The sequence below is a fragment of the Schistocerca cancellata genome, chromosome 4 (assembly GCF_023864275.1).
Source record: "Schistocerca cancellata isolate TAMUIC-IGC-003103 chromosome 4, iqSchCanc2.1, whole genome shotgun sequence".
NCBI classification, from domain to species: domain Eukaryota; kingdom Metazoa; phylum Arthropoda; class Insecta; order Orthoptera; family Acrididae; genus Schistocerca; species Schistocerca cancellata.
The window spans coordinates 659344860-660498292 of NC_064629.1; the positions used below are offsets into that span (position 1 = coordinate 659344860).

The following is a 1153433-nucleotide window of genomic DNA, read 5'->3' on the forward strand; positions in this document are numbered from 1 at the left end:
CACTAGCGAGAAATAACGCGCCAGTGATCATACGTGCCTCGCGCACAGCCAAAGACACTATAAAGACGAGCAAGATGGCACGTGCTGACATAATTTTCTGTTTAAAGCTATCTTTCTCGAATTTTAAAGTTTATGTTTCACCAACAGTTTTATATAGTTAATATTTGCATTCATTCTACTTCAGTTGCTGCTTCAGTGGGCTTTGTCTCCTACACTGCGCAACAAAATCAAAGGCTCACCTTTTCGAACCTCCATAATTATTTCCCGTTGCGACGCCTAAGTTTGAAATGTATCTCAAAGATACCTATAGAATTCCTCTGTAACGGTGCAAAAGCATGGTGCCCTGCGACGTCACCCTCGTTCTCGCCGACGCTGAGAATCGACACGATTTACCTTATGAGTTGGCATAAAGGGTGCCAATTATCCCACCCCTTTCTCTGGAGCCTTCATTTCCACACATTTCGCGCTCGGAAACGACAGTTCGGAGTGCAGTGAGCAACAAGAAGGCGTTCTTGACAACGTTGGACACTTCTTACACCCTCGGACGTTTCCAACCTCCTCTAAGGACGCTGTGGGACTGCACCCCCATTGAACGTGATTGCACCTCTTTGGAGTCCAGAACAAGCTCAATATTTTCCCTCTTGTACAGGTTGGAACCACTAGGGACCACCCAAAAGCCATTCGACTAAATTTGAAAGTGATCCGAAGGAGCAAGGGATACTTATGCTTTTTGAAGCCTCTTGTTTTCCGCCCTCCTGTGGCGCGATCGTGCGGGAATGCAAATTAACATGTCCGTGAATAAAATGGCAAAGGGTTGCTCTAAGAGCCCCCAGTTCGGCAACACCCTCAGTGCCACCCACACAACTACCTTGAGAACGGTACAAATATACCTTCTGAAATTTCGACACCAAATCAGCCTGACGGCTGCTCTAGCGCCTGCGGGTTAGGCAACCCTTTCGACACCCCTTGGTGCGTTAGCCTACCTTCAGGCGGTAGAGTAGCCGTCTGGGTGATTTGTTGTCGTAGTATCTGACACATAAATTTGTAACGCGCTCAACATAGTTCTATCGGTGGCACCCAAGACTCGAAAAAGCATAAGTACCCCTTGCTACTTCAGATTACTTTCAAATTTAGTCGAACGGCTTGTGAACGGTCCCTAGTGGTTCCATCCTGTACACGAGAGCAAAAATTGCGGTCGTGCTGCACTCCAAAAAGGTGCAGTTACATTCAGTGTGGATGGTAGTTCAAATGGCTCTGAGCACTATGGGACTTAACATCTCAGGTCATCAGTCCCCTAGAACTTAGAACTACTTAAACCTAACTAACCTAAGGACATCACACACATCCATGCCCGAGGCAGGATTCGAACCTGCGACCGTAGTAGCCGGCGGATGGTAGTCCCACATTGTCCTTAGAAAAGGGCTGAAACGTCCGAGAAGGTAGGCTGTGTCCAGGTTTGTCAAGAACATCTTCCTGTTGTTCATCACATGGCGAACTATCGTTTTCGACCACGAAACGTGTGGAAATCGACGCCGTCTGGAAAGACGCGGTTTCATTGATTTCCTTTACGCCACTCTTTAAGGTCTTTTCGTGTCGATTCTGAATGGCTGTGTGTCTGAAATGTTTTCATCGGTCACCCATAAGAAAACCGCGTGATATCGACGCTGGGCTTCGCGCTTCTGACCTTCATTGCAGAGACGTCAAAAGAAGGGGTGAAATGTGGGTAATATGGGCTGTAACGAATTTCTCATCGTGTGACTTGTCCGCAGTGGCGTTGGGCAGAATTGTGGTGAAATTTGGTGCCAATGTGACATCATTAACCCACTTTACAGCACAAATGAAATTTGAGCTGTGGCCTTATCTCTTCGCATGGGTTGACACCTTGCTGTTTGAAGCTTCGCCGAACCCGAAGGTGACCTGACAGGGCGCCACACTTTTGCACCTTTGGGTAGGAAGGTTGTGGTTATCTTTAGGCCAAATTTCCAACTTATGCTTCGTAATGGGAGGCAGTTAGCGGGTTTCGAAAAATAGATCCTTAAATTCTTTTCCGCTGTGTAGGTACGTAAGAACAAATATTAGTAGTCCTTTACAACTGAGTTTTTTATTGTTTTTATCCAAACATCTTTCTTCTAATCGTTTTAGGTTTATTAAATGATTTTAAAGGAAATGAAAGAAGTAAGGGTTTGCTCAGCTACAAATGTTTTGTTGTCAGGTCGGCAGAGTTTTGTAAATATAAACCTCTGGCGGACCACAAACATGATGTGATGGCTGGAATAGGATTATCATGGTGTGCGATGTTGTAGATGTGAATAATGCTTAGACTCATGCCCACTTGCTTTTACTGCCAGCCACTATATACGCGCAGGTATGGCAGATTGATAAACTAGATAGGCCTAATCTAGTCATCACGTCAGATTTGTTTGGAACACCTACATACTGCTATCTTAGTGTGTCGAACTTAATTGTTCCTAAGTTAGTTGTGTTAATTGTTGGAGAAGAATCAATAAAATTCGTTTCAGTTATTTAGCGATGGAAACAACAAAGGCTCCTCAAGTATTTCGTGCAAGTAGCACATTCAGAGATATATTTTCATGTCCACTGAAACATCAATGATGTGCATAAAGTGACCAAACGTCCGTCAACACTCTCAGCCCACACTGCCATCACTCGTGTAGTGCAGGGCGTAGAACCTACGTTCGCTACTAGTACAGTGTTTGATCTTCGGAAAAGACTTATCTGCTATTGTTAAAAAACTTAATAAGGAATTTGCTTTCATTTCACTGGAGGTATGAATTAAAAAACGCCTTCAGTCACAATTTTTCGTGTTCTATTCAGTACATGATGCTGTTGTGTATAGAGACGTTGCAAGGGCAGAAGAAAACTGTAACCAAAAGCAGGAAGACTCGTAGAGGATCGACAAGTGGTACAGGGATTCGCAGTTATCCTCAACATAAATAAATGTGACGTATTGCGTGTAAACAGACAGAAATACCCGTTACTGTATTATTACACGATTGTAGATCAGTTGCTGGAAGCAGTCGCGTCCATAAAATATCTTGCAGTATACGTCCAGAGTCATAAGTGGAACGACCACATAAACTACATATAAACTAATCGCAGATAAGGCAGATACAAGAGTGAGCTTCATTGGAAGTATCCTCAGGAAGTGTAGTCCACCCACGAAGGATGTAACTCACAAAACACTTATTCGATCAATACTTGAATGTTGCTCGTCAGTCTGGGATCCGGACCAGATGGAACTCATAGTGAAAATGGAGAAGATCCAAAGAAGATCATTGCTTTTTGTTACACATTCATTTAGTGAGCGTGAAAGCGCCACGTATATGGTCGGCGAACTAAAATAGCGGATGATGCAAACAGGGGTTCTGCATCACGGCGTGGTTTATTGTTAAAGTTCCGAGCTCGTACGTTCCTAGAAGAGTCAAACAGTACATTGCTTCCTCCTACGAACATCTCGCGGAAGGACCACTAAGGTAAAATTAGAGAGATACGATCTCACACAGAGGATTACAACAATCGTTCTTCGCCGGCCGAGGTGGCCTAGTGGTTCTAGGCGCTACAGTTTGGAACAGCGCGACCGCTACGGTCGCAGGTTCGAGTCCTGCCTCGGGCATGGATGTATGTGATGTCCTTAGGTTATCTAGGTTTAAGTAGTTCTAAGTTCAATGGGACTGATGACCTCAGAAGTTAAGTTTCATAGTGCTCAGAGCCATTTGAACCATTTTTGAACCAGTCGTTCTTCTGCCGAATCATTCACGAATGGGGCAGGAAAGGAGGGAACTGACAATGGTGCACGTAGTACCCCCAACCACACACTGTAAAATGGCTCTGTGGAGTTCGGATGTAGGAGTAGAGATCTAACCTCACTGCACTGTGCTGCGAAATCATAATAGTTGAGTAACAAACACCTGTAACACAAGTGACGCTCCGCAAATCGATATTTGAGTGGGCTAGCAAAACCAGTTCAGGCCTAACGCGCAAACACATCGACTTGAATCGTATTTCGAAATCCGATTGTCGTGTTCAGTACTGAGTCGCAAGCAAACGTGGTGTCAGGCAAGTTTCCGGCTTGGAGTGCCATTCTGGCACGCAGTTTTAATCTACCAGAAAGTTTCTTAATAGTACGCACACCGCTGCAGACTGAAAGATTTATTCTGTGGTATGTGGTTCTCCTGTGCTGACGCTGTAGAGGTTATGCCTTCTCTATAATTAATCTGCTCCTTCTTAATACATGTAAACGTAAGGGAAACGTGATGTGAATATGTAGCTAGTCGTTGTACAGTGAGTCCCTTTAACTGACGAAACAGAAGTAACTGATAAAACTTCAAAAATGTACATGTATTATCGATCTTTATAAATTCGATAAGTCGCAACACTTCCCAGTAATACACTAGAACAATCGCCTGCAGCCTGTGATTGTGAATTCAGTTTGAACTGAATTTTCGAGACTTGCCGCACAAACATACGATTGTAATTTAATTCGAACGTAACACATCTGCTCCCCGGCTCAACTCAAACTCAGCTATACAGTGATGACTCTATGAAAATGTTCAAAAATCTTGGGTGAATTCCGGAATAACAGTCCTAGTCCTAGCTGGTAAATTTATAAGTTTACCGCATTCTTAGTTTAGCAATACCGCTCTAAGTTAGGCCTTGCCCCGGGTCACAGTAAGTTATGTAAATGCTTATTTTTAAAAACTTAACTATCCATTTTGGCTGTAGTCCGTTTGGCATCCCCTTGTTAGGACCTTGAAAAACTCGGTTGCTTTGTCTCGCCCGTACTAGTCGCCCTCAAACGACAATCGTCTGTCCCAGACGGAGTTCTCAAGTTTTCCGCACCAGCGGGGCTCTGTCTCCTAGCCTGCAAGAAAGCTTTCCCTCGTGAATTTATCCGTTATGTAAATTGACAGAAGAGTGTGCGGTGTGACTAAAAGCATGACTACGCATTTGAGCCTGACTGCACGAAGCACATCTCATAACACTATTCGACCTTTTGGTCAGTGGTTTCAGGGCAGCACAGGAGGTCAAAAAGACACTCCTCTCCCCTCTCAGAAAAGCTGTCTGTACCTGCCTAGCAAAAAATCTTCTCTGCAACAACTAAAAGAATATCCAGCAATCCTTCTACAGGGAGATTCAGCGACCTCTGTCCCTGTCGTTTTATGCAACCCGCAATGTTATAAATGGCCTTGCAAACCAAGCGCGAGATTTTGATATTCTGTCACTCAATACTCGCAAACCACTAGTCTTACAGAAAAAGGAACAGGACCTTCTTGTAGGAAATTTATTATAGTTAAATTTTCTGCTAGGATACTTTTTCAGTGGAGGCTACGGTTTTCGTGTTATTCAAGAAAAACGTACAAACGTGACCTTCAAACACAGCTCCACCCCGACACTCGTCCCTCATCAGTCAGGATTTCTGAGGCGTTGTGCGAGGCTCTCCTCCAACCATTGCACAAAAATTTCCGACTACACAAACTATTCCTGCTATTCGGCATTTCGGTCTCAATGCATTTGGGTCTCTATTCATTGGGCTATTACGCCACCAGCATAATCAGCTACTTCGTTAACATTATTAAACATGCCTGTGGAGGTAATAAAAGAAAAACGAATTTTCTAAACGTTACACTAAAACTAATTACGTTGAGAATGTGATCCAGACTTAACCTTTACAAGCACATAGTTTCGTCGTCAGAAGGTCAGACGAATACAACGATGTAAATGTTCGTGTTATGCTGTGAAAATCCACATAATTATTAGAAAAAATTTACACAGACGTCAATTTTACAGTTCGTAAATTCTCAACTAAGCCAGTAGCGTAATAAGGCCAGTCAGCGAATCCGAAAACGGGTCTAGTGTGGGAAATAATTCGTGCAGTCACAAATTTTTGTACAGTTATAGGAGGGAGTCATATGAAGAACATACTAGAAATTCTGACCGCTAGGGCCTGAGTGTGGGAGTGGGGCTACGATTGAGAGTCACGTTTATACGTTTCACTTGAATAACTCGAAAACTACATCCTCTGGCGAAAATATATCCCAGTACAAAATTTAACTTCATTATATTTAATATAAAAGATCCTGTCAATTTTTTTCTGTAGGACTAATAGTTTGCGGCAGTGAGTAAGAAAATATGAAAATCTCATACATGGCTTATGAAGGCCATATGTAGCAATGTGGGTTGCATAAACCGACAGCGATAGAGGCAGCTGAATCACCTAATGTATATAAAATGGAATGAAAGTGTGTATGTTCAGCATCTCCTCCCAAACCACTGGATCAATTTCAACGAAATTTCGTATGCATACTGCTTGCCTTCAGCACTGTTGGGGTATACTCTCCTAGCTCCCACAAGAGCACAGATACAGGGAAAAACGGTGTCCCAGCTCTGCCTTATCGACCTCCGCAACAAATGTGTTGTGTGGGGAAAGCAACGGCCTGTTTTACCCACCACCAAAACTGAGGAGATTTTATTGAGGCATCCTATCTAAACTTACCTATCTACATTCTAGCTATCTGACTAATATAAAATAGGATCTAAATTTATGTGTCCAGCATCTCTCCCAAAAACAACTGGATAAATTTTAAGCAAATTTGGCAAACATACTGCTTGCCCCACAAGAGTCAGGACTGTGGGGATTGGAACCTCCTAATTCTCGTAGAATCAGAAATAAAGGTCCAATATATGTGTCGAACACACACTCTAGAACATACATATATAACAGGATTTATGTGTGTGAATGTCCAGCATCTCCTGTTAATCCACTGTATTGTTTTCAACCTAATTTGGCACACATACTGCTTCCCCCTACGAGAATCATCTCTGTGGGGGTTCGAGCCTTCTAGCTCCCATAGGAGCAGAAATACATGGAAAAAATGGTTTTTAAGCCCCTGATATATAGGGGACCTCACATGACAAACATGTTGTGTCAGAATAGTATTGATTTGCCTTATTGACCAGTTTTGCAGAACAATCTACATATCAGAAGGTGGAAAAACGTTTTTGAAGCCCCTAACATGTAGGCTGCAATATACAAAAGGTATGTTGTGTGAATAGTATCAGTCTGTTATGTTGACCTATTTTGCAGGACCACAGATACAAATGGGCACAGCTGGAAGAAGCTTGAGCTGGGTAGAGGATGGGATATACAGAAAGAGGAGAGCAATAGGGGATGGATGGGGGAAAGGGTGGCAGGAGCGAATGGATAGTGAGATAGGCAGACAAGAGAAGGTGGACAGAAAGTGTAGAGCAGAAGGCAATGGACAGGGAGAGGCAGGAAGAGGAGATGGGTAGGCAGAGGGGACCAGGAGAAAATGAATAAGGAGTGGTGGAGAGGAGGTGATGGGGAGAGAGAGGAGGCAGGATGAAAAGGATAGGGAGAGGGGGTAGGAGGGGATGAACAGAGAGCTGGAGGCAGGCAGAGATGGACAGAGAGAGGAGAAGGAGGAAATGAACAAAGAGGGAGGGGAGGAGGACGTGGATAGGGAGAGTGGGAAGAGGAGATGGACACAGAGGAAGCAGGGAGGAGATAGGCAGAGAGGAAGAGAGAAGGAGATGGACAGAAAGAGAGAAGAGAGAGAGGAGTAGATGGGCAGAAAGTGGGAAGAAGAGGAGCTGGACGGAAAGGGTAAGGAGGAGGTGGACACGAGCATAGGAGTTGGAGGAGGAGATGGGCAGAGAGAGGTGGAGGAGGATATTTAGGAAGGAAAGGGAGAAGAAGTTACGTTCAGAGGGAGGGAGTGGAGGAGATGGACAAAGAGAGGGCAGGGAGGAGATGGAGAGACAGAGAGAGTGGAGAGGAGGCGATGAGTAGATAGAAGCGAGAGGATGAGGTGGACAGAGAGACGGGCTGAGGAAGTGGTGCACGCAGGGCGGGGGGAGGAGGATATGAATACAATATATGTGTCGAATGCGTATGCAAGCGAAGCCGTGCGGAAATGGCTAGTCAGTTCATGACTGTTAATTTGTCTGGCCAAACTAAATGTTCCTTTTAGTGCTTCTCCGTCATAATAGCATCGCTGACCGTGGGATTGTCAATGCCCGACATAGTAGTTACCCTCATTCGCTTCTCACTTACCTGAACTGACTGGTTGAACAAGAAACCTCGTCCTTGATGCTGACACACCGTACCTTCACGTCACACACAGCGTTTCCTTTTTACTGTCATAAGATCCGTGGGCACTTACGAGGGAAGTACCCCAGCTCTAACGGCTTAAACCATATATGAAGTATTGTAAAATACGAGCATGTCTCTGCTCTACCATCAACCATGGCCATTAACCGGTATCTTTGTGTAGAATCAATATTTGAAACTTGACGAATCTGAACACTACAGAAGGATGCATCACTAAAGGAACAGATAGCTGTGAAAGCAGATTCATAAGAGTCATACATGAGATGATTACACCACAGAGGAAAGGAACAGGTCGTGGCAAAGATGTGGTTAATATGATCACTGTGGCTTTCGACACTGAACTTTTGTAATACACATACATCGAAAGTGATGTATCATCTTCTGTATTGCCCTTTCCAGTTGCTCATACTTTTCCACTTTGCACTGGTTTAACCACTTCACCTTTGCATTTCCATAGAGTAATGGAAGAAAGTCTGACAACACAGCATTTTCTGTTTTTTGTAACATGACTCTGTAGATATTGCACATGCTGTATAACTCTCTTGAATATGGTCGGCACAATTGTTCGTTACACGGTATTGTTTCGTCAGCGACTTGTAGTGCTCTAATACTTATTTTTGCTAACGTCAAACGTCGATTCTACACAAATGCAGAGTTTCACAGATAAATAAACCTATGGATGGTGGAACAGATACATCTCCGTATTTCAGAATCAGTTTTATTTGCTTTAGTCGATCGCCCTGGGCACTTCCCTTTTTGGGGTATTTTTTAAATTATGATGCTAGCTGTAATTCGGTATAGAGGAAACGTTTCATAACAGTAATGAGTTATGTATTACATTTGCTTCTCTGATCAGGTGGGCTTATAAAAGCAGCGGGATATTTATTTTTCTTCGTAACAGAGTAGATCACTCTCCTTCTTGTAGTCCCGTGACTCCTTCAAAAGCAAAATTCCTGGTAACAGTGCGCAACGTAGCAAAGCTAATCCATCTTCACACAAGCTGTTTCACAGAACGTTGATGATAGACACAACGTGCCTTCATTAGATGAGCGCATCTGCCGAGAAATTGCCGAATCAAAGGGCTCAGGTTAGCAATAGAACTCGGTACGTGTCGATGCAGTTCAGAAACGTGATTCTACATTGGTTCCTTATCCGTTCCATCAGCAAAGAGTCTTACGGAAATGCTACATAAAGAATAAGACGTTATTTTCGCGAAATGCTACTCATGTCACGGCGCCACCTTTCTACGCAGCAGTACTAATTTAGACATCTTCTTCCTTACACAATTAGTTTCGGTTTTAAAGCCATTATCGAGTTTCTAGCTGTATAAAAAGCACACTACCGTACGGTAACAGAATAGCTCGAACTTAAAGGACAGATAATTATTTCGACCAAGCTACCATAGGCATGAAAATGGCAGCGTATTCAAAGGATATGTCACCGGTCGTGTTGGCTTATAAATGGTTGTGCGCTTTTTATACAGCGAAACAGCGATATTGGGTTAAAATGTCGAAACCAGTTTTTTAATTAAGACTGGGTCCAATGAAAAACGATTTAATTGGAAAAAGACGCCTTCATTCAATAAATGTATGGCTGCGATGCCGTCTATGAAAAAGAAGCTACTGAGAAAGTTTAGAGAATGATCAGTTGCTACAGAGTGGAGAACGTTTCAAACTATCTCTCGCGTAGGAACCAGAAGGACAGATGTGACAGATTAAGACTGGAAGTGTATAGGTGATTTTACTTCCTTTCTCCACGTGGAGCAGGAATTAGAATGACTAGTCGTGTTAGAAAGTGCCCTCCGCCATGCACTGAGCAGTGACTTGAAGAGTATGTGAGTATAAGGGGCAGTAAACAGAAAACGAGACAGATGGTAAAAGAAGTAAATTAACTTCCCATTGTATCAGAAGTAATCGCCAAACTATTAATACATTTACCCTAGTGCGAGACATGACGGAAAAATGTTTGCGATTGCCTAAGGAATCATGACTGTACCCAGGCGTGCACCTCTTCGTCCGAAGCAAACCGACAGCCACGAATGCTTCAGAGCTTCAACAATATGGAAATCGAGTGGGAAGGGATCGGGACTATATAGAGTAAGTGTAAGGACTTCCCAGCGAAACTTCTGCAGCTTAGTCGAAACAGCCTCGGCAATACGTGGGCTCGCCAACATTGGTCGTCTTGCCTCACAGTGGGGTAAATGTACTAAAAGTTGTAGCGATTCCTTTTGACGTAATGAACACTTTACTTACTTTTTTCCATGTGTCTTGTTCTCGTTTGGCTGCCTGTTACATACATAGGTGTAGAGGTAGATGTGGAAATAAGCGGAACTGCTGACAACTCCGTCAGTATGAGATTCAAGCTACTGACGATAACGATTAGCACCTATGAGTGTTTCTTCAGCTGCATTTACATTCTGTTGACATATTTCGGCAGCTAATCTACCATTTACGCTGCGATTGCTTTAACCTGCACCATGTATACTGAATCGCCTACTTGATAATATGAAAATGGCTAGCTCAGTTAAATACATTTATTGCACTTAATTTCCGTCATTTCGTATTTTCAGTTAGTAGGAAATATAACAGAAGCTGTTTTCGATAGTGCAAATTAATGTTTAGTGTGGCGCGATAACTGACGGAGCTAATTAAGGCAGGAGCTGAAATCCTGCTCGCTTCGCTATATAAGCAAAGGCAAATACTATAAAGACTTTCTGCTGCACATGTGTGCGTTTACGTAATAGCATGTGACGGAGACGAGTACTGTGTACCCGTCCACGTCAGATGTGTGCCTTGCGATAAGTCTTTCAGCGTAGGCGGAGAGACAAGGCTTTTTAATAACGTTGTTGGAGGCCATACAACGGCCCCACCAGCAGCGGATTTAGCCGCTCACCTCTAGATCACTTGTCCTGAGACGGTCAGGAGGGCGGTGACGAAATTTCTCTTCGCATGTCGCAAGAGTTCCATTAGCGGCGTATTAGTTAACGGAAGTCTCAACGGAGACATGAGTATTCTTTACACCTACCACAGACACACATAGAATGTCCCAGGAGAAATAGTCAATATTGAGGGTTATGACAGAAACATCATTCGAAGCAAAGAAGTGCAGTTAACGAGAGCTCTAAAATGCATACCTTAAGAGCTATGAGCACTTCATTTTCGATATTGTAAAACAAATCTCCTCTACTGCAAGCTCTTTTCTTTCCATATTTTGTGAGGTGGTATTGTGGACCAAAACAAGAAATAATGTCCATTAAACATTGGCTCTAAAGTGCATGCCATATGAGCTGTGAGCACTTGTTCAGTAGAAGAGATGTGTTTCACGCTATCAAAGATGAACAAGTACTCGTTGCTTTTAAGGGACGCTTTTTAGATCCCACGTTTATTGGTCATTTATGCTTCGAATGATTGTCCCCATCATATCTCTGAATATGACTGTCCCTATCCCCGATGTTATTCAATCTGTATCTTGAGCAAGCACTAAGGGAAACAAAAGAAAAATTTGGAGTAGGAATTAAAATCCATGGAGAAGAAATTAAAACGTTGAGGTTCACCGATGACATTGTAATTCTGTCAGAGACAGCAAAGGACCTGGAAAAGCAGCTGAGTGGAATGGACAGTGTCTTGAAAGGCGGATATAAGATTATCATCAACAAAAGCAAAACGAGGATAATGGAATGTAGTCGAATTAAATTGGGTGATGCTGAGGGAATCAGATTAGGAAATGAGACACTTAAAGTAGTAAAGGAGTTTTGCTATTTGGGGAGAAAAATAACTGACGATGGTCGAAGTAGAGAAGATATAAAATGTAGACTGGCAATGGCAAGGAAAGCGTTTCTGAAGAAGAGAAATTTGTTAACATCGAGTATAGATTTAAGCGTCAGGAAGTCATTTCTGAAAGTATTTGTATGGAGTGTAGCCATGTATGGAAGTGAAACATGGACGGTAAATAGTTTGGACAAGAAGAGAATAGAAGCTTTCGAAATGTGGTGCTACACAATAATGCTGAAGATTAGATGGGTAGATCACATAACTAATGAGGAAGTATTGAATAGGATTGGGGAGAAGAGAAGTTTGTGGCACAACTAGACCAGAAGAAGGGATCGGTTGGTAGGACATGTTCTGAGGCATCAAGGGATCACCAATTTAGTATTGGAGGGCAGCGTGGAGGGTAAAAATCGTAGAGGGAGACCAAGAGATGAATACACTAAGCAGATTCAGAAGGATGTAGGTTGCAGTAGGTACTGGGAGATGAAGAAGCTTGCACAGGATAGAGTAGCATGGAGAGCTGCATCAAACCAGTCTCAGAACTGAAGACCACCACAACAACAACAACATGACTGTTCCTCCTAGAACACACAGTACAGACGAGGCACGCCACTCTCTTGCGGTATCAACGTTAGAAACCAGTATATTAGTTACGTGACGGAGGGCAAAAAGCCGAGTTTCGCTCATTACGCATTATGCGGGGTGGAGCTGATGGTTACAATTTTTCTCATTTATAGCTGAAATCAACCAATGATCTTAACAATTTAGCGACTTATTGTATTAGTATTACTTATGTTTTAGTGCAGTTATCCGAATTTGTCCGAATTTCCCAATATTAATGCGATGATTATCGTTTTTACATTTGTGGAGATGAAAGGATAACAAACAGTTGGAGTTCTGTAGTGACGGTTTGTTTTTTATACAAGCGATAGAATTACAGTTATTCAGTGAATTACTGTATCTGTTTCACTGTGAGTCATCTAGAGCTATTTTGTTCACAATTTCCAAAGAAGCAGAAGACAAAATTTCTGTTTGGTAGGAAGCATTCAGTTTTCTGACGACTCCTCAGCAACAAGTGTGAAATGTTTTGTTATTCCTTTATGATAAATGACGTCCATTTATATTCGTAGCGTCCGATTTTACACAAATTAAGCGTTACGTTAAAATCTCTTGTTAATCCCGAATAGATACCGAAACATCAGCAAGATAAGAAGCACAGTATATCAGAAACCGTTGATTGTAAAGGAAACTCTTTTAATGCGTAGGATAATAACTTTCAGATGCCTCAAAGTCTTTGTCACTATCATGTTTTAAATCTGTGGACTAACGTATTTTTACTACATTAGGTTGTCCTATATAATGATCATCATCATTCAGTTCGTACTATTGAGAAAGAAAGAAATTCTCTCAAAGAGAAGACCATTCGCATGTGATTGGTAATGATATCACTCCTTAGGTTCAACCTGTAAATTCACTAAGTTAATCTGGAGAAACACGTTTATCGAACTTTTCGTGATTATAAAACAACTTTACCTGAGCGAGTATTAGTTTCTTTCACATATCTTTCGGCGCGACCAAACGCTGTACAGAATTTCACCATTATAATATATAAATCTGTACTAACAATACCACAATTAACGTAAACTGAACAGTATTCCAGAAGTCGCTTGCTGGTCAGCTGATCGAGATTCACTACAATATCGTCATACGCGGTTTGTATCATAAACTTTGCGCAGGTTACAATTGGAAATCAGGGCATTACAATGAGATTGTGACCCAAACTATACCATCTTTAATTTACGTTTCTTTCTTCCTTTTGCTGTTTTTCGTCGGAAGCGAGTTTCTACATCACGCGTTGAGAATATAAAAATGAAGGCCCTTGACTTTCGTAGAGTGAACCATTCCAGCTTTCCTACGGGTGATTTTATAAATCGTAAATAAAGATGAAAGTTACAGTATATTGAGTCCAGTACCTCCCGACAACTAGTGCACTGCACAGCGGCGACTGTGACTAGACCTTCGTACTGGCATTTCAGTGCTACGTTACTACGGAACCCATTAAAAGTGCACAATTTTGCTGCAGCCTGCTTTCTATCAGTGCGTTGCATCAACTCCTGACAGCGTTGCTATAATTCAGGGTTTGAGGTCCTAACTCATTTGAAGGGTAACTATCCGCCCTAAGATTTTAACAGGGCTTCTTGACATTATCGTCTAGTAGTGTCTCAGTTAAAGTTTCCCAATAGGTATCATTACGTTGATAAGATAAAAGGGATATCAGTAATAGGAACAATGTTATCTAAGTGAATGGGTAGCTAACCTACGTATAAATTGCTTTGAGGCGGAAACGCTGCGTTGTTCTTCTACTAAAATATCGTTAACACGAATTGAAAGCGTTACAACACGATAACATTGGCGGAACGCTACCAAACTGAAACTCCAGTATTCCAAATCCTTTGGGGTATGTTGATTAATATTTAATCCTCGTGTGTTCAGAATAGAAGAGATATATTCCTACAGACGAAGAAAGATATGAGTACGTCATGATTATTGGTTGCATCTAACGTTACTGGAACCTTTAAGATATAGATCACAACACAGCATGCCTAGAGGACATACATGTGCAGATTATCACCATAGTTTGGGTTTTGAGAGAGTCAGATTATTGACATGAAGAACATGACACAATCGTAGCCAGATTGTAGCCATAGTTTGAGTTTTTAGAGAGGCATAACATTGGCATGAAGGACACGAGACTGTCATAACAACAGACCGCACAGACAATTGTCTGTAGTGGAATGACGGCGGAACGAGTGGTGGACGATCGTCAATAGTATGACAGGAAGAGTAGCGCGGGATCTTCCAGTAAGACAACACTAACAGAACATCTTACGATTGTTCGACTGGCTCTGATGAATAGATGGATAACATCAGCTCGAACCGATGAAGATTGTCACCACCAACCGATTGCTGAAACTGGGGTGAAATATCGAGTTTCCACGCGACGTTTACGCTGCCACCATACCACACACAACAGAGACTTGTATGGTGTACAACCAGACTCAGCTGGGACACCGAGAGGGACTGTGTGCTGCTCAGCGATGAGTCTCGTTTCTCTTTTTGGACGTCAGATCGACGACATGCCCATAAAAAGGGTCATAGGACGCAGCGATTCTCGAGAAGTATACCTCTTCAGTCCTTGTGTTATGGTGTTGGGAGCTATTCGATATGACTTTGGAGTGATGTGGTAATAGCTGAAAGGAGGCTGAATGTTCGCCAGTATGCGACAAGAATGGTTAACCCTGCTCTCTTACCCTTTATGACCGGGACACAAAATGACTTACTCCAGCACGATATGCAAGACCCCGTAATGCTCTTCACATCACAAACGCCTTGAGGAAAGTACGAATCCTTGACTGGCCAGCCGGACCACTGTTTCGTAACCTATAGAACATGTATGGAATGCAATGGGAAGACGTATACTTTCATACCGGCCTCGCACTGTCTACTTCCATGTCACAACGAATATAAGAGTGCATCTAGGCCTGTGGGGATCAGACCTCACAACGATGTTAATAATGCATATCAGTTCCGAATGTAATTAAGTTTATTATTTAATACCCATTATGTGATAGACACTCCTCCCGCCGGAGGTTCGAGTCCTCCCTCGGGCATGGGTGTGTTTGTGTTGTTATTAGCATAAGTTAGTATAAGTAGTGTGTAAGTCTAGGGACCGATGACCTCAGCAGTTTGGTCCCTTAGGAATTCACACACATTTGAACATTTTTTTTTATACAGACGTCCGCAAAGCTATAGAAATATATAATGTGGTTGGACCTGCGAACATAGAATAATGCGCAGTAGTGGAGACTACGTGTCAGAAACTTAGCGCTAAAGAGTTACAGAACAAAATAATGGTCCTCTGCATAAATCTCCGCATACAGTGTGACTATCTAGGATAATCGCTAGATAGTCCTCAAAAATTTGTTGTTTTCTTCTATTTTTGTCGAAGAACTCGTTTTCGCTACCCTTCTGATCACACAGAATCACGCTACGGTCGCAGGTTCGAATCCTGCCTCGGGCATGGATGTGTGTGATGTCCTTAGGTTAGTTACGTTTAAGTAGTTATAAGTCTAGGGGACTGATGACCGCAGGTGTTAATTCCCATAGTGCTCAGAGCCATTTGAACCATTTCAACCATTTGAACAAAGAATCACATATTTAGAGGACATAAAAGTAAAGCTGTATCCCCAGTGGAATTCAATAGAGCTCGCTGTGTTTCCGATTTTGAAGGGGAAAATGTGCCTTGCGTATACTGTTGAGATTGTCAACATTCGTCGAAGAGTTTTCAACTTTAGACCGTGCGTGTATTGTCACTTTACAATAAGATTCGTCGGCACGGTAAGGTGCCCGTCGAATTGGCGTACGCCACAGCGACACCAATCAAACATTTATCCACAATCGTGAAACATAATTCAGCGAAGCTCGGGCTCCTAGAGGTCACCCACTGTCAAAAATACCAGCTGAGAGCCACAACTTTTAATTTACGGCTTTTCGGTACCCCGAGGAGAATGAAACATTGCAGCGCGAAGCGTTTTTGGAGGCAATCGTGAAGTCAGCTTCATTTCAAATAGTACGCCAGCGTCTCCGCAAACTGAATTTGACATCTAGGAATTTATTATAAACAGCAATACAACACTCCCTTTCCCCAGCATAGTGGCTCATATAGCAGCAGCCAATGGAAAAACAGGAACGTTCTCGAATCACTGGTATCGGGTTTTCTTCACAGACGAGTGCAGAATTAGTCTGAAACTTCAGGATAGTCGTACCTAATTATATTTGTAGCAGTGCGAAAGAGGCTTTGATACCGAATATAATGAGCTTGCGACATTGCGGCTTTTGTCTAAAAGTGTTGTTATAAAATCTGATTGACTGCCTCGCGGAAGTGAAAATAAAAAAAAATTCATACCACAATTGTCAGAAATTTACATCATTTGATAGACAAAACGCTATCTTCATTCTTGTCTTTTTTTCTGATAGCAACTATATTTTAAATATGACTGTTTTAGAGAAAAATGGTTTTAGATTTAGAATATGTTGTGCAGTTAAATTTTCATTCCATTTTACAAAAAGTGTATTTTAAAGTAATTTCGAAACAGCTACTCTTGCTCAGCATGTTATGAAAGCACACGATTTCTTTTTCAATCAGTCTCTACTGTCCTAATTAATCACAAAACGAAGATAACAGCCGATTTTTACATTTCAAAAAAGACTCCGTTTATATAAAATCGCAATCGCAGTTGCCCTACGCAGCAGTGAAACAGCTAACATTCATAGCGAAAACTGGGTTCAAATGAGTTCTTGAAATTTACATAGCATGAAAAAATAGCAATTTTTGTTGCCTATTGAAGGCAATAAAATAAAAAATTTACGCATACGCTGAAAGGGAGCGGGTAAGCAGCTCAACGTGTCCAGCCTTGGTTCGTTTCAGGCGCCCTCCACGAGATTCGTAGACCGTGGCGCCGGCGCTTACAAGAGACGAGACCTGTTGCCTTACCCTGGAAAGCTGCCGAGGGTTAAAGGAGGGAGCAAATGAACTGAAAGGTATAAAACGGCACGTGCAGCCCGAGCCATTAAGACGCGGAGGCGAGCTTTTGTTTGGTGTGGGTCCTCAGGAGAGCCCAGCTAATGAAATGGCCGGCGCGCCGGCGAAAACAAGTCGTCATGCGGCGCTCGGTTTGACAGCACGTTAGCCTTGTGCTCCCGACGTACCGGACTCGTCCCTTTCTTTCTTTTGTAAGCCATCTCTCACTTTAGTTGATGCACGCGCCTCAGCTTAGTCATGCACTTTCGACAATCCTGCACGTGTAAAAGAACGCTTAATTGGTCGTTACTCCTCGAGGAGTGACTCGCAGAAATACCTCTCCACTTCGTAATCTTCTCTTGTCGTGCTTCTCTGCGAACGGCAGCGGCGACAAGGAATATAAATTATTCCTGATGTATGTTTCATTGTCCAGTGCCGTTACATTTTGATTTAGTTTCGACAAATTATCACCCAAAATACCTGAATTTGACCTCCTGTGGAGTTATTCAGAATCGGGCTTTTAAAGCATGATTGATGTACTCCAGCCGCTACAACTGTTTTTTTTCTTCTACCATCAGCACTTTTTGCGATCGGTCGTGAGGGCTTTTGGATCTGCCACTTACCAAACAGGCAGTCACTGAATGACCTTTCTACGAGAGCGTGCTGTAAAGTAATGCCTACGAATTTTTTATTTGGAAACTCTTACAGCTTTTGAAATAAAAAAACTTTATTAACATTCTAATTTTTTATTTTTCATAGCTCTGTATTTGTTCCTCAAAATAGTCATCCTGGTGACTGACACATTTTTCCCAACGAGGGACAAGTTTGATGATACCGTCGCTGTAGAATGTTTGACTTTGCTGACGGAGCCACAACCTCACGTCTTCTTGCACCGCATCATTACTATCAAAGTGAAGTTCTCGAAGGTTTTCTTTCAGTTTGGAAAACAGATGAAAATCAGTTGAGGTCAAGTCGGAACTGCATGGAGGATGATCGATGACAGTGAACCCAAGGCTTCGGATAGTTGCAGATGTCGCCGTGCTCGTGTGCGTTCTTACATTATGCTGAAGGAGAGAGTGCTTCATGTGTGCATGAACTCTTCGAATTGACGCTTTCAGTTTCCTGGGGGTGTTGCAGTACCTCGTAGAGTTGATGGGGGTACCTAAAGGCATGAAGTCCAAATGCACCACACCTTGAACATCCTAGGACACTGTGAGCATGATTTTGCTTGCTGATGGCATGGACTTGAACTTTTTTGGCGTCTTGATCCTTTATACCGAAAATCAGTTGATACTCCCTTGTTTTCGGAGTTAAAATGTTGAACCCAGCTTTCATCACCTAACGCAATGTTGTTAAGGTACCCATCACACATGTTTAACGCCGTACACAGGTTTCATCCTTTTATGGATTTCAATTGGAGGCAGGTATTCTAAGGTTAGAAACTCGATTACAACACGCTGTTCCTCACACACCGACTTACACACATGCTCATAACTTAAGGTTAATTGCAGGATGTGGTGCCATACAACGTGGCACTACACAAAACTGGCGCCAATAGCATAGGCACATAGGGAACACACCGACACAGATCTGTAAGTCCATGGTATTGGTGATAAGTTCAGAAAACCGTCCCGAAACACATGTGCTACAAAACGCCACTGTTTCCTGTACCCCGACATCAATACGGGATATGATCACCATGCACACGTACACAGGCTGCACAACGGGTTGGCATACTCTGGATCAGGTGATGGAGCAGCTGCTAGGATATAGCCTCCCATTCTTGCACCAGTGCCTGTCGGAGCTCCTGAAGTGTCGTAGGGGTTTGTAGACGTGCAGCGATATGTCGACCGAGAACATCCCAGACGTACTCGATGGGGTTTAGGTCTGGAGAAGAGGCAGGCCACTCCATTCACCTGACATCTTATGATTCAAGGTACTCCTCCACGATGGCAGCTCGGTGGGACCGTGCTTTATCATCCATCAGGAGGAAGGTGGGACCCACTGCACCCCTGAAAAGGCGGACATACTGTTGCAAAATGACGTCCCGATACACCTGACCTGTTACAGTTCCTGTGTCAAAGACATGCAGGGGTGTACGAGCACCAATCATAATCCCACCCCACACCATGAAACCACGACCTCCATGCAGGTCCCTTTCAAGGACATTAAGGGGTTGGTATCTGGCTCCTGGTTCACGCCAGATGAAAACTCGGCGAGAATCACTGTTCAAACTATACATGGACTCGTCCTTGAACATAACCTGGGACCACTGTTCCAATGACCATGTACTGTGTTCTTGACATCAGGCTTTACGCGCTCTCCTGTGACCAGGGGTCAGTGGAATGCACCTTGCAGATCTCCATCTCCGGGCGAATAAACGATGTCTGTTCAGTCGTCTGTAGACTGTGTGTCTGGAGACAACTGTTCCAGTGGCTGCGGTAAGGTGCCGAGCAAGGCTACCTGCAGTACTCCGTGGCCGTCTTCGAGCACTGATGGTGAGATATCGGTTCAAATGGTTCAAATGGCTCTGAGCACTATGGGACTCAACTTCTAAGGTTATTAGTCCCCTAGAACTTAGAACTAGTTAAACCTAACTAACCTAAGGACAACACACACATCCATGCCCAAGGCAGGATTCGAACCTGCGACCGTAGTGGTCTCGCGGTTCCAGACTGCAGCGCCTAGAACCGCATGGGAGATATCGGTCTTCTTGTGTTGTTGTACACTGTGGACGTCCCGTACTGTAGCGCCTGGACACGTTTCCTGTCTGCTGCCATAATCTTGACTCTCTGAGCACTATGGGACTTAACATCTGTGGTCATCAGTCTACTAGAACTTAGAACTACTTAAACCTAACTAACCTAAGGACATCACACACATCCATGCCCGAGGCAGGATTCGAACCTGCGACCGTAGCGGTCACGCGGTTCCAGACTGAAGCGCTTAGAACCGCACGGCCACACCGGCCGGCCATAATCTTGAGATCACACTTTGTGGCACACGGAGGGCCGTGTTACGACCTGCTGTGTTTGACCAGCCTCCAGTCGCCCTAGTGTTCTACTCCTCATAACGCCATCAATATGTGTTCTTTGAGTCATATTCAACACACTGTCACCATAGCACGTCTGAAAACGTCTGCACACTTACTCGCTGCATCGTATTCTGACATGCACCACCACACCTCTGAGTATGTGGACTGCTGCCAGGGCCACCGTGCGACGACTGCAGGTCAAATGCACCGCATTGTCATACCCCGAGGTGATTTAAACCCGCAAACCACCCAACAGAGCGTTGTTTCACAATGTATCAGCATTATCCTTAATTTATGAGCCTGAGTGTAGTTACGTTACGCACCACCGTGTTAAAAGTCACAATTCGCAACCCTCTGGCGGCAGAGGGTTGTAGATTGCGTTAGCGAATCGAGAAAGTCGACCGAGTACTACGCATGACAAATAGTACCTCAACCGATATTGATGACACATAGTACTTCAACCGATACTGAGAACACAATAAAAAAAATCGAAACTGTAACTTTTGAGCACGCCATCGTATATGCAGCAAGCAGTAAAGGAAAGCAAGAAGAAATCTACAAAATAATTTAAAGGTTTATGGAAATCACAGGTTGCAGTAGGATGCCGACCAATGCTGACGTTGGAAATAACGACGCTAGTGATCGGAGACCATTCTTAGTTCTTTCCGGAGAATGACGGAAGTGGTGAAGATAGCTGACCTCCTCACTCGAGAGTTGTCTGTACATGAATTTGCAGCATTCTTCCGAAGTTTGACGGGGGCTCTCTCGTTTGGAACCGATTGCACAGTCTGAAACAGGGACTTCATCGGTTCTGTGACGAACTCAGCAGTAGATTTCCCAACTTAAGCTACACAGTGGAAACTTTTAAAGTCGCTCGGAATGGTCAGGTGCGCACTGTACACCGAAAACGGTCATTCAAATGTTCACATTTTCTGGAGTTTGTCGAAACTCGGAGATCCCTCTAAAGAAAACACGCATCAGTAAAAATTACTGCTGCAATAGACGGCATATCAGATGCCACTGATTAAAATATTGGTTGTCAACTACCGGAGCATTCGTAACAAAGTCCCAGGGCTCACGTCTCTGGTAGGAAACACTTGCCACCACATTAGACTAGAATAGTAGAGTTGTTGATACTCGAAAAAGAGAGTAGGGAAATTTTGTACAACTCGTGGAATGTATATCGAACAGCTACATTAGACTCCCCAAGAAGAGGAGTATTCGTAGCGACAAGCGGAAATATTATGTCTTGCGACATTCACAATAAGTCCGATTGCGAACTAAGATAGACAAGGATAGCCGTGGTCAGTGGATTTATATTAACTATCGGATCTTACTACCGGCTACCAGACTCAAATTGGCCCTAGAATAATTCAAGGACAGGCTAAGTCGGATAACACCGAAATAACCCGAGTATATGGTATTCCCAATATCGACTGGGAAAACTACGCATACGTTATCGGGCAAACAGCCTTGGGCTGTAATACTGTAAACACCGTCAGGTACCTTCCTCAAGCTTATTCCGCACCCCAGTGGTGAAATATGTATTTGAGATATCCTGGTTACAATGACACTCAGCGTTTTTGATAGTCTCACGGAAGAGTGGATGATTGTGCACATGCTGATTTTACAGCGTAAAGTGAGCTAGGAGAATATTTTTGATTGGTCAAACTGACAACACGGTCACTAGCATTCTACTTAAAAGACTGATTGGGAAAATCTAGTTCAGATCCCATGGACGCATAACAGTTGTGGTTAAACCTAAAAGGCGTTATAATTTGCGGTCTAGATAAATGCGTTTCAAGTAAAGTTATTAAAGGCAACAAAGAACCACGTTGCGGTAACGGCACCCCATTCGGAGAAAATTGCAGAGACTGCAAAGAAACTGGTAGGGAAACGTTAATTGTAACTCAGGTAACTAAAACAAGTGATATGCGTGACGCCTACAATAATGCCCACAATCAGATACTAACGAAAGATGTATCAGAAAATCACATCACTAGGACATCCGCCTATTGTTGAAAAAAAGAAAAAGACTGCAGTCAGAGGGAAGAAATACTAAATTCCTCATTTGTAAATGTATTTTAGCTCGACGATAACAATTTTTGATCGCCGCACAAACTCACAGATGTGAGTTATTGACACTAAAACCCACAGTATTGAAAATCAGTTAAGACTGCTCTAAGCGAAAAAGGCACCAGGTCCTGACTGAACTAAATTTATAATTGAACTTGAATACGCTGTGAAAACGGCTTCTTTCCTAGATCATATTTCTCTAGAGTCTCTTCTGCACTAAATAGTCTACGTAGCTCGAAAAGAACGCAGGGCATTCCTGTTTACAAAAAGGGAAAAGGAACGGATGAACAGAACTATACCGCAGTATTGCATACGTTCAGGAAAAAACACTTCGATCGGTGCCAGAAACTGAAGAGCAAATTCAGAACGTTGCTGCAGATCATAAAGTTGCACCGTCTGGATCCTGTACGACTACCAGTGTAAAACAGACCGCAAAGCATTCCACACTGTTGACCATGGGATGGACAGTTCTCGTGACGCTGCACGAGCGTTAGCACTACTCGTAGACATGTTGCATGGTCAGTCACAGAAACAGCAACCTCGTCAGTAACTTCCATCGGGATAGAACGCCTTCCTCTTCCAGGTACCACACCCTTGTTTTCGATTTTCGATATCGTCACCTTTAAACCATTTAATGACATCGGGCCTCTCCACAGACCTTCCAGTCGCTGATACTCTCTCAATGAAGCCTTCAATTGGTGTCGTTCATGTAAAACAGTTGCACTAACAGTGCACGGTCTCTCTTCTCGATAGTCGTACTGTTCACCCACGTTATGGCTTGTCAGATTACAGCGTTGATGTAATACTCTCTTAGAAATATAGCTCTGTATAGGGAAAGTACGGCCAACTTCCCAGTGGTCGCCATTTTGCACCCACTGCCTCACTGGCGATACATTGACTTCTGCAGCATCGCAGGTTCGAATCCTGCCTCGGGCATGGATGTGTGTGATGTCCTTAGGTTAGTTAGGTTTAAGTAGTTCTAAGTTCTGGGGGACTGATGACCACAGCTGTTAAGTCCCATAGTGCTCAGAGCCTTCTGCAGCATATTTAGCTGTGTATATTAAAGAAGTGCACTCAACCGTCTAATGCACTACTAAAACTGATCAGTGGCCTTAAACGAAACATGTCGGATATTTAGCAACAAAAAATCTTAACAAATTTAAGCTAAATGAGTCGAAAGGCATTTGTTATGGCGAGCATGAAACACTGTTTTTCCCTGCTATATTTTATTAATGGCAGCGTGGGGTAGCCGTGCGGTCTCAGGCGTCTTGTGACGGTTCGCCCGCGGCTCCTCCCGTCAGAGGTTCGAGTCCTCCCTCGGGCATGGGTAAGTGTGTTGTCCTTAGAGTAAGTTAGTTTAAGTTAGATTAAGTAGTGCTTAAGCCTAGGGACCGATGACCTCAGCAGTTTGGTCCCATAGTCCTTACCACAAATTTCCAAATTTTATTAATAGTGAAAGCACATTTCGCAGTTCCTGTTGCTGTATCGAGTTTGAACACCTGTTTTCGTAATTAGCTTTAAATTGGTCCTATACAATGGTTAGCAAGACAAAAGAGGACTAATATTAGTTCGCAAGTGCAAGGAAAAATCCATCGCTAATTTAAACCTCTATATCGACTTAATTCTTGTTCGTGCCATTCAGTACTGCGAAAATTCGCCCAGTGTCTCTTGAAACGAAATTAAGCATTGGACTCAAATACATATGTGTGGTACCTTAGCAAATAGAATTGATTAACGTGCCTATATGATTACACAAGCTTTATATTTTTGTCAGATCTGCCCCATAAAATTTTGTCTGCAAATTGTTATATGACATTATGAGAATGTTTACGAAAATACAAGACAGTACAATATTTTTAAAGTATGTTCGAATAAAACTAGGCTTACAATCAAAAGTAGGCTGTAGGAAATAGTAACAACTGTATTTGTATTAATATGGTGTAGATTAGCGGCTAAATTGCAACAGTAATAGCAGTCTTCTAATAATGTTAATGGTTACTGAATGAAAAGTCGTCGTTTCGGTACCTGCCCAGTGCAAATTTCGTTATTATCTTTTTGTACGTTATATTGTGTGGAACAGAGCACAATTTATTATTGTGCGCATTGTAAATATAAGTTTAAACCATACTGTACGATCAATTAGGCCAAATTTTTTACTAGTCATGGTGACTTTGTACGGTACCACTCACTAATTTTTATTTATTTTTTGCTAACAGTGGCAGTTTTGTCTCTAAGATTTCTATTTTCTAATTAAATTGCCCTAAAACCATCCTATTAGCTCTTCTGACTTTTTTTGCTGTTCGATGGATTGGAAACTAAGTAACGGAAATGTAAAAAGGAAACAGAGACAAAAGTCCAGAAATAATTGAAATTAACTGAATATTTAAGTCGAGTTCGTGCAACCTTTCCCATTGCGGCCAATATTCTACTTCTTGTTGCCTTCGGAAGGAGTTCTGCACAGTTTTCCTTCCTTTTCGCGTCGAAACGAACAGCCAAAAGCACAGCACTGAGGCATTATTCTACTTAAAACTTCGAAGATACACAACACTTCCTATGCTTCAGCCAGTCGCTGTGGCCGAGCAGTTCTAGGCGCTTCAGTCCCGAACCGCGCTGCTGCTACGGTCGCAGGTTCTAATCCTGCCTCGGGCATGGATGTGTGTGATGTCCTTCGGTTAGTTAGGTGTAAGTAGTTCTAAGTCTAGGGGACTGATGACCTCAGACGTTAAGTCCCATAGTGCTTAGAGCCATTTGAACCATTTGAACCTATGCTTCACACGTAACGCTTGGGCCCACAATGGCTGTTAATGTCACGTGACGTGGTTTCAGTTGATCCTGACATGCGGACGGGGGCAAACGCAGGGGAAAAGGATGGCCATTTCCCTGTACAGAGGTTTACATACGAACAGTGCACAACGACAGATTTGCGCCTGGTGGACAAAATTGGAACTACTATTTCTTCAACGTAAAACGGCTCCGCATTAACGCATTAACTTGTCTATCAAGTTTCGCTGCCGTACAATAATTACAACCACACTGGACCTCATTGAGTAGCCGCACTTTCATTATAACCATCTGGTACCACTATCAGTCCTGTAACAGTAGTGGTGGTTCAAAATGGTGGTTCAAATGGCTCTGAGCACTATGGGACTCAACTGCTGAGGTCATTAGTCCCCTAGAACTTAGAACTAGTTAAACCTAACTAACCTAAGGACATCACAAACATCCATGCCCGAGGCAGGATTCGAACCTGCGACCGTAGCGGTCTTGCGGTGCCAGACTGCAGCGCCTTTAACCGCACGGCCACTTCGGCCGGCTAGTAGTGGTGGTAAAAATACCATATCCGACAGGGACCGGAGGCGTGCGTCACACCTTGCCAATGACCGCCATTTTGAAATCCGACAGAAAATACTGTTGTCAGTGAATCCGAGTCGATACCAACACCCAGCCGAGTGAAAATTACGAAGGGAGTGGCGTGCCATGGGCATTTGGTGCCGGGTACAGAGTGGTATATAGCTGTAGGTCTCCAACTACCCAAACAACACAGAAATTGGGCAGCAGCTGATTGGAGGCACGTAGTGGTCTGTGGCGAGTCGCAGTTTTGCCTGTTTTCAACTGTTGCTAGGCGCCAAGAGCACAGAGCATAGGACGCTTAATCCACAGTGTGAGGACGCCGTAGTTCACGCTAAAGGTGACACTGCAGTATTTGGCGTATGTATTTCGTTCCATGATTCGGGCCTACTCATTCAGGCTGCCGAAAACATAAACTGGGATGTTTGTTTCACTATTCTTTGTGTCCACGGATCGCCCTTTCTTCTACGTTAGGGGCGGCCAGGATTTCGACCCACGGGCCGTGCCCTGGCGAGAGTGCCATAGCTCTCAGCTTCGCTGCTCATTTCCCCCACCGCCAAGCCACACTATCTGAGCGGAAAGAGGGCGGAGAGGCGGAAACTACGAACGCGCAGCTTTTAAATAGCACTGCTGTCGCACTGCAGACGACTTGGTTTTATATTTCACGTTTCTCAACAACATATATCACAAACAAAACAAGTTTTCAGTATTATTTATTTCTTGCGCGCTGAAGATACCATTGTTATCTGGTACAAACTGTCGGCATACGCACAGCCGCAGAAAATTTCACAGATTTTCGCACTCAAGTTTCCACATAACCGTGACTTATTTAGTCTCATAATCGAAAGAAGGTCTTTCACACAGATATATCCATCGAAATATTGTAGCACTTATGCCACCTCATTGTGGAGACGTGGATGCTTTCCTGAGGCAAACAATCTAGACATCCTGGACAGTTTTAACGTAAAAGGATATGTCATTAAAATGTGAATTCATTTTTAGGTCAATCAGTTACTCTTGAAAACAGCTCGAAAACACAAGTAAGATCGACGGTGCCTTCAAAACGTTCAGGAAATTATGTTTGTAATTCTTTCAAGGCCACAATGTATTCTTAAAACCTAGCGTATTCCATTACGGCAGTGAGCTTAGGAAACTGGACTGTGTTTGTCAAAATGTGTCCCTTCTATAATGCGATTTTCTTTTTAAATGCATCCACATCAAATCAGAAGGAAGTTGTTCCACATCGTGCAGTTTCTTACTATTGGCCGTGTGCGAGGTCTGTAATCTTTCTGGATGTTCTATTTTAGTTCCTGCACTCCTTTTCCCTTCATAAATTCAACAATAGCCAGTTTTAAATTAAAAAAATCGTTCAAGTCTTGAGCCTTGACTGCACCAACGTACTTTGCAGTAATATATGAAGTCTGCATACTCTTCGTTCAGTTCCATCGAAAACAGTTGCTATTGACGCTGGAATAATGCGTGCCACTTCATAAATTTCGCTATTCATACCACCAATAACTTCTAGTGCAGAAAGCCTGTGAATTTAGCCCAAAGGGCTTGTTGACGTACGGAACAATGAACCCTGCAGTCATGGACTGTGCGGCTTGTCCCGGCGGAGGCTCGAGTCCTCCCTCGGGCATGGGTGTGTGTGTTTGTCCTTAGGATAATTTAGGTTAAGTAGTGTGTAAGCTTAGGGACTGATGACCTTAGCAGTTAAGTCCGATAAGATTTCACACACATTTTCATTTTCAGTGAACCGTGTCTGTTGATCACTGTAATTCTTTGGCGTTTCATTGTCAACTAAATCTTTAAATTCTTTCTGCGTGGTATTGTAACATCGTTTCTCTCCTGTCATTCGCATTCATTTTTGATGGCTTGTGACTATAGGTCGCTAGACTGCCTCTTTTTGTGCAGGAGCATCCACTGTACCTGTGAACACCCTTTCGTCCACGAACAAATAGTGAAGGGCAAACAGCGCTGATACTACGATTCTGCAGAGCTGGAGAGAGTTGTGCCGACCGAAAAATGCTACATCGCACTACTAAATGAAATGTCGCGCTGCTCCGAGTACTTCCGAGAAGGAACGAGCAAAGCCGATACAGGCGGAGCCTTGGTCCTCCCACGGCCTGCACACTCGGCCCCCGTGATGTTCAGTACGCCGTGACCGGCGCTGTTCTGTGTGCTGTGGACGCTCCAGTGTTCAAATCTAATAGCAACCGTGTTCACAGAGTTGCCCGCACATTCCTCGTTTAACAAACATTCAAGCACTTATTTGCATCTCAACTGGCCGGCAGTCCTATCTTAATCTCCTAGAAAATGTCTGGGACTGTGATCAACAGTTGTTGAAAAGCCCAGTCAACATCCCCGCAATTTGGTGGATGTACGCTGTGTAATCGTCAGCTACGTGTGGCTTACACGAAGAACCTTGTACTTCCCTTCCTCACCGATTTTAGACCATTACAGTAGAGTCTCGACAGTTCGAGTCTCGTAGTTCGAGTTTCCAATAATCCAAAAAGAAGAGGGGTTGCAACGATCTACTTTCTTTTTTTTTTACTGACATGATAAATAATGAAAACATCATTGCAAAAGATAGATAGGGAGAGTACAGCTCAGTGACAAAGCAGAAAACAATGCAATCAACACCGACGATTAGCTCGCTTCCCTGTTGCACGAACAACTGTTGTCAGGATGGCACGAAATACCCCGACTGCTGCCGGCTGCTACCGATCATAACTGGGGAGTTCATACGCTGCTGTAGATCCCAGTACCTGTACTGTACAGTGTTGTGTGTCGTTTTGTTTGTTGACTGTGTGTTCCGTTATACACCTTACAAAGATGAGTGCTGTAGCAAAAAAGTGGAAATTTGTGCCTTTGCATCTAAAATTAGAAGCACTAAGACGACTTGACAAAGGAGAAACAATAAAAAAACTTGCTCTCGAATATGGTGTCGGTGAAGTTACTGTTGGTGACTGGCGAAGAAACCGACTTAAATTGGAACAGTTTTCTTCACAGAAATGCTCACACGAATCTCTCAGTCGAAGAAGTATAAAGAAGCTAGGCTTAGAAAAAACAAGTGAGGCATTGTTCATGTGGTTTACCCATCAGAGACAGAAGCTCCGATTTCTGGCCCAATCTTGCAAGAAAAAGCTTTCCTTTTCAGAAACCAGCTGCAGGAAGGAGATGACAATTTCCCCGCTAGCGTGGGCTGGCTCGACAAGTGGAAGAAGAGGTCAACTAGACGTATGTGGAGAAAAAATCTCTGGTGACGCTCAGGCCGTTTCAAAATTTATCGTAGAGTTTAAAAAAATCATAACTGACGAAAATTTGTCTAATGAACAAACATATAACTGTGACGAAACTGGGCTAAATTTTAAAATGTTATGTACCAGCGAGAACACTTGCTTCTTGTGAAGAAAAAAGTGCTCCTGGGCACAAAAAAAGCAAAGAGCGGCTCACAGTTATGGCAGCTTCAAATGCAACTGGAAACCACAAACTAAAACTAGTTGTGATTGGGAAGTCTGCCAAGCCAAGAGCATTCAAGAATGTATCGACCTCAGCTCTTCCGGTTATCTATACACATCAGAATAATGCCTGGATGAATCAGGAAATCTTCAAGAACTGGTTTTTTAACTCATTTGTACCTGACTGCAAGAATTTTTTAAAAGAATGGGGACTGCCATGCATAGCAATTTTGCTCATGGATAATGCTTCCTCACATCCAAGTGCAGGAGAACTGCAGTGCGACGGTATCCGCGCCTAGGTCTTTCCCACCAAACGTTACCTGTCTCATTCAGCCCATGGATCAGGGCGTTCTGGAATTTCTAAAAAAAAAAAGTACCGACGGCGATTGCTACACTCAATCCTGCATTCCGAATACAACGAAAGCATTGTAGGAGCTTTGAAGAAAGTGACTTTGAAGGACGTCGTGTACTGGATTAGCGAATCTTGGAGCGAAATAAGGTCAGACACAATTTCTAAGTCATGGAAGAAAATTCTACAGGAAAGTATGCCAGACACAGAAACTGAAGATTTAGCAGATGAGGACGATCAACCATTGTGTAATTTAATCAGAAGATTGCCAGGGTGTGAAGAGGCAGAAGAGGTGGAAGTAGGCGAGTGGTTAAATTCGGACGAACAGTTGGAAGTGACAGACTCTTCTATAATTGACATGGTTAACATTCCATCTCAGTGTGAGAGTGACGAGGATGACGAGCAGAGCCTTCACAGATGATGAGTCACACCGATGGCTACGCTGCTCGCGAGGCCGCCATATGCTACGTGGAACAACAGCCTGAGGCGACACCAACTGACCTACTGCTCCTGAGACGGTGGCGTGACATTGCCGCGAGGAAAGGTTGCAGCTTCGCCAAACAAGAGACACTTCACTATTAGTTGTGTAAATAAATAATTATTGTTATTCTGCCAATGTAAATGCGTGTGTAAATACTTTTATTTTAATAAAGTTCATATCTTGACCTATATTACTTACAATATCACAATATTTCTTTTTCCCATTTAAATTTAGATAGTCCGAGTTTTCGATAGTTCGAGGTGGTTCGCGTCCCGTTTACCTCGAACTATCGAGACTCTACTGTATCGAGGCTAGGTGTTTTGTGAAACTGGCTCGATGTCTCCCTGGCGGTGACAACTGTTTTTGTCCGGAGTGCCTGTTTGCATTGCATCGAAGCGGGTGGTCTGTGGAGGCACTTAAAGTGCGCTACCACGCCCCCGACATCAAAGCGCAGAGCCGCCTCTGTGGCTGGCGCCGCTGTGAGCTGGCACGGCAGCCTCGAGGAGCGCAGGCGCGCAGTGCCATGTTCTGCCCTAATTGGAAGATGGGAGAGCGCGCCAGCTTTAATGAGGATACGCGCGCCTCCGCAATTGCACGCTTCCGTCACTTCCGCACGCGAGCCGACACGCTGCACGCCAAATTTAACTACGCGGACAACGAGCCAATTGTGCAGTCCGGGGGCCGGCCCTGCACTGGCAGGGTGCCGAGTCGTCTCGAGCCGCTCTCGATAGCACCGGCAGTTTCACCTATGCAACTGATTCTCACAGGATTCCTCACAAAACTGCGCGTCACATTCTTGTATGACCTAAGGAGGAGAAAAATACCAGGGAAAGGTACGGATTGTAGAATCGAGCAAAATTTTCCAAATAACCGTAGGTCGTAAATACGCCGTTGTGGGGCTACGGCCATGAAATGACAGCCGATCAGAAGAAGATAGTGTGAAAGTTCGTCCGTTAAGCCAACGTGTCTTACAAGGGGAGGCCACGACGTTTGAAACGCGGATTTACTGTAAACTTCGTACACTCGTAGTACTCCATGAGGACAACAAAATGTGTAAGCAGTAGCGCGTACTTCTCAAGCGTTACTGAGAAAATCGCAAGATAATTTCGGTCGTCAAATATATATCTGTGCGTGGCCATTTTAACCATGAAGCGGCTGCAGCCGAGTGGTGCCGGCGCGGTAGCTCAGCGTGTTCGGTCAGAGGGTTAGCTCCCTCTGTAATAAAGAGCCGGCCGGGGTGGCCGAGCGGTTCTAGGCGCTACAGTCTCGAACCGCGCGACCACTACGGTCGCAGGTTCGAATCCTGCCTCGGGCATGGATGTATGTGATGTCCTTAGGTTAGGTAGGTTTAAGTAGTTCTAAGTTCTAGGGGACTGATGACCTCAGCAGTTAAGTCCCATAGTGGTCAGAGCCATTTGAACCATTTTTTTGTAATACAGAAACTGAGTTAATCGATCAACAACGAACTTAAACGGATGTCTTACGACGTCCGCCCCGAGAAGATGCAACGAACAATATCGAACAAAATGAGTAACAAAAAAAAAAAAGAAAAAAGAAAAAAAAGCGTGTTCGGTCAGAGCGTTAGCTTCCCTTTCCAATAAAAAACTGAGCGAACGGATCATTGAACAAACTCAACGGGTGTCATCGGACGCAGATGCAACGAACAAAATCGAACAAAATGAGTAAAAAAAAAGCGTGTTCGATCAGAGCGTTAGCTTCAGTTTCTAACAAAAAAACTGAGCAAACGGATCATCGAACAAACTGAACGGATGTCATCGGACGTCCACCCTGAACAAATTTAGCTAACAATATAGAACAATTTTCTTTCTTTTTTTTGTTTTTTTAAGTGGTTGGCGTTCAAGCCGCTGGATCGAGTTCCGTTCGTCAGATTTTTTTTATTTCCAACACTGTCATTTTCTTTACTATTGATATAATGGGAAAAAATAGTGTAATCGGATGAACTTTTATTAAATTTACAATGTTATTTGGCAGTCTGCTAATTTTTATTATCACAAATAATATAATATTAATAACTATCAACTAGTAAGCGACCAAACGCATAAAGTGATACTGAAAATGTATGCTTGTCCGTGTCTTCAAAACTGTTCGTATTTAATCGAAAGAGAACGAGAAATTGCTTCTCGGAAGATGCTACTAAAATACACTCGATACTGCATAACCAATTATTAGCGCCGATTTTTAAGGAAATACTGCGTTATGCATGATTTGCTTCCAAACTATCGTCTGAAAGAGATGTGTTTGAAAATGTTAACGAGGTTTGTTTTTCCACGGAAAACGTCAAAAGACCTAAAGTATGCGGAAACATAGCATTTATTCAATGCGGTTGGTGCCGTTTAACTTTATGTTTTCCATGTTTTTACGAAAAATACCATCCTGCCCAACTTGTACTCGTAATGTCGAAAGCGACGATTAATTGTACATCTTTCGAAAGCCGTCTGTGCCGGTCAAAACTTGGAGGTAACAGGTCATTTCGGGCTCCTTCCAGGTATACGGGATTTCCCAAATCACGAACAAGCAGTATCACTTTATACGTTTGGTCGTTTGCAAGTCGATAGTTATGAATATTATATTATTTGTGATAGTAAAAATTAGTAGACTACCAAATAACATTGTAAATTTAATAAAAGTTCTCCGGCCGGCGTGGCCGAGCGGTTCTAGACGCTACAGTCTGGAACCGCGCGACCGCTAAGGCCGCAGGTTCGAATCCTGCCTCGGGCATGGATGTGTGTAATGTCCTTAGGTTAGTTAGGTTTAAGTAGTTCTAAGTTCTAGGGGACTGATGACCATAGATGTTAAGTCCCATAGTGCTCAGAGCCATTTTTCCCCATTATATCAATTGTAACATAAATAATAAAGAAAATGACTCTGACCGAACACGCTCAGCTACCGCGCCGGCACCACTCGGCTGCAGCCGCTCCATGGTTAAAATGGCCACGCACAGATATATATCTGACGACCGAAATTATCTTGCGATTTTCTCAGTAACGCTTGAGAAGTACGCGCTAATGCTTACACATTTTGTTGTCCTCATGGAGTACTACGAGTGTACGAAGTTTGCAGTAAATCCGTGTACCAAACGTCGTGGCCTCCCCTTGTTAGTGTTTCCATCAGAGAGGTCTTATCATACTGATTTACTGTACCTGTTAATATAAAAGTTCATTCGTGCTCTCTGTACGTTACCGTTAATTAACATCTGTGGACTTTAAACGTCGTTATTTCTTACATTGTACCTTGCAGTATCATACGTTGACGACCGTATTGCAGCACTGTTTCCGCAGAACAGCCTACGTTCTCAACAAATTAGTGTCATTACGGTACAGTTAACTTAACAAGCTTGTGCCAGTAAACATCACACGAAATTAGTATGTAACGTAAGCAGCCACGGATAGAAATTTCAAGTTTGCCTAGCTTTCAACGTTCAGCTGAAACCATTATTTCCGTTAATTTAATTAGCAATGCTCTCTTTAGCGTAATAGTTATCAGCTGGGGCATATTGGTTTAAATGCACACTCTTCCACATTCGTCGTAGATTGGCTGTCGTTTATTGCCGTAGCTCCACAATCCTGCATTTCCGACTTGGGTTCAATTGGGAAGTATTATGTGGTTCGACGCCCGCTAACCACAGTGGCCTTATCATCAAGCTGTGTAATGATTTTAATACTCGAGTATCCAGTGATGCGCAACTAGGAAGTGTTCTGCCGTACGAAGCAGTTAAAATGTACTTGGGTCTTGCGTAGCGCCCAGCTCCGCGCGTGCGGTCAGCGAGCATGCGAAGTCGCGTGGGCTGATTCCGGCGGTAGCAGTGGTGGGGGAACCACACAGCAGCAAGCTACAGCTGTGCTCCGCCTGTGCAGTGAATGAGCTGTGGCACAGGACTACACGTTATGTCACCGTGTACACGTCTCCAGCGAGTTCCTATTTCTTTCTTTTTTATGGTGCGATTTTGGTGGGTGGTAGAGGGATTGTAAGTGCATAATATATTTCACCTGTTCTTATATTTGAAAATTCTGCTATTGTATATAATATCTAGGAGTTCGTTTCGTAATTCATAACAGAAAAGAACATGGAAACTACGTTTTCAGAGACATGCCAACCTTTCATATTGTACCTATAACTACTGTTGAGGCAACAGGCACTCCTCTACTGTGATGAGGTACAAGACATTTTTAAGAAGCACGATGATCGAGACCGTGTTGAGAGCATTAACAGTGGCCTCCACAAGAAAGGCACGATTAAAGCCATACCTATTTTCACTAAAAAGGTTATTAACATGTCTTCTTTAAATGCTGAACAATGGAGTTTACCCCGTCAGCCCAAAAGGTTTCGAGATCGGGGTAATAGAAAATAGAGAAAAGCTAAGATGATGGGTTGTTGTCCTTCAAGTGTTTTACATAGTCTCTTCCCATTTGAGTACAACGCACAAAACATTCCTACAACCATAAGAAACTGTCAGAAAATTCCTTTGGGACGTTGTCCAACTCTTGTGTAACATTGACTCGAATGTCGATTATGTCGTCAGAGCTTTGACTTTTCATGTAAATATCTACACTCGGTCGTTTATGGTAGGTTCGTGTTAATAACGCCGAGTCTCGTCGCCGGAGGTGATTTTATTTATGAAAAAAAAACGGTCTGCATTTTTCTTTCAATCAAATCGCGGTAGGTGTACACGGGCCGTTGTTGACACATTACGGCCGCACATGCACTACTTAACGCTGCCTGCTCACAACGACTGGTCGAATGCACGCCAGTTTTCTTCAGTTTTTCAGGTTTCCACAGTGGCTACTGCGTTTACGTCTCGGAAATTTTTGGGGGTAGGTTGCATGTGCAAGAACTCTTCCTCTATCATGTATAGAGTATACTGATGCTATTTTAGGCCAATGTCTTTAAATACATATTGCAATAAAATGTATGTGCTTCGCGTAAAATTTTAATGGTTTCGGTATGTAGTATCTGTCACGAGACTCCACTGCTCGAAAGGACTACAAGTCATCAACATCCCTACCGAGACTAGTAGAGTAAGGAAATGAACCGCTCGCGGACAATTAATTGGTCAGTAAGCAGTAAACTAAAGCTGCGCGTAAAGAAAACAAACAGTATATTTAAAGAAAGAAAATATTACTGCCACATTAATTACGAATGATAACTTCATAGACAGCGTAAGAGCAGTCTGGTCCCTTTAATCCCACAAACCAACTAACCGTAAGAGACATAGAGTTTTTAGAGATGAAATTAACTGTCAATTGAAGTGAAACGAAAACACAAAGAGGAAGTATGATTAGGGCTTAACGTCCCGTCGACGACGAGGCCGTTGCAGACAGAGGACAAGCTCGGATTGAGGAAGCAAAACGCCTGTACATTTTGCTGCATTTGCCTTAAGCAATACAGCGAATCTACGGAAAAGCTGCGTCTGGAAAGCCAGACACAGGATTTGAAACGTCATATTCTACCTTATGCCAGTCCATTGTCTTATCATCGTGTGACCTCGCCCGTCGGCAAACAGACAGTTTGTCATGAGCATATACAGAAACTGCCTCGTAAATAAATTCTGTTCCCATGCACGCTCAGAACTTAGTACAGTGTCATTTTTGGAGATAGAGTGTACAAAATATAGCCACAGTTTTAAAACTAAAGGCAGGGCCATAAGGTTAATAAATAAAAAACCGTAATTGGGCTCACTGTTTGAACTGGTTTAAAGAGTTGCGGATTCTAACTGTGCACACTAAGAAAAACAGTAGTAGCTGTTACACTAACATTTACATTCTTGTTCATGCGACAAGAGCCAGATTTAATGTACGCCTACAGAGAAAAATTAAATAAAAAGTCAAAACAGCCCAAGTAAATGGAAGAGAACAGAAATCAAAATGTTTCAAAAGGTAGTTAAAGCATTCTTCTTGAGAAACACCCATTGTACAGTGCATGATTACATAAATAACACACACCGAGCGAGGTGGCGCAGTGGTTAGCACACTGGACTCGCATTCGGGAGGACGACGGTTCAATCCCGTCTCCGGCCATCCTGATTTAGGTTTTCCGTGATTTCCCTAAATCGTTTCAGGCAAATGCTGGGATGGTTCCTTTGAAAGGGCACGGCCGATTTCCTTCCCAATCCTTCCCTAACCCGAGCTTTCGCTCCGTCTCTAATGACCTCGTTGTCGACGGGACGTTAAACACTAACCACCACCACCACCATAAATAACACAAAGCAGAATTTGGTAAAAATGTTACGGTTAATAAGAACTCAAAAAGAAAACCCCCTTTCGTTTCACAGTATACTTGTATAATACATGTAACTGGAAAACTATACACCCATTATCTCTGATCGAAAATGTAACCCTCCTTTCATGTTCTTGGCCCTAATATCTTCTTCATTGTTGCGTGTTGATTACTCAGATTTTCATACAGGTAACTGGGAACGCACAAAAAATGTAATGGACAGGTTGGGCTAATAAAATGGTCATTATGTTGCCCGAAAGGATATGTGCATTATCTGGGCAATGTGTGTTGTGACTCGTGATGAGATTTGAGTAAAACGTAAGAGTTAGAAGAATTCACTCGAACTGCATGTTAATTAACTTGAAATTATGTTTTATTTTCATATTAAGCCGTTAGGTCTAATATTATTGTAAAATGATCTTTGGATGGGTAAAGCCAACTAACAATCTATATCATGATGCCAAAAGTCTTCTTACATCCAACTGCATGCAATCTGTCTGGTGTCGGTGGGTATCTAATTCCAGGTACGAGTTGTCATCAACTTCGATGTGCTTTCTATTGGAATGATTGAAAGCAGAGAACTGAGGGATCCGGCACAGTGGTTAGCATTCGAGAGGGTGGCAGTTCAAATCCGTGTCCGGTCATTCAGATCCAGGTTCACTAAATGCCTTAAAGCGAATACCGGGATGGTTGCTTTAAAAGACCATAGTTGATATCCTTCTCCATTTCCAGCTTGTGCTCTCTGACTATTGATCTTGTTGTCGACAGAGCTATAAACCCTAAAATTCCTACCTTTCCACTAGAGAAAATTATCGGAATTAGATATATTCAAGACTACTATTACTAATGCTTCCACAAAGGAAAAATTCATCGCCACCATCCTTCCGGCAGTAGATATACACATCGCGATGCTGGTAAAAGCCATTCGTGAAAATATTGCAACGCGCTGACGGTCTGCGTGTATTCTCAGCCCGATCACTTGCTCACGATTCATGTGAACGTCTGGCCCAGCCAACAGAGTGGCAGCTTAGGTTGATAAGCACAATTAAGCACTCATACCCACGAATTCCTGACAGAATAATGCTAGATTTTCATCAACGCGGACTGTTATCACAGACATTATTCTTAGGCATCATATTTGATTTTGGACTATCGTGTGTCTCCCACATTAACAGTGCACTAACAATATTTGAAAAGCCTCAAAAATTATCAGTTCAATCTTTTGGGTTTGGTAAGCCCCGCATGACACCCATGTACTTATTCTAGACGGTACTAAGGATACATGGCGTCCCTCATTGATCGAAGTGATAGCCTGATAAAAGTAGATGAACTATAGCTTACATGTGAAGATTTTAAAGAAAGTTAGCGACTTATAATTATTTACTAGGGAATTCTCTCTGAAGTTATATTCTACATTTCTGCATGGAGGATCGCGGCTTGGTTTTCGGAACTCTCTCCAAAGCGCCAACTTCCTATCCGTATGGAAAATTGTTCTTTCCTCTCCCACTGAGTGGGTAAACATTTAGATAGTAAACCTTCAACAACAAAAAAACCGTTCTTCTGTCCCGATGTAATGTCTTACGCATATACATGGCCGGGCTCCATTTACTTTTACGGCAATGGTTCCAAGACATCTTACAAAAATTACTTAGGAACAATGTTTCTTCGCCCATAAATAGCCGCCTGAAAAATGTTTGCCGAGCGGAGTGGCCGCGCGATTTGAGGCGCCATGTCACGGACTACGTGGCCCCTCCCGCCGGAGGTTCGAGTCCTCCCTCGGGCATGGGTGTGTGTGTGTTGTCCTTAGCATAATTTAAATAGTGTGTAAGTCTAGGGACCGATGACCTCAGCAGTTTGGTCCCTTAGGATGTCACACGCATTTGAATTTTGAAAAACGTTTCAGTCGTTGAAAGAAGCTTATTTGTATTACATGTCTTTAGGCCCCATCCTGTCAGATTCGATATCAGTTTTACAGTAAACAACATTTAAGGAGAGGAGTTCCAATAAAAGACATTTTATCTAAATTATGAATTGCCAATGCATTTCATTAGGTAAGTGATAGAATTCCTGTGGACAAAGCCTGACTGTGGCACTATTCTTAATGAAGAAATCGATCTTCTCGCCAATGAGTACACAAAAACCGGATCCCTATTCAACCACGGACATTTACTTATTGAATTTTATCACTCTGCACAAAACGCCTTCCACTGACGCTAACAGGACGGAAATGTATCTAAGGTATTCAGAGGAAGATTCTGGCCTTTTTCAATTACTTGGGGCGTTTGAGGATTCGTTAAGGAGGATTCGGGAGACATTTAAACCGCGTAGAAATAAATCTAACTCCGCACTGCGACTGCGTCTGTACAAAAGGTAAAGTTCTTGCAACAGTTACGTCAATAAAACGTAGAGTTTCCTTCTAGTGCTCCAATTCTGCTCTCTTTGAGCAATCCAGCAAATAATAAAAAAAATTCTTTTTAATTTTTACTACATGTCGAGATATGTATTGTTATAATATAGAAAAATAATTCTATCATTAGTTGTCACACGTATACAAGGTGGTCCATTGATAGTGACCGGGCCAAATATTTCACGAAATAAGCATCAAACGAAAAAACTACAAAAAACGAAACTCGTCTAGCTTGAAGGGGGAAACCAGATGGCGCTATGGTTGGCCTGCTAGATGGCGCTGCCACAGGTCAAAAAGATATCAACTGCATTTTTTTAAAATAGGAACCCCCATTTTTTATTACAAAAATGGCTCTGAACACTATGGGACTTAACTTCAGAGGTCATCAGTCCCCTAGAACTTAGAACTACTTAAACCTAACTAACCTAAGGACATCACACACATCCATGCCCGAGGCAGGATTCGAACCTGCGACCGTAGCGGTCGCGCGGTTCCAGACTGTAGCGCCTAGAACCGCTCGTCCACTCTGGCCGGCTTTTTATTACATATTCGTGTAGTACGTAAAGAAATATGAATGTTTTAGGTGGACCACTTTTTTCGCTTTGTGATAGATGGCGCTGTAATAGTCATAAACGTATAAGTACGTGGTGTCACGTAACATTCCGCCAGTGCGGACGGTATTTGCTTCGTGATACATTACCCGTTTTAAAATGGACCGTTTACCAATTGCGGCAAAGGTCGATATCGTGTTGATGTATGGCTATTGTGATCAAAATGCCCAACGGGCGTGTGCTATGTATGCTGCTCGGTATCCTGGACGACATCATCCAAGTGTCCGGACCGTTCGCCGGATAGTTATTTAAGGAAACAGGAAGTGTTCAGCCACATGTAAAACATCAACCACGACCTGCAACAAATGAGGATGCCCAAGTAGGTTTTTTAGCCTCTGTCCACACATCAGTAGCAGAAAAATTGCGCGAGAATCGGGAATATCAAAAACGTCGACGATGAGAATGCTACATCAACATCGATTGCACCCGTACCATATTTCTATGCACCAGGAATTGCATGGCAACGACTTTGAATATCGTGTACAGTTCTGCCACTGGGCACAAGAGAAATTACGGGACGATGACAGATTTTTTGCACCCGTTCTATTTAGCGACGAAGCGTCATTCACTAACAGCGGTAACGTAAACCGGCATAATATGCACTATTGGGCAACGGAAAATCCACAATGGCTGCGACAAGTGGAACATCAGCGACCTTGGCGGGTTAATGTATGGTGCGGCATCATGGGAGGAAGGGTAATTGGGCCCCATTTTATCGATGGCAATCTAAATGGTGCAATGTATGCTGATTTCCTACGTAATGTTCTACCGATGTTACTACAAGATGTTTCACTGCATAACAGAATGGTGATGTACTTCCAACATGATGGACGTCCGGCACATAGCTCGCGTGCGGTTGTAGCGGTATTGAATAGCATATTTCATGACAGGTGGACTGGTCGTCGAAGCACAATACCATGGCCCGCACGTTCACCGGCTCTGACGTCCCCGGATTTCTTTCTGTGGGGAAAGTTAAAGGATATTTGCTATCGTGATCCACCGACAACGCCTGACAACATGCGTCAGCGCATTGCCAATGCATGTGCGAACATTACGGAAGGCGAAGTACTCGCTGTTGATAGGAATGTCGTTACACGTATTGCCAAATGTATTGAGGTTGACGGACATCATTTTGAGCATTTATTGCATTAATGTGGTATTTACAGGTAGGTAATCACGCGGTAATAGCATGCGTTCTCAGAAATGATAAGTTCACAAAGGTTCATGTATCACATTGGAACAACCGAAATAAAATGTTCAAACGTACCTACGTTCTGTATTTGCGCTGTATATGCGCGGGCCAACCATAGCGACATTTGATTTCCCCCTTCAAGCTAGACAAGTTTCGTTCTTTGTAGTTTTCTCGTTTGACGCTTATTTCGTGAGATATTTGGCCCGGTCACGATCAATGGACCACCCTGTGTAAGTACTTTGATAATAAATTCGATTTAACTCTAGTATCAAAGCATTTGTATCGCTGCCCAAATTTGTGTCATACCTTTAGTTATATATTTTGCATCACCCTTTATGTTTTCAAGTTATTTCAATCAGTGTATGTAACGTTAGCTGGCAAAGGGAGACCTGTCCAACCAGTAACTTTAAATGTTTTATATAGTGTCTAACAGTCTGTTTTTCGTAGTATCTCAGTCAATTTATCTACCTGTTACTGACTAATTTGCCCTTTTGATAGAATTTTAACGTTTCTAATTTCGAAGCCATCTCAGAGTACTCGTACTGCTCGTACACGGGGCCTGCGGTTAGTTCCATAGTCGCTGAGAACGGCCTCCATCCTCTTCGAAGTTAGGGCGGAGGGTGAGCAGAACTCTTTTACTTTCACTGAGTCTTTGTGGAACACAAACAGTCATTTATTAGCCCTAAGATACGATAATAAACGGTGGCTTTTGACATATGGCATATGTAGGCACGAAGTTTCTATTTCGACTGCTCGAAGTACATCCAAGGATCACCATACTAATTAGCGGACAGTGAACATGTTGTATGACCCTTTTGTACCAGAATTTAATTACAGCTTGCGCTGAGAAAATTTTATTTGTTGGAAAAAGATTATGTGTTTCCTGTAGCAAAATCTGAATTTTTAGAAGACTGTAGGTATCTGTCACACAGGTTCTTATTTTTTTGTTAGGAATATTGTTATGGTGGGATGTGGATCTGTCGGTATCACGCAATAATGGATTTTCAAAAATGTATTTTGGGTTGATCACTGAAAAACTGGAAAAGGTTTTACATTTCTTTGGAGTCTGTTGTTACTAAACTTATTTATGAGCTATAACAACTCATTTCTTTCAATGAGAACCCAACCTATGGCTAATTATTGTTTATTTCAAAATAAAAATTTAGCTATTGTATTGACAAAACTTAAACTATGTATTACCATAAAACAACTATCTTTGCAATATGGAAAAGACTTTATCTTACGCAGGGCATTTATGTATACCTGTTATGTGACGTGAAAAGCATGTAACGAGACTTTTTTTTCCTTTAAAAATATGTTTGCACTCCTCACACACGTTGAAACATCCAATTTCACCGTGAAAGTATGCGGAACAAAAGGCTTAACAAATACTTCTATACAGTACTGATGGAAATGTTATGAAAGCTCTTGGTGGAATCGTTTATCCACTTAGAGCGGTAAATATTGGCGTTCATTGCTCGTGGCCAACTAGACCACATGGGACCGATAAAAGCATCGGAAATATTGTGAGCCTAAAGCATTCGCTGGGTGGCGACAGGCAGCCCGAGCTTGTATACACGGAGGAAACCTGACCTGCTAGCCATATCGCCGGTGCGACCATATCTCCCGTATAGCGCATCGTATATTCGTGAGAAGAGAACGTCTAGGTTTTTCTCAAACGACTCGAAGCGGAGTATACGCCATATGTTGCGTAAACATGTCTTTTTCTTAACAGTGCGGACCGTTTCCGCCGCAAGCCCTTGCCGCACTGAGGAAATCTCTCTCTCTGTCTGTCTGTCTGTCTGTCTGTCTGTCCCTCCCTCTTCCTCTTCCTCTCCCTCTCCCTCTCCCACGTGCCACTCCCCCCCCCCCCCCCCCCCCACACACACACACAAAAACACACATATGTTGCATCTCTGTTACGTCGTATCTGCAGCCACCTAAGGAGAAAAAATTACTTCCCATAAATCGTAGTCCCAAATAGGACCATTGGGAACCTATGTGGAAATAGAATGTCACTGAGCTTTTCGTTGCGTTTGCTGCCACTGGATTTTAATTGGTGTGTTTCATCTGTTACTTCATAGCACATGAGACACACCAATAGTTTCTTACAAACTCCGTTAATGCTGTAGAATATGATTTCACATTACATGTGTAGGCTTCAACAAAAGTAAAGGTTCTTTTGGGAAATACTGAAAAGATAGTTCGAAGTAAGTTTGTGGCAGTTGTGAAGTAACGTTCAGTATCGGAATTCTAAAGTAACCCAAGACGAAAATATGAGCACAAATTTTAGATACTAGGAAGCAAGTTGGCAGAGTGTAAGCTGAATTTATGAGTAGTCTTGGTACACTTGTGAAAATACCTGCCAGTGATAGCATACAAAAGAAAAACTAGATACTGTGATAACGATAGCGCACAAATAAAGGAAAAACTAGATACTGTGATAAATGCATAGTTTGGGAGAGAAATGCTGATATCACATAGAACAAAATGAAGAAGAATCGCATGGACAAAGAAAGATACGCATAGAGTAATCAAACTTTACCAGTTTCAAGTCAGCTTCAAATTTAAGATTTTACTGCGGCAGATAAAAAGACATAGCTCTATCAAAGATAGAAATATCAGTAGTGAAAAACTGGACAAAGCACCAAGTTGTATATTGTCTAACCTTAATTAATAGCGAAAACTGAGACAGATGAAAGTACACCATAACAGAAGCTGTGGGAAACATAGGTCCTCAAATTAGCTGTTTGCAAACAGTCTCGAAAGTGTGGTTACGAGGCGTTGTTGATTTCAGTATGAAATATTCTCCTATTGAGTACAAATGCATTTGAAAAATAAACTGTTCTGAACAGTGTGCAGTAACTGACTTTCGTATTCGAAGACTTATCTGCAATAATCCGATGACTTGGGTTCACTGTCATCGATCATCCTCTATACAGTCCCGACCTAGCCTCATCCGATTCTCTTTTGCATCTAAAACCTAAAGAACACCTTGAGGACTTCAGTTTGATAGTGATAAAAGGATCCAAACAGAGGTAATGTTGCGCCTCCATCGACAAAGTCAAACATTCTATACTGACGGCGTCAACAAACTTTCCTCTCAGTGGGAGAAATCGTTCGTCACCAGGGAGACTAAAATTGGCTCTGAGCACTATGGGACTTAACATCTGTGGTCATTAGTCCTCTAGAACTTAGAACTACTTAAACCTAACTAACCTAAGGACATCACACACATCCATGCCCGAGGCAGGATTCGAACCTGCGACCGTAGCAGTCGCGCGGTTCCGGACTGAGCGCCTAGAACCGCTAGACCACCGCGGCCGGCCCCAGGGAGACTATATTGAGAAATAAATTTATAGACATGAAATATATAGACGTAGAATGTTAATAACGTTTGTTTTACTTAAAAAGCTTTAATAGTTTTCACATTAAAAATTCGGAGGCTCCACTTTCCAGCGTGCCATCGTACGTCTTTATAAAGTAGTCCATGCTGAAATTTGAGTCCAGTTACTTGGGAATCTATTCCAAAAGTTCACGTTTCAAATACATTTGTACTAATTTGGACAACATTGCATAATAGAGTCAATGGCTTCTCCTAACCACATATTCGCTGCTATCTCGCAAGTGACTTTTTGTCAGCCCATGATTACTCGATCGTTTTGGCTTCTATTGTCGTATACTTTCATCCATCCGTTTTCGCTGTTAATTATGATACACTCTGTGTACACAGCCTGTCCAATACTGCAGCACGGCGTCCAAACGCCACTGGGTGCAATAAACCACACCTCTCACAAGATGGCACGTTCTAGGACTTGTTCGTTGTGGGTACACAATTATTTTTACGTCTGGCAGATCCCCAACTTGCACTTAACACTTCTGTATAGTATATGTGTGCCACAAAAATGATATACAATGTGGTTGTAATTAAACTTTCCCTGCTTGCCAGTGTAGCCAGCGCAGACGGGAAACTATTTACCGTATGGGTGTCCTACTTCATAGGAATGATGTTCAGGCTGTGTGCTGCAGGATTTGTGTTCTTAGTAATGTTAGTGTCATGAATTTCCGGTGGGCGCCGGTATTGGTACGGAAACAGAAGCAACAGTCTGCATTATAGTTTCAGACAGTCAACATGGTTCCGCACGAGGTCAGCAGGGCTTTACTCCCAAAAAAGTTTTATCAAAACAACAGCAATAGTGCTGCTGCTCTTTTAAAAAACACGAAGTTCTCTTTCCGCAGCGGAATTGAAGAACATGATTTGGAAGTTCGGTTTAACTGGCAATTTGGAGATGCTCCTGGGAGAGGCCGACAGTCAATTGCGCCATAAATTGGTGAAGATGTTACGGTTGCCATAGGTGAGAATGCTGGACACAATGTGAGATTTTCAAGTAGTTCACGTCCTGTATCACTACAGTTGAATGTTATATGATCCACCGTTCGAAAAGTCCTGCGAACAGTTGTGAAATGGCATCTGCACAAACTTCACATTACTCACCAATTTAGTCACGTGACACAGACATTCGAGTAGAGTTGCTCTTACGTTTGTTTCAGGGGTTGAAGTTGACGGCGTTTGCCCTTGGAACATTTTGTGAAGTGATGAAGCACACTTTACGCTCACAAGGCCAGTGAACACACAATTGTGGCATATGGGTCATCTCCAACAAACGTTCATCAAGGTTCCCTGTATAGTAAATGCATCACTGTGTGGTGTGGCTTCATCACACAGTTCGTGGTTGGTCCATTTTTCTTTTAGGGACTCGGACTAACAAATATGGAGAAAACCTAATCACAGGCGCCGGCTGGTGTGGCCGAGCGGTTCTAGGCGCTTCGGTCTGCAACCGCGTGACCGCTACGGTCGCAGGTTCGAATCCTGCCTCGAGCATGGATGTGTGTGATGTCCTTAGGTTAGTTAGGTTTAAGTAGTTCTAAGTTCTAGGAGACCGATGACCTCAGACTTTAAGTCCCATAGTGCTCAGAGCCATTTGAACCATTTAATTGTTGTTAAGTTATTTCACAGAAGTATCTTTAATTGGAGCCACCGTAGACAACAGCCCCATTATACCAACATACTCAGAAAACACCCTTGAACTGTCTCCGAAATTTTATCAATAACGTTCGGGTTGACACTGCATTTTTTTAATTACAAGCCGATCATTCCAAACTGCGTGGCCACCAAGATCACCAGATTGAAACCGTCTGATTCCTGGCTATGGGGTTACCTGAAGGACAGGGTTTATCAACGGGACAGTAACACACATTAGAGGTTGAAGATGAGCATAGCGAGGCAGGTAAACAACATTCCACCCGAGATGTTTCGGGCAGCAATAGAGTAATCGCCAGTGCAGTTTTGGGATGTCGTGGACGCAGATAGTCGTCGCATTGAGCAACTTTTGTAATCTGTAACTTAAACATGGTACGCAGATAATAGATGTTACCCCCTCATATCGAAATTACTTTGTGTTTCTTGCATGGGTTTATTAGTTACTTCTCTTACGCATGTCCTTAAAAATGTTTCCAGAAAGTTTCATTGCCCTACGATCACTCGTTTTTCACGAGCGTCCTCACAATTTGCGGAAGTTGAATCATAACCACCCTGTACTGCACTACTGTGCTTGCTGACTTTCAATGCACCATTATCATACTGCTAGCTGCTATTTTTAATTTGCGCTCACAACCTTTCACGGACATTATGATAAGACTAAGTTGCATTTGATGATAATGCTCCGGGAGCGCGAACACCATTGTTCAGAATTTTCTCATCTAAGTAAGTTTATTACTTTTGAATACATTATGGGAGTGACAGTGATCAGTGTGTTACAAATATTTACTATCAAAAACAGTCTTGATCACAATTTATTTATTACGGTGACCGGTTTCGACCACTGCTGTGGTCATCTTCAGACCAATGAGTAAGAACCTCCTGCTGGAGTATCACTACTACACTAGATTCTCCAGCAGAAGGAGGTTCTTACTGATTGGTCTGTAGAGGACCACAGTAGTGGTCGAAAGCAGTCACCGTAATAAATAAATTGTGATCAAGACTGTTTTTGATAGTAAATATTTAAAAAAAGAAAGTAAGTTTAGATCTGACATTAGCGATGAAATATTTTACTAATAATCATAGAGGTTTCAGTTTTCCACAGGAATGTACGCAGTCAGAAGTATATTCCTACGAGGAAATCTGTACACAAACGACCTTGACAAAAAACATACGGTCATCGTTCTCCGCATGTTGGTACTCAGCGAGGTAGTTGGAGTTCCCTAGCAGCTCTCGTGTTCTTGTTGGACTGTTTCCTCGTTGTTCAAATAGCGCGCGTACGAGCAAGATGCGCCGCAGTCGGATTAGCACTCCAGTGGTGGCTGTTTACGATGTGTGCGGCTGTGTGTACTTTGCACAGCACTGCTGCCTTCGGTACATCTCATACTGGCCATGTTTATCTGCACAGCCTCTCAGCTTTCATCGAACATTCTTGATACTAGTACACCAATATACAGTTACCATCCCTAGCTCTCTCTCTCTCTCTCTCTCTCTCTCTCTCTCACACACACACACACACACACACACACACACACACACACACACACACGTACACACGGTACACACGCGCTAGTGCTTAATACAATCTTAACACGTATTAGCAAGAAAACTAAAACCTTCCTGGTGGATTGCCTTTGAATTAAAGAGCTGTATAATAAATGGTACATTCTGAAATCTTTTAAGCGTAGCAGCACGGTAAGGGAAGTCGGTAGATAACTCGCCATATCGGTCACGTGTTGTAGTAGTAGTTGACGTGTGATATTGTAGCTGATTCGATAGAAAAACCAGATGTGATGTCTTTCCTCTTAATCACCGCAATATGAAACTTTACTAATACGATGTAGGTATTTCCTGTCACAGCCGTGGACAGAGGTGTGGCGCGTTACAGTTAACTAGTCACTATTCTTCGGTTTACCTCGGTGTAATTTTTGCAATGACATTTGAGGGATTATTGGAATTCTGTGCGCTACTTCACTCTGATTATCAGTTTAAGATTTTTAATAGTTTTCCCGCCGTTAATTGTATTTTTTTTTCTCATCGCCATATCCGGTTTCTTTAGTATCACATTCGCGATGTTGTACACTACTAGATAGTGATTCGTCGACCGGGAGATGTGTTAGTCACTCAGACGCTGACTATGAAAGATACACTCCTGGAAATGGAAAAAAGAACACATTGACACCGGTGTGTCAGACCCACCATACTTGCTCCGGACACTGCGAGAGGGCTGTACAAGCAATGATCACACGCACGGCACAGCGGACACACCAGGAACCGCGGTGTTGGCCGTCGAATGGCGCTAGCTGCGCAGCATTTGTGCACCGCCGCCGTCAGTGTCAGCCAGTTTGCCGTGGCATACGGAGCTCCATCGCAGTCTTTAACACTGGTAGCATGCCGCGACAGCGTGGACGTGAACCGTATGTGCAGTTGACGGACTTTGAGCGAGGGCGTATAGTGGGCATGCGGGAGGCCGGGTGGACGTACCGCCGAATTGCTCAACACGTGGGGCGTGAGGTCTCCACAGTACATCGATGTTATCGCCAGTGGTCGGCGGAAGGTGCACGTGCCCGTCGACCTGGGACCGGACCGCAGCGATGCACGCCAAGACCGTAGGATCCTACGCAGTGCCGTAGGGGACCGCACCGCCACTTCCCAGCAAATTAGGGACACTGTTGCTCCTGGGGTATCGGCGAGGACCATTCGCAACCGTCTCCATGAAGCTGGGCTACGGTCCCGCACACCATTAGGCCGTCTTCCGCTCACGCCCAAACATCGTGCAGCCCGCCTCCAGTGATGTCGCGACAGGAGTGAATGGAGGGACGAATGGAGACGTGTCGTCTTCAGCGATGAGAGTCGCTTCTGCCTTGGTGCCAATGATGGTCGTATGCGTGTTTGGCGCCGTGCAGGTGAGCGCCACAATCAGGACTGCATACGACCGAGGCACACAGGGCCAACACCCGGCATCATGGTGTGGGGAGCGATCTCCTACACTGGCCGTACACCACTGGTGATCGTCGAGGAGACACTGAATAGTGCACGGTACATCCAAACCGTCATCGAACCCATCGTTCTACCATTCCTAGACCGGCAAGGGAACTTGCTGTTCCAACAGGACAATGCACGTCCGCATGTATCCCGTGCCACCCAACGTGCTCTAGAAGGTGTAAGTCAACTACCCTGGCCAGCAAGATATCCGGATCTGTCCCCCATTGAGCATGTTTGGGACTGGATGAAGCGTCGTCTCACGCGGTCTGCACGTCCAGCACGAACGCTGGTCCAACTGAGGCGCCAGGTGGAAATGGCATGGCAAGCCGTTCCACAGGACTACATCCAGCATCTCTACGATCGTCTCCATGGGAGAATAGCAGCCTGCATTGCTGCGAAAGGTGGATATACACTGTACTAGTGCCGACATTGTGCATGCTCTGTTGCCTGTGTCTATGTGCCTGTGGTTCTGTCAGTGTGATCATGTGATGTATCTGACCCCAGGAATGTGTCAATAAAGTTTCCCCTTCCTGGGACAATGAATTCACGGTGTTCTTATTTCAATTTCCAGGAGTGTAGATGAATGGTTCAAAGGGCTCTGATCACTATAGGACTTAGCTTATGAGGTCATCAGTCCCCTAGAACTCAGAACTATTTAAACCTAACTAACCTAAGGACATCACACACATCCATGCCCGAGGCAGGATTCGAACCTGCGACCGTAGCGGTCGCACGGTTCCAGACTGTAGAGCCTAGAACCGCTCGACCACCCCTGCCGGCAAGATAGATTATAATGATCTGATCATCCACATGTTCTTTAGCACAAAAAAGTCATCGTTGTATTGCGAAGAGCGTTATTGTCATAATCGATACCTCCTTAAGCATAAAAAATTCTTTCTGTTGCGACAACTGCTGTCCTGGTAAGCGCCACCGCATACATCTTATTCTTTGCAGTATCTGATCTCGTGTGCACTAAGATATTCATAAAAAATAATTCAGGCCAACATTAGTAACACAGGTGGTCAAAAGAAAGGCATCGCCCCCCCCCCCCGACTAAAAAGGCTTTAGTCGGTGCAAATTACATCCTCCTCCCCCCCCTCCCCCAACCCACGCACAGCAAGTGCCTTGTGCGGAATCCATATTTGACCACCCTGGCCGATTTATGATCATATTCCAATATCTGCATGCACTTCCGGGCTCACATTCATATCGCATTGATAATGTTTCGGTTTTACGTCCGCTTCTGTGACAAGTACACCCCAAAGGACATTGTGATTAACCTGAAGTAAATACCTTTAAGTTTTCACTTGACTGGTAGATCGAGCAAAGCAAGCTTCGCTGTTACCTTGTAAGTAACCCTGTGTCTCGTGATCATCAGAACCGAAGATCTGTAGGGTAATTTATCGACACCATTCTTCTCTATAAGTGCATGTAATCTGGACGTGAATGATCCACCTTCTCAAGGGAAGAATGAAAACTGTGGTACATCTGTCGGTGTTCTACAGAATTATTACGTTTCGCTGCTGAGTCATGTAGATCGAATGAAAATACACTGAAGAGCAGGAGCAATAAAATTAAATAATAATAAATAAAATTAAACTTCTGGATAGTTCTCTGCCTTGGCTTCCCACAACCATTTCCACTCCTTAACACGAACAATGTATGCGAAAGAGCCCATGGTAAAAATACGCAGCGCCTAATGAACTTGTGCCGTTATTCTGCTTCCACCGAGGTGAACTGTACCTGTGTCACATAAAGTCAACTGTCATGGCAGTAGTATTAATTACCGAGATATAGCTATGAACTCTTTTCTCCAGTGATACGATATTAATTTCTTTTGCTACCATCATGGATCTAAAACAGATGAATTAAACATCTCATCCAACAAAAACTGATGTGAAAAAAAAAAGCTCTGTGTACTATGGGACTTAACTTCTGAGATGATCAGTCTCCTAGAACTTAGAACTACCGAAACCTAACTAACCTAAGGACATTACACACATCCATGCCCGAGGCACGACTTGAACCTGCGACCGTAGCGGTCACGCGGTTCCAGACTGCAGCGCCTAGAACCGCTCGGCCACCCCGGCCGGCAATCTATTGTGCAGTTTCTGAGAAATTAATGTATTTAGAAGTTTTCTGTATTGAATATAGAACTTTTTGATGTCATAGGTGGAAGTTTGTGGAATAATACGTAAGTGAATACACATGATACAAAGCTGGCCGCAAAAATTATTTCAGTTTTAGTCTTTACCTAATATCAGGGAGTATACAACGAGCTTTTATAGCTATTCGAGGTTTTACTACTGACGCTGATATCAAAGAAAGTCCAAAATAGGAACACCTTGGCCTACTGATTTGATGGAATTATATTTTTATTGAGATATATGAGTCTCACCTTTGTCTTTGATAATGGCAGAAGCTGGAAAATTAATTAATATTTGTGCCACAGCTGGAACTTGAACCCAGGTCTCTTGCTTACGAGGCAGAGGTGCTGCCCATTACATCACCATGGCAGTATGGCTAATACAGCTGTTCGGACTACCCTACACCAGTGCCCTGCCTAACACAAACTTCGGTTCACGCCTTCAGTCTATTTCCCCTTTCTTAATTCAGATTCTATCATTATCGGAGATTAAGTTGAGACTCAGACGTCTCAAGGAAAATGTAATTCCATCAGATTAATAGATGACCTACGCCTGAGGTACAGGCAGGATTTCCCCATTGCATACATTAAATGTTTCCTGCGCTTTCTTAAAGTCGGGATATAGAAAATGGAATCATAATAAATAAACGATTCCTAAGCTGAATGTATATGATAGTGGGATGTTTGTGACTTTCATGTTTGACTGTATGTGAATTTGTTTGCGATGTCCTTTTGACATTAACGAGATAAAGCAACATAAAACCAATCTCGAACAATGTACAAAGTGCCAGAGCAATTACGTTTCTCATTTGGCGTGCGGCAGATGACATTCAAACACACTGTTCCCATGGAAACCTTTCATCCCAGACGATTTGACTGGATGAAAAATGGCTCTGAGCACTATGGGACTTAACATCTGAGGTCATCAGTCCCCTAGAACTTAGAACTACTTAAATCTAACTAACCTAAGGACATCACACACATCCATGCCCGAGGCAGGATTCGAACCTGCGACCGTAGCAGTCGCGCGGTTCCGGACTGCAGCGCCTAAACCGCGTGGCCACCGCGGTCGGCGACTGGATGAAACATACCATAGATAGTGCGAACTATTTTCGACGTTTGCTAGATAAAGAGTTATTAATACGTCAGATATGTAGTTGTTCAGGCAAACATGTGTGCAGTGTCTGGTGCTATTGTGTAGAGATAGCTGACATTTCTTTTCTTTTCTGTATTTCATTAATTTCCAAGATAAGCAAGAAACTATAATTTTCTACATGCCAATAGTACACTAATATGCCATCGACGTAGGATCAACGCTTTTATTCAGCATTTTCTGAATCCATGTTATCAAATCCGGTCAAATTGTTCTCTGAAATAAAAACAGTATCACAAACTCAATTCCTTGACTCGTATCACAATTCACAGTTCATTCACTCGCTCGCAGATGTTCTAGTGACGAGTTTGTCATTATATTACTTTTTATATCAGATGACAGCGACTGCAGTGAGACGGAGGAGAAAATGGAAACCGACAGGTCGGGGGCGCGGCCAGTCCGTCAACATCACGACCAGTGTTTCCGACATGACGTTAGCCACGCCCCACGCGTCATACGGCAGATAAACGGCGCAGTGCTGACCGGCCACGTCCAGGCAGCATCATAAAACGTACAGTCTGTCTGTGAACTGAAGAACGAACAGCGCTTGTCGTTGGAGAAGTGGTCTTAACGGAAGAACGCTAACTGCCGCACAGGATAACTAAGGACCTGATTCCCTTCTAGCAGTGGAGTAAGGAGTGCTTTGATTTACGTATATTCTGTCAGTGTACGTTTCTTGCTTTAGTAACATTAATTATTGTTTCCTGTATTCTACATAGCGTTAGCGTATTCTGTGAAAAATAAACACTCTCCAATCTGCGTTGCCACTGACTGAAAAGGCGGTCTGCGGTAGAGCTAATACAGTCTTGCGAAGATGCCTGTCGTCGCTCCGGGGCCAACGAGATATGCGGGTCCTGCAACGAACTTATGACGTCACACTAGTCGGCTTGTCCGCCATAGTTCGCGAAGGCTCAGCTCCGTGTAGGGCCCACGGAAAATCAATACTTAATTGAAAAGGTGCTCACTAAATTTCTTAATTTAGTCGTGTGCAATCGAGAACTTGCATGCATTTAAAGAAGCAGTCAAGAATTATTAAACTCGCCACACATAGTTACTCGCTCCTTGCTATAGCCGGCTGCTGGCATTCGTAAGACCTACAGTGTCACGTGTTGTGACGTACGAGCCACAGCCTGTCTTTCTCGTGGGCCTCGTCGTCGCTCTTTGGGACGTAGACGGGTAGAGACAGTGGGGACTCGCCTGCTCGCTCTTACTTTCAGATAGATTATACCGGCACTAACTCTCGTTCCCGTCTCCCTCATTTTCGCCTCATCATGCACAGGGTGGTTCAAAATTCCTGTTACAGGCTTCTAGAAGTTGTAGAACGGACGTAGTAGATGAGATTTTGATAAGGAACCAATATCCGGAAATGTATCGTTTGGATGTAAAATCGGATTGAGTATCAGACCAGTTTCAAATCTCCTGCTTCTAGATACGCAGACAACGGATACAATAAGCTCTGACTTGTGTACTGTAGGAGCACGGCGCATGGGCAGTGTTAAGAGTACTTCTCCTCAGGATCTCTTCTACGTGACGGAGAGAGTCCTCTTCTAAGTCTGGAGTACAGCGCGTCCTTGGAGCACTGCAATTGACCCTCCAATATTTTCGAAGATACCAATGTATCGGAGCCGTTGTTGTAATCAAACGAAGGTGTTATGTGCTGTCATAAACACAACAGGGACTCACGACGGTGCCCCCATCCCAGTTTGTGTGTTTAATCTGAAGTGAGAGGTTTGAACGTGATCCGATCTTCAGACTCATTTTATATCTAAACAGTACATTTCCGCACATGGGTTCATCTACTAAGTCATCGCTACAACCCTTACAAGACTCTATAATCATCCAATTCATCTTACAAACACATTTAAACATATTACTTTGTGTACGCGAATCATTGGCACCTGTAACATATTTGAGGAATTTTATAGTATGTGCAACAGCAGCTCTTGTTTTCTATTCGTTATTCAGCAACCAACCAATTCATTTGGGCCTATACCGAGGTGACATAAGTCATGGGATACGCACCTACACAGATGGCGATAATATCGCGTACGCAAGACAGAAAAGGACAGTGCATTGGAGGATCTGTCATTTGTACTCAGGTGGTTCGTGTGAAAAAGGTTTCCGACGTGATTATGGCTGCACGAAGGGAATTAACAGACTTTGAACGCAGAATGGTAGTTTGATCTAGACGCATGGGATATTCCTTTTCGGAAATCTTTAGGGAATTCAATATTCCAAGATGGACAGTGACAAAAGTGTTTGGAGAATGCCAAATTTCAGGCATTACCTCTCACCACGGACAACACTGTGGCCGACAGCCTTCACTGAACAATCGAGAGCAGCGGCGTATTCGTAGAGCTGTCAGTGCTAACAGACAAGCAACACTGCGTGAAATAAGCGCGGAAATCAATGTGGGACGTACGACGAATGTATCCGTTAGTACGGTGCCGCGAAATGTGGTGTTAATGCCCTATGGCAACAAACGACCAACGCGAGTGCCTTTGTTAACAGCACGATATTGCCTGCAGCGCCTCTTCCAGGCTCGTGAGCAGATTGATTGGATCCAAGACGACTGTAAAACCATGACCTGGTCAGATTACTCCCGATTTCGGTTGGTAAGAACTGATGGTAGGGTTCGAGTGTGGCACAGACCTCAAGCCATCAAGAAGGCACTGTGCAACTTGGTGGTGGCTCCATAATGATGTGGGCTGTGCTTATATGGAATAGACTTGGTCCTCTGGTGCAACTGAACCTATCATTTACTGGAAATGGTTGTGTTCAGCTCTTTGAGACCATTTGCAGCGGTCAGTGTACTTCACGTTCCCAAACAACGGTGGAATTTTTAACGGATGACACCGCGCCCTGTCGCCGGGCCAGAATTGTTCGTGATTGGTTTGAAGAACATTCTGATCTATTCGAGCGAATGATTTGGCCACACAGATCACCCGCTACGAATTCCATCGAACATTTATGGGACATAATCGAGAGGTCAGTTCGTGCGCAAAATCCTGCACCGGCAACACTTATGGACGCCTTTAGAAGAAGCATGGCTCAATATTTCTGCAGGGACTTCCAACGACTTGTTGATTCCATGACATGTCGAGTTGCTGCACTACGCCAGGCAAAAGGAGATCCGACAAAATGTTAGGAAGTATCCCACGAGTTTGTCACCTCGCTGTACACTGAAACATCGTCAGGCCATACAACGTGGTCAGAAACAGTGTGAAAAACTGGTAAAGGGTTGAAAGGTAGGTTGTGCTGAAAAATAATTTTTAATGGAAAAATTCTATACGTTGCGCCATTTTCGAGCTAATTAGCATTAAATTTAGCCGACCAGGCCGTTTCGCGCGCAAATTCAAGCGGCCCGGAAGATACAATTAGTGTCAGTTGTTCTTATAGCGTACGTGATAGAGCAAGAGACTGTTGAGCCTTTGGCTCTGGTTCGATGCTCACTACATTCACACGTCCAATTTTTGTATCGCTCTCTTGTTCGGTTTTAGGAAACCAAACGTAGATCACGCTTGGCGATACACTCTCTGACGGGTTGCTTGAATTAGAGCGCGCAACGTCCAGATTAGCTAACTTCATTGCTAATTAATTCGGAAACTGCCCATTGTATCAAATTTTTCTCTTAAAAACTGTTTATCAGCACACTCTACTCTGTAACACCTCTACAAGTCTTTCATACTGTTGCTGACCACCCTATACATCGTGAACAATGACGGCCCAATAACGGTCGCTGTTTTTTGCCAAATAGATAATTGTACAAGAGAATAAAACGTGTTAAGTAATTCTGTAACAAACAGGCGTCAGCGATATAGGCATATAGTTGTAGGAATCTGTCCGACGAGTCTTCTCGAAAATGGGAATAATGAGCGTCATTTCCAATAGCTTGATACCCTCCGTTATTCCAGTGGGCTACTGTAAACTGCTGCCGGAAGTGGAGCAAGTTCTTTCGCATCATGTGCAGATGCCTTTTCTCTGCTGAGCGATTTTGAATGATTTTATATTCACTTACATCAATACTTGCCATGTCAGCGTTCGTGCGGTGGTTGAGGGGAGGAACAGTAATATGATCTACCGCAGTGAAACTGTCTCGGAAAACAGTTTTCAGTAATTTGGAATTCCGTCTGTAATTTTCCGTTTCGGACCCAAGTGTTCTCTCAGCAACTAAGTAGATAATATTTTTCGTTCACTGATTTTACGTGAGATCAAAACTCTCAGGATTTTTTGTCATGTCGGTCGGCGAAACTGGCGCTCTTAACGGAAAAATAAGTAAATCATCCTTTGTAAATGAGAATATAATTTTGCCAGATCCACGGTAGTAGCTCCGTTGACTACAAGGTCCTCCACTGCGCCACTGCCTGCTGGCGACCAGGCAGGTTGCTTGTCTCCGTGCACACCCTCTGTTAGTAACGTAATATGTGTTTTTCGCATTTGTGATAGAGAGATCGTTCCGTTTTCTGAATCGTATTGAAAGTAACGTTGCTCTTTCTACTGTCTGCCGTATACTCACTCATCTTGTGGGATTAGGTAGGTATATGAAATAAACCCCCGTTTACTGTTTTCATAGAAATAACCTAAGAGGGCCTGATGGACCTCTTACTGTATGTATCAGCGGCACTGCGCTGAGACGTAAGGAAGCGAGCTGACAGGGTGGCGTATGGGCGTGTCTACGCCACCGTGCCTTATTCATCGTTTCTGGCAGCGACTATGTTTACTTCTTGTTTCGTCGCGAGGTACCAACCTAGCCTTGACACCTCGCTCTTCGGCTGACACCGCAGAAATTATCGTCTTTGTAATGCGCATTCTTGTATTCACGTTACTTCCGTTTGAAATTTATACCATAGTAGCTGATCGGTACGAGTCGCAGACTCTCGTGAGTTGTCAGTTCTGGCAGACAGACAATAAAACATTCTCTAGGCCCCATAGTGGACGGGATACTTAACCCTCTGCCCCTGAGGTAAGCGGCTAACTTTTCTTAGCTAACTTTGGATCTTACGTTTATCGTTTCTTCAGATGAGGCCTGGCAGCCTGTCTGGGAATGTGAACTCACACAACATTTTGATATACAAGAGTCAATCAGGCATAAGTATTACTGTAAACATTTTCCACGCCAGTTTTATTTTATCCATGGAGTAGAAATACGGAAAACAGCGTGTTCGAGTGTCTACTGTTTACATTCACTGCCACCGAGAAGTAGAGAATAGCTCCGTTCACGACCACTGCTCGCGCGCTACTGACTTTGGATGTTCTACTTTAATTTAAGAATGTTGTGACCAGACGACGTAATACTTCTTTTTCTATTATCCCATGTAATCTCCCACTATCTCTGGTTACATATCTAACCGTTTCATTTCTGTATATCCCATGGTACATCTTTAGCACTCGTACAGTGCTGTGCTCCAGATGTTGCTTGTCATAGATCTTTTTTCTGTCTCAAAGTTTAATTTATTATGTTAGCCGTTGCTTTTTGTTTTATAAAATGCGCTTTTCCCCTGTGACTTCCTACTATGTCTTTCTTGCATCTTTCTTCTTTATTTACTCTCCTTCATAGATAGCAAAATTCGTACATCATTCATTTTCCGCTGCGCACACAAGTGTTTTATTTTGCCTTTTGCGTTTGTGCTTTTTATAGCCCTCAGTTAGCAGTCAACTCGTAACATTAAGCACCGTGCTCAGCTCCTGTTCACTTTCGGCACTACTTCGATGTTGTCCGCGTACTGTATCGTACTGATTTTCTGTCCGTTTTCGAGATGGTCCTTTATCCCGTCATTCGCTATTCAAATAAATCAGTCAAGTGGCTAGCGTTGCTACCTCTGGATCACGGGGTCCCAGGTTCGATTCCCGGCCGGGTTGGGGATTTTCTCTGCCCGGGGACAGGGTGTTTGTGTTGTCCTCATCATTTCATCATCATTCGTGACAGTCGCTAGATTGGACTGCGTCAAAATTGGAGTGTGTCAAAATTTGGACTTCGTACGGGCTCTGATAACCGCGCAGTTGTGCTCCCCACAAACCAAACATCATCATCATCAAAGAAATTAAGTGTCACTAGCAGCATACAGGAATAGCTCCTTTCACCTTTACTGATTTTGACCGTTTGTATGTGTCTGTGAGGTCTGACTACTCCGGCCCGCGCCCCACAAAGAGAAATGGCTCACCCGTCTGTTCCTATGCCAACGGCCTTGTCGCAGTGGTAACAGCGATTCCCATCAGATCGCCGAAGTTACGCGCTGTCGGGCTGGGCTAGCACTTGGATGGGTTCAAATGGTTCAAATGGCTCTGAGCACTATGGGACTCAACATCTTAGGTCATTAGTCCCCTAGAACTTAGAACTACTTAAACCTAACTAACCTAAGGACATCACACACACCCATGCCCGAGGCAGGATTCGAACCTGCGACCGTAGCAGTCCCGCGGTTCCGGACTGCAGCGCCAGAACCGCTAGACCACCGCGGCCGGCACTTGGATGGGTGACCATCCGATCTGCCGAGCGCTGTTGGCAAGCGGGGTGCCACTCAGCCCTTGTGAGGCAAACTGAGGAGCTACATGATTGAGAAGTAGCGGCTCCGGTCTCGTAGACTGAGATACGGCCGGGAGAGCGGTGCGCTGACCACATGCCCCTCCGTATCCGCATCCAGTGACGCCTGTGGGCTGAGGATGACACGGCGGCCGGTCGGTACCGTTGGGCCTTCATGGTCTGTTCGGACGGATTTTAGTTTTAGTTTTAGTTTTAGTATATTCCTATAGCTTTTCATACAATACCTTGTATTTCACATTAAAAGTTACCTCACACGTATATGTAACGCGGAACTGGCCACAACTTGTTACGAGAGGCGGACCCACCAGTGTAAAATGAGGCAGGGAGTATTGTATTGTCAATATGGAAGCAGTAACAGCAGAATGACTCGGTCAGGGGGTTCAGTGGCTTAGGACGTGGACTAACAATTGGATGTCACGTGAGTAACGAACCCATCAGGGAAATTTCAGCCCTTCTCAAGCTGACCAAGTCGACTATTAGAGATGCGGTTGTGAAGTGGAAACGCGAAGGAGCAACCGCAGCTAAATCAATAACAGGTAGAACTCATGTTTTTGACGGACACAGCCGTCGAGTACTGCGGAGAATGGTTGTAAAACATGGCCTGAAATGAGCGGCAGGAATCACTCTTGAGTTCCAAAGTGCTACCAGCAGTCCAGCTAGCACAGTGACTGTATGAAGGGAGTTAAAAGAAATGGGGTACAATGCCTGAGTAGCTGGTCATAAATCTTGTCAATTCTAAGTGACGCTTGGGGTGATGCAAAGAGCGATGCCACTAGACAGTGGTTGACTGGAAACGAGTGATTTCGAGTTATGAATTACACTATACCCTGTGGCATTCCTATGGAAGAGTTTGGGTTTGGCGAATGTCTGGAGGACATTACGTGCCACCATCTGTAGTGCCAACAGTGAAGTGCGGAAGGGGTGGTGTTACAGTATGGGGGTCGTTTTCGTGGTTAGGGTGTGGTCCCTTTATTGTTCTTAAGAAAACTCTAGATGCGGAAGGATTTCAACACATATCGCAGTCTTTTCTACTGCATACAGTACAGTAACATTTCTGAGGCGATGATTGTTTGTATCAGCATTACAATGCACCCTGTTATAAAAGAGCTTCTGAAGGGCAATAGGCCGGTCGCGGTGGCCGTGCGGTTCTAGGCGCTGCAGTCCGGAACCGCGGGACTGCTACGGTCGCAGGTTCTAATCCTGCTTCGGGCATGGATATGTGTGATGTCCTTAGGTTAGTTAGGTTTAAGTAGTTCTGAGTTCTAGGGGACTGATGACCTAAGATGTTAAGTCCCATAGTGCTCAGAGCCATTTGAATTTGAAGGGCAATAGTTTGTGAACAATAACGTTCCTGAAATAGAATGGCCGGCACAAACTCCTGACCGGAATCCCAATAGAACACCACTGGAATGAGTTAGAACGTAGACTTCGCTCCAGACTCCAGCGTCCAACATCACAACCTTCTCCAGTCTCGACTACTGAAGAAGAATGGTCTCCCGTTCCACCACAGAAATTCAGACACCTCACTGAAAATGTCACCAGCAGAGTTCAACCAATCACAGCGCGGAAGGGCGGACACACCCCATATTAATGTCCGCTAAAAGGTGTCCGGATACTTTTGATCAGATCGTGTATGTTTACTTGTCTTACCTAAATCTTTTATCTACACTCATGTACGTAAAATGCAGAACATCTTGAACAACTACAGATAGGACGTTCGTATTCACAGGACACGTAAATTAATATGTTATGTAGAAATGATTAGCATTTGAACCATGTCGGCCCGCGGGTTCAAGCTCAACATCGATATCGCGGAGCAACACGACCTACCCGTAAAAACTCCCTGCGGCTCTCGTTGTCGCTAAAAACCGAAGATAATGGGTCAGTGTAAATTGGGCAGACGTGCAGGATGCGTCGCAGACGTATGCGCAAACCGTACCGTCAGATCAGGGAGATCGAAAGAGGACGCATTATTGGCATGAGAGAATGTGATGCATCCATCCGGCAAACTGCTGCTCGTGTGAGACGAAGTGCTTCGACAGTGCAACGGGTGTGTGCAGAATGCTTCACGGAAGGCCATCGAACACGACGAATTGGTCAGGTCAAGTCGCACCACCCAGCCACCCAGCCACCCAGCCCCCCCCCCCCCCCCCCCGCCCGAGAAGATCGACACCTCATCCGAATGGCATTGCAGAACAGATCTGCAACCTCCTCGGCTCTGGCGAAACAGTGTAACACACCATACACTATTAGGGGTGACAGTCCGGCGCCGTTTATTACGGAACGGGTTACGTGAGTATCTCCACCTACCTTTGACGAATGTGCAGAAAAATGGTGTATGAAATGACGTCACTGGAGAGATGATTAGCATCAGATAGTGTTTTCGGACGAATTCAGGTTCTATTTGTTTGAAAACGATGGCCCAACTTTGGTTCTCCGCAGGCAGGGGGCGCGGCATCTCAGTAACTGCATTCGGACAAGACATACAGAGCCAGCTCAAGGCCTCATGGTGTGCGATGCTGTTGGCTACAACCACAAATCGCTGTTGGTGTGTGTCCAGGGGACTGTGACCTGCGTGAATGACATTCTGCGATCTGTAGCCATTGTTATGTATGAGGTGGAACTATGGGCCTCATGGAGAAAGGATGACCCAGCTGAGTCACGCAATTTGACTCTTAGTCTGATCACGAGGTGTGGCCATTAATTGCATGCGTTGATCACGTAGGCTGACGTGAGGATCAATGAACTATACTTGACGGGATGTATCTGGAACATCATAGGTGATTAGGAAGTTAGTAGACAGGAATACAATTAAATACTTAGCTTTAATTCAGCATCAGCGGTGAACGTCGATCTTTACTTTATACAATAATCTTTACAAGTGCAGTTATAGACTGCGAATACTTCTTTACAATTCTGATTGTTTCACACATATACACTCCTGGAAACTGAAATAAGAACACCGTGAATTCATTGTCCCAGGAAGGGGAAACTTTATTGACACATTCCTGGGGTCAGATACATCACATGATCACACTGACAGAACCACAGGCACATATACACAGGCAACAGAGCATGCACAATGTCGGCACTAGTGCAGTGTCTATCCACCTTTCGCAGCAATGCAGGCTGCTATTCTCCCATGGAGACGATCGTAGAGATGCTGGATGTAGTCCTGTGGAACGGCTTGCCATGCCATTTCCACCTGGCGCCTCAGTTGGACCAGCGTTCGTGCTGGACGTGCAGACCGCGTGAGACGACGCTTCATCCAGTCCCAAACATGCTCAATGGGGGACAGATCCGGAGATCTTGCTGGCCAGGGTAGTTGACTTACACCTTCTAGAGCACGTTGGGTGGCACGGGATACATGCGGACGTGCATTGTCCTGTTGGAACAGCAAGTTCCCTTGCCGGTCTAGCAATGGTAGAACGATAGGTTCGATGACGGTTTGGATGTACCGTGCACTATTCAGTGTCCCCTCGACGATCACCAGTGGTGTACGGCCAGTGTAGGAGATCGCTCCCACACCATGATGCCGGTTGTTGGCCCTGTGTGCCTCGGTCGTATGCAGTCCTGATTGTGGCGCTCACCTGCACGGCGCCAAATACGCATACGACCATCATTGGCACCAAGGCAGAAGCGACTCTCATCGCTGAAGACGACACGTCTCCATTCGTCCCTCCATTCACGCCTGTCGCGACACCACTGGAGGCGGGCTGCACGATGTTGGGGTGTGAGCGGAAGACGGCCTAACGGTGTGCGGGACCGTAGCCCAGCTTCATGGAGACGGTTGCGAATGGTCCTCGCCGATACCCCAGGAGCAACAGTGTCCCTAATTTGCTGGGAAGTGGCGGTGCGGTCCCCTACGGCACTGCGTAGGATCCTACGGTCTTGGCGTGCATCCGTGCGTCGCTGCGGTCCGGTCCCAGGTCGACGGGCACGTGCACCTTCCGCCGACCACTGGCGACAACATCGATGTACTGTGGAGACCTCACGCCCCATGTGTTGAGCAATTCGGCGGTACGTCCACCCGGCCTGCCGCATGCCCACTATACGCCCTCGCTCAAAGTCCGTCAACTGCACATACGGTTCACGTCCACGCTGTCGCGGCATGCTACCAGTGTTAAAGACTGCGATGGAGCTCCGTATGCCACGGCAAACTGGCTGACACTGACGGCGGCGGTGCACAAATGCTGCGCAGCTAGCGCCATTCGACGGCCAACACCGCGGTTCCTGGTGTGTCCGCTGTGCCGTGCGTGTGATCATTGCTTGTACAGCCCTCTCGCAGTGTCCGGAGCAAGTATGGTGGGTCTGACACACCGGTGTCAATGTGTTCTTTTTTCCATTTCCAGGAGTGTAGATCAATTTTCAATGCATAAATTGCGTGCGCAGTGGTTAGACACTGGACTCGCATTCGGGAGGACGACGATTCAGTCCCGCGTCCGGCCATCCTGATTTAGGTTTTCCGTGATTTCCCTAAATCACTCCAGGCAAATGCCGGGATGGTTCCTCTGAAAGGGCACGGTCGACTTCCTTCCCAATCCTTCCCTAATCCGCTGAGACCGATGACCACGCTGTCTGGTCTCCTTCCCCAAACCAACCAACCAACCAACCATAAATTGCGTGTGGCGTCGGGCTAGATCGTAGCTACTGAGTTAGCTCAAGGCTATGCTAACTAGTGTCTCTGCAAATGAGATCTCTGAAGCTATAACAAGTGAACCACTCCTATTCAAGTCGGCTGTAGAACTGTCCAGTGCGCTGGCTTGTCTCGTAAGACCAGCCGAGTGGCAGCGCCCGGTCTGCTAGCGTCGACAGTGGCGACTCCCGGGTCCGATGTGTACTGACGGACCGCGGCCGATTTGAAGCATACAACCTAGCCAGTGTGGTGCCTTGCGGTGACACCACAGCCATACCCTTTCTGCGCAGTACCCTAGACGCCATTTTTCAGCAAGACAATGCACGACCACATGTTGCTGCACGAACACGTGTCTTCTTGGTGTCACAGGATGTCAGCCTTTTACCTTCGCCCGCCAGTTCACCAGGAATACAATTAAATACTTAGCTTTAATTCAGCATCAGTGGTGAACGTCGATCTTGACTTTGTACAAGTCGCCAATCGAAAATGTGTGGGATATGGTGAAACGGCGGATGCAACCCTATGACCCAGTGCCAACTACCACAATGGAAATTTGGAACCAGTTGAACGCAGCATGGATGCCTGTAACACAGGACGCCATTCGCGCCTTAGAAGAGTCGATGCCGTCACGCATGGAACAAGTTATCAGGGTTCACGGCGGATCCCGTGCCTACTTAGCATCAGGACACAAGCTGAACCGAGGTGACTGAAATGTTAATCATTTCTGCAGAACATACTAATGTAGATGTCCTGTGAATATGAACGTCCTATCTCTAGTTGTTCGACGTGTTCTTTTTTTTTTTCCTCAACGTTAGTGCATTATTAGTTGAAATGCTAAAATTACCACTTGAGTGTTATTGCTTTCCTAAAACCAAACTGGTTCTCTGGTAATCTAATTTCAGTTTTCTCTCCCGTACTGTAGTGAGTATTTTTGATGCGTGAGGCACTAGACTGATCGTGGGGTAACGTTTACAGCTACCTGCTCCTGGTTTCTTCTGAAACATAATAACTGCATAGTTTTCAAAATTTAAAGGAACTTCCACAGTTATACAGAGCTCTTCACAATACCTATTACAGAATTATATCGAATGTAGAGGGAACTTAGTAGATGAAGTTTAGATAAGGAACCACGTCCGATTATGGCTCGTTTGGTTGTAAAATAAGTTTGAAGATCGGATCACTCTCAAACTTGCATCTTCATGGTACGCTCTCAGCAGAGATAACGAGCTCTGGTCTGTATGATCTACAGGAACCCATGCAATGGGCAAGGTTTCGAATACTCGTCGTCGGTTTCTCTTCTAGGTGACGAAGGACGTCCTCTTCAGACGAGAGTGCGGCATATCCGTGGAGTGCCACAATGAACCCTCCTAGTTGCGAACGGACCAGTTCCGCACAGTTGGGTTCGAACTCGTGGTGTAGTAGTTGGCGTCGCTGCCTCGAGATCGAGGGGTCCGGGTTCGATTCTTTGCCAGGTCGTAAATTTTCTTCGCTCAGGGACTGGGCGTTAGTGTTGTAATAATTGTTTCATTTTATCTTCATCGACGCACCATCGCCGAAGTTGTATCAGATGTAAAGATTTGCATCAAGTAACGTAGCAGATTATTACTAGTTGTCATCTTATATTGAAAGCGTAGCTTGCCGCAGAGCCGAGAGTGGAGAAGATTTTGGTTCTCAGGCTGCCACAGCTGACGAGTGGGCCAAGCGAGCCGTGTACTTTCATATCGCTGGGTGCAATACGTTATACATACTCTCTATGAACCTTAAGAACTACTATTAAATATTAATCGATCTCTTTCATACTTAGTATACAAAATTATATGGATAACACAACGGTGCTGTTAAAATTTTAATCAATAATTTCAATACTTTTGGAGGTATAAATTTTTACCTAAAACACATAATAACCTCTCTGGCAGTGTGAAACTGAATTAGGAGCTGTTATGTATTCACCTGTAGTACCAACTGAAACTACAACCTTGAGGATAGGTTCATATAATCTAATTTTCTGGAATTTTTTTTAGTCTCATTACCACAGGTTTCTGACGTAATTAAAAATACTTTCGAAAATTATTATTTCATCATGTTTTGTTTGTGTGAGTGTTTTAGTGAGACTGAGATACTGAATGGAGGACATTTGTAGAGCGAGAAAGTGATATTGTGTTAAAACTATGTAAATGCATGCGTGAGAAAGTTTTGTGCCATACGGAATTTGTGACGAATGTCCGAATGAGCATCATTTTCTAAAAGGCAGCCGGAAGGGGCGTGGGGTATTAAATTTATTAGTAATTTATTTTATGGAAAGGAATCGTATTTTGTTTTCATTAAGTTTTATTAAGTTTCGGATTTACGGGATTTCTGGTCTAAATTACTTGTGGTTATCTGATTGGCATATATCAGAAATACTGCGAGTGTAGAAGTGCTCAAGATGACCTGATTGGATGCTCAACATAATAGCCAATAGGAATTCAGCGTTTCCCGCGTGTTTGAGTTGTGCGTCAGATATATGAGTTGATATAGTCGCTCAGGAGCCGTCATCTGGTGCACACCTATGCTGAACTGCGCTGATCAAATTTGTACCAAAATGAACAAATCACGCGTTTGAATGAACAAATTCACGCGTTTGACAGGTTGTCGTGTCGTTGACGAAGAGCGGCTACAGTATTGAGTATTTTGTGAAAGTTTGAGCCTTGTGAGTGGTTTATTTAAGGAGATATTCGCTTGTGAACATTTCATGTCGTCCATAAATTCCGTGTGGCGTGTTTCTTGCAACTAACGAGACATTAAGCCGAGCACATCCTTACAAGAAGCCTACTGAACGACTGCATGTGTTAACTCGCACGTAGTCGTGGGCCAATGACCATTTAGGACGTTTAAAATATCGGGTCGGACTAAATATCTTCTGGCTGCTTTTGGGCGTGAACTTGTTACAGAGACTGTCAGTAACATTGCATAATTGATGTCGGGATATTAAGTACAGACTTGATAGCCATTTCCTTATTTTAAATACAGTAAATCAAGTAAAAGAAATTTCTAATATTTTTTCAAACGACACATGCAAGAATCCCGAACGCTAGATTGTTTAACTTTCAGCTACTGCCCATGGACTGGAGTAATGTGGCCTTTGCGTGGTATGTATTTAGTCGAATTTTCGTCAACGCTGCTTTTGTCGGCTAAACGAGTACCTACCATCGCAGAGTGAAGGGGCAGACAACATGATACCTATCGAAGTAGGTGGACTGTTTGTTTAATCTACAGTGCGGTGCCAACCCGCTCCGCCGCAACCATAAGGTCGGATAACTCCAGACGAGTTCTCCCCACCAGAAATGCTATACGATCATCTCATCCCATAGTTGTCGGATGAAAATTGTAGGTGATGTTATAATTACAACAGAGACTGACGACGGCGTGCCTTTTTCTGTTTGTGTGCATACTGTGAAGTGTGAGATTTGAAAGTGATCAGATCTTCAAATCTATTTTATACCCAAGTGGTACATTTCCTAACACCCTATAAAATATTCATTCACGAATATGTACAGTTCATGCTCCGTCCTTCGGCTTCGCACCCGTTAAGAGTTTCGCTAGTATTTCATCAATACCTGAGCATTTCTTCCTGCCGAGTTCAAGCGTAGCTCCTGAAATTAAAAAGTACTAAATATATAGTATTGTCTTTCTGGACAGTATCTTCATTTTCAATTAGACTAATATACTTTCGAGCAACTTTAAAGTTTCTCCAAGTATCTTTCCCATCTCCTCGCCTCATTTTCTGCTCTCATTAATGAGTTACCTTTCCACTTTTAATCATTTTCTCCTTGGTATGTACTCGCTAAAATGAGTGCTTAATATTCTATATGCCACATCTGTGTTGCCCTGTTTAAATTTTGTAGCAATCTCGTGACATCTTCCGTCTTCAGACATGTGTGCATGCTACTATTATTGACCTCTCAGTTAATTTAATATCCGCTGCTAATTCCGAGTTATGGACTTCGTGACGCTCGGGAACAGTTGGTAATTGTTTTGTATTATTCCTGACCCGTCCGTAATATCCTTGCCATCTAACCTTCATCCGTCGTTCAACACTTGCTCAAGTTCAGAAAACTCCTGGGTATTTTGGCATTGGCCTCTCAGTATGTATATTCCTTATTGTCATTTCTTGTTACAAATAATAGTTTATTTCCAACAATAAGCAGCTTTCACTCGGTTAATACTCGGCAGAAATCAAACCTCCATTTGGATCGGACTTCCTTAACCCAAAAAATGCCTCTGAGCACTATGCGACTTAACTTCTGAGGTCATCAGTCGCCTAGAACTTAGAACTAATTAAACCTAACTAACCTAAGGACATCACACACATCCATGCCCGAAGCAGGATTCAAACCTGCGACCGTAGCGGTCGCTCGATTCCAGACTGCAGCGCCTAGAACCGCACGGCCACTCTGGCCGGCTCTTCCTTAACTCTTGTGCAAAAAGGTGTGCAGTATACTGCTGCATCCATTTTCAATAAGCTGCCACTTGACTTCAAAAATCTTATCAGTAATCTACGCGCTTTCAAATCGAAACTGAAGACTTTCCTCATGGGTCACTCCTTCTATTCTGTCGAGGAGTTCCTTGAAAAAGTAAGCTGATTCTCATTGTATTGCTGATAGCGTTTGCTTAAACTTATGGACTGATTTTCTTTAGGTTCATGAACATTTATTTTTATCTGTTATTACTTTTATGTTTTAAGTTCATGTACTGACACGTTCCATGACCTTGGAGATTTGCTCCTCAATCGGTCCTACGCAACTTGACATGTAAATAAATAAATAAATTTAAAGACAGACACTATTATGCGTTTAATGATGCTTAAATAAGAGTCCCCGAAATATCTTTACAGAAATATTTTTAAAAAAATTAAATACACAATTTGTAAATCGATCTATATGCGATGGGAAAATAACTCTCCATGCGTTTTCTACAGTATTGTTACATTCCAGCCACAGAACTACTGGATATGCCAAAAGGTGGTAGCTGGTAGATGGAGACCACGTGAGCATATTGTGTTAATAAACGTATGTTCGAAAACGCACCGTTTGCGTGCTAGCCTCTCTGAAATGTGGAGGAGGACGTAGGTAGTTGCAGCCACACAAGCTATGGATTGAGTAAAGGAGACACTGTACATTACTGTCAGTGAACACCAGTTTAATTCACTTACAAAAGGTGTTCAATATGACCGCCACCAACTTCGATACGTTTTGTGTTTGGTCTCATAATGTCTTGAAACTTCGTGGCAGATTAAAACTGTGTGCTGGACCGAGACTCGAACCCGGGACATTTGCCTTTCGCGGGCAAGTGCTCTACCATCTGAGCTAACCAAGCACGACTCACGACCCGCCCTCACAGCTTTTAATTCCACCAGTACCTCGTCTCCTTCCTTCCCACCTTCACAGAAGCTCTCCTGCGAACCTTGCTGAACTAGCATTCCTGGAAGAAAGGATATTGCGGAGTCATGGCTTTGCCACAGCTTGGGGGATGTTTCCAGAATGAAATTTTCACTCTGCAGCGGAGTGTGCGCTGATATGAACCTTTGGAAAGTCTCCCGGCATTTCACGAATGACTCCGGCTGCTACTTGTATTCATGGCATGAGATCCTATGGTGACTCCACAGGTGTCAGTTACACCCGGGATTCAATGTACCGCCAGAGATGAATATCCACTGGTGTCACGTCCGGCGTGCGAGGAGCCAGGCTATTGGGCCGGCAAGTCCAGTCCTTCGGTTGCCAAACGTGGCATTCAAGTGGCCACATACCGCACTGTCGAAGTGTGCTGGAGCACCATCATGCTGTAACCACATGACACGACGGAAGACCGAAGGCACCTGGTCCAACAATCCGGGTAAGACCTTCTGCTACTTGTTTGTGTTCGTTTGTTTACTTACATTCCCGTATCGTTGGCCCTAGCGCGTCAGTATTCTCAGAGCGATTGCAGTTTACGATGTCTCCTTTACTCCTTGCTTAGTTTGTGTGGTTTCAAGTAACTACGTGCTCCTCCACATTTCAGAGACGCTAAAACCGAAACGAAGCGTTTCCTAACATAAGTTTATTAGCACAATATTCTCACATGGTACCCAGCCACCAACTACAACGCCTTATAACATAATGCAGCGTGTCAATTTGCAGCACAGGTATACTCAGATAATACCTCTATTGGAAAGTAGGCGTAAAATTTAACATCGGATAATCATATATTGAGACAGGAGACGACATTTGTCAAATGTGACACTTATTGTTATTGTAGTGGGCCAAACTCTCGTCAGCCCTGTTAGATGACCTACTTGGACTTACTGATTCGTCTTAAAGCACATGTTTTATATTGGCGATCTATGGGTGTGAGCCCACTATGAAAAACACAACATAGTAAAGTGTTACAAGTTTCTTATGTTCGTAGTTGCAACGACGTTCACGTCTATTTCTCTTGTGGTCGTTCACAATTTTCCCCTGTCGTTCGAAGGAAACGCTATTTTCAGACTACATCATTGCACTTTGAGTCGTTACTGCGCTGTTGTCACTGACTTGTGCCACTGCGATCGTCGACCGCGAAATTTGATTATATTCGTGTGGGTATTTTTCGTGTTCGTTTAATTTAGAATTGATACCGTCTGTTATGAGGTCTGCATATCTGAAGTTCGTTTTTTCACTTTTTAGTGCACTAAGTACTTTGCGTACCTTTTGCTAGTGTCCACACGTCTTCCCCACGCATACTGATTGCACCAACGTGTTAGCAATCGTAAGTCCAGGCTGCTCTAACGTTCAGAATAATCGGTGGACATCGCGGCCGGCCGCGCACGTCGGCGGCGGTGAAAGAGACGCGAGCAGTGGTGGGTGAACACAGCGCCGCATTCAGGCGCAGGGGACATTCACTGCCGGCCGCGATTTGTTAACAGACTTCACTTCAGGGGGCTGCGATAGAAATTACACCTGCGGCCAGACTCTCTATAGGCAGCTCACACTGGAGCCTTTTCTTCTCTCTCTCCATGTTGTTGTTCTTTTTGTTGCCAGCGGTCGGAAGACTGGTTTGCTACATCACTCCACCCTAGTTTTCTCTGTGCGTGTCTCTTTCTCTCTACATAACTATTACACCATACACCCTCAGATTATGCTTAATGTATTTAAGTCTTGGTCTCTCTATAGAATTTTTAACACCAACCTCCTTACTCCCTTCATCGCAAAATTAACTATTCCTTGATACCTCATGATGTGTGCTCTGAACCGATCCCTTCTTTTAGTCAGATTACGCTAAACGGCGTCCACTGTTTGACACAGCGTCGAAAACGGTTGTATGTTGCTAACTGGTTCTTCGGTGGAACGCTTTTTCTCCATATAACTTGAATGTTTTGTAGCCCGGAACTTCCTATTGAACAAAACAGTGCTTAACATTCTCTAGCTTCCACTGAAAACCAAGTCGTCTGTACTCGTAGAAATATTAGCTGAACACGCAACGGAAATCACACTACCGCACTTCCGATCAGGGACTGAACTTTACTAACTTCTTCCTCATAGCTTTCTCTTACAGGGTGCATCAGGTTATTAATCAAAAGAGGACGGAAGGCATGTTGGTACGCACATTGGGGTAAAGTTTTACGAACTAGGTTAATTGAGTTAAAGAACATTTATTCACAAAATGGAATTTCATTAAATGGTTGGTTCAAATGACTCTGAGCACTATGGGACTTAACATCTGAGGTCATCAGTCCTCTGGAACTTAGAACTACTTAAACCTAACTAACTTAAGGACATCACGCACATCCATGCCCGAGGCAGGATTTGAACCTGCGACCGTAGCGGTCGCGCGGATGCAGACTGAAGCGCCTAGAACCGCTCGGCCACACCGGCCGGCAATTTCATTAAACATGGAACACATGCGAGGGTTGTAACTCAAGTAGTGGCAATTATTTATTCACAACCGCTACAAAAGAGTTTCGTATTTGCACCTGTTACTGTTCTTCAAAGTATCACTAGTGTTGTGTACAACCCGTTGCCAGCGATGTGGAAGGCCTAGTATACCGTTAGCAGAGCCTGTTCTGTTGATGGTGCGAATGGAGCGGTCTACTGCCTGTCGAATCTCTGGAACAGTTCTAAAGTGAATGCCACGAAGTGGTTCCTTCATCATCGGAATCAAATCAAAGTCCCAAGGACTTAAGTCCGGGGAGTATGGTGGATGGTACAGTACTTCAAAAGGTTCTGAGCACTATGGCACTTAACATCTGTGGTCATCAGTCCTCTGAAACTTAGAACTACTTAAACCTAACTAACGTAAGGACATCACATACATCAATGCCCGAGGCAGGATTCGAACCTGCGACCATAGCGGTCGCGCAGTTCCACACTGTAGCGCTCGGCCACGACGGCCGGCGGTACAGTACTTCCCAGTCCCATTGACCGAACAGAGCAGCCACAGCTTGCGCTGTATGCGGCCGCAAAATGATGGGTGGGTTGGGCAGAAAGTGTCCCCGCTTCCTTCGCAAAGCTGATCTTAGGCGACGCTCCAAAAACGAACAGTAATACTGTGCATTGACGGTCTGCCGTGGAGGAACGTAATGCGTTAGGAGAACACTATCAGAGTCGTACACGAGGATCACCATAATTTAAACCGCTCCATTCGCACCATCAACAGAACAAGCTCTGCTAACGGTATACTACGCCTTCCACATTGCTGGCAACGGGTTCTACACAACGCTGATGACTACATTGAAGGACAGTAACAGGTGCAAAAATGTAACTCTTCGCCGCGCGGGATTAGCCGAGCGGTCTAGGGCGCTGCAGTCATGGTCTGTGCGGCTGGTCCCGGCGGAGGTTCGAGTCCTCTCTCGGGCTTGGGTGTGTGTGTTTCTCCTTAGGATAATTTAGGTTAAGTAGTGAGTAAGCTTAGGGACTGATGACCTTAGCAGTTAAGTCCCATAAGATTTCACACACATTTGAACATTTTGTAACTCTTGTATCGGTTGTGAATAAATAGTTGCCACTATTTAAGTTCCAACCCTCGTATATAATCCTAACATTAGGGTTTCGCAAGGGTAAACTGTATTAATCATCATTATTCAGCGAGGATTAGATTGGCTCAGGGATGCAACACGGACGCACATGTGCTTACACGCAAAGACTCAGTCACAGAATAACCGATAGTAATATTCACCATTTGTTAGCAGAATATGAGTCGTCAAAATTGGTTCATGACTCAATTGCAGAACGAAAAACGATACTCACTTGAGATCACGATTCATCAAGTGTATCGTGATCGGATAAATAACAAGTTCGTCCCCATCTGAGTCTACTTAAATGACAAGCAAAATTATCACTCTTGAGAACCCCATAACATGGTTTCAAAATTAAAGAAGCATGTCTGTAGAAAACTGCCGTTGTCGAATGACTCGACACTAGGCGCAGGTCGACCTGGGAGGATTGCCTCATAACGCAGAAGGTACGCCAACTCAAGACGGAAACGCAGGAGCACCCGTCTTATGGTTCTGATCCCTTAGAAAATGGTTCAAATGGCTCTGAGCACTATGGGACTTAACATCTGAGGTCATCAGTCCTCTAGAACTTAGAACTACTTAAACCTAACTAACCTAAGGACATCACACACATCCATGCCCGAGGCAGGATTCGAACCTGTGACCCTAGCAGTCGCGCGGTTCCGGACTGAAGCGCCTAGAACCGCTCGGCCACAGCGGCCGGCTCTGATCCCTTCACATGCGATTTTCACGCCTTCGGTCTCTTAGAAAAGGCTTTGACGGATCCGCAATTCCTGTCAGACGAGGATGTGAAGCAAGGAGTTATGGACTTCTACATGCAGAAGGACACGGTGTTTTATCAAACTGGTACCTTCTACCTGGTGCGTCGGTGAGATGATTGCCTCAATGCTCAAGGCACAAGTGTGGAACCGCGGGACCGCTATGGTCGCAGGTTCGAATCCTGCCTCGGGCATGGATATGTGTGATGTCCTTAGGTTAGTTAGGTTTAAGTAGTTCTAAGTTCTAGAGGACTGACGACCTCAGATGTTAAGTCCCATAGTGCTCAGAGCCATTTGAACCATTTGAAGTACTGTGCCATCCATCATACCCCCCGGACTTAAGTCCTTGGGACCTTGATTTGATTCCGATGATGAAGGAACCACTTCGTGGCATTCACTTTAGAACTGTTCCAGAGATTCGACAGACAGTAGACTGCTCCATTCGCACCATCAACAGAACAGGCTCTGCTAACGGTATACTACGCCTTCCACATCGCTGGCAACGGGTTCTACACAACGGTAGTGATTACTTTGAAGAACAGTAACAGGTGCAAACATGTAACTCTTTTGTAGCGGTTGTGAATAAATAATTGCCACTACTTAAGATCCAACCTTCGTATGTGTTCCATGTTTAATGAAATTTCGGAGTACGCTCCATTTTGTGAATAAAAGTTCTTTAACTCAATTAACTTAGTTCGTCAAACTTTGCCCCAATGTGCGTACCAACATGCCTTCCGTCCTCTTTTGATTAATAACCTGACGCACCCTGTAAGAGAAAGCTATTAAGAAGTAGTTTGTAAAGTTCAGTCCCTGATCAGAAGTACGGTAGTGTGATTTCCGTTGCGTGTTCAGTTAATATTTCTACGAGTACAGACGACTTGGTATTCTGTGGAAGCTAGAGAATGTTAAGCACCCTTTTGTTCAATAGGAAGTTCCGGGCTACTAAAAATCGAAGTTGTATGGAGAAAAAGCGTTACACCGAAGAACCAGTTAGCAACATACAGCCGTTTTCGTCACTGTATCAAACAGTTGACGCCGTTTAGCGCAATCTGACTAAAAGAAGGGATTCTGGACTACACGACCTTCGAACGGAAACGTTTTAATCATTCCTTATACATTGCGCAAAATAATTGAAGGGTCAGCTTTTTTTAAAACCCGACATTTTCCCCCAATATGGCGCAGAAGTGTAAACTTTGGCTCAAAGGTGTCGACAACGTTCCTCTGTAGTGGTGCAAAAGCGTGGCGTTCTGCGACGTCACCCTCTTGCTTGTCTACTCTGGAAATTGCAAGGTGTCGACACATGTGGAAGGAACGTTAGAGCTTAGATTTCATGTGAGTTGTATGGTGGGTTAATAATGTCACATTGGCACCAAATTTCACCATATTCTGCAGAACGCCATTGTGGTCATGTCACGCGATCAGAAGCTCGTTCTGATTTCACCCCTTCTCTTGACGCCCCTGTGCTAGAGGCCAGAACTGCGACGCCAAACGTTAAAACCACGCTGTTTTCTTGTAGGTGGCCGAGGGAAATATTTCTCACACCGCCGCTCAGAATCAACACGGAAAGGCCTCAGGTGATGGCATAAAGAATAGCAATGAATGGTTCAAATGGCTCTGAGCACTATGGGACTTAACAGCTATGGTCATCAGTCCCCTAGAACTTAGAACTACTTAAACCTAACTAACCTAAGGACAGCACACAACACCCAGCCATCACGAGGCAGAGAAAATCCCTGACCCCGCCGGGAATCGAACCCGGGAACCCGGGCGTGGGGAGCGAGAACGCTACCGCACGACCACGAGATGCGGGCAATAGCAATGAATCCTAGGGTAGTTCATTTACACACATTTCGCGGTCGAAAATGACAGTTTACAGTGGTCGAAAACGGCATTTTGCACCCTGATGTAAAACAGAACAACGTTCTTGACAACCCTTGACATTGCTGATAGCCCCTGGATGATTCAACCGTTACCTGAGGATATAGTGGGGCCGCAACCCCTTTGAACCCTTGCGAGTGTAGTGAGGCCGCAAATTTTGCTCTGGTATACAGCGTGGAACCATTAGGCGCTGTTCAAAACCATTCGATGAAATTTCAACGTGGTCAGAAGCGACAAAGGGTGTTTATGCTTTTTCAACCCTCTTTTTCGCGCTCTCTTGTGGTGTGATCACGGGTTGGGGGAACGTGACTAAGTAAACGTCCAAGAGTCCCTCCAAGATCCCCTCCCCCCTCAGTTCAGCAACACCCTCGGTGCTACTCGCACACCTAATGTACTTTTACAACGGTAACGATCATTGGCCCATCAGTGTATTAACGTTTCTTCACGGATGAAGCATGCGTTGGATGACTGCTTCTACCGCTTTATGCTAGCTTTCATTTGCGTAATTTTATCTGGGCATCGTCTAAAGGATAGAGACGTAGGGAACTGAAGAATATTCATACCACCTGCCTTGAAAGACAGTTCTTGAAGATTTCTAAGCAGGTTTTCAGAAAAGTACAGCGTCTTTCTTCGAGTTTCTGTTAGTTAAAATTTTTCGACAAATCTTTTACATCCTCTCGCCAGTCCTACTCTCTCTCGCCTGTCTCACAAGTATCTGATCATTCGCTGTGACCATCTTTAGTAACGATTGACGTTCCCTGTTAGTCTGATCTGTTATGGGTCGCACGCACGTGAGAAGTATTGATCTATCGCCCATTCAAGCGTTTTGTACGCTATCTCTTTTGCAAGCAAACTGCGGTTTCGCAGTCTCCTACTGATTAATCATAATCTGTGATTTACTGTTCCTCAACTGAGCCTATACGGCCGTTTCACTTCACATCTCTGCATATTGTTCACCCAAATGTTTGTATGAGATGCCCGATTCTAGATGTGAGTTGTTAAGTCAAAGGGCACCATGCTTTTACTTTTTGTGAAGTACACAACTTCCCATTTCTCTACATTAGAAGGAAGTTTCCTGTTTTAGGACGAGATTGAGATTTTGATACGTAATCAACACCACGCCACCACGTTGCCGTGCACTCATCAGATCCGGATAAGAGCCTGCTGACCTCGTCTTTAACAGGACGTTAACCCGATCAGGCAAGTATATCAGGCGTCTCCAGTGGACTGCGGCAGCACTCATAAATTATTCTCGCGCTATCGTAATAACTATTACATCCTGTTATCATCTTACGCTCCTTGAACCTCTTCCGTTTATCTCACTTTCCACAATCGTCGACACAACACGAAGTCTACCAGATCTCTTGTTGACGCAGGAACTGTATCCTTTTGAGAAGTGACACAGTCCTGAAGCAATATTTTACATCTTACGGCCAAGTTACCTCAGAGATGTCCAGTGAACTCCCCGACATCAGTCCAGGTATCTGTCACTCCACTAACGTATGCGCCGTCATTTACAAGGTGACAGTTATTGAACTGCATGAAATAAACGTAAACTAGTTACAAACTACGGCGTGCAAACACTTTATTCAACATGTAAACGTCACTTCAGATTTAGGTTATGACATGTTCGATATGCCTGCCATCACTGGCCGGCAGTGGTGGCCGAGCAGTTCTAAGCGCTTCAGTGCGGAACCATGTGACTGCTACGGTCGCAGGTTCGAATCCTGCCTCGGGCATGGATGTTTGTGATGTCCTTAGGTTAATTAGGTTTAACTAGTTCTAAGTTCTAGGGGACTAATGACCTCAGCAGTTGAGTCCCAGAGTGCTCAGAGCCATTTGAACCATTTTTTTTTTGACTGATGACCTCAGATGTCAAGTCCCATAGTGCTCAGAGCCATTCGAACCATTTTTAATAAATGTTGGTGAAAAACGCAGGAGATCGGCAAGCTGGAGCATGGAGACCGAATGAACACATCTCCAGAACCACATACATAGACTAGTAACATTGTAAAGCGTAAGTTACACCAAACGATAATTTGATCTCACGAAACTTGTGCTGCAAAAGCTGCTTCTAATCTTAAAAACAAGAGAAAAATGTGAAAACGTAACATATTAATATATTTGTAGCCATATATATATATATATATATATATATATATATATATATATATTACGAGCCAGTGTAGATGATTCATAAATAAAAGAAGCGTGTTGCAAAAAACAAACTGCCTTTCGTTTAGTTGCAATGACGGAACGTACCTTCATGAATTTGGAAGCAGATAACGAAAAAATAACGAAAAGAAGTAGTGACTAATACTGTCACCAAACTCTAAGTGTTAATAATAATTACGTTTTGAGAAAAAATTGCGGTGCGTTGTTCACTGAACCCTAAGTTACCGGAATGTAAAATGCTCTAAATATAGTGCCTGCAGTTTCCCATAACTTTAGGGGTACACCATCAGTGACTTACCGAGTCTTCTTTTGAAAGAGGGATGTGCCACCAGTAGGGCGGACTTTATAAAATAATAATACGGCCCAAATTCAAGGTCACTTCATTGAAGTGAAGTGTATATTTGGTTATCAAATGCTTTATTAATTTTTTGTTCAGATATTCTACAGCGATTTTGTATGTATTGCTGAGACAAGTGAGAGACACAAATTAATATTATCCGTTAGAAACTAAATTATGTTCCGATTATTTTAATTGTTATATAACTTTTCTGAATTTGTTATGAATAATTATGGTGAGGACTGAAACTTCGTGGCAGATTAAAACTGTGTGCCGGTCCGAGACTCGAACTCGGGGCGTTTGCCTTTCGCGAGCAAGTGCTCTACCATCTGAGCTACCCAAGCACGACTCACGCCCCGTCCTCACAGCTTTACTACTGCCAGTACCTCGTCTCCTACCTTCCAAACTTTACAGAAGCTCTCTTGCGAACCTTGCAGAACTAGCACTGCTGAAAGAAAGGATATTACGGAGACATGGCTTAGCCACAGCCTAGGGGATGTTTCCAGAATGAGATTTTCACTCTGCAGCGGAGTGTGCGGTGATATGAAACTTCCTGGCAGATTAAAACTATATGCCGGCCCGAGTTCGAGTCTCGGTCCGGCATTCAGTTTTCATCTGTCAGGAAGAGTCATATCAGCGCACGCTCCGCTGCAGAGTGAAAATCTCATTATGGTGATGACTGTTAGATAGGTTCCTTTGTATAGAGGAGGACATGATGAGCACTGTGATACCTGTGCCTGGAGGTAACTGGCAGTTAGTACCATCCAGGTAATGACATTCTCACGGATCAGCAGAGTCCCCTCAGAATTCGCTTGTAAAAGTGACCTAGCGTTTTGTAGGATCCTCCATTTAGGGTGGCAACAGAAAATAGTGCTGACCACGACAATATGCTGATTTCTTTCTGGGACTGAGGCATGCAATAGCAGACGAAAAGATTGTTCAGTCCAGCTTCTGTCAGACTTCCGAACCGACCAACACGTAAGGCCCCCATCGTGTAGCGATTGAGGACCTCGGGCTACGCGCCATGTTGCCTTAATTCTTGTACCGAGGAGTAGCAAGAGCCTGTAACACAAAGCGTGACCTTTACTGCTCACGAGACGTTAATTGCCTTCGTGGTTTACGCGATCGGAAGATGAAGGGCCGGCCCGCAGTCTGTAGCTACACGTCAAGACGCTACCGCCTGCGGGATAGATAACACGCCGTAACTCTCACACGGGGGCTAAAAGCTGACTAGCGCGTAGACGAACCAATAATACACCATCATCATCATCGTCATCATCATCATCATCATCAGTCGCAGTATCGCTTCTCATAGCTCCTATTTTCGTCTCATGCTCGTCTATAGTGACTTTAGAATCAACAGAAGACATTAATTTCACAGGAGATGTGAATAATAACGTCTTCAGTAACCAAAATTTCGTCTTTTCTTAAATTACGCGATGAATTTCGGACCCTGTGAGTCCATCAGGTGCAAATCGTTTAATGCATTATTTATGTCTCCTCTTGAGCGAGTTGAAATGTGCGTTCCGGAAGATCCAGGAAGAACATTTTAACGCTGTAACGTCAGCAAACGTTTGAATAGTCAATTACATGATTGCCCATCATGTCACTGAAACCGCACGCTTGTTTGCGCACGAAATACATAGTGCGATTTAACAAAATACGAATTAACTGCGTAGGCTTCAGCGGCTATAGTCTGTTACCATGAAAGTCTTGAGTGTATGGTACCCCATCATACTGTAAAAAACTATGAGGGCGTGCCGAAAAGTAACGCTTCCGAGTTTTTTATTCTGGTCTCAATACTGATTGAGGTATTAGATGTCACACTCGGTCGACTTTCCCACTTCGCTGACGCAAGTTGCAATCCTCTGTTGTTAGAGGGCTCCGGTGTGTAACGTAACTGTATCGGTGCGTGCGGAAACCCTCAGAAAAATGGCAGTGCTAATTCGAAGGGTTCGTCCACCTATGGAATACCCTATCCTTCAGCATGACAATCGCAGACCACACACGAGCGCTGCGACATCTGCAACATCCGATGCCTTGGGTTCGCTGTCATCGATCATTCTGCGTACAGTCCCGAGTTGGCTTCATCACATGTTCGTCTGTTTCCAAAATTTAAGAACACGTTAGAGGACTTCACTTTGATAGTGATGAAGCGGTCCAAGCAGCGATGAGGTTGGGGCTTCGTCAAAAAATGTGTTAATGCTCGAAAACAGCTTTAGTAGTGTGTTGCTTGACACAGCCACGACAATTAAATATCTACAGGGCTATTACAAATGTTTGAAGCGATTTCATAAATTCCCTGTAGCTCCATTCATTGACATATGGTCACGACACACTACAGATACGTAGGAAAACTCATAAAGTTTTGTTCGGCTGAAGCCGCACTTAAGGTTTCTGCTGTCAGAGCGCTCGAGAGCGCAGTGAGACAAAATGGCGACAGGAGCCGAGAAAGCGTATGTCGTGCTTGAAATGCACTCACATCAGTCAGTCATAACAGTGCAACGACACTTCAGGACGAAGTTCAACAAAGATCCACCAACTGCTAACCCCATTCGGCGATGGTATGCGCAGTTTAAAGCTTCTGGATGCCTCTGTAAGGGGAAATCAACGGGTCGGCCTGCAGTGAGCGAAGAAACGGTTGAACGCGTGCGGGCAAGTTTCACGCGTAGCCCGCGGAAAATTGGCTCATGCCAGAACTGGAGACCGACAGCGCCGACTTCATCTTTCAACAGGGTGGTGCTCCACCGCACTTCCATCATGCTGTTCGGCATTTCTTAAACAGGAGATTGGAAAACCGATGGATCGGTCGTGGTGATCATGATCAGCAATTCATGTCATGGCCTCCACGCTCTCCCGACTTAACCCCATGCGATTTCTTTCTGTGGGGTTATGTGAAAGATTCAGTGTTTAAACCTCCTCTACCAAGCAACGTGCCAGAACTGCGAGCTCGCATCAACGATGCTTTCGAACTCATTGATGGGGACATGCTGCGCCGAGTGTGGGAGGAACTTGATTATCGGCTTGATGTCTGCCGAATCACTAAAGGGGCACATATCGAACGTTTGTGAATGCCTAAAAAAACTTTTTGAGTTTTTGTATGTGTGTGCAAAGCATTGTGAAAATATATCAAATAATAAAGTTATTGTAGAGCTGTGGAATCGCTTCAATCATTTGTAATAACCCTGTAGACGTAACGTCGCAAAGCAGTAAGAAATGGAATGAGAATGTAAGGATTGCAGTCGATTTCGGTTTGTTGGGAGAATTCTAAGAAAGTGTGTTTATGTGTAAAGGATACCGCATATAGGTCACTAGTGCGACCCACTGTTGAGTACTGCTCGAGTGTTTGGGATCCGCAACATGTCCAATTAGCGAAAGACATCGCAGCAATTCATAGGCGAGTTGCCACGCAGGTGTATGGGGATGCTTCGGGAACTCAAATAGCAATCATAGGAGGGAAGGCGATGTTCTTTTCTAGGAACACTATTGAGAAAATTTAGAGAACTGGCATTTGAGGCTGACTGCAGAACGATTCTACTGCTGCCAACATACATTTAGCGTAAGGACCACGAAGATAAGATTAGAGATATTAGAGCTCGTACAGAGGTGTATTGACTCGTTTTTCCCTCTCTCTGTTTGCGAGTGAATAGGAAAGGAAATGACTATTAATGGTACAGGCTACCCTCCACCACAAACCATACGGTGGTTTGAGGAGTATCTATGTGGATGTAGAGGTACATGAAACGTTTCACAGCCGGCAGGGGTGGCCGAGCGGTTCTAGGCGCTTCAGTCTGGAACCGCGCGACCGCTACGGTCGCAGGTTCGAATCCTGCCTCGGGCATGGATGTGTGTGACGTCCTTAGGTTAGTTAGGTTTAAGTAATTCTAAGTTCTAGGGGACTGATGACCTCAGCTGTTAAGTCCCATAGTGCTCAGAGCCATTTTTGAAACTTTTCACAGAAACTGGTCTCTCGTTAGGAAAAGTGTGTTCGTCGCCAGGGTCAATCTGTTGAGAAATAAACACATAGGCCTAAAGAATAAATATGGAGAATGTTAATAAAGTTCGTTTTATTTAAAAAAACTTTAAGCGTTTTGACATAAAAAAGTCGGAGGAGTTACTTTTCAGTACGCCGGCGTATTACTTATTAAACCAAGGTTTCGGCCACGGTTACACTAGCCTTCCTCTGGATCTGTTCAAGGAAGAGGCCGCTGCAAACGCAGCCGAAACATTGATTTCATCAGTAATATTTTATTACAGTATTATGCTGTTCCATACCCAGATTTCTTTCGTGTAACATAACGCGATATGATTTTTATGACGGAAGGCGTTACTATTTCTACATCCTGTCTGTTGAATACGGTAACGTTGTCAAGTGCAAGATATCGATAAAACTTGTGGTGTTTATTTTGTAACTTTTTGAAACTGATATATTTCTTGACCAGTAGAACGAGCGACCGATACTAATAGACTCTTTTCCTCTGAATTCAGTATAAAATACTTGTTTGCTCAAGTACATGTACGTTTTTGCTGCAAAATATCTCTCAATTATCGACTCAAATTAGATTTCTTGTAGTGTTATGGTTGTGATATGGTCCTTCTTGTTTACCCACGTCGCCATAATTAACTTTTATTAATCAGTATACCAGTTGATTGCTTGATTCGCACATATAAGTAGGATATAGCACGATGCTGGCGAGGCTACTCGGAACGGAATTAGTAATCCTACTATTTACTGCGTCATTTATCTAGTGTACCAAAACTACTGAACCGTATAGTGACACCCTGCCGTGCAGCGATTTCCAGGTTAGAGTGCTACTGTTTTTTTGATTGTTTTTTATCTTTATGTATTTTACGCTTCTCTGAAATGTCCGTAGCACATGCAGCTTTTCTCAAAAATTTGCATAACTTGAGAATCGAGCCCAAGCCCCCTCGGTAGCAGGCGAGCAATCTAACGCAGAGCCGCGCTGCTTGTCGAAAAATTGACCTTGCTACAGGGTATTAAAGACGCTCGGGAAACTTCAGTCGACTTCTTTCGAGAAATTTTGACAGCTGCATCGTAGTGCTTCCGCAGATTGATTTTCGAATTGCGAACTTGACGTACCATAAACATATAAAAATAACAATCCGATTTCCGTGTGGTCTCCTTGTGAGTACATGAGCTCCTTTTAATAGAGTCCCCGAGGGTCCAGGCTGCAGATATGAACTTGGGGACAAACATACAGGATGTCTCAAATCTTTTGGGTCAAATTGAAACAAGCGATAGTGGATCCACAATCGATAATATCGAGGTGGGGAGTAAACAGTCGGAAATTCATATTAATTGTGTTATGGACATACACAGAGTACGCCGCATAACAGTGTAGCTCATAGTAATTGTTTAAATTGACGACCGCCAGTGTCAGTGCAAGAATGGCAGCAGCGTGTGAGGTTCTGTCGCACTTTCTGAGTGATCCCTGGCGTCTGCTCTACCAGAAGACAGACAGCTTGGGCCCAGTAAGCAGGTCTCCATCCGTTTCTACGGCGGTTCCATACATCAACTTCTTAACTTAACCCTAGAGAAAAAAAAGTCCAGAGGTTTGAGATCCGGCGATCGCAACGCATGCTGTCGTCATATGACACACGTGCTATGCGCTATGTTGTGTACAGTATATCTGTTTGGTGGTCAGGGGTGTACGCTGTTTTTTGCTATACGCTGCCTGCTGCAGAGTGTAACAGACAGCCGGGACCTTTGCGAGGGTGCGGCAGAACTGCATGCGCCGTTGCAATGCGTGCAGTAAGACTGACAGTCGTCGCTTTGAACACTTACTGTGAGCTACATTGTTCTTACGCGCTGTACGCTGTGTATGTGCATAACATGTTAAGTTTGAATTTCCGACGATTGGTTGCCTATCTCAGTGCAGTCGGTTGTGGACTCACTATAACTTGCTTCAATTTGACCAAAAGGTTTGTTACACTCTGTACAACCATTGGTTTCCGGACGTACGTTTATTAGGATTATTTGCTTGTTACATTGTTCTCTACTCTCCCATCCCTTTTCTATCTTTATTAGTCAAACACACTGTATAAAAAAATTGTTAATAAATGAGTGATATGGCATCAAGTGCAACATACCAAAGCTGTTAGAATTTCAACATAGGAAACGACACAACTCAGAATAGCTCTTATATTTTCCATTTCCCTAGCTCACAGCAGGTGGAGGCAGGGATATCTCCCTAGCACCGGTTTTCTTCGCTATTGTCGCCCAACCCAAAGAATGATAATTTTTCAGGCTTACGTTAAACTCTGTCTACCCCTCCTTTTACCAGGAGTCGTTAAACCAGTCCCGCTATGTCTGTCGTCCAAATTTGTTACATTTCCCAGAGTTACATTTACGTCAAATCGAGAAAATAATGGTTTTCTCTTTTTCAGGGACGATGAGAAATGGATCCACCGTCCCCAGCCGTTCGAGAATCTGATCCTTACCGGGAGATCGAGCTCTACCTCGAGAAAGTTCAGGTAAGCTTCCGTTTTTCTGTTACCGCCCTCTCCTATTTACGCTAATAGTAAACTCGAAGAGTGTATGGCATTGTTACCGAGTGATAAAAGTATCGAGAAATTGCAGTAGATCTAATACGAGTTGCGACTGAATGTAATTGTATGCAGTGTGAACCCGAACGTTATTGATAAAATTTCGGAGACAGTTCAAGGGTGTTTTCAGAGTATGTTGGTATAATGTTGCTGTGGTCTACGGTGATGCCAATTATAGCTACTTCTGTGAAATAACTTAACATCAATAAAAAATCAGGTAATATGCGATCACCAAAACATACAACACACAACACTGAATAATGACTATGTGCAGATATAACAGCTCAGTACAGCACCGTTGTGGCGCCCTTACATTGCATTCAGAGAACCCATGCACGTATTGAAAGTCGGCCCAACCCTTCAACAGTAAACCTAACCATACGGTCGTGTAACTTTACAACATACAACTAACACCATCCGAAAAATAAATCAGGTGTGCCCGCATCTCGTGGTCGTGCGGTAGCGTTCTCGCTTCCCACGCCCGGGTTCCCGGGTTCGATTCCCGGCGGGGTCAGGGATTTTCTCTGCCTCGTGATGGCTGGGTGTTGTGTGCTGTCCTTAGGTTAGTTATGTTTAAGTAGTTCTAAGTTCTAGGGGACTTATGACCACAGCAGTTGAGTCCCATAGTGCTCAGAGCCATTTGAACCATTTTTAAATCAGGTGCAGAACCGAGCAGTTTTCAGTGCAGTCTTGAGAGCAAAGTGTGAAGTGGGCATCTACAACAAATATTGGTCGACGCAATATTATTGCACCTAATTGTGAGGATGTTTCGCTCGGCTCATAGTAAGTTAGCGCGTGATCGGGGTTGATAACATATTCACAACTAACCTGTAAAAATAGGCAGTGCGATGCCTTTCCTTAGTCGCCATTGTACCTGTGTACTTATTTCCTGTAACAAAAATGGTTCAAATGGCTCTGAGCACTACGGGACTTAACTTCTGAGGTCATCAGTCCCCTAGAACTTAGAACTACTTAAACCTAACTAACCTAAGGACATCACACACATCCATCCCCGAGGCAGGATTCGAACCTGCGACCGTAGCGGCCGCGTGGTTCCAGACTGAAGCGCCTAGAACCGCTCGGCCACTCCGGCCGGCCAAGTGCAATAATACAATGAGTAAGTAGTACCGCGAGTGAATGGAACAAATTTGTTTACAAACAAGACACACAACGCATACTGTAGACATTTCCACCGTTTCGGAGCTTTTTTGAGTTATGTTGAGATACAAAGATAAGTGGCGTTACGAAATCGAAAGAAACACAATCACTAGGTAAGTAGCCACCGCAGTCCACGGGTACCTTTAGCCAAAATGCTCAGTAAACATCCCTGAACAAGCTCCGAAATTCTGTCGGCGGAGTTCAGGTTCTCCGTGCAGGTATGACTGGATGCAACCTATCCCACATGTTACTCAGTCGATACATGGAATAGCCAAGGAGACTATGGGAACAGGAATTAAAGTTTACGGAGAATAAATATCAATATAATGCTTGCCGATGACATTGTACTTCAGTCATTTACGACGGAGGACTTGAAAGGAGTGGACAGAGTCTTGAAAAGGGGCTATAAGACGAAACACGGGTAATGGAGTGCAGCTAATTAAGTGAGGTAATTCTATGGGAACTAATTAGGAAACGAGACACCGAAAGTAGGAGACGAGTGGAGCTACTTTGGTAAGAAAATAGCTTACGATGGGAGAAGTAAAGAAGGTATAAAACGAAGAGTTTCAGTGGCAAGATAATCGTTTACAAAGCAATGTCTAATAAAGAAGCTAACGTCAAATGTTACTTTACGTGTTAGGAAGCTTTTTTTGGAAGTATACGAGCCGCAATTCTAGAAATCCACTGACATAAGGGACTTTGACAAAGGGCAGATAGTTATGGTGTGCCGCTTGGGAATGAGCCTCTTGGAAACGGCGAAGCTGGTCGGATATTCGCACGCTACTGTCGGGAATGTCTAAGGAAAATTGTTAAAAGACGGTGGAACCAGGTGTAGGTGACAAGATGTTGGACGTAAATTATGATTGCAGTGGACACGGGATCGTCTAAATTGGACCGTGGTCAAAGAAAACGTGTCGCCTGGTCGAAATAATCGCGCTTCACGTTACATGAACTTGATAGTTGTGTCCCAATACGCCGTCATCCAGGCGGACAGCTGCTCGAAACATGCACAGCCCAACTGTTACAAACCGGTAGGGACAGTATTAAGCAAAAAAAAAAAAGTTCAATTGTGTGTGAAATCTTATGGGACTTAACTGCTGAGGTCGTCAGTCCCTGAGCTTACACAATACTTAACCTAAATTATCCTAAGGACAAACACACACACACCCATGCCCGAGGGAGGACTCGAACCTCCGCTGGGACCAGCCGCACAGTCCATGACTTCAGCGCCTGAGACCGCTCGGCTAATCCCGCGCGGCCCGTATTAGGCTTTGGGGAACATACACCTGGGCTTTTCAGAAATTACTGCAACCAGTCGCCTTTTATGTAGATGTATTTTATTTAACCATGACCGGTTTCGAGCTGCCTAGCAACTCATCATCAGATGGTATATACATTTAGTGCTTTTTTGTACCCATTGTGTGGGTGGTTGAGTATCTGTGGCTAAACAGAAACGAGAACAAATAATCGCTACATGTGGTACAGTAACACGAAATATTTACAGAATAATTTATGTTTAACGTATAAGAGCAAATAATCACTACATGTGGTACAGTTACATGAAATATTTACAGTTTAATTTACGTTTTGAGGTGTTACTTACAGATAAATCTTTCTGCAGGTATATATATCTCTTTTAGGACGTATTTTTGAAACCATTGTGTCTTGTTTTTCACAATTACACAAGTTAAAACTTTCACTAGATGTATATTACTTTTATGAGGCACTGTTGGAAACATATATCTTGTTTTTGTAAACATCGCTGAACACACTTAGCCACAGATACGAATACAGGATTTACACATTATAAACAAGCCAAAGATTGCAATATAACTACAGTATCAAAGATTTCAAGTTGACCAGAGGCATTATTAGTCATCGCACACACTGACAAGAGATTTGTCTTTATTACATAGAAAATAAACGTAAATTAGCTTAAACTATTAAAATATTTATTTATAAATTAACTGTGCAATTTTAACAGGTATATTAAACTAAATTTTTTACATAATATTTCAGTTACATTTAAGATTATTGGTATTGAGAGTATTATGACAGCTAATTTCTTGCTCCTTCCATTGGCTGATCTTGGCATATGATGTCAGGGATGAGAGATTGATGGTTAACTTGAAATAATAAGTAATGCTGGTACTTGAAAGGGTGTGGAAAAGGAGTTGGCGGTGGGGGGGGGGGTGTATAGGAAAAAGGGGGGGGGGCATTTTGTTTCTGAATGACTGTTTAGTTTTTTAAGTTCAAAGAATCCTTAAAATTCTGAAAGAAGGAGTTATTCGCCAATTCTGTCTGCTCATTTAAAATGGTATGTGGGGAATTATGTTTGTGGGTGAAAATCTCTAATTGTTCGAGAAGATCCATCTTGAATCCCTTGTCTACAGTGTGTAGGATACACCTGGGCTTCCGCGGGACCTGTGGTTGTAGACGAAGGCACAAAGTTAGCTGTGAACTACATGAACGTTATTCTGGACCACGTGCATCACTTCAAAAAATGGTTCAAATGGCTCCAAGCACTATGAGACTTAACATCTGAGGTCATCAGTCCCCTGGACTTAGAACTACTTAAACCTAACTAACCTTAGGACATCACACACGTCCATGCCCGAGACTGGATTCCAACCTGCAACTGCAGCAGCAGCGCGGTTCCGGACTGAAGCGCGTAGAACCGCTCGGTCACAACGACCGGCTCACTTCCTGCTTTATATCACCCCCTACGGCGATTACATTTTCCAGCAGGATAACTGTCCGTGTAACAAAGCCAGGGTCGTGTCACATACGTCTGAGTATGTGATTTACCTGAGCTGATTTGCCTGAGCTGAACCCGATGGACACATCTGGGCCACTATGAACCACCAAATCCGCACACACAAACCATCGACCCGTAATTTACCGTAATTGCGTGACCTATCCCTAGATATCTGTTGCCTCATACATCTGTAAACCTACCAAGGGCTTGTCGAAACCATGCCAGACAGAATCGCTGCTGTATTGCGCTCGAAATGTGGACCAAAACGTTATTAATCAGCTGGTCGGAATACAAGGGCCGTTCACTAAGGAATGCAGCACATTGTTTTTTTTTTTTTAAGCGGGTTGTTTTTATGCAGGATTCCAATACAATATATTATTTCCCACTCTTATGGCTACAGGATCCTATATTTTAACACACTCTCCATTCAATGCGACGGCCTTACCCCACCTTATTGGGAGGGCCTGTATGCTTGCATAGTACCACACTACCGGTTGACGTCATTTACAACGTCTTGCTACACCGATAACCTCCACATCCTCCACGTACTGCTTCCAGTGGAGTGCATCCTTCATTGGGCCATACCGATGGAAACCGAAAGGTGCGAGATCCGGGCTGTCGGCTGGATGAGGAAGAACAGTCTACATCTACATCTGCATGTCTACTCTGCAATTCACATTTAAGTGCTTGGCAGAGGGTTAATCGAACCACAATCATACTATCTCTCTACCATTACACTCCCGAACAGCGCGCGGGAAAAACGAACATCTAAACCTTTCTGTTCGAGCTCTGATTTCTCTTATTTTATTTTGGTGATCATTCCTACCTATGTAGGTTGGGCTCAACAAAATATTTTCGCTTTCGGAAGAGAAAGTTGGTGGCTGAAACTTCGTAAATAGATCTCGCCGCGACGAAAAACGTCTTTGCTTTAATGACTTCCATCCCAGCTCGCGTATCATATCTGCCACACTCTCTCCCCTATTACGTGATAATACAAAACGAGCTGCCCTTTTTTGCACCCTTTCGATGTCCTCCGTCAATCCCACCTGGTAAGGATCCCACACCGCGCAGCAATATTCTAACAGAGGACGAACGAGTGTAGTGTAAGCTGTCTCTTTAGTAGACTTGTTGCATCTTCTAAGTGTCCTGCCAATGAAACGCAACCTTTGGCTCTCCTTCCCCACAATATTATCTATGTGGTCTTTCCAATTGAAGTTGTTCATAATTTTAACACCCAGGTACTTAGTTGAATTGACAGCCTTGAGAATTGTACTATTTATCGAGTAATCGAATTCCAACGGATTTCTTTTGGAACTCATGTGGATCACCTCACACTTTTCGTTATTTAGCGTCAACTGCCACCTGCCACACCATACAGCAATCTTTTCTAAATCGCTTTGCAACTGATACTGGTCTTCGGATGACCTTACTAGACAGTAAATTACACCATCATCTGCGAACAACCTAAGAGAATTGCTCAGATTGTCACCCAGGTCATTTATATGGATCAGGAACAGCAGAGGTCCCAGGACGCTTCCCTGGGGAACACTTCAGTTTTACTCGATGATTTTCCGTCTATTACTACGAACTGCGACCTTCCTGACAGGAAATCACGAATCCAGTCGCACAACTGAGACGATGCCCCATAGGCCCGCAGCTTGATTAGAAGTCGCTTGTGAGGAACGGTGTCAAAAGCTTTCCGGAAATCTAGAAATACGGAATCAACTTGAGATCCCCTGTCGATAGCGGCCATTACTTCGTGCGAATAAAGAGCTAGCTGCGTTGCACAAGAACGATGTTTTCTGAAACCATGCAGATTACGTATCAATAGATCGTTCCCTTCGAGTGAAGTGAAGTTCTGTGAGCTCCTCTCGGGCGCGCAGACCTGTGTGAGGCTTTGTGTTGTCATGGAGAACGAGAAATTGGTTTACATTTTTGTGGCGACGAACACCTACACACTGAGGTCGTTTCTCTAATTTCACAGTTGTAGGTGGCCAGCCGGCACGAGGGAGCTCGGACAGCCTTGCGAGACCTTATTGCGATGATGGCAGACGGCTCGCCCAACGACTCACCGTGCTTTTGTTCACCAACAGGTCACCGTAAACATTCTGCAAGCACCTATGAATATCCGTGATGCCCTGGTTTCCCATCATAGAAACTCAGTGACAGCTCTCTGCTTGCAACGCACCTCAGTTACGGAGGCTATTTTGAAGGCAACGTATAGCGACGCCACTTATCGGATCTTCCTTAAACTGTAGGGGCTGAAACGGGAACATTCCACGATGTTCCACAACAAATTCAGATTTTTTTCAATTGAAATTGTCCGAGAAAAAGAATGTGTTGCATTACTGAATACCTCTTGTACTCATCGGTGTAGAAGTGTAACTTGGGCTCCTATTATCAGTGACAAGTAGAGAACGTAAGCATTTGAAATGTAGTGCTGTAGAAGAATGCTGAAGATTACATGGCTAAACTGGATAACAAATCAAGTGGCATAAAATCAAATCAAGGAGTAAAGTATGAAAGTATTTTATGACACAGCTTGACTGAAAGAAATGGTAGACTGATAGGAAACATTCTCGGGCATCAAAGAATAGTTAATACGGTGATGCTGCAATAGCTATGCAGAGATGGTCAGGCTTGCATAGGACAGACTGTCGTGGAGTGCTGCATCAAAGTAGCCTTCGGACTGAATCCCGTAAAAACGACACGAAAAAGACAGAGTCATCGCCGAAACTCCAAGAAGGTTTCAAATCGTTACAAGTAATACAAATCTTGAAAGGAAACGTCAAAAAGAAACAAATTCAGAAGTAAATGGATCATAATTTTGATATAGCTGTATGATTCAGTGATATGGATCATTTCGTAAAGCCGATCCGCCAACTCAGATAGAAGTAATGATTTTCATAAGGAACGATGAAAGATTTGTCATCTTAGATCGTATCTGACGTACCTACTTATGGGAAAAAACTGAATATGAATCAAATGCTAAAATAGATGTGGGCAAATCGGTTGAGTATAACATGTGCACAGAATGGAGAAAAGAAAGACTTGCTATAGAAATTACAGACGAGAAACGGCTGTAAAACAGACCGCCCAGGCTATGGAGTGCTCTACGAAACGCGATTATTCTGTGAGACTAGTCCGGGATAGAAGTTGATAATGCTAGTGCTGGTGATCGGAAACCCCATATCGTCTTTTGTACAGAAACTTTACCGTCTCGGTAGCCGCGGGGACAGTGTGGCAGATTTCTAACCGTAGGGGGCCGGATTCGATTCCCGGTCTGGTCGCAGATTTTCTCCGATCGGGGACGTGTTGTGTCGTCCTTACGTTCATATCGTCGTAACTGACAGGCCAGTCGTCTCCAACGCGCTCTTGTATCGTGTCTCCATCAGTGAGATGGTTGAACGGGCGCAAACCGAATGGCACTAAAAAAGAAAAAAAAAAGTGTTGTGCAGACTTTAGGTGAAACATCAGTAAGGTGAATGTGAGTGACACGCAATCGTTAGAATAGCGATTGATATAAATTATTTGCGCATTGCGTTTGTACGACGTGAGATCTTGCAAGCTGATTGTTGACGTGCGACAACGGTAGATTTCATCTCCGTTTCTGAATAAATACAGTATTTCACACTGTAACGGAATATGTGCTGTTTTGAAACTTAATGTCTGATGTGTGCCTGACCGGGACACTTACGGACTGACCTATACACGTCTGTGTAGCGCAGTCGATGCGAGCAGTGCGTGTTAGAGATAAGGATCCTAGTTCGAGTCCCGCTCCGGCGTACAGTTTTAATTTTCCGGGAAGTTTCAAGTTCGTTTTCATGTATCTAATTGCGCGAATAACGGACAGCGGCAACTTGTGAAACTCTTTCCCGTGAATCTAGCGGTGCTTGATTCCTCATTAACAAGTTTGTCTACCATCCGTGTTACTCATTCCCCTTCAACTCGTCGTCATTTATTTATGTCTCGACATTAGTAGGCCTGAGGTAGATAATATGCCTTATTACTCTCCTTGCATCAGACACTTTCTGGTATTATGCAATTCTGACGACTCATACTGAAGCAGGAAGATCGCAACACTAACAGAACGATGCTGGAGTTTGGCTTACCCACAACCAGCAAACATGTACACAAGGACGCAGCTCTCTCTCTCTCTCTCTCTCTCTCTCTCTACACACACACACACACACACACACCATGCGTTTGGCTCGCAGAGAGAGAGAGAGAGAGAGAGAGAGAGAGATAATGAGTAAGCTTCAAAAATACTTATGTCTTTCGTTGGAGCAAAAGTCGTTGAGTGGATTAGTCGCGGCGTGTTTTCTGTAACGTACAAAGAGACAGGTTTTCCTCAGTGCCTGTTGGATACGTGAAAACATTTATTATGCATGTATGGACAGAAATGTTTATCATTCTTTTGGCATTAATTTATGCAAGGCTATACAGAAATAAGCTCGCGGACATCTGTTACTCACTTGAAAGGTCGACAATTCATGATACTTCGACAATGGGTTTCGTAAATGTGATTAGTACGGACGCGTGTGAAAGGACAGACACTGGAATTGATTCAGTCGAATTGTTAACATTTTTCACGCTTGTTTGGATGTTTCTAATATTGTTGATTTGTGATTTAGGGGACAGGTAAGATAGCTTCGTGGGCGTTGGTATTGCCAAGGTCATGGTAGGCACGTGTATGCCGGAAGTTCCCAACAGCGCCGCTAGAGTACACCCCACTGCAGGGCGAGCAAGACCTGGGTCGCAGCGCCGCAGCGGTCTTCGCAAGAACCACGTAGTACATTGACAGCCGGAAATGTGTGCCTCAGGAAACGTCAGTTCCAGCACTGTTTCAAAGGAGGCGGCACATTAGTGAGTTAGGCGCATGCATCACGGCCATGGTTGCGGGCGGCTATTTTGAAGAAACTGTCTAGTGTCTAAGTAATGCTTCTGTACTGTGACATGAGACGGAATTAACACTCCAGTTATATGCCTAATCGTATGTATGTACACCCCAGCAAAGGACGATAGCATAATGTCAGAAGCGGAACTTCAGTGTTGTGCCAATTAAAAACTTCGTTGTCTTTCCAAGTATTTTCCACCTACAAAGGGCCCAGTGATATAAAGACTATGACAATGATCTTCGATGATGTATTTTTATATGAAACAACAGTTAAATTTCGTGTAGAACATCTGTTAAGAAGCACTGTCACTGCATCTTGAAACAGATTGCGACAATGATAGCGAGTTTAAACTGTCTGTTAATCTGCATCTGTCCACAGTAGTTGTTGAAACAAGTACAGAAATGGTGACTTTTGCGCATGTGGTGCAATATATATTCAACGATTATATCTGCAAAAACAATCTGATTAAAGTGATTGGCTACGTAGACAAAATTTAATAAGAAAAGAAAAGGACCCGCTATGAACCCCGTTTTATCCACTTCCTATTTTCCCTAAATCGAAAATGAAGTACTGGTAAGAGATAAATGTGGTCTGTCGTCTTCGATGGCGAAATTGTTTACATTGTGGCTATATATACCCAAACATTTCGAATTGAAATAATATTAGAATAACGAATTTTTTTTAAAAAATGAATTAATATAATTTTCTTCCCTCTCCTAACGACGTTTAAAGTTTTCCATTGGAACAGTAGATCACCCATTTCGTGAGTAGGCGGATCTACAATAGAAACGATAAGATAAGGCATCCCTATAGAGACTCTCAGCGAACCATTGATTAATCCACATGGTTTCACTTACTTCCCTTCAAGAGAAGAGGTGGACACGCAAGATTTTTAATTTTTATGAAATTCCTGTCTATGATTGACTCCCAGAACCGTTACCTCAAATAAAACCTCTACGTGGTAAAATAAGATGACTTCGAAGGGAAAGCCCGCATCTCGTGGTCGTGCGGTAGCGTTCTCGCTTCCCACGCCCGGGTTCCCGGGTTCGATTCCCGGCGGGGTCAGGGATTTTCTGTGCCTCGTGATGGCTGGGTGTTGTGTGCTGTCCTTAGGTTAGTTAGGTTTAAGTAGTTCTAAGTTCTAGGGGACTGATGACCATAGATATTAAGTCCCATAGTGCTCAGAGCCATTTGAACCATTTTGAACTTCGAAGGGAAGTTTATTAAGTGGAATAACGCCACAATTCAGCTGGAAGACTACATCTACAACTAAATTTCCATGAATAATCTAAAATTCACACGTAAGTGTCTGGAAAAGGCTTCACCTAAGCAATTTCACGCTGTCCCTCTTTTGTTTCACTCTCGAGCAGCTCACGGGGAACACGAATACTTAAATCTTTCCGTGCGAGCTCTGATTTCTCTTATTTTATTAGGATGGTCATTTCCCTCTATGTAAGTGAGCGTCAACAAAGTATTTTCGCATTAGGAGGAGAAATTTTGTGGAAATTTCGTAAAATGATCACGCCTTTGTTTTAATGATTGCCACCCCAACTCGTATCTCAAAAGCATGAGACTCACACCTCTATTTTGCGATAATACAAAAGGTGCTGCCCTTCATTGAACTTTTTCGTGTCTTCTGTCAATCCTATCTGGTAAGCATCCTATTAGCACACAGCAGTAGTTCAGCAGAGGACGTAAAAGCGTAGTGTATGCAGTCTGAGGATTTGTTGCATTTTCTCAGTGATCTGCCAATAAAACACAGTCTTTGGTTCGCCCCATCCCGACAACATTATCTATGTAATCATTCCAATTTCAGTTGTTCATAAATCTAATGAAAGCCATCAGATATGTTTAATTTACCGTGTAACCGAAATGTAACGGATTTTTTGTAGTAGTCACGTGGATGACATGACACTTTTCATTATTTAGAGTCAACTGCTACCTTTCTCACTATACCAATATTTCATTTAAATAACTTTGCAGTTGGTTTTCATGAGTTTACAAGACGGTAAATGACAGAATCATCTGATAACAATATTGGAGGGCTGATCAGATTCTCCTCTAAAACGTTTGTATAGAACAGGGACAGCAGAAGGTCCATAACACTTGCTTGGGGAACGCCAGATATCACCTCCGTTTCACTGTCATTAACTACGAACTGTGACCTTTCTGACAGGAAATCACGAATCTAGTCGCTGAAGTTAGACGGCGTTCCACAGGCACCCAATTTGATTAGAAGTCGCTTGTGGGGTACAGTAGCAAAAGACTGGAAATCTAGAATATGGAAACAATTTGAGCGCCCCTGTTGTTCTTATGGTGCTGTCAGTACGAGGATTCTTTTGATGCAGCTCTCTGCGTTAGTGCAAAACTCTTCAAATCTGCATAGATGCTGCATCTTATAGCCATCGGAACCGCCTTATTGTATTCAAGCCATGGTGTCCCACTGCAATTTTTTTTTTATCACTGCCCCATTTCATTCTTTCCTTCATTATCAAGTTAACTATTCGTTGATGCTTATCCCTTCTTTCCTTTCTCTCCGACTCAGTCCAGTACCTCGTCATCAGTTATCTGATTTCATCAAGTCTTCGGAATACTTCTGTAACATCACATTTCAAAATTTTCTCTTCTCTTCTTCACTGTGCTATCATCCACATTCCACTGTCATATAATGCTACATCACTTGCTAACAATAAAATTAAGAAAAATTTTCATTTTCTTGTCCGCCTAACTTTTATATTCTAATTACTTCCGCCGTCGTTAGTTATTTTTCTGTCCAAATAGCAAAACGTATCAGTTACTTTCAGCGTCTCAGTTCCATACCGCCAGCCGGGGTGGCCGAGCGGTTCTAGGCGCTACAGTCTGGAACCGCGCGAGCGCTACGGTCGCAGGTTCGAATCCTGCCTCGGGCATGGATGTGCGTGATGTTCTTAGGTTAGTTAGGTTTAAGTAGTTCTAAGTTCTAGGGGACTGATGATCTCAGAAGTAAAGTCCCATAGTGCTCAGAGCCATTTGAACAATTTGAGCCAGTTCCATACCTACACAGTCCAGCCATGTTATTGTAACCAACGCCTGCATTCAACGCTAACGTACAATAATCACTCACACATGGCAAATGGCAGCAGTAGAAGTGGAGGGTATGTAAAGCATTCCGGTGTGTGTGTGTGTGGGGGGGGGGGGGGGAATTGGGGGAGAGGGAGAGGCACGCGGAAAACTATGCAATCTGTGCAGTCGTTGTAGAAAGGCGGAAACGGAGCAATTTATCTGACGTCCAAAAGGGCATGATCATTGGCTTTTGGACCAGGGGTGGAAGAATTTCGGAAATGGCTAAGTTTGTTAACTGTCTGTATGCCGCTGTGGTTAAAGTATAGTGTGTGTGACAAAATGGAACTATCCAAAACCGGCGCCGAGGAAAGTGTGGTGCACCACAGGCCACAGATGATAGGGGTGAGCGACGGCTGTGGAGATGTGGAACTGTACGGGCGAATAGATGTGCAACTAAAAAATAGTTCGCATGGCTCTAAGCACTATGGGACTTAACATCTGAGGTCGTCAGTCCCCTAGACTTGGACCTACTTAAACATGAGTAACCTAAGGATATCACACACATCCATGCCCGAGGCAGGATTCGAACCTGCGACTGTAGCGGTCGCGCGCTTCCAGATTGTAGCGCCTAGAACCGCTCTGCCACCCCGGCTGGCGAACTGATCTTCCCCGGTGTAGGTTTCTACCAGTTTTTCTATTCATCTGTAAATAATATGTGTAAGTATTTTGCAGGCATGCCTTATTATGATAGTTCGTTAATATTCACACTTGTCAGCACCTCATTTCCTTGGAACTGGAATTAGTACATTCGTCTTGAAGTGTGAGGGAATTGCGCCTGTCTCAAAGATCTTGCACGCCAGGTAGAATCGTTTTGTCATAGCTGGCTGCCTCTTGCAAGGATCCCTATATTCTGAGGGAATATCGTCTACTCCAGTGGCATTGTTTCGACTTCAATCTTTCAGAGCTCTGTTAAATTTTTTCCGCGACATCTTATCTCGGCACAAGTATTTCCCGGAATTTACATTATGTACTGTACAGTGTACAAGAACCTGATGACAACTTAGGGACTATTTAGGAACCTAAGCAGAAGGCTACTCTTCTATTTTTTATAACCTCTGAGGTTGTCGGAATATCATTATCCTTGTATACAAAATGTACTTCAAAACATTAGTGGGGTATCAGGTCATGGAGGCTCGGAAGAATTATGGGAGCTCAGGCGTTTTAAAGCAGATGGAGGCAGAAAACAACTGGAGGCTGTTTATGAATATGCGCTCGTGTCAATGTGTGTTGATCTGGGGAAAGACGTAAGTGGAAAGCAATGCTTTATAAACTAACGTAGACAAGAAACCTAACGTTTGCTTTACCAAATAATTTATTGGCAGAACTGGAAACAACAACTGGTCAATAGAATACGAGACACACCATGTACGAAATTTTATAAAGCAAGGCAGAGACAGAGAACCTCTTGTGCTGGTGCTGTGTTAGGCTTCGTGTTTGAGACTACTGCGATCCCACCTGCTTGGGATGTAAAGAAATAGCTGCCTGACTCTGGAAGACACAGATTACACACGCCCACAAGAAGTGTAGCAGTACTGATCCACAATACCATTGGCATCGATCTGTTGTAGAATCGTGGAAGTTGTTCTGATCTTAAACAAAGTGAGGTATCCAGAACATAATGACCTCCTCCATTCACATCTACATGGGTACCTGCAAATCACACTTAAGTGCCTGACAGAGTGTTCATCGAACCACCTTCACAATAATTCTCTGTTGTTCCACTCTTGAGCAGCGCGAGGAAAAAAAGAACACCTCTATCTTTCCGTGCAGCTCTGATTTCCCTTATTCTATTATGCTGATCATTTTCTCCTATGTAGGTCGGTGACAACAAAATATTTTGGCGTTTGGAGGAGAAATTTAGTGATTGAAATTTCGCGAGAAGATCCCGCCGCAACGAAAAACGCCTTCATTTTAATGATTTCCAACTCCAAATCCTGTATCTTATCGCTTACACTCTCTGCCCAATTTCTCGATAATACAAAACGTGCTACCCTTTGTTGAACTTTTTAGACCTACTCCGTTAATCCTATCTGGTAAGGTTCCCACATAGCGCAGCACTCTCCAAAAGAGGACGAAAAAACGTAATGTAGGTAGTCTCTTTAGTAGATCTGTTGCATCTTCTAAGTGTTCCGCCAATAAAACACAGTCTTTGGATCGCCATCATCACAACAGTTTCTATGTGTTCTTTCGAATTTACATTGATTTTAATTGTTATTCCTAGATATCTAGTTCAATTTACAGTCTTTAGATTTGATTTATTTATCGTGTAACCGAAGTTTAACCGATTCCTTTTAGCACTCCTGTGGATGACCACGCCAATTTTCGCACAGTACAGATAGCTTAAGTAAATCGGTTAACTTTAATAGACGATAAACGACAGCATTACCTGCAAACAACCTAAGACGGCTGCTCAGATTGTCTCATAATTCACTTATAAAAAATAAGAAACAGCTGAGGACCTATAAGACTACTCGATGACTTTAACTCAGTCACTATGCACTGTGAACGTTCTGACAGAAAATCACGAATCCAGTCGCATAACTGAGACGATATTCCATATTGATTACATTCCATATTTGATTACAAGCCGCATGTGAAGCATGGTTTGAAAAGTCTTCTGGAAATCTAGAAATACTGAATCAATCTGAAATCCTTTGGGGATGACACTCAACACTACGTGTCAATGAAGAGCTAGTTGTGTTTCATAAGCTCGATGTTTTCTAAATCCGTGTTGACTGTGTATCAATAGACCATTCTCTTCAAGGTAATTCATGACGTTCGAACACGATACGTGTTCCAAAATCCTGCTGCATATTGACGTTAATGATATAGGTCAGTAACTTAGTGGATTACTTCTACTGACTTTCTTGAATGACCTGTGCAACTTTCCCGTCTTTGGGTACGGATCTATCGGCGAGCGAGCAGTTGCATATGATTGTTAAGTACGTTACTATTACATCAACATACTCTGAAAGGAACCTAACTGGTCTACGATCTGGACCGGAAGACTTGGTTTTATTATGTGATTTAAGTTGCTTCACTACTCCGAGAAAATTTACTTCTAAGTTAATTATGTTGGCAGCTGTTTTCGATTCGAATTCTGCAATATTTACCTCGCCTTCTTTGGTGAAGGAATTTCGAAAGGCTGTGTTTAGTAACTTTGCTTTAGAAGCTCCGTCATAGATAGTATTTCCATTGCTGTCGCACAGAGAAGGTATTAATTGTGTCTTTCAACTAGCATATTTTACATACGTCAAGAATCTCTCTGGATTTTCTGCCAGGTTTCGAGACAATCACTATGAACTCCGCAAAGACTGATTGTGCAAAATCCAATTCGCGCTCTTCTCGCATCACATCATGACAGACATGGATCAACGCAGTCAGATGAATGCATTATTTCTTGTCTTCTGAACAGTATGACTCCGTACAACACCAACGGATACTAACGAAAATACGTTCATGCTATCTTGTATGGAGTAACTTATGGTGTGCTTCAGCGAACTCTTTTAACCCCCTTTCTGTTCGCGTAATCACATGGCCGATAACATCAATAATAAGCTGGAGCAACTGAGGGTTACTAGTAATTGGAGAGAAGCGCAGGTCACTCCTGTTTTCAAGAAGGGTCGTAGCACAGATGCACATGATTATAGGCCTATATCGTTGACGTCAGTCTGTTGTAAAAATGGTTCAAATGGCTCTGAGCGCTATGGGACGTAACATCTGAGGTCATCAGTCCCCTAGAACGTAGAATACTTTAACCTAGCTGGCCGGAGTGGCCGAGCGGTTCTAGGCGCTTCAGTCTGGAACCGCGCGACCGCTACGGTCGCAGTTTCGAATCCTGCTTCGCACATGGATGTGTGTGATGTCCTTAGGTTAGTTAGGTTTAAGTAGTTCTAAGTTCTAGGGAACTGATGACCACAGAAGTTAAGTCCCATAGTGCTCAGAGCCATTTGAACTTAAACCTAACTAACCTAAGGACATCACACACATCCATGCCCGAGGCAGGATTCGAACCTGCGACCGTAGCAGTCACGCGGTTCGGGCTGAAGCGCCTAGAACCGCTCGGCCACCGCGGCCGGCAGTCTGTTGTAGAATAATGGAATATGTTTAATGCTAAAAAAATTATGACTTTTTGGAGAACGAAAGTTTCCTCTATGAAAATCAACTTGGATTCCACAAACTGAGATTTAGCGCAAGTGAGCTAGCTCTGTTCCTCCATGAGATTCATAACGTCGTAGGCAACTGCGCTGTTTGATGCCGTGTTCATTGTCTTCAGGAAGGCATTTGACGCCGTTCCGCACTGCCACCTAGTGAAAAAATGAAAAATGCAGTGAACCTTCTAGAAACTGAATGTGGATAGGGGAGAGTCGTTCAGCATCGACCACGTTAAGGTTTTTGACTTTACTGTGTGGCTATGGTTGTTAATCAGAATATTAACATACTATTCTTTTACGTCAAGACATTTTCTATGAATAGCACAGTGTAATGATTTTTATTTTGTTTATGTTACTTAATTACATCAAAAGTGAAAGGACTATAATTACAACGCTTGTCGAAAGTGGCTTGCAGTATTGGCCATTGTCTTTTCTGTGATAATATCGGTTGTTAATCAAACACTGCGCTGATACTCACCAATAGTAAGAGAACACATAAGCAAGGGTACTTATTGTTACTATTTCAGCTCAGGTCACCAATATTTTACTCACAATTTTACAGAGATCGCAAATGAAATACAAAATATTCTTCTGATTCTCACATCCAACATGTGCCTAGCCCTCACGAGTACACGTGGTACACTAAACACATAATCCACTGCTCAGTCTCTTCTACTGGCCCATTATTTCCTGTACGTTTCAGTTTTCTTCCCTGCTTTGTAATTGGCGTGCTGTGACCGCCTTATGAGTATTTATTTTTTTGGAACACCTTACTTAAGTTCAGTTTCCTTCAGCTCTCTTTCAGACTCTATTTTTTCTGTTTTTAATCTCTTCTCTTTGCTGGCGATCTTTTCCTTTTCTAATTGTTGAAATCTCTTCTGCTGCCTCCCTCACGGTCATTGCTCACAGACATTCTCATACGCTCTTGATTTTATTTCCCTCTTACTTTTCCTCATTTCCCGCCATTTCAATCTGAAAAGAACTAACAAGAAGAAAATGTAATTTAAAAACTGAAATTACTTTCGGTCGATACTAAAAGATAATCGGGTGGCCGGGCGATACTGCACGACTCTCCCCTAGATAAACGGCCGCGTAACCAACGGAGCAGTTTTGTTCTACATAGTTACCTTCCTGTCTGTTACTTAAAACAGTATTTATGGCAAAATTAAAATTGTCATTGTTTAATTTAGATTTTATTAATTTAGATTTTATTCGAAAATGGTTGATTTGTAACGTGACACACAGGGTGTGTTATAGTAAAAATTAAAAAAAAAACAGATTTATCATATGGCACTGGGAAACGCAATTTCCTCAAAAAAGATAAAATTAAAAAAAATACAAAACATAAACATCTCAAACAATGCTTCAATACTTCATCGAACATATATAAAACATGTTCTTGTTAGCCGGCCGAAGTGGCCGTGCGGTTAAAGGCGCTGCAGTCTGGAACCGCAAGACCGCTGCCTCGGGCATGGATGTTTGTGATGTCCTTAGGTTAGTTAGGTTTAACTAGTTCTAAGTTCTAGGGGACTAATGACCTCAGCAGTTGAGTCCCATAGTGCTCAGAGCCATTTGAACCATTTTTTTGTTCTTGTTATTGACAAACAACTTTCGCACCTATCAGTGACAACAGGAAATTCTTGCCTTTGATCATGATGAAGAGTTTTCTACAAAGAGTACAACAGTACAAAATAAACAACAATAATTATATAGATTTTTTGGTGTTTGCGCACGTAAATTGTACTTGCATCAAAAGTAATTGTTTTGGTTACACATAAACGCAAAATTCACGTGAGCAGCTTTTTTCTTTTTACTCAAAAATTCAGTTTCTGTTTTGTAAGGATATAAAATACACAATGGAATAGCACTGAACGATGTGCTGTTCTGAACGTGTGCCAAACAAACATATAAACAAAAAACAAATACTTGCAGTCAGCTCCCAGTTTCTCTCTCGCACAATCATTACTGTCTCGTTCCCTACCTCAGGTAATCGTACCATTTACTACGTCATTTGTATACTATACCAAAAACTATTAAACCGTAGTTTTTGTAGAGCACAACTCTACCACAGAGGCATTTAAGCTGTCAATTTTCGTGCATATCATTTTGAGTGGAAATGTAAGAAACTCTACAGTGCGGTACAGTAGAAATGACTCTTTGACATGTGCTTCACAGTAGTTTGCAGAGCATGGATGTGGGTCTAGGTATCCGAGCGAGGTGGCGCAGTGGTTAGCACACTGGACTCGCATTCGGGAGGACGACGGTTCAATCCCGTCTCCGGCCATCCTGATTTAGGTTTACCGTGATTTCCCTAAATCGCTTCAGGCAAATGCCGGGATGGTTCCTTTGAAAGGGCACGGCCGATTTCCTTCCCCATCCTTCCCTCACCCGAGCTTGCGCTCCGTCTCTAATGACCTCGTTGTCGACGGGACGTTAAACACTAATCTCCTCCTCCTCCTCCTGGGTCTAGGTCTTGATAATCGCTGCGAGTCGTGGTTTTTGTTGCATGTTGCCTATCCACAACACAACCACCTGCACTTAGCTTCGACGTAAGTGCAAAATCTGCAGCCGTTGACCAATAGTGCTGTAGTCATCATGCTACTGTTACATTACTTGGAGACAAACGGTCTCTGTGGCTTAGAAATTTATTTCCTGCTGACATAGAAGATGAGCGGAAACGGTTCTCTTCGAGTTCGACTACGAGACACCTTTCAGTTATTGAAACTCACGCTATTCCGACTTTGTTGTTTTAGGAACAGGTCAGGCACTTGTAGTATCTGTTTCATTAAACGAGCTCTTTTACGAATAAAGGCGCTACAGTCTGGAACCGCGCGGCCGCTACGGTCGCAGGTTCGAATCCTGCCTCGGGCATGGATGTATGTGATGTCCTTAGGTTAGTTAGGTTTAAGTAGTTCTAAGTTCTAGGGGACTGATGACCTTAGAAGTTAAGTCCCATAGTGCTCAGAGCCATTTGAACCATCTTTTACGGAAATAGTGAACAAAACAGTTTCCGCGGGTAGTATAAAGACGAACACTGCAAGTTTCGTAGACCGTGATTGATAGACTTCTTCTATAAGACACTAAATGCTGTTCCTAAAAAAGAATCCATAAACACCGTTTAAGAGTGAACTTTTGATGGAGTACTTTTTTATTTGTTTGTATACTGGGTGGATAGGCAATCGCCGTAGTTCTATACGAATAACTCGTAAAAGCAAGCTTAAGACGGCACGCTTGGAGAGTTTAGGTGTTGAAACTTCCTGGCAGATTAAAACTGGGTGCCGCACTGGTACTCTCCGGCGGACCGGTGCTAATGATGTTTAATTAATATAATCCCTAAGGCGAGATTAAGCACTAGACACAGTTCGGCGATGCGTAGCTCTATCGAATATTGGCTCGATATCGTCATAGTGTCGAGCCATACGTGTCAGCTTTCATGCCAAACAGCTAAACTCACTGCAGAAATAATTGCAGCCTATGATCCTATAGTCAAGTATACCTAAGTAATGCGAGTTTAAATAATACCGATTGCAAAGCAATAGATAATATTAAAACGATGAAAAAAGTTTATGTATATTCTATTGATTTATCCATCAATATAGACCTTAGATTTTAATGAACTGATGATTTATTCAATCAATTAACTTCGAAAACAAAATAAATGTTGTCCTACAAATATTATTTGGTCATGAAGTAAAGCATGCGTGACTATCGGCGAAAAAACAGTGCCCTATTCTTTGAACTAGCCACAAAATGTTCACCAGCTCATAAATGTATGAAGTCCAGTACAGCGATCAACGTGTCAAGTTAGCCTAACCACGAATGGATTCCTGCAGTCTGTTCTATAACATTTTCAGATTTACAGCCAAACATTATCGATGTTCAACACTGCACATCGCCTATCATTTGAGAAATGTTGTAGTTCCAGCTGGCTTGCAGGTTTGACGCGAAATTTTTCGAAATCCCAACAAATGCCGCTTGCCGCTCAAAATTAATCATTTCACAGCTCCTAAACCACGCTGTCAACATATCAACATTATCTCCAAGGCGTGTCCGCATAGCGTGACCGCCTGAGACACGATGACTGGGAGCTACCATTTGTGCGCTTTTATACGCCTTCGGTTTGCTTACCAAAATGGACAATGAACATAAGATACAAGAAATGGGACACCATTCAAAACATACAAAATTTACGAATATGACATGTATGTCGAATGTAAGGTCTTTTTCTCCTGGTCTTGCTCAGCCCACACACATGATCCTATATACAATAATTTACGCACGATTAAATAAAACAAAATTTATGCACACACGCTTACCATAAATGACCCCTAAATTGTTTTAAAACATGGTAAGAAAGTAAAGATGGCCTTTTCAACAGGAGCGTCTGTTTGTGAGGTAGCAAATAGTGCATTTAAATTACCATTTTCAAGTAAGGAGAGTCTTTTGTAAAGGTAAAATTTAATACTTAAATAAATAAATAATCGAAACATATGATCTAAGGGCATAAGGGAAAGGTACAGCCAAAGTCATGCAACGTTTGTATTCTGTGTAGGTGTGGAGAATACGATGAGGTGGCACACTTACATAATTAAAAAGGTATAAAACACGCAATACTTCAACAAAAAAATATATAGATGTGTGCCTTATAGTAGCGATATATGCAGCCCTATGATACCATTTAATACCTTGTTTTTCAAGATCGCATGAAGTGTTCAACTGTTATTATTATTTAAATGTTTTATAAAAAAAATGGTTCAAATGGCTCTGAGCACTATGGGACTTAACTTCTAAGGTCATCAGTCCCCTATAACTTAGAACTACTTAAACCTAACTAACCTAAGGACATCACACACATCCATGCCCGAGGCAGGATTCGAACCTGCGACCGTAGCGGTCACGCGGTTCCAGACTGAAGCGCCTAGAACCTCACGGCCACATCGGCCGGCCCAAAATGTTTTATAAGACTATATATTTGCTATTACGACGTAACGTCTGTAGTTTTTTTATTACATAAGGGGCAGTCCAATGGGAACAAGACATATGGAAAAAAGTACGTAAACTGTTCATTATTTCAAACATAACCGCCACAACTGTTAACACATTTATCCCACTGTGAGACAAGACGGTAAATGCTTTCATGGAAAAACGTATGCAATTGCCTACAGGCTCATAATTGGTACCCAGGCATGCACCTCTTCGTTTATGTCTGATGGAACAGACATTTCTGGTGATCTACAGCTATATTAAATATTACGAAACTGCTTGCTCACATGTGTGAAGGACATTGTATAATAATATACAGATACTCATACTACAGAACACACACACTGTAAACTAAAATGTGCATTACATGCCTCGACGGGCTGTAAATGACGATAAAGACACTGTCTCTCCGTGTTTCGGGAATCACATACTGTGCGAGTTAAATTAGGCGATGTCGACAGTGTGGCATATGGATCGGTCCGAAAACCGTGGACGGATGGCCGAAGTAGACCCAGCTCAGCGTGTTCAGTCAAGGGCCTGGCCAACTCCCGTAGTAAAAAGCGGAGTGAATTTCTCATCGACAGATTTTGAAAGATATCATGTGACGTCCGCAAAGAACCATTCACGATATAACGACGAAAAAACACCGAAAAAATAGGAAAAATGTAGTAAAACGGTGGTTAAGGCTACCTCTCGCGAAAAGTGCGGAATCCGGGTTCGAGTCCCAGGCAACACAAATTTTCATGTGTCACTAATAAATAGCACATCTGACGTCACACTAATTTCACAGTTTGCGAGTTAATTTCGTAACACCGATTACCTGTCGCTGACCGTCCACTCCCCGGTGATCGCTAAGCAACCGGATCTGGCCCCAGATATCTGCCCTCGCCTTAGCCCCTCAGCGAAGTCAAAACTTGCAATTCTAAGATTCCAATAACTTCATAGGGCTGTGTAGATGACCAGAATATGCATTATGTTACAATTCGAACGCGAATTTCAATTCATTCGGGTATTTTTAGCTTTGTTTTAATGTTGTTTGAACATTATTCAAAGAAGGATAAAAAGTATTTACTTCCATGTGAAACTCACATTCAGCGAATAATTTGGAATACTATCTACCTCCTAATATCGCGTTGGCCTCCTTTTACCCGGCGTGGCATGCACTCGACATGTCGTTGGAAGTCCCCTGCAATAATATTGAGCCCTGCTGCCTCTACAGCCGTCTATAACTGCGAAAATGTTGCCCGTGCGCGATTTTATCTCTCGATTGTGTGCCACAGATGTTCGATGGGATTCATGTCGGGCGATCTGGGTGGCCAAATCATTCGCTCGAATTGACCAGAATGATGTTCAAACGAGTCGCGAACAATTATGGCAATTATGGCCGGGTGGCATGATATTGTTGTCCATAACAGAAGTTCATGAATGGCTGCAAACTGTTTCCAAGTAGCCGAAGATAACCGTTCCCAGTCAATGGTCGGTGTAGTTGGACCAGAAGACCCAGTCCCTGCCATGTAAACGCAGGCCACACCATTCTCGAGCCACCATCAATTTGCACAGTGCCTTGTTGACAACTTCGGTCCATGGCTTTTATAAGATCTGCGCCACACTCGAGTCATACCATCAGCTCTTACTAACATAAATCGGGACTCATCTGAGCGGGCCGCGGTTTTCCAGTCGTCTAGGTTCCAACAGGTATGGTCAGGAGCCCAGGAGAGCCGCTGCAGGCGATGTTGAGCTGATAGCAAAGGCATTCACGTCGGTCGTCTGCTGCCACAGCCCATTACTGCCAAATTTCGTCACATTGTCCTAACGTATACGTTTGTCGTACGCCACATTGATTTCTGCAGTGTTGCTTGTGTGTTAGCACTGACAACTTATGCAAGCGCCTCTGCTCTCGGTCGTTAAGTGAAGGCCGGCAACCACTGTGTTGTCCGTGGTGAGAGGTAATGTCTGAAATTTAGTATTCTCGGCACACTCTGGACAGTGTGGATCTCGGAATATTGAATCCATTAGCGATTTCCGAAATGGAATGCCTCATGCCTCTAGCTCCAACTACCATTCTGCGTTCAAAGTCTTTTAATTTTCGTCGTGCGTCCATAAACACGTCGGAAATCTTTTCTCGTGAATCACCTAAAAAGCAAATGACAGCTCCGCCAATGCACTAGCCTTTTATCCCTTTTGTACGCGATACTACCGCCGTCTGTATTTGTGCACATCGTTGTCCCATGACTTTTGACACCTTGGTGTCCACCAGACAAAATATCTCAAATTACAATTAAAGATAAAACCAAATTCCTACGTTAGTTAGACTGTGATGAATTCTTCGCAACGCTTTATTGAAATCCAAAATAAGCATACTGCCACGAGAGAGCATTTTAAATGCAATACAGAGCGCAACAGAAAGGTACGGACAAGCACATACCTCACACATAGCAGAAAAATATTTTATATCAACGTGGGTCCAGAAGCGCTTTATTTTCGTGTTAGACTTTATCTTACACAACTCCGCATAGCTGGGAAACAGAAAGTACCAGCATACCACACGTAAATCTTTCTGGCATGAAATGTTCAAAATGTCCTTCGTTTGCACTGCAGCCCGCATGTGCTGATATATCCATGATGCACTGTGTACTGCCTCTTGCAATACGGGCACGAGATCCTCTGCAGCTTCTGCGCTCGATGAGTAGCGGCTTTCAAATTCCCCCAAAAGTAAAAGTCTGCGGGGCAGTCTGTCACTTTGACGCAAAACTTGAGAAATACAGGGTTATTACAAATGATTGAAGCGATTTCACAGCTCTACAATAACTTTATTATTTGAGATATTTTCAAAATGCTTTGCACACACATACAAAAACTCAAAAAGTTTTTTTAGGCATTCATAAATGTTCGATATGTGCCCCTTTAGTGATTCGGCAGACATCAAGCCGATAATCAAGTTCCTCCCACACTCGGCGCAGCATGTCCCCATCAATGATTTCGAAAGCATCGTTGATGCGAGCTCGCAGTTCTGGCACGTTTCTCGGTAGAGGAGGTTTAAAGACTGAATCTTTCACATAACCCCACAGAAAGAAATCGCATGGGGTTAAGTCGGGAGAGCGTGGAGGCCATGACATGAATTTCTTATCATGATCTCCACCACGACCGATCCATCGGTTTTCCAATTTTCTGTTTAAGAAATGCCGAACATCATGATGGAAGTGCGGTGGAGAACCATCCTGTTGAAAGAAGAAGTAGGTGCTGTCGGTCTCCCGTTGTGGTATGAGCCAATTTTCCGCGGGCTACGCGTGAAACTTGCCCGCACGCGTTCAACCGTTTCTTCGCTCACTGCAGGCCAACCCGTTGATTTCCCCTTACAGAGGCATCCAGAAGCTTTAAACTGTGCATACCATCGCCGAATGGAGTTAGCAGTTGGTGGATCTTTGTTGAACTTCGTCCTGTAGTGTTGTTGCACTGTTATGACTGACTGATGTGAGTGCATTTCAAGCACGACATACGCTTTCTCGGCTCCTGTCGCCGTTTTGTCTCACTGCGCTCTCGAGCGCTCTGACGGCAGAAATCTGAAGTGCGGATTCAGCCGAAAAAAACTTTATGAGTTTTTCTACGTATCTGTAGTGTGTCGTGACCATATGTCAATGAATGGAGCTACAGTGAATTTATGAAATCGCTTCAATCATTTGTAATAGACCTGTACAACTTAACACACGCAACCAGGCTCGCATTTTGAACGTTTCGTGTAAGAAAAATTTTCATGTGATACGGTGGAAAGTTCTGCTGTTGTCTCTTTCCCATAGTTGTCTTTCAAACATGGAAATAAAGCATTTCAGATCCATGTCTACATAGCCTTTTATCTTTTTAAATGAATAAGGACTGTGTTCTGGAAGTTTGACTGTACCTTTTAGTTATCCCCAACAATCTGTTGCTTCTGATGCTACTGTGACCGTTAGCAAAGGCTTGCTTCTTACTTTACATGTAATCACATGGTGTTTGCCTCCGTTCTTCCACAGCCGGGAGACTAATTGTTAAAAGGATTATGTCTGAATTGATCTGGCACGTAGCTGACGCTTTGTTTCAGGTCCCGGCTTTTGCGCAACACGTTCAGCAAATACATCCAATTTTGTTCGAAACCCGAGTCAGTGTCTCTTCTTTCGTAGACAGAGGCGTTATTACGACCCTGCCGAAAAATTCGATTCCGAGTGTGGTCAGCATGCTACTCTCCAAGAGACAGATAATGTCCTCATTGCGAACACAATTTTAATCAGACTATGTGTCATATGTCCTGACGGGAATCGCAATGTGATAGACATTTCTCACCGATCTGTTCACTGAGGACCGAATTAAAAAAGCTTTTCATGCGTTAGTAAATGATTTTTCCACTTTTACTCGCTTCAACACGAACGTTCCGTGTATACATTGCTGCTCATTCCTTTCAACAGCGGACCAAACTCCCCCTGTTTCCTGCAAACAAATGTAAAGCTTGGTCGTTGATCTACTATACATGGACATAGTCACATTCATTGTGTGTTTGCGTGAGGATATACGAACAGATTATACCACATATATTGTTGATTTTTGCTATCTGTGTGGTAGTGTTGAAGAAGTCTGTGACACTATTGCAGACGACTTCCATACTTATGTTTGCGTCTGTAATGAACATATTCACACCTGCCATAAATGTTACTGTTCTCTGCATAACAATATAATCTTCAGTCTGCGAGCCGTTACCTTAGTGATATGCCCACCCGAAATGTTATATTTTTCTTTAAAGGCATTGACGATATGTAAACAAATTTTAAAATTGGCAAAAGCCCAAGCTTAAATATGCCAGTGGCGGACTATTGACTCATTGTCTCCAGCTCGATGGACTGTGCTCTTACAGAATCTTTTTTAAGCTTTCAGTGTCGATGTTTCGTTTCCACTGACGTGACCTCCGGCTTGTCTCTTGCGTGTCACTTGGTCCAAAATTACCTTGCTATTCGAGCTCGCTAATTGTAGCTATATAGATGATAGATGCACTATTTTCTGATAATAATTTCAACCACTGTTATAATAACCATCATAAATGTTGTCCAATAGCCAGTCATTGCTACTTCGTAGCATACATGTTCGTGATATTTTTGCTGTCTATTCACTTTGATTTGTAGTTTCTTCAGTTGTCGCATATTACATTTCAAAACTCTTATCTTCATGCGCTGTTTCTTCCCCTTTGTCAGAGTAACTGTTACTTTTCCTCTCCAATGTATCAGTATGCATTTCTGTCAAGCCCCATCGTATTTACGCTTTATGATTTCATGCAAGGTGCATGCAAACGTCCCATACTCCACACCAGTTACATCTTTATCACCAATGTGACTTACCTTTTTGGGGAGCAGCTTAACAATGGTGACTGTGTATATTGGTTTTGTGTATAAAATAGGTTTCCTGCTGCAGTCAGATTTCCTAAAATTTATTAATGAGACGTGATCCGGCATCGTGCTGGTAATTTACAGCAACTTGCACATTAATTTTTTAGTTTTATATTCTTTTGGAGTCTGTTGATTAAAAGTTAATGTGCATGTGACTGTAAAGCGCCTGATGATGTCAGTATGCTGTCGAAACTAGTCGTGCCAATATATATTAGTAAAAAGTGACTGAAGCTGGAAAAGTATTTCACAAATTTTGTAATATTGTCGCTGATCTCAACAAATTATATTGACATATTTTAGTTTCATTGGGTTTCGCTAACTCATGTCCGCTGCTAGTGCGAGCATTTCACTAACAAGTACGGCAACAGTTTCACTCGTACTGTGTGTATAGCTACATCGCAGCCAGGCTAGTAGTCTGACCTTTAGATGACTAGTGCCGGCACATATAGATTTACAGGCGAATGGTACTGAGAGCAATTCAGGTATATACAAAGTTGTATTTTAGACCCATTTCTAGTCGTTTTTAGCCGATAGAGCTGTGTATGACACGTGTGAGGAAGACGAATACGAATATGTGGTTTGTTTCTATTAATTAATTTTCCAGACCTACCAGAGGGATGACTTCCATGATTTTTCTAGTACGCTGTACGTGTACTTGGGTATCTGTAACTTCTGTGAATCAGGTCTGTTGCAGTGCCCCAGGTTGTGTGTCCTTTCGAAAACACACAATTCTCTCCGTTGGTTGGAAGTTACAGAAATTACGTATATGAAATTAGTACATTCTTCCTGTACTTACTCGTTCTCGGATGTGGAGTCTGGCTCTACGTTCCCCATACTAACGCGGTTGTTTAACGCCCGAAATTGGCCCCGACAGCAACAAAGGGAAATATCCCCTGTAGTAGTCATAATCATCACGTCGTCTGACAAAGACCACGCTCTTCTGTAACATCGGTCAATAGCATTTTTCACTAAAAATGCGACTGCTTTTCTTACCAACTTGTTGCCCTGCGGTCCTGTATATCGAAATTCTTGAAAACGCTGTAGTTTGATCGTTCTGTTGTGACACAATTTAATTATACTGCAAATGCTACTAACACAAAAGAATCCTTTCGGAAATCCATCTCTAGGAAATGGTTGAGATTTACCATTGTTGCCGATTAGTCATGCTTGAACACGGTAGAACACTGCTGTACGCGACATAGTGTTTTGACAAAATTCTAAAAGTTATTGCTCGAAGCAACTGCTAGCTGTTCCTGGTTCTGTTTTCTACTGATTCATAAAAATGCGTTGTACCTCTAGGAATCCTACTAATTCTTTTTGATTTTCCTGTATAATGTTAATTCTGTATATTAAAAAAAGTAATTATCCTGTGAGGGAGTACTACGATCTGTATTTTTGTTGTAAAGTTGGCAACCTCAACAAGAAACGAGGCCCCCACGTAAGCTGTTTGACATGTGCTAAACGCCCGAAAGGCTGGTTATAGAATCACATCTCTCAACATTTTCTGTTCCCACAATTAAATAGAACCGATGGATTACGAAACAGATTATTATTTCAAGTTTTTGTAGGTCCATCCTCGTGACTGGAGGACTGAGGCACTACTGCAATACACTACTGTAAGAAAATGAAACACCTACAGCGTCCTTATGATGTCTTTTATTGTATGGCTACCAGTTACGACCCTTACAATGCACCATCTTCAGGCCTTAGCTGATGCTGAAGGGGTTAACAGTACCGCATACACGATACATCAGTGGCCAACATAGCTGGTTTGCGCAGACTACCTGTAACTGTGATGATGTCTCTTCAACCATCAACTATTTCACAGTTGCACTGATGCCTCGTGTGTACGGATGGTGTTAACACCTTCAGCATCAGCTAAGGCCGGAAGATGGCACATTGAAGCGCCGAAACTGGTAACCACACAATAAATGACATCATAAGGAGGGCTCAAGGTGTTTCATTTTCTTACGATTATTACTTCCCTTTGACAAAAACAGTTTGAATCACTTCGGGGAAAAAAACCAATATCATAATTTCCCATCTGCTATTAGGTCCGTCCCTGGTAGCTGAGTGGTCAGCGCGACGGAATGTCATGCCTAACGACCCGGGTTCGATTCCCGGCTGTGTCGGAGATTTTCTGCGCTCAGGGACTTGGTGTTGTGTTGTCCTTATCATCATAATTTCATCCCCATCGACATGTAAGTCGCCGAGGTGGCGTCAACTCGAAAGATTTGCACCAGACGAACGCTCTACCAGACGGGAGGCCCTAGCCACACGGCATTTCATATCTGCTATAAGGGCTGCAAGTCACAGTGAAGAATTACAATACCAGTGACTCGTGATCACGTATCGCTGAGTGAAGCTGCGTACAGAGACGAACACGCCAAGGACGGAGAATCTATGTACATGCTGAACGGAGATTTAAAGACCCCTATGAATCCAATACAACCCACGATCTCTTTCTTGATTTAAATTACTGATTTCTTGATTTAAATTCGTCGATGCAACAGCGTGAGTTTTTAACGTCGAAATTACAAAGATATAATCTTTTTCGCTATCTGAAAGTGTTTCTCGACAGCACCATGAATTTTTTTAGTGGTGTCTCATTTGTTATTCTTCAATAACGCCACGTTTTAAATGCTTCCAGTTCCTCCTTTTTCGGATTGCCGATCGTTCACGGTTTACTTCCATATACACTATCTGATAAAAAGTACCCGTACCTCTATGTAATGCGGAACTGACCATTAGGTGTCACGATAGGCGGACCCGCCCGTATGAAAGGCGCCGGGGAGTGTTGTGTTGTCAGTAGAGGAGCAGTAACAGCGCTATGGGTAGGTAAGGAAAACTGAGTGATTTCGAACGTAGCCTAGCGTACTCATCACGTGACACTTGAGTAACAGTTACATCAGAGACATTTCAAGCTTTCTAAAGCTGCCCAAGTCGACTGCTGGTGATGCGATTTTCAAGTGGAAATGTGAAAGAATAACCACAGCTAAACGAAGACTAAGCAGACACGGTGAACTGAAGGCCTGGGACTGTAGAGCATTACGGAGGCTGAATGTAAAACAATTACATGAAATCAGCGGAAGGAATCACTCGTGAGTTCCAAAGAGCTATCAGCAGTCCAGCTAGCGCAATTACTCTGTGCAAGGAGTTAAAACGAATGAGATACATTGGTCGAGCAGCTCCCCATAATTATTAGCACTCTGTCTTCAGGCCACGAGTGGCCTACCGGGGCCATCCGACCGCCTTGTCATCCTCAGTGGAGGATGCAGCTAGGAGGGGCGTGGGGTCTGCACACCACTCTTCCGGTCGTTATGATGGTATTCTTGACCGAAGCCGCTACTATTCGGTCGAGTAGCTCCTCAATTGGCATCACGAGGCTGAGTGCACCCCGAAAAATGGCAACAGCGCATGGCGGCCTGGATGGTCACCCATCCAAGTGCCGGCCACGCCCGACAGCGCTTAACTTTGGTGATCTCACGGGAACCGGTGTATCCACTGCGGCAAGGCCTTTGCCGAGCCGCTCCACATAAGCCACACTTTTTTGTAGTCTGTGCTGAACGACGCTTAAGGTGGTGGAAGGGGAGACGCCTTTGGGCAACGAACGACTGGAATTGATTGATTCTAAGTGATGAATCACGCTATACATTGTGGCAGTCCGTTGGGAGGGTTAGGATTTGGCGAATGTCAGGAGAACGTAACCTGCCATTATGTGTAGTGACAACGGGGAAGTACGGGAGATGTGGTGTTACGGTATAGTGGTGTTGTTCATAGTTAGCTTCTGTCCACCTTATTACGCTAAGAGAAACGCTATTTGCGGAGCAACATGATCACATTTGGCAGGCTTGTAAGCTGCGTACAACAGAGGAAGAGTTCGGAGACAGTTATTTTTTGTCGTATCAGCATGCATCTTGTCAGCAAGCAGCATCTACGGGCAATGGTTTGTGGACAATAACATTCCTGAAATTGACTGTCCTTATGTAGACTCCCAACCTGAATCCAGTGGAAAACTGAACACCTTCGGGATGAGTTAGAACGTCGACTTTGCTCGAGACCCCAGCGTCCCACTTCACTACGTCCTCTGGTTTCGGCGCTTGAGGAATAATGGGCTACCATTCCTCCACAGATATTGAGACACCTCACTGAAAGCGTCCGCAGCAAAGATCAAGCCGTCATAAAGGTGATGAATAGACTCATCCCATATTAATATCCACTAACAGGTGTCCGGATACTTCTGTACAGTTAATGTATTGCTGTGCTCCAGACGTACCCTTCAGAAATTTCTTCCTCTGCTTCACATTAATGTCTGATGTCAGTAGAGCTGTTTAATTGAAGAATGGTTTCTTTTTCATGTTAATCTCCTTTTGATATCGTCCTTGCTTCGGCCACCGTATATAATGCGCTTCGTAGTAGCAGAATTTTTTGACTCCTTCCAATAGTGCGTCGTTTTGAATTTCAATGTTAAGCAAGTCGAATCTAGCATACATCCGACCAGAAGGGCTGTGTCGTCTTCAGTCCTTAGCATTAACGTCCACTCCCCTGTAACATTTACGTTTTTTCCTAAATTTTCGCCGGCCCCTGTGGCCCGGCCTTTCTAGGCGCTACTGTCCGGAACCACGTGGCTGCTACGGTCGCAGGTTCGAATCCTGCCTCACGCATGGATGTGTGTGATGTCCTTAGGTTAGTTAGGTTTAAGTAGTTCTAAGTCTAGGAGACTGATGACCTCAGATATTAAGTCCCATAGTGCTTAGCGCCATTTGAACCTAAATTTTCTGTGAATACATTAATTGATTCGATGTGCACGTTAAATAATAGTTGTAATAATCTACATCCGTGCCTTACACCTTCCTTATCACGAAATTACCTTCCTTTAAGTTCGACTATTGTTACTCCCATTTGAGTTTAGTAGGTTATTCGTCTGTCTATTTACTTTAATTTTCTAAGGGTTGTGAACATCTTATTTCACCTTAAATAATCGAAGGCTTCCACCAGGCCCACGAATACAAGAAGATATTTCTTCAGACCTACTTCTATTAACAAGAAGAATTCAACATTTCTTCTCTGGTATATTGTCCCGTCCTGAAACCAAATTGGTCTTCCACCAGTACTCCATTTTTTTCTGTTCTTCTGTAAATGATAATGGATGCCAAATTAGAAGCGTCACTTATCAGACAAGTCGTCAATTTTTGCTTTTATCCCCACGTGCCTTCTTTTTCAGTGTGATGATAACGATTTTCTAGACATCTGATGCTAAATCACTGGTTTCATGAATTTTCCATACCAGACGTATATAAAAATCTTAAGGTAATTACTGTTCTGCTGGGCATATACGGCTCTGGTGATCAAGGCACTGATGCTTAACTTTTGAGTGGGACATTAGAGACAGAAAAACAATGAGTGTGTGAAAAAAATGGTATGCTTGGAGAGAAATAATTTCCTTACAGAAGAATCAAGATTATTAATCGTAATTGAAGACGAAGTAACGAAGAGCGACGGACTCATTTATGTGGAAGACGCTTAGCCCTCAGATGAGATGGTGGTGACAAACATAAAAATTGTAGGCTAATATTGATGACGTTTTCTGAGAAAAAGTTGGTGGCTGCATGACATAAATTCAGAAAGACAGCAGTACAATAAAGTATGTTCACGATAATGTGGTACGGTTTATATTTACTTCTTAATGGCCAGAATTTACTTTAGTTCGATTTAGAATCTCGTTAATCACACTGCTAAACAGAATAGGAGTTATAGCGAACAGATGGTCCCATAGAATCACTGGCCATTATCATACCATATTTCACACTACAAACTTTACACCAAAATTACTTTTGTTTTTTTTTTTCTCGTATTTACTTACAAATTAAATGTACAGAAGTGCATATCACAAAATGTAACCAGTAGTCGTTATATTTTGTAAATGACTGAAAAAGGTAGGATAAAAACCATGAATAATTTACATCAGTCGACTGCACGCTTGGCAGTCACCGCACTAGTCCATTCCATACCCTTTACGGCTATAGCATTGCCTAGCTGAAAGTCACAAACCAAACCATGACTTGGCTTGCGTGTCTCAACGATACAGATAGTCGCTCCGTAGATCCAACTACTGCGAAGAGACCGGACTGACATGTGGTTTCGAAGAGATGCAGCAACCCAGCAACCTTTCCAGTGATTACGGGGGCAACAGTCTGGATGGTCGGCTGATCCGACATTATAACATTAGCTATTAGTGGTGTTGCTGTGTTTGTACAGCGAACCGCTGAAAGTGAAGGGAAACTACAGCCGTTATATTTTCCGAGGCACGCAGCTCTACTGTAGGCTTAATGATGATAACATCATCTAGATCACTATGTTCCAGAGATAAAATAGTCCCCCATTACGATCTCCGAGAGCGTAATACCCAGAAGGCAGTTGTCAGGTAAAGCAGGGAAGTGGATAAGTCCGCGTTAGATTTAGGGAAGCACGGTGGCAAGAAGAACGGGACTTCTGAACAGATGGGTACAGAGTTACCAACAAAAAATAAAACAGCGATAATGAAGGAGTTTTTTTTTTCCCCATGAACCATGGACCTTGCCGTTGGTGGGGAGGCTTGCGTGCCTCAGCGATACAGATAGCCGTACCGTAGGTACAACCACAACGGAGGGGTATCTGTTGAGAGGCCAGACAAACGTGTGGTTCCTGAAGAGGGGCAGCAGCCTTTTCAGTAGTTGCAGGGGCAACAGTCTGGATGATTGACTGATCTGGCCTTGTAACAATAACCAAAACGGCCTTGCTGTGCTGGTACTGCGAACGGCTGAAAGCAAGGGGAAACTACGGCCGTAATTTTTCCCGAGAGCATGCAGCTTTACTGTATGATTAAATGATGATGGCGTCTTCTTGGGTAAAATATTCCGGAGGTAAAATAGTCCCCCATTCGGATCTCCGGGCGGGGACTACTCAAGAGGATGTCATTATCAGGAGAAAGAAAACTGGCGTTCTACGGATCGGAGCGTGGAATGTCAGATCCCTTAATCGGGCAGGTAGGTTAGAAAATTTAAAAAGGGAAATGGATAGGTTAAAGTTAGATATAGTGGGAATTAGTGAAGTTCGGTGGCAAGAGGAACAAGACTTCTGGTCAGGTGACTACAGGATTATAAACACAAAGTCAAATAGGGGTAATGCAGGAGTAGGTTTAATAATGAATAGGAAAATAGGAATGCGGGTAAGCTACTACAAACAGCATAGTGAACGCATTATTGTGGCCAAGATAGATACGAAGCCCACATCTACTACAGTAGTACAAGTTTATATGCCAACTAGCTCTGCAGATGACGAAGAAATTGAAGAAATGTATGATGAAATAAAAGAAATTATTCAGATAGTGAAGGGAGACGAAAATTTAATAGTCATGGGTGACTGGAATTCGAGTGTAGGAAAAGGGAGAGAAGGAAACGTAGTAGGTGAATATGGATTGGGGCTAAGAAATGAAAGAGGAAGCCGCCTGGTAGAATTTTGGACAGAGCACAACTTAATCATAGCTAACACTTGGTTTAAGAATCATGATAGAAGGTTGTATACATGTAAGAACCCTGGAGATACTAAAAGGTATCAGATAGATTATATAATGGTAAGACAGAGATTTAGGAACCAGGTTTTAAATTGTAAGACATTTCCAGGGGCAGATGTGGACTCTGACCACAATCTATTGGTTATGACCTGTAGATTAAAACTGAAGAAACTGCAAAAAGGTGGGAATTTAAGGAGATGGGACCTGGATAAACTGACAGAACCAGAGGTTGTACAGAGTTTCAGGGAGAGCATAAGGGAACAATTGACAGGAATGGGGGAAAGAAATACAGTAGAAGAAGAATGGGTAGCTTTGAGGGATGAAGTAGTGAAGGCAGCAGAGGATCAAGTAGGTAAAAAGACGAGGGCTAGAAGAAATCCTTGGGTAACAGAAGAAATATTGAATTTAATTGATGAAAGGAGAAAATATAAAAATGCAGTAAATGAAGCAGGCAAAAAGGAATACAAACGTCTCAAAAATGAGATCGACAGGACGTGCAGAATGGCTAAGCAGGGATGGCTAGAGGACAAATGTAAGGATGTAGAGGCTTATCTCACTAGGGGTAAGATAGATACTGCCTACAGGAAAATTAAAGAGACCTTTAGAGATAAGAGAACCACTTGTATGAACATCAAGAGCTCAGATGGAAATCCAGTTCTAAGCAAAGAAGGGAAAGCAGAAATGTGGAAGGAGTATATAGAGGGTCTATACAAGGGCGATGTACTTGAGGACAATATTATGGAAATGGAAGAGGATGTAGATGAAGATGAAATGGGAGATACGATACTGCGTGAAGAGTTTGACAGAGCACTGAAAGACCTGAGTCGAAACAAGGCCCCCGGAGTAGACAACATTCCAGTAGAACTACTGACGGCCTTGGGAGAGCCAGTCCTGACAAAACTCTACCATCTGGTGAGCAAGATGTATGAAACAGGCGAAATACCCTCAGACTTCAAGAAGAATATAATAATTCCAATCCCAAAGAAAGCAGGTGTTGACAGATGTGAAAATTACCGAACAATCAGTTTAATAAGCCACAGCTGCAAAATACTAACACGAATTCTTTACAGACGAATGGAGAAACTAGTAGAAGCTGACCTCGGGGAAGATCAGTTTGGATTCCGTAGAAATACTGGAACACGTGAGGCAATACTGACCTTACGACTTATCTTAGAAGAAAGATTAAGAAAAGGCAAACCTACGGTTCTAGCATTTGTAGACTTAGAGAAAGCTTTTGACAATGTTGACTGGAATACTCTCTTTCAAATTCTAAAGGTGGCAGGGGTAAAATACAGGGAGCGAAAGGCTGTTTACAATTTGTACAGAAACCAGATGGCAGTTATAAGAGTCGAGGGGCATGAGAGGGAAGCAGCGGTTGGGAAGGGAGTGAGACAGGGTTGTAGCCTCTCCTCAATGTTATTCAATCTGTATATTGAGCAAGCAGTAAAGGAAACAAAAGAAAAATTCGGAGTAGGTATTAAAATCCATGGAGAAGAAATAAAAACTTTGAGGTTCGCCGATGACATTGTAATTCTGTCAGAGACAGCAAAGGATTTGGAAGAGCTGTTGAACGGAATGGATGGTGTCTTGAAGGGAGGATATAAGATGAACATCAACAAAAGCAAAACGAGGATAACGGAATGTAGTCGAATTAAGTCGGGTGATGCTGAGGGTATTAGATTAGGAAATGAGACACTTAAAGTAGTAAAGGAGTTTTGCTATTTGGGGAGCAAAATAACTGATGATGGTCGAAGTAGAGAGGATATAAAATGTAGAATGGCAATGGCAAGGAAAGCGTTTCTGAAGAAGAGAAATTTGTTAACATCGAGTATAGATTTAAGTGTCAGGAAGTCATTTCTGAAAGTATTTGTATGGAGTGTAGCCATGTATGGAAGTGAAACATGGACGATAAATAGTTTGGACAAGAAGAGAATAGAAGCTTTTGAAATGTGGTGCTACAGAAGAATGCTGAAGATTAGATGGGTAGATCACATAACTAATGAGGAAGTATTGAATAGGATTGGGGAGAAGAGAAGTTTGTGGCACAACTTGACCAGAAGAAGGGATCGGTTGGTAGGACATGTTCTGAGGCATCAAGGGATCACCAATTTAGTATTGGAAGGCAGCGTGGAGGGTAAAAATCGTAGGGGGAGACCAAGAGATGAATACACTAAGCAGATTCAGAAGGATGTAGGTTGCAGTAGGTACTGGGAGATGAAGAAGCTTGCACAGGATAGAGTAGCATGGAGAGCTGCATCAAACCAGTCTCAGGACTGAAGACAACAACAACAATGAAGGAGTGGGTACATTATTGAAAAATAGTATAAAATAGCGCGTAAGCTACTATGAACACTCTAATGAATGCAATATCGAAGCTAAGATTTTTAAGGAAGACGAAAGTTTAATTGTGGTTGGGACTGGAATTCGGTACCAGGAAAAGGAAGAGAAGAAAAAATAGTGGGTGAACATGTACTTCGCAGAAAGGAGTGACTAGGGAAGCCACCTAGTAGATTTTTGCATAGAGCATAATTTAATCATTGCCAATACTTTAAGAATCGTCGAAGGAAGTTGTATACTAGAACATACCTACAGACACTGGAAGATTTCAAATAGATTAGATAATAGCAAATAAGATATTTCGAAACCAGATTTAAAATTTAAAATAATTTCACGGGCAGATACGTACTTTGACCGTTATTTATTGCTTATGCAATGCAGATTAAAACTGAAATAACTGCAGAAAGGTTGTAAATTAATGCGTTTGGATCTAGAGAAATTGAAATAACCAGAGTTTGTTTAGAGTTGCAAAGAGAGCATTAGTTAATGTTTGGCTGAAACATGGGAACGGGATACAACGAAAGACGAATGAATAATTTTGAGAGATAAAATAGTGAAGGCAACAAAGGATCAAATTCTTAAAAAGAACACGCCCACCAGAAACCGTTGGATTACACACGATGTACAGAATTTAATTGACAAAAGGAGAAAACACGAAAGTGCAACAAACGAAGCAGGCAAAAGGGAATATAGAGCTTCAAAATTCGAGTCACATCACCGAAGTTAAGCGATGTAGGCCTCGGATAGCACTTTGATGGGTGACCGTGCGGGTCTGCCGATCGCTGTTGGCAATCAGGGTGCATTCAGTCTTTGTGAGGTCAATAGCGAAGGTACAAGACTGACAAGTAGCGGCTCAGGTCACGAAAGTTGACAACGGCCGTGAGAGCGGTGTGCTGACCACATGCCTCTCCATATCCGCATCCGGTGAAGCCGATCGGCGGAGACTGACAATCCGGTCCGCTGATACCGTTGGACTTCCGAGGCCTGTTCGCTGGAGTAAAGTGGCATTACAGGAATTACTAGAGCAGAATCGCAAAACCGTAGAAAAGTCCATGCCTACGGGAAAGATACATCCTTCCTAATAATAATTTAGAGAGACCTATGGAGAAAAGTGATACACTTATATGAATATTAAGAGCTCAGGTGGCAAGTTAGTACTAAGCAAACAAGAAAATACTGAATCCTAAAGGAATATTTAGAAGGTTAGACAACAAGGGGAACTAAATGGAACACAGTATCACAGAAAGGGAGGAGGTAGTAGCTGAGTTATACTATTTCGGCAGCAGAATAACTAATGAAGGCACAGAGGATATAGAAATTAGACTTCCAGTAGCAAGAGAAACATTCCTGAAACAGGGATAACCTTTAATATCTAATTTAAATGTGTTAGGAAACTTTTTGTGGAGGTAACTGTCTGAAGTGTATCCTTTGTACTCAAGTGAGACGTGGACGATAAACAGTTCAGAGAGGAGGAGAATTAAACTTTTCGAAACGTGGTATTACAGAATCATGCTGAATATTTGATGGGTAGATGAGGTACTGAATCGTAGTGGAGAAAAAAGAAATATATGACACAGCTTGACTAAAAGAAGGGATCTGTTAATAGAACACATCCTGAGGAATTAACGAGTCATCGGTATTGGTAATGGATGAAAGTTGGAAGGGGAGGTGGGGCGAATTGACTCCAGCAAATAGGTTAAAATGGATGGAGTTCGTAGCAGCAATGTAAAAATGAAGAGGCTTGCACAGGATATACTTGCGTGAAACCTACGACAACAATGAAGTCTTACTTTTTCGTGGAAAGTTCCTTCACAGCGATGCCGTGTGCCCTAGGATGATATTTGTTTCATCCGGAAAATTTTAGACATCATTTATATTCTTAGTCTATAATAATATCTGTTACAAAAGAGGGGCCGGCCGCGGTGGTCTAGCGGTTCTGGCGCTGCAGTCCGGAACCGCGGGACTGCTACGGTCTCAGGTTCGAATCCTGCCTCGGGCATGGGTGTGTGTGATGTCCTTAGGTTAGTTAGGTTTAAGTAGTTCAAAGTTCTAGGGGACTTATGACCTAAGATGTTGAGTCCCATAGTGCTCAGAGCCATTTTTACAAAAGAGGGAAATCGTACAGGACCCCTAATTTTCTTGACTTTCTGTCATTTAGTTACTTAGCTCGAGTTGAATACATTTCACTTAAATGACGTCAACAAAAGAAGAAGTCTCATTTGTTCAAATGGCTCTGAGCACTATGGGACTTAACATCTCAGGTCATCAGTCACCTAGAACTTAGAACTACTTAAACCTAACTAACCTAAGGACATCACACACATCCATGCCCGAGGCACGATTCGAACCTGCAACCGTAGCGGTCGCGCGGTTCCAGACTGAAGCGCCTAGAACCGCTCGGCCACCAGCGGCCGGCAGTCTCGTTTGTTCTTGTCTTTAAATTAACTAAAATAAGAGTAAAATCACTTATCCCTTTCAGATTGAGCAGTCAATGTTTAGGCAATTACCGACCTCGTTTGTTCACACTTCTTCTGTAAAGTGATGATAATTTATTAATAACAGCAACATTTACTATACCTTGTTTTGCGAATACAATTTTCACAATGCATACAAAACAACGGAATACCTGTCATTTAAATAAATATGGTGTTGTATGTGCTATAGTCTCTGTCTGCAACTTCGAACGACGCGTGTTGCGACGCATTTGCCTATCTAAAATCTATTTTATGTAGACTGGAGTTAAATATACCTGTGATTTCTACTTTAAAAATATGTTATTAATATTTCTCACGTATCAGTGTGTGACCAATGCACCAGATGTGAAGTAGCGAGTGACTATATTTTTCATTGCAAACTCAATGGATTGTGTACGATGAGTATTTCAAAATGGTTCTGAGCACTATGGGAGATGAGTATTGCAATTCGAAACATAATAGTATCTGTAAATAATAATATAAACATAACTAGCTTTTTACCAAGTAGCGAAGTGAGAATAAAATAATTTATAGAAAAAGGCTTGAGAAATATTTAGAGCTTCTTTTCTCGTCTCACGCAAAGTGAAAAGGCCCGAATGTGCTGCGCCATTGGACGGTATCTGTTTGATGAAACAGATTCTGTTTTATGTGCTGCGGTTTTCATCGCGCCGTTTCTGTCGATGCTGTGCGGCGAATGTCTTACACCGCTACCACTGGGATGAGGGCGGAGGACATTTGCCGACATATTGCAGTTTTGGTGGGCTTAGTTTCTGCATGCGCAATACCAACATCCTGCAGCTGCGTCGGTAGCTCTGTAAATGACAGGCTATGATTTGATGACACCCTCTATCGCTCCTAGCCACAGCTAGCTCGCCGCAAAGTTAATTTAGTACCTAGTTAATGAGTGAGGTCGCGTTTAGCCAGCTCCCCGCGAGTTGTACACCGTGCGATGGAAATTCTGCCTGCATTAATTAATGTAGTTTGTGCAGGCGACACGTGCCAGCGTACTGCTACAATACCAGCGGCAAATGGATAGCCAGTAATACACCGTAACTTTAACCTTGCGGACGTCAACTTGTTTGCGAAGGTACACACAACTTAGTGCTTAACTTTTAATGAGCGGAAAGGACAATACAAATTTCATAATCTGGCGGACTAAGCGTGGGCGGAAGATTAAACAAAAGACACAACTGGTTAGAACTGTGAATAGTGAGATCAGAAGCGATGCTCTTAATGTATTCGAGTCAGTCACCGTAAAGGCGCTAAGACGTGGGTGTGAGCTGATTCAGCCGATCCATTGGGTTAAAAATAGGAGTTGTTTTTCCCGTTAGAGAATTAAAAGTTTTTCAACGGTCTACCACAGGTGTATGATATACAAAAGTGCTGATCCAGAAGCGTTGTGGACCCTTTACCTTTTCATGTACCCATCCAAGTGAAGTTTCGCGTACGACCTTCACTGGGCACTGGGAGGAGTTAACTTCATCCCGATTTAGGTTTTCCGGGCTTTCTCTAAATGTATTAAACCGAATGTCGGGATAGTTGCTCGATACATGACTCGGTGAATTTCCTGCCACACTGTTCTCCAATCCGAGAGCGTGCCCCGTCGGCGAAGGGACGTTAAACCGCAAACTTCCTCCCTTCTTTGACTGTCAGAAACGTGTAATGGTGAGTCGAATGAAATTTCCTGTTGGAAATGATGGTGATTGTGATATATTCTCTACATTGGGGTGGTCTAACATGGCAAGTTCAGTATTTTCGTAGCTGCGTATAATGCATTTATCTTGCTGCCAAGAGTTAACTGGTATCTTTTTCTTCCTCTAGTCCTCTTCCGAGTCTAGAGCATCATCTATTATGCAGCTGTTTTTCTCAAGTGTCCCAACCAACTTTTTTCTCTCCTCTTAATTGTTTCGGCCAACGGCCTTGCCGCAGTGGTAACACCGGTTCCTGTCAGATCACCGAATCTAAGCGCTGTCGGGTTGGGCCAGCACTTGGATGGGTGACCATCCGGTATACCAAGCGCTGTTGGCAAGCGGGGTGCACTCAGCCCTTGTGAGGCAAACTGAGGAGATACTTCATTGAGAAGTAGCGGATCCGGTCTTGGAAACTGACATACGGCCCGGAGAGCGGTGTGCTGACCACATGCCCCTCCATATCCGCATCTAGTGACGTCTGTGGTCTGAGGATAACACGGCGGCCAGTCGGTACCTTTGGGCCTCCATGATGACCTGTGCGGGAGACGTTTAGTTTGGTTAATTTTTAACTGTTTCGAGTCTTTGTATTTTCTTGTTCACCTTTTCTAACACAGACTCATTCCTATTTCATCTGTCCGTTTCATACGTTCCATTCTTCTCCATATCCACCTCTAAAAAGCCTCTAAGCATTTATCCTCTTTTTTTATCCGGCGTGTCCATATTTATTTATTGTACAGGGCAACACTCGATACAATAGATTTCACCAATCTTTTCCGTAATGAACCACAGAAAATATTCCTCCTTCAGTAAAACATTTCTTTTGCAGTTGCTATCCTTTTTTTAGTTCTTGGTTACATTCCATATTACTAATTATTCTGCATCCTAGGTGCCGGAAGATATTACCCTGTTCCACTAACTCATCACTAATTTTAGCTTTTATCGTCGTTGATTACCCTGCATAAATTATTACCTTAGTTTCCTTCACTTTTATCTTCATTCCATATTCCTCACTGCTGAGGTTCAGTTCTTTTAACATATTAAAATCTATATTTTCACTTCCACTTAGTACTCCATATCATTAGCAAGTCTTATACATTTGATTATCATTCCTTCTATTTTGCACCACTCTTTTGCTGGAAGCGTTTTTGAATTAAATCGTCTAAATAAATATTAAACAGAGTAGGCGAAGTTGGATGCCACCTGGTGGCGTTGCGGGCACATGACATGATAAGAAAAGTATGTAAGAGCAGCAGACACGGGCGCGGAATCACCCTAGCGAAAATATGGTCTGAAAATGGGAAAATCCATTGCGATAAGCGACTCTGACAAAGGACAGATTATTATTACGCAGAGCCTATGAACGAGTATCTCGAAATCGGTGAAGTTGGTCGAATGTTCACCTGCTACTGTCGTCAGCATCTACGATAGTAAAGAGGTGGAAGGACAGTGAAACAACCATTAGACGCTAAATGGTTGAACGTCCACGACTCTTCACAGAACGTGCGGTTCGGAGGCCAGTCTGTTCTATAAATTATGATAGCTGGTGACCTGTGGCATCTCTGTCGAAAGAGTGCAATGGTGGTACACGCACAAGTGTTTCGTAGCACACGTCCACCGTAAATTGTTGAACATGGAGTTCCGCAGCAGACCACCCCTACGTGTTCAGATGTTGATCCGACGACATCGTCAATTACTATTGTAGCCGGCACGGGACCATCGCGATTCGACTGTCGATCAGTGGGAACGAGTTGCCTCTTCGGGTGTACCACATTCTGCTACACTAGGTCGATAGTCGTCTCCACAAACGCCGTTATCGATGTGTACGGCGGGTCGAAACATGCAGTGCGCCACGGACAAAGGCTGGTGAGAGCAGTATTATCGTATGGGAGGCATTCTCCTACGCTTGCGTGGGAACTGTGGTAGTAGTAGTCGAAGACACGCTGACAGCTGCGAACCATCTGCATCCCTTCATGCTTGGCCGGCCGGGGTGACCGAGGGGTTCTAGGCGCTACAGTCTGTAACCGCGTGACCGCTACGGTCGCAGGTTCGAATCCTGCCTCGGGCATGGATGTGCGTGATGTCCTTAGGTTAGTTAGGTTTAAGTAGTTCTAAGTTCTAGGGGACTGATGACCTCAGAAGTTAAGTCCCATAGTGCTCAGAGCCATTTGAACCTTCATGCTTGATATCTTCTCCGATGGCGATGTCATCTTTCAGCAGTATAGTTGTCCGCATCTCGGCATCAGAACCGTGCTACAGTGGTTTCAGGAGCATTATAGTAAACTCACGTTAATGTCTCGGCGACCGAATTCACCTCATGTAAATCCTGTGGAACTCATCTCGGTCGCTATCGAGCGCCATCACCGCATACGCAGATCAGTGGCCCGTTAATTACGCGAATTGCATGACCTGTGCGTAGACATCTAATGTCACATACCTCCACAAACCTACCAACAAACTCTCGGATCCCTGATACGCAGAATCAATTATGTATTTCGTTCGAAAGGCGAATGAACAAGCTATTAAACCGATGGTCATAATGTTTTGACCCATCAGTGTATAAGAGATGCGGTTACTGATAACTGGGGAAAGATACCTGGAAAAATATAGGGAAGTGTGTATGTATTTTGTTGACTTTGCAAAAGCTTTTGGTACAGTTCAGTGGATAAAACTTTTAAATGTTGTGAAGAAGATCGAAATTAATTGGAGGTCGTGATAAACCAGTTTCGCTGGAAAATTGTTGTTAATTTTCTGTGATAGACATCTAGTAAACTGCATAGTAGTCTATGGTACGTGCTGAGGAATCGAATAGGTGTTTTTTTTTTTTTTTTTTTTTTTTTGCAACGTATTCAGTGACGGATACCCTAAGTGTCATTCGATACCGGTTCTCCTTTATTTCTGTTCCTAGTCCTTATAAGTGCGTGAAGTATCATCGCGGAGATGGGTGACTGGAATCTACCTCTAGATCTACGGCTGTAGCTTGCCGAGTATAAGATTGTACTTCGTTTGTACTATATGTGATTCCGTTCCATTTATGGGTGCAGCTGTGGCAACGATAACAGCTTACACGCCTCTGTGCAAGCCGTTATTACTACAATTTTCTCTTCATAATATCCCTATAGTCTACTGTGAAGATTGGCTCGTGGAAGTTTCGAAGTTTGTTTATGTCTAAAAGATTAACAAATTCGGGAAAACTGGAAAACTAGCAAGAAAAAGAGAACACACTCATTTTTATTATCTGTGTAAGAAATAAGAATTCTCTCGTTCTACTAAACCGAGGCCACTGACTGTTCTTTTATATTTTCACGTTGTAACCCCACTTAAGTCCAAATTCGAAAGCAAGGTCCTCAATGAAGTGCAACACTTAGCACTAAAACCGTGTTTATTACGAACATCAACGTATAGCCAGAACAGAACTGAACTCCTGTAAAGAAAATGCAGTTATTTATACAAATATCGAAACGTCCAGAATATACAAACATTACTAACACAAGAAAGTTCGACAAACTGCCTGATAAATATTAAATGACAAATAATTAGGAGTGGTCGGGTTTGAACTGGCCACCCACAGCTCGCCAGCCAGAGAAATTATCTGCTACGTCACACAGCATGCAGCGCTGCTTGCGACAGTATTAAATGTAAAAAATCTTCGTGTTCTGCCTTACGGCAGGTCTTGTCATGGGGGAAGCCTCGTCAGAGAGGTCCACCACATGAGCGTCTAGGGAAGGGATTCCAGAGGTGGCTGCCCGTTGCCTTCCACTGATGATGATGAAATAAGAATGAGGATAGTACAACACCCAGTCCCTGAGCGGAGAAAATCTCCCACCCAGCCGGGAATCGAACCCGGACCCCTTGGCGTGACAGACGGCCGCGCTGACCACTCAGCTATCGGGGCGGACGTATTAAATGTAGATTATAATGATCGGTTTTTATTGGACAATTACTGATGAAACTTTAGGCTGGAGAATAAGTATCTCATCTTTCTTGATAGAACAGAAGATACAACTTCTCGAAGACACCGGCAATAAATAAAAGAACATTACTAATTTAATCGACTAATTTTATTCTATCCTGTGCAACTGGACTGTAAAACTATGATTGAAAACAGAGATTGTGGTTTCATGTAATTTCTACAGCGAATGCTGAGTTACTGCGTTTTATTGACAGGATGTTGTGTCGGCAGATTAGCCAACACAACGCACACGAATTTAGAGAGGAGGCCGAAATGCACGCGTCTACTCACGCCGGCTGGCGTTAGGTCTGAAACAGGATACGTAATGAATGCTATAAAGAAGAGTACGTAGCTGCTGGAATACTTAACTTTAATTCATCATTTGTATACAGCATTCTTGATGATACAAGTGAGACTCTCTCTAGAAATGGTTAATGGCGCCTTGCTATGTCGTAGCCATGGACTTAGCTGAAGGCTATTCTAACTGTCTCTCGGCAAATGAGAGAAAGGCTTCGTCAGTGTAGTCGCTAGCAAAGTCGTCCGTACAACTGGGGCGAGTGCTAGTACGTCTCTCAAGACCTGCCGTGTGGTGGCGCTCGGTCTGCAATTACTGACAGTGGCGACACGCGGGTCCGACATGTACTAATGGACCGCGGCCGATTTAAAGCTACCACCTAGCAAGGATGGCGTCTGGCGGTGACACCACACAGGACACTTAGAAAATGTAACAGATCTACTAAAGAGACTGCTTACACTACGCTTGTTCGCCCTCTTTTAGAGTACTGCTATGCTGTATGGGATCGTTACCAGATACGATTAACGGAGTACATTGATAAAGTCCAAAGAAGGACAGCACGTCTTGTATTATCGCGAAATAGGGGAAAGAATGGCACTGAAATGATACAGGATTTGGGGTGGATATCATTAAAACAGTCCGCCCCGATAGCTGAGTGGTCAGCGTGACGGATTGGCGTCCTACGGGCCCGGGTTCGATTCCTGGCTGGGCCGGGGATTTTCTCCGCTCCGGGGCTGAGTGTTGTGCTGGCTTCATCATCATTTCGTCCCCAACCGCCGCGCAGGTCGCCCATTGTGGCGTCGAATGTAATAAGGCCTGCACCAAGGCGGCCGGACCTGCCCCGTAAGGGGCCTCCCTGCCAATGACGCCAAACGCTCATTTCCATTTCATCATTAAAACAAAGGCGTTTTTCCTTGCGGCGGTATCTCTCACGATATTTAAATCACCAGCTTACTCCTCCGCATCCGAAAATATTTTATTGGCGTCGACCTGCATAGGGAGAAACGATCATCATAACAAAGTAGGGGATATCAGAGCTCGCACGGAGAGACATAGATGTTCGTTTTTTTTTTCTGCGCACTGTTCGACATTGGAATAACAGAGAATTACTGTGAAGGTGGTTCGACGAACCCTGTGGCAGGCACTTAAGTATGATTTGCGGGGTATCGATGTAGATGTACATTTCATGGTAACGTTTATCAGCAGCGAGATGGCCCAGCAGTGGGATCATGTGTATCTGCTACCGTAGTTGATACAAACATAAATCACTTGGAACAAAAACTGTTTGGCATCCAAGAACCTTGCCTAAAAAAATTTACTTTATAGGAGGCATGTTGCTGTCGCACTACTGCTTAACAAAGAGCGTGCCAAAGATATAGTGGGCATTCTAAATTGCTGCAGAAGCCTACATCAGAAAGTTAATTTTACTCTTGAATACGAACAAAACAAGAATATATACTATCAGATCCTAAATACCACAAGACACAACAATAAATACCTATGCCTATAAACGGCGTGTCCAAACTTACCATCAACCTTCCTCCTGAACAACACATTAAGGAAGGGATTGCTGCCATCCTTTTCTACCTGCATCGTGAAACGAATATTTGGATGGATTGCATTGTATTGTTCTAAACAGCCGTTTAAATTCCCACTTCCATGCGGCCACACAACAAAAGTATCTTATATGCTCCAGAAAAAAACACGAAGATTTCAGTGTCAGCGACTCCAAGGCTCATTCCTCGAAATATTCCGTAAAAAGTCTGGCAATAATGAATGACAACACAACTCCAGCAGTCTGTTCACAGTACTGGTCATTGAATAAAAAATAAGTGAAAGGCAACACATGTCGAAATAGGTTTGTTAATTCAAAACCAAACATGACCTCAACAACACAACTCCAGCAGTCTGTTCACAATACTGGTCATTGAATAAAAAATAAGTGAAAGGCAACACATGTCGAAATAGGTTTGTTAATTCAAAACCAAACATGACTTCAACCGTAACGAATCAGAACAGGAGTGAAAGCGTGATTACATCAAAAGTTTCTAAACTATCAGAGTGATTCAAACGCAATCCCTCTAATCGACGAAAAATATCCGCCGAGTTCGTAATGTGATGCACGTAACGAACCTACTAGTGCGGTCAACAGAGTAACAAGATGTTTTGATACAGTGTATGTTGCAGCACTAGGACGAGTTTGGGGCCTCGGTGCTGTTGTAGGGACCACACCTTCTTCCGTAGACATCGGCAAACGACCCCTTCAGCCGCTTTCATTTTACAGCCTCCGAGTCGTTTCCTTTTGAATGACCCTGATAGATGAACGTTTGTATTATGCGTGCTACAGCTGCAGCCCAATCCATACTTGGCGCGGTTCCCAGCGACCGGCGAGCACGGAAGTAAAGCTGCAGGTTTAGACGGGCAGGTTTAAGGCACAATCGACACAAGTGGCCGCTTTGTGCGCCAAGCTGAGAGGGTCGCCAGAGATGCCACAATGCAAAATTTTACTCGATGTATCATAATTAGCAGCGAAACCTCAGACGGGTAAACGTATATGGTTATGGAAGAAAACGTTGCGGTAACCGTGGATCCACGAACCAGTCGTTTGCAAGATACAGGTGGTGGGAAAAAATATGGAGCCATCAAAAACGCAACACGTTACCAGGAATAACACGATATATGAAACCCGTTAGTATTAGAAACAGCTTCCAGTGGTCTCGGAATGTATGCTTTTCAACGGAATCTTCTACCATTCCTCCTGCAAAATAGTGGCAAGTTCAGGTAAAGAGGTGGATAGCAATGACACACGCAGCCCTCCAAAGAAGAGTAAAAAGGCTCACAAGGGAAGCTCCCCATCGCACCCCCCTCAGATTTAGTTATAAGTTGGCATAGTGGATAGGCCTTGAAAAACGGAACACAGATCAATCGATAAAACAGGAAGAAGTTGTGTGGAACTGTGAAAAAAATAAGCAAAATATACAAACTGATTAGTCCACGCGCAAGATAGGCAACATCAAGGACAGTGTGAGCTAAGGAGCGCCGTGGTCCCATGGTTAGCGTGAGCGGCTGCGGAACGAGAGGTTCTTGGTTCAAGTTCTCCCTCGAGTGAAAAGTTTACTTTTTTTATCTTCGCAAAGTTATGATCTGTCCGTTCGTTCATTGACGTCTCTATTCACTGTAATAAGTTTAGTGTCTGTGTTTTACGACCGCACCCCAAAACCGTGCGATTAGTAGACGAAAGGACGTGGCTCTCCAATGGGAACTGAAAACATTTGATCGCAAGGTCATAGGTCAACCGATTTCTCCACAGGAAAACACGTCTGATATATTCTATACGACACTAGTGACGGCATGTGCGTCACATGACAGGAATATGTTGTCGACCCACCTAACTTGTACACTTGGCGAATGGGTAAAAAGATTCTTCTACCTTGCCCGATTTAGGTTTTCTTGTGGATGTGATAATCACTGCCAAAAAAGTGATGAAAACGGACGGACAGATAATAATTGTCTGAAAATAAAAAATTAAACTTTTCACTCGAGGGAAGATTTGAACCACGTACCTCTCGTTCCGCAGCCGCTCACGCTAACCACGAGACCACGGCGCTCCTCAGCTCACGTTCTCCTATATGTTGCTTATCGTGCGCATGGACTACTCAGTTTGTATATTTTGCTTATTTTTTTCATAGTTCCACACAACTTCTTCCTGTTTTCTCGATTGATCTGTGTTCCGTTTTTCAAGGCCTATCCACTGTGCCAACTTATAACTGAATCTGAAGGGGTTGCGATGGGGAGGTTCCCTTGTCAGTAATATTGATACCTCGTGACTGTGGTGGCTAGGGGAGATACGGTAATTCATCCTCATGCTCACAAAACCAGTCCTGGACGAAGCGATACGAGCTGTATGTGAAGGGCCCAAATCGTCCTATAACACGGCATAACCACTGGGGAACAATTATTGTACTATGGGATGGACCCTGCCATCCAAAATGGTCACATAATCCGTGGCAGTAAATCCGACTTTTCAGAGTAACCACAGGGCCCATGCAATACCGCGATATGCCTGCCCAAATCATCATCGAACCCCCGCCATTTTTTATTCTTCTGACGTAAACTCGGCCGGAAGTTGGGAACAGTGTGGAGCAAGACTCATCCGACCAAATGACTTTCTTCCATTGCTCCATAGTCCAGGTTTTATGGTTTCGGCATCACTGATTTGGTTTCGGAATTACAGCTCGCCTTGCAGTGTCCTGCGTCTGGAGTTCCCTCCGTGTTGTTTTCGTGCTGACACGGTTCGCGAGTGCGACATTGAGTTCTGACGCTGTTTTTGCAGGTGTCTCTTCCTCTTATTTTTCGCCACAGTTCTCTTCAATAACAGACTGTCACGCTCACTGGACACTGGACACTCAATTTCGTCTGCCTTGTGACGTAGCGGGTGTTGATTTTTCTCTACTCGTGTATGGTGCGGCCAGGGCTCTTCGGAAAGTAAGGTCCGATCGGTCGCGAAATGGAAACGACTGTGAAAACAATTAACTACACCTTCCAGATACTTATCTTCATATAGTTAAGGCTAACCGGCCATTGACATTCTTCTGTGCGGATGCACACGCATTGCCCGAACTCTTAAGAGTCTCGGTAAGATTGCCTGCCGCGAGTAATGAGTGTAATGGGCAGGGGCACTACGAATGTAGTGTGTGGACATTAAGTTGGGAATGTGGGTCTCACGGGGAGCGTGCAAGGGATAAATCCCTGCAGTCGCACTATCCTTTGTGCCCTCGGTGGCTCAGATGGATAGAGCGTCTGCCATGTAAGCAGGAGATCCCGGGTTCGAGTCCCGGTTAGGGCACACATCTTCAACTGTCCCTGTTGATGTATATCAACGCCTGTCGGCAGCTTAGGGTCTTGATTTAATTATCATTTCACTTCTCTACATAGTCGCCGCTCCGACTTAGACTTTCGTGATTCGTTGTACCACCTTTCCAATACGCTCATCATAGAAGGAAGCCGCCTGTGCTTTCCACCAGTTCTCTACGCTGGTCTACAGTTCGTTGTCATAGCCAACGGTTCACGTGAACAGAGATGAGACTAAGGGGTTGCGAATTACTGGCCGTATTGTGGGTGATCAAACATGTCCCATAGAAAACGCTGCAGGAGCATCTTCAGTGCCCTTTCAGAGTCATGAAGAAGGAAACGCGTGACAGTTGTGTTATGTGGCCTGCAGTGCACCAATACATTTGAATTAGAACATATATAAGACGTAATCAGATTAGGGCCTTGAGGGGAAATCTCTCACCAGGCCATCATACTTGGTGGGAGAAATGTGCGCTCGGAACTGAAAAGAGCGATGTGACGCGATCGATGAGCATACTAGAGGCACTGCCCAACACATCTCTGCAAAGCCTCGTCGGATTTTCATTGCGGTTTCCATTTCACGCCTGATCGGACCTTCCTTTCCTAATAGCCCTTGCATAAATCTTCGATACGGTGCCTGTTGAATCACAATATACTTCGGCTACCTTGGCTACGGAAGTACCCACCGTATGAGCACCAACAGTTCGTCCACGTTCGAATTCACTTAGCTCTGACATAATGCACTCACAACTAAACAATACACTTTCCTGACAACGACTGACCCTTTCAAAGTATTGATCATATGGCCCACGTACCGTCAAATACAACAGCAAGACTTGCATGCGTGGCTAGCATCTGCATTTATGTTCAGGCATGTATTTCTCGCTGTGTTCCCACATTTTTGTCCACTCCTGTAATTGCCAATCTGTAGTTGCGAGGCGCCACTGGCGTCAGTATCAAATATTGTCCTAGTTAGCATAAATGTTTTTGAAATATAAACTTTTTGATTAAGTACTCATCTAAATGAGATAAAATATCACCCAGGGCCTACCTTAACAATAATACAATACTGTCTCTGCAATTTACGTGTTGAAATTTAGTTACATGTAGAACGAGGTGCTCCACGTCTCGTCCTTATATAAGGAAGGAACACTGCACTCTGGGCGCTACAGTCTGGAACCGCGCGACCGCTACGGTCGCAGGTTCGAATCCTGCCTCGGGCATGGATGTGTGTGATGTCCTTAGGTTAGTTAGGTTTAAGTAGTTCTAAGTTCTAGGGGACTGATGACCTCAGAAGTTAAGTCCCATAGTGCTCAGAGCCATTTGAACCATTTGAACACTGCACTCGTCTCTGCAGTCAGTCAGTACCAATTCTTTGAAATACCTTCCGATAGTCTTGTAATTGTTGACTAGATTGCACAGTCCGCTGCTCCATTTCTTCAACATTATCAGCGTGAGAACTGCACACTCCACCTCTGAGATGACAGGAGACAGGAAAGTCCAGAGGATTGATGTCAAGAGATCTTGGAGGTCACGACCTAGCCATCTTGGATAGGAGCGTTAGATGTCGCCTTGTATCAGCAGCAAAACGTGCCTGTGCCCCATCATGCATGTACCACATTCCACAAATTTGCGTAAAGCAAGGTACGACAAGGGTGAAATGTCAGCCCAGTTAGTGGAAAAAGATGTATTTCCAATACATTTATACTAACTAGGACATTTATATGACGTAGCTTAGGACCTTGAGGCCCTCTCTTACGTTGGAACAGGGTTTCACACATATGGTTTTTGTTTCATCATAGTTACCTAAGAAACAACAGTAGTTTTAATATGACAAATGATTTCAGTATCTTTAGAGACAATGTGAACGAACAGTACCGACTAACATCTAAAAAATATAATATTGGCATAACTTCTACTACTGCAGCTTTCAAAGATAATAACAGTAATAAAAATAATTTAAGAGTGTACAAAATATATACATTATGATATAGCAAGTTTTGGAGAATGGAAATTTAAGGAGACTGCACCAGCTAAGAACGTTGGGAAATGAGAAAGATCTGATTGGAAAGAATGATGTAAAGGGGCAACGAGTGCATACAGGGACAATAGTAGTCATTATTGTTGCTTCTGTAAATATATCACTAACTGTCTTTTGAAACTGGATGTGTTATTCAGTTCTCTAATACAATGAGATACGTTATTCCAGAGTCGGGTTCCTGCTACTGAAAATGACTTCGAGAAAGTGGCTGAGCGATGATGTGGAACAGAAAAGATATTCCTCTGATGGTAACCAGTAATAGAGTGTATGGAAATCTGTAAGCTTATCTTCATATAAGCCAGGACACCTGTGCATCTGATGGTGAAACGTGATCAAAGAGTCGAACGTCACAGACATATTGAACACTGGCGTTCATAACCGGTTCCAGACGCCGCGAGCTTTCCTGAGAAAGTCCTTGCAGGTTAACATCACTGTGATCAGTAACTGGAAATGTTTGTACAAGTATCTTTTTCTGGTCAAGAGGGAAGAGTTTTTCACATTTTTGTAGCGCATCGAGAGATGCCGATACCTTCTTACACAGTGCAGTTACGTGCTCAGTCCAACTTTGATACTCGTCTATCTCCTAGAACCTTTTGTGAGGGGAAGAAGTTAATATTTGTTCCACACTCCACAATCATCTAATTAACGGCTAGTTTGAGCCCCCCTCTCCATCCCCTCAACTCTCAATTGTTTATTGGAACGTCTGTGCTTCTGTTACCGCATACTTTCACAAGTGTCTCTTTCCCCTAATAATTGTCAAAAAATGGTTCAAATGGCTCTGAGCACTATCGGACTTAACTTCTGAGGTCATCAGTCCCCTAGAACTTAGAACTAGTTAAACCTAACTAACCTAAGGACATCACACACATCCATGCCCGAGGAAGGATTCGAACCCGCGACCGTAGCAGTCGCGCTGTTCCAGACTGTAGCGCCTAGAACCGCTCGGCCACCCCGGCCGGCTAATAATTGTCATCCGCCCTATAATAGAAGATTTATTACAATGTTTATAGATATAAATAAAAAATATCGAGTGCTTTACGGGCTGAAACAAGTATTTTCAACCAACACCGTTTAAGAGGAAGGGCTGTCAGTTTAAATTGGTTTTTTCGTCAGCCGTCGAACCATGGCTGACCTCTTCATTTCCTTTAATATCACACGCAAAGTGTGTGTTATTCCTTCCAATGGTATACATAAATATTTCGACGGGGTGTATTAATTTTCAACTACTTTCATGGCAATTTTTATAAAATTAACTACTTACTGCTGAGTTTCCTTCACATCAAACATACAATTTACGCAGCTACAGAGACTTATGTTTAATATGTCAACACAAAATTAGACTTTTCAGAATTTGTGTCACCTCTTTTCCGATTGAAAATAAAATTATAATGGGCCGTCAGATGAAAACGAGGCCGATGAAAAAGAAGTAAGTAAGCTGTTTATTATTTCAAAAGTAATCACCGTAGATGTTAATACATTTCTCACCTTTGAGACAGGACGGTCAACGCCTTCATTGAAATACACTATGTGATCAAAAGCACTCCAAAAACGTACTTTTTTCATATTAGGTGCATTGTGCTGCCACCTACTGCCAGGTACTCCATACCAGCGACCTCAGTAGTCATTAGACACCGTGAGAGAGCAGAATGGGACGCTTCGCGCAACTCACGGACTTCGAACGTGGTCAGGTTATTGGGTGTCACTTGTGTCATACGTCTGTACGAGATATTTCCACACTCCTGAACATCCCTAGTCCCACTGTTTTCGATGTGATAGTGAAGTGGAAACGTGAAGGGAGACGTACAGCACAAAAGCGTACAGGCCAACTTCGCCTGTAGACTGACAGAGACCGCCGACAGTTGAAGGGGGTTGTAATGTGTAACAGGCAGATATCTATCAAGACCATCACACAGGAATTCCAAACTGCAACAGTAACCACTGCAAGTACTATGACAGTTAGGCGGTAGGTGAGAAAACTTGGATTTCATGGTCGGGCGGCTGCTCGGAAGCCACACATCACGCCGGTAAATGGCAAACGACGCCTCGCTTGGTGTAAGGAGCGTAAACATTGGACGACTGAACAGTGGAAAAACGTTATGCGGAGTGACGAATCACGGTACACGATGTGGCGATCCGATGGCAGGGTGTGCGTATGGCGAATGCCCGGTGAACGTCATCTGCCAGCGTGTGAAGCGCCAACAGTAAAATTCGGAGGCGGTGGTGTTATGGTGTGGTCGTGTTTTTCATGGAGGGGGCTTGCACCCTTTGTTGTTTTGCGTGGCACTATCACAGCACAGGCCTACATTAATGTTTTAAGCACCTTCTTCTTCCCACTGTTGAAGAACAATTCGGGGATGGCGATTGCATCTTTCAACAGGATGGAGCACATGTTCATAATGCACGGCCTGTGGCGGAGTGGTTACACGGCAATAACATCCCTGTAATGGACTGGCCTGCACAGAGTCATGATCTGAATCCTATAGAACACTTTTGGGATGTTTTGGAACGGCGACTTCGTGCCAGGCCTCACCGACCGGCGTCGATACCTCTCCTCAGTGCAGCACTCCGTGAAGAATGGGCTGTCATTCCCCAAGAAACCTTCAAGCGCCTAACTGAACGTATGCCTGCGAGAGTGGAAGCTGTCATCAAGGCAAAGGGTGGGCCAACACCACATTTAATTCCAGCATTACCGATGGAGGGCGCCATGAACTTGTAAGTCATTTTCAGCCAGGTGTCCGGATACTTTTGATCACATACTGTATGTTTGCGGTTGCCTATGGAACTATATTCTATGCAGGCTTGCACCATTCCTTCCGAGACAAATCGATGGCCACGAATGTCTTTCTTCAGGACTCCAAAAACATGGAAATTTCATGGGGAGACGAGAGAACTTTATGGAGGCTGTGTAAGGGCTTCCCAGCGAAACTTCTGCAGTGTAGTTGCCGCTCATGTTACCAAGATTGTTTCGAGTACGCTGCAGAAATTTCTCTGGGAAGCCCTTACACAGCCTCCATACAGTCGTACTAGCTGTTTGTGCTGTCCTCAGCATTTCATCATCATCATCACCATTCGCGAAAGTGGCTAGCTAGACTGGATTGTGTACGAAGTGGACTGTATCAAAATTGGTACTTTGTACGGGCGCTGATGACCGCGCTGTTGAGCGCCCTACTAACCAAACATCATCATCGTCGCGATCTCACCAAGCGATTTCCATATTTTTGGATCCCTGAAGAAAGACAGTCGAGGCCATCGATTTGTTTCGAAAGAAGAGGTGCACGCCTGCGTGAAATCAAGTTGCGTAGACAACCGCAAACATTTTTCCATAAAGACGTTGACCGTCCTGTCTCACAGTGGGATAAATGTGTTAATAGTTATGGGGGTTACTTTTGAAATAATGCACAGTTTATTTACATTTTTCCCATGTATCTTGTTTTCATTTGACTGCCCTCATATTTCTAAATATAGAATTGAATAGTCTCATTACTGAACTAAAAAAAACATAAATTTTATGTTTTCATTCATTCCACTTTGTTCAATAGCGCATTCCTATTAAAGCTAGAACAATAAAGAAGGTCTGTTGATTTCTGCTTTAATTAAAAGCTTTTAAAGAAATTGGAAGAAACGTATAAAACTGAACAAGATTTACTTCCTTAAACCTGTTATTCACGGTGGCATCAGGTTGCAGATCAATGATTTCGATCTGCAGCGCTGCCTGAAAATTTTCCTTTTCACAAGAAGACGGGTTCTCGAAAATTTGGATATCCTTGGAACGAGCATCTAAGTCTAAGAACTTAGGTGAGAACTCTTTCTTCACATCATTAAGAAATTCCATTGCAAACAAAAGTGGAAAACGTGAACCATGTTCGTCTTTCAGCTACTGGAAGATGGCGTCTAAGAAAATTTTCTGTCCGACTTTGTGTTAAAAAAGTATGAGTTTCTGTCTGAAAGCTTTAACATGTGTGTAAAGTTTACTAAATGATATTGCCCTCCCTTGGAATATTCTTATCCATTTCATTCAAATGGAGAACAGCATCAGCTAAGAAACCTAGTTTCCATAGCCATTCATTGTCCGACAGGCCTTTCAAAGGATTTCTTATTCATAAATATTTCAGTCTCTTTTCTAATATATGTAAAGGGTGTATGGGGACGAAAGGTCAATATTTTAAACAGTGATACTATAAGTAAATCTGAACAAAAAATGTTATATGCACATAGGTCCGCAAAGGCTTCGTATGGGTATTGAAAGGAACTTTAATTCTGCAAAATTGATGTGGACAACGTGAACGTATACGCAATACGACTGGACCGTAACGTGATTTTCTCGCAAACAATGCACGGGTACATGCCATGTTTTTACGCTATGCAAACTACCACATATTATGGTCATGTGACGTACGTAGTACAATCACCCGTTGTTTGCGCAGTTGCGCCGTGTAAGCCGCATTGTTTAATGTACCGGCGACGGATCGGTTAGCTGTGTAGTGTATGGTGTTAACTGTATTCGTACAAGCGCTGCTAACAATGTCACACGTCTACAGTAATGAGGAATACGTAGATATGGTGTATGTTTATTGCTTCTGCGTTGGTAGTGCTACCGCTGCTAGACAAGAATGCCACAGGCACTTTCCGACTCGACGATTACCTGATCACTGGGTGTTTGGCAGGTGTGGCCGTGCGGTTCTAGGCGCTTCAATCTGGAACCGCGTGACCGCTGCGGTCGCAGGTTCGAATCCTGCCTCGGGCTTGGATATGTGTGACGTCCTTAGGTCAGTTAGGTTTAAGTAGTTCTAAGTTCTAGGGGACTGATGACCTCATGTGTTAAGTCCCATAGTGCTCAGAGCCATTTCAACCATTTGAACTACTGGGTGTTTACCAGAGTGTTTATCACTTTGCGTGCAACACGCTCTCTTCCAAGTAGACATTTTTCGTCCTCTGGTGCAGGTCAACAAACTTTGCAAGAACAGCAAAAAATTATCGCAAGTGTCGAGCGAAGTCCGGGTACGAGCATACGAAGAATGTCTCTGCGTATGAATGTCCCATAGACACGTGTATGGTAAACATTAGATGCGAAAAACCTGTATCCATTTCATATACAGCGTGTCCAAATCTGCACAGTGCCCAACGGAGCCGGCCGCGGTGGCCAACGGTTCTGGCGGTGCAGTCCGGAACCGCGGGACTGCTACGGTCGCAGGTTCGAATCCTGTCTCGGGCATGAGTGTGTGTGTGATGCCCTTAGGTTAGGTAGGTTTAAGTAGTTCTAAGTTCTAGGGGACTTATGACCTAAGATGTTGAGTCCCATAGTGCTCAGAGCCATTTGAACCATTTTAGAGCCCAACGACTTTAATTCTGTCACTGGGTAATTGAGAATAGTCATTTGCTTCCATACATACTATTCACTGACGAAGCCCAGTTTTCACGACATGGAATAAACAACACACGCAATAATCATCGATGGTCACGGGAAAATACACACGCTTCAGTGGATAGCAATTTCCAAGTTCGTTTTGCCATAAATGTTCGATGCGACATGATCGGTAGCCTTTTGATGGGTCCATTTATTCTCAATCTGCGATTGACGGGAGAGAGAGGTACCAGCATTTTTTGGAAAATTCATTTTGGAACTATTGGAAGACGTTCCTTTAGTCAAGCGCACTGGAATGTACTTTCAACATGACGGTGCCCTCCACATGTTACCTTACGTGTGAGGGATCATCTCAACCGCACCTAGCCCAATCGCTGGGTTGGCCGTGTCGGTGCTATTAACTGGCCTCGAAGATCACCTGACCTTACTCCTTTAGATTTCTGTTTATGGGGTTGGATGAAACCAGAGGTGCAGAAAGTGAAGGTAAATACACGAGATGAACTACTTCGCCGCATCATGGATGCTGCTGAATTGATTATGAACCAACCACAGGCAGTTGAACAAGCAACACAACATATCGCCAGAGCGCAAAAGTGCATTGACGTTCATGGTGGGATATTCGAACTTGTTTTGTGAACATATGTACGATAAGTGTTAAAGCTGTTTGTAAAAGACGTGGTAAGTCTTTTTCAACTGAATACTTGTAACATGCATGTTGTAATGCATTATGTGCTCAATGCAAAGTAAATAAACATTACGTAAAAATGTGTAACATAACTGACTTCTCTCAGTTTTGCAGAATTAAAGTTACTTTCAATGCCAGTACCTTCGTAACGAAGCATTTTCGGACCTATGTTCACATAACATTTTTTGTTCAGAATTACTTATACTATCACTGTGTAAAATATTGACCTTTCCTCCCCAAACACACTGTATATATATAAGCTTAGAAAACCACAGATTAGTCACCTTACCGCCATTTGATATGAGGGATCAGTTGAAGATTCACTCTCGTCTAGCAAAGACATGAATTAACGGTGTTCGATTCCATGATACCGAATGCAAATGAGAACGGAAATTACAAGCTTCATCACTCAGTGCGTATCCACTGAATTTGCACGAAGTGCTTTCTGATGACCAACGCAGTGTATTTTCAAGGGTTTGGTAGCACCACTGGGTTCACATTCTGCGTTTAGTCTTCCAATGAAACTTGCGTATTTGTCGCACACATTTCTCCCCTCGTGTGTGCCATGCAAGGAAATCAGATCTGTTAGTCCTTCAGTCTGTAAATTCGTCAAAGGCTCTTGAGTACCATGTAAATTTAGACAAAGTCACAATGCTATTGCCACGATGTAGGAATCGAAAAGTATTTTGTGTCTTTGTGTGTTATATACTGTTTAAGCTGTGAGAACAGTGTATTTAGATTTAGTTTTTACAGTTTTTAATAACGTTATAAATATTTTAATGGTTTCCGTAGTGTATCTGCCACTGCCCACATCGACGCTGTGTATCTATTCCGTGTTGGGGACTGTTTGAAAGTGTAATATCTTGCGTTTCATTCAGAGTTACTTGCGTGGAGAAGGTTTCCACTATGATAGGGATTCACCTCAATGACTAACACGAAGACTAAACCGACATAAACGACAAGCTGATGTCTTTGAGGGATTTTTGCAGAACGTGTTGGTGAATAGAGTGTTCACCCAGGTACAGAAACTTCATTACACTCCAAACTGTTTCTCTCAATGCTTTGCTCTCATTATTTTGTTTTTTGTCTTTTTATCTCCGTTATGCAAAACTAGTAGTTTGTCTGTGGCTGTGAGTAGCTAAAGAATATAGCAGCTGTTACTCAGTACCCATTCCTTGTTAATGTAATGCTCCTGGTTAGCATGTTAACGTCCGTATTCGTCGTTGTGCCAGTGATGAGTCTATACGATATCTTTACCAGAACGCTAAGCTAGAGTGATCTCGGTCAGTGGTGTATTTATTCAGTTTAGGATATTCAATGGTTTTGGTTCCAGATAACTATAATCCGTTGCGTTATTACCAGACATCTCGTCCAGCGCCATCCGTGGGGGTAACTTATAGGTTAGGATTTGCTATTTTAGTCCAACTAGTGCCGGAAATACATTGCATTATATTTTGTTCAGGTCACCTGCTTCATCTGACCTTGAAACTGACACTGACAATGTTGAGTGTTTATGGAAAAAGTTCAAGGCAATCGTAAAATGCGTTTTAGACAGGTACGTGCCGAGTAAAACTGTGAGGGACGGGAAAAACCCACCGAGGTACAACAACAAAGTTAGGAAATTACTGCGAAAGCAAAGAGAGCTTCACTCCAAGTTTAAACGCAGCCAAAACCTCTCAGACAAACAGAAGCTAAACGATGTCAAAGTTAGCGTAAGGAGGGCTACGCGTGAAGCGTTTAGTGAATTCGAAAGTAAAATTCTATGTACCGACTTGACAGAAAATCCTAGGAAGTTCTAGTCTTACGTTAAATCAGTAAGTGGCTCGAAACAGCATATCCAGACACTCCGGGATGATGAAGGCATTGAAACAGAGGATGACACGCGTAAAGCTGAAATACTAAACACCTTTTTCCAAAGCTGTTTCACAGAGGAAGACCGCACTGCAGTTCCTTCTCTAAATCCTCGCACAAACGAAAAAATGGCTGACATCGAAATAAGTGTCCAAGGAATAGAAAAGCAACTGGAATCACTCAACAGAGGAAAGTCCACTGGACCTGACGGGATACCAATTCGATTCTACACAGAGTACGCGAAAGAACTTGCCCCCCCTTCTAACAGCCGTGTACCGCAAGTCTCTAGAGGAACGGAAGGTTCCAAATGATTGGAAAAGAGCACAGGTAGTCCCAGTCTTCAAGAAGGGTCGTCGAGCAGATGCGCAAGACTATAGACCTATATCTCTGACGTCGATCTGTTGTAGAATCTTAGAACATGTTTTTTGCTCAAGTATCATGTCGTTTTTGGAAACCCAGAATCTACTATGTAGGAATCAACATGGATTCCGGAAACAGCGATCGTGTGAGACCAAACTCGCTTTATTTGTTCATGAGACCCAGAAAATATTAGATACAGGCTCCCAGGTAGATGCTACTTTTCTTGACTTCCGGAAGGCGTTCGATACAGTTCCGCACTGTCGCCTGATAAACAAAGTAAGAGCCTACGGAATATCAGACCAGCTGTGTGGCTGGATAGAAGAGTTTTTAGCAAACAGAACACAGCATGTTGTTATCAATGGAGAGACGTCTACAGACGTTAAAGTAACCTCTGGCGTGCCACAGGGGAGTGTTATGGGACCATTGCTTTTCACAATATATATAAATGACCTAGTAGATAGTGTCGGAAGTTCCATGTGGCTTTTCGCGGATGATGCTGTAGTATACAGAGAAGTTGCAGCATTAGAAAATTGTAGCGAAATGCAGAAAGATCTGCAGCGGATAGGCACTTGGTGCAGGGAGTGGCAACTGACCCTTAACATACACAAATGTAATGTATTGCGAATACGTAGAAAGAAGGATCCTTTATTGTATGATTATATGATAGCGGAACAAACACTGGTAGCAGATACTTCTGTAAAATATCTGGGAGTATGCGTGCGGAACGATTTGAAGTGGAATGATCATATAAAATTAATTGTTGGTAAGGCGGGTACCAGGTTGAGATTCATTGGGAGAGTCCTTCGAAAATGTAGTCCATCAACAAAGGAGGTGGCTTACAAAACACTCGTTCGACCTATACTTGAATATTGCTCATCAGTGAGGGATCCGTAGCAGATCGGGTTGACGGAGGAGATAGAGAAGATCCAAAGAAGAGCGGCGCGTTTCGTCACAGGGTTATTTGGTAACCGTGATAGCGTTACGGAGATGTTTAACAAACTCAAGTGGCAGACTCTGCAAGAGAGGCGCTCTGCATCGCGGTGTAGCTTGCTCGCCAGGTTTCGAGAGGGTGCGTTTCTGGATGAGGTATCGAATATATTGCTTCCCCCTACTTATACCTCCCGAGGAGATCACGAATGTAAAATTAGAGAGATTAGAGCGCACACGGAGACTTTCAGACAGTCGTTCTTCCCGCGAACCATACGCGACTGGAACAGGAAAGGGAGGTAATGACAGTGGCATGTAAAGTGCCCTCCGCCACACACCGTTGGGTGGCTTGCGGAGTATAAATGTAGATGTAGACGTAGAAATGATTATTATGTGCATCGATGAAAACCACCACATTTGTACTTAACATGTTACATTAATTGAAGTTTAAGTGCAAAAGTGGAAGTTTTTCACCGACGCAGACAGTGGACCAAATGAAGGCGATAAGCTGATGAGAATGTAACGTTTAAAAAAGGTTAATGTAATCACTGAAAAATAAATGTTAGTATTTTGACTGAAGACGGTGTATTACTTACGAAAGTATTACTAACATATAATATTATTTGCCCGCATCTCGTGGTCGTGCGGTAGCGTTCTCGCTTCCCATGCCCGGGTATCCGGGTTCGATTCCCGGCGGGGTCAGGGATTTTCTCTGCCTCGTGATGGCTGGGTGTTGTGTGTTGTCCTTAGGTTAGTTAGGTTTAAGTAGTTCTAAGTTCTAGGGGACTGATGACCATAGATGTTAAGTCCCATAGTGTTCAGAACCATTTGAACCATTTTTTTTATAATATTATTTCTTCAACATCATCACCCACTCATCTCTTTACAGTATTTCTGAATGTGAATGTTCTGAAACAAGAATGGTTGCAAGCACAGTTATTGTACCTTAATAATGGGGTTGTAATTTTTTTCCATCTTTTCTGTTCGATGTCACAGTTTCGTTTACGATGTGCGTTTCAGTTGGCTATAGAAGCCTTTTACTGTTACGCTAAGTCACTTAACACTCTTATAGGGGAGTCAGGGCAGCATAACCAAAACGACAACAATTACGCGTTGCTACAACTCATTTGCCCTGAAATCTGATTTTGTGTGTATGCCAACCGACCACCGACACTAGAGCTAATATGCATTTCCCTGGGTCCGAAACACCATTCCCCTGCTTCACACTGTCATGATCATATAAGACTGCGGATCCACCGTTATGTCTTCGTAATGAATGTTCCCCGTTCCTTTTATCTAAAGCTTTATGAAATATCGTTGACGAAACACCCTAACCAAGCACCACCTCCACTATGATATCTTACGAAGCTCTCTAATTTCTAGGCTAACGTTCGGCCAATGACTCCTTACTTTTTGTTAATTAACATTATGAAAATCTGTGTCTGCATTATATTTAGATAATAAAATACTGCTGGTAGCATTGTGTCTCCTTCTTCAGAAAACAACGAAAATAGTGGTAGATATTGGAAATTACCTGCATGCGCTTTGTTAGTCCTATAGTTGACGTTATCTTCTACAATGGTCGTTCAATAAGTAATCTCCCACATTTTTTAAAAAGCCATTAATATAAATAGACAAACGTCCTAGTTGGTGCTTCACATTTGATGTTTGTTCTGTGCGCCGGTGAAGTTTCGGACTGTTCTGGCAGATGGCGGAGCCGTAGTACAGCGTCAAAATGGCGTCTACATACGATTCATGTTACAAGCTGCGTGCTGTTATTGAATTCTAGTGTACAGAAAAAAAAATCGTGGTGAACATCCATAAACGTTTGTGTGCAGTGTATGGCGATGCTGCAGTTAATGGGAGTACAGTTGGGCGATGGGCGAAGAAAGTAACAGCCTCAGGAAATGCAGAAATAGAGGTCCATGATCAGCCACGCTCGGGACGTCCTGTCACAGCCACTGCTCCAGACATGCTGAATCGTGCGGATGCCATTATTCGTGCCGACCGGCGCGTCACAACTCGACAAGTGGCTATACAGATGCTCGTCAGCATTGGAAGTGCATCTGCAATAATCGACACTCTCGTATATTCAAAGAGGAGGTCATGATGGGTTCCACGAACGCCCACAGCAGACCACATGATTCAAATAAAGGCCTTTTCATCTGAATAGTTGGAGCGTTTTGGGACTGACGGAGAGGCCTTTCTGTCACGGATCGTTACGGGGGACGAAAGCTGGGTGCACCACTTTGCACCGGAGCAAAAAGGCTATCCATGGAGTGGCATCATCTTCATTCACCACAAAAGAAGAAATTCATGACAACTCCCTCTGCTGGAAAAGTCATGGTGACAGTCTTCTGGGACTGTGATGGCGTCATTCTCGAGGATGTGATGCCTAGACGACCAGCCACCATAATGCACGCCAAGTCTGAGAAACCGGAAACACTTCGTCAAATTGTGTTTGACATCACTGCCTCATCCACCCTACAGTCCAGACCTGGCATCCTCGGACTTCCATCTCTTTGGGCCGCTTAAAGATTCTCTACGGGGAAGATGACGAGAGTGTCAGTCATGCAGTGAAAACATGGCTACGCCTACAAGACAAGAGCTTTTACCAACAGGGAGTACATGCTCTTCCACAACATTGGCGTACGGCCATAGAACGCGATGGAGACTACACAGAAAAATAGGGCATGGACAAGACATGTTGTGTATATTGTCATCAAATTCTGACTCTTGGCAATAAATATGTTCTGAGAAAGAAATGGGGGGGGGGCATTACTTATTGAAGGACCCTCGTAACTAAACGTAATAGACATGAATGTGATAATAAAGATAATGGACACTTGTTGATGCGCTCAGTAATTGGATACTAATGTAGTGGAAAAAGTGATGTACAAAAGTTCAATTAAATGATGCGACGTGATGTTTACGGTTGTGGGGGACTTACACAGCAAAAATATGTTTTCAGCAGTCGAGGATAAGAGAAACAGGACGTGGTGTTACAGTCGGCGCATGAGGGATGGGACACAGCATCTCCGATGTAGCGATGAAGTAGGGATTTTTCCGTACAACCGTTTCTTGAGTGCACCGTGAATATCAGGAATCTGGTAAAACATCAAATATCCGACATCGCTGCGGTCGGATCCCGCAGGAACGGGACCAACGACGACTGAAGAGAATCGTTCAACGTGACAGAAGTGCAGCCCTTCCGCAAATTGCTAAATATTTCAATGCCGGGCCATCAACAAGTGTCAGCGTGCGAACCGTTCAATGAAACATCATCGATATGGGCTTTCGGAGCCGAAGCCCCACTCGTGTACTCTTGATGACTGCACGACACAAAGCTTTACGCCTCGTCTGGCCCCGTCAACACTGACACTGGACTGTTGATGACTTGAAACATGTTGCCAGGTCGAACGAGTATCGTTTCAAATTGTATCGAGCGGTTGGACGTGTACCGGTATGGAGACAACCTCATGAATCCATGGATCCTGCATGTCAGCAGGGTACTGTTCAAACTGGTGGATGCTCTGTAACGGTGTGGGGCGTGTGCAGCTGGAGTGATATGGGCCCCTGATACGTCTAGGTACGACTCTGACAGGTGACACGTACGTAAGCATGCTTCCTGATCACCTGCATCCCTTCCTATCCATTGTGCATTCCGACGGATTTGGGCAATTCCAGTAGGACAATGATGCACCCCACACGTCCAGAATTGCTATAAATTGGTTCCAGGAACACTCTTCTGAGTTTAAACACTTCCGATGGCCACGGAACTCCCCAGACATGAACATTATTGAGCATATCTGGGCTGCCTAGCAACGTGCTGTTCAGAAGTAAATTCCACCCCCTCGTACTCATACTGATTTATGGACAATCGTGCAGGATTCATGGTGTCAAATCCCCCCCCCAGCACTACTCCAAACATTAGTCGAGTCCATGCCACGTCGTGCTGCGGCTCATCTGCGTGCCTGAGGAACTCCTACACGATATTAGGTAGGTGTATCAGTTCCTTTGGCTATTCATTGTATTTAAGCTTCAAATTCAATGCAATCGAAAGGTACGCAAGTTCATGTCATTTTTTGATAACTGCAAACCCACTCACCAAAACGTATAGATAAACTACATATATACGAAGGCATTTTTTATGCGAAAACACTTAAAGCTTTTTAGATAAAACAAACATTAATAACATTCTAAATCTTTATTCTTCATATCTACATACTGCATTTATTTCTCAACATAGCCACTCTGGCGACAAACACATTACTCCCAGCGAGTGACAAGTTTATTGATACCGTCACTGTAGAATGTTTGACTTTGTTGACGAGGCCACAACCTCACCTCTGCTTCACACTTTCAAAGTGAAGTCCTCGGGGATGTTCTTAAGTTTTTCAAGGAGATTAATATCGGATGGGGCCACGTTGGGACTGTATGGAGGATGATCGATGACAGTGAAACCAAGACGTCTAATTGTTGCAGATGACGCTCGTGTCATGCTGAAGGAAAGGGTGCTCCATTTGTGGACGAATTCTTCGAACTCGATTACAGCTCGCTGTTTCTCACGTACCAACATAGTTACGCTACAACTCGCAGCCCTCTAGCGGCAGAGGGTTGAAAAGTTGCAGACATGAAAAATGAAGATGTGGAATGTTAATAATATTTATTTTATTTAAAAAATTGTAAGAGTTTCCTCATAAAAAAGTTCGGAGGCATTACTTTTCAACACGCCTTCATACGTAATTCAGTTTGTACCGAAACCTAAGAGCGTGAGTCTTACCCGCACTTGTCCGGATTTTGTTTTAAAGTGCACCTGAAACCATGCATGGGTGTTGTGCCCTGTGAGAGAACACGGTGAACACTTAAAGGCAAAGCACGCCATTAAAAGTGGTGTAATAAAAATGGTTGTATTGTCATTTCTGCGCATGCATTAATTAATTGCACGTCCGCCATCGTAGGTGAGTGGGCAACGCGACTGACAGCCATGCAGGGGACCCGGGTTCGATTCCTGACCAGGTCAGAGATTTAATCCGCTTGGGGACTGGGCGTTGTGTTGAACTCAACCTCATTTCATCATCATCGACGCACAAATTGCCGAAGCGACGTCAACTGAAAGGGCTTACACCAAACGGCCGAATACCCCACGATGGGGCAATTTCATTTCAGGTCAGTGAATTGCACGTGTGGTGTGTGCTATATCTGGTATAATTTCTGTATGACATTAAGATGGGGGAAACCTTTTTCCACATCCCTCTAGGTGAATACCAGGCTCGTCCCCACGTCCCGCCTCAGTTACACTACTCACAGATATTCGACACACACATCCGCACTTTTCCATGATTTGCACTAGACGCAAACAGATGGGGTACTCTGATTCCGGCCCGGGGGGTACGGGGTGGCGGCAGGAAGGGCAATCGGCAACCCCTTCAAATTAACGTGCCACATCCGATTTAATCACGCCAACCCCGCGCACAATGCGGGACAAAGGCGCAAACGATAGCGATAGAATTAAGATGGGGGAAACCATACCATCCAGACTAAATTTAGAAAACAGAAACAAATATCCCTTAACCACAGCATCGAACCGTCCGTCTAGAGATTTTTATCGCCACAACGGGAACCACTCCACTGACTGCACAATTCTGCTATAGGATATTACGTGAAGATACGAGACGCACATGTAATTATTGTTGACAAATTGGCATTATTTGACGTCCATTTTCTACCAACTCTATGCATAGAATGAAATTTCGTTACTTTTTTTTTCTAGTGTGCTAAGAATCGCGCTGTAAAGTCCGAGTGCGTCAATCTTTTAATCTTTTTTTTGGTTTTGTTATTGTTTTTGCTGTCGTCATCGTCATCTGCTGTCCAAAGGGTGTTTTGATTCAGCTCTCCACACTAGTCTATCCTACGAAACTCTCTTCAACCCTGCATAGGTACTGTAGTGTATATTCGTTTGTACCAGGTTACTATATTTAAGCCTTGGCCTAACATGTGTAATCCTTGATGCCCTAGAATGTGCCCAATCTCCCTACCCCTTCTTTTTTGTATACCATAAATTTCTTTTCTCCCTTATTCGTTTTAGTACCTTCGTGTTATTTATTCGATTTACTCATATAATCTACGAGGGTTGGAACATTAATAGTGGCAACTATTTATTTACAGCTCGTACATAATAGATACGTGTTTCAAAGTTCTACTGACCTTCAAAGTAGTCACCAGCATTGTTTATAACCCGTTGCCAGCGATGTGGAAGTCGTAGGATACTCTTAGCAGTGCTAGTTGTGTTGACAGTTCGAGCGGCGCGGTCTATAACCCGACGAATTTGTAGCAGTTCTGAAAAAGAATGCCATGAAGTGTTTCCTTCAATTTAGAAATCGAGTTGAACTCACGAGGGCTTAATTCATGGGAGTGCAGTAGGTGTTATAGCACTTAGCAGCCCAAACAGTCAAATAAATCAGCAACAGCTTACACTGAACATGCTTGAGCATTGTCCTGCAAAATGATGGTCAGGTCCAGCAGAAAGCGTCATCACTTCTGCCTCTAAGCTGTCTTCAACATATGTTCTAAAACTTCTATTGTATGTATGCCCCTGCTATAAACTGGTTCCGTATCTCAAAATATTCATTTTAGTAACCTCTGCCGTCCGTTTAATATTAACCGTAAAAGTCAGGTCAGTCTGCAATCCCCCAGTGCTAATAACGGTTTGATGCGTATAGCATTTGCAGCCTGAACTCTCTCAGCGGAGGCACGATTTCAAGCTTCCACTGGCCAGCCGGAAAGTTATATCAGAGAAGTTTCGAACTCTTAAGTCTGATTACAATTACTTGTTAGCTAACACTTCAAGCCTTGCGGCTGATTCCTCCAATCACGCCTCTATGCCTGTCTACCGTTGCCACCAGTACGCCACATCGAAACGTGCAGCTGATTAACACGTATCAAGCAACAGAAAAACTTTGACGCTGAGTTCTTTCCATGGTCACTTTGACTTCTTCAAGCGCGGGTAGTACATTTTTTGTTTGACCGACTATCAACAAGGGCCTTCTAACTTTTTTAAACTTTTTTTACATTTCTTGATGCTGTATTGTGCTCTTTTGTAGGGTACACTTTAGCAACGAGATTTGCTAGGCCTCAGCGTACTGTACCCTTAACACGCGTAAAAGTGATTGTATCAGTTCTTGCAAGGTGGCCCGACTAACAGCTACTGCGTAACTATTCAGAGTCAAAGTTCACACTAGTTATTACAGAATAATTATATACAATACTTAACTCCCATTTGAAACATACTCGCCGTCAGTTACAATATTGAAAAGTGTAACTCTGGATCAAAGCCCTAATCCAATTGATAGACACTTCGAAGGTATTTTTCTAAGTCCAATCGCAAAGTGGTGAACTGGTAAACGAGCAGCGGTCGACGAAGACTGGTTGCAGGCTGTTGTCCGATGGTGCTTGTCGAAACTAGAAGACAGGTCGTCTGCTCTGGAAGTAGACCCGCCGATTGACTCTCCAGTCAACTGCGCTTATCGGGTCGTGCAGCCCATAAAATACCAGGAGGGTGGAATGATATCGAGCAACTCACTATTTCCGACCACGTGTCAGATGGTGCAAAGTAGGGCAGCAAAGGTATCGCCCTCTGTAGGTCAGAACTACGGCTCTTTCAGTACGTTTTCTCGCCGCTTAAACGCCTGCGTAGCAGGCAACCCAAAAGACATTCCTGTACCGCGCAGAGCCTCTATAGGCTGTGGTAGGCTGTGGGATACAGCCGTTAGTCTTTATTGATGGTCTATCATGAAGATAACTAAACGGACCGATTTTTATATATTTTGAAACAAGTTGTGCAAAATTAATATTATACATTTTTGTTATATGTGGGGTTTCCCTCCAAATTTCGTTTTTTGGAATGTGTGGCTTGAGTCAGCCCAAACGCCAGCCGGTGTCGCCGAGCGGTTCTAGGCGCTTCAGTCTGGAACCACGCGACCGCTACGGTCGCAGGTTCGAATCCCGCATCGGGCATGTATGTGTGTGATGTCCTTAGGTTAGTTGGGTTTAAGTAGTTCTAAGTTCTAGGGGATTGATGACCTCAGATGTTAAGTCCCATAGTGCTTAGAGCCATTTGAACCTAGATAAATCTAGAATGAATAAATATACCGAGCTACTTTTTTTCACCAAGTTATAGCTGACAATATGGGGAATTTCCAAACGTTCTCAAGTAATTTTTATTGTTCATAGATGCCGAACTACGACACCGACTTTGTCTTTTTCTTATCGAACTACATACTTCCTTCTGTGGCATTTGAAAGAAGTTTCTAAGTAAACTTCAGTGACATAACATGAATGAGAATTGATCAAATAATATCAAGATAACAGCACTGCAAATCTCTGTCCGGCCGCAAGAGAAGAGGTTCCACCTATGTCTTCCCAGCTGTGTCAAATGTGAGCAAGCACGTAACTCAGGTACGGTTCGTGTGTTTACTATCACGGTTGTCATTCCAAGTGCTCAAAATGTTGACCTTGAGCACTGATAAACGCTAAAAACTGATTCTCGAGAAACAGCATTGCTCACTGAATTTCATCTGGAGTTAACGTGAGCACAGGCCCGTGTTATACGGCATTCGGGAGTCATCGGTATATCATAATAGATCTCTCGTTTTAATTTTCCACACAAATAAAAGTATAGACGTGTTAAGTTTGGTGAGTGTGCAAAACATTTTGCGTTTCCTGAAAGACCGTTCCGCCGGCGGCGGTGGCCGAGCGGTTCTAGGCGCCTCAGTCTGGAACCGCGCGACTGCTACGGTCGCAGGCTCGAATCCTGCCTCGAGCATGGATGTGTGTCATGTCCTTAGGTTAGTTACGTTAAGTAGTTCTAAGTTCTCGGGGACTGATGACCTCTGATGATAAGTCCCATAGTGCTCAGAGCCATTTGAACCAAAGACCGTTCCAATGCCCTCCAAATGTTCTGTTCATAAGAATGGTAGGGACATCCGTCTTGTTGCTACCACTGTGACTGCCTCATGTCTAGTGGAATGTATTCCAATAAATATATTTAAATTCTCATCAATGAATCAGGGACCAATGATGCGGGTGTTGAAAAACACTCACAAAACATTGATAGACCAGGAGCCTTGTTTTTATCCACTTCTTTGAGTCAGTGTGGATTATCAACTGACGATTGGTGCATATTGCGGAGGTTGGCTTACCCATGATTTCTAAACCATGCTTCTTTCTTAAACAAAACTTTGCCTATACACTGAGGTGACAAAAGTCATAGGATACATGTTAATATCGTGTTGGACCTCCTTTTAACCGGCGTAGTGCAGCAGATGACGTCGGTAAAGCAGATGCCAGACTGAGATTGATTGGAAGAATCCTAAGGAAGTGCAATTAGAAAACAAAGGAAGTAGGTTACAGTACGCTTGTTCGCTCACTGCTTGAATACTGCTCACTTGTGTGGGATCCGTACCAGATAGGGTTGATAGAAGAGATAGAGAAGATCCAACGGAGAGCAGCGCGCTTCGTTACAGGATCATTTAGTAATCGCGAAAGCGTTACGGAGATGTTAGATAAACTCCAGTGGAAGACTGTAAGAGTGACGCTCAGTAGCTCGGTACGGGCTTTTGTTAAAGTTTAGAGAACATACCTACACCGAGGAGTCAAGCAGTATATTGCTCCCTCCTACGTATATCTCGCGAAGAGATCATGAGGATAAAATCAGACAGAATGGAGCCCACACAGAGGCATACCGACAATCTTTCTTCCCACGAACAATACGAGACTGGAATAGAAGGGAGAACCGATAGAGGTACTCAAAGTACCCTCCGCCGCACACCGTCAGGTGGCTTGCAGAGTATGGATGCAGATGTAGATGTAGAGTCAGTGCGCCCCGCCGGTCAGCGGTGGCGGCGTAAAGCCGTCGGCACACGGACCGTGCTGTCGAACGTTAACGTTGAGCGTGCCAAGTTCAACGTGCTGCTGAACGCTCAGGAACGATGCGACTTGTGCGTACGGTACGTGGGCCCCCAACGTGGTATATGCGTTCGCAACGCACTCCAGCGGCAGTTGAGGGATGTTTCTAGTTCGTAAATCACGCTGTTTACTCAACGGGCGCGCGTAAAATTCCCACTTTAGCTCTATTAGAACGCACATTTTCTCCATCGTCCACGAAAAGGAAAGTATCATGTCCAATCAATAAGGACACAGTCTTATGAAAGTTCCATTAAAAACAGTGCGGTACAAATTTGGAATCCTTCTCCGCATAAGATAAACATTATTTCATCATTCCCACATTTTAGTAAAACCCCAAGATCCGTCTTACTTAATCACTGTTCCTACCTAGTAGCAGAATCTTTGCAACATGTGAATTACGAAGCGTAAAAGAAAAAGGAGCAAAATATCTTTATACAAGTACCGCAAGCTATGTTGTAGATTAAGCCAATCGAACAAAGTCACCCCTCAAAAAAGGTGAACTTATATTTACATAACATCAGATATTATGGTATATACTTATATTAAACTAATAATAAAGTATCAGAATGCAATAAAAACGCGAATGTTAGAAGTGTCAGGACGCTAACCACTGCCCCAACCAACATACCAATGCAGGACAGTGACGCTGCTCATTACGCTAAACCAGCAACACACCTATTAAAACTAATCATAGTACGTTACCCCTTGCAGAAAACCTTATCGTAGATATGTTACTAATTGAAATTTAATTATAAGAAATTGTACCAAGAACAATGCATTTTGGGTGGATCTTCAATGTGTCGCTGCCTTCAAATAGCCTATTCTCATAATACGCAAGTTACAATAATTCTTTTGCCACGAATATGATGTTTCTCATTATTTTATTGGAACGAATCACACAGTTAACAACGGTTTTTCCAGTGATTCTCAATTTGCTGGTACTCAGAAACGGCATATATACATATAAGCTTGAAATGAATGCCAGTATGGCGCCTCACAACTCTGTACTGAAGGGAAACGGCGTGCGTGTGACGTAGGTGGCGTTGTGTCATCTCATTGGTCAACGCTCATACGCAGAATATCTGACATGCCAGATATTGCTCTGCACGTTCAGAAAGACTCCCGAACGTGCTATTTCATGCTATGACGTCAGAAACTCGGCACGCTGAACGATCAACGCTCGGATGCACGGTCCGTGCGCCGACGGCTTAAGCATATGCTGTCGAGAGGTCGTTGCGGCTTGTTGTTGTCGGTGTGTCTCTGGCCTCTCTCGTGATAGGCACAGTTGATCCAGCGCCTACTATCGATCTTCGTGCTACATCTTTGCCGACCGATGTGCTGGCGACAGCTTATGCCAGCACACTTTTGGAAATTATTAGGTAGCGCGTGTTGTCTCGTGCATACCGATTTTAATTCCGCTGTAGCATAATCGGCGAGTACCCCAGCTGAGTGGCCGTGCTTGCTGTTTTCAGGAGGAGATCGGCGATGTCTTCGAACACTGGCAGGATGTGGAGCCCGCTGCTCCGAAGCCGGCGCCGTCCCCCGAGGCAGAGGCTCAGTTGCAGTCGCAGCCGGACTGTGACACCGAGCCGCCGCAGCAGCCGCCCGCGGACGCAGGCCCTGTGCCCGCTGCGGACCCCGAGCCCGAGCCCGAGCCGGAGCGCGCGGCGGCCAGCACGCAGGTGAGGGACGGCGAGCGGCGCCGACGGCCGCGCTTCCGGCGGCCCGCCAAGCCGGCCGACGAGCGCGACGCCGGCGACTGCCCGCAGCCGCTAGCCGAGTTCGACGCGGTGGTGGCCCGCGAGCTGAGCGCGCTGCGCCTCGCCGGCACGCCGCCCGCCGACGCCCAGTCCTCGCCCTCTCTGTCGCTGTCGCCGTCGCCGTCCCCCTCGCCGCCGGTCAACGGAGGGTTGCCCTCCGTAAGTATACTGCAGGCTGGTCAGCCACCGACCTTCTGTAATTATCGGTCATGCAGACGTAACCAGTTCCTATCGTCTTCCGATATTTCACCTGGAGATGCCCAACAATTTTCTGAGTGTACCGTAAGACTGACAATACCTTTTGAAGATTTCGTTGAAATTATGTTCTTCATTGGAGAGAGAGAGAGAGAGCAGGTAAGTGTACTGAACCAAAAATCAGTCATCCTCAGCAGACATCCCGCTAATACCATGTACACCACCTCGGGCCGGCCGGAGTGGCCGAGCGGTTCTGGGCTCTACAGTCTGGAACTGCGCGACCGCTACGGTCGCAGGTTCGAATCCTGCCTCGGGCATGGATGTGTGTGATGTCCTTAGGTTAGTTAGGATTAAGGAGTTCTAAGTTCTAAGGGACTGATGACCTCAGAAGTTAAGTCCCATCGTGCTCAGAGCCATTTGAACCATTTTGAACCACCTCCGTCCTCGATAATGGGCTCATTTTGGCTAGGAAGGAAGTCTTCAAGTTTCTTTGGGTATGCCATACCCAGCCGAAGCCATTAGTTGACTGCCCGCATCTCGTGGTCGTGCGGTAGCGTTCTCGCTTCCCACGCCCGGGTTCCCGGGTTCGATTCCCGGCGGGGTCAGGAATTTTCTCTGCCTCGTGATGGCTGGGTGTTGTGTGCTGTCCTTAGGTTAGTTAGGTTTAAGTAGTTCTAAGTTCTAGGGGACTGATGACCATAGATGTTAAGTCCCATAGTGCTCAGAGCCATTTGAACCATTTTGAACCATTAGTTGACTGTTAGATCCCGTACAGCTACCAAATTGCAGCGGTTTTGATTTCTACGTTTAACTCACTATTTCGAATAGACCCAAACATTTTCTGTGGGCTCAAGATCGGTTAAATGAGCGCGTCAGTCGAGGTGCCATAGGGTGCCTAAGTGTTAAAGGTACGCTTATACTGCACCTCGCTGCTGGCACCTCACTCGCTGCCGGCATATCACACGTCACTGCCAGCCGGTAGCGTTGTCGCACGTACGCTGCAGCTTCGCTGCTCACTGGCCTCCGGGAGTAATTACCCTGCAGCTGTTCGCATATCGAACAGTGTGTTAGCAGCGTCAAACGCGACACTGCTGGAGTGACCTTTAAGCACCAAATCGCGGCTCAAGTTTCAGGACATGCGGCGATGGTCGCAGTGCGAAACACAAACCAGCTTAATGTCGTCGTCTGGTGAGGATCGTAGTGAGCACTGCGGCGAGCAGCGATGGCGCGAGTTAAATAGACCTGCTAGACGCAGCTGCATTAATTCATCATCCCAGGGCCACGCCGGTGAGCGAGACTTGGCGGCGTAGACGCACCCTACTCGTACCAGGATATTATGCTTGCAGCCTTGTGAACACGACCGTTATCGTCTAGGAAGATACGGGTGTCCACAAAATACTCATCGTGAAAGTGTAGAGGAAAGAGCCTCACTTGCTCATAACGGATGTTGAAATAAACCTCCTCGTTGGTTTTCACGGTAGCCTCCATCAGTGGACCCCAGAGATAATACGGAAAAACACCTCCAAAATGTCGCAGAAACGCATTCTACTTGAATTACAACCTCCAAACACTGCGGGTCAAATGCATCGTTGGACCGTCGGAACATCCGACCTGTTCCATAGCTTCGAAAGAGGCTCCCATCGTTTCTAAAGAGGTACCATTACAGCTTATAGGACGACACTACACCCCAACAATTGCTGTATTGTTCGCTCCACCGAAAATGAGCAGCTTTATGTGACAATGTGAGCAATAGCCTTTTGAAAGGTTCCCGACTCCAACCGTCCATTTAAGCGGTTCTCTTCGCAACGTTCGCTTAGCAATTGGTTGGTTAGTTACATAGTTACATGTTCCATACATCATTACAATGATTCTTTTAGCGAAATGATGTGGAACGAGTCAGTTTACAGGTATAAATAATATATAGTTAACGTTAACATTAATGAACTTACAATTCTTTTGACATATGCATGCTACTACACTTAAAAATGAGAGTTTGTCTAGTGTTTTTTAGTTGTACCCGCGTTCACTGATAGCAAAAATTCCTGTGTGGTTCATGTTGATGCAACAACCAATCAGCTTCAGTAACGCTGTTGTCATGGACATGCCCAAACACGATAGCACCTTTACGTCTTTCTACCACGTTCCTACATCGACCCATTTTTCTGTGGTCTGTCCATACATCTCGCTAGCACGTATACGTTATACATCACTTCACTGCCATGATTTACTTCAGCGGTAGAGTTTGACGTCCTGGTACAAGTTATATACCTTATATAATGCTCCAAAGCGACCAGTGTGCTCTTCTAACGGAGTGACTAATGTTTTGTGTGGTGAGCGCATTTTCACACCATGTTTACAGAATACGTTAAGCAGAATGAAATTAATTAACCCATATTAGGATAACACCGTGCACATTAAGTTAACAGCGTGATTCACGTCTTGCGCAAGGTTAATAAGGGAAGGACGAAAAGGTTTTAAGAGATAGAAGTGTATTGTCACTATAAAAAGCAACCATTGCTTGTGTTAAAGGAGCAGTCGTATTTTCAGAAGAAAAGATCCCTCGTAACTGTAGTCATTTTTATACACTTCATGCTAAGATCATTTTCTGTGGTACCAGTCGGTTATGTAAGTTGTCATCCAGAAACATTAATGTAGAAATAATGAGCTACGAACTATTCGTCTCAGTAGTTTCGGATCACCATGTCGTCCTATTTCATAAAATACATGGCAGTGTTCATTGCATCTAAATGTATTATGTATTCTATGGCAAACATCATATGCCTTGCAGGCTAAGCACAATAATTTAAACTCGGTAGCCCTGATATTAGATGTAAATATTGTTTTCAATAATTTGTCATTATTGGCAATTACTTGCTTTCATCAGTAAGAAATCATGTGAATCAAAAAGAATGTCGACACCTAATTTGACCTTTTTTATGTAGTTAAAATGTCAGCTTGTTCATAACGCATTCGGTTGACAGAGTTTTAAACTATCAGCATAGAAATTGCCTCTTTACGCACATGTCCACTAATGTGACCGCTGATGCATACGTATGCATCAACGGTCACAGTATTGTTAACGTACATGCAGTCTAAGAATAAAAAAGAAAGCACCACGAAGGAATTATTTAAATGGGACGGAAATTGGTAGATGTGATGTACATGCAGAGACAAACACACGATTACAATTTCAGAAGAATTGGATGATTTATTCAAGACAAAGAGCTTCACAAATTGAGCACGTCAGTAACGCGTTGGTCCACCTCTGGCCCTTATGCAAGCCATTATTTGTCTTGTCATTGATAGATAGAGTTATTGGATGTCCTCCTAAGAGATATAGTGACATATTCTCTCGAATTGACGCGTTAGATCGTCAAAATCCCGATCTGGTTGAGGGGGCCCTGTCCATAACGCTCCAAACGTTCTCCACTGGGGAGAGATCCGGCGACCGTGCTGGCCGAGGTACGGTTTGGCAAGCATGAAGGCAAGCAGTATAAACTCTCACCGTGTGCGGGCGGGCATTATCTTGCTGAAATATAAGCCCAGGATGGCTTGCCATGAACGGCAACAAAATGGGGCGTAGGATATCGTTGACGTACCGCTGTGCTGTAAGGGTGCCGCGAATGAAAACCAAAGGGATCCTGCTGTGAAGAAATGGCATCCCATACCATCACTCCTGACTGTCTGGCCGTATCGCGGGCGACAGTCAAGTTGGTATCCCACCACTGTCTGGGGTGTCTGCAGACGCGTCTTTGCTGGTCGTCGGGGCTCATTTCGAAGCGGGACTCGTCACTGACGAAAAATTCTACTCCAATCAATGACATTCCAGGGCGAAGACATGTCTGGAGAGTGGGATACCGATCTGACTGTCATCCACTATACAGCCAGACAGTCAGGAGTGATGGTGTGGGATGTCTTTTAATTCTACATGAGAACCTTTGGTTGTCATCCGCGGTACCCTTGCGCCACAGCGGTACGTCGGTGATGTTCTGCGCACCGTTTCGTTGCCTTTCATGGCAAGCTTTGCTGGGATTAGATTTCAGCAAGATAATGTCCTCCCGCACACGGCAAGAGTTTCCACTAGTTGTCTTCGTGCTTCTCAGAACCTACTTTGGCCAGCAAGTTCGCCAGGCCTCTCTCCAATTGAGAACGTTTGAAGAGTTATGGGCGGGACTCTCCTACCAGCTCGGGATTTTGACGATCCAACCCGCCAGTTAGACAGAATTTGCCACGATATCCTTCAGGAGGACATCCAACAACTCTATTAATCAACGTCAAGCCAAAGAACCGTTTTCATATGGGCCAGAGGTGGACCAACTCGTTATTAATGTGCTCGATTTGTGAAGCTCTTTCTCTTGAATAAATCAGCCTATTTTTCTGAACTTGTAATCATTTTTTTGTCTTTGAATGTATGTACAGGGTGATTTTGCTACATGGGTACAAATTGTAGGAAAGAACAGCTCAGAGAAAAAGGATCAGAAAAGCTCATATTAGCCTATGGGTGGAAAGGCGTTCCAAGGGAGGTACACCCACTTGAAGGTGGAGATAAAAGATCTTTGACAGTGACTATGGGATCAGCTTTAGGTAGGTAGCCCACCAGCATGAGGTAAGCCAAAACGACCGCGTGGAATATGTTTGATTCTTTTTATTAGTGAGCCGGATGGCTTGAGTTACGTTGACGTTTATCTCCATTTTCCAATGTAGAGCCCATTTTTATACGTCTTCTCCATTACCTTGCATGCCGCGAGCGAAGTATTTTGGGTTCGACGCCGTTCTGCTAAGAGCCATGTCGTCAGCAAACAAGGAGAGGTGATCTCCTGGTTGTTGCAAAATGACGTTAGTATAGATGGTGTACAGAGTTGGTCCAATAACAGAACCTATGGATACGTCTACTTCAGTCTGTCTCGCGTGGCTATTTGACTTTTGACTGGTTACATAGATATGTCTGCTTTCAAAAAATCTAACTGGGCAATTATTCTGAAGTAATTTGGAGTCAGTCCTTATTCCAAAGTGTATTAAATGATTTTTAGATATCGAGAAAAATATCACCAGTGCTCTGTTTTATTTGTCGGCCTGTATGGATGTGCTCAACAAGCCCCATAACTTGACGAATTTTTCCATACTTCTCACTAAATCAAATTAGTTGTGGGATGATTAAATGTCTGGTGTTCAAGAATTCACGAGATGTTGTAATAATTTTGTCAAGGATCGTTTTAAAGCAGCTTAAGAAAGAAACAAGTCTACTATTATGCGAAAATAGCTTATCCTTTCCTAGTTTCGTTAACGTTACGACTTTTTCTAGTTTTCAAGGTTTCATTGTTGTTTTGAGACAGATTCTTCTAGTGGTTTGGAACTGTGAGCTCTTGTGGCCTTCTTGTTACGCAGGACTGTGACGTTCTTCACATATTTTTTATAAGACTGAATGGACATCCATCCAACCTACATTAAAATCCCCTGACTGCGCCAACGAGAATGCTGTGGAAGCCGAGGGCACTCACTACTATGATGAACATAGAAGGTAGCCCCTCCCGCTGAAGCTTCGCGATTGTCAAGCGGGTCTTCAGTTTCCTTAAAACAGTGGCCTCTACCGTCGATATGCGCCTCAGGACTGTAGTAAGTCTTCATTCGGAGAACATGGACGACGTCTCTGTGCTTTTGTTTTCTTAGTGATTTCATAAGCCTCGACAATGCATGTGACTTCCGATGAGTGACGAAGGATACAATACGACCCAAAGTAGAGTTTTAGCAAATTTCCTGCTACTCTCACTTTCCACATAAGCGCAGAAACCTATACCAAGTATCCCAGAACATATCTCCCAGGAAGAGAATAGAAGCTTTCGAAATGTGGTGCTACAGAAGAATGCTGAAGATTAGATAGGTAGATCACATAACTAATGAGGAGGTATTGAATAGAATTGGGGAGAAGAGGAGTTTGTGGCACAACTTGACGAGAAGAAGGGCCCGGTTGGTAGGACATGTTCTGAGGCATCAAGGGATCACACATTTAGCATTGGAGGGCAGCGTGGAGGGTAAAAATCGTAGAGGGAGACTAAAAGATGAATACACTAAGCAGATTCAGAAGGATGTAGGTTGCAGTAGGTACTGGGAGATGAAGAAACTTGCACAGGATAGGGTAGCATGGAGAGCTGCATCAAACCAGTCTGAGGACTGAAGACCACAACAACAACAACAACATCTCCCTGGTCGGTACTTGACGTTATAGCGCTCTCGGTCTTTCCCCTGGGCTTCCACGCAACACATGCGAGGCAGCTGCCTTATTTCTTAGACACTGTGGATGAGGTGAGCCACGTAGTTATCCTGAGTATGGTCTTGCTGAAAGGGGAACAGAGTAGGGATCGAGCCGCCTAGCAGAGCGGAGGTCAACAGCAGCAAGAGTAGCTTACCTTTTGTACATAGTTTGCACACATCGTTTACCTTAGTGGTATCCTAACTTACTGCTGAGGAGATGTGAACAGTAGTTGATTATTCAGCTATTTCTCGGAATGCTATATATTTTTGTTGTAAGAGTTAGCGTATTTTTCGATCGTTTGTGTTCAGTGAGTTTACTTTGTAGTGTAGTACACAGTTTGCATATATCGCATATTGTTTGTATTTTTGAGATCTTCAAAAATGGTTCAAATGGCTCTAAGAACTATGGGTCTTAACATCTGAGGTCATTAGTCCCCTAGACTTAGAACTACTTGCACTTATCTAATCTAAGGATAGTGCACACATCCATGCCCGAGGCAGGATTCGAACCTGCGACCGTAGCAGCAGCGCGATTCCGGACTGAAGCGCTGAGAACCGCTCCGCCACAGCGGCCGGCTTTTGAGATCTTATTCAGTTTTCTTATAGAGTATGATATGGATAGAGATTGTGCCTGTTGTGAGCGGATACAAGAAGAGTTGGCTGATGTCCATATACAGCTGGAAGCTGCGCTGGCCACAGTCGACTGGCTTCTGGCTACTGCTCAAAGTTGCAGCTACATGGGACGCTAGTGACTAGACCTGCGGCATCTCTGTTGCCGTCGGAATCTCCTGGTGACCTGGTTATCACTGCGTCTGCAGATACGCAACATCTGACCAGCCCGTCGGTTCGCGTGTCACTGGGCGGAAAGCGAAATAGGGAACGGTCCGCAAGGTTGGCTCCTTACGCCTTAGCCGGCCGCGTTGGTCTCGCGGTTCTAGGCGCGCAGTCCGGAACCGCGCGACTGCTACGGTCGCAGGTTCGAATCCTGCCTCAGGCATGGATGTGTGTGATGTCCTTAGGTTAGTTAGGTTTAAGTAGTTGTAAGTTCTAGGGGACTGATGACCACAGCTGTTAAGTCCCATAGTGCTCGGAGCCTTACGCCTTAGGAACAGGTACGAGGTGTTACCCAGTGTTGATAATACTCCTGAGCCAGCACGGGATACCTTTCCTGTTGTGCCAGAGGCCGATTTTCCTGCCCAGCCCGGAAAAGTGAAGAGGGCAATTATGGTAGTCATTGGAAGCTCCAAACCGCTTGGATTCTAGGGCCATCCTCAGTTTCCCTCGGCAGATAGCTGCTTTGGTGAAGGCAACGAGCATCGCACATGGGGTGCAGGCTACGCAGACTATTTGTAGCATCATACCCAGGGTCGATCGCGGTCCTCTGCTTTGGAGCAGAGAGCAAGGTTTAAACAGGAGGCTATGGGACGGTATCGGATACGAATTTCTCAACGTCCGCTGTCGGGTGGAGAATTGTAGGGTTCCCCTTAATAGATCAGTAGGTCAGGCGTGCACTACGCGCAGGAGGGTGGGAGGAGGGATGCAATGTTTTTTAGGTTAGAGGAAGCCCCTTTGGGATCAGAGACGAATTCCCTGCCAAAAGCGAAGATACTTTATCCAAAATTTTCTCAGAGAATGGTCGTCTTCGCGGATCGGATACCGAACTGATTATTACGATATTACTAAACTGCAGGAGCATCTAAGGAAAGGTTCCAGAATCAGTATCGCTTATTGAAAGTTTTAACGCACAGATAGTGACATCCAACGGCTAGTCCACGTTCGTAAAGTCACTGAGCTCTCCTCATTGAACTATTCTACTGTTACTGCTTCTCTACTGCCAACACAATAATCACAGCCGCCTTTTATACTGGCTCTCATGACGTGTAGTGAACAATTTCGCATTAAATAGTGCTGTCCGCGTATTTTTAATCAGATATTGTATCATCCTCAGAAGTATATTTATATGATAGCTCCACGGCCAGTCTATCCGGAAAATACACTCCTGGAAATTGAAATAAGAACACCGTGAATTCATTGTCCCAGGAAGGGGAAACTTTATTGACACATTCCTGGGGTCAGATACATCACATGATCACACTGACAGTACCACAGGCACATAGACACAGGCAACAGAGCATGCACAATGTCGGCACTAGTACAGTGTGTATCCACCTTTCGCAGCAATGCAGGCTGCTATTCTCCCATGGAGACGATCGTAGAGATGCTGGATGTAGTCCTGTGGAACGGCTTGCCATGCCATTTCCACCTGGCGCCTCAGTTGGACCAGCGTTCGTGCTGGACGTGCAGACTGCGTGAGACGACGCTTCATCCAGTCCCAAACATGCTCAATAGGGGACAGATCCGGAGATCTTGCTGGCCAGGGTAGTTGACTTACACCTTCTGGAGCACGTTGGATGGCACGGGATACATGCGGACGTGCATTGTCCTGTTGGAACAGCAAGTTCCCTTGCCGGTCTAGGAATGGTAGAACGATGGGTTTGATGACGGTTTGGATGTACCGTGCACTATTCAGTGTCCCCTCGACGATCACCAGTGGTGTACGGCCAGTGTAGGAGATCGCTCCCCACACCATGATGCCGGGTGTTGGCCCTGTGTGCCTCGGTCGTATGCAGTCCTGATTGTGGCGCTCACCTGCACGGCGCCAAACACGCATGCGACCATCATTGGCACCAAGGCAGAAGCGACTCTCATCGCTGAAGACGACACGTCTCCATTCGTCCCTCCATTCACGCCTGTCGCGACACCACTGGAGGCGGGCTGCACGATGTTGGGGCGTGAGCGGAAGACGGCCTAACGGTGTGCGGGACCGTAGCCCAGCTTCATGGAGACGGTTTCGAATGGTCCTCGCCGATACCCCAGGAGCAACAGTGTCCCTAATTTGCTGGGAAGTGGCGGTGCGGTATGCCACGGCAAACTGGCTGACACTGACGGCGGCGGTGCACAAATGCTGCGCAGCTAGCGCCATTCGACGGCCAACACCGCGGTTCCTGGTGTGTCCGCTGTGCCGTGCGTGTGATCATTGCTTGTACAGCCCTCTCGCAGTGTCCGGAGCAAGTATGGTGGGTCTGACACACCGGTGTCAATGTGTTCTTTTTTCCATTTCCAGGAGTGTATTCCTAAAAACCTGATGATTGTGACCGATTTCAGCAAATGCTCGGCCGTTGTGTAATCAATGTATATGCGGGAGACAGAATGTTTTGCATTATTTTTATACCTTCCCCAAATATGTTTAGACACCTGTGTGTTATCTTCATTGGTTCTCGATTTATTCTCGTAAAATATTATACAAAACTATCGGTTGGTTTTCTGTTTCATGCCTGAATACTATAACTTGTGCATTTTCATTTTGTTGTGATTGATCACATGGAACTTCATTGATTTTAAAAATAGAATTTACAAATAAGCTTGCAGTTATGTGTTTAAAGACTTGAGAGCATGTCATGTACAAAGTAGTGGGAAGAATATATCTCTTTACTCAGTGTAATTATTTTTGCACGCTTTTCTGAAGAGCAACAGACGACCTGCAGAAGCTACTTTTTAAAATAGTTAAAATTTAACTTGGTCCTACAAGTTACTGATCTGCCCAATGAATACTGTTTCACCTTCTACCTAAGACGCCACTGAAGTCAAGAGGTCGGTGTTTTTCTCTTTCACGACATTTATCCATTGTTTCCTGCAAGGTAGAACAGAGCCCACTAGGATTTTCCGAGCTTCTGTACTCGGCGGCCACATTGGTTGGCACTTGTTCAAATACCACAGGTTGGGTGAACGTCGTGATGCACTCTTAGTGCTGTCTGTGAGTGAAGAGGACAAGGTTAAGCCTGCTGTAGCACATACTATTGGGTTATTCTGCGAGAGAATGTGTTCCGTGCTGTGAATCAGTTTCATAGGTCTAGGCAGTTTGACGTGAAATGATGCCCAAATGTGTAGAGACCGTTGAAACCAAGTACTGAGGCACCAAGTAAAAATGTCATATATTTGTGAATATTGCTGTTCTTTTGTAACAAAATATTCTATATAAATCTTCAGCAGATGGTTCGGAATACTCAAGAGATTGCAGCCGATTAAGAGAGAGAATAAACAATGGTTTTCTTAAAAGAGGAGAACCCAATGATACTAATTTCACTGATGATGCAGTGTACACTACAGGTAAATAACGAGTTCTTATTAACGGCGCTCCTTGTGTGTCTCGAGCATTAGTGTTTACAAATATTATTTTCTCATTCTAAAATAGAAAGAACAAAGAAAATTGAGTTCAGTACACTGGAAACATGTACTGCGCGGATCTACACAGTCTACATATTTGTGTTCCAATCTGAGAGTACACAGCTCGGCGCAAAACGTCATAGCAGATGTATAACTATACATTACAGCAGAAACCAAAACAAGCACCATCTGACGATAAACATGAAGTTACTGCTACGGAACGCCGTCTAGATTACTCCGACAAAGCAGTCAGAAAAAAAGAATGAAAAAAATAAAGCTGGAAAGAGAGACCAAAAAAGTGAATGTTAATTGTGCTCGATTTATGTTCGACTGCAAGGACATTTCGAGTTTCCTGGTGGATAACGTCCATCGCATCCTTCATATACTGCTTCACAATAAATTGAAGCTATTACTTCTTTCTGGTTTAAATACAACGGTCAATTGCAGTGGGCCACAGTTATCTCAAAGCATTTTCACAAGCGCTGTTCATTAGAAATTAAAAACTACGGAATCACAGGTAGTACCTTCTATGAACATAACCCTGACAGAGTTTCCAGAATGTAACTAACCGACAGTAATTATGTAACTTATTAAATGGCTTTGTCTTTATTTCATTTTTCGTTTGAGGATGAGCGATCTTGGCAGGAAGAGTGCCGATTAATTAAAAGTTTTGCGGTGATTAACTTGGAGCATGGCTAATTGCAATGAGACTACTACATTAACTCATCCTTGTTACGCGTTTATTAGCTTGTTTGTGGAAACGAAAATTGTGTGATATGAAGTTAAACACCTAAGTGATTCATTTACAGTAAGGTGGCGTATTGTATTTCAGTTGTAGACTAATTACAATAAATTACATTTTACCGCTAACATAAGATTGGTAGACCTTTACATACTTCAGTGTCATAATTGCGTGTTCCAAAAAGCGTATTAATGTTTAACTAACTGATATTCGATTGATCTTTGAGAACCAGCCTTCTCGAATTCGTTTAAGTTTTATCTACGTTGCCTCATTTACGTGTGGACGAATATGAACTACTGCACAACACAAAGGGTGACATCTACATATTTTACATGAGTTCTGAAACTGTTATAGAGATATAGAGGGGTTCAGTAATATGGTTTGAAGATCCCGATTTTACGAAGTACCGCCATCTTCAGGATTAGTCCTCTTGTGTACACTGAGGTGACAAAAGTCATTGGACAGCGATATCCACGCATAAAGATGGCGGCAGTATTGTGTATAAAGGGGCAGTGCATTGACGGAGCCGTCATTTGTACTCATGTGATTCAAGCCAAAAGATTTCCGTCGTGATTATGGCCGCACGACGGGAACTAACAGACTTTCAAAGTATGGGACATTCCATTTCAGAAATCGTTACGGAATTCAGTATTCCGAGGTCCAGCGTCAAGAGTGTGTCGACAATAGCAAATGTCAGACATTACCTCTTACTACGAACAACACAGTGGAAGACGGCCCTCGCTTAACGACCGAGAGCAGCGACGTTTGTGTAGTGTTGTCAGTGCTTCTCTTGTTGTTTCTGTGCCGGGAAAATGACGGGGTTGTTCACCTGTCGAAATAACAGCGATGTAGGAGACGTCACACGTCTGCTTTACTGTAAGTTGCTCGAATATTATTTGAATTTATTGAACATACCTTGTCGAGTGAGTGAGAATATAGGTAGCTCGTAAAATGCAAAAATGTCAACACCAATGAATGAATGAATGTGGTAATAAAATCTAGTCTCACAGACGTTACCTGCAGCTCTGCTGCGACCAAAGGAACAGCGGAGAAGCACCGTGTTAAACTGCATTGTAAAGAATCAGCCTTGATTCGTGATTCAAGATTACAGTCTGCATTATCTGTTGTGAAGTCATACGAGTAATATAAGTGTGTCATGACATCAATACGGAGGTTACGACACAGCAGTTGTCCAAATGTATGATTTATTTAATTCCAAAACGCAAATTTTGCAAAAACTTGATCCCTTTTCAAGTTCTCTAAAGTATTATGTCATAATATGCAATAAATAAATAAAAATGTCGTGCGACTAGGGCCTCCCGTCGGGTAGACCGTTCGCAGGGTGCAAGTCTTTCAATTTGACGCCACTTCGGCGACTTGCACGTAGATGGAGATGAAATGATGATGATTAGGACAACACAACACCCAGTCCCAGACCGGAGAAAATCTCCGACCCCGTCGGGAATCGAACCCGGTCCCTTAGGATTGGCATTCTGTCGCGCTAACCACTTCTTGTAATCTAATTTTGTTCGTTTTCGTTCGTTGTATCTGCTGGGGGCAGACGTCGGAAGACACCCGGTTCAGTTCGTCGTTGATCCATTAACTCAGTTTTTTTTATTACAGAGGGCAGCCAACCCTCTAACCGAACACGCTGAGTTATCGTGCCGGCAGCCACTCAGCTACCGGGGGCGGACATAATATGCAATAAAAATATGGCGTAATACTTTTAAGAACTTGATAATGGTATCTTGACTTTCCGTAACATGTTGTGTTTTTAAATTAAATGACTCAGGTCAACTATTGCGTCAAAGTCGCCCTACTGATAAAATCTGAAATGTATGCTTCTGTAGTGTTCTCAGTAGGTAAGTCTATTGACTGCACCATATCGCTAGCTGCTGTTGATCATTATTCTAGATCCTACTAAAGCCTCACTTAATTTACAAGACGGTCTGCATAAGCACTTCTTCCCTGAATGTTTAGTTGTGCCGTTCCTGCCGTGCTATTTTCCTAGACAACACGTTCACTACGCTCGTATAAAACTCAACAGTCTCTTTCGCGGGAGTACTATCATAATTAGAGATAATCACCTACTGCAGCGCAAACATTTCTCTAATTAATTTAATTTATATTGCAGCTGAAGTTTTAGCGTGACCTGGAAGTACTGTAGTGGCGCGAGGTACAGCTGCTTTATATACTCATCATAGCTTTGTGACTGTTTTCTACTACGCGCAAAGGAAGCTGAAACTACCATTTTTCCATAATCAAGGACATTGTAGAAATTGTAGTACAAAATAAAAACGAACTGATAAGGAAAGGGCGACAGCAATCACATCACTGTGACTTTATATCTATACATAGGCCCCTTCGAAAAACCGGATCCTTCCACGATTTCACGTTGCAGGCTTTTCACTGTCGTACAGGGATTTTTCACTCAGAAACAAAGGTAATTTGGGTAACAAACCGAATAAATGATCTGCACCATTACGCCGTAACGTGGCACCAGATACCGCGGGTAGCTTATCACAAAATACTCAGAAAATATCTGTGAATAAACAAAGAAATTTTGTCGATGGAATCGCGTTAAGTCTTGGGCGTCTACACATGATGAACCAGAACTCATGCAGTCGGGCACCACTGCACGATTCCGTGCCAACAAACATTGCAAAAATGCCTCTTACAGAATTCCACACCATTCATATTTTTGGTATAGAATAGATGCCAAAATTAAGTCAATTTGGCAACACCGTAATCATATGTCCGACAAGAATCTTCATTCAACAATTGTAGCCACGATGGCCAGTTAGAGCAGTGGGCGTAGTTTTTCGTTAAAGAACTCAATTTCACAAGTTTGATACCGAGTCTAGGTTTATTATTTTTATTTTATAATTTCGATTTGCGCAATAGTTCTGTATTCTACACTGTTTAATGAACATATCTATGTTAGAAATAGACGTCTTTAAAGTTGAACATAATAATTATTGATCAAGTTACCTGTCATTGCACAGAAATAATTACAAATCTTATCAGTGTGGAGATGTTAAGCATACTTCATACATTCAGTAAGACAAAGAAGCTGTAATACACTGATAGAAAAAAGCACAACACCAAATAACAATTATTGTAGAGTAATGAAATTTCGGGAATACTTTTGTCTAGACTACATATTTAAGTGATTAACATTGCAAGATCACAGGTTAATGTAAGCGTGAGATAAGCCATTGCAAATGTGAAATTCTGGTACATTATTGATCGATGTAACCGCCAGATTGTTTAGTGCAAGCACGCAAACGTGCATGCATTGTGTTGTACCGGTGCCGGTTTGTGGAATGGAGTTCGATGCCTGTTGCACTTGGTCGGTCAATACAGGGACGGATAATGCTGTTCGTGAATGACGCTGGAGTTGTCGACCGTTGATGTCCCATATGCGCTCGACTGGAGATAGATCTGGTGGTCGACACTTTATAGAACTTTTGGGTTACAACAGTGGTATGCGTGCGAGCGTTATCCTGTTAGAAAACCCCCATGGAAAGCTGTTCACGAATGGCAGTACAACACGTCGAATCACCAGATTGACGTACAAAGTTGCAGTCAGGGAGCGTGGGATAACCACGAGAGTGCCCCTGCTGTCATACGAGATCGCACCCCGGATCATAGCTCCAGGTGTAGGTACAGTGTACCCAGGCCGCGGTCATGAAGGTTACAGGCGCTCAGCTGGCCTCCTCCTAACCAACACACGACCATCACTGGCAGCGAGGCAGAACCGGCTTTCATCAGATATCACAACAGACCTACAACCAACCCTCCAATGAGCTCTCGCTTGACACCACAGAAGTCGCAAACGGCGGTAATTTAGGGTCAGTGGAATGCACGCTGCAGGGCGTCTGGCGTGGAGCTGTTGGCTCGTAGCTGTCCTTGATGTAACCGATTTGTAACAGTTCGTTGTGTCAATGCGGTGTCATCTGCTGCTCAAATTGCTGCTGCTGATGTAGTACGATGCGCCAACGCCATACGCAGAACAAGAAGGTCTTGCCTCTCGATAATGACACGTGGACATCCGGTGCCCTGTCATCTTCCGACCGAAGCTACATTTCTGCCAAGTCTTTCTGCAATATCGCAGACGGAACATAGAGCTTCTCATAGACGTGTTACTCGACCGCGTTCAAACACAGTGAAGTGTTGATAATGGCGACTTTGTCGCCTTAAAGACATTCTTGACTAACATCAACTCATCACTTCCAATCTCAAAGCTAACTAACGCTCACGACCTTTATAGCGTCTATTTAAAGCGATCCTCATTTGCTTCCTAATAGTGGCGCTACTAGAGCTATTTTTATACGACTGGCGCGAAATCTGAACAGACATCGTTCAGATGTAGAAACACGCCTACGAACTTCCGTTTATGTCGCACAGCTCCTTTCATATGCTCACTGTGTTATCAAATTTCCTTTCTTTCACGCCCATTTTGTACCGGAAATATACACGGGACGAAATTTTGTAAGACACATTTTTGTACTGTTAGCACGCAAGGAATCGTCATGTAGGGTGAGAGTGTTCAAATTTCGGTTCATCCTGGGTGGCTACAGAGTGTCTGTGTTACAAGAATTAACTTCTGGCGCTATGGCACCCCTTTGGCAGTAATCGTGGGCCAGTGCTTTGATTGATAATAAGCGGAACGCCTAGTAATGGACCTGGCAGCATCCACTGTGAAAAGTGGCGTTTAACGTATCACATACCGTACAAACTAACTGCCCTGCAGCAGCGTTAGCCCCCATAATTGCGATGGTTTGTAGCGAAACTGAATTACTTTTCCGGACATGGGTTCTAGTAGCCAAGTAGCTAGATTCCTCAAGGCATCATTTGCAACCGTTGAAGTTTGTCGATGTCGTTTTGTTGCATCGCGTTAACCGGGAGTCTCGCCTAACAGTCCTCGGGTGCATATTATGTATTGTTTCGTCAGAAAACTGCAGTCTTGTTTTTGCCACGTGTGGAGTCGGCCCAAAGCAAGTACTTCTCACCACTTGTTTCCTACGACGCCTCGAGTCAACGCTAAACTTAAGGGTGTTTTTCGTTGCAAGCAAACTGATTTGTTAAAGTGGAATTTTGCGCTCCTAGACGAGGCCAAAATTAGTGTAATGCGATATTCGGTTACACACCATGTATCGGTGGTAGAGTTGTAAAACTACCATAGGCTACCGTAAGTAATCATAGAACAGGTAGTTTTCCTAGCAGCTTTTGTCACTTAAGACCGTAACCGCGTTACCTTTAAGTTAGGAGTGTTGCACACCTATCACGCATTACCTCATTCCTATTGTTTTGTTTGAGTATGCTTTCAGTGTCACACAAGATTCCCCTAGAAACCGGAAGCGGTGAACCGTCTAGATAATGAGAGTGGATGTTTAAAAGACTGCATGACCTACGGAACATTTTTGTTCTACATAGTTGTCTTCCTGTCTGTTACTTACAGATAAACAGTATTTACAGCAAAATTGAAATTATCATTTATTAATTCAGGTTTATTCGAAAATTGTTGATTTGTAACGTGAAACAAAGGGATGTTGTAGTAAAAATAAAAAGAAAGAAATACGGATACCGTATGGTGCTAGAAAACGTAGCTTCCTCAAAAAAAAAATGTAAAATTAAAAAGAGCGAAACAAAAACACATCAACCATCACTTAAATACTTCGTCCAACTTATATAAAACATGTTTCTGTTACTAGTAAGTTAATTTCACTCTTAGCAGTTTCACCAGGAAACTCTTACTTTTAATCATGATGAAGAATGTTCCATCAGGTACAAAGTAGCAACACTAATTATATAGATTTTGTGTGTTTGTGCATTTACGCGATTACCTATGTTTTTTTACTTATGAAGTGCAATTTATATTTTATGGGTGTTTAAAATACACAATGGACTAACAGTTAACGATGTGCAGTTCTGGTTATGTGCAAGAAAAAAAAAAAAGAGAGAGAAGTCGTCGAATCGCAGTTTATCTCTCACACATGCATTTATATTTCTTTCACTACCAATTTTACCAATACCACCGGTAATCTTACCATTTACCAAGTCATTTATGTACTGTACCAAAACTACCGAACCGTAGTGTTGGTAGAGCGCAACTCTTAATGAAGAAACATATGAAACCACGATATATAAGCAATACGGCAGCAGCACCTAGTGGGTGTGCTGCCTTGCCGTAGCAGTGAGCGCGGCGTGGAGCGGTTCTTGAGAACAAAAGGGACAAATCGGGCAAGGAAAAGTGGAAATCTCAAACATTCAAAGTAACAGATCTCATATTTTACAGGAAAATCAAGAAACAATTATCTCTTTTTCCACGTAACTTTTTGTATCCAAAAAGTTGGAAAGTTATCTGATACAACAGAATTATGCTGTTCACCTCATCATTGGAAAAAATAATGAGATAAATTAGAAAATGATTAATTTATTAAGAACATTCTAGGTGCCATACCAGGGAAATGACTAACTCTAAGGGTGTATAAGAAAGTTTTTGTTTCAGGTACCATTGATATTGAGGAACTATGTTTTGTTTGTGACAATACAAGTGCGAAAATACAGTAGCAATTTTTTAACTAGAAGAACTGCAGCAAACAAAAGCAAAGTGAAATTCAAGAAAAATGTTTCCGTATTGGCTTCCGTTTCTTACAAATCTCCATCCTTGGGATCAAATGTTGCAAAGTTTACTGCAGAACTCCCCATGTTGTAGAGAAAGAAATGGCTTTTCATAAGACTTTCCAGACACACCGTTGTTTTGTCGGTTGGCTTCTCCAAATATGTTTACTGTTTGAGATACAAGTTATTTTCTTCCATTAAAAACATGTTTCACTGATACAAACAAAAGTTTGCACGAAATCTGATTAACACACAAATTGTGCGTCAACTAAATGGAGGAAACCTGGACGCATGGCTCTTGGAACTCCAGAGGAAAGCGTTGCTTGGCACAAAGCTCATGCGACATCTAGTAATGAATGTTTAAAACATCTTCTCGGTGATCTGTCACTTGACATAAATTCAGAGACATGCAACAGAGTACACAGTAGCACTGTAAACGTGTTTTGCTGAAAATGGCACTTACAACTTTTTGACAATTCCACTCTTCAAATATTCACAGACCATTAGGTGTCTGATGTTGTCATTAGACACTGATCGAGAGTCAGAAATGTAGAACCAGTACTAATGAAGCCCGGTGCAGCGTAACTTTCGATTCTTCTTCTTCTAACGTTATAGAGTCTCAATATCTATGTAACGGAAAGACGACTCCTCCTTATTGCTTTAATGCGTCGATATTCGACAAGAGCGGCGGCCCTATTGCTTTTGTTTCTATGAAACAGCTTTACGAGGAAAGCCCTGCTCATCTTGTCCGGACCCATGTTGACTCACTGCCTGCTATTGTAATGCACACTGCTGCTTGTGCTTCAGCCCTACACCACCTTGCCAGTGCTGGCGCCTAACGGCAAGTCATGATACTAACAGTACCAACAACGCATATCCTGCAGCGACCAGTCTGAAAATCATTCCTACAAAGTTAAATGCCCAGGCTGTAAATAGTTTTCAGTCTGCACTGGCTCAGGTAGCGAAATTTTGAAACTTCTTGGCAGATTAAAACTGTGTGCCGGACCGAGACGCGAACTCGGGACCTTTGCCATGCGCGGGCAAGTGCTCCTCCACCTGAGCTACCCAACACAGGCACACGGTTTTAATCTGCCAGGAAGTTTCATATCAGCGCACACTCAGCTGCAGACTGAAAATCTCATTCTGGAAGCGAAATTTTAGTTATAGCCACATGCTACTATTTATTCTTCATGTTTTATTTTTCTTTTAATTCATTTCGTTAAATAGAATAGACTCATTTTGGAACCGATTTATCGAATTAGCACGTAAAATTGAATTTTACAAATTTTTGTGAAGAGTAACAAACCGATGGGCGTGCGTGAAACACGGGTGACTCCATGTACATTGCCCACAGAGTGAGATCAAGTGGCACTGGTGGTGATATGTTCGCTCATTAGGAACGGTCAATTGGGTGCTTCCTTACTGCTATGCCAGGCGAGTGGCCTGTGATCCTGCACAGCGATACGCGTTACAGCAGCATCCATGGTTCCCTGTTACATACACACTGTTCAGTCACTTTAATGTGATCTTCTGCCAAAAGCCTGAATAGCCATCTTTTGTAGCGCGGACCGGAAGAAAGTCAGTGAGGTTCTGGAAGGTACCGACAAAAATGTGGAGACACGGCGAGTCCAGTGCTGTGGTAAACTGCGTTTGGTTTCTCGGTTCAGGGCCCATGGCGCGAACAGACCGATCTAGATGGACCAGCAGATTCTCCATTGGGTTTAAATCCTGGGAATTTGGTGGCCAGGGGAAGACGGTAAAGTCATCCTGGTGCTCTTCGAATCACGCAAGTACAATACTAGCTGTGCGACACGTTGCATTGTCCTGTTGGTACTAGCAGATGCCATCATGCCGAGGAAAAGCAAACTGCATGTAGGGCTCGACATGGTCCTCTAAGATAGATGCATACTTACCTTGATCAACTGTGCCTTCCAGAATGACGACATCCCCCAGGGAATGCCACGAAAATGATCCACAGTTCATAACGCTCCCTCATTCGGCATGGACCCTTTGCTTTCAGACGTTTCGCCCCGTACACGCCAACGGTCATCTGTTCGATGTCGCATAAAACATGGTTCGTCTGAAAATGCCACATGCTGCTTCTCAGTGGACGTCCAGTTGCGCTATTGGCTTGCAGGTTACAGCCTTTGTAGCCGATGAGCAACAGTCAGCACGGGTCCATGGTTCAAATGGCTCTGAGCACTATGGGATTTAACTTCTGAGGTCATCAGTCCCCTAGAACTTAGAACTACTTAAACCTAACTAACCTAAGGACATCACACACATCCATGCCCGAAGCAGGATTCGAACCTGCAACCGTAGCGGTCGCGCGGGTCCAGACTGCAGCGCCTAGAACCGCTCGGCCACTCCGTTCAGCACGGGTCCATGAATCAGGCATCTGCTGTGGAGGCCCATACGCAGCAACGTTCACTAAATGGTCGTTGATGAGACACTGTTCGTAGCCCTTTGGTCATCTGGGTAGTCATTCGCCCAGCATTTACACGTGTATTCGCATGTACACATTTTCACAGCCGCCGTTCATCCCTGCCATCTATAGCATGTGGTGCAACACAGATGCCTCGGTGCCTGTTTTGGATTTCTCCATTTTGCGGCACACGAACAGCTCACAAACTTAGCCGTTTCGTAATTGCTTCCATTCTTCATCCAAAAGCCAATGATCATAGCATTTTGGACGTCAGACACATTGCTCCGTTTGTACATCTACATCTACATCGATACTCCGCAAGCTATCTGACGGTGTGTGGCGGAGGGTACCCTGAGTACCTCTATCGGTTCTCCCTTCTATTCCCGTCTCGTATTGTTCGTGGAAAGAAGGATTGTCGGTATGCTTGTGTGTGGGCTCTAATCTCTCTGATTTTATCCTCATGATCTCTTCGCGAGATATACGTAGGAGGGAGCAATATACTGCTTGACTCCTCGGTGTAGGTATGTTCTCGAAACTTTAACAAAAGCCCGTACCGAGCTACTGAGCGTCTCTCCTGCAGAGTCTTCCACTGGAGTTTATCTATCATCTCCGTAACGCTTTCGCGATTACTAAATGATCCTGTAACGAAGCGCGCTGCTCTCCGTTGGATCTTCTCTATCTCTTCTATCAAACCTATCTGGTACGGATCCTACACTGCTGAGCAGTATTCAAGCAGTCGGCGAACAAGCGTACTGTAACCTACTTACTTTGTTTTCGGATTGCATTTCCTTAGGATTCTTCCAATGAATCTCAGTCTGGCATCTGCTTTACCGACGATCAACTTTATATGATCATTCCATTTTAAATCACTCCTAATGCGTAGTCCCAGATAATTTATGGAATTAACTGCTTCCAGTTGCAGACCTGCTATATTGTAGCTAAATGATAAGGGATCTTTCTTTCTATGTTTTCGCAGCACATTACACTTGTCTACATTGAGATTCAATTACCATTCCCTGCACCATGCGTCATTTCGCTGAAGATCCTCCTGCATTTCAGTACAATTTTCCATTGTTACAACCTCTCGATACACCACAGCATCATCTGCAAAAAGCCTCAGTGAACTTCCGATGTCATCCACAAGGTCATTTATGTATATTGTGAATAGCAACGGTCCTACGACACTCCCCTTCGGCACACCTGAAATCACTCTTACTTTGGAAGACTTCTTTCCATTGAGAATGACACGCTGCGTTCTGGTATCTAGGAGCTCCTTAATCCAATCACACAATTGGTCTGATAGTCCATATGCTCTTACTTTGTTCATTAAACGACTGTGGGGAACTGTATCGAACGCCTTGCGGAAGTCAATAAACACGGCATCTACCTGTGAACCCGTGTCTATAGCCCTCTGAGTCTCGTAGACGAATAGCGCGAGCTGGGTTTCACACGACCGTCTTTTTCGAAACCCATGCTGATTCATACAGAGTAGATTTCTAGTCTCCAGAAAAGTCATTATACTCGAACATAATACGTGTTCCAAAATTCTACAACTGATTGACGTTAGAGATATAGGTCTATAGTTCTGCACATCTGTTCGACGTCCCTTCTTGAAAACGGGGATGACCTATGCCCTTTTCACTCCTTTGGAACGCTACGCTCTTCTAGAGACCTACGGTACACCGCTGCAAGAAGGGGGGCAAGTTCCTTCGCGTACTCTGTGTAAAATCGAACTGGTATCCCATCAGGTCCAGTGGCCTTTCCTCTTTTGAGCGATTTTAATTGTATCTCTATCCCCCTGTCGCCTATTTCGATATCTACCATTTTGTCATCTGTACGACAATCTAGAGAAGGAACTACAGTGCAGTGTTTATCTGTGAAACAGCTTTGGAAAAAGACTTTCAGTATTTCGGCCTTTAGTCTGTCATCCTCTGTTTCAGTACCATTTTGGTCACAGAGTGTCTGGACATTTTGTTTTGATCCACATACCGCTTTGACATAAGACCAAAATTTCTTAGGATTTTCTGCCAAGTCAGTACATAGAACATTACTTTCGAATTCGTTGAATGCCTCTCGCATAGCCCTCCTCACACTACATTTCGCTTCGCGTAATTTTTGTTTGTGTGCAAGGCTTTGGCTATGTTTATGTTTGCTGTGAAGTTCCCTTTGCTTCCGCAGTAGTTTTCTAACTCGGTTGTTGTACCACGGTGGCTCTTTTCCATCTCTTACGATCTTGCTTGGCACATACTCATCTGACGCATATTGTACGATGGTTTTGAACTTTGTCCACTGATCCTCAACACTATCTGTACTTGAGACAAAACTTTTGTATTGAGCCGTCAGGTACTCTGTAATCTGCTTTTTGTCACTTTTGCTAAACAGAAAAATCTTCCTACCTTTTTTAATATTTCTATTTACGGCTGAAATCATCGATGCCGTAACCGCTTTATGATCGCTGATTCCCTGTTCTGCGTTAACTGTTTCAAATAGTTCGGGTCTGTTTGTCACCAGAAGGTCTAATATGTTATCGCCACGAGTCGGTTCTCTGTTTAACTGCTCAAGGTAGTTTTCAGATAAAGCACTTCAAAAAATTTCACTGGATTCTTTGTCCCTGCCACCCGTTATGAACGTTTGAGTCTCCCAGTCTATATCCGGCAAATTAAAATCTCCACCCAGAATTATAACATGGTGGGGAAATCTACTCGAAATATTTTCCAAATTATCCTTCAGGTGCTCAGCCACAACAGCTGCTGAGCCAGGGGGCCTATAGAGACATCCAATTACCATGTCTGAGCCTGCTTTAACCGTGACCTTCACCCAAATCATTTCACATTTCGGATCTCCGTCAATTTCCTTCGATACTATTGCACTTCTTATCGCTATAAACACGCCTCCCCCTTCACTGTCCAGCCTGTCTCTGCGGTATACATTCCAATCTGAGTTTAGCATTTCATTACTGTTTACGTCTGGTTTCAGCCAACTTTCTGTCCCTTGTTGTGACGGTTTATTAATGAGAGCAGTTCTGGGACCTTTCTATAGACGCTCCTGCAGTTTACTATTAGCACATTAATATTGTTATTCCCTGTTGCATTTTGCCTACTCCTACCTTGCCGCGTCTCAGGAGGCGTCTTGTCGGGCCTAGAGAGGGAATTCTCTAACCTAAAAAACCCCCATGTGCACTCCACACGTACTCCGCTACCCTTGTACCCGTTCCGGCGTGTAGTGCACGCCTGACCTATTCAGGAGGGCCCTACATTTCTCCACCCGATAGAGGAGGTAGAGAAATTTGCACCCCAGATCTTCGCATAATCGTCTGAGCCTCTGGTTTAAGCCTTCCACTCGGCTCCAAACCAGAGGACCGCGATCGGTTCTGGGAACGATACTACAAATAGTTAGCTCTGTTTCCACCCCGCGAGCGAGGCTTTCCGCCTTCACCAATTCCGCCAACCGCCTGTACGAACTGAGGATGACCTCTGAACCCAGACGGCAGGAGTCATTGGTGCCAACATGAGCAACAGTTTGCAGTCGGGTGCACCCAGTGCTCTCTATCGCCGCCGGCAGGGCCTCCTCCACATCTCGGATGAGACCCCCTGGCAAGCAGACAGAGTGAACACTGGCCTTCTTCCCCGATCTTTCCGCTATTTCCCTAAGGGGCTTCATCACCCGCCTAACGTTGGAGCTCCCAATAACTAATAAACCCCTCCCCCCGTGTGACTGCTCGGACCTTGCTGAAGGAGCAGCCACATGTCCACTCACAGGCAGAGAGGGCGATGCCACACGGCCAGCCTCCACATTGACCCTCCGCCTCGTGCGCCGCGAACGCCGCTGAACCCGCCACTCCCCTTGGGGAGAGGGTGGCCCAACCGCGTCCGGTACCCGCGAAGATGTCTCGACAGCAGGGACAGTGGGTGAAGCATGTGACACCTGGGGTGTACCATGCGACGCACCAGACTCCCCACTGCTGCTACACTCCGAGGCAGCAGCCTGAAGACGGCTTACCGTGGCCATCAACACGCTCAGCTGTTCGCGAACAGTGGCCAGCTCCTCCTGCGTCCGTACACAGCAGTCACACATCCTATCCATCCTAAGGAATCAATTTAATGTAGAGAGTTAATCAACTTTTAACTAGACTGCTAATTCACTAAAGGCGGCTGATTGTTGACTAAACTGTGATTGCTAGCCACTTCTTGTAGAAAACAATGAAAATAGCACTACCTGTCTCTGGACTGTATTGAAAACAAACACTAGCACTACTGGCACTATGGTTGACTAAAGGGACTCTCTCTGACTGTATTCAAAACAAACACGAAATATATGGAACACTATTACTAGCACTCGACAGTTAAAGCTTCCTAAAAGCAAAAACTCACGGTAGAAGAAGTGACAAGTAAGAAAAATACAGTTAATACTTAAATTAAGGTAGGTCGCTGCACAGCAGACGTGAAGCAGACGGCAGTACGAATTACCAGTTCTTCATCTCGGTTTTAATTCCGGTTTTGGTACTCCCTTTCCTACCTTGCTGTCTCGTAAATGTAATTCAGTAAAGCTTTCCGCAAAGTTTTGAATGATTTCCTGACACTATTTTCAAAGTTCGCATCCTTAGACTTTACCAAAAGCTGGCGCTTTAAGTTATGTAAACACACGCCTGTCTGTCCAATTGATTTGCAACGAAACATTCTGTTACGTCAAGTCTTTGGCTGGGCGTCTTTGATTAGGTCACCGTTTACGCGACAGAGATTTTGCAAAGTCCTGCGACAAGCAAATTTAAGTCTGACCGAATCCTCATTAGTTTATATAAACTCAATGATTGCTTGTAAGAGACGACAAACTGTGTACAGTCGCTTCAAGTTCCTTAAAAATGGTTCAAATGGCTCTGAGCACTATCAGGCTTAACATCTGAGGTCATCAGTCCCCTAGACTTAGAACTACTTAAACCTAACTACCCTAAAGACATCACACACATCCATGCCCCAGGCAGGATCCGAACCTACCACCGTAGCAGTCGCGCTGTTCCGGACTGAAGCGCCTAGAACCGCTCGGCCACAGCGGCCGGCTCAAATTTCTTATTTAGCAGTTATTATACAACTGCGAATTCGTGACCTGTTGGTCTTATAATTGTTCATAAATTAATATCGTTTAAATGCACCAAGTATAGTCAAAACAAATTAACATCTTTCAATTCACCAAGTGTGGTCAAAACTGAAATCCTAGCAATACCAAGGGAGGGAGGGGGGTTCTTTATGCCCACCTTTTAAAAATATTTTAATCAAATGAGTTACTTTATAATTTAAAATTTTGGAACATTTTTATTGTTTTTAGTGAGTTCTTCCACCATTTTCCATATATGTTTTAAATTCTTCAGTTAAATTTAACCCAAAAATTTAAGTCTCTGTGGTAGACGTCACTTTCGCTAGTAATGTTGTATTCAATATTTCCAGGTTCAGGACCTTACTTACGCGTCAACATCTATTTAAAAATATGTTGAGTGTATAAGTCAAGACCAACGAACAAAATTTGCATTTTTCATATATTTTTTGTGATGGTCATAAAGTAGGTAGCACACATTACTGAAAGTGCATTGATATTGCTAAGAGTGTGCTAAAAAGTTTTTTTGAAGGTTCCAGATCCTACTAACACATCAGTACCTCTTTAAAAAGTATGTTTTTAATAAAATTCAACAACAATCTGTTTTTCAACATGTTTAGGGCGGGCACAAAGGTCTCCCCTCCCCTCCCCCTTCCCCGCTCTTAGTAATGCACGCTATGGAAAACGTCTCAGTATTGCTAGGGTTAATACTGAATAATGAAAGTTATTATTCCGCGTCATTGGCCGCTGCTCGCGAAATTGGTAGCTGTAGCTGTCACCTGCGTAATCGTGGCCCATTAATCCTGGCTGTAACACTGATCGTAATTTTAGCCATCGCAGAAGTTAATAGTAAACCCAAAAACTTCGCCCTATCACTCACTGGAGTATCTGCATTGCATTTACTGAGGTAAATAACGATATCATTATCATCTTTCTCTATGAAATGACCTGTGTGTGTAGTAAACGTGTTGTTGGTAAACAATTAAGACGGTTGACTGCAGATTCTGAGGTAACTGATGGATGCAGGGGCTCGATCATGAAATTCACTCCCTATTACAAGAACTCTTCCTTAATCATAACACTGCGTAGCTTCAGTATTGTTTCGATACTGTGAATACATCCATCCGTTGAAAAGCCAGAGTTGCAGGTGCAGAGAAGATAAGTTGTGTCTTACCTTATTAAACCCTCCGATTATGTGCAGGTTGTTACTGTTGCCAAGCTCTGTAGAAGCTAATTTAATTTCAATTGCTTTAAAATTTACTGTTAATTTAGAAGAAAAGTAGTTAATTGTAATTTGTACTAAAAATTCTAAGTTGGCAGCAAGCCAAATAGAGCCTAATGCCACGTTCAGGCAGCCCTCAAAGACAGTTTCACTTAATTAATTATTGAAATTCGTTAACTGGGTTGTGAACTTTTAGTTAGTTAATTTACTCCAGGAAATGGAAAAACAGTGCATAGATACTTAAAATTTCTGTTTAAACAAAATACTTATTAACATTTTATTCGGAAATATTTTATTATGGCAATATTACTAAGATTCAAGAGATCGTAATTTTTATTCAGGTTATTATTTTAAATAATATGAGAAAAGGTTAAGCATAGTACATAAATTGATTTATCAAACAGAAGTTTAATCACTGTTGCCACTAAATTATAATAATGGAATTAACTATTGTAACACTTTGGCCTAACATGATTGATACTCCTTATATTATGCTACTGAACGAAATGAATATCTCGTCTTGTCGTCGTTTGCTTCGACGGAAGTATGATTGTGGTTGCCTCGTCGAAACGATGATCTGACACAGCTTCTCCACGTCCCTGGGAACTTACACGCCAAGCAGTATGACGCGCCTCTGAGCCATTGTTACAGCGGCAGCCATGGCTCGATAATTAAATTTAAATTTAAGTTCTTGTATCCGCGACTTGGTGATTGCAGATACGACTTAATCATTTGTAAGTGAAAAGCCACACCACTTTGATGAAGATTAGGCGCAATTTTTGCCCCGCAATAATTTTATATCCAGAACCATCGACATGCGTCTCCACTGCACAAAATTTTGTACATGGCTGCACGTTCAGAGACCGTGAATAGTTACAACTGATAGAGAAACAGCCCTCGGTCACTATTTTTAACAAATTAACCTGGTTTCGACACTGCTAGGAGTGTCTTCTTCAGAATTTAAAACAGAGAATGGTCTATATCCTGTAACATGATCACACAATAATGACTAAAAACGTATGATAGGGCATAAGTACGGAATCATCGTAAAAGACTGACAGTACTTATATGTCATTTATAAAATAATAAATATGCCAAAAGGGCATTAGTCACAAAGGTATTTAAGATGAAGAAAACTGTGATGGTGAGCCGAACCACTAAGGGCTGCTCGTTACTTGCGTGGTGCAGGTTGCAAAACGGACTGAGGTGCCCGCGTTAACAAATGCGGCCAGGTGAACATGGCACTGCAACGAGCGCGCCATCTAGTAGCCGTAGATACAATTAGGCTACTTCACATTGAAATATAGGCAGAAATGATTATAAATAAACAGTAATTGGTACATAATGGAAAGCAATGTTTGTTTGATAGTAGCATACAACACAACATTTTGTCTACATCAAAGCTTATAACAGTAAGATAAAACATAAAAACATCATTATGAAAATGTAGATAGGACTGAATGACAACTTGTAGAAAGCAATATTGACGTGAAATGCAGCCGAAACATTTGATAATTGAAAACCATAGGACTACCTTAGAAGGAAAAGAACATTTCGGCAACCTGCACAAGGAGACCCGAAGTCAGATACCGAGTAACGGCTTTATACCGTTGAAAAATTTTTTGTTACGTAGCTGTAGCTGTTCGTTAAGGATGAGGCTATCTTTTCGAGCACAATGCTTGAAAATCTCCAATTCTTCTAGAATATCTAGTCTACGCCATTTCTTTTCGGTGTGCAAAATGTTGCTATCGCAGATGGCTTTAGGTGAATGACCTATAATTAGAAGATGGTCGGCAAAAGACGAATTTTGGGGGATAGTGCCATTTTTTTTTAGCAAGTGTTCTTTATATCTGGTAGCGAAGGCACGTCCTGTTTGTCCTATATAGTAAGAGGAGCAAGAATCGCAGACAGTTTTGTAGACACCAGAATTTTCTAAAGGGGAAATTATGAATGAAGCTTTTTTTTAATTGTTATTAGTAGAAAAAGCAAAGTTGCAATCGTATTTCTTTCGAAGAATGCGTTGGATCTGATAAGAGATAGGCCCCACGAAAGGAATAGAAAAATATTTTTTTGAGTTAGAGTCGATAACAGAAGTGCCTAGCGTAGTAAGTCTTTTAGCAGTTTTCTTTTTAAGGACGTCATCTACTATGTTAGGTTTATACTCGTTGTTAACTGCTATTGGTTTAAGTAAATTGATTTCGTCGTTGAAGTTTTCTTTAGAAAGTGGGATGGAAATGCCAATATTTCATTGTGAAGTAGCCTAATTGTATCTACGGCTACTAGATGGCGCGCTCGTTGCAGTGCCATGTTCACCTGGCCGCATTTGTTAACGCGGGCACCTCAGTCCGTTTTGCAGCCTGCACCACGCAAGTAACGAGCAGCCCTTAGTGCCCCGCCATAACACTTTTCTTCATCTTAAATACTTTTGTGACTAATGCCCTTTTGGCATATTTATTATTTTATAAATGACATATAAGTACTGTCAGTCTTTTACGATGATTCCGTACTTATACCGTATCATATGTTTTTAATCATTATTGTGTGACCATGTTATAGAATATAGACCATTCTTTGTTTTAAATTCTGAAGAAGAGGCTCCTAGCAGTGTCGAAACCAGGTTAATTTGTTAAAAATAGTGACCGAGGGCTGTTTTTCTTTCAGTTGTTACTATACAAAGCTTCGCCACTGTCTCCTTCCTTGCCCGCATCTCGTGGTCGTGCGGTAGCGTTCTCGCTTCACACGCCCGGGTTCCCGGGTTCGATTCCCGGCGGGGTCAGGGATTTTCTCTGCCTCGTGATGGCTGGGTGTTGTGTGCTGTCCTTAGGTTAGTTAGATTTAAGTAGTTCTAAGTTCTGGGGGACTTATGACTACAGCAGTTGAGTCCCATAGTGCTCAGAGCCATTTGAATCATGTCTCCTTCCTCTACGGTTGCGCACAGCACTACTGAACGTGCCAAGTCAATTGTCCAGTCCGATTGCTAGAGTTTTGCGATTGATCAATTAAATATTGCATCATTTCATCAATTTTAAATAATACACATATAAAAAATGATAAATTTTACATGTGTTCAAATATATCTCTATTGCCAACCCCTATATACTTTCTCAAGACTAATCGATCGATATTTGTATCGAAAGCGATTTAAGAAACTTTATTGTTAGGTGTATGATTTAGTCGGCCCATTACATTGTGTAGCAGTGTTGGTATGAATATGAACGTATGGTTGCAGGGTGCGGTGGACGCGGGCACGCAGACGTCGCCGACGCTGTCGCGCAGCTCCAGCCTGACGTCGGACTGGTCCCTGGCGCTGCCGTGCAGCCGCTCCAGCGCCTCCAGTACCGCCTCCTGCTGCGAGTCCGGGCTGGGCACCGCCTCTCCGAGGCTCGCCGCCACCCGTCAGTACCAAACCTATTTGCTCCGCCCTACAAATTCACCAATCACAAGAAACTTTTTTTCTAGACGCACAAATGTACTAAAAATATGTTATCTGCTTAAGTTTGAGATTAACCCCCCCTAATAACACTGGAGTCAATATGAACCATGAGCACAGTGGAAATGTATATTTCCATCATTTGCAGATCTATTATTTTAAGATCATGACTTTCTTGCTTTGAGTCATTTGTATTCAGTTATGTTCTGTTCATTCTTATACTTATATCAGTTTAAAATTTGAAACTTCCTGGCAGGTTAAAACTGTGTGCCGGACCGAGACTCGAACTCGGGACCTTTGCCTTTCGCGGGCAAGTTTTCTATCAACTGACCTACCCAAGCACACTCCGCTGCAGAGTAAAAATCTCATTCTGCAAACATCCCATAGGCTGTGGCTAAGCCATGTCTCCGCAATATCCTTTCTTTCAGGAGTGCTAGTTCTGCAAGGTTCACAGGAGAGCTTCTGCAAAGTTTGGAAGGTAGGAGACGAGGTACTGGCAGAAGTAAAGCTGTGAGGACGGGGCGTTAGTCGTGCTAGGGTCGCTCAGTTGGTAGAGCACTTGCCCGCGAAAGGCAAAGGTCCCGACTTCGAGTGTCGGTCCGGCACACAGTTTTAATCTGCCAGGAAGTTTCATATCAGCGCACACTCCGCTGCAGACTGAAAATCTCATTCTAGTTTAAAATTTATTCGTAGTTCTTTCACTGGTTACCACTGGGGCCAATATGATACCAATGTACTCTGATCAGCCAGAACATTATCACCGCTTATCTGGTAGCTGCTATGTCCACCTTTGGTACGGATAACAGCGGCGACGCGTCGTGGCATGGGAACAACGAGGCATTGGTAGATCGCTGAAAGGAGTTGGCACCACATCTGCGCACACATGTCAGCTAATTCCCGTAAATACCGGGGAGGGGACGCCATTGGGTCTAACGCCGTGTTCAGTCACATCCCATATGTTTTCGATCAGATCCAGATTTCACGAGCTGGGGGACCAGCACATCAACTGGAACTCTCCACTGTGTTCCTCGAACCACTCCATCACACTCCTGGCCTTGTGACATGGCGCATTATCTTGCTGAAAAATGACACTGCCGTTGGGAAACATTATCGTCATGAAGGAGTGTATATGTTCTGCAACCAGTCTACGATATTCCTTGGTTGTCATGGTGCCTTGTAGGAGCTCCAATCGATCAATGGATGCCCACGTGAATATTCCCCATAGCATAATGGAGCCGCCGGTTGCTTGTCTCCGTCCCGCAGTAAAGGTGTGAAGGAGCTGTTCCCCTTGAAGACGACGGAATCGCGCCCTCCTATCGGTATGATGAAGAAAGTATCAGGATTCATCATACCATGCTACGCCGTGCTACTGCCGCTAACGTCCAACGCCGATGATCACGTGTCCATTTCAGCCGTAGTCGCCGATGTCGTGCTGTTTACATTGGCAAATGAATGGGTCGTCGGCTGCGCAGGCCCATCGTTAGTAGTGTTCGGTACTCGGTGTGTCCAGACACATTTGTACTCTGCAAGCATTAAAGTCTGATGTTAGTTCCGCCACAGTTCGACGCCTGTCCTGTTTTACTAGTCTGCCCAACCTACGACGCCCGACATCTGTAATGAAGGGTGGCAGCCCAATCCCACGACGTCTGGACATTGTTTCACCTTTTTTCGCCACGTGTTGAAGACACTTATCACAGCAGTTCTGGAACACCCGAAAAGTCGTACAGTTTCCGAAATGCTCGTGCCGAGCTTCCTGGCCATCACAATCTGCCATCGGTCAAACTCGGATAGGTCGCGCGCCTTCTCCATTCTACACACGGACAGCACTCGCCCTGCTATTACATGGACCGTGCGTGTGTCTGACTAGCAGTCACTCCTCGCCAGGTGGCACTGCTATCGCCTGGAAGGGTTCATATCGATTACAGGTCGGTGGTCATAATGTGCTGGCTGATCAGTGTAAATTGTTTTCTTTTTTCTCTTTTTAATTACTTGAATGGAACATGGTTAAAAATAGCATGATGACTGTTACATTGAACAGCTGCTATAAGAAACACCTCCAACGATGAGAATATCATTTCCCGCTTATTTTTGAACCCACTGTTAGAGTTTCTTCGATCAGCTGTTGCTGTAGCCTTTCTAGTACCACATGCGACAATATGACCCCAATCTAAATTTCTTTGTTTCTTGAATGTAACATTTATGAAAATAGACTGATGACTGTTACGTTGAACAGCTGTAATGGATGTTTTTATGTTATTTCATTAAAATATTGCCAATATATCCCGTGTAGATTACTTGGGGTCTTTATGGCTCCAGCGGCACTCAGTGAAAAACAAATCCCGGTTGTGGGAGCGTTAAGTCATTCCTTCATTTAAAAATAAATTAATTCCATTTTCCTAAAATAAAATTGGCGTTGTGAATAAGTATATTCCCTGAATATAAGTGTATAGCCGACGACTACAAGCTGTAGACTTTGTGACTGCCAGCGATTGCAGTCCAACGAGACGCGTGTGTTCGCCTCCTGCAGCTCGTCAAAGACCGGGGCAGCAGTATAGACAACCGGCCACAAGATAGCTGCTGTGCTGCATCGACGTCTTGCTGCAACAAAGCGCTGCGTCTGGGTTCAAGCAGCCGATTCGCTGTTGGCTGCGAATCACCTGCTCGAATAGCACAGGCAGCCTTCGTACCGCACCCCTCCCCACGCATCTTGAAATTGAACTGTTCAGTTAAGCACTTATGCACCAGAATATGGCGTCGATTGTCACATGACAATCAAAATAGGACATTATGTTGTAAAGACTGCCCATAGAAGTGTGCAGTTTAGTGGCCCTCAACAGGAGTTTTTGTAGTTGGGTTTACTGTCTTACAATAACGTGACTTAATACCCATTACGACTTTATTCGTATATTTTCCATGAAATATACGGAAACATGGTTCAATGCCAAACGGTTCACTGCAGAAACTGCATACATACGCACTATCGTTCAACACAAATGACAACGTCAGTACATTTCCTCCAAGACGGTCATGTTATCCATTGCTTTGTCACGTCATGCATTCTGTGCTACTACTTGATTTTTGCTCAGAAAGCTTAATGACCTCCTTTCCTGTTTCGTAAATGAAAAGCTCGCAATCAGGTGTCTCGCAAGGAACAGCTGAAAAATTGGTTGATCTGGGTTAACCTGATGTTCTTTATTCAGATTTCATAAAACTGCCAAGTCAGTTAGGAAGTAAAATGTCAGACGACACTTTTTGTACTGACATCAACCGACTGCATAACGTTCTCGAAGTTTATCGAAATTAACGACGCTATCCGTCATATCATTCTAACCAGCAACACCAAGCGAAAGTTTCATAATAGTTTTAATTAATTCCATCTTCACTTCTTTAGCTACTGAAAGGGTTGTCTATGCTATGAGAATGGTCACATGTTTGTTGTTCTTCCACAATTTGGCATGTATCCCATTTTTCCACTGAAATTAAAATTCATCCTCTGCAGTTTGCATTTCTGTTTTATGATGGAAGGAAACTTCGTACGAATGCGTGTTCAGTGGAATCAAAGAAGTTTCCTTTTTGAGCAGCACTTTCATTAAATTTAATGTGGTGAGCAAAAAACGAAATACTGCCCCACTGCCTGTGTGGTGCAGACAGTGAATAAGGCTGAGAACAACTCGTTCCCCTAGACGTATTTTGCAAAATGAGGAGTGGAAAGTGAAACCAGTTGAGGTAAGAAGCTTTACCGTGAAGACAGTTAAATTACCAAGTAGTTGGGCAGCATACTTACCGTCGCGTTGGGAAAGGCTGAATCACTTCCGACAATCTCGTATACTGACAGAGTGTTTTGAGAAACTTTGAATGAAATTATTCGCGTTTGGCTAATGCAAATGAGATCTCGTTTCATGTACATATTAGGGTGAGCCACGTAAAACTTACTACCTCTTTTATATCCTGAACCTCTGCAGATATCGATAACATGGTTTCCGGTAAGTGATACTACTTAGAGGAGCACGAAATGTAGTTGCGCGGTTAGTGCTACTTTCTCCTATATAAACCGAGATGTCGGAGCAAACACTTCAGTTATGCAACAGTATACTTAACTCTAGAAATTGGCATTTGAAATCTCTCGAAAAGGTTGAGTACAGTGGTATAACGCTTGTTGATGATGGCGGTGAAACTTTCTGCAAAAGAATCTGAGAAACTTAAAATTGAGAGACCAGCCGGACGGTACCCGCTGCTGCAGTGTAAACACAGCCTAGTGAAGCTCTGCGTCTTTATCTTACATCTCTCTCATATAAATAAACAAGATGCAATAGGTTTCGTCGCAGTATTCTCAGCCTACCGTCGTGAAGAATGTAACATAGCCTAGCATGTGAGCCTCGCTTGTCAGCGCAATGGCGGATTCTGCCCGCCTTACCATCCAGGTTTAGAACATTTATCACATACTTTTGTGAAAAGTTTCAACGTCAACATTAACAATCGTTATGTATTTCTACTCGTCTTTTCAACAACTTTCGAATGCCGTTTGCAGAAGTAAACAGTTCCACTTAAAGAGTACTATTGTTTTAATATCTCCGTTGATACAACAGTTAACATTGTTGACTGTATAAAAAAACTACATGCCCCTCTGAGCGCTATCATTTATTGGCTATTATTTATATCCCCCATGAATTTAAATACGTGGAACAACGAAGTCACAACTTCCTTAGATGTATTTATATTTTAAATCTTTCAGATCGTTGTCTCTTGTAGAGCTGCAGGTCCACAGATTTTCTTCAGATTTTAAAGTTGTTTCTACGGCCTGTGACCAATGAATAAATTAAAGATATACTTTGCGTAATATATTTGTTCATTTCTCACTTCCAATATTCAGCACGCGTTGACACTGACATAAAACGAGACATTTCATATAGCACACAAACACATAGATTGCTACGCACGTATCACACATCGTGTCCCTTTCCACGCCTTACATACACTGCCCAACTTCTGGCAGACAACTTCTTTTTAACCATTGATTTGTGACGTCATTTATAGGGCATGAAGCGTGTCTCTAATAGTGATGATATGACTATTAAATTGGGTAACGTTTCTTATATCGTTTACTTAGGCTGAAGTCCAGTGTACTCTGTGTTTTAATTATCTATAAGATAAAAGAGAGTTCCTCACAGAGTGTTAGTTCTGTACGCAAACAAATCATGTTTATTAGACAGTGATTCGACTGGACTGACGTGAGTGAAGAAATGTTAGAAATATATAAAGGAAACAGTTCTAATGTGGCAACACAGAGAACGCACTCGACAAACGAATGAACGCGCAATAATACAGCAGTGAGTGCAAAAAATTATAGGTACACTAAAATCTGTGCGAAGTCATATATAACGTAAAGTTTTAGGAAATTAAGTTTATGCCGATATGAAACCAAAATAAGGTAAAAGAAAGATGAGCTCCTGAAAGATAGGCAATACGCGTTCTGAAAGTGAATCACAGCTTTTTTCGACTGCAGCCATTGTTAACAAAAATAGGAAGAACCAGTTGTCTGCAGACATGGAAACAGTGTCAATAAAAGTTACGTGTAAAGATAACCACACTCTTTTTAACTCTATAGCAAATACATGTATTCTATATGCAAAATGTTTACAAAGTCAACACTGACTATGCTTCGCCAAAAAAGCGAAACGTGTTTGGTGAAAAACTCAGTTAATGTGGGAAATCAGATAATAGTTGCTATATGAGGATACTATGGTCAGTCACGGGTGCCACAGAAGTGACGTTCTGTTTCAGAGCTGTGGTCGGAGCATGAAGGCGCACAGTGCAGGAGCGCCGATGACCTTCTGCTCTCCAAGGTCCAGGTCAGTACCGACACTCACATTATGCATGCCTGTGTCCAGTCTCCGTATTTCTGTTTTTTCGTATTCGTTGTGTACCACTAACAAAGAATGGATGTCGTAAACTATTGTGTCAACTGACTTTTCCACTTCTCGCTGTCTCACTGAGATACAATTTAAATTTAAGTCATTTTATAGCAAACAAAGAACAGCCAAAATATCTGATAATCAAGAAACCAATTTCCCTGTAAATTTGCTCGCACGAGTGTAACCGACGTTCATACTAAGCAATAAAATGATTTCCTGCTTTCATTGCTACCTTTAGACCATATATCATAATGACGTACACAACTGTAAATTTTGTGCTATTATTTAAGATAGTCGCTCTTTAGGATCAGGAAGGGATTTTCATTCGGATGAATCACAGTAAAATACTAAAACCTGCTCCTTTCAGCCTTGTAATCGAATTGTTCAGGAGATCCGCAACAAACAATATTTATAAAAGTAAAACAAATTCAATTTTCTGCCATGTTAACATGTGAACTATAGGTTTTGCAGCCCTTCGTTAACATTGAGATACAAGGTCGATGACGACCTGTACTTAAGAGCGCACATTACGTAGATGTGTACTACCCTAATTTCAGAATATAAAATGATTGTCGCTAAAAATTCCTCTAGGGTGATACGTGTGACGAGTTTTTAACGTTGCTTAGTGATGCATATGACTATTTTCACAGCAACATATAAAGTAAATATTGATAATATTTCGTAAATTTTAGACCGAGATGTCGCAGTTCAAATCCCCGTTCTACCATCCAGATTTAGGTTTTCAGTGATTTCCCTAAACCGTTTAGTGCAAATGCCGGAGTGATTCATTTGGAAAGGGCACAGATGCTTGCATTCCCCATACTCTCTTAACCCGAGCTCATGCTCCGTCTCTAATGACCTTGTTGTCGACAGTACTTTAAGTTCTAATTTTCCTTCTTCCTTTATCCCGAAATTCAGCCAGGAAGTAAAAGAAAGCCAAAGTAGCACATTATGGGACTGTGTGGTCCCTCACAACGTTGAATGTACCAGGCATCGAAGCACATTAAGATCGCATCCAGAAAAAGTAGAGGAGGCATCACAACTTATGAAGCATAATATGACCATCACAAAATTGTGGATCATTGCACCAGAAGTGGTAGTACGGTGACTATAGGTGAAGTCCAGATCACCACGTTCCAGGTAAATTATTACAAAGATATTATGCAACATCGCGCCGCTTCTTTTATAGTCTTATCGTATTATTCTTTAACTAATGACACTCGTTTTCCCACTGCTGTGTTACAGCCCTTCTCCTCGATAGCGAGGATTTAAGGGTATAGTGTTTTCCTTCATAATACAGAGGGGCCCAAAAAATGTATCCACTGTTTAAAAGTCCATAACTTGCAAACTAATTGACGGAGTTGTCTCAGTTTTGGTGAAAGTGTAGCTTAAAGTCTAGATATCACTGTAGGTGTTCGAAATGGTCGCTATTAACTTCCACACACAAACAATGCCGCCGAACTGCAGCACGAACTACTGACTGCAGCGTGTTCAGTTGGATATTTGCACACGAATATACGATGGATTCTCGAAGTAGCTAGTAGTGGATGTCTGAAGCTTCTGAAGGACACCTCACTGGTAACTGTGTCGTCAAAGAAGAATAGCCCAATCAAGCCCCGGTAAGACAAACCACACCACACATTTACTCCTGACAAATTCACGGCTTTGTGTACATGGACGTTCGGATTTTCGGCGGCCCAGTAGATGCAATTGTGGCGATTTACTATACCATTGAATCAGAATTGTGCCTCATCAGACCACACAATCATCTCTGCAAACTCTTCATCGTTGCGCACCATGTTAGTAAACCATTCGCAGTAATCCATTCTGCGATCTGGGTCGTCCTCGTTCATTGCGTGTAGCAATCGTGGGAAGTAGCACTTCCACTTTGCTGTCTTCAAAATTCGCCGATCACTTTGGCGACACACTCCAGGTTCACGGGCACACTGTCTCACAGACTTCTGTCGTGAGCGAGAGAATTGTTGTAACACACGACGGGAGTTAGCTGGACTTGTTACTGCTATAGGTCGTCCAGATCGTTGTTTCTGTACATCTTTAACACAGCCTTCGGCTTCAGATTTGTCTCGAATGCGACGAATCGTTAAACGTGTCGGTGGCTCTGTTTGATACTCATTTCGCCATTGTCGTTGAACCGCATTAATGTTTTCCTACTTAAAATACCACTTCGAAACTGACTTCCTTTCATAGAATGTAAGACTTGCGCCAGCCATGCTTACTCGAGTAAGTAGGTGCAACTAAGAACAAAACACTGACTATCTGGCGACTGTCATCTGACAAAACAAAACAACGGAATACAACGCTTGTGTGGCGAATGCCGGAACTACAAATTATTACACTACCAAAGATGAGATAACTCCGTCAATTAGTTAGTTAAACAGTGGATACATTTTTTTGGACCCCTCTGTATATGCTCTATAAGCTCTCTTATCTGTAGAGAGTTTATTATACAGGTCTTTAGACAATTGCTACTACAGGCTTGGTGGGGGCGTGGGGGGCTTAGTAGATAGAGTTTTGATAAGAGACTCATGTTCGGAAATGTACCATATGCATGTAAAATAAGTTTGAAGGTCGAATCAATTTCAACTGTACCGCTTCGCAGTACCCACACAGCGGAGACAATGAGTTCTGACCTTTGTGTTCCACGGGAACCCATGGCATGAGCAAAGGTCCGAGTACTCGTTGTCGGGTTCTGTTCTACATTACGCGGTAGCGTTATCGCTTCCCGAGCACGGGGTCCCGGGTTCGATTCCCGGTGGGGTCAGGGATTTTCACCTGCCTCGAGATGACTGGGTGTTTGTGTTGTCCTCATCATTTCATCATCATCCAGGAAAGTGGCGAAACTGGACTGAGCAAAGATTGGGTAATTGTCCGGGCGCTGATAACCACGCAGTTGAGCGCCCCACAAACCAAACATCATCATCATCATGTTCTACATTACGAAGGATGTCGTCTTCAAAGTCGGAAGTGTAACGCGTCCGTGGAGCACCACAGTCAATTGTCCTAGCTGCGAACCTAGAAATTTTTCGCAGCCGTTGTTGCAGTAGAACGAAAATTACAGGGCTATTACAAATGATTGAAGCGATTTCATAAATTCACTGTAGCTCCATTCATTGACATATGGTCACGACACACTACAGATACGTAGAAAAACTCATAAAGTTTTGTTCGGCTGAAGCCGCACTTCAGGTTTCTGCCGCCAGAGCGCTCGAGAGCGCAGTGAGACAAAATGGTGACAGCAGCCGAGAAAGCGTATGTCGTGCTTGAAATGCACTCACATCAGTCAGTCATAACAGTGCAACGACACTTCAGGACGAAGTTCAACAAAGATCCACCAACTGCTAACTCTATTCGGCGATGGTATGCGCAGTTTACAGCTTCTGGATGCCTCTGTAAGGGGAAATCAACGGGTCGGCCTGCAGTGAGCGAAGAAACGGTTGAACGCGTGCAGGCAAGTTTCACGCGTAGCCCGCGGAAGTCGACGAATAAAGCAAGCAGGGAGATAAACGTACCACAGCCGACGGTTTGGAAAATCTTACGGAAAAGGCTAAAGCAGAAGCATTTCTTAAACAGGAGATTGGAAAACCGATGGATCAGTCGTGGTGGAGATCATGATCAACAATTCATGTCATGGTCTCCACGCTCTCCCGACTTAACCCCATGCGATTTCTTTCTGTGGGGTTATGTGAAAGATTCAGTGTTTAAACCTCCTCTACCAAGAAACGTGCCAGAACTGCGAGCTTCCATCAACGATGCTTTCGAACTCATTGATGGGGACATGCTGCGCCGAGTGTGGGAGGAACTTGACTATCGGCTTGATGTCTGCCGAATCACTAAAGGGGCACATATCGAACATTTGTGAATGCCTAAAAAAACTTTTTGAGTTTTTGTATGTGTGTGCAAAGCATTGTGAAAATATCTCAAATAATAAAGTTATTGTAGAGCTGTGAAATCGCTTCAATCATTTCTAATAACCCTGTATATGTGATTATGTGATGTAATAATTATAACAGGGACTCACAACGGCGCCCTAGACTCAGTTTTTGAGTGCACCGTGACGCGGAACATTTGAAAGTTGGGGGGTTGGGTTGTTCGGGCGGGGGGGGGGGGGGGGGGAAGAGACCAAACTGCAAGGTCATCGGTCTCATCGGATTGGGGTAGGACGGGGAAGGAAGGCGGCCGTGCCCTGTCAAAGGAACCATCCCGGCATTTGCCTGCAGCGATTTAGGGAAATCACGGAAAACCTGAATCAGGATGGCCGGACGCGGGATTGAACCGTCGTCCTCCCGAATGCGAGTCCAGTGAGATTTGAAAGTGGTCCAATTGTTAAACTTCTTTTGTATCCAAAGGTACGTTTTCAGTCATGGGTTCCTATCAAAACTCTATCTGCTACGTACCCCGTACAGCCCCTATAATCCTTTAGTAGGACCTGTGATATGCTCTGCATTAGTTATTTGTTTTAATATTACATGTACACTTTGTCTTTGCCTCTCATTTCGATAATCCTGATTTGCCAGAAATCATACGGCTTCAGCAAAATCGTATATTTCGTAACGAGTGCGAACAAACAGCTACACCACCATTATTGAACACTATACTTTGAATACTCGATGAGAAAACATATTGCAGGTGCAGCCCACGAATTTACTAGGAGAAGCAGTTTCAGCTTCGACTATATAAAGCATTTAAATAATAACATTGCACTTGGTTGTTTCGAAGACCAACAGCTGGGTCCAATTTCTGCTGTTAAGAACAGTGTAGAAAGGAAGAGCAGCTTACTACTACCTCTTTCCGTCTGCTGCCTCTGCTGCCCCCTTCAAGGCTCTGAAAACGTCAGGCATCCCTCATAGTATCTTGCGATACTTGCTCAGCCTAGATTTTAAGATGTTTGAGTGTATTCTGAATAAATTGACTGTTCGATCCCTAGATATATTCCCGTAGTGTTTGACATTTCGAAATACACTACCTGACAAAAAAGTGAAGCACCCCTTAAGAGGAAACGAAACTGCACCAGTTGAGTGAGTGTGTGATATTATTTCGGTGATTACAATAACGAGTCAAATTTACAAAGCACTTGGCAATATGAGTCCACTTATCATCATGATGTTGCACCCCTCGCGCTTCTTCGGTTGGGAATGGTGTCACAAAACCGTTGAATCCTTTCCTGAGGCAAGATGGTTTACAACTGTTGTAACTGGTCGTTGACGTCCTGGATGCTGGCGCTGGGAGGGAGTTGACGGCTGAACTGCTACTACACATGTTCTATAGGGAACAGATTTGGGGATCTTGCTGGCCACAGGAGTACCTCGACATCATTCAGACTGCTCATAGAGACACGTGTCATGTGTGCAAGAGCATTGTCCTGCTGAAAAATGGCACCACGATACTTTTGCATGGGAGTCAAAGCACGAGGACGCATGATGTCCGTGACCTGAAGTCATATTGGATGGCACCTTACTCCAGGACGCCAGGGGTAATACTACTGTCTCTTTCGAAACCAGTGGAAGACTGTGACATCTCCCCAGGGCACAGCTCCATGGTCGCCGACAGTGGACACACATAAACAGCGATTCTTGATTAACACAATGGACGCAATTCATCAGCAGCCCATGGTTCCCGGTCACGGCACCACTCCAACCCTAGCCGTTCGTGTTGTGGTGCTTTCCCTAGTCTAGCTGCTGCTAATCTCCAACCAATGGTGCAAGAAGGCACAGAAATTGTAGGGAGTCCATTACTTGTTCTCAGATGGCAGGCGGAGATGTGAAACGGCTAAGATGTACTTGGTGCACAATACGGCGATATGTGGTAGCCACACGTGGTCGAACCGAACCTTGATGGCGAGTGTTCCTGCCCTCACGTTTCCATGCATCCCAAGGTCCGGTTACTGTTACATCCGAATGCCTCACAAATGTGGATACTGCACGATTCGTACAGCCGGCCAAATCGAGAACCACAATGAGGCCTCTTCGAAAAACCTCTCAGATGTTAATAACGCTGTCTCACACGAGTAAACAGAATCCCCTCGTCCTTGACAGTGATTACTCAACATCTGACGCTGTTCGCGCTGCTTATATACCCTACCACACCTGGTAACAACACCAAACACGATCAACGGTAATGCTCTCTGGTGGTCGTTGCTTGTAACAGTTGTACAGCACATGCTGGATACTGGCAATGTTTTGCTGTCACAGTATAAATTAACATAGATTTTGAAAATATGTGTGAAGTGATATACCAACTAGCCATCAAAATGGAAGCAGACAGACGGACACTAACGGTAAAAAGCCGCCCATACCGTCGCAACGCAGCACCCGGCATTATGCTAGAAATAATTATATAACTGCCTGAAACCATCTGAAGATGAACCTGAAAAGGCTCGAAAACCGGTTCATAGAATAAAAAATAATTATTCAAAAAAGTGACTGGTTGCAGTTTTACGTATTAACATTCTTATTTTTTGCTTGAAAGCGGAGCCTGGGACTGAATATCTATTGTCTGCAGCGAGATACTTTGACACTCTGCGTCGTCTATACTAGATCAATCGGTCTGCTGTGTTACATAATCAGAATGGCGCAATACGACCTATTCCAAGCACCACATACCACGTGTGACGGATCAAAGAAACGAAACAGCCCCATCCAATCCTATTATGTCAGAGTGAACTGTTTGTCCTGTCATCCAATAAATTTTTGAATTATTTATTTTGTACTACGATAAACATAGAACTGGACGCATATATTGGATATAAATTGACAGTTGTTTACGAGTAAATGCAATTAGTGTGTCTGGCTTCAAATAAAAAATCAGAAATTTAGGAGCTAAAGCTATTGCGTTGTCAGAACTACGTTTCGTGCTATCGAAATGTAACTGAAATATTACGTTAATTTAGTTTATGAGCAAATTACATTCCAGTCTGCTGGAGTCAATCACTCATTGAGTTTGTACACGCAGTCGATCTATTAAATACGAAAGACAGCAAATAAATGTAATTATATCACAAGTGGTTACACATACCGGCGTAGACGAAGAAATTTTCCCCTAGGTTCATTGATCAGTATGGGCTGTAAAAGAAAATCAAACCTGAATCCCATAATATGTAAAGGAGGGCTTTCCAGGAAGACATAAATGTAAAACTTGCATCTGACGATGGGTTCAGGCACGAAATTAGTAATGGTATAATAAAATCATTTCAAGAAAACTTTTAGCTGGTTCTTGTGTTTCCTACAGTGGAATGTACGAAAACGGCTGCGGTGTTCTTCAACAAAACCGCATAAAATAATGTCGTTATTACCCCACCAGATAAAGAGAACCGTGCATAACTTCAGAAAGTGCAAGCTCCAGCTAATGAAAATAATACTTGCTATAGCATTTAACAGAAGGTGTCCAGCTGAAAAAGTGCTTTCAAAGCATATCAAAGTGAACATCAAGAATAATAGTAAAAGTGCACAGCTAGCAAAGATAAAGTGTGAACAGTATTGGTTACGTAATGAAATAAGAGCTCAGTGCAAACAGAAAGAGTTTCTGGACAGACAAATAAATGTGCTTCATTTAGACTTAAGTTACTCGCTGTTTCCTGTGCATTTCATATGTATTGTTGACGAAATTAGTATTTTCATTGGGACAGAACATCACATCATATCGCAAAGGCATGAGGCATCTTGTGATTAGATCATTTCATTGATCAGTGTGGATTGTAAAAGAAATCAGACCTCTGTCCTACAATATGAGAAGCAGTGCTTTTCAGGAAGACATACATGTAAAACCTGCAAAAAGTCAACGCTACCATCTGACGATGGGCTCAGACCCGAAACTAGTAATGGTATAATAAAATCATTTCAAGAAAACTTGTGCTGGCTGCAGAATTTCTTACAGTGTATTGTACACTCTTGTTTGATACAGTGGACTTAAGCATCAAATTTCGGTAAACTAGTTGGGAGTCACCCTTGTGAAATGGTGTAGGTCACTAGATGGACGAACTCCTAACGTACGTCGCAAAAATGAAATGTGTTTAAAACAATTTATTTCTTAGATTCATTAGAAGAACTGTTTCCAGATAAAATACATTACTGAGACATAAAGATAGGGTCTAAGGTTTCCATTTCCTTAGTTACTCTGAGCAGGAAAACGTTCCCAAAAACACAGTTCTTGTAAGTTATTAATTCATTTCTTTACCTGTATTAAGTTCACAGATATGTGAATACTCCAACAATTCCAGAAGTAGTGGATAAATTCTTAATATTGTGGGTATATGTTGCTAAAATCCGATATCTTCGTTACAGATGGTAGATAGTATGTAGTTTCAACTAATGCACTTACGTTTTCTGTATACTATGTACACTACTGGCCATTAAAATTGCTACACCAAGAAGAAATGCAGATGATAAACGGGTATTCATTGGAAAAATATATTATACGAGAACTGACATGTGATTAATTTTCACGCAATTTGGCTGCATTGATCCTGAGAAATCAGTACCCAGAACAACCACCTCCGGCCGTAATAACGGCCTTGATACGCCTGGGCATTGAGTCAAACAGAGCTCGGGTGGCGTGTACAGGTACAGCTGCCCGTGCAGCTTCAACACGATACCACAGTTCACCAAGAGTAGTGACTGGCGTATTGTGACGAGCCAGTTGCTCGGCCACCATTGACCAGACGTTTCCAATTGGTGAGAGATCTGGAGAATGTGCTGGTCAGGGCAGCAGTCGAACATTTTCCGTATCCAGAAATGCCTGTACAGGACCAACAACATGCGGTCGTGCATTATCCTGCTGAAATGTAGGGTTTCGCAGGGATCGAATGACGGGTAGAGCCACGGGTCGTAACACATCTGAAATGTAACGACCACCGTTCAGAGTGCCGTCAGTGCGAACAAGAGGTGACCGAGACGAATAACCAATGGCACCCCATACCATCACGCAGGGTGATACGCCAGTATGGCGATGACGAATTTACGCTTCCAATGTGCGTTCACCGCGATGTCGCCAAACACGGATGCGACCATCATGATGCTGTAAACAGAACCTGGATTCATACGAAAAAATTACGTTTTGTCATTCGTACACCAAGGTTCGTCGTTGAGTACACCATCGCAGGCCCTCCTGTCTGTGATGCAGCGTCAAGGGTAACCGCAGCCGTGGTCTCCGAGCTGATAGTTCATGCTGCTGCAAACCCCGCATCTGTTGACTCAGGGATCGAGATGTGGCTGCACGGTCCGTTACAGCCATGCGGATAAGATGCCTGTCATGTCGACTGCTAGTGACACGAGGCCGTTGGGATCCAGCACGGCGTTCCGTATTACCCTCCTGAACCCACCGAGTCCATATTCTGCTAACAGTCATTGGATCTCGACCAACGCGAGCAGCAATGTCGCGACACGATAAACCGCAATCGCGATAGGTTACAATCCGACCTTTATCGAAGTCGGAAACGATGATGGTACGCATTTCTCCTCCTTACACGACGCATCACAACAACATTTCACCAGGCAACGCCGGTCAACTGCTGTTTGTGTATGAGAAATCGGTTGGAAACTTTCCTCATGTCAGCACGTTGTAGGTGTCACCACCGGCGCCAACCTTGTGTGAATGCTCTGAAAAGCTAATAATTTGCATATCACAGCATCTTCTTCCTGTCGGTTAAATTTCGCGTCTGTAGCACCTTCGTGGTGTCGCAATTTTAATGGCCAGTAGTGTAAGTATTGCATAGATTTTATCTCTCATTCAGTTATTAATGAAAGATTATTATTTTTCCTATACCATTCACTAATTTTGACACCGATATTACAGTATTCCTTAAGATACGATGAAGTTACCTAATACTCGATAACGATACCTGAACCATTGATTCGGAATAAGAATGTCGATAAGTAATCGTAACAGTCATATCGTAACATCCCTATCGAGCAGTTGCCCTAAGCGCTCGCAGACAGATGAGAGGTGTAAGTGAGACGGTATGCTGGAGTAAAATGAAGATGTGTGCGTTGCAGGTGGCTCCGGGCCCGCTGTCGGCTTCCGCCACCAAGTGCTCCTCCGCGCCGCTGCTCGCTGGCTCCCAGGTAAGGCGTCCGCGCTGCCACCATTGCTGGAGGAGCTACCTCTAACACTTAATTTACACCGATAATAAGAATTTATTCAGCTGGAAGATCACATTACGGATTCTGTATTTTATCTGAGAGGGCATAGACCTCCTTGTTAACTCTTTGAAGCACGGTGGTATGAAAATCACGCTACCTTTCCATTTCTTTTTCAGGAATCATCGTGATGGTATGTCTTCTAGACCATCATTGTACCTCATAGTTTTCTGTTTCCTTCAGTGCTGTGATGGCCTCTCACCTTTACAGTGCCACAGGATGCGTAGGAATCACCTACGACTCTCTCCCACGTAGCGTTGTTTTGATCAGTATTTAGCTTTGGTAAATGACGCTGGTTTCTCTCGTTGTTCAGTGCGTCTGGAAAGTATTACTGAGATATGAACTGATTGTCAGATGTTCGCCGCTGTTATTAAGTGTTCTGACTTGCATTATTTCCTGTTGGTATGCTTTCTAACCCAGTTCTAAGCAAAGAAGGGAAAGCAGAAAGGTGGAAGGAGTATATAGAGGGTCTATACAGGGGCGACGTTCTTGAGGACAATATTATGGAAATGGAAGAGGAGGTAGATGAAGATGAAATGGGAGATATGATACTGCGTGAAGAGTTTGACAGAGCACTGAAAGGGCTAAGTCGAAACAAGGCCCCGGTAGTAGACAACATACCATTAGAACTACTGACAGCCTTGGAAGACCCAGTCCTGACAAAAGTCTACCATCTGGTGAGCAAGATGTATGAGACAGGCGAAATTCCCTCAAACTTCAAGAAGAATATAGTAATTCCAATCCCAAAGAAAGCAGGTGTTGACAGATGTGAAAATTACCGAACTATCAGTTTAATAAGTCACAGCTGCAAAATACTAACGCGAATTCTTTACAGACGAATGGAAAAACTGGTAGAAGCCGACCTCGGGGAAGATCAGTTTGGATTCCGTAGAAATGTTGGAACACGTGAGGCAATACTGACCCTACGACTTATCTAAGAAAATAGACTAAGGAAAGGCACACCTACGTTTCTAGCATTTGTATACTTAAGAAAAAGCTTTTGGCAATGCTGACTGGAATACTCTCTTTCAAATTCTGAAGGTGGCAGGGGTAAAATACAGGGAGTGAAAGTCTGTTTACAAATTGTACAGAAACCAGATGGCAGTTATAAGAGTCCAGGGGCACGTAAGGGAAGCAGTGGTTGGGAAGGGAGTGAGACAGGGTTGTAGCCTCTCCCCGATGTTATTCAATCTGTATATTGAGCAAGCAGTAAAGGAAATGAAAGAAAAGTTCGTAGTAGGTATTAAAATCCATGGAGAAGAAATAAAAACTTTGAGGTTCGCCTATGACATTGTAATTCTGTCAGACAGCAAAGGACTTGGAAGAGCAGTTGAACGGAATGGACAGTGTCTTGAAAGGAGGGTATAAGATGAACATCAACAAAAGCAAAACGAGGATAATGGAATGTAGTCGAATTAAGTCGGGTGATGCTGCGGGTATAAAATGTAGACTGGCAATGGCAAGGAAAGCGTTTCTGAAGAAGAGAAATTTGTTAACATCGAGTATTGATTTAAGTGTCAGGAAGTCGTTTCTGAAAGTATTTGTATGGAGTGTAGCCATGTATGGAAGTGAAACGTGGACGATAAATAGTTTAGACAACAAGAGAATAGAAGCTTTCGAAATGTGGTGCTACAGAAGAATGCTGAAGATTAGTTGGGTAGATCACATAACTAATGAGGAGGTATTGAATAGAATTGGGGAGAAGAGGAGTTTGTGACACAACTTGACTAGAAGAAGGGATGGGTTGGTAGGACATGTTCTGAGGCATCAAGGGATCACCAATTTAGTACTGGAGGGCAGGGTGGAGGGTAAAACTCGTAGAGGGAGACCAAGAGATGAATACACTAGGCAGATTCAGAAGGATGTAGGCTGCAGTAGGTACTGGGAGATGAAGAGGCTTTCACAGGATAGAGTAACATGGAGAGCTGCATCAAACCAGTTTCAGGACTGAAGACCACCACAACAACATGTTTTCTTTACCACTATGCAGCTTCATAACCTTACAACCATCGATCATGTATATTCTGAAGCTGTTAATATGTTTGTTTTTAATTTCTTCTTTGTCAATTTATAGCATTACGTTCCTCCGTTGTAGGTTACTGCATTGAAGTACGCCGAAGTCAAAAGCCAGTGTAACTGTAAAATTGCTAACTGAGACTCAGTCTACTCTCTGGTCTGTAGATTATGCACTTAGCGATGCCCATAATGGAGTCCAAGTTTGTCAAGTATGAATCACGTCTATATAAGGACGAGGCTGTCAATGACAGGGCATTCCACTACCACGTAACACCGACTTAGTGGAACGTAAGAGATTGACGCAGCCGCAAGCCAGAGAAAATATTATTAATTCAGATCGCCAAAAGACGATTTGTTTATGAAGTATATAACAAATTTTGTAATACAGTTACAGCTTCTTCGAGATGAGTTCCATTCTACCCCACCCTACGTCCATAACTTGCACGAGAACAGGGCGTATGTGCCACTCGTATTTGCAAGCAACTAAAAGAAAAAGAAATAGCTTTTATGATTACACATCGTAAATTATATACTCTTCCCACATCATTATCATCAGTGTTCTGCCAAAAGGCGGGTTTTCACATGGTAGTTCTCCAGCCTGTCCAGTCTTCTGCCATCCTCTTCAGGTCTGCATAATTTCCTCTTCCCTTTATGTCGTCTATCATCTTGTATCTCCTCTCAGTCTTCTCCCACAAACAAGCATCTGCTAGCAAGCACTCCCTTCTCAATGAATGTCCCAACCAGTTCTTTTTCTTTCTCTTACAACCTTCAGCAGACATCTTCTCTCACCAACCCTTTCCAATACTCTTTCATTACTCACTCTTTCCATTCAACTTTTTTCTCTCCATTCTCCTCCACATCCACATCTCAAATGCTTCTAACCTTTTTTCACCCTCTCGTCTCAGCGTCCATGTTTCCGCCCCATATAGTGCCACACTCCAGACAAAACATTTGCCAAACCTTTTCCTTAGACCTTTGTCTAATTTGCCACATAAGAGTCTCCTCTTTCTGTTGAATGCCTCCTTCGCTATGGCAATTTGAGTTTTCACCTCCTGGTGACATCCCGAGTCTTCAGTTATTGTGCTTCCAAGATGTTTAAATGCACTTACTTGGCTAATGGTAGATTGTCCTATTTTAATGTTGGACAGTCTGCGTCTTGTTTTGATGACCATACTCTTTGTTTTTGCTTTGTTTATTTGCATCCCATATTCCACACAAACTTCATTCAGATCTTTCAGCATGTTATTCATTGTCCGCTCATCTTCTGCCTCTAATACCATGGCATCAGCAAATCTTATACATTCTATTCTCTTTCCACCAATACATATTCCTCTTTTCCCATCTAAGCCTTTCGCAATAATCTCTTCAAGGTATGCGTTAAACAACAGTGGGGAAAAGCAACTACCTTGTCTAACATCTCGTCCACTGTTGCTTCCTGCTGACATTTCATTTCCCATTCTTATCCTTACTCTCTGGTGTAAATATAGATTCTGTATCAGTCGTCTGTCTTTCGAATCCACTCCTTTCCTCTACAAAATATCCATCAGCTTGTTCCACTGAACACTGTCAAAAGCCTTTTCTAAATTTATAAAAACAGCAAAGATTTCTCTACCTTTTTCCATATATCTTTCCCCTATAGTTCTTAACAGGCCAATAGCATCTCTTGTTCCTTTTCCTCTTCTAAATCCGAACTGCTCCTCTGCAATCCCTCCATCCAGCTTGCCATACAGCCTTCTATTCAACACTCTCAGCAAGACTTTAGCTGCATAAGAAATTAGACTGACGGTCCGATGCTCTTCACATTTTTTAGTGTTTCTCTTTTTCTCTATTGGTATCATAACTGTTGCAAGGAAGTCCTCAGGCCATTCCCCTTTGTCATATATCTCGTTACAGAGGTAGACTATTTATTTTCTTGCCTTGTTTCCCAGACTCTTCAACAGTTCTGCTGGCAAACCATAAATTCCACATGCCTTCTTATTCTTCATCTCCTTCAGCGCCTTTTCTACTTTTTTACCACAAAGTATAGTAAATATAAAACCTACACTGTAAATAGTTAATGGCTTCACGCTGACTTTGTTAACCGCAATATTCTGAAAAATATTCGTGTCGACACTTTAATTCTATTGTGTTCTCAGAAGTCATCCAGTAACACTACCTTACGAATCAAAACCTCAACTGAAATTTCGTTAAAGCGAGTCTCCAATATGGTCCCTGCATGGAAAAATAAGTTTTCTCAAACACAGCGTGAAGCTCAGGGACAAGAATCACTTCCTGATGTTATGATAATTTCTTACCATTAAGCCAGAATGCTGGAGAACAGGAAGAAATCAGTGGAACAGGAAAATTGGGTCGTTGAGGAAACAATTCGATTACAGCGGATGACACTGCCCATTATGACTAATGCAGTGTGGGATGCTGCGTTGTCCAGTGTCTACGTGCCAATAAACGTCACTTTTGATTCGATTCATCTTTCAAACGATTCAAGAATGAGGCATAGTAATCTGCAGTTATGGTTCTGCCATTTTCCGACACTACATTGAAACGTGGCTCTGGATGTGTGTTTTGTTAAGAGCCAATACTGGCAGCGCTCATCGCAATCACCAATGTTTATTTTCCACTATATGCTACGTTTCATTCGTTTGGTCAGCCTACAGTCGTAGCTACTTCGTACAATTCCTTTCAGCGGTTTGGCATTACGATATCGTGTATTTTCTTTTTCAAAATTCCCCGTCGTGATGATGTGAGCTAAGCAGGAGTGTTTTAATCTCCATTGCCTCTATGGTCACGCTTACATTTGTTAGCCCAAAAGCGGAATTGTCATCAGCAATAGTGCAAACCCAGCATGAACTTTACGTAATACAGATCTTATACTTCAGCCCTTCAAATGAAAATCTTTAATAGTAGCACAAACTGGTTTTATTTTTGTTTCTTACTCTAGTTCTTCAGTAGCTTCTTACATGGCCACTGCAAATGGTCGCTGCAGTTAACTGCCTGATAAATCTGGTTCTAACTTTGTTTGAAACAGATACAAGAGTAACGATTACGAACATCGAAACCAACTGACAAAATTCCCTGCCATTGCAGTTAAATTTACCAGAGCTATCTAACGTCTTATTATAAAGTTACACAATCACCCCTAAGGCTAACGAGTGTTTGCGCGGAGGTAAGATAGGCCACCTGAGAAACCTAACCCATTTGAATGTCTTTCAATGTCCTTTCAGTGTCGTGGAGTATCTACTATCTGAATACCCATTTTCATAGTAGTCTGTGTAACATGTGTTGCAACTGTGTTTCTTGCTATGCTGCATCGATGTGCTTTGATAAATTGGAATATATTAGCGTAATTATTTTTTGTGTGTGCTTTCACTCTACTATTATTATCAGCAGACTAATGAATGGAGTGCTTTCTGTCTCAGTAACGCTGTAATTATAGTGTCTGTGAGCGTGCCACGTGTATTACCCCATCACTTCTCCCCCCCCCCCCTCTTGTTTCCTGATACGTGCGTTCAAGCATGCAAGCCTTTCTGCTTCTTAAGAGCCTTTGATATCGACTGTGTTTTATGGCATTTGGAATATGTTTTTTAATTTTTTTTTAATTTTGCTGTTTCACTCTACTTTCTTAAAACCAAAACGTAATAGATTCATGTAGTGTAAATTCTTATAGTTTTTACGATAATTTTTATCTTATATATATGTTATAATCACAATACTGTGCATATCACGCATACAAAAATTGTTGAACTATATGCTTTTTCATTCTTAGCACGCAAAAATAGCAGCTGCTATTTATAATAACTTTTTTATTACAGAATTCAACGCTGAAGAAGTCGCGGCACGAGAGGCATATCCCAGGTAAGTGTTGCAATTATTTATAAAATCGTTATAGTAGTACAGTATGCTATTTAACAATTTAATATGGTGCATTGAATTCTGTGACTGTAAAACAGCTGAAACAGTGACATAGCACTGTTCAGGGCAAGAATGAACTCTTTCGTTTGCGGGAATTGCAATATCCAGAAGGAATTCGAACTCCAAGAATGGCTAGAACAGTTTATCGGCAAGACGTGATTAGAACTGCAGATACTTAGGGACCACAGTGAAAACAGCAATCGCTACAGCTGGAGGAGCCTAATGTACTTTGTACTCTCCCGTCCTAGAAAATCAGGCACGTTGGAATAAATATCAAGTTTCCGATGTGTGTGGTCGGAAGTTTGTTTCTCATAATTCTTCAACAATCACTGCCGGTACTTTGTGAACTTTCATACAAAATGTGTGGAGCTAGACTCTCCAGAAAAAATTTCAGCACACTTCGATCCCATATCACACGTTTGTAGGCTGCATCGTTACGTATCTCAAAATCATGACTCGTGTTGAATTGTGTAATCTTAACTGTTGTTTCTTCTTTATATGTGTCATACAGTCGCAGAAAATATTGAACCTGCTTATGCCACAGGTCTACTACATTCTTCGAAAAAACTTCGACTGAACTTACCTCCGGGTTTAGCCAGCTTTCAGTGCCTATAACGATTTGAGCATCAGTGCTTTCTGTTAGCACTTGGAGCTCTGGTACTTTTCCGAAACAGCTACGACAATTTGCAACAGTTATACCGATGGTTCCGTATCTACGTTCAGACAGAAGCCTTTTTTGTATTTCCCCGAGAACCTCTAAGCTAAAGAATCATTCAGTCCATGTCACACAGCTCCTGCTACCCGTGTAGCCTCCTCCTGCATGTGGTGGACTCCTGCCCTATTCAGCAGAATCCGAAACCCCACCACCCTATGGCGCAAGTCGAGTAATCTGTATGCACAGTCCGCCGTCTCCCTGCGCATACGTTTGTCTGAAAGGACGCATGATCATACAATCACCCAAAACCGGCTCGAAATGTTGTATGGTGTGGTTAGTGCCTGGAGGATACGTGTTTTGGCATAAACGTGCTGCCTCTCGACCGTTTCCATCTGCTTGGCGGTACACAAACACCATCTCGGCTTCTTCTCGACGTGAATACCGGACCATTCTGCTGCTTACAGTTCGCTGCGTCAGTCACACATCCTGCAACACACAAGTAACACACGGTACGTCCTCAGAGAAACTGTCATTCGTCATCGCCATCTACCGTGGCAACGATGCATTGCAGGGCACGTGTTCACTGGGCCTTTTTTCCTTCATTTCCTGTCAGAAATCTGTCCCTGTAGTTTGTCGGATTTGTTAATGTTCCCCCTGTACATGTTGTGGAAGACCATTGCGAAGCAATAATGGAGCATAGTCGGAAGAGAGTAGATGTTCCGGGATTCCTGCAGTTACAATTCTGCTGCGGCTCGAATAACAGCTGAATCACAGCGTGCGAGTGAAATGACACGGCAATTGAAAACGTACTCCATAGTTAAAGTACTCCTGACAGTATGATTTTTGCGGGGAAAACGTCTAAATTGTGACAGATTTACCGTGAAACTCTGGTGATATATTGACCAAATCCAACCGTAGCAAATCCAGCCGTAGCAAAATGGTGCCAACAATTTGACGAAGGCCGCAGAGACGTGGGTGATGCATCGTGAGATTTCCATCTTTTCGGCAAGCTGGAAGGACATCTGGGACGAAAGACATTTTCCGACGGCGAGGACGTTCACACAGCGCTTCTTCAATGGCTCCGTGACCGAGGTGCCTATTTATCTCGTATTTGAACTGAAAGATTAGTAGAACGTTCCGATACTTGTTTACAGCGATTTGGTGACTATGTTGAGAAAAAGTGTCATGTATTTGTGTCATCTTGAAGTGTAATTCGGCTTTCAGTTCCTTGACCTGCCATAATAATGTGTAACTGTGCTCATCTCATGGTCATTTTGTCACGGTAGCTGAGCGTGTTCGCTCAGGGACTGCACACCATATGTAATAAAAAAACTGTGTGAAGTTCTAAGCTACGTAATCTGAAAGATATCACGCGATATCCGCACGAAACCACTGACAAAAAACGACGAAGAGACAGTTCGAGAGAGAGATGACAAAAAGAAAAGAAAAAGAAATTGGTTTGTATTGCTGCCGCTAGCTCCTGGATTCCCAGGTTCGATTCCCGGCTGCGTCGGGCTGGGTGTTTGTGTTGTCGTCACCGTTTCATTTCATCAATCACCGACGCGAAAGTCGCCGAAGTGGCGACAAAAAGAAAGACTTGCACTAGGCAGCCGAACTATCCCTGACGGGGATTTCCTGACCAATAGTTCCATACGATCATTTCATTTCAAGTTGTAACTTATTATGTCTGATGATTTCTTTCCGTGAAGAACGACACGCTGTTTTCTTTGACGGTTACAATGCCTGTGTTTATACAGTGTCTGTAGCTTCACAATACAATGTCCTTCAGGCGTGAATGCATGTCTGATGGAACAGAAACTGTTATTGACGTTTAAAGCAGCGGTAAACATTAAGAAATAGATTCTAATTCTGCGACTATGAACTGACGCCAGCTGTTAGCGATACATGAAAATTCGTGCTGGGCCAGAACTGGAACTGGATTTTCCGCTTGTCACGAGCAGTCGCCTTTACCATTTCAGCTATCCAGGCTCGCCTCCAGCACTGATCCGAACTTCCGTAGGCCACGTGGGTACAATCCTACCTCGCACAATTCGTGATTCCCGCACGTGGAGACAAATATCATATCGCCATTTGAGTCCGCCGAGGCATGGATACATAATTGATGTCCGGCATAAATTTTCATCTGTTGCAAATGAGTAGTAGCAGAATGCGAATTTATTCCGTTACGCTGTTTTCTGTTTGCTACGAGCTCTTCTGACCAGTCCAGAGATGTTGTGATGAATCCGTACAATGGTATCTGGTTCATTTCCTCGAAATCATCGCAGAAGGCTCGTCTTAGGCTGCACGACGTGCGTTACAAATACAGTTGTGCAACACTGCAGAGATGAGTCATCAAGACAGTGTGGCGCTGTCGCTATTTTAGAAGTCTGCGACTGCAGGCGAAGCAGATGAACAGCCGGTGGCGGACGGCGACGTTTGTTTACAGCTGCAAGGGTCCGGGGCTGGCGCTGTGGCGGACAGCTTCACGGCTCCGCGACAGCCACCTGCCCTCCCACGCCTTCCTAGCCACGCCTCCCACTTTAGCGCTCTTAAATTTTCGCACGCTAAGTATAGCCGTGCACTAAATTGCTGCGAATAAACGCGAACGTGCGCCAAGAGAAACAGCTGCCGGACTGGTTAAGAGGCGTCGGGACGTGCTTCCTGCGGGGAATATTCCGGCACGGCGTGCCACTCGTCTCGAGGCTTTTATCTTCATTCACAAGCGTATTATTGCGGTGTAATACTACGTGGCACGACTAGTCAGAACTGTAGTAGGCGCTACGAAAGGAGCGTCAGCGACGAGATGATTGGAGTCTGAGCACAAGCTCGCATCGAAACAGGTGAGGGCAGATAACCGACTGTGCCCATTCAAAGGATCTTCCCCACATTGGCATTGAGCGAATCGCAAAAATTTACGGGAAATTTAAATCTGGATGGCAAGACTGGAATTTGAACCGTGATCTTCCCGAACAAGGTTCCAAGTGTCTTGCAACTGTAACCTGCATCTATTTTTTAGTTCATGCTTTGCAGTGTTGCAAAATTTCAGCCTTATAGCATTTTCAAGTAGCGGAGAATGTTGTACCTTGGAAAACATTTAAGACTTTCGCCTCTGGACAGCCCTGTAACAGGATTTTGATATATTTTCTTACTAGTATTTTCCCCACATCTTTGTCCACATATCCATTCAACGCATGCATACAACACAACCCTACTCACTCTCTCTGTTGTCCACCTCTTCCTCCCTCAATCTCTTCACATCATCCTCCCACCTCCCTTGTCTACATCCTCCTTCTCACTCTCTGAGTCTTTTCGTCTTCTCCTCCCACTCTCTTCATCCATTTGCTCCCCCCTCTCTATGACCATATCTTCCTCCTCCCCTCACCACATCCTCCTTCACCCTCTCTTTCCACCTCTACCTCCCCTCCTCCTTTTCCACATGCCCACTACGCCTCTACATCTTCCACCTGCCTGATGTATTTCTCCATCCTCCCCTCTCTCTGTCCATTTCTTCCTTGCACTCATTCTCTCTGTTACCTTCTCTATTAACCCCGACACCTCAACCTATCTGCAGCCATGGTCACTGGCATACATTTCAGTAAAGAAGGCTGCTATTGTTCTCACAATAAGCATGTCATGCAGGGCTGGCTACACATCAGGGGGGTTGAGAATCATTTATGTGCCCCTGATGTAAAGCTGCCATGCAAAGCAGGGTAGCCTACTTGTCAGGCCCAGTAAACTGTTTCTTGCTCTTGACACACAGGCTGCCCTGCAAAGCAGGTTCATTTGGCAGGCCAATACTGTTCCCATATGACATGCTTGTCATGTAGGGCAGCCTACAAGCCAGTGGCTAAAAAAAAAAAGTTTTGCCTGTATCTCCGTACCTATTGGAGCTAGGAGATTTTAAATCCCACACTGCTGTTCCTCTTGAGCCCTGTTCCTTCTGTGCCAAATTTGGTAGAAATCGATCCAAGTATATGTGAGGGACAAGGTGATGTACATTATGGAACAAATATTCTACTGAAATTTAAAAATGTTGCAGTCATCAAAATCTGATCAATACTGTGTTAAGTACTCTATCTGTTACATTATTTCTCTACTATCAACCAATAATGAGTAAGTGAAATCAAATTAAGTAGAAATGTTATCGAAAGCCAGTTACAAGTTAAACACATTTTGAAATAGAAGCCTTTGGGAATTAATATAATCTTCAATTTACAAGACAAGTAAAACTGTTAAGACATTAAAGAAATTCAAGTCATTTGCAAACATCACATGTTCCATATTAGGAGACCTCCTTCATTTTCAAGATACAAGACGGTGCACGACCAACGAAGCATAGCTTAACTGTCCCCACGTTATATAACTAGGTTTGAGCATACTGTACGTAGAATTTTAGTAACCATAAACTTCCAAAACTGAAGAATTAACAATAGCTTCAAAATAGCATTAATATACTATACAGCAGTTAAGTGTGCAGAACTCAAAATATATACAAACGCTGCATAAAGCACAGCCATATGTCTCACAACAACAAAAACAGTAGAAAATGCTGGAAGCTGTTTATGGTGCTCTGTTGTGCACACTCCTTCATGTGATTCTGAAGTCATTCACTAGAATAGGACACCGACTGGGAAACTTCAAATGTTCTTCGGTATACAATACTCAAGGTATAACACTCCACCTATTTGTCATATTGGCGTTTTGCATGTGTTGTATATGAAGCTCGTTAAATAGCCTAGTTCTTATGAGTGCATATAATACGTTCCATCTGACACCATTCGTGTGGTGGAACAATTTTCGACGCTCTTCTGCTTATTTTCTGAGACTTTTCGAAAATCTCTGGATGGCGTCGACAAAGGAATCAATATCAACGTTACACGTTGAAACAACTTTCTTTAGGCAAACGACGATGTGATACGCGCTGGAAGCTTTGTCTTTTTCTATACAGAATTAATATCAATAGCAAAGAGTTTGGAAGTAGTAGCAATTCACAAAAGGAAAACAATAATCGTTAACTAGAAGAGAATAGCCAATGGGATCATCATCTTGAATGATAACAGCCGCGAGAAAGTCAGCAAGATCAAATACTATATACAGTGCTGGCTATCAGAAAAATGGCATCACGACGTAGAGATTAAAACTATAACTGCCATTGTACTTGTAATTTAAAAAAAAATCAAGTCTCAGAAATGTAGTCGCAATCTTCAGCTTACCGGTGCTGCTGTATGGAGTAAAACCTTGGAACATTACACCTCATCCGTGAACAGCCTGAAGGCGTTTGAAATGTGGATGCATATCCTACAGATCCCGAGGAAGAATCATTTTGCTAGTGATAAGGAACTTCACGATGGCTTGAATATTACAACACCTCATGCTGTGCTTTGAAAGAATGCAATCTCCGCGAAATGGGGACGAAGAGTCACTGCCTTCAGTCAATGCCCGGTGGCAGCGAGATACTTTCTGCATTCAGTATTGTTGTGGTGATGATGATGTTTGGTTTGTGGGGCGCTCAACGGCGTGGTTATCAGCGCCCGTACAATTATCCAATCTTTGCTCAGTCCAATTTCGCCACTTTCCTGGATGGTGATGCAGTGATGAGGACAACACAAACACCCAGTCATCTCGAGGCAGGTGAAAATCCCTGACCCCGCCGGGAATCGAACCCGGGACCCCGTGCTCGGGAAGCGAGAACGCTACCGCGAGACCACGAGCGGCGGACATTGTTGTGGTTCCTGATATCTTTTTTCATTCGTAAGCTGGTCGATAAGATCGGACAACTTTCTGCGGAAAGTGAACTGTGTGTTAACAGTTGTGGTGCAAGGGTGCTGCAATGCGCAGCATTATTGGGGTCGCAACAGATGACTAAATAAATAAAGATATTGACGTACCAGTAAAGATTTCGTACGCGAAAAACGAGTGAGACTCGTAAATAAAATTATGTTGGGGTTAAAGGTAGTCTGAGTGCATCAGTCAATAAGCTATGTACACTTTTATGCTTTTGTTAAGAGATTTTATGAGACTGGGATAGCGGCCCAGCCAAGAATTTGCCTCAAGGAAAGAATAAGGCAGTGACTGGAAATAATATTGTCTTTTAACAACTGACAATCACTTACGCACAGCAATAACATGCCAATTTAAGTTTAATTAAACAGGGTAATCTGCGTGCGAGGAAAAAGTTATCACATGAAAGACATAATAGTTTCTCCTTACCTGTGAGTGTTTTTTTTCTTTATTTTCGCTGCTGTTTCGAGCTGTGTTATTTGTGAAGTGGTATCCGTACAGAGTCGTGCAGTCGGAAATGTACAATTGGTACCAACATTACTAGCCGACCGGTGTGGCCGAGCGGTTCTAGGCACTTCAGTCTGGAACCGCGCGACCGCTACGGTCGCAGGCTCGAATCCTGCCTCGGGCATAGATGTGTGTGATGTCCTTAGGTTAGTTAGGTTTAAGTAATTCTAAGTTCTAGGGGACTGATGACCTCAGTCCTATAGTGCTCACAGCCATTTGAACCATTTTTTGAACCAACATTACTACAGCCAAATTCATAGCGTTAATCTGCGTGAAAATTCCTCGTCATTATGTTAAGAAAGCATTATTCGTCAGAAATGAAGTCAGTTGACTCCTCAATAATTTTATAAATACGACTTCTACTGAGGAACGATCAATTTTGCTTGCTTTGTATGATATCAAAGCATAGATAACACGTGTTGGATTTTTATTGGAGCTTTGTGATTTTCCATTATTTGGAACTGTGTGGCTTATTTAAATGTATTTAGCAGATTTATTCAAAATTTATCGTATATCTACATATTGTAGTTCTATCTGTAAACGTAGGATGGTGTTTGGTTTTTTACCACGTTTCTGTGTATACAACAACACTCTGACTCTTAAAAACATATGATTTTCATCGGAGTTACATCTTATACTAATCGTGTTGTTGTGCACCCACACAAACATATCATCATCATATGTCGTGATGCTACAATTCAATATAAAAAAATACGTTGCATTTTTTACTGTTTTATAGAGATAGAAAACTTACAAATATAATTTTCTTTACTTTAGCACGATGATGTTGGCGCGAATGAAAATTGGTGCTTCTAATTTCCTTAGGAAGCATAACTACTGTTCTGTGTGTACTTAAACGAATCCAGTGAATGCTACGTTTATTTTTACTGCTAAACAACACCTTGTGTAAAGAAAGATAGTTACGCAAGTCAGATCCGCCTCACCTACAGTAAGCTTTTAATTTGTATTGCTTTGAAAGAACGTTGCAGAAAGCAGGTTCGATGGCGACAGTCACATTTCTGTCTAAACACACGATTTGGCTGGCGTGAAGCAAGAAAGTGTTTGCAAAAAGCAGGCGTCGTGGAAACAGTTTCTCAAAGGGACGGTATACTCAAAAGTGTTCTAGCGAGATGGCCGGATGTTTATAACCTGATTTATAGAAGAAACAGGAACAGGCTGCTTCCCGGATTCATGGCACAAATGCTTAAATATTCCATCTCTCCGCGTTTCAGAAAAAGGTGAAGTATCTTCGGCTGCAAGTAACTAAGGGCAGCTGTAAGGGTTACAAACAGTTTGTCGGTAGGAAGCATCGAAATTCTTGGATGTATGTCTGTCTACAACCTAGTTTTAATGCAATGGCCGTCATTATGCAGCATCAGGCAGTGATCTGTTTCTCACATGGAGAGGCCACAGCCCGAGACCCGTCGATTAGGACAAGATTGCGCTTACTAGTCGAGAGCAACTAGAAATAACTACGATGCATGGGTTTACTTCACAAAGCTCCTTACACCAAGCGAGGCATCGTTTGTCATTTACCGGCGTGTTGTGTGCCTTATGGGCAGCCGCTCCACCATGAAATCCAAGTTTTCTCACCTCCCGCCTAATAGTCATAGTACTTGCAGTGGATCCTGATGTAGTTTGGAATTTCTGCGTGATGGTCTGGATAGTCTGTCAGCGGTCGCTGCCGGTCAACAGACGAGGTCGGCCTGCACGCTTTTGTGCTGTACGTGTCCCTTCACGTTTCCACTTCACGATCACATCGGAAACAGTCGACCTATAAATGTTTAGGTGTGTGGAAATCTCGCGTACAAACGTATGACACACCCAATCACCTGACCACGTTCGAAGTCCGTGAGTTCCGCGGAGCGACCCATTCTGCTCTCTCTCAATGTCTAGTGACTACTGAGGTCGCTCATATGGAGCACCAGGCAGTAGGTGGCAGCACAATACAAGTATTATAAAAAACGTATGTTTTTTAGGGTGTCCGGATACTTTTGATCACATTGTGTATCAGACCGTATCGAAGAAATCAAAGAGTTTCTGATGATCCGTTTTGGACCATATGGAATCTTTAGAACACAAGAAAATAAGGAAATTATACCTTGTACGTATCAGACCCAAAAGTAACCGTTTCGAAGAAATCAATGAATTTGTGATTTCCATCCATTGAAGATGTACTTGATGAGGACAGCTGTTGCAATATCATATTAATCCGCCGACACCGGTTCAAAAATGGCTCTGAGCACTATGGGACTTAACATCTGAGGTCATCAGTCCCCTGGAACTTAGAACTACTTAAACCTCACTAACCTAAGGACATCACACACATCAATGCCCGAGGCAGGATTCGTACCTGCGACCGTAGCGGTCGCGCGGTTCCAGACTGAAGCGCCTAGAACCGCTGGGCACACCGGCCGGCTAAGAGGTAAAGTCTTGCGTACAGATCAGTCAGTCACCTTCGGTGCACGTGAACTGCACCTTCTGCAATATTTTTTACTTTTTTGTAACGGAATGAAAGCTGTCGTGACAATTTCATTTCAGAAAATCTTATGTTACGTACATTAGATACCTATTTAATAGTCTATTGATAATGATAGTTAAATTAAAAAAATAAGAAATTGATGATAATATACAGAAGAAGAAATGAAGAGTTATTGCTTTCCGTAATATAAAATTGATAAGAGCATAAATCATGTAAGCTGTGTTTACGAGAGGAAGAATTCACAAAAAAATCAAAGAAAGAACACGAAAGTGTTATGTCCATTATTTATATCGAAGAATCTTTTCAGAAACTTGTTCTACTAATCGTCAGAAATACTATACGTAGAGAATTACTTATGTAGTCATATTCCTGTCTCCAACATCTGTAGTGGGTTTATTTTAGAGATCATCGCAGCATTCTCAAAAAAATGAAATCTTAAATCAAGTTGGCTGGTGGGGATCTAAGTTGGGTTGGGATGTTTTGGGGAAGGAGACCAGACAGCGAGGTCATCGGTCTCATCGGATCATGGAAGGACGGAGAAGGAAGTCGGCCGTGCCCTTTGAAAGGAACCATCCCGGCATTTGCCTGGAGTGATTTAGGGAAATCACGGTAAACCTAAATCAGGATGGCCGGACGCGGGATTGAACCGTCGTCCTCCCGAATGCGAGTCCAGGGGGATCTAAGTCCTCCGTGTCTTGGATACATTGCGAAGAAGGCAAACAGCTGTAGCTAACAATTGCAAGACTTCCACGATTAAAATCTTGCACAGAAGATGCACGTATTAGAGACGGTATCTGTATCCCTTTATCGTGATGACGTCCATAAGTAGCGAAATAGTGTCGGACAGGTAAGGAACGACAGGAGGCTAGAGTTTAAAGTATCTTCGATACTGAATTCAATACAGACTGGCTCGGCAGTATTTATAGAAATAACCTTTCAGAACAGCAGAAATAACGTGCACCATAAGGGAAAACACAACCATTGGAAGTAAAATTTATTTTCACGTATGTTTCCAGGAAGCTCCTATAAAAAGAATATCACCATTGCATTCATCTGCCTAGACATCTACGTCTATGCTCTTCAAGCCGTTTCTGGTGAGTGGTGGAAGGTACTTGTATCACTGTCACTTTTCCTTTTCTATTCCACTCGGAAATACCTTCCTGGTAATTTGGTGAGAAATTTATGTAGGAGGAAGCAATTAGGAGACGTACTTTACTGGGAACGTACGCTCTCGAAATGGTAGCAGTAAATCACCCCGTGATGCACAACGCCTGTCTTTGTAGGGTCTGCCACTCTATTTGTATGAGCAACTTTGTGATTCTTTCGCGCTCACTATAAAATGCGCTGCTCATCATTTCGTCTTCTCTATTTACTGTATCAATCCCACGTGATAAGAGATCCAAACTGAGCAGCAGTGCTTAGGTATCGGTCGAACAAGGCTTTTGTAAGATGCTACTTTCACGGGGGAACTACACTTCCTGAGCGTTCTTCCAGTGACTCTCAGCATAACATCTGGCTTTCGTATTTTTATGTGGATGCCTATTTTATATTGCTCCTACCCATACTCCCAGATATATGATTGATGTAGCTGTATCCATTGACGTTTTGGCCATCAGAATATATCGGGACTCTCCGCCTGTTTATGTGTAGTACGTCACGTTTGTTTATCTTGAAGATCAACTGCGAATCTTTGCACCAAGCGTCGATCCTCTGAAGGTATTCTCCATTTTGCTGCAGTTTTCTAGCGTTGTGGCTTCTATAAATGCAGTAGAGTTATACCCTGACTCTGATGTAAATTCCGACGTTACCCATCAGGTCATTTACATACACTGAAAAAAGAACTGTTGCTATAACCCTGCATGGCGTACGCCCGATGTTACCTTAAAGGCAGTGCTAATACTTTTCAATCCAATTATAAAGCTGGTCTGTGGTTCCGAACGCTCACATTTTGTTCATTATAAATCTGTTGTAACTTTACTGACGCGGGATAGACCAAAAACGCATATAATTCGATAATCACAGTCCACTCTGCAGTATGGAATTTTCTGTTTCACAGAAAACGGATATTTAGGGGGTCGCGCGTGAGTGCGCCGTGTTTGACCCAGTTCTGGCTTCTGGCAGAAGCGCCGACGCCCGTCCTTGAACCAACCTGCATGTCTGACGTCATAACGTCTGTCCACTGAAACATGCGCGCAGGTTTACTGTCTGGCGGGAAAGGGGCTTCTGTACAGAACTGTTTGCTGTTTTACGAGTAGTAACATAGTGCTTGAGCGAAGTCCGTGCGCCGCACCTAAATTGCTATTAAATGTATTTCTGCGGTTCCCTGGAAAATAAATATTCAGAAATACATTCTTCATGATGATGAAAAACACGTATATATTATGAAGATTTCGGAAAGCGATATACTATGAAGACTTTCAGTTATAAAGAATGACTTTTTCTGTCTATCCAAGGATCAGCTTGCCGAGACTGTATACTACATAATAATACTGTGGTTAACTGATAGTGTCAGCCGGAGATCGATCTCTGAACTAGAAAAATGTAATCTTCTTAGTTTATACATCAACTAGATGACAGTCCACTACGTGGAGTGCCACAATGATAGATGTATGTAAATAATCTGAAGATGGCAATTTAAACTGTCGGAACTAGCCGTCTATAAATGAATTTATTGTGATATGGGCAATTAAAACTTTTCATTTTTCACATAATCGTATGTTTTTCAGGCAACAATTACAAGGAACCATTAGTCGGCACTGTTCCACAAGCATCATTGTAGCCAAAAATGCACGCAGATAGATACTTTTTGCGTACTTATCGTAATTTCACACGAGTTTAATAAACTCAGCTTAATTCTTACATACGCTTAAAATAAAAAGTGCGGTGTTCTTTGAAGTCTTCACTGCATAGAAAAGATAGTCGTATGGCATTATTGGCTCCGGCCGGAGTGGCCGTGCGGTTCTAGGCGCTACAGTCTGGAGCCGGGCGACCGCTACGGTCGCAGGTTCGAATCCTGCCTCGGGCATGGATGTGTGTGATGTCCTTAGGTTAGTTAGGTTTAATTAGTTCTAAGTTCTAGGCGACTGATGACCTCAGAAGTTTAGTCGCATAGTGCTCAGAGCCATTTGAACCATTATTGGCTGGGGGAACTCAAAAGGTAGATCCCGCCAAAGGATAGGAAAGCCTTTTACTTCTCCGTGCACATGGCGCCTTTCCTCGCAGCGTATGAGAGTTGCAGCTTCAGCAAATCTATTGAACGTACACTGACGAGCCCAAACACTATGATCAACTGCTTAATGACATGTTGGTCCACCTTTAGCACGCAATACAGCAGCGATTATGAGAGGATATGGCAGGTTCCTTGTAGTTTGTACAAGTCATGAAATTACCGTAAGTTACGGGGTTGGTAGCTTTTGGACACGAATCTGGCGCCAGATAGGTTCCTACGTGTATTCAATCGGATTCAGATCAGGTGAATTTGGTGGACTGTACTCTGTATCAGTACGCTGTCATTCTTCTCAAACCATTACAGTACAATTCTAGCCTTGTAACACTGACAGTTATCCTGCTGGAATATTCTATCGCCGCCGGCCGAAGTGGCCGAGCTGTTCTAGGCGCTACGGCCTGGAACCGCGCGACCGCTCCGGGCACAGGTTCGAATCCTGCCTCGGGCATGGATGTGTGTTAGGTTAGTTAGGTTTAAGTAGTTCTAAGTTCTAGGGGACTGATGGCCTCAGAAGTTAAGTCCCATAGTGCTCAGAGCCATTTGCACCATTTTTTTTTATTTTATCGCCGTCATGGAGGGCACCAAATATGAAGGATGCATAAGGACTCTGACAATATTCACATAGTCCACAGCAGCAATAGTGTCTTTGATTCATTATTACCACAGGTCCCATGGAAACCTAGGCGAATTTTCCTCATAGCATAATACTGTCCTCACCGACCTAGGTCTGTCACGCGATGTATTTTTTGAGCTGCCGTTGCCTGGATGACGGCGTATCCAGACACGACCGTCCCTCAATCGCTTTTCGTAGATGCTCACGACAGCAAAACGCGAACAGCCAGCTAGCCCTGCCGTTTACGAGACGTTCGTTCGCAGGTGCCGGGCCATAACGTTCTCCCCTTTGTCAAAATCGCCTATGCCAGTGGTGTTCCCCATTGGGGGCCCGTGTAGTATGATTCCCCATTCATCTCTGTTCGGCTTATATACTTTCCTTACCACGTCACGTATTCGCAACGCCACCCAGAGGTATTCGGTTTCGCGCTGGGCAGTGGTCATAATGTTGTGGCTCAGTCAGTATAGGTGACTGTTTTGGGAGTGTTTATAGTGTGGTGCCATTTTCGTGTTGTACGATGATAAAAAAATGGAGAGGGTGAAACCCCCTACCGGCATATAGCCTACTCCCCTCGAATGCCACTGATAGACGGATCGCCGTCAACAATGTCATAAGACCACAATGCGTCAGGCATTGCCGAAAGATTTAAATATAATTTAGGATATTAATGCATTTGCTCCGGGTGCATCCGAGTTGAACGCCACAGTTCTCAAAAGTAAACATAATTTTATTGATGAAGCGCAAGTTTCCTTTAGAAAATTTAGTGAAAAAAATTTGTGATTTACCTCTTAAAATTAATTATTTTCCGATGAAGCTACAAGCAATAAGGATTCCTCTCATTATAAGCACACAACATACAAAAACTGCTCACCCTCACAAGGCATAATGCTAATACTGTGTAACATCGCCTCTAGCGCTGATAACAGCCTCAGTTCGGCAAGGAAGACAGTTCGCAGGTATGTTCAGGTGTGCTACATCCAGCTGAAGATAACTGTTAATTACTTCCGATAGAGCCACCAAATTACGGGGATGTTGACTGCAACGTTTTACTTTTGTTTCAAATAATCCCAGATATTTTCTGGGGGCTGAAATACTGCAGTGCAGTATATAAGACACTACGTTGACGATCAACAGCCGAATTCAATTAAGAATAAACTCGCAAACTCCTATTATTATCCCATATCAGCTGTAGAATTTTTCAGAACGAATGAAAATTTGTGCCGTGTACGGGAGTAGACACCAAGACAAATGGGGATTTGGGCCGCTCCCGAAAGCGTGCTCGGAGAGCCGAAGTCTTTGAGGTACCCGCTTGCAACAAGGGGAAAATCCGGGTTCGAGTTCTGGCCAGAACATATTTTCATTTGTTCTGAAATATCCTACAGATGGTGCGGAACAATAATTGCAATTTGCGAGTTCATTCTAAATTTTCTGTGGGATTGAGATCAAGCGATTTAGCAAGCCACCCTAGGAGCGACAGCGAGCCTGAGTCTTCGTCATACTAGAATCGTAGGTGTGCAGTCGTGCCAATACGGCTGTTTTCATTTTGTAAAACAAGAAGCTCACTGCACTCTCATGAAAATGCGCAACAAAAGAGAGAATAACGGAATAAAATTTCTGTGAATAAGGGGACCGAAGTCTTGATACGAATAACACCCCCAAAACAACACGGAACCATCTCCGGCCTGAGCTACTCCTTCCTCACACTGCAGGTTAAACGCTTCTTTATGCCTTCGGCGAATTAGACGCCTTGCATCATCCGAAAATACGCAAAATGACAACTCGTCATACGACACTCGACACCTACACCAGGTACTGTCCAGTTTCTATGTTGTTTGGGCCACTGAAGACTTGAAGCTTTATTAGCCGCTCTGAGCAACGACTTTTTCCGACGTATCCGCCCCCAAATGGCAATTAAATGCAGATTCCTTCGTAGTATTTGCTCTGAAACTGAGGTGGATCTGCGTTCACTGACAGTACCAGTTCCTGTTGGGTTTGAAACCGACTTGCATCGACAAGGCGTGACAATTGAGTCAGGTCCCTGTCAGTTAGGACCTATTTAGGATGACTGTTGTTACGCCGTGTTACATGGCTGCAAGTGATATACCATCTCTTGTAGACACCTTGGACTAATTGCATTGATACCCCAAGAAATCTGGCAACAATATTCCCCATCTGCTCATGGGCACATGCAATCACGATAGCTGTTTCCTAGCATTTTGTGATGTCTCGACGTTGTCCTACTACCTTCCCTGATTTCACACAAGCGACTGTCATATACATAGCATTTCACTGCCATTACTTAAGTCAACGGTGGTCAGTCACATGACCATGCTGTATCATTTCTACTGCATCTAAAGCTCTGAAACGCGACCAGAGTGCTCTTTTAAGGTGATGACTAGCCTTTTATCAGGTGATCGTTTTATTTCTATCGACTGCATTTTTGAGGACAGTAGTACACACTAGAAGTTATTTTTTGTAACGATCCTTTATTATGAGAATGCAGCAAATAATGCCTAAATTGAATATAGCCAATAATCCACACAATAGGATATCTTCGTTCATGTTGACATCTAGAATGCAATGCCTGCGTATGATATTTTATGAAGAGAGAGAGGGAGAGACAGAGAGAGAGAGAGAGAGAGAGAGAGAGAGAGAGAGCGGGACATTTTTCAGACACGTTTTTGGTCTGGAATCTCATTGACTGGAATAGAATTGTCCTCAGTGACGAGTCCCGATTCGAACTGAGCTCTGATGAGCAGCGAAGACGTGTCTGGAGACGCCAAGGAAAGCGGTGGCATACCAACCTGACTGTCACCTGACATACGGCCCGACAACCAGGAGTAACGATCTTGGATGCAATTTCATTTCCTACCATGACCACTTTCGTTATCATCTGCGGCACTCTTAGAACACATACGTACGTCTACGATGCTCTACGCCCCGTTTTGTTGCCCACCATGGCAAGCCCTGCTGGCGTTACATTTCGGCGAGACAATGCCCACCCGCGCAGGGGAGAGTTTCTAATGCTTGTCTTCGTGCTTGCTAAACCCTACCCTGGTCAGCAAGGTCGCCGGAACTCTCCCCAGTTGAGAACGTTTGGAGCATTATGGGCAGGGCCCTCCAACCAGCTCGGGATTTTGACGATCTAACTCGTTAGTTACGCAGAATTTGGCACTTTATCCCTCAAGAGGGCATCCAACAACTCTGTCACGCCAAGCCGAATAACTGTTCGCTTAAACCAATCAACACCTTATTAACTTTCTCAATTTGTGAAGCTCTTTCTTTACAATAAATCATCCAATTTTTCTCAAATTGTAATCATTTGTTTGTCTCCAGAATGAGATTTTCACTCTGCAGCGGAGTGTGCGCTGATACGAAACTTCCTGGCAGATTAAAACTGTGAACCGGACCAAGACTCGAATTCGGGACCTTTGTCTTTCGCGGGCAAGTGCTCTACCATCTGAGCTACCCAAGCACGACTCACCCCCCCCGTCCTCACCGATTTACTTCTGCCAATACCTCGTCTCCTACCTTCTAAACTTTACGGAAGCTCTCCTGCTAACCTTGCAGAACTAGCACTCCTGAAAGAAAGGATATAGCGGAGACATGGCTTAGCCACAGCCTGGGGATGTTTCCAGAATGAGATTTTCACTCTGCAGCGGAGTGTGCGCTGATATGAAACTTCCTGGCAGATTAAAACTGTGTGCCGGACCGAGACTCGAACTCGGGACCTCCCGAGTTCGAGTCTAGTTCTGGCACACAGTTTTAATCTGCCAGTAAGTTTCATTTATTTGTCTGTCCATCACATTACATCTACTGATTTCTCTTCCGTTCGAATAATTCCTTTTTTCGGCTTAGAGCGTGTATAGAATGTTTTATCTGTGCTGTACAAGTATACATGTAAACGCAAATATTCATATCCATGTAACATAATGATTTTTTCTCGCCTTATAATCCTTTTCAGCACCACGGATTATCCAGAAAAGTCTGCATGCAAAAATTCTATCTCGGGTTGACTTTAGACGAGTCTACAAAACGATGAAGGAATAATCCTTCAAAATACGTTGTGTGAAATAAATTGAATGGGTTTCAGATATTTACTCATTTCATGTTACCGTCGTCAACCTCAATCTATAATGTTCCCATTAAAACGGCGACTGACATTAGTGCAGAGTCTGTACTTGCATGCATATCCGAAGAATCTAGCATCGAACTATACAGACATTCTCAAAAACGAACATTGCACTGACATATTTCATGCCAAAGCCAAGGTAACCTGACAAGAAAAATTAACAAGACATACCTGTGCGAGCACTGTGTGAAGCAGCCACTGGGATGTACGGTGATTTGGGTGAGTCGTGGAAGCGTGCTCGGATAGGCAAGGTGGTCCGGGTGATCGCCGTCACTAGTGGCAAATTCGGGTTAGAGTCCCGGTCGGGCACAAATTTTCATATGTTTCCAGTAAATTATATACCTATTACGGTACCGTATTTGTAATTTGCAAATACATTTTATTATACTAGAAGACATTAGTCAGTCTACAGCTCATAAAAAGTTTTATAGATTTTCTTTATTCGAAGGGCTCGTATTTCTGAAGCAGTCTACTCTTCGAAACGCTAGCGGTCGTTGTGCGTTTTATAATAAAATGCACGTTATCAATATAGCCTTCCACAGTTGGCTGATAAATATTTACTTTATCCGGAGACAGTTGTCTTCCTTTAATGTATGTCATGTTCACGAGCTCAGACATGAATATTTTCAAGCGTATTGTCAGGCACACTGAAGTACTCTTTTTCCGTCATTACAAGGTTTCAGTTGTCTGTTTATGTTGGTGTCGTTAAGACTGGTTTTGGCAACGAGTCACACAGTACGATTTTAGAATGCTTTAAAGTATGAAAAATACATGCATACGGAATAAAAATACTCTTCAGTGGTACGGTTTCGTGTTTACTAAATTATTTTCCCAATAATTGATTGAGGTACAGAGTTTTAGAAATTGACAGCACTAACTGTTCTGTCTCTGATACACTAAGGGACTTAAGAGCTTACCAAATGCTTGTTTCACTATTCTCTGTGGCTCTCCTTGTACAGATCAACAACATCATCATCAAAATCACCATGAATTAAGTCCTATACTTGTTCCACCCAAATTCTCTTGGTCTCCCCACTGCAATTTCCACTAAAGTCTGTAGTTAGAGAATTGTAATGGTAATCCGTCGTTTTTCATTCGTTTACCACGTTCCAACAATTTTTCGCTGTAATTTGTTTAAAGTCTCCACCTGTCCAATCAGATTTAGGTTTCCCGTGGTTTCTGTAAATCCCTTTGGTCCAACCCGTGATACTTCCTTGGAAAAGAGCACAGTCTATTACTTCTCCCGATATGAGCTTGGGGTCTGTCTCTAACTGCTTTGCCGTAGACGGGATGTTAAACCCTAACCTTCATTCTTTCTTTATGGTACTTCGTTAATGTAGCATTAATTGCTGTTGTATGGAGTTTTTTCTGATGTCTTCGTTTCTCTGTTGGTCAAGTTTACTTATACGTTTGATCCATCTTTGGAATCCTATTTAAGACGTCATTTCATCTTATTCGTGACTTTCTAAGATTCTGTTCCATACGCCAATGCAGTATGGCATTGTGTAGTAAAATCTGAATTTCATCTGCAGTTTCACCAATGAGTACTGAGTTGTTGGTAAATAAGAAGGCGTCAACAAAATAATTGTTATTAATTTTTGTGTTTTCTATTCTTTAACCAGAGAATCGATGTATAAATTAAAAAGTATTGGTGATAAACTACACCCACGTATAACACCTCTATTTGTTTAAATGTACATTATTCCGTCTTTTATTCTTATTCTAATCCAATGACATGGTGTTTTAATAACTAAGATGAAATTATTGTTACTCCAGTTATTGCCACTTTTTATAACGTGGTTCTATTAACATGTCAACAAATGTAGTGTGAGTTTCTAGCTGGTATTCTCTTCTATTTTGAATGAATTACTGGAGAATGAACATTACTGGAGAATAAGCATCTACGCAAGAACACCCTCCCTTAAAACCATACTGTTCTGCTAAAACTGGATCTAATATTCTCTGCAGTACGCTTGGTATCTGTTCCTGAGCGATAGTAGAAGATTAGGAAGGCTAAAGCTAGTTTAGGTTGTTATGTGTATAACCATGTGTTTCGGCTGTTATTATTCATACAACTAAACCAGTTGTGGAGTAAAGAACATATCAGCAACTTATCACGTCTTTCATGTGACTCCCAGTGTCGATGGAAAGCGTCAGTTTGTTTCTCGTTACCAAGAAATTATTTTTGAAGCGAGATTTTTCGCGCCTATTAGATAAAGCGGTCTCAGATTGGTTGAGCACGATTTTCGTTCTATCGCTATGTATTAGCAGGAACAGTAAAACGCAATGAATACCAGTATTCGAGCAGCGACCGCACCGCCTTGGCGTGAGCAGAATTCTGCCGCCGTGCACCAGCGGTGCTCAGTCGCTTTTGGAGTTCTGGTTATTCTTAGAGGTTTACTGTTCCTTTTAATACAAATCGATAAAAGAAATATAGCACTAGAGTAATTTGGGACTGATCTATCGAATAGGCAAGTAAAATTCCGCTTTAAAAATCATTGCCGCGTGGGATTAGCCGAGCGGTCTAGGGCGCTGCAGTCATGGACTGCGCGGCTGGTCCCGGCGGAGGTTCGAGTCCTCCCTCGGGCATGGGTGTGTGTGTTTGTCCTTAGGATAATTTAGGTTAAGTAGTGTGTAAGCTTAGGGGCTGATGACCTTAGTTGTTAAGTCCCATAAGATTTCACACACAGTTGAACTTCTTTTTTTCAAAAATCGTTCTTTTTAGCGAGAAACAAACCACCGCTTTCCGTCGACACCGAGCTCATGAAGGATGTGATGAGCAGTATTTGTTTGGGATGAGTCCAGCTACACATTGCAGAAACGGAAGTGCAAACAGATGCGAAACGTCAGAAATCATGTGCCGGACGCTATTATCTAAAAAGCATTTGCGGTATTGAAAAATATATTTCTTGAGAAAATGTTCCAAGTTAGCTGTTACAAAAAAGTATCGGCTTAACTTGTCAAACGACAAGAATGTAGCGTGTCATTAGTAAAAAAAAGAATAAATAAAAAATAAAAGAAACAAAGTTTCGGAATAAAGAGGAACGTGCAAACGAGAAAAGAGATGAACTAGAAAATAAAGTAGTTCACAGAACGGCAGCTAATGATTGCTTCGGAAACACCAGGAGGTATCGACAGTCCGCATCGTGGACTGAATTAGGAACGTCCGTAGCAGAACTCTTCCTCACGACAGTCTCTTGTACGAGTTTCTTGTGTTTTGTCCTGATAATGGCAACCTGTCAATTAATCTAAAACGGTAAATTACGAACCTTGTCTCTAGAACTGTCAAATAATTTTTGTCATTGGAAACAGATACATTATCCCTTGGGGCGTATTATTCCTCTCTCATCACAACACGAAACGTCAAAGGCGGCAAACTGTAACTGAGTCACATGTTACTTACGAATCCATACGTAAAGTGGAAAGGTCAGTCCCAAGAATCCATCTTCAGCGAACAGCTCCAAAGTGACAGAACGCACTGATAATTATCGCAGACCTAACGCAAAAGTGACAGGCAATTCAGGCCTTTTAAAGATGGACTCATTACGGTAATTCAGAGACGTCTCCAGGTAGGGACTGAATGCTTCGTGAGCTGTGTCAATTTATGCAGTCCTCCTGCTATTCATATCTCTCGTAACTCGAAGGGGCTTCGCGAAACGCTTCTGTGAAGTGTGGGCGGGTGCGGCGTACCGGGAAGAGTTTATTATATTATCTCGCATGTTTCGCTCTAAAAGGGAATACCCACATCACTTCCTCTCTCACGTAATGTATCCTGTACCGTTATATTCATCGGTGCGTAGTTTCTACGTGCCGACTCTGGTGTGCCATATGATTTGAAACACGAATATCATGTGCACATCTTTCCCTTTACAGTTCTCAATAAGTTATTTGCCTATGTATTTGACGAAATATGTCTGTTATCAATGAAATAGCTGTTAGTTATTTGCACGTTTCGTGCATCAAAATTACTATCTCTTGGTATGATGTGAAATGAGTCAGTCAATTTATAATTTAATACACTTTTTCAGTGAAAAATGTGGCAACATGATGACCATTTATAGTATTTTCATTTACATTAACCATAGCTATCTTTGTTCGTTTACATATAATGATTTATAATTCTCTCTCTCTCTCTCTGTGTGTGTGTGTGTGTGTGTGTGTGTGTGTGTGTGTGTGTGTGTGTGTGTGTGTAAGGAGTAGAAAAGGAATGTGAACCAGACACAATTTCAGTTTATGTCTACTAGGTTAACTCGACAATTCTTCACAATTGCTAAATGTGTATGGGAATTGGATATACGTCCGAATCTGGGGTACCCTTGTGAACTGTGTCTGGACGCAAGTTTTGGCTTCTCGTTCCGACTTTGTCCACTTTGAAGGTATAGAACTCATAAATATAATAAATCATAAACAATATGAATCAAAAAGTCTTGTTTGTTTTGGTTTGGTTCTTATTGTTTTTAGGGTTCTTTATATTTTGTGTACACAATAAAAAAACAAAAGTTCTGACTTTACAACATTTTTCGTTGTTTGGATACTTTGTGATGATAGTATGAACTGGTTTTCTAAACTACCAGCAATAGGGCGCATTCAGTTGACCATGGTAAAAGCACTCTGACCGTAAATCACACAATTTATTGTGTACACAATAAAAAAAAAAAGTTCAGACTTTACAACATTTTATGTTGTTTGAGTATTTTGTGATAATAGTATGAACTGTTTTTCGTAACTACCCGGAAAAGGGCGCATACAATTGACCATGGTAAAAACACTTTGATCGTAAATCAAATAACAGACCGTGAGCCTTATTTGTTGTTAATCCCAACGAAACGATGATTCGCTTAAACTGAATGGGAAAATTGGCTGGGATCGTTGGTATACGAGTATGAGAGAGACCTCATCAGCAGCTGACTATATGAGAATGGTAGCTTCAGTGACATTACTTCGCATAGTTTTAATCCGCGAACGGGTAGCATTTAAAACGTTCGGACGATTCAGACTGCGTATTAGTATTTTAACAATAAGCCGATAAGACATAAATGCAATTTTCTGACCTACAGGTTGACCGTTAAACTGTCTAATTATCTAATTAATGGCATAAACGCATAGAGTTGAAAGTACAAGATACCTGAAGCAAAAAAAGTCTCAGTAAACATAGGTTCGAAAATTCATACCTTAAGAGCTACGAGCAATTTTTCATCTTCGATGTTGTGAAACAAATCTCATCTACTGCAAGCTCTTTGCTTTCGATTAAGTTTATAGTTTTTTTTTTTACTTGATAGCAAATAGAGAAATTTTAACAACTGTTTTGCAAGACATATAATTGCTAGTGAAATTTTATATAAATAACATATTTCAGTTTGAGAAGATAAGTAATATCCATAGCTGCAACACTATAAGAAGAAAATTCGTTTCTCACTTGTTACTAAAGCTGGCAGTGTTTCAATACGCAGCCATAAACATAAAATGTTGAAACGTAACAAAGCAAAGTTTAAATCTTGCCTAAATTCATTTCTGCTGGACAACGCCTTCTATATCTAGAGAAATTAACAAAAAACTGGTAGCATGTGTTGGTAAAAATCTATCTAACTTCGCTGCATAACTAGTTAAATGAATAGAATTAAAAATTAATATGTTCAGTGTTACTAAATTTAAGGCAGTGTGCTATTTAGTATCGTGTGAGTAACCAGCAAGTACTCAGAAATATGTCATGTGTATGGAGCCTGTAAACTGACTCGTTCAACATCATTTCCATAAAACCGTGCAGATAATCTACGAAACATGTAAGTAACTAATACGAGTTTCAGAAACACTTTTCTTTCATATTAACTGGCGTTGAGGAAGAGACATATTTGTACACGGTGAACAAAAAGTCAGTCAAACCCCACTGAGACTGATTTCCAAAGGGGAAGATGGCACTAAACAAACGCCCCATCGACGTGCGGGTTGTTAGAGATGGAAATCTCTCGTTGGTTTCAGAAAGAAACAGAGTGTGCTCTTAATTTGGGATCCACATCCCATCTTCGCTAGTAAGTAAAAAAAAAAAAAAAATAAACACACACACAGCAAAACTAGAATTGCCGCCTACGTGGTGGTGCGTTGGCTGTTATTTCCCACGGTAGCGCTTTCCTGTTACAAGCTTCTGCAAAGAAATATGCGTAAGAAAAGACAGGAAAGTTATTCTAAGTTGTTCATGTCTCATGAACGTCTGTGTTAATTACTACGATATAAGCTTAACTGTCGAAGAAAAAAAATCTTTTTTAAATAAGCGTATTCTGCATCAAGAAAGATTAAGAATCTGTTGGGAGAAAAGCCTTTAAATTTTATTGTAAAAGTGGAATTATTTCTCAGAATAATAAGGTATTCTTGTTTCGATTTTAAAACTCTCTCTTCCGCAACTCAGATTGTCGTTAAAACGAAGGGAAAACCCGAAAACTTGGTACTGTTTCAATTTAGTCGCTGCTTCCATCTTGGCGCAAATAAGTTTCTGTTTCATTAAGACGGAAAGATCGTCCGAGAGATCCGCCATCAGTCCGCACCAGCAGAGAAACCGACTGAGATGAAGTCACCTGTGCCGGCCAGAGTGGCCGAGCGGTTCTAGGCGCTACAGTCTGGAACCGCGCGACCGCTACGGTCGCAAGTTCGAATCCTGCCTCGTGCATCGATGTGTGTGATGTCCTTAGGTTAGTTAGACTTAAGTAGTTCTAAGTTCTAGGGGACTGATGACCTCAGAAGTTAAGTATCATAGTGCTCAGAGCCATTTGAACATCTTGAAGTCACCTGCGGCCTGCCGTCAGTCGCCACATCTCCACAGGTAAGTGTGCTCCATTCTGGCAGACGGAGACGTAATTCTTTTGAGCACACAATACGTACCGTTCTCCTCATTTACACAGTGCACACTCCTTTTGTTAGCTGATTTTTTTTTTAACCGGCCTGCCAGTGTAACCTCTCTGCTGAAGAATATGCTGCTATATTTGCTGTTTGACAAAGAAACTGCACAGTTCTGTCACTGTTTCTCTGTATCACGCACGCTGCATCTGTTGAAGTTCAGTTGGCGATATTTATTGTTTCTAGTCTCGTAGAAACACTGTGCAGTCCATTATCCGACCTAATGCTCGCGAACATTTCAAGCAATTACAAAACTGTTAATTAGTGATAGTCCGAGACTATTCCTGATGGACAACGCCCTTAAATCCCTAAAGATATACAGCATCATACTAGTTACGCAACTTCATAAGATCCACATTTGGTGGAATGGAAACGATTTTTTGGATACTTTGCTTTCTTTCTGTGCCTGTATCATAGCTGTCTCTAGATTGCTTTGCTATGGTTTCAGTCACCTAAAGAAACCTTAATTACGTGCTTGTTAGCTGCGTAACTTCCGTTTTGTTAATCATATTGTGGAAAATTGTGAGGAATTATGGCACCCATTTTACCTCACTTTGTGAAGGAATAGCTGTTTTTTTTTTTTTTTTTTTTTTTTTGTTTGAGCTGTCTTCTTCTTCTTCTTCTTCTCCTCCTTTTTCCTCAACGATTGACGTTGTGATGAGACACAAGATCCATATTCGGGGGGACGGGGGTTCAAATACCCCCCCCCCCCCCGACCTCCAGACATAGGTTTTTCATGTGTCCTTAAGTCGGTTAAGGATAATGCTGTTATGGCTTCTGTGAAAGGATACTGCACATTAACCGCCCCCCCCCCCCTCAATTCTTCCTCAGTCTGTGCTTGTCCTCTGAGGGTAGCAACCATTGACAACCCTATTTTCCTTCTTTTGTGATGTTTTCAGAGAACATAGGCGTCAACAGCCGCAAGAACGGCTTGTAATTGCTATTTAAACTCGGATGCTATCTCACTGGATGCTGTTTCCATACTCTTAATTTGTGTATAGGGGCAACAATTTTTATACGTGATTTCTTTTTCTGCCAGTTGTCATCCGTAAGGTTTTTTACACCGTTTCTCACAAATGACTTCTAACCAAATAGAACACCAACGAATTAGCGTCACAGTTATGCGACTGCCTTCGTGATGTCCTGTTAGAAAGATAGTAACTGATGGAAAGTCATCGAGTAAAATACACACATCAATGAAAGTTTTGTATGACTTTGGTTCCGAGAGTTCCCGAACCTGTACAGAAAACTGGAATAGAGATCAACATAAACATCATTTCCGCCCTTTTTATTGCTCATGAAAACCACACATTTTATGTTGTACTACAATATAGCGAGATCTTCAGAGGTGGTAGTCCAGATTGCAGTACACACCGGTACTTCTGATACCCAGTAGCACGTCCTCTTGCATTGATGCAAGCCTGTATTCGTCGTGGCATACTATCCACAAGTTCATCAAGGCACTGTTGGTCCAGATTGTCCCACTCCTCAACGGCGATTCGACGTAGACCCCTCACAGTGATACGTGGGTCACGTCGTCCATAAACAGCCCTTTTCAATCTGTTCCAGGCATGTTCGATAGGGTTCATGCCTAGAGGACATGCTGGCCAATCTAGTTGAGCGATGTCGTTACCCTGAAGGAAGTCATTCACAAGATGTGCACGATGGGGGTCCGAATTGTCGTCCTTGAAGACGATGGCCTCGCCAATATGCTGCCGATATGGTTGCATTATCGGTCGGAAGAAGGCATTCACATATCGTACAGCCGTTACAGCGCCTTCCATGACTACCAGCGGCGTACGTCGGCCCCACACAATGCCACCTCAGAACAGCAGGGAACCTCCAACTTGCTGCACTCGCTGGACAGTGTGTCTAAGGCGTTCAGCCTGAGCGGGTTGCCTCCAAACACATCTACGACGATTGTCTGGTTGAAGCCATATGCGACACACATCGGTGAAGAGAACGTGATGCCAATGCCAATCCCGAGCGGTCCATTCTGCATGTTGTCGGGCCCATCTGTACCACGCTGCATGGTGCGTGGTTGCAAAGATGGACCTCGCCATGGACGTCGGGAGTGAAGTTGCGCATCATGCAGCCTATTGCACACAGTTTGAGTCGTAACACGACGTCCTGTGGCTGCACGAAAAGCATTATTCAACATGTTGGCGTTACTGTCAGGGTTCCTCCGAGCCATAATCCGTAGGTAGCGGTCATCCACTGCAGTAGTAACCCTTGGGCGGCCTGAGCGAGGCATATAATCGACAGTTCCTGTCTCTCTGTGTCTCCTCCATGTCCGAATAACATCGCTTTGGTTCAGTCCGAGACGCCTGGCAACTTCCATTGTTAAGAGCCCTTCCTGGCACAAAGTAACAATGCCGACGCAATAGAACCGCGGTATTGACCGTCTAGGTACGGTTGAACTACAGACAAACGAGCCGTGTACCCTCTTCCTGGTGGAATGACTGGAACTGATCGGCTGTCTGACCCCCTCTGTGTAATAGGCGCTGCTCATACATGGTTGTTTACATCTTTGGGCGGGTTTAGTGACATCTCTGGACGGTCAGAGGGACTGTGTCTGTGATACAGTACCCACAGTCAATGTCTATCTTCAGAAGTTCTGGGAACCGGGGTGATGCAAAACTTATTTTGAAGTGTGTAGAAGTAATACGTGGTGTCCCCCAAGGAAGTGTTATAGGGCCTCTGCTGTTCCTGATCTATCTAGGAAATTGGAAATTTGTGGTAAGTTCTTATGGAACCAAACTGCTAAGGTCATCGGTACCTAGACTTACACACTACTTAATCTTATTTAAACTAACTTACGCTAAGGACAACCCACACATCATGCCCGATGGAGGACTCGAACCTCCGACGGGATAGCCGCGCCAACCGTGGCAAGGTGCTGCAGACCGCACGGATATCCCGCGCGGCGATCTATCTAGGAGACAATCTGAGCAGGTTTTCTGCAGATGATCAAAACGAATTGCAAAATTATTTAGACATGATGTGTGTATGGTGCAAAAAGTGGCAACTGATTCTAAACAATGAAAAGTGTTAGGTCATCCATCCGAGTGCTAAAAGGAATTCGTCAGACTTCGGTTACACGATAAGACACACAAATCTAAAGGCCGTATGCTCAACTAAGTACTTCAGGATAACAATTACAAATAATGGAAAGATCACATAGATAATTTTGTGGGGCCAGCGAACCAAAGACTGTGATTCATTGACAAAATACTTACAAAATACAATAGGTCTACTAAAGAGACTGGCTACAGTACACTTGTCTATCCTCTTCTGGAATATTGCTGCGTGCTGCGCGTGGTGGGATCCGCACCAGGTAGGACTAAGGGAGGACACCGAAAAACTTCAAAGAAGGGCAGCTGGTTTTGTATTATCGCGAAATAGATGGGGAAAGTGCGACGGATATGATAAACGAATTGGGTGGAACCATTAAAAAAAGGCTTTTTCGTGGCTACAGGATTTTCTCCTGAAGTTTCAGTCCCTAAATTTCTCTCTTTTTTTTTTTTTTTTTATTTGGCGTTGATTTGACAATCACATCCCTATAAGGTATTATCGAATTCCACTCCGTCTACAGGCCACAAGTGGCCTATCGGGACCATCCGACCGCCGTGTCATCCTCAGAGGAGGATACGGATAGGAGGGACGTGGGGTGAGCACACCGCTCTCCCGGTCGTAATGATGATATTCTTGACCAAAGCCGCTACTATTCGGTCTAGTAGCTCCTCAGTTGGCATCACGAGGCTGAGTGCACCCCGAAAAGTGGCAACAGCGCATGGTGGCCTGGATGGTCACCATCCAAGTGCCGACCATGCCCGACAGCGCTTAACTTCGGTGATCGCCCGGGAACGGTGTAACCACTGCGGTAAGGCCGTTGCCCCTGTTATGCAATTACCACTATTTTTACGTCATGTATTCACAAAATTGTCATTCAATAATTACATTCTTTCCACATACAAAAATACATAATTCCCCTCCGCATCCCACACACACACACACACACACACACACACACACACACACACACAAATACATACACACACTGCTAGTATAGTTCTTAATTTTGCACTTGTTAAGTATAGATCGTCACAAGTTTATGTACCTGTTTTAAGGATTGACTGAGTCACCTATCGTCACATTTCCACACTGTCTTGAATGGGATTCCGAAATATGAATACGTGACCTTATTGTTTTCCTGCCCCAGCATAGTGATCTTTTGCTAACTCATTGGGTATTTCATTCCCGTGATTGCCGCTGTGGTGTTTAACCCATACAAAAATAGCTCCTCTCCTGCAAGCACTGCACATGTTGAATATATTATACACCAAGGTGCGTCATTTGAGGTGTATACCAATATCTGCAGTGCTGCTTGACAGCCAGACAGTATAACCGTTATCAAATCATCGTTTAGCGAAGCGTTACTAGGTACCGCTAAAGCTGTTTGCAATTCTGGTGTAATAGTTGATGTTTATGGGATAATTTATACCGTCCTGCGTCTACCGTGGTAATGTCTACGTTTACATGTACGGTAACCATAGCGAGTTTTTATCCGTATATTCATATTATTCCAGCAAGGACTGCCACTGCTATGTGCTGTAAATTTTCCACTGACATTGTCTTATGTATTGTTATACCGCCAGGTAACGTCCAGATATTTTTTTCGATGATAGGCCAAAATTGTACTCATAGCAGTATATGAAGTGGAAAGGGGGTAGAAAAGTCCCACCATGGTTTAGAAACAGAATTGGGAGAATGCTGAGGAAGCGAAGGTTGTTGCAGTCCCGGTTCAAAGGGGAATGCACAAATGACGACAATTGAAGGTTAGTACAGATTCGTGCGTCTGTGAAAAGATCTATGCGTGAAGCACACAACTACCATCGTCACACATGAGCAAAAGATCTGGCAGAGAACCCGAGAAAATTTTGGTCTTATGTAAAATCGATAACCGAGTCTAAGGCTTCCATTCAGTCCCTAATTGACCAGTCTAGTGTGGCAGTTGTAGATAGTAAAACGAAAACGGAAGTTCTAAATTTCAGATTCAAGAAATCGTTCACATAGGAGACCATCGCACAGAGTCCCATGTAGACTATGTAGTAATAATCATCACTGGCGTGGAGAAGCAACTGAACTTCTGTTTGCTGCAGAATCCTTGAACATATACTTAGTTCGAATGTAATAAACACTCTTGAGACTGAGCATATTTTTAGAAAGTATGGCTAGTCAGAAACTCAGCTTGTCGTTTTCTGACATGATATACTCCGAACAATAGATGAACGGCAACAGGCAGATTCCATATTTCAGTATTTCCGGAAGGCGTTCGACACTGTGTCCCATTACAGGCTATTAACGAAAGTACGAGCATATGGATTAAGCTTACAGATATGTGAGTGGCTTGAAGGCTTCTTAAATAATAGAACCCAATCTACTGTCCTCGACGGCGAGTGTTCATCAGAGAGAAAGGTATCGTCAGGAGTGCCTACTCTGTAGGAATCAACATGGATTCCGGATACAGCGATCGTGTGAGACCCAACTCGCTTTATTTCTTCATGAGACCCAGAAAATATTAGATACAGGCTCCCAGGTAGATGCTATTTTCCTTGACTTCCGGAAGGCGTTCGATACAGTTCCGCACTGTCGCCTGATAAACAAAGTAAGAGCCTACCGAATATCATAGCAAACAGAACACAGCATGTTGTTCTCAATGGAGAGACGTCTACAGACGTTAAAGTAACCTCTGGCGTGCCACAGGGGAGTGTTATAGGACCATTGCTTTTCACAGTATATATAAATGACCTAGTAGATAGTGTCGGAAGTTCCATGCGGCTTTTCGCGGATGATGCTGTAGTATACACAGAAGTTGAAGTATTAGAAAATTACCGCGAAATGCAGGAAGATCTGCAGTGGATAGGCACTTGGTGGAGGGAGTGGCAACTGACCCTTAACATAGACAAATGTAACGTATTGCGAATACATAGAAAGAAGGATCCTTTATTGTATGATTATATGATAGCGGAACAAACACTGGTAGCAGTTACTTCTGTAAAATATCTGGGAGTGTGCGTACGGAACGATTTGAAGTGGAATGATCATATAAAATTAATTGTTGGTAAGGCGGGTGCCAGGTTGAGATTTATTGGGAGAGTCCTTAGAAAATGTAGTGCATCAACAAAGGAGGTGGCTTACAAAACACTCGTTCGACCTATACTTGAGTATTGCTCATCAGTGTGGGATCCGTACCAGGTCGGGTTGACAGAAGAAATAGAGAAGATCCAAAGAAGAGCGGCGCGTTTCGTCACAGGGTTATTTGGTGAGCGTGATAGCGTTACGGAGATGTTTAGCAAACTCAAGTGGCAGACTCTGCAAGAGAGGCGCTCTGCATCGCGGTGTAGCTTGCTGTCCAGGTTTCGAGAGGGTGCGTTTCTGGATGAGGTATCGAATATATTGCTTTCGCCTACTTATACCTCCCGAGGAGATCACGAATGTAAAATTAGAGAGAATCGAGCGTGCACGGAGGCTTTCCGGCAGTCGTTCTTCCCACGAACCATACGCGACTGGAACAGGAAAGGGAGGTAATGACAGTGGCACGTAAAGTGCCCGCCGCCACACACCGTTGGATGGCTTGCGGAGTATAAATGTAGATGCAGATGTGGAAAGTGTGATAGGACCGCTGTTGTTCTCTATATACAGAAATGATTTGGCCGGCAGGGTGGGCAGCAATCTGCGGTTGTTTGCTGATGTTGCTGTGGTGTATGGTAAGATGTCGACGTTGAGTAAATGTAGGAAGGTACACGACGACTTACACAAAATTTTATGTTGGTGTGATGAATGGCAGCTAGCCCTAAATGTGTAAAAATGTTAGTTAATGTGGATGAGTGGGAATATCAAACCAGTAACATTCGAATACAGTGTTACTAGTGTCCTGCCTGACACAGTCAAGTCGTAAAGTTGCAAATCGATATGTGATGGATAACTGTGGTAGGGAAGGCGAATAGTCGACTCCGGTTTATTGGGAGAACTTTAGGAAATAGTGGTTCACCTTTAAAGGAGACCTGTTCTTGAGTACCGCTCGGGTGTTTGGGATCCGTACTAGGTCGGATTGAGGGAAGACATCGAAGAGATTCAGAGGTGGGCTGCTAGATTTGTTACTGATAGGTTGGAGCAATACGTAAGTGTTACGGAGAACTCAAATGAGAATCCATGGAGTGAAAGCGACGTCCTTTTCGATAAACACTACTGAGAAAATTTAGAGAACCGGAATTTGAAGCTGGCTGCCGAAAGATTCTACTGCCGCCAATATACATTGCGCGTACGGACCACAATGATAAGATACGAGGAATTAAGGCTGATACGGAGGAATATAGACAATCGTTTTACCCTGGCTTTATTTGCGATTAGAACAGGAAAGTAAACGACTAGTAGTGGCGCAGGGTACCCTCCGCTACACACCATACGGCAGCTTGCGAAGTAGATGCATATGTTTATATGTTTGTTAGGATTATCACAGTCTTAGAAGACTACACTGGTCGCTTTGGGGCACTGCGGATGGTATAGAAATGGTAGCAGGCTGTTGTATGGAATTAGCGGTGTAAGATGTTTCGAGGTGGAGACGTGACAGAATAGCAGAAAGGAGTTGCCGTCTTTCAACGTGCCCATGACAACACCGTCAGTGAATTTGCCCGTTTTGCTGACGTATCAACAAGAACCGTCCTACGTTTATGTTGTAACATGGCGTAAGAACAGTGCTCATTGAGAGAGCCTAACCTACAGGTCACGAGTGCCACGCGTTATGAAACTCAACCGGCTTGAAATCTTACAGGATTTGCTGCTGTCGGTGAATGCCCGTCCATCTCAACCAGATTCCGGTCAAAAATTATAAAGGGAACAACAGTCACTGGACATGTACCTCCAACAAGATCATTGCTGACAGCGGCACATAAAGCTTTATGTCTTCGGTGGACCAAACAACGCAGAAACCGGACATTACCTGACTGGAAATAGGTAACGTGGTCCGATGAGTCGCAATTTCACGTCTTTTGAAATGTTGCAAGGTCTCACGCCCCAACTTTTCATTTAACCCTTTGACAACCAAAATCTTTTTCGAAGATATAAAGGTACGGTAATTTTAATTAATTTCAGTAGTCAGAAATAACAATGTGAAAAGAATATTTCCCGCTGCTTCATTTCCAACAAGGGAGGGGAAACTGGACATGCAGGGTTATTCACAACTACGTACTCCGTACATCAGAAAGAGCATCTCTGCAAGTTTGTAACTCACACTATAGGTGCTCAATATAGGCTTCGTTTGTTATGTGGCAAGCGTCAATTCTTGCGTTCAATTCGTTGACACGATAAGTCAGGACAAGCGCGAAGGCAGCCCGCTTTGCGAATCGGGTAACTGCATTGCTTACCTGAAGCAGTGAGGACGAGGGGTAACAATGTAACTACAGGACAACACAACCTATGGGTGCAACCTGTAATTACAATAATTGTGCAAACCATTACCAGTCTTCCGTAAGAATGAGACAATGATACTTAGCAATAACATGCAGCAAACTCAAACCTGTTGTAGGATAACCTACTGAGCGACACATACATCCCGATTGTAAGCAAAGGGTTAATTCACAGCGTGTGGAGGGTGTAGTTCAGACCACAAGTGGTTCCCTTGTTGTGTGTTGGTTCCATGACTTGGTCAGCTCATTCAGTTTACCGCTTCAATCATTGTGTTACTCCACAATTCTCGTTGACAAAGTGTTACCCTTCTACACTACGCAACAGAATTAACGGATTACTTTTTCGAAACCAGAGAATTGTTCCCAGTGCGACGCCTAAGTTTGAAATTTGGCTCAAAGGTGCCTACCATCTTCCTCTGTAATGGTGCAAAGGCGTGGCGCCCTGCGACGTCGCCCTCGAGGTCGACGACCCGTTAAAGCCCGCAAGGTGTCGAGACACACGAAAAAAAGGCCACAGTTTAGAAATTCATGTGACGTGTAGCGTGGGTAAATCGTGTCACATTGACACTAAATTTCATCACAACTCTACCCACAACAACCGTGACTCGTTACGCGATGAGAAGGTTGTCACAGCCTCTCTTACCCATATTTCATCCCTTCTTTTGACGCCTCTGCGATGGAGGTAAGAACCGCGACCCCCAGCGATGAAATCAGGCGGTTTTCTTACGGGTAACCGAGGAAAACATTCGAGGCGCACCGGAGCTCAGAATCGACACGACAAGGCCTCAGTGTGACATAAATGGAGTCAATGAAACTACCCCTTCATGTGGGGCTTTGATTCCCACACATTTCGCAGTTGAAAACGACAGTCTGCAGTGAGATGATCAACAGGGAAATGTTCTTGACAACCTTTGACTGCTTTGCCGTTGAGCGTGGTGGCACCCCCTTAGAGTACAATTATTGTTCTCGTGTACAGATTGGAACCATTAGGGACCGTTAAAAGCCATTCGACGAAATTTGAACGTGATCCGAAGCAGGAAAGGGTACTTATTCTTTTTCAACCCTCCTATTTTCCGCCCTCCTTTGGCGTTATCACGCGGGAATATAGCATTAACATGTACGTGAATAAAATGGCTAAGGGTCCCTCTAGGACCCCAGTTCGACAAACAGAAATTTCGACACGGAATCAACCTATCGGCTGCTATAGCTCCTAACAATTACGCAACCCCTTCGGCATCACGTGGGAACGGTTTAACTTCCTTCTGGCCCAGGAGCAGCCGCGATCCTGAATCGATCTCGAAGTCCGCCTGAGTAGTTGCGCAATCAGCGCGGCGGATTACTAAGCAAAAGGGCCCAGGTTAGATTCCCTGCCGGGTCGAAGATTTTCTCCGTTCGGAGACGGAGGGTTGCGTTTTCCTTATATTCGTATCGTCACAACTGACATTACGTTATTGAGATGTATGTACGGAAAAAATGTTTCATGATGTGTACATGTGTAACGTGCTCAACAAAGTTGCGACGGTAGCACCGAGGGTGACTAATTTGTATCCACTGTGCTTATTTTATGCTATTTTTGCTGATGGTTTACATAATTTTTACATTACTAAGAATTTTGGAGGAATGTACCGTCGATGAAGATGCGAAGTAGGACCCAGCGCTTACTACATTAGTTGCTCTTGATCTCATTGTACCTAACCATCATGCAACAATGTGTACTTTCTTTTGTCAAGTGTCGTAATGATACCCGTGTAGCCCAAGCCATAACATGAGTTTCAAGATTGCAGGCGGAGTAATGCGCGATAAAGGCGCAACCACGGTACGTTAAACTTTGATCTTCCTGCTTCCTAACGGCCCTTGGGGAGAATGAAGCGGTTTTTAAGCTTTCCGCGTGTCGGATACTATGGCGCCGTCCATTTGGCGCTCAGCTTTGACTCGTGAAGCGTCGTTACACACGTCGCATAGGGAGGACCGATCTACCGCCCCTCTCCACTGTAATAAATAACGAGAGGGTGAGGGTGGTGGTGGGGAGCGGACACTTGTTGTCGGGGGCGGTGGCGGGGGCGGCGGCGACGGCGCGAAGCCAACAAGTGTGCGCGCGCACGCGGCGGCGTCCCGGCGTCGGAAGCGTCGCGGCGCTGGGGCCGCAATCGGCCGGCGGCCGGCCACCATGTCGCACTTCAGGGACTACAAGTTCTTCCGCAGCTTCAGCGCCAAGGTGGAGGGCTGGCCGCTGCGCAAGGCCGAGCAGCTCTGGCGCCGCCTGCGCGAGCATAAGATCGCAGGTCAGTCCAGCACCACCCAGCCTTTCGTATTTCTTCACAGCATTACTTTGCAGCCTCCTAGAACCGTCACTTAGAGTTAGAGCTTTCTGTATTACATAGGGCGTCATACGAGCTTTTGATATTTTCACAAGATAGCTCGTAATTTATATTGCGACTATCGTCAGTCGCTTTATAATGTTTTTAGAAAAAAATTTTCCTGTCAGTCAGCTTTCGAGCCAGTGTACGCTTGTCATTAAGTTTCGTTTCTTACACACACACACACACACACACACACACACACACACACACACACATATATATATATATATATATATATAATATTTTGTTCGGCGTGCAATTAGTCGTCGGTATCCTCGCGACGTCATTTCACTCCGGAAGTCGTGAATATGGCATTTAGAATATCGCACACACAATAATGAATCTTTTTAAAGTGCCATACTTCCAACTTCCGGGACTACATGACGTTCCCATGATCAGCACACATATCTTTCTACTACTGTATTCAGTTTCCAAATACTCTCCAGTAACATTAAAAATATAAAGTTCCATTAAAAAAGACTCAGTTGCACCAGTATATTAAAAACTTAACGAACATTGACCATACAGATACATACGAGCCCCTTTGCTTGCGCCTTCTGTGACTCACCATATATGCCTCAGGTGTGTACCTGCGAATAATATTTTAGTAGGAGCAGAACACTGATCCTAAAAAAATGTATAGAGATATACCGATGAAAATCCATGTCCAAAAATGCTGATGCGGTTGTATGTGCGCTGTGTGCTTTGCCGCTCTTGTAAATTATTACGTTTGACTGTCGACGATTCCGTTTTATTCCACATGATAAAAGTTTTGCCAATCATTTTTTTCTCTCAGATTACGTCGCACAATTGGCACGGTCAGTGTCTCTGGAGAATAAAGTTGTATGCAAAATTCTGTTTGTAACATAACAAAGATATATGTAATGACCCCAGGAGGTCTAGTAACAAATGATATCGTCCCTGAAGAATGCAGGAGACTATAACATTATGTTTAGATCATGACAAAATTACATGCAGTCTCTTTCAACCTCCTGCCAGCCCAGGTAAGACATATTCCTAGCACTTCTGTTATCTTTTTACTGCATTTAAACGCATTGATTCGTTGCAACTTGCTTCATGTCATCATTAGAAGTCATTCACCGACAGCGACAAAGGAACTGAAACAACCACAATACGAAAAACTATGACGGTGTTAGACTGTCGATCTAGAATGTACGTGTCACACCCTGCGCCACATTTTGTAAAGGTAAGTTCCTAGGCGAACGTTCAAATTTTGTTTTCAATGATTTCGTCTCTTGATTTGTTACCAACACTGAATGTGATTCGTTGTTTGTTCAACTAGTTCTGATTTTACACTGTGCCAGTCTTACATAAAACTCTATATACTAATTAGGCAACGATTATCGTATCATGAATTATGAAGAACCTTTGTTTTATTTTGTGGTACCTGTTCATGACAGTATTATATAGTCGTTCCCGTATCGCTTGCGATACGTCGCAAAATATAATTTCGTTTTGTGTAAACTGGATTAATTTCAGTCTTCTGAAGATAGGTGAGCACTGTTGATGATTTAGCCTTTACGAACATTCCACGATTACATAGCCTTCCTTTTAGAGTGTAATTCATAAATATTGTTCTGATTGAGCCTGATGTGTTGTTATTGTACAGCTTCTTACCTTTAGCGCTTTATCTACTTATTAGAAATGGAATTACTGCTAGCATGAGACGCGAAATGAACTTTTTATCCATGGCGTTCTGAGCAACAATTGTGAACTGCCCTTTCAGAAATATCTCGACGCTACGAAGTAATATCCTTTTTAGTGTGCTGTGAATAACGATGTAACACAGGCGTTTTAGTTCAGTTCAGCGCCCAATTCTCTTTCGGGCAGTACATGCGTGGTATCGCAGCCAACGCCCTCTAGCCACGCAGCTTAACGTATATTCTGTGTATACGCACATACACACATTCCTATGACTTTTTCTTTGTTGCGTCTTCCAACTCCACTAATTTTGGTTTGACTGATAATTTCAGTTAAGTTGTAGGTTTTCTAATTAAAGAAACTCTGACTGATGATCTGAAGAACCGTGTATATTGTCATTTTTACTTTTAGTCTGAATTAATCAATAAAATATACATTACTAGAGGCAGTTCATAAACATGGTCTGCATTGGGCCATGATTTCTACAAGACTGTATTTGTCTCTGTCGGATGTGTTGTTAAGTTCTCTATCTTGCTTGCATTTGGCCAGCTGCTCCGTAGGTGAAGGTTAAAATTCTTCTGGGTGCTGTACCGCGTCGTTATATCAAATACTTTAATTATAAACTTAAAACGAACGTTTCGACCGTATCACAACGGCCTTCCGCAGGGCAAGACTAGTTTTGTATAGGGAATGTGGCTCTGATTATTGCAGACGATCGGTGTCATGACTAGCCTGTTATATTCTGGAGCCAATAAAGTCTCAAAAATGTGGCTGTTGACACCGATCGACTGCAATAAATAGTGCCACCTTTCCTCCAGCAAAACCAGTTGTGCCATGAGGAAGGCCGTTGTAATACGGTCGAAACGTTGGTTTTAATTTTATGATTATAGTATTTTATACAATGACGCGGTATAAAGCAGAAGAATTTTAATCTTCAAGACATCGGCCACGGAAGCCTACGTAGTTATGTGCTCCGTAGGTCTTTGGAAACACAGTTTTTCTGTGTTAGCCAAACAAATTGTGTTTAACTATATGGTCAACTTTTAATTTTGTTGACGCCATTTGCTTGCCCAGTGTGCTAAGGTGTTTGAAAATTCCATTAATCTGTTGTTTATGGCGTATTAGAAACTCCGATGTACAGAAACTACCTTCCGTTTTTTTCACTCGCGAATCATTGTAGAAACATCATCAGTAAAACGCTCTCTGCGTAGTTGTGGATGCCCAATATCTTTCTGTGTTAATATTCACAAATTCTGTAAACTTTGTAGATGTAACCGCTGTGCAACCGTCAACAGCTTCCTCTCTTTGATCACGCAAACAGGCGTTTTATTTCCGCACATGCTGCTGCTAAACAACTGAATTAAAATATTTGTGTAAATTTATTTTGCAGTTTTTAGGTCGCAGATACGAAATCCGGAACCATTACCACGCTGCAGTTATGATCACGAGAGTGGTTAACGCACTAACATCGAACTCTTGACAACTCTACTTTGCAAAAAAGAAAAAAAAAAAATAGCTGTTATTTACGAACATCTTATTTTTCTACAAGTTCTTCTAAAACGTTACTACGTATCACGTTCTGGCATTTCATGTTTTTATTTTTGACGTTATACATTCCGCTTATCGCTGTCAGTATATTTATTAGTTTCTCATTGCTATTTGCATGGTTTCTCATTTTCAGACGCAGATCTGGCTTACATAAGCAATATTACAAGCCAGAAACATTGACAGATCACATTTCGTGGCAACAGAAACAATTATTACGCACGAAAGAACATTAAGACGTCTGAAACTTGTCTCTTCAATTGCTTCAAGACAAATTTCAGTCTGTTCTTTTTTCCGTCTGTAACAGTTGTTTCTGCCGAATTGAAATAGGATTCGGCGATTCGTTTCTCACATTGCTAGTGCGTTCCACGGCATTCGATGTATATGCTCGTTAATGTCAAATCGTCGAAACTACAATCGCAACTACTAAATATATTGACAGCCGTAAGCGACATTCCATACGTTCAAGAATTTTACAAAGGCTGTGGATCTTCCCTTCATCGAATTATTATTGTTTTTCTATTTCTTTCTTTACTGCTTTACCCTTTTCCGAATATTTTGTCGTTAAATATCGTGACGATGTTGATACAAGGGAAGCAGTGTTCGTCTCTTAAATCTTTGCATAATTCACAAATGTGACAGTGCCCCTCCTTTTCGGTATTATCCCGGCGATTACTCCACGCTCTCGGAAATACGATACGGCGTGAGATGGTAATCGAGCGTAGAAGTGAATGCTATCATGACTCTCAGCCCATTATGTTTGCTTACGAGAATTTCAGTTACACAAAAAAGTGATTTCGATGGCAAACGAAGAGATCGCCTAGGGCCTAGACAGCAGCAGAGCGAAGCTCGGAGGAGGAGACCCCCGGCTGCCGGTGCGAGCGCGTCCGCGTTCGCGTGCGCTGAACGCATTCGACACATGTTTATTAGTGGAAAAACCAAAAATAACGAGGCCGACCTCGCGCACGCCGTGTCACGGGACGGCCTTCTGCGAGGACGTCTTGCTCACCCCGCTCTCCTCCCAGTTTCCGGCGGCAGCATTCTAGGGACGGGGCCTGCGAAGCGGCATCCGAGCTCAGTCGTACATCGAGCTTCTCACACCTAACAGAGACGTGCTGCTCCATCCCTATTGTTAGAATCGACTGGGAAATTAATACACCAGTATTAAGTTTTACTACTTACAAATGAAGGCACAGCTGTGCTGATTGTTCTACGAGATATTACTTGTTCACTCGCAAAATTTCTTCCACTCCGTTAGGTCGTCTGGTACAGCAACCGTATGTAGAATATTCGAATTAAAAACTGTCTTGATTGCAGTTTGTTCTTTTACTAACAACGCATTTCGTTTTCGTGGGGCATCTTCAGATTATCTCAAAACTTTCCTTTAACAACATATTAAAAACAATAAAACGGCTCTGTGCTGCGCTGAAACACGCATTGAATCAGATTGACCCGCCGAGACGTTCTCCTTGTCAAGAAACCATAAAACGGCTCTGCGCTAGATTGAAGCAGTGTCGAATCAAATGAACCCGCTGAAGTCTGCTGCTACGACGAATTTATTGAGATCTCTGTCGGTTCATCTTATTCTACACGTGCTTCAGTCTAGCACAGAGCCGTTTTATGATTTTTTTAATGTTGGACAATGAAAAGTTCTCGCCGAATCAATCTGATTCGAAGTATGCTTCAGTCTAGGACAGAGCCGTTTTATTGTTTTTAATGCTTTGTTAAAGGAAAGATTTAAGATAATCTGAAGATGCCTCACGAAGGTGAAACGCGTTATTAATAAAATAATAAATTTCAACCAAGACTGTTTCTAATTCAAAAACTTACTTACTAACTCGAGCTCCATCACCTCACACGGGAGAACGATAATGCACCAATTTTGGTTACAGTTCTTTTAAAAAAAAGTCCGTATTGAAAGAGCACGTGAACATTAATTTGAAACAAGAATCATTAAATGCAAGGCATAGTAACAAGCATCGACTATACTTAATGCATTAAAATGTAGAATAACAACAGATATTGACTAATATAACCAATGTACATTTTTCTGAACCAATTTAATTAACTCATTTCTGAGTAAGGGTTAAAAAGCCCGCCCGGTTGGCCGTGCGGTCGAACGCACGGCTTTCCGGGCGGGAAGGAGCGCCTGGTTCCCGGCACTAATCAGCCCGGCGGGCTTGCGTCGAGGTCCGGTGAACCGGCCAGTCTGTGGATGATTTTTAGGCGGTTTTCCATCTGCCTCGGCGAATGTGGGCTGGTTCCCCTTTTCCGCCTCAGTTACACTATGTCGGCGATTGCTGCGCAAACAAGTTCTCCAAGTACGCGTACACCACCATTACTCTACCACGCAAACATAGGGGCTACACTCGTCTGGTGTGAGACGTTCCCTGGGGTGTCCACCTGGGGCCGAACCGCACAATAACCCTGGGTTCTGTGTGGGGCGGCGGAGGGATGAAGTGGACTGCGGTAGTCGTCGTGGGGTTGTGGACCACTGCGGCTGCGGCGGGGACGGAGCCTCTCCGTCGTTTCTAGGTGCCCGGTTAACATACAGTACAATACAGTATAAGGGTTAAAAATGGTTCAAATGTCTCTAAGCACTATGGGACTGAACATCTGAGGTCATCAGACTTAGGACTACTTAAACCTAACTAATCTAAGGAAATCACACGCATCCATGGCCGAGGTAAGATTCGAACCTGCGACCGTAGCAGCAGCGCGGTTCCGGACTGAAGGTAAGGACTAAGAAACAATTATTTGAAACACAGCTAAACAGAAACATTCCCGTAAATATCCGTATACATTATCATTATTACTTGAGATTTCCTAAGTACAGAGGTTTTTTCTCGAATATAATAATAGCTCAGAAATTTGAAGATATTAGCACGCACTATTTAATATATATAGCGGCTGAAGAAAAATTTACGCACTCAGACTTCACACCATGATTCCTTGGATTCTAGCAACATAAAAATGCCTGTAACAAAGTTTCATCCTGTGCTTATTGTCGGTGCAAAATTGACGTCAAAAAATGACAGTATGGTAACACTGTAATCTCATCTGCAATTACATTCAGTCAAGAAATTATGACACTGCTATCCAATTGGTGCACTGGGTAGAGTGCGGGTTCGAAGACTGAAGATGCAAGGCCCGATTCGAGTTATGTACATATATTTTTGTTTGTTAACAATAATAACACAAAAATGAGAGTGCAATTGCTTTCATCATTCTATTGTAAACGTATCTCTGTTTCACTCATCCACTCAATTCTCATAACGTGCACTAAACTACACCACGATTTACGTCGATTTTCTGCTTTGCTTTGCACATCCCAAGACGTAAAAAAACCATTAACGCCATCGATATTCTGTATGATACCTTTTGTACATGTTATTACAGACTTACCAAATGCATAAAAATATGCACAAACGAAATTTGTTTACAGACTTTCATGTGCCGCTAGTATCTAAGGAATCTCTCTGTTAAATCCACGTGCTGAATTTTTCTTTTTACTGTAACACTATTTCACATACATGTAATTTGTAGATTTTTTAAATTACTTGGTGCGGTACAGCTACGGAAGGGTGCGTTTGTAACTACAGTAGAGTGATGGCATGGAAGATTCTTTAATATTAATCAGGAACTGCGCAGAAACCGAAAACTAACGAATACTGATATATTTTCGAGGTTACTAGGGCAGCAGAACATTTATTGGAAAGATGCCGTTGGAAACTTGATACTGATAATTAAAATTTGCCTATACATTTGTTTGCACGTATGACAGAACGATGACTTCAGTACCAGGTGGATAGTTCTCTCTCATCTCTACATGTCGAGGATATGCACTACTAAAGACGGGCGAGCGATGTTGTACAGCGTAAACTACCGTCGCCAGCCGTGAACCTACATCAGAGTATACTACGTAGAATGCAGTCTCGCTGCAACATTAAAATTTATCGCTAAATCGCTTCAGACAAATGCCGGGATGATTGCTTTGAAAGGGCGGCTTATACTCAGCCTCTAATGACCCCGTTGCCGTCGCGACGTTAAACACTAATCTCCTACTCCTTCAAACATTTATTTACGACTGCTTGAAGATGGCAAATATTCATTATCAAATTTCAAATAATAATGAAGCTACCACCATTGTGACGGGGTGGTAGCTTCTTTACTTTTTGGAACTTGGTAAAGGATGCTTACCATCCGCAATCGGTTGACAATAAACTGTAGTGTGAAATGAGATTGTGTACTACGTATTAATCGCGCAAAGTTGACACTCGGCGCTCTGGCTGATGGGAGCGGCTGTAAATGGGAAATGCCTTTGCAGTCGCTCCCATCAGCCACCGCGGCGAGTGTCAACTTTGTTTCCGCGTACAATACTACATTCTGACCACTCGCTGTTGCTCCATGCCACAATGATAAATATTATCTGCATGAAAGTTTCAACTTCACTGCTGAGCTCCACAGTCGTGCTTCTTACGTGCGAGATCACAACTCATATCAGACAATGCAGCGAGAGATAGTTGCATCGGTGGTAGTAATTGTGTAAATATGTTCTGCTACTGGTTGAGTGTTAATGACACTGAGAAGGTGAAGTATATTACGCCGTTATGCGTTGCTCAAGGGTCTACGGAATATACTGAATCGCGGAGGCTTAATACATCCGTTTCTTCGAGAACGCTTCCAAACGTAGGAATAAGATTTTCTGACATGGTTAATGCTCTTAACTCTTGTATCATTCGAGATACTGAAGCACTTATTTTTAATGGCACGATATACTTCTGTGACGACATTTGAAAACACTTGAAAAGACGAGTGCAGCGATATGAATCTTGTTAATAATAACATTGAAATGTTTAGAAAAATTGTCTGAGAAGCATGCTAAAATTTTGAAGCAAGGCGTGGGAAATCTGCTATTACGGTGTAACACTGCTGAGCAGTGTCTCTTTGCTGGTTTAGTCTTTATATGCAGGATGAAGAAAAGCGGAGACTACTTAGACAATGCTGATTTCTGTTTTGGCCTTATTTCTTATAGCAGTGATACGCCTTGATGACTGCGATATCTGTGAGAAGGACCCTGTGCAGAAATGTATTATGCAACACGATTTCCAACATTTGTATCATGTTTAAGGAATTATTTTTTGGGAGGTATCTACATTTTCGAAACGTAGTTTTCCATTAACGACGGGCCATATCGTGAGTCACTCTTGTCCTTTTTTGCAATGCAACAGCGAATTTCGGCCATCTTTCCGCAAAATTTCTGCGTACTTAGAAAATTTTGCGAAAAGTTTTATCGCCGTCATTAACAATCTTCATGTTGACCCACCACTATAGCACCACGCATTAGCACTTCACTTTCGGGATTCGAGGAGATACGCTGGGCCAGGATTGAATCCGCCAGGCGGAATAACGAGCATGGCTAATATGCCGACAAGCCTGGATGTTGCTTTTAGGTGGTTTCCCGCGTCCGACTAGGTGAATACTGGGCTGATATCCACTTCCCGCCTCTGTTACACAATTCACAAGCGTTTCGAAAAAGATCTCACAGTTTCACTTGCATAACAGACATAGACAGATGGGGTACATAAATTCCGTTCCGTGCTGGTAGGTGGGGAGGAGAGGGGGGGGGGGGGAAGAGGCGTGGCTACAGGAAGGGCATCCGCCCACCCTCTGCCACTAACAAGGCAAATCCAGATTAATATGCCGACCCCGTGAAGAAACACGATAAGGTCAGATAGAAGAACAAGAGGAGAAGACTAACAATCGTTATATGACACTTGTCTTTTTAAGAGCCTTCGAATGCAATTTGAGAAAGTACACTGTTCCACAAAAACTAACACTTGCTTCAATATCTCGACTCCTAGAAGAGTTATGAGTATTAATCATACTCCAAAGCGACGTGCCCATTTCCCCTTATCATTTGCCAAATATCTCTGCTCGATATCTGGAACCATTCACGAAATACGCGACTATAGAAGTTGATCATTGTGCGACGAAGCACGGGTAAAATTGTAACAGAGTCTTGGCGAAGTGAGAGGGACAATAAAAATACTTGCCCAGTGATTGTATTGAACGATGACTGCACACGACGTCAATGAAGCCTTTCAATTTGGTACGCCTCCTGATCGAAGTTGCAATAAGAGTACAGTAAAGTTAATATATCTATATGCCGTATTTTAAGTTACATTTTAGTTCAGTAAAATGAGAAATCCGGAATTTTGTGCGAGTCATAAGAATTAGTGTGGGCTCTTTACGAAGACAGAGATTCTATTAAATTTACTAACTATCAAGCGTGAACTCATTGTAAATAATTTGGACCGAATTCAATTGTAGATAATAATTTATTGCCTTATGAGCTTCAATTAAGTATCTGATAAAATTTGAGGATCTCCTTACTGCAGTGTTACAGGTCGTTTACGTAATTTGATAAAAAGTAACATACACTATGTAATCAAAAGTATCCTGACACCCCCAAAAACATACGTTTTTTAATATTAGGTGCGTTGTGCTGCCACCTACTGCCAGGTACTCCATATCAGCGAACTCAGTAGTCATTAGGACATCGTGAGAGAGCAGACTGGGACGCTCCGCGGCACTCACGGACTTCGCCGGCCGGTGTGGCCGTGCGGTTCTAGGCGTTTCAGTCTGGAACCGTGCGACCGCTACGGGAGCAGGTTCGAATCCTGCCTTGGGCATGGATGTGTATGATGTCCTTAGGTTTGTTAGGTTTAAGTAGTTCTAAGTTCTAGAGGACTGATGACCTCAGATGTTAAGTTCCATAGTGCTCAGAGCCATTTCAACCATTTGAACTCACGGTCTTCGAACGTCGTCAGGTGATTGGGTGTCACTTGTGTCATACGTCTGTACGCGGGAATTCCACACGCCTAAACATTCCTAGGTCGACTGTTTCCGATGTGATAGTGAAGTGGAAACGTTAGGGGACACGTACAGCACAAAAGCGTACAGGCCGACCTCAATTCTCCCGCAAACCTTCCAGCACCTGATTGAACGTATACCTGCGAGAGTGGAAGCTGTCATCAAGGCTAAGGGTGGCCAACACCATACTGAATTCCACATTATCGATGTAGGGCGCCACGAAGTCGTAAGTCATTTTCAGCCAGGTGTCCGGATACTTTTGATCACATAGTGTACGTACGTTTTCATTTCGTGTACCAAACAGTTTGCAGTGCCTGGAAGGAGATCTACAGCCACATATGACTACTCTGCAGTTCACACTTAAGTGCCTGGCAATGGTTTCATCGAACCACCTTCAGACTACCTCTTTGCCGGTGCACTCCCGAATAGCGCGCGGGAAAACCAAACACTTAAATCTATCCGCACGAGCTCTGATTTCTCCTGTTTTATTATGATGATCATTTCCCCCTATGAAGGTGGACGTCAAAAAAATAGTCTTGCATCCGGAGCAGAAACTATATGACTGAAATTTCGTGAAAAGATCTCTAGGCAGTCCAAATATCATATCCTTGACACTCTTGGTTCAAATGGTTCTGAGCACTATGGGACTTAACTACTGAGGTCATCAGTCCTTGACACTCTCTCCCCTGTTTCACGATAATAAAAGAACGAGCTGCCCCTTGGATTTTTTCAATGTCTTCCTTCAATCCTATCTAATAACGATCCCATACCACGCAGCAATACACCGGAAGTGTACGGACAAGCGTAGTGTGGGCCGTCTCTTTGGTAGATCTGTTGCACACTAAGTGTTCTGGCAATAAAACGCAGACTTTGGCTTGCCTTACCAACAACATTTTCTACGTGATCGTTCCAATTTAATTTATTCGTAATTGTAATCCCTACGTATTTAGTGGAAGTGACAGCCTTTGGATTTGAATGATTTATCGTGTAACCGAAATTTAGCGAGTATCTTTTAGTACTGTTGTGGATTACCTCACACTTTTCATTATTTAGAGTCAATTTCCTCTTTCCGCACCGTACAGATATCTTGTCTAAATCATTTTGCAACTGCTTTTGAATTCCTGATAACTTTACCACAAGTGATCCGACTGCATGACGTACAAACTATCTAAGAAGGCTCTTCAGGTTGTCCCCTAAATCATTTACATAGATTAAGAACAGCAAATGGCATATAAGACTTCCTCGGGGAACGAAAGATATCATTTTTGTTTCAGTCGATGATTTTGCGTCAGTTGTTACAAAATCTTGAAGAGAATAGAGCAAAAGATGTCAGTTACTAAATTATGTCTGTTCTCGACTCGAAGATTCGTTTAAACATCGGAGGTAGTATTTTTTTTTTTTTTTCACCGAAGTGACGTACCACCGGTTAAGTGGTGTACAGTTTAACGTGGACTTTTGATTTATATTTCTATTGAGTGGAGATGTGGGTCCTGTAAAATAGCTCTAACTTGTTAGAAATGAATCAGTACCCTGTCCCTATATACATAATTGCTGACTGCGGTTACAGGTTAATGAAGAAATGAAGACAGACCGAACTTGGGCGGTCGCAAGAAGGCTATGTTTGCGTTTTCCTTTTACGAATTAATGTAGTCTCGACGCCTAAGATGGTCCATTTCTACTGACGCTAAAGGATAACTGAATACTTCGGTGTGGCTCAGTAGGTAAGTCTCAGACTACAGATCTAGTGGTCCGAGACTTTTATCTCTCTCTTCTTTCGACTCTTACCATGACAAGCTGCACCGATAGAGCGTGTTCCTAACTATCCTTGCTTTGATAGACCGCAGAATCAGGGTGGTCTCACCGGAAATCGATCACGGCCCTCCCACATACTTTCACCTGTAAAACTAGCTAACAATTGGAAATCGATGCTTCGACCGACTACTTACAGGCTTTGCTTTCCTGCTGTCGCTCTGTACGTTCACCTGGTAAAATTTTTCTCCTCGTAAAAGCATTCGTGGTGAAACGCGTGTCGTGTACACTAGTGACATATTTCGCCGATTGACGGCCTCCTGTGGAGTCGCATTTCCAGGAACATTTCAGATGTTGACAGAGTGCGGGGTAAGCCAGTGTGGTGGTAATTACGGTCCTTGATCCTGTCATTCGGGTCAAAGCGTTACACAGTACAAAGCAATTTATCGGCAAGTATTTTTAATACGTCAGTCACGCAGGCCCGTGAACGCGACAGTAGCACACGTCTGTATCATGACCGTTACTTAACACACACAGGCACACACACACACACACACATACACACACACACACACACACACACACACACACACACACACACACTATTTCACCCAAAGAGAGAGACTGAGAAAGAGAAAGGGGGGAGGGTGGGATGGATGGAGAAAGGAGAACCATAGCGCAGAAGTCTGGTACGGATTTGATTCAAACACGCCAGTTGTAGAGTCTGAAGGTTTCATATGCACTGATAAGTCAAAACATTATGACCACCTACTTAAAAGCGTGTTGGTCCACCTCTGGAATGCAATTCAGCAGTGATTCTGTGTGCCAAGTACTTGATAGGTTTCCAGAGGTTTGTGGCACTAAATACCTGTGCACAGGTCACATACTTCCCGTAATTTACAGGCAGTTGGTTTGTGTACGCGCAGCTGGCGCCCGATAGCGTGACAGTTGGATTGCATCGGATTCAGGTAAGCAGAATTTGATGGAGAAGACATGAACGTGAGTTCACTATCATGTTACTCAGACCATTGCAGCACTGTCTGGCTTTGTGACACGGACAGTTATCCCGCTGGAAGACGTCGTCGCTGTTGGGGAAGACATCAAGCGTAAGGGGTTACAGGTGGTCCTTAATAATGTTGACGTCGTCCACAGCTGTCATGGAGCCTTCGATTACTACCGCAAGTCCCATGGAAGACGAGGTGAATGTTTCCCATAACATAATACTGCTCCCACCGGCCTCAGTCCGTGGCGCGCAGCAAATGTAGAGTAGCCGTAATCCTGGATGACTGCATATCTGGTCACGACTATCGACTTGGTTTAACAATAAACGGCATTCATGCGACCAGGAGACACAATTCCATTAACATGCGGTCCAATCTCGATGATTCTGTGCCCACTGTAATCATAACTGACGATGTTGTTGGGCCAACAAGGGTATACGCAGGGGTCTACTGCCACGGAACACAATGTTCAACAGTGTGCGCTGAACGGTGTGCTCCAAAACACTTGTGTCTGCGCCATTACTGTACTCTGTCATCAGATCTGCCACAGATCGCCGTCTATCCTGCTTTAGAGAGCGGGTAAGCCTCTGACCTCCACGTTCTGTCATCGGGTATGGACGTCCAACTTCTTGTAGCATACTAGTGGTTTCAGCATTCTTCAACCACTCTCCATACATATTCACGACAGTAGTACGACCAGCTTCGCCGTTTCCGAGATGCTCCCTCTTAGGCACTGGGCCATAATCTCCCGAACAGGCCCAACGGTACCGACCGGCCGCCATGTCATCCTCAGCCCATAGGCGTCACTGAATGCGGATATGGAGGGGCATGTGGTCAGCACACCACTCTTCAGTTTTCGAGACCGGAGCCGCTACTTCTCAACTATGTAGCTCCTCTGTTTGCCTTACAATGGCTGAGTGCACCCCGCTTGCCAACAGCGCTCGGCAGACTGGATGGTCACCCATCCAAGTGCTAACCAGCCCGACAGCACTTAACTTCGGTGATCTGACGGTACCCGGTGTTACCATTGCGGCAAGGCCGAAGGCTCCCATTCATCTATGCTGCGCTCATATACTTCTCTTGCCGCGTCACGACCCTCAGGGCCACCAGACAGCATACAACCTCGCGCTCGGCAGTGGTCATAATGTTTTGGCTCATCAGTGAATGTTTGCTCGAGTAAAACTACCTTCCTTGTGACTCACTTATCTATAAATTGATTCGTTGTAGAACAGCAAATACACTCTATTATTATTGTCTCACGATGAGTCCTTCTCCCTAGCTGACTGGTCAGTGCGACTGACTGCTATTCAGCGGGCCCGGCTTCGATTCACGGCCAGAACGGAGATTTTCTGTGCCGCTCGGGGACTGAGTGTTGTGTTGTCCTCATCATCATCGACACCCAAGTCGCCCACTGTGACGTCAACTGAAAAGACTTACAACCCGGCAGCCGAACTTTCCCAGTGGGAACTCCTGGTCCCGGCGGAGGTTCGAGTCCTCCCTCGGGCATGGGTGTGTGTGTTTGTCCTTAGGATAATTTAGGTTAAGTAGTGTGTAAGCTTAGGGACTGATAACCTTAGCAGTTAAGTCCCATAGGATTTCACACACATTTGAACATTTGAACCTTTTTGAACTCCTGGCCATCAGTGCCATACGATCATTTCATTTTATGTCAAGATGACGCAATAGAAATATTTTGTTAGAATTTTTTGCCTAATTTAATTCCTAAATAGTAACAAAGTTATTTACAGTAACGTTTCAGTTTCCTTCTGTAGTTCTGAGATTTCTGGCTAGCTATGTTTGCATACATTCGACATCGCACAAATATAAGTAGTTTGCAAAATTAGATTACGGCAATACCGCATTTTAGCTGTAAAGGCGTGAAGTAACAAAAGAGTTCGTGGGTGAAAAATCATGCTGAAAGGAAGATTAGTTGGAACGTCTGGGATATTGAACAAATTTCGAGAGTCATTTAGAACTCGAGAAGTTCAGGAGTCGACTGTGGACTCTCGCAGAGGACAGATGACGTACGTGACAGCCCAGGATGTGGAGTGGAATTAGAATTTTCCAGGTTTAATTCAACGAGCTTTTTCAGAAGAGGATTGCGTGTGAGAATGCTGACGCTTCTACTTCATGGCAGCCCTGCATTGCATCGCGGAGCTGATAGTTACCATGTGCTTGTCAAAGAAACGTTCTTGACGTGCTTTATTAATATTGAAATAAACTGTATTGTTTCTGTGGAAACTGAAGTGTGATTTTAGTATGACTAATTGACCTTCGTTGCTTCTAAATGTTATCCTGAGATTTTTTATTTGATACAGTTGCTGAGGACGATGCCAGGAGCCAGTTACACGTTAAAAGACGGTTTTTAGCGCTGTGTATTTCTAGTCCAGATGTGGGGTCTTGGAATTTCTGAAATTTCAGTCGGACTGCTATACAAGACAATGATCAGTAGCGGCAGATTTGTGGCATTTCGATGTTACTCTGGGACCAAGGCGAGGCTGAGGAATCTTAGAAGAAAAGGATATTTCTCTATTATAGCACAGGCAGAATTAACAATTCTCTTGTCTACAGTACTGCAATGACGCCATGTAGCCGGCTCACGTACTTCGCAAACGAATGGCGTGGTGTCATGATTTAGTACAATTAACAGGAGAAGGAGACTTGATCAATGGGAACTAGAAAACGATTCTACGTTCTAAAAAGTAAGTTTGTAAATGAGTAGAACTTATTATAAGTCCAGTAGAAACAGAATATCTTATTTACGCATCTTCGAAGACAGACTGCAGTTTAACATCCCATCGACAGAGCGATCGATAGAGGTGGAGCATAAGCTCATATTACAAGAGGAGGAACCATTTGCCTGGAGCGATTTAGAAAAATCAAGCAAAACCTAGATATGGATGGTCGGACTTGGATTTGAACCGTCGTCCTTCCGAATGCGAGTCCATTGCGCCAACTACTGCGTCACCTCGCTCGTTACGCAGCTTCGAAACTTTTAGTGTATACGTTGTCAGAAATTCTAAGATACGTAACACAACTGGGGAAAAGAAGTCTTCTTTCAGGTAGGTGTCAGGAGAATTTACTTAGGAAACAAGATGTGCCAACTGCGTCGGCTGACTCTGACAGGAGGTAGGTTTGAATTTATTTCTCGATGTTCTAGTTTAACTTTTGTGCAGTTCCCGTGTATCGCTCGAAATGGTGGGAATTTTTCGTCGTTGAATCCATCGGCTATGTAGTTCTTTCTGCTTGTGCAACTGAACTACCCATATACCCTCCACAAATAAAATATGTGCAATAACTTCGGATTGCGTCCAGCAACGTGACTCGATTCGTGATATCCTGTCACAAAGGGCTCAGTTCTTAGCCGTCGACAGTAACTCGTCTAGTGAAACGGATGTTATATCTGACGTTCCCCATGGAAGAGTGATATAACCCTTACTGTTCTTAATCTATGTAAATGATTTACAAGGGGTGACCAAAAAGTTTCCGTTAGAAGGTGGTACAGTCCAGAATCGGTATGCCAATCAGGCGATATCGTAGTGAGCAATGAGGCAATCATCTCACTGACGCATCTTGTTGAAGATACTATTTTGGTAAAACACTGTGGCCCTCTGCGTGAAGAAGTTCGTGGCTGCATGCTACATATCATCACGCGACAGGCATCGTCAACCCTTCACGGCCTTTATTAACAGATGGAAGGGATGATAATCGCATGCGGAGAGATCAGCCCTATAGGGCGGGTGCTCGAATGTCTCCCACTTGAGTCTTCACAGCTGCTGCTGGCCTCCCAGCGGCCAGCATGGCACATGGTACACCATTCCACAACAGTGGGTTTCGAAAGACATGCTGCCCTATACACAATCTCTAATCGGTGTCTACCGCTGTTTGTCCTTTGACAACCAAGAAAAGTATAACAGCACGGTGGCCCTGTTTGGACGCATTTGGTAATAACGTCATCACGTTTCAAATGGTTCAAATGGCTCTGAGCACTATGGGACTTAACATCTGAGGTCATCAGTCCCCTAGAACTTAGAACTATTTAAACCTAACTAACCTAAGGACATCACACACATCCATTCCCAAGATAGGATTAAGCCTGCGACCGTAGCAGTCGCGCGGTTCCAGACTGAAGCACCTGGAACCACTCGGCCACAGCGGCCGGCCATGGTGTGAAAAGTTGCAATTCGCTGTAAGCTATTAAGAGTGTGATGTCCTTCACGTGAGTACTAAGTAAAGTCCACTAAGTTCTATTACTTGATAAGTGACACATTTAGAGGCTGTCGAGTCATCGACATATCTAGATACTACAGTTAGAAACAATTTAAAATGGAACGACCACATAGAGACTGTTGTATGGAAGGCGAACCGAAAATCAAGTTGAGTTAGAAGAACACTTAGAAGATGTAACAAATATACATCTACATCTGCATCCATACTCCGCAAGTCACCTGACGGTGTGTGGCGGAGGGTACCTTGAGTACCTCTACCGGTTCTCCCTTCTACTCCAGTCTCGTATTGTTCGTGGAAAGGAAAATTTTCGGTATGCCTCTGTGTGGGTTCTAATCTCTCTGATTTTATCCTCATGGTCTCTTCGCGAGATATACGTAGGAGGGAGCAATATACTGCTTGACTCCTCGGTGAAGGTATGTTCTCGAAACTTCAACAAATGCCCGTACCGAGCTACTGAGTGTCTCTCTTGCAGAGTCTTCCACTGGAGTTTATCTATCATCTCCGTAACGCTTTCGCGATTACTAAATGATCCTGTAACGAAGCGCGCTGCTCTCCGTTGGATCGTCTCTATCTCTTCTATCACCCCTATGTAATACGGATCCCACACCGGTGAGCAGTATTCAAGCAGTGGGCGAACAAGTGTACTGTAACCTACTTCTTCTGTTTTCGGACTGCATTTCCTTAGGATTCTTCCAATGAATCTCAGTCTGGCATCTGCCTTACCGACGATTAATTTTATATGGCCATTCCATTTTAAATCACTCCTAATGCCTACTCCCAGATAATTTATGGGATTAACTACTTCCAGTTGCTGACCTGTTATATTGTAGCTAAATGATAAAGGATCTTTCTTTCTATGAATTCACAGCACATTACACTTGTCTACATTGAGATTCAATTGCCATTCCCTGCACCGTGCGTCAATTCGCTGCAGATCCTCCTGCATTTCACTACAATTTTCCATTGTTACAGCCTTTCAATATACTACAGCATCATCCGCAAAAAGCCTCAGTGAACTTCCGACGTTATCCACAAGTTCATTTGCATATATTGTGAATAGCAACGGTCCTACGACACTCCCCTGCGGCACACCTGAAATCATTCTTACTTCTGAAGACTTCTTTCCATTGAGAATGACATCTGCTAAAGAAACTGTATACAGTACGGTTCCCCGACTGCCAGTACAGTGCTGCTGCGCAAATGTAATTGTTTCCGGATACGATTGACAGATTGCACCGAAAAACTTCAAAGAGGGGCTACTCGTTTTTTGATATCACGGAATGATCTAGTGCGTGTTACGCATATTGCAGACGAGTTGGGATGGCAATCTTTGAAACGGTTTTTCATTGTGACGAAATATTTTCACAAGGTTTTAATCAGTAACTATTTCTTCCAAGCGTCAAAATATTTTATCCGCCTCTCACTTTCATTGCATGTGATAACTCTCATGGTAAAAGAAAAGAAATCGCACCTCACAATGACAGATTTAAAAGTTCATGTTTTCCATTGTCCAGAGTTGAACTTTTGTGATGCAGCATGAAATAGGTGTCTTGCTTCCTCTGTCAGGTACTTGAATCTGCATTAGGGACACCATGTAGAAGTAGACGTGACCTGACCATGCCAAAAAATGTATATCCATATATAAATTCGAATCGCACTGAGTGTTACCTACATGTGTAGGAAAACGGAGGAACCGGAATCTGCAGAGAGTGCCGATCACTAGTGTAAGTATTCGCCGCGCGCAACTACATAAACCACACGTGCATGTGAAACGCATTCAATGACGGAGTGAATGATCGCCCACGCTATTTCGCATCCACTACTCTAAAGTCCCTCCGCGCTGACTAGCGTCTGCTCTATGTTCCACATACCAGCGTGCGTTTGGAATCCGTTCGTGAACTGAACCGCGACTCATCAGATAAAGGCACAGTACGGGTCATTGGTGGATAAGACCACGTGTACACGACCACTGAGGGACTGCCTGCCTGAAGCAATTTGCGCTGATTCAGCTTCGTTAGTGACAAACGCAATCCTGATGAGGAATCGTGATGCTTTGCCGAAGTGGTACTATTCGCCGACAGACGCTTCTAGTGCTTTGACTCTCTGTGTGCCACGTTCAGTATCTGGGCATTTCCAAACTGTCAATTACTCTTCAACTCGTGGCCCAAATTGTGCCCCTGTGGCATTTTCCAACCAAAAGCACCTCTGTCGTTAAAGCGTGCACTGTCTCGTGTGGTGTACTATTATCAAGCGTGTGACGATCTTTTAATGATAGTATCACCAGCAATCCGTTTTTAAGCCCACGGTACTTAAAACACGAAAGGGGACTATAATCTAGATCGCAGGAATATAGTGCAAATTTTCCAGTAGGTATATAAACCTTAGCAAGTGGGCGTTTACTGAGCACATGGCAGGTTTAGCATTCAGTGGCCAGTCGAATTCACCTTCCACTCACTAGAGACCACACAGCAATCTGATTTTTGTAATTTTTTGTATTTATGGTACGTGAAGTTCAGAACTCAAAATTTATCGATCCGCCAGAACAGTTTATTCACCTCTCGACAATTCTCAGGAAAATCGACTTTAAAACTTTTCGAGCACCTTAATTCGCTAAAGCAAGGACGATTTTTTAATGAGTGGCAAAACGTTTGCAGCCTGAAATCGATTCCTGCTCAATGTAAATTTTTAAATAAAGATGTATGTTCTAAGAGCATTTACGTAAAGCGTAAAATACGTAAGGTTGAAAAATTCAACTTGTTACATTTTTTAATTCAAACGTTCTTCATTAATAATATCTCATAAAATATCGGTAATTAAGGATTTATGTTCGCAATTTAAACTGGAAATTTCTGTGCATATGAGAAGACCTGCATTTCTCATAAAAATTACAATTATGAGTTAATTAGCAAATATTGATAATTTTGTATTGAGTTAATGCAGATATTCGAACTGAACGGAAAAAACGAAAAAGTTGTGTCGAACACAAGACTCGAACCAGCGATTACCAGTCTCGAGCGGTACCGATTTATTCATTTTTATGGTTTTCTACGCTTCACGGCAATGCTCGAAGAACATGTACTTTTGTTAGAAAATTTTCATCGGCCGAAAAGCCAACCCAGGTCGCTCACATGGCATGCGAGCGTTCTACCATCCCCGTGGCCAATCGAAAAATCGTTCTACCTTTAGGAAACTATTGATGCTCGGGAAACTTCAAAGTCAATTTTCTCGAGAATTTTTATTGTTGCATTGCACTGTTTTGAGAGATAAGTATTTGAGTTCTGGATTTCAAATACCATAAATATAAAAAATTACAAAAACCCTATTGCCGTGTGGTCTCTCTTCGGGCATTCGCCATGTAAAATGAATTGCAGACATGACAGAGTCTCTAACAGCAATTGCTGTCATTCGCACACTTTCTCCAAAATTTATTGCCAAACACTTTTGGCCACATCTGTATAACTGTCTCTCTTAAGCTCTGTCGCCTCCAGTGATATCGTTGTCGACGAGAAATTACGATTCAAAATTTTTTTTATTAAAATGTTCGAGTAATAAAAAGAGGGACATCATCAGAATGGGGAAAAGTCACAATGGGCCTACCGTAGAGCTCGATCATGGTCCCGATCCAGTTCGATCTCTAAGTTAATGATTTGAAAATTTGAATCAGGAGGCACAATTAGTCCTTTTTGCACGTGATACGAAGATTATTGCCAAGTCAAACAAAGAAGCAATAACAAGAAAACTTCTAAATGCTGTTTTTGTTATTAAGTTCAAAATGGCTCTGAGCACTGTGGGACTCAACTGCTGAGTTCATAAGTCCCCTAGAACTTAGAACTACTTAAACCTAACTAACCTAAGGACATGACACACATCCATGCCCCAGGCACGATTCGAACCTGCGACCGTAGCGGTCGCGCGATTCCAGACTGTAGCGCCTAGAACCGCTCGACCACTCCGGCCGGCTGTTATTAAGTAACTAGTCTGCACGCTTGCGCTACTTTTAAATGTTTTTAAAACCACCTCACCACTAATTAACATAATGCATCAACATTAAATCATAAGGGAAGAAAGTTCAATGTTTTCCTACATCTGCATATACATGGATACTCGGCAAATCACACTGAAGTACCAGGCAGAGGTTTCATCGAATCACCTTCACACTAATTCTCTATTATTCCACTCTGGAACAGCACGCGGAAAAAACGACCATCTATACCACTCCGTGGGAGCTCTGGTTTCCCTTACTTTATTATGATAATCGTTTCTCCCATCGGCGTCAACAAAATATTTTCGCATTCGGAGGAGGAAGTTGGTGATTGAAATTTCGTGAGAAGATACCGCCGCAACGAGAAACGCCTTGGTTTTAATGATGTTCTTTTCGGGATCGTTTGCCGTTTCAGTTGAAGGGACTCCTGTGCATGTGCAAATGCGACTGTTTGATCTGTAAGGTAAATTCCCGTTTTAAAGACAAATGCCTTTAACTTAAAACTGTCTACGACGTCTACATGGCTTTCCTCAGGTGGTTTCAACGGCTTCCTAAGGAGATTGCAAAAGTGCTACGGTATTTCAACCAACATTGTGTGTGAGAGATATTTTTTCGAGTATGAAACCAATAAGTCACGACTGCGTGACAACCTGAATGCGAAAATGTGTGAAATTGTCTGTGTCTTTCCGTATTCTGTATCAGAAAAAATTATACACTCCTGGAAATTGAAATAAGAACACCGTGAATTCATTGTCCCAGGAAGGGGAAACTTTATTGACACATTCCTGGGGTCAGATACATCACATGATCACACTGACAAAACCACAGGCACATAGACACAGGCAACAGAGCATGCACAATGTCGGCACTAGTACAGTGTATATCCACCTTTCGCAGCAATGCAGGCTGCTATTCTCCCATGGAGACGATCGTAGAGATGCTGGATGTCGTCCTGTGGAACAGCTTGCCATGCCATTTCCACCTGGCGCCTCAGTTGGACCAGCGTTCGTGCTGGACGTGCAGACCGCGTGAGACGACGCTTCATCCAGTCCCAAACATGCTCAATGGGGGACAGATCCGGAGATCTTGCTGGCCAGGGTAGTTGCCTTACACCTTCTAGAGCACGTTGGGTGGCACGGGATACATGCGGACGTGCATTGTCCTGTTGGAACAGCAAGTTCCCTTGCCGGTCTAGGAATGGTAGAACGATGGGTTCAATGACGGTTTGGATGTACCGTGCACTATTCAGTGTCCCCTCGACGATCACCAGTGGTGTACGGCCAGTGTAGGAGATCGCTCCCCACACCATGATGGCGGGTGTTGGCCCTGTGTGCCTCGGTCGTATGCAGTCCTGATTGTGGCGCTCACCTGCACGGCGCCAAACACGCATACGACCATCACTGGCACCAAGGCAGAAGCGACTCTCATCGCTGAAGACGACACGTCTCCATTCGTCCCTCCATTCACGCCTGTCGCGACACCACTGGAGGCGGGCTGCACGATGTTGGGGCGTGAGCGGAAGACGGCCTAACGGTGTGCGGGACCGTAGCCCAGCTTCATGGAGACGGTTGCGAATGGTCCTCGCCGATACCCCAGGAGCAACAGTGTCCCTAATTTGCTGGGAAGTGGCGGTGCGGTCCCTTACGGCACTGCGTAGGATCCTACGGTCTTGGCGTGCATCCGTGCGTCGCTGCGGTCCGGTCCCAGGTCGACGGGCACGTGCACCTTCCGCCGACCACTGGCGACAACATCGATGTACTTTGGAGACCTCACGCCCCACGTGTTGAGCAATTCGGCGGTACGTCCACCCGGCCTCCCGCATGCCCACTATACGCCCTCGCTCAAAGTCCGTCAACTGCACATACGGTTCACGTCCACGCTGTCGCGGCATGCTACCAGTGTTAAAGACTGCAATGGAGCTCCGTATGCCACGGCAAACTGGGTGACACTGACGGCGGCGGTGCACAAATGCTGCGCAGCTAGCGCCATTCGACGGCCAACACCGCGGTTCCTGGTGTGTCCGCTGTGCCGTGCGTGTGATCATTGCTTGTACAGCCCTCTCGCAGTGTCCGGAGCAAGTATGGTGGGTCTGACACACCGGTGTCAATGTGTTCTTTTTTCCATTTCCAGGAGTGTATTATGGCTTCATCGTGCCAAAAATAACTAAATAATACCGGAACTTTCTTTTGTTTTTGATCTGTTTTGGTGATAAATGTGAATTTCTCGGTTGTAAGTGTTTGTGATGTCAAGCACGTGTTTCCGCTCTGCGTTCTGATGAAGACTTATTCAGAACAGCTCTTCTCTTACCACATATCACACTAATTCGGATATAGACTACAGAAAACTAGTTTAGCACAACGACGGGAGCAGCACTGATTCCATTTGAAGCCTCATATCAATTAGATTTATCTGATCGAGGAAGAAGATCGAAAAACCAAATATCCCTTGACTTAGACGTTTATTACATACACAATCATATTTAGAGCTGTATGAGGTGCGGTCTCAAAATTCCGTTACGTCACAATCACTTTGTGTTCGATGAACCTACTAAGAAATCAGTTTTGCGTACAAACATAACGAAGGTATAAGAATATCTGTTGACTGATTCAAGAATGGAAAGAAAACCTTACAGTCTAAAATTTTTTCGTGACAGAAGTTAAAACACGTATACTGTAATATTTCAAAACAAGTAAATAGTGCATTTCTTTAAATTACACACAAATGAATTAGAAAATGTAGCGAGTTAGGTGCTCGCATCACAAAGCAATAGGTTCATCTCGCCATTAGTGGTAAATGGAGCCCACCACGGTACATACCTTAAATTTCCACTGAGTAGTATATTTTTACGACTATAAACTTGCCAGCTTGCTTTAGGTTCATCTCATTTGTTACATTTCCTACACACTATTTTGTTTTTTTTTCCACTGAGCGCGCAACTTTGCAATAATTTCATACTGACTAAATCGCCCTTGAAACCCTAGCAGGTCGTCTTCGAATTATTTCTGTGTCCGGTATCATGTTTCCTACGAGAGCGAGCTGAAAAGTAAAGCCTTCAAATTTTTTAAGTGAAAACTCTTAAAACTTTTTAAATAAAAGACACATTATTAACATTCTACATCTTTATTCTTCATGTCTACATATTTGCAGCCCTCTGTTGCTTGAGGGCTCCAAACTGTAACATGTAACGTGGTGGTATGTAACGTAACTATGTCGGTGAGTGAGAAATAGCGTTCTGCAATCGAGTTTCGAATTCGAAGAGTTCGGCCACACACGGAGCACCCTCTCCTTCAGAATGACAGTGCCAGACCACAGCGCTTCGACATCTGCAACTATCAAACGCCTTGAGTTCTCTGTCATCGATAATCCTCCATGTAGTCCCGACTTGACCCCATTCGATTTTCACCTGTTTCCAAGGCTTAAAGAACACCTTCGAGGACTTCTCTTCCATAGTGATGAGGCGGTACAAGCAGAGATCAAGCTGTGGCTCCGTCAACAAAGTCAAACATTCTACAGTGCCGATATCAACAAATTGACCTCACGTTGGGAGATATGTGTTCGTCACCAGAGTAAGTGTTGAGAAGTAAATATGTAGACATGAAGAATAAAGATTTAATCGTTTGTTTTATTCAGAAAGATTTAAGAGCCTTCTTATATACAGTATATGCGAGATATACCTCATCCACAACTTCTTTCATTATATACACTGGTGTCCAAAATTAAAGCAACAAACCCCTGTTTCTCCGTCCTGTGTCTGATTCACGATATAATCACACAAACTGTCAACCAGATGTCCGTACGATTGTGTTCTGCACGGTCAACGGACAACCATGCCAACGACGACGTCAGGGCACCTATGAAACAAGGTAGTGTTATCCGCGTAGCCCCACAACCACAATGGTTCTGTACACAGTCACAGACGGTGCAGTATGACACAGAGAAGATCCCTGCGGTGGAGGGCCATAGAAAGAAAGGAAGCAGAATAGTCGCAGGCTAGATGGCTTAATATGAATCGTTGTGTTGTTTCTCGGACGAGGCGACAGTTTATAGAGACAGAAATTGTATCCTGAAGACCAGGGCAGGGCCGAACACGTGTGACTTCAGAACAGAAGACCGTTCTTTGGCTGTAAGGGCACGACAGTACCGCCTTAGTATTGCACGGCAACTTGCATGTGAGCTCTTAGCATCCACTGGACGAGTTGTATCGAGGCAAACAGTGTGCAGAAGGCTTCGGCAGAATGGCCCAAATTGTCGGAGACCTGCTGTATGTCTACCTCTGACGCGTCTTTACAGAAGGTGACGTCTAGAGTAGAGTCATCAACTCGCCAACTGGACAGTCGAACAGTGGGCCAATGTTGTTTACACAGGTGAGCCCCGGTTTAGTATGGAGAGTGATTCTCAATGGATTCGCATGTGCAGAGAACGTGGAACACAACTCCGGAACCCGAACATGATGGAAAAAGACCGACATCGAGGAGGATCGCTAATGGTGTGGTCAGGGATTATGTTTACCAATCGAACCCCTCTTCATGAAATTGTACGGGTGAATCGGCAAGGTTTAACTGCTGTGAGTTGTCGTGACGAGATCTTGTACCTCATATGCGGTTGTTGCGAAGTGCTGTGGGCCCCGACTTCGTACTAATGAACGATAATGCTCAACCTCATTGAGGACGCCTGGTTGATGTTTTCATGGCTCTGAGCACTATGCGACTTAACTTCTGAGGTTCAAAAAAATGGCCCTGAGCACTATGGGACTTAACATCTGTGGTCATCAGTCCCCTAGAACTTAGAACTACTTAAACCTAACTAACCTAAGAACATCACACACATCCATGCCCGAGGCAGGATTCGAACCTGCGACCGTAGCAGTCGCGCGGTTCCGGACTGAGCGCCTAGAACTGCTAGACCACCGCGGCCGGCTTAACTTCTGAGGTCATCAGTCGCCTAGAACTTAGAACTAATTAAATCTAACTAACCTAAGGGCATCACACACATCCATGCCCGAGGCAGGATTCGAACCTGCGACCGTAGCGGTCGCTCGGCTCCAGACTGTAGCGCCTAGAACCGCACGGCCACTCCGGCTGGCGATGTTTTCATGGAAACGGAAGATATTGCGACGATGGCGTGTCCTGCTCGCTCTCCCGATTTGAATCTGATAGAGGATGTAAGAAATGCACTAGGGAGATGGCTTGCATCACGTCATCATCCACCAAACACTCTCCAAGGCTTCGAGCATCTCTGCAGGAAGAATAGATGTTACTGCCTCAACATGAGATAGATGATATCATTCACAGCATGTCCGCGTCGTTGTCAGGTCTGTATTACTATCAGAGATGGTCACACCCCATATTGAGCACATTGACCAGTTGTCGGAAAAAGCGTGCAAATCCGTTAAGTTAGAAAAAACGGCCATTTTTGTCTACCGTTATGCATGTCGCAGTTTTTTACGTTTTATATTCTTTACATTGTTTCTACTTTACTATTACCTGTTTACACTGTTTTATGGTAAAATAAACCCAATCTTGCAAGATTTCGATTTGTTGCTTTAGTTTTGGACACCAGTGTATTTTGAAATTTTCTCTTATTTCGAACTGTGGCGTTGACCCTAATAAATAACAGCGCACAAATGAAATTTGGGTAGCTTACCTTTAAATAAGGAGAAACTAGAGTGATTGATTATCGCCAAAGGTACCACTACGAAGTAATAAATAAGAAGAGAGGTAAATTGTCGGAACAGCTCCCCCATTATAAACAACAGGGAGCGCAGAAAATTAATCGTAATTGGCCTGGCGATTGCTTCAATGTAATTCAGGAAAGCGCTACATTTAATGAAGCTGCCCGACTGACATTAAATTATTCTCGCACGTGCCCGAGCGAAATGAAATGGATTTCCCTCCGTGGCGCAGTACTCTCTGAGTTTAGTTTTGAGTCGCAGCTCCGAGCTCTTTTACGTGCTCCAGACATTTAGTGGTACAACAACTACATTTCACTTCCATACTTAATTTCTTTTGGAGAAAAGTCGTTGACGTAAACGCTTGATCTGCTTAAGAGAGGGAGAATATAGTCCATCGATAACGTTCGCACGGGCCCTAACATTTTTTTTTCCTGTCGCTTATCGATTTTTTTCATCCCTAAAAACAGCTTCACTAACATCTTGTCAGATCCTGATAATATTTACAAGTCGAGGAGAGAGTGCTTCAAATGTTCAGAAATGTATAATTGGGCCCTGCACAAAACGCGAGAACGTAGTATCCAGTGACTTCCAGATCTATGAATCATTGACATCAACAATGAACTCGCAAACTGCGATCATGTTTTCGCATCAGCTGTAGAATATTTCAGATCACATGAAAATTCTTACCGGAATGGGAATGGAATCCGGATTTCCCGCTTGTCGCGCGCGGTAAACCTAATCACGTCGGCCGTCTACAACGCTTCCAGGAGCGGCCCAAATCGCCATTTGTCCTGGTGTCTATACTCTCCTCTGCGCTTGTACTGTATTATGGTAATTCCCGCACAATGTGAGATACAATTTCCTCTCGTCATTGCCTTGCTATGGTATGAAATACTGCAGTGCACTGTCTGAGACACTGTGATGACGATCAAGAGTCGCAGTTCGCGACTATGGTTCCGCTTTAGCTGTAGAATATTTGAGAACAAATGAAAATGTGTACCTGATCGGGACTCGAAGGAAACAGTGTCTCGCCCTGTGCGGGAATCACGTTAATATAGTGCGAGCACGAGGGAGAGTAGACACCAGGACAAATGGAGATTCGGGGAACTCCTGGAAGCGTGCTCAAGTAGCCGAACTCGTTAAGATGACCTCTCATGCTAAGCCGGAAATCCTGGTTCGAGTTTTTGTCCGGCATACATTTCCATTTCTTCCGAAATATTCTACAGCTGATGCGGAATCATAATGGCAGTTCGCGTGTTCATTCTTACTTGAATGCTGCTGTTGATCGCCAACGCAGTGTCTCAGACACTGCATTTTAGGAATCAGTCAACTTATACAAATTCATAGATGTAATAATTTGAGGGAATATGGAATGGTTGGCCATCTATGCTCAGCTGTACATACCGTGTGACAGACGTCATTTCATTTATAAGAAACTGAAAAAATGCAGTCAGTCTGCAAAGAAGATAGTTTAAAAACACTCGTACGACCCATTCTAGAATGTTGCTCAAGTGTCTGGGACACATACCACATATGACTGGCAGGGGATATTGAACGTATGGAAAGATGGTTGGTACTACTGGTCAAAAGTTTGTTTGCTTCATGGAAGAGCGTCACGGAAATGCTGATAAACCTGACGCTTGAAGAAAACTGCGAAATATCCCGCGGTAGCCTACTTACAAAATTTCAAGAGCAAACATAAAATGAAATATTTTGGAATATCTGCCGTAGGACCACGATGATAGGGTCAGAATAATTATAGCGCGCATGGAGGCTTTCAGGTAGTCACTCCTCTCGCTCTGCATTTGCAACTGGAATGGGAAGAAACCTTCAGATGCGGTAGAATTGGAAGTCTGAGGCAAACGAGTTACGTGCTGGCGTTGAAGATGATAATACAGAATGAGACACTTGATAAAACGGACTTCGACTCTGTGTTTGACTTAAAAGAGAGCTGAAAAAGGAGAATATGTTCACAGGTGAAATAGCACCGCTTGTGGACTCTGTGTAAGTTGAAGATAATGAGAGCTGATACCAGAAAGTGTGTGCGAGTGACGAAATTGTAGGACGAACGTTGTCACTGATGTAGCGTAAAGACACTGTTCTGCTACAAACGTGAATACTGCTTGAATGGTCAGAAAACAGATTTGATGCCTTCTTATGCCTTGTACGCTCAGGCTCCTACCTACTTTTTTGTACGTAGCTCCATAAAAAGGAAGTAGCGCAATTGGTGGATCGTCTTTCGATTATGGAATATCTTCACGTTTCCGTTTCTTGCAGAGAATTGATTTAATATTTCGATCCACATAGCCGTTGATTCAGAATTTGTGGGTTAGTTGTAGACACATGTTAACAGTGTAATGAGGTGACTCCATCTAGTGTACAGCTTTATTTCTTCCCGTGAAGATGCTTGCTACGACCGAAACAGGTAGAAAATAAATAATAAATTCGTACAGCTGATGGCAAACATACAGTTCTTCGTAATGACATGCGGTCTGCTGGTTTACCACCAGAAAAAGGAAGTATGAAGAGCGTTAGATGGTACGAGTGCACTACGTGTGACTGTTTACAGAGTACACATGAAGATGTAGGAGAGGTAGTCCATACCTGCCCGCGCTTGGCGACTGCGGCTAGTTGAAGCAAACGGATCTCACGTACACAGGCCAGGCCACTACCATTTGATAAGTCTCTGCTTGAAACGCTAAATACAGGAATTTTATTACATCTGTCAAATATTTTAGCAAATACTGTAATACGTATTTGGTATCAACCCTGCAGAAAGCTTTTCAGTTTTGGCTCGTGAGGTTACTTGTAACCTTTCTAGTTTTTTTTTTTTTTTTTTTTTTTTTTTTTTTTACGCTGGTCCTTAAGCCTTTTCTCAAAACTTCGGCGAATTTACACAACGTTTCGTTGTTAAACAGGGAAATATATGTCGGAAAAAACTGCAGTGATGACAGTCGAAAAGCGTTAGATTTGCAGTACGAAGCTGTATTGCAAGTAGATGAAGTTCGCTCACGAATATTGTTTCTCTTATCAAGTACGTTAATGATCAACAGATGCCGTCACATACGAAATATTTTCAAAAACGTACTTAAAAATTACTTTAATCGTACAGGCACTTAGTCGTCTGGAATGAATAATGAATTCCATATCACGGTGGACGATTTTGTTCGTTTCGTACTTGAATTAATTGCCAGTTGGGAAATGGAGTAAATTATTTATTTCAAGCCCAGCGTACACTGCACGCAAACAAAACGTTGAGAATTCTGCTCCTACTAAACCTCCATACCGCGCAGTTGTGACGTCTGTCATTATAATCTGCTACCACGTCTAGTGATGACAAACGATCTCCAAAATTCCCTTAGCACACCATGAGTTTGATGCGGTAACCAAGTTTCCTAAGAAGTGCGTCTGCCCAGCACACGAGCTACGAGCGCTCGCTGGCGGTCTGCCCCATGGGACACCGTGATGGAGGTGTCTTATGTTGCCACATTTGTTTCACAAACTTGCTTCCGTCACTTCCCACAAGTTTTGTGCGGCGAACGCGAAATTTAAGAAGTTATAGCTTAATTCGATACACATGCTCCGTGCTTGACATCAGCAGATTTATTTTGTTGAAGCAACTTTATATGACCTAAGTTTCTTTGTGGCCGCGCGGAGTGGCCGCGCGGTTAGAGGCACAATGTCACGGATTGCGCGGCCCCTCCCTCGGGCATGGGTGTGTGTGTGTGCTTGTGCTGTTCTTAGCATAAGTTAGTTTACGTAGTGTGTAAGTCTAGGGACCGATGACCTCAGCAGTTTGGTCTCTTAGGAATTCACATACATTTGAACACTTTGTGTCTTTCTTGCACGTACCTACCTGTGTGACGCAGCTTCCTTTAGTTGTCTATCTTCAGTTCGTGTAGCGCATCTCCGCTGCGTGCTGTTTATCATTATGTCAGTCTTTCTTTTTATTTACTGTGAAGGATACCTACAGGCATAAGATTAATTTTTGAGTCACTGACCTGGCAAGACCCTTTCTTCAACTGCTATTAATTCTTAGAGTAATAACTTTACAGCCTGTAGGCTCTATTATTCCCGCTGCTAATGAAATCAGTATCGCTGTACGAGGGGCATTCAGTAACTAAAGCTACACAATTTTTTCTCGGCTAGTTTCTGTTGAAAAAATGCGAAATTTGTTGTCTGACATTGGAATATTCCCACTTCATCCCCAACAGTTTCATGAAGTTCCCATAGGTGGCAGCACTAAATGTTGCCTTCAAAATGACATCTGCAACGGAAGTGCGTTCCAGGCAGAGAGCTGTCATTGAGTTTATTTTGGTGGAAAACTAGGGCAGCACAGAGATCCATAGGCGCTTTCAGAATGTCTACGGAGACCTGGCAGTGAACAAAAGCACGGTGAGTCGTCGAGCGAGGCGTCTGTTATCATCGCAACAAGGTCACGCAAACATGCCCGATCTCGCGAGAATCGGCCGGCCGCTTACAGCTGTGACTCCTGCAATGTTTGAACGTGTAGACCCTCTCATTCGAGGTGATTGACAGATCAAAATCAAATACCTTGCTGCTCAGCAGGACATCTCTGTTGGTCATTGGCGCAGCAAGACGTGGGCTCCGACGTCGACCAGAATGCGGGCATACAAGCATTCCCAGTAAGCTTGCGTAAAGACGTCACATTGAACGATGATTATGTTGAAAAATAATGTTTTGTGGCCAAAAGAGTGGGGGTAATATGGTGTATTGGAATCCTGAATAAAATCAACCTGCTTTCAGAAAAGAAATGTGTTGCATTACTTATTGAACTTCCAACGTAATTTGTGGAACAGATGACACACATGTTTGAATTCACAGTTGTGACAATATTTATAACTAATTCTTTTAAATCATCATACAGAAATATAGTTACAACAATTACCAGTACTTATTATACTAATGTTCCATCTTTCCCGGTGTTTCTGTGTTTCATTTGGTTGTCCCAAAGCTAACTACATTAGGTTTCTTGTTCATTCTGTATAGTAATTCTTGTGGAACTTGCTTACTTTCAGCCAAATTGCATTACCGTCGGAGAAAAATAATTTATGATCGTCCATTGAGCAATTTCACTTTTTCTCCATTCGTTTTCGAATTTTGTAGTTTCTTATTTTTTTATTATCTAAGTTCATCTCTATGGGTAACGACAATCTCTCTCTGTCTTGGTACCTTCCAATAAATTCCTGGTTCAAATGGCTGTGAGCACTATGGGACTTAACATCTATGGTCATCAGTCTCCTAGAACTTAGAACTACTTAAACCTAACTAACCTAAGGACAGCACACAACACCCAGCCATCACGAGGCAGAGAAAATCCCTGACCCCGCCGGGAATCGAACCCGGGAACCCGGGCGTGGGAAGCGAGAACGCAACCGCACGACCACGAGATGCGGGCATAAATTCCTGCTTAATACGATCTTCCATTTGCTTATCACCTTCTCATCTGTTTGTATAATTAATCCCAACATCCCTTTATATTTTATTCCATTTTGCACTGTCTCTGATGTTTTTTTTTTTTTACTGTAGAAGTGCGCCAATTATCTGAAATACTGCCTCCGTTAATACTAGTACGGCCATAAGCTTATTGTTTCTAAGCGGCTTTCCGGCGGTCTTCCCATTTTTCTGCCCGCTACTCAGAGTACAGAGGCCATTAATTCTATGGTTCTGACGCGCATATCTTCGGGCTTTCCTCGGAAACGTTAAGATGAGGCCGTTCTGGGAATTTGGTGACACGCCTACCATTTATGGGATTCATTTTAAATGCAGGTAAGAGGTACTGCGAACCTTTAAGATATACTCGTGCTCTCTAGCATTCTTGTGATAACTTTCATTCCGGGCAACGGTAGTTACACGTTTCTTTTACACGTGGCAATAGTGGTGCTGGTCGCTCTTTTAGATTCTATTGAATCCACCTTATCCGCAAAGTACGTTTGGTTTTTACTTTCAGAACGTCATTACTTTGAATGGAAACATCACTTAACTTTAGCAGATAGGCGATATGAAACGGCCCCGTCTATTAATTTTGAATGTCCATTTTTTAATGTTCTTAATTTTCTGAAGCCATTTCTTAATTCATAGGTGCAGCGTATTTACAGAACCAGTTCCCTGGCGGTAAAACTACTGCGAGACCGAAGACTTTGCTTGCTTTCACATGTGGGCAGGTGTACTAGAACACTTAACGTCTGAGATTTCTCTTGATGCAGGAAGTTGTCTCATGACTCAGTCTGGGTCGTTGGTGTGGAAAACGTTGAATATGGACGTCCTGCTCACGTGTGACTCACTATAATGATTTAAGCGAACCATGACCTGATTTTAAGTTTTTGTTAGCCGAATATTATCATTTCGTTTAGCACCCCCTGCGACTTTCCCCTACGCGACCCGTTAGTTCCTTTCGTATCACAGTGCTTTCCTTTTCAGATATATCACATATCCCATATACGAAACAATATCTTGCATGCTCTCTAGGCAAGGTCTTCATCTCTTATTTGTTCTTTTTCTGGAGCCTTGTAATTTTGTTGTCAAGATGATATGGAGAAATAATGGCCCAAGTTATCACTCATCAGATTACATCTTCGGGGTATTTTTGATACCTCTGCGCGTTCAGACGCGTTTTCATATATACTTTACCCATGCAGCTCGTTATGAGAATCCAGCGGTCACACAAAGCCTTTAATACTTTCAACATCCTCTTCATGTGAACTTGAATAAAAAGTAGGTTTGCTTTCCTCTAATTTGACAAATTATTTCAGTTCTTCTTCAGCAATGTTTGACGACAGTGTTTCATTCCACAGTCATTCCTCATCTCTCCTAGGAATGGGTTCTTTTGTGTCTTTAACTTCGCATTCACAGTAAACATTACTATGTAGAAAAACTCATTTGAGTAATAGATATATAGCTAAAAGTAAAAATCTGGTTATTTAAAAACGTTATTCTAATTACTTACTTTTTTGCAAGTATTCATTCACTGCTGGAAGGGATTTTTTATAGATACTAACATAAATTAGCTGTTAAAGTGGTTTATCCTGTCCGCCAACTTTTTCCTTCCCATTAGAAGAAAACTAGTTTTATAACTGTACACTTCATTTCTCTTTGAGCAATTGCAGAATTTTTTTCCTATATAGGATATCACAGTCTCTTCGGGTCAAAATTTTGCCGATGGTAGAGGATGCTAAACTGAATCTTTTGAGATGAGGAACCGGTAGTGGGAAATTATTTGAGGGAGCACCATGTCCTGAATGAGCAAGGCGAGTGAAGCAAGCGTTTGCAGTCTGCTTATGTTTCGTAAGCAGCAACTGCTCGTTGCAGCGACATTGATGACACAACTTCTAGAAGCAATACACGATCATCTGTAATGTATCAACCACGAAATTTATCACTGTTTACTATTCATGACATGATGGCACGTATAAAAGTTTCTCTATCAAACAATTTTCTATTTTTGACAGAGGATCATCAACTGTCAACAGTGGTTAGTTCTATGGTGGATACATCAGTGACAATCGCGTATTGTTTTGTAAGGTAGCGCCACCAATGTTGATGCGGTATTTGCAAGATGACTTCAGAAAGTAGATTACACATAATTACGTAGGTCAAGTAACGTTTATTGAATGGTGCTCTGCACTTCATAATGACACAGATATATGGCGCTGTTTTTCAGCATGGTCACCAAGTCTCTGTAAACAGCAGTGGAAACTTTCTGCAAAACGCTCAAGTCTTCGACTATAGAAATCTGCTTCTTGGTCACGGAGCACTTCCAGAACTGCTGTGTGAACGTCCTCATTGTCGGAAAATCTGCAATGCCCCAACGCACCGTCCTCTCTCCTCTTCTTTGCCGCCTCTACACTGTTAATATGCCCAAACCGCCCAAACCACATGCATCAGTCCACCTCCTTCAGTATGCCGAGGGCACCGCCCTCTACCCTACACTCCAGAAATTCCAATTATACCTGCAAACCCACGGCAGTCAGTTTACCTCCTAGTGTAACCATGGCTGCTCAAGATAAACTCATTTAAAACCCAAGCAATTATCATAGCATGAACCACTTGCACCTTCCGTCTTTATGACTTCTACCTTACCATTTTCGATAGTCTTACAAGTCCCTCCAATTTCTCGAACGCCATGTCCCCCGCCACGCTTTCCGCATCCATTTACCTTTCCCCACGCGGATCCTCTACAATCTCATCAAGTCCCTCCACCCCTCACTCATGTCGAATACCTCTTGCATAGCCTATACTATCCGGAAACTGAATACCAATAACCCTATTCTTTCCCCTATGACCATCATCCATGGAATGCTACCGCCCATTTACAATCAAATCCCACCGTCCCTACACCTAAACACGCTCCATATCCTATCACAATGCAACTTCAACTGACTCCCTCACCTCGACAATGAAATCTGCGTCGATATTTATCCTTCCTACCAGTTATAACTTTCGCCATCTATTTCCACTCCACATCAGGGCTACCCCCACCGTCCTTCCTCTCCATTTCACACCATCCGTTCCTCTCCTAATATCATGACACTAACCACCCACAAAACGCGTGCTTCTTCCCAATATCGACCATACTACCTACCTTTGTTCCACTGGCACCACCCAACGGATTATAAATTTACACCCGCAACTATCCCGCCTACAGATTATTCAACGTTTACTCGCCTCACTACTTTTCTACCCAACACAAGTCCTTCAATCTTTTAGTGAAACTGCAGTGCTTCTCTTTATTGAACGGGGACAGCCTTTTTAATGTTTTAATGGTCTATTTCTCTTTTCATCTAAACCTGCCATACTTTTTTATTTCCTTATTTTAAACTTTAGACGAAGAAAACAATGCTATATTTCTAATCACCTCTTCATTAGATTTTAAAAAGTTTTTTTTTTTAATTTTGCATACATAAATATTATTTCTAACGTCTCCATTCATATTTTGTAAAAACTCTAGGCTGAAGACCAGGATATTATACTACAGGTAACCCACCCTCCAGTCATATGCGGCGAGGGGGATGTGAACCAATAAAGAAAAAAAAAAAAAAAGATGTCAGACACCTATCATCTTGATTAAGGGAAATTTCAGAGCTTTTCAGTAGGGGTTCAGGAGCCACAAACCTATTCCTCACCCCTACAGTCAACATTTTGGCGATGGTTGCATCTTTCAGTCGATAACACTCAAGTACACAGCGCTCACGCCATAGACACCTTCATTCAAGATGGAGGAATCAACAGAATGGAATGGCTTGTAATAGCTGCTGACATGAACCTGATTCAGCATACTTGGACCAACTGGAACTTACTGTGTATCGTCGAGTTAACTGTCTTCACACACTGGATGGTAAAATGAGGATCGTCGCCGAAGAGTGGGCATGGTTGTGCGCCAACGTCGGCTCGACATTGTTTGCTGCATGCCAAGGTATATTCGATAATGTTCCTATGCACAGAGTCGAACAACACGATATCGAATATTAAACGCGATGTCGAATGTTACCCAGCTGTATATTGCGATTTCATAGCAGTGTAGAGATGCACACTTTCGAATGTAGCCTTTATTTTCGTTATTATTTTATTCTTGTTTTACAGTTTAGTTACTTCTAGTTTCTTGAGTCTTATTCTTTCATTCCCTGCTCCCCCTGAATGTAAGTCTACGCACACTCGCAGATATGCTTATGGCTTTTTAATTTTTGTTAGCCGTTTATATTTTGACATTGGGTTCCTCATCCCATAAATATTCAGTTTATGGTTCTCTACTGTGTGTGTAGTGGCTCTAAAGTTTTGGGACACCCTGTGTAGGCTTCTCTGTCATACCTTCCTTGACTTCCAAAGAGTGTAAACATTTTTCCTGGAACACTCTGTGTGTGTGTGTGTGTGTGTGTGTGTGTGTGTGTGTGTGTGTGTGTGTGTTGATGCACAACACCTAGAAAGCGAGGAGTAGCCTCGATCGACTGCAGCACCCTGTTCCATCCGAAGCATTGATTGACGCTTTGTGCCAGTGGAGGGCAGCACGCTTAGCGCTCTCCGGTAAAAGTGTGTCAAGTTACTTTGTGCGGTAATAGGGACCGGGCGCGTGGGCGGCAGTTATTGGGGAGTGGCCAGCGATAGCCCGGGGCCAGTGTAGCGCGGAGCAGCGACTGCCTGGGGCCGCGACACACGCCAAATGAGACAAGCACCCGTAGTCGCGCGAGCGCAGCTTTTAATGAATTTTTTTAAAACTTATTTCCAGCGCAAAAATCCGGCGAAATAAGCTAGTGTCGTGAAACAAGAGGTAATTTTTTAGCTGCGATATCGAACTTTATTACTATTTCCAGAATGAAATTTGCACCCTGCAGTGGAGTGTGCACTGATGCGAAACTTCCTCGCAGATTAAAACTCTATGCCGGACCGGGACACGAACCCTGGACCTTTGCCTATTACTTATTCATTAACCTTGCTAGCTTACGTACTGATGTGCTGTGACGCGTCGGTCGCCCTATTGCAGCAAACGGTTTAACTGACGCGTGCGCCTTAATTTTTGTAATTTCTCATGAACCGCTAGTGACGTAGCTTGTCCATTGACTGGCCTACCGGAAAATGAAACGTTGGCTACTGCCGTAATTAGTAATTAACGTTGCAATAATTCGAAGTCATGAAATAGTGTCAAATTTAGATTGAAATAGCGAAAAATTTATTGCCTTCTGGAAACATGTGGCTAAGTTACGCGCGTGAGTGATATTAAGTTTTCAAAGTGAAAGACTTCTTTTTATATTTCTTTTTGTTTTGCGAAATGGATCACAGACACGATGCATACCTGTCTGATCTTAGCCTCTGTTTTGAAGAGGCAGATAGGAAACCGTGAGAGCGGAGAAGTCACAAAACTTTCTTTCGTGTCTCCGAAATACGAATAAAAGGCCTCCTCGATCTATAACCGAGTGCTATATAGCCTTTCGTTTCGGAATTACAAATACAGATGAAAGTCCGAAAGCGCGGGAACGTAAATAATATCTACATTATTAGAAAAACGGTGCTCCTCATATAATACACTGATCTGCTGATAACGTCGTCATTGAGCGAAACTACAAATGATGCAGTATATGACTTCTCTTTTTCCTTGCAGTTTGGGTTTGCCATCAGGGTAATATAAATGATCTCGCATTGCTTCTTCCTGTTTCTGTTCTGCATATGGTAGTTATTTTCTTCACTTAATTGCTTGTTCTCATGGGAAGTGTAAAGCTATTTTGTAGTGTTTTCAAAATTTTGATTTTCAGCGAGCCTTAACTTTTACTCAATAGTTAGCGCTTAATTTTTTCGGTTAAGACACCTTCAAAATTCTGATTTAATGTCCTGTCCTCAATCTTGTAACACGCTACACAGTTGTACTTCTGTATTATTCACCTAAATTATTACGTCATTCTAACAATAAAATATTCAACTTCTCCACAACTTTTCCAGTTGTTACGATATTATTTTTTCGTCCATATTTAGTTTTATTTGATTTACAATCAACATAAGAAATTTGTTAACAGTCTATTCTTTTTCTTTGAAAGTCATCCGTATTTCTAAACTATAATGAGTGATATCATGTTTACAATAGTCCCGAAATTACCAAAATTCTTCTCGCATGGCTGCGTAAGGCTGCCGTAAGGGTGGTCTAGAAGCAGGCATTATCCTTCTAGCGCCGGTTCTCCGTAGCATCGTTGGATGACATTTCTCGTCAGCGGTTCCTGTCTCTCAATAGCCATTCAAAATTTTTCGGTAAAATTTTGTTTCAATCTGTCTATGCTAATAACGTAAAATAAGATTCGAGTTAAAATTACGCTTCGAAATTAGTCAGTCATTCTGATATTTCAAGATGAAAAGCAGGCAAAACGAGGTAAATTTTCGTTGCTTGCAGTGACTGGTGATGTGAGAGCAAGTAGTAGTCGCTGGGCCAGCTTCCAGGCACACGCTGGTTAAATCATTAGCCCGCTGTGAGTCAGCTGTCGCCAGCAGCCGACCCGAGACGGTCCAGAACTGGTCAGACGACAGCTTCGCTTTATCGCGAAAATAGGCTGAGGCGCGAAGCGTAATCAACGGCAGTTTGTTTTCGCTGCACGTGCGCTGCTGCGTTGGACACCCCTGGCGCGGTTATTGCGGGAGCGAGCGGCATAGCGCGCCGCCATTGTGGCCACCCCTTCAAGAGACTGGCCTAGACTGCAGAAGCGGTCACTCCGGAACACGTGCTGCTAGCACGACCTCATCAGTCCCGGAGGATGCTTCCCTCCGTTCTATAAAACAGCGTGAGTTCCCAGACGAAGTGCAGATCCAGAAAACGAGGATTCGGTAACTGGTGCACGGAGATTGCAGCGAAGAGGTACGAACTACTCATCTTCCTGCTGGCCTGATTATTTATTTGCTGCAGAAGCCCAACGGTCATCCCCATAAGACGTGTTTGCTAAATCCATTGAGTCATGTCAACGAGAAAGCGAAACTATGTTCCACACGAAGCACATCGCCGAGTCCATCTCCATATTGTTGGTGTGGCTGGATGTCATGTTCTCATTATTCAACATCTAGGAAAATATAAAACTGTAACTGGTGGATATTCCTCGAATCGAATGGGCTAAATTAGTTGAAAACTATGCAAGTAAGGCCTGCTGGGAAAAACAAAAGAATCAGTTTTGGTAGGGACGATTCGCTTGTCCAAAAAGGTAATTTGATAGTGGAGAAACGGAAGGGCTGTTGGAATATCGCACTCTTACTTCCACATCATCCCATCTATTGTTGGTAAGCTTTTTGAGTTCAGTGAAAAGATTATAACATGTCCTCGCTAGGATGGTTCATTTTATTAATATACTGCGTTATAACAGTCCCATGCAAGCACATGCTCCATCTGAAATTTTGTCTTCGATTTTCTATTATTCCCTTTTATGGTATTCTGTTTCCTAGCCCTAATTATCTATCTTACAGAAAAACAGCTTACAACTAAACTTTTGTTGATAAATAAGCGAAGGTATGCGGAAGTAGAGCACTGGTAGGAGTGTTCAGTTAATTGTGAAGTACAATTGTCTACCGACAATAAGAAAAATCCAAAGAAGTTTTGGATTGACTTAATGTCAATAAATGGATTAATGTTATCTACCTACTTCTGTGATCATACTCGTACCGAAACTGTTGATGAGACAGAGAACAAAGAAATAGTGTGTTTCATCTTCCGAAACTGATTCACTGAGGTTCGTCCTATGGATCCAACTTTCAATTGCGCTACGAATGGCGAATTTATAAGTATTGGTATAAGTGATATTGCAATAGAAAATCAAGTAAAGCAGCTGAAAAAAATCGGTGGCAGCTAATGGGATACCATTATTATTTTTGTGTCAGCTGTGTGAGAGAACTTGCCCCTCTACTAACAGCAGTTTGTAGTTCCTCATGTGGCTTAACGTTATTGAGAACTATAGTCGAACAGACACATATAACTACAGACCTGTACCGCTGACGTCAGTCCGTTGTAGCATTATGGAACACGTTTTGTGCTCACATATTACAGTCCTCTTAGCGAAAGAAGATCTTCTACTTACGAATCAACGTGTACTCCGCAAATAGCGATATTTCAAAATTCAGCTCGCATTGTTCACCCAAGGGATCCGGAAGCCAGCAGTTAACAGAGCTCAGATAGATGCTGCAATCCTTAACTTTGGTAAGTCGTTCGATAAAGCTATGCACTCTTGCTTAAGGAATAAAGTAAGAGCATATAGAATATCAGACCTCTGGGTTCAGAGTTCATAGCGGATAGAACACAACACGTCGTCTTTAAGGTGGCAAAATCGTAGTAGTAGTTTAGGGCGTATCGCCTGGAATATATAAATAATCTGGTAGGTTGTTCACTTATGATGGTTTTCTATAGACTGTAGTGACAGCAACAAGGGGAAAACAAACAGGTGGTTTTTCAAAAACTGTTCTGTTACACTGAAACGTTTGGTGTCGTTCAATCTTTTGTGTATGGAGTGGACCCTACTTCCTTATAACAACTAAAATTGCACTTCCTGTCTTTTTCATAGCATTTTTCGATATACTGATATTTTATTTATGAGACCATGACCACTTCATGTCATGTGTGTTTTTTATTTAAGACATATGCTGACTTCATGTTAGATATCGCGGACGCGGTACTGTGATTAGACCTACATATAAATTGTATGTTTTCGTTCTAGATATAGAACCTGACGTCATTGAATGTACGCTATTAAGCCATTCTAAGAGAATATGGCATGGCGTTACATGTTGATCTACTCCACATAACTATGGTGGATCATAGCATGGAGATAAAATTATTATTTGTGTGGTGTTATTGATTACGCACAAGGGGATGAAACTACAAAAAAGTAAAGTGTTTGCTCTAAATAATTCTTTTTTAAAAAGTCGATCAAATTCTTTATGAAATGATTTGTCACAAAGTAAGAAACAAAACAGATTAAAGAAACATTTGACGCACCTCATTTGCTCTATATGACTTCGGTTATCATTCAAAGGCGCGTTAAATATTGCTCTAATCTGTTTTATTTCTTCCTTTAGTCAAATCATTTCACGAAAAATCTGATCGATTTTTTCACTTTTTTTAAATTTTCAAATTTTGGTCAGAAGCCATTATCTTATCGATTCCTCATTTGCTTTCCCTGCGTCGTGTGTTCTCGAAATGTCCTTAATTTAATATCCGATTCGAAGGAAACCACTTTGACGATTAAATATCACACCAATGCAACTTTTTCACGCAAACTAGCTAGGCCTTGGGGAGATGAACTTTTGACATTTCATTTACATAGTTAACAATAGTTGTTCCTGAAATATTTCAATTTTCCCTCACATCACTAGTTAAATTCTTCTTAATTATCCTGATTACTTTCAACCGATTAAGTATTATTTGCTTAACTTGACTTCACACTTTTCAGTTTTATACCCCGTTCGTCCATTTCCCACTCCTCGTTTGGCTACGAGAATTCGGACATGAGTTGATTGTATAATTTTCTCTCAAATCACAAATTAAGTTTTTCTTAACTAGCGTGATTACTTTAGAGTAATTGTTTTTCATGCTTGTCAATTTGATATCGCACTTGTTCGTTTCCCACTATTCGATCGGCTATGAAAATTTGGACAACCCGTTGCGTAATTTATAAGGAGTCTTGTTTTTTCTCCGCTCAAACATTAGGGAAAAAAACATAGGAAAAAGACCTACTTGAAGGTATCTAATGATTATATGGATCGAAGCATAAGAAACCTTTCCCCATGGATTCTGCAGTGCGGGTGTTACACTTAAGAATGGGATCAAAAGTTCGATCACATTTTGGCGTGCTTGTGCTTCGTTGTTAAATATTTCTCTCTTTCAGCGTTAGCGTGATTTCGATTTCGGTTTTAAAACATCAGTCTCAGTTTAGATCTGTGCGACTTGCACCGTTTTCGTCTTTGAGCAAGAGATCGCCGTTATGTATCACCTCCTTGAGAACGTTCAGTGTTTGGACTCTCAGCAACCGGCTTAAAACGGTTGTTCCCAGCAAATATTTGTGGATTAGTTTACACTGTTCCATTTGAATCCCGATTAATTTGCAATAATTGTGATGCATTTTCGCCTTTTTCACACTGGAAACGTTGGTATCACAGACAGACCTTGAGTTGAGCGCCCCACAAACCAAACATCATCATCACCCCACAGACAGACCTTCGTCTAACATTTCACGACTTGGATGTCCCATTTTCGTGGAAACGGTGTATTGTTTCTTTGCCAGCGTTTGCTGTTCTGTATGAGTAATGGAGAGGGAGCTGTCGTAAATTGGCGTTTTGTGCTTTTTAGAGCTCAGTGTCCTACTTAGATGTGCATCAGTACTGGAAGACTGAAAGCAGACTAAATGGCTAACCCTGTTCATGGTACCCAGAAACACTTTCAGGTTGCGTATCTAACAGCTTCCAGGAGCAATCAGATTTTTGGTTTTCAGCATTTCATATAATTGTTGACAGAACTGAAAAATTGTAAATGCTGTCATAATTTACTGATTAAGAAGTATAATCTCATGTTAAAGGCTTAACACAGTAACACGGGTATCACAGTCAAAACCCGTGTATACTAATATATCTTGGGGCAGAGTAACTAACGAGGCACAAATACCCGTACTATTTTCATCCAGTATTTGCGAATGAGAGCGCTTAGTGACTTGTAACAAATCTTAGACACAATTTTCAACATTTACGAAACTTTTTCTCGCTGAAACCTCACAAAATGAAGAAGGGAAAAAAGTGTATCGCTTACTATATTTTCGCTATTCATGCAGTAAAACTGCCGCATCTGGCATGATGTTTTAATTTGTCACATATTTACTACTAAATATATTCGCAACAAATTTTGCAGACATTATTCACATGTAACACGAAACGTACCTGAAAAATTATATCATTGTGCGACATGTAGTTCAGTAGATATTACGTCTTAAACAATCAGACTCGTAACAAATTAGGTATAACTTAAAACTGGCCGTAAGTTACCCTTACTGTACTCATCCAGTGTTTGATAATGAGATCACTTAGCGACGCTGAACAATCTTTGAACATTATTTCAAACCTTTTCTAAACTAGTTGTCGGTTACGTACTTAAGGTTAAATATTTAACACGTTAACTCAAATACAGCAATCAGCTGTTTGAAGTTGCTTTATACACAGAAGGTCGATTATTTAAAGAAGTGGATTTACTGGTAACTAGCTACTCCGAGAAACTGTCGTAGAAATCTTGAACTATTATTTTACTTTATTTAGAGCATTACGAGTGTTTTGGGATGTGCCATTAATAACATTACGTGAGCTTCTGACGGCTGTTTCGAAAACCAGTCCCATGTTAAGTGCACAGCATCACAGTCTGGGGGGCATGTCCGGCGATGGTAACGTATAATAATTATATTTCGCAGCTGAGCGTTTCTTCGTTGTTAAAATTCTATAGCGTCTAGGATGTTACATTTATCTTTTTGCTGCAATGTTTTTAGATCTCTGACCACGACACGACTATGTCGAAAGAGCCACTCTCGCATTCACACAAAGCTTGTGGTCAACATTTCGAAGTTTTCCTACATTTAGCCTATTAACTCTGCTTCGCAAATGTTTCAAGTAGTTTTGTAGATACCTGAGTGCATGAGAGTTTGTGCTGCTCTGTTGTGCGTAGCGAATATTAGATGGTTACCGTAATGCTTGAGATTATTTTTCAAACTACCTAGTAAGCCGCTGACATATGGTATAGAAGCAGCTTTGCGTTCTCAGCTTTCTGTAGTAAGCTTTTTGGCTTTTTATGCTATCTTATGTTTTTAGTAGATTACCGTAGCTATCTAAAATTCAAGAAAATCAGTACCAACGTTACTTTCATCCTGTTAAACAAACTGCGCATTTATCCGTAAAGTTTTGAAATCATTGACAGGCCTGCTCATATTACAGATGTCACCATCCACCAGCAGCAGATGAACGCAGGTCGTCCTTTAAACAGCAGTGTGCAAATAACAAGTTGAAAGTGGCTGTTATAAATAATTATGCGTAACAATTGACGGAAGGACTTGAAGAGCGCATCCAGAAACTGTGAGGACTCCTACATCTGCCGTAGGTACTATACGGCTGAGTATGTGTGCCTTGTCAAATTTCACCATACTCAGAGTGGAAGTAGGTCTCAATGGAACATGCTGTATCATTACAAGCTGTCTGTGGCCACCTCTCTGAAGAAGCTTTGACGCCATCAGAGAAGTTGCAGTATACCGAGAAGTTGCAGCATTAGAAAATTGCAGCGAAATGCAGGAAGATCTGCAGCGGATAGGCACTTGGTGCAGGGAGTGGCAACTCACCCTTAACATACACAAATGTAATGTATTGCGAATACATAGAAAGAAGGATCCTTAATTGTATGATTATATGATAGCGGAACAAACACTGGTAGCAGTTACTTCTGTAAGATATCTGGGAATTTGCGTACGGAACGATTTGAAGTGGAATGATCATATAAAATTAATTGTTGGTAATACTTGAGTATTGCTCATCAGTGTGGGATCCGTACCAGGTCGGGTTGACAGAGGAGGTAGAGAAGATCCAAAGAAGAGCGGCGCGTTTCGTCACAGGGTTATTTGGTAAGCGTAATAGCGTTACGGAGATGTTTAGCAAGCTCAAGTGGCAGACTCTGCAAGAGAGGCGCTTTGCATCGCGGTGTAGCTTGCTGTCCAGTTTTCGAGAGGGTGCGTTTCTGGATGAGGTACCGAATACATTGCTTCCCCCTACTTATACCTCCTGAGGAGATCACGTATGTAAAATTAGAGAGAATCGAGCGCGCACGGAGGCTTTCCGACAGTCGTTCTTCCCTCGAACCATACGCGACTGGAACAGGAAAGGGAGGTAATGACAGTGGCACGTAAAGTGCCCGCCGCCACACACCGTTGGGTGGCTTGCGGAGTATAAATGTAGATGTAGAACGAGTTCCCTTCAAATAAATGACGCACCCACAAAATGTGACTTAAAATTTGCCGGGTTAGGTGTCCAGCGTCTTGAAAGGTAGACAATACCTCAAGGAAAAACCCTTGTTGGTAGTCCCACAACGAACAAAACACATCATCAGCGTGGAGTCTGCTTATCGTGAATATGGGGATGAAAAACCTTATCCGTTATTATTTAGTGCATTGGTTTAGAGCAGCACTACTTTGAAATTTCTCAGGCTGTGTAACCATGAATAATTAGTGCACTGATTTGGAACGGATAGGAAGAATACGCCAAAAGCAAACCAGATACACATGTCAGAACGAACTGTTTGCAGCCATAAGTGGAGTAATAATGACTGTTAAAACCTGTCAGCACTTTCCTGGTCCGATGACGTTCTTACGCTGGGCTCCAACTGGTGTGGCATAGTTACTCTTTTTATTAAGCCAACAATTCGGGAAGAGGGTCGTAAACACGTGCAATGGCAGAAATACACTTATGTCCTCCACTTAGTTTGGTGTACAGTAGTAACAAAACAAAAGCAAAGATACAACTGCCACGCACCAGAATTCCCGGAGGCTATACGGCAGCCACTAATTCTGACTGATAAGAACACTTTTAAATTTATCTCACTAGTGACTCCCGTCCCACTCCAGAATAATATTGTTGTCACACGGGACGTTGAACTGTAAACGCCACGATAGTGCTGAATCTGCTTGGAAATTATGCCGTACTTTTCAAGACGCAAAAAAATTGACACCCACAGTCGCGACCAAAATGCTGATCAGCGAATATTCAACATAACACTGAGAAAGCTCATAACCAGATAACAATCATCAACTTACTTACCATCAGCAAAGTTAGAGATGACATAACGATGTGAAATAAGATTTCTTCATTTAAGGATTTTTACTTTGCCAACATAATATGAACGATCCACTGACGTGGAACTGCTATCAGCTACACGGTCGTCCTTAGTGAACATCTGTGACGTTCTACTTCCAACAAGGACCTGCGACCCCTATTTATCAGTTTTTAATCACTTGTGATGTCAGACGCGTTACATTCCATAATATATACAATTTAGCTGTGATAATGCTACGCATTCGTTCTTACAGTAACACTGCTTGAAAGAGTTGCACGATCGTGCTATATCCTTAAAAACTTGTTTTTATGGATGGATTACTTTTGCTTCTGCCACCCGTCAGGGCTTGAACCAACTTCAGCTGCCTGTTGCTAACGGGTTCTGTCCCCGCAAACTGAGTCTTACTTTCAGATTTTCCTGTAATATCCCAGCGCCAAGACTCCAGAATCCTCCCAAGGCCACGCTCCAACCCACCATGGGTGATTTCGTTTTTATCGGGCGCCCTGTGGTCCTCAGCGCTACAGTGGTCGAATGCGGCCGTCGCTCATTCCAGCGAATTTTGATGCGCGCGCTCAATTAAACTCGAAATACCTATCGATCCAAACATCTGATTGACATTGCTTCTCGCAATAAGCAATATTAAATTAATCAGAGCACATACTGAGGGTATGTTCAACTATTATTTCTTCTCTCATTCCACTATCTCGGAATAGGAATAGAACGTGTTCAGTGAAACAGCAGATCACTGCCACGTCTCAACTTGAGCCGATTTCTTATACAGTCCAGCCTCGTATCCCATGCAGGCCTTAACAAAAACTAACATTAATACTCTCTTAAAAATGAAGATCGTACAGAAATAAGCGAAATTAGCAATTATTTAACAAATAATTTATGCAAACATCAAAAGATGCCCAGCTACAAAAAGGAAAAGAAAATAAAGTCTTAAATGAAGCAAGGAAGATACTGAATACGAGGCGAGAGTTTCAACTTAATGATATTAGCAACATGATAGAATCTGCTGAATTAAACAATATTGCTTTTAATTATCTTCGAGGTGATGTGAGAAAATAGAATTAAATGTGAGAAACAACTGAAAATTGTAATGGTGTGAATAAGACGAAAACAGAATCTTATGTTGCGTAGATACCATATTTCAGCAGTTGAGGTGACAGATGGCACAGTAACTAGGAAATGAGACCCGAAACGAACATGCAAAATTGATTAGTGAATGTTTGCCGCAGAGGACAACTGGGAGAATTCTGTAGTTGCTGTATTTCACAAGAAAGGAGATGGACAAGTCGGAAGTATCTACAGATCTACCAGCCTCATATCCGTAATGTACAAGAAATTCACTAAAGTTATCAGCAGCCGCATAGGAAAAAACATTAATCAGGCAAAGGAACAAGCTGGATGCAGAGGCTGATATAACACAAAGGACCATATGCCCTCAGTCTTATTGCTTATCATCGACTATTTGGAAATCTGCGATAATCTTATGAAATTGAATACCAAAGTAAATCAATAGTTCTCAGAATCCAAAATGATTGTTACGAATGAACAACATATTTAAGGCGACGTAAGTTTCTCGTTGTCGTTCTAGTAGGCTAGGAACATATCTGCGGTCGAAGCGTGAAATTCCGCTGGAATACCGGCTGCATGCCGGCGAGAGAGAAGCACTGAGCAGCGAACCAAGTGCACCGCAGCCGCCTTCATTCCGTCGCTCATACGGCTTAGCTGTTGTCCCACGGGGCAGTCTCGAGATGAGGACCGGCAGTGATCCACGCCAAATCAGATCTGCAAGAGAAGCGTTCCGTCTTCAGCAATATCAGTCCTCGTTCTGGAGCCAAGGGTGGCTGCTTTTACTGCAAATATGTTTGCGAGCCCGAAGGAATCCCTGTCACATTCTATACAGGATTTCCATCTGAGATAGCTGCCCTCTCAACAACAATATACCATATAACTCCCGAACAAATAAACTGAGCTTAGTGAATGGAGGAATCCCTCGCAGGTCACACCCATCCACAAGAAGAAGAACAAAAAGTAATCCATAAATCCACCGCCCAGTGTCACTGGCATCTATCTGCTGTAGTATCTTAGAAAATACGAGGTGCATTCAAGTTCTAAGGCCTCCGATTTTTTTACTCCGGACTGGAAAGGGATAGAAACATGCACATTGTTTTAAAATGAGGCCGCGTTCATTGTCAATACGTCCCAGAGACGGCAGCACCGTACAGCAGATGGAATTTTACCGCCAGCGGCGAGAATGAGAACTGTTCTAAATACTTAAAATGGTGATGTTTTCCTTACTTGAACAGCGTGCAATCATTCGTTTTCTGAATTTGCGTGGTGTGAAACCAATTGAAATTCATCGACAGTTGAAGGAGACAAGTGGTGATGGAGTTATGGATGTGTCGAAAGTGCGTTCGTGGCTGCGACAGTTTAATGAAGGAAGAACATCGTGTGACAACAAACCGAAACAACCTCGGGCTCGCACAAGCCGGTCTGACGACATCACCGAGAAAGTGGAGAGAGTTGTTTTGGGGGATCGCCGAATGACTGTTGAACAGATCGCCTCCAGAGTTGGCATTTCTGTGGGTTCTGTGCACACAATCCTGCATGACGACCTGAAAATGCAAAAAGTGTCATCCAGGTGGGTGCCACGAATGCTGACGGACGACCACATGGCTGCCCATGTGGCATGTTACCAAGCAATGTTGACGCGCAATGACAGCACGAATAGGACTTTCTTTTCGTCGGTTGTGAAAATGGATGAGACGTGGATGCCATTGTTCAATCCAGAAACAAAGCGCCAGTCAGCTCAATGGAAGCACACAGATTCACCGCCACCAAAAAAATTTCGGGTAACCGCCAGTGCTGAAAAAATGATGGTGCCCATGTTCTGGGACAGCGAGGGCGTAATCCTTACCCATTGCGTTCCAAAGGGCACTACAGTAACAGGTGCATCCTACGAAAATGTTTTGAAGAACAAATTCCTTCCTGCACTGCAACAAAAACGTCCGGGAAGGGCTGCGCATGTGCTGTTTCACCAAGACAACGCACCCGCACATCGAGCTAACGTTACGCAACAGTTTCTTCGTGATAACAACTTTGAAGTGATTCCTCATGCTCCCTACTCACCTGACCTGGCTCCTAGTGACTTTTGGCTTTTTCCAACAATGAAAGACACTCTCCGTGGCCGCACATTCACCAGCCGTGCTGCTATTGCCTCAGCGATTTTCCAGTGGTCAAAACAGACTCCTAAAGAAGCCTTCGCCGCTGCCATGGAATCATGGCGTCAGCGTTGTGAAAAATGTGTACGTCTGCAGGGCGATTACGTCGAAAAGTAACGCCAGTTTCATCGATTTTGGGTGAGTAGTTAATTAGAAAAAAATCGGAGGCCTTAGAACTTGAATGCACATCGTATTATGAACTCAATCGTAATTAGTTACCCAAACACAATGGGCTCCATATCAACCTGCATGTGTTCCGAAATCTTAGTTCCCACAAAACCCAGCCCGCACTTTTCTATCGTGATATCCTGAAAGCCAAAGATCAAAGAAAGACAAAGGTCAGGGCAAGCAGGTGGATGCAGTATTTCTAGATTTTCAGGAAGCTTTTGACTCACTATTACACCAACTATTAGTAACGAAAGAATGATACTATGAGATATCAAAATAAATTTGTGACTGGATTGAGGATTTATTGATAGGAAGCATGTTATCTCGTATAGAGAGTCATCGACAGACACAGTTATCTATGACGAGGACTTATCTGAAAAAAAGCTGCACGAATATCCAGTCACATCTTGATATCATTTCAAAGTGCTGCAAAGTGTGACAACTTGTTCTAAATGTTCGGAAATGTAAAAATGTAGACTTCAGAAAACGCAGTAATGTAGTATCGTACAACATCAGTGAGTAACAGTCTGAGCCAATAAACTCATACAGATTTTTGTAAGAAAAAATTTGTGGTGATGTCAAAAGGAACGTTCATCTAGGCTCACCTGTAGGTACAGCAGGTGGCAGACGTCGATTAATTGGTAGTACACTGAGAACATGCAGTCAGTCTACAAGAAAGATTGCGAAGCAGCACAATTGTGTTAGTTAATGTTTATTATTTGAATACTGCTATGCTCCTCCAGCCACACCTTCAGCATTAGTTGCACCGATAGAAGGCTAATAATAATTTCATTAAGTCATTAACTGAAGTAAAAACGTAAATGAGAAGAACATTTTAACTTCGTCGTTATTGGTGGAAGACGATGGGCCAATCAGAAGCGCGCACTGAGTAAACACACGCCATATCAGTACTGTAACTCACTACGAGTCTTCTACAGGGTACGAGAGAGGCAACACGCGTCGGAGAGGTCAAGTGGATACGATGCCGATAATTACTCGTCGCAGTTAACAGTGCTTTGGAAACGTATGTGTGTAACAACTCACTAGAAGTTTTATATCAGGTATGAACGAATGCAATATGCGCATTGGATGGTAAAGTGTAACAACTTACCGAAAATCATCTGTCGTGTTGTGCCTTGGTTAACGGTAGTGTGAAGCTTTGAACATCTTGTGATACTGTAAATGATAATATTGTGTCTTTTTGTGGTGCTCTTTACATAGTTTCCTTCCGGAGAATTTGATTTAATGAATGAACGTAATCATGCTGTTACTTCCGTTTCTTGATTACCTTTAAACATTAATGAATAATCAAGTGGCATCGTATATTTCGATAATATTATTTCGTAGAATTGGATTTTCTCCCACACTGCCACTTCAGCTTAACACAGTTCGTTGTTTGCACGTCGAATCCTGCGCCTAAACGGAGAATAAGCCAATCCGGATGAGATCTGCGAGACAACTTTAGAAGATATGAGGTAAGTAAATCAAAGTCAGTGTTGCTAGGATAGTGAAGAGACATACCCTCATAAACCGTAGTACTGATGGCACCTTGCGTTTCTGCAAGGTGGGTAGGGCATTTTGTGAAACCCACCGTGTAACGGATAGGTAGGCGAACATAATAATGATAATTAATCCACCGTCGCAGTCCCTCAGTTTTCTAAGAACATTAAAATACGCAATGAAAAGACAGACTGCGGGTACACTGGAATCCTAACAACTTCTAGGAAACATTGGCTTAAAAGAATCCCACTCACTGTAGGTTCCTGTTTCACGTTTTACGTACACTGATTAGCCAGAGCATTGTGATCACCAACCTAATAGCCGGTATGGCCACCTCTGGCACGGATAACAGCGGTGACGAATCATGGCATGGAAGCAATAAGGCCTATGAAACGTCCCCTTAGAAAAATTTATGAATGACTGTGCTGATAAACCCCTTACGTTATTTGATTTTCAAACAGCTGAGCAGAACTGAACGTACTCAGACATTTCGCTCTTTACTTATTCTGATCAACACTAAACTGACACACAATATTTTTAGCGCAACGCAATCTAACTTTCAATAATCCCCACAAAAGAATGGCCCTGACTAACAATAACCTATACCTTTCATGAATCACTTACCTCACAAAAATTTTCGTTACTCAAACTACTGCAATACAGCGAGCGCCACAACTGCCAGCTAAATGAAAGATTCTAACTACTGAAGGCACTAACTACTGATAGGCATAGTTAGCAAATGAAAGATTTTGATAGAGAACAAACAATGTATTTACCTTAATAATGTTCAAAAGTCATCATTATATATATATATAATCAGTTCATGATATCCAGTGTTATAAGTTTACTCTTTCTGATGGACACACGTCCAGATCGTCCGCTCTCAAAATTCTGCCATCTCTCTCCCCACATCCACCACTGTTGGCGGCTCACCTCCAACTGCGCAACGCTACGCGCTGTTCATATCCAACTGCCCAACACTACAATAGCGAATATTACAACAATGCCAACCAGCCACAGACTGCACACGGCACAGCCAGTGATTTTCATTCAGAGCGCTACGTGGCGTTACCAATATAAAAACCGAAACAGCCTACTTACAGGTTCAAATGGCTCTGAGCACTATGGGACTTAACATCGATGGTCATCAGTCCCCTAGAACTTAGAACTACTTAAACCTAACTAACCTAAGGACAGCACACAACACCCAGCCATCACGAGGCAGAGAAAATCCCTGACCCCGCCGGGAATCGAACCCGGGAAACCCGGGCGTGGGAAGCGAGAACGCTACCGCACGACCACGAGATGCGGGCCCTACTTACAGGCCTTCGTACGTCTCTGGAGGCAGCTGGCACAGCATCTAAACACACAAGTCACCTAATTCCCGTGAATTTCGGGGAGGATGGCGATGAGCTCTGACGCCAGGTTCAATCACATCCCAGATGTGTTCCACTGGGTTCAGATCTGGCGAGTTGGGGGTTCAGCACATCAACTGGAAATGGCCACTGTGTTCCTCGAGGCACTCCATTACACTCCTGGCCTTGTAATGTGGCACATTATCTTGATGAAAAATGCCACTGCCGTCGGGAAACATGGTTCTCATATAGGGGTGTACGTTGTCGGCAACCAGTGTACGATACTCCTTGCACCTATGGATGCCTTCCTGAGCAAAATGGAGTCGCCACCAGCTTGTTTTCGTCCCGCAGTTCAAGTGTCAAGGAACTGTTCGCCTGGAAGACGATGGATTCGCCCTGTCCCATTGGCACGATAAAGAAGGTATTGAAAGTCATCAGACCATGCAACACCCTGCCACTACGCCCCCTCCCACTGGCGGTAGTCACGTGCCCATCTCCGTGCCTTTGGTCACGTATCCAATTCAGTCGTAGTTGCGATGTCGTGATTTTAACATTGGCACGGACATGTTTCGTCGGCTGTGGATGCCCATCGATCGGAGAGTTCGGTGCCCTGTGTGTTCATACACACCTGTACTCTGCCCAGAATTAAAGTCTGATGTTAGTTCCTCCACAGTTCGCCGCCTGTACTGTTTTACCTATACACCCAGTCCAAGACGTTCGACATTTGTAATGATGAGTGGCCACCCAACCCCACGTTTGGGCTTTCGCCACGCGTTGAAGACACGATAGCACTTCAGGAACACCTGACAAGTCGTTCAATTTCAGAATCATTCGTGCGGAGCCTCCGTACCATAATAATCAGCCCTCGGTCAAACTCAGATACATTGCGCGCCTTCCTCATTTCACGCACGAACAGTACGCTCAGTGATACTACACGCACAGTGCATGTGTTCGTTCGATAGCAGTCATTCTTCGCCGGGTGATGCTGCTATCGCCTGGACGGTCTATATTGATAGGAAGTCGGTGGTCATAATGTTCTGGTTGATCAGTGTATATTCTTCTGTTCCTTCCAATATCAAGTAGTCAATACTTTTTATAAAAAAAAAATGGTTCAAATGGCTCTGAGCACTATGGGACTTAACATCTGAGGTCATCAGTTCCCTAGAACTTAGAACTACTTAAACCTAACTAACCTAAGGAAATCACACACAACCATGCCCGAGGCAGGATTCGAACCTGCGACCGTAGCGGTCGCGCGGTTCCAGACTGAAGCGTCTAGAACCGATCCGCCACACAAGCCGGCACTTTTTATAAAAGAACTTGCGCAAGAATACCTCAGCGTTTCGATCCATTATGATTTACCCGTAGTTGTAAGAAACTTCTAGAGTCTTTGAAAGCAATGCTATTTCTCCAGCGTAGTATAGATGTATAAGTAGAATAACATTGAATCCAAACTGTACGTGAGGCCAGATTTTTCACATATCTGTTTCCAATTTTTTTCACATATCAGTTTGTTGTGGCGATATGTCTGCGGGGTGTAACTAAATTCCCTTTACAGACTTTGAAGACAGATTCATTATACCAAAACAAGAAAAGAAGTCTGCTAAACATGGGCTCTTAAAATGCATTCATTAAGATCCACTGTGAATAACATCTCGTCTATTGGACAACTGCTCATAACTCTGAAGGTATGTATTTTAGAGTCCATGTTTACTGAACATTTTTTCCTTGTTTCGGTGTAATGAACCTGTCATCGAAGTCTGTCAGGGAATTTAGTTTCACCCTGTATAATAGAGGAGGAACTTCACCATGCACTAACAGGGATGCACATTCTCGCAATTGTCAACTATTTTATTGTACTATAGTTTGGTTTTCACTGGGGCTCAGATGTCTTTCCCGGTTAGTGTACAACATAAGCTTTCTCAGATCGAGACGCCTCGATTGGAACCAAGTAAACCCCAGAGGTGGAGCTTTCGCTGCGAAATATGCAAAAACAAAATAACTAATACAAACAGTTAATCGACTTTATTCATAAAAACTACAGGAATTTCTGCTTTTTTGTTCAATCCGAATATAAAGGTAGCATTAGTTTTACCATTCGGGCGAACCGCATTCCGTGTTCTATACCTTTTCAATTAATGAGTATTAGCCACAAATTAATAATCCCTACATTTTCGGATTATTCTCACGGAGTTCATTGCTGCTCATAATCGCTCCTCGAAGACGCGAGTGAAACGCCAGTCAGGTTTTTGCAGGTAGGGGCTGGCTGAAGATTGGAATGTGAAATGTGTTATTGATTTAGTGGTCCGGAACTGGTGAAATGGTGGCCGGCAGCAGGCAAACAATACGCGTCCTAACAAAGCCGAGGCAGGAAGCAATCGGCGCCGGCATGGCCGTCGCCTTGGCGAATGGAGAAGCGCGGCGGAGGGCCACGGACCCCGCGATACGCCCGCCGTGCCAAAAGATTCCAACTTCACATTCTACACTACATTGGAGAAATTCCTACAGCTTGCGGTGTTCTTGTTCTCGAAAAGCCTTAGATGTAGGTCACACCCGCCATTTGTTAAGGCGAATTCATTAATTGCTCGAAAGAAATGATCAGTTTCGTGTTGCGTCAGACTGACAGAGACCAGAGCATGCAACTCATAACGTCGACGAATTTCGGTACTAATCGGTGCCCTCCCCCCCCCCCCCTCCTCCCGGAAATTAAATCCTGTGAATAGTTTCAAATCTCTACGCTTTAGTTTTCGGATAAAATCTAGATCTAAGATCATATCGCAGGGTGCAATTCGAATCGTTAGCATACGCGAAAACTTGGAAGTGTTAGTTATATGTAGCTGGCACACACTCTAATGATTTACGAGAAATCGAATAATTTAGAATTTAAATATAAAAATGATATACTCCGCACTTCATAAAGCCCCCCCCCCCCCCGTCCCCCTACCACTTCCGCTCCCAGTAGGTTATATCGTCAAAGCTTTGAACTTTTGACAGCCAGAGTGGCCGAGCGGTTCTAGGCGCTACAGCCTGGATCTGCGCGACTGCTACGATCGCAGGTTCGAATCCTGCCTCAGGCATGGATGTGTGTCATGTCCTTAGGTTAGTTAGGTTTAAGTAGGGGACTGATGACCTCAGAAGTTAAGTCCCATAGTGCTCAGAGCAATTTTTTTGAACTTTTATGTGCATTTCTGCACTTCCTCGTTTTGTTGTAGACTCATATTAATAACACAGTCTCTTCCCCAATCATGATTTTTTCACAGAAAAGTATTTTCCTCGTTTTGCATTCCAATTAAGTCGCAGCAGGCGTCCACGCGTGGCTGTTGTGGTTCAAAATGGTTCAAATGGCTCTGAGCACTATGCGCTAAGATCATTAGTCCCCTAGAACTTAGAACTACTTAAACCTAACTAACCTAAGGACATCACACATATCCATGCCCGAGGCAGGATTCGAACCTGCGACCGTAGCGGTCACGCTGTTCCAGACTGTAGCGCCTAGAACCGCTCGGCCACAACGGCCGGCTGGCTGTTGTGTCCGGGAAGCATGGCGTGCAGGTAAAACTTTGCACACACTTTTCTCTTCTTCAAAGCGTTCTGGGGAATGTCTTGAACAGTTGATTTAGAGATGTTGCTCCATTGCGATATGTGACACAACGAAGTTGACACACTACGGTCGCACGTCCACTACTTAATACTGCCTGCTCACAACTGACTGGTCGAATGCGCAGCCGTTGTTTACAGCTCTTAAACTGCCACCATAGTAACTGCTCAAAACGTCGCTTATACACTCCGAACTTTTTGGACCGACGGTGTACTTGAGGACGAAAGCGCTTTCCAACTGTACTGTTTGTGGTGTCACCGCCAGACACCACACTTGCTAGGTGGTAGCCTTTAAATCGGCCGCGGTCCGTTAGTATACGTCGGACCCACGTGTCGCCACTATCAGTGATTGCAGACCGAGCGCCGCCACACAGCAGGTGTAGAGAGACTTCCTAGCACTCACCCCAGTTGTACAACCGACTTTGCTAGCGATGGTTCACTGATAAAATACGCTCTCATTTGCCGAGACGATAGTTAGCATAGCCTTCAGCTACGTCATTTGCTACGACCTAGCAAGGTGCCATTACCAGTTACTATTGATACTGTAATCATGTACCCTCAAGAGCGACGTTCATCATTAATGGATTAAAGTTAAGTATTCCATCAGCTACGTCCCTTTTTTCTCTAAAGTCTAATTTCCTTGTCCTGTTCCAGACCTCACGCCAGCCTGCGTGAGCTAAAACGCGTGCCTTTCGGCTTCCTCTAGTCACACGGTGTTGACTCTCCTGCCAACCCACAACACTGTTCTATTTTATAAAATGATTAGTACTTAAAATTGGCGAGTTACACTTTCAGACGATACACTCAGATCTGTAGATGGTTCGAAGGAACGGAAAGAAATCATAACATTACAAATACACTGACGTGACAGAGGTCATGGGATACCTCCTAATATCGTGTCGGACTTCTCTTTGCCGGGCGTAGTGCAGAAATTCGGCGTGGCGTGAACTCATCAAGTCGCTGGAAGTTACCTGCAGAAATATTGAGCCAAGCTGCCTCTATAGGCGTCCATAATTGCGAAAGTGTGGGCGGTGCAGGAGATAATGCACGAACTGACCTCTCGATTATGTCTCATAAATGTTCTATGGGATTCACTGTGGGCGATTCGGATGGCCAAATCATTCGCTTGAATTGTCGGGAATGTTCTTCAAACTAATCGCGAACAATTGTGGCCTTGCATCGTTTGTTTGGGAATATGAAGTCCATGAATGGCTACAAATGGTCTACAAGTAGCCGAACATAACCATTTACATTCAGTGATCCGTTCAGTTGAACCAGAAGACCCATTCCATTCTATATACACTTAGCCTACACCATTATGGAGCCTCCACCAGCTTCCAGAGTGCCCTGTTGCAGCTTGGATCCATGGCTTCGTGGGGTGTGCGCCACACTCGAACCCTATCATCAGCTCTCACCAGGTGAAATGGGGCTCATCTGACTATGCCACGGTTTTCCAGTCTTCTATGGTCCAAACAATACGATAACGAGCCCCGGAGAAGCACTTCAAGCGATGTCGTACTGTAAGCAAAGACACTCGCGTCGGTCGTCTGCTGCCATAGCACATTGAAGCATCTCGTGGTCGTGCGGTAGCGATCTCGCTTCCTACGCCCGGGTTCCCGGGTTCCCGGGTTCGATTCCCGGCGGGGTCAGGGATTTTCTCTGCCTCGTGATGGCTGGGTGTTGTGTGATGTCCTTAGGTTAGTTAGGTTTAAGTAGTTCTAAGTTCTAGGGGACTGATGACCTAAGATGTTAAGTCCCATAGTGCTCAGTGTCATTTGAACCATTTTTGAACACTGAAGCAAATTTCGCGGCACTGTGTTCGTCGTACGTTCCACATTGATTTCTGCGATTATTTCACGCAGTGTTGCTTCTCTGTTAGCACTGACAACTCTACGGAAACGCCGCTGCTCTCGGTCGTTAAGTGATCGAAGGCCGTCGACCACTGCATTGGCGTGGTGAGAGGTAATGCCTGAAATACGGTATTCGCGGCACACTCTTGACTCTGTGGATATCGGAATGTTGAATACCCTAAAAATTTCCGAAATGGAATGTCCTAAGCGTATTGCTCCAAATACTATTCCGCGTAAAAATTCTGTTAATTTCCGTCGTGCGGCCTCATTCATGTCTGAAACCTTTCCACATGAATCGCAGAAGCACTGCCCTTTTATACCTTATGTGCGCCATCTGACGCCATCTGTACAAATGCATACTGCTATCCTATGACTTTCGTCACATCATTGTATATACATCCTAGACGTTCAACAAAATGTGTTGTTTCCTTATATAAATTGAAGCAAACATTGTAATGGCTCATTAGTTAAGGACACGACCAATTTGCATCCGCGTTCTTCTCCAGTCCGAACATGTACTCCTTCTCTAACGACATGGTCTTCGAAAGCAAGTCAAATCTTAATTTTTTTGCCTCTATTAATCCTGCCTAGTCACGTCCCATGAACCTCGGTGTTGGATATGCCGTTCCTTCAACTACTTTTATGTAGTCGTTCTACTTTCAGCGCTCCACTCTAATACCCCTAGATATTTCCACGTTATTACTGTTTCCAGTGACGTATCGACAATGGCTAATCGAAAAATGATGAATATTTCCTCCAATTAATGTGCAGTAGCCTACATTTTCTATTTTGCTAGTTATTCCGTCAATCTTCGATCTTCCACAGCAGGGGTGGACAAGAATTTGGCTCATGAACCGCGCCCTGACACGAGTGTCATAGCGCTCAGCCTGGCTGCACATTTCTCCCGCCGCCATGGGACGCTTTCTGAGTCTGAGGAAGTGGAAGAGAGGGAAACTGCAAACGCGCACATTTAAATGGCAATTCAGTCGCACTGCATACGACTTTGTTTTATATTGTGCATTCCCCAACAACATAGACCACAAATAAAACAAATTTTTAATATTAATTAATTGATTTTTGCCCGCTGAAGACATAGAATAAATTTTATCTGCTGCAAACTGTCAGCATACGGACAGACGCAGACAATTTCACATATTTTCACATTCAGTTTGCCACGGAATCGTGACTTATTTAGTCTTATAATAGAAAAAAGGTCATTCACACACAAATATATTGGTCGAAATATTGTAGCAATCTCATTATGGGGACATGGAAACTCTACCTGAGGAAAACAATGCAGAAGACAGTTTTAACGTAAAATAATTTGTCTCTAAAACGGGAAATATCTTGCGGATCAATAACCTACATTTGCTCATTCACAGGGGCGGTTTCAACTAAAACGGCAAACGATCTTGAAAACAGCTCGAACACATATGTAAGATTGGCTGTGTCCTCAAAACATTTTGAAATTTTTCCTTGTAATTCTTTCATGGCCACGATGAATTCTTCAGACCTTGCGTTTTCTTTAACGTCAGTGATGGTTCAAATGGCTCTGAGCACTATGGGACTCAACTGCTGAGGTCATTAGTCCCCTAGAACTTAGAACTACTTAAACCTAACTAACCTAAGGACATCACAAACATCCATGCCCAAGGCAGGATTCGAACCTGCGACCGTAGCGGTCTTGCGGTTCCAGGCTGCAGCGCCTTTAACCGCACGGCCACTTCGGCCGGCTAAACGTCAGTGATCTCAGGATAATAGATTGTGCTTTTCGTCGAAATTTGTCCCTTCTGCAATGTGATTTTCTTTTTAAATGCATCCCCATCTGATCAAAAATAACTTGTTTCTCACCTTGTAATGTCTTACTGTGGGCACTGTGCATCCAAGTCCACTTAAAATGCAAGATCTGCAATTCATTCCAGATGTTCTAATTTTCGTTCTTTCATTTGTTTCTGCGTCATCAATTTAACAACATCGGGCTTTAAATCGAAAAATTGTGCCAGGCATGCGCCTTGAGTTACTCACCGTCCTTTGCAGCAGTACATAAACTGTCCAATTTCTTCGTTCAATTCCATCGAAAAATATTGCAATTGAGAGTGGGAAAATGCATGTGATTTTAGAAAATTTACTATTTGTCCCACCAATGTCATCACGTCCCGTGGTGTCCGAGCGGTTCTAGGCGCTTCAGTCTGGAACCGCGTGACCGCTACGGTCGCAGGTTCGAATCCTGCCTCGGGCATGGATGTGTGTGCTGTCCTTAGGTTAGTTAGGTTTAAGTAGTTCTAAGTTCTAGGGGACTGATGACCTCAGATGTTAAGTCCCATAGTGCTCAGAGCCATTTGAACCATTTCTTTTTTTCATCACGTCCTTCACGCCTGCATATTTAGCTCAGAGTGCCTCTTGACATAGATAACGCTGAATCCCATCTGTCGATCGTTGTTTTTTTTCAGTTTTTCATTGCGAACTAATTCTTTAAATTCTTTCTGCATGGTATTGTAACATCGTTTCATAGTAAATTTTCAGTACTCGTCGATTACGTCATTGTATAACAGGTATTAAGAATTCTCATCACTCTCTTCTTTAATTCCCATTCATTTTTAAGGCTAATGACAGTAGATCGCTAGACCGCCTCTTTTCATGCATGCAACCACTGGACCTGTAAACTTCCTTCATACCATGAAGAAATAGTGAAGAGTAAGGAGCTCTGGCACCACGTTTCTGCTGAACTGGAAATAGTTGTGCCGGCCGAAAGATGCCATACCACAACACTAACTGAAATGTCACGCTGTACCGGCTACTTGCGAGAAGTCGGCTCGCACACGGCCCGCACACCCGGCCCGCATGCGGTTTGGCCCACCGTGACCGACCCTACCCCACAGGGCGTCCTTTACTTCGCTATAGCAGTTTCGACGAAACGTTGAATTCCAATTTACCTTCCTGCTTTTTTCAGTTGTATCATGCTCATGATAACATAAGTTGCATAAAAATTTAAAAAACATAACGCAGTAGTAGCGACGTCATTGTTCAACTATCGGTCCCACTACACATGCATCAAATATTGTGGGCAGCAGCAGTTGCTTGTCTCCTGAAATCTGTCACTTCATTACAGCCGCCGATCGAAGCCGTTGTGCCACAAACGGGCGCACAGCCTTTTACACTTATCCCGCAGATTAGTTTCAACCGCCAGCCCGCTGCCAGCTGTCAACTGATGCCTGCGCTCGGTTCATTTTACGCAATGTTCCACTTCTCGATCAGTATCGGAACCTAAGTCGGGAAGCGTCACTTTGTAGCCAGACCGGCACTGTAGAGTGATCGTTTGATGTGCCGAAGACGTGGAAGTCATTGCAGATAGTTTACTAACGCATTGCTGTTCAATTGAACTATTGGCCAGTTGGCCATAAATCACTAGAAACAGTAAAAAACATAAAATATTTTGTATTGAGTATACAGAGTGACCTACAATGAAAGGGCCACATGGAGCTAGTACTAAAGAAAGATGCAAGGCTGATATTCGTTGAAAGAATCCTGAGGAAGTGTAATTCACGCACGAAACAAGTAACTTACAAAACACTTATATCGCACAGACTTGAGCGTTGCTCCTCGGTGCTGGACTATTACCAGTTGAGACTAAGAGAGTACACTAAAAAAAAAATAAAAAAAAGCAACTCTTGTCCTATCGAGTTTGTTTCAAATGGTTCAAATCGCTCTAAGCACTATGGGACTTAAAATCTGAGGTCGTGAGTCCCCTACACTTAGAACTACTTAAACCTAACTAACTTAAGGACATCACACACGCCCATGCCCGAGGCAGGATTCGAACCTGCGACCGTAGCAGCAGCGCGGTTCCGGACTGAAGCCCCTACAACCGCTCGGCCACAGCGGCCGGCCTCGAGTAGTCAGTGCTAATCGAACCTTGAGATGGTGTGAAGAACGACGCGACTGGACAGTGGATGACTGGAAACGAGTGATATGAGCTGTACACTGTGGAATTTTTGAAAACTTGCAATACATACCGACATCTAAAATGTTGCAGGTGTATTTGTTTTGCAAATAAAAACGCCTTCTCTTGCTGCAATGTATTTTATTCTCCCAGACGCGTTTCGCCTTTCCTTCACTTTAAGGCATCATCAGTGGGATCTATAGTGATGCACTTATGATACACTTTTGTTCTGATGAAAGAGTATGGCTCTGTAAATCTCTGGAGAAAGTTACCTGCCATCCGCCCGGTGTAGCCGCGTGGTTTAAGGCGCCTGGTCACGGTTCGCGCGACTCCCTCCGTCGGAATTTGGAGTACTTCGGGCATGGGTGTGTGTATGTTGTCCTTAGCGCAAGATCGTTTAAGTTAGATTAAGTAGTGTGTAAGCTTAGGGACCGGATTACCGATATGATACACTTTTGTTCTGATATGTATTATTCGTAGATTATAAAACAGTTCACTTCTCGCATTTTATATGAATAAGTGATTACTTACCGTTCTTCATATTTTTAGTTGGCATCGGCGTTTCCTTTCATCTGGCCACATGGAGTTCACACTACCGCTCTTGTTTTGTTTGCAAACAAAATGAAAAGAGGGAAGAAAAACGTTCGAAACACAAAAACATGCTTAGGTTTCATAAATAGAGCCGTAGATCGACCTCTATGTGACCAGATGGGAGGAAACACCGATGCCAACTAAAACCATGAAGAACCGTGAGTAATCACTTATTTACATAAAAAGCGAGAAGTGAACTGTTTTATAATCTACGAATAATTCATATCAAAACAAAAGTGTATCATATCGGTATCATTATAGATCCCATTGACGATGCCTTCAAGTGAAAAAAGGCGAAACGCGCCTGGGAGAATAAAATACAGTGCAGCAAGAGAAGGTGTTTTTCATTTACAAAACAAATATTTCTGTGCTTGCTGCAGAGGAGGCCACGCAAAGAAGTGCTGCAGATGTAATCGTTACACAAGTGACTAACAGAATAAAAAAAAATCAAGGCAGAGCATGATATTGTGGCCTAAGACTGGTACCCCCTTCTCTCTAACTCCTTATGCACAGTATGTTAGCTGGACTGCTGGTAGCACTTTGGAACTCATGAGTAATTGCCGGCCGCTGTGGCCGAGCGGTTCTAGGCGCTTCAGTCCAGAACCGCGCTGCTGCTACGGTCGCAGGTTCGAATCCTGCCTCGGGCATGGATGTGTGTGACGTCCTTAGGTTAGTTAGGTTTTTAAGTAGTTCTCAGTTCTAGGGGACTGATGGACCTCAGAAGTTAAGTCCCATAGTGCTCAGAGCCATTTGAACCATTTGCTTCTTGTTATACCCTAAAATGCTGCGTACAAAGGCAATCAGTCAGGTTTCGTGCAAGAACTGCATACAAACCGCGCATTATCATTTCGGGTGAAGTTTCTAGTACAAGCTTGAAGAACAAGCGAGATTCATATCTATCTTCAGCAAAATCTGGAAAATGGGAGAGAGTAACTTTCAATACTACATCCAAAACCTCTTCTTACCAATTGGAAAAAAGTAATTCATTGCTTTTGTTGGACTCTTGGTCTGAACATGACAATAACTGTGTCATTAGGAGAACGGCAAAAGACAGTTAATATAACTCGGATACTATCCGGAATTAATAGTGTGATACATTCTCTCCATAAAGAAATTTTTCAACAGTGTAAAGGATTTTTCAGTAAATCTTCGTCTATATAATTTCTGATAGCTTTTTGTCATTTCAGGTTTATCAGCGGAACAATATTGTTAAATTTTAGTATTTTGTGCATGGTCACTTTGTGTCACCACGTTTTACGAATTTTATCAAGTATGCCTGGTAAACAGCACTATATACAGAACAATGACCGCGTCGATTTCTTACCCTGCCCCATTTCTGTCTATATAAAACTAGTAATTATTGCGAAGTGCCTGGATGCATTCGTTTTTCTTTTATCAGGTGTGCCTGGTATAAGGAAATTGTTAATTTTCATCAACAAATATACACTTCATATACTTGTGACGACTAGGAAATACAGGAATTAGTAAATTATACATTATTCAAAAATTATCATAGAACCGTGCTACAGGAATCGTTATAAAGTATCTCATGTCAACAAATTGAATTCCCGATTGATGCAAGGCGTCCGTTTTGTAATATCATGCTCTGCCTTGATTTTTTTTTATTCTGTTAGTCACTTGTGTAACGATTACATCTGCAGCACTTCTTTGCGTAGCCTCCTCTGCAGCAAGCACAGAAATATTTGTTTTGTAAATGAAAAACACCTTCTCTTGCTGCACTGTATTTTATTCTCCCAGGCGCGTTTCGCCTTTTTTCACTTGAAGGCATCGTCAATGGGATCTATAATGATACCGATATGATACACTTTTGTTTTGATATGAATTATTCGTAGATTATAAAACAGTTCACTTCTCGCTTTTTATGTAAATAAGTGATTACTCACGGTTCTTCATGGTTTTAGTTGGCATCGGTGTTTCCTCCCATCTGGTCACATAGAGGTCGATCTACGGCTCTATTTATGAAACCTAAGCATGTTTTTGTGTTTCGAACGTTTTTCTTCCCTCTTTTCATTTTGTTTGCAAACAAAACAAGAGCGGTAGTGTGAACTCCATGTGGCCAGATGAAAGGAAACGCCGATGCCAACTAAAAATATGAAGAACGGTAAGTAATCACTTATTCATATAAAATGCGAGAAGTGAACTGTTTTATAATCTACGAATAATACATATCAGAACAAAAGTGTATCATAAGTGCATCACTATAGATCCCACTGATGATGCCTTAAAGTGAAGGAAAGGCGAAACGCATCTGGGAGAATAAAATACATTGCAGCAAGAGAAGGCGTTTTTATTTGCAAAACAAATACACCTGCAACATTTTAGATGTCGGTATGTATTGCAAGTTTTCAAAAAAATTAATGATTTGAGACATTTATGGGAAGGTGTAAGTGCTTAAAAATCATGTGTATGCGCTGCGGACTTCGCGTTATGCCACGCTACGCTCTTTTGTCACGGCTGTCTGTTTACTCTTAGATTCCGCGAAAGGCAGGAAGGACTGTACAAACCGCTGTTATTAGCCATTCTTTGTGCGGCAAAAATGAGTAACTTTAATTTTTTTTAATACTTTCAATATGCCTTAGCGGCTAAGATTTTGACAGTGCATTTCTTTTGGTGTATTCTTCCCGTGTGAAAAAATTCGGAATAGGTTTCGTCATGTCAGATTCGACCAATCCCTTGTCAAATCTGCTTGTCGAGTTCGTCAAGGTGCAAGCGCTCTTAACTGTTTTCACAATACTACTGCGTACTACTGCGAAATAAAGTTTTATTTCATGAATGAAGTTTGAAAAATAGTAGAACGGGAGGCGTGTATGTAGGCCGAACCGAATTCAGTCGTAAGGCTGCTTGTACGTAGGTGAAAAAAGTCACGAAGTCACTGCGTCTGCAGCAGCGGTATGTTCACTAGAACCCACAGACAGAACGACTCTTTTTTGCCGACTCTGTGATATATCGCCAGCGGCAAACGTCAATTACTCCATAATATGTCATCAATTACTCTTGCCGGCAACACTCTCTCTGCCGTAATTTTATCTTTGGCTCGAAATACGCAGCCCTTATTCCACAGCATATGCACAGCTTTATCCTATGCAAAGTATACATTTATAATCTTTCATAACTTGTCTTTTTTCTGTCGAACAAAGTCTCTATCTTTGTACGCTTGATTCCGTGATCCCGCAACAATATAAGTGTTTTTATTCATTCATTATCATATGGTAGGAATAGGAAAACAAGCTGTATAATGAACTTTTACGTGATCATATCCATATGTTCGTTATGATTTGTATGATGGTTATGTATTTTGGAAGAGAGAGAATTGTCCCGAAGAATGAACTTTAATCAGTAACTAGCCATTTCTTTTTGATTTTGTAGATTCCTTATATCCCTGTTGACTTAGCGGAAAAGCTTGTAGCCGTGTACTTCAGTCTGCTTCAAACTTAGATGCCGAAGCTGATAATCGCAATGATCGTGCCTGCTAATACTGAAATGTTTGAAGTTATTTGGAATCGTGAATGCACTATTTCTCATAGTGCTCAGAGCCATTTTTGCACTATTTCTAAGCTATTCTGTCAAGGACTAAATGTACTTTGATGCATTTACATGTATTCTTAATTGTTCAGAAAGTTGCTGGAAGCATTAAAAGATCTCCGCACAGTTGAAGAGTTTTCTGTTTCTTACAAAAAAATTAATGCACTGTCGTGCAAAATTAAAGCACGAAAGTCAGTTTCGCAGCATGTACCTCCGCCAAGTAACATAGCTCGATGAAACTTGGACCGTAAATATAAAGAGCTACTGCAATATAATTCAGAAGCTAACTGAAAGAAATACGGAATGAGACGAACAGAAACGAGACTTTTATTCAAAGACAATAATTACCCCGAAGTCGCAGCGTTTTATGATGGTCCCTTGGATAATACGAAAGGCGGGACATGGTTCATAACCCTTTGAGTACCAGCTGTTTCTGCCTGAAACAACCATTTTATTAATTTTTGTTTTAAGTACCAGCACCTTTCGCGCGAAACTACCGATGCTATTGCAAGACAGAGACAATTAGTGGTAAACCGAGGTACTTACGAATGTAGTGCATCGTACCACTCACTCACAGCGTTCAAAACAACAGTCGGCACGGGGAGTGCATTTCTCGATTGCAGGAGATTGTGGCATGGTTTATTTTTCTTTAATAGTGATCATATTGAGGAGACCATTAGTAGTGAAAGTAAGTATATCTAAGGTTATTGTGACGTAAATTTGAGTTTGTTCTACTGCTCTTATGAGGGAGGGGTTCAAAGGGCTCTAAGCACTATGGCACTTAACATCTGAGGCCATCAGTCCCCTAGACTTAGAACTACAACCTAACTAACCTATGGACATCACACATATCTATGCCCGAGACATGATTCGAACCTGCGACCGTAGCAGTCGCGAGGTTCCGGACTGTAGCGCCTACAACCGCTCGTCCACAGCGGCCGGCTTCTTATGAGGGATTTCGAAATGAAACCACTGGTGCGGTATCTACTTTTGATACAAAGTTATTAAATTTTAGGGGTATTTTGCTTGTTATTTAGGACTGTAATTTGTTTGGGGCATTATGAGTTCATGGACGTTTCGAGATGTGGTATATTGTCTAGGAAAAACGCGAAATTGCTTTCACATATACCTCATGAACTGATGAGTGGTTGGAATTTGTAGGTCTCAGTGGTTCCAACGTAAAACCACAACTTTAAAACAATAGACTGTTTACTTTCTGCCAATTTCTTCTAGTAATCGTTGTTTACTATGATGATGAAGATCAATTTTATGAGAAATGTTAAAATTAACTTTTTGTACGCTACTGGCCATTAAAATTGCTACACCAAGAAGAAATGCAGATGATAAACGGGTATTCATTGAACAAATATATTATACTAGAACTGACATGTGATTACATTTTCACGCAATTTGGGTGCATAGATCCTGAGAAATTAGTACCCAGAACAACCACCTCAGGCCGTAATAACGGCCTTGATACGCCGGGGCATTGATTCAAACAGAGCTTGGACGGTGTGTACAGGTACAGCTGCCCATGCAGCTTCAAATGGTTCAAATGCCTCTGAGCACTAAGGGACTTAACATCTATGGTCATCAGTCCCCTAGAACTTAGAACTACTTAAACCTAGCTAACCTAAGGACATCACACAGCACCGAGTCATCACGAGGCAGAGAAAATCCCTGATCCCGCCGGGAATCGAACCCGGGAACCCGGGCCATACAGCTTCAACACGATACCACAGTTCATCAAGAGTAGTGACTGGCGTATTGTGACGAGCCAGTTGCTCGGCCACCATTGACCAGACGTTTTCAGTTGGTGAGAGATCTGGAGAATGTGCTGGCCAGGGCAGCAGTCGAACATTTTCTGTATCGAGAAAGGCCTGTACAGGACCTGCAACATGCGGTCGTGCATTATCCTGCTGAAATGTAGGGTTTCGCAGGGATCGAATGAAGGGTGCAGCCACGGCTCGTAACACATTTGAAATGTAACGTCCACTGTTCAAAGTGCCGTCAATGCGAACAAGAGGTGACCGAGACGTGTAACCAGTAGCACCCCATATCATCACGCCGGGTGATACGCCAATATGGCAATGACGAATACACGCTTCAAAATGTTCAAATGCGTATGGAATCTTATGGGACTTAACTGCTAAGGTCATCAGTTCCGAAGCTTACACACTACTTAACCTAAATTATCCTAAGGACAAACACACACACCCATACCCGAGGGAGGACTCGAACCTCCACCGGGACAAGCCGCACAGCCCATGACTGCAGCGCCTGAGACCGCTCGGCTAATCCCGCGCGGCAATACACGCTTCCAATGTGCGTTCACCGCGATGTCGCTAAACACGGATGCGACCATCTTGATGCTGTAAACAGAACCTGGATTCATCCGAAGAAATGACGTTTTGCCATACGTGCACCCAGGTTCGCCGATGAGTACACCATCGCAGGCGCTCCTGTCTGTGATGCAGCGTCAAGGGTAACCGCAACCATTGTCTCTGAGCTGATAGTCCATGCTGCTGCAAACGTCGTCGAACTGTTCGTGGAGATGGTTGTTGTCTTGCAAACGTCCCCATCTGTTTCTCAGGGATCGAGACGTGGCTGCACGATCCGTTACGATGCCTGTCATCTCGACTGCTAGTGATACGAGGCCGTTGGGATCCAGCACGGCGTTCCGTATTACCCTCCTGAACCCACCGACTCCAGAGTCCACTAACAGTCATTGTATCTCGAACAACGTGAGCAGCAATGTCGCGATACGATAAACCGCAACCGCGATAAGCTACAATCCGACCTTTATCAAAGTCGGAAACGTGATAGTAGCATTACTCCTCCCTACACGAGGCATCACAACAACATTTCACCAGGCAACGCGGGTCAACTGCTGCTTGTGTATGAGAAATCGGTTGGAAACTTTCCTCGTTTCAGCACGTTGTAGGTGTCGCTACCGGCGCCAACCTTGTGTGAATGCTCTGAAAAGTTAATCATTTGCATATCACAGCATCTTCTTCCTGTCGGTTAAATTTCGCGTCTGTAGCACATCATCTTCGGGGTGTGGCAATTTTAATGGCCAGTAGTGTATTATTGCGGCCTAAACGGTTAATACGAAGTGCGCTCACCACGGATGGTAGTGCATGCTCTGCAGCGTGCTCAAATGCAGCTCAGTCCATTCCCCGAATATCCTTTCGTTCAGAGCTCCCCCACCTGCGCAGTTCCTTGAGGTCGTGCATTGCCATCCATAAAAATGAAGCCGAATACACCACTGAAAGACGCACATGGGGAAAGAGTCAAGTGCAGCAATAAAGATTACTGATGCGTGTACTGCTTTCAAAGATCTGTAGGTCAGTAATCCCAAGCATATTATGCCTCCCTACACCATAACTCCTGGACCACCAAAACGATCATGCTCGACAATATCCTGTATACATTACGAACCCTCATATGGCAATAGGTGGCAGCACTATTCCACATATTTGTTAATTTTTTAGGCTCTTTAATGGATTATGGAGCAATAATTTTGACAAAAGGTCTGTGTTACTTCACGTTATGTCGTATAAGTATAGAAATAAGTGGATGGCAATCACCTCACATTAGAAAAGCATTTCGGATGTTGGGTATATTCATAGTGTGATTTAGCTATTTCCAGCTTCTCATATAATGTAACACATATCATTCTACTGTAGCAGAGCTGTGTACATAATAGATAATAAAACACATAAAACAGATTTCTTTTCTTATTTGTTGACAAATCTCTCAAGTATATCTTTAAAGTTTAATAGATGAGAGAAAACTGACTTCATAGCAAGTACTTCTAATGCATTTTTGGTAACACCGGTTCCCATCAGATCACCGAAGCTAAGCGCTGTCGGGCTTGGCTAACACTTGTATGGGTGACCGTCTGGTTCTGCCGGGCGCCATTGGCAACCGGAATGCACTCAGCCCTTGTGAAGCAAATTGAGGAGCTACTTGATTGAGAAATAGCGACTCCGGTCTCGTAAACTGACAATGGCCGGGAGAGCGGTGTGCTGACCACGTGCCCCTGCACATCCTCATCCAGTGGCTCCAAATGCTGAGGATAACACGGCAGTCGCTCAGTACCTTTGGGCCTTCCAATAGCTGTTCGGAAGGAATTTAGCTTTGTTACTTTTCCAATTTGTTAAAAAATATCAGCTCAGCCAAGGATACTGGCGGAGAACAAAATATTCTTAGAATAGATGTTTGGGAAAAAGTTACTGTATTAAGGAGCTGAAGTGGAATCAGTCAGACACTGAACCTCGCACCTTGAATTGGTTTCAGACAGTTCAATTCTTCTACTACTATTTGACATACCAGTGCTATGCATTTTAGACCTTTTTTTATAGAGATCTGTGAAGTGCGCAGTTACAGAGTCGTTCGATTCCTGCCTCGGGCATGGATGTGTGTGATGTCCTTAGGTTAGTTAGGTTTAAGTAGTTCTAAGTTCTAGGGGACTGATGACCTCAGATGTTGAGTCCCATAGTGCTCAGAGCCATTTTTTAGGCTCTCGTCGGTCCTGACTAGTATCCAACAGGAATCTCGCTGCAAGGGATGCAGTCACAGTCCACCAATCTCATTAAATTCATTATACAGCCATTGCATTGCCTCCTTTTTTATGTTTAGGATAATTGAGGTTCGTGTTAAACTTTTTCAAAATTGTCTGTATGGAAGTCCAGTCTGTAGCAACCAGCTACTGCTCTCTGCGGGTATGGTTAAGATTGCAAACACAAACACATTTGACATGTACTGCCCGTGATCGACAGACTAATGCTCCTACCAGGAAGGGCACACTTCAAAAAAGAGCTTATATTTGTACTCCGGAGGGTTTGTGCTCCTTAAATAAAGTGGATCTTCCCTGCTATATATAGCATTCATTTGCCACAGAGATAATTACGCACCTTATCAATTAATTTTGTTATCCGCTTTCCTCTTTGTTAGCGCGCATATCTCATTCTCAGAAAAGCTAAGGTTTTTTATAACTTTTTTCTGCATCTTCTCTAGCTTATTGTTTATCCCTCTACTTTCTCATAAATGCCAAGGCTTCTCACGGCCGTTTGGTTTCCATCAGAACACAGGTGCCCCCCTTATAAGCCGTTCTTTCAGTTCATTCAATACTCTTTGTGATTTTTCTCTGGACATGTGTTTTAACTTAATCCTTAATTAATGTAATGGGAAATATTTCCGGGTATTCTTCGGTGTGTGTGTGTTTGTTTGTTGGAGGAGGGCAAGTAGGGGGTGCGGGAGGCAGGCAATTACTCGTATTGTGTGGCAGGATCATTGAGATGGCACTGACCACGAGAGACTAGCGATGCTTTTTTTGAACGGGAGAGAAGGATGGGATTATTGTTTCTCAGAATTAGTTACGATATTTTTAATTCAGAGTACATGGACTTATCTCCCTTTGCCATGAAATTCTGGCATTATCACAAACAATCCTGACAGAGAAACGTCCGCAACTGAGCATTATAGTAGAGGTTGAAAATACCTCTTCAGATGTAAGGTTCTTTTTATTTTGCAGGGCTTTAACCCCAACCGGTTTTAGACAGTGCGGACTTTAACGTTTAGCTACTTTCCATTTGTTTATTAGCGAGATGCTTTTTAATAGAAGTGGCACACAGGTATGTTCTTTTAACTCATGACTGTGGCACGTTATTCCACGTCGCCTTATGCGTCCCTACTAAATTAAAAACTTGATGCCACCCATTGAAAGGGGAGAAAAATTTTATTGTGTTTTACGGTTTATACATAAGGCTTAAGTCGCCGGCTTCTAGTTACGAGTTTTACTACAGTTCTGTACTGCCTCTATTCAGTATGTTCCTTTACCACTCGTAATGTACTTTTAACACTTTTCATGCAACTTCCCCGTGTACTTTTGTCAATCTAGTTTACCAGTTTGCTTCCTCTTTCGAGTACACTACTCCGTGCTTTGCGCTCGCCAGTGGTACACAAAGTCCTACATCCGTCCAGCGCGACGCTCGGGGTCACAGCACGAAGTGTAAGTGTCCTGGAGTTCATTGTGTATTTCTTTACCCAGACAGTAGTCCGTTGTATTGTCTGGCCTCGCTTTGGCATTGACTTATGTTTTATAGCACCTAGTCCGACCGCTGTTTTCTAAAATATTATGAGGAAATTCTTGTTTGGTCATAAGTACTACTGCGGGTAAGGGGCGCGATGGGCTTGTAAGAGACCAAAACCGGTCGTGGTTTGAACATTGGAAAATAAAAAGAACTGAAGAGTATTTTCAGTCTCTCCTCTGGCATAATTCATAATATTTAGATTTCCTCAGTGTTTACCTACAGCAGCAAAACTGTACTTCGAGTCTTTGATTTCACTGTTAGTTGTGAAACCGACCCTGGCTCGTATTAACCGGCACTTTGCTAGGACAGTAGATCTCCATAAAGAGAGAGAGAAAGACAGAATATGAAGATGGAAGGCGAAGTACGTGAGACTACAGATGCATGCTAATAAGTGGTGGGAGGGGTGAGAATAGTCTTATCTTTCGGTATCACGCTAATACACTTGTAATCGAATTTAACTTCGCCTGATTCTACAGTTCCTACCACAGTCGGCAATTGTAGGATCACCTAACCAGGAATAAAGGAAATCGGGGATGAAGTAAAGTTATAATACCACAGCAGGAAGATGTTTAGATCCGCAGAGTAGCCAACATAATTAGAATTTTCCTTGCATCTCAGTAACCGCTTTTGGCGAACGCAGGGGTGGTTCCTTTGATCTGATTGCCACCGATTTTCGATTTGTTGTGTTAGTCATGTAGCCACTGGGATCAACCATGGTCGTTTCCCTTCCTAATGAAAATGCCCTGCTCAAAGGAGATTAGGTGAAACTGTCTTGGAGTATACTAATACAGATATCTTTATATTACATTGTTAACACGCCTGGGACTTCCAACGGATGATCCGAAAGACACGGGTCCCAGCTTTTACTTATTGTTAACAAGATATTGTCTATCATTACATCATATAAGAGAGTAACGTGGAGCTGAATTTACCAACTTGTATACTTAAAAAGCGTCTGCTGAGATGAAAGTAAAGCAGCTAACCTATAGAGGAAGATTTAGCTGCCTCTGTCGATGTTGTCTTACGCAACCCACTTGTCCATAAACCACGCGCGAGATGGTCATATTCTCTCGATCGATATGCGCTAACTATTAGTCCTACAGATAAAATCAACAGGACATTTTTGCAGAAAATTTAATGTAATTAAATTTTGTACTGGCATACGTTTTCGCTAGGGGCCGTAGTTTTCGACCTATTCAAAAAAAGAAAAGTACGAAACTGACTTCCAAACGCATCCCACACCCACATACAGCCGCATCGGTCATGATTTCTAAAGTCTTTTTCGTGATACTCCCTCCTACCACTGCACAAAAATTTGCGGCTGCACGAATTATTTCCCACTTCGACCTCTTTTTGTCGTCGCTGACTAGCCCTATTACGCCACCAGCTTGGTCTAGCACTTGTAAATTGTAAAACTAATGTTGCGTAAATTTGATCTAACAGTTTTGTGAATTTTAACGGCTTAAAATAAACAATTAAATCGTTGTATTTATCATGTCTCCTGATTACGAAACTACTGTGCTTGTAAGAGTTAAGTCTGGATCGATCTGTGAGCGTAGTAAGTTTTAACGTATCGTTTACAAACGTCGTTTTTCTTTCATTGCCCTCACGGGCATGTTTAAGTTAACATTATTAACCAAATAGCCGGCTATCCTGGTGGCGTAATGGCCCTGTCCGCGGAGGCAAAAAAATATCGAAGGTCGGGAATAGTTCGTGCAGTCGGAAATTTGTGTACGGTGGTAGGAGGGAGTGCCATGAACAACATACTGAAAATCCTGACTAGTGAGGGGTGAGCGTATGGATGGAGGTGCGTTTGAAAATGGCTCTGAGCACTATGGGACTCAACATTTGAGGTCATTAGTCCCCTAGACTTAGAACTACTTAAACCTAACTAACCTAAGGACATCACACACATCCATGACCGAGGCAGAAATCGAACCTGCGACCGTAGCAGCTGCACGGATCCGGACTGAAACGCCTAGAACCGCTCGGCCACCGCGGCCGTCTGAGGTGTGTTTGAAGGTCACTTTTGTAAGTTTTTCTTGAGTAACTCGAAAACCTTGGCCTACAGCGAAAATGCATTCCAGTACAAAATTTAACCACATTAAATTTACTACAAAAAGGTCTTGTTCATTTTTTCTGTGTGAATAATAATTTGCTCGTAGCGAGCGAGGAATATGGTTTATGAAGGGCAGATTTAACATTGCGCGTTGCTTAAAGTGACATCGGTAGGAGCAACTGAATCACACTATATAAAAGGTTAGATACTTTATTGCAACGGTTGCCAAGTGCTGCTGTTTCAGTTCACGCAATATGAAGTCACGGTTTATGTCTTTAAAGAGCTCTTCATACCTTTCCAGCTATAATTAGTGTGAAAGCTTATTACATCCACCGCACAATTTGTGAAAAGTGGTCTTACAATGTACCTTAGCCTTTAATAAAAATTTGTTTTCGTTTCATGAAGCTTGCGTAACAAGATGTTGTCCTATTCTGAACTTATATTATTTTCATATCCCGGTAACAGATTTACTATAACCTCAAGGTCTTGGTTACATTCCTGAAGTTCCGGAATCCGTCTGATCTAATTTAAAGCAGTCTCGGAAACCTAAATGATTTCATCTAAAGGTAGTGATTGAATACAGTAATCTGTATTTTTCTGTAGAAGAGAAACATGTTGTACGTGGAAAGTCTGGATTAATGCTCGGCAGGCCGGAGTGGCCGAGCGGTTCTAGGCGCTACGGTCTGGAACCGCGTGACCGCTACGTCGCAGGTTCGAATCTTGCCTCGGGATTGGATGTGTGTGATGTCCTTAGGTTAGTTAGGTTTAAGTAGTTCTAAGTTCTAGGGGACTGATGATCTTAGAATTTAAGTCCCATAGTGCTCAGAGCCATTTGAACGATTTGATTAATGTTCTACTTACCTTTACCATTGTTCTCACTGAATTAAGTGTCACGTTAAACTTAAAATTTACCGAATCATCTATGATGTGAATTAGTCAAACACTCTCGAACTACACTGACGATTTTCTGATTCTTTTAACGCTGACTACGTCTAGAAATATGGTTTTACTTGTCAGCTCTTATATCGGAAGAAGACGGAACGTTCTAATGTGCGCTAGGCTTTCGAATACCATCTGTTTGGTTAGTGTAATAGGAAGGTTAGAATTGAGCGTCATAGCGACGTAGAGATAATGAGGACAGTGCGATAGCTCAGCTGCAGAGAGAGACAGAAAGAGAGACTTTGTTTCACGGGAACGTTCACAGGAAATTATATCAAACGCATGAACCCCAGACGTGATATAGCCGGTTTAATATTCACTTACGCGGACTGGTGCTGGATGACTACCTAATTGCAGTGCACGTGTCGATGCAATTATCGTTAGGGCATAGCAAACAGAAACTGGTTTATCTGGCGTCAGATGCACGCGGCAGCATATAGCGGGCGTTCTCGTTCTGTTGGCTAATGTGATCAGGCGGGTTTACCCACCTACTAATTTGAGGATTAAATATCGGCTTATTAGCGGTGAAATACTTCATTAAGAGGCATTAGTTCCATCCTTTGCATAAGTTCTTCCACATTAATAGCACAGGATAACCACAGTGGGGTAATAATAAATCTGTTCGCGTCAGTAAGACGTTCGCGCATCCACTGCAGGTAGTGCTCGGTCCGTCTCAGAGGTCGTCGGTAGTACTGAAAGAGGAGGCGGGCGGCCAAGCTGTGGTGACTAATCGCTTAGAAATTCGATGGTATGACACATCCTCAGCAACATCACTTCTGCTCACTTCCCCGTCAATCTGGACAATGAGGATACTGGGCGTGTTTCCGTGTCCATATCAACCCAAAGCCCCTGGTGTCCATATAATACATGCATACAGTCTACGACGTATATCAGAACGAAACAGCAGAGACTGCAGCCGTTTCAAGACTCGTCGTCGGACAGTGAACATAAATATATAAGACTATGTCACTGATGTGGATCTCGTGTGGATTTGTGGAACGTATTACTTCCTCCTACAAACATCTCGCGAAATAGCCTCGCCTGATCATCCAGAGAAATTAAATCTCACATGGTACGGCAAAGGTGTGAAACAATAGTGGTACGAGAACCACACTCCGTTACGCTCAGTAAGGAGGTTTGCGGGATATAGATGTACCAGTTGATGTACGTGAATATTTTTCATGTGTGACACCAAAACACTCAGCTAACAGCGATTCTTATGATGGGCTGACTATTTTTCCTTGCAGACCCTACTAATCTGGGTCAAGGCGGAAGTCGATCAAAATCGATCGTAAGGACGTATGTCATAGGATGATGTTTTACGACCTAGCTCACTAAACTTAACATTAGGAATACAGAATGAGGCAGCTAATGCATGCCAACAAAAATATATCCAAGATGATTAAACATATCTAAGATGATTAAAAATATCAACTGCTGCTTTCAATAAGTTATAGTGGATAACATGGCAGCGTGCTCGTACAGAGCAACATGCAACGCAGTAGCTTGGAAGACAGCTAAGTAGACCAGACAAGGATCGAATCCGAGAGGCGGATTAACGACAGTGGCTGGTGCATCGGCCAGCGCGTGTGGTTTTTAGACGGTTTGCCACGCACGTTTAGGCGGAAGCTTAGCCAGTCCCCAATATCCGCTTCAGAAAATACGATTCACAAACAATTAAAAGACGTTCATATACAGAACAAGGTTCACACAGTTCACATATAGGTGGTGTACACGATTTCCCTCCATCAAGTAACTAACTACTGCGGCGACAGGAAGCGCTTCATGCCGCAAAGTAAATAAAATTAAACTGCCAGATTTTGAGCACAGCTGTCCAAATCCTAAACGGGATTACCACATCGCAAAGAAAAAAAATAGTGGACAATATGGCGAATTTTCGAAAGTACGCAAGAAATTTTTAACGTTTATAGCTGTCTCACTATGACACCGATTTCGTTCACTTTTTTCTGTCACACTTTGAAGAAGACTTCAGAGACATAACATGTGTGGAATGTGATTTAAATGGTAATAAGATATCGCCATCGCTGCAAAGCACTGTTCGCCCGTCTGTAGAAGAAAACCACTGCCCCCCGAGCACACGCCGTACTGTCCAAAAATAAGCGAATACGTAAATAAATCAGGTACATTTTACGTGTTTATTGTTATGTCAGTCGTATAAAGTGCTGGAAACGCCGAGCTTCAGCAGTGATACGTTCTATAAAGCGATTTAGTACATATTTATGCGAAAGACCTTGCTCTTCTTCTAGCAGCGGTTTATCGTAGAACGCTGGAACAACGAAAGATTCCTACCGACTAGGAAAAAGTACAGGCCATTACCGTTTTCAAGAAAGGTCACAGTAAAGATGCACAGAAATATAGGTCTATATCGTTGACCTCAGTCTGTTGCAGAATTATGGAACATGTCTTATGCTCAAGAATTACAACGTTTTTGTAGAAGAACAGAGGATATACATTGTAGACTGGCAATGGCAAGAAAAGCGTTACTGAAGAAGAGAAATTTGTTAATAAGGAATATATATTTAATTATTAGGAAGTCTTTTCTGAAGATATTCGTCTGGAGTTTAGGCATGTATGGAAGTAAAACATCGACGATAAACGGTTTATACAAGAAGAGAAAGAGGCTTATGAAATGTGATGTTACAGAAGAATGCTGAATATTAGATAGGTATATCGTGTAACTAATGAGGAGGTACTGAATAGCATTGAGGCGACGAGAAATTTGTGTCACAAGTTGACTAAGAGAAGGGATCGATTGATACGACGCATTCTGAGACATCAAGGGATCATGAGTTTAGTATTGGAGAAAATTGTACGGGGTAAAAGTCGTAGAGGAAGACCAAGCGATGAATATAGTAAGCAGATTCAGAAGGATGTAGGTTTCAGCACTTATTCAGAGATGAAGAGGATTGCACAGGATAGACTAGCATAGAGAGCTGCATCAAACAAGTCTTCGGATTGAAGACCACTAAAACACAATCTCCACCCTGCTGGGGGTAGCACTACAAGTGGCATGCAACTCTTTCAGGTGAAATGCTTGGAGAGAGGACACAGCAAGTCACTGATGGTGTATGCCGAAAGCGCAGGCATAGCATTTCGAGAATTTAGGGTCGTTCAAAAAATAATGCACCACAACTTTTTCTCAAAACATATTTATTTTTAAGAATTATAATTTGTTGACGATATCAGTCAATAATTCTTTTACATGTGCTGTTTTTCTGTATTGTCTCCATAAGTCTATAGCATTGCCAGTATTGTGTAAGGGTGTAACAGCAGAAAGACAACATGAATAAATTTACAAGTGATTAGGTGTGTACAGGGTGAAAAATTTAGTACGGAGATCTGCCATCTCTGACAGCACCTATGCTCTAGCCCGACTGGGAGCAAAACTGAGCATGGTTGACTGATAAGTTTGCGTCATTTCATGCTGCTTCTGTTCCACGATAGAACTCACCAATCGTAATGGCTAGGAAGTAGTGGCGCGCTAGTCTTTCTGCAACCCATAAGTAGATGTTATAAATGGGTGATAGAGCTTATAGAACGTGCTGGTCAGGTCCAAAGATGAACACTTTCTGTATCAAGATAGGTCAGTAAACTATGGGCGGCATGAGGTCTTTCGTTATCTTGTTGAAAGATAACGCCTTGTACACCTCAAAGGTACGGCACAGCCAGCGGCCTTAACAGAATCACGACAGAAATTTAACGGCTGCTGCCTAAATTACCTGCTATGGAACCATAAGTGATCGTGTTGTGTAGCCAATGGCATCCCCATCACAGCGGCAGGTGCTATGCCCATATGACGATGACGATCACAATCTGGCAACGTTTGCTCCCCTCGAATATTCCACACACGGATACATCCAAAAAAATGGTTCAAATGGCTCTGAGCACTATGCGACTTAACTTCTGAGGTCATCAGTTGCCTAGAACTTAGAACTAATTAAACCTAACTAACCTAAGGATTCGAACCTGCGACCGTAGCGGTCGCTCGGCTCCAGACTGTAGCGCCTAGAACCGCACGGCCACTCCGGCCGGCGGATACATCCATCGTGATGCTGTACGCAGATACAGGATTCGTCTGAAAACCGAAGTGATGCCATTCCACTGTACTGTGTTGTCGTTGGGCTCACCACTGTCGGTGCGACTCCCTCTGCTGCCAGTTAATGGAAAGTTGTAACAATGGTTACCATGCTGATAGTCCGTGATGTTCCAGACGCCGTCATACTGTCAGTGTGGTTAATTGTCAGATTGTACATAACAGGTTCCTGACTCATGTTGCGTGACGTGGCTGTACGGTTCTGCACGGCCGAGGGGACACTATTTCTGTCCTCCCATGCGCTAGCGCGGTGCCGTTGAGATCATGTAACGTTGAATTCTGTCCTCCTGAACCCATTAGTTTCTTATTCGCTCCAGAGTCACGGCACTCCTGCCTTCGCGAACAGCAATGTCGCATAATGATAAACCTGAGTCGCAGCAGGCCACAATTTTGCGACTATAGAGTATCAAAAAAATGGTTCAAATGGCTCTGAGCACTATGCGACTTAACTTCTGAGGTCATCAGTCGCCTAGAACTTAGAACTAATTAAACCTAACTAACCTAAGGACATCACACACATCCATGCCCGAGGCAGGATTCGAACCTGCGACCGTAGCGGTCGCGCGGTTCCAGACTGTAGTGCCTAGAACCGCTCGGCCACCCCGGCCGGCTATCGAGTATCGACATTCGGTTGTAGCCGTTTCTTCTTCTTACACGAAGCATCACGATCTCCTCACAAACAAACAACATTTAAAGTAGATTTATGAATGCGATACCCGATGGGTTATCTTGTCTTATTATTGCACTTACTCTGTGCGGTTGTGCTCAAATGCTAATCATTTACTTATCCACTATGTGGTACAAAGTTGCCAGTTTGATGTCTGCTGTATGCTGCCTTCATGCTGTTGCAATTTTCGTGGCCAGCAGTGAAGTTCTTTCACAAAAAAGTCACACTGTCCGCTATAGCTCAGCGTGCAACAGCCTAGCAACAATAGTGTGCGCAGCCACCAGCCCAATAGGGCACTCGGCGGATCTCATCAGACGAGTCCGCGCCCGGGTGAGAGACAGCAATAGTTAACACGTAACACTCAATCTGAACTCTGTGTTTCAAATCATATAATAAATTGAACAACGAAGACTGAAAAGTAAATAACAATTAAAAGCATGCACAAAGCAGTGTTCTACTCTCGATAAAGTAATGCCTCACCAGGTGGACTTGGACTCGAGCATAAACATAATTATTAAAATAAAAATACGTGTTTAAAATCAGACTGAAAAGTATAAAACAATTTCCCCTAGCGTTATACAGATTCGTAATCTCATACAGATAGTCTTGAAAATTATTTATAGTGAATTTTTTATAGATATGAAAATACTTGTAAGATTTAAGAAAACGTGGAATACGTAATTGTAGCATGAATAGTTTACCTACTTACTACTGCCCTACGTACGTAATTGATGCATTAATCGTTCACCTCCTTACGCTTATGTATTTCATGTATCCCACGTTTTTCGTGTTAAACCTAACATGTATTTTAATAGGTATAAACAGTTCAGTCGCAAAACTTCAGGACTGTCTGTACAGAGTTATGAATCTGTACAGGGCAAGGAGACATTGTTCTTATACTTCGTAGTCCAATTTGAAAACGTGGTATATTAAAAATCTATTTTTATTTAAATTATCATATTCTGCTTTTTTGTCTTTGTGTTAAAATTTTCAGTGGATTTTAAACATATTGATGAGTTTATAAGACAGACATCGTTAAATTTCAGGTTTATTTTGATATCTTTTCACCTGATAGTACCTGAAATACAATGGTGTTATACCCTCCTATTAATAATATATCAATCTATTTCATTGTTATTTTCCTAAGAAATAAAATAAAGAAGAAACCAAATTAAATTAATATGATTTTTATAAGATTTATATATATGCTTATGTCACATTTATTGCAACCATCTCCTCCTCCCCTCTCTTTCTGTCCAATTCCTTCCCCACATCTCTGTTCATCTCCTTCTCTGCACTCTCTGTATTCACCTCCTTTTCTCTCTGTCCATCGCCTCCTCCCATCTCTGTCTGTCCATTGTCTCCTACATGCTTTTTCTCTGTCCATAGCTTCCTCCCATCTCTGTCTGTCCATCTCCTCCTCCCACCTCAGTCCATTCATCTCCTCCTCCTACCTCTGTCTATCCATCTTATACTCACCCTCTCACTATCCAGCTCCTGCAGACATGCAGGTTGTGCAGGGCAGCCTAGATGTCAGGCTTTTTCAGCCTTCTTCATCCCCACATCTACCCTGCACCTCTACCAAACAACCTGACAAGAAAGCGAGTTAATATTGCAATTGCATCCAGTTCTCAGAGTTTTGTTTAAAATTTCATGTGTCTTGTTCATTGGGAAGTTGCTTTAAAATCAATTGTAAATTTTTTACCAAAGTAATAGACAAGAAAGTGACCTTATAAAAATTGGTAACATTACTGTAAAAATTATACTAAGAATTGCACTATTTAAATGGACATACAGAACAAAATGCATATAACAATACTGATAGAACCAACATCGTACAACAATACACATGCTGCTACAGGATGAGGACCAGGGGTGCTAGTGGAACCAATTTCAGAATAGTTATTTTAAATTACGAATAACTTGGCCACTGTTTCAGCGATTTAATGGCCGATAACACCTTGTTCCATCGAGCCATAATCTACCACTTACTCTTGTTCGTAGCTGTGTCATTCAATACAATCTGTGCCGTACACAGCCAGCTTGCTACTCTCGGGATGAATAAAGGGCAGGAGGTGCACTCCTTTAATATCGCCGGCAGATTGTACACACCGCCGACTTTCACAGCCACACTTTGCCCACACAGAATGATTCATCCACACAGGATGAGAGCCAACTGAGCTCCATGGGCTGACAAGCAGTTCTCCCACTAGACGCAGAGTCAATGAGCCACTGAGTGAACAAGCAAGTGAAACACACAAGGGACCGGTAAAGGGTAACACGCATTTGTACAATATACAACCAAAAATGAGTCGTACGAAATGCTCAATTCAGCTTTCGTCCAGAACAGATCCCCGGCAGATGTGAAAGCAATCACAGGTGGCTATAAAGATAATAAATCCACAACAGTAATATATCTAGAGAAGCTCAATCATTTGACAGTGTATGGCGTAACGGTTCATTATACTACATAATAAAACTGCATTATAATGTTAAATATTTCCTATCTTAGAGACTATACTTTGAATATGTATGTTGGTGGTACTCGTATTACGGTATATTGATAATTTTTACTTTTTGTACCGTCTGCCTACAACTAAATGAGATAATTTTCGTGCCATACGCGTTTCGCCTTTATTTTCTGCAAGGCATCTTCAGTGGCAGGTTGTGCGGACGATTTTCCCATAAATTACGTAAAAAATCGTCGCCATGCAGGACTAGCCGAGCGGCCTAAGGCGCTGCAGTCATGGACTGTGCGGCTGCTCCCGGCGGAGGTTCGAGTCCTCCCTCGGGCATGGGTGTGTGTGTTTGTCCTTAGGATAATTTAGGTTAAGTAGTGTGTAAGCTTAGGGACTGATGACCTTAGCAGTTAAGTACCATAAGATTTCACACACACACACATTTTAAAAAATCGTCCTCGCATCTGGTCGTTCAAATATTTTTTTTTTATTTTAAAAAGGACATATAAGTAAGCTAGATCCTTTATATGATGTTTCCATGACAGCCACAGACACCTGCCACGTGAAGGATGTCGAATATTACCCGATGACGTTTTGCCTTAAAGAGAAGAGTAAGTGCACTTTTTTTAAGCAGGAAAATATGTACAACCTTGCAGGTTATGTCACTGCATTCGTCAACCTTGCGACATTTATCCGAATAATATACAAATTTCCCGAAGATATTCCGCAATGTAAAACACTTCTGACCGTAAGTGATCCCTCGTATGCAAATTAAACTGTGATTCTCCGGTCAAATAAAACAATTCCCAGAGGTATGAGAAAAATATTTTTTCACTCTATATCTGAATGCTCTGTTTTAATGAATTCTGTTGATGAAACAGCTTTCAGACATCAACAAAATGTTTTCCGTAGCCAACATATTGGACATCTTGAAACAGAAGGTTGATGCGGAATTAGGGGACGAACACATGTTTCTGCTTACATAATATATCGAAGACATACTAGTTGCGGAAGCAAATTTGAAGTTATTGACCATATTCTTAGTGTTCCTTATTGTGTTCTCGTGTTCCTGTGTGTCTGGTTACTTGGATACTGGCTGCTATCCGTGACGCCTTTAAATTAAATGCTTTATTTATGAGGAACCGCATCCACCTACTCTTCTTCTCTGCTTTTTCTCTGCCATTAAGGCGACCGCTAAAATGAATCTTTAACGAAGACCATTGATGGTTTCTTCCACGTGTCTCCTGAAGATTATACATCGTTGCTTTAAGTGAGATCGTCTTGGCCTCTTTATAACAGCGGTATTGTCACCTACGTGAACTATGTAAAAATCATTCAGCTGTCATCTTAGTAAGATATTTTTTGTTAAACTAAAGTTTCATACCATCTAAAATTAAGCATGGGTGAATGTCACTTATACGAGTCACAAAACATTCGTAAACGAATGCCGACGAGGTGTTGTGTGGTGTCAGACAACGCGAGAGGCTGAGTTTTATTGCTTCACGTCCTTCAGAGATATCACGCATGTGAACTTTATAGGTAATCATTTTAGTGAACGCTGTGCATGTAATTGTATGTTAAATTAGTAACTATTGACTTCCCAACAGATTGTTAATACCTCTGGTTCCGTTGCCTCATTTTTCGTTATTAATTGTTTCTCGAAATATAATTGTAAGCTTTGAAGGAAGTGAATTCTGTACCACAGACGTAATTTAAACCAACATAAGTCTACGTGACGAATGCCTTTCATTTTGTTTCCGCACACGCAAAAGCGATGGACTTGAGGTTAGCAACAACATGGTATGCCTTCATTATCTGCATGAAAAGGTCCTTGTCTGCTTTCTGTATTGATTAATGTCCTGGTTAATGTTTCGTAAATCCGTAAGAGAAATTAAGTTATCATGTCTGTCTCAGTACAGATCCACTCAAACAAGGAGTAGAAATCTCTGACGACGAAAAATTCTGTCACACGGGCTGTATAGTGGTACATATACAGAGAACGAACAGAAAACTTCAAGAAAAATGTCATTGAAATCATAGATCGATATTTAGAGTTGATTTTGCTCAGCCGTATCTTCAGTTAACATCGTAATGGTATACAATTGTTTCAGATATTTATTGTAACCGTCGCTTAAATGTTAGTTCAGAGCTCACACATTGTGAACGTAGCAACATATATCTGATGCTTGGCTGTCTATCATCAAATGAAGGACGCTGAATGACTAAGCTTGTTGGTCTTGCAGAGCTCAGTTATATGAATTACGACATACGGAAATAATGTGAGTCGCGAGGTGTTTTAACCATCTCGTCAGGCCAGAACTACTGATCCCTGTCACATCAGCAACCTGTGTACCATCTGTAATTACACAGGTCCGTTTCTTCCCAAATAGTGATACCATGAACCATAGTTACTTGATTGCTATCATAAAATCCGTGACATTTAAAATGAAACTAAAGAAAATTACTTTGTTATTTTCTATTAAAGTTATGAGTGAGGCCATATGCATAAACTAATATTAAATATATGAACATTGTCGGAAATATCTTGAATTTTTTTGTTTACGGGCGAACGCCCCAAAAAGAACTGAAATTTCCCTATGATAGCTCGCGCTATAAAATATGTAGATGGACATTTATTTAAGGCCAACAACAACATCGATGTCACGCAGGATAATAAGCGATACTGTTTCTGCCAAAAATTTTGTATCTAAACCCAATCCCTTTTTGCTCCCGCTCAGTTTCCAGATGACAACAACGCCGGTGCTGGCTCCCCTGACGTACTTCACTGTCAGTTTCGGACGGACGGGCGTTCTTTGTTCAGCTGAAGAGCTATTTCGGGGAAAGAGGTAATTTGCAGCGAGAGACACGTTTGTCGCGCTGATTTATTCTGCCAGCCGTGGCTGCAGCAGTAGCAGCAGCGGACGCAATGGCAGGGGGCGTTTCCTAAATAACTGGGGGCGTTACTCAATTCAGTACGCTGCCGATACCGATATCCGGCAGACAGCTGCAAGCTGCAAGCGGGTCACGTCCCGGCACACTATAAGCCAGCCGCCAGGGGCTTCTGCTTCCAGCTCTCAGAGAAGTCACCGCCTTTCAGCTTTTTGTTTTTATGGAAGAAGGGAGCGCCGATCACCTCATTGAATATCGTCCATGTGAAATCAGTCTCTACATCGGCGAGTTTGTTAGCCGTCCTGACGGAGGCGCTGAAAACTGACGCGCACGTGGAGCGCATCGAGCTTTGTCATATCAATATATGAAATTTTACGTTGCGAAGCTCTCACGTGCACTATGAAAGAACAGAACCCTATCGCATTTCTGCAAAGCGCTTTGAAATATTAACCAGTACGATACAAAATCGTTTTCTACTTCAAAGGCTGCACTGAGGAGGCGCCATGTTGGAATGTATGTTACAAAGTATAAATACAGTATATGGTAAGTTAACGTGTCAGAACATAAAAACTATGATAACTTGCTGTTTGAAGGAACCGGAAAATAAATATATTGGAAATTACTTAAATAAAACTAAATTTTAATATGACACGTTTTTAAATCGATCTAAAAAATAGAAAATAATTAATATAAAATAATTTCTCCCAGCCCCATAAAGATTCCTTACCTCATACAAATAGTCCTGAAAATTAATGGTGGTGTATTTTATTAGCTATGACAATAGTTCCAAGATTTAAAACGAAAAACGTCGGGTGCATGCAGTATATATAACTGATGCATGGATAGTTTACCTAACTATTATCTATTGCATCCGCCCCTTCTTTTCCGTTGCATATCATTTATCAGTCTCGCAGTCTCCGCTGATTTATTGCAAAATACAGCTCAGCGAAAACCCACCGGATTGTGTCACAAGCTTCCGACGTTGTAAATGACCTACGTTTTCATTACTAAATAATGTCCGTGAACAAAACAGGAGGAGACAAAAGGAAAGAAACGTAAAATAAGAACACCTTTTCCTTGGTTACACCGAGGACAGTAATTTTGTAACTTCTGTGTTTACGTCAGAGCACATTTATAAAAGGTGTTCGAAATTTGGATCTTTTGTCGGAAAGCAGGTATTCCATCACTCAGTCACCCCTTCATGCCCAAGCCCAACCGCTGCACTTGCGGCGAAGTACGTCATCTGCTGGCGTCACATGTTCAATATTTCTCATCCGCTTTTGGGGTATCTCCCGATAGCTGCGGCCCCATGTGTCTTATGTTAACTAACTTGTCTCAGCGTCATCTACGTCGCTTTTTCTTGCCTATGGCTTCGCCCGTGCACATTTACGTCACAATATATTGCCCACACCTCCTTCCCTTCTCTCTTTCTTCATGCTAAGGCATCCTGGGCTTACATATTAGCAAGACATACCCGCCCACACATGGCGAATTAGAATGTTTGGAGAATTATGGGGAGGCCCCTCCTACCAGCCCGGGATTTCGATGATCTAATGCACCAACTGGACAGAATTTGGCACGATATCCCTCAGAACGACATCTGATGACTCCGTTCGCATACCCGATGGAACACATTTCGATACTAGCCGCATATCATACGGGTCCTGCAGGGCGTTACCACGCGTTACCAACCTTTTTGATCCGCACCCCCACCCCTGAGAAAGCGAGTTAATATTGCATTCTCATCAACTCCTGAGCTATGTTTAAAATTTCAAGTCTCTAGCTCTTCGGGACGTTAATTTCAAATCAGTTGCAAAATTTGCACCGACCAGATGGGCAGGCAGATAAGAAAGTGATCAAATAATGCGTGCCAACAACGCGGTTTTTGGCACAGGTTGTTACGGAGAACCGCAACAAACTCCAGCAGCAAATGATATAAGAGAGGCGTTATTTTTCAAGGAGAGGTTTGTTGTTGAAACTACGGTGCGTACACTCCAAGGAGAGTGGGGGAACATATTGTTTCCTACCGTATACGTCCTGCAAAATGGGCACGACGAAAAATCTAAGGAAATTAGAGATCATACGGAGATCTGACAACAATTCTTCTCCCTTTCCACCGTTCACGAATAAGCAGGGAAGGGAGTACAATGATAATGGTAACAGAAGTATCCCCTGCCAGATACTGTTAGGTGATTTGTGGGAGATCGATGTAAATGTAGATGAAAAATAAAAGTTTGGAAATTGTGCGTCGGAGGCTAAAGTGGTACCATACATCTAAGTGCAACGTTAGTAGGATGGGAATATAGTCCTCTCCCAGTGTCTCACTCAACCAATGTCTGCATATACCTCCACGAGTATGTGAAAATGAAAACTTTGTTTTGAACGAGGAAATATGGAAGCAGACAAGTTATAAATACAAACTTTGATGAAATTTTAGTTATGTGTGTAGACAACATTTCGGTAGCACGCTGCGTACCCAATTCGAGGATCTACACTATGTGATCAAAAGTATCCGGACACCCCCAAAAACATTCGTTTTTCATATTAGGTGCATTGTGATGCCACCTACTGCCACCGTCCGCAGCTCGTGGTCATGCGATAGCGTTCTCGCCTCCCGCGCCCAGGTTCCCGGGTTCGATTCCCGGCGAGGTCAGGGATTTTCTCTGCCTCGTGATGACTGGGTGTTGTGTGATGTCCTTAGGTTAGTTAGGTTTAAGTATTTCTAAGTTCTAGGGGACTGATGACCATAGATGTTAAGTCTCAGAGCCATTTGAACAATTTTTTGGACTGAATTAAATTCCCCAGCCCCCCCCCCCCTCCCTCCGGTGCTATTCAAACTTAGTCCACTGATGACTTCATTCAAAGATACAGCTCGTGATAAGCTGGAATTCTGGGTTCGAGTCTCGATATGGCATAAATTTTCAGTTGTCGCTATAGATATGTTATTTCGTACATTCGTTTTATTGCAGTTCTTAATAATATGAACATATACGTTTTGTACAACCACAAAAATGTTTTGGTACACTTTTAAGATATCGTAACGGTATTCGAAAAGTTGCATTCAATGGAACCTATTTGCACCTCTAGAACAAGGTGTATCTTAACCCATTATGGTGGAAATCGTGTCACGAATACTTGTGTTTGAAATTAAATGCCACATCGCATGGTGAATAGTGTGGTGTCACCGCCAGACACCACACTTGCTAGGTGGTAGCCTTTAAATCGGCCGCGGTCCATTAGTATACGACGGACCCGCGTGTCGCCACTGTCAGTGATTGCAGACCGAGCGCCGCCACACGGCAGGTCTAGAGAGACGTCCTACCACTCAGCCCAGTTGTACAGCCGACTTTGCTAGCGAAGCTACACTGACAAATACGCTCTCATTTGCCGAGACGATAGTAAGCATAGCCTTCAGCTACATCATTTGCTACGACCTAGCAAGGCGCCATTACCAGTTTATATTGAGATTGTAAAACATGTACCGTCAATAGCGATGTACACCAATTATGGATTAAAGTTAAGTATTCCAGCAGCAACGTACCTTATTGGCTACATTAATTACATTGTCCTGTTCCAGACCTCACGCCAGTTTGCGTGAGCTTAAACGCGTGGATTTCGGCCTCCTCTAGCTACACGGTGTTGGCTCTTCTGCCAACACAGCAAATAGTTTGTATACAAATTTCCGGAAAAAAATGAGCATGTTTAGTCCCATGCCGAAACTCTCTCTCTTTATCTCCCACAGCAAGTCAGCAAGTGGATGACATTGCCACTAGTTTGCATGTAAGTGATGGGCTTTCCGTTCTTTCCATTCTTTAGGTGACAATATGAGCAGCTCACACGGAGTGTTTCGGTGATGATGTCAGCTATTTAGGAAACATATGTGGATGGTGCGAAAAGTGGCAATTGACCTGAACAATAAAAATGTTAAGAAAATTCCGTTGAATTGCTGTTATATAAAAATGGTATAAATCGAGAGGTTGTCATTTAAACAAAATGCATAGGGACTATATCATTTAGAAAATGTTGTAAGGGCGAAGTAAGTAAAGCTGCAGTTTTTTGGGAGAACGCTCAGAAGTTGCAACAGATCCATTACAGAAACTCTTTACCTTACGTTTGTCCGTTGTCTAAGAGTATTCTGTCCTTGACTGCACTGTCGACAGTCTCTTAAGCTCAAATCTGCCTTCTTTCCTTCTAAGAGTATTGCTGCGCAACGTGCGATCGTTCCCATATAGGACTGACGAAGGATATTTTAAAAGTTCAGAGAAGACCGAATAATTTTTTTACTGTCACGAAATAGGGGAGAGAATGATACAAATGTGATAAAGTAGTTGAAATAGCAGTCATTGAAACAAGGCTTTTTTCATTGCGGCGAAAACTTTTCGCGTAATTTCAGTAGACAGCATTCTTCTTCTAATGCCAAAATATTTTGTTTTCTTCCACTTACCCAGGGAGGACTTACCATCGAGATTAAATAAGTGAATTCAGAGATCGTACGGAAAATTTTAGATGTTCGTCTTTCCAAAGTGATGATTCGAGATTGGAACGGTAGAGATTTACCTTGAAAATGTGTTGCTCCCTCTGCCAAACATTTAAGTATAAACTGCAAAGTAATGATGTACATGTAGGTGGATTTTATAGGAACCTATGAACAGGACTGAAATTTGAACTGAAATGCAGGCACGTGTTGAGGGTATGCAAACGTGACACAAGATGAACGGTAGAGGCAGCCAGCCTCTGTGAGCTCGGCACGTGTGGCGCGTCGTTTGCTGAGCGGGCAATATCGCAGGCCGCAGAGCCCGTCTGCCAATTACACCACCTCAGCAAATATATGCGCACTACACGACAAGGTAGCCTGCTGGACAGCCACGCTGTTTACACTGCACGTGTCCTCGTAACTGCGTAGTTGCAAGGGTAGAAGTGGCTAGTCGTATCTTCACTATTTCGTGCAGTGGGACACTGATGGGTCAGGCGTGCTCATTCTAGCGGGCAGAAATGAAATGCTGGTCTTAAATAGAAGAAATTCGAAAACTCAGGACGCTAGAGTCAGGGTATTTATGAGGAGAGAGAACATCTCCTGCAAGCGAGAATGCTGTTTTGTTGTGAGATGCAGTCAGCCACTAGAAATCCTGTGTAGCAACGAGAGAGGTGGGGCAGCGGTTAGCACACTGGACTCGCATTCCGGAGGACGACGGTTCAAACCCGCGTCTGGCCATCCTGATTTAGGTTTTCCGTGATTTCTCTAAATCGTTTCAGGCAATTGCTGGAATCGTTCCTTTGAAAGAGCACGGCCGACTTCCTTCCCCATCTTTCCCTAATCGGATGGGACAGATGTCCTCGCTGTTACGTCCCCTCCCCCGAATCAACCAACCTGTGTAGCATCTGGACGTGACGTAGTAAATGAATGAAAGACGCTGCGACCATTTACCATCTTACGAATAAATAAAAATCTCACCCTCTGGTTTTCACAGCAAGTCCCATCACTATCACAAAATCTGCCGCAACCCAAAATCACCTCTCAGCTCTACCCTTGCAATGGGAACCACACCACATACTTCCGCCATTACAAAACCCAAACTGCTTCCTAAGAAAACTCGAAAGCTCCTTTCCGATAGTACCAGTTAATAGACCATGGCATCCCACTGATCTTCTATATTCCTTTCCAATTGCCAAAGACATAATTTGTTTCTTTAAAAGAGATTTTAAAAAAATGGCACATTGGACCTTCCTGAAAACTACACTAACTCTCGACTTCAAAATAATATCTAATGCTCGCATAAACAGACTCACTTCGTGAATAAATGCTTCACGGAGTTCTTGCCTCGTCAGATTTATCAGTCTCGAGGTTTCGACGCCCCCTTCGTCGTCATCGTCAGGAAAGTAGATTTCAGTAGGCCGTTAGGTACGTAAGTCGGCCGAATTACGCCAAGGAGACTTCACGGAGTAATGGAACTTCCATATGACACAAGAGATTACGTTTATGTCTGTGAGTGAAGAACATTGGTAGCTATACTGTTTCGCTAGATGGTGGACGACACACTTATTTCTCTTTTTGCCTTTTCAGAATCGAGCGCCCATTTACATGCACCACCAAGGGTTTGGACGCTGTCCTGGTTAAAGCTGTTGTTATACATTATGATTTCAAAGGATTCTTTGATGGCAAAATCCCAGTAGGTAAACGCGTGGGCTATTTCCGCTCCGCCAAAAATAATCGTATGTTGGTTCATGAGGCTGTGTTTGGCAAAAGCAGACTTGTCGAAATCGTGATATTTATTGTGGGGTCGACACGGGACTCGCATTCGGGAGGACGACGGTTCAATTCTGCGTCCGGCCATGCTGATTTAGGTTTTCTGTGATTTCCCTCAATTGCTCCAGGCAAATGCCGGGATGGTTTCTTTCAAAGGGCACGGCCGACTTCCTTCCCCGTCCTTCCCTAATCCGATGAGACCGATGACCTCACTGTCTGGTCTCCTCCCCAAATACAACCCAACCATATTGTGAGGTCGATGTTCTGTGCAGAGTTCTGAAATCATTCGTATTGTCTGACCGATGTAGCTGCTACCACATTAGCAATGTATTTTATAAATTCCGGATACGCCGAGATCAAGGCCGTGCTTTAATAGCCGCAGCATCTCTCTAAGTTTCTTGAATGATGGAAAAAGGATTGGATACTCTCTCTGCCCAGGACTCTGCCTATTTTATTTGTTATAGTTCCAAAGAAGGGAAGGAATACCATGTTCTGATCGCCTTCTGATGACTAAGTATCTCTGAATTTTTGTTTCTTAGAGATGACTAACTTAATAACTCGATGGCTAAAGCCGTTTCGTAGCTATTTGATCCCGCAGTCCGTGTGTTTCTTGTGACAAGTAGTTTTACCTCTGTGTGTCCGCGTAATTTAAAACTGCTTACTTATGGGCTGGATGATGAAAGTTTTGTACACTGAGATATAGGTAAGCAAATGTTGGTTTTCGGTAAACAGAGTGCTCTAGTATAAGTAGTACATCCAAAAACGATAATTTTCCTATTCTCTTTATCTCAGCTTCGATCATAAAGTATCGTCAGCATGGCGAAAGAACCAAGGTGGACGGAGAGCACATGAATTTAACCCATGTTCTTTGAAAGGAATTAGACACTATCGGAGACAAGAATTCATGGCTATTCCGTCAGTCATGTCAAAAATTTTCCACTATAAAAAAATAGGTGATTGTCACAGTATGACGAAATATTTGGGTAATCTCGGGAGGGACGCGATCTCCTAATAACTTTAATGTACCTTCCATAGGGGCTTTTATGAACAAAGCGACCACATCCAAACTGACCATAATTTAGTCTGGATTGATTATGACGCAGCAATACCTCCGTGAAGCATTTGTTCAGGAATGAAGCCGCGAGAAACTACGACTGTTAAAAATATCTATCTATAACAGCTATTGCTACAGGTTGCGTTTAGAATCTCGTCTTCAGAATCATGCCTAAAAATTGTAAAACTATACGAAAGACGATTGGCTATCAAGAAATGGCAAGAAAGGACTTTCAATTAACACAGCACATAAAGACAATTGTAGTAAACATTACGCATTAAATTTTTATCCGCCCGTCTCAAATGAATTCTTTGTATGAGTAGCTGTAAGGTTATTGGGAAGAAATTGAACTTTTCTAAGGGAATATACCACCCGCTTTCAACAATTTACAGCCTTAATTAACTAACGTATCTGCAGAGTATAGGTTTTGTATTAACATGAAGCTGTTATTTCTCTGTATACTCTAATAACTAAGAAATTATTACAGAGTTTAAAATTAAGAGTATTAAAAGTCTGACCAGTTTGTAAATTACTTTTCATTCACTTGATGTGATTTCCAATTTACGCAAGAACAAGGCACCTGAATATCGGTCCGTGAATTTTCGGTGCTTTCTTCTATAACGTACTTGGTGGTTCGAGGGTATGGTATGAATATAAATAAAAGGAGCTTCTATCCACCCTTATTGTAACTGCTACTATGCGACGTTCCAGCAGTTGTTCCAGGTCGCAATAGAAACTCAGTTTCTCTCTCCATCTTTTCTGAAGTTGCTTTCTCTCTCCACACTACATACAGTTATTAGTACGAGTATTGAATTCGTAACATAACTTACCGGCAACATGTATACGAAGAAATCTAGAAACCACATTAACATTTCTACCTACCATTTTTCCGTCTCACGTGAATTCAAATGGTTCAAATGGCTCTGAGCACTATGGGACTTAACATCTGAGGTCATCAGTCCCCTAGAACTTAGAACTGCTTAAACCTAACTAACCTAAGGACATCACACACATCCATACCCGAGGCAGGATTAGAACCTGCGACCGTAGCGGTCGCGCGATTCCAGACTGTAGCGCCTAGAACCGCTCGGCCACATGGGCCGGCTAACGTGAATTGAAAATCTTTATGTGTACCCTAAGCTTTATCTTGAAGGTATATTGACGGTTTCCTTTTAACAATTCTGTCAGAAAGCTATGATTCTGTAAAAACAAAGTCAGCTGTTTAACCTAGGAAACTAAACTATTGTTTCAAGACGTAGGCGGACTCTCAAGGAAGATTATTTGGCATATTTCTTGATATTCGTATGCTCTGGTCTGTGAATTTCATCAGTATTTCCAATTTTTGGCTTCGCAAGACTTCATGAAACTTTCGTCCGCAACTTCGACACTATCTTACAATATTCCATTGAACTTTGTCTATTACGTCCCGTGCTACAGAGAAAAATCAAATAGGTTTATATACAGTTCATCGCGTTTGTTTGTTCCTGATCAATCCTAATTCCTGATCTTGTACGTGGTCCAGTCACGTCAATGTGACCACCACCTATGTTCAAAGTCAACGAACAATAACCATTCACAGTCGGTAAGTGGCAGCACTTCCAGTGAAGGGTATATAAAGTGTGTCGCGGGGACGCAGGAAAAAGCGCAGTGGTTGTAGGTAATGTGGAAATGGAGCGATTTATCTGACGTTCAAAAGGACATAATCCTTTGTTTTCGGGTCAAGGGTGGAAGAATTTTCGAAACGCCTAAGTTTGTTTACTCTTCGCGTGCCACCGTAGTTAAAGGGCACCGGACATGGCAATATGGTGCTGTCCGAAACTGACGCCGGCGCAACTGTGGTGCACGACGATCCACAGATGACATTGGTGACAGGGGCGAATGACGGCAGCAGAGATGTGTACGGGCGAACTGACGCGCAGCTGTTGAGCAACTGACGGCACAGTTTAAACAAGGGACTGCTAACAATGTTTCCTCAGCGACTGTTCAGCAAACGATGCTGCGTATGGATCTCCACAAGCAGCTGGTTCATGCACCAATGCTGACTGCTGTTCATGTGCGACAAAGGTTGGAATCTGCACGCCACTGACAGGCAACAGGTGGCGTTTTCAGATGACTCACGTTTTATGCTCCATCGGACAGGTACCCTTGGCATGTAGCCTGTAACAGTCGCCAGAAGGGCCCATGCCGGAAGAAGGGCCGTTATGGTCTGGGGAATGTTTTCGTGGTGTTCCTTGGGTGATCTCGCCATTCTGGAAGGCGCAATGGATCGACACAAGTATGCACCTCTCGTTGGGTACCACATTCAGGCTGATGACAGTTTATCACATTAATGTGACTGGGCAGTGTATATATTGGCGTGGGATGATTTGAATACGAAGTGGTAAGAAGCGGTAATATGTATGAACGCTATTCTAATTCTGTCTAAAGAGTCCGCAGAGATGAGAGGGTAAACACCCATATGAGCTTTAGTCTTCTTATGCACATATATGTACTTGTGGACCCAATGAAGCTCGTTTACAATTTAGTCATCACTTCTTTAGAAACTATGGCTGGAAATACTAAACGAATCCAATAACACAGACACATAATGACCATTACATCCGGCTATTTTTCAGCGAAGTGTAACTCTCAGCAAAATATGAAAAGCTCTAATTAATAAAAATAATTGTTTAGATGACATCATATTCAGAAAAGTGTGTCTGCATCAAAAAACTGTATTTTCGAACTGGATATTGTTCGTACCAAAGACAGTTTTTTAACAATGGTCCTATTCAAGAGAATAGAAATCACAGTACCGGATTAAACACAGATATAAATGAAAACATCGATGGCAGAAAAACTTAAATGGTGAAATATAGACATGAGAACACACGTTAGTTTGCTGACCTTTCGAGTATGTCGCAGATAAGTACATTTAAAGAAGCTCTCATAATGGAAGGTACGAACAACTGCCTAGATTTGTACCCTAAGTTTCTTACTTGCCCATTAAACCTCTTACCTACGCAAGGACAATCCGCACATTCGTCAATGTAACATGCACTGACGAGCCAAAAATTGTGACCGATACCCACCGCGAAACTGAATGCCGCATGATGGTACTGCGGTCACGTGATGCGGTAAGAAAAGTATATGAGCGAAGCAGAATGGGGAATCGTTCTGGAAATCAACTAGACACACCGCGTCAAGTACCTCGGTGTGCATTTCGACAGCAAGTTCCCCCTCAAACTCCACCTAACTGAGAATAGTACGGCAGTGCTTGGATTGATCCTCCAACTCTTTTCAATCTTGGCCAGCACGAGTATGAACGTCCGTAGAAAACTACACCCCTATAGAGCCACAGTTCTTCTGGGCATGTTTATGTGTGACTCCACATGGCGGACACCGTGTGCATCGAACAACAAACTATTGCAGGTTTTACAACATCGCTGGTTTCGGCTCGTCCTTGGGGAATCCAGGTGGGCCAGCGTCCATGACTTGCCCCATGAACTCGACGTGCTGACTGTCTAGGAACTTATCATTTCCCACACACGCAAACCTTTGGACAAAGTGGACACGCTGAGGCCGTCGACAAAACACTTACACTACACGACGACAGTCGCCTCTGCACACTGGTACCGCATCCAGGTAGCTCGATCCATCGTCGAGGGGTCACAATAAAACTTTAAATAAAGTCAAATGAAATCAACCTCCAGCTCACACTGTCTCAACATCCATCACAGAAGGGTTCATGGACCACTCCGAGCCCACAGCCTTTCTTACGCTTCAATGAAGAGTGAATTTCCCATTTACCTGTCACCCAGAATGTCCAGCCACCAGTCTGGTAGCACTTCAGCACACAAACACTCAAAAAAATTTCGCATACCACTGTCTTGAGCATCATTATAATGTAGTTGAAGTGTAGTGAAACCACGAGTAGGGGTCATGATGTTGGACACCCATGCGTAATGGAAGTCGGAGGTTGTTCGCTCTATAAAGCAGGACAGGTGGCGATCTGTGGCAGATCTAACGACAGAAAGCAGTGCTGGTGCAGGCACAAGTGTTGCGGAGCACACCGTTCAGCGCACGTTGTCCAACATTGGGCTCCACAGCAAACAACTTTTGCGTCTTCCCATGTCGACCGAACGACTTCGTCGGTTGCGATTGCAGTGGGCACGGGATCATAGAGACTACACCGTGGATCAATGGAAAGGTGTCGTCTTGTCGGATAAATCACTTTTGTTGCTACACCAAGTCGATCTCCGGACACTCCTTCATCCAGCCAAACGGCTGCTCGAAACGTGCACCGCGCCATAGACGCTTGCCAATTAGGGGAGTATTATGCTTTGTGGGTCATTCATCTGGGTTACCTAGGACCCGTCGCAGTAATCAAAGTCACCTTGAGACCCGTGGGCTACGTGAACATTATTGCGGACCACCTGTATCCGTTCATACCTGATGTCTTCCCTTATGGCGATGGTATCTTCCAGCGGGTTAACTGCCCGCTTCACAAGGCCAGAGTCGTGCTACTCTGGTTTGACGTCCGTGATACTGAATTCACGTTGATGTCTTGGTCACCGAACTCGCTGATCCGAATCCGATGGCACAAATCTGGGTCGCAAAAGGTCAACAGCTCTGCACCCACAAATCACCAGCCCGTACTTCACGAGAACTGCATGTGGATGGGTGGTGCCACATACCATACCCCCGAAAACCTACTAAGGACTTGCCGAATCCATGCCACGTAATGTGGCTGCTGTATTGCTGTCCAAAGGTAGACCAAAGTGCTAGTAAGTGGGTTTTCCTGATGCTTTTATGTGTGTGTGTGTGTGAGACAGAGAGAGAGAGAGAGAGTATGTATGCGTATTAGTAGTAGTTTTGTTTGTCCTCGCTAATCCTATGTTTCTGTAACTTCCTACCAACCCATTCAGTCGTCTGTATTCCTTTCTGTTGAATTTTCCCGCCCCGTTTTCGACGAATTCGTTTCCACGAGACACTGACTTAAATTTAACAATTACAGCTTGAATAATTACCTGCAGCCCATTGTAAGGAAAAATACTACTAAATATCTAGCAAGACGTCACAACGGCACAGCCACCTCGTTATGGTACAGCACTTTATTGCTCATTTCTTCGACTGATTTTAGAGTGAAATCCAACATTTTTTGTGGCCATATAACAGGTTTTAGTATTTCATTTTGTTCCTTCCGATTTTTTCCAGACGTAATCGATACCTAACCCGAGAAACAAAATTTTCTGCACTGATGTTGTTGTTGTTATGGTCTTCAGTCCAGAGACTGGTTTGATGCAGCTCTCCATGCTACTCTATCCTGTGCAAGCTTCTTCATCTCCCAGTAACTAATGCAACCTACATCCTACTGAATCTGATTAGTGTATTCATCTCTTGGTCTCCCTCTACGATTTTTACCCTCCGCGCTGCCCTCCAATACTAAGCTGGTGATCCCTTGATGCCTCGGAATATATCCTACCAACCGATCCCTTCTTCTAGTCAAATTCTGCCACAAATTCCTCTTCTCCCCAATTCTGTTCAAAACCTCCTCATTAGTTATGTGATCTACACATCTAATCTTCAGCATTCTTCTGTAGCACCACATTTCGAAAGCTTCTGTTCTCTTGTTGTCTAAACTATTTATCGTCCATGTTTCACTTCCATACATGGCTACACTCCATACAAATACTTTCAGAAACGACTTCCTGACACTTAAATCTATACTCGATGTTAACAAATTTCTCTTCTTCAGAAACGTTTTCCTTGCCATTGCCACTCTACATTTTGTATCCTCTCTTCTTCGACCATCGTCAGTTATATTGCTCCCCAAATAGCAAAACTCATTTACTACTTTAAGCGTCTCATTTCCCAATCTAATTCCCGCAGCATCACCCGATTTAATTCGACTACATTCCATTATCCTCGTTTTGCTTTTGTTGATGTTCATCTTATATCCTCCTTTCAAGACACTGTCCATTCCATTCAACTGCCCTTACAAGTCCTTTGCTCTCTGACAGAATTACAATGTCATCGGCGAACCTCGAAGTTTTTATTTCTTCTCCATGGATTTTAATTCCTACTCCGAATTTTTCTTTTGTTTCCTTTACTGCTTGCTCAATATATAGATTGAATAAAATCGGGGATAGCCTACAACCCTGTCTCACTCCCTTCCCGACCACTGCTTCCCTTTCATGCCCCTCGAGTCTTATAACTGCCATCTGGTTTCTGTACAAATTGTAAATAGCCTTTCGCTCCCTGTATTTTACCCCTGCCACCTTCAGAATATGAAAGAGAGTATTCCAATCAACATTGTCAAAAGCTTTCTCTAAGTCTACAAATCCTAGAAACGTAGACTTGCCTTTCCTTACTCTAGCTTCTAAGATAAGTCGTAGGGTCAGTATTGCCTCATGTGTTCCAACATTTCTACGGAATCCAAACTGATCTTCCCCGATGTCGGCTTCTACCAGTTTTTCCATTCGCCTGTAAAGAATTCGTGTTAGTATTTTGCAGCCGTGGCTTATTAAACTGATAGTTCGGTAATTTTCACATCTGCAGCACCTGCTTTCTTTGGGATTGGAATTATTATATTCTTCTTAACGTCTGAGGGTATTCCGCCTGTCTCGTACATCTTGCTCACCAGATGATATTTGTAACATATTAAAAGATTTTGTGTCTTTTGATATTACAGTGTAAAACTTCCTTATGGATTGTTATCAGTTAATCGACTTCTGCCGATGCTCGAGTAATGCTTCATTTTAACATTTTAGTAGATGATGTAGGATCACTAATTTAAGAAATTTACTGTGGAGACTCGGTTGATATCGCTTTCGGGCAGTGGTGGAACGAAGTTCCTCTCCGTTGTGCGTACGCTGGCTTAAGATGGCAACGGCGTCGATGTAAAGCTGGCAGGCGACGTGTTGATATATTGATCCCGCGAGTCGCATCTGAGTTGATTCTGTCGCCACAAAGTGACGTCGCCGCCGCCTGCCCGGCCTTTGGGCGTTTGTTTGTTCGCCGGCGTGACGACAGCACAGGGTCACACACCGCTAAGATTAGACACTCCGATATTTAGCATAAAGCTTACGCGGCCGTGTCACCTGTCGTGCCTACCCCAAGCCTGTATCGTGCTCGTCGCGGGTTGTGGCAGCAACGCGTGGTCTTCCGTGTGACAAGCCGTATATTGATGGGGAGGTGTGCTGCACGTTTCTCAGCCTATGTAGCGAACGTTCACGCTGGAGTTAGGCGCTGGAATGTCCTCCTGCGTTTGAGTGGCGTGAGCTCCCGGGGCAGAATTCCTGGCAGCGCCATCGCTTCCGTGCTCTGTTCCGCATGTTCCGTCGGGGGCGCTCTGTTACTCAGCTGATCTTTCGGTTGAGAGTGTTGGAATTATTGCAAAGGTACTTTTTCTTCTTATGATGTATTTTTCCACTGATTCTTCATCATCTGTGTCTATACCAGTCGTCCCGAACCCTTCTGAGATATCCGATATCAGAGCTTAGACAACAGCCCCAACAAAGTTAATAACTTAACTAAACTTTATAATGAAAAAACACATTAAAATTTCTATTTCTAAAGTGGCGAATGTTGAATAATCCCAGTGTCTTACGTTTCTCTTATTATAGCAAGGAATAACGAGACAGCCCGCATCTCGTGGTCGTGCGGTAGCGTTCTCGCTTCCCACGCCCTGGTTCCCGGGTTCGATTCCCGGCGGGGTCAGGTATTTTCTCTGCCTCGTGATGGCTGGGTGTTGTGTGATGTCCTTAGGTTAGTTAGGTTTAAGTAGTTCTAAGCTCTAGGGGACTGATGACCATAGATGTTAAGTCCCATAGTGCTCAGAGCCAATAACGAGACAATGAGACGGTTTGTGTTGCCTGTTTCTAGCAATGATTTTTTTTTTTTTTAATATTTGGCTTGTAGACACTAAACCAACCACCAAGGCACATCTAGAATCAGATTCGTAAGTTCATTCGGTTCCTCGCTGTTGTTTTCATTAAGGCTGCACCTATATGTTGCCGGCCGGAGCGGCCGTGCGGTTCTAGGCGCTACAGTCTGGAGCCGAGCGACCGCTACGGTCGCAGGTTCGAATCCTGCCTCGGGCATGGATGTGTGTGATGTCCTTAGGTTAGTTAGGTTTAAGTAGTTCTAAGTTCTAGGCGACTGATGACCTCAGACGTTAAGTCGCATAGCGCTCAAAGCCATTTGAACCATTTTGAACCTATAAGTTAGGGCAAGTGGAATCGGTATTCTTAAGAATATTTCCGATGATAATTCGTACTGCGAAGCTTCTGATGCCTGGAACTGTGCGTATTACCAGCACTGACTTACGAGAGTGAGACATGGACTTTTAAAACGAAAACCGTCAAAACCCGAGCCTCACTCAGCGACTAATGGAGAGCACGGTTTGCGATTTGGTAGGAGAGACGAGAAAACATCAGGGAGCAGACCAAAGTGGAAGACTTAATTATAATGAAAATGAAATGGTGAAGGATGAGACATCCAATTAGCAGGTTGCCGGTCGCTGGGCGGAGGAAGTTCTTTACAGGATTTCAAGAAATAATAAAAGACCGAGCTGTCGATCTAATGGAGGACGGGTAGATCGCATTAGAAAAAAAAATGCAGCTTATCCTTGAAGACTGTAATGCATGGAAAAGACTATAGGAGGGCTGCATCCAACAACAGATATCAAATAGCTTATCATGATTATTATTGTCCATTAAATATTAGAGGCTACCCAATCAGTGAAAACTGGGAATATTTCTTTCAAAAATTATTTACAGTGGTCACAAAATTATAATTATATCTATTGTTTTTACCCCACAATCATATTAACATTACCCCCAGGGCTAATTACTTCCAGTTTATGAAGCGCTTATCATTAGCCTGTGGATCACAGTAAAGCTCGAGGCAGATAAAATTTTAATGACTTATGTTTTAGGGTTTCCTCCCGTTCCACTCACAAGTGTAGTATTGAAAGAATGAGTGGCTGTATTTCACTGTGCAAACCGCTTATTACTTTTCTCCTCACGCTCCTTGCATGAGCGCTCCATCGGCAAAAGGCTACATAACTACAGAACAGTTCTTCGTATTTTCGTAGTAGATTTTTGCGAATTATGTCATCCTTATCTTCAAATGTTTCTCAGATCGGAACATCGTAGCATTTTTGTCATACTACCCAAGAGTCAAACAAACCTCGACAAATCATATTGCACATCTCTGTACAGACCATGCTAGACCATGCAAATGTTAGACAATATTTAATCGCAGAATTTTGTAATCATTGTGTTTTTTTCGTGTTTTCGAAATAAATACGGTGTCTGGACACAGCCGTATGACAAACACATAGTATTTTTATTTCTTTCTTACTCAAACATATTTCTACACCCGTGTTCCATCTTCAGACGGTATCCCTTTATTTCGGAAATAATCTCTACAAAACATAATTTCTTTTGAGAAAAATAGAAAAAAATTACTGTTGCTCGTTGTTTTGCAGATGACATACCGCCAGGCTGCAAAATATATAACGACATGCCATCTTGGTAAATTCAAGTCTTAAACGTAGCTGAAGTAATTAGGCACTTGAGAAGTAGGTGAAAGTATTTTTTAGGCCTACAATAGTAACAATGTGCATAATAATAATGTACCGCATTTATCATAAGAATAAATCAGAAGTCACATCGTTTCTGAAATATGTCTGGGTAAAAAGGAACGGACAACATTTTGTGCTGCCCGCATCTCGTGGTCGTGCGGTAGCGTTCTCGCTTCCCACTCACGGGTTCCCGGGTTCGATTCCCGGCGGGGTCAGGGATTTTCTCTGCCTCGTGATGGCTGGGTGTTGTGTGCTGTCCTTAGGTTAGTTAGGTTTAAGTAGTTCTAAGTTCTAGGGGACTGATGACCATAGATGTTAAGTCCCATAGTGCTCAGAGCCATTTGAACCATTTGAACCATTTCGTGCTTTTCAGAGAGTGGTGGTAAGGAAACAGAGATTTTTGTGCATTCTCTTTCGCGGGAAATGTTTACTCATCCAGTACGCTGTCAATTAACCTGCAACTGATTATGTTGCCTTTCCTCTTCATACCCTCATATATTGTTGCGTTTCACGATGTATAGAACTTTACATTTATCAAGTTCTTTCCAGTAGATTGACTTTTTTCTAAATGTGACCTGGTGCAATTATAATTTTTCAAGTAAGAGCGTCGTCTGCGAAATGATTGGGACTGCAAATACTTGCGTCCACGAAGCCCTGTTCCGTTTGTCTCCATAAAGCAACTAATCAAATAGCAGGCTATTCGAACAAGACCACGATCGAGTTCATTATTCATGTTTGTCCACCACGAGCTAGTAGTCTGTGTTTTACGTCTACCAGTGAACAGAACGTTACATTGCTGTTTTGTTCTTTTAACATCAAAAGTAGCTCTCACATTTGGTAGGGCGCATGCGAAATATGATCATAAATCCTTTCGCATGCTAACTTAAGACTAACAATCTTCAGTTTACCCGTTAAAGCGCTGCCCGAACTTAAAACAGATAATATTTCACAAATTTTGATTCTATCGCTTCGAATTAACTACACAGAGCAGCAGTATTGTGTCTTGCAAGATGAAGCTCTAGTCTCGGTAAACCCAAGGCGTGGTGCTGTACTTATGACACCGGACTCTTTCAGAAGATACGGGCTGTGGTGTCACCGCCAGACACCACACTTGCTAGGTGGTAGCTTTAAATCGGCCGCGGTCCATTAGTACATGTCGGACCCGCGTGTCGCCACTGTCAGTATTTGCAGACCGAGCGCCACCACACGACAGGTCTAGAGAGGCGGACTAGCGCTCGCCCCAGTTGTACGACGACTTTGCTAGCGACTACACTGACGAAGCCTTTCTCTCATTTGCCGAGAGACAGTTAGAATAGCCTTCAGCTAAGTCCATGACTACGACCTAGCAAGGCGCCATTAACCATATCTGAGAGTCTCACTTGTATCATCAAGAATGCTGTATACAAATGATGGATTAAAGTTAAGTAAACAGACGCTACGTACTTTTCTTTAGTGCATTAATTACGTATCCTGTTCCAGAAATCACGCCAGTCGGCGTGTGTGTACGCGTGCCTTTCGGTTACCCGTCACTGTGGACTGGCTGTCTTGTCAGCCCACTACACGGGCTGTAAGTTCCATTCCAGCCACCAGTATTTAAATCTTGCATGCATTCCGTAAATTAATGAAGCCAGATTTATTGCCTCCTTTATCACTGTCCTACTAAGCTACTGCACCGAAATTTCCTGGCAATCGAACTGTGAACCTCGCCTTTCGGGGACAATGCTCTTACCATCTCAGCTATCCAGACATGACTGACAACTGGCTCTCACTCCCTCAATTCCCTCTCTCCTCTGTTCTACATTTCACAAGGTTCTACTGCATACCTGGCTGGAACACCATTCGTGAAAGAACAGATACTGTGGAGAAATGACGTACCCACAACGTAAGGGATTTCCAGAATAAATCTTTCACTGTGCAGAGGAATGTGCGCTGTTACACTCTCCGCAACAGAGTGAAAAATTCAGTCAGGAATTTACTGTTCTCCGTCCCTCGTAACCGCGATGCCGTAGGGACCTTAATCTTTAACCTCTGCGTTCTTCCTGCATTTCAGCTTCCAAGTGTGAAATAGGGTACAATGCCAGTAGAAAGTTGACAGGCTTCAAGTATTAAAATGGAATGTCTCCCATTGTCTGCCCATTTATAGCTATTTTGAAGTTCTTAATGCTCTGGGAAATAGATAAATATCGGTGCCTCCTATTGAAAGATAGGTAGTAAAACTGGTATATGAGCTTCCCCACTGAAAACGATGATAATTTCGGATGCGAAGTCTTTCGCGATGGCATTTTTCTATAAACTATTGTCGTCATTCTTGACAGGTCAAATTATAATAAAACTCAAACTTTGAACGATAATATTCTCCGTCTTCGCCAGGAACAAATGACTAGTCATGCTGTCAGAACACAGTTGGTTGAGGTCTGTCGTTACTGCTATTCGTTCTCCCAACTACAGACCAGTTCAATGCCGACCAAATTAATTAACCCCTCTAACTGACCTTGCAAACATCATTTCTTAAGATCTGAAATGTTAACTGAGGTAATCAGGTCGATCAGAGTTAACCCAAATGATATTATGATCAGACTGGATGTGCTCTATCGGTTTTTCAAAAGCTCCTGTGGAAGATACGCTGAACCTGTTAATGGATCAGTTTTCTCATGAGACTATAAAGTTGTTATGTCACAATTTTCTCACCACCTACCGTCTGCATCTTATGGTGTAACTGATAGAATTTCAACAGGCTTTCCACTAGTTCCAGCAGTGCCTAAATTCTTTATGGAATATTGGCTCCTATTCGCCAGTCTTCGTTCTACCGCTATGTCGACAAATTTGTGATGTGAATCGCTGCAGCAGTTTCTCGATCATATGAATACCATAATCCCCTAAAAACGAGTTCACTGCTGAGGTGAAGACAGAACACAATTTGAAATTTTTAGATGTTTTAATAGAACAAATCCAAATGGTCGTCTCGGCCACTCCGTATACTGCAGTCTGACACACACAAACATCTAGCTGTCTAGCCACATTAATGTGGCTACCTTTCAAAAGCATGAATAACCGTCTTTTGCATCGCAGACCGCTGCAACACTAGCAGGAAGAGATTCAATGTGGTCCTGGAAGCCCGCGCGGGATTAGCCGAGCGGTCTCAGGCGCTGCAGTCATGGACTGTGCGGCTGGTCCCGGCGGAGGTTCGAGTCCTCCTTCGGGCATGTGTGTGTGTGTGTGTGTGTGTGTGTGTGTGTGTGTGTGTGTGTGTGTGTGTGTGTTTGTCCTTAGGATAATTTAGGTTAAGTAGTGTGTAAACTTAGGGACTGATGACCTTAGCAGTTAAGTCCCATAAGATTTCACACACATTTTTTGGTCCTGGAAGGTACGCAGGGATGGGGCCAGCCGTGCTAGGTTTCTTGGTTGAGGATCTACAACCGAACAGCCCGATCGAGGTTGTCCCACATATACTCGACTGAGTTCAAATCCGGTGAGTTTGGCAGACAGGGGAGTGCGGTAAAGTTATCGCGGTGCTCTTCTAACCACGCAAGTACGCTGCGAGCTGTTTGACACGTTGGATTGTTCTGGTGGCAGATGGCATCGTGCCGAGGAAAAACAATCTGTGTGTAGGGGTGGACATGGTCCCCAAGGATAGATGCATACTTGTGCTGATCGGTTGTGCCTTTCTGAATGGCTTGATCATCCAGGGACTGCCACAAAAACATTCTCCAGTCTATAATAATGCTCCCTCCTCCTGCATGGACCCTTCCAACAATTGTTATGCAGAGTTGCTTCCAGACGTTTCGCGCCCTGCACGCTAGCGGCCATCTGTCCGATGGAGCATAAACCGTGAGTCATCTAAAAGGGGCACGCGTTGCCACTCAGTGGACGTCCAGTTGTGGTATTAGCGTGCAAATTCTAGTCTTCACCAACGATGGACAGTAGTCAGCATGGGTGCAAGAACCAGGCGCCGGCTACGGAAGCCAAAAACACGCTTAACGGTCATTGAGGGGACGCTGTTAGTAGTCCCCTGGACGTTCTATTACTTAAGAGATGCACATCTGTTCGCCCGCATACATCTCCGCAACCGTCTTTTACCCCTGTCGTCTATGGTCCGTGATGCAACACAGTTGACTCGGCGCTGGTTTTGGATAGCACCATTTTCCCATGCGCTGTATATTTTAACCACGGCGGCACGCAACAGTTTACAAACTTAGTAGTTTGGGAAATGCTTCCACCCTTTGCCCGTAATCCAGTGACGATGCCTGTCAGATAAATCACTCCGTTTCCGCATTACGACAAGGAATGCACTGTTCACTGCCTACCGCACCTTCCCCCGCTCCCCCACGCCGACACGCTTTATCTACTTTTACTGCCAGTGCTGCCAACTGCCGTCTATGATTGTTTATTGCACGCTAACGTTGAACATTGACGGTGGTCAAATTAATGTGACTGGACCGTGTACATCAGAGTGCACAATTGCCAACATTCAGCCCGAAGAGAACTGTTCTAAAAAGAAAGTTATATGCAGAGCCAGAACGGTTTCTGCCAAGGGTTATTTGAATTACGAGATAAACGAATTGAAGCATCCCAGCAATAATTTTCACATCGACAGAAACTGAAGCGGGCTCATGAAGTTCGGAAGCTACAGAGAAATAAACTACTGGCTATCAAAATTGCTACACCATGAAGAAATGCAGATGATAAACGGGTATTCATTGGACAAATATATTATACTAGAACTGACATGTGATTACATTTTGCAATTTGGGTGCATAGATCCTGAGAAATCAGTACCCAGAACAACCACCTCTGGGCGTAATAACGGCCTTGATACTCCTGGGCATTGAGTCAAACAGAGCTTCGATGGCGTGTATAGGTACAGCTGCCCATGCAGCTTCAACACGGTACCACAGTTCATCAAGAGTAGTGACTGGCGTATTGTGACGAGCCAGTTGCTCGGCCACCATTGACCAGACGTTTTCAATTGGTGAGAGATCTGGAGAATGTGTTGGCCAGGGCAGCAGTCGAACATTTTGTGTATCCAGAAAGGCCCGTACAGGACCTGCAACATGCGGTCGTGTATTATACTGCTGAAATGTAGGGTTTCGCAGGGATCGAAAGAAGGATAGACCCACGGGTCGTAACACATCTGAAATGTAACGTCCACTGTTCAAAGTGCCGTCGACGCGAACAAGTGGTGACCGAGACGTGTAACCAATGGCCCCGCATACCGTCACGCCAGGTGATACGCCAGTATGACGATGACGAATACACACTTCCAATGTGCGTTCACCGCGATGTCGCCAAACACGGATGCGACCATCAGGATGCTGTAAACAGAACCTGGATTCATCCGAAGAAATGACGTTTTGCCATACGTGCACCCAAGTTCGTCGTCGAGTACACCATCGCAGGTGCTCCTGTCTGTGATGCAGCGTCAAGGGTAATCGCAGACATGGTCTCCGAGCTGACAGTCCATGCTGCTGCAAACGTCGTCGAACTGTTCGTGCAGATGGTTGTTGTCTTGCAAACGTCCCCATCTGTTGACTCAGGGATCAAGACGTGGCTGCACGATCCGTTACAGCCATGCGGATAAGATGCCTGTCATCTCGACTGCTAGTGATACGAGGCCGTTGGGATCCAGCACGGCGTTCCGTATTACCCTCGTGAACTCACCAATTCCATATTCTGCTAACAGCCATTGGATCTCGACCAACGCGAGCAGCAATGTCCCGATACGACAAACCGCAATCGCGATAGGCTACAATCCGATCTTTATCAAAGTCGGAAACGTGATGGTGCACATTTCTCCTCCTTACACGAGACATTACAACAACGTTTCACCAGGCAGCGCCGTCAACTGCTGTTTGTGTATGTAAGAAACCGATTGGAAACTTTCCTCGTGTCAGCACGCTGTAGGTGTCGCCACCGGCGCTAATCTTGTGTGAATGCTCTGAAAAGCTAATCATTTGCATATCACAGCATCTTCTTCCTGTCGGTTAAATTTCGCGTCTGTAGCACGTCATCTTCGTAGTGTAGCAATTTTAATCGCCAGTAGTGTAGCTAAATTGTTCACGTTCCAACTGGTGCTACTAGTATCACAGAAATCGACGGTTCAGTCTCTAGCAGCATGAAGATTGCTCGAGTATACTTTATTGTAATTTCACACGGCAAGAAACGGAGACTATTACGTACGCGGAAGAATTTCCTGTGCGTGAATTCAGAAACATCTAGGAAACATCGAAGTGAGGTGCAGAGATTCGGCGTATAAGATAGTTGCAATTCCTTGAACTGCAGTCACAGAATGGCCGCCGACTGGCGCGTAAGGAACAGGCTGTGAATTTTTAAACAGTGTCAGTGGTGGCCTGGCAGGCGCGGCCGCCACAATGGGGTACGTTAACGTCAGGAGGCGCGTGTCCGACGTATCTGCGCCGCTTTGTCGCCGCGGCGCGCGCCGCCTAAATGAAAAGTTGATGAGTTGTTGGTTAAGCTGCAGATACGAGCCACAAAGCGTACCCACTGTCAGCGTTCGCAACCCAGTTTCTTGCCGCACCAGGTCATACACCTGCTGCGGTTTTCTAAGTATTTCCTATCGAAATTTTGCACATCCCCCCAAACAAGATCGGAGAAATTAAGAAAAATATTCGTGTGAAACGCGGTGTTAAGAACAGTATTCATTCTTACCACTAGAATGAATCACAACGGCAGACACAGCTATAATCCTCCATAGAGTGAAATGCTTCGCTAACTACAGGTAATCCGTCTTACGCATCGTACTCCGTTACATTCATAGTAGTGAAAACTGCAACGCATTGAATTACCCAACAGACTATAATCAAATTGAAAAAAACTAGTGGATCAGGGATTTGGCCCTTGTTTTACCTTTCTTACAGCCTCCACTGTCCCAGCAATGGTACGCATCAGGTGTCCAAAAAATGGTTGTAGGATGACCGCAAGCATTTAGAAAAAGGTACAAAGTGGATTATTTACGATGTGGATTCTTTCGATTTGAATTGTGCGTTTCGTAATCATTGTCATCATCATCATCATCATCATCATCATCATCAGGCACCTGACATATACTGCAGGATAAAATACCCCTCTTTACTTCTCCATGCCTTACTGTATTTAGATATATGTGCCCATGTTGTCGTGCGCGTTTACTAATGCCGTATACCCACCTTCTAATAGACGTTGGCTCAGCATTTTCAAGCCTCTTGAAATGCAGCAAATTCCATCCTTGGTCCATTAGCCATCGATTTGTCTTATTACCTGTCCACCAGCCTCCATTGCATCCTCATTACAGTAATAATTACGTCTCCCAATCCAATAGCGATTTATTTATTTGTTTCCTCGTTTCTCTAACTAATTCCCAATATGCACATTTCTATAGCTCCCTGAGCAACCCCAAGTTTCTCAGTGGTTTTCGCATTAAAGTTCCATATCTTACTGCCATCCTTTACAGAAACATTGTAAACTTGGTTCTGACAAAGCTACCTAAATGCTTGTCTCACATTTTGGTTCTGAATTGTCTCTGTCCTAAAGATTTGTTTTGCAAGCTTTTGCACTGATATATATATACAGGGCATAGTCGATAATTATTTACAATGTACGATAGTGGTGTAGTTGAAGTTGAGTCGAATATTTTGATACAGGACGCTTAAAGTCTATCAAGTCAAAGTTACGTAAGTTACAGCGCATGCGCGGCGTGCTAGATTCTCAATATTCTCTCGCTCTCTCACTCTCTTCGCGCTAACTATTAGTGCTAGAGAAAAATGATCAGGACCTTTTTTGTAGGACATCTAAAGTAATTTAGTTTCATACTGTCATACGACTTCGCTAGAGGCCCCGTTTTCGAGTTAGTCTAGAAAAACGTACAAAATTGACCTTCAAAAGCAGCACTACCCCACCGATCAGGATTTTTATTATGGTGTTCATGGCACTCCCTCCCGTCACTGTTCAAATGGCTCTGAGCACTATGGGACTTAACTTCTGAGGTCATCAGTCCCCTAGAACTTAGAACTACTTAAACCTAACTAACCTAAGGACATCACACACATCCATGCCCAAGGCAGGATTCGAACCTGCGACCGTAGCGGCCACGCGGTTCCAGACTGAAGCGCCTAGAACCGCACGGCCACACCGGCCGGCCCCGTCACTGTACAAAAATTTGCGACTACGCGAATTATTTCCCATATTCGACATTTTTGGTCTTTATCGACTGGACTCTTACGCCACCGCCTGTGTGTGCTATTTCGTTTGCATTATAAGTTACCACTTTCCCGTGAGGTTTGTGAAAGGAAAAAGACTTTTGTAAACGTTATGAAGAATGGAATCACGTATAAAATTCGACGTACACTTCACCGTTGCAAGTTCAATAGTTTCCTATTAAGGAGGCCACACAAACGAAATGATTTAATGTTTTTTATTTTATACTGTTCAAATTCACAAAACTGTAGGATAAAATTTACACAAACTCCACGTTTTCAATTTGTAAGTGCACGCCGGTGGCGTACTGTGGTCGTACGGTAAAATGCCGACTTCGTCGATACCTCGAAGATGCTGTGTCCCATCGCTCCTGCGCCGACTTTTACACCACGTTCAGACTAACTCAAATTTTGATAACCTGCCATTGTAGCATCATTAACCGATCTATCAACAGCGCCAGACACTTGTCTAACACTATGTGATCAAAAGCATCGGGACACCAGGCTGAAAATGACTTACAAGTTCCTCGCACCCTCCGTCGGTAATGCTGGAATTCAGTATGGTGTTGGCCCACCCTTAGCCTTCATGACAGCTTCCACTCTCGCAAGCATACGTTCAGTCAGCTGGTGGAAGGTTTCTTGGGGAATGGCAGCCAGTTCTTCACGGAGTACTGCACGCAGGAGAGGTATCGATGTCGGTCGGTGAGGCCTGGCACGAAGTCGGCGTTCCAAAACATCCCAAAGGTGTTCTATAGGATTCAGATCAGGACTGTGTGCAGGCCAGTCCATTACAGGGATGTTATTGTCGCGTAATCACTCCGCCACAGACCGTGTATTATGAACAGGTGCCTGATCGTGTTGAAAGATGCAGTCGCCATCCCCCAACTGCTCTTCAACAGTACGAAGCAAGAAGGTGCTTAAAACATCGTGTAGGCCTGTGCTGTGATAGTGCCACGCAAAACAACAAGGGGTGCAAGCCCCCTCCATGTAAAACACGAACACATCATAACACCATCGCCTCCAAATTTTTCTTCTTGGAACTACACACGCTGGCAGATGACGTTCACCGGGCATTTCCTATACCCACACCCTCCCAACGGATCGCCACATTGTGTACCGTGATTCGTCACTTCACACAATGTTTTTCCACTGTTCAATCGTCCAATGTTTACGTTCCTTACACCAAGCGAGGCAAAGTTTGGTACTTACCGGTGTGATGTGTGGCTTATGAACAGCCGCTCGACCATGAAATCCAAGTTTTCTCACGTCCTACCTAATTGTCACAGTACTTGCAGTGGAACCTGATGCAGTTTGGAATTTCTGTGTGGTGGTTTGGATAGATGTCTGCCTATTACACATTACGACCCACTTCAACTGTCGGCGGTCTCTGTCAGTCAATAGAGGAGGTCGGCCTGTACGCTTTTGTGCTGTTCGTGTCCCTACACGTTTCCACTTCACTATCACATCGGAGGCAGTGGACCTAGGGATGTTTAGGAGTGTGGAAATACCGCATACAGACGTATGACACAAGTGACACCCAATCACCTGGCTGCGTTCGGAGTCCGTGTTTTCCGCGGTGCGCCCCATTCTGCTCTCTCACGATGTCTAATAACTACTGAGGTCGCTGATATGGACTACCTAGAAGTAGGTGGCAGCACAATGCATCTAATATGCAAAACGTATGTTTTTGGGGGTGTGCGGATACTTTTGATCACATAGTGTAGCTGTCGCTCCTTTTTCCATTCCTTGTAAAACACCTCTAGAGTACTTCCACCTGCTGAATGGTGCCTTTTTGGCGCACGCGATACTTCGGCTTATGTAGTTTTCGATATGCTTGTTCCTTGTCATCGGTGTATGCCAATTCATATCGCAAATCATCAGTCCAGGATTTCCTTATTCATGCGACAAATATCCAATTGCGGTGTTCCGCTCCCATACTAGTCTCTGTGCCATATGATGGGCTGTGAATAGAAGTCCGATTAGGAGGTGTTTCTGGGTGGTGAAATTGTCCCGTCCAGGGCTCTATAAGCAAGAACTCACTCCCAAGTAAACACGCAATAAAAAATTTATTACTAACAACAGACAGTCACACTTTAGAGTTCTGTACTAAGGTACAATTACAGTTAAACACAATGAAGTTTCAAAAAATTCTTTTTTTTTTAAGATAACTCTCTCTCTGTCTTTGAAACATTTGAGTAGTCCGATAAAGGATTCTATTTTTCGTAGGGACGAGTTCACTGACTCTAAACAGGCAAAAATGTACGGAAGAGCCACAGTTAAGGACAGTTGTCCAAAGACACAACATAGTAACAAGCCGTTGAATATCAAATCCCTGGCGCCCGAGCTTCGTGAGTTCAAGTCTCAGAGTAGTGTAAACGTGGACTGCTGTCAGTTCGAGGTAGGTTTCGTTGGCAGCATTCTTCAGGCTGGTGAGCAAGCTCGGACTGCTAGATACTCCCCGTACGGCGTCATATGTACAGTGCCCGCGGAAGAATCTGTCGGATACTATTCGCGGCCACGAGATAGGGCGGAAGTAACTAGATCCGTGCTAGTTCCGCCTCCTTGGTACAATTTAGCTGCCACCGGTTAGAGAGTCGAGCTGCCCTTGGCAAACCGCTGTCGTCGTCGTCGTTGTTCGGAACTCGTGTTGTTTTGGCTGTCACTGCCGTGGCCCCTAATAGCTCCTGTATAGGCTACCCGTGGTGCTATCTTCCTATGTTGGTGGCCTATATGCCCAGACTCAGCGGATGGTACCGGTGCTCACAGTTCCAGCAACAGTGAATTGGCATGTAATATTCTGCACTGCGACTCGTTTACACCTGTCATTAAAAATTTGATGCACTCAGCGGCTGTCTATGGCGATGTCAGTTTTCCTCCTAGGAACTCACATTACGCCCTTTACATAGTGACACGCGGACAGCTCATTGCCTACACGGCCTGGCAGATGACATATCTGTTTATGTAAGACATAGGTTTTTCTTATATTACTTTCCTTGCACTAACGGTTCAAATGGCTCTGGGCACTATGGGACTTAACATCTGAGGTCATCAGTCCCCTAGAACTTAGAACTATTTAAACCTAACTAACCTAAGGACATCACACACATCCATGCCCGAGACAGGATTCGAACCTGCGAGCGTAGCGGTCGCGCGGTTCCAGAGTGAAGCGCCTAAAACCGCTCGGCCACACCGGCCGTACCCTCTTGCACTAATGTACTTTAATTCACTTGTGACTCAACCAATACTCACGAGCGTATGTAAGTAGGATTGCAGTGATGAAATATTTAAGCCACATTCCCTTGCAATAGTTACTTTATTGAGGTTTTATGGGTTATTTTCATGATATTTAGGAGTGAAGCAGATTGATTCAACAAGTTTGCGAAAGTAATACACCATCTCAGAGAATACATGGCCGCAAACGAGCATTTATATCTATAGTCTCAATAACTTTATTTCGTTTTAGATTTATTAGGAAAACGTCCAAACATCCCCCTCCCTCCACGCTCACACATTTACACCGGAAGGAAAAATTTAGAAGTCTAGTACACATGTAGTACGGCAACAAGGCACTTGTTACCGATAATGCTTCACAGAAGACTGAAGTGAAGCGTCGGTGGCAGAGTACAAGTAGTGGTTACTGGGTTGCACGAAATGTGCTCCCCAAGAGTATAGGCCTGTAGTATAGCTCAAAATGTAATGGAGCACCTGCAGATCTGCGCGACTGTGTGGTATTGGATTCTAGGGGACCAGGTAATGAATGAATCAACTCTTTTTTAAGCAAACTTAACTTTTCCGTGAAATCAAAATAAAACAGTATAAAATGGTTCAGATGGCTCTGAGCACTATGGGACTTAATCAGTCCCATAAAACATAGAACTACTTAAACCTAACCAACCTAAGGACATTACACACATCCATGCCCGAGGCAGGATTTGAACCTGCGACGGTAGCAGCAGCACGGTTCCGGAATGAAGAGCCTAGAACCGTTCGGCCAAATCGGCCGGCAAAACAGTATAAATAAAAGTAGTCTGTTCGGAAGTGAACATCTGTTAAATTAAAATCTGTTGCTGGGTAGCGATCAGAATCGTGTTTCTCCCGTTGGAGCATTGAAAGACTGTTGACATGCTGCCCATAAGGTGGTTTAGACTCCGCCGCCCAAGCCTGTCCCACTCGTCAACGGCGACCCTCCTGAGGTCATCCGATAAATGAGAAGAAAGGTTCCTGCGGGGACATTCCTACTTACTAGAGGAAAGTGTTCATCACGAGATGGACGTGATGTACTTGTGTATTGTTTTCTTGAAAGATCAATCTTTCACCTAAATGTTAACTGCGCAGCTTTCAAATGGTTCAAATTGCTCTGAGCACTATGGGACTTAACTTCTAAGGTCATCAGTCCCCTAGAACTTAGAACTACTTAAACCTAACTAACCTAAGGATTTCACACACATCCATGCCCGAGGCAGGATTCGAACCTCCGACCGTAGTGATCGCGCGGTTTCAGACTGTAGCGCCTAGAACCGCTCGACCACCCCGGCCGGCGCGGAGCTGGTTGGAAGATTCTGACCCGATTTTGCACAGTCGATTGCGATGAGAGACGTCAGACATTCATTAATGATACCAGCCCAAAAGGTGGCTGACCCTCCTCCCTGCCGAATCCGTGGGACTGCATGCCTGAGATGAGCATTGATACAAGTCCACTACCACACTCTCTGCGGCTATCGTAGACATCAGACGAATCGTGCAATCGACAGTGAAGAGAGGCCAACGACCTGATCGAGGTTCCAGTCTAAAAGTTCTCGTATATTTCTTTTGTTTGCACACTACGTTCCTGGAGAATTTGTACTGCTGTTCATAATGAACACCAGACGATAAAATCGTAGTTTCGAGGCGGTTACGTACTTTCTGGGTCAACACAGTCTTCTAAGTTGTCACCAAAATGTTGGCGAGCGATTCTGTTACCTTCTCCTCGGGGTACCTACAAGCTATAATTTGTATTTAGCGGTCATCAACTGTTTTTGTAGAACGCGGCCTACCAGCATGAGACGGATCTGCAACATTTTGTGCCTCACGATAGCTGTTGGAAGTTCAAATAAAGTCTTTGTGATGTTTGCCAGTCTGGGGACAACGTTACATGTTGACAACCCCACTTAGTGTAAAGGTGACAGACTGAACAGAGTACACAAGCCGTATTGTCCCATTCCCGATTGGAAACAGTGCGCTCTACTGAACCGCAATTAGAATGCAGGTTTATCTTTACCTCAATTACACGTGGCGATTTACAGTAGTCAAAAGACTTTTGAGAAAGAGGTTTCCGATCAAAGAAATACAGTCTGTGCAAATCATGACGGTGACGTAAAACTTTTTAAGAGCAGTTTGTAACACCATAGCTCTTATGCTGTACGGATTTATTTTGCCTTTTGTTATATTTAATATTACATCGTTGAGCTTCTGTAAATGTGTTTCTTTGAATCGATAACACAAAACTGTATACTCCTTTCTTTGTAAAAAACTTTGATGTCATGGTTTGATTCTATACAAATTAGTGTATCTGTCATTCAAATTCTTTGTCCCATTTGGAGGGAACAAAACTTACTGTATATAATTGTAATTTCTGTGTGAATAATTTTTTGTAGAAATGTCAATATGTGAAAATGTTCTGTTTTATTTAATGTGTTTGTTTGCTGCTATGTAAACTGCTGACCTTCACTTAGGGTTCTTAGTTCTTTAGTATGTAAAAGATGTTGTGGTTCCCCTCGGGAACGGAACTGAGTAGCGCGCGAAAATTGTGGTTGGCCTATGTAGAAAAGATGGAACTGATAGTCAGTCGGGGACGAGCTACGAGTCGGGAACAAGAATCAGTCGGGGACGAGCTACGAGTCGGGGACGAGCTACCAAACTGTGCAATGCCATGTAAATGTTGCATGCTGTCCTGGTTCTAAGAGAGGCTTTTTTCTGCTACTTTCCAATGCCTCGGATGGATGGATAAATAGCTGGAACGATTCTGGAATTGGTATTCATTCTTGTCACCAAGACGGGCCAAAGTCCAGCAATTCTGTCTGCAAATCCGCCTACCAACATGCAGTTGCCACCACATTGCGCAATCATTGCATCGGAATACTACAGTGATGTACAGTGAAGGATCAGCTTAATGGATGAGTTAGTGTGCTCAAATTTAAGGTAATTTATATCTGAATTTATGTACCTACCTTGATTTTTCTCCTCATCATAACACCTCTCAGGTTCCTCTCCGTTTGAACTAAAGTGATATCCGAGTGTCCTTACTGAAAGAACATTAAAGACCAGTGTTTTTTGCTAATTAATGCCTCTTGAACATAGGAAAAAGGAAAGTTAAAGTTAATGTGACAAGAGAGTGAGTTAAAGTTAATGATGCTTGCTGGAAATAATTTTCTTAGTAAAACTGCGTATTAATGTGTTGTTGCCAACTTCAAATTAAAAGTTCTTAAGACTGAGGCTTATAAAGTTTTGCTTAGTAAATAATCACATTACTGCCTGTTGTAAATCGCAGAAGGTGAGTCAGTATCTTACATATATGTTAATTTTGTGTCTCACTGTAGTAAAAGTGGAAAACTGCAGTTGTGAAAAGTTATATACTCATGTTTGCTAAGTGTTTGTATCTCTTGTGTATTGGAAGTGCATATTAATAATATAAAAGGATCCACAGTTTGTCTATTGTGTTAATGCTCGGTAACAAGTAACGGAAAGACCATTAATTATGAAAACCATAATTTCTTTATTCAAATGATAGTGAGAAACAACCTGTTAGTGGATTCCAATTAACTTCCGTTTTAAATAGTAAAGTATTTAACTGAGAGAGACTTAACCTATGTCCAATTTATGATCCTGCAGTGAATGTTAATAGTAATGTTATAAAAACCGTTCAGTTTGAACAAGCCATGAAAGTAATAGTTTGTTTCGGTATCTGTTATAATTTTGCAAATAGTTTGTGCTTCTCTAACTGTTAGTTTCAATCTTAACGTAAACATATGTATGTGTCAGAGTTCATTGCACTCGCGTGTGACAAAGTATAGGTTGTGTTTATTCGTTAAAATTACTAATAACTATTTTCTTGAACGAGAATGTTAATCATTTTCTTGCCTAGTTAGGCTGTCGACCGTTTTCTTTATACGTTAAACAGTGCAGATAGGCAAAATTTTGTTTGTTACTGTTCAAATATTTGCGTAATTTTGACTTTCATTTCCGATAAGCCACCTCCGTTAGGTACAACACGGTCAACATAACAAAATTCCTCCCAGAGGGTAACACTGCTCTGTTGCTTTATACCATAATTGCTTTAATAAGACAGTTTTATTTCACAACCTGCCTCCAGCTTCGAGGTTATGGTATAGCAGTAGCAGAAGGACAGGAGTGTTATAAGTTCATTATCTATTTAAACATCACTCATCATGAATTTGTGAAGCAACAATGATTTCACTTTGCACCTTAAAATTTTATTCGTGTACCTTTGTAGCCGCACAGTTTTTCTTTTCCTGTGTTTGATTTTTTAAAATTTTTATTCCTTGTGTCCAAGTAACAAGCGAGTTTGTACATCCATCCTTACCTCCCAGTATATTTGTCTTCGTCCACTGTAATCCTCTGTAGGTTTCCTTATCTACTCAGAATTTCGTTAGGTAGGCTTTTCAACAAATTTGCGTTTGTAAGTTAGGGTTCTAAATTTCGTTCTGTTCCGAATTATTTCTTCATGAATGTCGATCCATTTAGGTCCTGACTAACATCTGTTAGCCAAGTGTTGTCTTTTTCTATCGATAAGGTGAAGTTTAGTATTTTCTTTGTGAACCTGATGTTGCCTATCTTAAACTACTATGGAAAACTTAAGGACGAAAGTTGCTTTCACTGTTCGATGCAGTTGCGCATTTTCATCCATAGAAATGAAGTCAGGGCCGAATGCTCCCGTGATGACACGCACATGATGAAGGAGTACAGTGTCGCAACTACGTTGACCGTTGAGTGAACTGTGTTCAGACATTTGAAAGTCGGTACACCCATGCAACTTTGTGCCCCCCCCCCCCCCAACCCTCACTCACACACACACAAACACACACACACACACACACACACACACACACACACACATTACAACACCTGTACCACCGAAACGATCATGTTCGACAATGTTCCTGGGTTCATTATATATTTTCACCTTCCACCAATTGAGGGTACTTCCAGAAGCACTATTCAGACGGAATCTGCTCTCACCCGAAAAGAACACGCACCCCCAATTCTCGTTGATTCAGTCCCTGTGTTCTTGGCACCATCGTAAACTGTGGCGATGGCGTACGGGTATCAAAGGAATGCAGCGTACCGGTCGTCAATTGACCCCTTCTCCTTCCCCACCCCCCTCGAAAACTGTTTGACGTGTGCCGCCACTGTTTGACGTGGTCCCCGTACTGCCTGTTGTACAATGCACAGGTCATCTGCTGCTGCAGTTCACCGTAGCCGACTACCTCCTCCCCTTCGGGCAGCGGAGCCTGTCGTTCGGTACGCTTCCCAAGGACGTAAAACAATGCTGTGAGCAATACCAAACACCTTGGCTACGCTCGTCACACATCGTCTTCTTCCAGTTTCCCGGCTATTTTTCCCCGTGAAAGTCATCCAAATGTTATCTCCAGCCCGTGTTTTAATGAAGAACACAACCACGGTGCACCGTAACTGTTCTGTGATTGACACACACTGTCTTTTTCCCTTTCCTTCAACTGCCTCTTGATGCGGGGCCAGCACCACTTAGCGCTGTCGTCACTTTGAACTCACGCCATATGGCTGCAACTTCCTCTGCACGACCTCTGGCAACACGATCGCGCAATTTAATCATTTCCACAGAGTAGTTAATATTTTATGATACTTTATCTACATCTTCCAGTTTTGCAGAGTAGTATATACACTCCTGGAAATGGAAAAAAGAACACATTGACACCGGTGTGTCAGACCCACCATACTTGCTCCGGACACTGCGAGAGGGCTGTACAAGCAATGATCACACGCATGGCACAGCGGACACACCAGAACCGCGGTGTTGGCCGTCGAATGGCGCTAGCTGCGCAGCATTTGTGCACCGCCGCCGTCAGTGTCAGCCAGTTTGCCGTGGCATACGGAGCTCCATCGCAGTCTTTAACACTGGTAGCATGCCGCGACAGCGTGGACGTGAACCGTATGTGCAGTTGACGGACTTTGAGCGAGGGCGTATAGTGGGCATGCGGGAGGCCGGGTGGACGTACCGCCGAATTGCTCAACACGTGGGGCATGAGGTCTCCACAGTCCATCGATGTTGTCGCCAGTGGTCGGCGGAAGGTGCACGTGCCCGTCGACCTGGGACCGGACCGCAGCGACGCACGGATGCACGCCAAGACCGTAGGATCCTACGCAGTGCCGTAGGGGACCGCACCGCCACTTCCCAGCAAATTAGGGACACTGTTGCTCCTGGGGTATCGGCGAGGACCATTCGCAACCGTCTCCATGAAGCTGGGCTACGGTCCCGCACACCGTTAGGCCGTCTTCCGCTCACGCCCCAACATCGTGCAGCCCGCCTCCAGTGGTGTCGCGACAGGCGTGAATGGAGGGACGAATGGAGACGTGTCGTCTTCAGCGATGAGAGTCGCTTCTGCCTTGGTGCCAATGATGGTCGTATGCGTGTTTGGCGCCGTGCAGGTGAGCGCCACAATCAGGACTGCATACGACCGAGGCACACAGGGCCAACACCCGGCATCATGGTGTGGGGAGCGATCTCCTACACTGGCTGTACACCACTGGTGATCGTCGAGGGGACACTGAATAGTGCACGGTACATCCAAACCGTCATCGAACCCATCGTTCTACCATTCCTAGACCGGCAAGGGAACTTGCTGTTCCAACAGGACAATGCACGTCCGCATGTATCCCGTGCCACCCAACGTGCTCTAGAAGGTGTAAGTCAACTACCCTGGCCAGCAAGATCTCCGGATCTGTCCCCCATTGAGCATGTTTGGGACTGGATGAAGCGTCGTCTCACGCGGTCTGCACGTCCAGCACGAACGCTGGTCCAACTGAGGCGCCAGGTGGAAATGGCATGGCAAGCCGTTCCACAGGACTACATCCAGCATCTCTACGATCGTCTCCATGGGAGAATAGCAGCCTGCATTGCTGCGAAAGGTGGATATACACTGTACTAGTGCCGACATTGTGCATGCTCTGTTGCCTGTGTCTATGTGCCTGTGGTTCTGTCAGTGTGATCATGTGATGTATCTGACCCCAGGAATGTGTCAATAAAGTTTCCCCTTCCTGGGACAATGAATTCACGGTGTTCTTATTTCAATTTCCAGGAGTGTATAAGTGTGTTTCATTTTTCATTCAAATTATATTTTCGCATTTTGGTGTTACGAATCATCTGCGATTTTACGTTTCTTGTTTTTCAATGATTTTTATTCGGGAAGTGACATAAATCGTCTTGCTTTCAGATGCGTATTACACTTCTGTTTTAACAAGGGTGTTATAATATCGTAGTTTGTCCTTTAGCGATACATATTTTTTATTACATCTATTCCAGGTTAGTTTATCCGCTCTTCGTAGTTTTGCTGTTCCTTCCTTCCTTACTTCACGATTTCGCCCCAACGATTCAGTAATTTCTCGCACTTAACTTTGTCTACCTGGGAGATCTTCCCGAATATTGTGATTAAAGGTTGATTGCTGAATCTTGATTTAGTCCCTCTCATACAGTGCATCTTCTCACTTGAAATTTGGAGCCCAGTTTTTACCGCAATTTCATGGAGTTTGTCTATAGTTATGTCTGTTATTGGAGAGGATTGCAATATCATCAGTAAATGCTAGACAGTGAAATGACAATTTATTTAAGAGGTTTCTTCCAATAGTTATAACTTTAGTTTCATTTTTCCATTTTTGGTTACTTTTTCCATATCTATAATGAATATTTATTTGTGATTAGAAGCTTACTTTTATCAGATGTTAAGTTTGTCAAAACTACTGTTAACAATGACCTCGTAAGCCAGAAAAGTTTTGAGAAGCGCCTGCTAATACACAACGTGGAGGTAATTTTACCCGTGTCCGCAGCATTCGATAAGCTACACGTGGCGCTTTGGTCGTGTTCAGTGTTGAGCGTGGGGGATTATAGTGCACCCACAGAACATGTACAGCAGCAAATGCATTATTCAGTCATAACACATTTAATCATCAAGAAGACATGCGAGGTATCATCGATTTTACTTACTTTCGCAAATCTGATTTTACTGTATATCACTAACTTTAATTCACTGGTAATAAATACTATTGTTGTTGAATAAATTTGTTCTTTTCCTTGCTGCAGTTCGTCGTGGGTCATTCCTATTCTGGGTACTATATTCATGAACGCTACTAAGGCAGCTACTGACTGGTGTATTACTAAACCATCACTTGAATAAGTCAGATTTGCAAAATGCTGAAACACAGAAAACCTGAACAACTGGAAAGCCAATCTTTGCGACGATTATATTTGCATTCCGGAGAAATGCAGAGACATGTGAAGCATTACTGATTTTATGGCTTATCTTAGAAGATAGATTGAAGAAATAAAAATCCATTTTTATATCATTTGTTGATTTAGGAAAAGCTTCTGACTAAAATATATTCTTCTAAATTCGGAAGTTAGTACGTACAGTGAGCGAAAGGTTATCAGCAGCTTGTACAGAAACCAGACAGCAGTTATGAGAGTCGAAGGACGTGCAAGGGAGTCAGTAGTTTATTAGGGGGTGACCTAAGTTCATGGCTTGTAGGAAATAAACTAACGCTAAATCACAGCGAGACTCAGTTTTTACAGTTTCTAACAATAATTCAACAAAAACCTGACGTTTTAATTTCACAGAATGGGCATATCATTAGTGAAACTGTCCAGCCCCGGTAGCTGAATGGTCAGCGTGACGGATTGTCAATTCTCTGGGCCCGGGTTCGATTCCCGGCTGGGTCGGGGAATTTTCTCCGCCCAGGGACTGGGTGTTGTGCTGTCCTCATCATCATCCTATCATCCTCATCGACTGCAGGTCGCCGAAGTGGTGTCAGATTGAAAGTCCGGCACCCGGCGAACGGCCTGCCGACGAGGGGCACTAGCCATACGATTAAATAAATAAAAATTAGTGAAACTGAACAGTTCATATTTCTAGGTGTTCAGATAGTTATTAAACTGTCGTGGAAAGCCCACGTTCAGGATCTTGTTCAAAGACTTAATGCTGCCATTTTTACTATTCGAACGGTATCTGAAGTGAGTGGGCGTTCGACACGAAAATTAGTGTACTTTGCTCATTTTCATTCGCTTATGTCGTATGGTATTATATTTTGGGGTAACTCTTCCCATTCTAAAAGGATATCTTTGGCTCAGAAACAGGCGGTTCGGGCAATGAAGTGGTGTAAGTTCACGTAACTCCTGTCGACGTCTGTTCATGAGTCTGGGTATTTTGACACTGGTGTCTCAATAAATATGTCCCATAGTGTCATTTCTTGTTAACAATATTAGCTTATTCCTAAGGATAAGCAGTTTTCACTCAGTTAATACCCGGCAGAAATCAAACCTGCATTTGGATCGGACTTCCTTAAATCTTGTGCAGAAAGGTGTGCAGTATTCTGCTGCATCCATTTTTAATAAGCTACCGCTCGACTTCAAAAATCTTAGCAGTAATACATGCGCTTTCAAATCGAAACTGAAGTTTCCTCATGGGTTACTCCTTCTATTCTGTCGGGGAGTTCCTTTGATTTTTTATCTGTTATTACTTTTTTGTTGTAATTACATGTACTGGCATCTTCCATGACCTTGGAGATTTTCTCCTCAAATTGGTCCTACGGAACTTGACATGTAAATAAAATAAAATATAATAGTAGGCTATCACCAAGATTATTCAGTCTGTCCACTGAACAGGTATAAAGGAAAATTAAGGACAAATTTATAAAACGAATTAAAGTTAACAGAGAAAAAATAAAAAACTTAAAATTTGCCGATGACATTGCAGTTCTCGAGATTCGACAAATAGCTTGGTAGCTGAATGGTTCAAATGGCTCTAAGCACTATGGGACTTAACATTTGAGGTCATTAGTCCCCTCGATTTAGAACTACTTAAACCTAACTAAACTAAGGACATCACACTCATCCATGCGCAAGGCAGGATTCGAATCTGCGACCGTAGTAGCAGCGCGGTTCCGGACTGAAGCGCCTAGAACCGCTCGGCTACAACGGCCGCCTATTCAAATACAGAGATATGTAAACAGGCAGAATATGGCGCTAACGTCGGTAAAGCTTGTATAAGACAACAAGTGTCTGGAGCAGTTGTTAGATCGGTTACTGCTGCTACAATGGTAGCTTATCAAGATTTAAGTGAGTTTGAACGGGATGTTGTAGTCTGATAGGAAAGCTATGAAACGATCACACTTGTGATTCTGTTACTGATAATAACTTCGACACCAGCGCCTACGAGCTTTAATTTGTACGCTAAAGCACTGAATATGAGCATTATTTGATCGAAAATCGATTTTGCTCTCAATAAATCATCAAAATTACGGCCAACGCTGACCTTTCTTCTAATTTTACTTATATGGTTGTTGTGCACACAGCACTCTATGGAGTCGCCAATCAATTACGCTGAAATTCTTCAAAATTGAAGGGTATCGGTGTCAACGTCTCCTTGTCAGTACGAAAATGGCGATGAAAGTCAGCGATAAACTGCAGAAAACTGTCGCCATCAGTCTACGTTACAAACCGAACAAATGAAGGCGGAATTTATGCTCCCAGAGGTAACACCCTATATATCAAACCGTATGCGTTGCTATAAATGTCTCAACGAAGAAAAATATTAGTGTTTTGACGTCCTGTCAACTGCAAGGTCATTAAAGACGGAATAAATATTAGAGGTATGTTGCACTGCAATAGCTTCTAAAGACAGGCAGCTTCAGAAAGAGGCCTGAGATGCAGGGTCGCCTTCTTCTTCCAAAGACGTCTCCACAGATTGTTGAAAGATATTGTGAAGTTTCCATCCCGACTGTTACTTACACGTGCTTATTTTATTCAGGCTCGCACAGCTGGTCAGCAGTTTTCAAGTTCTATAGGTGTCAGCATGTCGTAATGTTATCTGATTATATTTTAATAGCGGACTTAGCAGTTGTGACAGCGAGCACATAACGCACAAGCGTTAAATTTCAAAGACAGAATGTTTACTGAGTGCAGTAATAGTCATCCTCGAAACTTCTGTCGCGTATGAAACTGCATGTGTTAGCTTTTGTTGTTAAACATTAACTTTTACAACTAAAGCGAGCACATATAATGACTTACAACGTGATAATTGTTCGAGGGTGACTATTACTGAACTCAATAAACATTCTGTTTGTAAATTCGACACTTGCTCGTTATGTGCTCTCTCGCACAATTGTAACTACCCCTGCTAAAATTTAATCGGATAGTATCACGACATATTGGGACCTATAGCACTTGAAAATGGCCTTTAAGGCCGAAGTTGTCCACATGTGCGAGTTTCAATAAAATATGTGCAAGTAACAGTAACGATGGAAACTCCACAATGTCTTTCAACAAATATGCCGCTGTGGCACATCGCATGAAGAAAATGATCACTAAAAATTGTTCACACCGGCACCAATTTGGGTTAGGTACTCCACGCTGCGTGTGACGTTAAGTAAAATTCGAACAGTAAAAGTAGCAAAGAGAATTCCGCACGCCAAATCAAAAACAGAATACGAGGTCTTGTAAGAAGTTTTAAGAACAGTAATAATAATAGTAGCCGTTTTCATGCAAACATAAATAGTAGATATAGTACAAAAATATGCAACGTACGGAAAGATAATCAACGAACAGCTCCGTACATACCAAGGCTCAGAGAAATTAGCTGAAGCCAGCCTAAGATGCGCTCACAGTCGTGGACCATTAATTTGCAGCACTCGCGTCCTCCAGTGCAGAGAGCATCGGGATAAACAACCAGGCAAAATAAGACGATATTAATCGGTGAGGAAGAATCACATATTCATATGGATCAACTAACTAGTTCCCTTACACCTCTTCTTTTCATCCAAAATTTTTCACAAAAGATAGGAGGCAGGGGAGGGAATATTGTCTAATGGATCCCATACTGCTACAGAAAGTGAAAAGTTCTAGTAAACACCTGGAGAAAGTTAAGCTATTAGTATAGGTAAGGCTGTTGAAAAACTCAGTTTTAAGACATCTCAAGTCAGTCTGCAAAGGGATTGCAATGTTCAGGGGAAGAACATTATACAAGGAGACAGAGCTAAGCAGGAAGCTGCAGTGCAGGACTTGCACCACCCACCACTTGTCCTCAAGCACAAACATTCAGCCACTATCAGCAGGACAACAGTATGTTTTAGGTATTCACCGAGACACAAACCTAGTGACATTGCAATACTTGAAGTATCACTGATCCACTCATTTCCCTTTATCAGTGACTTCACTGCATATCACATGCAATATATATTGGTCAACATGTGCCCCAGTGTCCAAGTGATTGAGATATGTCTTGTACACAATGATATTTGGTTTCTGAATAGAGGTAAAGTAACGCAATTTAGCGATCTTCAAGATTGTCCTCAGGTACTGGTTGTCTGTCGCTTGGCTGACTTGCCGCAATCAGTAGTGCAGTGCGCTTTGTAGTTGGAACTTAACTGTCTCCTCCATATTACGGTTCAAAACAGCTCTATCCCCTAGTAAATATTGTGGTGCACTACGTTTTCAGCCTCTGTCACCCATAAAAGTGCATCTGATCTAAAATGCTCTTTGGCTGCAGTTTGTTTACAGATCAGACACCGACTTCAGGTAGAACTGGACTGCTAGATGCAGTGGCGCAGGAATTTATGGGTTGAAATGAAATTACACTTAACATGTAACTCTTTTTATATTGATGGTCATTCACTGCTCAGTATTTTGTCAACTGAACACTTCTATTCCAGTATGGTCAAGTGCTGACGTCGTAACCCCGAGCACCTGAATAACAAATCTTGAATTTAGTCTTAGACTTCTACACAATTTTATTTGATCAGTTTTATGAGTGTTTGTGATACAAGGATCATTTCATAAGTCATAGCAATCATGGCACGTCGTGCGAACATTTGGCATCACCGTAATCGCAGTAAATACATTCGAAAGCCTGCAGCAAACATTACCGAAGTCAACCTACAGATTGCGACAGCATGCGAAGGTGGGTCGGTAGCAGCATCCTGGAACATTCTGTGTGAGCTTGGCCGTGTTACAAGATGGATGTAAGCAGAGTCGAAAAGCGAACATACGTGAATATAGCCATTCTCGATGGCAGAAATGCTACTCAATGTCGCGCAACTAAGAACAGCGGTGGATGATAGGGCATGACCCACGAAGACGGTGTTTGTTCTAGCGTATACAGCCACGGTGTGTAGCACACACTAACGGCAGGGCATTCAACGCCTTCCCCATCGTTGGGAACGCTGTGTGGATCCACTGGGGGATTATTTTGAAGAACAGTAGTTGATTTTGATTCATTTTTGTTCCATTTGTACACGCGAACAATAAATTTACACAGAGTTCCACGCGTGTGTTTCTTTTTAACCTCTCCCATGACCTTCTGTGCTGGAATCCTATTTTATGTTGGCATTCACATACACACTGCCTTACCGGTTCAATGCACATCGTGGAGTTCTCAAGTGGTCGCATTATCGCAAGATATATCTTAGGTGCCATGACTTATGAAATGATCCTCGAAAGTATGTGTAAAAGTTGGCTCCCCAACGCCAAGTACTGACATTTCAACGTCACAGTCACTAAAGTTTTACTAAATAAAGGAATATGTTGGTTGAGCTTGGTATATCAAAATTATAAACTTACATATCGTTTATCTTGTTTGAATAATTCGACGCACTGTGTACTTTGAATGCTTTATTCGTTTAGTATATGTCAGTAATGCTGGGAGAAATCTAATAATCGTTAATATACTTGTAGTGGTTGCCACCTGAAGACACGCAAAATTATTAGCATTCTAATGCTGATATCAAAACTGCAGGTTATGTTGAAAAATGTGTCACTGTTTATGACACACTTTTGTACTCAAAGAATTTGAGAACCTGAGATGTTTCAGCCAGCCTTTACGCTGCTGACAATTGATTTCTTGTAGCTAAGGTATCAGAGATAGACACACACATCAATTGCCAGGATGTTATTTAGTATTAAGAGCAAACGATTTTAATGAAATGGTTTCCAGTAATGCATCCAGATATATCATACAGTAGATGACGACTTATATGAAAGTGATCGCTTCACCATATGGCTCACCTTGCCAGGCGCAGTACCACCTGAAAGGAAGTCATCGAAAGGATAATAACCACATTACGCCGGAGATCCATCAAGCTGCTAAAGCATCCAGTCAAAAGTTAATAGGCAATCTTTTGAGGCACCGAGTCCTCTGGCGGAATGATGACAGCCACGCCACGCGTTGGTGTATACGGGCGCCAATGTAAAGATTTAGATACAGTCCGTTAGAAAGGAACCTAGCATTTTTTCCGGTAGCAAAAACAGGACACACGGCAAGGGTCCCTAAAAGTCATCAGTGTTTTATATGTATCATCTGTAGAAGTATGAGAGTCTTAGGAACTGATTTTTGACAGCACAGGATATCGTTAGAAATGACAGAGCGGAATAAGGATGTTCTCACAACCATACCTCATAGAATCTTCCATATACACTGCCTGACAAAAAAAAAAAACTGAAGCACCTGGAATACATGGCTAGTGGTCTATGTAACTTCGTGTACATATCGACTAGTAGTAGGGAGATGGCGGTGCTGGTGCAATGCTGATATCAAATTCATATGAATATTAATGAAATTGATTAATTAACTACCCCCTCCAAACCACGCTCACCCCCACCCCAGATGACGTCATGTGTTTTTCTCATCCTGCACGTGGGTCCGTCAAAACTGATACTACAACTGCTAATTATATGCATGACTGATGTGGGAAGTGTGATAGAGGTACATACATTTCTGACTTGAAAAGACATGTGAAATTCATTAATTTCCTAAGAGACAGAACAGCAGTCTCCAGACTTCATTCTAGTTGGGTTATAAGCAGCTTGAGCAATGGATATACACTGATGATGCCACCCTAGGACACCAGAATAGTGTAGAAGGAAGTAGTTTTATCATTTTAAAGTTTGTCACCATAGTGACTGGGATAGGAAACTTGTGGCATGGTTGTATATCTGATGCTGGATAAATATATCCTGCATTAGAATATTAAAATTCGAAATTTCCGCCAATAAGGTAGATGGGGGGGGGGGGGGGGACGTAACGGGATGGCGGGGCGGGGGGACGGGGCTGGGACCCAAGTTCAGGCTGAGAAAAATACATGTCATGGTCTGGGGGGTGGAGGTGGGTGTGGTTGGAGGAAATTAATTGAGCAATTTAATTAATGTGCATATCAATTTGGTAGCAATCTCACTACTAATCCCACCATTGGTGGGTATGTAAAGGGTTATAACTGCTGTTCTCTGTGACAGGTAGAATGGCGACCGACAATAGGAGTGTTGTTCCTGTTTAGTGTTGTTATCGTGCCTGCTGGGTATATAAGTGGTTTGAACACTGTCAGACATTCAGTGATCATTGTGAAGGACAGGGAGATACTGCGTACTTGCTTGTGACAGCGTTATCAGCTCCTGAGAGAGTTTAAAGGGGGCTCTTCGTGAGGCTCCTTTTGGCTGGCTGGTATAATAGTTCAGTATCCTGACTTCTGGGGCATTCTAAAGTGACAGTGGTCTGATGTTCAAAAAATGGTTCAAAGGGCTCTGGGCACTATGGGACTTAACATCTGTGGTCATCAGTGCCCTAGAACTTAGAACTACTTAAACCTAACTAACCTAAGGACATCACACACATACATGCCCGAGGCAGGATTCGAACATGCGACCGTAGCGGTCTCGCGGTTCCAGACTGAAGCGCCTAGAACCGCACGGCCACACCGGCCGGCGTCTGACGTTTGACTGCATGGAAATGTGAGGGCAGACATGATCGTCGTAATGGTTCCGGGAGACCACTTCTGACCACCACAAAAGGCGATAGATGTACTGTGAACCAAGCACTTCGTAATATCTTTCCATCTGCACCTGCCATCCGAGAACAAGTAATCAACTTCCTGCAACATTGTGTGACATCCAACCCATTGGTCAGAGACTAACGACAGCCGAACTAGGGAATTACCATCCCATGCGTAGGTTTCCGTTAACATCACAACACAAACGACCGAATTTTGGGTGGTTCTGCGACCAGGAAGCAAGGACTGCTGTTCAGTGATGAATAGCAGTTCTCTAGTACCTCGGATGACCAACGTCACGGACTATGGCGGTGACGTGCGAAGAGGTCCCATTATTCCAATTTTGAAGAGACACATTGATGTTACACCTGATGTCATGGTGCAGGGAGTCATCAGGTATGGCATCTGGTCACGGCTGGTAGATGTTGGGGGAACAATGACGGCACAACGATACGTCACAGGCAATCTGCGTTGTCATGTGTTACCTCTCAAGCAATAGTACCGTCGTGTCATTTTTCAACAGGATAATGCTCGTCCGCACATGGTACCTGTCTCTAAGGACTATCTGCGTGATGTTGAGGTACTCTCGTGGCCTCTAAGATCCACAGATCTGTTCCCGATAGAACGTGTGTGGTACCAGCACGGACGTCAACTCCGTCTTGGGTGTCAAGAACCATTTACTATAATCGTGGGGCAGCTTGCCTCAGGATGGGGTACATCGGCTTTATAACACCCTTCTCAGCCGAATCAGTGCGGCCGAAAGGGGTGCAACGTCATACTGACAATTGGGCTTATGCTGCCGAGTTCTTTGCCAATTAGACTCGATTTTTGTAATCACTACAATAACACCACATGCCCTTTCTACGCGTGAAGTTTTGTTTCGTTTCCTCCTTCCCTTTTGGATGCTTCAATTTTTTTGTCAGTCGGTGTATATCAATTGACTTCCAATTTTTTACCAATGCGCGCAATCAGAAATTTTGAACCTCGTTACTTAGAAATATGTGTGGGCTCTTCCTCACTCTTCCTTGCCCCTGCTCCCCAGCCCTAAGCCCTAATGTTGCGGATGAACTTATAGTTTGCCTTCTGCAGGACTGCCCGAAATATTTTCTTTAATTAATTGATGGTCTGTTTACAGAAAAGTAAACAATAATTTTAATGAAATTTTCAGGTATGATTCATTTTGTCTCTGTATCTCTGGTGGACCTGATAATGATACATGTTTAATTCTTTAATTGCCATTTACTCTTTTGTACTGATGGTACATCATTAGTTTTTAAAACCATTAAAACTTACATATTTTCATTCAGTAAAAACCATCTCAGTGGCACGGGAAGACGAATTCCGTTTCGCTGTTCGAACGGTAACGTTAACGCCGTGGACTAATGCGAATGGTTGTGAAATTCAGCCAGCAATAAATGAAGGAGAGTGCATGTAATGTGTCTTATTTTTCACTCGGATGCACTGTCGGAAACTGTGTTGCTACTCTGAAAATGACGACTGCATTCATGCGTTTAACCTATCCGTCACGCAGATCAAACAAACGAGATACGCATTTATATTCCTCCGATCTTCACTACTGGCAACTTCACAATGTGTTAAACTCTGCAATAAAGCTAAAGCTGAGCTATACTGGTTACTCGCAAACAGACCATTTTTAATTTTCCAGCTCTTTAATGAAAGGCTATACCTAAGAAGAAGCTATGTGGACACACTGTTTGCAATATTGCTGTTGTTTCTAGCGCCTGGAGTTAAACGTAATAAACGGAAATTGTATTGTGCACAGAGCTATCTGTTGCTGGCCTCAGTTTGCCTGTGATACGAAAAATACGGTAACATCAGTAGCACTACATCCATGGAGCATAACTTGTATCTTGTTATGAAGCCTGAGTATAGGTAAATTTCTTTTGCCTGTCTCACTGTAGCTGTTTTAGGCTTGTTTTATGCGCCATTGTAATTATAAAGGTAATCAACGGACACAACCTAAAAACTGTCAGATACTACTAAAGAATGCTTGATCAGTGTTCCGTAAAAGTAACCCGTGTTTATATCAACTAAAAGAGGAAGCTGTCGAGGGTGAAAGAATACGATAGCAGAAGCAAAAGCGTTCTAGAAAATATGGATCCGCAAAACATCTGTTTGCGATATGATTAATAATGTGTAACTAAAAGCTTTCAGTTACTTTGGTGTGAAATATTATACTACTTAATACAAATTTGTTTTAAATTTAAACGTGAAGACGACATCTAACGCGCCAACATGGTACACGATAGAAAGATCGAGTAGGACCTGTGACATGCCCTCCAAGATTAGCTGAATCCAATGGATCTTTCCGTCTAGGGTCGCCTCAAATGTGAAATGTAAAGCTGTCCTGTAGCTAAATTTCAAGAACTGGAGAGGCGAAGTGATTTGAGGGTATCTGAAAGAAATCGTTACTCACTGCAGAGACGAGTGTCAGTATTCCAACAAAATTCGTGGACGATAGATGGAAAACCTCCTTAAAGAGTAAATTGTGACATGTGACGTGCTAAGTTAAGTTCTGTATTTCTCGTTAAGACAGACCATGGCTGAAATTCGAGCCCATTTAGGTGGGCACTTAACCGAAAAGTTTACATTTCAAATGTATTTGTATTAACTAGAACAATATTTCATACGGAAGTCAGTGGTGGCTCGTAACCACATAGTCGCAGTCGTCTCACAAACGGCTCGTTTGCGGACCCATTTCTACAGGAACACTTTTGCTTTTAGCGTCATATACTTTCACCCATGTCAGCTTTCAGTCTTAATTACACTGCTGGCCATTAAAATTGCTACACCAAAGAGAAATGCATATGATAAACTGGTATTCTTTGGACAGATTTATTATACTAGAACTGACATGTGATTACATTTCCACGCAGTTTGGGTGCATAGATCCTGAGAAATCAGTACCCAGAACAACCACCTCTGGCCGTAATAACGGTCTTGATTCGCCTGGGCATTGGGTCAAACAGAGCTTGGATGGCGTGTACAGGTACAGCTGCCCGTGCAGCTTCAACACGATACCACAGTTCATCAAGAGGAGTGACTGGCGTATTGTGACGAGTCAGTTGCTCGGCCACCATTGACCAGACGTTTTCAGATGGTGAGAGATCTGGAGAATGTGCTGGTCAGGGCAGCAGTCGAATATTTTCTGTACCCAGAAAGGCCCGTATAGGACCTGCAACATGCGGTCGTGCATTATGCTGCTGAAATGTAGGGTTTCGCAGGGATCGAATGCCGGGTAGAACCACGGGTCGTAACACATCTGAAATGTAACGTCCACTGTTCAGAGTGCCGTCAATGTGAACAAGAGGTGACCGAGACGTGTAACCAATGCATCCCATACCATCACGCCGGGTGATACGCCAGTATGGCGATGACGAATACACCTTTCCAATGTGCGATCACGTCGCTGTCGTCAAACACTGATGCGACCAACATGATGCTGTAAACAGAACCTGGATTCATTCGAAAAAATGACGTTTTGCCATTCTTGCACCCAGGTTCGTCGTTGAGTACACTATCGCAGGCGCTCCTGTCTGTGATGCAGTGTCAAGGGTAACCGCAGCCATGGTCTCCGAGCTGATAGTCCACGCCGCTGCAAACGTCGTCGAACTGTTCGTGCAGATGGTTGTTGTCTTGCGAACGTCTCCATCTGTTGACTCACGGATCGAGACGTGGCTGCACGATCCGTTACAGTCATGCGGATAAGATGCTTGTCGACTGCTAGTGATACGAGGCCGTTGGGATCCAGCACGGCGTTCCGTATTACCCTCGTGAACCCACCGACTCCATATTCTGCTAACAGTCATTGGATCTCGACCAACGCGAGCAGCAATGTCGCGATGCGATAAACCGCAATCGCGATAGCTCCAATCCGACCTTTATCGAAGTCGGAAACGTGGTGGTACGCATTTCTACTCCTTACACGAGGCATCACAACAACGTTTCACCAGGCAACGCCGGTCACCTGCTGTTTGTGTATGAGAAATCGGTTGGAAACTTTCCTCATGTAAGCACGTTGCAGGTGTCGCCACCGGAGCCAGCCTTGTGTGAATGCTCTGAAAAGCTAATCATTTGCATATCACAGCATCTTCTTCCTGTCGGTTAGAATTCGCGTCTGTAGCACGTCATCTTCGTGGTGTAGCAATTTTAATGGACAGTAGTATACTAGCTACGCCCCACAGTGTTACCCGCTGTTAAACAGATATTTATAAAAAAATCGTTGGTATGTATTTATTACCATCTTCTATTAGTCCATCTCCTCCTTCTGCCCCTCTCTGTCCATCTCCTCCATCCCCTCTCTCTGGCCGCCGCCTCCACCACCCCTCTCTGCGATCTCCTCCTCCCCCTCTCTCTCTGTCAATTCCCACCTCCCCTTCTCAGTGTTCCTCTCCTCCTCTCGCCTTTCTCTGTCCATCTCCTCCACTTTCCTTTCTCTGTCCATGTCTTCCTCTCTCCTCTTTGCATCCATCTTCTCCTCTTTCCTTGCTCTGTCCACTTCCACCTCCCCCTCTCTCTATCCATCTCCTCCTCTGCTCTCCCATTCCATGTTCTCAAGCCCCCCTATCTCTGTCCATCTCCTCCATCCCCTCTCTCTGGCCGCCTCCTCTGCTGCCCCTCTCAGTCGATCGTCGATCTCCTCCCCCCTCTCTGTTCGATTCCCTCCTCCTCTTCTCTTCTGTCCTCCCCTTCTCACTGTTCATCTCCTCGCCTTCCTCAGTCCATCTCCTCTGCTTTCCTTTTCTGTCCATCTCCTCCTCTCCCCTCTCCACATCCATCTTCTCCTCTTCCCTTGTTCTGTCCATTTCCACCTCCCTCTCTCTCTGTCCATCTCCTCCTCCACTCTCCCATTCCATATCCTCCAGCCCCCTATGTGTGCCCTTCCCCTCCTTCCCCTCTGTGTCTGTCCATCTCCTCGCCCCTTCTCTTTCGATGTTATCAAATGGTTCAAATGGCTCTGAGCACTATGGGACTTAACTGCTGTGGTCATCAGTCCCCTAGAACTTAGAACTAGTTAATCCTAACAAACCTAAGGACATGACACACATCCATGCCCGAGGCAGGATTCGAACCTGCGACCGTAGCAGTCGCGCTGTTCCGGACTGAGCGCCTAGAACCGCTAGACCACCGCGGCCGGCGATGTTATCACGTCCACCCTAAGAAGAGGTTGGTGATTCTTACCCCCACAATATTTCTTTCGATATCGTAACTAATATGTGTACCAGATTTGCTTGAAAACGTTCCAGGGGTTTAGTATGACCTTTTCACCCATGGCTCTGCCCGCATATGCAAATGTCAGATATATTTCGCATGTATTTAACGTATTTTCCAAGTATTTATACACATTATTTCACCCGTATATCTAGTGAATTCCACCCTGCAGCTTCATTTGCAAGCAGCTCAACGTCCTATGTCCTGAGCTATGTGTTGTACAACGACATTCGTATTTTTGTAGGTACATTCAGCGAAATATATTGATACTGTCAGCGAAATGCGTTGCGAATAGAGTTAGTAGCGAAGAAGTAATAAATTTAACGTCAAACTTGATGCTGCAGTTTTCTAGGTATCTCAATGTTTATGACGTCATATCTCCCGAAGCACGTGACGTACAATGATATATTTTTGCTTGGTCATTCATTGGTACATGTTAATACCGTCTGCAAAATGTGTCGCGAATACAGTAAGTAGTAAATAGTAAAAAAACAATAAATTAAAATTTTATGCTTCATGTGGCAGTTTTACTGCATGAACAGTGAGAATATAGTAAGCGATAAACCTTTCTTTCGTCATTTTGTGGGGCTTCTCAGCCAGAAGAAATTTCTTAAAGGTTTGATGTTATGTGAAAAGTTGATTGCAAGTCAGGAAGTGCTCTCAATCTCAAATACGGGATGAATAAATTATGGTTATTCGTGAGTCGTAGGCAACACTACTTGTTCACATCCACCTCCACCTCATTGATAGGTAGATACGAGGGTTGTCCAGAAAGTAAGTTCCGATCGGTCACGAAATGGAAACCACAGTGAAAACCAGAAACGTTTTATTTGCAACAGTTAGGTACACCTTCCACCTACTTCTTTACATAGTCGCCGCTTCAACTTCGAATGTTGTCGTAGTGTTGTATCAACTTTCCAGTATCCTCGTCACAGAGAGCAGCCGCCTGTGCTTTCGGCCAGTTATCTGCACTGGTCTGCAGCTCGTTGTCTGTGGAAAAATTTTGTCTTCATAGCCAGCGGTTCTCGTAAGCAGAGACGAGACTCAGGGAGAGCCAATTACGGACTGTATTGTGAGTAATCAAACACTTCTCATCAGAAACGATGCAGGAGCGTCTTCATTGCCCCTGAAGTTTGCGGTCGAGAATTGCCATGAAGAAGAAACTGATCGACAGTTGTGTCATGTGGGCTGCATGGCACAGGCGAAATCTGTAACCAGGCCCTCATACTTGGCGGGAGACGCCATTCCCTATGCATCTTCACGTGCTCACTGTTCGCTCAAAACTGGACAGAGCGACGCGACACGATCGACGGGCATACTAGAGACACTGCCCAACACATCTGTGCAAAGATTTACTAGATTTTCCCAGTGGTTTCCATTTCGCGACCGACTGGAACTTATTTTCTGAACAACCCTCGTATATAGAAGGTAGCCTATTTACCGGGTGATCAAAAAGTCAGTATAAATTTGAAAACTGAATAAATCACGGAATAATGTAGATAGAGAGGTACAAATTGACACACATGCTTGGAATGACATGGGGTTTTATTAGAACCAAAAAAATACAAACGTTCAAAACATGTCCGACAGGTGGCGGTCCATCTGATCACAATAGCAATAATTAGCATAACAAAGTAAGACAAAGCAAAGATGATGTTCTTTAGAGGAAATGCTCAGTATGTCCACCATCATTCCTCAACAATAGCTGTAGTCGAGGAATAATGTTGTGAATAGCAGTGTAAAGCACATCCGGAGTTATGGTGAGGCATTGGTGTTGGATGTTGTCTTTCAGCATCCCTAGAGATGTCGGTCGATCACGATTCACTTGCGACTTCAGGTAACCTCAAAGCCAATAATCGCACGGACTGAGGTCAGGGGACCTGGGAGGCCAAGTATGACGAAAGTGGCGGCTGAGCACATGATAATCACATCACCAAACGACGCGCGCAATAGATCTTTCACGCGTCCAGCAATACTTTTTTTTTGTTCTAATAAAACCTCATGTCATTCCAAGCATGTGTGTCAATTTTTACCTCTCTATCTACATTATTCCGTGGTTTATTAAGTTTTCAAATTTATAGTGACTTTTTGATCACCCGGTATTAATTCAGGGTGTAAGTTATCTGACTCCAAATATCATCCAGCTGTTTCAGCCTGAAAGAGTACGAAACGTGCTAAAACACACACACACACACACACACACACACACACACACACACACACACAGACGATCTTTCGCATTTCTAATATATATCACATGATAACTTGTATAGCTTACTCATTACTTTCAGACCACTATAATGTTACATGTGCACGAACGCATAACCAAACTTGCAATATAAAGTGCAAGAGCCACGCATCAACCGTACAGCAAGACAAAGCTGGTAAGAATCTGTTCTCTTCTAAACAGAATGATATACACTCTAAGCCACGAATAATAATAAATAATAATAATAGTAATAATAATAATAATAATAATAATACGACAAACCACGAAGGAATTACCCGAATGGGACAGATCGACAGATGTGCTTGTGCAGACAAACAAATTATTACAATTTCAGAAAAAGTGGATGATTTATTCAAAAGAAAGAGCTTCACAAATTTTGCAAAGCTTTGGTCCAGCCCTGGCTCTCACGTAAGCAGTTGTTCGTCTTGGCATTGATTGACAGCGTTGTTGGTTGTTGTCCTGAGAGATACTGTGCCAACTTCTGTGTGGCGCGTTAGATAGTCAAAATCCCGTGCAGGTTGAATGACCTTGCCCATAATGCTCCGAACGATCTCAACTGGGGAGAGAGCCGTCGACCTCACTGTTAAAGGTAGTATTTTGAAAGCACGAAGACAACCAGCAGAAACTCTCGCCGTGTGGGCGCGCGCTTTATTTTGCTAAAATATAAGCCCAGGATGGACTGCCGTGAGGGGCAACAAAACAGGGTGTAGAATATTATCGACGTACTGGGGTGCTGTAAGGGAGCCGCGGATGATAACCAAAGGGACCAAAATGGCAGCCCAGATCATCACTCTTGGTTGTCGGGCCTTATGGTGGGCAACAGACAGGTTACTACCCCCTGCTGTCCGTGGCGTCTCCAGACACGTCTTAGGTGGTCATCGGAACTCATTTCGGAACGGCACTCATCAAATGGTTCAAATGGTTCTGAGCACCATGGGACTTAACATCTGTGGTCATCAGTCCCCTAGAACTTAGAACTACTTAAACCTAACTAACCTAAGGACATCACACACATCCATGCCCGAGGCAGGATTCGAACCTGCGACCGTAGCAGTCGCGCGGTTCCGGACTGACGGCACTCATCACTCAAGACAGTTCTACTCTGGTCAGTAAAAATACAGGCAAAAACTTGTGACTTGAACAAACTTTAAACATAATTTCATATTTTTTCTAAACTTCTACTGCCTTACATGATTAACGTCATACACTACTGGCCATTAAAATTGCTACACCAAGAAGATGACGTGCTACAGACTTGAAATTTACCCGACAGGAAGAAGATGCTGTGATATGCAAATGATTAGCTTTTCAGAGCATTCACAAAAGGTTGGAGCCGGTGGCGACACCTACAACGTGCTGACACGAGGAAAGTTTACAAGCGATTTCTCATACACAAACAGCTGTTGACCGGCGTTGCCTGGTGAAACGTTGCTATGATGCCTCGTGTAAGGAGGAGAAATGCGTACCATCACGTTTCCGAATTTGATAAAGGTCGGATTGTAGCCTGTCGCGATTGCGGTTTATCGTTTCACGACATTGCTGCTCACGTTGGTCGAGATCCAATAACTGTTAGCAGAATATGGAATCGGTGGGTTCACGAGGGTAATACGGAACGCCGTGCTGGATCCCAACGGCCTCGTATCACTAGCAGTCGAGATGACAGGCATCTTATCCGCATGACTGTAACAGATCGTGCAGCCACATCTCGATCCTTGAGTCAATAGATGGGGACGTTTGCAAGACAACAACTACCTGCACGAACAGTTCGACGACGTTTGCAGCAGCATGGACTATCAGCTCGGAAACCATGTCTGCGGTTACCCTTGACGCTGTATCACAGACAGGAGCGCCTGCGATGGTGTACTCAACGACGAACCTGGTTGCACGAATGGCATAACGTCATTTTTTCGGATGAATCCAGGTTCTGTTTACAGCATCCTGATGCTCTCATCCGTGTTTGGTAACATCGCGGTGAACACACATTGGAAACATGTATTCGTCATAGTCATACTGCCGTATCACCCGGCGTATTGGTATGGGGTGCCATTGGTTACACGTCTCGGTCACCTCTTGTTCGCATTGACGGCACTTTGAACAGTGGACGTTACATTTCAGATGTGTTACGACCCGTGGCTCTACCCTTCATTCGATCCTTTCGAAACCCTACATTTCAGCAGGATTATGCCCGACCGCATGTTGTAGGTCCTGTACGGGCCTTTCTGCATACAGAAAAAGTTCGACTGCTGCCCTGGTCAGCACATGCTCCAGGTTTCTTACCAATTGAAATCATCTGATCAATGGTGGCCAAGCAACTGGCTCGTCACAATACGCCAGTCACTACTCTTGATGAACTGTGGTATCGTGTTGAAGCTGCATAGACAGCTGTACCTGTACACGGCATCCAAGGTCTGTTCGACTCAATGCCCAGGTGTGTCAAGGCCGTTATTACTGCCAGTGGTGGTTGTTCTGGGTGCTGATTTCTCAGGATCTATGCACCCAAATTGTGTGAAAATGTAATCACATGTCATTTCTAGTATAATATATTTGTCCAATGAATACTCGTTTATCATCTGCATTTCTTCTTGGTGTAGCAATTTTAATGACCAGTAGTGTATATATTTGACACATTAACTCAGTTGTAAAGTAATCTGAAGTTTGAGGGTGCTTTATACGTGGGAGTTCGAATGTTTAAAGAATAGGGGTTACTGGTAAGACACAACTTGGGTAATGTTGGAACAAAGTGCTGTTGGGAACGTGATGCCCACTGGCTCACGGATTATGTACACAAAGGTGACAAAAGTCATGGGATACCTCCTGATATCGTGTCGGACCTCCTTTTGTCCGGCGTACTGCAGCAGTTCGACGTGGCATTGACGCAAAAAATCGTTGGAAGTCCCCTGCAAAGATACCGAGCCATGCTGCCTTAAAGCCATCCACATTTGCGGAAGTGTCACCGGTGCAGGATTTTGTGCACGAACTGACCTCTCGATTACGTCCCGTAAATGTTCGGCAGGATTCATGTCTGGTGATCTGGGCGGCCAAATCATCCGCTCGAATTGTCCAGAATGTTCTTCAAACCAATCACGAACAAATGTGACCCGGTGATGAGGTTCATTTGTCACCCATAAAAATTCTATCCTCGTTAGCGAACATGAAGTCCATGAAACCCTGTAAATCGTCTGTAAGTGGAACATAACCATTTCCAGTCAATGATCGGTTCTGTTCGACCAGGCGACACATTCCATTACATGTAAACACAGCTCACACCATTATGGAGTCACCAGCAGTCTGCACAGTGGCTTGTTGATAACTTGGGTCCATGGTTTTGTGATGTCTGCGCCAGAGTCGCACCTCACCATCAGCTCTTACCATCTGAAATTCGGATCCATCTGATAAGGCAACGGTTTTCCAGTCGTCTAGGACCCAACCAATATGGTCACGATCCCAGATGAGGCGCTGCAGACGACATCATACTGTTAGCAAAAGTACTCGTGTCGGTCGTCTGCTGCCACAGCCCATTAATGCCAAATTTCTCCGTGCTAGTCTCACGGATACGTTCGTCGTACGTCCCAAATTGATTTCTGAGGTTATTTCACGCAGTCTTGCTTGTCTGTTAGCACTCACAACTCTTTAAAAACGCTGCTGCTCTCGGTCGTTAGGTGAAGGTCGTCGGGCACTGTGTTGTCCATGGTGAGAGGTAATGCCTGAGATTTAGTATTCCCGACACGCTATTGAGACTGTTGATCTCGAAATGTTGATTAGATTAGATTAGATTAGTACTTGTTCCATAGATCATGGATACGACACTTTGTAATGATGTGGAACGTGTCAGGTTAATAAAAGGTATCTATACAAGATATTATATTACACGAAATATTACATGACACTTAATATTTTTAATTTTTTTTGGGGGGGGGGATAGAAGGAGCTGCCATTAAGAAATTCTTTTAATTTCCTTTTAAATGCTATAGGGCTATCTGTCAGACTTTTGATGCTATTAGGTAAGTGACCAAAGACTTTTGTGGCAGCATAATTTACCCCCTTCTGAGCCAAAGCTAGATTTAACCTGGAGTAGTGAAGATCATCCTTTCTCCTAGTGTTGTAGCCATGTACACTGCTATTACTTTTGAATTCGTTCGGATTGTTAATAACAAATTTCATAAGTGAATATATATATATATATATATATATATATATATATATATATTGTGAGGCTACAGTGAATATCTCTAGCTCTTTAAATAAGTGCCTGCAGGATGATCCTCGATGAGCTCCAGCAATTATACTTATTACACACTCTTGTGAAATGAACACTTTTACTCAATGATGAGTTACCCCAGAATATGATGCCATACGAAAGCAGAGAATGAAATTAGGTGTGGTAAGCTAATTTACTCAGATGTATATCGCCAAAATTTGCAGTGACCCTAATAGCATAAGTAGCTGAATTCCCTAACGATTTCTGTAATGTAATGTCCAATGCTCCATCTACCACTCCGCATTCAAAGTCTGTTAATTCCCGTCGTGCGGCCGCAATCACATCGGAAACCTTTCCACACGTATCACATTAGTAAAAATGACAGCTCCACCAGTGCACTAGCCTTTTTATACGAGGTGCATTCAAGTTTTAAGGGCTCCGATTTTTTTTCTAATTAACTACTCACCCGAAATCGATGAAACTGGCATTACTTTTCGACGTAATCGCCCTGCAGACGTACACATTTTTCACAACGCTGACGCCATGATTCCATGGCAGCGGCGAAGGCTTCTTTAGGAGTCTGTTTTGACCACTGGAAAATCGCTGAGGCAATAGCAGCACGGCTGGTGAATGTGCGGCCACGGAGAGTGTCTTTCATTGTTGGAAAAAGCCAAAAGTCACTAGGAGCCAGGTCAGGTGAGTAGGGAGCATGAGGAATCACTTCAAAGTTGTTATCACGAAGAAACTGTTGCGTAACGTTAGCTCGATGTGCGGGTGCGTTGTCTTGGTGAAACAGCACACGCGCAGCCCTTCCCGGACGTTTTTGTTGCAGTGCAGGAAGGAATTTGTTCTTCAAAACATTTTCGTAGGATGCACCTGTTACCGTAGTGCCCTTTGGAACGCAATGGGTAAGGATTACGCCCTCGCTGTCCCAGAACATGGACACCATCATTTTTTCAGCACTGGCGGTTACCCGAAATTTTTTGGTGGCGGTGAATCTGTGTGCTTCCATTGAGCTGACTGATGCTTTGTTTCTGGATTGAAAAATGGCATCCACGTCTCATCCATTGTCACAACCGACGAAAAGAAAGTCCCATTCATGCTGTCGTTGCGCGTCAACATTGCTTGGCAACATGCCACACGGGCAGCCATGTGGTCGTCCGTCAGCATTCGTGGCGCCCACCTGGATGACACTTTTCGCATTTTCAGGTCGTCACGCAGGATTGTGTGCACAGAACCCACGGAAATGCCAACTCTGGAGGCGATCTGTTCAACAGTGATTCGGTGATCCCCCAAAACAATTCTCTCCACTTTCTCGATCATGTCGTCAGACCGGCTAGTGCGAGCCCGAGGTTGTTTCGGTTTGTTGTCACACGATGTTCTGCCTTCATTAAACTGTCGCACCCACGAACGCACTTTCGACACATCCATAACTCCATCACCACATGTCTCCTTCAACTGTCGATGAATTTCAATTGGTTTCACACCACGCAAATTCAGAAAACGAATGATTGCCTGCTGTTCAAGTAAGGAAAACGTCGCCATTTTAAGTATTTAAAACAGTTCTCATTCTCGCCGCTGGCGGTAAAATTCCATCTGCCGTACGGTGCTGCCATCTCTGGGACGTATTGACAATGAACGCGGCCTCATTTTAAAATGCATGTTTCTATCTCTTTCCAGTCCGGAGAAAAAAAATCGGAGGCCTTAGAACTTGAATGCACCTCGTACTTTGTATTCGCAATAACATGGCGATCTGTATAAGTGCATATCGCTATCACATAACTTTTGTCAGTTCAGTGTACGTAGATGTCGAAATAACGAGGGCGCTTAGGAAGCAATCGGCGCTGGCAGGCGGCAGACGGAAGATACGGAAGCGGCGGTCGGCCGCGCCTTCCTGCGCTGGTCAGCGCACCGGGCTGAGGTGGAGGCGTCCGCGGTCACGTCGTCTGTCGCCTGTCGCTGCCACCGCGCCGCGCGCTCGATAGACTGGTGTAGCCGCCCAGCTGCTCGGCGCCCGTCCTCCGGCACGTATCACGCCCTTCTGCTCCAATGCAGAGGGCTCCAGTGACCTGTTATTTGTGTCACACTACAACCAGGCACTTCACATTTATTAATATGTTTTTATTACGTCGTTTTCGTGTCTGCCTGCCTGCCTGTCTGTCTGTTCCCTAAAAATTTTGCAGTTACTTTAAAATTAACTTCGCGATGGGCTAAAATCTTGAAATTTTAATATAGCTCAGAACTGGATGACAATGCCATAATAAGGGGGGGTAGGACGTCAAACAGGCCGACTTGGAGCAGGAGATGCACCACAGGACATTTCAATTTCCAGTGTCTATACTTTTACAAATAAATTCATAAAACTTTGTCAGCATGACCAGGAAGGATTCAGAATTCACACTCACAGCAGTAGAAGTTCTAAAACATAACGAAGTAATTTTTTTACGAGTGAAATTTCATCATTTTTTTCACACTACTTGTTGCTATAGGTACACTTTTCTTCATAAGTAAGAGAGATTCTTCGACGAATTTTGCACAGCATACAAATCATACTTAAAGGTGTATGAAATTCTAGAATTTTACAAATCTATTAAAAACTGTGGTAAAATTTGAGGTAATTAACTATAAAACTTGTGTTGTCTCCAAACATGAAGTTTAAAATATAACAGTTCATTCGTTTTTTCATAAATTAAATAATTTCTAGAGTTTCATACACCTGTGAGTATGGTATGTATGCTGTGCAAAAATCATCGAAGAATCTCTCTAACTTATGAAGAAAAGTGTACCTAGTGTACCTATAGCAACAAATGCAGCCATTGGTAAGTGACAAATGTTGAAATTTCGCACATAAAAAATTTTACTTTGCTATGTTTTCGAACTTCCACTGCAATGGGTTTGAATCCTGAATCCTTCCTGGTGATGCTGGCAAAGTATTATGAATTTATTTGCAAAAGTATAGACACTGGAAATTAAAATGTCCTGAGATGCCTCTCCTGCTCCAAGTCGGCCCTTTTGACGTCCTACCCCCCTTAACTCGCTTTCTTGTCGGTTTCTTCGGTAGGTATGGGGGAGGGGGTAAAGAGTGCCTGACATCTTGGCTGCCCTGCTGAACTGGCGTGTTGCGCAGGTAACTACATTCCAGGTGGTATACGAGTCGACAGGCATGGCTGAGCAGAAAGAGAATGAAAGAGAAGATGGACAGAGAGAATGGGATGAGAAGATGTCTTCGATATATGTGACAAGTACATAAACGGGATAGCTGCATATATACACATATCAGCAAGAACATTATGACCACCTGTGATGACTGGGTTTTGTGTGATGTCCTTAGGTTAGTTAGGTTTAAGTAGTTCTAAGTTCTAGGGGACTGATTACCATAGATGTTAAGTCCCATAGTGCTCAGAGTCATTAGAACCATTTTCATCACCTACATATTAGATGGTATATCTATCTTTGACACGGATAACAGTGGCTACACATCATGACATAGAAGCAGCGAGGCCTTGGTAGGTCGCTGTAGGCAGTTGGCACAACATCTGCACACAAAATTCATCTAACTCACTTAAATTCCAGAGAGGAGGACGATGAGCTCTGACACCAGGTTCAGTCACATCCCAGAAGTGTTCGATAGGATTCAGATCTGGCGAGTTTGGGGACCAACACATCAATTGGAACTCGCCACTGTGTTCCTCGAACCAGTCCAGCACACTCCTGGCCTTGTGACATGGTGCATTATCATGTTGCGCTCCGGTCGCAGGTTCAAATCCTGCCTCGGGCATGGATGTGTGTGATGTCCTTAGGTTAGTTAGGTTCAATTAGTTCAAAGTTCTAGGCGACTGATGACCTCAGCAGTTAAGTCGCATAGTGCTCAGAGCCATTATCATGTTGAAAAATGTCACTGTCGTCGGGAAACATGATCGTCATGAAGGGGTTCCAATGGTTCAAATGGCTCTGAGCACTATGGGACTTAACTGCTGTGGTCATTAGTCCCCTAGAACTTAGAACTACTTAAACCTAACTAACCTAAGGACATTACACACATCCACGCCCAACGAAGGATTCGAACCTGCGACCGTAGCGGTCCCGCGGTTCAAAACTGTAGCGCCTAGAACCGCACGGCCACTCCGGCCGGCCATGAAGGGGTGTACTTGGTCTGCAACCAATGTGTGATACTCCTTGGCCATCATGGTGACTTGCACGAGCTCCACTGTGCCCATGGATGTCCTGTGGCTGTTCCCCAGAGCATAATGGAGCCGCCAGCAGCCTGTCTCCGACCCACAGTACAGATGTCAAAGAGCTGTTCCCCTGGAAGACGACAACGTCGCGCCCTCAAGTGGTTCAAATGACTCTGAGCACTATGCGACTTAACTTCTGAGGTCAGCAGTCGCCTAGAACTTAGAACTAAGTAAACCTAACTAACCTAAGGACATCACACACATCAATGCCCGGGGCAGGATTCGAACCTGCGACCGTAGCGGTCGCGCGGTTCGAGACTGTAGCGCCTAGAACCCCACGGCCACTCCGGCCGGCGATCGTGCCCTCCCAACGGCATAACGAAGAAGGTATCGGGATTCATCAGACTATGCAACGCTCTGCCACTGCCCCAACGTGCAGTGCCGATGGTCAAGTGCCCATTTTAGTCGTAGCTGCTGATTTCGAGGTGTTTAAATTAGCACATGTATGGGGCGTCGGCTACGGAGGCCCATCGTTAGGAGTGTTCGGTGCACTGTGTGTTCAGACACACTTGTCCTCTGCCCAGCATTAAAGTCTCATGTTAGTTTCGTAACAGATCGGCGCCTTTGCTGTTTCCGAAATTCTCGTACCGAGCCTCCGGGGCATCACAATCGGCCCTCGGTCAAACTCATATACACTCCTGGAAATGGAAAAAAGAACACATTGACACCGGTGTGTCAGACCCACCATACTTGCTACGGACACTGCGAGAGGGCTGTACAAGCAATGATGACACGCACGGCACAGCGGACACACCAGGAACCGCGGTGTTGGCTGTCGAATGGCGCTAGCTGCGCAGCATTTGTGCACCGCCACCGTCAGTGTCAGCCAGTTTGCCGTGGGATACGGAGCTCCATCGCAGTCTTTAACACTGGTAGCATGCCGCGACAGCGTGGACGTGAACCGTATGTGCAGTTGACGGACTTTGAGCGAGGGCGTATAGTGGGCATGCGGGAGGCCGGGTGGACGTACCGCCGAATTGCTCAACACGTGGGGCGTGAGGTCTCCACAGTACATCGATGTTGTAGCCAGTGGTCGGCGGAAGGTGCACGTGCCCGTCGACCTGGGACCGGACCGCAGCGACGCACGGATGCACGCCAAGACCGTAGGATCCTACGCAGTGCCGTAGGGGACCGCACCGCCACTTCCCAGCAAATTAGGAACACTGTTGCTCCTGGGGTATCGGCGAGGACCATTCGCAACCGTCTCCATGAAGCTGGGCTACGGTCCCGCACACCGTTAGGCCGTCTTCCGCTCACGCCCCAACATCGTGCAGCCCGCCTCCAGTGGTGTCGCGACAGGCGTGAATGGAGGGACGAATGGAGACGTGTCGTCTTCAGCGATGAGAGTCGCTTCTGCCTTGGTGCCAATGATGGTCGTATGCGTGTTTGGCGCCGTGCGTGTGAGCGCCACAATCACGACTGCATACGACCGAGGCACACAGGGCCAACACCCGGCATCATGGTGTGGGGAGCGATCTCCTACACTGGCCGTACACCACTGGTGATCGTCGAGGGGACACTGAATAGTGCACGGTACATCCAAACCGTCATCGAACCCATCGTTCTACCATTCCTAGACCGGCAAGGGAACTTGCTGTTCCAACAGGACAATGCACGTCCGCATGTATCCCGTGCCACCCAACGTGCTCTAGAAGGTGTAAGTCAACTACCCTGGCCAGCAAGATCTCCGGATCTGTCCCCCATTGAGCATGTTTGGGACTGGATAAAGCGTCGTCTCACGCGGTCTGCACGTCCAGCACGAACGCTGGTCCAACTGAGGCGCCAGGTGGAAATGGCATGGCAAGCCGTTCCACAGGACTACATCCAGCATCTCTACGATCGTCTCCATGGGAGAATAGCAGCCTGCATTGCTGCGAAAGGTGGATATACACTGTGCTAGTGCCGACATTGTGCATGCTCTGTTGCCTGTGTCTATGTGCCTGTGGTTCTGTCAGTGTGATCATGTGATGTATCTGACCTCAGGAATGTGTCAATAAAGTTTCCCCTTCCTGGGACAATGAATTCACGGTGTTCTTATTTCAATTTCCAGGAGTGTAGATCGCGCGCCTTCCCCATTCTAGACACGGACAGCACTGTCACTGACGCTATATCCACCTTGCTTGTGTCTGACTAGCAGTCATTCCAAGCCAGGTGACAGGTGCCGTTGCTATTTCCTAGACTGGTTTATATCGATAGTAGGTCAGTGGTATATAATGGGTGTATCTCCTATGGGTTGTCAGGCGCATTTTCTCTGGTGTTTCAGCAGATATTGGCAAATTCGTTTTTGCGACGTGTAGTTGTAGTCAGCCCAAACAAGTCCTGCTCATAACGTCCTTCATGCCACGCCCAGCGTCGACTGAAAGTGTCGGTTTGGTTCCTTTTAGAAGCTAAGTTATTTTTAAATCGGAATTTTATGAGTCCACACGATAGAGCAGTCCCAGATTAGTCTACTCCGTTATTCGTTTTCTCGATACGTGTTAACAGCAACCGTAAAAAAAGAAGATGAATCAGTACTCCAGGAGCAATTTAGCGGCGCTTCTGTATGGCAGTAGCAGTCAGCATGAAACAGGGCGGTGCTGTCACTGTTGTTGTGCTGGTTACTATTCGTGTTTTACTGTCCCCGTCAACATACATCAATCAAACGAATATCGCACTAGACTAATTTGCGACCGCTCTGTCGAAATGGCTGGCTCTGAGCACTATGCGACTTAACTTCTGAGGTCATCAGTCACCGAGAACTTAGAACTAATTAAACCTAACTAACCTAAGGACATAACACACATCTATGCCCGAGGCAGGATTCGAACCTGCGACCGGAGCGTCTGTCGAAATGGCACGTAAAATGTCTGTTTTAAAAAATTTTTTTTTCTTTGTACGGGAAACAAACCGACGCTTTCCACCGACGGTTGACGTCGCAAAAAGAGGTGGTGAACAATATTTGTTTTGGGTGACTCCAGCTACAAGTTGGAAAAACGAAATTGCAAATACCTGCTGAAACACCAGATGAAATGCGCCTGACACCCGTTAGGAGAGACACCCTGCATATTAATTTACGAAATAGTACCTCATGAAAATGTGTAAAATCCAATGAGACATCTCACACAAACAAAGTTAAAAAAGGGAAAATAATTATTCAAATAACATTTTAAGAAAATACAACCCGTTTTTATTGGACTAAAAAGTATGAAGTAATTTCTGCTAGCTTAATATACACTGAGGGAAAGTTACAAGACCAAGCTGGAGTTGTGCAAGATACACGAATGTTGGTAGGCGTGTTTTTATATCTGAAAGACGATGTTTTCGTGCCAGTCGCATAAGACTGGCGCTAGTAGCGGCACTATGGGGATACAGATTAGGTGTGCTTTAAATACACGCTGTAACGGTCGTGAGAGTTAGTTACCTTTGAGATTGGACGTGGTGAGTTGATGTTAGACAAAATATTCGTTACAGTGAGCCAGAATCTTAAATGATGCAGAACATATTTAAAAGGACAAGTACAGGATGCTGAAATATTCAGTGCCCAAACCCGGGATGATGACGGATACAAAAACAAGTTTATTTGTAAACCAACCATGTGTGTTGTAGTACTGAGTACGCAGAAGGTTATTCTGAGTGATCGTGAATAAAACGGTGTTAAATTTCTTTCATTGCTTTATTGTTCTGATCACTATTACATTACAATAAATGCTCAAAATGAGCACCAGTAACCTCAGCGCAGAGCCAGTATCGACGTAGCAGGTAGTCCCATGTTCACTGGAAACGGGTGGGGTGTTCTGTATTTGTGTGGATGCTGCAAGAATTCTCGCAACCAATTCTGCCTCCGACACAACAGGGGTAGAACTGAGCTCGGCCTTCATGTTGCGCCAGAGAACGAAATCTAATAGGGTGAGGTCCGGGAATCTTGTAGAAAAATATACAGGTCTTCCCCGGCCGATCAAACGGCTGGTAAAAGTACTGGTTATTACTGCTCTGACTGGTTCTGCAATGTGCTCTGGGGCCCTATCATGCTGGAACCGCATTCTCCTTCTGCTTTCTGTGTACCATCGCACTAAACAAAGAGAATATCTCGCTTTTCTCCCCACGTGTAGCACTCGATGTTGGTACTGCAATTGTCATGCTGGCACAAGTGCTACCCGCTGTTTACTGACGCAGTGTAGAAGAGCATGACATAGCAACATACTACATACCTCAAACTAACATTTGTTCTAACAACGTTAGACACAACGACTTCTATCTCGTCTATTCGTGCATTACTTACACATACTCAGTGCTCATGCATTATAGGTTTCCGACACATGGTTGCTTTACCAAATATATTTGTGTTTCTCTCCTGCATCATCACTCGTAATTTGAGCACTGAATTTTCGAACATCCTGGGTATAAAAAAATATTTACAGAAGAATAGATCTGATAATGTTCCGTCCACAGATCATAAGTGGAATGGTCCTTGAGGATGTGAAATACACTCCTGGAAATTGAAATAAGAACACCGTGAATTCATTGTCCCAGGAAGGGGAAACTTTATTGACACATTCCTGGGGTCAGATACATCACATGATCACACTGACAGAACCACAGGCACATAGACACAGGCAACAGAGCATGCACAATGTCGGCACTAGCACAGTGTATATCCACCTTTCGCAGCAATGCAGGCTGCTATTCTCCCATGGAGACGATCGTAGAGATGCTGGATGTAGTCCTGTGGAACGGCTTGCCATGCCATTTCCACCTGGCGCCTCAGTTGGACCAGCGTTCGCGCTGGACGTGCAGACCGCGTGAGACGACGCTTCATCCAGTCCCAAACATGCTCAATGGGGGACAGATCCGGAGATCTTGCTGGCCAGGGATGTTGACTTACACCTTCTAGAGCACGTTGGGTGGCACGGGATACATGCGGACGTGCATTGTCCTGTTGGAACAGCAAGTTCCCTTGCCGGTCTAGGAATGGTAGAACGATGGGTTCGATGACGGTTTGGATGTACCGTGCACTATTCAGTGTCCCCTCGACGATCACCAGTGGTGTACGGCCAGTGTAGGAGATCGCTCCCCACACCATGATGCCGGGTGTTGGCCCTGTGTGCCTCGGTCATATGCAGTCCTGATTGTGGCGCTCACCTGCACGGCGCCAAACACGCATACGACCATCATTGGCACCAAGGCAGAAGCGACTCTCATCGCTGAAGACGACACGTCTCCATTCGTCCCTCCATTCACGCCTGTCGCGACACCACTGGAGGCGGGCTGCACGATGTTGGGGCGTGAGCGGAAGACGGCCTAACGGTGTGCGGGACCGTAGCCCAGCTTCATGGAGACGGTTGCGAATGGTCCTCGCCGATACCCCAGGAGCAACAGTGTTCCTAATTTGCTGGGAAGTGGCGGTGCGGTCCCCTACGGCACTGCGTAGGATCCTACGGTCTTGGCGTGCATCCGTGCGTCGCTGCGGTCCGGTCCCAGGTCGACGGGCACGTGCACCTTCCGCCGACCACTGGCGACAACATCGATGTACTGTGGAGACCTCACGCCCCACGTGTTGAGCAATTCGGCCGTACGTCCACCCGGCCTCCCGCATGCCCACTATACGCCCTCGCTCAAAGTCCGTCAACTGCACATACGGTTCACGTCCACGCTGTCGCGGCATGCTACCAGTGTTAAAGACTGCGATGGAGCTCCGTATGCCACGGCAAACTGGCTGACACTGACGGTGGCGGTGCACAAATGCTGCACAGCTAGCGCCATTCGACGGCCAACACCGCGGTTCCTGGTGTGTCCGCTGTGCCGTGCGTGTGATCATTGCTTGTACAGCCCTCTCGCAGTGTCCGGAGCAAGTATGGTGGGTCTGACACACCGGTGTCTATGTGTTCTTTTTTCCATTTCCAGGAGTGTACGTCCAAAACTTGAAACAGTTTTATTTAAACATTATAACCAAACTTATCACAAGCAGGTAAATTTATATACAGTCAAGTACATAATATAGTCGTTGGGCTCTTCTAGCCATGCGTCAAACAGAAAGCATATTGTAACACATTCTTATACTGATCGTATTACTGCACTGAAGATGTTCTGAGGTAAGATTTTAAGTAACACTCCGTTATTAGTCACAATTACATGAATTGCTATTGAAATTGACATCAATCTATTCTACTAATGGAGTATCAGGAAATAAGTCACCAACAAATGTTTTTGGCTGGTCTCAAATTGTACTTTATTAACAGTTAAATTTTTATGGATGCTTTCAGCTTAGAGAGAATGTGTAAACCGATTAATTGACATGTTTTGGATCAATGAAGGCGACTTCAAATCCTTATGTAGATCACTCATACCTCTAGTGTTAAATTTCATGAGCTGAGCTGTTTCTTAGAAATGCAGGTATATCATTTATGACAAATTTCGTTAAGGAATAAATATACTGGGACGCAGTAATTAGCATTTCCACTTCCTTGTATATTATTGAATTCGCACAACAAATAATTAATATTACACGTTGTTAGACTCGAAAACCTTTAGCATGGTTTGAACGTTTACCCCAAAATATAATTCTGTATGACATTATGGAATGAAGGTAGGCGAGCATACCTATGTCTGACAACATCTGATTTGCAAATACAGCATTTATATACGTTTCAGCAAATTCCACCCAGGAATTTATTATCAAGCTGTAATCACAGGAATTTAACTCTGTTAACCTCATCAAAGTGTTCGCGTCATATTTTGGTCATGCTGCAGTTCGTCGCTGTTGGGTGGAAACTATCTCCATCACACGTCACTATGTGCTCCTTTCACATTTCTCGGCCATTTTGCCTCGTTTTGACTCTACTCTTTCTCTATAGCCCACGTGTTACGCACACACACACACACACACACACACACACACACACACACACACACACACACAGCTTTAGAGAAACTATTTGTGTCGCAATTTCATGACAGAACCTAACTGTACTCACGAAGATCGACCCGTCGCTCCAGCCGGCCGGGAAGACCAAGCGGTTCTAGGCGCTACAGTCTGGAACCGCGCGACCGCTACGGTTGCAGGTTCGAATCCTGCCTCGGGCATGGATGTGTGTGATGCCCTTAGGTTAGATAGGGTTAAGTAGTTCTAAGTTCTAGGGGACTGATGACCTCAGAAGTTAAGTCGCATAGTGCTCAGAGCCATTTTGAACCGTCGCTCCAGTGCAGACTCCCTACGTAGGCTACATGGCTTTGACGTCGCCGAGGCTTCAAACATTTACCAAGCAACACTCTCCTGCGCTCTTTTCATTGTACGCCTAACATATATCTTCAGATGATGCCGTTCAGTTAATGAACTCACTCTGAATTACACTACTGACCACTAAAATTGCTACACCACGAAGGTGACGTGCTACAGACGCCTAATTTAACCGACAGGAGGAAGATGCTGTGATATGCAAATGATTAGCTTTTCAGAGCATTCATACAAGGTTGGCGCCGGTGGCGACACCTACAGCGTGCCGACATGAGCAAAGTTTCCAATCGATTTCTTATACATAAAACAGCAGTTTACCGGCGTTGCCTGGTGAAACGTTGTTGTGACGGCTCGTGTAAGGAGGAGAAATGCGTACCATCACGTTTCCGACTTTGATAAAGGACGGATTGTAGTCTATCGCGATTGGGGTTTATCGCATCATGACATTGCTGCTCGCGTTGGTCGAGATCCAATGACTGTTAGCAGAATATGGAATCGGTGGGTTCACGAGGGTAATACGGAACGCCGTGCTGGATCCCAACGGCCTTTTATCACTAGCAGTCGATATGACAGGCATCTTATCCGCATGGCTGTAACGGATCGTGCAGCCACGTCTCGATCCCTGAATCAACAAATGGGGATGTTTGCAAGATAACAACCATCTGCACGAACAGTTCGACGACGTTTGCAGCAACGTGGACTATCAGCTCGGAGACCATGGCTGCGGTTACCCTTGACGCTGCATCACAGACAGGACCGCCTGCTATGGTGTACTCAACGACGAACCTGGGTGCACGAATGGTATAACGTCATTTTCTCGGATTAATCCAGGTTCTGTTTACAGCATCATGATGGTCGCATCCGTGTTTGGCGACATCGCGGTGAACGCACATTGGAAGCGTGTATTCGTCATCGCCATACTGGCGTATCACCCGGCGTGAAGGTATTGGGTCCATTGGTTACACGTCTCGGTCACCTCTTGTTCGCATTCACGGCACTTTGAAAAGTGGACGTTACATTTCAGATGTGTTACGACCCTTTTATTCGATCGCTGCGAAACTCTACATTTCAACAGGATAATCCTGATTTCTCAGGATCTATGCACCCAAATTGCTTTAAAATGTAATCACATGTCAGTTCTAGTATAACATATTTGTCCAATGAATACCCGTTTATCAAGCCGGCCGGAGTGGCCGAGCGGTTCTAAGCGCTTCAGTCTGAAACCGCGCGACAGCTACGGTCGCAGGTTCGAATCCTGCCTCGGGCATGGATGTGTGTGATGTCCTTAGGTTAGTTAGGTTTAACTAGTTCTAAGTTCTAGGGGACTGATGATCTCAGATGTTAAGTCCCATAGTGCTCAGAGCCATTTGAACCATTTGAACCCATTTATCATCTTCATTTCTTCTTGGTGTAGCAATTTTAATGGCCAGTAGTATACTTCACGACATGCCAAGAGATTAGATTCTATCCTTCTTTCTTTACTTTTGTCAGTTATTCAAAATTCTTTTTCGAGATCCCATGTTCTCTATTGTAAATAGACAGTTGGGAATAAGACCTTCTCCGGTTTCTCATGACATACCTGTACATACAGTGTTTCATATCTGATACCCGCAGAAACTCGTTGATACAGGCTCGTTTGCCGCAAGTTATGTTGCCTTGTGTTTATATTTGCTTTCCATATCATATACAGAACACGTCTCCCAGGAGGCAGTCTGGAGCTGCTGTACCGTCCACAATATGACTGCGATTCACCTATGCAGTTTCGAAGATAGTTAGTAAGCTACGCACAAGTTCATTTTACGCCATTTATATTTCAACAGCTCATACATATTTCACTTACATAGCGCGTGATAACTCCTTCTCTACTCAGGACTAAGTGCTAAAAAGTTGAAAAATTTTATTTCTAAATGTGTAAGTCAGACAGAACATAAAATACCGTCGTAAAAAAAAGGAGAAGAAATTCCTCAGTGTTTCTCCGAACATGTACTATGAGCAAAACAACTTATACACATGGCACACTGCAGGTAAAATCATCAGGGCACTAACGAATTACATTTTCTTAGAATGGTCGTTTTTCGCATCCCATTTGTCCGTCTGAACATTTACTTCGTCTCCAGTCAAAATTATGAAGATTAGGCTTAACTGTACCTACGTTCCTTACCTTTCTCATACATACTTCGTAATTTTCCTGCGAAGATTTTGTTAATATCATAGTTAGAAATGGTGCCGAGTTCCAAGCATAGAAGCCCCACTTATTACGAGCACATCTTATCAGAGAGATATCTTACGCATAACAAATTTAATTAGGGAATAAGTATACGGAGTATGAATAGAACATTGCGATAGGGTAAGGAGCAAAAACGTCGTAAGGACATGTGGCCGAAACTACGTTCCAAGGAAGGTACATCCACTTGAAAGTGAAGATAAAAAATGTTTGACAGTAAACCTGCTGGTAAATTAGGCAAGTGGCCCGGGTAAGTCAGACGAGCCTGTGGGAAACTCTCCAGGACAACTGTCATTATCCGCCTTCTTATCTACGGATAGTCGGCTCGGCGACGGTTTTGTCGCTGGTTCATCGCTGAGGCCACCTTCGTGATGGGATTTCTGTCATCCGTCCTAATCACAGACGAGGATACCATGACGATGGGTGGTATAGACAGCCTTCACAACACCCACCCGTGCGCTACGTAGAATCCTCATGGTATGCTGGCACCGAACCATCAGCACTACTTCAGCCTCCAGGTGTGGGTGGTGCTTATGTCGACGGCCTCTTGGGGCCAGTCATCCTTTAACAACGCCTCACAGGTGAAGCATGTCTGCACTTTCTGCGGCTGACCGTGTCTCTCCAGCTGGAAGGTTTGCTTTGGTGGTACGAAGGGTAATGTGGCTACTACGAGAGTTGCCCAGAAAGTAATGCACCGCGTTTTTTTTTGTCAGCCGAAAACAATTATACGAATGTGAAACGTTACGTATATACACTACAGACCATTAAAATTGCTACACCACGAAGATGACGTGCAACAGACGCGAAATTTAACCGACAGGAAGAAGAAGCTGTGATATGCAAATGATTAGCTTTTCAGAGCATTCATGCAAGGTTGATGCCTACAACGTGCTAACATGAGGAAAGTGTCCAACCGATTTCTCATACACAAAACAGCAGGTGACCGGCGTTGCCTGGTGAAACGTTGTTGTGATGCCTCGTGTAAGGAGGAGAAATGCGTACCATCACGTTTCCGACTTTGATAAAGGTCGGATTGTAACTTATCGCGATTGCGGTTTATCGTATCACGCCATTGCTGCTCGCGTTGGTCGAGATCCAATGACTGTTAGCAGAATATGGAATCGGTGGGTTCACGAGGGTAATACGGAACGCCGTGCTGGATCCCAACGGCCTCGTATCACTAGCAGTCGACAAGCATCTTATCCGCATGGCTGTAACGGATCGTGCAGCCACGTCTCGATCGCTGAGTCAACATATGGGGACGTTTGCAAGACAACAACCATTTGCACGAACAGTTCGACGACGTTTGCAGCAGCATGGACTATCAGCTCGGAGACCATGGCTGCGGTTACCCTTGACGCTGCATCACAGACAGGAGCGCCTGCGATAGTGTACTCAACGACGAACCTGGGTGCACGAATGGCAAAACGTCATTTTTTCGTATGAATCCAGGTTCTGTTTACAGCATCGTGATGGTCGCATCCGTGTTTGGCGACATCGCAGTGAACGCACGTTGAAAGCGTGTATTCGTCATCGCCATACTGGCGTATCACCCAGCGTGATGGTATGGGGTCCCATTGGTTACACGTCTCGGTCACCTCTTGTTCACATTGACGGCACTCTGAACAGTGGACGTTACATTTCAGATGTGTTACGACTCTTGGCTCTACCCTACATTCGATCCCTGCGAAACCCTACATTTCAGCAGGACAATGCACGACCGCATGTTGCACGTCCTGTACGGGCCTTTCTCGATACAGAAAATGTTCGACTGCTGCCCTGGCCAGCACATTCTCCAGATCTCTCACCAATTGGAAACGTCTGGTCAATGGTGGCCGAGCAACTGGCTCGTCACAATACGCCAGTCACCACTCTTGATGAACTGTGGTATCGTGTTGAAGCTACATGGGCAGCTGTACCTGTACACGCCATCCAAGCTCTGTTTGACTCAATGCCCAGGCGTATCAAGGCCGTTATTACGGCCCGATGTGATTGTTCTGGGTACTGATTTCTCAGGATCTATGCACCCAAATTGTGTGAAAATGTAATCACATGTCAGTTCTAGTATAATATATTTGTCCAATGAATACCCGTTTATCTTCTGCATTTGTGTTGGTGTAGCAATTTTAATGGTCAGTAGTGTATTATTTGAAGTGTCCTGAGTGAGCGCGCAAAGTTTCCGTGACTTCCGACAGATAGCGTAGCTGCAGGACATTTTCAAAATGGCGTCTGTAGGTGATGTACGTTAGAAGCAATGTGCCGTCACTGGATTTCTCACTAGACAGAAAGAAACTATGGGGAATATTCGCATACGCTTTTGCAAAGGCTATGGAGCACCTGCTGTCGACAGAAGTACAGTTAGTCGCTGGGCATGGAGGGTGAGGTCATCAGAAGGCGGTCCGGCGGAGCTCCACGATTTGAAGTGGTCGGGGAGACCACCCATGGCTGTCACTCCTGGCATGTTGCAGCGAGCTGATGTTGTCACTCGCGAGGACAAACGCATTACGACTTGGCACTTGGCGCTGCATCTGTCAATCAGCAGAGGAAGTTCACACAGTGAAGCACTGGCTCGGCCACCAGGACAAGGACTGGTACAGAAAGGGCATACGCGCTCTTGTTTCGCGCGGAAGCAAGCCCATAGAATGGGATGGAGATTATGTGGAAAAATAGTATGTGTTGATAAAACACCATTCTTTCGTGTATGTACAGGTAGTTCTCATTATGTTCAATAAAGAATTTTTGAAGAAAAAAATGCGGTGCATTAGTTTCTGTGCAACCCACATAGATAATGGTGCTCCAGCTCACTGCCCTCTTGAATGTGGAGCTAAACCATCATTAGAGGAGTACATTCCCACTTGTCTGATGTGTACCCACGTGTGCTTTCAAACACTGAAGCTGCGTTTACATGCCTTGGAACACATTTCCGGCCATATGTTCATATGACCTTTTCTAATTTGTCCATAATTAAAGTTCCAGTTTCAAAAGAGAACCACTGCTCAGAATGACGTCAAATTCGAACAGCATATTATTGACGCAGGGGGAAACGTCATGGAGCAGTAAAATATTTGACGAAAGTTTTATCAATAGATGGCGCTGTAAGAGTCTAAACGAAACTGGCTTCGGCTACAAGTGACAGATGAATCGCAATACCACGGCTACGTTATGAGTTGAACATTACACCATCCACACTGTTCGATTTGCATGACTGCACAAGTTCTGCAGTCAACAATTGCGACACTGGTATTTAGGTAAGCCTAGCCACCACGCCAAGGTCGTACCACATCGGATTCGAAAAATTGGTTTTTAATTATCCTGATGCCAAAAACCGCATAAAAAGCAGAATGGAATCGGTTTCTAATTGCTGGGAGACTGGCGAAAGGTATGTTTAATATGCTGCCCACCTTTTTCTACCACAAACTGAAATCGAGAAGCAGCGTGTTGCACAACAGATCGGAGTGCGTCAGGGGTCACGTTCAGAATACTTTGCGCAGTGCGTGCCTTCAGTTCAGCTACGTTCGTCATTGGGGCACTGAACACAACATCTTTCCGATAACCCCACAGCCAGAAGCCACACGGATTAAGATCAGGTTATCTGGACGCCCTTAGAAAAATTACGACTGGTAATTCTAGCACTTCCGAAATGCCTCTGCAGCAGCCACTTCACTGACTGTGCAAGGTGCGGAGAAGCATGATTTTAGCTATGCATCCACGCTGTTGAAAGGATAGAATGACGCGGTGCGCGAACGACTCTCATAGTAGTTACCAGTCACGGCACAGGTAGGAGGACCCGTACGACTCAACTCTTCGTACAAATACGGCCCTACGATAAATGATGCTGTCAACCCGCACCACACAGTCACCTTCGCAGAATGGAGTGGTACCGATTGCTGTGCGTACGGATTTTCCGTTGCCCATATTCTCCAGTTCTGTCCTTGGAGTTTGAAATGGGCTTCATCTGTCCACGGTATGTTTCGTCGTCATTCATTGTCCACTTCCATGCTAACAAGAAATTTCAGAGCGACCGTTTGTCTTGCTGGCAGCTCAGCAGGAAGTAATGCAGGATGTTTCGTAGGATTTTATGCACCGTATTCGGAGGCACGTCCGACGTTCGGGCAGTTGCCCGTGCACTGCATGTTTGCTCACCACCGTTCGAGCTCTCCTGCAATGCTGTGGCCACATCTTCGACAGACGTCGGATCAACTACTTTCCTCCCTCCGCCACTGTCTTTCCGAATTCTATAATCATTTTCTGCAGATCCGTATCAGTCATCGTATATCACTCCTTTTCTGCTACTGTTATACCATAACCTCAAAACTGGAGGCAATTTGCAAAACAGAATTATTTTGTTGGGTTAATAATGGTATAAAGCAACAGAACAGTGTTACCCTCTGAGAGGAATTTTGCTAGGTTGACCGTGTTGTTCCTAACGGAGGTGGCTTATCGGAAGTGAAAGTCAGAATTACGTAAATATTTGAACAGTAGCAAACAAAATTTTGCCTATCTGCACTGATTATAGAATAAGGAAAACGGTCGCCAGCCTAATTAGGCAAGAGAAAGATTAACGTTCTCGTTTAAGAAAGTAGGTATAAGTAACTATAACCGATCAACACAACCTATACTTTGTCACACGCGAGTGCAGTGAACTCTGTCACATACATATGTTTACGGTAAGATTGAAACTAACAGAGCAGCAGAAACAATTTGCAAAATTATAACAGATACCGAAACACACTATCACTTTCAGGGCTTACACAAAGTGAATGGTCTTTATAACATTACTATTAATATGCACTTCTAATACACAACAGAGACAAACACTTAGCAAACATGAGTATATAACGTTTCACAACTGCAGCTTTCTCACTTTTACTACTGCGAAACACAATGTTGACAAAATTGCAAGAAACTGCCTCACCTTTTAGAATTTACTACAGACAACAATGTGATCATTTACTTTATAAGCCTCAGTCTTAAGAACTTTTAATTTTGAAGTTAGCAACAGCACTTTAATAAGCAGATTTTATAGGAATATTTTTAGCAAACAACATTTACTTTAACTCACTCTCTTGCCATCTTAACTTTAACTTTCTTTTTACTATGTTGAAGAGGCATTAATGAGCAAAATATTGGGCTTTAATTTTCTTTTAGTAAGGACACTCGGATATCACTTTAGTTCAAACGGAGAGGACCCTGAGAGGTGTTATGATAAGGAAAAAAATCAGGGTAGGTACATAAATTCAGATATAAATTACCTTATATTTGAGCACATTAACACATCCATTAAGCTGATCCTTCACTGTACATCATTGTAGTATTCCGATGCAATGACTGCGCAATGTGGTGGCAACTGCATGTTGGTAGGTGGAATTGCAGGTAGAATTGCTGGACTCTGTCATTTCTTGGTGGCGATGATAGATACAAATTCCAGAATAGTTCCAGCTATTTATCCATTCATCCGAGGCATTGGAAAGTAGCAGAAAAGCCTCTCTCGGAACCAGCACAATATGCATCTTTGACAAGGCAGAGCATAGTTTGGTAGCTTGTCCCTGACTCGTAGCTCGTCTCCGACTGACTATCAGTTCCACCTTTTCCACCTAGGCCAACCACAATTTGAGCGCACTACACAGTTCCGTTCCCGAGGGGAACCCCTACACCATTTACATACAAACTAAGAACCCTAAGTGAGGATCAGCAATTTACATAACAGCAACCAAATGCATTAAATAAAACAAAACATTTACACATATTGACATCTCTACAAAAAATTATTCACACAAAATTACAATTATATACAGTAAGTTTTGTTCCCTCCAAATGGGACAAAGAGTTTAAATGAAAGATACACTACTTTGCATTGAAACAAACCATGACATCAAAGTTTTAATAAAGAAAAGAGTATACAATTTTGTGTTATCTATTCAATCAAAACCATTTACAGGAGCTTAACGATGTAATATTAAATGAAACAAAAGCAAAATAAATCAGTTGAGCATTAGAGCTATGGTGTTACAATCGGATCAATGCCTTTCTTCGTATCCCCGAGTGTCCGGAACTTATGCAGGGCTATTGGTGCACAGTCACCGTTCTAACAAAATAAATTTGCCAGCAACGCGCGGTCCTCCGTGGAGACAATCATGTTGAGCGTCTCGAGCGCAAACTGAGAAACAGCCGTGTGCCACGCGTCTGATGGCGCGCATGTCTGACGCTTACAGCGCCATCTATTGGTCAAATTTCCGTTAGTTAATTTATTTTTGTTCCATGGCGTTTCCATCTGAGTCAGTAATATGTTATTCAAATTTCACATCATTTAGAGAAGTGGTTCTCTTTCTACAGCGTTTTGAAACTGAAACTTTAATTATTGACAGGGTGTCTCTCGTAAGAGCCGTCAGGCACATTTTCTCTGGTGTTTCGGCAGATATTTTCAATTTCGTTCTTGCAACGCATAGTTGGAGGCAGCTCAGACAAATACTGTCCATCACATCTTCCCTGCGACGCGTAGCGTCGATGGAAAGCGTCGTTTTGTTTCCCCTTACAAATAAAATGATTTTCAACGTGGATTTTTGTGTGCCCATTCGACAGAGCGCTCCCAAATTAGTCCGGGACGATATTGGTTCTATCGATGTGTCTTAACAGTGACAGTGAAACACGTAGCATAACCAGTACTTGAGCAGTGACAGCACCGCACTGGTCTTCACTAACTGTCACCACCATGCACAAGCGCTTCTCGGTCGCTGCTGAAGTACTGATTACTCTTGTACTTTATACATCGATTAAACGAATAACGCACTAGACTGATTTGGGACCGCCGTATCGGGTGGGAACATAAAATACCGATTTAAATATAATTTTGTTTGTAATGGGAAACCAATCAACGCTTTCTGTTAATTTTGGACGTCGTATGAAAGACGTGACGAGCAGGATTTGTTTGGGTAGACTCCACCTACACGTTGAAAAACCGAAATAACAACACCAAAAAAAAAAAAAAAAACACGCTTGAGTACCTATAGGAGTGACACCCGATAGGGAAGGAAGCTCATAATGTAACGTCCAGTCGACCAATCGACGAGGGGTCATTAGATGGGGCGCAATTTCAAAATGAACGATAATATCTGTAGCCAGGTGAGGCTATTCGCAGAGAATATAGTTTTGTACAGAGTCATGACAACTTCAGAAACGTATCACTGAGTGCAGAGAGACTTGCCTGTACAAGAATTGGCAACTGGTGCTAAGTATAAATAAATGTTGAATAACGTTTGTAAATAGGTGGCAAGGTCCTACTTGGCCTGGCTATACTATGAACCATTGGTCCAAGAATGTAGGAGTTTCTTTCCGGAGTAATTCAAGATGGAACCACCGGATGAACCTAGGCGTGGAGAACTCAGATGCGAGATTCATTTAGCGCGAGAATCCTTCATCATCATAATCATCGTCTTCTTCTTGTTCTAGTGCCTATCAGTTCCGGATGTTGGTGAGCAGGACAGCTATATCACTGCTCCTTGTTCGAAAAATTACCTCGCTCATTTGTGAAGCCCTTGTCCTTAAGTTTCCAAGCCAAAATGTTGTCCTTCCTCGTCCTAATTTGCCGGGCATCTTTCCTTGAAGAACGTTCATCAGTAGTTTTTACATGTTCCCATTCCTCATTACATGACCAGAGATTGTAGTTTTCTGCATTTTACTGTGTTAAGGCCTTTCTTTTTCTTTCTTAATTTTGCGGAGAATGTCGATAGTAGTAATTTTATTTGCCCATGGTACTGTTAGTATTCTCCTGTACAGTCACATTTCAGATGCCTCAAGTTGTTTGCCCGTCGTCTCGGTCACGAACCAGGCCTTAGTTTGATAAACAAGGACGAGAAATATGAAGCAACGTAGAAATTTTATTTTGCCGCTGACTATTAATGTTAGTTCCCAGACATGTGTATATGCCCTGTAAGGTTAAGATTAACGTTTTCATGATAATTGGGTATGTCTTTGTTGCTGATGACTATAAATTTTGTTTTACTGATATTGATTTCTAGTCCATAAAATTCATCACTCCCGTAGATTCGGGGTACAACATGTAGAAGATTATTTAAGCTGTCAGCATCCTCACCGTAGATGATATTGTTCTGCTCCTCCGTATTCATGACAATTCCTTGTTCTACATATTCTGGGGCTTCTATGAAGATACCATGAGAATAAAGATTAAACATCAATGGCGACAATCCTTGAGGAAGTGTAATTCACCCACGAAAGATGTTGCTTACAAAACCGTCAACTGTACAATTCTGCAGTACTGTTCGCCGACATGGGACCCTTTCCGAACATATTTTACGGAAGAGAGAGAAATATTTCAAAGGAAAGGTGCACGATTCGTTACTGGCTTCTTCAACTAGCGTAAGAAGATCAAAAATAGCTCCATAAACTTGTAAACAAAGTTCTCTGCTGCGTGTTAGGGTTGTTTGTACGCTTGTATACAATTGAAAACGCGTCTGACCACAAACAATTGAATAAACAGTCACGGAACACACACACTTAATACGAGGGCATGCTGAAAAGTAATGCCTCCGAATTATTTTATGTGGAAACTTTGTTAAGTAAAAGAAATTTTATTAACATTCTACTTCTTTATTCTTCATGTCTACAAATTTATTTCTCAACAAAACCACCCTGGCGATGAACACATTTCTCCCAACGAGAGACCAGTTTTTTGACACCGTCACTGTAGAATGTTTGACGTCGTTCACGGAGCCTGAACCTCCCTCTGCTTGCACCACTTCATCACTATTAAAGTGAAGTCCTCGGAGCTGTTGTTCAAGATTTGGAAACAGATAAACATCGGCTGGGGGCAAGTAGGGACTGTATGGAGGACGATCGATGACAGTGAAGCCAAGGCGTCGGATTGTTGCAGATGTCGCAGCACTCGTGTGAGGTCTGGCATTGTCATGCTGGAGGAGAGGGTGCGCCATGCATGGACAAACTCTTCGAATTCGAAACTCGATTATGGCACGCTGTTTCTCACCCACCGATCTAGTTACATTACACGCCTACATGTAAGGCGCTACAACTCGGAGCACTCTACCGGCGGAGGGCTGCAATTATGTAGACATGCAGAATAAGGATGTAAAATGTTAATAACGTTTGTGTTATTTAAAAATCTTTAAGTGTCTTCATATTAAAATTCGTAGGCATTACTTTTCCGGACGTCCGCCTGAAACCCGGCAGAAAAGTAATTCGAAGACGACCTTCTAGGCTTTCAAAGGCGATATAACCCGTAAGAAATATTAGCAAAGATGCTCGTTAAATGAGAAAAATGCGTCATCGAAGAAGAAAAATCGACAGAGTAATATGCAGGACATATAATATCTCAACTGAAATTGAGGACAGAATAAAAAATTCGGAGGCATTACTTTCCAGCACCCGCTCGTATATGCGCAACGGTAATGTATTTGCATAGCTACGTGCTCGAACACCCAATAGTGGGTAATCACTTCGCAAATACTATTCACAGTGTTATATGTCGTGTATACGTCCAGGTTAGAGCCAAAAGCCGTGCTATAAGGATGTTTCCTCGTATCTGTAATCATCGAATGTAGACCCTGCAAAAGTGTTATTAAAACAATGAGGTTAAGATCTACATCTACATTTATACTCCGCAAGCCACCCAAAGGTGTGTGGCGGAGGGCACTTTACGTGCCATTGTCATTACCTCCCTTTCCTGTTCCAGTCGCGTATGGTTCACGGGTAGAACGACTGTCTGAAAGCCTCCGTGCACGCTCTAATCTCTCTAATTTTACATTCGTGATCTCCTCGGGAGGTATAAGTAGGGGGAAGCAATATATTCGATACCTCATCCAGAAACGCACCCTCTCGAAACCTGGCGAGCAAGCTACACCGCGATGCAGAGCGCCTCTCTTGCAGAGTCTGCCACTTGAGTTTGTTAAACATCTCCGTAACGCTATCACGGTTACCAAATAACCCTGTGACGAAACGCGCCGCTCTTCTTTGGATCTTCTCTATCTCCTCCGTCAACCCGATCTGGTACGGATCCCACACTGACGCGCAATACTCAAGTATAGGTCGAACGAGTGTTTTGTAAGCCACCTCTTTTGTTGATGGACTACATTTTCTAAGGACTCTCCCAATGAATCTCAACCTGGTACCCGCCTTACCAACAATTAATTTTATATGATCATTCCACTTCAAATCGTTCCGCACGCATACTCCCAGATATTTTACAGAAGTAACTGCTACCAGTGTTTTTCTGCTATCATATAATCATACAATAAAGGATCCTTCTTTCTATGTATTCGCAATACATTACATTTGTCTATGTTAAGGGTCAGTTGCCACTCCCTGCACCAAGTGCCTATCCGCTGCAGATCTTCCTGCATTTCGCTACAATTTTCTAATGCTGCAACTTCTCTGTATATTACAGCATCATCCGCGAAAAGCCGCATGGAACTTCCGACACTACCTACTAGGTCATTTATATATATTGTGAAAAGCAATGGTCCCATAACACTCCCCTGTGGCACGCCAGAAGTTACTTTAACGTCTGTAGACGTCTCTCTATTGATAACAACATGCTGTGTTCTGTTTGCTAAAAACTCTTCAATCCAGCCACACAGCTGGTCTGATATTCCGTAGGCTCTTACTTTGTTTATCAGGCGACAGTGCGGAACTGTATCGAACGCCTTCCGGAAGTCAAGGAAAATAGCATCTACCTGAGAGCCTGTATCTAATATTTTCTGGGTCTCATGAACAAATAAAGCGAGTTGGGTCTCACACGATCGCTGCTTCCGGAATCCATGTTGATTCCTACATAGTAGATTCTGGGTTTCCAAAAACGACATGATACTCGAGCAAAAAACATGTTCTAAAATTCTACAACAGATCGACGTCAGAGATATAGGCCTATAGTTTTGCGCATCTGCTCGACGACCCTTCTTGAAGACTGGGACTACCTGTGCTCTTTTCCAATCATTTGGAACCTTCCGTTCCTCTAGAGACTTGCGGTACACGGCTGTTAGAAGGGGGGCAAGTTCTTTCACGTACTCTGTGTGGAATCGAATTGGTATCCCGTCAGGCCCAGTGGACTTTCCTCTGTTGAGTGATTCCAGTTGCTTTTCTATTCCTTGGACACTTATTTCGATGTCAGCCATTTTTTCGTTTGTGCGAGGATTTAGAGAAGGAACTGCAGTGCGGTCCTCCTCTGTCAAACAGCTTTGGAAAAAGGTGTTTAGTATTTCAGCTTTACGCGTGTCATCCTCTGTTTCAATACCTTCATCATCCCGGAGTGTCTGGATATGCTGTTTCGATCCACTTACTGATTTAACATAAGACCAGAACTTCCTAGGATTTTCAGTCAAGTCGGTACATAGAATTTTACTTTCGAATTCACTGAACGCTTCACGCATAGCCCTCCTTACGCTAACTTTGACATCGTTTAGCTCCTGTTTGTCTGAGAGGTTTTGGCTGCGTTTAAACTTGCAGTAAAGCTCTCTTTGCTTTCGCAGTAGTTTCCTAACTTTGTTGTTGTACCACGGTGGGTTTTTCCCGTCCCTCACAGTTTTACTCGGCACGTACCTGTCTAAAACGCATTTTACGATTGCCTTGAACTTTTTCCATAAACACTCAACATTGTCAGTGTCGGAACAGAAATTTTCGTTTTGATCTGTTAGGTAGTCTGAAATCTGCCTTCTATTACTCTTGCTAAACAGATAAACCTTCCTCCCTTTTTTTATATTCCTATTTACTTCCATATTCAGGGATGCTGCAACGGCCTTATGATCACTGATTCCCTGTTCTGCGCTTACAGAGTCGAAAAGTTCGGGTCTGTTTGTTATCAGTAGGTCCAAGATGTTATCTCCACGAGTCGGTTCTCTGTTTAATTGCTCGAGGTAATTTTCGGATAGTGCACTCAGTATAATGTCACTCGATGCTCTGTCCCTACCACCCGTCCTAAACATCTGAGTGTCCCAGTCTATATCTGGTAAATTGAAATCTCCACCTAAGACTATAACATGCTGAGAAAATTTATGTGAAATGTATTCCAAATTTTCTCTCAGTTGTTCTGCCACTAATGCTGCTGAGTCGGGAGGTCGGTAAAAGGAGCCAATTATTAACCTAGCTCGGTTGTTGAGTGTAACCTCCACCCATAATAATTCACATGAACTATCCACTTCTTCTTCACTACAGGATAAACTACTACTAATAGCGACGAACACTCCACCACCGGTTGCATGCAATCTATCCTTTCTAAACACCGTCTGTACCTTTGTAAAAATTTCGGCAGAATTTATCTCTGGCTTCAGCCAGCTTTCTGTACCTATAACGATTTCAGCTTCGGTGCTTTCTATCAGCGTTTCAAGTTCCGGTACTTTACCAACGCAGCTTCGACAGTTTACAATTACAATACCGATTGCTGCTTGGTCCCTGCATGTCCTGACTTTGCCCCGCACCCGTTGAGGCTGTTGCCCTTTCTGTACTTGCCCAAGGCCATCTAACCTAAAAAACCGCCCAGCCCACGCCACACAATCCCTGCTACCCGTGTAGCCGTTGCGTGTAGTGGGCTCCTGACCTATCTAGCGGAACCCGAAACCCCACCACCCTATGGCGCAAGTCGAGGAATCTGCAGCCCACACGGTCGCAGAACCGTCTCAGCCTCTGATTCAGATGTAATTTAAAAGAAAAATATGCCCATGCTATTGAAAATAGAGAACGTCTCACAATTGTGTGTTCTGCAAAATATATCTCTCTTCTACAAAAGCACAACGGATGATCTTCCACAGCCATCTGCATTCTAGAACAGCGTCCAGTGACGCACCTTTCTGCACTGAAAGTCACTTATGCAAAATAACGGGATTTTTTTTTATTAATGGACTGAAATAGCTGCATAAGAGTTTATTATTTGGCTATTCGCACACAGACTGGGCATTGATATGATAAAGACTGTAGGCACAAGTGAGGGAGGACATGATGGCATTATACCAGAATGTCGCTATTTTATGTTCAGTAGTAAAGATGTTATGTAAGTTGATTGAAATTATTAAAATAAATATCACAAATAGTTTATGTATTCTTAAAATTGTACAGACAAGTCACAAATACCTCACGAATTTTCCAGTACACGTAACATAAAGTGAATTTCCACAAAAAGCTACGAAATTTCAAGTTCTCGATATACGTCTTCCAGCAAGATAATAAACCGTTCATAATACAGGAGACGATGCTAATATATATTGCAACGGATTTATCAGATATTTCTCGATTCTAGCTTACGAACGCGGAGAGATATTCGAGCCTTTGTGTCGCCATTCAGAAGGATACTATCAGGGGCGTTCAATCCGTAATGCAACATATTTGTTTTTCTCGGCCAGTTTCAATTGAAAAAATAGACACTTGCACAATGTCTACGGAATCCTGGTAGAGAACAAAAGCACGATGAGCCATTGGGCGAGGCGTCTGTCATCGGATATGGCAACAAGGTCTTGCAAACCTGTCCGATCTCCCGCGTGCCGGCCGACCGCACACAGCTGTGACTCCTACAACGATGGAACGTGCGGACACTCTCATTCGAGGTGATCGATGGATCACAATCAAAAACCGCGCTGCCAACTGGACACCTCTGTTGGTAGTGCCGACACACTCGTCCACCAGTTGGGGTACTCAGAAGAGTGTGCCCGCTGGGTTCCTCGCCACCTAACAGAAGACGGCAAAGAGCAACGAAGGATCATCTGTACGGAATTACTTGCGCGTTACGCGGTTGATCGTGTCAATTTCCTGCCGAACATCGTAATAGCCGATGAAACATGGATTTATCACTTGGAACCGTAAATAAAACGGCAATCCGTGGAGTGGCGCCGCAACACCTCTCTTCCGAAGAAAACGTTCAAAACCTCATCCTCAGCCAGCAGAGTCATGGCGACGGTCTTCTAGTACTCTGAAGGGGTTATTCTGTTTGATGTCGTCCCTCATGGTCCAACAATCAACTCTGAAGTGTGTTGTGCTACCCTCAGGAAATTGAAGAAACGACTTCACCGTGTTCTTCGCCACAAAACTGCAAACTAATTTCTCTTTCTCCATGACAATGCGAGTCCTCACACAAGTCTGGGCACCCGAGGATCTCGCCGGCCGGTGTGGCCTAGCGGTTCTAGGCGCTTCAGTTTGGAACAGCGCGACCGCTACGGTCGCAGGTTCGAATCGTGCCTCGGGCGTGGATGTGTGTGATGTCCTTAGGTTAGTTAGGTTTAAGTAGTTCTAAGTTCTAGGGCTGAAGCGCCTAGAACCGCTCGGCCACCACGGCCGGCTGTTGTGGGAAAAAGTGAAAGTGCAATTGAACAGGCGACTGTTAAACTACTGTGGGCGTCGTTACGATAAAGACGTTGGAAATCGCGGAGAGCTTTCCTCGTAAAATTTCCAGAGGTCACATTCCAAAATGAGTCAAGAAACCTACTGCTTCCTCCAATGTCCATCTTATGTAACGCTAAAATTAGAGAAATTCGGCTTCCCGGGGAAGGATACTTAGTCTTTTTTCCACGTAAAGCTCCACGTTCTGGTCCTGACGGGCCAATCATGACCGACTGGCTGACCGACAGCCTTGTCGTCCTCACCAAAGGAGTCGTTGGATGAAGTATGGAGGGGCGTGTGCTCAACATTCCGGTGTCGGCTGTCTTGACCGTGGAGCCGCCACTTATCGCTCAAGTAGCCTGTCAAGTGTCTTCATCAGGAAGTTTAGTGTACCCAGTTACAGTCTTCCCACCAAGGAAAAATCCCTGGCTGTGTCGGGAATCGAACCCTCGTTCTCGGCACATCAGCCAGACACGATGCCCACTGAGCTACGTACCATCCACGAATGGAGTAGGAAAGGGGGTGGAGGGATCGTACTGTATCTTCTGCCAGTGGGTGTGGATTTCAACGGGGAGGAAATCGGCCGTGTCCTTTCACTGGGTTCATCCCGACATCGGCCTTACGCGATTTAGGAAAACCACGTAGAACGTTAAACAGAATGGGAGGGCGGGGATTTGAATCGCAGCGCCTTGGTGGGAGAGCAGCGCGGCGGCGGCTTGTTTTGGGCCTATCGGCTTTAAGCGCCTCCTGTGTGGGTCCCGGCTCTCGCCGCCGCCGCACGCACTCGCACACGCAGCCGCCCGCCGCCGCTCGCATCATTACGCACGCCCTCCGCAGCCGCACGCAAACCGCCGGCCCTCCCCACCGCACTTCACGTGTCGTCTGCCGTCTGCAGTGCTTCCGCCCGTCTTTACACACCACTCACCGAGGATTCGCCAGCCTGTTGCGCGCACCGCTCCCTCTGTTGTACTCGGACTTCTAGCGGGAAAACAAGTCTACATCATCAGATAATGAGTACTATGTCAATTGGAGGAGTAGGGACGCACTGTAACACACCATTCCCGAGCCTCTCGAGACATTTTGGCGGGATAATTATCCGATTCGGATTTTCGTTAGCTCGGGGATTTAAGTCATGTTGAATCTGCCCTGATAGACGACTTCACCTCCAGAGCATAAGCTTGGCTGATTTACGCCAACATCCACAGCAGACATAGTAGTTATCATCTCTGATAGTATTTCAGCCCTACAGCAGATTAGAAACCATTATCATAGTTGTTCCAACCCCATAGTTGCAGCAGTAGTCGACGTTGTGTTTTGGGTGCAGAGGAAGAGTCGCAACATCGAGATGGTATGGATGAAAGACCACTCTGGACTAAATGGAAATGAATAAATAGATGCCCTAGCGAAGCAGGCATCTCTGCATGGGCTAACTAAGTATGATAAACTACCTCTCAAAGATATGATACCTATTCTCAAAAAAGCTGTTGTCATCGGACTTTCAAGAGGATTGGTAGAGGACATGTAAAATTAAGGGCAGTCACCACGCACTAATTCATCCCACGATTCCAAGAGTACCGTGGAATAATAAGGCTCAAACATCAAGGAGCTTCACGTTAATTATAGCACGGCTTAAATTGAATCATTGGAAGTTCTACAAAAACCTCTATCGGCTCAACCTAAACGCCATCTCTCTATGTGTTTGCAGAGAGGACGAAGAACCGAGTAATATATTTCTACAATGTCCTAGGAACACGCAACATATAAACATCCTTGCTAGAAATTTTCGAGCTCTTGGTCATCAGTTCCCAAGCTGCCTCCAAACCTTGTTAGCATCCAACGATATTGCAACGTATAAGCTACTGCAACAACGCCAACATCAAGTTATAGCTTCCTGCACTGCAAATCTAATGCTCCTGGTACTTAGAATGCAAGGAGAAGATCAAAGCTCATTTACGATATTGCAGTGCTTGTGTTATTCTGAATTACGATTCAATGTTTCTTTTAACATGCATGCATGTCCAAAGGAACAGGAACTGTGGCGACTACAACCGTTATGAAATATATGACATGTAATCGCAACTGCGAATATGGACAACCATCAGCTGCATAGAGGAATGATTAGGACGAAAATCTGTGCCGAACCGGGGCTCTAACCCAGATTTCCTGCTAAAATTTCTTTTTATTTTACTGATCACATTTTGTTCGTGTTTGTTCGGTGGATATGTTCGGGTCGGACGTCCCATGACACCTGTTAAAGTTCATCGTTGATCCGTTCACTCAGTTTTTTTATTACAGAGGGCAGCTAACCCTCTGACCGAACACGCTGAGCTACCATGTCGGCAACCATAGGCTCTCCCAGCACGACTCACGGCCACACCGAAACTTCCATATGTCATCAACCATGTGCCTATAACCTATGCTCGTACAACCATTATGTATATTCCCGTACAGGCGAGAAGACATTTTATTCGAAAGTCTCTTTCCCGGTGCCGGAGGATAAATATTATATTGCGGTGTCTGTGTTATTCCGAGATACGATCCATTGTTCCTCTGGACATGCTTCATTCGAGGGACGCGTCGTATGTTTCTCTAACATATTATATTTCTTCATTTCAAAAAACTGTTTGAACTCCTTTCAATTTTATTTTAATTCCATGTTTTGTTCAGAAAGCATTGTCTTTTTGACACTCATTTGCTTTCCTGGCGTCTTCCGTTTTCCAAATGTCCTTAATTTAGTTCTTGATTTGAAGGAAGCACGTTTGACAGATAAATATCACACCAATGCAACTTTTTATGTGCGTAACAGCGAGGCCTTAGAGAGATGACATTTTTGGTACCTCGTTTGCCTTCGCAGTGTCTTCTCCTGTCGAAATTGTCGTTGTTGTTGCTTCAGTCCCAAGACTGGTTTGATGCAGCTCTCCGTGATACTCTATCCTGTGCAAGCCTCTTCATCTCCGGGTAGCTACTGCAACCTGCATCCTTCCGAATCTGCTTACTGTATTCATCTCCTGGTCTCCCTCTGGTGGTCCCATGGTGCGTCAGAATGTGTCCTACCAACCGAACCCTTCTTCCAGTCATGTTGTGCCACAAATTTCTCCTCTCCCCAATTCTATTCAGTACCTCCTCGCTAATTACATGATCGGGTAGATCATGTAATCTTCAGCATTCTCCTGTGGCACCACATTTCAAAAGCCTCTGTTCTTTTCTTGTCTAAACTATCGTCCATGTTTTACTTCCGTACATGGTAACACTCCATATAACTACTTTCAGGAAAGACTTCCTGACACATATATCTATACTCGATGTTAACAAATTTCTCTCCTTCAGAAACGATTTTCTGGCCATTTTCAGTCTACGTTTTATATCCTCTCTACTTCGACCATCGTCAGTTATTTTTCTGCCCAAATAGCAAAACTCATCTACTACTTTAAGTGTCTCATTTCCTAATCTAGTATTCTCGGCATCACCTGATTTAGTTCGACTACATTCCATTACCCTCGGTTTGCTTTTGTTGATGTTCGTCTTTTATCCTCCTCTCAAAACACTGTCCATTCCGTTCAGCTGGTCTTCCTAGTCTTTGCTGTCTCTGTTAGAATTACAATGTCAGTGGCAAACCTCAAAGTTTTTAATTCTTCTCCCTTAATTCCTACTCCAGATTTTTCTTTTGTTTCTTTTACTGCTTGCTCAATATACAGATTTAATAACATCTGGAATATGCTACAACCCTGTCTCAATCCCTTCTCAACCACTGCTTCCCTTTCGTGCCCCTCGACTCTTCTGCCATTTGATTTCTGTAAAAAATGCAAATTCCTTTCGCTCCATATATTTTACCCCTGCCACCTTTAAAATTTGAAAGAGAGTATTCCAGTCAACATTGCGAGAAGTTTACTCTAAGTCTACAAACGTTATAAACAGAGGTTTGTCTTTCATTAACGTATCTTCTATGAAAAGTCGTAGGGTCAGCATATTTTGTCGATATGACCTAAATTTAGCACCTGGTCAAAGAAAGCGTTTTTGACAGTTAAATATCACACTGCTGGAACTTTTTATACACCCTGAAGTGATGAACTTCTTGACACTTCATTTACACAGCCAGCTACTCGTGAAAAATTTCAGTTTACCCTGAAGTAAGTAATACATTTTTTCTTAGTTACCATTATTACATTCAAGCAATTAAATATTTTTCTTTACAGAACTAGACCTCTCGCTGCTGAGTTTGACAGCCTTGCTCCATTTGTCTGTTTCACATTTTCCGGTAGTCTATGAAAATTAGAACAAAAATTTTATTCAAAGCACTAAGTAAGGTTTCATAAGTAGCCTGATTACTTGGAAGGAAATAAATCCTCTTTTTTTTTTTTTGCATAACCATACCTCACGGTCGTTAGTTTTTTACCCCATTTCTGCTCTTCGTTTGGCCATGAAACTTCGGACAAAACCCATCGTGTAATTTACTCTAGTATTATCTCTATTCAAACATTTGGCCAATTAACAATATTACGAGAAGTCCTGGCAGAAGACAGTACTTTCCAAAGAAGTAGTACCACGGGTAACTGTATGCTTCTAAAGTTGACTGGCCGAAAGGCAGGAGTGTTTAAACTATTTCTGAAGTTACTTGGATCTCGCGAAATCAAAGAGTCAACCGACGTGGAAGTAGGAAGCAAATCTAGGTCTGTGGGGAACTGAACTGTTGCACATTCCTAGGAGGGGGGGGGGGGGGGGATAGTAAGTGATTCTCAACAAAGGGTGAAGTTATTCTGTCGGTACAGAGAGCTTAAATGGATCTGCAGGTTCGTTCCCGTGCATGGGCTGATTAGTTATTTCACCTTTACAGGCGAGGGCTATTTATCGGTGCATGCACACGTAATTCATTGAAAGCGACCTTTTATCTGCTCATGGAGCAATTAGCTAGCTGTAAGTGGTGTGTAATGAAAGACACGGACTTGACGAGGTCTAATTTAAGCCATCAAACTGCGTTTGTGTTTGAGTAACCTTTGTTTTCTTGTTTTTGGTGTGACTATTGACCTACTTACGTAAGAACTGCTACCCTGTGTGTGGCAGTGTGGAGATTTCTGTGGTAGGCTATTTTATCACACTTCCAGAGCAGCGTCCAACTTTCATTTTCCCTGACGTTTCCGCCAATTATTTACGAACACTACTACCAGAGGTCCCCCTACAGACTGTGTAAGAATAGAACCACTGGTTAACTGATATAGTGAACTGCGTTTAATCCCATTCGTAAATACCTCCATGGCAGAGTAATCCACGGTACTCTCCGGTGGTGATATTCTTGCATATCTCGCAGCAGAACCTCTGGTAATAGTGTTCAAAAAGCATAGGTGGAAACAACTCTGACGATAAAAGTTTCTGTTGGGCCTTGAGGGGGCTCAGACGTAATGGTTAAGGTGACGGCTCACGAAAACTGGGAAATCGTGGTTCGAGTACCGGGTAGGCACAAATTTTCATTCCACGCAACATTTTCAAACTGCACTCTGCCAGTCGATCAGGGCCATACAGGCTACTGTGTCGCGTATCTGCCTATGGTGTGTAGAGGGGCATTTCGTAAGAAAAGCGTTCTGCTAGCTGCTAGTGTCAACCTGTCCCTGCCGGATTCCGGGCTTCCGCACAAGTAACTATCCCCTGGCTCTCAGGAGACTAATTTCAACCTGTTGCTGTCCTCTCTCGGGGGAATAGTTCTCCATAGTATCAGGAATCCAACTCGAATTCTCCTCGTGTTTGACGCGCTGTCCGCCCAGCTACGGCGGAGAACTAATATTGTCTTGCAGTTCCAGTGACCACCAGCAAATGAGAGCTAGTGGCCATTCGCTAGAGCTACTAACCACAGCAGTTTGCCTGACAACGCTATCTGTTCGTCGTGCTGCGGCTAAAATAGTATTACCCACCTCCGTGCTAACACTACAGGGGTTCCTTGTCTACGAGGAATGTCAAGCTGCTGGGTTCCACCACAGCGGAAATCTTGTGTTATCGAGGCTTCGATGCAAAACTCGTCATGGTGTGTCACATAAATATATCATATTGCCATTTGGTGGTGAAACGATTATCACTAATTTAAATGCGGACTATGCTACGTACGTGTCTAAAGAAAACATGCGACCTGTCGGGTTGGCCCATAAGTTCTGGCAGTTTTTTTTTTAAGTGTGGGTTCCCACATAAATAAACAGGAAATGGAAAACAAATGAATCAATAACGAATTCTCCGTTGTTGTTTACAGCTTCTTATCAACTTTCAACAAGCAATTCAGTGCTCCGTCTGTAGAAATCACCTGGATTCCTATGAAAGAAATCGCCAAGACAAACATTCAATTCCACGTCATTTTTGAGGTAAACGCCACGCAGTGCATTGGAGGCGGATCGTAACAGATAGAAATTTGAAGACGCCAATTCGGGAGAAAATGGAAGATGTGACTGCTCGTTCCGTCAAAGTGTTTGAATGGTTTCCATGGCAACGTGAGGATCATTGTCGTGTTGCGGAAGAGCGCCATTTTGCCGTTCAGGTCAGTTTGCTGGGTAGCGTTGTTGACTCATTGCATTTGTTGGACGTAAAGTGCCGCATTCACTGCTTGGTTGCGATCAAGCAATTCGTGGTGGATCATGCATGCCTATGATATCGAAATTGTTGTCTTTTAATTGCTTAAACCAATTATGCGACGTCCTAAGAGGTATGGCTTCTTCGCTACACACTTCAAAAATCTCTCAATCGGCTTCTGTGGCTTTGGCACCTCCATTACACCCAAAAAGCAGAAGGTGTCGAAAATGCTCTTTCGTGTCGATTTTGATGCTCCATTTTAATGACCTGAAAAGACCAAGAAGTATATCAGCATATAAAATCCAAACACACTATTTTCTAGAGCACATAGTTCTCTAATGAACAGCATAAAACTCATTGCCAAGACAATTTATTTTACAAGCAAAATTGTCACTTCTTCTGCCAGGACTTACGGGCCGACCTAGTATAATTTAGAAACCGACAAGTTACGTAGACAGAAAATCTCGTTTACATGAAACCGAGAGGCGACTGATCAGCAAGTCGCAAAGGTAATTCGCTCAATCGATGGAGATTCGGTTTGACACCGATCCCAGACAAGCTCTGACTTATAGCGTGCCCGATTTGTCAGATCTGTCTGCCTCCTTCAGTCGTTCAGGGCGCCCTGCGAAGCAGTTATTACTATCGTTACAAATATCGTGAAGTGAATATTGTAGTACTGCTAGTTCTATTCATTCGTGGGTCACTTTTACATGGATATTGACATATCATGGTATTATGGATTAAGAATAAAAAACATAAATTTTAAAGATAGGCATTTACATACTAATAGGTCCAGTTCGACAAAGCTGGGGCAGGCCGTGGCATTATAGTAGGAACCATCCGGAATTTGCTTGTAGTTTCTAACGGAAACTACGTGAACCCTAAATCAGGATGGCTGACCATACGAAAGGTCACTCTGTTACCAACAGCGCAACATTGTTCGCTTTACACTTAGTGTAAAATGCTGTTTTCTGTACTCACTGCCTAGCAAAAACGGAGACTCAGAATGGGAGGAGGGAACAAAACGAGACGTCACGGACTAATAGCGTGTATGATGTTATTTCAGTAATTACAAAATCGAGTCAAATTTACGAAGAACTTGGCAGTATGAGCCCACATATCTGCAAGAAGTTGCACCCTCTCCGTCCTGCCCGCATGCACGTATGTGTTTGAGAATAGTATCATACAGCCGACGTGTCCTCTCGCGATGGAAGCTCGCCCACAGCTGTTGTAGCTGATCCTTGATATCTTGAATACTGGCACGCATTTGACGTCCGAGCTGTTCCCACAGATGTTCTATTGGTAACAGAGCTGGGGAACTAGCTGAAGACGAACTCCTCAGCATCGCGCTGACGTTTCAGAGACACATGCCATATGTGGACGAGCATTGTTCTGTTGAAAAATGGAAGCACGGTACTGTCGAATGAGCCGTAAGACATGAGGACACAGGATGTCGATGACGTGATGTCGTGCCTTCAGTGTTCCCTCAAGCACTACCAGCAATGACCTGAAGCCATACTGGATGGCTCCCTACACCGTGACTCCAGGACTAACACCGCTGTGTTTCTCCGAAACACTTGAAGAGTGGGACCCCTCCCCCAGTCGAATAGTCACCTATGATGGTTATCCGGAATAGTGCAGAACCGTAGTTCATCGTCGAACACAGTGCGACGCCATTCATAAACAGCCCATGGTTCCCAGTCACGGCACCACTCCAAACGCAGCCGTTTATGTTGTCTTAAGGGCGGCCTACGCATGGAACAGTAATTCCCTATTCTGGCTGCTGCAAACGTGGGATGACACGGAATGTTGCTGCGAGTCCATAACTTGTTCCCATATGGCAGGCGCATATGTGAAGGGGCTACGATGTGCTTGGTGCACAATAAGGCGAACTTCTTTGTAGTGGTCAAACGGGTTCACCAGAAAACTTCATGACGTGTATACCTGTCCTCACGTTCCCATGCAGTCTAACATCACTCCACTGTCACATACGAATGCTTCAGATATCTGGATACTGCACGATTCGATCCAATGACCAAGTGGAGGCCCACAATGAGACCTCTGTCAAGCTCGGTCAAGCGCTGATACAGTCGTTCATTCGTTTCTCAACACCACACTCCTCGCAATATACACTCACATGAGGAACTACGATGAAGTCATTTGGTTTCCGTTTCGGGTACCGCAAATTTCCCATTTTTCGTCTGAAAACGCTTTCGACATTCCTCCATAATTAGTGAGATGTTGCGCTCAGAGAGAGGATATTATGAAACTTCCTGGCAGATTAAAACTGTGTGCTGGACCGAGACTCGAACTCGGGACCTTTGCCTTTCGCGGGCAAGTGCTCTACCAACTGAGCTACTCAAGCACGACTCACGCCCCGTCCTCACAGCTTTACTTCTGCCAGTACCTCGTCTCCTACCTTCCAAACTTTACAGAAGCTCTCCTGCGAACCTTACAGAACTAGCACTCCTGAAAGAAAGGATATTGCGGAGACATGGCTTAGCCACAGCCTGTGGGATGTTTCTAGAATGAAATTTTCACTCTACAGCGGAGTGTGCGCTGATATGAAACTTCCTGGCAGAGACGAGGCACTGGCAGAAGTAAAGCTGTGAGGACGGGGCGTGAGTCGTGCTTGGGTAGCTCAGTTGGTAGAGCACTTGCCCGCGAAAGGCAAAGGTCCCGAGTTCGAGTCTCGGTCCAGCACACAGTTTTAATCTGCCAGGAAGTTTCATATCAGCGTACACTCCGCTGTAGAGTGAAAATTTCATTCTAGAGGATATTATGTCAGTATTCTCCATTAGGGAACCTCGTCGTACTTTTTCAGCAAAAAATATTACCTACAACTTAAAATGCAAATACACTGCACAACAGAATTATACAATAACTTTTTTCTTGCTGACAAGAATAATATACAGAACAATGGAAATGAAAATTGAGGATGTGTTAGATGACGATCAGTTTGCCTTTAGGAAAGGTAAAGGCACCAGAGAGGCAATTCTGACGTTGCAGTTGATAATGGAAGCAAGACTAAAGAAAAATCAGGACACGTTCATAGGATTTGTCGACCTGGAAAAACCGTTCGACAATGTAAAATGGTGCAAGATGTTCGAAATTCTGAGAAAAATTGGGGTAAGATACAGGGAGAGACGGGTAATATACAATATGTAGAAGAACCAAGAGGGAATAATAAGAGTGGACGACCAAGAACGAAGTGCTCGGATTAAAAGGAAGTAATACGAGGATGTAATCTTTCGCCCCTACTGTTCAATCGGTACGTCGAAGAAGCAATGATGGAAATAAAAGATGACGTCGCTGAACAATCTAGTGAGTACCGAATATGGATGAGAGTAAATCGAAGAAAGACGAAACTAATGAGAACTAGCAGAAATGAGGACAGCGAGAAACTTGACATGAGGATTGATGGTCACAATGTAGATGATGTTAAGGATTTCTACTACCTATGCAGCAAAGTAACCAATGACGGACGGAGAATGGAGTACATGAAAAGCAGAGTAGCACTGGCAAAAGGGGCATTTGTGGCCAGGAGAAGTCTACTAGTACCAAACGTAGGCCTTAATGCGAGGAAGAAATTTCTGGGAATGTACGTTTGGAGCACAGCATTGTATGGTAGTGGAACATGGACTGTGGGAAAACCGGAACAGAAGAGAACCGAAGCATGTGAGACGTGGTGCTACAGACGAATGTTGAAGATTAGGTGGACTGATAAGGTAAGGAATGAGGAGGTTCTACGCAGAATCGGAGAGAAAAGGAATATGTGGAAAACACTGACAAGGAGAAGTGACTGGATGATAGGACATCTATTAAGACATCAGAGAATGACTTCCATGGTACTAGAGGGAGCTCTAGAGGGCAAAACCTGTAGAGAAAGACAAAGATTGGAATACATCCTGCAAATAATTGAGGACGTACGTTGCGATTGCTACCCTGAAATGAAGAGGTTGGCATAGGAGATGAATTCGTGGCAGGCAGCATCTAACCAGTTAGAAGACTGATGACTCAAAAAAAAAAAAGGGTGGGGGGCTTGCCTGGTGTTGTAATCACCAAAACCAGTCTACCGCCTAATATGCAAGGTATCAGGAAGCGAACCTTCTTCAACAGAATATTCGCTGCTATAAAAGCTAGCGGGCGTACACGCTTTTCAGTGTACATGATCAAATCCTCCCAAGGTTGTTTCTGCAACCCTGCAGAAGTTTCGCTAGGAATCCCTTACACAACCTCCATGCAGTCCCGATCTCTCCCTATGCTGTTTCCATGTTTTTGCATCCCTGAAAAAAGACATTCGTGGCCGTTAATTTGCTTCGGACGAATCATGAGCCCGTAGGCATCCGCAAACATTTTTACCTGAAGGCATTGACAGATCCCGATCAGCCATATAATCATAACACTGTATGAATACCACGGTAGATAAAACTGCAGCTGTGTTATTAACCAAGAAACCAATTATTCTATTCGTCCCCTGCCGTAAAAAAATAATAATTCTGTGGCAACACAGGGGTTTAGTTTTTGTTTGGTATGGCACCTGTGGCTAGTCAACTTGCTCATTGCTACCGCCTGACTTATGCATATAACGTAAGCATTGATACAATATCTGGAACTATTAATTGTACTTTGTTTTTTTAATGGAATGGTTTTCTTTTAAGGGTATGATCTCATTTTTTGCTTGCCACTTATTTCCAGTTACTGGCAACCAGTGAATGGAATAGGTTCTTACTCGTATTTTTCTGTTTAAATTATATTGATTTATTACTGTGATTATATCTCGCCGATTGTAGCATTTTCTATGAGCCTTTACTCTGTGGGATATGTTGTCACTCTTTTTTTTTTTCGCATAAATATAAGTTCTGCAGCTCTGTCAGGGTCAATTTTTTTTTTTTTTTTTTTTTTTTTTTTTTTTTTTTTTTTTTTTTTTTTTTTTTTTTGCTGACGCATTCAATTATTTCCTGCACTCTATTTGTTGAGTATGGTTTTAGACTCAGCAGTTTCAGTGACATCTTAATTGCTAGAGAATCATTGACAGGCTATGCAAATTTTAGAGAACGGTACTGTAATCAGCGCTCTATAATAAAGTTTCCAGCACATTTCTGCCGTTAACTGAAAGTACCTCATATTATTTAAAATAATAATAAATACGTAAGTCGTGAGAACGGGCGTCCTAAAGATGACTGAAAAGGAAAAAAATGAAAAAGCCTCTTTTTTACACGTGAAAGTACATGCCTTTGTTCCTTACTCGTGAAATATTATTTTTATATTCTCTTAGTACGTTGTAGTTTATGTCATTTAACTCCCGAAGTTTAGTTCTGTTACAGTTCTTTTACAGTCATTTATTTATCTCTTAATATTAATTCCCACGCGGTCCAGTACTCAGAAAAAGGACTCCACCGCCCCCTGACTTTCAAGTGATGGGATGCTTCCTGGATGTTACGGACTATTTCATCTAGCGGCATCGAATTCTGGATAATCTGTAGAGTATTAAGGGAATCGTAACAGATGAGAAGTTGCAGCCGCTGCTCACGTCTAATCAGATTCACGGTCCCCATAATGGCACGGAGTTCGGCACAAATTACAGCGAATTTGACGAACTGGATTCCGAGAAGGCTGTTCTTGTAGTTATCGGACCGAAGACTAGTTTAATGCAGCTCTCCAAGCTAGTTTACCCAGTTTGAGTCTCTCTTCAGCTCAGCACTGCTACTTCACTCTACATCTATCTGAACGTACTAACTGTATTCAAGCCTTGGTGCTGCTCTACAATTTTTAACTCCTCTTCCCCATCATTACCCTTTTTTTACCAAATTAACTACTTCTTCATTTATCATGCATACTATCATCGTATCCATTCGTTTAGTTATGTTGTATCATAGGACTCTTTCTTTCGCCAGTTCGATTCATTCATTACATCTTCATTAGTCACTTGATTTACCCCCTACAATTTTCACCACATTTCAAAAGCCTATATTCTTTTCGTGTCTGTACTGTTTGCCATCTGTGTTTCACTTTCACATCAGGCTACATCCCACACAAATACTTTCACAAAAAGCTTCCTAACATTTAAACTTATGTTTCATGAGAACACATATATTTTTCAGAAACTTTTTCCTGTTACAAGTATACACATTATATTCTGATTACTTCTGCCATCCTCAGGTATTATGCTGTTCAAATAACAGAACTTGTGTACAACTTTCAGCGTCTAATTTTCTAGCCTAATTTCCTCAGCGCCACTTGACTTATTTTGACTACACTTTGTTATCCTTCTATTAAATTTTTTTATGCTCATCTCATACGCTCTTTTCAAGACAAGCTATTCCATTCAACTGATCCATCAAGATCTCTTGCGTTTTTGATAGAATTAAAATGTAGTCTACAACAAACTTTTCATTCCTTCTCCTAGAACGTTAATTCCTCATCAGATTTCGCTTTCGTTTCCTTTACTGGTTGTTTACTGCACAGATAGAACAACAAGGGGATAGACTGCAACCTTGTCTCGATCTCTACTCAGTGTCATGAGTTTCAGAACTGCACTCTCGTTTCTCTCCAAGTTGCAAATATAATTTCGCTGATTAGATATGTTTCCTGACAGCTTGATAATTCCAAATATTACGGTCAGAAAAAACGACCGAGCAACGAAGGTTGTCATCTTACCTGGTCGCATTGGTGTAAAACCCTTTAAATGCTTGGAGTTCATTTAAAATGTTTAAACATTTATTTTTACATAACTAATCTCGAGTAAACAGTTCGTTCTACTCTGTCATGTCCGAATTTATTCTGTGTCTCTTCAATAACCATTGTACAGTTTTACTCAATCCCTGCATCATTGGCCGGCCGCGGTGGGCGAGCGGTTCTAGGCGCTTCAGTCCGGAACCGCGCGACTGCTAAGGTCGCAGGTTTGAATCCTGCCTCGGGCATGGATGTGTGTGATGTCCTTAGGTTAGTTAGGTTTAAGTAGTTCTAAGTTCTAGGGGACTGATAACCTCTTATGTTAAGTCCCATAGTGCTCAGAGCCATTTGAGCTATTTTGAGCACTGCATCATTGCACTGATCTCTGTCACACTAAGATCCGTAAGATGTTAGGTCACTCATACTCCGAACGGCTGCGTCGCGCATGGGGGATTTCTATGTAACCGATACAACGTTGCACGGTTATTTACAGGTGCAGGGAAGGCCAATGACCGTGGCAACGATCGAACCTTGTGTACTTGTTCAACCATAAAGTCCAGTACACTAAGTTGTTCCTCTTGCCTGTGCATGGAAGCTGCATCTATATGTTTCTTAAGCCAATCTGATGCCCTCGTACTGATTTGAATCCAGCTTTTTTAAGTATGATGGTCATTCTGAACCATAAATCTTGTAACCGAAATCGTAACGAGACTGGACAAATAGGTATCTGTCGCTTTCCCCTCCCCCACTTTTTTCATTCAAAATTTCGCTACATTCAATACTTTGAGTGCTCGAGCTTTCATATCTCTTCTGTGAGACAGCCAAGTCTATTTTTATATTAATTAGAGATCCTTAAAACATAGAACAAAATTCCTTGGTTTTGACTCAGAGACTGTACAAAAGAAAAGTCGTAAATAAAATCAATTCATACAACTTTCTGCGGGGCGAAATTAACACCTTTTTATGCAACCTATTCCTCCTAACTCACAGCTCGATGTCGTGAAGTTAGAAGCAGAACAGAATATGAAGTCGTGGACAAACAAGGAACTGTTTGCAGGATTTGTTACTGTAGATGATTTTCAGTTTAATGCCACTGCGAATACAGTATCAACCTAATGAAAAGCGTTAACTAATAAGAATTTGCGTGAAAACTTTACGCTTCCCCTACATCTAAAATAACGTCTAGTAAAGAAGAACCATAGAAATATGAGGACACGTTAGTGGAATTCGCATTCATGTAAACGGCCAGAGTGACTTGGGAAACATTTCCACTTAGTGTAGCAAATGACAAATCTCAATAAATGTGAATGAATAAAAGATAGGAAAGGAGAAAGAAGCCCATAGTATCAGATTACAAGATAGGTGGTTAACATCTTACAACAAAATATCTAATGAATATTTGCGGCTAATATTAAGTACCTATGTGGAGTGGGACAAAGATATAAGATCAGGATTTGAAAAGGCGCATGGAAGACTTAGGTTCTGGGAATTGTAGTGTATCCGCAAAGGAAATCACTTTCAAGACTTGGTAGCCGCGGGGTGAGTGCAGCTGATAGCTAACCTTAGGGGCCCGGGTTCCCTTCCTGGCCGGGTCGGAGATTTTATCCGGTTGGGGACTGGGTGTTGTGTTGACCTTATCTTCGTATTATCCTAACTGACACGAAAATCGCATGTATATCGTCACGTGTCAAGTCCTAGCATATGTAAGCTCGTACGGGTACGGCTTGAATGAATGGCTCTAAGCACTATGGGACTTAACTTCTGAGGTCATAAGTCCCGTAGAATTTAGAACTACTTAAACCTAACTAACCTAAAGACATCACAATCATTCATGCCCGAGGCAGGATTCGAACCTGCGACCGTAGCGGTCGCGCCGTTCCAGGCTGAAGCGCCTAGAACCGCTCGGCCACAACGGGGTACGGTTTGACCCTAATGAATATTCTCAGTTGTGGAAGCACACTGTCATATCGTCTTTCCACTGTTGAGATGGCTGTACGGGCACATCAAGTAGGCATCACATCACCCATAGAACCGGTTCACAGATGCGATGGTAGGATCATGACAGGTTGACACAGCCATTAAGAAAGTGGATCAGAGTTTCTTGCTAACATATACGTGAATTTTTTGAAGAAATTTGACATTGTTCCCAAGAAACCTTGTAGGGTATACTTAGAGAAGAGGTATTCGAGGGAAGCTGTGCGACTTTTCTACTGTCAACTCTTTTATGTCGCGTTGAAATCTTAAGAATAAGATAAGAAGGATTATGGACCGTACAGAAGCATAAAGACACTCATTTTTCCCTCGGTGAGTGCGTAAATGTGATAGGACAGACAACTGATAATACTGGTGGGAATTACCCTCACCATACACTGTACAGTGACTTGCAAAGTGTATGTGTGAGTGTAGTATAATTTCATGTTGTAGTGTCAAACGCATTATATTTCCGTTATTCAACAGCTAGACAGTTTTCGGCACTTAGGTGCAATCGTCATCAAGATGGCACATACGTGCCGAAACCGTGTTAACGGAAATACGAGTATAGTGTGACTGAGACCGTGATTTAAAAAAATTTTTTTGACGGTATGTAACTGCTGTGGCTCCGCTATTACGGCTATTTTAGGTAATCTGTAGCCCCATATTTCAGTATTATATACATGCATCGCACACTTTCAAATACGCTTGTATGGTGTTGCAGAGCAGTATTAGCCATATGACCAACTTTGCATTTCTATGTCTAGAAACTATTTCTGAAGTCAGCTGCGTTATAGTATCAAAGAAGCTACAAGATTATGCCTATGTACGATCGACCGAGCGAGGTGGTGCAGTGGTTAGCACGCTGGACTCGCATTCTGGAGGACAATGGTTCAAACCTGAGTCCGGCCATACTGATTTAGGTTTTCCCCGATTTCCCTAAATCCCTTCGGGCAAATTCTGGGCTAGCTCTTTTCAAAAGGGCACGGCCGATTTTCTTCCCCATCCTTTCGGAATCCGACATTGTGCTGTCGACCGGACGCTAAGCTGTTCTTTCCTTCTACACGACCGCTTCCAGAAGAGCTAGGCTATCAACAGTAGAATGATATCTCATGAATACACGGTGGAAATGACTTAGATGTGCATATCTACAGTTACACGGCTGTATACGGTTCAGTTTGCCGTGCTATGACATGACCACAGCGGATGTACTTCCCCATCCATGAACAGTTAGGAGTTGTGACCCATCTCCGTGGACACAGACTGGGTACTGAAAACTAATTTTCCTATCTTAACCTTTCGACTCACGTAAAGATGGTTTCCGCAGCTCTTTGCAGGTGTATTCTAGGAGGTAATATCTGGGGCGTAAGAAATGTAGAGGATTAATTTGAACAGGGGAGGGAGGTGATGGAGTAGGCGCTTATAGCTGGGCGGTGGAGACGGGTGGAGTGAGTGCCGAAACAAAAGGCGAGGTTCTCGTGGCGGAGTGGGCGGCCCCCACCACGAGGAGCGCAGGCGCGGGAACGGGCGGTATGGCCAGCACAAAGGCGCGCCTCCCTAAGCTAACTGCTACTATTCACTTCTCAGCGTCGTCAACGATACAGAAACAGTGTACCATTCAAATTCTACGTTTCTGTAACAAGCTCCACTCGTTATGGATCATGCAAACAATAGATGCCAATGAACAGGTATAATCGGTACATAGATATCCGAAAGGTGTTCGACACTGCTACATGGTCCACTACTAACCAACATACGATCATACAGAATACATTCGCAGATATGTGACTGGCTCGATGAATCTCTATTTCTAAGCGACCATCCCGGAATACGAATCAAGTTACCAGTTGCATGTTGCCTATCTAACGGCTTCCAGAGTAACTAAAATTTGATTTTCAGTATTTCCAGTAATTATTGAGCGAATTTGGAAAATTTTAAATGCCGCCATAATCTACTCATTAAGAGGGATAATGTTCTGCTAAAAGTTTAACGCAATAAGCTAAATATTACAGTTAGAAACTGTGTGTTTGTGCTGAGGCAGTGCAATTGATGACCCGCAAATACCCGAACTTTATTCACCCAGTATTTGAGAATGTGAGCACTTAGCAGTTTCCAACAAACTTCACGTATGATTTCAAACGTTTACGAAACTTTTTCTCTTTGATATCCCCCCACAAAATGATGAAAGGAAAAATGGTTGTCGCTTACTAAATGTTCGTTGTTCATGCAATCGAACTTCACTGTCAGACACGATGTTTTAATTTGTTACTTTTTTGCTAACGACTCTATTCATAACACAGTTTGCAGACAGTATCCGCGTATACCACTGAATGTACCTGCAAAATTATCTCATTGGTCGACACACAGCTCAGCAGATATGACGTCATAAACATTGAGATGCGTGAAAAATTTGCTTTTGCTCAAAGTGGAGAGCAAATTACCCAGCCTATATTCATCCAGTGTATCATAATGAGAGCACGCACTGACTTCCAACAAACTTTAAGCATTCTTTCAAACCTTTTCTTAACGTTTTCAGGCTTACGAACTTAACGTCAAATGGCTCTGAGCACTATGGGACCTAACTTCTAAGGTCATCAGTCCCCTAGAACTTAGAACTACTTAAACCCAACTAACCTAAGGACATCACACACATCCATGCCAGAGGCAGGATTCGATCCTGCGACTCTAGCGGTCGCGCGGTTCCAGACTGTAGCGCGTAGAACCGCTCGGCCACCCTGGCCGGCACTTAACGTCAAATTAACACATTAACTCATGTGTACAGTGATCAAGCATGGAGAGCTGCATCAAACCAGTCTCTGGACTGAAGACCACAACAAAAGCAACAGTAATCAAACGTTTGAATCTCTTTTATACAGGGAAGTTAAAGTCTTTAATGAAACGGGTGTTTAGTGCTACGTAAGTGAAGGAACCCTTTACGTTGTAAAAGATGGGGGATGTTACATAGAAACGAAAGTCACATCGTGTGTGCCGAAAGAAAACGTAATAAGATCTCTAATGGTTTCAATATACATAAACGATTTATCAGATAGTATCAGCGGCGCTACAAGATCTTTCGTAACTATGCTGTGAGTAGGGGAAAGTATCATTCTTGAACGATCATAAGTAAATGCAGAAAACTTTGGACAACGTTTGCACATGGTGTAATGAATACAACTCTCTTTAAAGGTAGATAAATGTAAAGTAAAGCCTATAAAAAGATAAAGACACGATAGTATGTGATTACAAGATTAGTGATGAACATCTTGAGTACATCATATGTTGTAAGAGCGACAGGAAGTGGGACGATCACATAAAATCTGTATTAGGAAAGTCGAAAGGAAGACTTAGGTTGTTTGGAAGGGTTCTTTCGAAATCGCAATGCGTGTGTAAACGAAATAGCATACAAGACGCTAGTGCGGCCGATTATGTAGTACTGTTCCAGTGTTTACAATCCTTATCATGTAGGCATGGCCACAGTCTTGGAACAGATCCAGAGACGCTCTGCAACTTTTGTTTTCTGGAAAGACGCTATGATCACCATGTACTTTGTTACCCTCTGTGGTCTTCGATCTGTCAGTACAAATCTTTGTAGATGGAGGGGGAATGGTAATTACCAGAAAGTTGATTTCAGTGTTTAAAGTTGGAAAACCTTGGACGGCGTGGTATTGTTGGAAACTAACATTTCTCAATCACGGTAATAAAACTTGACTTCGATGTCTGGAAAACATTCATGTTGTATTTTTATACAATATCCACCATTCGAGGTATATCCTAACCAACGCTACTCTTCTATTGACAGTGAAATATTGAAATTTTCACGTATCTGAAGGCATTCTCACGAATCTGTTGATTAAGGAGTGCTCAATTTTTTCCTTCTAACTGTCGATGATATTTCTTCTGCCTCAGCAAGTGAAATACTTGCAGATGAAGACCGCATCGCTCCAGTAGGCCTACTTATTAAAATACGACACTTATGTCTGTTCGTCAGTTATAAAATATCTTGACCATCGTCGTAAAATACACGTAATTCAAAAGCGTGTGTCAGGTTGGGCTAGATCCGTGTGACTCATACAAAATGCTTTGATTCACAGTTTTAACTATTAAGTTTCGCTACAGCATACCCCCTAACCCAGAGAGAAACGGTGGAACACATTCGCTATACGACATACCGTGACTCCACTGCCGGCAGCAGTAAATGTACGACACTGCACCTTCTGAATGGACTTATTTTGTAGTTTCATTTTATTGCAGTATCAGCCCGCAACGAGATAGTAACAGTCAAGGATTAATGGTGGGTGTTATACAGGTTCTTAAAATTCTCACGTGGCTTTAAACCATGCTAACGGAATATACCGTTACGTCTGTAGAATATACAGATTCACAACACCTAATAAATATTTGTTATTCATAACTCATGCATTTGTAGTGTACATGGGATTAAATTATCGTATGCATTCACACTTTTACTTTTACACAATCCACCACCCTGCTGAAAGGGCGAGGAAATATTTCTTGATATAAATTATTCCATGCTGTTGACGTGCTGTAGCCAGCTAATCTACTAGGAGTATAGTGTGCTTTGTATTGTGTATTCCTTAATAAAACTTCGAATATTCTACGCGTGAGTGGTCATTTTCTGGCTTTCCAAGCTTATTGTCTCACTGGTGATGTAGATGTTGTGGATATATGCTGTGCGCAGTCAGGATATGAATATGTCAAAAATGAGGGAGATACAGCTCAGTCTCAATCTTTCCCTGAGACTTTCAAAGAGACTTCGTTGGCTCGGCAACCCTTAGCAGAAGTATATACTAACATGGATATGGTGTCCGTTCTTTCGAACATGTCCGGAAGAATAGACACCATTGATGACCTGCAGCCGTCTAGAACGAAATTAGAATTATGTATTAATACCTTCAGCTGCTGACGGGCGCTGATATATATCAACGGGTACAGGTGAAAATGTGTGCCCCGACCGGGACTCGAACCCGGGATCTCCTGATGACATGGAAGACGCTCTATCCATCTTTCTTTTTCTCCCCCTTTCCTCTCATTTTGTTCGTTGTTGATCGATGTATTTGGTCGTGGCGGACGTCGCATGACATCCGTTCAAGTTCGTTTGTTGGTCCTACCACTCAGTTTTTTATTACAGAGGCCAACCAGCTCTCTGACCGAACACGCTGAGCTACCGTGCCGGCACCAATCTGAGCCACCGAGGGCACAGAGTATAGTGCGACTGCAGGGACTATCTCGCGCGTGCCTCCCGCGAGAACTACATTCTCACCTTATATATCCACACACTACGGGTCAGAGAGCTGGTTGGCCTCTGTAATAAAAAACTGAGTGGAAGGATCAACAAACAAACTTGAGCGGATGTCATGTGACGTCCGCAATGACCAAACACAACGATCAACAACGAACAAAATAAAAAAAAGAAGAAAAAGATGGATAGAGCGTCTGCCATGTAAGCAGGAGATCCCGGGTTCGAGTCCCGGTCGGGGCACACATTTTCATCTGTTCCCATTGATATATATCAACGCCCGTCATCAGCTGAAGGTATTAATATATAATTCTAATTTCGACTTAGCAGACGTGTCCCTGCATTAACACTGATGTTCACTGACAGAAAAAAAATCACAAAACCAAGAAGCAGTTGTGCAACATAGGCCGTGCGGTTAAAGGCGCTGCAGTCTGGAACCGCAAGACCGCTACGGTCGCAGGTTCGAATCCTGCCTCGGGCATGGATGTTTGTGATGCCGTTAGGTTAGTTAGGTTTACCTAGTTCTAAGTTCTAGGGGACTAATGACCTCAGAAGTTGAGTCCCATAGTGCTCAGAGCCATTTGAACCATTTTGTGCAACATAAACATAATTGTTAAGCGTGTTTTTACAACTGAAAGATGGTGTCTAATCCAATTTCGCTCTACTCACATAAGAGTGGTGCTAGTTGCACAACTGTGAAGAAGCAAATCAGATTTGCTTTAAATGCGCGCTGTAACGGTCGTGAATGTTAGCTACCTTCGTAATTGGACGTGGTGAGTTGATGTTAGCCAAAAATGCCTTTAAGGCGGCAAAGGCGTCATTTTCAAAACCTCACTGAGTTTGAACGAAAGCGTGCAACAGGACTACGAGAAGCTGGATGATTCTTCTGTGATAGTGCAGAAAGACTTGGTAGGAATGAAGTCACAGTACATGACTGCTGGCAGTGGTGGTAACGAGAATGCACGGTCGCAAGAAGACCGGGCTCCGGACAGCCACATGGGACTACCGAGAGGGATGACAATCATATTTAGCTAGGGCTCTGGCGCACTGTACTGCATCAGCAGCAGCAGTTTGAGAAGCAGTTGGCCCCATACTGACATAACGAACTGTTGCAAGTCGGTTACCGGTACTTCAAGGACAGCTCCTAGGCAGACTTCCTGCAGCGCGCATTCTACTAACCCCAAACCAAGACCATTTGAGACTTCAGTGGTGTCACGCGAGATGTCATTGGAGGGCAGGGTGGAGGTCTGTTGTGTTTCCTGGTGAAGGCTGGTTCTGTCTCGGCGCCAGTGATGGCCGTGTATTGGTTAGAAGCAGACCAGTTGAGGGCCTGTCTGCTTGCTGGACACACTGGACCTACACCGGAGTTACGGTCTGGGGTACGTTTTCGTATGACAGCAGGAGCACTCTCGTGATAATCCCACGCACCCTGACAGCAAATTTGTACGTCGCTCTGGTGATTCACGTGAATCTGGTGAGCTGGCATTCATGAAAAGCATTCCTGTGTTAGCCAACAGGATAACGCTCGCCCACATACCGTTGTTGTAACCAACATGCTGTATAAACCTTGGCCTGCTCAGTCACCATCTCTGTCTCCAATCGAGCACATATGGGACATCATTGGACGACAACTTCAGCATCTTCCACAAACAGCGTTAACTGTCTCTGCATTGACCAATCAAGTGCAACAGGCGTGGAACTCCATCCGACAAACTGACATCCGGCACCTGTGCAACACAATGCATGCACGTTTGGAAGCTCGCAGTCAACATTCTGGCTGTTGCAGTGGTTTTGAATGTACCGGCATTTCACATTTTCAGTCGCTTATCTCTCGCTTACATTAACCGGCGATCTTGCAGTATTGATCACTTAAATATGTTACCTAGACGAATGAATTGCTGAAATTTCATTACTCAACGTTAATTATATTTTAATATTGCGATATTTTTTCCGTCAGTGTATATAGAACGACTAACCATTTCACGGCACCATGTTTATTGTCCAGTACTGTGACAGAGTGAATTTCAGGAGCTTTGGCTTCCGATATCGCTAGCCATTAACGTTGCTGTGTCTCTACACCATAATAGACCGGAGAACGAAAATTTAACTGCGCGAAACATTGATGGAAAAGAGTGACAGCTGTCAGCGTCGGATTATTTCTTTGATTACATCTGTGAAGGTCACACTATGCGTGAATTCATTCACGTCTACTGTTCTGTGTACCGCCTGCTGTGTCCAACTATTTTTGTTGCCGTTCAGCATCGAATGTTTGATATAATTAAATGCTTTTAATCCATTTTATGTCACGGTAGCAAGCCCCCCTCTACAAATCTCAAAAGAGCAGCATCGTGGAAACAGCAGATGGGATCTTCTAAACAATTTAGGGTACTCAAAGTCAGTTCTGTGAACAGAAGATTGATATCGATTAAAACAGCAAGTTTACAGAACAAAAATATTGTCATCTAAAGTAAATTGTTAAATTTTTTCCAAGAGTGACAAGCGTAATGTAAAACTAGAACGTCAGCAGACATCAAAAGAGAAAACTAGTAACAACGTAACGCTGTTTTTCAAGAAGTCAGGCATTTGTTGTTCCCTGTTGAAATTAACGCTGTTAATGCTAGGCTATCTTTAGTACAAGCAAGCCAAACCCGAACATGGTAATATTACTCCCTTCCAAGAACATGATATTGCCCACTTCCCCCCAGCGTTTACAGAAGTTAGCAGGTAATTACCCTTCATTTCCAATAACTGATAGTTGCAACGAAATAGGGATGTAATCGTTAGATGATAATGACTGATTACTCTACAATGTGGAGAATATATAACTGGTAGTTGCAATTTCTTGCAACGGCTGTTATGATTTACATTTAATATGATTCCAGAATGAATCTTTCATTCTACAGAGGATTGTTCGTTGTTTCGAAATGTGTGGAGTCCAGACAAATTAAACCTGTGTGCCGCACTGTATTTGAAGCCGGAACCTTGTCTTTCACGGGCAACAGTCTTACGGAAAGAATAATGCAGATTAGACGGATAGGTCGCGAAACTAAAAGAAAGTATTGAATCGAATTGTGGAGGAAAGGAATTTATGGTTAAGCTTGACTAAAATAAAAGATAAGTTGGTAGGGCACATTCTGGGGCATCAAGGAATAGTCACTATGGTATTTGAGGGAAGTGTGGAGGGTGAAAATTGTAGAGGGAGCCCAAGATATGGATAAGTGAAGGTTCAAATGGATGTGGGCTGCAGTAGATATGCAGAAATAGAGGCCTACATAAGTTAGACTAGCATGGAGAGCCGCGTAAAACCAGTCTACAGACGAATCACATCTGATCCCCCTGCTACCTTCCAAACTTCACAGAAATTCTCCTGCATACCTTGCTGGACTAGCACTCCTGCAAGAAAAGCTATCGCGGAGTAATGGCTTAGCCACAGTCTACGTATTGCAGTGTCTGTGATCATTGCACACTGAAGGAAAGGTCGTCATCTGGAATCCCGCGTCGATACATAGTTTTAATGTTACGAAGTTTCAAAACAGCGCCCACTATGCTTCAGATTGCAAAAACCCTGAGCATTTCTCCGTGATACCCTTTCTTCCAGAAGTGTTAGTCTGGCAAGGAATGCAAGAGAGTTTCTGTGAATTTCCGAAAGTCGGATAGAAGTGCTGCCATATTTGAGGCAGTGAGGACGAGCGGTAAGCTGTATCTGGATAGTTGGTTAACGGTAATGCCTCCGAAAGCAAGGTACCTAGGTAGAGTCCCTGTTACGGCAACAGTTTCGATTTCTCAGAAAAATTAATTTACTTTGTTAATTGTAATTTTATATTAAGACGTTGTTGACTAGGTGACAGACCTAAACGAGAAAAGAATAAGTTGTTGCTAAGCGGATGTGAACAGGGAACGAACCGCGGACCCAGAAATATAACTATAGAAGATTGGCCACACAGTGACAAATAAAATGATAAATTGATAAATGGCCGGCCGAGGTGGCCGAGCGTTTCTAGGCGCTACAGTCTGGAACCGCGCGACCGCTATGGTTGCAGGTTCGAATCCTGCCTTGGGTATGGGTGTGTGTGATGTCCTTAAGTTAGTTTGGTTTAAGTAGTTCTAAGTTCCAGGGGACTGATGAGCAAAGAAGTTAAGTCCCATAGTGCTCAGAGCCATTTGAACCATTTTTTGAATTGATAAATACTTAGTCATTTTTCGAATTGATAAATACTTAGTCATTTTTCGAAAAGTAATGTTATTCTTGGGCAGAAACACTATTCATTATTACCAAGTTTGTTAACCGCTTGACCGAATGGAGGCTGTATTTCGCGAGAAGATCGTGGGGGTCAAACGAGGGACATTATTGGAGAAGTTGAAGTATGAGAAGAAATTTGTTGTGACTTTTAAAAAAAATATGAAGAGGAAATATAAAAATTTAAAAGCAAGAGATAAATAGGAGGAGAACAAGAAGCCGTTAAAATGAAGTTGCACATTAGTAGTAACTATGGAATACGTGCTTATAAAATTGCACAAATATAAATAAATCCACCCGATATAAACCCTCCCTCGTAGGGCGCTGCAAGTTTCTCCATTTTCGTCTTACGACACAGTTTGTGTGTATTTTACAACCTTTCACAAAAAATTGCCATATTTTTTAAAGTAATGGCTTCCTTCAGCTTGTGTACACACTTCTGGGGGCCAAAATGTCCACACCTTACATACATTTACTATACGAATCTGTCAGTTACTTTTTCTGCCAGACACAGCTTCTGCTCTTTTCAATTCATGTTTAAGCTTGTAAGCAAAACACATTCCAACATGGTGTAATACTTCCCGATAATCATTTCACTTTCCATTCTCTATTTAACTTTTATCACCTTGCAGACAGAATCCTGATTTTTTTGTTCTTCGGATGTCACTAAACACTATACCAGGACAGTCTCCCTTTGATACGTTTTGTATGTTTATTATTTTTGCCACAGATATTTTCTTAATCTTATGCTACCTCATCTACGCAGATAATCGTGATAAGGTATAGGCATCAAAATTGCTTCTTCTTCTCCTAAAGTGCATTTTCAGATTTTTATAAATGCCAGTGCCCATTTTGTTAGTCGACCATAAGGTAAACGGATAGTATCTCTATAGAATACTCATACGTATTTTGGCTAAAGTATAGGTACTTTAACTAAGATGCTTTCATCTCTGTACACTTCTTAAATCTAAAGATATAATTTTGACACATTTATACTGAGTCAATTTGATATGTTCAGTTGATATTATAAAAACGGAAGTGTAACTAACAAATTACTGCATTTCATCAAGCATGTCAATCAAACATTTACAAAGTTCACTTATATTTTCTGATTTGCCTTTCTCATAATGTAAGAGCCACTGTCACATTCCGGACTATTTTCATAGAAAAAAAAGCAAAGCAAACGACTCAATTTGGGCAGCAAAAGCACAAATGTAAACCATTGTATCCGCTTGAAGATGCGGGTGGAAGCACTTGAAAATTGCCTTGCATGTTTAATAAAAGAAATAGCTGATTCAGATATGTTTTAATTGCTCTTATATCGTAAACAGTCGCTGGACGAAATAAAGCGGTGTAGTGTATGGTATTTCTTTATTCTCACAAACTAAAGTAGACGTTATATTTCAGAATTCTGTCACATACTAACAACTAAGGGCGGTGCATTAGTTCAGTTTTCCCATGCTGGCAGAAGGAATTAACTGTGTCTTTATCGAAGCGCCATTTTTCCGTTCACAGTGAAAGTTTTGAAGAAACTGTAGCGAAGCTGTGAAAGGCTATGCTGCAACACAAACCCTGTTCCCCTCTCAATAGTCCAGCACCTGGTCACGAACTAGCGTTATCTAGGACACGGGCATAAAATCACGCCACCATCTCACGGTTAATATCGTCCGGTTTGCGGTTCCACTGCGCTGCGGGTAAGATTTACGTGACTGTCAACTGAGCAGCGTTGACATCGTACTAGTGTGTCAATCGATGGCGGTAGAGGTGGTAAGCGCTCACGCTCAATGACACGTACTGGAATACTGCAAAAAAGGACGATATGGAGCGCGTCAGGTGGCTAGCCAGCGAGTGATGCGGCCCACTTAGGCCGTGCGTCTGGATCGGCGGTACTCGCAGACGCCGGTGGCCGTTATATTTAGGCGGGGCCCCGTGTCAACGCAACGGCCGTGAAGCTCTACTTTGATGTGAGATGCCCACAGGTCTATGCTCGCTTCTCCGGCCCGCATATTTATAACATTCACCCGCTACCTCTTCGTCATGTACTTATTAATCGAGTCGTTTTCATTACGTCACACAGGACAGACTTTACCGCTCATTTCTTTCGCATAAATTAGTTCAGAATTTTTAACTTTACGCGAAACAAGCAAGGCAGTTCACTTACAAGCACACGACTTGTAAGCTGTTAGTCCTGATGCTATGATCTCTTGTTAAAAATACCTTTAATGAGTCGGACACTGAAACAACTATTTCAAAAGGAAAATACACTACTGGCCATTAGAATTGCCACACCAGGAAGAAATGCAGATGTTAAACGTTTATTCATTGGACAAATATATTATACTAGAACTGACATTTGACTACATTTTCACGCAATTTGAGTGCATAGATCCTGAGAAATTAGTACCCAGAACAACCACCTCTGGCCGTAATAACGGCCTTGATACGCCTGGGCATTGAGTCAAACAGAGCTTGGATGGCGTGTGCAAGTACAGCTGCCCATGCAGCTACAACACGATACCACAGTTCATCAAGAGTAGTGACTGGCGTATTGTGACGAGCCAGTAACTCGGCCACCATTGACCAGACGTTTTCAATTGGTGAGAGATCTGGAGAAGTGCTGGCCAGGGCAGCAGTCGAACATTTTCTGTATCCAGAAAGGCCCGTACAGGACCTGCAACATGCGGTCGTGCATTATCCTGCTGAAATGTAGGGTTTCGCAGGGATCGAATGAAGAGTAGAGCCACGGGTCGTAACACATCTGAAATGTAACGTCCACTGTTCAAAGTGCCGTCAATGTGAACAAGAGGTGACCGAGACGTTTAACCAATTGCGCCCCATACCATCACGGAGGGTGATACGCCAAGTATGGCGATGACGAATACACGCTTCCAGTGTGCGTTCACCACGATGTCGCCAAACACGGATGCGACCATCATGATGCTATAAACAGAACCTGGATTCATCCGAAAAAATGACGTTTTGCCATCCGTGCACCCAGGTTCGTCGTTGAAAACATCACCGCGGGCGCTCCTGTCTGTGATGCAGCGTCAAGGGTAACCGCAACCATGGTCGAGCTGATAGTCGCTGCTGCAAACGTCGTCGAACTGTTCGTGCAGATGGTTGTTGTCTTGCAAACATCCCCGTCTGTTGACTCAGGGATCAGGGATCGAGACGTGGCTGCACGATCCGTTACAGCCATGCGGATAAGATGCCTGTCATCTCGACTGCTAGTGATACGGGGCCGTTGGGATCCAGCACGGCGTTCCGTATTACCCTCCTGAACCCACTGACTCCATATTCAGCTAAAAGTCATTGGGTCTCGACCAACGCGAGCAGCAACGTCGCGATGCGATAAACCGCAATCTCGCAATCACGATAGCGTACAATCCGACCTTTATCAAAGTCGTAAACGTGATGGTACGCATTTCTCTTCCTTACACGAGGCATCACAACAACGTTTCACCAGGCAACGCCGGTCGACTGCTGTTTGTATATGAGAAATCGGTTGGGAACTTTGCTCATGTCAGCACGTTGTAGGTGTCGCCACGGGCGCCAACCTGGTGTGAATGCTCTGAAAAACTAATCATTTGCATATCACAGCATCTTCTCCCTGTCCGTTAAATTTCGCGTCTGTAGCACATCTTCGTGGTGTATCAATTTTAATGGCCAGCAGTGTATATTTCTCGAGAACAACTTGCCATATTCTGTGTTAAATGCTGTCGTTTTATTGAACAAGTCATTTCCGTGCATGCAACTGTCTTTCTATTATTTTTTATTTTTTGTAAATTTGAAAGAAACGCTATTTCGTTGGTAGTTGGCTGCTTTCACTCCCTTTGGCGTTATGCAAAATTCGTGCTCCAGTTATGAGCACCACGCAAAAATTTACGTTATACTATTATTATTATTTCACTATTAAACATTACAAGTCATGAAAGCTCTTTGCAGCAGAATGAACAATTTGAGCCACTTTGCTCTGTCCTCACATTATTTTCCAGCCTTTACTCTCCCTCTCATAATATTTCAACGCCACTTTGAACGCTGTTAAAGCATCTTTTACATCGGTACCCAAGAGGTCATCTTCCAGTGGGAAATTGTCCTGTCATTCTCTTGATGGTCCTGCTTGTTGTTGATCGAAGTATATACCCTACCCACTGATGTCTTTTACCTTTAATTTTTATTAGAATGTTTGGTTTTTTGTGTAACTTATAAACTGCATCAACATGTAGTATTCTCAAATCATTATTATTGCTGTCTCCTACAGGTCTAAATATTTTTCTAAGGATTTTACGTTCAAATACCGTTCATTCGTATTATTCTTTTTTGAAAAATTCCTGGTTTCAAATTCTTAGGTTTAAAAAGGTACAATTAATGATAAGTATAATAATGCAAATTAGATTTCCTAGAAACCAAACGATTTTCAAAAATCAGAAAGACAAAAATTATATGCTTTTGCTTGTCTGCTTATCGTAATCTACCCGCAGATCAATATCAGATGGTGTTCCTAATAATAATGCAACAGAAAACGCGGGTATAACTCTATCACGTGAACATCTAAGATAATTTGCATTAAGGAAGGGAAAATATAAATACCATGCCATGTTCCGGCCGAGTGATGTATATTGCACTCCCAGATGCGGGATTCCATACCTGGAACATAGGATCATGACATGCTAACAAATGGGAGCAGCTAATGTAATATTTATGAGGTGGAAGTGACTGGTGCATTTATTTTGTTACTTCTTGTTTGTTATTGTGTTTGGCCGGCCGCTGTGGCCGAGCGGTTATAGGCGCCTCAGTTTGGAACCGCGCGACCGCTACGGTCGCAGGTTCGAATCCTGCCTCGGGCATGGATGTGTGTGATGTCCTTATGTTAGTTAGGTTTAAGTAGTTCTAAGTTCTAGGGGACTGATAACCTCAGATGTTAAGTGTCATAGTGCTCAGAGCCATTTGAACCATTTTTGTTATTGTGTTTACCGCTATATTACTTGGTGAAGCCCAAGTGGGCGCAAACTGTTAAGCACCGGTGAAATGAAGTGTTTGTCGGTTCAAATGGCTCTGAGCACTATGGGATTTAACTGCTGAGGTCATCAGTCCCCTAGAACTTAGAACTACTTAAACCTAACTAACCTAAGGACATCATACACATCGATGCCCGAGGCAGGATACGAACCTGCGACCGTAGCGGTCGCGCGGTTCCAGACTGTAGCGCCTAGAACCGCTCGGCCATTTCTGCCGGCGAAGTGTTTTTGTCCAATAAAAACAGCCTGATGCAGTTAGACATCTTTTAAGGAATTCAAGCATTACAGAGCCTACTGAACAGAAACCATTGCAGAAACGTTAGTACAAGACTTAATTTAGAAACGGTGATGTTGCGTGGAATGATCTAAAAATCCAAAGGTGCAATCGATCTTAAGATTTCTCTGTCCCTTTTCTCTACATTTTCTTCTGAAAATACGTTGTGAATGCGGAAAACGCCAAACTGCGCTGTAGTTCGGATTCCATGTTAAGATATAGAATACTGAAATTACTAATTACGTGGAGCGAGTCCGAGATTTCTCAGATCACTTTGATTATTCAAATGGCTCTGAGCACTATGGGACTTAACATTTGAGGTCATCAGTCCCCTAGAACTTAGAACTACTTAAACCTAACTAACCTAGGGACATCACACACATCCATGCCCTAGGCAGGATTCGGACCTGCGACCGTAGCGGTCGCGCGGTTCAAGACTGAAGCGCCGAGAACTGGCTTTGATTCTTTCTAACGTTTATTTTAAGAATTTCGTCGGCGGCGTTGGAGTTGGAGGTTTGAGAATTATTACACTTGCAACATAACTGACACACAGTCGACCCGAAATTATAAACTTATCGATGTATTTTTAAAGTGAATTTGTAACATACTTGTGCCTAGTTGTGCTGACGGTGATTGTGAGAACGGTATCATTGTATGGAACATAAGCGCTAAATAATTTTGGCTGGGGAAGTGTAGTTAGTAAAAATTTCCGCGTTCTCAGTTTACGAGCACGCTGAGCTAAAAATTAACCTATATTCATGCTTCGTCGTATAGTAACTTAACAAACATTGCAGATGTCTTCGGCATTCGTTTACGAGCCGAGCTCCTTTCGGGAAGTTATTTACTGCAGTGCTTGTTAATTTCAGGTTTATCGTACTTTTCTTAATGAGTTCAGGGTAACAAATGGATCAGTTATTAGAGGTTTGCTCATTTTAATTAAATCCACCCTTAAAAAGTCCTTACATACTTTTAATTACGAAAGATGTACAACTGGTAGAGCGCTTTTTTTTCTGTTTCCAGCTACCTAAGTGGGAATGAAATCGATCTATCGGAGCAGCAACAAAATTAGAGATCTCTTTACCAAAGATGCCGTAAACACACTACACGAACGTGTAGTTTTATGAGCTAAGCTATGATTTCGGATTAGTTTACATCGAAGAGATCGGATGACCTATCAAAACGCAGCTAAAAGTAGAAGAGCATCATATAAGGCTCGGAAAACTGATAAATCTGCGGTGGCATAATCTACGATAAATACACAGAGTATGAGGAGGTTCATATGGTTTTTAGGCAGCCATTTACGTTCAGAATGAAGTTACGGGACGTGATGAAGATAGTCAAAAGACCACCAGCATGGCTCTAGGCTTCCAACGGCTTGGCTGCCATCGTAAGGACAGGCTACGCTCGTGAGACTGACTCATTTGCATGGCCGCTTCCGCGGAAAGCACACCTGTACTGCAAGTCGTAGTCGCAACCGGAGAGCAACCTTCGCAAATACAACTCCCTGCTGAATCGCCAATGTGCAGCAATAAAACATCGTCTTAATGTAGAATCAATAAAGAACAACAGCTCCCTTCCTCTCCACTCGCCGCAGCCAATAATAAACTGACGGAAACGGAGTTTATCAAACTTTCTGGATATGTCCACCACTTAACGAATATTGAATGATTAAACTTTCGTTCCAATTGGAACTGATGTTCATCACCAACATAAGTATAAGCTGTTACACCCAAAGGCTGGGGTGGCCGAGCGGTTCTAGGCGCTACAGTTCGGAACCGCGCGACCGCTACAGTCGCAGGTTCGAATCCTGCCTCGGGCATGGATGTGTGTCATGTCCTTAGGTTATTTAGGTTTAAGTAGTTCTAAGTTCTAGGGGACTGATGACCTCAGAAGTTAAGTCCCATAGTGCTCAGAGCCATTTGAACCATATGAACAAACACACTCTTGCATTAGCTATGGCATGGAAGCAAACAGACTCCGAATGTTAAGCCTAGTTTACACGACGACATTGGATTGCTCCACTCGTTGCGTGGAATGAGTTGCACGCAAATGGTTTTATATTTGACTGTAGACACCGCGAAACCAATATACACTTTAGTTTCGTCGTTTTGTGGGATCCTGAGTCGTGTCTGAAATGAAAGTTTTGGCAGCGGCACGTCGCATGAGTTCTGCTTGTTGCGTGAAATCACTGCGTCAGAAAAAATAAGAAACGTGTTTCGATGCGTGACTGGATGAAGAAAAGACGTCAGCTCGGTTGCTCAGCATCCTTGGTGAAATAATTCATAATGCAAGACCCAAGAAGTTCTTTTAATTATCTTAGCGCGTCACTACAACTGTTCACGTTTCTTCTAAATAGAGTTAATTATGCGATAAGGAATAAAGATATTGTAATGCATGAACCACTACCGCCAGAACTGAAATTACATATCACATTGCGTGCATTATAATCTAGAATACTCGGCATGCTATAAGATGCGGTTTTAGTTGCTGATGACGCTTTTTCATTAACACCAATAATTATTAACATTAACAGTAACAGTAACAGTTATTAACATTGACAGCAGTAATTATTCGAGGCAGGCCACATTAAGGAGAAAATGGTTTGCAAATTACTCTCTTGAAAATAGAGCTTTTCAGTGGCAATATTTCAAAATTCAAACATATGTCAATTGGGAGCACTGCTGCGACGTTTAATAGATAAATATTGCATAAAGAATGCAGATTCTTGATTTCTGTAGCCTTCCCTCCTGTCAGCAATATCCATTAAAAAAAAAAAAAAAGTCGGCCAACTCGAACGATGGGATTTTAGTCTTGTAGACGAGAGCATTTTCACATCTAGAATTACATTTGCTCGTATTTTTCTTAATTCTGTTGTATATGTGCTCCTAATTAAATAAATTTGCCCTGCAGCTCAGATATTGTCAAACTATCTGTGTTCTGATCGCACGTGATGGTCTCAGGAGCAGTAATATTTGCTTATTTTTCTAATCAGCATCACTGAAATCCCACAAACACCTATGCAAAGCATAGACCTTCAAAAAGCTAACATTATTCTCCGTTCCCCACTTCATATTTCAGTTTGTGTACACTCTGCGAAAACACATAACCTCAAAACTCATGCAACTAGTGTCGCCAAAGTTGGAACACGCCGAAAGTGTTTAAGTTTCATCGATGAGTTGCGCAAACGCGCTGCGCGCATGCGCAGTGGCCGGTAGCGCAGTTACCTGCAACCCAATGTCGTCGTGTAAACTAGGCTTTATCTTCAGGAATTTCTCGCCATGTCTGAAACACATGCTGTGTCACTTCATGATGAGTATGGGCTGGAAACTAGTAGGAAAGTCTACATCCATCGCGTTCCAGACACATTCTATTGGTGGCCGATCAAGAGACCGGATAGGCCAGTCAAGAGTCTGCACATTCCTTATAGCGTTTAAGGCAGTGTCGGCCGTGGCGTGCAAAACTTCCGGCGTACACGAAGTGCTGAGCGCGTGCGGTACGATGCTCAGCCTGTCTCGGCACGTCTACATCTACATCTACGTCTACATCTACATCTACATCTACATCTACATCCATACTCCGCAAGCCACCTGACGGTGTGTGGCGGAGGGTACCTTGAGTACCTCTATCGGTTGTCTCTCCTATTCCAGTCTCGTATTGTTCGTGGAAAGAAAGATTGTCGGTATGCCTCTGTGTGAGCTCTAATCTCTCTGATTTTATCCTCATGGTCTCTTCGCGAGATATACGTAGGAGGGAGCAATATACTGCTTGACTCCTCGGTGAAGGTATTTTCTCGAAACTTCATCAAAAGCCCGTACCGTGCTACTGGGCGTCTCTCTTGCTGAGTCTTCCACTGGAGTTTATCTGTCATCTCCGTAACGCTTTCGCGATTACTAAATGATCCTGTAACGAAGCGCGCTGCTCTCCATTGGATCTTTCTATCTCTTCTATCAACCCTATCTGGTACGGATCCCACTCCGGTGGGCAGTATTCAAGAAGTGGGCAAACAAGTGTACTGTAACCTACTTCTTCTGTTTTCGGACTGCATTTCCTTAGGATTCTTCCAATGAATCTCAGTTTGGCATCTGCTTTACCGACGATTAATTTTATATGGCCATTTCATTTTAAATCACTCCTAATGCGTACTCCCAGATAATTTATGGAATTAACTGCTTCCAGTTGCTGACCTGCTATATTGTAGCTAAATGATAAAGTATCTTTCTTTCTATGTATTCGCAGCACATTACACATGTCTACATTGAGATTCAATTGCCATTCCCTGCACCATGCGTCAATTCGTTTTCCATTGTTACAGCCTGTCGATATACTACAGCATCATCCGCAAAAAGCCTCAGTGAACTTCCGATGTTATCCACAACGTCATATATATATATATTGTGAATAGCAACGGTCCTAAGACACTCCCCTGCGGCACACCTGAAATCACTCAAGCTCACTCAGGCTCTTGCCTTTGCTCGGTGCTTCTCGGAAGAGCTCGGTACAGAGCGACGTTTCATTTAGCAGTGTGATTCGACACTTTTTCTTCTGGCATTTGGCGACTCGCGGTCGGAACGACTTTCTTGTTTCGCAGAACCGCGGTCTCAGCGCTGTTTATCCTTCCCTGTTTATTCGTGGTATGAAGGAAGTTCGCATGCTCAGTTGTTGTTTGCACAAGAGGAGCCAGTCTAGTGCTCTGTCATTCGAACCTTCAAAAATGAACGAGAATCGCGGAAGGGGAGGATAAGAATTCAGTATCTATTCTGCAGTCGCATAATCAACGGGTACCGCAAATTTTCTATATAGAAAGAAGTTAAAGATTTAGTTGATGATGAAAGAGCAAAAAATTACAGCGATCAACAGAGTATCTGTAGGAGATTCATTGCTCTGTAGGTCAAGAAACACTTTGTGTTGAATTAGCAGGCTCTGAGCACTATGGGACTTAACTTATTAGGTCATCAGTCCCCTAGAACTTAGAACTACTTAAAGCTAACTAACCTAAGGACATCAGCCGGCCGGAGTGACCGTGCGGTTCTAGGCGCTGCAGTCTGGCACCGAGCGACCGCTACGGTCGCAGGTTCGAATCCTGCCTCGGGCATGGATGTGTGTGATGTCCTTAGGTTAGTTAGGTTTAAGTAGTTCTAAGTTCTAGGGGACTGATGACCACAGATGTTAAGTCCCATAGTGCTCAGAGCCATTTGAACCAGGATTCGAACCTGCGTCCGGAATTAGCAGGCATGGAGCACGTATTGAAATGGCATTATTACACTGTCAGTTGCAGTAGTTTCTAACGGAGCTGATCGATGAGTGTGGAGACTTTATATATTATTCCAAAGAACTTAGGTGAAGTCAAGGGGCATGCCTTGGACGATTTTTCGATTTACGACCAGCTATCGTTGGGTTTCCGACGAAAACAGAAAACCAGGAACGAAAATTATATCATCCAGAATGGATTGGTTCAAATGGCTCTGAGCACTATGGGACTTAACAGCTATGGTCATCAGTCCCCTAGAACTTAGAACTACTTAAACCTAACTAACCTAAGGACAGCACACAACACCCAGTCATCACGAGGCAGAAAAAATCCCTGACCCCGCCGGGAATCGAACCCGGGCGTGGGAAGCGAGAACGCTACCGCACGACCACGAGCTGCGGACCAGAATGGATTGCAGACCTCTTAGTTTAAGTAGACTTGACTGTGCACTGCCCATAGTAAGCCGTCGTAACTAATTTCTCATTTGCTGGGCGTGTATTTAAAAGGAAAATCGCATTGTGGAAGGAGCAACAGCTGACAAAAAAAAGTTGTCCATTTCTCTGAGCTGATGGGCGTTAAAGAAAATACGAATTTTGAAGAATTATGGCGCTGAAAGAATAACAGGAATAGTTTTCTTAACCTTTTGAGGGCACTGTCAATTTTATACCTGTTTTTGAGCTGTTTTCGAGAACTTTTGCCGTTTTCACTAAAAGCGCTCCTGTGTACGTTCTAATACCTATCGATCTGAAATGCAATCCCCATTTAAAAGTCAAATTCCTTTACGACAGGAGTTCTACGTTGTTTTCCTAGCGAATAATTTCGTCTTCGGAATGAGGTTGCAAACGTGATACAGTGTTTCGATTAACATATGTGCGTGAAGGGTTTTTTCGTTTATGAAAGTAATTGTGTCACGATTACGTGGCAACTCGATTAACAAAAATCTGCGTAATTGTGTGCTTCTGTCCACAGGCCGGGAGTTTGTACCAGATATAAATTACATTATGTCTGCGGCGTGCTAAAAATAATTAAATAATACTGAATTTTTGTTTATTTGTAATCTGCGTTGTTATGAAAACGAAACCAAGCTGTATGCAAAACTTTCAGTGTTCCATGCGCGATTGCTTTGTCTTCTAAATGCGGCGCATTCACAGTTTTCCCCTCTTGCCCCTCGGAGTGCGTGGCGTGATGGTGGGGGAAGCACGCAGCCAGGTGACAAATGGTTCAAATGGCTCTGAGCACTATGGGACTTAACATCTGAGGGCATCAGTCCCCTAGAACTTAGAACTACTTAAACCTAACTAACCTAAGGACATCTCACACATCCATGCCCGAGGCAGGATTCGAACCTGCGACCAGAGCGGTTCGCGGTTCCAGACTGAAGTGCCTAGAACCGCTCGGCCACACCGGCCGGCGCCAGGTGACAGAACTCCGCACACGAGAGAGAGCACTGTATCCATCCAAAATTTATTGGGTATCCCTTTATTTAACGTGTGAACTGCACTGTAGGTTTTTGCATTATCAAGCTGGAAAATTTCATTAGGTACCCTGATCATAGGTACAGTCAAGTCTACTTAAACAGTGTTTACCATTCTTGACACATACTTGTGAATGTACAGTCTCCTTTTAACAATTACCAAATCAGTCATAGTGTCATACTCTCCCCACGTCATCAGTCAAAGAGCTGTAGTGGTAAAAGTGTGGAGCATCGCCGTTCGCTATTGTCTTTTCCCAGGTCATCTGTGGACACGTTAGCTTCGTTCTGATCATCAGAGACAGAAGCGAGACTCAACCACCTAACACCAAAGAATGCCACTCCCTGTTCCATGTAACTCTGACGCTACACAATGCAAGCCTCTGTTTCCTGTGGGACGGTGTTGGCGACACAAGGCAACTGGAGATCTCAACCCAGTAATCTGTTTCCAACGGCTTGTGCTCGCACTCTGCCTGTAGCCTCTGCCTGGATTTCAGCTGTTACCATGCATCTATCCATTCGTCAGAGTTGGTCGAACAGTCCTACGATCTGCTCAAAGCGTAGTTTTTCCAGAAGGACCCGGCCCTACTCCACTATCCACTCCGTTGTCCTGAACTCATCTCGTCCCTATTCTTTCTGCAGCCATTGCATTACAGCCAAATGTACGTGCGATTTTTGGATTGGATTGTTTGTGGGAAGAGACCAAACAGCGAGATCATCGGTCTCATCATATTGGGAAAGGACGGGGAAGGAAGTCGGCCGTGCCGTTTCAAAGGAACCATCCCGGCATTTGCCGAGTGATTTAGGGAAATCACGGAAAACCTAAATCAGGATGGTCGGACGTGGGATTGAACCGTCGTCCTCCCGAATGCGAGTCCAGTGCGCTAACCACTGCGCCACCTCGCTCGGTTACGTGCGATGCGTTGGTATGATGCTCCTAGGTCCATCATGCAAGTGATTCGATCTTTCTCAAAGACCCAAAGATGGCGATTAGCTGCACGCAAACGTCGTCTAGAAATGCTATGTACCATTTTCACCTGAAAAGTTCCAGTAGTGTTAGATACACTTAGTAGCCATCATTTGCTCATACTATTCTTCATCCATAGGCAAAGCTTTATTTCTGTAGTGAAAATAATCTCTCGTAAGTATGAAATGTCCATCAAATGCCCCATGGGCAGGTAAATACATTCGGTAAAGACGTTCGTGATGTAAGAGTTTCCATATCCGTCACTGTAGGGCGAATTTTATTAACGCTATAGGAACACTATGGAGAAAAGATGTATTATCCTAGTGGTATGAAATACCCTCATGAACGCCATTAACAATAGTGGCTGAATCACTGGGTCATCGATTTAAAATACGAAGAGGTCGTCAGGTGAAAAGAATTTGATGGAAATTTATATTTTATGACAATAATGCAATTGTATAGTTCCTCTGAACCGTGCCGACCAGTGTGGCCGAGCGGTTCTAGACGCTTCAGTCTGGAACCGCGCGACCGCTACGGTCGCAGGTTCGAATCCTGCCTCGGGCATGGATGTGTGTGATGTCCTTAGGTTAGTTAGGTTTAAGTAGTTCTAAGTTCTAGGGGACTGATGACATCAGATGTTAAGTCCCATAGTGCTCACAGCCATTTGAACCATTTTGAACCTCTGAACCGTATGAAAAATTCAGATTCAGAACAGAGTGAAATCCTGTGATCTTTGTTAAAATAATGGTACTTGAGCAAATAAGTGATCACGCAACCATACGATAAATAACGGGTATTAGCCTAGAAAGCTTGTGCAGGACACGGCTTTCTCATACCTATCCAGACAGTCCGCCCATACGTTAGTCTTACAAGTAAACTGGGTACACTATCACCATCTACTTATCCGCCGCGCCTCCCATGCCCCCTCTCTCCCCCGCTTCAGTACAACGCATAGAACGTCCATAAAACCATGTCAAACTGTCACAAACACTTCCTTTGGGCTGTTGTTCAACTCGAACCTTTTTCGATCTTTGAGAGCGACTAAAGACCTATACTGCACTTTGTTAATTTGACGCTGGTTCACATTGGTAACGCCAAGTCGCATCAACCGTGATGAGTTTTTCCGCAAAATAATTGTCTGCATTTTGCATTTCAATCAAGACGCGGCAGGCGTCTATACGTCGTTGTTTTTGTCCAGGAGTTAAGTTGTGCGCGACCATCTGTGCACACACTTTTGCCTTCTTCAGAAAATTCTGGAGAATGTTTTAAACGCATGATTTACAGACGTTCAGTTCGCTGCTCCCCTGTGATTTGTGGCACAGTAAAGGTGACACACTACTTTAAAGAGTACCTGCTCACAACTGACTGGTCGAATGCACATCTGTTGTTTACAGTTGTTAGTTCAAAATGCCACGCCGTAGTTGCCACACTGACGTCCCTTGTACTCCAGAAATAAAACCAGTGACGGAACTTTCAGGACGGACGGTGTATGCACTGTGCTAGTAGCTGGATGCAAGCTTGCTTATTGCCCCGCCTTGTTGCACGAAGCGCGTGTAAAGCAGCCTCGCGTAGTAGAGCCGTGGTACTGTAACAAGGGAGCCGGCTGCTCCGCCTCGGACGAGTAATGACAGGGCGCCGAACATAAAGCTGTGACACGTCTGCAGGCGATCAAGGAAACGGGCCGGCTAAAGATGTGCCGAGGCCACTCGTCTCTCCATATTTGTTCAAAATCGACGACGCCCATCCGTCCTGTACTTTCCACTGACGCTCTTCTTCTTTCAGTTAGGAGGAATTGTTTGATGAAATAAAATATAGGTAACTGTTATACGAATTTTTGCCAAAAATGACACCATAGTAGTTTCCATGTGTGGTAGCGTTCTCGCTACCCGTGTCCGGGTTCCCGGGTTCGATTCCCGGCGGGGTCAGGGATTTTCTCTGCCTCGTGATGACTGGGTGTTGTGTGATGTCCTTAGGTTAGTTAGGTTTAAGTAGTTCTAAGTTCTAGGGGACTGATGACCAAAGATGTTAAGTCCCATAGTGCTCAGAGCCAAGTTTCCTTGTCTGACTCACTTGCAGTCGATGGCGCATGTTTTCCAGACTACTGTTTTCGTTCTTTGACGTTCGTGATATCCTTTGAGGTATCCCCATTTCATAGAAGGAGGAATTTAATTGCCTCGCGGGATTACGAGCGGTCTCAGTTGCTGCAGTCATGGACTGTGCGGCTTATCCCGGCGGAGGTTCGAGTCCTCCTTCGGGCTTGGGTGCGTGTGTTTGTCCTTAGGATAATTTAGGTTAAGTAGTGTGTAAGCTTAGGGGCTGATGACCTTAGCAGTTAAGCCCCATAAGATTTCACACACATCTGAACATTTTTTGAGGAATTTAATTGTATTTTTGGCTTCCAAAGCTGGTTCGTATTGCAGATATAATCAAGTGTCACGTCTATACAGCATAGTTAAGAAAACTTACCGCATTCGGACTTCACAGAACCATTTATCGTGTACTAGCGACACAAAGATGTGTGTAACAAAATTTCTTCCTGTGGATATTTTCGATAGGGAACTGATGTAAATAATATATGGACTGGTAGATAGATAGTCATATTGATACATACACTGATGGTATTTACAATCCGTCTTTGTAGCTACTGAACGGATTTGAAATACATAACGTAATACGCTATTTGACTGTTTTCAGGAAATTGTCTTAAATGATTAACTATGTAATTTTATGATCCTAACATGATTTTTTCCTCTTGAAATTCAGTATTCTTTTACAAAAACGGAAATGCAATTCAGATAATTTGAACGCCCGCTAAAACGCTCCATTCGAGTCGTATGATGCCTGCGACGTCACTGGCTAGTTTTCTGTTCCTACTAACAGAATGCTAATTTTATTATGTTACTTAAAATCCGTCTTGATTGCAAATTTTTTTTTATTCTTCATATGACCGGTTTCGGTTCATTCAGAACGTAGCATGTGAAAGTGGCTGATTTGGACGGGTTACTCCTATAACTGAAATATCAGATCTGAAGATGGTTCTGAATGAACCGAAACCGGTCATATGAATAATAAAAAAAAATTTGCAATCAAGACGGATTTTAAGTAACATTATAAAATCACTGATTGCGGTTATCCCGTAAGACATTATGTCTGTTTTTGCAAAGAATGCTAATTCACAGTGATGTCCTGTTTTGGAATTTACGTTTCGGGAAATGGGTTACAAATGGTGTGTAGTACCATACCGTACAAATACATCTACAAAAACTCCTGAAAAGTTGTTTTTGAGTATTCCAGAGAATGAGATGATGCGTAAAGTGTGGTTGCACTGTACCGGCAAATTACCACCACGTCGACGCACAAATTCACTAACTTCATTAAATGAGTTGCACTGTGAAGTTAACATTAACTTATCTCCGAGATATGCTCTCCCACTGTTACAAAGAAGCATACCGACAGTCAACGAAATTAAACTTCTACTGAAAATTGTCGTTTTACCTAACTACAGCTCAATTATTCGGTAGCTCTGTTGTTGGAACTGTAAACCGCCGAATACCATAAGACGCTGTCCATAGATCGCTGATTCAAACCTAACCCGGAAGAACATTTTAACTTATTTGTAAAACGACTCGACAGACCTCTTATACAAAAACCAAATCACTATTTCAAAACTTCAACACACCGATCAGAAAAGTATATTATTGTGTTTTCTTTGCTGCTTACATACGCTTACATTTGCAATCGCTGTTCACACACGACACGTTCAGAAAGATATTTTCTAGTTAATGTGACCACACACTTTTTACTTTATTAGAAATAATGTTTTTTATCTTCGTACTGTCCAGCTAGGATCCTTATTGTTTAAACTTTTGCAGTTTCATCATCTTACATAAAAATGAAGTAAATTGCTTCAGAGGTTAACGTTAGTTTACAGTGACAAACATCATAGCCCTTACATTTGTGTCACCTGCATGTTGTACATGCTTTATCTTCAGTACTAGCAGTGCTTTAGAAAAAAGTGAATTGTTTGCTCGCAAATAAATGCATTTATCCTCTGTTGCCCGTTTCTCAGGCTAAGGCTAATGTGAAGCAATATATAATACATCCCGTAATCGAAACAACTACAATCAGTTATTGCTAACGCTGCTTTCGTATTTCGTGTAAAACTTTTAAAACCTTATGACCCTCCCAGAATTAGAACATGTGACCCGTGCAAGTGCAGTCAAATGCGCTATCTGTTGCACCACGGAATGCCTCATGGGTGCAGCATCTCTGGTGAGCGTCTTCTACCCAGGAAATCATCACTAAGTTTTGCCAAGAATAATTTTGTTGTACATTGGGTCGTAGTTCATGACTGATAGTCAACAACCTAGTTATAATATACAGACCCATTTGCAAAAGTTCTACCATTCCTTAGTTTTGAGCAAGTTTAATGATGTTGCAGGGAGCAGCGGAAAGAATGTCCGTCACTGCACATATCGCTGCTCTAAATGGGTGGAGCATAAACGCATCAACTTTCGCAAGGTTTCCACTATCACCAATTACAAAATTCGTTTCTATTCTTACTTAAAAGTTGTAGTTGCGTTTAATAAAATACCGATCGACATTTAAATATATTGTGCTTCATGCTTTCTGAACAAGAATATAAAATTCTTCATATGACCGGTTTCGGTTCATTCAGAACGTAGCATGTGAAAGTGGCTGATTTGGACGGGTTACTCCTATAACTGAAATATCAGATCTGAAGATGGTTCTGAATGAACCGAAACCGGTCATATGAATAATAAAAAAAAATTTGCAATCAAGACGGATTTTAAGTAACATTATAAAATCACTGATTGCGGTTATCCCGTAAGACATTATGTCTGTTTTTGCAAAGAATGCTAATTCACAGTGATGTCCTGTTTTGGAATTTACGTTTCGGGAAATGGGTTACAAATGGTGTGTAGTACCATACCGTACAAATACATCTACAAAAACTCCTGAAAAGTTGTTTTTGAGTATTCCAGAGAATGAGATGATGCGTTAAGTGTGGTTGCACTGTACCGGCAAATTACCACCACGTCGACGCACAAATTCACTAACTTCATTAAATGAGTTGCACTGTGAAGTTAACATTAACTTATCTCCGAGATATGCTCTCCCACTGTTACAAAGAAGCATACCGACAGTCAACGAAATTAAACTTCTACTGAAAATTGTCGTTTTACCTAACTACAGCTCAATTATTCGGTAGCTCTGTTGTTGGAACTGTAAACCGCCGAATACCATAAGACGCTGTCCATAGATCGCTGATTCAAACCTAACCCGGAAGAACATTTTAACTTATTTGTAAAACGACTCGACAGACCTCTTATACAAAAACCAAATCACTATTTCAAAACTTCAACACACCGATCAGAAAAGTATATTATTGTGTTTTCTTTGCTGCTTACATACGCTTACATTTGCAATCGCTGTTCACACACGACACGTTCAGAAAGATATTTTCTAGTTAATGTGACCACACACTTTTTACTTTATTAGAAATAATGTTTTTTATCTTCGTACTGTCCAGCTAGGATCCTTATTGTTTAAACTTTTGCAGTTTCATCATCTTACATAAAAATGAAGTAAATTGCTTCAGAGGTTAACGTTAGTTTACAGTGACAAACATCATAGCCCTTACATTTGTGTCACCTGCATGTTGTACATGCTTTATCTTCAGTACTAGCAGTGCTTTAGAAAAAAGTGAATTGTTTGCTCGCAAATAAATGCATTTATCCTCTGTTGCCCGTTTCTCAGGCTAAGGCTAATGTGAAGCAATATATAATACATCCCGTAATCGAAACAACTACAATCAGTTATTGCTAACGCTGCTTTCGTATTTCGTGTAAAACTTTTAAAACCTTATGACCCTCCCAGAATTAGAACATGTGACCCGTGCAAGTGCAGTCAAATGCGCTATCTGTTGCACCACGGAATGCCTCATGGGTGCAGCATCTCTGGTGAGCGTCTTCTACCCAGGAAATCATCACTAAGTTTTGCCAAGAATAATTTTGTTGTACATTGGGTCGTAGTTCATGACTGATAGTCAACAACCTAGTTATAATATACAGACCCATTTGCAAAAGTTCTACCATTCCTTAGTTTTGAGCAAGTTTAATGATGTTGCAGGGAGCAGCGGAAAGAATGTCCGTCACTGCACATATCGCTGCTCTAAATGGGTGGAGCATAAACGCATCAACTTTCGCAAGGTTTCCACTATCACCAATTACAAAATTCGTTTCTATTCTTACTTAAAAGTTGTAGTTGCGTTTAATAAAATACCGATCGACATTTAAATATATTGTGCTTCATGCTTTCTGAACAAGAATATAAAATAAAAAACTGAAAAAAAGATCAAATCTTTTGTGAAATGCCTTCTCCAAAAATAATAAATAAAATATATTAGAGAAACAGTTGACGCAGCTCATTTGTTGTACATGATTTCGAGAAGCATTCAGAGGGCGTCAAATGTTTCTGTAACTTATTTCATTCCGTATTTGTACACAAATCATTTCACAAAACGTATGACAGGTTTTTTTTTTTTTCAGGTTCGTTAATTTCAGTTGTTTGACTAAATTCACATTGAAAATAAGGATTTGTTTAGGCATTTCAGAAAGTCTACGGTATGTTCCCCCGATCTGTATTTATTGTCAGGCTCTAATCCAAAGAATTTAACAAGCAACCTCTATTTTAGACTTGTGCTGAATGGAAACCTCAGAGTTCTGAACTGCATCTGGAGTGTATTCCCGAATTTTAGTGAGAAAGAATTATCTCTCTTTAAAACCATATTATAGGCAAACGGATGTCATAGAACGGCAAATTAATAACTCTATAATTACATGTATAACATAATATTCATTCATTACGAATTATTTTGTGTTTGGGTCTAGTACATAGTGTGGTGCTAAACAGTGCACTTCCATCATTAGGCTATGTGTTGTGATCGGTTGAAGGAGACCTATTCTATCTAAGAGAGGTATGAATGCAGTATCGGAGGATATCAGCCTGTTACTTGCTGTGCATTTCATTCTACAATCAAAATACGCAGAACACAATACAGTATCAAAATCCAAGAATAGTCCGCAATACAAGACATGTAAAGTCTGGGAATACAAGTTAAGACATTCACGATGTAAGCTGAATAATGTTGACTGAGAGTTCGAGATTCTTGCGTCGGGCTGCAATTGAAGTGCTGATACAAGTATCGAAAGGGCAGGCCTAGATATGAATAGGTAAGGCAGTTCGTCGATGATACGACGTACAGCAGTTATGCTGAAATGAATATCTAGCAATTGACAGGAAGAGAGATACATGTCTGTTCATTCGTGGGACAAGAAACACAACAATAATACTATTCATGGGTGGCCATAATGCTCACCATTGTCCACAGATATTTGTGATGTATGGTACAATTTTTTAAACTATTTTCCTAACTGATGCCATGTTGATGACAAGTATTGAGCTATATAAAATAAAATCGTCATAACTTCTGAACGGTTTGCGTTAGGACGTTCAGATTCCACGGTTGGCCGCGGCGCATGATTGGAATTATCATGCGCATTTGCACGCGCCTTGTTATTGTCGGCCATTTTTATTTGGATGGGTTCCAATAAAAACTGGCGCATTTAGGGGACTGAGAATCCGCATTTCGTAATCTAGAAGTCTATTCACCCTCAACGGATGAGTGTGCGTCCAGTCACGGAATAATCGGTGCGATATTCCTTGATGACACGGTGACTACTGAACTACGTGAAGTTTTTAGAAGATGATTTCATCACCATTATCCAAAGTTACCCTGATTTCGACCAAATGTGGTTCATGCAAGACGGGGCTCGACCCCAACGAAGCAGGAGAGTGTTTGATATCCTGGAGGAGCACTTCGGGGACCGCATTCTGGCTCTGGGTACCCAGAAGCCACTGGCATGGGCCTCGATTGGCCGCCATATTCTCCGAAACTGAACACATGCGACTCGTTTTTGTGGGGCTATATTAAAGACAATAACTTCAAAACCATTGCTGAGCTGAAAAGAGCCATTCAGGAGGTCATCGACAGCATCGATGTTCCGAAACTTCAGCGGGTCATGCAGAATTTCGTTAGTCGTCTGCGTCACATCATCGCCAATGATGGCAGGCATATCGAACACGTCATGACCTAAATCCGAATAGCTGTAGTAAAGTTTACATGTTGAATAAAGTGTGTTCACGCCGTAGATTGTAGCTCATACTTGTTTTTTTTTTCATATAGAGCAATAATTGTCACCTTGTACAAGAGAAGTGTAATAGGGTCATCATCTGCAGAAAGTTTTAGAGCTAAGTGCGTCGAAAAATGGTCTCCAGATACTCCTTCACGCAACTGTCGCTTGTTCAGGCTGAATTCTGTAATGACAGCGTAAAGATTTCTGTCCTACAGGAAGAGTTATTTCCTACAATATTATCAGCTAAGGACCCGCAACAGCTTTCTTTTGAAAAAAATGGAGAACATCGTGCAACAAACGTTTTTGATCTTGCTCACAGGTGGCGTTGGTATCAACGAAATTTCGTTTTTGTTGTGTTGACATATTTTTCACAATAACCAGGTCCAAGCCTGAATTTAATCTGCGAAATACATTTATTTATATGGATTTATAAAGTAGCGACTTTACCATGAAATGAAATGACATTCCTGATTAAATGGTACTCCGACAAAAATATTTTATATAATATAAAAGTAATAACATTTACTAATATGCATCGGTATCAGTATTCAATGATAAATATGTAGTAATTTTATCCTAGTGACGCAAATATTTTACTAGGACTGACGATTCGATGTTTTTTGCCGAGCAGTGAATCAAGAAACGAATATTACTGCCATCTTTTATTTTCTATATAGTCATTAGATTTTATTGCCGAAATAAATTCTTTGTAATGCTTCGGATAAAAATTGTGCATTAATTCCTTTAAAATAAAAGTTATTGCGCAATAGTTCTCAGATATTTTTTATTCCGTAGATAAACGAAGACCCAATTCTCTCAAGTTAAACTGCGGTTTTGAAAAATTAAGTATAATGTTTTCATTTTTACATACTACGAATCGTACCACTTCTTTAAATTCACAAGTATTTGTGAATGTATTTTGTTTCTACGAAAATACGTGACTAGTGTAGGTTAACATGTCTTCACCGAACTGTTTACTTAACTTGCAGTTTTGTCAAAAAAAAAAAATGGTTCAAATGGCTCTGAGCACTATGGGACTCAACATCTGTGGTCATCAGTCCCCTAGAACTTAGAACTACTTAAGCCTAACTAACCTAAGAACATCACACACATCCATGCCCGAGGCAGGATTCGAACCTGCGACCGTAGCGGTCACGCGGTTCCAGACTGACGCGCCTAGAACCGCACGGCCACACCGGCCGGCGCAGTTTTATCATCACCTGTATGAGGATCGAAGTAGGTAATTCCCATATCATTTTAATAGGATGTTCTTTGTTTATCTTTACATGTTCATTTGTGGCACAAACGAAATAATTTCACGGGCATTCAGCCGCCTTCTCACAAAAACATTAACTCAAGTAACGCAACAATATGATACTGGCGTTCGATACAGTCATTTTTATTACCGTTAGATCTGCCGACTGGAAAAAATAATAAGGCTCTGAGTATTTACTGTACAGAGTAAGTAACAATTTTTTGTTCGTTGTACTGAGTGAGCACAAAATAGCTTTACATTTTCAAAAATCCATAAACCCGTATCGGCACCACTTTTTGGCTTCAATCCATATTCTGTTACAAGAGTATCTAGGGAGGTTTTTTACTGGTTACAGGGGCTCGATATGAGTTCCACGATCCACACGAAAAATAATCCATACTCTTCCCAAACATTGTGCAACAAATCAGTGAAATGGACTCGACCCACCTTTGATTCGCTGTCGTAGCTGGGACAAGAATGGTGGCAGGGATGGGACAAGCACTATCTTTCACACTCTCTCAGAAAAAAAAGCAAAGTGGTAAGTCGGGAGATCATGGTGGCCGTCATCTAGACCAGTGGTTCCCGACCCTTCTGAAACTATTACCTCAGGTCCTGAATGTAATTAGACGTTACCTAGTAAACCGCCCCACCACCACCACCACCACCATCAAAATATCGCCCAACTAAACTTCAGAATGAAGAATTATTTAATGTGAAGACTTTTTCTTTTTAAATAACGAAAGATAAATGATATTTAGTTTTAATGGGCCTTTTATTAAACCACGAAGTAGTGAGTCGATGAGACCATGGCACTGCTTATTCCTAACAACATTTTTTAAACAATGATGAGGCAATTCTCTGTGCGTCTCACATGCTGCCTACAGCTCCTTGTCGGCTAACTATCCACATTGTGAGAAGACACTTGTTGTAAAACATGGTATCTCTGCGCCAATTCTCTCCCTAGCGACACTTGCTTCACCCATACAATGCACCTCCATATAAAATCAACCAAGTAAAAACGTGTGCACTGTTCTTATTGTTTACAAATCATCTGATTGCCTGACTCCTTACTTCTGAATTGGCAGAAATTAGAAGACATCAGGCTGGTAATGCTTTGTGTGTGACTATTGACATAATAACGATAACTATAAAATTAAATGTTCGTGTGCCTAGGGTCTCCTGTCGGGTAGAAAGGTCGCCAGGTGCAAGCATTTTCAGTTGATGCCAATTCAGCGACTTGCATGTCGATGAGGATAAAATGATGATGGCTCCAAAACAACACCCAGCCACCGAGGTGCAAGCATTTTCAGTTGATGCCAATTCAGCGACTTGCATGTCGATGAGGATAAAATGATGATGGCTCCAAAACAACACCCAGCCACCGAGGTGCAAGCATTTTCAGTTGATGCCAATTCAGCGACTTGCATGACGATGAGGATAAAATGATGATGGCTCCAAAACAACACCCAGCCACCGAGGGGAGAAAATCTCCGACCCGGCCGGGAATCGAACACGGGCCACAACCCCAAACACCTTGTGTCACACATTAAGTCCCATTGTTTGAAACAAAAGTAATCATTGGTAACTTACATAATCAGTATTAGTCTTATGAAATGATGACCTTTAAAAGTAATTTAGATTGATTACCGATACAAAATCGAAGCCTTTTGTTTTCTCCCTTCAGAAACTTTCATATTAGCCCTCAGTGGTTGATTACCAACCGCGCGAATACTACGGTCGCAGGTTCGAATCCTGCGTCGGGCATGGGTGTGTGTGATGTCCTTAGGTTAGTTAGGTTTAAGTAGTTCTAAGTTCTAGGGGACTGATGACCACAGATGTTAAGTCCCATAGTGCTCAGAGCCATTTGAACCATTTTTGGTTGATTACCCCCAGATTGGGAACCGATGGTCTGGGCCGGTGTGTCTTTAGGTGTTCCCGCACATCCAAGTGGAAGTGAGGAGGTGCGCCATATAGTTGCAAGATAAAGCTGTTGGAGTCTTCATACAGAGCATGTCGAGATAGCAAAGATCTGTGACGGTTATATTCATGACGAAGAAGGAGCTTCATATCTTCTCCCTCGACATTGCGCCGAATACATTGACCTTAATACGAAATGTATTAGCAGTTGCGAAAACGAATAACCGTCAGCTGTACAAGGGAATGATGACAATGAAAATCTATGTCGGACCGGGACTCGAATCCGTATTCCCCGCTTTACGAGAGTGGTCACCTTAACCGCTTTGGCTAATCGTGCACAACTCAAGGCTAGACGCAAACTTCCATACGTCGTTTTTCCTGCGTCACAACCTGTACTTGTATACACGTTACGTTAGTCTCGTACAGGGGAGGACATTGTAATTGAAACTCGCAACCTGGTATAGGGAGATGAATACGATACTTTACAACACAGTCACTGAAGTATCGTACGTTGACCTTTGGCGAAACTCACTCATTTTGGATGAATAAATGGGGATTTTTCTTCTCCAAAAACGAACATTGTGCTGATTAGCTTTACCGTTACTGTGAAACGTTACTTCGCTACTAAAAATTAATCTCTGTGACGTGTCGTTGTGTATCCTTCCTGAGCGTCTGGAACAACTGCAATCTCTGCTGTTTCATGAGCAAGCGTTTACGCTGGATTCTGGAAATGCTTGTTTGTAGGATATGAAGCTAACGACTAGCTCGAAGAGTTTATTTGTGTGGGCTTCGCTGAAGTGCTGCTCGAAGGCGATCAACGTTTTGCTCCGACGCAGGAGGCCGATCAGGACTTTTGCCTTTCAAAAGCAGCCCTTGACTTCAAACTGTTTCTACCAGACATAAATGGAGACTCTGTTGAGTGGCTCCTGGTGAAAGTGTGCGAAATGCTCCCTGAATACAAGTTACCGACTGCTTTTTAAAACTGAAGGACACGCCAGCGCTTCTGCTGTGTTGTAGTTCCCATTTTCTACACTAGCACTCTCTCGCGGATGCAGCCAGCAACTAAAAGATCGCGCCCATACGTAAAAGAATTTCCATAGACACTCTATTAACAGGTTCAGATTTGAAGCGGATAAATTGTACCGTTCCGCTTGTACGAGGGTGAGTCAAATGAAAACCTTATATATTTTTTTAAAATATTATTTATTGTGCAGTAGTGGTACAAAGCTGTATCACTTTTCTACATAATCTCCCCCACGCTCAGTGCAAGTCCTCCAGCGCTTACAAATTGCATAAATTCCTTTACAAAAAAATTCTTTTGGTAGTCCGCGTAACCACTCATGCACCGCGTGGCGTCCCTTTTCATCAGAACGGAACTTCATTCCCCCCATTGCGTCTTTGAGTGGTCCAAACATACGGAAATCACTTGGGGCAAGGTCTGGTGAGTATGGTGGATGAGGAAGACACTCAAAATGCAGGTCTGTCATTGTTGCAATTGTTGTACGGGCAGTGAGGGGCCTTGCATTGTCATGTTGCAAAAGGACACCTGCTGACAGCAATCCACCTCGCTTTGATTTGATTACAGGCTGCAGATGATTTTTTTAGGAGATCTGTGTTTGATGCACTGGTGACAGTGGTCCCTCTAGGCATGTAATGCTTCAAAATGACGCCTTTTTCGTCCCAAAAGAGTATCAGCATAACCTGCCCTGCTGATGGTTCTGTTCGAAACTTCTTTGGTTTTGGTGATGAGGAATGGCGCCATTCCTTGCTCACTCTCTCCGTTTCCGGTTGGTGGAAGTGAACCCAGGTTTCGTCCCCAGTAACGATTCTTGCAAGGAAGCCCTCACCTTCTCGTTCAAAACACCGAAGAAGTTCTTCACAAGCATCAACACGCCGTTCTCTGATTTCAGGAGTCAGCTGCCGTGGCACCCATCATGCAGACACTTTGTGAAACTGGAGCACATCACGCACAGTGTGGTGTGCTGACACATGACATCTGTAAACATGCTGCAATATCATTCAGTGTCACTCGGCGGTTTTCCTTCACTATGGCTTCAACTGCTGCAATGTTCTGTGGAGTCACAACTCGTTGAGCCTGACCTGGACGAGGAGCATCTTCCACTGAAGTCACACCATTTGCAAACTTCCTAAAAATGGTTCAAATGGCTCTGAGTACTATGGGACTTAACTGCTGAGGTCATTAGTCCCCTAGAACTTAGAACTACTTAAACCTAACTAACCTAATGACATCACAAACATCCATGCCCGAGGCAGGATTCGAACCTGCGACCGTAGCGGTCGCGCGGTTCCAGACTGTAGCGCCTACAATCGCTCGGCCACTCCGGCCGACGCGAACTTCCTACTCCGTTTGTAGACTTGCTTCTGTGACTAACATGCATCACCGTGCTGAACCTTCATTCGTCGATGAATTTCAATAGGTTTCACATCTTCACTACGCAAAAACCGAATAACAGAACGCTGTTCTTCCCTGGTGTAAGTCGCAAGTGGGGCGGCCATCTTTATACTGATACTGCAACGGTATGTGTGCATCTGCACTATGCTGCCGCCTAAGGCCATTCTGCACGCTGTTTGTAGCACGCTTACCAACTTACAGGATAACGCGAAATTTCGATTTGTTATTACAAATTTAAGGTTTTCATTTGACTCACCCTCGTATGCATATTGAAAAGTGTAGAGTTCTTTTGTATTCTAATCACAATATGAATAACCTTTCTGAGAAAAATAGTAACAAAACAGAACATAAGATAAGATAGAGAACGACGGACGAATACTATGACGTTTTACTAACCTATTTAAATGTGCATCAAGTCTCACATCCCTCCTACCCTCCATTCATGAAAACAATCTATTGTAATATTAGCTTAGCGCTATAGACTTATAGAAACATACCACATAACAAATGGTGTTTATTACATTAGCCACGTGTACGAATTGCGTATTTGTCCCTGTTTCAGTGGAATTCACATCAGGATTCGTGGAACGATCTCGGAATTTCCACTAAATGGACTGTGTTAGTTCCCAGGCTGCAGAGGTGGGATGCTCATCACTCTCTGTCAAATCCAGCAACTGAAAGCTTTCTCCTTGGTGGCCTGTGTTCTGCCATCGACACTGTTGCCATTTATCATAATTACTGCCTCAGTGATGGGACATGTCGGATTGGTGGAATTTCCGCAGCCCTGGCGTTTCTGACAGACTCTGTCTATAATATCACTGAAGCTGTTGCTACACCGTACGTGTGCTGCCGCACGTGTGTCACTGGCATTATCAGATCCTCCACATTCCTCTCTCACAGCTCCAGCTTCCACATGGTGAACCCACTCATCGTTCAAGACTTAGCCGATGACAGTACGATTCCTTATGGGATGTAGCATTCGGTATTTGGTCTGCAGAAAATTGGAACGGATGATAGAAGCTGATATGGAGGAATATCAGGTTGCTTCTTGGAAAAATGTAGAAGCAATACTGCACTTACAGTTTATCTTAAATGACACCAAAGAAAGACAAACCTGCTTTAAAGAAATTTTAGATTTAGAAAAAGTCTTGTGATAGAATTGACTGGAGTACACTATCTAAAATCCTGAAGACATTAGGGATAAAATACAAGGAAACTACATAGAGTACTAGCAAAGAAAACCATGAGCAAATTTGTAAAAAAAATATTTAAGTTCAGGGAAAATAAATAAAAACTTTAAGGTTTACTAGTGACATTATAATTCTGGCAGCCCATAACTTGGAAGATCATATGAACGAAACTGAAAATGTACATCATTCTAAAAGTAAAACTAAGGTAATGGAGGGTGTTCAGATTAAAACAGCCGATTCTGGTGGAATCAGATTAGGAAACGAGTGGTGAGCGAATTTTGTTTTTTGGACAACAAAATAAGTGACGATGCCAGACGTAAAGACAATTTAAAAGGCAAACTATGGCGTTACACGGGTGTGAAAAATAGGCTATGAACAGTAGAAACAAGAGAATACTGAAGTACGAGTCAGTTTTGCAGGTTTGCGTTCTTTTCATTGTTACTATAAAGAGTGTTGCCACATGATAGCTACTGCTAGTGTGTGCACTGCTGGTGTAGCAAGGCGAGTGCGCCAGAATATTCCAGCATAGTTTTTCAAAAAATGTCTACACAAAGAACATCTACGAGACATCTGACCCTTAGGTTATATACTAAATTACTTTCAGTCCTCATTCATACCTGAAGCGCTTACGCCAAATCTTTCTGCGTAGTGAACACACTAACATGAAATAAGCTTTCTCTTTTCTCTAATGTTTTTTCTTATTGCCTTCTCCTTGTAAGATTTTATTTTGGAATATATGCTAACTGGAAAAAATATAAGTCATCCATCGAGATTTAGGTTTTCTATGGTTTCCCTAAATCACTTCAGGCAAATACCAGGATGGTTTCTACGTCCAGACTACGGCCTACTACTTGTCTTACTCTCATAAAGCATACTTCTAAATTTTATGCGTTTGTGTATTTTGAGCTATTGATTTTCATTGTGTTGCCATGACAATTCCTATATCATGGTGAGATGAGTCTTGCCGGCCGCGGTGGCCGTGCGGTTCTGGCGCTGGCGTCCGGAACCGCGGGACTGCTACGGTCGCAGGTTCGAATCCTGCCTCGGGCATGGGTGTGTGTGATGTCCTTAGGTTAGTTAGGTTTAAGTAGTTCTAAGTTCTAGGGGACTTATGACCTAAGATGTTGAGTCCCATAGTGCTCAGAGCCATTTGAACCATTTGAGATGAGTCTTGGATGATTAAAAATAAATTAATAAACATGTTACAGATACTCATGACTAATAATAATCGTTTAAAAATAGTCTGTCATAAGGCACTAAAAACTGTAAAACTAAGCAACGTGGAGATGTTAAACACACATAACACGTTCAATAAGAGCGGCCAATTTGATTATTTTAAATTCACTGCCAGCGAGAGTATATCATTCGAAAAACATATGCAGTCTTCAGTGTAGACGCTGACAGCTGCGTCCCAGTATCTCCAAACATTTAACGACTCGCTATGTAATGCTTCTGGAACTCTTCGCAACATCACTACATCCACGGTTACAGCAGCAACATGGAAGCACCCAACCAGTTTTTCTGCATTCATTGAAAGAGAAGACTAAACGTGCTCCTTCAAGTACCCCCACATGAAAAAATCCAGGGGATTTAGGCCAGGCGAACGTTGGAAGCACAAGCACAACCTCCGACGAACATAAAGTGGGACATCTTCTAATGGTTCAGGAAAATAATTTGTGAGAAATGTATGACATCTTCACTCAGTCAGTCAGTCCGGCAACACGCAGGGGGCAAGGATCTGTATACAGATATTCCGACCCATACGTTGATGCTAAAGCAGAGCTGTTAACCTCGGTCTGGGGTGACGTGCGGTGTGCAGTTATGCATATTGAAAATACCCTCACGTTTGAACGCCAAGGTGCTGGTGTGCTTTTGCGAAAAGTGATAAGAGTTCAACCCTTCATTGTGCAACAAGTCAACGATCGTATGTTGCGAACCACGCAGTTGCCCTGCTACGTCTTTCGTGCTTTTCTGAGGTTGGTTATTAGCTTGCATCATGGCTTCTTCCTTACCAGGCGTACAGCTAGACCGCGGGCGATCTTTCATCAACGATTGTGCAACGAGAGAAACTATTTCTCCAAGACGAAGCTCCAGACGACGAAACGCATTTTTATCTGGTCATCGTCGACCAGGATGCCTAGCAGCATACCCACGAACACCAGTTCCAGTCCTGTTATGTAATGCACCAAGGGCGAAAAGTATGTACGATGTGTGTATGACTGTACCACAGGAGTACACTAATTGTTCGTTGTTTTATTCACGACTATTCCTTATCTGTTGTATCAATTTCGAGGTTGTTTTTTTTCTGAACTTTAAGAAGCAATGCATTCCGTGACAAAGGCAACGATGTAAAGATTTTCTCAACGCTTTGAGTGTGCGGTTGGAAAAATAGAATAATGATGTGAATGGTTCACAAAAGGGATCGTGTTGCATATGAAGTTCTCAGACATGGTGTCATCATGCGATTCACAACTTGTAGAAACAAAGCTTTTTGTAAAATTTGCCGTTACATGATGCTGATAATAAAACTGGTAATACAGTTGGTTAATTGCCAGTGAAGCGGGTGCTGAAGAGTTCTGGTGAACTGGGGAGGATATTATTTCATCATCTGTTGCATTTTACGTTGATTACTTCTGCTGAACTCGATTACTTACGAAAGAAGAAAGAAGATGTGATGATTAGAGACAGTGGATGCTCGGACGTGGTGTCCGCTTAATCACTGAATAACATTACTTGGGCATGCGCTCGCTCGCTTGAATGAGATCGTGACGCAGTCCGCGTTTCAGAGCAAAGCGTAATCTAGTTTCGTTTCGCAGTTCTAAACTTGGAACAGTGAAAGTCTGCATGGATGCAATGAGAGTCAATGTCAAATCAGAACGTTTTACAACAGCGGGGCGCTGAAATGCTGTTTTCGTTTTTTAAACACAGCGGACTACCAGTATATAAAAAGAGAAACGTTCACACCGTACTATTTTGAATTAATCTCATTTAACGCGTTTCTGTAGCGGTAAAAACGGTTGACAAACATGACATGCAGCATATCTTTCGTATTAATTTCGTTTTTTATACATTTATGCGGATAAAAGCGTGTGTCGTTCTAGAAAAAAAACAAGGAGAACTGGCAAAAAACATATGCACAATTTGAATTTCTTTTCTTGTGCGCGCAACATTTTTATTATTTTTTTTTTATTTCTTTATGCCGTCTGTAATGTACAGGTGCAGCGTATAAAAGCGTCACAACAGAGGGAAATGAAAACTCTCTGACCAGTGCACTACAAAACACCTGTCACTGCCTGAAATATGTTAGTGGAGCCTTCACACTTTTGTGTTAGTCTTTGTGTGGGATGTCTGTAATAGGTCATTATCAAAATAGAGTCATGCATATTTAAAGTCCCTTTTAAATGGCTGTTTGAAGGTTCGTAATACTACGTTTCTTTGCTCGTTTGTGTCGATGTGTTAATTAATGCAAGCCCATGATGCGCGCTACTAAATTTCGAGACATTTATATGTATGTGACCATTCGTTAAACAACGCCGTAGCTGCAGCCACCCATCGGTGACATAGTACGACACTCTCGCTGATGCTATGTGAATATAAATATTTAACATATCACAATATTCTGTTATTAGCGTAGAAGAGAGTGTCAGAATAAGCTGTGACTACAGTTATCAGCGGAGGGATCAAATGGTTTAAATGGCTCTGAGTGCTATGGGACTTAACTTCAGAGGTCATCAGTCCCCTAGAACTTAGAACTACTTAAACCTAACTACCCTAAGGACATCACTACCCTAAGGACATCCATGCTCGAGGCAGGATTCTAACCAGCGACCGTAGCGGTCGCGCGGCTCCAGACTGTGGCGCCTAGAACCGCTCGGCCACCCCGGCCGGAGCAGAGGGATCATAAGTGAACCTTGTGAAAGCTGTTTACTTATTTACTTAGACCAACAAAGTCGTTGATCTTAATGATGGTCAAACTTCCAGTCGCCCTGATGAAAACAAGCTTGTGGATAAACAGCCATTAAATGTCCTTATATTCGAAATACGTACCTTGTTCGCCAGCAGGAGTAGCAGTACATATACATCTACGCTACATAACCTACGTTAAGGAAGTGGCGGAGAGTACATCTAACACCGCTACTTTTCCCCTCTTTCTTGTTGCATTCGATAATGGTGTGTGGGAAGAACGAAGTTCGTATGTCATCGTAAACGTAATACACACATCAAAAAAAGTTTTGCATCACCCCGGTTCCCAGAGATCCTGAAGATAGGCGTTGACTGTGGATATTGTATCACAGACACAGTCCCTTTGACTGTTCAGAGAAGTCACGAAACCCGCCCAGATATGTCAACAACCATGCATGAGCAGCGCCTATTAGATGGAAGATGTCCAACAGCCGATCAATTCCAGTCATTCCAGCAGGAAGGAGGTACACAGCTCGTGTTGTCTGTAGTTCAACCATGCCTACACGATCAATACCGCGTCCACATTGTTACTTTGTGCCAGGAAGAGCTGTCAACAAGAGAAGTGTCCAGGCGTCTCTGAGTGAACCAAAGCTATGTTTTACGGACATGGAGGAGATACAGAGAGATAGCAACTGTCGATGACATGCCTCGCTCAGGCCGCACAAGGGCTACTACTGCAGTGGATGACCGCTACCTACGGATTATGGCTCGGAGGAACCCTCACAGCAACGCCACCATGTTGAACAATGCTTTTCGTGCAGCCACAGGACGTCATGTTACGACTCAAACTGTGCGCAATAGGTTGCATGATGCGCAACTTCACTCCCGACGTCCATGGCGAGGTCCATCTTTGCAACCACGACACCATGCAGCTCGGTAGAGATGGGCCCAACAACATGTTGAATAGACCGCTCGGGATTGGCATCACGTTCCTTTCACCGACGAGTGTCGCATATGCCTTCAACCAGACAATCGTCGGAGACGTGTTTGGGGGCAACCAAAAAAGGCTGAAACTTTTAGACACACTGTCCTGCGAGTGCAGCAAGGTGGAGGTTCCCTGCTGTTTAGGGGTGGCATTATGTGGGGCCGACGTACGCCGCTGGTGGTCATGGAAGGCACTGTAAAGTCTGTACGATACGTGAATGCCATCTTCCGACCGATAGTTCAACCATATCGGCAGCATATTGGCGAGGCATTCGTCTTCATGGACGACAATTCGCGCCCCTATATTGCACATCTTGTGAATGACTTCCTTCAGGATAACATCACTCGACTAGAGTAGCCAGCATGTTCTCTAGACATGAACAGTGTCGAACATGCCTGGGATAGATCGAAAAGGGCTGTTTATGGACGACGTGACCCACCACCCACTCTGATGGATCTACTCCGAAACGCTGTTGAGGAGTGGGACAATCTGGACCAACAGTGCCTTGACGAACTTGTGGATAGTTTGCCACGACGAATACAGGCCTGCATCAATGCAAGAGGACGTGCTACCGGGTATTAGAGGTACCGGTGTGTACAGCAATCTGGACCCCCACATCTGATGGTCTCGCTGTATGGTGGTACAATACGCAGTGTGTGATTTACATGAGCAATAAAGAGGGTGGAAATGATGTTTATGTTGATCTCTATTCCAATTTTCTGTACAGGTTCCGGAATTCTCAGAACCGAGGTGATGCAAAACTTTTTTTATGTATGTATATCTGATGCCGTAGTTCTTAAGTGACACGTATGTCATTTCTCTACTGTATGGGAGGGGGGAGGGGTGAGGGGAGGTAAATCAAATAAAACTTTAAAAGTATAACTAAAAATTGGAATTTCGCGACATTGCTCTTACCAATAACGTGAGGAATGTGCTACAGGCGTGAGCATATTACAGACAACCGAAACACGGTCACAATACTAGTTCAAAACGTCTACACGCTTTGCGAAATGCATCAAGGAAGAACAGCGTTTTGTCATACGTTTTTTGAGCAGAGAAAGTAATTAACCTGTTGATAACTGTCGGCGAATGAAAAATGGTTCAAATGGCTCTGAGCACTATGGGACTTAACAGCTATGGTCATCAGTCCCCTAGAACTTAGAACTACTTAAACCTAACTAACCTAAGGACAGCACACAACACCCAGTCATCACGAGGCATCGGCGAATGAAGGTTCAGGGTAGTGATCCATGTCCATCACTGCAGCGAGTGTATGTGACTTCTGTGAGAGACTCGCTGCGTCCGGATCGGGCATCCCTCGTTGTAACAACTGCAGCAGCTGAGGTCTTTGTGATGGGAAATTGGCCTGTGTAGGTGGACGGAATGGCTCAACACATCACATTATTCACGAAATGCTTAACTTTCGCTCAGTGTCTGCAAGATGAGTGCCACGGTAGCTCACTCCAGAAATGAAAGAGCGACGCGTTGACGTCTGTCAAAAACGTATACGGCTTTTTGATGCAGAAGGTCATAGCGTCTTCACGAGAATCGTCACAGGGGACAGGAGACACTATCACCAACGCAAAACAAAGGGAGCAAGTAAGGATTGGGCCGTTACTCATCACCAAAGTCCAAGAAGTTCCGGACGCAGCCATCTGCACGGAAGGCTTTGGTGACTCTCTTTTGGGATAAACCAGACGTTGTCTTGAATCTTTACATGACTAGAGGAAACACCATCACCAGTTCATCATATTGCAATATGATATAAAATCAGGTTCGGCCTGCCATAAGCTCAAAGCGGCATGGGCTTCTGACAACAGGTGTCATTTTCAACATGACAAATCTCGGCGTCATACTGCCCGTACGACACTTGTAACCATCTATGAATTGCTCTTTGATACTCTGCCTTATTCGCCACACTCACCAGACCTCAAATGGAAATTTGTGGTATGTTCTATGCGACCAAACTGCTGAGGTCATCGGTTCCTAGGCTTACACACTACTTAATCTAACTTAAACTAACTTACGCTAAGGACAACATACACACCCATGCCCAAGAGAGGACTCGATCCTCCGACGGGGGGAGCCGTGTGAAACGTGGCAAGTCGCCTTAGACCGCACGGCTAACCAGACCTCACACCGAGTGATTAACGTATGTTTTAGATTACTCAAAGAGGGATGGGAGGAAAGAAATTTCGTTGCGATGAAGAGGTACAGCAGGCTGTGCACGAGTAGCTGCGCACACGACCAAAAGATTTCTTTTTTTTTCCAACGGAGTCCGTGCACTTTCTGTGGACTGGAGGAAGAGTGTTGAACGACAGTCGAAAAATGGCACAGTTGTGTTCCACTTTCGTTCAACAAAAAAATAATGTTTCAGAGTTTCTAATATCCCCTCGTAAAACTGCGTCAAGTGGAACTTTGCTTGAACTTCTTGGAATGTACCCTCTATAAATTTGAGCAGTAGACTTTACCATGAGGTAATATCGACTGGAGATAGATGCACTCACACTTTACCAAATAAACACGTGACGAAACGCCGCTCTTCGTCGAATCTCTTATATCTCTTGAAAATGAAATATGGTATTTTTAAACCGGTCTCGCCATAAAAAAGTAGACATGACGAGGAAATTTAGTTGCCCATTCTAGAAATTCATTAGTTTCTACATTTTTAAGTCTCTTAAAAGATTATAAATCAAATTGCAACTTATGTGGACACTGAAAAATACGTGTGGGGAACACGAGTCGCTGTGATTGAGACTGGAGGTAAATTACATGAAGTATGGAACTGCATGGATGCAACAGCGCTCGTAAGTGCGCTACGGTTCTTTGTGCCATGGTCTCATGAGAATGCTTGCCGTTCTATCTCTCTGTTCCAGCGTTACGTTATTGAAGTGATTCTAGTATTTCTAAATATTACCAACCTGATTGGGGCTGATCGTACACTTTTGCTCGGTATTATCGTCCAGTAACTTGAATCCTCTTGCTACCTGTATAGCCAGTATGCCAACGCATCAGGGTTGTTGTAATTTAACCCGATCCAAGGAAAACCATGCTTTAAAAAAATTTTAAAAAACGCCAAAAATTAAATGCAACTATAATTATGAAAATTTAATAGACATAGAAAATGTTACATAGTTACCCCTACGCAAATTAAAAAGAGCCATCATATTTCTTGAAGGCAACTGTTTACTGCCACAAGAATTTATTTTATTAATAATGTGTTTTAACTTTTCTTGCAATACAAGAGACACAGCTACGTAAAATTTAAACTTTCAGAAAAAAATTTAAGTTAATGTAGAATTATAATGACTGTGAAGTACAATTTACTAATTTTTGTAAGCATGCAAAAATTTTAGATCTGCACTAATTGCACGGGTCGTTTCTGTTGTAATTTATTTCTTAATTTTGACCAAACAATTCAGTAGGTGGGGAAGAGTCTCTCAATGGATGCAGTGCTGTCAGGGCAAGAAAAGAGGCATTAATAAAGTAGTTGTAAAAACGGGTTGATGTTTGGAATAAACTAACCATAGGAATTTAAACTTCATCGTCAATAAGAAAAATTCCAAAAGCTTTGATAAAACCCATAAAAACCCAATTTTAGCCACTGTGTTTTTTTTTAAATACCCGGCTTTTTCTTAGCCCTGTAACACACCCACCAACATCGGAGCACTTACCATTAGTATAGCAAGCAAGGACGTCCCGGAAGCTCCTCTCTCGCTTATACAGGCTGTAACCACCATTAAACAAATACTATAAAATATGGGGCCTGGGAAGGAAATGGTTAGCCGTTGACTGATGCAGTCCAGAATGACAAATAAATGAGTTTTACTGGCGAGTCTCGCAATCCTCTCGAATCGCCAATACATCGGTATGAAATTTAGTAATTACTGATATGTATTGCACCTGAATTGCGAGAGCTCACGGAAGACGTTGATCTCAGGTATCCTACTTGCCAGGCCGCTTTAACAAGATAGCCAGCAAACATGTTTGTGAAAATTATAAAGCCTCGGTACCCCTGTGGGCAGAAAAAGTTAATGTTAGCCGGAATTCAACGAAACAGGAGAACACAAAAATGACACCCCTTAAATTAATTGAACTTGAGCTGAACATGCCTTGTGGTGCTTTCTACCGTGCGAACAGGACATAACATTCACATAAGCTTTCCACAAGATTTTCTCACCATGCGTTTTCTGGATGTATTATCACAACGAGAAGCGCAAACTTCATCACTCTGAAAGTCGGCTATCAGTGAAAATACTAAATAAAAGGAGGAAACCTATAAATGAGAAGCCAAGTGCAGGTATCAGCTGCTCATACAATATCTGCAGCGTCGTGATTAAGAAACGCGAACTGCCATCGTTCTGCATATCTGCACTGGTCAAATTATTCGGTTTCACAATATAAAAATTGACTGCCAAATCGACACGTTACTGGTAAGCACCGCCGTTTAGACCACTGACTGGCCAATCGTGACCGACCGACCGCCGGGTCATCCTCTGCCAGTGGTGCCATTTGGACGAGGTATGGAGGGGTTGGGGTCAGTACGTCGCTCTTCTGGCCGTTGTCGGTTTAGCAGACTTGGTGCCGCTGCCACTCGGTCAACTAAGTCCAAAGCTGGCAACACGAGGCTGAGATCACCCGTCCCAATCCTCTCACCAAGAAAAGATTCTTGCCAGTGCCAGGAGTGGAATCCGGGCCCTCTGTATGGCAGTCAGCCTCAGGTACGGAGGCGGACACACGTTACTAAACGCGGATCTAATTTCTGTAGCTACTCAGAACAAACTGAGAACACACGGCGTAGTGTTGGAACTCAGTCATAATTGTACATTATCAGTATTGATGCCAGTACAAGGAGCATTGTTCAACAAGTCCTTTTGCTGCGATAGCTACCCACCGCGTTCCCATGACCAGAGCGCTAAAGCATTAGAATCTATAGTCTTGCTACAGCGTACGAGGACACGCATACATGCCAATACCATAATTACAAACTGATTAAATTTTTTTCCATTCAGTTGTGGCATGGAGCTACAGCAAGCCGTTTCGAATTGTTTCAGAGTAAAAACAGTCTTGGTTGGGAAGCTATTTAATATCAATAACTCTTTATCATCTCTTTGGTTCATCACCAGTTTGTCTATAGAAACAAGAAACCAACGAATCAGAAACAAATAGAGTAAGGGCCATGGTCCCAATCTTGTTCGACAACGCAAGTAAAATGAACTAAAAGTAATAGAAACTTACCTAAAAGTAGTTGGACATGTAACCCATACGTCATAAAAAAATGTGAAGTGGATCTAATTAAAACAAAAGAAATCCGCCAGTATTTCCAAGAAGGTGCAAGAAGCTGACGGAAAAATTTCAATGACAATCGCATTTTACGTTGTGCTGCTATGGCGGAGTCAGTTGGTGTGCGCAAGGTAACATGCGATAGTCGTTGGAATTTTTCCGCCACCTTCTTGATGATATATTGGCGGTTTTCTTTACTTTTGAGTAGGTCTACTTTACATTTTAAATGTTTCTTTGACGAACGGATTACATATCCAGTTACTTTTGCTTCCACTTACCATTTTATATGACTTAATGACGGATGGGTTACATGTCCAGCTACCTTTACATACTTTTAGTTCATTTCAACTGCGTAGTCGTATAAGATGGGACCATTCCCTTCCTCCGTTGTTTCTAATAGTTTGGTTTCTTGTTTTTATGGACAACTTGAAGGTGACCCAAAAGAGTGAAACACGTTGTTGATATTTAATAACTTCGCAGCCAAGACGGTTTTTATTCTGATACAAACTAATAATTGAGCATTAACTTTTTAAGGGTAGAAAAACTTACTAAAGCATTTTTCCACACTTCTCGCTTTACTATGTAATACCAAACTATTTTACTTGAAGGGTTAATTAAAGAAGAGAATTACTTTGTGACATCAGCCAGATATCTCGATACCTCATTCTGTGGACGTCTTAGAGGAAACTTCCCTACGACTGTGCCGCTCCTAGTGTCTGTCGCGCTTCGGAAGATCTAAATCCGCCACAAAACTGCTAAAACATTCTGGAAACACACGGCTTCCCGCGCATCAGGTGCTTGGACTAAGCTTCCGGCCACGTGCGATTACGAATGGCTTGATGTTTGTGGCGGCTTAGTGCCCTCGCTACGTAACGGTTCCACGCATGCATGTATCACTCTCCTGCATCTCCTTCAACTACCCCACCCTTATGAGCTACACGAACCTCTTTGGTCTGATTGGAAACAAACTACATTACAATGTTCATAGCTGAATCACACCGCCCTATAGGAAGCGTAATTCTTACGGTATTAAATTTATGTGGCGCCATGAAGGACAGTATTATTATCGTGAAGTTAAATCGAACAAAATTACTTAAGATAGTTGTGGGAGGGAGAAACATTTACATAATACTAACAGTAGACGTAGTTGCTTCGTTACAGACTGAAGCTAAAATATTTGAAGTACAGACGATTGGAATATTAACATTCGGCTACTGACGTTTGTCTGAAACAACAATAAGTACATGCAGATATACAAATTTTTTTATTACTGCAGGTAAATGTCCCTTCAGGCACGTGACTGGCAACCACGTGTAAAAGAACACTGAGGAAACGAAATGCACAACGCACTGTGATATAGATGCTGCAGGTAAGCTCCTTACGGTCGACAAAATGTGCTGGTCTCGCAACAGGGTTGCTTGCTGCTCTCTACGAAACTTCAAAAGAAATTTCTTTTCAAACTGAACGCGAAGAGAGCAGGCGTAATACCTCGATTATCAGCCTCTCCTTCGCTCTAGCAGCTCGATGAAAAGGCGAGAACTTCAAAGCATCTCTTACGCTTCTGTGTTCTCAAGGCCGCCGTAAGACGTCATGGGACGCGTGTTACCTGTCACGCTGACGGTTCTGTAGCTTCGAAACCTACGCCAGCACTTCAAAAGTCACAGCCGTCACGTGGAAGATGGTTACATGAATTAATTTACTCTTCTTCTTATTTGCATTGTAATAAACGATTTACTGCTTAAACGATGTTTAAACAGCACTTACACAAAACTGGCACACGGTCGATTCGAAAACGTAATTTCTGAATACAAGACAATCATCGTTACAGCTGTCTCTCTCTCTCTCTCTCTCTCTCTCTCTCTCTCTCTCTCTCTCTCTCTCTCTTAAAAAAAAACTAATGAACTTATTAAGGGGAAGAGGAAGTGGATAAACATGAGATGTGAGATGCAATTCTTGCAATTCTGTGCGAAAGCACTGAAACAACTAATTCAAAGCAAGGCACGTATAGTAGAGGACGTTCCCACTTATTATTACGAAAATTTGGAAGAAACAACTGTGCCACTTGGCGTGTAGGAGCCGCACAGGATTAGCCGAGCGGTCTAGGGCGCTGCAGTCATGGACTGTGCGGCTGGTCCCGGCGGAGGTTCGAGTCCTCCCCCGGGCATGGGTGTGTGTGTGTGTGTGTGTGTGTGTGTGTGTGTGTGTGTGTGTGTGTGTGTGTGTGTGTATGTGTCCTTAGGATAATTTAGGTTAAGTAGTGTGTAAGCTTAGGGACTGATGATCTTAGCAGTTAATTCCCATAAGGTTTCACACACATTTGAACATTTTTGGCATGTAGGATGTACGGCAAGAGGCAAGGAAAATATTTCCAGACTTCAAGAAGAATACAGTTATCCCAATACCAAATAAGGCAGTTGGTGACAGACGTATTACCGACCCATTAACTTAATAAGTCGTGGTTGCAAAATACTACCATAAATTATTTATGGAACATTTTGGAGACGTGTAGAAGCTGACTTCAGAGATCATTTTGGGCTGCGCAGAAATGTAGGAACACGTGAGGCAATACTGATCCTACGACGTCTCACAGAACTGGACTGAATAAAGGCAAACCTATGTTTATAATACTTGTAGATTTGCAAAAGGCCTTTATCAATGTTGACTAGAACACACATTTTCAAATTCTGAAGTTAAATTTTATGTACAATTTGTACAGAAAGCAGACTGCATTTCTGAGAATATCAAAGAACATATAGAGAAAGAAGTAAAGGTGGAATTTTGAAAACGAATTAAATGTCAAGCAGAAAAAATAAATACACAACGCTTTGCGTATGGCATTGTTATTCTGTCACAGGCGGCGAAGGGACTTGAAGGACCAGTTGAACGGAATTATTTTGTGTCTTGAAAACATGTTGTAAACTAAATATCGAAAAATTGAAACAATTGCAATGGAGTGTAGTCGCATAAAGTCAGGTTCTGCGAGGGGAATTATTTTAGGAAATCAGACATTGAAAGTCATTTGGGTAGTATTGCTGATGGCGAAAGTAATAATGACTTAAAATGTTGACTGACTGTATCAAGAAATACTTTCCTGAAAAAAAAAAAGTTACCCTTCTGATATAAACTTAAGTGTTAGGGGAACTTTACTGGCGGTATTTGTCTTACGTGTAACCTCATATGAAAGTGAAATACGGATATGTGTGTAATTAGTTGTCCGTATTTTGTTGTATTGTTCGTTCTGCAAGTTGGTGTTTTTTCTGCTTTATGTATTACTATTCGTGTTCGTACTTGGAAACTCAGTCTGTTGTTCTAGCTTACCCGCAATTATCTTTTCGTAATTTCTCTCTGTCTCTCTCTCTCTCTCTCTCTCTCTCTCTATATATATATATATATATATATATATATATATATAAAACGCGATGCAAAATTAACAGTCAGTCTTGGTGCAGAAGAGAGAGAGAGAACACTACGAAACACTCAAAGCAGATTTACAGCGAGACGCATCAATGAACTTATATATACGGCAACCATTCTCTCTCTCTCTCTCTCTCTCTATATATATATATATATATATATATATATATATATATATAGAGAGAGAGAGAGAGAGAGAGAGAGAGAGAGAGAATGGTTGCCATATATATAAGTTCATTGATGCGTCTCGCTGTAAATCTGCTTTGAGTGTTACGTAGTGTTCTCTCTTTCTCTTCTGCACCAAGACTGACTGTTAATTTTGCATCGCGTTATCGGGAATAGAATGCGTGCAGGGTTCCACTTCGCTGTCGAGATCTCTCCATGTGATGAGGCTATCACAAATAAATCGTTCGCGTAGACGATTATGCTATCAGTATGGTCTTCCCCTTCCATTAGGTAAAATAGGAGTTCGATAGCGATGTCTAGAAGGTGGTTCCACTGATCAAAACGTTTGGACTTTGCGATTTTGAACGTTCCATTCTACCCCCTGGCCCTACAGTGATCGAGTAGACTGTGGTATAAAAGGCAGAAACCTACAGTTCTCAGTAGTTGTCAAAGGCACCTACGCTGTCTATTAAAACGGCAGTTACATATTTATTATCCGATTATTTAGCTATTCGGTGTGCCTGATCTAACGCATCGTCTATAGATTTGTTTCCTCTGCAATCTAATTAATGTGGGCTTAATCGTTGCTGTTCTCTGTTAGCCTTTACTGGTTACGCAGAAGCCTTTCTTGGAACCTAGCAACATTATTTATGAGGCACATTGTACCTAAAAGATTCTAGTTCTGCCAGGTCTTTTATAACTACTTCATTTGTTGTTTTTCAAACTGTTAGGTAATGAATATTCTCCAGGTATTTTTTTTCACTTGCCGCCCTGATTTTACGACCTACTACCTAATTGCTTAAGGTGGGTCTTAGCCGCTGCGATCGTTATATGGGCGCTGATATGGCTGGACCTCCACGCCAGTTCCCGCATCCAATCTCACCGTTGCCCGTGGCCCGCCACGTGGAGGCGGGTTATAGTTGATCGTGTTTTGTTTTTGTCTCTTTTATTTTGTTTTCTTTTACTTGGTTATCTTTGTTTGCTATTTGTCTTTCTTTTCTTTTCTTTATGGCAGCTTTCCCAAACCGTTTAACAAAAATTTACATGAAATTTAAATTTCGAAAAAGAAATACAAAAATATAGTTTAGAATGAAGAGGAGGAAAGAAGATAGGAAAGGAAGACGTTTATAGTCCCTCCACCCTGGGGAACTGAGGATGAAAGCCTTGGAATTAGTCGTCAAGCTATTGATCCTCAGTCTCCAATCCTTTGCTTACCTTTAACTAAGAAGATCTATGCTAATCTATAATTTCTATGCTAATTACTGAAGCTGTTACTAAGATAATTACGCTACTAACAGGTTTAAAGTGCCGTGTTTGCCTGTGGAAATTGCAACGGTGCGCCGACACTGTTTACATCTATTCATGTTGAGCTTTAGTTATGTGTAATCTATTGTGATATCTGTACATTATGTTTAGACTAATGCATTTCTGTCGGTCTTCTTTCTGTCTCGGTTTTCATCCTCCACACTATGGCGTCTATGTAGGTGCTGCATCTAGGTTTGTTGTCTGTACGGTCTCTCGCACCTGTACTCTTTATGGCATTCATCTGAGATTTTTTTCTGTAGTACGTTTAGTTCGTCCCATAATTCTGGTGTTCTGATTGCACCGTATTTGTGTCGTTCAGTTTGTAAGTGTTGTATTCCTGGTGTGTTCCTGTGTTATCTGTATTTCCCGCAGAATAGGTTTGTGTGTTCGGGGGTTCCAATACCTCCGCATGTATATGTAGATGTGTCTCTTAGACTCACGCGGTTCAAATGCGTGGGGTAAGGTCTGTGCCGAGTCAAGAAATGCACCATGTCGCCGCTAGGATCGGCATGTTTCATTCTTAACCTTTCCGTGATATCCTGAAAAAATGTATGTACTCTCCGTCCCTTATCACTTGTGCCCCGTTCTTCTTGCCATGTATCGATTTTCCACTGTTTGTGGTCCCGTTTGTTGTTCAGCGGAGAACCAGTTATTATATTAACCTGGTGTAGCCTGCTCATCTTTAACCACTCTCCAGGAATATGTGTTGTAACATCTCAGAATGGTTGCCATTTGGTCCGAAGAGTTTCTTTGTCTTGAATCTTCATAGTCGTAACGCGACTCCTTCCCGTGCAAATGGACAGGTAGCAGCACCAGTGTCGTATGGTGATCTACGTTTGTTCGTAGTAAACTGTATTCTTGTCCAAGCGCTTGTGGAGTGGTTTATTGAGCAGAAATTTGGCTGATTGTTTCTCCCATCGTGTTACTACACTGTTATCCTGCCTCAACGTGAAGAAGATCAGAGGCGTTTTGATTTCTTTTTGGTTTGGATTTTCATGGTACATCTCATGTGCACCCGTCTGGTTGTCTCTGTACAAAACCATAACAGTGTTTATGTCGATTTGTCATTAGTGCTATCCTAAAGGTGTAATTTACCAGCCTACATGTCTTGAACCAAATATGCCTGTCCATATCCGCGAGTTCTTTCCAAGATAGTGGCCGAGCGGTTCTAGGCGCTTCAGTCTGGAACTGCGCGACCGCTACGGTCGCAGGTTCGAATCCTGCCTCGGGCATGGATGTGTGTGCTGTCCTTAGCTTAGTTAGGTTTAAGTAGTTCTAAGTTCTAGGGGACTGATGACCTCAGATGTTAAGTCCCATAGTGCTCAGACCCATTTGAACCATTTTTTTCCGAGATAGTTTACCTTTACATCTCGCGTCTCTTCTCAGTCTTTGTAATTAGTATTCCATAAAACCTAGGGTTCCCTGTCGTCCAAGATTTAATTAACCCAATGGTCATAGCGTCTTGTACACTGTCCAGTTACATTAATTGGACCACACGTCAAAAGCCTGAAGTACCACCTTTTGCAGCACTGGTCGCTGCTAGACGTTCAGGAAGAGAGCCAGTGAGGTTCTTGAACGTACCGACAGAGCTGTGGGGCAACATCGACGCCAGTACCGTGGTCAGCTGTGTTAGATTTCTCGGTTCCATGGGGCGAACGGCCCGCTAGAAGTAGTCACTCAGATTTTCGATTGGATTTAAATCTGGGGAGTTTGGTGGCCAGGGGAATAACATAAACTCATCCTGGTGCTCTTTGAACCTCTCACGTCCATGGCGAGCTGCGTTACATGTCGCATTGTCCTGCTGGTAGAAGCCACAGTGTCAATTAAAAACGAATGGCAAGTAGGAGTGGACATGGTCTCCAAGGATAGATGTATACTTGAGTTGATCCATTGTGCCTGTTACGTTTATTTGTTCATGAGACCCAGAAAATATTAGATACAAGCTCCCAGGTAGATGCTATTTTCCTTGACTTCCGGAAGGCGTTCGATGCAGTTCCGCACTGTCGCCTGATAAACAAAGTAAGAACTTACGGAATATCAGACCAGCTGTGTGGCTGGATTGAAGAGTTTTTAGCAAACAGAACACAGCATGTTGTTCTTAATGGAAAGACGTCTACAGACGTTAAGGTAGCCTCTGGCGTGCCGCAGGGGAGTGTTATGGGACCACTGCTTTTCACAATATATATAAATGACCTAGTAGATAGTGTCGGAAGTTCCATGCGACTTTTCGCGGATGATGCTGTAGTATACAGAGAGGTTGCAGCATTAGAAAATTGCAGCGAAATGCAGGAAGATCTGCAGCGGATAGGCACTTGGTGCAGGGAGTGGCAACTGACCCTTAACATACACAAATGTGATGTATTGCGAATACATAGAAAGAAGGATCCTTTATTGTATGATTATATGATAGCGGAACAACCAATGGTAGCTGTTACTTCTGTAAAATATCTGGGAGTATGCGTGCGGAACGATTTGAAGTGGAATGATCATATAAAATTAATTCTTGGTAAGGCGGGTACCAGTTTGAGATTCATTGGGAGAGGCCTTAGAAAATGTAGTCCATCAACAAAGGAGGTGGCTTACAAAACACTCGTTCGACCTATACGTGAGTATTGCTCATCATTGTGGGATCCGTACCAGGTCGGGTTGACGGAGGAGATAGAGAAGATCCAAAGAAGAGCGGCGCGTTTCGTCACAGGGTTATTTGGTAACCGTGATAGCGTTACGGAGATGTTTAACAAACTCAAGTGGCAGACTCTGCAAGAGAGGCGCTGTGCATCGCGGTGTAGCTTGCTGTCCAGGTTTCGAGAGGGTGCGTTTCTGGATGAGGTATCGAATATATTGCTTCCCCCTACTTATACCTCCCGAGGAGATCACGAATGCAAAATTAGAGAGATTCGAGCGCGCACGGAGGCTTTCCGGCAGTCGTTCTTCCCGTGAACCATACGCGACTGGAACAGGAAAGGGAGGTAATGACAGTGGCACGTTAAGTGCCCTCCGCCACACACCATTGAGTGGCTTGCGGAGTATAAATGTAGATGTAGATGCCTTCCAGACTGACAATGTCACCCAGGGTATGCGACGAAAACATTCCCCAAACCATGACGTTCCCTCCTCCCACCTGGACCCTGCCGATAGCTGTTGCAGACTGTTCGCTTTCAGGTTTCAGGCCGATGGAGCTTAAGCGTGATTCATTTGGAAAGGCCACCTACACTCAGCGGACGTCTAGTTGCAAATTCTAGCCTTCGTCGGCGCTGCACAGCAGTCAGCATGAGTCGCCTGCTGCGGAGGCACATACGCTGCAACGTTCGCTGAACGGTCGTTGAGGAGACACTTGGTAGCCCCTTGGTTAATCTGGGCTGTCAGTTGCTCAACAGCTGCACGTCTAATCACCTGTACATGTCCCTACAGCTGTCGTTCACCCATGTCATCGATTGCTCGTAGTGCACCACAGTTGCCTCGCAACCAGTTTATAATGGCGCCATTTTGTCATGCGCGGTATGCTTTAACCACAGCGGCATGTGAACAGTTCGCAATCTTAGCCGTTTCGGAAATGCTTCCATCTTTGGCATCCTTGGTCCTAAAGCTAGTGATCATGCCTTTTTGGACGTCACATAAATCGCTCCGCTTCAGCAGTTGATAACGAATGCACTGTTTTGCGCGTCCCCCCGACACGCTTTCCATACCCTCCATTACTATTATGCCACCTGCCGTTTGTCAGTGGTTACTGCACGTTGACGATGAACGTAGGCGCTAGTCACATTAATGTGACTGGACCTTGTATAATGCCTGTTACCCCTTGTGCACTATAATCAATATTGTGGTGTACACTACCTCCACTATAATCAATATTACGGCGTACATTGCCAAGATATTACCTCTCTGTTTTGTCGTATATTATTCGTGCCGCTCTACATAATCTGAAATTGCTATTGCTTTGTGTAACGTGATATTTTTGCTGTTCTGTGTTAATTAATATTGGATTGTGATAGCTGATACTTGCTCCATCATAAACATTCCAGTCGCTGATGAAGTTTATGGCTGCATTAATTGTCAATATGATATCTATATTACTAGAAGAACCAGCTCGTCCATTGGAAATGAGCAAGTGACATTCGTTGTTTATTATGAGAAGTTTGCTCGCCTGCATTATATCGTTCACGTATCTACCTCTGCCATCCGTATAGTTATAATGCCAGAGGGAGGATCTCGCATTAATGTCAGAGGTCACGAGCAGTTTCCTTCGGCTTGAATATGTTGCCAGCTCACGGATTCTATCTGCATATGGTTCGATTCTTCGCGCGTAGGGTGCATAGGTGTATCCTATCATCCAGGTTTGCCCCCTTCCTGGTTATTTTTATGACGGCTATGTGATCTTCACGTAGCTGTGTAATTTCCTTAGCGGTTAGCGGTCAGACCTGTTGATTCATATTACAATCGCTGACATCGCTTCCTCGCTGCTAGTGATGACGCGGGTGTCAGCTGTGACACATGTCAGCTTACCTGCACGCGTGTGGGGTTCCGGTTGACAAAGTATTCATTTAGCTCGTGGCGGAGTGCTTAGTAAAGACGTAACATTTCAGATTCTGACTATTTTTAGTCGAAATGCACTCTCATGCGCCCGTATGAAACCCTTATCAATTTTGACGATTTTCAGACTACCTGATCGTATTGTGCATATCTATCGCAGCAGATCACATAATTCTTCCGGGTGTTTTGGCAAATGTTCAGAACTAACGAACATGTGATACGTTTGCTCTGTTGCTGGAAAGTAAATCGGTTTACTCTTTGGGTGCTCAAACTGGGTGAAGAGTCCTTGTGCGATCTGCAATATTTCCATCTGTTCTACTTTGTTAAGTCTTAGACTGGATTTTAGTTTGTGGTAATCGTGTTCCATTTCGTTAATGTTGTGGCTGGCTCTTGTTGGTCTCGTTTGTGCAGCGTAGTTTGCTGGTTTTCAGTTGTGTGTTACTGTTCATTGTTCGACTGGCCGCCACCACTTACTTCTACTTTAACTTTGATGTATCCTTCGCTAACGAATTGTTCTTCACTACGTGGGTCTAATTTATCGAACCTATTGTGTCTGTTACGTATCTGTCTTTTTTTCTGTAAACTGTAGACAAACGTCACATGTCTGTGTTGCTGGCCGGTGTGGCCGAGCGGTTCTAGGCCCTTCAGTCTGGAACCGCATGACCGCTACGGTCGCAGGATCGAATCCTGCCTCGGGCATGGATGTGTGTGATGTCCTTGGATTAGTTAGGTTTAAGTAGGTCTAAGTTCTAGGGGACTGATGACCTCAGATGTTAAGTCCCATAGTGCTCAGACCCATTTGAACCATGTCTGTGTTAAACGATTCAAGCTACCTTAATTCGTATTTCTTTTGGCCACTTGTTTTGCACTATCGGCATCCTTGGTAGTTGTTTTCAGAATGGGTGTCACATTCTCGTCTTTTGTTTTCCTATTTACGGGTTTTTCTAGCCGCTGTAATGAGTTCTGTTTCCAGTTTCCCCACTGGTAGTGCAAGTACAGACTGTTTCTATTTATTCGGTTGTGAAAAATAAAGCCGGCCGCGGTGGTGTAGCGGTTCTAGGCGCTCAGTCCGGAACCGCGCGACTGCTACGGTCGCAGGTTCGAATCCTGCCTCGGGCATGGATGTGTGTGATGTCCTTAGGTTAGTTAGGTTTAAGTAGTTCTAAGTTCTAGGGGACTGATGACCACAGATGTTATGTCCCATAGTGCTCAGAGCTATTTGAACCATTTCTTGAAAAATAGATGGCTGACTTTCTTTTTGTATCCTGATCAGATTAAGAGCCTTTCCCTAGCTACTGTCTTTGATTGCGAGTAAATTGTGTTTTCCGTGTGTCCGATTAGTGTCACGATTGTTGTCCATGCCACTATTTATAGCTCCTTCTCTGTACCCTCAATGACCCAGAGTCTTTCCACGCTTGCCTCTGTTACAAGTTCTTCCACGTTTTCTACAAGTAATGCCCTAGATATGGCTATTTTTGCAGCCAGCCTTTTTTATTCAGTCTTCCGCACGTGGTGCTCACCACCTGTGCTTCTCTTTTTAGTATTTAGCAGTCTGGACCAAGCTACAATACTGTATGACTACGACGTTATACACTACCCGATAAGAAAAATGAAGCACCATGAAGGCATGGCCTGATGTTACACTAACTTCCTACATGTACACAACATCGGTGGATTTATAAATAAATAGAGTTTCAGTTCTTAGTGACAAGTAGGACGACCACAGGAGTACATTAATGTTGTTCGCCTTCGTCTTGTTACCAGTCCTCGTATGAAGGCTAAGGGGCGTGAACAGCTTCAGTGTTGAGTGAGCACTCTGAAGATCACTGAGATGCCACGTATTCTTGTGACAGCGCTATCAACACAGTGTTTGCGAAATGCCTCATTGTGGGTCTCCGTTTGGCGGGATGGCCAAGTCGTGCTATAACCAGATTTTTGGGGTGTTCGAATGTAACAATTGTCCGATGTTGAACAGCATGGCAACCTGAGGGCAGGCGTACTCGTCAAGTTTCAGGTCGATCACGTCTGACTACCACAATGGAGGATTGCCATATTGTGCACCAACCACATCGTTACCCATACCCACTGTACCTGACAACCGAGCACAAGTAATAGACTCCATGCAACACTCTGTGCCATCCCGCACCATAGGTCGGCGACTAGTTACAGCTGAACTATGGAATTACCGTCCCATGCAGCGGCTGCAGTTAACAACGCAAAACAAACGTCAACATTTGAGGTGGAACCGTGACAGGGAAGTTTGAAATGCTGATGAATGGATTCCCGTTGTGATCAGTGATAAAAAATGGTTCAAATGGCTCTGAGCACTATGGGACTTGAGGTCATCAGTCCCCTAGAACTTAGAACTACTTAAACCTAACTAACCTAAGGACATCACACACAGCCATGCCCGAGGCAGGATTCGAACCTGCGACCGCAGCTGTCGCGCGGTTCCAGACTGAAGCGCCTAGAACCGCTCGGCCGATCAGTGATAAATGACGGTTCTGTACTAGGGTTAAAATCGTTGGCTAGTATGGCCGCAACCTAGGAACGGGTCCCATTCTTCCAATGATTTGGAGAGGCACAATTGGTTACTCTTGGAGTCAGGTTATGGGGAACCATCGGGAATGACTTCAGGTCACAGCTGGTAGTGATTCACGGAACCCTTACCGTACAGTGGTATATCAAGCACATTCTGAGTTCTCATGTGTTTGGAACATATTTCTATGAACAGTCTGCGTGATGTAGAACTACCCCCGTGACCGGTGTGGATCCCCAGGTAATGTCTCCAGCAAAACGTGTGGGACCAGCTCGGATGTCAACTCTGCCCCAGCGCTATTATCCAAGATATCAAGTACCATTTACAACAGCTGTGGGCCAGCTTGTCGAATGAGAGGATACAATTGCTTTATGACGCCATCCTCAACTGAATCAGTTCCTGCATATAAGCTAGAGAAGGTGTAACATGATGCTGATAAGTGGCTCATACTGCCAAGTTGTTTATAAATTAAACTTGACTCCGTAATCACTGAAATAACATCACATACCCTCTCAGCCCGTGAAGTTCCGTTTTGTTTCCTGCTCCCCTTGTTGATGCTTCACTTTTTTGTTAAGCCGTGTATTTTACAGACACCAGCTGGAGTCCGACAAGTACCCTACCTACTTTTGTGGTATATACTGCTGATTTTCAGTTTCACTTCTAGTATGTTGTGGGAGCAGTCATTAACACTTAGTTCACTTTGAAAACTTTCTTTCACTTCTTCGTCAAACTCTCGGCGGTAGATGTTTCCAAACGAATTTAGTACCGAGCGAGGTGGCGCAGTGGTTAGCACACTGGACTCGCATTCGGGAGGACGACGGTTCAAACCCGCGCGTGACCATTCTGATTTAGATTTTTCCGTGATTTCCCTAAATCGCCTCAGGCAATTGCCGGGATGGTTCTTTCGGAAGGGCACGGCCGGCTTCCTTCCCTAATCCGATGGGACCGATGACCTCGCTGTTTGGTCCCCTCCCCCAAATCAACCAAACAACCACCAAATGTAGTTCATAAATCCAACCCAAGAAGATGCTGTCCGTTTACGTGTCTGATACTTGATAAGCGGCTAGCAACGGATATCTTTCTTCAATTTTCTTCGCAACCTCATTTCCAGTGTTGCCTTAGTCGCCTGTAGTAGCTGGTGATGTTACTCCTCAGTGGCTGTTTCTACAATTATTGTTCTACGGCGGGTCTCGTCGACTTTTCCTGTGGGGCTACATCTAGAAAAATAGGGACAGTCCTCAGCAAACAAACCACTGGGACTTCATCAGGTTACCCTCCATTCAGAGGCTGTTGCACGCTGCGACTGTTATTGACTTGTAAATAATAGATTTCAGCTCTCAGTCGTCCTTTTGAAATTTTATTGGCAGATCTAGATATCAGCTAGAAACTAGCCATTCTCAATGCACTATCATTTTTGATCGTTATCAAAGAAGCCTTGGAGATCAGTAAATGAAACAATGAGTTTAACTGGGACAGCTGCTATGAGCCCAGTGGTGTATTAAAGTAGGCTCTCGACGTTAAGAGAATGCAGAGAGAATTGCCGAGTTGTTTACTGTGTCACTTGCTTCGCACACACAGACACGATATTGGACAGCATGACGTCGCTCTGTTCATGACGAAAGTGATGCAGATTGTCGACGAACGTTCAATTTTTTTTTTTTAAAGCGGCAAGAAAATACAAAACGTCGTCGCCACAATCTTGTCATCGCACGAGATTTTTTACAATTCTAGTTTTCTGTTGTATCTTGTCCTGCGAACTTTCACATGAAATTAATGTCTTATCGTGCAAATTCTCGAGCTCTTAGTGTTACCTTTAGATGTCTCGGTACCTAAAAAAACACTACAAGAAATTCCTTGTTTGTTCCTAAGCAACAGTCAGACATTGTATACTGCTAACACTTCGTGACCTAATTAAAAGTCAGTTATAGACTTGCTTCACTGTTCTCGTGTTTCCAAAAAATGAGAATTAACGAAGTAGTATTAATGCAGTGGACAGTGGACGAGTGTCGTTAAAAGTGCCACGTAAACAAACACGGTGTAATTAGCTGGATTGTTAGTACTTCCTTTGCGCACATCATTAAAGCAGCAGTGCGCCATGGCGCGCTGTTTGTAACGGGAGGCTGCGCGCGGGCGCAGTCTGCGGCTGATCCGTGGCTTACCCGAGCCACGCTAAGCTCGCGCGCCTTCCGCCCAAATTACTCGCCCGTCCATTCTGCCATTGTAAACAAATGGGCAGTCACGTTTCTCTAGTCCGCAGTATCTGGTGGCTCGATGGCTCGGCCGCAAAGCTTTTGCGGATCGGACAGGACACTGCTCGAATCCCAGAAGGGGTTCATATTTCCCAACCACCTAACAGGTGGGGATATTTGAAAGGCACCACGTATAGCATTCTACATGAAAGTACAGAGTTAGCCAGACTGACCCAGGTAGCTGTTTAGGAGTCAAAAACTGTGGCGAACTCCTCTTTTAGAAATCTGCTATCCCCTTGAGTTAATGTGATGTAGTGTCTTTGGAACCACTGAACTAAATCGACCCCAGACTGTACAAAAAAGCAACTAAATTTCATAACAGAATGTAACAAATATGATTTTGATACTTATTGGTACTTCATGTCCCAAAGGTAAACAAAATGTTCCAGGTATTTAGTATAAAAGCTACTCAAGGATCTTAAGAAAACGCAATTCATCCACGAAAGAGGTGGTTTATAAAATTCTCGTTCGGCCGATTCTTGAGTACTGCTCGACAGTGTGGGACCCTAATCAGTTAATCTTAATAGAAGAAATAGGGTACACCCAACGTCGAATGGCACGTTTCGTCATGATTTCATTTAGAAAGCTCGAGAGCGTCGCGGAGGTGTTCAGCAAATTCCATTGGCAGAAGCTACAAAAGAGGCGTTGTGCATCACGGCGAAGTTTGTCGTCAAAATCCCGGATGTGTATCTTCCAAGAAGATACGTTCCCGCATATACATTTCACGAAATGACCTCGACGAAAAAATCAGAACACTTTTTAGCTCGTACGGAGATTACCATCAGTCGTTCTTCCGGTGCACGATTCGTGAACAGAAGAAGGAAAATGGCAGTACCAGAAGTACCCTCCGCGGCATGTCGTAAGTTGCAGTGTAAAGTTTAGATGTAGATGACTGAATAAAATTTCCGTTCTGATTAACATTTTGTAGTAATGAGAAACTCCCTCCAACTGCAGAATGAGCTTCATCGATTAAATCTTCTAAGCAGATCTGTCGCCTTCACTGTAGGCGTCGATGTTATTTATGGTGGAGCGCAAGCGTAGATGTGCAATGGTGCTGAGGAAGGTCATGGTCTGGTAGGAGGAACGATGATGTAAGGAAACTACGGACAGCTTAAATCTTGGTGGCTATACGGCGTTTTAAGCCTCATTTCCTCCGAAACACGACTTTATTGTCTCAGTCACTGAGCTACCTTGATCCTTCAACCGCTAGGCTCCGAAGTCATACATGGAACATACCAATGACTGAACAGGAATGTTAAGAAGGCCAGTCTTGCTCACGGATTTTCAACAAATCTCACAATATGCAGCACTGTCCCCAGAACTGATCACGGAACCCCCAGTTCTAAGTCGAGTGAAAGGATAGCACCAGAGACTACGAACGTTCTATGACAAGCTATTCTGCGAGTTCCTGGCCATGGGCCCGAGAACTGTAGGGTTCCCCTAAAACCATCAGCGGTGCACTACACATATGAGGCTGCTATCCCGCTTGCTGATGGGATGGGATACACACACAACCGCTGAAGCATTCGCAAAAAAGTGTCTGAGGTTTAAATATTACTAAAAAGCAGTGGAGCTCACATAATATTATGTACAGAAAACTGGCTAAAACCAGAAATCAATAGAAGCAAGATATCTGCTCCTCACGACAACGCTCTGGCGAAAGTAGTGAACAACTGAAAAAATGGTTCAAATGGCTCAGAGCACTATGGGACTTAACTTCTGAGGTCATCAGTCCCCTAGAACTTAGAACTACTTAATCCTAACTAACCTAAGAACATCACACACATCCATGCCCGAGGCAGGATTCGAACCTGCGACCGTTGCGGTCGCGCGGTTCCGTACTGTAGCGCCTAGAACCGCTCGGCCACCTCGGCAGGCGAAAATGACACAAACCCCGAAATTTCATCGGCCAGAGTCGTAGAATGATTTGAAAACACAGTAGTTTCGTGTTTCATGATATGTGTTGTATACAGATTCGATAGGCAGAGCAAGGTGGCGCCGTGATAAGACGCTAAACTCGCATTCGGAAGGACGACGGTTCAAACTCCTGTAAGGCAATCCGATTTAGATTTTCTGTGGTATCACTAAATCACTTAACCAAAATAGCGAGATCCTTCGTTTGGAAAGCATACCGTCTATTTTACGACGTTTTGATTACGTCGGTTTCTGGTATGACACTCTGTTCGGCACAAATTTTGCAGTCGAATTTAAATTAACTACCCGATTAGCTCGACTTGAAACTTTCGACAAAGCTCAGAACTGAATTACAATTTACTACTAACTCGCTTTCTTGTCTGGTGTGTGGTGGAGGGTACTTTGTGTACCACTGCCATTTCCCTATTTTCCTGTTATAGTCACGAATGGTTCGCGGAAAAAAACAAGCCTCCGTGTCAGTTCGAATCTTTCTAATTTTTACCTTCACCGTCTTTCGCGAATATACGTAGGAGAAAGCAATATGTTGGTTGTCTAAAGTGAAGATAAACTGAAATAAATCTGAAGTTTACGATACGCCACTGTTGAAATCTCATAAAAATATTTGAAATCGATTGAAAAATTTCACACACTAGACTAAAAATCAGAAAATAATTATTTAAATAAAAATTAATGTGCAATGCGCCATGTTTTTTAATTGGACTAAAAAATGTAATTCAATTTATCCTACTGTCGTACAGATTGCTAACCCCATAGCTATGAAAATATTTGCATGGATTAAAACGAAAAACGTGGGGCGCATGCAATACGTAACTGCTACACGAATAGTTCACCCCCTTAACATTAAGTTGCTTACTAACTGACGCATGAGTAGTTTACCTCCTTACTATTATCTATAGCATGCACACCACGTTTCTCGTTTTAATATTACAAGCGTTCTCATAGCTACGAGGATGCGCTGCAAAGCAATGCCTCCGGATTTCTTATCCTGTTCTCAGTATAGAAAGAAAGTTAGTACAACCTTACGCCAATATTACCGATATTCTCTCAGAACAGGCTCTTTTCCTACCTCAGACCAAGTGATTTCGATCTTCTTCGGTGTTTCTGTTTGGCTAACTGTCCAGTTGTGTATTTTCTGTCTAATTTTTTTTATCTTGTGTATCCTGTTGAGTTATTCTTGTTGCTTTTATGTTCTATTTTACTGCTACGGTCAATTCCATTCTCTCAGCTTTGGCCTTATAGCACCCTTGGTAGAATTCCGTAACTTGTCTAGTTAATCTGCTTGGTTTCATTCCTTTAACAAACATTTATATACAAATGAAATTTGATATACATTTTGATTAGCTGACCCATTAAGTGAAGAACCCTGTTTATTAAGAATTAACGAAAGCATAAGGAAACACTTCAAGCTTTCACGGCGAGGCATTGTCATCTTCATTAATCGGGTTTCTGCCGTTGATTCGCGTCTTTCCTGCATGATATTTCGGAAGATTGAATTTCTAGCACAGCTTGGACTCAATTCACAACTTAATTCAGCTGTACTGACAATGGGTAATTACCACATAGTACCGAGCGGTGTGCCCGAGAGGTTCTAGGCGCCTAAGTCTGGAACCGCGCGACTGCTACAGTCGCAGGTTCGAATTCTGCCTCGGGCATGGATATGTGTGATGTCCTTAGGTTAGTTAGGTTTAAGTACACTACTGGCCATTAAAATTGCTACACCAACAAGAAATTCAGATGACAAACGGGTATTCATTGGACAAATATATTATACTAGAACTGACATGTGATTACATTTTCACGCAATTTGGGTGCACAGATCCTGAGAAATCAGTACCCAGAACAACTACCTCTGGCCGTAATAACGGCCATGATACGCCTGGGCATTGAGTCAAACAGAGCTTGGATAGCGTGTACAGGTACAGCTGCCCATGCAGCTTCAACACGATACCACAGTTCATCAAGAGTAGTGACTGGCGTATTGTGACGAGCTAGTTGCTCGGCCACCATTGACCAGACGTTTTCAGTTGCTGAGAGATCTGGAGAATGTGCTGTCCAGGGCAGCAATCGAACACTTTCTATATCCAGACAGGCCCGTACAGGACCTGCAACATGCGGTCGTACATTATCCTGCTGAAATGTAGGGTTTCGCAGGGATCGAATGAAGGGTAGAGCCACGAGTCGTAACACATCTGAAGTGTAACGTCCAGTGTTCAAAGTGCCGTCAATTCGAACAAGAGGTGACCGAGACGTGTAACCAATGGCATCCCATACCATCACGCCGGGTGATACGCCAGTATGGCAATGACGAATACACGCTTCCAATGTGCGTTCACCGCGATGTCGCCAAACACGGATGCGATCATCATGATGCTGTAAAAAGAACCTGAATTCATCCGAAAAAATTACGTTTTGCCATTCGTGCACCCAGGTTCGTCGTTGAGTACACCATCGCAGGCGCTCCTGTCTGTGATGCAGCGTCAAGGGTAACCGCAGCCATGTTCGAGCTGATAGTCGCTGCTGCAAACGTCGTCGAACTGTTCGTGCAGATGGTTGTTGTCTTGCAAACGTCCCCATCTGTTGACTCAGGGATCAGGGATCGAGACGTGGCTGCACGATCCGTTACTGCCATGCGGATAAGATGCCTGTCATCTCGACTGCTAGTGATACGAGGCCGTTGGGATCCAGGACGGCGTTCCATATTACCCTCCTGAACCCACCGACTCCATATTATGCTAACAGTCATTGGATCTCGACCAACGCGAGCAGCAATGTCGCGATGCGATAAACCGCAATCGAGATAGGCTACAATCCGATCTTTATCAAAGTCGGAAACGTGATGGTACGCATTTCTCCTCCTTACGCCAGGCATCACAACAACCTTTCACCAGGCAACGCCGGTCAACTGCTGTTTGTGTATGAGAAATCGGTTGGAAACTTTCCTCATGTCAGCACGTTGTAGGTGTCGCCACCGGCGCCAACCTTGTGTGAATGCTCCGAAAAGCTAATCATTTCCATATCACAGCTTCTTCTTCCTGGCGGTTAAATTTCGCTTCTGTAGCCCGTCATCTTCGCGGTGCAGCAATTTTAATGGCCAGTAGTATAGTTCTAAGTTCTAGGGGACTGATGACCTCAGATGTTAAGTCCCATAGTGCTCAGAGCCATTTGAACCACATAGTACGCGCACAGCGTTCGAAACAGCCGCGACTAGAAGAAAACGCTACAGCCGTTGCTATTGGTCGCCGCACACCACGGACAAAGCGCCAGACGCGGCGCAGACCGCAGAGGGAATGCCTAACACAACGAAGGCACAAATACGGGACTCGTCCCACACAGGAATCAGTGTCAGGCAGCACCTGAAGAAGACTGCGAGTCACACAGTTCAAATATCGTGCGGGAAAAACGCATATCACCGGCAGAAACCCGATTAATCAAGATCATAAGGAAACTGAGAACCAGAAAGCTCCTGAAAGTGATGGCACAGACATGGTCATTTAGATGTTCAATAAATCTACTTTCATTAACAGCAATCACAAAATCATTAGTATTATCTGGAAGGATGAAAAAGCTCCACATGAATGGAAAAAAGTTCTTATATACAAAGAGTGAAAGCCAACAAATTATTCAAATTATAGAAAACCTAACCTACAATACTTTGAGAACTATACTCTTAGCAAGAATAAGACCAAATATTAAAGAGTCTTTGCATGAAACGTCTAGAAATAATACATCACTTCATGGGGCCAAATTTTTTTTTTTTTTTTTTTTTTTTTTTTTTTTTAGAGACAAAGTTTCCGCTGGTACTTCGCGGCGATGTCCTCCTACAGTGGGACGTCAAGATTTCACCGAACTAGCAGGGTCCTTTAACTAGTTGCGCTGGGTAATGCCTACTCCAGTCAGTTAGTCAGTTGATAGAGTGATTTTCAAAAGAAAACAATAAGAAAGAGCTTTTGTAAGCGGAGAAAGGTGCTTTAGAAGCGAATTAGGAACTTTAATTCTGCTCGGCCCAGGCCCTTTCACGTTGAGCAGGTGACAAGGTTATAGGCAACACAATCTGCATACGCATGCAGCAGAACGCCCACGCTCACGGGTATAACCAGTACAAAAGACGCCTAGCGTCCCAGGATGTCCCAGCGAACATTTTGTCTCTAACAAAAGTGGCTCCTCGTGACGTGATCTAACAGCCCTAGACGTCTGATGCAAAGACTTTGAAATACCCTATATATGCGCTAAAGACGTTAGGAGAACAGAAATACTCCTTCGATCAAGATGTAAATGCACTTACCATGGATTGAAAAACTTATTTTTTTCGCAGTTTTGATATGGAATTTTTGTGTAAATGCATAAGGCATCTTGGTGCCTTTAAAAATTCAATAAAATTAATAAAATCCTGCACTTTATACTCAAAACGTAAAGTAAAAGTGACAAGCAACATCTCTGAAGATTTTCAGGTCAGAACATCATTTAAAGGATGGGATTCATGTCTTCACTTGCATTCGATATCAGAATTATAAAAATATTTGAAAACTATTGAATTTTTGAAAAATGGAACACAACTGAGAAGTAAAATTAACATCTTCGCTTATGCAAACGACATTGCTCTTTTAGCTGGCAATGAAACTGAATTAAAAACTCTTGCATCAGGTTAATAAATGGTACCAAAAGTCCGGTTCTTCATATGAATACAGTGAAAACAATGTATTTCATCTTAACGTGCACTCCAGCAAATACTAATGAAATGTAAATTAATAACATAACTTTTGCAAAGAACAATCTTTAATTATTTATCTTGGCAACACACCAACTTTCGACAGCTCTATAAAATACGAAATGGAATCACATATCCAAAAAAGTAACAAGTGCTACTATGACCTTATGACTGATTTCAAAACTTCTCCATAACAAACGATAAAATTAATCATTGTAGAATATTACATTCGGACTAAATTTATAAATTATATTAAGAACAAGACATAGTAGTAAAGCCGAAGATTGTAATGGATAGGGCATGTCAGTACAGCACCACCAAACAGGGCCATCAAGAGAATGACAGAAGAGATTCCATTAGAAGATGACCTCTTGAATGCAAACACAGAAAATATATTGAAAGTATTCGCAGTGACAGGACAGAGACTAGATGCTGCAAAGCGACTCAATATTGTTTACTCTGCCACAAAGAACCTTCATTGCTTGAAAAGCTCGATAATAATACTACTGCTAGTATTATTACTACTACTACTAATCATAATACTTTTTGATTTCCTCTCTGGTCTATATATTCCATCGTTAATGGATCGCCGGCCGGAGTGGCCGAGCGGTTCTAGGCGCTACAGTCTGGAACCGAGTGACCGCTACGGTCGCAGGTTCGAATTCTGCCTCGGGCATGGATGTGTGTGGTGTCCTTAGGTTAGTTAGATTTATGTAGTTCTAAGTTCTAGGGGACTGATGACCTCAGAAGTTAAGTCCCATAGTGCTCAGAGCCATTTGAACTATATTTTGGATCGAAAATTTCTCTGATTACGTTTCACTCTTTCTTTTGTGTTTCTTCGGTGTACCTTTCTGCTCAAAAACAGTGTAACAAACCCATAAACTCACACGTGTTTGATGACCGTGTTGTCTCTACTTTGCGTGTATCTAGATGCAGTTTTAGTGACAAATAACTCTGTGATTATGAATTTTCTTTCCGTCTCATTGGAAAGGTTTTAATAACTACTCTTTTTTAGGCCAGTCTCTTCAGTGGGTTTTCATAAATATTCGAACACAAAAATTGTATCTATTTTTCCATATTCCGTTTTTACAATTGTTAATGTACCTTCTATTGGTGGAAAGTGAATTGGGATATCTGCTTTTCCTGCAGTTTCATTGTTGTATTTGTGCTATTTCAATATCCCAGCATTGAATAATAAGGTTAAGCTCAGGTTTTAGTTTGTGCTGCTCTCGAATTACTTTTTCTTGTAAGACGCAGCTGAAAAGCAATGGAACGTGGCCATTGCCTTGTCTCATTACTTCTTCAATTCCTAAGTGTCCCGAAATTTCTCTCAGGAAACTTACGTTAGATTTTGTACCATTCGGTGTTGCTCTAGTAACTGCAGTGGGTTCCATGCCAAGATCATGTCTCTTGAGAATATTAAAGAGAGATTTCCAGTCGTCTGAGTCAAGATTTCTTTAATCAATAAAGGTGTAAACAGTATTGTTCTTATATCATTAACTTAAGTCTTCTTGACTGTGATGTTGTAATAGTAGGTCATTGAAATGCATTAGAAAGTACTACAGTTGTTCAAGTAAAGCGGACACAGACTGCTTTATCCTGTCCTGCCATCAAAATCTGTGTGTTCATTAATTCTACCAGGTCGTTTCTGTCAAATGCCTAACGTTTCCTCGTTGTTCGCATTGTTTTAATACGTTCTATATAGGCAGCGACGTAGTCTATGACATTTTTGATTTAAATTAACAGAAAGAAGTAGTCCACTTCACAGATGATGGAACATTCTTGTTAAGATGAGAAAACAAGCGCAACAGGAAAAATAGTAAGTGGTGCTTTTGTTAATGTTGTTAAGTGGTTTTGCACAAATGGACAAGCTTCAGACTTACAGAAATCACAGTTATTACAATTCTGTACTGTCGAAAATTCCCCATCTTCTGTTAAAGTAGTGTACCAATAAAAAATGATAAATATGACAGAAATTCCTAAGTCTGAGTTTTTGGGTTTGATTTTTTATGAAAACTTGAACTGGAAACAACATATACTAGACCTACTAAAACAATTTATATTTAAATACTTTTGACATAAGAATAAGAGTCAATTTTTGGGACACTGAAATCACTAATTGAACATAGTTTTCATATTTTCGTTCACTGATGTCCGATGGGATAATATTCTAGGTTAACTCATAACTTAAGTAAAAAATTTCGCTGTACAAAAGAAAGTAATTGGAATTATGTATGGGGTTCACAGACGTAAATCTTGCAGTCCTACGTTTACACCATTCGGAATCCTGACCAAAGCGTCATAGTACACTTATTCAGTTATGAAATTTGTTTTCAACAATCCATTGCAGTTCGACAATAAAGATACAATACAATAAGGAAAAATTATTTCTACGTGCCTCTAGTGTGCATCTTTATCGCAAAAAAGAGCGAAACCCATAGCTATAAAACACCTTAATAATCTACGTATGCTGATGTAATACCTGACTGACTGTGAAAGTGATTTGAAATGCAAAGTTTTTCTCCTTAACAACACTTCATATGTCGTAGAGAAACATGGAACTATGTAAGTAAAGCAACTCTTCAGCTAAATAAAAAGTAAATAAATTAACTGGGCCCGTAAGAGAATGCAGTTCATTGTGAAACATAATAAAAGTACCGTCAAGATCTGGGGTTGCATGCTACCAGAAACTTCGAATTTTGTAAAGGTGCAGTGATTACCGGAAGGAATATAGACTTACTGAGTGACCAATGGTAAAAAGTTCTCATCTAGTTTCAGATATCGTGAAGATAATTGCCGTAAACATCCCGCCGACGTTTTAATGTTCTCTTCCCTCTAAAACTGAAATAAGATATTGTTTATGGTTAGCTATAAAGACCTACGTTCACTGTCCAATGAATCAGTGACGGAAGAAAATGAATGAAGGAGTACCTAACACGTATTTAAACTTTTTATATTTCCGGAGAAATAAAATGTTCAATCAGAAATCTCAAAAAGCGTACAAACTGACATGGAGACGTTACAATATAAGAAACATTTCAAGACAGGCCAAATTCTGACACTACACAACAGTTGTACTACCAGAAGCACTCTACGAATCAGAAATGACCACAATCGAAGCATCGGGTATCACAAAAACAGAAAAAAAAGAACGTAAAATCCTCAGAAAAATTCTTGGAGCAGTACACAGAAATGGTATATGGATGAAGAGACCAACCAAAGAATTATACGAACACACATACACATACACACACACACACACACACACACACGCACACGCACACACTCACACACACAGAATTACATACATGATCACAAAACGCAGAGTCAAAAAAGAGTATTTTTGATGTTGTAGAAAGTTCAATTAAAAAGCAATTGGTTTCAAGAATTAGAAGAAGATATAAAACAAGGAGGAACCAGCACGGAAATTATAAATGAAAGAGACAAATTCAGGAACAAAATTATGAATATGAAATGTGAAGTAAAAGAATGGAAAAGAACAGGAAAAATATGGCCAGAGGAAAGAAAACAAGAACACAATCAGAGAACAAAGATTTAGGAAAGAGAAAAAGGAGAAGGAAAGAAGAAAAAATGAATAATCATGTAACATTCAAGTTAACCACTGTCTTAAGAGCAAAAATGTGTAAGAATAACAATAAAACGTTCAATCACAATGTTCAGTGTATTCCTCCGCATAACCTCATTCTCATGTGCTAGTGCCTAAAACTCCCATTCATTCTAAATTACTGTTTCGAAGCAAACTACAAGAGGAATGGACAGAAGTGTAGCCCGAAAATTGTGAAATGCAAAATCAGTAGACGGCCAGGTCATATTTTTGATGTTTGTAGTCCGTTTTCCATCTGTTGCCGTGTATCTCCAAGTGGTACTACGGTAGAAGCAGTGTTCTTCACTTTCTGAATTATTCTGGCAGATTTGTTCTTGTGTTTAGAAGACGTCCCATATGGTCATTTTTAATATTCCGTAGGTGCGTTCTCTATTAACTGATCCTTGTATCCGTCTAGCTTTCTGGCGTGTTTTAGCGGGAGTCCCTCGATGACAGTATAGATCTGTACACCTGTGTATTTATGTGTAGACCAAGGTAAGAGTTTGAACGGTACACTTTTTGGCTTCTTTTTGCCATAACAACAGTTATTAGTCTATTTCTTAACACTGGTTGTGCAACTTCTGTGAGCAGTAGCGTATTATCGGTTTGATCACTACACGTTTTGTGGGCGTACAATTGTAGCGCCTCAGTTGCACTACTGTGCGCCTATTTCGTTCTAGAAACAGGATTATATGCACAACAAAAACGCTGCCTACGCGACACTAATTCTATGCTTCAAAATAATCGTGTTATGAGTGCATAAATAAAACCGGACTGGAAGCGCTGTTTTATGAAACGCATTATTACCTGTGGAAACGGTAAATTGCTTTTCATTTAGTTATCGATGGCAGCGCGATATGAGATTATTTGCTTTCGCACACTGTTCCTGGAATGGATACCGAAATGAAGCTAAATTTCGAACTATATCCAGAGTATGGGCGCTTCAATTTATCGTCGTACGAGATACCAATCTAATAATTGTTTCTTCGAACATACAGCCAACAGACCAAAAAGTTCTCCTACATCGTAATTGTTATCCACTGCCCGCCCAGTTCATATAAAGAATTTCAGTCTCCCAATATAACAAAAAAATTAAAATTTCGATTTCAGTACAACTGGAAAAGAATGAAATAACCTTTTCATTCTTTTCCAGTTTCATGGAAACTGCAATTTTTTTTAATTATTATATTTGGAGCTTGAAATGCTTTGTGTAAATCACACGGGCTATAAATAACGATGCTATGTAGCGGAACTGTTTGATCTGCTGGCAGAATGTTCGAGAAACAATCATTGCGTTAGAATCCTAGATAATTAGAATCAAAGAAGAAGGTTACGAATAAAAATAAATTTATTTTCTGTTTACATCACTGCCTGGCGCTGGCATTTTTCGCTGATGTCAGTTTAGCGGTTTGTGTGTCAGGTCTCACAGGTCTGGATGTCTTGTGCATGTGTGGAATGTTTTATCGTGTTTATGTTCATGATAACGATGCGAAAAAGGAAGCAGGTTGAAAACCGTACCAGTACACTGACATCTCCTGCAAAATAGTGCCGGCCGCGGTGGCCGTGCGGTTCTAGGCACTTCAGTCCGGAACCGCGTGACTGCTACGGTCGCAGGTTAGAATCCTGCCTCGAGCATGGTTGTGTGTGATGTCCTTAGGTTAGTTAGGTTTAAGTAATTCTAAGTTCTAGGGGACTGATTACCTCAGATGTTGAGTCCCATAGTGCTCAGAGCCATTTGAACCATTTTTTTTTTTTTTGCCAAATAGTAACCAACAGACTTTCGAGGCTTAATGCCCACCCCTACAGACAGATTACTGTTTGGTATCACATCACTAAAGAAGCGAACCCTCTTGTATAAAACAGCTTGTCACCTGTAGTTACTTTGCCAGTGGTTTGTTGAATGTTTGACTTAAAGCACGTAAACGAAAAAAAGTTTAAAAACGCTTTTAAAATATGTTGAAAGTTTGTTGGAAGTTCCTAAGTGCTTTCATCATAAAACACTGGATAATTATTTTCTGGGTAATTTGCTCTCTATTTTAATCAGAAGCTAGTTTTTCACGCGTCTCAATGTTTATGACGTCATATCTACTGAACTATGTGTCATACAGTGATATACTCGCAATTTTGGAGATATGTTTAGTGGTATATGTGGATATGTCTGCAAACTGTGTTGCGACCAGAGACGGTAGTAAAGAAATAATAATTTAAAGCGTCATGCCTGATGCTGATGCTTGATTGCTTGAACAGCGAAAATTTAATAAGCAATATACCTTATTTACTTTTTTCTTTTATTTTTTGTGGTTAGGGGAAGGGGGGGGGGGAGCTTCAGGGAGAAGAACTTTTGTAACTGTCTTAAATTATGTCCAAAGTTTGCTGCAAATCACTAAGTGCTGTCTTTCTCAAATAGTGGATGAGTAAAATCCGGGTACTTGTGCGTCTTCAATGTCACCGCCTCAAGACAGACAGTCTTACTGTAATATTTGTGTTATTGTGTTAAACTTAAACCTCTTCATTAGCAGATTATGACATAATTTTAAATTTTTAAATTCCGTTAATAATTACGCGAAATATTAAGTTTTGAGACTGACGCCTGGAAAATAGGCACCCCCAAGAGCCTGAGTGTCCCACAAGATGCCGCATAGCATAGCGTACACCGTGCAGGGTAACAAGTGACATGTTCAAGTGATCAGTCACAATTTTGTAGCACGCACCATGGCTGACCCCTACAGCTGCTGTGAGGTCGTTCACCGTTTGGGAACGGTTAGCAGGTAACAACATTGCAAATTCTTCATTCTTGCGTTCAGTTCGAACAGACTGTGGCCGAGTAGTTCACACACCATCCTACAGCCTGTATCTCTCTTGCGATAAACGTCGGTGCCACTTAAATACAACACTGCGAGTCAATGCGTCGTCACCGTAAACTTGCTGCACCATGTGAAACGCATTGGCAGCGATTTGCCTAATTTCTGGTAGGTCTGTTTGTCCGTTGCTCCAACTGCGACATACTCGAGTTCTGACGCGCGCAGGCGAATCACCGTCATTACAACCGTAGTTCTGTTTACATGCCTCCTGCTGGCACGAGAGACCCACTAACAAGCACATTGTGCTATCTATGTTCTCTAGTGCACCACATCGCCGCTATGCGCCCAGTCTCAGAATTTAATGACTGTACTACGAAGATTCCTTGAGTCCCTGAGACACTACGGAGAGGCCAGGAATTTTGCTGTGTTTATGAAGAACCGTATGTCAGCACCTCTCCTTCGCCTTGTCTTTCAAACACTGTTAAAAAATTTTCTACTACCGCAATTTGAAGCAGTTATCTCCGAGTCGAGAGCAACCACTTACGCGTGTATTAGCGACCTGTAAGGGTAAGTAAAGACCTAATGTTGGGTTCAGACTGGTGAACTATCTGGTACGACTGCATTTATTTGTGTAAGCTCACATCACTAGCTGTACATTTGAGATAAATAGCTGTAACAATGAAATCGTATATACGTTAAGAGTAATAAAGTCAACTACGATTACTGAGTTTGCGAGAGCATGGGACACACAACCTACAAGACGACTCAGTTTAAATCATCTCTTATTGCTTGAATTATTTTCATTTTTAATCCTCGTCGTTGTCGATGAATACGCGCAGAACTATTTACCTTTTTGCTACAAGAACTTCATGGTCCATCGCCTAGATATTATGATGGACCGTACAATCCAGACACAGTCAATAATATAGCTTTCAGTAATGTGATATAAAGTTTTATAACATAAATCACAATTCATATGTACAGTGGGGTTTAAAATTATGACATTTAGTTCATTCAGTATTGATTGGCACTCCCACTATAAGTCCTGAAAAATAGGTGTTTGAAATGCGTTAAAATAGACTATAGTAGTATATACCGCCACCAGACGGGTTTGGTGCTTCCCATAGGTGGCGTATTGCAGCAGCACATGTTCCGTTTGCGAGCACTCAAGACATCGATAAGACAACATGGAAGCAGATAAGCATGGAAAACGGTGGACAGTGTGGTTTCTCTGGAGGGAAGACGTGACTGCTTCAGACATCCACAAGAGATTAGTGCCGGCCGGGGTGGCTGAGCGGTTCTAGGCGCTACAGTCTGGAACCGCGCGACTGCTACGGTCGCAGGTTCGAATCCTGCCTCGGGCATGGATGCCCTTAGGTTTAAGTAGTTCTAAGTTCTAGGGGACTGATGATCTCAGAAGTTAAGTCCCATAGTGCTCAGGGCCATTTTTGAAGAGACTAGTAGCCGTGTGTGGGGAAACAGTACCAAGTCGCAGATCCGTGTTTCGTCGGTATCGGAGCTCACAGATGACAGTGATTGTGCTGAAGAATGCAAAACCACTGGTCGTCCAGCAACTGCACGCAGAACAAACAATGCCCAGCTTGTCACTGATTTGCAACGGGGCACAGGCGAATCACATTTGATAGACTATAGACGTCAACAGGTCTATCACGGGGAACCATCATTCATGAGGATTGGAAAATGAAAAAGGTGTTTCCACAGCGGATGCCCCATTGCACGGGAACAGAACCGTGTGGAGGTAGGCCAACAGTTGGTGCGACAGTATAGAGCAGATGCAGCGGAGTTCTTTGAGAGTTTGGTCACCGTCGATGAGTCATGGTTCTTTGACGAGACTCCAGGAAAGAAACCTCACTCTATTGAGTAGAAACATAGTGGGAGTTCTCGTCCCAAGAGGTCACGGCCGAAACTATTCGTGTAGAAACGAATAGTAACTGTGGTCTGGGCTCAAGAAGGGCTACTGCTGGTGTATTGTCTCCCTCCCAATACGACCCTCAACAGTGATCGGTACTGCGGTTCATTGCACAAACTCCGCCAACGCATTCAACAACGCCGCCACAGAAAATGGGGACGTGGCACCCTGCTCCAAGACGACAATGCGCGGCCACACGACAGTCGCTATACCTTCGCCATCATGCGTTAACTAGGGTTCATTGTGCTGCCACATTCTCCATATTCAACAGATTTGGATCGTAGGAACTATGCCCTATTCGACGCAATGAAAGAGGGTCTTGCGGCGTAAGAAGTTCACCACCAATGATGAACCTTATACAGTTTTCCACCAGCGGCGCCGGGATACGCCCAAAATGTGGTTTGCAAATACGGAAGCTGCTAGAACGATAGCAAAAATGCGTAGACATTGGCAGGAAATACCTGTACTATAACGTGTATTCTTTTGTTCAGAAAACGGTCCCTGTGAACACTAAAATATTTTAGTGCCAACAGTTTTTTTAATGTCTCAGGTACTAATACCGCTAATGGTTTACGTGGCCTTTTACTACGTAAAAGCTATAAAATCAGTTGAAGAAATTTAAGTAAAAGAAAGTCAGAGATAAGAAGGAATAGAAAATACGAAGAGGTTAGGCAGGCCGTTAAAATAGCAATACGATGTAGGCAGCACGTAACAATTATCAGGTGTACTACGTACCTGGATATGTAGGGATATGTAAATGATTAATGCTTAAGCGCAACAACACACAGCAGCTAGGAGTGACGCCATCCACATTCTTTAAATAATGAAACATTAAGCACGTGTTATCTCACTCAGAAACAGATTTTAATTGTTATTTGTGAAGAGATCGCGTTACGCCTCGTGCAAGGAGGATACACATCTACCAGGATTATCGGAATTCGACAATTGGATCCTGGTCTATCGAGACTGCAGCTTATTGCTCCGCGATATTGTTCGCATCAATCGGTATCTCGAGACTGTCATGCGAATATAGATTCGATGGATTTAGGATAGCCGTACTCATCAGGTTGTTGGATCTCAATGGCCCCAAGAGAGTAGCGCCTGAGAGGATGAACACAACGTTCTCTCAGTCGTGCAGGTTTATACAGCCACGTCACTAATCTTGAGTCAGAAAATGGGTTTGTTCACAGCAAGAAAAGTGCCCACTCGAACAGAGCAACGACGTCTGGAGCACCACGTACAGCCATTACGGCGACCATTGTTGCTACTTTCCTCGACGTCGTAGCAAAGAGAGACGCTCCGACAGTGGTGTCCCCAACGGACACACTGTAGGCAGAAGTGGCGCCACATCGTCTTTTTAGACGAGTCTCGTTTCTGTGTGCAGTGATACGATGGACTTATCCTTGAGTGGAGGCCCCAAGGAGAACTAACGACAGATTTCATTCTCCATCGTCATGCGGTCTCAGCACCTGGCATGATGGTATGGTGTGCCACCGGGTACCCGACTCGATCACCTCTAGGTCACAAATCCGGTAATTTATCCAGCAGCCGTCACATTTGTGACTTGTTAACGCCAGTGGCTGTGTCCAATTTTCATCGTCCCTGTGCCGTTATGTTCCACTTCAGTGCAGTCCTGCAGATGTAGCTTAGTCTCTGAAGCTCTAGAACCTTTGCTCTCTTTGCAGGGTCACGGTTAGCGAGGACTGAGGAACATTGTCAGATTTGATACAGTTTCAGTTGTATATTACTTTTTACACGTCCTATAGCTACTCTTTACCATAGCTATAACTCTAACCTTATGTCAGTAGTTACCTGACAAGGGGAGGCCGTAACGTTTGGATCACGGATTTATTTCAGACTTTGTACACTTTTAAGAGTCGATGAGGACAACATAATGTGCAAGTAATAAGGCGTACTACTGAGGAGATTTTGAGATAATCGCGGGAGAAGACCCAGGCGTCAGTGAAGTGCAAGTGCGTTGCGACCATTAGCACGAGCTGGCGGCGGTCATGTGGTCGCGTTCAAGCTACGTAATCGGTGGATCGTAGGATCAAGTCACGATCGTCTTTTTTTAGATTTATATTTTTTTAAATACTAATCTCATTAATTCGTGCACAAGTAATATAATGAAATGACACGTGTATTTACATGAACTTTTGTTGAATTTCCACTGTTATTTCGATGTTTACTAGTTTTTATTAATACAATCAACATTATGTGACTTTTTTTTTGTACGTAATGTGACAGACAACGAACGAGAAACTTCTTCTCGTCAAGATACTATTAAAATACATTCAATTATACATCGCCAATTTTTGGCACCAATATTTACGAAAATGCGTTACGTATGCTTTGCATCCAAATTGACGGAAGAAAGAGATCTTTTTCAAAATGTTAATGAACTCTGTTACTCCTTAGAAACTCTGAAGACTCCTAGTGCATTCGGGAAAATTCCATTCATTCGATGTAGTAGATGCCGTTTTAATTTATTTCTTCTGTGACTGTATGAATGGCCTAGCCGCAGTGGTAACACGGGTTCCCCTGTCAGATCACCGACGTTAAGCGCCGTCGGGCTTGGCTAGCACTTGGATGGGTCACCGCCCGGATTTGCCGAGTGCCGTTGGGAAGCGGGGTGCACTCAGCCCTTCTGAGGCCAACTGTGATTTAGAAGTAGCGGCACGGGTCAAGAAAATTGACAACGGCCGGGAGTGCAGTGGCCTGTTCGGACGGTCTTTGTTTCTTTTGTGTCTGTATGAAAAATATCATCCTGCAACTTGTAATGTCGAAAGCACACCCTACGATTAATAGTACATTATCCTCGTATTTTATCATTTTGTAACTGACTGTGTTATTGAATAAAATTATTTAAACTTTTATTTATCGATGTTTGACTTGGACTTTCCAAGCCCGGCCCTTCTCCTTGAAAACTTTGTCTGCATAACGAAACGGCCAGTTGCAAAGCAGTTCTCAGTACCTTACCTGACTGCGTGTGTAAGGGATTCCGGAAATCACTACAGGCATACATTTTTAGGAGAACTTCATGCATTGGGTGGTTTACCTGTCGATAGTTATAAATATAATATCTGTTGTGATAATAAATTTAGCAAACAACCAAATAGCATTGGAAATTCAATCAAATTTCATGCAGATACCCCTATCTTTTCATCATATTACCTTTCAAATGTAATGTGTATGAAATAAGATGACTAGTGTTGAAAAAATGTAAATTAGAAAAACATTAGCATAACTCGATCCAGCTACCCACTGATTACAGAACTTGAACGCTATCCACCTGATCACCGCCAACTCGTGCCCAGGGTCGCAACACACCGGTACATCAATGACGCGTTAAATTTCTCTTGCGATTTTCTCGAAATCCCTAAACATCACGCCTTACTAACTACACACTATGTTGTCCTAATGACTACTATAAGTGTACAAATTTTGAAGTAAATTCGTGATCCGAACGTCGTGGCCTCCCCTTGTGAGTGTAAGTGTTCAACCTGAGCCAGATGAGAGAGAGGCATTTCTTTTTTCTGTGCATTACGTACCGTTGTAGATGTGTGTGTGTTGGCGAGGATGTGAGCACTTAACGATGGAGGTATCAGCACCACATACGTAATGTCACTGAACACCTCACTTTCATTACGCTTCGCTCCCACTTCACTTATACTCACAGTTGGATAATACTTTATTTTGTACTTTATTTTTACTTAAGGAAGTCCACGGAATCGCCATTCCTTGTGTTCTATCGGCAGTCCATTGGTGACTTTTTCGGTAGATCGTCAATTACACCCCACTTTCCGACAGTTGTGTACAGATCGGATGCAAACAATGTTTTGTATATTTTGTTAAATAATGCGCAGTGCGAGACAACGTGTTCTGGAGTACCTTCGAGTCCCAGATGAATACTTTTAAGCGACGACAAATCGGTGTTGATGGAACCAGTATTGTCTCATTTTTAAGAAATTATTTGACGATTCGCTGTCATTCAAATGTTTAATTCGAATTCGGTAGCACACAGTTCAAGGAATGGAAGAAATCCGAAAATTGTTAATTTGTAATTACATAAGACAAAAAATATTTTTGGTCATTTTATACCCCCTGTCTGTCTGTGTGTCTGTCCGTCCATTAAGACCCATTTTCTCTAGAACAGGTTGGCATATCAAGTTAAAATAATTGTCACTCACTAATGTTTACGATCCCTTGGCGGTGTAAAAATTTGAAGCTGTTAAGTCAATTCAGTCAAAAGATTCGGCCATTTATGTCACACATTCTGATACTCGAAAACGCACTCATCGAAACATGTACGAATCATGAAATTTGGCGATAAGTAAGGTTTCACAGTACAAGTAAAGGAAAAAATCTGATAATTGTTTATTTGTATTTATATAACACGAACAAATATTTTTTGTCATTTTTTACCCGTCTGTTTGTTTGTCCGTCTGTTAAGAAGTATTTGGTGTATCAAATTCAAATTTATGTCACATACTAAGATATATTGTCCCTCGGCTGTGTAGAATATTATGCTTGTAAGTTAATACAGTCAAAAACTACTGCCATCTATGTCACATATGTTGATACTTGAAAACTCACTGACCAAAACTTGTCGCTGAACTTGGGCGTTTGAGATAATCCGTAGTATGTGTTCTAATATTCAGCTTAGCTGTTAGTAGTTTATTTATAATATTAATAGTTTTATGTTTCTTTATATTGCAGAGATCGAGTCAGCAGAAGCATGCAAGTGGCTTCGTGCGGCGGGATTCCCTCAGTATGCGCAGATGTACGAAGGTCAGTTTCTGCTGCTTCCTTATGTTCTTTTTGCAAGCACCTTTTTCTCAGTGATGCAGCCTCCTCTAAGCAGTGAAGTTTGTTATTCGTGTGTGATAATCTTAATCCACTTTATTGCCTCAACGTAGATGTATATAAAGTCATAATTCTCAGGATCGTTGCAGCGTAACAACGCTGACAGTGAAAAGGCAAAATATTCGTAATATTCATTCGTAATAATGGTCAGTACAGTCTTGCTACTCAGGTATTTTTGGCTCCGGTTCTACAACAGAGGATGTAATTTTTTGACAAGTTTCCGTAGATAAAAGGAACACTACATAGCCTGACAAATAAAAAAGTGAAGCACTCAGAAGACATGGCCAGAAGTCAATTTAACTTCATATACGTACTCACCATCGGTAGGTATGTCAATGTTTAGAGTTGCAGTGCCGGCCGGAGTGGCCGTGCGGTTCTGGGCGCTACAGTTTGGAACCGCGTGACCGCTACGGTCGCAGGTTCGAATCCTGCCTCGGGCATGGATGTGTGTGATGTCCTTAGGTTAGTTAGGTTTAAGTAGTTCTAAGTTCTAGGGGACTGATGACCACAGCAGTTAAGTCCCATAGTGCTCAGAGCCAGCCAGAGTTGCAGTTCTGTGAGACAGGTACAAAGGCCGCGAGAGTGCATAGTGTTATTCGTGTTTGGTGTTGTTATCAGGCCTGATAGTGTATATAAGCAGCGTGAACAGTGTCAAATGTTGAGTAATCGCAGTGAAGGAGATTGAAATGCCGTATAATCGTTTAAGGCAGCGTCGTCAGAAACTGATAGTGTTTGAAAGGAACTTCATTGTGAGTCTTCATTTGGACAGCAGGTCGAATCGTGCAACACCTAAATTTGTGGGGCTTTGGGATGTGACCGTGTAACACCACATGTTACGATCCCTCCCAGGACCACCACTTTCTGTGGCGCGCATGTGGGCGCCGCACAAGACCGAAAACAAAGGATGAATCGATTAGAAATCATTAAGTAATAAATGAGGTGACAGACTGAGGAGCATTTGAGGACGAACAAACTCATAATTTACATATAAATTTTATTTCGAAGTACTTCAAAATTCAGTCGCAAATTAAACCAATAAAAAGTTTCAGTAGCTTCATAATAATAATTCCTGACATACTGAATAATCGAAATCTAGAAACTGACTTCGGCTGCCGCCATTTTCAGGAGAGTTTATAATTACTCAAGATGGTGCCTACCGTTAGAAACGACTCGAGTTTGAAAGGAGTGTCTTCTCGTTCGTGAGGTGCGAAGGAACACTGAAAAACTGCCATTCCGATGATTGAGACAGTGCCAGTGTAGGAAACCTCTAGGGCATAAAGGAAGCGGACAGTTTCTGTCTTAACAAGCGAGCGCCAGACGTTTGCCCTCCCACGAGGCTGGCATCGACGCTATATTTTGAAGTTATTGGCGCACCAAAGGACTAACGGTTGCCACATCTACCCATTCTGTCCTCTTCTTACGAGAACGACCTGCAGCTGCCACCTTGTCATCATTCGCGACCACATCTTGCTATAGTTTGCTGCCATGCCGTAGTACAATTACCTGTTCATTCCTTTGAACATAGATTAGTAATGTTGCTCAATTTCGACCGGTTTTACGATCACTTGCTGATAGCGAGTATATCTCGATACAACAGCTGGGTAGCGGTAAGATTCGTCTAATCCTCCGTCTCGCTCCTGTTTCTTTTTCGCGTAGATCCGTTTGTCCTGATTCAGCATTCTCTCTCCCGTTAGGTTCCAGTTTGTGTGTGTGTTCAAAAATTGTTCAAATGGCTCTGAGCACTATGGGACTCAACTGCTGTGGTCATAAGTCCCCTAGAACTTAGAACTACTTAAACCAAAGAGAACACCCAGCGCCCTCTGGGCATAAATACTGGACAAGATCCTCCAACACGGCAGTCTCAGGTAGCACCTGAAGAAGGCAACGAGTTACGTGGCCGAAATATTGTGCCAGAGCGACACAAACATCCGGCAGTAGACCCGATTACTCCACATGTCAGTAAAATGATTTTCAGCTCCCCAAACGCCGTACAGCGCCACAACATTTACACAAACACTGAAATACTAGTACCCTGTCACAATATGTGTACTATTGCACTTGACCTCCCGCGGCAGTTATCGGAAATACGCCGTGACGTTCAACAAGTACTAACTAAGGAAAACGCATCGCACTGAAACGATTTCAAGACAGTTGCTCACATACTCTCAAGTGGTTCGGTATGTCCTAGCGAAATACCACAATAAAAAATCATGATAAGCCGACCGAAGCCCCGTCAATCCCAGGTGCAATAATATTGTGGTCAACTAATATTTGGGCCGGCCGGACTGGCCGAGCGGTTCTAGTCGCTACAGTCTGAAACCGCGCGACCACTACGGCCGCAGGTTCGAATCCTGCCTCGGGCATGGATGTGTGTGACGTCCTTAGGTTAGTTAGGTTTAAGTAGTTCTAAGTTCTAGGGGACTGATGACCTCAGAAGTTAAGTCCCATAGTGCTCAGAGCCATTTGAACCATTTGAACTAATATTTGACGAAACAGGTCGAATGACTGCGCTACTCTACGTAAACAAGGAAATGCTCGCAATGAGAGCTCGTCACAAACAGAGATATAAACTTAGACTCTACTATTCAACAGTACTGCACCAACTCCGCGATAAATCAAGTCACAGTGCTGTCCGTTCTATCTGCTTGAAATTTCTACTTTCTAAATGATGCACAATGGTTTTGTCCGACTTGGTAGAACTAGTCACCGCGTCCTGTTTAGGGTTGCCAGTTGTTTATTTCCATCAGTTCATTATATACGAAAATTATGAAGTACACTCAAATTACAGAGGACTGTAGACCCGTACTATGATGAACAATCATCTGTGTACGCATTTTATATCTTTCTGTGTAATGTGTGACGTCATGTACATGAACTTCTTACCATGAGTGTTCGTATTTCTCTCTGTAACTGGGCTTCAGCAAAATGTTTACTTCGGTTTAGTCATTCTTCTGTGCTTTAAGCGGGCACCGTGGGAGTTCACGCAGCAGCTTTTCAAAATTACTTGGATCTTTGTTTCTTTTCTAGCTGAAGCGTGTTTTCCTGTGTACTATTGTTTCATAGTCAGCTTTTGGTAATTTTAGCCATTCTTGAGCCTCTATTTCTTCTAATCGACTTTCCTCCTGTGTTTCAATTTTCAAGTGTAGTTTTTTTTTCCTTCATTCCTCGTATCCAGTTTTCTGCATTACTTTCTGTGGTGTCACCGCCAGACACCACACTTGCTAGGTGGTAGCTTAAATCGGCCGCGGTCCATTAGTACATGTCGGACCCGCGTGTCGCCGCCATCAGTACTTGCAGACCTAGCGCCACCACATGGCAGGTCTAGAAAGACGGACTAGCACTCGCCCCAGTTGTACGGACGACATTGCTAGCGACTAGACGTACGAGGCCTTCCTCTCATTTGCCGAGAGACAGTTAGAATAGCCTTCAGCTAAGCACATGACTACGACCTAGCAAGGCGCCATTAGCCTTACCTACTTTGAGAGTTATAGTATAAATGTCTCAAGAAGAACGCTGTATTCATCAGAGAATAAAAGTTAAGTATAAAGCAACTACGTACTTTTCTTGCTACCATTCAATAGTTATCCTGTTTCAGACTTCACGCCCGTCTGCATTAGTTAGCGTGCCTTTCGGCTACCTCAGAGTGGTGTGGCTGTCTTGCTACGCCACAACACTTTCCATAGCTGTGATGGTGCTCAGCTTTTCGTAACCGCTAACGGCCCACCGCTTGGTGCCCTCCCCTTTGAAGGTCTGGCCAGGCTTCCTAGTTCTGAAGCTTGATACCTGCCCCCGTCGCAAACTGATATCGCTGTGAGACAGCCTCATCAGAGGAAAGTCTGATGAAAGCCGGCGCCGAGTAAAGACTCCAGTACAGTCCAGAACAAAACCGTCACAAAAAGAGTGACTACCATGTATATACCTGCATTGCCATAAAAAAACATGAACAAAAATCGTGTGTGGGCGACGAACTCGCCCATTTACAGATCTCTGATAAGCCTCGAGTACCTGTAAGTCTAATGCTAAGTCAGTAAAATGCTGGAAGAGATGCAGTATTGCCTCTGCTGCACACGACGCTGCTCCCAGTTTATACTTTTTGACTCACCGGGAACCGGCGGGAGACTGTAACGCCGGTCGCGTAGTGTAGTAGCGAAGTCTAGGCGAAGGGGAGATAAAGGATGGTTATAATCAAACTTCCGCTACTTGAGTCAGTGTAGACGGAAAACTGTTTATCGTATGGGTGCCCAACTTTATAAGAGTGGTGTTCAGACTGTGGTTTCTTAATTCTGCAATTTTCGATTCAGTTTGCTCGCATATTTCCTCCTTAAATTGATATTTAAAGAAAACACATTAAGAAATAAGTAATCATACACTCCTGGAAATTGAAATAAGAACACCGTGAATTCATTGTCCCAGGAAGGGGAAACTTTATTGACACATTCCTGGGGTCAGATACATCACATGATCACACTGACAGAACCACAGGCACATAGACACAGGCAACAGAGCATGCACAATGTCGGCACTAGTACAGTGTATATCCACCTTTCGCAGCAATGCAGGCTGCTATTCTCCCATGGAGACGATCCTAGAGATGCTGGATGTAGTCCTGTGGAACGGCTTGCCATGCCATTTCCACCTGGCGCCTCAGTTGGACCAGCGTTCGTGCTGGACGTGCAGACCGCGTGAGACGACGCTTCATCCAGTCCCAAACATGCTCAATGGGGGACAGATCCGGAGATCTTGCTGGCTAGGGTAGTTGACTTACACCTTCTAGAGCACGTTGGGTGGCACGGGATACATGCGGACGTGCATTGTCCTGTTGGAACAGCAAGTTCCCTTGCCGGTCTAGGAATGGTAGAACGATGGGTTCGATGACGGTTTGGATGTACCGTGCACTATTCAGTGTCCCCTCGACGATCACCAGTGGTGTACGGCCAGTGTAGGAAATCGCTCCCCACACCATGATGCCGGGTGTTGGCCCTGTGTGCCTCGGTCGTATGCAGTCCTGATTGTGGCGCTCACCTGCACGGCGCCAAACACGCATACGACCATCATTGGCACCAAGGCAGAAGCGACTCTCATCGCTGAAGACGACACGTCTCCATTCGTCCCTCCATTCACGCCTGTCGCGACACCACTGGAGGCGGGCTGCACGATGTTGGGGCGTGAGCGGAAGACGGCCTAACGGTGTGCGGGACCGTAGCCCAGCTTCATGGAGACGGTTGCGAATGATCCTCGCCGATACTCCAGGAGCAACAGTGTCCCTAATTTGCTGGGAAGTGGCGGTGCGGTCCCCTACGGCACTGCGTAGGATCCTACGGTCTTGGCGTGCATCCGTGCGTCGCTGCGGTCCGGTCCCAGGTCGACGGGCACGGGCACCTTCCGCCGACCACTGGCGACAACATCGATGTACTGTGGAGACCTCACGCCCCACGTGTTGAGCAATTCGGCGGTACGTCCACCCGGCCTCCCGCATGCCCACTATACGCCCTCGCTCAAAGTCCGTCAACTGCACATACGGTTCACGTCCACGCTGTCGCGGCATGCTACCAGTGTTAAAGACTGCGATGGAGCTCCGTATGCCACGGCAAACTGGCTGACACTGACGGCGGTGCACAAATGCTGCGCAGCTAGCGCCATTCGACGGCCAACACCGCGGTTCCTGGTGTGTCCGCTGTGCCGCGCGTGTGATCATTGCTTGTACAGCCCTCTCGTAGTGTCCGGAGCAAGTATGGTGGGTCTGACACACCGGTGTCAATGTGTTCTTTTTTCCATTTCCAGGAGTGTAATTACATAGCTTGAAAACTACATTAAACAGAATTAGCAAAATTTAAAAGAAACACATGACAAAACAAATGTAAATACGTGTTAGCTGCGTGTTGTATGTTTACAGTGTTGTTACGTTGGTGTGAGCTTTCATGTCCCATGAAATAACTTGTACAGAGCATTTTATTGATATGTTCAGCATTCCGTAGTAGATCAAGCATATTCAATTCTTTTGAACCCTATCATCATTGAAATGATTTGGAGAAATATTATCTTCACTTCCACATCTAAGTATTGCGATTAGGAACAGGGACCGGACGTTGTGGCCCAGCGGTTCTAGGCGCTTCATTCCGGAACCGCGCTGCTGCTACGGTCGCAGGTTCGAAATCTGCCTCGGGCATGGATGTGTGTGATGTCCTTAGGCTAGTTAGGTTTAAGTAGTTGTAAGTCTAAGGGACTGATGACCTCAGATGTTAAGTCCCATAATGCTTAGAGCCATTTGAACCATTTTAGGAACAGGGACACAATCAACATTGCAGAATGTTCAAATATAAATTGGTCACAATTACACTCTTTTAATTTTTATAAGATCTTACGAGTGGTCTTCATAGTGTTTGATGTTAATTTATACAAACTACGCCGGTCATTTATTAGTTGTGCGATTTTTTATAAGTGTGAGGTACTCAATTTATTACGCATTTTCGAAGTCAGATAACGTTACAGGAATTTGTTTATGCCAATGCATAGTTTCACTAAATCGTGGTTTGAAGATACTACTCTCATTGTAAGACAAATATATAAAACAATAGGCACCTTGCCTTATAAAAAAGAGGTTCCTGCAAGTATATGTTTAGAGAACAGAAAGGTATGGAACTGAAACGTGGACCATCGAAAACGTAAAAGAATGTTAATAATAATGCGTAAAAATAAAGTATGAGATGAAGAAGAACTAAAAAGGTTAGATAATGAAAGAAATCTGCGAAACACCCTTGTATTGTACTCCGTCCCCGGGGCAGCCGCAGTGGTCCACAACCCTACGACGACTACCGCAGTCCACTTCACCCCCCCGCCGCCCCACACCGAACCACTCTTTCTGGATTACTGTGCGGTTCGGCCCCTGGTGGACCCCTTCAGGGGACGTCTCACACCAGACTATGTAACCCCTATGTTTGCGTGGTAGAGTAATGGTGGTGTACGCGTACGTGGAGAACGTGTTTGCGCATCAATCGTCTACATAGTGTAGCTGAGGTGGAATAAAGGGAACCAGCCCTCATTCGCCGAGGCAGATGGAAAACCGCCTAAAAACCATCCACGGAGTGGCCGGCTCACCGGACCTCGACCCAAGTCCGCCGGGCGGATTCGTGCCGGAGACCAGGCGCTCCTTCCAAATCCGGAAAGCCGTGCGTTAGACTGGACGGCTAACCGGGCGCGCACGAAACAACCTTACCTTAAGAAAGGATAAGTTCGTCTGATATCTGCTACGACATCCAGCAACAGTTAACTAGAGAGGAAACAGCAGGGGTGCGTTAGAATGGATAAAACAGACTGATGAAGCTGTTGGGCGTAGTTATTGCCCAGAGGTGGGAAGGTTGGCTCAAGATGGGGAAAGATGGAACGCAGCATCAAAGCAGTCTAAAAACCTATGACTAAAAACATTAAAAATTAAAAAATCAATTGGTGCTGAGTGCAGTGCGCACAATCAAGGGCCTGTTTCTCCTGGCAGCATTATGTGCACTATTCGTGGCATACATCTCTGTGGCCAGACCTTATTTTTCGGGGTAGTACGTTCACATCGCAGTTATCGCTAAAGTCTGCTTTTCTCCCAAATGAACTTGAGGCCTTCTGAGGAGAAAGTGTCGGTGGGCGGGGAAGTATTTAGGTGGACGCAGAAACATCCACGTAAACTGAGAGTGAGTAGGTTTGTAAAGATGACATACTTGATGTTTGTGCACTTCCTGATGCCTGTGGGGCGTGTAATGATTCGTCCTGAAAGACGTCAATCCTCGAGTACGCAGGGTTGAATGTCTTAAATAGCGAACGATTCAGCGCATGGAGTGACCTGACTTCGGACCTGAACCTCATATTTAGGGTTCTCTCATGGCAGGCGCGCTACTGCTCGCGGTTAACACTCGATGTGCTGTGTGGCTGTTCGTAATCACACTATGTACGACCTCTGACGAGACTCGTGCAGTACTAAACTGACACGTTCATTTTATACATTCCATACTTGTTCTAGGTTTAAACACAACTTTCCTTATTGTAAATATATGTTGTATTTTATTTATATCGCATTGTTCTTAGGTTGTTTTCAGTTATCGTTGTTTTAGGAAGTTTTACTTGAAGTACGTAAACTAATGTTTTAAGATCGTGTCATCAACGAGTATAAATACTGTTAATGAAAGCTTGGAAATGGTTCATCATGTACAGGTCTCCCTAAATCACTTGAGGTGATTGGTAGCTGTTGCTTTTCTCTATTTTTGTGCCAATGGGGCCAGTCGTTCGCGTTAAATGTGTAAGACTCTATCCTTTCTTACTGGTGGCATTAGTCCCTTTGGATGTTGGGCGTTCATCGTTTCTCTTCTAAATAAATATCTTCCACAATTCCCTCATAGAAGATCAAATCACCTGTTCTCCTGCTATCTCTTTTTTTAATTACTGTTCGTTATCTATCGTAGGACATTTTCAGTCACAGCCAGCCTGCAGACAAACACTTCGTAGTGCACTTACGTATGGGAAGGCAAGTATGGTGAGGCTTAGTGGCTTTCGAGGCGACACGTATATTTCGTGCTGCACTTTTGTATGTACATGATGCTCCAGCAAAGATGACCTATCAGAGGTCGACCTATGCTCCGCGTGCGTGTTCTCATTAAAAGTTTCCACCGCTCATGTAGATGCACAGCCTGTTGCTTCTCGTCGCTACTTTGTTGACGATGGACTCTGCTTAGATATCCTTGTGGAAAGTTCACAGACAGTGTCGTATGTCAAAAATAGTTGTCCGTTAGACTGCTGCGCCGTACAAGCAGACAAGCCATGCTTAAATATAACTCATATTACCGTTTGTTTCTTCAATTTCCATCGGAAACTGTTCGAACACTGATGAGACGTACGATATAATTCGTTTCTAAAATGTTTCGTGTAAGTGGGACAGGGTCTAAAAGGTGTTGAATCAAGTCCTTTGGAATAGGAAATGTAAGTTGAGGATTATAATTAGAATGCAGTGAGATAAAGAATGATGAATTACACACAACAAGTGACATTGCGCCTTTGTGCACATACAGCCGCCGCTTGTCGAAACAAAGAACGGCAGCAATGTGCGTACACGGATACTGTTTGGATACCGTTGACACATTTTGGAACACCTAGAACAACTTATTTCAGGCACGTTTGCACTTAGAATCGTTGCCGAAGTTGTCGAGTGAAAAATCAGTAAGTTGACATATTTTGCATATTTTCATTCAATAATTTTATATGGTGTAATGTTCTGGGTTAAGTCATCTTTAAGAAATATAATCTTCATTGCTCAAAAACGTGATGTATAAATAGTATGTGGTTCTAACCCCGATCGTCTTGTAGGCAAATGTTTAAGGAATTGGACATTCTGACTACTGCTTCACAGTATATTTATTCCCTCATGAAGTTTGTTGTAAATAATCCACTGCAGTTCAAAATAACAATGATGTACTCAACTACAACTTCAGAAGAAAAAATTACAATTATTACACAATGTTAAGATCTTTTTAGCAGAGAAAGGGGCGCACAACGCTGCAACAGATATGTTTGATCACTTACCCAGTGGTATAAAGCGCCTGACAGACAGCAAAGTAAAATTTTAAAATAAACTGAAAAAGTTTCTCCTTGGAAACTCCTTCCATAACGAAGAAGAATTTCCATTATTGTAACGTGTAAAAGCTACTGGGTAAGACTAACCAACTTACATCCATGTCTTCTTTTTTATTTAAAAAAATTAAAAATGTCAGTGCTCAGCATTTAGGCTTATTTACAAAGTAATTTGTGATACGAATTTAAAATGACTGGATCCACACCATTACGATTTATCGTGCAAACGATCCATTGAACATGAAACTAACTAACCTCCATTTGATTTTGTATTTATAAACCTGTACTCATCTGACCAGAAGTCCTGTTCATCCTGCTACAGAACTTGACTAATGCGCACTGTACCTAACTTCAACATTTTCATCTCTCTTTTAAATTTTCAAACCTACCCATCTGATTAAGAAATCTAGCGTTCCACGCTCTGATCGGGAGAGTGCCAGTTTTGTTTTTCCTGATGACGACGTACTCCTCAACAGGGCCCGCCGGGACATTTTATCTCCGACATATTTTACCCAATAGTATGTTATCGTCATTTAACCATACAGTAGAAATGCATATCCTCGGGAAAGGTAACGGCTGTAGTTTCCCCTTGCTTTCAGCCGTTAGCAATACCACCACAACAACGCGATGTTGGCTGGTTGTTACAATGGCAGATCAGTCAATCATCCATGCTGCCGCTCCTGCAACTACTGAAAAGGATGCTGTGCCTCTTCAGCAACCACGGGATAGTCTGTCCTCTCAAAAGATACCCCTCCGCTGCGGCTGCACCTATGGTACAGCTATGTGTACCGTTGAGGCACGCCACCTTCCCCGCCTTGGCAATGTCTGCGGTTCATGGGTCAGGGTTAAATACATATAAAAATAAGTCACTAGAACAATGTCAAACTAAAAATCAAAAAATACGTTATCGTGATATATATCAAATATAGTTGCGCTCTACCAAAACCACGGTTCGGTAGTTCTTGTACGCTAAATAAATGACGTAGGAAGTGGTTCGTTTACTCGTAATATTAGTTGCATTGATAGGGAAAGAAACATAAATGAAGGTGTTTAAGAGAAACTGCGAACCGAGGATTTCTCTTTATTTTTTGTTTGTTTGTTTTGCACATAATTAGAACAGTACATCATTCATTTTTTGTCCATTGTGTGCTTTATGACCTTACAAAATATGAATTGCATTTTATAAGTAATAAAAATTAGTTGATTGAATACCTTCTGCGCTTTTACACAACCAAAGCAATTCATTTTGATGCACGTACAGTTTACATACACAAAAATAAAAAAATCTATGTAATTATTCTTGTTATTTTGTACTCAATAGAACATTCTTCATCATGTTCAAAGGCAAGAGTTTCCCATTATTATTATTTATAAGTGTGAAACATGTTTTATGCAACCTCGACGGAGCATTGAAATAATGTTTGATATGCTTCCATTACACATTAGTAACGATGGGGATAATTTGTAAAAGACGAATCAAGTTGAAATATTGAACTACACGAAGAAAGACGATAATGCGAATATACAAGTAAAAAGACTGATTTGGAAAGAGTCGAGTAATATCAAGCAATTTTGTGCAGTGGCCGACAGTGTCTGTTATGTTGTATCAGAACCAACGTTCATTATTTAGCATTTAGTTTGCAGCGATCAAAGCAGTTTCCATCCGAAGCAGTCAATTCGGATTAGATCTCAGATTCATGAAAAGAGGGGCGAATTAAATGGAATTTTATAACAAACTGTTCATGTCACAAGGCCTGAATCGTACTAAATCGGATTGACGAGCATGATAATGACCTCACATTGACACCTTAGCCATCATATTCGCCTGATCTGAAACCGACAGAACAAATCTGTGACGCTATCGGGCAGCACAACCCACCGGACCGTAATTTATGGGAATTGCGTGACCTATACGTAGATATCAGGTACCATATACGAGGGGGGTCGAAAAGTTTCTACTCTAACAAATAAAGAATGACACATATTTCATAATACCAATTTATTTTTCAATATAATACCCCTGTACACCAATACACTTGCGGGCAAGCTATAATAACTTCTGCAAACCATTCAAATAAAAGGCCTTCTATTCCAAGTCCAACCAAGTGTTCACAGCGTCAACCACTGCACCATCATTGTTAAATCGTCGTCCTTTGAGGTCATTTTTTAGGTTTGGGAAAAGAAAAAAGTCTGATGGAGCCCCAAATGTGGAGAATATGGCGGATGACGTAACAATTCAAACCCGCAGTCACGCAGAGATTCCACTGTTGCGAGGGCTTTGTGCGCCGGTGCGTTGTCCTGATGCAAAAGAACTCCGCGAGCCAGTTTTCCGCGCCTTTTTTTCTTTCTCTCTTTTCTCAAACGGCGCAGGAGGGTGCAATAGTATGATGCATTGATAGTCACGCCCTTTTGCAAGTAATCCACCATAATTACCTCTTCTGCATCCCAGAAGACCGATGCCATCACCTTACCGGCTGATTTTTGCACCCGGAATTATTTTGGGGTAGAGGATGAAGGACGTTTTCATTGTGTGACTGTTGTTTTGTCTCCGGATGAAAGCGATAAACCCACGTTTCGTTCATTGCCACATACCTTGCAAGAAAGCCGTCTTCATCCGCTTCAAATTGGCAGACGATTTCTTCTCAACACTACACACGCTCCCGTCTCTGATCTGCGTTCACGTCTTTCGGGACCCACCGAGATGAAACTTTCTGCATTCCCAAAATATCCGCAAAATATCATGAGCACGCCCATGGGAGATTCCAAATCTGGTTTCAATGTGCTGCAACGTTGTTCAACGAGCCCGCAAAATCGCATCGTGAATTGCAGTCACTGTTTCACCAGTGGCAACGGTGACAGGCCTTCCGCTTCTAATTGCATCTTTCACACTCGTTCTTCCACTTTGAAGTCAGACACACAGTTCTTCACTGTTGCGTAAGACGGAGCACTGTCCTTAAGTGTATTCTGCATGTCCTCCGCAATTTTCTTGTTCGTAATTCCCTTCAAATGAAGGTATTCAGTCACAGCACGGTTCTTGATTGTCTCGATATTCGCCATTTTGCTTACACTGCGGTATACAACGCATCCTAGCGGAGAAGTTAACGAAGCTGGAGCCGTGAAATATGACTTGCATTCCCACAAAGGGTCATCACAAAAGTAGGTGCTGTTGTTTGTGCGAGATATTACGGTAACTATCTCGGGCTAGAAACTTTTCGACCGCCCCTCTTACTTCCGAAAACGTACCAAGCACTTTTCGAATCCATGTCGAGTAGAATCACTGCTATAGTGCGTTCTGAAAGAGGATCAACATGCCATGAAAGAGGTAGTGACGATGTTTCGGCTCATAGCGGACGTCATTTACTTTGAGTACCAGATCTGTAACTAATGTGCGCGTTAAAAAGTCGCCTGTAGTGATTACATTCGAAGATATTTGTATATATAGTTTTTCCCAAGCCCCAGATATTATACCATGTTATCCATGGAGTGTATTATATGTGAATTACAATTACCACGTAGTAAGTAGACTCGCGGCGTAATTCTATCCACAGTTACGTGCGAATATATAAAATAATAAAAGAAATTGTTGAGATGACTATGCCACGAAGAAGTGTGCAAACTAAACTCGTATGCCTGACCGGGACCCGATCCCGTATACCTCTCTGATACACAAATCTCGGAGTCAATTGTCACAAATGTTCAGTTGCAATCATTGTAGCTTTAGTGTTACTTTTCTTTTCATTCATTTATTGAACATGCTGGTCCCCATCTTTATTCTATAACTGTTCATTTACTTGTGTCCTTAATTCGTCGTGTTTTAATTAGTGGTATATCTCCAAATCTCAGCTTGATATCTGCCAGCAGTTTTACTTAGCTTGTTACATAACTCTATGTGCCATACAAGCCTTCACACTGTTTTGTTGCCTGTTTACAATCTTTCACATTTCATTACGTGCATGAATTAAGTACAATCTCGAACAATGCTCTAGCAATCTTTCGTTCTCCATAGCAGTACTTCTTGTAAGCTTCGTTCCATTCATTTGATATGCGTGGGGTAAGGCACATTTCTTCTCAGACGAGGGGAGGATACACTTAATATGAAGTCTTTCAGGCAGACTAGAGATAAACTCTTTAATCACATCTGTCGGTTACACGACGTTCCCAGTTCTCCTGACATTCTGGCGCTAAGTGTTATGTAATGTGTCTCACTGTTTAGAGGCAAAAAACGCGTGGGTGTTTTCAGCTCGTTACTAAATGCAAATAAGTAGGAGGCCTAGTTGATAGGACCTGAAGGATTCAAGGTTACAATAATATGCGGTACGGCACACCGTTAGAGAGAAGAATTATTATTCAAGAAACACTTAGTACAATGAAAATTACTTATCTTCAGTAGTTTGTAGGACTGCAGCTGCGGCTATGAACTAACAACCTCGAAAACATGGAATACCATGAATTAATACAACATATTCTCAGGGCCTAAGCCTGATGGGCCCTCCTCAGAGAATCAATGCAAACAGAACTGGCTGAGGGCTGATTATGAAAGTGCGTCCGCCTAGGTTGTGATCTAGCTAAGAAGTGAACGCGGCACACTCCAGTTCCGTCGAGCTGCACAGCCCGCTAGAATGCGCTGTGCTCGGCAGTCGACGGGCTGCCAACCTTGTGTTGGCGCGGCGTTGTAGTAGTATCTGTGGCAATGATACTACGCTATGCACTTAATTAGTGACCAGTCAAGAGTGAGAGGTTTAAGATAACAAACACAGAAACAAGCGAATGTAAAATTAATTATTTAGAAGCCTCGTTATATATAGCCTTGATGCAGTGTTTATGTGGCCCAGCGGTTATAGGTGCTTCGGTCTGGAACTGCGCGACAGCTGCGGTCGCAGGTTCGAATCCTGCCTCGGGCATGGATGTGTGTGATGTCCTTGGGTTAGTTAGGTTTAAGTAGTTCTAAGTTCTAGGGGATTGATGACTTTAGATGTTAAGTCCCATAGTGCTCAGAGCCATTTGAACCCAGTTGCAGTGTTTAAGATGTTTCTTCACAACAGGAAAACAGGTAGCTCACATAAAACCGAGCGTACAGGTAACAACTAGAAAAGAAAATTACCCTAATTCAGTATAAAATTTCCTAAGAGCCATTGTCTACAAAAAAAAATGGTTTAAATGGCTCTGAGAACTATGGGACTTAACTTCTGAGGTCATCAGCACCTAGAACTTAGAACTACTTAACCCTAACTAACCTAAGGACATCACACACATCCATGCCCGAGGTAGGATTCGAACCTGCGACCGTAGCGGTCTCGCCGTTCCAGGCTGTAGCGCCTAGAACCGCTCGGCCACCTCGGCCGGCGTGTCTACAAGACGGCTCTTTCTTCCGGCATCTGTGGCGTCCTGGCTGCGACGTTCAAAATGGTTCAAATTACTCTGAGCACTGTGCGACTTAACTTCGGAGGTCATCAGTCGCCTAGAACTTAGAACTAATTAAACCTAACTAACCTAAGGACATCACACAAATCCATGCCCGAGGCAGGATTCGAACCTGCGACCGTAGCGGTCACGCGGTTCCAGACTGAAGCGCCTAGAAACGTACGGCCACACCGGCCGGCGGCTGCGACGTAACAGCTGGTTTATCACAGTGGGAAGTATAGCAAACTCTTTACTACTCCAGTAAGGTACAGCAGTTCAGGTGAGCGCCCTCTTCCGGTGGCGCTGCCCGGAATCGACCAATGGCGTCTACGTGCCACTGACGTGGTCAGGAGTCGATCTCGCGGCCCACAGTGTCATTAGGTTGGCTGTATCCGCTGCTTCAGTAGTGCCAAGACCTTGCAAGGTCGGCATACCTCGGCAGTGCTGCGTCACATGCGGCGGCCTGAACGTTGTTGTTACGCTGCAGACGGTGCAGCTGTGTCCCGGCCAGTAGAAGCGAATGTCGGGTTCTCACAGGTGTCCTGCGGCTCAGTAACTAGGAGGGCATAGATTCGACACTCGCCCCATCCGGCAGCGGTCTGCAGCACGAAGAACGAAGCCAACACACAGTAGACGCCGGTTCGAAGCCCGGCTGTATCGACAAGCCCAGCCTGGCGAGATGGAAAGCTGTTATACGAGACAAGGCAGGTCTTGTTGCAGTTGGGGTCACGTACGCGGCCCGCCAAGCGCCATCGAAATGTCTCGAAACGCCGGTTATTGCCCCAGCGCCCGCGTCGTGATTGAAGAGCTGCAGGCATGGTGCAAGTGCTCAGCTTGCGTGTGTTAGCGAATGTTTGGATCTTGGCATCGGGCCCTGGCTTGTGCCGCGTCGCTACATATGCTCTATCCACAAATGGAACACGAAATAACCTTAACAAGTGTCATAAAAATATCTCTCAGCCAAGTGGTTCACTGTGATTCGTAGAGTATAGATGTATAGTGGCATCGATATCATCGTTCATTTTCTGCTGTCCTCTCATTTATCCAGCCTACTGTTTACCGTGGACTCCGAACCTCGCAGCAACTTGGCATTTTTCACATTAAGAAATTGCTGACAGACGTGAAAGAAGTGAAAAGTGACAGAAAAATTTATAAGCTTCTTAAGATCGCGTTATGAGTGTTTTAGTGCGTGAACGTCTTCCACAGAACTTTATTTGTTCGCAAATATGTCAGTGAACGCGCTCGATTGATAGATTTTTCTTGCACAAGTCGTACCCCAGTGAAAGTTCAATAAACATCAAAAATTTTCTCATTCAAGTTAATATACATTTAAATAAGGGTGTGGTGATCGTCTCTGTATACAGGTGTTGATGAGACCGCAAGCGAAAGTGGCTTCTCATTTTGAATTCTTGTTTTGCCATTCATCATCAAATGTTCAAATGTGTGTGAAATCTTATGGGACTTAACTGCTAAGTTCATCAGTCCCTAAGCTTACACACTACTTAACCTAAATTATCTTAAGTACAAACACACACACACCCATGCCCGAGGGAGGACTCGAACCTCCGCCGGGATCAGCCGCACAGTCCAGGACTGCAGCGCCTAAGACTGCTCGGCTAATCCCGCGCGGCCCATTCATCATCCTTCATATCGAGGAAGGTGGGGAAGAGTAAGACGCTAGACATGTTTTAGGTTTTCTATGATTTCTCTAAATCACCAAAGGCGAATGTCAGGGTAGTTCCTTTGAAAGGTCACGGTCTATTTCCTTCCAGATCCTTTTCCAATGCGAGCTTGTTATACATCTCTAACGAAATGTAATGATATGAGCATATGGCATCGTTGGCCGGGAGGCACCATCCGGCGAAGTTCGGCCGCCAAGTGCAAGTCTTATTTCAGTCGACGCTACATTGGGCGACTTGCGCGCCGGTGATGAGGATGAAATGATAATTGGGACAACACAACATCCAGTTCCCGATCGGAGAAAATCTCCAAACCGGACGAGAATCGAACCCGGGCCCGCTTGCATGAGAGGCGATCACGTTACCACCCAGCTAAGCACGCGGACATCTCTAACGAATTCGTTGTCAACGGCACGATAAACCTAATTTTGCTTCCTTCTATCACTGACGAAGATTGTAACATCAGTACCGTAGCTTCGTTTCCGAATGGTTCAAATGGCTCTGAGGACTATGGGACTTAGCTTCTGAGGTCATCAGTCCCCTAGAACTCAGAACTACTTAAACCTAACTAACCTAAGGACATCACACACATACATGCTCGAGGCAGGATTCGAACCTGCGACCGTTGAGGTCGCGCGGTTCCAGACTGTAGCGCCTAGAACCGCTCGGCCACCACGGCCGGCTTTGTTTCCGACGCAGTCGTAAAAGTCTACCAGAGATCGTGAACATTTCCATAGGTCATTTATACTTTAATTATTTACTTTTGTTAGTACTTCATGCCTGCTGCAGTTGCCTTGCTATGAACAGCAAAGTATGTGTAATTACGAGCAGCTTTTCAATTTTTCGTTCTTATACCACTGCTAGTCCTCTTAATGTCTATGACGCAGATTCAACTTCCTCTCGCGAATATTGAATTGTAAAACCTTCGCGATAAACTTTGCTTCGTTGCACCAGCGAAGAATGTCGATAAACAATGACAATTAAAATAGGTTTTGTGATCTTGAAATATCCGATTTCACTGTCCATATAAGAAAATGGATGTAACAGCTTTCAGTGGCAGCACAGACACTCGCAGTATAAATAAATCATCTGGATAATTATCGATGTAAATTGTTTCAATTACCCGCGCTGGAACAAAGTGATTGAATGAGCGTATCTCTCGTTCTTGCCTCGTCTTCTGCAATGAAGCACAGGAGAAATGCAAAACGTTTAACTTCTTTTTATTATAGTGCTGACTTAGCACAGACGAATTTAATATACACGTATTTAATTGTAAAAAGTTAACGTATTAAATACTTAATGCAGTCAGATTTTTAATGAGCACCTGCCGCCACTTACATGTATTTGTGACTCGTATTATCAAAAACATCAAGACATTTGAGATTATTTTGTCTCGAAATACTTAGCGCAACAACGCGGCTGCGAAATGAGCTATACTTGCCATAATCTTGCAGCCTTGTCAACTGGCTTATGGATGTTAATGACTTTACAAATTCAGGTGCCCTTACAATTACGTAAATGCCTCTCGTTCACAGTGTGAAAAATTGACAACGCACGCTTTCGACATTCTTGAATATATGTGACACGGAGTTCTTACCGTGTTAAACTTGTATTTAGTCTCAAGCTTTCTACGACTTCCTCCGTCGTCCTCAGGAGATTCCTGTAGGCCGTTTGGTGCTTTATTTAGTTGGCCAAATTACGTCATGGAGACGTGTTTTATGCGTAGCTTCTCTAGATTTAATGTGATTGGTTTGATTTTAGAAAAAGCTAAGGAACGACATAGCCACTGACAACTCGCCCCAGGGCAGGGGAGGGGGGGGGGGGCGGTGCATATAATTAACACAAATTTAAAAAAAGAAAGAGCCAAAAGGGATGTGTCTCAGTTAAGGCAGCAGCCATTGTCACAGTCCTATCTTAGCACATAGCCTGTCGCTGTGGCTTCTAGAGCTGCAGGAGTACTGAGAAGCTACCGTGTCAACGTGGCACAGGATGCTTCTTGTGGTTGGGCGCGAGTGCTACGATTGGTTACTGTTAAATATTGGACAAAGTTGTATGTGGACAAACACAATAACTAACTGAATATGTCGTGAGTCACGACGCGCGACTAACGAAAACTTGTGTCAGACCGGGACTCGAAACCACATTTCCTTATTTGTTCTAGCATACACCGTAACCATTAGCCTTTATGAGCACGCCCCTAGGTGTGATTCAAACTTCCATTGTCACTGGCATTTCCATCTATAATTTCCAAAAACTGTGGATATAGTGGCGAAGAGAAACATGCTGGTGGTGTTAAAATTGCGATGTAGCTGTTTTTATGCCTGACTGTTTCAAAACATATCACACTCATTCAAACTATATGTAAGACTGCTGTGTACAGGTTCTTTCTCTGTATAAAAACATGATTGTTTAAAAAGTTTCGTATCCTTGCTAATTTGAATATTTCATAATAAAATTTTTGAAAGTTAGATAAACCAGGTCTCATCGTTTCAAATGAACCATCATTCACATTTATAGCATTCACAATTATAAAGCTATGAAATTCGAAAAAATTGCTAAAAAGCAATCTATCTGGCCCATCCAGGGTTACTGAGTCAGCCACGAATATGTTAATCAACAACTTTGACACAACCCAGACTACATGTCGAAGGACATGAAAAGGGAGTTTGGTAGTTGAAACGAGAATGATGAAGGTAAGACGAACATCAAAAAGGTAAAACAAGGGTGAAGGAGTGTATTCGAATCAAACTATGAGAAGGGAAAGGAATGCTAAGGGAATTAGATTCGGAGATGAGTCGTTAAACGTACTGTCCTAGCGAAATAACTGATAGAAGCAGAAGTAGAGAGAATATAAATTGCAGACTCGCAGCAGTAAGAAAAACTTTTCTGAAAAACGAGAGGTATGTGATCTTTGAAACTTTACTTCGACTCGTCGTCTAAGCTTCGTGTCGTCGCGCGAGTCTAGTTGGCGTCTTCTGCTAGAACACATACACTCTTAGAAATGTGGTTGCACGCGAATCAAATTACGCGATGGATCTCTTCCTGTCAACCATACGTGCGCGCTCTAAAACGCACACTATCCTACAATAAACCGGAAAATCTGCTCAACACTCCACTCCCTCGCATGCGGAACGCACTTTCTAGTTCTTATTGTGCGTTTATGTAGATAAAATATTTTGTTGACAACGGTGGATCACTAACGTCTAAATTCAGAAGTCAGTATTACTACCGAAACAGCACCTGCGCTGCAGAGAGCACACAACACGGACAATTTCACGAGCTCCAACAAACTCCACAAAATCGTTTAAAGATTCCAGTCTTTCAGCCAATCAGCCTCAAGAGCAGAATTCAAGCATTTTCATTGGTTATTTTCTTCTCCTCCGGAAAATACGGCTTCCTACACGAAATCTGGTAAGTTTATTTTTAAGCGTGCTAGAAAATACATCCAGTCATGGGAAAGTTTCCAGCCCTGGAGCCAACATAGTAGACTTCGACCACAAGCCACTTTAGGAGGATTAAGACAGAAACCAGCCATCAGCTGCAGGCTGAGTAAAGCCCCGTTCCACCAGCGTCCCTAACATCACGGCCGTAAATGATATGTTACACAGCGAATGCAAATTTAAGTGCTGGAGAGTATTTTCTGGAAGTATTTGTATGGAAGGTAGCATTATACGGAAGTGAAACGATGATGATAAAAGCGCGGTAAAGAAGAAATCAAAAGTTCTGGAAATGTTGTGGTACAAAACATTGCTGAGTAGACTGGATAAGTAATGGTAAGAATCTCAATCAATTAGGGGCGAAAAGAAATTAATGGCACAACTTGACTCAAGGAAGTGATAGGTTTATAAGACACATCGTAAGGTATCAAGGGATAATTGATTTGGTAATGGACGAAATGAAGTGGGTAAAAGTTATACAAAGAAATAAAAGCTTGTCTGCAGTTAGCAGGGCCAAACTTATGCAGGTTGTAGTAGTCGCCCAGATAGGGAAAAAATGTACAGGATAAACTAGAGTGAAGAGCTGTATCAATACAGTTTTTTTAGACTGATGGCCACGCCAACTAAACAGTTATCTTATGATCCTTCGTTTGGGAGAAAAAGGTTTAAATCTTAATCAGACAATTGACATCTCGGTTTTCCGTGGTTTACCGAAACCGGCATGGCGAATGTAGACACGGTTGCTTCAAGGGCTTCAGTCGATTTCCTAAAGTATCTTATTCGAATGTGAACTTGAGCTCGGTTTTTAAAGATTTCATCGTAAATGACACGTTAAATAACAGTATCCCTTGCTTCATAGACTTTTACGGCTAGATTCCTGTCTGCTAGAAACTGGATTGTGGTACTACAAACATTTTACAAGCATCTAGACTGCACTATTTTCCATAGAATTTAAACGTTTCATGAGCCAATTCGGCCTAATGAACTTCGCCCTCGGTTTACAACTGTCACACACTGAAGGCGATACTGATCCCTTACTGTGCCGTTATTGAGTCTTTAGAATAATCAGCAGAACTTAAAGTACCTTCGTCATGCCTATTACGATCAGTTGGAAGATATACTATTCGATTTGTATTTAAATCTAGTGATCCAGAGCAGTGCGTGAGAACTTCGTAGTCACGTGTCTCAACGTAAGCATCCGCTGGAATTGTAGAACTGTGTGGGACTTGAAATACTTCTTTGGACGATTTATTTTTGCACACTAACTCCAAGCATAGTGTAGTTGCTTTAATACCCGGCAAACACTTTGACGAGCCCTTGTCCCAACAAGTGCTCAGATTGTTTCCTGTGGCTTCATGGAAACTTCCCCAGGTATTACTTTTCAGATTCAATTAAGAGAGGTCCTGCCAAGCAGTAGTATCGAACAGATGGTTGTGTTTCTTTTGTAGAGGGTACTCGACGAAAGTCAATGTTCGTGGGTGAGAAACATCCCAAACAGAAATCAAACTAGAACAATCACAATCTACATTTTATTTGATGTTGCAATTGACAAAATACGCTGGAGTCCAAAATTAAAGCAACAAACCACTGTTTCCCTCTCCTGTGTCTAATTGACGATATAATCAAACTGTCAATAGCTGTCTGTACGATCGCCGCGTGGTTTAAGGCGTCTTGTCACGGTTCGCGCGGCTCTGCCGTTTGGAGGTTCGAGTCCTCCCTCGGGCATGCGTGTGTGTATGTTGTCCCTAGCGTAAGTTAGTTTAAGTTAGATTAAGTAGTGTGTAAGCTTATGGACCGTTGACCTCAGCAGTTTGGTCCCATAAGGTCTTACCACAAATTTTCAAATTTGCACGGAAGATGGCATCCGGTCAACGGGCAACCGCACCAACCACGACGTCAGGCAATCTACCAAACGGTGTAGTGTTTGCTGTGTAGTCCCACATCCACAGTCGCTGTGTACAAAGTCACAGACGGTGCAGTATGGCACAGAGAAGACGCCTACCAGGCTCTCTGCGGTGGGTTGCCATAGGGAGAATGAAACAGGACAGTCGCAAACTGATGTGTCTCGATGGCTTAATGTGAATCGTTCTGTTGTTTCTCGGATGTGGTAGCAGCTTTTGGAGACCGAAACTGTATTCTGAAGACCAGGGCAGGGCCGACCCCGTGTGATATCAGAAAGAGAGGACCGTTATTTGGCTGTAAGGGCACGACGGTACCGACTTAGTACTGCACGGCAACTTGCATCTGACCTCACAGCATCCACTGGACGCCTTGTATCGAGCTAAACTTTGTACAAAAGGCTTCGGCAGAGAGGCCTTCATTGTCGGAGACCTGCTGTATGTGTACCTCTGACGCGTCTTCACAGAAGGGAACGTCTAGAATTGACAAGCTTCCGCATGGTCGCGAATTGAACAGTGCCGCAGACAAGATGACTCTTGTATGTACTATTATCTATATACGGGGTGTGTTTTTTTAAGTAAGTACCGTTTTGAAATTAAAAAAAGACTTGCTAAGATATCTCAATAATTTTATTTTTACATAAAAGCCTGTACGTTAATCTACTTTTCTACATAATTTCCGTCAATATTGAGGCATTTGTCGTAACGTTGTACCAGTTTTTGAATACTCTCCTCGTAGAAGTCTGCCACCAGACTTGTTAACCACTGCATCACCACTGTTTTGACTTCGTCATCGTCTTGAAGACGCTGACCGCCCAGGTGTTTCTTCAAGTGCAGGAACAGATGGTAGTCACTGGGCGCAAGATCGGGGCTGTACGGAGGATAATCTAGAGTTTCCCATCGAAAAGATGTGATGAGATCTTTGGTCTGATTCGCCACATGCTGACAGGCATTGGCTTGCAGCAAAATGATGCCCTTGCTCAACTTCCATGGACTATTGCTTTGATTCTGGTGTGACGTAGGTCATCCATGTTTCATCGCCCGTAACAATTAGGCTTAAGAAATCATCGCCGTCGTTGTGGTGCCGCTCAAGGAAAGTCAATGCACTGTCTAAACGTTTGATTTTGTGCACATCCGTCAACATTTTCGGAAGCCAACGTGCGCACAATTTTCGGTAATTCAAGTGCTCGGTCACAATGCCATACAAAACACTACGAGAAACATTAGGAAGTTATGCCGCAAGGAGGAAATCGTAAAGCGTCGGTTTTCTCTCACTTTATTGTCCACTTCCTTCACCAAACTTTCATTAACGACCGAAGGACGCCCACTCCGTTGTTCATCACGCACATTTGTGCGGCCATCTTTAAATGCTCTCACACACTTTCTTACCGTTCCATCACTCATAATGTTTTCTCCGTAAACTGCACAGATCTCACGATGAATATCGATCGGTTTTAGGCCTTTAGCACTAATAAATCTTATAACAGCCAGTACTTCAAAGTCGGCGGAACTCACGATTATCGGAGGCATCTTAAACACTCAGTACACAACATAAACAAGGAAGAATCAGACTGTAATGGTGTCAGTGCGTAGACTAAGGTACAGGCTCTCATGCAAAACTAAAATTATTGAGATATCTTAGCACGTCTTTTTTTTAATTTCAAAACGGTACTTACTTAAAAAACACGCCTCGTATATTTCACGACCCTGGCGCTCGTATATTGGGACATGTTTTTATAAAATAGATCTGAATATGGTCATTATAGGCCGAAACCGGTAGTCTGCCGACGAAAAATATTGTGACCATAGACTTATAGTAAAGGAAATTTAGTCTACGGTTGAGTCGTTCACATGCCACCTGGACGGTCGAAGAGTGAGCCAATGTTCTCTTCACAGATGAATCCCGATTTGGTCTGGAGAGTAATTCTCGGCGGATTCGCATCTGGAGGGATCGTGGAGCATGATTTCGGGAACCAAACATCGTGTAGAGAGACCAATATCGGGGAAGATCGCTAATGGTGTGAGCAGGCATTATGTTGACAACTCGAATACATCGTCATGAAATTGTACGGGTGAATCGGCAGTGTTTAATTGCTGTCAGGTATCGTGACGAGATCGTGGGACCTCATGTGCGGTTACTGCGACATGCTGTGGGCCCAGACTTCGTATTAATGGACGACAATGCTCGACCTCACAGAGTACAGGTAGTTGACGTTTTCTTGGACGCATGGCGTGACTTGCTCGCTCTCCCAATTTGAATCCCATAGAGTATGTCTGGGGTGCACTTGGGAGACTGGTTCCACTACGTCACTATCCACCAATCACTCTCCAAGACCTGGGAGCAGCTCTGCGTGAAGAATGGGCGTTATTGCCTCAACGTGAGATTGATGACGTCATTCACGGCCTGCCCTATCATTTTCGGGCCTATATTGCTGCCAGAGGTGGTGAAACTGAGCACATTAACCAGCTGTCGGAATGTATTCAAATCCGTTATGTTGGGAAAAACGAGGAACATGTTTGTCTTCCATTATGCATGTTGCAGTTGTTTACGTTCTGTATTGTTCACAGTGTTTCTACTTTACTATCACCTTTTTATAATGTTTTGTGGCAAAATAAAAGCACCCTTGCAAAATTTCCGTTTGTTGCTTTAATTTTGGACACCAGTGTAATTGAGAACTTAAATTTATTACAAAATAGGGAAATATTAATACTATAGAAAATGGAATATTATTTGTGAGAACAGAGCACAGTTTCTCAATATTGTTCATTCTGAAGAGAAGAGCCTTCATGGTTTCTAAAGCATAATAATAATAATAATAGATACTAAGATGTTTTGTAATTGAACGGAACGGCTATCATTGTGAAGAAAGTGCGACAATAGTAGGCTGTAAAAAAAAAAAAAGAGAGAGAGAGAGAGAAGACATTTTAATAAGTCAATTGTGGGGGGGGGGGGGGGGGGTTCTGACTTGGCAAACCATCGGTCGTGAAACATCATCAAGCAACACTGGTGGAATGTGGACACCTAGTGTTATCGGTGATCCTGATTTTCGAACACGAGCGTTCTCATTTAGTTGTGACTTCACGGCGGCATCTCGCTGCGGTGGTAGCTGGTCGACATTGCCGAGCGTAAGGCTGCAGGGAGCTCATCACTTCAGGTAGCTCTTTTGTCTTCAGTAGTGCAAGATCACGGTTGTCTTTTCTATTCCATTAGTTGCAGTTCATAGAAAAGCGAACAGACAAGGTTGACTGGCGAATGGAAGGAAATAGGAAACTGATCATCTAAACGATAAGAAAACTGAATTAAAAAGTAACCAGCCTGGGGTGACATCCATCCTGTGCTTGACAGCGCTTTTAGGCGGAAACATTTCTCCTGCATATGGACATGATAGACAGATACATTTGTTTCTCGTACCACTAGACGGTGGAGTCCGATTGGTGGGCCATCTTGGTAGCTCCGTAGCAAGGACAGAACTGGACTTTAATCGCAGTAACTTATCTTATGTTCTTCCCTGTGTCAGCTGATAGTTATTTTAGTGATTCAATTATTCACCAATTATTATGTAAGCAAAGTTTGTCGTCATCAATAACATAGCATGGATGCTACGAATACTCATCACGCACTAAAGAAATGACGTTTAAACACGATGATTACAATCGAAATACTAAATCGGACATTTAATTCATCTAGTATTATTATTATAGTATCAACGCTTCTGGCGACCGTTTACTTAATTTTCACGTGAATGCTGCAGTTATATTTCCAACCAGACCTATTTAGCTGTGCGAGTTTTCGAAGTCAACGAAGTCCAAGGTAGTGATAATGAGGAAATTTGTTTGCTATAACATTCCACGTATCCTACTTGCGGCCCGCATCTGCCGAGCTGACGGAAATGCTATTCCAATTACCCATATACAATATAGCTGGTATTTATTCCTCTAGGTACAGCGCAGTATAAATAAGGTTTTTTAATGTAGAAAACACTATTTTACAGCAGTTTAATAATCACGGCTTCTTTTACGGCTTGTAGTCCGCACAGCTGAAATGTCGTTGATATTTCTTGTAAACCATCAGTCTCTTAAATGTTTTTATTCCACTCTCAGACTATGCCTACCACGAGCTAAGCTTTGAATCCCCTGTTGTGAACATCACTGTACAGCATATCAGTAGGTATCATGAGAAACGGCTATAGGATGTTGTCTTTTAGCACCCCTAATGAGGTCGGACGATCGCGGTAGACTTGTGTCTTCAGTCAAGCCCACAACCAATAATCACACGGCTTGAGGTCTGGGGACCTGGGAGGCGAAGCACGACGGAAGTGGTGGTTCAGCACGCGATACTGACTAAACGATGTGCACAAGAGATTTTTCACACGGGTGGAACGCTATCCTGCATAAAAGTGGTGCCTCCTAGTAGGTGTTTATCAGCCAGGCTAGGGACGATGCAATTCTGTAACATATAAGCGTACGTCACATCCGTTGCGTTGACAGTTTGGAAAGCAGCACCAGGCGCTCCCTCGAAGAAAAAGGGTTCGATTACGACTAACGTGCTAAAGCTCCATTAACAGTGCCTTTTCTGGTGAAGTCAACATGCTGTACTTGCTGGTGCACCTGACTCCCTCTCTCGCTACAGCTCATTTTATACACGATTCTCATGCGGCGTCACCGACGTGTTGTTGTCCAGCGCCATCTGTTGGTCTGTTTTTGCACTCGTTCTTGGTTTCCATGAAATCTAGAGTTATAAAACAACCGTAGGCTACTGTAGACTACCAGAAGTAAGCGCAGACAATGAGACTACGGTAGTTTTTCTAGTAGCTTTGGTTAGCTAAGGTCGTACCCGCGTTACCGGTACGTTGGATGTGTTGCATAACTGTCGGGGGCTACCTCGTGAAGATCGCTTTCTTTGCATATGCGATCAATATTTTATTAGATTTCCCTAAATCTAGACACAGTGAACCGTCTAGAAACTGACGTAGATTATACAAAGGGCCAGGTAACATACAGAACATTTTTGTTCTTCATGGCTACTCTCCTGTCTGTCACATTGGAAGAAACAGTATTTATTGAAGAAGTGGAATTTACAATGTTTAGTTCGGGTTTTATTCGAATATTGTGGCCCTGTAACGTGAAACAGAAGGATATTGTAGTAAAAATAAATAAAACATTACAGATGTATCATATAGCGCTAGCAAACTAATTTCCTCAACAAAAAGGTAAAATGAAAAACTGCAAAACGAAAATATATCAAACATCACTTCAATATTTTGTCGAACTTACACAAAACATGTTCCTGTCATGCACAAATAACTTTTGCATTTATCAGTAATAACAGTAATGTCTTTCCTTTGATCATGATGAAGAATGTTTTATTGAGTAAAAAAATAATAACAATAATTGTATATATTTTTATGTCTGTGCATGTAAACTGTACTTGTATTAAAAGTAATTGCTTTGGTTACACAAAACTGTGTGAGCTACGCGATCAGCTAATTTTTATTACTTATAAAATGCATTTTATGTTTCGTAAGGAAATAAAATCCACAGTGCATTAACACTGAACGATGCGCGGTTCTAATTATGTGCAAAACAGAAAGAAAGAAAAAAAAAGAGAGAGAAGTCGTCGTCTCCCAGTTTCACTTCATTTAGTTTCTTTCCCTACCAATACTACCGGTAATCATACCATTTACTATATCATTTCTGTAGTGTACAAAAGTTTTGATAGAGCGCATCTTAAATAAAACCTCATGTCATTTCTCTCTATCTATATTATTAAGTGATGTAGTGCACTGTCAAATGCTAACTGGTTTTAACTTAAACAAGGTATCTGTGTGTGAGGGAGAGGAACTCGGCGCCACCCGAACGGGAAAAGCGCCCTCTTTTCACCTGCCGTACCCAAAAAAATGTGTATGGATGCTGGGTATACTGACCTCCATTGTAGTCTCTAGACTCGAGTCAACCAAATACTTCTTATTCTGGCACCCAACACAAGTAAATCTAGTCAATCTCGCCACTTTTCCTGTTGCGATGGGCAAACGTCTTGCACTAGTTATATACACCTCTACCATGTGTTCTGACATGACAAAACGTCAAGGTAATGAGTATTTAACCTCTTAGTTTCAATAGAAGCAAAAAAAATGCAAGTGGCAAAAATTAGTTGCTTATAATACACTACAACAGAACACGATATTTTTACCCGATATTTTAATCATGTACAGGGTTATTACAAATGATTGAAGCGATTTCACAGCTCTACAATAACTTTATTATTTGAGATATTTTCACAATGATTTGCACACACATACAAAAACTCAAAAAGTTTTTTTAGGCATTCACAAATGTTCGATATGTGCCCCTTTAGTGATTCGGCAGACATCAAGCCGATAATCAAGTTCCTCCCACACTCAGCGCAGCATGTCCCCATCAATGAGTTCGAAAGCATCGTTGATGCGAGCTCGCAGTTCTGGCACGTTTCTTGGTAGAGGAGGTTTAAACACTGAATCTTTCACATAACCCCACAGAAAGTTTTCGCATGGGGTTAAGTCGGGAGAGCGTGGAGGCCATGACATGAATTGCTGATCATGATCTCCACCACGACCGATCCATCGGTTTTCCAATCTCCTGTTTAAGAAATGCCGAACATCATGATGGAAGTGCGGTGGAGCACCATCCTGTTGAAAGATGAAGTCGGCGCTGTCGGTCTCCAGCTGTGGCATGAGCCAATTTTCCAGCATGTCCAGATACACGTGTCCTGTAACGTTTTTTTCTCAGAAGAAAAAGGGGCCGTAAACTTTAAACCGTGAGATTGCACAAAACACGTTAACTTTTGGTGAATTGCGAATTTGCTGCACGAATGCGTGAGGATTCTCTACCGCCCAGATTCGCACATTGTGTCTGTTCACTTCACCATTAAGAACGCATCCTCTTCCATGAGCTGTTGCAACCGCGCCGAAAATTCAAAGCGTTTGACTTTGTCATCGGGTGTCAGGGCTTTTAGCAATTGTAAACGGTAAGGCTTCTGCTTTAGGCTTTTTCGTAAGATTTTCCAAACCGTCGGCTGTGGTACGTTTAGCTCCCTGCTTGCTTTATTCGTCGACTTCCGCGGACTACGCGTGAAACTTGTCCGCACGCGTTCAACCGTTTCTTCGCTCACTGCTGGCCGACCCGTTGATTTCCCCTTACAGAGGCATTCAGAAGCTTTAAACTGCGCATACCATCGCCGAATGGAGTTAGCAGTTGGTGGGTCTTTGTTGAACTTCGTCCTGAAGTGTCGTTGCACTGTTATGTCTGACTGATGTGAGTGGATTTCAAGCACGACATACGCTTTCTCGGCTCCTGTCGCCATTTTGTCTCACTGCGCTCTTGAGCGCTCTGGCGGCAGAAACCTGAAGTGCGGATTCAGCCGAACAAAACTTTATGAGTTTTTCTACGTATCTGTAGTGTGTGGTGACCATATGTCAATGAATGGAGCTACAGTGAATTTATGAAATCGCTTCAATCATTTGTAATAGCCCTGTACTTTCATTATTAATTGGTGGCTACAGTTCCATGCACTTTCACTTGTACTACGATTATTTTGTCTAGTAGCGTAAAGCCACTGCTCATTTGCTGCAGACTGTTTCACTAATTAACTGTGTGTGTGTGTGTGTGTGTGTTTGCTGACGTGCACTCTTTTTGATGGCAGATGGGCATTTCCCCATCGACCTGAACAGCGTGCATAGGGACCACCCGTTCCTGGACGCGGATTCGCTGAAGTCGCTCTTCCGCCGGCTACACACGCTCAACAGGAGTGCTGCTATCAGAGTCGACAAGACCAAGGTGAGCTTCCATTTTCTTCTCTACAGTCATACTTGCTGGGACTTACAACGGCGAGCTGCTAAATTAAAATTTGCCAACTGTATATCACTACGCAGGTATTTGGAAATGTAGACTGTGTGACCTTTAATGTATTGCTATTGGTAAAAAGCTAGGTAAGAGGTAATACCGATATCGAAAGGACTTCCATAAAATGGAACAATTTTAATACTGAAACTAACTCACATATAATGGAAGACATTTAGTCCCGTCTCCTTCATAAGGAGCAGGATGTCCATTCGGTTCCATGAAGGATATAAATTTATCAAAAACGTTTAACTGTTATCCTCATAAGTCGTATAATTATTTTTTTATCTGAAAACTTTCTCAATACTTTTTTGACCAGAAGAGATCTGTGTGTAAATGCCCTTTCAGTGTGTTTCAGTAGAGTTTACTGTATCTCCCGTATTAACCCTTAATTGTAGTCGTGGTTCCAGTGGACCAATGTTCAATCTTTTATTGTGTGTAAAAAAACGTAGCGGGAGCCACAGCCCACCATGCTCCTAGGTGCCTTCCGGCAGTAAGCCAGAGACCGAGCTGCGTGACGCAGTCGTCTTTTGCTCGCTGCTTCTAAGATCGACATCGGTGTATGCGTGGGCCGCTGGATATATGATTTATTTGGTTTTCCCGTGTCTTTACTTTTACTGTTTTATTTCAGGTTTTTGTACTGGCAAAGTTAAGCAGTGTCTCTGGAAATCGATATGACATATAAGAGCAATGGCTGAACGTTGAATTACGCAGTTACGAACACGAAATTGGAAAGTACATCTCCGCGTAATCATCTTTCTTCTAAAAATCCATAAAATTAGTTCTCAGACAATAACGAGGAGTTTGCGATAACGAGTGATCGTGACTCAAATTCCGAATTGACTGACAAGGAAGAGATTCATCAAGATGAAATTTAGGTGCATGAAGAGACTAATTACACGAAACAATTTTACCAAATAAAGAAATTCACATGGGCTAAAACACGTTCGTGTGAGGAGCGATAATATTATCAGATTTTCACGTACCACTACTCGATGAAGACGTATTGAGCCATTTGATGTAAATGAAGCATTTCGAGATAATATAAAAGATTCTCATTCTGTCCGCCTAAAAAGGAGCAAACATTGTACACTTGTATGCTAAGTGCAAGCTGCCTGTTTGGCATGACTTGTTAGAAACCACTGTGCTATTCGCGCATGTAACTTGGCTCACTTTGAGCACTGTCAGTAAATCGTGCATAAGAAAATTGTAAATTTTGTTTTGATGCAATGAAGAAGCACATTTTGAGATTTAAGGAAAAATTACTTTTTTGTCGTTGTTTATTACATTCTACACATTTTTTTGATGGCGTGTTTCTAGTTTAGACTGATTTATGTAAGTGTAAATTAGAGTAAAAAATGGAAGTTCATCGTTAATTTTGCTCAGTACTACGTTTGTTAATGTTTAAGTTCACAGTTTAATAAAAAAAATTGAAAACTAAAACATACTTTTATTTTTATTATCATTTAAAAATAGCTCCGTCCAGCCGACCCACGACTACTGAAACGTTTCTACTTTTCACGACTACAGTTAAGAGTTAAAAATGACAAAGCGGCTTGTGTACGCTATTCAGTCAGTCAACATGCCTCGAAAAGTCTTTCTAGCTTACACAGTTCGTATGTGGTGTCTCTTAAGAGCCACCAGGCGCTTTTTCTCTGGTGTTTCGGCAGATGTTTGCAATTTAGTTATTCATTGTGTTACTCGAGTCATCCAAACAAATATCGCTCATCAAGTCTCTCATGCAAATACCAGTGTCTAAGGAAATCGCCGGTTTGTTTCCCATTACAAACAAAATGATTTTTGAGGCAGAATTTTACGTGCCCTTTCGGTAGGGCGGTCTCAGATTAGCCTAGTACCATATTTGTTTTATCGATATGTATTAACAGTGGCAGTAAAACACGAAGAATAAATCAGAACCTTAGCAGCGACACAGAATTTTGTTTGTAACAGGAAATAAACCGGCGATTTCCGTCGACACTGGGAGCTACATGAGAAACATGGTGAGCAGTATTTGTTTGGGCTGATTCCATCTACAAACTGAAAAAACGAAATTGCACGCATTTGCCGAAACACTAGAGAAATAGCGCCTGACGATTCTTAGGAGAGACACCCTGCATTTATATGATATTAAGGGTAGAAGTGCATATTTTTTATTGGTGACTGAAGATAGTGTAATTATTAACATTACATAAGTATTTACTTCATTTGCAGACTAATGGTTACAGGTATTAGGGGCTGTATGTTTTCAGCTTGGTTAGTACCACCAAGTACATGTGGCAAGTCATTATTGCTTATTTTCCCCTGGCCACCATGTCAGTGTGGACAGGACGCCACAAGACGATGAGTCTATACTGACAGGCGTAGTCCACCTAGTGGTGCAGTTACAACCGTGCAGAAAACATCAGGTAGTAAATTGTGTGATGTGTTTCCAGGAAGACTGTTAAACCCAGAGGAAAAAGCAACTAACACACTGAAATGGGTACATAGTAAGGTACCAACGATCGCAATATCTGCGGCAACATCGACATATTCAGTCATTCATACGTATTCCATTTATATCATTGTGCAATCACAATCGCCCAGAAGATGAGATACAGCCTGTTGCTATGGACAGCCGTGGACCAGGTGAATACTGAATCCGGATACTTGAAATTCCCGTGCCGCTCGAAGAATAGACGTAAGGGTTCGCCAGACCTCCGCGACGTACGTGCAATAAAAGAAAACACTTTCCAGTTTTACATTAAGTAACTATTACTAAGATAAAGCAACCAACTTCATTACATTATATACTAAACATTTATTGTGTAGGTGGCTAAGTCCTCTGAGGTACAGCACAAAACCTGTATCAGTAAACTTTCCATTTGGTGATTTAAGATGTTCGTTCCATTATTGCTCCTTGTTTTTTTGCTAGTTTTCTTGCATTTGTCCACATTCGGTTAAAGCTCACTTCGTTCCCCAAGTGGAAGTACTAAGGTGTTCTACTGTTCCTCACGATAACCCATTCGTATCCCTGATTTTTATCGATGTTATAACTCGAAATATTCTACAGCAGGAATAAGGTGATGCAATTGTCTGGAGAACTGACATATCAAGATGTAGTCGTACAAATTTTTTATGTGAGGTAACACACGTAGTCTTGCTGTGACTGTAATATTAAGAAATTATTTTGTTGCTTCCATGAGGATGGAAGACAGCGGGGACGTAAGCTGTTAAGACTTTTTCGGAGGACACTTAATATTTTTTATTCCCTCATTTTTCTTTTCCTTCATCTACTCAACTGTATTTATTAATTCCGGTTTCACATGCTATCGATTTCAAAGAGAAATGGTTCCATCTTCAAGTACTTTTGTTAATGTTCCCACTCATTGTTCCTAAGCTGGTACTTCGATTACGTTTATCATGTACATAAGAATATGGAAATAAATATTATCTTTTTTCATCATGCAGTTGGAAAGACGGATAATATTTTTCATATCTACATGATAAATGTAATTCGAGCACCGATCCAGTTTGGTTGTCAGCCTGTTGAAGTATATTCAGGCTTATTGGCACATGGAAAACAATTTTCTCGCGGTTATTATTCGATAACATACATTGTTGCGAATGTAGATCAATTCCCACATCCTTTTAATATTCCTAAAGATGCAGCAGTTCGACTTTGAAATCGATAGAATACAACACTGAAGACAATAAATACAGCCAAGTGAATAAAGAATAAGAAAAAAGGGGGGAATAAAAATATTTCTTTTCCTCTACGAAGGAAAAAAAACTAAGAAATCAGGATCTCTGCATTAGAAAGACAAGGGCCAAACTTTCCATACGCTACCACGAACGACTTTGGAAAAATAAATAAGATATGTGTAGTTTGTACGCGTTGATACGATACAGTCCTGGCTGATATCTTCAGATAGATGTGCTCTGACCTCTTGTTACGAAGCACTAAACAGTATCGTCATAAGATTCTGATGTACAGAAGAGGCGCGATCGTTTTAGGCAGATTTTTTATGAAATAAAAATCTAGGGGTGATTCTTGTATACACACCACAGTGCCTCTGTTAGTTTCAACTGCTGATATCCTTCATACAGTGTATGTTTATAGCAACCACCTGAATTATTTTGTATTGACGATTAATTCGCTGGTTGACGGTAACAATTTAAAAATTTTATCGTGATCATAATGTAATTTCTTTTTTACGAGATAAAAAGGAAGATTAGGGATTGACGGCCAGTCGATGAAAAAATTATTTGAGACAGCGCAGAAGCTCGGATGATTGGACAAGGACAGTGAAACGTACCAGCTTTCAGATTTCGACAAGTGAAACGTCTCTATTTTAAATGAAATTGATCGTGAATGTGTTGCGTAATATATTGGGCAAGCCTTTCTTATTGCCATCACAGAACGCTATGCTCGAGGGAATTTGTGAATTTAAGGGGAATGTCTGTAATACCAGTTCATTGTACTGTCTTAGATCACTTGAAATAAAACGGGCGCCAGCCCACGGGGAAAAACGTTATTTCAAATCATTAGATTATGAGTGTAGAATTTACTCTTTTGTGGAGCTAGTATTCTGATTAAAACTACGGTCTGCTATGAGTAAATTGCTATAATTTCTCAGTTACCTTGAACTTTTTAAATGTACTTTAAATGAGCTAAGACGTACTTTCGATTGTGAACTTTAGAAAAACTGTGTCTTTTAAGTATGGAGAAATTAGTCAATAGATAATTTTACCATCGCGACTTGAAAAATGTTACCTCACATTAACGTATACTTCAATAAACACTTCACTTTAACTACTAAGTACCAACTATTTATAAACAAACAAACAAAAATAGAGCACAGGAAAAAACTAATTCAACTTTACACGAAGGAGCTTTTAGAACAAATCATCACAACTGAAACCTAAAGTTCGCGCAATGAAATTTAATATATTTTAGAATAGTCTTGATTTTAAGTTTTAATTTTAAAATGTAGGAATGCAAACTGTTGAGAACTTTTAACCCTGTTTTTGTCATTTGGCTGTTTTGAACACGAAAACTGTTTCATCTCAAAATCAGGTATCAGATTTCGTTTTCGCCGATAACTTACGTGATTTTCGATAGGTATATTACCCTAATCCCTGAATAAGAAATAATGACAATACAAATCCATAGTACTCGTGGAATGAAAGTTCTTTACAAACTTTAAATATCGTCTTTATAAAAAGTACAAACACAAATGATTATCAACTTTCTGAATAATAACTGAGAACAGTTCTATACTGACGAAAAATTTCGTATACCTGGTGTGTATTTAATCTTGTGTTGCGTGTGTTATAGAGGAGAAGGATATCGGTCATACCCTTTTCAAAAGAACCATCCCAGAATCCGCCTTAACCTATTTAACGAAACCACGGTAACGTAAATTTCGATGGTCTGATAATGACCTGAAGCCGCTGTTCCCTAATGCGAGATCAGTGTCTTAACACTGCGCCTTATAGCGCAGCCTTTCCTCAGTATATCAACGTTCGAGTGACGGTTTTACTCCTCTGAACATTGACCAAACGGCACAGGATAATTCTGTCTTGTACACCGAAGTAATTTTGATAACGTTCATGTCAAACCAAAAGAACACAGCGCCATTAACTACGCTAGGATCATTGTTCGGTTCTTGGGGCGCCCTGCCATACGGCATTATTGTATGGTAGACACAGCAAACAATTGTTCGTTAATGAGAATTGATTGGACACGTGTGATTCAATCAGACAGGGCCCTCGGCCGAGGCCGAACTCGCTATATCGCGCCGTTGCTCTGGCTATTGACCCACAGGGAAAGTGGGAGGGGTTGTCGGTTCAGATGCCGGTTGTGAAAACACTCTCGTCGCTGGAATTCGGCTGGCAAGGGGTGAAGTTATGACGAGATACAACTTCCCAAACAAGCGACCAAACTTCCTATCGTTGCGATCTACCATCCCCCGGGAACAGGTTATCCTTGCAGGCGACGTCCCATATGGAAACTTAACTTTCTCAGATTCCTATCACACACACACTAAGAAAACAACAATCTACATCTCCATATATATACTCCGGAAGCCAATGTATAGCGATGTGACTTTCACAAATTCTTATCAGGGCGTCGTGTCGGAGGGGAAATCGTACAAATATTGGCCATCTTCTGCTTTAGTCCATTTGCGTGTTGAGCGAGGGAAAAATGACCAATCTGTATGCCTCGCTTCGCGCCGTAGGCTCTCTCATCTTATTCTCATGGTCCCTACGCGAGATATATGATGGTGGCACCAGCGCTGTCGCAATGTCTGCCTCTGATCTGGTTTTCTAAATTTATACAAAAGCTTTCGCGTGAACAACTTCGCCTTTTTTCCAAAGATTCCCATTTAAGATCCCCGAACGTCTCCGTTATATTTTTATATGGGTTATATAGAAACTGTTACGATCCAAGCAGCGCGTCTCTGAGTTAGTTCTATTTCTGCTGTCATGCGTACTTGACGATATTTTGATCGACAGTCCCAAGATTGGTTTGAAGCAACTGTTTAATCTCAAGCCGTTATCTCTCAAAAAACTCATCCAGCTCAAGGTTCGATTTTCGAGATATGTAATGAATTACTAATTCGTCAAATCGAATGGAACAAGAAGTTTACTGTTAACAGCCATTGTTTGTTTATATCGTCAAGGCGTTTCTAAGAATTAAACCTCCATTATCAGGTGGGTTTACATTTGTTAGTACGGCATATGTGTGCTGTGTTTCGACGTAGGGTAACCTGTGGCACTGCCTGGTGGAGAAATCAAAATTCTATTTCAGGACATAGTTTTGGGGAGCTTTTTGACTAAAAACTCTCTGTCTTCTTTTTTCTCTCCACTTCCATCCACTCCTTCATATTTTCCTAGAATTACTTTGGTTATTTACTCCCGGCCTCCATCTTCCGTTTCATATTTTCCAAGAATTAATTTAGTTATTTGCATGTTTCCGTTGATATTCCCCTAATGAACAATACCTTGCCTAACTCACAAAACTTAATAGATACACCGAAATAAAACCACCAGTTTGTACCCCATGTCAGCCTGGTATCACATACATCTGTCTGTATTATTAAGAATATATCTATCTGCGTATCTTTAACTCGGTATTAATGTGTTACTTCAGTATTTACGTAGTTTTTAACACGTAACATATGTCAGTTTAATAAACCCACAGCTCTAGTATATCCAAAACTTAACTCTCTTTCTCGCAATCCTTTTATCCCACATCTCTGAATCTCACCCAGAATTGTTATTCACGTATAATTTTACCATTGTTGGCAACATAATTATTGCATTTAAGTTTTGCAACATGTCACCTTATTATATAAATGAGTACGAAATATAAATTTTATAAGCTTGACAAAAAAGGATTTGTATACCATTTGAATTATTTATTCTAACGCATGTGTTCATCAGCTCAACCAAAGATCTCCCCTGACCTTTAAAACTTGTTCTGAAATATTAGCGTTTTATGCTACATATCTTTTGCACTTCGTGATAATTTCTGTTTTGCTTTTATGTTCTTTACAACTATCAGTTTCCAGACACCATCTTTCTTTACAAAATATGTTTTAGTTGTTTTATTTTCAGATTTACTTGAAGTTTTTAGACAAAAACCTCCCCAAAATCTTGTTCTGAAATAGCTTTATTGTTTTTCCGCTAGACAGTGCCACAGGTTATCCCGAAGTCCTAAGATAAAAAATACATGTCGTACTAACACACGTAAATCCACCCGATGGTCGATGTTTAAACCTTAGAAATGCGTTGATGATATAAGTAAACACACCGGTAACAGTAAACTTGATGTTTCATTCGATACCTATAACAGTCGCGGTAAAGCCTAACCTAAAATGTTCACATTTAAAATTTGTTAAATGAAAGATTTAGAAGGTTTATTTCTTAGTCGCTGTTGTAAGTTTTGAAAGCGAGATAAAGAGAGTCATTTCAGGAAAACTAAACATCTAATGTTCAACCATGCGCCTTATTAAATCTCAGTTCACGTTGTTACGATACGACGTATCGCTGCCACAGCAGTCACTAGCCTCTTTGGAAATAATTTTTTTTCCCCTGCAACTGTAAATCCAGAGTTTCTTGCTCTCTCATGTGCACTGAATTAAAAAATTTTGAAAACGGATGTCTTACCGGCCATTTTCTAGGTTGCACATCATTTCTTACCTCTAAAATTTTTATTACCATGCACTGAATGAGTATTTAATATGTCTGTTTTATACACACAGCGACTCTAAGGGACGAAATGACCTCATTTGCGTTGTTTGATCTTTTGTAAACATTCAGCGCTGCTGACGAGTTTAAAAAGCTTTCCAGCAATCTTCTTATGAACAAGATAGCTGACTTGTACACATTGTACACTGTGCTGCTACGTTGTTCTGATACGGAAAATATAGATCTGTTTTATTTACATTGACAGAGAAATGAAAGTCTAAATGAGTATTTTATAAACTAGTTGTTTCAAAATTTTTACTTACCCCTCTTCCCTGTCCAGTCACGCTGAACTGTTTCTATTTTCGTAACAATGTCTCACAAACTTTCGTAAATCACTCTATAAATTTTTCCTCCAGCTGCTCGTTACCCACTAAACATCTTCCGGATGTAGTTTAGTTACTTAAAAATCACACACCGACGACGACTGAAATATTTCTCGATATTCTGATTCCGTATTTAAATAGGTTCATTCAAGTGTTCTCCCGGCTGTGACACAAAACAAAATTAACCGCGGGTAAAAAGTTTGTTGTTTCATTTCACTTGAATGGAAAAATTTTCTGAAATGGAAAGTCTGGAGTCTACCAACTTTGCACACTCGAGGCTTCCTTAAAGCGCGTATTTTAATTTTTAATATTAAATGAAGCAGCTGACAATTGAGAATACTGAATAACGGTAAGCACTTCAGAATGTAGAGGGCATTTACTTGTAAAACTGTCCATTTCACTGTCAGGTTGTTTGAGATCTATGTCTGTCTTACGAAATTTGTAACATAATACACGTTTTCAACATCAATCAGTTGTATTGCCACAGCGTAACTCCTTTCGGTAGCCCATTGCCATGACCGGGTGTTAATGTTAGCGCAATGTTATTAGTACAGTCGTGAACATTTCTTAGACGCGCTATGTGAAATAAAGGGATACTGTCACCATATAGACGATAATGTTTCTCTAAATAACCTAAGTTGCACATTCATCTGAAATATCATCCTTCTCTGTGCCATTTGCGCTATGATTATATGAACATTTCTCTTCATCATTGCTGATACAATGTCGAGTGACTGATTAGGGATACCGGTAACAAATACCGGTAACAACATTAAATACAGCTTGCGCAGCGGACTGGGTAAACATTTTGTACGAATTGTATTTCTTTTAAGATTTTAGTCTCGCTGGATTTTTAAATGACGGTATGTTCGCAAACGACTGCACTAATCATAATTCCCACAACAATTGACAACATCAGTAAAGCATTTTTATTTATTATATTAATGTCGACAACTGCTTTGTTTTGAAGAACTTAACCACTTGAAACTGATTTGAAGGTTGAAATTTCAATTGCGGAAATTAAGCACTCGATGGCGAACATATTGCCCTTTTTTGTATAAAATAGTATGAGTCTTCACTCCCGCTCAAAGCCTAATCTGACTAAAATAAATAACTCAATTTTTTCGAGCCCCTTTCGAGTCCCCGAGCATCTCTCTTACACTTTAGGTGAATTCTGTCAGAGTATTAGGAACCTAGCACTGCCTCTCACGATTTCTTCGACATCTTCCGTCAGGCACATACCATAATAGTTCCAAGAAATGGAACAATACTCTGGGCTTGGTCGCAATAATCTTGCATTCAGTTACCTAACTAATTGCCCTGCACTTTAGCAGAATTTTCCTTCCTTCACAGCTACCGATCTCACTCACTGGCATTATTATCGTTTTGTAGTATTATTCCTAGTTACATAAACGATGAACAGGCCCAAGACGTTTGACACTAATCTTGTTACCTGATGCGATGGTTTCTGTTTATTTTATGCCATTGTCTTGCACTTTTCACATTTAAGATGATTATAGATATATGGGGCGTTAAACAATATTCCGTTTTAGGGCAGCGTATATGCAACACAGCGCGACTCCTATGCGGTTATATAAGCACCGACATGCAGGCAAGGGGTTTTTGTGGCCTTCGAACGGAAATTTTTTGATCGCTCCTTAAGCTGGTGATTTTCTTTGCCCTTTCCACCAAGCCAACATTTGCAGGAGGCATTAGAAACTTTGGTGACACAGAGAGTGCCGATGGCGCTCCCGAAGCAACTGCAGCCAATCCGTCCAATGTCATTTCCGACGTACCAGTAACAGGTACCAATTCATCTTGTGGTTCTAGGAATTTTTCGGTTGTAGAAGACAGAGAAACTTTGTCTTGGAGCACAATGGCTTGACGGACGTTATATTGAAATATCTCAGCTACTAGCACTTCCTCTTGTGGTGCTTTCGCTTGTGAGTCTATTTTCTATACCTGGGTTTACCCCACCTGGCGTTCTCGGTTTCGCCCCACAGTGCAAATTGAAGAAAACATGGTGTTGGAAAGTTAGATTCACGTTATGGTCATCATATTGAAATATACTGAAAAATATGCATAATCGAAATAATTACTTATCTATATCATAAAAGGTAACGTTTCTCTTCAAAACACTGCTCCAAGAAGCGCCAACATGAAGAAAATTCCAGTAAAAACATGAAAAAAGTCTAAAAGGAAAAGGAACAGGCCCCCAGGAATGGCTATTACCTTTATCTCCCCAAAATGGCGGCTGCTAGTAGTTCCGAGCGTTATTAGACCAATGCCAGCACTAATCACACATATCTGGAGATACCCAGTTTAACCCGCACACCTGGTTTTACTCAACTCTCCCCTACATCCGTGTGACGTTTTGCTCCTTGCGAGCATAATCTGTTAGCACCCCACAACAGCAGCCCCTAAAATAGCTCAGTACCACCTTGCCCAGTGATGGCTGGGACTTCGGCTTTTTTGGCGTGGTGACTCCACATGATTCCACTGCTTGCGTTACTCCTGTGTCTCGAAGTCATAGTAATGCATCTTGCACTCGTCCGTCATGACTGCATGCCTCAGTAAGTCATATGGTTTGACCTGATACAACTGTAACATCTCTACTGCTGCCACGATTCAGTTTGAATTGGTGTAAGTAGTCGCGGAACCCAGCGGGCGGCGACATTTGACATTTATAAAATGTCGTGCAAGATGATGAAAACTCATCCGTGATTGATTTTCACTTTTTACACTATTGTCTTGATTGTGATACGCCGGTCGTCGAGCACCGGAACTTTTATATCTCTTGCGATTCCCATTTCTTCACACAGAGACGGGTCCGCCACTTCCTTCTTCGTCATTCAGACTTGTCTAACTACAGTGGAAGCGTATGCGCCACTCAGCATTTCACATGACGGTTCACTGCTGCGGTACACTTCCACCAACTCGGCACTGATTGTTGCAGCGTTGTCCCCTTCAAACACAGAAATCGATATACCACACGAAAATTCACTTTATCAGTTGGCTGCGCTATTTTGTCTGAGCTCATCTAGCGGCGTGCTCGGGTACTGAGGCGCGGCTATTTCAGTGTATCTTCTCCCGCACAGGCCATGAAGGCCCAAAGGGACCGACCGTCGGCCGTGTCATCCTCAGCCCACAGGCGTCACTGGATGCGGATATGGAGGGACATGTGGTCACCACACCGCTCTCCCGGCCGTATGTCAGTTTCCTAGACCGGAGCCGCTACTTCTCAATCAAGTAGCTGCTCAGTTTGCCTCACAATGTCTGAGTGCACCCCGCTTGCCAACAGCGCTCGGCAGACCGGATTGTCACCATCCAAGTGCTAGCCCAGCCCGACAGCACTGAACCGGTGTTACCACTGCGGCAAGCCCGTTGGCTATTTCAATGTATACTAGGATTATAAACATGTGCCTGCAAACCATGAAAAAATTTGTTACGTAACTTTATTTTTAACTTTGACTATGACTCGTACATCGGGTGTGCTCTGCGTCGCTGGTTGCCTACGTTCTAGGAGTATTTCTGTTTCTATGCGGTAATTCCCGCTTGTCTCATGTCCTGTACAGCTTTCTGAGACGATTACCCCCTACCGTGATCAGCTATCCGGCACTATTCCCACAGAAATTTAGCACCTAACTACACTTTTTGTCGAGGGATGATAATGGGTACTAACTTTTCTGTTTTTAAGTTAACGAGAGATGAATATTTATTTACCATTCAAACAAATAGAACTCATGCATTTCTATGCGTTTTATACAAAACGAAGGGAAACGAGTAAATTGATGACGGGTGCCGCTAGTTTGTAAGCATGTGGCGCTACCGAGAGGGAAGACCATCTTGTTTAGTATATGGCTATCAAATATCCTGTATTACTACAGGGTGTTCGACAGTTATACACTGACGGGAAAAAATCGCAACACCAAAAAATTATTAATGTAGAGTAATGAAATTTCGGCTATACATTTGTATGGGTAACATATTTAAGTGATTAACAATGCAAGATCACAGGTTAATATAAACGCGAGATAAGCCATTGCAAATGTGAAATTCTGGTACATTGATATCCGGTGTGACCACCAGATTGTTTAATGCACACATGCAAACGTGCATGCCTTATGTTGTACAGGTGCCGGATGTCAGTTTGTGGGATGGAGATTCTTGCCTGTTGCACTTGGTCGGTCAATACAGGGACGGTTAATGCTTTTTGTGGGTGACGCTGTAGTTGTCCTCAGATCATGTCCTATATGTGCTCGCCTCGAGATAGATCTGGTGATCGAGCAGGCTATGGAAACGTGTCACACACTGTAGCATGTTGGTTACAATAGCAGTATGTGGGCGAGCGCTATCCTGTTGGAGAACATGCTGTTCATGAATGGCAACACAACATTTCGAATCACCAGATTGACGTAAAAATTTGTAGTCAGGGTGCTTGGGATAACCACAAGAGTGTGTCACACGCACCATAGACCATAACTCCAAATACAGGTCCAGTGTTCCTAGCACACAGACAGGTTGGTTGCAGATACTCAACTGGCTTTCTTCCAACCAACACACGACCATCACTGGCACAGAAGTAAAAACCGTTTTTATCAGAAAACAAAACAAACCCCTACCCTACCCTCCAGGTTCGCAGGAAAGCTTCTGTAAAGTTTGGAAGGTAGGAGACGAGGTATTGGCAGAAGTAAAGCTGTGAGGACGGGGCGTGAGTCGTGCTTGGGTAGCTCAGTTGGTAAAGCATTTGCCCGCGAAAGGTAAAGGTCCCGAGTTCGAGTCTCGGTCCGGCACACAGTTTTAATCTGCTGGAGTATGACTGTAATAAAAATAAAATGGAGGTGGATGGGGCATGCAGCCAGGCACAGATGAACCGACGTAGTTCCTTAGTGGATTCCAAAAGACAGGAAGGGAACGGTATGACTACTTGATGAGAAGTGCGTAGATTATATCAGAAAATTTGCAGCTCAGCATACTTGAGTATCGCTGAAGACCGTAAAGCACGATAATGGTTAGTAGAGACTTGTATCTAGCAGTTGGTGTAAAACTATATTCTAACAAATGCACTATCTGATCAAAAGTATCCAGATACCTGTTAGTGGACATTCATATGGTGTATGCCCACCCTTCGCCCTTATGATGGCTTGAACTCTGCTGGAGACACTTTCAGTGAGGTGTCTGAGTGTCTGTGGAGTAATGGCAGCCCATTCTTCCTCAAGACCCGAAACGAGAGGAGGTAGTAATTTCAGACGCTGGGGTCTGCAGCGAGGTGGACGTTCCGACTCATCCCAAAGATCTTCCATTGGGTTCAAGTCGGGCGTGTGGGCAAGTCAGTCCATTGCAGAAGTGTTATCTTCCTCAAACCACAGTTGCTGCTTGGGGACAGGGCGAACAGTCGTGCTGGTGCAAATAATCCACGTCTCCGTACTATTAATCTATAGTACACAGTAGGCAATGCTGTGAAATGTGCTCATATCCTTCCTCATGTAGTGTTTTATGAATCGCAGTAAGGTGACCACACCCTCACCACGAAAAATGCCTACTTACCGTAACACCACCTCCTCCATATTTAACTGTAGACAGCAGATAACGTTGTCCAGGCATTCGCCAGACCCAAACCATTCCATCGGATTACAACAGCGTATAGTGTGATCCGCTGTCCAGTCGTGTCGCTCCTTACATCACCTCAAGCGCCATTTAGCACTAGCCACAGGAATGTGTGGCTCGTAAGGAGCTGCTGGACCACTGTACTCCATTATTTTTAACTCCCTACGCACGGTTGTTGTACTAGCTAGATGCTGGTAGCACTTTAGAACTTCGGAGTGACTCCTACTGATTTCATGCGATTTTTTTCAACCACCCTTCCAATGCTCGGCGATCCCTTTCAGTCTGGTTTACATGTGATAGTTCCTTCGCATTTTCACTTGACAATCACAGCACCAACAGTCGAGTTGGCACCTTTAGAAGGACCGAAATGTCCCTGATGGATTTCGTACTCAGGCAATATCCAATGACTAGTTCACGGTAGAAGTCACTGAACTGTCCTGTCCGATCCATTCCGCTGTTACTGCTTCTCTACTAACAACACAATTTTCCCCACCTCCATTTACACTAGCGGGTCCGCCTCTCGTTACATCTAGTCGTCAGTTCCGGACTACATAGGGACGTTCGTGAACTTTTCATCACATAGTGTATTACAATAGAACGATTTAGTGACAAAAGAAATGTTTTAACTACACTACTGGCCATAAAAATTGCTACACCACGAAGATGACATGCTACAGACGCGAAATTTAACCGGCAGGAAGAAGATGCTGTGATATGCAAACGATTAGCTTTCCACTGCATTCACACAAGGTTGGCGCCGGTGGCGACACCTACAACGTGCTGACATGAGGAAAGTTTCCAACCGATTTCTCATACACAAACAGCAGTTGACCGGCGTTGCCTACTGAAACGTTGTTGTGATGCCTCGTGTACGGAGGATAAATGCGTACCATAACGTTTCCGACTTTGATAAAGGTCGGATTGTAGCTTATCGCGTTTGTGGTTTATCGTATCGCGACATTGCTGCTCGCGTTGGTCGAGATCCAATGACTGTTAGCAGAATATGGAATCGGTAGGTTCAGGAGGGTAATACGGAACGCCGTGCTGGATCCCAACGGCCTCGTATCACTAGCAGTCGAGATGACAGGCATCTTATCCGCATGGCTGTAACGGATCGTGCAGCCACGTCTCCATCCCTGAGCAACAGATGGGGACGTTTGCAAGACAACAACCATCTGCACGAACAGTTCGACGACGTTTGCAGCAGCATGGACTAGCAGCTCGGAGACCATGGCTGCGGTTACCCTTGACGCCGCATCACAGACAGGATCATCTGCGATGGTGTACTCAACGACGAACCTGGGTGCACGAATGGCAAATTTTCATTTTTTCGGATGAATCCAGGTTCTGTTTACAGCATCATGATGGTCGCATCCGTGTTTGGCGACATCGCGGTCAACGCACGTTGGAAGCGTGTATTGAATCCTGAATCAGGCATGGATGTGTGTGATGTCCTTAGGTTAGTTAGGTTTAACTAGTTCTAAGTTCTAGGGGACTAATGACCTCAGAAGTTGAGTCCCATAGTGCTCAGAGCCATTTGAACCATTTGAAGCGTGTATTCGTCATCGCCATACTAGCGTATCACCCGGCGTGATGGTATGGGGTGCCATTGAATTCACGTCTCGGTCACCTCTTGTTCACATTGACGGCTCTTTGAACAGTGGACGTTACATTTCAGATGTGTTACGACCCGTGGCTCTACCCTTCATTCGATCCCTCCGAAACCCTACATTTCATCAGGATAATGCACGACCGCATGTTGCAGGTCCTGTACGGGCCTTTCTAGATGCAGAAAATGTTCGACTGCTGCCCTGGACAGCACATTCTCCAGATCTCTCACCAACTGAAAATGTCTGGTCAATGGTGGCCGAGCAACTGGATCGTCACAATAGGCCAGTCACTACTCTTGATGAACTGTGGTATCGTGTTGAAGCTGCATGGGCAGCTGTACCTGTACACGCCATCCAATCTCTGTTTGACCCAATGCCCAGGCGTATCAAGGCCGTTATTACGGCCAGAGGTGGTTGTTCTGGGTACTGATTTCTCGGGATCTATGCACTCAAATTGCGTGAAAATGTAATCACATGTCAGTTATAGTATAATATATTTTCCAATGAATACCCGTTTATCATCTTCATTTCTTCTTGGTGTAGCAATTTTAATGGCCAGTACTGTAGTTCAAGGTAATAACTAAACAGAAATTTTCGTTTTTATTCTTGAGAATATCGATTTCTCTCCACCCCCTTATTCTCCATAAGGCACTGGGCGCTGCGTGTCGACGGGCAATCTGTATGCCTCTGCACTCGCCCTAATTTTTCTTATCTAGTTCTCACAATCTCAATGAGAGGTACACAACGTCGGGAGCAGAACTATCGCACAGTCTTCTATCGTTGTTGTGGAACTGACCACAGCTAACCAAGATGCACTACGGTGACAGCAGAGCTACCTCACACTCGTATTCGAAAACCGGTCCTCCAAGTTTAACCAACGGGGTTTCGTAAGAAAGATTTCCGTTTCAGTTCCCCCTGCATATTTGTTACGCGCTCGAAAGAGTTTATCTGACGGGATATAACGTAGCCGCGCGTATCAGGATTCGTGTGATGTCTGCTGTCATGCCTGCTTCCTAAACTGGATCCCTACTCTAGAATCGGTCACACTGGCTTTTGTATCCCGCCTGGTAAGCGGCGCGCGTGTGTGCTCCTGTGAACTGCTTCTGCAAAATACGCCGAGAGTGAAGGACGCGAGTAGGAGTAGGAAAAGGTGAAGTACTTCGGTACTGCGTGTAAATTTAAAGCACCTTTACTATAGGAAGAATGTTGTTGTTGTGGTCTTCAGTCCTGAGACTGGTTTGATGCAGCTCTCCATGCTACTCTATCCTGTGCAAGCTTCTTCATCTCCCAGTACCTACTGCAACCTACATCCTTCTGAATTTGCTTAGTTTATTCATCTCTTGGTCTCCCCCTACGATTTTTACCCTCCACGCTGCCCTTCAATACTAAATTGGTGATCCCTTGATGCCTCAGAACATGTCCTACCATCCGATCCCTTCTTCTAGTCAAGTTGTGCCACAAACTTCTCTTCTCCCCAATCCTATTCAATACTTCCTCATTAGTTATGTGATCTACCCATCTAATCTTCAGCATTCTTCTGTAGCACCACGTTTCGAAAGCTTCTATTCTCTTCTTGTCCAAACTATTTACCGTCCATGTTTCACTTCCATACATGGCTACACTCCATACAAATACTTTCAGAAATGACTTCCTGACACTTAAATCTATACTCGATGTTAACAAATTTCTCTTCTTCAGAAACGCTTTCCTTGCCATTGCCAGTCTACATTTTATATCCTCTCTACTTCGACCATCATCAGTTATTTTGCTCCCCAAATAGCAAAACTCCTTTACTACTTTAAATGTCTCATTTCCTAATCTAATACCCTCAACATCACCCGACTTAATTCGACTACATTCCATTATCCTCGTTTTGCTTTTTTTGATGTTCATCTTATATCCTCCTTTCAAGACACTGTCCATTCCGTTCAACTGCTCTTCCAAGTCCTTTGCTGTCTCTGACAGAATTACAATGTCATCGGCGAACCTCAACGTTTTTATTTCTTCTCCATGGATTTTCATACCTACTCCGAATTTTTCTTTTGTTTCCTTTACTGCTTGCTCAATATACAGATTGAATAACATCGGGGAGAGGCTACAACCCTGTCTTACTCCCTTCCCAACCACTGCTTCCCTTTCATGTCCCTCGACTCTTATAACTGCCATCTGCTTTCTGTACAAATTGTAAATAGCCTTTCGCTCCCTGTATTTTACCCCTGCCACCTTTAGAATTTGAAAGAGAGTATTCCAGTTAACATTGTCAAAAGCTTACTCTAAGTCTATAAATGCTAGAAACGTACACTCCTGGAAATTGAAATAAGAACACCGTGAATTCATTGTCCCAGGAAGGGGAAACTTTATTGACACATTCCTGGGGTCAGATACATCACATGATCACACTGACAGAACCACAGGCACATAGACACAGGCAACAGAGCATGCACAATGTCGGCACTAGTACAGTGTATATCCACCTTTCGCAGCAATGCAGGCTGCTATTCTCCCATGAAGACGATCGTAGAGATGCTGGATGTAGTCCTGTGGAACGGCTTGCCATGCCATTTCCACCTGGCGCCTCAGTTGGACCAGCGTTCGTGCTGGACGTGCAGACCGCGTGAGACGACGCTTCATCCAGTCCCAAACATGCTCAATGGGGGACAGATCCGGAGATCTTGCTGGCCAGGGTAGTTGACTTACACCTTCTAGAGCACGTTGGGTGGCACGGGATACATGCGGACGTGCATTGTCCTGTTGGAACAGCAAGTTCCCTTGCCGGTCTAGGAATGGTAGAACGATGGGTTCGATGACGGTTTGGATGTACCGTGCACTATTCAGTGTCCCCTCGACGATCACCAGTGGTGTACGGCCAGTGTAGGAGATCGCTCCCCACACCATGATGCCGGGTGTTGGCCCTGTGTGCCTCGGTCGTATGCAGTCCTGATTGTGGCGCTCACCTGCACGGCGCCAAACACGCATACGACCATCATTGGCACCAAGGCAGAAGCGACTCTCATCGCTGAAGACGACACGTCTCCATTCGTCCCTCCATTCACGCCTGTCGCGACACCACTGGAGGCGGGCTGCACGATGTTGGGGCGTGAGCGGAAGACGGCCTAACGGTGTGCGGGACCGTAGCCCAGCTTCATGGAGACGGTTGCGAATGGTCCTCGCCGATACCCCAGGAGCAACAGTGTCCCTAATTTGCTGGGAAGTGGCGGTGCGGTCCCCTGCGGCACTGCGTAGGATCCTACGGTCCTGGCGTGCATCCGTGCGTCGCTGTGGTCCGGTCCCAGGTCGACGGGCACGTGCACCTTCCGCCGACCACTGGCGACAACATCGATGTACTGTGGAGACCTCACGCCCCACGTGTTGAGCAATTCGGCGGTACGTCCACCCGGCCTCCCGCATGCCCACTATACGCCCTCGCTCAAAGTCCGTCAACTGCACATACGGTTCACGTCCACGCTGTCGCGGCATGCTACCAGTGTTAAAGACTGCGATGGAGCTCCGTATGCCCCGGCAAACTGGCTGACACTGACGGCGGCGGTGCACAAATGCTGCGCAGCTAGCGCCATTCGACGGCCAACACCGCAGTTCCTGGTGTGTCCGCTGTGCCGTGCGTGTGATCATTGCTTGTACAGCCCTCTCGCAGTGTCCGGAGCAAGTATGGTGGGTCTGACACATCGGTGTCAATGTGTTCTTTTTTCCATTTCCAGGAGTGTACGTTTGCCTTTCCTTAATCTTTCTTCTAAGATAAGTCGTAAGGTCAGTATTGCCTCACGTGTTCCAGTATTTCTACGGAATCCAAACTGATCTTCCCCGAGGTCGACTTCTACTAGTTTTTCCATTCGTCTGTAAAGAATTCGTGTTAGTATTTTGCAGCTGTGGCTTATTAAACTGATTGTTCGGTAATTTTCACATCTGTCAACACCTGCTTTCTTTGGGATTGGAATTATTATATTCTTCTTGAAGTCTGAGGGTATTTCGCCTGTTTCATACATCTTGCTCACCAGATGGTAGAGTTTTGTCAGGACTGGCTCTCCCAAGGCCGTCAGTAGTTCCAATGGAATGTGGTCTACTCCGGGGGCCTTGTTTCGACTCAGGTCTTTCAGTGCTCTGTCAGACTCTTCACGCAGTATCGTATCTTCCATTTCATCTTCATCTACATCCTCTTCCATTTCCATAATATTGTCCTCAAGTGCATCGCCCTTGTATAGACCCTCTATATACTCCTTCCACCTTTCTGCTTTCCCTTCTTTGCTTAGAACATGGTTTCCATCTGAGCTCTTGATGTTCATACAAGTGGTTCTCTTATCTCCAAAGGTCTCTTTAATTTTCCTGTAGGAAGTATCTATCTTACCCCTAGTGAGATAAGCCTCTACATCCTTACATTTGTCCTCTAGCCATCCCTGCTTAGCCATTTTGCACTTCCTGTCGATCTCATTTTTGAGACGTTTGTATTCCTTTTTGCCTGCTTCATTTACTGCATTTTTATATTTTCTCCTTTCATCAATTAAAATCAGTATTTCTTCTGTTACCCAAGGATTTCTACTAGCCCTCGTCTTTTTACCTACTTGATCCTCTGCTGCCCTCACTACTTCATCCCTCAAAGCTACCCATTCTTCTTCTACTGTATTTCTTTCCCCCATTCCTGTCAATTGTTCCCTTATGCTCTCCCTTAAACTCTGTACAACCTCTGGTTCTTTCAGTTTATCCAGGTCCCATCTCCTTAAATTCCCACCTTTTTGTAGTTTCTTCAGTTTTAATCTACAGGTCATAACCAATAGATTGTGGTCAGAGCTCCACATCTGCCCCTGGAAATGTCTTACAATTTAAAACCTGGTTCCTAAATCTCTGTCTTACCATTATATAATCTATCTGATACCTTTTAGTATCTCCAGGGTTCTTCCATGTATACAACCTTCTATCATGATTCTTAAACCAAGTGTTAGCTATGATTAAGTTGTGCTCTGTGCAAAATTGTACCAGGCGGCTTCCTCTTTCATTTCTTAGCCCCAATCCATATTCACCTACTACGTTTCCTTCTCTCCCTTTTCCTACACTCGAATTCCAGTCACCCATGACTATTAAATTTTCGTCTCCCTTCACTATCTGAATAATTTCTTTTATTTCATCATACATTTCTTCAATTTCTTCGTCATCTGCAGAGCTAGTTGGCATATAAACTTGTACTACTGTAGTAGGCGTGGGCTTCGTATCTATCTTGGCCACAATAATGCGTTCACTATGCTGTTTGTAGTAGCTTACCCGCATTCCTATTTTCCTATTCATTATTAAACCTACTCCTGCATTACCCCTATTTGATTTTGTGTTTATAACCCTGTATTCACCTGACCAGAAGTCTTGTTCCTCCTGCCACCGAACTTCACTAATTCCCACTATATCTAACTTTAACCTATCCATTTCCCTTTTTAAATTTTCTAACCTACCTGCCCGATTAAGGGATCTGACATTCCACGCTCCGATCCGTAGAACGCCAGTTTTCTTTTTCTGATAACGACATCCTATTGAGTAGTCCCCGCCCGGAGATCCGAATGGGGGACTATTTTACCTCCGGAATATTTTACCCAAGAGGACGCTATCATCATTTAATCATACAGTAAAGCTGCATGCCCTCGGGAAAAATTACGGCCGTAGTTTCCCCTTGCTTTCAGCCGTTCGCAGTACCAGCACAGCAAGGCCGTTTTGGTTATTGTTACAAGGCCAGATCAGTCAATCATCCAGACTGTTGCCCTTGCAACTACTGAAAAGGCTGCTGCCCCTCTTCAGGAACCACACGTTTGTCTGGCCTCTGAACAGATACCCCTCCGTTGTGGTTGTACCTACGGTACGGCTATCTGTATCGCTGAGGCACGCAAGCCTCCCCACCAACGGCAAGGTCCATGGTTCATGGGGGGGGGGGGGGGGGATAGGAAGAATATGAATACATAAATTGTAACTTAACTTTGGCTGGGATGAGCACGTAGGTGCGAAGCTGTACTTCAGTCAAATCTAACATCGGCTAGAAGTTACAAAGGCAAAATCTGTAGTGGCTCGTCCACTATGAAATAGAATCAATGTTGCTAGGTCGTCTCCTCGGAATCAAATGGGCTGAGCGGCGCTCGTAGAGCTGCACAGCGCCGGCTTGAGGGTGCTGTCGTCGGTGTCGGTGTCGTAGTGCCAACCTAGCAGAGCGCACCTGCGTAGTGGCATCGTAGCTATCGATACCACACTGGCCTCCTACGATATTTCCTTTACTGATGCACCCCACTTTCACGGAACCATTCCAGGTAATGCAAGTCTGCCTTTCGCCTTTCCCACTGTTGATTCTAGATGTTCGTGCTATTTCATATCGCTTTTTCAAAAATGGCTCTGAGCACTATGGGACTTAACATATGAGGTCATCAGTCCCCTAGAACTTAGAACTACTTAAACCTAACTAACCTAAGGACATCACACACATCCATGCCCGAGGCAGGATTCGAACCTGTGACCGTAGCGGTCGCGCGGTTCCAGACTGAAGCGCCTAGAACCGCTCGGCCACACCGGCCGGCTATCGCTTTTTAGTACTACTTCTAAATGTTAAAAAGACATGACGTGCCCCAGAAGTTTACTGACCGTCTTCTAATCTTATACTATAGGTTTCTTTCCCGTTTTCAAGGGAATTGTCGTGTTTTATTCAATGCTAGTGAGAGTTGTAATTGATGAAACTAATTCGCAATCTTGCCGAAGTCTTCCTACATTTCCTTACAACCGTCCAACGACGATACATTCCTGTACACAACAGAATCATCGGCGAAGTATTTGGTAGTCTTGTTGCTCCGTTAAGATCATTACGAGGTCCATCCCATACCGGATGTAATATAACATACTGATGCATCTGCAAATATAAATACTTTAAGGCCTCACATTTTACCTAAAAAATAATGAATTTCATTCATTTCAAAAATTTTGAAATATTTTGACTGAAAAGGCCTTCTGCCACTCTTGCCTGCAAGCGGTAGTCACGTCCTTTCTTCCAAACTTCCAACAATCAATACTTTTATGGCCTTCAAAGAAATGTGTCATTCTTTCTACGCGTCGAATAAGGTTACAGCATGACGAGACACAGAATATGCTGCAATAGCTTTTTTGTTATTGAAACGCGACGTAACGTTTCATACAAGTAAAACATGCAGGAAGAGAGCGCAGTCATCAGTTATCTTGAAATCCATATACGGTTCTCAAACACTATCCTTAATGCTAATAGACACATATATTTCAGCCAGAAATTCATATTGATTTTAATGCATGTTTCACGGTCACTACGGCAACATATAATATATATTCATTTATAGTAAACAAGAAATTTTCCGTTCCATTGGGGCAGGGTGGTGAAGTAACCGGTTTTGATTTCTTTCAAAATAAAAGCAGTCTTGGTTGCAAAGTTATTTAATATCAGTCACACGTTTTACCCTTGTGGGGTATCACCAGATTATGTAAAAGTAGCTGGATATGTAAGTCATCCTTCATAAAGCCATATAAAATGGAAAATGGACGTCAAAGTAAACTGCTTATGTAACTAATCCGTTATGAAAACATGTAAAATGGAGAGTGGACATTAAGCACATCAGCTGATTCTCCTATTGCAGCACAGAATAGGGCCACGCTTACATAATAAACGCGGTATGAGCCGTACACCGCACGATGTCCGTTTACTATCAAAATTGACAGCTATTTTCCGTAATAATATTTAGTTTCATCATTACTTTGCGCGGGACCGGATTAGAGATGGAATAAATTTAGGGAACGATTTTATGAAGAAAATAATAATACCTGTAAAGAAGAAGAGAACAAGCAGTAATGTTTTATCAATGAGATTTAATTACTCAAAACTAAAGATACATGCAGCTTTGGCAGGCAAGGATGAATACATAATGGTACTTTGCAGTGGCTGCATGTGATATTAATTCTTATCTCTTGTTGTGAAGTGATGCATTTCCTGCATCGCTTGCTCGTGCACTTTACGGAGGATGATTCCCTACCACCTGTAGCCTCGCATCGTCTAGAACTCCAATACCTCCGCTTTCCTTTTTGCGAGAAAAGCCTGCCGCTCCCTCCTTTTTATCTTTCATCTAACTGAAAGCTGCCGTACTAGAGGAAGACAGAAAGACACTTGATCACATTGAGCACCATTATTACAGTTACACGTAATGAAAGTGTTCTCTGTTGACCTCTAGAAAAAAAGATAAAAGACAATGTACGATTTATAGACTTTCTGCTAACGGCGTACCATTTTTTTACCTCATCAAATCGATCACAAACTCTCATCACAGCACTGGTCTCTCCGACAAATAAATAAGTAAAAAATACAGTCCTTTACGTGCATTGGCTGCAAGACAAAACTACAGACCACTTCAAGAGTTATTTTCCAATTAATATACGTGCAGAACGTATAAATATAGAAAATAACGCAATAAAAGGAATATTTTCACTGTCCTTATCTCACAGAAAGATCAATGTGTGTTAGTGGAAACTACCTCTACAGAATGTACTCGATACAACATGGTAAATTCAAAGGGAAACCGGAGCTTTAGACGGCATACAATGGACCTGTTGAATTTATGTAGTTCTTAATCACAACAAAAATTTACAGCCCCCACAGAGAAATGGGACATTGCTGTTCCTATGGGCACGGGGAAACAAATACTTTCGTGGGACGCTTATTTCCCAATAACCATGTCACCTGCAATTATTTTCGGGTAAACATAAGCCAAAGCTGGATCTTTATTACACTCTAACTTCTCCAGAAAACAATTCCACTGTGAGGATATTTAGGGCGCTGATCTGTTTGTAAATATGGGAGAAGGGATAGTGCACGGCAATCAGTGTTGAAAAGTCTGATAAATCGGGGTTGTTGGTGCACTGAAAGCAGTCACCCGAAATAGGTAGGGAAACATCGCGCTGACATTATATTCTCTCACTGACTGTTTCAAAAATTAACGATAATTCGTTGACGTCAGAAAAAAGCTTTCAAAGCGATTTCATTAAGCTTCCATTCGTTACAAGGTAGAGGTAACTTATTTACCGGTTTGGCGTATTGCATTACGGGGCCATATGTGGCAGATAATTGTTATTGACCTCTGTTTCGGCGTCTGTATGCCGCAAATACACGACGTGGCCTCGATACGATGTATGTACGCGAATTCCGAGTAATGTCGCTCTCTGCTTCCATACATGTACTCCGGTAACTTTGCTCAGCGTAGGCTGTAATGCCCCGCAGGAACGCTCAGTTTAATCATGGAAAAAAGCGCGGATCCACAGTTGAATGACTGCCACAATTATTTATTACTCTTCTAAATTAGTCCACTTAATTACTATAGGATTTGTTTAGTGCAGACCACGTGCAGTTTTTCGTCTAGTCCATGCGAAATCTGATTAAGGTATCTGTCTTGAACCCTCCTGCCGTCGACGGGTCCTTAAACGTTATCAAGAAACAAATAGTCGTAAGTTACGAGTCTTGTTCGTAATACTGTAACTATTATACAACCACTGGACATGGATTGTAAGCTATTCACGAAACATGTAATGTGGATTTGCATTTTTATACGTGCCCTGCTCATTCGCAGGCTACGCATCCATATTTACATTATCTATAGTACAGTGTTCCTCACGATGTAAATTTTTTCTACCCAAATTCCTTTACAGGTAAACGTTGTGGCCGACTGGAAATGGAACCCGGACTCCTCTCTCTCACTGACAATGTTCTTACCATACGAGATTTCGTAGAACGCCTCACTCACATTTTTAATCCAACGCTACCCCTCGCCTGTGGATACATCTGTAATTTATACAATGATAAAAAATTGAATTGAAAGTCTACAGATACTTCTTCTGGCTGATTATTTCGACTACTGCTCGAGATACAGATTTCAGATGGCCCAGGTAGTGCGGAGAAGTCACGATTCCTGTATCTGTTGAGTGGTTCTCGACTAGTGTGAGAAAAGAATGTCCAGGGCATTGAAACAGGTATCGAGCTGCTGCGTATGGTGACTGGCTACGATTGCTGAAGGCTGGACATTAAGCAACTAGTACCTATTGAAGCACCATATCCAGTTTCCGTCGTACAAACTACGCCCCCGAATATCCATCTGTTCTGCTTCCCCTGTAAAGTTTAGCTCTTACTTTATTTCTTTCGGAGTGTTTCCCCGAAATACACGTCTCTGTTTTAACTAATAGTCACAATATTTAATATCTACGTAATTAATGTGGCTTCTCTGTATAACCAACTAATAAGTATATTAGCTGATTTATTAGCTACATATTCTACTTTTTTAATGTGTTATTATCATTAATCAAAATGTTATGAATTAAAACACTTGTAGAGAAACAGGCAAAAATGTTACAGACAGTGATTTTCGTAACATGTGGTTCTCGTAACATTAGTTACTGAGGCCAATTGCAGATAGCACCAACAATCAAACGCTGATATGAAAGCCTATTTATCACTGTCACGTGGCACTTGAGCTTTAGATGACGTGCAATGGGAGCGTACTGCTTGTAGATACAAAAGAACTTTTACCAGAATTTAAAAATTAGGGACTGTAACCACTTAGCATAATCACTGTGTCATTACCCACATGGATACCGAGAAGGACGCAGCCGAAAGCTCGTGGCTGTTGGGAGTCCGAGAAGATTTTATTCAGTCATGTCTCCACCAGACGATTATTCATACAGCCATTTAGGTGGTCACAGGGACGAAACTTAACATTAGGAAGATACTAACAATTTGCTTTACTTGGATTATTTTTGCTGTAGAAATTTTTATATAATGTTATGCTTGGCAAAATGTTTAACCAAATATTAGTACAAAAGTATGAAAGTATATTTTGAGTATCTGGTACCGAACGACTCATCCCTGTGTAGTCAGGTGAATTATAATTTTCCCTTTTGCAGTCATCCCGTCTGTAAGTACATTTGTTACTGAATAGATTGAAAAATCAGCCAACCAATTGCAAATAAAGGTTTATTAGCCCTCGACCATGGTTTCGATATTTCTAAAAATATCTTCTTCAGAAGTAGTGGCCCTAAAAATGTATACACCAGTTACAAAATTACTTTTACAAACATAATAAAATATCAGTAGAAACATATTTGTGAGATAAACGTATTCACTTGTTGCATCACATGATGGCACAATAGATTAGATGAAGCCGAGCGGCTCTTGTCATAAACAAAATTGACAAACTAAGAATTATAGCAAGCCGTGGCTTTAGATAGCACCAGATTACATATATCATACTTCAGAATGAATACGCAGCATTTTATAATAAAGAAAGTATGAAATTCCCTCTACAACGCTACTAAAAATATAATAGATTTACTGGTATACATAATGTAAATCTGTAAATCTATTACAGGTATATGTAATGTATACCTGTAAACCTATTATATTTTAATAGCCTTTTAGAGGAAATTTCATACTTACTTTATTATCAAATGCTGTTGTTAAACATAACCAAGACGCAGTTCTTAAGCTTAGCGCCCTCTGCAGTCCAATTTTTCCTGGTCGCTTGTGCCTGTATATTTGTAGCAGTCTGCCTTAGTCTCTCGCATAAGACACATATAACTTACGCAAATATTTTATCCTGTAGCACCTACTACAATTTTATGTTGACAAGAGCCTTTACCTGTGGGTATTTACTAATGAGTACTCATTCTGAAGTACGGTATATGTAATCTGACACCATCTAAAGCCACGACTTGCAATAATTCTTGGTTTATCAATTTTGGTTATGACAAGAGCCGCTCGGTTTCATCTAATCTATTGTGCCATCATGTGATGTAAGTGAGTACGTTCACCTCACAAATATTTTTCTATTAATATTTTCTCATATATTTGTAAAAATAATTTTGTAACTGGTGTATACATTTTTAGGGCCACTACCTCTGAAGAAGATATTTTTACAAGTATCGAAACCATGGTCAAGGGCTAATAAACCTTTATTTGCAACTGCTTGGCTGATTTTTCAACCTCTTCAGATTTACACAGTTGCTATTTCGCAGCCATGTTTTAAGACATTTATTATTTCCCCATGTATTTGAAGAAGTGCTGCAATTTTGTTTCTCGTATTAATTTCTCCGTAACGAGTCTCTTATTTTATCTTAATAAAATAAAATAGTGCTACCGAAAATCAAACGTTCCGTCGTTCGAGTATCGATCTGGACATGTGTTGTCTTCAGGCGTCATCTGTCTACACTCCTACAGAAGCCCCCGTCTTGTCGGTGTCTATATCTGACAGCAGGAGGCTAAGGCGATATGAACTCCTCTTAACAGATTTCAGTAGAATAGAAAAGAAACGACAATAAAGTGAGAAGGATACTTCTTGCTTAAGGTTCACTACCAGAAAGAACTAGCTGTAAGCGCTAAATGTTGACTGCTCTGATTACAAAGAGCAATTTTGTGTTATTTATTTTAATAGCCGTACCGTCGAGACTGTTAGCAAGTAAACGAATAACAAAATTACCGACTGCGATTTTTCTCTTCATTTTTGCTCGGAACAGCGTACGAACACGTTTCAAATTTAGATACGTCACAGATCTCTGATTACAGCCTTTACAATTGGCGGACTAAGAATGTCCCACTGGCAAAATTGCTAACCGTATCGAAATAGCAAAACGAATCATGAACTCGACGAAAAGGAAGGCGGGTTAGAGTTTAATGCCCGTCGACAACAGGATCATTACCGACGGCTTTCAAAGTAAATGGGCAGTGTCCTATCCAAATGAACTATGTCGTCATCCTCCTTATATAATGTAGGAATTGCAAGAAAACTCTAACCCTTGATAGCTGACCAGAATTTTGAACACTGCGCTCTCCCTCCCCCTCACCATCTCAAAACAAGGCCAATGCCTTAACCACTGCACCACTTCGCAGTACTACTGGAGTCTCCTGATATTTGAAATACCTTTTATTAGTAATCTTTTAATGAGAGTAAGCTGCTTTACTGCAGTAGGAATCGCGTGTTCTGTTAATGTAATGTAGACATATTAGTAAATATCTGTGTGAAATACCAGTCTTTGTGTGAAATAATTGTTTACAAAAATTTATTAAATGTAACTCAGTGATGAGCGTGACTATCTAATTTAAAGATAGGCAATATTATTAAGATTATAGGGCTTCACTGTGCCACAACAGCTTCTGAAATTTCACGGAAATTGAACAATGTACTAACGACAAAGTAAATGAGTATCAAACTGTGAACTTGTGTTTCACAACCCTTATGTTTGTGTGAATCTCATGTTTTCCATATACTATTGTGAAATATAATCATCTATAAACGTAAAAGTACGGCGTCAAACTTGATAACTTGTTTCTATATTTCTGCGTTCGCCCCCGGTAGCTGAGTGGTCAGCGCGACAGAATGTTAATCCTGGGGCCCCAGATTCGATTCCTGGCTGGATCGGAGATTTTCTCCGCTCAGGGACTGGGTGTTGTGTTGTCATAATCATCATCATTTCATCCCCATCGACGAGCAGGTCGCCGAAGTGGCGTCAAATCGAAAGACCTGCACCCGGCGAACGGTCTACCCGACAGGAGGTCCTAGCCACACGACATTTACATTTATATTTCTGCGTGAAGTCCCGTACATAGCAACCAAAATCGAGCCCCATTTTACTTGCTTTATGATTTCTCCCCAGTCGATAAAATTTTCTCTTCTTCCAGCATTGTTTGAAAAATTCAGCACTAAGTTTTGCATTCTTTAAATTGGCTATAATTCAAACATGTTGTTTTGTAAACCACTAATTCCATAAAAATGTAAGCTTTTGTATGACAGTATCACGATAATCGTTGTAGAAGCAATTATTTATGGATCACGATGTCTACTTTGCCGTTGTACAGGCAAATGACTCGACCGAAGACTCACTTGTCGATTAAAAATTTAACTATTCTTCCACTAAATCATTAGTAAAAAAATTAAAATTAATTTAATGCCTCGTGCCCCTCTGTAGATTTCTTTGAAAACTGTATCATTCTACTGGGATGTCTTTTCGAATGACAGGATTTTTCATGTTTCTGTGACGAAGGTGGATCAAAAAGCAATGTGTCCGTTGTCATAACAATTTTCTAATAATGACGTAACAGCGGAATTAGTGCAGAACATAGCCTGAACCGTCCTCTACACAACACTACCGTTCAACATAGTCACTATGTACCTGTACACATTTACGCAATTTTTCAACGCAGGCATCAAAATTCAGAGTTTTGCTTCTTGACCCATTTTTCTCAGAATGCTTTTAAAACCGTTGATTGTGAATTATAACGCGTCAGTCTCCTCGAATCACTTCATCAACATGCCCTCGTTTGGAATCTGTGACATATATACAGTTGTAAAACTACCGTCGGCTATCATAAGCAAGCGCAGACTATGCTAGTTTTCCTAGTATCCTGAGTCAGATAAAATCGTAAACACATTACTTGTACGTTGGGTGTGTTGCATACCTATCAGTCGTTACCTCATTTCGATTGGTATGTTTCCGCATGTAATCAGCGTCCTACTACTTAGGTTCCCCTAGAAACAGGAAATGATTAACCGTCTAGAAGCTGAGTGAGGATACAGAAAGGGCGGCGTAATCTACGGAACATTTTTGCTTTACATAGTTATCCCCCTGTCTGTTACTTAAAAATAAACAGTATTTAAAGCAAAACAGAAATTGTCAATGTTTAATTAAGATTTTATTCGAAAATTGTTCATTTTTAACGTCAGACAGACGGACAGTGTAGCAAAAAGCAATCCGAATTTATCATGCAGCGCTGGAAAAATCAATTTCCTCAAGAAAAAAGGTAAAATTAAAAAAAAAAAAAAGCACACAGAACAGAAACCGTGTCAAACGTCTCATCAATACTCCGTCTAGCTTGTATACAACATGTTTCTGTTATTCATAAATAACTTTCGTACTTATCAATAATAACAGGAAACTCTTGCCTTTGATCATGATGAAGACCGTTCCATGGAGTACAAAATAACAACAATAATAAAAAAATGGTTAAAATGGCTCTGAGCACTATGGGACTTAACATCTGAGGTCATCAGTCCCCTAGAACTTAGAACTACTTAAACCTAACTAACCTAAGGACATCACACACATCCATGCCCGAGGCAGGATTCGAACCTGCGACCGTAGCGGTCGCTCGCCTCCAGACTGTAGCGCCTAGAACCGCACGGCCACTCCGGCCGGCTCAGCGATGGGAAAACAGTTTTAAAACCGTGGGTCACGAAGAAAAGCCCTTAATTTTTCCAATCTGGTATTCATGTCTGCGTTCAGCGATGGTGCAATTGTGAACAAATGCGTGGTGACTATGTTAAATATGACTGTTTTGTAGGGGACTGTTCAGGCTATGATCAGTACTAATCCAGCTGTTCTATTTCATTATTAAATTTTTTATGACACAGGGGCATTACGTTATGCTCCACCGTCGTACTTTTAGAGAACGGTAAGAGGAAACGTGGTGTGAGAGTAGTAGCCGCGGTGTGAATGTGCGTATTGGCGCTGCTGCGAAGGGAAGGGAAGGCAGTGGCAGCCGATACGGCGCCCGGTGCTGACGGCCGGAACCTGTGTCACCCCACTGCTATCAAGCGCCGCTCTGCGCTCCCTGCGCTGCGCACACCGCCACGCTGCTCATTATTAGAAAGCCTCTTGTCAGTGGACAGCTTATGCCCCTGTCGATATAACACGCATTTCTAATGGAGTATTTCAACTAGTGATGTTAGGATCGAAGCCTTCGAGGTATCGAGAACTCTATTCTCGAGAACCAAATGGAATCGAGTACACCTCCGAGAACCGAGAATTTTTACGAATACAGCCTAGCTGTTAGCGGCTCCGTTCGCTTCAACCACGCACGTGGTTCCTGATTCTCGGGTGTGTATCTAGCGCGCCTACGAGAATAATGTCGGATTTTATGTCGTCTGCTGCTCCTCTAAGAACATAGTCTCATGTAAACATCCATTTGTGAAGTAGATTTTTCGGGTAACTTGATTGTGGTTCAAATGGCTGTGAGCACTATGGGACTTAACACCTGAGGTCATCAGTCCCCTAGAACGTAGAACTACTTCAACCTAACTAACCGAAGGACATCACACACATCCATGCCCGAGGCAGGATTCGAACCTGCGACCTTAGCAGTCACGTGGTTCCGGACTGAAGCGCCTAGAACCGCTCGGCCACCGCGGCCGGCGATTGTTGTTTAAATCATTGTTTTTGGACTAGAGTGTTTCCTTGTTATGCGGTCTTCCTCGTGCCATTAAGAAAACAGTTCGGTAAAAACTAGTTTATTTCTCTTATTATACACCGAAGAGCCAAAGAAACTGGTACACCTGCCTAATATCGTGTAGGGTCTCGCGAGCACGCAAAAGTGCCGCAACACGATGTGACATGGACTCGACTAATGTCTGAAGTACTGCCGGAGGGAACTAACACCATGAATCCTGCAAGGCTCTCCACAAATCCGTAAGAGTACGATAGGATAGAGATCTCTTCTGAACAGCACGTTGAAAGGCATCCCAGATATGCTCAATAATGTTTATGTCTGGGGAGTCTGGTGGCCAGCGGAAGTGTTTAAACTCAGAAGACTGTTCCTAGAGCCAGTCTGTAGCAATTTTCTGCTGGAAGTGTCCAAGTCCGTCTAAATACACAATGTACATGAATGGATGATGATGATGATGATGATTGGTTTGTGGGGCGCTCAACTGAGCGGTTATCAGCGCCCATACAAAGTCCCAACCTTTGCTCAGTCCAATCTCGCCACTTTCATGAATGATGATAAAATGATGAGGACATCACAAACAACCAGTCATCTCGAGGCAGGTCGAAATCGCTGACCCCGCCGGGAATCGAACCCAGGACCCGTGCTCGGGAAGCTAGAACGCGACCGCGAGACCACGAGCTGCGGACTGACATGAGCCGGCCGCAGTGGCCGTGCGGTTAAAGGCGCTGCAGTCTGGAACCGCAAGACCGCTACGGTCGCAGGTTCGAATCCTGCCTCGGGCATGGATGTTTGTGATGTCCTTAGGTTAGTTAGGTTTCACTAGTTCTAAGTTCTAGGGGACTAATGACCTCAGCAGTTGAGTCCCATAGTGCTCAGAGCCATTTTTTTTGACTGACATGAATGGAGGCAGGTGATCAGACAGGATGCTTACGTACGTGTCACCTGTCAGAGACGTTTCTAGACGTATCAGGGGTCCCATATCACTCCGACTGAAAACGCCCCACACCATTGCAGAGCATCCACCAGCTTGAACAGTCCCCTGCTGACGTGCAGAGTCCATGGATTCATGAGGCTGTCTCTATACCCGTCCACGTCCATCCGCTCAATACAATTTGAAACGAGACTCGTCCGACCAGGAAACGTGTTTCCAGTCATCAACAGTCCACTGTCGGTGTTGACGGGCATCAGGGTCATCAGGGGTACACGAGCGGGCCTTCAGCTCCGAAGGCCCATGTTTCGTTGAATGGTTCGCATGCTGACACATGTTGATGGCCTAGCATTGAAATCTGCAGCAATTTGCGGACGGGTTGCACTTCTGTCACGTTGAACGATTCTCTTCAGTTATCGTTGGTCCCGTTGTTGCAGGATCTTTTTCCGGCCGCCACAATGTCAGAGATTTGATGTTTTACCAGACTCCTGATAATCACTGTACATTCGTGAAATGGTCGTACGGGAAAATCCACACTTCATCGCTACCTCGGAGATGCTGTGTCCCATCGCTTCTGCGCCGACTATAACACCACGTTCAGACTTTCATAAGCTGCGATTGTAGCAGCAGTAACAGATCTGGTAACTGCTCCAGACACTTGTTGTCATGTATAGGCGTTGCCGACCGCAGCGCGACATTCCGCCTGTTTACATATCTCTGTATTTGAATACGCATGCCTATACCAGTTTCATTGGCGCTTCAGTGTACGTACACATGTTGTCCCACGCTAAGACCATCACGGAAAAAGAGTGGCAGATTGTCAGAAGAGAGAACATGTTCCTGATGTTCTGCAGACACAGTTCTACTACTGTAACGGTAACAGATGCACCACATCGTGGATCTGAAATGGCGCGGCAATTGTAAAGTTTAGGTACGATTCTTGCGAGCAAAACGTCTAAATTGCACACAGTTTCACCGTGAATTTCTCTTAATATACGGACCGAATGCAATGTCACGTCCAGCCGTAGCGAGCTGACGCCCACAATTCGACCAAGGTCGCACAGACGAGAGCGATGCTTATCGGAAAGGGCAATGTGCAGACAATCTAGGAGAGCATCTGGGGGGAAAGAGTTTTTCCAACGATGAGAACCTTCACAAAGCGATTCTCTAATGGCTTCTTGACCAAGGAGCGGATTTCTATCGTCTTTAAACTGAACGACTGATAGGACGTTCCAACCGCTGTTTACGAGACGTGGTAATTGTGTTGAAAAATAGTATCATTTATATGTCACTCTGAAGTGTAGTGCAGCATTCAATGGAAGTTGCTTGGCATGCCATATTAATGTGCAACTTACCTATTGAAGTTCCCTCCTACTCTCATATCGCCGCTTGCTAATGAAGTAGCTATCTTTTCGTTTTATTCATATTTATTATAATGCTCAGAAGTTAAGTAATTTTTAAATACATTTCTCAATACAAAATTCTTTACACAATAAGTGAACTACATCGCCTGAATTCCCATAGTAGGAAGCAACTGGAATCAACAGGAAATGAATACCTATTTGAGAACATTTACAAGAAAGTTTGTACATCGTTTTCGTACTAGAGAGGATTATGAAAGTAGAAAATTTCTAACACATATATATTTTTTTATTTTCTGTTTTATGTCATAGGCTATCACATGCTTCCGAGCATGTCTCTTTTTAAGACTTTAGGAACACATTGGAAATGGCTCTTCTGAAGGCTATGTAGACCATTCCTGGAGCGGAAAACATTTCCAGATTGGTGCCACACGTTTACACCAACTATAGTATGCTGAAGCTTATTTCTTCCTGTGGCCATTCGTCTTTTTGTTTTCCGCAGCAAGTCGATTTTTTTTTTCACCATTCCTGTCTGAAGTGTCTTGAGACCCCATGTACAAATCGACCACATGCTTCTTGATCAGAAGCTGTAGCCTCCCGATTTTCAATATTAGTTGTTGATTTCTTCATTTTACGTTTCAGGGCATATTCGTACCTTTTACGCTAGTCTCACTGCGTTCGTTGTCCATCCTGAAGTTCAGCTTACATTATTTGCTTGAACAGACGAGATGCTGTTGTACGGAACTTTTGTCGACCTCACCGAAGGTGATGCTTGAGTACTGTCGCTTCGGTGCTAGAAGCAGAGGTATGTTTGTCGGTACCGGTATTGTCATTTTATTCTATGGATTCTTTTTAAATAGGGCTGATGAAATTATTCCAAGCAAATTATGGACTTCCTGTGGGCGGTCAACGTTGTAACCTTGTAACCTAGTCCGAGTGCTCATGTCATGATTATCAAAACCCCATGTCCGTTGGCGACCGAAAGCAGTTCTGTCAGATTTGAGCAGATGTCAGGGTTCGGTACAAATGTTCGCAATTGTCAATAGATGACTGCCGAAGTAGAGAATTTGTTCTCTCCTCTGCAGAAACTGTTGACTGATTGTAATAGCAGGAAGCACTGCTTGGGCAATACAAATAGGGTGATGCTGGATATCTCCATGAATAGTCTACAATTCAGAATTAAGTTCCTGGCACAGGGTTCATCGGATCACCTTCAAGCTATTTCTATACAGTTCCACTTTCGAACAGCGCGGGGGAAAGGCGAACACTTAATCTCTTAGTAAGAGCTCTGATTTTTCTTATTTTGTTATGATCATTGATCCCTATGTAGGCGGGGACCAAGAAAATATCTACGCATTCGGAGGGGAAAGTTGGTGACTGAAATTTCATGAGAAGTTCCTGCCGCAACGAAAAACGCCTTTGTTTTAATGATTGCCACCCCAATTCGCGTATCATATCCGTGACACTCTTCCCCCTGTTTCGCAATAATACAAAACGAGCTGCCCTTCTTTGAACTTTTCCGATACCCTCCGTCAGTCGTATCTGATGCGGATCTCACACCGCGTAGCAATACTCCAGAAGAGGTCGGATAAGCGTAGTGTAGGCAGTCTCTTTAGTAGACCTGTTGCATTTTCTAAGTATTCTGCCAATTAATCGTAATCTTTAGTTCGATTTCCCCGTAACATTACCTGTGTGATCGTACCAATTTAAATTATTTATCACTGTAATCCCTACATATTTGGAACCGCGCGACCTCTACGGTCGCAGGTTCGAATCCTGCCTCGGGCATGGATGTGTGTGATGTCCTTAGGTTAATTAGGTTTAAGTAGTTCTAAGTTCTAGGGGACTGATGACCTCAGAAGTTAAGTCCCATAGTGCTCAGAGCCATTTGGACCATTTTGAACCTACATATTTAGCTGAATTCATGGCCTTTAGATTTGTATCATTTGTCGTGCAACCGAAATTTAACGGATTCATTTTAGTACTCGTGTGGATGACTTCACACTTTTCATTTTTTAGAGTCAATTGCCACACTTCGCATCGTACAGATATCTTTTCTAAATCATTTTGCAATTGTTTTTTACCGTCTGATGACTTAGAAAGCGGTAAATGAGAGCATCATCTGCAAACAATCTAAGAGGGCTGCTCAGGTTGTCTCCTGAATCGTTTGTATAGATCAGAAACGACAGAGGGCCTAAACACTTCCTTGGGGTATGCCAGATGTTGCCTCTTTTTTAGTCGATGACTATCCGTCAATTACTACGAGATTTGATCTTTCCGCAGGAAATAACGAATCCAATCATACAACTGAGACGATATTCCACAGGTACGTAATTTAATTAGAAGTCGCTTGTGAGGAACAGTGTCTAAAGCCCTCTGGAAATCTAAAAATATGAAATCAGTTTGACATCCCCTGTCGATAGTACTCATTACTTCGTGAGAATAAAGAGCTAGCTGTGTTTTACAAGAAAGACATTTTCTGAATACTTTTGGCTATTTGTCAGTCAATCGTTTTCTTCGATGTAATTCATGATGTTCAAACACAGTATATTTTCCAAAATCCTACGCCAAATCGACGTTAGTGATATGGATTTATAATTGAGCGAATTATTCCTGATGTTGGATGTAGACCAAAATTTTCATAAGCTTCGTTAAAAACACTTATAACAATCTGTACATCATTACATCATATCTGTATGGGCCAAAATGGCATTGCCATTAGCGTATTTATAAATTTTCATCCAAAATACATACTTCATTCATTAATCTTTTAAGTAGCCCAAAAGGGTTTCAATCCCAGTGGTATCACACGTTAGTTGGAGATATCTTTTTGGCGATACTTAACCTTTTGAGGTTGAATAATCCTCTATCAGTCTTGAACTCTGCTTCTACACCATGTGGTAATTTTGTTTTGGCAATACAAATATTAAGAAAATGTTGGGTGCAACTAAATTTCCTTGTTTAAAGCTTCAGACGATTTCAGATAGTTTTTCTTGTCCGTTTGTGCGGAGAATAGTGCCTTCAATTTTACGTGTTCCCTGACTGTAATATATATTCCTGATGAGAGGGATTACTGCATTCCGTAACTGGCCGTTGTATCACTCATATCAAGAATCTGTTCCAGCATCAAGCAAGCATTCACACAGGGTCGAAAGGTTGAACCCTGAATACCAACTGAGGGTCACGAAAACTATCACACATCATTCCGTTTCAGAGTACGTAAAATTCTAAATTGTGATAAAAAATAGTTACCTCATTCATTAATATTTTAACTCTTCTGCTATTTTTTTAAATTTCAGTGATAGCACACCTGGTCACGTCTTACAGTATCGTTTAATTCGTGACGTGAATTTCGACAGCCAGTTCTAAACCAAGCGCCGTACTGAAACAATCATTAAATATTCTTTATTTGACTTATTTCAGAGATACTTCGTCTTCGCAATGCTTCGCCCAGAACGAATAAAATCTATGGGTGACCTGTGTATCATTTTGCGTTATTTATTGTTTTTTTTCTAATAGAGGTTTTCTTGGGGTGAAATAAAAGAAAGATATTTTCACATTATGAGACTCCATCAGCTAGTTTTGAAACGGTATCGTCAGAGTGAATCAACGACCAGGCATTTTATAATATTAGATTTTATTTAATATTCCATTAACGGTTTGTGTTTTTCATTCATAACAAATATAATTCAGGGTTGGCATCCTCTACCTTTTGTTAAATGAGAAATTTAGAGGAAATGTTATTCATTGGGTAGACTGTACTAATTTAGCTACATCCAACTGCAGTCACATAAATACTGCCAAACCTTCCGTTTTTCTGTGAATGATGATGAGTTTTGAGTATTAACTTGATGCTCTTGCATGAACATTTAGGATGCCTTGGTACTTCGCATTTTACATATAACTTGTTGGTTCCCGGAAAATGTTTGACACAGTGCAACACTGCAGACTGTTGGTTCGGAAGTTCGGAGCATAGATAATAGCTTTAAGAGTATGTGAGTGGCTTAAAGACTTTTTAAATAATAAGTCAGTGCGCCGCCGCAGACGGCAAGTGTCCATCAGAGACGAAATTATCTTCATCAGTGCCTCAGGGAATTTTAAAAGGTCCGCTCGTGTTCTCTGTTAGCATAACGATCTGACGGATAGTATGTGCAACAACCTGCTCTGTTTGCTGATGACGCTGTAGCGTACGGGAAAGCGTCGTCGCTAAATGACTGTAGGAGGATTGATGACTTCCGCAGTATTTCTACGAGGGTTGGAGCTTAAATAGTGGCAACTATTTATTCACAACAGATACAAAAGAGTTACATGTTTGCACTTGTTACTGTCCTTAAAAGTAATCACCAGCGTTGTTTAGAATCCGTTGCCAGCGATGTGGAAGTCGTAGTATACCGTTAGCAGAGCATGTTCTGTTGATAGTGCGAATGAAGCGGTCTACTGCCTGTCGAATCTCTGGAACAGCTCTGAAGCGAATGCCACGAAATGGTTCCTTCATCTTCGGAATCAAATCAAAGTCACAAGGACTTTCCCAGTCCCATCGACCGAACAGAGCAGCCACAGCTTGCACTGTATGCGCCAGCGCATTGTCGTGCAAAATGATGATTGGGTTGCGCAAAAAGTAATTTTGGAAATTTGTGGTAAGGTCTTATGGGACCAAAAATGCTGAGGTCATCGGTTCATCGGTCCCTAGGCCTACACACTACTTAATCTAACTTAAACTAACTTACGCTATTAACAATACACACACACACACACACACACACACACACACACACACACACACACACACACACACACACACAACACACACTCGAATCTCCGCAGGGGGAGCCGCACGGACCGTGACAAGGCGCCCAAGACCGCTCGGCAACCTCGCGCGGCGCGCAAAAAGTGTTGCCGCTTCTTTCGCAAAGCTGGTCGCAGGTGTTGCTCCAAAAATGAACAGTAATACTGTGCATTGACGGACTGCTGTGGAGGAACGTAATGCGTTAGGATAACACCATCACAGTCGTACATGAGAATCTCCATAACTTTCGCACCATCAACAGAACAGACTCTGCCAACGATATACTACGCCTTCCACATCGCTGGCATCGGGTTCTACACAACGCTGGTGACTACTTTGAAGGGCAGTAACAGATGCAAACATGTAACTCTTTTGTATGGGTTGTGAAGAAATAGTTGCCACTATTTACGTTCTAACCCTCGTATTTGGCGTGGTGAACGGCAGCTTGCTCTAAATGTATGAAAATGTAATATACAGGGTTATTACAAATGATTGAAGTGATTTCACAGCTCTACAATAACTTTATTATTTGAGATATTTTCGCAATGCTTTGCACACACATACAAAAACTCAAAAAGTTTTTTTAGGCATTCACAAATGTTCGATATGTGCCCCTTTAGTGATTCGGCAGACATCAAGCCGATAATCGAGTTCCTCCCACATTCGGCGCAGCATGTCCCCATCAATGAGTTCGAAACGGTAAGGCTTCTGCTTTAGCCTTTTCCGTAAGATTTTCCAAACCGTCGGCTGTGGTACGTTTAGCTCCCTGCTTGCTTTATTCGTCGACTTCCGCGGGCTACGCGTGAAACTTGCCCGCACGCGTTCAACCGTTTCTTCGCTCACTGCAGGCCGACCTGTTGATTTCCCCTTACAGAGGTATCCAGAAGCTTTAAACTGCGCATACCATCGCCGAATGGAGTTAGCAGTTGGTGGTTCTTTGTTGAACTTCGTCCTGAAGTGTCGTTGCACTGTTATGACTGACTGATGAGAGTGCATTTCAAGCACGACATACGCTTTCTCGGCTCCTGTCGCCATTTTGTCTCACTGCGCTCTCGAGCGCTCTGGCGGCAGAAACCTGACGTGCGGCTTCAGCCGAACAAAACTTTGAGTTTTTCTACGTATCTGTAGTGTGTCGTGACCATATGTCAATGAATGGAGCTACAGTGAATTTATGAAATCGCTTCAATCATTTGTAATAGCCCTGTAATGTAAATGAGGAGGAAAAAAAATCCTGTAATGTTCGAATACAGTATTAATGGTATATTTTTTGACATAGTCACGTCGATTAAATACTTAGCCTTTATGCTGAAAAACGGTATGAAATGCAACGAGCACGTAAGGTCGGTTGTAGGGAAGGGAAATGATCGACTTCGGTTTATTTTTGGGAGTCTTCTAGGGAAGGGTAGTTAATCCATCAAGGAGACCGGGAACGAAACACTTGTGTGACCGATTACTGAGTACTGCTCGAGTGTTTGGGATCCCCACCATGTCGGATTAAGGAAAGACATCGAAGGAATTCAGAAGCGTTCTGATGATTTGTTACTAGTAGGTTCGATCAATACGAGAGTATTACGGAAATGCTGCACGAACACAAATGGGAATCACTGAAGGGAAGAAGACGTCCTATTCGCGAAACTCTATTTATAAACCTTAGAGACCCCGCAAACAGAGCGAGGGAAAAGCGGCTGTCTATATGTCTCAATACGAGTCCTAATTCCACTTATGTTAACTTCGTGGCCCTTACTCAAACTGTATGTTAGTGGCAGTAGAATCGTTCTACAGCCAGCTTCAAATGCCGTTTCCGTAAAGTTTATCAATAGTGTTCGTCGAAAAGAATATAGACTTCCCTCCAGGGATTCTCATTTGAATTCCCGCAGCATCGCCGAAGTACTTGCGTGTTGTTCGAACCTAGCGCTAATAAGTACAGCATTGAATTGCTTCGATGTCTTACTTTAATCCGACCTGATGCGGATCCAAAACACTCGATCAATACTCAAGAATGAGGTGCACTAGTGTCCTATGTGCGATGTCCTTTGCAGATAAACCACACTTTCCCAAAATTCTACCAATAAACCGAAGTCGACCATTCGCATGTGCAGTTACCGAGGACATGGGTTGTTTCAAGGCCACTATGTGCTTTAGATTTCTAAACGCAAAACAAACGCTTTTAAAAAATAAATTGATCCAACTCCTACGTAAGTAGGACAGTTGGAAAGTAGGAAAGAGGTAGTAGCAGTTCCAAGCTATTTAGTGTATGGAGGGACGTACCTCCTTCCATAACACGATTACTAAAACCAAGATTCGGTTTCGAATCCCGGTCTGGCACAGTTTCAGTATGCGAGGAAATCTGTCATCATGTAGTCTTACTGCACAACTGCCTACTAAAATCTCGAGAGAATGACAGAAAAGCCTCTGTTACCAGTTACAGTTTTAAATATGTCAGATTTATTTGTGACTCATGCAACATGCATAAGCCGGTCTGACAATCCTCTCGATAGAAGTCACGATATACAATGTTGAAAAGAATGTGTCACATTTTCTTACACGCGGTGGTATTGGTCAAAAGTGGAAGTGAAATTCCTATAATCTATGTCTGGAAACTAACACCTGTTAGGATTTCGGCCATTTTACTTGAAACGACTAACGTATAATACTCAGTAGTGTAGTTTATCACAAGAGATGGTATAGTAAATTACCACAATAAGAGCGTGTGAGCAGACGAAATTTCTTGAGCAAACATGGAGGTGAGGCATCAGGATCACTTCAGTATCAATGTATGGGCAGGCACTGTCGGTGACAGGCTCATAGTGGCATACACTTTACCAAACAGATTAACAACTGTTGTGTATCACCGATTTCTCTGCGTCGTGAATTACAAGCACTTTTGGAGAACGTTGTCCTTGCAAAAAGACGACGACTGTAGTTTATGTGCGACGGTTCATCGCCCCATTTTCTATGGATTGTGCGACGGTACCTCACAGCAACAATTCATGGTCGATGCGTTGATCGAGAAGGTCCGACAGCTTGGACTCCGTTTCCACCGGACCTGAATCAGTTAGATTTCTGGCTATGGAGACATTAAAGGCATTGGTGTATGCCCAAGCGACCGACAGTACGCAGAAGTTCCAGGAGCGTGTGACAAATCCATATGATGCAATCCAAATGGAGCTAGTTGTATTTGAACAGTGCGTGATTCACTTCGAAGAAGGGCTGGAGTATGTATCGGGATGCGTGGTATGCAGCACTCCCTATAGTGTCTACGTCTACGTAGCAAATCGACAGAAACGAGAGGACAGATTGGCCCATACCTCAACGGAAGAATAGCCTCTAAGTGATTATTTTAATCCTTGAGCTTACGTGTAATAGATGTTTCAAAACTCCGCAAGTACAACATATTTACATTTCCGAATTTCTAAAGATACGCCACCAATTAAAAATTTATGCGTGTTGGAACCATCGTGAGATTAGCAAACGTAAGTGCAGTTCACACAAAACAAACAGCACATGTAAATTGTTATAGTACAATAAAATATGCTGGAGGGTGATACACATCACCATCGACATCGGGTGTTCTCATTCTTCCACTACACGTATTGTTCAATCCATCGACGGCATAGTTTGATCAAATATCATATTTTTTTGTGGTTAAGATTGTGTAACTTTATGTGGGAACATATTCTGTCATCCTAATAAAATGTTGGGGCCTCTTACATTAGTGGGTTTGTATATCTCGTACTATATCTGCAACATGCCGTTTTGTTCAAACATTATTATTTCTTTATCTGTCACTCAAAATTACGCATCTCTGGGAACGAAAAAATCTTATCTATACGCTATTTATTCTGTCTTTATCAGTTTTGCGGGGAGACAAACATTCATTTCCATTCAAACAAAAGAGACGGTCTTCGTTAAGACCTTGTGAAATATAATTTTTACTTATCTGTTACCAAATTTTCCTTTTAATATTGCATTGAATTTGTTAGACAATGACAGATTCTTCGCTATGCAAATTGCGAAAGATTGCTACCAAAATACATAAACTTGCTCTGTTACTTCATAATTTATAGGAATTATTAGATACTGATATTAATTTTCCAAAACCCACCGTGCTTATGTTAAAGTAGAGTAAATCAGAATCGTAATGGAAAACGGGGAAAGTTCTTTGTTAAAATAGTACCTAATACTGAACACTAAAAAAATGTAAATGTCGTGTGACTAGGGCATCCTGTCGGGTAGACCGTTGGCCGGGTGCAAGTCTTTCGATTTGACGCCACTTCGGCGACTTTCGCGTCGATGGGGAAGAAATGATGATGATGAGGACATCACAACACCCAGTCCCTGAGCGGAGAAAATCTCCGACCCAGCCTGGAATCGAACCCGGGCCCTTACGATTGACATTCTGTCAGCTACCGGGGGCGGACATACTGAACACTAAATATCTGGTAATGCAAAGTGGTAGTACATAGAAACTTAAAATTAAATACCCAATCCAATACGGATAGGTGTAGGGCCTATTCTGGATCGGAGAGAAAAGAAGCGTTTGTATTATAAGTTAAGCAGTCGTTGGCTGATCCTGAAGCAGGAAACATAATGTCGATGAGCATAATGGAAATATTATTGGATGTTTTACTTTCTTAACAGAGAATCATTTGTGCAGATTAACTAGTAGATTCTATATTCCTATATTTTCGAAAGGCGCCAGATTTGTACCTCTTTGTCAACTAAAAACTAACTTTCTAGTTCTGGTATGTCCATTTTCTTTGCTTTGCTGTCAATGGTTCAAAATGGCTCTGAGCACTATGGGACTCAACTGCTGTGATCATAAGTCCCCTAGAACTTAGAACTACTTAAACCTAACTAACCTAAGGACATCACACACATCCATGCCCGAGGCAGGATTCGAACCTGCGACCGTAGCGGTCGTGCGGTTCCAGACTGTAGCGCCTTTAACCGCTCGGCCACTCCGGCCGGCCTTTGCTGTCAGATACTACCTACAAATAGCAGAGTACTTGCTGCACTTCCGACACAAACTATTTGCTTACATTAGTTCAAATCAAATGTGTGTGAAATCTTATGGGACTTAACTGCTATGGTCATCAGTCCCTTCGGGAGGACGACGGTTCAATCCTGCGTCCGGCCATCCTGATTTAGGTTTTCCGTGATTTCCCTAAATCACTCCAGGCAAATGCTGGGATGGTTCCTCTGAAAGGACACGGCCGACTTCCTTCCCCATCCTTCCCTAATCCGATGAGACCGATGACCACGCTGTCTGATCTCCTTCCCCAAAACAACCAACCAACCATGAGTCCCTAAGCTTACGCACTACTTAACCTAAATTATCCTAAGGACACAAAGACACACACACACACACACACACACACACACACACACACACACACACACACACACACATGCCCGAGTGAGGACTCGAACCTCCGCCGGGACCACCCGTGCTTACATTAGTTGGTTAAGATCTTTGCTTGTTAGGAAATGGCTGATATCTTTGAACTATAAACAAAAAAAAAATTTTACATGTAAAGCAAATGTCTAAAGCTGATATTGGCATGAAGAATTTTGTGAAATGGTTTTTACCACAGTTATTCGTGTGATACACGTGTGCGTCCTCCCAGAAATGCATAATAAGAAGAACAAAGAGGCGAAACGACGTTCATTATAATAAGTATAAGCCGGCGACATACTGCTGGCAAAAATAATAATGCAGTAAAACAAGTGTAGCCACCTGGAGATCGGCATGATAACCCGAAACCGATTGCACTGATTAGCACGAATTGAGAGGTATATAGACAGTCATTTATAACTAGCTTAGTACACGAAATAAGTGATACAGTAGATAAATTCGCAAACATTGGTACGAGGTATCATCTTCCACGAACTTTACAGCGGCTTGTGATTGTTGATCTCTAGTGGCTTCTCCGTGGTGTGGTAGAACGTTTTTTTGCAGTGCTGGAGCCGCGGCTGTTGGGATCGTGACGAGCTCCAGTCCCTCTCTGCTTTACATCCCAAGTTTACGTTCCCTGCGCTCGTCGTCGTGTAGCACCCCCTCAGCGCTCCGTGGCAGAGTTGAGAAATGACCCCAGTGGGACGGACCGGTCCCAAAGCCATCTGCCTGCCCGCTCGAGTCCTCCCTTGCCGAATCCAGCACACTCACTGGACACTCGATACATTTTCTTCAAACACAGAATGGCCAGTGACGTTTTGACATCGGGATATTAAGTTTACCGCGGAAGCAAGTTGAGTCAGAAATGTTACACTAGATGACGCTGTTCAGGCATACTCCAGCTAAGTGTGTTATGACCCTTGCCGGCCAGAGTGGCCGAACGGTTCTAGGCGCTACAGTCTAGAGCCGCGCGACCGCTACGGTCGCAGGTTCGAATCCTGCCTCAGGTATGGATGTGTGTCATGTCCTTAGGTTAGTTAGGTTTAAGTAGTTCTAGGTTCTGGGGGACTGATGACCACAGCAGTTAAGTCCCATAGTGCTCAGAGCCATTTTTGTGATGACCCTTACAGTTCATGTTGTATATTAATGACCTGACAATCATTAGTAACTTCAGGTCATTAGTATCCGGAAGGCATCCGATACAGTTCCGTACTGTTGTTAGTGAGCAAACGAACAAAATACGAGCTTACCGAGTATCGAACCGAATATGCGATTGAATTCTTAGCAGCTAGAACTCAATACGTCGTCATAAATGGGACAAAATGGACGAATGTAAAATTAATTTCGGGAGCGTTGTAAGTCCGTCATTGTTTACAATATACAGGGTAGTCCATTAATAGTGACCGGGCCAAATATCTCACGAAATAAGCGTCAAACGAAAAAACTACAAAGGACGAAACTCATCTAGCTTGAAGGGGGAAACCAGATGGCGCTATGGTTGGCCCACTAGATGGCGCTGCCATAGGTCAAACGGATATCAGCTGCGTTTTTTTTTAAATAGGAACCCCCATTTTTTATTACATATTCGTGTAGTATGTAAAGAAATATGAATGTTTCAGTCACAAACGTATAAGTACGTGGTATCACGTAACATTCCGCCAGTACGGACGGTATTTGCTTCGTGATACATTACCCGTGTTAAAATGGACCGTTTACCAACTGCGGAAGAGGTCGATGTCGTGTTGATGTGTGGCTATTGTGATCAAAACGCCCAACGGGCGGGTGCTATGTATGCTGCTCGGTATCCTCGACGACATCATCCAAGTGTCCGGACCGTTCGCCGGATAGTTACGTTACTTAAGGAAACAGGAAGTGTTCAGCCACATGTGGAACCAACCACGACCTGCAACAAATGATGATGCCCAAGTAGGTGTTTTAGCTGCTGTCGCGGCTAATCCACACATCAGTAGCAGACAAATTGCGCGAGATCGAGACTCTCAAAAACGTCGGTGTTGAGAATGCTACATCAACGGCGATTGCTCCCTTACCATATTTGTACGCACCAGGAATTGCATGGTGGCGACTTTGAACGTCGTGTACAGTTCTGCCACTGGGCACAAGAGAAATTACGGGACGATGACAGATTTTTTGCACGCGTTCTATTTAGCGACGAAGCGTCATTCACAAACAGCGGTAACGTAAACCGTCATAATATGCACTATTGGGCAACGGAAAATCCACGATGGTTGCGACAAGTGGAACATCAGCGACCTTGGCGGGTTAATATATGGTGCGGCATTATGGGAGGAAGGATAACTGGCCCCCATTTTATCGATGGCAATCTAAATGGTGCAATGCATGCTGATTTCCTACGTAATGTTCTACCGATGTTACTACAAGATGTTTCACTGCATAACAGAATGGCGATGTACTTCCAACATGATGGACATCCGGCACATAGCTCGCGGGCGGTTGAAGCGGTATTGAATATCATATTTCATGACAGGTGGACTGATCGTCGAAGCACAATACCATGGCCCGCACGTTCACCGGGTCTGACGTCCCCGGATTTCTTTGTGGGGAAGGTTGAAGGATATTTGCTATCGTGATCCACCGACAACGCCTGACAACACGCGTCAACGCATTCTCAATGCATGTGCGAACATTACGGAAGGCGAACTACTCGCTGTTGAGAGGAATGTCGTTACACGTATTGCCAAATGCTTTGAGGTTGACGGACATCATTTTGAGCATTTATTGCATTAATGTGGTATTTACAGGTAATCACGCTGCAACAGCATGCGTTCTCAGAAATGATATGTTCAAAAAAATGGTTCAAATGGCTCTGAGCACTATGGGACTCAACTGCTGAGGTCATTAGTCCCCTAGAACTTAGAACTAGTTAAACCTAACTAACCTAAGGACATCACAAACATCCATGCCCGAGGCAGGATTCGAACCTGCGACCGTAGCGGTCTTGCGGTTACAGACTGCAGCGCCTTTAACCGCACGGCCACTTCGGCCGGCTGATATGTTCACAAAGGTACAAGTATCACATTCGAACAACCGAAATAAAATGTTCAAACGTACCTACGTTCTGTATTTTATTTTAAAAAACCTAGCTGTTACCAACTACGGACCGATGACCGTAGCCGTCTGGTCCCTTTAATCCCCCAAACCAACCAACCTGTTACCAACTGTTCGTCTAAAATTGTGAGCCATATGTCTGTGACTATTACAGCGCCATCGCGAAGAAAGTGGTCCAACTAAAACATTCATATTTCTTTACGTACTACACGAATATGTAATAAAAATGGGGGTTCCTATTTTTAAAAAAACGCAGTTGATATCCTTTTGACCTATGGCAGCGCCATCTAGCGGCCAACCATAGCGCCATCTGGTTTCCCCCTTCAAGCTAGACAAGTTTCGATTAGTTTTTTCGTTTGACGCTTGTTTCGTGAGATATTTGGCCCGGTCACGATCAATGGACCACCCTTTATATTGGATAGCGTCGGAAGCTGTGGGAGGATGAGTACGGACGATGTCATTGTCTATAGGAAGCTAGAACGTCAAAGCCTGTAGCGAAATGCACGATTATCTGCAGATCATTAATTGGTGCAGGGACTGACAGTTGATTCTCAACGTAAATAAGTCTAACGTATCGTACTAAAGTAGGGGAAGAGAACCACTATCCAATGTTCTAATGTGTGTGAGTTCTTAAGGGACCAAACTGCAGAGGTCATCAGTCCCTAGGCTTACACACTACTTAAACTAACGTAAACCAACCTATGCTAAGACCAGCACACACACACACACACCCATGCCCGAGGGAGGACTCGAACCTCCGGCGGGTGAAGCCGTGCAATCAACATGGCGCCTCTAACCGCGCGGCCACCTCTTGCGGCTCCACTTTTGAGGCGAGCAATTAACTTCCGGTGATCAGAAGTCAGGGCGATAGACCATTTTACCTGAAACTTTCCGTAGAGGTCGCCTCTTAACTGTTAATAGTGCTGTTTCTGATGGGGATATTATTATTCTCATTAGAAATATTAATATATGTTGTGCATGTGAACTTTTACTGAACATATCAGCTAAAAGTCTAAACTATTCAGTGAGCACAATGGGTAATGTGGACTTGCAGACTAGAAATTATTGTTATTATGTTCTCCATCGCTTTCTGGCTGATCGAAAAAATAGTTTTGAGGCTCTTGCAAACGGCGGACATTATCCATTATTTACCCGACACCAAACAGGTTGGTTTTATTCAAGATTCCAATACTCTATATTATTCTCCGCTCTTTTGTCTACAAAATCCTAGTTTTCACTATAATCAATGCGACGGCATTTCGACGCCTTATTGGGAGAACCTGTATGCCTACATGGTACCACTCTACTGGCCGCCGTCAGAGCCAACGTCTTACTGCGTTAGTAACCTCCACATCATCCATGTACTGCTCCCCATGGAGTGCATCCTTCATTGGGCAGACAGATCATGTTTGAAAGGTGCGAGACACGGGCTGTATGGTCCATGAGGAGAACAGTCCAATGAAATTTTGTAAGCTCCTCTCAGGTGCGTCCATCTGAGCAGCGAGGCGTTTGATTCTGATTCGTTGATCACATCGAATGAGAGTGTCCGTACGTTCCAACACTGCAGGCGTCACAGCTGTGTTTCGCTGACCAGCATGCCGGGTATCGGACAAGTCTGTATGCTGGTTCAAATGGCTCTGAGCACTATGGGACTTAACATCTATGGTCATCAGTCCCCTAGAACTTAGAACTACTTAAACCTAACTAACCTAAGGACAGCACAAAACACCCAGCCATCACGAGGCAGAGAAAATCCCTGACCCCGCCGGGAATCGAACCCGGGAACCCGGGCGTGGGAAGCGAGAACGCCACCGCACGACCACGAGATGCGGGCCAAGTCTGTATGACCTTGTTACGAAGATGACAGACGCCTCGCCCTTCCCAGCGGACTACCGAACAGAAACATCTGCTGTCAACTGCTCTAAGCACAGATATCAGCATCTAAATGGCACCTTTCTCGGACATGTTTTAATTAATAACTCTGTCTTTTAACCATTTACAATCTTCTTAATTTTTCTATAACGAAGGTTAAGTTTGCTTTTGTTACTGAAGAAGTCTTAGCTCGATTTCATTCTAACTTTGTCGGCTAGAATTTTAAGAACGGAACCGGCAGTAGAACATGAGCTCTGAACTGCCTCTTTAAGATTCCTTATAATGATTATTATAAATAACAAAGTCTTGAAACTTGTTGTAGCTGTATTATTTCATCAATGTAATCGAGTGCTGTAATAAGAACTTTATATAACAAATACAAATGATACTTAATTTATTATGAATAAGGATGTTTTCTTTCGAAATTTGGTTATTAGTAAATAACTTAAAGATGAGTCACATAGTTAATGTGTTTATATCAAACTGAGGTTAAATACGAATTTTCATCTTCCTGAGTCTTCTTCTTCTTCTTCTTCTTCTTCTTCTTCGCGGATGGATCACTTAGGACCACGCGTAATCAACATTTGTTGGCGCCGGCCGAAGTGGCCGTGCGGTTAAAGGCGCTGCAGTCTGGAACCGCAAGACCGCTACGGTCGCAGGTTCGAATCCTGCCTCGGGCATGGATGTTTGTGATGTCCTTAGGTTAGTTAGGTTTAACTAGTTCTAAGTTCTAGGGGACTAATGACCGCAGCAGTTGAGTCCCATAGTGCTCAGAGCCATTTTTTTGAACATTTGTTGGCCTTCCTTTTCGCCCAGTATTCCTTCATAAACAACGAATGGGCTAGCTTTCGTTGCGTAGACCATGTATGTCGGTTAGTTTTTCTCTCTTCTTCCTCAAAACCCCGTGTGTTTGTGATTTTTCTGATTTCATTTCTATCATGTAGATTTGGAGACCCTAATTCTCTCAGGTCTTTTTCCGTCTGTTTGTACCAGTTCGGTCTTGTAGTTTTGTTCTTTAAAAACGTATGGATTTTGTGCGTTAACCTGTTTGAGTCCATTCTTTCTAAGTGCCCCATGAATTGGATTCTTCTCATGCGCATTGTGTCTGTTATTTTGGAGATATTTTTATATATTTCTGCATTGGGTTTTGGATAATGTACCCCATCTTTAGTTCTTGGTCCTAGGATTTTCCTCATTATCTTACGTTCTTTCACTTCTAATTCCTCTTTCAGTGTTCTGTGTTGAAGGTTTAGTGTCTCAGATGCGTAGAGAGCTTCGGGTCTAATTACTGTTGTGTAGTGTCGTATTTTGCAGTTCCACGAAGACTCTTTTTGTTGTAAATGTTTTTTGTTAACTGAAACGCCGTCTCCATTTTCTGGACTCTTGATCTGACAGATTTCTTTTCATTACAATTTTCTGCAATCCATTCACCTAAATATTTAAATTCTTTTACTCGAGAGATGTAGTTATTACCAATTTTGAGATCAGAAGGTGCATATTTGACGTCAGTCATAAATTTTGTTTTTTCAAATGAAATTTGTAATCCTATTTTAGCTGCCTGTTCTTGTAATAATTCTAGCTGTTTCTGTGCGTCGGTAATGTCTTGTGCGATCAGTGCTATGTCATCAGCAAATGCTAAACAGTGTAATTCTATGCCCTTATGTCTTGGTCCCAGTCTATGTGCTGGTGCACCTGCTATTTTCCATTCTCTAACAACTTTTTCAGGAGCACAATTGAAGAGCACTGGGGACAGTACATCCCCTTGTCGTACTCCTGTGTCTATTTCAAATTCTGTGCTCAATTCTCCCATAAATTTTACTTTGGATTTGGTCTCCGTGAGTATTTCTTTTATGATGTTTGTTGTCTTTTGATCTAGTTCAAATTCTGCTAATACTTTCTGAGTCTAATGTTTAGCGCCTTCAATTTTTCGGAAAAATGCCGATTTGGAGCAAAATATTGCTACGACAAAGAAGAGACTTGTAACTTTTGATTGTGACGTACATTTGTACATTCTGAACAGTTTTTCACTTTCTAGCTCAATTATTTGGCGCCACTTAGTTTTTTTATTAAAGTAATATATCCAGAGAAACACATTCATTAGATCATTCTGAGACTTCATAATGTTAACGTTAATATACTGAAGCATACAGACAGAGTCTGGAAAGTTATTTTAATTTTTAATTCCACTCTTAGATTACGGTGCAATCCTTTGTATGCTAAGCACAGGCGCGTTATGATGACGTGGTGTTAATAGTAGTGAACTGGGATAAGTCCAGGCACACTCACTCGCATCTGTGTCTCTCACAATTACACAGCGCTTGTTCCGCCACAAACCCAATTTAAGGAAAAAAATGAGTTGCATTACTTATTGAACGCTCCTTGTATTTTCTTATTCCATTTTTAACTGATGGTATTTACTTTGATATACTGGAGTCTTTTTATGAGTTATCATCTGCAGAATATAATTATGGCATGAACATTTGCTGTAATTACCCTCTTACTCTGCATCGGAGCGTGTGGCGCTTTAAACATCCTGGTAGATTAAGATTCATAGATGCACCGGTACACGAACGTGAATCATTCCCTTTTGTAGGTAACGCTCTTAGCCACTGAGCTATATGGGTGGTTCCTCACAGATTTTTGTATCTACCGACTTACTTTCGAGGCCTTCTGGCCATCCTATCCTTCAAGCGTCCCATATTGGGCACCAGTGCAGTAGAAGAAATCGTAATGTAAGCAGTTTGTCAGTGGATTCACTTTTTCGCCGTCCCTGCTGTAATTTCAACATAATCGTTCTTCTTCAAATTATTCTTAACTGTAATACCAAGATATACAACTTCTAAATTTGTGTCATTTATCACATAGCATACATTGAACGGAACTTTCGTAATACCTCTGTGGAAGACCTCACATTTTATTGTTCAGGTTCTATTACTTCTTTTCGCACTATTCTGTATCTTACCTAAATCATTTTAATCTTATGCTGACTTCACTAGACGGTAAACGATAGCATCGTCGGTCGACAATCTAAGAGGACTATTCAGATTGCTTCCAGATTCATTTGTAGAGATCAAGAAAAACAAAGGCTATATCAAACTTCCTTGGACTTCATTAAATGCATTCCTTCAGGTACTACATGCTGAGGCCTTTTTGACAGAAATCACAGATTAAGTCGGATAGCTGGGACGATATTGCAAAGGCGTGCAATTTGATTACAAGCTGATTTTAAGTGACAGATTCAAAAACCTTTTAGGAATCTATGAATATGGAATCAATCTGAAATCTCCTGTTGATAACATTAATTTTTTGAGCTAATTGAGAGCCAATTGTTTCATAAGTATGATATATTCTGAACCCGTTCTTGTTATACATCAAAGACGGTTTCCTCTAGATGTAGTTATATCGTTCGAACACAACATATATTTCAAAATCCTACTACAGTACTATGTTAATGAGTTGAGTCTGTAATTTACTGTATTGCTTCTATTTCATTTTATGTGATTTATGTAACTTGTGGAACAGTACAAACTTTAAGTATGGATCTTCCGACGAGCAAGCGATTGGTTACGATTGTTAAAATTAGAGCTGTCTCGACGCTGTACTCTGAAGGGAACGTAAATGGTATACAGTCTGGACTGTAATACTTTCCTTTATTGATTAAAATTACTTGGATATATGAAGGGTATCTACTTTCAAAACATTAATATTCCTTGGCGCCTTTGATTCAAATAGTGGAATATTTAGTGCATCTGCTCTAGTGAAGGCATAGCTTCTAGTAGGCAGTCAATACAATGATTTTGCTTAGCTTCTCATATATTTTATGTATGACTAGAAACCCTTTGCATTTTTCGCTAGATTTCGCGAATAGGTTTTTTGTATAAACTGTTAAAAACATTTCACATTGAAATCCGCACTAAATTTAAAGACTGTGTAAACAGTTACAAATCTCAGAAATTTTGAGGTCTTTAAAGTATGGAATGCTTCTGCAACAGTATCCTAACGTGTTCTGTATAACTAAGAGGATCTCTTCCATTGAGTTGAGATCGAACATTGAACCATTTCTGCTGAAAGTCTGTGGCAGTGCAGTTGTTGAATATGTGGCGACTCACGTGGCCACAAGTTGAATCCTGATGAATGGGATGCTTCGCCATTCTGGAGGATTTGATGGGCTACTGTCGTAACGCCGACTGCAGGCCTATGTAATGGCACAGGCCCAGACAGGAGCCCTGTGTCATATGCAGGGCGCAGGTTGCAGCGGACAGTGGAGCATTTCGTCAAACTGACAGTCTCCTCGATATCGACTCAGTTCTCCATGCAATTGCCAGCCCTCATCAAGTTTTAACAACACTGAAGTATACGACAAGTACTTGTCTTCTGCATTAACAAGCCTCCTTTGGGCATATACACTCCTGGAAATTGAAATAAGAACACCGTGAATTCATTCTCCCAGGAAGGGGAAACTTTATTGACACATTCCTGGGGTCAGATACATCACATGATCACACTGACAGAACCACAGGCACATAGACACAGGCAACAGAGCATGCACAATGTCGGCACTAGTACAGTGTATATCCACCTTTCGCACCAATGCAGGCTGCTATTCTCCCATGGAGACGATCGTAGAGATGCTGGATGTAGTCCTGTGGAACGGCTTGCCATGCCATTTCCACCTGGCGCCTCAGTTGGACCAGCGTTCGTGCTGGACGTGCAGACCGCGTGAGACGACGCTTCATCCAGTCCCAAACATGCTCAATGGGGGACAGATCCGGAGATCTTGCTGGCCAGGGTAGTTGACTTACACCTTCTAGAGCACGTTGGGTGGCACGGGATACACGCGGACGTGCATTGTCCTCTTGGAACAGCAAGTTCCCTTGCCGGTCTAGGAATGGTAGAACGATGGGTTCGATGACGGTTTGGATGTACCGTGCACTATTCAGTGTCCCCTCGACGATCACCAGTGGTGTACGGCCAGTGTAGGAGATCGCTCCCCACACCATGATGCCGGGTGTTGGCCCTGTGTGCCTCGGTCGTATGCAGTCCTGATTGTGGCGCTCACCTGCACGGCGCCAAACACGCATACGACCATCATTGGCACCAAGGCAGAAGCGACTCTCATCGCTGAAGACGACACGTCTCCATTCGTCCCTCCATTCACGCCTATCGCGACACCACTGGAGGCGGGCTGCACGATGGTGGGGCGTGAGCGGAAGACGGCCTAACGGTGTGCGGGACCGTAACCCAGCTTCATGGAGACGGTTGCGAATGGTCCTCGCCGATACCCCAGGAGCAACAGTGTCCCTAATTTGCTGGGAAGTGGCGGTGCGGTCCCCTACGGCACTGCGTAGGATCCTACGGTCTTGGCGTGCATCCGTGCGTCGCTGCGGTCCGGTCCCAGGTCGACGGGCACGTGCACCTTCCGCCGACCACTGGCGACAACATCGATGTACTGTGGAGACCTCACGCCCCACGTGTTGAGCAATTCGGCGGTACGTCCACCCGGCCTCCCGCATGCCCACTATACGCCCTCGCTCAAAGTCCGTCAACTGCACATACGGTTCACGTCCACGCTGTCGCGGCATGCTACCAGTGTTAAAGACTGCGATGGAGCTCCGTATGCCACGGCAAACTGGCTGACACTGACGGCGGCGGTGCACAAATGCTGCGCAGCTAGCGCCATTCGACGGCCAACACCGCGGTTCCTGGTGTGTCCGCTGTGCCGTGCGTGTGATCATTGCTTGTACAGCCCTCTCGCAGTGTCCGGAGCAAGTATGGTGGGTCTGACACACCGGTGTCAATGTGTTCTTTTTTCCATTTCCAGGAGTGTATATGCTACCAGGCCAGCTGAGTAGGTCACTGGCACGGTTGGGCCATGTATCGACGTGCACTGTGTGTCAGGCTCTGTCGTTGGGTCACCGACAGTCTTCTGATACAGCTATCATCGACACAACCAGGCTGCAAACCAACAACCATTGCTTGACCGCTTAGCCATTAGGTCACCTTTACTCTGCTTCCATCTGCATGAGACCGCCAGTTAGAGGTTCTGCTGCCACAAGTCCTCTCAGCTCCATATCACTGTGGTCCGGGGCCACCAGACACATCTCCCTCCCCTGCCATCAGTACGGGGTTCATCATCCAGACATCACTGCCCCCTCCCACTAAGCTGGCTTCTAGCCTGCCTCAGTCTGACCACCCGAGCCAGAAAGCTGTCATGCGACCCTCACTCAGCAACAGCTGGCCACTTAGAATGCACTGGTAACCAAGGTTGCTTGCTACTGTACTGCCTCTTTGAGAAGTACCTACAAGAGCACGTCCACAATGGAATGCCTGGGTGCAGGTTCAAGCATTGTCACCTACTTACTGCAGGCACTCTGCGTTACGTCTGTTTATGGTTAAAAGTAAAGAGCTTTGACAACATTTGGCTGTCTTCATCCACTGTGGCTCCACCCAACTCCAGTAGAGAACCGATCACCCACTCCATTCTCCAACACATAGTTGATCAGCACAGGTTTTTAAACCTACTCCTTCCAGATGTACATTTAGTGCATAATCACTGCGCCACCTCACAATGAGCGAGATGATTGGCCACATGCATACCGCTCAACAGGGATGCCACATCATCTGTGTTCCATAGGTTAGATAATCAAACCATTACTTTTGTTGCTCTTTGTTAATGCTTTTCCTTTTTAATCGAATCAGGGTGAAAAATGAGTCCATTATTTTAAAGCCAATCAAAGAAGTATCCACAGGGAAAACTGAAAATCGCTAAAGTCGTTACCTGGTTTGCAGTGTGCTCCCAAGCTGGCCACTAGATTGCTAAGGAGTTCTTGTGATAGAGCATTTCATTCCTCCACCAGTGTGGCTGACAACTGCTGTATGGTCATTGGTGCATGTGGGCATACTCACTAACACATCCAATATGTGCTTGATGGGATTTAAGTTGGGGGAACCGGCAGGTCAGTCTGTTCACCATATACCCTCTTCCACCAAGAACTCCTCCACTTGGGGTATTTGATGCGGTCAAGCATTGTCAACCATAAAATGAAGTCAGGTCAAATACACCCCTGAAATGATGCACATGGTAAAGGAGTGAGTGTCAGAATAACGTCCACTGGTGCATGTACTGTGTTCGAAGATTTGCCCATGATATGCCCATGCAACCTAATGCCTCTCCACACTATGACACCTGAACCACCAAAATGAACATGTTTGACAGTGTTCCGAGGTGCAGTAATATTTGTAACTCTCACCATTTATGCTGTCGTCTGAGAACATGTGACCCCATTATTCGTTGGTCCAGTACCTGCACTCTAAGCACCATCACAAACAGCGCCACCTATTTGCATGCGTCAATGGAAGAAAATGTACTGGTTGTCGAGCAAAGAAACCACCCCCAGTCGTCGTGCCACTGTGGAGCATGAGACTGTATGCCTTGCGGTTCTCTTAAACATTGTCGCATTTACACTGTTGTTCGATGTGGGTGCCTACTTACCTGTTGCAGAATGTAGCAGTCCTCTGCCGCTGTAGCTGACCGTGGTCAACCACCTCCTCAATGTCCGGTAGCAGTGCCTGTGGCTCTAAATGCTCCCCATACACTCGAAACAATTCTATGGGCAATACAAAATTACTGGACTATACACTCTTAACGATTCGTTCTTCTTCCAGTTTCGTGATGATTTTTCCCATGTGACATTATCGAGATATTGCCTCCCAGCCATGATGTAATGAAGAGCACCACAACATTATACCATAACTACTAGCAGATTGACGGACACTGTCATTTCCTGCTCAGCTGCCGTATTTGGCTCTATAATCACACTGACCTCACGCCGTGTGACGTCCAGCTCTCTGTTCACGACTGAGAATCAGTATGGCAAAGCGGGTTCGGCGGCAATTTTGATATCAAAGTAATTGACTAATTAATTAAATTCATCTACTAATTAATTAGAATATCAATTTGATTTCAAAAGTGGTGTAGAACTCGCTTTGCCCCACTACTTTGGGGGACCTGTGGCATCATGCTGCCTCAGTTTTACTCATTTCCACTGAGGTTTAGTACAGCTAGCATAGCTGTTAATTCTGCGGTCATGACAGATGCTGAAGGGTAGAAGGGCTTCACGTTAGATCGTAGTGCTGTTACCTATAGGTGGTTGTGTTTGAAAGAAGTTAAGTGAGGCAAATAAATGGCATCTGTTTCTCTGGAAATTTGAAGCGTTTTACTTTTTGGTACATATCTCGGCCTACACTGCTGTGAACTGTTATCCTATTTGACATCATGGAAATGTCTGAGGTACTCGCAGTTAACCAATTGAAGGCAGTGCCCTGACTTTTCTTTGTACGTTTGCCATACCAGTGGCAGTATTTTGGAATCTTTTTGAATCTAGTTAGTGCTATAGATAATTTATTCTTGGTATTGGAACAGTGACAATTTTTTAGCTTGTCTCGTGGGTCAAAGCGCCCGTTGATTTGATTAAAGACTGTTTTACAAATGTAACAGTACCGCAAATTGGTCATGGTCCGCCGATGAACGCTTCTCTTGTTAATTTGTCTCGCACGCTGCACATCGCTAGGTGCGCATACATTATTCCGGCTGCGGACGCAATTGTAATACCGCACGACGCCACGAAACAATGGTTTTAGTATTGAAGCACCAGGCGAGGTTCATCTGAAAACAGTGTTTTCTAAAGCAAACACGCAAGAAACTGTAATGCATTGCTCTATGTACATACTACCCGGTATCTCTTCGAAGAGCCCTCAGGTGGCTTTTCTCGGGCATTTCCGCAGACATTTGCAATTTTCTGGGGAACGTGTAGATAGAGTCAACCAAAATAAGTACTCGTCACCACGTTTTGCTTATGACGCCCAGTGTCAACATAAAACATCGTTGTTTCTTTTTTCTCGTTACGAACAAAATTTGGGTATTTTATGTTCAACATTCGATAGAGCAGTCCGAAATCAATATAATGCGATAATCATTTTAAAGATATGTAATAAATGGAAAGCAAAACACAAAGAACAATTAGCTGCTGAGTAGCGCTTCTGCATGGCGTTAGCAGACAGAGCCGCGTCGGCCGCACATGAACGCAAGCCGTGCTACTCAGTTGTCACACGCAGCTGGAGCACCAGTTAGTCTTCCCGACTTGCTCTCTTAGAAGAGACAGCCGGTATGGAATCCCCAGATGTAATTAATCTTTGTATATAAAAACTGGATCAGGCTCGTTCCTACTGCCAGACTTATGTCACTAAACACTTCGACCACGCTTTCTCATACTGTGCACCTTGAAAAGAAGCAGAAGGTTATTACAAAGTGGTTAATGATGTACGAGGGGATTTCAAAAAGTAAATTTCGCATATTATTTCAGGGCAAGTAACTTTACTGAATGCTGCACTGCACATGAGGGTTACACAGATACACGATACTATTTTTCAACATAGTCGCCATATCTCTTTAATCACGGTCGGAACGTTCTCCCAGTTGTTCAGCTCCTCGATGATAGAATCCGCTCCTTGGTCGCGGAGCCATTCGAGAACCGCTGTGTGAACGTCCTCATCGATGGAAAATCTCTTTCTCTCCAGATGTTCTTTCAGCTTTCCTGACAGATGGAAATCGCACGATGCAAGGCCTAGATGCCCCAATCATCATCGCCCACGTCTGTTCGACTTTAGACAAATCGTTCACCATTTCACTACTGCTGGCTGCTGTATTCCATTTGGTTCGTATACCGACAGAATTTCACGGTGAATCTCTGTGCGATTCAAGAATCGTATTGTCATACGTGCTTCAACTTTGGACTGCGTTTCGAGTTGCCGCACCTTTTCACTCCCACAATGCGACATAGTGATGGGACAACAGAGTGGTTTTAACAACCGATTGGTCAGTCGATTGTTTTTTGTTCAGTCGGTTTCTTCAATCGAATGGAGCAAACGAATGAAACTAGTCTCTGTGGCCATGTCAGCTGTTCAAAGTTTTCAGTCACTCTGTGTTTCACTGGTTTTATACTTAATGTGAGATAGACGACTGGCGCAATTCTCTGACAGTTCCACAGTAATATGAATGTCTTCAATCAGTCTCCGGGTTTGAGTGATTTCATTTACATAATTTTTCAGTGTTTTCAGTTATACATGAACCATGACTAGGGTTGCCAACTCTCTAGAGACAAGTAGCGTATCTTACTTCAAGGCGACGTGAATAACAGGCATATTTCTAAAAATTAAGTATTTTTCAAAATTTATATATTGACTTAGTTAATTACGAACTTTTTCTAATTTTGGTATAAAATATGGAATTTTTTTGTTTTAAAAGGTTAACCATTGGTACAACATTATAAAACTATGTATAAATAATTGAATAATTAATTTTTATTTAAATTTATTGAAGCTTCCTCTCTCTCTCTCTCTCTCTCTCTCTCTCTCTCTCTCACTCTCTCACTCTCTCACTCTCTCTCCCTATCTCCCCCCTCCCTCCCTCCCTCCCTCCCTCACACTGGTTTTCTCACATCAACGACAATTCACTGCGGTAAATATTGACATGACGTAAACAAGGAGCATATAAGATACAATATTTTAAATTGTTTTTGACTTAAACACTTACTTTTTAAGCGTATCCTGTCACTTCCCAGAAGTTTTTTTTGCGAATGATATTTGTCACCGCTCGTTAATTTTCTTTGAATTTCTTCAGTTGATGACGTTTCATAATGTGAATGATCTTGGCAGATTCTGTATATCGCATTGAATTTATCCTGAGAATAGCTTTTTATTCATTCATATGATTTCTTTCATTCCCACGCCACTGAGAGTTTCGACATCGTGATTCAGACATAAAGTTCACTATTACGAAAACGCTTGTTCAGAACACGAACCAAAAACTGTACTAAACGCTACTTACTGGCACTGAATAAAAGGTAAATATCGGAACGGCAATAATAGTGGCGTCAGGTGATAACAGAGAGCAAACAATAACAATGATTTAACAATGGAAAAACGATCGAATGTCTCCGCTCATAACTGAATACGCCGGACTGCGTCGACTCCTTTCATTCGGTTGCGCCCACAGACTGGTTCACTCAAAACAATGAATGAATAGTCCAACTGATACCTAAAGCTACAACCGGCTGAAGAGATTGCTTTCATTCGGTTGCGCCCATAGACTGCTTTCGCATAAAAGAATGAGTGGGCATTTCTACCCATATGCAAAGCTACAACCGAATAAGTCGATTAATTTCCAAAAACCGATTGAATCGATTGTTTTCATTCGGTCTCCCTTATCACGAGTGCGATGCACGTGTCATCCTAAAGCAGGAGAATTGCACCTGCAGGAATTGCTGAACATGTCCTGTCTTCTGACAACGCGCCACACTTGTTGCGCGACTGTCTTATCGTGGGACGACATGCATAAACTATTGTCTGAAGACCGTACGTAATTAGACACCAAGGTTAGATTTCTCACATACAATTTTGGTATTGAAAAGACGATAGGCACAATCTTTGTGGCACCCAGAAAATAAAAAAGGCATTCAGGTGCCAGTAAATGAGTTAAGCATTAAGACAGACAGGCCTCACGGAGTGGCCGAGCGGTTCTAGGAGCTACAGTATGGAACCGCGCGACCGCTACGGTCGCAGATTCGAATCCTGCCTCGGTCATGGATGTGTGTGATGTCCTTAGGTTAGTTAGGTTTAAGTAGTTCTAAGTTCTAGGGGACTGATGACCTTAGAAGTTAAGTCCCATAGTGCTCAGAGCCATTTGAACCACTGAGACAGACAAATAATGATAGATTCCATTTCACGTCACAGTTAAAACACCGATGCTACTGCTCATGCGTGAGTATATGTATGTCCATATATTAACAATTTACTGAGCAGAGAGTAGGGGTGACTACTGACTAGGTACGGGGAAGAGGGGGGAAGGGTAGGTGGAAGAAGGTGAGGAATTAAAATTGCGTCCCATTTCGTCCAGCTTTTGACAACCTTACCTCTCAACGAAGACAGATTATGGTGCACCACATGAGGATTTCGCTCAACTGAGTATGCGTGCTAAGTTGAACGTTACTCTCGTGTTCACCACAGCATAGGAAATAGTTATATGTCAGTCTCTTTAGTGCGGTCGATTACAAAAAATTAACACGCCTGAACTAAGCACTGACAACTGACAAAGTTCATTGTGTAGTAATTCTTTCGCTCAAGGTATACAGCAGACAACCGACGGATGGAACCCTGTTAAAGGGTGGACCAAAGTTAAATGAGAGCGCAACCTGATCATCGAGTCCCTAGAAAGCCTTCGGTTCTGTACAAAAGTAAGATCTTTGTAGAGTGCTGATACAGAGCAGTTCCGGTAGGATGCAGTTGCGATAGTTCACACTCTGTAGGCGGCGTGGTCCCTACCTTGAAAGTTACCGACCCTATCACAAGACTTTCGGTTACACCAGTTGTACCTGATGAAATACTTACAGCTGCATCCTTGTGTCTTCTGTCTGTAATAAAGACGCCATTTGCAAACGTCTTAATTAATTGTGGCCATACTGCCTAAGTTTGGGGACCGTGACTGTGCGGAAAATTTATTTGTATTTTTTGGTACCAGGCACTTGAATTGTTTTATGTTTAACATAATACAAAGCGTTTCGAGCATTTTCTGGCCATCTTCAGGCATTTATGCACACATCAAATTGTTAGTCAAAAATAAACTGTCTTAAACTAAATACTGTAGCTCTTTATTTACTGCCCGCTGCCGGTGTGGCTGTTGGGGTATTTGTAGGGAGGGGAAGCAGTGGTTGACCATACATTGATGTTCAGTGATGTCTTCTGCTGGTGTGGAGCTGTGCTTCGTTGTTGATTATGATTGACAGCACAGCTTATGTGGGATGCAGATAGTTTTGCATCCCTTGTCATTGTGCGAAAATCGTGTGATACACTGCACTTGCAGAAAATCGGAAAAAGGTAAAGAATGGATATCATGGAAGACATGGAAAATTTCATTCATAATACAAAATGTGGTGATAATGTTCTTAACGAGATAACCGCATTCACAAACTCGGAATTCATCAGTAGTGTTAAACCAGCTCTATTGCAAAAGATTTAAGATGTGCCAACATGAAACAAACGACTACCAGACTTTCAGTATCACTAATATAGCTGTAAAATGCAACAGTCGATACTCATACATATGCTGAAAGGCCATCATCTTGTATTAAGTGGAAAGTTTTTACATGTAATTAATTTAACGTCAAAAACAGTTCCAAAATAAATAGCACAATAGTGTAATGTTACACAACTGCTCCGCCAGCGTACCAGTGATGCAAACGCAGCTCTGGGACGCCAGAATGGCAAGTGAACAACTGCCTTATAAAGAAGTGTATCATACGATTATCGCACCATAACAACTCATTCAAAACTATATGCATCGTACACGGGCTGTGATGTCAAACGAGACAGGGTTTCACAACAACAGTAGCAATCACTGGACATCAATTTCTGGACAACCACAGACCTGCCCCCTTCCTTTCAAATACTTCAACAGACACTCCAGCAGCGGACAGTAAACAAAAAGTTCTTTGCTAATTTAGTTTAGGACAATTTATTTTTATGTAACGATTCTGTGTGCGCCTGAAAATGGACATAAAAAGCTCGAAATGCGTTGCAATATGTTAAATCAAATATAAAACAGTTAAAGTGTCTGGTAACAGAAACACAAATAAATAATTATTGCAAACATCTTGCATGCTTGTAATTAATGGTCACAGCTGGCTAAAACTTTGTTTGGGGATAGCTAGAGTTGTAAAATTACTGTAGGCTACTGTAGACTTTCGTAAGAGAACGTAGACTAATATTCGTAGTAGCTTTGGTCAGTTATGATAGCAACCGTGTTACCTGTACACTATGTGTGTTGCGTACCTGTCGGGCGTTACCTCATTTCGACTGCTTTTTAAGTGTATTCTCTGTGTGTCTTACAAAACTTCCCTTGAAACGCGAAGCAGTGAACCATTTAGAAACAGAGTGTGGATTTATTCGGGACATTTTTGTTCTTTATAGTTAACCTCCAAACTGCTACTTAAAAATAAACAGTATTTATAGCAAAATTGAAATTTTCATTGTTTAACTAAGGTTTTATTCGAAAATTGTTGATTTGTAATGTGAATCAGACGGATGGTGTAAAAAATAAACAAAAAAATACATATTTATCATATAGTGCTAGAAAACGCAATTTCCTGGAAAAAAGCTAAAATTAAAAAGCTGCAAAACAAAAACATATCAAACATCGCTTCATTACTCCGTCGAGCCTATGCAAAATGCCTTTCTGTTACTGATAAACCAGTTTCGCACTTGTCAAATGTAGCAGGAAGCTCTTGCCTTTATTTATGGTGAAGAACGTTGTACTGAGTATGAAATAACAACAGCGATTTACAGATTTTTTGTATTTGTGCGTGTAAAATGTATTTGCATGAAAAGTAATTGTTACAAGAGCAGATGATTTTTTTTTTTTTTTTGCTTATAAAATGCAATTTATATTTTGTAAGGATATGAAATACACAATGGACTAACACTGAGCGATGTGCGGTCCTAATTATATGCAATGCAAATGTCGGCTCCTCGTTCCTTTCTCATACGTTCATTTATGTTTCTTCCCCTACGAATACTATCTGTAATCCTACCATTTACTACGTCATGTATGCAGTGTACCAAAACTACCGAACCGAAGATTTTGTAGACCGCAACTCTAGGCATAGCCCTGTTCTTCTGTACTTCGTCTAATTACTTACCTTCTCTCCCCTTCAAGCGTAACATGCCTTAAATTAGGTCCATAATTGTAATGGCTATGTTTGGTCTAAGTTTACAAAATTAATTTACACAATCAGATTTATACGATCAAACTGTGTATATCAATGATCTGCAAATTCTGGAAGTCACAGTAACAAATGTCTGTCGTGCCACTCTCTCGGTATTGATGTAATATACGAGGCCTATTCGGAAAATAAGGTCCGATCGGTCGTAAAATGGAAACCACTGCGAAAATCAAAAATGTTTTATTAGCTACACCTTCCAGCTACTTCTCTACGTAGTCGCCTCTCCGATTTAGTCATTTGTCGTAGCGTCGTACCAACTTTCCAATAGCCTCGACATAGAGGGAAGTCGCCTGTGCTTCCTGCCAATTCTCTACGCTGGTCTGCAGCTCGTTGCCTGCGCCAGAATGTTGTCTGTATAGCTAACGGTTCATCTGAGCAGAGATGAAACTCAGAGAGAGCCAATTACGGGCTCTATTGTGGGTCACCAACCACTCCCATCGGAGGTCCCCAGCCTTTGGTCCGGCGGCTAGCGTTTCTGCCTCTGTATCGCGGGGTCCCAGGTTCGATTCCCGGCCGGGTTGGAGATTTTCTCTGCCCAGGGACTGGGTGTTTGTGTTGTCTTTATCATTATCATCATCAACATTCGTGACAGTGGCTAGATTGGACTGTGTAAAAAAAATGGAGTGTGTAAGAAATTGGGACTTTGCCAAATATCATCATCATCAACTCCCATCGAAAACGCTGCAGGAGCATCGTCATTGCCCCTTCAGAGTGTGGTCGAGAATTGTCATGTAGAAGGAAATATATGACAGTTATGTTACGCGGTCTGCATGACATCAGGCGAAATCTCACACCAGGGGCTGATACTTGGCGGGAGACGCTATTGTTCGAAGCATCTTTACGTGCTCACTGTGCGCTCAGAACTGAAAAGAGCGACGTGACGCGATCGACGGGCATACTAGAGACACCGCCCAACACATCTGTGCGAATCTTCCTCGGATTTTCACTGTGGTTTCCATTTCGCACCAGATCGGACTTTACTTTCCGAATAACCCTCGTATATTTGGTGTCTGTTCTTCGGACCTGTCTGAAAGAACGGACCCCACACATATATGTATAATTAAAGCGATGACGGACAATGATTCCTTCAGCGCACATGCACACCAAGCTCGAACCCTTGCGGGGAATCGGCGAGATGCGGCAAGTAATCAGGCTAATGAGCTGGCGCACTACATCGGTAGTGTGTGCTCCAAGTTGAGAATTTGGGTCTAACGGGAGGCGTGTTAGGGTGGTCCGTGTGGTGACCACTGCGCCCGGATGGCATAGCGGTCAGCACATCTGCCTAACGACGGTTCAATCCCGCGTCCGGCCATCCTGATTTAGGTTTTTCGTGATTTCCCTAAATCGCTCCAGGCAAATACCGGGATGGTTCCTTTGAAAGGGCACAGCTGACTTCCTTCCCCATCCTTCCCTAATCCGATGAGACCGATGACCTCGCTGTCTGGTCTCCTTCCCCAAACAATCCAACCCCCCCACCCCCCACCCTCGACGTCTGCCTAGTAAGCACGTGACCTGGGTTCGAATCCCGATCCGGCACAAATTTCAACTTTTCCCATTGATATAAATCGATGCCCACTGGCAGCTAATGTCTTTAATTTCTTAGTGTATTGATGTGACATGTGCGGTGTTGGCAGAGCCACGTGTCTGCTGACGACAGTGAGGAGGAGCTGGAGTGCGCGCTCAGCGAGCAGTGGACGTTCCAGGCGCGGTCCCGGCGCTGGTCGCGGCTTGATGGTGAGTGCTCAGCTTTCTTTGGCTTCCTCTTAACCCTACTTTGTTTACTGCACTTTCCAGTCAATCTCTCACCGCATTATATTAGTAAAACCGTTTCTAGAATAAAGTGTCACTACACAACCTACCTCATACGCCACTGTTACAACAAAGCAAAATACCTGTGCTATAGGCGCCACACAATGATCCTGTTGGTTTCAAATAGTTCGTAAATTCAAGAAATCATGGTATCACCAAACAAAAGTGTGACAGTCTTGTCCGTGGGCCCTAGTAAGCAGAACATTTCGCTGGGATGTAAATAACCCATTGAGTATGAAAGGATTAAATGTAAACGTGTTAGATTTTATATTAGGCCAAACGAGGGAGACCAAGATATGAATACACTAAGCAGATTCAGAAGGATGTAGGTTGCAGTAAGTACTGGGAGATGAAGAAGCTTGCACAGGATAGAGTAGCATGGAGAGCTGCACCAAACCAGTCTCAGGACTGAAGACCATAACAACAACAACAACATAGGCCAAACACATTAAGTATCTGTAATTGGCCACTCTTATTTTATATTTCCACAGTCCAGTTCAGAGTATTACATCTCTTGAAGCTTTGTGGGAAACCTGTAGTGCCGCGGAGGTTCGAGCCCTCCCTCGGGCATGGGTGTGTGTGTTTGTCCTTAGAATAATTTAGGTTAAGTAGTGTGTAAGCTTAGGGACTGATGACCTTAGCAGTTAAGTCCCATAAGATAAAAAAAAGCCTGTAGTGCGTTTTAAAGATTATTTGATCTTATGTTAGTGTATTGCTCATTTATTGGAACGAAACTGAAAGCAAGCAGTCACCATTTTATCTAGGTTTACTTCTTTATTCAAACCATAACCGGTTTCTGGCATACGCTCTAAATACCCATTTTCAGATGTCGGCATTCACGTGGTAAGTATTGCATGTTTTCTGTTGCACTGTATGAAAAAATTACACTAGCCAACAAAATTTTACTTTTTTCTGTAACTGGCATATAACCAGCTGATCTTTAGGTTTTCTGGTGTGTTGATAACGAAAATGTTAACGAAAATGCAAGATTAGCTCTCCTTTTGAAGTTATGATAACTTTACGCTATTACCTGTATACGCTTATGCTTGTATTTACCTTGGTGTTATCCCTCGGGAGGTCACTGAAGGTGTAACCGCTTTGCCTGGCGTTTGTGGTTTTCTGCTGGTGATTCCCTGATTAATGCCCAGCAATAATCGACTAACAGTGTCGCACTCAAATTCCCCTTGTATTTCATTTCCATCTCCGAAATTTGCTGGTGGAAGCGTTCTCCGTTCTCGTCGGTTATAGCACCACATTTGTCAGTGGGAATCTAGGAAATATAACGTTAAGGGAATGTTGCACTCCAGTCTACTGAGCAGTGCAGAAGATTTGCCACAAGATCCTTATAGTTTTCTGCCCTCTTACTTCTTAAAAATGTTGTTGACTCTTGAACAAAGGCATACCAAGCTAAATTTTCATCACCTTTCGGGATACTGTTGAAATGCTCATATTTGTACAGTATGCGTAGTTAGGGATCCACGAATATCCCCTCTTTATTTTCGCCTCACTAAGACGTGGAAATTTCTCGTGCAAATAGAGAAATGCTTCCCATAGTTATGTCCATGGCTTTAACGAAGTTTTTCGTTGACCCAGTTTTATGTGAAGAGCAGGGAAAGTTATGTTCTTGTATTCGGTAAGTGCTTTGTGATATCCTGGTTCGAGTTATTGACGCTTAGGCCAATCTTTCTTTTTATAATGCAGTACTTTGGCTCGGCTATCCCAGAGACACAGGAAGCAGCAGAATTTGGAGTAGCCGTGTTGTAACCGAAGTAATATGCCTATGACTTTCAGATCCCCGGAAATCCGCGGAAATCTGCACCGAAAGTGTTTGCGAACAAAATCTGTACTTTCACACAACTGCTAACTGCATCATTTATCACTAAATTCAAATTGTGACTGGTGCAATGTACATACTCCGCATTTGGCTGAATATACTTAATCTGTTTTTGCACACCATTTTATACATCTCTCAACACACTGGTCTCATCATAACATTGACCCAAACACTTTTTTGAATTAATATGTTTGTCAGATAGCTTTTAGATTCGAAAAACAAAAGCAATTGAAAAAATAAACAGAAAATAAAATGCAAAAAAAAATCCTTAGAAGTGAAAATGATTACTTTTGGGCATATCCAAAACTTGCCTAAAAATGTGATCATACCGGACGACAAGTTCTACACCAGACAGAAAATTACCGTGGTATCCTTCCTCCTGACTTAAGTTCTCTCGGTGTACTCCGAAGGAAATCGACTCTTTGCTAGGGTAAGTATGATATCGAATAACCTTGTAAGACCCCTTTTAAAAAATGACGCTTCTTCAAGAATTTCATTTTCAGCTTCCTTGTCGATAGTACCATTATTTTTCCAAAGTTTGTACACAGCACTTACTTCCGTATGGCCACTCGAGAAACTGTGTTCTTCAATTTTTTCTGGTAAGTGCTTACAGGCCCGATTACCAGTACACAATACATTATTCCTTTACGAAGTAAGCAACCAGCAAGATCGACAATAGGCAATATCTATAATTTTGGAATAACACAGTCAAAAACGATTAACTAGTTCATACTTAAAAACTGAAACATAGTACGATGTCAAAAAACACCTGTTATTCTGATGGCGATCTTTAGGAACGCCTGGGCATTGAGTCAAACAGAGCTTGGATGGCGTGTACAGGTACATCTGTCCATGCAGCTTCAACGCGATACCACAGTTCATCAAGAGTAGTGACTGGCGTATTGTGACGAGCCACTTGCTCGTCCACCATTGACCAGACGTTTTCAATTGGTGAGAGATCTGGAGAATGTGCTGGCCAGGGCAGCAGTCGAACATATTCTGTATCCAGAAAGGTCCGTTCAGGACCTGCAACATGCGGTCGTGCATTATCCTGCTGAAATGTAGGGTTTCGCAGGGATCGAATGAAGGGTAGAGCCACGGGTCGTAACACATCTGAAATTTAACGTCCACTGTTCAAAGTGCCGTCAATGCGAACAAGAGGTGACCGAGACGTGTAACCAATGGCACCCCATACCATCACGGCGGGTGATACGCCAGTATGGCGATGACGAATACACGCTTCCAATGTGCGTTCACCGCGATGCCGCCAAATACGGATGCGACCATCATGATGCTGTAAACAGAACCTGGATTCATCCGAAAAAATGACGTTTTGCCATTCGTGCACCCAGGTTCGTCGTTGAGTACACCATCGCAGGCGCACCTGTCTGTGATGCAGCGTCAAGGGTAACCGCAGTCGTGGTCTCCGAGCTGATAGTCCATGCTGCTGCAAACGTCGTCGAACTGTTCGCGCAGATGGTTGTTGTCTTGCAAAAGTCCCCATCTGTTGACTCAGGGATCGAGACGTGGCTGCACGATCCGTTACAGCAATGCGGATAAGATGCCTGTCATCTCGACTACTAGTGATACGAGGCCGTTGGGATCCAGCACGGCGTTCTGTATTACCATCCTAAACCCACCGATTCCAAATTCTGCTAACAGTCATTGGATCTCGACCAACGCGAGCAGCAATGTCGCGATACGATAAAGCGCAATCGCGATAGGCTACAATCCGATCTTTATCAAAGTCGGAAACGTGATGGTACGCATTTCTCCTTCTTACACGAGGCATCACAACAACGTTTCACCAGGCAACGCCGGTCAGCCGCTGTTTGCGTATGAGAAATCAGTTGGAAACTTTTCCTCATGTCAGCACGTTGTAGGTGTCGCCACCGGCGCCAACCTGGTGTGAAGGCTCTGAAAAGCTAATCATTTGCATAACACAGCATCTTCTTCCTGTCGGTTAAATTTCGCGTCCGTAGCATGTCATCTTCGTGGTGTAGCAATTTTAATGCACATAGTGTACTTTCGCGTTTGCTGTTACTTCATTGGCCTGTCGTTTACATGGAGCTTAAACACGCCCTCTCGAGTACACTCAAATAACATGATAATAAGACAAGTTGTGCTGTAATGTCGCCTATAAGACCGGAAAAATCTCGCTTCCGCACAAATATTTCCGGCACATTTGCGCTGGCTGGCCAGCCGTGCCAGCTAACTCACAGTTTTGTAAACACCTGCAAATGTCAGGACTGTGGTAGTGAAGGCGAATGGTCGACTTCGGTTTGTTGAGAGAATTTTAGGAATGAGTGGTTGGAGATCGCATGTAGGACACTTGAGTGTTTGGGATCCGTGCCAGGTCGGATTGAAGGAAAACATCGAAGCAACTCGGGGGCGGGCTGTTAGATTTGTTACCGGTAGCTTCTAACAGTAAGTAAGTGTTACGGAACTACTTCGGGAACTTGACAGCCGAACGATTCTACTGCGCGCAAGGACCACGAAGTTGAGATACGAGAAATTAGGGCTCATGCGGAGGCATATAGATAGTCGTTTATCCCTCGCTCTATTTGCGAGTGGAACTGGAAAGGAATTGACAAGCAGTCGAACAGAGTACCCTTCGCCACGCATTGTACAGTGGCTTGAGAATTATCTATGTAGATGCAGATTTAAGCTAGTCATATTTCAATCGCAATAACAATTGTTTCACGTTTCATATATTTATTTAATGTAAGGTGAATACCCAGACCAAATCGACGGTAACATTTTGCCATTATGCAGTACCACGTACTTGAGACTTACTTTGGAGGAGTCGAAGAACAACCTTCATTGATCACATAGCTGCCATTAGTCCATGTACATCATTATAAATGCCAAGTTCTTTTTACTTTAGAAAAATGGAAGGAATGGCAATGGCGGTTACGGAACGCACTCACATTTCCCATCTTATCAAGACAATTCCAAATTTGTAGTCTTGACGCCTTCAGTTCAGCTTTACCTTCCAGTATTTCCAACTCTCTCACTAGAGCATTAAGTTCATACTGTTATTTTGTGAATCTCTGTATACTCCTCTGAACACACAAAATCAGGAACTTTCGGAGAACTGGGTTTTGAAGGCGATGGTGCAGCACTAGTTTCACTACCGCCCTCGTCACTATCACAGTCAGGTGGAACGGGAACAAGCAGTCCATCTCCGAGAGGCATTTATCGCATGGCCGACAGTATGTTAGGATAAGGCAAGGAAGACTTTTTCTTGTTGGAAATACCATGTGTTAACAGACTTGTCATACAAAAGCAACAATCATTCACATGGTTTGATGGTTTTCCCCAGATCAAGGGCATAGCAAAGCCCGTAGAAGCTCTTTTATGGTTCAGTCACGAATGACGATTTGATACACAAGACACACATCATACACGAGGAGCCCAGGACGCCAGCCGGTGTGGCCGAGCGGTTCTAGAAACTTCAGTCTGGAACCGCGCGACCGCTACGGTGGCAGGTTCGAATTCTGTCTCGGGCATGGATGTGTGTGATGTCGTTAGGTTGGTTAGGTTTAAGTAGTTCTAAGTTCTAGGGTACTGATTACCTCAGATGTTAAGTCCCATAGTGCTCAGAGCCATTTGAACCATTTGAGCCCAGGACGTGTCATGATGCCAGATTTCACAGCCGAAGTATAGTCTGTATGCCTTCCTAATATATGGCGTTGTTGGCCTCCTTTGCGATTTCATTGTAGCCTGCCTGAAAATACAGAAAAAGCTGTCAGCAGTGTTTACGAATTTATGAGGCATGTTGAATCACGGGAATTACAATGACCATACGCACTAACTATACTTCAGTAACACATTCTGCCAGCACACGAACAGAATATAGCCTGTAACAGACTGAAACTACACCTAAAAGAAACATGCTCCACTCCTCCCTTACCCATCCACCTCCCCCTCCCTCTCCCCCTTCCCCTTCCTCTTCCCCTTCCTCTTCCCCTTCCTCTTCCCCTTCCCCTTCCCCTGTTACTATGAGCCCAGGACAAAAATAGCGACAAAATACACGCAGCTATAGTTGCCTGAAACTTTCACTCTGTCTACCATCAGCGGGAATTCGAAGCCTATATGGAAAAGAATCGACAGTGAACCTCTTTAAAACTAATCTAAACTAAACTCCGTCCGAACAGGTCATGAAGGCCCAACGGTACTGACCGGCCCCAATGTCATCCTCAGCCTATAGGCGTCACTGAATGCGGATATGCAGGCGCATGTGGTCAGTACACCGCTCTCCCGGCCGTACGTCAATTTCCGCGACCGGAGCCGCTACTTCTCAACCAAGGAGCTCCTTAGTTTGCCTCATAAGGGCTGAATGCACTCCGCTTGCCAACAGTGGTCGGCAGACCGGATGGTCACCCATCCAAGTGCTAGCCCAGCCCGACAGCGTTTAACTTCGGTGATCTGACGGGAACCGGCGTTACCACTGCTGAAAGGTCGTTGGCGACAATGAACGCTCATAAAATATGATTATAATTAGATGTACCCCTTTAACTTAGAAACGGGTGCTAATCCGAGATTTTCATTGTTGTTTTCGTGGTCAGCGTGGTTGACATAGTCAACAAATATTTCTTTCATCCCAGTTCCATTTTCACTGTTGGCTAGTGTTATTACTCCACTTTGTTAAATTAAAATCTATCTATTTAGTATAAAGGCCAATTGTATAAACTATTTACAAAAATTAATGGTTAGGAGGCAGGAGACGCTAATGCTGAATGCCTAGTTACATGTATTCCAGTTTTTGACTCGGATATCCTCGTTGCCTCGCACGATATTTTTTTGTGAAGAGTTGCTTATCCACCAACCAGCTTATAGTCTAATGCTGCAGCACTTCATAATTATTCACTCAAAATTTTGAAACACACAAGCGTCGGAGACAATCTTCATAGGCAGTATTACAATTTTTTTAACGAATACACCTCCATTTGACTGTATATTTCTGTATATTTCTTGAGTACAATCTAGATTTCGGCTTTCACGCCATTATCGAGTGCAATTATCTTAGACCATTAACAACACTTTTCTGTGTACTGTTCAGGATGGCACATACACAGTTAAACACACTTACTTAACATTGGTATACATGATACAAAATTAATGCCTTGTAGGAAACAAAAGATTTGTTGTTTACCTCCTTTGGGCTGACTTCCTCAGATATTATGTACCTCTTCGATAAAGTACCGCATCCCTGCAAGACGTTAACTTTATACCATTTAAATAAATGTTAAGCCAATGTGTTGAACTGTGTATTTATCATCCTGCACAGTACACAACAAAATGATGGTAATTGTGTAAGAACGTTATAGCCGCTAATGACGTGAAAGCCGAAATCTAGAGTGTACACAAATGGCTCAAATGGCTCTGAGCACTATGGGACTTAACATCTGAGGTCATCAGTCCCCTAGAACTTAGAAGTACTTAAACCTAACTAACCTAACGACATCACACACTTCCATGCCCGAGGCAGGATTCGAACCTGCGACCGCAGCAGCAGCGCGGTTCCGGACTGAAGCGCCTAGAACCGCTTAGCCACAACGGCCGGCAGAATGTACACAAAAAATGTACAGAAATATACAGTCAAATAGCGATGTATTCTTTCAGAAGAACACTGTATGACAGTGACTCGGCAAAATCGAAAACATTTTAGAGCATGACAGTGATTTTTTTATTATTACAATTGATTCTCTATAGTGAAGAGGCGCGTTACGATCTTATCTGATGTACTGTACGCAATAGATACTAGTGGAATATAGATTTAGTATATGATATGCAGAGAGATACTAATCGTTGAAAGTTATCAATTTCATATACGCCCGAAAACAGTTATAACTTGAATAATGAGGTAAACTTTTGTAAAATAGTGACTGCTGGCTTTTAATTCCCCCGCAACATTTATCTATCTGGTAAGTACGATTCGTCAGCGGTGTAAAGGATCGTCATACCAAATGAGATGTAAATCTCTTCGAGCATCATTAGTGGGTCCTACAGGGGTTTTTAAAAAATTTTGCTCTAGAATATCTGAGAACGCTGTAAATGCGATATCATCAGCTTTAAGAATGTGTAACTCATAGTCTCCAGAACGAGATTGAAAAGTTGCTCTGACGACACCTTGGTGGCTGTTAAACTTCAGCGCTGAAGGTTGCAAACGCTGAGTGATCTACTGAAGTGGAGAATTCTTATTTTTTGCAGCGGCTGGCGGCTGAGTCAGCAGTTTCCTCGTGGAGGACGCGTCCGCAGTTGGCAGCTGTCAGCGCAGCTAGAACTGTGCTAGCTAGCACACAGGCGTGTGGACACCCACCGTGCAAAACCCTAGTAGCGCCGTGTCGATAGACGGCTTAAAGGCGCCACCCACGCGTGCTAGGCTGATGCGTACTGGCAAATGCTGATCCGCGCTGCTTTCACACCGCCCTAGTCTCTCACCACTGACAAGCCTCTTCCCTTTGAATTTGCCGGTTTCACAAAAGCCATACAAATACTCCAATCAAACGTTGATCCTGCTACCTAAGCTCTGCTGGATGCAAGAGATTGGGCACTCTCTATTTGCAAAACAAACGCCAAACAATTATAATTCTATGAAATAAATTAATCACACTATAATAACATGATAGATCGATGGGACGAAATCAGTGAACACGCAATCGCACGAAATGACATGAGTGGAAACAGGCGAGAAATGCCGATGTTGCAATGTAATGAAGCTATCGTGTCAGTTTAAAATATGCGCCACACCGGGACTCGAACCAGGATTTTCTGCTTACCAATAGGCGACATTTTTAAAACAAAAGCAGTATTTATTTCGGTCATATAAAATATAGCGAGAAAATATTTATGCAAGTAATATGTCACCAGAGTTTTCTGTTCAAAAATGGTTCAAATAGCTCTGAGCACTATGCGACTTAACTTCTAAGGTCATCAGTCTCCTAGAACTAATTAAACCTAACTAACCTAAGGACATCACACACATCCATGCCCGAGGCAGGATTCGAACCTGCGACCGTAGCTGTCGCTCGGCTACAGACTGTAGCGCCTAGAACCGCACGGCCACTCCGGCCGGCAGAGTTTTCTGTCATTATAGTCCTGTACGTACGTGTATGAATTATTATTCACTGTTTGATACCTGAAACATTCATTGGCAGTTATCACGAAACAGTATTACAAATGTGTATGGTGGCATTTTCTTATTAAGAGATGTATACCATTTCTGTTTCTGCCACAGGCTGTTATAATCCATTACAATCAGTAGCACTTCAGTGTTTTGGCTTATTGCTAAGATTATAAAATGTTGGATTATTAATATTTAACATCAAGCTATTTCCACTGAGAAACATTTTTGAGGATCGTCGATTGTTCTAGATATGCTCTGTGCAGTTCGAATTTTTCGTAATTTGAGGTATCCTTGTTTCTTTACTACTGCTTGTCCCATCATTTTAGCACCTTATGCTCCACCCTCTACTTGGTTCAAATGGCTCTGACCACTATGGGACTTAACATCTATGGTCATCAGTCCCCTAGAACTTAGAACTACTTAAACCTAACTAACCTAAGGACATCACACAACACCCAGCCATCACGAGGCCCCTCTACTTAAACAGTCTTCTGCTGCCGTTCTTGTTTCCCTCTCTCCATAACAAGTACAGCACGCCAAGTATTTTCTTGAGCTACTTATTTTTCCTATTTCCGCGGCTCAGTTCTGTTATCGAAACATCATCCAGAAGTATACTGAAAACTCGTAGTCTTTCTATGGCTTCCTTTCACATAAGAAGAGAAACCTTTTGCCTCTGGGCGGTTAGTGCAAATGGATGGTAAAACTTTTTCCTCATAATCGAGGCCCAGTTGTCTGTACATTATGGGCAATTGTTCTGCCTCTGCTCTTGACAGCAACCACGACAATAACAGTAATCATCTTCCAAGTGCTTGCTTCCCCTAGGAGAAGAAATTTTAGGTAGCCGCGATCTAATGTCATTCATTATTCGCTACTGGAACTATGAGATTCTAAAGTGCATGCCTTCTGCGTAAATATCCGTTTTGACACCAGTAGTTCTGCTGAATATTGTGGCCCTATAACCATCTTCAACTGTGCAGAGGAACTGAGCCGCACCATAAGCAGTTAATATCTTCAGTTCTGTTTCACCACCCTTAGGACTTTTCCATAGCGACTAGAAAACCACTGAGCTTACCCTGTGCCATAAACATTGCTGAATTCTTGGTCAGTCCTGAGCTGCTGAACCAGATATGTCTTTTAGGAGTTAACGCGGTCACTACAGGCAGTTTCACAACAGTTCCCACAAACTAAAACCCTACAAGTAACATCGGGCCGAAGGTGGACACCCAAAGGTATCCTTAGGCTATATGAACATGCCACCACACCTGACTCAAATGTTAGTGAATTTTCTAGCTATGACTTCCAAACATTACTGTTAGAGGTTCTCCGTAGGCGTACGCGGGAGTAGAAACACTGGGAGAACGTGCAGGAGCTGGAAAAAAATATGGAAATGTCAAAAACCACATTACCATGTCTAATACAGTGTGGGAAAACCGTTGGCATTCAAAACAGATTCCAGTCGTCCCGGACCTGATAACTACAGGTCCTGTATGGTTTTTAAGGGAACCTTATACCAGTCTTCCTGGAAAATAGTTGCAAGTTCAGGTAATTATGATGGAGATGGATAGCGATCACGCACCCTTCTCTCCAAAAGACCACAAATACTCAATAATATTGAGGCCTGGTGTCTGACTGCCAAGGAAGATGAGATAGTTCATCCTCATGCTCACAAAACCAGTCCTGCACGATGGGAGTTGTGTGAACGGGGGTCTTGCCGTCTTGAAACACAGCCTTATCATTTTGGAACACACATTCCGCTATGGGATGGACCTGATCAGCCAAAATGGTCACATAATCCTTGACAGTAATGGGACGTTGCAGAATATCCATGGGGCCATGGAATAACACGATATGGCTGTCCAGAACATCACTGAACCACGCCACGTTTCATTCTCTGGACGTAAACTTTGCCAGAACTTGGAAACAGTATGCAACAAAACTCATCCGACTAAATGACTTTTTTCCATAGTTCCATAGTCTGAGTTTTATGGCTTTGGCACCGCAGTTTCCTGTTACGGCCATTAACATCACTGTTGAGTGGTTTTAGAATTCCCGCTCACTCTGCAGTTCTACATCTACATCCATACTCCACAAGCCACCTGACGGTGTGTGGCGGAGGGTACATTGAGTACCTCTATCGTCTCTCCCTTCTATTCCAGTCTCGTATTGTTCGTGGAAAGAAGGATTGTCGGTATGCTTCTGCGTGGGCTCTAATCTCTCTGATTTTATCCTCATGGTCTCTTCGCGAATATGCGTAGGAGGGAGCAATATACTGCTTGACTCTTCGGTGAAGGTATGTTCTCGAAACTTCAACAAAAGCCCGTACCGAGCTACTGAGCGTCTCTCCTGCAGAGTCTTCCACTGGAGGTTATCTCTCATCTTCGTAACGCTTTCGCGATTACTAAATGATCCTGTAACGAAGCGCGCTGCTCTCCGTTGGATCTTCTCTATCTCTTCTATCAACGCTATCTGGTACGGATCCCACACCAGTGAGCAGTATTCAAGCAGTGGGCGAACAAGCGTACTGTAACCTACTTCCTTTGTTTTCGGATTGCATTTCCTTAGGATTCTTCCAATGAATCTCAGTCTGGCATCTGCTTTACCGACGATCAACTTTATATGATCATTCCATTTTAAATCACTCCTAATGCCTACTCCCAGATAATTTAGGGAATTATCTGCTTCCAGTTGCTGACCTGCTATATTGTAGCTAAATGATAAAGGATCTTTCTTTCTAAGTATTCGCAGCACATTACACTTGTCTACATTGAGATTCAATTGCCATTCCCTGCACCATGCGTCAATTCGTTGCAGATCCTCCCGCATTTCAGTACAATTTTCCATTGTTACAACCTCTCGATGGCCGTCTTAGTCTCGTGGACGAATAGCGCGAACTGGGTTTCATACGATCGTCTTTTTCGAAACCCATGCTGATTCCTACATAGTAGATTTCTAGTCTCCAGAAAAGTCATTATACTCGAACATAATACGTGTTCCAAAATTCTACAACTGATCGACGTTAGAGATATAGGTCTATAGTTCTGCACATCTGTTCGACGTCCCTTCTTGAAAACGGGGATGACCTGTGCCTTTTTCCAATCTTTTGGAACGCTACGCTCTTGTAGAGACCTACGGTACACCGCTGCAAGAAGGGGGGGGGGGGGGGGGGGGCGCAAGTTCCTTCGCATACTCTGTGTAAAATCGAACTGGTATCCCATCAGGTCCAGCGGCCTCACCTCTTTTGAGCGATTTTAATTGTTTTTCTATCCCTCTGTCATCCATTTCGATATCTACCATTCTGTCATCTGTGTGACAATCTAGAGAAGGAACTACACTGCAGTCTTCCTCTGTGAAACAGCTTTGGAAAAAACATTTAGTATTTCGTCCTTTAGTCTGTTATCTCTGTTTCAGTACCATTTTGCTCACAGAGTGTCTGGACATTTTGTTTTGATCCACCTACCGCTTTAACATAAGACCAAAATTTCTTAGAATTTTCTGCCAAGTCAGTACATAGAACTTTACTTTCGAATTCATTGAACGCCTCTCGCATAGCCCTCCTCACACTACATTTCGCTTCGTGTAATTTTTGTTTGTCTGCAAGGCTTTGCCTATGTTTATGTTTGCTGTGAAGTTCCCTTTGCTTCCGTAGCATCAGTTGTTGTACTACCTTGGCTCTTTTCCATCTCTTACGATCTTGCTTGGCACATACTCATCTAATGCTTCACTGTCCAGCCTGTCTCTGCGGTATACATTCCAATCTGAGTTTAGGATTTCATTACTGTTTACGTCTGGTTTCAGCTTACGGAGCACCTTTCGTGTTGTTTTGATACTAACAGGGTTCGCGGGTGCGATATTCAGTTCTGCAGTGTCTTTTGCCACTGTCGTCCTCTTATTTTTCGTCATGATCCTTTTCAGTGGTCGTCTGTCACAATCACTCAGCACACACTTTTGTTCGTGTTCTGACTTAACGGAAGATGTTTCTCCGCTTTCCCTGTAACCAGTATAAATCTTCAGTACGGTGCGTCTTGCAAAACCAAACACTTTGGCTTCCTCGGTTACGGAAGCAATCATCATAAGAACGCCAACAATTTGCCCACATTGGGATTCATTTAACTGCGACATAATGCACTCATAACTAAACGGATCACTGTCCTGATCATTGCACACGTGTCGTTCGCCGTCAAATACAACAGCGCCAGCTGCAGGCTTAGATAGCCTCTGCATTTACTGTACGTTCAAGAACGCATTCTCACGATGTTTCCATATTTTTGTCTAACCTCTGTGTTTGGTGGAGGAAATTCGTCCTCACTGGTATATAACATTTCGACAGGATAAAGCACAGTCTTCCAACGACTCCGTTTCCGCAGTGGTGTTATTCCCACATACCCCGTGAGAGAACCTCTAGTTGTAGTGTTCGGAAATCATTGATGGGAACTTCAGTGACAATGAAAGTAGGAGTCAGCCTAGATGCATCTTCAGACAGCCTAATTGTCTGAGGTGATTACTCGTGAAAAGCAGAAAATCTGGGTTCGAGTTCTGGTGTGGCAAAAATTTTCAGTTATCACGGCATATTTACTAAATTCTAATTTTAATTAAAAAATTATATTTTGGCATCAGTCAGATGGTTTCTGTTTCATCCAGTGCAAGGTCGACGGTTAAAATATAGTCACCAAGTTAAGGTAATTACTATACAGCATTTATCAGTAGCAAGCATTGGCGAATCTTGTAGCAGCAAACAACGTGACCATAAGGTTGTGTTCCGTCTGGCATTTACACGGTCCAGCCACATTAATGTGACCACCGCGTATATTCGACGTCGACGTCAGACAGCAGATGGCAACTCTTAGCAGCGGATAGTATATAAAGCGTGTCAGGGAGACGAGCATTACAGTGCAATCGTCGTCGCAATGCGGAAAGGGAGCGGTTTATCTGATGTCCAAAAGGGAGTGATCATTGGCTTTCGGGCCAAGAGTGGAAGCATTTCTGAAACGGCTAAGTTTTTAAACTGTTCGCGTGGCGCTGCGGTTAAAGTATATCGTGCTAAGCAGAATGGCGCTATCCAAAACCGGCACCGAGGGAACTGTGGCGCACCACGAGCCATATATGATAGGGTGTGAACGTCGGCTGTAGAGATACGTAGGACGAATAGACCTGCGACTGTTAAGCGTCTGACTGCCCAAATGAAGGAGCTACCAACAGTGTCACCTCAGCTACCGTTCAGCGAACGTTTCTGTGTCCACTGAGTGGAGACAGGTGGCCTTTTCTGATGAATCATGTTTCATGCTCCATCAAACAAACGGCCGTTAGCATGTACGGCATGAAACGCCAGAGAAAGGCTCTGCAACAGTTGGCAGAATGGGTCCGGACCGAAGGTGGAAGCATCAGAGTTCGTGGCATACCTTAGGTAATCTCGTCATTCTGGAAGACACAATGGATCGACACAAGTATGCATCTACCCTTGTGGCCATGTCCACTTGTAGATGCAGTCTGATTTTTCTTGCCACTGTGGTATCTACCAGCATGACAATGAAACATGCCACGCAGCTCGCAGTGTGTGTGTGTGTGTGTGTGTGTGTGTGTGTGTGTGTGTGTGTGTGTGTTGTTCGAAGAGCACCAGGATGAATTTACCGTACTCTCCTGGCCTCTAAACTCCGCAGATTTAAACCCACTCGAGTATCTGTGGGACCACCTCGAACGGGCTGTTCACGTCATTGATCTTCTATCGAGAAACCTAGCAAAACTGGCCATGGCGCTGCGTCGACATGACTTCACATCCCTGTCGGTACCTATCAGAACCTGACTGATTCTCTTCCTGCACATCTCACAGCGGTCCGCGCTGCAAAAGTTTGACAGGTGATCATATTACTGTGACTGGACAATGTGTAACAAAAAAAAAAAAAAAAAAAAAATTTGCCATATCAACTGTAAATGAGAGTGTTATTATCATTATTACGATTGTTGTATTATTATTGTTATTACTTATGTTATTATTATCGTTACTACTAGTACTACTTTTAAGATTTTTGTAGTGATAAATCGTTTGGTGAAAGACTGGAAAAAAATATGACGAGACTCGAACTTAATACGAGCACGCTTCTAGTCAGTCCGCTTATAAAATCTTGCTAATGCCGCTGCTCGACTGCCAGTTCTCTCGTATGTTATTCATCACTCTAGTAAAATTTTGAACCTCGATTTATCGAAAAAAATTGAGAACCGCCTCGTACTACAGCAGGATTTGTTACACGTATGTATGTACTGCAATCGTGTGAAAGATGTGTAAAATCGGTGACCCGTTTGGTGTGCTTCACGAAAGAAATATACCAAAGAGATTAGTTGGTAATGAATCTATTCTTTAGCGACTTCACTGAAAAATTTTGTTTCATGCCTCGAGCTTAAGAATGTGAAATGCCTCTATAGGCGGTATGTAAAAAGCGGCATCCCTTGTGTCGGTGTGAGGTAGCTCAGGAAGCAACATTGTTCCAAGATCACTCAACGTTTTGACGTTTGAAATTCAAAGTATCAACCTACATCTTCAATAAGGCATTCGTTTCAAAACTACAGGAACCGGAATTGTAGTCATAGCCGAAATTTTCATCTGAGGTTTAGACATTCCACCAGTCATTACAGGACACAGCGGAAAAAAATTAATCATTCCCGGGAGACACCACCCTAATAACGTGTAGTGCCACCTCCAGCCTTTATAATGGCCTCAGTTCAGGGAGGAAGGGAGACCACAAGTATCTTCAATTGTGGCAGGTCAAAGAGGATGGCAGACCACAAGTTTCTTAAGGTGTGCCACATCCTGTTCAAGCCATTCATCGCCCCTTTCCTTGATAATGGCCTCAGGTCAAAGGAGAAGGGAGAGCACAAGTTTATTCAGGTGTGCCGTGTCCTGCTGAAGCCAGTCATCGCACATAGACTTAATAATGGCCTCAGTTCAGAGATGAAAGGAGACCAGAAGTTTCTTCAGGGATGCCATATCCTGCTGAAGCCAGTCATCATGACTACCTTTGTTAATGTCCCCAGTTTGCCGGCCGCTGTGGTCGAGCGGTTCTAGGCGCTTCAGTCCGGAACCACGCAGCTGCTACGATCGCAGGTTCGAATCCTGCCTCGGGCATAGATGTGTGTGATGTCCTTAGGCTAGTTAGCTTTAAGTAGTTCTAAGTCTAGGGGACTGATGACTTCAGATGTTAAGTTCCATAGTGCTCAAAGCCATTTGAACCTTTTGGCCATTGATGCACTCGATGGCTTGCCTCACTTGAAAGGAGTCGGTTTTGGTGATCTACGGGTAAATTTCGAGCTGGATATCAAAGGTCGTGGGATAGAATCCTGGTCAGACACCAGGATATTTAAGTCTCTTTTATGCTAGCCTTCACGTCCCACTAATGTGAAGTAGCACCAAGAGCGACATGTGGTTCAGATCCCACGTTGAACTATAGGTTCCCTTTCCCCAGTTGGACTAGTGGGGTTGGTTAAAAGTGAACAAGTTGCCGAAGTGGCGTACAATTGAAAAAAACAAGTGTAAATAGGCGACAGAACGTACCTCTTGAGGGACTCCCAGCCCATTATGACTTACGAATTTACTGTTTTTACTTGAAAAGAGTCAAAATGGCGACTTGTCGGACAACAAAGTACATGCCTCCAATTAGCTGTTGCCCATTTCCTGTTTTGTGGGGTCCATTGCAGACCTACAGCTTTAAATGCCACTGTGAGCAATAGTTCTTTGCAGGGTACCCGAAAGCAAATATTCACTGTTCAGAAATCACTTCACAGTGTTCACTCTGAAAAGGGTTGAAATGGACCTGCGTTCGTTGACACTGTTAATTCTTCTCGGGTTTGAAACTGTTGCCATTAACAAGGTGTAACACTTCTCTCTGGTTCCTGTCTGTTGGGATCTCTTGACTGCCACTGTTTCCATCACGCGTTGCATAGCTACGAGTGATTGTAGTCACGTTGAGAAGTCCGCGTTCATACACCAATAAATCGGGCAACTCACTGTGCTTCCATGGACACGGTGGAGAGTGACACGACCGTCTGGTATCACTTGTACGCCAAAGGGGCAAGTGTATGTCTTAAGAGGATTACTAATATTGTCCGTTGGGCTTATTTTGAAAGCTACACTACTGGCCATTAAAATTGATACACCACGAAGATGACGTGCTACAGAAACGAAATTTATCCAACAGGAAGAAGATACTGTGATATGCAAATGATTAGCTTTTCAGAGCATTCACACAAGGTGCGCGCCGGTGGCGACACCTACAATGTGCTGACATGAGGAAAGTTTCAAACCGAGTTCTCATACACAAACAGCAGTTGACCGGCGTTGCCTGGTGAAACGTTGTTGTGATGCCTCGTGTAAGGAGGAGAAACGCGTACCATCACGTTTCCGACTTTGATAAAGATCGGATTGCAGCCTATCGCGATTGCGGCTTATCGTATCACGACATTGCTGCTCGCGTTGGTCGAGATCCAATGACTGTCAGCAAAATATGGAATCGGTGGCTCAAATGGCTCTGAGCACTATGGGACTTAACATCTGAGGTCATCAGTCCCCTAGAACTTAGAACTACTTACACCTAACTAACCTAAGGACGTCACACACATCCATGCCCGAGGCAGAATTCGAACCTGACACCGTAGCGGTCGCGCGGTTCCAGACTGAAGCGCCTAGAACCGCGCGGCCACAGCGGCCGGCATGGAATCGGTGGTTTCAGGAGGGTAACACGGAACGCCGTGCTGGATCCCAACGCCCTCGTATCACTAGCAGTCGAGATGACAGGCATCTTACACGCATGGCTGTAACGGATCGTGCAGCCACGTCTCGATCCCTGAGTCGCCGGCCACGGTAGCCGAGCGGTTCTAGGCGCTACAGTCTAGAACCGCACGACCGCTACGGTCGCAGGTTCGAATCCTGCCTCGGGCATGGATGTGTGTAATCTCCTTATGTTAGATTTAAGTAGTTCTAAGTTCTAGGGGACTGATGACCTCCGATGTTAAGTCCCATAGTGCTAAGAGCCACTTTGATCCCTGAGTCAACAGACGGGGACGTTTGCAAGACAACAACCATCTGCACGAACAGTTTGACGACGTTTGCAGCGGCATGGACTATCAGCTCGGAGACCATGGCTGCGGTTACCCTTGATGCTGCATCACAGACAGGAGCGCCTGCGATGGTGTACTCAACAACGAACCTGGGTGCATGAATGGCAAAACTTCATTTTTTCGGATGAATCCAGGTTCTGTTTACAGCAACATGACGGTCGCATCCGTGTTTGGCGACATCGCGGTGAACGCACATTGGAAGCGTGCATTCGTCATCGCCATACTGGCGTATCACGCGGCGTGATGGTATGGGGCGCCATTGGTTACATGTCTCGGTCAACTCTCGTTCGCATTGACGGCACTTTGAACAGTGGACGTTACATTTCAGATGTGTTACGACCCGTGGCTCTACCACTCATTCGATCCCTGCGAAACCCTACATTTCAGCAGGATAATGCACGACCGCATGTTGCAGGTCCTGTACGGGCCTTTCTGGATACAGAAAATGTTGACCGCTGCCCTGGCCAGCACATTCTCCAGATCTCTCACCAACTGAAAACGTCTGGTCAATGGTGGCCGAGCAACTGGCTCGTCACAATACGCCAGTCACTACTCTTGATGAACTGTGGTATCGTGTTGAAGCTGCATGGGCAGCTGTACCTGTACACGCCATCCAAGCTCTGTGTGACTCAGTGCCCAGGCGTATCAAGGCCGTTATTACGGCCAGAGGTGGTTGTTCTGGGTACTGATTTCTCAGGATCTATGCACCCAAATTGCGTGAAAATGTAATCACATGTCATTTATAGAATAATATATTTGTCCAATGAATACCCGTTTATCATCTGCATTTCTCCTTTGTGTAGCAATTTTAATGGCCAGTAGTGTAATAGTGTGTGTATATCTTTGTAACTTGCAGACGCAAGCGCGGCGGGGGTGGATCAGGATACGCTGCGCGTGCCCAGCCAGAGCTCTGTGCACGACCAGGAGCGCGACCACGACCGCGACGCGTCTCCCGGGTCGTCCGCCGCCGCGTCGGCGGCCGACGCCCCCGCATCACCCAGCGTGCGCCGCAGCGGCAGTGAACGGCTCAAGGACAGCGCGCGGGCTCTGCTGAAGCGCGTCGACAGCCTCAAGGCGCGCCGCCGCAAGCGCCTGCACCGTGAGGCCGCCGTCGTCCAGGGCCCGCAGGTACGTTCTGTGTCACACTCTGAATACCGACCGAATGGTGTACTATTTGTGCACCGTCCATCTAAAAACTTCCGAGACTGATTATATTCCTGGCGTATACGGACATCAGCACAGTAAGTACGGTGCCACCTTGAACTGAAAATTGCAAGTATCATATACATGAAATATATTCGCAATTGTAAATATGGACAGCCAGCAGCTGTATAATTGAATGGCGACAACGAACATTTGTGCCGGACCGGGACTCGAACCACGACTTCCCGCTTATCGCATGTGGTCGCCTTACCATTAGGCCATCCGAACACGCTCCACGGCCAGACCCAGACTACCATATATCGTCGACCGTGTGTTTACAATCTGCCCTCGTACATTCATTATGGATATTCCCGTACATGGGAAATATTTTAATTGAAAGTCGCTTGCCTGGTGTCGGCGAATAAATACGATATTGCAGTTCCTGTATTATTCATAAATGCGATGCGGTGTGCCAATATTTGCATGTATGCATGTCCGAAGGAACATTGTATCGTAATTCTGAAGAAAAAGCACTGCGATATCGTAAACAACATATGAACATTCGGCCAATCAGTTGTGAGCAGGCTATGTTAAGTAATGAACGTGCGGCCCTAGTGTGTCACAAAACGCAATGGAGTAACAGCTCTAAATCAACATTCTCCAGAATGTTTGAAGAAGAGAACAGTGTGCGTTAAGTTTGTCCCGCACGCATTGGTTTCTAAACAAAAACGACGACACGTGGACGCCTGCCGTGACTTGACTGAAATGCAAAACGTGGACTATTATTTTCTGGAAAAAATCGTCACGGATAATGAGGCCTAATGTTATTAATAGAACTTGCCATAAAACGACCAAGCGCAAATTTACAAGAAGGGTGAACGCTTTGACGACATACAACTGCATCTTCATGGTTATTCGGCAATTCATACTTAAGTGACTGGCAGAGGGTTCACTGAACCACCTCCAGAATATTTCTCCACAGTTCCACTCTCAAACAGCGTGTGGGGAAAATGACCATTTAAATCTTCCGGTAAACGCTCTGATTGCTCTTATTTTGTTATGATGACCATTACTTTCTATATAAGTCGGTGTCAATAAAATGTTTTCACTTGCAGAGCAGGAAGTTGGTGAGTGAAATTTCGTGAAAAGATCTCGCGGCGACGAAAAACGCCGATGTTTTAATAATTGCCACGCCAACTCGTGTATCATACCCGTGACACTCTCGCGCCAGTTTTACCATAATGCAAAACGAGCTGCTCTTCCTTGGACGTTTTCCATGTCCTCCGTCAAACCTATCTGGTAAGGAACCCATACCGCACGACAGTACTCGAACAGAGGACGGACAAGCGTGTTGTAGGTAGCCTCTTCAGTAGACCTTTTGTATCTTCTAGGTGTTCTACCAATAAAACACAGTCTTTTGTTTGCCTTCTCCACAACCTTACCTATGTGATCGCTGCAATTTAAGTCGTTCGTAATGGTAATTCCTAGGTATTTAGTTGAATTGACGGCCGTTAGATTTGTGTGATCTATCATGTAACCGAAATTTAACGGATTGATTTTAGTACACACGGGGATGGCCTCACAATTTTCCTTCTTTAGAGCCAGTTGCCAGTTATCGCATCATACAGATATCGTGTCTTAGTCGTTTTGCAATTGGTTTTTGATGTTTTGATGAGTGTATTAGACGATCAATGACAGAATTATATACAACCAATCAAAGACGTCTGGAACAGCAGAGGGCGTCCAACACTTCCTTGGTGAACGCCAGATTGAGCGTTCTGTGCATTCTACTCAAATGGGGGGGGGGGGGGGGGGGAGGCTATGTAGAACATCTGAAGCATTAAAACCGCCACCTTAACTGTTATCTATTTCTTTTTTATTAATCCAGTCTCCAAACTTTTCGGACCGAGCGAGGTAGTGCAGTGGTTCGAACCCGAATCCAGCCATACTGATTTAGTTTTTCCGAGATTTCCCTAAGTCGCTTAAGGCAAATGCCAGGATGGTTCCTTCGAAAGAACACGGGCGCTATCCTTCTCCATCCTTTCCTAATCCGAACTTGTGCTCCGTCTCTCAAATGACCTCGTTATCGACGGGACTTTAAACACTGATCTCCTCCGTCTCGAAACTTCTCGGAATAACGGGTTTTATAGAAATGTGGTTCGTCTCGTCGCACTATCCCATGTCCACTGTCACTTTATTATATGCAATATGACATCGATAAACACTCGTGTTGCTTGGTACTATCTGTGGCCCAGGTGCGAATTTATAATTTTAGATATTAGATATATCGTTTTCCAAATTTCTCATCTAACTTTTGGAGAATAAAGTAGTATCAAACCTAGAGCTGGTAAGGAATTCTAGAATATTCGAACAATGTTTAACACTGGATATTTTCCACGTTCTGGCACACGTGGTTCACCTTGCGTTATAGCCGCTTGTGGAGAACATTTGAGCTAGCTAAAAGCGCCTCTTCACAAAAAACTGACACCCTTCGAGAATCCACAGGTACGCCGCAACCCACAGGAAGTTGAGTACCGCAAGACACACAGAGATAGATCCTCGACTAAGAAGAAAAAAAAACGAACAGGTGCTAGTACGACTCACGCTGTGAGGACTCCGTACAAACTTAACAATGTATATAGATAATTCATTTATGGGTTCTGATGAGTGAGTTTCTGAGTATCAAAATATGTAACATAAATGGCCGTATCTTTTGATTTCATTGACACAGAAGCTTACATTCTTTACACCGCTAAGGGACCGTAGACCTTAGTCTTTGACATATATTTCAACTTGATACCTCTATCCGTTAATAAGAAAAAGTGGTCTTACCAGACAGACAGACGGACAAAAAGGTATTCTATAAGAGATCCAATTCTAAAAATTAAAGTACGGAATCCTAAAAAAGCGTAGCAGAAATACATATTTCTTCAAAAGTAAGCGAAGCAACTGAAAGAAACAGCATTTACAAATTCGCCTCTCAATAATAGTTTGCAGACATGTGTGCACAGTTGCAGTACTAACTGTGTTTACAATCGAGGTACTGAGTGAAATACTGATAATGGTGCATCCACACTTCGGTATTATATTTCACAAACTTTGACGTCAAAGTTGTTAGAGTTTGCTAATGTTTTAGTTCTCTTAATAAATTTCATCATACACGTAATTCTCAAATTTTCGGATGAATGCTTTTCAAATGTATTTCTATAAATCTCTGAACTGCATTTTGTTGGAGATTATGCTAAAACGATGTCTCAAGAACGACAAGTACAAATACTACTATTTTTATCATTATTATTGTTTTGTTAAAACATTTTGTATGTTTCATTATTACTGTCGTAACCGTAGGCATCTATGTCACATTAAAGTGAGGGGGGAAGGGTGGTGATGGCAAGTGAGATTGGGGGAGGGGCGGGGGCGGGCCGAGAAGGAGCTGTAGTAAACTTTGCCCCTCCTCCCACTCAGAACCGGATGCAAGATCTGTCTCTTCTGCGGGCATACATGACGAATTACATTTTTACAACAATAAACTAAATTGTGAACGCTGGTGATTTACTGAGTCTAACTAGTATGGCTCCCGTAATAACCAACGACAATCTGGAGCCATGTCAAGTTTTCCACTACTGTCTTTAAAAGTAAGAGTGAAGATAACTTCATGATGTTAGTATTTCCAACAATGTGCACAATGGTAGAGAAGTCGGCAATCGTAAAACCGCTCTGCGGAAATCTACAAATATTTCATTTCTGTACGAAGTAACTACTTTGTCTTGCGATTCGTAGTAGTAATGTCCATCCTATAATATTTAGCAGCATGTATTGACCAAGTACTTGTTACGAATGTAGTGTAGAATTTTTATGACGCTAACAGAAGAACAATTTACTGTCAAATAGTCATCATACTGTAATCTTAGTACAGAGTGGTAAAAAATAAAACTAGCCCGGAAAATACTTACAATAAGACACGCAGAAAGGACCTTTGTTAATGAATAGCACAAAAGATGCTGGAAATGGCCACTATTTACGACGACGCAGTGCTGTGCTGGATTTATCAAATTAGACACACTCTTTGCAGCTCTGCCTGAGGGATAGTAGCCAGAACGTTTCCAGTATTCTGCTGTATATTTTCAAGTGCGCGAGGATTATTTGAGTATTCCCCAAACGCAAAAATAACAGAGATAAAGCGATCGAGGTGGCCTGGAGATTGCACTGCCTCTGCTTCTTTTCGTCTCATGACGGAACACTTCTTTGACCCGTGACAAGTTTGTCAAAGTTGTGTGTACCGTTGTTCCATCTTGCTGAAAACATCAATGCAGTAGTTCATATTCTGTGAATTGATCCACAAATAAACTGAGCAGTTTCTAGACATACCATTTAGCGTTAACAGTTAGGTGGAGGAGTCGTGTTGCGATGCACGCCAGACATACCAAATACCAATCTTGAGATTATGGACGGCTCTTAAAATTACTGATGAGGATTTCACGATGCATAAGTGCGCAAGTTCTGTGGGACTAAACACGGCAGCTCCTCTCACTCACTAAAACGTAATGACACAGCGAAGCAATCTGGACAGAGCACGCTGGAGATACGCGACGGTAGAAATTTACCTCTACATATATACTCCGAGAACCGCTGTGAAGTGCAACGCAGAGCGTACGTCCCACTGTACCAGTTGTTGGGGCTCGTTCGCGTTCCACTCATGTATGGAGCGTGGGTAGAATGATTCTTTAAATGCTCCTGTGCGTGCTGTAATGAATCTAATTTCTACTCACGTTCCCTTGGGGAGCGACATGTATTAGGTTGTAGTATACTCCCAATGTTATCATTTAAAGCCGGTTCTACGAAAACTCTGAGGTTACTATTAATGCTGTCTGCAATATTATTAACACACAGCCTCGCGCGATTAGCCGAGCGGTCTAAGGCGCTGCAGTCATGGACTGTGCGCCTGGTCCCGGCGGAGGTTCGAGTCCTCCCTCGGGCATGGGTGTGTATGTTTGTCCTTAGGATAATTTAGGTTACGTAGTGTGTAAGCTTAGGGACTGATGACCTAAGCAGTTAAGTCCCGTAAGATTTCACACACATTTGAACATTTGAACATTAACACACAACAGTAACAGCAAGGAACCCAACACACTTCCCTAGCATACATACGAAGTTACATCTAGTCTGTCGCTGCATCTCCATCCAAGATAAAATGCTGCGTCCTTCCTATCCTACTTTTGACAATAACAGTAGGTGTGGTACTGTGTAAAATGCTTTTCAGAAATCGAAAAATACAGCATCTACCTGACTGCCTTGATCCATGGCTTACCTCATTATGTTTCAGCTCAGAATATATTCTAAGATTCTACAACAGATGGACGTCATGGATATTGGATGGTAGCTTTGTGGATCACTTCTGCTATCCTCCCTGTAGATCGGTGTGACCTGTGCTTTCTTCCAGCTATTGGGCGCGGCTTTTTGTTCGCGTGATCTACGTTACATTATAGCTAACAAAATTGCTGCCTCGGTCTCAAATTTGGTATACAATCTGATACGGATTGCATCGGGCCCTGGGGCTTTGTTCAGTTTTAACGATTTCAGCTGTTCTTCGACGCCACTGACACTAAGATTTATTTCACTCGCCCTTTCAGGAGTAGGACAATTAAACTGAGGCAGTACTGCAGAGTTTTGCTTCGTAAAGGAACATTTGAAGCAGGAAGTAAGTACTTCTGCTTTAGCTTTGCTACTTTCAGTTTCTGTTTCTGTCTTGTCCAAGAGTTACTGGACACTAATTTCTGCTACTAACAGCCTTTACACAAGACCAGAATTTCTCTGTGTTTCGTGAAAGATCTTTCGACAACATTCTGCTACTAGGCGTTGAAGGCTTCACGCATTGCTGCTTTGACAGCCAAACGCAATTCATTCAGCATCTTTCTATATATAGCCCTATGCTTTGTTTTATATCTATTATGCAGTAGTCTCCCTTTCTTTAGAAATTTCTTTACAGTTACTGTATACCATGGAGGATCTCTCACTTCATAACTATTCTACTGGATACATATACACTCCTGGAAATGGAAAAAAGAACACATTGACACCGGTGTGTCAGACCCACCATACTTGCTCCGGACACTGCGAGAGGGCTGTACACGCAATGATCACACGCACGGCACAGCGGACACACCAGGAACCGCGGTGTTGGCCGTCGAATGGCGCTAGCTGCGCAGCATTTGTGCACCGCCGCCGTCAGTGTCAGCCAGTTTGCCGTGGCATACGGAGCTCCATCGCAGTCTTTAACACTGGTAGCATGCCGCGACAGCGTGGACGTGAACCGTATGTGCAGTTGACGGACTTTGAGCGAGGGCGTATAGTGGGCATGCGGGAGGCCGGGTGGACGTACCGCCGAATTGCTCAACACGTGGGGCGTGAGGTCTCCACAGTACATCGATGTTGTCGCCAGTGGTCGGCGGAAGGTGCACGTGCCCGTCGACCTGGGACCGGACCGCAGCGACGCACGGATGCACGCCAAGACCGTAGGATCCTACGCAGTGCCGTAGGGGACCGCACCGCCACTTCCCAGCAAATTAAGGACACTTGCTCCTGGGGTATCGGCGAGGACCATTCGCAACCGTCTCCATGAAGCTGGGCTACGGTCCCGCACACCGTTAGGCCGTCTTCCGCTCACGCCCCAACATCGTGCAGCCCGCCTCCAGTGGTGTCGCGACAGGCGTGAATGGAGGGACGAATGGAGACGTGTCGTCTTCAGCGATGAGAGTCGCTTCTGCCTTGGTGCCAATGATGGTCGTATGCGTGTTTGGCGCCGTGCAGGTGAGCGCCACAATCAGGACTGCATACGACCGAGGCACACAGGGCCAACACCCGGCATCATGGTGTGGGGAGCGATCTCCTACACTGGCCGTACACCACTGGTGATCGTCGAGGGGACACTGAATAGTGCACGGTACATCCAAACCGTCATCGAACCCATCGTTCTACCATTCCTAGACCGGCAAGGGAACTTGCTGTTCCAACAGGACAATGCACGTCCGCATGTATCCCGTGCCACCCAACGTGCTCTAGAAGGTGTAAGTCAACTACCCTGGCCAGCAAGATCTCCGGATCTGTCCCCCATTGAGCATGTTTGGGACTGGATGAAACGTCGTCTCACGCGGTCTGCACGTCCAGCACGAACGCTGGTCCAACTGAGGCGCCAGGTGGAAATGGCATGGCAAGCCGTTCCACAGGACTACATCCAGCATCTCTACGATCGTCTCCATGGGAGAATAGCAGCCTGCATTGCTGCGAAAGGTGGATATACACTGTACTAGTGCCGACATTGTGCATGCTCTGTTTCCTGTGTCTATGTGCCTGTGGTTCTGTCAGTGTGATCATGTGATGTATCTGACCCCAGGAATGTGTCAATAAAGTTTCCCCTTCCTGGGACAATGAATTCACGGTGTTCTTATTTCAATTTCCAGGAGTGTATATCCAGAGTATGGTCAGCTGTTCCTTTAAACTTCAGTCACAGTTCCTCGTCATATTCCTATCATGAGCTAAACGTTTTAAGTCCCTGATTTAGATATGCAACTACTGCTTATTTGTCTGGTTTGCTGAACATTATAAATTCTTCTACTTGTTTTAGGTGTTCTTTGAACACTCTGAGACACAAAGGAAACACATGACGCACCATGAAGGTATATCCCAATGGGATGGAAATCGGTAGACGTTTTGTACATGCACAGACAAACAAATGATTGCAATTTCATAAAAACTGAGTGATTTTTCCAAGAGAAAGAAATTCACAAATTGAGCGAGTCACTAACGCATTGGTCCACCTCTGGACCTAATGCAAGCAATTATTCGGCTTGGCACTGACAGAATTGTTGGATGTCCTCCGAAGAGATATAGTGGCAAATTCTTTCCAATTAGTTCGTCAATTTCCCGAGCTGGTTGAAGGGCGTTCTTCATAACGCTCCAAAAGTTCAAAAATGGTTCAAATGGCTCTGAGCACTGTGGGACTCAACTTCTGAGGTCATCAGTCCCCTAGAACTTAGAACTAGTTAAACCTAACTAACCTAAGGACATCACTCACATCCATGCCCGAGGCAGGATTCGAACCTGCGACCGTAGCGGTCTCGCGGTTCCAGACTGCAGCGCCTAGAACCGCACGGCCACTTCGGCCGGCACTCCAAAATTTCTCAGTTTAGGGGAGGGGGGGGGGGGGGGGAATCCGGCGACGTTGCTGACCAAGGTATGGTTTGGCCTGCATGAAGATAAACAATAGAACCTCTCGTCGTGTACGGGCACGCAATATCTTGCTGAAACGGAAGTCCTGGATGGCTTGCCATTAAGGGCAACAAAACAGTGCGTAGAATATCGTCCACGTACAGCTGTACTGTGAGGATGCCGCGGGCTGGGAAAAGAAACGGCACCCAAGGCCACCACGCCTGGTTGTCGGACCATATGATGGGCAACAGTCACATTGGTATCTCATTGTTATCCAGGACGTCTCCAGACATGTTCACTGGTCGTCGAGGCTCAGTTCCAAGCAGGACTTTTCACCGAAGACAATTCCACTCCAGTCAGTGAGAGTCCAGGCCGAAGATAAAATCCTGTGGGTTATCCAACCAAGTTTGCAACTGGATAGAAAATTTCCTGGCAGGCATGACGCAACACGTTATCCTGAATGGAGTCATCGACACACGGTGAAGTAATTCTATTGTGCACCAGCGGAGCGTAATAGGAGCGTTGGTGTTCATATTATATGTACATATTAATGAGTTTGCGGATAATATTGGTTGCAGTATCAGGTGTTTCGCAGATGATGCACTTACCTATGAGGGTAATCTCTCGGTTAAAATTGCAGTAATATCCAGTCAGATCGCGGCAATGAATCAGCCTGGTGCAAATAATGGCAGTTAGCTCAAAACTGTAAGCGTTCGATGCTTGAGATCTGCAGTTCGCGCTTCTAGGTATCCTGTCTCGTCACGCTATGTGGCTCCGGACACATTTACGATCCTGCAAGAAATACGGCTCGTTTCTCGTGTCTCAGGAGAGATCGTGGCCAGTCCCTTAAAATACCACGCTGTTTCGATGAGTAACACCTGTGCAACAAATATTGACAGTTCATTTGCACCAACATACCAAATTAAAGGAACAAGAGTGCAAGTAAATAATGACTACAGCTAACAATGCCTGAACTTGAATTGCAGGTTAGCAGAGTTTTATTCATTAATGTTCAATCTATTCCAGATCTGGAATGCTGGCCTAACAAAAATCTGTCACAATCGGTTTTTTACGTCTGACCGTATTTAAACGAAGTTCATACTCAACTTCATGTAATTACCGAGTAATCTTCCCTCGTTAGTGCACTTAAATGTTCAAGTTCAAATTCACATTAACACTTAAAAAGCTTTAAGTCGTAACAAAATACCTCAGAGTTCTTCTCTTCACACTTAAGAATTAAAATCCTCAAAAATGAAGTCATGCAAATGTTCCAGCTTCCGGAATTCGGCACAAGTGTAGCAAAATGTAAAAGTCACTACTCACAACCCACGAGATTTTCTTCGTATCGCAACTGCGAAACAAACTGAGAATGTCAACAGAAGGGAAATCACTTAGTCACGTCGTCCAGAGTTGAAGAGTTCAGCTGGCCAAGTGTCCATGCACGGCTCCTTCCGTTGTCGTATACACGTGCACTCTCGCCCCTCGTGGCGTAACATCAGTTGCGACTTTCCAGAATACAAAATGATCAAGAACCCGATTTGATAAATGTTGGTGTTATAAATTACGGATGAATGGGTGGTCTTTTTCACAAAGGTTATTTTGAGACCTCACTAATAATGGTACGTCTATTATTTCTCAATAAATAATAATAAAAAATAGAATGCAACAATTCACGCGTATAGCTCAAGGCAGTAAAAGTGTTGTTTACTAAAAACGAATATGTCTAATGCGGCTTTTTCTTTATTAATTTCTTCGTGTTAGTACTCTTATAAAAATATATATTTTATAACTAAAACAGTTTATTTATACATTTTGGATAGGTAAAGTAATGTGCGGATACATACTGATGTACTCACGATACTTGGGCGCACACAGTCTAGTTACCTATCTGGTAGATAGTCACATGACATAATGAGCAATAAGACATCGAATGACTTCTCAGCACGAAGCATTTGAATGTTTAAGGTTTAATCTACCCTCTCCTTCCTACTTCCATCTATTGTCCACAGCAAAGTCTTTTATGAAGAGGGGCGAAGATGACAATAAACTCTCAAGTCTACTTAGCTTGTCACGCTGAGATGGCTCCAGTTCTTGCTTGGGAGTCTGAGTGTTGAAGCTGAAAATCTCACAGTTTTGGTGCTCACTGTTGGATTGAACTAAATAAATTTGAAGATTGTTGTTGCAGGGTTCTTGTTTTTACGTAAATATATTTTCTCACATTTTAGTGTATCATACATCTTTTGATTTTACACATTAGGCAAGCCTAAATTACATTGTTCGCACAAAAATACGTCCGATCACATCAGAGGCGTGCATACGACTCTCACACTCTGCGTAAATAACAATATTCCAAAGTATTTACAATCTTTCTTAACAAATGAATTTCTGTTAGTTTCTGTTACATTGTTAATTTCGATTATTATTTCATAAATGAATCCAGAAATAAACATAGTAAACAGTACACAATTGCGTAATTAATAATGGAAATTTTAAGTGTGCCAATAATTCGTAATTTCAAATGTTCCTAAAAAAATTTAACTGTTCATTCAGTGCTAGTATTTATCGATTATAACATCGAAACTAAAATATTTTATAAGGTAATTCCTTTTCATAAATTTTAGCCGTAAATATAATCTACTGAGTGTAAAATTATATGACAGTTTTCAGAAACGCAACTGAGATAATATTGATCTGTCCAACATTCGAAAAATTATACTGGTATCGACAAGTACTGTTGAGGAAAGGTAATGCTAGAGGATGATGTCCCGTTACAAACGTGAATTAATGTGTTTATTCATTACTAAAACAGCTGTAACTTTCGTAGCTTTTATCATATCGACTGTTATTCTTTCCAGCGATTTGTTTAGTTTGGTTTACACAAATATTTTATTGATTTGATAGAACAGGAGTTACAATCATCTGCCACAATGCGTTGCTTAGTTCATATTGTCAGTGGATATGACCATTGACTGCTGGCTGGTCACATCGCCCAAGAGGAACTAAAGCTACACTCTTAACTTTCGCCACCTGCTAAAAGCTCTGCATGGTTCACCCCAACTCGCTATCTTCATTGGGTGTAGCGCCACCCTCTCTTGACGCACACAGCCACCATTGCAATCTGGCGTATATTTACTTCTCATCCGGCATGATATAGCACTATTATCTAGTGACGATAGCTTCAGGCGCATTGTTCACAAACGTAATCCTCTACTTTAATATTTTCTCACGACTTTGTGATACAGAACACACGAGGTAGGGTAGCGATAAAACACAGGATTCCGGCAGAGAGGACAATGGTTTCAGTCGTAACCCGGCAGATTTTTCAGTTTTCTTCATAGAAACCCCACCGAATGCCCGTCGCCGTATAAGCTCCTAATCATGCATTCATTAATACACAGGCAACTTTGATCTATGTGATTTACTTGCTCTCACTGTAAATTAAATACAGAAACTATTGTGAATCTTTTATCCGTAGTGAATACCGGATGATGGCACATTTATTATTGCAACGTCTTCTGTGGACGAAAGCCTTGCCCTGTAGTCAAAACTACCTTAACCTAAACTTGGAGAGGAAGGCATGCGTGAAATCTATCTGTTAATAGTGTAATATCTTTTGCGTCTCGTTACATATTGTAACTGATTAGATGTTTATATTGGAATCAGCATGGCATTCATTCACTGAAAGAATGCGAAAAATTGCATTAAGTCCTAACAGGGCTGTTATTCTGCCAGACAAATGTCCAATTTTGAGTGGAAATTTAAGTGTCTAGAGAACTGTTTGAAGATTTTAATTCACATGAAAGATTAAAATTGTCATCTGTTCTTATATATTAACAGTCTGGTTACTTGTATTTATAAATTTGTTTTTTGTGATAACGTACCGCATACTCAGAAAGGGTACCCGTACGAATAATCGAATCCTTTCATTCATTCAAATACGCTGTTACAGAATAGTCGGAAGCTAGTTCTCACTTACATGTGGCTTCTATATGAAGTTAATTAACCGAGCTGACAGTTCTTTTGCAATCAGATGTTATTACTTAGTAATAAATACGTAACGAACATATTTCCGTGAAAGGCAGGTATGATGATCAGTCACACAAATGCGAGTTTTAAAATGTGTATTTACAGGGCATAAATTGTAATTTGATGTAATGTCGTCTCTAATGATCTGTTACTGGCTCTTTACGTAGATATGTATCAGTCACAATACAACGGTGGACATTTCAGAATTGTTTACAAAACTACGCAATAAATGCCACTTACTGTTGATGTTTTTTCCTCACAGTCAGGAAAACTGGTTTATAAATGAATAATTTCACCAAATAATACTGCTACTGTACCTAACAACTAATTTTCCTTCCTTTAATTACATTAATTATTTAATCTACATTGAGGCTTTGTTAACGTCATTGGATTGATGGTGCGCTTGAGAATTCTCTGTGGACTGTCATTTGTACAAAGATCCCACACTTTACCCATTAGGTTTAAAAACACATTAAAGTTAGTAAAGTGAAAAATTAGGTGTTCTGTAGTATCACACGGTAGGGGTATAATCAAAGGGGTCCTGTCTAATGTAACTGTGGAGAACAGGCTTGATATTGGGATGGATTTTGGTAAACGGAAAAGGAGTACAAGATTTGGATATGGGCTGTGCTGTATGATATAGAAGAAAGGGATAAGAAAAGATGTAGAGTGAAGGAAAAATCCTGATGCGCGGTGGAACAGGAAGGGAACAGCTACAGTTGATACGATAGGTAATATGTGGACTGATTTCATTATATGGCATAGGGAGAAAGATGAAGTTCTGTTGCGAGAGGATGTTAAAGGAAATTAAAGCAAAAACATTAGGATTCTTGGAATAGAGTCTGTGTGTATAGTAGGGTATACGGAAGTGTTCAGTGTGAGCGAGAAGAGATGGAAATTGGATGAGATGGTAAGGGTCAATGTGTAAAAAGGTAAATGGATGCGATAGTCAAGCCGAAGTACATGTGATTCAGGGATTTGGAGGGAAGATCGAAATTTCTTGAAGTTGATATACGAGCAACATTGACATAGGAGAGGATAGGTCGGGTCATGATTTCGTAAATGTTGAAGATAACGGGGTGGGGAGGGGGAAACCGCCATGTTCATTCAGTTAGCAGCATTAATCTATTTTTGGGCCTTCTGTTGCACGCATGATTAGCACTGGGAGTTTCCATGTTAGTTTCTGATCGAACCGTAGTCCGGTCTATTTCAGTGCGCTGTTTTTTTGAAATACGATGGTCGTAAATGGTTGGATAATGTCATGGGGAGCTGCAAGTGGTTCGTTCTAAAAATATTGCCTGTGTTTTGGACGGCTTTATGTGGAGGAGCTATTGGGCAAACCAAGGTAAAATTATGGATTGTAACGTAGAGGGATAGAAAATGCACAAGAGGAGGTTGTTGAGGAATATCGGCAGTGTGGAGGATATAAAGGAAAGGGAAGAGGACACAGCGTTGGGGCACATCTGCAGTAGGACGGAAAGTTCCACAAACAATATTTTCTATTAAGTAGTTCCTGTCGCAGCTTACGAGCTCCGTCATGTTTTCTAGATCAGCGAATTCGTTGCGCACAAGGTATTGCCAGTTATTTCCATTTGAGCTGAACCCTCTAATTAACAGTGCTACTCTCAAGTAACACTGATTTCCAAAAGCCAGTGTTCGAACACTACAGAGTCCTAACGCGTTCTAACGAGCAGTGATGCCCTCAGTCATCTATTGACTAAACACAGTTGGCAGCATCTATCTTCGTAGCGCGATATTTTGTCGCGAGATCACACATAAACGGCAGGTTGTGATCAGAGTGATTAATGCTGTTATTAAGCTCACCAGATACATTTACAATAATTTACATAAAAAGATAGTAATATTTTAGGCACTGGTAAGACTTAATGCCTTACGAGAAACACTCTAAATTTTTGAATAAATAAAAGTACGTTTATATAACGAAGTCAGTATACTCAGAAAACCCCATTTATTCTAAAAATTCTAAATTAATTTTTTCCGGAATTTTAAATCAGGACAAGTAAAGTTTCAATGCGGCTTTTAATTTTACCAAGAAACTCACAGCTTCAATTTTGTTTCTGTTTAAATACTTGATAATTAACCCATTTGCAGTTCCTAATTGACCATTAACTTCTATTTGACATAATAAATATTACATATGTTTGACGTTGCGTTTATCGCTAGTAATCTTTTTTGTTACTATTACCGTTTTGACAGATCTACACTGTCATCATCGGATCCTGTAATATTACTAGATGTGCTTGTGACTTTCAGTGTTGTACAGAGCGTAACAAATATGTTTTGTCTCTACTGTCGGGAAACAGCTGTTGCATACATGCACTTTGTTCTACTGTATTTTTTTCTGGAATATCTTTCCGAGTGTTCATCCATTCAGTAATTAAATAATTAATCTCACTCAGCTCAGGATTTTCGCCTTGCGCAATTTTGGCAGGTGGAACCAATATTACTTGAATGCTCCAGCAATTACATCGAAGAAAAAAAATACGTTTCTTCATTTCTGAGTAAACAGAAAGAAGAGCCCTGTTACATGGTGTTTATTACGAGGGTGAGTCAAATGAAAACCTTAAATTTGTAATGACAAATCGATATGTTCCGCCGTTATCCTGTAAGTTGGTAAGCGTGCTACAAAGAGCGTGCAGAATGGCCTGTAGGTGGCAGCATAGTGCAGATGCACACATACCGTCGCAGCATCAGTATAAAGATGGCCGCCCCACTTGCGACTTGCACCAGGGAAGAACAGCGTTCTGTTATTCGGTTTTTGCGTAGTGAGTGTGTGAAACCTATTTAAATTCATCGACGAATGAAGGTTCAGTACGGTGATGCATGTGTGTCACAGCAGAAGGCTACGAATGGAGTAGGAAGTTCGCAAATGGTGTGACTTCAGTGGAAGATGCTCTTCGTCCAGGTCAGGCACAACGAGTTGTGACTCCACAGAACCTTGCAGCAGTTGAAGCCATAGTGAAGGAAAACCGCCGAATGACACTGAATGACACTGCAGCATGTTTACAGAATAGTTATGGGTCAGCACACCACATTGTGCGTGATGTGCTCCAGTTTCACAAAGTGTCTGCTAGATGGGTTCAACGGCAGCTGACTCCTGAAATGAGAGAATGACGTGTTGATGCTTGTGAAGAACTTCTTCGGCGCTTTGAACGAGAAGGTGATGGTTTCCTTGCAAGAATCGTTTCTGGGGAAGACACCTGGGTTCACGTCCACTAACCGGAAACGAAGAGAGCGAGCAAGGAATTGCGTCATTCCTCATCACCAAAGTGATTTCCATATGTTTGGACCACTCAAAGACGCAATGGGAGGAAAGAGGTTCCGTTCTGATGAAGAGGTACGCGACGTGGTTCATGAGTGGTTGCGCGGACTACCAAAAGAATTTTTTTCTAAAGGAATTTATGCACTTTGTAAGTTCTGGAGAACTTGAGCGGGGGGGGGGGGGGATTATGTTGAAAAGTGATCAGCTTTGTACCACTTCTGCACAATAAATAATATTTTAAAAAATATTTAAGGTTTTCATTTGACACACCCTCGTACATTATAAGACTTGTTGACGTAGCTGTAAAATAATAATATAAAAGACGCATTTACCTCTTAATGTCTGCCCTGTTTGCTAAGACTTAAGTTTAGAAAAAGTTTAGAAAAGTGGCTCTCAGGATGTGCTAGTACCAGATTATGAATTATGTGCTCGCTTCAGTAATGATGCATTGTTCGCAGCTGGAGGTGTCGCTGTCAGACTCTGAGGTCGGTCCGACGAGCTGGCGCGCCCAACATGACAAGGTGAGTACCGACTGGCCACCGCTGTTCGCTCTTGTTGTTGGAAGGAAATTACTGAATCTTTGCTGCGGCTTGTGGAGCGGGTAGCCCTCAGCATGCTGGACGCTTCAGCATCCAATTTTAAAAGCTACTAGCATTGGACTATGACCTAATATGCAGTTCTTAACAGCGATATATGCGCAACCGTCGTTGACGAACCTCTCGTACGCTGTCATCAGTAACAAGATTTCCGCTGTGTTCACTCTTTGCTGTCTTGTTTGGCAGCCGTTACAAATGCGAGAAAAAATGTACGAGAAAAATATACACTGTCCGTTCCATAGACCCGTAGTGAGGAGATCCTCTAGGATGTGGAACACGTCAGAAAAAAAATTACGGAGTACATATTTACAAAAAAAACTGATCTGCTAATGCTCCTTCCACAGATCTTGAGAACATGATCCTCATGGATGTGAAAAATTCATAAATGTTATACATTTTTTTCGTTTATATTCTAATGAAAAACCTCACCACGAACCTTAACTGCGTACGTGGAATTCAATATTCAAGAATACGAAAGGAATGATCATTCGAAGCAAAAGAAATCTAGTAAACATGGGCTCTATAACACATATTTTAAGAACTTGCTTCTTAAGAAGTGCTTCTTCATCTTAAATACTGTGGAACAAACCTCTTCTACTCAGAGCTCCTTTCTTCCCATATTTGAGAGGTGGTAGCATTGACCAAAATTAGAAAAAAAATCTAGTAACATAGGCCCTGAAGTGCACACCTTAAGAGCTATGAACACTTCTTAAGAACTATGAACACTTGTTCACATTCACTACTGTGAAACACTTCTCTTCTACTTAGCAAGTGTTCATAGCTCTTAAGGCATGCATCTTAGAGTATATATTTACTATACTATTTTGCTTCGAATTATCGTTCTTGTTATATGCCTAAATACTGACCATCCCTCCTGGAACACCCTGCATACGATACCGTGTATAAGATAATTCCAGTTCTATTGCAAACAATCCAGACATCGTAGAAAATACAAACAGTTAAAAGGATTTCTTTTACAAATCAGTAATGCACTGAAGCTGTGCCGAAATTAGCTTTTACATAGGATTCTTGTGGTGTGATATCGTTAATAACTAGTTGGTTCTTCAATGGAGCAGAAGGAGTTGGCCACAGTTGCCGGCAAGTTACTGAAAATGTTTGTTCCTAGACAACGGACACCTATATGGATCGATGTGAGTGACTTTAACTTCTTGCTAAGATTGTCCTTATTACTGGTATTGACTTCGTGAACAGAGCTGTTAGCTTCAAAGAGATATATTGCCTATGATAGAGTTCATTAAGCAACAAATACAGGGTGTATCAAAAAGGATGGCGCAAACTTACTAGGGTGAGAGTACTTGATAATAGAAGCACAAATATCAATAAACATGGGCTCTAAAACGCAAACCTTAAGAGCTATGAGATATTCTTGATTTTCAATGTTGTGAAACAAATCTCTTCTACTGCAAGCTCTTTGCTTTCCATATTTTGGGAAGTGGTAGTATGGACCAAAACAAGAAAAAAATGTCCAGTAAACATGTACTCTAAAATGCATACCTTAACGGTTATGAGCACCTGTTCATCTTCGCTACTTTGGAACACAACTCTTCTAATGAACAAGTGCTCATAGCTGTTAAGGTATGCATTTTAGAGCACATGTTTACTGGACATTTTTTTCTTGTTTTGGTCCATACTACCACTTTCCAAAATATGGAAAGCAAAGAGCTTGCAGGAGAAGAGATTTGTTTCACAATATTGAAAATCAAGAATATCTCATAGCTCTTACGGTATGCGTTTTAGAGCCCATGTTTACTTGACATTTGTGCCTCTATTATCGTGTACTTTCAGCCGCGTAAGTTTGCGCCCCAAGCAGTAATTAGAATACCCAATTCTCAGAACTGGCTTCTAGAAGGCATTTATGATACAAATAATTCGTATTACACGCCTTAGGCCCAGAAAACTTCAGCTTCAGTTAATGAGTTGCCCCAAAATGTGATACAGTTCGACATCATAGAAAGAAAGTAATTTAAGTAAGCCAGTTCTTTGTTTCCGCATCTGCTATTTCATATAACATTGACAGTACAGATAAATTTTTTGACGTTTCAGCAGTTCTGCCAAGTACTCCTCTCAATTTAGTTTATTATCAAGTTTTAATCTCAAGAATTTAACACTATCAGCATCTTTTCTCCTTGCGTCCTCATGTATTATACTTACGTTGGATGGAAACGTCTTGCTGGTTCTGAACTGCAGACAGTGTCTTCTTTCAAAATTTAGTGGCTGTGGAGTAGCAAATGCGCCAATAATTGGCTGATTATCATGATAGAAGTTTTACAGATCCAGATTGTGGACAATAAAAATGACATTGATGGCGTTACTGACAGAATAAAAGAGATATAGATATGGCATAATGTAAAAATGAAAAATAGAGCTTCAGCTAATATTCGAAGCCTAATGCCTCAGTCACTCTCTTTTTTTATGAATCGTGGACCCGGTTTCAAAACCAATTGGGATCTGTTAGGCTATCCTAACGTAGTCAGATCCACGTCACATCGGCATAATTTCTTCAAGATCGGTTTCCTCCTACGTCCTCCTTAAAACTGGATTGCTGTTTTGTTTGAAATAACCTCGTTGTCGTCAAGACATTCGGCACCGAGTACAAGAGGAGCCAAGTATGATGTCTTCCACCACCGCAAACAAGGGGCTCCTGAAAGGGCGGTTCAAAGCATGCTCTTTGTTCCACGGGAGAGACAAGTTCGTTCTCTGTTTATTTGTGTGCGGGTGGCGTCTGGTGTCATATACACTCGTATTGCAGTAACCATAAAATATGCACTTTAAAAGTTTATGATCACTCTTTGCTTACTGTAGTGCCATTAGTTGATTGACTGAATCCTTGTTCGTATTGCTGAACATAGTGACAGTTTCTAATATCCGACTCTCATCAAATAGGCTATCCTAATTTAGGTGTATCCATGTTACACCAAAGTAATACCGGGATAATTTCTTCAAGATCGGTTCCCTTGAAGCCTTGTTGAAATTGTGCTCCTGGTTCGTTTGAAATATCCTCGTTGTTACAAAGCGAGAGGGTAAAACCTGCAGCCTACTGTCTTCGAGTAACACAAGGAGGTCGCGGAGGTAAAAGCTCCCACCAAATGAATCGTTCACCACGCAGTGAGAAAACGCATAGAGGTTTTTCAAATTTAACATAGTACAGTAGATTGTGTTAGCGCCCTCTAGTGAGGATGAAAGTTTGTTATTAAGACCCTGTTTACTCATGTAATTATCCTGTTGTATCGCGCAAAATTCTTCCATGAAGTTACCTCTGAAAGACGTTTAGCAAACGCTATTAATGTGAGTAGAAATTGGGAGAACATACATACATATATACATATCCAGCGGTCACAAGCTGCTTCCGCAAACTGCCACCATTCCTTTGTGTTTTGTGTTCGGTTCCTCCAGGTGTCTTCAATCTCCAGGGCTGTCACGTCCTTCGCCAGGTCGTCTATCCAGTGCTGCCTTGGTCGTCCTATGGGGCATCTGGTGCTTGGTCGGATTCCTGTATGTTATTCTCTACGAACGGTTGTAATTTTCTGACGATAATGATAGACACTACCTTGTAGGTTATATTCAGTAAGCTGCTACCTCTGTAGTTACCACATTCCATTTTGCTTCTCTTCTCGTATATCGGGATTATTATGGCTAATTTTCATTATTGTGGCAATGTCTCTTTCTTCCATATCAACTGGATCAGATCATATATTTCTAAGTGCAAGCTCTCCCCTTCCTCTTTGATTAATTCTCCTGTTATTCTGATGTCGTCCTCTGAGGCCTTGTTGTTTCTGATGTTTTCGATTGCATCCTTCACATTTTCTTCAGTCACTCCCCATTCTTCTTCATCTTTCCTTTCGTCCGCAGTGTCTGGAGGTAGCATCTTATCTGGGTCTGGACAGCTCAATAGTTGTGAGAAGTATTCTCTCCATCTTTCTATAAATCTTTCTTTGTCATGTATCAAGTTGTCATTCTTATCTCTAATGAAGTAGATTGGGCTCTGAAATCCATGTTTGCGATTTTTGATGCATTGGAAAAATTGCCTTGAATTCTTGTTGTGGCTCTATGCCGCAGCTTGTTCTAATAAACTGGATAGATATATTCTCTTCTCTGTTCTCAGTATTCGCTTTGTCTCACTTCTGATGTTGAGAAAATGTTGCCTTTTCAGCTTGTTCTTCCTGTCAGCCAGCCACTACTCCCTCATCTTTCTTCTCTTTTCTGTAGCCTTCTGGCGGGTCTCGTAGAACTATCCTGTCTTCTTCATTCTCTTCTTTCCTCCCAACATATCCTCCGCTACAGTTAATACCGTGGCCTTTATTTCTTCCCATTTTTCCTCTACGTTCTCTCTTGCCTCTAGGTTTTTGGGGCCCCTCAACGGTTTTTGATTCCTATAGGATGTTGTTCTCTAATTGCACTTTCTCGTAGTTTCCTGGCATTCAGAGCAGGTTCTAGTGTCCCCTTTTCTTCCAATACATCTAGGTGAACATCAGTTTAAGTCTACACACAACGAGGAAGTGGTCTGATGCACAGTCGGCTCCTCTATACGATCTGATGTCCGTGACTCTATGGTTGTAACGCTTGTCCACTAAGACGTGATACATCTGGCTCGTAGTTCTTCCATCCGATGAGCACCACGTTCCCTTATGCATTCTGTTCTGTTCGAAGTAAGCCGAACTTACTCTCAGGTTCTTTGAGATAGCTAAGTTGATCATCCTCTGAACATTCTCATTGGTATCGTTATGCAAACTGTAAATTCCTATAGTTAGTATATAGAATTATTCTTTTCCCGCTTTTCCATTAAAATCTCCCAAAACTGTCTTGATATTTCTAGTTGGTGTGCTTTTAGTTGTTTGTTCCGGTTGGTCATAGAACTCTACCTTCACCTCATTTGTTTTATCTTCTGTTGCGGCATGAGCACTGATAAGTGTGGTCTCTGAAAGCTGGTTTCCGAGTACTATGTAGGACATTCTTTTGTTAATAGCTTTGAATTCTTTGACCAAATCTGCTACTTTGTCATATGTCTCAAAACCAGTGCCGAATTCGTGGTTATCTTCACACCCTCCATAAAATAGTTCATATCCATCTTCTTTGTAAGTACCCTCACCCAACCGTCTTGTCTCTTGTACTGCCACCAAGTCCAGTTTATATCGTTAATTTCTGAGACCATAGTCTGGATGACTCCTGGTGTATATAGGCTTCGAACATTCCAAGGCCCAAAATTTAAATTTCCAAATCGTAGGCCATGTTTCACTCGCAATTTTCGTCTTCCATTTCAACTTGCCGTGTCGGAAGCAAGTCTGTGTTTCGTAATAAAGATGTTTTGAAGGGGTTGGGTTGTTAGCCCAATGTCCAACCGTCTTCCTTCTTACGGGCTTGGGACCTGCAGAGTCTGTTGCAAGGCAGCTGACCACAGCCGGAGATCAGACATTGTTTATTTACCCACGAAGCAAACACTGGGAATTTTGTTTTATTTATTAAACTCTTTTACTAGATGGCGACAAGATGTATGCATATTTTCTTCTTTCACCCTACTTTGGGCTACGTTATATCAACCAGTCTTTAATATTCTGTGCCTTTGTTTTAGCCCAGTATTGTTTCGTTGTTTCTAACATTGCTTTCCTTTCTTCTTCAGAGATTGGGATTGTTCGTTTGGTTTTCAGTTTGAATTCGAACAACTCTTTCTTGTCTTGCAGTTTTATCCATGAGCATATTTTGTGTGAGTTGGAATTTTTTAAAATCTATTTCGGTTCATTCTGAGGATGTGTCCATAAAAATAAATTCTTCTTTTACTCATTATTTCTGATAGTTTTTCGTTAGTTTGGTAAAGGGTTTAATTTTTGATGTGAATTAGTATGTTATTATGGAATCTGGGGCCAAGAATTTTTCTTACTATCTTCCTTTCTTTGATCTCCAGCCATTCAAGTAGGCCATGTTTGGTGATAGACAATGTTTCGGGTGCATACAGGGCTTCCGGTTTGATTACTATATTGTAATGTCTTATTTTTCATATTCCATGAGAGCGACTTTTTGTTATATGTGTTTTTGGTGAATTGGAAGGCTTGATGTTCAGTACGCATGTAACAAGTCATCATAGATTATGACGAAACTACTTGTAGATTACTGTCACATCTGAAAACGGCCGTTAATATGCTGAAACCAGTTATGTGAATGTTTATAGTAATTAGTGACAATCTTGACATGATAAATTATTCTCTGAACATTTATAAGGGCACATGAAAGATATTTGAAAACATGTCAATTCCTAAGCCACTGACAACCATTCTTATCGTGAAGTGCCAATGGGCGCACGGTCTAAGCTTGATATGAACCTTTGAGTCATGCGCAGGGGCTGAACAGTGGGCACGGCAGCATTGTCCTGTTGACGACTGGAGACGAAGTGAGCTCTACTGGATTGCACTGAGAATGCATTTTTTTAGCTCAAATACAGCCGTGCACGGCGATTTCCTATGGTCAAGAATATTAAAGATGTGTTTTCAAGCAATAAAAATACAAACATGCATTTCGTTATGGATTCGTATTTTTATGAGGGACACAAGTCAGTTAACACAAATTTGTGGGAAATTGAGAAATAGTGTTTAAATCGTATAATAACTTTATATAGACATCTTTATCGGCGCATTTGTGTTAAATAATGCAAATGTGATTGTTACACCAGAGATTGAATTTCTGATCTTATGTTTTGGTAATGTAATCATTCAAAGCTGGAGACTGAAAAAATACTACACGTAAAAAACTGAAATCGCACACTCCATTTATTACCGTTATCTTGATTGCATACAAGGGCGTGCTGAAGAGTAATGCCTCAGAATTTTTAATGTGAAAACTTATTAACATTTTACATCTTTATACTTCATGTCTACATATTTATTTCTCAATATAATACATTTCTCCCAACGGGAGACCAGTTTGTTGATACCGTCACTGTAGACTGTTTGACTATGTTGAAGGTGCCACAACCTCACCTCTGCTTGCAACGCTTTAACACTATCAAAGTGAAGTCCTCGAAGGTGATCTTTAAGTTTAGTAAGCAGATGAAAGTCGGATGGGGCCAAGTCTGAACTGTATTGAGGATGATTAATGACAATGAACCCAAGGCGTCGCATTGTTGCAGATGTTGTGTGTGGTTTGCCATTGTCATGCTGAAGGAGAGGGTGCTCCATGTGTGGACGAATCTTCGACTTCGAAACTCGATTATAGCACACTGCTTCTCATGCATCGACGTAGTTACGTTGCACACTATGTTACACGCTACAGTTCGGAGCCCTCTATCTGCAGAGAGCTGCAAATGTGTAGACACGAAGAATAAAGATGTAGAATGTCGATACTATTTGTTTTATTTAAAAATCCGTAAGAAATGTCAAATAAAAAGTCGGAGGCATTACTTCTCTGAACGTACTCGTACAATACAACACGTACAGCTCTACACTTCACTTCACAATACTAATGCGTCGATCTACATCAATAATCAGTTTTTGGCAGTGCAATCATTCATCGTCTTGGCTGTCGTTCTTTACAGAGCCTTCGAAATTTCTTCACAGAACGGCAGATGTTCCTCATACAGACAACATTGAAATTTGTCCAAGCCGTTGGATATATTGGACATAATCGGTACTTTTCCTGGTTGATAAGCTAGTTTCTATGACGCAGTCAGTGGACCACGTTGAAGGCTCATAAGAAAAGTGTGACCAATTAGTCCATTGACCGTTAAGATGCGGTACGACCCTTGTGTTATCGAAAACAATATGAGAATAAGTGCTAACAGAAAGTGTCACCTTCCCTTATCTTCCAGTACCGAGTTTCTACAGAAATTCTTGTCTTCCTGTAGTACTCCTGCCATGATGACTTGAAGTCTAGTATTTCAGTAGCAGCAACCTCTCTAACAATAAATTTATCTGGTTTCGAACTTGTATCAATCACCTCTGGGACTCCATCCTCAGTAAATAATCAGTCATATTTACATAATTTCTCTTTTGTAATGCAGAAATGCCTAATGCACGATAAAAAACTGTGTCCTTTCACTGGAAAGCAATGTTGAATTTTGTTGACTCTGCCAAAATGTGTTAGGTACAACAGAAATCTGCTGATAGTGTGATCCTTATTCTGAGCTGAACAGTTATCTGAGAATAGTCAAAGTTCAGTGTATTCTTACGGCATATCTTTATATAATCGTTTGTAAATTAGCGCACGTTACTTGTACTCTTCTTGACCGCACCCTCAAGGCAGAAATATACTGTGCTTATGCCAGTCTTCATACTGTGTATGCAAAATGCATTGGCAGCGGGGGGCGAGTGGAAAGTATTAAATAATATGCAGCATCATCGGTGTTGCTATCGAAGCCTTATTTTCAAAGCGGCACGAGTCGCGACTGACGCCTCTGATTTTAAAAGAGCATGAGTCATTAACTGGTGCCACTACAAAAATAATATTGTTTTTCAGAATCCTATAGTAGTACATTAACTGACCGTCTGGTAACCCTCCAATATCAATTTCTTCAGTTACAGATTTAGAATCTGCAGGAAAAACGAACTCAAAATCACCAAATTACGGGCTGATTCCCTTTTAAAAATCGGCGAACCAGTGATGGTGCAAAACGTGTTTTCAGCAGATCGGTTACATAAGTCTTCACAGTTACCTATCTTCTCAATAAGTTCGTAGGACCTGCTGAAAGTTATCATATGAGCGCACGGCCCATCACAGAACTTATGCGAATGCTTCAGAGTTGAAATAATCGAGTCTGCATTGCATACTTCATCCGGTACGTTCATTATGTCCTGTGGTACGGAACGTAGCTAAATTACATGCCCCTTGCAGCCCTAAAGCTTCTTCTCTTCATTCACTTGGTTTATGAAAGGTACAGCGGCAGCAGCTGTGCTATGTTTGTGTAACCAGTTCCTGTCGCACTGTTTTTGGGTTCTCTATAGCCCGAGCGAGCGAAGTGTATGCCTTGCGCAACTACGGCGTATTTTCGAACAAAACGTTATTATAGCGAGCAGGGTGGTCAGTTGCTCTGAATAATTACAGCTGTGTTCACTAGACCGGGGAAGGTGTGAGGCAACGCTAGATGTCACGATTAGTTCCAGGTGTCATGAGATGCGTCTGTAACTGGCACAAACAATTCTTCGCATTTTGTTGGAGTTTTGCGGTAACTATAAAGTTACGGCGTTGAAAAACCTCTGTTTAAAACAAACAAAAGACAACACAAGAAGATGATTTAGAAGTTAGTACGCCACGACTTATACACTGGGAGATGTCACCTACTGACCGCATCTCCCATAAAATAAAAACTTATTACACTTTAAAAAGTATAAATACAGAGTTTTAGGGGTATAAATGCAGTTATTTTTATTGGTCACTGAGACCAGTGTACTGAACAACATTACATCAGCATTTACTTCATTTGCAGGATAATAATTATAGCTATTAGAAGTAGCATCTTTTTAGGTTGGTTAGTGGGAATGAACAGCCTAGTGAGTACAGATTACCTATTGAGAATAGATCGAAGAAAGACGAAAGTAACGAGAAGTATCAGAAATGAGAATATCGAGAAACTTAACATAAAAATTGGTGATCACGAAATAGATGAAGTTCTAAAATTCTGCTACCTAGCAGCATCATAATCCATAACGGTAAGGGCAAAGAGGACATAAGAAGCAGATTAGCACTGGAAGTAAGAGCATTCTTAACCAAGAGAAGTCTACTGTTATCCAATATAGATCTTAATTTGAGGGATAAATTTCTGAAAATGTACGTTTGCAACCCAGCTTTATATGGCAGTAAACATGGACCGTCGGAAAACCGGAACAGAAGAGCATCGAAGCATTTGGGATGTGATGGTACAGAAGAATGTTGAAAATTATATAGACTTATAAGGTAAGGAATGAGGAGGTTCTCCTCAGAAATGGCGAGAAAAGTGATCTTCTGGGAACATCTGTTAAGACATCAGGGAATAACTTGCGCGGTACTAGAAGTAGCCGTAGAGGGTAAACACCGTAGAGAAAAACAGAGACTGGAATACATACCGCAAGTAATTGACGAGATAGGTTGCAAGAGCTACTCTGAGAGAGCCGCGCAGGGTAGCCGTGCGGCCTGAGGTGCTTTGCCACGGCTCGCGCGCCTCTCCCCGTCGGAGGTTCGAGTCCTCCCTCGGGCATGGCTGTGTGTGTTGTCCTAAGCGTAAGTTAGTTTACATTAGATTAAGTAGGGTATAAAGCTGGGGACCGATGACCTCAGCAGTTTGGTCCCTTAGGAACGTACTACCACCTGTAAGTTAATACTGACAGGCGTAGTCCTCTTTGTGGTGCAGCTACGACCGTGCCGAAAATATCACGTAGTAAATTATGTGACGCGTTTGCGAGAAGACTGTTACGTGCAGAGAAAAAACAACAAACACACAAACGTATTAAGGTAGTAATGATGACAGTATCTGCCCTTATACCCCTACCACTCTGTATAGATGAAATGGACAAATACCTTATTGCAGGGCAGAGATAGTACTACGGCTGACGATTGAAAATTGTGATAGAAGTTCAATGACCAAGAAGTTCTGTCTACTAGCGTTAGAACGCTTTCGGAGACGCAGGTTGATGCTGGTGATGATGATGATGGTGGTGGTGGTGGTGGTGATGCTTGTGAGTTAAGGGCGCCCAATATCGCAGTTATGAACACTCTTACTAACACTCTCCAAAATATTCGGTCTTTATAATTTATACCATAATATCTTCGTTAAAATCCTATTCACTCAATGCCACTTAACCTCGCCATGCATGCCTACAACCATACTCTCTGGCGATATAACTTTTTTATGTACTGTAAATTATAAATGCTGTAACAAACGGGACTAGCTTAGTAAGTCAGAACACTGTAGCCTTGTTAGGACTTGCACAAAAAATGGATGGGCCAACTAACTAGAAAATGCGCTAAGATTCCTATCTAACATTTTAGACTGAGGGTCAGGAACAACGCAGATCCTTAAAACCCCCATCGTTGTCTAAAAGCGTACTCAGACCGGGTAGTAAACTAGTCTCTGTCCTCTTACCACGACGCAAAACGCTTTCATTTAATATGTGACGTGCAGAAAAATGTTAACTACAGGCACTGCACAAGTGTAGGTCCTCTTATCACTGGAGTAACCGATGTGACAAAAATTCCTGCCTAAAGACTGGAAAAATGTCAAAGGTCATACTAGTGAAAAACAATGGAAATAAAACAAATCTCCGAAATTACTGATTCATCTCATTAACATCGATTTCTACTTGGATTTTGAAACTTAAATTCTTTTTATAACATTTCGAGGTACCTGAAACAAAATGGACTGTTGACACATAACCAGCAAGGTTTAGATCATATCGTTCTTGTTGAACACAACAGGCTATTCGCATAATGTAACAAGTGTTATCGACAGGGATCGCAAGCTTAATTTTATTAACTTTAAAAACACATAGGATGTTGGTCTTAAGCAGTTAAGTTCATCCAGTGACTAAAATATTAATTTACTTTTATCCGAATCAGTGTAAACCAACGTTTATATGAAACTTCTGACTGATTAAAATTGTGTGCTGGAGCGAGACTGGAACTCGGGACCTTTGCCTTTCGCGGGCACGTGCTCTATCGACTTTTTCTCTTTTGACAGTAATTAGAGTGCTCAGCTTCGAACCGGTGGAGACAGGTGGGCAGGGGTTGAAACCCCGAGACTTGGCCACGATGCCCCCCCCCCCCTTTCCCGTCCCTGAACCACGCCCCGACGCTTTTTCTTGCGGGGGGGGGGGGGGGGACAGAAACAAGAAGCAGGTTAAACACAACAGCCCTATCTTTATTCGTACAAGTATAAATACAACATAAAGGGCGTCTTTCTAATGAAACCAACAGTAGACATTACACTCGAACAAGGTGTGCAAACGTCTTTATTAACAAGGTGTGGGGGAAAAAAGAAAGAATCTGAAAGTAAGCTAAGAGGAGTGACGCTATAGACAAAGAGGGACGAGTGGGCAGGGGCATGGTTAGACTTGCACGCATCCTCCTGCTTGGCAAATAGGGCGTGGGGGCAGCGTGGGCAGGGGTCAACATGCGAGGCCTGGCCACGGTGTCCCTGGCACCACTACCGGTCAGAAGCACAGAAAAGGAGGGCAGAAGCCAAGGAGGAGAGGACAGTATAGTTGGGCTAATGACTGACTTGGTGTGGTGTAGTGCACAAAAGAAAGGGGCACGTGTCCACGCACCTACCCCCCCTTTGGCGTACGATATAGAAATGCAGCGAGAGGACTCTCAGTCAGACGACAGCAGGAGGGAGGGGGGGGGGGGGGGGAAGTGCAGTCCGCGTGTGTCGCCATCCAGCTGAGCAAAGGTGACGTAAGGATCGCACGAAGGTAATAGGCGAAAAAGGTGTGGTAGCGCGGTCGGTGCTCGATTTCATTGTGGGCGGTTTGTAAGTACTGCCAGAAGTCAAGGGGTGTTTTATCGCCATCAGCATACAGGTAAGTGATCGTCCATCCTTTGACCCATACAGCTGTATGATTTTTGGTGGCGAGGAAATGAATATTCTCTGGATGGATACAAGTCCATAACTCAATCGAGTCCGACGGAGGGCGGAGGTAACAGGCAACTAAGTGTCTACCCAGTTGCCAGACGTGACTGGTGGCAGCACAAGTCAGGTGGTGGGCATCGTCGTACACGAGATGGCAGACTGTATGAAGCGGAATGTACGACAGTCCTATTACGTGAAGATATTGATTTGTGGCGAATTTTCCATATGCAACATGGTACCATGCTGCCTGGACGGTGGAGGGAAGGAAACGCTGGTGCATACGATGCCAAACCGTGGGCCACAGCGTCGATGGATGTCAGACTCCGATGTTGTTGCGGGATAGGCATCGGAGGCGTGTGCTCGGTATATGAGTGTCACTGTAACTATAGTCAACAATGAAGTCAGAAACGTGCGCCAGATGGTGAGTGATGTGTCCTGCTGGCACTGGCGGAGACATGGTCGTGGGCGTAAGAGTGTCCAGTTAGCTGCGCGTAAGGGAGGTGGCCCCGTTCCACTGCTTGTGCATGGTGGTCACGTACATAGACGCAGCTCGGAGTCGCGCATTGACAAGGCCGAGACCCCCTGGAGGCTGCGTCCAATAGTTGTTGACAGTGAGAGTACGTGTGCGATGTTGACCATCTAGGACGCCACATGTGGAATGAGATATTCGACACGTTGTTGAATCGAGTTGGCGGAGGAGATTGATAATTTGAAGACTACGCCGAAAATGGATGACAGTCAAGCAGCGCAAGTGGAGGCAAAAATGATACCAAGGTATCGTAAGTTCTGTGCGTACGAGGAAGTGGGGTGGGGGGGGGGGGGGGAAGGGGGTGCTACATCGTCGTGTGATAGGCCGCATCCGCGTCCAATGAGCATCGCCGAGGATTTAGTCATATTCATGGTAGTTCAGGCATACGTTGATATCAAATGAAGTAGCATCAACTGTGTTTCGGTCCGCGAGTGGACTAAGAGGAGGAAGTCGTCGCACACGCACGACAACGAAAAGTGTGCCGTCGCTAAGTGAGACCAGAAAGAGGGGTCGCCAGGCTCCTGATGGATGGCTGCAGGGCTATAGCGTTCAGTAGGCCTAGTGTCGAAAATGGACAACCTTGCCTTATGGAGCGGTGTGGAGTCACTGGTCCCGCCACACGGCCGTTGACCCGAATGAGTGATTCGGCGCTGCGGTACAGGTAGCAGTGAAGGGGGTGGAAAACCCGTTCAGTCCATTACGGAGAATAGAAAATGATTCCGCACCTTGTTGAATGCGCTGTCAGAATGTATGGCAACCAACACGGTTCGGAATCTGCACGCCACTGCCAGTGTGATCAACCCGCGATGTTCCCCTGTGGCCGTTTGTATATTAACTGACACTCGGAGTTGTCTTTTCTGCGGACAGAATGCAAGGGAGTACCTTGCGGCAACGCTACGCCAGTAGTCGTGCATAAATTTTATAGTCTGCGTTAAGCAGAATTATGGGCAGTAATGTGCTGTCGTCGCTCCCGGCGTCCGTTTGTGGATAGGGATAATAATTCCCGTGACAAAGGCTGGCGGTACAGCGTTGTCAGTCAACAGTTCATGAAACATTGTTGTCCACCGTGATGCCATTAGCGCAAGGAAGGCACGATAAAATTCTATCGGCAATCCGTCGACGCCAGCTGACTTATTCTAAGCAACATTATTGATTTGATCGTGGACCTCGTCGCACTGGCGCCGTCAGCTCTTCCGCCTCGTCACCGGCGAGAGCGCGTGTGACGTGTGGTAACACAACCCCCTTATCACGGATGTTGGAAGGCTCTGCCTGGTACATTGTGCGGTAGTAGTCTACAAAGGCATTGACGATTACGGCCTAACAAGTGACGTGCTGGGCGCGGCAGGTGTAGATCTCGGTGATGTGTCGTCTTCGTCGTTGTTTCCAATTGGAGGCGATACGATGAATAGTGGGGTGTTCCTGTGCCGCCGAATCTTGACGTCTGGTCCTCACCAACGCCCCCCTGCATCCTTAATCCTTCTGCGTTCCGTCTGGGTTTCAGAGTGGGCTGCTGGGAGTCCAAGTCACTGAGAACGGTGGTCCTCACGAACGCCACCCTGCAGCCTTAATCCTTCTGCGTTCCGTCCGGGGTTTCAGAGTGGGCTCCTGGGAGTCCAAGTCACTGAAAACAATGGCCCTCACCAACGCCCCCCCTGCAGCCTTAATCCTTCTGCGTTCCATCCAGGTTTCAGAGTGGGCTGCTGGGAGTCCTAGTCACTGACAATGCTGTATAAATAGTCGGTAGTCTGCCAGCGCCACATAGCTGCTTCCTTGCCGTACTGAATCAAGGTGCATCAAAAGAGAGATTTCGCACATTCCACCCATCAACTCAAGGTTGTGCAGTATTGAGGCAAGCGACGTTCACAGGTGGCCCATGTCTCGATAACCCGTTGAAGACATTTGTGATCGTGGAGGTGTTTAAGTTCCACGGTGCACGAGTGCGCCAGACCACTTGTTGCGAGAGGATAGTGTTTCAGATATAGGCACAGTGGTCTGAAAAGCTCAAGAGCCAAAGTTATACACTTTTAGAGTGCAGATGTGAATTCCCGAGAAGCGTAAATCCTGTCAAGGCGGCTCGTGAAGTGACCCGTCTGGTAAGTGCGTCCAGGTGCGTCGCTGTGCCGAACTTCCCAACTGTCGCGGAGCAAAAGATCATGGACGACATAGCGCAGTTCTTGCGAACTATTGTACTGGGGCATTTGATGATCACCCGCCAAGCAAGTAATGCTCACAGTGCCAAAGAAATAAAGGGGCGATTTCTCCTGAGTAGAAACGAGCTCCGCCGTGTTTATGGGCGGAGCCTGACAGAGCGTAAATGTTGACAGTATGCGACCCCATGACAGTGATCGCCATGCCTCTGGTGGGTGGGAGGTATGTGACATCAGAAACTAGAATGCCCTTGCGGGCATAGATGGTCACACCAAGTCCAGGTGATCACCAGGTTAGGAATAAGTGTTATAGCCCTCGACGTCCGGAAGTGTGACCGAGTGTACTTCCTGTTGTAGTGCGATGTCGACGTCTGATGCCCATATCATCTCTCGCAACAGTTGAATTTTCACTCGGCAGCTAATTTTATTAGTGTTGATCGTAGCTATTTGGTACGTTTGGAGTCGAGCCCCACCTTGGAAGGGAACTCCATCAGTGGGGGTGAAGAGGGGCGAGGCAGTGACTAGCCGTGTGGTACTCTATCTGATGGCGTTGGCGTCGGCAGAACTAGGTGTCCGTCTGGGCTAACTCAGTCCGCAGCCTGTGGTTCGGGTCATCGTCGAGGTCGTCAGTCCCCGCCATCGAGGATTCTGTCGCTGTGGCGTTCAAATGTTCCTTCTCGTCCGTAGGAGCGGAGGACGTCTCGGTGGCAGTTGTAACGGTGGAGTCCGTCGGTTCAGGTGCACCTGGGCGAGCCGGCGAAGTAGGGCCGGCACAGCCAGATCCCGCGTCGCTTTGTCGTCATTCTTGTCGTCGTGCAAGATCCACGACGCCTCGTCGGGCCGGATGGCCTCTGAACCCTCAGGGAGAGATGTGTTCTCTCGTTCAGAGACCACACGACGCCTCGTCTTGCACTGTTTAGGTGAACGTTGTTTGCACAACCATCCACCTATTTCGGAAAACCGGAGGGAGTCACGGCGGTCCGGGAGGAAGGCCGCCGCGAGGGCGATAAGTGACGTGACGTCCATATCATCAGCCGGGAGGGCATCGGCAGTCGTCTCTGATGGTAGTGGCGCAGGAGTCGAATCAGGTTGTGAGCGTGACGCGTCGACCCCGGTGTTATCCGTGGCAGCTCGAAGGGACACTGGCACGTGGTCTGATTGACGACGGACGGCGGGAGGAGAAGAAAGCGCCGATGCGTAGGTGGTCGGTAAAACCGTCGTCGGAGTCGGAGGCACCACTGTAACGGCCGGCTATTGAGTAATGCTACGTTGAAGACACTCAGACCTGGGGTGGCCTCCTTTGCCGCAACCGGAACATGTCTTGGGTTGGCCGCCGTACGTAACGACCGCGCGGCACTGATTTGCAGATAAGATACCACGTGGCCAAGGAGATCGATGGTGATCTGTCGTACACTGTTAAGAGCGGTGTACGTTTGGAACTGCGCCCATCGTTCAGCAGTGTAACTATATACAAAGCCATACGGTTGTAAAGCCGCGATAGCGTCTTCCGCGAGGAGCTCGAATGGTAATTCGAAAACTTGACCGCACTGACATTGCCATCGTCGTGGCAAAACTGTAGTCCTTGTTTGGTGTCATGAACTATTCGTTCGCACTCCGCGTCATCGACAACTTTGACGTACACCGTACTGCATAAGGCGAACAAACGGATGCCTTAAAGTGTTGGAATCTGGGATCTTATCTACGTCACATAGGAAGCGTCCCACTACCAAAGTCTTTGGTCAGGTGTAATCACTGCAGATGGTGAACTGTAGTGTGGATTTTCGAAACCTGTTGGCGATTGTTCTAGCACATGTAAGCGACACCTAAGTGACGGCCGCTCAAAACTGACAACGAGTGCGTGCACTCCATAGATGTAAACACACAGCACATCCGCACTGCACAGCTGCCAAAGGCAGACTGCCGACTGAGCTACACAAGCACGACTAACGATCCGTCCTCACAACTGCACTTCCGCTAGTACCTCGTCCCCTATCTTTCAGCCTTCACAGTAGTTCGGTAGAGCACTTGCCAGCCGCGAGTTCGAGTGTCGGTCCAGCACACAGGAAGTTCCATACCAGCCCACATTCAGCTGCGGAGCTAAAATTTCATGCTGGAGCATTTATATGATTTACAAAAATAAACTGACAAAGCCTGAGTGAATGTCTACTCTCATCCACGGTCAGACAGTCCAGCACCTCACAGTTCTCCTGAAACCTGCCTTGTATGTGCCACCTAATGACAAAATACTGCGCTACAGAATGGGCACTGTCAGCTAGGTGCAACCAATGGATGGCCGAAAGCAACACTGCCACTGAAAGTGCATAACGATTTAATGCTTCTGCTGTGAACATAGTGTTGTTTTAGAACAACATTGTCAATGAAAGGGTTAAATGTTTAATGCACATAAGGCTTTTTCTTTATTGTGATTCCATTCCCCTACCACAGCGGCACAATCCACAGCTCTTCAGCCGAGTGGCACTACAAAAAATAAAAAAGAGGAAACCATACATAAAAAGGGGCGGAAAAAAGGATATCAAGACATAGTAAATGGAGAAAATGAAAGTTAAAATATACACTGACACAGGAACGTTCATTGGGGGACAGTTTAAAAAAGTCGACATATAGTTAAAAGAACACAGTTAGCGATTTGTTGGACACTTAAAATACACTGGAGTCACACACACCAGTTAAATGGTTCAAATGGCTCTGAGCACTATGGGACTCAACTTCTGAGGTCATTAGTCCCCTAGAACTTAGAAATAGTTAAACCTAACTAACGTAAGGACATCACACACATCCATGCCCGAGGCAGGATTCGAACCTGCGACCGTAGCGGGTCTCGCGGTTCCAGACTGCAGCGCCTAGAACCGCACGGTCACTTCGGCCGGCCACACCAGTTAAAAGTCGGCCACAGTATAAAAACAAACAGAACGAGAGACACTTAAAAAACCACTATAAGGATGGAGCACACACGAAGAATGAAAAGTGCCAGTAGCCTGCCGAGGGATTGGGGGCCTGAGAGGAGGGAAAATAAGTGAAGAAGAAGGTGCGGTGGGGGACGGGGACTGGAGGGGGTGGGAGGAAAAGAAAAAAAGGGGGGTCGGGGGCTGCACCAAGAGGCAGGAGATGGGTGGGATGGGAGATGGAAGGCAAGTTAGGAGGGAGCACAGAGACACAGAAGGGGAGCATGGGAAAGGGAGAGGGGTGGAGGAGGGATGAAAACCACTCAGGGGAAGGGAAGAGGAAGGGAGAGGGAGCCCTGAGGAGTAGGAGGGGGAAGGTGGAGTCAGAGTTGGTAGGAGTGGTAGAGATCAGGGCGAAGCTCATCATTGGGGTGGGGTGGGTGCTGGAAGTTGCGTTGAGAAAGGAGGTGGAGGGTGTGGAGATGGAGAGAGGGCAGGACACAACGGTAAAGGTGCGGCAACAGACTGGTGGTAGAGAGGATAGAAGACACCACATGGAGGGGGGGATTGAGTCGGCGGACGACGTACAGGGTGCACATGCGTTCGAGGAAAAGAAGATGTGGGAAGGGCGTGAGGTTGTGGAGGATCTGCGTGAGGGACAGAAGACGAATATGGAAGGTGAGGTGGTGGACATGGCGTTCTAGGATTTGGAGGGCTTTATAAAAATCTGGAAGGAGCAGAAATCCAAGCAATACTGGCATAACAAAGGATGGGGCAGATCATGGATTTGTAGGTGTGAAGAATGGTGGAGGGATGCAGTCCCAATGTCCAGCCGGACAGGAGTTTCAGGAGGCACAGTCTATTGTGGGCTTTGTGTTCGATCGTAAGGAAATGGGGAGTCCAGGTGAGGTGATGGTCGAGGGTGAGGCCAAGGTATTTCAGGGTAGGAGTGAGGTGGATAGGACGACCATAGATGGTGAGGTAAAAATCGTGGAGCCAGAAGGAGTGGGTGGTTCGACCTATGATGATGATTGCCTGTAGAGGTTTTGTCCTTGACATTTCTTATATATGGCAACCATTTCACTCCGACATAAAGTGAAGCCCAGACACTTGACACAATCTTCAAAAACAGAGAACGGTGTCCCTCATTTGAAATTACGAGCGCATGCTGAAAATTAATGCCTCCGAATTTGTATTTTAAAACTCGTAAACCTTTTTAAATATATAAAACGTCATTAACATTCTAGTTCTTTATTCTTCATTTCTATATATTTGCAGCCCTCTGCCGCTAGAGGACTCCGAACTGTAGCGTGTAACATGGCGGTGTATAGTGCAACTATCTCGATGCGTGATAAACAGTGTGCTGTAATCGAGTTTCATATTCGAAGCATTCGTCCACACATGGGGCAGCCTCTCCTTCAGCATGGCAAAGCCAAACCACGCACTAGCGCTGCAACATCTCCAACAATCCGACGCTTTGGGTTCACCGTCATCGGTCATCCGTCACAGAGTCCAGACTTTGTTCCATCCGATTTGACTATGTTGGTAAATAAATATTTAAACATGAAGAATAAAGATGTAGAATGTAAATAACGTTTGTTATATTTAAAAAGCTTGAAGAGTTTTCACGAAAAAAATTCGGAGGCAATACTTTTCAGCACGCCCTCGTACATTACAAAACCTGATGAGAATGGTTAAAACCAAAACGAACTATTTCCTCCAAAAATAAATTATAGTCGCTACTCTCTACCCACTTCTGCTATATCGCAATATTGATTTCCAATATGCGGGAAGTTATTGCAAGGCTGGAGCTAGAGAAGAAAACAGTGAAATCATAGACAAGTAGTGAGGACTGTATGGGTACCTCACACTCGACGTTATTTCGTTGGTTGATATTGAAAGTACTGTTACACTTAAAACAGAGCCTTCAGGATTGATTGATCTGCTCAAACCAACCAGGCACTAGACAGTACATGCCAACGGCATTGCTACATCTTCCTCCTGTTCCCGTCAGGTCACCGGGCGTGGCCGATACTTGGATGGGCGACCATCCGGGTACATCACGCACTGATGGAAATGGTGGTGAAAAGTTCCTAATTAGCATACTTTGCGCCAATATCCTGGATTCAGTTTCAAATCTATTCGCAATGTCTCGTGGAATGGAGACATGTGACACTGATGATGACCATCCGTCGTGTTCAGAGGGGCACAGAACATCTACCCCTTCAGAATTTTTCACATCTTCTAAGCATGCAATAAGCCCATCTATCTTGTTTTCCAACTCTCAAATGCTCTGATGAAAAATTAATTTTACTTTCCTGGAAACTGTTATGTGTATTATGGTCTTGTATTGCCCGAATTTCTTTCAATATTCATTGTCTATAATTTGACTCTAACATAAAAAATGTGCCCCTCTGATTCCAATACTCTCAGGAATTTTATCTTGTGTGCTTTTGGCCCCCTTACACTTTCTGCAAGGTGCTTAGCTAACCTTTCCTTATCCCTACTTAGGTGCAGGCCTTGATTAGTGTATCCCTATGTCCCAATCGCATCAACAGGCACGGCACAGGTATGAGACTTTGTTTCAGTCAAAAACAACTTGCTCAGTTCTTTGTTCACACGGCTGACAACACGTTAACACAGGGCTGCTCATGTCGCTGCAAAACTTTATATCTTTAATGATATATTCTAAGTTGCTTGCTAGGCAGTTTCCTGCTCCTCCTACAATAAGCACATTAACCTCGCCATCAATATCTTTTCACATGGCCCCTATGTTCTCTGTCACGTAGTTAAGCTTAGTGAATTGGTTGCTAACCGGAATTTGAAATGCGATTTCTGAGGTTCCCTCCTTTTGCCTATTATTCGTCATCTTCACCTAGCTCCCATTATTGTCTCTTTCCCCCATCAACTTATCTATTTCAAAATATGCCATTTGTAATTCTGCTGGGAAGGCACAAAACATTTTCCCGTGCTCCACGATTTTCTTGTCTCGACTACATAACTTACAACTCTAAGGAATAGCCTCAGATAACACCTTTTTAGCTTCCCCACTGCATTCCCCCCCCCCCAAAAAAAAACGCCACCCTACAGTCCTGACATGTTTCCCCAATAGCAATTAATCTACAGCAACAAACGTACACTTTTGTCACATATGACTCTCCTCTTACAGTAAAATAAAAATCACTACACCACACTTAAACTGTAGTTCAGTAATAGTCAGTGAAACTTACCTTTCAGTGAGTTGTGCAGCTAAGATCCAGGCGTCAAGCAGACGTAAAACAGCACGATCGAAGTTCGTTGAACGTAGGTAGTACTAGATACGAAGTGAATAAAAACTGTAAAAGCACGATATTTACTAACAACACTCTTAAACCGACGTTATCAGGAAATTATTATCTGTCGGGGCCTGGTTTCACCCTCTCCCTTCTCTCATCATTCAACGCTAACATGACACCACACTTAACACACACCCATTACAGTCATCTACACTTATCATATACATTTAACACACAAATCTCACACTTCCAGAAGAAAAGGTGCCAGAGAGAGCCAGGGGTAGGAAAAACCTTTCCAATTAGGCCGTTTAACCTGCCGTTCGGTGTCTCCCAGCCAATCATCTCATACTACTTCATCACTTTTAGTGGACAGAACGTCGTCAATGCGGCATCTGAAATAGTGTTTAGGTAGGAAGGCTGCATGGATATGGCAAGTCAACTACGGAATCTCTATTTGTAGATTTCCCGTAAGATGCCGTGCCTCCATACAGTATCTTACGCTATTTTAGAGACAAGGAAGACGCTTACTAGGTGTTGTCTGGGCACAAGGACCTGCTGCATGGCTGACTACGGTAGAGTCAGGTTGCCAGTGACTTAGTTAGAACCTTACCGGTTTCCAAATTATAACGGTAGCGACTAACGAGCGTCTCGGTTTATTGAACTCAGGTTACTCGTAGGTTCACCCTTCGTTACGTACCTAGTAAACGTAGAACAGCGATAATTACTTGGGAAAGGACGGTCCTTCACTTAAATTGTAAGTGATAGTTATGGTTATATAGACATTAAGAAAGACATTTCACAAGTGTGAAACTGTTCATTTTAATATTATTCTCTATTTAAATCTCCTCGACAAAATGTTATTTCTCAATTCCCACCAGTAGCCTCGACACGTTTGTGTTCCTTGTCTGCAACACCCACTACTAGCTACTTCACCATTTTGTTCTGAGTTGTTAATTACCAGGTAGCTCCTCATCTCTCATTCGAAAGCAAAATATTTGCCAGTGATACCCTCATCGCCATGCATGTATACTCTGGGATATATATTTAGCGCAGAAGCATCTTATTGGAGGTAAGAGTGAGTACTTGAAACAATGGAAGTGGAGTAGGACTCAAATCATTACGTTTTCTGTAGTTACCCTAATCCTCCCAGGTGATTCGGCCAGGAGCCCACACCCTGTTTCCTTACCTAGCCTTGCCCAACTGATCTATATCTCCATGTTTAATTTGCGATATATTTCAACAAGTCTTGGATACTTTGCCCAGAAGAGAAACTCACCTGGAAAGACCAGCATAGTACTTGAGGTCAGCTGAAACTGAAGGAGATTAAGCTAGAATACTCGCTGTACTTCCAGAAGGTGTGTTTGGCACACGTAGAGTACTTGTTTTTAGAATTACGTTTCTTTTAATAGTTTCGTATCACCAGTTATGAATTTAGATACTTCACGCGAGAGAAGAAGTCAGTCTAGCAGAAAAAATAGCTATTTCATCGGAGAAATTTGTTCCGAACCTATTTCTATATTACCGATAAAATATATTCACTGTTTCACTAACTAACAACTCAAAAAAATGTTGTGTACGTAACAGATTTTCTTCGCTGTGATTGCTGAAATTAATACGAAAATCAGAATTTTACTTTTACGCATTACAATTTCAGTGGAGCAGTTCCTGATTTAGGGTGATGTAGATTGCTCCAAACAGCCATTAACGCTCGCCAAACGAGAGATGTCCGTAAATCTGTAGCGGAAGAAGCGCCTTGAATGGGCAATAAAATCTGTAATGGCTGGAACTGCGTTTCCAGTTGCGTTCTCCAATTCCCCACTGCATAATATTTCGCGACCTGCTGAGGAACAATGACACTAGAATTTAGATTCCTGGATTTGCTAAAATTCGAACAGAAAGTGAGAATGCCGGCCGGTGTGGCCGTGCGGTTCTGGGCGCTTCAGTCTGGAAGCGCGTGACCGCTACGGTCGCAGGTTCGAATCCTGCCTCGGGCATGGATGTGTGTGATGTCCTTAGGTTAGTTAGGTTTAAGTAGTTCTAAGTTCTAGGGGACTGATGACCACAGATGTTAAGTTCCATAGTGCTCAGAGCCATTTGAACCATTTTTTTAGAAAGTGAGAATTGTAAGTTTCAGTATCACTTCACCTCATTTACACTACTGGCCATTAAAATTGCTACACCACGTAGATGACGTGCTACAGACGCGAAATTTAACCGACAGGAACAAGGTGCTGTGATATGCAAACGATTAGCTTTTCAGAGCATTCACACAAGGTTGGCACCGTTGGCGACACCTACAACCTGCTCACATGAGGAAAGTCTCCAACCGATTTCTCATACACAAACAGCGGCTGACCGGCGTTGCCTGGTGAAAAGTTGTTGTGATGCGTCGCGTAAGGAGGAGAAATGCGTACCATCACGTTTACGACTTTGATAAAGGTCGGATTGTAGCCTATCGCGATTGCGGTTTATCGTATCGCGACACTGCTGCTCGCGTTGGTCGAGATCCAATGACTGTTAGCAGAATACAGAATCGGTGGGTTAAGGAGGGTAATACGATACGCCGTCCTGGATCCCAATGGCCTCGTATCACTAGCAGTCGAGATGACAGGCATCTTATCCACATGGCTGTAACGGATCGTGCAGCCACATCTCGATCCCTGAGTCAACAGATGGGGACGTTTGCAAGACAACAACTATCTGCACGAACAGTTCGACGACGTTTGCAGCGGCGTGATGGTATGGGGTGCCATTGGTTACATGTCTCGGTCAACTCTCGTTCACATTGACGGCACTTTGAACAGTGGACGTTACAATGGAGATGTGTTACGGCCCGTGGCTCTACCCTTCATTCGATCCCTGCGAAACCCTATATTTCAGCAGGATAATGCACGACCGCATGTTGCAGGTCCTGCACGGGCCTTTCTGGATACAGAAAATGTTCGACCGCTGCCCTGGCCAGCACATTATACAGATCTCTCACCAACTGAAAACGTCTGGTCAATGGTGGCCGAGCAACTGGCTCGTCACAATACGCCAGTCACTACTCTTGATGAACTGTGGTATCCTGTTGAAGCTGCATGGGCAGCTGTACCTGTACACGCCATCAAAGCTCTGTTTGACTCAAATCCCAGGCGTATCAAGGCCGTTATTACGGCCAGAGATGGTTGTTCTGGGTACTGATTTCTCAGGATCTATGCAACCAAACTGCGTGAAAATGTAATCACATGTCAGTTCTAGTATAATATATTTGTCCAATGAATACCCGTTTATCATCGGCATTTCTTCTTTGTGTAGCAATTTTAATGGCCTGTAGTGTAGATCATTTCGCATTGCAAAGTATTTCTCTGCACCCGTGGCATGGGATTACCTTTCGGAACACTTAATGAGGAGAAAGATGAAGATGAATGTGTATTTTAAAGTAGATAATAAAATTAGTTATATTGACAACAATATAGAAGAAACGGACTGTGTTCATTGAAAGTCTCTCTCTGGCACTCTCCGTACTGAGTTCAGAACCCTACGATAAACGATGTACAAATGTCATTTTATCCATGATGGATGTTGTTGATCTCTACGGCCGTTGTTCAATTAAAGATTCCTGAGGGATCGGAACCTGCCCGAAGTACTTTTTAGACCCTTTTATTCGACCACCGTTACTAGCCATTGCCAACTATGCCCATCTGCAGATGGCCACAGCTATGTTCAGTACGTGACAATGACTTCGGCAACGTGTCGTGTGCTCCTTCACAGTGTGACAATATGTACATAGTTACCGGCACTTTATATGATAGAGGATGACTTGCACTTGTTAAAAATACTGATGTCCATGCTACATGAAGATACAGAAACTGAACCAAATATGCATATTTACATATTGTCCGGTGATTGACGTTTTATTTCTCCTCCTACCATTAGCGGTTTGAGTGGCAAGCGTACCAGGAACCCTGAAATGCCCAACTTTACATTTTGTTTAGAGATCAAGTTTGCTTTAAATTATTGTCATGAGATAGTTAATAAGTTTTCAAAACACAGATGAAGTAAAATAGTTAATGTAAATAATGTCCCATTTATCATTTCAATCAAATTTTGTTATTATTCAAATTTCTAATTTAACGCCTATTATAGTTACTCAATATAGCTTTTGCGAAGAAGGAATGAGTCTGTTGAAAGATTATGTAAAAGCAAAATGTTGTGAAATATGTTTACCTGCTCCATTCCATCTTGAATGCTCTATGCTCTTTCTTCTGTCACGTTTATGACTGGTCCCAAAAATGCTTGCGTTTCCATACAAGAAGTATGTGTAATGTTTTACCAATATCTCGGAACCCTGCTCATACGTACTCCTGAAATGTGCATCTGAAACAGGGGTGCACAGTGTTAGCAAATGTCTACATCTGTAGCTATATGACGAAGCCGCCTTACGGTGTACTACTGTCATTTGCCCCCTTTACCGCTGCAGTCGTGAATGGCGCGCGGGAAGATCGACTATTGCTAAATCTCCGAATGAGCGGGGGTCTCTGTAATTTTATCTTCCTGGTCTTTTCGCGAAATGCGTTAGGTTAGGAGGAAGCAATATGTTTTTTGACTAATCGACAAACGTGTGTTCTTGGAGTTTTTACAGTAAATACCACTGTGATGCTCAACGCCTATCTTGTAGCGTCTGCCTCTGAAATTTAATCTCTCTCTCTGTGACGCTTCCGCTCTTACTAAACGAACTAGAAGCGAAATGCGAGACTTTTCTTTGGATCCACTCCATTTCCTCAGTCAGTTCCACCTGTTAAGAATCTCAAACTGAGCAACCACACTCAAGTATTGGTGGAATTAGGATTTTGTAAGCTGTCTACCGCGTGGATGGCCAGTACTTTTGAAGCTCCTTCAGTGAATGTTATTTTTGTACCTGCCTTTCATACTGTTAGTTTTATGTGGTTTTCCTGTTTTAAATCACTCCGTATCGATACTCCCAGATATTTAATGGATGTGAGTGCTTCGAGTAAAAAATGAAAAGATCGTGTGTCCCCATCCGGGGAACTTAGGCCACCGGCTTGTAAGTCTTATTTCAGGTGACACCAGATTGGGCGACTTGCGCGTCGGTGATGACAATAGGATGGTGAGGACAACAGAACACCCAGTCCACGAGTAGACTGGTGGGGGGTCCGGCCAGGTATCGAACGCGGGCTCTCTGCATGGCAGCCAAACACGTTACCACCCAGCTAAGCAGGCGGACAATTCTTCCAGTGATTGTTCGACAATCGTATAACCACACAATAGAGCGTCTTTTCACCCACTTACGCAGAATAGAGAAATTAAAAGGAATGAAAAGAACTGCTGATCACAGACTGTAAATGAACAGCTACTGATTACTTTCAAGAAGAAGCACGTAATAAAATGCGAAAACTAGGCACTCTATACAAACTAAGTACTATTGATGCTGCTTTTGTTGTTGTTGTTGCTGCTGTTGCTGCTACTCCTGCTACTGGCTACTACTCCTGCTGGCTACTGTTCACTGCAAGGACTACAACACCACGCTGCAAAGTCAGTTCGCGCGACATTTACTCTCGGAAAATACACACGCACTTAAAAAAGTTAAGAAATACTGCCCAAGACAGGGAAATATACAGTTACTGCTCACTTCTTCACAGAAGTACGTAATATCATGTCTAATCTAAATACTGTATACAAACTAGAAAATGCTACTGTTCACGGCTACTCTCTGGTCTACGAATGGATTGCGCTACCAACACCTCCAAAGAATTCACAGCAAGTTCTGAATTTCATAGATGCTGTTCGAATATTCTCTTTGTAAAGTATTGTCTGACAAACTGAACTTTGCATTAACACTTGTACGAATAACTAGGATATTGGAAAAAAGAACGTAGGATTAGGAGAGTCTTGGAATTTTTACCGTACTTTGTGCTATATCTACACATGAACAAAATGGGTTTAGTTACAGTTTTTTGGTACAAAACATTCTGTATCACATTAACTATACGAACAAGTTAAAAGCTCAAGTTCATAAATCTGACTTACTTTGGTACTCTGTGAATTCATGTTCAACTAATACTTCAAAATTTCGTGATTATCATTACGCTGTCGTTAATTACCTTAATTAAGGAAGCGCTTTGAAATGACGTTTACATCGATCAAGACGTCAAAGGTCGCGCAAGATGGAAGCTAATGAGGAAGCAGGTGCACCCTGCTCCAATGTAGGACGCACGCCGAGAAGATAACGAAGGTATACACGTATCATGTTCGAATTTTAGTGTAGATAAATAATTAATACTGCATAATATTTTTTTATTTGTTTACAAATACGGTTGACGCGAACTCTTATTTTCTTTTTTTGTGTGGATTTATAATTTTTGGTGGGCCACTGCCTCTGATCCAATGAAATATTGTGAGAAAACACAAAACTCCTTAGGCATAAACAACGTGAAGACTCTGCATTCGAATGTAACGTATGAACATATCACGGTATTCTCACAACACTAACGCCATCAGACATGTGCTTATGAAACAATGTTTTAATTCACAAATAAAGATTTTCTATCAATCACAGACTTACTCGTAAGCAAGATTTGAAAGACTTTATGTTACCAAAAAATACGTGTGGAGACTACTTCAAGTTGCACATATTCTTTCTACGCGTAATTTGCAATACTTCCCACACTTATTCTTTGCTTAACAATAAGCATTTGAAACCATTCCCTGCCTCTTAATTTTAGCATATTTCTCAGACACTTTTGCGAAAAGTTTGAACGTCAGTGTTAACAAGCGTTTTATCACTGTACTCGTCATTTCAGGAGTCTTTTAGTGCTGTCTAAAAATGTATAAATTCCATTTAAAAACATACTGAAGATGTATTGACAGTCTAACAAAAAACTTTCTGATCTGAAAGGTCAAAAATACAAGAATATTTTGTATTTGAACTTTGTAATTACTATGTTTGTTTCTACAAATATTTTATTGGGTATTTAAAATTACAAGTTTTATAAAATGGTAGCCGACAAACAACGTTCCATATTGTCACTTATCGATGAGCATTCAGTTACAGCATTCTCGTTTTCTTAAGAAAGAGCAACGACCAACAGTCCCTCCTCTCGACTATGCACAACACACTTTCTGAATGAAGGAGCCGCTCATGAAGTTCTCTGGGATTGTTAACACTTCAGTACTGCATGTTCTATTTACTCGTGCACCCAAACAGATAAACGTGTGCCTCGTCACTAAAGAACACAAGCGCGTTGCGAGGCAACTTTCCAAGCAACTGTGCACATGCGTTTTTCCGCGCAATAATATCGCGTTCACTCAGTTTTTACCCCATAGCCAACTTGCATAGGCTAAGTGGTGGCCACACTGAAGAATTCGCCTCGGAGAATGATCAGGAAGTCTAAGGGCAGCTAAATGTTCAGGTGCCGACTGCCCAGGAGATCGCAAAAACGCTTATTGCTTCGGTGTTTTGTGGTAATCTCATGGGCCATGCTAACCCAATTCTTCTTTTCGCATTAACACTTGCCCCGAAGGTGTCCTTACCCTAAGTACTTGAATGCCAGCCAGGAAAATGGGGGCGAGAATATTGAAGTGTACACGAAATGCACGCTGCGCGACCACAGAAATCCGGTCATTAGAAAAGTAGGTCTCTACCTCAAACGCGCGTTACTATTTCGGCCAATGCGTTGTCGCTACTGAGGCAGACGATAAATAAACTCGCCGACCCACCGCTTGGGTTGAGAAAATCCCCATCCTCGGCCTAGCACACCTCACTTCACGGCACCGTATTGAAATCAGCAAACTCGTTGCCACGCCCTGTACCATTTAGCGAAAACTCCGTTTCGATATCTTGAACCGTTTTGGAAATGAAATGTGTGTTCGATGTTACGATAATCTGGCAGGCCTCTGTGTACAGTAATGGAAATACGTATTCATACACTAGAGCGTGGAAAAGTAAACTGCCTTTATTGACAATACGAAACAAAAAACACTAATTGGATATGCACTATACACATTGGCCAGTCTCCAATGCAGCTATGCTGGCATATAGAACGAGAATAAACAAGCCTTTACAAAACAAAATACAAAAACGTCTGCCAAGTTCTCTACTGCGCTGGGAATTAAGTATTCATACACCAACAGAAAATGACACTTCTAACAAAGCCAGGACATGTTTAAACTTCGTATGCATACCTTTCCGTTGTATTACTTTTCGCAACCTGAGTGGCATGGAATGGACCAATTTTCATGTAGTTTCCGACGTAATACCTTCCCATTCTCGAAGGGGAGCCTCTTTCAAAGAGGCCTTACTAAGGATGTCGTGTTTTCTCACTCGTCTTTCCAGCTCAGTCCACAAGTGTTCGATGGGATTCAGGTCCGGACTCTGAGCTGGAGTTTTAAGAGTGTGCGGAGTGTTGTAGAGCAACCACAGCCGGACAGTTTGCGCCGTACGTTTGGGCTCATTGTCCTGTTGGAAGTAATTTCTAGGAAGACCCAAGGCGTCAACACTCTGTTGTAAGTTCTGTTTGAGAATGTTCATATACACAAATCTGTCCATGATACCTTCCACAAACACTAATTTTCCGACACCGGAGGCTGACATACAGCCCCATACCATCACTCCACCACCTCCGTGCTTCACCGTGGGCTGAACATTGTTTCGGTCGACGTCTGTATTCGGTCTTCTCCAGACCAAGATCCTACCATCATTGTGCACGATATTGAATTTGCTTTCATCTCTAAACAATACAGTATCCCAGAAGTCTGCTGTCTTGGATTCATGCTGTTTCGCGAATTCCATCCGCCACTTCCAATCCCAAAGAAAGGAGGTGTTGACAGATGTGAAAATTACCGAACTATCAGTTTAATAAGTCACAGCTGCAAAATACTAACGCGATTTCTTTACAGACGAATGGAAAAACTGGTAGAAGCCGGGGCATATCAATTTGGATTCCGTAGAAATGTTGGAACACGTGAGGCAATACTGACCCTACGACTTACCTTAGAGAATAGATTAAGGAAAGGCAAGCCTACGTTTCTAGCATTTGTAGACTTAGAGAAAGCTTTTGACAATGTTGACTGGAATACTCTCTTTCAAATTATGAAGGTGGCAGGGGTAAAATACAGGGAGCGAAACGGTATTTACAATTTGTACTGAAACCAAATGGCAGTTATAAGAGTCGAGGGACATGAAAGGGAAGCAATGGTTGGGAAGGGAGTGAGACAGGGTTTGTAGCCTCTCCCCGATGTTATTCAATCTGCATATTGAGCAGGCAGTAAAGTAAACAAAAGAAAAATTCGGAGTAGGTATTAAAAACCATAGAGAAGAAATAAAAACTTTGAGGTTCGCCAATGACACTGTAATTCTGTCAGACAGCAAAGAACTTGGAAGAGCAGTTGAACGGAATGGACAGTGTGTTGAAAGGAGGATATAAGATGAACATCAACAAAAACAAAACGAGGATAATGCAATGTAGTTGAATTAAGTCGGGGGATGCTGAGGGAATTAGATTAGGAAATGAGACACTTAAAGTAGTAAAGGAGTTTTGCTATTGGGGGAGCAAAATAACTGATGATGGTCGAAGTAGAGAGGATATAAAATGTAGACTGGCAATGGCAAGGAAAGCGTTTCTGAAGAAGAGAAATTTGTTAACATCGGGTATTGATTTAAGTGTCAGGAAGTCGTTTCTGAAAGTATTTGTATGGAGTGTAGACATGTATGGAAGTGAAACATGGACGATAAATAGTTCGGACAAGAAGAGAATAGAAGCTTTCGAAATGTGGTGCTACAGAAGAATGCCGAAGATTAGATGGGTAGATCACATAAGTAATGAGGAGGTATTAAACAGAATTGGGGAGAAGAGGAGTTTGTGGCACAACTTGACTAGAAGAAGGGATCGGTTGGTAGGACATGTTCTGAGACATCAAGGGATCACCAGTTTAGTACTGGAGGGCAACATGGAGGGTAAAAATCGTAGAGGGAGACCAAGAGATGAATACACTAAGCAGATTCAGAAGGATGTAGGCTGCAGTAGGTACTGGGAGATGAAGATGCTTGCACAGGATAGAGTGGCATGGAGAGCTACATCAAACCAGTCTCAGGACTGAAGACCACAACAACAACTTCCTGTTCTTTTTGCTGATGTAGGTCTTTCGTCTCGGGACCCTGGCTCTGTAGCCTGTACGATTGAGAATAGTACGAACTGCCCTTGGAGTGATGTCCTTTCGGAAGTGGTCATGTACATATGCGGATGGTGCCGACGCTGTCGTTTTCGGGGTTTTCTTGGTGATTCTTAATAGCATTCTGGTCTCTCTTGTTGTAAGCTTCTGTGGACTACCGTGTCGTTCACTGTTTATTACTACATGTCTCTTCCTTATACCGCTTAATGATAGATTGCACAGTCGCTCGGCTTCGTCCTATGATCGCAATTTCGGCATACGACTTGTGTTGAAGATATTGGGCGACAACAATGTTTCGTTCCTCAGTGGTCGTTTCCTTCCCCTTGCGGCCCTTTCTGCTATTCCACGGTACCCACGTTCGAGGTGCTGTTGCTTCACGGCCGCCACACGACTACACAAGTGTGGCATGCAGTCCGTGGCTGCGTCAGCCATTTGTTTGGTTGAAAGTAATACGCTGTACGAATACATTTTGCCCTGTCGTAGATCGTGCAGAGTGTAACATGTTTTATTTTCCCGGAATATATTCATGGCATACAGGAAGCTTCATTACCAAGAATATGGTTACCTGACGCTACATCATTGTACTTATTCGTATCGGCGCTGTGGGTGATTACTATCCCAACACACCATCGTACTTTGTCACCACTTACTGTATGAACACTTATTTTCATGACTGTACAAAGAAGGGTTCCTTGGCCGGCAGGTGTTGGAGCTGTTGGACGCGGACAGCAAGGGGTCACAGGATGAAGATCTCAACAGGCCTTCGGCGAGTGCCAATCTGCGCGCCCAGCTGCGGGGCGGCAGTCTGCGCCACCAGACGCCGGTCCATCACTCCTTCCACAAGGCCGAATCATTCGCCGCAGGTAATGGCCCCGTAAAATCATTTACCACCACCAGTATTCAATCCTGTCTTTGCTCACGCCACTTTTAATCGAGACCAACGAAGGTCATTTTTTCCTACTACAGTAGAGCATCAATTATCCGAAAATCTATCGACCGAAAGATCCGTTAATGGGGGTAGAACGTCAAATGGGCCGTCTTGGAGCAGGAGAGACACCACAGGACATTTTAATTTCCACTGTCTATACTTTTACGAATAAATTCATAAAACTTTGTCAGAATGACCAGGAAGGATTCAGGATTCACAATCATAGCAGTTGAAGTTCAAAAAAAATAATTTTTTTTTTACATGTGAAATTTCATCATTTTTTTACTTCTATTGGCTGCGTTTGTTGCTATAGGTACACGTTTCTTCATAAGTAAGAGAGATTCTTCGATGAATTTTGCACAGCATACAAACCATACTTACAGGTGTATGAAACTCTAGAAATTATTTAATTTATGAAAAAAATTAATGTGCTGTTACATTTTAAACTTCATGTTTAGAAAAAACTCAAATATTATAGTTAATTATCTCAATTTTTACCACAGTTTTTAATATATTTGGAAAATTCTAGTTTCATACACCTGTAAGTATGGTTTGTATGCTGTGCAAAATTAATCGAAGAATCTTCCTTACTTATGAAGAAAAGTGTACCTATAGCAACAAATGCAGCCAATGGTAAGTGAAAAAAAGGTGAAATACAAATTTTAAAAAATAAATTATTTTCTTATATTTTTGGACTTCCACCACTACAAGTGTAAATCCTGAATCCTTTCTGGTCATTATGACAAAGTTTTATGAATTTATTTTTAAAAGTATAGACAGTGGAAGTTAAAAATTCCTGTGGTGTCTCTCCTGCTCCAAGTCATCCCGTTTGACGTCCTACCCCCCTTAACAGAAAGCATTCCAGTCGGCAAATTTAAACTGGCGCTCGCCATGTACATGTTGCTCTGGCACAGGGCTGGCTGTACCATGAGTTAGCCAGTCCGGCGGTCTTTATCTCCCTGGCAGCCGTCATTGTTGCTAACCAAAGACTTTTCAGAATTTGAAGAAGTCAATCAGGAAAAAACTGAAGACTGGCTCGAACATGATGTTGATGAGCCTGGCTTCCGAGTACTGCCATTCATCGATAACTGACGCCCTAGCGGCAAAGACCGCGCTAAAAAAGAACCATTCAGTGAGAATGTCTTGAGGCGGCTATGAACTGATTTGAACCAGAAGAAGAATCTGATGCTGTCCAGTTGTTGTCTTTGAAATGTTTACGATAATTAACGGCAAAAAAAGAGTCTCAGCTCTGAAACAAAACCAAGTTAAACTGTTGACTTCTTTAATAGCCGCTTAGATCTTTGAAAACTGGGCTAGGTAGTCAGTTCTCTGAGTTATTTGTAAGAAGTTCAAAAATGTTCAAATGTGTGTGAAATCTTATGGGACTTAACTGCTAAGGTCATCAGTCCCTAAGCTAAACACTACTTAACCTAAATTATCCTAAGGACAAACACACACACCCATGACTGCAGCGCCCGAGACCGCTCGGCTAATCCCACGCGGCTGTAAGAAGTGTGACACAAAATATGTATCTAGGGATTAGTGTTAAACTCACTGTTTCTCTGGGTCACATTTCTGCGAACACTGTTACAATATGTTTTCGTACATGATCGGTTATATGAAATCAATCCTTGCTTCTTAATTTTGACACATTTCTTAGGCACTTTTGCGAAATCCGAACCCGAATTTGCCCCCCCCCCCTCCTCCCGCGCCCTTTTACGGATTCTTTCAGATAATCGATGCTGTATTGTATTGTAATGGATAGTTTATAACAAATTATACGAGAGAAAATATAGTTTTGATTATGTAGTTAGAGGTTCTTAAGCAGTTCAGTTCAGCTACTTTTGCACTTTGTGCAACTGGAAGCCTTCAAGAAAGATCAGTAAGTTAACATTATTTTATTATCTTTATTGAGTAATGTCGTATGGAATTAAATTCCGGGAAATTCATCTCCGAGAAAGAAAAGCTTCTCTCCGAAAGACTATTGATATTATGGAATAGAGATAATCAAAGAATATGGATTCCAAGGCTTTCAATGACACAAAGTGCAATAGTATCTGAACCGAGTTGCTTAAGCACCTTTAAAATTGTTTATTTTTTAAATTCTCATCAGTTGGTCAGCCAAAACTTTTTCGACAGTCTACGTTACTTATTCAACTCCATTATTTACATTTCTGATTGGAACTGTGTCTCCCGATGTCCAGAATTAAATACGCCGCTTTCTTTTAATGAGGAGAGACTGTTTACAGAAAACCATACAATAAACCACACTTTATATTTACAACTGTGAAATTGTTCTACCAAGCAGCGATTGAAGAATCTCTTCATATTCAATAATTCTATTAAACATATTCATAATTTCCTCTATTGCTGCACGACTTCACCGGTTTATTTACAACACTTGGTTAATAAATAATTCTTCTTCCTGTGTAGTAATAGTCTTTTTATTTTTGTGTACACAGCCTGTACAAATTTCTTGAAAGAAGTCATTAATTCAGCACAACCATAGTATGTACAGGCACTTCGATCATTGACCTGTATCTATAATGGAAAAGTGCAACCCGTATGTGAGCTTTGTCATCGTACCAGAATGCGCTACACATTAAAATAGATCAGCAGAACTCTTGACCTGAAACACAGACTGCATTGTCAACGTCTTAAAGTCGAACAGGGCTACTGATTTAACCAATCTCTAATGAAATGAAATATAGTGTTTATCTGAAACAAATAAATATTCTGTCACAATAGAATAACTTTAATCGGGAGAGTCATTTACATGCATGACAAACTACTGTAAATCCAATATTGAACGTAACTCAGAAAAAATCTCCTGTCTACAGCTAATTATGGTACACAATTTTCTGCATTTTTTTTTTTTTTTTTTTTTTTTTTTTTGTGAAGTACGATCCGAGTCGTTTATGCCTTTATTTTTGTGAATGGTCCGTGCTTAGCAAAATATAGTGATTTACACACTCAAAAAAAAAAATGGTTCAAATGGCTCTGAGCACTATGGGATTTAACTTCTAAGGCCATCAGTCCCCTAGAACTTAGAACTACTTAAACCTAACTAACCTAAGGACATCACACACATCCATGCCCGAGGCAGGATTCGAACGTGCGACCGTAGCGGTCGGTGGTTCCAGACTGTAGCACCTAGAACCGGTCGGCCTCTCCGGCCGGCTTGCACACTCAAATGTCTCGTATAGGTCACGGCAAATACCGATGCCTTACCTTGGATTTGTTTTCCTAAAAGAGATCACTCTCATTATGTTTACACTGGGCTGCCAAAACCGGATTTAATATACCGATTTCCCAGTACCGCTTCTGATTTGCCACGTATAGGCTCCAATTCTGAATGTGGAAACGCGGTTCTGGCCGGATTTTGATTTCCTCTATCCATTTTCGCTCCCATGTAAGCGTCCAATCGTTTTGGAAACGTGCGTGGTTTTTCTGGACGGTGTGACTCTTCGTGCAGTGACGGAGAAATAGAAATATTGGTTCGAGCATGAAGCTGCCTACCTCTAACATTTAACAGAAGAGAAACAGCCATTGTGGTGACTAAATCGTAAATCGGAACAGCTGATTTCCAGACACCATATTTGACCGGTCTACAATCCAGTTCATGCCTTAAAAATGGAAACACGACAGTGAAAAACAGTTTCCGAAATTCGGTTTTCGTCTTCTGGAAGTTGTGTCGCATGTAAACATTGTGTGTTTGTGTTGCAGGGGGCAGCGAATCCGCACTGTCGGCGTCGCTGGATAGCCACGAGTCAACTAGCACGTTGGCTGACAGCGACCGCGACGAAGCAGATGCCTCCCCGCGGCATAGGTAAGGCATCTTACACCATACAAAAGACTCCTTCAGTGCTGTTATTTACTGTTATTGCCGACCAGTGTAGTAGTAATAGAAGTAGTAGCAGAAGTAGAAGTCGTCGTCGTCGTCCTCCCTGTAGTCGTAATGCCAAAGACTACTTTTATACAGTGGGTTTGTTTATAGATAACTCATCTCTACCAGTCACGATTTTCTTTATTTTATGTTTCACACGACGCGTTTCGGGAAACGATCCCCATTTTCAAGTGCGTTTTTTAGTGTTATGTCATTCCTATGTAATGTCGATGTGTGAGATTCTGCTTCATTTCGTTGACTTTACTGCAATATATTAAAAAAACAAGCGATTTTTATTTGGTTGTCAATCTTTTTGTGAAGTTAGTGGCGAAATTTGGAAGAATTTGTACTTACAGTTTCCTTATGGTCCATTTGTGCAGAGTCTCACACGCACTAAACATCACACATGTTTAGTGTGTGTGTGAGACTCTGCATTGTGCCGTGGTTGCATAGATGGACTTCGCCATGGACGTCGGGAGTGAAGTTGCGCATCATGCAGCCTATTGCGCACAGTTTGAGTCGTAACACGACGTCCTGTGGCTGCACGAAAAGCATTATTCGGCATGGTGGTATTGCTGTCAGGGTTCCTCCTAGCCGTAATCCGTAGGTAGCGGTCATTCTCTCTGTATCTCCTCCATGTCCGAACAACATCGTTGTGAAACTTCCTGGCAGATTAAAACTGTGTGCCGGACGGAGACTCGAACTCGGGACCTTTGCCTTTCGCGGGCAAGTGCTCTACCATCTGAGCTACCCAAGCACGACTCTCGCCCAGTCCTCACAGCTTTAATTCCGCCAGTACCTCGTCTCCTGCCTTCCAAACTTCACAGAAGCTCTCCTGCTTGGGTAGCTCAGTTGGTAGAGCACTTGCCCGCGAAAGGCAAAGGTCCTGAGTTCGAGTCTCGGTCCGGCACACAGTTTTAATCTGCCAGGAAGTTTCATATCAGCGCATATTCCACTGCAAAGTGAAAATCTCATTCTGGAAACATCGTTACGGTTCACTCCGAGACGCCTGGACACTTCCCCTGTTGAGAGCCCTTCTTGGCACAAAGTAACAATGCGGACGCGATCGAACCGCGGTATTGACCGTCTAGGCATGGTTGAAATACAGACAACACGAGCCGTGTACCTCCTTCCTGGTGGAATGACTGGAATTGATCGGCTGTCGGACCCCCTCCGTATAATAGACGCTGCACATGCATGGCTGTTTACACCTCTGGGCGGGTTTAGTGACATCTCTGAACAGTCAAAGGGACTGTGCGTGATAAAATATCCACAGTCATCGTCTATCTTCAGGAGTTCTGGGAGCCGAGGTGATACAAAACTTTTTTTGATGTATATATCGGTATTGGAGGGCAGCGTGGAGGGTAAAAATCGTAGGGGGAGACCAAGAGATGAATACACTAAGCAGATTCAGAAGGATGTAGGTTGCAGTAGGTACTGGGAGATGAAGAAGCTTGCACAGGATAGAGTAGCATGGAGAGCTGCATCAAACCAGTCTCAGGACTGAAGACTACAACAACAACATATCGGTTCTAAGTGTGGAAGAGGCGGGGATCAACTCGTCATGACAGGAACACCCCAGATCTGGGTTGGGTTAAGGAAGACACTGCAAAAGAAAATGAAAAACAAATTTGTATTTTGGACTGCGGACAGCTGCACAATGGCGTTCAATAAGGAACTCCCAAAAATCAAGGACACTTTTCTCTCCATCAGCAAACAAGCACTGAGCTGCGTGTCCACAAATTACGTCACAGAGTTCGTCCACTATTACAGCGCCATCTATCACAAAGCGAAAAAAGTGGTTCAACTAAAACATTCATATTTCTTTACGTACTACACGAATATGAAATAAAAAATGGGGATTCCTATTTTAAAAAACGCAGTTGATATCCGTTTGACCTACGGCAGCGCCATCTAGCGGGCCAACCACAGCGCCATCTGGTTTCCCCTTCAAGCTAGACAAGTTTCGTTCTTTGTAGTTTTTTCGTTTGACGCTTATTTCGTGAGAGATTTGGCCCGGTCACGATCAGTGGACCACCCTGTATGCTAGGAATTCCCACTTGAATGTAATTAATGAAAAGAACTGTAAAACGAGTTACATGTATTAATGAACTAGCAATCAAGAAACAATAGTAAAATGAAAGTGCCTTAGTAAATGAAATCAAAAATGAAACTGTGTAAAGTACATACCTACAGAAAATATTTCGAGCGAGTAAAACTGTAATTTACAAAAGAAGAGAAACGCACTAATACCAACAGAAACCGTGCCTAAAAATAATTAATTTGGTTGTTGTGATTTCATGTATAAAGTTATTCAGTCTAAATTCCTCTAAGCAAACTTACTAAAACATAAATTAAGCTGCAGAATAATCAGGTAACTAAAATTTTATGCAAAAGAACGTAAAGAGTAAGTTGGACCATCCGCCTGTGAGGCACAATAGTGTGAGTTCACATCAGTCTGTGAGGCGGGGAAATATTTGCTCTGCCCGGGACATCCGCCTGTGAGGCGGTGTGGGTCTGGAATGGAAGCAAGTTTTGCTGGGCAAATCGGCACGATGAGTCGCGTGATCCTTACTACACTTCGGCTACATAGCAAATGAGACTCTCGTAGCGGGGAAGAACCGTCCGTAGGGCGAATTTCATCGCCTCTAGCGGAACAAACGTAATCCATATCCGCCTGTCGTTAAACTGTAGATCCCCCCCCTGTAAATGGCTACCTACAGTCAGATGGAAGGAAGAGATGTGCATGCTTCAGTGCGACGGTGCGTAACAGAGCAATGTTGCGGCAGGTGCGTGCGCTGGCACAGCTTCCGGCGTGCTGGGCTGACTGCGGCTGCTGTGGCCGCGGCTGCTGCTGCTGCCGGCTGGGAGCGTGACAAGGAGGAGCGGCGCGCGCAGAGGCAGCGGCAGCGCCGCCAGCTGGGCGCGCTCTCCGCCGGCCAGATGCTCGTGCTGCGCAAGCTGGCGCTGCTCAAGCTCACCGCCTGCATGGAGAAGTACTGCCCCACTCACCGCTCGGGCTGGAACTGGGAGCTCCCCAAGTTCATCCGCAAGATCAAGACGCCCGACTACAAAGGTAGGCACCCGGCCTCATCCTACATGTTGTATTTCGGGAGGAGGAACCAGTGGTCGTGTAGAGGAGAGGCTCGCACTCGAAGGCTCCGAGCTTGAGTCTCCCCAGAAGGTAAATTAAAATATATTTGTCAACTAGCTGACTACCAGCAGTAAAATTCTATGTACTGACTTGGCAGAAAATCCTAAGAAATTTTGGTCTTATGTCAAAGCGGTAGGTGGATCAAAACAAAATGTCCAGACACTCTGTGACCAAAATGGTACTGAGACAGAGGATGACAGACTAAAGGCCGAAATACTAAATGTCTTTTTCCAAAGCTGTTTCACAGAGGAAGACTGCGCTGTAGTTCGTTCTCTAGATTGTAGCACAGATGACAAAATGGTAGATATCGAAATAGACGACAGAGAAACAATTAAAATCGCTCGAAAGAGGAAAGGCCGCTGGACCTGATGGGATACCAGTTCGATTTCACACAGAGCACGCGAAGGAACTTGCCCCCCTTCTTGCAGCGGTGTACAGTAGGTCTCTAGAAGACCGTAGCGTTCCAAAGGATTGGAAAAGGGCACAGGTCATCCCCGTTCTCAGGCAGAGACGTCGAACAGATGTGCAGAACTATAGACCTATATCTCTAACGTCGATCAGTTGTAGAATTTTGGAACACGTATTATGTTCGAGTATAATGATATTCTGGAGACTAGAAATCTACTCTGTAGGAATCAGCATGGGTTTCGAAAAAGACGATCGTGTGAAACCCAGCTCGCGCTATTCGTCCACGAGACTCAGAGGGCCATAGACACGGGTCCCCAGGTAGACGCCGTGTTTCTTGACTTCCGCAATGCGTTCGATACAGTTCCCCACAGTCGTTTATTGAACAAAGTAAGAGCATATGGACTATCAGACCAATTGTGTGATTCGATTGAAGAGTTCCTACATAACAGAACGCAGCATGTCATTCTCAATGGAGAGAATACTTCCGAAGTAAGAGTGATTTCAGGTGTGCCGCAGGGGAGTGTCGTAGGACCGTTGCTATTCACAATATACATAAATGACCTTGTGGATGACATCGGAAGTTCACTGAGGCCTTTTGCGGATGATGCTGTGGTATATCGAAGGGTTGTAACAATGGAAAATTGTACTGAAATGCAGGAGGATCTGTCGCATGGTGCAGGGAATGGCAATTGAATCTCAATGTAGACAAGTGTAATGTGCTGCGAATACATAGAAAGAAAGATCCCTTATCATTTAGCTACAATGTAGCAGGTCAGCAACTGGAAGCAGTTAATTCCATAAATTGTCTGGGAGTACGCATTAGGAGTGATTTAAAATGGAATGAACATATAAAGTTGATCGTCGGTAAAGCAGATGCCAGACAGATTCATTGGAAGAATCCTAAGGAAATGCAATCCGAAAGGTGCGGCCAAGCGGTTAAAGGCGCTACAGTCTGGAACCGCGTGGCCGCTACGGTCGCAGGTTCGAATCCTGCCTCGGGCATGGATGTGTGTGATGTCCTTAGGTTAGTTAGGTTTAAGTAGTTCTAAGTTCTAGGGGACTGATGACCTTAGAAGTTAAGTCCCATAGTGCTCAGAGCCATTTGAACCATTTTTTTGCAATCCGAAAACAAAGGAAGTAGGTTACAGTACGCTTGTTCGCCCACTGCTTGAATACTGCTCAGCAGTGTGGGATCCGTACCAGATAGTGTTGATAGAAGAGATAGAGAAGATCCAACGGAGAGCAGCGCGCTTCGTTACAGGATCATTTAACGCGAAAGCGTTACGGAGATGATAGATAAACTCCAGTGGAAGACTCTGCAGGAGAGACGCTCAGTAGCTCGGTACGGGCTTTTGTTAAAGTTTCGAAAACATACCTTCACCGAAGAGTCAAGCAGTATATTGCTCCCTCCTACGTCTATCTCGCGAAGAGACCATGAGGATGAAATCAGAGAGATTAGAGCCCACACAGAGGCATACCGACAATCCTTCTTTCCACGAACTATACGAGACTGGAATAAAAGGGAGAGACGATAGAGGTACTGAAGGTACCCTCCGCCACACACTGTCAGGTGGTTTGCGGAGTATGGATGTAGATGTAGATGCTCTGGTATGTATTTATTTCAGTTCTATTAGTCCATCGTCCATCTACTCTGCCCCCCCCCCTGCCCTCCCTCCCTCCACGCCGCTGTCCATCTCCTTTTCACCCTTCTCTGTCCACCTCCTCCACCCCCACTCTCTATACCTGTCCTCCTGCCTCTCTGACTCTCCACCTTCTACTCCACATCTTTCTGTCCATCTCCTCCATTTTCCTTTCTGTGTCATCTCCTTTTCCCCCCTCTCTCCGTCCATCTCCTCCTTTCTATGCCCATCTCCTCCCCGGAAATTTGTGGTAAGGTTCTATGGGACCGAACAGCTGCCGACCGTCTTGGCCGAGCGGTTCTAGGCGCTTCAGTCAGGAACCGCGCGACCGCTACGGTAGCATGTTCGAATCCTGCCTCGGGCATCGATGTGGGTGATGTCCTTAGGTTAGTTAGGTCAGGGCTTCCCAACCTTTTCAGCTGGCGGACCCCTTCTTCAGTCGAAAATCCATGGCGGACCCCTAGTCAGTCAAGAGCACAGTAACTTTAAATTTCAGAGCGAAACCCATGGGAACTGAAAGCTTCTTAATGCAAGTGCCATGTTCCCAATGACCCCCCCCCCCCCCCGCCCCCCGAAGTATCAATAGTCTTTGGTTTAGAGATGAAATTAACGACCCAATTTGAATTCCCACTGTATCCAGACACATACTAGTGGATTTACTCCCTTTGTTCAACACACTATAGCCTGATTAAAATTACTTGGTAATTGAAATTTCACACGATGGAGCTGTCTTCCTCCAAGAGCAATCAACGTCACGTCCAAACTGTTCGCTGTTGACAAGCTGCCGCTTATGGTCTGTTCACTTCCACTATTTGGCTACTGTTGTGTAAGGAGCATGCATATTTCGTAACAGTCGTGTGTGGGGGGGTGTGGGGGGGGGGTGGTTTCTCGTGAAATCCGAAGAAAACTTCCCTTGTTGTGAAGGCGATGGAGAAACTGCACCCTTCTTCAATGATCCTGACTTCAGCCACCGATCCATGTTAGAAGTAATAGACTGGTCAAAAATCGACTTATGAAATAGGTAGTGCACTGACAAAGCAAGTTTAACATTTAATGATGCCTGAGGCCGCATACGTGCCAGCGAGCGCTGTTATTGGTCGACAAAGCTCGCTCCGCTCATGCGTAAAAGGTTTCAGCGCATCTAGCGCCGTGCGCCAAGGCACAAACGGTTGCGTAACAGCCGATCAGAGAAGCCTCATTCTCCATCACTAAACAGTGTATGCGTTCTCACTTAGGAACTGAAAAGGTTGCTTGGGAATACGATCTGAAGTAAAACTGCATATGTTTTTCACACGAAAAAAAATAGTATTGAATTTGATTTACACATTTTTATTCAATCATTTTACTCATTATTTTACACGATTTGGTGAAAGGTGGCCGCGGACCCCCTGGAAAGAGCCGGCAGACCCCTAAGGGGTCCGCGGACCACAGGTAGGGAAGCCCTGAGTTAGGTTTAAGTAGTTCTAAGTTCTAGGGACTGATGACCTCAGATTTTAAGTCGAATAGTGCTCAGAGTCATTTGAACCAAACTGCTGAGGTCATCGGTCCCTAAGCTTACACTCTACTTAATCTAACTTAAAGTAACTTACGCTAAAGTCAACAGACACACCCACGCCCGAGGGAGGACTCGAACCTCCGACGGGAGGAGCCGCGCAAACCGTTACGAGACGCCTAAGACCGTACGGCTACCCCGGGCGGCCCATCTCCTCCCTGTCTATCTCCTCCTCTTCCCTTTCTCTGTCTATCTCCTCCACCCACTCTCTGCCTATCTCCTCCGTCCCTCATATCTGATTGAATTTTTTCATGTTCAGAAGTGAGAAGGAGCGATATGTTTTACTCGGTAAAAAAACAACTTTGTATAGCCAACATCGCGTAAATACTTCTTTATTTTCGGTAACTGATTTCGACAGACTTTGCTTCTGGTCTTAGAAAGTTTGTACTACTAGATACTTATTGATTTGAAGAATATTGCGCGAATTAGATAAAAATACTCTCTGAAAAAGCTATTTACTCTTTGACTTTTGAACTTGGTTCAAATGGCTCTGAGCACTGTGGGACTTAACATCTGAGGTCATCAGTCTCCTAGAACTTAGAACTACTTAAACCTAATTAACCTAAGGACATCACAGACATCCATGCCCGAGGCAGGATTCGAACCTGCGACCGTAGCAGAAGCGCGGTTCCGGACTGAAGTGCCTAGAGCCGCTCGGTCACCCCGGCCGGCTTTTGAACTTTATCATATTTGTGACAATTCTTTTACTGGTTTGTACACGCCACGTGATACGATTGAAAGTAATGATTTAATATTTATACAGTCTTCAGTGTGTTTAACCCATACTTCTACAGTATTTGTTGCATAATTTATATGTTGTATAATGCACAGCTACTATACGCGTTGTCCAGTATTTGAGAATGAGAGTACTTTGTGACTTGCTACAAATTAGGATAGTTTTTATAGCTATAGCTCTCAACCCCTACAAAATGAAGAAAGGAAGGAAATTTATCGCTTGCTACATTTTCTCTGTTCAAGCAGTAAACCTGTCGCATCATGGATGACGTCAATACATTTAAATTTATTACTTCTTTGCTACTAACTCTATTCGCAACACATTTAGCAGACAGCATCCATATATGCCACTGAATGTACCTACAAAATTACATAATTGTACGACACACAGTTTAGAAGATATGATATAGCTTAGATCACATAAACACTTCTTTAGTTTCCATAACTGGTTTCGATAGACTTTGCTGTCATCTTCTAGTCTTCAAATAAATTTTTGTTTCGAAACGTGTTCATTGTGAGTCGGAACCTCGTTCCAAGTTGTCATATTAGTGGATAAAATGTAGGACACTATACAAAGGTTTGTGAGAAATAAAACATGTACAATCAAAAAGCAGGTTGTGCACATGGCCGTGTCCGTATATGTAGCGCTCACAGGTGTTTGTTAATTCTTCAAATCTCAATATACAGGGTGAATCACCTAGAACTTGCATCGTAAATATTTAGGAAATGGAAAGTGCTATTAATGTGCGTTTTTCATAGAATGGATTGATTTTAAGAGGCTCGTTCAAAAATGGTGCAAATGGCTCTGAGCACTATGGGACTTAACATCTGAGGTCATCAGTCCCCTAGAACTTAGAACTACTTAAACCTAACTAACCTAAGGACATCACACACATCCATGCCCGAGACAGGATTCGGACCTGCGACCGTAGCGGTCGCGCGGTTCCAGACTGAAGCGCCTTTAACCGCGTGGCCACAATGGCCGGCTTAAGAGGCTCGTATTGTTAGCCAATTAACAGGATGTAATAATACTTAGAAAGTGTACTTTATGTGCAAACATACACTTTTTTAAATGGATAAATGCCTATTGACATCAACAAACTAAAAGTAGGGTAAATCAGAATGTCAGTGGTGTTTATTACAATATTCTAGTGGGAGTGGTTTACGAGATATCGTATTTTGAGAAGTTCCCACACCGACCCGTGTACAACACTGTAGTAGCACACACTAAGGAACACCACAACTGCATAAAAACTGTGTGTCAATTCCTAAGGGACCAAACTGCTGAGGTCATCGGTCCCTAGACTTACACACTACTTAAAGTAACTTATGCTAAGAACAACTCACGACTCGAACCTCCGGCGGGAGACCACTCCGCGCGTGCACAACTGCATACACTAGTTATGTGGATTCTGATCAGTAATGAGACAACTGGCCATCACAGGTTATGTTCTAAACTACCACCGGCAGCGGCAGTATTCACTTCCAGTCTGGTATGGAACGACTGCTGCACACGTGCTAGCATTTCAGCAGAGGTGTCCGAGCAGGCTGCAGTAACACGTCGTCGCATATCATCGGGTGTATTTGGTATGTCCTTGTGCACAGCATCCTCCTGCATTTCCCACAGAGAAAGTCTACAGGCGTCATATCCGGGAAAGAGGCTGACCAAGGCACAGGTCCCCTGCCTCCAATCCAACGACTTGGAAATAATTCGTAAAGACATGCTGTAGTACTTCGTGCACTATGGACTGGACAGCCATCATGTTCCTACTACTACTCCCTCCTAATCTGCAGAGGAACGTCTTCTAGCATCCATGGAAGATGGTCTGTTAGGAGGCTGCGATACTTGCGCGCATTAAGTGTTCACGGCCCTATGAACTGAGGAGCGCTGTATTCGCGTGTTTGAGCTGTAGGGGGGAGATACAGGAGTAATACATGTTGCCGCAAAATAATTTTCAGCACAAAGCGACATCAAGTGTTTTATTGTGTGTTTCTTCTTTTTATAGCTTGTGGAGCCATTTAGAGATCACTATTTGTTACTTTCTGTATTAACAGCAAATGCGGATTGATCGGTTTTTGTTCCGGCGCTCCTCAACTGATGGTTCACTATACCACACCACACGTTTACACTCCATGGACGCTGACGTTCCACTCGAAGAATCCAACGGGGATTGTAAACAGACCAATAGTGCATGTTTCGACGGTTTAGCAGGCCACGATTGGTATATGTGGCTTTATCAGTAAACAAGATACGTGATACATCTGGAGTATCCTATCTTAATGCCCATGTACAGAAGTTAACCCGATTACCATAATCGTTACAATGCAGCTCCTGATGGAGAGAGATGTGGTAGGGATGGAACATATGTCGATGGAGAATGCATAGTACTCTTGCCTGATTCATGCCACTTCCTCGTGCTGTTGCGCGGGAGCTAATATGCGGATTAACAGCAGCAAGAACATGATTTCTCCTTCTTCTGTCGTCGCTTCTTTCCTTCTGTTACTTTGGTTATGTGTTACACTTCCACTTTCAAGTAAATGGTTGTAGATTTTGATATATAATTGCCGAGGTAGCTGACGTCTGTTGGGATATCTTGCCGCATACACCGTACACTCTCCATACACCATGAGCTTTTTCTGCATTGGTAAATCCTATCGTCCACTCACGACCTACTTCTTGGACTGTCACAGACTAACTCACTAGTAAGTCGTAATGCACTCAAGGAACACACAAGCCCACTGTAAGCAGACATAATAACATGGTACGTTGCAACTACGCAGGTTCAATTCCACAAACTATTGTCCGTGTGGAATATTTTCAAAACACGATATCTCGTAAACGATTCGCACTAGAATCGTGCAACAAACCTTGGTTTGTTAATCTCAATAGACATTGCTCCATTTAAAAAAAGTGTGTGTTTGCACAAAAAATACGCTGTCTAGATATTATTACAACCTATTTATTGGCTAACAATACGAGCCCCTGACTACCAATTCTTTCTGTGAAAGCCGCACATCAATAGCACTTACCATTTCCGCAAGATCTGTGGTGCAAGTTTTAAGTATTTCGCCCTTTATACTAAAATGCACATTAGCACACCTGTTTATATTAGCTTCACATGTTTCAAATGGTTCAAATGGCTCTGAGCACTATGGGACTTAACTACTGAGGTCATCAGTCCCCTAGAACTTAGAACTACTTAAACCTAACTAACCTAAGGACATCACACACATCCATGCCCGAGGCAGGATTCGAACCTGCGACCGTAGCGGTCACGCGGTTCCAAACTGACGCGCTTAGAACCGCACGGCCACACCGGCCGGCTCACATGTTTCATTCACTGATTACCCACCTTAAACGGCGCATGGAAAGCTAACGTTAACTGATAAGCTAATGTGCATTTTACCGTATATTGTGATTTTTAAGACTTAACGATCGTCTGTGAGCGCTACATATAACGATATGGCCACGTGCAGAGAGTGCTTTTTGCTTGTAAATATTTTATTTCTGAAAAACCTATGTATAATGTGCCACATTTTATCCACTAATATGACAGCTTGGCATGAGATTCCAACTCACAATGAACACGTTTTGTAACAATTTTTTTGAAGACCAGAAGATCTCAGCAAAGTCAGTCGAAACCGGTTGTCGGAAATAAAGAAGTATTTATACAATCTTGGCTATTAAAAGATTTTTTCCCACATATCTTCTGAACTTCGTGTCGTACAATAGTATAATTTTGTAAGTACGCTCAGAGGCATATGTGGAAGCTGTCTGCTAAATGTGTTGCGAATAGATTTGGCAGTAAAGAAATAATAAATTTAATCGTGCTGACGTCATCCCTGATGCGACGATGATGATTGCTTTGTGAGGCGCTCAACTGCGCGGTCGTCAACTCCCGTACAAGGTTCCAATTTTTACGCAGTCCAATTTTTACACAATCCTATCTAGCCACTGTCATGTATGATGATGATGAAATGATGAGGACAACACGAACACCCAGTCCCTGGGCACAGAAAATCCCCAACCCGGCCGGGAATCGAACCCGGGACCCCATGATCCAGCAACGCTAGCCACTAGACCACGAGCTGTGGACCCTGATGCGACAGTTTTACAGCATGAATAGGGAATATGTAGTAAGCGATCGACTTTTTTCCTTTCATTATTTTGTGGGGGTTGGCAGCTAGAAAAACGTTCGTATTTTGTAGCACGTCACGTAAGTACTCTCGTTCTCAAATACTGGATAGCGCGCATAGTAGCTGTGCGTTATGCAACGTGTAGATTGTGCAACAAATAGTGTGGAAGTATGGATTAAACACATTGAAGATTGTATAGGCATTGTATTCATTACATTGAATCGTATCACACAACACGTATCAACCAATAAAAGCAATGTCATAAATGTGATGTTCAGAAGTCAAGGAGTAATTAACTTTTTCGTAAAGTAAATATTTTTATCTAATTTGCGTAATATTTTTGAAAAAAATTAAAAATCGTTCACTACACACTTTCTGAAGTCGGGTGTGTTCTTCCTCACGGTTCGAGCTTACCAAAGTTTATCGAAATCGGTTCAGCGGGTCCGTAATAATAAATTTAAACTTCATGCATGATGCGGCAGTTTTTCACTGATCTGTGTTTATGACGTCATATATCCTGAACTATGTGTCGTAGAATTATATAATTTTGCAGGTACATTCAGTGATATATGCGACCTCTGTCAGCAAAATGTGTTGGGAATACAGTTAGCAGTAAAGAAGTAACAAATTAAAATGTCATGCTTTATGCGGCAATTTTACTGCATGAAGAGCGACATTGTAGTAAGCGAGAAACATTTTTATTTTCATCATTTTTTGCACGGTATATCAACGAGAAAAACTTTCGCAAAGGTTTGATGATATGTGTGAAGTTCGTTGCAAGTCACTTAGTGCTGTCATTCTCACTGCGCGGAGCAGCTGCGCGGTCTTAGGCGCCTTGCCACGGCTCGCCCCGTCGGAAATTCGAGCCCTCCCCCCGGCATGGGTGTGTGTGTTGTCCTTAGCGTAAGTTAGTTTAAGATAGATAAAGTAGCGCGTAAGCGTAGGGACCGATGACCTCAGCAGTTTTGTCCCATAGAATCTTACCACAAATTTCCATATTTCCTGTCATTCTCAAATACTGGAAGAACACAGTCTGACTATTAGCGCATCGTGAGCTACGCTACTTTTTCATCCCCATCCCCACTCCTTTGATAGATAGGCGGTTCTTAAAACCACAGCGATTTTTTCAAGACTGTAACTGATGTGTGTGCCAAATTCGGCTGAAATCGGTGCGGTGTTTTCGCAGGAGATGTAGCACTTGCATACATTCATTTTTATACGCTACTGGCCATCATAATTGCTACACCACGAAAATGATGTGCTACAGACGCGAAATTTAACCGACAGGAAGAAGATGCTGTGATATGCAAATGATTAGCTTGAGCATTCACACAAGGTTGGCGCCGGTGGCGACACCTACAACGTGCTGACATGAGGAAAGTTTCCAACCGATTTCTCATACACAAACAGCAGGTGACCGGCGTTGCCTGGTGAAACGTTGTTGTGATGCCTCGTGTAAGGAGGAGAAATGCGTACCATCACGTTTCCGACTTTGATAAAGGTCGGATTGTAGCCTATCGCGATTGCGGTTTATCGTATCGCAACATTGCTGCTCGTGTTGGTCGAGATCCAATGACTGCAAGCACAATATGGAATCGGTGGGTTCAGGAGGGTAATACGAAACGCCGTGCTGGATCCCAACGGCCACGTATCACTAGCAGTCGAGATGACAGGCATCTTATCCGCATGGCTGTAACGGATCGTGCAGCCACCTCTCAATCCCTGAGTCAACAGACGGGGACGTTTGCAAGACAACAACCATCTGCACGAACAGTTCGACGACGTTTGCAGCAGCATGGACTATCACCTCGGAGACCATGGCTGCGGTTACCCTTGACGCTGCATCACAGACAGGAGCGCCTGTGATGGTGTACTCAACGACGAACCTGGCTGCACGAATGGCAAAACGTCATTTTTTTCGGATGAATCCGGGTTCTATTTACAGCATCATGATGGTCGCATCCGTATTTGGCGACATCGCGGTGAACGCACATTGTAAGCGTGTATTCGTCATCGCCATACTGGATTATCACCCGGCGTGATGGTATGGGGTGCGATTGATTACACGTCTCCGTCACCTCTTGTTCGCATTGACGGCACTTTGAACAGTGGACGTTACAATGCAGATGTGTTACGGCCCGTGGCTCTACCCTTCATTCGATCCCTGCGAAACCCTACATTTTAGCAGGATAATGCACGACCGCATGTTGCAGGTCCTGTACGGGCCTATCTGGATACAGAAAATGTTCGACTGCGACCCTGGCCAGCACATTCTCCAGATCTCTTACCAATTGAAAACGTCTGGTCAATGGTGGCCGAGCAACTGGCTCGTCGCAATTCGCCAGTCACTACTCTTGATGAACTGTGGTATCGTGTTGAAGCTGCATGGGCAGCCGTACCTGTACACGCCATCCAAGCTCTGTTTGACTCAAATCCCAGGCGTATCAAGGCCGTTATTACGGCGCGAAGTGGTTGTTCTGGGTACTGATTTCTCAGGATCTATGAACCCAAATTGCGTAAAAATATAATCACATGTCAGTTCTAGTATAATATACACTCCTGGAAATGGAAAAAAGAACACATTGACACCGGTGTGTCAGACCCACCATACTTGCTCCGGACACTGCGAGAGGGCTGTACAAGCAATGATCACACGCACGGCACAGCGGACACACCAGGAACCGCGGTGTTGGCCGTCGAATGGCGCTAGCTGCGCAGCATTTGTGCACCGCCGCCGTCAGTGTCAGCCAGTTTGCCGTGGCATACGGAGCTCCATCGCAGTCTTTAACACTGGTAGCATGCCGCGACAGCGTGGACGTGAACCGTATGTGCAGTTGACGGACTTTGAGCGAGGGCGTATAGTGGGCATGCGGGAGGCCGGGTGGACGTACCGCCGAATTGCTCAACACGTGGGGCGTGAGGTCTCCACAGTACATCGATGTTGTCGCCAGTGGTCGGCGGAAGGAGCACGTGCCCGTCGACCTGGGACCGGACCGCAGCAACGCACGGATGCACGCCAAGACCGTAGGATCCTACGCAGTGCCGTAGGGGACCGCACCGCCACTTCCCAGCAAATTAGGGACACTGTTGCTCCTGGGGTATCGGCGAGGACCATTCGCAACCGTCTCCATGAAGCTGGGCTACGGTCCCGCACACCGTTAGGCCGTCTTCCGCTCACGCCCCAACATCGTGCAGCCCGCCTCCAGTGGTGTCGCGACAGGCGTGAATGGAGGGACGAATGGAGACGTGTCGTCTTCAGCGATGAGAGTCGCTTCTGCCTTGGTGCCAATGATGGTCGTATGTGTGTTTGGCGCCGTGCAGGTGAGCGCCACAATCAGGACTGCATACGACCGAGGCACACAGGGCCAACACCCGGCATCATGGTGTGGGGAGCGATCTCCTACACTGGCCGTACACCACTGGTGATCGTCGAGCGGACACTGAATAGTGCACGGTACATCCAAACCGTCATCGAACCCATCGTTCTACCATTCCTAGACCGGCAAGGGAACTTGCTGTTCCAACAGGACAATGCACGTCCGCATGTATCCCGTGCCACCCAACGTGCTCTAGAAGGTGTAAGTCAACTACCCTGGCCAGCAAGATCTCCGGATCTGTCCCCCATTGAGCATGTTTGGGACTGGATGAAGCGTCGTCTCACGCGGTCTGCACGTCCAGCACGAACGCTGGTCCAACTGAGGCGCCAGGTGGAAATGGCATGGCAAGCCGTTCCACAGGACTACATCCAGCATCTCTACGATCGTCTCCATGGGAGAATAGCAGCCTGCATTGCTGCGAAAGGTGGATATACACCGTACTAGTGCCGACATTGTGCATGCTCTGTTGCCTGTGTCTATGTGCCTGTGGTTCTGTCAGTGTGATCATGTGATGTATCTGACCCTAGGAATGTGTCAATAAAGTTTCCCCTTCCTGGGACAATGAATTCACGGTGTTCTTATTTCAATTTCCAGGAGTGTATTTGTCCGATGAATACCCGTTTATCATCTGCATTTCTTCTTGGTCTAGCAATTTTAATGGGCAGTAAGCCGGCCGCGGTGGTCTCGCGGTTCTATGCGCGCAGTCCGGAACCGCGCGACTGCTAAGGTCGCAGGTTCGAATCCTGCCTCGGGCATGGATGTGTGTGATGTCCTTAGGTTAGTTAGGTTTAAGTAGTTCTAAGTTCTAGGGGACTGATGACCACAGCTGTTAAGTCCCATAGTGCTCAGAGCCATTTGAACCATTTTTTAACGGGCAGTAGTGTAATACATATGGCAATCTTTTCTTCGTGATCCGATTTTGATTAAATAAACTCTATACGATGCCCTAAGCCATAATCAAGTTACCTGCGAAAATCCCATAAAAATACGTCTGGTAGTTTTGGATATTAGCGTGTTCAGGCAGACAGGCAGACAAGAGAGTTTTAATAAAATTTTAATCACGATATCTTTTTTCCCCGCGATCCGAGTTTGATTAACTGAAGGACACACGTTAGCCCAAACTATGCTCTAGTTACCTGGCTCTGAGCACTATGGGACTTAACTTCTAAGGTCATCAGTCCCCTAGAAATTAGAACTACTTAAACCTAACTAACCTAAGGACATCACACAACACCCAGTCATCACGAGGCAGAGAAAATCCCTGACCCCGCCGGGAATTGAACCCGGGAACACGGGCGCGGGAAGCGAGAACGCTACCGCACGACCACGAGCTGCGGACTACGACGGTGTCACAGATTTATAATTAGTATAGATAATGTATTATCTCATTCCCTGGTGCTTGTGCACTCAGGTGGCTATTTTGTCTGCCAAAGCCAGTGTTTGGGGACAGGAGGTGTTCTCGCGCATAGAAGTGATTGGCTGGTCTTTCCTCGATTCTCTTAAATAGGTCATGGCCGCAGCCCTCACGGCTGGCCTACATTGGTAGTAACAGCCCCGTGACGGCCGGTGTTTTCGACTTCAGTTGCAGAGAAGCTTGTTAAAGTCCTGTCAGAGGACAACACCTGAGAAACGAGCTGTAAGCAGGAGCACTTCCTGATTCTGATAGCTTGATGGGCTCTTACCTTAAATAATTTCGTGGGGTGTAGCAATCGTGTGCCCTCTGTGACGGAGCTGGTGCTGTCGTTTATTTTGAAGTCGCTAGTAGGTGATCCTTTGCAATTAACCGAGTTACTGAGTGCAGTACGGAAAACTGAGAGAATCCAATTTGCGTTCCCGGGCGCTGGCGTGGAACTCAGCTGAGGCGCTTTCCTGTTTCTGTCGGCACGTGTTGTGGATTAGTGAGCGTGGACTTGTTCCGTAAAAATGGAGACCCTAGGTCAGCGCGCGGAGCCATTAGCCGGCTGGCGCTCGTGAGTAATCGAATTGACGGACTTGCCTAGGATTAATTGCTACCAATAAGTGTCACTTATTTCTGTGCGAATTCGAGTGTGGTGTTTTGTGCGATTTCTGACCTGTTGACTTAAAACAGTACCAGTAAACTCCCAATTCTTTAAAGAATCTAACTCCAATGAATAAGACAGCTTCAAACGTCTGATTACTTTACAAATGAGTTAATGTCTTAAATGTTTGACTTCAAGTATGTAAGCACGAAAAGTTCAGGAATTTTTTAAAATTTATGTTTAAAGTATGTTGGAAGTCGCTAAATGCCCTCATTATGAAACACTCGATGAGTATAATCTGGGTAATTTGCGCCCCATTTTAAGCAAAAGCTAGTTTTCCACGCATCCCAATTTTTATGACGTCATATCTCCTTAACTATGTTGTCGTACAGTGATATAATTTTGCAGGTACATTCAGTGATATATGAAGATGCTGCCAGCAAAGTGTGTTGCGAATACAGTTAGTAGTAAAGAAGTAATAAATTAAATCGTCATGTGTGATGAAGATTTACTGCGCGCAATTTTAAGCAGAAAGCATAAGGGACAGTCAAATGCAAACGGGGCAGATGGAAAAAGGCATCTAAACTTTTTGTTATTTCAAGATAAATCGCCATAATTGTTAACACATTTATCACGCAGTGAGACAAGGCGGTCAATGATGTTGAAAACAGTTCGCGGTTGCCTACGGAGCTATGATAGTACACAGGCATCTCTTCATCCGAACGAAATAAGCTGTCAATAATGTCTTTCTTCAGGGCTCAAAAAATATGGAAATCGCATGGGGAGATATCGGGACTGCGTGGAGGATGCGTAAGGGTCTTCCAGCAAAACTCTTGCAGCGTAGTCGAAACAAGCTTGGCAACATGTGGGTAGGCATTACCCTGCAACCGAATGATGACATCCATCACTTTTCCTGGACGTTTTGACTTAATGGCGGTCTTCAATTTTTGCACATCCTCGACACAATCCCGATCTCTCCCCACGCGATTTCCATATTTCTGGAGCCCTGATGAAAGTCATTCGTGACAGTCGAATTGCTTCGGACGGAAGGGTGCACGCCTGGATAGAATCACGCTTCCGTAGGCAAGTGCAAAAATTGTTCCATGACAGCATTCTCTCTCAGAGAGCACTGAGCCCGATAACATTTCGACTAATAAATAGTTTACATACTGTTTTCCCATCTGTCTAGTTTTCATTTGATTGTCCCTTAAAGTTCTTCACGCGTGTAAATATTTACGTCATATCTCCTGAACTATGTGTCATACAGTGATAATTTTGCAGGTACATTCAGAGATATACACTTTGGGATCAAAAGTATCCGGACACCTCCAAAAACATACGTTTTCATATTAGGTGCATTGTGCTGCCACCTACTGCCAGGTACTCCTTATCAGGAACATCAATAGTCATTAGACATCGTGAGGGAGCAAAATGGGGCACTCCGCAGAACTCACAGACTTCAAAAATCGTCAGGTGATTGGGTGTCACTTGTGTCATACGTCTGTACACACGATTTTCACACTCCTAAACATCCCTAGATCCACTGTTTCCGAAGTGATAGTGAAGTGGAAACGTGAAGGGACACGTACAGCACAAAAGCGTACAGGCCGACCTCGTCTGTTGACTGACAGACTGCCGGCAGTCGAAGAGGGTCGTTGGTTGGTTGGTTTGGGGGATGAAAGGGACCAGACTGCTACGGTCATCGGTCCCTTTTTCCAAATACAAAGAACACCCACAGAGAATAAAAACGAGGAACAGAATAGATCACAGACGATATAGAACAAGAGAAACTGAGACAAAGACAAGACAAAACGAACTAAAACCACACAGAGTGTGACAGTGGTTGGCCGACCATAGAAATAAAAAAGGAAAAGCCAACCACTTAGAAACACATTAAAAGATCAGTTTAAAATCATAGGCCAAATGCCAGAATCAACACAATAAATAAAATAAAACAGAAACACTCAGATTAAAGAATAAAAACTCCCTGCCCTAATAAAACGTAAAACTAAGGCAGCCATAACAGGGTCATCAGATAAAACGGCAGGGAGCGTATCAGGCAGCGCAAATGTCTGCCTGACCACAGCTAAAAGGGGGCAGGCCAACAGAATGTGGGTCACCGTCAAAGCCGCCCCGCAGCGACATACAGGAGGGTCCACCCGGCGCAGTAAATAACTGTGTGTTAGCCGGGAGTGGCCAATGCGGAGCCGACAGAGGACGACTGAGTCCCTGCGGTTGGCTCGCATGGAGGACCGCCACACAGACGTCGTCTCCTTAATGGCACGGAGTTTATTGGGTGTAATCCGATCGCGCCATTCAGCGTCCCAAAGCGCAAAAACTTTTCGGCGGACGACTGCCCGCAAATCAGCCTCTGGGAGGCCAACATCCAGAGATGGTTTACTCGTGGCCTCTTTCGCCAGGCGGTCAACATGTTCATTGCCCGGGATACCGACATGACCGGGGGTCCACACAAAGACCACAGAGCGGCCGCAACGCGCAAGAGTATGCAGGGACTCATGGATAGCCATCACCAGACGAGAACGAGGAAAACACTGGTCGAGAGCTCGTAAACTGCTCAGGGAATCGCTACAGATAACGAAGGACTCGCCTGAGCAGGAGCGGATATACTCTAGGGCTCGAAAGATGGCGACTAGCTCAGCAGTGTAAACGCTGCAGCCAGCCGCCAAGGACCGTTGTTCGGAATGGTCCCCTAGAGTTAGCGCATACCCGACACGACCAGCAACCATCGAACCGTCGGTGTAAACAATTCCAGAGCCCTGATACGTGGCCAGGATGGAATAAAAGCGGCGGCGGAAGGCCTCTGGAGGGACCGAGTCCTTCGAGCCCTGTGCCAAGTCGAGCCGAAGGCAAGGGCGAGGAACACACCACGGGGGTGTACGCAGAGGCGCCCGGAAAGGAGGTGGAACAGGAAAAAACCCAAGCCCGCAGAGAAGCTCCTTGACGCGTACGGCGATCGGACAACCCGACCGGGGCCGACGGTCTGGCAGATGGACGACTGACTGCGGGAACAGGACACGATAATTTGGATGCCCGGGCAAGCTTAGAACATGGGCAGCATAAGCGGCCAGCAAACGTTGGCGCCGGAACCGCAGTGGAGGTACACCTGCCTCCACTAGTACGCTGTCCACAGGGCTGGTGCGGAAAGCACCAGTGGCAAGGCGTATCCCGCTGTGGAGAATTGGGTCCAGCACCCGTAACGCAGATGGGGATGCTGAGCCATAAGCCAGGCTCCCATAATCCAGACGGGACTGGATTAACGCCTGGTAGAGCCGCAACAGGGTAGAGCGGTCGGCGCCCCAGCGGGTGTGGCTCAAGCATCTCAGAGCGTTTAGATGCCGCCAACACGTCTGTTTAAGCTGCTGGATATGAGGCACCCAAGTCAACCGGGCATCGAAAACCACCCCCAAAAACCTGTGGGTCTCCACCACAGCAAGGAGTTCGTCGGCAAAATAAAGCCGCGGCTCAGGATGGACTGTTCGGCGCCGGCAGAAATGCATAACGCGGGTCTTGGCTGCCGAAAACTGAAACCCATGCGCTACAGCCCAAGACTGCGCCTTACGGATAGCGCCCTGTAGCTGACGTTCAACAGCTGCAATGCCAGTAGAGCTGTAATAAAGGCAGAAGTCGTCAGCATACAGGGAAGCAGAGACAGAATTTCCCACGGCCGCAGCAACCCCTTTAATGGCTATTAAAAACTGGCAGACACTTAAAACAGAACCCTGTGGCACACCGTTCTCCTGGACGTGGGTGGAACTATAGGAGGCTGCGACTTGCACGCGGAAGGTACGATACGACAGGAAATTGCGGATAAAGATCGGCAGAGGGCCCCGAAGACCCCATCCATGAAGCGTAGAAAGGATGTGATGACGCCATGTCGTATCGTACGCCTTCCGCATGTCGAAAAAGACAGCGACCAGGTGCTGACGGCGGGCAAAGGCAGTACGGATGGCCGACTCCAGGCTCACCAGATTGTCGGCGGCGGAGCGGCCTTTCCGGAACCCACCCTGAGACGGAGCCAGAAGGCTCCGAGACTCTAGTACCCAATTTAACCGCCGGCTCACCATCCGTTCGAGAAGCTTACAAAGAACGTTGGTGAGGCTAATGGGGTGGTAGCTGTCCACCTCCAGAGGGGTCTTTCCAGGTTTCAAAACGGGGATGACAACGCCTTCCCGCCATTGCGACGGAAACACCCCCTCGACCCAAAGACGGTTGTAAAGATCGAGAAGGCGCCGCTGGCAGTCCACTGAAAGGTGTTTCAGCATTTGACAGTGGATGCCATCTGGCCCAGGAGCGGTATCAGGGCAAGCAGCTAGGGCACTGCGAAATTCCCACTCACTGAATGGAGCATTGTAAGATTCTGGGTGGTTGGTGCGAAACGAAAGGCTCCGACGTTCCATCCGCTCTTTAATGGAGCGGAAGGCCTGGGGGTAATTCGCAGAAGCGGAACTCATAGCAAAATGCTCTGCTAAGCGATTGGCAATGACGTCGGAGTCAGTACAAACTGCTCCATTCAGTGAGAGCGCAGGGACGCTGGCAGGGGTCCGATAGCCGTAGACGCGTCGAATCTTGGCCCAGACCTGCGAAGGAGTGACATGGAGGCCAATGGTGGACACATACCGCTCCCAGCACTCCTTCTTGCCTTGGCGGATAAGGAGGCGGGCCCGCGCACGCAGCCGTTTGAAGGCGATAAGGTGGTCTAAGGAGGGATGTCGCTTGTGACGCTGGAGCGCCCGCCGGCGATCTTTAATCGCTTCAGCGATATCAGGCGACCACCAAGGCACAGCCTTCCGCCGAGGGGACCCAGAAGAACGGGGAATGGCAGATTCGGCGGCAGTAACGATGCCGGTGGTGACCGATTGAACCACCGCATCAATGTCGTCATTAGAGAGAGACTCAAGAGCGGCAGTGGAGGAGAACAAGTCCCAGAAGAGGGTCGTAATGTGTAATAGGCAGACATCTATCCAGTCCATCACACAGGAATTCCAAACTCCATCAGTATCCACTGCAAGTACTATGACAGTTAGGCGGGAGGTGGGAAAACTTGGGATTTCATGGTCGAGCGGTTGCTCATAGCCACCCATCACGGCGGTAAATGCCAAACGACGCCTCGCTTGCATGTTGAAGAGCAATTCGGATATGGCGATTGCATCTTTCAACACGATCGAGCACCTGTTCATAATTCACAGCCTGTGACGGAGTGGTTACACAACAATAACATCCCTGTAATGGACTAACCTGCACGGAGCCCTGACCTGAATCCTGTCGAACACCTTTGGGACGTTTTGGAACGCCGACTTCGTGCCAGGCCTCACCGACCGCCGTCGATACCTCTCTTCAGTGCAGCACCCCGTGAAGAATGGGCTGCCATTCCCCAAGAAGTCTTCCAGTACCTGATTGACCGTATGCCTGCGAGAGTGGAAGCTGTCATCAAGGCTAAGGGTGGGCCAACACCATATTAGATTCCAGCATTACCGATGGAGGGCGCCACGAAATTTTAAGTCATTTTCAGCCAGGTGCTCGGATACTTTTGATCACATAGTGTATGTAGCTACAGTCTGAAAAGTGTGTTGCGACTCGCCAGCAAAGAAGTAACAAATTAAAACGTTATGTCTGATGCTGAAATTTTATTACATAAACAGCGAAAGTGAAGTGAGCAACAAAGTTTTCTCCTTTCATTATTTTGTAGAGGGTGTCAGCGAGAAAAAAGTTTAGGAAAGGCTTTAAATTAGTTGTAAAATTTTTTGGAAGTCGCTGAGTGCTCTTCATTCTCAAATACTACATGAATAAACTCAGGGTATTTGCGCACCGTCAGCGATGGTGCCTAAAGACAAATACACATTTTCTGATTGTAATACTTGTCCTGTTGTGTTAAACTTGTAACATAATATTGTACTTCTCCCTGAGTAGATTATGACAGCATTTAAAATTTTCAAATTCTGTCATTAATTACTTGAAATTTTGAAAAGCAAATTTTTGTCCTCTGTGGGTGTCGTTAGACAGGCACCTGCAACTGGTACCGGGTTCCGGGTTTCATGTTGCGGAATAGCGGTCTAGTAATGTAAATTCCTGTTGTAGTCTTGTGGCCGGAGTTGCTAGTAGTCAGCTGGGGGCGATGTATTGAACTGTTAGCCCGGGTAACATATTCCAGTCCACTGGTCGGATATCGGAATGTTACCTGAAAGTAGTCAGGTAGCCACAGAGCTTTTAATTAATGTCTTCGCATTTGAGAGAAGTTTAACAGTGTCTCGCGGGTCAAAGCGGGGCTGCTGGCCCACATTTAACCTGTTTTTACATACGTAGCAGTGAAGGGAGTTAATCCGGGTCCGTTTCCGATTAAATTCTCATAGCAGCACGTTGCGTAATTTTCTCGCGGGCCACACGTCGCCAAAAGAGTTGATTCTGGCCATAGCCACGGGTATGATTTCACACAACGCCATGGAAGTACTGACGTGCAGACGAAAGAAACTATTCAGTGCTACAGAATTTGAATTGGCAGAAAGCATTTTGAATATTTTCCACGCCGATTTAAATAATGACAGTCAGTCAATTTAGAACTGGTGATATCGAGTGATGTTTTTCAGACAGGTGGTAGCTCATGGAGGTAAGAATAAGGGGAGATGGCGCTACGTATCCCAGCCGTACTACGTTTTGAAGCCATGGGGGCGTGGCTCGCTGCCATGACACTCTGACCAAAACATTGCCAGTGTGCTATAGCGCTGCGTGTATTACAGTCGCTAATTGCACCATATACGCATGTAACGTCATCAGATTGGTTGTTTCAAAGTTTTTGTTTAAAATAAAATCTCGTAAAGGCGAAATTCCGCGTTTCTTCTGATTAAAAATAGTTTTTAATGTAATATTACGAATAGCTAGCCTTCAATGTAAACGATACAATTTTGTTAATTCAGTAATAAACGTGTATCACAAACTAAATAATAGAAACTGAAAACTAAGTTAGCTATACCCTCCCTCCAAAGCCCCATAAATACATCTTGTTTGTAATACGTACTGGGACATTTCAGTTACGTTACACTACTGGGAAACACTGTTCATTACCACCAATATTTACTGATATGCGGTACATAGAATGGCAAATCTACACAGTGTCCTGTTTAGGCCTATACTTTACGCCAGTTAATGTAGTGTTAGCTTTTAATTTGGTACATGATGAAGACAAAGTGAGTTACTCAATACTTCGATTATCGACGATACGTACGTATTATACTGAAACGTGAACTTGAAAACTAAGAATTTAATTCTTTGAATTAACGTACCTTTTGAAAATGTTTTGGGTGTGTAGGGAAAACTGATGGTACAGCATTTTCTCGGAGCCTTACTGTTGAAAGGGAAGTTCGGTCTATGTCCTCTTCTCGGAAATGCTGAGAACATATAGTGCTCCATTTAGACGCTCGCCAATTCTTCCTCCTCACGGCATTCTCCCACAGAGCTTTCCGACTTTCATTTTTAGGAAATCTATAATCATACAGGAGAAAAACACGCTATAGTACAAGTACCGATGTAGCACACGTTCATTCACAATGAAGTTGTAAAATCACACTTAACGAGTCAACTTACACATGAAATGTTATTTCCTTCGATTTCGCATCACAATCAGAACGATTCGTACATCCGAACACCATACAAATCACCATAATAACGCAAAATCCTTCCAAAAACGAGCGACAAGCCTATGCACACAAGCTTACAGCAGCAATGTTTTCGTTGGATTGAGATGGCTACCCTCGGCTTCACATAGCTTCAAAGCTGTGACGTCACGGCGTCTCCCTATATTCTAACCTCCATGTGGTAGCTAATCTTTACGCTGCGCCACAGTCAACTGTTGTCAAAGTTGTTACCACATGACAGTTGGAGCGACACTAGCGCACCTATTGACGGGAAAGCCGGCCTTCTATTTATGTCATATACACCGTTAGCATTATGTGTAATTCTTTTCCTATGTAGCTTACTGATTAAGTAGCGTATTTTTGCGTCCCGTGCAGTATAAACATGTGTGTGCAAATGTACATCTTGAATGAAGTAACATGTACTAAAACGACGGAGAAAAGAATGTTTGCCGGTACTAAAAAGTTAAAAATGCTTTCCTTGGATTATGTGGTAAGTTTACACTGTTCAGTTTCCACTATTTTGCACATATTTTCCACGTTCGACTTACGAAATTCATAACCTAACATTAAACCTTTTCGTGACAGGAATATGCACTTCACCTCATTCAGGAGAAGAAATAAAACATGTATTAAGACAAATAAGACCTGACGATGGACCCACGGGGTTCGAAATGCATCGTGTAGTTAATAAGACACGAAAAAGTTGTGACTGAAGGCGTTGTTTAATTCATACCTCCAATGTTTTGAATACAGTCACGTTTTAAGGTGCAAAATATGGATAAAATTAGAGTAGTAAAATAACAAAGATCAACATAAATGATCGTAAAATATATGTAAACAGAGAAACAACTCGTCAATGAAATGTTGTAAGCCAATTGCACTTTGCCCGCTAGAGAAAGAGAATATAAACACAGTATAACACGCATGTGAAGCGTATACACGTACTTCCATTGTAAGTTTTGCTCTGCTTTTTAGTCAGTAGGATGACCGTTGGCAAATATACAACTATCGTTTTATGGTGTGTGGTATGAGGTTCTTACAATTACAGGTAGAAATATGATTAAAACTAAGTTATAATGTGTAACTTATATTACAGTTAACATAAATGTATATATAATACTAAGGATTGCCAGTCACTGCATAACGACCAGCAAAAACCGGGCAAAATCATCCTTAAAGTAAGAAGGGTAACAACAGAAATAAATTAATACACACCTAACACACAAGCATCTCAAATGAGCTTTAAGTACTTGGAGCTAAATAATTTAAATAAATTTTAACAATAAACTTATTTTTATAAAATATGCTCGTCTTACTTCACTTGGTTTCTATGACATTTGTCACTTTCTCTTGGTATGATTGGCACTTGCCTTATTACGTATTAATTTTCTACGAAGTATAACACACTTCACTCTGTTTTCAAACACAAGAGCTTCGGAAGTTTGTGGCTGTGATGTAGCAACAACTGAAACATTGGTTTCTTCTGTGCCGTAGAGCTGTTGTACCGCTTCTGTCGTTTCGTTATAACGCCTGTGTGGCAGTTTTCTCTTCAGAGACAACTGTGGTACCTTATTTCGTACATTATATAATGTAGGTACTGCAATACATACTAAGATTTTTTTATTTCCCACGTTTATAAACTCGTTTGTGTCAAAGTTTAGAGAAAAAGCTCCAGGTTGGTGGTTCTCATCCTTAAATTATGAATTTTATGCGCCTATTCTTCCTGGCAAATTGGTTAATTACATCGTCAGTAGGACAATCAATGTCAGGATGATTGTTCAACAGAGCTAAGCCATAAAGTCTATCCTCCTTCATTCTCGACCTCAGCTATGTCTTTGTACGTCGCAATGTTGAAAAACTTCTTTCTACTGCAGCAATAGATACAGGTAGACAATCAAATATTTTGTACAGCGTGTGCCAGGTAGGATAGTCAGATCTAGGACAAACAGACATCGCTTGCATAACAGAATCACGATCATTAAGGTCGTTTATGCTCGTTTGCTTGTGTTGAGGAGTCTCTCCCATTAGGCTCTTTTTAGTTTCAAAGAATGATTCTTCTTGAAAGAACGGTAGTTCAGTTAAGCACTGATTCAATTTATGTGCCAGAGCATTACCGTCATGTTTCAGTAGCTGTGAGGGCAAAAGTATGTTGAATTTTAAATGATAAATATTTCTTTCAGCAAAACGTTCTCTCAAGTCAGTCGTAACATGGTCCGATGTTGGAATAAAAAGTTATTTTCCAATATGTCATAGTATCATCATTATGATCGCAGTTTTCCACGTATCGTATCGAGATCACTAGAATAGCCGCGACTTTTCTCGTAGGTATGTGTTAGCTATCTTTGTGCCTGCGCGTGCTACATAGGAAAGTACAACTACTCGATAACTCGATTTAGTCGAGTCGACTGACGAAAGAAACGGACGAATAGCGTGCAGGCTGACTGGCGAGGGCGGCGCGGGTGGCAATGCGGGCCGGCCGTAGTGACCGAGCGGTTCTAGGCGCTTCAGTCTGGAACCGCGCGACCGCTACGACCGCGGGTTCGAATCCTGCCCTGGGCATGGGCGTGTGTGATGTCCGTAGGTTAGTTAGGTTTAAGTAGGTCCAAGTTCTAGGTGACTGATGACCTCAGCTGTTAAGTCCCATACTGCTCAGAGCCATTTGAACCCCGCAAGGGGGGTGAGGGGGGCGACCCGCGCGCCCCCCATATGTATCCCCCATTGCCTAACACTACTTATAAGGGTTTCTGTGAGGGACATAAGTGACGCTAAATTCTTAACATTTACAATGAACAGGTGAAAATTAAGCAGGTACGTGTATTTTATTTACCTCGTAAAACTTAAAACGTGTTAATCATAATGATTAATTCTAAACTTGAGAAAACTTTATACATATTTTAAAAAATGTAATAATCATCAAATAAACATGATTATAATGGCCTTCAGTTCATATTAGTCTTAAGAATGCACATTTTGATTTCCGTGGAGAGCTCGCAGACTGAAGCGTTGGATACAGCGTCTGGATAATTTATTGTTACTTTGATTAATTGTGTTCGCTGCCTAAGCTGGGCCTGTTGCGTTCTGAGTTGAAATTTGTGAAGCATATAGATGGGAGCAGTTTGTGCAGTATGAGCCTGAACTAGTGGCGACTAATGAAGAAATATCAGATATTAGATTCTGGATTTTCGATTCCATTTGCAAATCAAAAAGTACTTTATGGATGCGCTTTTCTGTTGGAGACGTCAGTGTTCCACTTCCTCGAAACCCCATAGTTGTTTTCTGTTGCGACGTATAAGTTTGGAATTTGGCTCAAAGTTGCCCACAACCTTTCTCTCTAATGGTGCAAAAGAGTGAAGCCCTGCGGCGTCACCCTCAGACTCAGCGACGCTTCAAACAGCAAGGTGTTGACACATGCAGCCCTGGTCAGAACTTCATGTGGAGTGTAAGATGGGTTAACGATGGCACCTTTGAGTGTCGGGTATTCTGCCAGATATCCGGCAGAATTCACGACACCTGGGAGATGTCAACAGATCGCCGGGAAAGCCTGAAGAATTACATTGAGTTAACGATGTCACATGGACGGAAAGTTTCACCAGAATTCGTCCCAATGTCGCTGTCGACGTTTCACGCAATGGGATGGTCGGCACACACCTCTCTTGCCCAAATTTCATCCCTTCCTTTGACACTCGGCGATGGCGATCGGGACCGCGACACCCAGCGTTGAAAACGCGCAGTTTTCTTAGGAAAACATTTCAGATACACTGTAGCTCAGAATCGACACGAAAAAGCTTCAGGGGGTGGCATAAAGGCCGTCAATCATACCACCCCTTTCCTTGGGGCATTGATTTCCACGCATTTCGCCGTCGAAAACGACAGCTCGAAGCACGAGGAGCAACAAGACGACGTTCTTGAAACTTTCGACACTGCTGACACCCCTACGACGATTCAACCTCTCTCTTAGGACATCGTGGGGCTGCAACCCTGTTGATTGTGATCGTACCCATTTGGAGCGTAGTGCTACCACAATTTTTCTACATCTACATTTATACTCCGCAAGCCACCCAACGGTATGTGCCGGAGGGCACTTTACGTGCCACTGTCATTGCCTCCCTTTCCTGTTCCAGTCGCGATGGCTCGCGGGAAGAACGACTGCCGGAAAGCCTCTCTGCGCGCTCGAATCTCTCTAATTTTACATTCGTGATCTCCTCGGGAGGTATAAGTAGGGGGAAGCAATATATTCGATACATCCAGAAATGCACCCTCTCGAAACCTGGACAGCAAACTACACCGCGATGCAGAGTGCCTCTCTTGCAGAGTTTGCCACTTGAGTTTGCTAAACATCTCCGTAACGCTGTCACGCTTACCAAATAACCCTGTGACGAAACGCGCCACTCTTCTTTGGATCTTCTCTATTTCCTCTGTCAACCCCACACTGATGAGCAATACTCAAGAATAGGTCGAACGAGTGTTTTGTAAGCCACCTCCTTAGTTAATGGACTACATTTTCTAAGGACTCTCCCAATGAATCTCAACCTGGCACCCGCCTTACCAACAATTAATTTTATATGACCATTCCACTTCAAATCGTTCCGTACGCATTCTCCCAGATATTTTACAGAAGTAACTGCTACCAGTGTTTGTTCCGCTATCATATAATCATACATTTGTGCTCAGGTATAGACGGTAGAACCACTAGCAACCGTTCAAAACAACTGAACGAGCCGGCCATTGTGGCCGAGCAGTTCTAGGCGCTTCAGTCCGGAGCCGCGCGACTGCTATGGTAGCAGGTTCGAATCCTGCCTCGGGCATGGGTGTGTGTGATGTCCTTAGGTTAGTTAGGTTTAAGTAGGTCTGAGTTCTAGGGGACTGATGACCTCAGATGTATAGTGCTCATAGCCATTTGAACTATTTTGAACCACCGAACGAAATTTGATCGTGATCCGAAGCAGCAAAGGATGTTTATGCTTTCTCAGTCCTTCGTCAACCCTTAGGGAGGGTTGCCTGCCCTGCTTGAGCAGCCGTGAGGCGCCACGCAGATGAATGGTTGTTGCAGTCTCTAACAGATACATTTTTAACGTGCTCAACAAAGATGCATGGGTGGCACTGAAGATGCCGAATCATGGCATTGGGTAGAACGCCACGCATGTAGAATTGTAGAGAAATTTGCTGTCAATGTGACTTCAAATGGTTCAAATGGCTCTTAGTACTATGGGACTTAACATCTATGGTCATCAGTCCCCTAGAACTTAGAACTACTTAAACCTAACTAACCTAAGGATAGCACACAACACCCAGTCATCACGAGGCAGAGAAAATCCTTGACACCGCCGGGAATCGAACCCGGGAACCCGGTCGCGAATGTGACTTCATTCTCTCACTTTATACGTCACGTGAACTTCTGAACAGTGGCCTTTTTTTCGCATGTGTCGACTCCTCACTGTTTGAAGCATCGTCGTGCCCGATGGTTGACTTCACAGGGCGCCAATCATTTGCACCATTACAGAGGAAGTTTGTAGGCACCTTTGAGCCAAATTTCAAACTTAACGCGTTGCAATGGAAGTGATACTTTTTTCGCGCAATGTATTTATGAATCAATGAGAAATTGTTCCGTGGGACCAAATTAAGGAGAAGTCTCCATGGTCATGGAACGAGTCAATACATGAAATTATGACACGATATTAGAAACAAATAAAATGAAATATAAAAAAAACATATTCAGGTGACAAGTCGTAAGTTTAAATAAAGAAAATCAACAATGAAACACTGGAATTTGCTTAATTTTTTAGCTCTTCCAGGAGCTCCTCGACAGAACAGAAGGAGTGAGCCATGAGGAAACTCTTCAGTTTAGACTTAAAAGAGTTTGGGCTACTGCTAAGATTTTTGAGTTCTTGTGGTAGCTTATTGAAAATGGATGCAGCAGAATACTGCACTCCTTTCTGCACAAGAGTCAAGGAAGTGCATTCCACATGCAGATTGGATTTCTGCCTAGTATTAACTGAGTGAAAGCTGCTAACTCTTGGGAATAGACTAATATTGCTAACAACAATACTGTTCAGATTCCGTTTTTTGTTAGACCATTCTACCAAGGTGCTAATGCAAAGGCAAATCAGAATGCGTGTGAAAAATTGGAAGTTTTAACAGTGGGGTGTTGTAAAGCAAAAGCACCAAACGGAGAGAACCGCGGACACGTGTGTGCGCAGTCTGGGATGGGGAGACTACTGCTCCTGCGGGAGGCATGTGTCACTGCACCGGTGTATGTGCCCTTTTCCTCTTCGTGCAAAGGCCTCACGCACCTAGTGCGCACGGAAAGTTGCGCTAGTATAACCGACTTGTAGAATGTGGCTGTGCGTTGAAATGACGGTCAGATCCGAGTTGCAGAGGTTCAGGGGCGTTGCTTCCCACGATTATAGCTCTTATAGGCTTCTGAAAGGCCCATCAATCTGAGTCTATCGGGGTCTTACGAATCTCCAAATGATTTTCACGTTGCACTACTTACAACCAAGGGCATTGTGTCAACGATACTTTTTTAGTTTCTGTCGTTGACAGTTGTATCCACTACATTATTACTCGGCAAACCAAACTGGTAACTTGGACACGGTGGCGACATAGTCGTGTTAATGACCGAGGAGCAGGGAAGTAGCTAGAGCGGACCCGCCATTACTCTGACAACTGAACCGATATGACACTTCACTGTATGAAGTGCCCATTTAAAACAAGAACAGAAATAGATCGTACAATATTTCTCACATTAGCGGCTCACGAGGCTTCACTAGCAGTATTCGTCTAAATTCCTATCCCAGTGATGTCACTACTTGCCACAAGTGTGACTATTAATTCGTGGTCAGCTGTTTCACTCGTTGATGACAATGCCGAATCTTGTTTCGAATCTATGTTGACTGATTTTGTTATATTTTCAGTTTTCTCGTCCGCCATAGCATCACTCCTCCAGTACTCATCACGCACTGTTTTTGGCGTGATGCACTGCTTTTTAAGTCTCCTAATGTCACAAGAGTGAAGGCTACTATTGCAACTATACAAGGTGGTTCATCATACGGTGTAATGATTTGCGTTTATGGTTAGTGATATTGAAGTCCCAGGTTCGATTTCCAGCGACCACTTTCAAGTTTTTTTTCTGATGATAGAGTCTAGGAAGAAGTCCACTCTGCCTTGTGAGGCCAACTGAAAAGCGAATTGAATATAACACCAGTGAAAGCGACGAGCAAGTTACCGAAATAGCGTCACATCGAACAGCTTGTACCAGGCAAGGTGACACGCGACGTTCACTTACCAGCAGCAAAAGCATCAACCGTTATTTTTTCGATCTAGAGAGTGAGGTGCTGAACGTATTACGACTACAGAGCATATTTTTTGCGAGATTCCGTGTCAGTTTGCCGGCCGCTCTTGTCGAGCTGTTCTAGGCGCTTCAGTTCGGAACCACGCGGCTGCTACGGTCGCAGGTTCGAATCCTGCTTCGGGCATGGATGTGTGTGATGTCCTTAGCTTAGTTTAAGTAGTTCTAAGTCTAGGGGACTGATGACCTCAGATGTTAAGTCCCATAGTGCTTAGAGCAATTTGAATCCTTGTTAGTTCTAAAGGATAAAGGTCCAGAGTGTGTAGCAGCAGTATGTAGGGAACCATTTTTTTGCAAAATTTTATAAGTGGAATAAAGAGCAGAAGGTTGGTGCTCCTAAATTAATGCCAAAATAACGTACCTTTTCTTATCAACCGCAGTAACTTCTTCATTCAAACATCTTCAGTAATATTTCTTCCTATGACGAAATTTTTGAGCTCTGCCCACGCCAGTTCAATTAGATTTATGTTGCAGTTGTATGGCAAAAGTCGCAACACAGTTCGTCCATGGGCTTCAAATATTTTATTAATTTTAGATACTGCGTCTTTCGGCTTATTTGTACAATTAACTCAGATATTGTTGTTTTTCTCATTTACAAGTCAAAATACATGTTTTTTTTTTTTTTTTTTACAACAACCACTCAGTCATTTCCATGTTATTCGAGCATCTAGTTGGAGCTTTGTCGTGCTCCTTGTTGTTGTATGAAGCATTGTCCATAACAATAACACTGTTGGGTGGCAGATTCAGGTGCATAAGCGACGATCAGAAAGGTTCCGTTCGAAGGCCACGCTAACCTTTTGCCTACATGTCGGCGCTTACACGAGGGTTGCCCAGAAAGTAAGTTCCGATCGGTCACGAAATGGAAACCACAGGAAAAATCTGGTAAAGCTTTGCACAGATGTGTTGGGCAGTGTCTCTAGTATGCCCGTCGATCGTGTCGCGTCGCTCTTTTCAGTTTAAAGTGAACAGTGAGCACGTAAAGATGCGTAGGGAATGGCGTCTCCCGCCAAGTATGGGAGCCTGGTTAGAGATTTCGCCTGTGTCATGCAGCCCACATAACACAACTGTCGAGCAGTTCCTTCTTCGTGCCAATTCTCGGCCACACACTGCAGGGGGAATGAAGACGCTCCTGCAGCGTTTCCGATGATACGTGTTTGATCACCCACAATACAGTCCGTAATTGGCTCCCCCTGAGTCTCATCTCTGCTCACAAGAACCGCTGGCTATGAAGACAAAATTTTTCGACAGACAAAGAGTTGCAGACCAGTGCAGATAACTGGCCGAAAGCACAGACGGCTGCTGTCTATCACGAGGATATTGGAAAGTTGATACAACACTACGACAAAACTCGAAGTTGGAGCGGCCACTATGTAGAGAAGTAGGTAGAAGGTGTACCTAACTGTTGCAAATAAAAAGTTTCCTTGTTTTCACTGTGGTTTCCATTTCGTGACCGATCGGAACTTACTTTCTGGACAACCCTCGTATACCGAATCGGAGAAGTACTTGGTCGCATATACGTTGCAGCACCTGCGTCAAACGAAAACTTTTTGATAGGCCGTAACACTTCCATCGAAATCCAGTTTGAAAAGTTTCCATTATTTATGTGGCCCTGTTTCAGGACCCGCCTTATGCGTTAACTATGTGTTGGGAAAAACTCATCAGTAGATCCAACATTCACCACAATAATTCTATTGCTTCAACGAACATTGTCCATGATGTCGTCAACGCCAGCACCCTGCCCACATTTTCTATAAGTAATGTTGTTCTCCAAGTTTCGTCAACGTAAAAAACTTCTTGTCTTGCTCTCTTAATTTCTATGTTTGTATCAAGAGTTTGCATCGCCAGTCAATTGCATCGGTTCTGCCGGCCGGAGTGGCCGTGCGGTTCTAGGCGCTGCAGTCTGGAACCGAGCGACCGCTACGGTAGCAGGTACGAGTCCTGCCTCGGGCATGGATGTGTGTGATGTCCTTAGGTTAGTTAGGTTTAATTAGTTCTAAGTTCTAGGCGACTGATGACCTCAGAAGTTAAGTTGCATAGTGCTCAGAGCCATTTGAACCATTTTGCATCGGTTCTCTCTGTCAGAATCTTTCTTTTACTTACCTTTCACACAATTCTTACACAAAATATCTTTCCGCTGAGGAAAATAGATTTTTTTTACAGGAGTGAATAGTTTGCGTAATATCGGCACTATTTTTCAATCTTTGTATAAGTTCTCCATCGTTTGTCGAATTATAGATTTTATAATGCTGTCGATAAACTTGGGTTACCTCTCAAAGTACTTTGCTCTCTTTCTTGGCTGTTCCGGTAAACAAAAAATGTTCAAATGTGTGTGAAATCTTATGGGACTTAACTGCTAAGGTCATCAATCCCTAAGTTTACACACTACTTAACCTAAATTATCCTAAGGACGAACACACACACCCATGCCCGAAGGAGGACTCGATTCTCCGCCGGAACCAGCCGCACAGTCAGAGACTGCAGCGCCTGAGACCCCTCGGCTAATCCCGCGCAGCGTTCCGGTAAACCATGTAGTTTATTTTTGGATTCCTTTCTGATGCGTCCTATTGTGGTAACGCTGAATTTTGTATAAATTGCAGCCATTTAATTGGGACTTATATTATTAGCCAACAGTTCTTTTTGGTTGATTTCTTAAAACAAGCTGTCTACCAAATGCTCTTTACTCTGCAAATACTTCTTCGTACTATGAGCATTTTCTTGCGATGTAGTACACTTATCCAAAGTTTCTGGCTCAAATGGTTCAAATGGCTCTGAGCACTATGCGCCTTAACTTATGAGGTCATCAGTCGCCTAGAACTTAGAACTAATTAAACCTAACTAACCTAAGGACATCACACACATCCATGCCCGAGGCAGGATTCGAACCTGCGATCGTAGCGGTCGCTCGGTTCCAGACTGTAGCGCCTAGAAACGCACGGCCACTCAAAGTTTCTGAATAACTAAGTATATCATTGCGTATACAAACTGAACTAACTGACGCTAGTAACTAAAATTACACAAACAGAATAGAAGTAAATCCTTGCAAACTGCTTACACTGTTACTCAAGAAAAGAACAGCTAATTTCTGATGTGTCCGTAGGACAGTTGCAGGGTTCTTTCGGGAAAGGCCACTTCCCCACCAACTGCGTTTGAAGGATAAAATACCTTACTTGAACGTTTCTTTTTATTTCTTTGGGTGCATTTTGACATTTTCCGCTACGTGTGTGTTATAGAACTGTCAAAAACACTTAGGAAGAGGTCAGTTGAAGACGTGCACCCAACCTGTTTGTGTGCTAGACACACTAGACCTACACCTGAAGTTATGCTCTGGGATGCGATTTCATATGACAGCAGAAGCACTCTCATGATTTTCCTACACACCTTGAAAGCAAAATTGCACGCCAGTCTGGTGATTCGACCTGTTGTGCTGACATTCATGTGCAACATTCTAGGCGTGTTTTCGCTAGCCTACATAACTCTGTCGCTACCCAACATGCTCTACGGAGTGTCGACATGTTGCCTTGGCCTGATCGATTTCCAGATCTGTTTCCAATCGAGCACATATGGGACATCATCGGACGGCAATTCCAGCATCATCCACAAACAGCATTAATCATCTCTGTATTAGCCGACCAAACGCAAGCGGTATGGAACTCCATTCCACAAACCGACATCCGACTCCTATAGAGCACAATGCATGCTTGCATTCGACGTTCTGACAGTTACACCGGTTATTAATATACCAGCATTTCACATTTGCAATGGCTTACCTCGTGCTCACATTAACCTGAGACCCTGCAATATTAATTACTTAAATATGTTACATAGACAAATATATTCTCGAAATTTCATTACTCCATATTAATTATTGTTTGGTGATGCGATTCTTTTTCGTCAATGTATATCGGTAGGACCCCTGTACTTCAGAATTTGATCACGCTGGTGTAAGATAGACATCCGTCCCCCGAATGGAAACCAAAAGTAGCAGCTCATGGGAAACGAATATTTCGGGCGTTACGAGGTCTCTGATGAGCTATGCGTCTGTAGTACTTCTAAACGTATCGTAACAAACGACAGCCTGCAGCAAAGATATCGGCGATGCTACCTTAACCCTGCTGTTCTGTTCACTTTTACTTGACATATATACTGTTCGGGTCAATATGACCCGACATATCAAAATGCTTTAGAAACATAAATTTTGGTACAGTTTTAGCTATCGACATTGTTGTTCTATTCCAGTACCTTGTTAGTAATAATAATAATAATAATAATAATAATAATAATGGTAATAATAATAATAATAACAATGCATACAACTTTATTGAGGGATATTTTTCATTTAAATATGCACATAAATTTGAAACAACAGACAGTTTCCATTACAGGCATTCAACTTAGAAAGCACTACAGTTTTTCCATACTTCTATTCTTATTGTTGACAGTTTAGACGTAAGTATTGACATTTTCTAACAACAGACAGTTGTCATTACAGATATTCATCTTAGAGCACACTACAGTACAGAACACACTACAGTTTTTTTATTACATTCCAACATAGAAAGCACTACAACTTTAGAATCCTCTCTTCTTACTGATTGTAGTTTAGGCACAAGTATTCACATAAATTTGAAACAACAGAATTTTCAATACAATCATCTTATAAAATACTACAGTTCTTTTCTTACTGCTTGCACTGTGGACACAAGTAGGTTACATGTTTCTTGCAAATATGTTTACTACATTTTCCACACACCATGTTTGTTTTATTGTCATTACTTGATGGACAGAACTTACAGCGTGCACGTTTTGTAGATTTTCTTGTTGTTACCGATTCTGACACACCACCCACATCATTCGGGTTTTGGATGCTTGTGACCATTCTCAAAGAATCTTCTGTTCTTGGGAAATGCGTTCTTGATGCAATATGTTCTTTTATCAGTGACTTTCCAAGTTCCTCCAAGAATATTCTCCTTCTAGTCAATTTGCTTGCATTCCAATTAGGGTCAACCGAAATCCACAAAACGTATGCATTATAAGCAGAAACATCAAGAATATTGTAGAAAACTATCATTGGCCACCTATTACTTTTTCGTTTGCATGTATATGTACCTAATAACTGATCAAGCGTGTCTACAGCACCTTTGGTTGAATTATAGTCCAAAATCATTTTTGGCTTCTTATCAGCCCTGTCACTGATTTCCGCATCATGGTGGAGAGTGCTCATAAGTACAACATTCTTGTGTCTCTTAGGAATATAATTAACCACAGTAGTGTCATTTGTGAAGTAAAATGAAGAGCTGTGTACCTCCTTGTTGGTCATTTTGTGTGGAAGCTCCGGCTTATTTTTCCGTATAGTTCCCAACATAGTCAATTTCCTTTTCAGAAGCAGCTGCCCCAAATTGTACGACGTAAAAAAGTTGTCACACGTGATATTCTGACCACGTAACTCAGAAGTGAGATCAGATACCACCCTCATTCCCTGATTTCTTTCTGGTGCCGCTCCACTCACCTTTCCTGTATAAATTTGGGCTTTCAGTACGTATGAAGTTTTGCTGTCACACATGGTCCATATTTTGATCCCATATTTTGCCGGTTTACTTGGGATATACTGCTTGAATGGACAGCGACCTCTAAATGCTACTAACTGCTCGTCAACAGTAACATTTTCTCCTGGATTATACAGTTGAGGAAGGACCTCTACCCACTTCTCCCAAATACTACGAATTGCGGCAAGTTTGTCAGTACGTCGTCTTTCCTCTCTAGTAGATTTCTTGTCAAATCGCAGGACACGTGATATCTTACAGAATGTTTCATGAGACATGGTTGCTCGAAATATGTTTCGCCCAGTATCTTTATCCCACAAACTTTTTGTAGACTCCCCATGAGATCGATATACACCCGCTAGGAGTAAGAGTCCTAAGTATGCATGGAAAACAGAACCATCAATATCTGTCCACTGTTCACCATAAACTCGCTGCCCTTCAATATTTGTCATCTCTATTATTTCATTTTGAAGCGCTGTGTGAAATACTGCTTCAAATGAACATTTTACATCAGATATTCTGCTGACTGCATACCTGGTAACTCCTGGGGTACTCTTGATGATGTTCGAAGCTGGTAGGCGACCATGTTGTGCTGGTGGATGCAACTGCCATTCTATATTCCCATTTTTAGAAAGAAAAGTCTCTACACTATTTTGTATGGGCTGTGGACTGTCGTAACTGTCATCGGAACACTCGCTTTCAGATGCATTGCTGATGTGATCTTCAAACTCAGAAAGTGATCCTTCATCTGGTGAGGCATTTACTATTTCTTCCAACTCACGATCATTCAATGGTCTCATCGCCATGGTGTCACAAGTCAAACTGGGCAGAAACAAAGCATTCCAATTATTGAGAACTGCCAATTATTATTTCCTGGGGAAAGCAACAAACAAGCCCATTGTTGTGAACGCATGGAGCTTTAGGTGATTGTTGAGAGTAAGTTGGAATGATGCAGTCACTATTCCCACACAACACAACAAAAATAATTTTCGCCATTTCCAGATTTTAGAAATAAATACGAGTTACACTAAACATATTTGTGTCGGGTCATTATGACCCGAACATTACATATGCAACTATTACAGTTGAAGCCCAAACTTCTTAAACTTTTTTAAAACCTTTTAAAACACATGCTGCTCATCCATTTTCAGACAAAGTCACAAAGTTTCATAAATATATATTGGTATTTACATAATGTAAAATAACGTTCATATTCGTTTCGGGTCATATAGACCCGAACAGAACAGCAGGGTTAAAAGAGAATACATGATCATTTTTAACGTAATGTATAAGGCACAGAGCGATTTGGCATTAAAACTTATTCTAAAACACCTCAGATCGTCATTTATTGTGATTATTTAACAGTTTCAGAAAAACAAGAGAAATTTGGAAAGGTGAGATTCAGGGAGAAGTAATAAAAACTTTGAAGTTTGATAATGAAATTGTAATTCTATCAGGGATAGCAAAGAACTTGAATGTTGAGACTGAATGGATAGTATCTTGAAAGGATGTGAGGAGATAAATATCAACAAAAGTAAAACAGGGGTAATGGAATGTAGTCAAATTAAATCAGGCAATGCCGAGTGAATTAGATTACAAAATGAGACACTAAAAGTAGTTGCTGAGTTGTGTCGTTTGGGCATCAGAATAACTGATGATGGACAAAGTACAGATGATATAAAATGCAGACTGGCAGTATCAAGCAATATTTTGATGAAGAAGGAAAATATGTTAACACTGAATATGCTTATAAATTTTTGTATCAATAAGTCTTTTTCGAAAGTATTTGTATGGAGGGCAGCTTTATATGTAGGTGAAATGTTTATGAGAAACAATTCAGGCAAAAAGAGAATAGAAGCTTTTGAAATGTGGTCCTGCAGAATAATACTCAATATTTAGTCAGTTGATCATATAAATAATGAAGAGATCAATCCTGAGGTAGGAAGAAATAATCTGTTTAGTCTGTTAGCTACTGGAGGGAAGTTTGTGGAGTGGGTGAGGGGTGGGGGCAAAGTGGAAAAAATTGTAGAGGCTTGGCTCCAGTTTGCAGGTTCAAATGATTGTAAGTTACAGCAGTCATCAAGAAATGAAGAAGCTTGCACAGGTTGCATCAAACCAGACTTCAAACTGAAGACCACTGCAAAAACCACTTTCAGTTACACAACCATTCTCAGACTAGTTTTTGTTAAAAGGAATAAAATGGATCATAAGAATATGTATATGAGCTAGTAGTAGGGGAGAGCTTTTCAAAGTTTCACCTTTTGCCTGCAATAGAAGTTTAATATATATTCCTATTCCACTTTTTATGGTGGCCTTCACTTTTTATGTGCTGCAGTCTTCTTCTGAAATTACAAAAAGTGCTCTCGAAAATTAAGGTTTTTCCAAATGTGAAAACTTGTTCCAGTGTACAACATGGCCATGTACCTAGAAACAAATATTCTACCGAAATTTAAAAGTATTGCAATCGAGAAAATCATCTCAACACTGAATTCAGTCATCTGTCTGTCACATTACTACTCTACTATATACCAATAATAAGTAAGTGAAATCAAAATAATCAGGTGTATTATCAAAAACCAGTTATAAGTTAGCCATATTTTGACAATCAGGCTACTGGAAACTACCAAAAATTTCCATTTTCAATATCGGCAAAATTCTTAAAACATTAACAAAACTCAGTTAGTTTGCAACGATCACATGTTCGATGGTAAAAGACCTTCTTCTATTTGAAGGTACAAGATGGCGCATGATGAATGAAGTATGGCTTAACAATCCGTGCATTTTACAACTGGTTTTAAAAACACAATATATAGAATTATACCTGCCATAAAAATCTGTGCCTGAATAATTAACAATATATTCTAAATAACTTTAATATATTATACAGAAGTTAAATATGTAGGACTTGGGCACATTCTTATGTGTAGCAACAACAAAAACTGTAGAAAATGTTGGAAGCTGCTTATGACAGTTTCTAGTGTACACTCCTCCATATGACTCTAAAATTGGTCACTAGACTGAAGTACCAGTCATAAAACATCTTGTGTTTGTAGGTACACTATCATCTAGGTAGAGCACTCCCCCCCCCCCCCCCCCCCTATACTTTGGTTTCTTGCCCATGGTATGCATACTTGTGACGTCACACGGCCTGGTTGCCTGTGTGCAGTGGTAGGTTGAGTTTTGAGCGGAGAGAAGGGGTGGGGGATGGAAGTTGGCACATATATCTACATTATTGTTCTATAACAGTACAAAATACATGTAGCTAACTTTATTGACACTACTGGTGTGACTTAGAGGTTAATGTGCACTTGACAGTGGCTGTTGCTCAATCTTTGCACTCCACGTTTGTGCAAGGCACGATAGATGCTCAAATAGTGTCACAGTGTTATTCACATGTCTAAATTGTCCACATTACTTTTCTGTGACAGTATAAAACATATGTGGCTGAGTGTAACTTACAAGTTAACATACACTTGATGTCTAAAACATGGCTTCAGGCCACCAAATTATGTGTCACAATGTTATTTCTATGTCTTAATTGTATGTATGTTGTTGCTTTACAACAGTAGAAAACATATGTCACTAGACTGGAAGCTAAAATTTGTAACTACAGCCTGGGTGGTGTATTTGATCTTGTGGAAGTCTGTCTATTAAATGCCAACAAACAATATTTACAGCATGCTCCACTATACTGTGTACCAGTCACTTTTATGTGTTGTAAACTATTTGATAGTTTATAGACCACTTGCTATGTTGTGTTTGACAGTGATCTGCAATGTGTCTACTGGAACAATAAGAAGACATGAAAGGTGACTGGTTTGCAAGTTAACCTCGCAGACAATGAAAATTGTGAGATTATAAACTATATTCTGTCTACTTATAGTCTTAATTAATTATCTGTAAACTGTATGGAAATTATTAACACAGACCCCACCAAAGACAACATTAAACAAGAAGAAACATAGTTTTCTCAGTTCAGGAAATTTTTCTCCACAATACCATCAAATATAGATATTTCCAGATTAGAACTGAATGCAATGAATAATATTATTCTGCAAGTCTTAAGAAAAACAAGAAATTTATTACTGCCTGGCTTTCTGAGCATGGTCTCATCCTTAATTTTAAAAAGACATTACATATATAGTTCTGCACATTTAGGGCACACCAATGATAAGTGTAGCAAATGGTGAGGAAACTTCAAAATTCGTGGGTGTCTACTTTGATGAGAATTTAAACTAGAAGAGCACATTTTGGAATTCTGAAAACAACTTAGTTCAGCCACAATTGTGCTTAGAATCAATGCAAATCTTGGGGAGAGAGAAATCAGTAGGTTAACACATTTTGCATACTATCACTGAATAATGCCATGTGGTATAATGTTCTGGGGTAACTCAACTTTAAGAGGGGAAGTCTTTGTTGTTCAAAAGCATGCTGTAAGAATAATATATGATGCTCACCCAGTATCATCTTGTACACATCTGTTTAAGGAACTGGGCATTCTGACTACTGCTTAACAGTATATTTACCCCCTCATGAAGTTCATTGTAAATAATCCACTACAGTTCAAAAGGTGCAGTCATGTAGATAATTACAATACCAGAAGGAAAAATGACATTCTTTACTCCATGTTAAGATTGTCTTTGGCACAAAAACGGGTGCAAGATGCTGCAAAAAATCTTGGATCACTTACCCAGTGATATAAAATGTTTGACAGATAACAACAAAGGAAAATTTGAAAACAACTTGCAAAAGTTTCTTTTTGACAACTCCTTCTGTTCCATAAAATGATGTCTATTATTTTAATGTGTAAAGGGTTGTGGGCTGTATATTTAAAAAATAATAACCTTATAAATGTTCAGCATTTAGCCATATTTACAAATTAATTTGCAATGTGAGTGTGAAATGATACATGGAATATGAAACTAACTCACTAATTCATGACTTAGTGGAATGTTCAAATCTCATGATGTTTGATGCTAGGTATACTGAGGTATCAGTGGCACTGAAAAAACTGTTGGTTTTCCTACACCTCCTTCTACATTGCCCCATGGTAAAAACAATGACGCTGTGCACTGAGCATATCTAACACAATAAAAATGTCAGCAGCAGTAGCCACAATTTACTGTAGTCAAATGGACATCATTTTGTTCTGTTTCAAAATGTTATTTCCTTACTCAATTCTTCAGCAGTGGTGCTAATCATGACCTTTGAAACAGTGTGATCAATTTAAATGAAATACCACAGACAATCACTGTTGTTCTATCTGCATCAAACCATCAGGAGCCATTCTGCCAAGAATAATTTTGCATTTTGCAAAACAATAAAGTCTGCTGGAACAGGTTAAGGTGATACCTGGGTGTGGAGTCATGTAAGAGGCAACTCATTGTCTGTGAACATGTGCGTGTTGTTGTTATCATTGAAATATCAGTTGTTTTTAAAAGTTTTATATGTTATGATTCGTAAATGGCAGTGAATGTTATGGTATTTTGCTAATGACATATGTTTGTCATTTCAGATAAGAGTGTGTTTGGAGTTCCACTGGTCGTATCTGTACAGCGATCTGGCCAGGCCCTGCCTCGCTGTATCCAGATTGCCTTGCGCTGGCTTGAAAATAATGCCCTTGACCAAGTTGGGTTGTTCCGCAAGTCTGGAGTGCGCTCTCGTATACATAAACTGAAGATCATGACAGAGACTCATGGAGACCTTGTCAGCTATGAAGGCCAACAAGCTTATGATGTTGCTGACATGGTAAAGCAATATTTTAGGGAGCTTCCAGATCCACTAATGACAAACAAGCTCTCAGAAACATTCATATCAATCTTCCAGCGTAAGTAGTCAAACATTCCTTTAAATAAAAGTAAAGAAGAAACTAACATACATAGTGTGCTTATGAAGAGCTAATTTGATAGCTTTGAGAATTCGCATACTAAATGTTAGCTTTCTTTCTTTACTCTGTACTCCTCCATGTGTTCTAATATTTTTTTTCTTTTCCAATGAGCTTACTTCAGTCCCAGTGACATATCAATGGCCCCATTGCAGTGAGTCTCCTAGTACCTTCCCTGTGCACACTTCTGTGGCTTAGCTGCTGTATCTGTCAGATGTAGCAATCTGTAGCATTCACACATATGTGACAAGTATCTGCCTTGACCTGTATTTCTTCTATCTTCTACATTTTTGATGTTGTGGAGAAATATATCACTTTTGGACATATTAGTAAAGAAAGCAGGTGTTGACAGATGTGAAAATTACCGAACTATCAGTTTAATAAGTCATGACTGGAAAATACTAATGCAAATTCTTTACAGATGAATGGAAAAACTGGTAGAAGCCGACCTCGGGGAAGATCGGTTTGGATTCCGTAGAAATATTGGAACACGTGAGGCAGTACTGACCCAATGACTTATCTTAGAAGAAAGATTTAGGAAAGGCAAACCTGTTTCTAGCATTTGTAGACTTAGAGAAAGCTTTTGACAATGTTGACTGGAATACTCTCTTTCAAATTATGAAGGTGGCAGGGGTAAAATACAGGGAGCGAAACGCTATTTACAATTTGTACAGAAACCAGATGGCAGTCGAGGGACATGAAAGGGAAGCAATGGTTGGGAAGGGAGGGAGACAGGGTTTGTAGCCTCTCCCCGATGTTATTCAGTCTGTATATTGAGCAAGGAGTAAAGTAAACAAAAGAAAAATTCAGAGTAGGTATTAAAATCCATGGAGAAGAAATAAAAACTTTGAGGTTTGCCAATGACATTGTAATTCTGTCAGAGACAGCAAAGAACTTGGAAGAGCAGTTGAACGGAATGGACAGTGTGTTGAAAGGAGGATATAAGATGAACATCAACAAAAACAAAACGAGGATAATGGAATGTAGTCAAATTAAGTCGGGTGATGCTGAGGGAATTAGATTAGGAAATGAGACACTTAAAGTAGTAAAGGAGTTTTGCTATTTGGGGAGCAAAATAACTGATGATGGTCAAAGTAGAGAGGATATAAGATGTAGACTGGCAACAGCAAGGAAAGCATTTCTGAAGAAGAGAAATTTGTTAACATCGAGTATAGATTTAAGTGTCAGGAAGTCGTTTGTGAAAGTATTTGTATGGAGTGTAGCCATGTATGGAAGTGAAATATGGACGATAAATAGTTTGGACAAGAAGAGAATAGAAGCTTTCGAAATGTGGTGCTACAGAAGAATGCTGAAGATTAGATTGGTAGATCACATAACTAATGAGGAGGTATTGAATAGAGTTTGGGAGAAGAGGAGTTTGTGGCACAGCTTGACTAGAAGAAGGGATCACTTGGTAGGACATGTTCTGAGGCATCAAGGGATCACCAATTTAGTATTGGAGGGCAGCATGGGGGGTAAAAGTCGTAGAGGGAGACCAAGAGATGAATACACTAAGCAGATTCAGAAGGATGTAGGTTGCAGTAGGTACTGGGAGATGAAGAGGCTTGCACAGGATAGAGTAGCATGGAGAGCTGCATCAAACCAGTCTCAGGATGGAGGACCATAGCAACAACAATATCCCAATGAAAATATATAATTATGAGTCATATAGTTTACAAGAAACCAACACACACTAATCATATATGTGAAAACTTTGATTAGTATCTGAGATTATGAAGAAATATGTTGAAATTTTAGTAGCATGGCTGGAATTAGTCTTCTCCTAAAACAATTACCAGGAGGACCTTAGCCACTAGAACTGAAGTATCTACCCAGAAGGAGAAAGAGACTGTCTTTAAAGGTGAAACAAGAGTTGAAAAGATATTAATTTCGTCCCCCTGATAAACTTGGTAATATGTTGTATATGTATTGTCATTAAAAATCTTGTAACTGAATCTGTTTTCTACTCATAAATGCAGATAGTCATGCTGCAGGTGCAACCATTTCGGAGGGGTATCTCTGGAGAGGTCATACTAACATGTGGTTCCTGAAGAGGGCAGCAGACTTTTCAGTAGTTTCAGAGGCAACAATGTGGATGATCTGGCCTTGTAACACTAGCCAATAAGGCATTCCTATGTTCGCGGTGCAAACAGTTGAAAGGAAGGAAATTAGAGCCATGTACTTCCTGGTGACATGCAGCCCTTTGTATGCATTAATGATGACAATATCCTTCTGGGTAAAATATTATGGAAGTAAAAATATTATAACATTTGGATCTCCAGGTGGGCACTACTCAGGAGGATGTCATCAGAAAAAAAGTCTTGTGTACTGTGGGTCAGAGTGTGAAATGTTACACCCCTCAATCAGGTTGGTAGGTTAAGTATGAGGGTAACCCCAAAAGTAAGGTCTCCTATTTTTTTATAAGTACATAGACCTGTTTATTACTACAATGGTTTACATCAGTTTACAGCATGAACATTTAGCTATTTTTCGACATAATTACCGTTTCTATTGATGCATTTTTGTAGACACTGTGGCAATTTTTGTATGCCCATGTCATACCAGCTCGCCCCCATGCTGTTCAGAAAGTTATGAACCTCTTCTTTCACCTCATCATCAGAGCTGAATCACCGGGACTGCAATTAATGCTGACAGGTACTGTGAGAATCTGAAAAAACTCAAATGGGCAATTCAGAACCAGAGAAGAGGAACGTTGAGCAAGGGCATACACATTCTCCATGACAACGCTCACCCACGCATTGCTTGGCAAACCATTGCTCTTCTGCAACAGTTTCAGTGGAACATAATCACCCACCCACCCTATAGTCCTGACTTGGCACCCAATGACTATCACCTGTTGCCTAGGTTAAAAGAACATTTGGCCGGAAAGCGATTCATCTCCGATGGCGAGGTGAAACAAGAGGTTTCTGAGCAGCATGGTGGCGAGCTGGTATGAAATGGGCATACAAAAACTGCCACAGCATCTCCAAAAATGCATTAACAGAAATGGTGATTATGTTGAAAAATAGTTAAATGTTCAAGCTGTAAACTGATGTAAACCATTGTAGAAATAAATAGGTGTATGTACTTATAAAAAAATAGGAGACCTTACTTTTGGGATTACCCTTGTAGTTTTAAAAAAGCAAATCAATAAATTGAAGTGGATTTAGTGAGTTGTGGTGGCAGGAAAAACAGGATTCCAGGTTGGGTGAGTACTAGGTTACTGACACAAAATCAAATATAGTTTATGTTGGAATAGGACTAGTAATGAAAAATAAAATGGAAATACAAGTGAACTACTATGAACAGCATTATAAAAACATTTTCATAGTCAATACTGACACAAAGCTAATACCCATCACAGTAGTAGAACTGTCACTATAGACAACGAAAAGATTGAAAAAAAAAGTGTGATGAAATAAAATAAATTATGAAAGTGGAGATGAAATTTAGACTGTGATGAGAGACTGGAATCCAATAGCAGGAAAAGAAAGACAACTAAAAATGGTAGAATATGGATTAGGAGAAAGGAATAGAAGGGAAAGCTGCCTGGTAAAATTTTGTACTGATCACAATTTAATTACTGAAAACAGTTTAAGAATCATGAAAGAAAGTTGTTAACATGGATGAGATATAGAAACACCAGAAGGTTTAATGTAGAATATATAATGGTATGAAAGGGATTCCAAAAGCAGATTTGAAGCTACAAAACATATTCAGGAACAGCTATGGACTCTGTTTGTAATTTATTGGTTATGAAATGCAGATTAAAATAGAAGAAATTGCATAGAATTAGGACATTAAAGATGCAGGGTCTGGAAAGAATGAAATATTCAGATGTTGTTGGGAGTTTTGAAGGGAGCATGTGGCTGAAATCATGGAAAGGAACAAAATAGAAGATGAATGGGTGGCTTGAGAGATGGATTAGTGAAATCAGTAGAGTAACAACTAGTGAAAAGACAAGGCCCAAATGAAATCTTTGGATAACACATGCATTGAATTTAATTAATGAAAGGAGAAAATACAAAAATGCAACAAATAGAGCAGGCAAAAAGGAATACCAACATCTAAAAATGACATTTACTGAAAGTGTAAAATGGCTAGAGGAGAAATCCAGTGCTGTAGATGTGCACATGACTATGGAAACCAAAGAGGCCATATACAGGAAGATGAAGGAACCTTTTGAGGAAGTAGAAGCAGCTATATGTATATCAAGAGTTTAGATCTCAAGCCAGTACTAAGCAAACAAATATGGAGTGAAATGTGGAAATAATATACAGGAGGGCTATAAAAATGAAAGAAACTTGAAGGCACTATTATGGAATGGGGAGAGGAAGTAAATGAAGATAAGATAATAAATATGATACTGCAAGAATTTGTCTGAGCATTTGCAGACATAAGTCAGAACACTTCCTGGCAGATTAAAACTTTGTGCCCGACCAAGACTCGAAGTCGGGACCTTTGCCTTTCGCAGGCAAGTGCTCTACCATCTGAGCTACCGAAGCACGACTCACACCCGGTAAAGTTTGGAAGGTAGGAGACGAGATACTGGCAGAAGTAAAGCTGTGACTACCGGGTGTGAGTCGTGCTTCGGTAGCTCAGATGGTAGAGCACTTGCCTGCGAAAGGCAAAGGTCCCGAGTTTGAGTCTCGATCAGGCACAAAGTTTTAATCTGCCAGGAAGTTTCATATCAGCGCACACTCCGCTGCAGAGTGAAAATCTCATTCTGGATAAGTCAGAACAAATCACCTACAGTAGATGACATTCCCTCAGAATTATTGAGAATCTTGGGATAAAATACCAAGAAAAACCAATCCTCCTGGTATGCAAAATAGATGAGAAGGGTGAAACACTGTCGAACTTCAAGAAGAATCTAATAATTGCAATTCCAATTTACTGCACACATGTTGGAAAGACAGGAATGCAACACAAATCCTTTGCCTACATGTCAGTCCTTATATACCCACATTGGAGTCACACTTTGTTGCATATATGCTGCAGCAATGCCCTCAAACAAATTTTTTCATCATTCCATATATTTTGGATAATAAATGTGACAGAAAACATTGCAGATCATCTAACCAATCAACCTCAAACAGTCATCTCTGGGAACAAAGATGTGGAGCATTAGTTACTAAAATTCAGAAAATTTGTATGGTATGCTGTAAACATCCATGTGCCAAATACAGATGTGAGAGATGGGAAGGATCTGCCATGACAGTTCTTAGAAAGTTGCCATGAAAACAAAGAGAGATTCATCACAGACTTCAAAGAAATCAAAGCCCTTTTGAGAAAAGGTGAACAATGCCAAAATGGGCGTAAGGAAATCAATGCAAGAAACATTTAAAAATCGGTAAAACCTCACTTAGATCTTCCAGAATAGCTTTAATTAATTGGATATATTGACAATAGCATTTTAAAAATTAGTATGCCTTTTCAGTTATGACAGTCTTGGATCTACAGTTCCTTACTTTGCAATACCTTTTACATTACACATTTCATATTCAGTATGTTTGCCTCAATAGTGTTTTTTGTGGAAAAAATAAGTTAATTTTGGTTTATAAATGCGTGTCTCCTGTTTTCAGATGTATCAGTGGCAAGCCTCCGTGCTGAAGCTGTACGTTGTGCACTGCTTCTGCTGCCAGATGAACACCGAGAAGCACTACAGGCTCTATTGTGGCTGTTATCATGTGTAGCTCAACATTCCAGTGTCAATCAGATGACTGCCAGCAATATTGCAGTATGCCTTGCTCCCTCCATTTTTCAATTGCAGCCTGAGCTTGCTGAAAATCGGGCAGCTCATGATTGTCTTCTCTACCTTATCACAGAACACAAACATCTTTTCACAGTAAGTGCACTCTACAGCATTTACATGTAAAAGGTGTCTAACAATGAACATTCACAGTAAGACACAGCCTCATGACTGTTTTCTCTACCTTATCACAGAACACAAACATCTTTTCACAGTAAGTGCACTCTAAAGCATTTACATGTGCTTATTTTGTGTTTTATCCATTAGAAATGGTGCTTTACAAACAAATAACACTTGGTGCTGCCAGTCACAATTTCATTTTATTTATTTCCTGCATGACATTTTGGTAAATAAGCTGGTACATGGGTAGTTTTTTTCCTTTATTGACATGATACTTTGTTTACCTTGCTTACTTTCACTCTGTTATCTCATTTGGTGTTATACTTTTGAGCAACTCTGTGCACTCACCAAGAATACTCTTAGCTGATAAATGGGTAGTCAGACCAATTTGCAGTGTCAGAGTGAACTTCAGGTGTCTCCAAAATCTAACCCTTTTCTCTCTTGTACATATATATTCCATCATGCCATTTGTTGCTGACAGTATTGACTCATTCGGAAAAAACTGCCACATTTATTCGGTGAACATTAGATGGAAAAGATATACACTTGAATAACACTTCCTCTTTTGAGTTTTATGAAATATTTAATTCTTTATCTGTTGTGAAGCCATGAACAACTGTATCACTTATCTGTACTGGGAATATTCCATACCAGTCATCAAAAATGTGTTTTTTATTTACCACAAAATGTTTCAGAACTACATTACCTCATTATTAAGTTCTACAAAACAAGGAAACAAAAATCATTACATTGCAGTACTACACATACCGACACACTTGTGCTTGCCCTATGGTATTGCATGCCTAATGGCATATTACCTTCAAGGTATGTGTTACGACAGGGCACTACAGATATATTTATACGTGTGTCAGTACTCATATGTGTAGTAATGGGATGTAATGATTTGTGTTTTCTTGTTTTATAGAACTTAATAATGGGTTAATGTGTCCCCCAAAACGTATTGTCATAAATAAGTCACACATTTTTTAATCTAATCAGCATTCTGTAAACTGTGTACTGACTATGCAAAAATAGCCCCTTGACACTGACTTACATAAGGAGAAATGATTGTCATAATAAAATAATGGAAATCAGAGCTAGCACAGAAAGATATAGGTGTTCAGTTTTTCCATGCGCTGTTCGAGAGTCAAATAACACAGAATTATTGTGAAGGTGGTTTGATGAATCCCCTGCCAGACACTTAAGTGTGATTTGCTGAGTAACCATGTAGATGTAGACTTGTTCTATCCACAAATACCTTTGGCTCACATGGTCCTATAGAACCTGATAAATAAACAAATAATAAATAATCTTGATTATTTCTCATAAGTGATGTTTTATAACTGTGATAGATCCAGGTAGGAATACTCATAACAGAATAACTAAGGCAGCCATTGTAGATAATACATACTTTATTACCAGCACCATGATAGAGAGAAAAGTCCATGCACAGATCTGTTGTTCAGAAAGAACCATCTCAACCAAAGATGTCTCATCCCAGCAGTCTCACTGCTCACCCTTCCCCAGTAGTTCGAAGCACAGGGTGGGGGGACAAAGGTCATCAAAGTGTCCACAGATGACGTAATCATCACGCAGCTTTCGTGGTATTGTGATATAAGCTTGGAGAGGGAATTGGTGGGTCTGGCTGCAGCATGACTGTTGGTCTGCATTGGAGTGTGGTAGGAGAGGCAGAGGACTAGGCAGTGGGGGCAGCAGGATCATGCTGCAATAGCCTTAACCTCTGTCTGCGAGCATGGGAGTGGGTGCTGCATCTTAGTAGCTGTGATGGTAAGGACTCCATCAGCTGATAATAATGATGTGATCATGGTTGGTTTGACATTGTGGCGAGTTTGTAGCTGCAAGTGAATTGTTTGGAGAGAAACCTGTTATCAACCTGTCGTTCCCCATGCAGTTTGTTGACCAGTTTTACTGTCATTTCTTCTGGTTGAAATTGCTGCAAATTGAGATGCACTACAACAGTGTTGTTTTCGTTTGACATGTCAGTTTTGGAGGCATGCTATTAAGGAGCAAGAGAATTGCCATTTTGAGTGCTGTACGTGTGTATGGTCTGCTATTTGTATCCCACAGAATCCATGCATTGTACAGCAGTCAGTTTCCCATGGTCAAGAATGTCAAAGGCATTGGCTCCACATTTTATCACTCTGTGGGGCCTGAACATGGTGACTACAAGGCAGGGCAGATCGTATCATCCTGCAACATCACAATCTTCTAGAGTTGGATGTACAAAAATTTTGGGTGAGCCATGTGGCCATGGAGGTGGTATTCTGAGGCATGTTGCATTGGAGAGTAGGTAGTTCCTTGTCTGTGGGTGGTCCATGTTGGCAATATGAAGTCAGCTGGTAGGGTGAGTGGCTCACTGTATAGGATTTCAGCAAATGAAGCATTTAGGTTTTCCTTATATGCAGAATGCATGCCTAGAAGCACCCACCGCAAGAATTCTTTCCAACCGTCACAAATGACACATGAGTGCCATTTTTAGTGTATGGTGCCAGCACTCCACCAACCCATTGCTTTGAGGGTGATATGTATTTTAAGTGCTGCACACTACAAAGATTACAGAATTCAGTAAATAGTGCTGACTCAGTCTTTCCTGATGGAAGCAGGACAGCCAAAATGTAACACTCATGATTGTACAAATACTCTTGCTGCAGTTTCTGCTATGATGTCAGGGAGAGGTACAGCATTGACCAAGCAGATGACCCAATCAACTGCAGGGAGAATGTGCTGGAAGCCTCCGGACTCCGGGAGGAGCCCATAGATATCGAACTTGACAATGTTTTAGCTGTGTCGTACAGCAGTGGCAAGTTGTACAAGGTTGTGTCCAATTTTTGCAATCTTATTTGGTGCTAGGCCATATGAGATGGTCTATTATTAGTTTGGTTGTGAGACATACTACTTGGTGTGACAGTCCATGTAGTTGGTCAAAAATAGCCTTCTGCATGGGGAGTGGGATGAAGGGTCTAATGTTGTTTTGTGCTATGTTCACCAAACTTGCACAGAGTAGCCAGGCATAGTGTGGCATACTATTTTCAACCCAGTCGCGATGTTATCTAGAAGGATGCATGTTTTTTTTATCTCATTGTTGTGCTTTGGCTGGCTCATCATAATTGGAATCCACCAAGAAGATATTTATCCAGGAAAGGTAGTCTGTGGTGACACTGTCTGCCCTGTGGAGTTGCTGGAAATTGGTCATAAACTGTGTGATATAATCCTGATGCCAAAAACACCGTTGGCTACTGTCGTCTGATGGGTTATGAATAGAACCTGCCAATGTCTAATAATTGGTATAAAAAGTAAGTTTTGTACCCTCAATGTCAACTTTGAAATGAGTCACCACCGCATTTATTGTGAACAACTTTGTACCATATGCTAACCACTTGCACTGGGAATCAGATTTTTGTATGTGTGTTTGGGGAGAGGGGGGGGGGGGAAGGAGAAGAAGAGGAAACAAGCAACAGTTGCTGTACTCACGCAATAATTTATTGAAGCAGTGCTCCTATCACCATACCACTCACATCAGATGTGATTGATTGGGCAGTGGCTGCCATTTGTGGGATTGATACAAGATTTCTTCTGCCATATGCATATTTTTGTGCCAGAGTATTCATAATTGGTGCTGGAATGGCAGGCAGAGGAGATAAGTCCATCAGTAAAAGTTCACCATGTCAAGAAATTGGATAATATTAATTTGCCTGGGCAAAGTATTAATCTTTTGTACACTTCTGTGTCAGATAGCACTCTGTTGCAACATCACATATGAGTCCTGAGGAGCAAGGGGCTCGAACACTGTGAGACAAATTCACTGTTGTGACCTGTGTTGGTGGTGGTATGGATGTTGCAATCTGTCCCATTGTTGTGTGTAAGTCCATTGTTGAAGCCTCAGTGCTCACTGTCTCATTTGTGATGTTGAAGCTGGATCAGTGTGACTGCTTAGCTGTGAGATGTTGCAGGTAATAAGAAGGAGTAATTTTCCTGGGTTTCCTTTTGTAAAGGAACATGTAAAAATTGAGTTTATTGTTTCTGCTTTTTATTTGCTACCCTCAATTTCAGCCCCAATATCATCTGTGAGTGACAGGATACTAACTTTGGTGCCACTAACAGTGTTTACATAAGACCAAATATTTTTTGGGTTTTGTGAAAGATCTTTTGAAAATATTTTTCTATGGTGGTCATTGAAGGCTTTGCACATGGCTCTCTTGACAGCCAAATGTGTTTCATTCAGAATCTCTTGATCAGTGGGCCTATGCTTCATTTTAGACCTGTTATGCTGTTGTCTTTGTTTCCTTAGAAGGCTCTTTGTGGTGACTGTACCCCAGGGAGGATTCCTCCCGTCACAAACTGTTCTACTGGAGATGTATGTATCCAGTCCATGGTCTGCTATACTTTTGAAGTTGACCCGTAGTTCTTTTACATGCTCCTGTCCTGAGCTAAAAGTTACAAATTCCCCAGTGAGATATGACACTACTACTTCTTTATCTAGTTTACTGAACATATAAATCATTCTACTTATTTTAGTTTCCCTTTGTACTTTGGTAGTCATTGTTCTTACAACTGTCTGATGGTCACTGACACCAGTTTTAGTGTGTATATCCTCAAAGAGGTCAGGTCTTTTTGTTGCCATTAGGTTTAATACATTTCCATCAAAAGTGGGTTTTAAAACTAACTGTTATAAGCAGCTTCCATTTAGTTATGTTTCACAGGATATCTTGTCACACCCACCATTAACAAAACTGTAACCATCCCAATTGGCTGTTTAATGACTGACGTCTCCTCTGATGATTACAATGTGATTGGGGAACTTTAGTACAACTGAACTTATGATTTCTCTAAATTTTACTGTTACATCACAAAGTGAGTCCAATTAAAATTTTGTTCCCACCTCTGATACTGGGTCTTGTATGAACAGCTTCACATGCAACTTGAATTTCTGTCCAAGCCTCCAACCCTACTCAGAACTGGGGAGCCATGATCTGTTCTGAGGACAATGCTGCAGATAGTGAGCTTTGTTGAAACTCTTGTGACCAAGGCTGGTATTCTCATCCTTCTCTGTCAGTTGCTGAGAGTGATCCAAGTATTACCTCAGAGCACAGACAGCAGGCATCATTTGGCCTAATGTGCACCACAGTTTGCCCGTGGTTAGACCCTGTTTCCTTACTGGCTGTGAGAATTGCCTCTTCAACACATTGAATAGGGCTCCCAGGCATACACACTGAGTGACCATGGTGTTGCTGTTTCTCTAATTGGTACCATTATTCACTGTATATTTAAACTACTGATGATTAATAGACCCCTGCTGTTTTGGTTTGCTCCCAGTTGACACAGGATACATCACAATTCCCAACAGATGAAGTGATTCTCACTGGCTCAGTTTCAGTGGAAAACAGCACCTCGGCCTTTTTGGTTATAGGGATGGTTGTAACATCATAAGTTCTGTCTGGTCCCTGTCTTCCTTGTACAGAATGCCTAGATCTATCACTGAAACACCACTCACAGTCAAGTGGATGAATAGAAACAGATCCTGTATTTCCTGCTGTATCTCATGCAGAGAACATCTAACCAACCAGCATGTGCTGTACAGTTTTACCACACCTTAATCCTACTGAGCACATACAAAATGTTCTCAGTTGCCTTGGTCTTCTTCCATGTACCCTACCAGATCTGTAAAGATTTCTCAAAGGCACGTGGCACAAACAATAATAATAAAATTTTATCACAATCGTATTACCACTATGAACTGATATTATGTCAGCTGTTATTTAATATCTCTTGTTGTCATGAGTACATTGTTTATCCATAAATTCTTGTTGTTGTATCCAAATATTATACACCTGACAGTGCTTTTGCCTCTCTCCCCCCCCCCCCCCCCCCCCCCCGTCTCTCTCTCTCTCTCTATCTATCACACACACACACACACACACACACACACACACAAACAAATGTGAGAGGAGGGGAGGAGAGGAATGGAGTGAGAGTGAGAGAGAGATAGAGTGTGTGTGTGTGTGTGTGTGTGTGTGTAGAGGAAGAGACCTTATATCTCACATCATCCATCACCACCACCATCAGCACTACCATTAGCATCACAAGTGTACATGCTTTGCCTGAATGAAGATTGTTAGTAACCATTATCAAATTGTTAAATTTCATCTACAGACTGACTGTGTAATATGCTCGTAACAGTTCCATTGAATCGCCATGCCATCTCTAGCTAAATTTAACATAATGTTATTGTGTGTCTGTTCAAATTGATATTGAACAGTGTTGCACACAATGCAACAGAAATGAGTGTCATAAAAGTTTCTTATACTGTGGGACATTATGTTTTGTACTTACTCATTAAATTTATTTTACAGGTGACAGACGAAATGCTCTCCCAGTGTCACTTTAACTATATGGAAGAAAGTGTTCCAGTTACAATGGAGGAGCTAGGTAGTGACATGCACCAAGACTGGCGAGGGTATCTTTATGCTTGCACTACAGCTCTTCTCAAGGAAGCAAGAGACAGGTAGAATTTGTAAATAATTATGTTTTTCTTTAGTATGCTAGAGTTGCATTAGTTTTTATGGTTCTCATATATTTTAACTGATTTGAAAACTATGTTTCTAAGTAGGAAACAATACATAAACTTTTAATCTGTGTTCCAAACATTACATAACTTTATGGTGATCTCTCTTAAAACTTTTTATTGACATTTGGAAGGCTTCAAGTCCTACAAACAGACATTTTAAAAATAAAGGAAAACTCTCCACACTTTTATTAATTTTCTTCTCCATTAATTTGTTACTGCTGCATCCAGTTACTGAAATAGTGATTAGATTACTTAAAAAGAAAAATGAAATAAAAAATTTATTAAGTTTTATGAACACTGACACCAGTCACCAATCAAGCTCCCAAGAAAAATGAAATAAAAAATGTATTAAGTTTTATGAACACTGACACCAATCACTAATCAAGCTCTGTTTAGAAATTCCCAGTTTAGAGCACAAAAGTCATTTGTCAGCACTTTCTGTACACACTGCAACACAGTATAAATGACACATAGTTCATAATAGTTACTAATCCTATGAATTCTCCAGGACTAGTCCGCCTCCGTAGCGTAGCGGTAGTGTTACCACCTACCACGCAGGGGCCCAGGTTCGATTCCTGGCAGGGGATTGGGTGTTGTGTGTCCTTCATCATCATTTTCATCATCATTGACTCACAAGTCACCGATGTGGTGTCACCTAAAAAGGACTTGCAATACAGCGGCCGAACTCCTCCAAATGGGGCCACCCAGCCAACAGTGCAATATGATCATTTCATTTCATTCCAAGACTAAAAATGAAAATAACTGGAATAGACACAGTGTGAATTTTGCTGGTGTATAGTGCTCATAAGTGAAGCAGGACTTGAACCAAATGGTATCACAATCCACCAAGACAGAATTTGATAGTGATAGGCAAAACTTTACAGTTGCCAGATACCAAGCAGGCCCATTTGTAACATGAAGCAGTTCAAAGAACAATCAGTCGAGTGCAGAGTCATCATCAATACTTCAGTCAGCTGTGGAGAGAAGCCACACTAGCTAACAAACAGAAGTGAGAGTGTGCCCGTGGATTGGGTGGCTGATGGGCCCAAGTGACATGTCATCCAGAGACATGGTGTTATTCACCACTTGCAATGACCCACCAGGCGTACATGAAATGAAGCATGTTGATAGTATGGCATTATTGATTGATACATCTGATAGATTACATGACTTCTTTCTAAGTTATATGGGCTAATCATGCTGCTATGTGTTTCAAAACGCAATAAAGAAAACTTGAGTAGTAACTAGTATAGAAAATATTGGTGTGATACTAAGTCAAATCTTTTAGGAAGTCAATGAATACTTCATCTGTCTGATTACTATGGTTCATGGCTTTCAACACATGAGATGAGAAAAACATGAGTTGGGTTTTAAATGACCAATGTTTCCAGAATGACTGTGACACACACTGTGGTATTTTAAGCTGTTACCCAGGTGGAAACCTGAGAGATTTTTACCAGTAATATATCCTGGGAAAGTCTACATACACACCACTTACATTATCTATATCACTCATCTTTGCAGTGGTATGAGTGTTAAACTGGAACAGTACTCATTAATTTTGCTTTCTAAAGGAATGTTTGAATATTGAGTTCAGCATTTCTATTTTTGATTTGCTACCCTCAATTTCATTTACTGTGTTAGCCATGAGTATCTGGAAACTATCTTTGGTGCTGTTGAGAGCCCCACATATGACCAGAATTTCTTTGGATTTTGTGAGATGTGTTTTGATAAGATTGTCCTGTGGTAATCATTGCAAGCTTCATGCATTGCCCTCTTAACACCCAAACAAGTTTCCAGTAGCATTTCTCTCTCTACAGCCCCATACTTTGTTTTACACATATATTGTGCAGTGATTTCTGTTTCTTTCCTTACAAACACTGTGAAACATAGATGGCTCCTCCCATCACATACTGTTCTACTATGTTCATATGTATCCAATTCTTGTTTAGCTATGTCTCTCAATTAGTTTTATGAATGTGTAAATCATGCCCTCTATACTTTGGTAATCATTGTTGTTACAACTGCCTCATAGCCATCTATTCCAGTTTCAATGTGGACATTAACAAAATGGTCATGCCCATTTCTTGTGACTAGATCCAACATAGATTCATGAAGAGTGGGCTTCTCAATTATCTGTTCTAGGTAGTTTCCAGAGAAGTCATTTAGAACTGTATTTCAGGATATCTTGTCATGAACATCAAGTTGATTGTTGGATGATTAAAATCTGTTCCAGTGATACATATTAGTGAGCTGAAGTTTACCCTAAAGTTTTTGGTCACTTCTAGTTGCCAATAGAAAGTTTCAACTATACCTTTATATCAACCCTTAGTACTGAGGTATGCCCAAACAATTCTGCATGTTGGTCCCATTTCTGTCTTTGTGGATATGTCTAGTGTGACAAATATTCCACCTTTATTTTCCACTAACATATCTTTTTGACATTTACTTTTATCCCAAAAATCTCACTGCCATTGATTTCAGGTTTTATCCAGGTTCCTGTGTCCAGTATTATGTGAACCCCAGTGCTTTTTAGGAGTGCTTCGAACTCTGATACTCTGGAATAAATGCTTGAGCACTTGATCACTAGAATCTTAACAGTCTTCCCCATGCCAACCAGCCTGAATCCTCCATACATCAATCATGAGAAACCTACCTCATGTTTTCTCATCTGGCATCCTACAAGCTGTGTATCAAGCTAGTCAGGTAGATAAAGTGAAAGAAGAAATTTATGCCACATGACTTAAAGAACACTGCCTAAAATACCCAGATTTAGTAAATACTGTGGAGTACAAGATTCAGTAGTGCTCAGAACTGCCCTTATCATAAGTAAAAGTATTCTAAAATAATGTGTATAACCATGGTTACTCCTCAGGAAGGTGGAAGTAAGCTGAAGTAGACTTGATGATAACCAATAATGTAACCTGTATTGTGAAAAACAAAAAGTAATAACATATCAGTACCACAGTATGAAGATAGTTCCATTACTTGTCTTGATGCTTGATGGTTGTTATTGTATCAGTATATTGCCAATTAAAATGAATACAAGGCTTTGGATTTCACCAGGTGAATATTCACATATAGTATAAATTTCAATCATGTCAGTGTAGGAATAGGACATGCTAATTATCCATCAGCACTGTTGTTGAGTATATTCTCCAATAACTTTCTTAAGACAGGCTTCAATAAAGACCTATCATTTACATGAAATTTTATAAGCTAAAATTCCTTTGTGTATGTATGGCCAAACATCTGTGCATGTTGTTCTGAAAATAAATATAAATGCAAATGTTCAACTTTAGGTCATGAAACGTGATCTCACACTAAATTAACACAGGCATTGATTTGTAGCGTTTTTGTTTTATTATCAGACAACGACCATTAGTCATGTTTCCCAAATGTATAACAAGAGCACAACCAGAAAACAGACAATGAACTTTTTGATTAAAGTAAATGCTTCTTTGTGTTACTTTATTGCAGAAGTAGAGGCTGGATCTTTGTACCATGCACAGCTGATACCTTAGTGGAAATGTCATACAAAAAAGTTGGTGATGGTCATCCACTTCGTCTGTGGCGGGTCAGCACAGAAGTTGAAGCACCACCACAGGAGCTGTTACAAAGGGTACTTCGTGAGCGTCATATGTGGGATCATTCTCTTCTAAAATGGAGGGTTGTTGCAAAACCTGATACTCGTGGGGAAGTATTCCAGTATGTGTGCTCAAGCATGGCTCCGCTGCCTTCCAAAGATTATTGTGTGCTCAGGTAAGTTGATTTGTATTGTCATTGCCTCCTGCAATCATTTTCTGATTGCTGAGACTTTTTTTGGTTATCATAGTAGTCACTTCATTTTATGACTCCCCTGTTGCTGCTCTTCTTTGTGTTGTTGTTGATTTGAAGTGTAGTATTACAATTCACAAATTGTCAGAATGAAGTGGATGATATGTCTGTGAAACTGAAAATTGAACTAAATCCAGTTCCTCAGTACACAGATCTGCTGTGAATGTCAAAAAGTTTCAGTTCTAAATTTTATGTGTGGAAAGTCACTGTTTAAACAGTAAAGTAGAATACACATTGAAAATGTTGTAGAAAAGTTATTGTAGAATGTAACTACTTTTGGAGTAAAGGCGATCACAGGAGGCAAGGAGAGGGACTGGGGTTGGGTGGCTTGTGGCTTAGAGGGAGGCAGTCAGTTTGCTGGCTAGAAATGAGGGACGGGTGGCAGATATATGGGCTAGGCATGTTAATGCAGGATTGTAGGGGCCATTGGGGAGTGACACATGCTGAAGGTGACATGGGGATGTGAACTGGAAGGACTGACAGGACAGAGGAAGGGAAAACAATTGGGTGGAGGGTGCGGAGACAGTGGGTTACCCCAGACTGAGGCCAGGATGAATACGAGAGTGGGGTATTTGTGGCAAGGATAACTCCCATCTGCATAGTTCACAGAAGCTGGTGGTGGAGGGGAGGGTCGAAATGTACCAGGTTGTGAAGCAGACTGAAACTGAGCATGTTGTGCTCTGGTCAACTTTGTTCTTGGCAACAGTTTGGTGATTTCCATTCATACTAATGGACAGATGGTTGGTAGTCATGTCAACATAAAAGTCTGTACAGTATTTACAGCAGGATTGGTATGTGACATGATTGCTTTCACAGGTGGCCTTGCCTCTGATGGGGTATAGGATAAGCCTGTTACAGGACTGGAATGGATGGACTGGGCAAGTCTTGCAGCTTGTTCTGCCACAGAGGTATGGTGGTATGAGGTTCAACAGCTGAAGTATAATAACTGAATGAAGTAATTTTCTGCTTCAGTCCATATGTTATTTTATTTATGCTGCTGGCCAGTTTCAATTATTAAATCACAACACAAATAAAATAACATACTGCCTAAAATGTAAATGTGTTTCATTTGATTATTTAAACAAGATTAATGGTTGCAATAAAAGTGTACTTCAATCATAATGGGGAAGAGGAAGATATATGCATGGAGAAAAGCAGCTTATTTTTTCCCATTTTCCTTGACTTTTTATTTTACCTAGAGAGTATAAATCAAAATATACATCAGTTTGACAAAGTCATTAATGGCATTAATGGAGATTTATGTACTAAGGCTTCAGGGTGAACAGAAATGATACATGCATAGCTTACAAAGTCAAGGTTTAACAGGTATGTATCTGAACCTTGACATGCTGCCCTGAGCAATACTGAGGTTTTTCAAATGTCTGATGGTCTCATAATAATCAGTTGTTGCATGTGTTAGACCTTCCAATTACAATCCTCTAGTAGTCTCATACTATTCATGGCGGTTAGGAACTCCAAGAAGAATTCATATAATTTCAGTATTGTTGCAGAAGCCTGGTAATTATATTGTGTTTCATTTTTAATACTGTGCATTATTTGTATTCTATCCACTTCCATAAGAAGAGAAGAACTGCTAATGCTCACTAGTGTAGTAGCGTTTGATCTGTAGGTCGCTGCATCAGTGTTTTCGTTGTCAATATATGTCTGGCAGTGCTACACTCTCATACTCGACGTAGTCGTTTATACAACATGGATGACCACTAAACGTACTGCTCTGAGGAATGTCTGTTAATAATCCTCACTTTTTCATTGATGTATCAGCACCACTTTCTCTTTCACCTTCAATTATTTAAACTTGATGGGCAGTTCTTCTGGTCCATTCTCTGTTTGTACCAAGTATGTCTTCTTTTGTTTTCTTCTAACTTTTCTTGTACAGTTACAGTGAGAAACTATTTTCCACTGGCAATATTTGTAACCCTTTTTATATATGTGCATTGAGCATGTTTTCTTGTTATTGGCACTTTTGTGCATTTCAGGATGCCTCAACACAAAAATGTGGGGAGAGTAGTTTGTTTTACAAAACTATGATCATGTTAGTTTTTAGGTTCTCAGTGATTGTTTCACATGTCATCTTGAACCCAAATACTTCATACAGTCTTGTCATTACCATAAGTAACACCTAAATAGTGACACTGTGTTTTGTTATTGTTGACAACAGTTTAGATTTGGATCCATGTTCCTCAATAGCAAAGGTTGTTAATGCACACTCGCATGGTGACACTCAGTTTGAATGTAACCAGTTTGAATACTGCTACTGACAGAAATTTTCATCGTCAGTGTTTGGCCAGCACGGGAGGGTTAAATTTTGAGCTTGTCCACAATATCTCATGGAATAAGAGCATGCGACACTGTTACATCTGGATTCAATTATTATATAATAAACACAGTGTTTTGTTTGCTACACAAATTAATTCATATTATATTCAGTAAAATCACTAATTCATGTTTTATGTCATTTATTTATTTATTTATTTTTGTCACCAGCATGCCAAATTGACTCAAACATTTTCTAATCAGCTAGTAGTAGCAGTAGCACCAGTCTTCATCAACAGTAGTAGCAGTAGTAGTGAAATTCCGAGATGCAATTATTAGCAGGGTTTCAAAAAGAGAATTGACAGGACCAGTAATATTTCAGAATGTAAAATACTCCCTGATACACATTACAGCCCTTTGCAAAGAATGAGTTTATATGTATTCGAGAAACAATCTATTTCAACCACATCATCGAAGCAAATATCAAATCAGTTAATCTTCTTTATGAAATCTATCATGTTTTCACATAGATCTTCATGAACTAAAGCTTTTGTTGTACCAGTAACATTTATTTACAATGCTCATGTCCTGATTGTTAATAAATATTACATTACTGTTTCTGCATCAGTCAGTCTCTTTGCTTTACATTCTAAGTTATCTACAGACACTCTTTTAAATAGAATTTAATCATCTTAAAGAAAGAAGGTATACAGTTCATCTGGTCTAGTGTTTTGTATAGCCATATTAGGTTTTTATAAAAATTTGCCATTACTCTTTTTTTAGGTCTTGGAGAACAGATCTCCCTAAAGGAGCATGCATAATAGTTGAAACATCAGTAGAGCATGCTGAAGCACCTATAATGCCTGGTGCAGTCAGAGGCATTGTTCTAGCTTCAAGGTACCTAATTGAACCTTGTGGATCTGGAAAGTCTCGCATAATTCATCTTTCCAGAGTAGATACTAAGTAAGTGCTTCTTAATAATCCGTGATTGTATGAAAATCACAATGAAACCTGTCATATAAATGTATTGTATTTAGCTTGTTAACGCTGTAATAAGGTTGCATTTATTATTTAATGATGTGTTTGTTTCACATTCAGTTTTGTAGTTAGTGTTGAACAGTTAAATTAAAGTTGACAATTAATCTTTGAGAATATAAATTGTGCAGTCAGTCTCAATTTGGATTTCAAAGGGTGTCTACGCAGAACATGTCATTTTTCAATCCGCAAATCAGCAAAAACAAAATCGGAATGACAAAATATTGCCAACTGGTATATTCTCTGCAGTTCACACCATTCTCATCAAAAAGCTCAGATATTATGCTATTAGAATTCTTGTTAATTGAACCTTGTGGATCTGGAAAGTCTTGCATAATTCATCTTTCCAGAGTTGATACTAAGTAAGTGCTTCTTAATCATCCATGATTGTATGAAAATCTCAATGAAACATAACATCTTCAGAATATGGAATAATCAGTGGAAGTATACCATGGACATCAATACTGAGCCCACTCTTGTTCATGTTATACATGATCATCCATCATGTACCAAAGAAGCAAAAATAATTTTCTTTACTGACAAAGCAAGTATTATGTTCATGTATCACAGAATAACTTCAAAACCTTTGGAAAATAATGTAACCTATTCATGTATTTTATATTTTAAAATTTTGGTAACATATTTATTGTGTTTAATCATTTCTTATACCAAATTATGCAATTGTTTTAAAATTTTCAGTAAAACTTAACTCAAAAATTTAAGTCTTCATAGTGAATGTGACTTTTTGCAACAAATGTCATATTAACATTCTCAGGTTTGAGACCCTTCATACACATCTGCATACCTTTAAAAATTACATTTTGAAAGAGTCAGTGACAGTTAGCAAAATTTGTATTTTTTAAAATCTTTTTTAGTGGTCATAAGTACCTCTCCCCTTGATGTACACATTAAGGAAAATATTTTGCTATTGCCAAAATTTTGCTAAAACATATTTGCAGGTTCTGGAGCCTTTTTAAAAAGGATGTTATTAATAAAAGTTAACAACAGTTAACTAAATTAATAAAAAGCTTTTTTGTGGCAGGCATAAAGTACCTCCCCCCCTCCCCCAACACACACACACACACACACACACACACACACACACACACACACACACCTTGGAAAATGCATTGGTGATACCAGGGTTAATACAATTTAGATAAAACACTGTACATGCAGTTCAGTAATGCACAAGGCCTGACCACACTATAATTAATAATGCATGAGGGTAAATCAATAAATGAAACAGTACATTCTAAATTTTTAAATATTTATGTTGGTAACAACATTAATGGAAAGTAACATGTTACAGAGCATCTTAAACGTCTCAGCTCTGCAACTATTTGTGTTATAGATTATATTAGAATTTAGAGATGAAAACGTAAAAAAGTTGACTTACTTTTCCTATTTTCGATCACTAATGTCTTACAGCATCATATCCTTGGGAGCTCATCATTGAGGAAAATAGTGTTCATTACACAGAAATGTGGGATAAAAATAATCATGAAGTTAGTTGTCAACATTTAATCACAGTTTGAATACAACAGAAATATTAATAACTCTAATACTGGAAGGAGAAATGATTAACACTATCCATCACTCAGCCTTAGTGTGACACAGAAAGGAGTAAGGCATTTTCCTTCCCAGTGACATACATAATTTGATGGGGAATAAAATTAACTTCAAACATAAACCAAAATCATATCTGCTTGGCAACTACTTCTAATCCATATAAGATTTTATGAGTATGGAGTAGTACAATTATTGTGTGGATGTATTTTTTTGGGAGAGTGAAGAAGAGAGTGACTTTGAATGTGGTTAAGTATAAATCACTGCATGGAGAAAAAAACACAAAAGCACCATTAATAAATCATGTACATATATGGTCAGCTTGTTGTCATCCATATTTTCCACTGAAAATGTACTATAACTGTAAAACTGACTCATTCCATATCATGGCAAGAGTTTGCAATTATAATCCAAGGAATATGCTAATAACTAACTGACTTTTGCACAGAAAGATATGTTGTTATCAGTCATGAAGAGGTAATGGGGGGAGGAAAAGTAATCACTCACTTTATGGTTGAAGTACTGGGTTCTTAATAGGCGTATAAGCAAGACTGAAAATATTACTGAACCTCCAGACAAGTTCAACAATGTATAAGATCTTATTTATATATCTGTAATTGGTTCAACATCTCAGCTATATGGTGAGTGGTTACCTTTACTCCTTTCATTATTAATATTCCATCCAGAACTGTCCTATATCATATGGGTCAAGAAACCAAGAAAAAACATAGAATAAAATTAAGGCTTATTATCAAATATGAAGAGACAACGGGTGAAATCTTTGCTCCTGAAGTATTAAGGAGTATAAAATTGTGGGGGGAGATCTACAGATTTCATATTCTGACCAACTAACAGCTGTCCATTGAATGCAAACTACTATATGGAGAGGATGGAATGTCAAAGATGTATTTTTTTGTTTTTTGTTAGTTGTTGTTGTTGTTGTTGTTGTTATTGTTGTTGTGATCTTCAATCCTGAGACTGATTTGATGCAGCTCTCCATGCTACTCTATCCTGTGCAAGCCTCTTCATCTCCCAGTACCTATTGCAGCCTACATCCTTCTGAATCTGTTTAGTGTATTCATCTCTTGGTCTCCCTCTACAATTTTTACCCTCCACGCTGCCCTCCAGTACTAAATTGGTGATCCCTTGATGCCTCAGAACATGTCCTACCAACCAATCCCTTCTTCTAGTCAAGTTGTGCCACAAACTCATCTTCTCCCCAATTCTATTCAATACCTCCTCATTAGTTATGTAATCTACCCATCTAAACTTCAGCATTCTTCTGTAGCACCACATTTCAAAAGCTTCTATTCTCTTCTTGTCTAAACTATTTATCGTCCATGTTCCACTTCCATACATGGCTAAACTCCATATAAATACTTTCAGAAATGACTTCCTGACACTTAAATCAATACTTGATGTTAACAAATTTCTCTTCTTCAGAAACACTTTCCTTACTGTTGCCAGTCTACATTTTATATCCTCTCTACTTCGACCATCATCAGTTACTTTGCTCCCCAAATAGCAAAACTCCTTTACCACTTTAAGTGTCTCATTTCCTAATCTAATTCCCTCAGCATCACCCGACTTAATTCGACTACATTCCATTATCCTCGTTTTGCTTTTGTTGGTGTTCATCATATATCCTCCTTTCAAGACATTCTGTTTTGCTCTTCCAAGTCCTTTGCTGTCTCTGACACAGTTACAATGTCACCGGCGAACCTCAAAGTTTTTATTTCTTCTCCATGGATTTTAATACCTACTCCGTCCGGCCCTGGTAGCTGAATGGTCAGCGTGGCGGAATGTCAATCCTAAGGTCCCGGGTTCGATTCCCGGCTGGGTCGGAGATTTTCTCCGCTCAGGGACTGGGTGATGTGTTGTCCTAATCATCATCATTTCATCCCCATCGACGCTCAGGTTGCCGAAGTGGCGTCAACTTGAAAGACGTGCACCAGGCGAACGGTCTACCTGATGGGAGGCCCTAGCCACACGACATTTCAATACCTACTCCGAAATTTTCTTTTGTTTCCTTCACTGCTTGCTCCATATACAGATTGAATAAAATCAGGGAGAGGCTACAACACTGTCTCACTCCCTTCCCAACCATTGCTTCCCTTTCATGTCCCTCGACTCTTATAACTGCCATCTGGTTTTTGTACAAATTGTAAATAGCCTTTTGCTCCCTGTATTTTACCTCTGCCACCTTCAGAATTTGAAAGAGAGTGTTCCAGTCAAGATTATCAAAAGCTTTCTCTAAGTCTACAAATGCTAGAAACATAGGTTTGCCTTTCCTAAATCTTTCTTCTAAGATAAGTCGTAGAGTCAGTATTGCCTCACGTGTTCCAATATTTCTACGGAATCCAAATTGATCTTCCCCGAGGTTGGCTTCTACCAGTTTTTCCATTCATCTGTAAAGAATTTGTTTTAATATTTTCCAGCCATGACTTATTAAACTGATAGTTTGATAATTTTCACATCTGTCAACACCTGCTTTCTTTGGGATTGGAATTATTATATTCTTCTTGAAGTCTGAGGGTTTTTCGCCTGTCTCATACATCTTCCTCACCAGATGGTAGAGTTTTGTCAGGACTGGCTCTCCCAAGGCTATCAGTAGTTCTAATGGAATGTTGTCTACTCCCGGGGCCTTGTTTTGACTCAGGTCTTTCAATGCTCTGTTGATCTCTTCACGCAGTATCGTATCTCCCATTTCATCTTCATCTACATCCTCTTCCATTTCCATAATATTGTCCTCAAGAACATCGCCTCTGTATCGACCCTCTATATACTCCTTCCACCTTTCTGCTTTCCCTTCTTTTGTTAGTTAACCACTCATAAAAAATAAATATTATATCGATGTTGCCCAAATATATAAGGAAATTTTATAACAAAACAGAAAGTATAAAAATGAAATATGTGTGCATGTATACACATAACTAATGAGCACAGAATAATTCAAATTAATACTCTATGTCCATCTCCCTCTCCACCTCTCTCTGTCCTTTTCCTCCTCCCCTCTATCTCACTGTACATCTCACCCTCCCACCTCTTTTTGCCCATCTCCTCCTCTTATCACTCTGTCCATTTCCTTCTTCCCCCTCTCTCTGTCCATCACTTATGCCACACCATTTTCACTCTCACCCTCATCTCCACACCAACAGCATGTGGCTCTTACCCACACAGCGAGTTTCTACCCTGTGAGTAATTACATTAGAAAATAGAAATTTGTGGGTTTACACATAACTGAAAGAATTGTATCTGTCACCATTTGAAATGTCTAAAATTTTTTCATGTCTGATGAATAGCATTTGTCTGAAGTAAATGTTTGCAGAATCATGCTACATATAAAAGGCATTTGCTTCTTAAGAACTGCAAAGTACAATATTTATTTTCTTACGAGTAATGGAATACAAATTTATGAGAACACAAGTGTGTGCATGCTTATGTTCCTAACAAGGAAAAAACCCTTTATATGTAGTATGATTCTGTAAATATTTTACTTCAGACAACTATTGTTCATTAGATATGAAAATATTTTTGAAATTTAAAATTATAAGATACAATTGTTTCAGTTATTTTTAAACCTGAAAACTGATATTTGCCAACATACTTAATTACAGAGTAAAAAATGTGCTGTTGGAGTAGGAGCCACCTCCAATTGGGGTGAGGATGAAGGTAGGAGTGAGAATGATGTGGCATAGGAGATGGGCAGAGAGAAGGGAGAAGAGGACGTGGGCGGAGAGAGAGGAGAAGGAGGAAATGGACAGAGAGGTAAGAGAGGGGAGGAGGAGATGTGCATTGATATAGAAAGAGGTAGAGTGGTAGAGATTGACAGAGAAGAGGAGGTGTTGACAAGAGACATTGGGGAGGTGGAGATGGACATAGATGGGGGGAAGATGGAGACTGACAGAAAGAAGGGGGAGGAGGAGATTGTGCAATGTATGTGACACACATATGCATGTGAAGCCATGAGTAAAATGGTAGAAGATTACAAAAATGGATGTATTTACATATATATGTACACATCTTTCACATTGCCTCCTAAACCCTGTATTGATTTCAACCAAACTTAGTACACATTCCACTTATTGTCTGGAAAGAACCATATATCTCCCATTTTGGTGGGGATAGTTGTGAAAACCAGGTGATATAGGAGATGGACGAGAGAGAGGAGGAAGGAGGAGATGGATAAAGAGAGAGGGGAGGAGGAGATGGACGGGAGAGGTGGCTGGAGGAGAAGGACATGGAAAGGGGAAGGAGACGATGGACAGATTGAGGGGGGACAGGAGATTGACAGAGAGAGTGGGGAGGAAGGTTAGGTGTCAGAGGCAGGCAGAAGATTGAGAGGAGTGCAAAAGGAAGAGGAAGTCAGGAGGGAGAGGGAAGAGGGATGGGTTGTGAGGAGGCAGATGGGTGAGGTGCAGTGTGAGGGGGTAGGTGGAATAGGGGAGAAAGAAATAGAATGGGGAAAGACAGATTATGAGAGCACTTTAAATTTTTCCTGATTATTTTGATGAAACTGCAGCTCTTAGAAGATACGTGGGCAACATTGGGTATTGAGTTAGAATATTGTGTAGTCAAGGTACAACAAGTACTTTAAAATTTCTGAACAGGAACTCATAGTGTGTGTGCAAATGACTGTGTCTTGATATCTGGATAGGCCTCTTCTTACCATAGGGGTTTACTTTAAACAACAAGCAGTGGTACCCCAAAATAGCCACAGCATAACATCTTGTGCACTTCATGTGGTGCAAAATTTGAGATAATTCCTGGAGCAAATTGAGCTGAGTTGAGTCTCTGTGCAAGTGTCATTGCATACATTACATTACATTAATGCATGTTGCATAGATCATGGATACGACAACTCATAATGATGTGAAACATGTTGGTTTACCAAAAGTTTTCTTTATGCAATATGTATATTTTTTAATTTTTTTGTGTTACTACTTCATGTCTGAAAAATCATCTGTTGAGTAGAAGAAGTTGTCATTCATAAATTCTTTTAATTTGTTTTTAAATGTTGGTTGGCTATCCATCAGACTTTTGATGCTATTTGGTAAATGATCAAAGACTTTTGCGGCAGCATAATGTACCCCTTTTTACACAAAAGTCACATTTAAAACAGAATAGTGAAGATCATCCTTCCTTCTAGTATTGTAGCTATGCACTTTGCTATTATTTTTGAACTGGGATGGGTTATTAATAACAAATTTCATAAGTGAATATATGCACTGCGAAGGTATTGTGAATGTTCTGAGTTTCTTAAATAAATATCTGTATGATGATCTTGGGTGGGCTCCAGTTATTATTCTGATTAGACATTTTTGTGTAATGAATACTTTTCCTCTTAATGATGAATTACCCCAAAATATGATGCCATATGAAAGCAGTGAATGAAAATAGGCATATTAGACAAATTTAATTATATGTTTACCCCAAAAGTTTGCCATAACCCTAATACCATAAGTTGCTGAATCTAACCATTTCAGCAGATCTTCAATGTGTTTCTTCCCATTCAATTTCTCATCAATGCACACACCCAGAAATTTTGAATATTCTACCTTAGCAACAGATTTCTGTTCAAAGACTATATTTATCAATGGTGTTATGCTATTTACTGTAGAGAACTGTATATACTGAATTTTCTCAGCAGAGAACTGCTTAATAACTTTTTGAGAAACATTATTTGCAATATCCTCAACTAATTCCTGTTTGTTGTATATGATTGCTATACTTGTATCAACAGTAAAAAAGAACTAGCTCTGCATATTCATGAATACAGAGTGGCAATTCATCAATATATATTAAGAACAATAAATGTCACTGTGGGACACCATTGTTGATACCTACCCAGTTAGAGGACTCTTCTGGTTTTTGCAGACTACCTGTACTATTAATTTCAACCTTCTGCAGTTGAATATGAATTAAACTGTCTGTACAGTTTCCCACTCATACCACAATACTTAAGTTTATCTGAAAGAATTTCATGATTCACACAGTCAAAAGCCTTTGAGAGGTCACAGAATATCCCAGTGAATGATACTCGGTTAGTCAGAGCCTTTAATATTTGATCAGTGAAATCACATATAGCATTTTCTGTTGGAAAGCCTGTCTGAAACCTGATTGACATTTTGTTAGTATTTCTTTTTACAAGTATGCAAAGCTTCTATTGAATACATTACTTTTTCAAAAATTTTGGGTAAAGCTGTCGGAAGTGAGATTGGGCAGTAGTCTGCATAACTCTTTTTTTGTCAATGTAAATCTCCAGTAATTTTATAGGTTTCACTTTTTCTAAGACTTGAACACACATCACCGGACTTTGATATATATTTTACGTCTTTTCCAAAATTTCAAGTAATTTGTTTTGCTTACATCTAGTATCACCCTCTTAGCATTGAACCAGGAGTGAATATGCAATAGGACTTTGTCATTAGCTATTTACAAAGATTCTTTTTGAGCACTTTTTATCACACTGCTGTCGTCTGTGAATATTCTGGCTGTAGCTACGTTATTTGAGATGTCTGTGTCATTAATATAGATGAAAAACAATATGGAACTTAGAACACTGGCTTGTGGTACTGCCATTTGAACTTTCTTCTCATCTGATAGTAAACTGATTTTATGACTGGGGTGAGTTGACCTAAGTTTTATGATCTGTGCCTCAAAGAACAAAATGTTTTCTGGAATAATGTCATTATTGTTCTGCCTACAAAAGGACTGCCTACAAAATTGTAGACATACCAGTCTCTTCTCCATAATATATAAAATATTTAGTAAATCATCAACAACCACATAACAAACGTTGAATTTTAATGATATGCAGTGATACCTGAAAATTCACCAGAAGCACTAACTCGCCTGTTTCTGGAATGATTATCAATTATTTTGGCATAGAGCAACTCTGCAGTATAATTTGGATCATTGTCACTATTATCTACAACAGGGGTTCCCAAATTTTTCCTCTGATGTAACACTTTGAGAATCCTGATACTTGGAACAACATTTAGTTTGAAGAACAATACATTTTTAAAAAATGAGAAAACTTATTTTATTCAGTGATTACTTCAATTTTAAATCTAGCTAATAACACAGAAATCATAATAAATTTTTAAAAAATTATTAGTATTGCCAAAATGTCAGAAAAACCACTGCTATTGATAGTTTTTCATAGAGAACATATTCACTGCACAGAACACAGTTTTGGGAAACCTTGCTCTACACAAATACACAATTCATATTATCCCACCTGCCAGCAGGAATTTGTTGATCAACTACGATAACTCTCTCCCACCATGTTGCAGAAGGCAATGTTTTTTCACACCAAATGAATTTCTCCAATTAATGATTAGACTTGAGCCAACGTTGCAAATATATCTTTTCAGTTTCATAAATATTAATTCTTTTTTGTAAACTGATATCAAATTACTCTTATATGTTCTGTGAAAGTTATCTAACAATCTTTGTGTGTAGGTTGTTGACCAAATGTAATCAAAGCTAACAAATAGACACAGATAGTTCTCAACTGCTCGGTATGTTCATATGACTCAACACATTTGTACCATCTGTAGACAAAAATAAATTGTCATAATCAATTATTGCTCACTTTTACTTCATTATATATGTCAATAGTACATTTGATATAGGACAAGTCAAATTAGAGGAATAGAGTGAGAGAGAAAGAGTGAAAGAGAGAGAGAGAGAGAGAGAGAGAGAGAGAGAGAGAGAGAGAGAGAGAGAGAGACTGCAAACTCCAATTTGCAAATTATAATTTAAAAATAATAAATTAAATAGTAAACAACATTAAATTAAGTAATACAAGGTTACAATAATTTGCATTTTAATTTACAAATGCTGTGGTTTGTAATTCAAGAATTCTTTTACTTAGTAAAAGCAATGTTCCATCAGAACTGAAGTAAGTCTATTTTTAAATGAATTTTTATTTTGAGCCTGTTTTAAGACACAGAATAATTTAACTATTATAAGTGAAATACTTTTCTAATACAGTGATGTTCTACACTGAGACATGTTATATGATGTGTACATTTTTGTATGATGTTATGTTTACTTTCTTTATTATTATTGTGGTACAAACACCTTTTCCATAGTTTATAGTGGTGATGTGTCAATCATTTATTCATCCCTAATTTCTTTGTAAATGGCAATTCACTATGTGTATTGTAGAATATCTGTTAAAAAAGGTACTTTGTAAATGTCATGGATGGCTGTATGGAAACAGCCAAATGATAATAAGTTCTTGAAACAAAGTTTTAAGTCCTTGTTATATTCCTCATGTGCTAAAACAAAAGCCAAGTAGTCAACAGTGATTTAAACAAATTACTTCAGTATGGACTTATCTTGGACTTATCTTCTAAAGAAACTCAGCTCCCAGTGAAAAAGTCTTTAGGATACAGTATAAGCTGTCACAGTGTCATATAGTGTCCAATTAAATTACTCTACAGCATATTCCTACAACTTTGGTTTTCCATAATGCATTGTCAACACCAAAAATTATATGAAATTCATCTATAAAAGAGGAAGAGTGGAAAGTAATTTGAACACTGCTTTTTCTCTATTTATTATTAACTTATTTAGTCAAAGCCAGCTGTGAATCAAACAGATTGCAGTGGCTACTACTGTTTCCATGGACATTTTGTCTGCCATCCATTGAAATGGTGGTATCATCTTCAAATAATTTTCTTTTCTTCAATAAAATTGTTTACATCACTGATTAAAAGGAGGAACAACACATATTCTACAGCAGAGCCCTGTGGTAAACCATACTTAATTAGTGATTTATTGTATTAATATGTTGATGTTGTAATGACATTTTCTTTGATTGCACAATGAATTACCATAACTATTATCTGCCTGTCTTCTAGGTACAATCTTATTCATTGGTTTGGGATACCTGTGACACCATTCTAGCCTGAATTGTGGATAAAAATGTCTGTGTCAGTTATGCTTTTGAAAGATATAGAAAAATGCCAGAAACATGTTCTGTGTCATCCAGTGCTTCAGAATCAGAATCAGAATTTTTATTGTCCCATAACATACAGAGATAAATCACAAGTACAGAGGACTCGTCAATACTGCAATTACAATTTATGTGTATTACAGAAACAATAATTATAGACTGTGTGTAGCCTAACAATAGTATTACTGTAAAAATAGTGAATAATTATTACAGTCATTTATCAGATGTAAAACTTCTAAACTTAATTAACAAAACATTTCAGCCACTTGTTTTCTTGCTCATATTGTCATATTATCATTAAGAAATTCTTCTAAGGAATAATATCATTTCTGTACTAACAATTGTGATAGTTTTTACTTTAGTTGCCTCATCTCCATGCTGAAGATTTGTTTCTTTTCTATGATTTTGTAAATTTTCATGCCCATGTATTCTGGGGTTTGTGCAAACAGCTTTAATCTATGAGTGGGAAGCATGAAATTCTCCTTGCTCATAGTACTGTATTGATGTTTAAAGTTATTGTCCATGAATAACTTGGGATTACTGTATACAAAAATAATCAGTTCAAAAATCAACAAACATGGAGCACTTAATATTTTTAAATTTCTTAACAGTGGACAGCAGGATACTTTTGGTTTGGCATTAGACATATTTCTAACAACTGATTTTTGTAATTTTAAAATTCTAGTCATTTTGTTTTTGCCTCCCCAAAAAATAATGCCATACCTTACAACTGATTCAAAGTAACTGTGGGAAACTATTTGCCTTGTCTCCATGCTAGTTGAATATGACAGAATCTTCATTTAAAATGTCAGGCTGTTTAATTGACTTGCTAAATACTCTATGTGTGGAGACCAGGATAGATTTTGATCCAAATGCATGCCTAAAAATTTAACACAGTCTGCTTCTTTCATTTCTTGGTTTCTACAACTAATGTGGAATTATTTTACCTTAGAGTTTTTAGTTTGAAACTGCAGCAAATGTGTTTTCCAAATATTCAATTTTAGCCCATTTAGTTGGAACCAGTTTTCCAAACAGTCTAATAGTTTTTTGACAGTTTAAGGAATTTGTTCAGGGTCATTGATTTCAACAAGAGCAGACGTATCATCAGTCAACAAAACTGAGTTTGAATTTATGTTCAGGGGTAGATCATTTATATAAAGTAAAAACAAAACTGGACCCAGAATTGAACCGTGTGGAATGCCTTGCAAAAAATAATCAACCATTTAGAGAAGGCATTTCCCTTACTTGATGATTTAACGGAAGTTTCTAAATACTAATTCTTAGCTGCTGATGTAGGCTTGGCATTCATTTTGTTAAAATAATGAAATATTTGTAATGTAGCTTTGAAGGATAGTATAAAAACTCTTTTAGTTGTTTCAGAGAAAAAAATAAGCAGTTCAGATACTGGATGTTAATTGATTACATTGAGTAGGATGTGTGAACTATGTACATTAATTGTTTCGTTTTAATATCAGGGGCTTTATAAATGCATAATCTGAAGAATCATCCAACCCACACAAATATTAGGTTTTGAATGATATTATTAGCTTGACCACTGTCAGTTTAACATCTTCAAGAACCATAGATATAAGAGAAGTATTTAATTTTTTTATAAAGCACATTCATCTGTTTGCTTAGTGCATTTCCATTAACTGATGTGCTATAGAAAAATACTTGTTAAATTGATCAGCCATATCTGCTGAATCTGAGAATCTGTGTTTGATACTAGAAGATGAATATTTTTTGATCTGAAACATAGTGACATTGTAATAGCTTTCAGCTTCTTTCATCATTTTGTTGAATATCTGATATATTTGTTTCACATGGTTTCCAAATTCTGAAGTAGTATTATTGCATTTGATGAATGAGCAGAGAAATTTTTTCCTGCTGGAATTTCTAAGCCCTATCATCATCCAAAATTTATTTTCAACCATATTAATTCTACATTTTTTCATAAGAAATTCTGTTGCAGAATAATGCAAATGCACACTTTGGAAGCAATCAAACATATTATTTATTTCAGTTTTACTGAAGTTATCCTCCCATATTAAATGCTCTGAAGTTGTCATCACAAAATTCCTTATGCTTGATATTTTTAATCTGTCTGTGTTTAGCTTAACTGGTGTAAGCTGATCTTCATGATCACTATAACCCATATTTATTATGCTACTTTTATTGTTAATATCAATCAGCATTATAAAAATTTTGTCAAGTGCAGTTTTTCTTTCGGCAGTAATTCTAGTTAAGTGTTAACTGCTGTCATGATTCCAGAGCTATTGACTGTATTAAAAACCTCAGTTCTTCTGTCTGAAACTTCCTATTACACTTTACACTATTAATCAGCTTCTTAAAACTTAGAGCAAATGTTTTCCAGTCTCCATTTTGAGATCTATAAAGTGTTTCAACTATTTTATTGAAATCCAGTAAAATGACTATAGTCAAACACAGTTCAAAATCTTTGTCCCTAACCAAACTTACATACTTTTTATGTCTGTAAATTGTAAATAATCTTTCACAAACATAGCAGGAACTGATTTCTACTCAGGAGAGTACAGGGTAATATCAACAACAGCAGAAAATGTATGACAGGAGTAGAATTTATTATGAATAGGAGGTTAGGTGAGAGAGTGAGTTGCTGTGAACAGTTCAGTAAAAGGGTTGTCCTCATCAGAATTGACAGCAAACCAACATAGACAACAATAGTTCAGGTACAAATACTGATGATGCAAATGGAAGATGAAGAGATAGAGAAAGTATGTGAGTATATTGAATTGGTAATTCAGTATGTGAAGTGAGATAAAAATCTAGTAGCCATAGAGGATTGGAATGTGGTTCTAGGTGAAGGAGTAGAAGAAGGTGTCATGGGAGAATATAGGCTAGGTAGTAGAAATAAGAGACAAGAAAGACTAATTGAGTTCTGCAATAAATTTCAGCTAGCAATAATGAATACTCTGCTCAAAGATCACAAGAGGAGGAGGCATATTTGGAAAAGGCCAAAAGATACAGGAAGATTTCACTTAGATTACATCATAGTTAGGCAACAGTTGTGAAATCAGGTATTTGGTTGTATGGCGTACTCAGGAGCATATTTAGACTCAGATCACAAATTAGTAATAATGAAGATTAGGCTGAAGAAATGGGATATGGAAATACTAAGAAATGATTAGAGATGGATGAAGTTCTCTCAGGCTATAGATACTGCAATAATGAGATGCCAATTCAGCCAGAAAAAGGCAATCACAGAAGTAGGAAAGAAAAACATAGGTACAAGGAAGTACAAAAATGTTCAAGAAAATTTAGAAAAAAGGAATACAAGTCATTTAGGAGTGAAATAAACAGGTCGTGCAGGGAAACTAATGTGAAATGGCTGCGTGAAAAATGTGAAGAAATAAAAAAAGGAATGATTGTTTTAAGGACTGACTCAGCATATAAAAAAGTCAAATCAGCCTTCAGTGAAATTAAAAGCAGGGCATGGTAACATTAATGGAGAAATTGTAATTCCTCTGGATAGGTGGAAAAAGTACATTGAAGGCCTCTATGATGGGGAGAACTTGTCTGATGACTTGATAGAAGAAGAAACAGGAGTTATTAGGGAAGAAACAGAGGATCCAGTGTTAGAATCAGAATTTAAAAGAGCTTTAGAAGACTTAAGATCAAATAAGACAGAAGCGATAGATAACACTCTATCAGAATTTCTAAAATCATTTGGAGTATTGGCAACAAAACAACTATTAACATTGGTGTGTAGAATGTATGAGACTGGCAATATGCTTTGAGACTTCAGTAAAACATTATCAACACAATTCTGAAGACTGCAAGAGCCTAAAAGAGCAAGAATTATCGCACAATTAGCTTGAAAGCTCGTACATCCGAGTTGCTGACAAGAATAATATACAGAAAAATGGGGAAAAAATTGAGAATCTCTTAGATGACGATCAGTTGGGCTGTAGAAAATGTAAAGCCACCGGAGGGGCAGTTCTGACCTTGTGGTCGATAATGGAAGCAAGACTGAGGAAAACTCAAGACATGTTCATAGTTTATGAAATGACAGAAAAAGTGTTCAACAATGTAAAATGATGCAAGATGTTCGAAATTCTGAGAGAAACAGGAGTAAGCTATAGGGAATGATGGATAATATACTATTTGTACAAGAACCAACAGGTAACAATGAGTTAAAGACCAAGAACAAAGTGCTCGGATTAAAAAGGATGTATGAGAGGCATGTAGTTTTCACCCTTACTGTTAAATATATACAACAAAGAAGCAATGATGGAAACAAAGGTTCAGAAGTGGGATTTAAGTTCAAGGCAAAAGAATATCAGTGGTAAGATTCACTTACGACATTGGTACCCAAAGTGAAAGTGAAGGAGAATTATAGGATCTGTTAAATGGAATGAATAGTCTCATGAGTACAGAATATTGATAGAGAGTAAATCAAAGAAAGATGAACATAATTAGAAGTATCAGAAATGAAGACAGTGAGAAACTTAACATCAGACTTGGTTATCACAAAGTAGATGAAGTTAAGGAATTTTGCTAGCTAGGCAGCAAAATAACCCATGAAGGATGGAGCAAGGAGCACATGAAAAACAGAGCACCACTGGCGGATAGGGCATTTCTGCTCAAAAGAAGTATCAAACATAGATCGTAATTTGAAGAAGAAATTTCTGAGATTGTACACTTGGAGCACAGATTTCTGTGGTAGTGAAACATGGGCTGTGAGGAAACTGGAACAGAAGTGAATCAGAGCATCTGAGATGTGGTGCTACAGAAGAATGTTTAAAATAAGACTGACTGATAATGTAAGGAATGCGTAGGTTCTACCCAGAATTGACAAGGAAAGGAATATATGGAAAACACTCACAAGAATAATGGACCGGGTGATATGAAATGCATTAAGAGATCAGGGAATAGCTTCTATGACACTAGACAGAGCTCTAGAGGAAGACAGAGATTACTATGCCCATTAGATCAAAGCCATGTGTAGTGTGGAATCTTCAGATACCACCGCTGACATCCAAAACACTCACATTTGGGGACTGTTCGCATGTATTTGAAAACATTTCATTTTCACCACTAATCACATTGCTAACACGTGACCAGGGTCGTAGTTCTGTAGAACATTTGCATATGTAATGTTTGTTTATGTCAGGCTTCTTTACTTCTCAGTAGACAACTGCACTAACTAGGGTAATGGAGTTTTACAGTGATAACTTACTAATTTTCTCTGCATGGACATGCATTGTTATTTCACTCAGTCTGATTTGAAGGACAACCACAAGTTAGGATCATAATGATTAGATTGAAAATCAGTGTGTGTTGTAAATTGCTTAGTCTCCAATGCATGACTGGTTTTGGAGGTCCATAATCCCATCATTGGATGCCACCCAATGGTTTGCTAAGTCTTGGGTATGGGATGGGTGGTCCAAATAATTGCAAAAGATCAAAGTCACACCTATGCAACATTAGGAAGTGCCAGAGCAATGAGAAGAGAGTTTGCATAACAAGTACCATTTCCTAATGTTGCATAGACAAGAGTTTGCTCTATTTTGATTAACTGGCCCTCCCATATGACAACCATGACCTAACAAATCATTGTGTAACACCTGATGATAGAGCTATGGATCTCCAAAACTAGTCATGCAATAAAGACTACATCATTTACAACTGAAGCAGATTTTCAATCTAATTTCTTGTTTTAACTAGGGATTTTGCCAGCATGGTGAAAGATGTTGCCCTCATAGTTGACTTTTTGTTCACACGAGAAGTGATCCCACATCCATAACTGTTAGCAAGTATCAAAATCCTTCTCAGGCAATTAGAACCTGCTTTACATCGACTGTTACTTTGCGGTACAGTAATGGTAATATGTGGGATTTGAATATCTTCATGTTGAGGTTTAGAAGTACTATTGTTTTGGGGAATAGCTGTTGCAGCACATGTTTCAGGTACCTTCAGTATTATTTATATAAGCGATACTAACCTTCATAGCCAAGGTCACTAACACATGCCTGTTTGATGGCACATGTCTTAGAGGTATGGCAGTTTGAATCCTGATGATGGATGAAATTTTCACTGCCAGTATTTGGCTGGCAAGGGGAGGGGACGTGATTCTTTAAAGTTCCTGATCACCAGTATTTGCGCAAATGTCCTGTATTAAATTCCAGTCCTCTCCACAGTATCTCATGAAGTGGGGACATGTAACACTGTTGAGGATGATTTGGTCATTGGATGGGGGCATTTGCTTTGGCAGCCCCATTGATGCTATTTGAGAAGGGAACCTCTGTGCCAGCTCTGGGTTTTATCCTCCCCCTTCTCTCAATACCATCATACAACACAAATATAACATTACAGTATCCATGCATCCATTCCACTTACCTACACTCCACAAGTACACATATGACACACCGCTCACATATCCACAAGGAAGGAGGCCAATATGCATGTAGGAAGAACACACTAGCCACTTGGCAGCTGAACCCACTCTGTGAGATTTCCCAGCCACCAATGCCATACAACATTTAATTTTTTTTAAATATAAGTAATTTCTTCACCAGAGTTACTGAGAATTTCATATCTGTTTACAATTGAATATTTGTATTTGATGTATTCATACTGCTGTCACACTTCCAGAAAAATTTTCTCATATCATTTCAATAGTGGTTTCGTATTTCTGTATCCAAAGTGACATTTCTGTGGTTTTGTTGCATTTTTACAAAGGGTGTTACTTTTGTTTTCAAAAAGGTCCTAGTATCTACAAACACCTCACTGTTTGTTTCATAATGATCTTGTCTATTTTGTTTCTTGAGTTTGTCACGTATATATTTTAAAGCATGTGCCACTTCTAACAGTAATGCAATCATTTCACCTTTGCAGTCCTTGTAATTTAGTTTTTTGCATGACCCACATTCATTATAGCTTTTATAAAAACATAAATTTTGCATTCAATTTACATTTAAACACCTGATGCCAACTTTCACAATTCATGAAATGATGTACATGCTCCACATAAGATGTAACATTCAAAATATTGTGGCACTCTATTCTTCTTTCCACAAGTTTCCAACAATAAAACATGCATTTAATCTTTTAGAGATATGATGCATTTTCTCATTTGTGTTATGTTCATCTGGGAGCTAATGTACTCACAGTGTCAACTTCACACCATCTTGCCATCAACTACACAGTAAAATTAATTTGAAACTGAAAACAGAGCATGGGTCAGGCATACTATGACTTAGAAAATATATGCCACATAATGCTCTTAAATAGCTGTTGAAAACATTATCAATTACATTATTTATTATATTATTCAATAATGTATTTGTAAAACAGTATTGTACACTAGGGTAAACAAAATGAGGTATCACTGTATTAAACAGAGTGGCATTGTATTTTGGAAGATGGAGGCCCCAGTCTTTCTTCAACCATCCTGATTTAGGTTTTCACTGGTTTCCCTAAATTACTTCGGTCAAATGCTGGAATGGTTCCCACTATACGGTCACAGCTGACTATTTGTTTGACTCATGTCATATTACACCTGTAAGTATGTAAATGTCTGTATATGTGGATACTTTTAATTTAGTTGTTCTTAAATTGTAATAAAAAGGCTTGTCCAGTATCCTCGTAATCAAAGAGAGCTGTGGATGAATAAAACAACAACTACTGCTACTACTACTACTACTACTACTACTACTATTACAAAAACTGTTTTTCATATGAATATTGTCAATTTAAGGGTTGGAAAGTACTACAGCTTGGAAACAATGGATTGTGTTTCAAGTTCAGAGACACTGTTGCAGTAATTCCAACATTTAAAGAATATGTACCTATTAAGTGAGTCACTGAAAAAGTCAATAACTGACACAATTTTTAAGAAAAACTGAAAATTTACAAATTTCACTTTGGAATTATCAGCTTTAGCTTTGATTAACTAAACACAAAAAAGGAAAATAGGAGAAGCCGATAATGACTTGAAGCTTTGAATCATTTTGTGAGGTTTGCACTTGGCTCTGTACCTCCTGCAGCAGCGAGGGACCAGTGTTAGAATCCTGGCCCAGTGCAAATATTTACTCATATTGGACAAGTCGAATGGGGATGAAATTCTTGAAGTTACCACCCCAACTACTGCTTCAATTGAAATGGGGAACTTACATGTATGGTCTTGTGTGTATGTGTGGGTGTGGGTAGGTGGGTGGGTTGGTGCTTGTGTGTGTCAGGGGAGGGGGGGGGGAGGGGGGGTGTTTAACATATAATTTTCCTCCTGCTGAATGCCTTCAATATTCAGAGGGTGTCTGTGATTGCTCACTCAGTTATAATCCACCCATAAATAATTTCCATTACTGTACTATTAGAACACTTGTTGCACTGTTTGAAAACTGTAGTAAGCAGTGTTTGCATTTCCAACATTTGATAAAATGGTATACAAAGACACTGATATCACAGTAATATTTTCTGTCCATAGAATTAGTTCTGCTAGAATTTCTGGCCTAAATGAATACAAATTATATCATACCAACACAAAAGTCACTTCTATCTTCATGTAAGAAAACTGATACACCAATCACAGATAAAGTTTTACTTCTAGATTAAACAATGACATATTATGTATAACAATTTAATATGTGATTATTTAATGATTTTTCTTAAACCTGATAGTGAGTTCTAAGTCATTTCTTGCTAGGAATTGAAGTAGCTATTAGCAGAATATAAGCTGCATTAATTGTATTCAGTTTATTCATTAAAATAGTGACACAGTATGATAACGGCACAAAATGACTTGCAAATACTATATGAAATTTGCCTGATGTTAACACTTTACAGTTAAATGACTAACACCTTTTTTTTCTTTTTCAGGGGACGTACCCCAGACTGGTACAATAAAAGCTATGGACATATTTGCGCTATGTACCTAACCCATATTAGGTGTTCATTCAAACATAATAGTGATGGGCCTGAAAGTAAAGTCTGAGAAGTAAAACATTGGTGTTCACTGAAAAACAGTATTTTTAGTTCTTGAAGTTTGGATGCTGAGTTCTGAAGATTATTAAGGGGCTGACATTCCATCAGCCTTCCAAAATGGCTAATTAAATGTACTAAGTGTTAAGAATTCAAGAAATTCTTGAAGTATTCATGATTATATGAAGTATTGGTTTCTAAATGAGTATATAGAGTATTGTTTATGATATAATTGTGGTGCTTGTTTCTAAAGCCAATATTTTTTTCTTTGATGCATGCAGGTATAGAATTTTCAACAGGAAGCTGTTGTGGCATACATTTGCATTTAGTTTTGACACATTCCAGACTGAGCTATTGGGCTAAGAAATAATGAAATATTGTAGTTGTTCCATAAACCCATTTTTCATATGGGTTACATTGTGCATCATGCTCATGGGATCAACAGAATTAGTTCCTGTTGAAGAAACTGTGAAATATTCAGATTTAAACCTGCTTGTGCTCAACCTTGTTCCTTGTTTTGTAGTTTGTTGTTGAAGGAAAGTATGAAATTTATATAATTTATTAAGCCTGCTAAGTGGTGTTGACATAGAAATCCATATTGTAAGAGGGTGACTAGAGCTTTTGAAAATTTATTTGGCAACATAAATAATTTTCTTGTGAGTAGAATACAGTATAAAATCTGTATTATACTCTGGATATCATGTAGATCATTTATGGGATAACATACTCCAGAATAAATTAATTCTGTCAATATATATATGTGTGTCAATATGTATATGTCAATTGTGTCAAAATGTATTACATGTTGTAAAGATATATTGGAGTCAAATTAGTCTTTGGACAAGAAATGATTCACTATTTACAGGCAAGTTTGTGGACTTCTGTGTGTATCTGAATAATTATGCATGTTGACATTAGATGAAACATCGGTGTTACAACAATGTTAGTGATGATGTAACCAAAATAATTATAACATTAAGAACACATAAATAATAATATCAGTAATAGTAACAATAACTATAATAATGTAATGAAGTAAACTTTTTGTTTTATGCTTTTTTTTCCTTCTAGAGAATGCCTGGAGGTCAGAAAAACCAATGTGTGTTTCATAGTCTTTTATGTAAGTATGACAGTTTTGTATAAACAGTCATAATTATTATTCTTCCGTAAAACTGAAGTAAATGTTATTTTGTACACTATATGCTAAATGTAATATTTTATACAAATATTAAAGTGAGAAGTGAAAGCCACAGTGCTTGGGATTGTATCAAAGATCTATCAAAATATAAGTAAGAATTATAAAATCAAATTCTTAGGTATCTGTTGATCAGTAATTACTCACTGTTAACCAAAAAGTCCTGAAGTATTGGAAATTATATTACATAAGCAACAGTTCAGTTTGGTAAATTATGATAGTTAGGGCTTAACATAATATCAAGAAATGAAGAAAATGATTCAGTCACTATTGTTTGGACAATACTGAAAATATTTATAGATGTTTTAGATTAGTACCAGTGTATGGATGTTTAAGAATTAGATGAAAAAGACATGTCTAATGCACCAAAGAAATATTTGTTACTCTGAAAATTGTATATTATAAATTATATGGTAGTAGTAGTACTAGTAGTAGTAGAAATAGTAAATGTGTTCAACTGTATGTGCTGATGTGCTATTCACTAATGACATGTGCAAACTTTGATTTTTTAAGTTTCTGTGGTTTTTTTCTGCTGGAAGTACTGCATTCTCCTGTAAAAGTAACATGTTTTCTCAGTTCAGTTTCCATATCTGTGACACAGCCATATTGTCTTTTCATTTTATAATCACTTTTCATACCTCACCTCCTTGGCAAGTGCTACAGCACCAACAAAATTCTTACATGAGCATATTACTTATCCAGTAGAATTTAAATAAATTAGTAGTATGTCATATGATGATCAACATAACATGTTAACAAGAAATTTATGAAATACTTCAGCAGATTATAATGACCCATGAAATAGTCTTGTCATAAAACCTTTGGTAAGGATATTTTTGAGACCATTATTGACTTATTGGTTAATAAATCAACTCTGAAATAAAGGGAACAAAAGTGGAAATTGAGCTCTCAAAGAAAACAGTAAAATAAATATTATTCATTACAACCCATAAAAATAATTACAACTGAAAGCATTGTAACTGCAACAATATCTAGTAGTGTCATGCGTAAGAATTATGTGCAATTTATAAAGTAAATTTTTCTTCACGTACTCTTAGGCCTAGTATTACCATCCATCTGTACAATACAAAGCCTTTCACTTGTCTAATTATAATGGTAGAATTTACCAAACATGTTTGCCTACTGTCAGTACTGTCATTCTGATTAGTTAATTATTTGCCTTATTGTTTTTAGTTTACATGTTCCCATTATACATATATATCTCACAAAAACTTAGAATACATTAAAAAAAACATATAACTTCTCATGTGTTGTACTGACAAAGAGGAATGTAAATTAAATGGTAATTATTAACATGTTTTTTGTGGTTATGAAAAAAATATGTACCTAACAATCTGTTCTTGTTATCAAGATCTGTTCATTACGACAAGTGATCTTGGATGCTATTTTCATTCTTCATTGGACATGTTTCAGATTGTGTAGCATGGCCGTTACCTTTTTCTAATTTTATTTCAGTCAGTAACAGTTCTGTGTTGATTACTAGAGTATAGAGCATAGAACGTAATATGACCTTTACCAAAGAAAAAAGTTCTAACTAAAAAAAGTTTGTCAGATGAATGAAGGAAACAAAATTTCAGAAATGAGTACAGTAATTCTGAATTTTTATGAACAATACTGTCTAGATACAATGACAGTTTTTTTTTTTTTTTTAATTATGACATTAGTTCACTACATATTTTTGCTACTGATATTATCAGATCAAATTTATAATTTGTTATGAAACAATGTAATAAATAACAAAATCATTATGTATTATAAACAGAATTATTAGCAAAAATAATGTCTTAAATACAGTCTAATTTCATTTCCAGATTCATTGTACAGCAAAGTATAAGTAACTGGAATTAAATGATGGATGTAATTTACTTTTTACAGTAAGCTATGTAATCAGCATGAAAACTATTTGTGGCCATCCATTTTATTTCAACATTCATAGTGGCTAATCTCAGAAATACATCACTTCTGCTGAAAATTTTAAGAAAATCATGAGATGAATAAGAAAAGAAACTATGATAGAAGTGATAGTTTTAATTCATTAGTTGTAATAGGCCTCCATATGTGGAGCAAATGTGTCAAAATGTTTCATAAACTGATGAGTAATTGCACATGTTGGAAGGTTACTGTAACAGTTTTCATTTTATAGGCTGTTTGGTCAATAAAATATTCATCAGATGAAGGAAGGTGTTGTAATATTGATTCACAGTCAAACAATGATGTTTTAATATTACTGAAGGCTTTTATTATGTTCTTAAGATGCCAGATATTGTGGCAGAAGCACTGCATATTCATTCACATGTGAATGCTGTATTTCTCTATGATTTATGTAAATGTCATTGGAAGACTGTAAATTTGATGAGATTAGTCATCTGCAGGCTCTGTGTTAGTAAACAGTACTCTACACTTTTAGATGCAATGAGTTCAGTCTGTTAATGAAAAAATAATCTGCATTGGTGAAGTGACAGGTAATATGACCCACTCTGAAATACCCCTCATACGAAAAATACTTTTTTTCAGTACTTCCTTGGAATCTTTTGATAATCTTTCTTCTCATAAATGTTGGTTAAAAATGATGATGCACTTGCTTAATATTATGACTCACTTACACATATCTCCTTGGTTTCATTTTTTCTCTGTTCAAAAGCCTGGCATTCTCTTTAGCATTTTACTGAATTTATTGTTTCAATTCAAGTTATGACACTCAAACCATACAGATTTTCTCTTACCACTCTGATAAATAATCCTGATGCAGATCATATGTATTATCAGTATACAATAGACTAATTTGAAGTATGCACTCTCATAAAATGCCAGCAACCAAAGTGGTTTTTTTTCAGCACCAAATGCGTTTAAACCTGCCTTGGCCACATACAGAAGAGATCTGGCTTTCAGCTATGTAAATTACATCTGTCTCTCCTGTGAGTTTAGTTTCTCTTATCATATCTCTTATACTTTCCTCCCATCCTCTGCAGTTGCAGTATCAGAATCTTACCACGTGCTACATTTTCCTATAGGCCTACTGACCGATATTATTTCTCTTCCTCTCATTTTTCAAGTCTTGGTTACATTTTACTTTCATGTTCCACTTATTCTATCTTACCTTTCCACATTTTGGCATCTAAATCTTCCTCCCACATCTTCAGTATGTCTTTACCAGTACTGCTAACTGTATATTTTATATGAGCTGACTGTGTTAATACTAGTAGATTGTTATGAAAATGTTGTTTTAATATAAGTTACTGCTCACTTCAGTGTTGAGATTTGTATTGAGTTCTGTTGCCCCATTTTACCTGTAGGACTGTACTTGGCTTTGTCTTCAGATTCTTGCCTTAGAATCTATGTCTGATTCATGTTTTCTTAAGCTTTCAAGAAAAAAAATCATTCCAAAAGCTTAAGCTACAATAGCTACTTTTAATTGTTTCTGTTGTCCATGTTATTTGTAATTACCTAAGATATTAATTTGTACAAATGCAGATAAATGTGAATCAACGTGACCAAACTGAATTTCATGTAGTCCCTTTTGAATACTGTTTGGATGTTTGAAGTTGAAAGAAAGAAACTAGTCACTGTTGTTACTTTTTTTAAAAAAAGTTGTAATTTTATTTTAGTTGATAAGACACTTTAGAAGCTATTGCTGTCTTGTGCATAACTAAATGCTCAAATCATTTGTTGAATTGCAAATAATATAAAAATCTATTATTGCCATGCCATCCTAAATAGCAGTTACAAATCAGATTTCTTCACTGCTATACCCTTGTTAGAACATCACAACTACTATATCTGTATGAAACTATACAATGACAAATTTTTCCAATAGACTTGTTGAGTAAAGTGTGCATATAAAATACAGATGTTCATTATTTACTTTTACATGACTGTATCGTAACAGAACATTCAGTAAGGAATTGTAAGAAATTGTGCTAGTAGTTGTAAACCCCACCTATCTGCCTGACTTCACTGTACCCCATTTGTGGCAGCTGGCTGAGGTTAGTGTGTGGGAAGCATATTATTAGTTGACAGGATGAAGGAAAGCGGAGTCCATTGTTTTATAAGGTTCTTGCACATGGCCTTTTCTATATTGGCAGGGCTCTGGTTTCTTCCTGCAGGTTGGGAAAAGTGTTAGTTTATAGACAAGTAAATTGGCAACCTACATCACATTTAATAACTTATGTGCATTTGATTACATTATTTATTTTATAGACATGTTTTATTTACATACTTGTTAATGTTACAGTAATGTTTTCCCTAATTTACACTTTCATATGTGATAGAAACAGCAAAGAAACCAACTTCACACACCCTGTTTGTTAGTTTTCAGTTCTGTCTATGAATTCCATAATTTTATTTTAACCTCCATCATAAAAATATATATGAAGTTAACTGTGGAGGAAAAAGGCTTGCCAACTATCTTCATGTAAGAAACATAAATTACCGTCAAACAGAAATATGTATATCAACAGCTGTGCTAGAGTGACCATTATCTATAAATATCAGCTTATCAAAGTATTGTAACACATTAACTTCATTCATAATTTACAGTCTTTTACATGCCAAAATGACAGAGTAACTTATTTTTGTATAATGTCTTTGTAAATATGATTACGATGATGGTTATTATTGTTGCTACTACTATCCTTACTGTGAAACATGTTAATGTTATATGTACACTTATTTGGATGTTACTGTGTCATAGTCATAAACTATAAAATGCTACTGTGTGAACTGGAACAAACAAGTGTAAAATTAACAAAATTGTGCATTTCTCTATGTACCTGGAAAGTATAAAATATAAATGTAATGTCTCCATATATTGTTTTTCATTATTTACATGAATGTAGCTCAGACAGTCAACACCAAAACAGTCTTACCTATTTGTATTTTCAATTTAAAATAAATCAGTAGGTCTCATATGTGAAGATACAATACTATTGGCTTGGATTTGCAGTATGATTATCTTCTGTCCAATTATGTGCATCTTCATTCATTACAACTAAGAAAAATATTTAAAATGAGACAAAAAAATTTGGAGTGATTTGCACCTTTAAAATAACTCTTCAGTTTCTGACTCTAAACTCTAAAACTGGCATTTTCATACAAATAATTATAATCTAGGACTCTGCAGTAATTGAAAGAGTTAGTGGACATTTTGTAAACATTGTTCCTCTGGTAGGTATGATGATAAACAAAATGCTTCGATCAAGCAGAGACAGCTTAAATCAGTTGCTCCTGGTACCAATGGTAAATGGTTGAGGCATTTAATTCATCAAATGTTATGTCCTTGCCTTTGTCCAGCTCAGAAAATTTGTTGAATACTACGAGTCACTGAATATCTGCATCTAGTGAACATTCCAGGTATGAATCTGCTAAGCTTATTTATGAAAGCAAGTTCCATCTGTGAGCTTGGCTAGGTCAGTTTTTGAAAACAGGTACCATTTGCTAGTTTGGATAATAGCTCTTCTAGGGCCATATAGGATATAAGTCGCCTTTTAAAAAGCACAACACATATGGGGTGTGTCACTTGATTTGTAATATTTTCACTACTGCTGTTACCAGTGATATGACAGGAATAGTTCTATCATCAATTGAATTTGTAACATACTAAGGTTTGCTTTTACATCATCTTATAAGGCAAAGGAAACTTAGCAAGCTTGAAAGAGTTTAAATGGTGCTAATGGCTTCTTAGTGAAGTGAGCTGCAAACTTATCCACAAATATATGGCTCATTATTAAATAACACTGAAAACTACTTACACCACTAATATGGTGCTTGGAAAAGTACATTATCTGATATTAAGTTTGGTAATGTCCTGAGTTATAAACCCAAAGCTATAAAGATGTCAAACTTGGGCATATTTCCTACTGTGGATTTGTTGGCTACTATGACGTGGAGTAACCCAGACACATTCCTGTAACATGTTTGAATTGTGATTACATGTTAAATTGTGCTGGATTAATTTCCTTTACCTACTAGGTCACAATATACATAAGAGATTCTAATTAACAGTAGGTATATAGCTTAATAAATGGATTATTCAATGATTAAAGGTATCATGTAGAACAAAAGGGAAACTGTATCTGTCAGTCAGAAACAGTTCTGATGATGATGCTATAGAACACTACAAGACATACTGCAAAATATTAAAAATAGTAATATGGATATCAAAGCAAATACATTACAAGAAAAGATAATCACATCAGATAACAAAACAAAGAAAATATGGAAAATAGTGAAGGAGGAGACTGGTAACAACAGGCATGAAGATGGGTAAACAGCATTAAGAGTAAATGATACATTCGTAATAGATGTGTCTAGCACTGCAAAACTTTTTAACAAACATTTCATAACTGTTACTGAAAAGATGGGGTTGTCCAATTCAGTAGATGCTGCCATGGAGGTCTTCATACCAGAGTACAGAGTACAGAGAAGTTAACTTCACTGGTGTAAATACAACCCTCACTACTCAAGCAGGAGCAATGTCCATCATAAAATCTTTAAAATCAAAAAGTTTATTTGTTATGATAAAATAATAATAACATTAACTGAAGAGTGTACGTCTGAGTTTACTAACATATTAAACTATCTGTGTAACCAACATCAGTGGAATATTTCCTGAATGGTTAAAACATGCTGAAGATAAGCCTTTGCTTAAGAAAGGAGATACAAAAATACCATCTGATTTCCATACAGTTTCATGTTTGCCAGAATTATCAAAAATTTTAGCAAAGGTAGTAAACAGTTGGCTTCTTAACCACCTGACAACAAATATTATATTGTCCAAGTCTTCATTCAGGTTTATGAAGGATTCTGATACTGAGAAAGCTGTCTACACATACAGTGAAAAAGTACTTAATTCATTAAACAATAAGTAACAGGCTACTGTTTTGTGATCTGTCAAAGACATTTGACTGTCTAAATCACAACATCCTTTTAAATAAATTAGAATATTATATTGTAATAGTAAATGCTACAAAATTGTTCAATTCCCATATCTCTGACAGGAAACAAAGGGTGTCATTAGGAAGAAGACATGAATTAATCCATCAGGGATCATCCAGCTGGGAACTAATTACATGTGGCATCCCACAAGATTCCATCATATGGATCTTGCTTTTTCTTGCATATATCAATAACCTTTCATTAGTATCATTACCAGATGCCAAGTTTGTTTCATTTGCAAATGTACAAACATTGCAATAAAACACAAATCTTCTTAGGAAGATTGGTTGATGAAATTTTCAGGGACATTAGTAAATGGGACCTAGTCAGCTCTTTGTCACTAATGGCCAGTTTTACAATCTCAGGTTAAATCCAGGGATAGCTAACTGAGGAATAGGTTAACCACAGGTTAACTTGGAGTATGTGTTGTATGAAACCATTTTATTCCCCAGCTAGTTATTCCTGGAGTAGCATTTCCATTCAGTTATGTTGGCAACAACATAAGAGCACACTGGGTATTTTCACGTACACCACTTCATATTTACTGCTGTTGTCATCCACTGAAATATCATGTCTAACGTGAGTGATAAGTGTTCCAGATCACAAAATTATTCATTTGAGGATTTTTTGAGGTTGGTAGATACTGTAAAAGAATTCCTGAGTGTAGAAGAAAACACAGAAACTTCTACAGTTTCATTCAATGAAAACATAAGTGCAAAACATTCAACTAAGTTTGTAGGGTACTTGTATGTATAACAGTATAATGATCTATTGTGACATTATCTAAAGGATCAGATATTTCTTTGACTAGTAAGAGATCTTTCTAGATTTCCAAATAAAGTATGGGAACAAATACGCAAAAGTTTCCATTCATAAATAAATTCACACAGATGGACAGAGCAGCTACAACAGACATATGATTTTTTCCCCAAGAAAGAAACACGTAAATATTATGCCTAGGAAAGGTAGTAGAGGCTACAGATCGCTGGTACCCCATATGTAGAACATAAGTTCCAACTTGTGTACAGTGAAATTTATGATTTAATAAAGGTGTAAAGGGAAGGACACCACAGTCCACGCAGGGACATAACATAAAAGCAGCTGTGAAATGCAGTCTGCTTTGTGAAATACTTGGTCTTTTCTCACTCCAAATGTGACAACACAGACATAATTGAAATTGATTTGACTGACAATCCTGAGAGGTGTTTCTTACTAGCTTGCTGATGTTTTTATGTCTTACAATGGTTAATTCATTACAACAACAACGGTTTTCTGCAGAAAGTACCTTTGTTGAATTACTGAACATTGTGCATCTGCTTTTGCAGTTATTGGGCATACACAAATCTTATTTCTATGATGTGATTATTAATAATTAAATGGAGCATACATATGAAGAATAAGATACTAACATTTACAATAAACAACCATAATCTTTTTTTGTAATCCTGGGATGGAAATGTACCTATGGCACATATCCAAATTGGAAGCTGTTATCATATGTCACCCTAAAGTTTGAGGAACAGTAACTATTTGATACATAATTTTGGATTTTGCAGTCATCTTTGGCAGCTACATGTAATCTGGAAGGGGAGGGGAAGTAACTGGAGGCACAGCACCTTCACTACATTCTTCCTTTTCTACAGTCGCCTCAGCTTAAAATTGTCTGTTTTCTTTTCAGAATAAAAATATATGTTCTCAAATGTGGAAGGATTAGCAGAGCTGCAGATGGTGCTGCTTCAAAAGCAGCCAGAACCAGAGAAGAGAGGAAGAACTGTATTGGTTAAAAAAAAAAAAAAGAAAAAAAACATAAAATTAAATATTAGGATAAGAAAATACAAATTAAACAAATGGTTTCAGAATAGAAGTATATTATTCCATATACATGTGTTTATTTTATTTTCAATAAATTACATGAGAGAACTGAAATAATTAACAAAACTGTCTCTTGTGCATGTTGACCAGTGTCATACACATCCTTTTAATAATCCTACTGGCTGTCCCCTTGCCAATAGCAATGAAGTTGCCAATCGATGGAAAAAAATCACCAGAGGCAAAATATTTGAGTGTCAGTAGTAGCTGCATCATTGGTGGAGCAGAGTCATTTCTGAAAGAAAGAAAAAGAATGACATGAGACAATTTGTTTCACAATTCAAGACAAATTTAAAAACATAAGTCACTAGCCACTCCTTCCACTGTTATGATTCTGCAGATTCAATGCCTAAACATTGCCTTTTATCTGAATGACAAATACCTAGGTTTTTATGACACACAGATAACAATTACTTTATGATAAATATGGATATGGTTATATGGATAGTACTAATAACCAAGAAACACAACAGCCATATCCTATAGTTTTCTTAAAAGGCTGACTCTCCTGTCAATTTCACTGTTTTAAACCTAGCTTGAATAAGCACAAATAATTTACATGTTTAGGAATAATTCTAGATGGTGTATATAACTGTTTTGCTCTAAAGAACTCACTAAAATATGGAAAATTGTTGTCCCAATGGGAGATAAGAGTGAACAATATTTTCTGGTATAGTTGTGGCTGGAAACTCTGGACATTAGTATACTATCAAACTTTTTGTTACATTAAACAGTCAGAATAAGACATTGATTTCAGATGTATGGTACTTCACAGAAGTGCAGTATAAGAATTTCAGTTTAAGTTACATTCAGCTAGCTACAATCTGAAATAAAAGAGAACACTGAACATAACTTGGTATTCATACATGGCTATTATTTTATGATAAATATGGATGGGCTTTGTGGATAATACTGATAACTGAGAAACACAATGGCTATGTTCTGTAGCTGAGGAGGCATCACAACTTTTTTTTAAATTCTAACTTTCCTGTTACTGTGATAAACTTAGCTTCAGTAAGCACACACACACACACACACACACACACACACACACACACACACACACACACACACACACACACACACATCAAAAAAAGTTTTGCATCACCCCAGTTCCCAGAACTCCTGAATATAGATGTTGACTGTGGATATCGTACCACAGACACAATCCCTTTGACTGTTAAGAGATGTCACTAAACCCGCCCATTCAGTTCCTATTAAATGGAGGGGTTCTGACAGCTGATCAGTTCCAGCCATTCCACCAGGAAGGAGGTACATGGCTCATGTTGTCTGTAGTTCAACCATGCCTAGACGGTCAATACCGCGTTTCAATCACATTCGCATCGTTACTTCGTGCCACAAAGGGCTCTCAACAAGCAAAGTGTCCAGGCGTCTTGGAATGAACCAAAGCAATGTTGTATGGACATGGAGGAGATGCAGAGAGACAGGAATTGTCGATGGCATGCCTCACTCAGGCTGCCCAACTGCTACTACTGCAGTGGATGACTGCTACTATGGATTATGCTTTTCGTGCAGCCACTGGACTTCGTGTTATGACTCAAACTGTGCGCAATAGGCTGCATGATGCGCAACTTCACTCCCGACGCCCATGGCGAGGTCCATCTTTGCAACCACGACACCATGTAGCACGGTACAAATGGGTCCAACAACATGCCAAATGGATCGCTCAGGATTGGAATCATGTTCTCTTCACTGATGAGTGTCACATAAGCCTTCAACCAGACAATCGTCTGAGACCGGTTTGGAGGCAACCCGGACAGGCTGAACGCCTTAGACACACTGTCCAGTGAGCATAGCAAAGTGGACGTTCCCTGCTGTTTTGATGTGGCATTATGTGGGGCCGACATACGCTGCTGGTGGTCATGGAAGGTGCTGTAATGGCTGTAATATATGTGAATACCATACTTTGACCAATAGTGCCACCATATTGACAGCATACTTGCGAGGCAGTCGTCTTCATGGATGACAATTCATGCCCCATTGTGCACATCTGGTGAATGACTTCCTTCATTATAATGACATCACTCGACTATAGGGGGCACCATGTTCTCCAGACATGAACACTATCGAACATGTCTGGGATAGATTGAAAAGGGCTGTTTATGGATGTCATGGCCCACCAACCACTCTTAGGGACCTATGCCAAATCATCGATGAGGAGTGGGACAAGCTGGACCAACAGTGTCTTGGTGAACTTGTGAATAGTATGCCATGATGAACACAGGTATGTATCAAAGCAAGAGGACATGCTACTGGGTGTTAGAGGTAGTGGTGTGTACAGAAATCTGGATCACCACCACTGAAGGTCTTGCTGTATGATGGTACTACATGCAGTGTGTGGTTTTCATGAGCAATAAAAAGGGCAGAAATGATGCTTATGTTGATCTCTATTCCAATTTTCTGTACAGGTTCTGGAACTCTCAGAACCGAGGTGATGCAAAACTTTTTTTGATGTGTGTAGCTCACAGGCTTCAGTGAGACAGGTGGGAGACAACGTTGATGCTCTGAAGCATTGATGGGCCTGTATTCCTAGTATTTTCACTAAAAAGTGAAACTTGTTCTGAGGTTGCTGTGATGTTTACAAAGAGCGCCATTCCTTCAGAAAATGGAGTGCAACTACATAAATGAAACTGGAGCACTACTACTTTATCAAAACGTTTTCCTGCATGTAAAAATTCCTAATAGAAAATGGAGTCCAACAACATGAATGAAGTTGGTACACTACTGCTTTTTCAAAATGTTTTGATACATGTAAAATCAATGTTTTTCTCTAAGACTGAAACAGCTGTTAACACAAATAGTACCCATAACTGGTGTGGTTCTTTGATTTGGTTAAGTCTATTAAGGCACTGCTAAACAAATCAAAACAGTCCTCTCCACTACTGCAGTAACTGTAACACACGCCAGATAAGTAAGATTATTTTAGCACAAAACATCATTTTAATGTGCCTGATTTACATAAATAACATGACAGAATTCACGCATTATTTTGGAAAACAGAAAAATAGTCTCACATGTTCATCATATGCTCCAGCTTCTCACATACAACATTGAAAAAAATGAAGTACAGCTTCCTTTGATAAGAAAAATCTGGATACAAATTTGAAATTGGTGTCATCTGACTTTCTTTCCCTTCCTCATTTTCATGAACAGTTCAGACAAAATCTTGTCATTGCTGTCTGCAACTCCATCTGTCATTATTGCTGCTATCTTGAAAACTTATTCCCTGGTTAAGCTTGCCAATCGGCCAAAAATTGTCAGTTAAGTTATCCCAAGTTTATTCTCTGGTTAGGCATTATTCCAGGTTCATAAAATATGTTATCGTGCTATTCTGGGAATAGAGCTTAACCAGTTGCTAACCGGAGACTGTACAACTGGCCCAAAAGATTGAAAAAACACACTACATGCAATTCAGAAATTGTACAAGGTTTCCCACCAGTACATGCCTAGAATATGATGCCAGACAGATAGAAGAATTGGACAGTGCTAAATTCTTGGGATTACATCTTGATAATAAATTCAACTGAGAGGAGCACGCCACTGCAGTCCTGAAGCACTAAACAAATCTGTTTGCAATGCCAATTTTGTCAGACATAGGGGATATAAAACTGAAAAAGATGACATAGTGTCATTACCTTATGAAATATGGGATTTTTTTTTGGTTAAATGAACAAGCCCAGCTAAAGTTTTCTGGGTGCAAAACACATAATAATAATTATTTGTGTTGTGAACTCAAGAACATCCTTCAGAGACCTGTTTGTATTGTATTGTACTGTATTGTATTTTATTGATCCAGGCAATCATAGTATTGTACTGTAGTATGTATGATATTGGACAGGTCAAGAGAGCATGTTTACAAGTAATTTTTACAAATTGATTTTTACATTATTTTGTAGCAATGAAATTATCTATCTTAAACAAAACAGTCAATACAAATCTTAGAATTGTACGGTTGTACATATGATATTGGACAGGTCAAGAGAACATATTTGCAAGTAATTTTTAATAAATTGATTTTACATTATTTTGTAATGAGGAAATTATCTATCTTTAACAAAACAGTAAATACAAATGTTGTATAGTAAAATACAAACAGCCAATACAAATGTAATAGTAAAATAATCCAGTATATTTCATAGACATGCACAGTATATAATAACCCAGTATATTTCATAGATACGCACAGTATATAATTTTCAGACCTAATTGAACATTTATTATAAAATTGTTTACAATTTCAACCCCTTTCAAAAAATGATCAACTGCATAAAAGCATTGGTCCAAGAGGTATTTTTTTAACTTATGTGTGAAGGCTCTTGAGTTCTTTGTTGCTTTGATTTCATTTGGTAAATTATTGTACATTTGTATCCCAACATTTAAAACACTTTTTTGGTAGCAGGTGGTTCTGGACTGAATCATATGTAGGTCAGAGTGCTGCCTTGTTGCATAGTTATGAATATCTCCATTGAATTTTAATGTTCAGTCATTGTTTAACAGGCATGACTTGACAAATGATACAATATTATAAATGTAAGCAGAGGGCAGTGTCATAATGCTTTATGCATATTGCCTTTTTTTTTTTTGCGTTTTGAAAATATATCTACCTCCAGGTGAGTTCCCCCAAAATATGATTCCATACTGTAATGTAGAGTGGAAGTAAGCATAATATACATGTATGACAACAGATTTTGTGACTGATTATTTTGAGTATCCTTAAAATGTAACACACAGTCGATAGCTTTTTTGAGATATAATTTGTGTGTATATCCCACTTAAGATTTTCTTCAAGCCACATGCCAAGAAACTTGGCAGAGTCCACACACATAAGCTCTTGGTTATTTAGAATCACATTGGGCATTTATTGTTTTTGGGATGAAAGTCTGAAGTTGATGTACGTTGTTTTCTGTATATTTACAATCAGTTTGTTCCCATTGAACCGTTTCCTGAGTGACAACATAAGCCATTTAATTTTTAGGTTGTGGTCCTCTGTATCAGTACCTGTTATTAGTATACTCGTGTCATCGGCAAAGAGTGTGGTATGTCCTGTAGCAAGCTACATGTTTATGTCACCAGTGTATAGCAGAAACAGTATGGGTCCCAGGATTGAGTCTTGTGGCACACCGTATTTAATAGGAATTGTATCAGAGGAGTGGACAGTACAGTGATGGGTGGTTGTATTCTTTTTTTTTTTTTCTTCAAAATTAATTTCAACTTTTTGTAATCTGTTTGACAGGTAAGATTCTAACCATTTGTTTGCAATTCCTCTTAGACCTTTATTTGCTAGCTTCTTAAGGAGTATGGTATGGTCAATTACATCAAAGGCTTTGGATAAATCTAAAAAGATACCAGTAGAGATCTAGCGGTTCAGGCGCTCAGTCCGGAACCGCGTGACTGCTACGGTCGCAGGTTCGAATCCTGCCTCGGGCATGGATGTGTGTGATGTCCTTAGGTTAGTTAGGTTTAAGTAGTTCTAAGTTCTAGGGGACTGATGACCACAGAAGTTAAGTCCCATAGTGCTCAGAGCCATTTGAACCATTTTGAACCAGTAGAGATTTCCTTATTATCCAGTGCTTTTAAGGTTTTGTTGAGATACTCATAAATAGCTGTGGTAGTCATCTTTTGTTTTCTAAAACCATGCTGGTGTTTTGTTAATAGGAATAGTTTATTAGTAAAGTGATGTGTTGGCAGAAGAGCCAACACCGTGTAGCGAGAGGAGGCCGAAATGCACGCGTTTAAGCTCATGCAGTCTGGCGTGAGGTCTGGAACAGTTATAGGAGTTGAGTCTAGTAAAAAAAGGAGGTAACTGGTAGAATACTTAACTTTAATCCACAATTGGTGAACATCTCTCTTGACTGTACATGCTTCACAATCTCAATATTAACTGGTAATGGCGCCTTGCTAGGTCGTAGCAAATGACGTAGCTGAAGGCTATGCTAACTATCGTCTCGGCAAATGAGAGCGTATTTGTCAGTGTAGCTTCGCTAGCAAAGTCGGCTGTACAACTGGGGCGAGTGCTAGGACATCTCTCTAGACCTGCCGTTTTTTTTTGTTGTGGTTTTAGGGCGCAAAACTGCTATGGTCATTAGCGCCCAGCCCGTGACTTAAGACAGTAAAAAACCGAAATTGAAAACCAGCAGCAATGGAAACAAACTCATAAAATTGGAGAGACTAAAAGTAGAAAGAATGCTTAAAAATCCAGTACAGATTTGGTTGTCCCCAAAAAAAAAAAAAAACTTCAAATGACTGACGTCATTTCACTGTCACTAATAAACTGGAGAACGCGGTCGGCTGAGCGCGTGTCATCTGCTAAAATCGACGATAGATCAGGCGATAGCTGTAGACGGGAGCGTAACGGATTAAAATAGGGGCATTCAATTAAAAGGTGTCTGACCGTCCACGGCTGAGAGCAGTGGGGACAGAGTGGAGGAGGATCACCGCTTAAAAGATGTCTATGGCTAAAAAGACAGTGCCCTATCCGGAGTCGAGCTAAAATTACCTCCTCCCGACGACGCGCTCGGGAGGAAGAAGTCCAAGCGCAAGGAAGGGCTTTCACTTCCCGCAATTTATTACGGGGAAGTGTTGACCAATGCGCATGCCATAAATGAGCAACTTGGCGACATAAACCGCTCCGTAGATCGGTGAAGGGAAGCGACTGAATAGCTGGCCGAGGAAGAGAGACTGCAGCCTTGGCCGCCATATCGGCCGCCTCATTCCCACAGATACCAGCGTGTCCCGGGAGCCAGAGGAACGCCACCGAGATGCCCCCCAGGTGGAGCAAGCGCAGACAGTCCTGAATCCGGTGGACCAGAGGGTGCACAGGGTAAAGAGCTTGGAGATTGAGGAGAGAGCTGAGAGAATCTGAGCAGATAACGTACTGTATCCGCTGATGGCGGCGGATGTAGTGGACAGCCTGGAGAACAGCGTAAAGCTCCGCAGTATAAACCGAACACTGGTCGGGAAGTCGAAAGCGATTTGGGGTGTCGCCAACAATATAGGCACTCCCTACACCTAATGATGTTTTCGAGCCGTCGGTGTAAATAAACGTGGCGTCCGTCATTTGTGCACATAGAGCAGCAAATGCCCGACGATAAACAAGTGTAGGGGTACCATCCTTGGGAAATTGACAAAGGTCACGGAGCAGGCAGATCCGGGGACGGAGCCAAGGCGGTGCTGTACCCCAAGTTGTCAAAAAGGTTTTCGGAAAGCGGCAGGAAAGAGAATCGAGCAATTGACGGAAGCGGACTCCCGGGGGTAGTAGGGAGGAGGAGCGGCCTGCATACCCTACATCAAAGGAGGCGTCGAAAAAAAGGTCATGGGCTGGATTAGCAGGCATGGAAGACAGATGGCTAGCATAATGACTCAGGAGGACTGCTCGCCGATTGGACAGCGGAGGTTCAGCAGTCTCAGCATAAAGGCTTTCCACAGGGCTAGTGTAAAAAGCTCCAGACACTAAACGTAATCCACGGTGGTGGATAGAGTCGAGACGCCGAAGAATAGACGGCCGAGCAGAGGAGTAGACTATGCTTCCGTAATCCAATTTTGAGCGCACTAAGGCGCGATAGAGGCGGAGAAGGACCACTCGGTCCGCTCCCCAGGAGGTACCATTCAGGACACGGAGGGTGTTAAGCGATCGCAGACAGCGAGCCGAAAGATAGGAGACGTGGGAGGACCAGCACAGTTTTCTGTCAAACATAAGACCCAAGAATTTAGCGACGTCTGAAAACGGAAGGTTGACAGGACCTAGATGTAAGGAGGGCGGAAGAAACTCTTTACGTCGCCAAAAATTGACACAAACGGTCTTACTGGGTGAGAAACGGAAGCCGGTTTCGATGCTCCACGAGTGGAGGCGATCGAGACATCCTTGAAGACGTCGTTCAAGAAGGCTGGTCCGTTGAGAGCTGTAGTAGATCGCAAAATCATCCACAAAGAGGGAGCCCGAGACATCAGGAAGGAGACAATCCATAATTGGATTTATGGCGATGGCAAACAGTACAACACTCAGCACGGATCCCTGGGGTACCCCGTTTTCTTGGGAGAAAGTACGGGAGAGAGTAGTGTTCACCCGCACCCTAAAAGTGCGCTCTGCCATAAATTCGCGAAGAAAAAGGGGCAGCCGGCCTCGAAAGCCCCAAGAGAACAGTGTGCGGAGGATGCCTGTCCTCCAACAGGTATCGTATGCTCTCTCCAGATCGAAAAATATTGCTACCGTTTGGCGTTTCCGGAGAAAATTGTTCATGATATAAGTGGAGAGAGCAACAAGATGGTCAACTGCAGAACGATGCTTCCGGAATCCGCATTGGGCTGGTGTTAAAAGACTGCGGGATTCCAGCCACCAAGCTAAACGGTAATTCACCATACGCTCCAAAACCTTACAGACACTACTCGTGAGAGAAATGGGGCGATAGCTGGAGGGGAGATGTTTGTCCTTTCCAGGTTTCGGAACAGGAACGACAATAGCTTCCCGCCACCGTTTGGGAAAGGTACTGTCGGTCCAAATTCGATTATAAAGGCGAAGGAGGTAACGCAGACTAGGGGTTGATAAATGCAGCAACATTTGGACATGGATACCATCCGGTCCCGGGGCGGAGGAGCGAGAAGATGAGAGGGCATGTTGGAGTTCCCGCATGGAGAAAACAGTATTGTAGCTTTCGTGATTTTGAGAGGAGAAAGCAAGAGGTCGCACTTCCGCTGCACGTTTCTTCGGGAGAAACGCTGGCGGGTAATTTGAAGAGCTCGAAATCTCAGCAAAGTGCTGACCCAACGAGTTAGAAATTGCGACGGGGTCCACTAAGGTATCATGCGCGACAGTGAGCCCAGAGACCGGGGAGAAACTAGGCGCGCCTGAGAACCGTCGAAGCCGACTCCAAACTTCCGAGGAGGGAGTGAAGGTGTTAAATGAGCTAATAAAGAATTTCCAGCTTGCCTTCTTGCTATCGCGGATGACGCGACGGCATCGCGCACGGAGCTGCTTATAGCGGATACAGTTGGCCAAAGTAGGATGGTGACGGAAAATGCGAAGAGCACGTCGCCGCTCACGTATTGCATCACGGCATGCCTCGTTCCACCAAGGAACTGGGGGGCGCAGGGGGAATTCGGAGGTGCGTGGTATTGAACGTTCCGCAGCTGTAAGGATAACGTCGGTAATATGTGTGACCTCATCGTCGACGCTGGGAAAGCGACGGTCATCGAATGTCGCGAGAGACGAAAAAAGTGTCCAATCGGCTTGGGCAAACTTCCAGCGTCGCGGGCGCATATATGGCAGTTGAGGCTGCAGTCTGAGGACACATGGAAAGTGGTCACTCGAGTGTGTATCATCAAGGGCGAACCATTCGAAGCGCCGAGCTAGCGGAACAGTACCGACCGCAAGGTCCAAATGAGATAAGGTTGTCGTGGAGGCAGACAAAAATGTGGGGACCCCAGTGTTGAGGCAAACTAGATCCGCTTGGTGGAAGACGTCTAGCAATATGGAGCCACGTGGACAAGGATGTGGAGATCCCCAAAGCGGGTGGTGGGCATTGAAGTCCCCAACCAGCAAATAGGGGGGTGGAAGCTGACCAAGAAGATGAAGGAGATCAGCTCGTGCCATTGGTGTGGACGATGGAATGTATACAGTACAAAGAGAGAGCGTGTATCCGGAAAGGGAAAGACGGACGGCGACAGCTTGGAAGGAAGTGTTTAAGGGGATTAGGTGATAATGGAGAGTATCATGGAGAAGAATCATGAGTCCTCCATGGGCTGGAGAGCCTTCAACAGAGGGGAGATCATATCGGACGGACTGAAAATGAGGGAGAACAAAGCGGTCATGGGGACGCAGCTTCGTTTCCTGAAGACAGAAGATGACCGGCGAGTAGGATCTTAAGAGGATCGACAATTCATCCCTATTGGCTCGAATGCCGCGGATATTCCAGTGGATAATGGACATGGGGTGAACCGAAAATGGAGGAATGTGACCAAAGTTGCTGTCAAGTCAAAGACTGCTCGGAGCTAGCGACCGACAGCATGGAATGGCAGTCAGCCGAAGGCAGAAGATCCTGATCCATAGGTTGGTCAGGAGCAGCTCCTGCCACCAGCGATCGGCCGGTTGACCGGCCACCAGCAGTGCGCCTCGGCGACACAGAAGATGGCCGAGGGCGATTTCCGCCAGGTGGTGCTGTAGAGGGGGCACGCCTTGGCGGAGAAGGAGAGGAACTGGGTTTCTTTGTAGCCTTCTTGGAAGAATGTGGTTTAGATGAAGAAGGAACCGATGGTTGTGAAGTTGCGGTACGTAAAAACTCTTCACGAGTATGCTCTTTTTTCGAAGACTTGGCGTCCGACTTTTGGGCTCGAGATGTAGCAGAACCCGACGAAGGGTGAGCCATAGAGTGGGCAGGCGAAAGTGGTGAGGTTGATCGAGCGATCTTTGCGCTGGCCGATCTGACGACCGTGGTACTAAAGGTGAGGTCGCAAGTCTGCGTGGCCGCCTCCTTGGTTGGCCGAGGAGAAGCAAGGACAGTGCTGTATTTTCCTGTCTGAGGCACGGTGGGCTTGCGACTGGCGAATAATTTTCGAGCAGCAAAGGTCGACACCTTTTCCTTCACCCTTATTTCCTGGATGAGCTTCTCGTCCTTAAAAACGGGGCAATCTCGAGAGGAAGCAGCGTGGTCACCCATACAGTTGATGCAGCGAGGGGATGGAGGTGGACAAGCACCCTCATGGGCATCCTTGCCACACGTTACACATTTGGCTGGATTGGAACAGGACTGGCTGGTGTGATTGAACCGCTGACATCGATAGCAACGCGTAGGGTTTGGGACGTAAGGGCGAACGGAAATTATCTCATAGCCTGCCTTGATTTTCGATGGGAGTTGAACTGTGTCAAATGTCAAGAAGACAGTGCGGGTTGGAATGATGTTCGTGTCAACCCGTTTCATTACTCTATGAACTGCCGTTACGCCCTGGTCAGACAGATAGTGCTGAATTTCTTCGTCAGACAATCCATCGAGGGAGCGTGTATAAACGACTCCACGCGAGGAATTTAAGGTACGGTGCGGTTCCACCCGGACAGGGAAGGTGTGGAGCAGAGAAGTACGCAGCAATTTTTGCGCCTGGAGGGCACTGTGTGTTTCTAACAACAGGGTGCCATTCCTTAATCTGGAACAAGACTTTACAGGACCTGCTATTGCGTCGACACCTTTCTGAATAATGAAAGGGTTGACCGTGGAGAAGTCGTGACCTTCATCACACCGAGAAACAACAAGGAACTGTGGCAACAATGGAAGAATCGTCTGTGGCTGAGACTCAGTATACTTACGTTTGTGAGCAGACTTAGTGGAAGGTGAGGAAACCATTGCGGAAGAATCCCCCATGATTACCGGCGTCTCCGATGGCGCGCTCCTCCCTTGTGGGGGCCCTCTCTGAGGGCACTCCCACCTTAGGTGATTGTTCACACCTCAGGTCACACCTCCCGACAAACGGACGGAGGGACCAATCGGCATTTTCGGAAGGTATCAGCTCGGGTAATCACCCCTCCCTGGGCCTGGCCGTTACCAGGGGGTACGTACGTGTCCTACCTGTCTACCCGGGGCGGGGAATTACGCGTTACCCCGTCACCGGCTACGCACGAAGGGCGTGGGTCGGCCTTCAGACACGCACAGGGAGGAAGAAAGAGAAAGGGAAAGGAAGGAAGAGAGGTCTCAAACGCCGCAGCGGAGAAAAGGGAAAGAGAAGAGGTAAGGAAAAGAGAAGGACAAAGGAAGGAAGAAGACAGAGAAGGACAAGGGAAGGAAGAAGACATAAAAGCAAGGAAGGCAAAGAATGCAGTACATTTACGAGCGTCCGTCTCCGGACGTAGGCACAAACCATACTCCCAGATGGGGAGAAAGGGAAGGAAAGAGCCAGAGGTGAGGGGAGGAGGGGCGAAGATAGGGATGGGGAAGGAGGCGGAATGGGAAGGTATGCAGCCCGGAAAGGAAGGAAGGCCACATTAGCTCGGGGTCCCATGCTCGCTACGCACGTATCCACAAAAGAGTTGTGGACCCCCTGGGGGGTAGACCTGCCGTGTGGCGGCGCTCGGTCTGCAATCACTGACAGTGGCGGCACGCGGGTCCGACGTATACTAGCGGACCGTGGCCAATTTAAAGGCTACCACCTAGCAAGTGTGGTGTCTGGCGGTGACACCACATGAAGTCTTCCAGTCTGGTGTAAAATAATGTTTCAAATATTTTTGAGAATGAACTGAGTTGTGCTATGGGCCTGTAATTGGCTACATCATTTAAGGGCCCTTTTTGTGAAGTGGGGTAATTTTAGAAATCTTTAGTAGGTCAGGGAAAACTCCATTTGTAAAGGATGCACTTATTATGTGGGTTGGGGGTTCTACAATGGATTCTCCACATTTCTTTACAATTAAATCAGAAATGTTGTCACTGCCAATGGAGTAACTATTCTTTAGTCCTTTTATAGCTGTAAGTACTTCAGTATTGGAGACTTTGTGAAGAAACATTGATGCCTATACTGGTATGGTTTCCATTAGTGTTTGGTGTTGAGTATTTGGTCTGTGGCAGTTTTTCTTTATCAGGTTTTCTGCTATTTTGCTAAAATAGTCATTAAAACCATTTACTATTTTGTGGGGATCTGATGTGACTTTAACATTTAGGTTTAGTTTTAATGTTTTGTTTATAACATGCTGCTTGCTGTTTGTTTCATTTTTTACAACTGTACACAAGCTTCTCATTTTATTGTTGGATTCCTTTATAAATTTATCATTGTATAGTTTTTTTGCTTGTTGGATTACTTTTCTATAGATTGCAAAATAGGTCTTACAATATGACCTAAACTGATCATCGACTTCATGGTGTTTCATGTGATTTTTTAAGTCATGTTTTTTTTAGCTGGAGATCCTTATCCCTTTTGTTACCCATGAGTTTAACTACTGCTTCACAATATATTTATTCCTTAGTGAAATTTTTCATTAGAAATATAGCTCTTTTTCAAACCAAATGCTCAGTTCATGGAATCAATACTAGAAATAACAATAATCTTCACAAAGATTTAAAGTCACATACTTTGGTCCAAAGCGTCCATTGTTCAGGAACAGACATTTTCAATAACTTGCCAGCAGCCATAAAAATTTCAGCTACCAATAAAGTTCAGTTTAAGAGAGGACTAAAGGACTTATTTGGTGGCCATTACAATCCAACTCTCTGTACAAATTCAGTGTAGAAATGTGATCATTGTAAATAAGTGTCGTAAAATGAATCTTCTATTCAATATTTATTACCTCATAACTGAAAATATGTTTAAAAATTTTTAGACTCATCCCACATCCATGAAGATCTTTCCACTTGGGATCTGCGGAAAGTACATTAATATACTTTTATTTGTTTTTCATTGTAAATATTATTGTGTATTCTTGTTATTCTGACATGTTCTCAACCCTGGACGATCTCCTCACTATGGATCAGTCGAAAAGAAAAGTACATCTAATCTAATATAAATTGTTCATCTCTCACTTTGCTTGGGATGGGACTCGAAAAGCAGAAATGCTGAATGTAATGTAAAACCAGTAAGGGTGGATGCATCAGAGCTACAATGTAACATTAGAGAACTTCATTCAGTGCATCTGCATGCTTACTGACAGTAGGTTAGGTCCAGCCCTGCTGCTACATTACTCAGGTTGTGTTTATCTTGAGGAGAGTGTTCAGGTTGGTTATACCAAACCACCTCAATTTAGCAATAGTTCGTTTATTAACCTTAACACATACAAGGATCACAAATAACTGAACTGAACATGGCAGAACAGCCAAAGATAATCTCCTCCCCCCTCCCCCCCCCCTCGCAGTATGGAGTACTCTTGAGAGGCCGGGGTGGGGGGGGGGGCGAGGGTGACTATGGCATTGGCAGGAGTGATCCGCGGGAGCCGGACCACTGTCAGCTCGACACCGTCGTCGGGGAGGTGTGTGGATAGATGTCGTGAAGGGAGGTTCAGCCACCAAACCTGGAAGTCGTTGAAGGGAGCCAGGCGTCGTACTGGGCATGCTGGTTGTGTGGCGACAGGTAGGCCGGTGGTTTGTGGGTGGAACGGACGATGATGAGGATGTCTCCAGTGGACATGGCAAATACACGAAGCATGTCCAGGTCGACGTCGGGCGGGAGGGGAACACATTTCACCAGGTGGCAGAGAATGGCAGAGGTTGTGTCATGAGCACTGGATGAAGAGAAACACATGACGAACAGTGCATAATGGTGCAGTATTATTGAGATATCGTGGATTATGTCTGGGGCGACAGGCACAAACACCTAAAGCGAGGGCACGTTCAAGATGGGGGGGGGGGGGAGGGAGGGGGGCGTCAGAAACCTCGACAGGGCGAGGCAGGCGATGGTGGAGAAGTGGAAGGGACCGGCGAAGGGCCCGGCAGCGAGGGCGTGATCGTAGGTAAGCTCGACATGGGAAGCACGTGGTCACTCAACGGAGTGTGTGAGACTGGAGTAGAGGGCGAGGATGGAGGAGAGCTTGATGATTGGAGCTGGAAGTCACTCGATCGAGTGTGTAAGTGATGTGGAGGGAGTGGTCGGAGCATCGTGAACCACGACAGTGAGTGGCATGGTCATGGCCTGAAAGGGGGGTAGAAGGCTCGACATGAGTAGGCTTAAGTCTGTTGAGAGAGACTGTAACTGCTGAATCTTTCATCTGGATGTCATAGGTGTTGGCTGAGCGCCAGAGAACTCAGTACGGGCCGGTATATGGAGGTTGGAGGGGAGCACGGACAGTGTCATTTCGGAGCATGACGGACTCGCAATTGTCCAGAGGTTTCAGGATGTGAACCTTAGGGCGGGAATGGCTGAAGGGCGGAGGGATATGGAGGTTGATGAAGTGGCATCTGACGCGGTCCACGAAGGAAGGTAAGTCAGACTGAGGGAGAGAAGCGGAAGGGCTCACAAGTTCGCCAGGGTGAACAATGGCCGTATACAAACTTGGTTATTGTGCCTTTGAGGTCTTCCTTATAGATCGCACAAATGCTGAGTAGAACAAGGGGAAGGGCCTCCGTCCATAGCGAGTCATGGCATCGAAGAACCGCCTTGAAAGTGTGGTCCCAGTGCTCGACTAGCCCGTTACTTTGCAGGTGATATGCTGTGGTATCGATGTGCTGGATGCCACAAATGTTACAAATCTCGTTGAACAGGGCCGACTCAAATTGTATGCCCTGGTCAGTCATGATGATAGCTGGACATCCAAAACGCGATACCCATGACTCGACAAAAGCTCGAGCAACAGTTTCTTCCATAATATTGGGGAGGGTGACAGCCTTGACACAGCGAGTTGTTTGGTCAATAGACGAGAGAACATAACAAAAGCCGTTAGAGGGGGAGAGAGGACCGACAATGTCAACACGAATATGCTGGAAACGCCTAGGAGGGATCGAAAAGGCGCCGAGGGGGGTTGAAGTGTGGTTATGTACTTTGCAGCATTGGCACGTGATGCAGGAGCGTGCCCACTGCTGGCAGTCCTTGTTGACATTTCTCCACGCAAAGCACTCCGCTATGAGGCAGGCGGACACATGAACACTGGGGTGCGCTAAATTATGCAATGCGTTGAAGACAGCTTGACGGAGTGCGGTTGGGATGAGGGAGCGTAACGTGCCCGTACTGTCGTCACACCAGATCTCATCAGAAATGCCAGGGAAGGTGGTGTGAACGAAGTGTAGTGAAGAAGTAGAGTCTCAAATCAGGTTTTTCATGTCCTCGTCGGCGGGTTGGAGGTAGGCAGCTTAGAGAGGTCTAACAGCGAATGAACAGCATCGACTCGTGAAAGGAAATCAGCAACTATATTGTCAGCACCATTTATGTGTCTGACATTGGTGGTGAACTGAGATATGAAGTCAATGTATCTGAAGCGGCGAGGAGGCGGGTCAGCTGGCGGGTTTGTAATGGCCGCAGCCAGGAGTTTGTGGTCTGTTAAAACATAGGAAGGGCATCCCTCAACGTCAGTCTTAATATGCTTGATCGCTTCGTAGACCGCAAGCAACTCCCTGTCAAAAGCGGAACATTTCCGTTGTGCATTGGTGAGCTTGCCCAAGAAGAACTGCAGAGGCCAAGTTTGGCCGTCGACTGTCTAGCTAAGGACAGCGCCGATGGCAGTATCGCTCACGTCTGTGGTGATGAAAAGCTGCACATTGGGATGAGGATGCGCGATCGTGCAGGCCTCGGGAAGAAGATTTTTGAGGGCAGTGAAAGAGTCAGTTATAGCAGGGGTCCATGGATCGGGCCGAGATCCAGAAGTGTTGGTGCCTGCCAAGGCGTCCATCAGTGGAGCCTGAATCTCCGCAGCCCGAGGTAGACATCGGTGATAATAATTAACCGTCCCCAGAAAGCGCCAGAGCTCTTTGAATGACGAAGGTCTGGGTAGGTTTAGTATTTGTTTGTACTATCTCAGGGGGCTGTGAAATGCCATCGGCAGAGACCCGAAAACCAAGAAAAGTGACAGCGGCTTGATGTAGCTGCAATTTGTCCTGGTTGGTCTCAATGCCTGCTGCCGCGAGAGTGTTCATAACAGTTTGCACATGTCAAATGTTGTCCTCGATGGAGGAGATGAACACAAAAATGTCATCAAGATATGCAAAGCAGAATTTTAGGTCGAATAGCACTTCGTTGATGAAGCGTTGCCAGGTCTGGGTTGCGTTTTTAAGACCAAAGGGCATGAATCGAAACTGAAATAACCCGATCAGGGTGGTGATTGCTGTCTTCTCGATGTCTTCTGGTGCCATGGGGATCTGGTGATAGGCCCTTTTGCCATCAGTGACAGAGAACGTGGTCGTACCTGCAAGGGAACTGGTAAAGTTGGAAATGTTGGGTATGGGGTATGTGTCCATAATTGTTCGTGTGTTTAGTTGACGGTAGTCTCCACACATGCACCAGGACCTGTCTTTCTTGGGTGTCATATGTATGGGCGTAGACCAGCTACTGGCAGAGGGTTCAATGACGCCGGAGCTTGGTAGCTAAGAAATCTGATTTTTAAAGTCAGAGAGGAGGTCGGGACAAAGTCGACGTGGTTTACTGGAGATCAGGGGACCTGGCGTGAGGCGAAGCTTGTGAACCGTGCCGTTGGTGATGACGGAAATGTTGCCGGCGGCACGGGAGGCAGTTTGTTTACAATGCGTGGCAGGTGGGGCAGGCGAGGCGTGGTCGTGGTATTCGGAGCCACTCGGCGGATCTGACGGGAGCCGAGACGGCAAAGTGACCCAGAAGTCAACACGATAAGATGGCTGCCGGCCCGAAGCAGTGGCACTGTGGTCAGGTGAGCTCGGTAGAGCTCGTAAGCCGTTAGTGAGTCCATTGTCCGTGGGCACGGCCTGTGGCAGCACGGTCACGGGCGAAACGCTTGGTGCGAGTGCACTGTTTGTGTTCATCTACATCTACATCTACATTTATACTCCGCAAGCCACCCAACGGTGTGTGGCGGAGGGCACTTTACGTGCCACTGTCATTACCTCCCTTTCCTGTTCCAGTCGCGTATGGTTCGCGGGAAGAACGACTGTCTGAAAGCCTCCATGCGCGCTCTAATCTCTCTAATTTTACATTCGTGATCTCCTCGGGAGGTATAAGTAGGGGGAAGCAATATATTCGATACCTCATCCAGAAACGCACCCTCTCGAAACCTGGCGAGCAAGCTACACCGCGATGCAGAGCGCCTCTCTTGCAGAGTCTGCAACTTGAGTTTGTTAAACATCTCCGTAACGCTATCACGGTTACCAAATAACCCTGTGACGAAACACGCCACTCTTCTTTGGATCTTCTCTATCTCCTCCGTCAACCCGATCTGGTACGGATCCCACACTGATGAGCAATACTCAAGTATAGGTCAAACGAGTGTTTTGTAAGCAACCTCCTTTGTTGATGGACTACATTTTCTAAGGACTCTCCCAATGAATCTCAACCTGGTACCCGCCTTACCAACAATTAATTTTATATGATCATTCCACTTCAAATCGTTCCGCACGCATACTCCCAGATATTTTACAGAAGTAACTGCTACCAGTGTTTGTTCTGCTATCATATAATCATACAACAAAGGATCCTTCTTTCTATGTATTCGCAATACATTACATTTGTCTATGTTAAGGGTCAGTTGCCACTCCCTGCACTAAGTGCCTATCCGCTGCAGATCTTCCTGCATTTCGCTACAATTTTCTAATGTTGCAACTTCTCTGTATATTACAGTATCATCCGCGAAAAGCCGCATGGAACTTCTGACACTATCTACTAGATCATTTATATATATTGTGAAAAGCAATGGTCCCATAACACTCCCCTGTGGCACGCCAGAGGTTACTTTAACGTCTGTAGACGTCTCTCCATTGATAACAACATGCTGTGTTCTGTTTGCTGAAAACTCTTCAATCCAGCCACACAGCTGGTCTGATATTCCGTAGGCTCTTACTTTGTTTATCAGGCGACAGTGCGGAACTGTATCTAACGCCTTCCGGAAGTCAAGGAAAACAGCATCTACCTGGGAGCCTGTATCTAATATTTTCTGGGTCTCATGAACAAATAAAGCGAGTTGGGTCTCACACGATCGCTGTTTCCAGAATCCATGTTGATTCCTACATAGTAGATTCTGGGTTTCCAAAAACGACATGATACTAGAGCAGAAAACATGTTCCAAAATTCTACAACAGATCGACGTCAGAGATATAGGTCTATAGTTTTGCGCATCTGCTCGACGACCCTTCTTGAAGACTGGGATTACCTGTGCTCTTTTCCAATCATTTGGAACCTTCCGTTCCTCTAGAGACTTGCGGCACACGGCTGTTAGAAGGGGGGCAAGTTCTTTCGCGTACTCTGGGTAGAATCGAATTGGTATCCCGTCAGGTCCAGTGGACTGTTGAGTGATTCCAGTTGCTTTTCTATTCCTTGGACACTTATTTCGATGTCAGCCATTTTTTCGTTTGTGCGAGGATTTAGAGAAGGAACTGCAGTGCGGTCTTCCTCTGTGAAACAGCTTTGGAAAAAGGTGTTTAGTATTTCAGGTTTATGCGTGTCATCCTCTGTTTCAATGCCTTCATCATCCCGGAGTGTCTGGATATGCTGTTTCGATCCACTTATTGATTTAACGTAAGACCAGAACTTTCTAGGATTTTCTGTCAAGTCGGTACATAGAATTTTACTTTCGAATTCACTGAACGCTTCACGTATAGCCCTCCTTACGCTAACTTTGACATCGTTTAGCTTCTGTTTGTCTGAGAGGTTTTCGCTGCGTTTAAACTTGCAGTGAAGCTCTCTTTGCTTTCGCAGTAGTTTCCTAACTTTGTTGTTGTACCACGGTGGGTTTTTCCCGTCCCTCACAGTTTTACTCGACACGTACCTGTCAAACGCATTTTACGATTGCCTTTAACTTTTTCCATAAACACTCAACATTGTCAGCGTCGGAACAGAAATTTTCGTTTTGATCTGTTAGGTAGTCTGAAATCTGCCTTCTATTACTCTTGCTAAACAGATAAACCTTCCTCCCTTTTTTTATATTCCTATTTACTTCCATATTCAGGGATGCTGCAACGGCCTTATGATCACTGATTCCCTGTTCTGTGCTTACAGAGTCGAAAAGTTCGGGTCTGTTTGTTATCAGTAGGTCCAAGATGTTATCTCCACGAGTTGGTTCTCTGTTTAATTGCTCGAGGTAATTTTCGGATAGTGCACTCAGTATAATGTTACTCGATGCTCTGTCCCTACCACCCGTCCTAAACATCTGAGTGTCCCAGTCTATATCTGGTAAATTTAAATCTCCACCTAAGACTATAATATGCTGAGAAAATTTATGTGAAATGTATTCCAAATTTTCTCTCAGTTGTTCTGCCACTAATGCTGCTGAGTCGGGAGGTCGGTAAAAGGAGCCAATTATTAACCTAGCTCAGTTGTTGAGTGTAACCTCCACCCATAATAATTCACAGGAACTATCCACTTCTACTTCACTACAGGATAAACTACTACTAACAGCGACGAACGCTCCACCACCGGTAGCATGCAATCTATCCTTTCTAAACAACGTCTGTACCTTTGTAAAAATTTTGGCAGAATTTATCTCTGGCTTCAGCCAGCTTTCTGTACCTATAACAATTTCAGCCTCGGTGCTTTCTATCAGCGCTTGAAGTTCCGGTACTTTACCAATGCAGCTTCGACAGTTTACAATTACAATACCGATTGCTGCTTGGTCCCCGCATGTCCTGACTTTGCCCCACACCCGTTGAGGCTGTTGCCCTTTCTGTACTTGCCCAAGGCCATCTAACCTAAAAAACCGCCCAGCCCACGCCACACAACCCCTGCTACCCGTGTAGCCACTTGTTGCGTGTAGTGGACTCCTGACCTATCCAGCGGAACCCGAAACCCCACCACACTATGGCGCAAGTCGAGGAATCTGCAGCCCCCACGGTCGCAGAACCGTCTCAGCCTCTGATTCAGACCCTCCACTCGGCTCTGTACCAAAGGTCCGCAGTCAGTCCTGTCGACGATGCTGCAGATGGTGAGCTCTGCTTTCATCCCGCTAGCGAGACTGGCAGTCTTCACCAATTTAGATAGCCGCCGGAAGCCAGAGAGGATTTTCTCCGATCCATAGCAACACACATCATTGGTGCCGACATGAGCGACCACCTGCAGATGGGTGCACCCTGTACCCTTCATGGCATCCGGAAGGACCCTTTCCACATCAGGAATGACTCCCTCCGGTATGCACACAGAGTGCACATTGGTTTTCTTCCCCTCTCTTGCTGCCATATCCCTAAGGGGCCCCATTACGCGCCTGACGTTGGAGCTCCCAACTACCAGTAAGCCCACCCTCTGCGACTGCCCAGATCTTGCAGACTGAGGGGCAACCTCTGGAACAGGATAAGCAGCCATGTCAGGCCGAAGATCAGTATCAGCCTGAGACAGAGCCTGAAACTGGTTCGTCAGACAAACTGGAGAGGCCTTCCGTTCAGCCCTCCGGAATGTCTTTTGCCCCCTGCCACACCTTGAGACGACCTCCCACTCTACCACAGGTGAGGGATCAGCCTCAATGTGTGCAGTATCCCGGGCAACCACAGTCATAGTCCGATCGGGGGATGCGTGGGACGAGCTGGCTGTCTCCGACAAACCCCCATCCGGACCCCCACAGTGATGCCCATTGGCAACAGCCTCAAGCTGTGTGACCGAAGCCAACACTACCTGAAGCTGGGAGCGAAGGGATGCCAACTCAGCCTGCATCCGAACACAGCAGTTGCAGTCCCTATCCATGCTAAAAACTGTTGTGCAAAGAACATCTGAACTAATCTACAGAGAGCGCAAACAAATCGACACAAAATTTAAACGGTTATTAAAATACAAGATTGCCTAGTAAATGCAGTAATGTTGCTACTTGCGCACTTCTGACACACTGCTCGGCGGCGGAAGGAGACTACGCGATTTTACACTATTCGGGTACTAAAACGCGATGCTACAACTCTCAAATACTATAATACGCCCGAAATTTATGAATTAAACAATGCAAGTACCAAAAACACGCAAAGATAAGAATTAAACTATGTAACAAATGAGTGAGCTAGGAGTATACGACTTGCTGCTGCAGCTGCTTATCCAACGGCGGCAGGGAGCACACTGACTCTGACCAACCGACACTGGCCGTTCAAAACAAAAACAGAAGACAGACGACTACGCGAATTTACACTATTCAGGTACTAAAACGCGGTGCTACAACTCTCAAATACTATAATACGCCCGAAATTTATAAATTAAACAACGCAAGTATCAAAAACACGCAATGAAATTAAGAATTAAACTATGTAACAAATGAGTGAGCTAGGAGGATACGACTTGCTGCTGCAGCTGCTTATCCAACGGCGGCAGGGAGCAGTGTTGTCAGTGGCGGTCGCACGGCGGCGTGTGGGTGCCGAAGTTGCATAGTTTGAGGTGCTGTCCACGAGGGGCGGAGTAGGAGCCGTCAGTTCAGAAACACGTGACGCTTGTCGCGCATGTGCACTTGTGTCCGGCCGAGTGTCAAACGCTGCCGTGTTAGGGGGGGGTGTGGCCCTGCAGAATTGTCAGTACACGTTATGGCAGTCTTGATAGCACAGTTGAGAGGAGTAGCAGGAGGTAAACACACAGAGGCTCGGTTGCTGGGATTGCAAGCAGATTTGGTGCACTCACTGACCTTGCTTTGTCCTTTCTTTAGTGTCTGTAATTCCTTTGCTGCATCGGAGAGCTGTAGCTGTGTTTCGTGGAGCCGGAGGGAGAGCTCGAAGTTTTCCTTGCATAGGGGAGCGACGTTTTCAAGCTCGACAAGGTACTTGCGCGTGGTTTCTTGTAATGTCGTCGACAGAGACGAGCATGTACGGATGAGATGAGCCCGGACTGGTGTGTAACGGGGGGGGGGGGGGGGGGGCGATGCTCGATGGAGCACAGGGGAAGTCAGTCTTGAATGGATGATGAAACACGGTGTTTTACACTAGGTCCGGTGAAAGTTTGTGGTGTCGCAAGAAGTCAATGCCTAGTATAGGTTTGTCAATTTCGCACACTAGAAAAGTTCACTCGAGTTTGCAGTTTGTGGAGAGAGATACGACGTAGGAAGTTGAACCCAAGCATTGTAGTTTAGTTGAATTCACGGCTTGCAGTGCAGTATGAAGAGGGCGGATGTTTGACGACGCTAAGGATGTAGGCAGCAGCGAAGCATCGGCGCCTGTGTCCACTAGGAAAAGGTATCCCGACGAAATGTCTTTAATGTAAAGTCGTCTACAATTATCTGGTCGTTCCTGGACAGAATGGAGCACTGGGGGGTGCCTGTCATGTTGTGCCCAGGAGGAAGCACCCAAACCTACCTACGATTGGCGTTTGGGAAGTAGCAGGGTGGTCTGCAGTTTCGTGCCGCCTCACCAAACCGTGTGTGGAAGTAACAGTATGGGTAGTGTGGTTGCATTTCCTGCGTAAAGTTCGTTGCCAGTGGTGGCGGCTGAGGTTCGGTGGCCGCACCAGGTTCGGTTGCAGGAGGGGGCGTGACCGTGGGGAGAGCTGGTCACGTCCCAGTTGCTTGTTTACTGCTTCCCGGAGTGAGCGGAATGGTCAGCACAGTACGGCCCCAGCCACGTCCGGCCGCAGGGCGATGAACCTGAACCTGAGACTTGTTAGGTATGCAGTGGTTGGCGAAATAGAGCAGTGATGCATCGTGTAGCTTGTCAGCAATTGTCATTCTTTGCTCGACAGGTTCAGGTGACCTTTGAGCCAGAGCAAAGCAGATGTGAGGAGATAGTTTATCTGACCAGGTGGCAAGGAGAGCTGTGTCAGAGAATAGATCGGTGCTGACCAGGGCACATAGCCATCTCCAGAACTGGGAAGGTTTGTCGTTGCCTAGTTGCTCAACATGCAGCACTTGCCTTATTGCTGCCTCAGTTGAGTGTGCAAGTCGATAGAACTGTCTTTTTAACTAGAGTGTAGCAGGTAGATGAGTCCGGGGTGTCAACCAGGTCAGCAATCAAGTCCTCCTGGCCGTGCAGGTGGGTGATGAGGCACAGAAACCTGGTTGACTCGTCGAGTTTGTGATGGTCGAACACTTCATCCACAATTTTGAACCAGGTTGTTGCTCTGTCGGGATTAAATGGCGGCAGCATCAGTAAGCGTTGTAGAATGTTCGGAAGAACAGGTCGAGTTGAGTTCGTCAGGGCACTGCCTGAATCGAGCTGTTGTTGCTGTAGTATTCCAGGAGAGTGTGCCTCCAGGGGATGTGGCAACAATGGCTGTTTGCGTGGCAGCGTGAAGGTGACATGTTGTGGTTGAGCGCAATCTGTCGCAACCCAGAAGGCCGACTAAAATTTCCACCCCCACCCCCTCAAAAAAAGAAAAACCTGAAGGAAAGGATGGATCTAGTAACCTCAGAGATCTTGGGTCCCCCAAAATCCACTTACAGAAACTATGTAAATTGAAATTGATCCCCCACAATAGGTGGTATCGACCCAAATTGAGTTGCAACATAAATTTTCATTGCTTTCGCTCCCCCCTCCTTCAAAGATCCACACAGTTATTATCCAAAGGAACTGGGATGTCTACAGCCACCACCTTATGAGCTTAAGCAACTAATAACACTTCACCCAGTAGCTTGAATTGCCCTACAGAAAACCCAGTTTGCTGCAGACTATTCTAATCTCACCCATTACAAAGCATATTACAAAAATTGAGCTGACCCTGGGAGAGTGTCAAGTGTTTTTGTACATCTTATCTCTGAGACCAAATTTAGTAAACAGCTTTTAGTTAATAGTTCATTGGAAGTGATAGTTGTATGTATATGGACACACAGTGATCTTAAACTCTGTAACAGTTATGTACCTCCAGATTGAGAGGTCACACACCAGCTGACCAACGATTTGATTTTGTGACTATCTTCACCTCTGTTCATCTCAGAGGATTTTAATGCCCACAGTCCTTAGTTGGTCAGTTCCAAAATCTCTCAGCAATGTAATATACAAGATCAGATATTTTAAAGTTTTAATCATTATGTTTTAAACTCCAGGTCTCCCACTCACTCTAGCCTACTCTTATGGTACCTTCAAAGCTAACGGTCTGTCAGTCTGTAGCCTCAGCTTTCTCCCGTCCATTTACTGAAAAGTGCATGATGAATTATGTGACAGTGACTACTTTCTGGCCAGTCTTTATTTCCTGGAGTGATATCCATCATAACACCTACCATGCCAATTGTCATAGTTTCACATTTCTTTCATTCCTGAACTCCCCTCCCCAGGAGTAAGTGACATACCATGCATTACAGCTACATGAATGACATCCATTGAGGAGTACACATACCACCTTCAAAAGGCTTTGAATCTGGAATCCCTACCTAATTGAAAAATACAAGAACTGCTGTTGGGAAAGATGTGTAACCACTACTTGGTCCCATACTTTTTCCCTCTCAGATTTGATATAAACTATGCTTCATTTATGGCCACCAGTCATCATCCAGTATTGCCACCACTATCCTTGTTGAATAACTAACAACAGACTTTGCCCAAGCCTCATCATCTGAATGTTATAAAAGATGCACAGAGAGTATTTACCTATCTTCCATTCCCCATCTTCGGAAACATAAAATTATCGATACAATAAATGGAAACTCATCAGTACAGTGGCAAAAAGTCTTGACACAGCCCCAGACACTGATCAGACACATAACTAGATGCTACATCATTTTCACCTAGATCATAAACATAATATTTTCGCACATTGTAATCACATCTGCCATGGGGATGAATTTCCTGCCAGTGGATAGAAAGCGTAGTTACCCAAGTTTGAAACCATTTTGGAAAGAGAGTTTGAAACCATTTTGGAAAGAGCTCTGATGAAGTGGACATCTATCACTCTGTTTTTGTTAAAATGTTTTATGCAAGCAGTTTGAACAGATGGTGACTATATGACACATTTGGACTCTTGAGAGTAAGGGATTTCTACTAGAGAGTATGTGTCGAATTCGTGAGGGCCAATCTGGCAACAAGCACATATTCTGCATGGAATCCACTATCAGAACAGCCTTCATTTGTCCCCTTCTTCTTCTCCTCCTCCTCCTCCTCCTCCTCCTCTCCCTCCCTCCCTCCCTCCCTCCCTCCCTCCCTCCCCCCCCCCTCTCTCTCTCTCTCTCTCTCTCTCTCTCTCTCTCTCTCTCTCTCTCTCTCTCTCTCTCTCTACCGAGCAATGAAAAGCCTATGACATCACACGACAGCACTGTATTCTTACTACAGTACTCTACATGAAGATGTCTTTCTCATTTTTAGCTGGATTTTTTTGTATTGTTGGTCCTTCCATGTTCAAGTAGCCACTTCTCACAGGAATCTGCTATTGTATTCTTACTACACTACATGGAGTGGACTTCAGAGGTGCCTTCCGAATTTTTATCTGTAGTTTTTTTTCTCTCATTAATCCTTCCATGTTCAAGTAGCCACTTCTCACAATCTTCCCCACAGACAGAACAACAGAGTTCCACAGAGCTATGTTCTAAGCAGAACTCTTTTCCTAATAGCAGTTAACAGATTTATAGAGACCATAGGCCGTACAGTCTCATATTTCCTGTATGTTGATGGCTTCTGCATCTACAAATCTTCAAATGCAAGTATTGCACAATACCAGCTACTGGCCCTCACCAGCGGCATGCAGTTCACTATTTCAAAACATGTCTAATGCAGTTCTGCCATTGCTGAACTGTCCACCTACTCACAAATCTATTTTCATAATAAGTTACTTGTTCTTGTTGTGGTCTTCAGTTTCAAAACTGATTTGATGCAGCTTGCCGCCCTTTTCTGCCATGAGCAAGCCTTTTCATCTCTGCGTATCTATCGAATCTACATCCACTTGAACCTGCTTAGTGTATTCAAGCCTTTCCCCCAGCAGTTTTTACCTCTCACACTTTCTTCCATTGCTAAACTGACTATTTCTTGATGCCTCAGAATGTGTCCTGTCAACTGACCCCTTCTTTTAGTCCGGCTGCACCTAATTTGATTCAGTACCAACCAAATTTCAGTAGCTTCTATTCTCTTCTTGTCCTCTTCTTATCATCAATGTTTCACTTCTTTATGAGACTACAGTCCTTATAAATACATTCAGAAAAGATTTCCTAAAATGTAAATGTAGATTTGATTTCTCTCTTTCAGAAACACTTTTCTTACTGTTGTTGGTCTGCATTTTATAACCTTTCTACTTCGGCCATCATCAGTCATTTTGTTGCCTAAGTAACAAAACTTACTGACAGGTTTTAGTGCCTCATTTCCTAATCTAATTCACTCAGCATCACACAATTTAATTTGACTACAATCTGTTATCCTTGTTAACTTTTGTTGATATTCGTTTTATAATCTCTTTTTTAGGCAATATCCAACTTGTTCAAATGATCATCCAAGTCCTTTGCTGTCTCTGACAGAACTATAATTTCATTGACAAACCTCAGTGTTTTTTCCCCTCCCTGAACTTTAATTTCTACTCCAAATTTCTCCTTGGAGTCCTTTACTGCTTGCTCAGTGAACAAACTGAATAACATCGGGTGAGGCTACAGCTGTGTTGCACTCCCTTCTCAGCTACTTCTTCCTTATCATGCTCTTTGCCCCTTACAACTGCAGTCTGGTTTCTGTACAAGTTATATATAAGTTTTCCCTCCAGTATTTTACCCCTGCTTTCTTCAGAATTTCAAAGTGTGTATCCCAGTCAACAATGGCAGACTCTTTCTCTAAGTCTACAAATAATATAAATGCAGGTTTTCCTTCCTTCAGTTAGTCTTATAAGATAAGAACCCAAATCAGTTTTCCCCAAGGTTGGCTTGTATAAATTTTTCCATTGTTCTGTAAATAATTCATATCAGTATTTGGCAGCCATGATATATTAAACCAATAGTTTGGTAATATTGACACAGGTTAGCACCAACCTTCTTTGTACTAGGAATTGTTATAGTCTTTTTTCAAATATGAGGGTGTTCAACTTGCCTCATATCTCTTGAATTCAAGTGGAATAGTTTTGCCATGGCTGGCTCTCCCAAGGATCCAAATAATTCTGATGGAATGTCGTCTACTCCAGGAAACTTGTTTTGACTTAGGTGTGTCATAACTGTGTCAAATTCTTCTTGTAGTGTTATATATCCCATTTCATCTTCATTTACTATTTCTTCTCATTGTTTAATATTGTCTTCAAGTTTGTTTCCCTTGTATAGCCCTTCTGTACTGTATACATAGCTCTCTTTTCTTTTTGTAGTACTGGATTGCATCTGAACTTGTGATATTCTCACTGGTATTTATCTTTTTTCTAAAGGTTTCTTTAATTTTACTCTAGGCGACTTCCATATTTCCCCTACATATACTGTATCTGATCAAAAGTATCTGGGCATCTCTGTATAAATCAGTATTAACAAGATGTCACGAGAGGTGGACTCACCAGTATAAAGGGAGAGAAAGAGTATTTTGTTGTCAGTAGAGAAGCAGTCTTAGCAGAATGGGTCAGTTAGGAGAGGCCAGTGACTTTGAACGAGGACTAGTCATTGGATGTATTGGATGTGACTAAAGTAATAGATCCACCATGGACATTTTAGCCCTTCTAAAGCTGCAATGTCAACTGTTTGTGAAGTGGAAACATGAAGGAACAACCACAGCTAAACCAGGACCATGCATGCCTTACGTACTGACAGACAGGAACCTTTGAGCATTGCAAACAGTGTTTGTAAATAAAAGGAGGGACAAAAAGAATGACTCATGAGTTTCAAAGTGCTACCAGCAGTCCAGCTAGCAGTTAAAAAGAATGAGATGCAGTGGCTTAGCAGCTCCTCACTACCCATAAATTTTTGTGTCAGTGCTAAGTGACACATGAGATGACATAAAGAGCAATAGGAAATGAGTTATACGCTGTGGCGATCTGATGGAGGTGTTTGGATTTGACCAATACCTGGAGAACATTACCTGACATCATATGTAATGCCAACACTGAAGGAAGATTAGGACTAAACATCCCATCGGTATAGATTGTTAGAGAAGGAGCACAAGTTCGGAATGTTTTTATTAAGTATAAAAAATGAAACCAGCTGTGCCCTTTCAAAGGAACCATCCTGGCATTTGCCTGTACTGATTTAGGGAAATCACGCAAAACATAAATCTGGATGGCTGGAGGTGGATTTGAACTGCTGCCCTCCTGAATGAGCGTCCAGTGTTCAAACTACTGTGCCACCTTGTTTGACCAAAAGTGAAGTACGGAGGAGGTAGTGGTGGTATGGTATGGGGCTAAATTTCGAGGTTAGGTTGTGGTCCCCTTATTGCACTTAAGAAAATGCTAAATGTGGAAGGATATGAATGCATTTTACAGCATTGTGTGCTGCATACAGTAGAGGTACATTTCAGAGATGATGATTGTTTGATCAGCATCACAATGCGCCCTGTCATAAAGCAGCATCTGTGAGGCAGTGTTTTGCGGACAGTGACGTTTCTGAAATAGACTAGTCTGCCATGAGCCCTAGCCTGAACCCAGTGGAACACCTTTGGGATAAGTTAGACTGTTAACTTAGCTTAAGACCCCAAAATAAAAAATTTCTACCATCCCTGGTTTTGGCTATTGAGGAGAATGGGCTGCCATTCCTCGACATACATTCAGACAACTCAGTGACAGTGTCCCCACTACAATTCAAGGCATCATAGAGGTGAAGGGTGGGCACTCGCCATATCAATCCCCACTAATAGGTATCTGAATACTTTAGACCAGATGTATACTTGCATTTCCTGTCCATATCATTTTTTAGATACATATATTCCTTTTTGTTTCCTTCATTTGCTTTATTTTCTACTTTCATCAGTTAAATTCAATATCTTGTTCATTATCCAAGGATTTTTATTGATAATTGTGTTTTTGCTTATCTGATTTCATCTGTCAAGGCTACCCCTTTTGTCTTCTGTTATGTTCCTTGCACCAATTTCAGTCAATTTTTGCCTAATGCTCCCTGTGAAACTGTCAGCAACTTCTGTTTCTTTCAACATATCCTGGTCTCCCACAAGTTCCTATGTTTCTGTAATTTCTTCAGTTTTACTCTGCAGTTCATAACTCGTAAATAATGGCCAGAGTCTACATGTGCCCCTGGAAATGTTTAGCATTTTAAAATCTGATTTTTAAGTCTCTCTCTGACCATTATGTAATATATTTTAAACATTCTAGTGTCTCCAGGTCTCTGCTATGTTTACAACCTTCTTTCGTTATTTCTAAATCAATAATTAAATGGTGCCAGACAGCTTTCCCTTTCATTCCTCTCTCCCAGTCCATGTTCTCCTGCTATTTTTACTTCTAATCCTATTTCTGCTATTGCATTCAGTCTCCCATCAAAGTTAAATTTTCATCTCCCTTAACTGCTTGAATAATTTCTTTTATCTTGTCATAGATTCTTTCTGGCTCTTCATTGTCTGCATACTTTTCATATAAACCTGATCTACTGTAGTGGGTGTTGGATTCATGTCTGTAGAGTTACTTAAGGCAGTAGAAACATATCACTTTCTAGGACTATTTTTTATGTTTAGCTGACTTGGCTGCCTTATATACACAAGCTGAAAGAGAATTTCCTGATAGTACTTTATGCTCTATGCTGCCTCAGCAACACTTCTTGGGATGCCAGTCACTCCATCCTTTTACAACTGTCCCATTCGGACTACAGAAGCCTGGTCTGTGAATTGACAGCTCCATCTGTGCAAGGCCATTTAGATCCAATGGGATCAGACTTAATACCAGCACCTTTCAGTATAGCCCCATAGATGGCATGCTGATGGAGGCAGGAATACCCCCTTAAGGTATGTGACAGCTCAAACTATTATTGAACTATGATTTCCATGACACAACCATATTCTCTTCCCAGATAAAAGACATAACATCTGCAAAACATTGCTACCCCTGACACCCACCCCTATTGTCCATTAAACACCTTCTCTCTGGTATCCAAAACAATGGAAGGCTGATTGTATTTTTCTGGCCCCTTGTCATGCCCAAATCCCAGGAAATGAACTTGCAGATCATTTATTCAAGGGAGTTAACCAAAAAAGGACACCCTGGTATTAAAGATATCGACATAATCTGCAAGCCACTGCGCAGTATGTGGTGAAGGGTACCCTCTACCACTAATAGTTCCACTCACAAATATAGTGAGGGAAAAATGACTGTCTATATGCGTCCATATGGGCCATAATTTCTCGTATCTTATCTTCATGGTTCTTATGTGTAGTGCACGGTAGGGGCAGTAGAATCATTTTGCAGTCAGCTTCAAATCCCGCTTCTCTTAACTGTCTCAGTAGTGCTCCTCAAGCCTCTGAATTGCTTCGATGTCTTCCTTTAATCCGACCTGATGTGGATCCCAAACACTTCAACAGTACACAAGTATTAGTCATACTAGTGTCCTGTATGTGGTCTCTTTTACAGATGAACTCCACTATCCTAAAATTCTCCCAATAAACAGGAGTCGACCATTTGTCTTCCCTACTAAAATCCTTATATGCTGTTTCTATTTCATAATGCTTTGCAGTGTTATGCTTAGATATTTAATCAACATTACTCTGTCAAGCAGCACATTAATAATGCTGTATTTGAACATGACAGGTTTGTTTTTCCTACTCATCTGCATTAACTTACATTTTTCTACATTTACAGCTAGCTGCCATTCATTACACCAACTAGAAATTTTGTGTAAGTCGTCTTGTATCCTTCTACAATCACTCAACACCACCACCTTCCAGTACATTACAGCATCATCAGTAAACAGCTTCAAGATTGCTTCTCACCCTGCCCACCAGATCATTTATGTGTATAAAAACAACAGCAGTCCTGTCACACTCGCCTGGGGCACTTCTGATGATCCCCTTGTCTGTAATGAACACTCGCCGTCAAGAACAGTGTGCTGGGTTCTGTTACGTAAGAAGTTTTCGATACCTGGCTCTGACCTATGGAAGACACTATATACCAACATATTCTAGCATCATGCTGTAGGGAGTGATATGCTGAAGCAACCACCAACAAGCTATACATCATAAAAGATGACATCCTGTCAAGACTACAATTCTTTGGCAACTCTGCATCAAAGACGCTAGACTGTCCTTGAAGACCTTGTTAAGCAAGTCACTAACACTTTCTGGAGTTGTGCTGAACCTTTATCCATGGCACACATTTTAATAGAGTATGCTACTTTTATTGCAATAAGACAAACACTTGAGGGTAACTGACTCATCACTCTCAATTTCAGCTGATGACATCCAAGCAGTGTTCCTAGATTTACACTTTATCGAACCATGTGGCCTGTATAATCGGGTTTGAAAGCCATACAGTATGGTGGTGAGTCACCTCGTGCTGTAGTCTGTCATGGACGGCATCTGGCTGTCCCTGGCTGGTGGGTTGGCCTAACCCCACCTTATCATTTGTTTTGCATGCTACATCTCTCATGATTTTAATGAAGAATGCTACCTTATTATCCCCTATGAGTCCGGGGATTAGAATAGGCCCGATGTATTCCTGCCTGTCATAAGAGGCAAATAAAAGGAGTCTCACACGTTTTGGCCTTTATGTGATGGTCCCCTGTAGGGTTTGACCTCCATTTTTCAAAATTTTCGTAAAGAGCGAGCAAATTGAAGAAGGGCACCTTACATGGTGCATCATGTCCATTGTGCCTTGAGATCTTTAGCCCACTTTCTCGTCGTCGCACTGCAGTCCAGCAATCCAGCTCATTCTCCATCTCTTGGGCGAACACGCCTTCCTGGGTGCGTTTTCCACCATGCACTATGCAGTGTCGCTTTTTGCGCCGACGGTGAGATGGATGTCTTTGCACTTCATATCCAGCACGGTAGCCAGTCTGTTGTGGTGGGGCCACCATGTACCCTGTTGGTTTTAGGCCCCTGACAACACAGGGATCGCTCTGCTGATTACTGTGCTGTTAACTCCACACATATGCCAAGGAGTAGATGCCCATCACCCTGGGACATCGGGACTCCTAGCAATGGCCACCCTGCCAGGTGGCCTTTGCTGTGGCTGGTTGGTGCTCATGGGGAGACCAGCAGTCTGTAAGCATTCCAAGTCTCAGTACAGCGCAAGAAAGTACTACCCTAAATCATTCCCCTCCCTGGCCACACCATGGCAGCGTGGGAGGAATGCCAGGCTAAGGATGGCAGCGAACCTTATTCACCCCGGTACCTCATATGTACAAGAACTGATTGGGGACTCCTTTGTTTTGATGAAGCCACAGTTTTTTGTAGAACATTTAGAGGACAAGTTTGGGGAGGTGGAGGGCTTGTCCAAAATACGATCTGGGTCAGTCTTGATAAAAACAGCATCCTCTGCCCAGTCACGCATTTTACTCACTTGTAACAAGTTGGGGGATGTTTCTGTTACCATCGCGCCACATAAGAGCTTAATTATGGACCAGGGTATTATCTTCCACAGGGACCTTCTTTTGCATTCTGAGAATGAGCTGCACTCCAATTTAGAGTGGTAAGGTGGTCATTTCATGTGGCGCGTCCATCGGGGTCCGAGGGATAATCAGGTTGCCACTGTTGCCCTCATCTTGGCTTTCGAGGGTGACACCGTAGCCAAGAAGGTCAAGGTGATGGTCTATCGCTGTGATGTCAAGAAATATATCCCTCCCCCGATGCGGTGCTTTAAGTGCTGGAAGTTCGGCCATGTGTCTTCCCGCTGTACTTCCAGCGTCACATGTCGAGATTGTGGACATCCATCACATCCTAATAATCCATGTGCCCCGCCTCTCACCTGTGTCAACTGCAGAGAGCATCTGTCACCTTGCTCGCCAGACTGCACAATTTTACAGAAGAGGAGGAAAATCATGGAATGCAAGATCCTGGACTGATTGGCCTACACTGAGGCAGGCTAAGAGAAAATATGACCGCCTATATCCTGTGGCTATGACATCCCCATACGCCACCTCTACGAGAACAGTTGTAGCCCCATCAGTTACGCGAATTCCAGTTGGCTCTCAGAGCCAGAAGGCTACACGTGTCCCCTTGATGGTGGGGGCACACCACCTACCTCAGGAGCACTGCCCCCCCAACCATCGGGGACACCAATTCCCACCTCACAGCCGGAGAAGTGTAAGTCTTCTTCGGCTCCTCTCACCAGAAAGGGGTCGCTTGGGTCACTCCCTTCCCAGGTTTCTACTAATGGGAAAGATGATGCCCGCCAGTGGCTGAAGTGCCCAAAAGCAGCTGGCCGTAGGGCTTCACGATCACCCTCAGTCCTGGAGACTGAATCAGTGAAGCCTTCCCAGAGAAACCAAAGGAGCAGCAAGAAAAGTCCAAAAACAAGACCCCTAAGACCAAGGAAATTGCGCGGGCACCCACATCGCTGCTACCTACAAGTTCTGCATCTGGGGATAAGGTGGAGATTCTGGCATCCGCTGAGGACCTAGATCTTGCTGGACCCTCAGACACAATGGATATAGACTGCTCAGGCAATAAGTCGGTGGCAGCAGGTGACCCTGAGGCGTAAACTGCTTCATTGAATGTTCCATGCCTCCTCAGTCTCGCAATGACGCATTCCTCCAGTGGAATTGCTGTGGTTTTTTCCACCACATGGCTGAGCTACGGCAACTGTTAAGCTCTACACCAGCTTCCTGCATTGCCCTCCAGGAAACCTGGTTCCCGGCAATGCGGATCCCTGCCCTCCGCAGCTATAAGGGATATTACAGGAACCGTACCGAATATAATCAAGCTCGAGCCTCTATGTCAGAGAACTATCCCCAGCCTTTTGCACCCTCAAACAGCGGATGGAAAGGAAAGTCCACTCGTTCGGTACACGCCACAGTGAGCCCTATAACGCCACATTTACACAGTTGGAGCCCCTGTGTGCCCTTGCACATTGCCCCGACACAGCTCCTGGGCCAGATCGGATCCACAGTCATATGATTAAACATCTCTCATCTGACTACAAGCAACATCTCCTCATCATCTTCAACTGGATCTGGTGCGACGGCGTCTTTCCATCGCATTGGCTGGAGAGCACCATCATTCTGGTGCTTAAACCTGGTAAAAAGCCGCTTGATGTGGATAGCTATTGGCCCATCAGCCTCACCAACATTCTTTTTAAGCTGCTGGAACGTATGGTGTGTCAGCAGTTGGGTTGGGTCCCGGAGTCACGTGGCCTACTGCCTTCATGTCAGGGTGGCTTCCCTCGAGTCTGCCATCCGAACAACCTTTTCCAGTCGCCCACACCTGGTTGCTGTCTATTTTTATTTACGAAAATCATATGACAAGACCTGGTGACATCATATCCTTGCCACATTATACGAGTAGGGTCTCAGAAGCCTGCTCCACGTTACTAGGAATGCAGCATGTCTTCAGCCAGAAGAACGCCAAGCAACATTGCAAGGTGGCCCAATCCAGGCATTTGTAGTCTGGAACAAGCTTTGCTGGCATCGTGCAGGGAAAGGCAACCACCTGCCGTCCCCACCCTGAACCAGCCCAGCAGTCTGGAGTGAGACAATGCACAGATGCAGTGGACACTGGTGGGCCAGCCCCACCAACAGCTTCACAAGACACAGATGCAAGTGTGGACATATGATGTAGTGTCCTGCGACCCCTCCACCACCAGGGCACACCGAACATGCTTTCCAGCAACTGCAGCCTACATTTCCAGCATCAGTGGTAAGCCGCCCCCCCCCCCCTTCCCCAGTGCCACTTGCGGCCAGCGTGATGATGGAACCTTGAGCAGTAGTGACACAGATGGCCTCCAATCCTTTTTGTGGCCACTCAAGAAGCTTATCCTACAACTCTTGTCGCTGTTAACCACCCAACCATGGCGACTGTCCAGGTGGTCACTGCAACACCTCATCAAAAACACCATTGGTAATGCAAATAACTTTGGTTTAACCCTTTGTGCCTCTAATGGAAACAGCCTCTGTCCCCAGGAGGGTGAATTTATCCAGTCCCTGAAGGATGAGGCCGTAGATATCTGTCTTGTTGGTGAGATGCACTTCAAATCTGAATTCAGCACACTGGCAGCTAACTACTGCTGCTATTGCACAAACAGGCTGAGAGTAGGTGGTGTCACTGCTGTGTTATACATCAAGAAGTTGCTGCAGCACTACCAGGTACAACTGTCAGATTTAACCACTGTGGAGGCCATGGTGGTTGCAGTCAACACTCATGCAGACAGATCACTTAAATCGTGGTATACTGACCATCCATAGGGACCCGGAGGAGGCCAATGTCCTGCTGGCAGTGGGGGGAAACTTCTCGTGGGTGATTTATATGCGACCAGCATCTCCTGTGCACTGTACTGAGGAATGGTGAAATCATCCTGGATCTGTACGACCACATCATATAGTCCAGCAGTGGCCAGACAGATGCCCTGGATGTCACCATTCTGAAAGATATCGCTCAATTCACTTCTGCAAAGATGCACTGGGCCCTGACGTTCGACCATCTGCCAGTGGTGTTTGACGTGGATGTTAACAGTGCAGCATAACTTCCTGATTGCTGCAACTTCTGTGGTGTTGATGGAGAATGCTTTGAGACTCAGTTGCTCCACTTGCAAAACAATGCTCCAGACGTAGACGTCATGAGGGCTCACTTCATGCACCAGGCACTGAGAGAGGCGTATGCAACCTTGCTCAGATGTCCTCGTGGGCCACAAAACTTCTCGCAGCCATTCACTTCACTCAGAAGAACTGCCTCTTCTTTAAATGGCGGCTCACTCACCAGCTATTAACAAAGAAGCCTATCTACCTGATGTATTACGACAAAGGCTGCAGTGGAAGAACATCACAAATGTGACTGGGCTGGCCTGGTGGTGACGCTCAGTCCCAAGTATGGCAGTGTCTTGCACATGACCAAACAGTTCCTCCATCGTTGGCAATGGATTCTGCTGTTGTAGATTTTATAGACCTTAATCTGTGAGCCTTATGTCTAGTCCAGCGTCCTAATGGATAAGATTGTGGCAAACTTCACTCCTGTGGTCAAACCTGTCAACAATGCACACATCCACCTGGTTGAGGAGTGGCTGTCCATGTTCCTGCTGGTCAGGGCAAAAGATGATGTGATAAAAGCAATCACAGAAGAGGAGATGGAGCTGCAACTAGTGAGGCTCAACACTAGGAGAGTGAGAGGAAGCAGTGGGCACGACAACATGCTGCTGCACCACCTGCCAGCTGATTTCCACAGTCACTTGGCCGCCATTTTCAACAACATACTGTTTGTTGTTGTTGTGGTATTCAGTCCTGAGACTGGTTTGATTCAGCTCTTCATGCTAATGTATCCTGTGCAAGCTCCTTCATCTCCCAGTACCTACTGCAACCTACATCCTTCTGAATCTGCTTAGTGTATTCATCTTTTGGTCTCCCTCTACGATTTTTACGTTCCACACTGCCCTCCAATGCTAAATTTGTGATCCCCTGATGCCTCAGGACATGTCCTACCAACCGATCCCTTCTTCTAGTCAAGTTGTGCCACAAACTTCTCTTCTCCCCAATCCTATTCAATACCTCCTCATTAGTTACGTGATCTACCCACCTAATCTTCAACATTCTTCTGTAGCACCACATTTCGAAAGCTTCTATTCTCTTCTTGTCCAAACTATTTATTGTCCATGTTTCACTTCCATACATGGCTACACTCCATACAAATACTTTCAGGAACAACTTCCTGACATTTAAATCTATACTCGATGTTAACAAATTTCTCTTCTTCAGAAACGCTTTCCTTTCCATTGCCAGTCTACATTTTATATCCCCTCTACTTCGACCATCATCAGTTATTTTGCTCCCCAAATAGCAAAACTCATTTACAACTTTAAGTGTCTCAGTTCCTAATCTAATTCCCTTAGCATCACGCGACTTAATTCGACTACATTCCATTATCCTCGTTTTGCTTTTGTTGATGTTCATCTTATATCCTCCTTTCAAGACACTGTCCATTCCGTTCAACTGCTCTTCCAAGTCCTTTGCTGTCTCTGACAGAATCACAATGTCATCGGCGAACCTCAAAATTTTTATTTCTTCTCTGTGGATTTTAATACCTACTCCAAATTTTTCTTTTGTTTCCTTTACTGCTTGCTCAATATACAGATTGAATAACATCGGGTAGAGGCTACAACCCTGTCTCACTCCCTTCCCAACCACTGCTTCCCTTTCATGCCCCGCGACTCTTATAACTGCCATCTGGTTTCTGTACGAATTATAAATAGCCTTTCGCTCCCTGTATTTTACCCCTGCCACCTTTAGAATTTGAAAGAGAGTACTCCAGTCAACATTGTCAAAAGCTTTCTCTAAGTCTACAAATGCTAGAAACGTAGGTTTGCCTTTCCTTAATCTTTCTTCTAAGATAAGTCGTAAGGTCAGTATTGCCTCACGTGTTCCAACATTTCTACGGAATCCAAACTGATCTTCCCCGAGGCTTCTACCAGTTTTTCCATTCGTCTGTAAATAATTCGCGTTAGTATTATGCAGCTGTGACTTATTAAACTGATAGTTCGGTAATTTTCACATCTGTCAACACCTGCTTTTTTTGGGATTGGAATTCTTGCTCACCAGATGGTAGAGTTTTGTCAGGACTGGCTCTCCCAAGGCCGTCAGTAGTTCTAATGGAATGTTGTCTTGTTTCAACTAAGGTCTTTCAGTGCTCTATCAAACTCTTCACGCAGTTCGTATCTCCCATTTCATCTTGATCTACATCCTCTTCCATTTCCATAATATTGTCCTCAAGTACATCGCCCTTTTATAGACCCTCTATATACTCCTTCCACCTTTCTGCTTTCCCCTCTTTGCTTAGAACTGGGTTTCCATCTGAGCTCTTGATATTCATACAAGTGGCTCTCTTTTCTCCAAAGGTCTCTTTAATTTTCCTGTAGGCTGTATCTATGTTACCCCTAGTGAGATAAGCCTCTACATCCTTACATTTGCCCTCTAGCCGTGCCTGTGCACTGGAATCTACCCATCCACAAGAAAACATGCAGAAGTAGTGGCGATGCCAAAGCCTGGCAAGAACGTACGGCTTGTGCAGAATTATCAGTCAATCAATCTGTTTTCCTGCTTCCTCTTGAAAGCCTTGAAGAGGCTGTACACCAAATGACTACTCCAGCACATCACTACAGGTCATCTCACCCACATGAGCAGTTCGGGTTCCGGAGGGGCCGTTCCATGACATGTTGGTGGCTGAGGCTGGTGGAGCAGGTGATGTGAGCCCTGGAGATTTGTGAGTACCCTGGGGCAGTATTTCTATATATCTCCAAGACATTCAACTCTGTGTGGCGCAACGGCCTCATGTACAGTCTCATTGTGTTTGGGGTACTGTTGTCGCATGGGATCGTACTCAACTCTTACCTGTCAGGGAGGACAGTCCACGTTTGCACCAACGATGCGACATTGACAGTGCAGCTGATGCTTGCCAGTGAGAGACACCGTAATGTGTCGATTGCGGTTGCAGCAGCTCAACTGGAGTCGGCGCGGGGGCGACAGGTGAGAAAAAGTTCAAAGTTTGAGAATGTGTGTTAGTCCAAGGGAAGCTCGACATATGATCAGGGCCAGGGCCACCTGTGTTGCAGGGAGACTGCGGAGGTGCAGGCTTTCCAGAAGCAGAGTGTGGGAAATGATGTCGAACGTGGGACGGAATGTGTGAATGTTCCCTGTTCATAGTCACTCCACTCAAAACGGTGTGCAGATAAGATGAATGTCTTGGCACAAAACACTGAGGCATAGCAATGGGACGGAGGTGGAGGTCAGACACAGATAACAAGCTATTGTTCCTGTTGCAGGCCGAGGTATCGAAGTAGGAAGGCATGTGCTGATGCTGGACCAAGTCAGGTGCAGGCGTGGTCAGATGCTGAGGAGGTAGACCTGTGAACGAAGCAGTTCCAGCCACGTGGCAGGTATCCGCGTGGTACTGCATAGATTGCGGCGTGGCAAATCATTGTCCCTGTGGTAGTAAGTCGTCGGACGAAGCATTTGCAGAAATCTGCATTGGTCCTGCACTGCACGGAGATCTGTAAGAGGTAACTGCACAGTCGATGAGGGAGGGCACATGTGGCAGGAACAAAGGCGTTTGATAGCCAGTGTCATGCACACTCCTAACCTCACTTATTGTTGCAGGCTCAAAAACGACTGACGAAATCGGCGGAATCATCGAGTGAGAGGCATCGTGTTGCAGTCCTGGCGGGTGTACATTGCCCGCAACATGATACATGTCGATCACAAAATCTGGCATTACGCGCTGGGCCGAAGTCATTGTTCAAATGCTGTGTCAATGTAATACACGCGAAAATAACCAATGCGGAGGTCACGGACACAGTAAAACAGCGAAAATGAAAGACGTTACAACTTGGGGTCACCAGTGAAGAGGGTGTTCAGGTCGGTTGCACCAAACCACCTCCATTTAGCAATAGTTCATTTATTAACCTTAACACATACAAGGATCACAAAGAACTGAACTGAACATGCCGGAACAGCCAAAGATAATCTTAGAGTCCAAAGATGGATGCATATCAATGTTGGTGTTGATTTCATCAGCACCACGATCTCATGATGAACAATGTTCTCATTGGTATGAGCACTTATGCCACTCCTGTAGACAGAAACAAGATGAGCATTATTATTATGATACTGATGTGGTAAATGGACATGTGTGGTCTCCAGTGTCATATGCATTTTTAATCCATGAGCGTGTGGTTTCAAATACTGTAGGGTGGTAACTGATGAATAGAATGCTTCCATACAGATTTCCTCATCAGGGATGACCCTTACTACTGTTTCTTGAATTATTTCATATGCACTCCAGATTCACATATTTAAAACCATACATCTATTATTATAATTATATCCTTCAATCAGGTGTGATAGCTAAGGTTCGTAGTAGGTTACCCTTGCCTTATGAGACTGGTCTGGTTGTTTACAACATGGGTGGTACTTGATCCTTGCCAACATTCATCATAATTCAATGCATAATAACTTGCCAACAAACTATAACCCTCTATCTATCCAGGAAATAGAAAAGGTCCAATATAAAACTTGAAAGCTGCTAAATGTTGCCTGAGACAACAGATAGTCCTTAGGAACCCCAATCATACTATTCAGGTGTGGGGGACTTACATATTGTAGATGTATTGCTTTTTGAAAGTTAAGCTGTGAAGCAGGTGTTGGATAACGCCCCAGGCGTCCCTTAGCAGGCAACGCTCTGGAAAATTCCATGCCACCCGCACAGTTTTCTTGATCCCTACCAATCAGGGCGGAGGAAGTTGTGTGGTGCATCGAATATACCCGTCTGCCCATCACCGGGCCTGCTCTCTTGTATTTTTGCTCACCCACGAGTCGGATGTGCACCCTGTAGCAGTGTAGACCTTCCCGCTTCTCCTGATGCTGCAGCACTGTGGACTTAGTTTTGGCAGACAACAACTTTCATTAGCTTCGCGAAATATGTTTTGCCACACTCTATGCTCTCGCTCACCCTCACCTCCCTAGGCCTGTGAGATCCCTTTTTAACATGCTTTCACCAGTAAATGGCCTTTGTCTAAATTTTGTCCTATTAATTTCATAATGCCCACCACCTGCCCATACGCCCATCCTGTACAACTGGTCATGTTGCTGATCTGTGTTGTGACAGTTGATTCTACGATATAGTGTTAATGACATTTGTATCCAATGTCACATCATCGTTTGCAGAAATGTTGGCTTCAGAAGGATACACAGTTTACTCAAAAAAAAAATAAGAGCATATGAATGGAATTATTAGTATTTAATCACTATAATTTTTACTTATTTGAGTTTTATGCCATCACATAACCAGTCTCTTACCATGAACACACTGTATGGAGGCAGTTCCCCAATTCATCATGCTACTTACATTATGAATAGTGGTACATTTGCCAAATCACTGGCTATATAGAGGAAAAAATAAAACACTGACATATTTATTATTTTAGACAGACATTTGTTATGTTTCAATATGAATACAAATGTACCTCAATGACTAAATCACGGACGCATCTTGTTGGTCAATAGTCAGTGCTCAAAGATGGCAGCCAGTGTGACAGTTCATCACATATTGAATGAAAAATTGTGAATTGGGTAGCAAAAAAGCAAGTGTGTACAAAGTGTAAAGATGAAATTATGAAGTTGAAAAAAAATTCAAGTTTGAAATTTGTTATTGTTAAATTAAAAACAGATATCTCAAAACTTCTGGAAGAAAAACTTTAATATTTATGCAAACTAAGGGAAATCTTCTGCAAGGCAGTTCAAATAACTCAAAAAAGTGACATACAAAAACAGCAGGCATAACATGAAAACTGCTAAATCTGTGTAGTATACAAAAGTTTCTGAATGACAATCGTTTTCAAGAATGTTCTAACAAGGACTTCGCAAAAGCAGTGAATAGTAAGGAACCATGTGACAAGATCGAGGACAGTGCAAACAAGACATGCCAGGAAAGTATGTCATTGTGGAAAAATAATCAATATAATGTGAATGTGAACAGTATTCATTTATTGACTGTCAGAAATTTTCCTGAGGTATTATCATCTTTCATTGATGGAAAGAACAAAGTAGAAAATGTGAATCAATACACCACCGATATTCACAGTGATCATAGGCTCAATAACAGTGATCTTGCGACAACAAGCAGTCCCAGACATAAAACCCAGCTGCTGGCCAGTCCCCTCAGAGACTATGTTCAAGTCATTCACCTAAGACAGCCAGTATAATCAACCACCCGTCAGAATTCTAAGTCCAGCTGTATGCCCGTTCTGCCAACACTGCAAGATGCAGAAGTGTATGGAGGAAGTGCTGTCATTCTTCACAAGCCTCTCTGTTTGTCATTTAGTGTCTGGTGTTTGTGTAGCCCTACCTGACATGACATTGTCTCTTGCAATGATGCCCAGCATGCTTCCCACATCTATTCAATGTACATGCCCTATCAGCTTGAGTTTTGATAAATCCACATGGCATGTGCAGCCCAGCTCCTTAGAGAAACATGACTGGCTGGTTGACACAATCAAGGTTGCTACAGATCAAGTGCATACTGTGTACTTTGATACAGAATTATGTGTTTTTTTGTTAAATTTATTGACTTGCTTCAGGTTGATGGGATATTATTATGTCATTGTGCTCAGGCCTGCTAAACTCATTATGATGATTCCACTAACATGGTTTTTTGGTGAATGCAGAGGTGGTCTATACAAATGTTCAGGTTTTTAAGCTTCTGCCTGAGGTAAACAACAATTTTCAGAGGTTCATCATGCTCCCTTTTGGGGACATACAACATATTCAAAAGGAACGCTGTTCTACTCAGCGCACTTATAGATATATAGTGATGTTCGGTTGGTAGAAATGGTGATTAAAAAAAATATTCCCTCTCACTTGCAGGTATATGGTTATGGAGTTCATACTACATATACTGGCAGGAAGGAACCTGCTTTATTTGTAATGAGAGCAGTCACCTTCATACCAACTGCCCATGTTGAGTGGTGGTATTAAAACACACTTACGAACAGCATAAAAAATTGGCTTTAGTGGTTCTTCTCCCACAGAATTCTGTATCTGAGTCAATATCAGTTATTTGAGATCCATTTGGATCTTTGAGAGATAATATTAATGATTTCCCCCCCGTGCCTATGTGTAGAGTCATTGATGCCATCACTTCCACAATGCCAGCCCTGGTTATTCAAAACAAACATCACAGAACACATGACAATGATGTAGTTGAGGGGCCTTTCCCTTCATCTTGCCCTTCAGATAGCTGTCAATTGAAGGACCCTCTTCTCTGGCCTGAGTTCATGGATGAGGAAGCCATGGTTGCTTCTGCACCTGGTCAGGTAGTTACTTATAAGTCATCTGGCAATTCTCCTGTCACCGAGCAAGGTGGCGCAATGGTTAGCACACTGGACTCATATTCAGGAGGACGACGGTTCCATCCCATGTCCGGCCATCCTGATTTAGGTTTTCCGTGATTTCCCTAAATCACTCCAGGCAAAAGCCGGGTTGGTTTCTTTGAAAGGGCACAGCAGACTTCCGTCCCTGTCCTTCCCTAATCTGATGAGACCAATGACATTGCTGTTTGGTCTCTTCCCCCAAACAACCCAACCCAATCAATTCTCCTGTCATCCAGGCTGCCTCATCGGCACCACCTGTTAAGGAATCTGTTTCAGGATGCCACTTGTCTGCCTGGCTCTATCAGATACCTCACCGCTTGTCTCAGCTTCCAAAACTACTTCTACTGCTTCTATCATGGCCTCCAAGTCACAGAATCTTGATGAGCTTAACTTGAGTGATTCCCAAGTGCAGAAGGACCCCCATTATTACTAAACAGATCTCCATACATGAGGCCCTGTCCATCAATGAGTGTGGTGCGAAGGTCTTCTTCTCAGTCTGAAATGGACTTTCTGCATGACCCACCCACACAAACACGAGGTACCGGCAATTCTGAGGAGCCACAGTAAATAACGTATCCAGCTTGAGAAAGTGGCATTATGGAAGAAGGAAAAACAGTGTGATGATGGGAAAGTTATTCACACTTCTTCTCTCTACGTTTTATCCATTAATACTGCTATGGATACAGGTACATAGCGCAGTTTTATGAGGGTTTGATAATTTTGTAGTTTTTGTTCCAGTTCAATTGCCTATGCAAGCATATGTTTTCCTCACTTTGAATATCAACTGAATTGATTCTGAACTCCAGCTCACCGCTTTGTGAAGGCCTATACACTATGTCATCAAAAGTCTCCGGACACATGGCTGAAAATGGCTTACAAGTTTGTGGCACCCTCCATTGGTAATGCTAGAATTCAACATGAGCTTGGCCCACCCTTAGCCTTGATGACAGCTTCCACTCTCACAGGCATATTTTCAATCAGTTGCTGGAAGTTTTCTTGGTGAATTGTAGCCCATTCTTCACGAAGTGCTGCACTGAGGAGAGGTATCGATGTCGGTCAGTGAGGCCTGGCACGAAGTCAGCATTCCAAAACATCCCTAAGGTGTTCTATAGGATTCAGGTCAGGACTTTGTGCAGGCCAGTCCACTACAGGGATGTTATTGTTGTGTAACCACTCCACCACAGGCCATGCATTATGAACAGGTGCTTGATTGTGTTGAAAGATGCAATCGTCATCCCCGAATCACTCTTCAACAGTGAGATGCAAGAAGGTGCTTACAACATCAATGTAGGCCTGTGCTGTGATAGTGCCACACAAAACAACAAGGGGTGTTAGCCTCCTCCATGAAAAACACAAAGACACTATAACACCACCGCCTCCGAATTTTACTGTTGGCACTACACATGCTGGCAGATGATGTTCACTAGGCATTCACCATACCCGCACCCTGCCATTGGATCGCCACATTGTATACCATGATTCGTCACTCCACACAACATTTTTCCACTGTTCAATCGTCCAATGTTTATGCTCCTTACACCAAGCAAGGTATCGTTTGGCATTTACTGGCATGATGTGTGGCTTATGAGCAGCTGCTCAACTATGAAATCCAAGTTTTCTCACCTCCTGCCTAACTGTCATGGTACTTGCAGTGGATCCTGATGCAGTTTGGAATTCCTATGTGATGGCCTGGATAGATGTCTGCTACATATTATGACCATCTTCAACTGTTGGCGGTCTCTGTCAGTCAACAGATGGGGTTATCCTGTACATTTTTGTGCTGTACATGTCCCTTCATGTTTCCAATTCATTATCACATTGGAAACAGTGGACCTAGGAATGTTTAGGAGCACGTATGACACAAGTGACACACAATCACCTGACCACGTTCGAAGTCCGTGAGTTTTGCCAAGTGCCCCATTCTGCTCTCTCATGATGTCTAAGGACTACTGAGGTCCCTGATATGGAGTACCTGGCAGTAGGTGGCAGCACAATGCACCTAATATGAAAAATGTATGTTTTTGGGGGTGTCTGGATACTTTTGATCACATAGTGTACATGTCTGTGCTGCATAAGTAATTTTTTTTATAGGAAGTATTATTTGACCAGATTTAAATTCCTGTGTTCTACACTTTGTTTAATGTGGCTTCTAAACTTTCAATGGGCTTGTCTTGTATTATAGGGAAGGAATCCCATCATGAGATTTGGAAGTTCTCAATCATGGTAGGGGTATAGGATGCACCTTTTATGATCTCACTTTAATTCTCCTCTATGCTTCTTCTGGCTCTGGTAATTTTATGGAACGTTCGCTTTTCTGCAAACAGGAAATCATTTACCTAGTTTGTAAATCCCCTGCAAAGATCCTATTGGGTGGGGATTTTCAATTGTGTTCTGCAACTGGTAGATTAGTTTCTTAATTTTAGTTTTAGTAAGAAACTCTTAAGTCATGGTATGCTCCTTGAACCTATGTGATGCAGGGGTTTGCCAGTATTCTACATTTGTCCGATACACTTATTTTATTGCCATCTCTAGCAGTTGACTTGGTCTCTTTTACCCTTCTGATTCCTTGTGAGAACAGCTTTTGTATGTGATGTGATATCCACCAGTTTTACAGATCATTGTGTCGTAGCCATCACATTTAATTGTGTGCAGCAGCCAGTAAAATTGAATCGTCTTCCCTGGATGCTCAGTATAGCTTATCCACAAGATCATTCCTGTGTCCAGGAAATATGGGCCTGTTGCTCTTGTGCTGTAGAATGGTACTTGTGTATTGTGGAATGGTGGACACCACATGCCCAGCCATAAATTCTTAAAACTGTCATGTGTTCTGGTGCCGTAAGGGTGGCAGATGTTGGGCAGACCCAAGAATTTTTTTACTCCGTATTATGTCAACTTCACGATCGAACTAGGCAAACTCCTCTGTAGATTATTGATGTACAGTGAATTAAAACCAAATTGCTATAGTTAAAATAATTTCAGTTTGGGAGGGGGGTGGGGGGGGGGGGGGGGGGGGGGAGTCAACATGCTGGAAAAAATCTCATCCACGTTCCATTTTACAAGATGACTTCACTATACCATATTATCCACATGGGGGAATGCAGAAATGAGTTTTAATTGCATCCCTCACTAATGCTGATGGTCAAGTGTCAAAATCCCACTGTGAAATTTTCAATTTAATTTTTAACTGCTTTTTACTGAACTGTATTTTGCCCACATTCCTGCTGAAAATTTTCCTGGCAATTTATCCCCTTAGCTGGATTGTGTCATCACCCCCGAATTAAATGACATTTTCTTGAATGAGCTCCACAAGAATGATATATATGCTGTTGTTACTGGATTTCAGTCATGCAAGTCACACATATTTGCTGGTATTCCTAAGGAATTTTGTGTTCATAGGTGACACAATAACGTTGATGGTCAATGAAGTGATGTGGGGTGTCTCAGTTCCTGCTCCCTTCAAGGAAGGTAAGATCATCCTCATCTCAAAAACCAAGGGTCAACCTGATCTTGACTCCCTTCATCCAATTACTCTCCTAAACTTTGAACATAAAACTGTCACTCAAACTATAAACAAACACTCGTCTCTCTAAGTTGCTCGACAAGGTCATACCCTTTACCAAAGTCATGTTGTCTGGACGCACGATAGCTGAAGTGAACACAAGCAAATGCCTAACAGCAAATTCACTGCTGTGTAAACTTATGTGCATGGTGTTCAGTCATGTGCAGGTAGCATTTGCAAGTGTTTGCTAGTGATCCGCTTGTTGTCGGTTTCAGGGCGAACGATCAATGGAAGTTCACATCCTCCCTGCTTCAGCACTAGCTTCGATGATAGGCACTTGCTTTACTGCAGTGTAATGTTTTTGCATGAATCTTTGTCATCATCATCATCAACTCACTGTATTTTATAGTGATCATGTGTGATGGATTGGGTAGATATGACAGTGCTTCTTTTCATCGAAGAGTACAGATCCTACAGGTGCTGTAGAAAACTACCAATTCGCATTCAAACCAATGTCATTCCTCCTAGATAATTATGAAGTCAGGAGAAGCAGGTGTTCAGAGGTAAGATTGATTGATTTCATTTCATGTTCCATAGATCCAACTGTTTTGGGTTCACAAGGACGTGGAACAAGTCAGCTTTTCACAAATACAATATGACAATCTTATAGCATACACAGACATTTGAGAACATAATTATATAAAAATGTATACAGTAATTTCCTTGAGTAGCAATATAGAAAAAATAAGATACATATTTTCTTAGAATCATTAAAGCTTTACAGGAAAACAGATACAGAGCACAAATGGATACAGAGCTCAGGTTAAACAACATTCTTAGTGGTATTATGTCATCTTGTATTATATAATATTAGAATCTTAGAATTTATTTGTTTAAAAATTCATCTAGACTGTAAAAAGCTTTATCTAGCAGAAATATTCTTAATGCTTTCTTAAACTTACTTTTGCAGTGAATCTCTGTCTTTATTTCAGGAGGAAGAGCATTGAAGAGTTTTGTTCCAGTGTAGTGGACACCCTTTTGCACCAAGCTAAGATTTCTGTGCTCACTGTGTATGTCATTCTTCCTCTGTGTGTTATGCTCATGATAATTACTGTTTGGTCGAAACATCTCTACATTTTCATAGACAAAACACTAGAGGAAAAATATATTGGCATGTAATTGTATATACTTTGTTTTCAAAAGCTATTTTTTACATTAGTCTCTCGGGCACAATCCACATATAACTCTTAAAGTTTGCTTCTGAGCAATGAACACTTTCCTTGTTAATGGCTGGTTGCCCCAAAAAATAATTCTGTATTCAATGAGTGAGAGAAAATTGCCATAGTATGCCCCATTGCAGTTTGTTTCCACACATGTGGTGACAGCCCATAAAGCATATGCAGCAGAGCTAAGCCTCTTACAGAGAACTATTATGTGCAAAGACCAGTTCATTTTCTTGTCAATGTGCACTCCAAGAAATTTTGTTGTTTCCATTCTTTCTATTGACTGATTACCACTTGTCACACTTAATTCTCTTGTATAGAACTGAATAAAAGTGGTCTTACTGGAATTTAATGAGAGACCATTCACCTTGAACCAATTAACCACATCTGAGAGTATGTGATTAATGGATTCCTCAAGATTACTATCAGTTCTACTGCTCATAGAAATTGTGGTATCATCAACAAATAAAGTAAATTTACATGGCAGACTTGTACATGATGGTAGATTATTTATAAAAATCAAGAATAATAGTGACCCGATAATTGAGACCTGAGGCACTCCATATGTAATGGTACTCCATTCATATTGTGCAGAAACATCGCATACTCCACCTGAGCTATTCAAGACAATTTTTTTTTTCTGTCTTAGAGATATGACTGTAGCGCCACTTATGCCTACTAATTTCCCTTTTTGCAAGAGAATCTGGTGATCAACACAGTCAAATGCTTTAGACAAATTATAGAAGACACCAATTGCTAGCATTTTCTCATTAAGGGTTTCAAGGACTTCATTTTCAAGTGCATACATTGCATCTTCTGTTGAAAGGCCCTTTTGAAAGTCGAATTGGGTCTTGCTGAGAACTCCATTCTTCATGAGATGATCAATACTTCATGCATGTATTAGCCTTTCTAGAATTTTAGAGAAAGCTGCCACCAAGGAGATAGATTGATAGATAGTTAATTCAGTTTTATCACCCTTTTTGTATAGGGGCTTCACAATGGCATACTTAAGTCTATTGGGGACAACACCATTTTGAAGGCAAGCATTGAAAATATGACAGAGAATGTCCTTTACCAACACACAATAATATTTCAATAAATTGTTAGAAATATTATCAACCCCTGCAGAGTTCTTACTTTTTATAGACATGATGATTTTCTGAATTTCATCTACAGTGACAGGATTGAGGTACATTTCCGGAACTGTGTTTGAATATACAGTTTGGCAAAGAGTTATGGCTTCATCAACATTGCCTTGAAATCAATCTGTTGAGTTACTTATATGAAACGCTTATTTAAAATCTCAGCCGCACTTTTTGGATTATCTACTAGGTTTCCTTCATATCTGATTTTGTTTACATCTTCTCTGATTGTTGTATCTCTTCCTGTTCTTTTCTTTAAAGCTCCAAATTGTATTTATTTTATTATTAGAATTAATATTTTCTTCTGATAACAAAGGGATTTTGATTTCTGTATAAGATTCTTTAAAATTTTACAGTATAATCTATAGTATTCTGATTTTTCTACATCTTTAGACAATCTTATTGCAGCATAAGTTTCCCTTTTGGTTTAACATGACTGATTTATACCTTTTGTAATCTGAGGCTTACTTTCAGACTTGGATGCACTGTTTCTGGCTCATTTCTTTAGAAATATTAATTCATTTATAAAACAGTTAAATTTAGCATCAATATTATCAAGGCTACATACTGAAGACAAATCTATTCACTGCAACCTATGGTTGAAAGTTTCTTTTGCCTCTTTGTTCATAACTCTTATGAACTTGCATTGAGGAAATTGTTTTTTGAACAGATTAATGTCATAAGGAGTGAGAATTTGCCCATCATGATCTGAAAGCCTACTTATAACCTGCCTGACAGTATAATTCTGATATCTACTTATGTTATCAATCATAGTCTGGGATTTGGATGTAATTTTTGTTGGAAAGTTTATTACCAATATCAGATTATATAAGGTCATCACAGTCTCAAAGTCAATTTTATTCTTATTTTCTGTCAACAATTTTATACTGAAATCACCTAAAACTACAATATCCTTTGCATTTGCATGTAACCCTGAGAGCAGGAGTTTCATTATACACAGAAAAGTTTTTTTGTCACCCGAAGATGCCCTGCAGACAGCCAGCACTATTATTGTGTAGAAATTAGTTATTATTACAGTTGTACAGGCCTCAAATTGTTGTTCCACTCTATCATCATTTGCTTTCATCATTTCCTTTGGGCCTTTGTCCCACTTCAACACGGGGCAGGCCTTGTTACTATGGATTTGGTGATGTTAGTGTAGAGGGTGGCCAGATGCCCTTCCTGCCATCACCCCGTACCCCCTGAGATGGAAATAAGTGTGCCTCAGCTGTCTGCACCCAGTGTAAGCCATGAAATAGTGCGAATGTATTGGAAATGCCTGCGACTCGTGTAACTGAGATGGGACGTGGGTACCTACCTGGTATTCAACTAGTGGGATGTGGAAAAGCGCCTAAAAACCACACACAGGCTGGACGGCACACCAGCCTTCATTGTTAATCCACCGGGCGGATTCGATCCAGGGCCAGAGTGCCTACCCAAGTCCAGGAAGCAGCGCATTAGCGCTCTCAGCTAACCTGGTGGGTTGTTCTTCCACACAATATTTTCTAATATCTGTGGCTTTGTATGATACACTATCCTCAACATAAAGTGATACTACACCATTGTCTTTACTTTCCCTATTACTAAACTATAATATACTGTAGATGGCAAGGCACATTTATCTGTAACATAGTGCTCAGTGAAGCACAAAATCTGAGCATTATTTATACAATGCTTTTCATTATTGATAATAAGTAGTTGATCTGTTTTGTTTAATAGGCCTCCCATATTTTGATGAAAGAAAGAGATGCCTTCCTCTTTCTTTTTTATTCTGTTAGTGCTGTTACTACCTGACTGAGAATCCACTGGAATTTACCTTGAGACAGCGGGGAGTAGACACTTGACACTACCTACTGTTGTCCCTTCTTTTTCTTCAGGCGCATTGTAATGGTCGCCTGGTCGTAGATATTGCTAATTGCTATAATCGCACTATTTCACTCCCATTTACGGAGCTTGTTAGCACTTGATGTTAGGTTGGCTCCATTAAAATGCATTGTGTTTTAGTAATCGCTGCTACTTGCTGGATCGCTGCTGTCTCTCGATGCTGATGCTGGCTCTAAATCTGGTTGTCTAGGGTTAAAAACATGAGGTCCCGTGTTTTTTATGTGCTTTTGATGATAAAGAACGAGTGAAACCAACAAATATGTAAACTTCAAATATTTATTACTCCGGTCGCCATCTTAATTCCACTGTCCACCACAGACCATGACACAACACAAAGTAGTACTTCCTTTACATGTTCTTTGCTTTGTTTATCCACCTCAAACAATAACACACAAACACACTTTACCAAAGTGACATTCCGACTGCCTCTCGACCCTTCTTGCTGCTTGTATTTATAACATTGTCAAAGAACTACTAAAAAGAGATATAGTTTATAAGTCACATGTACATCTGTTATCATAATTTGAGCAGAAAAGTTATTAATTTGCATCGAGTGACATAATTTAACATGTTATTAAAATGACAGAGATTTGTTGACTTGACAGATTAATTCTTTGTTACAAAAACGCCGTTTTTTAGAAGTTTGTCAATTGACTTCTCTAATTTGCATAAATAAGTAAATAACATGAAGTATTAAGAATTACATTGGTTTTCGTCTAAAATAGGATTGCTTACGTGAATACTGAGTGAAAACGCTCCTAGTGAACAAATAGGTTTCACTGGGTGATTTTTATTTAAGGAGATCCAAAATACCTAAGTTGGCCACTATTTTTCGTACTTCATATTAATTATTTAAGATGAACTTAGTGTTTTTACATGATGACATTTGCTGTATCAGTGATCAAGTGATATAAACTTTTGTGTGGGTCAGTTACTCAGTATAATTTAATGGGTTGACTGTTTATGCAGTCATGTTATGCAATCATTGTTAACATACACAATAACTTTTCTATAATCATAAAGACTCGTTAAACTGGTTGAATTTGGAGGGTATCGCATACTTCGGTACAGTAAAGCCTTTAATATGTTCCGTTACAGCATACACAAAAAATCGTTGAGATGTAAAGGGGGTTCAGTATTTCTTCTGCCCAACAACCTTTTATTAGCATTGCTTGATGAAGATTTCTTCCCATTTGTTGCATGTGGAATTTCCATTTCTCCTGTAGATGTCACATCTTTTTCTTCTGCAGATGATGGTAATCTTGTAGGTGAAATCACAACTTCAGCATAGGAGAGTGTATTAGATGGACCTCGCGTTTTGATTTGTACACGAGCTGACAAGCTATTTTTCTCCTTTACATTTTCAGCAAAGTGATAAGCACGTTAATAATAGTAATTTACATTTATTTATGTTTTAGTTTATTGATGGTTGTACAAAAAATATTTAGTCAGTTTTACAATATTTATCTTGCCATTCGGCTCATCCATTTTCTGATTTAAAATAATGAGCAAACTCATTTCTTACTTCCCCTTATGGTTAAAAAAAAAATTGCTTGGTACAGATCTCACTTTTTGTTCCTTCCCGTCAGCTACCTGGAACCAAACTTCCATCCTCAGTTTCTTCGTCTGTTGTCCCTCGAAGCATGTAGCTATTCTTTGAGGTCTTGCTTTTTTGCAGAAAACTGTGCAGATACATGCATGCCTGTACTACAAGAACAAAATTGGCAATTATCTACATCCAGTAACATTGGTTTTTCTAGCAACCGGAACACAGATGAAAGAATTCCAAACATATCATCCACCTCCTTACTCTGTAACTGAAAAAGCAATCATAAGTTACTCGTGAATGTTCACCTGAGTATGGCTTTAATGTGTTCATGGAGAGCAAATGCCTGGTCACTAATGAATACGTAAGGAACACCCCTTTTCCTTTGTGAAAGTGGTGCCTCTTTTGGAAAACCTAGACTGTTACTTTCTATTTGCTTCCAGAAGAAAGTATGTTTCAGCAGTCTGCTATCTGAAATATGTCCTTGAAACCCAACATTTGTGTATATAATGCAGTAGTCACCATCAGCTACCCCTAAATGGACAATACTGAAGTAGCTTTCATAACTATAACAATCAGTTCCGCTATTTGCAGGTGCAAGTATATCAAAGCATTTCCCATCTATAGCTCCAAGGCAGTGGGAGGAGTTCCACTGCTCCTCAAAGCCCAATGCAATTTGTAACCATTCATTTTCATGCTGAATGAGCTGAAACAAAAGTATAAATATAATAAATTAATGTTGCCACCACTAATTTAGTTACTACATAAATTCTATTTTAATCAAGACCCAAAATGGTTGCATCAAAGCAATACACTAATTGATGTTATGGTTGCACCAATCAAAAGAATGTTACTTTTACATTATGTATTAATGTGATAATGTGGAGAATGATTCTTATAGCATTACACAAAATGAATTTTGCCTTAGAAATGATTCACAATGTAAACAATATTATTATCTTTTAGGAACTCAGTCACACAGAAGAAGAAATTAGGGAGGACACCTCAGCTCCAGACATTGCATAAGGTGTTAGTTTATTATTGTACCCCAAAGCGCCTCTGAAGAGACTGTGGGGGAATGTGTGCCTCCTAAAAAGAAAAAAACAGGCTAGTAGGCCAAAATGAGAAGATGAATTTTCTGATTCATTGCAGATTATAAATGGACTAACCAATGATATTTAAAAAGGGAATTCAGACTGAAAAAAGTTCCCATCAGATTGTTTTGGGGAATATGTAGCATCAAAGTTGAAAAACTATTGATGTAATGTTTCATGCAGACATGGGCAATTTGAAGCCACCAGGAAATGTTCTGCCAGTTGACGTTGTATATTCGTCACCAAGCATGTCAGCTGATATAATATAAATTAAAGTAAACTGTATAATTTTTGTTTTGTTTTATTGTATAACATTAGTTTTGTTTTTCATTCAAATCTAATTGGACTGCATTTCAGTTATCTTAATGAAAATAAATGCCAATAATATAAACAAGAACAGATAACATAGATTAATGTAAAATAGAAATACACAAAAGACCATATCATTCACATTGCTTGCACTCAAGTTGTCTGTGTTAAAGTCATAATTTAGCTACTATTTTACTTCATTTAGAAACAGAATAAGTGATAATTGTTTTTACTCCAGTACTGGATGTGTTTTGCTCGACAGATTCAAAAGTTACAAAATAGCCTATAAGACTGATCTTTTGTATATTTGTATGCTACATTACTCATTTTCATTGACTTTATATCCCTCACATTTATATTTACAAAATCCACAAGTGTTTCACATATACACTGAAGATCCAGAGAAACTGCTACATCTGCCTAATATCATGTAGGGCACCTGTGAGCATGCAGAAGTGTCACAACACGACATGGTATGGACTTGATTAATGTCTGAAGTAGTGCTGGAGGGAACTCACAACATGAATCCTGCATGGCTGTCCATAAATCTGTAAGAGTATGAAGGGTTGGAGAGCTCTTCTGAACAGCAGGTTACAAGGCATCCCAGATGTGTTCAATAATGATCATGTCTAGGTAATTTGGTGACCAGCAAAAGAGTTTAAATTCAGAAGAGTGTCACTGGAGCCACTCTGTACCAATTCTGGACACGTGGAGTGTCGCACTGTCCTGCTGGAATTGCCTAATTCTGTCAGAATACACAATGTACATGAATGGATGCAGGTGATTAGACGAGATGCTTACGTTTGTGTCACCTGTCAGAGTTGCATCTAGATGTATCAGGGGTCCCATATCACTCTGACTGCATATGTCCCACACTATTATTGAGCCTCCACCAGCTTGAACAGTCCCCTGCTGACATGCATGGTCCATGGATTCATGAGGTTGTCTCCAAACCCATACATGTCCATTCACTTGATACAATTTGAAACGAGACTTATCTGACCAGGCAACGTGTTTCCAGTCATCAACAGTACAATGTCAGTGTTGATGGGCCCAGGCAAGGTGTAAAGCTTTTGTGACATGCAGTTATCAAGGGTACCCCAGTGGGCCTTTGATTCCAAAAGCCCATATCGATGATGCTTCATTGAATGGTTTGCACGCTGACACTTGTTGGTGGCCCAGCATTGAAATCTGCAGGAATTTGCAGAAGGGTTGCACTTCTGTCACGTTGAACGATTCTATTCAGTCATCATTCGTTCCATTCTTGCAGCGATGTCTGAGATTTGATGTTTTACCAGATTCCTGATATTCACGGTACACTCGTGCAATGGTCATATGGGAAAATCTTCACTTCATCGCTACCTCAGAGATGCTGTGTCCCATCGCTCATGTGCTGACTATAACAGTACATTCAAACTCACTTAAATCTTGATAGCCTGTCATTGTAGCAGCAGTAACTGATGTAAAAACTGTCAGACACTTCTCTTATATAGGCTTTGCCGACCGCAGCACAGTATTCTGCCTGTTTACATGACTATGTATTTGAATATGCATGCCTATACTAGTTTCTTTCGCGTTTCAGTGTAGCTCTGCATAGCTGAGGAATTATTTGGGAAATACACTCATGCCCATAAATTAAGAATAATTGCAGAATGTGGTGCCACACATTGTGGCACTACACAAAACTGGTGCTAATAGCATAGGCACATAGAGAACACACATAACACAGATCTGTAAGTCCATGATATTGGTGATAAGTTGAGAAAACCGTCCTGAAACACATGTGCTACAAAGCACCACTGTTTCCTGTGCATGTACCCCAACATCAATATGGGATATGATCACCATGCACATGTACACAGGCTGCACAACGGGTTGGCATACTCTAGATCAGGCGTTCGAGCAGCTGCTGGGGTGTAGCCTCCCGTTCTTGCACCAGTGTCTGTCGGAGCTCCTGAAGTGTCCTAGGGATTTGATGGCGTGCAGTGATGTGTTGACTGAAAGCATCCCAGACGTGCTCAATGGGGTTTAGGTCTGGAGAACAGGCAGGCCACTCCATTCGCCTGATATCTTCTTTTTCAAAGTACTCCTCCACAATGGCAGCTCAGTGGGGCCATGCATTATAATCCATCAGGAGGAAGGTGGGACCCACTGTACCCCTGAAAAAGTGGATATGCTGGTGCAAAAAGACATCCTGGTACACATGACCTGTTACAGTTCCTCTGTCAGGGGTGTATGTGCACCAATCACAATCTCACCCCACACCAATAAACCACGAGCTCCATACTGGTCCCTTTCAAGGACATTAAGGAGTTGGTATCTGGTTCCTGGTTCACGTCAGATGAACACCCGGCGAGAATCACTGTTCAGATTACACCTAAACTCGTCAATGAACATAACCTGGGACCACTGTTCCAATGACCATGTACTGTGTTCTTGAGATCACGCTTTACAGGCTCTCCTGTGACCAGGGGTCAGTGGAATGCACCTTTCAGGTCTCCAGGTGAATAAACCATGTCTGCTCAGTCGTCTGTAGACTGTGTGTCTGGAGACAACTGTTCCAGTGGCTGCGGTAAGGTCCTGAGCAAGGCTACCTGCAGTACTCCGTGGTCGTCTGCAGGCACTGGTGGTGAAATATCAGTCTTCTTGTTGTGTTGTACACTGTGGACATCCCATACTGTAGCGTCTGGACACGTTTGCTGTCTGCTGGAATCGTTGCCATAATCTTGAGATCACACTTTGTGGCACATGGAGGGTCTGTGCTGTGACCTACTGTTTGACCAGCCTCCAGTTGTCCTAGTATTCTACCCCTCATAACGTCATCAATATGTGTTCTTTGAGCCATTCTCAACACACAGTCACCATTAGCACGCCAGAAAACGTCTGCACACTTACTCGCTGCACCGTACTCTGACATGCACCAACACACCCCTGCGTATGTAGACTACGGCCAGCACCACCGTGCGACGACCACAGGTCAAATACACCACATGGTCATACCCCGAGGTGATTTAAACCTGCAGACCGGCCACCACAGCGTTATTTCACCATGTATCAGCATTATCCTTAATTTATGAGCATGAGTGTAGATGTGGTTGATACACACAATAGATTATTGAGGCTAGCATAATTTTCACCTGTTCCTAAGAATCGTAGCGTTGGTGGTAGTCTCTCTTCTGCTGGTACGGCTCGTTGATAATTTGTGTCATGCTTTGATATCTTTGGTTTAACTGCTGCTAGAAGAAAGTGAAAATCGTCTGTCGATATGCAGGTGAAGTGTTGGAATAAAGCAAGCCATGGCTGCAGCTGTAAATCACTAACCAGAGCCTGATGTCTCGGGCTCCCTCTTTGTGGACGATTTTGCGATCTACTACAGCTCTCAGCGGACCAGCCTTCTTGAACGACGTCTTCAAGGATGTCTCGATCGCCTCCACTCGTGGAGCATCGAAACCGGCTTCCGTTTCTCACCCAGTAAGACCGTTTGTGTCAATTTTTGGCGACGTAAGGAGTTTCTTCCGCCCTCCTTACATCTAGGTCCTGTCAACCTTCCGTTTTCAGACGTCGCTAAATTCTTGGGTCTTATGTTTGACAGAAAACTGTGCTGGTCCTCCCACGTCTCCTATCTTCCGGCTCGCTGTCTGCGATCGCTTAACACCCTCCGTGTCCTGAATGGTACCTCCTGGGGAGCGGACCGAGTGGTCCTTCTCCGCCTCTATCGCGCCTTAGTGCGCTCAAAATTGGATTACGGAAGCATAGTCTACTCCTCTGCTCGGCCGTCTATTCTTCGGCGTCTCGACTCTATCCACCACCGTGGATTACGTTTAGTGTCTGGAGCTTTTTACACTAGCCCTGTGGAAAGCCTTTATGCTGAGACTGCTGAACCTCCGCTGTCCAATCGGCGAGCAGTCCTCCTGAGTCGTTATGCTAGCCATCTGTCTTCCATGCCTGCTAATCCAGCCCATGACCTTTTTTTCGACGCCTCCTTTGATGTAGGGTATGCAGGCCGCTCCTCCTCCCTATTACCCCCGGGAGTCCGCTTCCGTCAATTGCTCGATTCTCTTTCCTGCCGCTTTCCGAAAACCTTTTTGACAACTTGGGGTACAGCACCGCCTTGGCTCCGTCCCCGGATCTGCCTGCTCCGTGACCTTTGTCAATTTCCCAAGGATGGTACCCCTACACTTGTTTATCGTCGGGCATTTGCTGCTCTATGTGCACAAATGACGGACGCCACGTTTATTTACACCGACGGCTCGAAAACATCATTAGGTGTAGGGAGTGCCTATATTGTTGGCGACACCCCAAATCGCTTTCGACTTCCCGACCAGTGTTCGGTTTATACTGCGGAGCTTTACGCTGTTCTCCAGGCTGTCCACTACATCCGCCGCCATCAGCGGATACAGTACGTTATCTGCTCAGATTCTCTCAGCTCTCTCCTCAGTCTCCAAGCTCTTTACCCTGTGCACCCTCTGGTCCACCGGATTCAGGACTGTCTGCGCTTGCTCCACCTGGGGGGCGTCTCGGTGGCGTTCCTCTGGCTCCCGGGACACGCTGGTATCTGTGGGAATGAGGCGGCCGATATGGCGGCCAAGGCTGCAGTCTCTCTTCCTCGGCCAGCTATTCAGTCGCTTCCCTTCACCGATCTACGGAGCGGTTTATGTCGCAAAGTTGCTCATTTATGGCATGCGCATTGGTCAACACTTCCCCGTAATAAATTGCGGGAAGTGAAAGCCCTTCCTTGCGCTTGGACTTCTTCCTCCCGAACGCGTCGTCGGGAGGAGGTAATTTTAGCTCGACTCCGGATAGGGCACTGTCTTTTTAGCCATAGACATCTTTTAAGCGGTGATCCTCCTCCACTCTGTCCCCACTGCTCTCAGCCGTGGACGGTCAGACACCTTTTAATTGAATGCCCCTATTTTAATCCGTTACGCTCCCGTCTACAGCTATCGCCTGATCTATCGTCGATTTTAGCAGATGACACGCGCTCAGCCGACCGCGTTCTCCAGTTTATTAGTGACAGTGAAATGACGTCAGTCATTTGAAGTTTTGTTTTTTTGGGGACAACCACCCCATGTCTGTACTGGATTTTTAAGCATTCTTTCTACTTTTAGTTTCTCCAATTTTATGAGTTTGTTTCCATTGCTGCTGGTCTTCAATTTCGGTTTTTTACTGTCTTAAGTCACGGGCTGGGCGCTAATGACCATAGCAGTTTTGCGCCCTAAAACCACAACAAAAAAAAAAAAAACTAACCAGAGCCAAACCACTACTTCTCTCACGCCTGCGCAAAAATTCAGACACCCAAATTTTTCTATCTCTACGCTGTTTGGCTTTCATGACCAACAACATGCTCAGTATACAAAATAAACCAAGTTGTACTTTCTCTTATCCATCACACTGTACTGAGGCTAAGCAACTTCACTGCGACAAAGTTTTAGTGGCCAAAACAAAAAGCATTGCATGAGTTTGCTTCAGTGTAAATGCTTATTTGCCGGCAAAAGTGAATGCATTGGCAGCAAATACACATTCGCCTGTATTTGCTCATGTTCGCTTTAGCGTAAACCCCAGGCAAGCCCCGTATCCATGTCACTCTTTGCTTTGTTCTTAGAACCCTTGCTTCAGTGTGTTGCCATGCAACCATGTGGATGGACTGTGTTGAGGGAACGATTTTCGGTCTGCATTTACGTCAATGCTGACGACATTCCTGGGCTCAAAGACGCCCCGGATTACTTTTGTCACCTTGCTGATGACCACATTAATGATCACAAATGCACGCTCCTGACGTTATGTGACTTCAACCAAGTGGTAATACCTTGGGCAATGGTGGTCGATCGCCACAAGACTTTAGGGATCATAGTCGATCACAACCTGACCAAAATGGCATCACTTAATGGACGAGACGGTACAACTTGTGACTCTTGAGCCCGAATATTGTTCTCTTAGCCTCCTCCTTCACCAGCTGCACGTCTTAGATACCCATATTTTCAGTAAAGTATATTACATTGTACAGATATTCCCAATTCCTGCGATGATGGCCTGCAAGCTCAAACAACTACCCAGTCGATCCTTGTGGTGACAACACATCTTTCGAGTTCAGTATGAAGTGGTGGACAGGACCTGCAAGCTAGCAGGATTAGGTTTTGCTTATATTAAAGTGAAGGTGCTCATGTTGTTTGATTTCATAATTTTCCGTTTCGCAGGCGCTGATATCCTATTAAAGAAGCACCTTGTGCTGGTGTAAGCTGTCGCCAGCATACCAGTCTGGAAGGACGAAACGCAAAGATCGATTAGTAGGCACTGGAACAAGCGCGCTTATCACGAGAGAGGCCAGACTCACCAACAAGCAACAAGCCGCCAAAGCCCTCTCGACAGCATGTATTTAGGCCGCCGCCGCTGACCAGAGGGCCCCACTCAATCATTCAGTTTGGCGTCTGTCGGTTTATTTCCAGAGTGGGTTTAGTTCATCTCCAACAATTTAACTTAGCATACCTCTTCATTATTTAACTAGCATTTCCGGAAAGAAGCGTAAAGTTTAAGTTGGTGTTTCAGAAATTTTGCACTTTTGTTTTTGTTTACACACAGTTGTGTATAGGCCAGATTTGTGTGACCGAATTTTCGTGTTTATCTGTAATTTAACTGACTTATTCTTAATAAACCATTACGTTTATCATGAGTGAAAAGTGCTTGACTTGCCATAGAATTGTTAGGTCGGGGCTTTGGTGTGATGGGTGCTGTAGTTTTTTCCATGTGGGTGACTGTAGTGGCGTGGGAATAGGGGAAGTAAATGAGACTCATCAGTGGTTTTGTAGGATTTCTAGTAGAGATAGGAAGATACTAGAACAGGAGGGGAAAATTGCCGCCATTCAGGCTGAGTTAGACAAGGCAAGGGGAGATCTTGACAGGTTAAGGAGGGAGAAGGGTAAAGAGAGGTGGGAAGTGGCAACAGGCAACAGGAGGAACAGGCCTAGAACTTTGTCTGACAGCTTCATGGTGAATGTGGAAAATAGATTTGACCTGTTGCTTCAGTTAGAAGCTGGTGAGCCTCAAGCAGTTGCAGGTGTAGACAGGCCACAACAAACTTTCAGCAGCAAATTGAAAAGTAAGAATGTAAGAAAATCAGTAAAGAGAAAGACAGTGTTGTTGTTAGGTAGTTCCGATGGAAGAGGTGTTGGCCAACTTTTGCAAGATGAACTAGGATCAGAATACCAGGTCACCAATTTTTTTAAACCTAGTGCTGGTCTGGAGCACGTGACAGAGGATTTAGGATCACTTTGCAAAGATTTAACTAAGGAAGACACCGTGGTTATAGTGGGTGGGGCAGGTAACAGTATTGACAGAGATCCTGGGTACAGTATAGAGTGTGACCTGGTGAAGATTGTATCACCACCAAGCATACTAGTGTTGAGTTTGTATCTGTTCTTGGGCGCCATGACCGACCTCATTTGAACTCTTCTGTCAAGAGAGTTAATTTGGAGCTGGAACGGCTGCTTATGTTGGGTGCAGGGTCACACATTGGTGTGGTTCCTGTTGATTCTCTCAGTAGGTGGGATTATACTAGGCATGGCCTTCATCTCAACAGGAAGGGGAAGGGTAAATTGGCTGGGGAAATAGCAGGAAAGTTAAAGAGGGGAGGCACTGTCATGAGTGGTAAAATACCAGTGGTTACAGGCTTCAGAAAAGACCCTTTTTTAGGGTAGGGAGGACAGAAAGAAAGCAAATTTTAAGAGAGATTAGAACTGATACAAACCTTAAGTTTGAGAAAGAAATCAAAAAACATAATTCCAGCTTATTACATCAGCATAAACAGCTATTGGTTAAGAATTTTCAACAGTCAGCAGATATTATAACTCTACCAAATTTTAACTCAGTCAATGTGAAATGTCAGCAATCTTCATTGCATCAAAATATTCGAGGACTGAGAAATAAAATTAATGAATTAACTATCTGCATAGATGAATTAAATTCTTCAAACCCAGCTGACATAATCTGCCTCTCTGAACATCATGTGACCACTGGTATAGAACTTTTAAGTGTTACAGGGTTTAGGTTAGCATCTCACTTTTGTAGATCAGAAATGGAGAAAGGAGGAGTTGCCACATTCATTAGGAACTGTCATAAATTTAAGAACATAGACATTCATAAATTTTGCCTAGAACAGCATATGGAAGCATGTGCAACAGAATTAGAATTTCACAAAAAATCCTTCATAATATTAAGTGTATATCAAGCACCTGCAGGTAACTTTAATCTGTTTGTAAACCGCCTCAAAGCTGTACTGGCCCATTTAACAACCAAAAACAAAGAAATAGTGGTTGCTGGTGATTTCAATGTAGATTTACTTAAAGACTCTCCCAATAAGAACTTATTTGAGTTAGTAACACTATCATTCAACTTAATTCCCACTGTAAAGTTCCCCACTAGGATAGCCACTTGCTCACAAACAGCCATTAATAATATCTTTATAGAAAAGTCCAATGAACAAAATTATATTACAAAACCAACAGTCAATGGCCTCTCAGACCATGACATGCAGTTCCTTCTGTAAAATGTTAATACTGAACAGGATATAAAATCTGTTAAATCTGAGCTCAAGAGGGTAATCAGTAAGCCAAAAATTGATTATTTTAGGACACTCCTCAGAGACATTCACTGTACTGATGTTTACAGTGCTCATGGCATGAATGAAAAATATAACACTTTTGCTAATAAAGTGCTTACCTTATTCGAACACTGTTTTCCCCCAAAACTTACCAAGGTTAGAGCAAAGTCTACAAAAAAGCCATGGATCACTCGAGGAATAGGGTTATCTTGTAAAACAAAAAGAAATCTGTATCTGTCAATCCGAAACAGGTCCAATGTTGATGCTATAGCACATTACAAGAAATACTGCAAAATATTAAAGACTATAATATGGATGTCAAAGCAAATATATTACAAGGAAAAGATAGTCATATCAGATAACAAAATAAAGACAATATGGGATATAGTGAAGGAGGAGACTGGTAGAACCAGACATGAAGAGGAACAAATAGCATTAAGAGTAAATGATACATTGGTGACAGATGTGTATAGTGGTGCAGAACTTTTTAATAAACATTTTATAATTGTTACTGAAAAGATGAGGTTGTCATGTTCGGTACATGCAGCTAAGGAATACCTCAGACCAGAAATTTCAAGCAACTTCCATAACATGAATTTGACCCTCACTACCCCAACAGAAATAATGTCCATTATAAAATCTTTAAAATCAAAAACATCTAGTGGGTATGATGAAATATCAACAAAGTTAATTAAAGAATGTGATTCTGACCTAAGTAACATATTAAGCTATCTGTGTAACCAGTCATTTATCAGTGGAATATTTACTGAATGGCTGAAATATGCTGAAGTTAAGCCACTGTTTAAGAAGGGAGATAAAGAAATAGCATCAAATTTCCATCCAATATCACTGTTGCCAGTATTCTCAAAAATTTTCGAAAAAGTAATGTATAGTCGGCTTTATAACCATCTTATCTCAAATAACATACTGTCAAAGTCACAGTTTGGATTTCTAAAAGGTTCTGATATTGAGAACGCTATCTACACTTACAGTGAAAATGTGCTTAATTCATTAGACAAAAAATTGCAGGCAACTGGTATATTTTGTGATCTGTCAAAGGCATTTGACTGTGTACATCACAATATCCTTTTAAGTAAATTAGAGTATTATAGTGTAACAGGAAATGCTGCAAAATGGTTCAAATCTTATATCTCTGACAGGAAATAAAGGGTGTTATTAGGAAAGAGATGTATCAAGCTATCAGGCATCATCCAACTGGAAACTAATTACATGTGGGGTCCCCACAAGGTTCCATTTTGGGGCCCTTACTTTTTCTTCTGTATATCAATGACCTTTCATCAGTAACATTACCAGATGCCAAGTTCGTTTTGTTTGCTGATGATACAGACATTGCAATAAATAGCAAATTAAACGTAGTCTTAGAAATATCAGGTAATAAAATATTTGTGGACATTAGTCACTGGTTCCTAGCCAATGCTTTGTCACTAAACTTTGAAAAAACACACTACATGCAGTTCACAACTTGTAAGGGGTGTCCCACGAGTATATGTCTAACATACGATGACAAGAAGATGGAAGAAGTGGACAGTGTTAAATTCTTGGGATTACAGCTTGATAATAAATTCAACTGGGAGGAGCACACCACAGAACTGCTGAAGCGTCTTAACAAATCTCTGTTTGCAATGCGAATTTTGTCAGACATAGGGGATATAAAAATGAAAAATCTGGCATACTATGCTTACTTTCATTCCATAATGTCATATGGGATTACTTTTTGGGGTAATTCATCAAGCCAAGCTAAAGTTTTCTGGGCACAAAAACGTGCAGTAAGAGTTATATGTGGTGTGAACTCAAGAACATCCTGCAGAAGCCTGTTTAGGGAACTAGGGATATTAACTACTGCTTCCCAATATATTTATTCCTTAATGAAATTTGTCATTAAAAATATATCACTTTTCAAACCAACAGCTCAATTCATGGAATCATTACTAGAAATAAGAATATTCTCCACAAGCATTTAAAGTCACTTGTACAAAAAGGTCTGCATTATTCAGGAACACACATTTTCAATAACTTGCCAGCAGCCATAAAAAGCTTAACAACCAATGAAATTCAGTTCTAGGCGCTCAGTCCAGGACAGTGTGACTGCTACGGTCGCAGGTTCAAATCCTGCCTCGGGCATGGATGTGTGTGATGTCCTTAGGTTAGTTAGGTTTAAGTAGTTCTAAGTTCTAGGGTACTGATGACCTAAGATGTTAAGTCCCATAGTGCTCAGAACCATTTGAACCATTTGAGCCAATGAAATTCAGTTTAAGAGAAGCCTAAAGGATTTATTGGTGGCCAACTCCTTCTACTCCATTGATGAATTTCTCAGTAAAACGAACTGATTTATATATATATATATATATATATATATATATATATATATATATATAAACTTCTGCGCAATTTCAGTGCAGTAATGTGTTCATTGTAAATGTGTGTGTGTGTGTGTGTGTGTGTGTGTGTGTAAGTACAATCTAACTTCTGCACCATTTCAGTGCAGTAATGCATTCATTGTAAATAAGTATTATAGTAGTTGTAGTACATGTTTATTACCTTATAAATAAATAAAAAACTTTTTATTTTAAATTGAGTGCATTAGTATTTGTAAAATGACTTTCATATAGTGTTCATTAAAAAATGACGATCATTCCACTTGGGACCTGTGGAATGGTACATTAGCTTATTTGTTTTAGTTGTAAATATTTGTCATGTATTGTTGTTTTCTGACATGTTCCACATCCTGGAGGACCTCACTACAGATCAATTGGAATGAAAGTAAATCTAATCTAATCTAACATGCTATGGCAGTACATAGCAAACAGATTAGTGACTATAGCAGGACTAGTTACCTCAACCGCAATTGTACTTTACTAGCACTGAGAAACTAAAGTTTGTAATAGCAATATTACCGATATTGACATTACATCAGTCTGCAAGAGGACTATTACTGATGAACTTGTACCACCAAAGATGGACTCTATTCAAGTTAAGTAAATGTTTCCTGTTCATGTAAACAAAGAACCGTATTAATCCACGTGTGTATCTGTGATCTGTGTTGTAGCAAGAGGACACCAGCCAACCATAACAACATCTTCTCCCTTGCTTCCTTGTGGTACAAGACTCTACAGGGGCGAATGACGATAATTCAGTGGCGATCGATGACAGTCAACTTGACTGAAGATTTTGCCTGCTTCTCTTGTTCTTTAGCTTGCAGGGGTGATCGTGTTCACGTGTTGCTATTTGCTAATTTGCTATTGTGTTCTTGCATGTATTCCAGGAGGGAAGCCGCATAACCAATCAAATTTCTCTTTTTAGAGGCTTTCTTATGTAACGTATTTGTGTAAACTGTGAATTCCCTGACCCCTTCACCCCATGCACCCCAGTACCTTAGCTGCAGACAGCCAAAGTGATGGATCTAACAAAAGTTTTTCATTTTCAGAGCCGAGCGAGATGGCGCAGTGGTTAGCACACTGGACTCGCATTCGGGAGGACGACGGTTCAATCCCGCATCCAGCCATCCTGATTTAGGTTTTCCGTGATTTCCCTAAATCGCTCCAGGCAAATGCCGAGATGGTTCCTTTGACAGGGCACGGCCGACTTCCTTCCCTAATCTGGTGAGACCGATGACCTCGTTGTTTGGTCTCTTCCCCCAAATCAAACCAACCCAAGCCTCAGTTTCACAACCGACAAATCACAACCTTACTGACGACGGTACAACAACTACTGGCTGCACAAGCTGCGTCGGCTGCACAACCACAGCCCAACAACCAACCAGTCCAACAAGTGTCGCCCACAGGTATACCAACGTTCTGGCAATTTAAGGAAACAGAGGAGGAATGAATTGAATATGTCAGTCAGTTCCAAGCACATTGTCAAGCTCGTTGTGTTCAAGGTCCTGTAAAGTTATAATACTTCTTTTCGATTACGGGGTCTCCAGTGTCTAACTTAATGCAAAACTATTCCCAACCGCGTCTCCCGACGAACTCGTCTATGACCAAGTAATTGCTGCATTAACTCAATACTATGACCAACAAGTCGAGGTAGCTGCGGCAAGATAACAGTTCTTTCGCTTGCAGAAAAAGCCAGAGTAGACGTACCGTCAGTGGTACACAGAATTAACAGGCATGACTAGGAAGTGTAAATTTAAATGTGGTTGTGGCAACTTTTTCTTTTTAACAGTGATTTAATTATAACTGACACAGTAACATTCAGTGTCCCAGATAGCAGACTCCGGGAACATATCTTAAAGTACTCTGATCCATCACTTCCCCAAGTATTGCCAATCTTAGAGCTATATGAATCGGGTGCCATAGCGACGGTACGTTTGACTAGGCCCCAATTTGTGGGGTCGAGACACCCCTTGTTCGCGACCGCCCCAAGTAGCCACAACAACGAGCGTGCACACAGCCGCGCGGACAGCCACATAAACAAACAGGCCTGTGAAGTTAGCGAAGTCTTGCCTTATACTCGGTTTACACTAGCAGTTATTGCAGCAATTTACTTGCGCGGAGGAACTTCCTGCGCGATTTGCGAGTGTAAACATATCGCCAAGACGACTTGCGACTGTAGCAATTTATTGCGGAAGTGACTTGCTGCACGTTTTCCGCTTCCAGTGTGAACACAACGCAAGAAGTATCTGCAAGTAACTTGCAGCTTTTAGGATTTATTTCTATTCCCTGCAAATAGGAAGTGCAAGTTATAGTAAGTATTTTGTCTGCATAACACTAATATTTAACATTTTACTTCATAAAGAACATCCTGCAGAAGCCTGTTTAGGGAACTAGGGATACTAACTACTGCTTCCCAATATATTTATTCCTTAATGAAATTTGTCATTAAAAATATATCACTTTTTCAAACCAACAGCTCAATTCATGGAATCAATACTAGAAATAAGAATAAGATGTGCAACCATCTTACGTGTCATATGCAAACAAATTTCAGAAATGGAGGAGAAACGGGAATGGATGAAGCAGGATACAGAACATTTTATTGAAGCCGTGGAGAGCTGCCCTGAAATACGGAACGTGCATAACCGAGACTTTAAGGATAGAGTGAAGAAGATAAGCGCATTAAATGAAATCTCGTCTATATTCGACACATCTAAAAAAGAAGTACATATAAAGTAGCATAACTTGAAGACACAACCCCTTTGCCACCTGCATCCACTCGCTTGTTGTTTTAGGAGTCTAGAAAAAGACGATGTGTAATTATTACATGTTCTATTTACTTAGCTTGTCACTTTCCATTTTATGAGCATTCGAAAAAAAACATTTTTATAAGCATATTATTCTGTAAAATGCAGTTTATTTCACTAAAAATTTAATTTCACTGTTGTGTTTTCACATACCTTCAAATAATTTTCCCTTTTCAAGACGTTAAAAATGGCTCTACATACATCGGGTACGATCAGAGAAATCGTGCTGACGGGAATATGAAACAAGTACATTACGGACTCGTATGAGTCTCCCACTAAGAAAAGATTTCAAAATTCAAACTTTTTTGGTTGAATGTTTCACATAAATAAATAAAATGCCTATTTTATTCGTAGCTCACCGGTAGCTATAAATCATAGAGTGACTAGCAAACGTTCCTTTGCTGAAATAGCAGTACCGAAGTTTGTGTCTCGTTTTGATATGACGGGCGCTATTAACATCAACAAATACTCCAGATCATTTGAGGACATTCTGCAAAAGTTTTCAAAAGTATCCATGCTCTCGATACTAATTTCTTACAAAAGGTTATTACAAGCACCATTTTGTGATCTTCTCATTATCTACTCTCTAACCCAAATACTTCTTTTTTTCTTCTTCACGTTTTGCATTACAATGACAAGAGCTGCAGCATATCTCACCCACCTACTTGTCATTTTACACTTCAGCTGACACTCGTAGTGGTACTGAAAGCATGTGTAAACAGTATCAGCAAGTTGTTGACACAAGTTTCTTGCCAAAGAACTTGCAGAAGAATCTTGCTTAATTCTTGCGCTGCTGTATAAACACAGCTGCAAGCGGCTAGCAATAACTTGCAGCAAAGTTCTGCAAGCGACTTGCTAGTGTAAACCCAGCTTTAGACGTTTTGCTCGCCGTAGAAGACAGGTTTGCCCATCACCTAACTCAACGTGTGACACATGTGTGAAAAAAAGGCCATGTCCAAGCAATTTGTTTGCAGTGACACAAAAATGCCAATTTTGTCCCCTCTCAGAAAAAACAGGCTCGTGTTCATGCAGTGAACGCCATGTTTTTAAAACCTACTACAGGATCTGACAAAAGTAAGATTAAGGTTGTGCCTCTTTCCCGCCCTAGTGCTGTGCAACGACGTTCTAACAAACTATTTGTCTCATTATGAATTGCTGGCCGTCGTGTGAACTTTCATTTAGACACAGGTGCCTCAGTAGCTTTGCTTAATCATGCCACGTATGAACAGTTAGGCTCACCACACATTTCTAAATCTAGCAAGCACCTCACTGCCTTACTTTTGTTTATTATTCATTATCATTCATTATCATTTATTAACATTCATTATCATTCATTGTCATTTATTATCATTCATTATCATTTATCATCATTTATTATTATTTATTATTATTTATTATTATTATTAGTGACCTGCCTCCACTAGAAAATTCCCTCCAAATTCAAATTCCTACACTACAATGGCTGCAAAACCTTACTTTTGTTTATTATTATTCATTATCATTTATTAACATTCATTATCATTGATTGTCATTTATTATCATTCATAACATTTATTAACATCCATTATAATTTATTGTTCTAGGCCTACCTCCACTAGAAAAGTGCGCCAAATTCAAATTCCAACACGATATTCTCTCGAAAACTGTACTTCTATCTATTATTATCATTTATTATTTATTCAAGATGACCGATTTTCTCGGTGAGAAAGCCATTCTCCTTAGATCCATAACAAAAATCTATCACAAGTTCAAATCTGATCACATGTATGAGCTTTCTCCGTCACTTATCTTTTTTCACTGGTAGCCTATCATAATCGCGTCAAATAATAAACTGCACTTATAGTAACGCAATTCACGTCCTTTGATTTTGCAGGGGGGGGGGGGGGGGAGGGACTGAAGACTTTATTTCAAGCAGTACGGTCATCACTTGTTCTCCAGCACAGTCAGCACACACATCTTTGATATCGCAGTGCAGTCACCACAACGTCCGCGCTCCAACTGAATTAGTTCAAATCCTCGCCACCCCCTGGTCACCACGCGGAGACACTGCCTACGCCTGTCACATGAGGTGGCCAGCCACTAGCGCGGGGGGCGAGCCCAGCGATCACTCCCACGTCGTAAACATGTTTTCACTGGACACGCTGGAACTTGTCGAGTTTGACGTCACAGCGGCCCCTTGTCCGCTCACCGCGTGTATTCGTCGCCTCCGCACGTTTCCTGCCAAAATTGTCTGCCTCGGACCTGAACCACACAACGGTCGACGGTTCCCTGAGCAAGTCCAAACCTGCAGATACCGACCTCACACAGCCATTCGCCATGTGTCCTTGTGCGATCGAGAACACAGTGCTACACTTTTGGCGGCAAAGTTTGCTCGACAGTGGAATCCTTATTTCAGACATTACGCTCATGCAGGTGTGTTTCAACTGACTTCTACATGCTCACACACCGAAACTTCAGAGCGCAGCTGACGTACGTGCAGCCGGCTGAGCCCGCTCCCTGGCCGGCTGACGTCAAGTGGTTTACGGTGCCCTCACAGCCCTCACGGCCAGCACGCCAGGTAGGCGGCAGCGAGCGGTGCCACAAACGGTCCAGCTACGTAAACATCCTCACCCGCCCGCGAGCACTTAACGCCGGACACGATACAACCTGTCGACAGCGTACCGTACAAAGGATATGTTTGTCGCCAGAGTTTGACCGACAGTGGAATCCACCATGACCGTATAACAGGCCGTTTGCTCGTCGCGAGAATGCTCGCTAATTCACTCTCACCACCCTGCTATATTAAATAATTCAATTTACAATTTCATATACGTATGCAAACGTGTTCAACTCCCTAATTTCAACTACTATTCGAGGACCAGACCGCCAGCTCCTCCTCCTCCTAGGAACCAGCGCCAAGTTTGACATCTGCCAGCAAACAAAGCTCACTTGCGCTTCTGCCACCAACCTAAGAAAATTGTTTCAAACTAAGCCACCAACGCTCAACCTCTTCCTACACGTTTCTGGCAAACGGACTCACCCTGCACTACGTCCATGGATGGAGGAACGAATTTACTTTATTTAGGAATGGAGTATATGTATCACACCGACATGCCCCACATCATACAGACCTGCAAAACACTCCTACACAACTCATTTATAATGTTCTAGACACACGCTTGCTAATTGTAAACAGTTAAAAATAACTCATATCACAGCCTACAGATATGCGAACCGCTCGTAAATAATGCAAAACATTTACCTCCAAATAGCCAAACAACTGCTAATTTTCTGAAATAATTTCAGTGCATAGGCTGATGGAAGGAGAAACGAGTGTACTTTATTTAGTTGCGACATACCTTTTGAAACTTTTACTTCTCATAGGTTTCGATATGTAACGCTCACATAAGGCAGTTTCTGAACTCTAGTGGTGCACTACACTTGGAAACACAACCACACCCATCAAGATATTCATTCCAATCCAGACCTATAACTCCTCTACAGATAAATTTGTCCAGTTATTTGACTACTCACTTACATTCTGACCAGATTGCCGTTATTGCGCAAAAACAGCTCAGACTGCGCTGTGCTGCTCAGGGAAGTAAGGAAGGGCTGCACTCTATTTATTTGGAGCCCCTTTTATTTAGTCGTAGAGTATATTTGTCACAAAACACTCGCACTGATCCGACTGTGGTCATCTGACACAGGCCACAAACACGTAAACAACTCCTAATTTCACCACACAATAGCAAACAGCTCTTAAACAATGCAGTACACAATATCAGCAGACGAGCTCTGTACTCTTAAACTCTCCAAATAAAGCACCGCACAGTGCACAGACATGCTCGCAAAATAGTGCAACAGACGCGCCCAAACACCCTCAGCTGCCAAACCTACCAAAAGTCTCTGCTCTGCATCCCCCAAACTTGACCTCAACACAGCCGCATTCGCACCTAACACCGGAGAAATTGATATCGCCTATGCTCCTTAGATTACGCTCTAAGGCAGGTCGCACGCGCGTGCGGTCAGCGGGGAAGGGATTTCCAGAGTCTCCAGCCAAGTTCAGCTTCCGAGCACTCGTGACAGCCGACACATGTGAAAGCTGCATTGTCCTTCTCATGTATACCGCCGGCGTCTCAGGACTGGACCTGCATTCACGTCTATTGTCAGAATAGCTCATGGCTCGTTGACACACACGATTAACGCAGTCGGGAAAACATTTACTACTCGCATGCAACCGAGATGGTGACGGGAAAATCAATCACTCTGATCTGCGCTGCAGGCGCGTGTAATCATTGAGAACACTGTATTTATTTTTTTCGAACAACTTATTTAACCATACAGTGTATCTATCACGCTATCACAAAACACCCACCCAGATGTGCCCTGGGCCATGTTGCACAGCCCACAGACACGCACCCAATCATAATTTTAGTACACACTATAGCAAACTGCTACTAAGTAATACGCTCAGTACTCGTAAACTATCCTAATAATGCATAGCACAGCCTGCAGATCCGCTCGCTAAATAACTCGGCAGACGTGCGCAGGTACCCCCCACTCTTCACCCTGCCCACAGGATCGTGAAGTCACCCATCCGTCTGATTTCAGACCTCGCACAGCCCCTGCTCGGCTTCCGCAATCGTGAGTTGGCGCGGTCAACGCACTCGTCAGCGGTCAAAGCCCGCACATACGTCCGTCCAGGACCGCAATCCATCACAACCCCGACCCGCTACCACCGAACGCGGGTGAAAGTCAACTTTATATCAACGTAGTATAATTATCAAAGCGCAGACTCCATACGCTAGATACATCATAGCAGCACATGTCTTTACCTCCTATGACCCTGTAGCACACTGCGCATTGCTCCTCACACGACATTACACGGCCCTTTAATTAAACATAACTACACATCCCTGCTCTCGCCTCGTCGCGTGACCAGCCATCTAAAACCTTCTCAATATTATTCTTAATTTACAACTTTTTCTTTTTTTAAATAAATAAGATCTAATTTACACCTCCCACCGCACCTAACCTAACACCTGTCCCACAATCAACATACGCAAACGTCCTCAACCCTATCTTGACACTCATATATCACCCCACAAACCATGACCATCAATCAATTTACCATTCTCATCCCCTCTTTTCGAATTACAAAAGTAGCCTCTATCTAAGCACCAATCAACTCATCTTTCTCGCACTTTCAACAGTAAAATTAATTTTACACACACCCAGAAATACCAAACGCAATTAAAGAGTCAAACTTTCATACAGAGCACCAATCACATACGACAATATTCAAAGCCTGGTCCATATTTACCTCCTCCACCTTGAATTAAATATTAGTACCATTCCCGTAACATTCTGCCAGCGCTCGATTTGTACCTATTTTTTCCGCTCTTAACTGTTGTCACTAGCGGTCTAATATCACTATCTATAGATTATATAAATTTCCACATAAAAAAATATCGCCCCGCCATTTAGAGACTCCTATATCCGAACACATAGCATCATTCAACTATCACTTGCTCTTAACTAATAACTCATTCATCAGGTCTGGAGGGGGGGGGGGCAAGGTCACCCCTTTCTTTCTTTCTTTCTTTTAGCAGCAGACATCTATTTATTTACAGTGGTAGTTAAATTGCGCCGTCAACTTAACATCACCATTCGCGAAACATATCTTCAAATACGTAAACACACTTACTCAATTACACAGTGGTTCCGCTGAGGACATGCCGTTCAATATTACAGTTCTTAATCCAATAACCACCGAAACAAGTACTAAATGCTCAAACTAATCCCATAGCGCCTTACAAAGCGAGTGTCCGAGCGCCACCGGCGGCATGTCAAAACCACATAGCTGTCCATCTAAACAGCCGTCCACTCAGCCCCAGGACCAGAATGCTGAAGTGGGCTCTCCTTATTCCTGCTCTCCAGCTATTGTCTAACGACATACAGTGCACATATGGATTCCTGAATAGCGCAGATCTCTATCTCCCCCTTACATCTCCAACAGGGCATCTAAACAGTGTCTCCCCCAGCCAGCGAACCTGACGTCATTCACCTTTCACTGACAATTTCCGCTCACAAATCTTAAACATTCTCACATATAAAACCATATTCACTCCTGCCAAAACTCACTTAATAATAAAAAAGCATTCTCCCTTTCTAAGCATAGATGAGTATGCATTTATCTTCACCCATCTGATCTCTGCAATTTAAGTCGGAGAAAGAAATATCTATTAACTCCTGCAACCTGTCTATAAACAGAACAATGTCAGTTATTAGAATAGAACCTTGTTTTGACCATTCGCCGGAATTGCGCGCAATGTTGTACGCCTCAAACCTGGTACAACAGATCCTCAACACCCTATCATCTTTATCCTCTACCATCAAACAGCGAAAACGTCACGAAGGCACCAATGCGATCCACCTCCAGCGCGGACAAACGGAATTCACAATACTCCCCCGAATAACTCGGAGTGCGACCATCCAAGAATTCCTAACAGCTCGCTAAGCCCGACACCTCAAACTACAGATGCCTATATGAACAAGATCGTATTAAATATACACACGCTGCAGAGACCCCTTTAAAGTTTGATCACCCATACTCTAAGCGAATGAGAAGCTGGCTCTCGCCCTTGTTCAAACAGTGTTTTCTAACACGCTTTTGCAACTGCCGAGGATTTCGTCTTTCTGTCGCGACTTCGAAATCAGTGTCTGATTCTAAACAGACATTAACACGGACTGATGCATAGCCTCTCACAGGAAACTATACCTTGCACCTTGTAAATCATAGTCTTACAGTCGATAGCATAACGTTGTAGCGACTTCCCTCGAAAGTGATTGACCACCTCTACATTTAAACTCATATGTCGCAGTGACCGAATAGTTTATAACTCTGCGTTCCATTTCTAGTGATTGGTCATTTTTGCACACAAGTACGGTATCATCGTTTTCGGTGCTAGCAACCCAGGAAGTTGCGGTCCATCAACCAAAATTTGTCCCCCAACTCAAGCAAGCATTGCCAGTCAATCATTATGTGATACCCAATGCACAGATGCGATGGATAAGACACCACCGATCTACTGTAATATTATCCATCACAGCTGACGTCGCGAAAAATTTTACAGTAAGTCCAACACTGGCCAATCATGTGACAGCTTGTGTTCTTAATTTCGGTATCATAGCTAAACCATACTTCCTCTACTTTGCAAGTATCATTGCGAACATTCATAGATGAGTGCTCAGCACGTCCATTCACACTTAATTCTCGAACACATAAAGACGATCAAATTATACCATTTAGCGCTATACATATTTCTAAGACCTCGCGCATAGTACTCGATCAATCTCTATGCGTATAGCGGCCACAGAGGTATCTAGTCCTCTTACGTTAAAAGATCATCCTTACCTCGGTATTGACCAACCTACCCCGCAACATCGCTACCCAATTATTCCTCAACCGAGCAGACGAATACAGCTATACTCCACCTCTCTTGACTGAATAGAGCTTTCCTAGTCCTAACCCATCCAAGTGCACCACATTTCTCGAAATGTAACCAAGTCTTGGAGCTTAGCACACCATATCGATCTGTAGTAACAGATCTCAAAGTGCCTTAATTTAATAGCATACAGTTAAGAAGAACAAGAACGGAGCGATATTTATACGCAACGTAGTTCGATAGAGGGTGGGCTTATTGGTAATTGGGAGCTCCAATGTTAGGCCCGTAATGGGGCCCCTTAGGGATATGGCGGCTAAGGAGGGGAAGAAATCCAGTGTGCACTCCGTGTGCATTCCGGGTAGAGTCATTCCTGATGTGGAAATGGTCCTTCCGGATGCCATGAAGAGCACAGGGTGCAGCCAGCTGCAAGTGGTGGCAAATGTCGGCACTAATGACGTGTGTCGCTTTGGATCTGAGGAAATTCTCTCTGGATTCCAGCGGCTATCTGATTTTGCTGAAGGCTGCCGGTCTTGCTTACGAGATGAAGGTAGAGCTCACCATCTGCAATATCGTTGACAGAAGTGATTGCGGACCTTTGGTGCAGAGCCGGGTGGAGGGTCTGAATCAGAGGCTCAGACGGTTTTGCGACCGTGTTGGCTGCAGATTCCTTGATTTGCGCCATAGGGTGGTGGGGTTTCGGGTTCCGCTGAATAGGTCAGGAGTTCACTACACTCAGCTGGCGGCTACACGGGTAGCGGAGGCTGTGTGGCGTGGACTGGGCGGTCTTTTAGGTTAGAAGGCCTCGGGAAAGTACGGGGTGGGATGCAATCTCAAAGGGTGCAGGGAAAATACAGGACGTGCTGGGATCAAGGAACAGTCGGAATTGTAGTTGTAAATTGTTGTAGTTGTGCTGGGAAAGTCCCTGAACTTCAAGCGCTAATAGAAAGCACAGAAGCTGAAATCGTTATAGGTACAGAAAGCTGGCTAAAGCCTGAAATAAGTTCTGCAGAAATTATTACGAAGTCTCAGACGGTGTTCAGGAAAGATAGATTAGGCATAATTGGTGGTGGAGTGTTTGTGTCTGTCAGTAGTGGTTTATCTTGTAGTGAAGTCGAAGTAGATACTCCGTGCGAATTGGTATGGGTGGAGGTTATACTTAACAGCCGAACTAAGTTAATAATTAGCTCCTTCTACAGACCCACAGACTCCGATGATATAGTTGCTGAACAGTTCAGAGAAAATTTGAGTCTCGTAATAAATAAATACCCCACTCATACGGTTATAGTTGGTGGGGACTTCAACCTTCCCTCGATATGTTGGCAAAAATACTTGTTCAACACCGGTGGTAGGCAGAAAACATCTTCCGAGATTGTCCTAAATGCTTTCTCCGAAAATTATTTCGAGCAGTTAGTCCACGAACCCACGCGAATTGTAACTGGTTGCGAAAACACACTTGACCTCTTAGCCACAAACAATCCAGAGCTGATAGAGAGCATCATGACTGTTACAGGGATTAGTGATCACAAGGTCGTTGTACCTAGGTTCAATACCGTTTCTTCCAAATCCACCAGAAACAAACGCAAAATAATTTTATTTAAAAAAGCGGATAAAGTGTCACTAGAAGCCTTCCTAAGAGACAATCTCCATTCCTTCCGAACTGACTATGCAAATGTAGACGAGATGTAGCTCAAATTCAAAGATATAGTAGCAACAGCAATTGAGAGATTCATACCTCATCAATTGGTAAGAGATGGAACTGCACCCCCGTGGTACACAAAACAGGTCCGAACGCTGTTGCAGATGCAACGGAAAAAGCATGCGAAGTTCAGAAGGACGCGAAATCCCGAAGATTGGCTAAAATTTACAGACGCGCGAAATTTGGCTCGGACTTCAATGCGAGATGCCTTTAATAGGTTCCAAAATGAAACATTGTCTCGAAATTTGGTACAAAATCCGAAGAAATTCTGGTCGTATGTAGAGTACACAAGCGGCAAGACGCAGTCAATACCTTCGCTGCGCAATGCCGATGGTACTGTTACCGACGACTGTGCCGCTAAAGCGGAGTTATTGAACGCAGTTATCCGAAATTCCTTCACCAGGGAAGACGAATGGAATATTCCAGAATTTGAAACGCGAACAGCTGCTAGCATGAGTTTCTTAGAAGTAGATACCTTACGGGTTGCGAAGCAACTCAAATCGCTTGATACGGGCAAGTCTTCAGGTCCAGATTTTATACCGATTAGGTTCCTTTCAGATTACGCTGATACAATAGCTCCCTACTTAGCAATCATATACAACCGCTCGCTCACCGATAGATCTGTACCTACAGATTGGAAAATTGCGCAGGTCGCACCAGTGTTTAAGAAGGGTAGTACGAGTAATCCATCGAACTACAGACCTATATCATTGACGTCGGTTTGCAGTAGGGTTTTGGAGCATGTACTGTATTGAAACATTATGAATCACCTCGAAGGGAACGATCTATTGATACGTAATCAGCATGGTTTCAGAAAACATCGTTCTTGTGGAACGCAGCTAGCTCTTTATTCGCACGAACTAATGGCCGCTATCGACAGGGGATCTCAAATTGATTCCGTATTTCTAGATATCCGGAAAGCTTTTGACACCGTTCCTCACAAGCGACTTCTAATCAAGCTACGGGCCTATGGGGTATCGTCTCAGTTGTGCGACTGGATTCGTGATTTCATGTCAGGAAGGTCGCAGTTCGTAGTAATAGACGGCAAATCATCGAGTAAAACTGAAGTGATATCAGATGTTCCCCAGGGAAGCGTCCTGGGATCTCTACTGTTCCTGATCTATATGAATGACCTGGGTGACAATCTGAGCAGTTCTCTTAGGTTGTTCGCAGCAGATGCTGTAATTTACCGTCTAGTAAGGTCATCCGAAGACCAGTATCAGTTGCAAAGCGATTTAGAAAAGATTGCTGTATGGTGTGGCAGGTGGCAGTTGACGCTAAATAACGAAAAGTGTGAGGTGATCCACTTGAGTTCCAAACGAAATCCGTTGGAATTCGATTACTCGATAAACAGAAAAATTCTCAAGGCTGTCAATTCAACTAAGTACCTGGGTGTTAAAATTACGAACAACTTCAGTTGGAAAGACCACATAGATAATATTATGGGGAATGCGAGCCATAGGTTGCGTTTCATTGGCAGGACACTTAGAAGATGCAACAAGTCCACTAAAGAGACAGCTTACATTACACTCGTTCGTCCTCTGTTAGAATATTGCTGCGCGGTGTGGGATCCTTACCAGGTGGGATTGACGGAGGACATCGAAAGGGTGCAAAAAAGGGAAGCTCGTTTTGTATTATCACGTAATAGGGGAGAGAGTGTGGCAGATATGATACGCGAGTTGGGATGGAAGTCATTAAAGCAAAGACGTTTTTCGTCGCGGCGAGATCTATTTACGAAATTTCAGTCACCAACTTTCTCTTCCGAATGCGAAAATATTTTGTTGAGCCCAACCTACATAGGTAGGAATGATCATCAAAATAAAATAAGAGAAATCAGAGCTCGAACAGAAAGGTTTAGGTGTTCGTTTTTCCCGCGCGCTGTTCGGGAGTGGAATGGTAGAGAGATAGTATGATTGTGGTTCGATGAACCCTCTGCCAAGCACTTAAATGTGAATTGCAGAGTAGTCACGTAGATGTAGATGTAGATGTAAATTTTTAAGTAAATCATCCAATCTATCATGTGTAAAGTATTGTTCTAGAGTCCATGATCGGTGCATCGAAGGTTCCGGTAGGAGAGAGAGAGAGAGAGAGAGAGAGAGAGAGAGAGAACATAAACACACACACTCACATACTCCTAAGACTATAACGTTCAGCACTTAAAAACGGCCAATAACCTTAGATCGCTTACTTTTCCGTCCTGTCAGTAATACATCATTCTCCCCGGTCACCCTACGCTGAGCTATCTCTACCCCAATCTTAAAACTTTTCCTTTCTATGTTAGGAGCTTAATATAGCCCTGCGGACACGTCTAGTGCCCAATGATCACACCAGATCACGAGTCAGAAATAATACTATTACTCCATCAGGTCTATATAAAAATGATAGTTATTAGCAGCCGGTACATCCTACAAGCAAACAGATACGCATAACAGCAGCGTCCAACATGTGAAAATTACAAATCATCCCATCACCAACTCTGTAAACACCCGTCTGTCGGGTAAGTGTGTACACAATGATTACAGCCCCTCACAAATACCCACAGCTAACTTAGTTATGACGCTGAAGTCTCGATTTTACACCAAGCATGAGACAGGGTGGGGATCGCTTTCATCACACATGAGATGGAAGTCCTCTGATGACCGACGGGTTCACCGTTAACGATCGCAAGTAGACAGTGCTTTAAACCACATACCGAACATGTAGCCGCATACGACTAGAACGCTGGCTATATCACGTGACTAATGCATCCAAATAGAATACTGGAAAAAAAATCTACCTTCAGCAACTTGTCCTTCTCTAGAATAAATGAGTCAACATTTGAATCGTACCTAGTTGCGGCTCTGTCTCAATCGATCATCCCGTACACCCTCTGTTGTTATTTAACACAGATGTAAGTTTAGACGTGAATGATTCTCTGTCCTCCTGAAAAGCATCAAATACAGTATTCATCTCGCGTGTATCACTGCTACCTCAGTAGACATTCACTATAATACGAACTCAACGAGAAAAAATTGACTGCCTTCCTTATTCAGCTCGCTTCGATGTCATGCTTTTCCTGCATTCCTCTTGTTGCCGCATACTTGACTCTATATACAAATGCCCCCCTGCGAACCAGAAGATAAGCCAGCACGTACTCATTTCCATCGCATTTCGGTGCATATTAGGTTAGTTTATATCTATGCGCTAATAAGTTTTCGCATTTCTTTCGATTTTATGTCAGATCCATCCATGCGACCGCAACATAAGTTATCGTTCTGTGTTCTAAAATTGCCTCTAAATGTAACCAAGGCGTATCCAGTCACCTCCACATTCGGAGAGCGCTTGCTCTGTTCTCTGTATCTCTATTTACATGCGCGCCTCGCGGACGGCTCCCAGGACTGGGTCCCATCGGCTGGTGGACCAAACTTCGAGCATAGAATACTTCTCCGGACGTAACGCGAGCTTGGTCCACCCGCGAAAATCGAGACTTCAGCGTCATAACTAAGTTAGCTGTGAGTATTTGTGAGGGGCTGTAATCATTGTGTACACACTTACCCGACAGACGGGTGTTTACAGAGTTGGTGACGGGATGATTTGTAATTTTCACATGTTGGACGCTGCTGTTATGCGTATCTGTTTGCTTGTAGGATGTACCGGCTGCTAATAACTATCATTTTTATATAGACTTGATGGAGTAATAGTATTATTTCTGACTCGTGATCTGGTGTGTTCATTGGGCACTAGACGTGTCCGCAGGGCTATATTGGGCTCGTATCATAGAAAGGAAAATTTTACGATTGGGGTAGATATAGCTCAGCGTAGGGTGACCGGGGAGAATGATGTATGTCTGACAGGACGGAAAAGTAAGCGATCTAAGGTTATTGGCCGTTTTTAAGTGCTGAACATTATAGTTTTAGGAGTATGTGAGTGTGGGTGTGTGCCCGTATTTCGTGGTCGTGCGGTAGCGTTCTCGCTTCCCACGCCCGGGTTCCCGGGTCCGATTCCCGGCGAGGTCAGGGATGTTCTCTGCCTCGTGATGGCTGGGTGTTGTGTGCTGTCCTTAGGTTAGTTAGGTTTAATTAGTTCTAAGTTCTAGGGGACTGATGACCATAGATGTTAAGTCCCATAGTGCTCAGAGCCATTTGAACCATTTTTTGAGTGAGTGTGTTTAAGTTCTCTCTCTCTCTCTCTCTCTCTCTCTCTCTCTCTCTCTCTCTCCCTCTCTCTCTCTCTCTCCTACCGGAACCTTCGATGCACCAATCATGGACTCTAGAACAATACTTTACACATGACAGATTGGATGATTTACTTAAAAATCTATTGAACTGCGTTGCGTATAAATATCGCTCCGTTCTTGTTCTTCTTAACTGTATGCTATTAAATTAAGGCACTTTGAGATCTGTTACTACAGATCGATATGGTGTGCTAAGCTCCAAGACTTGGTTACATTTCGAGAAATGTGGTGCACTTGGATGGGTTAGGACTAGGAAAGCTCTATTCAGTCAAGAGAGGTGGAGTATAGCTGTATTCGTCTGCTCGGTTGAGGAATAATTGGGTAGCGATGTTGCGGGGTAGGTTGGTCAATACCGAGGTGAGGATGATCTTTTAACGTAAGAGGACTAGATAGCTCTGTGGCCGCTATACGCATAGAGATTGATCGAGTACTATGCGCGAGGTCTTAGAAATATGTATAGCGCTAAATGGTATAATTTGATCGTCTTTATGTGTTCGAGAATTAAGTGTGAATGGACGTGCTGAGCACTCATCTATGAATGTTCGCAATGATACTTGCAAAGTAGAGGAAGTATGGTTTAGCTATGATACCGAAATTAAGAACACAAGCTGTCACATGATTGGCCAGTGTTGGACTTACTGTAAAATTTTTCGCGACGTCAGCTGTGATGGATAATATTACAGTAGATCGGTGGTGTCTTATCCATCACATCTGTGCATTGGGTATCACATAATGATTGACTGGCAATGCTTGCTTGAGTTGGGGGACAAATTTTGGTTGATGGACCGCAACTTCCTGGGTTGCTAGCACCGAAAACGGTGATACCGTACTTGTGTGCAAAAATGACCAATCACTAGAAATGGAACGCAGAGTTATAAACTATTCGGTCACTGCGACATATGAGTTTAAATGTAGGGGTGGTCAATCACTTTCGAGGGAAGTCGCTACAACGTTATGCTATCGACTGTAAGACTATGATTTACAAGGTGCAAGGTATAGTTTCCTGTGAGAGGCTATGCATCAGTCCGTGTTAATGTCTATTTAGAATCTGACACTGACTTCGAAGTCGCGGCAGAAAGACGAAATGCTCGGCAGTTGCAAAAGCGTGTTAGAAAACACTGTTTGAACAAGGGCGAGAGCCAGCTTCTCATTCGCTTAGAGTATGGGTGATCAAACTTTAAAGGGGTCGCTGCAGCGTGTGTATATTTAATATGATCTTGTTCATATAGGCATCTGTAGTTTGAGGTGTCGGACTTGGCGAGCTGTTAGGAATTCTTGGATGGTCGCACTCCGAGTTATTCGGGGGAGTATTGTGAATTCCGTTTGTCCGCGCTGGAGGTGGATTGCATTGGTGCCTTCGTGACGTTTTCGCTGTTTGATGGTAGAGGATAAAGATGATAGGGTGTTGAGGGTCTGTTGTACCAGGTTTGAGGCGTACAACATTGCGCGCAATTCCGGCGAATGGTCAAAACAAGGTTCTATTCTAATAACTGACATTGTTCTGTTTATAGACAGGTTGCAGGAGTTAATAGATATTTCTTTCTCCGACTTAAATTGCAGAGATCAGATGGGTGAAGATAAATGCATACTCATCTATGCTTAGAAAGGGAGAATGCTTTTTTATTATTAAGTGAGTTTTGGCAGGAGTGAATATGGTTTTATATGTGAGAATGTTTAAGATTTGTGAGCGGAAATTGTCAGTGAAAGGTGAATGACGTCAGGTTCGCTGGCTGGGGGAGACACTGTTTAGATGCCCTGTTGGAGATGTAAGGGGGAGATAGAGATCTGCGCTATTCAAGAATCCATTTGTGCACTGTATGTCGTTAGACAATAGCTGGAGAGCAGGTATAAGTAGAGCCCACTTCAGCATTCTGGTCCTGGGGCTGAGTGGACGGCTGTTTAGATGGACAGCTATGTGGTTTTGACATGCCGCCGGTGGCGCTCGGACACTCGCTTTGTAAGGCGCTATGGGATTAGTTTGAGCATTTAGTACTTGTTTCGGTGGTTATTGGATTAAGAACTGTAATATTGAACGGCATGTCCTCAGCGGAACCACTGTGTAATTGAGTAAGTGTGTTTACGTATTTGAAGATATGTTTCGCGAATGGTGATGTTAAGTTGACGGCGCAATTTAACTACCACTGTAAATAAATAGATGTCTGCTGCTAAAAGAAAGAAAGAAAGAAAGGGGTGACCTTGCCTCCCCCCCCCCCTCCAGACCTGATGAATGAGTTATTAGTTAAGAGCAAGTGATAGTTGAATGATGCTATGTGTTCGGATATAGGAGTCTCTAAATGGCGGGGCGATATTTTTTTATGTGGAAATTTATATAATCTATAGATAGTGATATTAGACCGCTAGTGACAACAGTTAAGAGCGGAAAAAATAGGTACAAATCGAGCGCTGGCAGAATGTTACGGGAATGGTACTAATATTTAATTCAAGGTGGAGGAGGTAAATATGGACCAGGCTTTGAATATTGTCGTATGCGATTGATGCTCTGTATAAAAGTTTGACTCTTTAATTGCGTTTGGTATTTCTGGGTGTGTGTAAAATTAATTTTACTGTTGAAAGTGCGAGAAAGATGAGTTGATTGGTGCTTAGATAGAGACTACTTTTGTAATTCGAAAAGAGGGGATGAGAATGGTAAATTGATTGATGGTCATGGTTTGTGGGGTGATATATGAGTGTCAAGATAGGGTTGAGGACGTTTGCGTATGTTGATTGTGGGACAGGTGTTAGGTTAGGTGCGGTGGGAGGTGTAAATTAGATCTTATTTATTTAAAAAAAGAAAAAGTTGTAAATTAAGAATAATATTGAGAAGGTTTTAGATGGCTGGTCACGCGACGAGGCGAGAGCAGGGATGTGTAGTTATTTTTAATTAAAGGGCCGTGTAATGTCGTGTGAGGAGCAATGCGCAGTGTGCTAAAGGGTCATAGGAGGTAATGACATGTGCTGCTATGATGTATCTAGCGTATGGAGGCTGCGCTTCGATAAATATGCTACGTTGATATAAAGTTGACTTTCACCCGCGTTCGGTGGTAGCAGGTCGGGGTTGTGATGGATTGCGGTCCTGGACGGACGTATGTGCGGGCTTTGACCGCTGACGAGTGCGTTGACCGCGCCAACTCACGATTGCGGAAGCCGAGCAGGGGCTGTGCGAGGTCTGAAATCAGACGGATGGGTGACTTCACGATCCTGTGGGCAGGGTGAAGAGTGGGGGGTACCTGCGCACGTCTGCCGAGTTATTTAGCGAGCGGATCTGCAGGCTGTGCTATGCATTATTAGGATAGTTTACGAGTACTGAGCGTATTACTTAGTAGCTGTTTGCTATAGTGTGTACTGAAATTATGATTGGGTGCGTGTCTGTGGGCTGTGCAACATGGCCCAGGGCACATCTGGGTGGGTGTTTTGTGATAGCGTGATAGATACACTGTATGGTTAAATAAGTTGTTCGAAAAAAATAAATACAGTGTTCTCAATGATTACACGCGCCTGCAGCGCAGATCAGAGTGATTGATTTTCCCGTCACCATCTCGGTTGCATGCGAGTAGTAAATGTTTTCCCGACTGCGTTAATCGTGTGTGTCAACGAGCCATGAGCTATTCTGACAATAGACGTGAATGCAGGTCCAGTCCTGAGACGCCGGCGGTATACATGAGAAGGACAATGCAGCTTTCACATGTGTCGGCTGTCACGAGTGCTCGAAAGCTGAACTTGGCTGGAGACTCTGGAACTCCCTTCCCCGCTGACCGCACGCGCGTGCGACCTGCCTTAGAGCGTAATCTAAGGAGCATAGGCGATATCAATTTCTCCGGTGTTAGGTGCGAATGCGGCTGTGTTGAGGTCATGTTTGGGGGATGCAGAGCAGAGACTTTTGGTAGGTTTGGCAGCTGAGGGTGTTTGGGCGCGTCTGTTGCACTATTTTGCGAGCATGTCTGTGCACTGTGCGGTGCTTTATTTGGAGAGTTTAAGAGTACAGAGCTCGTCTGCTGATATTGTGTACTGCATTGTTTAAGAGCTGTTTGCTATTGTGTGGTGAAATTAGGAGTTGTTTACGTGTTTGTGGCCTGTGTCAGATGACCACAGTCGGATCAGTGCGAGTGTTTTGTGACAAATATACTCTACGACTAAATAAAAGGGGCTCCAAATAAATAGAGTGCAGCCCTTCCTTACTTCCCTGAGCAGCACAGCGCAGTCTGAGCTGTTTTTGCGCAATAACGGCAATCTGGTCAGAATGTGAGTGAGTAGTCAAATAACTGGACAAATTTATCTGTAGAGAAGTTATAGGTCTGGATTGGAATGAATATCTTGATGGGTGTGGTTTTGTTGCCAAGTGTAGTGCACTACTGGAGTTCAGAAACTGCCTTATGTGAGCGTTACATATCGAAACCTATGAGAAGTAAAAGTTTCAAAAAGATATGTCGCAAATAAATAAAGTACACTCGTTTCTCCTTCCACCAGCCTATGCACTGAAATTATTTCAGAAAATTAGCAGTTGTTTGGCTATTTGGAGGTAAATGTTTTGCATTATTTACGAGCGGTTCGCAAGTCTGTAGGCTGTGCTATGAGTTATTTTAAACTGTTTACAATTAGCAAGCGTGTGTCTAGAACATTATAAATGAGTTATGTAGGAGTTTTACCAGAAACGTGTAGGAAGACATTGAGCGCTGGTGGCTTAGTTTGAAACAATTTTCTTAGGTTGGTGGCAGAAGAGCAAGTGAGCTTTGTTTACTGGCAGATGCCAAACTTGGCGCTGGTTCCTAGGAGGAGGAGGAGCTGGCGGTCTGGTCCTTGAAACGTAGTTGAAATTAGGGAGTTGAACACGTTTGCATACGTATATGAAATTGTAAAATGAATTATTTAATATAGCAGGGTGGTGAGAGTGAATTAGCGAGCGTTCTCGCGACGAGCAAACGCCCTGTTATACGGTCATGGTGGATTCCACTGTCGGTCAAACTCTGGCGCCAAACATATCCTACGTACGGTACACCGTCGACAGGTTGTATCGTGTCCGACGTTAAGTGCTCGCGGGCGGGTGAGGATGTTTACGTAGCTGGACCGTCTGTGGCGTCGCTCGCCACCGCCTACCTGGCGCACTGGCTGTGGGGGCTGTGCGGACACCATAAACCGCTTGACGTCAGCCGGCCATGGGGCAGGCTCAGCCGGCCGCGCATACATCAGCTGCGCTCTGGAGTTTCGGTGTGTGAGCATGTAGAAGTCAGTTGGAACACACCTACATGACCGTAATGTCTGAAATAAGGATTCCACAGTCGAGTAAACTTTGCCACCAAAAGTGTAGCACTGCAATCTCGATCGCACAAGGACACATGGCGAACGGCTGTGTGAGGTCGGTATCTGCAGGTTTGGACTTGTTCAGGGAACGGTCGACCATTGTGTGATTCAGGTCCAAGGCAGACAATTTTGGTGGGAAACGTGTGGAGGCGACGAATACACGTGGTGAGCGGCAAGGGGCCGCTGTGCCGTCAAACTCGACAAGTTCCAGCGTGTCCAGTGAAAACATGTTTACGACGTGGGAGCGATCGCTGGGGTCGTGCTCCGTGCCAGTGGCTGGCTGCCTCATGTGACAGGTGTATAAAGGCAGTGTCTCCGCGTGGTGACCAGGGGGTGGCGAGGATTTGAACTAATTCAGTTGGAGCGCGGACGTTGTGGTGACTGCACTGCGATATCAAAGATGTGTGTGCTGACTGTGCTGGAGAACAAGTGATGACCATACTGCTTGAAATAAAGTCTTCAGTCCCTCCCCCCCTCAAAATCAAAGGACATGAATTACGTTACTGTAAGTGCAGTTTATTATTTGACGCGATTATGGTAGGCTACAAGTGAAAAAAGATAAGTGACAGAGAAAGCTCGTACATGTGATCAGATTTGAACTTGTGATAGATTTTTGTTATGGATCTAAGGAGAATGGCTTTCTCACCGAGAAAATCGGACATCTTGAATAAATAATAAATGATAATAATAGATAGAAGTACAGTTTTCGAGAGAATATCGTGTTGGAATTTGAATTTGGCGCAATTTTCTAGTGGAGGTAGGCCTATAATAATAAATGATAATGGATGATAATAAATGATAATAAATGATAATAAATGACAATTAATGATAATGAATGTTAATAAATGATAATGAATAATAATAAACAAAAGTAAGGTTTTGCAGCCATTGTAGTATAGGAATTTGAATTTGGAGGGAATTTTCTAGTGGAGGCAGGTCACTAATAATAAATAATAATAAATGATAATAAATAATAATAAATGATGATAAATGATAATGAATGATAATGAATGATAATAAAATGACAATGAATGATAATGAATGTTAATAAATGATAATGAATGATAATGAATAATAAACAAAAGTAAGGTTTTGCAGCCATTATCATGTTGGAATTTGAATTTGGAGGGAATTTTCTAGTGGATGCAGGTCAATAATAATAAATGATAATAATAGATGATAATAAATGATAGTGAATGATAATAAATGACAATGAATGGTAATGAATGTTAATAAAAGATGATCAATAGTAATAAAAAGACAAGTACGGTCTTTGCATGCATTATCCTGTTGGAATTCAAATTTCACACCATTTTTTCTTCTGGTGGTTAGTGGACGTAACACAATTGGCCTATTTTGCCGTCAAAATTCAAAATTCCCGCCGTTTTTTCTTGAGGTTAGATTAGTGGACATAGCACAATTGACCTATTTTTATGCCAAAAGCAGCCATCTTGGATCACGTCATGCGATGTTGCCAAGTCTAGATGCCGCCATCTTGGATGACGTCATCGCCGCCATCTTGAATAAATTTGGCAACAATGCAACTTGCCCTGGCACATAGGTTGTCCCCCTACTCTTGTATTACATGATGATTTTCACTAGGTCGTCTGAATGTCCATGAACGTAACAAACCAGTCTCATACTAAAAGAAAGGTAACGTCACGCAAGCAAAGTAGCGAATTTGAGACCGTCAATGCCTTATTTTCTGAAATCGTGTTTGGGGTGTGTGCTTAAGTTCTGTGTGATGGAACCCGAAAAATAATACGCTTCTCTAGCTAACACAAGAGTAATAGCAAAAACTTCTAGAAACAATTCCGCCAAACAGCTCGTGACTGTATCAAGATATGAAATGTTCACGTTCGAGAGTTTCCTCGCCCTACAACGGCCACCACCTACCGGCTAATATGCCGACCTAAGCCAGCCGGCCGTGGTGGCCGAGCGCTTCTAGGCGCTTCAGCCTGGAACCGCGCGACCGCTACGGTCGCAGGTTCGAATCCTGCCTCGGGCATGAATGTGTGTGATGTCCTTAGGTTAGTTAGGTCTAAGTAGTTCTAAGTTCTAGGAGACTGATGACTTCAGAAGTTAAGTCCCATAGTGCTCAGAGCCATTTGAACCATTTTGAACCTAACGCCAGGCACGGTCCGATCAGCCGAACGCGGCGCGGCGCTATGAGTGTATTATCAACTGTCATATTCTTATTTCCTGTTACATCATTTGTCTTGCCGTTACATATGGGATTTTGCATGCTTGAAACTTATGAACGTTGTTCAAGAACTATAAAATGGAGTCGCAAGTGAAAAACGGTCCAACATTTGAGACATAATATTCGCTCTGTGTTTACAAGAGGGGTGAAGGCAACAGAGGCAACTCGGAACCCTTGTATTATATGTGAGGTGAATGCATTTGGGAAAAAACGCCGGAAAAGGGTGTTCTTCTTTCACGAAAGATCGTTCTGGCATGCATGATTTTCCACATTCTGAAAGTCTCGATGACAAATATTCGTATGTGATGAACTGTGATCACTTAAACGTTTTGCAACTTTTGCATTCAATACGCCAGGTTCAGAAGTTTGGATTAGGAGTATTGGATTCTCTGACACAAGGCAACAAATATCAAAGTGATGACTATTGCTGCAGTTTTGCTTGAACGTCATTAAATCGCTCAGTGAAAATTCCTACGCAAAATTGTTACTGGTGATGTGCTATGATGCCATTATGTTAACTTATTAAGACGAAATTAATGGCTAAGCAGTAACAAAAGACATCTACTCGAGCAAAGAGCAATCTGAACATAATATTTAGCTTCCGGTGGCTCGTAAGTATTGTAATGCACTACGAACCCCTCCCCAGGGGCGTGTCTATCGCAGGTGGTATTTGTTGCCAACAGTTAACACACCTTTCGGTCGCAGTGTAATAAAAGCAACCTACAAAACTGCATCCAGAAGAGCCAAAGAAATTGGTACACCTGTGTAATATCGTGTAGAGCCCCGCGAGCACGCAGAAGTGCCGCAACATGACGTGGCATGGACTCGACTAATGTCTGAAATAGTGCTTGAGGGAACTGACACCATGAACCCTGCAGAGCTCTCCTTAAATCCTTAAGAGTACGAGGCAGTGGAGATCTCTTCTGAATAGCAGGTTGCAAGTCATCCCAGATATGCTCAATAATGTTCGTGTCTGAGGGGTTCGGTGGCCAGCGGAAATGTTTAAACTCAAAAGGGTGTTGGTGGAGCCACTCTGTAGCAATTCTGGACGTGTGGGGTGTCGCACTGCCCTGCAGGAATTGCCCAAGTCCGTCGGAATGCACAATGGGCATGATTGGGTGCAAGTGATCAGATGGATACGTACGTACCTATCACCTGTCCGAGTCGTATCTAGACGTATCAGCGGTCCCATTTCACTCCAACTCCACACGATTACTGAACCTCCACCACTTGAACAGTCCCTTGCTGACATACAGGGTCCGTGGATTCGTCCATCCACTCGATGCAATTTGAGACGAGACTCAGCCGACCAGGCAACATGTTTCCAGTCATCAACAGTACAATGTCGGTGTTGATGGCCCCAGGCGAGGAGCAAAGCTTTGTGTCATGCAGTTATCAACGGTACACGAGTGGGCCTTCGGCTCCGAAAGCCCATATCGAAGATGTTTCATGGAGTTTGCACACGGACACTTGTTGATGGCTCAGCACTGATATCTGCAGAAATTTGCGAATAGGTTGTACTTCTGTCACGTTGAACGATTCTCTTCAGTCGTCGTTGGTCCCGTTCTTGCAGGATCTTTTTCCGGCCACAGCGATGTCGGAGATTTGATGTTTTACCAGGTTCCTGATATTCGCGGTACACTCGTGAAATGGTCGTACGGGAAAATACTCACTTCATCGCTGCCTCGGAGATGCTGTGTCCCATCGCTCGTGTACCGACTATAACACCACGTTCAAACTCACTTAAATGTTGATAATCTGCCACTGTAGCAGCAGTAACCGATCTAGCAACTGTGCTAGACACTTGTTGTCTTATACAGACGTTGCTGACAGCAACGCCGTATTCTGCCTGTTTACATATTTCTGCATTTGAATACGTATGCCTATATCAGTTTCTTTGGCGCTTTAGTGTATACGTTAATGCACTCTAATACTATTCAGGAGCTCCTTTTAAATCTCGCCACTCACGCACTTAGTGTTTTGTGATACTTTAATTTATGGCAAATACATGCGAATCAGAGTGTAGCGCCTATATGGTCAAATAACTAATGCTCCGTATGTTTCAGAGCAGCGGAATCAGTATTGTATCGAGCTTATTACCTAACTAACTGTAACATAATATAAAACATGTGTAGTGACTGTTATTTCAGTTGCTTAGTAGCCGGAATTAATGTAATTACCACAAGAATGAACTCTGTGCCTGTTTGGTGCTAATGAGACAGGTGCTTCGTATATTAGACTGAGCAGATTGATGAGAGTTTCCCTCCAAATATTAGGAATTTTTGGTTCAACTCTCTGCTTGTTCTTGAGTGAAACAAAAGGTGGCGTAACAGGTTAGGTGTTCCTAGTCGCAAATCTGTGTATAATGCATGTATGCTTGATCACGGAGCAGGATGAATTAAGTAGAGCTTAATCAGCGTTGTTGCCCACAAGAAGCGACGACGGCCGCACGCTATCTCTGCTTTGGTAGGGAGCGCTATAGCTCAAACCAAGTGCGTCACCACTAACGCCATTTAAACCAACTGGACAACATAACGTCACTACTTTCACTGAACACCCCTATCATTCTGATCATACATTCATTACTGTCATCTACTTGCAACGATTACAGTATAACTGCTACTGATGCTTTGTCAAAGAAAAGCGAAAAGTGCCTTATGACTGACAGTTCCTACTTACATTACGCCTAAGACATATCCAAGATAACTATAAGAGGTTAAGAAAACGGAGAGAAGTGCAAAACCTCTACTTATTTTCAAAAATGGTTCAAATGGCTCTGAGCACTATGGGACTTAACATCTTAGGTCATCAGTCCCCTAGAACTTAGAACTACTTAAACATAACTAACCTAAGGACATCACACAACACCCAGCCATCACGGGGCAGAGAAAATCCCTGACCCCGCCGGGAATCGAACCCGGGAACCCGGGCGTGGGAAGCGAGAACGCTACCGCACGACCACGAGATGCGGGCTCTACTTATTTTCTCGAGTTATTTCGGTTCGATGTTAATTAAGTCATAATATTTGCGCACTAACCGGTCCTTTGGGATATCAAAATATTCGTACAGATATTATCGAAGTTTAATTGCTTGGACACTCGATTACCTTGAACGATTCTCAATTTTGGGGTGAATATGATTTTGAACAAGACGTTAATCTGACTTACAGTCGCCGGCCGTAATGGCCGAGAGGTTCTAGGCGCTTCAGTTCCGAACCGCGCTGCTGCTACGGTCGCAGGTTCGAATCCTGCCTCGGGCATGAATGTGTGTGATGTCCTTAGGTTAGTTAGGTTTAAGTAGTTCTAAGTCTAGGGGACTGATGACCACAGATGTTAAGTCCCATAGTGCTTAGAGCCATTTGAACCATTTTTTGACTTACAGTCGATCTCCTGACGACTTATGGTATTATGTGTGATCTGTTCTGACAGTTGTGTTGCCTGCCGCCTGAATTTTGAAAGGAGTTGTCACATCTGTCAGTTAGATCCGAATGCATATATGTGCAAAGAGCTTATCTGCTGTAAGGGGTCCTTTGCTGCATGTTCCCCACACCATGGTTAGTAAAGTAACATATGGATCATTCTGCAGAAAGACACGATGTGCACAAGTCCTCAAACACATATCTGCGAGCAGTAGTAATTCATGAATGGAAACAGCCTGTCGGACGAAAGAATGGGTAACTCCCTGGTTTTTGCAACGCATATCATGCTTGAGAACCCTAAAACTTTTATTTTCTCACTTCATACTATACCAAGTGCTATTTTTGGCATCACTCCATCTTATTTTTTCTTGAAGTCAAAAGCGATTGGACAGTCTAGCACTGGTTAATATTCAGATGACTACGTGGTATTGGTTCTACTTGCTCCGTCAAATCTGTGAATACAGTTTCGCATTGGCTATTCGAAAAATGTGCAAATAGTGGTGTCTCCACACTGCATTCAGAATCAAGATGATGTCTTTCTGTTTATGGTTCAAAAGGCTCTGAGAACTATGGGACGTAATATCTGAGGTCATCAGTCCCCTAGAACTTAGAACTACTTAAACTTAACTAACCTAAAGACATCACACACATCCATGCCCGGGGCAGGATTCGTTCCTACGACCGTAGCGGTCGCCCTTTCTGTTTATATCGTAGCATCTGCCGCAGAGTCGATCAGATAGCAATCATAAACAAATTCGTCACTATTCATTGCTGCACTTATCGCGAGTCACGATAGCAAGAGCGCACTGTCTGTGCTAAAGATATTTTAGGCGTAATACATCCGTCAAGAATTTAATTAACGCAACATGAACGACACAGGCTGAGTAAAAAAATTTGTAGCTTGTCATTACATTAAAATACTTCAAAAAATATTTAATACAATTTTTATTGTTGCTTGTCTTTTAAATCTGAATAGTATCTATTCATACAGTGTGCAAACGTGAACACACACACACACAGTCATTGCGTTTAGTGTGAGAGATGACCAATGTCTGTCCGATAAACGTGAACACACACACACACACACACACACAGTCATTGCCTCTAGTGTGAGAGATGACCAATGTCTGTCCGATAACATATGCACCATTCCATTCCTTAGCTTTCGTCAGCTGGGTGAGTTTCTCAGATTTCTGTCAGTGCAAGAATTGTGGAAAGGAGACTGAAAGATAAAGGACGTTTATTCCGATGAGCTGCTCGAAGCAACGCTTGACTGATTATCAGACGATCGAAAGCATGTCTTTTGCGGAATAGTATACTCCTAATAATCAGAACATCCACTGTCATTACGTAGGATGCCGCGGCATTGATTGCTCTAAGTGCGTTATGGTTTACCATCCAGCGTGTGTTTTTTATACTCGTCCGAATGTCATTTGTGTTCGTATTTCCACATGGCAATGAAGTCGATAGCTTTACTCAAATATCCAGAACTGAGTTGAGATACGGCGATAGTGGAACGAACTCCATTAGCTTTATCCTGTCTTGGCCCTGAAAACAATCCTGAACAGCCCTACTTTGATGGCTAGGGCTGTGGTCCTATAAATAAAATGTTATCTGCTTATTTAATCTATTTGTATTTTTAACAAAACTATTTGTAACTGTCATACTGTATTAGCATTTGCTGTGGCATTTAAGAATTCAGGTCCCTTCATAGCTAAGAATCTAGATTAAACAGGCCGATTAGGAACGTTGTTAACCGAATCCATCATACGATGAGAGTCGTAGCCTGCTGAAAGCCACAGGCTGAACCAAATACGAATGATGTGGAATCGAACTGAGACAGGTATACAAAACTTCAGACAATTTTAATTTCTGTGTTGCAATGGTGCTGTACAAAAAAATTCCTTCGATGGAGTAACAAGCAACAACCGCACAAGAAAATTTGCAGAATGTGACGTACTAGTAGCTGTGAATTCAGAAAAAAGACTAAAGAGATCAACACAGATGTGAAAACATTTGGTACTAAAGTTAATCAAGCTGAGCTGTTCAACTATCTCGGAAGTAGTCCTATAGGTATAACAGATGCTTAACACGGATGAATAGAAGAACAGTAATAACAAAGCAAGCATTTACGCTTAAGACATTCCAACAGTTTAACATGTCAGAGAAAATATATAGCTCCAGTGCAAAATCTACCACATGTGATTTACATCTCTATGAATCCTGAGGAATTAAGCATAGAACCGGCGGGAAGTAACAGTAATTGACATGCAGCGAACAAAGAACACAACAATCTAGATTAGAATAATAAAATATCTGAATGCACTACAAGAAACAAAGAAGGCAAATGCACAAATTTAAAAAAGGGAGATGCAAACTCATTTTCTGGATATTTAGACACATCATGCTCCCCATCAGTATATTTAGGGGCAACGTATGAGGCCAGAAGCTATGAGAGCGACAGAGGAAACTAGTTTGATGACATCATTACTAGAACAAAATGCAACAACAATATTGGGGACATCAGGAGAATTCCAAATGACACAGGTAGGGTGGTTGCTACGGCATGTTGTAACCTTCAGGAAATGAATGGGTGAATATTTGAAAACCATCAAAAAACTTTTATACTATTTGCTATTCTTACCTGCGGGAAATAGGTGTCTCCTTGCAGTTAGAGCAGCTCAACCAGCTATTCTAGAATGTTAAATAGGCCTCTCCGTTGAGGATGTCCTCAATTTTCCACATGCGCCAAGGTCATTGTGCGTGACCCCAAACGCCAACAGGAAAGCGTCAATTTCTCTCCCTTTCCACGAGATACTTCGGATTAAAGTGATCTTCCCATGGCCAGTACACTAAGTAATATCAAAACCGTTTACCCGTTAAGAAAACCACCCGCAAATTCATTTGTTTGACAAATGCAAGTTGATACAGGATTAACTATGAAACGAAGGAACCAGACTTTATAAGTGCTCAGCGCTACGATAACGTAAGGCCAGTTTTATCTAAAGCATTTGCATTTACGATCTTCTTCTTCTTCTTCTTCTACACTTCAAGGCTTAGGCACTTGTGTCTGTTCCTTCTTCACTTTTCACTGCCATCTAATTCTTCAAATGGCTCTGAGCACTATGGGACTTAACATCTGTGGTCATCAGTCCCCTAGAACTTAGAACTACTTAAACCTAACTAACCTAAGGACATCACACACATCCATGCCCGAGGCAGGATTCGCACCTGCGACCGTAGCGGTCACGCGGTTCCAGACTGAAGCGCCTAGAACCACACGGCCACACCGGCCGGCTCTAATTCTTCCTACGTCCCTCGTTCCTCTTTGCTGGTACAGCGTGGCCAGATGTAGGATTTTCTCTGTACTCATTTCTTGTAGGCGATGTTTCCATCTAGTTCATTCCTAATATCACAATGTCTTGGAGACAAGCTAGGCAAGTCAAGGAAAAACGATCATGTATCAGAGATGGGATGAAAATTGCTACATGGAACCTAAGAGGGATTGAAACAAAGAAATGGAGCTAGGCCATAAATTAAGAGATAAACAAATTGATTGCACCTACGATACTATATACAATCAATCTACTGATATCTCATCTGAAATGGGGCACTGGTAACGGCAGAAAATATTTTCTAATCAGAAAATATGACTCTGCTTCAGTAAAAGTCAATGTTCCTTCCCACAAGAGCCATGCGGTCGATGTTCTGATAAGTAGTTAAGCGTTGATTTCTCGCAACTCTTCGGCATAGAAGTCCATTATTTTTCAGTTTACTTTTCACATTCTTGCACTTCAAGGAAACTGAGAAATGTATCTCATTTGACTGCGACTAAGAAATGGATTGGCACTATGTTGTCGAATAGACATCGAATTTCTCTGCTGCCGGACAAATGGGGTCCCTCACTGCCATTTTTCCGCCTGTTACGGCCTGTTTCGACATAGCCACTCCACAAACGCCTATTGGTCCTTTTCATGCATTACTACCGCTCGCAGATACGTATTTTAGGACTTGCGGATATCGAGTTTTTCAGCAGAATGATCCTAACGTACCCCTTACAGCAGAGAAGATATTTACGCGTATGTGCATTCATCACTGACCGCCAGATGCCATAACTCCTTCCAAAATCCAGGCGGCAGGCAACACAACTGTCAGAACAGTTCAGACATCATACCATACGTCGTCAGGAGATGGAGTGAAAGTCAAATTGACGTCTCGTTCAGAATCACATACAACACAAAACTGAGTATCGTTTAAGGTAATCGAGTGTTCAAACAGTTAAATTTCGATAGTACCCACACGAATATTTTTATAGGCACAAGGAGCCGTTAGTGCACAGTACCAGGAATTAATTAGGGTCGAACTGAAAGAACTCGAGAAAATAAGTAGTAGCTCTGCCCTTCACTCTTGTTTTTTAACCCGTTATTGTTATTTTGGATCTCAGGCTTACACGTAATGCAAATACAAATTCTCATTAATAAGACACTGTTCGATTTTCTTGGCAAAACATCAGTAACAGATATATCGTACATGTTTTATGTTATGTTACAGTTAGTCAGTTAATAAGCTCGCTGGAATCCTGCTTCCACTGCTCTGTAACATATTGACCATTAGTTATTTGACTATACAGACGCTACCCTCTGGTTCACATGTATTTGCCGTGAATTAAGGGCATCACAAAACTGTGTTATTATACAGGTAATAAGACAAATGTTCACAAATCATTAGTATTGTCTCAAAATACAATTATATATAAAAATTTCAGCCACAAAATGTTTGACGGCTGAATGAGAGTGGGTGGACTTCCAGGACTGCAGCTGAATTATCCTATTACATTCGCAAGATATTTAAGTGTAACTTTGATGAAACATTCTGAATAATCAATGCGCAATAACTGACAGTGAGTTGGAAAACTGCGTTTTCGACTTCATGAAGGTTATTTTAAGAGTAATTTACAATGTCTCTTGTCATTTACGTTGTGGGAAACCTACTTCTTTCTACCTATACCTCTACTGCAGCAATGAAAGAATGTTTACATTCTTGACGCGTCACTGGCTGTGACTGGTTTAATTTTCAACAGCTTTTTCAGTCCACATTTTCTGATATTGCCTGTGGTTTCCAACACAGTAGCCTTTCTTGACTGGAACTTTGTTATTTGTAACTTACGAAGTCTCCCTGTGAATGTTCACGTTTTGCAATCAACGCGCTGCTGTTGTCTCTTCATTCCTCTCTTTTGGGGATAGTGCTAATGACACGATCTCAAGAAATATATTTTGAAAGTCTTTTATAAAAAAAATCATGTTTCCTACTCATAATGTTGACAGTATAAGCACTGGAGTTGCTCCAGAAATGTGGATCATGTTTGATCATTAACTTTGTAGTTTTTAGTACTTGAACAAGACTAATAATTGTGACAGTTCTTGATGTATGAGATTTAGTTCGCAGTCGGTGCATCCGAGTATTATTAGTAACTACGCTCTAATCCCTACACCTAATTACAAACATGCGAGTAAGTCTGAGTGACATGTACTTTTGGTGAGACTTTGGGCGGCGGCGTTATTGAGGCACAATCTGTAGTTACAGTCGACGCAAGGAACACATCGCCTGGTATTCTTCCTGCTAGTAGTATAACTGAATTTTGGCAACAACTCTGAATGTGTTTGGCAACTCTGTAAACGACGAAACGACGAGTTACTTCCTGGATGATATACAATTATTCTGCTAAGTTCATCTGATCTACTTGTATCACTTTCATTGAATAACCTAAGTGATTTTCACATACGATTATTCGTTTATGGTTTTAAGTCCAGGAAAGTCGTTCTACGCGGGAATTGCAACTAATATTATCTTTTACGTTACGATTTACATGTCGTGGCCACGATGGGGGCAACGGGGTAGAGACACATACTATAGCTCTTCGCTAGGTCGGAGGTAGCGTGGTCGGCAGTGAGGCAAAAGTTGCTAAGGCTGAAGGCCATATGTTTATCCGTTTTGTGACAGAGCTACAGACAACCAGGTATAAAATCAACAAGGAAGTCTTCTTTATTTTATTTATGAACTGCCACATTTTTACACTGCTTCCTCCATAACTGGACGACCGGTAAACATAGACCGTTTCGAAGCCCTGTGTGAGTAATATCTTGCTGATTTGTGCTGTGTATGTTCGTTCGTGTTACAGATACCTTACGTTTTATTGCAATAGAATTTCGGCTTACGGTTTTCGTAGTAAGCAGAATTTCTTTTGTATAGGGTGAGGCAATGAAAGTGGCCCGGGAAACAGAGTTCCAGGGTACAAAGAAACACATCAGAGGAAAGAAAATATAGTACTAACCTGACTATAGCATATGTTGAAAGTGACTACCATTCATCTCTTGGCACTTCTCGGCTACGGTCAGCAAGTTGCTGAAGGCAGATCGAAGCTGGACTTCTGGAATTGCTGCAGTCTCATCCGAAATGTTCTGCTGCAGTTCTTGAAGACTATGAGGGTTGTTGTGATACATCTGAGACTTGAAGGCTCCCCACACAAACTAATCGCACACTGACAGATCAGATGACCTGGGTGGCCAGCTAAGGGCCGTGACCAGACAGACCTCTGCTAACAACTACTGTATATGAGACCAGTCAAAGTTACTGAAGTTGTGTTATTTCATTTGAATAAGAACATGCACCCTCCAGTACTCTATTTGACTGCTTTCGAGTCCTCTATAAGGCAGCTCTCCATTCCTCTATAGTTCAGCCATCTCGTTCTGTCATACAGTCCTCCATTCCTCAACAGTACGGCCTTCTGTCCTCCACCGGATGTGCTTCTAGTCGTCTATAGTCCAGCTATCCAATCCTCTATTGTCTACAATATGCCCTTCCATTCCTCTATAGTATATCCCTCCAGCTCTGTGTAGTACATCCCTCCAGTTCTCGATAGGACAGCCCTCCAGTTCTTTATACAATTGCCCTCCAGCCTTCTGCAATATGACCTGCCAGTCCTCTAAACTACACCTTTCCAGTCCTCTGTATTATGGCCTTCCAGTCCGCTGCAGTAGGGTCCACTATTACTCTATAATTCGTCGCCCAGAACTCTATAGTACAGCCTTCCGGTCCTCTATGGTATGAACATCCAATCCTCTATTCTTAGTAAGTTAGGTAGGTAGTTACACTTTCCATAGATCATTTGAACGACTATTTTTTCGAAATGATGTGGAACGAGTCAGTTTATAGGCGATGTATATATGATTAGAGTTAACATCAGTGAACACATTATTTTTTTAGTCCTACATAAAAAAGCAAGAATTTTTTCTGGCTACTAATTCTTAAGTAGAAATTCCTCAGTGAAGTAGAAGGAGTTGTTCAGGATAAATGATTTTAAATTAGGTTTGAAACTTGCTTTTGTACCTGTCAGACAGTTTATGTCATTAGGCAAATGATCAAAACTTTTTGTTGCTGCATGTTGAACTCCTTTATGAGCCATTGAAAGCTTTAAATAATGGACGACAAAAGTCATTTTCCTTCTAGTGCTTTAGGCATGGACATCATTGTTCTTATCAAACTGTGATGTATTATTTATCACGAATTTCATTAGCAAATGTATGTTTTGTGATGGCACAGTTAAATGCCTAGCTCCTTGAAGAAGTACCTACATTACGTCCATGGGTGTACAGCGCACATTTTTATTATGCAATCAATACTTTCTGTCTAAGTGGTGAGTTACCTCAGAAAATTATTCCATATGACATTAAATGGAAATATGTCAGTAGGTTGATCCATTTGTTTCCAAAGTTAGCATTTAGAAGAAGAACTAAAGTAGCTGAACTCAACTGTTTGAGAAGCTCAGTAATACACTTCTTCCATGTCATCATCAATACGTACACTCAAAAATTTGGAGTATTCTACCTTATTTACTAACTCCTGCTCATGCACTATGTCAATCGTTGGTGGTGACTCTATCTGTTGTACGGAACTGAATATAGTCTTCCTTTTTTTTTAATATAAGAAAAGTCCATTTCCTGAGGACCACTTTACAATTCTTTGGAAGAATCATTTACCATCTGCTGCTTTCTCGCTAGCTGGCTTTCTTCTTCTTCTTATTTCGTATAGGCCAACTAAGGATCACAACATTCAACTACTGCATTTGGAATGGGCTTTGACGTTTGCCCAGTAGTTACACATCCTCTGGCTTTGTTGTTCCTTCCTCTCTTGTGTCCAGAGGGAACCAGTCTTCTTACTTGGTAGTCTACTTGGTAGTCTGTCCTGGAATCTCTTTTGTCTAAGCTTCTTCTTGAGTATTGTTCGATCCTTCAAGTTTCCTTCTGTTATTCCCAGTTCCTGAAGAACTTTCTCCCCTTCCATCAACCATGGTGATTTGGTCTTCCTCTTTTGCCAGTAACAGGGAAACTGGTTGGTCAATCTGTCACGATGTAATCTGTAAACGTGTCCATAAAATATTAGACGTATTTTCCTAGCTACATCTGCGATTCTTTCTCAGTACTTGTAGATCTCTCGGTTGGGTGCCCTTTTATGTTTGTCGCCTTCCTTGACTGGCCCCAGTATCTTCCTCATTATCTCTCTCTCCTGGATTTCGAACTTTTCAGTAAGTCCCTTCCTAACGAGTATTAAACATTCTGAAGCATATAAAGCTTCAGGACGGATGACTATCTGGTAGTGCTTCAGTTTAGTGTTATGGGAGAGACATTTTTTTATTATAAGAATTCTTGCTCAGCTGGTATGCCAGGTCTAGCTTGTTGACTCGAGTTGATAGTGCTGTTCCTTCAGATAGATTAAGTTCCAGCCATTCTCCCAAGTACTTAAACCTGTTCGTTTTCTTGATCTCTCCCTGGTCTAGATGCAGTGTACTAGGAGATTCACCTATGTTTGCGATGTACTGCGTTTTTTCAAGTGATATATGAAGCCCAACCTTAGCTGCTTGCTGTCTGAGAACGTTGAGTTGTTTCACTGAAGTTTCTATTGAATCTGACAGAAGTGCTAGGTCATCGGCAAATGCCTGGCAATCAACATTGAGCCCATTGGACTTATTGTAGTAACCAAAACCAACCGCGGGAACGCCTTGGGCTGCGGATCGGAGCCACCAGGCGGGGAAGCCGCCGGCGGTGGAGCACGCACCACCAGGTAAACACAAGGACGAGTCGGACGACAGACCAACGACAACTGACAACAACCGACCACGACCGACTATGACCGACACAACAAGGAAGAGATAAACAACGGAGGCTTGTGGAAACCACAACACCAAACACCAACAGTAAATCCACTCGGAACCAGAGCCAGGCAAATGTCAACAACGAGCAACGACCAGAACGCAGTGCCGCCGAGATAGAAACGCAATCCAGAGCGAGTACCAGACTGACTGGACTAGGGCAGAGCGGGTCCCTATATACGAAACCGGAGGGAGCGGCTATTGGCCGTTGTCTGCACGTGGCGTAGCGGTGGCACCCTCGCTGCGCGAGAGCCGCTGCGCGGAATAGCCGCCGCTGAGGCGGAGCCCTCTATGGGCTGACCACGTCCATTTGTTCTGGCGCGTGTTCGACTTCCACGGCGGAAGTTACTAGACTTATGTCCCAGAGAGATACCATTTGGAATCCCTTCTCGAGCTAACTCCTTCCGCCACTCTCTTATTACCTTTTCCAGGGCACTGTTGAAGAAGAGAGGGGACAGACCATCTACATCTACATCTACATCCATACTCCGCAAGCCGCCAGACGGTGTGTGGCGGAGGTTACCTTGAGTACTTCTATCAGTTCCCCCTTCTATTCCAGTCTTGTATTGTTCGTGGAAAGAAAATATGTCGATATGCCTCTGTGTGGGCTCTAATCTCTCTGATCTTATCGTCATGGTCTCTTCGCGAGATATACATAGGAGGGAGCAATATACTGCTTGACTCCTCAGTGAAGGTATGTTCTAGAAACTTCAACAAAAGCCCGCACCGAGCTACTGAGCGTCTCTCTTGCAGAGTCTTCCACTGGAGTTTATCTATCTTCTCCGTAACGCTTTTGCAATTACTAAATGATCCTATAACGAAACACACTGCTCTCCATTGGATCTCCTCTATCTCTTCTATCAACCCTATCTGGCACGGATCCCACACTGGTGAGAGTATTCAAGCAGTGGGCGAACAAGTGTACTGTAACCTACTTCCTTTGTTTTCGGATTGCATTTCTTTAGGATTCTTGTAATGAATCTCAGTCTGGCATCTGCTTTACCGTCGATTAATTTTATATGGTCATTCCATTTTAAATCACTCCTAATGCGTACTCCTAGATAATTTATGGAATTAACTGCTTCCAGTTGCTGACCTGCTATATTGTAGCTAATTGATAAAGGATCTTTCTTCCTACGTATTCGAAGTACATTACACTTGTCTACATTGAGATTCAATTGCCATTTCCTGCACCACGCGTCAATTCGTTGCAGATCCTCCTGCATTTCAGTACAATTTTCCATTGTTACAACCTCTCGATGTACTACAGCATCATCCGCAAAAAGCCTGAACTTCGGATGTTAACCACAAAGTCATTTATATATATTGTGAACAGCAACGGACCCACGACACTCCCATGCGGTGCACCTGAAATCACTCTTACTTTGGAAGATTTTTCTCCCTGTCTTACTCCCGATTTCATTTCAAAACTTTCTGAGAGGGTTCCTCTGAAGTTTATTTGTGATCTGGTGTTGCTTAAAGTCTGTTGGATAAGGCTGTGGGTCTTCTCATCTAGCCCTAGTTCTTGCAGGATCTTCATGGGAGTAGGTATATCAACTGAGTGATATGCCTTTATTATAACACTGGAATCATCTACTAAAAGTAAAAAGGATACTTGCTGAATGTTAAGTGGAACGTGATTCACATACATAAGGAATAGACAGGGACCCAAAATTGAACCCTCCGAGACTCCCTTTGTGATTTCTCCTGAGTCACTCAAATTTCCTACCATCCTGATACTGTCTGATTTATTCAGTCCACCCTTTTGACCTTTTGCAATCTGTTTGTTAAGTGTGATTCAAATAGCTGTGCATAAAGCCATCAGTTCTAAAAAAACTTAAGTTCCTCTATATCTACCTCACATTCCGCAAGCTATCTAATGGTGTGTGGCGGAGATTACATGTGGTACCACTGATACCCCCTTCCCTGTTCAACTCGTGAATGGCTCGTGGGAAGAATCTACATTTGCTCTAATTTCTCTGATTTTCTTTTTGTGTCGAGATGTATGTGTGAGGAAGTAATATGTTGTCCAACTCTTCCTGGAAACTACTCACTCGAAAATTCAATAGTAAACTTCTCCATGTTGCAAAACGTCTCTCCTGTACTATCTGCCACTTGAGTTTGTTGAGCATATCTGTAACACTCCCGCGCAGAATAAACGAACCCATGACGAAATGCGCAGCTCTTTGTTGAAGCTTCTCGATCCCTTCTAACAGTCCTACCTGATAAATGTGGGGTCTTGCCAACTCGTCTCGTATATGGTGCGTAAAGGACGCTGCACTTTCGGAATGCTATACAAGAATTCTAGCAAATCACATAAATAGTTTTTATCACAATAAGGAAGATTGACAATACTTAACTTTGAATTTACAATGGTGTTGCAAGCGATGGGCGACATGCAAACAAGTAATGTTCTTCACTATAGACAATGTCCATGTAAGCAATTGATGTAGATAACACGTCACTGCTGTAGTAGTGCTCTCCGCTAGGCTGGGTCTAGTACTGTGCTGGTCTGCGAGCCGCGGTCTAGTACTGCCCCATCTAGTACTGTGTGGCCGAGGCTGGCAGGTGTGGCGCTTATATTCTCTTCGGCTAGAGGGCGCTCCTGTCGTGGTGCGGTCCTTGTCAGTTGGCTATTGGCTGGCGTCGTCTCACAGCCTTCTTTGCTCTTGCGTTCTTCATCTTTGTACAGTCGCTTATCATTACACTGGAACAATAAGGATCCCAGGCAGATGAACAATTCTCCAGAATTGGTCGAACTAGCACCTTCCATGCCACTACCTTCTTTCCTGGATGAGTTACATTTCCTTAAGATTCATCTTACGAATCTCAGTTTGCCATCTGCTTTTCCTGCTATCTGTTTTGCGTGGTCATTCCACTTGAGGTCAATCTGGATAGTCACTCCTAGATATTTTACGGTAGATACTGTTTCCAGCAATTTGTTATGAATAGTGTAGCTGTACAGTAGTGGATTTCTTTTCCTGTGTTACATTTACTTACGTTCAGGGTCACCTGTCATAGCCTGCCCCACTCATCAATCATCTGCATGTCGTTGCACAAATTTACACTGTCTTCTGGAGTTGATATTTTGTTATAGACAATTGCATCATCTGCAAACAGCTTTAAAGAGCATCCGACCTTTTCAACTAGGTCATTTATATATACTATAAACAGTAACGATACCCTCACACTTCCTTGGGGTACTACGGAAAGTACCTTTATATAAGTAGATTTCATTCCTTTAAGAACGACATGTTGAGTTCTACCTGTAAGGAAGTCTTGAATCCAGTCGCAAATCTGCTCTGATAGTCGGAAAGATCGTCCTTTTTTCACAAAGCGGCAGTAACATAAAGGTACACAGGGCCCTACTGAGAAATATCCCTTCAACAATACGCATAACCTGCTGGCACAGCAATATATCTTTGAGGTCAAATTGGGACGGAACTGAAAACAGATTTGGAATCAGCGTAAAAAGTTGAGGTAGTATCACATATTAGTTTTCAGTCATTGGTTACCATGCAGAATAGTGTTATGTGCATCTATCCTATGACCCTGAAAGTCCAGTAGCCTCCAAAAGATATGTCATCCAAGGCGAGCAGCAGATGGCAGCTGAAATGCCCACATACACAAATCCAATATGAGGTTCCACACACAATAAGCAGCACACTCAAGGTAGACGCAGTGCCACCGACTTGTCACAGAGCACAGGAAGAAACTGGAACACATTCAAGCAAACTGAAACCATAAGACTGTTAGTTGTAAAACTTATAAAATTATAAGATGATCCCCACTGATGAAGAAAGATCACTGGGAAACAGTAGAGTAAGTTCGAAAGAAGCAGTTTGTATTGTAGAGAAATCTTTTGATTTTACCAAGAGGGGCCTAAGGAAATTTAATAAGAATATAGATTCTGCATTCGATTCAGTGAAGCCTGTGGAATGTGGAATCTTGCTTAAATTTGCTAAAGCCAAAATTATGGGTGAGACAAGATCGAGACTGCAAATACATGAGAGTAGTATATTCCAGCCGATTCTGGAGCAAAGAGCATTTTCGATAAAATTAACAGGTTGCATACCAAGAATCTAATTTCTCAGAATTTCCCAACCAAATTCTACATAAATACAATGAAAAGAAAGTGGCCAACGAAGTTGAGTTATTAAAAAAATTAGAAAATCAATGTAAAGGAAATTTTAATTTAATTAAAAGAGAAAATTCAAAATCCATAAAAATTTACTCAAAATCAATAACATAAATAGATTGATCTTTCCTTTTTTACCATGATAAATGTAATAATGTAATTTGTCATCATGAATAGTAAAGATTATAGTATAACGATCTGGAAGCTTAATTTTATATTTGTCATCTAAAAGAAATAAAGTTTTGTCACCAAATTTATTAGGTACAATTTCAGCTTTTGAAACAACGTAAGATTTATGTTTTTTTAAGTTCAGATAATTTAGTGAACACTTCTGAACAACCATTATCATATGTGTTTAGTTCAGTTAATAGATTTTCAGTGCTACAATTCATGTTTATTTTTATTAGTATAGAAAAAAAATTTAAAGAAAAAAATTAAAAGTTGATTATTTTTCCTAATTTTTATTCAATTACATCTTTAGAAAATATCAATAATTATTCTTTGTTGTGAATCATAAGTTAAATTCATTTTACCATACATAATACCATATACAATTATATAATTTGTAATATTTTCACTAAAGAATGCACATAATTTCATTATTGTTTTTTGAGTAGTTAAAATATTCATTGTTCTAGACATATTAATTACACAAGTAAGATAATATTAAGCAAAATTGAATTGGATTACACTTACATCATTATTTAACTGTGCTATTCTTTTTAAAATCTCTAAAAGAATCATAAACTTTTAAGAAGTCATTTGGTAGTACAGGATTCCATAATTCTTGAGGAAAAACTTCATTTCATTCACTTTTACATATACATTATGTAATTTAACATGATGGAATGAAGACAAATCAGATTATTCATTATTTTTTCGAGTACTTTTGGAAACAACAATAATAAAGTAACGTTTAATTAATTTTGCAGAATTATAGTAATTAATAATACTCACTTCAAAATTTCTGTTTTGTGCAAACCAGCAAATTCAGATGTTTGGAGTTTGAAGAAAGATATCGAAATTTTTCAATTTTGAAGTCTTTCTTGTTCTGATTCAAAAGAATATTCTGGTTCTTATTTAACAACAGGAACACGAAATTTTATACTTTTTACATTAATTTTAGCTTCTCTTTTAAGTCTTGAATTATCATTTTCTATTGGACAATGAAGAATTAAATTTCTCGATATTTTCTTAACTCCATGTAAGAATTGCAGATAAATCACTTTGAGACAAAGTTTCTTTTTAATCTTTAAAAATCCAGCAATAACTCTCTAGGATAAACAGCTTTATCTTGTTTGGTTTTAATTTTTCGATTGTTATAATATGTATTGCTATATTTAATTCAATTAAAGGAAGAAGTTAATCGAATAAGTGTTGAAGAAACAATGCATGGATGTTATATTCTAAATGAAATATGAGTTCCCTTTTTTAACTGTGATAACCTCAAACAACTTTTCAATATAATTATAAAATAGTTTAATATTTGATTTACCATCATATGCAGAAAAATTACTTCCACCTGTATGAATAACATCAAAACTTGTATAAAGTTTTGAAAAATTTGGATGAATCCAGCCATCAACAAATTTTAATATTAATTACTGTTCCTAGTTAGGTACATTAAATTATTTTTTCTTTTATCATTAACAGGAAATGAGTAAAATTGGTAAATCTTGATTTCATTCATGATTTGTTAAGAAAAAATTTATTAATTCATGTCTAAAACAACTGTTTCATAGGAACATTGAAGTCAATCAAATTGTCATTTTCAACAGTTATAGTTATTTCTCAAACTTGAATAGTATCAAAATTTAGGATTTTTATAGGATGATTTGGTTCTAAAATTATGGGACCACCAAATTCACGATTTGGTTTAAATGAAGCAATAATATTAATTTCTCAATAAAAATAAACAATATGTTTAACAAACATTCCATCCACCAAATTAAAATTTATGTTAATTAAGTCGAATGGTATGATTTTAGGAATATCTCTAGCAACAGTTTTTTATTAGGTTTAATAATTTTGTTATTAAACCTTAAAACTTGATCAACATAAGCTTCTTCATATATGTATAATTTTATGTCTCATTCAATAACAGTTCTATTCAAATTTTTATCTCCTTTAATATAAATATTTGGATTTTTAGAATTAATGAATTTTTCTAAGTTATTCAAACTATATTGAACAAAAGGAAATTCTATAATTTCCACATGACTATGTAATTTACCTTCATATAAAGTTGTTATTTGCGCAACACAGTAAAGTTTATTATTTTTTGATGTAATATTTGGAAGTAAAAAAGTTGAATAAAAACCAACAAGAGAAACTCTTTTATGAATTCTTCTTATTGGAACAGTTAATAACTATTTCAGAACAGAAGAATTACCTTCCAATTGCAATAATCATTTATAATTGCAAAAATTATGTTAAAAATGACAGTTAGGCGACAGAAATAAGAATTCCAGAAATGAAATTAAAAAATAAAAATGGTACACTTTTACCAAATTCAGTTTGATGTGTAATTATAGGACAAAGTGATTGTGGAAAAACAACATTAATGATAGACAATTATATTTTAACACCTTGATGGTTAGTTGGGTAAAATATTAATCATTTGTATGTTTATTCTAAAAGTTTACATCAAAAAAATATCAAGAATTTTTAAAAAAATGTGAAAAAAGTTGCAGGTGGAATAAATGACAATATTGTAACTTATATTGAAAAATATGATGAGATTATTCCATTATATGGCTGTCAAGATAATTCTGTAATAGGTTTTGATTATTTCCTTATTGAAATTGAAGATACAGTTAGAGAAGATTTTACCAGAGGAAGACACAATGGAACAGATAGTTTTATTTAAGTCAAGCATATAGAATCCACCAAGAAAATTAGATAGAGATAATTTTATTTTTTTTAATATCGTTAGACAAGATGATACAAATTAAAATCGTATTTGACAAGAATTTGTTTGTGGTTATTCAAAGTTTCGCGAGTTTCAAGAAATATGTACCAAATGTTAGAATAAATATAAATCTGGTTTTATAACAATAGATGTGACAAGAATAAATCACAATGGTAAATATAGAGCAATAATTAAGGATTTTTTAATGATTGAACATAAAACTAGATTGTAAATGTCAAAACTAAACAATGAACCTAAACATTGACCATAAAGTTTAAACATAAAATATTTGAATCCAAACGATAAACTAAACTGTTAAAAATAAAACAAAAATTAGAATCATAATTTTTATTCTTAATAAATGTTTGCAAAATACGATCCATATATTGTTAATGAATCCAATCAAAAAAGAAAAGTAAGAGAACCATTAAAAGAAGAGTTTAAGAAATAGAAAAAATAAACAAGATAATAAGATTAAAAATAAAAAAAGGAGATCAACCAATTTGCGATACAATAGAAAGGGTTAGCCAAGAAATTGTAGGCTTAGGAAAAAAGTTTTAGGAGCAAATGAAGACAATTGGGAAATTGAAATCAAATAGTTCCTCACAATCAACATTATTTAGAAGAATTTAAAGATATACCAACATTTAAAAAATATGAAATACCAGTTGAAAAGCCAATTGAAATACCAGTTGAACAATCCTTTAAGTGAATCAAAAACAAATTGTTTCTTCAAGAATTTTGAAAAAAAGGAAATTAATAAACAAGGTTGTTAAGAAATAATTATAAGTGAAACACATTTGGTTTTGTTAATCATAGTGAAGGTTTAGACCTGCTGGAAAATTTAAATATCTCGGAAAATTACCAGTAGAATTTAATGGTGATAAATTACAAATTAGTGGAACATAAATGGAGGAATAGATGGGTTAATGATACTTTAATCTAGAAAACAATTAACAGTAGACAATTTAGGAACAGAATTTGATTGTACTGATTTACAAAATAATGGACGAGTCTTATTTGATTCAAACTCTGTATGTGATGAAAGTAATCCAAATAATATAAAATCAAAGAAAGGAGATAAATATAATTAGTTGACATAAACATTTGTACGTGAATATTTTCCTGGTTTATCTGAAAGAGCTCGTAGTGATTCACATGAAGAAGTTGGTTAAGGTCTAATAAAAAATATTTGGAAAAGCCAATTGAATATATTTCTGTGAATGATATTCATTAATTAATTGCTAGATTAACAGTAATGCATGGTGAAGAATAAGTTGGGAATCAAAATGATCATAGTGAAAAAGTTTGAATAACTCAAGTGTTAACTATTAAATTTAGTCATTTTATTATTAATGAACCATAAGAAATTCCTTAATTAATCGAAATTTTTAATAATTTTTCACACATACATTTTGTAAAAGTGAAAAATTTGGAAAAGGATTTGTTAATGCTTTAATTAAACCATTACCATTTGAAATTCATTTACTTTGTTTAATTATTGTCAACCAGGAATAAAATTATGAAAGAGTCTCTTGAAATGATAAAGCTATTAATCTATAAGATGAAAATCTAAATAAATGATATTTTTAAGGAGATAATGAAGTTATAGAAAGAAGACATGAAGCAGATAAAAAATTTTAATTATTATCAAAAGTAAGAATGTCTGCAAATATTCCTTCGTTAGGAGAAAAAATTGGTTTGGTTTTCATTAAAAATTCTTTATCTTTTTTCATCTACATCAATTAAACTTGAACTCAATAATGAAATATTAAATATTATTGAACCATTTTTACTTAATGTTTGAAATAAAAAAGAAAGAGATAAACCTAGCGAAAATTTACTTCTTTCTTCGACTATTCCTGTTGTGATAAAGAGCACTGAATATTTAATGAAAAAGAATGAAACAAAACACAAAGGTTGGTTTTTACCATTATTATTAGCTACATTACATAATTTAGCAACACCTGCTGTGGAACTGCAGCAATTGCAAATGAAGAAACAGATAACAACGAATTACAACTACAAAAAAGACATAATGTGGAGATAATTCATATTTATTCACATAGAATTATTAGTTAAACAATTCAAAATTAATCATTGTCATGGAGTTTTTATGATTGATGAAATACATAACAAACAAATAAATTTCGAATGTGGAGTTGCTAATTTAGTTACTTCTGATTGGAACTCATTGGATTTGTTATTATATAAATAAGGATATAATATTTTTTGATTAATATGGAGGAAATATTCTAAAACAAATAACTAACTATTTGGGAAAACTATGCTTCACTGCAATAACGAGAGAATAAAAAATTTCGTCAAAGTAAGTTGTGGACAATTGTGTATATTTATTAGGAACCTATTATACATGTTATATAAATTTAGTGATATTTTAAATTTAATAAATGAACACATTTACACTCAATAATTATTTCGAAAATATTCAAGATATTTCATTAGAATCTAACGATTTTCAATTAAAAATGAAAAATATTCTGTCATCAGTACACTCAATAATAGTTTATGTAACTACACAATTTCAGAAAGAATTAAAGGAAATTATTAAAGTAGTTAGAGCTTATATTGGTTTTTAAGGTAGAAGAATGTGAATGTAACCGATCCAATACTTGCGAAATATGTAGTGAAAAAACAATATTTACAGAATGAATTCAACCAAATTCTCAAAGACTTAAAGCAAAGAAATGCTGTTAATAATGGTATCATGGAACATCATAATTACGACATAAATAACACAAAAACAATACAGTAAATAAAAACTTGAGGTATTCGATTCGAAATATAAGAGTTTAGACAAGAACGTTGGAAGATATCTAGAAGTACTGAAGTCTTTAGACTCAAACAATTAAATATACATTATTTTTAATATATATTTGAATAATAATCACATTTAATGTCTGAAGTGCAAAACGTTTACTGAAGCACTTAAAACATCATAAATTAACAAATACATATGGAAAAGGAGGAGGTGAAACAATTTGTTCAGCTTGGAAAACTAAAAAGATTAAATTCCTTAAAAATATTTTGTAGCAGATATCTAAATATTTGTGAACAAATAATTAATGAATTCCTCTTACCAATAACAAATAATTGTAAAAGAAAAAATTCTAAATTATTTTGGAATTGCTGATTTATGACAATCTGATTTAGTCGAAATAGATTCAGGTCACCTGAAAGGAATTACAAAATTAAATGTAGCATATAAATATGTATTAACTGTTACAGTTTATAAAAAATTTGTTTGGATAATTCCAAATAAAGATAAAACAGGTATACATAGTGTTATTTCCTTCAAATATTTCCGAATTGAGAAAACCAAGAAAGAATTAATGAATTCCTCTTACCAATAACAAATAATTGTAAAAGAAAAAATTCTAAATTATTTTGGAATTGCTGATTTATGACAATCTGATTTAGTCGAAATAGATTCAGGTCACCTGTTGAAATATTTAATACAACTTTGTAAGAAAAAATGTGGATGAAATTATTTTCTTAGACACAGAACCTCTATATGAAATTGGTGGTGAAGTTAGAAAATGAAACTTACAAGAAGTTTTGAAAAAGTATATACATCAAATTGGTTAACAGAAATATCTGAAATTTAAGACGTTAGTCATTCCAATCCAAACACATTTAAATTGAAATATTAAGTGGCAAACAAATTTTTGTGCATTGGAAATTTCTGAAAAAGTTTTAAGTAAGAAAAGTAATCAAGTTTATGTTTAATTGTTGGGTTGTGATAATTCACACAACAGTTGGGTAAATAAAGGTAATATAATTTTATAATTTTTTCCATTACTAAATAATGATTATTTCTCATTAACTCGAAATTGGAGGAGTTGATATTCTTATTACAGAGATATTCTTTATAAATGTAGTTAGTTATTGAAGATCAGTTTGGATTCTGTAGAAATGTTGGAACATTTATATAAATTTCCTGAAAGTGCTACATTATTAAATCCTTAAAATTCTTCACAATTAACATGTCAATTTCTGATCATATCGATTTAATTTCTTTGTTAGAATACCATAATATTCATAGTTAACATCATGTAATCCTCAAATAATAATTGATGGCCTTAGATTTAGATTTATGAATTGGGGAACAGTGAGTGGTAATGATGTATTTATTTCTTCTCTTGTTTCATTTATGAAATTTTCCAAGTAAGTTACCCTCCATTGCATTTTACATGCACCTACTTTTCTAATGGATGAAAAAACTGCATCATAAACCGAATCTTGATAATATTTTCCAAAGGCATAATTGCTTCATAACTTAAGGCTACAAGCTTCATTTCTAAAATTTGTATATCAGTGTTAGTGTAACTTTTGGTTTCACTTCAGTTCTTCATATTCTTTCATACATTTACTTCTAACATTGTCACTAAATTTTTTTTGTAGAATTCGAATTTTCCAAAGAATCACAATTATTTTTAGCATTTTTGCTAGTTATTTGATCAATAATTATTAATATTTGTTTCTTATTTTATAAAATGTTAATTTTTTTAAATCCATAAGTGACATAAGTTTTGTTGAAAAAGTTAAATATATTTTTATTTTTTATACAAATAAATTATTTTCCTTAAAAGTAGAATGCAAACATAAAACGAATTGTCATAAGAAATTCATAAGAAAATTAAAGTAACACGACTGATTTTGCATTCAAAATCAGATTCTAATTTTTGTGAAGAAAATTAGTAATAAATGTATTCATAGTTGTGATTATTCAAAAGATGAGAAGTTAGCTTCAAAATACACGAAAAATAACGTTAGAGGTTGCCAAAACTTGCATCTTTTCGCGAATTTGACTGTAAATTTTACATAACAAGACATCCAAAGCAACCATATAATTATTAATAATATTGAATCTAATTAATTTTTTTCATTAAATTTCTGTACAACTGTTAAATTCTTGTAACAAAAGGGATTTTAATGTTTCATTTTATTTGGCAAAAATTTCTAATGACATAACGGTAATTTAGTAATTCTGTTTAGTAACAAAATCGTTTATCATCATCAGAACTTACAAAAATTTTATTACGTTCAACTGTATATTATTCTTGTTTAATTGACCTAATCAGATCTATATTTCTATGTGCTTCTTTAGCCAGTAAATTTTTATTTATATTCTTCAAATGTTATTACATATTTCCCACTACAGATTAATGTTTAAATGACCTATTGATAATATATAATTTGATATTGAAATAAAAATTTATAAAAACTATGTAACAACAGTCATTTCAAGATTTCGCATCTGATTTGAGGGAATTATATGATTTCAATGAATTCTGTTTCATAGGTGTACACAAAAATCTTCATCAAAGTTATTTTAAATTAATTTTGAAATAGTACTTGGAAATTTGTTTCATACACTATGAGTCGTTAGCTTGTTTGTTTGTATCTTCACACAAATATTCTTGTGAACATTTAACCAAATTATAGGTACTCTCTATTGCATTTTACATTCACCTAGTTCTCTAATAGACGCTGAAACTGCATCATAAACCGAAACTTGATAATTTTCTTCAAAAGGCCATAAAAATAACCGGTTCATAACTTAAGGATACAATGTTCATTTCTAAAATTTGTATATGAATGTTAGTTTAACTTTTGGTTTCAATACAGTTCTTCATATTCTTTCATATATTTACTTCTAACATTATCACCAAATTTTTTATAGAATTCGAATGTTCAAAAGTATCACAATTATTTTTAGCATTTGTTTTTTAGCTGGATTTTTGATCAATAATTATTATAATTTGTTTGTTATTTTAAAAAAGTTTTATTTTTACATCCATAGCAGACATAAATTTTATTTAAAAAGTAAAATATATTTTTATTTTTTATTCAAATAAATTATTATCCTTAAATATGAAATGCAAAAATAAAACGAATTGTCATTCTGCAATCCAGAATAAGAATTTCATAAGAAAATGAAAATAACAAGACTGATTTGGCCTTCAAAATCAGATTCAAATTTTTGTACAAGAAAAAACAAATTTAACTTTTTCATAATTAGCATAGGAAATTATATATTTCCCAAAAATGTAGAAAGGGAATTAAAAATTAGTAATAAATGTATTCATTGTTGTGATTATTCAACAGATGAGAATTTAGCTTCAAAATATAAAAAAATAACGTTAGAGGTTGCCAAAAACTTGCATCCTTTTGTGAATTTGACAGTAAATTTTACATAACTGGATATCCAAAGCTGCCATATAATTATTCATAATATTAAATCTAATTAATTTTTTCTATTAAATGTCGGTACAACAGTTAAATTCTTGTAACAAAAGGTTTTTTAATCTTTCATTTTATTTGGCTTTACTTTCTGTGACATAATGGTAATTTAGTAATTCCACTTAGTAACACTGAACTTTATCATCATCAAAACTTGAAACAATTTTATTACATTCAACTGTATATTATTCTTGTTTAACTGACCTTATCAGATTCATATTTCAATAATGTTGTTTCGCTAGTAAATTTTTATTTATATTCATCAAATGTTATTACATATTTCTAACAAAATAACTCAGTTTAAATGACCTAATAGTACAATTTTTTGATATTGGAATAAAGTTTAATAAAAACTATGTAACATAACAATCATTTAAAGATTTTTCATCTGATTTGAGGGAATTATATGATTTATATGAATTTTGTTTATTAGGTGTACACAAAAATCTACATGAATGTTATTTTAAATTAATATAGAAATAGCACATGGAATTTAGTTTTATATACTAAGAGTCGTTAGCTTGTTTGTTAGTAACTTCACACAAGTCTTCTTTTGAACATTTAACCAAATTATAGAAATAATTTCGGTAGCAAGCAATTCTCACATTTTCCTTCAGTTGTAGATATAAATTTTCTGACTTTGCTATATTATTAAATCCTGAAAATTCTTCACAATTTACATGTCAATTTCTGAACATATCGATTTGATTTCTTTGTTCGAATAACATAATATTCATAGTTAAAATTATGTGATCCTCAAATAATAGAAGATGGCCTCAGATTTTGATTTCTTAATTGGGGAAGGTATCAAATAGATTATCATGATGGTAAGACAGAGATTTAGGAACCAGGTTTTAAAATATAGGACATTTCCAGGGGCAGATGTGGACTCTGACCACAATCTTTTGGTTATGAACTGCAGATTAAAACTGAAGAAATTGCAAAAAGGTGGGAATTTAAGGAGATTGGACCTGGATAAACTGACAACCAGAGGTTGTACTGAGTTTCAGGGAGAGCATAAGGGAACATTAAGAATGTGGGAAAGAAATACAGTAGAAGAAGAGTGGGTAGCTTTGAGGGATGAAGTAGTGAACGCAGCAGAGGATCAAGTAGGTAAAAAGACGAGGGCTAGTAGAAATCCTTGGATAACAGAAGAAATATTGAATTTAATTGATGAAAGGAGAAAATATAAAAATGCAGTAAATGAGGCAGGCAAAAAGGAATACAAACGTCTCAAAAATTAGATCGATAGGAAGTGCAAAAAGGCTAAGCAGGGATGGCTAGAGGACAAATGTAAGGATGTAGAGGCTTATCTCACTAGGGGTAAGATAGATACAGCCTACAGGAAAACTAAAGAGACCTTTGGAGAAAATAGAGCCACTTGTATGAATATCAAGAGTTCAGATGGAAACCCAGTTCTAAGCAAAGAGGGGAAAGCAGAATGGTGGAAGGAGTATATAGAGGGTCTATACAAGGGCAATGTACTTGAGGACAATATTATGGATAGGGAAGAGGATGTAGATGAAGATAAAATGGGAGATACGATACTGTGTGAAGAGTTTGACAGAGCACTGAAAGACCTGAGTCGAAACAAGGCCCCAGGAGAAGACAACATTCCATTAGAATTACTGACAGACTTGGGAGAGCCAGTCCTGACAAAACTATCATCTGGTGAGCAAGATGTACAAGACAGGTGAAATACGCTCAGACGTCAAGAAGAATATAATAATTCCAATCCCAAAGAAAGCAGGTGTTGACAGATGTGAAAATTACCGAACTATCAGTTTAAGAAGTCACAGCTACAAAATACAAACGCGAATTATTTACAGATCAATGGAAAAACTGGTAGAAGCCGACTTCGGGGAAGATAAGTTTGGATTCTGTAGAAATGTTGGAACATTTATATAAATTTCCTGAATTTGCTACATTATTAAATGCTGAAAATTTCCCACAAGATTTTTCTGTTTAAATGACCTAATAATACAATATATTTTGATATTGAAATAAAGTTTAATAAAAAGGATGTAACATAACAATCATGTCAATTTCTGATCATATCGATATAATTTCTTTGTTCGAATAACATAATATTCATAGTTAACATCATGTAATCCTCAAATAATAAAAGATGGCCTTAGATTTGGATTTCTGAATTGGGGAACAGTGAGTGGTAATGATGTATTTATTTCTTCACTTGTTTCATTTATGAAATTTTCCAAGTAAGTTACCCTCTATTGCATTTTACATGCACCTACTTTTCTAATGGATGCAAAAACTGCATCATAAACCGAATCTTGATAATTTTCTCCAAAAGACATTATTGCTTCATAATTTAAGGCTACAAGCTTCATTTCTAAAATTTGTATGTGAATGTTAGTGTAACTTTTGGTTTCACTTCAGTTCTTCATATTCTTTCATATATTTACTTCTAACATTGTCACTAAATTTTTTTTGTAGAATTCGAGTGTTCCAAACAATCACAAGTACTTTCGCATTTTTTGATAGTTATTTGATCAATAATTATTAAAATTTGTTTGTTATTGTATAAAAGGTTTATTTTTTTAGATCCATAAGTGACATTAGTGTTTTTGAAAAAGTTTAATAAATTTTTATTTTTTATTCAAATAAATTATTATCCTTAAATATGGATTGCGAAAATAAAAGGAATTGTCATTGTGCAATCCAGAATAAGACATTCATAAGAAAATTAAAATAACAAGACTGATTATGCCATCAAAACCAGATTCTAATTTTTGTGAAGAAAAAAGAAATTTAACTTTTCCATTATTAGCATATTAAATTATATATTTCTCAAAAATGTATACAGGAAATTAAAAGTTAGTTATATATGTATTCATAGATGTGAGTATTGAAAAGATGAGAAATTATCTTCAAATTACACAAAAAATAACGTTAGAGGTTGCCAAAAACTTACATCCTCTTGTGAATTTGACAGTAAATTTTACATAACAAGACATCCAAAGCTACCATATAATTATTCATAATATTAAATCTAATTAATTTTTCTATTAAATTTCTGTACAACTGCTAAAAACTTGTAGAAAAAGGTTTTCGATCTTTCATTTTTTTGGCATTAATTTCTAATGACATAATGGTAATTTAGTAATTCCATTTAGTAACGCAAATCGTTTGTCATCAGCAGAACTTAAAAAAAATTATTACATTTAACTGTATATTAATCTTGTTTAATTGACCGAATCAGATTCATATTTCAATATTGTTCTTTTGCCAGTAAATTTTTATTTATTTTCATCAAATGTTAATACACATTTCCCACAACAGATTTCTGTTTAAATGGCCTAATAATTCTATTTATTTTGATTTTGAAATAAAGATTAATAAAAATTATGTAACATAACAATCATTGGAAGATTTTGCATCTGATTTGAGGGAATTATATGATTTCAATGAATTTTGCTTATTAGGTGTACACAAAAATCTACATCAATGTTATTTTAAATAAATTTTGCAATAGGACTTCGAATTTAGTTTTATATTCTAAGAGTCGTTAGCTTCTTTGTTTATATCTTCACACAAATCTTTTTGTGAACATTTAACCAATTTCGATAGCAAGCAATTCTAATATTTATCTTTTAGTCAGAGATATAAATTTCCTGACTGTTCTACATTACTAAATCTTCTCAATTTACATGTCAATTTCTGATCATATCTATTTGATTTCTTTGTTCGAATAACATAATATTCATAGTTAAAATCATGTAATCCTCAAATAAAAGAAGTTGGCATTAGATTTTGATTAATTAATTGAGGAACACTGAGTGGTAATGATGTATTTATTTCTTCACTTGTATCATTTACGAAATTTTCCAAGCAAGTTACCATCTCATGCATTTTACATTCAATTAATTTTATAATGGATGACAAACTGCATCTTAAACCGAATCTAGATAATTTTCGGCAGAAGACATTTTTGATTTGATAACTTAGGTATACAAGGTTCATTTCTAACATTTGTATATGAATGTTAGTGTGACCACTGGTTTCACTTCAGTTCTTCATAATCTTTCATATATTTACTTCTAACATTATCACTATTTTTTTGTATAATTCGAATGTTCCAAAGTGTCAAAATTATTTTTAGCATTTGTTTTTTTGCTGGATTTTTGATCAATAATTATTATAATTTGTTTGTTATTGTAAAAAAGTTTTATTTTTTACATCCATAGCAGACATAAATTTTATTTAAGAAGTTAAATAAATTTTATTTTTTATTCAAATAAATTGTTATCCTTAAATATGGAATGCAAAAATAAAACGAATTGTTATTCTGCAATCCAGAATTAGAAATTCATAAGAAAATTAAAATAACAAGACTGATTTTGCCTTCCAAATCAGATTCTAATTTTTGTAAAAGAAAAACAAATTTAACTTTTTCATTATTAGCATATTCAATTATATATTTCTCAAAAATGTTGAAGGAAAATTAAAAATTAGTTTTACATGTAGTCATAGTTGTAGTTATTCAAAAGATGACAAATTTGCTTCAAAATACCAAAAAATAATGGTAGAGGTAGCCAAAAACTTGCACCTTTTTGTGAATTTGGATGTAAATTTTATATAACAAGACATACAAAGCTACCACACAATTATTCATCATATTAAATATAATTAATTATTTCCTTTAAATTTCTGTTCAACTCTTAAATTCTTGTAACAAAAGGGTTTTTTAATCTTTAATTTATTTGGCTTTAATTTCTAATGACATTATGGTAATGTAGTAATTCCATTTAGTAACACGAATCGTTTATCATCATCAGAACTTAAAACAATATTATTACTTTCAACTGTATGTAATTTATGTTTAGTTGAACTAATCAAATTAATATTTCTATATTGTTGTTTTGCCAGTTCAATTTCTTTTATATTCATCAAATCTAATTAAATATTTCCCACAACAGATTTCTGTTTAAATGACTTAATAAAATACTTTTTTCTATATTTTTTATTTTTGCAGTTAATCATTTTATATATTCAGCAAAAGTAATTTTATTTTTCACAAGACATTTTTTAACTCATTTAGGTTTGTTCTCTTCTTTATCAACCACGTTACAAGCATACAGTCTTAATGTTCCAGTAATGTATTTTAACGTAATTTTTTAAAAATTTTCAACATTTGTTCCCTCGAAAACTTTCTTATTTACTTGCGGAAGTCTATAAATATTATCGATCGGATAATCGCTTGCATCAAATTGGTTTATCATTGATTTCATGTCTTTATAAAAATTTATTCTTATATCTTAAATAAAATATATACAGTACCCATAGAATTTAAATCATTATCTTCTCCATATTTTGGCTTAAGAGCATTGTGGCGGAAAACAATCATTCGAATATAAATTGGTTTATGGAACATTATTTTAACTTTCTTCATATGAACTACAACTAAAGTCTTTGAAAATACCTAATAATAATTAGGTGCTGAAATATAATTTATGTATTTTCTTAGATTTGTTACTACTTAAATATGTTTTCTATTTGTAATATTTTCCATTGTTTTCCTAAAAACTGAATTATTCATTAACTTGTAGAAATTTTTTCAGAATCGTTAGTTGCTTTTTCCTCATTTCTGTACAAAAGGTCAACATACCTATTTGTTCAAATGATAAGTTCCTATGAATTTACTTTCATTGTAATCCAAGATTCAAACATTATTCTAGACTTCTACAACACAATACATATTTCTCTTATTATTTAGTGTTGTCAGTAATTCATTTTCTTTGTCAGGTGCTAAATGTAAATATTTATATAAATAATCTAAGATTTTTGGATATTCCATATCAACTTCTAAAAAAAAATATTTATATTCATCATTTTTTCAGAATTACGATTTTTTGGTTCTAGCAAACAGAAATTTTTAAATGGTAGTAAAAGTGACATTGCCCAACCATATCATCTATTTGCTTCTAAATATCCTATATAATTTGATAGTTTCTTTGCCTCAAATTTTTTCATATGATTATTATTTGATTTTTCATATATTTTAAAACTTTGAGAAATTGCACCTCAGATTCCCATCCTAAGAAATCAAGTCATATTATTTCATGTAATGAACCTAATTTAAATTGTGTCATGTTGGTTATCGAATCCCAAGATAACCCTGCACTTGTAAGGTACCTACAAAATATCTGCTAAAATTAAAACATTAGATTTATTATATAATTTTGTATATTCTTCTAAATTATTTGATACTGAATTTTTCCCAAACTGTTTTCCCGATTGTGTCATTTGCCTCAGAAAAATTATCTTTACTAGGTGCTTAATAAAAACTTTCTGTTTTAGGTAAGTTACTTACTTAAAAATTTTCTTCAGGTATCATATTTATCTGTCAGGGTAAAATCACTTTTTAAGTATTAAATCTAATTGTTCACTTTGAAGATATTTTGCTGTTCCTCTAGATTGTTTTTTTTGGTATGATTTGAAAGTAATTTATCAAGAATTGAAGCAATAAATTTAAATGTATCTAAAAATCTTATGGTTAATCTGTCTTCAACATGTTTACTAAAAGACATTTATTTTTATTTATTATTTGGAACTGCATCAATATCTTTAATATTTATGGCTAATTCTTTGATAAACAACCGAATATCAAAAAATGTTAGATTATGAATATCAGCTAGAATACATTTTGGATTTTGGTAATTAAGATTACAGTCTTCATTTGTAACTCCATGAAAATTTCCTCTTAATGATACTGCTTCTTTACTTTTCTTCATCGAAAGCAATTTCTTTTTTACAAATGTGACAAGTTTTTGAATTTTTAAAATTGATTACATCTAATTTAGTCACTTTCATTGAAATATTTCTGTGATATAGTTTAGCAGTTTCGCTAGATTCTCCATTTAACATTTCAACGTATTTTTTACTGCATCTTGACCTGTATATCTAACAGGCTTCTTATAATTTCCATTAGAATATTAAAAATAATAACTGTTTGAAATTGGTAAATGTTTTTATACTATTTAATATAAGAATTCCTTCATTTGCTTGGTAAGTGTATTATTTTTAATAACTATTTTAATCTGCATAAACTACAAAAGGAACCCTTACTTAATTACTATAACTTTTAAAATCGGTTTTTTGATCTTTTACAGACATATCAATTTTACTTCTTTATGTTCTTTACAATTGTTTTTATGAACAATTCATTTTTCTTGTGAATAAAAATATTTTAAACATCGATCACTGAGATAAATTTGATGACCATTTTTTGTTGATTTTGAACTAATTAGTTTCGATAGATTTTTATTTAACAATAATGTGTATTATTTTCTTCTCAAATCAAGTGAAGATTTATATGTGTTTCTTGTTGATTTTCTATATGATAAAGGGGCTATACAATAATTTTTTTCTTCTTCATTGTTTTGATATGAATAAACATAAATTCAAATATATGAAATCTTTTCAAATTTTGGAATATCTGTTAACTGAGCAGGAAAATTAATTTCCTCTTTTCAAATATTACATCTAATTTCAATACAATATATTTATAACTATTTCTAAATCATCATTTTCTAGATGTATTGTTGCTGTGGTCTTCAGTCCTGTGACTGGTTTGATGCAGCTCTCCATGCTACTCTATCCTGAGCAAGCTTCTTCATCTCCCAGTACCTTCTGCAACCTACATCCTTCTGAATCTCCTTAGTGGATTCATTTCTTGGTCTCCCACTATGATTTTTACCCTCCACGCTGCCCTCCAATACCAAATTGGTGATCCCTTGATGCCTCAAAATATGTCCTACCAACCGGTCCCTTCTTCTAGTCAAGTTGTCCCACAAACTTCTCTTCTCCCCAATTCTATTCAATATCTCCTCATTAGTTATGTGATCCACCCATCAAATTTTCAGCATTCTTCTGTAGCACCACATTTCGAAAGCTTCTATTCTCTTCTTGTCTGAACTATTTATCGTCCACGTGTCACTTCCATACATGTCTTCGCTCCATAGAAATACTTTCAGGACCGACTTCTGGACACTTAAATCTATACTCGATATTAACAAATTCCTCTTCTTCAGAAACACTTTCTTTGCCATTGCCAGTCTACATTTTATATCCTCTCGACTTCGAACCTCATCAGTTATTTTGCTCCCCAAATAGCAAAACTCCTTTACTACTTTAACTGTCTCATTTTCTAATCTAATTCCCTCAGCGTCACCCGAATTAACTTGACTGAATTCCGATATCATCGTTTTGCTTTTGTTGATGTTCATCTTATATCCTCCTTTCAAGACACTGTCCATTCCGTTCAACTGCCCTTGCAAGTCCTTTGCTGTCTCTGACAGAATTACAATGTCATTGGTGAACCTCAAAGTTTTTATTTCTTCTTCATGGATTTTAATACCTACTCCGAATTTTTCTTTTGTTTCCTTTACTGCTTGCTCAATATACAGATTGAATAGCATTGGGGAGAGGCTACAACCCTGTCTCACTCCCTTCCCAACCACTGCTTCCCTTTCATGTCCCTCGACTCTTATAACTGCCATCTGCTTTCTGTACAAATAGTAAATAGTCTTTTGCTCCCTGTATTTTACCCCTGCCGCCTTTAGACATTAAAAGAGAGTATTCCAGTCAACATAATCAAAAGCTTTCTCTAAGTCTACAAATGCTAGAAACGTAGGTTTGCCTTTCCTTAATCTAGCTTCTGAGATAAGTTGCAGGGTCAGTATTGCCCCATGTGTTCCAATATTTCTACAGAGTCCAAACTGATCTTCCCTGAGGTCGGCTTCTACCAGTTTTTCCATTCATCTGTAAAGAATTCGTGTTAGTATTTTGCAGCCATGACTTATAAAACTGATAGTTCGGTAATTTTCACATTTGTCAAAAACTGCTTTCTTTGGGATTGGACTTATTGTATTCTTCTTGAAGTCTGAGGCTACTTCGCCTGTCTCATACATTTTGTTCACCAGATGGTAGAGTTTGTCAGGATTGGATCTCCCAAGGCTGTCAGTAGTTCTAATGGAATGTTGTCTACTCCCGGGGCCTTGTTTCGACTTAGGTCTTTCAGTGCTCTGTCAAACTCTTCACACAGTATCATATCTCCCATTTCATCTCCATCTACATCCTCTTCCATTTCCAAAATATTGCCCTCAAGTACATCACACTTGTATAGACCCTCTATATACTCCTTTCACCTTTCTGCTTTCCCTTCTTTGTGTAGAACTGGGTGTCCATCTGAGCTCTTGATATTCATACAACTGGTTCTCTTTTCTTCAAAGATCTCTTTAATTTTCCTGTAGGCAGTATCTATCTTACCCCTAGTGAGATAAGCCTCTACATCCTTACATTTGTCCTCTAGCCATCCCTGCTTAGCTATTTTGCATTTCCTGTCGATCTCATTTTTGAGACTTTCGTATTCCTTTTTGTTTGCTTCATTTACTGCATTTTTATATTTTTTCTTTTCATCAATAAAATTCAATATTTCTTCTGTTACCCAAGGATTGCTACTAGCCCTCGTCTTTTTACCCACTTGATCCTATGCCGCCTTCACTACTTCATCCCTCAAAGCTACCCATTCTTCTTCTACTGTATTTCTTTCCCGCATTCTTAATGTTCCCTTATGCTCTCCCTGAAACTCTGTACAACCTCTGGTTTAGTCAGTTTATCCAGGTCCCATCTCCTTAAATTCCCACCTTTCAGCAGTTTCTTCAGTTTTTATCTATAGTTCACAACCTATAGATTGTGGTCAGAGTCCACATCTGCACCTGGAAATGCCTTTCAGTTTAAAACCTCATTCCTAAATGTCTGTCTTACCATTACATCTTAAGTCTGTCAGAATCTGCAGGCTTCTTCCATGTATACAACCTTCTTGTATGATTCTTGAACCAAGTGTTAGCTATGATTAAGTTACACTCTGTGCAAAATTCTACCAGGCAGCTTCCTCTTTCATTTCTTAACCCCAATCTATATTCACCTACTACTTTTCCTTCTCTTCCTTTTCCTACTATCCAATTCCAGTCACCCATGAGTATTAAATTTTCGTCTCCCTTCACTATCTGAATAATTTCATTTATCTCATCATACATTTCTTCAATTTCTTCATCATCTGCGGAGCTATTTGACATATAAATTGTACTACTGTAGTAGGCATGGGCTTCGTGTCTATCTTAGCCACAATAATGCGTTCACTACGCTGTTTGGTGTAGCTTACTCGAACTCCTACTTTTTTATTCATTATTAAATCTACTCCTGGATTACCCCTATTTGATTTTGTATTTATAACCCTGTATTCTCCTGACCAAAAGTCTTGTTCCTCCTGCTACCGAATTTCACTAATTCCCACTATATCTAACTTTAACTTATCCATTTCCCTTTTTAAATTTTCTAACATACCTGCCCAATTAAGGGATCTGACATTCCACGCTCTGATCCGTAGAACGCCAGTTTTCTTTCTCATGATAACAACATCCTCCTGAGTAGTCCCTGCCCGGAGAAGCAAATGGGGGACTATTTTACCTCCGGAATATTTTACCCAAGATGACGCCATCATTATTTAACCAGACAGTAAAGTTGCATGCCCTTGGGAAAAATTATGGCTGTAGTTTCCCCTTGCTTTCAGCCATTCGCAGTACCAGCACAGCAAGGCCGTTTTGGTTAGTGTTACAAGGCCAGATGAGTCAATCATCCCGACTGTTGCCCCTGCAACTACTGAAAAGGCTGCTGCCCCTCTTCAGGAACCACACGTTTGTCTGGCCTCTCAACAGATACACTCCATTGTGGTTGCACCTATGGTATCGCTGAGGCACACAAGCCTCCCCACCATCGGCAAGGTCTATGGTTCATAGGGAGGGGGGGCATTTGCTAGATATATAACTGATTTTATTGAATAAAGAAAACATTTTTCGATCTATGTTTCTTACGCTAACTACAGCTCTTCTATTTTTAATTACTTTGCCTTAATCGATATAAGAAGGATCAAATTTGGATTTTGTTTATTAACATTTAATTCGAAACTATCTATATAAAATAAAGACCAACCAGATTTTTTCGTTTTTCATTTCTTCCATTACAGTTACTGGCTTATTTTTTAATTTTTGTTAACAATCCTGTAAATCAGTTGCTCTTAATAAAACTTTACTGGAAGTTTTAAATTTAAATTCTTGTATTTCTTCCTATCTTCTAAAAGTATGGTAAACTTTCATGTTAACGTTACTTACTCTTCTATATATTAAAATATTCTTTAATTTGGTCATTATTTCTTCTTTAATTTGATTTAAAAAATTTTGTGGTTTAACAGTATTATCATTTTTATTCATTCCATAAGTTATTTCTCTTGATTTAAAAGCATAAACTTTTCTATAAATTCGTTTATGTTTTTTGAATAAATCATCATCATCTAGAAAATTGAAACCTGGTAAATTTTTCTGATAACTTTTTGTTTAATTACTTGATATTTATCTACCAAAAGTTTTTAAAACAATTCTAATTATCTTTATTATTAATATTTATCCCATTTTAGTTATTATTCATTTTGCTCTCAGATCTATTGATGAGACTGACTAATTCTTGTTTATTAATATTAGAATATTTTTCTGAACCTTTCGTTCTACAGATTTTTACGATTTTTCGTTATTGTTATTAATTTTACCTTCAGATCTTTGATAAGATCAAATAACTAATTTTTATGGTTTTTGAACAATTTTTTATTGTTTGTTTGGTTTATTGATCTGATTAAGTTCATTTAAAGATTTTTATTCAATTTGTTATCATTATCAACAGGATTTACAATAAGATAAATCAATTTTTCTTTCTTAAGTTTCTAATAATTATTTAAATAATCTGTTTTAGCAACTGATCGAAGTTCTTTTAAAGTTTTGTGTTTTAATCACTCTTCTTTATTTCTAGATTCATTTCTTTCCTATTAAAATAATCTACAATTTACATGGGATCTTGTTTAGTTACATTTGAATAACCATTTTCTTAACAATAATTTCCTAAATCTGTATAACTTAATCTGTAATTTCCTATACTATAGTTTTCTCAGTTTTAAAATAACTCAACTTTGTTCGCCATTTTGTTTTCACTGTATTTATATTGAATGAATTTGATTTTTAGTTTTATTAAAACGTTTTCAGTTTAAATGTACTTTCGAGATTTTATATTTGATGGTCCTTATTTATAAAGAATTAAATTCATTACATTTGAAATTTTTTTAATGAGAAAATGAGAATTCGATTTTTTAAAATATGGAAATGAGATTTCTAGGTTGAGATGTATTGCAATATTAGATTATTGGTTTGTTACCTGGAAATTTTATTTGGAAATGCTCTTTGGTACAGAATCAGCAGGAATATACCACTCATGAGAGAACAAGTACACAGGAAGGTGTAAAACATGTTTTAGATCAGAATTACATGAGTAAGCGGCTGATAGACAATTTTGCATGCACGCTATTTCAGGCAAAGCAAGATGATGAGGAACAATTCTTATTGTGGCCAAATGAGATGGAAAAAATGCACAAAGGATTCAGGGAGGCCATCATTAACACTGTCACATGTAGGGAGAACAGGAGAGGTGCCCTAGAGCTCTTAGACTCTTAGGAACAACAAGTTTCATACAAGAACTGAGTGATGATGCAAAATAAGTGACAGTCGGAAGTAGTGATGACCTAATTGGTCTATGTGCAGATGTGGACTTAGCATTACAGGAAGAAAGTGCTCTATTGTCAATGAGAGAAAGAGGAGCAGCTCCACAAACAAGGATTAATAGTGCAAACGAAAAGATGAAGTCAGCTATGGAAAGTAAAGAGTTAAAATGATCACTTTTTGGAAGTGGGAATTGTAAAGAGGTCAACGGATTACATTCAATTCATGAATGAAGATGGCCACAGTGTAGTCTGCTGGGTAACTGTAATGTACCGTGTAACACGGTAAAAGATATGACTTGTTTCAAGAGTAAACAAACATGGCGGTAAGCTAAGGATCGTCATGAAGGGTCCTGGCAAGCATGGAGGGCCATAAGGCAGGGAAAGCATAGGGAAACTAAAGGGTGACAAAGCCACACAGTTAGGATTTGTTACATTAAACAAGCCTATAGTTAGTGTAACAGTCTGTACAACAGAAAATGTTGTGCTAGAGTTTCACTGTGTAGAGTTAAAGGGAAAATTAAAGCTGTTAATAGATAATGGAGAACAGCTTTGTTTGTTGAGGAAAAGGAGTATTCCTTTAAACTGTACAGTTAGAATAGAGGAAGTAGAAAGGCTTAAACTGAAGGGTGTCTTCAGTGAATTGGTAAGTGCATTAGTTGCAGTGAAAATACACCTACTTGTGGAAGGTGTTGAGAAGGTGGGCACAAGTTTCATGTGTATAGCTCAGGGTTAGACAAAACTTATGAAAGGTTGATCAACAGAGTGTATTTAATGCAGCGTAAAGTTAAGTTAGGTTATGCAGAAAAATGTGAAGATTACTTGGCCAAGATGGGGAGGAGCAGCCGCAATAATATGGGTTCGAGACCAATCAGGAGTCCGAAGAGGAAATTAGACCACACGAGGAAAATATATTGTGGTTGAAAATGGATTTTAAAGTAGCGTGAGATAGCGAAAGAAAAGTGGTTATCCTGAAACAGGAAATTGTGCAAGGAGTGTGTGTTCTGGACTTATTAGTGAAAGTGCGAAATGGTAGGTGCATAGTAAATGCGATAAATGTGTCAGAGGTCAGAGTGAAATTAAAGAATGCCACATTAGTGACAGAAGAAGTAGTACAACCAGCAAAAGAGCATGAAGTAAAATGTGGCGATGAAGCCATAGGTAAAACGAGAAGTCATGGTGGTGTCCTACAAAAACAGTTGAGGATGGGTCAATTAAATGCAGAAGAAAAGAATTTATTGGTAGAAGTTTGCACAGAGAATGTAGTTGTATTCCCTCTACCAGGTGACAAACTGTCACATACGCCCATATCGACTCACAGAGTCCCAATTGCACCAGAACATGAGGGGTAAGTGATAAATGCTACAACTACCCAGAGCACAGAAAGAGGTTTTTAAAGAGCAGATAGAACAGATGCTGAAAGATAATGTAACTGTCAAAAGAAAGAGTCCATGGAATGTTCCTCTATTGTTAGTCCCAAAGAAAAGAGGGGCCAATGGCCAACAGAAGTGGAGAATCGTAGAGGACTACAGGCAATTAAATTACGTTACAGTGGGCAACTCATTTCTATGGCCAAACATTTCCAATATCTTGGATGAACTAGGGCAACCAAAGTACTTCTCGGCGCTTGATCTTGGTAAGTGGGTACAAATATTGATGGACGAGAAATACAGAGAGAAGACTGTGTTCAGCTCAAACTATCAACACCATGATTGCAAACTAATACCCAGGGGACTGAAAGAAGCCCCAGATTATTTTCAACGATTACTGAGAACAGTTTTGGCAGGTCTGCAAAGAATTAAATGTTTCGTGTTCATAGATGATACAATATGTTTCAGAAGGAACCTACATCACCGTAATGAGAAGATCTGTTTAATTATTGATAGGTTTTGAGAGTATAAGTTAAAGCTGCAGCAGGATAAGTGTGATTTCTCAAGAAAATAAGTGATCTTCTTGGATCATAGTACGATGGACAAGGGAATCTCACGAGACATGCCAAAGGTGGAAAAAGTGAAGTTCTTTCCACAGCCAAGAACAATAAAGGCATTGAAATCGTTTTTAGGGCTAATTCGGTACTACCGAAAATTTCTTGCGAAATTTAGAGCCTACTCCAAGAATAGCAAAGGTAAGGTGCAAAATATGGATAGAGCGAAAGCCAGTTCTGTCGAAAGGTGCTGTCGCAAGATAAGAAAGATGATGAAACCTTGCCCATTACATAAGCTTCCAGGTCATTAAACAACGCGGAATTAAGTTATAGTAGCACATAGAAAGAATTATTGGCTACAGTATTTGCAGTGTAGCAAATTTCGACCATACATATATGGACGACTGTTTACAGTGGTAAAACACAATAAGCCATTAACATCGATATTCAGTGTAAGGGATGCTAGAGACTGATAAAATGGAGACTTAAACTCCAAGAATATGACTGTGAAGTAATCGACAAATTAGGTAGGCTAAATAGCAATACAGACGCTTTTAGTAGAATATAGCGTAATGAGCATATCTATCCTGGTAAGGATCAGCTGGAGGGAGAGAAAAAGAGTAATCAGGTGAACATGTGACAAACCTAAACGCATTCTCGAAACAGGAAGTGACGACGAGAGATCAGTACACGCAAAGGCACATGTTAGAGAAAATGAGATTAGTCAAGAGGAAAAGCAATGAATACTAAAAGAAATACATAACAATTTATCAGGTGGACACCAAGGCATGCTAGGTATGTTCAAGAGGATAAAGCAATATAAGCAACGGAGAGGAATGGAACGCAATGTAGAAAAATATGTTTGTAAGTATTCGTCACGCCAAAAGAATAAGTTTACACACGGAAAAACAAAAATTCCATTGGAAATAGCAGACACGGCGGGAAGCATACTCGAAAAGTGTTCAGTGGATTTTGTAGAGCTGTCAGGTGTATCAAGCACAGGCAATATATACATTCTGACATTCTAAGACAATTTAAGTAAGTTCCTGTTACCTGAGCCAATAGAATGACAAGATGCCAACACAGTAGCAGAAGCATTTGTAGAACACATAGTTCCAAGATATGGAACTCCATCAGTGCTTCTAACTGACCAAGGGTCAAATTTTTAAGTGACCTTTTTAAGACAGTTTGTACATTGCTGTGTTTTAGCAAGATACAATGGCATACCAATACAGGGTACACATTGAAAGTGGAGTGAGGAGAGGAGGAGATTGGTGTTTAATGACCTGTCAATGGAGCACAAGCTCGGATTAGGGAAGGATAGAGAAGGAAAGTGGCTGTGCCCTTTCAGACTAACCATTCCAGCGTTTGCCTCAAGCGATTTAGGGAAATCACAGAAAATCTAAATCAGAATGGCGGAATGCGGATTTGAAACATTGTCTTCCCGAATGCGAGTCCAGTGTGTTAACCACTGCACTACCCACTCAGAAACACATTGAAAGTGAGACTGCAAGAAGCACACAATATAAAAAGACAATCAATAATGCAACACCAAAAGGCCAACAGGAAACAGTATGATAAAAGAAAAAATCCAAAACAGTTCAAAGTAGGTGACAATATGCTGCTATGCAATAAAGCAGTAAGACGTGGTAGATCTACAGATCTAGTCCCACAATCTCAAGGAGCATATGAAGTAGTCAGATTAGACACACCATATGCAACCATAAAATTAAGAGGAAACAAAGGAAGAAAGGTTTATGAAAACAGATAAAACAGATCTTCTAATTTCAGTTATGACACAGGCAGCAAGGATACAACAACAACAAGTACTACCACTACTACTACTGATACTACTAGCAGTCGCAGCAGGATCTAACAAATAGACTTGACAACGGACTATAAAGTTTCAAAAATACCTTCGCCTTCAGGATTGTACTACAATAATTTAGGAGAATAGAAGAATACAGTACAACATGGAGGACTGTAATATACTTAACTTCAGATGTTACAGCTGAACATTTTCAGAAGGCTCAAAGATAAAGCAAACTGGCGTACAGAGATGCAGGTATACTCTATAAGAACCTAACGTAGATTTAATAGAATGTCGCTTGCTTGTCCATTAGGTGACATGTCACATAGAAAAGGTAACAGAGCTATAGAGGTTGGTACAACACTGGACAAGGCATGAATCAAGAAAAAGTAGAGGCCTGTTTAACTTTGTCGGTGAGATACTGTATGAAAGATAGTATTTGGTAAGATAGATTAAGCTGATGCTACATATTACTAAGAACACATAGAGAAAATAGAGGATTCCAGAGATCTTTTGAGACTAACTAAGGAACAAATGGTAGTGGTAATAATCACATTGTCAAGGGTAAACAGAACGGTACGTGCAACAAAAGAAAATGGAGACATGTTAAAATTTGTTATGGAAAGGCTACAAAGATTAAGTCGTATGTTAAGAAGGCAGACATACGGTTTAAAAGAGTCGCAGCGCTTGGAACCATATGTGAACAATACTGAAACTAGCAGATGTATTTGGAGATACAGGATCAGAGTATGAAAAAATGATAAAAGCTGTAGTTAAAGCACAGAAAGCCATATTGCAGGCATACATAATAAATCTGATACAAATTATAAAATTCATCAGTCTAACACGAGATGAATTGAAAGATATTAAGCTCACGCTCCCTCTAGCCAAATCATCAGGTTACCTCTTACTTACTTACTTGGTTGGCCACACAAACCACAGTCGCTTTTTGGCCTCGCCCATCAACCTCCTCCGTCTTCCTCTTACACACGTCCTCTCTCATCCCACCAATCCATCTCAGCCGTGGTCTTCCCCTCGGTCTACTGCCTCTGATGTCTTCTTCCACCGCCTACCTGGTGATCTAACCTTTTTTACCACATTACGTGCCCATACGACCTCAGTCTCATCTTTCTAATCACATACAACTATGTCCAGCGACTTGTACAACTCCTGCAATTCACCGTTTTTCCTTTTTCTCCTGTCATTTTGATCCTTCATTGGCCCAAAAATCTGCCTCAGAACAGCATTCTCAAATGTCAGGAGTTTTCTTTCTATCTTTTATGTCACAATCCAGGTCTCTGATCTGTATAGGACTACAGGTTGTATTACTGTCCTATAGATCCTAATCTTTGTGGATCTCGATACAAGCAGGGATTTCAGCAGCTTTCCGATTGTAAACCTTGACCTGTTTCCTGCCTGAATTCTTGCATCATTTCCTGGTCAATCTCATTCCTTTCATGAGTACTATCCCAAGATATTTGAAGACTTTTACCCTTTCAAAGATTTTACTATTTACATCTCAAGGTGTTTCATCATTCTCTCTGCTCACAACAAGGTATTTGGTCTTATCCGTAATCATCTTCAGGCCTGCTCTCATTGCCTCTTCCATGAACACTCTTGTCATCTGAACCAGATATTGCTCATTCTATCCTATTAAAACTAAGACAGACGGATACGCCAGAGTGTTGATTATTCTGTCCAGCTCTATTCCTGTCTTCAGGCTTGTTACCTCTGTCAGCGCTTTTTCCAGAATCAGATTAAACAGAAGGAAGAATTGTATGCTGTCAAGTACTGACACACATGATAAAGTATCGCTTAAATCTAAAATTATAATAAAACATTTGTATGTTATGTTAATAGCTACCTTCAAAGATTTAATATTAAGAGTTAGAACATCTTACTGCGTTCATAAATACTTGCTGCAGCTCAGTAACATCACGACAGAACCCATTGAAGATTTTTCTTCGTGACAAGTTTTTTTATATTAGCTTATGTATTCAGATGCCTCATTCTAATGAAGATTCTTGGTCTTACATAGAGAGAAAACACCTTGTGATCCATTTCGGGAAACACCGAAGTTATTGTGGAAATTATCTTTTGCAACAGTCTGTCGCACTTCGCAAAATAACTGCAAAATATCACTTCAAATTCCTTTATTTTACTGAACCAGTCAATTGGAGGAGAAGTGAGCCCACCTCTGGCGATTACACAGATTCAGTCATTAACAATGATGCAGTCTGAATACAGAGGTAGTTACTCTGAGACTGAGCCCAAGGAACTGCCAATGTAAGGTCGAGAATGGTCTAATGTGAAACACCCGAACAAAATGCTATTTACATTATCTCTAATTTATTTACTGGCTGTTTACCCTTAAAATGGAGAAATGAGAGTTCGTACAGAAAGACTTAAGTGTTCGTTTTTCCCGCGCACTTTTTGAAAGTGGAATAGTCGAGAAGTAGCTTGAATGTGGTTTGATGAACCCTCTGCCAGACGCTTACCTGTGAAATGCAGAATAGTCATGTAAATGTAGAAAAAGCACATGTCTTAACTTACTTCTTTCCAAAGGTTAGTTTTTTTCAGCAGTTATATTTCAGTTTTTAATCTATTTCCCATTTAGCTGTGACGTCTAGGTCAACAACTCCCTCTCTGCTATTCGACTCATATAATTAAATTTTCTTCGAAAATAACAATGCTTCTAAAGTAGACAATACCTTCTATTTCATACTGACCATCTTTTGCTCATTTTAATTATTAATAATAGAAATCTATTTTAGACTACCATTACTATTATTATTGTCATTGTAGAAATGAAACGTTTGTAAACGCTGTGAAAAACAACGCACGAATAATTCAAAAACTGATAATATATAGATACGTGTTTCTACAGAGGATGAATCTCTGGCAAGTATCTGTACGTTGCCTTTGCTGGTGCTTGCGATAATGTGGAAAGCATTTTCATGCCAATTTGGCATTTTTTACGAAGGCAGAAAGTCATTATTTAATTATCTTTCCAAAGGCAACCCCAAAAGCTAATTTTTAAAGTCTTGTTCTTAATTTTCGGGAAGGAAATGATATCAACAAATCCTTGGATTATTCACATTAACAGGATCAATCCTTTTAAAGCTAGACACTCAATTGCGCTGTATTTCTCTTACCTTTCGGAAATCGATCGTAAGCGATATCCGCAGTTCTATATGATGCATTTTTATGTTCAGCGACAGCATAATGATATCTGCTTTTCCTGATAGTACTACAAAAGCGCCATCAAGAAGAATAGCTGATAAGCAACTACATTCTATTTATTTCAACCCCGGGATTTGGAAGTTGCTTGCATTAACAATGCACATGTGGTGTTCTCGCTTCCTGCTTTTTACTTCGCGTTTTCCTAGTGACGTCACGCCATTGCCCTAGAAGTCTGCTTGGGAAGTCAATACGGCAAACCCTGGAGACTACTATTCTTTCCATTCAGAAATATTACTGCTTGCGTTAATTGTGGACCTAACGTTTCCTTGTGTGCTTTGTTAGAGACCTATTTTGGCTACAGGAAGAGCATTTTCGACGAAAATAGCGATATTGTAAGAAATATTATTTTGTTATATATTTTTCATGCATTTTAACACAAATTGTGAAAAATAAATCACTATCGTTAAAATGCATTCTTTTCTTGTTTTTCCCTACATCAAAATAGCTACCGAGCGAGGTGGCGCAGTGGTTAGCACACTGGACTCGCATTCGGGAGGACGACGGTTCAATCCCGCGTCCGGCCATCCTGATTTAGGTTTTCCGTGATTTCCCTAAATCGCTCCAGGCAAATGCCGGGATGGTTCCTTTCAAAGGGCACTGCCGACTTCCTTCCCCGTCCTTCCCTGATCCGATGAGACCGATGACCTCGCTGTCTGGTCTCCTTCCCCAAACAATCCAACCCCAACCTTTCATTGAAGAATCGTGATTTTTAGTTTCGAAACATGGAATTGACACACAATACCAACGATCTGTCTATGGGGTTAAAAAAACATAGTTTCATCTCCTAGTGGAGTACTACTGTTAAAACCTGTGCTGCATGGTTCCATATGATCTGGTAACAAGTGCTTTGCCATATGTAAACGCCATTACGCTGTAGCGACTAGATTCTGTATTGGCGTATATTGCAGGCAGAAAAAGAATCTGCCTTTGTCCCGACACAAAAACCATCCATAGCATATAAATTATAGAGCACTGCCTACAGAAATGTGTCGTACTACTTTAGTAAAAAGCATTATACAGTACATTTAATCGGAATTGATGGTAGAAAGTGCTTGCTTTCTTAACGAATGCACTACATGTGGGATAGAAGAATGGTGTCACATATCAGTCCTTAAATAGGGGAAGTCTACCCATTCTAGAGTTATTGTACCATTCCCATAGTCGGAAACAGAAGATTTATTAATAGAAATTGGTATGGAGGTAACAGGAATATAAGAAATCAGTCTACAGAGGAACTGGTTGACGTTAAAATGGGCCATCAGCCTGTACTACTACGGTGGCCTTCTGCAGATGAGGACTGGCTTATGGATTCGAATAAAATGCGAAATTGTCATAACAGAAAGGATATGCGCGATTATCTAACGCCTGACAGAAAAGTTTACATCTTCCTCTGCTAAGAAGAACACAGTTCTGATGTATAACTATGGAATGAGCTTTTCGAGTCTGATCCTGTGTAAATGCTAGCGATACATAAGTACATTTCATATATTATTATGAGATGTATATGCACATGTATGCAGCGGAAGACAGTAGTTTTAAAGCAACATTTGTCAGTGCCGGCAGGGAGTACCCTACACAGCATCCCTGTCTTAAACAGCACTTGACAGATATTTGGAAACTATGTTACACACATCTGATTCCATGTTCTGCTGGATGACTGAGTATTTTCTTCATAAGTAAATTACATTTCAAAATTAGGAGGGACTCTATATGTGTATTTATGGCATGGAAGACTGTAGTTTTAATGGAACGTTTGTTAATGGTGGGAGGGAGTACCACACGCAGCATCACTGTGAAAACTACGTTACATACACATCTGATTTCATTCCTCTGCTGCGACTGAGTATTTCTTCATAAACAAATTACATTTCCGAATCACGATATAGCTTATATGCCACAGAAGGCAGTCAGGGTGAGTGGATAACTGACTATTCATCGTAAGCAGCGTGAGGGAACACTCACATACAAACAAACAAACAAAGAGCATTACTGTACTTAAATAGGATTGACGGACATTTGGAAACCACGTGCAAAAAATATGTGTGGCACACATCTGATTCCATTGCTCTGCTGGATGACTGGGTATTTCTTAAACACAAATATTGCAACTTGTAAAAAAAAAATCAAATTATTATAATTTTAGTTTAATCTTATATATTATATACAAAAAGCCCTGACATAGCGACAACACTGATCATACATACTGCAGTCTAACCAAACATAGTCTCCTTTTTCATTGCACATCAATCCTCATTCACTATGCGACAGTATTTCGAAAACAATTGTTTCTTGTATGCTTTGAGTTCTACATTTACTGCGTTTAAAACCTGTTGGAGTAGGTATACCAACTTGCTTTAAACTTTCGTTGGTCTTAGAATGCCTGAGTAACCGAAATCACAAACAGCATATCTCCATCTCAATGTTTCCAATATCTTAAGCAAGAAATACCCTCAGACTTCAAGAAGAATATAATAATTCCAATCCCAAAGAAAGCAGGTGTTGACAGATGTGAAAATTACCGAACTATCAGTTTAATAAGTCACGGCTGCAAAATACTAACGCGAATTCTCTACAGACGAATGGAAATACTAGTAGAAGCCGACCTCGTGGAAGATCAGTTTGGACTCCGTAGAAATATTGGAACACGTGAGGCAATATTGACCCTACGACTTATCTTAGAAGCTGGACTAAGGAAAGGCAAACCTACGTTTCTAGCATTTGTAGACTTAGAGAAAGCTTTTGACAATGTTAACTGGATTACTCTCTTTCAAATTCTGAAGGTGGCAGGGGTAAAATACAGGGAGCGAAAGGCTATTTACAATTTGTACAGAAACCAGATGGCAGTTATAAGAGTCGAGGGACATGAAAGGGAAGCAGTGGTTGGGTAGGGAGTGAGACAGGGTTGTAGCCTTTCCCCGATGTTATTCAATCTGTACTTTGAGCAAGCAGTGAAAGAAACAAAAGAAAAATTCGGAGTGGGTATTAAAATCCACGGAGAAGAAATAAAACTTTGACGTTTGCCGATGACACTGTAATTCTGTCAGAGACAGCAAAGGACTTGGAAGAGCAGTTGAACGGAATGGATAGTGTCTTGAAAGGAGGATATAAGATGAACACCAACAAAAGCAAAACGAGGATAATGGAATGTAGTCGAATTAAGTCGGGTGATGCTGAGGGAATTAGATTAGGAAATGAGACACTTAAGGTAGTAAAGGAGTTTTGCTATTTGGGGAGCAAAATAACTGATGATGGTCGAAGTAGAGAGGATATAAAATGTAGACTGGCAATGGCAAGGAAAGTGTTTCTGAAGAAGAGAAATTTGTTACATCGAGTATAGATTTAAGTGTCAGAAAGTCATTTCTGAAAGTATTTGTATGGAGTGTAGCCATGTATGGAAGCGAAACATGGACGATAAATAGTTTGGACAAGAAGAGAATAGAAGCTTCCGAAATGTGGTGCTACAGAAGAATGCTAAAGATTAGATGGGTAGATCATGTAACTAATGAGGAGGTATTGAATAGGATTGGGGAGAAGAGAAGTTTGTGGTACAACTTGACTAGAAGAAGGGACCAGTTGGTAGGACATGTTCTGAGGCATCAAGGGATTACCAATTTAGTGTTGGAGGGCAGCGTGGTGGGTAAAAGGTCGTAGAGGGAGACCAAGAGATGAATACACTAAGCAGATTCAGAAGGATGTAGATAGCAGTAGGTACTGGGAGATGTTCTGGCGCTGCAGCCCGGAACCGCGGGACTGCTACGGTCGCAGGTTCGAATCCTGCCTCGGGCATGGGTGTGTGTGATGTCCTTAGGTTAGTTAGGTTTAAGTAGTTCTAAGTTCTAGGGGACTTATGACCTAAGATGTTGAGTCCCATAGTGCTCAGAAGCATTTGAACTGGGAGATGAAGAAGCTTGCACAGGATAGAGTAGCATGGAGAGCTACATCAAACCAGTCTCAGGACTGAAGACCACAACAACAACAAACAAGCAAGACAGTACCACAGATCTGCTCACGCTCCACTGCAGCACAAACCGCATCCTTCATACCACGCATCTTCATGACACTCTGACGCTGTAGAAATAGGCTTTGTGATGGCTCTTGAGCTGTTAATTTTACCATAGTAAGCACAATGAGTATTGATGCGTTGACACTACTGCTGTCGAAAACTGGAATGCCGAGACAGAATGTGCTGAACTTCCGTACATGTAAATTTTCCACACAGCTTCTTCCACTCTATTTGAATGAGCCCCACCTTCGCACATCTCCATACTGTCTCAATTTACATTTTAACGAGCATAGACCCATTAGAGGTTAAGTGATACTGAGGCATAGTGCCCTGCATCGCGCCTATGTAAGTAAGAGGCAGACGTGAGCAGGTAGATAACAATGAGTCATGGTTATCGCATGACAAATGCTGTCTGATCCAGTAGCTAGCTGCAAGTGGTTATGAGCGCGGCTGAAACATGTCAGAATCTTATAGACTATGAAGTAATACATAGTTAAAAACATATTTTGGAAACAAAACTGACTTATTGTGACTATTACGTTTGTCACTAATTGTTATTAATCAATCTGTTTATTAGTGTGAATGATGGTGTGAATAGAAAGTAAGACAATAAATAAACATAGTTGTGTCTATTAACTGAGTATACGTTAGTGTGAGAACTCTGGATAGAGAGAGTGAGTCACGCTCCTGGGAAGTTATAAAGTGCAACTAACCGGTTTATGGGACTGGGGAACACGAAACATTGTACAATAATTTTGTTATTTAAAGAGGGGGCTATTTTTATAATTGTGGGTTTTCTAAAGTTGTTCATTTAGTAAATTGTTCATAAAAGCTACGAAGTTGTGATTGGCTAAAGATAAAAAGAAATGGGACTGCAAGATTTAGTACTAATATCAGATTGGCTATGATGTATATCAGCCAACTAGAGGACAGTACGTTCACGTGTATTTTGTGGGCTAAAAAAAATCTTAGGGTCAATTCGGAGCTCAATGCAGATATAAGGAGCTCTGAAGAGATGCGATAATCTTCCAGAATAACGATTAAAGCTTGACGGTGGTCTGCAGCAGAGTGTATGCGAACATGTGAGAAAAACGAACATGTGAAATTTCGATTCTGACGTGTGAACTATGGCTTTTGAATAACCAAAATTCATGTGGCATGTTACACAAGCTGTGACCGCAAACTGAACATTCGTAGTGGTCAATTCGTGTAACATTTGAGATAGCATTCTGTCACAGATAATCCGTTTTGTATTGCTTTCTGGTATTAGAGTCTATTCGATACAAGCTGGTTATTACGAGTGACTATGTTTTTGCGTGAGTGTTGAAACTAGAACTTAAGATTAGCACGGACTTAGCAGTGTCTTTGTAGCAAACAGATGAAAACATACCCATGTTTTCACTCACAAATAACCGTTTAATTAATTGCCCAGTTAAACTGTTACTGAAAAACATTTGCTGTACCAGCAGGATTTGTATTGTATAATGCTACTGGTTCCACTACAGTTTTTCAAGTAGAAGAACACCATTCGTTTTTAACAGGGAAAGCGTGCAGACTGGACTGTGGAGGAAGAAATTCACCACAAGGTGAGTGAACACTTTCTGCAGGACGAACAAATTAAACGCGCCATTACGATACATATAACACTATGATCAATTCGACAGCATAGTAGACGTCAAACACATATGTGAGTCCACAACTGTTCGTGTTACGTCGCTGACCTGTGAAGCAAACGCATCATGAAGATGCTGCTAGGATGTGTAGGTTCGTATAATCCACTAGAGCATGTAACGGAAATAAAAGCTCTAGGAAAGACGACTTAATTTTCCCGAAAATGTAAGGGTGAATCAGGGTGTGTACGGAGATATACAATCATTTTTCTCGATAGTGTCTGAGGATAGGATGGAAGGGCAATCGACAACACTGGTGCGATGTACACTCCACCGTGCGCCGTACAGCGCGGCGTTCTTCATTTAGATGTAGTATGTTCACAGGTGATGGGTTGTCTGCAAGCAGGCATGAAGACCTGTGGTGGGGCTGTTAATTAACCTGTAACTGTGTGTGACTATGACTGATCTGTGTAGAAGTCTCACCAATGTAAATGATTTAACGGATAGTGTGCGCTGGAAGCTCTGTGACGTTATTAGAATTGCGTTATGTCGGTATATCTCATTTGAGAAAAGATGTTGTTTTTCTCGCAAAACACTGTGCTGTCACGAAGACTCTGACACCACTGTGCAGCCACCATCGTACATTTAGTGTAATGATCATAGGAATACAAAGAAGGTGATTAGGTCACATACAGATACACATTTATAGGCAGTCATTTCATGGCCATACATTGTAGGAATTATTTTCTTGGTTCAGTCGTCGTATAGTAAAGGTACAGCACTAACGCTTCCTTGCCCATAGCAATGGAGAACTGTCCCCCCATATTCTCTCGATTAAAAACCTGTATCTGACATAGCGATCATAGATGAGATTAGGGTACATATAAAAAATCAATTTCACTCGATCATTATGTGCTTGAGTGGGATAGGAATGAAAAAAATCGATAACATTTTTATGACTTAGAATACACTGTGCATTGTACACTAGTTTGCCTAATGTGTATTATCTATAGGAGGTCTGCGACTCTGGTATGCTACAGCGATTTGCAGAAGACTGATTATTAGTGGGGTTTGTAGCTAAAAGTAAATAAATGTAACTATTGAGTACGCGGGGGGAACGATTTGAACTGGAATGATCACATAAAATTAATTGTTGGTAACACGGGTACCAGGTTGAGATTCATTGGGAGAGTCCTTAGAAAATGTAGTCCATCAACAAAGGAGGTGGCTTACAAAACACTCGTTCGACCTATACTTGAGTATTGCCCATCAGTGTGGGATCCGTACCAGATCGAATTGACGGAGGAGATAGAGAAGATCCAAAGAAGAGCGGCGCATTTCGTCACAGGGTTATTTGGTAACCGTGATAGCGTTACGGACATGTTTAGCAAACTCAAGTGGCAGACTCTGCAAGAGAGGCGCTCTGCATCGCGGTGTACCTTGCTCGCCAAGTTTCGAGAGGGTGCGTTTCTGGACGAGGTATCGAATATATTGCTTCCCTCTACTTATACTTCCCGAGGAGATCACGAATGTAAAATTAGGGATTCGAGCGCGCACGATGGCTTTCAGACAGTCGTTCTTCCCGCGAACCATACGCGACTGGAACAGAAAAGGGAGGTAATGACAGTGGCACGTCAAGTGCCCTCCGACACACACCGTTCGGTAGCTTGCGGAGTATAAATGTAGATGTAGATGTAGAATACCTAAAGAGACCTGCTACTGTTCCATTACTCCCTTGGCCCCATATCACTAGAGACAGCACTAACTGTAAAATACGTAGGTTGGAACTTAATAGTGGCAACACTGCTGTGGAGACACTATGCAATGCCGGCCGGTGTGGCCGAGCGGTTCTAGGCGCTTCAGTCTGGAACCACGCGACCGCTACGCTCGCAGGTTAGAATCCTACCTCGGGCATGGATGTGTGTGACGTCCTTAGGTTAGTCAGGTTTAAGTAATTCTAAGTTCTAGGGAACTGATGACCTCAGATTTTAAGTCCCATAGTGCTCTGAGCCATTTGAACACTATGCAATGGAATCTACTATTGTCGCTAATAGCACACGTTGTTGACGTACCTACCTTACCTCCGAGCAAATGGACTCGCCCGTCCCACGTCACCGGCGTGCGCACAATCGAGGGAAACTCAGTCACTTGTGAGTGAGGGGTCTAACGTAACGGTGTCACTATGTTTTCGAAACAGGAACAACTGAGTTGGACCAAGATTGAATGTGTCAGAGGTCGTACAGCATGACAGTGTCATCAAGGTCATCAAGAGGCGTGCGAGGAATCGGCATTGCCGTACAGAACAGCGGCATTTTGAGTAAAAGCCTTCAACGAAGGTCTTCAAACTGTGGCAGACATGCATCGGGCAGGTCGTCCTAGCGTCTCTGAAGAAGAAGTCCATGCTGTTACCGCGTTAATGGACAGTGATCGACGCCATACGATTCGTGAGCTCGCCCACGAAACCGGATTAGTGCATACGACTGTGCTTCACCTCCTGAAGGAACACCTGGGCATGCGAAAAACTGCATCACGATGGGTTGGCATTACTTGACGGAAATGCAGAAATGTATGTGTTATGACGCTGCTCAGACACACTTGGAGTGCTACGAGCGCGACGGAAAGGCTTTCTTACGCCGTATCGTAACACTGGATGAGACATGGGCCACATCGTACGAGCCAAAACTGAAACGCCAATCCAACGAATGGCGTCATTATGGATCGCCGCGAAAGTCGAATGTGCGTCAGAGCCCCAGTATGGTGAAAGTTATGGTGATTCTCGTGTACGACTGTGATGATGTTATCCTAACGCATTACGTTCCTCCACGACAGACCGTCAATGCACAGAATTACTGTTCGTTTTTGGAGCATCACCTGCGACCAGCTTTGCGAAAGAAGTGGCTTCACTTTCTGCGCAACCCACCCATCATTTTCCACGACAATGCGCGGCGCATACAGCGCAAGCTGTAGCTGCTCTGTTCGGTCGATGGGACTGGGAAGTACCGTACCATCCACCAAACTCCCCAGACTTAAATCCTTGTGACTCTGATTTGATTCCGAAGATGAAGGAACCACTTCGTGGCATTCCCTTCAGAACTGTTTCAGAGATTCGACAGGCAGCAGACCGCTCCATTCTCACCATCAACAGAACAGGCTCTGTTAACGGTATACTACGCCTTCCACGTCGATGGCAACGGGTTCTACACAACGCTGGTGACTACTTTGAAGGACAGTAACAGGTGCAAACTGTAACTCTTTTGTATTGGTTGTGAATAAATAGTTGCCACTATTTAAATTCCAACCCTCGTACCTGGATGTAAGCATCTACATGGTGGTGGATTTCTCCCTGTACATTTCTGTGCTATTTTTCTCACGTTGTTATAGCTCTCTATGTAGCTAGTGACAGGTGGAAGTTTAGACAGCCTTCTGACTAACAGAACAGTGCCGTCGCAGCGTGATGGAATCTAGAGAGAATTACCAGCTCTCTGTGACTTGTCTGTGGACATGTAGAGCCAGCCTTAGTCGTCAAGATAAGGTAGACGCAAATGCCATATATCGAAGACTGGAAGATTCGTGAATGGTGAGGATATCGGAGTAAGCGGTACTCTGACAAAAGGGAGGCTCAGAGGTGATCTCTTTACCTCTTCTTCTAAGTACTGTGAGCATACATATTACTATGATCAATTCGACACCATAGTAGATGTCAAACACATATGTGAGTCCACAACTGTTCGTGTTACGTCACTGACCTGTGAAGCAAACGCATCATGAAGATGCTGCTAGGATGTATAGGTTCGTGTAATCCACTAGAGTATGTAACGGAAATAAAAGCTCTAGGAAAGACGACTTAATTTTCCCGAAAATGTAAGGGTGAATCAGGGTGTGTACGGAGATATACAATCATTTTTCTCGATAGTGTCTGAGGATAGGATGGAAGGGCAATCGACAACACTGGTGCGATGTACACTCCACCGTGCGCCGTACAGCGCGGCGTTCTTCATTTAGATGTAGTATGTTCACAGGTGATGGGTTGTCTGCAAGCAGGCATGAAGACCTGTGGTGGGGCTGTTAATTAACCTGTAACTGTGTGTGACTATGACTGATCTGTGTAGAAGTCTCACCAATGTAAATGATTTAACGGATAGTGTGCGCTGGAAGCTCTGTGACGTTATTAGAATTGCGTTATGTCGGTATATCTCATTTGAGAAAAGATGTTGTTTTTCTCGCAAAACACTGTGCTGTCACGAAGACTCTGACACCACTGTGCAGCCACCATCGTACATTTAGTGTAATGATCATAGGAATACAAAGAAGGTGATTAGGTCACATACATATACACATTTATTGGCAGTCATTTCATGGCCATAAATTGTAGGAAATATTTTCTTGGTTCAGTCGTCGTATACTAAAGGTACAGCAGTAACGCTTCCTTGCCCATAGCAATGGAGAACTGTCCCCCCATATTCTCTCGATTAAAAACCTGTATCTGACATAGCGATCATAGACGAGATTAGGGTACATATAAAAAATCAATTTTACTCGATCATTATGTGCTTGAGTGGAATAGGAATGAAAAAAATCGATAACATTTTTATGACTTAGAATACACTGTGCACTGTACACTAGTTTGCCTAATGTGTATTATCTATAGGAGGTCTGCGACTCTGGTATGCTACAGCGATTTGTAGAAGACTGATTATTAGTGGGGTTTGTAGCTAAAAGTAAATAAATGTAACTATTGAGTACGCGGGGGGAACGATTTGAACTGGAATGATCACATAAAATTAATTGTTGGTAACACGGGTACCAGGTTGAGATTCATTGGGAGAGTCCTTAGAAAATGTAGTCCACCAACAAAGGAGGTGGCTTACAAAACACTCGTTCGACCTATACTTGAGTATTGCCCATCAGTGTGGGATCCGTACCAGATCGGGTTGACGGAGGAGATAGAGAAGATCCAAAGAAGAGCGGCGCATTTCGTCACAGGGTTATTTGGTAACCGTGATAGCGTTACGGACATGTTTAGCAAACTCAAGTGGCAGACTCTGCAAGAGAGGCGCTCTGCATGGCCGTGTACCTTGCTCGCCAAGTTTCGAGAGGGTGCGTTTCTGGACGAGGTATCGAATATATTGCTTCCCTCTACTTATACTTCCCGAGGAGATCACGAATGTAAAATTAGGGATTCGAGCGCGCACGATGGCTTTCAGACAGTCGTTCTTCCCGCGAACCATACGCGACTGGAACAGAAAAGGGAGGTAATGACAGTGGCACGTCAAGTGCCCTCCGACACACACCGTTCGGTAGCTTGCGGAGTATAAATGTAGATGTAGATGTAGAATACCTAAAGAGACCTGCTACTGTTCCATTACTCCCTTGGCCCCATATCACTAGAGACAGCACTAACTGTAAAATACGTAGGTTGGAACTTAATAGTGGCAACACTGCTGTGGAGACACTATGCAATGCCGGCCGGTGTGGCCGAGCGGTTCTAGGCGCTTCAGTCTGGAACCACGCGACCGCTACGCTCGCAGGTTAGAATCCTACCTCGGGCATGGATGTGTGTGACGTCCTTAGGTTAGTCAGGTTTAAGTAATTCTAAGTTCTAGGGAACTGATGACCTCAGATTTTAAGTCCCATAGTGCTCTGAGCCATTTGAACACTATGCAATGGAATCTACTATTGTCGCTAATAGCACACGTTGTTGACGTACCTACCTTACCTCCGAGCAAATGGACTCGCCCGTCCCACGTCACCGGCGTGCGCACAATCGAGGGAAACTCAGTCACTTGTGAGTGAGGGGTCTAACGTAACGGTGTCACTATGTTTTCGAAACAGGAACAACTGAGTTGGACCAAGATTGAATGTGTCAGAGGTCGTACAGCATGACAGTGTCATCAAGGTCATCAAGAGGCGTGCGAGGAATCGGCATTGCCGTACAGAACAGCGGCATTTTGAGTAAAAGCCTTCAACGAAGGTCTTCAAACTGTGGCAGACATGCATCGGGCAGGTCGTCCTAGCGTCTCTGAAGAAGAAGTGCATGCCGTTACCGCGTTAATGGACAGTGATCGACGCCATACGATTCGTGAGCTCGCCCACGAAACCGGATTAGTGCATACGACTGTGCTTCACCTCCTGAAGGAACACCTGGGCATGCGAAAAACTGCATCACGATGGGTTGGCATTACTTGACGGAAATGCAGAAATGGATGTGTTATGACGCTGCTCAGACACACTTGGAGTGCTACGAGCGCGACGGAAAGACTTTCTTACGCCGTATCGAAACACTGGATGAGACATGGGCCACATCGTACGAGCCAAAACTGAAACGCCAATCCATCGAATGGCGTCATTATGGATTGCCGCAAAAGTCGAAAGTGCGTCAGAGCCCCAGCATGGTGAAAGTTATGTTGATTCTCGTGTACGACTGTGATGATGTTATCCTAACGCATTACGTTCCTCCACGACAGACCATCAATGTACAGAATTACTGTTGGTTTTGGAGCATCACCTGCGACCAGCTTTGCGAAAGAAGTGGCTTCACTTTCTGCGCAACCCACCCACCATTTTGCACGACAATGCGCGGGCGCATACAGCGCAAGCTGTAGCTGCTCTGTTCGGTCGATGGGACTGGGAAGTACCGTACCATCCACCAAACTCCCCAGACTTAAATCCTTGTGACTCTGATTTGATTCCGAAGATGAAGGAACCACTTCGTGGTATTCCCTTCAGAACTGTTTCAGAGATTCGACAGGCAGCAGACCGCTCGATTCTCACCATCAACAGAACAGGCTCTGTTAACGGTATACTACGCCTTCCACGTCGATGGCAACGGGTTCTACACAACGCTGGTGACTACTTTGAAGGACAGTAACAGGTGCAAACATGTAACTCTTTTGTATTGGTTGTGAATAAATAGTTGCCACTATTTAAATTCCAACCCTCGTACCTGGATGTAAGCATCTACATGGTGGTGGATTTCTCCCTGTACATTTCTGTGCTATTTTTCTCGCGTTGTTATAGCTCTCTATGTAGCTAGTGACAGGTGGAAGTTTAGACAGACTTCTGACTAATAGAACAGTGCCGTCGCAGCGTGATGGAATCTAGAGAGAATTACCAGCTCTCTGTGACTTGTCTGTGGACATGTAGAGCCAGCCTTAGTCGTCAAGATAAGGTAGATGCAAATGCCATATATTGAAGACTGGAAGATACGTGAATGGTGAGGATATCGGAGTAAGCGATACTCTGACAAAAGGGAGGCTGAGAGGTGATCTCTTTACCTCTTCTTCTAAGTACTGTGAGCATACATGTTAGTTCCCCCACATATGTTTCGTGAAATGACTCCAACGAGAAAATATGCAGTATTGACATCTATACATCGATGGTTGAAGTTTTAATGAGGTATTGTTAAACACGATAATGTGGGGGAAAAGTTGTGTCATCCACAAAGGAACAGTCCTCGTATATTAAGGGTGGCTGATAGCTCACTTTCTATTAAACTGCACTGTGAAGGTATCAAATGAAATATAAATGTTTTTTTAATATATCTTTTTATTTTCACATAAAATATGTGACTGATTTAGCACAACCAGCTGACGATGGGTGGGGAGGGGGGGGGCACTTTTAACTGTTTGCAAGCACCTTATTGGCTCTGCTAAAGCAGCAGCACGTCTTTAGGCACTGTAAATTAGAAACAAATAATGCAGCAAGAGAAAACATTCTTCCATTAGTATGGTGTGTCTATAAATGGATGGAGTGATATTTTAATAAGTAGACTAAATTTACATTGTTGACTCGTAGACAAAGTCATGTGAAGAAAGTCATAGCATTGTTCTGCTCAAAAACGTTGATCAACAAACAGGCATTCCTTCCACGTGCCAAAAAAGGACAAATAAGTGAACCGACCATTCAAAACAGCAGCGAATACAGGTTCTAACATATCTATGTTATATTTAAAGTGCGACGATGTTTATGTAATAAATGACTCTGGACAAATAGCCTGAATTAGCGGGTAGCATCAAGCTAAATAGACAATGGTTTCCGAGGTTTTTCGATGATTTATGGAGGAGAATGTTGAATAACGCCAACACAGAGGTAATTTGTAATTTATGATTTTCTTTCAGCTGCTCAGTTATGGAATATAATTATGTTAATTCGATAGTTATTGATAATCCTAGGTTAAGTTGCATTAGAGTAAATAAACTTTTAGGGAATTCCTGAGTGGGTGAGAAGACTGGATGGATGGTGCAGATACTTTTGTGAGTTTAGTCTGTTTGTGAATCTGAATAGACAGACTAAATTTATCTTCTTCACTCATAGAAAAAATACAGTGCTTGACTGCGGAGCTGGATAGAGGAATGCTATCTAGAGCACGATGGAGCCGGGGAGAGCTCTGGGGGCTGCTGGTGGCGAGGTGGGCTGACCCAGCTGGTCGCCAATGAGTCCCTGCCTTTATGCCTACTGCATGTAGAGGGGTGGGGGAGGGCATTGTTCAAGCAGGACTACTGCTGGCAGCCCTCAACCAAGGCAGAGTTTCATTACACGTGAGCATTCTAGGACAAGCGCTTCAGAGAAGACACAGTGTGGTCCTTGGGTACGATGGGGATCACTGCATGGAGTACAGAAATTATTTGTTCTACATGTTTCTAAGGGGCCAATGCACTCTTAGAAATTTGTTTTCATATAGACACAGTGATTATTTACATACTATTCTGGCAGTTATCTTGTGGCAGCACTAAAATTCGAAGCAGCGGCGGCAGCAGCTGCGAGCCGGGAGTGACAGTTATATATGGTAAGTAGCCACAGATTCGTACAGAAATATGACACTGCTGGCCTGCTGTGGGTTTCGTGAGTGGAGCGCATACTTCCTCTGTAGAAGTGTTCTGGCATTTATTTTTTACAAGTCCGGTATAATCATACAGTGTTAGGGGATGAGTTCATTTTAAGCAAAATATAGCCCTGTTGTGTATTTCGTGTTGTGGTGTGTCTACCTGGAGAAAGTGACTGTTTGGGAAATACTCTGAGAAATCGACAAAATTTTAACGAATTGCTTCAAAAAATGTAAATACTGTCATATGTTGGTGTTCTCACAGGATATGCACGGTGGTGTTAGTTGTTACACATTTAAAGCTTCGTATTTAAGTGTGTCTTCTTCAAAATATTGGTAAAAATTAGCTACAAAACGGTAAATAGCATTGCATTTTGCCGAAAATAGTGTTGGTGCGGAACATTTGTGAAAACTAGACCAATACCACTGGGTGCAATGCTATGCTGGAAATATGCAATATCACCTGAATTTACTGATGATCCTACTGTTGCTGTTGATTGAGTGGGGTACAGACTAAGGCTCCTAGTTTCAAGATGAGGGGGAGACACTAAGGGGTGGTGAGATCAGTAGTGGGGGAAGGACCAATAGGAGCACAGTAGTGGTGGGGAAAGAGCACACTGCAGCCTTGAGGGGGACGCCATTTTTTGGGTCATAAATTACCACCATGAAAATCACTGTTATCACTTCATGCTAAAAGCATTTGACCATTAATTAACATCTGCATAAACATCAATGCAAGTCCCTTATTCAGCCGCCATCTTGCCCATAAATTATGGTAACTAACATGACAGTTGTCACCTATTAATTAAATCCTACATAAAAAAATTGGTCACAAGTGTGCAGTTTATGTAAATAAGACTTATTACATTAGGCTAGGGCAACATGCTGGTTTGTTTACACAAGAGAACAATGCCTCCTTTGTCCCAGAACTGGTACACACACCCACTTTTGTCATTTTGACTACCTGATAGGGTCTTTGGTAATGCAGAACGAACTTCTTTATTTTTCATTTCGGAACTTGAGGGTTACATAAAATAGCCCACTGCCTGACGTGATACTTACATAATTTTGCTTTTTTTGCGACCTTTTCCCTGACTTCCATGATTCTTTAATTTTACGTACTTATGGCATACTGTAGTAGTTTGTCCCAATTGTTGTAGCTGCTATTGACATAATAACTTAGCATTTTACACACCGCCGACGAACTCTCTCTATTCTACCGTTCATTTGTCGGTGAAGGGCACTACTTCATAACTTCTTAACACACAATAGTCGACATAACTGCAAGAACAATTCAGACATAAAGCTTGTGCCTTGGTCTGTTTTTATTGCTTCTGGTTTGCATAATTTCAGTAGCCAATGGTTAACGAAAGCATGAGCCACTGTGTCTGTTTCTTGGTTTGTTATGGCGACCATGGCCAAGTAACATGAGAAATGATTGATTATAATTAACGCATACCGGTTTCTTGTTGGTGATTATGTAAAAGGGTTCGAAGGATGTCAAGGCCCATTAACTGAAGAGGTTTCTCTGCCTCAGGCAGTTTTTGCATTGGTATTCGCTCTCGACTCAGTTCGGCTCTTCGAGTACGAGAAATGCAGTTCTTTATACGGTGCTCAACGTACTGTTTCCTTTGTGGCCACCAGTAATTTTCTATAATGCGGCTGTCCGTAGCTCGTCGTCCGCTGTGCTCAGCTGAAGTGGAATCATGCGCTTGCCTCCGTACTTGACCCTGGAAACAAGCTGGCACAAAGATGCTGCGCTCACTACATCTTTTCTTGCAAAGCACGCCATTTTCACAGCTGAACTATATGTGTTTCATGTAATATTGATCGACGTCGGTAGTTTGAGCTCTGTCCCAGTCTTCTGTGTTTATTCCAGTGAATTCAACTGCAAGTACTTTGTGGCTTAATCCTCCGGCACTACCAAGAGACTTCCCAGGAAGATGCACTTCCTAAAAACCGAATTCGTTATGCCTTAAGACCCAGTAGGTTAGCCTACTGCTTCGATCTTTTAATTCCAGTTATAATTCTGTTATGATCTTAAAATGCTTCCCATGCAGATAGCAACCAAAATATGTGATATCAAAATATAGCGCCAGTATTTCCTTTTCTGGTGTTAAATAATTATTTTATGCTTTATTCAATTGCCTGGAGGCGTAGGCTATGGGGTGTTCCTTCCTGTCCACCTCTTGGCTGAGAACACAGCTGAGGGCATGGCTGCTTGAACCAAAACACAAGATAAACTGTTTTTGATAATCTGGAAATATAAGAACAAGACTCATGGTTAGTAATTCCTTTGACAGTTGAATGCACTTGACAAACCGGAGTACAGTTGTAGTACTTTTACTGTGCTAGGCACTGGAAAATTCTTTGCGGCTTGCATAACCTGTGTGTCGGTACATACCCCATTCTAGCCAATAATGTGACCTAATTAGCGGACCTCCTACAAAACAGTATGACACTTTTCTAAGCTGACGACAGCCGTGCTGCACACAACCATTTGAATACTTCCCACAGACGCACCATGTGCTCCTATATGTCCTTGGAGTGTGTTATTACGTCATGAGATATACTAAGCATCTGAGGACTTCTTGGGTACAATTGCTACTGGCGATGACCAGGGGCTAGTATTTTATTCTATGTTTCCATCCTGAAGCTCTTGGTGTATAAACTCCTCCGTTACCAGTTGCATATAGTGGGAGGGGCGGGACATTATGGTTTCTTCCATACAGGTGGCTCGTTCCCCGTGGGAATTCTGTGTTTTACCAGCAGTGTAGCTGGTAGTGGTCCAGGCAAGTTAAACAATCCAGCATACTTTTCTAATACCTTCTCCATATCTATTCTGTCACATCCTTTCAGCCGCGCGGTATTAGCCGAGCGGTCTCGGGCGCTGCAGTCCTGGACTGAGCGGCTGGTCCCGGAGGAGATTCGAGTCCTCCCTCGGGCATGGGTGTGTGTGTTTGTCCTTAGGATAATTTAGGTTAAGTAGTGTGTAAGCTTAGGGACTGATGACCTTAGCAGTTAAGTCCCATAAGATTTCACACACATTTGAACATTTTGAACATTCTTTCAGATGTGACACTTGTCCCAGGTGTGCAGTTAAATTGACAGACTGTCCTGGTTTCCGGTATTCTGCATTGAAATCATCTTTTCAACTTCTAAGTTAGCTATCGTGTTCCGATTGATAGCCTCACCTCCTCTAAACCAAAATTGTCTATACTGATGGGCACTATTCGACTACTGTCTAACTAATGCTCATACGAGAAACTGTGTCGTACAAAATTTTGCGCCCGATACAGTACCTTGCTCTCTGGAAAGGACACTGCCATGCACTCGGTATTAACTAGCAAAGCAGCTCCTATGTTGATCCAGAGCAGCCTTGCTGTGCTTTTTGGTGTTGGACCCCGTGAGCCTAATTTAAGAGACTGTATACAGTGTAACCGACTTACCTGACGTCTCGGGTGTTCCTTGTTACAGTTCGGCTCTTTCAGCTGTGAAACTGAGTCAAAAGGACGTCTCATCCAACTATACTGTAGGGTGCTGGAGATCGACTTTTGCGTGATGTTTGATCAGAAAGTCCTGACCCAGGATGTCGTCACAGTTTATGCCTACGGAAGGCACAACTTTCACGCATATTCCGACGTCCCTCCCTCCAACTCGTGACCCCAGCACCACTTAACCTACAGTGTGGTGGGCTCAAATTCGGTGCACTAAATATACTTTGGCTAGCTATGGATTCTTGTGATCCTGTATCCGACAACAACTTACACGACTTTCCCTTTATACAGCCGAATAGACAAACGTCTATCGCAGATTCTACACTGTGGTGTCCCGTAGTCGAACTTACTGCGAACTCTGTACAGAGGTCATTCCACCCCATGCACTATTTAATGCAAGAGCATCAGAGTTATGTTGACAACATCCATGCACGTCTGGACATTTTTTAACAGAGTGCCCCACTTGCTTGCACCTTTAACATTGTGGTTTCATACAGAAACTTCGAATGAGTTTCTTAGAATTAGTTACCTTAGGGGTTGCGAAGCAACTCAAATCGCTTGATACAGGCAAGTCTTCAGGTCCAGATTGTATACCAATTAGGTTCCTTTCAGATAACGCTGATACAATAGCTCCCTACTTAGCATCATATACAACCGCTCGCTCACCGATAGATCTGTACCTACAGATTGGAAAATTGCGCAGGTCGCAACATTATGAATCACCTCGAAGGGAACGATCTATTGATACGTAATCAGCATGGTTTCAGAAAACATCGTTCTTGTGGAACGCAGCTAGCTCTTTATTCGCACGAAGTAATGGCCGCTATCGACAGGGGATCTCAAGTTGATTCCGTATTTCTAGATTTCCGGAAAGCTTTTGACACCGTTCCTCACAAGCGACTTCTAATCAAGCTACGGGCCTATGGGGTATCGTCTCAGTTGTGCGACTGGATTCGTGATTTCCTGTCAGGAAGGTCGCAGTTCATAGTAATAGAGGGCAAATCATCGAGTAAAACTGAAGTGCTATCAAGTGTTCCCCAGGGAAGCGTCCTGGGACCTCTGCTGTTCCTGATCTATATAAATGACCTGGGTGACAATCTGAGCAGTTCTCTTAGGTTGTTCGCAGATGATCAGTTGCAAAGCGATTTAGAAAAGATTGCTGTATGGTGTGGCAGGTGGCAGTTGACGCTAAATAACGAAAAGTGTGAGGTGATCCACATGAGTTCCAAAAGAAATCCGTTGGAATTCGATTACTCGATAAATAGTACAATTCTCAAGGCTGCCAATTCAACTAAGTACCTGGGTGTTAAAATTACGAACAACTTCAGTTGGAAAGACCACATAGATAATATTGTGGGGAAGGCGAGCCAAAGGTTGCGTTTCATTGGCAGGACCCTTAGAAGATGCAACAAATCCACTAAATAGACAGCTTACACTACACTCGTTCGTCCTCTGTTAGAATATTGCTGCGCGGTGTCGGATCCTTACCAGGTGGGATTGACGGAGGACATCGAAAGGGTGCAAAAAAGGGAAGCTCGTTTTGTATTATCACGTAATAGGGGAGGGAGTGTGGCAGATATGATACGCGAGTTGGGATGGAAGTCATTAAAGCAAAGACGTTTTTCGTCGCGGCGAGATCTATTTACGAAATTTCAGTCACCAACTTTCTCTTCCGAATGCGAAAATATTTTGTTGAGCCCAACCTACATAGGTAGGAATGATCATCAAAATAAAATAAGAGAATTCAGAGCTCGAACAGAAAGGTTTAGGTGTTCGTTTTTCCCGCGCGCTGTTCGGGAGTGGAATGGTAGAGAGATAGTATGATTGTGGTTCGATGAACCCTCTGCCGAGCACTTAAATGTGAATTGCAGAGTAATCATGTAGATGTAGATGTAGATGTGTCCCAGAGCACCACACCTATTACACAGAACCTCCGCATTAAACACTACCCGCTTCTCCCTTGGTATATTTACTGATACAGTTTCTGTCAAAGCTACTGCAACTGTCACTGCTTCTTCGAGGGTTCTCGGAAACTCCATGTATACTTTTCGCGATACTTCGGATGGCGCGCCCTTCCAAAGTGCATCAAATGCCCATTGTTCTGCCTAATGCAAAAGTGCTTTATTGACGCGATCTTCATTCGTTAATTCATCTTAACTGATATTAATTTGCTTGATGCTGTCCACAGAACCCCATATTGATTCTCCTTGTTTCTGCTACACACCGTTACGTTGTTCGTGACAATATCGTGAGGTATGTTCCTTCTTGTAACGATTCGCTAACCCTTCCTGAAATTCTGCGAAGGATTGAACGTCCCATAGTTTCTCTTTGCACATCATCTCAAACTAAGGTTAAACGAGCTGCACTTAACAACTGTTCATCATCCCAGTTTCCTAACTTTGTCGCCATATGCAAATTATCCACGAATACGAAAACATCTTTCCCAGATTTACTGGCTTAACGATGCCACCAATGAGGCTGTAACAGTATCAAGGATAGGTGAAGACACGCTCGAAGATGACCCATCCATTCTGTCACCCTTCAACTGATTCACTTCTCTTCACAAAACTTCATTGCCAGCTCTAACCTCACCTACTTCATTTACTAAATGCTGAATTGTCTCCTGCGTTGTTTGTTTCTCAGGGAAATCCATTTCACTCACAACTATCACCACAAGTGTATAGTATACCCAAGGTAGAAAGGAAAGGATCAACACAACGTGACAGGTCCAAAACAGGACACATGTTGCTGACACTGACTTAGAAACTTGCACTGAACATCACTGCTGCTGCTACTCCTCCTCTTTAAGGCTACGTTGGAGACTATTTCCAACTCCAGGAGACGTTCTGACACCAATAGCGTAACAGTATATGTACTGTGGGAGAGGAATGGGCGAGTAGTTCTCTGCTGGGAGTTGGAGATGGAACAGATGAAGAAGGCAGCCAATCAGTTGATAGAACTCTTTATTGACGAATATGCGTAGACGTTGTTCAACACATCTGAAACAGACAGGCTGCAGATGACCACATGTAGCCCTCAGATTCTAGCATACCGGTGTGGTAATACCGATGCAGGTGTTCCCTGTGGAAGGTAACAGTGGCCCGATTAGCACAGCACGCTGGCAGATGGCGGCTGATGGCCGCAGGGTGGCAGCACGGCCGTAAGGCAAAGTCCCTGTGTCTGGGTTGGACACTCAGGCAGTGGTCTTTGGTTTGCGGCCCGGTGGAAGCTGTGTCACAGATATGGCAATGATTGACATAGGCAGTGTGTCATTAGATGGTTCAGTGGCGACCACTTGCTAACAGGCTGGTCTTGGTGATTGCGCTGGCAGTTGCGAAAGGCCCCCTGTATCGAGTTCGTGTCAGAATGTCTGCAGCAGGATCTGCTGATGCTGTTATGCTGGCGGGGCACCGACGGATGTACTGCAGCCAAGTTTCGGTTGCTAGGGTACAGTTTTGGCTCCCAGTGACAGGGCCATTACATTGCACACAAAGCATTTGGGTGTTTCAGATCACATGCAAGGATTTCTTTCAGACTTTATGCGATTAACCCGCTTAAAATTTAATTCTACTGGCGACTATGACAACCTTCCTCACCACTATAATGTGGCTGCCTGTTTACAGAGACAGAATACATCTCTTATCAGCTGCTTTCACCTGTATGGGATGACTTTGCCTTCTGGCATCACGCTCCGCTGCTAGCACTGGTATTTCCAAGAGACGTACAACTCGATGGATATGTGTCTCTGATCTGCATGTCTTCCTCGATCGCAAACGTATGAGAGTTAGCTCTGTTCATTACGAACATGTTTCATACATCACTCACATGTTAGGACTCCTTTACTGCCATTATTTAGAAAACTGCTCGAAATGTTTGATGTCTTATGTATAATGTAAAAAGATTTACAATTTATGCGAGAAATCACCTAAAAATCACTTTAAAATGCAGCGCTAGTGCTTCCTATGTAATTGGAAATTATGCTCCAGGGCCGGATTATAACTATCTGTTGGATTAATCTGTACAAAGCTGTACCAGAAAAATCTTCATTGATAATAGTTTGTTTTGAGAGTTCTCTACGTAATTCTATACTACAGCGACAATACCGTAAGGAATTTTCCTGCACAGACACAAGTGCTGAATGTGATATAACACTCTATAGTGCTACTGCAGATCAATGCAGCTAACACCCGTGTTCATCACAAATGATTTGCAAATCTCTTGGGACAAATGTCTGTCGTTTATTTATATTGGGGTGTGGGACATTCGCAGTCCATTGTGAAGAAAGATGTTCTTTCTTCCAGCAGGATGTCCGCCCCCGGTAGCTGAGTGGTCAGCGCGACAGAATGTCAATCCTAAGGACCCGGTTCGATTCCCGGCTGGGTCGGAGATTTTCTCCGCTCAGAGACTGGGTGTTGTGCTCATAATTTCATGTCTATCGACGCGCAAGTCGCCGAGGTGGCGTCAAATCGAAAGACTTGTACCCGGCGAACGGTCTACCCGACGGGAGGCCCTAGTCACACGACATTTTCATTTCCAGCAGGATGATTGTCTGTGATCGGTTGAATTGTGCTACTTTGGCTTGATGGTGTATATAGTTCAGTGTGATGGTAAGTCAATACACACACTCATGGTAGTTCTGATAGCTTAACTGTGTGCTGTTGGCTGTATAGATGGGAATGGTCATTGGCCGGGAGGCCCCTTACGGGGCAGGTCCGGCCGCCTTGGTGCACGTCTTATTACATTCGACGCCACATTGGGCGACTTGTGCGCCGGATGGGGATGAAATGATGATGAAGACAACACAACACTCAGTCCCTGAGCGGAGAAAATCTCCGACTTAGCCAGAAATCGAATCCGGGCCCCTTAGGACGGCAGTTCGTCACGCTGACCATTCAGCTATCGGGGCGGACTCTGTATTGATGAATTGCAGGGAATGCACTACTGTGAAAGGCTGTATCAAAGTTCTAAAAGAATCTTCTCCATCACATCTGGTATACTTCGCAAACCTGACTAGCAACAGAATTCCAATGCAAGCATGTTGTTGAAGGGATTACATCTGCGTTCATGCCGGAGTGGCCGTGCGGTTCTAGGCGCTACAGTCTGGATCTGAGCGACCGCTACGGTCGCAGGTTCGAATCCTGCCTCGGGCATGGATGTGTGTGATGTCCTTAGGTTAGTTAGGTTTAATTAGTTCTAAGTTCTAGGCGACTGATGACCTCAGACGTTAAGTCGCATAGTGCTCAGAGCCATTTGAACCATTTGAGCCATATGCGTTCATCAGTAAAGGTTTAGAAATCCTGTGGAAATATGCTATGTATATGTCTGACAATTCACTCACCGCACATCTTCTGCGACACTATCTAATGGATGTACTGCACCACCATCTTCGATCATAAACCTGCAATACTTGTCATCAGACTTTGATCTCAAAAATATTCAGTGTCCGAAATCACAAACAGCACATCTCCATATCAATGTTTCCGCTGTCATAAACAAGAGAATACGACAGATCTACTCTCGCAAAGTTTATCCGTATAGAACCTACGTTCATCTTCCTTACGATGACACTGAGTTCAATGGCTCAAATGTCCACATGATGTTAAACCCCAGAAGACAATACCATAATAAATACGCAGGAGATGCTGGTCATTTAATGTACAACGTAAAATACTTATAATTTATGTAAGGACTCGTTTGAAATCACCTAAATAATAGATCACTTTCTGTTTATAAGAGGGATGACTCAAGTTTTGTGTGTCGTGCAGACCAGTATGGTACTGCTCTATTGATTGTACTGTAATATATGGATGGCATTAAATCATTATCAGCAAGTTCGCATTGCGTGTTCTCCATTCTCATATTGTGTATAACGTGGGACTGAGCAGGAAATGTTTTTATCCAAATAGCAAAAAAAAAAAAAAAAAAAAAAAAAAAAAAAAAAAAAAAAAAAAAAATTAACAAACCACTATATCATTCCACCCCTTTCAAATTTTACCTTTGACTTTGTAAACTATAGGAGAAGTTTAGACGGCTTAGCTTTGCGGGAATGATACTCAAAAACTGGCATGCGCTGAAAAGGAAAAATAGCATAGAAGACACTAGTATGATCAATTCTATAGAGCATGAAAGTAGATACCGAACGAAATCGGTGACACTTTGCTAGGATCATAGCAGTTGTTTGCCCTACAGCTTTAGTGGAACGATAGTCTCGGCATTGGAATGTGAATATGGTGCGCTTCTCGTTCGTTGGATGGTGCACAAGTATGTGATGCACTGAATGACGTCTGATGGTATCTCATGCACTGCCGGAGGGGGCACGTTTTCTGAAAACTACCTTGAGCAGCTGATTTGGCAGCTACAAACAGGCCGTACCTTCTCGACAGCGTCAGTAGAGAGTAGTCAAGAAAGCTAGGAGAGTGTTTCTGCTAGAAAGATCAGATAAGCAGTTGTTAGCATCTCACTTAGACAGTAAATCATATCACTTCGTTCCAGTAAGGTGGACGAAGGGGAATTATGAGCAAAGTTTAAACAGCTTGTAAATTATAATCTGAAGACCAATGCGCAGAATAAGTGGATTAAGGACGGAAAAGACCCACCATGGTTTAACAACGAAATTCATAAAATGCTGAGGAAACAATTCAAAAGAGCCGAAAGTTAGCAGAGATGCGTGCGTCTGTGGAAAGACCAATGAGCGAAGCATACATCTTGCGACCGTCATACCTTAGTAATAGATCTTGCCGAGAAACGGAGAAAATTCTGGTCCTACGTAAAATTGCTAACTGGGTCTGAGGCTTCAATGCAGTCACTCGTTGACCAGTCTGGTATGGCAGTAGAAGACAGCTAAAGCAAACCCGAAGATTTAAATTTCTCATTTAAGAAGTTGTTCACGCAGGTGAACCGTACAAATTTACAATCATTTGACCATCGCACAGACTCTCGTATATAGTACATTGCGACAAGCATTGCTGGTGTAGAGAAACAACTGAAAGAGATGAAAGCAAATGAGTTGCCACGTCCTGATGGAATCCCAGTTCGGGTTTACACAGAGTACTCTACGGCAGGGGTCGGTAAGTAGTTTTCAGTAGGGTCCGGATTCGGTGTAAATTTTTTTATGAAGGTCCAGAAAAAAACTAATAATTAAAAGGTACTGTTTTTTATTTTGTTTTTAAAGAAAGGGTAAACCAAGTAAAAGAAGTAGTTCTCAGTTAATATTGTAATATATTCAATGTGAGAAATTACATCGACGGTCTTGAGCCAGTTTTTTAAAGTTCGGTGTACGAGGGCAACAGCAAATGCGAAGTATGTCTTCGAGGTGGGCGTCCGTCAACCTTGATCGATATGTGTTCTTCGAAAAATTCATTTTCGAGAACGACGATTCGCATATATATATATATATATATATATATATATATATATATATATATATATATATATATATATCGAACCAAACATAGTGGCCAGATTGATAGCTACTTTCTTACAATTTTTTCTGAAACATGTTTACCCAAAAATTCTTCAGTGGATACAGTTTTATACACTTGCAAAGAAATATCTTCTTGCAAGTCGATTATCTCCACTTCAAGTGAAGACTTTGAAACGCTGAACAACTTAGCAGCCACATCAGTCCATTCTGCCAACGCATCAACTTCATAAGGAAATTTTAGGAATTGAGACAGCTTTCCAATTTCTGCAAAGTCTTGAAATCTTGTAGCAAATTCGTCCCATAAATCGGACAGAAATCTTACAAACACTGCAATGTCTTCTTCAGAGTTCTCTTTTTTATACTCAAGAATTGTTGGGAAATGAATAAATTCGTGCCTTACAATATCTTTTTCAAAAATATCCAGCTTACGACGAAAAGCAGACACGCTTTGTATCAGATCACACATTAATTTCCCATTCCCTTGTAACTCTATGTTGAGCGCATTTAAATGTTTCAGAATATCCTTCAGAAAAGCCACATCTAGCATATTGCGCTCGTTTGTTATGAACTCTAAGTGCTTCTTTGCTCCCTGCGTATCCAAGATTTGCAAGAAGGTTACTTCTTCCTTTATTAGCCAGAAACGTTCAACAACTTGACCTTCACTTAACCAAAGAACATTGTTGTATTGCAATAAGTCAGAATACGCTGCATCACATTCTCAAAGAAACTTCTTGAACTTTCGGTGTTGAAGAGATGAATGAGATCTCATAAAATTAATCAATTGCACCAAGTTCTCCATTACTTCTTTCAGTGTAGCACTGAGTTTCCCACAAAGGTCAGTCTGATACGATATTAGACCTGGATTCTGATCCCTGATTTTCCTTACTACACCTTTTTCTTTACCAATCATCGCTGGGCCACCGTCAGTTGAAAGCGACACTATTTTATCAAAACTAATGTTGGAATTATTAATAAATTCGTCAATAGCTTTGAATAAATCTTCTCCTCGAGTGTTACCTTTCGAAAGCAATATTGCGAGCAATTTTTCCCTGAATATCTTATTTTCAATGTCGAAAAATCTCACTAAAATAGATATTTGTTCATCATCAAAAATGTCACATGATTCGTCAAGTGCAATGGCATAGCATGGTGCCTTTTCCAAAAGTTCAAGCAGAGTGCTTTTAATATAAGTAATATAAGTAATTTCCGTTCTTCTTGTATTACTTCTTGCCGACATTGGAATACTTTGAATTGCAGCGACAACGTCCTTTTTTTATTCAAAAAGTGCCGAGGCTACTTCCAACATACATTCTTTCATTATTTCAGAAGCTGAAAATGGTTTTTGGTATTTACTAAGTGCCCAGCACACACGTAACGCTGCTTCTGCCGATTTTTCTTGCTCACTCATGCAGCGAACCAACGATTTCGTGCTTTTTTCGTAAGAAGTGAGATATTCCTGTAATTTAAATTTAAATTTTATCATGATAAGTTTACAAACCAGTTATACATATCACATTTATACATTATCTAATAGAATTATATTACCTGTAGTTTTTCTTTACGAGCCTCACTGCCAAGAGGAAAGTTTTTGTGGAAATGCTGATGAGTTGTTTCATAGTGTCGCTTTAAATTGCCACTTTTAATAACAGCGACAGTTTTATTACATAATAAGCAAACTGGAACCGCTTGAGGCCTATCAGGCAGCGTAAAACAATGTTTTTCAGTCCATTCAGTCAAAAATCTCCTATTTTCAGTGTCCAATTTTCGCTTTTTCGGACCCATTATTAATGTAAGTATGTATGTACGAAAAGGTTTTTCACACGATAAATTGTAAAACAAATTAATAGTTACTCTGCGGCCTGCGTGCGATTGGCGAAACGAAGTAAAGACCGACCGCCCACTGTGCTCTCTTTGACTAAAACGACAGGTTCGGACTTGTTTAACAAATGAACGAGTGAGCAGTGACGCGTGGTGGGAGGCGCTACTCGCCGAGAAAAATAGAATGAAACGGATCGACTCGACTAAATGATTTGCTAATCTACTCGACTAAATTTTTGTTTTACAGACACGTTTAGTTACTAAACTACTCAGTACTCGACTAAATTTCTAGCCTAGTGCGAACGAGACGCCGGGATACTTAGTTGGACGTCGGACTGTATTTAAGAATATTTGGTGGTCCGAGGTTCGACCTTCCGCGGTCCGTATACGGACCGCGGTCCGCCTGTTGCCGATCTCTGCTCTACGACGTTGGCCACTTAGCTCGCGTTTACCGCCAATTTCTCGCCCAGCACAAAGTCCTAAGCAACTGGAAAAAAGCGCAGGTAACTCCTGTATATAAGAAGGCTAAAAGAACGGACCCGCAAAATTACAGAACAATATCTTTAACATCGGTTTACGGTAGAATCCTTGAACATACTCGAATATAATAAATTCCCTTGGGAGGGAAAAGCTTCTGTCCACAAATCAGCACGGCTTTAAAAAGCATTACTTGTGCGAAACTCAGTGTGTCCTTTCTCACATGATACACTATGGGATCAAAAGTATCCGGACACCCCCAGAAACATACATCTTTCATATTAGGTGCAGTGTGCTGCCACCTACGGCCAAGTACTCCATACCTGCGACCTCAGTAGTCATTAGACATCATGAGAGAGCAGAATGGGGCGCTCGGCGAAACTCACGAACTTCGAACGTGGTCAGGTGATTGGGTGTCACTTGTGTCATACGTCAGTACGCGAGATTTCCACACTCCTAAACATCCCTAGGTCCACCGTTTCCGATGTGATAGTGAAGTGGAAACGTGAAGGGACACGTTCAGCACAAAAACGTACAGGTCGACCTCGTCTGTTGACTGACAGAGACTACGGACAGCTGAAGATGGTCGTAATATGTAGCAGACATCTATTCAGATCAACACACAGGAATTCCAAACTGCATCTGGATCCACTGCAATAAAACTTGGATTTCATTGTCGAGCGGCTGTTCATAAGCCACATATCACGCCGGTAAATGCCAAAGGACACCTCGCTTGGTGTACGGAGCGTAAACATTGGACGATTGAACAGTGGAAACACGTTGTATGGAATGACGAATCACGGTACATAATGTGGCGATCCGATGGCAGGGGGTGGGTATGGCGAATGCCCAGTGAACGTCATCTTCCAGCGTGTGTAGTGCCAACAGTACAATTCGGAGGCGGTGGTGTTATGGTGTGGTCGTGTTTTTCATGGAGAGGACTTGCACCCCTTGTTGTTTTGCGTGGTGCTATCACAGCAAAGGCCTACATTGATTTTTTAAGCACGTTCTTGCTTCCCACTGTTAAAGAGCAATTCGGGGATGGCGATTGCATCTTTCAACACAATCGAGCGCCTGTTTATAATGCACGGCATGTGGCGGACTGGTTACACGACAATAACATCCCTGTAATCAACCGGTCTGCACAGAGTCCTGACCTGAATCCTATAGAACACCTTAGGGATGTTTTGGAACGCCGACTTTGTGACAGGCCTTACCGACCGACATCGATACCTCTCCTCAGTGCAGCACTCCGTGAAGAATGGGCTGCCATTCCCTAAGAAACCTTCCAGCACCAGACTGAACATATGCCTGCGAGAGTGCAAGCTGTCATCAAGGTTAAGGATGGGCCAACACCATATTGAATTCCAGCATTACCGATGGAGGGCGCCACGAACTTGTAAGTCATTTTCAGCCAGGTGTCCGGATATTTTTGATCACATAGTGTGTCCTGCGAACCATGGGTGATGGGCTTGAAGAGGATTACATATTCCTAGATTTCCGTAAAGTATTTGACATGGTGCCACACTGTTGATTATTAACAGAGGTACAAGCATACGGAATAGGTTCCGAGGTATGTGAGTGGCTTGAAGATTTCTTAAGCAACAGAACCCAGTATGTTGTCCTCGACAGCGAGTGCTTATCAGAGACAAGGGTATGGTTGGAAATGCCCCAGGGGAGTGTGACAAGACCGCTGTTATTTTCTACATACATAGATTTACACAAAACTTCTAGATGGTATGACGAATGGCAGCTAGCTCTAAACATAGAGAAATGTAAGTTAATGCGAATGAGTACGTAAAATAAACCCATAATGTTGGGATATAACGTTAGTACTGTCCTGCTTGACACAGTCACATCGTTTAAATGTCTGGACGTAACGTTGCAAAGCGATATGAAATGGAAATAGAGCATTTGAGGACTGTGGTAGGGAAGCTAAATGGTCGACTTCGATTTATTGGGAGAATTTTGGAAAAGTGTGGTTCATCTGTAAAGGAGACCGCATATACGACCAAGTGCGGCCTATTCTTGAGTACTGCTCGAGTGTTTGGGATCTGTACCAGGCCAGTTTAAAGAAAGACATGACACGTTGCTAGGATTGTTACCAGTAGGTTCAAACAACACGTAGGTGTTGCATAGGTGCTTCAGGAAATCAAATGAGAACCCCTGGAGGAAATGCGACGTTCTTTTCGAGCAACAATAGTGAGAAAATTCGGAGAATCGGCATTAGAAGCTGACTACCGAACGATACTTCTGCCGCCAACACACACTTCGTGTAAGGACCACGAACACAAGATACGAGAAATTAGGGCGCATACAGTGACACATAATCGTTTTTCCCTCGCGCTATTTGGAACATGAATGGAAATGACTAGTAGTGGTACAGCGTACCCTCGGCCACGCCCGTATGATGTCTTGCGGAGTATGGATGCAGATGCCTGCGGCATCCACCACCCCAAGTCAGCTTTGTTACTTCCGCACATGTTCGGTATACGATGGTGGCGTTATAGTATCTGATCATCGATGGATGTTGCTGGCTGCTGCGTCTCCTGTAGTTGTTCACATAAATAAAAGAACGAACGCGACGAAAGAGGTTCGGCTGTGATGAGGGACTTCGCGGCAGTCAGCACAGATGGTGGCTCAGCATGTGGTGTTTATTTAAGTAAATAAACATTCCTGCCCTGTTTTATCCCACTGCTTGCCTTATGTCTCATGCCTCCCCTTAGTCTAGTCGGTGTCTAACATTGTTGCGTCGTTACATGTTGTGTGACAACATATCAAATAATCAAGTAACGATATTTTAGCGAGGGGAAAACGAGTGTATGCTTCCACCTGATTTATTCTGTCTTCAAAGTTCTTACATGAAATGTGAATCATTCTGCTGCTCGTCGTAGCTGTATGTTCTGTAAGCTCTAGCGTTAATGTTTCACTATGGGATTGGCGGTGCATCTCACTGGTGTGACGTACCACATACTGCTGTTGGCTGGCAGGCCTGCGGAGGGTGTGAGCCACCAACACCCTGGACCAGACCACTTGATTCATAGCTTCACTATGCTGACAGCATTATCCCCCCTTAGATGTACGCTTGGGAACTCTACTCATCTGCAGTCTCTCGACCAGCTTGCTGAGCTTGTTTGGAGTCTGTAGCAGCTTTCTGAACCGTTAAAGCCTCTTATAAAGTATCCAGCAGTGAAAGATGGAACGTTAGGCGGAGAGTTATGCCTAGGTCCATGGCCTTATGCCCATAAATCAAATATCAACAATATCTTAAGAGCAAAGTTTGATGACATGTTCGCAGCAGTCGTCAAGAAGAATCCTATAGGCAAATCACAAGGCAGGGGAAAATCTGTTAAAGGGCAGATATAGTATACACCAGAGCTAGATAAATTAAAAAGTATAATGTAACTTTGATGAAGTCTGTCCACTCATGACTGGTAAATGATGCAGATCGTTTAATGCAAGAATAAAGATAGAAGCAAGGATTAGTAATTTTAAATATTATGGAGAAATGATATAAAATAATGCTTCACAAAGATCATTAATAGGCATAAAATTAAAGAACTGAAACTGTTAACATTAATAATTAGAAGTGCATCTCTTCAAATGCAAAACTAAGAACCTACTATATTAGTGTGGCAAGGCAGTAATGTTTATTTAAGCACAAGGGTTAAACATTGAACTACAAGTTGGATACAAAAATTGTAGGTACAACACAGAAAAACGAAGCTTGGAAAATGAGAAGTAATGAAAAGACCTACCCATACATACATAAATATTGTACACAATTGTCGTAAGTCAACACTATTGTCGAATTTTTTAGAGACCATAACGTGAAAAACGTTTCAGAGAAACAGTAAATTTTGTACCACATTTATTTGAACCGTAGTAGGTGTCTCGTTTTGGCTCTTAATCGCTTCAATTCTAAAAGACTACTAGTAATATTTGCAGTATACCAGATCCATATATTAAAAATAATCAGGCAGCTTAGTCCGTATTGTCAACTGATTGGAAGCTGCTGTGAATGAGTAAATGTAAGTTCTATCCAGTTCTTGTTCTATAATGATTGACACAGCTGTTTGTGCAGTAATTAACAATGTTATTTTTGTGTACAATTGTTTGATAAATTTATACACACAGTGCAATTAAAATCTCCAGCATTTTGAACATATATTAACAATGAGCTTGATTACCATTTTTGGTTATTATTCTTATGGACCTTTCCTGCAGTTTGAAAACTGTGTTCATATTTTATGCATTTGTTCAGCAGAAAGGAATGCCATTAGCTTAGTGTACGTATCAGCAGTATATAGCTAAAAGATACTGCCTGTTACACACTGATGGCAGGACTCTAAGAGCATAACATGCTGATGACATGCTGTTTGTTAATATCTTTGTGGATTCATACAAGTTCAACTGAGAATGAATATTCATTCTTCAAAATTTTTCATTTTCTACACATTCTATAGAGATCTCATCTCCATTTAATTTAACGGAGTCATTTTCCCTCTTCAAACTGAAATTCCTGGTACTTGTTTTCCTAATGTTCAGTGTCACTTTATTGCTTATTGACCAATTATAAACTTCCTCGAGGTTTTCATTTGCTTTGCAAAGAGTTCTCTCGTTTTTTTCAGAGGCTATAAGATTGCTGCCATCAGCAAAGAGAATTTTTTTCCCATGACAAACACACTGGAAAGGCACTGATGTATATCACGAACAGTATTTATTCTAAAATGCTACACTGAGGAACTCCTATATTCATGTACTTTGGTTCTGATAAGTGTTTTACTAAATGCTTAGACTTATTTGAGGTATGTATTATCCTCTTATTCCTAATGCTTCTAGCTTATTTCGTAGAATCTCAGGGTCAGCAGTATCAAAAGCCTTAAAAAGATCTAAAAAATATGTCGACAATACACTTATATTTGTCAAGAGCATCAAATACCACTTTTGTCAATTCTACTATAGATGATTATATACTCCCACCACTTCAGGAAACAAACTGTGATTCAGTTAAAAGGTTTTATTTATTCAAGAAATTCATTAATCTGTCTTTTATAGCTGATTCGACTGTTTTTGAGGATGGTGACAGCAAGGAAATGGACTAGTAATTTTCTGCGTCTTCTGCATTACCTTTCTTTAGCAGAGGTACAACTCTTATCTGTTTTAAATACTCTGTAAATTTCCTTGATGTCAAATATTTGTTTATTATGGTTATTAAGGGAGCTTGTATACTCTCTAGACATTGTTTCAGTTACATATTGGTACTTCATCTAAGCCTACTGACTTTTTATTTTTTTGTACAGTTTTACTACTTCATGCTCTGTGGTTGGTAGCAACATCATTCTACTTAGTCCATAATAATTTGCTGGTGTTATAAATGTTTTTGAGACTTTTTGCTGTAACTTGTCTGCATTACTTGAAAATGCTCATTCACATAGTTTGCTAAGTGACGTGGATCATTTATTACTTCATCCTCCTTCCTTATCAGTACATTATTATATCTTTGTTAGTCTCTCCCTTTTTATAACATCCCAGACTGATTTGCTTTTATTCTCTGCCTTGTATATTATTTTACCATTAAATGACCTTTTTGCAGCACTCATCATCTACCTATGAACCTTTTTGTACCTATGACAGAAATTTAGGAACTCTGGCTGATTATGACTCTTCTTCATGGAACTAAGGTACTTAAGGATTTGAAAGGACTTCTTAAAACATGCTGTTATCTATTTGTTTTTGTGAAACATTGATACTGATGTGGATATTTTTCGAAATGTCTTTTCAATGTTAAATTTAAATAATGTTGAGAATTTCTCATTTACATTGGTTTCTCTATACACTTCATTCCAACTTTGGTTTGCTAGTGCTTTTGAAAAATTTTGTATTTTGATTTCTGACAAATGACTTTTGTAGGCTTGAAGCTTACGGCTTTTTTTTCATGCCTAATTTCGCTGTTACTGTTTGGCAGAAATGGTTTGATAGTCCAAGATATTTTACAGTTCTTTCTTTTTCTTTATGACATGTGTTATGTGTGTCATTTGATGTTTTAAAATGCTAAGGATGCTCTTTAGGCTGGGGAACCTATTATTTGGATTTGTCCTAAAAAAAAAAGGCCCACTTCTCCTACCCATGACAATAGGTATTTGACCATGTATTTCCGTTTTCATATTTCCGGCCACATGGTAGTTAATGATGCAGTCATTGTAGTAACCCTTGTTATACTATTGATGAACAGGGATATGACAAAACTCTGAATGATGTTTATGAGGTTGCAACTAGTTTTATATATGATATGTGTTTATCTATCCACATAAAATTATATTGACTTTCATAGTTGAAATTTTACCTAGAATTTCTGATAATTTATTCAAAAAGTGTCCAAACTATCACTGGGAGATTGGTACATATTTGAAATGTTTGATATATTGGTATTATCAAGCCCCCTTTTAATTCAAAAGCTGATATTTTACTTAATGTACTAAGGCTGTTTCTTGATTTGAATTGTGTTCCTTTTCTGATATAAACGCATGGTCCTCTGTCCTTTGAAGTAGTCTTACATAGTCCTTTCATACAACGATAATTTCTGTATCTCTACACCAACACTTAGTGACACAAACTACTGTACAGGTCTAATTTCGAACACAACTTCAAATTGTTGTCTTTTATTTTTTATAGATTGCATGTTGTGGTGAAGGAGCGTCAAGTCTGTGAAATGTCCCATGTTACTTTTTTAATGGTTTCTTTTTCTTTATGACATGTGTTACGTGTGTCATGTGGTGTTTTAAAATGCTGAGGATGCTATTTAAGCTGAGGAACTTATTGTATGGATTTGTTCTAAAAAACACCCACTTCTCCTACCTGTGACAATAGGTATTGGATCATGTATGGCACAATATCAAACCCCTATACTCTCATGAATCAGCTGTACCAATCTTCCCTTCCCAGTGCAGTGCAGGTGTAGGTGTAGGTGGTGAAGCTAGATATATCGGTAGTCCAAAAAGGCACCATGGCAACATGTGTAAAGCCAGCTGCCATCAGTGCCACATCTAAACCCACATTAATCCATCACACAGCTCCATTAAGGTGTGTCCAATCATGGTGCTGGAACAGCTCAACGATGTATACATTGGTGCTGTAGGACTGGGAAGCTATCTTGTCCTGATCACCACCTGTGTCATATGATCCATCCCTGTCCAAACCGTTTCCCACCCCATTTACTATCACATGTCACCTTATGAAATTTCTTATATAAAGGCCCCAAGTCCTCTCTCACTTGTCTTAGACCTATATTTGGTTTTAAAATGCTGGTGGCTTTGTATGCTGCTCCTAAGCTTTCTTTAACTGAGAGTCTATACATTGCCCATGGCTAGTACCTAGCAGCAGCACTTTCTTCTTCCCAAAACCTTACACATTCCTTGGCTTCCTGAATGCAGTCAAAGTGTGCTGCACATTTCCTGATCCTAGTCCTACCCAGCCTCTTTTCCACTGATGTCTTGCAGTGGTAGATACTTGCTTTCAGCGTTGATATTAAAATGATAAGCTTGCGTTGTCTTCCTCCCTGCCTTCCTACCAACTGCCAGTTCCAAAACACCCTCCTCTACTCTATCTCCCTTGATTCTAATCAGTTCCTTCGTTGCTTCCCCCAACTGTGTCCGAAAGGTGCAGATTTTCCTTTTCTATTCCTCAGTTAAAATGTTCCTACGGAATACTCTACAGTTCCGAGAGATAGCCTCTTCCATTTTCTCAGTGTTCGCATCACTGAATTCTTCCCATCGAAAATATTTCCTACAAGACTGACAAACCAATTGCCTTTCTCAATACCCTGTAACAGCTCCCACATTGAGCACTTTTGTTCAGTTTCAAAGGAAGAACTAAATTGAACTTTAAAGAACATATCAAGTTTGTCAAGGACGTAAGATAGATTATTTGTAAACAAAAACTACACTAATAGTGTTTTGTGCTGTCACTGTTGTTTTTGGTACTAATTTTGACATATGACAGAAGAATGAATTAGTAGTTACTTCTCTTTTAGCGCTCGCATTACCAAGTTTGTTTGGTTATGTTCTTACACGTTTATAACACGGAAAATGTAGGCCCCGGTCGCGTCTCTCTACCTAATAAACACTATGCAATCTGCTGAGAAATATGATTTAGAAACGTTTAGTTACACTTTTATACCCAGAATAGATGCTACTGAAACTTATAGTTGTCTGTATTTAACGAAATTTGTGCTATTAAAAAACCTTCAATAGAATTTTCCATGCTTATGTCGCGTAATGTTTCGGCCTACTTAGCCACTGTCGTGATTTCAGATAACACAAGTCGATTTTTAGAAAAAAACGCAATCGAAATGCTAAATATTCACTTGTGTAACAATAACAGATTATACAGTAGCTATACAAAACAAAATAAATTTAAATTTAATACAATTTACTCTTAAATAAATACTTGTTTGTGCAGAAAATATACCTGTGTATCTCATTTGGCAGCCATCTTGGATTTTAATGACACTGACTAAGGTGTCCAGTCATTCACAGATAAGACAAAACTGAAATTGAGGGAGCAAAGCAAAATCAAAAATGCTTAATCCATTCTAAATATCCCTTTACAAATGAAAACACAGGTGTTCTGTCAAAATTCAATTCTTGGACCTCTCAGATGATGAGTGAAATAGGTGTTAATGTCAGTGGCATTGAGGAACAGCTGAAATTGCTAAAACTGAACAGAGCTCTGGGGCCCAGTGAGATCCCTATCTGATTCTACACCTAATTTGGGGCCATCTCTTTACTGTAATCTCTATAAATCCCTTGAAGAAGAAATAAATAACGCACCTACTAGTAGATGTGATCCACAAAGCTACTGTCCAATATCCTTGACATCCTTTTGCTGTAGAGTCTTAGAACATATTGTGAGCTCAAACATCATGTTAGATTAGATTAGATTAGATTCAGTTTTCGTTTCATAGACCCAAAAATTGAAATGATTCTCCTGGGTGTGGAACATGTCAGAAAGTATAACATAAAAACATAAAACATTTGAATATAATACCTAATACCTTGATTATTTGCCAGGGGATTGTCGAAATAGGTGATTCCAGTGAGGTATACTGGAACAACTAATATTTACAGAATTAACACACTGTCAGAATTAAGCATTATCATGCACTATTAATAAATTTACCATACACAAAATACCTAATCTTGAATGTAGTGGCCAAGTGCTGTCAAAACTGAAATCTAACAGACATTTTCACTTAATCTGGCTTAACAGTCTCTGTTAAGATATTCATCTATAGAGTAAACGGAGTTGCCTATCAAAAAGTCTCTTGAACAGAATGACCTCCTTCATGCCAACGAGTATGGTTTACGAAAACATCGACCACGCGAAAGCCAACTCCTATCTTTCTCACATGACACCCTGAAAACCATGGCTCAAGGCAGCGAGACAGATGCAGTATTTCTCGATTTCCGAGAAACACTTTGCAAAGTGGCATATTTATGCTGATTATCGAAAGTACAATGGTATAGGTTTATAATGAAAGCTTGTGACTGGATTGAGATTTTTTTCTTAGAGAGGACACAGCATGTTGTTTTGTATGGTGAATCATTGGCAGATGTAACAATAGCTGCAGATGTAACCCAGGGAAGTGTTATCAGCTGGGAATATAACCCCTTTACTGTTACATTGGTTATAAATCATCCAGTACTCAGTTTTGAGCCATATCAACATCACTAGTACTTTATATTGTGTCCTCCCAAATTCCTTCACACCTTCCACGTCCATTGACATCATATGCAATGACCTACTGCATGTGTCAATCTCATTACCTGTATTTTTCGTCATCCTTCTCTTTTTGTGTTTATTTTCACTTAAAAATCAGCACTGCTACTACATTTAAATCCCTTTAACTGATAACGCCAGTTCTGAAGTTATCTTCTTCAGCAGTATTCAAACCATAATTATCACAATAAAGATAATCTGTATCAAATCTTATTTACTCTTATGTTGAAAACAACTTCTTATATTTTATGTAGCTCATGGATGCACAGGTATCACGTAAAGGTCAAGGATGCTCCACTCTCCACATCCTTTAAGGTTTCAAAGGAATGAAATAACGATTAAGAGTAACTCATGAAGCAGACTGTATTAACTAATATGCTGGACTCATATTCAGGAGGGACATGGTTCGTATCGCTTAAGGTCTGTCCACATGCACTGATCTGTCTGCGCAGATGTTTGTGTGTGGAACAAATCGCCACAAATTTGGTGCGTCCATAAGACACAGTTACAGTCTACAGATAGCTCGACATCTGTCGGTCTAGGTAAGAACTTTCAGTCCCAAGCGGTTACCATTTCGCAAAAGATATTTCTATGCTGAGGTCTATGTTCGCATCTAGCCTTAAAAACACCAACAAAGTGTGAGAGGCAGAAAGAACGCTACATGGTCAAGATATTGACACATTAAGCGACAAACAGTTTTCACATATTTAGATTTGTTTTTGGAAGTTGTCCACCTTGAACTAGACACAGCTTTGTGTATTGCACAAGGCAGATCCTCTTCAAAAACAAATCTATCTGTAGGCTGTAACACAGACGAAAGTGCTCCAATCGCAGGATGATTATTTCACATATTTACTTCATAAGTTACATGGCTATACCGACGACTGGTGAAATTATTTGTAAAGGGACATATGGTCATGAATATCTACTGACGCTCGTAACTCCTCATATAACACGGCAAAATACATGTATGAGAAGAGTATTTTCACCTGAACTGCTGATAATGATATTGTGATACCTGGCAATAGGAATACATTCCAAGGATTTAGAATTTTTAGATACTAACGTCCAAACAATGCTGAGCCAAATAATACCTAACACATGCAAAGCTATATACACTGTTCTGATGAAGGATTTTATGAAAACAAGTAAACCATCTCAGTTATGAAAGATATCTACTGCATGAAGTTGCAGATAAGATTTTCTGATGTATTTTGAACTCTGTACATTTTAATAAATTATGGGAGTTGCCAATGATGATTCATTTACTTTGCTTCTGAGTGTCTACGGTGTTTTGGTTCCCTGCTTGAAGTCTACCAGCAACCTGTTATAAATTTTTTCAAAATATAAAACTCCATTCTGGACTCTAGATAGGGATTTATGATGTATGTGGAATGTTTTACTTTTAATATTTTGGTAGTGAATTATACAGTTCACTTTTGATTCCTTTTGTCATAAGTAATATTTTCCGTAAGGGAACCAATATATTGACACAGAAGAGTAAGATTACCCATGTCCCTGAAGACACTGGTGCAAGATATTTTGGGTTAGCAACTCATCACAATATTTCGACTGCGCTCTGATGTGGAATATTTTTTTTTTTTTTTTTACTTCAGCTAGAGTGAGACAAAAGATTATGGTTAGGAAAGTACTGAGTGAAAGTATGCTAGCAATCCCTTTTGCTGATCAACTTGATGAGAGAAATTTCTCAGTACAAAGCAGGCGATGAGTCCTACATTTTTCATATGTTCAGCATTGAAGTCCCGAAAGGTCTGACGCGTATCAACCATTTTAGCATTCACCGCGTACGCGTAGTCGATAGACACTAGACTAAACCATGTACTGGAGAAACAGCTGACGTTTAGCGCACCAGATTTGCAGCGCTCTCCAGTCCACATGCTCAGGTTTGTCTGTGCGGATGTGATTTGCTCCCACAGATTTGACCAATTTTGCTCAAACCGCCAGCTACAAGTTCCATGCTTGCACATGTCTCATTTCTGCGCAAATCATCTGTCCACACGACATTTCTGCGCAGGCGCAATGTGCATCAACATTTGCGCTGACAGGTTGTTCATGTGGGTCGGTCTTCATTCGTTCATATTGATGTGCGTCTCAGTTGTTTCCGAAAATCATTTCAATTGAATGGGTTCGATCTACCTCCAGACCCTTATCCAAAAATGGTACCTATTCTCCTGTAAATAATTCCTACTCATCGCGTAATTCTCCGTGGCGACGTATATGGATCTTTGGCGATGGTCGCGTGGGTGTATTTTTGTAGTTGATCATGTTTGGAGTTTGCGTGTTTTTGTACAGTAGAATTAAATTTTAAAACATGATACACAGGCTTCTCTCCAGTATTTAACGTAGTTTGTACATGTGTCCATACCATGAGGTAGTTTCGTAAATTACTGCAGAAACTGTCCGTAGTCTGACAAATGTCAGAGAGGTTAACGTGTGATAATGCGATAGTGAGTGCCGAATGTATAATGACATTGCAGTTAAAACATGTACAGATTATTAAATGAAAACGGAATAACATGTTAATACTGAAGTTCCGTGTTTTGAATAAGTCCGGGAGACCTATAAATTATGCACACTACCTCGTGTATGACACAGAGCTGTTTAAAACAATGATCACTGATCATAATCACAAAAATGTACTGTAGATAAAAAGTTAGTCTCCTTATGTAGTTGTAAACAACTCAAGAAACAGCAGACATGGATAAAATTCAATTATGTGAAAGCTTGATGAAGTGGGTAAGTACCGCAAGCGAGTATGTTTACAATTTTCTGATACTTGAATTGCCAGAAACAAAAGCACTGACAGCCGAAGTTCTGACAATAATGTTAGTGATACAGACCAGTCGATAGTGCGAAAGGGTAAAAATGTCATTAGCTGAAACGTGGTGCTGGAAGTAACATGTTTCCGTGGAACACCACTGTCGTTAGTCACGCCGTTTTGTGCAGTTACTCTAGTACTGCTTTCGTGTAATCCTGTTCAAACACTTATTAAAGCAGATAGGTCACGACTGTCATTCTAAGAACATTGGAACCGAATGCCCCTCGGTCTGTTATTTGAGAGGCATTGAGATCTGAATGAAGCGAACACTACTGTTTTGTAGAATAAAAGCCACATTACAGGGGTCTCTTTTTTTTTAATTAATTCTGCAGAATTGAAAGTTTCTTTGCTGATAACACAAATAAGTTACAGCTAGGACAAAAACAGCTGTGCAATTAATGTGTGCAGCAAAGTAAGAAAGTGGCATCAACAGGATCTCAACAAGGAAGCCATTCCCATTTTGTAGCTCACGTTCGTTGAAGACATCTTAGAAACTGTGTTATCAATACACAGATGGAAAAAAATACATAATTTGTAGGCAACCTTTTTTGTCACAAGTCCAACTGAATATATTGTTCTTACCTGTATTTCTACTGCAAAGATAACTATCGTGTTATAATTCATTTGCTGTGTCAAGTGAATGTGTAGTAACCAAAAAAGTTGGGAAATTTTCACTGCACAAGTTTCGCATGCATTTCTCACCCGACACTACCTCTTACATGTGTGAGAAATAGTTAATATGGCCCAGTTTTTCTTAGTGTAAGGGGATCATTTAATATAATGTGGATTAGCCATCATATCTTGCCAGTAGGGCCCCCATGGAATCTTGATTGTGATGAAAGATTGATCTGTAGCATAGCTGGAGGTCAAGATTAATTTGGAAGGTGATAATTTGGTTGAGAGTTGGCAAAATCAATGACTATGGATGCAGAATATAGGTTGTAGCAACTAATTGACCCATAATACAGCCTAATGTTTACATTCATGCAGCAATTAATGTTTCTTGCCATATTTTGCACATTTTCCATTATAAAAATTATAAATGCAATGTAAAATCAGATAACAAGTCACTGACAAGGAGTTTGAATAATGTTGTGTACATATATTGCACATAAACTATGAAAGTTGCAAAGGTGTCTGCTATGTAACTTTAACCATATATCTGTTTAAAAAGGTAGTCGATATATGCAGTACCTCATAAGTAATGCATACTACACAATTAAAGATTACCTAGAGGACTCAGAGTAGGGTTTAGTAATGAAAGTAAAAAACTACACCACCTTGTCACATTACAATATGCAGTCACATTGTAATGCTTTTACAACCAACTGTGCCAAGATGTGTAGTGTATGACAGTAGTGTCTTGTCATTCTCCTGAGCTCAGTGTGGTGCTCATCAGGGATGATGCTGAATTCCCATAGCAGTATTATAATAATGTTGAAGACATTTTGTTCACATTCACAAAAGCACAGTTTATGGTTAACATTAGTAAGAACTTAAATGAGAAGTTTCCAGACTTGACTTGTTATTCCTCATGGTCTGGGAGGCAGTCAGGAGCAGTTTTGGTTGAGGTGGAAAGCTGCAAGTAGGACCTAAGTACTGTTACCTGCATTTTTCCCCCCACAGTGTCAACTCACAACGTTCATTGTATAAAGTTTCTGAGACATATCTGATTATTAATAAACTTAGTACATTATACTGAAACATCCTTCAAGGAGGCCACAATGCATGATTTATAATAAGATTTGAATAAGAAAAATGTTGAACTGTTGCCTAATGTACGTTTTCTCAGCTAGTCACTGTGTGTATGGGTTTGAGTTGCACCATATCACTGTTGTTAACCAGAGACTGTTAGATGTGACTATACAACAAAATTACTTTCACAGACAGTGAAACAAGTGTCATTTTACTGTGTGTTGTAATAGATTTACCATTCATTTACACAAAATATCTTTAGCTCTATAGAGAGTGCTTTGTTGGGAAACTTGGAGTTTTGAGGTGATTCTTTTCAGTCCATAATGACCCCTGTGGCAACTGTAACCAATAAAATAGTATGATCGAAGATGATATATTAATTACTTGTGCTATTAAGTCAGTATCATGTAAAACAGGTTATCCAGTACACTTTGGTTTATTCAGAAATTGCTAATAAATATCAGAGTCTCTGCTGAAATTAATAGACTGCTATTAACTATCTAGCAGATGGTCCTCAGGATTCTTCCCTTGCTCATCATCACTGGTGTTCCCCCTGTTTGAGCCACTAAGAATGCAAATGGAATATATGCAGTGCCTATGAGTGGCAATGTCACTTGAGTTCTCCAGTAAAGCAGACTTTATGTTCACAAGGTGTCAGATCTGGACCAAGCTTCTGCCCTTGTTGCTGATGTGTGATAAGTGTGTGGATGTTACTGTAGGATAGTCAGAGAGGGAGTAGTACATGTAGACTGTGGGTTGGAATTTCATCCGGGTTACTGTAGTGGAAAACTGAGTAGGAAACTCAGCAAGGCCCTCCCACAGAACTGTAGGCTCTGCAAACAAGACAAGAGAACTGGGGCACTGATGAGCACACTGCCATGTGTTCCTAAACCTCAACAACAGTTATAACAGAGGAACTTGTCAATTTTACAATCACATAACTCTATACTATTCCTTGTTGACATGTGAAATGAGTATTGCTGATTATCACTTCCCAGTAAGGTCTTTGAGATGCACACAAAGCACAACACTGTCTAAATGAGTGTGCTATATTCTAGTTTTTCAAAAGAATTTTGTATCCAATGAACTCTCCTATTATTGGTTGAGTACTAGCTTGATACTTTCTTGGGCTGTTTATTGGTTGTACAGTTCTTTCATCTGTGCTCATTAGATCATAGAAAATGCTATGAAAGCAGAAAATGAGCACTTTGTGTAAAATCTGACAGCTGACTGTCAGTATAAAGAACTGTAATTTAATGCACACAATGAACAAGGATCATCATTTGATAATGCACACAATGATCAGTAACAACCTATGGGTATCTGGGAGTGCCTATTCAAAACATTTCAAGATGGCATCACCACGTATATAGTTGTGAAGAAGAGAAATGCTTGGATGAAATTTTTTGGATATTTCACAAGGGATTGTAATACATCCATGTAATAGGTTGCTTCCAAACCCCACATTTGACAAATTATTGACTACTGTTTATCAATCTGAGTACTGTACTAAGTTCAAATAATAGAAGAAATAGTGAAGGTTAAAAGGAGATCAGTAAAATTCATTATGTGTGTCACAGAATCTCAACCAACTCCACAGTAAGCAGTAACAGAGTCTATGCATCGTGATGAGTCTAACATTTTGTGATTTCACTTTTCATTTTGGGTCACGAAATATTATTTCCTTCCATGAACGTCTTGCTTCTTGACAAAACTAGGATAATAGGGGCGTATGAAGAGTTCTTCTTGTGTACTGTCCCTAAATGGAGCTGTAAGGGAAGAGAAGTGTTGTGGTACACTATGAACCGTACACCTACGATGACTTATGAAGTGCACACAAGGCTGGTCCAAAAACATTTTTGCACATAAGTGACTTACTATTTTGTGCCCCTTTCCCCTGTTTTCCCTTGTATATTTTCACAACTGATTGTGATATGCACAGTATACAAATCTTACACTCAAGCTATCCTCACCCCATTCAACTTGGCACCTGAAGCAGACGCTAATAATTGTGATACATCCTGTATAGAAATGTTGCAGTTGTGGCATCTCTGGCACCCCTCTCAGTTTGGTGCCATAAGCGGTGGCTTTTGTCAGTTTGGCCTTAAACCAGCCCTGAGTGCACATGTAGAAATCACTCAATCTTAAAGTAATTGATGTACTACTTAGGTGATGTGGGGTGCAGATTTGCAGTCTCCAGAGTAATATAATGTTAACTGGTCCATACGGAGTGTTGTCTGTTTGAAGTATCATGGAAATAGGTCCAGGTTCATTAAAACAAAAATATTTTGTTTCACACATGTGGACTTGGGGATTGTATCAACACACAAACAACAAAGACAATGAGATAGGACATGTTTTCAGCAGCAAACCTGCTCTTATAAAAATAAACGTGTTCATATAAAAAATTATGCAGTATCCAGTCAGTTCAGAAGTCATCTTATCAATATAGATCTATTGTTTCAAACTGGAAGAAGGACCCGTAGAACCTGGAAATCATTGGGAAGCTTGAAAAGTACTGTCCACCTCATTTTAACTGATAGTATGAAAATATGAAGATCTGTACTTGCTTTGTGGCACTAACTCAAAGAGTAATAAAGAGTTGCAACTGACACGTTTTATGACATATAAGTACACTATAATCACATACTTGTAATATACTGTAAATGCAAATACAACATAGCATAAAATAAATGGTCCATAGCAAATACTGAAATATATATGAACACAACTCTTTTTTTTTTGTGAAACTCGACAATTTTCAATGTTGACTCTCTTATAAATTCACTGATAGGTCTTTTGATTTAAATTAATCACCTAAAAAGATGAATTATTTCATTTAGAAATTGCTTTATTCATATAATTTTGCAGTAGGAACAGTATTATGCCCCAAATATTGCTCTACATGTTTTGATGAAACCAAGAAAGGTTAGTTTGCTTTAGACATGACACACAGACAAGAGTTGTTGTTACAGCTGGTTGTAGTAGGAAGGAACTGTAACACCTGTAGTAAAGTATGGAAAATAGCTTCTAACAATTCAAAGTCATTGCACAGCAACTGCAGAACATAGTGGAGGTGATTTGTTGTCATCTTCATAATCTATTTCAGCTTGTTGTTTCACAAGAACTGCACAGCTCACTAACATTTATTGATGAGTGGAAGTCAGGACGTCATTAGCACAAGAATCAAAGTGTCAAAATGTTACACTTGCTGCAATATCTGATAGTATTTCATTCTCATTAGTGGAAATCACATCCTTCTACAACAATGGACAATATAGAACGGGCATTTGCCAAGAAATTCAATGCAGTATGTTAGGTTACAACATTCCAGACAGAAATAAACATCCACATTGTTGTGCTACTTAGGGTAATCTTTGTAAGCATTACCAGCATTCAGTTGCTGTACTTTAAAATCAGAGCAAGTCGGAGCACAGTTTCTCAACCACTGTTGGGCCTGTTTGTGAAACATTGTGTCTTGAAGGACTGATATCTTTCCTTAACTACCCAGATAACAAGAGTGGGTATAAATACATTGCAGCACAGGATGTGCTACATTCTGATAGAAGGATGGCTGTTGAGATACAACAGTTGTTAGTGGGCAAATTCTGGGACACTTGTCACGTCAGGTGACTAAGGTCCTTCTACATATTTGGTCTACAGATCCCTAGCATTTCAGGTGAGAAATCGGTTCACAATTTCCAAACAAAGGACACTTAGTGGGACTGGTGTACAATATGGGAGGAAAAACACTCAACCAAATAAGAGCTTGGGTAGCTTGTTCAGATTACTAGAACTTATCAAGTAGAAAATTTAATAAAGAACAATAATTACCCAGTTAAAGTTGAGCTGTACCTAACATTTGAAACCAATAAAGATGTTATGGTAAGCCATGTTTATATATGTAAATGGAGCAGACTTCCTGAAAGATTGGAAACTAGAAAATGTCACAGTGTACACAATTTGATGAAAAAGGATGAGTGCGTGCTAGAGAAAAAGCATATTAAAGCCAGTTTCATTGAAATCATCTGTGTTGTTTCAAAGGCCAACAGTTTTGTTGTAGGCCTACTACATTGGCGTGCGTGTAAGGAACACACAACATGTAAAAAGTGTGGTAAGACAATCCCTGAACTGGAAATTTCAGTTTTCATTCTCACTTTCATACTTTAAGTAACCAGAGAAACACCATGCCTGGATTCAGGAAACCTCTAAGTTCACTCAAGAGAATTAAAGTAACATAGCTGATACTGTATGTTGAAGTTAAAATTTTCTAGGAAATGCAGCCATCTAGCTTTATTGCATTATTTGTATCTAAACTCATGAAACTAGCTGTGTGAAGCATTGGCACAACACAAACAGAAATGGAAATTCCAGAAACAACACTTGCCAATGTAAGGATAATAATAATAAACAAAATAGTGTACACTGTACAGCTAATTGACTGGGGCAGTGATCATAAGTGGGAAGAGCACCTGGCAGAGGTGATCCACGAAGCTACTATTGTGTTTGTACCAAAATAAAATGTTTGCTAAGGGTAAATGTTTGCTAACAGTTAACTGACTGGTGCAGTGATCAGGAATGGGCAGAGGTGACTGCTGGCTATTTTAGAAGACAGCTTATTCGGTGGTGTAACAATGATTGTCAAATTAAGTTAATGGTCAAAGAGGCCTCACTGTGAAGAACCAGAAGTAAACCATCTACAGATAATTTAGAAGTGTATTCAATCTCAAGTGCTCAATCTAGAAAGATTTTTTTTAGTGAGGAGAAAGAGGCCATGATAGGAATTCCACTGTTGTATAACACCATTCTACATTATGAATAAAAGTGTGGGACTCTATAAGGAGGACTTCAGGGAAAGAATAAATATGGTCCATACTACTGTGCTGACAGATGTCACCATACTTTCCTCACCACAGGATATAGCCCAGGCAATGGCAGGATTCACACAGAGTGGGATAACAAATTTTGTAAATAACCACTTGTGAGCAAATTCAGATTCTAGAGCAATAATAGAAGTGAGGTGTCAGGTTCAACTTAGTATCAAAGGCTGGACAGAAAGAATGGATGACAGACTCGTAGGTCCATACTCATTATCAGACAGATTAACAGGTACTGTTTATCACCAATTTCTGCATGACACATTACCTGGACTACAGGAGAATGTTACCCTTGCAAAAGAGACAACAGATGTGGTTTATCCATGATGGGGGACCACCTCTTAATCTACTACAGTAGGTAACATAAATGTTTAATGAGCAATGGTTTTTTAGAGGACATTCAGTAGATGGCCTCCCAATTTACCTTAATATTAATCCTGTAGAATTCTAGCTTTGGGACATTTAAAAGCATTGGTGCATTCCCTATTCATAGACAGTTTGGATGTGTTACATGTAGGAATATGACCTAGAGTTGTAAAACAACATTTGGCTACTGTGGACGATTGTCAGTGAGTGTAGACTACAGTAGTTTTCCTAGTAGCTTTCGTGAGTTAAGATCATAACCACATTATCTGCATGATAGGTGTGTTAATACCTATAGGGCATTATCTCATTTCGATTGCTTTGTTTGTATATGCTTTCGGTGTCCTACATGTTTCCCCTAGAAATCAGGAGCAGTGAATCATCTAGAGACTGAGTGTGGATATATAAAGGACAATGTAATCCTGTAACATACAGAACTTTTTTTCTACATAGTTATCCTCCTGTCTACTACTTAAAAATAAATAGTATTTATAGGAAAATTGAAATTGTCATTGTTTAATTCAGGTTTTATTAGAAAATTGTTGATTTTTAACATGAAACAGGGACATAGTAGTAAAAAAATAAAATGCAATTTCCTCAGAAAAATGTAAACTTAACCAAAAAACCTGCTAAACAAAAACATTCAGACATCACTTCAATACTTCCTCAAGCCTATATAAAACAAATTTCTGTTATTGCTAAACAAATTTTGCATTATAATAGGAAATTCTTGCCTTTGATCATGATGAAGTTAGATTTTATTATTATTTTTTTTACTTATAAAATGCAATTTGTATTTTGTAAGGATATAAAATACACAATGGACTAACACTGAGTGATTTGGGGTTCAAATTATGTGCAAAACAAAGAAACAAAAAATTAAGTGAAGTCGTAGGCTCCCAGTTCCTCTCTCACACATTGATTTATGTTGCTTTCACTACCAATACCACCAGTGATCCTACCATTTACTACATCATTTATGTATTATTCAAAACTACTGAACTGTAGTTTTGGTAGGGCACAGCTCTAATATGACCAAATCCAAGGGCAGCTATGAGTGTTTGCATGAGTTCATGAGTTTCTGAGGAGGGGAACTGAGGGATATGTAAGAATGACTGGTAACCACATTAAGCACCTCCTGTAGTGTCAACTGACAGATGGCTGTGACAGGAAAGACTTTCCGATATCTCAACAAGTATTTGTGGACATATGTCTGTGGTACTTATTCCCTATTTTTGTCAAGTAATATCTGTTGTAAGAGTATGGGAGACATTTTTTAAACATCCTGTATAGCTTAAAGAGCAGAGGCTCAATAAATAAAGCTTAAATGGAAGACATGATTTCTCTCTAGAAGTTACCTAGTAAGGTAGTGCAATAGTTACGACAGTGCTCTCATATTAGGGAGGAGTGATATTCGAATACCTGTATGGCCATCCAAATTCAAATTTTTTACTTTTTCAGAATCATTTAAGCTGACTTCTAATGTGGTTCCTTCAACATCGCCACAGGCAGTATAAGTTTTTCACAATTATTCAGTATGAACTAATGATGCTTTGCTAATGACCTTGATGTCAAAGAGATGCTGAAAACCTTAACCACTTTTCTTCTTTTTTGTAGTAAATAATTTTTGACACTATTTTTTAAGTTTAACGTGTATGTTCTGCCGTATTTACCGTAGGAAACTGGAACTTCTCTGTCAAAGGGTTATGACTGGATTTATGCACTTAATCACCATGGTTAAGTTTCTAATAATTGAAGCTAATGTTTCACCACATAAAAATTTTAATATGTGGTTAGTGTAAAATATTATCCTAGTGGAATGATTCCTCTGAAAATGCGACCACTAATCACAAGTATTTTATTATTTTAAAGGCACTTAACAGCTGTAGATTCTATTACAAACTGAAAAATTGTAGTAACTGTGTAAGTTGTAAGACCGACTGGGAATTGCTGACAATTGTGGTATGACCTGACATTGATGTCTGTCAGTCTACCACAGAAATGGCTCTTGATTTATTACACAGTGCATATTTCACTGAGAACATTTCTATTTGTAATATTTGAACTTGAAACATTTATGGTACAGCATTAAATTTTATTTTTAAGGGTGCTTATAAAATTTGTTGTTTTGAAATTCATTTTGACTGAATATACTGGATATTAGCCTACCTTCTCAGAGTATTGTTACTTCTTTGAAACCACATGAATCATTTCCATTTCCCATTTTAAAACGTGATTTATTATAATATTTGCATCATGTGAAATACTGGTTCTCTCTCTCTCTCTCTCTCTCTCTCTCTCTCTCTCTCTCTCTCTCTCACTCACTCTCTCCCCTCTTGGTAATATTCTGTATTGATTTTCTGCTATCTGAGCTTCTGGTTTCAGGTACATCATTTATAATATCCATCAGGAACATTACTTGTTTTATCTCATATATGATGAGACTCCAGTGCCCATAGTTTGTCTGGTACTTTAACTTTGATAGGATGGTAGTCTTGGGTTTAAAGAAGAAATTTCCTCTGTTTGTGTACTTAACCGGATTTTCCCCTAAACTCATGGAAAGAGGTTTTGTGTCGCAGAGAATGCAGTGGACTCCTTCAGTTTTTACCATTTTAAGTAAACAACAAAATTTTCTGATATACTGTTTTAAAGTGTTTGTCTGTGCAAAAGCAGCTTTCTTTGTTTACTTCTTAAAAAACTGAGGCTGTCTTAGATTATTTTATTCGTTAGGAGTACTCTTGTACTCAAGCTTTTCCTGAGTTTTATGGTGATTTAAATTGATACTTTGATTTCCCTGTTATCTGCACAGGCTGGGTTAAGCAGAGATGCAGTTTTACTGTTACAGTAGCTTTTTCCTAAATGACTACTTAGTGTTATTTACACCAATACATGTAAATTGTGATGTTGTTTGCTGAGTCCTCATCTGAAATCTAGTGGACCAAATTAGATGTCATAATGGCATGAAATTCCTTGTTTACTTCCATTGTGTTGTTGCAATCTATTTAGTAGCTGTGCTCAGATGAAGACTTTAGAATGTTTGCTATGTGTTGTAACTGCGAGATTCAATTATAAATTATCACAGTAACAAAATTTTTTTCTTGAATTCTATCTATACAAACATTATTGAATCAATCTACCTAGAAATCGTTGTATGTAATCTGTACTATAAATATGTGCCTTATAGAATCCTGCCAGAATCTGTAATATGCCACTTTTATGATTGTCAGTATTTATATAATTTAATTCAGCTTTCCCACCCATCATTCATGACTGGAACATGGATGTAGATGTGGATTTTCTGCAACTTTGATAGCTTTACTTCCACAGTGAAAATTTTTCAAAGTATATGAAATTTCACATATAACAAGAAAGTGGCTGTCATATTTTGTTTGGGTTGTAAGCAGATGCAGCTTTTGGGGTTAGAGGTAGAGAGCAGGGGAAAGGGAAGGGAACATTAAATAAATGGGGATCAGTGTAGCTACAGCAAAGCCACTGTAACTGTGTAATTTCCTGTACTTGATCCTGATTTTTACCAATAGAAGCCTGCTGTGGCTAGAAGGTCATTGTGGTTTCTTTTTATTAATATTATATTTTAGTATACTTTAGTATCAATGGAAAATTGTGTGTACATGCTGGTGCCACAAATTGGAAAGGTGAAAACGTTGATGCAATTCCACATATGACAGAGTGCTTATCAACTTATGGGTTGTGCTAGTACTCTGTGAATGACATTGAGCATTTTGCCGCACCAAAATATTAATAAGTCATAAGATGTAGAAGTATATTTAGTATGTTTTCTGTGAAGCAACCTAGTATCTTTGTTTGATGCAAGGAAAACAAATTGATTCAGCATTTGGAACTACCTTGAAATGTATAAACTACAGAAGATTAACTTTAGTACTTTCATTGCTTTGAACATTCTAATCCATATCACACTTTGGTGAAGGATGTAGCAATAGCAGTAAAATTTAGCTAGTTTCCAGTAAACAACAGATTAACATTCTTCATAGACTTTTTCCGAAAGTGTTTTAGCTTAAAAATTTCAAAGATTAAGGAAGTTGTTGTTTCTTGCCTGCAGCTACAGACCTTCGATGTTGACGCACCACATTCAACAGTGGAAGAAGTCAGTGACGGTGTTGCAATGGCTCAAGCATTGGCACAGATGTAAGTATGAGTATCAGTTTCATAACCCCTCATTTTATTGTGTTTACCAAATGAATCTTGTAGTTAACAATATTTCATGCAAATGCGCCAAAGGTAACCATTATATTACATCTGCAGTAGGAAGAATTATTGATTTTAACTGACATACGCACTTCCCTTGCCACATTTTTATCTGTGAACATGAAGGCTAATCTCAGGAGCTAGTATAGGGATGTTAATGTGGTTTTCACTGATAACTAGACTCATTCACAAGGAAGGTTTGTGTGTATAATTTACAAAGTGTGCTTTTTAAGTGAGTACTATTCGAGAGCTCATAGGACCATCGTCTTGTGATGTGTGTGAGGCCCAATAGTTTACTTGCATTAGTGTCAACATCAGGAAATGATTAAATATAGCAAGGTTGTGGAAAACATTACAACCGTGATAACAGAAGTGAGTGCCTGGTTGAGTATTACATATCAAGATATGCAGCTCTATATGAAGCAGCTGGCAACCAAATACAACACTGGTTAATCCAGCAACATGTGTTTGTTGACCATGTTCCACTACAGTCATCCTGATGAAGGCTGCCTGCAACAGCAGCAGCCAAAATGTTGGTAGTATATCACACATGATGCGGTCACACCCCCAAAAGGATTTTATTGCAATGGACAGCTGATGCCTGAGAGACGCTCAGTTCATTTGATAAGCCACCAGTTTTCTCCACTCTACCATTGGGCTTGTGTGCATTTGATACTGGACATGTGTGGTTGTGGGGCCATTGTGAATAGTGGCAGTTATATGATATGGGAAATGTTGTCATGGCATGGACATGGATCTCTTGTACCTGTTGTGGAATGCATGATTGTTTTCAGTGTTGTGATATCTGCATGTACCTTCTATATTCACAATCTTCAACTTATAGACATTTCCAATTTTAGATGGATCTTTCCAAATAAACTTTTTTTTTTAAGTTTTAACATTCAAAATGTAATAAATGTCTGATCTTACTGCATTTCGATTTGGTAATATGAAACAGTATTGACTTAAGTTCCCCTGACCACATGAAGATTGCTCTCCATTGAGACTAAATTTTGTGACAATCAGGATTTTTAGAACAGTTGGAGAGTCACATCTGCTTAAATTTATTCATGAAAAAAATCTCTGTGTCCTAGTGCCCTGTGTAAATTAAGTTTGGCATAATAATCAGCCATTTGGCATCTATTGCTTGATAAAGGCCTTCTTTATTTTGTGTCCATTACTGCCATAATTACATCTTCCCCTACAGTCTGTTCCCTGATACATTTGTTTATTTTGCTGCCTCCCCTGAAAATTCCCAACATAAATCTCTCCATTGATCACTGAGCAACTCTCAGTATTTGAAAGATTTTTACATTGTAACTCCATCTCTCAGTGACATAAGTAATAATTGGTGGTGACACACACTGATCGTAAATTTTCCACTTGTTTCGCATTGGTATGTGCTCACAAACTTGCTGTATTAAGTTTTTGCATTCATTATTGAAGTTACTTGCACTAAGAAAAAATAAAATGGGGATCTGGGGTGGTCCCTTTTTTAAATAGCTTTTTGATGGTTTTCAGCCTTATCTTCAGGTGGGGACAGAGATTAACATTTCTATTTCTGCTTCTTGTGGCCAGTCATCTGCTTTGCTTTTTGTTTTGAAATCGTTCCATCAAGGTGCATTCTTGAGGGTATTAAGAAGGTATGATGCAGATGCACGAAGTTACTGACTGCATTAAGAAAGCGAAGTTGTCCAAAGAGTATATGGAACAAACAGGCAGTGCCTTGTGTGTCAAAGAATGTTGAATAACAACACAAAGATACAGATAACATGTCAAAGATTTGTATCAACCCTATACACCGAATCAAAAATACAGATAATTTATACAGTGATGTTTTCATTATTATAGGGTTTTTAAATGAACAAAGTATTTTTTAAAGTCATAACATAGTTTTGACAAATTTAAACTATTGATGAGTCAGTTTAATATACTTAATTTCTGTTATTAGAGATGAAGATGCAGTTATAAGTTATTTTATATCGTTTAGTACACCACCAAAACTTTTCAAAAAGTTCATGAGTAGTGTCTTATCTGTGTTATTTAAATAGTCTACCTGTGTCTGGTCTTGTGTATGAATGTTTCTATCTCAACTGATTCATTTTCTGGCTTCTGAAGAGCCAAAGAAACTGGTACACCTGCCTAATGTCATGTAGAGCCCATGCGAGCACGTAGAAGTGCCGCAACATGATGTGGCATGGACTCGACTAACGTCTGAAGTTGTGCTGGAGGGAACTGACACCATGAATCCTGCAGGGCTGTCCATAAGTCCGTAATATAGATATGAAAGAGTAATAAAAACTAATGAGATTGCAACTGATTGTTGTGTGCCTATCCTTTCTTATAGTGTACGGTCGCTGTGCGGAACAGTTCCCTATGGACTCCAAGTTGATACATAAGGAAGATGTTCCTCTGATGTATATTGTCAGTAGTATAGATGCTCAGACTTATCATGTAGCAAAACACCTTCTACTCTGCTGAATCAACTAGGAGTTCAGTGTACACATCACATTAGAAACAAATTTCATACATCGATCAGGGTAACTGCATTTGAATCATTCTGATATTTTGTAAGTCTTGTTGTGGTCACTCTCTTCACTTCTGTTCCTCTTTTAGATTCACTGTAGTTAATTGAGTTATGTTTGGTGTTCCTAAAGACCTATTCAAAAATGTATCACAGTGTCCCATTCACTGAAACACAACATTATTAATTACATAACACAACATTGACTTTGAGCCGAGGATCACAAACTTGTCCATTTGCTGGAGTTGTCAGAAAACAAATGAAAACCAAGTAAAAACATAACACCAAATTGACTTTGACTATCCTGTACCATGGCCCAGGAATGGAACATTCAAAGATGCTCTAAGTGGTGACCCTGGACACTGATACACTGGTGCACTTGTTGGAGGAAAGAATTATTTACTTCTTCCAGTGTTGCCTGATGATTAGAATTACAAGCAAGCATGATACATTCCTGCATGTCCTCTGGAGTTGTTGGAATATCGCGATAGACAATGTCTTTAATGCATCCCCAAAGAAAAAAGTCCAGAGGATTTAAATCGGGAGGCCTAGCAGCCCAATAACTGTTCCTCCTCAACCAATCCATCTGGCAGGATACCTTCAGTTCAGAAAACGACATGCACACAAGGCATTATGTGCTGGACATCCATCATGTTGATACCACATAAACATTCTGGTTCTTAGCAGCACTTCACCTAGAATAGGGGGAAGAATTTGTCTGTGGAAGTTGGCATACGCTGTGCTGTTTAGACTACCAGATGTTAACTCTCCATTGATGCTGACATTCCGCCTATCTAAGCCATTGTGGGTTGTCGCTGGACCAATAATGCATGTTCCTTGTATTTACCTGTCCTTTGTTTGAGAAGGAGCGTTCACAGGTAAATTGAACTTTGGAGAAGAAGTTCGGGTTGGCGAGGATTTGCTGCTGTGCCCACTCACAGAACTGTACACAATTCTGGAAATCATTGCCATGCAATTCTTGATGTAGGTGTACATGGTAAGAATGGAACTGGTGATGTGTAAGAATACCATGTACACTGGTTTTAGGAATGCCAATCTCGTGTTCAAGCTGTCGTGTGCTCACATGTGGATTCATAGCAGCGGAAGGGAGAACAGTAACTTCGGCAGCTTCATCTGTGCGAGTGCTACAACGATTGCATTGTTGTGGGTTGAAACTTCCTGTTTTCTGAAGCGTCGCAACAAGGATATATTGTCAGGATATCTCTCTCTGTACAGTTCCACTGCCTGTGTAGCATTTCACCTACCTTCAACAACAATAATAGAAGAAACGTTATGTCAACGCAGTTTGTAGGAAGGACAGCCTTTACTGTATGCCTACTCTATGCAGCAGTATTTAAAAGGACTAAACTACTGTACTAAATGTACCCGTACATAAGAAAACAGTTTTGCAATTACTGTTCTGCTAACTTACATACCCCATAGATGAGTAGCATTTCTACCTTCTCTTCGTTGGTGTACATTCTACTCGCACAACTCTTCAACTGACGACGGTTGACAGAATGACAGGTGTGCATTCTACTTATGTTGACATTTATCCTCTGTAATGTCAGCACATGGATGTGTTCCATTACCCTGAGCATCTGCACTAAGCGCTGGGAGCATCAATGTCAGTGTTGTGTTATGTAATTAATAATGTTGTGTTTCAGGGAATGGTACACTGTGATACATTTTCGAATAGGTCTGTAGGAGAGGAAATGAATTACCAAATAAAAAATACAGGGTGTCGTTTAAAAAAGTCATACTGCTGTTCATATCTTTGTAAAAAAGAAAGCTACAACGAAGGCAATCATGCTGATTGATGTCCCCCTGACAGGTAAAGAACATTTGCTTGAAACATTTTGTAATTTGCATCTGGACAAACAGTTATTTAGGGTGGTAAAGATAAATGGGACACCCTGTATATGACACTTTCATTAGTTGGCCTCATGGCTGTGAGTATTTGCATAAATATTTAGGACATCTTAATTCTTCAATTCATCCAAATAATCAGTTCACTGTGGAGGACCGAGCGAGATGGCGCACTTGTTAGCATACTGGACTCGCATTCGGGAGGATGACGGTTCAATCCCACATCCGGCCTTCCTGATTTAGGTTTTCCGTGATTTCCCTAAATTGCTCCAGGCAAATGCTGGGATGGTTCCTTTGAAAGGGCATGGCCGACTTCCTTCCCCGTCATTCTCTAATCCAATGATACCAATGACCTTGCTGTTTGATCTCTTCCCCCAAACAACCCAACCCAACCCACTGTGGAGGTGAAAAGGATGGCTGCACTGCCACAAACCACCATACTCTCATTTGTCATCTAGCTGATGTTTACAGCAAGCTCTCTTGTGTATCTATTAACGATGGTCTTGTGCGACACGGTTTTCTCCTGGACTGTGGTTTGGACTTTTTTGTTACCTATTATTGACGTTTGGCTAGCCCACATAATTGTTTGTCTGCCTGATGCAGTACTGTTTACACACACTGCTCAACTAACAGTTGTGCTTTCAGCAAACGAAATGACTGTGTGTGGATAGACCCAGAGTATGGTTTGTATTTAAGTGCTTCCTAGTCTACCTGCACTAATATCTGAGCCATTCAAACATACTGATTACTGTATTGAACAAGAGGTAGCCACATCCAGAAGTCTGTTGTTTTGTCTGTTTCCAGAAGAGTCAGGAAATGAAACTTTCTATGAATTGTAAGGCTCAGATTTAATGAAATCTGTGTTTTCAAGAAGCAGACATGCAACAGGGACATGCTTCTTGAAAGCTAACTCTCACTAATTTGTACCTTCAGGACCATTTATAGGTAGCCAGGTAATACTAATTTGTACTTTCAGTTGACAGTTGTCATAGTTTGGCTCAGCGTGAAGGGTACTTTGCTTCTTTGTTCGTAGGGCACTTGTCGTCTCAGATCTCAAAAGTTTGTCAGCTTAAGCACCTCACTTTGAGGTTACTTTGTGACAAAATGGGTATAGTGAGAGACAGATCAAATGCACATTGCATTACCAATAAAAACTGAATCAAGTGAGTGATGAGAATAATTAGATGATGCCAAAATTGACAACTTGTCTGCTTTACACAGGTAGGATTTCCAGTAGAATTGATTGTATCCTGAGAATGTGTGATGTGAAGTGCCTGTAAGAGTAGGGCCCTTTTAGTATCTGTAGAGGATGGTCTTGACTTATGTAAGACAATTGTATGCAGTATACTCAGCAGTTGCAGCATGTTGTGCATCAGTCAGACCATTAGGACTACGGAGGACTGGAGTAAATAGCATAAGGCTCACACACACAACAGTCAGGCAGATCTACATTTTCAGAAAATTGCCTTGGTACTGATCATATGTTGTCAAGCAAACTGTTGACACTGAACTACCAAGTGACATCATAAACAGAGATGGAGGTGTTTGCTTAAATTCTGGATGGAATCTTGCTCTCTCGCTGGTCAAACAACAGAGGAACAAAATTGGCACTACTTGCTCATTTGCTGTCGGTTAATATGTCCCTACTGATAACAGATGATGTTGGCCATGTTTGGTAATAGTAATAGTAATAATAATGTCATATAGCTTAATGGGCTGGTGCAAGTTTTTCAATTGGATGCCACATTGGTGAGCTGCGTTTTCCTAAGCCTGAGTGAATGACACATGCTGTATCCAGGCAGTCACTCCAGGTACTAACCAAGATGATGATGTTTTTTGTGATGGGACAAGAACTGATGTATCCAACATGACAAGGCTGTTGGAAGTTATATTTGGTTGTGTGGTGGATTTAGTTGTTTGTAGTGTGTGTTGTCTTTCTGCATGTCTGCAGCTCGTGGTCTCGCGGTCGCATTCTCACTTCCCGAGCGCTGGGTCCCGGCTTCGATTCCCGGCGGGGTCAGGGATTTTCACCTGCCTTGAGATGACACGGTGTTTGTGTTGTCCTCATCATTTCATCATCATTCATGAAAGTGACGAGATTGGGCTGAGAAAAGGTTGGGAATTTTTATGGGTACTGATAACCATGCAGTTGAGTGCCCCACAAACCTATCATCATCATCTTCTTTCTGCATACACCATATTTTGATTTCCTAGTTGGTGCAGTCCTGCCCACTGAGGTGCTATCAACAATGATCTCTTGCTTCATTTGTGCCGTGAAAATGATGAGGCATTCAGCTGGCAAATATTGGTAGTTACCCAGCTGCAGTCATGCAAGTTATTAAATAATTTGGTATGTCATGAGAAGATCAAGTTCAACAAAAGAGTTGTGATTAAAACTGGAAGACATTATCAACTATGTTCTGAACAAGAATGTACCAAATAAAGTAATAAGAGATGGAAAGATCCACCATGGTACCATTTTAAGAATGTTGTGAAAACTGGGACTACTACACTTACACTACAAAAGATACTGCAGGGATAATGAGAAAACTTAGTAACAAGTCATGCATCCATAAGAGGAGCAGAGGAGCCATTTATTAGCCATTTAATAATTTCCACAGTTAGATCCTAGCAAAAGATCTATCAAAAAAATCCTAGGAGGTTCTGGTCATACATGAAGCCAGTGAATGGGTCCAAACCTTACATTCAATCTCTTGTAGAACCGTCTGATGTTGAAACTGAAGCCAGCAGACAGAAAACGTAACTATTAAATACTGAATTTAAAAATGCATTTCAGTATGAGGATACTGCCGTACCAATGTTTGACCACCAGACAGACTCACAAATGAGAGATATTAACACAACCAATATTGAAAAACTGTTAACTACTTGAAAAAGTCCACAGGCCCGGACAAAATTCCAGTTTTACATCGACTATGCTGCAGGATTAACTCCTTTCCCATCTCATATTTATTGAGAATCTCTTTTTCAGTGAATAGTCCCATGTGACTGGAAAAGAGCAAAGGTCACTTCCATTTACAAAAAGAATAAAAGATTAGGTGCACAGAATTACAGACCAATATCACTGATATCTAAGCTCAAACAGTATGACATTTCTGAAGGAAAACAAGCTTCCATCAAAGAATCAGCACAGATTCAGCAAAAAGCCATTGTGTGAAAAACAAGTTACTTTATTCATACACACCGTGCGAGATGGTACAGTGGTTAGCACACTGGACTCGCATTCGGGAGAATGGCAGTTCAAATCCACCTCCAGCCATCCAGATATAGGTTTTCTACGATTTCTCTGAATTGCTCTAGGCAGATGCTGGGACGATTCCTTTAAAAGGGCATGGCTAATTTCCTTTCCTGTCCTTAACAAAAAACAGTCTGAGCTTGTGCTCAGACTCTAATGACCTCGTTGTTGACACGACATGAAACCCTTATCATCCTTCCTTTTATTTGTACACAGCATCTTGCGAAGAGTAGATGCAACTGAACAAATAGATTCTGTCTTTTTATATTTTTCAAAGGCTTTAGATACTATACCACATCATCAACGACTGACCAAGATACGATCATACAAAGTATTTTAATATGTGATTGGCTCGATAATTGAATAACGGGACCCAGTATATTATAGTGAATGGCAGATGTTTTACAGAAATAAAAGTAACATTGGATGTGCCCCAAGCAAGTGTAAGAAGACCTCTAATGTCCTCACTATACATAAAATACAAGGTGTACATAAAGTTCGGGAACATTTTCAATTATTTATTGCACAAGAGCTAAACACTGTACAGATGTCATAAATGTTGCAGTTCGAAGAGAAACTTTGAAAGTTTATTTTACAAACATTCAATATGTGAACCATGAGTGACCCGGCAGATGTCAATACTGTTATCGTATTCTTGCCATACCCATCCCAGCATGGCATCGTCGACTGTGGCAGTCGCTTCCCATATTCTCTCCCAGAGCTCTGCTACATCACATGGTAGAGATGGTACATACACCAGGTCTTTAATGTATAGCCACAGAAAAAAGTCACACGAAGTGAGATCTGGTGATTGGGGAGGCAATTTCATGAAACATTTCGAACACCAACACACAGAAAGCTCGCTCTGCACCTGAACTCATGTTTGTGACTAGCACTGACTGTTGTCAAATTACCATACTACGCTGTGGCGGAAAACATGGAAAAAAAAACTTTCAGGCTTTCTCTTCAAAATGGCATATGTGTGATATCTGTACAATGTTTGGTTCTTGTGCAATAAATAATTGAAAGTATTCCCAGACTTTATGTACACCCTGTATTTATTGATAGTATCAGGAGCACTACAAGATTTTTGCTGACAATGATGTTGTCACTGTAAAAGTATAATTATTTAATGGCCATAAGGAAATGTAAAATGACTTGCATAAAACTTCTGTTTGGTATAATGAGTGACAGCTTTTTTTAAATGTGGATAAATGCCTATAACAAAGAGAAAGAACTTGACCATATATATGATTACGAGATTAGTGGAGAACATCTTGAGCATATCACAGTGTATAAGTAATACTACGTATAAGGTAAAACTAATAAGTGGTATAAAATGGGATGATCACATGAAAGCAGTATTCTAGTGCAACAAATTCTAGACTATTGTTCCAGTGTTTAAAGTCTGTATCAAATAGGTCTTACAATAGACTTTTTTCATTTTTTAAATTGAAATATTGCCAGTTTCAATATTGCGACCTTTGTCAATGTTTGTATAATAATTAATTACTTCATGATCACTTAGACATATAAAAAATATTCCCATTATTGGTTTCAGCAAGTAGTTGCCATCCTCGGATGTGCTTCATCCACTAAAAAGTGACATACAGATACATAAAAACAATGTAGTTTCTTTTATTGTGTGACAGTATGATATACATTCACTGAAATGTAAAATGACTTCATTGTGTTCAAAGTGCCTATGTGTGTTGCTTTTTATATATCTGTATGGAACTTTTTAGTGGATTAAACACATATGAAGATGGTATCTACTTGCAGAAACTGGTAATGTGAATACTTTTTATATATCCAAGTGATCCTGGCATAATAAATTATTATACAAATAATAGACAGCACACAAATTCAGAGATACACTGCTATGATTTTAACAGGTCATTGCAGCCTATACAGAAATGTATCAGAAATGCTTAGGGGATAGAAATGAGAATCCTTTGGAAAAAAAGAAATAAGTTTTGTGAAACCCTCTTGGGTAAATTCACAGAGCCTGTATTTATGCTGCTGCCATCATACATCTCACATAGGGGTCATGAGAATATGATGAAGAAGATCTGTGTGTGTTCAGGGGCACATTGATAGTAATTTTTCCCATGCTCAATATGTGAATGATGATTGTATAGAAAATTAATAGTATTGGTGTGTGGTATCCTCCACCATGCATCGTACAGGGGCTTGCGGAGTGTGTATGTATATATAGTTTCGACACTAATGTCAAGCATAGCCTGTGCTGTTATTTTGTGAGCTTTATCAGTTTTTAAAACCTCAGTTAATGTTGGATCAGAAGACATTAATGATGTTACACGGACTTTCCTGTTCAGAGCTGGACATGCGATAATGTCTCGGATTAAAGATTCAGAATTGGATGTGTTGCACATGAAAAATCACTTTTGAATTCTAAGCTGTGAAAATCTACAGTCCTTGCTGTGTATATTTGTGTACACTGCTTAAGACAATGATTTAACTTCATCCTAATTGTTACCATATGGGTTTGGTGATTATAGTAGTCAGTCAGCAAACCACAAATTTCAGAAAACTTGATCTACTGGGGTTGGAGAGTGATCATAATTTCTGTACTCTTTTGAACAATTTACTACTAGACGACAGTTAGAATGCAATCTTACTGTCAGAGGTAGTTATATCGTTTGCCTTGCAATGAAGAAGCAAACAATGTAAGTAGACTAGACCTCTCAGTCTTTGTATTTCTTTTTTGTTCATAACAATAAAATGGCAGAGATGGACATGATGCTACTACTGCAGGCTGTTGTTATTGTTCTAACAGTTGTAATACCTGCTGTTACTGTTACTGTTTGCTGGCTAAATGCTGCAGCTTTGCAGTTCCAACTGCTGCTTTCACAACTTAGGAAACTCAGGATTCATGCTAAACACTAGCTAGTCACATGGTGAGAAATGTTCTCATTCCCACTTTTCTGTTATTCTTGAGAGTGGGTAGAAACAAAGTTTGTGATTCCTTGCACAGATGGTGGTGCAGAGACTGATGGAATGAATAGACATTTCCATGTGGTCTGTAAGTACAGAGTTCATGTTGTGAATGGTTGATCAAGAGCAGAGTGCAGAATACAGCAGAGATTGTTATAAAGTGTGATAAATTTGTGCAGTTAGTAATCCAAATCAGAAACAGTACACACATGGTTGAACTCTGACTAACTGTATGTTGCGATACACATTGCTTCATAGAATGTGAGAGAGCAGATGTGATTCTGCTGGCTATTGCATTTATTCATGGTGTCACACCAGTGACCACATCCATCTCAAATGTTGGTTGCTCCCTCAGCAGCACCATGCTGTCTGAACAGTAAGTGTATCTATGATTGCACATCAGTATTGATACCTGGGCTGGCTGGTTACTCTGCATCATTGTCATATATTTAAGAAATCTTATTATTATACATTACCAAATACTACTGTCTAATGCCATTGCGAACAGTATGGTTGCTGACTAAGGATGGCAAATCAGTATTGACCGATTGCTACAGATAACTCTGATCCTAGCATCCCGTGTGAAAGGTGAAGTGTTATTGTGCACCTGCTATACAGTGTTAGTGTGGATTTTCAGCTATTAATAACTGTCTGCATCAGTATTTTTATGTCACTAATGCTTGTACAGTTCATTAATGTTGTTGTAACTTGACAACCCTTTTATTTACTTTTTTATTGGCACTTTTTGTGTTTTGCATGTGTTCTATTCCCTGAATTGCCTTTGGCATGTATTTTAGTTCCAATCTATTTGCATACTGACTATTGATGATAGCATGTGGCCCACTAATTGTGCTCAGATCTTCTGAAAACACATCTTCATATTTCAGTAATATACTAGCCCCTTCCTTTATGGTCTATCGGCCTAAACCCTAGATTTTTGCTACTTTGTCATATTTTATCGGTCTGGAGTCTTCTCTGCCAGTCCACTGTTGCTTCCCATAGTAATTCCATTTGTTGATTTCTCTGTATTTTCATTAGCCTTATTTGGTTATGGTTCAATTGATTATAGTAAAACTGTTTTGCCTGTGTGACTACCTTGCCTTTAAACGTGATGGTTTGCTGCAAATTCTCTTCACAGAGCCCTGCTTTCTCATTATGGAAGTCCATATCAGCATTGTGTTAGGGCATACTTTATAGTATACATTCTGCACATTAATTAAGCACTATATATGTGTTCTCCTACTTTCAAATCCAACAGCACCTGACATTATACAGATTTGCTGTTAGTGTCACATGCACACACAACCATTTAACCACAAACTGCGTTTGGGATGTTATCTTTTGGCTTCTATAGTTCATCATACAACTGCTTCAAAATGCCATATATTTCAATGTGCTATATCTGTCTAATGCCTAGCTGTAACATTGCCATGTAAAAGCAGATGCTTTGCCTGTGAACAGTGACCTTGGATTCATACAGATACATTGGACAAATGTGTTTCATTGAGGGAGGGAAGATGAAGGTAGCTTGGCTTTGAGTTAATCTCGTGTGCAAGCATTTAACCGGTCTCCTGCCTGCTCCATGTGCTGCATTTCCTTCTGATGATGTGTCTAGCAGTAGTTGGTGCTATCATGCTGTAAACTGATAAAGTGTGGTTTCTGGTTGGAGTGCAGGTAGCTACCATTATGAAATGAAAAATCAGGAGGCTAACATGGTATTTTTATTGTAATTAAACACCGTGAAACTTGCAGTAATACACTTCTGATGGTAAAAAATGTAACTAACTTGAAAATACAGGGTGTTTCAAAAATAACCGGTATATTTGAAACGGCAATAAAAACTAAACAAGCAGCGATAGAAATACACCGTTTGTTGCAATATGCTTGGGACAACAGTACATTTTCAGGCAGACAAACTTTCGAAATTACAGTAGTTACAATTTTCAACAACAGATGGCGCTGCGGTCTGGGAAACTCTATAGTACGATATTTTCCACATATCCACCATGCGTAGCAATAATATGGCGTAGTCTCTGAATGAAATTACCCGAAACCTTTGACAACGTGTCTGACGGAATGGCTTCACATGCAGATGAGATGTACTGCTTCAGCTGTTCAATTGTTTCTGGATTCTGGCGGTACACCTGGTCTTTCACGTGTCCCCACAGAAAGAAGTCACAGGGGTTCATGTCTGGCGAATAGGGAGGCCAATCCACGCCGCCTCCTGTGTGTTTCGGATAGCCCAAAGCAATCACACGATCATCGAAATATTAATTCAGGAAATTAAAGACGTCGGCCGTGCGATGTGGCCGGGCACCATCTTGCTTAAACCACGAGGTGTTCGCAGCGTCATCTAAGGCAGTTTGTACCGCCACAAATTCCCGAAGAATTTCCAGATAGCGTGATGCAGTAATCGTTTCGGATCTGAAAAATGGGCCAATGATTCCTTTGGAAGAAATGGCGGCCCAGACCAGTACTTTTTGAAGATGCAGGGACGATGGGACTGCAACATGGGGCTTTTCGGTTCCCCATATGCGCCAGTTCTGTTTATTGACGAAGCCGTCCAGGTAAAAATAAGCTTCGTCAGTAAACCAAATGCTGCCCACATGCATATCGCCGTCATCAATCCTGTGCACTATATCGTTAGCGAATGTCTCTCGTGCAGCAATGGTAGCGGCGCTGAGGGGTTGCCGCGTTTGAATTTTGTATGGATAGAGGTGTAAACTCTGGCGCATGAGACGATACGTGGATGTTGGCGTCATTTGAACCGCAGCTGCAACACGGTGAACGGAAAACCGAGGCCGCTGTTGGATCACCTGCTGCACTAGCTGCGCGTTGCCCTCTGTGGTTGCCGTACCCGGTCGCCTACCTTTCCAGCACGTTCATCCGTCACGTTCCCAGTCCGTTGAAATTTTTCAAACAGATCCTTTATTGTATCGCTTTTCGGTCCTTTGGTTACATTAAACCTCCGTTGAAAACTTCGTCTTGTTGCAACAACACTGTGTTCTAGGCGGTGGAATTCCAACACCAGAAAAATCCTCTGTTCTAAGGAATAAACCATGTTGTCTACAGCACACTTGCACGTTGTGAACAGCACACGCTTACAGCAGAAAGACAACGTATAGAATGGCGCACCCACAGACTGCGTTGTCTTCTATATCGTTCACATCACTTGCAGCGCCATCTGTTGTTGAAAATTGTAACTACAGTAATTTCGAAAGTTTGTCTGCCTGAAAATGTACTGTTGTCCCAAGCATATTGCAACAAACGGTGTATTTCTATCGCTGCTCGTTTAGTTTTTATTGCCGTTTATAATATACCGGTCATTTTTGAAACACCCTGTATATATAAAAAGTACGCTCCTAGTCAGCATGATAATCTCAACTGGATCGGTCTAATTGCCAACATGCACTTGATGTGCTAGAAAACATATTATTTAACTTTGTAGAGTTTTGTACCTACTTGTATTTTCTCAGATTACCCTGCCCCTAACATTTGTTCAGCAAAACTTCAAGTTTACTGCATTGACATAATGCCACAATTATGGTCACTGACTGAAAGGCTTCCTCTGACATAATATGTATCAAAACTGAATTATTGTTATTAATTTGTATAATTAAGCTTATGACTGGTGCCTCTTCTCTGTCATTTCCAATCTGTGAGTGCAAGATATGTCCTCATGTTGCAAGGCATTCCTCACACCACCTACCTGCTTATTATAAGCACGATATGGCATTGCATATGTGCTACTCGAGCTCTCTGGCCATGGGAACAGCCTGCTACTGCTGTTCGGCAGCCATGCACTTGACAGATTACTGTGATATCTAAATTTCCATAATAGTTCCAAAATGTAATTACAGAAAATATGTAATGGAGCTCACAGTTTGCAGCATTATTCCCAGAATTGATTGAGATCTTTTGGTTTGGAGCCATGTGGAGGTTCTCAGCCAAAGGCTTCGTTGACTCTGTTACAGTCTTGGCTGCAGATTTCTGAACCTATGTTATCAGGAGGGTAATTGTAGGACATTCCTTGATAAGTCATCTGTGCACTACACAAAGGAAGCAGCTACTTGGCTAGCAAAGTACTTGTGGAATGCACATGGTTTTTTTTTTTTAAAGGCTAGATGGTAGGTTGAGGTTCTCTGACAAACACTTGCCAGGCACCTTGAAGATAGTGAAATCAGACCGCTTTCAGAGTAAAGACATTTCGACTGTCGAAATTTTATCAGTAAATTATTGAATTATTTGTAAAAAAAGTTGTTCAATTTACTGCCCTTCAGGAAACATCTCACACCCAAATTATTCTTGGGACCGAGAGCTGGCTGGAACCCAAAGTAGGAAGCTATGAAATTTAGCGATTTATTCAACATATATCAAAAAGGCAGTTTAAACACCGTAGGAGGGGTGTGTTCTTTGCAGTTGACAAAAATATTGTCTCTACTGAGGTCGAACTTGAGTTAATTGTTGGATGTTGTTACCAGCCACCCAAGTTTGCCATGATGATTGGCAGAAAGTCTATGGTCAGTAGCGTGGAAATATCCAGACCGTGCAGTATTAGCTGGAGGCGATTTAACCTACTGAATATAGACTGGGACATTTATTGTATTCATTGCAGGGGTACAGACAGACACTCGTGCAGAGTTCTTTCGAACACATTTTTCGAAAACTGTTGTGATCAGCTAGTACAACAGCCCACACACAATGGAAGTATTTTATACCTCATACTACAAACAGGCCTGACCTAATCGACGGCGTCAGTGTAGAGACAGGGATTAGTGACCGTGCTATTATCACAGCAACTTTGGTTACTAAAGTTAATAAGTCTATCAAGTAGGCTAGGAGAGTATTTCTGCTAGGAAGAGCAGCTAGACAGTTGTCAGCATCCCACTTAGACAATGAGTTGACATAATTTAGTTCCAGTACGATGGACATAGAGGAATTATAGGCAAAGTTTAAACGCATTGTAAATTATACTCTGGAGAAGTATGTGCCAAATAAGTGACTTAAGAACAGAAAAGACCCACTGTGGTTTAACAATGAAATTTGAAGAATACTGATGAAGAAAATACTGTTGTACTCTTGGTACAAAAGAGAACACACAAATGACAACAGGCAGAAGTTAATACAAATTTGTGTATCTGTAGAAAGATCGATGCCCAAAGCTTACAAAAACTACCACCATCACACCTTAGCAATAGATATTGTGCCAAGAAATCGAGAAAATTCTGGTTCTATGTAAAATTCCTAAGTAGGTCTGAGGCTTCTATCCAGTCTGATGTGGCAGTAGAAGATAACAAAAGTAAAGCCCAAGTTTTAAATTTTTCTTCTAAGAAATTGTTCACTCAGGAGAATCGCACAAACGTACTGTCATTTGACCATCACACAGACTCTTGTATGTAGGACATACATCTACATCTACATCTACATGGATACTCTGCAATCACATTTAAGTGCCTGGCAGAGGGTTCATCAAACCACCTTCACAATTCTCTATTATTACAATCTCATATAGCGCGTGGAAAGAATGAACACCGATATCTTTCCGTCCGAGCTTTGATTTCCCTTATTTTATCATGGTGATCATTCCTCCCTATGTAGGTCGGTGTTAACAAAATATTTTCGCATTTGGAGGAGAAAGTTGGTGATCGGAACTTCGTGAGAAGATTACGTCACAACGAAAAACGCCTTTCTTTGATTATGTCCAGCCCAAATCCTGTATCATTTCTGTGACACTCTCTCCCATATTTCGCGATAATACAAAACATGCTGCCTTTCTTTGAACTTTTTCGATGTACTCCGTCAGTCCTATCTGGTAAGGATCCCACACTGCGCAGCAGTATTTTAAAAGAGGATGGACAAGCGTAGTGTAGGCAGTCTCCTTCGTAGGTCTGTTACATTTATTAAGTGTCCTGCCAATAAAACGCAGTCATTGGTCAACATTTTCTGTATGTCAACATATTCTGTACGTTCCTTCCAATTTAAGTTATTCGTAATTGTAATACCTAGGTGTTTAGTTGAATTTATGGCTTTTAGATTAGACTTATTTATTGTGTAACCAAAGTTTAACAAGTTCCTTTTAGCACTCATGTGGATGACCTCACACTTTTCGTTATTTAGGGTCAACTGCCACTTTTCGCACCATTCAGGTATCTTTTTCTAAATCATTTTGCAGTTTGTTTTGATCTTCTGATGACTTTATTAGTCGATAAATGACAGCGTTATCTGCAAACAACCACAGACAGCTGCTCAGATTGGCTCCCAAATCCTTTATATAGATAAGGAACAGCAAAGGGCCTATAACACTACCTTGGGAAACGCCAGAAATCACTTCTGTTTTACTTGATGACTTTCCGTCAATTACTATGAACTGTGACCTCTCTGACAGGAAATCACAAATCCAGTCACATAACTGAGGCCATATTCCATAAGCACACAACTTCATTATGAGCCGCTTGTGTGGTACAGTGTCAAAAACCTTCCGGAAATCCAGAAATACGGAATCGATCTGAAATCCCTTGTCAGTAGCACTCAACACTTCATGTGAGTAAAGAGCTAGTTGTGTTTCACAGGAACGATGTTTTCTAAACCCATGTTGACTGTGTGTCAATAGACCATTTTCTTCGAGGTAATTCATAATTCATAGTGATAAGCACTGCTGATGTGGAGAAACAACTGAAAGAATTGAAAGCAAATGAGTCACCAGGTCCTGATGGAATCCCAGTTTGGCTGTACAAAGAGTACTCTATGGCATTGGCCCCTTACCCAGCTCGCATTTATCACCAATCTCTCACCCAGCAAAAAGTCCAAAGCAACTGGATAAAAGGGCAGGTAACTTCTGTATAGAAGAAAGGTAAAAGAACTGCAAAGTTACAGACCAATATCTTCAACACTGGTTTGCTGCAGAATCCTGAACATATTCTTAGTTTGAATGTAATAAATTCCCTTGGAAGGGAAAAGCTTTTGTCAACAAATCATCACAGTTTTAGAAAGTACGATATGGCTAGGAACTGTGCTTGTTGTGAGCAGACACAAGGAGAGTTGGCTGCTCTCCGTAAACAGCTCCGTTGACAAGCTTCTAGCTAATGCTCGAAGTAGTGGTGCCGTCGGGGCGCCAATGACAAGACCTGTGACACCTTTGGTGCCACTGGAATCCCCTGGTGACCCAGATGTCACTGCAGCTTCTGATACACAATATCTGACCGGTCCGTCCTCACTCCAGAATGGATGGCAGACAGTGGTGGGTTTGCGTGTCACTGGGTGGAAGGTGAAAGAAGAAGCAGGCCGTCCAGCTGGCACCCTACATCTTAGCAACAGGTACAAGGTGCTTCCCAGTGTTGTTGATAACTCTGAGACAGCATGGGATGCCTCTCCTGTTGGGCCAACAGTCGATTTTCCTGCCCAGTCTGGACAAGTACGGAGGGTGGGTATGCTAGTCATTGGGAGCTCCAGTGTTAGGCGTGTGATGGAGCCCCTCAGGGAGATAGCAGGCAAGGCGGGAAAGAATTCCAATGTGCATTCAGTATGTTTGCCAGGAGGACTCATCTTTGATGTGGAGGAGGACCTGCTGGCGGCTATCAAGCACACTGGGTGCAACCGGCTGCACGTAGTGGCACATGTCAGCGCGAGTGACGCCTGCCGCTTGGGTTCTGAGGCCATCCTCAGCTCCTTTCGGCAGCTGGCTGATTTGGTGAAGGAAACCTGCAATGCACACGGGGGTGCAAGCTAAGCTGTCTATTTGTAGCATCGTACCCAGGGTTGATCGTGGTCCTCTGGTTTGGAGCAGAGTGGAAGGTCTAAACCAGAGGCTCGGATGGCCCTGTGATGGTACTGGATGTGAATTTCTCAACCTCCGCTATTGGGTACAAAATTGTAGGGTCCCCCTTAATAGGTCAGGCATGCACTACATGCAGGATGCGGCTGCTAGGGTAGCATGTGGCCTGCATATGGTTTTTTTTTGGGTTAGAGGACCCCTCCCTTGGGAGCAAAGATGATTTGCCTGTTAAATCAGCCACAGCGGCCTCAGGGAATCTTGGTCCTCGGAGATAAAAGATAGAAAAGATTAATACCACAGCGGCCTCAGGGAATCTTGGTCCTCGCAGATAAAAGATAGAAAAGATTAATATGATTTTAGTAAACTGCAGGAACATGCACGGAAAGGTCCCAGAATTAGTATCACTGAAGGTTATAATGCACAGATAGTATTGGTAACAGAAAGCTGTTTGAAGCCAGACATCAATGACAATGAAATCCTAAGTTCAGATTGGAATGTTTATCGTAAAGATAGGTTAGTCGCCAATGGTGGCCGCGTGTTTATTGCAGTAAAAAATTCAGTAAAATCTAGTGAGGTTATCACAGATTCTGAATGTGAATTAATCTGGGTGAAATTGAGTATCAAAGAACAGTCAAAAGTGGTGATCGGATGCTTTTATAGATAACCTGGGTCATGATCTGTAGTTGTAGAGTGCTTCGGACAGAATTTGTAGAATATCATGTGTAATTTTCCTGATCATGCCGTTGTAATAGGGGGTGACTTCAACTTGCCAGGTATAGATTGGGAGTGTTATGCCATTGAAACTGGTGCCAGAGACAGGGAATTGTTCTGGATGTCTTGTCCAAAAATTACCTTGAGCAGATAGTTAGAGAACCAGTGTGTGAAGGTAACGTCTTAGACCTCCTGGCAACAAACAGACCTGAACTTATCAAATCAGTTAACATAGAGGAAGATATCGGTGATCATAAGGCTGTGACAGCATCTATGACAACTGGTCCTACAAGTAATGTTAAGAAAGGTAGGAAGATATATTTGCTCAGCAAGGATGACAGCCTACAAATTTCAGAATATCTCAGCAGTCATCATTAAATATTCGGTGATGAGGAGGTTAAAAAAATTCAAAGGCATCCTACAATATGCACTAGACAAATATGTTCCGAGTAAGGTTTTAAGGGATGGGAAAGATCCACCATGGTTTAATAGCGATGTTAGAAAAGCACTACGTAAACAAAGAGCACTTCATCTCAGGTTCAAGAGAAGTAAAACCTAGCTGCCAAACAAAAGCTGAAAGAAGCGAAAATGAGCTTAAGAAGAGCAATGAGAGAAGCGTTCAATGATTTTGAAAGTAAGACGTTGTCAACCAATATGAGTAAAAACCCTAAGAGATTTTGGTCATGTGTAAAATCAGTAAGTGGGTCAAAATCATCTATTCTTTCTCTCAGCAAACACACTGACACTGAAATGGAAGATAACAGAGAGAATGCTGAAATACTGAATTTGGTCTTCCGCAGTTGTTTCACCACGGGAGATCGTAACACTGTCCCTCCCTTCAATCGTCGTCAATATGACAGATATTGAGATAACCAATCGTGGAATTTAAAAGCAGCTACAATCGTTTAGTAGTGGAAAGGCTTCAGGACCAGATGAGAGACCTATAAGATTCTATAAGGATTATGCGAAAGAACTTGCTCCCCTTCTAAGCAGTAATTTATCACTTGAGCAACGAAAGGCACCTAACGATTGGATGGCCGTAAGACAGATCCACACAATTATAGACCTACATTGTGGACGTTAATCTGTTGTTAGAGTTATGGAACATATTTTATGGTCAAGAATTATGACATTCTTGGAAAATTAACATCTCCTCTATAAAAATCAACATGGATTCCGCAAACAGAGATCCTGCAAAACTCAATTCACTCTGTTCCTCCATGAAATCCACAGCACAGTGGACAATGGTGCTCAGGTTTATGCCATGTTCCTTGATTTCAGGATGGCTTTTGACACTGCCCCACATTGCCATTTAATGAAAAAAAAAATGAGCTTACAGAGTATTGGAGCAGGTCTGTGATTGGATTCAAGACCTCTTGCTGATAGAACTCAACACATCACTCTTAACAGAACAAAATCGACAGATGTATAGGTAATATCCAGAGTACTACAGTGAAGTGTGATAGGACCGTTGCTTTTACAATATATATAAATGATCTAGTAGAAAGCACCAAATGCTCTTTAAGGCTCTTTGCAGACAATGTAGTTGTTTATACCAAAGTAGCAATGCCAGAAGTCTGTAAGAATTTGCAGGACAACCTGCAGTGAGCAGAGAATTGATGAATGGTGCAGTCTCTGGCGGTTGACCCTGAACGTAACTAAATTTAACATATTGTGCATACATAGGAAAAGAAATCCACTACTGTACAGCTACACTATTGATGACAAACAGGTGGAGATGGGGTCTGCCATAAAATATCTAGGTGTAACTATCCAGAGCGACCTTAAGTGGAACGACCATATAAAACAGATAGTGAGAAAAGTAGACACCAGACTCATTCATTGGAAGAATCTTAAGGAGATGTAACTCATCCACAAAAGAAGTTTGCCCGATTCTTGAGTATTGTTCATTTATCAGGGATCCGTATCAGGTAGGACTTATAGAGGAGATCCAACAAAAAGCAGCACGTTTCGTCATGGGATTGTTTAGCTGGCGAGAGAGCTTTACGGAGATGCTAAACAAACTCCACTGGCAGACGTTACAAGAGAAGTGTTGTGCATCATGGAGAGATTTAATATTGAAATTTCGGGACAGCACTTTTCAGGAGTAGTCAGACAATGTATTACTTCCCCCTTCCCCACATACATCTCACATATTGACCATGAGGAAAAAATTCAAGAAATAGGACTTATAGAGGAGATAGAGAAGATCCAATGAAGAGCAGCGTTACAGAGATGCTAAACAAACTCCACTGGCAGAGGCGTTATGCATTATGGAGAGATTAACTATTGAAATTTCAGTACAGCACTTTTAAGGAGGAGTCAGACAACATATTACTCCGCCCCCCCCCCCCCCCCCCCTCCTTACATACATCTCGCATATTGACCCTGAGGAGAAAATCCAAGAAATTAGAGCCAATACAGAGGCTTACCGACAGTCATTCTTCCCATGCACTATTTGCTAGTGGAACAGGGTTGGAGGGATCAGATAGTGGTACCCAAAGTACCCTCCACCACACACCATTAGGTAGCTTGCAGAGTATGAGGTAGATGTAGATGTGAAACTCAGCTTTTCCTTTTCTCTCATGATACCCTGCAAACCATGGATGAAGGGCAACAGGATGATTTCATATTCCTAGATTTCTGTAAAGCATTTGCCATGGTGCCACACTGTGGACTGTTAACAAAGATACAAGCATGTGGAATAGGTTCAGAGATACGTGAGTGGTTTGAAAACTTCTTAAGTACCAGGACCCAGTATGTTGCCCTCAACAGCGAGTGCTTATCAGAAACAAGGGTATCATCAGAAGTTCCCCAGGGAACCTGGGTCAGGATCTGTAGTTGTAGAGTGCTTCAGACAGAACTTGCAGTATATCATTAGTAATTTTCCTGATCATCCCGTTGCAATAAGGGATGACTTCAACTTGCCAGGTATAGATTGGAATCTAGGCATAACATTGCAAAGCAATATGAAATGAAATGAGCATATAGGTCTGTAGTGGGAAAGGCAAATGGTCAACTTTGGTTTATTGCGAGAATTTTAGGAGAGTGTGGTTCATCTGAAAAGGAGACCACATATAGGACGCTAATGCGACCCAATGTTGAGTACTGTTAGAGTGTTTGGGATCCATAGCAGGTCAAATTTAAGGAAGTCATCAAAGCAGTTCAGAGATGGGTTGCCAGATTTTTTACTGGTAGGTTCAAATAACACACAAGTATTATGGATATGCTTTGGGAACTCAAATGGGAATTGCTGGAGGAAAGGTGTTGTTGTTTTTGAGGAGCATTTTTGAGAAAATTGAGAGAAACTGCTTTCGAGGCTAACTGCAGAATGAATTACTGCTGCCAGCATACATTTTGTGTAAGAACCATGAAGATAAGACTAGAGAGAGATTAATGGAGGCTTATAGGCAGTAGTTTTTCCCTCGCTCTGCTTGCAATTGGAACAGAAAAGGAAATGACTAGTAGTGGTGCTGGGTACCCTCTGCCACACACAACATGTGATGGCTTGTGGAGTTGCATGTGGCTATAGATGTAGATCCAGTTATGTCAAGGTACGTCACAACTGCCGAGATCAAATAAGTCTTCTACCTTCAGACCATTGCAGATGTTGCTGTAGATGCAGACCTTGTTATGGCAAGGTACATCACAACTGCCAATATCTAATAAATTTTTGCCTTCATCCCATTCATTTTTTTTAATGCTTCCTTCAAGCATAGGCACCAGATACAATGCGCATGGCCTGTCAAAATAAAACATCAACTAGATGGGGCTTAGGAACTGTAGAATCATATGCGCGGACAGTACTGAAGTGATGAATAAACCTAAGCCAGCACTGCTGTTCTCAGAGTGTTGGTGTCTGCTCCCCCAAGACATCCCAGTGGCCCTTCACCTCTGCAGCTGCTTTTCATAGACAGTTCTGGTAGGTGTTACTGAGAAGTTCATTTTGCCCTATGAGTTCAGTTTTGATCCTTCTACTGAACCCCTTATGGAATGGAATTTGAGACAAGGTGGCTTGCTATGGATTCTACATTAACCGTTGCACATTTCCTTAATGTTGATGATAAGGAGTCCAGTTTACGAACGAGAGATCAGGCTGACATGCTAGAACAATTGAAAGTTGTACTCTGAAAAGCTTTCATTCATTTATCTTTCCTGACATTATCCATTGATAAGTTACTGCCCTTCGAAAATGTTTCTTCCATTGTGCCTGAAGTTTTCACCACACAGTTCCCTCATGTGATTGTAGTTTCTACTGACACTAATACTGTAAGCTCTGTGTGATTCCATCTTATTTTGTCTGCCATATACTTGTCATCTGTCTTCATTATGCGTATCTTTGATTCTTATACCATTTATTGTCTCTTCTGTTTTGGTTTCATTTGAATGTACATGGTCCATTTGCTCTGGGTTTCTGCTCACAGTTTCTGTCCTCTTAACTTTGTCTTCACCTTTCATGACAATCTACTGATTGGACTGAATCCTAACACATCTACCATCAGTGGCTGATCCAAACACTGACTCTTCTCCCAGTCATTTTTTAGAAATTTCTTCAATGCCGCATTATCTCTTCTGTAATTGGGGCCACTTAACAACAACCAGTCTACTTCTCCCTCTTTGGTTTCTGTCAAGTACTCTGCCAGGACTACAGCTTCAAATTCAATGTATGGTATGGTACTTTCATAAATTTTTTATGGACATATGTCCCAACACACTGACCTCCACTCAAATAACGGGGTACAAACCAAAGCCTTTCATTTTCTGTCTGTGTTTGTGGTAGAACACTCTGAAAGCATAGAAGAATACTTCTGAATGGAAGAGCCTTTTCCAGTCAATTTTATTTCATTTACCAGTTTTACGGCTTTTGTGCCCTACAGCTGCAGCAGTGGTATGTATGCAGTGAAGATTCTCTTCTGCATGGTGTTGAATCCCTGCTTGCATACTGTTTCTGATCGAGTTACTGTTATTTACAATTTTCTGTTTTCATCCAGATGTGCAGGCCTTGTGAGACTACGTCTTCTATACCATCTACCTTGACAATTGGTGTGCCAATGTCTTTTGTCCTTGTGTTCTTTCCTCTTACACGTATATTCAAAAATCCTGACAACTGTGATTCACCTTTAACTGCTGGATTATTCACAGCTGTATTACTGTTTGTGTCATTTAATACTCCGAATTAGACCTGCATAGTTGTTGAAAAAATTTAACGCTTCTGCGACACTACTTTTCAGATAACTATGGAAGCACTAAAAATCCCCATAATTCAATGTGCATACATTTCATGATACTTACTCTTTTCTGTATTGATTTAATTGAATGCAGTGTTTTTGTTGTTGCTTCTGCTGCCAAGATGTGGTTTCTGTAGCAACACACGAAATTGAGAAAGTCAGCAACAATGAAATCACTTTAATGTAGAAACCAAAAACATGTTCAGTAAATCTTTCTTGTACATTGCCAAGTTGGTACCTGACAGGCAATGATTTAAGAGCAGAGTGGAGTTAGGTAGTGCTTGAAATGGAGATTGAGACAGAAGCCATTCTGCTCTGGGATTAAATCGAAAAGCATCAGACATTTTCACACGTGGTGCTGAACAGCAGATGCACATGCTGCTCTTAATGCACGACTGTCATTGTTGTCTGAAAGTGCTGCCTCCAGGCAGCTAAGCTTCGTCACCATGTGCCAGCATGGGCTGATTAAATAACGTGCCGGGCCAGCATCTCATGTCCTGCTGAGCTTTGATGAATGGTGAGGTGCCAATGCAGTTGAGGTGGTAACTGCAGGTTACCACAGTCCTCTCCTCTTATTGGGACACCTGTATGCTGGTGTTATTCCTGCGTCCACCCTCACATCCCCACCTAATTGTGTAAGACAGCACTTGGTGCTCAGGAAAGTTATGTCCTCAGCCTCTGTGGTGCTGTCAGTGGATGCCTCCCGTGCCACAAAGAGCCTGACTGGAGAATAGGGCTAGAAGTGACCCGGCTGGTGATGGGCCTGATGACATTTTGTGGTCATCACAGCTCTCTTAATTCAGCAGAATCGTGATGTCAGTGCTGTTTACCCTTTGCTATTTGTTCATGGTAGAGGCAGTCTACCAATCTATCCTCACAATCCTTTAAAATGAATGGGAATGATAGAAGAGAGGGATGAAAATTCTCAATTCATATAAGAGACAGACATTGCTTATTTGCTACAAAATGACATTATTGTTTCATGAAGAAAGAATTTAAGCTTTTAGATAACAGTGAAAGAAGAAAAAATTACTATGGTCGACAGAGGGGATTCATTGTTCTGTACTTCAAGAAACTTTGTGCTAAATTTGCAGGCCTGGAGCACTTGAAGATATTGGCGGTACAAATAGTAAAATTTCTGAAGTTACACCCATTATTCCATATTCAGTTGCAACAGTTTTCAGTGAAAATGAATGAAGATTATGGACACTTCATATATTACTGCAAAATATGTTGGTTAAGTCAAGGGGCATGCTTGGAACAATTTTTTGATTACACCTCACTATTTTTGCATTTATGAAGGAAAAAGGAGTGCATGAACGAAAATTAGAACATCCAGAATTGATTGCAGACTTTGCATTTTAAGTGGACTTGACCGCATACTGCCCATGTTTAAACATTGTGAGGCAACTTCTTTCTAATTTGATGGGGATGCATTTAAAAAGGAAGTCGTGTTGTAGAAGGGACGCATTCTGACAAAAAGAATCCAGTACCCTAAGCTCACCTGCATTAAAGTAAAGAAAGTGCAGGGTTTGAAGAATTCATTGTGGCCTTGCCAGAATTATACTGATAGTTTTATATAGGTTTTGAGGGCATGGGCAACCTTATATTTGTTTTTGAGGTGTTTTTGTGACTGTTTGTCTTTTCAGTTGGAAGCGCTCCTGTGCATGTGCAGATGTAACTAACTGACCTGCAGAGTAATTCTAGTTTCAATTACAAATCTTTTTACGTTAAAACTGCCAAAGATGACTACATTGCTTTTCTCAGGTAGATTTTCCAAGTGTCCATAATGAGTTTGCAAAAGTGCTACAGTACTTCGGTTGACATATTTATGTGAAAGACTTTTTAAAATTATTATTAAACTACATAAGTCATGATCATGTGACAACTTGAGTTTCCTGTAAGGTTACATTGCCCAGTCCCTCCACGTCCCTTCACTTTCTAGGCAAAAAAAAAATTATGGGTAACCTTAATAGACATATTGATGTGTATGTTACTCTCACTTGAGGTAGAGGGAGAATACTGTTGACCATGACCAGTAACGAAATGTTTATTGTGTATTTACTATGTTAGTGAGAAGAAAGCTCTGAAATACAAGTTAATTTAGTGTTTTATTACCCTTTCTTATCCCTCAAGTGGCACAAAATTTTCGAGCATATAAAACACATGAACACACTCCCGATCAAAAGTTCAAGTATCCAAATTGGCATAACTATGATTATTTAGTCATTACAAAAACACAGTTCATAACTGTCCATATTTAACATACTTTACTCCTGTAAAGCTTGGGCCTGTTTGGTTACCTTTGATAATTTCTGCAGCTCTTCACAGTCTCACACATTTGTCTACCTTGGCGTCAGTTTGTTCTTTAAATTTTATGTCTTCACAATGTGAAGTATTATTTAGCATACCAGTTTTTTATTTCTGCCTTACAGTATGTTAATAACTATTACTATTCTCATTTTAGCACCCCGTAAGTTGCAAATACATTCACAGTTTTAAGACAAATCCACACTGAATCACAGATTCACTGGCAGTCTCTATTAATGTGAAACTCAAGACATCTATTCGGCATTGTTGCACTGCTTGTGACAATGGCCAGATTTTAAAATTGCAGGTAACCACCCAAGGACTTTCTCAAAAAGACTGATACTGCATTAATGCCAACTTGGCCTATAGAATATTGAGAGTAAGAGACTGTTCTGTTACTCCAGCAAATAAGACTACAGATGTTGAAAGTTACTTACACTAGGTAAAGGAGAGTGCACTCTGTCCTGTCAAATTGAGGAATGAAGTAGTTGACACTTTTCCTCAAATGTGACGTGTAGGAATAAATATGCATTATTGTACAACTGGTTTCAAGAAGAGTTTTATCAGAACAGTCCAGTAAATAAACCTCTTTCTGTGCTGAAGAAAAAAAAAAATGTATTGTGTTTCATGAGGATAGTCTCAAAGTTCGTGGAGGTTGGCTAATAAGATTTAGAGGTTACCATGGTACAATATGTGAGACAGAGTAGACTGGAGGTAAACTTGCACCAGCAAAACATGAACTCACTCACGCAATAATTGGCTTCAACTGCAATACCAATATGTATACTGAGGGAATCAATCTTGGAGCCCCCTCTCCCCGCTCTGCAACCCCTCCATCCCCTCATTCTGTTTGATTCATGAAAGGTGCCAGGAAGAACGGCTGTTGGTAAAATGCTGTAGCAATTATGAGCTCAAATTTCTTTCATTTTATTGATCTGGTCATTTTGTAAGAAATATATGGCAGAAAGTAGTATATCTCTCTATTTCTAGGACTGGACATTCTTGTAGTTTCAACAATAAACTTTTCCATGCTGCACAATGCCTCTCTTATACTATATCACTGGAGTTTGATGAGTGTCTCTGTGACACTGTCTCTTACTAAACAAATCTGTGAACTAACCACCACTCTACTTTGGATCTTCTTTATCTCTTGTATTTACCCCATCTGATAAGGGCCTTACAGTGATGAGAAATATCCAAGGATTCTGTGAATGAGTGTCGTGTAAGCTAACTCTTTCAGTGGTTTCCGTACGATTCTTCCCATGAATTTCAGTCTGGCACCCACTTTTCCTATTACTGGTTCTCTATTGCCCTTCCACTTAGGTTGCTCTAGACTCTTACTCAAATAGTCCATACAAAGGAAGACCCCTTGCAGTGAAAGTGGGCTTGGCATAGCAGCTTTGTGTGTCTGTCCCAGCCAATAACATAATGTGATTTCTTTTATGTTCCTAAGCCAATGTCTCAGTGTTGCTGCAGTGTTAAGGCAACTATGGCTTTCACTTAGTATTTTGGTGACCATTTGCACTTTGAGGTTGAGAAGTGACAACAGCTCTTTTAGTTATCAGGGATCTCCTTTGCTGTGTGGAGTGCAGATATTTTACAGTTGTTACTGATTCCAGTAATAGATGACAAATTGTGAAATCAAACAATAATGGATCTTTCCACACACTCATGTTCGGTCTGTTACATTTGTTTATGATGTTCGCTGAGTTACTGTATAGATGATTTTGATCTGTTTATTATATTTACATAAGATAAGAACTTCTTAGAATTTTTTGTAAAATTGGTTGGCAAAATTTTACTTTTGAATTCATTGAATTTCTGTTGCTTTTCTCTTGACATTAATTTTGGCTGTTTTCAGAGTTTGTTTGTCTACAAGGCTGTGACTTGATTTAAATTTGTGATAAACTGTCTTTGTGTATGAGCAATTTCCTAATGGCCTTCCTTATATAAACATGGCGCAACTTGTCTAACCCTACAATTTTGTTCATGATGTCTTTGGTTACAACATATTGTACAATACTTTCCAATCTTAACCATTAATAACCTACATCTTTGTTCGTGAAGATGAATGTTTGATGTTGGTTATTAATATAATGTGCATTATGAAGCAGAAATATTTTCCTACATCTCTTAACATTCTTTTTTAACACCTGTAGTTGTTGAAGCTACAACAAGCTTATGGTCACTGATTGCCTCTCCTCAACATTACTTTAATTGAAAAGTTTGGATCAGTTAGTTAATAGGAGATCTAAGAACTTTCCATAATGGGTAAGTTCTGTAAATTACTATACAACAGAATTTACATAAAAACCTTGTGGACCAATCTCAAACAAATCTCTGTCCATGCCACTTGTTTTAACTCTTTGAGTCCCAAAAATGTAATTTTAAAATTTGTCTCAAAATTAACCTTTATTGACATCATAAGCAGTGAGTGCAACAAGAAATTGTCAAAAATTAAACAATCATTTGTTTTATGGAGGTGGTTTCACTTTGGGACCACTGCAGCATACAGTTGTCTACATACCACCATTTCCTGTGGAAACAAGCTCAGAAATACTTCAACATCTCATCTGATCTCTTCAGAGAAGTCAGCTGCTAATTTGTAAGATGTAAACCATCTTATTTGTGAGTTTATCATGGCAGGCCCATTTTCATTGTTGTCATGAACATAATCATGAAATACATTTTCAGTGAGTAGTAGTTCAAAGGAGTTGAAGTTCCTGTTGTTCCGTAACGTTCTGTCTCACAAATCTCTGAATCCAAATTACTCATAATTTCTTCTTTTAAAAGGTGGGTGTTTAGATTTTGGGTGCTGTCTTGAAACTTCCACAAACATATAATGCCTAAACAAATTTATAGTCACAAATAATAAGCAAAAAATGGGCCTAAAATTTAATAAATTTGCATCCAATTACAGAATTAATTATAAAAATACATACAATGCCAGTGGTTTCCTCAAGTAAATTATTTAACAAAAATTTGCAGACAGTATCTCCTACAATCATATAGTAAACACTCCATACCAGCTGTTGCTTTGAATGCTGTAAGAGATTGCTGCATTGCTCTACATTAGTAGAAGTAGCTCAGTGTACCATGTGGGAGCCTCTGTGTTGCAATAGCATCATTGTCTTCACATGAAAGGCACTGGTACCTCAAAACAAAATTAATAAACTGGTGGTTTGAGGCAGAAACCACTGGGCTCAAAGGGGCAGTCATGAGTTGAGATCTCCTCCTATTACCATAGCATGTTCAGGAAATTTAAGCACCATATTCTGCGACTTTTCTTTGAAGGATTCTGCCACAGTAATTCCAGAGGCAAGTGGTCTATAAAAGCATATGATTACTGTGTTTGGCCTAACTTTGACACTTACCTTCCCATTAGTTATTTCTAAATTAGAATCTGTAACAACCTCAATAGGCATTACCAAATAGTGCCCCCACCATGTACATCCCAGCCAGAGTTTGAGATTCTGTTGTTATTCACTTCTGGCTCCAGTAAGCATTACGCTCCTTGTATTACGTGGGTATTGTTATTGTAAATAAGTGAGACTAATTGTGGGACCTTACCATTGACACTTCTGCACATCGTTTTCTGATCTGCAAGGACAAACGTTGTATAAAATATTGTTGGACTTCTTGCCACATGAGTTCTGGGTAAAACCTCAAGCTTCCAGCAATTACCACCACCACTTTCATAATTTTTCATATGCCATTGATGCTCTGCACAGCAGTCTAAAATGTTACGCCAAGGCAAAATGTTCTCCTTTTTGGGTGAATGTGCCTAATGTCTAAGTCACTGGGTTTCTCGAAACTAAACAGCTTCTCATATGCATGCCATGTGTAGTCTGTTATCTGAACATTCACTTCCCTTTACTGCACACCTGACCTATTGAAGGAGTGGGAGAAATGGGACTATTTTCTTCCACCCAACAGCTGAGGTCAAGAAATGTGCATCTAAGATTGTCACAGAATCACCTAATCGTCTGGTTTGTTTGCAGACCAGAGGGTTCTGATTGGTTCTGGGTACAAGGCTGCAAGTTGGAAATCACAACCCTTTCCCACCCCTCCCCCTCTCCCCATCCAAAAAACATGGTTGCCACCTGTCTAAAGGAACAGAGGATCATGCCCTCTGAATCCAGATGGCAGGTGTTATTCATGCTGACATGAGCTACAATTCACAGTCTGCTGCACCCAATGCATTCAACAGCTGCTGACATCTTGTTGGAAGAGACACACTAACAGACATACTGAGTGCACACTGGCCTTCCTGCCTGATCTGTCACTTAATATTCTAGAGGAGCTATATTACTCATATAATGTTTCAGCTGCCAGTTACCAGTGTATTTGCCCTCTGTGCTTGTGCAGAATTAGCTGGAACTAAGGAGACATCCCTTTCAGGCACAGCTGTGCTTTGCCGGCCGCGGTGGTCTAGCGGTTCTGGCGCTGCAGTCCGGAACCGTGGGACTGCTACGGTCGCAGGTTCGAATCCTGCCTCGGGCATGGGTGTGTGTGATGTCCTTAGGTTAGTTAGGTTTAAGTAGTTCTAAGTTCTAGGGGACTTATGACCTAAGATGTTGAGTCCCATAGTGCTCAGAGCCATTTGAACCATTTTGAACAGCTGTGCTTTCCACAATGGACAGCACCCCATACCATTTACCAAAGCATAAGGGGATACAAATGTGCAGCCAGTACTTACATTTACTTGAACTGTTTGCAGACAATGGCCATTTCTCCTTGCATCTGCACAGAAAAAGCACAGCCTTTATCCGTCTTCCAGTATGAAGAACTATATACAAGGGTTGGAACTTAAATAGTGGCAACTATTTATTCACAAACGATACAAAAGAGTTACATGTTTGCACCTGTTATGTTCTTCAAAGTAGTTACCAGCGTTGTGTAGAACCCGTTGCCAGTGATATGGAAGGCATAGTATACCGTTAACAGAGCCTGTTCTGTTGATTGTGTGAATGGAGCGGTCTACTGCCTTTCGAATCTCTGGAACAGTTCTGAAGCAAATACCATGAAGTGGTTCCTTCATCTTCGGAATCAAATCAAAGTCACAAGGATTTAAGTCCGGGGAGTATGGTGGATGGTACAGTACTTCCCAGTCCCATCGACTGAACAGAGCAGCCACGGATTGTGCTGTATGCGCCTGTGCATTGTCATGCAAAATGATGGTTGGGTTGTGCAGAAAGTGTTTCCGCTTCTTTCGCAAAGCGGACCACAGGTGATGCTCCAAAAATGAACAGTAATACTGTGCATTGATGGTCTGCCGTGGCGGAACGTAATACGTTAGGATAACACCATCACAGTTGTACACGAGAATTACCATAACGTTCACCATACTGGGGCTCTGATGCACTTTTGACTTTCACAGTGACCCATAATGACACCATTCATTGGATTAGTGTTTCAGTTTTGGCTCATACGATGTGGCCCATGTCTCATCCAGTGTTACGATACGGCATAAGAAAGTCTTTCTTTCACACTCATAGCACTCCAAGTGTGTCTGAGCAGTGTCATAACGCATCCATTTCTGCATTTCCGTCAAGTCATGTGGAACCCATCGTGATGCAGTTTTTCGCATGCCCAGGCATTCCTTCAGGATGCGAAGCACAGTCATATGCAGTAATCCGCTTTCGTGAGTGAGCTCATGAATCGTATGGCGTCGATCACTGTCCACTAATGCTGTAACAGCATGCACTACTTCTTCAGAGACGCTAGGATGACCTGCCCAGTGCATGTCTGCCACAGTTTGCCGACCTTCGTTGAAGGCTTTTACCCAAAGTACCACTTTTATGTACAGCAATACCGATTCCCCGCATGCCTCTTGAAGACCTTGATGGCTCTCTCGTGCTGTATGACCTCTGGCACATTCAGTCTTGATCCAACTCCGTTGTTTCTGTTTCGAAAACATAGTGTCACCATTACGTTAGACTGCTCACTCACAAGTGACTGTGTTTCCCTCAATTGTGCACACGCCGGTGATGTGGGACGGACAAGTCCATTTGCTCGGAGGTAAGGTAGGTATTTCAACAACGTGTGCTATCAGCAACAATAGTAGATTCCATTGCCTAGTGTCTCCACAGCAGTGTTGCCGAGTTCCAACCTACATAGGAACATGAAGGAAAGTGCAAGTCTAAGTAATTGGAGGTAAACAGAAGACTACGGGAAACTGCTACAGAAAGAATTGAAATAACATGACTGTGCCATATTTCCTGTGAGTCTCTCCCAACAATCAAAGGCAGTGATAGGGTATATAATGGGCATAAACAGCATTAGATGTTCAGTGATCACTATGGATACAGAAATACCGTGTACTCAAGGGAAACAGCATTATCAGAACCTTACATAATTTGAAGGGGGCGTTATTGTGGGCCTCCATTTGGCTGGTTGGTCTGTTACATCTGAACACCACAGTATTTTCCTTTAGCAAGGGCCAGTGACTTCCTTTGTAATACCAGTAGTTCCAAATAATGCCAGTTTCTATTTCTTCCATAATCAAATGGTACTCTCAGCTTCGCTGAACACTTGTGCTGTCCTCCTCTTACCATATTTTTAACATAAAGAATTACTTTATGCTTGCAAGTAGCATCATATGAGGTTCTTCTCTGCTTGTCTTCCATTTTGTGACCAGCTAATGCAAACACGCTACACAGTAATAGGCCAACAATACTGTAACAAAGTTGAGAATTGCACCAATGAATTGTGATGTAAGAAACAATACTAAAGTTTCAGTTATGTTGCCAGTGAACAATGGATTCAAGTTTGTACCTGAATGTAAATTGCCACTGAATCTTATGCACACCTCTATTTTGAATACTGCATGTGGTAAAACAAAGTGTGCATCAAATTTGCATTCAGTATGGTATTTACATTCTGATGTAATCATTTGTCATCCCTAGAATTATCCTTTGTAACTTAACTAGGATTTATTCTGTGTGGTTCAGCATAATTAATGCTAGGTTTGGCATAATGAATGTAAATAAATTGCTATGATAGCCTTTAATTACAAAAACATCATGGGAACGTGATTTCATTGTGCTAACAAATACTATCTTCAGTTTCCCAGTACTTTAACATGCAGTTGTTAATTGTGTACTATATACAGCAGTTTATTTGAATGCTCTATTTTGATATCTGCCTGTTAATTTTCAGTGCACCTGAATGGTTTACTGAGTCATGGCTGTCAAAGATCAAAACAGATGCCGGTAGTAATTGGCGACTTAAGGTGAGATCTTATTTTTGCAAAGAAATTACCTTTTTTCAGTTGTCTTTCTCTGATATAATCCCCAGATTTGTTGCCAACCATCATCGTTCCAAGCCATAGAATTCATACTTCTCTTAAAAATATGAAAAAAGGAAGATTGTTATCATTGCCACCTTAATGAAATGACCGTCATTGACTGGTTTCCCATGGTAAACTTAATGTTTCTTGGTTGTGTCTTTTATTCTACACCCAGTCCTTTGAACATCACAGGTTAATAAAATTCATTTTCTTAAATTTGAATATGTGGTGTTGAAGTCTAAATGTGCACAAATTGGATACATCTTGTATATTATAGTTCTTGTTGTAAGATAACACTAAGAAGTTTGATTGTGTTGCCACCAGTAGAGTAAGTGCCTGTTCCCTCTTTTTCCCCACTTTTCTTTACTGTTCATTTCTCTTCTGTTCTTTCCAGAGCTTCCTGTACAATGATCTGTCAACTGGATGTAATAATTTCACATATTACTTGCTTGAAATTTTAGGTATACTGTTTTTCTCCTTAATGTCACTACTGGCACACAATTTTGCATAAAAAGAAGCAGTTTCATTGTGACATAAATTTATGAATATAATACTGTAGATAGAATAAAGAAATGATTGCAGTGGCTCGGGGGTGGACAATTGACACACATGTTATACGTGTCTGAATCATGACTAGTACTATAAAAAGGTATATGGTGTCCCATTAGGTCCTCTGAAGACTTAGCTAACAGGTCATGAAAACATTGAGGCATTTATTTATTTACTCATTCATTTGTCCACTTGTAATCTTAAAATGATATAGAATTTATCATAATACAATGCAAATAAATAGCCCAAAAATATACACACACACAAAATATGTAAGTACACTTTAAACAGATTAGTAGGATGCATGCTCAGCCATGGCCTTGGTGAAGGAACCATCCCAGCATTTTCCAGAAATGACTTTTGAAAACCCATATCAGAACGGCCAGACAGGGCAAGCTCCATTCTCCTGAATATGTGGTCTGTGTCTTAACGACTGCACTGCCTCATTCGGTTGGTCCCTTTTGTACAATATTCTTTTGATGTAAACATACTATTGGCTCTAGAACCACAAACTTGTGGTATTTTATGCTAGGTTTCCTCACAAATCAGGAATGTCGTCAGCTTACATGTTTTTTATGCAGTCCTTTGTTTGGCTCAGTTGATTCTGGTTTGATTGTGAATGCCACAGGAAAAGTATGAATTGTATGTTCTGAGAAGATCCTTTTGTAGGCCTGCACTATTGAAGGTTATACCAAGCCTTGTGTGTAGCCTGTTTATCTGATAGTAATGATTAGAATGGCCAGGATCTGTTATAAATAATTTAAAATTTTCCCTGTAGCTATCTGTAAGCACAGGGTGTAAAACTGATGCTGTAATTTTTGGTACCCTAGTACTAGTGTTTATCCTTTGTGCTACACGAGAAGTTCTCCAAATGTTTAGGAAGTTACTACTAGTTTCACCCTCAACACCTGAGGTAATATTCATGTCTCCACATAATATTATGGTAGATTTGGGGGCTGAAACTATTTCCAGGACTTTAAAAGAAAGTGCTCATATTACCACTAGGTGAGCAGTACGACGACAGAATGATTAACTTTTTATATATGTCTAGCTTTATTAGTGTGTGTCTATATATATATATATATATATATATATATATATATATTTCTTAAACCACGAACGTGTGGAGAGGGGCTAGTGTAATTGGGTAATACAAACCATAAAAAAATGCACAGAAGTATGTTTTTTAGCACAAACCTATGTTTTTTTAAATGGAACCCCGTTAGTTTTGTTAGCACATCTGAATATATAAACAAATACGTAATCAGTGCCATTTGTTGCATTGTAAAATGTTAATTACATCTGGAGATATTGTAACCTTAAGTTGACGCTTGAGTACCACTCCTCCACTGTTCGATGGTGTGTATCGCAGAGCACCGAATTACGTAGGAATCCAAAGGGAAAGGTGATGGACCTTAGGTACAGAAGAGACTGGAACAGCGCATTACGTCCACATGCTAACACCTTTTTATTCGTCTTTTTCACTGACGCACATGTACATTACCTTGAGGGGTGAGGTACACGTACACACGTGGTTTCCGTTTTCAATTACGGAGTGGAATAGAGTGTCTCCCGACATGTCAGGCCAATAGATGTTCAATGTGGTGGCCATCATTTGCTGCACACAATTGCAATGTCTGGCGTAATGAATGTCGTACACGCCGCAGTACATCTGGTGTAATGTCGCCGCAGGCTGCCACAATACGTTGTTTCATATCCTCTGGGGTTTTAGGCACATCACAGTACACATCCTCCTTTAACGTACCCCACAGAAAGAAGTCTAGAGGTGTAAGATCAGGATTATGGGCTGGCCAATTTATGCGCCCTCCACGTCCTATGAAACGCCCGTCGAACATCTTGTCAAGGGTCAGCCTAGTGTTAATTGCGGAATGTGCAGGTGCACCATCGTGCTGATACCACATACGTCGACACGTTTCCAGTGGGACACACTCTATTCCACTCCGTAATTGAAAACGGAAACCACGTGTGTACGTTTACCCCACCCCTCACGGTAATGTACATGTGTGTCAGTGAAAAAGACGAATAAAAAGGTGTTAGCATGTGGACGTAATGTGCTGTTCCAGTCTCTTCTGTACCTAAGGTCCAGCACCGTTCCCTTTGGATCCCTACGTAATTCGGTGCTCTCCGATACACACGATCGAACAGCGGAGGAGTGGTACTCAAGCGTCAACTTTAGGTTATAATATCTCCGGATGTGATTAACATTTTACAATGCAACAAATGGCACTGATTACGTATTTGTTTATATGTTCAGATGTGCTAAGAAAACTAATGGAGTTCCATTTTAAAAAATGTAAGTTTGTGTTAAAAAACATACTTCCGTGCATTTTTTTAATGGTTTCTATTAAACAATTACACTAGCCCCTCTCCTCACGTTCGGTCTGTGGAATCGATTCATCAGTATTTGATGTGGTTTACAAAATATATCCAGCGGTAACGTTAGGTGACTCACCCTATATACACTCCTGGAAATTGAAATAAGAACACCGTGAATTCATTGTCCCAGGAAGGGGAAACTTTATTGACACATTCCTGGGGTCAGATACATCACATGATCACACTGACAGAACCACAGGCACATAGACACAGGCAACAGAGCATGCACAATGTCGGCACTAGTACAGTGTATATCCACCTTTCGCAGCAATGCAGGCTGCTATTCTCCCATGGAGACGATCGTAGAGATGCTGGATGTAGTCCTGTGGAACGGCTTGCAATGCCATTTCCATCTGGCGCCTCAGTTGGACCAGCGTTCGTGCTGGACGTGCAGACCGCGTGAGACGACGCTTCATCCAGTCTCAAACATGCTCAATGGGGGACAGATCCGGAGATCTTGCTGGCCAGGGTAGTTGACTTACACCTTCTAGAGCACGTTGGGTGGCACGGGATACATGCGAACGTGCATTGTCCTGTTGGAACAGCAAGTTCCCTTGCCGGTCTAGGAATGGTAGAAAGATGGGTTTGATGACGGTTTGGATGTACCGTGCACTCCTCGACGATCACCAGTGGTGTACGGCCAGTGTAGGAGATCGCTCCCCACACCATGATGCCGGGTGTTGGCCCTGTGTGCTTCGGTCGTATGCAGTCCTGATTGTGGCGCTCACCTGCACGGCGCCAAACACGCATACGACCATCATTGGCACCAAGGCAGAAGCGACTCTCATCGCTGAAGACGACACGTCTCCATTCGTCCCTCGATTCACGCCTGTCGCGACACCACTGGAGGCGGGCTGCACGATGTTGGGGCGTGAGCGGAAGACGGCCTAACGGTGTGCGGGACCGTAGCCCAGCTTCATGGAGACGGTTGCGAATGGTCCTCGCCGATACCCCAGGAGCAACAGTGTCCCTAATTTGCTGGGAAGTGGCGGTGCGGTCCCCTACGGCACTGCGTAGGATCCTACGGTCTTGGCGTGCATCCGTGCGTCGCTGCGGTCCGGTCCCAGGTCGACGGGCACGTGCACCTTCCGCCGACCACTGGCGACAACATCGATGTACTGTGGAGACCTCACGCCCCACGTGTTGAGCAATTCGGCGGTACGTCCACCCGGCCTCCCGCATGCCCGCTATACGCCCTCGCTCAAAGTCCGTCAACTGCACATACGGTTCACGTCCACGCTGTCGCGGCATGCTACCAGTGTTAAAGACTGCGATGGAGCTCCGTATGCCACGGCAAACTGGCTGACACTGACGGCGGCGGTGCACAAATGCTGCGCAGTTAGCGCCATTCGACGGCCAACACCGCGGTTCCTGGTGTGTCCGCTGTGCCGTGCGTGTGATCATTGCTTGTACAGCCCTCTTGCAGTGTCCGGAGCAAGTATGGTGGGTCTGACACACCGGTGTCAATGTGTTCTTTTTTCCATTTCCAGGAGTGTATATATATAACTGAGATATGCCAAACATAACACACTGTGCCACAGATGAGTGTATGACAGATAGTCAGTTACTGTCAGGATATCTCAGGCCATGAGATATAGCATCCCAGCAGTCGTCCATTACGATTGTTTCAGTGTGCTATCCCAGTGAATTGATCCAGTTCCAGCAGGACCACTCACGGGTTCACACGAGTTGAATTGTTTAGCAATGGATTTCGCAGCTGACTGATATTGACCTGATTGACAGGCCTGTTCGAATGCTGGACTTGAAACCCACTGAAAATTTGTGGGACAAAATGAAGGATCACGTGAACTTGTGCTGGCTGACACCAGCCCTGCATCTGGTGCCAGATGTGTGGGGGAGTCTTGTGGATGATGAGATATATTTCCATAGGCTAACAGTCTCCAGGCCTCAATGGATGAGCTAGATGATTGCAGCTGGTTGTGGGTAGACCTCATACTAGTCTCATCCCAGATGTGATACTTTCCTCCTGTCACTTTACTCCACTTTATATGACAACATTTGATACAAGTGTGTTTTTTAATTGGAAATCCATATGAAATCATTGTAATTTACATTTTATTTATTCAATTTGTGCTCCCTAACATTTAATACATGTAAATTTGAGAGAAACAACTCAAACAATTCAAACTGAATAGAAATAGAAATGGTGTTCTAATGTGAGAGAGTCAGAGAAAACAATTTTGAGCAATATAAAAACTGGTAAATCGTAGAATAGTAATAATAATAATAATAATAATAATCTCTTCCTTACTGCTTCACCAACATTTAGCGTGCAAAAGAAGCGCTATAAGAGTGTACAAAATCTATTTCTCAAGTTAACATTCCGTGGGAGCACAAGAATTCAGTTTCATACACTATGCCCATTTCTTTACATTAGTCTTCAAAGAAACAACCACTGCAGGATATGCATTCAGTATCTTCTTCTTCAGATCGCGCATGTGATGCATTGCCCTCAATAAAATTTGAATCAGGCTGCAAATGACTGGAAGATTGTTTTCTGCATTTTTCTTTTTCAAGAACAAAGCTATTCAGAATGTGCCAATTTTGTTAGATTAGGCGGCTCTTTTGGCTTGCTGGTTTTGGGAGTTGGCCAGATACCAATTGGGTTCACATTAACTCCAGTGTTTGCATCTTTTATGTCAAACTCTTAGTGTATTGCAAAGTCGTTGTCTCCAAGTATAAGCCTGTTACATGGGAAGAGTCCCATGTTCCAGAGGATGTCTATAGCATTTTCCTTTGTTACTACTCTCAAGTAGGTCTTTCTAGATGTCCTTGTAATCGAAAATGAGGTTACTATTTGACCTGGGTTATTTGCTCACCAGATTTCTGTTGCTTGGTGGTAATGTATTTTGAATGGTTCCATAAATTTCACAAACATTTTATTCATGGAATTAGGTGACAAACAGATGATAGGGTCACAGTTTTCACTTACTTTGTCTATCACACAAATGTAATAAAGTGATCGTATTAGGACAACAGAATCATTACCAGATGGTTTCATAAAGTTCACGAAATTGTCAAACCAATTAGTAAAAATATGAATCTGAATCCAGCTGCCAGGGTGGCAACATGAAATTACCCCAATATGAGATGCCGTGTCCTAATATGCGATATTTGTGCATACTGAGATTACCCCATGGTATCACATATTAGGAATAAGCCATGTTATGCTAGCAACCTAGCCTCATAGTTGTGCTGCTTGGTTTGAAGGACAGTTCCTTAAACAAATGAAAGAGTAATTTGTGAAGAATATAGATATATGAATATTGCAAATGCTACTCACCTTCAGTTATTAAAGCCCTATAAGTGCATAAACCCAAAGAAACATGAAATTGAAAAAAAATCAACGATTCTGAACAATATTCAGCTCCGTAATGGTCTTACTGTCACTGCTGTATGCATCAGGTGCTGTGAGAACTAAGTTCTGATACCTCCCAGCAGAGTTCAGCACTTACTTTAGTCAGAATCCAGCTTTCTCACATTAGCAAACTCTCCCACAGTAGGTACCTCTCTTCTGTATTCAAAATCATTTTCAATGATGGTAATATCTTTTGGGTAAATTAAAAATAGTGTCAAATCAGTATATAAGTAGTAATTTTCTCAAAGTAAGTTCTAATTCCACTAAGGCAAAGCATATTGCATTCTGTCATCTGGTGTCTATAGTTTCATTCCCATAGACCACCGTCATTAATGAGCTCGATCTTCCATGCAAATTATGGAAAACAAACCATGCTATATGTCGGAAAACCATATTCTATGCTTGTCCTGTCAATTGGGAAGTCATGCAATATCGTACCTGCTTATCACTTTCATTTCAATATACAAATCCAACCAGATTCTAATAAATATTGTCTGGCAGAATTTAGATGTCTTATTCAGACCCATTACACTTAATAGTTGAATGTATTTTTCCCAGCAGATTTGTAATTTTTCTTAGAGACAAAAATTTATGAGCTGATCATTAAAAAATTATTCTCTCTTACTCACATTCATGTTAACGATTTTTTGTTCTGCATCTGCTTTCCCATTCTGTCTGCTACTTCTATTCATAGTTTTGCCCATGTAAGCAAAACTTTCTCATTGGCAACTTAATTTGTAGCTGATTGTTTTCAAAATAGTGTGTGATAGTGAATTTTAGTGTTACCAAATAAAATGGCAAAAGTATTACTTTTGAGCTTAGAACTTACATTTTAGTGTGTAATTGGAAAAAAAGTACACTATTAGCACTACAATTCATGCAAAGAACTGAATAACTATTCAATTAGTTACTCAATCTTACATTTGAAATACAAGCTATGTAAAAGTTAAAATTTTGCTAGAAGTCTGATTGAACTAAAATCATGTACTCCTCAACACAACTATACTCTCTCATTCTCATAAAACCAATGCCCTTAAAATAATTTGGATAAATTTTGTTTACAATTTTGGGAATTTTTTATACAGTTTTTGTTAGCTCATAGTACAATAGTTATCTTAAAGACCCCCAAATAATGTGCACTTGCATTGTATTCAAGACATGAGAAGCTACCACAGAAAGGCCTTTGGTACCTACCTACCATGACAGGAACATAGAAAAATATGGTCAAGAATGTGGAAACGAAATCTGGTTCAGCGAGTGATGACCAGATACTTCGACCTAGAGCTACTTGCACAGTGACCTAACACTTTCTTTGAACCATGTCTAGCACTGTTGGTCAAATCACTACATATTTCACAACTGCTGTTGAAATCCTATACTTTCATGTATATTGTTTACAGAAAAAAGCGCTCTGTCTTCAGGCCACAAGTGGCCTACCAGGACCATCCAACCGCCATGTCATCCTCAGAGGAGGATGCGGATAGGAGGGGCATGGGATCAGCACACCGCTCTCCCAGTCATTATGATGGTATTCTTGACCGAAGCCACTACTATTCGGTTTAGTAGCTCCTCAGTTGGCATCACGAGGCTGAGTGCAACCTGAAAAACGGCAACAGTTCATGGCGGCCTGGATGGTCACCCATCCAAGTGCCAACTACGCCCGACAGCGCTTAACTTCGGTGATCTCACGGGAACCGGTGTATCCACTGCGGCAAGGCCTTGCATGTATATTGTTTAACTGGTATTAATTTCCATTGTTTTGTGGAATACATCTCACTGGTATGATAATACATTGTTGCTATAATCCAGCAGGGGCATTAATAGGGCAAAAGTTTTGTTACAAATTGTGACATGGCACCACATGCCGAGAATGCCTGTTGTGGGACTTAGTCATTTTGCATGTGAAGGTTTTTGTTTTGTTGACTGTACATTGAAGGCACTGGAATTGTTCTGCAGTCTGTTGCAGATTATGGTTATTGAAACTTTCTCAGCAGCATTTCTTCTTCCTTCCAAAAAGTCACATTTAAATGTTACATTTCTGTAACACACTTTTATTAAGTGATCTGGTGTTATAGATCTAGTAGCTCACTGCTGAATTGCTTCAGTGTCTGCCTTTAATGTGACATGGTGAAGATTTCAAACACCCAAGCCATACTCAGTTGATGACATCGCTTTCCGATACACAACAGAGTGTACTCTCAGTGTGCTGCTCACCCTGTTTTATATGTAGAGAACAAGAGCAATCCTCTGACATTTTTGTGGAACCCTCCTGATGTTGCCTTTGTCTCCAATGAACTTATATTGGCCAGAACCACATAGTGGACTTTGTCACTCAAAAAGTTTGTGAGGCAGTCACATATATGAGAACCTTTTCTGTATTCCTGGGCTTTTTGTAACAAGCTGTAGTGTGGTTCAGTGTATACTGCTGTCCAGAAACCAACGAGTATTGAATCTACCTGTTCCCAGCACCTATGGTTAAGAGAATATTGTGTGCAAAAAGGGTGAGTTGTGTTTTGTGTGAGCTGGACATGTATATGGTAGGACGATTCAAATGCCTTGCCTGACCAACCTGGTTTATGTTTTTTTATTATTATCCCCCCAAATAATTTTGGGCAGATGCTGAATTAATTTCTTGAACAAAAGCACATCTAATATGTCTTTGTCATAAAGTGATACTATGTGCCCATTGTGACCAACCTGGTTTATGTTTTTTTTTTTTTTAATTATTATACCCCCAAATTGTTCTTCAGCAATATTCAGCCAATTGACTCCAGTGATCTTCCACAGGTCTTTGTCCTATTCCTATCAGTCTGGCAGCCTTCCCCATGGTCTGTCTCTGTGTCTTGGAGTCCATTCCAGCACTGCCTTTGTCCATCCATTGTCATTTCTTTTGGCACCATGGACAGTCCATTGCCATTTCATAGTGGCTATTCTCTCCAGGATGTCCTTGATGTCAGTAACTGATATGATGTCTTCTGCTCCGCCACCCCTCTTTTTTTTCCCCATCTTACCTTGTAAATACCAACAGAGACGTTTCCATCCCTTGATGAAAAGTTCTGTCTTGTATAGTCATGAAGTGTCCATTCCTCATAGGCATGAGTAAGTCAAAATAGGGAGAACACACTGATCAAAAACTTTTCTTTTTTCCCCCCTTTTTTCAAGTTGTACTGCCATGACAGTTGAATGTCTTCCAAATGCTTGTCAGCCTAGCTTGAGGCATCAAAATATTTTCGATCTTATGTCTACTATCATTTTAAAAAGTGGCCAAGATAGATGTATTTTCCAACAGTGTCCAGTTGTATGTTTTTCATTTCCTACCATGCTGCATTTTATTAGACGTAACTTTTGCCTTGGAAAGGTTTATGTTCAGTTCTGCTGCCTGATGTTCACATACAGACAGAAAACAATGTGGCAAATGACTTTATAATATGTATAAATTCTGGTCAAGCTTCACTGCTCTCTGGAGTTTTGGTAGGAGTTTAATTCACTGATTTTCCCCTCACATACTACCTCCTATATAGCTCCCATCATTGCCATGATGTGTCATACCAAATGCCACTTAAATACAAAACAGATACCAATACATATATTACACACACATCATCAGTATAATTATAAATTATACACACAAACCTTCCTCATTAATAAGACTGTCTAATAGTGAAAATAGCCTTCACACACAGACAAAAGAACATGGCAGAGGACTTTAATTTTTAATATGTATAGAGAAACAAAATAGTGGTCTGAGAGACTCCTCCATAATAACTCTGTTCCTGTCAACATCCGTAGTACTTACTGGTTAACAATGTCGCAGAAACAAATCAGTGGTAAGGATCATGAGAGTGCCACAGCAAATAATAGTTTTTGGAAAAGGGATATGAGCAATTTGAAATGAACAGGTTAAAAGAGAACTCAATTTGTACTACATCATTAGCATTTGGCTGATAAATAGAATATATATGCCACAAAACAGTTCTACTAGTGAAGGTATGAATGAATTAATTATTTTCATGTGTGCATCTCACTTTTTACCAAGTTTCAGAGACCAGTCAAGTTTTAAGTATCAATTTCATTGAATCTACATCTAAATACATAGTCTGTGCAAATCACTGTGAAGTAAAAAGCCAGTTACCTTTTACCACACATTATTGTTTTTTCCTCTTCCAAACTCATACGAAGTACAAAAAGAATGACTGCTAAAATGCATCTGTGCACACTGTAATTAGAGTAATCTTGTCTTTGCTGTCTTTATAGGCATTATACGTAGGGGACTGGAATATAGTATGTAGGCTTTCATGGGATAAGTGGTGTCTATCTTCAAGGATCTACCAATTCAGATTTTTGAGCACTTACGTCACCGTCTCACATAAATCAAACAAACTTGTGATCGTTTGTACTGCCCTCCTCTGAATACATGCAATATTGCCATATTCTAAAATGAGATGCATAATTGTTTTGTAAGCAATCTCCTTTTAGACTACCAATGAACCAAAGTCTGCCAACTGCTTCACCTACAAATGAGCTTATACTGTCATTCCATAGATATTTGTATGAGTTAACTGACTCCACTAGTGTTTCATTGATATTGAAGTCATAAGAAACTGCTTATGAAGTGCATAATTTTACATTTTTCTGCATTTAAAGCAAGTTGCCAATATTTGCACCAAACTGAAATCTTATCATGATCTGGCTGAATATTTTTGCATATTTTTCCAGATAGTACCCAGACTCAGAGTTAATTCCCTATCCCTGAAAAATGGGTCCAGATGAAAAGTGAAGACCACTTAAAAGCCAATTTTTTTCATTCACTGGTTAGAAAATATTGCATCAGTGGTACCAGTGATTACTGTCCTTGCTGTTTCTGCACTTGTGCTATGCTGTATTCTAACTTACCTGCATATGTTTGGCATAAACAACAATACTGGGTGGGTCCAGATTCCAAAGCCAATTCCCACAATGGGCACATAGTGTCACTTTATGAAATTGCAGACATCCCTGAGCTCAATACTTGGAGAGGCCACATCGTGTAATGATAGAAGTGGGCACTGCTGCTGCTGCTGCTGATGATGATGATAATGATAATATGAAGGCCAATTTCAGGAACAACTGTAGGGATTTTGACACGGTTTTCACTAATAAATAGACTGATCATGAGGAAGGTTTACATATACAATTCATTATTGTTATGCCAGAAAACTGAAGAGTGTTAGTGCTACCTGTATGAAGGCAGGGTGGTTCGCTAGTTGTATATGAAACAATTGTTTTGTGTGAATATATATTTTCATGACTTCCTGTGTTCATTACACTTCTTGGACTAGACTCTGTGGAAGTCAAGTTTTTTTTTTTAAACAATGCATGATGTAAAACACTTGGATAACTAACTAATACAGTAAAATTTGTAGTGTGTTTTTATTTTATGCATTACTAAAATAACTAAAAATAGTTACCTCCCCACTCACTTACAGAGTGTCATTAGTAATAAAATTAGAGATTCACAACATTACTATTTGGAAAAACTCAACTCAGTTATGAGAAGTTGTATGTGAAATCAGCTTTGAGTTTATTACTGATTGTTTCTGTTGTGTCTTCTCTCGCACACTGTGTGGCTCTTTAGTGGATACAGGAGCAAGGAACAGATGCTGTTCATGAAGAGAGAAGTCAGATGTTAATTTATTATTATTAATTTATGGGCACATAGAAAGATTTGTGAAATAGCTGCTACTCCTGATCATCTGAGTTGTCAAATTGTAGTGCTGATAATAAAAACAAAACTCTTTCTTAACAGTGCATGAGAAAACATTTCTGCCTGTTCCACTGGTTGCAAATGAACTGTAAACTGGTTTGTCCCTGATTTGAAAATGGCCAAATGCACTTATTACCCAGTTAGTGCTTTCAATTCAGTGACATCAACATCTTGTAGATAGAACTAGCAATCATTAGCATACTGTGCTCTAAGTTTAGATTTTTTTTTTAATTTGTCCATAGAATGATGTCATCTAAAATATCTTTGGTAAACCAAAGCAGGTTTCTCCAAGACTTTTCATCCATCCGTCACAGGTCAAACAGCTGGAAGGTGATGTGCATTGTCAACAGCTGTCATATCTTCACCATTTTCAATTTCCTTCTTCGAATTAGTCTTGTAATCACTGAATATCTTAAAAGCAGTGTTGTTATTGCTGTCGTCAAAGTCTCCATCTGAGAATTCATTGAGTCATTCTTGAACATCCCCATCTGTGTCATGTAAAACACATTGTGTGCAAGGTCCAGCTTCCTCTGCCTTGGAGAAATGCTAACATTCAATAAACACATGCCATGCATGTACTATGGTCTGTCAGTGTCACATCTCTGAAAGGCCAAAAATAAGAAACAAAATGCAGCAGTAATGTAACAGTTTTCGCATGTCTAGCTTACCATCCAATAGGAATGTACACAGAACATTCATTTCACTCTGCAGGTGTGTGTGAAATATCATTAAACATAAGATTGTAGAGGTCTTGGAGACAGCCCATAGTGTTTAAGGGCTAAAAATAAAATAAAAAGTAATGGAAAGTAACTTTTGAGTTTCTCTGTTTTTCCTGTTATCTGAAATACAGTGTCATAGTAATTGTGGGGAACCTTGTCTTATTGTAACTTTATTTCATTTAGAGACTGTTGTGAAAAGCACTTTCTTAACGATAGTGCTTGTGTAGTTAATGTACTGTTACAGTTGTGCAGCACCATTGTCTGGCATTGATAAAGAGAAAACATTGTTATGTGAAAATTTATGATATGTCAGATATGAAAATTGCTGTATGAAAGGAAAATTTTCCCAATATTGTTGTATTATAAAGATGTAGCTACATCTGGACAATAAGGGGAAGGATGAGAAAACAAAAAAGCACTATTGTAGAAGGTTGTATACTTCTAATGGAGACTTCACAGATGTGCAAACACTGATCAAAATGATCTGGAGGTCAGTCCAGATATTCTGTTTTGTCTGGAACAGCTTGGGATATAATTACTCATTATTACTGGAAAAAGATAAGTAAGTTCTTCAACACACTTAGACTTATTGACTACACACATAAATTGTAAGTAGAACATTACTCACTGAACCAGAGCTACAGAGATGACAGGTATAAATTGTGTTTGTTATGTTGGTTCATATTGCACAGTAATTTAAGACACAAATTGCTATGATGCGTGCAATACTTTTATTCATGTAGCTTTTTAATGTTTTGTGTTTTGTTGAAATGGGATGCATACCGACAGTCCTTCTTTCCACGAACAATACGAGACTGGAATAGAAGGGAGAACCTATAGAGGTACTCAGGGTACCCTCCACCACACACCGTCAGGTGGCTTGCGGAGTATGGATGTAGATGTAGATGTAGATGTAGAACTAGAAGACCTCTCATCATGCAACTCTTTTTTCTAGGCAGTTTATTGCCAATATAAATTCATTCAAACTTGGTGAAGATTTATACAGTGTATGCATATTCATTTTTAACGGTTAATAAATGGATGGTTGCATTACAAAGCACCCGTACTTCTCTTGAAGGAGATCCATCAGAAGGAACTCCAGCAACTCCACCCATAGTTTGAAACAACGAGAAAGTGTACAATATGGCATTGGACAGTTGTTGATTAAAGGCATGAGAAATTTGAAAATAGTGTACAGTGTATTTTATAGGAATTCGTACAATATAGACACTGGATTTATTGAGTGCTGACCAAAAGTAAATATCAAAACAATTTTTCTAAAAAATCTTAAGACCATTTCACAAAGAATGCAATTATTCCTATACTGTGCTTGGTTACCACCTCATTGCTGAAATGAGAAAAGGTAGTGCGTGGAAGTTAGTGGCTCTACACCAAAGAAGGCAAACGTAATTTCATGTGCTGGAAAAGTTATCAATGCACCTGCTCCAAAAGGTGGGAAAGTGGGGACCATCCATTTTATTCATCAGATTCCAACTGGATTCTGACTCCCTTGAAGATGTTACAGCAGCTGTAGGTTGATATTTTGATATCTTTCAATATTCACATTTCATTCATGGAATATATTTACAGGAGAAATGCTGGACAAATATATTGATATAAAATGAAACGACATAAGAAGTGTGCTTGTGACAGTATTTCTTTTCCAGGCCTACCCTCATAATTAACATGGATTTTTGTATGTTGTTATCAGTAGAAGTCCAGATTAACACCATTTATCTTAGAGGCTGAAAATACCGCTTCAGTTGTAAATTACTTTATTTTCACATGACCGGTTTCGGGCTGTTATAAGCCCATCCTCAGGTGTCGTAGCTGTTCTGCGCTCATAGGCAGCACACCGCGCCTGGTACACACGGCGCTCGGGGACCACAGCACAGCTACGACACCTTTTAGATTAGATTAGACTAGATTAGTACTTGTTCCATAGATCATGAATACAACATTTCGTAATGATGTGGAATGTGTCAGGTTAATAAAAGGTGTCTATACAAGATATTACATTACACAAAATATTACATGACACTTAATATTTTTAATTTTTGTTGTTGTTGTGGGGGTTGGGAAATTACCCACTTACTGTATCCAAAAATTCATCTAATGAGTAGGAGGAGTTGCCATTAAGAAATTCTTTAATTTCCTTTTAAATGCTATATGGCTATCTGTTAGACTTTTGATGCTAAGAGGTAAGTGACCAAAGACTTTTGTGACAGCATAATTTATCCCTCTTCTGAGCCAAAGTTAGATTTAACCTTGAGTAGTGAAGATCATCCTTTCTCCTAGTGTTGTAGCCATGTACACTGCTATTACTTTTGAATTCGTTCGGATTGTTAATAACAAATTTCATAATTGAATATATTTATTGTGAGGCCACAGTGAAGATTTCTAGCTCTTTAAATAAGTGTCTGCAGGATGATCTTGGATGAGAAAGCAGAGAATGAAAATAGGCGTGGTAAGCTAATTTACTCAGATGTATATTGACAAAATTTGCAATGACCCTAATAGCATAAGTAGCTGAACTCAAACGTTTCAGCAGATCCTCAGTGTGTCTTTTCCGGTTCAACCCCTCATCAATGCATACACCTAGAAATTTTGAATATTCTACCTTAGCTACCGATTTCTGATCAAAGTCTATATTTATTAATGGTGTCATTCCATTTACTGTGTGGAACTGTATATACTGTGTTTTGTCAAAGTTTAATGAGAGCCCATTTGCAGAGAACCACTTAATGATTTTCTGAAAAACATCGTTTACAATTTCACCAGTTAATTCACGTCTGTTGGGTGTGATAGCTATACTTGTATCATCGGCAAAAAGTACCAGCTTTGCATCTTCGTGAATATAGAATGGCAAGTCATTAATATATATTAAGAACAGCAGGGGACCCAAGACTGAACCCTGCGGCACCCCATTCTTGATTGTTCCCCAGTTTGAGAAATCGCCAATTTTTTACATGTTATGTGAACTGTTTATTTCAACTTTCTGCACTCTTCCAGTTAGGTATGATTTAAACCATTTGAGCACTGTCCCATTCATACCACAGTACTTGAGCTTATCTAGAAGTATTCCATGATTTACACGATCAAAAGCCTTTGATAGATCACAAAAAGTCCCAACGGGTGACTTCCGGTTACTCAGAGCATTTAATATTTCATTAGTGAAAGTATATATAGCATTTTCCGTTGAGAAACCCTTCTGGAAACCAAACAGACATTTTGTTAAAACTTTATTTTTACAAAGGTGTGAAGCTACTCTACAATACATTACTTTTTCAAGAATTTTGGATAAGGCAGTCAGAAGAGAGATTGGGCGGTAGTTGTTGACATCAGACATATCCCCTTTTTAATGCAGTGGTTTAACAATGGCATACTTCAGTCTATCTGGGAAAATACCCTGCTTCAGAGAGCTATTACATATGTGGCTAAGAATCCCACTTATTTCTTGGGAACAAGCTTTTATTATACTGCTGGAAATGCCATCAATTCCATGTGAGCTTTTATTCTTGAGAGTGTTTACTATCTTCCTAATTTCAGAAGGAGAGGCGGGTGGAATTTCAGTTGTATCAAATGGTGTGGGTAAGGCCTGTTCCATTAACTGCCTTGCTTCTTCTAATGAACATTTAAATCCTATTTTCTCTACAACATTTAAAAAATGATTAATCAATTTTTTTTTCAACTCCGGCTTGTTGTTTATCAAGTTTCCATTCACGTTGATGGTGATGCCATCATCCTGTACTCTTGGTTGCCCTGTCTCCCTTGTAATAATATTCCAAATTGTTTTGATTTTGTTATCAGACATGATGCACATGCTTCTGGACTTTTTAATAACCTTTCTTAATGTAGCACAGTAGTTTTTATAATATTTGGCTGTTTCTGGGTCATTACTCTTTCTTGTTGTTAGATACAGTTCCCTTTTGTGGTTACAAGATATTTTTATTTATTTAGTAAGCCAACGTTTTTTGCATGGTTTCTTATAATTAGATTTAACTGCTTTCTTGGGAAAACAGTTTTCAAATTCTCTTACAAGTGTATCATGAAATAAGTTATATTTTAAATTAGCGTCGGTTTCCTTGTACACCTCATCCCAGTCTAACTGCTGAAGATTTTCTCTGATATTTCTAATTGTTGAGTCATTAATTGAATGCACAACTTTGGAGGGTAGTTTTGAATTACTGAATGGAGCTATGTCATATACTGTAACTAGCTGACCATCATGATCAGAAAGCCCATTCTCAACAGGACAAGAATTTATGTTTTTAAACCTATCTTGGTCTGTAAAAGTGTTATCTTTCAATGTGCTGCTGTCCTTTACTACCCGAGTAGGAAAATTAATGACAGATGTCAAATTGAAAGAACCGACCAAGACTTCCAGGTCATTCTTCCTATTTCACTCTTTCAGTGAATCAACATTGAAGTCCCCACAAATATTAATTTGCTTTCCCTATCTGACAAACAGCACAACAAGGCATCCAAGTTTTCCAGGAATAAATGAACATTTCCTGAAGGGGACCTATATACTGTTACAGTTATAAAAGAGCCCTCCTTCAGTTTAAGTTGACAGGCACATGCTTCTATATGTTGCTCTAGACAAAACTTTTTTGTATCTAAGCTTTCTACTCAATGATAACTTTTGACATATATGGCAACTCCTCCTCCCACATTATTCTCTCTACTCATATGTGCAGCTAGTTTATGACCACTGATATGTACCTTTTCCATATCAGACACAGTGTGATGCTCAGACAGGCATAGTATATCTATTACATTATCAGATTCATTGTCATCTAAACAAACCAGGATCTCATCTACTTTATTCTTCAATCCCAGAATATTTTTGTGAAAAATAGTAACATTATTTTTTACTTTACTTTTGTGAGAATCTACTTTTTTCTTTAATCCACCAATATTTTGGTTAAATATGGTAACATTATTATTTACTTTCCTGTTGTGAGAATTTTGTGAGTTTTGGACCTCTTTAGCACCTGAGGATGGGCTTATAACAGTCTGAAACCGTTTGTGTGAAAATAAAGTAATTTACAACTGAAGTGGTATTTTCAACCTCTGCTATAATGCTCAGTTGCGGATGTTGTTCCAACAGGATTGTTTGTTCCATTTATCTTGTTTACACTAAGTGAAGAAACAGTAAATTATTCCATTTTTTATTCTCACAAAGAAAAATATTACGTTTATACTATGTCTAAGGCCAAGTATAGAATGTCAAGTAGTGAAATTGTCAGTACATAATCCTATATCACACGACATGAATTTGTGGTTAACTGGCTGTCATTACTTTTGCTAGTTCTGAAATCAAAACTGCCTGTACCCATTATTATGGATCAGATTCTTGAGAATAAGGTTAATGTAATCAACCAACAAATATGTTTTATATTTGGGAATTTGTGGTGTACTTACACAACCTTTCTGTAATTCATTGTTCCTGGTGGCGTTTAACTCTCACCCAGCAGTAGTTTTTTGAGTTGTCAATGTTAAAATTTGCAAACCTAAAAATTAAGGTTCCACTATATATAATTATTAATTGAATCAGATTAGTGAGGTTCTTTTTTGTAGTTTCAAGGTAATGTGGTGTTTGTTGCAGGTCAGCAACTTGAAGAAAGTAATTGAAGGCATAGTGGATTACTATCATGATGTTCTTAATCAACACCTTAGTGATTTCAACAAGCCTGATGTTGTCAGAATTGGTTTGTATTACTGCTTATTTTCAAACTTCAGTTATTTTTTCTGAAATTTGGTGGTAGTTCTCAGAGAAAGTAGAAATAGTTTTCAGGACAATAACATTGAAACTAATATTACATGGCACAAAAGAGGAGGCAAATTGGTGACATAGATTCAAAGGAAAGCTCTGAACAATATGTCAATTATGGACTCAAAATGAAAAAGGCCATTTTAATGTGTATACAGGCATGACAGTACTGCTTCAGTATACTGTCGGTATGGATAATTCATGGGGCTACGGTGGCCCAATAATAACCAAGGCAACAGAAACCCATGAGAGGGAAATGAACTCGCCATGTGAGTCAATCTGTGGGAAGCGGACAATGGGAACCCATGTAGAGATGAGCACGGGAAGAACTCAGCGCGTGGCTGGCACAGACGGCTAACAGCTAAGCACTCGGCACAATATATAGCATAATATGCTAGATGAGGTCCACAGTGGCTAAATACAAGTAAGCACTGACCCACCCAGCATGTTGTCACCCACAGTTAACCATTTCCTCTGCCAATGGGTCTGCCCATACTATGTGCCAAGTTCATTGTCCGTGGCAGGTTTCCGCTGTATCCCGCTGCACTGTGTATGCCAGCTTGTCTGCCTCCATTGTGGTGTCCACTGGAAAGGATACTAAATCCTTCTTCCCCCCTCCCCACCTTTGAAAAGCACACGCAGGGCCAAAATGATAAGGCTTGGGCTGCGACCTCTGCTGCGGAACCAGGGAGGCCCCTGGAGAATCTGATAGCAGACCAACCACCAAAGGAGGCAATGTCAATGCCACTGGCTCTGCTATAAGGGCAAGGAAGTTTTGGCAGCCAAGGTGATGCCTTCTCCATTGAGAAGGAGGAGGAGTAGTAGTAGTAGTAGTAGTAGTAGTCCATAGACTCCATATCAGCAGGTGCAGGTACAGCCTTCTCTGAAGGCTACTGCTGCAAGTGATAGGAGGACAGTGGAATGTGTGGAGGGGATGGCAATGGGAAAACACATTGTTGCAGGTGGGAGCCCTCACCCAGAACAACAATGTGACCCCATCTCCCAACTAGCAGACCAGCAGGCCATAGCAGCGTTACCCTAATGAGGTGCAGGCATAGCCAATTTGCATTGTGGGTCAGCTACTCACTGCCAACATCAACCACAAACAACTGCCAACCTTTGTGACCCCCCCTCCCCCATACACACACACACTCAACACCCAGCAGCCACCTTTGCTGGCAGCTGAAAGACCCCCTATAAGGAAAATGCGGCAGTTTACAGTGGTCTGTGGCATGCAATTTAGGGTGCAGCAAATCCGGGAGACCCCATGGATGGCACCTGCCCAAACGTTCTGCTGGGTTGGACCTGTTGACCAACATTATCACCCTATATGTAGCTAGAAAGTTTAAAAATGCATTGTCACAGGAAGCAGCAGACACTGACATCTTCATTTGGCTGTTAAATGTATGCACAAAGTGCTTCACTTCCAAGTTAGAAGTTGCATTGAATGGTCTACTAGGCAGATGCGGGACACTATTGCGAACTTAAAAGTCTTCAAACTCCTGTCATACAAATTGCCAATCATTGTCAGATACCAAGGTCTTACGAATCCCCCAATGTCAAAAATAACTGACAATGCCTGAACCGTGACAGTCAACAACATGGAGGGCAGCTTGGATATGTACAGGAAGTTGGACAATGCATCGGTCACCAACAACCACATGCAGCTCAAAAAGGGGCCAGCGAAATCGGCATACACCTTATCCCAAGGGTGCTCTGGGACCAACCCAGGAGAGTACTGGTGTGGCAGTGCAGCCTGGTTCTGTGTACAAGCCTGGCAAATATGCATCAGATGTTTGATGTCATGATTGATTGCCGGGCAGTATTCATGACGTCTCGCCAGTGCCTTCATCCAAGTCCCACCCCATTGTGACGTATGTAGCAAAAGGTGTAAGTGAGGATGCAATGCTGGGGAATTACCGCATGACAGCATTGCTCCTCTGTGTGGCAAGCACGAGAATCACTGGACAGTGTTGAACCAATCATGTAGGAGGAAAAACTTATGCCACACCTGATCTGCAGCCGAAGATATGCACTCTGGCTGAACCAAGTTGGTCACCAAAATGATATTCCGGGAAAGCGGGTCAGCGGCTGTGGAAAGCATCTTTGATGTGCTGTCCAGGTTCTGACAGGACAGGTCAGCACCATTGCCATACTGAGACATATCAGAGGCTAGGTTTAAAGACTTGTCTGGCATAAAGAAAGCCAAACAGGGAGCAAAGTAGAAATGCTGCTTGAGAGACTGAATAGTCTGTTGACAATCTGCAGACCAAAGAAACTTCACACCCTTGTGGTGAATGTGCTTAAGGGGTTGGCAGATATGTGCAGTCTGGGGAGTGAACTGAGCATAATACAAAGTCTTACCCAAAAGAGACTGGAGCTCCTTCAGGTTCTTGTGCACCATTAGGTTGACAATGGCCTTAATGTGTGAGATCATCTTTACTAAGCACCTGACCCAAGAAATGTACCTTCAAGGCGAAAAAACTGCACTCCAACATGCAAGATAGGCCATTCTCCAGGAGGCATTGAGAAACTGACTGAAGGTTTCGTAAATTCTCCTCCCAAGTAGGGCCCGTGACCAGATGTCAACAAGGTAACTGATGCAACGGGGAATGTCCTGAATCAACTGCTCCAAATATTGTCAGTAAGTTCCTGCTACAGATGAGATTCCAGAAGGCAAGCAGTTAAACTGAAAAAGGGGGTGTTGAGGACCAAGAAAGTCCAGAAAAGAGCATCCAGTGGCATCTGCAGGTAAGCATCACGCAAGCTGATGCAGGGAAAATAGTGACACCATGAGAACTTCATCAACAACTCTGCCTGCTGCAGAATCTGTAACACATTGAGTGCTGACCGTCTGTTCAAAATTACCGCAAAGGCACATGGCACCCTCAGGCTTCTGAATAGCCACCAAATGGGTGGCCTGACTCAATGAAGTAAGAGAAACAATGCCCTGATCCTGACAATGCTGCAACCCAGCCTTTGTCTTGTCACGCATTGCAAGAGAATGGGGTGGGAAAGACAAAATTTGGGTACTGCCAATGGCTCAAGAGAAATAAGTGCCTTGTAATTTCCTGCTCAACCAAAGGTACTCTCAGACAGTTGGCAGTCAGACCACAGTAAGGAGTCCAAATCATGAAAAGATTGGATTGAGACACTAACACTTCGTCAACAATCTGGAAGTCAAAAATAGAGCTCAGGTGGTCGTTGCAACTCTATGCACCCCAAGAGCCTGTATATATCTAGGCTACCTACCACTCCCAGGTCTACCTAAAATTCAACTGGACACCCATCCACTATGTATGTGAGCAAAATATGCCAGAGTGACACTTGTGGGGCATCAGAAACAGGCCCAGAGTCCATTGGAAACACTGGGGTGTCCGATGACTGAATCACAGCCTATCAACTGTCACAAACAGTTGCCAAACGATCTGTCTACTGGCATATCCCACACATTGTCTCCATATACTGGGAGTCGGGGCACACAAATTACAGTCAGTGCAGGACCGTTGGCTCACCCAACAACCAGGAGAGTGACATTGAGGACCTGAAAAATGCCACTGGTGGCAATTATGATGTTGTGAGTGCCGCAAACCCACCAAGCTCGACATGGGTGAGGACGTGCCGTGCTGCAACACCACTTCACCAGAAAAGTCAATGGCTCCATGGGAGGCATGGCTGTGTGGGGTATCCCAAAGGGCATTGGGGGTTGTTTACTGATCACATCCAATTGAGCCCCCTGCCAATTATCAGAAAAGATGTCCCTTGCCTCAACTGTAAGCTCATGCGTTTCTGCAATTTTGACATCAACTAAAGAAGGGCTGCACAAGATTAATGCTCTAGTCCGAACCTCATGACCAGGAGCTAGCCTGACAATAATATCCTGAATTAGTGTGTCTGCATAAGAAATAGCACATTTTGAACACTCAAAATGACACTTGTTTGAACGCCCTGCAAATCGTCGATCTAGGCCACATCTGACTACCCAGGATGCTTGTGGTGCTGGTTAAACTGTAACCGCACTACTCTCAAATGGGTTTGACATCCAGAATACTGCATAAGCAACTGATAAAGATCACCAAAGGAAGTCTTCAAATTTTGGACAACTTCGTATAAACTTGCACTGCTGGACAACAACAAGGCAACCTTGATAAGGATCGATGACACGCTTTACCTGGCAGTGCAGCAAGGAGCAGCGCAGGAAATTCTCCTATGTTTCCAATGACTCATTAAAACTGGCAAGTGTTTTTGGGGGTGGCAGGCATTGTGCAGAAAAGGGAACTGCAGGAACCTGGATCCCCTCCCCACTGTCAAGGTACATGCATGAAGCAAGTCTGCAGTCTGGTTTATTAGTGCCTGCATATGCTCCTGTTGCTGCTGCTATTGCTGCAGCTGGTGATGCTCCTTTTGTATGCGCTACTACTCCTGCCAGAACTGCAGAAATGCTGGGTACATGTTGGTCCAAGTGAACACTAGGAAAAGGGGAAAGAAAATATAGGAATATCACACGCATAAAGATGTCCTCTGTAGCCACTTTAGTATGTACAAGGGCTTGACAACCCTACTTCAGTACTTGCTTGGTGCAGATACTTCACAGGCCAATGGTGGCTCAATAATAGCTGGAGAACAGAGCCCCATGAGAGGGAAACAAACTCGCAATTCAAGTCAATCTGTGGGAAACAGAGGGTCTGAACCCATGTAGAGACAAGCACGGGAGGAACTCAGTGTGTGGCCTGTGCAGACAGCGAACAGCTAAGCACTCACCCCAACACATGGCACAATGTGCTAGGTGAGGTCCACAGTATTCCTTATTGACTGAACGACCACAAGACAGGAACTCGTGATGCCCTGTCCCATTGTAATGGAAGAAAACAGTAAGAAGAACCTTCACATGTGATGGAACTCGTCAAATTTCTTTTTTGATTTTGGCTCTTCAGGTAGTTTCCATTGGAATGACTGACCTTTGGGTAAACACTGGCCCACGGGGCCTACAACTGCCCACAGGTAAACACCTTTGCTAGCAGGTCTGCCAATACTGTGTGACACTTGCACCCCCCATAGCAGGTTTCCGCAACTATGTCACTGTACCACCCACTTCAGCCCTAAATTTTTTGAGTTTCATGTAGCATTTCTGCATATTATGTGCATCCTATAGGCGGAACATACTAGGCATGATCAGAAACTAACAGGAATTTTTGTGTTTCTTAAATCATATTTATTTATTCATCAACATCAAATTTTTCCCTTCAGAGTAATTCCCTTCACATGTAATACACTTGTGTCGGTGCTTTTTTCCAATTTTGGAAGCACTTCTGAAACTCATTTTTCATTATGGTGTTCAGCTCCTTCAACAGATATATTTCTATCTCATCAGTGGTGGCGAAGGAACCTCTTTTCATTGTTCTCTTGAGCCTTGGGAATAGAAGGAAGTTGCAGAGGGCCATGTCTGGCAAATATGCTGGATGAGGCAACATAACAGTTTTATTTTATGCCAAAAAATCATGAACTAGCATTGAGGTGTGAGCGGGAGCATTGTTGAGCTACAACAATGCCACAGTATTTTCTTCTGATTGCTTCATGCAAATGGCACATAACTTCCAGGTAGTATTCCTTATTGACCGAACGACCACAAGACAGGAACTCATGATGCCCTGTCCCATTGTAATGGAAGAAAACAGTAAGAGGAACCTTCACATGTGATGGAACTTGTCAAATTTCTTTTTTGATTTTGGCTCTTCAGGTAGTTTCCATTGGAATGACTGACCTTTGGGTTCAATGTCATACCCATACACCCATGTTTTGTCACCAATTATAATCTCCTTTAGAAGTTACGGGTTGTTGTCAGCTTCATTCAATAATTACTGAGCAATATCTACACAATGTAGTTTTTGGTTGAAGTTCAACAATTTCAGAACGAACTTTGCTGATACACTTTTTATGCCCAAAACATCTGAAAAAATTGCTTGACATGAGCCACGGGATATGCCACCATCATCAGCAACCATTCTGATGGTGATTCAGCAATATTCCAAAACCATTTTCTTTACTTCTTTCACATTGTCATGGCATCTGGCGGCCGTCATATTCAACATCTTCTTGACCCTCTTTGAAACATTTATACCATGCATAAACTCTTGTCATACTCATAGTAGATGTGCCAAAAGCCACAGTCAACATTTCAAATGTGGTGCTGCATTTTATTTCATTTTTCAAGCAAAATTTAATGCGGATTCTTTGATCCATGTTTTTGTAATTAAAAATTCACTGAACACTTGAATACACTGTCAGCAATAAATGAAATATTCAAAACAGCTGAAAATTCAAACAAGCGTCAGGAACATGTGTACCAACAAGATTTAAAAAAAGAGAAAGAAAACTGAAATTGGAGGTACAAAGCTTGTGAAATTAAAAAAAATCCCATCACATTTTGATCACACCTCATATATAGTATTTGCTCCCAGTTTAGAATGGTATAATGTGGTTTGATATATTTCATATGCACAAAGATAACACACTGAAGAATATCTTATGATGGAAAGTATATATGTCTTATATACACTTACATATGTGAGTAGCCTTAGAATGAAGAATTTCATTATAGACCTGAAACATTACTGTACCAGTGTACAATATGCTATGAGATGTACAGCTGTCAAATGTGTTATATAGAACTTTGCGTTTAAAATGTTTATGAAAGCCCAAAGAATGCATAATTGTAATTTTCAATTCCTTCATGGAAATGTGATTAGTTGTGTGCATGAGCAGATAAGGGGATAGATGTCTTGGGAGGCTCGTCATAGAGAGAAGAAGGGAGAAAGGAGAGAATATTAGAGGAGGAATACAAAGTAGTCAAAAGAAATAAGAGACAGAGAAAGACTGAAAGGTAAAGTTGGAATGGCGTGGGAGAGAGGGAAAAAAAAGGGGGAGGGGGAGTGAGAGCTTGGATTGTTTACAGTGTGTGGGCCCATCTCCTATGCCAACTCAGTCACTGACACTTCTTACTTCATCCATAGCATGGCCGCACGTGAAAGTAACACCACCATATACCAACTTTGCTTCGAACATTGCATGTAATTCTGTGTGGGTGTGGCCAGGAACAAATTATTCATTGATATGATTGGCCAACCTATGATCAAAGACCACCCCCTGTTGCTGAGCATACCATGTAATGCAGTGTGGTGGATTTCAGCAGCTCCTGCGCAACCTATTCCATTTGAATTCTCCATACGGACATGAGTTTTTCCTGATCTTTGCAGATGGGAATGGTCTCTGCAACGTGACATTTGGTAATAACAGTTCATTTCTCATCGCAGTTGCATGGCAATATTAACATAACCAATGGCAGCCTATTTGACCATTTTCAGATTTACAATAATTAAAAAAAATGCAATCTGTAAAAGACTGAATTAAAATGTAGAAGAGAAGTTGTTGGACATGTTTTAGCCTGGGCATACATTGGCACAACAGTCGAATGTTATGAGTGACAAACATAGGGAATGGGGCTCTTGGCTTAACCATGTGACTCACAAGAATGATAAAATCCTGTATAAAATCCCCTATGGAGCTCAGTCGGATGAACATTGCGGTGAAACAGTTGTTATTGGGCAATATTAAGGGTACCTACCACAACTCAGTTGTATGATACATTTGAAAACTTGTTATGTTTCTGCATTTATAAAATGTCAGAGAGACTTTCAGAATCATTAAATTGATGAAGAGGTTCTATAATAACACTCTCCTGGTTGCCACAGCACTACCTCTGTATGCTGAACCTGATGGGCCATTCAGCATTTACTGGCTACAGCTACGTTCACATGCAGGGGTTTGTTGTGGAGATTTATACCCGGCACAAGCACAGAGAAAAGTATCTCAGCAAATGTATATCATGACCTAGTTCATCCGCACGCAGAAGTAGGCAACGTGACCGTCCTCACTGGCGACATGTAGCCAGTCACTTTCACAGAACATGGTGCCTGATGCAGAACTTCTATCTCTTTGTGCTAGTGCTGTAAATATAATTGTAAAAAGGGAGAGTAATCAAAGCAATGAACCTTGGTGATGGGTGCGTAACTTTCTCAGTAAACAGTGCAGTCATGGAGCTTACAGTTCAGTGATGACTCACCTAAATGTTCAAGACATAAGACTGTTTCAAAATTTTGTTTATTATGTCTGTGAACAACTTTGAACTATTACTAAATATGACTGCTCAATATTACACATTAAAGGATACTAATTTTTGAGAAGCTGAAACCCCTGCTGAACAACTTGCTGTTACATTATGCTTTTTAGCTACTGCAGATTTGCACAGCTCATTAATGTAGATGCATGGGATTTCAAAATCAGTGCAGTAATACCAAAACTGTTGGTTTGATTACATCCTTCAGGAAGAACTGTGAATCGTAAGCATACCACTTTGATACATACATCTCTTCTGTTCCCAATCCTGGTGTCTTTGGGTATGAACATTTGTTAAAGGAATTGTGACTTCAGGTTGCAAATTTTAGTGTCCAATTCTTTATCAAAAATACCAAATAAAGATGTGAGTTGATGAACTGCATCACATTTGGCGATGTGGTTTTTATAATCGAGGAATGTAGGATCCCATAAGAAAACACCTTTTGTGAAATTCTTCAATTAGTTAAACGGTATTATTTTTCATCCAGTCCATCTTCACAAACTGCTGCTGAATGTACACAGCTGATTACTTGCACCCGAGATGCAATGCCACAAGTCTGCCTGTGAACTGATTGCACATGCACAGTAGAAATGTCTCAGGAGTTTGTGACGCATTTTTGACAAGTGAATGGATACAGGCATATGTACCAGAACAGAGTATTTTCTCACAATTCTAGCTTTGATGCTGCAGGCATATGTTGCAGGAACTTGCAACTTGTGCCACATATCGTCGGCTACAGGTGCGAGGCCCAAGTCTACATGACAAATCACGCAATGTGAATGAAGCTTACTGTATCAGCCCCTAGCCTGTGGCATCATTTGGATACGGTATAGACGCACATGGGTTCAGTATCCTGTGGTCCCAGCCGCTATTAGCTTCCCAGGTCTTGGAGTCACTACTACTCACTCAAGCTGCTTCTTATATGGTGTCACGAAGCTGAGAGCATTCCTTGCACTACCAGAAATTGAACCCAGGTCCTCTGTATGGCAGTCAGACACAGTAACCAGTTAGTGGTGGACATAGTCTGGTTGATAGTGTTTGATGCCAAATCACTTGGAAAACAAACAATAAAAATTGAATTATACACTACATGAAATTGTAATAATTGTTAGTGGTAGTCACCTGCAAGGGAGCAAATAAGCTTGACACAAATAAGCTGTGATTTGTGAAACAAATTGCTCGATCATGGAATACATCATGCAAGTCATTCAAACTGGTTTAAGTAACCTTGTCCCACCTCTCAACTGGATATTGTTTATTAAAACATGCATTCATAATGCAGCAGGATTTCCCAGTCGGTGGTGATTTTACGCCACATTTTAGCAGAGGTTTTTGTATTTTTCAAATTTTACAAGAAATATTTGTTGTCCTTGGATCATTTTGCAAACTGGTTTTAGACATATCTCTTTTAAAAAAAGAGGAAAAGCAGTAGCAGAAACATTCCCATATAAAAATGCCCATGTTATTTATACAGTATGCATTTTGTCTGCATTTTACTTTCTCAGGGGACAATCTTTGTATTTGGATAAAGTCCTTTCCTAATTACTAGTTTCGAAGTAAACCACTGGCCATTTAAACTGTGGCGCGATGAAGACTGCACTTCAGAAATGTAAAATTGGCGAGAAGTGTACTACATGTGTAGATACATAAATGATTAGAATTTCAGAGTAACTATACATAGTAGGTAAGAGTAATGTACCAACATTTTGCATAAAAGGATGTATTATGCAGTAGATTTTTCCTTCGGCTATGACATTTGATGTTGACATTGATGTGAATTGAATAGATTGCTGCTCATCACATAGAGGTGCCACTGAGCAGTGGACACACACATTTAAAAGTTGACCATTGGATGTTGTGTAGCTATCAGACAACATTCTTCATTAGATGGAGAACACACACACACACACACACACACACACACACACACACACACACACACACATTTTTAATTTTTATACACACATAACTCTCACATTAATGTCCATTGTCTTTTCTGTGTGCTGTGTCCCCACAATGCCCTTGAAGACTGTGTGTGTTGTGTGTGTGTGTGTGTGTGTGATTTTTATGTAGCTGATGATAAACTTTGTCTGTTAGCTAAGTAACATCCAACAATCTACTTGTAAATGTGTCTGACTGATGTTCAATGTGTCCTCTTTGTGATGATTTGTAATTTATCCTATTGTGTATTGCTATTCCATCCCTGATTTTCAGTTGTTGCATTTAAATGTTACCTGTTTGTGAGTAGATCGTGTCATGCCTTGTGTAAGGAGAAACATCTACCAGTGTGTGTCAGAATTCGAAAATGACGGAGTCGTGGCAAATAGAGACTGGAGTTCATCATTCCATGATATTGCTGTTCCTGTTTGTTGTGTTCTCATGGCTACTGTGTGATTATGGAATCACTGGGTTCAGGGAGGCCGTATTTAATGTCTTGCAGAATCTCACTGCCCCCATGATTAGCATTCAAAAGTACAGAGGTAGTCTGTGCTTGGCTATGCAGGATAATAAAGCCACATTACATACTTTGAGTGGAAATGGCTTGTTTGCTTCAACATAAGTATCCACGTGGGTAATGCAATAACATCTGGAGTACCACAAACTGTCAGCATGGCCATCACAGTTGTGACTTCCCTTGACATGACAACAGAGAGAATTGCATGTGCAGTGTTGCTGAGAGACACGAGTGGCACCAAATCATCTTTTCAGATGAGTCTCAGTTCTACTTACTGTATCACAATGGATATATCTGTGCGTGGAGTCTTTGAGGAGAAAAAATTACCATCTTATGTTTGTCAGTCATACAGTCATACCTGGCCTGATGGTGTGGGATGCCATTGGGTACTTGTCACAATCACCTCTAGGCCACATAGATGATAATTAGGACAGCAGATATTATATTTATGATGTGTTAAGGCTAGTGGCTGTGCCCTGTCTCCACCTCTGTGACATTATCTTTCAATAAGATAATGCAATAATGCATGTTACTCATGCTGTTCTCTTATACCTTGATACGGAGGCTGTTAGACTGTTGCCTTGACCAGCATGTGCTCCATATCTCTCACTCACTGAAAAAATGTGGTTGTGGGTTGCCAAGAGGAGGACACCATCACATGCTAGCCATTGTGATTGATGAACTCTATGAGTGATGTACATGTATCTGTCATCAGAGTTCAGTATGACTCAGTGCGCAGCTGTATTAGAGCTTCTTTTTGCTGTCAGAGGTGGCAGTCCATATACTTCCAACTCGCTTAAAAATTTAATCATGTGTACTTGCTATTATACATTATACATGCAATAATAAAATTTCATTATTTGCTATTCTTCCTGGCATTGTGATTTTCATGACAATCTGTGTACATAAATAAGCTGAGATTAGCTAAATTCTTCTTTATGACTGTGTGTTTTCATGCTTTTTGTTTTTTGTTATAGTTTGTTCAGTTTGTTGTATAGTATGCATAGGTCTAATTCTTTTATTGTTTCTGCATTTGCTGTTACTTAGGTGGCCTCTTCATATATTATTAAATTGTTATCTACTGCTGAAAGAACATAAGCTTTTCTAATACAGATTTCATGAGGGAAACGTACTTTACCAGTTGAAAATTGGAGCACATACTTATGTTAGTACCATCATTGTTACTTGTGATTTATGTACACTGAGAGAGGGGGAAAAAAACTAATTTTCAGTAATGAAATTTTATGAGTACATTTGTCTACATAACGTATTTAAGTGATTAGCATTGTAAGATTACAGGTTAATTTAAATGTGAGATAAGTCATTGCAGATGTGAAATGCTGGTACAGTAGTAACCGGTAACCCCCAGAATGTTGAATGTAAGCATGCAAATGTACATGCATTGTGTTGTACATGTGCTGGATGCCAGTTTGTGGGATGGAGTTCCATACCTGTTGCACTCGGTTAGGCAATACAGGGATAGTTAATGCTGTCTGTGGATGACTGTAGAGTTGTCACCTGATGATGTTCCATTGTGCTTGATTGGAGGCAGATTGATTTATCAGGCCAAGGCAACATCTTGACATACTGTAAAGCATGTTGAGCTACACCAGCAGTATGTGGGTGAGCGTTATCCAGCTGGAAAACACCCCATGGAAATCTGTTCATGAGTGGCAGTACAAAAGGTCGAATCGCCAGACTGATGTACAGATTTCCAGCCAGCTGTGTCGGATAACCACGAAAGTGCTCCTGCTGTCGTATGAAAGCGCATCCCAAACTACAATGCCAGGTGTAGCTCCAGTGTGTCTTAACACGCAGATAGGTCAGTTGCAAGCCCTCAAGTGGTCTCCTAACCACCACACGGCCATCTCTGGCACTGAGGCAGAACCAGCTTTCAGCAGTAAAAACAAAAGACCTCCACCCTGCCCTCCAATGTGATCTCACGTGACACCACTGAAATCGCTAATGCCGGTGGTGTTGAGTCAGTGGAATGCATGCTACAGGTTCTCTGGTTTGGAGATATCCTTAAAATAACCAATTTGTAACAGTTCGTTGTGTCACTGTGGTGCTAACTGCTGCAAAATTGCTCCTGCAGATCCAGTAGATGCAGTACAATGTGCTAGAGGCATATGCTAAACCGGTGGTGTTCCCTCTCAGTAGTTACTAAAATGTAGACTTTCACAGCCGGAAATGTCATGTTCATTATAATTATCCGGGCTGTTATACCATGATTGGTTGATGAATTCTGTGTCAATTCCCAACATTTCGTCCCCATCTGTGGAGGACATCTTCAAGGGGGTCTGTAGCTCAATGGAAGGTCCAACACACCCACTGGCTCGCTACTGACTGCCGCTAAATTCTGTGTCCATGCGCTCCCGTGCTGAGGCGTGACGACACGTGTTTTGAAAATGTCAGTGCAATTGGCCGCTGTCGACTGCCATCGATCACTGTTGCCATCGCCCAGCAGTGGACGGGTGGTACACATCATCTTCAACACCGGCATCCATATACCGCTTAATTTCACGCCCTGCTCATTTCGATTGAAAGTATTAGAGTGTTTGGTGATTTCGATTACCTCACTGTAGAGCCTTTCGTAATATCTGCTTGTGGCCGCTAGTACTTGTATCTCCTCGAAACGAGTATGGTGGTTACCTGGCTGGAAAGCATGCTCCGCAGCAGCTGATCGTTCCGTTTCCCCTCTTCTAGAATTGCCCTTGTGCTCTTCCAAACGTTTTGAAACAGTTCTTTTAGTGGTACCCACATAAACATCTCCACAGCTGCATGGGATCCTATACACTCCCAGCTTTTTCCAGTGGTTTGCGAGCGTCCTTGGCAGGCCTAAGGTATTCCTGTATCTTCCTGGTGGGCTTGTAAATTATGGTAATATTCCGCTTCTTCAAGATCCTCCCTATTCTTTCCACTGCATTTTTAACAAGCGGCAGGAAAACCTTAGATTTTGCAGTAGCTTTTCGTCACTATGATTTCTGCGTGGCTGTCGCAATGTACGTTTTATTTCGGCCGACGAATATCTGTTCTTCATTAGTGCGTTGTGGAGATTTTCCATCTCAGCGTTGAGCAACTCACGTTCGCAAATATTTTTAGCTCTGTCCACTAACGTCTTGATGATAACACCCCCCCCCCCCTTTCTGTTGTGGGTGGTGGTTCGAATCCCAGTGCAAATAACGGTCCATGTGTGAGGGTTTGCGGTGTACTGAGTGGCCCAAACCACCATTTTCATTTCTAAAAACAAGCACATCGAGGAAATGTAATTAGCCATCTACCTCCTCCTCAATTGTAAACTGAATTCTCAAATTTATACTATTCAGATGTTCGTGGAACTGGCTTAGTTCCTCCCTGCCATGTCTCCACAGCACAAACGTGTCGTCCATGTATCGGAACCATACATTTGGTTTTTTGCTGGCAGTACCTATGGCCTGTTCTTCGAATTTCTCCATAAAAAAGTTTGCAATTACGGGATTTAGGGGGCTTCCCATAGTCACGCCATCCATTTGTTCATAAAACTGTTCATTCCACTTGAAGTATGTGGTCATCAAACAACACTTAAACAATTCTGAAATATCGGCAGGAAAAATTCGATCCAGCTGTTCCAATACATCATTAAGTGGAACCATGGTAAACAGTGATACCACATCGAAGCTGACCAATATGTCCTCTGCCTGGACCACTATGCCATTCAATCTGCTGATGAAATGTATCGAATTCTTTATATAAGAGCCCGAATGGCACACATGTGGTTTTAACAGCGAAGTCAAAAACTTGGCTAACGAGTAGGTGGGCAAACCAATGGCACTTAGTATCGGCCTTAATGGCACATTTTCTTTATGAATTTTGGGCAATCCATAAAGCCTCGGTGGTAGCACAACCGAATTGCAGATACCTTTCTGTACACTCTCTTCAATGGAGGACTTTTGTATTGACCGCGACGCAGTTCTAAGAACGTTGTTAGTGGGGTCCTTATTCAAATTCCTATATGCTTGTGGATCCAGTAGATCAGTAATTTTACTCTGATAGTCGGCCACACCCATAACCACCGTTGCGCTTCCTTTGTCAGCTGGGAGAATCAAAATACTATCATTGTCATTCAGGAGTTTTAAAGCTCTTCTCTCACCCACAGTTATATTACTCTTCGGCGGTTTTGCATTGGCTAATATTCTCACTGTTTCTATACGGATTTCTTCAACTGTTACAGAACCCACACTGCAAATTCCTGCTTCTACACTGGCTATAATTTCTTACGTGAGCCCAAAACGCGGACCAACAGCAAAATTTCCTCCCTTGGCAAGCACAGATGTCTCATCGTCAGATAACGAATTCGCTTTATGGATTGCCCAAAATTCATAAAGAAAATGTGCCATTAAGGCCGATACTAAGTGCCATTGGTTTGCCCACCTACTCGTTAGCCAAGTTTTTGACTTCGCTGTTAAAACCACATGTGTGCCATTCAGGCTCTTATATAAAGAATTCGACACATTTCATCAGCAGATTGAATGGCATAGTGGTCCAGCCGGAGGACATATTGGTCAGCTTCAATGTGGTATCGCTGTTTACCATGGTTCCACTTAATGATGTATTGGAACAGCTGGATCGAATTTTTCCTGCCAATATTTCAGAACTGTTTAAGTGTTGTTTGACGACCACATACTTCAAGTGGAATGAACAGTTTTATGAACAAATGGATGGCGTGACTATGGGAAGCCCCCTAAATCCCGTAATTGCAAACTTTTTTATGGAGAAATTCGAAGAACAGGCCATAGGTACTGCCAGCAAAAAACCAAATGTATGGTTCCGATACATGGACAACACGTTTGTGCTGTAGAGACATGGCAGGGAGGAACTAAGCCAGTTCCACGAACATCTGAATAGTATAAATTTGAGAATTCAGTTTACAATGGAGGAGGAGGTAGACGGCACATTACATTTCCTCGATGTGCTTGTTTTTAGAAACGAAAATGGTGGTTTGGGCCACTCAGTATACCGCAAACCCTCACACATGGACCGTTATTTGCACTGGGATTCGAACCACCACCCACAACAGAAAGGGGGGGGGGGGGTGTTATCATCAAGACGTTAGCGGACAGAGCTAGAAATATTTGCGAACGCGAGTTGCTCAACGCTGAGATGGAAAATCTCCACAACGCACTAATGAAGAATGGATATTCGTCCGCCGAAATAAAACGTTCATTGCGACAGCCACGCAGAAATCATAGTGATGTAAAGGCTAAGGTTTTCCTGCCGCTTGTTAAAAATGCAGTGGAAAGAATAGGGAGGATCTTGAAGAAGTGGAATATTACCATAATTTACAAGCCCACCAGGAAGATACAGGAATACCTTAAGCCTGCCAAGGACGCTCGCAAACCATTGGAAAAAGCTGGGAGTGTATAGAATCCCATGCAGCTGTGGAGATGTTTATGTGGGTACCACTAAAAGAACTGTTTCAAAACGTTTGGAAGAGCACAAGGGCAATTCTAGAAGAGGGGAAACGGAACGATCAGCTGCTGCGGAGCATGCTTTCCAGCCAGGTAACCACCATACTTGTTTCAAGGAGGTACAAGTACTAGCGGCCACAAGCAGATATTACGAAAGACTCTACAGGGAGGTAATCGAAATCGCCAAACACCCTAATAATTTCAATCGAAATGAGCAGGGCGTGAAATTAAGCGGTATATGGATGCCGGTGTTGAAGATGATGTGTACCACCCGTCCACTGCTGGGTGATGGCAACGGCGATCAATGGCAGTGGACAGCGACCAATTGCACTGACATTTTCAAAACACGTGACGTCACGCCTCGGCGTGGGAGCGCGCGGTCACGGAATTTAGCGGCAGTCAGTAGCGAGCCAGTGGGTGTGTTGGACCTTCCTTCGAGCTACAGAACCCCTTGAAGATGTCGTCCACAGACGGGGACGAAACGTTGGGAATTGACACAGAATTCATCAGCCGACCACGGCATAACAGCCCAGATAATTATAATGGACCGTCTCAGTAGTGCCGTGTGGCTGTCCAGAGAGCAGTCTTCTTGCAAGCATACATTCTCGTGACCACCGCTGCCAGCAGTCATGTACATTGATAGCATTCCTGCCAAGTCTTTCTGCATTACTACAGAAGAAAAAATCTAGCCTCTCATTGATATATTACATGACCTCGTTCAGACTCAGTGAGGTGTTGATAATGGTGTCTTTGTCACCTTAAAGGCATTCTTGACTAATATCAACTCACCACATCCAATCTCAAAGATAACTAACACCCATAACCATTACAGTGTGTATTTAAAGAAAACCTGATTGCATCCTCTTAGTGTTGCTACTAGTGCCACCTTATGTCACTGGTGTGAAATTAGAGTAGATATCATCTCTCAGATGCAGAAACATGCCTACAAACTTCTGTTTACATCAAATAACTCCTCCTTGGTGTTGCGATTGTTCGTTCTCCTCCCCCCCTCCCTCCCCTCCTCCCTCCCATCAGTGTATGTGGGTTTTAAGTCACTAAGTAAAGCAGTCATCGATCTGAAGATTGTTTTGAACACCACATTGCTATACTAGGCATGGTCCTGTTGAGGGTGGTATGCCATTGCCTACATCAGGAACCTTTGTACTGAAATACCCAGCTACTTATAGAGGGATCTCTATGACCCCATGGCTGAGTGGCCAGCACGTCTGACTGCCATGCAGTGGGTCTGGGTTCGATTCCCAGCTGGGTTGCAGATTTTCTCCACTCGGGGCCTATGTATTGTGTCCATCATCATCATCATTCGTTCTCCTCCCCCCCTCCCTCCCATCAGTGTATGTGGGTTTTAAGTCACTAAGTAAAGCAGTCATCGATCTGAAGATTGTTTTGAACACCACATTGCTATACTAGGCATGGTCCTGTTGAGGGTGGTATGCCATTGCCTACATCAGGAACCTTTGTACTGAAATACCCAGCTACTTATAGAGGGATCTCTCTGACCCCATGGCTGAGTGGCCAGCACGTCTGACTGCCATGCAGTGGGTCTGGGTTCGATTCCCAGCTGGGTTGCAGATTTTCTCCACTCGGGGCCTGTGTATTGTGTCCATCATCATCATCATCATCATCGACACACAAGTCACCCATTGTGGCGTCAACTGAAAAGACTCGCAACTTGATGGCCAAACTTCACTAGTTGGGGACTCCGTGCCATCAATGCGATACAGCCATTTCATTTCATGTCAGAAGGGATCTACAATTTAACATGGATTCCAAACCACTGTGCAGCTAGGCATTTTTCACATCAACTAACATTGCCAGAAGTGAAAGACATGATAAGTGATAGATACAAATCCTAATATTGACTGGAGATCGAACTCAAGACCTTCGGATTTATAGTCTGACACTTCACCACTGAGCCTACCAAGCTGTTATTGTTTGATAAGAAAGCAACTGTAAAATAACTGCAGACCAACACACTAAGCTGATGATGAGCTGGGTTTGATGTGTATTTTGAGAACGAGTGTTTGAACTTATCCCATGATTTCTGTCAGTTTTAGAGTAGATGTCTCATCAGTTTTTACTAAAATGAATAGTGAGTGACATGTGTTTGGTACATTCTCTATTTCACGCTATACTAAATCTTCTTTCCCTTTGTATTTTAACTTATGTGTTGAATTGTTCATTTTTTGAGATGAGTGTGTGTGTGTGTGTGTGTGTGTGTGTGTGTGTGAGAGAGAGAGAGAGAGAGAGAGAGAGAGAGAGAGAGAGAGAGATCGAGATCATAAATGTGGATGTGATTTTTCTGTCATGTGCATATGTGGACATGCTTACATGGGCATGTGCATACATGTATATGTCTATAAATGAATGATTTGATTCTTTTTAGGTTTTAATGTAACATTATCAACCTTTTCAACCATATTAATGTTAAAGTATTTTATCTTGGCCACTGGACCACAAGTCTGTTATGAACCTGATCACCCTACATATATATCATTGTCATCACCATTAGTAAGCTAATAGACTGTTTTTATTACTCATTAGTTTTATTCATGCTATATTCACTTCCTTTTTCAATAAATATTTTGCTATATCGTTGTTTCTCATATGCATGATTTTTTTATCAGTTCATTATGTGAATCTTGTTTGGAGGGTTAAAATCATGATTATTGATATAGATACTCTACAGGATACTCTGTAACTCGAATTCTGAAACTACTAGAGCTCTATTAATTTCTAAAACCAAATGTTAATAGTTGGGGTGTCAGTGCACCATAATTAAAATATATCGTTGTACAACACATAGTTCAGGAGATATGGTGTTATAAGCACTGAGATGCATCAAAAACTGCCCCATCATACATGATGTTTTAATTTATTACTTCTTTACTACTAACTCTGTTTGTAACAGACAGTATCCACACATATCACTTGATGTACTTGCGAAATTGTATCATTGTAGGCCACACAGTTCAGGAAATATGACATCATTAACATTGAGCCACATGAAAACGAAACTGCAAGACGAAATTTGGTAGAGGTACAAGGGAAATGTGTGTACAAATATGTGTGGAAGATATTAAATATATCTGACATGCATATGTGGACAAAACCATCGATAAAGAGCTCCTTGTAAACTCCTGGATCAATTTCAACCAAACTTGGTACACATATTACTTACTATCTGGAAAGAAATATTATGGGGGTAAGAACCAGCAACCTCCTATTGGGGCGCATGTGATAATGCAGAGAGAGGTGAGGGGAGGAGAAGATGGACAGAGAGAGAGAGAGAGAGAGAGAGAGAGAGAGAGAGAGGAGAGGGGGGGGGGGGGGATGGATAGAAAAAGTGAAGAGGAGGAGCTGTACAGAGAGAGAAGGGAGGAGGAGATGGACAGCAAAAGGGGGGAAGGGGGGGGGAGAACAAGATGGACGGAGAGAGTGGGAGGAGATGGACAAAGAGAAGGAGAAGGGAGAGAAGGGGATGGACTTTCTTTTTTATAAGAGGTGGAGCCCCTCCACGCCCACACTGGCATGATGGCCAACACAAAAGGTCTACTGCCATCTCTGCATAAGGGTTAGTATTCACTAAAGTGAGGTGTCGCAGGATGTGGGTACTGCGATGTTTGTGTACGTCTGGTTAGGATTAACCATTAATACGTGCTCATCTGGAGATAGATTGGTCGAAATCTGACAAAGGGTAGCGGTTTGAAGGGCAGGGGAAAAAAAGTGCCAAGGCAAGAGTCAAGGGAAGAAAACCTCTGCGAAAGTTAGGTCGGGTGGTAAGAGCAGTAGCAGTTGTCTTGCTGCCTGTGATAGGTTGTGCAAGGATAGGCTTTGTTAGTAGTGGGTATCATGCATGTCGATACCTTGACGTTGTGCGTTTGTGCTGCTCGACGGCTGGCGCTGGGTGCTGGTACAGAGTCCTCGTTCAGCGTCAGCAACCTGCAACAGTTAGGTTTGTTATCGATCTTGTGTCTGATAGGTCATATACCGGAGGCACAGTGTGAGGAAATGTTGGCAGATTGTTTGTGCGTCTGTGGGCGAGCTCGTCGGTGTCCCTGCTGTGGCCTATTGGTTGGCTCTAATAGCAGCTGGTAGTTGCCAGTCAGTGTTGCTGATATGCAGGGGCTTGCCGACGTTTGTCGCTGTTTGCGTATGTTAGTTTACCATAGGTGGCTATGCCCTAGCTAGCAGTGTCTTTGGCGGCTTGTGCTTCCACCTGTGGTTGTGATCGTAGTTTCCCAGAGTGAGGATGAAAGGATTGTTCGAGTGTCTCGAGTTCCTGTATAGTCGTGTGGCATGTTTTTTGAATACTTCCTTGAGGGTATCAAGGCGGTATTCATGGTGAAGATCCAAGGTGCGTGTGTAGCGTGGAGCATTGCTAATGATTCATAGCACCTTGTTCTGTATGATCTGCAGGCGGTGCAGTCATGTAGGAGCTGCATATCCCCAGACGGAAGCTGCGTACATCATCAGAGGTCTAATCAGTGTCATGTATATGGACCTCGACACCCTCCTATTCAGTGTGCTTTCCCTGTTGAGCATTGGGTAGAGCTGTTTGAGCCTCGCGTGCGCTCGGTTGGCAACGTATTCGATGTGGTCCCCCCATGTAAGTTTCCGGTCCAGCCAGACACCAAGGTACCTGACTTTCTCTCGGAAACGTATTGGGCGTGTATGTAGTGTTATTGGTCTACAGTGTTGGTGTTTTCGCAGTAGTTTCGGTCTGCGTGTGAACAGAACTGCTTCGCACTTGTCGACGTTTACTTTAATACGCCATCGCTCCAACCAAGGCTCAGCTGTTCTGAGTGCTGTCTGTATTCGTGAATTGATGTTCGACGGTTTCCAGTCTTGCGCGAGGATGGCTGTGTCATCCGCGTAGACGGCTAACGTCGTGTTTTGTGTCGCTGGGAAGTCATTATTGTACAGGTTAAACAAGATGGGCCCTAGGATGCTCCCTTGGGGTACTCCAGCTTGGATACCGTGTTGTGTTGATTGTTTATCCTGCACGTTAGTGTTGAAACATCTGTTCGTGAGATATGAGTGTATGAGACGTACGAGTCCGTCCGGGAAACCAGCTTCGCTTAGTTTGTGTATGAGTCCGTTGTGCCAGAGACGATCGAAAGCCTTTTCGATGTCTAGGAACACGGCCTCTGTGGCTTTGTTCATGTTGTAGCCGTGTGTTATATGTTCGACTACGCGGAGGAGTTGTTGTGTTGTCGAGTGGTGATTCCTAAAGCCGAATTGCTCCGGTCTTAGGGTGTCGTTGGCGATGCAATGCCTAGTGATACATTTTAGTATTACCTTCTCAACAATCTTGCTGAGCGAACACGGCAGACTGATGGGTCAGTAATTTTGTGGGAGGGAGTGGTCTTTCCCTGGCTTCCTGAACATCAGGACCTTGGCCGCCTTCCAAAAGTCAGGGAAGTGTTGGTGTGTCAGGATGGCATTCGTTAAGTGTGTGAGGTATTCTACGGCTTTATCCATGAACTCCTGGAGGACATGGTTTTGAATGCCATCAGGCCCAGGGGCTTTTCTAGTGTTGGTGTGCTTGATAGCCCATGTGATTTCATTTGTGCTAGTACGTCTTATTTCGTTGCATGAGGGCTGGGCTACAAGTCGTGTAACCTCCTGGTCTGTTTCAAGTGTGAATGCTGGGTCTGAAGGAACCAGATTCGGCATGAAGGACGCTGCAAGTGTTGTGGCCATAAGCTCTGCCTTTTCTGTCGCGGAGTAGGCCGGGCCGTCTGGTCCTTGTAACGTGGGAATGTAATGTTTCTCCCTGGTGAAGTGTCTGGCCAGCTGCCACATGCCAGGACGTGTGGTATCCAGCCCAGCGAGTTTCTGTCCCCATTGCTCGTTTCTGAATATTTGTATTTTATTCCGTATTATACCCTGGAGTCTGTTGACGTGCAGTTTATAGAACAGGCGCCTGGTACGCTGCCAGTATCTCCTGAGGCGGTTCCTCATTGAGATAAGGCCCAGGATTTCCTGGGACAGGGCCGTCGAGTGTTGTCTTGGTGTTGTAAATGGAATGGCGTCAGTCATTGCGTCTTGGACGGCAGCTGTGAGAGCCTCCACAGCCTCATCGATTTGCTGTGTGTTAATTTCGTGAGTGTCAGGAATGCGACTATCAAGCGTTTCCTTGAACAGTGTCCAATTCGCACGCTTGTAGTTAAGCAACCTGCGTGGTTCGATGTCCTGCAGTGTCTCTTCCATGTGCAGTATTACAGGCATGTGGTCTGAGTCCAGATTGTTTTCAACCATTAGGTTGAGTGTGCATGTGATGCCCTTTATGAGGGCTATGTCTAACACGTCTGGCCTATGTCGAGCCTGTGTAGGCACGAACGTGGGAACGTCCGGCCCAAGTATAATGTAGTTTCGACCTAGTGCGTGTTCGTACAGTTTCTTGCCGTTGGAGGTTTGTATTTGTGAGTTCCAATCAGGGTGTTTTGCGTTGAGGTCTCCAGCGGCAATTACCCGCGGTGCTATGTTGAGTACTGTGCTGATATCGCGTGTTACTATGTTTTTAGGAGGATTGTATATCGATACCAGTGTGGTGTTGGCTCCGTTGAACGTGACCCTGACGGCCGTAGCCTCTAGTCTTTCAAGTGCTGGGAGCTCGATGTTCGTGTGTTCTGTGTCTCTGTGTATGATGATTGCCGTGCCGCCTCCCCTCCTGCCATCCGCTCGGTCGGTACGATAGACACAATACCCTGGGAAGTTTAGTTGTTTGTGAGGTGTAAGCAGTGTTTCGTTCACAAGAGCGATTCGGATACCCTTTTGCTCCATGAACGCGGCCGTTTCGGCTTTTTTGCTTGCGATCCCGTTGGCATTCCAAAACAGGATCTGTGAGATTGTGTTTAAGTCTGCGTTTCGGGGCTGGTGTGGTGTATTATCCATGTAGTAGTGTAAAAAGCGGTGTGATAGTGGCTTGGAAGCTAGTCCAGTTGAGCGTACCCGACATGAAATGCGTGAAGAGTTGTGAGACACACCCCATAATCTTCGTGACTATTTCAGTGGTTGTGCATCCGGGGAATAATGTTTCCATTATTCTCTGAAATGTTGTCATAATGTTGGTCATGTTGGCCTGCGAGTTATTGGTCGTTTTAGCGGCCGCTTGTTCCAGTGTTTGCATCTGGTGAGGGCTGGCCTGAGTGTCGGCTGTTCGTGTGGCAGTTGTGGGCGCCTGTGCATTCTCTGTGGTGAGTGGGTGTGTTGTGTGGGTTGTTGAGTTGGTGTCCGGGTTGTGTTCGTGAGTGTTGGTGTCCTATTGTCTGTATACTTGTTGTGGTGTGGTCGTGTTCCTCGTGCTGCGGCTGTTTCTCCTTCTCCTCCTCCTCTGGTGCTGTGGTCGTCCCTGTGTAGGTGTGTTTTCTGTAGCCTGTGGTGGGCTGCAGTCCGCGATCTCAGGGGATAGGGTGGTGTTGTTGCTGGTTTCGTGTGGTGTGCCCGGTGCGGGTGTGGTGTCAGGTGTTGTGTTTGTCTGTTGCTGGGGGTGTTTGCCGAGCGTGTTCTGAGCTCTGAGGCTCCTCTGACCGTCCCGCACTGCTGGGGTTGCCAGCGACCACTCCAGCGAAGGATATTCCACTTCTTACTGGGCGCGGGGGCGGTTTTGGAACCGTGATGGCGGTAGTTTCGCATGTTTCGCGATTTTGCACCTCAGAGCTGCTTTGTAAGCAATGCACCCTCTGTAGTTTTCCGGATGGGCAGCACCACAGTTGGCACACTTGCGAGGTGCTGTATGGGGGAGTTTGCAGCGGTGGGTCGTGTGACCGCCAGCGCAAATGCGGCAGCGGGGTGCGAGACCGCATCTGATACCCGCGTGCGCAAAGCGCTGGCAGTTGTGGCATTGTTAGGGGGTGCGCAGCGTGTTGTAAATCTCTACATTGACGAACATGTGAAGAAATAGCTTTAACTTCAGCAGGTCACGGCACTTGGCCGTGTCGGCCAATTCCGCCATGTAGTTATGAGACGGTCTTGCTGTGCCGAACTCTGACATTCGGTTTAGCTGAATGCACTCCCACCCGAGAGCAGAGAGTTCATTGTGTACTGTGTCGGTCGGGTTTCGTGAGTCTATCCCCTTTATCACATACTGCTGTGTTTTTTCCAGGACTGTCCTGTACGTGAAGTGCTCTACCTTCCTTTCTTTAAGAAAGTCCAGTAGATTTGAGTAGTCTGACTTGTTCGCCACGTACAGTGCGGCGTGTTCCCCAGTGAGCTTAGAGTAGTATGTTGTGGGGCTGTGTTGATTGTTAAATTCCTTGTTTAGGAGACTTAGGTCTCCGTAGTTGTGTATGATGACTGGTGGGAAGCCAGTCGCGGTGTTGTTTGTGTTCTGTGTAGCTGCTTGTATATTTGTGGTTGCTGCAGTCACAGGGTTGTTTGTGTTGGTCCCTGTGTTGCCTTTGTTGTTGGTTCGCGATGTAGATGGTGTTGGCAACAGCACTCGGCTGTTGCCTCGTGAGTTTGTGGGCTCACTTGTTTGCGTATTTGGCGGCTGTTTGCGTCGTGGGCCGACCTGCTGCCACGGCCCGTCTTCGTCTGTGTTGGTTGAGTCCTCCATCGGCTCTGGCTCCGGTTCCGTTGGTGCCTGGGCCGCCAGAGGTGAAATAGGGGGCATGTCCTTCGGTTTATCAGCAGGTGCCTGTGTGTGTGGTGTGGGTGTTTCTGTCTGTGTGTTTTCACTGCCCATCAGCTCTGCGATCAGCTCCTGCTGTTCCGCGATCTGTTTGTCCTTCAAGGCAACCTGCTCTTGGAAGGTGGACAGTGAGATGGAAATCATGGCAGGAGTAGCTGGCATTTTCGCCTCTTGTGCTGCAGCTGTGCTGCGGGTAAGTGGTGGGGAAGCACAGGAAAGATCGGACATCTTTGATGTTTCGGGAGTTTTTATTTGGATAGGGAAGGATGCACGACAATTTTGCAGTTTTCACAAAACGACAATATTCGCTTTTTGGCGAAAGCGCTGTGTATCGTGTTCCTGCAGAAGAGGGTTGTCCCTACGACCTATCTGCGCGGAGTGCAATGCGCGGCGCAAGAGAGCGCGGGTTGAAGACAGCGGCCTACAGTGCGCAGGGTTATCCGACGTGAATGGGTCCCTGACACTGAGATTACTTTACCAAAGAACGGGAGAGTCCCGCTGGGGAGGTTTGCAACCGAAGTTGCAGGAAGTTGAGCCGAAACTCTTGCCACTTAGCGCCCGGGAGCGTTAAGCGGCTTGGGCTAGTTCGTGCCGCTCAGTAGATCGTCACCGGCAGCTATGCCAGTTGCAGCTTATTTGAGACCACTCCGAGGAGCCAGGTGCAGAGAGCAACATTCCGCTCGGGTCGGCTGCTCGACTGCTAGAGGTACAAGGGAAATGTGTGTTCAAATATGTGTGGAAGATATTAAATATATGTGACATGCATATGTGGACAAAACCATCGATAAAAAGCTCCTTGTAAAATCCTGGATCAATTTCAACCAAACTTGGTACACATATTACTTACTATCTGGAAAGAAATATTGGGGGGGGGGGGGGGGGGTGTAAGAACCAGCAACCTCCTGTTGGGGCACATGTGATAATGCAGAGAGAGGTGAGGGGAGGAGAAGGGGCCCGTTCACGTCGGATAACCCCGCACACCGTAGGCCGCTCTCTTCAACAGAGAGAGAAGGGAGGAGGAGATGGACAGCAAAAGGGGGGAAGGGGGGGGGGGAGAACAAGATGGACGGAGAGAGTGGGAGGAGATGAACAAAGAGAAGGGGATGGACTTGGGGGGGGGGGAGATGGACAGAGAGGATCCAGAGGAGATGGGCAAAGAAAAGATACAAAGGAGGAGCAGATGGACAGAGAGAATTGAGAGGAGCAGAGGGCAGGAGATGATGGACTAATAGAAGATTGGAATAAATACATACCCGGTCAATGCCGGGTACTCAGCTAGTATGTCTTAAATTGTACCAAGGACATGCCCCTTTTGTTAGGTTATCATTTTGTGTATTGTGTATGTGGATACTATGTTTTCCCATGTCTCCCATTGGTTTCTTTTACATTCAAGACATTGTTTTATTTTCAGGAGAAAAATGTGATGCTGCAGAGTTGGGGCGCTTGTTGCAGCTTATTTTGGGATGTGCAGTTAACTGCAACCAGAAGCAAGGTATTGTTGGATGCTTGTCTGCATAGTCATGTTATTATATGCAGATGGTGTTTGTAGTTTCATATTTTGTCTGCTCTTGATTCATAGTCCATAGTGATACTTAAGTCAACAGAAGATGTTTCAATTGTGAATACTAGATTTTTGGCATATAACTAATACTTGTGATGCAGTGTTATATAAGTTCCTGAAAGAAAACAAAACATTATACTAAAACCAGGAATGTTAAATGTGAGAGTGAAATTAATGCTCAAAACAACAACAATCTGAATCCCACAGTGTAGGAATTTACTTCGTTTTATGTGGATTAATAATAACCAAGGAAAAGGTGGCACATTAGTAGGAATCATCTGGACATTTGCATGTAATCATTTGGGAAAACTTTGGAAAACTCAAATATAGATGCCAGGTTCATGTAAACATACGTGAATCCTCTTTATATGAACAGTTCTTGTATTTTGAGATATATTTTAGCTTCTTACAATTACAAGGGGCATTTAGTAAGTAATACAACACTTTTTTTTCCTCAGCCGATTCTGGTTGAAAAATGCAGAATTTGTTGTGGAATATCATGGAATGTTCCCACTTCAGCCCCTGTAGTTTCATGACATTTCAGTTCGTGTTAGCACTACACATAGTCTTCAAAATGGTGTCTGTAATAGAGGTGCTTTCCAATCAGAGAGCTGCTATTGAGTTTCTTTTGGCAGAAAACCAGAGCATCACAGATATTCGTAGGCACTTGCAGAATGTCTAAGGAGACCTGGCAGTAAACAAAAGCCACTGAGTCATTGGGCAAGGTGTCTGTCATCATCGCAACAAAGTTGCGCAAACCTGTTTGATCTTTCGCATGTTGTCCGGCCTCACATAGATGTGACTCTGGCAGTGCTGGAACGCATGAACACTCTCACTTGAAGTTATCAGCAAATCACAAACAAACACCTCGCTGCTCAAAAGGATGTCTGTTGGTAGCGTTGACACACTTGTCCACCAGTTGGAGTACTCAAAGATGTGTGCCCACTGGGTTGCTTGCCATCTAATAGAAGTCCATAAAGAGCAACGAAGGACCACCTGTGCAGAATTGCTTGCACATTATGAGGCTTATCATGACAACTTTTTCTCAAACATCTTCACAGGCGATGAAACTTGGGTTCATCACTTCAAAACGGCAATCCGTGGAGTGATGCCACACCACTTCTTCCCTAAAGAAAAAGTTCGAACTCGCCCCCTCAGCTGGTCAAATCATGGCAATGGTCTTCTGGGACTCTGAAGGGGTTATGCTGTTTGATACCCTCCCTCATGGTGCAACAATCAACTCTGAAGTGTATTGTACTATCCTCAGGAAATTTAAAAAACGACTTCACCTTGTTTGTCACCACAAAAATCCAAACTAACTCCTCCTCCTCCATGACAACGCAAGGCTTCACACAAGTCTGTGCATCCAAGAGGAGCTCACAGAACTTTGTTGGACTGTTCTTTCTCATTCACCCTATAACCCAATTTCACACCTTCTGACTTTCACCTGTTTGACCCAATGAAGGATGCACTCAGCATGTGGGTGATGGGGTGGTTATTGATGCAGCAAGACATTTGCTCTGACGTCGACCAGTAGAGTGATACCATGTGGGTATACAAGCCCATCCGGAAAGGTGGCATAAGGCCTTCACAGTTAATTGAGGTTATGCTGAAAAATAGGGTTTTGTAGCCAGAGGAGTGGGGAATAATATGATGTATTGGGATCCTGATTAAACGAACCTGTGTTGTATACTTATTGAACATCCCCCGTATAATCCTGTGTGATGTGTGTCCTCTGCTATGCTGTTGTGGTATAGCATGATACTTATTAATTAGACCAATTCCTTTGTCCTGCAGTTATTTAACATTTATTATTTTTGGAAGGTTCTGGAACTTACTTATTTATGCCATGTTCTAATTTGATAGAACATTTTTCGTGTGTGTATGTAAGAGCACTGTCTGCTGAGGTGGGGAACACAGGGTTATCTGTACTATTGTGTGTGCTTAACCTGTGATTACTCTGGATGAGTTAACGCGTCATGCTCCACCACTCCCTAGGTGCTGTGGATGTGTTCAAGTACAGCCTCTGGGTTTTCCTTAAGTACTATTGATGTGTTGATGTATCCAGTTCCACTAGTTATCTCATTGCTTTGGATGAGCTTAAGTGTGCTTAGCTGAAGGTACCTGCATGCTCTAGATGTGTTTACACCCAATGCTGAACTTCTGCACCATTATTCTAGATATTTTCAGAATTCCAGGTGCATAGTTCGAGAGTGCATCTACATTTTCTGCTATGGTCCCTCTCTGCAGATTTCAACTTTGTGTTGCGTGTTTTTATCAGTATTAACTTTGCATTCATCTTTTCTGTGAGAGAAATGTCACGTCACTGTGGTTACATAGATAAAAAGCTCCTGGCGACTCACTAGCAGTGAAAGCAAGTGTCAATTCTCTGATGTCTATAGCAGTGACGAGTCTTCAACAGAATCTCAGAGTAACAGTCCTCAGCGATGTACATCAGCTGGTACAGCACACTAGTTGATGCTTCCACAAGAGGTGTGGTCAGCAGATAGTCAGAATCCAAAGGATCAGAAAATGATAGCAAAACACTTTGGAAAAGAGTGTGCCATCACAGCATCCCTTTGATGAGTTGGCTTCAGGGCACAAATATCAACTGGCTAATGACTCAACCATTCTCTCATTTTCTATAATATTCCTGTCAGAAGACCTGTTCTGTTTTATAGCAGACAAAATAAATCGATTTTACAAGTTCACCATGGCAAGTACTCATGAATCTGTGCGTTCTCGAGTTTCAAGGTGGACTGATACTGGATTTTAGGAACTTTATTTTTTTGTTGCTATTTGTCTTCTGATGGCTCAACTTAAAAAGCTGAAGATAGTGGTTATTGTTCAATAGATGTACTTTTAACACTCCAGTTTTCAGCAAAATTATGTGCTAAAACCATTTTGTTTTACTTCTGAAGATGTTATGTTTTAGTGACAATTGTGCTTGCACTGGAGGCAACACTTTGTTTAAAAGTACAAGGTGTACGTCTTTGCTTCTGCCGTTTACTGATAGGTGGTGACAACGGTAAGTAGTGGTCAAAAGAAACAGAACACAGGCATCAGGCAGTTAGCTTGGACCTCGATCAACATAACCTGATTCAAACATTAGTCAATTTGTGTCTGCATCGTAAAGTTATTTTTGATTGAAAATGTCAGTTTACGAGCCTAATTCTCATCATTTGCGGGAGGTGTTACTGTTTTGTTTCAATATGAAGAAAACAGTGGCTTAGTCTCATTGAATGCTTCCAAGTACGTATGGTAAGGATGCTATTAGTGACAGAATGTGTCGTGAGTGGTTTCAACATTTCAAGAACGGTGATTTTAACGTTGTAGATTGGCATAGTGGTGAAAGAGAGAATGTTTTCGAAGATGCAGAATTGGAGACATTGCTGAGTGAAGACTCATGTCAAACTCAAGAAGAATTGGCATGATTAGTGGGAGTGACACAGCAAGCCATTTCAAAATGTCTCAAGGCTATGGGCATGATTCAGAAAGAAGAAACTTGGGTCTCATGTGAGCTGAAACCAAGAGACGTTGAGCGGTGTTTGTGTGCTTGTGAACAGTTGCTTCAGAGGCATAAATAGAAGGGATTTCTGCTGCGCTTTGTGACTGTGGACAAAAAATGGGTTCATTACGATAACCCTAAACGCAAAAAATCATGGGGATATCCTGGTCATGCTTCCACATCGATGGCCAAACCGAATATTCACGGCTCCAAGATCATACTCTGCATTTGGTGGGACCAGCTCGGCATCATGTACTGTGTTTAGATCAACGGGGCATGGCCTGGCTGACCAACACTTCCGATCTCATGAAGAAGTCACAGATTGGATCAATTCGTGGATTGCTTCAAAAGAGGAACAATTTTTTCGACTTGGGATTCGTACACTGCCTGAAAGATGGGAGAAAGTAATTGCCAGCGACGGAAAATACTTTGAATGATACATGTGTAACCAATTTGTTACATTAAAGTCTCAAATGTTGGGGAAAAAATGGTGAAGCAAAGTTGTACACCTTATAGGAATTTTGTTCTTCTTCTTCTTCTTTTTTAAAGTTTGTGTGATGATTTGCAGCACATTTAATCCACATCAGAAGCTTTACATAGTGAAAGTCTCTTGTTCTTCAAAGACCGATTATTTTTTAAACAATTTATTCCATCAAAGCAAAGTAGATTGTGAGTAAAGGCATTTGTACTGCGTGGCTGTCAGACTGGGTATATTTTTGCAACAACAGAAATTGGGTTCCACAATTTTGAGAAAAGGCCATTTAGATCATATTTGAAACAGAGACTTACTCTGAAGTTGATAGTGGTAATCTATCCCAGACCTATTCATCTGGCTTCACAACCACACAACAGCCCCATGTGGCACAGTATGTGACAACAGGCACAAAATGCCATAGCTGCAGAGGTATCTGAAATTAGAAGAAACTGAGTTTAAGTCAACTGACAAAATAGTTACTATCAAGTGATTTTGAGAAATGTGGATGTTTACCACATATAACGAGATACAAATTGTTGAAACAGAGAAGACTGACAGAAATATTGGTGAAAAAATCAATAAACCATAATGTATTGTAGATTGTTAGATGCTACTGAACTCAGTAAGATTAACGTGTTTTTCTGTTTTTGTGTTCTGGATTAATATTTTAAATGATCATGTGGCATCAATGGCCGGAATGCCCCATCTAGGCAAGTTTGGCTGCCGGGTTGCAAGTCTTATTTCAGATGATGCCACATTGGGTGACTTGCATGTCGGTGATGATGAAATGATGATGAGGACAACACAACACACAGTCCACGAGTAGAGAAAAATGTTCATCTTGGCTGGGAATTGAACCCTGGCCCACTGCATGGTAGACAAGCACGTACCAGGTGATGCAGTTTTTAAATGGTTATGATCTCCACATGTCGGTTACAGGGCACTCGCGGAGTTTCACTTGTCTTTGCTTAGGGAAGTTGTAGAAAAATATGCAGCAGAACAGAGAAAAGCTAGCAGAGGAATGTGCTCCAATGACAAGGAACCTCTAAAACTTACAAGGAGGCATTTTCTGTATGATATTGTGAGTGAGCGTTCAAAGTAAAATTCACTAATATGCTCATGTGTGGCTTCTACAAAACAGAACGTGTGCCAGGAAAACAGATACCAATGCAAAACTTGCAATGTACTACTATGTGTTGTACCAGGTTTCAAGACTTACCAGACAAGGAAGCATTATTAATCATTGGAAAGTAAAAATGGTTGTTTCAATGATTTGACACTTCTGAATAAATTATTCAAAAAAAGAAAAGAAACAAGGAATACAAAAATTAAAGAAAGACAATATAAAAAAGTGATTTTTAATTTTGTCAGTGCCAGTCCAAAGCTGAGTATCACAAAAAATGATAGGAAATAGAAACACTGAGAGTAAAAATTATTCAATATACTGTATATATATATATATATATATATATATATATATATATATATATATACTGTACATACATATATACTGTACATAATGTAATTTCACAGCATAAATTGCACCAGGAAAACAAAACTCATACATACATGGCTACTTGCAGTGCTCCACATTGAAGCAAGTATTCAAATGCTTCAAGTTTCTGAGTCTGAAGCACCTCTCCAGATGACGAAATATGCTGGTAACACACAGATATGGTATTTCATGTGCTACAATATCAAGTAAATACACAGGATTAATTCTGCCAGTTAAACCAAAACTACTCATATTTGTCACTTTAAAATGTGATTAAATTATTCCAGCATGGCAGAAACAATTACATTCAGGAATCCTGATTTTTTGGCTGTGAAACTTTCCCAAGGACATAAGGAGGTTTGAAAATACATACTCAGTAATGTAGAAAGTATTCAGACAATTAAGTTTCCTGAGTGTCTTTCCAAATGAAGAATTATGCTGGCAAGAAACAGACTTGCTGTTTCAGATGCACCATATCTGTTTTGTACTTGATGTAATTACACAACATACATATCACCAGTAAATCAAAAATTGTACATATTCATCTGCTTATGATATACTAGGGACATGTAAGAGCATTGCATGTTTTAAAAATAATTCAAAAGCTTAAAGGTTCTGAGTTCAAAGCTTCTCCAGATGAAATAGTGTACTGGCAGCATACTGGCAACAGACAGACTTCATATGCAGTAATATATATTCTGTGTACGAAGTAAATACACAGCATACAAGGTGTCAATTAATAAAAAAAAATTATGCAGAATCCACTATTTATGATGTAATCAAATTATTCTGATATAAGGGAAAATATTTTGTATTTGAAAACTCTGATGTAAGGGAAAAGATTTTGTATTTGAAAACATTGATTTCTGCTCTTGAATTTTGCCAGAGAACAGTTAAGTTTATTTATGTACTAGAAACATATTTAGACACATCAGAAGTGTGTTCCAACAAGCAATTCTTTTCCCTTGTGAATTATTTGTGGATACATTATTGTGCTAGCATGCACCAAGAGCACAGATAAACTGGAGAGAGAGTGGACATACTGATTTACAACATTTAGCTCATAAACTGCCTTCTAAATATACAGCATAGTGCCAGGATCTTGACACAGGTAATACAGCAGGCTGGAAGCACTCACCAAGGGGTTTCAGGTTGGTAGTCGACTTAGGCCATTACAACACCATATTCAACATGGCCAGTGCAACACATCTGTAACAGCAAAAGTGATAATAAATTTGCTTTCATGTGATGTGTTAGTTTTGATTGTCAATCTTATTCGCATAACTAGTACTTAATTCTGGATTCCACTTGACATAATTTGGAGAGGCTGGGTATCTTGATCATTGACAGTGCTGTGGTTGCAATAGGCCTACGCAAAAGCCATTGTCTTCATGAACAGAGACCCAAATTCAGATAGTACATTTAAATTTTCTACAGCCCTTCTTACTGAGCCACCATTGATCAGAAACATCAGTGAGTCAGATGCACATCAGGCATCCACTAGTATTTTTGGGATACATTGGCCAGAGTGCCAAAATGACTGAAGGAATTTGATCAAGGTGCTAAATACAACAGGTAGGGTGACACAAAGTGTCTCCCCAATGTCTGCTTATTATTTGGGTGGTATAGCCCAGCATTGGTTTAACAATGAGGGAAAGATCAAGAGATAGGACAAATTTCAGACAAAAATGAAGAAAACATTTGCCAACAACCAGCAACAGATCCAGATAGCCAAAGAACAATAAAAAGACAGTGTCCAATCCCACGGGGGGTGAGGGGATGACGCAGTTACAGATACAATGTGTCTCTGGCACTGTGTCACACAGTGAACCCAGACATGATGGAAGCCAACAAAGTTTCGCACCTAATGAAGGACATGGCAGAGGAGATCTATCAGGTGCTTATTTTGAAGGATCTCACCAAAACAAAGGACTTCATCTAGCAGAGTGAGCTCATTGACACAATGCCCCACAAAATATTATGAAGATGAAGATGTTCAGCATACTTCAGATTGTTGTACTGATGGCAGTTATGGAATACCATCAGGCCCTCACATCACTAATACAACAAATAGAGAAGAGAGATGAAGGGGAGTTTTAAATGTCAAACCCAGCCAGGAGGAGGTAGTATAGTTAATGCTAGAACAAGGTCCTCCATCATTGCCATGAATTTCTACTAGGCAGATCAACACTAAGGAATGGAGTCAGAAACCCTGGGCTTATACTGCAACCATCAGACAGCATTCAAGTTTCTCAGTGACACAGATGCAATTGGCTCCCTCACTAATTCAGACATCATGCAGAAAAGTGGGCATATAGAGAATGGTGAATAACATGCCAATATGTTTTCATTGTGGACACAATAGTCATTTTATACACTGCCATAAGAAAAGAAAGTGTGTTCAACACTGTCCTCTTTATCTTATCTTCATGGTACTCACGTGCAATGTGTGTTGATGGCAGTTCTGCACTCAGCTTCAAATGCCAGTTCTCTAAATTTTCTCAGTAGTAGTGTTCCTTGAAAGGAACTTCGTCTTCCCTCCAAGGATTCCCATTTGAATCCACAAAGCATCTCCATAACATTTGTGTGTTGTTCAAACTGATTGGTAACAAGTCTAGAGCATGCTTCTGGATTGCATTGATGTATTCCTTGAATCCAACCTTGTATGGATGCCAAACACTCGAGCAGTACCCAAGAATAGGTCTTACTAGCTTCCTATATGCAGTCTCCTTTACATATGACCCACACTTTCCAAAATTCTCCCAATAACAATAAACCAAAGTTGATCAGTCACCTTCTCTACCACAGTCCTCACATCCACGTTCCATTTCGTATCGCTTTGCAGTGTTATGCTCAGATATTTAAATGGCTTGACTTTGTCAAGCAGAACACTACTATTGCTGTATCTGAACATTACAGGTTTGTGTTTCCTACTCATCCACATTAACATACATTTTTCTACATTTAAAGCTAGCTGTCATTCATCACAACTAGAAATTTTGTCCAAGTAATCTTGTATTCTCCTACACTCACTCAACTTCGACACCTTACCGTATACCACAGCATCATCAGCAAACAACTGCGGACTGCTGCCCATCCTGTCCACCAAATCATTTATGTATATAGATAATAATAGCTATCCTATCACACTTCAATAAAGCCCTCCTGATGATACCTTTGTCTCTGATGAACACTTGCTGTCGAGGACATTTGAACAGGATCTAAGCCACTTAAAAACATCTACATCTACATTTATACTCCGCAAGCCACCCAATGGTGTGTGGCGGAGGGCACTTTACGTGCCACTGTCATTACCTCCCTTTTCTGTTCCAGTCGCGTATGGTTCGCGGGAAGAACGACTGTCTGAAAGCCTCCGTGCATGCTCGAATCTCTCTAATTTTACATTCGTGATCTCCTCGGGAGGTATAAGTAGGGGGAATCAATATATTCGATACCTCATCCAGAAACGCACCCTCTCGAAACCTGGCGAGTAAGCTACACCGCGATGCAGAGCGCCTCTCTTGCAGAGTCTGCCACTTGAGGTTGCTAAACATCTCCGTAACGCTATCACTGTTACCAAATAACCCTGTGACGAAACGCGCCACTCTTCTTTGGATCTTCTCTATCTCCTCCGTCAACCCGATCTGGTACGGATCCCACACTGATGAGCAATACTCAAGTATTGTGTGTGCTGAATTGTGTCCCTGATTGCCTATAATCAAGAAAGCATGTCTTCATCAGCCAAGAAAGAAAAATCTTGGTGTATCTGGTTGACAGAAACAGAGTCTGTTCTGATCTAACAAAATTAAGAGCCGTAACTGATTTTTGAGCTCTGCCAAATTTATAATGTGAGAGGCTTGTTCGGTATGTTCTTATACTATAGATACTTCATAAGAAATTTCAGTTGTAAGTCACAACCACTACAAGAACTGCTGCAAGGAGACACCAGATTTTCTTGAATTGAGTAGCATGAAAGAGCTTTCCGGAGACCGTAAGGAGCTACAGTCTCCTCCAGTAGGAAACATAAGAAATTGTATTTGGTGCTGTGAAACCACTCAACACTATAGTATAGTCTGTGAAAGAAGGTCTCTGACAGTTGCAGTGGGCTTGGTGCCTCTGCTATGCATGTCTGCCTCAACTAATCACGGAACGCGATTTTGTATATGGCTATATGGTAGCAATTCATTGTCACAGCTCTACAGACCACTATTGTTTTCCCCTACAAGGTTGGCTACAGCACTGGCAGCTGTCAGAGATACTCTTTCGCCAACTGTACTGTTATTTCATCTATCAGATCTGATGAAATTTCTGTAGCTGTGTTGGACTACATCATCTTTCTGAAGGAACTGTAGCCCCTCATCCAATCCACCATCCATATTAGGTTTCCAACTTGGCAGAAAAGTAAGGAGAAAGAGATAGGGGAACCTCATTGCTGAGATGGCTCTTTAAGAGGGAGAACCTCAGTGCTTTTATTTATAGGAAAAACATTTTAAATTCACTGCCAGTTTTGTGTTACTAGGCCATACCCACCACCACAAGGATGACTACTGGGGATAGAGCCAAAGGACAACTATGTATATTTTTAAATAACTCATAATACTTCACTGCTGTTCCCCTGATTACAGCCATTCAAGCATTTAAAATTAAAATTTATGTAGGACATAGGATAACAGTATGCTCTCTGAACTTATCACAGTGAGAGCATTAGATTAATGGGAGTGCCACAGATCTCATAATACAGCTCCAACGACTATTTCTCTTACTAGGAGATTTTAACATTGTATTAAGGGGCTTATCTTCTGTCAGAACACCTTTTGATAGATATTACCACTGCCAGCCAGGATACAAAATTCTGCTTCTACTTTGTAGCCATACAGAAGGATGGGTTTGGATTCAGCTCCAACAATTCTTAGCCTTATAATTGCCCTTTCTCAGATGAAGTTGGACTTGTTTCTCTGGGGCTCATAATACTACACTCTGTCTTGACTGAATCGGGTACTGTCAGAACTTTTAAATTCAATAACAGGTTTTGCTTGAGGGAGGCAAATTCTCATCACATGTGCAGAATTTGTTAAATTGGCCACCATAATAGGCTGTGGGGTGGGTTGGTATGACGGTAATTCTGGACCAGCATCTACATCTAACCTACGTGCCTAACCCATAACCCACAATGAGGAGTACCAGGTGTAGAAGTATGAAATGCGGATTTTTGTGTCCAAAAAAAAAAAAAAAATATTAAATTCAGAAGAATGATAAATAGTGCTTTATTCAAAGTATGCTCCATCATTTGTTATACTTTTTTCCCATCTTTCAGGCAATTTGTGAATACCATGCCAGTTCAAAGTTTCCCCTTTTGCCACAAACCATTCATCATGCCATTTTTTCACATCTTTGTACAAACCAAAGCACTGCTCAGCAAGTGCGTGACACATCGATGCAAACAAGTGTTTATTGGAAGGAGCCAAGTCTGGTGAGTAAGCCACATCAGGTAGAACTTCCCAGCCAAGTGCTTCCAACATGTTGAGAACTGGTTTTGCCGTATGTGAAGGAGCATTGTCATGAAGAAAAGTAACTTTGTGTTGCCTCTTTCGGTATTGTGGCCTTTTTTTCGAGCTGTTAATGGTTCAGATCAGTCAGTTGTTGGTAATGCTTAGTATTAACTGTGTCCCCAGGTTTTAACAGATCATAATAGACCATGCCCCTCTGGTCCCACCAAACACAGAGCATCATCTTTCTACCAAAGCAATTTGTTCTTGTGGTCAATGTGGATGGATTTTTGTGATTTTCCATTTACCTGTCGTTCAGCTCATGTGTACCCATCTGTCGGTCTTTTGAATCTTTCTCCTCTCATCGTAGCCAATTGAAAACAGCTTGTTGACTAATGCCGAACTTCTTGGTGAGTTGTTTTTGTGTTTGCAAATCATCTTCATTCAACAATGCTTCCAATTCTACATCTTTGTATTTTTTTTTGGCGTTTTTCTACATTCCTTGTTTGCAACATCGAAATCACCATTTTTAAAACACTGAAACCATCATTCACATGTATCTTGCCATGGAGCATGTTTACCATAAGCTTCTCAAAGTAAATTTCCTCTAATGAAAACAAAAAATTAATGCTGTCAGCAAAGGCTCTTTGTTTGGTATAAATTTCGACATGTTGAACACAACAACACAACACTGTGCACACACTTTTCCAGTTTATCACTTGTGCACCTCTGTCACTTGTTGGTGACACAACAAAATGGTGCGGTGTCAAATATTTATGGCACAAACTGCATTGGTGCAAAATCTGTTGTCCGAAATCCACATTTCATGCTTGTACACTGGGTAAATTGCTAAAGAAATGTTTTGCACCACATCCATCAACATGAATACCTGATAACAACTCTAAAATGACTGCTAAACTCGTGGGACTGCTTCTCTGAGACATGCATGGGTATCTGGCCATTCCCACAGTCTTCTACAATGATCATCAGGTTTCAGACAAATCTTGTTCTAGTTGATGAAGAGAACTCAGTGCAAATTATTTAAATCCATCCCTTGTGGATCCATGCTAACTTTCTTTACACATCACAGTGCTGGGGTACTTTGCTATTGTTTGTAATAGACACCAAGATACCAAATAGATTGTGTAGATGCGATTGATTATGGCTTAGGACCACACAGCCCTCTCAGTTATCTCCAATAAGTGTGTGTGCAGTAGTGTTGCATTCTTCTTGGGATACTGACAAACCATAATTTGTAGGGCACTGGAACATGTGATAAATGTTTGGACTGCAAAGTTCCTCGTTTCTCCATCTTCCTTATTGCCCTCCTATTTGTACAGCACTTATAAGAAGAAGATAAAATAATGCAGAACATCTAGTGTGCTGATATAGAGCTCATTGGTATTCAGGAAAATGAATGTGATGGTGTTCCATCAAAGAAAACAAAATCTGAAAATCCTTGTGGCTCAATATTCACCCCATAAATAATACACACCTTGTTGGTGAAATATAAACATTGATGAGAGGAGCAGAATGGCTGGAAGTGATAGACAATAAATATGCTCTGGCATTCCTGCTTTGAGCCTCTCATATGAGATGAATGCCTTCTCCCTTGTGTATGGATAGGTGACAGTTTGATGTACAAGGCTTCTTACTATAAGGTGATGATCCCCAATCCTCTTCCTATTATGTGGTGCTTGTGACATTCATATGTACATATTATAATACAGCATGTTTTGACTGATTGGGTCTGGTATTCTGAGTAGAGGACAGAGGCCAGTTTACCTGTGGACTTGTCCTCTGTTTTAGAAGATATAAGATGAATGGCATGAGATTTAAGATCCTGTGAAATGTCCAACTTACTGCCAAAATTATCAGTGAGTAATTTTTAATGGAGAGTAGTTCTTGTGTGTGTATTTTAAGAAGGGCACTGTTAATTCCATAGTGCCTAGATTGGGTAACATTTGCAAACTTCATTTACTGACTTGCCATGAAGTGTAAAATTTTCAGTTATTTGTAGTGATGTGTTTAAGAGTTGTGCATCTTTTGAGGCTTTGTGTGTGAAAAGCTACACATTTTTATTTCTAGAATATATAACCAAGATAATGATGTTGGAGGAATCAGTGCAACAGGTAATAATGCAGTCCATTCAAGAGCTTGAGTCTGCTAGCCAGGCAAGTTTTGGTCCCGTTGCTGGAGTTGAACTAGAGGCAGAAGCTCAAAGGCTAGCTTTAGCTCTAGAGGTGGCTGCTGAGGCTCGTGACCAAATGGCTCAAAGGTGCCATGAACTTGACATGCAGGTAACTGAATGAGACACTGATTTCTTATTATTTCCACATGCTAGAAAGCAATTACTAGAAATCTGAGTAGGAGATTAATTTAAAATGAGTAGCTTTTAAATAAGTAAGTACTTTAATGTGGCCCTCAATTTTTCCTGTTTTGTGCTACGTGGATAGTTATAAAAATAATAGAAACGTTTGAGCAAACACCCTCTTTAATGTTTTGTAAAACTGAACACACACACACACACACACACACACACACACACACACACATACATACACAGTTCTAATACCAACAATAGGCACTGATGCAATCCCACAGAAATTTCCTGGTTTATCTGTAGAAAATAAGCAGTCTTACACATGAGTTTCTTTGCTTGTCAGAGAGATATCAGTGTTCTGGAGATCTTCTAACATTAGCTGTGCCGAATGACGGACATAACTATTCATTTAGTGTAGTCTGGTATATACAAAAATTCCATCTACACTTATAATAGTTTTCTGTATTACACTTGAAATATTTTATGTATTAATGTACATGAGATTATTTCTGCCTCTGCAGCAGTGTGTATTAAATTACAATTGATATGGATTTCAGCCAATACAGCAGGTAAAATGTGAAGAGTGAATTTGTAATTTCAGAACTAATCATGTTCTCAAGTGAATTTCGTAATGAGGTTCAGCTGCATTCCTTCAATCATTTTTGTGGTTGTAACATCTGTCCATTAATCATATGATAGTGAAGTTGGAAATAGATTTATTTGTTTAGTTTCCATTCATCTCCATTACTGAGAACATAGCCACAATCATTTTTAGAATACAGTCATCTTTCCCCCAAAAAATAATCATTGTATACATATATTTTACTTTCCATTTCTATCTTGACCAAACATTTATGCCTCATTTGTGTAATAATGTTCTCATTTCTCTTTGTTGTCATATCAGAATCTCCAGATGTAATATTTTTATGAAAATGTGATAGCATTTTTCTACACTAATCATGTGTCACTACTTCTTTCTGTTTTCATTCATTCTGAATGCACATTAGCTACATTGTCTATCTTGCCCGAGTTGTATACTGTGTGTGTGTGTGTGTTTGTGTGTGTCTATCTCATATATACAGGGTGAATCACCTGAAACTAGTACCGCAATTATTGTGGAAATGAGAAGTGCGGTTTTCACAGAATGGGTTGGTAGTCAGGGGCTCATATTGTAAGACAGTCAGGCAATAAACAGATTGTAATGATACTTAGAAACTGTATTTTTTGTGCAAACACACATTTTTTTGAATGAGACAATGCCTATTGACATTGACAAACTAGAAGCGGGGTAAATGAGAATGTCTGTGGTTTTCCTACATCTACATTCTGTGAGGTGCATGGCAGAGGGTACGTCCCACTGTACCAGTTAGTAGGGTCTCTTCCTGATCCATTCATGTATGTAGCCTGGGAAGAATGATTGTTTGAATGCCTCTGTGGGTGCAGTACTTATTCTAATCTTACCCTCATGATTCCTGTGTAAGTGATGCATAGGGGATTGTAGTATACTCCTAGAGTCATCATATAAAACTGGTTCTTGGAACTTTGTTAATAGACTTTCTTGGGATAGTGTACATCTATCTTCAGGAGTCTTTCAGTTCAGTTCCTTCAGTATCTCTGTGACACTTTCCCATGGATCAAACCAAATTTTCACCATTTGTGCTGCTCTTCTCTGTTTGTTACAGGTTTCTAGTGCACGTCATTTACGAGATATCATATTTTCTATCACCAACATTTTTACAACACATTTAGAAGCACACCTTAAAGAACACAAGTGCATACACTAGTTACGTGGATTCTGACCAGTAATAAGACAGTTGAACATCACAGATTGTGTTCAAAATTACCACCAGCAGTGGCAATTCCCACTTCCACTCTGCTATGGAATGACTGCTGCACATTTGCTACAATTTCAGCAGAGATGTCCAAGCAGACTGCAGTAATATATCATTGGATGTAGTTGGTATGTCCTTGTAAACAGCATCTCTCACCGTTCCCCACATTAAAAAGTTTAGGCGTCATATGTGGGGACCGGTCTGGCCAAGGTACAGATCATCTGCATCCAATCCAGCAATTTGGAAATAATTCATGAAAACATGCTGTAGTACTTCATGCTCTAAGGATTAGACAGCCATCGTGTTGGTACCACAGATTGCTCCTAGTCTGCAGAGGAACATCTTCTAGCATCCGTGGAAGATAGTCTGTTAGGAGAATGCGATACATGTGCATGTTCAGGGTTCTGTATATGAAACATGGGCCTACAGGCTGATGGTTCTCTATCCCACACCACATGTATACACTCCATGGATGCTGACGTTGCACCTCACAAAGCCAACAGGGATTGCCAACAGACCAATAGCACACGTTTCGGTGGTTTATCTGGCAAATCTTGTAAATGTGGCTTCATCACTAAACAAGATACATCTGGAATATCCTGTCGTAATGCCCATATACATAAATTAACATGATTCTTATAATAATTTCCATGCAGCTCTTGATGGAGAGAGATGTGATAGGGACAGAACGTATATCAATGGCAAATGCGTAGTACATTTCCCTGACTCATGCCACTTGCTCGTGTGATCATGTGGGAGCTAACGAGTGGATCAACTGCAACTGCAGGAGAACTGTAATTTCCCCCTCTTCTATCATCACTTGTCTAGGTGCTATGCTACCACTTTCACGTAACTGGTTGAAGAGGTTGATAAATAATTGCTGAGATGGTTGATGTCTATTGGGATATCTTGGCATGTACACCATACGGGAATGAACTGCACTCTTCCTACACTCCCCATACACCATGCGCATGTGGCAGCTTTTTCTGCATTGGTAAATACCATCGAACTACTACTTAGACTGTCACACCATAACGGACTAGTAAGTTGCAGTGCACTCAAGTAACACACAAGAACACTGTAAGCAAACATAACACCATTGTACCGAACAACTATGTAGGTTGAACGGCACAAACCACTTTTGGTGTGGAAGCTTTTCAAAATATGATGTCTCGTAAATGCCTTGCACTAGACTCCTGCAACAAGCACCACTGACATTCTGATTTATACTATTTTTAGTTTGTTAATGTCAACAGGTATTTTTTCATTTAAAAAAATATTATATTTGCACAAAAAATAGACTTTTTAAGAACTGGGTACAGATCTAGGTATCTTGTTGGCCACAGAAGTATCTCAACAACATGCAAACAATTTATAGCGCCATGTGTGATGCGTGTATGAGCATCATCCTATTGAAAAATCACACCTGAGGAAGCAGGATGTCTGTGAAGTACCATTGTGCCATCAAAATTCCATCAAACACTACGAGCTTTGACCTGAAGTCGTATCCGATGGCTCCCCACACCGTGAAGCCAGGACTAACCATGCTGTGCCTCTCCAAAACATTGGAAGAATGGGATCTTTCCTGAGGTCACCACCTTACTTGCTGACAACAGACATTCAAGAAAGTGCAGAACAGTGATTCATTGATGAACACAATGCGACACCATTTGTCAGAAGTCCATGCTTCCCATTTATGGCACCACCCCAAATGCAGCTGTTCGTGTTGTGTTTTTGATGGTAGCCTATGCATGGAATGGTAAATCCCTAGTCTGGCTTCTGCTAGACTACGGTTAATGGTGCTGGTTGACACATCTGCCAGTTCACACTCGTTATTTACCCTACCAGGCCTGATAACAACCTAAACATAAACAATACTAAGACACTTTTTGTTCTATTCTACTTGTAACAGAAAATTGCAAGTCTCCTAATTATTTACATACTCACCAGTGCTGTTTGTTTATAGAAGTTACATTGTTATCTGACCATGTCTTCTGTGTGCTTCACTTTTTTGTCAGTCAGTGTAATAGGGAAGTGAGAAGTACACAATCAATTTAGTGTACATAGTGGGACACATGAGATGAATATTAGAATCCCTGAAAACATTAAACAATTTGTAAAAAATTGTAATAATGGATCTGTAGGTGCTATTAATCACTAAAATAAGTTATCAGTTCTTATTTTAGCCATCAAGACTGTTGAAAAGTATTTTGTATGTTGATTTTGATTCAGTTTTTGGTCAGAATTACCAAGTGAAGTGCATAGTGCAAGACAATACACACTTTTCAAGAGGTGGCAATTCAAATCCTTGTGCAGCCATCCAGAGCTAGGTTTCTCATAAATCACATAAAGCGAATGCCAAGCTCGTTACTTTGAAAAGGGTACAGCCAACTTCATTCACCATCCTTTCCAATATGAGCTTGTGCTACACCTCTTGATGGCTTTATTATGAACAAGATATTAAATGCTTATCTTCCTTTCTTTGATAAAAATTGGATTATCTCCAGACTGTTTGTGAAAACCACCCACTTTGCTATTTCACTTCCCAGGAAACATGCTTCATTGTTCACTCTGGTGTATCTGAGATGATAGTTATAAAAATATATTTGTTAGCCTTAATGTTGCTGTACTCCAATGCAGCTAAGAAAGAGAGAGTTAGCAAATGAAACATGGCAGTGCCACACTGTTCAATGCAGACAGTATGAAGGATGCTTTTTGTGCTCTTTGACATTTTTCCCAAGCACAAAATCAAATAAAATGACAAATTTTCTGAGACTTTCATGGAAGTAGAAAATATATCTGATTTTCTGTGAGCTGACAATCAGTTGCCAAGAACTTCTGCATGATAATATTCCTATGAAAATTGTAAACAAACTGCCCAAATTTTATTATACTGAAAAGCTTGAAGTGGAAAGCAAAAACTGGTGTGTACTCTATAGAGAAGCAAGGAAAAGGCTACAGTGTCTCCTTACAAAACTACATTTTTCCTTCTGTTAAAAGGGTTCTGTTTGTTTTATGAATATGACTGTTCCACCCAACACTTTGCGCTGCTGCAAGATCGTTTAACACCTTTGACTGAGTGGAAACATGGCTTCTGATCACATTTAGTCAGTAGCCAGTTTGTGTTTAGTAAACACTCACAGAGAGAAAATAAAACTGATGACTTTGGAAGACTTAGCCAGAGGTATGTTTTCTGAAAACAAGCAAAAACTCCAGTTTGCTTTTTGTGGGACTTGCTAGATATCTTATTGTAATTATCATTTCACAATACAGTCTTCTACAAAACTTGATTACATGTTTAATTTTATAATTTACATGTTGCTTCTACACTGTCAGGAAAAAAATCATGATGCAAAAAAATAATTAATGCAGAGTAGAGAAATTTCAGGAATGCATTTGGATAACATATTTAACTGATTAACATTGCAGGATCACAGCTTAATGTGAGTGTGAGATAAGCCATTGCAAATGTGAAATGCTAGTACATTAATATTTGGTGTAACCGCCAGAATGTTGAATCCAAACATGCATGCAATGTGTTGTACAGGTGCCTGTTGTCAAGTTTATGGGATGGAGTTTCATGCCTGTTGCCCATGGTCAGGCAATACAGGCTTGGTTAATGCTGTTTATGGATGACTCTGGAGCAGTTATCTGATGATGTCACATATGCGCTCGATTGGAGACAGATATGGGGATGAAGCAGGCCAAGGCAACGTGCCAGCACTCTGTAGAGTATGTTGGGTTACAACAGCAGTATGTGGGCGAGTGTTATCCTATTGGAAAACACCTGCTGGAATGGTGTTCATGAATGGCAGCACAACAGGTCAAATCACGAGATTCACATGCAAACTTGCAGTAAGTGTGCATGGAATAACCCCACAGTCTTCGTGCTGTCATACGAAATCGCATCCCGACCATAACTCCAGGTGTCGGTCCAGTGTGCCTAGCATGCAAACAGGTTGGCTGTGGACCCTCAACTGGCCTCATTCTAACCAACGCACAGCCATCACTGGCACTAAAGTAGAACCACCTTTCATCAGAAAACACAACAGACCTCTCCACCCTGCCCTCTAATGTGCTCTCGCTTGACACCACTGAAGTCACAAATGGCGATGGTGTGGGGTCAGTGGGATGCATGCTACAGGGCATCTGGCTTGGAGCTGTTTGTGAAATAACCAATTTTTAACAGTTTGTTGTGTCACTATGGTGCCAACTGCTGCTCAAATTGCTGTTTCAGATGCTGTATGATGCATCAGAGTCATACGCCGAACATGATGGTCTTGCCTCTTGGTAGTGGCACATGGCTTGTCAGGGGCCTGGTCTTCTTGCAACTGTACATTCTTGTGACCACCACAGCCAGCAGTCATATACAGTGGCTACATTCCTGCCAAGTCTTTCTTCAGTGTCACAGAAAGAACATCCTGCCTCTTGTAGCCCAATTACATGACCTCCTTCAAACTCAAGAGTTGTTGAAAATGGCGTCTTCGTCACCTTAAAGGCATTCTTGACAAACATCAACTTGACAAACATCAACTCACCACTTCCTATCTCAAAGATAACTAATGCTCATGACCATTACAGAGTGTATGTAAAGCAAATCTGATTTGCACCATCATAATGGTGCTACTAGCACCACTCTTATGTGATAGGTGTGAAATTTAAATAGGCATCATCTTTCTTGGTGTTGTGATTTTTTTTTTTTTTTTTTGTCTTTTTCTGTCATTGCATGTCGCCAAGGAAAATTGGCACAAATTTTCAGTACATTCCAAATGCAGTTTTTATGTCCTAGCTTACATTTAATACTAAATTTCAAAAGACAGTATTTACTATGAGCTACATCATTTGTTCTGGTTAGTACTTTATCTCAATAAATATGCTGAATACTGTGACAAAAAGTGGAATCATCATCATGAGTGGACCCGGAAATGTATCCCTATTAATCACACTGCGGGTATCTCATACATATTATGTGCTGTTCAATGAACTCCTGGGAACACATTTATCATGTTTTATGACTTTTTGAGTTGTTGTAACTGCCAAAACCTGAAAAATAATAGGCACCAATCGTAACTGCTACTTTTGTTAAGCTAAGTAAGGGTCAGACTGTGTTGACGCTTAACCAGTATTGATACCTCCAGTAGATGTCCAAGTGATAAACTTCCACGGATCACATCACCAAATTGTAATTTTTTCCATCATGATGTGATTTATAATTTATGGTGTCAGGGTTGAGCACTATATTTCTGAAGCAGCTTCTGGAATTTGAGTGGAAAATTTTTGTGTATTTATGCAGGATATCACTCGAGAGTGCAGTGAGACAAAATGGTGACAGGAGCCAAGAAAGCGTATGTCGTGCTTGAAATGCACTCACATCAGTCGGTCATAACAGTGCAACGACACTTCAGGACGAAGTTCAACAAAGATCCACCAACTGCTAACTCCATTCGGCGATGGTATGTGCAGTTTAAAGCTTCTGGATGCCTCTGTAAGGGGAAATCAACAGGTCGGCCTACAGTGAGCGAAGAAACGGTTCCGCGAGCGGGCAAGTTTCACGCGTAGCCCACGGAAGTCGACGAATAAAGCAAGCAGGGAGCTAAACGTACCACAGCCGACGGTTTGGAAAATCTAAAGCAGAAGCCTTACCATTTACAATTGCTACAAGCCCTGACACCCGATGACAAAGTCAAACGCTTTGAATTTTCGGCGCAGTTGCGACAGCTCATGGAAGAGGATGCGTTCAGTGCGAAACTTGTTTTCAGTGATGAAGCAACATTTTTTCTTAATGGGGAAATGAACAGACACAATGTGCGAATCTGGGCGGTAGAGAATCCTCACGCATTCGTGCAGCAAATTCGCAATTCACCAAAAGTTAACGTGTTTTGTGCAATCTCACAGTTTAAAGTTTACGGCCCCTTTTTCTTCTGCGAAAAAAACGTTACAGGACACGTGTATCTGGACATGCTGGAAAATTGGCTCATGCCACAACTGGAGACCGACTGCGCCGACTTCGTTTTTCAACAGGATGGTGCTCCACCGCACTTCCATCACAATGTTCGGCATTTCTTAAACAGGAGATTGGAAAACCGATGGATCGGTTGTGGTGGAGATCACGATCAGCAATTCATGTCATGGCCTCCACGCTCTCCCGACTTAACCCCATGCGATTTCTTTCTGTGGGGTTATGTGAAAGATTCAGTGTTTAAACCTCCTCTACCAAGAAACGTGCCAGAACTGCGAGCTCGCATCAACGATGCTTTTGAACTCATTGATGGGGACGTGCTGCGCCGAGTGTGGGAGGAACTTGATTATCGGCTTGATGTCTGCCGAATCACTAAAGGGGCACATATCGAACATTTGTGAATGCCTAAAAAAACTTGTTGAGTTTTTGTATGTGTGTGCAAAGCTATGTGAAAATATCTCAAATAATAAAGTTATTGTAGAGCTGTGAAATCGCTTCAATCATTTGTAATAACCCTGTATAAAAGTAAGACATGGCCTATGGCATTTAACTCCCTATGATGATGAGAGAGGAAATCATTTGAAGCTGGAATATGCAAACAAATCAGACGTAGCAAGAAAGCTGAGAAACATTTATCGAAGAATATCACTGGGAAAACTACCTTCAGTTTGTTCACATTGTTATTGAGTGATCACAGGAGATCAGTCCCAGGTATGTTCTCATATCGTGATATCTGTGATAGTGCTGAGAATATTTGTATTTTGAGGTAATGCCTACAGATGTACGGAGTTCATCAAGTGTCATTATTCTTGGCAGCAGACAATTGTAAAACAGCTGTGGAAAAGCTACAGTTGGCAGAAAGAGGATGATACTTTCAAGAAGTCCTTATTATTGTTCTTTGCAGTAGACAATTGTAAAGCAGCTGTGGAAAAGCTAAAGTTGGCAGGAAGAGGATGATACTTTCAAGAAGTCCTTATTACAGCTTTTCACCAAGTCATTGCCACATAACTTGTTCATTTACTGTGCTGCCTGAATTCTAGCATTTGGCTCTTACCTCAAGATCTCTGTATCAACTTTCTGCTGCAAGAGAACTTGAAGATTATTATTCAGATCATTACTATCTTGTTGGGAGTATATTGTAAATTATGTACCATGCCATTAGAAATTTATGGAAGGTATAATTTCAGCCATGTTTTGTATTTGTGGACATGTCTATATTAAATACACTAAAAATATGTTAAACATCTTCAGTTAGTAATATTTGTGTTTTATGAGACAGTATAACACAATGCATTTCAGGTCCTGTGGGCCCAAATTCAAGTGTATCTAGGTAGCTACATTAATTTTCTTGCATAGTGTAGTGTAAAAAAATGCAAATACTACTGACTAAAGACATTTTTTAATATACGGGTGATTCTAATTAGTTGCAGTTTCAAAACAATGTAAACAATGTAAAAAAAGAACCACTGCCTGAAATGTGATCAAATTTGAACAGAATATTATCGAAGAACTGGGAAACATTATGGAAATGAGCAAAAATGTAACAAAAGTTGTACCACTGTATGGTGCTGTAGGCATCAAAACGTAAAAAGGTTCAGCTATAAATAAGAAATGAATCCCAGTATGGTGGCTATGGTGTAAGTTGAATGTTAAAACAACCATACTGAACAATGTGCATAACTTTTCAAGTCTGGCATTCAACAGTTGTGGGACTGTTAGTATGGTAGGCACATCCAACAACAGCAAGGTCGTACCACATAGGATGGGAAAAAATTGGTTTTTAATCGTCTTGAGGGCAGAAACAGCATAAAGAGCAACAATGAGATCAGTTTTTAATTGTTATGATACACATGAAAGATCTGCTCAATATGCCACCCACACTGTTTTCTGCATCAAGTTGAAGTTGAGAAACAGCATGTTGAACAACAGATTGGAGTGTCTCAGGTGTCACATTCATAATCCATTACACAGTATGTGTATTCATTTCAGCTACATTTATAATTGGAGCACTGAACACAGCATCTTTTGGCAAACATTTGTCTTACTGGCAGGTCAGCATGAACAACCACTGACCATAAGTTACATTGTATGGATAGCAATGCAGGATGTTTCATAGAATTTTGTGGACCATGCTCAGAGATATGTCCAAAATTCAGGCTATTTCCCTTGCACTGCATGTTTGCACACTATAACTAGACCGCCCCCATGCATTGTTGTGGCCACATTTTCTACTGATGTCAGAGCAGTTGTTTTCCTCTCTCTGCCACAGTGCACTTCAAAAGAAAACATGTCTCTTTGAATTTCAGTATCATTTTCTCCAGACCCTTGGTAGACATAGGACAAATGATTTTTTTTCCCTGAGTCCCCTGAAGTTTTGCGGAGCTACTGACACACAGTCACCATACTTGTAAGAAAGCATTACCAAGAGCATGTGATCCTGCATTGAGACAATTGTGCTGAGCATCTCAGATGTAAACAGAGGAACAGCTATGTACACTACATCTTTTATTTTTCATATTGTACCACTTACAGCACTAGTTAATGTTAATTTTTCTTCTTCTCCATAATGTTTCCCTACTCTTCTTTGATAATATTCTATTCTATTCCAATTTGACATCATTCATCATTCAGAGCTCTCTTTTTTTTTTGACTGGAGCTTTAATTATAATCATCCCTGTACTTTCAGTGTATTTTGGTAAGGTGTCACATTACACACTTCCATATAATTCATGGTATTGTTTGTGAGGTTTCAAGTAAAAGTATTCCATTTTCTTCCTTACAAATTACGTCTGGTGCTCTCTGTTGAAATTGTATTTTACACTGCAATAGTATGCTCTCATTATTTTGACTCTGTGGTTTACAGGTTACATTACTGCAAGAGGAGAAAGCAAGTGTATTAAATGAAAACAAAAGGTTACATGAGAGGTTGCGAGAGTTTGAGATGTTGGAAGGCCCCATGGCCGCTTCAGGTCACAAGTGCAAAGAATTGCGTAAACAGGTTGATGCCCTGAAGGAAGAAATATTTAAGTTGGAAACATGTAAGTATATGTTGTAACACATTTTTTCTCTAGAATCTGCATGATCCAGAAGAGCTTACTTTGCCATTTCTTTCAGTTGTTGGTTATAACAAATGCTTGAAAGTCCACTGCATTATGATCCATATATTGATTAAAAATGTAGGAAGATTAGGGTTCTGCATTGCATCTGCAGTGAAATCATTAGAAACTGATTACGAAGTCAGGTAGGGATAGGATGGCGAAACAAATCAGCCCTGTCATTTTCAAAGAAATCATCTTGGCGTTCACCTTACACAATTTAGGGGAACCACCAATATTCTAAATCTGAATAGTCGGAAGAGGAACTCTGCCACTTCTGAACGTGGAGTCTGGTGTCTTAGTCACTATGCCACCATGCCTGATCTATTGATTATAGTTCACTTGGATGAACCATATCACATGAGATAATTATATGAATGAAATTTAATTACCGCTAAGAATATGGCCAATCTATTCTGACACGGGAGGATGAGCCCTTTGATATGGAATCCAAACGGTAACAATATTAGGAATTATTCAGATTTGCTGTGGTTTGCAAGCCTCAAAGTTGATGCATTGTGAGGAAAAAAAAATTGTTGAACTAGCTGAGTTGTATCAGACGTTTGTAACTGTAGTCAGTCACTTAAATGTGGAACTAACAAGATAGTAAAATACTCATGCTGTGGTTGTACTTTTGTTATATGAACTTATTCTTCAGGTACATAAATTATTCATTTACGTTGGTATTCTAAGCAAAAAGAAAGAGCTATTCTGTGTTCACTGAAGCCACTCAAGGTAGTGAGCAGGATAGGGGGCCACTAGTTGGAGGGGAAAAATGGAGAATGTGGAGTAAGAGAAACAGTTAAGGAATTAGGAAAATGAAGATACAAGTGAGCGAGTAAAGTGTAAAATGGACAGGTGCATTGTGAGGCTGGTGGATGTCTTACAGATGGAATGGTTGGGAACAGGAGATGGGATGCAAACTGGGGAACAACAGGGACCAACAGAGACTGAGAAAACAAGGAAACACCTAACAATCCTTGCAGTCTTGTTGAATAGCCACTAAGAGTTCCATTTTGACACTCAATTATCCACCCCCCCTCTTCCAATTCCCCAGTCTCATTAAAAAATAACAACTTGTTGTTTGCGCCTTCATATGAAGAATACTCTCCTTTCTAACATTGCCCCTCCTGTCTCCAAAAATTGTGTTCCACTGCTCATCAAACCTATTCATATCCAGATCTGCCTATGCTTCTCCTGCCACATGGACCATATCCCTTTGGAAAACTAAGTACAAGAGTCACTTTATATCCACATGCCAAGTGAGCAAATAAAGTATAAAATGAGCAGGGGCAGTGTGAGGCTGGTGAATGTCTATGGATGGAATGGGTGGGAAAAGGAGAACCCTATCAAATACAGGTCCTAGCTTGACAGTAACCACAGCATTCACTAGTTTCGTTGTGACGACACTGAAACACACTGCAAAGGATTTTACATAAACAAACTATCCATATGGGTGAATGGCCACATCCACTGTGGCCGAGGATCAACTGGACTGTGCTTGTATGGAGTATAGTACTCAACATAATGTGGTTGACCTCAACCCATTCCCCAGCATGCGTGTTCATGAATTGTACTCACTTGTATTGTCCTCTCCTTTTCTCCTTATCTCTTTCTATACCTGTTTCCCACTATGTTCCACACCAGCATAATCATTCCTAGATTCAGATTGTCATGTTCCTCCTCCCTCTCCCCACATCACACTCTTTCAGTTTTTCCTACCTACTACCCGACCTAAGATAACTATTCACCCCAGTAAGGCTGCCATGCCAGGAGACAACAGTGTGTGTGTGTGTGTGTGTGTGTGTGTGTGTGTGTGTGTGTGTGTGTGTGTGTGTGTGTGTTCATTCTGTTGTTTCCCTAAATCTATTTTGGCACCTACTGGATTGGTGCTTTTGAAAAAGACAAGGTTGATTTCCTTCTCCATCCTTGTCCTACTGGAGAACTTTTTACATCCATGGTTATTTTCTCTTATCTTTGAAGATTTACAGATTTTGTATCATTGTTTTTGACTCATTCAATTTCATTTGCTTACTAGCATTTGCAGTCAAATTTTTCCCCCAAGTATTGTTTTTGAATGTTTGAGAATATTTTTAAGCTTTTAATCTCACCAGTTTTACTTCTTCCACCGTTTCTTCACATTATTTTCTCTCCCTTCTTGTCTCCATTAATATTCTGCCTTGCTATAGTATTATTGGATAGAAAATAACATGCTTCTGATGATCAGCTGAATATTCAACTTACTTTAGTATTTGTTAATTTTACAAACTACTGGTGTATAAAAGTTTTAGTTTTTGATGTTTTCTGCTTAAGAGAAGAAACCTAGTACCTGTTGCCTTTATAAGGGCAATAGCAGCTCCATCATTACAGGGAATACAGTATTTTCTTTCACTTTCACATTTTCTATTCATATACCCCATAGCTACCATAGCTATGCTTAGTCAAGTTATTACTAACAGTCTTTAATCACATTGACAAATTAATTTACTATTCCTGTAAAAATGACATGTCCTGAGTAGAATTTTACTGTTGCAAATAATGTAAGAAATGTATTTAACAGCATTTTAGTAGTGATTGAATAGAGCTCATTGTGTAATTGTTGTAAATAAATAAATAAGTCTCAAACACTAGTTTATTTAAATATTAATTTTCTTATCATTTTAGCACGAGATGATTTTAGAGCAAAAGTAGAATTGCAAGAAAAAGAGCATCTTGAGATGCAAGCAAAGATTGAAGACTTGCAGAAAATGGCTGATGAAGCACAACACCTGAAAGATGAAGTTGACATCTTGCGAGAAACAGCAGATATGGTTGGAAAATATGAAGCTACAATAGAGTCATATAAGAAACGATTGGAGGAAGTTGGTGATCTTAGGAGACAAATCAAAATCCTTGAAGAAAAGAATACTGACTACATGCAGCAGAATATGGAGCTAGAGGAGGTTAGAAGACTTCTAGGTTAATCAGTTTATTTCAGTTGAGGGCTCTTTTCACCTATGGCTTCTTAAATATTCTGAGATTCGGTGTCAATTTTACCAGTATCTTTTTTAATTGTTGCAGCACTGCTTCTGTTCTTATTGCTGAGTCAGCTGTTTATTCAGTACCTGTTGTGTTTTATTTTATGTATTTATTTTCTTTTAATCTTTCAGGTTGCCTCACTGGCTCAAGGAACTGTTTGTCATGTTTTTATTTTATTACACTTCAGTTAAATCTGGGATTTGCTGTTGCTTTTAACATATTTACCACCATTTTCTTGACTTTTTAATCTCTCTAAGGTTTTATTTATATCCTTCCTTGTTTTTTCATGTGTTCTTAGTACACTCATGTTACTAATATTGTTGTGTCATTTTATTACTGTTCCACTCTCTCTTGCTTCAATGACATCTTAGGGGAAAATAACTGTGGACTCATGTATTGGCAAGCTATTTGATTGTGTATTTCATGTAAATATTTATTACAGGATGTATCATGATTAATGGCGTAATGCATACAGTTGAAAGTACATGATACTAGAAGCAAAAAAAGTCTCAGTAAATCTAGGTCCACAACTGAAATGTTTGTGAGATACCGTATTTACTCGAATCTAAGCCGCACTTTTTTCTGGTTTTTGTAATCCAAAAAACCGCCTGTGGCTTAGAATTGAGTGCAAAATAAGTGGAAGTTCTGAAAAATGTTGGTAGGTGCCGCCACAACTAACTTCTGCCGTCGAACATATGTAGCGCTACACAGGCATGCTTTACAGGCACAAAGATAAATACTGGCACCAAAACCTCTGTGTCACTAAATAAATTAAAAGGAAAGGTGGAAGACAAGCTTTTTTCTCCGCCCCGAGTTTCGACCACAGCATTTTCATACTTTATCCAATGAAGTAAATACAAATTCCGTATTGTTCGTTTTCGAATGAAGCAGCATTTCAGTGTACTACAAAAATCCGACTGGCAAGACGGTTTGGGATGTTTGTCAATGTGGCCAACTCTACATTCTGAATTTTTTCCTACCTGTGAGAAGAGATGGTTGCTAATAGGAATTTTGATGAATCGTGAATCACATGCAGTATTCTCTTCACCATAAGAATAATACAAATATAAACATATATAAAAATTTTGCCATGTATTCTTTTGTGTTTGCTGCTGTCTCATTTAAATCCTGTCTGCCTAATAAACTACGTAACTAGAATGACATAACAGCAAACGTAGAAGAATATACATATCATGTCATGTTCATTTCGTATTATTCTTATGCCTAATAGTGATACAGTCAGAAATGAAGCACGACAATTGACTAGAATTTTGAATCTAAGATGACTCTAATTTCTGTGCAGAATGTAATGTACTAAAGAGGCGTCTGCAAAGATTTTCAAACGGAGAAAAATTTTCGCTAAACTCTCGTTCAGAACATCATCTATCATACGCAGTCTATTATTTGGTTCTTGTTGATCATTATCAAAGAAAGCAGCAGTGTAAGTAACAACAAATAGCAGTCTCTTGCCATTGTTTTGCTAATGAGACGATTCCTCTCTCTTTTTTTTTAATTGTAAGCAGCGTTAGCATGCACAAAAGCACGCCATGCCGCGAGCGGCGACAGGCTGTAAACACTCATTATCAGAATGTGACAAACAGTGCATGACACAGTACAGTAATGCAGTTTCAGCTTAGAGTGACTTAAACACGTATAACAAAGAGAACAGCACTTATCAGATAAAAGAAAAATAAACAATCAATTCAAACCGGATGAAGCACGTGAAAAAGGAAGGGTACCCACGCAAATACAGACGGAGCTCCTGACGCATGGCAATGGCTACCTGGTAAAGCTTAACTGCTAAACTTACGACTCGAACCTAACTACTGTAATTGTATCATCATTCATTCGACCTAAATTGTGTCTCATATTACAATGGACCAACTTCGTTTCGATTTGGAGGTGGGGCCTAAAACTTTTCTCTCCCCTTGAATTTCGAGTCTCAAATTTCAGGTGCGGCTCAGATTCGGGAAAATTTTTTTCCTTGATTTCAAGTCTCATTTTGCAGGTGCGGCTTAGATTTGAGTGCGGCTTAGATTCGAGTAAATACGGTAGTTGCGACTTTGTGGTTCCCAGCCACCACTGACTTGATTCTGTGTAATTGTAATCTGAGTTAGGAAAAGGTAACAACACTGTACAACATTAAGAAAAATTATTAGAGATACTTAGGTAGAAGTGCAGGTGTTCTGAATTAACATGACAACAGTCATGTGACTGTACTCATAGTTAAAGGATGTGTTCAAAGTGTCATCCTCGTACCTGAATGCAGGCATATACCCATCACCACAATAGGTTTCAAATCCTTTCAGACACTTCTTGGCAACCATCGACAAGCCTCTGCTCCAGTTCGTGTGTGTGTGTGTGTGTGTGTGTGTGTGTGTGTGTGTGTGTGTGTGTGTAAACTGGCATACACGGCACCTTTAAGGTGGCCCCAAACACGAAAATCCATGGGTTTCGGATGTGGTGATCTACATCTACATCGTTACTCTGCAATTCACACTTAAGTGCCTGGTAGAGGGTTCATCGAACCATTTTCATACTACTACTCTACCTTTCCACTCTCGAATGGTGCGTGGGGAAAAAAGAACACCTAAATCTTTCTGTTTGAGCTCTGATTTCTCTTATTTTATTATGATGATCATTTCTCCCTATGTAGGTGGGTGTCAACAAAATATTTTCGCATTCAGAAGAGAAAGTTGGTGATTGAAATTTCGTAAATAGATCTCGCCGCAAAGAAAACCGCCTGTCTTTCAGTGACTGCTACCCCAACTCGCGTATCATATCAGTGACACTCCCACCCCTATTGCATGATAACACGAAATGAGCTGCCCTTCTTTGCACTTTTTCGATGACCTCCGTCAATCCTACCTGGTAAAGATCCCGCACCGCGCAGCAATATTCCAGCAGAGGACGGACAAGTGTAATGTAGACTGTCTCCTTAGTGGGTTTGTCGCATCTTCTAAGTGTTCTGCCAACAAAGCGCAGTCTTTGTTTCGCCTTCCCCACAATATTATCCATGTGGTCTGTCCAATTTAAATTGCTCATAATTGTAATAGCCAAATTGACAGCCCTTAGATTTGTGCAATTTATCATATACCCAAAATTTATCGGGTTTCTTTTAGTACCTATGTGGATGAACTCGCACTTTTCTTTGTTTAGTGCCAATTGCCACTTTTTGCACCATACAGAAATTCTCTATAGATCATTTTGTAATTGGAATTGATCATCTGATGATTGTACTAGATGGTAAATTACAGAGTCATCTGCAATCAATCTAAGGGGGCTGCTCAGATTATCACCCATATCATTTACATAAAATCAGGAACAGCAGAGGGCCTGTGACACTACCTTGCGGAACACCAAATATCACTTCTGTTCTACCCGATGATTTACCGTCTATCACTACAAACTGTGACCTCTCTCTGAGAGGAAATCACAAATCCAGTCACACAACTGGGATGATACTCCATATGCATGCAATTTGAGTACAGTACACGTCTTCTCACCCAATCTATCTTTGGCCAGATCGGCATGTTAGATGTCCTCTGACCATAGCAGCAAAATGTGCCAGCGCTCCATCATGCATGTAAAGATCCTCTGGCATTGCTCTAGAGGAACATCCTCAAGCAAGATGACACTACAGAAACCAAAGGTAATTCCATCCATTGAGTTTGTTTGGTAACATGTGCAGCCCAATAAGACAATCACCTAGTACTCCTGGCAACACATTCACTGAGAAAAGTCACTGATGTGGAGAATTGTGCACAGCAAGTGGGTTGGAGCCTAGATGATTCCAGATGTGAGAATCAAGATAATTAAACACACCATTGGGAATGAACCCTGCTTCATCTGTAAATAAAATGTTATTGTCAAAAATAGAGTTGCCTACAGCTTTTGTTGCATCCACTAACAGAATGGTCATCTTGGACTAAAGTCCTCATCACTAATACACTGAACGGTATAGGTAAATTGCACTGTGATGCATTCTCCAAACACTGCTGTGACTCATTCCAAGAATTTTTGTGGCAAGTCTCCTTGTCAACATTCTTGGAGAATGTTCAACTGTTTCCAGCACCACATCTTCAAGCACAGGTGTAATCCATGCCCTCCAGAGAGAAAATCAGGTATTGACTGTGTATTACACGTTACTCCAGTATTCTCTCTTTCAGATATACACTACTAAACTGAGGTGTGCATGTGCAAAGTTCCCAGCTTCTCAGAGGGATTGATGTACCTTTGAAAATGTAGAACTCTTGGGATTCCTTTGGGCAGTGTATGCTTCTTGGTACAAACATGCACCTTCCCGCGCATTGCTGTTAGCTCTTCCATACATGAAATGCATGTCCACATACTCCATGTCATTCCACAAACAACTGACGCGAGTGGCACTCTGACTGTGTACTGTACTGTTGTACCCATTCTGTTTACTCCATGTCTCAAATGTAAACAAAGAACCATCGACTGACATGCAGCGTTTACACATAATCACATCAGTGGTGGCTGGTAACCACAAAGTCGCAATTATCTTACAAACGGTTCATTTGCAACCTATGTTTACTGAGACTGTTTTACATCTAGTATTGTGTACTTTCAGCTGTATGTTCTTATGCTATTAATTTTGATACATCCTGCATATCATGAGGTGATGACAGTGGCACCTAAAGTGCCCTCCGCCACACACCGTTGGGTGGCTTGCGGAGTATAGATGGAGATGTAGATATGTGAGGATTTGAAGTAGTTGGTATTAATTGCAGCTTTAGAAGGTGCTGGTAAGAATTTTTTTTTTTTTTTTTTTTTTTTTACACTGCTGCCAAGTATAGATCAGACCTTAATTTTCTCAATACGTGAGCCACCTATTTGTCAAAACTGGACTCATTTCATATGAGAACACTGTACAGATGTCGCCCTACCTGTCCCTTGACTGTTGCTGCCTTCTGTTGTCAATTTATAGTATTATTTCGAAAGAAACATTAGCAAACATAATAGCTGCTGTCATGGATGGCTGAGCCATTTTGATTGCATTGACATAATTTTGTGCTTACAGTGATCAGCTTTGGCAGTTTGCTGTAATTCTGCTACAAATATGTCATGTTGTTTGAGTGAGCAAGAAAATTAGGAAGCTCAAGAGGAAGGAATTGCTCAATAACTCACTTCACACTTTTTTCTTGGGAGGATCATTATACTTTCTGCCATCATTGATTTAAAATTTGTAATCTATCAAAGAACTAGAGCAAATAGAAAAAATAAATCTTGAAGCTTGGTCCTTTGCAGTATCTATTACACTTGAAGATACATCAATTACATATGTGTCAGTAACACACTAAATAATGGCCTAAATGACCAGTTTCATCAGTAACGGCTGGTTCCTCAGTAAGTGCTCTGTTATGTTAATCTTGAGGTAATACATATAACCAGTTTTCCAATATATAAGGAAAAGTTTCATTTTGTTTCATGAGATACTGACTTAGAGATTGCACACTGTGATGAAGGATTAAGGTTTTTACAATACAAGCAAAGAACATGCAGGAACAATAAAGTGCTTCTGAATGAGAAACCAGAAGGTCTTGGTTTCCTGACAGAAAACATTTAAAACTGAGTATCTTCTTAATGTTAAAATACTGTTAGTCTGTTACTTCCCTTTGACTGAATGACATTCGCCATGGAAGTAAAGTGAAAATAAGTTTTCTAAAAAGTAGAATAAAAAGTGAAGTGCAACATAATTTGCTGATAAAGTTCCTTTTTCTTTGTAGGAGTTGAGGAAGAGTGGAACACTGAAGCAGCAGTTAGAAATGTATAAGAAACAAGTAGCAGAATTAGATGAAAAATTAATTGAGGAAACAAAAAGAGCCGATAGAGTTGAATTTGAAAGTAAAAAACTTCAAGAACGACTGCATGCCCTCCAGAGGGAAAATCAGGTATTGACTGTGTATTACATGTTACTGCACTTCAGTATTTTTTCTTTCAGATATGTACTACTTAACTAAGTGTTGTCTTTTATGCTGGTAGAGGCTAATCATTGAGCGTGATTCCCTGAAAGAGACAAATGAGGAACTGAAGTGTTCACAACTGCAGCAGCGTGGAAACTGTACACCAGATACTCTTCTAGTTGAAACTGTGCCTGAAAACATGATAGCTCCTGAAATTAAGTAAGTATTAGTGTACTTTCCTTCCATTTTAAATTGACAGAGAAAAATGATAGAAAATTCATGGTGTAGTTTTTAATAAATGCATGGGGAAAATTCATGCTTGAATCAAGTCTATTTGGAATAATAATGTGTAAAATAGGGAAGGGCAACCACTCACCTATGGCAGACTGATGTATGGAACATGGAAACATGTAACAGGAAACTGTATTCAACTAGCTTTAGAGCTCTTGCTGTTTTTCTAGTAAAGATACACACATTCACACACACACAACCACACAGACATCCGTACACACACTTTCATAACTTGGTTGTAGCTTTGGAATTCTTTGGGGGTTGAAATGAGGAGGCAGCCACTATACAAGGTGAAGAAAAAATGCTGCTTCTGGTGGTCAGCATGCAATTTGTCATTCCAGTTCAAGAAAAAAGTTTAACTATCAAAAAAGTTTTAACTATGAAAGTCATTTAGTAGTCATGCCAATAGGTTTAATAGAAATGCAATGTGAAAAACAAGGCTCTGGCAATGCTGTAACTATGTGCAGTGTGGCCAAAAACAGGTAGCATGAACTCTGCACTGTGCTGAAGCTATCTCATTTATCTCATTATCTCAGTGAGATGAGGCAATGCCATGGGGAATGGATATGCAGACTCACCAGTGTTTGAGTCAGATTCGCGCCAAACATTTTTTCAGTTAAAGCATCAAATTGTATCCAATTTACACCTCCACAATGCAATATCTTATGTATTTCTTTCTCTTACTGTTACCTTTATTTAAACATTAAGAGTAACATGAACTTCTTACAAATGACCACTTTGTTTTGTCCAAAATGCAAATAAAGCCAACAGAAAATAACAGTAGATTCAGTACGATTGTCTGTAGCCAGTGAGTTACGAAAAACACTATAGGTAGGCTACACTAGATTGCACATTATTCTAAGTACAATAATTCCATTCTGTATGTATGACGTCCAGGATTATCTTCCCAGAGACGATACATACCCGTACAAGTAATATTAACTTCAGAGAAGATGTTCAGAGTGACCACCTTGCATTTACAAACATTTCATCACTTGCAGGATCGTACTTTGCTGGACCCTACGCAACACACCTGCATCCACCATTGCCGAAATGGCATTCACATGAGCTATTAGGTTGTGTACATTCATGGGTGGAGTACTATAAACTTGTTCCTTTAAGTGTCCTCACAAATAAAAAAGTTGTGGCTTAAGGTCCAGGAGACATGGAGGCCAGAACATTGGGCCTCCACAACCAATCCAGTTCCCTGGAAACACTTCATTTAAATAGTTATGCACATTCATTTCAAAGTGTGACAGTGCACCAGCATCCTGAAACCATAGCTCTTGCCGAACACCAAGTGGAATGTTTTCTAATGCATCAAGCAAAGTATTGTAAAGAAATGTACGTTACAAAGGTGCATTCAACTTCTCCGGCAGTAGATAAGGGTCCAAAAGCACTCCTCCCACAATTCCAGCCCAAAGGTTTATGCCAAAGCATGTCTGAAAACCACGTTCACGGGTAACATGGGTTGTGTTCCGACCAATAATGGCTGTTGTGGTGGTTAGGTTCTTCAGTCCATATCAGATTCCTTATAAAATGTTTGTTATCTTCCACTTGGTACAAAAGCCATTCACAGAACTGTACTGATTGAATTCGGTCTTCTGGCCCCAGGTGTTGAGTCAATGTGTAACGATATGGATGCAATTCTTCATCATGCAACACTTCAGCAGTCAGTCTTTGATATATCTGGAACTGCCTTGCAATATTATGGGTACTTTGCCGAGGTGATTGGTGAATGGTTTCAGGAATCATGTCCTCTGTTTGTGGAGTGCGTGTAGTCCTTGGATGATCTCTGTCCGTTACTTGGGGACGAAGATTACCGGCTTCCTGAAGGTGTTGAGCCTGGCAAAGGAAAACATTCTTATTGAGAAGGTACCTGTGAGGGTACCATGCAGCATATGCAGGAGTAGGAGAAGTAGCAGCAGCTTGTTTACCAGATGCACCTGGCACCAAAAGCATGTTGACATATTCATCATTTGCTTACTCCATCAGGAAGTTGCCTTACATGAACTTGACAAGACCAGTTATGTTTGTGCACTATGTGGTTAGTAGACACAAGCATGAAGTCTAATGGATTGGACTGCCATGTGATATGCTATTGTCACATGAGAAAACAATATTGTGCTTATAAATTATGAGAACTAGGGGCCAGATATCTAGAAAATAAGAAAGGAACCTGACAAGGATTCGAACCATAACTTAGTGGTGGATATGGGTTTGATGTCCCAGTAGTCTATTCAGTGAGCTACAGTGGCTGGTATGGTAGTGTAGGGTGATACACATTCCTCTATATGCTGCACACTGTGACTGTATTGCTAGCTCATCATTTCCATACAGGTGTTTTCAAAATGACACAGTCTGATTTTGCTAGGTAAACTTTTCTCTTGAATCTGGATGAGGAGTGACATGCCGATCTCAAAGTGCGGCATTTTTTTGTTCACCCTTTATTGTATGAGAAAGAACACTTTAATACAAGCTATCAATTACCAGTGAAGCATTTTGGGTGTTGGATATGTCACGAAGCTGATAATGTTGTTGTTAATGGGGAATTCCCATGACACAGATTGAGCATTGGCTGCAGAATTTGAGGCATTTGCTGCACGGTCGGCTATAGCTACAGCTACTTCATCAACAACTGCCATGGAAATGGGCCACCTCCCTCTCCCTGCTGCACCACCTAATGCACATGTTTCTTCAGCTGTCTTGACCATATTCTTTAGCCCATTTATTGACAGGGAGCCTCTTTGCAGCTGTTTCTGTCAGTAATATTCCTGCAATGCAGCACTGCTGTTGCCGCCTTTCTGATAAAACAACTTTACCAGCAGTCCGTGGTCTTTCTTAGCAATAGCAGTTGCATTTTGTATGGAAAACTTCAGCCTTCTTAACCATTTACACTTTCACTGGAAATGAACGTGCATCGCTAAGTGACAAATAGCATACTGATGTCGAAACAAGAAACATTTCACATTTTGACTGCTTACAGTGCCATATTTTCACCTGGTGTCAGAAAGTGGAACTGTTAATTTTTTCAGCATACTCCACAAGTGCACTAATTAATGGACATGAACATGATCTGTGTCAGTGTCCTGCAATGTATACAGCCTGCACTGCAGCACTCAAAACACCATCAGTTTATTTATAACCATCCAGTATGCAGGGTGTTATGAAAAGGTACGGCCAAACTTACTGGAAACATTCCTCACACACAAATGAAGAAAAGATGTTATGTGGACATGTGTCCGGAAACGCTTAATTTCCATGTTAGAGCTCATTTTAGTTTCGTCCACCTACGCTCAATGGAGCACGTTGTCATGATTTCATACGAGATACTCTACCTATGCTGCTAGAACATGTGCCTTTACAAGTACGACACATCATGTGGTTCATGCACGATGGAGCTCCTGCACATTTCAGTCGAAGTGTTCGTATGCTTCTCAACATCAGATTCGGTGACCGATGGATTGGTAGAGGCAGACCAATTCCATGGCCTCCATGCTCTCCTGAACTCAACCCTCTTGACTTTCATTTATGGGGGCATTTGAAAGCTCTTGTCTACGCAACCCCGGTACTAAATGTAGAGACTCTTCGTGCTCGTATTGTGGACGGCTGTCATACAGTACGCCATTCTCCAGGGCTGCATCAGGGATTCCATGCGACGGAGGGTGGATGCGTGTATCCTCGCTAACGGAGGACATTTTGAACATTTCCTGTAACAAAGTGTTTGAAGTCACGCTGGTACGTTCTGTTGCTGTGTTTCCATTCCATGATTAATGTGATTTGAAGAGAAGTAATAAAATGAGCTCTAACATGGAAAGTAAGCATTCCCGGACACATGTTCACATAACATATTTTCTTTCTTTGTGTGTGAGGAATTTTTCCTGAAAGTTTGGCCGTTCCTTTTTGTAACACCCTGTATAGAGAAAACTGTAAAATTAAAAGAGATATGGGAGTGTTATGGGACCATTGCTTTTCACAATATATATATATAAATGACCTAGTAGATAGTGTCGTAAGTTCCATGCGGCTTTTCACGGATTAGAAAATTGTAGCAAAATGCAGGAAGATCTGCAGCGGATAGGCACTTGGAGTGGCAACTGACCCTTAACATAGATAAATGTAATGTATTGCGAATACATAGAAAGAAGAATCCTTTATTGTATGATTATATGATAGCGGAACAAACACTGGTAGCAGTTACTTCTGTAAAATATCTGGGAGTATGCGTGCGGAACGATTTGAAGTGGAATGATCACATAAAATTAATTGTTGGTAAGGCGGTTACCAGGTTGAGATTCATTGGGAGAGTCCTTAGAAAATGTAGTCCATCAACAAAGGAGGTGGCTTACAAAAGACTCGTTCGACCTATACTTGGGTATTGATCATCAGTGTGGGATCCGTACCAGATTGGGTTGACGGAGGAGATAGAGAAGATCCAAAGAAGAGTGGCGCGTTTCGTCACAGGGTTGTTTGGTAACCGTGATAGCGTTACAGAGATGTTTAGCAAACTCAAGTGGCAGACTCTGCAAGAGAGGCGCTCTGCATCGCGGTGTAGCTTGCTCGCCAGGTTTCGAGAGGGTGCGTTTCTGGATGAGGTATCGAATATATTGCTTCCCCCTACTTCTACCTCCTGAGGAGATCATGAATGTAAAATTAGAGAGATTTGAGCACGCACGGAGGCTTTCAGACAGTCGTTCTTCCCGCGAACCATACACGACTGGAACAGAAAAGGGAGGTAATGACAGTGGCACGTAAAGCGCCCTCCACCACACACCAATGGATGGCTTGCAGAGTATAAATGTAGATGTAGATGTAGATTAAGATAACATTTACGAAACATGAAAAGTACATGATATTTCTGAGGAAATCTGCAAGTTTATTGAAACATGAAGTGGTGATAGTGGGTGTGAAAGAATTGACCATTTGAAGATTTCTGTTCATTTAAAATTTGTTTGTGCCCCTTCTATTTACTGTTAAGAGTGACGTGAATGTTTAACTCGAAAGTGTTTACGGTCTGTGCAAGAGGTATGTGTATGGAGTACAGGACTCTTTCCACGGAGGATGTGTATATTGAATTTGACGGTTTCTGTTTATGCTGTCATGTATAATCTGCAATCGATCCAATTGTTGTCCTCAACTGCTATGAATGTAATAGTCATTAACTGGGCCTGTGTGTCTTCATTTTTAATTTTTAATATTTTATATTTGATATACTGATTGCACATTATTGTAGAGGAAAGGAAACACTCACCTATAGTGGATATGTTCATGGAGCACAGTAACACATAACAAAACAGCATTCACACTAGCTTTTGAGCACTAGCTCTTATTCTAGCAATAGTACACTCATTCACATGCACACAGACACCCACATGCACGCTCCTGTGGCTATGAAAAGAGTCTTGCCATGACCACAGGGGTGTGTACTAATGCTAGAAAAAGAAATAGTGCTTGAAAGCTAGTATGAATGTTGTTTTCTTTTCTGTATTACTGTGCTCTCCTCATTGGTCCACTATAGGTGAGTGGTTGCTTTTTCCTTTTTTTGCGCATTGCTCCATCCAGGAATTTCCATTAATGCTATACACATTATTTTAGTTTCTCTGTAACTGATTTTCAAGCCTACCTTCAAACTTGTTTTGTTCTTCCATGTGTTGTTGAAGTTTATCTACACAGGAAACAAAAAGTACAATATCCTCAGCAAAATAAAGATTGTTCTGGCATATTAACATATATTCCTTATTCTTTTTTCCAGTTTAGTGATCTGAAAATATTCTCTGCTACTAAGAAAAGAATAGTTGTTGCTATATGGAATCTCCTTGCCTTACTCTACTTTTCAGTTCTTGTTTTTCCTTGTCCGTGTGGAGTATAATGGAAGCTCTAGCACTTATGTATATATTTTTCAGTATACTAATGTAGGTTGAAAAAGTCTCTAGTATTTCTAGGACTCTTAGTAGAGATTTTACTGAAAGTGAGCTAATATTTTTCTCAAAATATAGGAATCCCATACAGCATGGTAACTCCTATTCATTGTGCAGTTATATACATTTGTTAATGACTTGCGAGTGGTCCATTCTGTGATAAAATAGGTAAAGCTGTCATCTTTCTTGTAGAAAGTAGAATAATTACACCATTTTTACAGACTTGGGGAACAGTCATCTATTGCTTTGCCTCGAGCATTAAATATTTGAATCTAAACATCATCATCTCCAGGCACCTTTCCTTTCTTCATACCACAAATGTCTCCCTTATCTGACATTATTTCTGGAATGTCAATTTTGTTAGTAAGTATCAGTTCTCTTTATTCGTCTACTAAACCATACAAAAATTTAAGAACATTTGTACAGTTTCCTCTCTGTTGTTAATTACTGTGGCATTCCCCATCTTAACTGATGAAATGTGATGTCTACCCCACATAAGTTTCTGTTTTGTTTTCTTCATACTGTTATTATTTTCAGTTGTATCTGTTATCAATTTTTTATTACATTGTTCACCTCTTTGACGACAGTATTGAATAGTTTTATTTAAGTCAGAATACTCTATCATGTGTCTACAGTTGTTTCCTTGAAACTCTCACCTCCTCTTGAATAGCCGCTTTGTTCCATCTGAAATATTCTTTTCTTTTGCTTTCTTCATACCTGCAACATCTTCTGCTGTTTGCTTACATGCCTTTGTTAAATAATTTCTCATCCTCTTTTGCTAAAATCTGTATGACCATTATTTTGTATGATGTTGAATTGTTGCCTAATTTAATGTGGTATAACTCCATATTCTTATATTAGGCAGCATAATCTACATTTTTCTAACGTCTTGCCTGAGTCTGTTTCTTTCAAGCTTTATATTGGGCCAGTCCATATGAAATTAGCCAATGGTCTGGCTCTTGATGTCTCAGGTTTTGATAATTTTTTGTAAACTTATAGTTGTTTGCATGAAAAACTCCAAATTAAAAAATTTTTTGACCATTCTTTTTTGAGCTATTAATTTTTAAAACTTCCAAAATTATGTGGTATTTGTTATGTTTTGAAACCTTAAAGTCAGCATATCTCAAAAATTATTTGACTTACATATCTTATTCAGTTTCTTATAAACTTTAAAAGTGTAGGCTAATTGATGATATTCATAACAATTCATAACTCGCACAATATATGTTAATGTATGTGCCAAATTTCATGATGGTGCTCCAGTGGGAACATATTAAAATAAATTTTATTCTACTGATTAGTGCAGCACCTCGTGATTAGTGTGTAGGACTTTGGACTTGTTACTAAGCTGTAATATGTCAAAACCAAAAAAGGCTGTCAAATTATTATTTTGTATTTAGTGACAATGTATTACAGTATTATAACTGTACACTTATATTTAAATTCGCATTTGACTGTCCTGTGTTAACTGTGAAGATATTTTAACATACACCATAACAACACAGATTCCTTAATGATGTCTTCATTTTACGGGTACATTAAATTTAATCAATATCGTTACTCAAACAATGAGGTAGCTGTAATTATTTAACAATGTATTATTTGAGTGCCATGCAAAGAGAAATTTTTTACTCATCTTCAACAAGAAAAATGTTATGGTGACCCATTAACAATCTTATTTGAGTCTAAAAAGATGTGTTGCACTTTTCTTTTAAATGATGTAACCTAGTTCTCCCAAGCAATAATGACATAAATAATTGTAACATAACATTCTTTTCCAATATAATCTGAGGCTTTTAGGAGCTCTTCATCTGGTAGTCTGTATGTTCTTTCAAGTTTCAGTTGAGGGATTTAATTTACAAAGTATGAAGTTTTTTTTATTAGTCAATTTATCTGATTTTTTTGGCTTTGAAAAAGAAAGAGCTGACCCATGCTGATATGTAAATAAAATCTTTACGTCTGTGTTTTCACCTCTGGATAGCACAGAAGCCACACACCGTTTGTCATAAGCGCAAGCAAGATGATGTGTGAATGTTCAAAAGCATGCCGCATCTGGACCCACCTGAATTTTATGAACAAAAATCAATTTTTGCTTTACCGTTATCTTTGGCTTTGCTCATAGGAATAAATGCATGATACATTTGTGTCCCTGTGTCTGCTATGGTTGTATTAAAAAATTTTCCAAGCTTATTTTTTATGCTGCTTGCTCATCATTTGTCATGTAGAAGTGACTGACGGCATTTATGCTTTACCCCACTCAAACAATTGGAATGAAGTTAATATTTGATCATGTTGTGCTTCTTAATATGAGTGTTAATAAAACCACTTTCACTATTATTTTATGTGCATGTAGTGAGCCACTGGTTTCATTCTATATGAAAATCCTTAGGTGACAAAGTGGTACAAATGTACCAGTGTTATGATTTGAAATGAATAATTTCCCAATAAAACTTTGAACCCTCATGTCGGAATACAGCAAGTACAATACTCCACTTTGTGGACTGCACTACGTACTTGTCATATTCCAACAGGTGCCTTTCAACATTTTATTGGGTGATTAAGCACTTTAAGATTATACGTGCACAAAGCAACCTGGTCCTCTTTCCCTCACCTACAACTACTGTAAATGGGTAGTTATATAAAATGGAAAATGCATATTATTTGTTACATTATTTATGGTATTGTTATAGGGTATAGTTTACTACAATTTTAAAATGATAAAGTGAAGTATACTTAATTAGTACTCAATAATTTTATTTTAAGAGTAGTTTAAGGAACCGTCTTGCTAACCGTGTGTGGTTGAGATACATTTGTCAATACAAATAGCAGTAAAATAACATTTATTTCCATATGTTCCCTTTGGAAAACCATCATGAAATTTGGCACACAAATTAACTAATAATGTACAACTGACAGACTTTTTTTCCAAAACAAAAAGATCCATTTTGAAATATTCAGAATTTAAAAAAAAAAAAAAAATGGTTCAGTTCAGCCAAGCATCACATATTTTCAAAGTCTGTACTAAACTGAATAAAATGGTACAAATGTTCAGGTCTGTACATCAAATCCTTTTTGAGATATGGCCATTTTAAGGTTTCAAAATATGGCAAAAATCGCACAATTTCGGAAACTTTAAAAATTAATAACGCCATAACAAAATGTCCAAAAAAATTTTAATTTCGGATTTTATCTTATTTTGATAGGTAGAATTAAATGACAAAAAATTACAAAATTTTAAATTACAAAGGGTCAAATTTATTTTTTTATTTGTTGATTTCATATGGAATGACCCTATCTGTTTGTATTTGTATTTTGAAAGTGGTTTAGGAATATCACATCTTCACAATTTTATTCATTTTTTGATAGTCATAAAAGTGTGTTCATTCCATAGCCTGAGAGAGGAGATCTTTTGATATTGAGAATTGTGTTAGTGAAATTACATGAGTAAGTACACGGTGTATGTGACACTTTCTAAATGATATCTTGTTGATAAATTATCATTTATTCTTCATTTAGAAAAAGCCAGTTCTGGTAAAAATGTATTTCAAATATAAATATAACAGTGATGAACCAAAAGCAAGATTCAATGTACGTGCCCTGATCCACAAACTATCCAACTCATCTCCACCTGGTAAAGAGGAGATCAGAGAGATCAACAACCACCTTAAGAATAATAAGGCAGCTGGAGAGGATTCAGTAGTAACGGAACTACTGAGGCTGGCAAATAGTGAAACTCTAGATGTACTAGTCCAACTATTTGAGGAGATCTGGAGAACTGGGATGATACCAACTGAATGGCAGTCAGCTTTAATGCATCCTCTACACAAAAAAGCAATAAAAAGAATGTCCATAACTATAGGGGCATCTCATTAGTATCTGCTCCATATAAGATTCTCTCCAAAGTAATACAGAACAGAATAGAATGTCATCTTGACCAACTGATTGGGGAATATCAAGCTGGTTTCCGAAAGGGCCTTTCTTGCCCAGAACAGATCTTTAACCTGAAGGACATAAAAAACTGGAGGAAATAACTACATGCTCGTGTTTGTTGATTTTCAGAAGGCATACGACTCCATCAACTGAGAGGCATTAATGAATATTTTGGAAGAGTTTGGGGTGGATGATACATCAAGAAAGCTGATCAAACAAACTCTCACTAACACGGTGTCAAAAATAAAAGTTATTGGTGAGATTTGAGAACCCTTTACAATCAGAACAGGCGTAAGACAAGGAGATGGACTATCCCCATTGCTTTTCAACTGCGTCTCGGAAAAAGCCATTCAAGAGTGGAGAAAGTTGTTGGCCCAAACAGGCAAATGAAGAGCAGTTCAGACTTGGTCCTAAGAGCAAAGGGGTGTACATTGACTGCTTGGCCTTTGCAGATGACCTGGCCATTTTTGCTAACAACAAAGAGTCAGCAGTCAACAAGAGAAATAGCCTGTCGGAAATTGGTGCAAAAGTTGGACTCCAAATCTCTATTCAAAAGACAAAATATATGACGAACATCTGTGATGGACCTGAATGGATTATCACCAATCTGGGAAAAATCGTACAAGTTAAGAATTTCAGGTATCTCACTGAAGTCATCCAGGGGAATGGATTAGAAGAAGAAGCAATTAATGTCAGGATGAGGAAGTTAGACAAGGCATACCAAGGGACAAAGAATATCTATAACAAAAAGTCTATGAGTATAAGGGGCAAGTTCCAACATTATTATACAGTTGTAAAACCTGAGGACTTATATGTGTCCGAAACTTTGACCATGAATACACAAGGTCAAGCTGAGTGACTGGAAAAGTGAGAGCATAGGATATTAAGGAAAATCCTAGGTAATAGATGGGTTGATGGACAGTGGTGAATGAGAGCAAATGAGGACTTGTACAGCAAGACAGAACCTATCACAGCATCCATTAAGAAGAGACGATTGTTATTTTATGGTCATCTCATGGCGACGGACGGTGACCGACTAACAAAAAGAATTTGGAGTTTCACCCAATCTAAGAAAACAGGGCCGAGATGGTTTGAAGAATGTGGAAAAGATCTCAGGCAGATTGGTATCTCATAGAGAGAAATTCCTGGCAGGAACAAATTTAGAAGATTGGTGAACAACTATGAAGGTTTTAAAATGGCATCAACGTCCAAAAGACAGAGAGGACCTCTGTGTGAAGAGCATAAACAGGCACTTCTTGGTGGGCTCAGAAGATACTGGCAGGAAGTCAAAGCTGGAACAAGAACAAGACCTAGACATTAAAATGCAATTGGTTGTTACCATGCAGGCCATAGATACTCAACTCAGAAAAAAAAGGAAGTTGTAGTTCTCTCAGACTTAACTTCATGGCTTATCACCCAGTTGTAGAGGAATATATTTGTTAGATGTGTTAACTGAACCACAGTGCAGTTTGATGTTTTTATGTTAAAACAATTTTTGCTAGAGGAGAAAATAATTAACTACCAAAAAGTAGTCCTAGGTTTGACTGAGGACTAAACTGCAAATGTATTGTGTATTATATGATGTTTAAACACTAAGCTATCAAACCACACGGTTTTTATATTCAGAAAATATGACTGTAAAAGTGTTTAAGTAGTTGGGGATAGATATCATGAAATTAATGCCGGATTTGATTCATAATCTTTGCTTATAATGATATACTAATTCATGAGTTTTCTACAGACCTCCCCCCCCCCCTCCCATTTTTTCCTGGCTCAATCTATCTTACACACCTGTGCAATTCAGAAAAACTGGTGTTGGTGGGAAGAACCCAGATGGCACAGACTGTGAAGCAATCGTTGAAGTTTCCCACTCCAGTTGTAGATATGCCTTTTATCCCACTAGTATACCTGTAAAATCCTTTCCTGTGTAATACTACACCTTATCTCCTCTCTCCTTCGCCCACCCCCACCCAATACAGTCTCCTGATACTGTAACTACAAGCCCACTGTGCTGTCTCCTCTATATCCTTGCCCATTCCCACGGCAGCACTAGCATATTCCCCCACTCCTATCCAATCTGCTATCCCTCTCTGTTTGCACCCAATACCTCTTCTGTACCCACATTATCCCCCCCCCCCCCCCCCCCCCCGTCCCCTGTCACCAGCAAAGGTTGCTGTGCACCTCAGACCCAGTCACAGATGGGCCTTAGTGCCCATAGACAACAGTGGTCACATGTGTGTAAGTTATGTATGTATCTGTGTGTGTGTGTGTTTTTTTTTTTTTTTACATCTGATGAAGGATGTAGTCTGATAACTACTAATAACGTCTAGCAGCCTCTTTTTCAATGTGCTTGTCTGCCACTCAACGAATCCTCTGTTGGTAGGTAGCACTCTTTCCTTTTCATATTGTTGTTTATCGAAGATGAATGATTATATGGTTTCCTGGAATTCTGTATATCTGTCCTGGACTTAACAGTGTTAACTGTTATTGCTCATGTGATTGCATAAGAACAGGAATAAAACTCTGCCTCATTTTTGGTTACTGTGTCTTGTTGTGTACATCTGAGGGTGTGTGGTTTCCTTTTATGTTGATGGGTGACAGAACAAGCAGATTTATATTTTTAAGCTATGCTTTCTTAAGAGCTCTGTAATTTTTTTGCTAAATTACTTTAGTAGTGATATATAATTAACTGTATAATAGGATTGATCTTAACGCTTTCTATACCTGACAATTTTCTAATGTTTTCTAGTGTTTCCATTGTATGTAATCGGAAGAATAGGCATGAGATCGTTGCTTATGAAATGTGTTATAATTTGATTTTGCATTTGTGCAGGGAAAAACTTCTGAGGCTGCAGCATGAAAACAAGATGCTGAAACTGAATCAGAGAGGTGATGATGATGAAAAATTATCAGTTGTGCAAGCAATGCTTGAGGATACGACAAAAAGAGTTTCACAGCTCCGAGCAGATAATAGGTATTTTACTAAATAGTAACCATATTTCATATGTGTGACAAAAAATTAGATATCATCATCCTATATATTTGACTTTTGTGTTTTTATATTTTATGTTTAGATTTACTCTGATTTGGTTGTCATTGTTTTTCTCTAACAATACTTCCTAATTTATAATAATCTACTAATTTACTGGGGTCCAGTAAGCTCGTGCTTTGTAATGGCTTTTGTTCAAGAGAAGGCGGCAGGCACCCGAATTGTTCATATGAACAGCATTCAACCTAGGCATCTAATTTTCTGCTTTTAATAGGACTGTGCTTGAAAAATTTAAACACTTACAAAATGTGTTGTTTCAGAAGCTTGTATGGAGCTACTGGTACCCATCTATTGTATTTACTAACCTCAACATTATTAGTGTTCAGTGTCTCTTGTGCACATATGTGAGATCCTATAAAAAGCAAGTTTTCACTTATTGAGTCCAGAATGTAAAAATATTTGTTACTATGTAGTTCTCTTTAATTGTGACTGCAAATAGATTTTCAGTCATTTGTAACAGAACACCTTGCATTTGAAACAGGAACCTTTTTTAAAAATTATTTATTTGTGGACATAATATTGATCATATTTTACTGACTTAAAATATCTAGTCTTGGTCAACAATTTTTTTATATTATTTCATTAACAAAATTCATATGTATAGATATCAGGTTCAAGTTTCAATTAGCTCAGTCATATAACAGTTTAGCCTTTTGTCATAGGCATACTTTCACTAATGCCATGCACAGGAAAGATTAATGTGTGAAGCACACAACCACTTCCACTTTTACACCTTAGCAAAAGATCTTGCTGAGAACCTCAGAAAATTCTGGTCCTCATTAAAACTGATAAGCAAATCAAAGGCTTCTAATCCAGTCATTCATTGATGAGTCTGGTGTGGCAATAGGAGCCAGTAAAAGGAAAGTGAAATATTGTATTTTGCGGTGGGTCCTACAAATCTATCATCATTTAACAGTCGCACAGACTCTGATATAGAGGACATATTAATAGGCATCCCTGTGGCATGGGAGCAACTGAAAGAGTTGAAAACAGTTAAGTCACCAGGTCCGAATGGAATCCCAATTCAGTTTTGCATAGAGTACTCTATGGCATTAACCCCTTTCTCAGCCTGTATTTATCACGAATCTCTCACTCAGTGCAAAGTCTGAAGTAACTGAAAAAAAGCTCAGGTGGCTCTTGTATAGATAAGAAGAGTAAAAGGGACCTACAGAATTACAGATCAATATCCTTAACATTGGTTTGCTGCAGAAATCTTGAACATATTCTGAGTTAGGGTGTGATACATTTCCTTGAGACATAAAAACTTCTGTCCACAAATTAGCATATATTTACAAAGCATCACATATGTGAAACTCAGCTTGCGCTTTTCTCACATGATATCCTTTGAACTATGGATGAAGGGCAACAGGCAGATTACATATTTCTCTGTTTACAGAAAGAGTTTGTCACCATATGGAACAGGTTCCCTGATATGTTAGTGGCTTGAAGACCTCTTAAGTAATAGAACCACATATGTGGTCCTCGACCGTGACCATTCATCAGAGACAAGGGTATCGGTAGGACTCCAGGGAAGTGTGATAGGACCTCTCTTGTTCTCTCTATACATAAATGATCTAACAGACAGGGAGAGCAGCATTTTGCAGCTGTTTTCTGATGATGCTATAGTGTATGGGAAGGTGTCGTCACTGATATGATATGAGATAACTTTCTAGTTTGTGTGATGACAGTGTTCGTGTTGTGTTGCATGACACAGTTGCATAAATTAAATATCTAGGTGCAACATTGCAAAGTGATATGAAATAGAATGATCATGTTAACAACTATGGTACATAAGGTGAATGGTCAACTTTGGTTTATTGGAAGAATTTTAGGAAAGTGTAGATCAAGTGTAGATCATCTGTAAAGGAGATCACAACAAGAACACTAGTCCAACCCATTCTTGAGTACTGTTCAAGTGTGTGGGATCTCCACCAGGTCATATTAAAGGAAGACATCAAAGCAATTCAGAAACTGGCTGCTAGATTTGTTATCAGTAGGTTCAATCAACATGCGTGTATTACAGAGATACTTGGGGAACTCATGTGGGAATCCTTAGAGGGAAGACAACATTCATTTGGGAAAACACTCTTTTGAGAAAAGTTAGAGAACCAGCATTTAAAACTGACTACAGGACAATTCTACTGCCACCAATGTACATTTTTTATTAAGGATCACGAAGATAAGAGAAATTAAGACTCATACAGAGGCATATAGACTTTTTTTTTTTTTGTCACTGTGTTTGTGGATGGATCAGAAAAGAAATGGCTATGCACCATGCAGTGGCTTGCAGAGGATGAATGTAAATGTAGATATCTCCTTCTGTGTCTACCACTACTGAAGAGTATTGGCAGTTTTACATCTTATATTGGGATCATGTGATTCAAAATCCTTACAGTGTATTACCATTCTCACCAGTAGATTTCTGTCATAAAAGAGTACAATGGTACTTTGTATCACCAATGACTTATCTCCCTATGTTGATTCTGGAACCTGACAAGCATGTTGGCTATGATAGGGTACTGGGTGACTTCTACAGATGCAAGAATGTGATTACAAGTGTCAGTGTCGAAAGAATTTGAAGCAGAGCCCTTCATATGTGTGGTAGAGTGTCTCAACAGCTGAATGCATTACACTTGTTTTTGGTCAGGTGTTTTGTTGTTTCTCATCTCCTGATGTACAGTACATGATATTTGTGTTGATTGCAATCGTCTTGGAGTCATTCCTTTGTGACTGAATTTGTGGTGTATCCCAAATCTTTATGGTCAGTAGAAGATTATAAACTGACAATTTTGAAATAAGGCACCAATAGTCAGAAATAAATATTACAGGTGGCATGAGGTCTTCAATAATCAGTGCACGTGAGGTGTTTGTATGCAAACTGCCTCATTACCACAGATTGAAACATACACTGCAGTAACAAAAGTCATGGTATACCTCCTAATATCATGTCCGACCTCCTTTTGCCACGTGTAGTGCAGCAACTTGACATAACATGGACTCAACAAGTCACTGGAAATCCTCTGAACAAATATTGAACAATGCTGCGTCTATAGCTGTCTATAATTGCGAAAGTAGTGCCAGTGCAGGATTTTGTGCAGAAACTGACCTCTTGATCATGTCCCATACGTGTTCAGTGGGATTCATGTCAGGTCATCTGGGGGCCAAACCATTCACTCAAATTGTCCAGAATGTTCTTCAGACCAATAGCAAACAATTGTGGCCTGATGACGTGGCACATTGTCATCCATAAAAATTCCATTGTTTTTTGGGAATGTGACATCGATGAGTCATAACTCATACGAGGCTGCCGTACTCAAAACAAATGGCATGCTTGGAACAAGTGTACCATAAGGCTGTTTAACCAAGAGTCCTGTGGTCTCAGCTATACTCCATGTCTTCCAAGCCAAAATGTTAGCCTCTGGAAATGCTTCAAGGCCACCATAATCTGCATGATTGCCCCATACAACAGCAAGTGTCAGCCAGGTACTACCTCCAAAGACTGCTTCTACATCACACGTAAAGTTCAGATGGAGTCCACGAAAAACATTTGGACCTCCAATCAATCCAGCCACTCTTTGTTGCTCGTTGATAATGGGTCCACAGCTTCTTGGGGTCTGCATCACACTCAAACTCTACCATCGGTTCTTACCAACTGAAATTGGAACTCATCTGACCAGCCCACATTTTTCCAGTCATCTAGGGTCCAATCGATGTGGTCACGAGTCCAGGAAAGGCACTACAGGTGATGTCTTGCTGTTAGAAAAGGCACTCTTGTCATTCGTCTGCTGCCGTAGCCTGTGAACACCAAGTTTTCTGCACTGTCCAAATGGATATGTTCATCACATGTCCCACATTGATTTCCGCAGTTATTTCGATGCACTGTTGCTTGTCTGTTAGCACTGACAACTCTTTACAACTGCCGCTTCTCTCAGTCGTTAAGTGAAGACCATCAGCCACTGCATTGTCCGTGGTGAGAGGTAATGCCTGGAATTTGGTATTCTCAGCACACTCTTGACACTGTAGATCACAAAATATTGACTTCCCTAAGGATTTCCAAAATGCAATGTCCCATGTGTCCAGCTTCATTTACAATTCTGTGTTCAAAGTCTGTTAATTCCCATTGTGCAGTCATAATCATGTCGAAAACCTTTTCCTATGAATCACTTGATTACATACGACAGCTCCATCTATGCACTGTCTTTTTATACCTCGTGCACACTATACTACCACCATCTTTATATATGCATATCACTATCCCATGATTTCTGTCACATCAGTGTCTGAGGAACAGTGTCACTCAAGTCACAGGAGAGCCGGCCAAGATTCTCAGCAAAAGTGTAGAGTTTGTAGAGATTATGGTTGATTATGTAGGGAGAGATATATCAATAAGCACCTGTCAGCTTGCCAGTAATTGCACACTTTGAAGAATATAACATGCAGAGTATTGGTGGAGCAGCAGTAATACCTGTATAACAAACAGTGTGTAGAAGCAATAACACCAAATGATTTCAAGCTCAGACGTCAGCTCTGTGAATGGATTACCAAGTACAGTACTGCAGTGCCAAACTTCAGTGATTTAAATTTTCCACAGACAAGGCTTCTTTCAATACCAATGATATTTTCAACTGCCAAAACAGCTATGGTTGGAATAATATCTGTACACTATGCTGCTATAAAAAAAAAAAATGGCTCTGAGCACTATGGGACTCAACTGCTGTGGTCATAAGTCCCCTAGAACTTAGAACTACTTAAACCTAACTAACCTAAGGACAGCACACAACACCCAGCCATCACGAGGCAGAGAAAATCCCTGACCCCACCGGGAATCGAACCCGGGAACCCGGGCGTGGGAAGCGAGAACGCTACCGCACGACCACGAGATGCGGGCTATGCTGCTATCAGATCACTAGCAACATTTCTCTGTCAGGTTGTGACTTTGAATTGCTTAAGGTTATATGATAGGACCTTATTTGCTGCTCCCATGATTGAATTATCCATGTCAGTTTTTTTATGCTAAGAAAAAATTAATTTTTCATTTCTGACTGTCCCAGGTTTATGATTCTGCACCATCTGTACAATTTTGACCCTAAAAGGTTGGGACACATTGTACACCTTTGGTATTGGCTTCCGATGAGTTTTCTGATGTTTAGTGAATCCTGAATTGTAGATACTTGTGTGGAAGCTTGGAAGAACAGTGTACACAGGTTACTGAAATAGCAGGTAGCAGGAATAAAATACAGAGAGTGAAAGGTTATCTACTACTTGTGCAAAGACAAGATTGTAGTTATAAGAGTTGAAAGCAAGCAGTAGTTGAAATGGAAGTGAGACAGGGCTGTAGCCTATCTCCAGCACTACTCAATCTCTATATTGTGCTAACTGTTAAGGAAACCAAAGGGAAATTTAGAAAGGGAATTAAATTTCAGGCAGAAGAAATAAAAACGTTGAGGTTTGCCAGTGCCATTGTAATTCTGTTGAAGATATCAAAGGCTTAGAAGATCAGTTGAATGAAATGTATAGTGTCTTTAGAAAAGTGAAAAGAGGGCAATATAATGTAGTCGGATTAAATCTGGCAGGTTAGAAAATGAAATGCTAAAAGTAGTAGATGAGTTTTCTGTTTGAGCAGCAATATAATTGATGGTGAGGATATAAAATGTAGACTGACAGTAGCAAGACAAGCATTTTTTAAAAAGAGAATTTATTAACATTACATCTACATCTACAGCTACATCTAGATGACTACTCTGCAATTCACATTTAAGTGCTTGGCAGAGGGTTCATCGAACCACAATCATACTATCTCTCTACCATTCCACTCCCGAACAGCGCGCGGGAAAAACGAACACCTAAACCTTTCTGTTCGAGCTCTGATTTCTCTTATTTTATTTTGATGATCATTCCTACCTATGTAGGTTGGGCTCAACAAAATATTTTTGCATTTGGAAGAGAAAGTTGGTGACTGAAATTTCGTAAATAGATCTCGCCGCGACGAAAAAAGTCTTTGCTTTAATGACTTCCATCCCAACTCGCGTATCATATCTGCCACACTCTCCCCCCTATTACATGATAATACAAAACGAGCTGCCCTTTTTTGCACCCTTTCGATGTCCTCCGTCAATCCCACCTGGTAAGGATCCCACACCGCGCAGCAATATTCTAACAAGAGGACAAACGAGTGTAGTGTAATAAATATAAAGATTAGGAAAGTATTTGTCTGCCCGGTAGCCCTGTATGGAAGTGAAATGTGGATGATACACAGCTCAGGCAAGAAGAGAATAGAAGCTTTTGAAAGTGATGCAACAGGAGAATGCTGAAAGATTAAATAGATAAATCATCTAACTTGTTAGGAAATACTGAACCGAACAGAGGAAAAGTGAAATTTGTGTCACAACTTGAGTAAAAGAAGGGATTGGTTGATAAGACACATCTGGAGGTATCAAGGAATTTTCAAATTGGTAATGGAAAGAAGTGTGGGTATTAAAAACTGTAGAGGTAAACCAAGGCTTGAATGAAGAAAGCAGGTTCAGATAGATGTAGGTTGCAGTAATTGTGCAGAGATGAAGAGACCAGCACAGGATCGACACCATAGAGAGCTGCATCAAGCTAGTCATTGAAATGAAGACCACAGCAGCAAACAACAGAGTATTGAAAGAGAAATCATAGGAACTTCCATCAGTAAACAAAGCTGTGACAGAATCGTAATATTATTAGTTTCTGTGTGGCTATTGAAAAGAAGAAAATAAAAATTCAAACCCTGGGAATGCTGTTAAGATTATTTGCACATGTAAAGCAAATGAAGCTTTCAGTAAAAACAAACTGGTGGTTGGGAGTAGATTCAGAGGTATTAAAGTGAATTTTGATACTTATACCACTAAAGAACAAGTGAAGTTGGGTAATGAGAGGACAGTAGCCAGCAAAGCTGACCCGGAATTCAGTGTAGCTTTTTTGGCTAGTCATTTGTATTTACTACAGGAGCCAAGATATTACACCTGTGACATTTAAACAGTAAACATCTGTGTGACAATATATAACCTCACCAGGGAAAATTAATAAAAAAGTAAATATCAAAAGTATCAGTATGAATATACTCGAGATAACATATTTCAGGAAGTGATCATAATCAGCAGCTGCAGTAACAGATTCTACAATGACAAATGTTGCAATTATTCAGTTATTCAGAATATAATTTTTGAATTTGGCACTTCCCTTGACGTGGCCCATCACTGATACTTTTTTCAAATGTGTTAGTTTAATGGAGCCTAAGCTAGAGTGTCTCCATTGTAATATCATGGTTGTACTGTGTGTTTTAAACTTACTTTTACCATTTATGTGCCTAATAATCTTTTTATTTGTGATTTCAGACTTGCAAACCAGCGTATTATGGAGCTAGAAAGTCAGCTTGAGGAGGCACATGAGCGTGATGACAGTGGTGGAACTGGTTTACGGCACTGTGTCACCACACTCCAAGAACAACTGAGAGTCATTCAGTCTGAGAAGGAACGATTGGCATCACAGCTTGAAGACCTTGAATCTTCAATTAATGAGTACAGTAAGCATTTTCTGTGAAGTAGATTCAGGAATTAAATGTTAGGGTCTCATATTCCTTTAATGTGTTATTACATCAGAGTTACTGAAGTAATTTGGAAAACACTTGTGTGGTGCTATATGAATGACGTAATCTTCCAAAAATTATTTTGTCTTGCACATTTTTTTGTATATTATGTTATTTATTAGTCACTATTTGGAAGAAAGGTACAGAAATGGAGCGAAGAAGGTGCACACATAACCAGGTGCTGATATAATGGTGATCACAGTTTGCATATTTCATGGAAAAACTGAAAATTGTGATCTTTAGAAGATATACCGAGAAAAGGAAATATATCAAAAATGATATCACTTGTGGTTATTAGCACTAGAACCTCTTGATAAGATCAGTATATAATAGCATATGCTGAAAGAAGGAATCTGAAAGCTGAGCAATGCAGTGTGGGATACGTAAAGGTGAAAAGGGCAAAAAAGCAAAGGGTTACATAGGAAATGATTTCAAAGATGGAGGAGAGCCAAGCATGATGAAAGCACCTGCTTCCAGGACATGAGGAGGCATGCCAGCCCTGGATTGAATTTGCCTTGTGGATGTGGTTTTTAGGTAGTTTTCAACATCCACCCAAGTAAATACAGGTCCATCTCAAATGTGCAGTGTGCAGACACTTTGAAAAACAGTGTCCCATGTGATAACACTAGTCACAGACAGAAGTGTTCTCCTGAGGGGATGGTGGCGCTGGCAGTAACTTTAAAATGCATTGTGGGGTTGTGACACCATAGCCTATGTGGAGATGTACTTGATTCTTCATAAAATGGGTAAAGTAAGATACTAGTTCCGACCAGGCATTGGGTGGATAAAGGGCACCCAGATGGAAGAACTAAAAAAGAATTGAATATAGAATATATTAAAAAAAGGTAGAGAGAAGTTACAGAAACCTTCTGAGAAGGATACATGGAAGGGGAGGGGAAGTGCTGGAGGAGGAGATTTAAAAGCACGGAGGAAGAGAGTTAAAATTGTGGACAGTATGCTCAATGGCAGCACATACGGCAGCAGTAAAAAGGAAGTGACAGACCACCAATAATAAGACATAAAGGACCTGCTACCATAGTGGGAATCTGAAGATGATGATAATTTGCCTAATTGCAATGTGAACTTGGCTGAAATCAGATGCTGATATTGTTAAGCTGAAAATCGCTATTTCTGGGGGGGACTGTGATATTCGGCATTAATAAAAGTTATCTCATTCTTTCCTTTTACTCTATAATTAGGCTTCAGCATAGTTTTTCCCAAGGGAACAGGAAGACATGATCACTTTACGTATGTTTGTATCTGATTAGACCAAGGGCTATAGAAATGGGAGTAGTACATCTTACTGCTTCAAATAAAATTCAGTTCAGGTTCTATATTTGTAGGAAATTGCCTGCTGTGTTATATGTAGCTGTTCCTGAAATAAATTTATTTGGACCCTTGATACACTGGGAGATGCTCAAGTTTCATCAATTTGCTAATTTTTTTCACACAACGGGCATAATTACTTTTTACTGTTAGCATATGATTCCACAGTTTTAACCATAGGCTTGTAGAATTTTGCATTTACTACAGAAATTAGATACATTTCAGAAATTGAAGTAATTGGATAGAAAATAAAGCCTTGTGTTTTAATGTAGTAGCTGTAAATAAAATAAATACTCAGTACTCATGTAGATAGTAAACGTAAATGTTTTCCGTATCAAGTAAGCTACTGAAAAACTTTGGCCAGCTGGTTTGTGATTGAGGAGTCTCTCTCGCTGCACTGTTACATTTTCACTCGTGGATACTGTAGAGGATAATTTTAGAGGATAACACAGCTAAAACCCCTTTCATATTGTGCTGCAAAACTACGTTGTGTTTATTAGTAAATGCCAACTTGGGCTTGTTTTATAAGAGTTTGGTGAATTTTTATGTAACATGGTAACATGTAAACTGTTCATAAAGGTTTTGTGCCCCCATCGTGCGTAGCATAGGCTTTGGTTTTGACCTCACTACTGTTTTAACCACAGGAAATTCCTCGGTAGAGCTTAATGTAGGTAAAAGTAAACCTGTAATCTCAGTACAGCTCAGTAATGTGTGTCATTCCTCCAATCATGAATGAGAAAATGTGACTTATGTACATTGTTCATTTGACCAATATGAATTGAAGGCTTGTATTAAGTGTAGAGATTGAGAACATTGCCTCTTTAAGACAACAAGTGCTGTCTGACAGGGAAGTTGCCTGCCAAATCGGAGTACATCACAGTGAAGGCAGTGATCATAAGACACAACAGTGATCATAAGACTCTAAACATTAAATATCTGTCTCACAGTTACTGAATGAAAGTGTGACGATGGCTGTTACTGACTGTTACCTCCAAATTATGGCTCATAGGTACTCTGAGGAGTACACAACAGGACTGTGTACTGCCTTTTGAAGGCACCCAGGAAAACTGCGTGAACTCAGACAGTATACAACTGTCTCCACATGATCAATTTGATCATTGCAAACCCCAGCACCACCACACTATATAAGTAAGGTGGGCAAGGGAAAACACCTGGAGTAGAACCTGGGTCAATGGTGTCAGGTTCTCTTCACTGATGAGTGCAGGATTTGTCTGATGCATGATGATCACTGTAGAAGAGTGTGAAGATGGCCAAGTACTAATGCACATATTTGGTTTGCAATCCCAAGGATTCAGCAATTAGGTCAGTTATGTTTTTGGCCAGTTTCATGTACAGATTTCAGACGCCTTTCATTGTGCTTTGCGTAATTTGAGGAGTGTACATTGATGATGCATACACTTTTCAAGACAATAATGTCAAGCATACCACATTCTCTAGGAGGCAGAAATCAACTGAATGGAATAGCCTGCAATATATGTCGACATGAACTCAATCAAATGTGCTTGGGACAAGTTGAAACTTCTGGTGTATCATTGTAGGAACACCTCAGGCAGACAGCCATCGAAGAATGGGATGAGCTTGATGGGTATTGTCTCTTCCACATTGTGGACAGCATGTCAAAGGGATCCAACAGATTTTGGTTTCGCAGATATGCAAAGATATGCAGTATCAAACAGATTGCCTTTGTTGTAGTTCTTGGTTACTTTTTATTTCACAGTGAAGTTATTTTCTTAGTTTCATAAGGCTTATTCTTTCATTCCCTGCTCCCATTGAATCTAACTCTCCTCGCACATTCGCAGATATTCAGATAGTAAAAATCAGTTTTAGAAGTGTTTGTAAACTAAAGGTATACTTTACTCAACTCTCAGTTTCTGGAGTAAATGTGTTTTAGTTCGCTGAGTGAACATGTAACCATTAATACCTCCTGATACCTTGTACTTTTGGTTCCAGCAGATGTCGTCCACTAATACACATTTTAGAAAAAACATGAGGCAGTGATCTTTGAACAAATATGTGTAGGGAAGACTCTTTCATCATGTGGTTTTAGCAAACACCTTCAATCCTCAGAATTTTTATTTTTATTCTAAAATAAATTTGTAGGATACACTTAAGAAACATGTAAACCTGTCCTCCACAGAAACATTCAGTTGTTAGCTTAAGATCACTATTGACATAACCAGATTGATTGTGAAACTAAAGTTTTGGTTTCATCTTTATACTAAGTGTAGGCTATTGTTCGTGCTTGATAGAACAAAATAAATGTTCTTAAGGCTGACTACAAACTGCAGTTGGAGGTCATGAACATATAAATGGTAATTATAATGAGATAAAATGGAGGAAATATTACTGACATAAAGGAAAAAGGATGATTTTTTAAAAAATGGTTGTAATTAGTCACACTTGTGGTTTTTATCACATTTAATCATCAGTTGTGAGGAGTCAGAAAGCTTTACAAACGAATGTAGTCATAATCTGTTACATAAAAGGTACAGCACTACAGTACAGTCATGGACAAAATGAGCGAGACCCTTCTCCTTTTCGTTATGCTGATCCACACAGCTTTAAAGTCTGCTACACAGCATAACAGGCAAGGCGACGAAGTGCTACCAACATACTGTGCATAAGCGTGAAATTGAAAAACTATCTGAACTTTGTCAGACTGTTTTCAATCATGTGTAAGACTATATTAATGCAGATCTGTGTGTTAAACACAACACGTAAATGTAAGATATAAATGAAAGAAGAAATGCTTATTAGTATGAACTGTACTAATAAAAATGAATTTCAGCTTATCGAGGTAACATAACTGTTTTAGTAAGACAAAGTACCCCACATCATTACAAATTAGCAAAATATTATGCACACTCACTCACAAAACGGTCTGTGTCATCGTTCAGACCAATCATACTGGATTACCATTGCTGACCTACCATGAAAGTGTGCAAATTTAGCAATGCGTGAAGATCATCATCATCATCATCATCATCATCATTTAAGACTGATTATGCCTTTCAGCGTTCAGTCTGGAGCATAGCCCCCCTTATACAGTTCCTCCATGATCCCCTATTCAGTGCTAACATTGGTGCCTCTTCTGATGTTAAACCTATTACTTCAAAATCATTCTTAACCGAATCCAGGTACCTTCTCCTCGGTCTGCCCCGACTCCTCCTACCCTCTACTGCTGAATCCATGAGTCTCTTGGGTAACCTTGCTTCTCCCATGCGTGTAACATGACCCCACCATCTAAGCCTGTTCGCCCTGACTGCTACATCTATAGAGTTCATTCCCAGTTTTTCTTTGATTTCCTCATTGTGGACACCCTCCTGCCATTGTTCCCATCTACAAGTACCTGCAATCATCCTAGCTACTTTCATATCCGTAACCTCAGCCTTGTTGTTAAGGTAACCTGAATCCACCCAGCTTTCGCTCCCCTACAACAAAGTTGGTCGAAAGATTGAACGGAGCACAGATAATTTAGTCTTGGTACTGACTTCCTTCTTGCAGAAGAGAGTAGATCTTAGCTGAGCGCTCACTGCATTAGCTTTGCTACACCTCGCTTCCAGTTCTTTCGCTATGTTGCCATCCTGTGAGAATATGCATCCTAAGTACTTGAAACCGCCCACCTGTTCTAACTTTGTTCCGCCTATTTGGCACTCAATCCGTTTATATTTCTTTCCCACTGACATTACTTTCGTTTTGGAGATGCTAATCTTCATACCACAGTCCTTACATTTCTGATCTAGCTCTGAAATATTACTTTGCAAACTTTCAATCAAATCTGCCATCACAACTAAGTCATCCGCATATGCAAGACTGCTTATTTTGTGTTCACATATCTTAATCTCACCCAGCCAGTCTATTGTTTTCAACATATGATCCATAAATAATATGAACAACAGTGGAGACAGGTTGCAGCCTTGTCTTACCCCTGAAACTACTCTGAACCATGAACTCAAATTTACCATCAACTCTAACTGCTGCCTGACTATCCATGTAAAGACCTTTAATTGCTTGCAAAAGTTTGCCTCCTATTCCATAATCTTGTAGAACAGACAATAACTTCCTCCTAGGAACCTGGTCATATGCCTTTTCTAGATCTATAAAGCATAGATACAATTTCCTGTTCCACTCATAGCACTTCTCCATTATTTGCCGTAAGCTAAAGATCTGGTCCTGACAACCTCTAAGAGGCCTAAACCCACACTGATTTTCATCCAATTGGTCCTCAACTAATACTCGCACTTTCCTTTCAACAATACCTGAGAAGATTTTACCCACAACGCTGATTAAAGAGATACCTCTGTAGTTGTTACAATCTTTTCTGTTTCCATGTTTAAAGATTGGTGTGATTACTGCTTTTGTCCAGTCTGATGGAACCTGTCCCGACTCCCAGGCCATTTCAATTATCCTGTGTAGCCATTTAAGACCTGACATTCCACTGTATTTGATGAGTTCTGACTTAATTTCATCCACCCCAGCCGCTGTATTGCACTGCAATCTATTGACCATTTTTTCCACTTCCTCAAATGTGATCCTATTTCCATCATCATTCCTATCCCATTCTACCTCAACATCTGAAACATTACTGATCGCATTTTCACCTACATTGAGCAACTCTTCAAAATATTCCCTCCATCTGCCCAAGGCATCCACAGGATTCACCAGCAGTTTTCCTGACCTGTCCAAAATACTTGTCATTTCCTTCTTACCTCCCTTTCGAAGACTGCTAATTACACTCCAGAATGGTTTTCCAGCAGCTTGACCCATAGTCTCCAACCTGTTTCCAAAGTCTTCCCACGATTTCTTCTTGGATGCTGCAATTATCTGTTTGGCTTTGTTTCTTTCTTCAACATAACTTTCTCTGTCTACCTGGGTTCTGGTATGTAGCCATTTTTGATACGCCTTCTTTTTCCTTTTACAGGCTGCCTTGACTGTATCATTCCACCAAGCTGTTTGCTTCATCCTACTTTTACATACTATTGTTCCAAGACATTCTTTAGCCACTTCTAGTACTGTGTCCCTGTACCTTGTCCATTCCTTTTCCAATGACTGTAATTGACTACATTCAACTAACTGGTACCTTTCTGAGATCGCTGTTATGTACTTGTGCCTGATTTCCTTATCCTGAAGTTTCTCCACTCTTATCCTCCTACATATGGACCTGACCTCCTGCACTTTCGGCCTCACAATCCCAATTTCACTGCAGATTAAATAATTCATAATGAAATTCAGTTAAAAATCATTCAGTACCACACTTAAGTCAATTCAATTATTGACAGAAGCGGAAAAGTAGGCAGTAACAAGTATGAAATTCTACAAGAGTTTCATATTGACATCCACAGGGTGCCGGTACAGAATAAAGGTAGCAATAAAACATATTGAGGGTGTAAGAATTTCTTAAAATTGCTTCACTGATAGTCTATCTGCCTCCATCGAGATTAGAACCGAAAACAAACCAGACCTCCCTTGCAGTAACAAACACCTTTCACTAAGCTAGCAGACAACCCAGGCAAACAGCCCTCTATTATTACCACAGACATTAATAAGCCGGCAATTTTGCAATGAAAATGGCAAAATGATCTGCAGTTTCTGTTGCATAGAGCTTTCTGGACTCAAAAACGTGAATTTTCTACCTTTATGTCACCGCTTATGTGACAATCATTTGGGATGTTTATCGAAATAACAAAATACTGTTATTAGTGAGTAAATTTAGTAGGATAATTCTGCACCACCCCAGGAAATAAACGGCGACATAGCTGCCAAATGTGTTCTACAATGTTTCGAATTCTCCTTTCCACTCGCCACAGCCAGAAAACGTTCATTAGCCAAAGTGTTTCTTAAGCTAGCTAGCAATGGGAATGCTTGCACTTCTAAAACACGGTGACATTAATAGTGGGATCTGAATTACCCCATGTATAGGCAAATGGATTTTATTTGTATTCCTGTAAACAAGATTTGGATCGAAAGTGTAGCTACGATTAATATGCTGATGTATCGACTGCAACTAGAACATTTCGAATAAAGAGTAGGGGGAATTATTTACACGGCCCTCACCTTCGGTAACTGTTGTAGCTATTTTCGTTGTTTGGACTGCATCATCTAAATTGGTAAAAATGGAACCCTACTAGTCTCACTTTCCTGACCGTCTATCTGTCTACTCAACTCTTAAAACCCATTTATCTCGAGTACGGGTAGACATAATAAGTGGAAATGTATCACACTTCCTGTGGTATACAGTCCCTTGATGGTGTAAAATAGTGAGCTTCTATGTCAACACGATCTAAAGATATGTCCGTTTATGTAAGGAAAATTTACGTGAAAGGTCAAAAAATGGCTCTAAGAACTATGCAACCAAACTGCGTTGGTCATCAGTCCCCTAGATCTAGAACTACTTAAACCTACCTAACCTAAGGACATCACCCACATCCATGCCTGAGGTACGATTCCAGCCTGCGACTGAAGCAGCCGCGTGGTTCGTGAAACCCTTTTCACCTCATATATAATGATAATATATACCATCTAGTGAGGATAAATTGTATTCGCCAGCAACTCAGATCATTTGATCATGGAACTTTTACAAAGCTACATTCAAATTTTGTTTGAAGTCATCTTCAATATCCACTTATAAACACCCTAGGAACTTTGTATGCGATATCCACTTGTGAAGACGCTTGCAGATACTGCAGTACCATAACAAGTAGTTAAGAATTTATTGTTCTTGATCCATGCATGACACTTTATTTCAGTATTAATTTAACGCACCTAGGTGTTTGTCTATGGCTGAAAATAATGAACATAAAATAAATAAACAGCAAACAACTTCAATGTTCATATCAAATGTAACTCACATGTTGCAATTACAACATAATTTCGTTGTTACGTCTACATCACTACATCTACAGCATTTCTTTGCAAAAAAAAAAAAAAAAAAAAAAAGGAAATAATGTTTTGGCATTCAGAACATATGTTGGTGATTGAAATTTCGTGAAAAGATCTCGCGGCAACGAAAAACGCTTTTGTTTTCATGAATGTCACCCCAACTTGCTTATGAAACCTGGGACTCTCTCTCCCCTATTTCGTGACAGTACAAATCATGCTACCATTCCTTGAACAGTTTTGGTGTGCAGCCTCAATCACGCCTGTCAAGGATCCCATACTGTGCTGGAATATTATAGCAATGGACGGACAAACGTAGTGTAGGCAGTGTTTTCAGTATACCTGTTGCATGTTCTTAGTGTGCAGCCAATAAACCGCAGTCTTTCATTTGTCTTCCCCACAAAAGTATGCTTGTGATCATTCCAGTTTAAGTTTTACTGGGTACTGAGATGAATTGACAGTATTTCGACTTGTATTTTGTCATGTAACCGAAAGTTAATTATTGTTACTGTATGCATCTTTGGTGTTTAATGTATTCCTCATTCAACAGAGTACACTCCTCATACATCACACGTAACTGTTTCAAAGTATTGAATTGTTACTGATGTTACCAAGTTGCAGTGGTCATCTAAACTTGCCGTTTTGAAACAAAGGAAAATATTATAGCAAAATATGGCAAATTAGAAGTGGACTATCCAAATAAACAAACATTTCCAGTTCAAGTCATTGCAGTAGGTCTACTACACAGTAACATAAATTAGGAGCAAAGTCCATTAGTAGATCGTTATCAGGAAAACCAGCCCTTATTATGCAAACCGCCGCTACAGGAACGAAAAGTTCCAAACATGTTAATGACTAGTTGAGGAAAGTGGACACATTCTGTCTACTGAATCGCAATGCACGCCCCTTATGAGGGGACCCACCAAGTGTCATACCCTGATCTTGCTGAAACTTCGTTCAGTGAATGAGGGGACAAAATAAGCGAACACGTGTCTTGGCTTAACTGCATACACTCGCCCACTTCTGAGAAAACTATGGTCAAAGTTTTCAATGCGCTGTTGCTATAGTTGAGATACCTTTTAGTGTGTAAGGATTCAATTGAAGCGGTGGCTCAGCGGCTACTGTCGCAACTTCAGAGCTTTGTGCTGCAAGTTCGAAACCTGGTTGTTCCTCCCCCCCCCTCCACCCCCCACCCCCCCCCCCCCTCTCCCTCACTCTCTAAATTATCTACATATTTTTATGCCATCAATTTCCATGTTACACATACTTGACTATTGCATTGTGGCTGCAGTCGTGGAGGAGTCAGTCTGTTTCCTACTAGCGCTGTTTTTGCAGCAGATATTAACCGCGACGAATCATTCAGTCAGCACTAAATGGCCCATCTGGCTGAGGCAGACGAGGGTGCTATAATAGCACTCCATGCAGAGGGATTTTCAAATGGCTATATAGCAAGAACTATGGGTCTTCACAAGTCGACGGTAGCCAGGTGGATTAGACGGGCCGTCGCCGCAAAACAGCAGCAGCTCAGGATCGGCAGGTACGCCATTTCAGTTAGAACCACCCATTTGCCAATGCACGACAAATTCAGCAGACATTGGGTTTCAATGTTAGCAGTGAGACCGTCACTCATTGTCTAAGGGAAGGTGGACTGAGAGCAAGAAATGTTGCTGTGAAAGAGACATTGACTGTTTCCCACAGAGAAGCCCGCCTTGCTTTTGCTGCTGAAAATGTCGACAAACCTCTCCAGTTTTGGAGGCGAGTGATTTTCACGGACGAAAAAGTTTTCTCTGCAGCATCAACTGGAAAAGTACTTGTTTACCAGCCAAAAGGTGCTAGGTATAATACAAAATATATTTACAGTTGCCAAAGGAGTGGCAGGGACTCGGTAATGGTAAGGGTATGGGTATCGGCTGAAGGGTGTGGACACCTGTGGGAAGTGGAAGGAAGCCTCGATGCATACAATTACATATCAATTCTGGAGGACGTGCTGTTGCCTTCTGTGACAGCAAGATTTGGCGATGATCAGATCATGTTCCAACAAGATCGCTCGCCTATTCACATGGCGCATGTGGTTAAGAGGTGGTTCGACGACCATAGTAATATTACTGTAATGGAATGGCCACCTAAAGGAGCTGACATGAATCCCATTGAGAATATTTGGGCAGAAACGGTCAAAGTAATATGGGAAAAGGGACAGTCACTGTCGACTCATTGACAGATTTCTGATGTGATTCATGACACTTGGAATGAGTTACTTGAATCTCCTAGTTATGTGGCTAGATTTGTGGGCTCAATGCCCAACAGACTTCGAGCCATTGTGAAAGCTGTAGAAGGCTATACACAATACTAAGCAGTGTCAGCAGAGGTATCGAGTGTATTTACTAACATAATTATGAAGCACTCAAGAACATAAATCAATAGTCACATATTTGTCAAACGTATTCTGCGGTGTTGCCATTGTCCATTAGACTAGCAGCAGGAAGAAAACGTCTGCTCAGCTGATGTGCTGAGATAGCTAGCACTGGCGAAGCTCGCGCTTCGAAGATGTCACAGCATCGTGTGCCACCACTTCGTGGCAAACAAAACACCTCAGGTATAAGCCATCGTGTTGTATTCGCATATCTGTTACTATGACTTGCTAAAGTGTGGTTATGGTTAGTATGTATGCTCAGATTGCGAATCTAACATCATAAAAATACACAAGGGGAAATGAATTTGGTGACCTTCCTCTTCCGTAACATCAAATATATTTTAGTTATTCTATCTTAAATGAACTGCACAGAAAATCATTCGCCAGAGGTGAATACCTTTTTATCAACACCAGATGATATTAACAGCTTGCCAGCGCAGGTTAGCCATGAGTTCAACAGCGTCATATTGCGGACCGTGCGGCTGCTTGCGCTGTCAGTTTCAATCCTTCCCCGGGCATGGATGTGTGTTAGGTTTGGTAAGTATAAGTAGTTCTAGGTCTAGGGGACTGATGACCTAAGCAGCTTGGCCACATAGTTGTGAGCCATTTTTTGACATTTCACGTAAATTTTCTTTACATAAATGGCCATATCTTTAGATTGCGTTGACATAGAAGCTCACATTTTACACCACCAAGGGAATGTATACCACAGGGAGTGTGATACATTTCCGCTTATTATGTCTACCCATACTCAAGATAAATGGGTTTTAAGAGTTGGGTAGACAGGTAGACGGTCAAGAAAGTGAGATTAGTAGGGTTCCATTTTTACCGATTTAGATGACAAACTCCTAACAACAAAAATAGCTACGACAGTTACCGAAGATGAGGGCCGCTTAAAAAATTCCCCCTACTCTTTATTCAAAATGTTCTAGTAGCAGTCGATACATCAGCGTATTAATCGTAGCTAGATTTTCGATCCAAATCACGTCTACAGGAATACAAATAAAATCCATTTGCCTATACATGGGGTAATTCAGATGCCACTATTAATGTCACCGTGTTTTAGAAGTGCGAGCATTCCCATTGCTAGCTAGCTTAAGAAATGCTTCGGCTAATGAACGTTTTCTGGCTGTGGCGAGTCTAATGCAGAATTCAAAACATTGTATACATTTGGCAGATATGTCGCCGTTTATTTCCTGCAATGGTGCAGAATTATCCTACTAAATTTACTCACTAATAACAGTATTTTGTTATTTCGATAAACATCCCAAATGATTGTCACATAAGTGGTGACATAAAGGTAGAAAATTCATGTTTTTGAGCCCATAAAGCTCTGTGCAACAGAAACTGCAGATCATTTTGCCATTTTCATTGCGAAATTGCCGGCTTATTAATGTCTGGGGTAATAATAGAGGGCTGTTTGCCTGGGTTGTCTGCTAGCTTAGTGAAAGGCGTTTGCTATTGCAAGGGAGGTCTGGTTTGTTTTCAGTTCTAATCTCGATGGAGGCAGATAGACTAGCAGTAAAGCAATTTTAAGAAATTGTTGCACCCTCAATATGTTTTATTGCTTCCTTTATTCTGTACCGGCACTCTGTGGATGTCAATATGAAACTCTTGTAGAATTTCATACTTGTTACTGCCTACTTTTTCCGCTTCTGTCAATAATTGAATTGACTTAAGTGTAGTACTGAATGATTTTTAACTGAATTTCGTTACGAATCTTCACGCATTGCTAAATTTGCACACTTTTATGGTAGGTCAGCAACGGTAATCCAGTATGATTGGTCTGAACGATGACACAGACCGTTTTGCGAGCGAATGTGCATAATATTTTGCTAATTTGTAATGATCTGGGGTACTTTGTCTTACTAAAACAGTTATGTTACCTCGATAAGCTGAAATTCATCAGTTCATACTAATAAGCATTTCTTCTTTCATTTATATCTTACATTTATGTGTTGTGTTTAACACACTGATCAGCATTAATATAGTCTTACACATGATTGAAAACATTCTGACAAAGTTCAGATAGTTTTTCAATTTCACGCCTATGCACAGTATGTTGGTAGCACTTCGTCGCCTTGCCTGTTATGCTGTGTAGCGGACTTTAAAGCTGTGTGAATCAGCATAACGAAAAGGCGAGGGGTCTCACTCATTTTGTCCACGACTGTGTATTTGTGACATGTTAAAAGTGTGCTGTAGTGCAGAGAGTGGCTGAATAATGACAACTGTATAACTGGTTTAGTGTCTTGATATGTGTCATTGCTATTTTACCTCATTGTAATTTGTGATTGTCTCTGAGAACTAGCTATAGTGGTGGTGAGTGATGCTACAGAATGTTGTCACAAATGCACTGTAGTGCTGTTTCTTTTTGTTTTACCTGAAGATGTGGCTGTATGTTGAAACCGGTAGTGTGGTCAATTAAAACCAAGTTTTACAAGTCATCAGCTGTGTTTTCGTTCATGATGACCTTCAGCAGCTGTGATTGCCCTGATTGTAAAAATTGTTTGTGCAATCAGAGACAACATACACAGCAAACAATCACAACCCAATGCATAATGATTCAGTAGACTCTCCGACACCAAGACAGGGACACTAGCACAATCTCTCACGACATAACAGCAAAGCACAAATTAATTTCTGAATTGCCCTTGTAGTTAACCAGAGATACAGTATCAAATGAAGCTAATCACAGTTAGTGATGCAACAATGTCCAATGTCTTCACACCTCTTTTCTGCAGGTGATTAGTGTCAGGCCCTTTTTCAGGTTTGTGTGAGGAGAATACTGTGTTCGTAGCTGTATGCTTGAATTCACCACGTTTTTATAAAATATGAATGATTTACTTAAGAGTGTTGTAACCATTACCGTAATTTTGTGTATCGCAAATGAAACTTGACCATCCAGACATTTAGTTTGCATATCACTTAAGCCAAAGATAGAAAACAAATGCATTATTTTCTTGCTTGATTACATTTAATGTATTTGTTTATCATTATTTTTGTTGTTCCAGAACGAAGGGATGCAACATTACAGGATACATTGCGCCGCAAAGATCAGGAACTTCAGCAGCAGAATGAAAGGTATCGAAAATATGTAGAAAAAGCAAAAGATGTCATTAAGATAATGGATCCAAAGCAGAGTGTAGATGCCACAGCCGAAGTTGCAGTTCTCCGTAGTCAGCTCCAAGACAAGGAAAAGGTCATTGAGGACCTGGAGGTAAAATATTTTTCAGCCTACTTACCATCAGGAGAGAGAGCCAGTAGCTTATGAGGAGTATAAAATCTGTAGTAGATCAATACACTCATAGGTCTTTAATCGACCAGACTCTTAAAGGGACTAATAGAGAAATAAGCCCATAAGAATCTGGTTATAAAGAGAATGCTAAATTATAAACAGAAATAACCCAAAACTAATGGGATTTTTAGCTTCAAACAGTAGAAGCCAGGCAATATACTCAAAGTTTGCACAGAGATTAGCACTGTTGAACAGTAATAGTCTTGTAGACATTCCTATATAGACCGTAAAAAGCTATGTTTTCATTCCCGGGAATTCATTGAGTTTTACTATCTGATCTGCACTAATTGAGTTTACTATCTAATCTGCACTAATTGAGAAGGAAAAGAATCTAGAAAGATTTTGTAAACATTCATGCTTTGTTGTCTATAAGAGATTTGTAGTTCTAAGAGAGAAATCCTGTTGATATTTGCATGATGGTTTTAGAGGATAAATGTAAAGTCTCATATGTAACTTTAGTATATCACAGGTCTAAATCGCTATTCTGTTTAAAGTATCCTGTGGATTCCATAATTAGTAAAGACCTATGATAAGAGCTGAGTGAAAGGAGAAATTTGAAATACACCCCTACCCAAGGCAAACTCCTAAAATCAAGATAGAGAACTGGAAAGGCCAACACACAAGAAACAGAGTTAGCAATAAATTTTCTTTAATCTAATTTTCATGGTCGCCTTTTGAAAGAGACCCCCACAGTTTTTAAAAATTTACAAAAGTGGTGTGAGCTGTTGTGGAAGAGCACTTTTCTTCTCACAGCATCAGAAGTAGCTCTCCAAATCCAGTGTTACATCCGGTTTCACATGTCGAGGGAGGGGAATGATCATCATGTCATCATAATGCACCCTAGCTGTTGTAGCCTTCCTAACAGTGAATGGCTTGCATGGCAGATGCCTGACCTTTAAAAACTCCCCACATATTCTGTGGATTATGTGCCTCTCTAATTTTGGGAATGTGGATTCCATGTATTGGTTACCCTACTAGACAGACATTTATAATATTTTCTGGCACTCTTATCAGAGTGGATTAAAGCTTTGTTGAGTGAGTGGTAGCTGCACCAAAACAACTAACTCATTAGGTGCTAATAGTAAGTTTACAATGGAGATTGCTACCCTTAACGCTATTAGAAGGAGACCAAGCAACAAGAAATAGAGTGAAATGGTTTACCCAGTATCTATAACTGCCCCACAAAAGATAAAGAGTCAGTTAAGTAGCGAACACATGTCTTGGCTTGTCCATAGATACTCTACCGTTTCTGAAAGAATGATGTTCAGTGTTTTCGAGGTGCTTTAAGTGCCTTTTGCGGTGTGATACACCCTCAGACAAAATGGTGGTTCGGTGGTAAGTGTCATGGCTTCTTAATTTTGCACTCTGTGTTTGAAACCTGATTGTTTTATTTTATTTTTATTGTTTTCATGTATCTACTAATGGCCATAGGCAGTTACTACATAAATGTTTCTTGGCAAATTAGAGGATACAAGGGTGTTACAGTAATTGCAAAATTATGACAGGATTTCACAATAAGTGTCACAGTCATATTATCAGGGTGTATACGACCCGGGACAGCCGGGAGATCCGGGAAAAACCCGAGAATTTTTTCATCCGGGAGAAAACCGGGAATAACCCGGGAATTTTTCAGAATTCTGGGAATTTTTCATTGTTTTTATTTTCAGTTAAATTTTTGTAATTTTGACTGCTAAAAACCGATACTCTGTTACTGTATTCCGCTACTGCAGAATAATAATGCAGTAATAAAACATGAATGAGAGGAAAAACGAAAATAAAAGATAAATTGCAAAGGAAATGTGCCATATACAAAAAAAAAAAAGAAAAAAAAAAAAAAAACAGTGCTCATACAAGCGTCTGCCAACAGCAAAATGTGTCAAGGATTTAGGAAGACTATGCAGTGCTTCGTAACAACAAATTGCCTCCAATGTGCGTGACCTCACAGCTGTTTACATTAGATTCGTTTCAGCAGTTATGAACGGGATCATGCACATGTGCAGTTGAGTAGTACCTCCTCCCGCTTCTGGCTTCAGAATAATTGTGGCTGTTGTCTGTGAAAGCAGCCGCAGCAAGCAGCTAGATGCTACCGTGAAAAATGTTTTGCAAAGCGCGTAGCATCCACCGCACATTGGTCTATCGATTATTCATATGAATTTGAAATGCATCCCTGTCGATTTTTGAACACATTCTAAGTTGATTTCTTAATTAATCATAAGTCGATTTGTGAATGCGTGCATAGTGTACATGATGTCCCTGTCAGTGGAATCTAGAAACAAACTTTCCTGCAGACAAAAGGGGCAATATGAGCTGAGCAGAGTAAGGCCGAACGCATGATTATCAAGTGGTGTCTCATTATGTGGTTGATTGGGTTTGCGAATGATCAGTGTTGTTGTAATTACTAGCGAAATCCATAGATTCAGACTACCAGAGTGGAAATAAATGACTAACAGGTAAGAAAGATTACGGGGTATCCAAGAAAATGAAATTTTGACAGAAAATTTATGTCCAGGTCACTGACTAGTAAGGGCCAATTGTACGGTCCCCGACTAGCAGCCGCTTTAAGTTCTATTCTGAAGTAGCGCAGAAAATGCGTTGAACGAATATGTAACAATGCCTAACTGGAGAATAATCGCGGGATAACTAAACCGATGGTTCTGGCAGAGTTAATGAAGTTAACTGGCGAATAAGCTTTGACTTTGGCAGGAATAGTTAGAGAATTAGTGATGACAAGGCTGTTTGTTAGAACTAGGAAGGAGAAGAAACAGTAACATCACACAAATTATGGAAGAATATGACTATTCCAGATTTGTAAAAAAATTTCGTACTACTACTATTCAGTCTCATGCTTGAGAAACTGGAGCGTATGAATGAAGTGTGAAACTATTTCCTAACGTCAAGCTTTTTGCTTGTAGTAGGCCTAATAGGCATTTGGTATTGGTACTTCGTGAATTATATTCTGTCGTGTTATAAAAATGACCATTTGTGCCAAAACAGTCTCATTTATGTGGTGTTTGTTACTATAGATGCAGTATTAGAAATGCCTATTTTGTTTTATACAGCAGACAGTGACAAAATAGACGTAATCAGATCGATAAACCACACCAATCTTTGGTCCTATTTGTATTAAGAGCTTTTTTAGTATTAGACAACAACATTTCGATTTTTCATGCAGCAAAACGTTTAACGAATTTTGATGAAGTATAGATTCTTTCGCAGAAAGGAAAGCACGCTATGTAAAGCTGTAGCAAGAATCGAGAAAAAAGAATTCTAGGAGCTAAGGATTGAAGAAATGTGTGCTTTCTTGCTTGTCTTTACTGGTTTTAGGCATCCTATATTTAATTTTGTCACACAAAGCAGCAAGTTGTTAGCTAATAGGGAATAAAGAGTGCAAATTTTCTGAAAAGTTCTTTTTTTAAAGAAAGAGGGGGAGGATGTCAAACCGGCCAACTGGGAGCAGGAGAGGCACCACAGGACATTTTAATTTCCTCTGTCCTGAATATAGTTTGATGGCATCCATTACAAAATATACACGTTTCAATTCCAAGAAGCGACATACAGTGATGTGCGATAGAAGAATGCTGTGTGAAGAGGCGTGGCATTGCATTTTGGCACACTTAAAACCAAATAACATGCCTTACATTTCCTCGACCACATGTTTTATGCATCAGACTTTTCAGAAAGATGTGTGCTACAAAATGAACATATTTTTGAAAATTCGATTTTTTTAAAAAATTTTGATGTCCTATCTCAAATGCTCGAGAAATGGGGGGGGGGGGGGGGGGCACTATCTAGTATTGCCTGGTTTGGAAATATCGTAGATCTGGGGCTGGTGATGTGCAGAGCAGTCTGACTTATAGTGGGGAAGTGGGTAGTCTCCATGTGACCCGTGTTTACATTTAGTGGTTTCGCTGTTTCCTCTTCGTTTACGGCTCTCACATCAAATGAAAACAAAACTGTTTTCTGTGGCCTGGAGGTATCAAGTGAATTAAAATACATTCACATAATTACAGAAGGCTAAAGTACGTTATTAGTTTCAGATTTTATTTTATTTCCATATTTCTGACAGTCAAGCATTAATTCCTTTGCAGAACAGTGAAGTAATTTTTGTCAATTTGAAAGAAATTTTCTTTTATTAATCTTTTCCGCTGAGGCAGTCAATATATTTGAAACGGAATGTTTAATTCCACACTATTGGCTAGTTTCAACTGTTCGCTGCATTTCAAATGCACAGTTTCATCTTCTAGCACGTATATATTTGCCATAATAAAGAACCAAACATAATACAGTACTGGTACTCCAAGAAAATTTACATCCCAAAAACCTCACTGAAAAGCTTAATATCAGTTCGAGGCCTACTGCACTGGGAATCTTGACATACGAATGTGCTCTTTAAACATGCACTTTAAATGTGCACATTGCAGTATGGGTCAGGAAATTGCGATGCTCTTGGAGTATCCTCTGATGTCTTGTTTCTTATATGACATAATGCAAGATCTCTTAATGTTTAACACGTACGAACATACGGGCCTCCTACGTCATCGTAGCTGCGCAAGTGCGGTGGCGCCTGTTACCTGGTGCTCTCTGGCAACTGCTCAAACAAACCTATTTCCAACAGGTCGCAGGAAAATATTGCGGATGATGGTTTGAAAAGCATTACTTTGAAACTAAATTTCCTTTTACGCAAATTGAACTCCGAGCGAGAATGTACGATGAATTTCGTAAATCAGAGAGCATTTGACGCTGATTTAAAAATCAACTCTTTTGATGACTAGCCATTTACATGAATTTCGAGCCCAGAAGATCAGACATTTATGTCGTTATTGAAATTTTACTGTCGCATTTGTGTGATATATCTTAAAGTGTAATACGCGCTTAAAAGACCAACATTATATGTGAAAGCTTAGCTTCTCTTGCAGCGTATTATTCTTAGAAACCAATATTATATGTGAAAGCTTTGCTTTTCTTGTAGCAACTCTTTGTATATTAATTTAAACCATTAACATTTCCTGGTACTTTGATGTTTTATTGGCTGACTACATCACGTGTCCTAAGCTCTGAATATCCGTTGTCATCGGCTGGCGAGATCACGTGGTGTGAGCTATGACTGGCTTACGAAAGCGCATCGCAATCTCGATTTCAATGCTTCGGAGAGGAAAATGCGGTGTTTGGTGGAATTTGAATTTATACTTTCGTAATACGAAAATGTGCAGTGTACGTTTTGCTGTAAATCAAAGATCTTTCCGAAACGTGTCTCTTTCCCTGAGTTTTGTTTTCTAAAGTGCTGGGAAATTCTATGCCCATGTATAAAACCATAACCATTCAAAGGTATGATAAGTTATAGAGTTCCGAGAGAAAATATACTATCAGTTAACAGGGAAAAAGTATGTTTTCACCCGGGAGAAAATGTCTTTTTAACTGGGAAATCCGGGATTTTTTTTTCCTTGTCCATGTATACACCCTGATTATGAAGAGTGTGTGTGTGTGTGTGGGGGGGGGGGGGGTGTATGTTGAGATGTTACAGTCATTTTAAATTATCATATTCTGATATTTCATTCTCATATTAATTCTTATATTAAGTCTAATATTTTATTCGTATGTGTGTTATTCAGGAACATTGGTGCATTCCCTTGGGTGACCCTAATCGTAAAAAAATTTGAAATACAGGTATTCAAACAACACAAGCATTGCCCAAAGGCAGATTTGCGACAGTGATATTTCTTCATATGAATCTCACTCTGGAAAGAAACATTGTTATCATTGGTGAAGATTTCAGACATTGATGATAATTTTCCAGCAAACCATACATAACAGATCACTTTCCTGTTAACTGGTACTTGCAATTGATTATAAGTCAAGTCACATTACAAGAATTTCACCAAAAACAATTTCAAATAATTTTCTCATTTTTTCTCTTTTGTAGTTCATTCATCTGACATACAATTAGTAGACAAATAAGGACAATGTTATATCAATATACATTCATGTAGTAGTCTTCTACAGACTTGAGTATATAAATGAAAAACAAAAATGAAAGTAATAATTGGATTTCAGACATGGGGTGTAAAAATGAAGCCGAGATGCTAACCACTGTGCCACCGTTTTGTCTAGGGATATTTCACGTTTACACTTCATTGTTAATAGTAAGATAAGCATATCAGAAGTTTTGTATGTATTCATCCCCTTCATCCAGAGCTTGGTAAAAACAGCTGAAAATGAAGTACATGAATGAGTATCAGTTGTGTATGTGTGTGTGAGGGGGAAAAAAAAAGATGCTACGTTAAAAGAAAGTGTTTTTGTATAAAAAGACTGTGTTACTGATGGAAAATGGAATTTAAAACTCAAAACATGCACTGAAACATATTATAAACTTTGTTTCCAAGCAACATCTGAGTAAACATTAAAAAAATTAAGAAAATTAAATTTTGTCTTATTTTTATCCCAAGTTAAATACCTTTTGTAAATGTTTATAAGTATCTTGTTACTTAGGACTACTTAAAAAATAACCTTCAAGCTTTCTTGGTGGTATTCATACAGAAAAATCTCTTGGGGATGCAGCCAAGACATTTTATTTATTGAGAACAGCATTGCAAAGGCAGAGATTTTTCTTTACATTAAAATATTTTCTTCTAAGTTTCATTATTGCTATTCCATAAGAAATTTCAACCATTTAACACAAATATTTAAGTCGATGAGAAAAATTGTTGAGTGTCAAAAACTGATTGCAGACTGAACAAAGGGAACATAAATATTTAAGTCGATGAGAAAAATTGTATAGTGTCAAAAATTGATTGTGGACTGAAAAAAAGGGAAGTTCTGTATATTTTTTAATCTGCTGGATAGATCATTGATAAATAATTTTTTCCCAGTATTTTAAATACATGTATCACTCCACATCATTCTGGCCAAGCGCAGCAACAGTATACAAATGTTAAAAATTTAAATAATAGTCTCTGTTGCAGATACTTTATTGATGACACGTTTCACGTTCCTAGAGGATCTTCAGATCATTCTTGAGCCGCCAGTCTTCTGTGGTCTCCATGGATCAAGAACAATATGAAGAAGCGAGAAACATGTCATCAATAAAATATATGCATCATACTGTTATTTTCATTTTTACCTTTGGTGTTTGTTTTTAATTAATTATTTGTGTCAAAAAGTTTTGTTAAAATAATTTTTCTCTACACTAGTCTTATGTTTGGCCCACCCTATCTTAGGAATAGTTCCATTTTCAACATAGCACTGAAATATGGTTAAATATGACAAGAATAGATAACTAATAATAGAAAAAGCTTCCAAGAAAATAACACTGACAAATGACACTGAAAGTGCAAAAAATAACATCGATTTTGGCCATAAAATAACATCCATTTTTTCCTGTCCCTAATTATGTATACTCCTGTTCAGGTGAGACATTTTACTTGAGTCTCTTGCCCGGCCTTTCTTTGAATCTTGTGATCCACTGTGAGCATTCGTGGAACCCATTGTGAGCACCTCTTTGAATATCTGAGAATCTGGATCATTGCAGATTGCACTTCTAATGCTGACCAACAACTGTAGAGCCAATTGTTGAGTTGTGATGCGCCAGTCGGTAAAAATAATGCCACCCACATGATTCAGCATGTTTGGAGCAGTGGCTGTGACAGGACATCCCAAGTGTGGCCGTCATGGAGCTCTGTTTCTGCATTTTCTGAAGCTGTAACTTTCTTTAACCATCGCCCAACTATACTCCTATCAACTGCAGCATCACCATACACTGAACACAAATGTTTATGGATGTTCACCACAATTTCTTTTTCTGCACACAAGAATTCAATAACAGCACGCTTATTTTAACGTGAGTCATATGTAGACACCATTTTGATGCTGTACTATGGCTCTGCCATCTGCCAGAACGGTTCAAAACTTCACCAACGCACAGAACAAACATCAGATGTGAAGCACCAACAAGTACGTTTGTCTATGTATATTAATGGCTTTTAAAAAAATGTGGGGCATTACTTATTGAACGATCCTTGTAATGCAGATAACACAAGCATTGCAATATCGAACACTCTGAACTCTACTCTGTACAGAGATATTTTATCTCAGTATCACTGTGGCTTTCAAATGTTTCTGTTCATTATTGATTAGCTGGTGTACTGGAAACTAGTAACTACTTAGTAAGTAAGAATCAGATCTAATAAAATAAAATATCTCGGACATCGCAGGTGAATGTGACACTAACACTGTGCTTGCATCAGTAGCAGTCACTGAATGTTGCATCCTGAGGACCATTTGCAAGGCATATGACTCAACTTTTAGTAATGGTTTTCAAATTTACCCTCTGAAAACCTCTGTTATGACTTCTGTAGGATCAGGACATTCACCCTGATCCTGATCTCTACTTAAGCAACAGATTGCTAGATGTGGTAAAGCAACATTGATTCATGGGCCTTTTATTTGATAGTAAGCTTTTTCATGCGCATCTGTGGCTGAATGATTCCAGGCAGAGATGCTCTTACTATCCTGTTACACTTTCATGAGTCTTTACTCTTATCCTGTGTAAATTTCGGACCTCTGGCCTGCACATCTGCGACATGTCATTGTTGTGCTTGCTGGATCCTGCTCACCACAGTGATGTGAGATTAGCAACTGAAGCATTGGCTGAGGCTGATGGCAAGCCAGCAGGAGTTGTGTGTCAGCTGCAGCTTGCTAACTACTCAGTAATGCTCAGTTAGCTTTTTAGCCATTCAAGTTATTTAGTTTAGTTTTATAACCAATACCACACATTTTGTATGAACAACCCTAGAGCTAACTATCAAAATCTGGTGTGACTGGAAGTCTTAAAACATCACCTTGAATTGTCTCTGCAGTTTTTATATTTTTATTAATTACAAGACATAAGCTCTCCTGTTTCATATGTGTGTACCTTGTTAGCATGCAGTTTTCCCTAAGTTACACCTCACACCTCATCCTGCCCCATGGCTCAAAGGAGAACACAGATCCTACAATGTTTTGGTGATTGTTCTTGTCTGTATCTGAGTTTGGAAGTACAGAGTTGGTTATGCTTTAATGCATGTTGATGTGTACTAACAGTGAACATCTCAGATTGCATGCAACATTTTTACTGTCATGTTACCAGTCATCACTTTTCAAACTCCCATAGATTCTGAAATGCAAGAACTCTCGATCAGCTGTCTGTATGCTATTGATCAATGTTACCTGCAGAATACTGTGGTGTCACATACTCATGATTGCTAGCTGAGCTTCATCATGTGACCACCAAGTTTACATACTTGTGAATACTGAGTCGTATGGTCATCCCAGCCAAATGAATTTCCAGGTTGAAAGACTATACAACTTGGAATCTTTCGGATTATATAATTTGTGGTCATGGTCTGCAATCAGAACTAATATAATTATTTTAAATACTTGGAATGCGGAATGTAAACCTTGTCAGTCCCAGTACACTAATAATAATGAAATGCCTCACAGCTGTATGTTGGCCCACTCTTCAGGCTCACAGGAGAGAGTTTTATATGCTGTGATGAATACGTGTTGGTCATAGCCTGTTAACCCACAGTTTTATTTTACAATACTCATCGTATCTGTAGAGTGTGGTGCCCACTGAACCATGATATACATCTTACTGTCATTTCACTCAAAAGAAGAGGGAGATGAAGTTATGTATGTCTTCACAATTTGTACTTGCAGATTATTGGCACAACCACGAAATTTGAGGTGATCTTTAAAGTGTTACAGTAAAGTCTAGCAACCTGCTTAACTCTTCTATAATACATTGAGTAAAATAACTTTGCGACTGATGTTTCAGTGAGTTCCGTGGTAGTGGCCAGCTGCCAGCCAATTGTATTTCATTCAAGTTTCTTAGCTGTTTAACTTCTTAGCATTTATATACCAGAACTCAAAATTACAATTTTCTCTAAGTATTAAGTTATGTGTATTAATATCAGTATGTATGCCACAGCATTTGTAAGGAAAAGCATGTTTTTGACTATTTATTTGAAAATGTTAATGCTAATTCTCTTAAATTTTAGGAAGAGAAAGAACAAAATAAAGTTTGCCATGAATTGGAGGAGAGACTTATGACATCAGCATTTTATAAACTTGTGAGTATTGATCACTAGTGCACTTTTATGTACTCTACTTTTACATTATCATTAGTTATTTATATGTTCCATGGCTCATAATTGCACTTTGTTAGTATGATGTGGAAGTGTTAATTAGTTTGCAATTTTAATTTACTTAATTTACTAATTAAACTACAGCTATGTTATTTGGTTTTTATTGATTGATTTACAAACTTATGATCCTGCCACTTAATGAACATCAGTATGCAGGAATTTACCACAGAGAAAAAAGTAAGGTATTCAGTTATGAAAACCCACCCATTGATGTCAAGGATCTAATACATAATTAAATTAATTACAAATGCAAACTGATATTCATTCAATGAACACACACATTTTACATTTTCAAACAAATATGATATCGGTATGCATTTGTAATTAATTTAATTATGTATTAGATCCTTGACATCAATGGGTAGATTTTTATAACTGAAAACCTTACCTCTTTCTCTGTGATTAATGCCTGCTTATTGATGTTCATTAAGTGACAAGATCACTTTTGTATGAAATTTTTTTGTCGTTTTAAGGTGGACGAAGTGTTACATCTGAGAGTGAGAGTTTATATTACTGTATCACAAGAAACAAGAGACTGAAGCCATCACTCAGATACTCTTCAAAACATCCACACATATTCAATATCATTACTTAAGATGTGGGGAACTTGATTGTATAGGATGTTAGTTAAGACTTATCAAGTATATTACTTAAAACTGAGAATGTTTATGTGTATGTAAGTTCTATAACACTGAAGAGTTTATCATTTCACATGTTTTTGCATGTTATCTTTTGCACTTGGTGCATCCATATTCAGTGTGTGTGGAGGGGAGGGGGCAAATACACTTGTGTGTGTGTGTGTGTGTGTGTGTGTGTGTGTGTGTGTGTCAGTGTGTCAGTGTGTACACACATGTGTGATAATGGTCCTGCAAAAAGAAACATCACTTTAGATCATCTCCACTCAATCAACAATAGTAATTTTTAAAATATTTCTCAAATTTTTATTCCCTAGAACACCTGTGCCAAGGAAATAAAGCAGAATAATACAACATAAAAATAAGAAAACCCAAAACAGAATAACATAAAGAAATAAAAAAACATAAGTAAATGTAGAATGAAAACAATAATACTACTACTAATAATAACCATGTTATGGCCTGTTAGTAAGAACGAATCAGAATTTTCCTGAAAGTATTTGGCAAAGCCCAAGTTAAGATAGCTGAACCAGACAAAAATCCTTTGTCTTCAAGTTAAAGAGCACTTGCATAAGTTCTAAGAGGGCAAGGGTACTGTGTTAAAAGAGGAATGACCGAAGTCCCCCTAACAACCTTAGTCTTTTTCTCTTTCAAGGTCAATGGAACCTACAGTTTTCACTCTTCAAAATGTATTTAAATGTCTTAAAATTACAACACAACTAGAAAACCTAAAGGATTCCTGCAAGAAATAGATGGAGTTTGTCAGGAGGAATATCTCCAACATGGGTTTATAAACTTGAAATTTACTACTACCAGACTTAGATAAACATGGAAACTTACAGAAAGTGTATGGTGAGAAGTGTTTAACATTTTTCGAACAGTAATTAAGGATGTACACACCATATGAAGATAAGTCCTCTGTTTTGTGTTCATTGAAAGGATGATATATCATTTTAAACAAGTTCGTGTTGTCAAACATGAATCTTACAAGTGAGTTGATGAACTGTGGTGCTAGTGTTAGAATACTCAGCGTGTTAATTAAAGGTCTACAGTGGCATCAAGAATTAACACTATTTGTGGTCCAGAGAGCTCAATTTTGGGATAAAAATATATTTTTTTTCTGCCTGGGAGCTGAGATAATTTTTCCTATGTATCACAGATTAATTAAAACTTCCAAAGTAAATAACATTTGTTTTACATAAAATATTTATGAGTCTGGCATGGAAGTGACTGTTGTCAGCAAATAGAACTGTCAATCACAGAAAATGATGAAAGCCACGATTTTGATGCACCAGTCGGCTGCTGTCATACGTCTGTGCATGCATATCTTCTGAATGCTCTCTGTCCCATGGTAGATTGTTATGTGAAGCACAATTCGTCAAAAATGTGCTGGGAACTTTTTGTGCATGAATTTGAGATTGGAAGAATTTTGGTAAAACCTCCAGCAAAGTCTGCAATGCAAAAGTTAATGGCAAAACTGCATAAGACCGGCTTTGTAGTGAATAAAAACTGTGATTATTCACAACAAGTTTGAACAACAAAAAACATTGCTTGAGTGAAGGAAAGCACGAAACAAAGTCCAATGAAATCTCAGTGTCATTTATCTGTGCAAGTGGGAATTAAGAACTCGTCATGTCAAAACATCATAAAGGATTTGCATCAGTATCCTTACAAATCTGCTGTTGCACTTTAGTTATAGTGTCCAGACAAACTTTTGCGTGTTGAGTTATGCTGGTGGTTTCTGAGTGAAGTGGAATCAGGACTTTTGGATTCTCAGTTTTGTATTTCTGTACAGCCTGTCAGGGTATGTGAACTCACTGGAAAGGCACCATTATGCATCAGAAAATCCCCATGACACCAAACTGTTAACTCTAACTATTATGTTCAGAAACTGTGTAATCCATGTATGAAAGAGTTCATAGAAGATGAAAGACTGTATGGATATTTTCAGCAAGACGGAGCAACAGTACGACCTTGTCATCGGTGAAGAGCGGACAATCAGCAGAGGCAGTGCAATCTCCTGGCCACCTTGACACCTGATCTCTTTCCCTGTGATTTTTACCTGTTAAGCAAATTGAAGGGTCAGGTGTACTCAAATAATTCTCAGGCAAATTGAAGGGTTAGATGCACTTATTAATCCTCACACATTGGAAAAGCTACAGCAGCACACTGAAAACACTATTGTTGCTATCCCTCCAGTAGAGCTGCTATGTGTCTCTCACAGTTTTATAAATCAATCACTGTGCTGCCTCAGTGTCAGTGGTGTCCATTTCCATCATTTTCTGTGATGTCCATTAACTCCCTCGTTAGTCTCATTGTAAATATTTTCCGGGCTAGTTTTATTTTGCTGACCCTGTATGTCACAGATGCTGACTGTGGACAACAGTCAAATTGGAAAAAATAGCCATCTTTAATCTATGCAGGAGGTCATAAATATGTTCTTTAGACAAGAGCTTTCACTGACTCTCAGTCCAAGAAATTAAGTCTTCTCTGTTTCACTAACTCTGCTACAATTGCAAGAAAATTGTCACTGTGAATAGTTTAGGAAACAATCTCAGCAACCCTCTTACATTGTTTGTGCACAATGCTGCCATTTACCATCTAGTAAAGTTGACAGTATGAATTATAAAATTATGTAGACAAGATATCTGCATGGTGCAAAGAGTGGCAATTGTACCCAAACAATGAAAAGTGTGAAGTCATCCACGTGAGTCTTAATAAAGTTCTGTTAAATGACTGCTACATGAAAAATAATACAAATTTAAAGGTTTTTGATTCCACTAAACACAAAAGGATTACAATTACAAATAACTTAAATTTTAGCAACAGCATAGAAAATATTATGGGGAAGGTGAACCAAAGACTGCGTTAATTGGCAGAACACTTAGAAGATGCAACAAATCTAATAAAGAGATTACCTACACTGTGTTTGTCCATCCTCTTCTAAAGAACTGTTGCTCACTATGGGACCCTTACTAAATAGAACCAAGGGGGGACATCGAAAAAGTTCAGAGAAAGGCAGCTCATTTTATATTATCACAAAATAGGGAAGAGAGTGCCTCAGATATGTTACACAACTTGGTGTATCAATCATTGAAACAAAGCCATTTTTCACTGTGGCAAGATCTTTTAATGAAATTTCAGTCAGTAACTTTCTTCTCTCAATGCACTCCCACTTCCAGTGACAGAAATGACCATCATAATAAAATAAGAGAAATTGGAGCTTGCCCAGAAAGATTGAGGTTTTCATTTTTCCCATGTGCTGTTCAAGAGTGGAACAGTTGAAAAATATTCTGAAAGTGGTTCTTTGAGCCCTCTGTGAAGCTATTTAAGTGTGAAATGCAGAGCAGTCATGTAGGTCTATATGTAGATGAAGAGAATTGTGTGTAATAAACTGTTTCTTACTGCTGATACGTGTCAGCCTATTAGATGACAACTCCTCTCCGCAGTATGAATTGCTGCTTTTCAATTCCTGACCTGAATTTGTAGTTATATGTATGACTGTATCATTAGCTAATAAGATAGTTTTGAGTTGTGTAATATCGTTGAAGGCAAGCAGAATCACCACATGTTACAATTACCTCAGTCATTTGCTAGCATATTTCCTTTGTAAACCAACTGTCTGCATCTTGTTTCTCAGATAAGACATAAACTAGTTGAATATTTTAACATACTTCAATGGCGTTTTCATTTATTTAGCACAGGCCTGGCCAAACCGTGCCTGTGGACACAAGTCATCTGGCTGCACTCCTTTCTAGCTCTCATAGCACAGCATTGAATGGGGCCATGGGATGAGGAGGAAAAGGAGGTTGCAGCCAAATGCTGCTAGAGCAAAAGAGTCATCAACTTGTCATACCCAATTGTGTTCAATTCAGTTTACATTCTCCCACAGAAATACTGTGGTGTCTACACACTGTTCCAAAAAAAAGAAAAAGTTGAGTACCACATCATTCAGTTCGGAATTGGAATTACTTTACAGTTTTGTATTATTTGAAGGCTATGAAAATTTGCTTAATATGCCATTGCCCTGTTATGAGCTGCAAAAAAAGATGCTTTGGAAAGACATTACTGCACCAGCCACAAGGACGATATGACGCACTTGTCTTCTGGTGAATGAGAGAGAATGCTGGATGAAATGATGGTAGCCCTTAGGGATAAAACTGAGTTAAGGGTTGGTCAAGTAAACACTCAAGCATTGATTCGGAAATGTAGTTCTGGCTGCCAGATTTCCTCTTCCACAGTTAATTTTTGCTCCCATGTAAACTCTCAACCATTTTTGAAACTTGCTTTGGTTGTCAGGTTATGTCTTATTCTTAAAACTTCTTAGATAATCTGGACAGATTGGCTTTTTGTCCAGTGAACTAGAAGTAGAAATACTAGACTGGCGACAAAGTTGACTAATGCTGATATTTAATTGAAGAGACACAGGCTTTGTGCTGACTAAATTAGAAACCAGAACAGCTGATTTCCAGAGGTCATTTGTATCAAACACAAAACTAACATTCAGCCATGTCTAGCGAAACTACTTCATGCCTAAACATGTAAACATGAGAGGGAAAAACAGTTTTGGGGATTTAATTTTCATCGTCCAGAAGTTGTCTCACATAAATGCAGCAATTGTGTTGCAATCATATTTTCAAATGTTTCCTGCTTGTGCAGTCTTTGGCACATAGCTGTCTCACTTGCACAATTCTTTGGAGTAGCACAATAGTGGGTGAAGCTGTAATGCTAAGCAGACTTGGCTGCACTCCCAGAATGCAAGTGCATGCTGAGAGCACAGATCTTCGCCAGGTTTGAGTTAGTAGTACGCTGTTGTTCACTCAGTCAAGAGATTTTGTTATGTTGCTGGCTGTTTTTTTTTTTCTTTTTTTTTTTTTACCATCCAATATTTTGTGCAAGAAAAAAATATTTTGCTTAGTTAACAGAAGAGCTATTTCTAAAACCTAACTGCATTTTTCAGTAATTTGTGCTGAATGTAATTGGTAGATTACCTTTTGAAAACACAGATAACACTGATAAAGACACACAGTTTTATGTCTAATAGTTCTCTCCTTTATTGAGTAAGAGTCAATGAATATGTAATAACTTACATAAAGTACCTACTTGAAAAAATGTGTTCCATAAGTCCTCATGATAAATACATCATAATTATTACATTTTAGATTATTTTTTCACTTTACCTGATAGTTGACATGAGCACAGAAGCTACTGGAAGTTTCAATGACTTGATCATTAGGCTCCATGTTGGTTACACAAACAGCTAACAAAATAACAGCTCACATGTGCAGTACCTCATATACGTGATTGTGCTACATTCCAGTATTATTAAGCTTGCCGTGGTGTGTGACACAGCTAGTGGTCATTACAGTAATAAAACTGACAGTCCTGATTGATCTTCAGCTCAGAAATTTCAGCTTTTCTAACCACATGCTTGGCTTAGTGTAGTTGATTTCCAACCATATTTGGCACCACCTAGAGTATACATAAAGCTTATTAAATGCCACAGAAATAGTGTGTAGAATTTCATACATCATTTCTATGCAAGTGAGATGAACCACTCAGTCACAGAATATAGTTCTTCTAAGGTTCTGCACATTCAGATAACATCTGGAACTTTGGTCCAAATATTTTTCTTTGTATTTGTCATCCTGTTTTCTTGATGTAGTAATTAATGATGATCTCTCTGTTGTGTAGAGTGCTTGTGTAGGAATAACTGTGTATTTGTGACAAAGTTTGGCTTTATTGGACAGTGATTTCTTGTTGTCCATATTTCAGATAATTGTGAAGGCTTTACACATTTTTTCTGTGGGTTTTTTGTTAGCTACTTTTTTATTGCTAGTGTTTCCAGTTATTTCTCCTAGATACTTGAAGGTTTGAACTTGTGCGATGAACTCACATTCACGATCAGCATGGTTGAAATCCCCATCTGCTCACCTATGGTTAGGTTTTTCCAAGGCTTCCCTGAATCAATGAAGGCAAGTTATGAGCCTCCCAACAATGCTATCCATGGTACCTTAAAGAGTTTTATGAGCCGCATGATCAGTGATGGATATTTACACCACCAGTTTTCTTGCTTTACATGATCACCAAATGATCATCTCATTATGGTTAGTCCAGATAAATCAGTCAGTTTTCCTATGTGAAAGAACTGGCCTGGGAGGTAACATATATATTCTCCATGCTCTCTGCATTATTGACTTCCGTGGAGTAACTATAACTTGATAATCATTTTGGTGATACATGGTCAACAAGCTAGCTGGAAGTGTAAATGTGGCTCACGAAAACTAACAAAAGTTTGCAAGTTGATGTCCACTATTTGAAGGTTTAATGTGTGGTGTAATGGCTTCTGCTGTTATCATAGTGAAAAGCTTGTGGATGGAGGTACATAGAGGTACATCATGGTGAAGAGAGGAATAAAAATCATGCCATTGATGTTTCTGTTGTATGACAGGCTTTACAGTGACAAAGCTTTGGTTTTAGAACTGAATTTATAATGTAAACAAAGTAAAGAGATGGGAATTAGCCATAAAATGAAAGATTGTTTCCATATAAAGATATTGAGAAAATTTCACAGGTTACTGTATATGTAAAAAAACTTTTTTAATATCCAATCTGCAAATAAGTGGGACAAAATTTTATCAAAGTAACATGGAACAAAAGCTGAGGTCAAACGAAAAATCGTCAAATGCATCATTACATATGTGATGTTCTGTTGCTTTGCAGTACTTAATGAAACTTGATTGGCTAAGTATTTGTAATGCACAGGACTGAGAAAGTAGTTATTGCCAGCATCCACAAGATTTGTTTCACAAGTATTTTGTTTGTATAATACAACATTTGAGAATTACTGTATGCACAATGTGCAGTACTTAGTGCTACAATGTTCTCTAAATCCACTATGAGTGTATACTGATGAGGTAAATGTCTTTATTGGCATCTGTTTTAAATTGTTGATAGTAATACTTTGTCTTATGACCAATCTGTCTGTTTCTCTTTGTTTACTATATTCACTGTAGTTTTATCCGGGCCAATACACACATTACAATAGAATCAGCGACTTTGCTTCCCATGGTATGCTAGCTTGTTAAGCTACAGAGCTGTACAATCATTCTTCCAGTGCACCATTTGTGAATGGAAGGGAAGGGAGGGCCTGTCACAGTAAGTAGTGTGATCACCAGTGAAGTCATTCGTGTACCATTTCATATCCGTATATCTGCAGGTATGCGAGCGTCAAGCCACATCAAGTAATGAAAGTAAAAGTACTCATACTGTTTTTTAAACACTGTGTTCGTCAGCTTTGAAATATGTTCTAAACCATACATTTGCATCAGCTAATGACAAATATATTTTGTAGTTTCTTCTTTGTGCTTAATTTAATTTGTAACATTGTTGCAGAGTTTGACTCTCCAAAGTGCAGCTGTAGACCACAGAATTGCAGCCCTCAGTTCTGGACAGGGGCAATCATTCCTTGCCAGACAACGGCAAGCTAGCGGTCGGGGTGTTGTGCACAGCCTGGAGTCTCGCTGACTTTGAGCCATGCCATGGCAAAAATAGGGTTGTGGTGGTCCTGAATGTAAAATAGTCAGAGTAACTTATGGACAAGCTGTAGAAATTATGAAGTTGTTAACCTGCTTCTGAAGCAACTTGTTTTCTTTTAAAATATCGTCCTTCATTCTTGACTATTTATTTAATAAGAATCTAAAGCAGACTAGATTTGTTACAGAGATACATGTCCAAAATTCAACTTTTCTATCTTTATGGACAAAGCTTATAAAATTTCTTTAAGTCTTACCAGAAATTGGGATTATTTATGCTGATGTGATTCCTGTTATTTTTTGTTATAGTTTTAAATCTGAAGTCATATTGTATTCCAAAGAGATTCGTGTTAATACCTTATGAGCATTGTTTGCCTTCTAAGGACCAACTTTATACTGATGGTTTCTTTTTACTCTGTGATAAAAGGTTTGGTTATTGTGTTCATGAAATTTATAAGGAACAAGTCATATATAAGTGAAAAATTGATTATTTTGATAATGTACAAAATGTTTTATGAATTTGTAATGTGTATTTTAATAGCCTAGTCACTCCACAAAAAGTGGAGAGTGTGACTTATAATGGAAGGCTGTTACTTCCGGTGTGCTTTGCTTTTTATACTTAATTGCTGATTTCACAAAATGTGGAAAAGGTGACTTAACATTGGATGAATGTCACTGACAAGACACCATGTTTTTTTATACTTAATAACGTTACTCTCAAAGGCCAGTTTTTTAACAGACATGCTCCTTCATACAGTGCTGAAGATGTGAAGAACATGTACCCTGGCGTGTGGTTTCCTTGTGTGTGTGTGTGTGTGTGTGTGTGTGTGTGTGTGTGAGAGAGAGAGAGAGAGAGAGAGGGGGGGGGGGGGGCGCTTCTTTTCATGTAGTTCTTGGACAATCATTTTAATGCGGGGAATTTGTGCTAACCTATTGAAGTTGGGGGATTGAATAAAACAGTGTGAATCATAAGTTGTGAAAATGTGAACATTGATGTCTCTTCTCAGAGGTTTCTGAAGAAGGAAAAGTTGATATAAAGGTTTACTTGTTGTTATATGTACTATAGTGTGGTAGTACTGTGTAGGGATGGAAGTTCATGCGAGGCATGTAGTAATCTTAGAAAATGGGAGTAAAGAGAAGTACACATACACCAAGAATAAGCAATACCAAATACATTGGAAAGTACAATAAGGGGGCCAATAAATATTTAACACCATGGGAGACCTATAAACAAATTTTGAAGAAGTTGGTCAAAATGCTAGGTTTAGTTGATGTAAAGAAATATAGCTTGTAGAAAGATATAAACATTATCTGAGATGCCATATTGGTATGGCAATAGGAAAATATATGGTATGAAATAGAATTTTACCAGTCTTATTATGAGAACAACGAGTCTACCCCTCTTTTCACCTTCAAAGGAAAATGGTATAGGCCTACACTTGATAATTCCACCCTTCCCCTGTCTTTATTTCTGAAGCCATACACATGTTGTTTTACTTTGTCTTTTAATTTGTTGTTTGATTGCATATAATGCACTCAAATTTTTCTGGTGTCGTATCACATCATGGCTGTTGTGAGATAATTTTAACTTGATAGAGATGCACCAATGATTTACATATGTTATGATTAACTGATGTTGCCGTTCTTCGTACATTCTCTTGTATGAAGTATTTAAAGTACTGAGGATGATTTTCTGTACAATATCTGACAAAATCCGATCAAAATATGATTTACAGTTAAAGAGTGAACCATATTATCTGATTTATTTTATGTAGATTCATTCATGTATCTCCATTGTTCAATATGATGAAGGAATTGCTTACGGCTTTGATTAAAGAACAGTGCTGGCATTTGTGTGAAGGAGCCATTTAGAGAAACTGGCTGTTGATACAAGGTAGAAAGTATGATCCGTTTCTGTGTATTCTGTAGACTCTCTCTGTTACTCCAGCTGTTGTGTTGTTTTGCAGACTTAATTACTGGATGTAGGCTGCTTTAAAATGTTTCGCATTTAAAAAATAATTTTTGCTTGATTGCAGTAGACATAGTGCTGCCTGTTTTTGAAGAAAATTGGTGATCTATTTTTGACAGTGTGTATCACTTTTTAAGTACATTTTAATTTTTAAAACTGACAATATCATTGCAAAATTTGCATTGTTGAGTTGATTTATTTTTTTATGATTTTTCTTGTATTCATTATGTCAAGAAGGAGCCCAGAGTGATTTTAAAGAAATTTTAAAACAATATTGACATTATACATTCCTTGAACTCTGCTGTTAAATCTGATAGTAGAGGTGGGAAATGTGGCAATGTGGTGTTTTACTAAACAGTGTCTCATGGCACGGAATTGTTCCACACTTTGGAATGCACACAGTCTTTCACAGTGTCAGATAAAAATTCTTTGTAGAGATCAGCGATCATTATAGGTGTTCAGTCCAAATTGCAGTTTACTTAATTACCTAGTAAATAATGTATTTGAGTTAACACCCATCATCAAAATCTGTAATAACAAAGAGCAAATTAAAATATTGGGCATATACCTAATCACAATATAATGACTACATATTTGAAAAGTTATACTTAACTAGAAATAAGTAAAATAGATATGGTACAATGGATCATATCACGATTATTGTGGTGTGTTTAAGTAGGGGAACCTAAGGTGGTTTGGCCCACTTTTTAAAATGCATGTTGTAACCCCCTGAATATTTACAGTACCTACATGGTTTATAAAAAGTGTTCTCCATCTTGTAAAAATAACTTTAGATCAGTTTTGTCTAATGGCTGAAATATGGGTCAAAGCTCCCTGACTATGGGAGGCCTCCCCGATGGTAAATGTATTAATTATGTCACGCAAAACAGTTGAGTATAAAACATACCTGTGTATAGTTCTAATGTACATCCATTGCTGAAAATGTGACAGGAAACATTATCTTAGAGGCACTATGATGCATTCCCCAAGTTAAAACTGGGTTGGGTAATTTTCTAGCAACTCTTAAAATAGCTACACGAGCTTCATCAATGTTAGGAAAATGAAAATAGTTTGATTTGGGTGCTACTCTTCTCAAAAACTTACTTTGCTTTCACTGCCATTTATAAATTTTAATACATAAAAGCATCCCTCTCTTTTTCTCACATCAAATTTCAAAGGAACATAGTCCTTCACTGAAGTCTGGAAATTCCTGGAAATCCTCATCATCTTCTTATGTTATGAGAGGTTGTTTCACTGTTTTTGCAACACTTTTCTTATTTCTTTTACTTAGCCTTTCAGCATACTCCTCTTCAGTGACTTTTATGATGGGTGTCAGTCAGTCATAATTCTACTGAAACATCTTTTCTACCAACTTCAGTGTTGTTTCTTGGACATGCTCTTGGCAATGGTCTGACTCCCTATAGAGATACGTAGACTATTTTCTCAGTAATATGACGAGGTTTCTGCAGCAGTCTGGCTACATTTCCCGTGAGTTTCAAGAAAAGTTTTAGATACAGAAACTGCTGTGTGGCCTTGCAAAGGTGTAAACATAACTGCATTATTCTCTATGGAAGTGGATGCTACTGCAGTGTCTTCCATAGAAGTAGATGGTCCTCCGTAGAAGTGGCTGGTGTCGGAAGCCCCTTGTAGAAGTGAATGCATTTGCATGAACATCCTTACAAGTTAATGTGGCTGCTACCTTTTCTGTAGAAGGGGAGTCTGCATCCACATATGATCTATCTATAACATATGACTCTAAAAAAATCATCCTCAGTAAAAATGTTGGTGTTAAATGGCCAAATACTAGTGCAGGCGAAACGTTTGTGGATATTAACTGTGTTAAATGCATGAGGAAACTCCATTCCAAACAAGATGAGTGAGCATATAGTCATCAACCACTTTATTATAAAAGATCTTAAAATGACCGAATATAGTCCTAGGGGGTGCAATCTGGGATTAGTACAAGGTGGTAGAGTCAGTAGTGTTATTCCATTATCTTTGACAATCATTAGAACTTTCGGAATGATGTGTGAGGCATCATTGTCAAGTGTAATTACTGTTGGTTGACCAATGGATGTTTTAGAGCATTTGATGAAGTGAGTAAGAAAATTCTTAAAATTCATGCCAGTCATCCACCCTCTGTCATGACAGCAGAACTCTGATCCTGGAGGAACACCAACTTTGTTGTTAAAAGTGGGTGCTCTTCCAGTGCTTGTAGGTTGTGGAGTTCACAGAGATAATTTCTTGTTCCATAGCATGAAACCAAGGAGACAATCATAACTTGTTGCTTTTTAATATTTTGATTGTCTGGGTAGCAGAAATTGTGAGTAGCTTGGTGAAGGACAGCAGCAAATTCATAAACAAAATTTCTAGCTTGAATTGTTATTAAACAATAATTTAACTTACTGGCCTGAATCACATAATTTATCAGGTCAGCTTCCTGGCTCATTGCAAATATTTGATTAGATACATGGTTTGCTGTAATGGTAGTTTCCTTGCACATCTTACTTTCTCAGCATATCTTTCCAATGTTTTTCTGTCCATATTGAAATCTTTTGCAGCCTTTCTGATACTTTCACTATTTTCAGTACCTGCATAATTGCATCTTTTATTCTTTCAGAGAATCTCTCTTACTGGCATTTTTGTTAGCATTCCATATAAAGAACATGCTGAAGAAAAGAAACAGAATATCATTAAAAGCGCAGTAAAATGAAACTGATAGTTGGGTACACAAGCCTGACATAAGATCTCAACAAAACTGCAGTATAAGCAATAAAAATTTTGAAATATTTACAAAATTATTATATAAGACTAAAGAGAAATAACTGATAAATAAATTTCATTTAATTCCATCCTGATTAAAATATTAGTTTGACTTACCTAGAGCCTTTCAAGTGAAATGAGAAATATTCAGTTTGTTCACAGTAAACAAATAAACATTAGCTGTTGCTGTACTATTTCACAAAATCACTTCTCTTTGCATATGATTATTTTCGAAGGTAATTTACCACTAGACAGCACCACATTTCTCTGCTCCAAAGATGATAAAACCCCGAATGGTCAAACCTCCCTACCTTACCCTACTAATCCTGACAACATACGTTGAATTTCTTCTGTTATGTGAGACCTTTCTTATATGTGATCATTATACTGCGATTAGGTGTATATTGCTCATTGTAACTTGCACTTTAACACATATTCTGATGATGACATTAGCAGAAATACATTAGTTGTACAAGGGAATTCAGTAAATTGCACTCTAGCCTGAGTACTGATTATAAGTAAATATACAGTTTAATTTGTGTAGTTGTTTTCAGTAGGTATATCATATCACTGTTTATAGAACATTCCATTGAGAGCCTCCCCTTCAGGCTACTACTTTTACAATCAAAGGACGTGATCTGTATCTTTGTAATCATCTTCTGCCTTATGTTGGTTTTGATGTATTTTGACTTATCCACTGCCTTAGTTTGTAATTGTGTCCAGACATCTTGATTTAGAATTTTTGAGCTTTTCCAAAATGGCTTTAGTCAGTTGCCAGGATAACTCCTTCAACAGGCCACAGTCAATTTCTTCCTTCTTCTTCTTCTTCTTCTTCTTCTTCATTTTTCTTCCAATCAAGATAATGCTCCTTTTCTAATGATGTGTAGCTGCTTTACATTTTAATCAAGGAAAGACAGCTCTTAGTGATCTTCATCCTTCATACATTTTGATTTATTTATTTGTCTATTTTGTTTCTTTTTATGGGATGAGGTCAGGCAGTTGTAGTACCTTCAGTTCTTTTCAGTTATATGTTAGTAAGGTTGGAGTGGGGACAAGACAGTTTCCAGAGAAAAATATTTGGGAGATTTCCAGTTTCAGCATTTGGGATTGGTTATTATACAATTTATTTTTGAAACCTTTCACAGACAGTGCACTAACTAACTGATTTATACAAGTATGATTCATGATGTGCATTCACAGCTTCACTTCTGAAAGTGCCTCTCTCTTACTTTCACCAAACAAGATGGTACAGTGTTAAGACACTGACTCACATTTGGGAAGATGATGGTTCAAATCCTCATCTTGCTATCCAGATCTGGAGTGTTGGTTTACTTAAATTGCTTAAGGCAAATGCCATCATTAATCCCCAACTCAAGCTTTGCTCCATTTGTAATGCTCTTGGTGTAAACAGGGTGTTAACCCTTAATTTTCCTCACTGCCTTCTTTCACCCACTTTTCAGACATCACAGAAGCTCTCCTGCACACTTTGCTGGACTAGTTCACCCAAAAGAAAGGATACTGTGGAAAAGTGGCTTACCCACAGCACAGGGGATTTCATCCAGAATGATCATTCACTTTGCAGTGGAGTGTGCACTGTTTTCAAACATTGTGGCAGGACAAAACTATGTGCTGGATCAATTGTTGAATCTGGAATTCTTTCAGTTTTGTGGTAATGGAAATGAAAGGTTCATTGTGAATATACTGTCCTCACCAAAAATATTTTGGCATAGTGTGGTACAGGTGTCTGTTTTTCCATGTGTAAAGGAGGTAGGTCAATAACTTAAACAACATTTAGTGGTATGAAACTTTCTGGCAGATCAAAACTGTATGCTGGACTGAGACTCGAACTCGGGACCTTTGCCTATCGTGGGCAATTGCTGTACCATCTAAGCTACCCAATCACGACTCACGACCTGTCCTCACAGCTCTAATTTCACCAGTACCTCCTCCCATTAGTGGTATCTTTGGATCATAGATGAGATTATTCTCACCATTTGTGTATTGTTCTGGTTCCAAATCAGTTGTCACTGTAAGTTTTGTGCAACAGCTGAAAGTTGCTAGCTTCACACCTATCCCTCCTCAAACCAAAAGTTGCCGACAGTGTTTTGTTACTTTGCTTCATTGTTCTCATAGAGCGACTCGAGAACAATTACTACTTCTCCTCTGGTGAAGCTTTGCTGGAACAGAAAAAAATCTGTCACTGTGCACAATCACTCAGAAGTAGTGACTAAAAAACAAAAATCATTCTGGGAACTTTCTCTACTTACCATGTATTGTGGCTTGTTTTTGTTGTGCAATATCCTGCTTTTTTTTGTATTTGATTCAAGATACTTATTGTATTATTGTAATATATTAAATTTGAGATTTTTCTACCTAATATTTTGTAGGCTGAGAGCTGGTAATTATACTGACCATAGTCCTATTACAGAGGATTTTCAGTTGGTGAAATCCCACAGCCTTTAAATATTTATCAAGTCCTATTAACGACCAACAGCTGCTGTGATGAATCACTTTATTTTTTCTGAAGAGATTCAGTGCAGCAGTTCGTGTTTGGTCAATATGACTTCCAGTACATTACAATATCTATAATCAAGTAACTGTTTGTGTTTGAAACCAAGTGACTTCCCCATCTCTGAGGACTCTGAATTGCAAAGCATGTTATTTCTGTCAAGAAATTCATCGCAGTGGGACGCCAAGGATGATATATAGTTGTCAATATTGGCGACACTCTTGCAGCCAATATTTCTGGGTATTACCTATAAATTGTACTGTAATAATTTCTTACATGAAATATGACTCAATATTTTAGGGTCTCTCCTTCATAAATTCCATATTGTGCATCAGTACTCTATAGAGTTGCAATTGCTGCAGCTAATTACAAACAGAATGTGCTTCCATGCTTATTTAATTATTACATAAAGTGTTTTCCTTGCCTGTCGCCACTGTACATCAGACCTCTAGGGACAGATTGGTCAAACTTTGTGGATATTTAATCTTTTCATTGGTTTTTCTTTTGTTCCTTTTAAATAGGATTAAAGCAAAATATTACATAGTTTTTAGTGGTTGGAAGATTGTGGTTTCTGTCATCACAATAAAATGCTCTTGGTTTCATTTCCTTTTGAAGGACTGTTGCAAAATGGCCATCCCATGGCCACTTTGAGCATATGAGATAACTTACACCACCAGATACTGTTTCCTTTTAGGAGTTAACAGAGTTCAAGCAAGTCATATATTAATGAAATCCCTCAGACCACATGTCATAACACCCTTTCCCCTCCTTTCAGCTATCATGATTGTATCATGATTGTCTTCAGTCCATATTTTAGTCAAGTCACACAGGGTGATAAAAAATTTCTACTGAATGTTAGCTGCTTAACAGTTGTGAGAACATCCCGGGACCCCAGCAACTTTCTGACAAGCAATTTATGTAAAACTCATACTTGCAGGTAGCTTTTCTCCTCCTTTGAACATCAACAACACCAATATCCATTGATAATAAAAGTACTGATTCTTTTTATGAGACCATTTGGCTATGTTTAAAAACTTGTCTTGTTTCAGTGAAATAATCTGAAGATCTACATTCCATATTACTGAGTACTTTGTCATCAGTGAAGCATACAGTTGTTGGAAATTGGGATTTTATTATATGTTCCATATACACTAGATTTCTTGCAACCATCAATTGAATAACAGGTAAAGATGTGAAATACCTATTAAAAAACATATGGATTTCATTACTGATTGTTCTGATAGCCTCGAAACAGTGAAACCTCAATATCTATGACTTTGCCCTATTCAGTTCCTTCAGGAAATGATTCTTTTTGTTGATACACTTCAAGTTCAAGGACAAGACTAAAAGGAAGTGGAAAAACAAAATTATTAAGTGCTTGTGGATATGATTTTCCCCTGACAAATTGCTTCACTGGACAAACCCCTGTATAAATGGGATCATCTGTCATGAATAAAACAATACAGCACCCCCTAGGCAGATTCACATATCCCTCTCATTATCTTCCGCATTATAGGTCTGAACTTCCACAACCTGTCTTCCTTTATCTGCTGACAGGTAACAAACAGGATTATCATTGTCCACCTTCAGATGGTTTATAACATGAAAATATTTTATTTGCAAATTTTATGTGTAAGTGCAGAAACTTTTGTTGTTTTCGCCCAATAATTTGTAATTCGGGAATACTGCAGATAAGACACAAGTACATTTACCCTTAAAAGTGTTCATATTTCCTTTGAGAGTATATGTAGTGGCCTTCACATTTAATGAATATGCTTCATAGTTATTAATACAGTCATTATCATAACAAAATCTGCATCATAATATTGGCAGAGGTAGTCATAAGCCTTCTATCATTCTCAAGCATGTAAAGCATCTGGCTTACTTGGCAAAGCAGTAGCCAAGGCATTAAATCTGAAATTAGTAATGATACTATATGATGACAAGCTAGTGTTTCTTGAAATCTATATTTTCTCATTCATTTCATTGATTATGTTAGTAATGTACTGTTGCCTTTCATTTTAATAAGATTACAGGAAAATATTTTATGTTGATAACATAAATTAGTTGCATAAAGAAAAAGTGGTCATTGACACATCCAAAATCTTTGTTATATTAATGATGTCATAAATGCTGTGAGAAATATGGATGAAGCAGAAAGACAAAGGTGCACAGTCAAACTTTAATAATGTAGAAGTTATACCACATAGCCTTTATAAAAATTATATTTAATATAATAGGAATTCATTTTGTGTAGAATACTTGAACTTGTGATTTGCCTTTACTTTAACAGTATTTTTTTGGTTTTGTATTTGCAGCAAATTATTGTAATTATTTGTTGTTATAATAGAAACATAAATTGTGGAGAAATGTCAGAAAATACTGGTTTAAATAACCATTTATGACTGTCTTATGCAAGACTTGGTTTCTTGTTATACTTGAGTGAAGGTTTTTTGAACTGAAACACAGTTTTCAACATTAATAGCTGTATATTGTCTTATATTAATTTATTTATTTCTTATACTGTATCAGAAAATGTTAATAATTAGGGAGTTTATGGCCTGAAAACCTGTCTGTAAAAACAGGTTTATGCCCCGTCCTTGTTGTTGCATGTTGTAAATTACAAGTACTTAAATTATTTACTTGTTATGGAATGACTATTGCAAATAAAATGCCACTATTTTTTGAACCAAATTGTTAGTTATTTCCAGAAAAATGTCAGTAATATTACCAGATTACCCATTTAAATTAATTTGTATGATTTAATTTGTGCTGTAATTTTTTGCATCCCAGTGACTTATAAATATGAATGTCAGTGACAAGTTTCCAAGCTCATTGAAGGAGTGCTACTTGTGTCTGCCTAGCAGCCCAGGAAAAATCTTGGCTTGTCTCCAATTTTGATGCCACTTACTTCGTTAGGTACATTTAATTTGGTTTTGGAATTTATTGTTTCTGACTTGAAACTTCTTCATACTGGTATTAGCTTCAGAATAGGCCAACATATGATAGATGGTTCATTCATTTCACCAAACAGTTACACATACAGTATTTTCACATATAGGTGACAATCCACATTTCGCAGAAAATGAGTAAAACGACTCTATCTCTAGCTACACTTTCCCATCATTAGATAAAATTATGATAGAATTTTATAAGGGAGGACTACAGATCGGAAGCCAAAAACTAAATAAATGAAACTAAGAAAAGAAGTGGCAAAATTAACCATGACAATCACAGAATCATATCAAGGAAATTATTTATATCATGTTAATGGCTTTTAGACAACTTATTGTCAGTTTTCCATACCTATGAAAATGCAGTAACTCCCATAATTTCTGAAGTGTGAAAATTTGGATTACTTTCCATTGAAACCATTATAGAAACTTCATGTAATGACAAATAAAACTTCGTACATTGCTCAGGAAGTGAACATGAAATGTGTACACTGGGCATAGAAATCCACTATGGAGGAAATTAAAAAGTCAAAGAAGTTCGAAGAATATTGCAGTTATTAGAAGTGACAATTTTAGCAATAAATGTGTACTATGAGGAAAGTACTTTTTTTATTAGCTTTACTGCTTTGTGGGAACTGTAGCAAATACTTTCAGCATGAATTTCCTGTTCTGAAACATAAAATGAATTGCATTTAAAGTCACATTGTTCCATAATATAAATTAAACGTTTATCTGACCTAGTATATTATAAAAGCCACGAAATGCTGATTGTACTAGAAAACAAAGTTCATTGGTGGTATTTGCTTTTGTGTTCTCGAAACCATGGTCATCAATACAATTATTGAAAATCATACAGTGACATCCGTAAAAACTTCCATATCCAGACGCACAATCTTGAATATTGTTGTGGTGTGAAATAAATTTCCCAACAATGGTAAAAATAAAATCTCAAATCTGTTGTTTAAATCGAGCTCACTACCGCACTGATGGTATATTCCAGTTCTGAAAATAGTAGAACTGTTAAAGATGAAACAGAGGCTTGAAGTTCCTTGTCTGTTCCAGTTCTCAGTTCTTTGTATTATATGCCATGTGTCCAGTTGTCATACCCAGTAAACAAAACTGTACAGATAATTCAAGGTCCACTACACCAGTTACAGTGACAAGAGGCAATAGTGACATATTACTGGTTAGTTGTCAATGTTCATATCTAGGTGACCGTAGAAGATGATAAAACGCTGAAGAGGCTGGATGTAAGTTACAGTAAAATTCCACATGTGAAACCAACAACAAAGCCATTGGTTTTGTCCATCCAGCTGCAAAGATGAAACAAAGTTACTCTTGCTGATCTGCATATGCATACATTCTCTCCTGCTCTGATAAAATGACCTCTCTGTATGTGGTATTTGTGATACACTGCACACAATAAAATAAATATTAATTAACCTTTTTCTGCATACCTTGATGGGAGCACAGCCTTAATTGAAATGACATTTGCTCAATATGATCTGATTGTAGGACAAATGTAGTATATATTTCAAATTTTGTGTACTGTTAAAACCCCCTACTGAAATAATAGGGAGAAGCCATAAATGTGTCACAGAGTAGATTGTTCATCCTGTATTTTATGTTACCACTCACTCACATACATTATTAACAGACATTTCACCAAGGGCTGTCTGATACAGGCCAGGAATATTTTTTTAGTAATACATCATGTTCGCTCACAGTATTTTATTTCCTGTTTTAGTCAAAGCATTTTGGAGTTACAGATCCATTTTCAAAGACTACACTGATGTTGTTTGGGCATTACATTTCCTTCAGTTTATAACCAAGCAGTAAATGAACAACATAGTAGTTAGTTTTACATGAAAACCTTCTCAAGTGAGCTAAATGAAATAAATAAAGTATCAATGCAATTTTGTCAAATACAGACATGGTTGGAGACTGTGGGTGTTATATGAAATAAATTGTTGATAGTTTACAGCAACCAGTCACAAATTGGTTTTAGATTACTTTACTCAAAAGTATTATTAATGGGTACCTTCATTTGGCCATGAACTGTTAATCTTCTGTGTCGGTGAAAAACTTCTACACTTGCACTTACTCCAAATAATGTAAGATGTTATGGCTGTACTATGTTAATCAAATGACAGACTTGAATTTCGATTATAGTCTGTGGTAAAAAAGCAATGGCCAGGTAATTATTCTTTACACAATAGATAGGTAAAATAGATCAAAGTAGGGTCGGTTAATACTGTGACTGCTGGCCACCTAAATCTTGTGCTTTCTTACAATGCCAGCCATGTTTATGGTTGTTTTAGAAACTACATATCCCTTGCAATACAATGAAGACCAATTGAGCCTGTCAATATATGTGATTTTATGTTTAAAAGTGGAAGGAATCGCACTCTGTCAAATGACCAGATTAGCAGTATACCGAAATTTTCATATTCTGTCAGTTGATGGGAGTGACAGTCAAAGTGTTTAAAATCAAATTTACATTCTGCATGTACTGCACATGATTTGGCATGCCTGTTACTTTTTACAGGCTGTATGCGCTACAGATTGGCAACCTTCCTCACAGCAATTGTGTTAAAGTGGCATAACCTCGAAGGCGTTACAATCATGATTGCTATCTAGACTGCAGCTGGTAAATCGACTGCCACCAGAAGTTGCTGGCCCCACAGGCCTGTTTACCACCGCAGACCACATAATTGCAAATAGTTCCTCTAGTATATCCACATGGCCTGGGTATTTGGGGTGGTACAAAGCCATTCTGATGCAACTTCTGTTGAACTCTCAGTCAGGCACCAACTGCATCCACAGTTCTTTAATCAGAGTCTCAACCAGAACCTTTGCTACATACAACGCCATGCCGCACCAGCTACTGCTGACCAAGGGAGCCGCCACTGTCTACCTTCACCATCAACCATGCTAGGTCTCCGCACTGGAGATAACCAGAAACTTGGTTATGACTGTTGACCTTCACTATGTCATTCTCTTTTACTTTCAAGTGAATATTAAACTTTCACCGTTTCATCATTACAGTCATCAGCTTTAAGTTCAGACTTGTGTAAATTCAGTACAAATCACAAACTGTCACCAACTGTTGTAGTGAATAACTGGTCTCCAAAGGAGTAGTAATTTGGTTTGTGTAATTTTCAGTAAAACTGCTCTACATTATTTACCTGGGCTGTGTTCTCATTGTACCTCAACTGTTGCAAGACTTAGTGAGCGACAATTAGGAAATTCTCTGTGCACTATTTTGATGAATGCTTTATACCGTAGGTAGACTATATCAGCGTACATCTGAATTCTAAGTCACAAAGGCCTTGACAATGAAGTTTTGCTCCACAATGTCAAACCCTTCAGATGTTACTACGTTACTACTCAAATTTTGCTGCTGCCCCAGAATATGCAACAGGCCATGCTCACAGTGGTGGACAAGATGGTGGCCATCATCACATCCAACCTTGAAGCTGTCCAACTGGCTGTCTCGCATCGATTTACTGGTGAAGGGATTCAGAGGGCACTGCCGCCATTTCAGGTGTCCAATCAGAAGATTGGTCAAGGGCTACATGAACTACATGACCAGAATGGAGCAACATTTCCTGTTCCATGGTATCACTGGTGACACCCAGTAGCACACGTTCTTCTTGGCCCATGCAGGCCTTGAAGTTTATCATTTACTACAGCAACTCAACCTTGAAATGGAGCCCCATGTCCTCCTGTATGAACACTTAGATACTTGTTTACTAAAATATTTGTCTCTTAAGTGCATGTTGTGATTGTCCACTGGAAGTTTTTTAGCTGCTACGAGCTTGGTGGACAATCTTACAGAGAGTGGTTAGCCGAATTGCAGGGTTTACCCCATGGCTGTCAGTTCCAGAGTACTAACCCTCAACATAAACAGTACTACACAACTTCCCTTCTCAGAGACACGATTCTCGAACATTCACCAGATGAAGGACTTTGTAATGATCTCATCAAATTGAAGTATCCCACTTTAGAAACGTGCCTCCCCACCATTAGGTCTTTTGAACAGTGTCTCTGGTCATCAGCAACATCACATAACCTGTAGCAGGTGTTAGCAGTCTGCCCAGCTTTCCACCCTCAGTCCTAGCCACGGTCATCACAGCATTCTAATTCATCTGTGGCTGGCAAGCCCTTGACCAATGTGTGTCACTCGCAACAGTTACCCTCATGCAGCAATTGTTTATCTCACACCCACAGCAACAGTGTTATTATCACTGGGCTAAATGTTCTTCCTATGGCAAGACAGGACATAAGGCAGAAGTTTGTCAGTCTTCTCTCAAGATGAATGTAGATTACACATGCATGGACTCCACTTCCTCTGCAAATGAGGTGGTGTCCGAGTCCTAAGCTCCAGCTGTTTTACATGTCCGTGCTGTGCTTCCCATACCTAATAGACTCTTAATACTCATGGTGGAAGTCATCACAGCCCCTGTGGAGTTTCAGACTGATACAGGTTCAGAGGGACTTATTGCCATTTGGACTCACCTCACTACAGAAATTCTTCAGACACCTGTGTAGTTACAGCAACAGTACTACTGAAGGCAAAGGACAATTCATGGCATGCATTCAGTATCATTCTACTGTTTTCATGGGATGCATCTTGGTGGTAAACACCAAAAGAGCCACCAACATCCTTGGCTTGGACCTTCTTAGTGCTTTGGGCTTGAAAGACATGACTCTCCACCAGCAGCTTTCAGCTGTCAGGGGCTAGCTCCTACTTAAGTGACATACACTTCAAGTGCAAGGTGCAAGTCAGTTTTTTCTCATCCTACTACTGGTATCACTAGTTTTTAGGCTCATGTCACCCTTCTCCCAACAACCACTCCCTGCTTTTTGAAAGCATGAAATGTTTCATTTGCTCTCAGGGATAAGCTTCAGTTGGAACTATTCTCACCACAGTCACCAGCAATCAGCGGGCTACTCCAATAGTTATTGTGGAAAAGCTGAAAAGGTCACTTTGAATCTCAGGGCCTAAATCAGTGTACAGATCATCAATGACACTGACTTGATTACAAAAGTGGATGACATCATGGTGTGACTCACAGGAAGCAAGACTTTTGCCAAGATTGATTTGTGGGATGCTTACCTTCAGCTCCCTCTTGACAAGCCATCATGGAGCATTCTGTTCATTAACACTCTGTTTGGGCTGTTCTAAACAGGCCTCAATTTTGCATTGCCAGTGCTCCAGCTGTTTTTCAGTAGTACTTGGAACAGCTAACACGGAATGTACCCAGCGTGTTCTAGTCACTGGTAAAAATTCTCAGGAGCTAGCGACCAACCTTGATACCCTTTTTGTCATTCTTCAACAAGCCAGTCCCAAACGTAGCATAGACAAATGCCTTTTTTCCCTCAGGTCGAATATCTTGATTATGTTCCCAGAACTTCAGGAATACAACCAACACCACAATATATTAAAGCTGCCCAGCAATTTCCAGTCTCAAAGGACATTAAGGAGTTACAATCTGTGCTCATCCAACTTAATTATTATCAAAAGTTCATCCCACATGCCACAGCCATAGCAGAACCACTCGATCAGTTGTTACGCAAAAATGTGAAGTGCTATTGGACTTAAGCCTTCCTGAAATCTCAGGCAAGCCCTGCCCCATTCAACATGCATTGTGGCGAATGAAATAGCAAAACATTTAATTGTAGCAGCTGATGCTTCTGATTTGTGAAGTGTTATCTCTCACAGTAGATGGTGCGGAATGTCTTACTATGTTCATATCCAAAACTCCAACACAGGCACAACTCAACTATAGTCAAATAGAAAAGGAAGCCTGGGCTGTTGAGTTTGCACTCAATAAACTCTACAAATGTGTGTACAGCCAACGTTTCACATTACTGACTGACCCCAAAACACTTTTACTGTTATTAACTGCAGGCTCCAACATTCTGACCAAATTGGCGTGTTGCCTGCAGAAGCGGTCATTGTTTTTGTGTAGCTACTCACATGACATCAGATACTGCTTAACAGCTCATATACCAATGCCGACATTCTTTCCTGGTTTCCATTGGGACAGGACATGCAATCTAATTTGGAACCAGAGGTCTGTTGCCACATGGAAACAGAAGCAGATGAAGCTAGCCGCCCTTTCCTCGAATGCAAAGGTCATTGCCCGTCACTACTTGCAGGACCCAGTTATGTGGGAAGTACTGTGTCTAGTGCAAAAAGAATGGCTGACAGATCAGGAAAAGTTTGGTCAGCTGGAAGTCCAAGCATTCTGCTCACAAGTTCTCCACCTTCAGTGGAGTCCTTTTGTTGCAAGGAGAAGATGGTTGCACCCGTGTAATGATCTCATCCATCTTGCAGCACATCATCTTGTCCCTCAACATCAGGACCATTGGGGGTTTATGCTCATGAAGAGGCTAGCCAGACAACATGCATATTGGTGTGGGATCGATGCAGATATTGCCAACATAGTGATGGAATGTGAGAGCTGCCAAAGCAAACAGGCAGCTCCTGTTCACAGATACTTCCCTTCCTGGATGCTTCAGTGCCCTGGCCTGGCTCCATTTAGCCTTTGCAGGCCCATTCCTAGCCTATTCTCTGTTTATTGTGGATGAAATGGGAAAGAGATTCCCCTGTATGTATCGGATGTCTTCAACATCCTTGTCACATACTGTCCAGGCTGTGGCATGCATCTTCACCATAGAAGGATTCCTGGAAACCATGGTTATTGACAATGGGCATTCGTTCACATTTTCCAAATTTACCTCGTCTGGTCTTTGGTGAGGACAGCCTGTCCCCAGTCCAGACACCAGCTCTGATCGACAATGACCTCAGCCCACCAAGGTCACCAGTTCTATGGGCGGCTATCAAAGAGGTGGCACGTTCCTCAGACATAAAGATGTATCACACCATTTCGTCATTTGAGGTTGGGGGAGAGATGCTATCTATGGGCTGTATGCCCTACCGACTGGCAACTCTTCTCACAGCTGTGATGTATCACCAGCATAACCTGGAAGGGGTTACATCAGAAGATGACAGTGCTTCAATCATGCATGCTGCCTAGACCAGGAGGTGGCAGTGTGAGTGCTGCCAGAGGTTGCTAGCCCCACAGACCTGTTCACCTCCGTGGGCCACATGAACCCAAATAGTTCCTCTACTATTCCTATGCAGTCTGCGTATTTAGGGTGGTGAAAAGCCGCTCTGGGGCAGCTTCTGTCAAGCTTTGGCATCCACAGTTTTCAGTCAGAGTCTTGTAGAACCTTCAGTATGTATGATGCAATGCTGCACCAGCCACCACCGACCTAGAGAGCCAGCAGTGTCTGCTGTCACCATCACCCATACGTGGCCTCTGCACTGGAGATATCCAAGAACTTGGTATCGACTGTTGACTCTCACTACATTATTTTGTTCCAGATCCGAATGAATATTAAACTCTGACAGTTCCATCATTACAACCTTTAGTCTAAGTTCAGGATATATAAATTCACTGCAAATCAAGAACAGTCACTAACTATTGTAGTAACTAACTTTTCTCCAAAGGAAGAGATTTTAGTTTATGCACTTTTCAATAAAAGTATTCTACATTGTTTACCTGGGCTGTGTTCTCATTGCACCTCAACCAGCACAAGACTGAGCGCTTGTAAATCAAATTACTAATCACAATTTTGCTGCTTATATTGAGAAGTATATAATTCATATATATGACTACCTTATGAAGCAATATCATTGTGTTACTTTTATTTCTACTGAGAAAGTCTGCTGTGAAGATGATGATAGAGAGTGTAGGTGGATGTGAGGGAAAGAGAGCTTAAGGAGAGGCTGGGAGTGATGGAGAAGAGAGTGTTTTATTTACATATGTGCAAGGGAGAAGGCAGTTGTATTTATTCAGGCTTGTGTCACTGTTGTATTGAGAGAGACAGTCATTACTGAACAGAGACTGGTCAATTATTTTCACTGACTATTTGTTCATTTAACATTTCTGTATATGTGACCAGCATCATCATGTTGCTTATAAAATCAGTTTTTCTCCTATTTTTACAAATGGCCTTCACCAGAGTTATGTGTTTACTATTGGGCCAGTGCCATGTTCAGTTCTTATATAGTGTAATTTCATCCTGCTCGCAGAGTACAGCTGTCATGAAAAACACAGAACACTATTCTTATTGGATGACAGGAATTGTGAAACAGGGGCTGATACCTTGTTTTGATAGAAGAGTGCAGAACCTACTCAGCGAATCAATTTGCAATGACCTCGGGGAAGATCTGATGTCCAAGACTATCAGAACAATGCAGGCCATGCTACAGGAATCCAGAACAAAATTCACCATACCCAAAAGACTCTTAGCACAGATTCCTATCGCACTCAGATTATATCCAGCAGCCAAGGTACAAGGAAACTTATCCCATAAAGCCAGTAGTGAATGGTATCAATTCACCAACCTGTCTGTTTCCTGACAAAACCATTTTAGAAACTATGGCATTTGGGAGGCCTTATATAATCATTTGTAAGAGACACCACTCACTTTGTTGCACTTCTAAAATGCAAGTGTGTCTCACCTTCTGGCCATATGGTAAGTTTTTATGTACAATTCTTATTCTCAAATGTACTATCATGGGGAACTGTCAACATTCCAATGCTCTACAGGAATCCGTGGTATCTGCTGTCTGTGAGTTTATACATCACTGTCTTACAACCAACTACTTTAGGTAAAAAGGGAAGTTTTACTAATAGACATATGGTGTAGTTGTAGTATTCTCATTCTTGCCAGTTGCCACAGACCTCTCTATGGAGGCATTTGAAGAATTACTGCTTCACTCTTTACCACTGTGCACAAAATGCTAGGTTCAGTACATACCCAGTACTTTTGAAATCTGGCTAAATAGTGAAGAAAAACTGCATACTTCCAGTACCATCTAAATCAACAGATACCAATATCCAATTCACAGTGAACATTGAAGTGAATGGTGTGCTTCCCTTCCTTGATGTGGAAGCATATAGAAAGCCTGATTGCTCCTCTACCCCAGAGTCTATAGTTAACCTACCAGTATTGTCGACAGATACCATGAAGCCATGACCCACCATAACCAAAAACAGAAGAATTGCTCCCTATGACTGTTAACTAAGAGGGTACACTGAATCAATGATGGAAGACACTTGAAGCAGGAACTGAAAAACTAAGAACTACTTTCAGATTCAATGACAACAGCAATAAAAAAATACAAAGCTTTAGGGCATCAAGAAACAAAAAGGAGGAAGAGACAGCACAAATGCCCAATACCATTTTAGCATATAACATAGATGGAGCATGGAGGGCATCACTGAAAGAGTGGGAAATGTTCTTTGGCAAGTGGACACAAAGTTTATGTACCAAAGTTTGGAAAATGAGATATGTGCATGGCTCCAGAAAGGATGCCATTGACAATCTACCCATCCCTAGAGTCATCGAAGTCAGCCATGAATGTGGATTGGTACACATTGGTGAAACATCCCATTGACACACACCTAATGCAACATTAAAGGTATACATGAAAGGTATACACCATCAGGAGCAGCAGTACACATGGCTGGAGGTATAAAACACTCTGAGTAGTATCAACTGCTACTACACACTGCAGAATCAAAATTATACACCACTGTACTGGCTTGCTCATGATTTGCCACAAGGAATTAAAAAACTGTCACTGTTTAGTCATTACTTCATTGGTGGCTTATTTTTTTGCTTTGATTTCTGTTACACCTATTTGGATGACATAGATGTCATTCTCATTTGTTGTCTATGCCCAGACACCACAACAGACACCTCAAACAAAGTATTACTGCCCTAACAGATGGGGATGTGGAGATCAAAAAGGACAAATCTAAGTTACAGACGATAGAAGTTACCTTCCTCAAGCACATAGTGCTGCAGGGATCAGACTGACCCTGGACCAAACCGACACCATAAGACAGCTTCCTCTTCCCAAGAATTATGAAGAGATGCATTGATTCTTAGCAATTTTGAACTTTTACCAGTGTCACCTGTCACAAGCAGCGGAATACAGGCACCCCTCACTATGCACTGACAGGATCCAACAAGCAACAGAGAAGGAAGACTGACTGGATTGCAAATATGAAGGATGCATACAAACTAGCTATGAGCTGTTTTGCCTACGCAATCACCCCATTGTAGATGCACAACACACAGTGACCACTGATGCAAGTGACACCATGATTGGTGCCACACTGCAACAGCTAGGGGCTGGGGAGGCACAGCCCCTTCCATTTTTCTCTAGGAAACTTACACCCTCTCAGTCCAAATGGGCAGCCTTTGACCAAGAACTTCTCACCAATTATGAAGCAGTGAGATACTTCCATAAAAGTATCAAAGGGTGACATGTTATAATGTTTACACTCCATAAACCATTTGTTGATGACATACGGTATCCATCATAGGATATCAGGCCCTGATGCTACCGACACCTGGACCTTATTGCACAGTACCCTATGGATATCTCTTACCTACACTGAGATGACAATCTCATCACTCACTACTTATTATGAATATGAGAAGCTGGTCATCAACCAGTGCAATGACATGAGTATTGCAGAATTGATGGGCAATGATGCTACAGGCTTACAAATCAAATGATGCTCTGTTCTGGGGATTTAAACACCAATCATCTGTGATGTCTCTCCTAACTCGATCTGGTCATTGGTGCCACAAACAGTGCATCGTGCAGGTTTTCACCAACTTAACAGCATCAGACTCCCAGTCCGCCTCATTACAGAGCGATTTGTGTGGCCCAACATCAAGCTGGACCGCCATACCTTGGCACAGAAGAACATACTGTGATAAGGCAATAAAGCCCAAAGACATGCAAAACCACAATTAGGTCATTTTGAAATTCCAAATGCTCACTACCACCATGAACACATCAATCTCATTGGTCCTCTCCCAGAGTCAGAAGGACTCAAGTATCTACTGTCAATGATAGACAGAGCATTTCAGTGGGTGGAAGTGGTTCTCCTCAAGGACATCATGACAAGAGTCCACTGCTTGTGCCTTTGTAGAGACATGGATAGTGCATTTTGGCATGCCAGACATGGTAACTGCAGACCAATGCTGCCAGTTTGAGGTGATACTGTTGGCAACACTGTAGCCTCTGTGGAATCAAATGTATCTGCACTACAGCCTATCATCCCCAGAGTAATGGGGTAGTTGAGCAGTGGCAGAGGGCTGTCAAAGCTGCCCTTGTGGGCCACGGCAGGTTGTGAACTGAAGCATTAACATGAGTACTACTTGGGATCTGAACCACCTTCAAGGAGGACCTACAAGCATCCCTTGCTGAGATACTATGCAGCAAATCGCTGGTGCTTTCCACTGATTTCATTCTACCCACTTAGTACCCTGAGAAATTAGACCTACCTGCACTGGCTTAGCAGATAAGTGCCCACAATGGACATATCGATGTGTCACTTCCCACTCTACACTTGGCACCAAAGGTATTCGTACACAAATTCCTGTTATGCTGTGAACACATCATGCTACAGAATGACACGGGATGGCCAGCACTGCAGCTGCCCTACACAGGGCCTACCAAAGTTCTTAAGAGAAGCAAACATTCACTTGCCATTCTGATCAATGACAAACAAATGCCTGTTTTGACTAACTGTTTGAAACCAGCATTGGTCCTCTGGGAGAACATCGTCCAAAATTCCCCAAACAGCAATGACAACTATTGGCCATTACCCAATGCATGGGCAGCCAACCCAAATGTAGCACATTCTGCTATCATTAGGCTTTACTCAGAGACTTCAACCCAGATGACATTACCATCAAACTCATTGATAACAATCTTAGCCTCAGTGCCCACAATGAGGACACTATGACACAGTACCTTGCATGCATACAATCGCTCACCCTAAAGCATACACTACCCAACAACATTGACTGTGCTTCCATATCATCCTGCCTTTCAACAGATGGCACCCTCACCATCACCTGCTTGAGGGTACTAACACAATTACCATCTACACCGCCACCACAGGCTGAGGCAGGTCCTGCCACCCATTGCCCACACTACCTTACCTTTGTCCCCAGCTGCATGGGACGGTCACACTAGGGACCTCTCTCAACACCTGCTAACCTACTAGCTGTATGGCACCAGTGCCATACAAGACACGACTTCAAGAAGAAATTATCCAATTGTGTCCTGCACTGCAGCCAGCCATGACAGCTGGTAGTGCATACTTATGCACACACTGATCCAGCTGGGTTTATATGTCCCTTTCAGCTGTCCCTACTATGGGGAGAGGTAGAGGGAAGCTCTATGGTGATGTCAAGAGTGACATGCACTGCCCAGAGGACAGAGGAATATTTGTGGCAAGTCAAAGACAGCAGTGCACTCCGAGTCATGTTCATGTATCACATATCACATGTAGTGAATGAAGTATATTCGCATTCAACTGTCTTGACTCTGTTATTGGGATGTTCCCTATCATCCAGTAGGGAAATAATTGTACAGTCTAATGGCTTTAGACCTGACTGTTGTGACCTGTTGGTTTTCAATCCCAGCCCAGCTTGGGTTTTGAGGATGTAGTGAGGCTGATTTAACAGAAACATGTATTTGTTTCTCTTCTTCAGTCTGCTGTGAGTGTCTGTTACCCTTTCTGACATTATGATCTGTAGCTCTGTAGCCAACTTTATTTCAGTGGTAGGACAGCTTGGTTGTGGCACTCCAACTGCAGGTTTGTAGCTACATTTACAGGCAAAGTTTGATGTGCTCTGCTCAGCTGTCAAAATCTGGTTGTCAACACTAGTCTTCTGCATAGGTTGCTTCAATGCTGAAACAAACGATTTCATGAAAGAGGGCAGCTGTGGAATCCTGATCACCTTCTTCATTTCAGATTAAGAAATGCATTGTGTGACATGTGAATATAATTGACCACTTTCTGTTCAGTAATGACTATCTCTCTCAATACAACAGTGACACAAGCCTGAATAAATACAACTGCCTTCTCCCTTGCACATATGTAAATGAAACGCTCTCTTCTCCATCTCTCCCAGCCTCTCCTTAAGCTCTCTTTCCCCCACACCCACCTACACACTCTATCACTTCTTCACAGCAGACTTTCTCAGTAGAAATAAAAGTAACACAATGATATTGCTTCATAAGGTAGTCATATATATGAATTATATACTTCTCAATATAAGCAGCAAAATTGTGATGAGTAATTTGAGTCACAAGTGCTAAGTCTTGTGCTGGTTGAGGTGCAATGAGAACACAGCCCAGGTAAACAACGTAGAACAGTTTTATTGAAAAGTACATAAACCCAAATCTCCTCCTTTGAAGTAAAGTTAGTTACTAGAATAGTACACTGCGGTGATTAATTTGAGTCACAAGTGCTAAGTCTTGTGCTGGTTGGGGTGCAAAGAGAATACAGCCCAGGTAAACAATGTTGAACAGCTTTACTGAAAAGTACATAAACCAAAATCTCTTCCTTGTAGAAAAGTTAGTCACTACTATAGTTTGTAACAGTTCTTGATTTGCCCTCAGTTTACATAATTCTGAACTTAGACTGATGGCTGAAATGATGAAACAAAGTTTAATATTCATTCAGAAGCAGAACAAAATAATGTAGTCAATACCAAGTTCCTGGACATCTCCAATGCAGAGGCCAAGTATGGGTGATGGTTAAGGCAGACACTGCTTGCTGACTAGGTTGGTGGTGGTTTGTGCAGCATTGCATCATATGTATTGAAGTTTATAGTTCAGACTGTGGGCACAGTCAGTGCTTGGACCAAAGTTTTACAGAAGTTGCCTATGAACACCTTTTCACCGCCCTGAATACCCAGGCCACATGTGGATACTATAAGACATATTTGCAATCGTGCAGCCCGCGGAGGTAAACAGGTCCATATGGCTAGCAACCTCTGGTGGCACTTGTGCTACCACCTTCTAGGAGGCATGTGTAGCAGAGCCGATGTTGACAAAAGAGCACCCTGGGCTATCAGAAATGTGGCGATTCCTTGCTGACAATCCTCTGTGTAAACGCTTTCAATATATGTCCACCAGAACACAAGTTACACATAGTTATTGTAGATATAGTTGAGATGTCTGCTAAACCCGCTGGGCAGAAGAGGTGATTAGGATTGTGGAAAGGGCCAAATAACGTTGGAGTCAGTTTCACCTTAAAATTGTAATTTATTGTGATTTAATAACACATTTACAACCAAAACAGCACATAGCCAAACCTTTACAACTACGAGTTTCAAAATGCAATTCTTTCATGGCTGAAGGCCTCCAAACAGAAAATCTTAAAATCAACTGTAGCTAAAATTGCAAATAAAATAATAGGCTGAAAGCCTCAAGGCAAGGGTGGATAGACAAACATAAACAAGATGCAATACAAACGGCTGAAGGCCCACAATAAAATTTTCAAGATTTTAAAATAAATTACCATAACCTTTTAAAGGCAGAAGGCCGCAATGTTTAAGCTTGAAAGATAATTTTAAGAATAAGGTTCAAGGCTGAATGCTCACAATTAATTTTCCAAAATATTTAAAAAAAATACAACCATAAGCCTTAAGTTTTAAGTAGCTGAAACCAGACTAAAAGAAAAGACAACACAACAGCAATAACCTTTCAGCAAATATCCAAATATCCAATTGCCAGAATTCAAACTTACTTACATAAAATAGGAAAACCAAGAATTTTTCTGTTATCATTGGCTATGATAGATTATAAACAGACAATTAAACACTGGTGAGAAAAGCAGTAAAGACAACAGCACTCAGAAGCCTCCAGGGAGTCGGTCTTCCATCGTTCACATAGATGATACAGGTGGTGAGCCCAACAGCACTTGATCCATTGGAACCCAACCAAGGGACAGCCACGGACCAACCGACAAACGGCTTGCTTGACACCAATCAGTACATGAGAATTCAAACACAAAATGTTATGGGCGTGATTATCCACAATCAATATGTATATACATTAAGCTGTCAAAACTACATACCGTGTTGGACAGCGACAACCGGTAATGAAAGGACACTGCCTGAAATTATGTTAGTGGCAATGGTAGGTAACCAGAACACTAATGGCCACAAGGCAGAAAATTCTGCTGGTGCACTTGAATTGTAGTCAACCAATATAGTTAATTCCAACACATGGCGGCTAAATTTCAGCAATACCAACACTCGGTGTTACTCTCAGGAAAATCATCAAAACCACCAAAACGAACCACACAACATGAATGGATGTGGCTTGGGTACTTGAAACCACTACTCAACTTTGACATCCTGGGTCAGTGAACCATGAAGCTCGTTGCGATCAGACAGCTCCACACATGCTCCGTCACTGCACAGGGACCGTCAGCTGACCCAGCTGACTGCACCATGTGGAGATAACTTTCCTGGTCTGCAGCAACTGACTGACTCCCTCAGAATGCCGACAACATCTAAAATCATCATAGTGGTAATAATACCAACTACACACACAATCTGACAAACACTTGCACGAAGACCTGAACGGTACCCAACAGTAACTAAGCACACACTAAGACAAATCGTGAGTTGATGTGAGTGCGTGCGCGAGCGCTGACTGGCAGACCCGAACTCATGACTGGAACTGGCTTACGACAGACAACAACCGGGAAGTAATAGCAGTCGAGCAAAGATACTATGAGAGGGGATATATCAATACGCGCTGCTAGCTCCGCTCATGGTCTGGCAGCACCAACTCAGTGACAGTAGTAATTTAAATTAATGTAGTGAGGTGGAAGTACCTTAAAAACAGGGTGTAAAATACATGATGGCAGGAACACAAGCCACGCACAGCTCAACCCCCCCCCCCCCCCCCTCAAACAAGAACCTGAGGGTAATATGCCAAAATAATTTAACTAGCAGCTTCTAAAAAGGCACAAGACAGTAGCTGAGAAAGGCCGCAAGTGAAACACTTGGTCAGACCCACCCCTGCAGAGGAAACATGTCCACTGGTTACCTGAGATCCCTGCCCCGGGAAGAGAGCGACCTAAGTCCGGCAAGATGACCAGTTCACAGCCATTGCTAAGCCAGCAATGAAAATAGCAAGATACCTGGTCGGACTTCAACAATGCAGAGGAAACATGCCCCAGAAAACCCAGCATCCCTACACAGTAGAAGGCACAGAGCTAAGCCTCACAAGATGACCAAAGTTGAAGGAACTGTTCGAAGCTTGCAACCAAGAACTACCAGAACTTTAAAACTAGAAGCTAATGTCTGAACTTAACAGATTATCAGTTCCCACACTCAATCCAGTTGACTATCACCAGGTTGGGTTCCCTCTAGAAGACAAATAGTGTCTTCAAGGCCTTCAATAGCCTTAAAGGAAATCAAATTGCTGCTCCTGTCTCTCAGACCACCGCCAACGTGACATCAACTGGCTGCAGCATGGCAGCCCGCCAACGTGCTACTACTTCTGTAGCACTGCCCTCAGCCGGTTGGTGCCTTATTGCCAACCCGTAAACAACATGGGCTCCTTAGTAAACAACATGGGCTTCTTAGCAGGCCGATCCCCAGACTCTGTCTGTCTGCCATTGTCGTAACACCTGAAACAATAACAACGCAAACAATACAATGCCACAGACACAATAGAAACAAGAGTGAAACTGATCACAACTAGCTTGGTAAGCATGAGTGTAACCACGTTCTAATACCAATGAGAAACCTGCTAAACCTGCTAGGCAGAACAGGTGATTAGGATTGTGGAAAGGGCCAAATAAGGCTGGGGTCAGTTTCACTTCATAATTGTAATTTATTGTGATTTAATAACACATTTACAACCAAAACAGCACATAGCCAAACCTTTACAACTACAAGTTTCATAATGCAATTCTTTCATGGCTGAAGGCCTCCAAATGAGAAATCTTAAAAGCAACTTCAGTTAAAATTGCATATATATAGGCTGAAAGCCTCAAGGCAAGGGCGGATAGACAAACATAAACAAGATGCAATACAAACGGCTGAAGGCCCACAATAAAATTTTCAAGATTTTTAAATAAATTACCATAAGCTTTCAAAGGCAGAAGGCCACAATGTTTAAGGTTCCAAGGCTGAAGGCCCACAATTAATTTTCCAAAATTTTTTAAAAAATATAACCATAAGCCTTAAGTTTTAAGTAGCTGAAACCAGACTAAAAGAAAAGACAACATAATGGCAATAACCTTTCAGCAAATACCCACTTGCCAGAATTCAAACTTACTTACATAAAGCAGTAAAGCCAAGAATTTTTCTTTTATCATTGGCTATGATAGATTATAAACAGACAATTAAACACTGGTGACAAAAGCAGCAAAGACAACAGCACTCAGAAGCCTCCAGGGGGTCGGTCCGCACTCGTTCACTTAGATGAGACAGGTGGTGAGCCCAACTGCACTTGATCCGCCGGAACCCAACCAAGGGACAGCCATGGACCGACCGACAAATGACTTGCTTGACACCAATCGGTACATGAGAATTCAAACACAAAATGTTATGGGCATGATTATCCACAATCAATATGTATATACATTAAGCTGTCAAAACTACATACTGTGTTGGACAGCAACAACTGGTAATGAAAGGACACTGCCTGAAATTACGTTAGTGGCCATGGAAGTTAACCAGAACACTAATGGCCACAAGGCAGAAAATTCTGCTGGTGCACTTGAATTGTATTCAAGCAATATGTTTAATTCCACCGCATGGTGGCTAAATTCCAGCAATACCAACACTCGGTGTTGCTCATAGGAAAACCTCACCAACAGCGGACCACCGAAACAAACCACACAACATGAATGGATGTGGCTTGGGTACTTGAAACCATTACTCAACTTTGACGTCCTGGGTTGGTGAACTACGAAGCTCGTACCGATCGGCAGCTCCACACACACTCCGACACTGCGCAGGGACCGCCAGCTGACCCAGCCGACTGCACTGCATGGAGATAACTTTCCTGGTCTGCAGCAGCCAACCGTCTCCCTCAGAATGCAAACAACATTTGAAATAGTCACAGGGGAAATAACGCCAACTACACACACACACATACAGCCGACTCGTGAATGATCAGCGAGCCAAAACGTGTCGTCCGGTAGGACAACCAACTGACGATCTACCAAGACCGTGGCCAGGCTCAAGTGATGCGTGGCATCAAAGGTCAGGCAACCCATGTCAACGCAGAGCTCTCTGCTGCTCCAACTTGACTGCACTAGTGCCGCATTGCAACTCCCCGACTGGCAGGTCCCGACTGCACTCCAGACCCAAAATTGCAACCCGAACTAGCGGCCGGAACTGGCTTACGACAGACAATGACCGGGAAGTAATAGCAGTTGAGCAAAGATACTACAAGATGCGATATATTTATACACGCTGCTAGCGCCGCTCATGGTTAGGCAAAGCAGCATCTCATTGACAGTAGTAATTTAAATTAACGTAGTGAAGTGGAAGTACATTAAAAACAGGGCGTAAAGTATATGATGGCAGGAACATGAGCCATGCACAGCTCAATAGTTACACTTTGTAATGAAGGTGTTATGGCCCACAGTATAACTGGATAATGATTCTTTAAGAAGCATGGCAAATTTTTATTGTTTTCACATTTTAATGCTTTTTTATGTACTGTATGTTTTACGGACTGTTAAGTGTGCACATTAACTGAAAGGCAATTTTTCATTTATTCCCATAGATGATGATGTTGTTGTGGGCAATATTGTCCATAGGTACTGATTCTTTAGTAAACATAATCTGTTTTTTATGTTTTAATAGTTTTTAAGCAATGGATATTTCTTAAAGTTTTTTAAGTTCATGTTAAATTGGAACGCAAGTTTGTGTTGATTTTCATAGTTCTGAAGGTGGTTGTTAACCAACCAAAACAGGAAATCTGCAAATCATCATTTTATTTTTATTGCAGTCAAGATTATTAAAATGTGTAACAAATAATACAGATCACTGTTTCTCCTTCACCTGACTTATAAGTCTTGCAAATGGAATTTTTTAAACAACTTAAGCATTTTTATTCTCAGGATACTGATTATTAAATACTGGAGAGCAAGTTTCAGTAAAAAATTTTCTAACTATGTTTATAATAATTTTTGTAATTTGTCTATCTCTCACTACATATTTAATAAATTATGTAAGAGAAAACTGTAGTGTTAAATAAATATGCTGCTCCTTTTTTTCTTCTTCTTCTAAGTGCCTCTTCTGTTCCAAAATAAACAAAGAAATGACAAATCTTTGTCGCTATATGTTCAACGTATCTATTGCATTCAACAGTAATGCAAAATAAATGCTTCTGTTAGTTACAACATGTAGTCAATGAAATTATAACATCAATGTGATCACATGTCCCAAGTCATACATATGTAAGTTCATATCACGAGATATAGCAAATATTTGGAGTGACTGCTTCAGTAAAGGAATTTTACCTTCACCCTCCTCCACCCCAAACACTTTTAGCTTTTTAGCTCCCCCCCCCCCCCCCCCCCCCCCCCCGCACCTCCCCCCTTCACAATTTTCGGATTATGTTAACCTTCAGAAGTGATTCTTTCACTGTGAATAACTGTTGTTGAAACTTTTTGCACAGTATGAAACATATGTAATCAGGTCTGTAATAAGATTTATTTTTCATAGTGTGAAAATGTAATCAAACTCCTGCCTTTGTTCAGAATATATTATAGATTTAAGAAAATTTATGACTAACCTTAAATTCTTTCTGAGCTCCCCAAACTGTTATCCGGTGCTGTCTTGGCTGTTTGGCAGCCATGGTTACAGGCTACACCTGTCAATGAATCATCAGTCTTGTGTCTTCAAAGTAATACCTACATCATGTGGGACTCTTCTTTTTCACATCACGGTCCAGTATTCCTCTGAAAATTTTTTCATTTTATAAGAACTGAGAGGTGGCTTTTTCTATTAAAGAAAAAAAAACCAACAACGTAAAATTAGGTTCACAGTAGGTCTCACTGCCATCACAGACAATAATTCAAGAGCTGACACCTCTTAAAGTAAAAATAATTGTCAATACTGTTGCACATACAATTGCAAACCTTAAAACAAAAAGCTGAGATCGTTTATACAAATATTTATGTACCTAATGGTTAGTTGAAAAAAGTCCACCCTCGGTAGCTGAATGGTCAGTGTGACGGATTGTCAATCCTCTGGGCTTGGGTTCGATTCCCGGATGGGTTGGGGAATTTTCTCCACCAAGGGACTGGGTGTTGTGCTGTCCTCATCACCATCCTATCATCCTCATTGACTGCAGGTCACTGAAGTGGCGTCAAATTGAAAGACCGGCACCCAGCGAACGGCCTGCCCAACGGGGGGCCCTAGCCATACGATTAAATTAAAAAAAGTTGAAAAAAATTGACATTGATCACAAACTTCTATGTTAAAGGCAATATTTCTCATACATTATCTCATCTGAACAGCGGTGTTCCATGTACAAAAGTTCACATACTCATATTTGTCATATGAAAAATATAATTACCACTTTCTCAGCACTTGCTGAAACATGAATAAGAATGACAGGATTAACTATTTTCTAATTACATTCAACAAAGCTGTGTATAACATGCCAAATTATCATCTCTACATTGCCAGTGACAGAAAGACTCAAGAACAACCTCACAGTAATAAAAATTTTTACCTTAAATTATGTTACTCAACGGCAATATTTCACAAAATTACAATATTTTCATTTATAGTAAAACGGTAAAAGCTTTTCACATATCTTCAGTTCTCCCCATATCCTTTTCATTTCTACCTTATATATCAACTGCAGTTTGTCCCAGTTTCATATTCCTGAAAGCAAGTCCATTGTGTTAGCACTGAACATCCTGCCTGGTGGCACAGCTTGGTTCTCATTGGTATGAGACACTTTGAATGCATCAGAATTTTTCCCCAGTATTTGAGACTGCAGTTGGAAATGTGCACTGGAAAATATATATAGATTCTCAAGCAACATTCTGAAGGGAAGTGATACTAACTAAAAGTAAATGCACCAGATATTATCTCATGAGTCTCGTTGGGTAGGAGAACATTATTTTTTTCCCTGTTCCTTTTTACCTTTAGATGTATAAGATGAATATTGATCAAGATTTACCACAGAAAATCAATATCATTGTTTAAAACATGGCATCTCAGAAAATCCTGAACAGTTTTATAACTAATACTTATTTATAAGTGTCTTTAGAGCAACCCACAAGGAGACCGAACAGATACAGCACATGTCAGAAGAAGAGATCACAGACACAATCCAATATCTTCACTCCAAGAAGGTGAGTGAAGTAGCTGGCATCACAAACCTCCTCCTGAAGCCGTGTCCACTGACTATCATCATACATCTGGTGTGTATCAACAACATTTTCCTGTACACTCGCTGTCAAACTGTGTAGAAAACCACACACATAATGACATTTCCAAAGATCAACATAGATTTTCAGCTGGCTTATAGTTACCATCCTATTAGCCTGAGTTTGGCCCTCTGGGAGATGTGTGAGAGGATATACCACCAAAGGCTTCTGCAAACACTGAAGATCAGGCCATCATTATTGCAGAGAAATTTGTGTTTTATTGTGCAAAATTAGCCGAGTACCAGCTTCTCAGGGTAGTGAGAGACATCTTCACCAATTTTTACCATTGCGAATGCTTGAGAACAGTGTGTCTTGTCATCTCCACACCATTTGCTGACACGTGGTGCGAGCTTCATGTGCAGAGGTTGGCAGTGTCGCACATCCTCCAGAGCTACCTCTTCCAGAGCTACTTTACTGACATGCAATTTCATATGCTGACCCAAAATGCCACTTTATACATGTAGCACACCTGCGTAAGTGTGTGACATGAGCTGATACTGTACACACTGTACACTGCCTGTACTCCATGGACTGACCACCTGCAGCTGGCTCAGTACTCAGATGATGTGGTGTCACCGCCAGACACCACACTTGCTAGGTGGTAGCCTTTAAATCGGCCGCGGTTCGTTAGTATATGTCGGACCTGCGTGTCGACACTATTAGTGATTGCAGACCGAGTGCCGCCACACGGCAGGTCTAGTCTAGAGAGAATCCCTAGCACTCGCCCCAGTTGTACAGCCGACTTTGCTAGCGATGGTTCACTGACTACATATGCTCTCATTTGCAGAGACGACAGTTTAGCATAGCCTTCAGCTATGTCATTTTCTACAACCTAGCAAGGTGCCATATACAGTTACTATGTATCTTGAACAGATAATATTGTGAATCATGTACCGTCAAGAGCGACGTTCATCATTAATGGATTAAAGTTTAGTATCAAACTAATTACGTCCGTTTTCTGAATTCTAATTCCTTGTCATGTTCCATACCTCACGTCAGTATAGTCCTTCCCTCCTCACGCCAGCCTGCGTGAGCTAAACGCGTGTATTTCAGCCTCCTCTCGTAACACGGTGTTGGCTCTTCTGCCAACACAACAGATGACTCAGTGGTCTTCATTTGCAGTATGATCCCACACATTTTGTAACATAACCTTTAGCATGCCTGAAACTATGTCATTGTCTGGGCCACCGAATGGCAATTGATCTACAATGCTACCAAGATGTAGTACAACATCATTCAAGGCCGCTGCACCCCAGGAGAGTTCACGAATATCAAGGTAACGGTGGTACAGTTCTCTTGCGCAACATATCACGCTACCTCGGCATCACATTGATCAAGAGTATGACATGATGTCAAAACATTGTTATCTTGCTCTCAAAGCCCAACCAGCACCATTCTTGTATCCAGTTATAAACCCAAACTCAGCCCTGGCGTCGCACCTCAGTTTTACCTTGTGCTAGGTGCTGCTCCACACTGTGTGTGAATACGTCACAGTCTAATAAGATAATGCAGCTGTGGTGCATGTCAGGAACCTCAGGCTGGAGCTACACATCTAGTGCAATCTTCCATCAGGGATAGTGTGTCAGATGGCTGGCATCCCATGTCTGTAGCAGTGCTTTCGTCACTCAGTGAAATATC

At 41.8% G+C, this 1153433-nt stretch overlaps 3 protein-coding genes, 1 non-coding gene and 1 pseudogene across 4 annotated transcripts; 4 read left to right on the plus strand and 1 right to left on the minus strand.

Annotated features, from left to right (window-relative positions):
- Positions 1-83767: 83767 nt before the first annotated feature.
- On the plus strand, positions 83768-765665 carry LOC126184369 (stAR-related lipid transfer protein 13). Its single transcript, XM_049926754.1, has 21 exons — positions 83768-83842; positions 156186-156536; positions 186472-186637; positions 192454-192521; positions 202592-202660; positions 208561-208603; positions 509293-509364; positions 539135-539268; positions 587627-587676; positions 605255-605352; positions 624352-624623; positions 640611-640673; positions 673020-673179; positions 676971-677073; positions 679920-680206; positions 720183-720494; positions 726137-726399; positions 732795-732946; positions 736490-736771; positions 739904-740083; positions 759552-765665. The coding sequence occupies exons 1-21, from the start codon at positions 83768-83770 to the stop codon at positions 759664-759666; spliced, it is 3315 nt and encodes a 1104-aa protein (XP_049782711.1). The 3' UTR covers positions 759667-765665.
- On the plus strand, positions 124646-124763 carry LOC126185783 (5S ribosomal RNA; annotated as a pseudogene).
- Positions 133442-133516, plus strand: Trnat-ugu (transfer RNA threonine (anticodon UGU)). The gene has a single exon. It is a non-coding gene; the product is annotated as a tRNA-Thr (tRNA).
- Positions 765666-929946: 164281 nt separating the features above from the next.
- LOC126184370 (uncharacterized) lies at positions 929947-930465 on the minus strand. The gene has a single exon (XM_049926755.1). The coding sequence runs from the start codon at positions 930463-930465 to the stop codon at positions 929947-929949; it is 519 nt and encodes a 172-aa protein (XP_049782712.1).
- Positions 930466-943631: 13166 nt separating this feature from the next.
- On the plus strand, positions 943632-1121094 carry LOC126183644 (protein Hook homolog 3-like). Its single transcript, XM_049925784.1, has 15 exons — positions 943632-944060; positions 955156-955241; positions 989090-989162; positions 1007618-1007720; positions 1033925-1034005; positions 1047127-1047338; positions 1058016-1058190; positions 1060912-1061189; positions 1067016-1067180; positions 1067272-1067411; positions 1080165-1080305; positions 1087739-1087926; positions 1101634-1101839; positions 1111952-1112023; positions 1120129-1121094. Exons 1-15 carry the CDS (start codon positions 944022-944024, stop codon positions 1120258-1120260), a joined length of 2091 nt encoding a protein of 696 aa, XP_049781741.1. The 5' UTR covers positions 943632-944021; the 3' UTR covers positions 1120261-1121094.
- Positions 1121095-1153433: the final 32339 nt, after the last annotated feature.

Excerpts from the sequence above, each read along its gene's own strand:
- LOC126184370 (XM_049926755.1), bottom strand. The coding sequence starts at position 930,465 with ATGTCGGCAAGAAGTAATACAAGAAGAACGGAAATTACTTATATTACT.
- LOC126184369 (XM_049926754.1), top strand. The coding sequence starts at position 83,768 with ATGGATCCACCGTCCCCAGCCGTTCGAGAATCTGATCCTTACCGGGAG. Across the intron at positions 192,522-202,591 it reads TTCTGCTCTCCAAGGTCCAG|GTGGCTCCGGGCCCGCTGTC; the intron begins GTCAGTACCGAC and ends TGTGCGTTGCAG. Across the intron at positions 587,677-605,254 it reads AGGACTCGAACCTCCGGCGG|CCACGTGTCTGCTGACGACA; the intron begins GTGAAGCCGTGC and ends GTGTTGGCAGAG.
- LOC126183644 (XM_049925784.1), top strand. The coding sequence starts at position 944,022 with ATGGATAAAATTCAATTATGTGAAAGCTTGATGAAGTGG. Across the intron at positions 1,047,339-1,058,015 it reads GCCATGAACTTGACATGCAG|GTTACATTACTGCAAGAGGA; the intron begins GTAACTGAATGA and ends TGTGGTTTACAG. Across the intron at positions 1,067,181-1,067,271 it reads CCCTCCAGAGGGAAAATCAG|AGGCTAATCATTGAGCGTGA; the intron begins GTATTGACTGTG and ends TTATGCTGGTAG.